The following is a 1,136,676-nucleotide window of genomic DNA, read 5'->3' as shown; positions in this document are numbered from 1 at the left end:
ACCTGTACAGGTCTTGCTATTTTTTTAAAAAAATATTTATGTCTTTATTATTATTTATTTATTTGACAGAGAAAGAGGGAGAGAGAGAGACAGAATGGGCACGCCAGGCCTTCAGCCACTGCGAACGAACTCCAGACGCATGCGTCACCTTGTGCATCTGGCTTACATGGTCCTGGGGAATAGAATCTGGGTCCTTTGGCTTTGCAGGCAAACTCCTTAATCGTTAAGCCATCCCTCCAGCCCACATGTCTTGCTTTTTAGTCTCGGACCACCAGGCTCAGCCTGCCCTTTTGTGAGCTGACTCATTTGCTGAAGGTCAGAGGTCGGGCTCAAATCCCATTTCCCACCCTCATGCAGAGTAGTGCAAATTCCCCAGCTCTCCTTCTTGCCGTTGGCTTAGTTTCAGCAATCTCTGACTTGTAATTTCCCAAGCAGCTCATGTGGTCTCCAGAGCCACCTGGTGGAGCTGGTCACTTCCATTGTACACGACCTGAGATCCAAAGTGACATGCAGGGTAGACACACTCAGCAAGTGCTATGGCTAGAATTTGAATACAAGTCTCCCACATCCTTAAACAAAAGGGCTCTTACAATGTACCTCTCCGAGCACATGCTCAGAATAGTAACTGTACTCTGTGAGAATGAAATAGATCAGCATTCTGATACCAGCTCCGTTAACTTCCAAGTCAGACAGTAGCGGGACAAAGGTACTTAGCCACTCAGGGGCCCAGAAGATGACTTAAGGAGAGAGGGAAAGGGAGGGGAAAGCAAGGATCCCCAGAGCTCAGTGCTGGGAAGGCAGAGGCTCGCAGATCCCTGGGGCTCATTGGCCAGCTAGCCTAGCCTAGCTGGGGAACCTTAGGTTCACTGAGAGACCTTGTCTCAAAAAGCAAGGTGGAAGGCAACCAAGGAAGATACCTGGTGTTTACCTCAGGACCCCACACACAGATGCATGAGCACCTGCATGCACACGCACATATGCACGCACACGCTTGTGCGTGAGCAGAGAAAAGAAGGGAGATTATCCACTTTGGAGTGGAAACAGGTGTGCATGGGAGCTGGGCAGAAAGCACTGAGGGAGGTGAAGTTTGTGTTATTGGAAGGGAGTAGACATTCAGTGAGGTCCAGTGGAGCCGCAACCAGGCACTGCCAGCCTGGTCTCTCATCCATTCTTTGGCTGGTGATGCCAACAGTTCTGCAGGGAAGATGGAGCCAGTGGCATTGCTTTGGTACCCTAAATCCAACTCACAATCTTGCAAGGACTCAAGGAAGCATCGTCCTTCAAGCCGGACACTGGGCAGGTGCTTCCCGAGTCCTCTCCCCTGTCCCCACACTTTCCCTTTCCTACTTTCACCTCCCTTCACGTGACCGCAAGCCTGCATTCTTTAGATAGTCGTGTCTTTTCACTCGCTGGCATGCCCTTGTTGCTGTGCTTCAGGTGGCTGGGACATCATCAGTTGTGATCTACTTGTCTCTCCCACCAACTGAATGAAGCAATTTGTTCCAAAACACAGGATGTCAGCTTTAACTATGATGAAATTCCAAACTGGAACAGAATGAATCTTTGTCATGGTGGAAGTGGCAGTCCTGGGAATTTTAAAGGGTATTGGTCAGAAGTTAAGGGTATGTTCCTAGTCCCCCTTGCTTACCCAAGTCCTGGCAGGATGTCTAAGACAATACACAGACAGACACTGGGGGTCATCCCAGTCTGAGGAGATGTGATCTCTTTCCTCAAAAATGTTAAAGGTCACTGGGGCTGGGCATGGCGGTTCTTACTGTGATCCCAGCACTAGAAAGGTAAGAGGCAGGAGGGTCAGAAGTTCAAGATCAGCCTGGGCTCACAGTGAGTTCCAGAGTAGTCTGGACTACATGAGACTGTCTCAAGACAGGGCGAAACACTAAGCTTGCAGATGACACTGATCCTTTACTAAGGCTGGTGTGCACCAAGTTGTGTGTTCATTATTGATCTGGATTAAGTCATTTAATCATCAGCCTTATTTTACATATAGAAGAGCTCATCTATTGAACAATTTGCCCCAGATCACAAAATTATTAGTTTGGACAGAGGTGGAAGATGAAGATGAGCCTAGGAAGTTTGGTTTGGGTGCTCTTAGCTACTACACTACCTGCCCCTCAAAGAAATGGTCAGTGTGAAGTCAAAACAGAAGACATAGTTTATCAGCTGGTTTTTTTTTTTTTTTTTTTTTTTTTTTTTTTTGCTTTTCGAGGGTACGGTCTCACTGTACCAAGGCTGATGTGGAATTCACTATGTATTCTCTGGGTGACCTTGAACTCATGGCACTCCTCCTACCTCTGCCTCACTAGTGCTGGAATTAAAGGTGTGCGCCACCACACCAGGCAGTTTTAGTATTTTGAAAACCTTATAATTATAGAAAACAGAATCCAGTGTTCACCAAACTAAAGTCACCTACAAAGCAGAACTGGACCATACAAAACATTCTCTCACAGAAGGAAAGAGGGAAGCATTTTGTCTCTTCTGGACACCATAAGGTTGTCACTGACAGACACTGGCTTTCAGCTGTTTAGGTTCCTGTGGTGACTGGAGATTGGCTAACATTGTGAAGGTGGGCTGGTGGAGGAGGAGTTTGCCACCAGCTGGAAGAGCAGGCATGGTCAATGGAACAGGACAAAGGGGCCGACTTGGCATCACCTAGAGATAGATGAGACCAGACAAGGAGCAACCATCCTCTTAGGGCCTGAAATTGTACCTTTCACCTCCATTACGAGTTACAGTGGAAAGTTAGAAAGCACATGGAAAGTGTGACACAGCAGCAAACCCCTCCTCAGGAGGGAGCAGACAGCGCAGCGCTGCGCAGGAAGGCTGGCTTGCTCATCAAGTAGTGCTGCACGGAAGCAGTGATGAACGCAGCCACAGGCACTTCCTTTGGGTCCATCAAGTAAACCTGACCTCAACTCTGCCTGTCAATGGGCTGACCACAAGAAGAGAGCTGGGGGTGGATCTTGCCTTAAAACTGATGTAATTTTAAGACACACTTTCTGTCAGGGAGGGTGGCTCACATCTAGGAGGCTGAGGTTTTGGATCATCTTTCAGGAGATGCAACATTACACACCCAGAACCTACAGAGTACCCAGGTACCTTCTGTCCTGCCCTGTCACTTGATTGTTATCAGCACTAAATTTTCCTTTTTCTTCTGATGCTCAGACTTGGACCCAGGGCTTTGAATATGCTAAGCAAGCACTCCACCAACAGAGCTACATCACCAGCCCACCACCAAGTTTTAAGAATCTCATTTTACTGTACCTGTTGCTATATTTTATATATTTGTTTCAGGGCATCCGCAAATCTACACATAAACCCTCTTCTTATGTCTTTGCATAGCTGGATTGACGATTAGTCAGCTTTTTGGTCAGAAAAAAATTATGGTTCTAAATTTAGACCTATTGTCTTCATTATACACCTAGCTAAATGGTGATTCTGGCTGCTTTGGCAATGAATTCTTTTAGTAATATTCATACATGCAATTCTTGCCACTTTTTGAAAAAAATGTATTTGTGTGTGTGTGGAGTTCAGAGACAATTTCAAAGTGTGCTCCACATTCAAAACAGTAGATCTGGATGTGACGGTGATCTGGCTGTGACATCAGTCATCCCATTGATTGCCAGGGTTGATTCGGCTGATCTTTCTCCTTTACCACTCCATGTGCGTCCCTCCAAAAGATGTGCACTTGGTCAAAGAGGACCTTTCCCCAGTTGAGGCATAGGAGTAGCTGTGTTCCCCTGCTAGAACCTCCAAACAAGCTCTTAAGACAGTAGGTCCACAAAACTACTGTCAATAGGGGGAACGGCCCACAGACATCCACTGTCACCAGGGAGAACGGTCCACACACACATCCACTGTCACTAGGGGAAACTGTCCACACGCACTCGCATGTCACTAGGGGGAAATTGTCCACACGCACATCCACTGTCACAGGGGGAAATGGTCCACACACACTTCCACTGTCACAGGGGGAAATTGTCCACACGCACTTCCACTGTCACTAGGGGGAAATGGTCCACACGCACATTCACTGTTAAAGGGGAAATGGTCCACACGCAATTCCACTGTCACAGGGGGAAATTGTGCACACGCACTTCCACTGTCACAGGGGGAAACTGTCCACACGCATTTCCACTGTCACTAGGGGAAACTGTCCACACGCACTTCCACTGTCACTAGGGGGAAACTGTCCACACACACATCCACTGTCACTAGGGGAAACTGTCCACACGCACTTCCACTATCACTAGGGGGAAACTATCCACACGCACTTCCACTGTCACTAGGGGGAAACTGTCCACACGCACTTCCACTGTCACTAGGGGGAAATTGTCCACACGCACTTCCACTGTCACTAGGGGGAAATTGTCCACACGCACTTCCACTGTCACTAGGGGAAATTGTCCACACGCACCTCCACTGTCACAGGGGGATATGGTCCACACACACTGCCACTGTCACAGGAGGAAACTGTCCACACGCATTTCCACTGTCACTAGGGGGAAACTGTCCACACACACATCCACTGTCACAAGGGGAAACTGTCCACACGCACTTCCACTGTCACTAGGGGGAAACTATCCACAAGCACTTCCACTGTCACTAGGGGAAATGGTCCACACGCACTTCCACTGTCACTAGGGGGAAATTGTCCACACGCACTTATACTGTCACTAGGGGGAAATTGTCCACACGCACATCCACTGTCACTAGGGGGAAATGGTCCACAGGCACTTCCACTGTCACTAGGGGGAAATGGTCCACACGCACTTCCACTGTCACAGGGGGAAATTGTGCACACGCACGTCCACCGTCACAAGGGGAAATTGTGCACACGCACTTCCACTGTCACTAGGGGGAATTGGTCCACACACACATCCACTGTCACTAGGGGAAACTGTCCACACGCACTTCCACTATCACTAGGGGAAATTGTCCACACGCACTTCCACTGTCACTAGGGGGAAATGGTCCACACGCACTTCCACTGTCCAGGGGGAAATGGTCCACACGCACTTCCACTGTCACTAGGGGAAATTGTCCACATGCACATCCACTGTCACAGGGGGAAATGGTCCCCACGCACATCCACTGTCACTAGGGGGAAATGGTCCACACGCACTTCCACTGTCACAGGGGGAAACTGTCCACACGCACTTCCACTGTCACTAGGGGGAAACTGTCCACACGCACATCCACTGTCACTAGGGGAAACTGTCCACACGCACTTCCACTGTCACTAGGGGGAAACTGTCCACACACACATCCACTGTCACTAGGGGAAACTGTCCACACGCACTTCCACTATCACTAGGGGGAAACTATCCACACGCACTTCCACTGTCACTAGGGGGAAACTGTCCACACGCACTTCCACTGTCACTAGGGGGAAATTGTCCACACGCACTTCCACTGTCACTAGGGGGAAATTGTCCACACGCACTTCCACTGTCACTAGGGGAAATTGTCCACACGAACCTCCACTGTCACAGGGGGATATGGTCCACACACACTTCCACTGTCACAGGAGGAAACTATCCACAAGAATTTCCACTGTCAGTAGGGGGAAACTGTCCACACACACATCCACTGTCACAAGGGGAAACTGTCCACACGCACTTCCACTGTCACTAGGGGAAATGGTCCACACGCACTTCCACTGTCACTAGGGGGAAATTGTCCACACGCACTTATACGGTCACTAGGGGGAAGTTGTCCACACGCACTTCCACTGTCACTAGGGGGAAATTGTCCACACGCACTTCCACTATCACTAGGGGAAATTGTCCACACGCACTTCCACTGTCACTAGGGGGAAATTGTCCACACGCATTTCCACTGTCACTAGGGGGAAACTGTCCACACGCACTTCCACTGTCACAGGGGGAAACTGTGCACACGCACTTCCACTGTCACTAGGGGAAATGGTCCACACGCACTTCCACTGTCACTAGGGGGAAACTGTCCACACGCACTTCCACTGTCACTAGGGGGAAATTGTCCACACGCACATCCACTGTCACTAGGGGGAATTGGTCCACACACACATCCACTGTCACTAGGGGGAAATGGTCCACACGCACGTCCACCGTCACAGGGGGAAATTGTGCACACGCACTTCCACTGTCACTAGGGGGAATTGGTCCACACACACATCCACTGTCACTAGGGGAAACTGTCCACACGCACTTCCACTATCACTAGGGGAAATTGTCCACACGCACTTCCACTGTCACTAGGGGGAAATGGTCCACACGCACTTCCACTGTCACAGGGGGAAATGGTCCACACGCACTTCCACTGTCACTAGGGGAAATTGTCCACATGCACTTCCACTGTCACAGGGGGAAATGGTCCACACGCACATCCACTGTCACTAGGGGGAAATGGTCCACACGCACTTCCACTGTCACTAGGGGGAAATGGTCCACACGCACTTCCACTGTCACAGGGGGAAACTGTCCACACGCACTTCCACTGTCACTAGGGGGAAACTGTCCACACGCACATCCACTGTCACTAGGGGAAACTGTCCACACGCACTTCCACTGTCACTAGGGGGAAACTGTCCACACACACATCCACTGTCACTAGGGGAAATTGTCCACACGCACTTCCACTGTCACTAGGGGGAAATGGTCCACACGCACGTCCACTGTCACAAGGGGGAAACTGTCCACAAGCACTTCCAGTGTCACTAGGGGGAAATTGTCCACACACACATCCACTGTCACTAGGGGAAATGGTCCACACGCACGTCCACTGTCACTAGGGGGAAATTGTCCACACGCATTTGCACTGTCACTAGGGGGAAACTGTCCACACGCACTTCCACTGTCACAGGGGAAAACTGTCCACACACACTTCCACTGTCACTAGGGGGAAATGGTCCACACGCACTTCCACTGTCACAGGGGGAAATGGTCCACACACACACCCACTGTCACTAGGGGAAATTGTCCACAGGCACTTCCACTGTCAAAGGGGGAAACTGTCCACACGCACTTCCACTGCCACTAGGGGAAATTGTCCACACGCACTTCCACTGTCACTAGGGGGAAACTGTCCACACACACATCCACTGTCACTAGGGGAAACTGTCCACACGCACTTCCACTGTCACTAGGGGGAAATGGTCCACACGCACTTCCACTGTCACTAGTGGGAAATTGTCCAAACGCACTTCCACTGTCACTAGGGGGAAATTGTCCACACGCACTTCCACTGTCACTAGGGGAAATTGTCCACACGCACTTCCACTGTCACTAGGGGGAAATTGTCCACAAGCACTTCCACTGTCACTAGGGGGAAATTGTCCACAGGCACTTCCACTGTCACTAGGGGGAAATGGTCCACACGCACTTCCACTGTCACTACGGGATATGATCCACACGCACTTCAACTGTCACAGGGGGAAATTGTGCACACGCACTTCCACTGTCACTAGGGGGAAATGGTCCACACACACATCCAGTGTCACTAGGGGAAACTGTCCACACGCACGTCCACTTTCACTAGGGGAAATTGTCCACACGCACTTCCACTGTCACTAGGGGAAATTGTCCACATACTCTTCCACTGTCACTAGGGGGAAATGGTCCACACACACTTCCACTGTCACAGGGGGATACTGTCCACACGCACTTCCACTGTCACTAGGGGGAAACGGTCCACGCGCACTTCCACTGTCACAGGGGGAAACTGTCCACACGCACTTCCACTGTCACTAGGGGGAAACTGTCCACACACACATCCACTGTCACTAGGGGAAACTGTCCACACGCATTTCCACTGTCACTAGGGGGAAACTGTCCACACACACATCCACTGTCACTAGGGGAAATTGTCCACACGCACTTCCACTGACACTAGGGGGAAATGGTCCACACGCACTTCCACTGTCACAGGGGGAGACTGTCCACATGCACTTCCACTGTCACTAGGGGGAAATTGTCCACACACACATCCACTGTCACTAGGGGAAATGGTCCACACGCACGTCCACTGTCACTAGGGAGAAATGGTCCACACGCACTTCCACTGTCACTAGGGGGAAATTGTCCACACGCACTTCCACTGTCACTGGGGGGAAATGGTCCACACGCACATCCACTGTCACAGGGGGAAATGGTCCACACACACCTCCACTGTCACAGGGGGAAATGGTCCACACACACTTACACTGTCACAGCGGGAAATTGTCCACACGCACTTCCACTGTCACTAGGGGGAAATGGTCCACACGCACTTCCACTGTCACAGGGGGACATTGTGCACACGCACTTCCACTGTCACTTGGGGGAAACTGTCCACACGCACTTCCACTGTCACCAGGGGAAATTGTCCACACGCACATCCACTGTCACAGGGGGAAATAGTCCACACGCACTTCCACTGTCACTAGGGGAAATGGTCCACACGCACATTCACTGTCACAGGGGGAAATTGTGCACACGCACTTCCACTGTCACTAGGGGGAAACTGTCCACTCACACATGCACTGTCACTAGGGGAAACTGTCCACACGCACATGCACTGTCACAGGGGAAATGGTCCACACGCACTTCCACTGTCACTAGGGGAAATGGTCCACACGCACTTCCACTGTCACAGGGGGAAATGGTCCACACACACCTCCACTGTCACAGGGGGAAATGGTCCACACACACTTACACTGTCACAGCGGGAAATTGTCCACACGCACTTCCACTGTCACTAGGGGAAATGGTCCACACGCACTACCACTGTCACTAGGGGGAAACTGTCCACACGCACTTCCACTGTCACTAGGGGGAAACTGTGCACACGCACTTCCACTGTCACAGGGGGAAATGGACCACACGCACTTCCACTGTCACTAGGGGGAAACTGTCCACACACACATCCACTGTCACTAGGGGAAACTGTCCACACGCACTTCCATGTCACTAGGGGGAAATTGTCCACACGCACATCCACTGTGACAGGGGAAAATGGTCCACACGCACTTCCACTGTCACTAGGGGAATTGGTCCACAAGCACTTCCACTGTCACTAGGGGGAAATGGTCCACACGCACTTCCACTGTCACTAGGGGGAAATGGTCCACACGCACTTCCACTGTCACTAGGGGAAACTGTCCACACGCACTTCCACTGTCACTAGGGGAAATGGTCCACACGCACTTCCACTGTCACAGGGGGAAATGGTCCACAGGCACTTCCACTGCCACAGGGGGAAATGGTCCACACGCACTTCCACTGTCACTGGGGAAATGGTCCACACGCCCTTCCACTGTCACTAGGGGAAATTGTCCACACGCACTTCCACTGTCACTAGGGGAAATTGTCCACACGCACATCCACTGTTACAGGGGGAAGTGGTCCACACACACCTCCACTGTCACAGGGGGAAATGGTCCACTCACACTTCCACTGTCACAGGGGGAAATTGTCCACACGCACTTCCACTGTCACTAGGGGGAAATGGTCCACACGCACATCCACTGTTACAGGGGGAAGTGGTCCACACACACCTCCACTGTCACAGGGGGAAATGGTCCACACACACTTCCACTGTCACAGGGGGAAATTGTGCACACGCACTTCCACTGTCACAGGGGGAACGTGGGCACAGGCACTTCCACTGTCACTAGGGGGAAACTGTCCACACGCACTTCCACTGTCACTAGGGGGAAACTGTCCACACGCACTTCCACTGTCACAGGGGGAAACTGTGAACACGCACTTCCACTGTCACAGGGGGAAATGGTCCACACGCACTTCAACTGTCACAGGGGGAAATTGTGCACACGCACTTCCACTGTCACTAGGGGGAAATGGTCCACACACACATCCAGTGTCACTAGGGGAAACTGTCCACACGCACGTCCACTGTCACTAGGGGAAATTGTCCACACGCACGGCCACTGTCACTAGGGGAAATTGTCCACATACTCTTCCACTGTCACTAGGGGGAAATGGTCCACACACACTTCCACTGTCACAGGGGGATACTGTCCACACGCACTTCCACTGTCACTAGGGGGAAACTGTCCACACACACATCCACTGTCACTAGGGGAAACTGTCCACACGCATTTCCACTGTCACTAGGGGGAAACTGTCCACACACACATCCACTGTCACTAGGGGAAATTGTCCACACGCACTTCCACTGACACTAGGGGGAAATGGTCCACACGCACTTCCACTGTCACAGGGGGAGACTGTCCACATGCACTTCCACTGTCACTAGGGGGAAATTGTCCACACACACATCCACTGTCACTAGGGGAAATGGTCCACACGCATGTCCACTGTCACTAGGGGGAAATGGTCCACACGCACTTCCACTGTCACTGGGGGGAAATGGTCCACACGCACATCCACTGTCACAGGGGGAAATGGTCCACACACACCTCCACTGTCACAGGGGGAAATGGTCCACACACACTTACACTGTCACAGCGGGAAATTGTCCACACGCACTTCCACTGTCACTAGGGGGAAATGGTCCACACGCACTTCCACTGTCACAGGGGGAAATTGTGCACACGCACTTCCACTGTCACAGGGGGAAAGTGTGCACACGCACTTCCACTGTCACTAGGGGGACACTGTCCACACGCACTTCCACTGTCACTAGGGGAAAACTGTCCACACGCATTTCCACTGTCACTAGGGGAAATGGTCCACACGCACTTCCACTGTCACTAGGGGAAATGGTCCACACGCACTTCCACTGTCACAGGGGGAAATGGTCCACACACACCTCCACTGTCACAGGGGGAAATGGTCCACACACACTTACACTGTCACAGCGGGAAATTGTCCACACGCACTTCCACTGTCACTAGGGGAAATGGTCCACACGCACTACCACTGTCACTAGGGGGAAACTGTCCACACGCACTTCCACTGTCACTAGGGGGAAACTGTGCACACGCACTTCCACTGTCACAGGGGGAAATGGACCACACGCACTTCCACTGTCACTAGGGGGAAACTGTCCACACACACATCCACTGTCACAAGGGGAAACTGTCCACACGCACTTCCATGTCACTAGGGGGAAATTGTCCACACGCACATCCACTGTGACAGGGGAAAATGGTCCACACGCACTTCCACTGTCACTAGGGGAATTGGTCCACAAGCACTTCCACTGTCACTAGGGGGAAATGGTCCACACGCACTTCCACTGTCACTAGGGGGAAATGGTCCACACGCACTTCCACTGTCACAGGGGGAAATGGTCCACAGGCACTTCCACTGCCACAGGGGGAAATGGTCCACACGCACTTCCACTGTCACTGGGGAAATGGTCCACACGCCCTTCCACTGTCACTAGGGGAAATTGTCCACACGCACATCCACTGTTACAGGGGGAAGTGGTCCACACACACCTCCACTGTCACAGGGGGAAATGGTCCACACACACTTCCACTGTCACAGGGGGAAATTGTCCACACGCACTTCCACTGTCACTAGGGGGAAATGGTCCACACGCACATCCACTGTTACAGGGGGAAGTGGTCCACACACACCTCCACTGTCACAGGGGGAAATGGTCCTCACACACTTCCACTGTCACAGGGGGAAATTGTGCACACGCACTTCCACTGTCACTGGGGGATCGTGGGCACAGGCACTTCCACTGTCACTAGGGGGAAACTGTCCACACGCACTTCCACTGTCACTAGGGGGAAACTGTCCACACGCACTTCCACTGTCACAGGGGGAAACTGTGAACACGCACTTCCACTGTCACAGGGGGAAATGGTCCACACGCACTTCTACTCTCACTACGGGGAAACTGTCCACACGCACTTCCACTGTCACTAGGGGGAAACTGTCCACACACACCTCCACTGTCAGAGGGGGAAATGATCCACACACACTTCCACTGTCACAGGGGGAAATTGTCCACACGCACTTCCACTGTCACTAGGAGGAAATGGTCCTTCGCACATTCACTGTTAAAGGGGAAATGGTCCACACGCACTTCCACTGTCACAGGGGGAAATTGTGCACACGCATTTCCACTGTCACAGGGGGAATGTGTGCACACGCACTTCCACTGTCACTAGGGGGAAACTGTCCACACACACATCCACTGTCACTAGGGGGAAACTGTCCACACGCACTTCCACTGTCACAGGGGGAAACTGTGCACACGCACTTCCACTGTCACAGGGGGAAATGGTCCATACGCACTTCCACACTCACTAGGGGGAAACTGTCCACACGCACTTCCACTGTCACTAGGGGGAAACTGCCCACACGCACTTCCACTGTCACTGGGGGGAAACTGTCCACACACATTTCCACTGTCACAGGGGGAAACTGTCCACACACACTTCCACTGTCACAGGGGGAAACTGTCCACACGCACTTCCACTGTCACTAGGGGGAAACTGCCCACACGCACTTCCATGTCACTAGGGGGAAATTGTCCACAGGCACATCCACTGTCACTCGGGATAAATTGTCCACACGCACTTCCACTGTCACTAGGGGGAAATGGCCAAACGCACTTTCACTGTCACTAGGGCTAAATGGTCCACACGCACTTCCTCTATCACAGGGGGAAATTGTGCACACGCACTTCCACTGTCACAGGGGGAATGTGGGCACAGGCACTTCCACTGTCACTAGGGGGAAACTTTCCACACGCACTTCCACTGTCACAGGGGGAAATGGTCCATACGCACTTCCACACTCGCTAGGGGGAAACTGTCCACACGCACTTCCACTGTCACTAGGGGGAAACTGCCCACACGCACTTCCACTGTCACTGGGGGGAAACTGTCCACACACACTTCCACTGTCACAGGGGGAAACTGTGCACACGCACTTCCACTGTCACAGGGGGAAATGGTCCATACGCACTTCCACACTCACTAGGGGGAAACTGTCCACACGCACTTCCACTGTCACTAGGGGGAAACTGCCCACACGCACTTCCACTGTCACTGGGGGGAAACTGTCCACACACACTTCCACTGTCACAGGGGGAAACTGTCCACACACACTTCCACTGTCACAGGGGGAAACTGTCCACAGGCACTTCCACTGTCACTAGGGGGAAACTGCCCACACGCACTTCCATGTCACTAGGGGGAAATTGTCCACAGGCACATCCACTGTCACTCGGGGGAAATTGTCCACACGCACTTCCACTGTCACTAGGGGGAAATGGCCAAACGCACTTTCACTGTCACTAGGGCTAAATGGTCCACACGCACTTCCTCTATCACAGGGGGAAATTGTGCACACTCACTTCCACTGTCACTAGGGGGAAATGGTCCACACACACATCCACAGTCACTAGGGGGAAATTGTCCACACGCACATCCACTGTTACTAGGGGGAAATTGTGCACACGCTCTTCCACTGTCACAGGAGGAAATGGTCTACACGCACTTCCACTGTCACTAGGGGAAATGGTCCACACCCACATCCACTGTCACAGGGGGAAATTGTGCACACGCACTTCCACTGTCACAGGAGGAAATGGTCTTCACGCACTTCCACTGTCACTGTGGGGAAACTGTCCACACACACATCCACTGTCACAGGGGGAAATCGTGCACACGCACTTCCACTGTCACTAGGGGAAACTGTCCACACGCACTTCCACTGTCACTAGGGGAAATGGTCCACACGCACTTCCACTGTCACTAGGGGGAAACTGTCCACACGCACTTCCACTGTCACTTGGGGAAATGGTCCACACGCACTTCCACTGTCACTAGGGGAAATTGTGCACACGCACTTCCACTGTCACTAGGGGAAATTGTCCACACACACTTCCACTGTCACTAGGGGAAATGGTCCACACGCACTTCCACTGTCAGTAGGGGAAATTGTCCACACGCACTTCCACTGTCACAGGGGGAAATGGTCCACACACACTTCCACTGTCACAAGGGGATACTGTCCACACGCACTTCCACTGTCACTAGGGGAAACTGTCCACACGCACTTCCACTGTTACAGGGGGAAGTGGTCCACACACACCTCCACTGCCACAGGGGGAAATGGTCCACACGCACTTCCACTGTCACTGGGGAAATGGTCCACACGCCCTTCCACTGTCACTAGGGGAAATTGTCCACACGCACTTCCACTGTCACTAGGGGAAATTGTCCACACGCACATCCACTGTTACAGGGGGAAGTGGTCCTCACACACCTCCACTGTCACAGGGGGAAATGGTCCACACACACTTCCACTGTCACAGGGGGAAATTGTCCACACGCACTTCCACTGTCACTAGGGGGAAATGGTCCACACGCACATCCACTGTTACAGGGGGAAGTGGTCCACACACACCTCCACTGTCACAGGGGGAAATGGTCCACACACACTTCCACTGTCACAGGGGGAAATTGTGCACACGCACTTCCACTGTCACAGGGGGAACGTGGGCACAGGCACTTCCACTGTCACTAGGGGGAAACTGTCCACACGCACTTCCACTGTCACTAGGGGGAAACTGCCCACACGCATTTCCACTGTCACTGGGGGGAAACTGTCCACACACACTTCCACTGTCACAGGGGGAAACTGTGCACACGCACTTCCACTGTCACAGGGGGAAATGGTCCATACGCACTTCCACACTCACTAGGGGGAAACTGTCCACACGCACTTCCACTGTCACTAGGGGGAAACTGCCCACACGCACTTCCACTGTCACTGGGGGGAAACTGTCCACACACACTTCCACTGTCACAGGGGGAAACTGTCCACACACACTTCCACTGTCACAGGGGGAAACTGTCCACACGCACTTCCACTGTCACTAGGGGGAAACTGCCCACACGCACTTCCATGTCACTAGGGGGAAATTGTCCACAGGCACATCCACTGTCACTCGGGGGAAATTGTCCACACGCACTTCCACTGTCACTAGGGGGAAATGGCCAAACGCACTTTCACTGTCACTAGGGCTAAATGGTCCACACGCACTTCCTCTATCACAGGGGGAAATTGTGCACACGCACTTCCACTGTCACTAGGGGGAAATGGTCCACACACACATCCACAGTCACTAGGGGGAAATTGTCCACACGCACATCCACTGTTACTAGGGGGAAATTGTGCACACGCTCTTCCACTGTCACAGGAGGAAATGGTCTACACGCACTTCCACTGTCACTAGGGGAAATGGTCCACACCCACATCCACTGTCACAGGGGGAAATTGTGCACACGCACTTCCACTGTCACAGGGGGAAACTGTCCACACGCATTTCCACTGTCACTAGGGGAAACTGTCCACACGCACTTCCACTGTCACTAGGGGGAAACTGTCCACACACACATCCACTGTCACTAGGGGAAACTGTCCACACGCACTTCTACTGTCACAGGGGGATATGGTCCACACACACTGCCACTGTCACAGGAGGAAACTGTCCACACGCATTTCCACTGTCACTAGGGGGAAACTGTCCACACACACATCCACTGTCACTAGGGGAAACTGTCCACACGCACTTCCACTGTCACTAGGGGGAAACTATCCACAAGCACTTCCACTGTCACTAGGGGGAAATGGTCCACACACACTGCCACTGTGACAGGAGGAAACTGTCCACACGAATTTCCACTGTCACTAGGGGGAAACTGTCCACACACACATCCACTGTCACTAGGGGAAACTGTCCACACGCACTTCCACTGTCTCTAGGGGGAAACTATCCACAAGCACTTCCACTGTCACTAGGGGGAAATGGTCCACACGCACATCCACTGTCACTAGGGGGAAATGGTCCACACGCACTTCCACTGTCACAGGGGAAAACTGTCCACACGCACTTCCACTGTCACAGGGGAAAACTGTCCTCACGCACTTCCACTGTCACAGGGGGAAACTGTCCACACACACTTCCACTGTCACTAGGGGGAAATGGTCCACACGCACTTCCACTGTCACAGGGGGAAATGGTCCACACACACACCCACTGTCACTAGGGGAAATTGTCCACAGGCACTTCCACTGTCAAAGGGGGAAACTGTCCACACGCACTTCCACTGCCACTAGGGGAAATTGTCCACACGCACTTCCACTGTCACTAGGGGGAAACTGTCCACACACACATCCACTGTCACTAGGGGGAAATGGTCCACACGCACTTCCACTGTCACAGGGGGAAATTGTGCACACGCACTTATACTGTCACTAGGGAGAAATGGTCCACACGCACTTCCACTGTCACTAGGGGGAAATGGTCCACACGCATTTCCACTGTCACTAGGGGGAAATGGTCCACACACACATCCACAGTCACTAGGGGAAATTGTCCACACGCACTTCCACTGTCACAGGGGGAAACTGTCCACACGCACATCCACTGTCACAGGGGGAAATTGTGCACACGCACTTCCACTGTCACAGGGGGAAACTGTCCACACGCACTTCCACTGTCACTAGAGGAAATTGTCCACACGCACATCCACTGTCACAGGGGGAAATGGTCCACATGTACTTCCACTGCTTCTAGGGGAAATTGTCCACACGCACTTCCACTGTCACAGGGGGAAATTGTGCACACGCACTTCCACTGTCACTAGGGGAAATTGTCCACACGCACTTCCACTGTCACAGGGGGAAACTGTCCACACGCACTTCCACTGTCACTAGAGGAAATTGTCCACACGCACATCCACTGTCACAGGGGGAAATGGTCCACACGTACTTCCACTGTCACAGGGGGAAACTGTCCACACCACTTCCACTGTCACTAGGGGGAAACTGTCCACACGCACTTCCACTGTCACTAGGGGGAAACTGTCCACACGCACTTCCACTGTCACGGGGGGAAACTGTGCACACGCACTTCCACTGTCACAGGGGGAAATGGTCCACACGCAGTCACACTGTCACTAGGGGGAAACTGTCCACACGCACATCCACTGTCACTTGGGGGAAACTGTCCACACGCACTTCCACTGTCACAGGGGGAAATTGTGCACACGAACTTCCACTGTCACTAGGGGGAAACTGTCCACACACACATCCACTGTCACTAGGGGAAACTGTCCACACGCACTTCCACTGTCACTAGGGGAAATGGTCCACACGCACATCCACTGTCACTAGGGGAAATTGTGCACACGCACTTCCACTGTCACTAGGGGGAAACTGTCCACACACACTTCCACTGTCACTAGGGGGAAATGGTCCACACACACATCCACTGTCACTAGGGGGAAATTGTCCACACGCACATCCACTGTCACAGGAGGAAATGGTCTACACGCACTTCCACTGTCACTAGGGGGAAATTGTGCACACGCACTTCCACTGTCACTAGGGGGAAACTGTCCACACACACTTCCACTGTCACTAGGGGGAAATGGTCCACACACACATCCACTGTCACTAGGGGGAAATTGTCCACACGCACATCCACTGTCACAGGAGGAAATGGTCTACACGCACTTCCACTGTCACTAGGGGAAATTATGCACACGCACTTCCACTGTCACTATGGGGAAACTGTCCACACACACATCCACTGTCACTAGGGGAAACTGTCCACACGCACTTCCACTGTACTAGGGGAAATGGTCCACACGCACATCCACTGTCACTAGGGGAAATGGTCCACACGCACTTCCACTGTCACTAGGGGGAAACTGTCCACACACACTTCCACTGTCACAGGGGGAAATTGTGCACACGCACTTCCGCTGTCACTAGGGGGAAACTGTCCACACGCACTTCCACTGTCACAGGGGGAAATGGTCCACACGCACTTCCACTGTCACAGGGGGAAATTGTGCACACGCACTTCCACTGTCACTTAGGGAAACTGTCCACATGCCCTTCCACTGTCACAGGGGGACATTGTGCACACGCACTTCCACTGTCACTTGGGGGAAACTGTCCACACGCACTTCCACTGTCACCAGGGGAAATTGTCCACACGCACATCCACTGTCACAGGGGGAAATGGTCCACACGCACTTCCACTGTCACTAGGGGAAATGGTCCACACGCACATTCACTGTCACAGGGGGAAATTGTGCACACGCACTTCCACTGTCACTAGGGGGAAACTGTCCACACACACATGCACTGTCACTAGGGGAAACTGTCCACACGCACATGCACTGTCACAGGGGAAATGGTCCACACGCACTTCCACTGTCACTAGGGGAAATGGTCCACACGCACTTCCACTCTCACAGGGGGAAATGGTCCACACGCACATTCACTGTCACAGGGGGAAATTGTGCACACGCACTTCCACTGTCACTTGGGGGAAATGGTCCACACGTACTTCCACTGTCACAGGGGGAAATTGTCCACACGCACTTCCACTGTCACTAGGGGAAACTGTCCACACGCACTTCCACTGTCACTAGGGGAAATGGTCCACACGCACGTCCACTGTCACAGGGGAAATGGTCCACACGCACGTCCACTGTCACTAGGGGAAATTGTCCACACGCACTTCCACTGTCACTAGGGGGAAATGGTCCACACGCACATTCACTGTTAAAGGGGAAATGGTCCACACGCACTTCCACTGTCACGAGGGGGAAAGGGTCCACACGCACTTCCACTGTCACAGGGGGAAATTGTGCACACGCACTTCCACTGTCACAGGGGGAAAGTGTGCACACGCACTTCCACTTTCACTAGGGGGACACTGTCCACACGCACTTCCACTGTCACTAGGGGAAAACTGTCCACACGCATTTCCACTGTCACTAGGGGGAAACTGTCCACACGCACTTCCAATGTCACAGGGGGAAATGGTCCACACACACCTCCACTGTCACAGGGGGAAATGGTCCACACACACTTACACTGTCACAGCGGGAAATTGTCCACACGCACTTCCACTGTCACTAGGGGAAATGGTCCACACGCACTACCACTGTCACTAGGGGGAAACTGTCCACACGCACTTCCACTGTCACTAGGGGGAAACTGTGCACACGCACTTCCACTGTCACAGGGGGAAATGGACCACACGCACTTCCACTGTCACTAGGGGGAAACTGTCCACACACACATCCACTGTCACTAGGGGAAACTGTCCACACGCACTTCCATGTCACTAGGGGGAAATTGTCCACACGCACATCCACTGTGACAGGGGAAAATGGTCCACACGCACTTCCACTGTCACTAGGGGAATTGGTCCACACGCACTTCCACTGTCGCTAGGGGGAAATGGTCCACACGCACTTCCACTGTCACTAGGGGGAAATGGTCCACACGCACTTCCACTGTCACTAGGGGAAACTGTCCACACGCACTTCCACTGTCACTAGGGGAAATGGTCCACACGCACTTCCACTGTCACAGGGGGAAATGGTCCACAGGCACTTCCACTGCCACAGGGGGAAATGGTCCACACGCACTTCCACTGTCACTGGGGAAATGGTCCACACGCCCTTCCACTGTCACTAGGGGAAATTGTCCACACGCACTTCCACTGTCACTAGGGGAAATTGTCCACACGCACATCCACTGTTACAGGGGGAAGTGGTCCACACACACCTCCACTGTCACAGGGGGAAATGGTCCACACACACTTCCACTGTCACAGGGGGAAATTGTCCACACGCACTTCCACTGTCACAGGGGGAAACTGTGCACACGCACTTCCACTGTCACAGGGGGAAATGGTCCATACGCACTTCCACACTCACTAGGGGGAAACTGTCCACACGCACTTCCACTGTCACTAGGGGGAAACTGCCCACACGCACTTCCACTGTCACTGGGGGGAAACTGTCCACACACACTTCCACTGTCACAGGGGGAAACTGTCCACACACACTTCCACTGTCACAGGGGGAAACTGTCCACACGCACTTCCACTGTCACTAGGGGGAAACTGCCCACACGCACTTCCATGTCACTAGGGGGAAATTGTCCACAGGCACATCCACTGTCACTCGGGGGAAATTGTCCACACGCACTTCCACTGTCACTAGGGGGAAATGGCCAAACGCACTTTCACTGTCACTAGGGCTAAATGGTCCACACGCACTTCCTCTATCACAGGGGGAAATTGTGCACACGCACTTCCACTGTCACAGGGGGAACGTGGGCACAGGCACTTCCACTGTCACTAGGGGGAAACTTTCCACACGCACTTCCACTGTCACAGGGGGAAATGGTCCATACGCACTTCCACACTCACTAGGGGGAAACTGTCCACACGCACTTCCACTGTCACTAGGGGGAAACTGCCCACACGCACTTCCACTGTCACTGGGGGGAAACTGTCCACACACACTTCCACTGTCACAGGGGGAAACTGTGCACACGCACTTCCACTGTCACAGGGGGAAATGGTCCTTACGCACTTCCACACTCACTAGGGGGAAACTGTCCACACGCACTTCCACTGTCACTAGGGGGAAACTGCCCACACGCACTTCCACTGTCACTGGGGGGAAACTGTCCACACACACTTCCACTGTCACAGGGGGAAACTGTCCACACACACTTCCACTGTCACAGGGGGAAACTGTCCACACGCACTTCCACTGTCACTAGGGGGAAACTGCCCACACCCACTTCCATGTCACTAGGGGGAAATTGTCCACAGGCACATCCACTGTCACTCGGGGGAAATTGTCCACACGCACTTCCACTGTCACTAGGGGGAAATGGCCAAACGCACTTTCACTGTTACTAGGGCTAAATGGTCCACACGCACTTCCTCTATCACAGGGGGAAATTGTGCACACGCACTTCCACTGTCACTAGGGGGAAATGGTCCACACACACATCCACAGTCACTAGGGGGAAATTGTCCACACGCACATCCACTGTTACTAGGGGGAAATTGTGCACACGCTCTTCCACTGTCACAGGAGGAAATGGTCTACACGCACTTCCACTGTCACTAGGGGAAATGGTCCACACCCACATCCACTGTCACAGGGGGAAATTGTGCACACGCACTTCCACTGTCACAGGAGGAAATGGTCTACACGCACTTCCACTGTCACTGTGGGGAAACTGTCCACACACACTTCCACTGTCACAGGGGGAAATCGTGCACACGCACTTCCACTGTCACTAGGGGAAACTGTCCACACGCACTTCCACTGTCACTAGGGGAAATGGTCCACACGCACTTCCACTGTCACTAGGGGGAAACTGTCCACACGCACTTCCACTGTCACTTGGGGAAATGGTCCACACGCACTTCCACTGTCACTAGGGGAAATTGTACACACGCACTTCCACTGTCAGTAGGGGAAATTGTCCACACGCACTTCCACTGTCACAGGGGGAAATGGTCCACACACACTTCCACTGTCACAAGGGGATACTGTCCACACGCACTTCCAGTGTCACTAGGGGAAACTGTCCACACGCACTTCCACTGTCACTAGGGGGAAATTGTCCACACACACTTCCACTGTCACTAGGGGAAACTGTCCACACACACATCCACTGTCACTAGGGGAAACTGGCCACACGCACTCCCATGTCACTAGGGGGAAATTGTCCACACGCACATCCACTGTCACAGGGGGAAATGGTCCAAACACACTTCCACTGTCACAGGGGGATATTGTCCACACGCACATCCACTATCACAGGGGGAAATGGTGCACACACACTTCCACTGTCACAGGGGGAAATTGTGCACACGCACTTCCACTGTCACAGGGGGAAACTGTCCACACGCATTTCCACTGTCACTAGGGGAAACTGTCCACACGCACTTCCACTGTCACTAGGGGGAAACTGTCCACACACACATCCACTGTCACTAGGGGAAACTGTCCACACGCACTTCTACTGTCACAGGGGGATATGATCCACACACACTGCCACTGTCACAGGAGGAAACTGTCCACACGCATTTCCACTGTCACTAGGGGGAAACTGTCCACACACACATCCACTGTCACTAGGGGAAACTGTCCACACGCACTTCCACTGTCACTAGGGGGAAACTATCCACAAGCACTTCCACTGTCACTAGGGGGAAATGGTCCACACACACTGCCACTGTCACAGGAGGAAACTGTCCACACGAATTTCCACTGTCACTAGGGGGAAACTGTCCACACACACATCCACTGTCACTAGGGGAAACTGTCCACACGCACTTCCACTGTCTCTAGGGGGAAACTATCCACAAGCACTTCCACTGTCACTAGGGGGAAATGGTCCACACGCACATCCACTGTCACTAGGGGGAAATGGTCCACACGCACTTCCACTGTCACAGGGGAAAACTGTCCACACGCACTTCCACTGTCACAGGGGAAAACTGTCCTCACGCACTTCCACTGTCACAGGGGGAAACTGTCCACACACACTTCCACTGTCACTAGGGGGAAATGGTCCACACGCACTTCCACTGTCACAGGGGGAAATGGTCCACACACACACCCACTGTCACTAGGGGAAATTGTCCACAGGCACTTCCACTGTCAAAGGGGGAAACTGTCCACACGCACTTCCACTGCCACTAGGGAAAATTGTCCACACGCACTTCCACTGTCACTAGGGGTAACTGTCCACACACACATCCACTGTCACTAGGGGAAACTGTCCACACGCACTTCCACTGTCACTAGGGGGAAATGGTCCACACGCACTTCCACTGTCACTAGTGGGAAATTGTCCAAACGCACTTCCACTGTCACTAGGGGGAAATTGTCCACACGCACTTCCACTGTCACTAGGGGGAAATTGTCCACACGCACTTCCACTGTCACTAGGGGGAAATTGTCCACATGCACTTCCACTGTCACTAGGGGGAAATTGTCCACACGCACTTCCACTGTCACTAGGGGGAAATGGTCCACAAGCACTTCCACTGTCACTAGGGGGAAATGGTCCACACGCACTTCCACTGTCACAGGGGGAAATTGTGCACACGCACTTATACTGTCACTAGGGAGAAATGGTCCACACACACATCCACTGTCACTAGGGGAAACTGTCCACACGCACTTCCACTATCACTAGGGGAAATTGTCCACACGCACGTCCACTGTCACTAGGGGGAAATGGTCCACACGCATTTCCACTGTCACTAGGGGGAAATGGTCCACACACACATCCACAGTTACTAGGGGAAATTGTCCACACGCACTTCCACTGTCACAGGGGGAAACTGTCCACACGCACATCCACTGTCACAGGGGGAAATTGTGCACACGCACTTCCACTGTCACAGGGGGAAACTGTCCACACGCACTTCCACTGTCACTAGAGGAAATTGTCCACACGCACATCCACTGTCACAGGGGGAAATGGTCCACACGTACTTCCACTGCTTCTAGGGGAAATTGTCCACACGCACTTCCACTGTCACAGGGGGAAATTGTGCACACGCACTTCCACTGTCACTAGGGGAAATTGTCCACACGCACTTCCACTGTCACAGGGGGAAACTGTCCACACGCACTTCCACTGTCACTAGAGGAAATTGTCCACACGCACATCCACTGTCACAGGGGGAAATGGTCCACACGTACTTCCACTGTCACAGGGGGAAACTGTCCACACCACTTCCACTGTCACTAGGGGGAAACTGTCCACACGCACTTCCACCGTCACTAGGGGGAAACTGTCCACACGCACTTCCACTGTCACGGGGGGAAACTGTGCACACGCACTTCCACTGTCACAGGGGGAAATGGTCCACACGCAGTCACACTGTCACTAGGGGGAAACTGTCCACACGCACATCCACTGTCACTTGGGGGAAACTGTCCACACGCACTTCCACTGTCACAGGGGGAAATTGTGCACACGAACTTCCACTGTCACTAGGGGGAAACTGTCCACACACACATCCACTGTCACTAGGGGAAACTGTCCACACGCACTTCCACTGTCACTAGGGGAAATGGTCCACACGCACATCCACTGTCACTAGGGGAAATTGTGCACACGCACTTCCACTGTCACTAGGGGGAAACTGTCCACACACACTTCCACTGTCACTAGGGGGAAATGGTCCACACACACATCCACTGTCACTAGGGGGAAATTGTCCACACGCACATCCACTGTCACAGGAGGAAATGGTCTACACGCACTTCCACTGTCACTAGGGGAAATTGTGCACATGCACTTCCACTGTCACTATGGGGAAACTGTCCACACACACATCCACTGTCACTAGGGGAAACTGTCCACACGCACTTCCACTGTACTAGGGGAAATGGTCCACACGCACATCCACTGTCACTAGGGGAAATGGTCCACACGCACTTCCACTGTCACTAGGGGGAAACTGTCCACACACACTTCCACTGTCACAGGGGGAAATTGTGCACACGCACTTCCGCTGTCACTAGGGGGAAACTGTCCACACGCACTTCCACTGTCACAGGGGTAAATGGTCCACACGCACTTCCACTGTCACAGGGGGAAATTGTGCACACGCACTTCCACTGTCACTTAGGGAAACTGTCCACATGCCCTTCCACTGTCACAGGGGGACATTGTGCACACGCACTTCCACTGTCACTTGGGGGACACTGTCCACACGCATTTCCACTGTCACCAGGGGAAATTGTCCACACGCACATCCACTGTCACAGGGGGAAATGGTCCACACGCACTTCCACTGTCACTAGGGGAAATGGTCCACACGCACATTCACTGTCACAGGGGGAAATTGTGCACACGCACTTCGACTGTCACTAGGGGGAAACTGTCCACACACACATGCACTGTCACTAGGGGAAACTGTCCACACGCACATGCACTGTCACAGGGGAAATGGTCCACACGCACTTCCACTGTCACTAGGGGAAATGGTCCACACGCACTTCCACTCTCACAGGGGGAAATGGTCCACACGCACATTCACTGTCACAGGGGGAAATTGTGCACACGCACTTCCACTGTCACTAGGGGGAAATGGTCCACACGTACTTCCACTGTCACAGGGGGAAATTGTCCACACGCACTTCCACTGTCACTAGGGGAAACTGTCCACACGCACTTCCACTGTCACTAGGGGAAATGGTCCACACGCACGTCCACTGTCACAGGGGAAATGGTCCACACGCACGTCCACTGTCACTAGGGGAAATTGTCCACACGCACTTCCACTGTCACTAGGGGGAAATGGTCCACACGCACATTCACTGTTAAAGGGGAAATGGTCCACACGCACGTCCACTGTCACAGGGGAAATGGTCCACACGTACTTCCACTGTCACAGGGGAAAGTGTCCACACCACTTCCACTGTCACTAGGGGGAAACTGTCCACACACACTTCCACTGTCACTAGGGGGAAATTGTCCACACGCACATCCACTGTCACTAGGGGGAAATTGTGCACACGCACATCCACTGTCACTAGGGGAAACTGTCCACACGCACTTCCACTGTCACTAGGGGGAAACTGTCTACACGCACTTCCACTGTCACTAGGGGGAAATTGTGCACACGCACATCCACTGTCACTAGGGGAAAATTGTCCACACGCACATCCACTGTCACTAGGGGGAAATTGTGCACAAGCACTTCCACTATCACAGGAGGAAATGGTCTACACGCACTTCCACTGTCACTAGGGGAAATGGTCCACACGCACTTCCACTGTCACAGGGGGAAATTGTGCACACGCACTTCTACTGTCACTAGGGGGAAACAGTCCACAAGCACTTCCACTGTCACTAGGGGGAAACTGTCCACACGCACTTCCACTGTCACTAGGGGGAAACTGTCCACACGCACTTCCACTGTGACAGGGGGAAACTGTCCACACGCATTTCCACTGTCACTAGAGGAAATTGTCCACACGTACATCCACTGTCACAGGGGGAAATGGTCCACACGTACTTCCACTGTCACAGGGAGAAACTGTCCACACCACTTGCACTGTCACTAGGGGGAAACTGTCCACACGCACTTCCACAGTCACTAGGGTGAAACTGTCCACACGCACTTCCACTGTCACGGGGGGAAACTGTGCACACGCACTTCCACTGTCACAGGGGGAAATGGTCCACACGCACTCACACTGTTACTAGGGGGAAACTGTCCACACGCACATCCACTGTCACCTGGGGGACACTGTCCACACGCACTTCCACTGTCACAGGGGGAAATTGTGCACACGAACTTCCACTGTCACTAGGGGGAAACTGTCCACACACACATCCACTGTCACTAGGGGAAACTGTCCACACGCACTTCCACTGTCACTAGGGGAAATGGTCCACACGCACATCCACTGTCACTAGGGGAAATTGTGCACACGCACTTCCACTGTCACTAGGGGGAAACTGTCCATACACACTTCCACTGTCACTAGGGGGAAATGGTCCACACACACATCCACTGTCACTAGGGGGAAATTGTCCACACGCACATCCACTGTCACAGGAGGAAATGGTCTACACGCACTTCCACTGTCACTAGGGGAAACTGTCCACACGCACTTCCACTGTCACAGGGGGAAATTGTGCACACGCACTTCCACTGTCACTATGGGGAAACTGTCCACACACACATCCACTGTCACTATGGGAAACTGTCCACACGCACTTCCACTGTACTAGGGGAAATGGTCCACACGCACATCCACTGTCACTAGGGGAAATGGTCCACACGCACTTCCACTGTCACTAGGGGGAAACTGTCCACACACACTTCCACTGTCACAGGGGGAAATTGTGCACACGCACTTCCACTGTCACTAGGGGGAAACAGTCCACACGCACTTCCACTGTCACAGGGGGAAATGGTCCACACGCACTTCCACTGTCACAGGGGGAAATTGTGCACACGCACTTCCACTGTCACTAAGGGAAACTGTCCACATGCCCTTCCACTGTCACAGGGGGACATTGTGCACACGCACTTCCACTGTCACTTGGGGGAAACTGTCCACACGCACTTCCACTGTCACAGGGGGAAATTGTGCACACGCACTTCCACTGTCACTAGGGGGAACGGTCCACATACACATCCACTGTCACTAGAGGAAATTGTCCACACACACTTCCACTGTTACTAGGGGAAATTGTCCACCCGCACTTCCACTGTCACTAGGGGAAATGGTCCACACCCACTTCCACTGTCACTAGGGGGAACGGTCCACACACACATCCACTGTCACTAGGGGAAATTGTCCACACGCACTTCCACTGTCACTTGGGGGAAACTGTCCACACGCACTTCCACTGTCACTAGGGGGAAACTGTCCACACGCACTTCCGCTGTCACTAGGGGGAAACTGTCCACACGCACTTCCACTGTCACAGGGTGAAATTGAGCACACGCACTTCCACTGTTACTAGGGGGAAACTGTCCACACGCACTTCCACTGTCACTAGGGGGAAACTGTCCACACTCACATCCACTGTCACTAGGGGAAATTGTCCACACGCACTTCTACTGTCACTAGGGGAAATGGTCCACACGCACTTCCACTGTCACAGGGGGAAATTGTCCACACGCACTTCCACTGTCACTAGGGGAAATGGTCCACACGCACTTCCACTGTCACAGGGGGAAATAGTCCACACGCACATTCACTGTCACAGGGGGAAATTGTGCACACACACTTCCACTGTCACTAGGGGGAAATGGTCCACACGCACTTCCACTGTCACTAGGGGAAACTGTCCACACGCACTTCCACTGTCACTAGGGGAAATGGTCCACACGCACTTCCACTGTCACTAGGGGGAAACTGTCCACACGCACTTCCACTGTCACTTGGGGAAATGGTCCACACGCACTTCCACTGTCAGTAGGGGAAATTGTCCACAGGCACTTCCACTGTCAAAGGGGGAAACTGTCCACACGCACTTCCACTGCCACTAGGGGAAATTGTCCACACGCACTTCCACTGTCACTAGGGGGAAACTGTCCACACACACATCCACTGTCACTAGGGGAAACTGTCCACACGCACTTCCACTGTCACTAGGGGGAAATGGTCCACACGCACTTCCACTGTCACTAGTGGGAAATTGTCCACACGCACTTCCACTGTCACTAGGGGGAAATTGTCCACACGCACTTCCACTGTCACTAGGGGGAAATTGTCCACACGCACTTCCACTGTCACTAGGGGGAAATTGTCCACACGCACTTCCACTGTCACTAGGGGGAAATTGTCCACACGCACTTCCACTGTCACTAGGGGGAAATGGTCCACACGCACTTCCACTGTCACTAGGGGGAAATGGTCCACACGCACTTCCACTGTCACAGGGGGAAATTGTGCACACGCACTTATACTGTCACTAGGGAGAAATGGTCCACACACACATCCACTGTCACTAGGGGAAACTGTCCACACGCACTTCCACTATCACTAGGGGAAATTGTCCACACGCACTTCCACTGTCACTAGGGGGAAATGGTCCACACGCATTTCCACTGTCACTAGGGGGAAATGGTCCACACACACATCCACAGTCACTAGGGGAAATTGTCCACACGCACTTCCACTGTCACAGGGGGAAACTGTCCACAAGCACATCAACTGTCACAGGGGGAAATTGTGCACACGCACTTCCACTGTCACAGGGGGAAACTGTCCACACGCACTTCCACTGTCACTAGAGGAAATTGTCCACACGCACATCCACTGTCACAGGGGGAAATGGTCCACACGTACTTCCACTGCTTCTAGGGGAAATTGTCCACACGCACTTCCACTGTCACAGGGGGAAATTGTGCACACGCACTTCCACTGTCACTAGGGGAAATTGTCCACACGCACTTCCACTGTCACAGGGGGAAACTGTCCACACGCACTTCCACTGTCACTAGAGGAAATTGTCCACACGCACATCCACTGTCACAGGGGGAAATGGTCCACACGCACTTCCACTGTCACTAGGGGGAAATGGTCCACACGCACTTCCACTGTCACAGGGGGAAATTGTGCACACGCACTTATACTGTCACTAGGGAAAAATGGTCCACACACACATCCACTGTCACTAGGGGAAACTGTCCACACGCACTTCCACTATCACTAGGGGAAATTGTCCACACGCACTTCCACTGTCACTAGGGGGAAATGGTCCACACGCACTTCCACTGTCACTAGGGGGAAATGGTCCACACGCATTTCCACTGTCACTAGGGGGAAATGGTCCACACACACATCCACAGTCACTAGGGGAAATTGTCCACACGCACTTCCACTGTCACAGGGGGAAACTGTCCACAAGCACATCAACTGTCACAGGGGGAAATTGTGCACACGCACTTCCACTGTCACAGGGGGAAACTGTCCACACGCACTTCCACTGTCACTAGGGGGAAACTGTCCACACTCACATCCACTGTCACTAGGGGAAATTGTCCACACGCACTTCTACTGTCACTAGGGGAAATGGTCCACACGCACTTCCACTGTCACAGGGGGAAATTGTCCACACGCACTTCCACTGTCACTAGGGGAAATGGTCCACATGCACTTCCACTGTCACAGGGGGAAATAGTCCACACGCACATTCACTGTCACAGGGGGAAATTGTGCACACACACTTCCACTGTCACTAGGGGGAAATGGTCCACACGCACTTCCACTGTCACTAGGGGAAACTGTCCACACGCACTTCCACTGTCACTAGGGGAAATGGTCCACACGCACTTCCACTGTCACTAGGGGGAAACTGTCCACACGCACTTCCACTGTCACTTGGGGAAATGGTCCACACGCACTTCCACTGTCAGTAGGGGAAATTGTCCACAGGCACTTCCACTGTCAAAGGGGGAAACTGTCCACACGCACTTCCACTGCCACTAGGGGAAATTGTCCACACGCACTTCCACTGTCACTAGGGGGAAACTGTCCACACACACATCCACTGTCACTAGGGGAAACTGTCCACACGCACTTCCACTGTCACTAGGGGGAAATGGTCCACACGCACTTCCACTGTCACTAGTGGGAAATTGTCCAAACGCACTTCCACTGTCACTAGGGGGAAATTGTCCACACGCACTTCCACTGTCACTAGGGGGAAATTGTCCACACGCACTTCCACTGTCACTAGGGGGAAATTGTCCACACGCACTTCCACTGTCACTAGGGGGAAATTGTCCACACGCACTTCCACTGTCACTAGGGGGAAATGGTCCACACGCACTTCCACTGTCACTAGGGGGAAATGGTCCACACGCACTTCCACTGTCACAGGGGGAAATTGTGCACACGCACTTATACTGTCACTAGGGAGAAATGGTCCACACACACATCCACTGTCACTAGGGGAAACTGTCCACACGCACTTCCACTATCACTAGGGGAAATTGTCCACACGCACTTCCACTGTCACTAGGGGGAAATGGTCCACACGCACTTCCACTGTCACTAGGGGGAAATGGTCCACACACACATCCACAGTCACTAGGGGAAATTGTCCACACGCACTTCCACTGTCACAGGGGGAAACTGTCCACAAGCACATCAACTGTCACAGGGGGAAATTGTGCACACGCACTTCCACTGTCACAGGGGGAAACTGTCCACACGCACTTCCACTGTCACTAGAGGAAATTGTCCACACGCACATCCACTGTCACAGGGGGAAATGGTCCACACGTACTTCCACTGCTTCTAGGGGAAATGGTCCACACGCACTTCCACTGTCACAGGGGGAAATTGTGCACACGCACTTCCACTGTCACTAGGGGAAATTGTCCACACGCACTTCCACTGTCACAGGGGGAAACTGTCCACACGCACTTCCACTGTCACTAGAGGAAATTGTCCACACGCACATCCACTGTCACAGGGGGAAATGGTCCACACGTACTTCCACTGTCACAGGGGGAAACTGTCCACACCACTTCCACTGTCACTAGGGGGAAACTGTCCACACGCACTTCCACCGTCACTAGGGGGAAACTGTCCACACGCACTTCCACTGTCACAGGGGGAAACTGTGCACACGCACTTCCACTGTCACAGGGGGAAATGGTCCACACGCAGTCACACTGTCACTAGGGGGAAACTGTCCACACGCACATCCACTGTCACTTGGGGGAAACTGTCCACACGCACTTCCACTGTCACAGGGGGAAATTGTGCACACGAACTTCCACTGTCACTAGGGGGAAACTGTCCACACACACATCCACTGTCACTAGGGGAAACTGTCCACACGCACTTCCACTGTCACTAGGGGAAATGGTCCACACGCACATCCACTGTCACTAGGGGAAATTGTGCACACGCACTTCCACTGTCACTAGGGGGAAACTGTCCACACACACTTCCACTGTCACTAGGGGGAAATGGTCCACACACACATCCACTGTCACTAGGGGGAAATTGTCCACACGCACATCCACTGTCACAGGAGGAAATGGTCTACACGCACTTCCACTGTCACTAGGGGAAATTGTGCACACGCACTTCCACTGTCACTATGGGGAAACTGTCCACACACACATCCACTGTCACTAGGGGAAACTGTCCACACGCACTTCCACTGTCACTAGGGGGAAATGGTCCACACGCACTTCCACTGTCACAGGGGGAAATTGTGCACACGCACTTATACTGTCACTAGGGAGAAATGGTCCACACACACATCCACTGTCACTAGGGGAAACTGTCCACACGCACTTCCACTATCACTAGGGGAAATTGTCCACACGCACTTCCACTGTCACTAGGGGGAAATGGTCCACACGCATTTCCACTGTCACTAGGGGGAAATGGTCCACACACACATCCACAGTCACTAGGGGAAATTGTCCACACGCACTTCCACTGTCACAGGGGGAAACTGTCCACACGCACATCCACTGTCACAGGGGGAAATTGTGCACACGCACTTCCACTGTCACAGGGGGAAACTGTCCACACGCACTTCCACTGTCACTAGAGGAAATTGTCCACACGCACATCCACTGTCACAGGGGGAAATGGTCCACACGTACTTCCACTGCTTCTAGGGGAAATTGTCCACACGCACTTCCACTGTCACAGGGGGAAATTGTGCACACGCACTTCCACTGTCACTAGGGGAAATTGTCCACACGCACTTCCACTGTCACAGGGGGAAACTGTCCACACGCACTTCCACTGTCACTAGAGGAAATTGTCCACACGCACATCCACTGTCACAGGGGGAAATGGTCCACACGTACTTCCACTGTCACAGGGGGAAACTGTCCACACCACTTCCACTGTCACTAGGGGGAAACTGTCCACACGCACTTCCACCGTCACTAGGGGGAAACTGTCCACACGCACTTCCACTGTCACGGGGGGAAACTGTGCACACGCACTTCCACTGTCACAGGGGGAAATTGTGCACACGAACTTCCACTGTCACTAGGGGGAAACTGTCCACACACACATCCACTGTCACTAGGGGAAACTGTCCACACGCACTTCCACTGTCACTAGGGGAAATGGTCCACACGCACATCCACTGTCACTAGGGGAAATTGTGCACACGCACTTCCACTCTCACTAGGGGGAAACTGTCCACACACACTTCCACTGTCACTAGGGGGAAATGGTCCACACACACATCCACTGTCACTAGGGGGAAATTGTCCACACGCACATCCACTGTCACAGGAGGAAATGGTCTACACGCACTTCCACTGTCACTAGGGGAAATTGTGCACACGCACTTCCACTGTCACTATGGGGAAACTGTCCACACACACATCCACTGTCACTAGGGGAAACTGTCCACACGCACTTCCACTGTACTAGGGGAAATGGTCCACACGCACATCCACTGTCACTAGGGGAAATGGTCCACACGCACTTCCACTGTCACTAGGGGGAAACTGTCCACACACACTTCCACTGTCACAGGGGGAAATTGTGCACACGCACTTCCGCTGTCACTAGGGGGAAACTGTCCACACGCACTTCCACTGTCACAGGGGGAAATGGTCCACACGCACTTCCACTGTCACAGGGGGAAATTGTGCACACGCACTTCCACTGTCACTTAGGGAAACTGTCCACATGCCCTTCCACTGTCACAGGGGGACATTGTGCACACGCACTTCCACTGTCACTTGGGGGAAACTGTCCACACGCACTTCCACTGTCACCAGGGGAAATTGTCCACACGCACATCCACTGTCACAGGGGGAAATGGTCCACACGCACTTCCACTGTCACTAGGGGAAATGGTCCACACGCACATTCACTGTCACAGGGGGAAATTGTGCACACGCACTTCCACTGTCACTAGGGGGAAACTGTCCACACACACATGCACTGTCACTAGGGGAAACTGTCCACACGCACATGCACTGTCACAGGGGAAATGGACAACACGCACTTCCACAGTCACTAGGGGAAATGGTCCACACGCACTTCCACTCTCACAGGGGGAAATGGTCCACACGCACATTCACTGTCACAGGGGGAAATTGTGCACACGCACTTCCACTGTCACTAGGGGGAAATGGTCCACACGTACTTCCACTGTCACAGGGGGAAATTGTCCACACGCACTTCCACTGTCACTAGGGGAAACTGTCCACACGCACTTCCACTGTCACTAGGGGAAATGGTCCACACGCACGTCCACTGTCACAGGGGAAATGGTCCACACGCACGTCCACTGTCACTAGGGGAAATTGTCCACACGCACTTCCACTGTCACTGGGGAAATGGTCCACACGCCCTTCCACTGTCACTAGGGGAAATTGTCCACACGCACTTCCACTGTCACGAGGGGGAAATGGTCCACACGCACTTCCACTGTCACAGGGGGAAATTGTGCACACGCACTTCCACTGTCACTAGGGGGAAATGGTCCACACACACATCCACTGTCACTAGGGGGAAATTGTCCACACGCACATCCACTGTCACTAGGGGGAAATTGTGCACACGCACATCCACTGTCACTAGGGGAAACTGTCCACACGCACTTCCACTGTCACTAGGGGGAAACTGTCTACACGCACTTCCACTGTCACAGGGGGAAATTGTGCACACGCACATCCACTGTCACTAGGGGAAAATTGTCCACACGCACATCCACTGTCACTAGGGGGAAATTGTGCACAAGCACTTCCACTGTCACTATGGGGAAACTGTCCACACACACATCCACTGTCACTAGGGGAAACTGTCCACACGCACTTCCACTGTCACTAGGGGGAAATGGTCCACACGCACTTCCACTGTCACAGGGGGAAATTGTGCACACGCACTTATACTGTCACTAGGGAGAAATGGTCCACACACACATCCACTGTCACTAGGGGAAACTGTCCACACGCACTTCCACTATCACTAGGGGAAATTGTCCACACGCACTTCCACTGTCACTAGGGGGAAATGGTCCACACGCATTTCCACTGTCACTAGGGGGAAATGGTCCACACACACATCCACAGTCACTAGGGGAAATTGTCCACACGCACTTCCACTGTCACAGGGGGAAACTGTCCACACGCACATCCACTGTCACAGGGGGAAATTGTGCACACGCACTTCCACTGTCACAGGGGGAAACTGTCCACACGCACTTCCACTGTCACTAGAGGAAATTGTCCACACGCACATCCACTGTCACAGGGGGAAATGGTCCACACGTACTTCCACTGCTTCTAGGGGAAATTGTCCACACGCACTTCCACTGTCACAGGGGGAAATTGTGCACACGCACTTCCACTGTCACTAGGGGAAATTGTCCACACGCACTTCCACTGTCACAGGGGGAAACTGTCCACACGCACTTCCACTGTCACTAGAGGAAATTGTCCACACGCACATCCACTGTCACAGGGGGAAATGGTCCACACGTACTTCCACTGTCACTAGGGGGAAACTGTCCACACACACATCCACTGTCACTAGGGGAAACTGTCCACACGCACTTCCACTGTCACTAGGGGAAATGGTCCACACGCACATCCACTGTCACTAGGGGAAATTGTGCACACGCACTTCCACTGTCACTAGGGGGAAACTGTCCACACACACTTCCACTGTCACTAGGGGGAAATGGTCCACACACACATCCACTGTCACTAGGGGGAAATTGTCCACACGCACATCCACTGTCACAGGAGGAAATGGTCTACACGCACTTCCACTGTCACTAGGGGAAACTGTCCACACGCACTTCCACTGTCACAGGGGGAAATTGTGCACACGCACTTCCACTGTCACTATGGGGAAACTGTCCACACACACATCCACTGTCACTATGGGAAACTGTCCACACGCACTTCCACTGTACTAGGGGAAATGGTCCACACGCACATCCACTGTCACTAGGGGAAATGGTCCACACGCACTTCCACTGTCACTAGGGGGAAACTGTCCACACACACTTCCACTGTCACAGGGGGAAATTGTGCACACGCACTTCCACTGTCACTAGGGGGAAACAGTCCACACGCACTTCCACTGTCACAGGGGGAAATGGTCCACACGCACTTCCACTGTCACAGGGGGAAATTGTGCACACGCACTTCCACTGTCACTAAGGGAAACTGTCCACATGCCCTTCCACTGTCACAGGGGGACATTGTGCACACGCACTTCCACTGTCACTTGGGGGAAACTGTCCACACGCACTTCCACTGTCACAGGGGGAAATTGTGCACACGCACTTCCACTGTCACTAGGGGGAACGGTCCACATACACATCCACTGTCACTAGAGGAAATTGTCCACACACACTTCCACTGTTACTAGGGGAAATTGTCCACCCGCACTTCCACTGTCACTAGGGGAAATGGTCCACACCCACTTCCACTGTCACTAGGGGGAACGGTCCACACACACATCCACTGTCACTAGGGGAAATTGTCCACACGCACTTCCACTGTCACTTGGGGGAAACTGTCCACACGCACTTCCACTGTCACTAGGGGGAAACTGTCCACACGCACTTCCGCTGTCACTAGGGGGAAACTGTCCACACGCACTTCCACTGTCACAGGGTGAAATTGAGCACACGCACTTCCACTGTTACTAGGGGGAAACTGTCCACACGCACTTCCACTGTCACTAGGGGGAAACTGTCCACACTCACATCCACTGTCACTAGGGGAAATTGTCCACACGCACTTCTACTGTCACTAGGGGAAATGGTCCACACGCACTTCCACTGTCACAGGGGGAAATTGTCCACACGCACTTCCACTGTCACTAGGGGAAATGGTCCACATGCACTTCCACTGTCACAGGGGGAAATAGTCCACACGCACATTCACTGTCACAGGGGGAAATTGTGCACACACACTTCCACTGTCACTAGGGGGAAATGGTCCACACGCACTTCCACTGTCACTAGGGGAAACTGTCCACACGCACTTCCACTGTCACTAGGGGAAATGGTCCACACGCACTTCCACTGTCACTAGGGGGAAACTGTCCACACGCACTTCCACTGTCACTTGGGGAAATGGTCCACACGCACTTCCACTGTCAGTAGGGGAAATTGTCCACAGGCACTTCCACTGTCAAAGGGGGAAACTGTCCACACGCACTTCCACTGCCACTAGGGGAAATTGTCCACACGCACTTCCACTGTCACTAGGGGGAAACTGTCCACACACACATCCACTGTCACTAGGGGAAACTGTCCACACGCACTTCCACTGTCACTAGGGGGAAATGGTCCACACGCACTTCCACTGTCACTAGTGGGAAATTGTCCAAACGCACTTCCACTGTCACTAGGGGGAAATTGTCCACACGCACTTCCACTGTCACTAGGGGGAAATTGTCCACACGCACTTCCACTGTCACTAGGGGGAAATTGTCCACACGCACTTCCACTGTCACTAGGGGGAAATTGTCCACACGCACTTCCACTGTCACTAGGGGGAAATGGTCCACACGCACTTCCACTGTCACTAGGGGGAAATGGTCCACACGCACTTCCACTGTCACAGGGGGAAATTGTGCACACGCACTTATACTGTCACTAGGGAGAAATGGTCCACACACACATCCACTGTCACTAGGGGAAACTGTCCACACGCACTTCCACTATCACTAGGGGAAATTGTCCACACGCACTTCCACTGTCACTAGGGGGAAATGGTCCACACGCATTTCCACTGTCACTAGGGGGAAATGGTCCACACACACATCCACAGTCACTAGGGGAAATTGTCCACACGCACTTCCACTGTCACAGGGGGAAACTGTCCACAAGCACATCAACTGTCACAGGGGGAAATTGTGCACACGCACTTCCACTGTCACAGGGGGAAACTGTCCACACGCACTTCCACTGTCACTAGAGGAAATTGTCCACACGCACATCCACTGTCACAGGGGGAAATGGTCCACACGTACTTCCACTGCTTCTAGGGGAAATTGTCCACACGCACTTCCACTGTCACAGGGGGAAATTGTGCACACGCACTTCCACTGTCACTAGGGGAAATTGTCCACACGCACTTCCACTGTCACAGGGGGAAACTGTCCACACGCACTTCCACTGTCACTAGAGGAAATTGTCCACACGCACATCCACTGTCACAGGGGGAAATGGTCCACACGCACTTCCACTGTCACTAGGGGGAAATGGTCCACACGCACTTCCACTGTCACAGGGGGAAATTGTGCACACGCACTTATACTGTCACTAGGGAAAAATGGTCCACACACACATCCACTGTCACTAGGGGAAACTGTCCACACGCACTTCCACTATCACTAGGGGAAATTGTCCACACGCACTTCCACTGTCACTAGGGGGAAATGGTCCACACGCACTTCCACTGTCACTAGGGGGAAATGGTCCACACGCATTTCCACTGTCACTAGGGGGAAATGGTCCACACACACATCCACAGTCACTAGGGGAAATTGTCCACATGCACTTCCACTGTCACAGGGGGAAACTGTCCACAAGCACATCAACTGTCACAGGGGGAAATTGTGCACACGCACTTCCACTGTCACAGGGGGAAACTGTCCACACGCACTTCCACTGTCACTAGGGGGAAACTGTCCACACTCACATCCACTGTCACTAGGGGAAATTGTCCACACGCACTTCTACTGTCACTAGGGGAAATGGTCCACACGCACTTCCACTGTCACAGGGGGAAATTGTCCACACGCACTTCCACTGTCACTAGGGGAAATGGTCCACATGCACTTCCACTGTCACAGGGGGAAATAGTCCACACGCACATTCACTGTCACAGGGGGAAATTGTGCACACACACTTCCACTGTCACTAGGGGGAAATGGTCCACACGCACTTCCACTGTCACTAGGGGAAACTGTCCACACGCACTTCCACTGTCACTAGGGGAAATGGTCCACACGCACTTCCACTGTCACTAGGGGGAAACTGTCCACACGCACTTCCACTGTCACTTGGGGAAATGGTCCACACGCACTTCCACTGTCAGTAGGGGAAATTGTCCACACGCACTTCCACTGTCAAAGGGGGAAACTGTCCACACGCACTTCCACTGTCACTAGGGGAAATTGTCCACACGCACTTCCACTGTCACTAGGGGGAAACTGTCCACACACACATCCACTGTCACTAGGGGAAACTGTCCACACGCACTTCCACTGTCACTAGGGGAAAACTGTCCACACGCACTTCCACTGTCACTAGTGGGAAATTGTCCAAACGCACTTCCACTGTCACTAGGGGGAAATTGTCCACACGCACTTCCACTGTCACTAGGGGGAAATTGTCCACACGCACTTCCACTGTCACTAGGGGGAAATTGTCCACACGCACTTCCACTGTCACTAGGGGGAAATTGTCCACACGCACTTCCACTGTCACTAGGGGGAAATGGTCCACACGCACTTCCACTGTCACTAGGGGGAAATGGTCCACACGCACTTCCACTGTCACAGGGGGAAATTGTGCACACGCACTTATACTGTCACTAGGGAGAAATGGTCCACACACACATCCACTGTCACTAGGGGAAACTGTCCACACGCACTTCCACTATCACTAGGGGAAATTGTCCACACGCACTTCCACTGTCACTAGGGGGAAATGGTCCACACGCATTTCCACTGTCACTAGGGGGAAATGGTCCACACACACATCCACAGTCACTAGGGGAAATTGTCCACACGCACTTCCACTGTCACAGGGGGAAACTGTCCACAAGCACATCAACTGTCACAGGGGGAAATTGTGCACACGCACTTCCACTGTCACAGGGGGAAACTGTCCACACGCACTTCCACTGTCACTAGAGGAAATTGTCCACACGCACATCCACTGTCACAGGGGGAAATGGTCCACACGTACTTCCACTGTCACTAGGGGAAATTGTCCACACGCACTTCCACTGTCACAGGGGGAAATTGTGCACACGCACTTCCACTGTCACTAGGGGAAATTGTCCACACGCACTTCCACTGTCACAGGGGGAAACTGTCCACACGCACTTCCACTGTCACTAGAGGAAATTGTCCACACGCACATCCACTGTCACAGGGGGAAATGGTCCACACGTACTTCCACTGTCACAGGGGGAAACTGTCCACACCACTTCCACTGTCACTAGGGGGAAACTGTCCACACGCACTTCCACCGTCACTAGGGGGAAACTGTCCACACGCACTTCCACTGTCACAGGGGGAAACTGTGCACACGCACTTCCACTGTCACAGGGGGAAATGGTCCACACGCAGTCACACTGTCACTAGGGGGAAACTGTCCACACGCACATCCACTGTCACTTGGGGGAAACTGTCCACACGCACTTCCACTGTCACAGGGGGAAATTGTGCACACGAACTTCCACTGTCACTAGGGGGAAACTGTCCACACACACATCCACTGTCACTAGGGGAAACTGTCCACACGCACTTCCACTGTCACTAGGGGAAATGGTCCACACGCACATCCACTGTCACTAGGGGAAATTGTGCACACGCACTTCCACTGTCACTAGGGGGAAACTGTCCACACACACTTCCACTGTCACTAGGGGGAAATGGTCCACACACACATCCACTGTCACTAGGGGGAAATTGTCCACACGCACATCCACTGTCACAGGAGGAAATGGTCTACACGCACTTCCACTGTCACTAGGGGAAATTGTGCACACGCACTTCCACTGTCACTATGGGGAAACTGTCCACACACACATCCACTGTCACTAGGGGAAACTGTCCACACGCACTTCCACTGTCACTAGGGGGAAATGGTCCACACGCACTTCCACTGTCACAGGGGGAAATTGTGCACACGCACTTATACTGTCACTAGGGAGAAATGGTCCACACACACATCCACTGTCACTAGGGGAAACTGTCCACACGCACTTCCACTATCACTAGGGGAAATTGTCCACACGCACTTCCACTGTCACTAGGGGGAAATGGTCCACACGCATTTCCACTGTCACTAGGGGGAAATGGTCCACACACACATCCACAGTCACTAGGGGAAATTGTCCACACGCACTTCCACTGTCACAGGGGGAAACTGTCCACACGCACATCCACTGTCACAGGGGGAAATTGTGCACACGCACTTCCACTGTCACAGGGGGAAACTGTCCACACGCACTTCCACTGTCACTAGAGGAAATTGTCCACACGCACATCCACTGTCACAGGGGGAAATGGTCCACACGTACTTCCACTGCTTCTAGGGGGAAATTGTCCACACGCACTTCCACTGTCACAGGGGGAAATTGTGCACACGCACTTCCACTGTCACTAGGGGGAACGGTCCACATACACATCCACTGTCACTAGAGGAAATTGTCCACACACACTTCCACTGTTACTAGGGGAAATTGTCCACCCGCACTTCCACTGTCACTAGGGGAAATGGTCCACACCCACTTCCACTGTCACTAGGGGGAACGGTCCACACACACATCCACTGTCACTAGGGGAAATTGTCCACACGCACTTCCACTGTCACTTGGGGGAAACTGTCCACACGCACTTCCACTGTCACTAGGGGGAAACTGTCCACACGCACTTCCGTTGTCACTAGGGGGAAACTGTCCACACGCACTTCCACTGTCACAGGGTGAAATTGAGCACACGCACTTCCACTGTTACTAGGGGGAAACTGTCCACACGCACTTCCACTGTCACTAGGGGGAAACTGTCCACACTCACATCCACTGTCACTAGGGGAAATTGTCCACACGCACTTCCACTGTCACTAGGGGGAAATTGTCCACACGCACTTCCACTGTCACAGGGGGAAACTGTCCACACGCACTTCTACTGTCACTAGGGGAAATGGTCCACACGCACTTCCACTGTCACAGGGGGAAATTGTCCACACGCACTTCCACTGTCACTAGGGGAAATGGTCCACATGCACTTCCACTGTCACAGGGGGAAATGGTCCACACGCACATTCACTGTCACAGGGGGAAATTGTGCACACACACTTCCACTGTCACTAGGGGGAAATGGTCCACACGCACTTCCACTGTCACTAGGGGAAACTGTCCACACGCACTTCCACTGTCACTAGGGGAAATGGTCCACACGCACTTCCACTGTCACTAGGGGGAAACTGTCCACACGCACTTCCACTGTCACTTGGGGAAATGGTCCACACGCACTTCCACTGTCAGTAGGGGAAATTGTCCACAGGCACTTCCACTGTCAAAGGGGGAAACTGTCCACACGCACTTCCACTGCCACTAGGGGAAATTGTCCACACGCACTTCCAGTGTCACTAGGGGGAAACTGTCCACACACACATCCACTGTCACTAGGGGAAACTGTCCACACGCACTTCCACTGTCACTAGGGGGAAATGGTCCACACGCACTTCCACTGTCACTAGTGGGAAATTGTCCAAACGCACTTCCACTGTCACTAGGGGGAAATTGTCCACACGCACTTCCACTGTCACTAGGGGGAAATTGTCCACACGCACTTCCACTGTCACTAGGGGGAAATTGTCCACATGCACTTCCACTGTCACTAGGGGGAAATTGTCCACACGCACTTCCACTGTCACTAGGGGGAAATGGTCCACACGCACTTCCACTGTCACTAGGGGGAAATGGTCCACACGCACTTCCACTGTCACAGGGGGAAATTGTGCACACGCACTTATACTGTCACTAGGGAGAAATGGTCCACACACACATCCACTGTCACTAGGGGAAACTGTCCACACGCACTTCCACTATCACTAGGGGAAATTGTCCACACGCACTTCCACTGTCACTAGGGGGAAATGGTCCACACGCATTTCCACTGTCACTAGGGGGAAATGGTCCACACACACATCCACAGTCACTAGGGGAAATTGTCCACACGCACTTCCACTGTCACAGGGGGAAACTGTCCACACGCACATCCACTGTCACAGGGGGAAATTGTGCACACGCACTTCCACTGTCACAGGGGGAAACTGTCCACACGCACTTCCACTGTCACTAGAGGAAATTGTCCACACGCACATCCACTGTCACAGGGGGAAATGGTCCACACGTACTTCCACTGCTTCTAGGGGAAATTGTCCACACGCACTTCCACTGTCAAAGGGGGAAATTGTGCACACGCACTTCCACTGTCACTAGGGGAAATTGTCCACACGCACTTCCACTGTCACAGGGGGAAACTGTCCACACGCACTTCCACTGTCACTAGAGGAAATTGTCCACACGCACATCCACTGTCACAGGGGGAAATGGTCCACACGTACTTCCACTGTCACAGGGGGAAACTGTCCACACCACTTCCACTGTCACTAGGGGGAAACTGTCCACACGCACTTCCACCGTCACTAGGGGGAAACTGTCCACACGCACTTCCACTGTCACGGGGGGAAACTGTGCACACGCACTTCCACTGTCACAGGGGGAAATGGTCCACACGCAGTCACACTGTCACTAGGGGGAAACTGTCCACACGCACATCCACTGTCACTTGGGGGAAACTGTCCACACGCACTTCCACTGTCACAGGGGGAAATTGTGCACACGAACTTCCATTGTCACTAGGGGGAAACTGTCCACACACACATCCACTGTCACTAGGGGAAACTGTCCACACGCACTTCCACTGTCACTAGGGGAAATGGTCCACACGCACATCCACTGTCACTAGGGGAAATTGTGCACACGCACTTCCACTGTCACTAGGGGGAAACTGTCCACACACACTTCCACTGTCACTAGGGGGAAATGGTCCACACACACATCCACTGTCACTAGGGGGAAATTGTCCACACGCACATCCACTGTCACAGGAGGAAATGGTCTACACGCACTTCCACTGTCACTAGGGGAAATTGTGCACACGCACTTCCACTGTCACTATGGGGAAACTGTCCACACACACATCCACTGTCACTAGGGGAAACTGTCCACACGCACTTCCACTGTCACTAGGGGGAAATGGTCCACACGCACTTCCACTGTCACAGGGGGAAATTGTGCACACGCACTTATACTGTCACTAGGGAGAAATGGTCCTCACACACATCCACTGTCACTAGGGGAAACTGTCCACACGCACTTCCACTATCACTAGGGGAAATTGTCCACACGCACTTCCACTGTCACTAGGGGGAAATGGTCCACACACACATCCACAGTCACTAGGGGAAATTGTCCACACGCACTTCCACTGTCACAGGGGGAAACTGTCCACACGCACATCCACTGTCACAGGGGGAAATTGTGCACACGCACTTCCACTGTCACAGGGGGAAACTGTCCACACGCACTTCCACTGTCACTAGAGGAAATTGTCCACACGCACATCCACTGTCACAGGGGGAAATGGTCCACACGTACTTCCACTGCTTCTAGGGGAAATTGTCCACACGCACTTCCACTGTCACAGGGGGAAATTGTGCACACGCACTTCCACTGTCACTAGGGGAAATTGTCCACACGCACTTCCACTGTCACAGGGGGAAACTGTCCACACGCACTTCCACTGTCACAGGGGGAAATTGTCCACACGCACATCCACTGTCACAGGGGGAAATGGTCCACACGTACTTCCACTGTCACAGGGGGAAACTGTCCACACCACTTCCACTGTCACTAGGGGGAAACTGTCCACACGCACTTCCACCGTCACTAGGGGGAAACTGTCCACACGCACTTCCACTGTCACGGGGGGAAACTGTGCACACGCACTTCCACTGTCACAGGGGGAAATTGTGCACACGAACTTCCACTGTCACTAGGGGGAAACTGTCCACACACACATCCACTGTCACTAGGGGAAACTGTCCACACGCACTTCCACTGTCACTAGGGGAAATGGTCCACACGCACATCCACTGTCACTAGGGGAAATTGTGCACACGCACTTCCACTGTCACTAGGGGGAAACTGTCCACACACACTTCCACTGTCACTAGGGGGAAATGGTCCACACACACATCCACTGTCACTAGGGGGAAATTGTCCACACGCACATCCACTGTCACAGGAGGAAATGGTCTACACGTACTTCCACTGTCACTAGGGGAAATTGTGCACACGCACTTCCACTGTCACTATGGGGAAACTGTCCACACACACATCCACTGTCACTAGGGGAAACTGTCCACACGCACTTCCACTGTACTAGGGGAAATGGTCCACACGCACATCCACTGTCACTAGGGGAAATGGTCCACACGCACTTCCACTGTCACTAGGGGGAAACTGTCCACACACACTTCCACTGTCACAGGGGGAAATTGTGCACACGCACTTCCGCTGTCACTAGGGGGAAACTGTCCACACGCACTTCCACTGTCACAGGGGGAAATGGTCCACACGCACTTCCACTGTCACAGGGGGAAATTGTGCACACGCACTTCCACTGTCACTTAGGGAAACTGTCCACATGCCCTTCCACTGTCACAGGGGGACATTGTGCACACGCACTTCCACTGTCACTTGGGGGAAACTGTCCACACGCACTTCCACTGTCACCAGGGGAAATTGTCCAAACGCACATCCACTGTCACAGGGGGAAATGGTCCACACGCACTTCCACTGTCACTAGGGGAAATGGTCCACACGCACATTCACTGTCACAGGGGGAAATTGTGCACACGCACTTCCACTGTCACTAGGGGGAAACTGTCCACACACACATGCACTGTCACTAGGGGAAACTGTCCACACGCACATGCACTGTCACAGGGGAAATGGTCCACACGCACTTCCACAGTCACTAGGGGAAATGGTCCACACGCACTTCCACTCTCACAGGGGGAAATGGTCCACACGCACATTCACTGTCACAGGGGGAAATTGTGCACACGCACTTCCACTGTCACTAGGGGGAAATGGTCCACACGTACTTCCACTGTCACAGGGGGAAATTGTCCACACGCACTTCCACTGTCACTAGGGGAAACTGTCAACACGCACTTCCACTGTCACTAGGGGAAATGGTCCACACGCACGTCCACTGTCACAGGGGAAATGGTCCACACGCACGTCCACTGTCACTAGGGGAAATTGTCCACACGCACTTCCACTGTCACTGGGGAAATGGTCCACACGCCCTTCCACTGTCACTAGGGGAAATTGTCCACACGCACTTCCACTGTCACAGGGGGAAATTGTGCACACGCACTTCCACTGTCACTAGGGGGAAATGGTCCACACACACATCCACTGTCACTAGGGGGAAATTGTCCACACGCACATCCACTGTCACTAGGGGGAAATTGTGCACACGCACATCCACTGTCACTAGGGGAAACTGTCCACACGCACTTCCACTGTCACTAGGGGGAAACTGTCTACACGCACTTCCACTGTCACAGGGGGAAATTGTGCACACGCACATCCACTGTCACTAGGGGAAAATTGTCCACACGCACATCCACTGTCACTAGGGGGAAATTGTGCACAAGCACTTCCACTATCACAGGAGGAAATGGTCTACACGCACTTCCACTGTCACTAGGGGAAATGGTCCACACGCACTTCCACTGTCACAGGGGGAAATTGTGCACACGCACTTCTACTGTCACTAGGGGGAAACAGTCCACACGCACTTCCACTGTCACTAGGGGGAAACTGTCCACACGCACTTCCACTGTCACTAGGGGGAAACTGTCCACACGCACTTCCACTGTCACTAGGGGGAAATTGTCCACACGCACTTCTACTGTCACTAGGGGAAATGGTCCACACGCACTTCCACTGTCACTAGGGGGAAACTGTCTACACGCACTTCCACTGTCACAGGGGGAAACTGTCCACACACACTTCCACTGTCACAGAGGGAAATCCTGCACACGCACTTCCACTGTCACTAGGGGGAAATTGTCCACACGCACTTCTACTGTCACTAGGGGAAATGGTCCACACGCACTTCCACTGTCACTAGGGGGAAACTGTCTACACGCACGTCCACTGTCACAGGGGGAAATTGTGCACACGCACTTCTACTGTCACTAGGGGGAAACAGTCCACACGCACTTCCACTGTCATTAGGGGGAAACTGTCCACACGCACTTCCACTGTCACAGGGGGAAATTGTGCACACGCAATTCCATTGTCACTAGGGGGAAATGGTCCACACACATTTCCACTGTCACTAGGGGAAAATGTCCACACGCACTTCCACTGTGACTTGGGGGAAACTGTCCACACGCACTTCCACTGTCACAGGGGGAAATTATCCACACGCACTTCCACACTCAGTAGGGGGAACGGTCCACATACACATCCACTGTCACTAGGGGAAATTGTCCACTCGCACTTCCACTGTCACTAGGGGGAAATTGTCCACACGCACTTCCACTGTCACTAGGGGAAATTGTCCACACGCACTTCCACTGTCACAGGGGGAAACTGTCCACACGCTTTTCCACTGTCACTAGAGGAAATTGTCCACACGTACATCCACTGTCACAGGGGGAAATGGTCCACACGTACTTCCACTGTCACAGGGAGAAACTGTCCACACCACTTGCACTGTCACTAGGGGGAAACTGTCCACACGCACTTCCACAGTCACTAGGGTGAAACTGTCCACACGCACTTCCACTGTCACGGGGAGAAACTGTGCACACGCACTTCCACTGTCACAGGGGGAAATGGTCCACACGCACTCACACTGTCACTAGGGGGAAACTGTCCACACGCACATCCACTGTCACTTGGGGGACACTGTCCACACGCACTTCCACTGTCACAGGGGGAAATTGTGCACACGAACTTCCACTGTCACTAGGGGGAAACTGTCCACACACACATCCACTGTCACTAGGGGAAACTGTCCACACGCACTTCCACTGTCACTAGGGGAAATGGTCCACACGCACATCCACTGTCACTAGGGGAAATTGTGCACACGCACTTCCACTGTCACTAGGGGGAAACTGTCCATACACACTTCCACTGTCACTAGGGGGAAATGGTCCACACACACATCCACTGTCACTAGGGGGAAATTGTCCACACGCACATCCACTGTCACAGGAGGAAATGGTCTACACGCACTTCCACTGTCACTAGGGGAAACTGTCCACACGCACTTCCACTGTCACAGGGGGAAATTGTGCACACGCACTTCCACTGTCACTATGGGGAAACTGTCCACACACACATCCACTGTCACTAGGGGAAACTGTCCACACGCACTTCCACTGTACTAGGGGAAATGGTCCACACGCACATCCACTGTCACTAGGGGAAATGGTCCACACGCACTTCCACTGTCACTAGGGGGAAACTGTCCACACACACTTCCACTGTCACAGGGGGAAATTGTGCACACGCACTTCCACTGTCACTAGGGGGAAACAGTCCACACGCACTTCCACTGTCACAGGGGGAAATGGTCCACACGCACTTCCACTGTCACAGGGGGAAATTGTGCACACGCACTTCCACTGTCACTAAGGGAAACTGTCCACATGCCCTTCCACTGTCACAGGGGGACATTGTGCACACGCACTTCCACTGTCACTTGGGGGAAACTGTCCACACGCACTTCCACTGTCACAGGGGGAAATTGTGCACACGCACTTCCACTGTCACTAGGGGGAACGGTCCACATACACATCCACTGTCACTAGAGGAAATTGTCCACACGCACTTCCACTGTCACTAGCGGGAAATTGTCCACACACACTTCCACTGTTACTAGGGGAAATTGTCCACCCGCACTTCCACTGTCACTAGGGGAAATGGTCCACACCCACTTCCACTGTCACTAGGGGGAACGGTCCACACACACATCCACTGTCACTAGGGGAAATTGTCCACACGCACTTCCACTGTCACTTGGGGGAAACTGTCCACACGCACTTCCACTGTCACTAGGGGGAAACTGTCCACACGCACTTCCGCTGTCACTAGGGGGAAACTGTCCACACGCACTTCCACTGTCACAGGGTGAAATTGACCACACGCACTTCCACTGTTACTAGGGGGAAACTGTCCACACTCACTTCCACTGTCACTAGGGGGAAACTGTCCACACTCACATCCACTGTCACTAGGGGAAATTGTCCACACGCACTTCCACTGTCACTAGGGGGAAATTGTCCACACGCACTTCCACTGTCACAGGGGGACACTGTGCACACGCACTTCTACTGTCACTAGGGGAAATTGTCCACACGCACATCCACTGTCACAGGGGGAAATGGTCCACACGCACTTCCGCTGTCACAGGGGGAAACTGTCCACACGCACTTCCACTGTCACTAGGGGAAATTGTCCACACGCACATCCACTGTCACAGGGGGAAATGGTCCACACGCACTTCCACTGTCACTAGGGGAAATGGTCCACACGCACATTCACTGTAACAGGGGGAAATTGTGCACACGCACTTCCACTGTCACTAGGGGGAAACTGTCCACACACACATGCACTGTCACTAGGGGAAACTGTCCACACGCAAATGCACTGTCACAGGGGGAAATGGTCCACACGCACTTCCACTGTCACTAGGGGAAATGGTCCACATGCACTTCCACTGTCACAGGGGGAAATGGTCCACACGCACATTCACTGTCACAGGGGGAAATTGTGCACACACACTTCCACTGTCACTAGGGGGAAATGGTCCACACGCACTTCCACTGTCACAGGGGGAAATGGTCCACACGCACTTCCACTGTCACTAGGGGAAACTGTCCACACGCACTTCCACTGTCACTAGGGGAAATGGTCCACACGCACATCCATTGTCACAGGGGGAAATGGTCCACACGCACTTCCACTGTCACTAGGGGGAAATGGTCCACACGCACTTCCACTGTCACAGGGGTAAATGGTCCACACGCACTTCCACTGTCACTAGGGGAAATTGTCCACACGCACTTCCACTGTCACTAGGGGGAAATGGTCCACACGCACATCCACTGTTACAGGTGGAAGTGGTCCACCCACACCTCCACTGTCACAGGGGGAAATGGTCCACACACACTTCCACTGTCACAGGGGGAAATTGTCCACACGCACTTCCACTGTCACTAGGGGGAAATGATCCACATGCACATTCACTGTTAAAGGGGAAATGGTCCACACGCACTTCCACTGTCACAGGGGGAAATTGTGCACACGCACTTCCACTGTCACAGGGGGAACGTGTGCACACGCACTTCCACTCTCACTAGGGGGAAACTGTCCACACGCACTTCCACTGTCACTAGGGGGAAACTGTCCACACGCACTTCCACTGTCACAGGGGGAAACTGTGCACACGCACTTCCACTGTCACAGGGGGAAATGGTCCACACGCACTCACACTGTCACTAGGGGGAAACTGTCCACACGCACTTCCACTGTCACAGGGGGAAATTGTGCACACGAACTTCCACTGTCACTAGGGGGAAACTGTCCACACACACATCCACTGTCACTAGGGGAAACTGTCCACATGCACTTCCATGTCACTAGGGGGAAATTGTCCACACGCACATCCACTGTCACTAGGGGGAAATTGTGCACACGCACTTCCACTGTCACAGGGGTAAATGGTCCACACGCACTTCCACTGTCACTAGCGGGAAATTGTCCACACGCACGTCCACTGTCACTAGGGGAAATTGTCCACACGCACTTCCACTGTCACAAGGGGGAAATGGTCCACACGCACTTCCACTGTCACTAGGGGGAAATGGGCCACACGCACTTCCACTGTCACAGGGGGATATTGTGCACACGCACTTCCACTGTCACTAGGGGGAAATGGTCCACACACACATCCACTGTCACTAGGGGGAAATTGTCCACACGCACATCCACTGTCACTAGGGGGAAATTGTGCACACGCACTTCCACTGTCACAGGAGGAAACGGTCCACACGCACTTCCACTGTCACAGGGGGAAATTGTGCACACGCACTTCCACTGTCACTATGGGGAAACTGTCCACACACACATCCACTGTAACTAGGGGAAACTGTCCACACACACTTCCACTGTCACTAGGGGAAATGGTCCACACGCACTTCCACTGTCAGTAGGGGAAATTGTGCACACGCACTTCCACTGTCCCTAGGGGTAAACTGTCCACACACACTTCCACTGTCACTAGGGGAAATGGTCCACACGCACTTCCACTGTCACTAGGGGGAAACTGTCCACACGCACTTCCACTGTCACAGGGGGAAATTGTGCACACGCACTTCCACACTCAGTAGGGGGAAACTGTCCACACGCACTTCCACTGTCACTAGGGGGAAATGGTCCACACGCACATCCACTGTCACTAGGGGGAAATTGTGCACACGCACTTCCACTGTCACAGGGGTAAATGGTCCACATGCACTTCCACTGTCACTAGAGGAAATTGTCCACACGCACTTCCACTGTCACTAGGGGGAAATGGTCCACACGCACTTCCACTGTCACGAGGGGGAAATGGTCCACACGCACTTCCACTGTCACAGGGGGAAATTGTGCACACACACTTCCACTGTCACTAGGGGGAAATGGTCCACACACACATCCACTGTCACTAGGGGGAAATTGTCCACACGCACATCCACTGTCACTAGGGGGAAATTGTGCACACGCACATCCACTGTCACTAGGGGAAACTGTCCACACGCACTTCCACTGTCACTAGGGGGAAACTGTCTACACGCACTTCCACTGTCACAGGGGGAAATTGTGCACACGCACATCCAGTGTAACTAGGGGGAAATTGTCCACACGCACATCCACTGTCACTAGGGGGAAATTGTGCACAAGCACTTCCACTATCACAGGAGGAAATGGTCTACACGCACTTCCACTGTCACTAGGGGAAATGGTCCAAACGCACTTCCACTGTCACAGGGGGAAATTGTGCACACGCACTTCCACTGTCACTAGGGGGAAATGGTCCACACACACATCCGCTGTCACTAGGGGGAAATTGTCCACACGCACATCCACTGTCACTAGGGGGAAATTGTGCACACGCACATCCACTGTCACTAGGGGAAACTGTCCACACGCACTTCCACTGTCACTAGGGGGAAACTGTCTACACGCACTTCCACTGTCACAGGGGGAAATTGTGCACACGCACTTCCACTGTCACTAGGGGGAAACAGTCCACACGCACTTCCACTGTCACAGGGGGAAATGGTCCACACGCACTTCCACTGTCACAGGGGGAAATTGTGCACACGCACTTCCACTGTCACTAAGGGAAACTGTCCACATGCCCTTCCACTGTCACAGGGGGACATTGTGCACACGCACATGGTCTACACGCACTTCCACTGTCACTAGGGGAAATGGTCCAAACGCACTTCCACTGTCACAGGGGGAAATTGTGCACACGCACTTCCACTGTCACTAGGGGGAAATGGTCCACACACACATCCGCTGTCACTAGGGGGAAATTGTCCACACGCACATCCACTGTCACTAGGGGGAAATTGTGCACACGCACATCCACTGTCACTAGGGGAAACTGTCCACACGCACTTCCACTGTCACTAGGGGGAAACTGTCTACACGCACTTCCACTGTCACAGGGGGAAATTGTGCACACGCACTTCCACTGTCACTAGGGGGAAACAGTCCACACGCACTTCCACTGTCACAGGGGGAAATGGTCCACACGCACTTCCACTGTCACAGGGGGAAATTGTGCACACGCACTTCCACTGTCACTAAGGGAAACTGTCCACATGCCCTTCCACTGTCACAGGGGGACATTGTGCACACGCACTTCCACTGTCACTTGGGGGAAACTGTCCACACGCACTTCCACTGTCACAGGGGGAAATGGTGCACACGCACTTCCACTGTCACTAGGGGGAACGGTCCACATACACATCCACTGTCACTAGAGGAAATTGTCCACACGCACTTCCACTGTCACTAGGGGGAAATTGTCCACACACACTTCCACTGTTACTAGGGGAAATTGTCCACCCGCACTTCCACTGTCACTAGGGGAAATGGTCCACACCCACTTCCACTGTCACTAGGGAGAACGGTCCACACACACATCCACTGTCACTAGGGGGAAATTGTCCACACGCACATCCACTGTCACTAGGGGGAAATTGTGCACACGCACATCCACTGTCACTAGGGGAAACTGTCCACACGCACTTCCACTGTCACTAGGGGGAAACTGTCTACACGCACTTCCACTGTCACAGGGGGAAATTGTGCACACGCACATCCAGTGTAACTAGGGGGAAATTGTCCACACGCACATCCACTGTCACTAGGGGGAAATTGTGCACAAGCACTTCCACTATCACAGGAGGAAATGGTCTACACGCACTTCCACTGTCAGTAGGGGAAATGGTCCAAACGCACTTCCACTGTCACAGGGGGAAATTGTGCACACGCACTTCCACTGTCACTAGGGGGAAATGGTCCACACACACATCCGCTGTCACTAGGGGGAAATTGTCCACACGCACATCCACTGTCACTAGGGGGAAATTGTGCACACGCACATCCACTGTCACTAGGGGAAACTGTCCACACGCACTTCCACTGTCACTAGGGGGAAACTGTCTACACGCACTTCCACTGTCACAGGGGGAAATTGTGCACACGCACTTCCACTGTCACTAGGGGGAAACAGTCCACACGCACTTCCACTGTCACAGGGGGAAATGGTCCACACGCACTTCCACTGTCACAGGGGGAAATTGTGCACACGCACTTCCACTGTCACTAAGGGAAACTGTCCACATGCCCTTCCACTGTCACAGGGGGACATTGTGCACACGCACTTCCACTGTCACTTGGGGGAAACTGTCCACACGCACTTCCACTGTCACAGGGGGAAATGGTGCACACGCACTTCCACTGTCACTAGGGGGAACGGTCCACATACACATCCACTGTCACTAGAGGAAATTGTCCACACGCACTTCCACTGTCACTAGGGGGAAATTGTCCACACACACTTCCACTGTTACTAGGGGAAATTGTCCACCCGCACTTCCACTGTCACTAGGGGAAATTGTCCACACGCACTTCCACTGTCACTTGGGGGAAACTGTGCACACGCACTTCCACTGTCACTAGGGGGAAACTGTCCACACGCACTCCCGCTGTCACTAGGGGGAAACTGTCCACACGCACTTCCACTGTCACAGGGTGAAATTGAGCACACGCACTTCCACTGTTACTAGGGGGAAACTGTCCACACGCACTTCCATTGTCACTAGGGGAAACTGTCCACACGCACTTCCACTGTCACTAGGGGAAATGGTCCACACGCACTTCCACTGTCACAGTGGGAAATGGTCCACACGCACTTCCACTGTCACTAGGGGGAAATGGTCCACACGCACTTCCACTGTCACAGGGGTAAATGGTCCACACGCACTTCCACTGTCACTAGGGGAAATTGTCCACACGCACTTCCACTGTCACTAGGGGGAAATGGTCCACACGCACATCCACTGTTACAGGGGGAAGTGGTCCACCCACACCTCCACTGTCACAGGGGTAATGGTCCACACACACTTCCACTGTCACAGGGGGAAATTGTCCACACGCACTTCCACTGTCACTAGGGGGAAATGGTCCACATGCACATTCACTGTTAAAGGGGAAATGGTCCACACGCACTTCCACTGTCACAGGGGGAAATTGTGCACACGCACTTCCACTGTCACAGGGGGAACGTGTGCACACGCACTTCCACTCTCACTAGGGGGAAACTGTCCACACGCACTTCCACTGTCACTAGGGGGAAACTGTCCACACGCACTTCCACTGTCACAGGGGGAAACTGTGCACACGCACTTCCACTGTCACAGGGGGAAATGGTCCACACGCACTCACACTGTCACTAGGGGGAAACTGTCCACACGCACATCCACTGTCACTAGGGGGAAACTGTCCACACGCACTTCCACTGTCACAGGGGGAAATTGTGCACACGAACTTCCACTGTCACTAGGGGGAAACTGTCCGCACACACATCCACTGTCACTAGGGGAAACTGTCCACATCCACTTCCATGTCACTAGGGGGAAATTGTCCCCACGCATATCCACTGTCACTAGGGGGAAATTGTGCACACGCACTTCCACTGTCACAGGGGTAAATGGTCCACACGCACTTCCACTGTCACTAGCGGGAAATTGTCCACACGCACGTCCACTGTCACTAGGGGGAAATGGTCCACACGCACTTCCACTGTCACTAGGGGGAAATGGGCCACACGCACTTCCACTGTCACAGGGGGATATTGTGCACACGCACTTCCACTGTCACTAGGGGGAAATGGTCCACACACACATCCACTGTCACTAGGGGGAAATTGTCCACACGCACATCCACTGTCACTAGGGGGAAAGTGTGCACACGCACTTCCACTGTCACAGGAGGAAACGGTCCACACGCACGTCCACTGTCACAGGGGGAAATTGTGCACACGCACTTCCACTGTCACTATGGGGAAACTGTCCACACACACATCCACTGTCACTAGGGGAAACTGTCCACACGCACTTCCACTGTCACTAGGGGAAATGGTCCACACGCACTTCCACTGTCAGTAGGGGAAATTGTGCACACGCACTTCCCCTGTCACTAGGGGGAAACTGTCCACACACACTTCCACTGTCACAGGGGGAAATTGTGCACACGCACTTCCACTGTCACTAGGGGGAAACTGTCCACACGCACTTCCACTGTCACTAGGGGAAATGGTCCACACGCACTTCCACTGTCACTAGGGGGAAACTGTCCACACGCACTTCCACTGTCACAGGGGGAAATTGTGCACACGCACTTCCACACTCAGTAGGGGGAAACTGTCCACACGCACTTCCACTGTCACTAGGGGAAATGGTCCACACGCACATCCACTGTCACTAGGGGAAATTGTCCACACGCACTTCCACTGTCACTAGGGGGAAATGGTCCACACGCACATCCACTGTTACAGGGGGAAGTGGTCCACCCACACCTCCACTGTCACAGGGGGAAATGGTCCACACACACTTCCACTGTCACAGGGGGAAATTGTCCACACGCACTTCCACTGTCACTAGGGGGAAATGGTCCACATGCACATTCACTGTTAAAGGGGAAATGGTCCACACGCACTTCCACTGTCACAGGGGGAAATTGTGCACACGCACTTCCACTGTCACAGGGGGAACGTGTGCACACGCACTTCCACTCTCACTAGGGGGAAACTGTCCACACGCACTACCACTGTCACTAGGGGGAAACTGTCCACACGCACTTCCACTGTCACAGGGGGAAACTGTGCACACGCACTTCCACTGTCACAGGGGGAAATGGTCCACACGCACTCACACTGTCACTAGGGGGAAATGGTCCACTCGCACATCCACTGTTACAGGGTGAAGTGGTCCACACACACCTCCACTGTCACAGGGGGAAATGGTCCACACACACTTCCACTGTCACAGGGGGAAATTGTCCACACGCACTTCCACTGTCACTAGGGGGAAATGGTCCACATGCACATTCACTGTTAAAGGGGAAATGGTCCACACGCAGTTCCACTGTCACTAGGGGGAAACTGTCCACACGCACTTCCACTGTCACAGAGGGAAACTGTGCACACGCACTTCCACTGTCACAGGGGGAAATGTTCCACACGCACTTCCACTGTCACTAGGTGGAAACTGTCCTCACGCTCTTCCACTGTCACCTGGGGGAAACTGTCCACACGAACTTCCCCTGTCAGTAGGGGGAAACTGTTCACACGCACTTCCACTGTCACAGGGGGAAATTGTGCACACGCACTTCCACTGTCACTAGGGGGAAAATGTCCACACGCACATCCACTGTCACCATGGGGAAATGGTCCACACGCACTTCCACTGTCAGTAGGGGAAATTGTGCACACGTACTTCCACTGTCCCTAGGGGTAAACTGTCCACACACACTTCCACTGACACAGGGGGAAATTGTGCACACGCACTTCCACTGTCACTAGGGGGAAACTGTCCACACGCACTTCCACTGTCACTAGGGGAAATGGTCCACACGCACTTCCACTGTCACTAGGGGGAAACTGTCCACACGCACTTCCACTGTCACAGGGGGAAATTGTGCACACGCACTTCCACACTCAGTAGGGGGAAACTGTCCACACGCACTTCCACTGTCACTAGGGGGAAATGGTCCACACGCACATCCACTGTCACTAGGGGGAAATTGTGCACACGCACTTCCACTGTCACAGGGGTAAATGGTCCACATGCACTTCCACTGTCACTAGAGGAAATTGTCCACACGCACTTCCACTGTCACTAGGGGGAAATGGTCCACACGCACTTCCACTGTCACGAGGGGGAAATGGTCCACACGCACTTCCACTGTCACAGGGGGAAATTGTGCACACACACTTCCACTGTCACTAGGGGGAAATGGTCCACACACACATCCACTGTCACTAGGGGGAAATTGTCCACACGCACATCCACTGTCACTAGGGGGAAATTGTGCACACGCACATCCACTGTCACTAGGGGAAACTGTCCACACGCACTTCCACTGTCACTAGGGGGAAACTGTCTACACGCACTTCCACTGTCACAGGGGGAAATTGTGCACACGCACATCCAGTGTAACTAGGGGGAAATTGTCCACACGCACATCCACTGTCACTAGGGGGAAATTGTGCACAAGCACTTCCACTATCACAGGAGGAAATGGTCTACACGCACTTCCACTGTCACTAGGGGAAATGGTCCAAACGCACTTCCACTGTCACAGGGGGAAATTGTGCACACGCACTTCCACTGTCACTAGGGGGAAATGGTCCACACACACATCCGCTGTCACTAGGGGGAAATTGTCCACACGCACATCCACTGTCACTAGGGGGAAATTGTGCACACGCACATCCACTGTCACTAGGGGAAACTGTCCACACGCACTTCCACTGTCACTAGGGGGAAACTGTCTACACGCACTTCCACTGTCACAGGGGGAAATTGTGCACACGCACTTCCACTGTCACTAGGGGGAAACAGTCCACACGCACTTCCACTGTCACAGGGGGAAATGGTCCACACGCACTTCCACTGTCACAGGGGGAAATTGTGCACACGCACTTCCACTGTCACTAAGGGAAACTGTCCACATGCCCTTCCACTGTCACAGGGGGACATTGTGCACACGCACTTCCACTGTCACTTGGGAGAAACTGTCCACACGCACTTCCACTGTCACAGGGGGAAATGGTGCACACGCACTTCCACTGTCACTAGGGGGAACGGTCCACATACACATCCACTGTCACTAGAGGAAATTGTCCACACGCACTTCCACTGTCACTAGGGGGAAATTGTCCACACACACTTCCACTGTTACTAGGGGAAATTGTCCACCCGCACTTCCACTGTCACTAGGAGAAATGGTCCACACCCACTTCCACTGTCACTAGGGAGAACGGTCCACACACACATCCACTGTCACGGGGGAAATTGTCCACACGCACTTCCACTGTCACTTGGGGGAAACTGTGCACACGCACTTCCACTGTCACTAGGGGGAAACTGTCCACACGCACTCCCGCTGTCACTAGGGGGAAACTGTCCACACGCACTTCCACTGTCACAGGGTGAAATTGAGCACACGCACTTCCACTGTTACTAGGGGGAAACTGTCCACACGCACTTCCATTGTCACTAGGGGAAACTGTCCACACGCACTTCCACTGTCACTAGGGGAAATGGTCCACACGCACTTCCACTGTCACAGTGGGAAATGGTCCACACGCACTTCCACTGTCACTAGGGGGAAATGGTCCACACGCACTTCCACTGTCACAGGGGTAAATGGTCCACACGCACTTCCACTGTCACTAGAGGAAATTGTCCACACGCACTTCCACTGTCACTAGGGGGAAATGGTCCACACGCACATCCACTGTTACAGGGGGAAGTGGTCCACCCACACCTCCACTGTCACAGGGGTAATGGTCCACACACACTTCCACTGTCACAGGGGGAAATTGTCCACACGCACTTCCACTGTCACTAGGGGGAAATGGTCCACATGCACATTCACTGTTAAAGGGGAAATGGTCCACACGCACTTCCACTGTCACAGGGGGAAATTGTGCACACGCACTTCCACTGTCACAGGGGGAACGTGTGCACACGCACTTCCACTCTCACTAGGGGGAAACTGTCCACACGCACTTCCACTGTCACTAGGGGGAAACTGTCCACACGCACTTCCACTGTCACAGGGGGAAACTGTGCACACGCACTTCCACTGTCACAGGGGGAAATGGTCCACACGCACTCACACTGTCACTAGGGGGAAACTGTCCACACGCACATCCACTGTCACTAGGGGGAAACTGTCCACACGCACTTCCACTGTCACAGGGGGAAATTGTGCACACGAACTTCCACTGTCACTAGGGGGAAACTGTCCGCACACACATCCACTGTCACTAGGGGAAACTGTCCACATCCACTTCCATGTCACTAGGGGGAAATTGTCCCCACGCATATCCACTGTCACTAGGGGGAAATTGTGCACACGCACTTCCACTGTCACAGGGGTAAATGGTCCACACGCACTTCCACTGTCACTAGCGGGAAATTGTCCACACGCACTTCCACTGTCACTAGGGGAAATTGTCCACACGCACTTCCACTGTCACTAGGGGGAAATGGTCCACACGCACTTCCACTGTCACTAGGGGGAAATGGGCCACACGCACTTCCACTGTCACAGGGGGATATTGTGCACACGCACTTCCACTGTCACTAGGGGGAAATGGTCCACACACACATCCACTGTCACTAGGGGGAAATTGTCCACACGCACATCCACTGTCACTAGGGGAAAGTGTGCACACGCACTTCCACTGTCACAGGAGGAAACGGTCCACACGCACGTCCACTGTCACAGGGGGAAATTGTGCACACGCACTTCCACTGTCAGTATGGGGAAACTGTCCACACACACATCCACCGTCACTAGGGGAAACTGTCCACACGCACTTCCACTGTCACTAGGGGAAATGGTCCACACGCACTTCCACTGTCAGTAGGGGAAATTGTGCACACGCACTTCCACTGTCACTAGGGGGAAACTGTCCACACACACTTCCACTGTCACAGGGGGAAATTGTGCACACGCACTTCCACTGTCACTAGGGGGAAACTGTCCACACGCACTTCCACTGTCACTAGGGGAAATGGTCCACACGCACTTCCACTGTCACTAGGGGGAAACTGTCCACACGCACTTCCACTGTCACAGGGGGAAATTGTGCACACGCACTTCCACACTCAGTAGGGGGAAACTGTCCACACGCACTTCCACTGTCACTAGGGGAAATGGTCCACACGCACATCCACTGTCACTAGGGGAAATTGTCCACACGCACTTCCACTGTCACTAGGGGGAAATGGTCCACACGCACATCCACTGTTACAGGGGGAAGTGGTCCACCCACACCTCCACTGTCACAGGGGGAAATGGTCCACACACACTTCCACTGTCACAGGGGGAAATTGTCCACACGCACTTCCACTGTCACTAGGGGGAAATGGTCCACATGCACATTCACTGTTAAAGGGGAAATGGTCCACACGCACTTCCACTGTCACAGGGGGAAATTGTGCACACGCACTTCCACTGTCACAGGGGGAACGTGTGCACACGCACTTCCACTCTCACTAGGGGGAAACTGTCCACACGCACTACCACTGTCACTAGGGGGAAACTGTCCACACGCACTTCCACTGTCACAGGGGGAAACTGTGCACACGCACTTCCACTGTCACAGGGGGAAATGGTCCACACGCACTCACACTGTCACTAGGGGGAAATGGTCCACTCGCACATCCACTGTTACAGGGTGAAGTGGTCCACACACACCTCCACTGTCACAGGGGGAAATGGTCCACACACACTTCCACTGTCACAGGGGGAAATTGTCCACACGCACTTCCACTGTCACTAGGGGGAAATGGTCCACATGCACATTCACTGTTAAAGGGGAAATGGTCCACACGCAGTTCCACTGTCACTAGGGGGAAACTGTCCACACGCACTTCCACTGTCACAGAGGGAAACTGTGCACACGCACTTCCACTGTCACAGGGGGAAATGTTCCACACGCACTTCCACTGTCACTAGGTGGAAACTGTCCTCACGCTCTTCCACTGTCACCTGGGGGAAACTGTCCACACGCACTTCCCCTGTCAGTAGGGGGAAACTGTCCACACGCACTTCCACTGTCACAGGGGGAAATTGTGCACACGCACTTCCACTGTCACTAGGGGGAAAATGTCCACACGCACATCCACTGTCACTAGGGGGAAATGGTCCACACGCACTTCAACTGTCACAGGGGGAAATGGTCCACACGCACTTCCACTGTCACTAGGGGGAAATGGTCCACACGCACTTCCACTGTCACAGGGGTAAATGGTCCACACGCACTTCCACTGTCACTAGGGGAAAATGTCCACACGCACTTCCACTGTCACTAGGGGGAAATGGTCCACACGCACTTCCACTGTCACTAGGGGGAAATGGTCCACACGCACTTCCACTGTCACAGGGGTAAATGGTCCACACGCACTTCCACTGTCACTAGGGGAAATTGTCCACACGCACTTCCACTGTCACTAGGGGGAAATGGTCCACACGCACATCCACTGTTACAGGGGGAAGTGGTCCACCCACACCTCCACTGTCACAGGGGGAAATGGTCCACACACACTTCCACTGTCACAGGGGGAAATTTTCCACACGCACTTCCACTGTCACAGGGGGAACGTGTGCACACGCACTTCCACTCTCACTAGGGGGAAACTGTCCACACGCACTTCCACTGTCACTAGGGGGAAACTGTCCACACGCACTTCCACTGTCACAGGGGGAAACTGTGCACACGCACTTCCACTGTCACAGGGGGAAATGGTCCACACGCACTCACACTGTCACTAGGGGGAAACTGTCCACACGCACTTTTCTGTCACAGGGGGAAATTGTGCACACGAACTTCCACTGTCACTAGGGGGAAACTGTCCACACACACATCCACTGTCACTAGGGGAAACTGTCCACATGCACTTCCATGTCACTAGGGGGAAATTGTCCACACGCACATCCACTGTCACTAGGGGGAAATTGTGCACACGCACTTCCACTGTCACAGGGGTAAATGGTCCACACGCACTTCCACTGTCACTAGCGGGAAATTGTCCACACGCACTTCCACTGTCACTAGGGGAAATTGTCCACACGCACTTCCACTGTCACTAGGGGGAAATGGTCCACACGCACTTCCACTGTCACTAGGGGGAAATGGGCCACACGCACTTCCACTGTCACTAGGGGAAATTGACCACACGCACTTCCACTGTCACTAGGGGGAAATGGTCCACACGCACTTCCACTGTCACTAGGGGAAATTGACCACACGCACTTCCACTGTCACTAGGGGGAAATGGTCCACACGCACTTCCACTGTCACTAGGGGGAAATGGTCCACACACACATCCACTGTCACTAGGGGGAAATTGTCCACACGCACATCCACTGTCACTAGGGGGAAATTGTGCACACGCACTTCCACTGTCACAGGAGGAAACGGTCTACACGTACTTCCACTGTCACAGGGGGAAATTGTGCACACGCACTTCCACTGTCACTATGGGGAAACTGTCCACACACACATCCACTGTCACTAGGGGAAACTGTCCACACGCACTTCCACTGTCACTAGGGGAAATGGTCCACACGCACTTCCACTGTCAGTAGGGGAAATTGTGCACACGCACTTCCACTGTCACTAGGGGGAAACTGTCCACACACACTTCCACTGTCACAGGGGGAAATTGTGCACACGCACTTCCACTGTCACTAGGGGGAAACTTTCCACACGCACTTCCACTGTCACTAGGGGAAATGGTCCACACGCACTTCCACTGTCACTAGGGGGAAACTGTCCACACGCACTTCCACTGTCACAGGGGGAAATTGTGCACACGCACTTCCACACTCAGTAGGGGGAAACTGTCCACACGCACTTCCACTGTCACTAGGGGGAAATGGTCCACACGCACATCCACTGTCACTTGGGGGAAATTGTGCACACGCACTTCCACTGTCACAGGGGTAAATGGTCCACATGCACTTCCACTGTCACTAGGGGAAATTGTCCACACGCACTTCCACTGTCACTAGGGGAAATTGTTCACACGCACTTCCACTGTCACTAGGGGGAAATGGTCCACACGCACATCCACTGTTACAGGGTGAAGTGGTCCACACACACCTCCACTGTCACAGGGGGAAATGGTGCACACACACTTCCACTGTCACAGGGGGAAATTGTCCACACGCACTTCCACTGTCACTAGGGGGAAATGGTCCACATGCACATTCACTGTTAAAGGGGAAATGGTCCACACGCAGTTCCACTGTCACTAGGGGAAATTGTCCACACGCACTTCCACTGTCACTAGGGGGAAATGGTCCACACGCACATCCACTGTTACAGGGTGAAGTGGTCCACACACACCTCCACTGTCACAGGGGGAAATGGTCCACACGCACTTCCACTGTCACTAGGGGGAAACTGTCCACACGCACTTCCACTGTCACAGAGGGAAACTGTGCACACGCACTTCCACTGTCACAGGGGGAAATGTTCCACACGCACTTCCACTGTCACTAGGTGGAAACTGTCCTCACGCTCTTCCACTGTCACCTGGGGGAAACTGTCCACACGCACTTCCCCTGTCAGTAGGGGGAAACTGTCCACACGCACTTCCACTGTCACAGGGGGAAATTGTGCACACGCACTTCCACTGTCACTAGGGGGAAAATGTCCACACGCACATCCACTGTCACCATGGGGAAATGGTCCACACGCACTTCAACTGTCACAGGGGGAAATGGTCCACACGCACTTCCACTGTCACTAGGGGGAAATGGTCCACACGCACTTCCACTGTCACAGGGGTAAATGGTCCACACGCACTTCCACTGTCACTAGGGGAAAATGTCCACACGCACTTCCACTGTCACTAGGGGGAAATGGTCCACACGCACTTCCACTGTCACTAGGGGGAAATGGTCCACACGCACTTCCACTGTCACAGGGGTAAATGGTCCACACGCACTTCCACTGTCACTAGGGGAAATAGTCCACACGCACTTCCACTGTCACTAGGGGGAAATGGTCCACACGCACATCCACTGTTACAGGGGGAAGTGGTCCACCCACACCTCCACTGTCACAGGGGGAAATGGTCCACACACACTTCCACTGTCACAGGGGGAAATTTTCCACACGCACTTCCACTGTCACAGGGGGAACGTGTGCACACGCACTTCCACTCTCACTAGGGGGAAACTGTCCACACGCACTTCCACTGTCACTAGGGGGAAACTGTCCACACGCACTTCCACTGTCACAGGGGGAAACTGTGCACACGCACTTCCACTGTCACAGGGGGAAATGGTCCACACGCACTCACACTGTCACTAGGGGGAAACTGTCCACACGCACTTTTCTGTCACAGGGGGAAATTGTGCACACGAACTTCCACTGTCACTAGGGGGAAACTGTCCACACACACATCCACTGTCACTAGGGGAAACTGTCCACATGCACTTCCATGTCACTAGGGGGAAATTGTCCACACGCACATCCACTGTCACTAGGGGGAAATTGTGCACACGCACTTCCACTGTCACAGGGGTAAATGGTCCACACGCACTTCCACTGTCACTAGCGGGAAATTGTCCACACGCACTTCCACTGTCACTAGGGGAAATTGTCCACACGCACTTCCACTGTCACTAGGGGGAAATGGTCCACACGCACTTCCACTGTCACTAGGGGGAAATGGGCCACACGCACTTCCACTGTCACTAGGGGAAATTGACCACACGCACTTCCACTGTCACTAGGGGGAAATGGTCCACACGCACTTCCACTGTCACTAGGGGAAATTGACCACACGCACTTCCACTGTCACTAGGGGGAAATGGTCCACACGCACTTCCACTGTCACTAGGGGGAAATGGTCCACACACACATCCACTGTCACTAGGGGGAAATTGTTCACACGCACATCCACTGTCACTAGGGGGAAATTGTGCACACGCACTTCCACTGTCACAGGAGGAAACGGTCTACACGTACTTCCACTGTCACAGGGGGAAATTGTGCACACGCACTTCCACTGTCACTATGGGGAAACTGTCCACACACACATCCACTGTCACTAGGGGAAACTGTCCACACGCACTTCCACTGTCACTAGTGGAAATGGTCCACACGCACTTCCACTGTCAGTAGGGGAAATTGTGCACACGCACTTCCACTGTCACTAGGGGGAAACTGTCCACACACACTTCCACTGTCACAGGGGGAAATTGTGCACACGCACTTCCACTGTCACTAGGGGGAAACTTTCCACACGCACTTCCACTGTCACTAGGGGGAAACTGTCCACACACACTTCCACTGTCACAGGGGGAAATTGTGCACACGCACTTCCACTGTCACTAGGGGGAAACTGTCCACACGCACTTCCACTGTCACAGGGGGAAATTGTGCACACGCACTTCCACACTCAGTAGGGGGAAACTGTCCACACGCACTTCCACTGTCACTAGGGGGAAATGGTCCACACGCACATCCACTGTCACTTGGGGGAAATTGTGCACACGCACTTCCACTGTCACAGGGGTAAATGGTCCACATGCACTTCCACTGTCACTAGGGGAAATTGTCCACACGCACTTCCACTGTCACTAGGGGAAATTGTTCACACGCACTTCCACTGTCACTAGGGGGAAATGGTCCACACGCACATCCACTGTTACAGGGTGAAGTGGTCCACACACACCTCCACTGTCACAGGGGGAAATGGTGCACACACACTTCCACTGTCACAGGGGGAAATTGTCCACACGCACTTCCACTGTCACTAGGGGGAAATGGTCCACATGCACATTCACTGTTAAAGGGGAAATGGTCCACACGCAGTTCCACTGTCACTAGGGGAAATTGTCCACACGCACTTCCACTGTCACTAGGGGGAAATGGTCCACACGCACATCCACTGTTACAGGGTGAAGTGGTCCACACACACCTCCACTGTCACAGGGGGAAATGGTGCACACACACTTCCACTGTCACAGGGGGAAATTGTCCACACGCACTTCCACTGTCACTAGGGGGAAATGGTCCACATGCACATTCACTGTTAAAGGGGAAATGGTCCACACGCAGTTCCACTGTCACTAGGGGGAAACTGTCCACACGCACTTCCACTGTCACAGAGGGAAACTGTGCACACGCACTTCCACTGTCACAGGGGGAAATGTTCCACACGCACTTCCACTGTCACTAGGTGGAAACTGTCCTCACGCTCTTCCACTGTCACCTGGGGGAAACTGTCCACACGCACTTCCCCTGTCAGTAGGGGGAAACTGTCCACACGCACTTCCACTGTCACTAGGGGGAAATGGTCCACACGCACTTCCACTGTCACAGGGTGAAATTGAGCACACGCACTTCCACTGTCACTAGGGGGAAACTGTACACACGCAATTCCACTGTCACTAGGGGGAAACTGTCCACACTCACATCCCCTGTCACTAGGGGAAACTGTCCACACGCACTTCAATGTCACTAGGGGGAAATTGTCCACACGCACATCCACTGTCACAGGGGGAAATGGTCCACACACACTTCCACTGTTACAGGGGGAAATTGTCCACACGCACTTCCACTGTCACTAGGTTGAAATGGTCCACACGCACATTCACTGTTAAAGGGGAAATGGTCCACACGCACTTCCACTGTCACGAGGGGGAAATGGTCCACACGCACTTCCACTGTCACAGGGGGAAATTGTGCACATGCACTTCCACTGTCACTAGGGGGAAATGGTCCACACACACATCCACTGTCACTAGGGGGAAATTGTCCACACGCACATCCACTGTCACTAGGGGGAAATTGTGCACACGCACATCCACTGTCACTAGGGGAAACTGTCCACACGCACTTCCACTGTCACTAGGGGGAAACTGTCTACACGCACTTCCACTGTCACAGGCGGAAATTGTGCACACGCACATCCACTGTAACTAGGGGGAAATTGTCCACACGCACATCCACTGTCACTAGGGGGAAGTTGTGCACAAGCACTTCCACTATCACAGGAGGAAATGGTCTACACGCACTTCCACTGTCACTAGGGGGAAACTGTCTACACGCACTTCCACTGTCTCAGGGGGAAATTGTGCACACGCACTTCCACTGTCACTAGGGGGAAATGGTCCACACACACATCCACTGTCACTAGGGTGAAATTGTCCACACGCACATCCACTGTCACTAGGGGGAAATTGTGCACAAGCACTTCCACTATCACAGGAGGAAATGGTCTACACGCACTTCCACTGTCACTAGGGGGAAACTGTCTACACGCACTTCCACTGTCTCAGGGGGAAATTGTGCACACGCACTTCCACTGTCACTAGGGGGAAATGGTCCACACACACATCCACTGTCACTAGGGTGAAATTGTCCACACGCACATCCACTGTCACTAGGGGGAAATTGTGCACACGCACATCCACTGTCACTAGGGGAAACTGTCCACACGCACTTCCACTGTCACTAGGGGAAATGGTCCACACGCACTTCCACTGTCACTAGGGGGAAACAGTCCACACGCACTTCCACTGTCACAGGGGGAAATGGTCCACACGCACTTCCACTGTCACAGGGGGAAATTGTGCACACGCACTTCCACTGTCACTAAGGGAAACTGTCCACATGCCCTTCCACTGTCACAGGGGGACATTGTGCACACTCACTTCCACTGTCACTTGGGGGAAACTGTCCACACGCACTTCCACTGTCACAGGGGGAAATTGTGCACACGCACTTCCACTGTCACTAGGGGGAACGGTCCACATACACATCCACTGTCACTAGAGGAAATTGTCCACACGCACTTCCACTGTCACTAGGGGGAAATTGTCCACACACACTTCCACTGTTACTAGGGGAAATTGTCCACCCGCACTTCCACTGTCACTAGGGGAAATGGTCCACACCCACTTCCACTGTCACTAGGGGGAACGGTCCACACACACATCCACTGTCACTAGGGGAAATTGTCCACACGCACTTCCACTGTCACTTGGGGGAAACTGTCCACACGCACTTCCACTGTCACTAGGGGGAAACTGTCCACACGCACTTCCGCTGTCACTAGGGGGAAACTGTCCACACGCACTTCCACTGTCACAGGGTGAAAGTGAGCACACGCACTTCCACTGTTACTAGGGGGAAACTGTCCACACGCACTTCCACTGTCACTAGGGGGAAACTGTCCACACTCACATCCACTGTCACTAGGGGAAATTGTCCACACACACTTCCACTGTCACTAGGGGGAAATTGTCCACACTCACTTCCACTGTCACAGGGGGAAACTGTCCACACGCACTTCCACTGTCACTAGGGGAAATTGTCCACACGCACATCCACTGTCACAGGGGGAAATGGTCCACACGCACTTCCACTGTCACAGGGGCAAACTGTCCACACGCACTTCCACTGTCACTAGGGGAAATTGTCCACACGCACATCCACTGTCACAGGGGGAAATGGTCCACACGCACTTCCACTGTCACTAGGGGAAATGGTCCACACGCACATTCACTGTAACAGGGGGAAATTGTGCACACGCACTTCCACTGTCACTAGGGGGAAACTGTCCACACACACATGCACTGTCACTAGGGGAAACTGTCCACACGCAAATGCACTGTCACAGGGGGAAATGGTCCACACGCACTTCCACTGTCACTAGGGGAAATGGTCCACACGCACTTCCACTGTCACAGGGGGAAATGGTCCACACGCACATTCACTGTCACAGGGGGAAATTGTGCACACGCACTTCCACTGTCACTAGGGGGAAATGGTCCACACGCACTTCCACTGTCACAGGGGGAAATGGTCCACACGCACTTCCACTGTCACTAGGGGAAACTGTCCACACGCACTTCCACTGTAACTAGGGGAAATGGTCCACACGCACTTCCACTGTCACAGGGGGAAATGGTCCACACGCACTTCCACTGTCACTAGGGGGAAATGGTCCACACGCACTTCCACTGTCACAGGGGTAAATGGTACACACGCACTTCCACTGTCACTAGGGGAAATTGTCCACACGCACTTCCACTGTCACTAGGGCGAAATGGTCCACACGCACATCCACTGTTACAGTGGGAAGTGGTCCACTCACACCTCCACTGTCACAGGGGGAAATGGTCCACACACACTTCCACTGTCACAGGGGGAAATTGTCCACACGCACTTCCACTGTCACTAGGGGGAAATGGTCCACATGCACATTCACTGTTAAAGGGGAAATGGTCCACACGCACTTCCACTGTCACAGGGGGAAATTGTGCACACGCACTTCCACTGTCACTAGGGGGAAATTGTCCCCACCCACTTCCACTGTCACTAGGGGAAATGGTCCACACGCACTTCCACTGTCACTAGGGGGAAATGGTCCACACGCACTTCCACTGTCACAGGGGTAAATGGTCCACACGCACTTCCACTGTCACTAGGGGGAAACTGTCCACATACACTTCCACTGTCACAGAGGGAAATCGTGCACACGCACTTCCACTGTCACTAGGGGGAAATTGTCCACACGCACTTCCACTGTCACTAGGGGAAATGGTCCACACGCACTTCCACTGTCACTAGGGGGAAATTGTCCACACACACTTCCACTGTTACTAGGGGAAATTGTCCACACGCACTTCCACTGTCACTTGGGGGAAACTGTCCACACGCACTTCCACTGTCACTAGGGGGAAACTGTCCACACGCACTTCCACTGTCACTTGGGGGAAACTGTCCACACGCACTTCCACTGTCACTAGGGGGAAACTGTCCACACGCACTTCCACTGTCACTAGGGGGAAACTGTCCACACGCACTTCGACTGTCACAGGGTGAAATTGAGCACACGCACTTCCACTGTTACTAGGGGAAACTGTCCACACGCACTTCCACTGTCACTAGGGGGAAACTGTCCACACTCACATCCACTGTCACTAGGGGAAACTGTCCACACGCATTTCCATGTCACTAGGGGGAAATTGTCCACACGCACATCCACTGTCACTAGGGGGAAATTGTCCACACGCACTTCCACTGTCACTAGGGGGAAATTGTGCACACGCACATCCACTGTCACTAGGGGAAACTGTCCACACGCACTTCCACTGTCACTTGGGGGAAACTGTCTACACGCACTTCCACTGTCACAGGGGGAAATTGTGCACACGCACATCCACTGTCACTAGGGGGAAATTGTCCACACGCACATCCACTGTCACTAGGGGGAAATTGTGCACAAGCACTTCCACTATCACAGGAGGAAATGGTCTACACGCACTTCCACTGTCACTAGGGGAAATGGTCCACACGCACTTCCACTGTCACAGGGGGAAATTGTGCACACGCACTTCCACTGTCACTAGGGGGAAACTGTCCACATACACTTCCACTGTCACAGAGGGAAATCGTGCACACGCACTTCCACTGTCACTAGGGGGAAATTGTCCACACGCACTTCCACTGTCACTAGGGGAAATGGTCCACACGCACTTCCACTGTCACTAGGGAGAAACTGTCTACACGCACTTCCACTGTCACAGGGGGAAATTGTGCACACGCACTTCCACTGTCACTAGGGGGAAACAGTCCACACGCACTTCCACTGTCACTAGGGGGAAACTGTCCACACGCACTTCCACTGTCACAGGGGGAAATTGTGCACACGCAATTCCATTGTCACAAGGGGGAAATGGTCCACACACATTTCCACTGTCACTAGGGGAAAATGTCCACACGCACTTCCACTGTCACTTGGGGGAAACTGTCCACACGCACTTCCACTGTCACAGGGGGAAATTGTGCACACACTTCCACTGTGACTAGGGGGAACGGTCCACATACACATCCACTGTCACAAGGGGAAATTGTCCACACGCACTTCCACTGTCACTAGGCTGAAATTGTCCACACGCACTTCCACTGTCACTAGGGGAAATTGTCCACACGCACTTCCACTGTCACAGGGGGAAACTGTCCACACGCACTTCCACTGTCACTAGAGGAAATTGTCCACACGCACATCCACTGTCACAGGGGGAAATGGTCCACACGTATTTCCACTGTCACAGGGGGAAACTGTCCACACCACTTCCACTGTCACTAGGGGGAAACTGTCCACACGCACTTCCACTGTCACTAGGGGGAAATGGTCCACATGCACATTCACTGTTAAAGGGGAAATGGTCCACACGCACTTCCACTGTCACAGGGGGAAATTGTGCACACGCACTTCCACTGTCACTAGGGGGAAATTGTCCATACGCACTTCCACTGTCACTAGGGGAAATGGTCCACACGCACTTCCACTGTCACTAGGGGGAAATGGTCCACACGCACTTCCACTGTCACAGGGGTAAATGGTCCACACGCACTTCCACTGTCACTAGGGGGAAACTGTCCACATACACTTCCACTGTCACAGAGGGAAATCGTGCACACGCACTTCCACTGTCACTAGGGGGAAATTGTCCACACGCAATTCCACTGTCACTAGGGGAAATGGTCCACACGCACTTCCACTGTCACTAGGTGGAAATTGTCCACACACACTTCCACTGTTACTAGGGGAAATTGTCCACACGCACTTCCACTGTCACTTGGGGGAAACTGTGCACACGCACTTCCAATGTCACTAGGGGGAAACTGTCCACACGCACTTCCACTGTCACTTGGGGGAAACTGTCCACACCCACTTCCACTGTCACTAGGGGGAAACTGTCCACACGCACTTCCACTGTCACTAGGGGGAAACTGTCCACACGCACTTCGACTGTCACAGGGTGAAATTGAGCACACGCACTTCCACTGTTACTAGGGGGAAACTGTCCACACGCACTTCCACTGTCACTAGGGGGAAACTGTCCACACTCACATCCACTGTCACTAGGGGAAACTGTCCACACGCATTTCCATGTCACTAGGGGGAAATTGTCCACACGCACATCCACTGTCACTAGGGGGAAATTGTCCACACGCACTTCCACTGTCACTAGGGGGAAATTGTGCACACGCACATCCACTGTCACTAGGGGAAACTGTCCACACGCACTTCCACTGTCACTAGGGGGAAACTGTCTACACGCACTTCCACTGTCACAGGTGGAAATTGTGCACACGCACATCCACTGTCACTAGGGGGAAATTGTCCACACGCACATCCACTGTCACTAGGGGGAAATTGTGTACAAGCACTTCCACTATCACAGGAGGAAATGGTCTACACGCACTTCCACTGTCACTAGGGGAAATGGTCCACACGCACTTCCACTGTCACAGGGGGAAATTGTGCACACGCACTTCCACTGTCACTAGGGGGAAACTGTCCACATACACTTCCACTGTCACAGAGGGAAATCGTCCACACGCACTTCCACTGTCACTAGGGGGAAATTGTCCACACGCACTTCCACTGTCACTAGGGGAAATGGTCCACACGCACTTCCACTGTCACTAGGGAGAAACTGTCTACACGCACTTCCACTGTCACAGGGGGAAATTGTGCACACGCACTTCCACTGTCACTAGGGGGAAACAGTCCACACGCACTTCCACTGTCACTAGGGGGAAACTGTCCACACGCACTTCCACTGTCACAGGGGGAAATTGTGCACACGCAATTCCATTGTCACAAGGGGGAAATGGTCCACACACATTTCCACTGTCACTAGGGGAAAATGTCCACACGCACTTCCACTGTCACTTGGGGGAAACTGTCCACACGCACTTCCACTGTCACAGGGGGAAATTGTGCACACGCACTTCCACTGTGACTAGGGGGAACGGTCCACATACACATCCACTGTCACAAGGGGAAATTGTCCACACGCACTTCCACTGTCACTAGGCTGAAATTGTCCACACGCACTTCCACTGTCACTAGGGGAAATTGTCCACACGCACTTCCACTGTCACAGGGGGAAACTGTCCACACGCACTTCCACTGTCACTAGAGGAAATTGTCCACACGCACATCCACTGTCACAGGGGGAAATGGTCCACACGTATTTCCACTGTCACAGGGGGAAACTGTCCACACCACTTCCACTGTCACTAGGGGGAAACTGTCCACACGCACTTCCACTGTCACTAGGGGGAAACTGTCCACACGCACTTCCACTGTCACGGGGGGAAACTGTGCACACGCACTTCCCCTGTCACAGGGGGAAATGGTCCACACGCACTCACACTGTCACTAGGGGGAAACTGTCCACACGCACATCCACTGTCACTAGGGCAAACTGTCCACACACACTTCCACTGTACTAGGGGAAATGGTCCACACGCACATCCACTGTCACTAGGGGAAATTGTGCACACGCACTTCCACTGTCACTAGGGGGAGACTGTCCACACACACTTCCACTGTCACAGGGGGAAATTGTGCACACGCACTTCCACTGTCACTAGGGGGAAACTGTCCACACGCACTTCCACTGTCACAGGGGGAAATGGTCCACACGCACTTCCACTGTCACAGGGGGAAATTGTGCACACGCACTTCCACTGTCACTAAGGGAAACTGTCCACATGCCCTTCCACTGTCACAGGGGGACATTGTGCACACGCACTTCCACTGTCACAGGGGGAAACTGTGCACACGCACTTCCACTGTAACTAGGGGGAAACTGTCCTCACGCTCTTCCACTGTCAGCTGGAGGAAACTGTCCACACGCACTTCCCCTGTCAGTAGGGGGAAACTGTCCACACGCACTTCCACTGTCACAGGGGGAAATTGTGCACACGCACTTCCACTGTCACTAGGGGGAAACTGTCCACACACACATCCACTGTCACTAGGGGAAACTGTCCACACGCACTTCCATGTCACTACGGGGAAATTGTCCACACGCACATCCACTGTCACTAGGGGGAAATTGTCCACACGCACTTCCACTGTCACTAGGGGGAAATGGTCCACACGCACTTCCACTGTCACTAGGGGGAAATGGTCCACACGCACTTCCACTGTCACAGGGGGAAATTGTGCACACGCACTTCCACTGTCACTAGGCGGAAATGGTCCACACAAACATCCACTGTCACTAGGGGGAAATTGTCCACACGCACATCCACTGTCACTAGGGGGAAATTGTGCACACGGACTTCCACTGTCACAGGAGGAAATGGTCTACACGCACTTCCAATGTCACTAGGGGAAATGGTCCACACGCACTTCCACTATCACAGGGGGAAATTGTGCACACGCACTTCCACTGTCACTAGGGGGAAACTGTCCACACACACTTCCACTGTCACAGAGGGAAATCGTGCACACGCACTTCCACTGTCACTAGGGGGAAACTGTCCACACGCACTTCCACTGTCACTAGGGGAAATGGTCCACACGCACTTCCACTGTCACTAAGGGGAAACTGTCTACACGCACTTCCACTGTCACAGGGGGAAATTGTGCACACGCACTTCCACTGTCACTAGGAGGAAACAGTCCACACGCACTTCCACTGTCACTAGGGGGAAACTGTCCACACGCACTTCCACTGTCACAGGGGGAAATTGTGCACACGCAATTCCACTGTCACTAGGGGGAAATGGTCCACACACACTTCCACTGTCACTAGGGGAAACTGTCCACACGCACTTCCACTGTCACTTGGGGGAAACTGTCCACACGCACTTCCACTGTCACAGGGGGAAATTGTGCACACGCACTTCCACTGTCACTTGGGGGAACGGTCCACATACACATCCACTGTCACTAGGGGAAATTGTCCACACGCACTTCCACTGTCACAGGGGGAAACTGTCCACACGCACTTCCACTGTCACTAGAGGAAATTGTCCACACGCACATCCACTGTCACAGGGGGAAATGGTCCACACGTACTTCCACTGTCACAGAGGGAAACTGTCCACACCACTTCCACTGTCACTAGGGGGAAACTGTCCACCCGCACTTCCACTGTCACTAGGGGGAAATGGTCCACACACACATCCACTGTCACTAGGGGGAAATTGTCCACACGCACATCCACTGTCACAGGAGGAAATGGTCTACACGCACTTCCACTGTCACTAGGGGAAACTGTCCACACGCACTTCCACTGTCACAGGGGGAAATTGTGCACACGCACTTCCACTGTCACTATGGGGAAACTGTCCACACACACATCCACTGTCACTGGGGGAAACTGTCCACACGCACTTCCACTGTACTAGGGGAAATGGTCCACACGCACATCCACTGTCACTAGGGGAAATTGTGCACACGCACTTCCACTGTCACTAGGGGGAAACTGTCCACACGTACTTCCACTGTCACAGGTGGAAATGGTCCACACGCACTTCCACTGTCACAGGGTGAAATTGTGCACACGCACTTCCACTGTCACTAAGGGAAACTGTCCACATGCCCTTCCACTGTCACAGGGGGACATTGTGCACACGCACTTCCACTGTCACTTGGGGGAAACTGTCCACACGCACTTCCACTGTCACAGGGGGAAATTGTGCACACGCACTTCCACTGTCACTAGGAGGAAACAGTCCACACGCACTTCCACTGTCACTAGGGGGAAACTGTCCACACGCACTTCCACTGTCACAGGGGGAAATTGTGCACACGCAATTCCACTGTCACTAGGGGGAAATGGTCCACACACACTTCCACTGTCACTAGGGGAAACTGTCCACACGCACTTCCACTGTCACTTGGGGGAAACTGTCCACACGCACTTCCACTGTCACAGGGGGAAATTGTGCACACGCACTTCCACTGTCACTTGGGGGAACGGTCCACATACACATCCACTGTCACTAGGGGAAATTGTCCACACGCACTTCCACTGTTACTAGGGGGAAATTGTCCACACGCACTTCCACTGTCACAGGGTGAAACTGTCCACACGCACTTCCACTGTCACTAGGGGAAAATGTCCACACGCACATCCACTGTCACAGGGGGAAATGGTCCACACGCACTTCCGCTGTCACAGGGGGAAACTGTCCACACGCACTTCCACTGTCACTAGGGGAAATTGTCCACACGCACATCCACTGTCACAGGGGGAAATGGTCCACACGCACTTCCACTGTCACTAGGGGAAATGGTCCACACGCACATTCACTGTCACAGGGGGAAATTGTGCACACGCACTTCCACTGTCACTAGGGGGAAACTGTCCACACACACATGCACTGTCACTAGGGGAAACAGTTCACACGCACATGCACTGTCACAGGGGGAAATGGTCGACACGCACTTCCACGGTCACTAGGGGAAATGGTCCACACGCACTACCACTGTCACAGGGGGAATTGTCCACACGCACATTCACTGTCACAGGGGGAAATTGTGCACAGCACTTCCACTGTCACAGGGGGAAATGGTCCACACGCACTTCCACTGTCACTAGGGGGAAATGGTCCACACGCACTTCCACTGTCACAGTGGTAAATGGTCCACACGCACTTCAACTGTCACTAGGGGAAATTGTCCACACGCACTTCCACTGTCACTAGGGGAAATTGTCCACACGCACTTCCACTGTCACTAGGGGGAAATGGTCCACACGCACATCCACTGTTACAGGGGGAAGTGGTCCACACACACCTCCACTGTCACAGGGGGAAATGGTCCACACACACTTCCACTGTCACAGGGGGAAATTGTGCACACGCACTTCCACTGTCACAGGGGGAACGTGTGCACACGCACTTCCACTCTCACTAGGGGGAAACTGTCCACACGCACTTCCACTGTAACTAGCGGGAAACTGTCCACACGCACTTCCACTGTCACAGGGGGAAACTGTGCACACGCACTTCCACTGTCACAGGGGGAAATGGTCCACACGCACTCACACTGTCACTAGGGGGAAATTGTCCACACGCACATCCACTGTCACTAGGGGGAAATTGTGCACACACACTTCCACTGTCACAGGGGTAAATGGTCCACACGCACTTCCACTGTCACTAGGGGGAAATTGTCCACACGCACTTCCACTGTCACTAGGGGAAATTGTCCACACGCACTTGCACTGTCACTAGGGGGAAATGGTCCACACGCACATCCACTGTTACAGGGGGAAGTGGTCCACACACACCTCCACTGTCACAGGGGGAAATGGTCCACACACACTTCCACTGTCACAGGGGGAAATTGTCCACACGCACTTCCACTGTCACTAGGGGGAAATGGTCCACATGCACATTCACTGTTAAAGGGGAAATGGTCCACATGCAGTTCCACTGTCACTAGGGGGAAACTGTCCACACGCACTTCCACTGTCACAGGGGGAAACTGTGCACACGCACTTCCACTGTCACAGGGGGAAATGTTCCACACGCACTTCCACTGTCACTATGTGGAAACTGTCCTCACGCTCTTCCACTGTCACCTGGGGGAAACTGTCCACACGCACTTCCACTGTCACTAGGGGGAAACTGTCCACACGCACTTCCACTGTCACAGGGGGAAATTGTGCACACGCACATCCACTGTCACTAGGGGGAAACTGTCCACACACACATCCACTGTCACTAGGGGAAACTGTCCACACGCACTTCCATGTCACTACGGGGAAATTGTCCACACGCACATCCACTGTCACTAGGGGGAAATTGTCCATACGCACTTCCACTGTCACTAGGCGGAAATGGTCCACACGCACTTCCACTGTCACTAGGGGGAAATGGTCCACACGCACTTCCACTGTCACAGGGGAAAATTGTGCACACGCACTTCCACTGTCACTAGGGGGAAATGGTCCACACACACATCCACTGTCACTAGGGGGAAATTGTCCACACGCACATCCACTGTCACTAGGGGGAAATTGTGCACACGCACTTCCACTGTCACAGGAGGAAATGGTCTACACGCACTTCCACTGTCACTAGGGGAAATGGTCCACACGCACTTCCACTGTCACAGGGGGAAATTGTGCACACGCACTTCCACTGTCACTAGGGGGAAACTATCCACACACACTTCCACTGTCACAGGGGGAAATTGTGCACACGCACTTCCACTGTCACTAGGGGGAAACTGTCCACACGCACTTCCACTGTCACTAGGGGAAATGGTCCACACCCACTTCCACTGTCACTATGGGGAAACTGTCCACACGCACTTCCACTGTCACAGGGGGAAATTGTTCACACGCACTTCCACACTCAGTAGGGGGAAACTGTCCACATGCACTTCCACTGTCACTAGGGGGAAATGGTCCACACGCACATCCACTGTCACTAGGGGGAAATTGTGCACACGCACTTCCACTGTCACAGGGGTAAATGGTCCACATGCACTTCCACTGTCACTAGGGGAAATTGTCCACACGCACTTCCACTGTCACTAGGGGAAATTGTCCACACGCACTTCCACTGTCACTAGGGGGAAATGGTCCACACGCACATCCACTGTTACAGGGGGAAGTGGTCCACACACACCTCCACTGTCACAGGGGGAAATGGTCCACACACACTTCCACTGTCACAGGGGGAAATTGTCCACACGCACTTCCACTGTCACTAGGGGGAAATGGTCCACATGCACATTCACTGTTAAAGGGGAAATGGTCCACATGCAGTTCCACTGTCACTAGGGGGAAACTGTCCACACGCACTTCCACTGTCACAGGGGGAAACTGTGCACACGCACTTCCACTGGCACAGGGGGAAATGTTCCACACGCACTTCCACTGTCACTAGGGGGAAACTGTCCTCACGCTCTTCCACTGTCAGCTGGGGGAAACTGTCCACACGCACTTCCCCTGTCAGTAGGGGGAAACTGTCCACACGCACTTCCACTGTCACAGGGGGAAATTGTGCACACGCACTTCCACTGTCACTAGGGGGAAACTGTCCACACACACATCCACTGTCACTAGGGGAAACTGTCCACACGCACTTCCATGTCACTACGGGGAAATTGTCCACACGCACATCCACTGTCACTAGGGGGAAATTGTCCACACGCACTTCCACTGTCACTAGGGGGAAATGGTCCACACGCACTTCCACTGTCACTAGGGGGAAATGGTCCACACGCACTTCCACTGTCACAGGGGGAAATTGTGCACACGCACTTCCACTGTCACTAGGCGGAAATGGTCCACACACACATCCACTGTCACTAGGGGGAAATTGTCCACACGCACATCCACTGTCACTAGGGGGAAATTGTGCACACGGACTTCCACTGTCACAGGAGGAAATGGTCTACACGCACTTCCAATGTCACTAGGGGAAATGGTCCACACGCACTTCCACTATCACAGGGGGAAATTGTGCACACGCACTTCCACTGTCACTAGGGGGAAACTGTCCACACACACTTCCACTGTCACAGAGGGAAATCGTGCACACGCACTTCCACTGTCACTAGGGGGAAACTGTCCACACGCACTTCCACTGTCACTAGGGGAAATGGTCCACACGCACTTCCACTGTCACTAAGGGGAAACTGTCTACACGCACTTCCACTGTCACAGGGGGAAATTGTGCACACGCACTTCCACTGTCACTAGGGGGAAACAGTCCACACGCACTTCCACTGTCACTAGGGGGAAACTGTCCACACACACTTGTCATTAGGGTAAACTGTCCACACGCACTTCCACTGTCACTTGGGGGAAACTGTCCACACGCACTTCCACTGTCACAGGGGGAAATTGTGCACACGCACTTCCACTGTCACTTGGGGGAACGGTCCACATACACATCCACTGTCACTAGGGGAAATTGTCCACACGCACTTCCACTGTCACAGGGGGAAACTGTCCACACGCACTTCCACTGTCACTAGAGGAAATTGTCCACACGCACATCCACTGTCACAGGGGGATATGGTCCACACGTACTTCCACTGTCACAGAGGGAAACTGTCCACACCACTTCCACTGTCACTAGTGGGAAACTGTCCACACGCACTTCCACTGTCACTAGGGGGAAACTGTCCACACGCACTTCCACTGTCACAGGGGGAAACTGTGCACACGCACTTCCACTGTCACAGGGGGAAATGGTCCACACGCACTCACACTGTCACTAGGGGGAAACTGTCCACACGCACATCCACTGTCACTACGGGGAAACTGTCCACACGCACTTCCACTGTCACAGGGGGAAATTGTGCACACGAACTTCCACTATCACTAGGGGGAAACTGTCCACACACACATCCACTGTCACTAGGGGAAACTGTCCACATGCACTTCCATGTCACTAGGGGGAAATTGTCCACACGCACATCCACTGTCACTAGGGGGAAATTGTGCACACGCACTTCCACTGTCACAGGGGTAAATGGCCCACACGCACTTCCACTGTCACTAGGGAAAATTGTCCACATGCACTTCCACTGTCACTAGGGGAAATTGTCCACACGCACTTCCACTGTCACTAGGGGGAAATGGTCCACACGCACATCCACTGTTACAGGGGGAAGTGGTCCACACACACCTCCACTGTCACAGGGGGAAATGGTCCACACACACTTCCACTGTCACTAGGGGGAAATGGTCCACACGCACATTCACTGTTAAAGGGGAAATGGTCCACATGCAGTTCCACTGTCACTAGGGGGAAACTGTCCACACGCACTTCCACTGTCACAGGGGGAAACTGTGCACACGCACTTCCACTGTCACAGGGGGAAATGGTCCACATGCACTTCCACTGTCACTAGGTGGAAACTGTCCTCACGCTCTTCCACTGTCACCTGGGGGAAACTGTCCATACGCACTTCCACTGTCACTAGGGGGAAACTGTCCACACGCACTTCCACTGTCACAGGGGGAAATTGTGCACACGCACTTCCACTGTCACTAGGGGGAAACTGTCCACACACACATCCACTGTCACTAGGGGAAACTGTCCACACGCACTTCCATGTCACTACGGGGAAATTGTCCACACGCACATCCACTGTCACTAGGGGGAAATTGTCCACACGCACTTCCACTGTCACTAGGGGGAAATGGTCCACACGCACTTCCACTGTCACTAGGGGGAAATGGTCCACACGCACTTCCACTGTCACAGGGGGAAATTGTGCACACGCACTTCCACTGTCACTAGGTGGAAACTGTCCTCACGCTCTTCCACTGTCACCTGGGGGAAACTGTCCATACGCACTTCCACTGTCACTAGGGGGAAACTGTCCACACGCACTTCCACAGTCACAGGGGGAAATTGTGCACACGCACTTCCACTGTCACTAGGGGGAAACTGTCCACACACACATCCACTGTCACTAGGGGAAACTGTCCACACGCACTTCCATGTCACTACGGGGAAATTGTGCACACGCACATCCACTGTCACTAGGGGGAAATTGTCCACACGCACATCCACTGTCACTAGGGGGAAATTGTGCACAAGCACTTCCACTATCACAGGAGGAAATGGTCTACACGCACTTCCACTGTCACTAGGGGAAATGGTCCACACGCACTTCCACTGTCACAGGGGGAAATTGTGCACACGCACTTCCACTGTCACTAGGGGGAAACTGTCCACATACACTTCCACTGTCACAGAGGGAAATCGTGCACACGCACTTCCACTGTCACTAGGGGGAAATTGTCCACACGCACTTCCACTGTTACTAGGGGAAATGGTCCACACGCACTTCCACTGTCACTAGGGAGAAACTGTCTACACGCACTTCCACTGTCACAGGGGGAAATTGTGCACACGCACTTCCACTGTCACTAGGGGGAAACAGTCCACACGCACTTCCACTGTCACTAGGGGGAAACTGTCCACACGCACTTCCACTGTCACAGGGGGAAATTGTGCACACGCAATTCCATTGTCACAAGGGGGAAATGGTCCACACACATTTCCACTGTCACTAGGGGAAAATGTCCACACGCACTTCCACTGTCACTTGGGGGAAACTGTCCACACGCACTTCCACTGTCACAGGGGGAAATTGTGCACACGCACTTCCACTGTGACTAGGGGGAACGGTCCACATACACATCCACTGTCACAAGGGGAAATTGTCCACACGCACTTCCACTGTCACTAGGCTGAAATTGTCCACACGCACTTCCACTGTCACTAGGGGAAATTGTCCACACGCACTTCCACTGTCACAGGGGGAAACTGTCCACACGCACTTCCACTGTCACTAGAGGAAATTGTCCACACGCACATCCACTGTCACAGGGGGAAATGGTCCACACGTATTTCCACTGTCACAGGGGGAAACTGTCCACACCACTTCCACTGTCACTAGGGGGAAACTGTCCACACGCACTTCCACTGTCACTAGGGGGAAACTGTCCACACGCACTTCCACTGTCACGGGGGGAAACTGTGCACACGCACTTCCCCTGTCACAGGGGGAAATGGTCCACACGCACTCACACTGTCACTAGGGGGAAACTGTCCACACGCACATCCACTGTCACTAGGGCAAACTGTCCACACACACTTCCACTGTACTAGGGGAAATGGTCCACACGCACATCCACTGTCGCTAGGGGAAATTGTGCACACGCACTTCCACTGTCACTAGGGGGAGACTGTCCACACACACTTCCCCTGTCACAGGGGGAAATTGTGCACACGCACTTCCACTGTCACTAGGGGGAAACTGTCCACACGCACTTCCACTGTCACAGGGGGAAATGGTCCACACGCACTTCCACTGTCACAGGGGGAAATTGTGCACACGCACTTCCACTGTCACTAAGGGAAACTGTCCACATGCCCTTCCACTGTCACAGGGGGACATTGTGCACACGCACTTCCACTGTCACAGGGGGAAACTGTGCACACGCACTTCCACTGTAACTAGGGGGAAACTGTCCTCACGCTCTTCCACTGTCAGCTGGAGGAAACTGTCCACACGCACTTCCCCTGTCAGTAGGGGGAAACTGTCCACACGCACTTCCACTGTCACAGGGGGAAATTGTGCACACGCACTTCCACTGTCACTAGGGGGAAACTGTCCACACACACATCCACTGTCACTAGGGGAAACTGTCCACACGCACTTCCATGTCACTACGGGGAAATTGTCCACACGCACATCCACTGTCACTAGGGGGAAATTGTCCACACGCACTTCCACTGTCACTAGGGGGAAATGGTCCACACGCACTTCCACTGTCACTAGGGGGAAATGGTCCACACGCACTTCCACTGTCACAGGGGGAAATTGTGCACACGCACTTCCACTGTCACTAGGCGGAAATGGTCCACACAAACATCCACTGTCACTAGGGGGAAATTGTCCACACGCACATCCACTGTCACTAGGGGGAAATTGTGCACACGGACTTCCACTGTCACAGGAGGAAATGGTCTACACGCACTTCCAATGTCACTAGGGGAAATGGTCCACACGCACTTCCACTATCACAGGGGGAAATTGTGCACACGCACTTCCACTGTCACTAGGGGGAAACTGTCCACACACACTTCCACTGTCACAGAGGGAAATCGTGCACACACACTTCCACTGTCACTAGGGGGAAACTGTCCACACGCACTTCCACTGTACTAGGGGAAATGGTCCACACGCACTTCCACTGTCACTAAGGGGAAACTGTCTACACGCACTTCCACTGTCACAGGGGGAAATTGTGCACACGCACTTCCACTGTCACTAGGAGGAAACAGTCCACACGCACTTCCACTGTCACTAGGGGGAAACTGTCCACACGCACTTCCACTGTCACAGGGGGAAATTGTGCACACGCAATTCCACTGTCACTAGGGGGAAATGGTCCACACACACTTCCACTGTCACTAGGGGAAACTGTCCCCACGCACTTCCACTGTCACTTGGGGGAAACTGTCCACACGCACTTCCACTGTCACAGGGGGAAATTGTGCACACGCACTTCCACTGTCACTTGGGGGAACGGTCCACATACACATCCACTGTCACTAGGGGAAATTGTCCACACGCACTTCCACTGTCACAGGGGGAAATTGTCCACACGCACTTCCACTGTCACTAGAGGAAATTGTCCACACGCACATCCACTGTCACAGGGGGAAATGGTCCACACGTACTTCCACTGTCACAGAGGGAAACTGTCCACACCACTTCCACTGTCACTAGGGGGAAACTGTCCACCCGCACTTCCACTGTCACTAGGGGGAAATGGTCCACACACACATCCACTGTCACTAGGGGGAAACTGTCCTCACGCTCTTCCACTGTCAGCTGGGGGAAACTGTCCACACGCACTTCCCCTGTCAGTAGGGGGAAACTGTCCACACGCACTTCCACTGTCACAGGGGGAAATTGTGCACACGCACTTCCACTGTCACTAGGGGGAAACTGTCCACACACACATCCACTGTCACTAGGGGAAACTGTCCACACGCACTTCCATGTCACTACGGGGAAATTGTCCACACGCACATCCACTGTCACTAGGGGGAAATTGTCCACACGCACTTCCACTGTCACTAGGGGGAAATGGTCCACACGCACTTCCACTGTCACTAGGGGGAAATGGTCCACACGCACTTCCACTGTCACAGGGGGAAATTGTGCACACGCACTTCCACTGTCACTAGGCGGAAATGGTCCACACACACATCCACTGTCACTAGGGGGAAATTGTCCACACGCACATCCACTGTCACTAGGGGGAAATTGTGCACACGGACTTCCACTGTCACAGGAGGAAATGGTCTACACGCACTTCCAATGTCACTAGGGGAAATGGTCCACACGCACTTCCACTATCACAGGGGGAAATTGTGCACACGCACTTCCACTGTCACTAGGGGGAAACTGTCCACACACACTTCCACTGTCACAGAGGGAAATCGTGCACACGCACTTCCACTGTCACTAGGGGGAAACTGTCCACACGCACTTCCACTGTCACTAGGGGAAATGGTCCACACGCACTTCCACTGTCACTAAGGGGAAACTGTCTACACGCACTTCCACTGTCACAGGGGGAAATTGTGCACACGCACTTCCACTGTCACTAGGGGGAAACAGTCCACACGCACTTCCACTGTCACTAGGGGGAAACTGTCCACACACACTTGTCATTAGGGTAAACTGTCCACACGCACTTCCACTGTCACTTGGGGGAAACTGTCCACACGCACTTCCACTGTCACAGGGGGAAATTGTGCACACGCACTTCCACTGTCACTTGGGGGAACGGTCCACATACACATCCACTGTCACTAGGGGAAATTGTCCACACGCACTTCCACTGTCACAGGGGGAAACTGTCCACACGCACTTCCACTGTCACTAGAGGAAATTGTCCACACGCACATCCACTGTCACAGGGGGATATGGTCCACACGTACTTCCACTGTCACAGAGGGAAACTGTCCACACCACTTCCACTGTCACTAGTGGGAAACTGTCCACACGCACTTCCACTGTCACTAGGGGGAAACTGTCCACACGCACTTCCACTGTCACAGGGGGAAACTGTGCACACGCACTTCCACTGTCACAGGGGGAAATGGTCCACACGCACTCACACTGTCACTAGGGGGAAACTGTCCACACGCACATCCACTGTCACTACGGGGAAACTGTCCACACGCACTTCCACTGTCACAGGGGGAAATTGTGAACACGAACTTCCACTATCACTAGGGGGAAACTGTCCACACACACATCCACTGTCACTAGGGGAAACTGTCCACATGCACTTCCATGTCACTAGGGGGAAATTGTCCACACGCACATCCACTGTCACTAGGGGGAAATTGTGCACACGCACTTCCACTGTCACAGGGGTAAATGGCCCACACGCACTTCCACTGTCACTAGGGAAAATTGTCCACATGCACTTCCACTGTCACTAGGGGAAATTGTCCACACGCACTTCCACTGTCACTAGGGGGAAATGGTCCACACGCACATCCACTGTTACAGGGGGAAGTGGTCCACACACACCTCCACTGTCACAGGGGGAAATGGTCCACACACACTTCCACTGTCACTAGGGGGAAATGGTCCACACGCACATTCACTGTTAAAGGGGAAATGGTCCACATGCAGTTCCACTGTCACTAGGGGGAAACTGTCCACACGCACTTCCACTGTCACAGGGGGAAACTGTGCACACGCACTTCCACTGTCACAGGGGGAAATGGTCCACATGCACTTCCACTGTCACTAGGTGGAAACTGTCCTCACGCTCTTCCACTGTCACCTGGGGGAAACTGTCCATACGCACTTCCACTGTCACTAGGGGGAAACTGTCCACACGCACTTCCACAGTCACAGGGGGAAATTGTGCACACGCACTTCCACTGTCACTAGGGGGAAACTGTCCACACACACATCCACTGTCACTAGGGGAAACTGTCCACACGCACTTCCATGTCACTAGGGGGAAATTGTCCACACGCACATCCACTGTCACTAGGGGGAAATTGTCCACACGCACTTCCACTGTCACTAGGGGGAAATGGTCCACACGCACTTCCACTGTCACTAGGGGGAAATGGTCCACACGCACTTCCACTGTCACAGGGGGAAATTGTGCACACGCACTTCCACTGTCACTAGGTGGAAACTGTCCTCACGCTCTTCCACTGTCACCTGGGGGAAACTGTCCATACGCACTTCCACTGTCACTAGGGGGAAACTGTCCACACGCACTTCCACAGTCACAGGGGGAAATTGTGCACACGCACTTCCACTGTCACTAGGGGGAAACTGTCCACACACACATCCACTGTCACTAGGGGAAACTGTCCACACGCACTTCCATGTCACTACGGGGAAATTGTGCACACGCACATCCACTGTCACTAGGGGGAAATTGTCCACACGCACATCCACTGTCACTAGGGGGAAATTGTGCACAAGCACTTCCACTATCACAGGAGGAAATGGTCTACACGCACTTCCACTGTCACTAGGGGAAATGGTCCACACGCACTTCCACTGTCACAGGGGGAAATTGTGCACACGCACTTCCACTGTCACTAGGGGGAAACTGTCCACATACACTTCCACTGTCACAGAGGGAAATCGTGCACACGCACTTCCACTGTCACTAGGGGGAAATTGTCCACACGCACTTCCACTGTCACTAGGGGAAATGGTCCACACGCACTTCCACTGTCACTAGGGAGAAACTGTCTACACGCACTTCCACTGTCACAGGGGGAAATTGTGCACACGCACTTCCACTGTCACTAGGGGGAAACAGTCCACACGCACTTCCACTGTCACTAGGGGGAAACTGTCCACACGCACTTCCACTGTCACAGGGGGAAATTGTGCACACGCAATTCCATTGTCACAAGGGGGAAATGGTCCACACACATTTCCACTGTCACTAGGGGAAAATGTCCACACGCACATCCACTGTCACTTGGGGGAAACTGTCCACACGCACTTCCACTGTCACAGGGGGAAATTGTGCACACGCACTTCCACTGTGACTAGGGGGAACGGTCCACATACACATCCACTGTCACAAGGGGAAATTGTCCACACGCACTTCCACTGTCACTAGGCTGAAATTGTCCACACGCACTTCCACTGTCACTAGGGGAAATTGTCCACACGCACTTCCACTGTCACAGGGGGAAACTGTCCACACGCACTTCCACTGTCACTAGAGGAAATTGTCCACACGCACATCCACTGTCACAGGGGGAAATGGTGCACACGTATTTCCACTGTCACAGGGGGAAACTGTCCACACCACTTCCACTGTCACTAGGGGGAAACTGTCCACACGCACTTCCACTGTCACTAGGGGGAAACTGTCCACACGCACTTCCACTGTCACGGGGGGAAACTGTGCACACGCACTTCCCCTGTCACAGGGGGAAATGGTCCACACGCACTCACACTGTCACTAGGGGGAAACTGTCCACACGCACATCCACTGTCACTAGGGCAAACTGTCCACACACACTTCCACTGTACTAGGGGAAATGGTCCACACGCACATCCACTGTCACTAGGGGAAATTGTGCACACGCACTTCCACTGTCACTAGGGGGAGACTGTCCACACACACTTCCCCTGTCACAGGGGGAAATTGTGCACACGCACTTCCACTGTCACTAGGGGGAAACTGTCCACACGCACTTCCACTGTCACAGGGGGAAATGGTCCACACGCACTTCCACTGTCACAGGGGGAAATTGTGCACACGCACTTCCACTGTCACTAAGGGAAACTGTCCACATGCCCTTCCACTGTCACAGGGGGACATTGTGCACACGCACTTCCACTGTCACAGGGGGAAACTGTGCACACGCACTTCCACTGTAACTAGGGGGAAACTGTCCTCACGCTCTTCCACTGTCAGCTGGAGGAAACTGTCCACACGCACTTCCCCTGTCAGTAGGGGGAAACTGTCCACACGCACTTCCACTGTCACAGGGGGAAATTGTGCACACGCACTTCCACTGTCACTAGGGGGAAACTGTCCACACACACATCCACTGTCACTAGGGGAAACTGTCCACACGCACTTCCATGTCACTACGGGGAAATTGTCCACACGCACATCCACTGTCACTAGGGGGAAATTGTCCACACGCACTTCCACTGTCACTAGGGGGAAATGGTCCACACGCACTTCCACTGTCACTAGGGGGAAATTGTCCACACGCACTTCCACTGTCACAGGGGGAAATTGTGCACACGCACTTCCACTGTCACTAGGCGGAAATGGTCCACACAAACATCCACTGTCACTAGGGGGAAATTGTCCACACGCACATCCACTGTCACTAGGGGGAAATTGTGCACACGGACTTCCACTGTCACAGGAGGAAATGGTCTACACGCACTTCCAATGTCACTAGGGGAAATGGTCCACACGCACTTCCACTATCACAGGGGGAAATTGTGCACACGCACTTCCACTGTCACTAGGGGGAAACTGTCCACACACACTTCCACTGTCACAGAGGGAAATCGTGCACACACACTTCCACTGTCACTAGGGGGAAACTGTCCACACGCACTTCCACTGTACTAGGGGAAATGGTCCACACGCACTTCCACTGTCACTAAGGGGAAACTGTCTACACGCACTTCCACTGTCACAGGGGGAAATTGTGCACACGCACTTCCACTGTCACTAGGGGGAAACAGTCCACACGCACTTCCACTGTCACTAGGGGGAAACTGTCCACACGCACTTCCACTGTCACAGGGGGAAATTGTGCACACGCAATTCCACTGTCACTAGGGGGAAATGGTCCACACACACTTCCACTGTCACTAGGGGAAACTGTCCCCACGCACTTCCACTGTCACTTGGGGGAAACTGTCCACACGCACTTCCACTGTCACAGGGGGAAATTGTGCACACGCACTTCCACTGTCACTTGGGGGAACGGTCCACATACACATCCACTGTCACTAGGGGAAATTGTCCACACGCACTTCCACTGTCACAGGGGGAAATTGTCCACACGCACTTCCACTGTCACTAGAGGAAATTGTCCACACGCACATCCACTGTCACAGGGGGAAATGGTCCACACGTACTTCCACTGTCACAGAGGGAAACTGTCCACACCACTTCCACTGTCACTAGGGGGAAACTGTCCACCCGCACTTCCACTGTCACTAGGGGGAAATGGTCCACACACACATCCACTGTCACTAGGGGGAAATTGTCCACACGCACATCCACTGTCACAGGAGGAAATGGTCTACACGCACTTCCACTGTCACTAGGGGAAACTGTCCACACGCACTTCCACTGTCACAGGGGGAAATTGTGCACACGCACTTCCACTGTCACTATGGGGAAACTGTCCACACACACATCCACTGTCACTGGGGGAAACTGTCCACACGCACTTCCACTGTACTAGGGGAAATGGTCCACACGCACATCCACTGTCACTAGGGGAAATTGTGCACACGCACTTCCACTGTCACTAGGGGGAAACTGTCCACACGTACTTCCACTGTCACAGGTGGAAATGGTCCACACGCACTTCCACTGTCACAGGGTGAAATTGTGCACACGCACTTCCACTGTCACTAAGGGAAACTGTCCACATGCCCTTCCACTGTCACAGGGGGACATTGTGCACACGCACTTCCACTGTCACTTGGGGGAAACTGTCCACACGCACTTCCACTGTCACAGGGGGAAATTGTGCACACGCACTTCCACTGTCACTAGGAGGAAACAGTCCACACGCACTTCCACTGTCACTAGGGGGAAACTGTCCACACGCACTTCCACTGTCACAGGGGGAAATTGTGCACACGCAATTCCACTGTCACTAGGGGGAAATGGTCCACACACACTTCCACTGTCACTAGGGGAAACTGTCCACACGCACTTCCACTGTCACTTGGGGGAAACTGTCCACACGCACTTCCACTGTCACAGGGGGAAATTGTGCACACGCACTTCCACTGTCACTATGGGGAAACTGTCCACACACACATCCACTGTCACTGGGGGAAACTGTCCACACGCACTTCCACTGTACTAGGGGAAATGGTCCACACGCACATCCACTGTCACTAGGGGAAATTGTGCACACGCACTTCCACTGTCACTAGGGGGAAACTGTCCACACGTACTTCCACTGTCACAGGTGGAAATGGTCCACACGCACTTCCACTGTCACAGGGTGAAATTGTGCACACGCACTTCCACTGTCACTAAGGGAAACTGTCCACATGCCCTTCCACTGTCACAGGGGGACATTGTCCACACGCACTTCCACTGTCACAGGGGGAAACTGTCCACACGCACTTCCACTGTCACTAGGGGAAAATGTCCACACGCACATCCACTGTCACAGGGGGAAATGGTCCACACGCACTTCCGCTGTCACAGGGGGAAACTGTCCACACGCACTTCCACTGTCACTAGGGGAAATTGTCCACACGCACATCCACTGTCACAGGGGGAAATGGTCCACACGCACTTCCACTGTCACTAGGGGAAATGGTCCACACGCACATTCACTGTCACAGGGGGAAATTGTGCACACGCACTTCCACTGTCACTAGGGGGAAACTGTCCACACACACATGCACTGTCACTAGGGGAAACAGTTCACACGCACATGCACTGTCACAGGGGGAAATGGTCCACACGCACTTCCACGGTCACTAGGGGAAATGGTCCACACGCACTACCACTGTCACAGGGGGAATTGTCCACACGCACATTCACTGTCACAGGGGGAAATTGTGCACAGCACTTCCACTGTCACAGGGGGAAATGGTCCACACGCACTTCCACTGTCACTAGGGGGAAATGGTCCACACGCACTTCCACTGTCACAGTGGTAAATGGTCCACACGCACTTCAACTGTCACTAGGGGAAATTGTCCACACGCACTTCCACTGTCACTAGGGGAAATTGTCCACACGCACTTCCACTGTCACTAGGGGGAAATGGTCCACACGCACATCCACTGTTACAGGGGGAAGTGGTCCACACACACCTCCACTGTCACAGGGGGAAATGGTCCACACACACTTCCACTGTCACAGGGGGAAATTGTGCACACGCACTTCCACTGTCACAGGGGGAACGTGTGCACACGCACTTCCACTCTCACTAGGGGGAAACTGTCCACACGCACTTCCACTGTAACTAGCGGGAAACTGTCCACACGCACTTCCACTGTCACAGGGGGAAACTGTGCACACGCACTTCCACTGTCACAGGGGGAAATGGTCCACACGCACTCACACTGTCACTAGGGGGAAATTGTCCACACGCACATCCCCTGTCACTAGGGGGAAATTGTGCACACACACTTCCACTGTCACAGGGGTAAATGGTCCACACGCACTTCCACTGTCACTAGGGGGAAATTGTCCACACGCACTTCCACTGTCACTAGGGGAAATTGTCCACACGCACTTCCACTGTCACTAGGGGGAAATGGTCCACACGCACATCCACTGTTACAGGGGGAAGTGGTCCACACACACCTCCACTGTCACAGGGGGAAATGGTCCACACACACTTCCACTGTCACAGGGGGAAATTGTCCACACGCACTTCCACTGTCACTAGGGGGAAATGGTCCACATGCACATTCACTGTTAAAGGGGAAATGGTCCACACGCAGTTCCACTGTCACTAGGGAGAAACTGTCCACACGCACTTCCACTGTCACAGGGGGAAACTGTGCACACGCACTTCCACTGTCACAGGGGGAAATGTTCCACACGCACTTCCACTGTCACTATGTGGAAACTGTCCTCACGCTCTTCCACTGTCACCTGGGGGAAACTGTCCACACGCACTTCCACTGTCACTAGGGGGAAACTGTCCACACGCACTTCCACTGTCACAGGGGGAAATTGTGCACACGCACATCCACTGTCACTAGGGGGAAACTGTCCACACACACATCCACTGTCACTAGGGGAAACTGTCCACACGCACTTCCATGTCACTACGGGGAAATTGTCCACACGCACATCCACTGTCACTAGGGGGAAATTGTCCATACGCACTTCCACTGTCACTAGGCGGAAATGGTCCACACGCACTTCCACTGTCACTAGGGGGAAATGGTCCACACGCACTTCCACTGTCACAGGGGGAAATTGTGCACACGCACTTCCACTGTCACTAGGGGGAAATGGTCCACACACACATCCACTGTCACTAGGGGGAAATTGTCCACACGCACATCCACTGTCACTAGGGGGAAATTGTGCACACGCACTTCCACTGTCACAGGAGGAAATGGTCTACACGCACTTCCACTGTCACTAGGGGAAATGGTCCACACGCACTTCCACTGTCACAGGGGGAAATTGTGCACACGCACTTCCACTGTCACTATGGGGAAACTATCCACACACACTTCCACTGTCACAGGGGGAAATTGTGCACACGCACTTCAACTGTCACTAGGGGGAAACTGTCCACACGCACTTCCACTGTCACTAGGGGAAATGGTCCACACCCACTTCCACTGTCACTATGGGGAAACTGTCCACACGCACTTCCACTGTCACAGGGGGAAATTGTTCACACGCACTTCCACACTCAGTAGGGGGAAACTGTCCACATGCACTTCCACTGTCACTAGGGGGAAATGGTCCACACGCACATCCACTGTCACTAGGGGGAAATTGTGCACACGCACTTCCACTGTCACAGGGGTAAATGGTCCACATGCACTTCCACTGTCACTAGGGGAAATTGTCCACACGCACTTCCACTGTCACTAGGGGAAATTGTCCACACGCACTTCCACTGTCACTAGGGGGAAATGGTCCACACGCACATCCACTGTTACAGGGGGAAGTGGTCCACACACACCTCCACTGTCACAGGGGGAAATGGTCCACACACACTTCCACTGTCACAGGGGGAAATTGTCCACACGCACTTCCACTGTCACTAGGGGGAAATGGTCCACATGCACATTCACTGTTAAAGGGGAAATGGTCCACATGCAGTTCCACTGTCACTAGGGGGAAACTGTCCACACGCACTTCCACTGTCACAGGGGGAAACTGTGCACACGCACTTCCACTGGCACAGGGGGAAATGTTCCACACGCACTTCCACTGTCACTAGGTGGAAACTGTCCTCACGCTCTTCCACTGTCAGCTGGGGGAAACTGTCCACACGCACTTCCCCTGTCAGTAGGGGGAAACTGTCCACACGCACTTCCACTGTCACAGGGGGAAATTGTGCACACGCACTTCCACTGTCACTAGGGGGAAACTGTCCACACACACATCCACTGTCACTAGGGGAAACTGTCCACACGCACTTCCATGTCACTACGGGGAAATTGTCCACACGCACATCCACTGTCACTAGGGGGAAATTGTCCACACGCACTTCCACTGTCACTAGGGGGAAATGGTCCACACGCACTTCCACTGTCACTAGGGGGAAATGGTCCACACGCACTTCCACTGTCACAGGGGGAAATTGTGCACACGCACTTCCACTGTCACTAGGCGGAAATGGTCCACACACACATCCACTGTCACTAGGGGGAAATTGTCCACACGCACATCCACTGTCACTAGGGGGAAATTGTGCACACGGACTTCCACTGTCACAGGAGGAAATGGTCTACACGCACTTCCAATGTCACTAGGGGAAATGGTCCACACGCACTTCCACTATCACAGGGGGAAATTGTGCACACGCACTTCCACTGTCACTAGGGGGAAACTGTCCACACACACTTCCACTGTCACAGAGGGAAATCGTGCACACGCACTTCCACTGTCACTAGGGGGAAACTGTCCACACGCACTTCCACTGTCCCTAGGGGAAATGGTCCACACGCACTTCCACTGTCACTAAGGGGAAACTGTCTACACGCACTTCCACTGTCACAGGGGGAAATTGTGCACACGCACTTCCACTGTCACTAGGGGGAAACAGTCCACACGCACTTCCACTGTCACTAGGGGGAAACTGTCCACACACACTTGTCATTAGGGTAAACTGTCCACACGCACTTCCACTGTCACTTGGGGGAAACTGTCCACATACACATCCACTGTCACTAGGGGAAATTGTCCACACGCACTTCCACTGTCACTTGGGGGAACGGTCCACATACACATCCACTGTCACTAGGGGAAATTGTCCACACGCACTTCCACTGTCACAGGGGGAAACTGTCCACACGCACTTCCACTGTCACTAGAGGAAATTGTCCACACGCACATCCACTGTCACAGGGGGATATGGTCCACACGTACTTCCACTGTCACAGAGGGAAACTGTCCACACCACTTCCACTGTCACTAGTGGGAAACTGTCCACACGCACTTCCACTGTCACTAGGGGGAAACTGTCCACACGCACTTCCACTGTCACAGGGGGAAACTGTGCACACGCACTTCCACTGTCACAGGGGGAAATGGTCCACACGCACTCACACTGTCACTAGGGGGAAACTGTCCACACGCACATCCACTGTCACTAGGGGGAAACTGTCCACACGCACTTCCACTGTCACAGGGGGAAATTGTGCACACGAACTTCCACTGTCACTAGGGGGAAACTGTCCACACACACATCCACTGTCACTAGGGGAAACTGTCCACATGCACTTCCATGTCACTAGGGGGAAATTGTCCACACGCACATCCACTGTCACTAGGGGGAAATTGTGCACACGCACTTCCACTGTCACAGGGGTAAATGGTCCACACGCACTTCCACTGTCACTAGGGAAAATTGTCCACATGCACTTCCACTGTCACTAGGGGAAATTGTCCACACGCACTTCCACTGTCACTAGGGGGAAATGGTCCACACGCACATCCACTGTTACAGGGGGAAGTGGTCCACACACACCTCCACTGTCACAGGGGGAAATGGTCCACACACACTTCCACTGTCACTAGGGGGAAATGGTCCACACGCACATTCACTGTTAAAGGGGAAATGGTCCACATGCAGTTCCACTGTCACTAGGGGGAAACTGTCCACACGCACTTCCACTGTCACAGGGGGAAACTGTGCACACGCACTTCCACTGTCACAGGGGGAAATGGTCCACACGCACTTCCACTGTCACTAGGTGGAAACTGTCCTCACGCTCTTCCACTGTCACCTGGGGGAAACTGTCCATACGCACTTCCACTGTCACTAGGGGGAAACTGTCCACACGCACTTCCACAGTCACAGGGGGAAATTGTGCACACGCACTTCCACTGTCACTAGGGGGAAACTGTCCACACACACATCCACTGTCACTAGGGGAAACTGTCCACACGCACTTCCATGTCACTACGGGGAAATTGTCCACACGCACATCCACTGTCACTAGGGGGAAATTGTCCACACGCACTTCCACTGTCACTAGGGGGAAATGGTCCACACGCACTTCCACTGTCACTAGGGGGAAATGGTCCACACGCACTTCCACTGTCACAGGGGGAAATTGTGCACACGCACTTCCACTGTCACTAGGTGGAAACTGTCCTCACGCTCTTCCACTGTCACCTGGGGGAAACTGTCCATACGCACTTCCACTGTCACTAGGGGGAAACTGTCCACACGCACTTCCACAGTCACAGGGGGAAATTGTGCACACGCACTTCCACTGTCACTAGGGGGAAACTGTCCACACACACATCCACTGTCACTAGGGGAAACTGTCCACACGCACTTCCATGTCACTACGGGGAAATTGTCCACACGCACATCCACTGTCACTAGGGGGAAATTGTCCACACGCACTTCCACTGTCACTAGGGGGAAATGGTCCACACGCACTTCCACTGTCACTAGGGGGAAATGGTCCACACACACATCCACTGTCACTAGGGGGAAATTGTCCACACGCACATCCACTGTCACTAGGGGGAAATTGTGCACACGCACTTCCACTGTCACAGGAGGAAATGGTCTACACGCACTTCCACTGTCACTAGGGGAAATGGTCCACACGCACTTCCACTGTCACAGGGGGAAATTGTGCACACGCCCTTCCACTGTCACTATGGGGAAACTGTCCACACACACATCCACTGTCACTAGGGGAAACTGTCCACACGCACTTCCACTGTCACTAGGGGAAATGGTCCACACGCACTTCCACTGTCAGTAGGGGAAATTGTGCACACGCACTTCCACTGTCACTAGGGGGAAACTGTCCACACACACTTCCACTGTCACTAGGGGAAATGGTCCACACGCACTTCCACTGTCACTAGGGGGAAACTGTCCACACGCACTTCCACTGTCACAGGGGGAAATTGTGCACACGCACTTCCACTGTCACTAGGGGGAAACTGTCCACACACACATCCACTGTCACTAGGGGAAACTGTCCACACGCACTTCCATGTCACTACGGGGCAATTGTCCACACGCACATCCACTGTCACTAGGGGGAAATTGTCCACACGCACTTCCACTGTCACTAGGGGGAAATGGTCCACACGCACTTCCACTGTCACTAGGGGGAAATGGTCCACACGCACTTCCACTGTCACAGGGGGAAATTGTGCACACGCACTTCCACTGTCACTAGGCGGAAATGGTCCACACACACATCCACTGTCACTAGGGGGAAATTGTCCACACGCACATCCACTGTCACTAGGGGGAAATTGTGCACACGGACTTCCACTGTCACAGGAGGAAATGGTCTACACGCACTTCCAATGTCACTAGGGGAAATGGTCCACACGCACTTCCACTATCACAGGGGGAAATTGTGCACACGCACTTCCACTGTCACTAGGGGGAAACTGTCCACACACACTTCCACTGTCACAGAGGGAAATCGTGCACACGCACTTCCACTGTCACTAGGGGGAAACTGTCCACACGCACTTCCACTGTCACTAGGGGAAATGGTCCACACGCACTTCCACTGTCACTAAGGGGAAACTGTCTACACGCACTTCCACTGTCACAGGGGGAAATTGTGCACACGCACTTCCACTGTCACTAGGGGGAAACAGTCCACACGCACTTCCACTGTCACTAGGGGGAAACTGTCCACACACACTTGTCATTAGGGTAAACTGTCCACACGCACTTCCACTGTCACTTGGGGGAAACTGTCCACACGCACTTCCACTGTCACAGGGGGAAATTGTGCACACGCACTTCCACTGTCACTTGGGGGAACGGTCCACATACACATCCACTGTCACTAGGGGAAATTGTCCACACGCACTTCCACTGTCACAGGGGGAAATTGTCCACACGCACTTCCACTGTCACTAGAGGAAATTGTCCACACGCACATCCACTGTCACAGGGGGATATGGTCCACACGTACTTCCACTGTCACAGAGGGAAACTGTCCACACCACTTCCACTGTCACTAGTGGGAAACTGTCCACACGCACTTCCACTGTCACTAGGGGGAAACTGTCCACACGCACTTCCACTGTCACAGGGGGAAACTGTGCACACGCACTTCCACTGTCACAGGGGGAAATGGTCCACACGCACTCACACTGTCACTAGGGGGAAACTGTCCACACGCACATCCACTGTCACTAGGGGGAAACTGTCCACACGCACTTCCACTGTCACAGGGGGAAATTGTGCACACGAACTTCCACTGTCACTAGGGGGAAACTGTCCACACACACATCCACTGTCACTAGGGGAAACTGTCCACATGCACTTCCATGTCACTAGGGGGAAATTGTCCACACGCACATCCACTGTCACTAGGGGGAAATTGTGCACACGCACTTCCACTGTCACAGGGGTAAATGGTCCACACGCACTTCCACTGTCACTAGGGAAAATTGTCCACATGCACTTCCACTGTCACTAGGGGAAATTGTCCACACGCACTTCCACTGTCACTAGGGGGAAATGGTCCACACGCACATCCACTGTTACAGGGGGAAGTGGTCCACACACACCTCCACTGTCACAGGGGGAAATGGTCCACACACACTTCCACTGTCACTAGGGGGAAATGGTCCACACGCACATTCACTGTTAAAGGGGAAATGGTCCACATGCAGTTCCACTGTCACTAGGGGGAAACTGTCCACACGCACTTCCACTGTCACAGGGGGAAACTGTGCACACGCACTTCCACTGTCACAGGGGGAAATGGTCCACACGCACTTCCACTGTCACTAGGTGGAAACTGTCCTCACGCTCTTCCACTGTCACCTGGGGGAAACTGTCCATACGCACTTCCACTGTCACTAGGGGGAAACTGTCCACACGCACTTCCACAGTCACAGGGGGAAATTGTGCACACGCACTTCCACTGTCACTAGGGGGAAACTGTCCACACACACATCCACTGTCACTAGGGGAAACTGTCCACACGCACTTCCATGTCACTACGGGGAAATTGTCCACACGCACATCCACTGTCACTAGGGGGAAATTGTCCACACGCACTTCCACTGTCACTAGGGGGAAATGGTCCACACGCACTTCCACTGTCACTAGGGGGAAATGGTCCACACGCACTTCCACTGTCACAGGGGGAAATTGTGCACACGCACTTCCACTGTCACTAGGTGGAAACTGTCCTCACGCTCTTCCACTGTCACCTGGGGGAAACTGTCCATACGCACTTCCACTGTCACTAGGGGGAAACTGTCCACACGCACTTCCACAGTCACAGGGGGAAATTGTGCACACGCACTTCCACTGTCACTAGGGGGAAACTGTCCACACACACATCCACTGTCACTAGGGGAAACTGTCCACACGCACTTCCATGTCACTACGGGGAAATTGTCCACACGCACATCCACTGTCACTAGGGGGAAATTGTCCACACGCACTTCCACTGTCACTAGGGGGAAATGGTCCACACGCACTTCCACTGTCACTAGGGGGAAATGGTCCACACACACATCCACTGTCACTAGGGGGAAATTGTCCACACGCACATCCACTGTCACTAGGGGGAAATTGTGCACACGCACTTCCACTGTCACAGGAGGAAATGGTCTACACGCACTTCCACTGTCACTAGGGGAAATGGTCCACACGCACTTCCACTGTCACAGGGGGAAATTGTGCACACGCCCTTCCACTGTCACTATGGGGAAACTGTCCACACACACATCCACTGTCACTAGGGGAAACTGTCCACACGCACTTCCACTGTCACTAGGGGAAATGGTCCACACGCACTTCCACTGTCAGTAGGGGAAATTGTGCACACGCACTTCCACTGTCACTAGGGGGAAACTGTCCACACACACTTCCACTGTCACTAGGGGAAATGGTCCACACGCACTTCCACTGTCACTAGGGGGAAACTGTCCACACGCACTTCCACTGTCACAGGGGGAAATTGTGCACACGCACTTCCACACTCAGTAGGGGGAAACTGTCCACACGCACTTCCACTGTCACTGGGGGAAATGGTCCACACGCACTTCCACTGTCACTAGGGGGAATCTGTCCACACGCACTTCCACTGTCACAGGGGGAAATTGTGCACACGCACTTCCACACTCAGTAGGGGGAAACTGTCCACACGCACTTCCACTGTCACTAGGGGGAACTGTCCACACGCACTTCCACTGTCACAGGGGGAAATTGTGCACACGCACTTCCACTGTCACTAGGTGGAAACTGTCCACACGCACTTCCACTGTCACTAGGTGGAAACTGTCCACAAGCACTTCCACTGTCACAGGGGGAAATTGTGCACACGCACTTCCACTGTCACTAGGGGGAAATGGTCCACACACACTTCCACTGTCACTAGGGGATACTGTCCACACGCACTTCCACTGTCACAGGGGGAAATTGTGCACACTCACTTCCACTGTCACTTGGGGGAACCTGTCCACACGCACTTCCACTGTCACAGGGGGAAATTGTGCACACGCACTTCCACTGTCACTAGGGGGAAACTGTCCACATGCACTTCCACTGTCACTAGGGGGAAACTGTCCACACGCACTTCCACTGTCACTAGCGGGAAATTGTGCACACGCACTTCCACTGTCACTAGGGGGAAACTGTCCACACACACATCCACTGTCACTAGGGGAAACTGTCCACACGCACTTCCACTGTCACTAGGGGAAATGGTCCACACGCACCTCCACTGTCACTAGGGGAAATGGTCCACACGCACTTCCACTGTCACTAGGGGAAATGGTCCACACGCACTTCCACTGTCACTAGGGGAATGGTCCACACACACATCCACTGTCACTAGGGGAAATTGTCCACACGCACTTCCACTGTCACTAGGGGAACGGTCCACTCACATACATCTGTCACTGAGGGAACAGCACACACACACACAGTCACTAGGGGGAATAGTGCACAGATTTCAGGCAGGTGATGGTGGTTGCTGAGGCTTTGCATGTGGGCATCCTGTCTCTGTTTCTAGGGAAGCATCTATTCCACTGTGGAGCACTCATAAGACCTTCTTGGGAGCAGATCTTTATTCTTGCTGAGTGACCGTGTTTATCTTCTGAGAATATTCTTTTAGATCTTTATGTCTTCAACTTCCTTTTGGCTACTGTTAACATGCATTCATTTATACACTACTTACACTGTCTATTGCCAATAATTAACTATGCTTGAACTTTAGCTCCAAACATACAAGGGCTCGGAGCTTACTGATGTCTGGCCATAGTTATGGTCTCTCCTAGGCTGCAGTCAAATACTGGCTGGGCTGTAGTCATGGCCCCGCTGAGGACTGGTCCATCTCCAAGTGCACATGGCCTGACAGCACTCAGTTCCTGGCAGTTTGCTTAACCAAGGCGGTGTGTTCTTTGCTAGCGGTTGGCACAGGCTGGCCTCAGCTCTTGCCATACAGGCCTCTCCCCTCTCACTAGCTTCAAGGCATGTGAGTAGAGAAGGCAGAAAGCAGTCAGCTAGCAAATAGGAAATCCTCTTCTTTATAATCTAACTACAGCAGTAACATCCCACCATTGTTCCTGCACTCTAGGTCTAGGGCACCAACCACCACTGGACGCTAGGCCTCTACCTTGCCCACTTGGGGCTCGGACGGCGCTCCTCTGAGGATGGTCTCGGTCTACCTTTTTGGAGCGGGAAGTTCCCCAACCCTGCTTTGCTGTGTTTGTCCCGCCTACTGGCTTTCTAGAACTACTAGGCTGTTTGGATTTTTACCTTTCTTGCAATTTCAGTAAGATTTAGGGAGGAATAAAACCTGAGTATTTTCAATATGTCACCCTGAACTAGACACTTTTTCTTCTTTACATTACACTTAAAAATGTCAAAATAAGGGCTGGAGAGATGGCTTAGTGGTTAAGCGCTTGCCTGTGAAGCCTAAGGACCCCGGTTCGAGGCTCGGTTCCCCAGGTCCCATGTTAGCCAGATGCACAAGGGGGCGCACGCGTCTGGAGTTCGTTTGCAGAGGCTGGAAGCCCTGGCACGCCCATTCTCTCTCTCTCTCTCTCTCCCTCTATCTGTCTTTCTGTGTCTGTCACTCTCAAATAAATAAATAAATAAAATTTAAAAAAATGTCAAAATAAGCCAGGCGTGGTTGTGCACGCCTTTAATCGCAGCACTCAGGAGGCCTAAGTTGGAGGATCGCTGTGCGTTTGAGGCCACCCTGAGACTTCATAGTGAGTTCCAGGTCAGCCTGGGCTAGAGTGAGACCCTACCTCAAAAAAAAATTGTCAAAATACACATTTTCTTATTAAGAAGGCTGTTGTGTTGTTGTGTAAGTTAGAAATGTATGAGCCTCTAACATCCATTAGGTAGTTAAAATACTTCCCAAATTTAGAGATAAGTAAACTGATGGCCAGGTAGGTTAAATAACTTGAAATTCGAAGGGTCATGATACTAAATGTGTGGGGGGACACATATAAGCTTCGTGATTCGGACTGTTTACACTCGTCACCACGTTAATAGGCTACATGTAACTGAGACACCTGTGTGGTGCACAAACATTCAGGATCTAATCTATACTAGTAACTGCCTTATGCACTTAAAAACAATGACACTGTGCAGATAACCTTTCTTAAAATAATCTAAAGACATTATGGAAAGTATTCTGCCATTTACTACGTGAGGATTACTTTTCAACTTCAGTTCATATTCCCATCTCATCCCTAAATCTTCAGAAGCTCAAGAATTGTGGGATTGCTTGGCAACCCAGCACTTGAGAGGCTGAGGTAGGAGAATCATTGAGTTTGAGGCCACCCTGAGACTACATAGAATTCTAGGTCTGCCTGGGCTAGAATGAGAACCTACCTCTTAAAAAACAAAAGAAGAAAGAATTTTAGAGCCCTGGATAGATGGCTCAGCAGTTAAAGGTCCTTGCTTGCATAGCCTGTGGGCCTGGGTTTGATTGCCCAGTACCTTCATAAAGTCAGATGCACAAAGTGCGTGTGTCTGGAGTTCATTTACAGGGGCCAGAAGCTCTGGAGCACCCATACTCTTCCTCTCTGCTCACAAATAAATAAAATTAAGACCCATCCCCTTATCAGCAGTCTGTTTCTAATCTGGTAAGGGCAAAAGGCAAATAAGTGTGGCGGTTTGATCCAGGTGTCCCCCATTAACTTAGGTGTTCTGAATGCTAGGTTCCCAGATTTGGGAGATTTGGGAATTAAAGCCTCCTGGAGGCAGTGTATTGTTGGGGGCAGGCTTATGGGTGTTATAACCAATTTTCCCATGCCAGTGTTTGGCACACTCTCCTATTGCTGTTGTCCACCTGATGTTGGCAAGGGGGTGATGTCCACCTTCTGCTCATGTCATCATTTTCCCTGCCACCATGGAGCTTCCTCTTGAGTCTGTAAGCCAAAATAAACCTTTTTTCCCAAAAGCTGCTCTTGGTCAGGTGATTTATGCCAGCAATGCAAACCTGACTGCAACACCAACCCAACAGTACTTTCTAGTCTTCACTGTTTCTTCACGGTATGTTCAGAGCTTAGGAAATAGCAAAGGGAAGAGAAGGCTTCATAACTTCATGAAGGGCCATCACTGGGTTTATATATGTAATGTTAGTTGCCCTCTATTAGCATCATAACTCTAACCCAGTCAGTTAGGCTGTCCTTACTTTTCCTGGTTAACTTCTAACACCATTACTTCCATACAACTGCAATATCAGACGTTCACTAAGCACCTGTCTACAAGTCTACTAGGGATGGAAATTAGCTTATGTGATCTGCTTTTCCTGAATATTAGACAGTTCATGTTCTTTCCGGTCGGCTGTCATGACACACACTTGTGTAGACACTGTCTGACAGAGCAAGGCTTCTCACACTTGACTCGGATCCTTTCTGTGCTCATTTATTATTACCTTCTTACACATGAGGTCATCTGTAACAAATGTCCAAGTTCAAAAGTTGAACACATTTCACTTTTTTTTCTTATGCCCCCTGAAATCAGAATGTATTCATCATTTATTTTGGGAAGCACACAGAGAAATACAAATTCCACTTTTAGCCCCAAGTCACATTTTTCTTCCTGATGGGATCCTGATACACCCAAGTTAACCAGGTAGCAGTAAGGAATATATAAAAGTAATAGTCTTTTGATAACAGGGAGGAACATTAAATTAATACCATACAACTAATAAGTAAACAGTACTTGTAACTAAAGTACTTCATCTTCTTGGAAATACTGACCATCACATTCTTGGCTTACTCCCTACATTTATTCCTAACATTCTTTCATTTTCATTATATATTCTATTTTACTTACTTAACTGTAAACTTATTAAGGATAAGTTTTTGTTATAACTTACCTTCACTTCCATCCATATTACATGGGAATGAAATCATAGAGAAAATATTTTTCATTAATTTTACCAGATGCATCAACAGTGGTTTATTTTTAGTAATGTCATAAAAACACTTTGGTGTTGATTTCTCAAAAAAGATAACCTCAAAATTAAAGAAATGGTCATTAAAAGATTTCTAGGATTTGATTTTTATAAAAATCAGTATTTTGAATTTCACAGTGAAGAGGTCCTAAGTTCCTCATATAACATGAGAGTATATAAAAATAGAAGACATAGACATCTTTAAATCTTTAATCCTTTGATTAAGCAGCAAGCATATTACTCTTCCAGGCCAAACACTGCTGAAACAAAAAGAAAAATAATGACGTGCAAATTATTTACAAAATCTGCAAAGCACAACAGACATCTCGCTATACACAGGTGTTATGCCACTGGCGACGCCAGGGTTTTGTACTGTGTGCTCTGGTGTACATCAGTTAGTCACAGCACGGCCCTCAGACACAGCACCTGGGCCCACCCAGGGACAACATGACTTTTAGATGAATCACAATATACTGAACACTGGACAGGTGCTGGTGCTGATCACGTACTGTGTACTGACAAGAGACAAGACAATGGCAGCTGTCAAGGTATACTATGCACATATGCAAGACAATTCAAGTGCTTTTAAAAAATGCTTTAGGTATTTTAAGGTATATAACTGTCCCTCAATGGCTTTTAAAGTGAAAATAAGTATAAATGCTTTAATATTACTTGAAATCAGTGAAGTTTTATCTGGTTATAGTCCAGAGGAAGAACTATTTATGGTGACCCAGTGAAAAGGAAAAGGCTCTACCCTGCAAACCATTCTCAGTTATGCCAGAATGTAGGGTCCTTGTGACAGAGATGGTAACGCTGAAAATTAAGACTAACCAATGAATTTAAATCTACAGCTCTTTAAAAGCCATAGAGCCAATGGAAGGGACTATTTTTTCAGTATTTTGGGAATACATGACCTCTGAAACATTAATGAGAACCTCTGATGCTGGTGGCTTGTGTACACTCTGTAAAGAGTCCATGAAGGTGTGAGCAGTCAGCCCCATGTAGCACAAGTGGATCCATCTGTCCCTATGCAGTCACGAGTCCAGTATGAAATCACTGTATCAGTAACACACTGCTGAGACACCCACCATCACTTATAAAATATTCTTTGTAGGTGCTTAATGATTATGTGATGAGTTTAATAGGTCTGTTTTGTTATAAAATGGGTCTCAGTATTTTTAGCTAACAGCACAATTATGGAAATATATGGATACATCTGTAGAGTAACACAGAACAAATTCTTAAGTTTACTTTATGAAATAATGTTGATGGTTTAACCTTAAGCCAAACTCACAAGTACAGGTTGGCTGTAAGGAAGACACAAATGTAATCCAAATAGCACAAGAGAGATTTATCAAGAAAACACCCTTCATATTATATGCAGACTATATTAGTAAGTATGAGGGTAATTTTAATTCAGAAGCAAAACACAAAAAGGGTATCGTAAATAAATGCTTCCATAGCCACCATTTCTACATAACTGACAAAATATAATCTCTTCTAAAGTTCCCCAAATATAGACAGCTACTAGTTAAAAGTAAATAGCATTTAGAAACATTTTTTTTTTTTCAAAATAAAGGAACTTAAAGGCATCCTATTTCACCAAATTAAGTCCTTACTTATATGGAAATTATTCCAAACTCCGATTACTAATAGACAGTGGGTCAATGACCTTAGACAAGGACTTTGCACTAGGACCCTAAACTGTATGCTAACGGGTTATCAGGCTCAATACATTCTCTGTGGTTTCATATAATTGCTTTGCAATTGACTAAATTGCTTTCTTTAAAAGGACTATACTAGAATTCCTTTAGAAAAAAAGCAACATGTTTTGGAAAAAGGGACGTGCAGCTATAATTTCTTAAATATGAATAAAATGAACATATAACAAAATCTGAAATGCAGGTTATTTATTCTTGCACTCCTAACATAGGAAAACTTATTTTAAAAAAATTAAAGAAAAAAAGCCAAAAATCCTTAAGAAACCTAAGGAGTTTTCACAATTCCTAAGTCAACATTCCTGTACTACCAGCCTTGACTATGAAGAGACAGAAAAATCAAGAACCTCAATAAAATAAATATAGTAAAATCAAAACAAAAAAAATCCCTTGGCATAGAGAACACTTAATATTTTTCCTTTCATGAGATCCCATTGGTGAATACGTTCTAGAAAGGAGCTAACCGGAGGCTTTCGTTGTGTGACTTTAGTGAACTGAAAATCTAGGTGTCCACTTCTGCTCGGGCACTGCCACGGACCGGCGTGCCGCCTCGGCACCCGCAAGTACTAGTCTCTCCCCTCTTGGTCAGTCAGATGAGCACTGATGTAATGACGGCGGAAAGTTTCTGCCATGTCCAGTTTAATCTTTAGTGCAGTGAGGACTGTGAATCTGTCTGAATTCCAATCAGTGATGGTGGCTGCTGACCACCGCCTGTGGACAACACTGGTCTTGGGTTTAGGCGGGGTGGCATAGAATTAGCAGGGCGAATGAGAGGTGGTGGAGGCTGATGGAGAGTTGCCCGGGGCTGGATGAACCGAGCCTGCTGCTGGAGCGGAGGGGGCTGCCGGTGAAGAGCCGGGGCGGCAGGCAGCGCTGGACGAAGAAGTGGAGGGGGCTGGTTCAGAGCGGCAGTGGGGGCTGTTGGTGTTGGAGTGGGTGAAGGGGCAGGAGGTGATGGACCCGGAGTCCGAGGAGCCTGTGGGGTCTGTGCCTAGAGGCGAGGAAACAAAAATACAGGTATGAGACTTAAATCCTAATAAGCTTGACACAACACAGTTTGGGCTGTCAGAGGAAAATAAAATCAAAACAAAACAAAAGCATAACACCAGTGTTTATTGGAAGCACAAGCTTCTTTTATTTTTAACCAAACAAAAAAATAAAACAAAACAAAACCAAACCAAAACAAAAAAAGTAACGAGCTAGGAACAGGTATCTTTATTAGTAAACAGAGTAACAATGGAAATAAAAATAAGACTATGGGAGAACAATACACTCTTGCTCTGCTAGGATCAGAAATTAGCATGTCATTGTGACTTAGGAGTCATGGGATGTATCACCGAGAAAGTGTATTGTCAGCCTTTCATGCTCTTTAACTGGCCCTTAAGAATACCATACAAAATGGAGACTCCTCAACTCATATTAGCTCAAATTCCAGACACAAACACACCTCCTCTTCTTCATCAGTGCTCTTCCCTGATGGCTCATTAGAAGCACTTTTTGTCTCCTCCCCTAAAGTAGGAGCGTCACCATTAGCAGCCTGGGTTCCTTGTTCTGCTTCCCACTCCTGCAATACCTCCTCTAAGTTAAACCGACGCCTGTAGTTTACAAAGAAGTTCTTCACTTGGCCAACAGTCTTGTTGCCAATTACATCTGCAATAGCTTGAAAATCTTTACCGTATTTGCGGACACCTGGAAGGCAAAGTAAATAACAGGCCTGTGAAGGGTCAGTCAGGAGAGCTGTGTGTACCACACATCATGCACACACACGATACCAGCAATGTGCGCCCTTTCTGATAAATTCTGCTCATTTCTCAATTCTGAGACAGAGGCTTAAGATATCAGGGTCACAGATGAAAACCGTCAATTATGTCATTTCACGGAGCCAGCCACTTGCCTTCAACTGAACAATCAGAAACTTACCATTTTTTACATACTCAGTTATTTTCTCCAATCCTCTCTTGAACTCTCAAATACAGTCCATTTATTGTAAAGCATTGAATTCTTTGTTCCATCCTCAATTCCACATTCATTTATTTCCCTAGTAGCCAGTCACCTAAATTTGAGCAACACCGTTTGTAAACAAAACTGGATGGGAATGAGCCATCTCTTATCCCCTCAATGGACTGGGTGAATATGCTGTTTGTTCCCCCACTAGGAAAACCATTTTAATTTTAGTCTTAATACTGACTTTATAGTGATACTTGCCCATCCCATCAGGATACCAACAAATAGAAATAATTTGAATACAAAAGCAGAATTAAACAATCTGATGAATGGGTTAAAGAAGGTATGTTTGAGCCAAATGGATTGTAACTCATCTAATAGTTGTAAAGACTTATGGGTAAGGATTTTAAGTTATGTTCTCTAGCCTAAGGAATAAGGTCATAGTAGGAAAAGAACTGTATGAGAATTTATTCACTAAGAAAGGTTCATATAATATACACACAATTGACTTATGAAGTTAGATTACCAATTGTGATACAGAACTTAAAATGGATAGTGATCTGTTCAATTTAAATCCCAAAAATGTTCAAGGGCTCATTTCTGGAAGCATATGTACTTAGCTCAAAATACAAAAGTAAAAAATTTTGATTTTACACTTTGATAACTGTTTTCATGAAAGTATCAGAAAATCATGAAAGAGCTAAGAAAGAAGATAAAAGAAGGCTTGAACACACATGTACACAATCACACATGAGACAGTAATGTAGAATATGGTAATACCCCAGCAGAAGCACTGTATGTTCACTGTACCAATTAATACAAAATATCCAGCTACCTAACAACAACATCACGGCATGAAATAGTTCTGCTTTCAAATCCTACTCTTAGTCTGAACTGAGGCTTTGGGAACAAGCACCTCCTGCTACTTTCCACCAGCGGGGCCTGACGGGGGGGGGGGGGGGGCTCTATGACCTTAGCACACTTGGGATGAGAAGTCTGACACTCTTTTAAATGCACACTCCCTCACTCCCTTTAAACAGAACTTTGGGTTTCGAAGATCATTCATTTGTTCTGTTCTCAAAAGTAAAAAGACATATGCATGACAGCAAACACTATTTAATTTTTATCAACATGAAATATTCTCTTTAAATCCAGGGGTTGATTTCAAGATTGAACTGCACAGTTCACCATGGATTCTATAGAGACTACATTACACTGAGGGTTGATTTAGCAATGAAAACCCCAGGTTATTCCATAATATCACTTATTCTGTAACAATGTAACAATATTCAATACTTCTCCACTACCTATACTTTAGAAAGCAGTCACTGTTTCCCTTTTAAGTATGTATGTAGAGGCCAGAGGACCACCTCTCTCGTGTCATCATCAGGAACACTATCCATGTTTGGAAAAATTATTATTTTTCATGGTGGAGGGCAGGGAATTCGTGTGCCAGGGCCTCTAGCCATTGCAATCAAACTCCAGATGCATGCGTCACCTTTTGTGCATGTGTTACCTTGCATGTCTGGTTTACGTGACTTCTGAGGAGACCAACCTGGGTCCTTAGGCTTCACAGGCAAGCACCTTAACTGCTAAGTCATCTCTCCAACACTATCTTTTATTGTATTTTATTTTTTGGTTTTTCAAGGTAGGGTCTTGCTCTAGCCCAGACCCACCTGGAATTCACTATGTAGTCTCAGGGTGGCCTCGAACTCACAGCGATCCTCTTACCTCTGCCTCCCAAGTGCTGGGATTAAAGGTGTGTGCAACCTCGACCGGCCCCATCTTTTATTTTTGCAGACTATTTCTCACTGGCCTGAAGCTTACTAGTAAGGTTAGACTAGTGAGTCCTGGGCATCCTCTTATCTCCCCCTTGCCGGAAGTGGAATGACAGGCACACAACACCATGCCCAGTATTTTTACAGTTTCTGGGGATGGAACTCAGGTCCTCATGTTTGTGAGGCAAGCATTTTACTGACTGAGCATCTAACCAGTTTGATAGCAGTAGTTAAGTGTTCTTAAACCATTTCTAAACACAACTGAGCTCTGCAGAGAAGAACAAGTCCTGACTGAAATCCAGGCATGGAGCTCTCTAGGAGCCTGAAATTTCAGAAGGGATCCTTGGTCCGCCTTCTCAAAATACCAAGCCTAAATATACAGGCTAAGAAACAACAATCTTAAGATTAGGGTGACAAGAAATAACATTAAAACTAACACTGACCCCCAAGTCTTAAGATACTATAACCCTATTAGTTTTGCAAAATATACTTCAAAAAATAGCAAAAAAAAAAAAAAAAATTCCAATGTTGCCCCACTCCTGATTCTTTTATGTAATCTACTTTCCATAAGAGCTTTGGTTTTTGTACAGACTTGGATGTTAGGAGATTTTCCTAAGTCAGTGGCATGTGCATGAACTTGTGTGAAGGCTCTGACACGCTGCAGACTCTGGTTCTGTGGAAGGTCACCATCAAGGGTCCTGAGAACACTGGTGTCCAGATGCTAATCTTTTGGTCCTTTAGGATGGTTGGGTAGGATCTGCAATAGCTAGAGCTCCCTGTAGCCTCCGGACTAGGGAAGCCTCAACTACCTGTTCCAGTGGGGTCTGACAAACTCCATGGTGTATATAGTGCTATGCTGGGCAAGCAGCAGGCATTACCAGGACACTGAGATTGCACAAAATGCTCAGGATTTCCTTATACGGTGAGTTTCTTTATCACTCTGTGTTGCCAGCTTCCCAGTGAGGCTTCAAGATGTGACCCACCCCCACTTTAAAACTTTTTAAAGTTACCATACCCAGTAATAAATAGGCTCATCATGGCATCTAGACGATGGAATTCTTAAGCTTTATGGCATGCTGGGCAGTTAGCCAAACTCCACTGTAATGCCAGCTGGCTTGCTGGACTGTTCCTTCAAAAGAATCCCAAATGGGGATTCAAGATGACCAAGCACAGCAGTAGCAAGGAACAATGATCTCAACGACTTCCTGATGGAGGGGAGACCAGCCTGTGTAATAGTTTATAGTAAACAGGCACTCTGATTGCTTGCTCAGCAAGTAAGTACAATGGCTAAATCCATCTCTTCCTAAGCACATGCAAGGGTTAGGCACAGTGAACCACGATTACCACACTCTCACTCTAGGGCAGGAAGCCAGTTATCAAGGGTGAGTGGAATCACCGTATAGAGAACCCTGGAAGAAGCAAAACTGTAAATTTCTCAGGGAGAGAAAAAAATTGTTCAGTTACATTTCTAAAGTTCATCTGAAAGTGACAATTAAACAGCTTGCCTTCCTATAATTACAGATAATACTTTTTAATACTTAATAAATATTTTTAAAAATTATGTTTGAGAATGAACAAAAATATAACTCATTAGAATGCTGTGCTATTAGATTTTATGAAAGTTCACATTTTCCAATCAGTAACTGTTACCCAACATAAATACAATACATACACATTTGAAAAAAATTACATGCTATTTTTGTTAAAGAAGATAGTCTGATTAATATAGTAAAGACTTAGTATAGCCACTATGTGCATCACCCCAAGTCCTGAGTTAGTGGTGTTTATTCATTTCCATTTTTTAAGCACTGGCTGGCAAGATAATTAGGAGCACTTAAAATGGTATTTCCCAATTATGTGCATAAAATCAAAATTTGCTTTTTAAAACTGGGAGGGATAGCTTGTAACAAATGTTTTGGTATGTTTAAAATTTCTGTACTACAAAACTACAAAAACATTAATAGTGATATAAAATGCTTCTAGGTAATAAAATTTGAAGGCATCGTATTTTTCCTGTGTTCTATGGAAAAACATCTTTTATCTTTTTCATGTGTATTTGTGTGTAAGTACACACAAACAAGCAAGTGCAGGTGGCATGTGAATGGCAAAGAACAGCCTCCAGGGCTGGAGAGATGGCTTAGCGGTTAAGCACTTGCCTGTGAAGCCTAAGGACCACGGTTTGAGGCTTGATTCCCCAAGACCCACATAAGCCAGCTGCACAAGGTGGGACATGCATCTGGAGTTCGTTTGTAGGGGCTGGAGGCCCTGGCGTGCCCATTCTCTACCTGCCTCTTTCTCTGTGTGTCTGTCTATTGCTCTCAAATGAATAAATTAAAAAATAATAAAAAGAACAGCTTCCAGTGCCATTTCCGAAATGTCATCCACTGTCTATCCCTCCCCCTACTATGCCCCCTTCTCTCATTCTTTTTGACACAGTGTCTCTCACTGAACTAGAACTTGCTAAGTAGGCTAGGACTGGCTTTCTAGCAAGCCCCAGGGATCCTCCCAAATTCCCCTTCTCAGGGCTGGGGTTACAAGTGCACACCATCATGCCTGGCTTGTTTTACATGGGGTCTACCCTCAGGCCCACTTCACCCACTGAGCATCTCCCTCAGTTCTACAGGCTTCCTTAGACACGAGCATGCCCTTGACTTAGTTAATATGTCTTTGAACTAATAGAGCACGTGGGTATCGAGAAGCTCTAAGGATGTGGTTCTTAATCAAATCAACAAAATACAACTTTTAAACTTGAACCACTAAGTGTATTATTTCTTTTTACCTCTGTAAATCTCAACAAATTCATTATTAAGGTAGGACAATGATTGGTATGTAAAGGGAGGGCTAGCAGTCTAAATCATATATTTTTCTTCGAAAGCCCATGGTTTGTCTTCTGAGTCCTACATCCCCATCTTCCATATTGAAAGTTAAATTCCATTACAAAAAATGATGAAAAGCTTAAATTATTAATTACTTAAAGAATACCAGAGGGCTGATAGTTACACTTTAACAGAAAGGATGTCTTTAAAATACAAAAGTGGGGCTGGAGAGATGGCTCAGTGGTTAAACATGCTTGCTTGCAAAGCCTGACGGCCCTGATTTGAGTACCCAGTATGCTTGTAAAGCCAGATCCATAAAGTGGCCCGTTCACACAAATAAATAAAAATGTAGCTTAAAGAACAAACTAGAGGCTGGAGAGATGGCTTAGCAGTTAAGGCATTTGACTGCAAAGCCAAGGAACCTAAGTTGGATTTCCTAGGACCCACGTTAGCCAGATGCACAAGGTGGCACATGTGTCTGGAGTTCGTTTGCAGTAGCTGGAGGCCCTAGCATGCCCTTCTCTCTCTCTCTTTCCCTCTCTCTCTCTCTGTCAAGTAAATAAATAAATTAAAATAAAATATGAAAAAAGAATACAGAGTTATGAGTTTCTCATTTCTACTCTCTCAATTATTTATGTACGATATTTACCATTTTTATTATTAATAGTAAAACCAACTTTTTTCTTCTACTTTATAAACTATTCTCATTTTTATGGCTACTACATAAACCTAAAAGGCAATTTCTAGATTTTCCATTTCACTGATCTTAGAAGGATGAAATTATGAACTCCAGGAAAGGAAGGGCATATCTATCTGAATATACTTCTATCATTTTCTGTTTTATATGAAATGGCACGTAAAGTGAAAAAGAACTAAATTTTGATAAAATTGGAAAGCTGTTTCCCCCTGAAATAGCATATTTTAATCAGAAAGCATTTTTGTAATTATTAGAAAATGAATATGTTCAGGAGGTAGACTATAAAATGGCAAACATAGCCAGGTGTGTTGGCACATGTCTTTAATCCTAGCACTAGGGAGTTGAAGGCCACTGGAGACTACATAGTGAACTCCAGGTCACCCTGGGCTAGAGTGAGACCCTATCTCAAAAACCAAAATAAACAAAAAGGAAAAAAGGCAAATATTTTGTCCCCAACACACACTAAGAGACATACACAGAACCTAATTTTTTCTTAATTCTTGATCAATAAAGAAATTTTATCATGAGTGTTAAGTGTAACTGCAATAAAAAAAAAAACAACTAAAAGCATTACAGGCTACAAAGACAGATGATACAAACTTCAAACAGGGGCAGTATTTTTCTATTAACACAAATATGGGAAGATGACGGTTGGTCTCAAAGTTAACTTTATATACTAGAAAGTTAAGATACTGGGCTAGAACTGGGCATGGTGGCACATGCCTTTAATCCCAGCACTTGGGAGGCAGAGGTAGGAGGTTCACTGTGAGTTCCAGGCCTCCCTGAGATTACATAGTGAACTCCAGGTCAGCCTGCGCTAGAGTGAGACTCTACCTTGAAAACAACAACAACAAAAAAGAAAAGAAACTGGGCCGGAGAGGAGAGATGGCTCAGTAGTTAAAAGCACTTGCTTGCAAAACCCCAGTACACATGAAAAGCCAGATGCACAAAGCGACACATGCGCCTGAAGTTTGTTTCCAGTGGCAAGAGGCCATGGTGAGCCCATACTCTCTCATAAATAAGAAAATAAAAAATATTAAAAGACTTTAAAAAAATTAAGATACTTAAGAATACATGGCAAAAATTGTGGAAGAAACATTCCTGCTAATTAATATACTAAGTGGAGTCAAGTAGCAGCGCCAGTAACTCCTCAAGCACTACTGCGATTACAAAGACGGGACTGGAAAGAACAGAACCAAGTCATGCCCAAGTGCCAAAGGCCACGCCTATCAGACGGAGCACGGCCCTCCACTCATCCTTCAATTAAGGGAGAAAGAAAGGAAAACATGTTTAAACTGTTAGCATTCAGTAGGTAGTAGCATGATGAGATGGAATAAGAGGGGTGGAAAATAGTATTTCAACCCTAGAAAAGAAAATGATCTTGATATGGTTGGCCTTAAGATAATTACAAGTTTGTATAATACACTTAAAAATCTTCAACAGTAGCATTAGATTATTTATTTTTCTATGTCACTTTGACACTCTATTACAAGTAAGACAAAGTAAAGTACATTTTAGGTGAGTGTTCAATCACAACATATGTATAAAATATTCTAAATATAAGGTGCTAAACAAATTAAAATATGTTGTTATTAAAACATAATTTATTAGTTAAATGTTGTAGCACATGCCTTTAACCCCAGCACTGGGGAGGCAGAGGTAGGAGGATCACTGTGAGTTTGAGGCTAGCCTGGAACTACAGAGTGAGTTCTAGGTCAGCCTGGGCTAGAGACCTCACCTCAGAAAAAGCAAAAACTAACAAAGGATAATTTATGACTGCTTTGTAAAAACGAAGTTACTATTAGAAGAATGCTACATAATAATTTATTATGAAGACTAGAGAAAAAAACAACTGCCTGCTAGTGACTGTAACAGCAAACTGTATGTTAAAACACACTACAATTATACACCTCAGCCACTGAGACTTGGGTGCAAGCGACATTAATCTGTGGTTACACTCTTGTAAGACATGCTGCTAAGAATGTGAGCAGGACTAGTTGAGGAGTTGTTTGGCAGGAAGGGGACAAGAGATGATAATATGAGGAATATGATCAAAATATATTTTATACATGTATAAAAATTACCAAAAAGAACATACTTCTAGATATTAATGTAAAGGTATGGGCACATTAAAACAGCATGGTTCTAGGTGTGGTGGTGAACACCTTTAATCCCAGTACTTGGGAGGCAGAGGTAGGAGGATCACCGTTGATTGTGGGGCCACCTTGAGACTACATAGTGAATTCCAGGTCAGCCTGAGCTAGAGTGAGATCCTACCTTGGGTAAAAAAGAAAAAAGAAAAAGAAGAACAACAACAAAAACAGCATTATTTAGTCTTCTCTAAAATAACTACTTTGGATGCAAACAGCCTTTAGATGACAACAGCAAAAAAAAAAAAAAAAAAAAAAGTCAAAATGGTTGGGTGTGGTGGCACATGTCTTTAATCTTAGTACTAGGGAGGCAAAGGTAGGAGGATTGCTATAAATTAGAGGCCAGTTTGGGCTTACAGAGTAAATTTCAGTTCAGTCTGGGTTAGAATGAGAACCTAACTTGAAAAAAAAAAGTCAAAATGAAAAATATATTCCAAAAAGCCCAAAGAAATAAAAATGAGACATTACATGAATACATTACTTGAAAATGCCTGTGAGATCACAAGAGCACCTGTTGCATTAGTCATTTAAATGTGCATAATACTACAAAGCATACCAACACCAGGGAAATGTTTATGCTAGTTATGGGTACTCTTCTTGCTTTAATATTTGTAAGCTACACACACACACACATTCTACCAGTGCCCCATCTGCAAATGCAGCTTTGCGCACTAGTCAATCTAGCCCTAGTGCTCGGGGGCTGGTAACCCCTCCAAGAGAGGCTGCGAATAGGTCAACTCTTGAACACTGTGTAGAGAAAGAGGAGCCCAGCTTCCCTAGACGTCCTCTTCAGAAAACATTTTCACGGGGATAATTTCTATTACAGCCCAAAATTAACACACTACCCTCTAAGCAAGCAAACATTGGAAATCAGGGTTCAATTCTTATCAGAGGGAAGCATTACACATGAATAAGGATTCCTGTTCGAAATCTATGGTAGAGCTCTGAGCCACAGTTGTAAGCACACAAGATCCAGCCACTGAACATGCTGACCACTGATGCACATCCGTGGTGTGCTTATGTTTCACTGGGCTCCACTCTCAGTCTTAGCCGAGATCAAAAGTCGTGAGGACTCATCACAGGGGGGCTCATCCATGCTTCAGTTATGGAACAGTGCTCACAACAGCCCAAACAGGAGAAATCCAAGTTTATGTTTCCCATTTTGCCCATGGGGATTCCTAGGGTAAAAAGGTTTTTTGCCATACAATTCAATACAGCATTATTATAAATGATGCATTAAAGTGTCATTTATATTATACTTCAGGTATATCTTTTAAGGCTCTTAAAATTGTATTTATATTTAAAGCCAGGTTTCGAAGCATTCAGTTGTATATCTCTTAAACGTATATTTTCATTACCTGACACTATCAGATAGAAAAACACTATTAAATTTACAGTTCATACTTTTAGTTAGGAGTGATCAATGTAAAATACAGTAAGAATGAACTCAGCTGCAGGAACACAAAACTGGACACAAGCTTGTGTGACCTGCTTGTGGCTGGTCATTGCTACAGGCTGTTCAGTGCTCAGAATAGGTGCCGTGCCTCAATTCACAGATTCACTACGACACACCCTAAGACACAGGACAGGATTTGTGGTCACCAGGACACTGTGATGAACACAAGAACCCTTTCTTGATCCGTTTCTAAAGGAAGGAAGAAGTATGGTAGCCCCCTTCATGACAAGTCACGTGCTCATTAACAACAACAGCCGCTTATCTTTAATATACCTTGCACTGCTAGAAGCTGCTCCTCTGCGGTCCAACGGGCATTAATTTTCTGATTTGACTACAAAATTAAAGAGAGGTTTCCTAATGAGGATATGAAAACAGACATTTTTCCAAAGTGCTTTACAAAAACTTTTAAGTAAATCATAAGACATGAAACCACTAAAACTATGACTTATGAAGATTTCATTTTAGATGGATTAAAATATATATTTTAGTTACCTTTTACCCAAACAGAAAAACAATGAAAGGGAAATGTACCAATTTGGTAGAAAAGACAACATTGATATTTAAGAGATATTAAAACCTAAGAAAGCCAAAGAGCGGCCACCCATTTTCAAATTACAATGTTCCCATATCACACACACACTGTGCATATTGTCAGACTAGCTTTTAACATTTAAGAGACTTTATTTTCTGTAGAGAGGATCTGTGAGTCTCACGTTCCTTTGCTTTATAGTATATTAAACCTAGCCTTTCTCATCCTAACAGAAGTGGAGTGTCGAAAAGGCATGTGTCTTAATTTTTTTTTTTTTTTTAGAATTTCTGAGCAGGAAGCAGCCCACTAATAAGACCCCAAACTTCTAAATGTTCATTTAGTGGGTTCAGTTAGGTTGATCAGTGGTTAAAGGCCCTTGCTCCAAATATCTAGTCAGGATTTTTACAGTGATACTATAGTATCAGATATGTAACCAGCTCATCCACTGACTGTGTAAGTCAAGAATGTTTAGTAGCAGAGAAGAGTGGAGCAAAGAGGTTTGCAGAAGGAACTGGTAAGACTTGGTTTGATACCTAGACATGCTCAGCAAAAGCAAGTGTTCTTTGAGAAGGGGTGTCTGGTCTTACCACTCAGTTTCTGGATGGTATCAATGAAAAAAGGTGCGTATTTCTTTATTAAAAAATGAAACAAAAATTAAATGTAAGAAACAAATTTTCTAATATAAAAAAAGGAAAAGAAAATACCTAGAACAAGAAAGGAAATTCACAACGGAAATGTTTGAGTTCCAGGCAATTCAAAAGGAGCAGATGGACAGCAAGAGAGCTGAAGAGGACACCTCAGTTAGAACACCTGACAGCAAGGAAAAGACCAGCAAGAGCCAAGAGCCAAGAGCCAGCGGGGACAGCGGGAGTTCTGAGGACGCGTGGGAGCCGCCGCAAAAGAGAAGGCAGCGGGCAGAAGACATTAAGCAGAAGAGAGACGAGTTGGAAAGAAGGGATTGAGGAGGACGAATGACAGCGGAAACGGGAGGGGACTATAATCAAAATACAGTAGATGCATGTATGAAAACTCTCAATAAAAAGAATTTTTTAAAAAGAGCCCGGCATGGAGGAACATGCCTTTAATCCCAACACTTGTAGGTAGAAGGATCACTGAGTCCGAGGCCACCCTGAGACTGCACAGCGAATTCCAAGTCAGCCTGGGCTAGAATGAAACCCTACCTTGAAAAACTAAACTAAACTAAACTAAACTAAACTAAACTAAACTAAACTAAACTAAACTAAACTAAAAAATCTTTTCCAAAGGGGGCTGCTGCTTTTCTAGGCTCCAACAACTGTTCTCAAGACCTGTGAGCTGTGCTGCTCACGCGCTCTTGTGTCGCAGCGCTTGGCTGTCCCTTCAGCTGTGACTGCTGCAGATATTCATGTCAACAACTTCCTGGCTTAGCAAAGCCATTCTCTGGTACTCTGACAGATTTAACAAGTTTTCATCCCTTCAGTTTGTGATTTCCTTTTGGTTTCTTCTGTATTTATACTGATTAACAAGAGCGACAGACAAGGCAGTGATGAGAAGCCTGGGACAGAGGAGTTGGAGTCACCAGGGAGAGTGACTGTGTTCTCTCTGTGCCCTCAGACCGGACAGAGTTCAGGCCAAGATCTCCTGTACAAGCTACATTATCATCTGAACTTCAAAACGTTTATAAGAAAATTTGGAGACTGGACAAACACAACTTGAACTAAAATTTAAAAAATACAGAGTATACTAGATTATTCAAAGGCAGGAGAAAAGTCACAATGATTGGAATGGGGGCAATGACGAGAGAAGGGAAAGTTGGAAGGGTTAGAAATTGAGATGGGTTTTACAAGTTTTTGAAATGGAAGGCATTTCAAGTACAGACAGTAACACCATCTGTGTCATGAAGAAGTGGCAAGTACATCTGGAAAGTATATGGCATCTAAATTACAATATGACACAGACCACTTTTCATAGGATGAATAATAAAAATTAAGGTTAGTAAGTTCAGACTACATTAAAATATGCTATTTTTATTTATTTGACAGAGAAAGAGGGAGAAAGGGAGGAAGGGAGGGAGAGAGAAAGAGAGAGAGAGAGAAAATGGGTGTACTAGGGACTCCACCCACTGCAGATAAACTCCAGATGCATGCGGCCCCCTTGTGCAGCTGGCTAACATGGGTCCTGGGGAATCAAACCTGGGGTCCTTTGTCTTTGCAGGCAAACGCTCTAACTGCTAAGCCATCCCTCCAGTCTCTCAGACTACATTTAATAAGCAGTAGGTTGTGTTTTCTGGGAGAAGAGGATGTGTGAGAGGGGTATGATAGTAGTAACTAGAAGCCTGCAAAACTAAAAGACTGATATGCTATTAAAATGTAGAGGGTGAGAAATGCTGATCTGGGAGATGTGAAAAAGTAAGGCTAAGATGTACTTAATTTGGGATACACTAAAAATGAGGCACTAGGTAGGGCATTAGGTATCGTTCAACTTCTGAAAGGTGAAGGGAAATTGTATAAGGGTAAATAACAGAGCCCTATCTTACTGAGGTATGCAGTTCCTATACTGGGCTACAAACTTTTTATAAAGGTCATGCCCTTCACAGTTACTCGTCAACATCACCACAAAGGCTTCCATGGGCAGGCACAGTCTCTCAGCATATCCACACAGCACTGGAAGGTTTAGCTGAACCCCAGATGATGTTATTGAATGGAATTCAGAACACATAAAAATATGGATTATATAGGGGCTGGGGAGATGGCTCAGCAGTTAAAGGCACTTGCTTGCAAAGCCTGATGGCCCAGGTTCAATTTCCCAGCACCCACATAAAGCCAGATGCACCAAGTGGTGCATGCATTTGGCAAGGTGAAAGGCCTTGGTGTGCCCATTTTCTCTCTTTCTTTCTCACTGCCTTAAAATAATACAATAAAAACAAATGGATTATATAAACTTCAGCACTAAGAATCTCTCTTAGCTCAGAGGTATACAGGAGTTATGTGGAAGCTAGAGGTGGCAGAGGATTTGCACCCATTGGACTCTCACCCGGCAGTCACAGCTGCAGCTTGGGCAGCGCTGCCAGCCCCGAGGACTGCTAGTCTAGGATGCATTCTCTCTCCCAGCCCCACTCCTAAGTGACTGAATGTGAATTCACTGGATTTGTGCCATTAAAATATACATATAAGCTGGGTGTGGCAGCGCATGCCTTTAATCCCAGCACTCGGGAGGCAGAGGTAAGAGGACAGCAGAGAGTTCGAGGCCACCCTAAGACTGCATAGTGAATTCCAGATCAAGCTAGAGTGAGACCCTATCTCAAAAAAGCCCATTTATATATATATATGCATACACACACACATATATGTACATATACATATAATGTGACTTTAACACAATATAATGGTGAGCTTGTATATCCAAAAGAAGGAGAAAAAGTGAATTCCTAGGGGGGACAAATGGACAAGACCTACCTTTATATGTGTGTGTGGGGGACTACAGCTGAGGAGGGAGCAGAGTAGTTTTAAGAGAGGAAAACCTCTTAAGGGGAAGAAAGGAAATGTCATCTAAAACAAGTGTTCAGAAAAAGGCACAGGGAATGAAGTTAAAATTGTATGACTTGGTCTTGGGCGGTCATGGATGCTGTGAAGGAAAAGCCTAAACTGCCCAGGTCTGAATGCAGCATTTGTGACAAAGGGGAAACAGGGCAACACAACGTAAATAAGAGGATTTCAATACATCAGTGATTTTATACTCTATCTCAAACCCTAGAAACAGAAGAAATTAACTTAAAAAAAGGATAACTAGAGTGTATCTTATAACCTAAAACTGGTGTAGTTGGAGTTAGCAAGGCAGCACCACTGTGGACCCTTCTCTTTTACAGCAAGCCGACTGTGAAGTGGTCCTGCTCCCCATATCCTACTAGGAACATGACAGGGCCCACAGAGCCGTCTACAGCAAACATTCACGCACCCTCAGGGCACGCGGCGCCCTCTTCTTTGCTAAACCATCCCATGCAACTCTTCACTGTTAGTAGTAGGTTCATACTCTGAATCAGAGGAATTGGAAAAGGTTACCCAGTTAAACCTTGTGCTCTAGGCTAAAAATTCTATCCAACATATGGGTGCTACATATCTTTGCAAGAAAACACCCATAGGGGAAAAGTTCCCAATTTTAAACCCCACTCCTGTTTTTGTTACGATTTTTCTCTCCAGATTCATTCTAACCCCATCTTAAACTAATGGAAACATGCACCTCTTCCCCTCACTGCACGTTTTCAGGGAGACACAGGACTTCCGACTTGAAGGTGCTTTTAGATTGACTCTTATTCCCATTGTTATCACTACCCAACTCTACTCATAGTCTCTGTCACTTTTCCATCACATGCTTAGTGTTTTAGCAGCAAGGAAGTTTGCCTGTTGGGTTGTTCTAAGTGACTTAATTCTAGAGGCTTTCGTAATAATAATTCCTAGCTTTCGTAAGACCTTTTACACTCTGGCCCCTGCTGAACGAACTTTCACAACCTCACTCACACAGTGCATTCATTCCTTCTCTACATCGTGATTTCCCTTCCTAAGGATACAGGCTGATTCATGAGAAAAGGCGTCTGGCGCTTCCACGGGACCGACCGCAGAGCCATTGGTGCTGCAGAGGCGCGGGCTCAGGAAACACTTGCGGGCTGTGCTCGCTCAGGGACAGGGCCCGAGAGCGGCCGCCTGCCCGACAGCGCAGCAACAGCCCGGCCTCTGCGGGCTCCCCTCCTCTTCCCGCCCAGCCGACGCCGCCTCAAGCCTCCCTGAAGCAGTCCTCTGACAAGCCAGTCCTCCCTGATTACCTGAGCTAGAATGAGGAATGTCCCCATGCTTTCCTGTCCTGCTTTGCCTATAAAACTACCACTTTCATCAGTTTTTCATGCAGCATCCACACGGCAAGCTTTCATTTTTACCAGGTGGAGAAACGCTCTTCTCTCATCATTACGTCTCTCCCGAGCGCCACAGTGCCCACCACCGACCTCACATGAAGTGGGCGATTAACAAATACTTGTGGCAGTGAGTGGACTTTCTTCACCACAGTTTTTCCTACATAAAAACAACTAGCCAGGTGTGGTGGTGCACACCTTTAGTCCCAGCACTTGAGAGGCAGAGGTAGGAGGATCACCATGAGTTGCAGGCCAGCCTGAGACTACAGAGTCAATCTCAAGTCAGCCTGGGCTGGAGTGAGGCCCTACCTCAACCCACCCCCAAATTAGCTGAGCTTGGTGGTGTACATCTTTGATCCCAGCACTTGGGAGGCAGAAATAGGAGGATCGCTATGAGTTTGAAGCCAGCCTGGGTCTACAGAGTGAATTCCAGGTCAGCCTAGGCTAGAATAAGACCCTACCTCAAAAAAAAAAAAAAAAAAAAAAATTAAAAAACTAGCAAGTAAAGTACCTGAACAGTTGTCAGATACTTGATTTAATGAAATATTATAATTATTTCAAAGATTATTAACATTTTTGATTAGGTAATGTCTAATCCAAAGGTGAAAGGATTACATACATTTTCAATGTCATTTGTGATAATCTAGTTCTTCAAAATATGTCCATTCAAGTGGCCCTTCTGAAAGTAATGAGAATAATATTTACAAACTTATCTTGGAGATTTCCTAGGTGACAAAATATATACGTGTGTGTGTGTAGAGTATATATTCAAGTCATGGGTTCAAAGAATGACCCAAAATAATACTCAAGCTTCACTGCATGCATATTAAAAGTATTAAGATTTTTACTTTGGTCATTTTTTTTAATGAACAAAAGATATAAATGTTTAACAGCTTCTAGCCTAGTAACTGAATAAAAGTATATCTGCCAAACAATTTTGATCTTCTTAAAAACATCCAGAGTGGGGCCAGCACTTGGAAGGCAGAGGTAGGAGGATCGCCGTGAGTTCGAGGCCACCCTGAGACTACATAGTCAATTCCAGGTCAGCCTGGGCTACAGCCAAACCCTACCTCGAAAAACCAAAAAGTAAAATAAAAATAATAAAAAAGTGAAAACATCCCTAGTATATAAATCTGAACTAGGACAAGGTTCTGTTATTTATCACTATGTGACCCTGACTAAGTCAGTCGCCTGAGTCTCACTTTCCTCATGTAAAAGGACAGCGCTGCCTTAGTTTCCTGTACAGACTCAAAGAGAGAGGAAGCACACATGCTACTGGACAGCACGTATTTCTTTAGCCACGATAATCAGTCAGACTATCTTGTAATTGTAATAAAAAATTTGGAAATTAGAATAAGCTTCTTGAAAATTTAATACTTTTCGGTAAAATTATCTGGGCTTGTTGTTTTCTTGTGAGAGAAACTGTTATTGATTCATTTTATGAATTCTAAATTATTCAGCCTTTTCTTCCAGGCAACTTTGATAAAACAACATTTTTTCTAAGAAATCACCTACTTTGTCCAAATTTTCAAACTTTGGGCATAAGGTTCTTCCTAGTAGTCCTGCAATAATTTAAGCACCTGCTGTTTTTACTTAATATTTAAATATAAAATTGTAGGCATTTAAAAATTCTGTTTTATGTACGTTGATATGTGATTAAAATTAAAATAACCAATTTAAATCATTTTTTCTTACAAGAAAATAGTAAATTGATTTTGTGTCATAGGTCCCTTAAACTAAATGTCACTAGAATGTGTCAGCTTACCTATGGATTTAGAATGAAATATTGCTCTATGTATTTTTCATTGTTTTCCAAAACCTAATCTTTTTGAAAGACGTTATTCAAAACAAACAAAGACAAATTTCTTCAGAAGTCCCATCTCCTGACAGACGGGTAGTACTAATCAAGGTGACTCACAGGACATCATTTCTGTGACCCTACTCTTTCACCTCTCCTGTATTTCATCTGCAGGAATTTCAGTCTAGCCCTTAAGATGTGGAAGGCGGAACAGGTCCTATGGGAACCAAATACAATTATTTGATTATTACATGTATATCAACATCAACTCAGGATATGAAGTATATCATCGGAGCCTTAAAAATAAAACCTGAAAATTTCATAGTAGAAACTTCTATAATAAGACATAAATGATTCTTACATCTTAAGAAAATGATTAGTATGTATCTTTATACATTAGATTTTATATTTTCAGAAATGGAGTATAATGAATACACACAAAGGAACACCCTCATGGGAAATTTGATCCAAAAGACAAAGATGTTAAAATAAAGATGTGTTAACATGTGATTTGATAAATAGGTATTCTAAAACAGAATTTAAAATTTTACAAATAAAGCCTGTTTTACCAATTTATACCAGCTGAGAAGGGATTTGAAAAGGCAGTGCTGTGAATGCAGACATGCAGAACCACACAGCACGGTCACGGACAACCTGGTAGCTTCACACACACTGCATGTGCCTACAGCTGGCTTCTCTAGGAGTGGAAATGCTAAGAGGAGGAAATAAATGATTTTATTTAAATACAAAAGGATTACCCAAGACTCAAAAGATAACTATCTAAATGAAAAAATGCATGATACAATATTCATGTTGTGAAACTTCCAAAGTATGAACCCACGTGGGGTCAAGGGAGCAGGTGAGTGCTGGGTGCCCTCAAAGAACAAGATGCTCCACCCACCGCAACCAGTCACATGCAAACGTCATCATCATACCTCAGGAGGTTTGAATTCTTCAATTCCACCTTCCATTTTCTGTTTAAGTGCACTGTTTACTTGCTTAGCATTCTGAACCTTTAACAAAATAATGCAAAATGTGAATGAGATCATATACTTAAGTAAATTTTTATGAGTACTCAATAAATTAAAAGGACATACCAAAACCATCTTAAATTTTAGTTCAGGAGACCAGACATAATTACGGCACTTAAGGTGTGCTATCCCATACCTTCGACTAACATGTACACTGAGTAGACTTTGAGTAAGACTATGAATATCTCAAATCTCTCTTACTTGGGGAGGCAGGTACTAAACCCAGGACTTGACTCATGTTAGGTAAGCTCTCTATCACTAAGCAACATCCCCAGTCCTCAATCAGACTTTAAATATCGTTTAAAAAAGGAAACTAGGGCTGGAGAGATGGTTTAGCAGTTAAGCGTTTGCCTGTGAAGCCTAAGGACCCCGGTTCGAGGCTCAGTTCCCCAGGTTCCACGTTAGCCAGATGCACAAGGGGGCACATGTGTCTGGAGTTCGTTTGCAGAGGCTGGAAGCCCTGGCGTGCCCATTCTCTTTCTCTCCCTCTATCTGTCTTTCTTTCTGTGTCTGTCGCTCTCAAATAAATAAATAAATAATTTTTTTAAAAAAAAAGGAAACTAGGTCAGGTATGATAGCACATACCTTTAATACTAGCACTTGGGAGGGAGAGGTAAAACGATTGCAGTGAGTTCAAGGTCACCCTAAGACTACATAGTGAATTCCAGGTCAGCCTAGGCTATAGCGAGACTTTATCTTAAAAAAAAAAAAAAAAAGATTAAAAGATTGCCATGAGTTTGAGGACAGCCTGAGACTAGAGTGAGTTCCAAGTCCTTCTGGGCTAGAGTGAGACCCTACCATCTCACCAAAACCAAAAACCAAAAAAAAAGAAAGAAAAAAGAAACAAATATAATAGGTACTAAATCCTAAGAATACTTCTCATTATCATAATGTTGTGCCAAAATAACAAGTTACAATAACATCTCCAGTGGCTAATTTTTACTAGTTAGCATTTTTGGTACTTTATATTTTAATAAAAAACTCTCCAGAAGATCAAAACCCACCTGTAAGGTTAAGTACAATCAGTTTTGCTGTACTATAACAAGCATGTTTTTTCTACTTTTTTAAAGACTTTTTTTTTTTTTTGTGCTAGGCACTCCTTTAATCCCAGCATTCTGGAGGGAGAGGTAATAGGATTGCCTTGAGATGGAAGCAGCCTGGAGCTACAGTTTTAGCCTTGACTACAGTGAAACATTTCCTTTTAAAAAAAAGGAGGGAGGGGCTGGAGAGATGGCTTAGTGGTTAAGGTGCAAGCCTGTGAAGCATAAGGACCCAGGTTCAATTCTCCAAGTCCCCCATAAGCCAGATAAACATGGTAGCACATGCATCTGGAGTTCATTTGCAGTGGCTAGAGGCCCTGGTGCACCCATTCTCTCTCTCTCTCTCTCTCTCTCTCTCCCCCTCTCTGTCTCTAATAAATAAAGAGAAATAAAAAACAAAAAAGGTCCAAGGATGGCTTAGCAGTTAAGGCCCTTGCCTGCGAAGCCTAAGGACCCAGGTTCAATTCCCTTATACCCATGTAAGCCAGATGCACAAGGCGGCACATGCATCTAGGGTTTGTTTGCAGTGGCTAGAGGCCCTGGCACACCCATTCTCTATCTTTATCTTTATCTTTATCTTTATCTTTATCTTTATCTTTATCTTTATCTTTATCTGCCCCACTCTCTCTCTCAAAGAAATAAATATCTTTATCTTTATCTGCCCCACTCTCTCTCTCAAAGAAATAAATAAAATAAATGAACAGAATAGCCTCTATTTATGCAGTATTGCAAAAAGAGTAGAATGGACTACGTTTTTCTCTGTTTCTTTCTTATTTGGGTGTTTTCAAGGTATCACAGGCAAAGTATTTTAAAGGATTTCTAAAGAGTGCTATGGTTTCAAGATGGAAGGTGATCTGGAGAAATGGCTCAGCAGTTTAAGGTACTTGTTCACAAAGCCTGAAAGCCCAGGGTTTGATTCCAATAACCATGTAAAGCCAGATGCACAAAGTGGTGCCTGTGTCTAGAGTTCCTTTACAGTGGCACGAGGCCCTGGTATGCCTATATTCACTCGTAAGTAAGTAAGTAAGTAAGTAAGTAAATATTAAAATAGCCAGACATGGTAGTGAATGCCTTTAATCCCAGCACTTGGAAGGCAGGGGTAGGAGGATTACCGTGAGATCAAGGCCACTCTGAGACTGCACAGTGAATTCAAGGTCATCTTGGCCTACAGCAAGACCCTACATTGAAACTACCCCTCCCAAAAAAGAAGTTTTTGGCAAAAATCATGGTTTTACTAAAGGCTAGTAAGTACTCAATCACGTACTTGCTATATATGCTTAAGAAAAGAAAATATAACAGAAGGGAAAGAAATTACAAAACAAAAGAAGTGGCTGACTGCCAAACACTATTACATAGCCAAGAGACAGAGAATTCTGAATATGTTTGAGAGAGTAAATTTTGATTTTACCTGTATAATTGTAAAGTTTTTATATTACATATGATGTGTTATAATATTAATTCTATTTGTCTTATCAAGATTATATTTTTACTTCTAACTTTCAATGTCTTACACAACTTGTTAGTTTGCATATGAAAATAAGCAAATATGCTTTCTAAAATTCAAGAGTGTTTTAACTTCAGTTATAAACAAAGTATGCACACAATCATCACTAAAGCCACTATAAAAATAAAGGGAGGGCCGGGCGTGGTGGCGTATGCTGTAATCCCAGCACTCCGGAGGCAGAGGTAGGAGGATCACCTTGAGTTCAAGGCCACCCTGAGACTATATAGTGAATTCCAGATCAGCCTGGGCTAGCAAGACCCTACCTCAACAACAACAACAACAAAAAAAAAAATTAATAAAATAAATAGACAAATAATTGGAGGGCTGGAGAGATGGTTTAGCCATTAAGGCGCTTGCCTATGAAGACTAAGGACCTAGGCTTGATGACCCCGTGCCCATGTAAACCAGATGCACAAGGTGGTGCATGCTTCTGGAGTTCATTTGCAGTGGCTAGTAAGCCCTAGAGTGCCCATTCTCTCTCTCTCCAATAAATAAATAAAATATTAAAATAAATAAATAAAGGGAAAAGAGAAGATGCCAGTGCAAACATAAATACAATCTTACTATGGCCTCTGGGTGAATTCTGAACCTCTTAACATGACCTTACAAGTTCACCTGCTTTTCCTGTAAACTAACAGGAAGCAGAGCTGTGAAGAGCTGTCAAGAGGGCATGGCAGCAGATGCCTATGATCAATCCCAACTCAGGATGTGAACGCAGGCAGGAGACAGAAGGATAGGCCAGCTTGGCCTGTGTAAGGAGACTGTCTCAAAAAGAGAAAAACATCAATCATTTCTCCCTGCCCCCAAGAGGTGATAAGGCCCTGTGATAATGGCAGTAGGGAAAGGATCAAATAACAGAACTGATTTGAAGGAAATTTCAGATAAAATTCATATAATTTGTTACCATTTGGATTAATATGGCAGGAACTAATTAAAGACTGATGTTTCAACAGACAGGAAACAGGAGGAAATCGCTGGGGGAGCATCTAGCAGACAGTTGGAGCTATTGCCATGGAGAAATGTCACAGCTTGAGGAAATACACCGTCAGGTTATCAGGAGACACTGTAGGATTGGCTGGGATAGACCAAGTACAGACTTTGAGAACTTGCTATGATAGGCACTGTTTTAAGCTTTCATCACATATTATCTTGTTTAATTCCTTCCAACCATCATAATCTAATTCTAATTTCTAGATGAGAAGACTGAGGTGGGAAGAAATGAAACAGTCCTGGGGTTGCACGGGGAGGGGGGGGACGGGATGCTGTAGTCCCTGGTGAGAACTGACAAGTTCACTGACATGGTGGTTGTAACCAGGTGATTACAACATTCTTCCTTCCGGCAACACTATCATTACTACAGCTGAAGACAACAACACCACTTACTCATTGAGCATTCAAAGTTTGCCGAACAACCTGCAGTTTTCATTGCAAATGGTTTTCAAGAGCAGTATGGTTAGTGTTCCTAATGTCACAGAAAACTGAAGCTCAGCACAGTTGCACCATTTGTCTGAAATCACAGGGCTAACAGGCAGTACTTCTAAGTTCCAAATCTAGACTAGGCAGAGTCATCATGCAAGCTGGAATGAAACTGAGCTGGAGAAATAGCTCAGTGGTAAATATAAAAAGAAAAGGAGGGGGGGGGAAGAGTACTGATTTACCATGCTAGAGAGCCTGGGTTCAAGCCCAGTATACACACCAAAAGGAGCTTCTAGAAAAGAAACTCTGGAAACAACAGAGTTCAACACAGAAGAGAGACAAGGGGACAGGTTCCTTAAAACGTTATCATTATAAAATACCTGACGTTTTAGAGAGATCAATTCCATATCCAGTTGCCTCAGGATGGTGTTGGCTGCATTGGGACTACAGGAAACAGCTACCACATCTTCCTGGGTTAGATACATGCCCTTGGGAGGACGGCACTTTGACCGCTGAGAATGATGGCGATGCTGCAGGCTCTGATACTCTCTCCTCCCAAGGCCAATCTTGCTAGTCTGGACGGGTTGTTCAGTACTACCCTAAAGAGAATGAAGGTAGAATAACAGCCCTTGAGTTTTACAATTGTACATAGAGAAAAACATCTATAACAAATGAAGAAAATCTGCACTACAAAATAGTTCCACCAAATTATATTTTGTATAAGCCCAAATCAGCTCACACAAGTATTCATCAGCTGAAAGGACATATAAAACAACGTGTGCTTCATTAATCCACTCAGTCAAAGGTTTGTTTTTATGCCCTAAGGACTAAGAATACATGAAAAAGTAAGTTATACTGTAAACAAGTCCTGTTTGCTTAAGTAAAAATGGGCAGAGAAACAAAACCCAAAACTACAAAATTATTATACAAAAGTTTGCAAAGCAGCACAATCACCTGTGATCCATCCAGGGTAAGCTAGACCCTGGTCATGGTTGGTAGCAAGAAAAAACCTTGTCCCTGGCTCAAAGAGGTTGCTTAGTGGTTAAGGCCAAGCCAAGGGACTCAGATTCAGGTTCAATTCCTCAGGATCCATGTAAAGCCAGATGCACAAGGTAGCGCATGTCTGGAGTTTGTTTGCAGTGGCTGGAGCAGTTATACCCATTTTCTGTTCCTTATCTGCCTCCTCCTTTCTCTTTCAAATAGATAAATAAAAACAGAACCTCTGTCTCAGAGGAGGAAGGAGGCAGACTGGAGAGATGGCCCAGCGTTAAAGATGCTTGCTTGTGAAGCCTGCCCGCCTGAGGGTGACTCCCCAGCACTCACGTACAGTCGGCTGGGAATTCCTCTGCAGCAGCAGGAGTTCCTGACACACCGAGTGCACACAGGAAAGTTGGAGGAGAGCACCGACGCCGAGGCCGCCCTCCAACCGCCACAGCACAAGTGGCGTAACTCAACGTACACATGCAAAAACAAATGAAGCTTAAAAAGAAGAGGCAAACTTGAAACCCCAACAATATCTCACATTAGGCAGCTCAGAAAAAAAAGAGAGAGAGAGAGAGAAGCATCGCTTCATTTTCACTTGGGCTTGTTGAGGGAGAGTCCTGTGAAGGTTAGAACATTGACAACTGTGGGCAATGTGGACATTGTCAGATGGGCTTAACTTAACTCCAAATCCACAAATCAAATAACTGATGCTCCAGAGCCGGGCGTGGTGGTGCACACCTTTAATCCCAGCACTCGGGAGGCAGAGGTAGAAGGATCACTGTGAGTTTGAGGCCACCCTGAGACTACATAGTGAGTTCCAGGTCAGCCCGAGCTAGAGCATGACCCTATCTCAAAAATGATTAAAAAAAAAAAAAAGCTTCAAAAGTGCAAGGAAAGGTGCTCTACAAGGAAGAGTGGTGACTTATCAAACAAGAAGCTCGCATGGCAAGCGACTCTGTGCTGCTCAGAGAAATCGCTATGCCACGACATTTACCTTACAGCATCTATTTAATACCTTCATTCTTTAGCATTCATTAGGAACTGGATAATTGTACAATGCAGCAGAATTCACTTTATTGCTCAAAACTGCAAGAATCTCTGGAGAGGTAAGCAGCTAGGAAGGGGTGGCAATTTGCCTAGAGCTCCAGGCTTCAATGGGTAATAGTGAGGGCATGAGATGAAGCCAGACTGCTTGAAGGGAGCTCATGTGGCAGAGAAAAAATGCCTCTTCTCTGCCCAAGAAGATGAAAAGTAGCCATCTGTATCATTGTGGCTGGGGGAAAAAAGTCTTTAAAAGTCTCCACTGAGAATACCTAATGGCATTCTTGCCTTCAGGCAGGCTTAGGACTTAAATTTATATAATCCTTGTAAGCCTGACAAGCCCCAAATAAACACCTTATAGTGTCTCAGGTTGTGATGCCCGAGCAGAGGTGAATAAAAAAGCCCTCTGGAAAACACACAGCAAACTTGGATGTCAAAAACGGGTTTATGACTAACAGTCATCAGTAACCTTTTAAAGGACATACTTCCAGAAAAAAAGGAAGTCTTTTCAAAGGAAAACTAAGGGTCTACAAAGCATAAGAGCAACATAAAAGTTAAACAGATAGGCAGAGCTGAGGACATGGCTCAACAGTGAGAGGTGCTTTCTTGCAAAGCCTGCAGGCCTGCGTTTGACTTCCCAGTACCCATGTGCAGCCAGACACAAAAATGGTGCGTGGGTCTGGTGTACATGTCATTTGCAGTGCAGGAGACCATGGCACACCCATACACATGCATACACACAAAAAAATAAAAGGACTTTTTTCTTTTTTTTATTTGAGGTAGGGTCATACTCTAGCCCAGGCTAGCCTGGAATTCACTATGTAGTCCCAGGCACACATATACACATACATTCAAATAAATCAATTTTGGGGGGATTTCAAAGTAAGCTCTCGCTATAGGCTAGGCTGACGTGGAATTCACTATGTAGTTGCATGGTGGCCTCAAACTCACAGTGATTCATCTACTTCTGCCTCCCACATGGTGTGATTACAGGCGTATGCCAAAACTCTCAGCAAATAATTTTTTTTTAAAAAAGAATAGATTTTGGAATGGCTTAGTGGTTAAGGCATTTGCCTACAAAGCCAAAGGACCCAGGTTCAATTCCCCAGGACCCCTGTTAGCCAGATGTACAAGGGGGTGCAGGCGTCTGGAGTTTGTTTGCATTGGCTAGAGGCCCTAGTGTGTTCATTCTCTCTCTCTCCCCCTCTTCTCTGTCAAATAAATAAATAAAAATAAAATATTTATTAAAAAAAGAATAGATTTCAACCACAAAATAAATAAATGTTTGATTTGAGAAATTCAAAAAGCCAAAATTTGGTGGTTTGAATGTAAATGTATATCCCTCATTGCTTTAGGTATTTTTGATTAACCTTCCTATTTAATCTTTAGCAGGTGGAGACCTGCTAAAGGAGGTATGTCACTGGGGGAGGATCTTGAGTACAGCCATCCTAGATGTGTTGAGAACCAACTCAGGCTCTGGCTGTTCATGCTTCCTGGTGCTGGGTGCTGGTTCTGCTCTCTGCTGTGGGTGGACGCTGGAGTGAGTCAGCTGCTTCCACCATGCTGCAGCTTCCCCTGGAATCTGCAGGCTGGAGTAAACCCTCTCCTCCCATAAGCTGCCTCTGGTCAGATGTTTGTCCCAGTAATGAGAAGGTAACTGCAACACAAGATGTAACTAAAACTGAAGTAAAAGCATTCTAAGGGTTTTTATAATAATCAGAAAGTCATGAGAGATACCCAAATCAGATTTTAAGCTAGAAGTGGAAGATAAAATCACTGAGTATTGCAATAAGAACAGAATGGAGGAACATCACAAGCTATAAGACAGTAAGATAATAGAACATTTCATCCCCCAAAACAAAGCACGCTAGAACTCCAGAAGGTCAAGCACACAGTGGAAATAAGACAGAATAAAAAATACAAGCATCAATGAAAAAGAACAATGCAAATGGGATAAACTCTTCAGATAAAATATAAGATCCATATATATGTTCCCTATATGACACACACTTAACAGAAATGTTGAAAGTAAAAATCATAAAGACACTCCAGGCAAATATTTAGCTAAAGAAAATGGTGGAGTTACAACTATCAGACAAAATAACCTTTAAGACAAGACAGACTAAAGGGTCACAACACATTGATAAAACAAGATAAAACATTTCAAAATTTGTATGCAACTAATAACAGCTTCAAATATAAAAAGTGTTATTTCTCAATAACTAAGAGATGAACAAATAAAACCCAAAGAGCCAGTAGCCAAGCACAGAGATTTCAGCTCCATGACTTCACAGCCTTAGATTAATGGACACATAGAATACCTTATACCCAATGCAATATATATTACTCTTAAGTACAAATTGACAAATCATGAAAATTCCATATTCTAAGTTTGGAGGCATAAAATATGTCAGCAAACTCAACATTGCTACCATTAAGTAGGAGTCAATATCCATGCCACTTGATTCTAGACAAACATTAGTGACTTACCTATAGCAACAAATAACTCCCAAGCCTGGACCAGAAATACCTAGGTAGCCATGTAGTCATCTGGGTATGGACTTTGGAGGAAAACAGCCACTTGTTTAAAGTCAGCTTCTCAGAGACCTCCATGCTGTGGCGGACACAGAGCTGCTCCAGTTGACAGCTGGCCTCAACTAACTAGCAATGTGAATGGGTCAAAACCTGCAATGATAGCCTACTTAATACTGAAATATGAAAGTCATTTTGGGGGGGCTGGAAAGATGGCTCAGCAGTTCAGGCACATTCCTGCAAAGCCTAAAGACCCAGGTTTGATTCCCAGTACCCACATAAAGCCAGATACACAAAATGGCACATGCATCTGGAGTTCATTTGCAGCAGCTAGAGTCTCTGGCATACCCATTCTCATTCTCTCTCTCCTTACAAATAAGTATTTTTTTTAAAGTCATTTTCTCAGAATTTGGACATGGCTCAGTGGTTGGGGCACTTGTTTGCAGATCCTGATGGCCTAGGTTCAATTATTCAGTGCCCAAATGGAGCCAGAAGCACACAGTGGTGCGTGTCTCTCTCTCTCAATTTAAAAAGAAAACAAAGCAACATTTTCTGTAAAATCAAAGATTAGCAGAAAATTGCTACCCTAGCTTCCAAACATATTAGCAGGAATTGCTAAAGAGTTCAGAAAGGGAAGAAGTAAGGGAAAGACTAGGATAGAAGAGAAAGAAAACTGCTATTATTTTTAGGTGATATAAATAGCAGCCATATTAAAGCAGCCTGGGGGGAGGGGAAATAAGCAGAAAGACAGTACAATATAGTCTTCTACCATAAAATGAAGGAGTATAGGGAATTATCAATCACAGCAGTGAAGCAGGAGAGACTCAGAGCTTCTAGGACCCCCCACGAACACCAGCCTCCTTGCAAAGTCAAAAACCTTAAGGAGAGGACAGCAGGAACCAGCTGAGCAGCTACTGAAGGAGAAGACAAACGGGACCAGTTACGCAGCTCCAGGACAACTTTGGGCACACTCCACAGCCTCCCCTCTCCTGGCTGCCAGCAGGTGAAAACCCTGGAGATCTAAGGAAGGGAGCTCAACTGCGCAGCATCCAGCAGAGCAGATCAGAACAGTGGCTCCACTGACCCAGCCAGCCGAGCCAAGCCAAGCCCACGGCACAACACAGAGGGACCCAAGAGGTCCCTCGGCATGGGTGAGACTGAGAGCCATTGCAAAAGGTAGCAGGGCCTACTTACACTGGGTCAATACTTGCATCCAAACCTGCTATTCAGGCCTGCACTGGCAGTGCTAATCGTACCTTCCACGTCAGGGCAGGTTACGTGCTAGATCTGGTGGATGGTTAGCTTTGCCATTCTGAAATAAACTGTAATTTGGAATTGTTCTTTGTTGCTTCCTGAGTTATAGTACCTTTGTCATCTTCTTCTGCCTTTTGTGGGGGCATGATCTCTCATGTCCCCAGGCTGACGTGGAACCCCATTGCAGACCAAAAATCTCAGCCTCCTACCTGACAGGAATAAGTGTGTGGGGGCAACACCCACCCATAGAGACTTTGACTTTGTTAGATTATCTATTTGTTTTAATCCCCACTCTTACATAAATGCCCCAGGGTGCTTTAGATTGACTGTATAAATTGCTTTGTATTTTCCTCCACCCAGCCTGCTAGAATACGTGCATAGCAGGCAAACCCATTACACTTAGGGTCACTTCTGCTGGTACTTGGGGTATAATGTCAGGGCCACATATGGCACCTTAAGCTCCTATCCTGAACATACATAAACGTCAGATTTACATGTCTAAGAACACTGCAAATAACTAGAAAATTAAGATATTAAAATATTAAGATAAAAATCATATTAAGATAAAAATTTCAGGCTGGAGAGATGGCTTAGCGGTTAAGTGCTTGCCTGTGAAGCCTAAGGACCCCAGTTCAAGGCTCGGTTCCCCAGGTCCCACGTTAGCCAGATGCACAAGGGGGCGCACGCGTCTGGAGTTCGTTTGCAGTGGCTGGAAGCCCTGGCGCACCCATTCTATCTCTCTCCCTCTATCTGTCTTTCTCCCTGTGTCTGTTGCTCTCAAATAAATAAATAAAAAATGAACAAAAAAAATCTAAAAATAAAAAATAAAAAAGATAAAAATCTCTACCTTATAATACAAGAAACACAAAAAGGTCAATACAATTCCAACAAAAATTATAAATACATCAGAAATGACCTCCAAGTTGAAACTGACTTAGATGAAATGTCTACAAAGATTTCAAAAGAATGACTGTAACTATGAACAAGGCTGGTTCAACATACACAAATCAATAAAGGTAATTCACTATATAAAGGAACTGAAGAACAAAAATCACATACATGATCATCTCAATAGATGAGAAAAGGCACTTGATAAAATCCGACATCCCTTCATGGCAAAAGTTCTAAAGAAACTGGAAATAGAAGGAACACATCTCAACATACAAAAGGCTATTTATAACAAACCTATGTAAATATCATACTTAATGGAGAAAAACTTGAAGCCTTTCTAATAAAATCAGGAACAAGACAAAGGTGTCCACTGTCCCCACTTTTATTCAATATAGTACTGGAAGTCTTAGCTATAACAGTAAGGCAAGAGATACACATAAAAGGGATACAAATTAGAAAGCAAAAGATCAAGTTATCTTTATTTTCAGATGATATGATTCTATATATAAACGACCCTTAAGACTGTAGCAGCAAACTATTAGAGCTGATAAACACTTTTAGCAATGTAGCAGGATACAAAATAAACATTCGGAAATCAGTAGCATTCCTATATACAAACATGTTGAGGGAAAAATTAGGGAATCACTCCCATTCACAATTGCCTCAAAAAAATAAATAAAAGTACCTTGGAATAACTAACCAACGAAGTGAAGGCTCTCTACGAAATGAAAACTTTAAGACACTCTAGACAGAAATTGAAGAACACTAGGAAATGGAAAGACAGGCATGGTGGCACGCACCTTTATTCCCAGCACTTGGGAGGCAGAAATAGAGGGATCACCATGAGTTTGAGGCCACCTTGAGACTACATAGTGAATTCCAGGTCAGCCTGAGCTAGAGGGAGACCCTACCTCAAAAAAAAAAAAAAAAAAAAAAAAAGACATCCCATGTTCTTGGATTAGAATAACTAATATTTGTGAAATTGTCAATCTTAACAAAAGCAATGCACACATTTAATGCAATCCTCATCAAAATTCTAATGGAATTCTTCATGGAAATAGAAAAAAAAATCCCAAAATTCATTCATAAACACATAAAACCTCAAATACCCAAAACAAATTTGAGCAACAAAAATAAGTCTGGTGGTATCACCATACCTGACTTTAACTTCTATTATCTCTATTACAGAGTCGTAATAACAAAAGACCAACACGGCACTGGCACAAAAGCAGACATTTGGGGCACAGAACAGAATAGAGGACCCAGATGTAAATTCAGGCAGCTACAGACATCTGATTTTTTGACAAAAATATTCACTGGGAAAAAGATAGCCTCTTAAACAAATGGTGCTTGGAAAACTGGATATCTACCCTAGAAGGATGAAAACAGATCCTTATCTCTCTCCATGCACAAGAATCAAGTTCAAATGGATCAAAGACCTTTATATCAGATATGAAATTCTAAAACTGCTACAGGAAAAAGTAGGGGAAAGCTTTTAATATACTGACATAGGCAAAGACTTTCAGAATATAATGCTAGTTGCTCAGGAAATAAAACCACTAATTAACACTGGGACCTCATGAAATTAACATCTAGTTTCAAGTATGTTGTCATAGAAACATAAAAATCAGACAATCCCATTAAAAAATGGGCTATGGTCTGGAGATGGCTTAACAGTTAAGGCACCTGCCTGAGAAGCCTAAGGACCCAAGGTTCAATTCACTAGGACCCACTTAAGCCAGATGCACAAAGTGGTGCATGTGTCTGGAGTTTGGCTAAAAGCCTTGGTGTGCCCATTCTCACTCTGTATATCTGCCTGCTTCTCTCTCAAATAAATGAATAGAGAAACAAACAAACAGAAGACTTCTTGATGAGGGTTTTTTTTTTTTTTTTAAGCAAGCCCAACAGACTGGTCTTTTATTTATGAGAGAGCGCAAGAGTGAGACTTATAGCAAGCAAGAGAGAGAGAGAGAATTGGTACGCCAGAGTCTCCAGACACTGTAACCCAACTCCAGATGTGTGTGGCACCTTGTACACATGTATGATCTTGTGTGTCTGGCTTAGGTAGGATCTGGGGAGTCAAACACTGGTCCTTACTCTTCAAAGGCAAGCACCTTAACTTATATATCAATGCTATAGCCCTGTTGAGTTTTGTGGGGTTTTTTGTTTGCTTGTTATTTAAAGGAGGGCTGGGTATGGTGGTGCATGCCTTTAATCTCAGCACTCAGTAGGCAGAGGCAGGAGGATCACCATGATTTCAAGGCCATCCTGAGACTACAGAGTGAATTCCAGATCAGCCTGAGCTAGGAGACCCAACCTTGAAAAAAAAGCAGGGCGGGGGGATATATATGGAACTAAATACAGAGTTCTCAAAAGAAACATCAGCCTGGCGTGGCGGTACATGGTAATTCCGTCATAGTACTTGGAAGCCAGAGGTAGACTCGCGGGAGTCCAAGGCCACACTGACACTACACAGTGAATTCCAGGTAAGCATGGCTAGAGTGAGGCCCTACCTTGAAAAAGAACCAAAAGAAGAAGAAATACAGATGGCATAATGGCATTTAAACATGTAAAAAATGTTCTAGTATGGATGCGAGCCCTCACACGTCACGGCACATGTAAGGAGGACACCGGACAACTTTGGACATTTGACTTCCAGCATGTTTGAAGCATGGTCTTTAGTCATTGTTTACCACTGTTTTCACCGGACTACGAGTTTCCAAGAGATTCTCTCCTCTCTCCCTTACTCTTCTTCTTTTGGGTGATTTTTTAAGGCAGCGTCTTGATTTAGCTCAGGCTGACCTGGAATTCACTATGTAGTCTCAGACTGGCCTCAAATTCACAACAATCCTCCTACCTCTGACTTCTGAGTGCTTGGATTAAAGATATGTGCCACCAAAAAAAAAAAAAAAGTTCTATATCGTTAGCCATTACCACTAGGGAAATGCAAATTAAAACTATTTTGAGATTCCACCTCTCTCCTGTCAGAATGGCTATAATCAAGAAAACAAATAACAGGGCTGGAGAGATGTCTTAGTGGTTAAAGTGGCGCAAGTGGCTAGAATTCATTCGCTGAGGCTGGAGGTTCTGACACACCCATTGTCTCTCTTTCCCTATCTCTTTCTCCCCCTCTCAAGTAAATAAAAAAATAAAAATGAAAGAGAAAACAAATGACAATAAATGCTGTAAGGATGTACAAAAAGAGGAACCCTTCTGCACTGTTGGTGAGAATGTAGTCTGGTCCAGCTATTGTGGAAATCAGTGTGGAGGTTCCTGAGACAGCTAAAAATAGATCTACCATATGACCCAGATATAGCACTCCTAGGCATATATCCTAAGGACTCATCTCATTACCTTAGAGATACTTGCTCAACCATGTTTATTGTTGCTCTATTCACAATAGCTGGGAAATGGAACCAGCTTAGATGTCCCTCAACAGATGGGTAGATAATGAAGTTATGATATACTTATACAATGGAGTTCTATTCAGCAGTAAAGAAAAATAAAATTATGAAATTTGCAGGGAAATGGATGAATCTGGAAAGGATTCTATTTAATGAGGTAATCCAGGCCCAGAAAGCCAAGTGACACATGTTCTCTCTTATATGTGGATCCAAGCTACAAATGTTTGGAGTTCTATGTGAGTTGGAATAAAACTCAGTAGCAGAGGCCAGTAAGCTAGAAAGAGGATATAAGGGAGGGAGCAGAGGGGGAACTTACAGGGATGGTATTGTATATGTGCAAGCAGAAGAACAGATTAGCGGGGGTGGAAAGGCCTAAGTGAGGTGACAGGAAGAGATTGAGTAAAGGAAATGTTGGAGCAGAGTTAATCAAAATTTAAGATGTTATGGGCTAGAGAGATGGCTTAGCAGTTAAGATGCTTGCCTACAAAGCCAAAGGACCCAGGTTCGATTTCCCAGGACCCACATAAGCCAGATGCACAATGTGGCACATGCCTCTGGAATTTCTTTGCAGTGGCTAGAGGCCCTGGTGTACCCATTCTCTCTCTCAAATAAATAATAATAATAAATCTTTAAAAGAATTAAGATGTTATGAATAAGCCATATGGAAAACTACCTTTTTGGATAATGGTGTACCCAGAAGGCACAGATTGTTACTAGAAAAATTTTGGTTGGGCTGGAGAGATGGCTTAGCGGTTAAGCGCTTGCCTGTGAAGCCTAAAGACCCCGGTTCGAGGCTCGGTTCCCCAGGTCCCACGTTAGCCAGATGCACAAGGGGGCGCATGCGTCTGGAGTTCGTTTGCAGAGGCTGGAAGCCCTGGCGCGCCCATTCTCTCTCTGTCCCTCTATTTGTCTTTCTCTCTTTGTCTGTCGCTCTCAAATAAATAAATAAATTAATTAAAAAAAAAATTTTGGTGCCAGAGATGGGATGCCTTCCAGTGAGTTGTTGGCCAGGGAGGTCCCTGATGGCCCCAAAACATTATAGGACACGGCCAAGGCTCTTGGTTTCCCACCAGAAATAGATGGTAAGACTCTATTGCTAAAGACTCCACAAGCTTGGGCTGCAAGGTGACTGAGAAATCAAGCTGAAACTGAGCTGAAAATCTCTTCCTTATAGACCAGCTGACAGTAAGCTGGAAAAAGCTATGCTGCATGTAGCCCAATGGGAGAGAGAAGTCATCAGCGGACACTGAAAGCCTTAAGTTGGGCCAACCAGGCCAAATGAGGCAATGGGTGCAATAGTGGCATGTCTGTTATGGGGGAACCAACCGTTCACTAGCTGGACTGGAGGACGGCTCCATGGAAGGGAATACAACCCTGATGCTGAAAAGCTACGGCAGGGTAGGTCACGAGCCCCAGGGGTGTCCCGCCTGCTGCTGTCTGGCTAAACGCATATACTATGCTCACCAAACTGCCCAGTAAGCACTTCTCTTAACATCCATCCCCATATATTAATGCTAAGAGAAGTTTCTCTTTTCAGATGGGAGTGACCTATGGGATGACTCAAAAGGCACCATAGTGCTGACAAGAAGTGAGAGAGGAGTGCTCAGCACTGAAACATCTCTATAATACCCTCCAAAGCTCAAAGTCCATTGCAAAAGAGGGGGCAGAAAGAATATAAGAGCCAAAGGAAGAATAGGACAACTTACAATGCTGTCTTCCAGACACAAAATGGTCTGGATATCTATGACCTTGCAATGCCTGGTGCTACCTACACAGGCCCCTCAATAGTAGGAGGAAAAGATGATGACTTCAAAATAAAAGAGAGACTAATTGGAAAGGGGAGGAGATATGATGGAGAGTGGATTTGTGAAGGGGAAAGTGGGGGAGAGGAGAGAATTAGGGCTTATTGTCTTTAATTATGGAAGTTTTCAATTAAAAAAGTTTTTTTTTTTTTTTTTTTTTTTTAAAGACGTGGACTAGAGAGATTGCTTAGCAGTTAAGGCACTTGCTTGAGAAGCCTAAGAACCCATGTTTGAATCTCCAGGTCCCACATAAACCAGATGCACAGTGACACAAGTGCATAATGGCATACATGTGCACAAGGAGGGCACATGCATGTGGAGTTCATTTACAGTGGCTAAAGGCCCTGGCACGCCCACTTACTCTCTCTGCTTCTTTGTCTCTCTCTCAAAATAATTTTGTTTTAAAAAGACTAATTAGAAAGCTACAATACCTGTGATAACAAGGGGTTGACCAGAGGTACTTACTGTTAAGAGAAGCAGAGCAGACGGCCGTGCCCTTATAAAATACCTGCAAGGGAAAAGGGGCGAGCCACAAACTGCTTCCGGTCCTGCAGCGCACTTAACCAAGGACTGGCGTCCACAACAGATAAGGGGGAAATATCTGAACACTTTCTGTCTCTTAAGAGAAAGAACAGATGTAGGTATAGTGGTACACACCTATAATCCTTGCACTCAGGAGGTGAAGGCAAAAGGATGAGGAGTCCAGGGTCATCCTTGGATACAACAATGCCAGCCCAGGCTACCAGGAATATTGTTTCAAAATAAAAACAAAAAAGAAAAACACAGGCTGGGCGTGGTTGATACACACCATTAGTACCAGCACTTGGGAGGCTGAGATAGGATTGCTGAGTTTGAGGCCAGCCTGAAACTACATAATGAATTCCAGGTCAGCCTGGACTAAAGGGAGACCCTGTCTGGAAAAACCTAAGACAGAGAAAGAAAAGCATCCAATATAAAAGGCTAAAAACAGACTTTATCTTAGGATGAAAGAATGGAAGATGGCATTTCAAGCAAATGGGCCTAGAAAACAAGCAGTGTTGCTATTCTAAAAATCTGACAGGACAGACTTTAAGCCAACATTAGTTAAAAAAGATTTAAAAGGTTATTTTTTATTGACTAAGAAACAATACAAGAGAATACTACAATTTTAAGCACATGCGACCTCACATATGGGTGCTCCCAATTTCATTAAACAAGCACTACTAGACTTGGTCACAGATAACACCAAGCCGTGACCACTGGGTGATTCAAAAGTCACCAAGGTGCTGAGAAGAAGTGACAGAGGAGTGTTCAGCACTGCAATATCTCTGTCACACCTTCCAAGGCTCAGAGTACAATGCAGAAGAGATGGTGAAAAGAATGTAAGAGCCAAAGGAAAGGAAGGGTAGGACTGCTTACAATGCAGTCTTCAGACAAAAAATGGCCTGGATATCCATGACCGCACAGTGCCTGACACTACCTACACAAGACCTTCATAATAGGAGGAAAAGATCATGACATCAGCATAAAAGAGAGACTGACTGGAAAGAAGGGATTCAGTGGAGGGTGGAACTGAGAGGGGAGAATAGGGATGGGAAGGGGAATTATCATGGTTTATTGTCTGAACTTTTGGAAGCTGTCAATAAAATGTTTAAAGAAAAGGAGTGAATAATTAATTTTGGACTATTGATACCCTTCAAAGAGAAGATATCGGTATACAACTGAGGAAGCATATACATGTTTGTTTAAGCTCAGTGTTGAATATACTGGCGTGGTAGTTTGAATGTGATAGTGTAAATATAAGGCCTCATAGACTCAGGTATTTTATTAAGATGAAGTTTGCAACTTCAGCTCCTAGCAGGCAGATTCCTATTTCAGGGGACATATTACTGGGGGTGGGGCCTGGGATCAAGCCCTAAGGTGTTTTGGGGGGCATGTCTTTAGTCTAGCCATACTAAGTATGTTCAGGGCAGTGAGAGCTCTGGCAGCTCATGCTTGCTGGGGTTGGTGTCTGCTTTCTTCAGCTTTTCCTCTCTCTTGGATATATGGAAGCATGTAGTTTCCTTCACCATGCATCAAGATCTTGAAGGCCTGAAATGAACCCCACCCTCCCATCAACGTGTCTGGTTGGCTGTTTGTCCCAGCAATGAGCAACTGATTGCCACACTAGTATGACATTTTATTACTCCTTAAGTTCCACACTACAGAGATTGGAGTGATGGCTTAGCGATTAAGGCACTTGCCTATAAAGCCTAAGGACCCAGGTTTGATTCCCCAGTACCGATATAAACCAGATGCACAATGTGGTGTGTGTGTCTGGAGTTCGTCTGCAGTGGCTAAAAGCCCTGATGAACACATTCTCTGCCTGTCTTCTCTGTCTCTAATAAATAAATAAAATATTTAAAACAAACTGTATACTACAATATGTATAGTTCACAATTTTAAAGAATTTAAAACTTTCTATGCAATGCTAACAATAAGAAAAAGCAGATATAAAGATTTGTATTAGACTCTTTCCCTGTGTGGTGTCCCTGCTCCTTATGAAGGGGCAAAGAAATGAACGAATGAAGTTGCTGAAGGAAAGTGCTGGTGGTAGACCATAACTGAATGAAAGTCTTTTTTTCCCCCTGAGACAGGCTCTCATGTACTCCAAGCTGCCTTCAAACTCATTATGTAGCCACAGATGACCTTGAACTTTGGATCCTATGCTTCCGCTTTCAGAGTGATGAGATTACAGGCATGCCACAGCATGTTGGTTATGTGATGCTGGGGCCTGAACGCAAGACTTCGTGTGTGCGGGGCAAACACTATGATCTGAGCTACATCCCCAGCTCTCCTTTGAGTGCTTATTAACCTACTCTCATTTCGCATTGGTTGCTAAGAGAGTGAGGTCACAGGTATGTAAAGTATCAGATGAGGATATATCATCTTATGCAGTTGGGCAAAATAGTACTATATATATTCATATACTTCCAGAAAACTAAATCAAATCCTTCAGTCTCATATTTGTACCATAACAAGAGCATAGGAAATATAATCTCATTCGTTATGGTAATGCCACTGAGCACTTACTGTGTTATTATATCCTGAAGTAAAGCACAGAAGGAAAAGACAGCTCTTACTATCCAGGAACAGGCTGGGGTTTAGGTGGAAGCAGAGCACACATACACTGCTCACAGCAATTGAGTGCTCTGGTGTGTTTATGGAAAATAGGATGTCAGTTCAAACCAAGGTACAAGATTTCACAATGAAGCCATCTCTTAGAAATTTGAGGAAAAAAAAAAAGATGCATGTGGGGACAGGGGACACGAAACATAACCATAGAACAAAAGCCAGGGAATTAAAAGCCATCTGTAAGATGGAATGTGTGGAGTGGAGACACCTGACAGGACAGCATGACTCTACTATCGACAACCAGGGCAGGGTTACAAGTAGATTTGCTTTGGCCACACGGTAGTCTGTTGGCTGCAGTAGTCCAGGCATGGAGATGAAACTGAAAAGAGTTGTGAAGCCTTAGGATAAAGTCCTAAAAATAGAAGGAGGCCAAGTAAACACACAAAGATTTCTAGCACTAATTTCACAAGCATTTCAAAGTGAGAATTCAAAGCCGTAATGACAAAATGGATTTAGTCTGGAAAAAAAATAAAGATGTCACAAACACTGAGACATAACCTACATCCTCAAGGCAGGATAGAGGGAACAGTCTCATAAAATGGAGACGCAATGGTTAAAAAGGCAGAGAGGAATCAGGAAAATGTCACAAAAGAAAAGACATTTTTTGTTTATATATATTTTAAGACAGAGTTTAACCATGTAGCCCAAACTGGTTTTGAACTCACTACTGGTCTAGCCCAAAACTCAAGATCTTCTTGAATTGGCAAACTCAAGCGCAAAGTAGTACTTTACAAAGCACGGTTGCAGACTAGAGAGATGGCTTAGTGGTTACAACATTTGTCTGCAAAGCCAAAGGATCTTGGTTCAATTCTCCAGGACCCACATAAGCCACATGCACAAGGGGTCGCATGCATCTGGAGTTCATTTGCAGTGGCTGGAAGCCCTGGCGTGCCCATTCTCTCTCTCTCTCTCAAATAAATAAGTAAATAAATAAAAAAATTTTTTTTAGAAAGCCTGGTTGTGCTGGGTGTGGTAGTACACACTTTTAATTCTAGCATGCAAGAGGAGGATTGCTGAGTTCCAGATCAGCCTGGGCTAGAGTGAGACACTACCTCAAAAACAAAACAACAACAAAAAACCCAGCAGCTGCGCATGGTTGCACACACCTTTAATCCCAGCACTTGGGAGGCAGAGGTAGGAGGATTGCAGTGAGTTCAAGGCCACCTTGAGACTCCATAGTGAATTCCAGGTCAGCCTGGGCTAGAGTGAGACCATACCTCAAACAAACAAACAAACAAACAAACAAACAAACAAAAAACCCAGGGCTGGAAAGATGGATAAGCGATTAAGGTGTTTGCCTGCAAAACCAGAGGATACTAGTGCAATTCTCCAGGACCCATGTAAGCCAGATGCACAAGGGTACGCAGGCATATGGAGTATGTTTGCAGTGGTTGGAGGCTCTGGCACGCCCATTCTCTCTCTCTCTCTTTCCCTCTTTCTCTCTCTCAAATAAATAAATAATAGTTGAAAAACAACTAAAACAAGCCAGGTGTAGTGGTGCATGCCTTTAATCCCAGCACTCCAGAGGATGAGGTAGGAGGATCACTCTGAGTTTTAGGCCAGCCTGAGACTACATAGTAAATTCCAGGTCAGCCTGGGATAGAGTGACGCTCTGCCTCAAACAACAACAACAACAACAAAAAAAACCCCGAACAACAACAAACACCTAAAATAAACAATGTGGTAGGGGCTGGAGAAGTGGTTCAGTTGTTAAAGGCACTTACTTGTAAAGCCTGATGGTCTGGGTTTGATTGTGCAGTACCCAAGTACAGTCAGACACACAACCCATGTTTATGTGGCATTAGTTTGGATTGGCAAGAGACCCCGGTGCACCAATTCACACATGATAAATAGAATTTAGAAAACATGACAAGCATTAAAAGTGACCCTGAGATGAGAAGCTGGGTCATTCTCCTGTGCTGTGTGTCTAAGCCCGAGAGTGACCCTGATCAGCACCTAAGGGATGGCGGGCAATGGAGTTCAGAGTAAGGGAGGAGTTAAAGAGGCAGGAAAGAAAGCAACTCAAAAAGTAGATCATGGGCTGGAGAGATGGCCTGAAGGTTAAAGGTGCTTGCTTGTAAAGACTAACGGCCTGGAGCCCAGTGTGGGGGCACATGTCTTTATTCACAGCACTTGAGAGGCAGAGGTAAGAGAACTGTGGTGGCACACGCCTTTAATCCCAGCACAGGTAGGATTGCTGTGAGTTCAAAGCTACCCTGAGAATACATAGTGAATTCCAGGTCAGCCTGGGCTAGAGCAAGACCCTACCTTCAAAAAAAAAAAAAAAAAAAAAAAAAGCAACAACAACAAAGCAAACAAACACTGATGACCTGGGTTCAGTTCCTCAGTACCCATGTAAACCCAGACGCACAACGTATCTGGAGTTCATTTGCAATGTCAAGAGGCCCTGGTGTGCCCATTTTCTCTCTCATCAATAAGATACTTAAACATACCAAAGCTGATCACACTATGTGTGGGTCAAGGAAACAAAGGTTCAGCAGGTGGAGGGGATGTGTGTGTGACATGAGGAAGAAAACTAGCAACATATCAAGTTAAAACAAGTCAGGCTGAGGTAGCATACGATTTGAAAACTCTCATTAAAGGAAAAATTTGAAGTTACGGCAAGGGCTATGCCCTGGAGCGCTTAGGAGGAATGCAAGTCATTATGTGGATGAGGTTACACACTCACTGAGTCTAAGTTTACACAGACACAGACCTGCTGCCTTCACTTCCATAGCAACTGCTACCTGTACTCCAAGGGTGCCTCACCTCATCAACCTTTATCCATCAGCAATTTGACCACTATTTATGCTTTTGTAACTCCTTACCTTCGTAAACAGAATGCATTTCAATTTAGCCTTTTCTTATTGATTTTCATCATCATAGTGAGACAAGTGAACATTTTTCCATCTCTTACTGATTTTGTTGTTACTACTTTTCATATACCTACCAACACTTCGTAACTGCTACAACACAGACTAAAGCAAGCCCAAGAAAGATTGGGCAACAAACCCAGAGAGCCTGATTTTTACCTAACTCTTACCTCCTGAGGAAGGTTTAAGGTTCCTGTGCTTTATCTTGTCATGCGTTAAGGAGTAGGGATTATAGCAGAGTTTTCATATCTCTGACTAGAAGAGATAACCCCCATTACCTGATGGCAGCTAACTGAGGCTCTAGATATCCCAAAGCCCTCACAGCCACTGAAACTCACTGTCTCCTACACAAAAGAGGTTTTCCTTTTTTGGAGTACCAAGTACTAATCCATTTTTTTTCAAGTAGATTTCTCTAAGAATGTGAAATTCTCTAATAATCATTACCTCTTTTTTGGCTTCTTTTTTAGGATCATAATCACTATCATTCCCATCCATTGGGTGTGTTTCTTCCACATCATCATCACTGAAAGAAACAAAGTTTGCAGCTATAATTTTCTGCTTCTGTTTTATTCTAGTGCTCTTATCACAATGTAATACAGCTTCTATTTTTTTGTTTTGTTTTTTGAGGTAGAATTTCGCTCTAGTGCAGGCTGACCTGGAACTCACTATGTAGTCTCAGGGTGGCCTCGAACTCATGTTGATCCTCCTACTTCTGCCTCCCAAGTGCTAGGATTAAAGGCATGCGCCACCATGCCTGGCCAGTTTCTAAATTTGTTTTGTTTTCTTTTGTTTTTTGAGGTAAGGTCTCATTTTAGGCCAGGCTGACTTGGAATGCACTCAGTAGTCTAAGGGTGGCCTCAAACTCATTGTGATTCTCCTACCTCTGCCTAAGTGCTGGGATTAAAGGTGTGGTGCGCCACCCACACCCAGCCCAAGCTTCTAAATTTTCAACAACTATTCCCTGACAGAACAACAAATGTCATTAGGAAGATGGACCTGTAGTATAGATTTCTGAAACGTTAAGAACTATGTTTTGGGGCTGAAAAACTGGCTTAGCAATTAGAGGCACTTGCTTGCATAAGCCTGGGCTAGGTTCAATCCCTAGTACCCACATAAAGCCAGATACACAAAGTAACATGTGCATCTGGAGTTTGTTTGCAGTGGCCCTGGCATGCCCATTCATGTTCTCTCTGCTTGCAAAAAAATAAAAAATTTAAATTAAAAAATTTTAAAAATTAAAAGTTAAAAAGAAGTATTTATGCTTACAGACTGATTTTAACAAACATTTGGAGATTGGCTAGGAAGACAGCATGTGCACTTTGATGAGTGCTTCTTTCAGGTTTCTAGTTTGAGAGTACAGACAAAAACAAAGAAACATGACAAATTTATACTGCCAAAAACATTCTGTCACAGTACTGGGGACACCAGTTACCCAGCCAAGAGTGAAAAGGACATTTTGCACAAAATCTATTGTGTGTGTGTGTGTGTGTGTGTGTGTGTGTGTGTGGTGTGTGTGTGTGTGGTGTGTGTGTGTGTGTGTGTGTGTGTGTGTGTGTGTGGTGTGTGTGTGTGTGTGGTGTGTGTGTGTGTGTGTGTGTCTGGTAGTGAGGGTTAAACTCAGCCCTTACACATGGTAGGCCAGTGTGCCATGACCACGCTATACTCCCGTTCCTTCTTCAATCCATTCTAAATACAGGTAGAAGCATGGGTTGAAGAAGTTCTTATGACCACTGGTCTCTTCCTCTCACAGTACAAACAGCATTAGAATAACTTCTGCTATACAGATATAAGCAACCCAATGAAATGGCCCTAGCAATATAATTGTAGAAAAGCATCCCACCTACCTGTCACCCTGATTATGTCTATTGGCAAGTTTACGAGCCTGGCGATCCATCAAACTTGTCCTTGAGCGAGTTTTTTTCCAAGAATAGTAATATTTTACAAGACTTGCAATTGTCTTATCTGGAAGCTTAAAAAAAATCATCAGTATTGGAAAGTTTAATTCATAAATGGATTGACAAAATGAATAGCTGGATATTATTCTTGAAGAATCAAGATATAATTGAAAAATATTTCACGAGTTCCTGTGTGAATGAGAGCTAACAAGTAAACTGACGGTAGTTACATACCACACTCACCAGCATCACTGTCATTTCTGAATGACATGACTGCTTGTTCTGGGAGGAGGGGTCTGTGACACACGGACACAGTGAGGCTGTCCACAGACATCTCCAGGACCGCCTTGTTGGTGTTCAATATTTGCTTCTGTTAAGAGTTACTAAAAAGGGCTGGAGAGATGGCTTAGCCATTAAGGCACTTGCCTGTGAAGCCCTAGGACCCGTGTCCTATCTCTCTCCAGATCCCACGTAATCCAGGATGTGGTGGCACACTTTAAAAAAAAAAATTACTCAATTATTTTTCTCTTCTCCAAAATTTGGAGCTTTTTGAGACATAACTGAAATTGCAACAAAGCTTATCTACAGATAGACTTCTGTTTTGAGTATATTCATTAATTTTCACTAATACCTCTATCTAGTGCTATTACACTTTCATAACTTCATGTTAAAAAATCCTTCATTCACTAGTAATCTCTCCCTACTCTCTCCTTCCCCAGAGTCCCTGGAAATCACTAATTTACTCTCTGTGTGGGACTTGATTATTAAGGACATATATATATGGAGACACCAGAATGTGTTCTTTTGAGTTTATCTTCTATGTTTTCAAGAACAGCTTGTCATTTCTTTTTTTTTGGGGGGGGTGGGGTTTCAAGGTAGGGTCTCACTCTAGTCCAGGCTGACCTGGAATTCACTCTGTAGTCTCAGAGTGGCTTCGAACTCTCGGCGATCCTACCTCTGCCTCACAAGTGCTGGGATTAAAGGCGTGCACCACCATGCCGGTTTAGCTTGTCAATTCTTAATAATGAATAACTTCACTTTAAATTTGGGTCTTAAGATAGTAAACATCTGGGCGTGGTGGCGCACACCTTTAATCCCAGCACTTGGGAGGCAGAGGTGGGAGGATCGCAGTGAGTTCAAGGCCACCCTGAGACTACATAGTGAATTCCAGGTCAGCCTGAGCTAGAGTGAGACCCTACCTCGAAAAGGAAAAACAAACAAACAAAAGATAATAAGCAAGGCACACAGCTGTTAGCCACTAACTGAAATTTTTGAATACTGAAACAATGAATGATCGAACACTGATTTGTCACACCAGCAAACAAAGGCTCAAACTGTCTTCCAAAGTGCTCCTTTCAATTATGAAGATGTCTAGATATAGTGGAAAACATTATTTAATTTCCATTTGCTCTGACTAAAGTTGAGTAATGTACTAATTTCTCAGATTTGCATTATTTTGATACAGTACTAAGTAAAAATTTAAGAAATATAGGCATAATACTAAAGTTTAGAAATGGAACAACTGCCAGGCATGGTGTTGAACGCCTTTAATCCCAGCACTCGGGAGGCAGAGGTAAGAGGATTGCTGTGAGTTCAAGGCCACCCTGAAACTACAGAGTGAATTCCAGCTCAGCCAGGAACAACCATCACAGTTAATAACTGCTACACTCATGTGTAACTCACTAAAATGAAACAGCACACAGTTTTCATGTACAAATGAGTATACAAAACAGAGTATACTAAATATACTTAAATAATTTTAAATTAAAGTGGAAAACTTTATGTTTAATATTTATGAAGTATTCAACAGTAGCACACAATGTTGTCTGGGATGAACTGTAGTAAGCCAAACTGTCATACCATTTGCTGAATTCTGTGAAAGCTCTTCCCATGAAAACTAAAGGCTTGTTCAAATAGGACCTTATCTTCCACCGTCCACTCGTCCGGAAAGGGAGTGAAGTTAGGGAGATCAGCGAGGGACTTCTCAATGTTGTGTTTATGCCAGAACAGCATGCCAAGCGCCTGTGAAGAGAAACCGCCCCCTTTGATTAACTCTTCACACACTTACGGAAGATAAGTGCAAACTAGATTTAAATTTTTTTAAATATATTTTTTAATTAATTAATTAATTTATTTATTTGAGAGAGACGGACACACAGAGAGAAAGACAGATAGAGGGAGAGAGAGAGAATGGGCGCGCCAGGGCTTCCAGCCTCTGCAAACGAACTCCAGACGCGTGCGCCCCCTTGGGCATCTGGCTAACGTGGGACCTGGGGAACCGAGCCTCGAACCAGGGTCCTTAGGCTTCACGGGCAAGCACTTAACCGCTAAGCCATCTCTCCAGCCCTAGATTTAAATTTTTTAAGCCTATGACACCAACTAAAGATATAGTCAAGTTGGGGCTTTTTTTAAATTTAACCTTAAATTTTTTTTTAAATTTATTTAAGAAAGAGGTAAAGAGAAACAGAAAGAGAGAGCGAGAAAGGGCACACCAGGGCCTCCAGCCACTGCAAATGAATTCCAGACACATGTGCCATCTTGTGTATCCAGCTTACGTGGGTCCTGAGGAATTGAACTTGGGTCCTTTGGCTTTGCAGGCAAGAGCCTTAACCACTAAACCATTTCTCCAGCCCAAGTTGGGGCTTCTAACCAGGGTGTCCATATAGCAAACCTCACTTACTCATTTCTTTTAAATCAGGGCTTTAAAATAGTGTTTACATATACATATTAGTTGCAAAATGTAGGAAAAACAATGAACTGATTTTTAATTTCTAAGACAGGTGTGTAGGCTCATAGCAAGACTTCTAACTCATGTATTAATTTGTCAATATGCAGGAGGAAATATGCTAGAAGAGAAATATCCAATAATAAAGAAATTCAGTAGTTACATTAAGCTATTAATTATAACACAAACAGAAATGCTCAGTTGTGACTTAGCAGAGAAATATTAAGTATTAACTTTTTTTTTTTTTTTCTTTTTGAGGTAGAGTCTCACTCTAGTACAGGCTGACCTGAAATTTACTATGTAGTCTCAGGCTGGCCTTGAACTCACAGTGATCCTCCTATCTCTGCCTCCTGAGTGCCGGGATGAAAAGTGTGCACAACCATGGCTGGCAACATTAACCTTTTAAGAATATTTTTACTTATTTGCAAGTACAGAGAGAGAGACAGAGAATAAGCACTCCAAGGCTTCTTGCCACAGCAAACAAACTCCAGATGCACTGCCACTTGGTGCACCTGGCTTTATGTGTAGGTACTGGGGAACTGAACGAGGCCATTAGGCTTTGCAAGCACATGCCTTTAACACTGAGTAATCTCTAACACAAGCTTTAATTTTTTCAGATTTTTTTTTTGGGGGGGGTTCGAGGTAGGGTCTCACTCTCTAGCCCAGGCAGACCTGGAATTCACTATGTAGTCTCAGGGTGGCCTCAAACTCACAGCAATCAACTTAGCTCTGCCTCCAGAGTGCTGGGATTAAAGGCGTGTGCCACCATGCCCGGCTTATAGAAATTTTGTAGGGGCTAAACAATTTCAAGACACAAGGATACTTTCACAGCCAGGTGAGGTGGCACCTGCCTTTAACCCAAGCATTTGAGAAGCATTAGGAAGGCTGTCATGAGTTCGAGGCCACTCTGAGACTACATAGTGAATTCCAGGTCAGCCTGGGCTACAGTGAGACCCTACCTCAAAAAAAAAAAACAAAAAAAAAACCAGGCTGGAAAGATGGCTTAGCAGTTAAGGCATTTTCCTACAAAGCCAAAGGACCCAGGTTCGATTTCTCAGGACCCACGTATGCCAGCTGCACAAGGGGCACATGCATGTGGAGTTTGTTGGCAGTAGCTACAGGCCCTGGTGCGCCCATTCTCTCTCTGTCTCTCTCTGTTTGCAAATAAATAAATACCATTTAAAAAAAAAAAAACAGTACTTTCACTACAATTGTGTCAATGTAATATTTTACCACACATATTTTAAGGGCTCATTATTATCAAAATATATATATACACTGAATTATTAGATTTAAAAAACTTTAATGACAGTAATTTCTAGAAATTACATAACTTTTCCCTCTATTGTAAGTAGTAGGCTTCTATTTCTATGACAAAGTATTATCATTTAGGGGATCAGCTTTTACTCTTTAAAAAGAGAGGTATCATTTAAGTAGTGACTTTAAAAGCAAATTTCTATATTTTGATAATAAATTTTAAAGTAAACATGAAATGAACACATGCATACTCAAATTTTAAAAGAGAAAACTTTCTCAAATAAAGAGTAAACAGAAAACAAGTCTTAAGAACAAAGCAGGTACTCCACACAGTGGTGCATACCTGTAACCCCAATACTCAGGAACCAGAGGAAGGAGGATCACTACAAGCTCAAGGCCAGCTGGACTGCCTAGGGAGTTTCAAGATATCCAGGGCCACATAGCTAGACCCTGACTCAAAAATTGGGCTGGAGAGCCAAAGGACCCAAGTTCGATTCCCAAGGACCCATGTAAGCCAGATGCACAAGGTGATGCATGTGTCTGCAGTTCATTTGCAGCAGCTAAAGGGCCCCGGTGTGTCTATTCTCTCTCTCTTGCTGTCTGTCAAGTAAGTAAAACCAATAAAAAAAAAATTTTTTTTAAATGACTACCCTCAAAACAATAAGGAGGGAAATCAAATGCTTCAAAATCCTCCCAAACAGTCAGGGTTAGCTATATAAGTAAAATAAACATTTGCTTCAAAAAGTGACTTCAGCTCACTGTGTTACACACTATAAAGTTAGCTTTTGGCAATTCCATCTATAGGTGCATTACCTTTCTTCTTTAACAACAAATCTATCTACTTTAATGCTGATTTTGATAAAGGTTGTGATGATACTCTGTTGAAATGAGATTTAAGAATATCTAATTCAGGGCTGGAAAATTGCCTAGTGGGTAAGGCACTTGCCTGCAATGCCTAATGACCCAGGATCAGTACCCACATGAAGCCAGACACACAAAGAAGCATATGTGTCTGAAGTTCATCTGCAGCAGGCAGAGGCCCTGGCACACCCGTCCTCTCTGTCTCTCTTCTCTCTGTTTGCAATAAATAATTTAAAAAGTGTCTATCTACTTCAAAGGAGGGAACAGTGGTACATATCTCTAAGTCCCAGCAGACTGAGGCAGGAGGACTGACCTACAGTTGGAGACCAATCTGGGATACACAGTTAAGACATGGTTTCTTTTTTGGGGTTTGTGTGTACAGAATGTGTGTGGTGTGGTATGGTGTGGTGTGGTGTGTGCTGTGATATGTGTGACACATTGTGTGTGTGAGTGTGTACCCCTGTTGCTCAACTTTGTTTTCCCTTGAGATGTAGTCTCTCATTCATGCCATTTTTGGTCACCAAGCCCCGGCAACCCCTTGGTCTCCACACCCCCACCCACCCCACCCCAGAGGACGGAGTTATAGACATGTATGGCCACAAGCAACTTTGGGGAATCAACTTGTCTCAGGCCCTCATGCTTGCAGCAAGAGCTCTTATCCACCAGGCCACTTCCCAGCCCAAGACCTGGAATATGAAGTAAAAAGGGTTCTCTGCGTACAGCATACCTGCTCCACGTTGTAGCCATGCTTCTCCTTTGCGATTGCGATATATTCATCCACTGAAATGAAACAGTGTCTACAATTACTCAGCTTTCTCAGATCCATGAATTTTTTTAATGAAATAAAATAATTTGTTATTCCAGATTAAAGAAAATAGCCAAAGTCACTTCCATGACACATTACTAAAACAGACTAATACAAACATAATCCAAAGCTCATGAGGTTTACAATTTTACTTAATATAATAACAATCCTAAAACCATGTGATATACTTATTAAATTTGATGACTTCAATATCCTTATTGTTACATGCTTAAAACCATCAGAGTAGAATAGAATCTAATTATATTGTAACTTTTGTTTCGTAGTACAGTTTACTTGAAGACACTTAACAGTTTACAACCCTTTATTTATCATACTTGGCATTGGCCCAGTCTTTCCCAGCCCATTTCTGATTCCTGTATTAAGGACTAGTTATAATTGTGCAAGCAATACAGAATAAGTATGGCTCTGTAGCCCTATCTTTCAACTCTTCCTGTTTATTATACATGTGTTTGAGTATTCTAGTTTCATTTATCTTCCAACAAAATTATTCAGATAAATAATTTTCATAATGATATTTCAAGACCTCATTGCTAAGTAGTCTGCTATATTCAGGATACAATTTTATGCAAAGTCCATAAACCTCTCCTTTATCCTTTACAATTAATTTGTAGAGCTGGGCATGGAGGCACACACCTTTAGTCCCAGCACTTGGGAGCCAGACGTAGAAGGATTGCCATAAATTTGAAGCCACCCTGAGGCAACACAGTGAGTTGGAGGTCAGCCTGGGCTAGAGTGAGACCCTACCTCAAAAAAAATTTTTTTTTCTATGTAAGTAATTCTTTAAACATATTTTTAAGAAGCAGATTTCTGACCTTTCTGCCTGATCTTAATTTTAGTTTTGCCAGTGTTTTTTACCTTTGGTGACATAACTGGAATAACTTGAACTTGCTGGATCTTAGTTTCCTCCTTGAAACCCATGATAAAAACAGACATTTCTCTTGTGATTCAATGAGTTAATATACAAAAAAAAGTTCAGAAGAGCAGTAGGCATGTTTTAAGTACTATAATTATTATTAATATCAGTGGTTTAGTATATGAATCTATTACAATATCATTGTGAATATTTCTTTATCACCAAGGTATAATTTGGTATGGGAAATCCAAGTATTGTATTTTGACTATATTCATTTAAATACATGAGGACTATATGCCAATTAAATTCAACGAAACTATATTATATTCCTTTAGATACAAAACTACACAGTATCAACAGACCAGAGTGGCTCTCAACCCTGGCTGTGGATTAGCATCAGCTTGGGATCTTTAGGCTTTACCTCCAAGGATGTGGATTTGACTGGCTTGACACTGGACATCAGCACTTTCCAAAGAAAGTCCCCCAAGATGTTCCAGTACAAAACACAAGCAGAGGGTGAGATCACTGCCACAGAGCCCACTGGACAGTCCACATGGACACCAGGACAGGCTTGCTTTCAGCATTTTGTTGCTAAGACACAGACCATCATATTCAGTATGACTAAAGAAGCAAAATTCAAGGGTTCCCTGATGTTCACTGTGTGAACAAAACCTTTCCATAAAATGAGGACTGAACCTGGGAATGCCAAGTCTCTTCCAGATTCGGAGCATGCAGTTCCAGGACAAACCAACAACTTCATGTTTTCTAGTAAAAATGTTTCAAAGACACATCATTGCTGGCATACCAGCAGGGAGAACTTTGGCTGGCATTTCAGAACTCTTTAACTAGAAGGATTATCAGGTATATTCTTATTGCATCAATACACATGATCACACTTACTACGCACATGGTACACAGAATGTCATTAACTTTCTTAACTAAATAAACCATAATGAGACATCTTGAAGATGTTAGAAAATTCTTCTGGGGGGAGGATTATGTTAGGGTCTCCCTCTAGCCCAGGATGACATGGAGTCCCCGGCTGGCCTCCTACCTCTGCCTCTCAAGTGCTGGGATTAAAGGCATGCATGCCCCTATGCCTGGCTGTGACTCTCTGAGAGACAAGTTTACAGATAGCTGCCAGAATGGCTGTTCTGTGCGGTGGCTGTAGCCATGTCATGAATTCAATGGAAATGAATGGAGGGTGGGGATCTTAGTGCTGTGACCTGTACATTTCCTGTATCTGATGTGTGGCAAGGGATCAAGGCTGCTGCACCACGCTGAAGTCTAATGCCACATCGTGATTCAAGAAGTGCGTGGTCAATGATCCAGAGGGTCTCCATCCAGAAACAGAGGGCAAAGTTGACCTGATGGCCACTTAAGTCACTTCTTTACCCCTTCCTCTCTCAAATGGTAACAAGAGTGGGCTGGCTCTCTGAGGTTTGGAGGCATTTTTTTTTAAATAGCTCCATAGACTGAGGGGAGCCTGTGCAGGTGTCTGCACAGTAACTACCTCCTGCGCCTTAAGACTTAAGCAGCAATGCCATCGGATCCTAGGCTTTGCATTCTTCATAGGCCTGACACAAACTGTTATGGTGAAACCATAAAATATTCTAATATAACAACCTCCATTAAAAAAGAAAACAAAGGTAAAATCCCTTTTAAGGTTTTGACCATCAAGTACATCTCAGAGCAACTTACGCCTGGCATCCGGGACGGTGTGGCAGGGAGACCACACAAGCATCCCTCCATTGTCTTTGTCCGGGTACTTGGTGGCACCTAGGGAAAAATTAATGACTTTCACTATGATGGATTTTACTTATATTCATAGAAAATACAAGTAAAATGTTAGTTATTTTAGTACCAACAACTGCAAAAGCAGATAAAGATAGAGAAGGTATAGAAAAACAAAGAGAAGAGACTTACATTAAAGAGTAAATAACCAATCTACAAAAATTAAGAATATGGGCTGGAGAGAAGGCTTAGCAGTTAAGTTGCCTGAAAAGCCAAAGGATCCAGGTTTGATTCCCCAGGACCCATGTAAGCCAGATGTACATCTGGAGTTTATTTACAGCAACTGAAGGTCCTGGCGTGCCCATTCTCTCCCCCTCTCTTCCTCTCCCTCTCAAATAAATAAATTTAAAAATTAAGAATATTTTGTAAATGTTGCCACTTACCTACCTTAAGTCACAGAGATTTTCTGAAATGCATTACACATCTCTACCTCTTTTTGTTGGGTTGGTTTTTTAAGTTTATTTATTTATTTGGGAGGCAGAGGGAAGTAGGCAGGGAGAGAAAGAATGGGCACACTAGGGCCTTCAGCCACTGCAAACAAACTCCAGATGCACATCTGGTTTACGTGGGTCCTGGGGAATCAAACCTGGATCCTTTGGCTTTGTAGGCAAGCACCTTAACTGCTAAGCCATCTTTCCAGCCCTGTTTCTTTTTTTGTTGTTGTTGTTGTTTTTTCTTTTGAGGTAGTTGTCTCACTCTAGCCCAGACTGACCTGGAATTCACTCCGTGGTCTCAGGATGGCCTCAAACTCAGTGATCCTCCTACCTCTGCCTCCCAAGTGCTGGGATTAAAGGTGTGCACCACCACACCTGGCTCTGGCTATCCCTACTTTTTTTTTTCTTTTCAATTTTTTCTTTATTAACAACTTCCATGATTGTAAACAATATCCCATGGTAATTCACACCCTCCCCCTACCTTCCCCTTTGAAACTCCACTCTCCATGGTATCCTCTTCCCCCTCAATCAGTCTTTTATCTTGATGTCATCATCGTTTCCTCCTCTTATGAAGGTCTTGTGTAGGTAGCGTCAGGCACTGCGAGGTCATGGATATCCAGGCCATTTTGTGTCTGGGGGAGCACGTGGTAAGGAGTCCCACCCTGCCTTTGGCTCTTACAGTCTTTCCTACTTCTTGACAGAGGTGCTGTGGACTACTAACAGGTCATCGTTCAAAGCTCCAGCTTTGCCAGCTAGGGAATGCCTGCAGAACTGTTTTGTCCCCCTATTTAAAAGGGCCAAGGATGCTGATACTTTAAGATACTAGTGCCTACTTTCATGGCAATCTTATTCCTAAGTCTGCCAGATTTCCTCTTTAAGCTTCAATTTTTTACTTACAAAAACATGTGATGAGGAAAAGTCCAAGAAAAAGTTAAATTATTAATCTGTGAAAGTCTAAAAGCATGCTGTCTCTTCATAATTTATTTCTCATCTTAAACAATCTATAAATCAAAAGAAACCAAGCCCTATCAATATAAATGGACAACAAACAGGATGAATGAAAGCCTGACACAGCTACCTCAGAACCAACACATGCCCACAAATTCTTTTACTTTAAAACTTTTAAATATTTTATTATTATTTATTGATTTGAGAAAGAGGCAGGCAAACAGAGAAAGGGGGAGAGACAGAGGGAGCGCCAGGGTCTTCGGCTACTGCAAACGAACTCCAGACACATGTGCCATCTTGTGCATGAGGCTCATGTGGGTACTGAGGACTCAAGCCTGGGTCCTTAGGTTTCACAGACAAGTGCCTTAACTACTAAACCATCTCTCCAGCCCAATTCTTACTCTTTTCATTACTTCTGGGGTTTTCCAGGTGGAGTCTTACTTTAGCCCAGGGTGACCTACAATGTAACCTTAGGCTGGCCTCAAACTCTCAGCAATCCTCCTAAGTGTTGGGATTAAAGTACACCACCACACCAGGCCAAATTCTTTTAATTATACAGGGTCTTTTTCTGGGTTCTACCCTATTCTTGGATGCAAGTTAAATAAAACTACTAACTTATTAGGCACTTCTACATTTTAAGACAATTTATTTATGAATACATTATAACTGACTGTTATGAGATAGACAGCAATTACCACAACTGGCCAACTCCAAAAGTATTCATACAAAATGGCAGCAGAATTTTGAGGGTAAACTGTAATTTTTTTTAAATAACATATTCAGGCTGGAGAACATTCATTACTAAAATCTCCATACAGAGTGGCAATCTACCAGAAATAGTTTCATATCATTGAGGATTTATGAAGAATCATCACATATTGCTACTACATAGTCAAGGAAAAGGTTTTACTTGAGGGGTGGAGAAATGGCTAGTGTGGTCCAGAGTGTTCACCCTTATGCATGAGGGCCCGAGATTGACTGCAGTCAACTCCCAAAAACCATGTACAAAGCTGGCCATGGCCATGAACCTCTGTTAGCCCAGTCTGCAATAGTGGAAAGACTGGAGAATCTCTGGGCCATGCTGACCAAAAATGGCAGCTCTAGGCTTCTCTGAGAAAGACTCATCTGAGGAAGTATGTGGATGGGCAACAGAGAGGGGCATGAAATTCTCCTCTGGCCTCTGTGAGTGTGTATCTGCACATGCACAAACATGTACCTGGTACACAAGATACCACATCACACATACTCCACACACACACAGTTCAATCATCCAGTGTTAGTGAAATATAAAACTAAAATTACTTTTTGGCAGGGCTGGATTGAGGCAGGGTCTCACTCTAGCCCAGGCTGACCTGGACTCACTCTGTAACCCAAGCTAGCCTCAAACTCTGATTCTCCTACCTCAGCCTCCCAATTGCTGGGATTAAAGGTGTGTACCATGATGCCCAGCCTGGGGTGGATTTTTGTTGTAGTTGTCCATTTGTTTTGTGAAATCGTTCTAAACCTGTGTTTTATGGAAAAACAAGTTAAGGATGAACAAAATGAATTTTAAAGCAAAATCTTTCTTAGTATTGTCGAATCTTTCAGAAGATAAAAATTGGAGTTTTAAATATTTATTTATTTTATTTATTTATTAGAAAGAAAGAGAGAGAGGAAGGAGAGAGAGAATGGGCGCTCCAGCCACTGCAAACAAACTCCAGATGCATGAGCCATCTTGTGCATCTGGCTCATGTGGGTCCTGGGGAATTGAACCTGGGTCCTTAGGCTTATCAAGCAAGTGCCTTAAGTGCTAAGTCATCTCTTCAACTCAGGAGCTTTTAATCTTTTTTTTCAATCATTTATTTATTTTTTTATTTGAGAGCGACAGACACAGAGAGAAAGACAGATAGAGGGAGAGAGAGAGAATGGGCGTGCCAGGGCTTCCAGCCTCTGCAAATGACCTCCAGATGCGTGTGCCCCCTTGTGCATCTGGCTAACGTGGGACCTGGGGAACTGAGCCTCGAACCAGGGTCCTTAGGCTTCACAGGCAAGCACTTAACTGCTGAGCCATCTCTCCAGCCCGAGTTTTTAATCTTAATGAATTATTTAAATGTGTACTCAATAAAGAAAGTTTTTTTTCTTTAATATTTTTTATTTTTATTACAGAAACCAAGCAAGAGAGACAGACAGACAGACACAATGAATACGGGTGAACCATGGCCTCTAGCCTCTGCAAACAAACTCCAGACATATGTGAGACCATGAGCATCTGGCTTACTTGGGTTCTGGGGAGTTGACCCTAGGTTCTTAGCCTTTTCAGGTACGTGCCTTAAATGCTAATCCATCTCTCCAGCCCTGTTTTGTTTTTTGAAGTAGGGTCTTGCTCTCCCAGGCTGACCTGGAGTTCACTATGTAGTCTCAGGCTGGCCTTGAACTCTCCAAAGTGCTGGGATAAAAGGCATGAGTCACCAAACCTGGCTTGAAAATAGGCTTTGAAATCCTTTAAAAACTGGTGCACATTTGCAGTCACATCAGGTGGAAGGCAGAGGCAGAATTTGGATTTAAGGCCAGTTTGGATTACTCAGTGAAACCCTGTCTCAAAAACAAAGCTGGGTGGAACAGAGAGTAGGTGGTGGTATTGGGTTGGGGGAGTGAATCACTTATAAATGGTGCTCCAAAAAATCAAATCAAATCAAATAAAGGTGCCCAAAGCCTAATTTCCAGGAAGGTGAGTCCTTGCCTTTGCAAAAAAGGCATCTAAAATAAAACAACAACAACAACAGAAAAACTGACTTCAAAAATGAGCAGAATGTGCAGTGCATATCTGAAAGCTCTCAGGAGGCTGAGGCAGGAGGACCTGGTATTTGAAGCCAGTCTGGGCTCATAGAACAACCTTATCTCAGCGAAAACCAATAAACATATCCAACAGCAAAGGGGAAAAAATCTTCAATATTGAAGTACATCCTAAAGTTTTAACCATGGGCCTGACTTATTAAAAACAAAACTGGAGAATGGAATTTCAAAGGGGAAAGTGTGTGTGGGGGGGAGGGAATTAACATGGGATTTTTTTTATAATCATGGAAAATGCTAATAAAACTTAAAAAAAAACTATAAATGCAAAATAACCCACTCAACGATAGATATCCTAACTGAACCAATCATAAGTCTTGACAAAATCTACTGTTATTGCCAGTAGACCTTCTATTCTTTTTTTTTAATTTATTTATTTTAATTTTTATTAACATTTTCCATGATTATAAAAAAATATCCCATGGTAATTCCCTCCCTCCCCCCCCATACTTTCCCCTTTGAAATTCCATTTTCCATCATATTACCTCCCCATCTCAATCATTGTACTTACATATATACAATATCAACCTATTAAGTACCCTCCTCCCTTCCTTTTTCTTCCCTTTGTATCTCCTTTTTAACTTACTGGCCTCTGCTACTAAGTATTTTCCTTCTCACTCAGAAGCCCAGTCATCTGTAGCTAGGATCCACATATGAGAGAGAACATGTGGCGCTTGGCTTTCTGGGCCTGGGTCTTTCTATTCTTAACAAGGAAGCTATGACAATAAGATCACTTAACTTGTCTTAGAACATGAAATGCAATAGTTTTCCATTAAGTCTCAAATCTTAATACATAACCTGGGTATGGTGGCATACACCTTTAATCCTAGCACTCACAAGGCTGAGGCAGGAGGACCACCATGAGTTCAAGACCAGCCCAGAGCTACAAAAGAATTCCAGGTCATGGTAGGCTAGAGTGAGATCCCACCTCAAATTAAAAAAAAAAAAAAATCAAATTTAGTAACATGCTTAATAAACTTACTTCCTGGCACCTCATTCTTGTACTAAAAAGTTTTTGTGTCTCAGTTCTATTACTACCATACCTATTGTTTCTACAGTATGCTAAATAAACTTTTTGTGTGTGGTTTTTAAAAAAGATTTTATTGTTATTTATTTATGAGAGAGAGAGAGAGAGAGAGAGAGAGAGATAGATAGTGTGTGTGTGTGTGTGTGTGTGTGTGTGTGCTGGGGCCTCCAGACACATGTGCCATCATGTGCATCTGGCTTATGTGGGACCTGGAGAATTGACCCAGGGTCCTTAGGCTTCACAGGCATGCACCTTAACCACTAAGCCATCTCTCCAGCCCTAAATAAATTTTCTGAATATTCTTTGTTGCCATGGTGGTGCACATTAATCCCAGCACTCAGGAGGCAGAGGTAGGAAGACTGGTGTGAGCTTGAGGACAGCCTAAGACTACATTGTGAATTACCTAGCCTCCTGGGCTACAGTAAGAGCTTACATGAAAACAAGCAAAGAAACGAAAATATTCTCATTAAATACATCTTCTTATAAACAGGTGTTATATTTTCCCTTTATGTAAAATATCAACCTGGGCGGGAGAGATGTCTTAGTGGTTAAGGAGCTTACCTGTGAAGCCTAAGGACCCAGGTTCAATTCCCCAGATCCCACATAAGCCAAATGCACATGGTGGTGCATGCATGCGTCTGAAGTTTCAAGTGGCTAGAGGCCCTGGCACACCTGTTCTCTCCCTCTCTTAAATAAATAAAAATAAAAATATCAACCATGCATAGTGGCACATACCTTTAATCCCAGCATTCAGGTGGCTGAGGTAGGAGGATTGCCCTGAGTTCAGGCTGCCTTGAGACTACATAGTGAATTTCAGGTCAGCCTGGGCTAGAGTGAGACCCTACTTTGAAAAATAAAACAACAACAAAAAAATTATGCTTGCTGGGTATGGTGTTACATGCCTTTATTGGGAGGCAGAGGTAGGAGGATTGCTGTGAGTTTAAGGCCAGCCTGAAACTACATAGTGAATTCCAGGAGTCAGCCTGGGCTAGAGCAAAATCCTAGGTCTAAAACCAAAATAATAAAAAATAAATTAATAAGGCAAAATTCAAATTAGGTGCAAAACAATACTCTACACCTTTTAGCAGGGAAGAGCACTTGCAGTGAGGAGTAGCCAGGAGGCGCACTGGGGTTCCTGGTGAGCCAGCCTCGGCAGGGTAGTAAGGGATCCAGGTTCAACGAGGCTGTCTCAGGGAAGTAAAGCAGAAGAGAGACTGGACAAACCCAGCATCTTTCTCTGGCCTCTGCACACATTTCACAAGTCATGTGCATCTACCTACATACACACACAAAGACTGTCTTTGAAGGCAGTAAAAGTAGGTGATTAACATACCAAATTAAGAACTATTATATTCAGATTAAGAAGCTCTATATTTAAACTTCTATTTTTATTTATAAACTAAGCTTAGCGTTATATACCAAACTTCAAACTGGGGGTAAACACAGACTTTCCTACAGAAGCATGAATAAAATTTAAGGTTATTCTTTTTCACACTTTCCAACTTCCCATTTTCTTTCCCAACATTTAACTGAAAATTCAAGTGTAGGTCTAAGTCACAATGTGGTCTTCTCCTTGTCTGAGGCTTCAGTGAACCATGGCCAACTGTGGCTGAAATATATTAAATGGAAAAGCCCAGAAATAAAGAAGTCATGAATTTTGAAGGCTGGGAAGATGGCTCAGCCAATAAATTGCTTGCTTTGCGTTCAAGCCTGAGGACTGGGTTTAGACGCCCAGCACTCATGTAAAAGCTGAGTACAGGACACACGTGGTGGCGCACGCCTTTAAGCCCAGCACTTGGAAGGCACAGGCAGGAGAATCATTGTGAGTTCAGAGCTACCTTGAGTCTACATAGTGAATTCCAGGTCAGCCTGGGCTAAAGTGGGACCCTACCTCAAAAAAATCAGAAAAAAAAAAAAAGTTGAGCATAATGATGCATGCACCTGTCACACCAGCACAGGGGATGGGGACAGGAAGGTCCCCAGGGCTCGCTAGCTAAATAGGTGAGCTCTAGGTTCAAAGACCCTGTCTCAAAGAACGAGATGGATTAAGGAGGGGACCAAAAAGAAGATATTGGGATGGGAATACAATCAAATTACAAAATATGCATGCACTAAAATTCTCAATAAAAATGGGGCTGGAGAGATGGCTTAGCAGTTAAACGTTTGCCTGTGAAGCCTAAGGATGCCAGTCCGAGGCTCGATTCCCCGGGTCCCACCTAAGCCATATGCACAAGGTGGAGCATGCATCTGGAGTTCATTTGCAGTGGCTGGAAGTCCTGGCATGCCCATTCTCTATCTATCTGCCTCCCCCCCCCCCCCTTCTATTGCTCTCAAATAAATAAATAATAAACAAAAAATGTTTTAAAGTTAAAAATGGGGCTGAGGAGAAGGCTTGCAGGGTAAAGGTGCTTGTTTGCTTGTCTGGTCAAGAAAGCTACACAAAGTCACAGGAATGACTTTAAAGGCTAAAAGAAGGCTTTAGGAACCTAGCCAAGTACAGGTACTATCACACTAACATATCACTACAGCACTTACATATATTTGGATGTCTGTAAAAGAAGGATGTAACTACTGGACGTGGTGGCTCATGTCTTTAATCTCTGCATTCAGGAGGCAAAGGGAGGAGGATCACCTGAGATCAAGGCCACCTTGAGATGACAGTAAATTCCAGGTTAGGAAAAAAGATAGAAAAAAAGAAGGATGTAACTGGGTGTAGTGGCTCACACCTTTAATGCCAGCACTCCTGAGGCTGAGGTAGGAGAATCACCATGAGGACAGCCTGGGAAGAGTGAGACCCTGCCTCAAAAAAGCAAAAAATATTTTATGGATATACAAATCACTGATTTATATACATTTCACTTAATCTTGTGATATACTTAATGGGATTGCCCTTTTCTGAAAAAAAAAGTAAGCATGGAGAAGTCAGATAGTTCATCTAATGCCTTACCTCCTTGATGGCCTATGATTACAAATGAACAGCAATAAGCAGAACCCCAGCGAGTAAGTTATGAGGCATTAGCACTGACCACTTCAGGTGCCTTGTCTGTAATCACCTAGCTTTAGTAATTCTAACATAAATAGCAATTCTATCGGGTTAATGATTTTTTTTTGTTTTTTAATATTTTGTTTATTGGAAAAACAGAGAGAAGGAGAAAGGGAAAGGCTGGGCATGCCAGGGCCTCCAGCCATTGCAAACAACTTCCAAATGTGTACATCACCCTGTGCATCTGGGTTATGTGTATTCTGGGGAATCAAACCTGGGTCCTTTGGCTTCGCAAACAAGCACTGTAACTGCTAAGCCATCTTTTTTTTTTTTTTTTTAAGGTGGGGTCTTGCTCTAGTTCAAGCTGACCTAGAATTCACTATGTAGTCTCTGATTGGCCTCGAACTCACAGCAATCCTATTTTTTGATCATTGTTATCAAATCTTAATTATTCTATATTCTCATCTTAATATTCTCAGCAACTAAAGAATTTTTCTTCCAAATGGCTTATAAGGATGGTTATGTTTAATAAAGAACAAGTTCCATAAAAACAGATTGAATAGTTCCAAACAGCTTACTATTTCTCAAATTCTATTACTGACTAACAAATTTCTTTTCAACTACTATATTTCCAAGGTAATGTTTAAATTCTCACCTAATTACATTAAACTGACATGAACTTCAACCTCTAAAGAATAGCAGACCCCTCAGAATGGACAGCAGCAGAAGCACCAGTACATTGTTCCCTTATGGAGACACCTAAAGATTGACATCAATGGCAAATGTTTTTAACCAGTCTTTGGACTGGTGACTATTCAACAGAAAGTAAATGAATTTAAAGAATGTGACATTTATCATTCTAATATCAATTACAGTCTGAGTCAATAAGCTTGAAAATCCTAATTTAGGGCTGGGGAAATGGCTCAGTGGAAAGGTACTTGCTTGCAAACCCTGCTAGTCCTGGTTCCTTTCCTCAGTACTCATGAAAAACCAGATGCGCAAAGTGACACGTATGTCTAGAGTTACTTTGCAGCAGCAAGAAGCCCTGTATGCCCTCTTTTTTTCATTCTTTATGTCTTTCTTTTTCTCAAATAAAAATAGAGGGCTGAGAGACAGCTTAGCGGCTAAGACCCTTGCCTGCAAAGCCAAATGACCCAGGTTTCAATTCCCCAGTACCCACATAAAGCCAGATGTACAAGGTGGCACATGCATCTGGAGTTTGTTTGCAGTGGTAGGAGGCCCTCTGGTGCAAATTCTCTCTCCCTCTCCCTACATATTTATTGATATATATACATACATACACACACACACACACACACACACACACACACACACACCTGCCTCTTTCTCAAGTAAATGAATAAATTAAAAAATATTGTGCTTGGGCTGGAGAGATGGCTTAGCGGTTAAGTGCTTGCCTGTGAAGCCTAAGGACCCTGGTTCGAGGCTCGGTTCCCCAGGTCCCACGTTAGCCAGATGCACAAGGGGGTGCACATGTCTGGAGTTCGTTTGCAGAGGCTGGAAGCCCTGGCGCGCCCATACTCTCTCTCTCTCTCTCTCTCTCTGTCCTTCTCTCTGTGTCTGTCGCTCTCAAATAAATAAATAAATAAAAAATATTAAAAAAAAAAGAGATGGCTTAGCAGTAGGATTCATGTTCGACTATCCAGGTCCCATGTAAGTCAGACACACAAGGTGATGCAAACGTGCAAGGTCACATGTGCACACAAGGTTGCACATGTGTCTGGAGTTCGACTTCAGTGGCTGGAGGCCCTAGAGTGCCAATTCTTAATCTCTCTCATTAAAGAAAAAAGAAAGCCCGGCATGGTGGCACACTCCAGAGGCAGAGGTAGGAAGAGCACGGTGGGTTCAAGGCCACCCTGAGACTACAGAGCAAACTCCAGGTCAGCCTAGGCTAGAGTGAGATCATACCTCGGAAAGAAAGAAAAAGAAAAAAAAAAGCCAGTTTGTTGGCTTGCCTCAAGAAAAAGTAAATAATTTTTTCTTTTAAATAAAAGAGGGTTGGAGAGCTGGCATAGTGATTAAGGCGCTTGCCTGAGAAATCTAAGGACCCAGGTTCAATTCCATAGAACCTTTGTAAGCCAACTGCATTCACATGTGTCTGGAGTTTGTTTACAGTGGTTAGAGGTCCTGGCATACCCATTCTCTGTCACATAAACAAATAAAAATAAATAAAAAAGAGGATGAGCATAGTGGACCTTCATTTTATTCCCCCCCTGAGGTAGGGCCTCCCAAGTGCAAGGGTTGAGGCCTGGACCTCCGCGCTCTGCTATGGGGACACCTTCACCCCGCACTCCACAGGGAGGCAGGGGCAGTGCTGCTGGGAGCTGGAGGGCACCTGGGCAACATGGAGAGTTCCAGGTCAGCCAGGGCTGCAGTGAGACCCTCCCTCAAAAACAAACAGAAAAATCCTAATTTAATAAAGTAACAGTTCAGTGTTTCCCCCTCCACAAATGCCCTATATAGGTAAAATAAGCAAAAAGTTACCACTAAATTGGTTACTCCAAATAATGGCCATGAAAAATCACCTACTCAGTATTTTGTTTTAATGAATTAGTCTTCAAATTTTGAAATTTATTTCATGACTTCTCATTAAAAAACAGTAAGTGCCTTGTGGTACTAAAGCACATGCCATGTTTGTCCCAGCATGAAATCTACTTTTTACAAAAACCCATTATCAACTGCATATAGCTATCTAGGAAACATATTGACTCAATCGAATGGGGCAAAAAGATAGGTATGTTTATTGACTCATGATATAATAGAACTGCTTAAATAAAAAAAAAAGGAGCCAGGCATGGAGGTGCATATCTTTAATCCCAGGACTTAGGAGGCAGAGGTAGGAAGATAGTTATGAGTTTGAGGCCAGTCTGGTACTACAGAATGAGATCTAGGTCACCCTCAGCTACAGCGAGACCCTGCCTCGAGAAAAGTTAAAAAGGAAGGCAGGGAGGGAGGGAGGGAAGAACGTATGCATGCAGAAAGTCCTGGGCTCAATCCCCAGAACCACATAAACCAGGTGTGGTGGCACATGACTGTAATACTAGCATTTTGGGGGGGTAAAGGCAGCGGTATCAGAAGTTCAAAGCCATCCTTGGCTACACAGTTAGAGGACATCCTGGAAGACAAGAGGCCCTGCCTCAAAAAAAAAAAAAAAAAAAAAAAAAAAAAAAAAAAAAACCAGTACCAATGAACACTGCAAATCATTCTTCATAAGCATGAGATCTAATCTTTACTGAATGACTACCACATGCCCAGTCATCCATCACTGGCTTTCACAGGTCAGGGAAAGCCAGTGAGTTGCTCAGGTCACAAAAACAAGAGCTGAGAGGGGTTGAAATTAGGGCTGTGTAGGGAATGCCCTTTCCAATATGAAGCTAAACCCTGAGACTATTTGAGAGTACCTACGTGCCATTTACCTTCACCACCCGGCAAGCTATGCCAACATGGAAAACTGGCTTCACAAATCATTAAATGTCTTCAAAAGTGGAAACCCACAGCACTATAGACAGACAGCCTTTGAATGAATGCACTTACAGCCATGATGTCACTTTGAAAGTAGCCCAAACCTAGTGAACATCCTGGTATCACCCACTGACCAAAGAGGCTGCCCAGCCGTCTGTCCCTTCAATGCTCATTTTACCCTCCTCCTTCGGAGAGGATCAGCTACCCAGCTGGTAAACGTAAACACAGTCACCACTGCCCTACAAGGGAGGCTAAGGAAAATCCCTACGTGCATGCATAAAGAAGCACGCTGGTTTCCTGCCGAAACTGCAAGGAAGCCCTATTCATATCTAACCTGACAACTCAAGCGTCCGACACAATGTTACTGGGAGTGGGCACTGGACAAAATTGACCAGCTGCAGGAAGGGGGTAAGGGCGGGGCCAAGGCCCAGACCAAGCTGCTCAGGGGAGCGGGCGAGTAGGACAGCGCTCCAGGCCCAGGCTTCAGCGGCGGCCGGCGGGCGGGCGGGCGGCGAGGGCGCTTCCATATGCGGAACTCTCGCCCAATCCCCGCGCAGGCTCGCATCCCGTGACCGCCAGAGAGCCTGTTTGGAGAAAAGTAGACAGGGAGCCCGCAAGCTGGACGCTGGAACCTGGCGGCTCGGGAGAAAATGTCTACTTGGCAGCCTCGGCCGATGTCCAGATCTGACGTCCAGGGCTGGCTCGGCACAAGGGGGCCTCGGTGTCTCCCCAACCCGTCCCCAGCCCCCGCCCTCTCCTCGTGGAGACACCCAGGCCAAAGCCACAGCGCCTCCCCAAACAGGACTGCAAGCCTCGACCCGGTGTGCACGGGAATCGCAGGGCTCGGGAGGGTGACCAGCAGCCCTGCGGTGCCCCCCCCCCCGCTCCAGAGCTAGTGAGTGGCATCTGACACGGTGAGTGGCATCTGGCACGGGTAGCCCACATGCCCTCTTCTGCAGGCCCCGCGCTGCATCGCCGACCTGAGACCCTGCCAAGGCTCCGGGCACAGACTGGAGAGGCCACCGGCGTGCAAGGGGGAAGGGAACCATGTTAACCTTGCCATGCACACATCTGCCCACACGCCCTGTGTCACTGCCCCGCCAAGCCTGACAGCCTTCCCCGCCAGAGATGCCAGCCTGCCTCCCCCTACGCACACCCCAATACACCCGGGCTATGCGTCCCCTCCCCCCCAAAAAAGCATGCCCAGCCCGGGAGAGACGGAGGTTTTCGTTCAGCAAATATAGCTACCTGGATCAAATTCAGGGATCCGAGCTTGGTATTCAGCTCCGACTCTCATGCCAACATCTGCAAAGCAATGCCAAAAATAAAAAATAAAAAAGAGAAGGAAAGGGAAAGAAAGCGAAAAGGGGAGGGGGGGGAAAGGCAGAGACACTTAATAAAAAAAATGGCCCTAGCAGGCGGAGGACGCGGCGGCGGCGGCGGCGGCGGCGGCGGCGGCGGCGGCGGGCCGGGCGGGTGGGGGCGGGGCGCGGCGGGTGGGGGCGGGGAGGGCGCGGCGGCGGCGGCGGGCGGGGGTCGCGGGGCGCTGCGGCACTGCACCGGGAGTTCGCGGCGACCGCAGCGCCGGGCTCGAGGGGAAGGGAGGGGAGGGGAGGGCAGGGGAGGAGAGGGCGGGCGGGCGCGGCGCGGGGAGGGAGGGGGCTGGGGGAGGGGAGCGGGGCGCGGGCGGGGAGGAGTTCGGGTACCACCGTGCTCGTCGTCGCTGCTGCAGCCGCTCTCGGGCTCCGAGGAGTGCAGCCCGCCGTTGGTGGACGAGGCGCCGCCGCCGCCCGCCGGGCTCTTGGCGCCGCCGTTGGCCGACCGGCTCTTCCCCAGGAGCTCGGGCCCTTTCTCCATCATGCCGGGCATGGCCGACGCGGGAGGGGCCAGGTGAGGGCGCGGGGCGCGCGGAGGCGGAGGCGGGTGTCACTGCGGAGCCGCCATCGCCGCCCGCGCCGGCCTCGGCGCAGTCTCCCGCCGCGGCCCGCCCCGGCCCCGCCTCCGCCTCCCCTCCGCCCGCCGCCCGGGCGCCGCTCCCGGGGCCGCCGCCCTCCGTATCCCTCCGCCCCGCAGGGAGGCCCCGGCGCCGGCGGGCGGGGACGGGGACGGGGACGCCGCGCGGGACGGACGGTCGGGGGCGGCGGGGCGGCGGGGCCGCGGGCGGGCTCCGAGCCAGGGGGCGCTGCGGAGCGCCGCGCGGGGACTCTTTGCCCGGTCGGGCGGAGGGAGCGCGGCCGGCGCGGGCTCGGCCGTCCCGCCGTGCTGGGCCCCGCGGAGGAGGACGGGCGCGGCGCCGTCCCGGAGGAGGCCGCCCCGCCCGCAGAGCCGGCCCCGCGCCTCGCCGCGCTCCCTCCCCGCCGTCGCCTCGCCGCGTGCCCGCCGGTGGACACGGGGCGACGCCGGCGCGAGCAGGGCCCCGCCCGCAGAGGTGCGCGGGCCGCCCCGCCGCGAGCCTCCGCGCCCTCCCGCGGGGGCCGGCGGCGGCTGCGGCTGCCGGGGATGCCCTTCCGATTCGGGCCCGGGGAGGAAGTGCCGGGCCGCGCTGGGGTGGAGCCGGGGCCGCGCCGGAGGCTCGGGAAGGTGCGGCGTCTCGTCCCGTCCCGTCCCGTGCAGTGTGTTCCTGACGAGCGGCGAGTCCCGAACGGCCGTGGTGCCTTCCCGGGCGGTACTTGAAAGTTTCGGTTCACGTTCAAAGCTTGATGTGATTCTGTTAAGTGTTTGAACTGTGCAACTCAAGCCTTCTCTGTTCCTTTTCTCTGTTAATTCTAACGTGTTTTCTACAAAGGATGGTCCTTTCTGGACACTGCAGTGAGGACCCACCACCCCTGACAGTTGTATTTCCCATTGTGGATTAAGACTGGGGTTCTGGGTTTATACACGAGCTTCCAAGGAACGTGACTCGGCCTTTGCCCCTTCACACAAAAACCAGACCCCTGAGCCCGGGAGGGTCGCGGGGGCGGGCGCTGCACCGGCCAGCTCTCCAGCACCCAGCTCTGCAGCACGTTCCCTTCCCTTTTCTGTAGAAAGGACTGTGCCTGTGAATCAGAAACCAAAACTTGGTAAACACGCAAGGACCTCGGTGACTTAATTTCATTCTGATTAGTAACACCTTGACAGCAGAGGGTTCTTTGTACCGTGCGGTCAGCCCCGCTGTCGGGGGAGGGGCGATGACGGCGCCGGGACGCCTCCTGTTCTAAGAGACCGACCCTGATGCCCCGGAGCGGAGGAAAGCGCCTGAAGGGTACCTGGCCTTGGAAATGGTTTCCCAGCAGGGAACCAGGACATGAGGGGACCAAGCAGTCTTGAAGAGAAAATCGTGAAACTTCCTAAGTGAGTAGAAGGCAAGAGGAGCAGCTGTGCAGAGGGACGCGCGCCGGATAAAACGCTCTCCCCTAGAGGCGAGGGCGGGAGTTCATCCGCACGCGGAGTGCCGGCGCTGGGAAGCCAGGACGCGCGGCTAGCCAGTCTAGCCAAGTAGCTTCAGTGCTCTCAAAAAAATATGGTAGAGCGAGCGAGGGAAGTACCATGGGCTATTGTCTACAATTATGGAAGTTGTCAATAAAAATAGTAAGAGCAACTGAGGAAAACACCCAGCTTCCACCGGTGGCCTCGGTCCCAAGCCTGTGAACGCTACAGATGCAACACCTGCGCAACAAGGGGAGGGGCCGCTACACAGCCAGGAATGCTGTTATGAGACAGTTGGGCGGTGTTGGTTTGTTGAGGCTTTTATTATATTTTTACATATTATATCTCAACATTGTGCAGATATAGGAAGGGTAACTCAGTGGTAGTTAACCTAGTAAGGGCTTGGACTTGATCCCTGGCACTAAAAAAAAAAAAAAGATGTGTAACAATTGGAAAGATACATTTGACAAAAGCATGATAGTTTATCACATAACCTGCCACAGTATTAAGTGAATTAAGCAAGAGGCTGGATGGATAGTCTATAGAAACCAATTGCCTGAAGCAATTAGAAAATGATTTTTTAAAGCTATATACAAGCAAGTGTTATTAACCACTGAGCCATCTCTCCAGCCCTAAAGCAATGCCATATACAAATGCATTTTAAAAAGTATATGATTTTTCCTTTGGCTGCTGTCACAAATCACTGCAAATTTGGTGGTTTAAAGCATATTGATCCTGTCTCAGAGCTGGAGGCTGGAAGTACGAAATCAAGATGTCAAAAGGCTCTGCTCCTTCCAGAGGCTCTGGAGTGGATCTCTTCCTTTGCGGGACCTTGTGTCTGCTGCCATTCTTGACTAGAAGCTATGTCGCTCCAACCTCTGTGTCTTCATGCCTTCTTCTCCCCTGGGTTTGTCTTAGAACATGGAATTTATAGCCCACCGGGGTAATCTGGGATCATCTGTCTTCTTGTCTGAAGATCCTGAATCACATCTGCAAAGACTTTCTCCAAGTAAGATTCAGGGATCAAGACCTGCTAACTTGAAGCTAAGTCAGCCTTAGGAAAGAGATGTCAGAACTCTACTGAAATTATGCTGCTGAGGAAAAGGAGGGAAGACTAACTGAATGCTGTACAATGTTCATGACTTGAGGACAGTACTATAAAGATGTCATTTCTGCCCACACAGATCAGTAGGTTTAGTGGAGTCCAGGAAGTTGTGTTCTCTGTGTGTGTGTGTGTTTAAATTGCCAAGCTGATTCTAAAATTTAAATGGAAATTAAGATTAAGAACAGCATGGTGGGCAGGGTGGGGTGGGGTTCCTGAAGAGATGGCTCAGAAGTTAAAGGCACTTGCTTGCAAAGCCTGATGGCCAGAGTTTGATTCCCTCATGCCCACTTAAAGCCAGATACCTCAGGAGTTTGCAGTGGCAGGAGGCCCTGGGCATGCCCTTGCTCCAGCCTCCCCCTCTCTCTCTCAAATAAATAAAAGTTATAAAAACAGCTTGGTGTGGTAACCCACACCTTTAATCCTAGCACTCAGAGGCTGAGGCAGGGGGGTTGCTATGAGTTTGAGTGCAGCCTTGGGTTGTAGAGTGAGTTCCAAGTCAGCCTGGATTAGAGTGAAACTCTACTTTGAAAAAATAAAAAAGAATTCCGGGCGTGGTGGCGCACGCCTTTAATCCCAGCACTTGGGAGGCAGAGGTAGGAGGAGTGCCATATTGCCATGAGTTCAAGGCCACCCTGAGATGACAGAGTTAATGCCAGGTCAGCCTGGACCAGCATGAGACCTCGAAAAACCAAAAAATAAAAAAAGGCTGGAGAGATAGCTTTGTGGTTAAGGTTTTTGCCTGCAATGCCTAATAGCCCAGGTTTGATTCCCCTGTACCCACATAAAGCCAGATGCACACAGTGGCACATGTACCTGGAGTTGGTTTGCAGTGTCTGGAGACCCTACAGCAACTTTCTGTCTCTGCAAGTAAATAAAATATTTTTTTAAAAAAGAAAAGAACAAAGCCGGGCGTGTTAGTGCACACCTTTAATCCTAGCACTTGGGAGGCAGAGGTAGGAGGATCGCTGTGAGTTCAAAACCACCCTGAGACAACATAGTGAATTCCAGGTCAGCCTGAGCTAGAGTGGGACCTACTTAAAAAAAAAAAAGTTAAGAACAATCAAGAGAATCTGGAATCATCTAACTATGAGTAGGAAGATATGTCATATATACAATAATTTAAAAATACTGTACTGGCATAAGGACAAAAGGTAGACCCATGGCACTGATTCCAGTTCCTAATGTGCGTAGAAAGAAAGGAGTAGTTTAGTAAGTGGAGCTGGGGCAATTGAATGGCCATGTATGTGGGGGGAGAGAGAGTGTGTGTGGTGTGTGTGTGCAGAGGGAGAATGGCACACACAGAACATTTCAGGTACAAAAATACTATAGAAGTGAGAGGACAGTGGGTTAGGATGTTATGCCAGGGAACTAAATATAGTTGGGAATTCCTGGAATGTGACATGAACTCAGACAGACAACCACATAAATCCCCTTAGAATACTTAAAGGGTTGGGCAAGTTTTTCTATAGATAATGAAGAAAGAGCAGAGAGACCCAGGCAGAAAAATGACAGGATCCAGTTGGTATTGTAGATGGGAATGTTTGACTGTTGAAGTAGCCAAGAAACCATTAGACTAAAGTTGTAGCAATGCTAGAGGCAGGATCAGACAAATACTTAGTAGGTAAAATTAGAGAAATCTGGGAATTTGGTTAAATAAAAAGTAAAATGGGATAGAGGAATCCAAGCTGGTGCCAGGATTTTGGCATGGGTGTCACTGAGCTGGTGAACACTAAAGACATCACAAAGTGCGGTGTTAAGTCGTGGGAATTTCTTCGGCCTGTGCTGGGGCCCTTGGGAAGTAGCCAGCATGTGGCTAGATCAAGAGAGCAACAGCTCGGAGCCGCTATAGCAAAACACTTGACTTGAGGAACTTCTAAACAGTAGTAATTTACTTGCTTCAGTCATAGATTCTGAGAAGTCCAAGGTCGAGATGGCAGGAAGTCTGGTGAGGGCTCTCTGCTTCATAAAAGGCCCCTCATGGTCAATGAAGAACTCGGAACCAGAGGGATGCCACGACAGGCTTCTCACATCCTCTCAGGCCAGAAAGAGCAAGACAGCCTCCTCTAGCCTCTTTAAAAAATATGTGTTATTTATGAGACAGAGAAAATGGGCATGCCAGAGTCTCTGGCCACTACAAATAAACTCCAGACACATGTGCCACCTGTGCACCTGGCTTACATGGGTACTGGGAAATTGAATTTGAGTCTTTAATCCCAGCATTTGGGAGGCAGAGTAGGAGGACTGCCTTGAGTTTGAGGCCACCTTGACACTACATAGTGAATTCCAGGTCAGCCCGGACTAGAGCAAGACCCTACTTCGAAAACCCCCTGTATTAGTCAGGGTTCTCTAGAGGAACAGAATGCTCGAATGAATTCTATCAAAAAGGGAATTTATTGGATTAGTTTACGGTAGTCTAAGAGCAGTTACAGGACTGAGAATCATGGAACCCGGCAGCTGCTCAGTCCATGTGGCGTGGCCAGAAGTCTCTGCAGTCCCAATCCGGCACTGGAGGCCTGGAAACTTCCTTAGGAGCCGCTGGGTTTCAATCCTCAGGGTCTTCAGTTGGCGCTGGTCTTCAATCCAAGCTGGAAGGCAGCAAGCAGCTCTGGCAGCCAAGTGGAAGGAAGGAATTGGCTCTTTTCACCCACAGCTTCCTTATATAAAGCCCCCTCTGAGAGGCGCTGCCTGCTCTGGGGAAAGGACTTCCTTCTTCAGTTAATCCTTCCTGGAAGCAACCTCGGAGACCCACTGGAAAGGGATTTCTGTGGATTACTAAACATTACACAAGACCATCATAATAGGAGGAAAAGATCATGACATCAAAATAAAAGAGACTGATTGAGGGGGTTATAATGGAGAGTGGAGTTTCAAAGGGGAAAGTGGGGGGAGGGAAGGAATTACCATGAGATATTGTTTATAATTATGAAAGTTGTCAATTAAAAAAAACAGATCAAGTTGACAACATCTTAACCATCACACTCCACCAAAAGGAAATACAGAAGATTTGGTGGCACACTTTAAACTTTTTTAAAAATTTCTTTGGTTTATTTTCATTTATTTCTTTGAGAGCAACAGGCAAGAGAGAAAGAGGCAGAGAGAGAGAGAGAGTGGAAGCACCAGGGCCTCCAGCCACTGCAAACGAACTCCAGATGTGTGCGCCCCCTTGTGGTGGCACGTAATTTAATCCCAACACTCAAGAGGCAGATGTAGGAGAATCACAGTGAGTTCAAGGCCATCCTCAGACTATAGAGTGAGTTCCAAGTCAGCCTGGGTGAGAGTGAGACCCTACCTTGAAAACTCAAAACAAAACACTAGTGATACATCACAAAGTTAAAGAAGAAAGCAGGGGAGCACTGCCACTGAAAGCCAAGAAAGGAATAAAATCCATAAAAGCACAGAAAATACAGAAACAGAAAGACACAAAGACATGTAGGAGAACATCATTTCCTGAAACCAAACGTCCAAAAAAAGGGGAGCACCTGGGTGAGAACGCCCCACTGAAATAAGATAAACACACAGGTATGAGACCTTGAATGAGTTTTTTGTTTTTGTTTTTATTTTATTTTATTTATTTTTTTTTTTTTTGCGGCCAGGCCTTTAGCCCAGGATGACCTGGCATTCACTCTGTGTCCTAGGTTGGCCTTGAAGGCACAGTTACCTTCCTACCTCAACCTTTCAAGTGATGGAATAAAGGCAGTGAAAACAAGTCCTCATGGATAAAGAGGAAACAACCAAAGTAGCTATAGCTATAGAGTTAGTGCCTGCATGCGTATGTATCCCCTCATTTCCGCATAAATACAGCTGTACCCTTATGCCAAAAAAGAGAAGAAAATAGTTACCTGGTTCCATATACATAGTAGGTGCTTATTAAATATTAGCTGAGTTAAAAAATTGAACTCCTGGGCTGGAGAGATGGCTTAGTGGTTAAGGCACTTGCCTGTAAAGCCTGAGGATCCAGGTTTGATTTTCTGGTACCCACATAAGCCAGATGCACAAGGTGGCACGTGGGTCTGAGTTTGTTTGAAGTGGCTAGAGGCCCCGACATGCACCATTCTCTGTCTCTCAATTTTTTTGGTCAAGTGTATGCCACCACACCATGCAGGAACCCAATCTTTTCTTTAAAAAAGATTTTACAAGCCAAGCTTGGTGGCACACACCTTTAATCCCAGCACTTGGGAGGCAGAGGTAGGAGAATCGCTGTGAGTTTGAGGGCACCCTGAGACTACAGAGTAAATTCCAGGTTAGACTGGGCTAGAGTGAGACCCTACCTTGAAAAACAAAAAACAAAGATAACAATAAAAAATTAAAAGAAGTCAAAAGAAAAAAAATAAGAGAAGTTATTGAAGATGAAATAAAGGGTCTGGGAGTGGTGGTACACTCCTGTAATCCCAGTGTTTGGGAGGCTGAGGCAAGATTATTTCAAGTTCAAGTCCTGGGCTGGAGACATGATTTAGTGGTTAAGGCACTTGCCTGCAAAGCCTAAGGACCCATGTTTGACTCTCCAGATTGCACGTAAGACAGACTAGCAAAGGTGATACAAGTGCAAGGTCGCACGTGTTTATTACATGGCACAAGCATCTAGAGTTCAATTGCAGTGGCTGAGGCCCTGGCATTGCCAATTCTGTCTGTCTTTCTCTCTAAAATTTAAAAAAAAAAATGTCAAGATCAAGTCCTATGTGGACTATAGAGCAAGTTAAAGGCCAGCCTTAGTGATATAATGAAACATAGCTCACAAAATCATTAGTATTTCTGAACTTCAAATAAAGGGAAGGCATGCCATGCTCATAGCAAGAGACTTGCTATTGTTATAAATATAACAATTTTCCTAATAAATCCACCAAGCCAGAGCATCCACACCCCTACCTCGAAAAACCAAAAAAAAGGAAAAAGAAAAATTGAGCTCTAAATCACTTTTATGAATTTTGTCTGGGCTAGGGAAATGGCTCAGTAGTTAAAGGTGCTTGCTTGCAAAACCTTGTGACCAGGGTTTGACTCCCCAGTACCCATGTGTAGCAGACAGATTCAGGTTCACTGAGATGAACTTTCAGACCAGACACAGTTACAGAGGAAGGGATATTTATTGAAGCTTACAGATCCAGGGGAAATTCCATAAATGGCAGAAGAAGCTGGCCTGCCTTCACAGGATTATGCAGAGAGAGGGAAGTACAAGCCAAAAGCCACACAGCACAGCACACTTCAGGAACTCCTGCTAGGCATACTTTGCATATCTTTAGATTGAAATCTGAAACCCACCACCACACCTAAAGATCCACCCAGTGACATTACCTGTAGCCAGGTGGCTGCAGAATGCAAACTACAAACAAATAAACAACTGAATATATTGGGGGCCATCTATTGAAACCACCACACCATGTAAAAAAGCAAGATATCAAGTGGTGTATGCATCTGGAGTTCTTTTGCCACAGGAGAGGCCCTGATGCACCAATATACAACTAACACTTTCCTCCCCACCTCTCTCTCTCTCTCTCTCTCTGTTTGCAAATAAAATACTTTTGAGAAAGAGGCAGAGAGAGAGAGGGAGAGAGAATGGGCATGCCAGGACCTTCAGCTATGGGGAATGAGCTCCATATACATGTGCCCTCTTACGCTTTGTGGCATTATGTGATTGCATCACCATGCATCTGGCTACATGGGACCTGGGGATTTGAACATAAGTTCTTAGACTTTGCAGGCAATTGCCTTAACTCCTAAGCCATCTATCCAGCCCTAATTTTTTTCAATTTTTTTTTATTAACAACTTCCATGATTATAAAAAATATCCCATGGTAATGCCCTCCCTCCACCAACTTTCCCCTTTAAAACTCCATTCTCCATAGTATCCCCTCCCTCTCTCAATCAGTCTCTCTTTTGTTTTGATGTCATGATCTTTTCCTCCTATTCTGGTGGTCTTGTGTAAGTAGTGCCAGGCCCTGTGAGGTCATGGATATCCAGGCCATTTTGTGTCTGGGGAGAGCATGTTGTAAGGAGTCCTACCCTTCCTTTGGTTTTTATATTCTTTCTGTCACCTCTTCCGCAATGGACCCTGAGCCTTGAAAGGTGTGTTAGAGATATTGCAGTTCTGAGCACTCCTGTCACCTCTTTCCAGCACCATGATGCCTTTTGAGTCATCCAAGGTCACTGCCATCTGAAAAGAGAATATTCTCTACCAAAAGTGAGAGTAGCATTAATATAAGGGTATGAACATTAAGAGAAGTGCTTACTGGGCAGTTTGATAAGCATAGTATATACATTTAGCCAGACAGCAGCAGATGTTACACCCCTAGGGCTCATGACTACCCCTGTCTTAAGTTTTCAGTATCAGAGATGTATTCCCTCCCATGGAATGGGCCTCCAGTCCAATTAGAGGGAAGTTGGTTTCTATAATGACAGATGTGCCACTGTTTCACCTGTTGGCTCATTTGGCCTAGTTGGCCAATTATAAGGCTTGCAGTGTCCAATATTGAGTATCTTCAGTGATGATTTCTCTCTCTCCCATTGAACTGCATGTAGAATGGCTTCTTCCAGTGTTCTTTCAGCTGGTCCTCGTGAAGGAGGTTATCAGCTCAATTCCAGCAAGATTTTCTCAGTGGCCTTACAGCCCAAGTATGTGGAGTCTTCAGCAATAGGGTCTTGCCATCTATTCCTGGTGGGAAAAAAAAGGGCCTCAGCAGTGGCCTATAATGTTTTGGGGGCATCAGGAACTTCCCTGTCCAACAACTCACTGGAAGGTATCCCATCCCTGGCACTGAAAATTTTCTAATAACAATCTATGGCTCCATTATCCAAAAAAGTAGGTTTCCTTATGATTTATTTCTATCCTCTTAGATTTTGATTAGCCCTCCCTCCACCTTTCCTTTACCAATCTTTTCCCCTGACCTCATTGGGGCCTTTTCACCCCTGTAAATCTATTCTTTTACTTAAATATATACAATACCATCCTATTAAGTACTCCCCTCCCTTCCTTTCTCTCCCCTTTATATTTCTTTTCCTGCTTACTGGCCTTTGCTACTGAGTTTTCCTCCTATTCACACAGAAGCCCAATCAATCATCTGTAGCTAGAATCCACATATGGGAGATTTGTTTGGCTTTCTGGGCCTGGGTTACCTCACTTAGTTTAATCCTTTCCAGATCCATCCATTTTCCCGCAAATGTTATAACTTCTTCTTCTTTTTTTTTTTTTTTAACTGCTGAGTAGAACTCCATTTTATAAATGTGCCATATCTTCATTATCCACTCATCAGTTGAGGGACATCTAGGCTGCTTCCATTTCCCAGCTATTGTTAATTGAGTGGCAATAAACATGGCTGAGCAAGATTCTCTAAGGTAATGAATGAGATGAGTCCTTTGGATATATGCCTAGGAGTGCTATATCTGGATCATATGGTAGATCTATTTTTAGCTGTCTCAGGAACCTCCACACTGATTTACACAATGGCTGAACCAGATTGCATTCCCACCAACAGTGTAGAAAGGTCCCTCTTTTTCCACATCCTTGCCAAGATTTATAGTCATTTATTTTCATGATGGTAGCCAATCTGACCAGAGTGAGATGGAATCTCAATGTACTTTTAATCTGCATTTCCTTTATGATGGGATGTAGAACATTTTTTAGATGCCTATATACCATCCATATTTCTTCTTTTGAGAACACTCTATTTAGTTCCATAGCCCATTTTTTAATTGACTTGTTTTATTTCTTATTGCTTAATTTTTTGAGTTCCTTGTATATAATAGATATTAATCCTTTATCAGATGTATAGCTGGCAAAGATTTTTTCCCATTCTGTAGGTTGCTTCTTTGCTTTATTCACAGTGTCCTTTGCCATACAAAATCTTTGTAATTTCATGAGGTCCCATCAGTGAATCTGAGGTGTTATTTCCTGAGCAATTGGGGTTATATTCAGAAAGTCTTTGCCAAGATCAATATGTTGAAGGGTTTCCCCTACTTTTTCCTCTAGCAGTTTCAAAGTTTCAGGTCTGATGTTAAGGTGTTTAATCCATTTGGACTTAATTCTTGTGCATGGAGAGAGAGAAGAATCTATTTTCATCCTTTTACAGATACATATCCAGTTTTCACAGCACCATTTGCTGAAGAGACTATCTTTTCTCCAATGAATATTTTTCAGCCCTAAATTTTTAAAAAATATTTTATTTATTTGAGAGAATGGGTGCACCAGGGCCTCTAGCAAATGAAATTGAACTCCAGATACATGTACCACTTTGTGTATTTGGCTTACATGGGTACTGGGAAATCAGACCCAAGTCCTTGGGCTTTGCAGGCAAGTGCTTTAACTGCTAAACCATCTCTCTAGCCGAAAATATTTTTAAAAAGAATTTATAATTAAAATTTTCAAATAGTAATAATGACAATTCTTTTGAAAGGAGAAATCCTGAAGGAAGGTGACAGACTCCATCCCAAGCTTGCAGAAGAACTTGGCAGTATCATCCATGTGATTATGGTTTTACAGACATGAAAGATGCAGGGGGGGGGTCATAGCATCCTGCTCCACAGTTCATAGAGCCACTGAAGCTAGGCAATGTGAGGCAAGGTCCTTTCCTGCAAGGAGGCACTGAAAGGCAGTTACACAGAGCAGTAAAGATGAAGCTTAAGTTGCAGTGGAAACCCAAGGTTATTTGAGATGCCAGGTCTATGAGAAACCCACCAAAGAAAGCTGTAGGCTTAGGAAGGAGCTAATCCACAAGCGAAGCTGTGTGTGTACTGCAGAGAGCAGAGCTAGAGAGGCAGAAATATCCCATTTTGGAACTCAGAGGATGTCATAAGTCCCAGATATTGGACTACAGGATTTGGTGTTTGTCCTGCTGTGTTTTGGTCTTGATTTGCTTTGACCCATTCCTCCCAATGTCTAATCTATGCAATTATATGTTGGAAGTATGTAGTATTCTCATTGCTGTGACAAATATCTGACAAAAGTGACTAAAGGAAGGGTTTATTTTGGCTCCCAGTTTGAGAGTACAGTCCATCATGGCTGAGAAGTCATGGCAACAGGACCATCTCTGGTGGTGGAGAGGAGCATGCGGCCACTGGTTGCGTGCCTGCTGCAGTCAGAAAGCAGGGAAGCGCATGCAGGTGCTCAGCCCATTTTCCTCCTTTTATTAATTCTGGGATGGTGCCACCCACATTTAGGGTGATTCTTTCCTTAAGTTAAACTCTCTGGAAATGCCCTCACAGACAAGCCCAGGGCTATGTTTTCTAGGTGATATCAATATCTAGTCAGGTTTGCAATGGATACTAACCACAAGTCTACCCTCGTCATCTTGATACCCAAACATACAACTTTAAAAAAAGGTTTTTATTCATTTGTCTGTGAGTGAGTGTGTGTGTGTGTGTGTGTGTGTGTGTGTGTGTGTGTGTACATGCACCATAGTCTCTTGCTCCTACAAATGGATGCAACATGTTTGCAGCACTTTTTGTACCTGGCTTTACATGAGTTCTGAGGAATTCAACCTGGATGGGCAGGCTTCGCAAACAAATCTGTATAACTGCTGAGCTATCTTCCCAGCCCCACAAATACATCACTTTTATTTACTCATTTGTTTGTTTGTTTATTAATGTGGTGGTTTGAATCAGGCGTCCTTCATAAACTCATGTGCTTCTAATGCTTGGTCCTAAGCTGGTGACAATTTGGGAGATGGAGCCTTGCTGGAGTTGTGTTGTTGGGGGTGGACTTAGGAGTGTTATAGCCAGCTCCAGAGTTAGGTTCACTGTTTCCCTGCTGTTTTCTATTTGTTGTGGCAAGGAGGTGATGTCCAGTGTCTGCTCATGCCATGATTTCCCCTGCTGTCATGAATTTTTCCCTTGAGACAAAAGCCAAATAAGTCTTTTTCTCCAATCAGCTGCTTTTGGTCAGGTGTTTTGTTCCAGCAAGGAGAAGAAAACTACAAGAATTTGAGGAAGAGAGAGAGAGAAAAAAAAAAAAAGAGAGAGAGAGAGAAAGAGGAAGAATGGATGCTCCAGAGTCTCTTGATGCTGCAAAGGGACTTGAGACACATGTACCATGTTTATATCTAGATTTATACAGATACTGAGGAACCTGGGCTGGCAGGCTTTGCAAATAAGTGCCTTACCCTGCTGAGCCATTGTCTCAGCCCCACAAACACATCACTTTTTGCCATTTTATAATGTAAAATGCACTTAGCACAACTTCAAAAGTCCCCATAGTCTTCATAGTTTCAACACTGTTCAAAGCTGCTAAGACTTAATGTAATTTAAGTGTAAGCACCTATAAAATAAAAGAGCTATATGCTGGGCTGGAGAGAGGCTTAGTGGTTAAGGTGCTTGCCTGAGAAGCTTAAGGATCCATGTTTGGTTCCCCAATACCCATGTAAGCCAGATGCACAAGGTGGCTCGTGTGTCTGTAGTTTATTTGCAGTGGTTAGAGACCCTGGCATGCTCCTTCTCTCTCTCTCTCTCTCTCTCTCTCTCTCTCTCTCTTTCAAATAAATAAAGAAGAAAATTTTTTTTTGTTTTTTTTAAGTTATGTGTATCCAATACACAATGCAGAAAGTATATATTCCCATTCAAAAAGGGAGGGATGGGAAGCCTGTTTATCCCGGCACCTGGGAAGCAGAGGTTAAGAGGATCACCCTGAGTTCGAGGCTACTCTGAGACTACATAGTGAATTCCAGGTCAGCCGGAGTTAGAGATCCTACCTCAAAAAGCAAACAAATAAAATTCTAGAGAGATGGGAAGGCATTAAGAAAGAATAAGGGCTCATGTAAGACCAAACCCTGCAGCACCATGGCCTTCCTCTGGAGCTTGAGGTGGCATCCTCCCACACCCTCATTCTCCCCTCTCAAATCCACCCTCCAATGAATCCCTTCTTTCCAGTTAATCTCTTCTATATTGATGTCACCGTCTTTTCCCCCTGTTTTGAAGGTCTTGTCAGGCAATGTGAGGTCATGAATATCAAGGCTTTTTTGTGTCTGGACAAGTGCATTGTAAACAGGATCTACATTCTTTCTTCCTCATGTTCTGCAATGGACCCAGAGACTTGGAGGGCATGATAAAGATGTCTCAGTGCTGAACATTCCACTCTCTTCTTCTCAGCACTGTGGTGACTTTTAAGTCACCCCAGTGGTCATTGCCATCTAAAAAGTGAAGCTTCTCTAACCAAAAGTGAAAGACTAACATTAATATATGGGTATAAACATCAAAAAAGTGCTTACAGGGCAGTTTGGTAGGCATAATATTTGCATTTAGCTTGACAACAGTGGGTGTTACTTCCCTAGGGCTCATGACCTTCCTAGCCATACGCTTTTGTCTAGGTTTTTAGTACCAGGCTTGTATTTACTCTCATAGAGCAGGCCTCCATTCCAATTAGAGAGTAGTTGGTTTCCCTGATAACAGGTGTGCCAGTATTGCATCTGTTGGCACGTTTAGCCTGGTTAGCCAATCATAAGGCTTGCAGGGCCTACTGCTGCTTAACATCATTGAAGACTTCTCTCTCCAATTGAACTGCATGCAGCATAGTTTTTTCCAGCTTTTTACTAGCTAGTCAACAGGGAGGAGGTTTTCAGCTCAGCTCCAGCTTGATTTCTCAGTGACCTTGCTGCCCAGGCATGTGGAGTCTTCAGCAGTAGGATGTTACCATCTAGTTCTGGTGCGCAACCAAGAGCCTTGGCAATGGCCTGTAATGTTCTGGGGGCATCAGGGATCTCACTGGCCAACCACTCACTGGAAAATATCCCACCCCTGGCATGGAAGCAACCTATGGCTTCTGGATGCAGCATCATCCATGTCCATAGGATACTTCTGCCCATGCTTTATCTCTTTACAAAATTATTTATTTATTGTTTTTCCCCAAGCCTGGGTTTTTGGGATTTGCAGGCAAGTGCCTTAACCACTGAGCTATCTCTCCAGCCCACACCTTAATTTTTTTTAATTTATTTTTTAATTTATTTGAGAGCGACAGACACAGAGAGAAAGACAGATAGAGGGAGAGAGAGAGAATGGGCGCGCCAGGGCTTCCAGCCTCTGCAAACGAACTCCAGACGCGTGCGCCCCCTTGTGCATCTGGCTAACGTGGGACCTGGGGAACCGAGCCTCGAACCGGGGTCCTTAGGCTTCACAGGCAAGCGCTTAACCACTAAGCCATCTCTCCAGCCCCCACACCTTAATTTTTGATTCCCTCCCCACACTTTCTTTACTCTATCCCTTCTCCTGATCCCACTTAGACGAATAGCCCCCCCCCCCAATGTAATCTGCCCTTTTACTTACATATCTGCAATATCCTCCCTTCTCCTTTTTTCCTTATTGTCCCTTTCTAGCTTCCTGACCTCTGCTACTGACTTTTACTCCAACTCACATACAAATCTAAAGATTCGTAGCTAGGAGAGACAACATATGGTACTTGATTTTCTGGGCCTGGGTTACTTCATGTAGTATAATTCTTTCCAGATTCATCCATTTCCCTGAAAATTTCATAATCTCATTTTTCCTTATCACTGAATAGAATTTCAATGTATAAATGTACCACTTCTTCATTATACATTCATCAGTTGAATGGTATCTACACTGTTATGCCCTGTAAACTAAACTTTATGTTTATGAGACAGAGTTTCATATAACCTAGTCTGTCTTCAAACTGAAGGAGGATAGAAGAAAGATAGCTTCTTTTAGGCAGTTTCAGTTAGAGATTGAGGATCAAGGAGAACCAGGAGATGCCTCCTTGCCCTGACACAAGGACAGAAATGAAACTCGTGCCTGATAGAGACTGATCTACAGTGCCCCCTGATGCCCATGGTCTAGTATACTACCTAAATAATCTGCCCACATGGGGTCCACCCTCCAAATCTACAAACCAGTCTTGCATACCTGATGCTATAAAGGCTGTGGACTTCCTGCCCTCCCTCACACTTAGTGTGACCCTTCTGTGTATGTGTCTCTCCAGCTTTTGCTCTGTGCTACTTGGACATGTGACTCTGGCCTCTATCAGAGCATGGCACTGCTTCTTGATCTGAGTTTTTCTGCTTGCCTCTCTTATAGTTTGGAATAATTTTTTACCTTGATTACTTGTATGGTTTTCCTGTGGTCTCCCAATCTACCAGATGTGTACTTCTCTTACACTCCAGAACCAACATGTGGGTGCTCTCACCAACTCTAGGCTTGCTTGCTACCACTGTAATTTCTTTAAACTCAGGGTGACCATGAGAGTAATTTTCTTCATTACTCACTTCTCTGAATCTCTTAGTCTACACTCTCCCATTTCTCCTTGACCCTCACTGTTTGCTATCTTCACTTCCCTCCTCAGGAAATCACATGGAAGATGTCATCCCAGTTCCTTCTAAGCCTCACCACACAAGCTCCTAGATTCTACTTTCCATGGATTTGTGGCTCGACTCTAATCCGTCTTTAAAAACCTCAGTTTCTCTTAAATAAGCTTTATGAACCCCCCTCCATGTGCTTGTGGCTGTACTCCAGTCTTTCTCAACATTTTCAGTCTTATAAACTATGCAATGTTTTCCACATGAGAGCATGTTTCCTATCTCCCACGTGTTTATGATTCAGCTCTGGCCTCCCTTCCTAGATCCCAATCTTCCTTAAATCAACCATACAATTTGTGATTTTCCCCTAAATAAACTTAATTGAAAGGACTAAGTGAACCATAGAAACTGCATTTTGTAAGTTGACCATAGGAACTCCATTTTGTTAAACATTCTCCATATTGTTCATGTACTTTTGTTAAAGGTATTTTCCTGTAGCTGAGCCAACCAATAAAAAGTCAGATCCCCTCTCTGAATACCCTCTACACTTGCCAACATCCTGAAACCAAAAACAACTAGTTCCTTAACTACAGTTACATGGTTACAATTCATTTCTCCACCTGAGACCCACCAATCCTGTTAAAGGTCACCCCACTACTCTCCTGGCTGTGCATTGTTTGCCCGTTTTTCCTGGTTGTGATTTTTCTTTAAAAAGCCCGTGAATCACTCCTTCAGGGTTGCGGTTCCAGCTCCTGAGTCTGGCTGCATCCCTGATCGATCAGCTTTGTCATGCCTTGGCTGTTATAAACGTTTTTCTGGTTTTTACTGAGCTCGAGCCGTCTCTGCCTCATTATTTGTGCAACCCCCTGACCCAACATTAATAATTCATAATTTATCCTTCTTGATTCATTCTTATTAATTCTTTGTTTGTTTTTTGTTTTTCGAGGTAGGGTCTCACTCTAGCTCAGTCTGATCTGGAATTCACTCTGTAGTCTCAGGGTGGCCTTGAACTCATGGTGATCCTCCCACCTCTGCCTCCTGAGTACTGGGATTAAAGGCATGTACCACTATACCTTAATTAATTCTTTATTAAAGGTAGGACAAAACCCAATACTTTGGGTTTATATCCTCTGAGGACCCCCTCCTAAACCCCAAAATCCTGCATCAAAACTTTAAAAGAAATTTTTGTTAAAATTTTTGTAGTCAGTGAATACATTCAAGTTGGTACCATTGTTAGGATCAAAACTTTTTAAAAAATATTTTGGGCTGGAGAGATGGATTAGCAGTTAAGGTGCTTTCCTGTAAAGCCTAAGAACCCAGGTTTGATTCCCCATTACCCACATAATTAGATGCACAAGGTGGCACATGCATCTGGAGTTCATCTGCAGGGGTTAGATGTTCATGACCATTCTCTCTGCATATATCTGCCTGTGTCTTTCTCTCAAATAAGTAAATACTAAAACATTAAAAACAGATTTTTATTAAACCTAGACCTGGCACTGTGGCTGTTTAGTTCAGCCCCTAAAATTTGCCATTAGGGCTTGTTAGCTCAGCTCCCATTCAGAGCCTCTAAATTCACCCAGTTTGGGTCTCTAGGCAGACTTTACCCCTCCTGCCTTCTCATAGGCAGGGGCTCTTTATACTTTCCTCTTTCCTTCTCTTAATCTAATAGAGCCTCTCTAATTTTTACCCTCTGGTCTGTAGAATTCATAAAACAAAAGCCTGGGTATACCCCAAAATTATTATATTATATTGGTATAATTGGCATATATTGGTTCATTATCAGAGAAACCCTAATTTCTGTATCATATTGTTGTGAGGTTTGGGGAATTTAAGGAAGTCCTTGAACTCCAAATCCTGAGTTTGTGTCTGTTTTTACCCAAAGAATTGAGATAACTTAGACTGAGAAGTATAATTATTAAATTATTACAATTGTATTGAGGAATACATGATGGAGAGGGAGGGTCTATGAACTGAAGAAGGGAATATGGACATACCCGCATGGCCTGAGAACCCACGTGGGAAGTGAGAATGGGCCTGAAATATAAAAAGGGATTTAGAGAGGAAAGTGCACAGAGCTCCTGCCATATGGAGGGCAGGAGGGGCGGAGAGCTTTGTGTGAGCAGGGGTCTCCCTCGTCTCAGTGTGGCTGAGCTGAGCTGAGTGAGAGGAAGCTTACCAGGACAGGATCCTGGACGTTCAGGGGCTATGAACAGCCAGAAAGAGAGGCCTGCCCACCTGGCAAGCATCTACTTATAGCCTTATTGTGGTTGGTGGGCCTTACCTTCAGGCTTAGGTGAGCCAGAGTGAGTGATGATTGATCTGGGCTAGGGACTGGTTCAAGAAGAGGCCAGCCATGAAGCCAAGTTTTGGGCTGAGCTTAACCACAATGCCGGGATCAGATTTAAATTCTCGGAAAGGGAAGCCCCCTACCAAGAGGGGCTCAGGTTGTTTATGGAAAAACAGATCTAGCTAACTCCTTTAGTCAAGGGATAAGGAGAGAAGAGAGTCTTCTCTGATTTCTAGTAAAGTGGAGACTGCAAGAGCAGGTTTAAGAACATTTCTGCTTTTTACTGTCAGGGCACAGTCACACTAAACTGCCTAACAAAGCTACCTGACTCCTCAATAAATATTGGTGTGTTTTTATATATTGGTGCCTTGGCAAGGAACTCCCAAATACCTGTTTCAATACCCCATGTGGCTTATTACTGTTCCATCTCTTTCACTGCAGCTGGCATGTCCAACCTGTGACTACAGGCTGCATACATCCCAGGACAGCTGCGTATGTGGCCCAACACATTTGCAGAGAACAGCATCATGTTGCAATGGTAAAAGGCTGTACACCTGTAGCGCTTACCTTCTCATTGCCAAGATGAAACATGGATCCAGAATCACAGCAAGAGCAGGAAGCTGGCTCATGTTGTCACATATCAGCCGGGAAGAAGCAGTTAGGGTGAACTCATCACCAGCAATGGGACTGGCCTATATGAGCCCCCTCCAGTGGCACACCTCCTCCAGCAAAGCTCGGGACCGGCCTATATGACCCCGAGGACCGCCTGGGCCCCCTCCAGTGGCATTCCTCATCCAGCAAAGCTCCACCTCCCTAAGGCTCCACCAGCTTGGCACTGATATGAGGCTTAATCACTAACACATGAGGCTATGGGCAATATTTTCCCTTCAAACTACCACAACACGTATGCTCTACTGTAATTCCACCAAAGGGATCTTTGATTCACAGTAAGACAACTACCACCCAATAGATTAATTGAGGAAGAGAGAATGTTGCCCAATCCTTGCCTTTTTCCCCACAGGGAGTCAGGACAACAGACTTTATCTGGGTGTTTGCTCTCTCTGGCCCTACCATCTATAGCATAACCCTATGAGTGCTATACAATGGACTTTTCAAAGCACAATTGATAGAGCTGAAGAGATAGCTCAATAATGACATTAGCTTGCAAAGCTAGATGATGGTACATGTTCAGTTATCCAGTACTGTTGCAGTCAGGTTTGCATTGCCGGTACAAATCACCAGGCCAAGAGCAGCTTGTGGGAAAAAAAGAGGTTTATTTTGGCTTATAGGCTAGAGGGGAAGCTCCATGATGGCAGGGGAAAACGATGGCATGACCAGAGGGTGGATATCACCCGCTGGCCCACATAAGGTAGATAATAGCAACAGGAGAGTGTGCCAAACACTGGCAAGGGGAAACTGGCTATAACACCCATAAGCCCACCCCCAACAATAAACCACCTCCAGGAGGCGTTAGTTCCCAAATCTCCCTCAGCTGGGAACCTAGCATTCAGAACACCTAAGTTTATGGGGGACACCTGAATCAAACCACCACAAGTACCCATGTAAAGCCAACCTAGCATTCAGAACACCTAAGTTTATGGGGGACACCTGAATCAAACCACCACAAGTACCCATGTAAAGCCAGATGCACACAGTAGTGCATGCATCTGGAGTTTGCAGCAACAGGAGACCTTGGTGTGGGCTCTCTCTCTGTCTCCCTTCTTCTCTCTCTCCAATAAATAAATAAATTAATTAATTAATTAAAAAATTTCTTAAAATTGCAATTGGTCAATCTCTGCCCTTTCCACTAGAATTTGTCAGTCAGAGTATGAAACACTGTTTGTGACTTGGCATCTGTGTGATTATCCATGATTCATTGCTGAGTGCCTGTCAGTTACAGGTACTGAGCGTGTGGTGCTGAACACATGGACACACCCGTGGTTGCTGTGATAAAATTAGTTGCCCCAGAGCAATGGGGGGCACGCGGCCCTTCTGCCTCCTGCACGCTGCCGGGCGGCTGTGCCGTGGTCACTCACGGTTGTACCCTCCTCACCAGAGCCGCTGGAGCATGGCTTTGTGCGACTGCCTGCCTCCACACTGCATGCTGTCACTGTTTGGGGTGGTGACATTGCCTTCTTTTTTATTGGCACCTTGTCTCTGTGTGGCAACTTATGCTGCAGGCATGATGTCACTCCTCTTCCCTTCCTCTCTGTCAAGCTGCTTCTGCTTGGTTGCTAAGGAAACCAGATAAGTGTTAACTGTAATATTAACTTAATATCCTTTTCTAGATAAAAAGCACATGACTTTTATGACATCTATTTTACAGTCATTTCAGGCTCTTCCTGCATTTGGGCTTTCAATCAGGCCCACCGATGTTCCAAAGTTGAGGTTCCGCAGGTCTAAGCTTCACTTCAGAGGAGAGGCTCCAACAAGGTTGTTGGGGAGTTTGGCTGAGAAAAGAACAAAATAGTAAGGCATGTTTAAGATGGTTCTAAGTTTAAAGCCGGGCGTGGTGGCGCACTCGGGAGGCAGAGGTAGGAGGATCTCCATAAGTTTGAGGCCACCCTGCAACTACGTAGTGAATTCCAGGTCAGCCTGAGCTAGAGTGAGACCCTACCTCGAAAAAAAAAAAAAAAAAAAAAAAGACGGTGCTAAGTTTATATATTTATTAATATATTTGCACGTGTGTGTGTAGAATATGTGCGATGTGCTGTGTGTAGTACATGCAGGCATGTGCAGGTGGGCATGCCCTGCGTGTACATGTGTGGAGGCCAGCGGAGAAACATCAGGTGTCTTCTTCCTTTTTTTCTTCTTTTCTATTTCAGAATGTAGCAGAATAGATTGATACTCGTGGCTTTGTTTAGAAATGGAACTACAAAATATAATTAAATGTCCAATGCCACCTGAAATAACAGGCTCAAAAGGTTATAAAAGTTGGCTGGGCATGGTGCCAGGGAGGCAGAGGTAGGAGGATCACTGTGAGCACGAGGCCAGCCTGGGACTACAGAGTGAGTTCAAGGTTAGTCTGGGCTGGAGTGAGCCCCCTTAAAAAAAAAAAAAAAAAGCAAGCAATGAACAAAAAAGCTATGAAAGTCAACCTATATGTGAGGTACTGATTATCATTACTACACAGAAAATTTGCTTTTAACAGAAATGTATCATCCACCTATTTCTTTTATTAAAAATTATTTATTTCTTTGCAAGCAGAGAGAGATGAGAGAAGAGAGATAGGCAGAGGGAATGGGCACACCAAGGCCTCTAACAGCTACAAATAAACCAGGTTCATGTGTCACTTTGTGCATCTGGTTTTAGGTGGGTACTGGGGAATTGAACTAGGTTGTTAGGCTTTGCAGGCAAACACCTTAACCATGGAACAATCACTCTAGCTCAAAATATCTATGCTTTTTGTTTGTTTTTAATTTTTTTTTTCAGTTTTTTAGGTATCCCAAGCTGACCTAGAATTCACTATGTAGTCTCAGGGTTAGGGTCTGCCTCCCAAGGGCTGGGATTAAAAAGCCTGCACCACCACGTCCAGCATGTTTGTTTGTTTTTTGAGATAGGGTCTCTCTCTATCCCAGGCTGACCTGGAATTCACTAGGTAGTCTCACACTGGCCTTGAACTCATGGTGATCCTCCTACCTCTGCCTCCCTAGTGCTGGGACTGAAGGTGTGCGCCACCGTGTCTGGCTCATCCATCTGTTTCTTGTCAGAGTCTCTCATCAAACCACAGCTGTCTTCTCTCCCCCCCTTGGCCCCCTGTTGGTTACCAAAGTCTAGCAATTCTCAGGCCTGTCCCTTATAGGAACTGGGGCTGTAAGGTGTGTGGCCACACCCAGCTGTTTACATGGGTGTTGGCAAAAGGAAGTCAGCTGCCTGAGGCCCTCTCAGATCCTCATGCTGGTGCAGCAAGCGCTGCTAACAGCCAATCCTTCTCCCCAACACTGTCCTAATTCTAGAAAAGATTATAGCATGAATAAGGATAGACCCAGAGGAATTTGTCATTCTGAGCAGCTTCTATTTATTTCCAAGTAGTTCGAAAAAACAAAAGCAAAAACAAACAAACAAAAGAAGTCCTGTGATGTCATTCTACCTATCCTCCTCCTTCAGTGGGCTCCTCAGTGAACTTGTGGACTGTCACATTCTTTTTTTTGTTTGTTTTTTTGAGATAGGGTCTTACTCTAGGCCAGGCTGACCTGGAATTCACTCTGTAGTCTCAGGGTGGCCTCGAACTCACAGCAATCGTTCTAGCTCTGCCTCCCGAGTGCTGGGACTAAAGGTGTGCACCACCACGCCTGGCTCCTCTCACGTTCTTGGTCCCATTTGTCCTGCGATTTTTGTTTTGCTTTTCCATGTTGTGACTGTTATTAACTGGATTTTTCTCCACCCCATCTGTCATGGTTTGATTCAGTTGTGCCCCATAAACTTATGTGTTCTGAATGGTACATCTGCTGGTGGCAATTTGGGAAATGAAGCCTTCTGGAGGCAGCGTATTGTTGGGGTGGGGTTATGGATGTTATAGCCAGCCTCCCCTTGCTTATGTTTGGCACACTCTCCTGCTGCTGTGGTCCACCTGATATTGTCCAGGAGGTGATGTTCAGCCTCTGCTCATGCCATCATGGAGCTTCCCCTAAAATCTATAAACCAAAATAAACCCTTACCTCCTATAGGCTACTTGCTGTTTTCTGCCAGCAATGAAAAGCTGGCTACAACAGTAAAAGTGGCACCAGAGAAGTGGACCATTGCTGGCTGAAACCTGCTTCTGTGGCTTTGGTCTTTTGGAACTGATTTGCAGGAGGAAAGTAGAAGGATTTGAAACCTTGGTCTAAGAAATGTCTTACAGTCTGTACGTACAGCTTGATGAACCATTCTGGTCAGAGCTGAAAGACCTGAACACAGAAAGAATTGTGGACTGTGAGGTTTGGCTTATAAGGGGAGAAAGCAGTTTTTCTTGGACTGGGCTAGAAGCAGATTCTGTGAGAGGCGTGCTGTTACGCCTTTGTCCTGAGAACTCGTACAGGGGTGCACTCCGCAGAAAAGGACTGCTGTGAGCAGAAGGATGTGGCACAAAGAAAAAGAAAATATTTAGCCCAAACTGCTGCCCATTTAGCTGCAATTGTTTAAGAGATTAAAACCATTGAGGTTGGGCCAGCTGACCTGCACTGGGACAGCAGGAAGAAAGCAGACTATTGAAGGAGCCTGAATGCCAAAGGAGTGTCCTGTACTTCAAAGTCTGCTTTATTCCCTCCTGGATTAACAAGTTGGTTGCCCACCTGGTACTATGGAGTATAACAGATGTAGAAAAGAGAGGGTCATTGAATTTGTAACACAGTTTTGTATTTTGGAAATGGCCATGGGAAATGTGAAGCAGGCTTGCTGGATTACCTGGGTGGAGACTGGATGGAGCCATGAGGATGAACCGTGGCTGCAGTGGAGACCCAATGGAGATGCCAGAACTGTGCGATGGCTGCCAAGGAGAGATGCTGGCATCAGGTGAAGTTTTCTGGGACTGTGAATAGCCTAGCTGGAGGGGAGAAATTAGAACTCCAGAAACTGGTCACTGGTTAGAGTTATCAGACTTTGTGGTGGCTTGATTCAGGTGTCTCCCATAAACTTAAGTATTCTGAATGCTAGTCTCCCCAGCTGATGGTAATTGGAAATTAAAGCCTCCTGGAGGCAGTGTATTGTTGGGGGCGGGTTTATGGGTGTTTAGCCAGTTTCTCCATGCCAGTGTTTGGCACAGTTTCCTGCTCCTGTTGTCCTCCTGATGTTGGCCAGGAAGTGGTGTCCACTCTGCTCATGCCATCATTTTCCCTGCCATCATGGAGTGTCTCCTCCAGTCTGTAAGCCAAAATAAGCCCTTTTTTCCTAAAAACTACTCTTTTTCGGGTGATTTCTGGCAGCAATGGGAACCTGACTAAAACAGACTTGGAGCTAGAGTTTGATATTTGCACTGTTTAAATCTTGTATTGATTGAATATTTCTTTGCTGTGTCCAATGCCATCTTTTGCAATGTGAATGTTTATTCTGTGCCATTATGGTTGTTTTTTTGGGGGGAGGCCATTATAGCTCAGTTAAAAGGCAATGAACTATGGGAATGTTTGAACATCATTAAGATTGATAAAAACTATGGGGACTTTTAAAGTTAGGCTGAACAGAGTGCAATTTACATCATAGATGGTTATCAATTTATGGGGGCCAGGGGCAGAATGTGGTGGTTTGATTCAGGTGTCCCACCATAAACTTGTGTTCTAAATGCTAGGTCCTCAGATGGTGGCAATTTGGGAATTGGAGCCTCCTGGAGGCAGTGTATTGTTGGGGGTGGGCTTATGGGTGTTTCAGCCAGTGTCCCTTTGCTAGTGTTTGGCACACTCTCCTGTTGCTGTCGTCCACCTGATGTTGGCCAGGGGGTGATGTCCACCCTCTGCTCATGCCATCATTTTCCCTGTCATCGTGGAGCTTCCCCCTTGAGTCTGTAAGCCAAAACAAACCTGCTCTTGGGTTGGTGTTTTCTGCCAACAACACAAAACTCACTGCAGCACCATCATTCTGACCTCTGCCTGGTTCGCTGGACTCTGCAAACTGAGGCTCTGGTAATAGGGATACAAGAGGCAAACATGGCTGGAGGAAGACACATCCTCCTTCCTCCTTCCTGCCATTATTATCACAGCAATGACTCTTCATCCCGACAGTGGTAGTTGGTTGCTGTACCATCATTTGGTTTCTTTTTTGCAATTTGCCTGCATTATCTTACAGGGCCAATACAAATATTAACATGGACTGACCATGTCCTTCCTCCAAAGACTTCACTCCAAGGCCTCTACTCCAACCTGTGCACTGTGCTAAAAATGTACTCTCAGCATCTCCCTTGTGTTCCCCCAGCCCAAGGACAACTGTCCTGCAGTGACAATCCTCTGTCCCCTCAGCTTCTAGGACAGCTTGCTTTTTCAGTTCAATCTATTGTGTCAGATTCTCTTTGTAGTGTCTCACAAAGTTCATCCTTGGAGCTGGACCCTGACTGTTGAACACTTGCCACCTTATTGCTCCTGTTCAGCAGGTCCCTCAGGTATGTGGCACATGGAACGCACACAGAGGATGGCCAACATTCACACACTGGGCCCAGCACCTCTGTGCTCCAGGGAGGAGGATGCTGTCCCAATGGGGACTCAGGGAAACATATTAGTTACACACAGTCTGAATGAGTAAATCCTCCCAATGTAAAAGGCACATTGATAGTTTGGCCGTGGGGGTGTGTGTGGCCGTGGGGATGGGGTGTGCGGGCATGGGGATGGGGCGTGTGGCTGTGGGGAGGGGGTGTGTCGCCATAGGTTGGGGGTGTAGACATAGGGGTGGAGGGGTGTAGACATGGGGATGGGGTGGGGGTGGTCATGGGCGTGGGGCTGTGGCCATGAGGATGGGGTATGGGGCCATGTGCATGGGGTATGGCCATCCACTGAGCTGCTTGTGGTTATCCTTATATGCATCTGGAGAACAACTTAATACATCTCATATGTGTAAAACATAATCACAAGCAGGAACAAAATACAGGTGTTTCAGCCCATGACAAACTGTATGGAGGCTGGTGGTTCTGTAAATTATAATGGAGCTGAAGAATTCCTCTTGTTTAGCAATATTACAACCATTTTATTTTATTTTATTCAGTTTTTGGTTTTTCGAGGTAGAGTCTTACTCTAGCTCAGGCTGGACTGGAGTTCAAGCTCTAGTCTTAGCGTGGCCTTGAACTCAGAGCGATTCTCCTATCTCTGCCTCCCAAGTGCTGGGATTAAAGGTGTGTGCCTCATGGGCTGGAGAGATGGCTTAGCGGTTAAGTGCTTGCCTGTGAAGCCTAAGGACCCCAGTTCGAGGCTCGGTTCCCCAGGTCCCACGTTAGCCAGATGCACAAGGGGGCGCACGCGTCTGGAGTTCGTTTGCAGAGGCTGGAAGCCCTGGCGCGCCCATTCTCTCTCTCCCTCTATCAGTCTTTCTCTCTGTGTCTGTTGCTCTCAAATAAATAAATAAAAAATATTTAAAAAAAAAAGGTGTGCGCCTCCATGCCAGGCTCCTCACAACCATTTTAGTATATACATAGTGCCTTTATTGTGTTCATTCTGATGGTGTTATAAGCAAATCAGGTGTTTCTGGTCATATAAAAGGATAGTAATGAAGGTGGGCTGGTGGACCAGGACCATGCCTTTAAACCCAGGACTTGGAATACTTTTTTAAAAGATATTTTATTTATTTATTTGCTAGCAGAGAGAGAGAGAGAGAGATCAAAGAGAGACAGAAAGAAAGAATGGGAGCACCAGGGCCTCTAACCATTGCAAACAAACTCCAGATGCATATACCACTTTGTGCACCTGGCTTTACATGGGCACTGGGGAATTGAATCCTGGTCATTAGGGTTTGCAGGCAAGTGCCTTAACTGCCGAGCCACCTCCAGCCCTGAAATACAGCACTTGGGAATCTAAGATAGAAGGATCATCATGAGTTCAAGGTCAGTCTGTGCTATAGGATGAGTTCCAGGTCAGTCTGGGCTAGAGTGAGACCCTGCCTCCAAAAATCCTGAAAAACGCGCACACACACACACACACACACACACACACACACACACACACACGGTGGTAGTGGGGGGGGAAGTAAACCAAGTCTAGCAATGAAATTATGCACAGAACACAATGATGACAACAAATTTCTATGCTACTAGTTTATGTGTTCTGTACTGTACTTTAAAAATATATGTATTTGAGAGAAAGAGAGAATTGGTGCACCAGGTCCTCTTACCACTGCAAATGAACTCCAGACACATGCACCACTTTGTGCATTTGGCTTTATGTGGGTACTGAAGAATTGAACCCATGCCATTAGCCTTTGCAAGCAAATGCCTTTAACTACTGAGCCATCTCCCTGTCCTTGTACTGTATTTTTATTATTTTAGAGTACAGATGCAAATGATATGTTGAAAAAGTGTCCCATGTGATGCCAATGCAGCTACCACATTTTGTGTTTACCTCATTTTTAAAAAAAGGTTTTTAAAATATTTTTGTTTATTCTTATTTATTTGAGAGCAACAGAGAAAGAAAGAGGCAGAGAGAGAGAGAGACAGAGAGAAAGAGAGAGAGAGAGAGAGAGAGAGAGAGAGAGAGAGAGAGAGAGAGAGAATGGACATGCCAGGGCTTCCAGCCACTGCAAATGAACTCCAGATGAGTGCACCCCCTTGTGCATCTGGCTAATATGGGTCCTGAGGAATCGAGCCTTGAACCAGGGTCCTTAGGCTTCACAGGCAAGCACTTAGCCTCAAGCCATCTCTCCAGCCCCCCAAAAAAGGTATTTTATTTTATAGACAGGTGTGGTGATGCACACCTTTAATCCCAGCACTCAGGAGGCAGAGGCAGGAGGATCGCTGTGAGTTCAAGGCCACCCTGAGACTATGTAGTGAATTCTAGGTCAGCTTGAGCTAGAATGAGACCCTACCTCAAAAAAGTTTTTTTTTTTATTTATTTGAGAGAAAAAGAGAAAGAGGAGAGAGTGTGTGAAAGAGAATGGTGAGTATGAGCATACCACCTGGGCCTCCTCCTACTGCAAACACAAATTCCAGACACATGCTCCCCTTTGTGCATCTGGCTTTACGTGGGTGCTGGGGAATCGAACCCAGGTTGTCATGCTTTTCAAGCAAGTGCCTTTAACCCCTGTTCCATCTCTCCAGCCGCCATTCTGGTGTTCTACTGTTTGTTCTGTTTGCTCTTCTATTTTCTTGTTATTATTTTGTTTTGCTATTTCCTCATAGTCTGCCCTCTTTGCATTACTTCTGTATTTTGAAACATTCTATTCATTTTTATTTGTTGGCACATTAGCAGTGCTTTTAAAAAACCTTTTTATTGCTAGCTTCCATAATCATAGACAAAGGCTGGAGAGATAGTTTAGCAGTTAAGACACTTGCCAGCAATGCCAAAGAACCCAGTGCTCACATTTAGCCAGATGCACAAGGAAGGGTATGCATCTAGAATTCGTTTGCAGTAGCTAGAGGCCCTGTTGTGCCCTCTCTCTCTTTCTTTCAAACAAATAAATAAAATATTATAAAAGCAATATATAATCATAGGCAATAAGCCAGGAAAACTACCCCCTCACTCCCTTTTTCTCCCTCTCAAATTCACCCTCCATCATATCCCGTCCCTCTCACAATTAGTTTTTCTTTCATTTATTTATTTTAAAACATAAAAAGTTATTTTATTTATTAGAGACAGAGAGAGAAAGAGAGAGAAAGAGAGTAAGAGTGGGCATGGTAGGGCCTCTAGCCACTGCAAATGAACTCCAGATGCATGTGTCACCATATGCATCTGGCTTATGTGGGGCTTGGAGAATCAAACTTGTGTCCTTAGGCTTTGCAGGTATGTGCCTTAACAACTAAGCCATATCTCCAGCCCTAATTTCTCTTTTATTTTGGTGTCATCATGTTTTCCTCCTATTATGAAGGTCTTGTGTAGGTAGTGTCAGGTATGTAAGGTCATGAATATCAAAGCCATTCTGTGTCTGGAAGAGTGCATTGTAAGCAGTCTTACCCTTCCTTTGACTCTTCCATCTGAAAAGAGAAGCTTCTTCAACAGAAAGTGAGAGTAGCATTAATATATGGGCAAAAACATTAAATAAGTGCTTACAGGCAAGTTTGGTGGGCACGATATATGCATTTAGCCCGACAGCAGCAGGTGTTACTTCCCTACGGCTCATGACCTCCCCACTATAGACTTTTGACCAGGTTCTCAGTACCATGCTTATATTCCCTCCCATGGAGCAGGCCTCCAATCCAATTAGAGGGTGGACTGGTTTCTCCCATAACAGACATGCTACTATTGCAGCCATTGGCACATCTGGCCTGACTAATCTTAAGGCTTGGAGGGTTCACTGCTGTTTACCACCATTGATGACTTCTGTTTCCTATAGAGTTTCATGCAGCATAGCTTTTTCCAGCTTTCTGTCAGCTGGTCCACAGGGAAGAGGTTTTCAGCTCAGCTCCAGCAAGATTTCTCAGTGACCTGCAGCCCAGGCATGTGGAGTCCTCAGCAAAAAGGCCATATCCTCTATTACCGTTGGGTGACCAAGAGCCTTGGAAATGGCTTGTAATATTCTGGGGGCATCAGGGGCCTCCCTGGCCAACAACTCACTGGAAGGTATCCCATCCATGGCACTTAGTTTTTTCTAGCAACAATCTATGGCTTCTGGGTGTGCCATTACCTAAAGAAGTAGGGTTCCATATGGCTTATTCATGACATCTTAATTTTTTTTTTTTGAGGTAGAGTTTTACTTTAGCCCAGGTTATCTTCAACTTTGATTAATCATCCTCTCCCACCTTTCATTTTCTAAATCCTTCCCCAACCCCGCTTAGGCCACCGCACCTCCAGTAATCTACACGCACGCGTGCGCATGCGCACACACACACTGTCCTTTCTGTCCTCTCCTGTCCTCCCTCCCTCATGGCCCCTTCATAGCTTGCTGACACCTACTATTGACTTTTACTCCAGCTCACATACAAATATAAATATTTGTAGCTAGGATCCACACATGAAAGAGAACATGAGGTGCTGGGCTTTCTGAGCCTGGGTTACCTAACTCCGTATAATCGCTTCCAAATCCATCCCTGAAAACCTCATAATTTCATTTTTCTTTTTTATAAACTTTTTTATTGACAACTTCCATAATTATAGAAAATAACCCATGGTAATTCCCCACCTCCCCCCTTCCCTCTTTACAATTCTATTCTCCATCATACTCCTTACCCCTCTCAATCACTCTCTCTTTTATTTTCATCTTTTCCTAATATTATGATGGTCTTGTGTAGGTAATGTCAGGCACTGTGAAGTCATGGATATTGAAGCCATTTTGTGTCTGGAGGAGTGCATTGTACGGAGTCCTACCCTTCCTTTGGCTCTTACATTCTTTCTGCCACCTCTTCCGCAATGGACCCTGAGCCTTGGAAGGTGTGATAGAGATGTTTCAGTGCTGAGCACTCCTCTGTCATTTCTTCTCAGCACTATGGTGTCTTTTGAGTCATCCCAGAGGTCACCACCATATGAAAAGAGAAGCTTCTCTAAACAAAAGTGAGAGTTGCATTAATATATGTGTATAAACATTAAGAGAAGTGCTTACCAGGTAGTTTGGTATATACATTTATACTATATACATTTAGCCAGACACCAGTAGACTTAACACCCCTAGGGCTCATGACTACCCCTGTCATAGTTTTTTGGTATTAGGCATGTATTCCCTCCCATGGACTGGGCCTCCAGTACAATTAGACAGTGGTTGATTTCCCCCATAACAGACATGCCACGGTTGGCCATGGAATAGAACTCCATCGTGTAAGTGTGCCACATCTTCATTATCTATTCATCAATTGAGGGACATCTTACTAGTTCCGTTCTTTAAGCTATTGTGAATAGAACCACAATAAACATGGATGAGTAAATATCTCTAAGATAGTAAGTAGCATCCTTAGGATATATGCCTAGGAGTGGTATAGCTGGGTCATACAGTAAATCTATGTTTAGCTGTCTCAGGAACCTCCACAATGATTTCCACAATTGTCTGTACCAGTTTACAATCCCACCAACAGAGTAGAACAGTTCGTTTTTTTAAAAAAAAATTAATTTGTTTTATGAGAGAGAGAAAGTGAGAGTGAGAGAGAGATGGAGAATTGGCATGCCAGGGCCTCTAGACACTACAATCAAACTCCAGACATGTGGGCCACCTTGTGCATCTGGCTTATGTGGGTTCTGGGGAATTGAACCTAGGTCTTTAGGCTTCTCAGGCAAACACCTTAACTGCTAAACCATCTCTCCAGCCCATGTTCCTTTTTTTCCACATCCTCACCAGCATTTACTGTCATTTGTTTTCTTTATTTTAAATGTTTTATTTACTTATTTATTTATCTACAAGGAGAGAGAGTGTTCAGTGCAAATAAATAAATAAAAATAAAACAAAAACATAAAAACAAAAATAGTGATAAAAGCAAATATCCCTTCTCACATTGGCAGCCAAGTGGAAGAGACATTCTATTACCAGTGCAGAGACCCATACATGGAGTTGTGGACAGCCCAAAAGCCAGAGGGTGAAGTTTTCTCCATGGGCTCAAGTTTCCCTTAAATAGCCTCATGACTGATGACTTCTCCCAAAGTAACCTCAACGATTTACAATTTACCCTTCTGGAGTCCATTTTTATCAACTTTTTTGTTAAAAGTAGGATAGAGACTCAAAAATTGGGGTTTACAATCCCCAAATCCTGCATCACTAGTACAAAAAGCCTTGGTTACGTAAAATTTTTAATAGAGTTTATTATTTATTTGTTTTTTCATGGTAGGATCTCAGTCTAACCCAAGCTGACCTGAATTTCACTATGGAGTATCAAGCTGGCTTCAAACTCATAGCAATCCTCCTACCTCTGCCTCCCAAGTGCTGGGATTGAAGATGTACACCACAAAGTCTGGTTAATAAAGTTATTTAATTAAAAAATTTTCAAGTGCATTGTGGCGCATGCCTTTAATTCTAGTATTGGGAGACAGAGGTAGGAGGATTGCTGTGAGGATGAGGCCACCCTGAGACTCCATAGTGAATGCCAGGTCAGCCTGGGCTAGAGTGAGACCCTACCTTGAAAAACAAAAAACAAAACAAAACAAAATTAAAAGTGATCTCCTGCCAATGGGTTCTTCAATGAATTTATATTTTTGTGTTTGTGATCAACAGACTCTGATAAGGCACAAGACTAAGCAAAGTCCTTCTGTGAGCCTTAATGATGGTAATGTGATGTGTGATGTTTACTATGCCAAGGGAAATAAAGGGTGACATTTCTTTAAGAAATTTGAAGACTGGAAAGGTGGCTTACCAGTTTAGGCACTTGCCTGAAAAGCCAAGGTTTTTCCTCAGTATCACGTAGGCCAGATGCGCAGGTGGTGCCTGCGCCTGGAGTTCATTTATGACAGCTGGAGGCCCTGGCGCTCCCGTTCTGTCCTGTCTCTTTCTCCCTCTAGTAAACAATAACACATTCTTCTTTCTTTCAATGTTCTCATTCACGTGCGTGTGCGTGTGCGCGTGTGGGTTGTCACTCTGGGGTCTCTTCCTCCCGGATGCTTGTGCTACTTTTCTTATGTGGCATTTACATAGGTTCCGGGGAATTTAGCCAGCACCTGTGCAAACCAATAGGAACTTTAACCACTGAGCTATTTCCCCATTTCCCTATACTGCATTTTTCTTGTCCCTCCACCTAAAATTTTAGAATGGATCTAAGATTAAATTAGTCTTTCAAGAAAATGGGGAAAAAAATCAAAAGACCAATGGTGACAAAATAGATTCAACCCCTGTTCTGTTCCATCGCTGTCCTTCCACACCAAAGAACAGCTGGAAGACACCCCACACTCTTGACGCGTCAGAACTGGTGGAGGACTGCATGGAGGGCTTAGTGGTCGAGGCTCGATTCCCCAGGACCCACGTAAGCCAGAGGCACAAGAGGGCGTATGCATCTGGAGTTCGTTTACAGTGGCTGGGGGCCATGGCGCGCCCATTCTCTCTTTATCTATCTGCCTCTTTCTCTCTGTGTCTGTCACTCTCAAATAAATTTTAAAAAAATTTAAAAACTCACCAGGCATGGTGGCACATGCCTTTAATCCCAGCACTCAGGAGGCACAGAGAAGAGAATCACAGAGTGTTCAAGGCCACCCTGAAACCCTGTCTTGGGGGAGGGCGGACAACTGGTGGAGCTGACCAAGTCCATGTGGCTTCCTTGGGCCCCATTTGCACTGAACACTTTTTCTTCAGAATTGGGACACTTTCTTTGGCTTTCCATTTCTTCCATGGTACCATCAAAGGGAATATCTTCTCAATGGCAAATTAAAATTCTCTTCCAGTTTAATTTTCTGAGCCTTGACCAGAATTCTTCACAATCACTTTGTAGGCCTTCCACACAAGCACCAGGTTTCCCAGGCATGTTAAACCCAGATAGAGAAAGCGCCTTGACCCACTCTAGAATATTCTCTCTTTTGTTTGTCTTGTGGATGTGATGGCTGTCAATCCAGAGTCTGGACTGTAATGGAGAGGCTCGCCAGGGGAAGATGAGAGTTCTCTGCTGACCTAGCCTGAGGCATGTTCTGTAACCCACTGGGTGGCATTTGTCTCCAAGGCAGTGCTTCTCTGGGAATGTGTTCAGCTCTGTGTTCCGCTGAGCTGCTGGGACCTGCTTAGTAACACTGCCCTGCCAGTGATTTCAGGCAGGACTGTAAGGAATTTAAAGGGAAGAAGGTAGGACAGAGAACACATCACCATTGCTTTCTCATGTAACAGGGTGCTCAGGATCCAGAAAAGTCCTTGAACCCCAAACCCTAGGTTAGTTTCTAATTTCAATCAAAGAATTGGATTTTAAAAACTGAGAAGGATAATTATTATATTTATCCAGGCATAGTGGCACATGCTTTTAATCCCAGCACTCAGGAGGCAGAGGTAGGAGGATTGCCGTGAGTTCAAGGCCAGACTGAGACTACATAGTGAATTCTATGTCAGCCTAGAATGAGACCTCACCTTGAGAAAACAAAAAAAAATTATATATGTACACACACACACACACATATATATATAATATTTATTGAGGGAAGTACAGAGCCAAGGAAGGGCACCCATGTGGCTACGGATCCCATGTGGAGGGCCTGGGAAAAACCATGGAAAGGAAAGAGAGAAAAGAAAGTTCAAGGAGCTCCTGCCATGTGGGGAACTGAAAGGGATAAAGAACCCATGTGGAGAGTAGAGCCAGAGGGCCCTCCCTTGACTCAATCTCAACTCAAATTTGCACACACAGCTTGAAGTTTTCAAGTGGTCACAGTGCCTGCACTCCTCTTGAAAAGGTATTTATAACTTCATAGTGGTAGGCTGTCTTCCAGCTCAGGTGAACCAGAGGAACAGCTGGTTGGTTAGAGCTAGAGGCTGTCTCAGAAGAGGTTGGCCCTGGAACTAAGTTCTGGGGGATGAACTTGGTCAACCACATGTTTATTTATTTATTTATGAGAGGAAAAAAGAGAAACAGGCAGATACAGTCAGAGAATGGGCATTCCAGGACCTTCACCCACTGAAAACAAACTAGATGCATGTGCCACCTTCTGCATCTACCTTACATGGGTACTGGGGAATCAAACCTGGGTCCTTAGGCTTTGTAAGTGAGTGCCTTACCACTAAGCCATTTCTCCCACCGCAATGTTTAAGTCCTATGAAAGATCTTCCTCCCAGGAGGAGCCCAGGTTGTTTGTGGAAAAACAGGTCTAGGGAACTAGGTAAGAGGTAATAAGTCAGATTGTCTTTGATGTCTAGCAAGTGCAAACTTCCCTTTTTCATCTCCAGGGGTCCGGTCGCCCTAACTGTACTCCGTGTCACTCAGATATGTCCAGGTACAAATTGACAGTAAAGTGCACCTATGAAGACAGCTCCTCTTCTGTCCTCACCTCAATACAGTCTTTTCATTCTGCAAAGCCAGTTGGTCATTCACTGGGAGCTCATTCTCACCAGGGAACATGCTGGCCAGCAGGTCTGACTCAGAGCCGGACCTCTACATGCTCTACCTCATCTTCTGGGACATCTGCTTGTGTCTTGTTATTGATGTTCACGATATTCACAATATTCAATTACCTCAGTAGTTACATCCCAGCCAAAATTTCCTGGACAGATTGCTGTGTCGTCATGACAGCTCGAACCCACCAGCACCAGAAGCATTTCCCACAACCAAAAATAACCTTTATTGCCATCAGGGAAATGCAAATTAAAACTACTTTGATGGGAGGCAGAGGTAGGAGGATCATCATGAGTTTGAGGCCACCCTGAGGCTGCATGACTACGTAGTGAATTCCAGGTCAACCTGGGCCAGAGCAAGACCCTACCTCAAAAAACAAAAAGACAAAAAAATGGGGGTTGGGGAGATGGCTTAGTGATTAAGGCACTTGCCTGCAAAGCCAAAGGACCTTGGTTTGACTCCCCAGGACAAACTACAAATACAAAGTAAGCCAGATGCACAACATGGCACATACATCTGGAGTTCATTTGCAGTGGCTGGAAGCCCTGGCATGCATTCTCTGTCTTTCTCTCTCTCTCTTCCTCTTTCCCTCTTTCAAATAAATAAATAAAAATAAAATACTTTTTAAAAACATGACTTTGAGATTCCATCCATTGCACTCCTGTCAGAATGGCCACCATCATGAAAACAAATGACAATAAATTCTGGTGAGGATGCAGAAAAAGAGGAACCCTTGTACGCTGTTAGTAGGAATGAAATCTCATCCAGCCATTATGAAAATCAGTGTGGAGGTTCCTGAGACAGTTAAAAATAGATCTACCATATGACCCAGCTACAGCACTTCTAGGCATATATCCTAAGGACTCATCTCATTACCTTAGAGATTCTTGCTGAACCATATTTATTGCCACTCTATTCACAATAGCTAGGAAATGGAACCAGCCTAGATGTCCTCAACTGATGAGTAGATAATGAAGATATGGCACATACACACAATGGAGTTCTACTTAGCAGTAAAGAAAAATGAAATTATGAAATTTGCAGGGAAATAGATGGATCTGGAAAGGATCATATTAAGTGAGGTAATCCAGGCCCAGAAAGCCAAGTGTCACATGTTCTCTTTCATATGTGGATCCTAGCTACAATGATTGGACTTCTATGTGAGTTGGAATAAAACTCAGTAGCAGAGGCCAGTAAGCTAGAAAGAGGATATAAAGGGAATAGAAAGGGAAGGAGGGGGAACTTAATAGGATGGTATTGCATATATGTAAGTAGAAGAACAGTTTAATGGGGGCTGGGAAAGGCCTAAGTGGGGTCAAAAACGAGATTGAGTAAAGGAAAGGTGAGGGAAGGGCTAATCAAAATCTAAGAAGGTATGAATAAGTCATATGGAAACCTACATTTTTAGACAATGGCATGCCCAGAAGCCATAGATTGTCACTAGAAAAATTTCAGTACCAATGATAGGTTACCTTCCACTGAGTTGTTGGCCAGGTAGGTCCCTGATGCCCCCAAAACATTGTAGACTATTGCTGAGGCTCTTAGCTTCCCACCAGGAATAGATGGTAAGACCCTATTGCTGAAGACTCCACATACTTGGGCTGTAAGATCACTGAAAAATCATGCTGGACCTGAGCTGAAAACCTCCTTCATGTAGACCAACTGACAGAAAGCTGGGAAAAGCTACACTGTATGCAATTCAATAGGAGAGAGAGAGATCACCAGTGGAGATATTCAACAGTGGACACTGCAAGATTTATATTTGGCCAACCAGGCTAAATGAGCCAACAGGTGCAATAGTGGAGGTCTGTTTTGGGGGAAACCAACCACTCTCTAATTGGATTGGAGGCCGGCTCCATGGCAGGGAATACATTCCTGATACTGAAAACCTACAACAGGAGTAGTCATGAGCCCTATCAGTGTAATGTCTGCTGGTATCTGGCTAAATGTATATACTATGCTCACCAAACTGCCCAGTAAGCACTTCTCTTAACGTTCATACCCATATATTAATGCTACTCCCACTTTTGGTTAGAGAAGCTTCTCGTTTCAGATGGCAGTGACCTTGGGATGACTCAGAAGACATCATGGTGCTGAGAAGAAGTGACAGAGTAGTGCTCAGCACTGAATCATCTCTAACACAGCTTCCAAGTCTCAGGGTCCATTGTGGAAGAGATAGCAGAAAGAATGTAAGAGCCAAAGGAAGGGTAGGATTCCTTACAATATGCTCCTCCAGACACAAAATGGCCTGGATATCCATGACTTTGCAGTTCCTGATACTACCTACACAAGACCATCATAACAGGAGGAAAAGATGATGACATCGAAATAAAAGAGAGACTGATTGAGAGGGGGAGGGGATATGATGGAGAGTGGAGTTGCAAAGGGGAAAGTGGGGGGAGGAAGGGAATTACCATGGGTTATTGTCTACAATTATGAAAGCTAGCAATAAAAATACACATATATATATATTTTCAATATGCAATGGCACACAGTAAACATTCCCATTAATGAGAAGAACGAGGGCCTCAAAAGAAAAGATCAAACCAAAGTAAGTTTGAAACCCAATGGAACAAACATTCCATCCTACATCTCCATTCCCAGCATCGGAGACACATGGTGGTGTGACATGAGCTCCTCAGGACCTGAACAGTCCTGCCCCGCAGGCTTCTCCTGGCCTAGCCCTATCATTGCCTGTAGATATCCTCAACGGATGACCCCCACTTCCAACATCCACATTTCCAACATCTAGGGTCTCCATTGCTTCTGGGACCTCATCCTCATCAGACTACCATCATCTGTGGGAAATTCCTGCTTAGTCTCCCAGACCTTCCTTTGAGATCTGAGTGGAAGCCTTCATGATTCCACAACACTTGCATTTTACATGCCTAAAACCCACCACCACTTTGATGATGCCAAAGTGTGCAGTCAACTCACAAGATAGCTAGGCTCCCTTGGGCCACAGCTACATTGGCCCCTTGATCAATGAAACAGAACAGAGGACCCAAATGTAAAACCAGGCACCTACAACCATCTGAGTTTTGACAAAAATGCCAAAAATATTCATTGCAGAAAAGACAGCCTCGTTATCATATAGTGCTGGAAAACTGGATATCTATATGTTGAAAGATGAAAATGGATCTTTATCTTTCTCCATGCACAAGAATAAAGCCCAAATGGATCAAGGATCTTAATATCAGGCTTGAGACTCTGAAACTGCTACAGGAAAAACAAGGGGAAACACTTGAACATATTGGTATAGGCAATGACTTTCTGAATATAACCATTAATCAATCACTGGGATCTCATGAAATTAAAAAGCTTTTGTACCATAAAGGACACTGTGAATAGAGCAAAGAGGTAGCCTACAGAATGGGAGAAAATCTTTGCCAGCTATACATCTGACAGAGGACAAATATCCATGATATACAAAGAACTCAAAAATCTAAATAATAAACAACTGAGGGCTGGAGAGATGGCTTAGCAGTAAAGGCCCTTGCCTGTGAAGCCTAAGAACTCAGGTTCAACTCCCCAGAATCCATGTAAGCCAGATGCACATGATGGTACATTCATTTGAAGTTCATTCCCAGTGGCTAGAGACCCTAGCTGATCTTTCTCTATCTTCCCCCACTCTCTCTTAAATAAATAAATGAATAAGTAATTGTGTGTGTGTGTGTGTGTGTGTATTTGGTTTTTTGAGATAGAGTCACACTCTAGGTCATGCTGAGTCTCACTCTAGCTCAGGCTGACCTGGAATTCACTATGCAGTCTCAGGGTGGCCCTGAACTCATGGAGATTGTCCTACCTCTGCCTCCTGAGTGCTGGGATTAAAGGTGTGTGCCACACCTAGCTACATTTTTTAATTTTTGATTTATTTTTGACTTTTCGAGGTAGGGTCTCACTCTGGTCCAGGCTGACCTGGAATTAACTCTGTCATCTCAGGGTGGCCTTGAACTCATGGCAATCCTCCTACCTCTGCCTCCCAAGTGCTGGAATTAAAGGCGTGTGCCACCACACCCGGCTCCCAATTTTTTATAAATTAAAAATTATATGATATATGACTGCTAAGCCATCTCTACAGCCCCCCATATATATATATATATATATATATATATATATATATATATATATATGTTTTTTTTTTTTTTTTTTGGTTGTTCAAGGTAGGGTCTCACTCTAGCTCAGGCTGACCTGGAATTCACTATGTAGTCTCAGGGTGGCCTTGAACTCACAGTGGTCTGCCTACCTCCCGCTCCTGAGTGCTGGAATTAAAAGCGTACACCACCATGCCTGGTTCCAAAAATATTTTTGAAAAGACCCTGTCAAGAAATTGGCTATGGGAGCAATAAGGCAAGAGATACACCTAAAAGGGATACAAATTGGAAAGGAAGAGATCAAGTTATAATTATTTGCAGATGACATGATTCTATCCATAAAAGACCCTAAAAACTATGAGCAAACTGTTAGAGCTGATAAACACCTGTAGCCACATAGCAGGATACAAAATAAGCAAAGAGAAATCAGGAGCTAACAACAAACACACAGAATGAAATCAGAGAATCACTCCCATTCACAATTGCATTAAAAAAAAAGTACTTTTGGAATAAACCTAACCAAGGAAGTAAAGGATCTCTACAATGAAACCTTTAAAACACTCAAGCAACAGAATACAGAAGACATTAGAAAATGGAAAGATATCCCTTGTTCTTGGATTGGAAGAATCAATGTTGTGAAAATGGCAATCTTACCAAAAGCAATCTACACATTTAATGCAATTCCCATCAAAATTCCAATGGCATTCTTCATAAAAATAGAAAAAAAAATCCAAAAATACATTTGGAAGCACAAAAAACCTAAAATACTTAAAACAATTTTGTGCAACAAAAAAGAAGGCTGGTGGTATCATCATACCTGATTATAACCTATATTACAGAGCTGTAGTAACAAAAACAGCATGGTACTGGCACAAAAGCAGAAATGTAGATCAATGGAACAGAATAGATGACTCAGATGTAAGTCCGGGTAGCTATAGCCACCTGATCTTTGACAAAAATGCCCAAAATACTCATTGGAGAAAAGACAGCCTTTTCAGCAAATGGTGCTGGGAAAACTAGATATCTATATGTAGAAGGATGAAAATAGATCCTTCTCTCTCTCCATGCACAAGAATCAAGTCCAAATGGATCAAAGACCTTAACATCAGACCTGAAACTCTGAAACTGCTAGAGGAAAAATAAGGGAAACCCTTCAACACACTGGTTGTTGCAGTCAGGTCCCCATTGCTAGTAGAAATCACCCAACCAAGAGCAGCCTGTGGGAAATAAAAAAGGTTTATTTTGGCTTACAGACTCCAGAAGAAGCTCCATGATGGAAGGGGAAAACAATGGCATGAGCAGAAGGTGGTCATCAGCCCCTGGCCAACATACGGTGGACATTAGCAACAGGAGAGTGTGCCAAACATTGGCCTGGGGAAACTGACTATAACACCTGTAAGCCTGCCTCTAATAATACACTGCCTCCAGGAGGCTTTAATTTCCAATTGCTATCAGCTAGGGAATCTAACATCCAGAACACCTAAGTTTATGGGGGACACCTGAATCAAATCACCACATCAACCAACCACACAAACAAAGAGATTGTGAAAATTATATTCTAATGGTTTATAGGATGAAATTAAAATCTTCTCCAATATTTTGTCAATTATAATAATCTGCCATATGGTTATTACAATGTTTAAACATAGTATATGTAATTCTTGATTTATTCCTGAATCTAGCTATTGCCTTAGGGATTTAACTTAGATTTTTGTTGTCTTTGTAAAATTTTTCCAACTGGAAATTAGTAATTTTTTATTTAATAGTTTTATGTATTTATTTGAAAGGATGGAGGGAGGGAGGAAGAGAGAGGGGAAGAGAGGGAAAGGAGAGAGAATAGGCATGCCAGAGCCTCCAGCTGCTGCAAATGATCTCCAGATGCATGTGCCACCTTGTGAATCTGGCTTTATGTGGGTCCTGGGGAACTGAACCTAGGTCGTTAGACTTTGTAGGAAACCATTGAGCCATCTCTTCTGCCCCTAGTAAAAAAAAAAAAAAAAAAATTAAAAAACTTGCATCAGAAATTCTGTAGCTGAAAATAGACCACTGAATTTTGAAGTATAGTAGAAACAAATTATCTGAAAATCTTGATGATAACCATGTAATTTGTGATTTTGCTAAATGAAAGAAAGAGATGTAAATTTTATGACATACATGTAATTAAGGAATTATCTTTCCCTCTGTCTCGTGACTCGTTCAGTTACCACTGACTCATCCACAGAATGCTAGGATAAGCAAGCTTGTAATTAAATTCAATTTTCTTTTGTACTTCACTAACTTGTGATTATATTAAAAAGTTTTATGCAGTTACAATTTTTGTTGTTGGGCTGGGGAGATGGCTCAGCAGTCGAAAGTGTTGTTTGCAAAATCCACTGGTGGCTGCATGCACGTGTATACATGCCCACACACATGCAAATAAACAAATTAAAAAGCAGTTTTAAATTTACTTTTCTGTGAGGAGAGAGAGGAGATGGACATTCTAGGGCCTCTTGCCACTGCAGATGAACTCCAGATGAGTGGCTTCATGGAGGTGCTGGGGAACTGAATCTTGGTTGGCAGGCTGTGCATGCAAGTGCCTTTAGCCATGAAGCCATCTCGCCAGCCCCATTTTTTTTCTCAAAACAAAATTTTTGCTGTTATAAAAGGCATTATTTGAAGAAGAGTGGATGACATGTTGAAGGCTGGTTTAAGACGTTTATAAAGTTTGAATCACTTCCTGCAGTTCTGGTCACTGCTTGGCTGCTTTCATGTATGAAAATTTATTCTAAAGAACCATTTAAGGTGATATATAACTCGGAGAGAGAGAATGGGCACGCCAAGCACTCTTACTACTGCAAAGGAACTCCAGACACATGCACCACTTTGTGCATCTGGTGTTTTGTGGGTTCTGGGAGATTGAACCTGGCCAACAGGTTTTTCAAGCAAGCGCTTTTGACTGCTGAGCCAACTTCCCAGCCCCTGCTGCATTCATTTTTTTAAATGTTTATAAAAATGCATTATTTTATTTTTTTATCTTTTCACAATTTTTATTAACATTTTCCATGATTATAAAAAAATCCCATGGTAATACCCTCCCCCACCCCGCATTTTCCCCTTTGAAATTCCATTCTCCATCATATTACTTCCCCATCTCAATCATTCTACTTACATATATACAATTGCATTCATTTTTAAAAGCAAAGAGTGCTTTGTGAGGGAGAAATAGGAGCAAAGTAGTTTTTTTTTTTAATTTTTTTTTTATTGGTAGTCAACTAGGGGAGGGCCCAAAGGAGGAACCTGGACATGTCTCTGCATGCTGGGGCGGACCTGGAAGTCCACATCTGACCCAGCCTCATCCCTCTGTGACAGCGCCCTACTGCTTTCCCAACCTAGTGCACCGCCCAGGGGGCCTGTCCTCTGGGTCAGCCCCTTGGGTCCGACTCTTCTGAGCCAGGTGGTAAAGTCCATCCCCATAAACTTTAGAGAGGCTTACCAGGTGGGCAAGGCCTTCTTCTTGGCTGCTTATCTCTCCTAATGCCTGAAGCTCTGTTCTGGTATGGTGGGGGGGTTTCTTTTCATTGTATTATTCTATGCTAAACTAGCTTCACTAACTGACCACTTAGCTTTTGCTATTTTCTAATGTGAAGGCCAATATTCTGCTCCACTTCCCGTGTGTGTGTGTGTGTGTGTGTGTGTGTGTGTGTGTGTGTGTGTGTGTGTGTCTTTAAGTTCTGGTCCTTTTCCCCTTCTCCCGGTAAGCCGCCCTCCCTCCTCTCCCATGCCCAGCTTCCCAGGTGGGCCGCAGGCCCTGCCTCCGCACGGGCGCCTGCTCCAGCTCCCTCTCTGGAGTCGTAACTCTCTTGCATAAATCTAATGATTTATAATTTACCCTACTCAGTCTGTTTATTTTAATTCTTTGTTAAAAATAGGGGCATCTGGGCATGGTGGCACATGCTTTTTTGGGGGTGGTATAAAAATTTATTATACATAAAGAATAATTACCACTAATGAGTGTAGATAAGTTAAGACACAATGGTACTGGATGGCTAGCTCTTTGGAAAGTGAATGGGTTTAGGTGGCTTGGTGCTTTCATGCCATGCTGATTGGTCAGTCAGACATAAAGGCACATGCCAACCATTACAGAGCTTCAGGGCATCAAGTGATTGCCTTGAGTGCCCACAGTTTCCTCCCTGTCTGACCTGGAGCTTCAAAGGAATGGCATACCCAGAAGCAAGCGAAAGGGCTTCCTAAGGTGGCCCAGGCTTTTCTCCGAAGCCACGGCCACACCACTGTAAGCACAACATTTAACTGGATGATTCCCGCAAGCTATACATGGACGTTTCTAGCCATCACAGTTCCATGGAGTACAATACACCAAGTTACAGGCTGGGGGAAAGAAAGGTAGCGCCCATGGTGGCCCCCTCCAATCCCGTTGTTCTATTGGTAAGGACTGGGGAAGGTTAACCAAGCCCCTTCTTTCAATGTAGAAAAGAATTACTCTGATTGATATTAAATTGTATTGAAAACAAAATGCACTAAAAAGCAAATACTACTCTACGTTGGGGTGCAAGTGGGAGGAAAGAATGAGTCCTTCAAAGCAGGAAGGAGACAGCTGGGGAGATTTCCGTGGCTGTGATCCAGTTGGTCACTCACGCTGCTCCATTTCTACTTTCGGTGGTCTCAGGAAGGTACAATTCTTCTTCTCTTTCTTCCCCCTTGTATTTGCTTGGAAATTTTGCCAGCTACCCACCCGACTGTCTTGACTTTCCTCAAAGTTTTTCCCCCATTCCCTTTCTCGTTTGCTTTTTCTTGAGCTTCAATCTCCTCTTCTTTTTGTTATTTCCTTTCATGCATTTCTTTGGCTTCTCTCTCTTTTCTTTTGATTTCCAGCTCAGCAAACAGTTTCATGGTCTGTTTACATACTGCTTGTTTGAACAGCTCTGGATCCTCCTCCTTCACATTTGTAGGGTTTCCTTCCTTCTTTAATTGCTTTTTTTGCTCTTTAACAGTGTGTTGCACATATCCTTTTCCTGCCTGCATTACATCCAGGGCCTCTTCTTTTGATCCTGGTAGCAACTTGTAAGCATTCTGTGCTCTGTCAGCATCATCTTGACTTTTGTCAGGATGCACCAATATAGACAACTGTCGAGACCTATTTTATTTCTTCATCTGTCACCTCAGGATCTATCTGGAGAACCTCAAATGGGTTCAAATTAAAGTAAGAGGAACCAGGACGGGTCAATCTTTCAATCTGATTTTTGGATGTTAGAACTGAATCTCTTTTCTCTGTTTCACCTCATTGTAGCAGGTCACAAATGCCTCCCCTGAGCTGCCTCGGCCGCCCGCAGCCCCGCTCTCTCCTGAAGCCGCCATTTCCCCGGTGCATTGATCCCAGCATGCTAGAGGCAGAGGCAGGAGGATCAACATGAGTTTGAGGTCAGCCTAGGACCACAAAGTGAGCACCGGGTCAGCCTGTGCCAGAGTAAGACCCTATCTCAAAACAAACAAACAAACAAAAAAGTAGACAAGAGTTCAAAAGTTGGGGTTCATAACTTCCCCAGAACTCCAAAACCCTGTGTTATGTAGTTTACTGGAAGCAGGAGAGACACAATAGCAACAGTGGAAGATTGCTTGCTGATGAGGAGTGATAAAAAACTAAAGACATCCATATGAAGGAGTTTACAATTTTCTTTTTCTTTTCTTTATTATTATTTTTGATTATTTTATTTTTGAGAGAGAGAGGCAGACAGAGAGAGAAAGAGGCAGAGAGAAAGAATGAGCTCGCCAGAGCCTTTTCAGCTGCTGTGAATGAACTCCAGATGTGTGCGCCCCCTTGTGTGTATGTAGAAAACTGCATGCTTGCATCACTGCATCTGGCTACCTGGGACCTGGAGATTCGAACATGCATTCTTAGGCTTCACAGGCAAATGCCTTAACCACTAAGCCATCTCTCCAGCACTTTTCTTTCTTTTCTCTTTTTTGAGGTAGGGTCTCACTCTAGCTCAGGCTGACCTGGAATTCACTATGTAGTCTCAGGCTGGTCTTAAACTCACAGCGATCCTTCCATGTCTGCCTCCCAAATGCTGGGATTAAAGGCATGTGCCAGCACACCCAGCTTTTTCTATTTCATTTTTTTTTAAGAGTTAGGATTTTCATTGCCCAATGGAAAGGGAGAAGATTAGAGTGAACACTGAGGTATTGAAGCAGTTTAGGGTAACAGGTCCCCACAAGTAAAAAACCATGAATGTTCTTGGATCTGCCCTTGCAGTCTCCAGTTCTCCAGAGATCAGAGAAAGATCTGCATTCTCCTGATCTCTTATAGCTAAAGGAGTCCCCTAGACCTGTTTTTCCATAAACAACCTGAGCCCCTCCCTGGGAACAAGCATTCCTGGATGGTTTAAATATGATCCTGACATTGTGGCTGGTTAAGCTCAGCCCCAAACTTGGCATCATGGTGGATTAGCTCAGCCCCACTCAGAATCTATCAATGACCCCAATTTGGGTCACAGGTTGGGCTTCACACTGTCACCTTGCTCATGGTGGGAGCTCGCTGTACTTCCTCCTCTTTCCTTCTCTTAATCTAATAAAGTCTCTCTAAACCTTACCTTCTGGTCTATGGATTTTAATTCTCTAAATTAGTAAGACAAGAATCTGGGGTCCCCTAAATTTATTGGTGCATTGGTATATTGGTGAGGACCTCCCCAAACTCCAACTCCAGTCTCAGACTGAAACTGGTTGAATCTGTTGTGGACTCTTGGATTTCAGTAAGATCAATAAGACAATTATATGGAGCTAAATATAGATGCATATGAGAGACAGCCTTGTGGTAGCTGTGACTTGCTTTCTGTTGTCATCTCGATCAGATCAGAAATCAAGTAAGAAACACATCTCTTCAGCAGAACTGTGAAGTATTACCAGGAAGGATTAACTGAGCTGGCAAGACCTTCTCCCAGAGTGGGCAGTCTTTCCAGTGCTGGACTATATATAAAGAGGTTCCAGGAAGTCACAGTGTCTTTTGCTGTTGAGCGCATCTACCCTGTTGCCACAGCATTAGCACCCAACTGCTTCAGCCTTCCAAGGTGGAGTGAAGACCATTGGCTATCCGAATTCTCCAGGTCTTCAGTGCCAGGTTGTGACTGCTGAGGAAACCGCTTCATGGACTTAGCAGCTACTGGGCTCTCAGACTCTCCAGTGTGCAGTCAAGACCGCCACCATTGGCCTACCCAGTTGTGTCATGCTTGTGATCAAATAAACCCCTCCCCTCCTTTTTTTTTTTTTTTTTTTTGATTTTTTTAAGACAGGGCCTCCCTCAAGCCCGGGCGGACCTGGAATTCACTATGTAGTCTCAGGCCAGCCTCAAACTCAGCTATCCTACTTCTCCCTCCCAAGTGATGAGATTAAAGGCATGTGCCACCATACCCAGCCAGTCTGTTACCTTTTTATTTTAAAATTTTTTATTTGTTTATTTATTTAAGAGAACAGAGAAAGAGGGAGGAAGGCAGAGAGAGAGAGAGAGAGAGAGAGAGAGAGAGAATGGGCACAACAGGGCCTCTAGCCACTGCAAATGAGCTCCAGACTCATGTGCCACCATGTGCATCTGGCTTACATGGTTCAGGGGAATTGAGCCTGGATCCTTAGACTTTGAAAGCAAGCACTCAATTGCTAAGTCATTTCTCCAGCCACCAGTCTATGACTTTTAAATTCAACATTGATTAAACTCTGTGGGCACGGGCAGCAGAATACAGCCAGCCTTTATGTCACAGTATAGTTCCAACAAAGTTCTCTGCTGTCTTTCCTTCCCCTTTGCATGTTCATAAATCCACGCAATTCTCTCTGCATTTAGCATTTTCAAAATCTTACCAGAATAGCCCATAAGATTTGGCTTACTGCTCTGTAAATGTTCTGCAGTCCCAAGTGCCAACATCTTCAACATTCCTCTAGCACACAAGTTCCAGAAGACCTAAATTCACAAGATCCGATTTATCTCAACAGTACCCTGTTTCTCTCATTCCAAATTCTGTTAGTCAGCTCCACATTCCTTGGATGAATGTCCAACTAGACATAGTTTATGGGAGGAAGGGACTTATCTCAGGCTTACAGATCCAGGGGTGGTTTCATCAATGGAAGAGGAAACTGGCTTCCTTTCATAGATTCAAGCAGAGAGAAACCACCAAACACCCAGCACCGCAAGCACACATGAACTGCCAGAGTTCAAACTGCTCTGCACACACCTTAGGACTGGACCCCAGTATCCACTCACAGGGACACCTCCTCCCGCAGGCTACTGAAGATGTAAGCAGGAAACTTAATCAAAAATACCTGGGGGAGGGGGAGCTGGAGATGACTTAGCAGTTAAGGCATTTGCCTGCAAAGCCAAAGGATCACAGTTCAATTCTCTAGGACCCACATAAGCCAGATGCACAATGAGGTACACCTGTCTAGAGTTTGTTTGCAGTGTCTGGAAGCCCTGGCCTGTCCATTCTCTCTCTCCCACTCCCTCCCTATTTCTCTCTCTGAAATAAATATATAAAATATATTTTAAAAAATACCTGAGAGATTGCTTAGTGGTTAAGGCACTTACCTGTGAAGCCTAAGGGTCCAGGTTTGATGCCCCATAACCCACATAAGCCAGATGCACATGGTGGCACATGCACCTGTAGTTCCTTTGCCGTGACCAGAGACTCTGGCCCACCTATTCTCTCTCTCCCAAATAAATAAATACAGCTATGGGGCCATACATTCAAACCACCACAAATATACATTCATTCTGTGGTTCTGTTCCTTAGAGAACTCTGAGCTATACAGTAACACCTGCCCCCACACCCCTGCCCCAGTAACAATGAACATACTTTTCACTCAGTTTTGCTGTTGGTTTTTCAGGCAGGGCCTTGCTATATGGTCCAGACTAACCTAGAACTTTCTATCCTCCTGCCCCTGCCTCCATATTTCTGTTGCATGCCACCAGGCCCAGCCAAACAGGTTTTTTAAAATTGGTTTGTTTGTGTGTTTATTGTGTGAGAGAGGAGAAAGAAGTAGAATATGGGTACCCCCGGGGCGTCCTGCTGCTGCAAATGAGCTCTGCATGTGAGCACCGCTTTATGCCTCAGGCTTATGGGGTGCTGGTGTCAGTCAGTCCCTGTGCTCGTGCTTGCTGTCCCCCCAAACGGGGATTTGGAAATTAAGGTTTCAAAGAGTTGTTCCTACACCTCAATGGAAGTAAAGCCCGAGTCCAGTTTGGGGCCCAAAATAGAAATCAACACTTTCTATTCTGGTAATTCATAAGACCTTCCTTTCCTGCCTGTGAGAAAATAGTCCCTTCCCTGGAGCTACCACTTGAGAAACCAGACAGAGACCAGACCATCCTGGAAAGATTTTGTAGGCTCTGGCATAAGTTCCCATGTCCATGTGAAAGGGCGAGCCCATACAGCATCTAGACAACCAGTGTAGCTTGGATGGGCCATGGAGCAGATATGTCACAGCTCAGAGTACCAACCTTTCCTACTTCCCAAGAAGTTGCAAGACCAGAGCAAATTACCAGGGGCTAAGAATGTCATCAGATAGCATCTGAGGCCTATGGTGGAGATTCCCCAGCTTCTCTACTGTTGTGCCAATACCCCTGACCAGGAGCCAAGTCCCCTAGTCACCCAGGAGTCACCCAGAGAACCGCCACAGAAGACACTGGAATGTAAAAGCAGCAGGTTTCTTTATTGCAAGCCTAGCCTGGGCTCTGTCTTCACAGTCATAGTCACAGCGGTAGTGAGGGAGAGAGCCCCCTTTCTTTTGGGGAAGGGGTTCATATAGGAATTTGAACAAAGAAGTAGGGGATAGATACATGATTGGTTGATTTAAACAGTTCTGAATGGCTTGGGGTTTCAATGGGCAAAGTTGGGGGCAGGAGCTAGGGGCACTCCAGACAGATGAAGTCATCTCCATTGTCCTTAAAGTGGAGATTCCTCAGTTTCTTATCTAAGCAGGTGGTCGGAGGCTGGAGGCCCCCCATAGTGGAGTGTTTCTGCAATGTCCTTAAAGTGGAGATTCCTCAGAAACTTTAGGGGGAAAGGCAGCAATTAGGCAAGCAAAGTTTACAGAAGCAAAAGGTTAGCACATTGGCTGGCTAGTTCTCTATCTAAGTCAGGTCTGGGCCTTTTTTGTACTTAAAATGGTTATATTTGGTCTCTCACTCCAACCCACATACCTGAAAGTCAGTCAGGGTATTTGAAAAGTGCCTTGACTTATGACTTTCTTTTGTTCTGTTCCTATAAATTAGGAAGTGGAACCTCCTGTCATGAAATTGTTAACATTGTTGGAACATGGAATTGGGGTAACCTAACTCTGTCCCTGGGCCATGGTCACTCATATACTCATATTTGGCTCCAGAATAAACTATCTCTCATCATCTTTGAGGTGAGAGTTATGTCTTTTACATCAAAAAAAAAAAAAAAAAAAAAAAAAAAACCAAAGCAAGCATCTGTAACCTTTGAGCCATCTCTGCAGCCCTCATCCACTCATCCAATTCCTTTCTTTCTTTCTTTCTTTCTTTCTTTCTTTCTTTCTTTCTTTCTTTCTTTCTTTCTTTCTTTCTCTCTCTCTCTCTCTCTCTCTCTCTCTCTCTCTCTCTCTCTCTCTTTCTTTCTCTCTCTCTCTCTCTTTCTTTCTCTCCCCGCCCCTCTGCCCAGGTAAGGGGTCTTACTCTAGCCCTGGCTGTCCTGGATTCACTATGTAGTGTGAACAAAAGTTCCTGGGAAACAGCTCTGTCTGCTGCACCTACTTCCAGCAAAGCTGAATGGACTGATAGATCTCCTGTGATCACAGAGATGGAATGTTACAGGATCAGAGCCAAATCACCCTGGGGTACCTTTACCCCTTACTAGTCATTTACTTCCCAGCTCTGTGTCTGAACTAACATCATTGTGACTATCAGTTGATCAGGTGTGATCCTTTTGAAATGCAAGTCAGACCCCATCTTGGATGTCATCAGATAGCATCTGAGGCCTACAGTAGAGATTTCCCCATTTTGCTGTAAGCCACATACCTGATGGTCAGCCAATGTATCAGAAAAGGGCTTTGATTTATGTTCTGCAACTATAAAAACTTCATGAAACTATTAACACATTGGAAGACAGAGTAGGGGTGATCTAGATCTGTGTTCCCGAGCCCTGGTCACTCATTTGGCTCCAAATAAACTACCTTATATTCCTCTTTGAAGTGAGTTTGCATGGACAGTAGTCTCAGGGTGTCCTCGAACTCACAGAGATCCTCCTATCTCTCGAGTGCTGGGATTATAGGTGTGTACCACCATGCCTGGCCTCACCCAGTTTTTAAAATGGCATTTTCTACTAAAAAGAATCAGGGCTTTCTAAAGATAAGATTTCTGGAACATCTTACTGAGTCAGAAAGCAAGAGAGTAGCGTGGGGTGGTGGACCCATGTCACAGGGCACAGGTGCCAGCTCAGTGGGGACTCCATTGGTGCATCTGCACTTTAGAGAAATAATGATTTGCCACCTGAGGGGCTGTAACTCACTGGATCCTGCAGGAAATTCTGAGCCCATGTTAAAGAAAGTCACATGGGGAATGTAACATGAAGAGTGGGTTGGTTCCTTGTTTCAAAAATGTCAGCACAAGCTGGGTGTGGGGGCACACACATTAGGTCCAAGCACTTGGGAGGCAAAGCATTGTAGTCAGCTTCATGTTGCTGGCAGAAAGCAGCCAACCAAGAGCAGCCTGTGGGAGGAAAGGGTTTATTTTGGCTTATTTTTGCAGATTCATGGTGATGCTCCATGATGGCAGGGGAAAATGGTAGCATGAGCAGAGGATGGCCACTATTAAGTGGACAACAGCAACAGGAGAGTGTGTCAAACACTAGTAAGGGAAGCTGACTATAAGACCCCTAGGCCTGTGCCCCCCCCCCAGAATACACTGCTTCCATGAGGCTCCAATTCCCAAACTGCCACCAGATGAGGTCACATAAATTTATTGGGGAAATACCTGAATCAAACCAGCACATACAGGTTAGAGGATCGCTGTTAGTTTGAGGACAGCCTGGGACTACAGAATGAATTCCAGGTCAAGCTGGGCTACAGTGGGACCATATCTGGAGCCCCCACCTCCTGCAAAAAAAAAGTGCCAGCACAGAAAAAAAGAATATGATGAGAGTTTCCAGTGGGGCAGCCTGGCAGATTTTACCTTCATCATGTTGTTTGAACTGCTTTAATAATAAAGTTGAAGAACAAAGCAAAATGTTCCATCCAACAGTAAGAGGAACACAGCACTATTTCTGTAATAGTCTGACTGCTGATACATGGCCTGAACCCATCTTTTTAACTTTTTTATTTATTTATTTTTTATTTTAGAGAGAATGAGCGAGCAAGAGAGAGGCAGAGAGAAAGGGCCTCAGCTACTACAATCAAACTACAGATGCTTGTGCCATCTAGTGGGTATGTACAACCTTGCACTTGCCTTACCTTTGTGTGTCTGGCTAGCATGGGATCTGGAGAGCGGAACATGGGTCCTTCGGCTTTGTCAGAAAGCGCCTTCACCATCTCTCCAGCCCTATGACCAGTTCTGAGCAGGCAGGAGCTCCTGACTGAGAGACTTTGTAGAGTACCTGGTCAGCCAAGGCTGTGAAAGTCACAGAAAGCCTGCAGAACTGTTCCAACTACAGGCGGCCACATTCAAGACACCTTAAGTGTAGTGCCTGGCTCTGTGCTGGGTCTCTAAAGGACATAGAGGGACAACTGGGCTCTGAGGACAAGCCCGTGGTGCTGTACCAGTGTCCCCTTCTTCTTCTTTTCTTGTTCTTTTTTTGTGTTTTCGAGGTAGGGTCTTGCTCTAGCCCAGGCTGATCTGAAATTCACTCTGTAGTCTCAGGGTGGCCTCTAACTCATAGCCATCCTCCTACCTCGGTCTCCCGAGTGCTGGAATTAAAAGCATTGACACCACATCTGGTTTCCTTCTGCTTCTGATGAAGAGTGTTCTTGTTTGCAGGAAACACTCAAGTATTTGGGGAGTCACAGATATCAGGCTGGAAAATTATTCTCAAATGGTCCAGTAATAAAAGTCCTTTAACTTCTCTACTTACAACTTTTCTATGAATTCAAGATTGTTCTAAAATAAAATAATTTATACTAAATGTAACATAAAAACAATCCTAGGAGCTGGGGAGATGGTCTAGCTGTTAAAACTTATTTGTAAAGCCTGCTGGTTCAGGCTCAATTTCCTGGCCCCCATGTAAAGCCAGATGCAAAAGTGGTATATGCAGCTGGAGCTTATTTGCAATGGCAAGAGACCCTGGCATGCACACAAGTTATGTAAAAATAATTAAATTAAAGTTTTAGATCAATAGTCCTTTAGTGCTGGGGAGTGGCTCAGTGTTTGAAATGCTTGCTGTGCAAGTGTGAATATGGTAGTTTGAATGTATATCCCCCATAGTCACAGGTGCTTTGTTAAGCTTGTAGCTTGAGTTTCCAGCTGCCTGACTGGAGGAGGTGTTACTGGGGGCAGATCCTGGAGTCCACCTGAAGCTGTGTATGGGGGCACATCAGATTCTCGCCCAAAGGTGTGGAGAGCAGTGTGAGCTCTGGTGCACTTGTTTATGTGTGTTGACAGTAGTGTTTTGCTTTCTGCAGCTTTTCTCTCTGCTTAGATCTATGGAAGTTTCTTTCACTAGTAATGGAACTTCTCCTGGATTTGCAGGCAAGTGCCTTAATCACTGAGCAATCTCTCTAGTCCTCCCTTTTAAAATTAATTACACATGTGCCACTGTGTGTATCTGGGTTTATGTGGGTACTGGGGAGTTGAACCCAGGCCACCAGGCTTTCAAGCCAGCACATTTAACCACTGAGTAATCTCCCCAGCCCTTGTATTTTTAACTTAATATTTGATTTTTTGGGACTTTTTATCCATTTATTTAATTATTTATTGGCAGAGAGATAGGGGAGGGAAGTGTTAGGTCAGGATGGGCTCCCCAAAATGTAGTCACCAAAGACAGCAGGAGGGCAACAGACACAGGGAAGTGGGTCATCCACATTCTTCAAGAAACTGCCCAGCCATTATCCCTTCCTTGCCTAACAATATGCCTCCCCCCAGGTCATGATTTCCTCTAAGTCACCTGGTCACTGTTCTGGTGTCAAACACTAGTTGTCTTAGATCTCCTCTAAAGAAAACTTTTCTTAAAGCTTTTCCCTTCCTCACCTTCCCCCAACTGAAGAGCCCTATATAGCACACTATATGGAATCTCAAGTTGACTGCTCCGCTTTTGAGAGTCAGTCTTGGCAGCTTGTGCTTTTCCTGAATAAACGCTTCCATCTTTGTCTCAGAGTGGTTTCCGTGGTCTTGTTCACTCCCGAACCTTACAGCTGGTGCTCGTGACTCAGAGGAGGTTACCAGTTGCCTTCTTGGGTAGCCAGATCTCCTTTCCCTGTCCAAACCACTGAGCTTCCATTTGACCCTCTGAAGGCTTCGGACCATCTCTGCCTGGAACTGACTTTCACATGCAGCATGATTTGGCCTCGTTCTTCTTCCCTTCTCTGTCTCCTTCCTGCTCAGTAAGTATCCCTCTTGGGTTGGCCTGCTCTCGGGTCTCACCCCTCCTTGTGGAAGCCATGCTAGCATGCCAGGCTACACCCCTTGGCTGCTTTTAGGCCCCAACCCCAGGTCTTGAGAAAGATGCACCCTCAACACCTTGGGTCTTGCTTTCTGGTCTACCATACACTAAGGGCACCTTTTGGTTTGGTTACCATCTCAGGACACTCCCTCTCTTCCCTCCTCTCCCTCTCCCTCCTGAGTTCTCATCTTCTATTGCCAGCGCTTTTGCCATTGGGAGCACAGTCACCCTCCTTGACCACTTATAAGCTAAAAAGCCAATAGTTGGGACCTGTACAGCCTCTGCCTACATGGGAAGTGCAGGCCCTATTCACCTTAATGGGCCATGGGGCCATATTGTTGTAATGTGTAAACCCAGCTGAAGCCCTGGGTTCTTTCTCCAACCTTTGTCTTTCTTTCTATTTCCTCTCACTAGCCCATTTACTATACTCTCACACTTCCATGGGGAATAAAACCTCCAAACCTGTTGGGAGATATGAACCAAACCTTGGCCAAGTTAAAAAACAAACAAACTGCCATATAGCAAGTTAAGTTTCTACTTCCTCATCTAATATTCAACTACCAGAAACAAAGAAATCTTACACTTGGGTGAATATTCCCCCATGCTGCCGGTAACTGATGAAGAAACAAAGGCATTGCGGCTTAACCAGTAACTCTGTGAACTTTGGCCTGATTATGTCCCCTTCCCCCTACAACCTTATATAAACCTACATGTAAAAATAAAATCTCGAGACCTTGACAAACACCTAGCTTGATCTCCTTCTTGTGTCTGTTTGCCTTCTTCCATTCAGGTTAACTTCCCCTCGAGTCCTTGTTTAACTCCCCACTGGCCAGGGCACAAACCAAATTTTGCTAGCCCTCTGACCTGTCTCCTCAAGAACTTAAAACCTCTATGACTTTTGGATGACATCAAACATCATCTAATCTTTCTCTGCAACTCTGCCTGGCCACAATATAAGCTGGACAATGGGTGCAAATGGCCTGAACATGGCATGTTCAATTTCCAAATTTTCACTGATTTAAAAATTTAAAATTTCTAGGGGACTTCTGGTTAAGATGGTGGCTTAGGTACCATGCCAAAGCAGCCGGGGGGAAAAAGACCAAAATAACTCAGCAAAATACACACTTTTACTAAAAAGGGAGGTGTATAGGAAATTGAAATGGCAGTGGAGAAGTAGAAGAGATCCAGAGCTTCCAGAGCCAGCACAGTTTGGCAACAGCAGCCCCGGCAGGTCCGCCGACTGCGGCGGCGGCAGTGCACCAGAAAGCTACCAGGCTAGGCTCGAGCAACAGGGAAAGCCAGGTGAGGGGAGCTTCCACTCACACTGGAGTTCTACACAAAGTCTAGAAACATGAAGGGAGAGCAGCATTGAACAACGGAGGAGCAGATCACAAGGTAGAAGAATGCATGGATCAGCAAGAGAACCAGAGCAGCTGCATCTCCCTCCCCTCCCCCACCACCTGTGCCCAGCTCCAGCTAACAGAGCAGAAGTCCTGGGAACCAGCCAAGCCAACTTGAGCCAACAGCGGGACCCAAGAAGGAGCAGAGTCAGGCAGCAATATCAGCGGCTCTGGCACCGGCAACAGCAGCCCCAGCAGCGGCAGATCCAACAGCAGCAGCTTCAGAGGCAGCAGCAGCAGATCCAGCAGCAGCTGCTTCAGCAGCAACAGTGGAGACTCCAGCAGTGGCAGCTACAACAGCAGCAGCAACAGCGGTGGTGACAGACCCAGCAGCGGCAGCTTTAGCAGCAGTAGAGACAGATCCAGCAGCAGCTTCAGCAGCAGCAGTAGTGGCTCCAGGACAGAAGTGCCGTTCTGCAGGGCCACAGTTGCCAGGCTCATCGTGCCCCACAGGAAAAGCCAGGGCCCAGCTCCAGAAATCACAACAGCAGCCCAACGACCCAGCTAGCAACTTGACTGAGACCAAAATCAGCCAAAGAGGTAACTGAGATTGCACCAGGGAAGGGTCTCACTTGGTCACAAGCTGACTTGGATCGCTCAACAGACCAGAAATCTTAACCTCTTTGTTGATAGAGAATCTGGTTGTTATAATAACTACTCTTGCATAAATACCTGGTGCTGTTTTTGATTGAATGTGTACAGTATTTAGTTACATTTTAGAATCTACCTGTATTTTCTTCCACTCAGTCTACTTGAATACTCCCATAACAGGGAAACTCAGCCCCTATGGACATCTTTATAAATACTCTGAGAGTCTTAAGAGCCACACCTAAAACCTTAAGCTCCTACCCTGAAGATATCAAATCAATTGATACAGCTAAGAATACTCAGCTAGCTAGAAAATCCAAGCATTAACTTAATCCAAGAAGCAAAAATATATACATTATAACACAAGAAACACTAAAAAGCAAGACAATATAATCCACCTAAAAGTATTAATACAACAGAAATGACCTCTAGTGAGAACGAGTTAGAAGAATTCCTAAGAAAGATTTCAAAAGAATGTTTGTAAATAAGTTCAAAGAAGTCAAAGAACAAATCAAAGGAACCAAAGAAGAAATCAAAGAGAAATCAAAGGCATCAAAGAGGAAATCAAAAAAAGATGCAGGAGACCAATTTAATGAAATAAAGGCAGCAATACAAAACATACATAAGGAAATAGAAATAATAAAGAAAAACCAGTCAGAATTACTAGCAACAAAGAACACAGTTAATGAAATAAAAACTCTGTAGAAAATCTCACCAGTAGAATGGATGAAGGAGAGGACAGAATATCCAAGCTAGAAGACCAGGTGGCAGATCTAATAGAGGCCAACAAAGAGAAAGACAAACTTATAGAAAAGTATGAGTGGGAATTTCAAGATATTCGGGACACTATGAAAAGATCAAATATAAGAATTCAGGGCATAGTAGAAGGAGAAGAATTCCACTCCAAAGGCATAGTAGGCATCTTCAACAAAATCATAGAAGAAAATTTCCCCCAAATTGGGAAAGAGGTGCCAATGCAGATACAGGAAGCCTTTAGAACCCCAGCCAGACAAAACCTGGAAAGAACCTCTCCTCGCCATATTATAATCAAACTTCCAAACACACACACCATAGAAAAAATATTGAAAGCAGTTAGAGAGAAAAATCAAGTTACCTACAAAGGCAAGCCCATTGGGATCACAGCAGATTATTCAACACAAACTTTAAAAGCCAGAAGGGCTTGGAGTGATATATTCCAAGTTCTGAAAGACAATAACTGTCAACCAAGGTTACTTTATCCTGCAAAGCTATCCATTCAAACAGACGGAGAAATAAGGACATTCCATGACAAAAGCAGGTTAAAGGAGTATTTCAAGACAAAACCAGCTCTACAGAAAATACTTAATAGAATCCCCCATGCTGAAGAAAAGAAAAAGCATACATATAAGGAACCTGGAAAACACAAGCAATACTCAAATACTAGTTAACACAAGAGAGCAAAGGTAGAACTGGAACCACAAAAAAAAGTGGCAAACATAAATACACACCTTTCAATAATATCTCTTAATATCAACGGCCTCAATGCCCCAACCAAAAGACATAGGTTTGCAGTTTGGGTTAAAAAGCAGGATCCTACAATTTGTTGTCTCCAAGAAACTCACCTTTCTACAAAGGATAGACATTATCTTAGGGTGAAAGGTGGGAAAATGGTGTTTTAAGCAAATGGGCTTAGAAAACAAGCAGGGTTGCTATCCTAATATCTGACAAGGTAGACTTTAGTCCAATGTTAGTCAAGAAAGATAAGGAAGGTCACTTTATATTGATTAAGGGCACACTCCAACAGGCGGATATTACAATCCTAAACATATATGAACCTAACATGGGTGCTCCCAAATTCATCAAACAAACACTCTTAGAACTAAGGTCACAGATAACACCAAACACAGTGGTGGTGGGTGACTTTAACCCCCCACTCTCAACAATTGACAGGTCATCCCGGGAAAAAATAAACAGAGAGGCATCTGGACTAAATGAGGTCATAGAAGGAATGGACCGGACCTAACAGATATATACAGGACATTTCATCGAAAAGCTTCAGAATATACATTCTTTCCAGCAGCACATGGGACATTCTCTAAAAATAGACAATATATTAGGACACAAAGCAAATCTTAACAAATCCAGGAAAATTGAAATAATTCCTTGCATTCTATCTGACCATAATGGAATTAAACTCCAAATCAGTAGCAAGAAAGGCTATAGAGCATACACAAAATGGAAACTAAACAACACACTACTAAATGATGAATGGGTAAATGAAGAAATCAAGAAGGAAATCAAAAAATTTAGAGAGTCAAACAATATTAGCCAGGCTTAATGGCACATGCCTTTAATCCCAGCACTCAGGAGGCAGAGGTAGGAAGATCACTGTGAGTTCAAGTCTACCCTGAGACTCCATAGTGAATTCCAGGTCAGCCTGGGCTAGAGTAAGACCCTCAAAAAACCAAAAACAAACAAACAACAACAACAACAAAAACCAAAACCCGATAATGAGAACACAACATTCCAAAATCTCTGGGACACATTGAAGGCAGTTCTAAGAGGTAAATTTATAGCCTTAAGTGCCTATAGTAAGAAATTAGAAAGCATGGCAGTGGCACAAAAACAGACATGTAGATCAGCGGAACAGGATAGAGGATCCAGATGTAAGCCCAGTGTTGCAGTCCGGTTCGCATTGCTGGTAGAAATCACCCAACCAAGAGTAGCTTCTGGGAAAAAGAGGTTTATTTTAGCTTACAGGCTCTAGGGGAAGCTCCACGATGGCAGGGGAAAATGATGGCATGAGCAGAGGGTGGACATCACCCCCTGGCCAACATAAGATGGACCACAGCAACAGGAGGGTGTGCCAAACACTGGCATGGGGAAACTGGCTATAAAGCCCATAAGCCCGCCCCCAACAATACACTCCCACCAGGAGGCATTAATTCCCAAATATCCATCAGCTGGGAACTTAGCATTCAGAACACCTAAGTTTATGGGGGACACCTGAATCAAACCACCACACCCAGGTAGCTATAGCCACCTGATATTTGATAAAAATGCCCAAAATACTCATTGGAGAAAAGACAGCCTCTTCAGCAAATGGTGTTGGGAAAACTGGATATATATCTGTTGAAGGATGAACATAGATTCTTCTCTCTCTCCATGCACAAGAATTAAGTCCAAATGGATTAAAGACCTTAACATCAGACCTGAATCTCTGAAACTGCTAGAGAAAATAGTAGGGGAAACCCTTCAACATATTGGTCTTGGCAAAGACTTTCTGAATATAACCCCAATTGCTCAGGCAATAAAACCCCAGATTAATTGCTGGGACCTCATGAAATTACAAAGATTTTGCACTACAAAGGACACAGTGAAAAAAGCAAAGAGGTAACCTACAGAATGGGAAAAAATCTTTGCCAGCTATATATCTGATAGAGGATTAATATCTAGGATATACAAAGAACTCAAAAAAATTAAATAATAAGGAATCAAACAAGCTAATCAAAAATGGGCTGTGGAGCTAAATAGAGCATTCTCAAAGGAAGAAATATGAATGGCATATAAGCATCTAAAAAAATGTTCTACATCACTAGTCATCAGGGATTTGCAGATTAAAACTACATTGAGATTCCATCTCACTCCTGTTAGATTGGCTACCATCATAAAACAAATGATCATAAATGTTGGCAGGGATGTGGGAAAAGAGGAACCCCTCTATATTGCTGGTGGGAATGCAATCTGGTCCAGCCATTGTGGAAATCAGTGTGGAGGTTCCTAAAACAGCTAAAGATTGATCTACCATATGACCCAGCTATAGCACTCCTAGGCATATATCCTAAGGACTCATCTCATTTCCTTAGAAGTACATGCTCAACCATGTTTATTGCTGCTCAATTTATAATAGCTGGGAAATGGAACCAGCCTAGATGTCCCTCAGCTGATGAGTGGATAATGAAGATGCGGCACATTTATACAATGGAGTTATACCCAGCGGTAAAGAAAAATGAAGTTATGAAATTTGCAGAAAAATGGATGGACCTGGAAAGGATTATACTAAGTGAGGTAACCCAGGCCCAGAAAACCAAGCACCACATGTTCTCCCTTGTATGTGGATCGTAGCTTCAGATGATTGGGCTTCTGTGTGAGAAGGAAAATACTTAGTGGCAGAGGCCAGTAAGTTAAAAAGGAGATATAAAGGGATGAGAAAGGAAGGGAGGAGAGTACTTAATAGGTTGGTATTGTGTATATGTAACTATAATGGTTGAGATGGGGAGGTAATATGATGGAGAATGGAATTTCAAAGGGGAAAGTGGAGGGGGGGAGGGAGGATATTACCATGGGATTTTTTTATAATTGTTGAAAATGTTAATAAAAATTGTGAAAAGAATGAAAGTTTAATTTCTATATTTAAATTTAAATAAAAATTTAAAAATTCTGCCAATGTACAAGCAAGTGGTCTGAAATACCCTATATCCAAGCATTTTTAACTCTGTGGACATGGCCTTCTGTCTGCTCTACCTGCTCTTCTCACCAGGTCCTTCCAGCCAAAGTCTCAGAAATGTGCTTTAATTCAACCCCTCCCCCATACTCATCCTCACCCTCTGCTTTCAACCTGGGCGACATAGATGATCTGACCCCCAACAGTTCCTCTGGCTCCTCCAGCTCCTTCAGCTTCTCCTGACCCCCTACCTGATGCCAACTCCCCTTCTCCCTCCCTTCCTCTGCCTCCTGCTCTATCTCTGTGTCCCCCACCATCTCCCATCTCCTCTCCTCTATCCCCTCCTGACCAGTGTACTGGTTCTCGCAGGGATGGAATGTACCCTTTACATGAGGTTGCAGGTGCTGAAGGAGTCATTCATTTCACATTCCTTTTTCCATATCTGATTTATTCCAGATTAAAAAATGTTTAGGGTCTGTCTCCACTGATCCAACTCACTATACCAAAGAATTTTGCTACCTCACCCAGGCCTGTGACCTAACCTGACATGATCTCTTTGTAGTTCTTTCCTCCACTCTCACTCCTGATGAACCGGAATGTGTCTGGGTGTCCTCTCAGGTCATGCTGAAGAGGCTTACTTAACTGATAACATCATCATTCTGCTTTCTGGAAGGAGAGAGGCTTCCTCTCCACTAAAGGAACCCCCATTACTAATAGACCCCTTATCCTTAAACTGCTGCATGCCTCCTGTCTTCCTACAAAGGCGGATGTCATTCACTGTAGGGGACACCAGGCTCCAACTTCATCTGTGGCCAAGGGAAACTCTTTTGTGAACAGAATTTCCAGGAAATCCAGCCTCCACAGCATGCAGTCAGCTTCAGCCCTCTTCCTTGCCCCTACCTCCATAACTCCTTTGTACACCCCAGAACAGTACCAATTCTAACGAAACTCGGTGCCATCACAGGACCACACGGCTGGCTGCTCCTGGGGGATCTCTACTGCTTGCCTAATCTTCTAGCAACTACCATTCTAACCTACCTACATAATCTGTTTCATGTGGGAGCCCACCCTCTACAAAGACTCCTGACCCACTCCTTTTCCATCCTTGCCTTTCCTCTCCAATCTCCTCTGTGACTCAGGCTTGCTAACTCTGCGCCAAGGCTTCCCCACAAGGAAAAGTTCATCCTCCTCCCTCTTTCAAACCCCACCAATAGAGGGGCTTGCTTCTGGGCTGGACTGGCAGATAGATTCTACTCACATGTCTCCTCACAAAAAGACTAAATACCTTCTCACTATGGTGGATTCTTTTCTCTGGGTGGGTTGAAGCTTTTCTTACAACAGGAGAAACTGCAAACATAGTTGCCTCTTACATTATTGAGTCTATTCGGCCCTGCTTTGGCCTTCCCCTTACCATTCAATCAGACAGTAGATCTGCCTTCATTTCCCCGGTAACCTAGGAAGTATCCAGAACCCTGGGGACAGACTGGAAACTTCATATTCCATATAGGCCTCAGTCCTCAGGCAAAGTAGAAAGAACAAATGCCATTCTCAAAACTCACCTGTTTAAACTGACTTCTGAACTTCACCTGGCCATGGCTCCTCTCACTTGCCAAAGCCCAAATCAGAGCTACTCCTCGGGCCCCCTCCTTCCTTAGCCCTTTTGAAGTCATGTATGGATGCCCCTTCCTGTTAAACAACCTCCCCCAGTACCAGAAACTCCTCTTCAAGGGTACTTACCAACTTTCACCTTAATTCAGACCTTCTCTGGGAACATGCTAACCGCCTTCTTCCCCAAGCACCAGAGGGAGCTACAACTTTCTCACTTAACCCTGGAGATCAAGTCGACCTGAAGCAATCTTACCCACAGAGCCTCAAGCGACTCTGGACTGGACCTCACCTGGTGATCCTAACCACCCCGCAGCCGCAAAGTTCCACGGCATCCCCAACTGGATCCATCTATCACAGCTAAAGAGAGTCAAGCCACCTCCATCCAACCCTACCTCGTCCTGGGCTAAGTACACCTCCACCCCAATGGGCCCTCTTAAACTCTCTCATGTTCCCCAAATCCCAGAATGTTCCTCTTTTTTTTTGCCGGGGGGGGAGGGGGGGTGGTGGTGTTTCCAGGTAGGGTTTTGCTCTAGTTCAGACTGACCTGGAATTATTCACTATGTAATCTCAGGATGGCCTCAAACTCACAGCAATCCTCCTACCACTGCCTCCCAAGTGCTGGGATTAAAGGTGTGCACCACCACGCCCGCCCAGAATGTTCTTCTTGACATTAATGTCCCTCTGCATCCTCTCTCTTGCCCCAAGCCCTGTATCCCTCACCTCTGAGTGCGCACCCCCCCCCACCCCCGTGCCTGGTGTTTTGATGCTGTAGCTGTTGACAGGGATAACAGGCTCCTTATTTCCTCCTGTCCCCTCACAGGGTGCGTGGAGCCCATCCCCCTCGCCTTCTCTGTAATAGATGCTGCCAGCGACTGCCCTGAAGCCAGCTCAATACAGGGATGATATGAAAGAAGTCTCTGCTTCACTCAGGACCAAGTCGTAACAGCATGCTACACTGGCTGTTGGGGGGTACTCACTACCAATCTCCCCATCCTGTCGGTACCATTACATTCACCCAACCAAATCCTATGGCATCCAACCACCCCAGTTCAAATCTCAGGGGGTACTCACAATTTTTTCCTTCACAGACTCATGGGACCAAAAGTGGGTAGATGGGATGGTCGGGGTGGCGACCCACTCCACTATGGACTCTGGCTATGGGGGCCTAACAGAAATATTTAGATCCACTCAAAATGCCCCTAAGACCACCCCAAACACCACATCAAACACGCTCATGGCAAGCTCCTGGAAGACCTGTGTGGTCTAACCTTTTCCATCACCCCCAGATGTCCATCCTTAATTCTTCTCTCTCCTTCCTCAATCAACTCAGTCTTACCATTCACACTGCCTGCTTCCTGTGCGCTTCCCTTGAGCACCCCCTCATTACTGCAGTCCCCTGTTCAATGTCACCTCTGCTTCAGACACTGTCTGCGTCTGGTGTCCTCTCCAAGCTCCCTATCCCACTGTCTCTTCTGAGCTGCCTTGATGGCCTGCATAAGGACATCTCTCAGTGCTGGTTGGGAGCTTTCAGGAATAACTCTACTGTGACAAACCACACCTTACCTAAGGGAACTTATTTCTGGTGTGGCTCCATGCTGTATACCTGCATCTTTCTGAGACTGCACACCGGCCCTTGCACCCCAGTCACTCTGGTACCCAGCCTCACCACGTACACGGAGGGAGAGCTGGAAGTCTTCTTCCTAGGCGGGCTCAGCATTACAAAAGAGCTGTCCACTTGCCTGTGATACAGGAATAAGTCTGGAAGCCTCCACAGCTGCCACAGGACTGGCTGCAGGAGGCCTGTGCTATAGCCTCATCTCCTACGAAAGGCTTTCTACAGAACTGAGCGTTGCAGTCCGGGGATCCACCGAGGCCCTGAGACTGCTGCAGGAGCAACTTACTTCTGCGGCCTCAGCTGTGCTACAGAACTGCTGAGCCCTACGTTTCTTGACAGCGGACAAAGGAGGGACCTGCCTTTTCTGAATGAAGAATGCTGTTAATATGTTAACCAATCAGGCAAGGTAGAGGTAGAAATTAAAAAACTGAAAAATCTGGCTGGCCAGTTTCAGGTATAAACGCCAATTCCCTGTGAGTCATGGAACATCTTTGGGGTGGTCTGGCCCTGGCTTTTTGCCAATCTTGGGGCCTATATCTGGACTATTCTTGCTACTTGCCCTGGCCCCCTTACCTTCTGAGATGCATCCAAAATCAGGTGGACCAGTTCACCCACCTAAGATTCAACCAACTTTTATTGACCTGTCCATTCTTTATCTCCTACAGGCCTTTAGACCCTGAGGAACTGTGTACTCATCACCTGCCTTGGAGGGACACCCATTGACCGCATTATCCAGCCTCTCCTATAAGAGCTCATCGCCCCCTACAGTCAGCATGAAGATACTACAGAAGAAAAAACCATGGTCCTTTGTCATTAACAAAAGGCTGGAATGTTAGGTCAGGATGGGCTCGCCAAATGGAGTCACCAAAGACAGCAGGATGGTGACAGACACAAGGAAGTGGGTCGTCCACATTCCCCAAGAAACCGCCCAGTCGTGTTCCTTTCCTTGTCTAACAATGTCCCTTCCCCAGGTCATGATTTCCTGTAAGTCACCTGGTCACTGTTCTGGTGTCACACCTTAGATCTCCTCTAAAAAAGCCTTTTTTTTTATTCAAGTTTTCAGTTCCTTGCCTTCCCCCCACTGAAGAGCCCCATAAAGCGCCTTATCTGGAGTCTCAGGTTGGCTGTGCTCCGCTCTTGAGACTCAGCCCTGGCAGCGCATGCTTTTCCCAAATAAAAGCTTCTGTCTTTGCCTCACAGTGGTCTCCGTGGTCTTGGTCACTCCCAAACCTTGAAAGGAGGAAGGGAAGGAGAGAGAGGGCGAGAGAGGCATAATCAAATGTTGGGGTTGCTGCTCACAGTCACAGCCCTGTTTGCCCGCGGGGTCCATGGGCCTGGTCTCATCAACAAAGCTTCAAACTGGAATCAGATATTTGTGCTGTTTATTTTTTGTTGTTGTTTTTGTTTTTGTTTTTTCGAGGTAGGATCTCACTCTAGCCCAGGCTGACCTTGAATTCACTATGTAGTCTCAGGGTGGCCTTGAACTCATGGTGATCCTTCTACCTCTGCCTCCTGAATGCTGGGATTAAAGGCCACTATGCCCGGCTTATTTTTGCATTTTTACTTGATGTTTTGTGTTTTCAGACAACCATTTGCATGTTCCAAAAACCTGTGGTCTAACTCACATTGCACACTGACCTCGGAGGACACATGTGATTTAAGATTATCTGGAAAATTCTGAGCATTTCTTTGAGTTATTAATCAACACTTAGATTTCAGTTGTTATTTTTTGCTTTGTATCTGTTCATAGGCCTCATTTGGGTAACTCCTTTATGGTCTGTGATTTATTGATTTATGCATTTTATTGCTGTGTCACTGTGAAGAACAGATGGTATTAAATTTTGTCTTGATTTAAGGACTTGAATTCCCATTACTTTTATAATAGATCGTCACTTTTAATGCTTCCATGTCTTTCAAAGTTGTTTACTTGCGAACTTCTGAGAATATAAAGCTGTGTTGCGTTGCCTTTATCTAATCCTAGGCCTAAATGTAGATGCCAGTAAACAGAATGGAGGCTTCATAGTTAGTTACAGCTGCCTTAACAGTTGGTTCTTACAGAAAATATTTTATCATAGTTGGATGAATTGAGAAAATTTATCTATAAAAATATTGAGTGCTAGTCTCTCCCCAGAATAAGAAAGCAAAACAAAATAGAGTATTGATGAGATAAACTTAAGCATATTGACAATATTGGAGCAAAGGTGAATACAACCTTGAGAGAGGGTCAGTGGTGTCTCAGAAGGGGGATGCATGGGAGGAGAGTTAGAGTTTAAGGCTAGAGCAGGGTAAAATTAAGGCACATAGCTTCTTGGGATTGGTCAGAAATTGTTTGTGATAGTTTTGTATTGGTGGACTCATGTAAGGCTAGCATGTAATCTTGCAATTGCCTATTTTTTAATTTTCATTTTTTATTTTAGAGAGAGAGAGAGAGAGAAAATTGGCATGCCAGGGCCTTAGCCACTGTAATCAAACTACAGGTGTTTGTGATTGTTTTCAGATATTGGAGAGAGAAAGAGAAAGAGAGAGAGAGGAGAGAGAGAAAGAGAGATCGAGAGAGAGAGGGAGAAGAGGCAGGCAGATAAGAAGAATGGGTGGTCTAGGACCTCCAGCCACTGCAAACAAACTCCAGATGTATGAGTCATCTTGGGTACCTGGCTTATATGGGTACTAAGAAATTGAACCTGCATCCTTTGGCTTTACAGTCAGGTGCCTTAATGGCTAAGCCATCTCTTTTTTGCCTGCAGGTTCCTTTTTTTTTTTTCACAGTAGGGTCTCACTGTAGCTCAGGCTGACCTGGAATTCACTCTGTAGTCTCAGGGTGGCCTCGAACTCTCAGTGATCCTCTTACCTCTGCCTCCCAAGTGCTGGGATTAAAGGCATGCGCCACCATGCCTGGCTTGCAGTTTCTTTTTATTTGGCTCATGATCTGAATCTTCCAGGAACAAGTAGCTAGGTTATATTTGCTTGCTGACAGTGTTTTTATTTTTATTTTTTTTTTCCGTATAGTACGTTCAATTCTGAGATCTTTAACATAGGGATGGGAAAGTTTCAGTCCTCAGGGATCATAGTGCATTATGGAATTATTGTGAGCATGAGACAGGGCAGTATGTGTGACAATGGTATGAGTGAGCATCCAATGTGATGTTGGTTTGCTTTCTTTATTTTTCTCTTCTCTTTCTTCTTTTTCTCCTTTTTTTTGCTTTGCTTTTTGAGATTGTGTTTCCCATGATAGCCCAGGCTGACCTTGAACTCATGGTAATCATCTTCTCTTAGCCTGTTTGACCACTGTGATGACAGGCGTGTGCCATCATTCACAGCACAGCTGCTCAGCAACCTTCCCACCCATTTTTTCCTTAAGTATGGGGACCTCATTTACTATAGAATCTAGATCAATGCTATGCTACAGCACGTATGCAAAGAAGGTTCATTGATCTCATGAAAATCAAGACACAAATTGTAAATGTCAGAATCAAGGTGCTTCCAGTGATTGTTTCTTCTAAACAGAATTAAGTAAAAGGTTTTTTTTTTTTTTTTTTTTTTTTTTTTTTTTTTTTTTTTCCTGAAGTAGGGTTTCACTCTAGCCCAGGCTGACCTGGAACTCACTCTGTAGTCTCAGGGTGGTCTTGAACTCATGATTCTCCTTCCTCTGTTTCTTAAGTGCTGGGATTAAAGGCATGCACCACCATACCCACCTAAGTAATTTACTGTTATATTAAATGCAACTTTCTCATTAACTAATGCTAGAAGAAGATTGGTAAGTCCTAGGAACTCAGATAATTGAGGGAAAGGACTTAGATTTTCATCCTGAATGTTTAGGTAAATTATTCAACTTCATTAACTTTCATAGAAATAGTGTCCCACATTAGTTAAGTTGATGGCTTAAAGAAAGTGAGCTGTTCTGAGGAAGCCACAGCCTGAGAACAAAGCGGGAGGTCTAAAGAGCATGAATTTCTGTGGATTGCTTTGCTCTTCCTCTTATGCTGCTAGTCTTCTGTCTACTCTCCTTCACCCCAGTTTTAAAATTACTTTTGTTAGAAAAACATTTCAGAAGCAGCTGCTCATTTCATTTGTCTCTGAACAGAGCCAATTATAATTAGCCAGTTTTCTACTTTTATTGGTAAATATTCTTTTGTTTTTGTTTTTTCAAGGTAAGGTTTCACTCTAGCCCAGGCTGACCTGGAATTCACTATGGAGTCTCAGGGTGGCCTCGAACTCATGGCAATCCTCCTACCTCTGCCTCCCAAGTGCTGGGATTAAAGGTGTGTGCCACCACATCCGGCTTTTATTGGTAAATATTCTTATATCCATGATGCTCTATTTCCTTCCCTCTTACACACACACACACACACACACACACACACACACACACACACACACCACATGAAGAATATGCCCTTAAGGACACTTTTCAATCCTGGCATTTATCTGCCAGTGCTGTGTGCTGAAACAAATTCAGCACTTACCCTGCTTGGTTTCATTTAATATTCATGACAATGCTGAGGGGTACTTTTGCTGAGTAGAGTAGTTTGGGTTGGAAGCCATTGGTTCTTAGACATTGCAGTGTTCCATTTCAGGCCCTTCTGGCTTTTAGGGTTTCCATTGAGAAGTCTGAGTAATTCTGACGGGGTTACTTTTACATGTAATGTGTTGTTTCTCTCTTGCTGCTTTTAGGACTTTCTCTTTGTTTTCATTGTTTAGAGTCTTAATGATAATATGTTTTGGAGAGTTTCTGCTTTGGTCCAGTTTGTTTGGAGTTCTGTTAGCTTCTTGTATCTTGATGGGACTCTCTTTTGAGAGGGTGGGAAAGTTTTCTTTGATTAATTTTGTCAAATAAGTTCTCTATGTCTTGGGTCTGAATTTTTTTTTTTTTTTTTTTTTTTTGAGGTAGGGTCTCATTCTATTCCAGACTGACCTGGTAATTCACCATCTAGTCTCAGGTTGGCCTCAAACTCACAGTGATTCTCCTACCTCTGCCTCCCAAGTGCTGGAATTAAAAGCCTGCACCACCACACCTGGCTTTTTTTGTCTTTGATTTTTTGAGGTAAGATTCTCACTTTAGCACAGGCTGACCTAGAATTCACTATGTAATATTAGACTGGCCTTGAAGTCATTTTTCTAAGAATTTTAAAGAAATTTTAAAATTTGAAAGAGAGAGGGAGAGAGAATGGGTGTGCCAGGGCCTTCAGGTGCTGCAGATGAACTTCAGATGCCTGCGCCCCCTTGTGTGCATGTGCGACATTGAATGCTTGTGTCACATGCATCTGGCTTATGTGGGACCTGGAGATTCAAGCATGTGTTTTTAGGCTTTGCAGGCAAGCTCCTTAACTGTTAAGCCTCCTTTTCAGCCCCTACCTTATATTTTCTTTATACTTTTATTTTATTTTTATGTGAGAGAGGGAGAGAGAGAGAGAGAGAGAGGAAGATAATGGGTGTGCCAGGGCATCTAGCTACTGCAAACAAACTCCAGACACATGTGACAACTTGTATATCTGGCTAACATGGGTCCTGGGGACTTGAACCTGGGTCCTTTAGCTTTGCAGGCGAACACGTTAAGCATTCAGCCATCCCTCCAGTCCCCATCTTATACTTTTAAAAAAATGTTATTTTTATTTATTTATTTGACAGAGAGAAAGAGGGAGAGAGAGAAAGAACTGGAGCACTAGGTCCACAGCCACTGAAAACAAACTCCAGATGCATGTGCCACCTTGTGCTTTGACTAACATGTGTTCTGGGAAATTAAACCTGAATCCTATGGCTTTGCAGGCAAATGCCTTAACTGCTAAGCCATACCTCCAGCCCCACCTTATAATTTTTAATGGGATAAAATTGAAAGTATTTTACCAAAGTTTGTAGAATGATCTATCATCTCTCTATGTCTGTCTGTCTGTCTGTCTATCTATCTGTCATTTAAAACAATTAATTTATTTTTATTTTAAATATTTTTTTTAAAGATTTATTTTTATTTGAGAGTGACAGAGAGAGAAAGAGGCAGATAGAGGGAGAGAGAGAGAATGGGCGCGCCAGGGCTTCCAGCCTCTGCAAACGAACTCCAGACACGTGCGCCCCCTTGTGCATCTGGCTAACATGGGACCTGGGGAACCGAGCCTTGAACCGGGGTCCTTAGGCATCACAGGCAAGCGCTTAACCGCTAAGCCATCTCTCCAGCCCTTATTTTTATTTTAAATAGAGAAAGAGGGAGAGAGAGAGAATGGGCATGCCAGAGCCTCTAGACACTGCAAACAAACTCCAGACACATGTGCTACCTTGTGCATCTGGCTTACGTGGGTCCTGGGGAATCAAACCTGGGTTCTTAGGCTTTGCAGGAAAGTGCCTTAACCACCAAGTCATCTCTTCAGTCCATCTGTTATTTTTTTTTTTTAAACTGGAATGGTGGCACACACCTTTTAAAAATTATTTGTTTATTTATTTGCAAGGAGAAAGAGAGAGAGAGAGAGAAAGGAACCATACACAGAGAGAATAGGCACACCAAGTCCTCTAGCCATTGCAAATGAACTACAGATGCATGTGCCCCTTGTGTATCTGGCTTACATGGGTCCTGGGCAACCAAACCTGAGTCCTTTGGCTTTGCAGGCAAATGCCTTAACCACTAAGTCATCTCTCCAGTGCCCATCTGTATTTTATTTATTTATTTATTTATTTATTTATTTATTTATTTGGTTTTTCAAGGTAGGGTCTCACTCTAGCTCAGGCTGACCTGGAATTCACTATGTAGTCCAGGGTGGCCTTAAACTCATGGCGACCCTCCTACCTCTGCCTCCCGAGTGCTTGGATTAAAGGCGTGTGCCACCATGCCCGGCTCATCTGTAATTTTTATATAAGAGTACATATAAGTTAGTTGAGCTTTCTTATGAATTCTATAAGTATTCATTTAAAATATATAGACACCAATGTTCTCAAAACACAGTGAACTTTTATTTTTTAAAAATATTTTTATTCATTTATTTATTTGCAAGCAGAGAGAGAGAGAGACAGAGAGAATGGGCATGCCAGGGCCCCCAGCCACTACAAACAGACTCCAACTATGTGCCATTTTGTGCATTATGGTTGCATAAATGTTGAGATGCTAGGGCTGGAGAGATGGCTTAGTGGTTACGGCACTTGCCTAAAAAGCCTAAGGACCTGGATTCAATTCCCCAATACCCATATAAACCAGATGCACAAGGTGATGCATGTGTCTGGAGTCTATTTGTAGTTGCACATCCATCTTTTCCCTCTCTCTAATAAATAAATATTTTTTATTTATTAAGGTATGTTGGTGCACAACTTTACTCCCAGCACTTGGAAGGCAGAGGTAGGAGTATTTCTATGAGTTAAAGGCCACCCTGAAAGAACATTACTGAATTCCAGACCAGCCTGGAATAGAATGATACCCTACCTTGACAAAACAAAAACAACAGCAAAAAGAATGTTTTTTTTTTTTTTAAATAAAATTGTTCACATGCTGAACTCTTCCTGGGAAGGCAGAACCAACAGAGAAACAATTAGAACAGTGTGAAAGATGCTGTTGCCTTGTATTTTAATGTCCTTCATTATTAATTATGATGAATATAATAAATTGATTATGCTTAATTAATTATAATTAGTATATTAAAACTGTGATCAAGTTATTCTAAACTAAAGTTCTTAAGAAAAATGTTTGCAGCAGATATGCTATTACCATAAGTGATTACCCTTAGACTAGAAATGTGTCCTTGTCACAAATAATCTCTGAATCATAGATGCTCACTGGCTGCTTGGTTCACAGAGATCCTTAAAATTCTCAGGCAAGAACTATGACTTTCCAGGGTAATGTGGAGGCTGTGCACAGATTATCAATATAGATGGTGGGGAAAATCAGCAAAGGAGGAGTGACGGCTCCTATGGGGAGTTTATAATGAGTCTGCAATGCTCTGCCTATATTGATTTGTAAGGGTCCGAGATTCACTGAAGAAAGATTCTGGACTCAAATAGTATGTAAAAACAAAGAGCGTTTCTTTTGCAGACTCAGCCAGCATGCAGTGGTCAACAATTTATACAAAATGGTGACCCAGACAGGAGCACAGCTAGGGGAATTTTAGGAGGCTTAGGTCATCTTCTAATGTGATTGGCTAAGCAAGCAGCAGTTACATTTGTACACCTTTGATTGGCTGTGGCCCAGATTTTACCATCCTTGGGCATGTTTACACATGTTTTAGAGACTTTGCAGGAACTGACTCAGGCCCCTGGATGGCTATCTTCCCTGGCCCCACATGTCAAGGTTGCTATTGATTTACAGCCTTTTGTTTGTGGTTTTTCCCAGAAGTCTTGCTTGCCTCTCCAGGAAACTGAAACTTAGGCCTATCTGTAAACTGGAGCAAATTTGATCCTCTCATTCCCCCCTTGAGATAGGTTCTATCTCAAATCTTTGAGAGGGGACTAGGGCTTGATATTGAGACTTTAATTCCATAAGCAGAACAGGAGATACGTGTTCTTTGACAAACCTTAGGAGCGTGTTAAGGATCTAGGGCCCACAGATGAGGGTGAGTAGCAACAGCAGCAGGGGCCCTGTCGCCGCTGAGAGGAGGGCAGCGAGCCAAGGGGACCAATTAAAAAAAGGGTTCATACCAGTTTTAGGATTTTTTGCTTCTTTTTCTCTATCTTGTAATCTTTTCCATATTAGAGACATTGATTCTTTGATGACTCCAGAATGGTTATCATGAACACACAGCATTGTTCTCCTAGGGCTAGACACAGTCCGCCTTGCTGGAGGAGTAGGAGGTCTAGTCCACGCCTGTTCTGGAGGGTGACTTCGGCTAGTGAAGATTAGGAAGTTTCAAGATGTGAGAGAGACTTTTCTAGTTCAGATAGATCAGCATCTATCGCTAGGCTTAGGGCCTTGTAATTTTTCTCTTGGAGAAATAGGGCCGAGGTGCCCACTCTGGTGGCCCAAGCAACACTGAGTCCTAGCATGGTGGAATCTGCAGCAACTGCCACCCATTTTGATCTTCCAGTTGAGAGAGGGGAGAGTCGAGTCTCCATGTCTTCACCTGAATAACAAAGGGTCTTGGGAGTTAGCTGGACCAGCACACAGAATCCATCGGTGTGGTTGAGAGTTAGAGTATGAACACAAGGAGTCAACCCGTAGAGCAGGCCCACCAGGCATCGCCTGGAGGGATGAGGTACAGCTCCTGACTTGGGGCTTTTTGGGTGGTGTGGCATAGGTGTCTATGAGTATGGGGGGCAGGTGTATGTTCCCCTGCAATACAGAGTCCATTCCCTTCAACCAGTTCCAAAGTTAACCTCCCAATGCCCAGGTGATGCCAGCGGCAGGCCCCATTATCCTCAGAGGTGGTGTAGTTCCCAAGGATGGCTATTCCCTTATAATAGGGAGGCCTTGCATCTAAGCAGAGCCATCAGTCATCAGTGAGTTCAGGCCTAGAGTTACTTATCACTTGATAGGTGGCCCAGAGTAAGTCCCAAGGTCCAGATCCGGGGTGGGGCTTCTGACTTGGAGCAGGGCTCCTAGATAGGATATAAGTCACCCTAGCCTTATTTGTTAGGTTGGGCTTTTCAGTAGGCATGGCCTCCTGCCCCTGTGGCGACACTTAAACAGGTGGCAGGACCAGGTTGGGACCTTGTGGTGCTTTAGGCCTGAATTTTATCTTTTGAGTTTGGAGCTGAATAGTGAATAATATTCCCAAGTCACTATTTGTTTTATAGAGCCATAGTCCCCATGTGTTTCCTGCTCCCCAGTTGGTGGCTTTTTTACCTCTTGGGGTAAACTTAATAGTGATTGGATTACAGGTACTAAACGCACATGGTCCACCATGACTGTTTGAGTAGGGTTTGGGCTGCAGTCCATATCCCCATCCTGGTGAGTCTGATCCTAGGCTCCGTTTAACTAAAATGATGCCATCATTAACTGGGGGAAGGGTCCCAAGAGATTGTTCCTGTTGACTCGCAGGCCCAGTTTGCACAAAGGGATGATTTCGCCCCCCCCCCCCATTTGGTTTTCTGAGACTTGAATCTCCTGCCCCGTGCCCCCCCCCCCCCCCCCCCCCGCATAGAAGGGGCTGTGTTGCACCATGTTGTGCCTGCCTGTTTGGTAGCTGTGTTAGTAGCCACCCATGTGAGGTTATTTGGCTCATGAGGGTTAGGTCCAGTGAGGGCCAAACCCATAGCAGAGATCAAGATCAGGATCCGAAAAGTCTTAGCTTTAGTGGGTTCAGTGGGTGGGGCGGAATTGTCCATCCTCTGGAGTCGTCAGGAGGCCTCTCCCGTCAGTGTTGCAACTGTTGAGTGGTCCCTCGTCCCGCAGGTTTGACGTGGGAGTGATGTATCCAGGTTCTGACTCCATCAACCTTCACGGCTGTGGGCATGGTCAAGATGACCATGTGAGGGCCTTTACAGTGTAGCTTGAGTTTTGTAATTGTGTCTCTTAATCCAGACTTCATCACCTGGTTCAAGGCAATGGGGGTTCGGAGGGGGAGCTGACTTAACAGATTTGGCGAATATCTGGCCAAATCTGTTTTTGGACTTTATGGAGAGCTTGTAGGGATTCCAGGAACTTCTGATGGTCAAATTCTGCAAGGATCTCAGGTTGAAGGTTAGGCAAAAGGGGAGGGGACCTCCCATATAGTATGTCAAAGGGAGTTAGGCCTAGGGTATAGGGGGTGTTTCTAGCCTTATACAGGGCATAAGGAAGGAGGGATACCCAGTCCCAGCTGGTTTCTAGGATTAATTTAGTTAAGGTCTCCTTTAAGGTTTGATTCAGTCTCTCTCTATGTGGCCTGAACTCTGGGGACAGTAGGCACGATGAAGTTTCCAATCTGTCTCCACAGTCTTAACAAGCGACTGTGTTACCTGAGCTATGAATGCAGGTCCGTTATCAGATTCCAACGATGAAGGCAGTCCATACCTGGGGATAATTTCTTCTAGAAGCTTCTTAGCCACTATGGTGGTGTTCTCTTTCTTGGTGGGGAATGCCTCCATCCAGCCTGAAAAGGTGTCTACAAGAACCAAAAGGTACTTGTATCCATATACACCCGGTTTGACTTCAGTGTAATCTATTTCCCAGTTTGCGCCTGGTCTCTGTCCATGTAGCCAGTTTCCTAGGGTCTTTTGTTCTACCATCAAACGATTTACTGCCTTGCAGGTAGGGCAGTGGGGAATGATCCATTCACTAAGAGCCCTAGGTGAAAATTTTCATAGTTAACATTTCTCAGCAGCTCCTTATGTTTTCTAAGACCCAGATGGGTATTTTGATGAATCTGATGAATGAACTGTTTAGCAAACTATGATGGGATAATTATTTGACCCTCAGTTGTATGGAATGATTCTTCTTTTCGAAAGAGTCCTTGGGATTTGGTTAGGTCCTCCTTATCTTTCAAGCTGTAATGGAGGGTCAGAGGGAGCCCTGGTGGAACCATAGCCACCAAGGCCGTGGCTGTGGAGTCTAGTGTAGCCTCTTTTGTGGCCTTATTGGCCAGTATGTTTCCTTTTGCTCTTTTATCTTCCCTTTTGATGGCCTGGGCAATGGATGATGGCTATCTTGAGGGGCAGCCATATTGCCTCTCATAGGGCTAGGATCTCATCTTTATTTTTGATGGTCTTTCCTTCCTCCATGAGCAGCCCCTTTTCCTTATAGATGAGCCCATGGACATGAGCTGTGGCAAAGGCATATCAGTGTTAGCCCCATCTGATTTCTTTCTTCCCACACTCCTGGAATTTTCTCCCATAATTTTTCCAAGTATTGTTCCTTGTTGGCAGTTGGAGGGTGTGGGGCATAGAATTTGTATTCTTCCTCTAGAGACAGTCAGAACATGTATGGGGACACTTTTATTAAAGACCTCTACTCCCTCAGGGTTATAATGGATTTGTGCCCCAATCTTGGTTAGGAGGTCTTGTTCCAGGAGTGGGTATGGGCACCCAGGGATGACTATAAATGAATGGGTTACCTGTCTCATTCCCAAGTCCACCTTTCTTTGGGTAGTCCATGGATATTGGTTAGTTCCAGTGGTCCCCTGGACCCATGTTTTCTTGTTAGACAGGGGTCTCATAGGTTGTTTTAGGGTGGAGTGTTGTGCTCCTGCTGTGTTGACTAGGAACACTCCCAGTTTTCCCTCCACCTCAGGACTCACCTCATGGAGGTGATGTGAGCCCTGGTGCCCTCAGTCACTCAGTTTTATCTCTAAAACTTTTGGTTCTTTCTTCCTCTGCCTTTTGGGGTAGTCATTCTTCCAGTGTCCTATTTCTTTGCAGTAACCACACTAGTCTTTTTGAAGAGGGGCTGTCCTTCCTTTTTTGGAGAGCTTTGTTTGTCTCTCCCCCTTCTATAGGCTATATCTCTTAATTCTCTCCTTGTAGCCACCAGCAGTAATCTGGCAAGTCCTTTTGTTTACCTCTTTTCTGGAGTCTTCCTATTGTTGTAGACCTTTTCTGCTATGGCTATGAGCTCTGCCTTTTGCTTACCTGTGAATCCATCCAGTCATTGGAGCTTTCTGTGGATGTCTGGCGCCACCTGGTTGACAAAAGCCATGTTCACAGCAAACTGACTTTCCTTCGCTTCAGGGTCTTCCTCTGGGCCTGGATCAGCAGAGACCACCTTTGGTACAGATTCTGGCACAGGAATAGGTATATAAGGAGGTGGGTAGAGGTCCTCCTTGGGAACAGAGCAGGGTAGGATTGTCAGCTTGCAGTCCTTTGGTGGTCCTGTATCCTTAAAGGACAGGATCATTGGAGTTGGTGGCAAAAATGGTCTTAGTCAAGAAGGTGGGCTCTCCTCCAGATATTGCCAAACAATGATGTATGGGACCTGGTCAGGATGCCCAGGATTCCCATACACAATACCTTCAACTTGGTAAATGGTGGGAAGGTGGAAGGTGCCTACCTCCTGCCATCCCACATTGAAAGTTAGTCATTCATTTGTGCAAAAGATGGTTAGTTTTTCCAGCTGTACTGTTAAACCCAGATTGTCTGCCAGGCGTCAGAAATCCTTGAAGTGTGACTGGATTAGGTCCAGTGGGGTGGAACTCACCACTTGTCCCATGGTGTCTCACAAGAAAGTAGAAAAGAACAAACAAGATACAACACACAGACACAGAAACAAACTTCCTGGGGAGTGAAAAAAAAACCAAAACAATGCTGATGGTGGCCTACTCTGTAAATGGGCTCTGCCAGACAGGTACAACCCATCATTATCTTTCAAAACCAGAGTCAGACTGGAGCTCTCTGGCTCCAACAGATGGGGGTCCAGAGTGTCCTCGGAACTCCCTGGCTTGGAGGTAATAATTGTTGCATCCATCTGAATTTTGTGGGCCTCCAGATTGTGTCTGGACACCAGATCTACTGGAAAAACAAGTAACAGAGCAGAACAAAGACACACAGTACAGAGGGGCACCCCAACTCACCGATTGGCAGAGAACCAATTGCTCTCCTAGAAACATTCCACTATTTTGTCCGGGGGGGGGGGGGGAGTGCTCCAGTGATCCCAGACGAGCCCCCAAATGTAAGGGTCTGAGAACTGCTGAAGAAAGACCCCAGACTCAAATAATATGTAAAAACAAAAAGCAATTATTCTACGGAATCAGCCAGCATGTGGGGATCAATTATTCATACAAAATGGCGACCCTTGAAGGAGCACACACGCCCCTTTTCAGCACAGCAATGGGAATCTTAGGAAGGTTAGGTCATCTTCTAATGTGATTGGTTAAGCAGGCAGCAGTTACATTTGTACACCTTTGATTGGCTATGGCCCAGATTTTACCATCCACGGGCATGTTTATACATGTTTTAGAGACTTTGCAGGAACTGACTCAGGCCCCTGGGTGGCTATCTTCCCTGGCCACCTGTCAAGGTAGCTGTTAATTAACAGCCCTTTGTTCATGGTTTTCCCCAGAAATATTGCCTGTCTCTCCAGGAAACTGAAACTTAGGCCTATCTGTAAACTGGTGCAAATTTGGTACTCTCAGATTCAGTTGATTTCTGATTATTATCCCAGCCTCCCAGGGCACCAGCAGGCTCATTAAACAATGTTGTAAAACAGTGTCTATTCCTTAGAAGATATGTGTTCTCAAGAAATGAAATGAGTGTATATTCAGTACTTTAGATTTCTCTCAGAGCACTAGAGGTTCTCTCTCTCCAGAGTACCTTGTACATAACAGGTCCTATAGTATTATGACAAGAGAGGGAGAGCTCTGGAGGGCCAGGTCTGATATCCATATCCAACATGCAAAGAGGAGGCTTCAAGCATGCTACACATTGGCCCCTCCATGAGTTATCACTCCCAATCCTCAAATAGGTTTTGAAAGCCCACATGAAACTTGTGTTCCTGCATGATTCACTTGCCACTACTCTACCTCCCAAAAGGAAAATTCACCTAATTTTTCAATGCTATCAGGTGATTGTCAGCTGGTATCACTGTCTCCAGGCATATCCTCTTCTAACATGTTATTTCGTTTGTAGTGGTAATGATCTTTCTAAAAATGTAGATTTTGTGCTCACTTTGGCAGCACATACACTAAAAATTGGAATGATACAGAGAAGATTAGTATGGCCCCTGAACAAGGATGGTGTGGTAGTTTGAATAGATGGCCCCCAATATATTCACTGTTTTATTAGTTTGTAGTTTGCATGTGCAGCCACCTGGATGGAGGCAGTGTCACTGGGAAGATCTTAAAGTGTGGTGGTGGGTTTCAGATTTCAATCTAAAGACATACAAAGTGTGCCTAGCTTGAGTTCCTGAAGTGTGCTGTGTGGCTTTTGGCTTTTAGGCTTGTGCTTCTCTCTCTTTCTGCTTGCACCTGTAAAGGCAGGCCAGCTTCCTTGGCCATTATGGAACTTCCCCTGGATCTATAAGCTTCAATAAATATCCCTTCCTCCATAACTGTGCCTGGTCTGGAAGTCCATCTCAGCAAACCTGCAGCTGTCTGATACAGAATGCACATAAATTTGGGAAGCATCCAAGAGTTTTCAATGCCAATGTCATTTAAATAAAATGTTAATACATCTCAAAAAATGTAGATTTAGCCCTGTGACTTCTCTCTCTCTTTCTCTTTGTTTTTTGTTGTTTTGAGGTCGGGTCTCACTCTAGCTCAGGATGACCAGGAATTCACTATGTAGTCTCAGGGTGGCCTCAAAATCATGGCAATCCTCATACCTTTGCCTCCCAAGTGCTGGAATTAAAGGTGTGTACCATCACACCAGGCTCTCTTTGAATTTTTTAGTGGCCTTTTGTTGCCACTTGGGTAGAGTATATCTTAAACTGTGTTAACAAGGCCTAACGTGGTCATTCTGTTAACTTCTTCAAACACATCTCCATGAATAACTCCTTGCCTCTCACAGTTAGATTAAGCCACACCACCTCATTTTTCAAAAATTATATATTTGGAGAGAGAGAGAGAGAGAGAGAGAGAGAGAGAGAGAGAGAGAGAGAAAACACCAGGGTCCTCTGCCACTGCAAATGAACTCCCAACATATGTGTTACTTTGTGCATCTGGCTTTATGCGGGCACTGGGGAATTTAACCTTTGCTGAGCCATGTCTCCAGCCCCACACCATCTCAGGACCTCGTATTTACTGAGTTTGTGACACCCCAACCCCAACAATTGACACAAAGAAGGGTAATTTCTGTCAGGTTTCAATGGAGATCTCATTCCCACTTTGTATAGTTTCCACTTCTAAACTATTTTGTCCATTCTTTCAACTTTCACCATAAAGGATGGTTCAGCCAAAACCCTCTTGGATGGTTCTTCTGGGCATGTGTGGAAGTGGACCCACAGCAAGGGTTTTGAAGAAACTGTCTTCATTAATCACTTCCATTTCCAGCACATCAATGACTTGGGTCTCTGATGTAGTTAGACACAGAAGTGCTCTTTTGTCTTCCTCTAGACCTGGCGCAGGCCAACAGCTCCTGCGGGGAAGAAGCTGGATCTTCTGGTGTGTCAGGTTCCCTGGGACTATGAATCTAGCCTTTCCTGAGGACGCTACTTTCCATTTCTAGACATGGTTTCTATGTTCATCTCATGCTTCGAGCTTCCTGATCCTGGGAAACTAGTTGATGAGAAACATAATTGAAGAGGCAGGTGAATTGCCTCTGTGGATGCATCATTACTGAGGCGCTCCCATCACATTGGTCCTAGTGACTGTGTAACTAGCCTGTGGGGGAAGAAGGGAGCCTTTCTTTCTTGTTATGGTGTGTAAATATCCTCATCACAGCCAATTTCAAGGCACCAACATGCATCAACTCACTAGTGTATAACAATTCCACTGGGCATAGATCTTGGCCCAGTATCTGTTACTGCAGTAAAATGCCCGTGAACAGGTCACTTCTAGCTTTTTGACAACATTCCAGAGCATGGTGCCATCATCTGCACCTGGTGAGGCTTCCTGCTGCACCAGTATGTAGCAGAGGGCATCACATGCTGTCTTAGTTACTTTCTCATTGTTGTGACCAAAGACTTGAACACAAAGAAGGGTTCACTTCAATTTACAGATTTCAGGTTCCAGACCGTCATGGTGGAGAAGTCATGGCAGCAGGCAGCTGGTCACATTCCTCTAGTGAGGAAGCAGAGAGGGTGACTGCTGCTCAGACAGCTCTCTCCTTTATTATCCAGACCATGGAGTAGTGCTACTCACAGTTAAAGTAGGTCTTCCCACCACAACTCACCTAATTGGGGTGATCCCTTGCAGGCGCATGTGGAGGCTCATTCCAGGGGAGTCCAGGTCCCGCCTGTCAAGCTGACGATCGGTATAAAGCATCACACAAGTCAAGATAGCACAGTGTGCGAGGCAGGCCTCTCTTCCATTCCTGCGAAAGCGTGAAGGCCGTCCCAGGGCTGCATGCTCATGACTTCCAATACCATCAATATATGAATTTTGGATCACGTTTCCAACACACGAACTTTGGGTGGATACATTCAATGCACAGCCATAGATGAGATGCTAATTACTTCAAGAAGGTATCTGGAGTAGTCTGTGCCTAGTCAAGCAATAAAATAATTAGAAGTGTGTGTGCTATGTGTGTGTGTGTTCATATGTGTGGGCATGAATGTGCCATGAACTTGTAGCACTCAGTCTTCACGTTTCCACCTCCTTTGAGAGAGGGCCTCATGTTGCTGACCGCTGCTTCACGAGGCTGGCTGCCCCTGAGCTTCCTGCAAATCGTTCTGTCTCCGCCTCCCTTCTCACCCTTCGATGTGGCTGGAATTACCAACACCTGCCACGGTGTCTGGCCTTTTATGTGAGGTTTGGGTTTTCAAACTTGGGTATTCAATGCTTGTATGGTAAAGGCTTTGTCTATGGAGCTGTCTCCTCTGTCCCTCTTTAAAAAATATAACTTAGGGGCTGGAGAGATGGCTTAGCGGTTAAGCGCTTGCCTGTGAAGCCTAAGGACCCCGGTTTGAGGCTCGGTTCCCCAGGTCCCACGTTAGCCAGATGCACAAGGGGCGCACGCGTCTGGAGTTCGTTTGCAGAGGCTGGAAGCCCTGGCGCGCCCATTCTCTCTCTCTCCCTCTATCTGTCTTTCTCTCTGTGTCTGTTGCTCTCAAATAAATAAATAAAAAAAAATTAAAAAATTATATAACTTAGTTATAATTTAACCTAGAAGGATTGCAGTATTTCCAAAAGTTTAGAACACTTAACAATCAACTCTCATAAGTTGGTACATGTGTAGCCCTCAAAGAAGAATGTTGTTTTACTTAGATAAGACTGGGCTAATACAAAATAGCCTTGATAAAGTTAAAAGAAATCTAGAGGATAGAAAAAGGACGCGAGAACAACAAGAATCTTGGTATAAAAATTGGTTTTCCACATCTCCCTGGCTAACTACTTTGCTTCCCAGTCTTTTAGGCCCTTTTGTTGGATTCCTTTTGCTTATCTCCTTTGGCCCCTGGGCCTTCAGACGACTAACCAGTTTCATTAAGAGTCAGGTAGATTCTGCAATCAAGCCGGTGGAAGTCCACTACCTCGCCTCGCCACAGAAGAAACATCTGCCGCTGACCCGCCAAAAGAACAAGACAACCCCCCATCTCGACCCTTAGACTTTACCTCCCTGCAAAAACCCACCCTGGGGTGGAAATTTTGGTCCCGCCCCTCCGAATAATAACTCAGGTCTCCGCGACCCCTCATACTAGTTGGCTACCAAACATATTTCCTCCAGGATCCTTATGTGGCATTGACGGTCTTGTTGAGAGCAAAATGCGTTACATTTCCACAAAGTGAGTGGTCTGGTAAGTCAGCGACGGAACGGGTGGCTAAGTCTCGACCCGCCTAAGACAGGACGACCTCCCCGAGAGGAGGCCGATCCAATGACGGGTAAGGGTCCAGCACTGCTCTTCTAACAGGCTCAGACCATTTGTGCCCCTTGTTCTAAGGTCAATCCAAATGACTTTATCAAAATCAATGACCTATGAGTAACAGCGCTCAACCTACTCTGGGGAACGCTTGCCTCTCTGATGTCAGGTTGCTGTCAGGTTGCTCCTCTGGATCCATTTCTACTCTTAAACAAAAATAATCGGCCACCAAAACAAGCCCTTCTTTGGGACATCATTAAGGGGTCGCGGCAACCTCCCTATCCTGGTCCTTGTATACAGAAAAGGGGGAGATGTTGGAGACGAGGAGATGAGCCCTGAACAGATCTTTGCCCTGAAATAACCTCTGCCCTGAGATAACTTCTGCCCTGAGCAACTTCCGACCTTTCCTCATCCCCCCACCCTGCCATACCTAACTGATTCCATCCCCTCACCCCGCCACACCTAACTAATTAACATCCTGCCTGGCGACTGCAGAGACGTGAGAACTATACCGTGAATTCTTGGAATAACTGAAAACTGTCCTAGGCCAAAGGCCAAGAAGATTCTGTAACTTTCCACCACCTGCCTCCTCCAGCCCCCCCCCACCCAAGACCCTAACCCTAACCCTTAAAAAGGCCGCTGTGGCTCAATAAAATTGGACTCTTGACAAGTGTACATTTGCTTGAGTCTCTTCCTCTCTCTCGCCCATCTTATTTCAGGTTAGGGTCCCCCTCGCCCCCACGAATAATGAGGTCCTGCGGGTCGGGACAGGTACAAATGGGATACAATGTATCACTGAATGTCACTTCTCCACACATTGCAACACAGTAACATGATGTTCACCCTCCCAAATGTACCTTCAGGAAATGAACTTGTGTGGAAGGGCAGAGTTGTTTATTAGGTACTGAAATGATTGCACAAAAGTAAAAAAGAAAAACGTTGAGATGTTAATTAGGTTTTTATTCATTGTCACACTACTTCTTATTTCAGCATGTAAAAGATTATTTTTATCTATTTACTTGAGAGAGAGAGAGAGGTATACTAGGACCTCCAGCCACTGCAAACTCCAAACACACGTGCCACCTTGTGCATGTGGCTTATGTGGGTACTGGGGAATTGAACCTGTGTCCTTCGGCTTTGTAGGCAAGGGCCTTAACTGCTAAAACATCTCTCCAGCCCTCAGCATTCTGTTCACATGGAAGGAACATGCACCACCTTAATGTGTGTTTGCATGCACCAGTTGGTTTACATGCTCTTTGTTTTGTTTTTCTGAGGCAGGGTCTCACTGTAGGTCAGGGTGACTTGGAACTCACTCTGTAGTCCCAGACTGGCCTCAAACTCACAGCGATCCTCCTGCCTCCTACATGCTCTTGAAATGTCATCTGCTGACCTACAGCATTGTCGCTGGGATGTAGTGAGAAGTGAAATTAGGCGCCAAGCAGATGTTCTGATTCAGAGTCCGCATTTCAACCAACTCCCAACTGATTTAAATGTGCAATACATTTAAGAAACTTTGATGCGGGCTAGGCATGATGGTGCATGCCTTTAATCCCAGCACTCGGGAGGCAGAGGTAGGAGGATCACCCTGAGTTCAAGGCCACCCTGAGACTACATAATGAATTCCAGTTCAGCCTGAGTTAGAGTGAGACCCTACCTCCAAAAACAAAAAGAAAGAAAAGAAAAAGAAAAAAGAAAAAAACCATGAAGCTTTGATGGGTCAAGTGAGATTTGGGGTCAGGTAAGTCTGACTCCAGAACAATTTGAGTACTTATGATAGAACTATTCTGATATCTACACTGCCCAACACTGACCATTAGTCACGCCTGGCTTTTAAGAACATGAAATGTGGCTACTGCCTCAGAAATGTATGACAGTACCAATTATCTGGTAGTTAACCCCTCCCCCATGTTCCTGTAGGAGCCTAATAGCCCAGGTTCGAATCCCCAATACCCATGTAAAACCAGATGCACAAAATGGCACATGCATTTGCAGTGGCTGAAGACGCTGGAATGCCCATTTGTCTCTCTCTCCTCTCTTTTCTGCTAACAAATAAATAACTAAAAATTAAACAACACAATCCCCCATCAAGTCCTGCAGCTCTTTGTCCAGTACTGGGACTCATGATGACATCCTCTGGGCTCCACAAGGCTTGGATCGCCTCAGCACTCCAGCTGTGCTGCCTGTAGCCTGCCTCATGGGCAGGAGCCACCCTGGCATCTCCAGCACACTGGGGTCTCCATTGCTGCTTACTGCTCTCTTCTCACTTCATGCTGTGGCCTCTCACAACCTCCATGCAAGGACTGACCTGCCTCACTGCTTGCTTCAGTGGCTCTCTGAAACCGTGGTGGAATGTTCCATGACCTTACAATTTCACATCTGCCATTCTTCTAAGTCCACTGCCACATGGGTAATGCCACCAGGTTCTGCTGTGAGATCAGAATAAAGCCTGGTACTCAAGGGTCACAGCACGATGTTTGTGCTGACCTTGAGGAGCAGAGACCTCCTTCTGCAGTCTTTTGTTGGCCTTTAAAAAAAACCTCCCATTCTTTTTACCTGGAACCTTCAGTGGGACCTGTCTTGCCCTCAGCACATCTTTCCTATTGCTCTAGTGTAGAGAAATAGGAAACTTCCCTTTAATGAAGGCAATATCTCTAAGAATTCCAGTCAAAGTGGCTGTAGTCTCCAGGCCTAGGACTTCAAACTTGCCTATGTAATATTTTTCATTTCTTTCTCTTCTGCATTTTCCTGTCTTCCATTGTAGACCTGAATCAGAGCAGCAAAGAGATACCATATGTGATGGTTTCATTCAGGTATTCTCTATAAACTTAGGTGTTCTGAATGCTAGGTTCTCAGCTGAAGGATATTCAGGAATTAACACCTCCTGGAGGCAGTGTAATTGTGGGGGTGGGCTTATGGGTGTTATAGCCAGTTTCCCCATGCCAATGTTTGGCACACTTTCCTGTTGCTGTTGTTCACCTGAGGTTGGCCAAGAGGTGATGTCCACCCTCTGCTCATGCCAATGTGTTCCTCTGTCAGCATGGAGCTTCTCCTCATGTCTGTAAGCCAAAATAACTCCCCCTTTTCCCCCAAAGCTCCTCTTGGTTGGGTGATTTCTGCCAGCAATGCGAACCTGACTGCAACACCATATCACAGACTCAGTGCTTTGCTGTCTTGAAATTTCCTCTGCCAAGAGGAAGATAAGACCATTACTTAAAGAAGATATGTATTTATTTGAGAAAGAGAAAGTGAGAGAGGTAGATAGAGACAGAGAGAGAATAGGCATGCCAGGGCCTCTAGCCACTGCAAATGAATTCCAGACACATGCACCACCTTGTGCATCTGGCTTGCATGGGTCCTGGGGAATCGAACCTGGGTCCTTTGGCTTTTCAGGCAAACACCTTATCCACTAAGCCATCTCACCTGTCCAAGACCATTATGTTTACATCCTACTTCACTCAATTTCTCAGGACACAGGCAGCCTCTGCCAGAGTAGCTTGTGGACTGCATCTAGCCAAGTTTCCAATCATATCTGTCTCCCCTCTGACATCTTGTGAGCAGAGCTTCTAATGTCTTTGCTTCTCTTGGCCCCTAACCTTCCAAATTTCCACCCAAATGACCCATTAAACTCTGCTTACAGCAATGCAGGGATTTTTTAGCCTAAAGTTTAAAACTCTTGCACATACCAAAGTCTTACAAATCTTGGTTCGGTTTGTTGCAGTAATGGTCCCACTTCTTGGTACCAGTTTTCTGGGCCAGTTACCTTCCTGTGGCTGGGATGAGACACCCCCGACACTCAGTTGAGGGAGGAAGCGTTTATTTCAGCTCACAGTTCTAGGTTATCGTCTGTCATGGTGGGAAAGACACGGCAGTAGGAGCTCCACAGTGAGAAAGCAGAGAACGCTGAACGCTGGTGCTCAGCCGGCTCGCTCGTTACCCTGGCCCAGGACCCATCCCCGTTAGCCCAGTCAAGACAAGTCCTCACAGGCGATTCCAGGCCCTGTCAAGCCACCACAAGGCATATGCTGCTGCTGTACCTGCCTCTCATAGCCATCTTTCCAGCCCTAATTTATTTATTTTTGTTGCTCATTTGTTTTTCTGAGGTAAGGTCTTAACCCCAGGCTGACCTGGAATTCACTATGTAGTCTCAAGGTGGTCTCAAACTCATGACAGTCCTCCTACCTCTGTCTTCTAAGGGTTTGGATTTGGGGTCTGAATTCAGGTTCTCATGCTTGTGTGGCCAGCACTTTACTGACTGGGCCATCTCCTCAACCTCTCAAACAATTTCTTTTAAATTCAGGTGTTGTGGTGCACGCCTTTAATCCTAGCACTTGGGAGGCAGTGGTAGGAGGATTGCTATGAGTTTGAGGCCACCCTAAGAATACATAGTGAATTCCAGGTCAGCCTGAGCTAGAATGAGACCCTACCTTGAAAAGCAAACAAAGATTTCTTTTAAAGTTCGTTTGCTTAGTAGCTTGATTTTTTTTTTTTTTAAATTTTAGAGTAAGCCAGCAAGTGAGAGAGAGAGAGAGAGAGGGAGAGAGAGAGAGAGAGAGAGAGAGAGAGAGGGAGAGAGGGTGGGCCCTCTAGGGACTCAGCCACTGTAATCAACTCCAGACGCTTGCGCCACCTAGTGGGCATGTACAACCTTGCACTTGCCTCACCATTGCGTCTGGCGTTAAGTGGGATTTGAGTACTTGAACACTCGTCCTTAGGCTTTGCAGGTAAGCGCCTTAACTGCTAAGCCATCTCCCCAGCCCAGCTTGGTTTTTTCTTTTTTTATTATTTACTTATTTGAAAGGAGAGAGAGGAGATAGAGAGAAAGAGAGAGAGAGAGAAAAAAGAGAGACAGAGAGAATGGGTGTACCAGCACCCTCAGTCTCTGTAAATGATACATGCACCACTCTATGCATCTGGCTTTACATGGGTACTGGGAACTGAATCCAGGTCCCTGGGCCTTGCAGGCAAGTGCATTAACCACCAAGCAATCTCTCCAGCGCTAGTTTATTTATTTATTTTTGCTTTGTTTTTGAGATTGGGTCTTGCTATACATCCCAGGCTGGCCTGGAATTTATGATCTTGCTTCTTTCTCTCCAGTACTGGTATTACAGACATGTGCCACTATATTCATTATAGGGATTAAAACACACACACACACACACACACACACGATTTCACATAGTGTGGAAAATATTCAGTGTTATAAAGGACCTCTACTGGGGCTGGAGGGGTGGCTTAGTGGGTAAGGCACTTGCCTGCAAAGCCAAAGAAGCCAGGTTCGATTCCTTAGGACCCATGTAAGCACAAGGTGGCACATGTGTCTGGAGTTCATTTGCAGTAGCTGGAGAGCCTGGTGCACCCATTCTCAATGTCTCTCTCTCAGATAAATAAATAAAAATACAAATATTTTAAGAAAAAAAGACCACTACTGTTCACAAGTGTTCAGGCATTCCTGTTACTATTTAGTCCTTATTGCTCTTTTAAGGAAGTTATTATTACCACTCATTTGTATAGGAAAAAAAACAGGAACAGAGAGGTTCAGTACCTTGCCCAGGCTCACCGGTCAGCAGAGCACCGAGCTGGAGTCTGTCTGACTCCCAGTCTCTTGCGCTGATCCATGATGCCGTCCTCACGCCTGCAGCAGTTTTCTTTGCGTTCCTCCACTTGTCAGCAGTGGCAGAGCTCCGTGTCAGCTGGCTCTGTCACGGTGGCCTGAGGTAGGTGATCCTCACAGTGTCTGTAGTGGGTAGAAAAGTGGCTGCTCCACAAGCTATTTCCAAAGAAATGTCAAGTTCATGCCTCGTCTCCCCCTGTCCCTGGCACTAATGCTAACGTGACTTCTTCGATGCTGAGAGAGTCTGTGGAGCCATGCTTAGACTTTCCCTCTGCTGCAGAAGCATGGAGGCCGGCTCAGGTGACCCAAACCACCGTCTGGCTTCTCATCACTTTGTCAATCGCAGATTAGCTTTCTGTCCTGAGTTTTACGAGAGCTGTGTGTGTGTTCACCTGTGAGGACAGAAGTCAGAGGACAGCTTTGCATGTTGGTCCTCACCTTTCACCTTTTTTTTTATTTAAAATTTTTTTTGTTCATTTTTATTTAGTTATTTGGGAGTGACAGACACAGAGAGAAAGAGGCAGAGAGAGAGAGAGAGAGAATGGGTGCGACAGGGCCTCCAGCCCCTGCAAACGAACTCCAGAGGCATGCGTCCCCTTGTGCATCTGGCTAACGTGGGTCCTGGGGAATTGAGCCTTGAACCGGGGTCCTTAGGCTTCACAGGCACGCGCTTAACCACTAAGCCATCTCTCCAGCCCCCACTTCCTCTTGAAGCAGGATCTCTCGTTGTTCTCTGCTGCATGGCCCAGGCACTACCTGACCATTTTGTCTGTGCCTCCCTTCTCACCTTCCCTGTGCTGGTTGCAGAAGCCCGCACGGCTTCCCGCCTGGACGCACTTTCTGGGGACCTGAACTGAGGTAGGTGCTCACGCTTGGGCAGCAGTTGATTGATCCACTGAGCCCTCTTTCTGACTCTTATGAGTTTGCTTATATTTATTTATTTATTTTTCAAGGTATGGTCTCAATCTAGTCCAGGCTGACCTGGAACTCACTCTGTAGTTCTGAACTGGTCTTGAACTCACCATGATCCTCTTACTTCTGCCTCCCAAGTGCTGGAATTAAAGGCTTCTGCCACAATGCCTGGCTTATGAGTTAATTTAATTTATTTTTAAAAGTTTTTAACTAATTAATTTATTAGAGAGAGGGAAAAAGAGAGAATGGACACACCAGGGCCTCTAGCCACTGTGAACTCCAGACCCATGCACCACCATGTGCATCTGGCTTATATGGGTTCTGCGGAATTGAACCTGGGTGCTTAGGCTTCACAGGCAAGCTCCTCAACTGCAAAGCCATCTTTCCAGTCCTAATTTATTTATTTTTGTTGCTCATTTGTTTTTCTGAGGTAGGGTCTTGCTTAACCCCAGGCTGACCTGGAATTCACAATGTAGTCTCAAGGTGGTCTCGAACTCATGGCAGTCCTCCTACCTCTGTCTTCTAAGGGTTTGGATTAAAGGCGTGGGTCACCACACAAGTTTGTTTGTTTGTTTATTTATTTATTTATTTATTTTTTTGAGGTAGAGTCTAATTCTGCCCTGGCTGACCTGAAATTCACTATGTAGTCTCAGGGTGGCCTCAAACCCATGGTGATCGTTGTACCTCTGCCTCCCTAGTGCTGGCAGTAAAGGCACGCGCCACCACGCTCAGCAAGTTTATGTTTAATGACCCATGTAGAACAGTTTTTCCCCATGTGTGATTTGCAGCTCTTCCCCCATTGTTCTTCCCAGAAGCCCTCGTTTCTCATGTCACGCCTCTCAACTGCCGGGCCCGACAGTCCTGGCCCCCAGCCATCTCTTGTTCTCTGCCATTCCCAAACCTCCTCAGAACTCTTTCTGTTTTGTCTACATCACTCACATGTTGTTACACTTTGAGAGGTAAATAAAGCCCTAGGCAGCACAAGCTCCCCTCGATAGCCTCTGTGGGAGTGTCTTTTGCATTAGGACCCCCACTTTTGGGCACTGGTTTTAGTGGGTGTGCCTCAGCAGTAGCTCTGATCTTTTGTAAGTTGGACCACAAACAGACGAGGAGCCCCTGTGGACTTCCCATGAGCTGAGCTGACACAGAGCTGTGCATCGCTGCTGAGGGTGTCGTGAGGGCACCTTGCCTGGTAGCCTTACGGGGCCTCTAACCACCCATTCCTCATGTTCCGCTTCCTTTCCTGGTTGGGTTTGTTCAGAACTAGACAACATTTCTTTTCATATCTTAGGAAGGTCACCTCCTAACTTGTTTATCTGAGTCCCTCTTGACACGAGGGACTGGTCATGTGTCCGCAAGCAGCACGCCAAGTATCGCTGAAGAAATTATAGTGACTTCCCTGAAAGAAACCAGCACCAGCGGCTAAGGCAGTGCGTTTCACTCCCGTTACCTTCCAGCTCATTACAACCTAGTGCTCTGCGCCACGCGAGTTTCTCCTGTGGCTGCTATCTGGATCTGAAATTTCCCCAAAGCCCTGTGTGCTCAAGGCTCCGTCCGGAGGTGGTACAACCTCTAAGAGACAGGGACTGGTAGAAGGAAGTTAGGCATGCTGGGGTCCTAGCAAGCTCTTGAACAGGGTGTCAGGGCTCTGGCCCCTTTCTCCCCTTTTGCCGCTTGGCTGCTGTATCTGTTACTTTTGCATTGCTGGGACAAAATACCCAACCCAAAGCAGCTTAAGGTAGGAAAATGCTTATCTTTTGCTTACAGTTTCAAGGGGTAGTCCATGCTGGCTTTGAACTCACGTCACTTCTCCTACTTAGCCCCGCAAGTGCTGATGTGATAGATGTGAGCCACCATGACAGGCTTCAGCCCATCTTTTTGTTTTACAAGGAGAGGTCTTTTTGTGGACCAGGCTGACCTGGAATTCACTATGTAGTCTCAGGGTGGTGTTGAACTCACGACAATCCTCCTACCTCTGCCTCCCAAGTGCTGGGATTAAAGGAATGCACCATAGCCTGCTCTGTTCAATTCTTTTTTTTCTTCCCCTAAGAAGTTCGGATGCCTGCAGCATTTTCTCAGCATATTAAGGGAGCTAGTCTCAGCTGCCTGTTTTCAGATCAATGCTCCCCTTTGCCATTTGTCTTTCGTAAGTTCTGAGCTTGTCCATTCGCAGAGCCATCCATGCTCTGCTATCCTTACGTCCCTCTTCATGGTCTTCCTTTTCCAGAGGATTCCTAAGGGCACTTTTGGAACTGTATTGAAAGAGTTGATCCTTTCTTTGCATAGGTATATTGAATTAAGGTTCTTGATAAATGACTCCTGGTAGTTCTTATTAAAAGATAAATTTACTGAGTGATTTGATAGGTCAATGCAGAAGGACCTGTGAATGTGGAGGCAGTGTTTGCAGGAAAGGTTGGCCTTAGTGAGTAAATGAAGTGGGATTTGAAGAGCAGAGGTAAGCAGACCCTTGGCTTGTTAGGAGAAATCTTGTGAGCTGGAGAGATTGCTTATTGATTAAGGCACTTGCCTACAAAGCCAAAGGACCCAGGTTCAATTCCCCAGGACCCACGTAAGCCAGATACACAAGGTGGCACATGCATCTAGAGTTTGTAGCTGTTGGAGGCCCTGGCATACCCATTATCTCTGTCTTTGACTCTGTCTCTGTGTCATAAATAAAAAATAACAAGGGAAGTCTTGTGATAACAAGATCAAGTGTTGTGTAACAAACAGGTTCATGGTGATTCTCCAGCAACTCGAAAATGCAGAGCAGATCATTCACCTCTGTGAGAGATTAGCATGATGACCAGTGCACCGTGGGAACCATGGATTGTTCAGTTCTGAGTCTTGCTGGCTTGCCAGTGTTTGGCATGCAGAGGGAGGCCCCCTGTCCCTGGACTCTCTGGGTTAGCTGGACAATCCTGCATGTGGTTCAGGCTATAAAAACTGCTGTTCACTGGGTGTGGTGTGCATACCTTTAATCCAGCACTCAGGAGGCGGAGGTAGGAGGAATGCTGTTAGTTCAAAGCCAGCCTGGGACTACAGAGTGAGTTCCAGGTCAGCCTGAGCAAGAGTGAGACCCTTCCCTGAAAAAGCCAAAAAAAACCAAGAACCACAAATCCCAAGAAAACAAACAAACAAACAAACAACTCCTCCGCTGCTCACAGGCCACATTTTAGGGGTCCTCCATAAACTTAGGTGTTCTGAATGCTAGTCTCCCCAGCTGATGACACTTGGAAATTAAAGCCTCCTGGAGACGGTGTGTTGTTGGGGGCAGGCTTATGGGTGTTTTAGCCAGTTTCCCCTTGCCAGTGTTTGGCACATTCTCCTGTTCCTGTTGTCTACCTGATGTTGGCAAGAGGGTGATGTTCACCCTCTGCTCATGCCATTGTTTTCCCTGACATCATGGAGCTTCCTCTCGAGTCACTAAATCAAGATAAACCCTCTTCTCCCACAAGCTCCTCTTGGTTAGATGATTTCTGCCAGCAATGCAAACCTGACTGCATCAGTAAAATTGGTGTGGAGGAGTGGGCTGAGATGAACCTGACCATGTGGATGTTGATCTTTTGGAACCTTTGTTTTGGAGGAACGGGCATGGACTTGGTGCTTGCAGCTGAAGATGGGTTCTGGAGTGGTGAGCCAAGTTTTATGGACTATTCTAATGAGAGTCTGAGAACGCTACATGCAGACAGCATTAAACTTCGAGGCTTGGTTTATGAGCTTTCCAAAGGGAAGGAAAGACTACAGAGAACTTTGTTGGAACTGGGCTACCAGCATAAGGGCTGGCTGCATCCTGCTGCCCAGGCCCCAAGAATTTGATCAAGGTTAAATTTGTAATGGACTGATATGCTTGGCTAAAGATATAGGACTAGAGATTTAAGACTTTAAGTTGGAAAACCTCAAGCAAGTTAAAATTACTGGCATTGAGACTGGTTTTAGGTTACTGAAACTGCTATTGTCGACATATTAGCAATTTTAAGGAAGATGGCCCAACCGCTTTATATTAAAACAATAGAAAGGATGCCTGAGGAGACTATCAGAGAAATGCAAATTCTTTTGGTAAGAGTTGACTGGAAAAGGAACCTGTTTTTCAATGTTATGATTTATTTCATTCCTGAATCAAGACTATGGCTGTGAGCCAGGCCTGGTGGTACATGCCTTTAATCCCAGCATTTGGGAGGCAGAGGTAGAGGATTGCTATGAGTTCAAGGCCATCCTGGAATTCCAGGTCAGCCTGAGCTAGAGTGAGACCCTACCTCAGAACCCCTCCCCCACAAAAAAAGAGAATATGGCTGTGTCCTGCACACCTGGTATTTGTTTTGGAAGCATGAAAAAATGTGTAGGGTGGTCATGAATTGCACATGGTTCCAATAACTGCTGCTGGGATGTGGCATGAGGCAGGGCCTGATAGGCTGGAAGAGTCTTTGGAAGATGGACTGTGATTTGCATGGAGACCTGAAGACATTTTGGATATACCAGGACTGTGCAAGGGCTACCATGGAGTGCACTGTTGGCCTGGGATGGAAGTTTTCCCAGGCTACTCTGCCCAGCTGGAGGGGCAGAACTGGAGAATCTGGAAACTGTCAGTCTCTGCTTATATTGAACTTGAACTGTAGAAGTTTGCTGTTTGCCTGATGGTGGTTGAGTTTGCATTGTTCTAGTCTCTTCTTGCTATGCCTATGCCAGTTGAAAATGTTTGCTCTGTGCCTTTATATGTTGAAAATATTTAACTTGTTTGATTTTATAGGATTTATAACTAAGAGGCAGTCTTAAATTCCAGAGGGGACTTGGGACTTTGGAACTATCTTAAGTTGGCCAAGACTGTGGGAACCTTTGAAATTGGACTGAATACAATTTACAATGTGTGATGGTTTTGTATCTATTGGGGGCGAGGGTGGAATGTGTTAGCTTGATTAGATGGCTTATTAAATGTGTTAGCTTGATTAGATTAGCTTGATTAGATATATTCAGCATTTTATTAATTTCTATCTTCAGCCATTTGGCTGGAGGTGGTGTCACTGGGGGATCTTAGGGTCCAGCCCTAAGGTGTGGTGATGGGTCTAAAATTCCAATCTTAAGATATTCAAAGTGCCTAGTTCCATCTGGAGTTCCTGAAGTGTGCTGTGTGGCTTTTGGCTTGGGGCTTCTTTCTCTGTTTTTGGTCCTGACAAATAGGCCAGCTTCTCTTGCCATTATGGAATTCCCCTGGATCTGTAAGTTTCAATAAATATCCCTTTCTCCATAACTGTGCCTGGTCTGGAAGTTCATCTCAGCGAACCTAAAGCTGTCTGCTACTCACAGTGAAGGACAAGCATGCCTGGTGTGGGCAAGGCTGGTTGTGAAAGTCTGGCTTAAAGAGTGTTACTCTGCATATCAATTAACCTTCTCTTTGTTGGGACAAACTTCCAACCAGGCAGTTTATGAAAGGAAAGGATTTATTGCAGCTCACAAGTTTATTTCATTAAAATTTTTTTTATTAACAACTTGATACATATAGATAACATACCATGATCATAATACCCTCTTCCCACCTGCCTTTTGATCCCTCCTGAATCCTCCCTACACTAAATTTCTTCTTTCCAACTCTCCTATTTTGTTGTCATCATTTTTTCTCTCTCCTAGTTTGCAGGTCTTTCGTAGGCAAAATCAACCATTGTGAAGTCATGAGTGCCAATGCCACTTTGGGTCTGGAAGACAGTATTACAAAACACTCCTCCCCTCATTTATTTTTATATTTTATTTTTATATTCTATTTGCCACCTCATCTACAATGGCCCCTGTTGACTTATGGTTTCGAGGAGAAGTTTTATCACGGTGGGGAAAGCATGGCAGAGTAGGCATCTGAGTGTCATGTAGTGTTTTGTCACATGACTAGAATGAGACCCTTCCTTGAAAAACAAAACAACAACCACATAAAGAGGCACAAGTTGTGAGAGATCATGAATGGAGCAAAAAGGACTGGAAAGTTCTCTGGATGAGTTGGTGATGGCTCAGTGAGTACAAAGTGCACTGCTGCAGACTACTAAATGCACACATAGGCTATACTCTTCCTTTTGTGTGTTTTTGTGGTATTGGAGGCAAAATCCAGGGTCTCATGACAAGCAAGGGCACTGCTAAGAGGAAACTTAGTAGCTGTAAGTGCTTACATTTAAAAACCAGAGAGATTTGCAAATAAACTAATGATGCATAATAAGTTCTCAGGAAAACAGGAATAAGCCCAACCCTGAGTTAGCGGAAATAAATTAATAATAAAGGTCAGGGCAGGCATTAATGAAATGGATATTAAAAGAACAACATGGATGATCAACAAATAGTTTGTTCTTTGAAGAGATAAGAAAGATAAACAGAACCAATTAAATTAACCAAAAAAGAGATGTCCCAAATTAATAAAATCAGAATGGAGAGTATTACAGAAGATAATACTGAAAAATAAAAAAAATCATTTGAGAATATTTTGAAGGATTCTACTAAACTGGAAATTAGGCAAGCAAGTTCCTTTAACTGCTGAGCCACATCTTTGTCCTGAAATTAGAAAGTATAGAAAAAAAGCTAGTGTGTAGGCACTTTAATGTAAATGTATGTCCCCTATTGACTCAGATATTTTAAAAATATATTTTTACTTATTTATTTGAGAGAGAGAAAAAGGGAGGGAGGGAGAGAGAGAGAGAGAGAGAGAGAGAGAGAGAGAATTGGGCACTCCAGGGCCTCCAGCCCACTGAAAATGAACTCTAGATGCATGTGCCCCCTTGTGCACCTGGCTTATGTGGGTTCTGGATAATCAAACTGAGATCCTTTGGCTTTGCAGGCAGATGCCTTAACTGCCAAGCCATCTCTCCAGCCCTCAGATATTTTTGATTAAGCTTCCTACTTAATCTTTAGCAGGCAGAGCCCTGCTGGATCAGGCATTATGGACGCATAATAAAGTGAGCCAGCTTCTTCTTCCTTGAAGAAAGTTCCCCTGGAATCTCAAGTCTAAAATAATATACTCTCCTTCCATAAATTGTTTCTTGTCTGGTGTTTCTCCCAGCAATGAGAAGGTAACTGCAATAGCATATATGACCTTACAAAATTGAATCAAGAAAAAAAAAATTCCAGATCTGTACTAACCAATTAGATTGAAGCAGAAATAAGGAGTCTTTCAGCAAAGAAAATTCTAGGACCAGTTTGGTTCACTCTTGATTTACGCCTGAGTAAAAATAAGTCCAATACCAACACTGCTCAAACTATCCTACTGTAAAACAGGAAGGGAAGGAAGAGAAGAAATACTTCCTAACTTATGGATGGAGCTAGTATTAACCTGACACAAAATTGGATATGGACACAGTCAAAAAAGGAAGCTAAAGACTGTTACTGATGAAATATAATTACAAAATTATTTTATAAAATACTTGTGAACCAATTTTAACATCACATTGAAAAGATTATATCCAATGATCAAGTTGGTTTCATTCCAAGGATTCAAGCATGTTTCAACATATACAAGTCAACAGACACATATAAATATAATTAAGGACAAAAATCATATCACCTCAATAGATACAAAAACACCTTATAGAATTTAACACCCATTCATGATTAAAACTCCAAAGAAAGCAGGAATTAGAAAGAACATACCTCAAATGTGAGACACCTGTAGCCAACATTTCCTCTAAAATCAGGAATTAGGCAAGGGTGGCTATTCTTACCATTCTTAATATAGTGCTTAAACACAACAACAAGGCAAGAAAAAATAATAAAATGAATATAAGAAAGGAAGATATAATTTTAGAATTATAGGGGTACCATTTTAGACATCCCAATTCAATCAATGAACTGAGGCAGTCAAGTGGAAAAAGACAACATCAAAAGATCTTGTGAGAAGCTTGAAAAACAACTGAGACAGCCCTGTCATATGCTAATACCCATCCTCGAAATCCCGTGCAGGAAAGTAATTCTGGTTGCTATATTTTCTCCCATGCAAGTACTAATGAGGCCAGATCCTGCTTAGCTTCTGAGACCAGATGAGATTGGTGTGTGCAGTGTGGTGTGGCCCTAGACTGGTTGCTGTATTTTCTACAATGATCACACCTGCTCTCTACCATCTTCCTATAGCTCCAAATGAAGATGCACGAAAAATGGTCATGTTCTAACAATATTTGTTTTGCAGTCTTCACTTTATTAAAGGTTTAAAGGATTTTTGACAGTCTTTACTTTAAAAAAATATGTTATTTATAAGCAGAGAGAGATAGGAATGAAGGATAGGAGAAAGCTAGCTTCTTTTAGGCAGTTTCTGTTCAAGATTAAGGCCCAAGGAGATCCAGGAGATGCCTCCCTGTCTTGGCACAAGAACGGAAATGAAGCTCATGTCTGATCACGTCTGAGACTGATCTATGGTGCCCCTGCTGCCCACGGTCTAGCACACTAACTAAATCATTGGCCCATGTGTCCTGGTCCTGGGGTCCACCGTCCAAATCTACAAACCAGTCTGGTCTTCCTCTTGCATACCTGAATCTGGTGCTACAAAGGTTGCAGCTTTCCTGTCCCTCCCTTGCTCTTGGCACAACCCTCATGTGTATGCATCTCCCTGGCTTTTACCCTGTGCCGTCTGGACCCGTGACTCCGGCCTCCAGCCCCACCAGAGGGTGGAGGTGGGAGAGCATAGCACTGTTTCTTGATCTAAACTTTTCTGCTTGCCTCTGTTTTACAGGTTGGAGTACTTTCTCACTTTGATAACTTGTATGATTGTCATCTGGCCTCTGAATCTCCCACGTGCGCACTTCTCTTACACTCCAGATCCACCACGTGGGTGCTCTCACCAGCTCTAGACTTGCTACCTCTGTATATCTCTAAACTTGGGGTAACCACGAGCATTACTCTCTTCATTGCTCACTTCTCCTCTGAGTCTCCTGGTCTCTGCTTTGATTTCTGCCTGCTCCCTTTTCCATTAATCGCCCTGTTTGTCCTCTCTGCGTCCCTCCATGGGAAAGCACGTGGTGGGTGCCATGCAGGCTCCTCCTAAGTCTCCCACACCAGGTCCCCAGTCCCACCGTCCACATGCTGTGACTTTACTCCAGTCTTTCTCTAAAAACCTCAAGTTTTCCTAAAATAAATCTTATAAACTATGTAGTGTTTTCCACATGAGCGCACACTTTCTGCTTCCCACTTGTTTATGACTCTGCTGTAGCCTCCCGCCCTAGATCTCACTCTCCTTTAAAGTAAACCCTGTGGTTTGTGGTTTCCTCTTAGATAAACTTAATAATTCATAATTTATCCTTCTTGAGTCCATCTTTACTAAATGTTTGTTAAAGCTAAGATAGAACCCCAAACTTGGGGTCCATAAATTCTGGGGGACCCTTCATGAACCACAAAGTCCTGCACCAGAAAGGAGAGAGGCAGAATGGGCACACCAGGGCCTCCAGCAACTGCAAACAAACTTCAGACGCATGTGCCACCTTGTGCATCTGGTTTTATCTGGGTACTAGAAAATCAAACCTAAGTCATTAGGCTTTGCAAGCAAGCACTTTAACTGCTGAGCCATCTCTCCAGCCCTGATAATATACTGTCTTAAAGGCAGATATACTTTACTGTTGTTTTAAAGAATGTATCCTAGGTTCTTGTATCCAAGGATGTGCCAAGTTTTGCTCATTCTACTTCAGATGGTTTTTATATCTGTGAATTCTTCACTGTTTTCTGTGTCAGCCAGCCTAACAAAATGACTGACAAAATAACTTTAAGAAGGAAAAATTTGGGGCTGGGAAGAGGGCTTATCAATTAATGGTGCTTACTTGCAAAGCCTGCCAACCTGAGTTCAATTCCAAAGCCACCAATGTAAAGCCAGATGCAAAAAGTGGTGCAAGCATCTGGTGTTCATTTGCAGTGGCAAGATGCCCTGGTGCCCTCTCCTTCTGCCACTGTACAAATACATTTTAAAGTTTTAAAAAAGTTATAATTTTCCAGGTGTGGTGGTGTACACCTTTAATCCCAGCACTCAGGAGGCAGAGGTAGGAGAATCACCATGAGTCTGAGGCCACCTTGAGACTACATAGTGAATTCCAGGTTAACCTGGGCTAGATTGAGACCCTACCTCAAAAAAAAAAAAAAAAAAAGCAATTATTTAAATACTTGGGACAAAAGAATTTAAAACAAATAAGCAGGAAGGGAAGCTGTAATTTGGTTCATAGTTTCAGTCCCTGGTGGCTAGGTCACATCACCTGAGGCAGCCTGTTTTGGTCAGGAGGGCCTGGCAGAGAAAGTTGCTCACCTCATGGCAGCCAGGAGCTGAGTCTGAGCCCGGAGGGTCAGTGACAAGATATACTTTCAAACACTGTTCCGGCCTTTGTCTCCCCAGAGCCTTCACTAGACGCTCGTCAGGGCAGCAGAGCTTCCCGAGGCCACTTGGCCTGCATGTGGCTTCACGTCCTCTCTTCCCACTCTGCTTGTCAGGGCTCTGCGTTAGTGCTGGGATTTTTCAGTTTTGTCCTTGTTTTGTTTTCTTTCTTTCTTTTGTTTTTTGGTCCCCATCCATCCACCCTAGGAATTTTTTTGATTTCACTTGAACTCAGCCACTCATTGAAAGCCTGTATGTGCAGTTTGATATTTGCGGGTAGTAGGGCTTTAGAGTTATAGCTTGAAACAGTCTGTGGATCTAAACTCCTTCTATGTCCTTTTCTACTTCTTTCTTTTTACTGAGAACTTTAATATATGGGAATAGAGTAATTTGATCATGCTCCTGTCCCTTTGTCCTTTTATTTTTGTCCCTCTTCCTTCCTCTTTCAAGCTTCTTCCTCAGTTCTCTTGTCTCCTTCCTTTTACTTACCCTCCTCCATTTTCTCCCTGTCAAAAAGTCAATGGGCTTAGAGCCATGCTGGTCTTGTGGGGTCATGAAAGCGTCAGTCTGTGGACGTTGGGAGGACAGCATCTATTTCCATTTTAAATGCTTCTGTGTCACTGTACTCCAAGTGTGATTCCTTTACATCTTCAAAGATGGAATTGATCTAGAAGATTCTTTTTTTTCTTTTAAAAATTATTTTAATTTTATTAGCATACAAAGAATTAGGTTTCATTATATTTCAAACACATTTTGTTTTTCATTTGTTTCCTTCTCCTTCCCCCTTGTTTCCTTAGTGCCCTCCGCATAGCCTCCTTCCCACTTTCATACCATATGCTTCCTTCTTTTTGTGTTTTCGAGGGAGGGTCTTGCTTTACCCGAGGCTGTCCTGGAATTCACTATGTAATCTCAGAGTGCCTTGAACTCACAGCGATGTTCCTAGCTCAGCCTCCCAAGTGTTGGGATTAAAGGCGTGTGCCTCCACTCCTGGCCAAATGTTATTTTTATTTAAGTTGAATAAACTATTTCATTAGCCCATTTATTGATTGAGAGTTGTCTTTTGGTGTTTAGTATTTTTAATTTAATTAATTTATTTACTTGAGAGAAAGAGGCAGAGAATGGGTACACCAGGACCTTCAGCTTCTGCAAAGAAACTCCAGACACATGTGCCAGCCACCTTGTGCATCTGGCTTATGTGGTGTTGTGGTTTGCTCCAGGTGTCCCCAGTAAACTTAGGTGTTCTGAATGCTTGATCCCCAGATGATGGTAATTTGGGAATTAAAGCCTCCTGGAGGCAGTGTATTGTTGAGGCAGCCTCATGGGTGTTTGTTACAGCCAGCTTCCTCCTGGAGGCAGTGTATTGTTGAGGCAGCCTCATGGGTGTTTGTTACAGCCAGCTTCCTCCTGAAAGCAGTGTATTGTTGAGGCAGCCTCATGGGTGTCACAGTCAGCTTCCTCTTGCCAATGTTTGGCACATTCTCGGTTGTTGTCGTCCATCAGATGTTGGCCAGGAGGTGATATCCACCCTCTGCTCATGCCATCATGGAGCTTCCCCTCAAATCTGTAAGCCAAAATAAGCCCTTTTTCCCACAAGCTACTCTTGGTTGGGTGTTTTCTGCCAGCAATGTGAACCTGACTGCAACAGTGGGTCCTGGGGAATTGAACCTGGGTCCTTTGGCTTTGCAGACAAGCACCTTATTCTCTAAGCCATCTTTTCAGCCCTGGTGTTTAGTTTTTGGAGGGCTTTGTATGTTCTCGATTTTAAGCCCCTGTTAGTGAATATATGCAAAGATTGGCTTCCTTTCTGTGGGCTGCCGCTTTGCTCTGCTGGTAGCAACATCCTACAAAGTGGAGAATTCATGCAATCCCATTTGTTTCTTCTTGGGTCTGTTTCCTACGCCACTGGAGTTCTGTCAGAGGTATTAACCTATACCTGCAATTTACAGTGTATTACCTGTGTTTTCTTCTAATATTCTCAGTGTTTCTGGTTTTACAGAAAGGCCTCTGATCCATTTTGAACTGCATACTCTACACTGCCACGAAAACACTGTCAGCACTCCCAAAGTTCTGTCATGCCCCATCAGCTTTGTTCTCTTTCCCTGAAGATTTCCTTCAGTACCTGGTAAATCCAGTATCCTGTTTGAAAACCCAACACTGTAACAGTCTGATTGTTCTAGAACCATGGACCATGTCCTCTTTCATTTATAGATTTTCACTCATCATGACTTTTACATTCTTCTATAGTGTTGACATCTTTTTTTTCTTTCTGTTTGTATGACCTGGAATTCACTCTGTAGTCTCAGGGTGGCCTTAAACTTACTGTGATCCTCCTGCCTCTACCTCCCAAGTGCTGGGATTAAAGGAGTGCATCACCATGCCTGGCTGGCTAATTTTATTTATTTGAGAGAGAGTTAGAAAGACACACACACACACACACACACACACACACACACGCACACGCACACACACAGAGAGAGAATGACCATTCCAGCCACTGTAAACAAACTCCAGATGCATGTGCCATCTTGTGCATCTATCTGGCTTATGTGGGTCCTTGGGGAATTGAACCTGGGTCTTTTGGTTTTGTGGGCAAATGCCTTAACTGCTAAGCCATCTCTCCAGCCCTGTTCTGTATAAGTTCTACAATTAATTAGGTCTAGATTACTATTAACACACTTACAGGGTTAGGGATATAGCTCTGTGGTTATGCACTTGCCTAGGTTTGATTGCTTTCTCAACAAAAGAAAATAACTGGGCCCTTTTATTTTCATAAATATTAAAAAATTCCTTAATTGCTACTTTTCAAAAGTTATTCTTTTTTGATATAATGTTCTCAATTTAAGGATTCTATTTCTTTCTTATTCTCTAAATATTTAAAAGTATATATTTGTGTAATGTACCATGATCTTGCCTCAGTTCTGCCTCTGTGACCTATGTAACCTTGTGACTTCTTGTAATAGCCCCCCCACCTTGTTTAAGAGTGTGAAACTTTGTGGGTTCACTCCCATCCTGTTTTTACTATGAACATCATGTGGTTATTTCCAATGAAAGCTGATAGAGGCTGCATCCTGAGATCCTGACCTCTGGGATGCAGACCTGATGGACCAGTTTTCTTCTTTTTCTTTATTTTTTACCCAGTAAAACTTTGCCTCACCATGTATGTGTGTGTGTGTGTGTGTGTGTATGTATGTATATATATAAATAAAGTCTTTTTCACATTGCTCTAGTATACATTATCCTTCAGTTGTCTCTTTTTCTTTGTTTAGTTATTTGAGGTAGGGTCTCACTATAGCTCAGGCTGACCTGGAATTCACTATGTAGTCTCAGGGTGGTCTTGAACTCATGGCAATCCTCCTACCTCTTGCCTCCCGAGTGCTCTAGAATTGAACTTTTCTGTGTGACTTATAATAACATGCATGTTCAGTGTGGGGGTAACCGTTGTGACCTGCACAGGACTCCCCATCAGCATAGCATCATGGACGGCAGAGGAGAACACAAAGCCTGCCCCTCCCTGAGGAGGTGGAGGCAGCTCATGGCAGCCGGTGAGTGAGAGACATTTTCCTCGGGGTGCAGCCCCTGGCGGCACTCACATGCTCTGTCCAGCGCAGGCAGCCCAGCGAGCTCAGCGGGCCACACTCACACAGAGAAAAGCACCAGGAGACCTGAAAGCACAGGGGCGCTAGTTGGGAAGAAGGGGTTCTACAGAGGGGTGAAGATGGGGGTCCAGAGAAGGTCAGGAATGGGAGGAGATTACAATCAAAATGAATTAGATACATGCATAAAATTATCAATACATAAGAAATTAAAAAGTTGGCCTAGAATTTCTACGTGTTTGGGGTAGAAAGTCCTTACCTGCACTTAGCTCAATCTGCCACGTATTTGTATGCTTCTACTTAACCTTTGAACTTGTAGTCATTGGCATCCTCTCCTCGTATTCCATAGTAAATATTTCCGCTGTAATCTCAAAGTGGTTGCCAAGTGGCCCCCTGGATCCACGGCCTCTATAGCATGTACCCTTACTATGCGGAGCCCCCAGTTCTGGCCCTCACTTTTCCTCCAGAGCCTTTTTATTTACTGTTTGCATGCTGTGGGCATGTGTGTATAGACACGTACCTGTAGAGGTCAGAGGATAGCCTTGGGATGGAGGACCTGTCTCACCTTGTTTGAGACAGGGCCTGTCTTGCTGTTTGCCACTGGGAAAGCCAAACTAGCTGGTCCAGAGCTTCAGAATCCTTCTGACTCTGCCTCCCACTGCTGTAGATGCGCTGGGATTATAGATGTATCAGCCACTGTGCATCCAGCTTTGCATGGGTCCTGGGGACCCAGACTCTAGTTGGCAGGCTTGTGGAACAAGGGCCTTTGACCATTGAACCATCTCCTCCGCTCCTCCCCTTAGTTCCCACAAGGCCACATTTCCCAGTTCTCCTCACATCTGAATGCTCCTGCTCAGTGCCTTTGATGGCTGTGAGGTGGCACTGTGTAATCTCTGGCCTACACAAGTGTCTCTTAGCTCTAGTCTGGTCTACCCAGCTGCTTACTTGATGTGTCTACATAACACCCTTCTGGCTCTTCAGCTTTTCGAAAAAAAACATGATTTCCCCAGATATGTCTGAGATGTGGAGATGAGTCAAGTGGCATCGTTCATCAGGAATTTCAAAGTGCGAGACGTCTTACACTGGTGTGTGTGGGGGGGAGAGGTTGTGGCTCCTCTGACAATGAGGCACCCAGTGGATTCTGGTTTATTGGGTCCTGGGCCATGGCAGAGTAAAGATCTTCCACAGAAGAGAGGCCTGCAGGACTCCAGGCCATGGCAGAGACCCAGGACCAGTTAAGTGGGGGCAGAGAAGTCTTCAGAGAAGAGATCTACTTGAACTACAGTTGATTTTTTTTTTTGAGGCAAGCCCAATAGACTGCCACCCCCGCCATTTTTATGAGAGAGAGAGAGAGAGAGAGAGAGAGAGGGGGGGGGGGGGGGGAGAATTGGTATACCAGGGCCTACAGCCACTGCAAGCAAATTCCAGATGTGTGTGCCATCTTCTGCTCATGTGTGACCTTGTACATGCATCACCTTCTGCATCTGGCTTACATGCATCTGGGGACTTTAACATGATTCCTTAGGCTTCACAGGCAAGCACCTTAACCACTAAGCTATGTCTCCAGCTCTCAGTTTATTTTTGCTCTAAGAGCAAGTTTTAGTGAGCACAACAAAGAGAGGCACTGGCTGAAAGAAAAATCACAAAACAAGCATTCGTTAGAGTGTGGGGGTCTTCTGGGAGCTAGTGCCCACCCTAACCGTCTTTTCTTCCATGGAACCCAGAGTGCCTGGGGCATACTGAACTCCAGACACAATTTGAAAAATATATAATGAGACTCCTGTAAATAACTTTCAATTATTTTCTATTGGACAAGTAGAGTCGTAAAAGAGCCTTTTATCTTTTGATAAGAGGAAATGAGAAGGATGGATAATTGCTTTAGGTGTTTGGAAGGCTATAACCCAATTCTACAAAAACTGAAAAATACCTACTGGTTTAACCACAGCTGGGTGTAATGACCACACTAGCATATCCTTTCCCTGTCATTAAAGTCACAGGCTAGGATCCCCATGAAGGCAGCTTTTCCCTTTCTGGGCATCTGTAATGCAAACAGGGTTTCAATGGCTATTGCCTGCTGCATGCTTTTCCTATGAGCCTATTAGAAGAAGTTTTGTGTTATTTTGAGACGAAGTCTCATTTAGTCCAGGTTGGCCTTTAACTTACTGTGTAGTTGAGGCTGCCCTTGACCTTGAATTCCTGATTTTCCTGCCTCCACCTTTCAAATTACAGGTCTGCTCACTATGTCCATCACCTATTAGAAGTTTTGTTAATGCTGGGCTTGGTGGCGCATGCCTTTAATCCCAGCACTCAAGAGGCAGAGGTAGGAGGATTGCTGTGAGTTTGAGGCCATCCTGAGACTCCATAATGAATTCCAGGTCAGCCTGGGCTAGAATGAGACCCTACCTCAAAACACCAAAAAAAAAAAAGAAGTTTTGTTAATAATATAAATTACATGAGGGGTTGTGGGAAACTCAGTGCTTAAAAGTGCTTGCTTCTAAAACCTCCCAGCCTGGGTTCAATTTCCTACCCACCCACATAAAGTTGGACAGGCATTCACTTGCAGCAGTGAGGGACCCTGGCATGCCTATACACACATGCATGTGCAAATAAATAAATAAATAAATAGAAATTTAAAAATTATATATGATACATAATAACTCAGTCTCTGGGCTGTAGAAGCTAAAACTTCCCATGCTGTGTCATCTCCCACTTTGGACATCTCACACGATGAGTGTTGAGTTCCACTGTCCTCAGTTTTTCTGCTGCTCTGTGGCTCTTGACGACCCAGCCCAGGGCTGTCTTGTGCCTGAGCAGTTCTTGGCTTTCTGAAATTTGTCACCATCAGTTCATGGTGTTTTGACATTTACTTATTTGTGTGTGCATGTGTACATGCATGCATACATATGTATGTATGTATGTATGTATGTTCATCTGTGCAAACACGTGTATGCACATGCATGTGGTTGCATGTGGAGGCCATGGCTTGACATTGAGTGTCTTTCTCCATTACTCTCCATATTATTGTTTTTAATACTTTTTATTTATTTATTTGATAGAGAAAGACGGAGAGAGAGAGAGAGAGAGAGAGAGAGAGAGAGAGAGAGAGAGAGAGAGAGAGGGCATGCCAGGGCCTCCAGCCACTGCAAGTGAACTCCAGACATGTGCACCCCCTTGTGCATCTAGCTAATGTGGGTCCTGGGGAGTCGAACTTGGGTTCTTTGGCTTTGCAGGCAAACAACCACTAAGCCATCCCTCCAGCCTTTATTTTTAAATATATGTTTATTTATTTATTTACATTTGTATTGAGAACTTCCATACACATATCCAATGTACCTAGATCATAATCCTCTGCCACCACTTTCTTTTGTCTCCCTTCCCATATCCTTTCTCCACTGAACCCTTTCATATTTCCAGCTAGTCTCTCTTCTATGTTGATGCCATTTTTTGGCCCTCATATTATGCAGTTCTTGTGTAGGTAGTGGAAGCCACTGTGAATTCTTGGATGCAATGACTACCTTGTGTCTGGAAGACAGTATTCCAAAGAACTTCTCATCTTTTGCCTCTTATATTCTTTCCACCACCTCCTCTGCAGTGGTCCCTGAGCCTTGAAGGATGTTGTAGAATTATCTCAGCTTTTTGTCAAGTTTTGAGTCTCCCTAGGGGTCACCACCATCTGAAAAGAGAAGCTTCTCTGACCCAAAGTGACAGTAGCATTAATATATGAGCATAAATGAACATAAATGCTGAAGACATCTTGCTGGGTATAATATATTCATTTAGCCAAACAGCAGTAGCAGCATCCCCCCCTTAAGTCTTATGACCTCCCAGTCATAGGCTTTTGACTAGGTTTTCAGTATCAGGAATGAATTTCCCATAGAGTAATCAGAGAGAAGTTGGTTTCTACCATGACAGGCAGGCTACCATTTCACCAATGAACACTCAAACTTATTGAAACAGGGTCTCACACTTAATTTATTTGGGTAGACTAGCCAGCCAGCAAGTCTTAGGCATCTTTCTGTGTATGCATTCTCAGGGCTAGAATTATAAGCATGTGCCACTTCATCTGGCTGTTTTTTTTTTTTTTTTTTTGAGGTAGAGCCTCACTCTAGGCCAGGCTAATGACCTGGAACTTCCTCAGTAGTTCCAGGCTGACCTTGAACTCACAGCAATCCTCTTCCCTCTGCCTCCTGAGTGCTGGGATTAAAGGCATGTATCACCATTCATCTGGTTATTTATGTGTGTTCTGGTGATACAAACTGAGGTTCTCATGCTTGCATACCAAGCCCTTTACCCCCTGAGCCCAGTGTCCCATGGTCTTAGTAAAAGGAAAAAATACAGTTATTATCTGCATGATATCACCTGCCCCCAGTGAGTGCCACCTTTCTTTCTCTCTCTCTTTCTTGATAGGTTTTATTGCCAAGCAGAGAGTTTTCTCTCTTACCTCCTGGTTGGTCTACAGCCATGTCTCTAGCTCTACTCTCCCGCATTCTGCGTCCACCACTATCTCTTTCATGGTCTTGCTGGTTGCGGCCCACCTTCCTGATGTTCATGAGAACCACGATTGTTAAAACTAGCTTTAAGGAGCTTGGTCTAGTTGGTTGCTGCATGGATTTTCCCGAGGAGACATGAGCAGAAATCTACTCATCACAGTCAGGGCACCCACAGACTGTAAACACAGTTACATTTGAGCCTAGCATGGTGAACCAATGAGTCTATCTGGGTAACTTTCAGGGGCATGAGTGACTTAAATACAGCTGTGCCATCAAAAATCTCACCCCCAAATGAGTGAGAATTCATGAAAACTTGCAGGCAGCTCCCCTGGAGTCTCCTCTTACTAGCAAGGATTTATTGTTTATAGACGTTGGGGGCCTGGTGAATCTTGTAACTTCATGAGTTTCCTGATCCTTGTAAGTTTCCTTAGATTCATGAGCCTTATAGCTCTCTCTCTTCTCTGCAGGAGGAAATGTTTCAGTTCTGAATGTATGATACAGATATTAATATGAGTTCCATGAGGGATAAACAAAATGAAGAGGAAGAGTAGCCTAGAAACTGATGAAGTTTCTAGAATCCTTCTCTTCTCTGTAGAAGTTCGAGGCAGCAGTGTTCCGTTTTCTACCCAGAAAGAGAGAAGCAATTCAACTGGAACTCTGACTAGTTTGGGTGCCCCTTTAAATGAAAAGGGGCTTTGTGTGTTGGGTCCAAGCGTAGAGGCTCTCTCAAGTGGTTGATGACATGTTGGGGAACTGTGGCCCCTCCACAGAGGATTTACCCAGCTCTGACAAATCTGAAATTCAAGTTGCTCTGACCGTCATGCTTCACAGTGATGATCACAAACTGTAGGTTGACCAGATGCCAAACCTGAATGTAGAGTTCAGAGCAGTGACTAACCAGCAATCCTACTTAAACTCAGTGATCACACCCCACACAAGAAAATCAAAGACATCTACATGCAAGAGAAACTGGTTGGGAAGAGGAAGGGTCTCGGTGGGAGATGGGGTAGGGGGAGGCAAGATTAGGTGATGGGAGGAGATTTTGATGAAAGTACACATGTATAAGATATAATTTTTTAAAAAGGGGCACGGCAGTGCTGCATTTAAAAATGGGTGACATCTCCTTATTCTACTGAATAAATAGCCTGCCAGGGCTCTTACCTCAAGCACACATCATCTGCTCCCCCCCCCCCATTTGTTTCCCAGGTAGAGTCTCACTATAGCTCGGGCTGATCTGTAACTCACTCGGTAGCTCCAGGTTGGCCTCAAACTTACAATGATTCTGTGATACCTCTGCCTCCTCAGTGCTGGGATTAAAGGAGTGTACCACTATGCCCAGCTGTCCCCCACTTAAAAAAAACTTTAAAAATATTTTTATGAGAGAGAGAGAGAGAGAGAGAATGGGCATGCCAGGGCCTCCAGATGCATGCACCACCTTCTGCATCTGGCTACGTGGGTCCTGGGGAATAGAACCTGGGTCCGTTGGTTTTGCAGGCAAGTGCCGTACTGCTAAGCCATCCCTCCAGCCCCAAAAAACTTTTTATTGACAACTTCCATACCTACAGACAATATATAATTATCCTTTTAGAAGAATGTGTTCATTTATTTGAAGAGAGTGAGAAAGAGCATGGGCTCACCAGGGCCTCACGCTGGTGTAAATGAACTCTAAACATATGCACCACTTTGTGCATCAGGCTTTACATTGGTACTGGGGAATTGAATCCTGGCTAGCAAGCAAGCGCATCAGCCATCTCCCAGTCCCGTTTCCCTTGGAACATGGACTAAAATTTATGAACTCTTTTATTTGAGGTAGGGTCTCACTCCAGCCCAGGCCGACCTGAAACCCATTCTGTTATATATTCCTCATTCTTTTCCTTATGCAAGCAGGATTAGAGGGAGGCTTGGTGGGTTTTTAAGCAGTCATATAAAATCTCTCTCTGTGTGTGTTCCAATGCAAATAACACAACCTAATGAGCCTTATTAGAATGAACTTGACCAAATGAAGTGGGTGGACATCAAGCCGGCGCAGGTGGAGTGGAGCTCCTTTCAGCTCCTCCAGTGATCATTTGTAGTGAAACAACGCACCACTCCTCCAGCGATCATTTGTAGTGAAACAACGCACCACTAGATGGCGCCGGGGTTAAAGAAATCAGCCCTGACCGGCGTCCGGGAGATGCGAGGCTTGCACCTCGGTCACGTCAGTCTGTGCCAGCCAGCGCAAACCTGCTCCAGCAGTCATCCGCTCACCTGGTGTCCACACGAGCACACGCAGGTGGGTGGCGTTTGACATGGTCCAAGTTAGTCCCTCCAGGATGACATCTGCCTTGCTATGGCGCTTGAAAATTCTCAGTGCCGTTCCCTGCACACCCTCCTTTGCTGTCCCCAACCCCGAGAGATTGCTGGGCAGGAAGCAGCTCTGGTTTGGGAAGCCAATATCCCGAGATAGGGTGTCTGCACTCTAGCAGGCTGTTTCAGGATGGCAAACCCAGGCGATGGTTCTAGAGTCGGGCTGTGTCCTTACATTTTGATGTTGACTCAATCTGAAATGAACTAGTGAGTTACCCACTCATCGCTCCGGCGGCGGCATGCCCGCGCCTGCCTGGCTGCCCAGCATAGACCGCGAAGGCGGGAGCAGAGCACGTGCAGCCAGAAGCCCTCCAGGTCACTGCAGAGGGGCCCTTCTGATTCGGCTCTCTATGATTTCTATGGGGGGGGGGGGCTGTGTGAACCCCAACACCCTGAGCCCACGGAGGTGGTCCTCCAAGCCCAGGCTTCAGCTGATTAATTAGTGCCCAACGCACTTTGGGAAGCTCTCCCCAAGTCTCTGCCCGCAGGAGAAGTCCACTGCGTTGATGCCGGCCAGCCAGTTTGTTTGGATGGTTAAGAGGTGGAGCTATAGCTGAAAAGTGTACTGCGCCTTCTCAGGTATCTTCTTGGTCTTTACTAAGCTGTTTGCTAGGGAAGAGTTGGGACAGTTGAGGTGGGACATTTATCGGAGAGGTTGCATGCGTCAAGAAAGACCAGGACACCTCCTTGCGCTGAGTCTGAGTCACCCTACCAGTCTGCTCTCACACTTTACAGACGACTGGCGAATGGCATCGAAGTGGGGGAAGCGCTAGCCAGGCTAAGAAACCCTGTGCGTTATCGGAACGGTGTCTCCGGAGCCCAGAGGTGCCAAGCTCCAGTCCCAAACGCAGCAAAGAAAGAATTTCACCTCGTGACCTTGCTGGGGTGACTCCACCCAGAAAGCTACTGGGTGTCCTCTCTCCACCGGGCTCCCGGCGCACCCGGGACACACTTCCCGGCCGTGCCCGGAGGGTGCCGCTGCCGTCCCAGCCTTGCCCCGGGCTGCCAGCGACTCGCGGCCCCCGCAGGGTGTCGGCAGTCGCGGCGGCCGGCGGGAGTCTCGCGGTAGGGGGCGCCGCGGGCCCGGCCAGGCCCGCTCCCTCCCTCCGCCCGCCCACGGGACGCGGCGCTCCGGGCCCCACGGCTAGGCGGCCGCGGCGGGGAGCTGCGGAGCGCGGCGAGGCCGGGGAGCCAGCCGCCGCCCCTGCGCTCCCGGGCCGCGGGGCGCATGGGGCGCGAGCAGCCGGGGACGCACGCGGGCCGCACGGCCGGCTGCCTGCCGCGGTGAGGAGCGGCGCCGGACGCCCCGGGATCCCGGGAGGACTGCCGGAGGATGACCATGGCCGGGGGCCGGCGGGGACTGGTGGCCCCGCAAAACACCTTTCTGGAGAACATCGTCCGGCGGTCCAATGGTAAGAGGTGCCTAGGGATTTAGGGTACCCTGGCTATTTGGGAGGGGTGTCATCCTTGCCTCGGTTGCAAGCCTCCCGCCTCTGGGTACCGCAGATGCTGCAGCATCCCGGAGCCGGCGCGGGGCCCCGGCGCCCAGGAAGCCTCCTTCGCGTCGTGGTGGGCAGGGCCGGTCTCCGTAGGACAGGGCTCCAGGGGCGGCTTCGCCCCCCGACCCCCCGCCGCGCCCTCTCCAGAGGTCTCCGGTCCCGGAGAGCTCAACCGCCGATGAGCAAAGTCCTGGGAAAGTGGTTGCGAGCTGCCCTCCTCCGCGCCGAGGCTCCGGGAGAGAGGGGACCCCGCAGCCCAGCCGGGCCACTCGGGTCCAGGCGGTCCCGACGCGGGGATGCGCATCCTCCACCTTGCATCGCCCCAGCTGAAAAGTCCGAGGCTCAGGGACGCGGGGGGCTTGCACAGCTCTGCTGTGGCTGGGCCGATCGCACCCCTTCCTTCGCCCGTGCACCCCCTTGGAGGCGATGGCTGGAGGGCGTCGTGATTTCCCAGACTCAGGTGGGAAGTGGAGGGCACAGGCATGGAGCGAACTAAGCGGTCCCAGGTACAAATCTGACGCACGTCTTCTCTCCTCAGGCCATTGTGCCAGGTCTTGTTCTCCTACAATTACCAAACCCACCAAGCCTCTCAATCGATCCCTTACCCAACGAATCTGTGCTCAGCACCATTGTCCTGTTTGAAGAAGGGGCCAGAGTCCCAGGGGTAAGGGTGGTCAGGGAACAATTCCAGATTCCTTTTTATCCAGCACTTGTTTGTTTCTCTGTGGTCGCGCTGGTTGGCAGCGCGGAGCCCCGAAAAGAGAAGAGAGCCCTAAGAGAAGAAGCAATGTCAGACAAACGCCTTTCAGCCTGGGCCAGCGCCGTGCCCAGCCCAGGCTTCGGGAAGGTGCGGCGGCGTGGCGGGTACACCTGTTCGCCGCCGGGTCCGGGAGGGGGAGCCAGGCCCGGGACGCTCTTTCTTGGCAGGCTCCCGCCTCGCCTTCAGTGGCAGATGACAGGCTTCTGCAGAGAGGCTGTGAGAGAGAGCTCAGGAGCTGGGTTACCATCATGTGTAAATACCTTGGCTTTGAGCATGAGGAGCTCCACGTGGTTAGTTAGGGATTTAGGGGAAGGGCATGGGAGGGACTCCTGCCACTAATAAGTTCTCTTCAGTTAAAAAGCAGGAAGCTGTCAAGTAGGATAGCAAAGCAGCCAGGAGCTCTTAGAAATGATCACGTCTGTATTGCGTGCCCCTGAGGAGTAAAACGCCGGCGTGGGTGCCTGCTCCTCGTTTCCCTTCAAAGGCTGCCCTGTTGTAGGCGTTTGGCAAGGCCACAGTCAGCATCCGCGGCTGCATGGGCGTGCGTGAAAATTGTTAAGTGAACAGAAAGGTACAAGTGTTCATGGATTTTTAAATGAAATCATTATTTAAGAGTGACTGTACTAGGCTGGAGAGATGGCTTAGCGGTTAAGCGCTTGCCTGTGAAGCCTAAGGACCCCGGTTCTAGGCTCGGTTCCCCAGGTCCCACGTTAGCCAGATGCACAAGGGGGCGCACGCGTCTGGAGTTCGTTTGCAGAGGCTGGAAGCCCTGGCGCGCCCATTCTCTCTCTTTCCCTCTATCTGTCTTTCTCTCTGTGTCTGTCGCTCTCAAATAAATAAAATTAAAAAAAAAAAGAGTGACTGTACTACCATTATTAGTGGACCATTTGGGAGCATGGAGACAATCTTGCAGATTTGGGATAATATTGTTAGTGATACCTTTTTTTTTTCTTTTTGAGGTAAGGTCTCACTCTAGATCAGGCTGACCTGGCACTCATGGCACTCCTCCTAGTTCTGCCTCCCGAGTCAATGGTATGGGTTGCTGTGCCCTGTTGATAGCAACTTTTGCATAGATATCATGGGTATGAATAATTCCATGTGTTGGAGGGGTGGCAGGATCTTGTGGCTTACAGGGAAACTGGATCTAAGGCCCTCGCATGTCTGTGAGGAGAAGCAGAAGGAGAACCCCACCGCAACAGTCTGGGCTGCTTGGGTTTGTGGGTGGAGCTAAGAACCTCCTACAGCCTTGGAGTTCAGTTGCTCTCAGAGCCTTTCCCTGTGTGAGTGCACATAGAATGTCGATAGAATAAGGGCCGGGAGTATTTTTAGCCCTGGCATTTTCATCTCAGCACCAATAGCTTGATTCTCATCAACCAAATGAACAACAGCTACAAGAAAACCCCATCTTGGGCAAGTTTGGATGAACTTGGTATTCTCTATACTTCAGAAGAAAAAGTGCAGGTCTTGAAATGTGGGGTGATCCTTCTCATAATAGTCCCTGAATATGAATGGATAAAAAAAGTGAGCTATCAGAAATTTCACAATATCTGCATGTATTATGTTTTACTGTGACAGAAAAGTCTATTTAAACACTTTATTTATTTATTTGAGACAGAGAGAGGAAGAGGGAGAGGGAGAGAGAGAATGAATGGGTGTGCCAGGGCCTCCAGCCACTGCAAGCTCACTCCAGATGCATGTGCCACCAGGTGCATCTGGCTGACATGGGACCTGGAGAATCAAACTTGGTTCCTTAGGCTCCACAGGCAAGTGTCTTAACCGCTGAACCATCTCTCCAGCCCAGAAAAGTCTATTTAAAAGTATTGATTGTTTCCTTTCAAATCCTTGATAGCCTATTTTTAGACAGTACAACATTTAGATAGCATTTTACCCTTAAATAGCAATCCTTCATGATCATTTCTTTGACTGTTATCACAGTGGCTCTGTGTGGTATTGTTGGTCCTCTTTTACAAGGTGGAAAATCGAAGCCTGAGAGTGTTAAGATTTCAGTGGCAGAGCAGGCAGGATTGGAAGCTAGTGTTCTTTGGAGAGTGTCGTGGGAATTATCATGCTTTTTTACAGGGTTGGGGATCAACCCAGGATCTCACGCATGCTAGGCAACCACTCGTCCACTGAGCCACACCGCAGCCTTCATGCACCTTCTTGTAGCACACTGTTTCTCCACTCGCTAGACCTCGGTCCATGGAAATGTGTGTGGCAGATGCGTATGTGTGCTCCATGTATGGAGGCCAGAGGAGAACCTTGTTTCCCATGATAGTCTCCCACTGAATCTGGAGCCCCCTATGTTTTGGTTAGACTGGCCGATTATGGAGTCCTAACAATCCTCCTGTCTCTGCCCCCCTCAGCACACTGGGGTCACAGGCATGTGCAGCCGTGCCTGGTTCTGCACATGGGTCCTGGGGAGCCAGCTCTGGTCTTCATTCTCACACCCCACATGCTCTGACCTGCTGGTCACCTCCCCATCCCCAGAACTGTTTTTATTGTCTCTAAAAACATGATTAATATTGTGCACTGGTGGGCTAGAACTGGCCTTGTGTGGTGGTTTTAAAGCAAACTGTCCTGCCCTGGCCCGGCCCCTGTCCCCAACGTGGCCTCAAGTGTTTGTGATGAAGCTTCCTTCTTAGTCCTGAGCTGGTGGCGGAGCCTTGCTCAGGAGGTGTGTTGCCAAGGGTGGGCCTTGGGGAGCATCAGTCCAGCCCGACTGTGTGCTCAGAGCTGCTACTCCTGCCTCTCTCTCTGCTGCTGATTGTGAAGATGTGAGCCAGTTGCCGTACTTCCCATGACGGAGCTGCCCCTCTAAGCTGTCTCCCTGAAATAAACCCTTTCCTCCCATGAAATGCCTCTAGCTGGGTGTTTTGTCCTGACCATGAGAAGGTAACTGCTACTCCTTGACTATGAGGTGTCTGGATGAGATGCACTGTCGAAACCACCTGGCTGATCCCTTTGCCTGTTTGTTGTCTTGCTGAAGAAGTGGATGTGAACGGCCTTTCCTGATGATGGAAGGGCAGCGCTGGTGGGATCCCAAGTGCCATGGCCTCAGAGTCAGGCTCTTTATGCCACACCATGCAGCAACATTCCTCCTATCACCATTATTTTCGCTCAAGCATAATTTCCCAGTGGACATTAAATAAAATGTTATAACAACAAGAACAACATCCATTTTGGCCAGCGGCCATGTTGCTATATGCCAGCAGAGGAAAAGAGTAACAGAGAGCCCAGCTGTACTCCTCAGAAGTGCAGGCCTTTCACCTTTGCCAGTGGGTTAGCAGAAGACAGGAGTGAGGTACTAGGCACCCCACATCTGTATGCTCCCTTCTGTAGCCCCAGGTGAGTTTTCATAGACGATCACCTTTACTCTCCACCAGCCTGCACAGGAGGATGCGGCTTCTAGTTTAAGCTTAAGCTCCCGACAGTCCTAACTGCGAGGTTTCCCTAGTTAGTGAGAAGCTCACGTTAAAGAAATGGTGAGTGCGTCCAGGACTAGGCAGTAGTTGGAACTGGCTTATTCACTCAATGAGGATTTCCTCCTACATACATGGAGCCCCCTATGGTTTGGTTAGACTGGCCAATTATGGAGTCCTAACAATCCTCCTGTCTCTGCCTCCCTCAGCACACTGGGGTCACAGGCATGTGCAGCTGTGCCTGGTTCTTCTCATGGGTCCTGGGGAGCCAGCTCCGGTCTCCATTCTCGCACCGCACATGCTCTGACCTGCTGGTCACCTCCCCATCCCCAGAACTGTTTTTATCGTCTCTGAAAACAGGAACATAGTTGTTAAACACTGGGGACAGGGCAAACCAAGAAACTGTGCCACTCTCAGGGAGTTTGTTGTGTGACTTTTCCCTGGGAGACATGAACAAATGTCTCTTCATCCCAGCGAGGGCACCAGCGACAGACCAAGAAGTGGTCACAGATTCTCCTTGGTGAGCCAGTGAGTTCCAATGTCTCCTCACCCAAGAGAGGGCACCAATGACAGACCAAGGAGATTATTATACAAGTTCAGCTTGGCGAACCAGCGAGTTTATTAGGATTATTTACAAGTGCATAATTGAGGGGTTGGTTTCCTAACAGGAACAACCCACAAACAGGGTGACCCTAAAACGCCTATTCAGCATGGGTGATAACTCAGGATAGCTGTGTGCCTGGAGTCCCTACTCAGTCAACCTTCAGCACCTGGGACCGCACACAGCAGGGGCAGGATTACATGCAGCTGGGGTAGGGGAAGCAGGGTGGAGCTGGGGATTGGAGTCCCAGTGAGGGTCTGACCCTCCCACACTCTTCTGTGCTGGATATCGATAGGCTTCATCTTTTGAGGACCTTATGCAGATAATCATTGCTGATTTCAAGACAGCAATGGCCACGTTTTCCCCGCGGACAGTGTTCCACAGAAAAATTACTTTCTGGTGAATGTTAGTCCAAAGTTCTTGCTCTTATTCCGTAATGTTGATTGGCCACAAGTGCTTATTTGGCCTGTCAGTGTATTTGAAAGACATTTTATGGACTAGAGAACTAGAGAGATGGCTCAGCGGTTAAAGGCAGTTGCTTGCTAAGCCTGTGTGCCTGGGTTCAATTCCCCAGCCACCCATGTAAAGTCAGATGCACAAGGTGCAACGTGTGTCTACAGTTCATTTTCAGTGGCAAAGAGACCCTGGTGAGCCAATACCTGAACACATGCATGCATGCGTGTGCACACATGTAAATATTAAAAAAGAACATTTTAAAGATGTTTGCCAATCTTTCTGGCACTACCATCTAGTTTAACGTTTTTTGGGACTGTTGGAGTACTACTTGAAGGAAAGATTTAGTGAAATATCTGTTCTCTGAATTGTCAGTGGTCCATAGCAGGGTTTAGTTCTCCACATGTGATGTGGCTTTGCTCATGACCCTGTTAGTGGTCATTGAAAACCCTACTGGCTTGGTCTCTCCATAGGCAAAGCCTGTGTATTTCTCTCTGTATCCAATGGGAAGAATATGCTCTTCCACAGTAGTTTTTGATAGTTGCTTAAATCTGTGAACATCCGTTGTCAGCGTGTTCATTGAAGCAAAGAAGAGATCTGTCTTAGGAAGGCTGGCAGACCCTGGTGCCAAAATCTACAAAAATATTACTCTAAATGGTCCCATTCTAGGAGGAACATATGTTTTAGTATGGGGGAACCTATATCAAACAATCATAGGTGCCAGGAAGAATCTATGTGTATCATAGGAAACACAGCCCATTTTGGTAAAGATTTATGTACATGTATAATTTACAGCTTGCTAAGTCAGCTGTGTTTTTGTGTAGTGCTAAGATGGCTCAGGTTGTTGATATAATTAGTTAGAAAACACGATGGGTGCTGTGGGTAATGTTGTGTTTCTTCATAGAAGCTTTCAGCCATGGCAATATTTATTAAACAGAAGACTGGATGGCAGGCATGGGCCCTGGAAGGGGAGTGGATCTGCTCTGCGTTACTTGCCAGCTCAGCAGTGGTTGCTTCTTATAGTCAGTGCTCAAGTAACCTTCGGCTGTCTTTCCTGGAGAGTGTTGAAAGCCTGATTCTAGCGTCTGATGTTAGCTGGGGAACCAAAGGTATGAAGTCTTGTGATCCAGAGAAACAATAACGCTTCTGAACGCCATGGCTTTTAATGAGGTCCCTGCATTCTATTAATCGTTTGAGAAGCATTGGGGGAAATCAAGTCATTCGCATTCTCCTTTCTGATCTTCACTTTCTAACTGGACCTCACATTACACACAGTTCTTTAAGCTCCATCTTGTGCTACCTGGTTGTTTTCTCCCTTTTCAGTCAATGACTTGAAAAGAAACATTTGGCCTGAAGAGATGGTTCAGTGGTTAAGGTGCTTGCGCACAAAGCTTGATGGCCTTGAGTTCAAATCCCCAATATCCACATAAAGCCAGATGTACAAAGTGACACATGTGTTTGGACTTTGTTTGTAGTAGCCAGAGTCCCTGGTGTGCCCATTCTCTCTCTGTCTCTCCCCTTTAGTTCCCTCTAATAAGTAAATAAATAAATAATAAATATATGAATAAATAAATATTATTTAAGGAAATAAACAATTTAAATCTGATTTAAAGCTGGGCATAGTGGCTCATGCTTTTAATTATAACATTCAGATGGTAGAGGGAGGAGGATCACCATGAGTTCAAGGCCAGCTGAAACTACATGATGAATTCCAGGTCAGCCTGGGCTAGGGTGAGACCCTACCTTGAAAAAGGAACCTTTTCATAAGGTGAGTATTTGCTCTGTCTATTTAGGACAGTTGGGCCATCACTGGTTGTTTTCTTCTTTCACAGTGGTCACGTGTATAGCAGGGAGAAGGAGAAGGAGAAACACAGAATCTTGGTCTGAAGAGACATTCTGCAAAGCTTTTCTCCCAGTGCTTAACCCTCACCACAGCATTGCTCCCACTGGCTGTCCAGCCATCCCAGGCACTTGCTTCCTCACTAGGAATATTGTAATTGTTAAGCAAATATCATTATCAACTAGTTCCTTTCTTTACTGCTATCATTTGATCTCACTCAACAAGGTCTCACCATGTGGCCTAGGCTGACCTTGAACTCATGGCCATCTGTTCTCAGCCCCCCAGTGCTGGGGCTACAGGTGTGTACCACCATGCCCAGCTTAATACCTGTCCTTTTAGAGCTTCCTCTCATTCAAGGCTTGTTTTGTGGAATAAAACTGACCCGGCCACTACTTAAGTTTCCAGATATAAGCCATATAATGCAGCAACTTGATAGGTTGTCTTGTTTTGATTCTTATCTTTATTTTTAAACCTTTGCAATGGCCTGATGCCGTGAATAGAAAAGCATGCGCAACTTTGTGTGCAGCCTCCTCCATCTCTGCAGCGTGAATACAGCGCCCATCACCTGGAGACAGACAGACTCAGACCGGCACTGGTCCCAAAGCCCTTCAGTCCTTCCTGACCCAGCTTCCTCCACTCCACAGAAACTCTCCTGACGTGAGGCCATCACATCCCTGCTTTTCTTCACGTTTCTCCTTTTGCTTTGCATGCCTGAGCAGGATGGTGGCATACTTCCTCTGCTCTCAAGTGCTGTGTGCGTGGGCTTCCGGTCCATACCCTCTCACTGCTGCCTAACACTTCATGCTGTGACCACATCACATGTCTTATCTGTCCATTCTGATGCTCGTGGACACATGGGTTGTGTCCAGTTTGGGACTACCATTGTTGCCACAAGCATTCTTGCACACATGGTAGAGACACATGGACACACATTTCTCTTGCACATGGTTCACTGTGGCAGAAGCCGCCCCACACAGTTTTCCAAAGGGTTTGCCCCATTTACACCCCTCCCCTGATCCCAAGCAGTGTCTGAGGGTTCCCACCACTCCCCATCTTTGGCAGCATTTGGTATTTGCTCCTCTTTTCTTCAGTGGTGACATTGCCCAAACAGCCCAGTAGCTAATGAAACAGGGTCATCTGGGGTTGTTGTCCTAGTGAACACATGACCAAAGTGAAATGAAAACAGAGCTGTTCTTGTCCTCCGGGAAGCCCCAGCTTCTATTGCCTTTTAAACATCCTCACACGTGGCTGCAAGTGACGTGAAAGGCTTATACCCTCTGGACTCCATGGAAAGGGCACATGCAGGGGTCGTGGCTCTTTTTGGTCTGGTGTGTTTTGGAGGTTAGTTTTCTTATACTGAGAAGCAGTGACCTCTAGAGACAGAGATGATGTAATTAGGACTGGGAGGGGAGAATTAGGAAGTACACGGCTTATATTTCTTTTAGTGAAAGAAATAAAGCAATGGCTGAAGTGTTCAAATTTAGTGGAGGAACAACAAAAAAAATCAAAAGAGGGCTGGAGAGATGGCTTAGTGGTTAAGATTCTTGCCTACAAAGCCACAGAACCCAGGTTCTATTCCCCAGGACCCACATAAACCAGATGCACAAGGTGGTCATGCATCTGGAGTTCTTTTGCAACAGCTGGAAGCCCTGGTGCGTACATTCACTCTCTCCCTGCCTCTTTCTCTCTCAAATAAATTAATAAATAAAAATTAAAAATTAAAAGCCGGGCATGACAGTTCACGCTTTAAATCCCAGCACTCGGGAGGCAGAGGTAGGAGGATCACCATAAGTTCCAGGCCACTCTGAGAGTACATAGTGAATTTCAGATCAGCCTGGGATAGAGCACACCTTACCTTGAAAACAAAACAAACAAACAAACCAAAAACAAACAAACAAAAAAAACACCAACAAAAAAAATCCCCCAAATATTAAAAAGTCAAAGGAAAACTCAAAGGCAGCTTATGTCCTATGTGTGGTGGATTTCCTGTGTGTGGGAACTGTGCCTGTGAGTCCGAACTGAGGGAAACATCTGTGATGTTAGTGGATTCCTGTGAACAGGTCCTGTGTCCAAGATTCTGAATTGAGGGATACGTCTACAATGCTGGATTTCACTGAAGAACCTGTGATAAAGAGAACACAAATCACAAACCACTACAAAGAAAGACTGACGTGACGTGATACTGACTCAACACTTATTATACCTTCACATTTGAATGGATAGTTTTGCAGGATAAAATAACCTTGGTTGACAGTTGTTATCTTTCAGGACTTGGAATATATCACTCCAAGCCCTTCTGGCTTTTAAAGTTTGTGTTGAGTAATCTGCTGTAATCCTGATAGATTTGCCTTTGATGGACCTTGATTATTGTCTCTGATTGCTTTCAATATATTTTCTTTGGTTTGTGTGTTTGGGAGTTTGGTTATAATATGGTGAGGAGAGGTTCTTTCCAGGTTTTGTCTGGCTAGTGTTTTAAAGGATTCCTGTATCTGCATTGGCACCTCTTTCCCAATTTGGGGGAAGTTTTCTTCTATGGTTTTGTTGAAGACGCCTACTATGCCTTTGGAATGAAATTCTTCTCCTTCTACTATGCCCTGAATTCTTATGTTTGATCTTTTCATAGTGTCCCAAATATCTTGAAATTCCCACTCATACTTTTCTATTAGTTTGTCTTTCTCTTTGTTGGACTGTATTAGATCTGCCATCTGGTCTTCTAGTTTAGATATTCTGTCCTCTCCTTCATCCATTCTACTGGTGAGATTTTCTACAGTTTTTAAATTTCATTAACTGTGTTCTTCATTGCTAGTAATGCTGACTGATTTTTCTTTATTATTTCTATTTCCTTATTTATGTCTAGTATTGACCTCTTTATTTCATTAAATTTGTGTCCTATGTTTTCTTTGATTCCTTTGATTTCCTCTTTGACTTCTTTGAACATATTTATAATCATTCTTTTGAAATCTTTCTCAGGCATTTCCTCTAACTTGTTCTCACTGGAGGTCATTTCTGATGTATTAATACTTTTTGGTGGATTTATATTGTCTTGATTTTTGGTGTTTCTTATGTTATAATGTATATATTTTTGCATCCTAGATTATTTAATGATTGGGTTTTCTTGTTAGCTGGGTATTATTAGATGTATCAGATAATCTGATGTTATATAACTTCAGGGTAGGAGCTTAAGGCGTTAGGTGTGGCTCTCAAGACTCTCAGAGTATTTATGCAAGAGTAGGTATTATGACAACCAGATCCTCTATCTGTCCCTTAGGGTGTGTGGTGCCCCACCCACACCCTTAATCCTGACAACAAGGAGGTTAAGATTTCTGATCTGTTGAGGGTTCCAAGTCAGTTTGTGACCAGGTGAGACCTTTCCCTGGTGTAATCCTAGTTACCTCTGCTCCTGCTTGGGTCCCACTGTTGGTTCAGGTTGGCGTGGCCGGGTCCCTGGACTGCTGCTCCGTTAGCTGGAGCTGGGTTCAGGCGGTGAGGGAGGGGAGGGGAGGGACCTGCAGCTGCTCTGGTTCTCTCGCTGTTCCACGTGTTCTTCTACCTTGTGATCTGCTCCTCCGTTGTTCACTGCCGCTCTCCCTTCATGTGTCTTGAGTTTGCGGAGAGCTCCGCTGTGAGTGGAAATTCCCCTCGCCTGGCTTTTCCTGCGGTTCAAGCTGAGCTTGGTGGCTTTCTTGTGCACCGCGACAGCTGCTGCGATCGCCGACCTGCCGGAGCCGCTTTTGCTGGCCTGTGCGGGCTCTGGATGCTCTGGATCTCTCCTACCTCTCCGCTGCCATTTCAATTTCCTATGCACCTCACTTTTTAGTAAAAGTGTGTATTTTGCTGAGGTTTTTTTTGGCTTTTCCCCCCAGGCTGCTTTGGCGTGGTACCTACGCCGCCATCTTAACCTTCACGTTTTATAGCTGTGTCCACTTTTTGTGAGGTTACATGTGGTGTGGCCAGATTGTGTTAAGTCACTAAAATGAAGATGTCCAAATGTGGGAAACTCTGTTTTCATGGACTTGAAACTTTCTTTCCAAATGCCATGTGGCAGGAGAGGTGCTGGGTAGACGACTCAGTGGATGAAGTGCCTGCCATGCAAACAGGATGACCTGAGCTCAGAGCCCAGAACCCTGTAAAAGCCAGATGCTGTGGTGGGTGTCTGAAATCCCAGTGACCCCATGGGGGAAAGGAAGGTGGAGATAGGAGAATTTCCTGGAAGCTCCTACACAGCTAGCCTGGCAAATACAAAATGGTGCCCGATGAGAGGTCCTACTTCAAACAAGGTGGAAGGGGAGGGCTAACACTTCTTGTCCTCTGTCCTACCCTACACCCCCTGCACCCATCTACCCACCCCAAACCTCATGCCTCTGGCCTGGCCTGGCACTGCACAGTGTCCTCTGTGATCTGCTTCTGCTGCTCACACATTGACGTGAATTGTCAGTGCATCTCAGACGCTGGGAAGTGACCTGACCTTTGTCTACACAAGTGTGGTCTTGCTCAGTGGCACAGGCTGCCAGCTCCAGAGTCTCCCTCGGTTCCCATGGCCTTGGCTATAACAACCACGCACTTACATTAATGATGGACCACTGGAACTTCTGACTGGATACTATAGTTATGCCAGTCACCAGCTTGCTCACTTACACTAAAATCATTCATTATGTAAATCTAAATGGCAACTCTTTTGATTAATCCTGTGTTAACTAAACCTGATGTTCTGAAATTAACTCAGCCAGCTGATCATTATTAAAGTAATTAGCAGGGGAGAGTACCTAAAACTGTCACTCCCCATGCCTATATAAAGGCTCTGCAGTGACACGAGGCACTGCTTGTTTTGGTTTGTTCTTGGAAGGGTCTCTGCTAATTAGATGTTGTTGGAGTTGTCCAGGTTCTTGGCATCTCATACCCAGGAGCTGAAAAATGCATACAAACAGAAAAACAGCAAGAAGTTTTATTTATTTTAATATTTTATTTATTTATTTTTGAGGGGGGAGAGAGAGAAAGAAAGAAAAAGAGAGAGAGAGAGAGTGTATGTGTGCTCCAGGGTTACTTGCAGCTGCAAATAAACTCTAGATAGATGTGCCATTTTGTGCATCTTGCATTATGTGGGTATTGAAGAATTGTACCTGAGTTGTCAGGCAAGCACCTCTAGCCACTGAGCCCTCTACACAGCCTAGCCCAAGAGGTTTCATTTGAAGAGAAAGTGTAAGACACAGTACAAGGGAGAAACAGGCTCCTTGAGCTGGAGGGTCAGAGGCATTGGTAATTGTTTGGGGCTTCCCTTTATGGGGCTCAGGAGGAGGACTTGTTGGTTGCTAGGGTAGGATATGGGGAGTCTTCTGCTTGGGCTCTGTAAGCCTGTGCTTGTGCTGCATGGCCTTTCCCATGATGCATCTGAGTTTAGTGATGTACACCAGTTACGTATAGCACAGGATGGCGAATAGGGTGTAGCAGACACCTTCTCATTGTTGGGACAAAACACCTTATGGAAGGAAAGGTTTGTTTTGGCTTACAGTTTTAAAAAATATTTTACTATTTATTTATTTGGGAGATAAAGAGAAAGAGAGAGAGAGAAATAGAAAGAATGGGTACACCATGGTCTCCAGCCACTGCAGACGAACTCCAGATGCGTGCACCACCTTGTGCATCTGGCTTATGAGTCCTGGGGAATGGAACCTGGGTCCTTTGGCTTTTCGGGCAAGTGCCTTAACCACTAAGCAATATCTCCAGCCAGGCTTTCAGGACTTTTTTTTTTTTTTTTTTGTTTTCTGTGGTAGGGTCTAACTCTAGCCCAGGCTGACCTAGAATTCATTATGTAGTCTCAGCCTTGAATTCACAGTGATCCTCCTACCTCTGCCTCCTGAGTACTGGGATTAAAGGCATGTGCCACCACACCCACTTCTGGTTTACAGTTTTGATGGGTGGTTTCATCATGTGAGGACAGCATGGCATGAGCAGGAAGCTGGCTCACATTGGCACATATCGGCTGGGAGGAAGCAGCAAGTGTGGTCTAGTGGGTTGGACTAATAAATCCCAAAGTCACTGCCTGTGACACGCCTCCTCCAGCAATGTTCCTCCTTCCACTTTCCTAAATTGGTACCAGCTGGGGACCACACATTCAAAGCACAGGAGTTTGTGGCAGACATCTCTTTCAAACTGCCATGTGGAGGATCTGCCCCTAAAGTTTATTTAGAGGATACACTTTCCTTTACTGGCTAAGGCAGTGTGGGTGTCCTGCCTCCTGTTCCCAGATATGTTCTGGTACATGTTTGAATGGAAACCTACCACAGAAGGGTAGTTACCAAAGGGCAGTTAAGGGAGAAGAGACTGACTTGTTTGAAGTGGGGTACAGCTCAATGCAGCTGGGGTTCCAGGGTTCTAGGTGCATTGTTAAGAAAGGCATGTGGCCATAGAGATTGCTTAGTGGTTAAGGGTTTACCTGCAAAGCCTAAGGACCCGTGCTCAACTCTCCAGGTCTCGTGAAAGCCAGACGCACAAAAGGTGACATAAGCGAGCATGGTCGCATATGTGCACAAGGTGGCACACATTCTGGAGTTCGATCACAGTGGCTGGAGATCCTGGTGTTCCAATTCTCTCTCTCTCTCTCTCTCTTGCATAAAAACCCCAAAAAACTGCCGGGTATGGTGGTGCATGCCTTTAATCCTAGCACTCGGGAGGCAGAGGTAGGAGGATTGCCATGAGTTCGAGGCCACCCTGAGACTACATAGTAAATTACAGGTCAGCCTGGGCTAGAGTGAGACCCTACCTTGAAAAATAAAACAAAAACAAAACAAAAAAAAGCCCAAAACAACAACAACAACAACAACAAAAAACCAGGTCAGTCTGTTGGGCTTGCCATAAAAAAAAAAAAGAAGAAGAAAAAAAGAGAGAATGGGGTGTGCATTTTGCTTAAGCGAAGCAGAGTTCTGGCTTGCTAAGCTCTCCCTGTGCTTGCTTGTTTCATAGGTCAAGATGTTCTTGAACTCAGAGTCTTCCTGCCTCAGCCTCCCAAGCACTGGGACTACAGGTTTCTCCACTGTGTCTGGCTCAGGTGCTTCTGTGAGATGAGGAATGGCCTCTGTTTCTTCTCATAAAGCAGTGACATAGACATTCTCCACTGGATCTCAGAGTGCTGCAGTCAGGGCTGGAAGGGTGGTCTGACATTGGCAAACTTCACTGATGTTTATGATGGGCTTATATTGATTGAATTTGGAAAATGTGTTTTAGGCTAGAACCTCACACATGGCAAGGAAAATGGAGGTAATCTGAGTGATAAGACTGCATTTTGTTCAATTGCGTTTTTAAGTTTTTTATTTTTAAAAAATAATTTATTTATTTATTTATTTGACAGAGAAAGAAGGAGAGAGGGGGAGAGAGAAAGAGAGAGAATGGGCATGCTAGGGCCTCCAGCCACTGCGCTGTGTGCACCCCCTTGTGCATCTGGCTTACGGTGTGTGTGCCCCCTTGTATCTGGCTTATGTGTGTCCTGGGGAATCAAACCTGGGTCCTTTGGCTTTGCAGGCAAATGCCTTAACTGCTAAGCCATCCCTCCAGCCCTTAAGTTTTTATTTTTATGATGGAATTGACTAGAGGTGTAGGTGGTCATCCTGAAGTTCTTGGAGTCCCTAGTGGGCCTTTGGTTTGCCTAATGTTCCCTTTGAATTGCTAAGGCCAGAGGCTTTTGATCTGCTCTGGGTCCTGGGAGGCAGGCCTGTGTAGATCTCAGGTGTTGGCTGGCTGGCTTTCTGATTGGGAGCATGCTGTGGGAGATGGGAGGGCAGAGACAGCTCTTTCCCGTGATTGATGGTCACTTCTCCAGCCCACTTTCCTTGGGTCTGCATTGGGTTAGGAGGTGGGTGCTCCATGCTTCCCCTCAGAGGATTCTGAAGCAGGCTGTCCTAGCTGGGGCTGCCTCCCAGCACGGAGCTGCACACAGCTCTTTCCTACTCCAGCTTCTGCTGCCTTGACATTTCCAGGTTCTGGCGTCTTATTCCAGGAGCCAAGGAATACACACAGACCTCCAAACAGCAAGAATTTTTCTTTAAAGAGACAGTGCAGCGGTGGGCTACTTGAGCAAGGCTACCCAGGCGCACGGGGTGGCTTCGTGGGGTTTCTTTTTAAGGTGCTAGGAAAAAGGAGAGCTGGTGACCGGGGGTCCTGGTTTGGGTGGTTTTGGTTTGATCACTTGGGTTATATAAGCCTTTGTTCACTATGCATGTCTTTTCCCATGATGCATTTGATTTAATAATATGTACACCCAATCATACATAGTCATAAGATGGTAAATAGGGAATTCTCCCTAAAAAGTTCACTCAGAGGACTGAGTTTGCCTAACTGCATATGCACCTAGTTCAGGTTAGTCTGGCCCCCTGTCTCCCATCTCCATTTCTGGGTGTGGTCTGGGGCATGTGGGATATGGAAGCCAACTCCAAAGGATTACAAGGGAGGGACTATCACACTGTTTGAAGTAGACATGCATGCAGCTCCATGTAGGTGGGGGTCCTTGGTGCCAAGTGCAAGTTAGGAAAGGTGTGTGCAGTCCCACATTACTAAGCCACCCCTATGCATACCTGCCTTTCTTCAGGAACTTCACATTGGTATGTAGAAAGCTGGCATGGTGGGAAAGCTTACATCATAGAAATTGGCAGATGCTGCAAATTAGGTCTCTTCCTCACTGAGGGTAGGTTAACCAGAATGCTACTTCCTCTGCCACACCTGTCCCTCCTGTAGTTAACAGTCTTCAAGGAACCGGTCTGAATAGGCCAGTGTTCTTGACGGGACTAGACCAGGTAGCTACTTATTCTTTCTCTGGACAAAATAGTTTCTCAGCCTTTTGGCCAGGCTGCTGGGGGCCAAGAGGGTGAATGTGTCAAGGTGTGTATTTAAGTACTGCGTGTGCTCTGCCCGTGAAGGCTGTGTGCATCACCCTGAGGGTGAACTGTGTGGAGATGTGTACTCAGGTGGTGTGTGTGCTCTGCCCGATGAAGACCATGTGTGCTGTCCTGGCACTGGTTTGATGACATACTTTCATGTTCTCTCTATCTTTTCTTAGTTTGCAATCTAGAAGCAAAGAAACAGCACAAGTGTGCAGTTTATCCAAGACGTTGGAAGCTAGTCAACAGGAGTTATGATCATGAGCTGCAGCTCCAAGTGTGCAGAATAGCTTTTCTCACCTGTGGCCAATGGTTTGATATGCCTCCTCTACCTTTTTGTTGTAGCTCTGTTCTGTGGGAGCTCTCACGGTTCCCATTTTACAAGGGTAGAATCTGAAGTTTATTTAAAAAAATATTTTATTGATTTATTTACAAGCAAGGGAAAGAATGAGAATGGGTGCACCAGCGCCTCCTGGCACTTCAAGTGAATTCCAGATGTGTGCATCACTTTGCATATCTGGCTCTACGTGGGTACTGGGGAATTGAACCCAGGCCACCAGGCTTTGCAAGAAAGCACCTTTAACTACTGAGCAATCTCTCTAGGCCCAGGCTGAAGTTTAAAGGGATGAACTCAGGCACCTTAGGTTGATTTCTGATGGTAGAATCTTAAGAAACTTGTGGCAAATACAAATTCTCTCCTCACGGCATCTGGTGAGTCAGGGGCCCTGAGGCCGGGTCCAGTGATCTGAGCTCTGGGCAGCCTTCTGCGCAGTTCCGATGGACATGGCGGTGGAGAGCCATCACTTCAACGACAGCCGCACCCAGTTCTTCATTTGTGAGATAAGTGCTTGGCTGCCAGGCACATGTGCTTGGGGATGAATGTGTGAGGGTCAGTGGACTTTTTCTCTGTTGACTTCCAGATAATTTCCCATCTTGCCCAAGTCCCGTTCCTGCCTCTGGAAATGTGACCAAAATCTCACTTCTATCCTGGGATCTTCTGGGCCCGTCAACCCTGGCTAGAGGTTCCTGGAATTTTAAAACTGTGGCTTCCTTGGCGCTCATCTTCCCCAGTCCTCCTTTCATTTATAGAGAGGCTGACGGAGCCCTGTCTGCTACTGGCTGCCTTCTCTTTGTTGTTGGGGCTATGTTCTTTCTAACTTTGCACCTGTTATGTGAGGCTGGGAAGCTGATGTTTCTGCTCAGTCTGACAGTTTGAAATGCTGACTGATATGTTTTTTTTGTTTGTTTGTTTTATTGACAGCTTCCATACTTACAGACAATAAACCATGATAATTCCCTTCCCTTCCCCACTTTCCCCTTCACACTCCACTTTCCAATATATCCCTCTACCCATTTGTCTCTCTTTTATTTTGATGTCATCTTTTCCTCCTCTTATGAGGGTCTTGTGTAGGTAGTGTCAGGCACTGTGAGGTCATGGGTATATAGGCCATTTTGGGTCTGAACCATTGCATTGTAAGCAGTCCTACCCTTTTTTGGCTCTTACATTCTTTCCACCACCTCTTCCACAATGGACCCTGAGCCTTTGAAGGTGTGATAGAGATGTTTCAGTGCTGAGCACTCCTCTGTCACATCTTATCAGCAATGTGGTACCTTTTGTGTCATCCCAGTGGTTACCACCATCTGAAAAGAGAAGCTTCTCTAACCAAAAGTGAGAGTAGCATTAATATATGGGTATGAATGTGAAGTATAATACTTACAGGGCAGTTTAGTGAGCATAATATATGCATTTAGCCAGACAAGAGTAGGTGTTACACTCTTAAGGCTCATGACCTCTCCTATCATAGACTTTTGATTAGGTTTTCAGTACCAGGCATGTATTCCCTCCCATAGAGCAGACCTCCAGTCCAATTACAGAGCGGTTCATTTCCCCCATAACAGACATGCCACTATTGCACCTGTTGGCTCACTTGGCCTGGATGGTCAAACTTGAGGCTTTCAGTGTCCACTGTTTTTTTGATGGCTTCTGTCTTCCATAGGGCTGCATGCAGTGCGCTTTTTCCAGTTTTCTGTTAGCTGGTCTATAGGGAAGAAGTTTTCAGCTCAGCCTCAGTTTGATTTCTTGGTGACCTTGCAGCCTAGGCATGTGGAGTCTTTAGCACTAGGGTCTTATTATCTATTCCTGGTAGGAAACCAAGAACCTTGTTAATAGCCTATAATATTTTGGGGCATCAGGGACCTCCTTGGTCAACAAGTCACTGGAAGGTATCCCATCCCTGGCACTGAAATTTTTCTATTAAGAGTCTATGGCTTCTGGGTGTGCCGTTATCCAGAAAAAGTAGGTCATCATGTGGCTTATTCACAATATCCTGAATTTTTTTTTTTTATTTTTTATTTTTTATTTGAGAGCGACAGACACAGAGAGAAAGACAGAGAGAGGGAGGGAGAGAGAATGGGCGCGCCAGGGCTTCCAGCCTCTGCAAACGAACTCCAGACGCGTGCGCCCCCTTGTGCATCTGGCTAACGTGGGACCTGGGGAACCGAGCCTCGAACCGAGGTCCTTAGGCTTCACAGGCAAGCGCTTAACCGCTAAGCCATCTCTCCAGCCCAATATCCTGAATTTTGATTAACCCTTCCCCCATCCTTCTTCTACTCAATCTCTTCCCTGGGCCTCTCTTAGGCCATTCTACCCACAGTAATCTGTTTATCTACTTACATATATACAATATCATCCTCTTAAGTCCACCCCTCTCCTTCCTTCCTCATAGCCCTTTTCTAGCTTACTGGCCTCTGCTACAGGTTTTTACTCCAGCTCACACACAAGTCTGAACATTTGTAAGTAGGATATACATATGAGAGACAACATGCATCATTTGTCTTTCTGGGCATGGGTTACCTCACTTTGTAGAATCCTTTCCAGATACATCCATCATTTCCCTGAAATTTTCATAATTTCATTTTATTTACTGCTGAATAGAATTCCATTGTATAAATTTGCCACATCTTCATAATCCATTCATCAGTTGAGGGACATCTAGGCTGGTCCCATTTCCTAGCTGCTGTGAGTAGAGCAGCAATAAACATGGTTGTGCGAGCATCTCTAAGGTAGTAAGAAGGGTCCTTGGGATATATGCCTAGGAGTGCTATAGCTGAGCATATGGCAAATCAGTTTTTAGCTGTATCAGGAACCTCCACACCAATTTCCACAATGGCTGTACCAGATTACATTCCTACCAACAGTGTAGAAGGGTTCTTCTTTTTCCACATCCTCACCAACATTTCTTGTCATTTGTTTCCTTGATGATAGCCATTCTGACAGGCATGAGATGGAATCTGAAAGTAGTTTTAATTTGCATTTCCCTGATAGCTAAGGATGTAGAATATTAGAATATTTTTAAAAATATGTTTATATGCCATCTGTATTTCTTCTTTAGAGGACTCTGTATTTAGTTCCTTAGTCCATTTAAAATACATATATTTTTTGTTTATTTTATTTATTTGAGAGAGAGAGAAAGAGAGAGAGAGAGAGAGAGAGAGAGAATAGGTGCTCCAGAACCTTCAGCCACTGCAAACAAACTCCAGATGTGTGCTCCTCCTTGTGCATCTGGATAATGTGGGTCTTGGGGAATTGAGCCTTGAACTAGGGTCCTTAGGCTTTACAGGGAAGTGCTTAACCCCTAAGCCATCTCTCCAGCCCCCCTTAGCCCATTTTAATTGGATTATTTTATTTCTTATTATCTAGTTTTCTGTGTTCTTTGTATATCCTAGATATTAATCTTCTGTCAGATGTATAGCTGGCAAAGATTTTCTCCCATTCTATAGGTTGCCTCTTTGCTCTATTCACAGTGTCCTTTGCTGTACAAAAGCTTTGTGATTTCATGAGGTCTCAGTGGTTGATTACTGGTTTTATTTCCTGAGCAATTGGGGTTATATTCAGAAAGTCATTGCCTGTGCCAATATGTTGAAGGGTTTACTCTACCTTTTCCTCTAGCACTCTCAGAGTTTCGTGTCTGATATTAAGGTCTTTGATCCATTTGGACTTGATTCTTGTGCATGGAGAGAGAGAAGGATCTATTTTCATCCTTCTACATATAGATATCCAGTTTTCCCAGCACCATTTGTTAGTGAGGCTATTTTTTCTCCAATGTATGTTTTCAGCATTTTTGTAGAAAATCAAATGGCACCTGGATTTACATCTGGGTCCTCTATTCTGTTCCATTGATTTACATATCTGTCTTCATGCCAGTACTATGCTGTTTTTGTTATGTTGGCTTTGTAATGTAGCTTAAAATCAGGTATGGTGATACCATCAGCCTTATTTTTGTTGCTTAAAATTGTTTTGGGTATTTGAGGTTTTTTGTACTTCCAAATGAATTTTAGGATTGTTTTTTCTATTTCCGTGAAGAATGCCATTGGAATTTTAATGGTTATTGCATTAAATGCACAGATTGCTTTTGGCAAAATTGACATTTTTATAATATTGATTCTTCCAATACAAGAACATTGGATGTCTTTCCATTTCCTAGTATCTTCTGCAATTTCTTGCTTGAGTGTTTTAAAGTTTTCATTGTAGAGATCTTTCACTTCCTTGGTTAGATTTGTTCCAAGGTACTTTATTTATTTATTTATTTATTTATTTTTGAGGGAATTGTGAATGGGAATGATTCCCTTCTCTGTATGTTTGTTGTTAGTGTATAGAAAAGCTACTGATTTAGCTACAGATTTCTGTGTATTTATTTTGTATCCTGCTACATTGCTGAAAGTGTTTATCAGCTCTAACAGTTTTCTAGTAGAGTCTTTAGGGTCCTGTATGGATAGAATCATATCATCTGTAAATAATGATAATTTGATCTCTTCCTTTCCAATTTGTATCCTTTTTGTAAGTGTCTCTTGTCTTATTGCTGTAGCTAAGACTTCCAGTACTATATTAAATAATTATTAAATATTAATAATTAAATAATTAAAAAATGAGACAGTAGACACCCTTGTTCCTGATTTTAGTGGGAAAGTTGCAAGTTTTTTCCCCATTTAGCATTATTTTGGCTATAGGTTTTCATAAATAGCCTTTATTCTGTTGAGACATGCTCCTTCTATTGAGTGATACTTTTTAAAAAAACATTTTGTTTATTTTTATTTATTTATGTTTGTTTCTGTTTTTAGTTTTTTTCAAGGTAGGGTCTCACTATAGCCCAGACTAACCTGGAATTCACTATGTAGTCTCAGGGTGGCCTTGAACTCATGGCAATCCTCCTACCTCTGCCTCTCAAGTGCTGGGATTAAAGGCGTGCGCCAACACACCCCACTATTTTTAAAATATATATTTTTTTAAATTTATTTATTTGAGAGCGACAGACACAGAGAGAAAGACAGATAGAGGGAGAGAGATAGAATGGGCGCGCCAGGGCCTCCAGCCTCTGCAAACGAACTCCAGACGCGTGCGCCCCCTTGTGCATCTGGCTAACGTGGGACCTGGGGAACCGAGCCTCGAACCGGGGTCCTTAGGCTTCACAGGCAAGCACTTAACCGCTAAGCCATCTCTCCAGCCCCACCCCACTATTTTTATTTACTTATTTGAGAGCAACAGACAGAGAGAAAGTGGGAGAGAGATCGAGAGAGAGGAAGAAAATGGGCACATCAGGGCCTCCAGCCACTGCAAATGAGCTCCAGGTGCTTGCACCACCTTTTACATCTGGCTTGCATGAGTGCTGGGGAATCGAGCCTCAAACTGGTGTACTGGGGTCCTTAGGCTTCACAGGCAAGAGCTTAACCACTAAGCCATCTCTCCAGCCCCTTGAGTGATGATTTTTAAGGCCTTAAGTTCTTGCAGTCAGATGAAGTCCTGCTTTATTGTTTCCCATCTAGCTAGAGCACCAGGACTTACACTCCACCCAGGCTGAACTCAGTGACTTTTCTCCATATTCTCTTCATTTAAAATGCCTCTTTCCAGCTGGGCTTGCTGGCGCATGCCTTTAATCCCAGCACTTGGGAGGCAGAGGTAGGAGGATCGCCATGAGTTCAAGGCCACCCTGAGACTACATAGTGAGTTCCAGGTCAGCCTGATCTAGAGAGAGACCCTACCTCAAAAAACCAAAACCAAAATAAAATAAAATGCCTCTCTCCATCATCCTTCCCACCCCTCACTCTCACTTGTCATAGCAATGCCTGAGTTCCCCGAGTCTTCCCGTCAGTGTGGAAACGAGGGTGATCATGTATTGTCCATCACAAAGGGTCATGGCCGACACTCTACCACATGAGCAAAGGTTACAATCAAAAAGTGTGACAGTTATCAATGTGGACATGTACATGGGAGCCATTGAATACGTGAAACTCGGGCTGGAGAGATGGCTTAGCGTTTAAGGTGCTTGCCTGAAAAGCCAAAGGACCCAGGTTCAACTCCCAAGGACCCACATATGCTAGATGCAAAAGGTGGCACATGTGTCTGGAGTTTGTTTGCAGTGGCTGGAGGCCCTGGCATGCCCATTCTCTCTACCTGCTATTTCCGTATCTCTCTGTCTCTCTCAAATTAATAAATAAAAATAAAAATATAGGAAAAAAGATGTGAAACTCAGAGAAAGGGCAGGCGAAGGTTCTCCTCATGTGAGAGATGGTAGTGTAAGTGGGCTTGCAGGCCATCTTAGAAAGGTAGTAGATAATTCAGAGCATTCTGTAGGTGGGGGAGGGCTGTAGGCGTTTATAGAGGAGCAATAAGTGATTTTTAGAGACACCGTCCAGAGAGCAAACAGTGGCCCGAGGCAGTTCTCTGGGATGCAGGTATAGTTTGGTTTTTCTGTGGAGCTGGTTTAGTTTTCCTCAGCCAGTGAAATTTCAGTCAGGAGACAGAAATCATGCTCTTCTTTGCCAAACCTGGACTCTGGTGGAGCTGCTCGCTCTCCAGAGGAAACCCGAGAAGGAGGCTCAGGGAAGCCGGGGAGGCTGGCGAGGGGAGACCTTGGCTCTGGGACGCTGCCCGGCCCGCTCCCGAGTGCCCCCCTCTGGGATCTGGGCAAGTGCTCCCCGTCCGTGTCCCTGTGGCCCCTCAGCCTCCCAGGACTCTGCACTGGTCTCACGCTCGCGGCTAGGCCTTGCTTTTGGTCTCCCACCCATGGGAGCCCGCCCGGCAGTTCTGGCTCACGTTCCCACACGCACCACGGGCCTGTCCCCTCTCCCGGCCCAGGCGCCTGTCTTCCCCATCTCTCCTTCCCCATCGTGTCTGATTCCTGCCTGTCTGCTGTTTGACGCCACCCACATTTGGTCTGTCCGTAGCTCCATCTTTCTGCCGCTGTCTACTGACTGGTCTTTACCATTGTCTGTCTGTGGTTGTCTGTACCGTCCATCTGTCCATGCTTGTTGTCTCTGCCTCTGTCTTTCCACCTGTACCTCTGTTTGTCTGGCCTGAGACCCTGCCCTTTTGGGGTTCTGAATCCCCATTTCCCCGTTTGCCACCAGCATGAGTGTGTTCACCCATGTCTGTTCATCTCCACAGACCTGTCAGCCTAATGCCCAACTCTTTTCTTTTCCTCTTTTCTCTTCTTTGCTTCTTTTAAAAAATTATTTATTTTTGCTGGGCATGGTGGCACATGCCTTAAATCCCAGTACTTGGGAGGCAGAGGTAGGAGGATTGCCATGAGTTCAAGGCCACCCTGAAACTACACAGTGAATTCCAGGTTAGCTTGAACTAGAATGTGACACTACCTTGAAACACCAAAAAAAAATATTATTTTAAAAAATATTTTATTTATTTATGAGAGAGAAAGAGAGAGAGAGGGAGAATGGGTGCACCAGGGCCTGTAGCCACTGCAAACAAACTCCAGATGCATGCACCACCTCTGCATCTGGCTTATGTGGGTCTTTGGGAGTCAAACTTGGGTCCTTAGGCTTCACAGGGAAACACCTTAATTGCTAGGACATTTCTCTAGCCCTCTTTCTTTCTCCTCCTTCCTTCCTTCTTTCCTTCCTTCCTTCCTTCCTTCCTTCCTTCCTTCCTTCCTTCCTTCCTTCTTTCTTTTTTCCTTCTTTCCTCCCTCCCTCCTTCCCTTCCTTCTTTCCTTCTTGGCTTTTTGAGGTGAGGTTTCTTTCTTGGTCAGACTGTCCTGGAATTCACTATGTAGTCTCAGGCTGGCCTCAAACTCACTGTGATCCTCTTCTCTCCGAGTGCTGGGATCGAAGATAGGCACCACCACACCTGGCTTCCAACTCTTTCTTCTAGAGAAGAAATCAAGCTGGCCTAGCACTGCTGGCAGCTCGTTTGGTCAACTGAGATTCTGTGAGAGTCTTCTATCCATTCAAGGAAATACTGTTGTCACTAAAAAGATCTTTGAGTAACACAGGAAATAATGCAGATTTAGCCTTAGAAAAAACTTTTTCTAGTAATAGTTAATACTTTGAACGATGTTCTTTGTTGTTGTTGTTTTGTGTTTTTGAGGTAAGGTCTCACTCTATCCCAGGCTGAACTGGAATTCACTATGTAGTCTCAGGGCGCCCCCCTCTTTATTTTTTTTTTACTTTGGAATGAATTTTTTTGTGTTATACTTTTTTTGTGTGTGGTATATATGTGTATACATCTTTGTGTGCATGTGCATGTGTGTGCGCATGTGAGAGTGTGTGTGTGTACCGGATGTTGATGTTGATGTTGTGTGTTTTCCTCAATTGATCTCCCCCTAGTTTTCTGGGATATTTTGGGAGAAACGATGGTCTCTCTCTGAGCTGGGCACTCAGTGCCTCACCAAGGTTAGCTAGTCAGCAAGCCCTGCGGACCTTGTTTGGTTCTCCAGCACGAGTGGGTGGTGCCGTGCCCAGCTTCTTCTGTGGGTGCTAGGGATTGCAGGCAGGCCTTCAGGCTTGTGCGGCAAGCTGGAGAGATAGCTTAATGGTTAAGGCACTTGCCTGTGAAGCCCAAGTCCCAGGTTCAATTCCCCAGTACCCATATAATCCAGATGTATAAGGTGGCACATTGTTTGCAGTGGCTAGAGGTTCTGGCACACCCATTCTCTCTCCCTCTCTCTCTCTCTCTCTCTCTCTCTCTCTCTTTCTGCCTCTTTCTCTCAAATAAATCAGTGAATAAATAAAACTATAAAAAACTTGACTAAGCTATTGAGCCCCTTCTAAACAATGATCACATAAACAAATGCTTCTTAGCAGTAATTCACCACACCACTATCCTCTTACTAAGTAAATATCTTCCCATAATAAAAGATAATGTGCATTTCTGACATCTTTCCATTCCTTTCCACACTGCTTGTGAAGCTGACTCACCTATTTTTATTGCTTTAAAACCCTTAATTTGATGCTGAATAAAGATGGCCATGTTTTTGAGACCATGTACTTAGGGGTAACTACCCAGAAAACAAAGTGCTTGAGTTTGCTTTTGAAATTGAAATTTCTCTTCCCACTGTAATTTACTGACTTAATAAAAAATGTATTTTTGTAGGATATTAAAATCTCAGATGATGCAAATAACTATTGAATCTCTTGGGAATTCAGTTTGTTTGGTGCAAATATTGGGCCCTTGACAGTCTAGAAGAGTCACATTTGGGGGATTTTGTTGTGGCTGAACCCAAGAGCCACAGGATGGCTTTGGCTGATATTAAGATGTGAGGTGTTTGACTCTGGCGCAACATACTGATTTAGCTTCTAACTCCTCTTCCCACCTTCTTCTTTCCCCCCAGATATTAGCAAGTCTCGATCTCATTTACTTAGAAAGTAAAGTTGGGCATGGTGGTTCACATCTGTAATCCCAGCACTGAGTAGGCTGAAACAGGAATATGGCTTTGAGTTTGAGGCCAGTCTCTGGGATACATAGTGAATTTGAGGTTAGTCTGGGGTACAGAGTGAACTCTGTTCCAAAAAACCAAACAAGGGCTGGAGGGATTGCTTAGTGCTTAAGGCATTTGCCTGTAAAGCTAAAGGACCCAGGTTCTGTTCCCCAGGACCCACATTAGCCAGATGCACAAGTGGTGCACAAGTCTGGAGTTTGTTTGCAGTGGCTGGAGACCCTGGTGTGCCCATTCTCTCTCTCTCTCTCTCCCCCTCTTTCTCTCTGTCAAATAAATAAATAAAAATAAAAAACATTGAAAAAAAGCTAAACCAAACCAAACCAAACCAAACCAAAATAAAACAAAACAAAACACAAGGAAGTTCCTTGGATGGAGTTTTCTTAGGTTCTGGGCTTGGTCTGGGCTTCCTGTGTGTTGGCTCTTGTCACTCCTCTGAGTTGTCATCTTTCTGTTGCTTTGTTGCCCCGGGGGATGGACCATGCATTTCCACTCTGTCTTGCTATTTAAAGAGTATGTGTCCTGGGGTCTTGGGAAATGGCTTAGCTGCTAAGGCATTTGGCTACAAAGTTTAAGGAAGGACCCTGTTTCGATTCCCCAGGACCCACGTAAGCCAGATGCACAAGGGAGCACATGTGCCTGAAGTTTGTATGAAGTAGCTAGAGGCCCTGGTGTGCCCATTCTCTCTCTCTATTTCTCATAAATAAATAAAAGATTTAAAAAAACGAGTATGTGTCCTGCATAATCTGTAACATTACAAGGCTTCAGGAAGACTGCTGTTTTCTGAGTAAGACATCTTGAGTTACTAGAACCATACTGGGAAGTATTTACTATAGTCCTCCAAATCACCAGTGTTGGGAGGGAACGATAAATTCGTGTGAGCGGCTCGCTGAATATGTCTTTTGTCTGGATAATTGCCTAAACTGAGTCACTTTTCTAAGTCATTGCTTTGGTAGGGTTAGCCTTTGTTATTTGAGGTAATTATGATGAAAAGCGATTTTCTGATAATTTTCTTTTAGAATATCTCTGTGTTAAGCTTTATGGGCAAATGGTAGGTTTGGGATGAGTGTGACGCATGTAACATGTGGGGCAGCTTGGCTTGCTCCTCTCAGTTGAATAAACGTACTGATAGGAGAGGGAAGTCTTTCGGAATCTTAGATGATGCCTTGTTTTTATTTATTTATTTCATTCTGTGAACTGGAGTAAGACTATGGTCTGAGGGAAGTAGGATTTAGGAAACCTTTCATATAGTCTTGGGCTGCGGTCCTCAGGGAGAGGATGGTAGTGCAACCAGGCTGATGTGCCTGAAAGACTTGGGGACACTGGGAGTGTTGGTGAGAGCCAGTGACTGAGTCACGCCTGGGGCGGCCAGCGTGAGCCTGCGCAGTGCAGGACAGCAGACAGCGGCGGAGTCCGGCTTGTACTTCAGCACAGACGCTCTTCTTGCAGAGGGCAGTTACCTTGTCGTCGTTCTGTGCCCATGGGTCCCGCACAGTGGAGCAACGATGCACACAGCCTTTACTTTGTGTTAGGCGCTACCAGTGATCTAAGATGACACTTAGAGGCTGTCTATGCAAATGCCATGTCCTTTAAGGAGCCTGAGCACCTGTCTGCTTTAATGTCCTGGGCAAGAGGCCATGGAACCTAAGACATGGAGGGATGACTGTCATGACATTCTCTCTTTCTCTCTCTTACTCTCTTTATGGTTGTTTTGCTTTTAGGACATTTTTTTACTTATTTATGCATGTGCCACTAGATTCTTCAGGTACTGCAAAATTGAACCCGGGCCACAAGATTTTGCATGCAAATGCCTTTAACCACTGAATTATCTCCCAAGCCCATTTTTTGCTTCCCCCTCCCCCCAAACATTTATTTTAGAAAGAGAGAGAGAGAGAATAAGAATGAGCATGCCAGGGCCTCTTGCCACTGTGAACTAACTCCAGGTGCATGCACCACCTTACATCTAGCTTCACATGGGTACTGGGGAATTGAACCTGGGATGCCAGGCTTTGTAAACAAGCATATTTAACTGCAGAGCCATATCTCCAGCCTTGTTTTTGCTTTAGAGGCAGGGTCTCACTATGTGGTCTAGGCTGGTCTTGAACTGGCAATCCTACCTCATTCAGTCTTCCAAATGTTGGAATTGCAGGTATAAGCAAGAGCATATCTTTTTAAACATTTTGCATTTGTTATTTGACAATTTAATCCTTGCATTTTGATCTTATACACCCCCGTCACCTTCCTCCAACACCCTGTCACCCTTTCATTCTTGCTGAACCCCCTCTTCTTATCACCAGTTACCAATGGCTACAGCATGGAAGAGAATAACTTTCCTTCCCTTAGCAAGCAGGAATTTCTATTAGCTCCTCAGGGAGAGGTGGGGCCTCCTGTGTCCCTGTCCTGTCCATGATGGAATGTTGCTGGGCCCCATCTCGTTCAGGTAACCACAGCTTTTGTGAGCTCATGAATGCAGTAGTCATGTCCTGTCCAGACGACAGTGCTCCACAGCACTCTTCTCCATCCTCCAGCTCTTACTGTTTGTCCATCCTCCTGGGATATTCTCAGCCCCAGAAGGTGTGATGTAGATGTACCACAGAGGGCCACGTGCTCAGCGGTCACCCATTTTCACCGCTCTGAGCAGGAGTCAGCAGGAGCGCATCTACTGACTGGGCCTTACTGATCCCCACTGCATACAGGCATTTTCAGTGTGTGCAGGTATGTGATCAATACATGACTGACTGCTGTTAAGCCCTTGACAGTATTGCACTTTCATTAAGATCACACTTCATACTCCACGCCCCGTCTCAACCACTCAGCAGAGCAGAAGCCCTGCACAACACAGCTCTCGTGAAGTGTATTGTATTTAAATGTGGTCCGGGTGGATGGTCAGTGTGGGAAGAACCTGGAGGGCTTCACCTGGCCTTTCCTCTGGGTTATTCATGAAGAGTGTCCCAGGGCGATTTGGCAGTGCTAGGACTCAGGTAAGTAGTCTCCCTCTGAGCATAGAGCTCACGGATTCTGCTAGACGAGACAGCCAGCGAGCTCAAAGGATTCCTTGACTCTGGTTCCCCAGTAGGGGTGATATACATACACCACCATACCTGGACTTTATGTGGGTTCTGGGGTTCCAAACTCAGGTCCTCATGCTTGTGAGGCAAGCCTGTTACCTTCTGAGCATCTCCTTAGCCCTGGAAATGACACACTTTCCTCCCTTCTCTTTGAGCCCTGGGGCAGAGAGGGAATTCTTAGAGTGGTGGCTTGAATGAAATGTCCCCCATAGGCTCATGGTTCCCCAGCTGGTGGCAGCTGTAAGGCTTTGGGAGCCTTGCTAGCGGAGATGGGCAGCTGGGGGCAAGCCCTGAGGTTTGTCAAGCCCTACTGGATGGTGAGAGCTAGCTCACTCTGACTGCTTCCTTCCTGTGGAAATGTGATGCCTAGCTCTCAGCCACTGCTGTATTCCCACCGTGATAAAGCTTGCCCTGAAGACCATAAGTTGAAATTAACCTTTCTCTGCCTATGAGCTGCTTCTGGTTGTGTGTTTTGTCCCAGCAACTAGAATATAACAGTGCACCTAGACCTTCTTTTGTCTATAACTTCTTTTTTTTTTTATTGAGAATGTTCATACATGAACATAATGAAATGTGATTATTATCCCCTCCCCTGACCTTCTTTTGTCCCCTCTCCCATACCCCATTCCATTGAACCCTTTCTTCTTTTTGACTAGTTCTTTTTATTATTTTGATGTCTTTTTATCTGTATCCTCCATCATCCGTGTCTAAATGTTGACAGGCCAATACTGAATAGGTCTTGGGGAGGTAATGACAGATGCTGTAAGGCCATGGATGCAACAGTCACTTCATGTTGTTACAACAGCACCCCAAGGTACTTCTCCTTATCCTCGGGCTCTGGCATCATCAGTATTATTATTATTATTGTTGTTGTTGTTGTTTTTCAAGGTAGGGTCTTACTCTAGCCCAGACTGACCTGGAATTCACTATGTAGTCTCAGTGTGCCTCAAACTCATGGTGATCCTCCCACCTCTGCTGTCTGAGTGCTGGGATTAAAGGCTGCGCCACCACGCTCGGCTTCCGAACATTCTTTATGTCCTGTACTATAATGTTTCCTGAGCCTTGGAAGGTGTAGTAGAGATATCTCATCTAGCTCTGTTCACTCAAAAGCCTCTTATTTCCAGCTCCTTGATGAGTTTTGAGTCTTCCTAGTAGTCACTGCCACCTGCACAAAGCAGCTTCTGTGATCAAAGGGGAGAGCAGCATTAATCTATGGGCATAAACATGATACAGATATTTAGAGATCAATTTGATAAGTACAGCAGATTCATTTAGTGGAATAACAGTAATAGATTTCCCCTCCAGGATCTACATTTTTCCAGACATAGGTTTTTGACTATATTTTCAGTACTGGGTGTGAGTTCCCTCCTGTGGAGTGGACTTCAGATACAATCGTGAGAGAAACCGGTAACCCATGCAACAGTCTTGTCAGTATTGCGCCAGTAGGTACACCTTGCCTGGCTGGTCACTTGTATAGCACACAGGGTAGACCCACCATTGGGTAAGACTGTTGGTAACTTTTCTCCCCCAGCAGCCTGCATGGGACTTTCCAGCACTGTGACAGCTAGCCACAACGGTGCCTTTAAGCTCAGTTCCAATGGTTTTTCATTGTCCTGTACCTGACACATAAGAGGTCTCCCCAGTAGGGTTTTACTATCTAGTTCTAAGAGGCTGTGTTGTTGTAGGGGCTCATGGGTCCCCCTGACCAATCACTCCTTGGGAGGTGTTCTACCCCTGATTCTGAGGTTTCCTTGCAACAGCCTGTGACTTCTGAGAGCAGAATTGCCCATTTCCACAGGGAGTTTTTGCCTAAACACACACAATCTCTCTCTCTCTCTCCCTCTCTCTCTCTCTCTTTGAAGTAGAGTCTTGCTCTTTGACAGGCTGACCTGAAGTTCACTATGTAGTCTCAGACTGGCTCAATCTCACAGCAAGCCTACTACCACTGCCTCCTAGGTACTGGCATTAAAGACCTGCATTACCATGCTTGGCCAAACTCCCCCTCTCTCTTTTTGTTTAAGGAAATACACACACACACACACACATATATATAGTTTTTTATTTTTGGCTTTTTTGAAGTAGGGTCTCACTCTAGCCCAGGCTGACCTAGAATTCACTATGTAGCCTCAGGGTGGCTTCAGACTCACAGTGATCCTCCTACCTCTGCCTCCCATGTGCTGGGATTAAAGGTGTGCGCCACCATGCCTGGCTTAATTATATTTTTAACTAGCTAATGAAGAAGTGGGTTACCCTATGGCTTTTTCATAATGTCTTTGGTTCTGGTTGAGCTTCCCGTCCTGTCCTCCCTTCTGTTCTCTTCCCTGGCCCCACTCACACCTTTCCTTCTCCAGCACTCCACCTCCTACTTACATGGCCGCTGTCCTGTCCCCTGAAGCCCTCCCCGCTTCCCCAGTCATGATTCCTTTCCAGATTCTTGGCCTCTACTGTCCCTTGTTCCAACTTACATAGTCAAAAATTTAAAGTTAGTATCTGCATGTTCATCTATCTTTCTAACATGTAGCATCTATCTTTCTGAACTTGGGTTACCTTACTTTTTTTCTTCCAGTTTTATCCATTTTTAAATGAAACTTATAATTTATTCTATTTATTTATTTATTTGAGAGAGTGAGAGAGAAAGGGAGGGAGGGAGGGAGAGAGAGAGATAGATATATATAGAGAGACAGAATGGGCACACCAGGGCCTCCAGCCACTATAAACGAACTCCAGACACATGGGCCCCCTTGTGCATATGGCTTACCTGGGTCCTGGTCCTTTGGCTTTGCAGGGAAGCACCTTAACCACTAAGCCAGCTCTCCAGCCCTCATAATTTATTTTTCTTTACAGCTGAGCAAAACTTCATTGTGTGTATATATGCATCACATCTTCATTATCACTTATCAGTTGATGGATGGTCTGGGCTGGTTCCATTTCCTAGCTATTGTGAAAAGAGCAGTAATAAACGTGGATGCACAAGAATCTCTATAGTAAACTGCAGAGTCCATAGGGTAAATGCCCAGCAGTGGTACAGCAGGGTCACATGGTAGTTTTTTTTTAAAAAATTTTGTTTATTATTTTTATTTATTTATTTGAGAGTGACAGAGAAAGAAAGAAGCAGATAGAGAGGGAGAGAGAGAATGGGCGCGCCAGGGCCTCCAGCCACTGAAGATGAATTCCAGATGTGTGCGCCCCCTTGTGCATCCAGCTAACTTGGGTCCTGGGGAATCGAGCCTCAAACCGGGGCCCTTAGGCTTCACAGGCAAGTGCTTAACCGCTAAGCCATCTCTCCAGCCCACATGGTAGTTTTTTATTAGCTCCATATCAATTTCTGTAATGGCTGTACCACTTCACACTCCAATCAACAGTAAGTAAGGGTCCCTCTTTGAATTTGTAGACTTTCTGTCACATCATGGAAGGGAATCTTCCTCCCTAGGAGCTGTCTTCTCTTGTGTGGGCTAGTAGTGAGAGGAATCTGTTTGGGATTTTATCCTACAGGGAGAATCCTTTGACTGGACCATCAGTAGATTGATACACCTCTTATTTTTTCTGCTTTCTTATTAAAGGAAGTTGCCAGGGGCTCGTCTTTTTTCCAGATGGGCTGTAATGGGGACCCCAGGAGCCGTGATTATGATGAGCACCTTTAAAAGATGAGCAGAATGCTTTTAGAATAAACTGAATTAATAATGAGAACTTGAAGTTTATCCCACTTGTACACCTTATTAGTTTCAATTAATGAAGTTGTCCTTTCTGATTAACTTAGTTATAAATTACATATTTACTCACTTTTATCAACATAATATATTTTCACGATTTAAAAAAACCCACAACAACAAACCCAAACTGGGTCAGGCATGGTGGTGCCTGCTTTTAGTCCCAGAACTGGGGAGGCTGAGGTAGGTGGATCACAGTGAGTTAAGAGGCCAGCCTGGGTCTACAGAGGGAGTTCCAGATTAGTCTGAACTAGAGTGAAACCCTGCTTTGAAAACAAAACAAAACAAACAACAGCAACAGCAAAGCTGCTGCCAGGCGGGGTGGTTTATATTTGTAAGCCAGCACCTGAGAGTCTGAGGCAGGAGGATTATGGGTTTGAGGCCAGCCTGGGCTGCAAAGGCTGCAAAGCAAAACTGTCTCAAAACATCAATATAAAACTGAAGAACTTCTTAACAAAAGTAACTACCTCATTCCTGCCTTCTCTTGCATCTTGCTCATCAGAGGCCCTGCATCTTTAACTCCATAGGTTCTTCCATGTCTCTAGATCATATTTATTATTTATTGCCTGTTCCTAGACAATCAGTTTTAGATATTTGTAGACTTTTGTTAATTTAGATGAGGTTTTAATTGAATATTATTCCCTTCTTTCCAGCTAATATGATTATATCATTCCCTTACTGTTTATATATTTTTATTTGTATTTGTGTATTATACATAATTATATGTTTTTATTATATCAGCTTTAGACACCATCTTATGGTTATTCTCATTTATCTCTAAGTTTTAATAATCTGTATTTTCAGTGCTAGAATTGGAGAGAGTACATCCATATGCTTAGATAACTAAAGATCTCCTGCTTGGAGCATGGGTTGGTTTTAGAAATTGGAAATCAATGAGGCATTTACTTATTACAAGAATTATGTGGGAAAGTGATTTGGTTTCTCTTCCTTTTTTATTTTAAAAATATTTTACTTATTTATTTATTTATTTGTATGGAGAGAGAGGGAGAGAGGGAGAGAGAGAATGGGCATGCCAGGGACTCCAGCCACTGCAAATGAACTTCAGACTCATGTGCCACTTGTGCATCTGGCTTATGTGGGCACTGAGGAATCGAACCTTGGTCCTTAGGCTTTGCAGACAAGCACTTTAAGTGCTGAGCCATCTCTCTAGCCTTCTTCTTGTATTTTTTGATGTTTCAAATTCTCTTTTCTGCTTCCCAATATTTAAATTCATTATTTTTTTAACTTTATTAACTTTTAAGTCTTTCAAATTAACAAGAAAATCATCAGTCACTGTTCCCCTTTCCCTGACCTTGCTTTCTTCCGACGGCTCTGTTCTCTGAGCCAGCCTGCCCTGGTGCTCCTGTGGGTCTCCTGTGCAGTTCTGGCATTTGGAGAGCTTTCTTGGCTGCTTCCCATGTGCACGTCTATACTATCCTTATTCTACTTTCACAGTAGGCTTGAGCTTGTAGGCTTATGCCTTCATTTCTTGAAAGTTGTAATTTGTTCCTTTGAAATAGACCAAGCTGTCCCCAAGGAAGGGGCGCTCCCTCATCCTTCTCTGCATGGTCTTGGCTTCCCACAGCCTTGGCTCCTCTCAGTCCTTGCTTCCTTCACAAGTAGTAAAGCAGTCTCACCTTCAGTGGTTTGTGTGAATTGTAACCATTTTTACTAACCTGTAAGTTAAGAGAGCAACTCACCTATGGAGAGTGTGACCCCATGCACACAGGAGAAGATGGTGACTTCTAGTGTAAATAAATTATAAATGCTGGTGTAGAACAAAATTAAACTGCTAGTTAGATAAGAACCATGAGCAACAAACACTCTCCAGCTTATGAAAAGGAAAGGCTTGCATGCATTTCTTTATTTTATTTTTTAAATTTTTTAATTTTTTTAATTTTAGAGAGTGATAGAGGGAGAGAGAAAGAAAGAGAGAATTGGTCCGCCAGGGCCTCAGCCACTGAAATATAATTGCAGATGCTTGTGCCACCTAGTGGGCATGTGCAACCTTATACTTGCCTCACCTTTGTGAGTCTGGCTTATATGGGATCTGGAGAATTGAACATGGGTTCTTAGGCTTTGCAGGCAAGTGCCTTAATGGCTAAACCATCTCTCTAGCTCCATCCCTCTCTCCCTTCCTCTCTCCCTCCCTCCCTCCTTTCCTCCCTCCCTCTCTCTCTTTCTCTTTCTTTCTTGTTTTTTTGAGGTAGGGTCTCACTCTATCTCAGGATGACCTGGAATTCACTAAGTAGTCTCAGGTTGGCCTTGAACTTATAGCGATCCTTCTACCCATTTCTTTTTTTTTGAGGAGGTTAGATGGAGGTGAATATTTTGTGGAGTGGAAGGAGCCAGGCTATGATGATGATTGCATTTAAGTCCAGATGTTTTTTTGGTTTATTCCATGAGGGTGGATGGTGGCTTTTCTACTATGTGCCCTGTGAGGCAGGGCCCACTGCCTCCCTCTTCCTGTGGACTGGTCAGAAAGTAGTCAGGATCAATAAAGCCATTTGATGTCTCTTGGCCAAAACACTGACAAGGCTAACATGTAAGCCCAGGAGAAATGACTTCTGGCATTTCTCTTGCTCTGTATTATTGGGAATACTTTGAGTGGAAATTAAAATTAGTACTTGACTATGTCTCATAGGAACTCACTGAATTTCTGTGGGATTCCTGGTTGGTGGCTAATCATGCTTCTTTTCTATCAAACAGCAGTGACCTTGGTTAGCATTTGAACTCAGAAGTTTGGAACATTCAATCCCGAAGTGTGGTTCTTTTGGTCTGGGGCCTAATTCTTGAACAAGAGACAATGTTTTGGAGATAAGTACAAATGTTTGGATTGGTTGATTATATCCTTACTGAATCTCAAATGATGTCTTATCCCATGTGTCTTTTTTTTTTTTTCTCTTCTTTTTCAGATACAAATTTTGTGTTGGGGAATGCCCAGATAGTGGACTGGCCCATTGTGTACAGCAATGATGGGTTCTGCAAGCTGTCTGGCTACCACAGGGCGGAAGTTATGCAGAAGAGCAGTGCCTGCAGGTACTTACTTTGCAGGTTCGGCCAGCAAGCGGCCGACAGGGCATTCTTAAGAAACAGAAAGTGGACTTTCAAAGGGGGGTGGGGGGAGGGAGGGAATATTGTTACAATCATGGAAGTTGTCAATAAAAAAAAAAGAAAGAAACAGAAAGTGGCTTGCTTACTCACTTTGGGATTGCCTTGGGTCTCCTTCCGGGGTCTTTGGGGATTTTGTCTTCTCCAGCTTGTGCATGTGCAGGGATCTGGGGGTCAATGTTGTGAAGCATGCTCCTTGTAGCTGGCACATCTACAGTTCGTGGGATGGGCACAGCTAAGGAAACTCAGAAAATCTGAACTCAAGTGTTGATAAGGGTTTAGATTGAATTTAATGTGAAAAGCTTAAACAAAACTGTATGAAGAAAAAATAATAACTTTTGATGATGAAGCTTTAAAAAATTTTGAACAGTTTACAAAAGAGTAGCTGTAAGGCTGGAGAAAAGGACATGGAGTGTTTCTTTGGCTCAAATACTTTACTTCAGAACAAGTGAGCTCGTGTTTTGCTGCCTCCTCCTTGGTGCAGCTATATCTTTCTGTGATCTCCTTGCAAATTGTGCAGGCAGCACGGTGTGCGTTTGCGTGGTTACTGCCGCACCCTGGGGCCTGGCATGAGAGGAACTCGTTCTAAGCATCCTCGAGGTTGAGCTGGGCACGTAGCCTGGATCCTGCCCGACGTGCCTTCTCAGCCCTTCTTCTGTGGCATCTGCATGAGGTGGAATCACTTTTCCTAATCTGTCAAATCAAGGAATAAACTCATCTGTGAGGCGTGGGAAGCCTGTCTGACTGAGCCTGGCCTTCCATTTCCAGAGCAACTTTTTCATATATTAAATCAGACAAGTTGCTTTATTTTGACAAAAGTATTAACTGTTCAGAAAGTATTTTAATTTTCTTAAATTTTGGGTTGTTGAGATTGACAAATACTCAGAGCTTTAGAGCTCATGACTCTTTTTTCTCTTTGAAAAAACACATCTCATATTTATTCATCATTCTGTTTTAATTTTTTTTATTATTGACAACTTCCATAATTATAGACAATAAACCAGGATCATACCCTCCCCCCACTTTCCCTTTTGAGACTCCACTCTCCATCATACCACCTCCCTCTCTCAATCAGTCTCTCTTTCATTTTGATGTCATCATCTTTTCCTCCTATTATGATGGTCTTGTAAAGGTAGTGTCAGGCACTGTGAGGTCATGGATATCCAGGCCATTTTATGTCTGGAAGAGTGCATTGTAAGGAGTCCTACCCTTCCTTTGGCTCTTACATTCTTCCTGTCACCTCTTCCAAAGTGGACCCTGAGCCTTGGAAGGTGTGATAGAGATGCCTTAGTGCCAGAGCTCACAACTCTTAATACAATAGGATTCTCTCATGCTGTGTGTTCCTCTCTGCTTAAGCATCAGTCTGTCTGTCCCTCTCCATCTTCTTCTGTTCTACATACTCACAACTGACAGATCACAAACATTAGTGTCATTTTTATTTTATTTTATTTTATTTTATTTAGTTATATATGAGAGAGAGAGAAAGAGAGAGAGAGTCAGATAGAGAAAGAATGGGCCTTTAGTCACTGCAAACAAACTCCAGATGCATGTGACACCTTGTGCATTTGGCTTAGGTGGGTCCTGGGAAATGGAACCTGGATCCTTTGGCTCTGCTGGCAAGTGCCTTAACCACTAAGCCATCTCTCCAGCCTTAGTATCACTTTATAGTGTGGTAAGAACAATGTTTCATTACTTTTATTCTCCCAGACTGCTGTAATCACTGTTAGCAAATCAGATAAAATATTTTACCAACTTTTCCCTTTCTTTCTTTCTTTCTTTCTTTCTTTCTTTCTTTCTTTCTTTCTTTCTTTCTTTCTTTCTTTCTTTCTTTCTCTCTCTCCTTCTCTCTCTCTCTCTCTCTCTCTCTCTCTCTCTCTCTCTCTTTCTCTCTTTCTTTCTTTCTCTCTCTCTCTCTCTCTCTCTCTCTCTCTCTTTCTTTCTTTCTTTCTTTCTTTCTTTCTTCTTTTGTTATTTGAGGTAGGGTCTCATCCAGCTCAGGCTGACCTGGAATTCACTATGAGTTTCAGGCTGACCTTCAACTCATGATGATCCTCCTACCTCTGCCTCTGAAGTGCTGAGATTAAAGGCATGCGCTAGCATGCCTGGCTTTGTATGTGTGTGAACATGTATGTGTTTATAGGTGCATGTGTGTGCATGGGGAGGTCAGAGGTTAAGTTCAAGTGTTTTCCTCAATCTACCTACTTTATTTTTTTTATTTTTTTTAAATTATTTTTATTTATTTATTTATTTGAGAGTGACAGACACAGAGAGAAGGACAGATAGAGGGAGAGAGAGAGAATGGGCGCGCCAGGGCTTCCAGCCTCTGCAAACGAACTCCAGACGCGTGCGCCCCCTTGTGCATCTGGCTAACGTGGGACCTGGGGAACCGAGCCTCAAACCGGGGTCCTTAGGCTTCACAGGCAAGCGCTTAACCGCTAAGCCATCTCTCCAGCCCTATTTTTTGAGACAGGGTTTCTCACTACTCCTGAAGCTTGCAGATTTGGCTAGATAAGCAAGACAGCAGGTCCCAGGAACCCTCCTACCTCTGTGCCCCCCAGTACTGGGTGTATAAGTGTGTACCTCCATGCCTGACATTTTACATGGGTGCTGGGGCTCACATGCTCATGTGGCAAGCAATTTACTGATTGAGTCATCTCCCCTGCTCTGCTAACTTTTCTGTTACACCTTTTTGTATTTTGATTGTTTTTGAGGTAGGGTCTCACTCTAGCTCAGGCTGACCTGCAATTCACTATATATTCTCAGGGTGGCCTCGAACTCATGGCAGTCCTCCTCCCTCTGCCTCGTGAGTGCTGGGATTAAAGGTGTGTGCCACCATGCCTGGCTGTTAAACCAATTTTAAACAACTGATTCAATTATCTGAATGTGTCCCTCCCCTCTGTGCCCATCATATTCCTGATAGTCCAGGAGCCCCTTTAATTTGCTGTCTACTGTCCAGGCACAGGTGTGCTCACCTGCCTGTAAACTGGGGTTTGAAGGGGCGCATGAGCCCAGTGAGAGCAGCGTATCACTTGGCATTCGTGTCTGTGAAGACTCAGCGACGCAGGGCTCCCAGCGTGACCTCAGCGTTATTACCTCGTGACGGAGCTGAGGCCACATCTAACACGGCGTTGCCCAAGTGGAGGCTGCTCATGTGGAGAAGCAGCTCCTGAAGGGAGTGTGCAGAAACCGTCTTGTTCCCAGGCAGGGCTAATTTGGTTTCAATCTGTTCTTCTTTGTAGAGATATTACTGAGCTCAGTTTTGTGTTCCTGGCATATAGATAGTGCAGTCCCAATGTGGCACTCTACAGAAGGACAGACACAGACTGTCACATCTCCCAGTGGTCTGAAAGGGCCATAAAGTAGCAAAAGCTACGTGAAATTCGTAAAATCAACAGCAAGAGTTCTCATCTTAGAGAGTGCCAGAGTTTAGAAGCCTGTAGAAAACCCAAGGCTGGTTTGGTATCAAGCCAAGCACAGTGCTTGCTTTGGAGGTTTGGTTTTTAGATCAGGAATTGTGCTCAGCCCCTGAGGTTCTTTGTAACTCTAAAATTCTATGATCCTGTGAGTCAAGAAAAAGCTAGACTATTTAGCGAGAACACTTTTGGAAGCTGGCAAGGGTAGACTTAGGAGCCCACAGCACTGAGTCTGCACTGCCAGGGCTGGAGGAGTGATCACAGCTCATTCCTAGTTGTTGCCTAATGGCCTGAGGACCACAAGTGGCCTCTGTGAGAGAAGCTGACTTTCCAGGCCGTCCAGAGATGGCCTTTCTCCTCAAGCATCTTGCTGGTGTCCCAGGCCCCGGTTCATCCTACTTCACTGGGGTGTAATGTGCTCCTAGGAGATAAGGCTTTGTCTTTAGGCCAGAGTGTGGACACGGGAGAGTCCGGCAGTGTCCTGTCCTCTGCTCAGCGCCAGCCTTTCTGTGCAGAGCTCTGACTGCCCGAGGTTTTCTCTAGCTTTGTTACATGTTGCATTTTTGCTCCCTGAGGCTACTTTTCTCCAAATTTGGGAAGCAGGGAGATGTATTACTAAAGACATATTCACAAAAGAGTCATACAGGATTTTATTCTCTCAACCTTTTAAAACCAAGGCTGTTTTTCTTCGTTGGAGGGGTGGGCCAGGAGAAAGTGGCACAAGGGGCAGGACTGCCTCTTTCCTCAGTTCTGCCTAATGTTTACAGCAACGCATTGCATCCTTTTCTTACTGGGCTGGTGGATTTTTGTGGTCTTCTCTTTCTCTCATTTTGGTTTACTTTGTTAGGAGTTAAAAGAAGAAAAAATAATCTGTGGTTCAAATTCACATAGCCATCTTTGTTGGAAGTCTCCCAGAGTTGTGTGTGTTTTAATTAAGTGAAATCCGATTTTGTTTCTCCTTTGCCTTAAACCCATCCAAGTCTACTTGCCTACAGAATAAGAGCTTGACGTGCCTCCTGTGGCTTGGACATCCTGTCATCTGGCTTCTCACTTCTTCGTGACTCTGATTACATGTCCCTGGGGTCTGCAGTACAGTCACACAGACCTGTTCACTTCCAGGTTCTGCCCTCACCCTCCTCTGCATCACCACTGTGCTCACATGTGCTTGGAATGGTTTCCTTCATGATTCTCACAGCTCATGATGGACTGGCGTGGTCCCTGCTCAGTCCGCTGTAGCATCATGATATCATTACAGCGTTGGGTCTGAATCTCTTTGCATGTCTCTCATAGACTCTTAGTTTTTAGTGAGCAGGGATGGATTCTTTTTGTGTGATCATTATTTGCATGTGTGTTGGGTATATATGCATGTTCATATGTGTGTGCATGCATATACATGTCTGTGTGTGGAGGTCAGAGGTCAACGCTGGGCACCTTTCTCAAGTGCTTCCCAACTTATTCTTTGAGTCAGAGTCTCTCACTGAACCCAGAGCTCACCAGTTTGACAGGATTTCCATAGCACGTGCTGAGTGTAGAACAGAACAGATGTTTAACATGTGCTTGTTGATTTGCTAACTTGAGCTTTTTGGTTGATTTTCAGTTTTATGTATGGGGAGCTGACTGATAAAGACACCATTGAAAAGGTGCGCCAAACCTTTGAGAACTATGAGATGAACTCCTTTGAAATTCTGATGTACAAGAAGAACAGTGAGTATCCAGACCATTCTGAATGGCACCATCATGTGTGTGCACCACATCTCATGTGTGAACACTTCTCTCTCACATGTCTGAACTGCACCCTGTGTCTGCACCACATCTCATTTGTGCACTGTCCACTCTCACATGTCTGAACTACACACTTGTGTGTCTGCACCACATCTCATGTGTGAACAATCCACTCTCACATGTCTGAACTGCACCCTCGTGTCTGCACCACGTCTCATGTGTGAACACTCCACTCTCACATGTCTGAACTGCACCCTCGTGTCTGCACCACGTCTTATGTGTGAACAATCCACTCTCACATGTATGGACTGCACCCTCATGTCTGCACCACGTCTCATGTGTGAACAATCCACTCTCACATGTCTGAACTGCACCCTCGTGTCTGCACCACGTCTCATGTGTGAACAATCCACTCTCACATGTCTGAACTGCACCCTCGTGTCTGCACCACGTCTCATGTGTGTACACTCCACTCTCACATGTCTGAACTGCACCCTCGTGTCTGCACCACGTCTCATGTGTGAACAATCCACTCTCACATGTCTGAACTACACACTTGTGTGTCTGCACCACGTCTCATGTGTGAACAATCCACTCTCACATGTCTGAACTGCACCCTCGTGTCTGCACCACGTCTCATGTGTGTACACTCCACTCTCACATGTCTGAACTGCACCCTCGTGTCTGCACCACGTCTCATGTGTGAACAATCCACTCTCACATGTCTGAACTGCACCCTCGTGTCTGCACCACGTCTCATGTGTGTACAATCCACTCTCACTATCTGAACTGCACCCTCATGTCTGCACCATGTCTCATGTGTGAACACTCACTCCACTCTCACATGTCCTAACTGCAACCTCATGTGTGTGCACCACATCTCATGTGTGAACACTATACTCTCACATGTCTGAACTGCACTCTCATGTGTGAACTGCACCCTCACATGTCTGGAATAGTAAATTCAGACCACTCTGAACACCACTTTCAGTGTTTGGAATAGGAAGATATTGCCTCCTCCTCTGTGACAGTCTTGCTTTTTCTCTCTCCCATCAGGTAATGTAGTTACCTGAAGCCATTGTGTATATTGGGAAAAATGCATGCTTGGCTAGTTATGCTGTTTTCATGTTCTTTGATGATGTTCTTGTCACTAGTCATTTAAAATATTTTCTGTTTTGCTGTCAAGGTTTCTGATTTTCCTATTGGGTGCTGGCTTAAGGAGCCTATAGACTTTGAGCTTGTTGAAAAAAAAACAACATAATTGTATGTGTGTTTGTGTTATGAGTGCATGGGCATGTGGAGGCCAAAGGACAAGCTAGGGTGCTATGCTCAGGAAGGTCATTCACCTTGGGACCAGGTCTCTCATTGGCCTGACACTCTCCAGTTAGGCTGGACTAGCTGACCAGTGATCCCCCAGGGGCCCTCCTGTCTCCGTGTTCCTGGTGTTGATGACAGGTGTGTACCACTGTGCACAGCCTTTCACATGGTTACTGCACATTGAGCACTCCCCAGACCAGCTTCGAGGGTCTGAAAGGCTCTGGCCTGCCTTGCCTGTCTTTGCATCTATCCACCTCAGCACCTCGTGCAGGAAGTCGTAACTCCCATGGGTGCCCGCGGAGTTTCTGAGTAGAATTTGGTTATGCGGGTCCTAAGAGGCAGTATAAACAACAATGCTTTGGGATTGTTTTGGCAGTGGTTCCTCCCACACAGTATGTTTGGGAGGGCTGCAGCCACTGGCGCGTGCTTCCCTTGTAGGAGGTCTTCTGTGAGTGGAGATGAGCTGCCTGATACGTGTGGAAGGGGAGCACAGCCGCAGCAGGGACACCTTGGTTCTTCTTTGTTGTTTTGTTCTTTGTTTTTGTTTTTTCAAGATAGGGTCTCACTCTAGCCTAGGCTGACTTGGAATTTACTCTGTATTCTCAGGGTGGCCTTGAACTCACCGTGATTCCCCTAGCTCTGCCTTCCGAGTGCGGGGATTAAAGGTGTGTGCCACCACGCCCGGCTCCTTGGTTCTGCTTCTGTTGGGAGTTGCTGGGGATTGAACCCAGGGATTTGTGCATGCTAGGCAAGCACTGCCAGCTGAGCTACATCCCCAGTGTCCAGTTATGTCTTAAAACCAGTCTTGTTTAGAAAGGCTCCTCTCGTTAAGTGTAGGGTTGACCGACAGACTTTTGGCCCAACAGGACACTTCTAGAGTGTCCGATGGTGTGGGAAGGTGCATGCTTATTTGTGGCGTTCAGCTGTCTATAGTGGGTTTTACTCTGTAAGGCAACGGGCACACTTGGCTTTTATCTGGAACAAGCTGGGCTCTTTCTATCTTTCTGGAAGGTTGGCGCAGGCAACTGAGAGGACTGTTTGCCTGGTGGCCGGTGGCGATGCCAACCTGAGAGGTGAGCTGAGGCCCTCGGCAATCCTAGAGGACTCCTCCCACAGCACTTCTACCAGAATTGCAGCGGGCCAGCAGGGGCTGTGTACAAAGCTAGCCCTGCACACAAAATGCGGAGCGCGAAATTGAGGAACTGACCCACAGCAAGCTGATTTCTCCTTAGAGACCTGCTCACTACACCTAACTCCACCAAATCTCACCCTCTCCTGAGGACTTTAGACACTTCCAATTACTTTTTAAAGATAATTATGGTTAATTTCATTTGATTTTCAAAACTTAACAATTAATAGTTTCTTAGACTTTGCTGGTTTGTCCAGTTCTTTAAATTAACCTTTCATGCATAGTTTCATGGCATTCATTGGCCATATGGAAATATTAGTTTAGTGATACAGGTCTTTTTGAATGTGTATATTAATTTTTTAAAATATTTACTTATTTGAGAGAGAAAGGGGAGAGAAAGAGGGGAGGGGAATGGGCATAACAAGGCCTCCTGCTGCTACAAATTAATTCTAGACAATGTGCTACTTTGTGTGTTTGTCTTTACGTGGGTACTGGGGAACAAAACCCAGGCTATCAGGCTTTGTAAGCAAGTACCTTTAACTGCTTAGCCATCTCTCCAACCCCAAGATACAGGTCTTCTAAAATTACAAAGTTATACTTAAAATATTTGCCATGTTTAACCATTTCAACTATGTAATTCAGTAGCATTAATTATACTCATATTACTGGAATTATTTGTTAAGTCTGAGAATTACGAAATTGCACTGTGTGGTGGTTTGAAGGTAACATGTGTTAGAATACTCAATCCCTAGCTGGTGACACTGTTTGGGAAGGTTGGGTAACCTTCAGGAGGCGGAGCCTTGCTGGGAGAAGTGTGTAACTGGGGGCAGGCCTTGAGGAGTCACAACGCAGCCCCAGTTGCTGTTCTTTCTCTCTACTCTGCCTCTTCCCTGCTGATGCATGACGCCAGCTGTCTGCTTCTGCCATGTTTCCTTGACATTATAGACTTCTTGAAACTGTAAGTGGAAAATAATCCCTTTCCTTCCTTGGGCTGCTTCTGGTTTGGCATTTTTGTTCTAATAATAACACATAAACCTGTGGGGGATATTTCACATTCAAACCAAGGAATTTATTATGTGGGTCCTGGGGAACTGAACCTAGGCTAGCAAGCTTTGCAAGCAAACCCCTTCAGCCACTGAGTCATCTCCCCAGCCCTAAGACTACCTAGACTTTTGCAGCTGGAAGGAATGCATTTTTGATTATGAGATGGCCATGAATCTATGGTACCAGGAATGGGATATCTCTCCTTGCAAATAAGTAAGTAAAAATAGTATTAATTAATTTATAAGCAGAGAGAAAGAGAAAGAGGGAGAAAGAGAGAGAGAAAATATGGACATACCAGGGCCTTTAGCTGCTGCAAATAAACTCCAGATGCGTGCACCACATGTGCACCTGGCTTTAGGTGAGGACTGGGGAATCAGACTCAGGTTGCTAGGCTTTTCAGTCAAGTGCCTTAACCACTGAGACATGTCTCCAGCCTCAGTAAAAGTACTTTTTTAAAAGTCTCGGGGGTAGAGCTGGAGAGATTAAGATGCTTGCCTGCAAAGCCAAAGGATCCATGACAACCAGATGTACAAGGTGGAACATGTATCTGGAGTTCATTTGCAGTGGCTAGAGACCCTGGCAGCACACCTCTTCTCTCTATCTGCGCCTTTCTATCTCAAATACCTAATTAAAAAATCTTTAAAAACAAAAAGTAACAAAACAACAACAACAAAAACCCTCTGGGGACTGAAGAGTTGGGTTAGCAGTTAAGTTACTTCCTTCCAAAGCCTGATGTCCCTGGGTTCAATTTTCCAGTATCCATTTAAAGCCAGATGTGCATGCATCTGGAGTTTGTTTGCAGCAGCAAAAGGCCCTTGTATGCCCATTCTCTCTCTTACTCTGTCTCTTTCTGTTTGAAAATAAATAAAAATATTTAAAAATTAAAGTCTTTACAGTTGGGGCTGTAGAAATAGCTAAGTGGTTAAAGGCACTTGCTTACAAAACCTGCCAGCCCAGGTTCAATTCCCTAGTACTCATGGAAAGCCAGATACACAAAGTGGTGCATACATCTGGAGTCTGTTTGCAGTGGCAAGAGGTCCTGGGGTGTTCATTCTATGTGTGTCCTTTTCTCTGCTTGAAAATAAGTAAATACTCTTTCACAGTCCCAAACACTGTTCAAAAACTCAGTCTCTTCTGAGACTCAAGGCAGTGTCTTAACTGTGAATCTTGAAAGTCAGAAACAAGTTATATCCGATATACAATTTTTTAGAATAAAATATGCAAGGCAAAGGAATGTAGCAAGAAAATATTGGAGCAAAGAAAAACCTAAGTCCAGCAGGCAAACTCCAGATCCTGTCGCTCCACAGTACAGCCTCTGGTGCTCATGGTGGGTTTGGCCGAGCTCCGAAGGGCTTGGGTAGCCCTGCCTTCCGGCTCTGCTGCCAGCAGCACAGAGCGCCTCTGCCTCAGGCTGGCTCCACTCTATGCACTCAGTGTTTCTTGGCAGATATCCTTCAGCCCTGGCATCTCCACCATTTTGGGGTATCAACTGTAACTTGGGCTTAACTTCCTCAGCTTTATGCGATTGCATGTCAGGACCTCCTTGCTGGGAGCTGAACTGACCCTGCCGCACACTGCGTGACCTCGGCGGCTTTCTGCAATCCCCATGCAAGCTCCCTGTAACTCTTACTCTCTGCATGCCTGCTAAGCCAGCACCGTGTGCACCGTGCTGCCAAGGCTACTGTCACTTTGGTGTAGTCCGTCCCCTTCCGTCACAGCTGTGACACCTGGGGGCCAAATCTGAGGAGGCACTTTCCTACTTTCCTAGGTGTGTGTTCTTAAGCAGGGAACCCTTCTCAGCTGAGGCTCTTTTTTTTCAAATGAATTTGTGTTCTCAGCTTGTTGGTTTACAGTTATAAACTCCCTTCTTTCCCTACCAAGTGGCACATTTTTCACCTTCCTATCCCATTTGTTGTTTTCTGCCTCTCTCTTTCTCTTTCTGTCTCTTGCTGTGGACCTGAATAAGAGCAGGAAGCAGCAGCCATGATACAGCCAGAATGCTATCCCACCTGTAGATTTCCTCCAAACAAGTTAGTCTATTTCTTTGGAATTCAGCTCACTCAAGGACATCTGCAGGGTGCAGCTACATTCTTTGTGCGAATATAGCACGAAGGGCCTCTCACCCTGTTCCTGATAGAGCTCTTGTTTCTCTCTGAAATATCACGAGCCAAGTTCACTGTGTGCATTTCTGGAGTGTCCACCAGAATGGTCCATTAAGCTCTGCTTATGCATTCTCGAGTCCATTGTTCCAAACGCTTCCACATTCCCTTTGCAAACCGGTTCCAAAGGCCTGTTAAATCACATGGTCATGTTTATCACAACAACAACTCCAATCCTTGATATGAGTGATACTTACTATGATAAAATACTTTACCAAAAAAACTCCTCAGAAACAATTTAGGGGAAGAAGGGTCATTTATTTTGGCTCACTGTTTGAGGGACACAGTCCATTGTGACTGGGAGGGCCTGGCAGGAGGAGCCTGGAGGCTGGTCATACTGTGTCCACAGCCAGAAAGCAAAGCTGGGCGCTGATGAGACTTTCTTAGTTATTGATCTATTTCGGATTTTTGAGTTAGGGTCTCTAGCCCAGGCTGATCTGGAACTCACTGTGTAATCTCAGGGTGGCCTTGAACTCACAGTGATCCTCCTACCTCTGACTCCCAAGTGCTGGGATTAAAAGCATATGCCACCATGCCAGGCTCTCTTTTTTATTCAAAATAATGCTGAGCTAAGTGTGGTGACCGTCACCTTACCCCAGTATTTGGGAGGCCGAGATAGGAGAGATCATGTGCTCTGCTGGGCCAGTACTCATGGGAGCAGTGGCTGGCCGGGGACACAGCGATTACCCTTTGTGTGATCAGCACTGACCATGTCCTCTGAGCCTTGGAGACAGACATGTAAGAGGTTGTCTGCCTGTTAGGAAAGCCCATTCATGGAGATAAACCCAATAGGTCAAATTATCACATTTTGCCTACTTTCTGAATGGTTTACCTTTAAAGAATCTGCTTATACATAATGGATTTTATCTTAAATATATATTGAAGCATACTTTTTCTCATTAAAACTTCTTGCTTTTTAAATATTTGAGAGACTTAAAAATCATACAGAAGTGACTAACACAATTACAGAAAAAAAGGGCTAGAGAGATGACATAGAGGTTAAGATGCTTGCCTGCAAAGCCTAAGGACCCATTTTTGACCCTCCAGATCCCACATAAGCCAGACACACAAGGTGATGTGAGCGCAAGGTCACACATAGATACAAGGTGGAACAAACATCTGGAGTTTGATTGTAGTGGCTGGAGGCCCTGATGTGCCAATTCTCTCTCATAAAAAAAAATACAGTAAAAAAAATCACACAGAAATGAGTTTTTGCCAGTATTCGTTATGTTTCAGAGTTACTTAGGAAGCTCTTCTCATTCCCCTGTAATAAAAGAACTCTTTCATTGTTTTCCTTTTATTTTTTATGAGACAGAGAGAGGGTGGGGGGAGGGAGGAATATAAAGAAAGAGAATGGGCATACCAGGGCCTTCAGCCACTGTAAATGCATTCCAGGTGCATGCACCACCTTGTGCATCTGGCTTACATGGGTTCAATTTATCAAGATCTAAGAAAAGCACACAAAACATAATGGAAATCCTTATTGCAATAGCATTATACTCATATATTAAATGAAAAGGTTTGACCTCACCACATTCAGTCTCTTTCTCTACAAATATGAGTATCTCTGTTTATGTAAGGTCTGTTTTATGCTCAATGGTTGTGTGGAGGTCTGTGCATTGGTTTTCCCAGCTTTCCCCTTGCTGTGTTAAGCCTGGTTCTCTCTTCTCAGAATAGGAAGAGCTTCTTGAAATAGTATGTTATATTTTCTTTCTTTCTTTCTTTCTTTTTTTTTTTTTTTTTTGAGGTAGGTTCTCACTCTAGCCCAGGCTAACTTGGAATTTACTCTATATTCTCAGGGTGGACTTGAACTCACAGCAATCCTCTTACCTCTGTTTCCCAAGTGCTGGGATTAAAGGCGTGTGCTGCCACACCCAGCTCTTTTCTTTCTTAAATATTTTATTTTTATTTACTTGAGAGGGAGATAGGCTCAGGGGAGGAGGAATGGATTCTCCAGGGCCTGCAACTTCTGTAAACAAACTCCAGACACATACGCCCCCTTGTGCATCTGGCTTATGTGAGTACTGGGAATGGGACCTGGGTCCTTTGGCTTTGCAGGCAAACACCTTAACTGCTAGGCAATCTCTCCAGTCTGAGATATATTTTCTTTTGAAGTCATTCAAACAGCCCTGGGCATGTCATTCTTACAGAGGAAGAGTTGAAAAGGAAAGAGGAACAGAACATGATAGTTTCAAACACTCCCGTGTCTATTGTGTGTATCTTTACTTTAAGAGATCTATTTTCTCAGCTTTACAAATGAGAGGAAACGAAGTGGAGAGAAACTAAACTAACCTGGAGAGGGCTCACAGCAAATGAGGGAAAGGGCTTAACCCCGTGTGCCCTTTGGTATACCACACTGTGCCCCCAGCCATACTGGCTCAGCCTCTGCACTTGTCACTTAAAAATGCTGACTCCACACCAGATGGTCTGTTCCTTGGATAGGTTGCCTCTCCCAAGTCCAGTTTCTGGACCTTTCAGTGTGGTCCAGCCCCACGCAGCCCTTCTCAAGAACTGCTCCTGTGGCTTGGTCTCTGGCCCACATTGGATTCCCAGAGACCTGGCTATACTGATACCTGAGGTATGGGTGGGAAGCCCAAGAAAGATGGACAGAGGCTTAGCATTCTCATACCATGAGTCTCGTATCTTATTAGCCAGAACCGAGGAATGCCAAGGCCAGGTTAGGTCACAGGATCATTGCTGATCTCCTGACTCGCTCTCCTGGGTGTGAGAGAGAATGGAGGCGGTGTCTAGCTGCAGCTTGTCTCCCTCCGAGCACCCTTGGCTGGAGTGGACCCTCTTCTGGTAGTCGCAGCTCTGCCCGGGGCAGTGATCAGATGCCTTCCTGGGTGCAGATATTAATCTTCCTTAGACACGGGGTTATTCACTGACTGTCCTTGTTGTTGAAACAGGTCACCTGTACTTGCTTTCCTCTGCTTCTCCACAGTGGAACTGGGGGAGGAAGCAGAGTTTGATCTCAGCATCCTGACGTTCTCAAATGTGAATATATGTGCTGGTTTCCTGCCTCCTGTTGTGAAGGAGTGGTCTGCTGCAGCTCTGGACTCCGTATCTTTAGGGCTTCCAGGGAGGTAGAAGTGGACTGGGTGGGTGGATGGATGGATGGATGGATGGATGGGTGGATGGATAGATGGATGGATGGATAGATGGATGGGTGGATGGATAGATGGATGGATAGATAGATGGGCTCCAGGCTCTACATGGTTCATGGTCACTTGAAGCAACTTTTCACTTATTGAAACTTTATTTTTTTTTTCGTTCGTTTGTTTTTGGAGATAGGGTCTCATTCTAGCCTAGGCTGGCCTGGAATTCACTATGTAGTCCCAAGGTGGCCTCAAACTCATGGCGATCCTCCTACCCCTGCCTCCCAAGTGCTGGGATTAAAGGCGTGCGCCACTATGTCCAGCTCGAGACTTTACTTTTATTAATTTATTTGTGTGCATGTATGTGTGTGCACGTGCACATGAGTGTGTGTAAGTGTGCATTCCTGAGTATCTTGTCCCTGTAAATAAATGTCACATGCAAGCACTTCTTTTTGCATCTGGCTTTATGTGCGTGGTAGGGAATTGAACATGGGCCAGCAGGCTTTATAAGCAACTGTCTTTAACCATTGAGCAATCTCCAACCTTCAAGACATTTTTTTTACATGTGTATGTATGTGTGGTGTGAATGTAATTTGGCATGATTGGCTTATCAGTGAACCGTGGGACTCCCTGCCTCTGCCACCCCAGCACTGGAATTACAGGCATGCATCACCATCGTGCCCGGCATCTTAATTTAAAAAAATTATTTATTTATTTGAAAAATGGAGAGAGAGAGAGAGGATGGGCACACCGGGGCCTCCAGCTGCTGAAAATGAATTCCAGATGCATGTGCCACCTTGTGCATCTGGCATAAGTGGGTTCAGTGGAATTGAACCTTGGTCCCTGGCTTTGCAGGCAAGAGCCTTAACCGCTAAGTCTGACATTTTATATGCATGCTACATATCTGAGCTTAGGGCCTCATGCTAATGTGGTAACCACTGAGCCATCTCCTCAGCCTCCATCTATTGAGGCTTCCAGCACGATTTCATCAGGTAAAGTACCTTGCTGTTAAGAGGAAAGAGATGGATCCACTGGTCCATACCATGCCCAAGGGTCTCTTGTTCTCCTCTGAACAGTCTCAGAAATGAAAAGTTGAGCATTTCCCACTTTCCTGGGTTATTTGGGTGCCATAGTTTATGACTTTAAAACTCTGAAAGCATTCCTAGACACCCACCATCAGGTTGCTGCCCAGCTCGGTGATGGCACTCCCTAGAGGGGAGTGACATGATGGCCTCACGTGACCCTGGGCACAGCACTGCGTCACACACTATCAGGATCAGGCTGCAGGTGGTAGGACAGAGAAAGCAGGTGAGGACTCTTGTCCTTGGAGTGTACAGTGATCTAATCATGGTGATTGTTTTCAGTTGTTAGGGTTTTGGGGACTATAAGAGGGCAGGCCTTTCCTTCCCTGTCCATAATCAACCAATTGAGTTACAAAAATCAAGCAATAGATTAAAATATCACTTGTATGTCTCATAAAACTGGACCCTGAATATGTAGCTTTCATTATTTTTTTTAAAAAAACATTTATTTATTTGAGAGAGAAACAGAAAAGGAGAAGGGAGGGAAAGAGACAGATAGTATACAGGCATGCCAAGGTTTTTTGCCATTGCAAATGACTCTACATGCATGTGCTACTTTGTGCATCTGGTTTTACATGGGTACTGGGGAATCAAGCCTGGGCTATCAGGCTTTGCAAGCCAGCGCCTAACCACTGACTAATTTCTCCAGCCCCTGAATACGTGGGAAAAGTGGTTCTGAAAGTCAACTTGCAGTCACAGTCTCACCCACTTGTCACAGGTAGCATGGGGGAGTCATAGGCCTCTCCTCCCACTAATCAACAACGTTGCCCTTTGAGTTCCCCACTAACAGCTATGGAATGGGAGCAGAGCAGAGCAGAGAAGAAACTGCACTTCACATGTCCAGTTCTTCCTGATAAGTTGCCAGCCCATGGATAAGGCCCTGAGTGTTCTCTTGAAAGATGTCCCTGCAAAGGAAACACCAGGTCAGAGAAAATGAGGTTCCTGCCTTCCACCAGTCCTGGTGAGAAGCTCAAAGTGCGCTGCTCAGCAGCACCTACATGAGTGCTTTTTTGGTCCAGGATATTTATTTATGTGTTTATTTACTTATTTGTATTTTGAACAGGAGGGAAATGAGCTGTGTGCTCAGTGAGGTGCATCTCCAGAGAGCATGATGGGCGATTGGTGGTGAGAAGCACGGAGCATAACCAGAAAGCTCTGTTGAAATGGGGTGTTCCAGATGGGCTTGAACTGTGGGGGAAAGGAAAACAATGCCTCTTAGTATGACTGTTTCAGTAGCTTTCAAGGCCTAAGATTTGGGGCTGGGAGATGGCTCAGTGGTTAAAGGCACTTGCTTGCAAAGCCTGAGGGCTTGGGTTTGACTCCCTGTACCCAGGAAAAGCCAGAGGCAAGCGTAGTACATGCATGACACCTGCAGTTTGCATGCAGTGGCAACGGGCCCTGGTGAACTCATTCCTACCTCTCTCTCAATCTCTCTCTCTCTCCTCTCTTCTTGCAAATAAGTAAGTAAATTAATAAATAAGCATCTTAAAGCACATCTGAGACGTGGGCTCCTGTCATCCAATCCAGGGGCTGGAATACACAAAGGAGACGGTGGCATCCAGCACAGGTCCCCGGGCCCCAGGCCCAGCTGCGGTTCTGCAGGCGGCCTGTAGGACTCCAGCCGTGCAGGAGTGAAGGGGGAACATCAGTGAACGTCGTGAGTGAGGCTGCTGCACGTAGGCCTCGTGAGTGAGGCTGCTCTTACCCGGCTTAACAACAGCTTGACACATTGGGAGTGTTTCTGGCTGTCATTTGAAGAAGAGCTGTGTCACATTTCTTGTGGAGGAGAGGAGGAGCTGTGCTACCAGCTGGAATGACTGACAGCTTGGCGGGTGTGGGTTCCCGCCGCAAAGCTTTCTTTCGGGGGTTTGAAGGCCTGGATTCTGGGGAGCACAGTGACAGAGACCTTCTACAAACAACAGATAGGGCAGTGGTCTTATATTTATGTATTTTGTTTTTGTTTTTGAAATGCTGTGTGTGATTCCTTTTGTCCAATGGATTTTTTTCTTTGAAAGCATGTTTTTTTTCTTTTTTTTTTCCTTAGCGTCAGGTTATCATCTGTTAGTTTTTCTCAGAAGCTAGCAGCTGAAAAAATACGCAAAATGGAATAGAAAGATTAAAATTAACTTGGATATATATTTAGATACTCAAGATTTAGGTAGGATGTATTCCCATTTGATCTGAGTTTTGCTTGTTTGTAAATGTTAGGGTCATTTTTATATACACATATGCGTAAATGGTATATCCAGATCAGTAAGCTAGTTAGTGCATTGTCAGCATAGATTGGCTGATTCTAACGTGATCTGGAGATGTCTGTCTGTCAGAGTTTGATGTGATTATGGCATCTGGAGTATGGTTTTTTTTTTTTTTTTTTTTTGGTTTTTCGAGTTAGGGTCTCACTCTGGCTCAGGCTGACCTGGAATTCACTATGTAGTCTCAGGGTGGCCTCGAACTCTCAGCGATCCTCCTACCTCTGCCTCCCGAGTGCTGGGATTAAAGGCGTGCTCCACCACGCCCGGCTTTGGAGTATGTTTTCTTTAATGCATGTGCACATGTATGCACGTGCACGTGGAAGCCAGAGGCTACCCTCCGGTGTCGCTCCTTAGGAACTCTGCTCACCTCATCTTGAGACAGGCTCTCTCAGTGGCTGGAGCTCGCTGATCAGGCTCCACTAGACGGCGGGTGAGCCCCAGGGACCCTCCCCGGCTCTGCTGTTCTGGCTCGCATCACCCACCCAGCATTGTTGCCTGTGTTGTGGAGGTTGAACTCAGGTTCCCCGTACAGCAAGCACTTTGCTGTGGGCTATCTGCCCTCCAGCCCTAGGGGCATCTTCTTCATCTCCCTCATAACAGAAATTCATTTATGTGAAAAGCTGAGCTCATTTCCCAGAACACAGGAAACTCTCTAATACATGGCGAAATAGTCTCTGGATATTAATTTGGCGGTGGTTATGAACTACTATGTAAGATATTATCTCGAGTATGAAAAATTCAGCAAGTGGATGTGAGGTTCCTACGATGCCAGATGCTGTTTGAGGAAACAGGTAGAAAGAATACCATGGCTTTGTGTCTCATGTAATTTTGCTTTGAGAGAGACTGGTGTTTCTTGCTGTGATGTCCTCTATGGACATATTTCCTAATTATTTTTGGAAGCCAGAGAAAGACTGTGCAAATGTTTGCAGAGTGGAGCCTTCTCTAAGAAGTCAGGCGGAGGAGCGTGACTCACCACTCTCTGGGGTGTGGGGTGGCTGAGGAAGAGCCTGGGAGGCAGGACTGTCAGAGAGACATTCACTGAGCTTCCAGGGGCACTAATGTCACCGCAGTTCAGCGTGGAGCCGTCCGTCTCTGGGAGCTTTGGGTGGGGGGAATCATGTGGTGGGCCTTTCCTGTTCAAGCGCATTATTGTTTGCTATTGTGTGGGACATCTTGGAGAGAGACTTAGGGTTTGGCCCACAGATGAGCAAGCTTCTGAACTAAGTTGATGACTTCACATGCTGGACTTGACACTGGGGACAGAGTTTAGAGTTTGTTGGTCTGTTGGTGACTGTTGGCAATGTCTACCTTGACCTACACTCTTTACTGTCGACTCTGTCTCTAAGGTAAATCTTTAGGTGCCTAAGCTCTTCCATGAGATCCGGTAAGTTTTGCAGCCTTTCTCCTGTTTTACAAAGGTTCAGAGAGCTCTGTTATAAAATTCTTTGAACAGAAGAAAAATCCCAATGCAGTAGTCACTGAAAGTTTTCATTTCAGCAAGAAAAGAGAATAATGGTGTGATATGTAAGTGCTTGAAGGACTAAGACCACTTAAAAATGAATCAGCCGGGCATGGTGGCACATGCCTTTAATCCCAGCACTCGGGAGGCAGAGGTAGGAGTTCAAAGTTACCCTGAGACTATGTGGCACATTTCCAGCTTGGGCTGGAGTGAGACCCTACCTCACAAAACAACAGCAAAATTAGTATTTGTACCTATTCATTCCCAAGCCTTTGCTTCCACAGCCCCTTCCATGAAAATGCAAATGACTGACCAACCTTCTGATCTTCCTTCCAGGGACACCTGTGTGGTTCTTTGTGAAGATCGCCCCTATTCGGAACGAGCAGGATAAAGTGGTTTTATTTCTCTGCACTTTCAGTGACATAACTGCGTTCAAGCAGCCAATTGAGGATGACTCGTGCAAAGGTCTGTACTCTGATGTGTTCAGCCTCTTCAAAACAACCCGCATTTCCTTACTTCTCTGTGGTTGGTTGAATTTAGCCTGTGAGTGGTTACTTCATGTCAAACATGGCATTAGGTCTGGAGAGATGGCTTAGCGGTTAAGCGCTTGCCTGTGAAGCCTAAGGACTTTGGTTTGAGGCTCAATTACCCAGGACCCACGTTAGCCAGATGCACGAGGGGGTGCACGCGTCTGGAGTTCATTTGCAGTGGCTGGAAGCCCCAGTGTGCCCATTCTCATTCTCTCTCTCTGCCTCTTTCTCTTTTTTTTTTTTTTAATTTTTATTAACATTTTCCATGATTATAAAATATATCCCATGGTAATTCCCTCCATCCCCACCCCCACACTTTCCTGTTTGAAATTCCATTCTCCATCATATTACCTCCCCATTACAATCATTGTAATTACATATATACAATATCAACCTATTAAGTATCCTCCTCCCTTCCTTTCTCTACCCTTTATGTCTCCTTTTTACCTTACTGGCCTCTGCTACTAAGTATTTTCATTCTCATGCAGAAGCCCAATCATCTGTACTTAGGATCCACATATGAGAGAGAACATGTGGCACTTGGCTTTCTGGGCCTGGGTTACCTCACTTAGTATAATACTTACCAGGTCCATCAACTTTTCTGCAAATTTTATAACTTCATTTTTCTTTACCGCTGAGTAGAACTCCATTGTATAAATGTGCCACATCTTCATTATCCACTCATCTGTTGAGGGACACCTAGGCTGGTTCCATTTCCCAGCTATTATAAATTGAGCAGCAATAAACATGGTTAAGCACGTACTTCTAAGGAAATGAGATGAGTCCTTTGGATATATGCCTAGGAGTGCTATAGCTGGGTCATATGGTAGATCAATCTTTAGCTGTTTTAGGAACCTCCACACTGTTTTCCACAATGGCTGGACCAGATTGCATTCCCACCAGCAGTGTAGAAGGGTTCCTTTTTTTTCCACATCCCGCCAACATTTATGATCATTTGTTTTCATGATGGTGGCCAATCTGACAGGAGTGAGATGGAATCTCAATGTAGTTTTAATCTGCATTTCCCTGATGGCTAGTGACGTACAACATTTTTTTAGATGCTTATATGCCATTCGTATTTCTTCCTTTGAGAACTCTCTATTTAGCTCCATAGCCCATTTTTTGATTGGCTTGTTTGATTCCTTATTATTTAACTTTTTGAGTTCTTTGTATATCCTAGATATTAATCCTCTATCAGATATATAGCTGGCAAAGATTTTTTCACATTCTGTAGGTTGCCTCTTTGCTTTTTTCACTGTGTCCTTTGCAGTGCAAAATCTTTGTAATTTCATGAGATCCCAGTGATTAATCTGTGGTTTTATTGCCTGAGCAATTGGGGTTGTATTCAGAAAGTCTTTGCCAAGACCAATATGTTGAAGGGTTTCCCCTACTTTTTCCTCTAGCACTTTCAGTTTCAGGTCTGATGTTAAGGTCTTTAATCAATTTGGACTTAATTCTTGTGCATGACGAGAGAGAAGAATCTATTTTCATCTTTCTGCAGATATATATCCAGTTTTCCCAACACCATTTGCTGAAGAGGCCGTCTCTTCTCCAATGAGTATTTTTGGCATTTTTTATCAAATATCAGGTGGCTATAGCTACTTGGGCTTACATCTGGGTCCTCTATTCTGTACCACTGATCTACATGTCTGTTTTTGTGCCAGTACCATGCTGTTTTTGTTACTATGGCTCTGAAGTATAGGTTAAAATCAGGTATGGTGATACCACCAGCCTCATTTTTGTTGCTCAGTATTATTTTAGATATTCGAGGTTTTTTGTGATTCCAAATGAATTTTTGGATTGTTTTTTCTATTTCCATATGTTGAACTATTCCTCAATATGTAGAAAGAATCCTGCTTGGTCAAGGTGGATAATGCTTTTGATGTGTTGTTGAATTTTGTTTGCAAGGATGTTGTTCAGAATCTTTGCATCTAAGTTCATCAGGGATATAGGCCTATAGTTTTCTTTTCTTGTTGTATCTCTGTCTGGTTTTGGCCTTAGGGTGATGCTAGCTTCATAAAAAGAGTTGGGGAGCATTACTTGATTTCTGATTATGTGAAACAGTTTGAGAAAAATTGGTTTAAGTTCTTCAGTGTAGGTTTGATAGAATTTGACTGAAAATCCATCCTGTCCTGGACTTTTCTTTTTGGGGAGGTTTTTGATTACCTTGTTTAGGAGATTAATCTGCTCTGAGTTTAGTTTTGGTAGGTGATATGTGTCTAGGAATTCATCAGTTTCTTCCAGGTTATCCAATTTTGTGGAGGAGAGGTTTTGGAAGTATGTCTGGATGATTCTTCCAATTTCATTGATATCTGTTGTGACCTTTCCCTTTTCATTTCTGATTTTGTTAATTTGAGGCTTCTCTCTCTCTCTCTCTTTTTTTTTTTTACATTTGATAAAATTGGCTAAGGGTTTATCAATCTTGTTTATTTATTCAAAGAGCCAGCTTTTCATTTCATTGATTTTCTTGTTTTCTTAGCTTCCAATTCATTAATTTCTGCTCTGATCTGGATTATTTCTTTCTGTCTGGAGCTCATAGGGTTGTATTCTTCTTGTTTTTCCAATGCCTCTAGGTGTATGGTTAGGTTATTAATTTGGGATCTCTCTGTCTTTGTTTTGAAGGCAATTAACACTGTGAATTTTACCCCTAGGACTGCCTTCATTGTGTCCCATAAGTTTTGATAAGTTGTGTTTTAATTATCATTCAATTCTGGAATTTTACAATTTCTTTTTTTATTTCTTCCATAGCCCATTCATTGTTTAAAACTGTGTTGTTCAGTCTCTAGGAGCTGGTGGAATTCTTGATGATCTTTCCATTGGTGACAGTGGAGTATTAAAGTCTCCAACTATGATGGTGTTGGTGTTTATTTCTTTTTGTTGTCAAGTAGATTTTGTTTTATAAACTGTGATATACCTGTGTTTGGTACATAGACTTATGATTGTGATGGCCTCTTGTTGGATCACTCCCTTGATGAATAAAAAGTGGTCTTCTTTGTCAATTTTGATTACTTTTGGTTTGAAGTCTATTGTATCAGATATTAATATAGCAAAATTTGATATTTTCTCATTTCTATTTGCTTGGAATATCATTTTCCACCCTTTTCCCTGAGGAGGTGTTTGTCTTTAGTAGTGAGGTGGGTTTCTTGAAGACAGCAGATAGAAAGTTCCATATTTATGATCCACCCTATTTACTTGTGTCTCTTGATGTTGATGGGTGAATAAGATTGTTAATCTTTGAGGTTATAATGTGAGGTTCGATTTAATCCCTGCCATGATGGGGTGTTTTATGGCGTTTGGTGCTTTCCTGGGTTTTGTGCTGTTCTGAGCCTGCTCTAGCTTTGGTTATTGTGCTGTTCTTCTCTTTGGCTCTTGGGATTGGTTGATTGACTCTTCTGTGTGGATTATTCCCTGAAGTACTCCTTGTATGTTTGTGATTTATCTATGTCCAAATGTCTTTTATTTAATTTTATTTATTTATTTATTTTGGTTTGCAAGCTAGGGTTTCACTCTAGCTCTAGCTGACCTGGCTCTCAGGCCAAGTGTCTTTTCTTTTTTTTGTGGGGGTAGGGCTTTTCAAGGAAGTGTCTCACTTTAGCCCAGACTGACCTGGGATTCACTCTGTAGTCTCAGGGTGGTCTTGAACTCAAAGTAATCCTTCCACCTCTGCCTCCGCATGCTGGGATTAAAGGTGTGCATCACCATGCCCGGCCCAAGTGTCTTTTTTTTTTTTTTTTTTTTTTGATTTTCGAGGTAGGGTCTCACTCTGGCCCAGGCTGACCTGGAATTAACTATGTAGTCTCAGGGTGGCCTTGAACTCAACTGCGATCCTCCTACCTCTGCCTCCCGAGTGTTGAGATTAAAGGCGTGTGCCACCACGCCCGGCTCCAAGTGTCTTTTTTTTAACTGGCCTTTTATAAAATGTTTGTGTTATGTCCCCTCTCCCATGCCCCCATTCTACTGAGGGTCTTCCTTTGTGGGATTATTGATATTCATTGTGGGCTCCTCTGCCTCCCGAGTGTTGAGATTAAAGGCGTGTGCCACCACACCCGGCTCCAAGTGTCTTTTTTTTAACTGGCCTTTTATAAAATGTTTGTGTTCTTATGTCCCCTCTCCCATGCCCCCATTCTACTGAGGGTCTTCCTTTGTGGGATTATTGATATTCATTGTGGGCTCCTAAAGGCTTCAGTCAGTCTCTGTGACTCAGGCTAATTCCACCCAGCCTGAGGCTCTTAAAGTCTTTCCTCCCCTTCTTCCACAATGTTCCTTGAGCCTTGGTGGCATGTTGGAGATGTGATTTAGTGTTGAGTTCTCTGCAGCCTCTGGGTCTTGGCTTTGATGAGGTTTGAGTGGCCACTGTCTGTCCTCATGTGCCTGGAACTGGTTTTCAGGCTAGCTGGGCGGGTGGTGCTCATGTCATGGCATCCTCCGCAGTGTCTCCTGGGTCCTGGGAGAACCCTGGGGAGATCCAGGATCTATCAGTACAACAAGAAGAGGATCTTCTTTTAATCACAGCTGGGAATTTTTATTTTATTTTTATTTTTTTTAAATTTTTTTGTTTATTTATTTATTTAAGAGCAACAGACAGAGAAAGAGGCAGATAGAGACAGACAGAGAATGGGCGCGCCAGGGCTTCCAGCCTCTGCAAACGAACTCCAGACGCGTGCACCCCCTTGTGCATCTGGCTAACGTGGGACCTGGGGAATCGAGCCTTGAACCAGGGTCCTTAGGCTTCATAGACCAGTGCTTAACCACTAAGCCATCTCTCCAGCCCACAGCTGAGAATTTTTTATACATGTATGTGTGTTTGTATGTGTGGGCATTCGTGCATGTGTATATAGATGTGTGGAGGTCAGAGGTCACATTGGGTGTCTTCCTCAATTACTTTCTGCCTTCTGTTTTGAGGCAGGACCTCTGAACCTAGGCCTCACTAATTTGGCCCATGTAGCTCAGTAGCAAACCTCAGGCACCCTTCTGCTCTCATCACCCCCCACGCAGTGCTGGGCTTACATACACCCAATTATTATGTAGGGTGCTGGGGACCCGGCTCAGGCCCTCTTGCTTGTGTAGGGTGGAGCTATCTCCTCCGTCCCTGCTGCTGGGACTTAAGGCTGTTCAGATATGATTTAGTAGGCAAGGCATATCCTGTACTGCAATTGCTCCATACGTGTCTCTGAAGTGTCTGCATGGATCGCTAAGGCTGAGGGAGGTGCTGAGTGAGAGTGATGCAGGGGAGTACCATGCTTCCCTTCATCCAACCTGCCTCTATCACGCCTTCCACTGCTGGCAAGAACTTTCCTGTACATAGTCATGGTAGTTTGAATGGATGTTCCCCAGTAGATTCAGGAGGTTTTTTTTAAAGCTCTAGATCTCCAGCAGCCTGGCTGGAGGAGGTGGCCCTGGGGTGCATCTGTACAGCCCAAGGAATGCAGAGCGCGTGAGCTTTGCCTGGGGTTCCTGGAGTGCACCTGCTTGTGGCGCTGGTCGTGATTTTTCTCTCTGCGTGGACCTGCGAGAGGGGTCAGCCTCTCCCGCCATGTGGAACTGCCCCTGGATTTGTAAGCTTCAAATAAATCCTGTGCCTTCCATAAACCGTGCCTGGTCTGGAGGTTCATCCCAGCAATGTGAAGCTGACTGTGACAGTAGTCAGGCCTGCACACAGTTGCACACATGCTCCCACTTATCCCATTCGTTATTTGGCCAGATGCCTTCTTTCCACTCTTTCTGTCAATGAAATCACATGAGTACAATCTGGCTCACTTGTAAAAGATTTATAGCACACATTTGTCATATACACACTCTTACACACACACATTAGCCCTCAATATGAGAATCTTGATGGTGGCTTAAGATCACGTCAAACCAAAGACACAGCTTGATAAGCCTGTCCATGTCAGATGCCGTGGGGACACATTCAGAGCCTTCCAGTTGCCATGTTCCAGAGACCTTGGTCCACTGTGGTTTGGTGGTTTGCTCGAGGCTAAGTTGGATTTTATATTAGCCTACTAATGATGGAGATGCTCAATAATTCCCCAGGCCTTGTTAGTTGTAAGTCTACAAACTTCTGGCTGCAAGGATCGAACCCAGAAGGGAAAGTGCTGCCATATGTCTAAGAATTCTGGTTTGACATTGCCCATGGACATGGTTCATTTCTAGCCAGCACAGCTGGGTTTGCAGTTTAGCACCTCCGTCAGCAGTCTTCAGTCTAGCTGACCCAGGCATGTTTAGAATTCACTTTGGAGCTGGATGAAAGGGTGGACAGTCTAAAGCCCTAGAAAACTCAGGTAGCCTCGTGGAATGCTTTCCCAACACTCTGTTATTCTTTTAAGTGAGTTATGTTTAAATCATGTTTAAGTTATTTTGGACGCTCTGGTCATGTGGTTAGTTTTGGGTGTTGGGGGTGCACATCCTTATGGGGACTCAAGAAGCCAGTCTGTTAAAACTGTTTAACATTTTCCCACAAACAACCCAAAAGGGGTAGGTGCACAGGATAACCGAGGGCTGACTGTTGTAGCATGTGACGGGGAGTCACTCCTCTTTCTGCTGGAGTCTCAGGAGCTGGCCCTGGGATGCTTCCTGGGCTCCTCTTTATTTACAGCTCTGTCAGTTCTCGCCATCCTTTCCTGAGCTGCTAAGTACCTGACTTCCTCACTGTCAGTCCGTTTTCCCCTTCTGACTGATCCCCGTGACGAATAGTGCTCCCCCATGTCATGGCTCTGGGACTGAAGGACAAGTGGGGTTGTTTGCTAACAGGTGGGGATTCTGGGCTATCCTTTAGAGCTTTCCCTGGACCCTTATCTATGGTGTCTGTTTATCAGGAGCAGGTGGTAATAGGGGCGCCTCTGTCTCCTCTCTTCTGAGTCCAGATGCTGGGACAGGGCACAGAGAAGTAGCGTGTGGGCTCCTCTGCATTGCTCACTAAAGGATGAGGCATGGCCTTGTTTGCTCTTCTACTCTACCAAGGACTCTGTTGGTAAAGGAGCAAATTTATTATTGTGCTTAAATCTACATTTAGAGTTAAATCTGAGCCCAGTGTGGATAACAAAAGGAATGCAAAAAATGGAGAATGCTTTTAAGATCTAAACGTTTCGATGATTTGAGGATGTCATGAACATGAGCCTCTCCTTGGAAAGACGGAGTAATAGACATAAGTCACAGCCTCTCCCCTACAATGCTGTCACCTTTCACCGCTCTGCTCAGGGGATGATGGAGAAGTGATGCGTTAGCGGAGGCCACTTAGAGCAGCCATGGTAGATTTTTGCAAGTTTAAGCAGTGACAGGGAAAAGGCTGGCAGGGAGAGGAGGACCGCGCTGTAACCCATGGGTGCCTGCTGCTACTCTGGGCCTGGGTGAGGAAGCAGAAAGAGAGAGTGGTGTCGGTCTCCCCCTGCCGTCCCTAGACCTCTCAGAGTAGCTGTGGTTCTAGCTCACCTCTAATTTAGGAATTTAGGGGTATTGTGCCCAGTGGCTGGTTCCTCTAGGCTAAAACCCAGCAGCCACTGTGGAGCCAGCCGGGGACAACAGCCTTGCTTCCAGAAGGGGAAAGGCCGGCCTTGGAAACCCCGCGGGATCACCAGCGCTCGGTGTGCTCTGGGCTGCGCTGCCCCCTCCCTCCTCCTCCTCCCTTCCTGCCTGCTCTCCTTCTCTGGACACGTGATGCTTCAGTGCTGTCCCCTGCACCGTCCCGCAGCCCCGTGCCTCGCCTGCTGATGGCTTTTTAAAAAATATTTTTTATTGACAACTTCCATAATTGTAAACAATATCCCATGGTAATTTGCTCCCTCCCCCGACTTTCCCCTTTGAAACTCCACTATCCATCATATCCTCTTCCCTTTCAATCAGTCTCCTTTTTATTTTGATGTCAGGATCTTTTTCCTCCTTTTATTATGGTCTTGTGTAGGTAGTGTCAGGCACTGTGAGGTCATGGATATCCAGTCCATTTTATGTCTGGAGGAGCACGTTGTAAGGAGTCCTACCCTTTCTTTGACTCTTACATTTTTTCTGCCACCTCTTCTGCAATGGACCCTGAGCCTTGGAAGGTGTAATAGAGATATTCCAGTGCTGAGCACTCCTGTCACTTCTTTCCAGCACCATGATGCCTTCTGAGTCATCCCAAGATCACTGCCATCTGAAAAGAGAAGATTCTCCACCAAAAGTGAGAATAGGGGCTGGAGAGATGGCTTAGCGGTTAAGCACTTGCCTGTGAAGCCTAAGGACTGTGGTTCGAGGCTCGGTTCTCCAGGACCCACGTTAGCCAGAGGCACAAGGGGGCGCATGCATCTGGAGTTCCTTTGCAGTGGCTGGAGGCCCTGGCGCGCCCATTCTCTCTCTGTCTCTCTATCTGCCTCTTCCTCTCTCTGTCTGTCACTGTCAAATAAATAAAAATAAACAAAAAAATTTAAAAAGTGGGCTGGAAAGATGGCTTAGCAGTTAAGTGCTTGCCTGTGAAGCCTAAGGACCCCGGTTCGAGGCTTGGTTCCCCAGGTCCCACGTTAGCCAGATGCACAAGGGGGCGCACGCACCTGGAGTTCGTTTGCAGAGGCTGGAAGCCCTGGCGTGCCCATTCTCTCTCCCTCTCCCTCCATCTGTCTTTCTCTCTGTGTCTGTTGCTCTCAAATAAATAAATAAAAATTTTAAAAAAAATTTAAAAAGTGAGAATAACATTAATATATGGGTATGAACATTAAGAGAAGTGCTTACTGGGAAGTTTGGGGAGCATAATATACACATTTAGCCAGACAGCAGCAGACATTAAACCCCTAGGGCTCATGACTACCCTTGTTGTAGATTTTCAGTATCAGAGATATATTCCCTCCCATGGAGCAGGTCTGTGGTCAAATTAGAGGGTGGTTGGTTTCCTACATAACAGATGTGCCACTATTTCACCCATTGGTTCATTTGGCTTGGCTGGCCAAATATAAAATTTGCAGTGTCCACTGTTGGGTATCTTCACTGGTGATTTCTCTCTCTCCCATTGAATTGCATATAGCATGGCTTTTTCCAGCTTTCTGTCAGTTGGTCTACATAGAGAAAGTTTTCAGCTCAATTCCAGCAGGATTTCTCAGTGATCTTGCAGCCCAAGTATGTGGAGTCTTCAGCAATAGGGTCTTACCATCTATTCCTGGTGGGAAACCAAGGACCTTGATAATGGCCTGTAATGTTTGGAGAGCATCAGGGACCTCCCTGGCCAAAAACTCACTGGAAAATATCTCATCCCTGGCACTGAAAATTTTCTAGTAATAATCTATGGCTCCTGGGTGTTCCATTGTCCAAAAAAGTAGGTTTCCATATGGTTTATTTATATAATCTTAGATTTTGATTAGCCCTCCTGCCCCCTTTCCTTATTTTATCTTTTTCCCTGAACTCACTTAGGCCTTCTCACCCCCCCCATTAATCTATTCTTCTACTTACATATATACAATAACGTCCTATTAAGTACCCCCCCCTCCCTTTCTATTTCCTTTATATCTCTTTTCTATCTTACTGGCCTATGCTACTGAGTTTTATTCCTACTCACACAGAAGTCCAGTTATTTGTAGCTAGGATCCACATGCAAGAGAGAACATGTGATGTTTGGTTTTCTGGGCCTGGGTTACCTCACTTAGTATAATCCTTTCCAGATCTATCCATTTTTCTGTAAATTTCATAACTTCATTTTTCTTTACTGCTGAGTAGAAGTCCATTGTATAAATGTACCACATCTTCATTTCCACTCAACAGTTGAGGGACATCTAGGCTGCTTCCATTGCCTAGATATTGTGAATTGAATGGCAATAGACATGGTTGAGCAAGTATCTCTAAGGTAATGAGATGAGTCCTTAGGATATATGCCTAGGAGTGCTATAGTTGGGTCATATGGTAGATCTATTTTCAGCTGTCTCAGGAATGTCTATACTGATTTCCACAATGGCTGGACCAGATTGCATTCCCACCAACAGTGTAGAAAGGTTCATCTTTTTCTGCATTCTCGCCAGCAGTTATGATCATTTATTTTCATGATGGTAGCCAATCTGACAGGAGTGAGGTGGAATCTTACCATAGTTTTAATCTACATTTCTCTGATGACTAGGGATGTCAAACATGTTTTTAGATGTTTATATGCCACCTGTATTTCTTCTTTTGAGAACTCTCTCTGTAGTTCCATAGCACCCCTCCTTTTTTTTTTTTTTTTGGTTTTTCAAGGTAGGGTCTCACTGTAGCCCAGGCTGACCTGGAATTCTCTGTATTCTCAGGGTGGCCTCTAACTCATGGCAATCCTCCTACCTCTGCTTCCCGAGTGCTGGGATTAAAGGCATGTACCACCACGCCCAACCATAGCCCATTTTTTAATTGGGTTGTTTGATTTCTTATTATTTAATTTTTTGAGTTCTTTGTATATCCTATATATTAATCCTCTATCAGATGTATAGCTGGCAAAGATTTTTTCCTGTTCTGAAGGTTGCCTCTTTGCTCTATTCACAGTGTGTTTTGTCATACAAAAGGCATGCAATTTCATGAGGTCCCAGAAATTAACCTGTGGTTTTATTGCCTGAGCAATTGGGGTTATATTCAGAAAGTCCTTGCCAAGGCCAATATGTTGAAGGGTTTCCCCCATTTTTTCCTTTAAGCAGTTTCAGGGTTTCAGGTCTAATGTCAAAGTCTTTGTTCCATTTGGACTTAATTCTTGTGCATGGAGAGATAAAGATCTATTTTCATCCTTTTACAGATACATTTCTAATTTTGCCAGCACCATTTGCTGAGGAGGCTGTCTTTTATTCAATGAATATTTTTGGCATTTTTGTCAAAGATCAGGTGGCTATAGATACCCGGACTTACTTCTTTGTCCTCTATTCTGTTCCATTGATCTACATATCTGTTTTTGTGCCAGTACTATGCTGTTTTTGGTCTATGGCTCTGTAATATAGGTTATAATCAGGTATGATGATACTGCAGCCTTATTTTTGTTGCTCAAAATTGTTTTAACTATTCTGGGTTTTTTTTTTTTTTTTGTGTGTGTGTGTGTGTGTGCTTCCAAATGTATTTTTGGATTGTTTTTTCTATTTCTGTGAAGGATGCCATTGGAATTTTGGTGGGGATGCATTAAATGTGCAGATTGCTTTTAGTAAGTTTGCCATTTTCACAATATTGATTCTTCAGATCTAAGAACAAGGGATGTTTTTCCATTTCCTAATATCTTCTGGAATTTTGTGCTTGAGTGTTTTAAACTTTTGATTGTAGAGATCCTTCACTTCCTTGGTTAGGTTTATTCCAAGGTGCTTCATTTATTTTAATTTTAATTTTAGTTTTAATTTTTATTTTTTTTTGAGGTGGGGCCTCGCTCTAGCCCAGGCTGACCTGGGATTCACTCTATAGCCTCAGGGTGGCCTGAAACTCACCATGATTCTCTTACCTCTGCTTCCAAAGTGCTGAGATTAAAGGTGTGTGCCACCGTGCCTGGCTACTTTATATTTTTTTGATGCAATTGTGAATGGGAGTGATTCTCTGATTTCATCCTCTTTGTGTTTGTTGTTGGCATATAGGAAGGCTACTGATTTCTGTGTGTTTATTTTGTATCCTGTTACATGGCTATAGGTGTTTATCAGCTCTAACAGTTTGCTGGTAGAGTCTTTAGGGTCCTTTATGTATAGAATCATCTCATCTGCAAATAATGATAACTTCATCTTTTCCTTTCCAATTTGTATCCCTTTTATGTGTGTCTCTTCTCTTGTTGCTATGTCTAGGACTTCCAGTACTATCTTAAATAAAAGTGGGGACAGTGGACATCCTTGTCTTGTTCCTTATTTTAGTGAAAAAGCTTCAAGTTTTTCTCCATTTAGTGTTATGTTGGCTGTAGGCTTGTCATAAAAAGCCTTTATTATGTTGAGATATGTTCCTTTGTGAGACCAAACATAACCATTTAAAAAAAAAAGGCCCAGGCCTGACTTAGATAGAGAATTAGCTGGCCAATGTGCTGACCTTTTTTCTTCTGTAAACTTTGCTTGCTTAATTGCTGCCTTTCCCCCTAAAGTTTCTGAGGAATCTCCACTTCAAGGACATTGCAGAAACACTCCACTGTGGGGGGCCCTCCGACAACCTGGTTAGATAAGAATCTGAGGAATCTCCACTTCAAAGACAATGGAGATGACTTCATTTGCCTAGAGTACCCCTACCTCCTGCGCCCAACTTTGCCCACTGAAATCCCAAGCCCATCAGAACTGTTTAAATCAACCAATCATGTATCTATCCCCTACTTCTTTGTTCGAATTCCTATATGAACCCCTTCCCCCAAAAGAAAGGGGCTCTCTCCCTCACTACCGCTGTGCCAGACTGTGGGGACGGAGCCCAGGCTAGGATTGCAATAAAGAAACCTGTTGCTTTGCATTTGAGTGTCTCAGCTTCTGTGGTGGTTCTCTGGGTGACTCCTGGGTGACTGAGGGACTTGGCACCTGGTCAGGGGTCTTGGCACAACACCTTCTATCCTCAGTCTCTGTAGGACTTTTATCATGAAGGGATGTTGGATTTTGTTGGATGCTTTTTCTGCACCTAATGAGATGATCATGTGATTTTTGTCCTTCAGTCCCTTTATTTATCAATTTGCATATGTCGAACCATCCCTGCATCTCTGGGATAAAGCCTGCTTGTTGGAATGAATGATTTTTCGGATATATTCTTGTATTCTGTTTGCTAATATTTGGTTGAGAATTTTTGCATCTATGTTCATGAGGGAGATTGGTCTGTAATTTTCTCTTTTTGTTCTATCTTTGCCTGGTTTTGGTATCAGAATGATGCTGGCTTCATAGAAGAAGTTTGGTAGGACTCCTTCTTTTTTCTAATTTATGAAAAGTTTAAGAAGCATTGGTGTTAGTTCTTCCACAAAAGTCTGGTATAATTCATTGGTGAATCTATCTTGGACTGGACTTATTTCAGTTGGGAGATTTTTGATAACTATTTGGATCTCTATACTTGTTATAGGTCTATTTAAGTGGTTAATCTCTTCTTGATTTACTTTAGGTAGGTTATATAAATCAAGGAAATCATCCATTTCTTTCAGATTTTCAAACTTAGTGGAGTATATGTTATTATTGTAAGTCCCTGTGACTTTTTGAATTTCCCTGGTATCTGTTGTGATAGTGTCTTTTTCATCTCAAATTTTATTAATTTGTGTCTCTTCTCTCTTTTAGTCAGATTTGCTGAAGGTTTATCAATCTTTTTTATCATTTAAAAGAACCAACTTTTTGTTTCACTGATTATTTGGATCATTTTTCTTTTATTTTTGTTTCTATTTCATTAATTTCTGCCCTTTATTGTTTCTTCCCATGTACTAATTTTCAATTTGTCTTGTTCTTCTTTTTCCAAGGCTTTAAGTGAAGTGTTAAGTTGTTTACTTGTGACCTTTCTAATTACTTAATATAGGCACTTAAAGCTATAAATTTCCATCTTAGGACTGCCTTCATTCTGTCCCAAAGGTTTTGGTGTGTTGTGTTCTCATTATCATTTGACTCTATGAATTTTTTGATTTCTTTTTTTTTTTTTTTTTTTGGTTTTTTGAGGTAGGAACTCACTCTGGTCCAGGCTGACCTGGAATTAACTCTGTCATCTCAGGGTGGCCTTGAACTCATGGCAATCCTCCTACCTCTGCCTCCAGAGTGCTGGGATTAAAGGCGTGCACCACCATGCCCGGCTCTTTCTTGATTTCTTCATTGACCCATTCATCATTTAGTAGTGTATTGTTTAGTTTTCATGATTTTGTGTATGCTCTATACCTTTTCTTGTTATTGATTTGTAGTTTGATCCCATTGCAATCAGATAGAGTGCAGAGAATTGTGTCAATTTTCCTGTATTTGTTAAGATTTGTTTTGTGTCCTAATACATGGTCTACTTTAGAGAATGTTCCATGTGCTGCTGAAAAGAATGTGTCTTCTGAAACATTTAGATGAAATGTCCTGTAGATATCTGTTAGGTCCATTTGTTCTATAATCTCATTTAATCCACATGCATTTCTGTTTATTTTTTGCTGGGATGACATGTCAATTAATGAGAGTGGAGGGTTGAAGTCACCCACTACAAGTGTGTTTGGTTTTATCTGTGACCTTAGTTCTAATAGCATTTGTTTGATGAAGTTGGGAGCCCCTGTGTTCATTGAATGTATGTTTAGGATCGTAATGTCCCTCTGTTATCTTTCCTAACTAATGTTGGACTGAAGTCACCCTGTCAGATATTAGGACAGCAATCCCTGCTTGTTTTCTAGGCCCATTTGCTTGAAACACTGTTTTCCAACCTTTCATCCTTAGATAGTGTCCATCCTTTGTAGAAAGGTGAGTTTATTGGAGGCAACAAATTGAAAGATCCTGCTGTTTAACCCAATCTGCAAACCTATGTCTTGGTTGGGGTACTGAGGCCATTGATATTAAGAGATATTATTGAAAGGTATCTATTTAGTTTAGCCATTTTTCTTGTTTTGTAGTTCTTCCTGTTTTACCTTTGCTTTCTTGTATTAACTAGTATTTGAGTTTTTTTTTTTTTCCAGGTTCCTTATATGTATGTTTTTCTTTCTCTTCAGTATGGAGGATCCTTTCAAGTATTTTCTATCGAGCTGGTTGTGCCTTCAAATATTCCTTTAGCCTGTTTTGTTGTGGAATGTCCTTATTTCTCCATCTATCTGAATAGATAGCTTTACAGAAGAAAGTAACCTTGGTTGACAGTAATCTTTCAGAACTTGGAATACATCTTTCCAAGCCCTTCTGGTTTTGAAATTTTGTGTTGAGTAATCTGTTGTGATCCTGATGGGCTTGCCTTTGTATGTGACTTGATTTTTCTGTCTAACTGCTTTCAACATATATATATATATATATATATATATATATATATATATATATATATATTGGTTTGTATGTTTGGTAGTTTAATTATAATATGTTGAGAAGAGTTTCTTTCCAGGTTTTGTCTGTTTGGTGTCTTAAATGCTTCTTGTATCTGCATTGGCATCTCTTACCCAATTTGGGGGAAGTTTTCTTCTACAATTTTGTTGAAAACGCCTGCTATGCCTTTGGAGTGAAATTCTCCTTCTACTATACCCTGAATTCTTATGTTTGATCTTTTCATAGTATCCCAAATATCTTAATTCCCATTCATACTTTCCTATTAGTTTGTCTTTCTCTTTGTTGGACTGTGTTAGATCTGCTACCTGGTCTTCTAGTTTAGATGTTCTGTCCTCTCCTTCATTCATCCTACTGGTGAGATTTTCTACAGAGTTTTTTTTTTTTTTTTTTAATTTCATTAACTGATCTTCACTGCTAGTAATTCTGACTGGTTTTCCTTATTATTTCCATTTCCTTATTTATGTCTTGTATTGACTTCCTCATTTCATTAAATTGGTGTTCTGTGTCTTCTTTCATTCCGTTGAATTCCTCCCTGATTTCCTTGAACATATTTATAATCATTCTTTTGAAATCTTTCTCAGGTATTTCCTCTAAATCATTCTCATTGGAGGTCATTTCTGATGCATTAATACTTTTCAGTGGATTTATGTTGTCTTGATTTTTTTGTGTATATTGCGTTATAATATACATATTTTTGCATCTTGGATTAATTTAATGATTGGATTTTCTAATTAGCTGCAGTATTATTAGCTGTATCAATCAATCTGATGTTATATATATTCAGGGTAGGAGCTTAGGATGCTAGGCGTGGCTTTCAATACTCTCAGAGTAACTATAAACGTGACTCTGGATGTTGGGTTTGCCTGCTGTGAGTGTATTTAAGTAGGCTGAGGGGAACAAAATACAGGCAGATTCTAAAATTTAAATAAACAATGTACACATTCAATGAAAAACAGCACAGCATATTTATGCAAAAGAAGGTATTCTGACTACCAGATCCTCAAAGAAAGTCACTGTCCCTTAGGGTGTGTGTTGCCCCACACCCTTAATCCTGTCAACTAGGAGGCTAAGATTTCTGGTCTGTTGAGGGTTCTAAGTCGGCTTTTGACCATGTGAAACCCTTCCCTAGTGTAAAACCAGTTACCTTTTGGGATGATTTTAGTCTCAATTATGCTGAGATCCTGCTTGGTTCCCTCTTCGGTGTGCTGTGGGTTCAGGTAGCTTGGCTGGGTTCCTGAATCACTACTCTGCTCTCCTGTTCAGTGCTCCCTTCCCCAGGTCTCTGGTGCTTGCTGGCTCTTATGCTGGCAGTGGGGGACGGGAGGCTGTGAATGGTGGCTGATGTTTGCCAGCTGGTCATTGCAATTGTCTTCCTCATGAGCTGCTCCTCTGTTCTTCCCTGCCATCTTCCCTTCACGTCTCTTGAGTTTGATTCTTGAGGGGCTCTGGTGTGAGTGGAGAGTCTCCTCACCTGGGTTTTCCTGTGGCTCAAGAGGAAGCTAATGGCTGGAGGCAAACAGACCTGGTGCCACAGCTGTTGGAGCTGCTTCTGCGTGCCTGTGTGGGCTCTGGATGCTCTGGATCTCTCCTACTTCTCTGTTGCAGTTTCTTTTTTCTTTCTTTTTTTTTTTTTTTCAAGGTAGGGTCTCACTCTAGCTCAGGAATTCACTATGGAGTCTCAGGGTAGCCTCAAACTCACAGCCATCCTCCTACCTCTGCCTCCGAGTGCTGGGATTAAAGGCATGTACCACCACGCCCGGCTGCTGCATTTTCTTATACACCTCACTTTTTAGTAGAAAACTATATTTTGCCGGGGTTTTTAATATTTTTTGGCTTTTTCTCCCCTAGGCTGCTTTGACATGGTCCCTATGCTGCCATCTTAACTGGAAGCCCTGATGGCATTTTATGAAGACCTAGAGGAACCCTAGCTGGGAGTTCTTAATTGGAGAACAGTTCAGTGTTACATTTCCAGGGCACAAATTTTTGAGTTGTAGATGCAGATACCCCTGAAATGGAAGGAGGGAGGCTCAGAGGCACCTCCCAGGGCTTCACAGAGGCTGCTTGTGCTCAGGACGTCTGTCTGTTGGAAGTCTGGGCACAAGGAGGACAACACAGGGAAAGAAGTGTTCGTTTTTCACCTATGTTTATTCAGTTTCTGAGTCTGGCCTGAGGCTAGGTTGTGAGGAAATGTTAGGGAGAGGACTTCTCATTATCCGAGATTGTTCACAGGGTGGACAGACACTATCCAGCAGATCACGGATGTCTACAGCACGTGGGGGTCGGTGGAGGGAGGGACTAAGCCTGCTGGGGCAGGGTGGGGTGTGGAGAGGGGGTGTCAGAGACTGTCTGAGCTACGGCCTTGTTGAGCTCTCACTTCCAAGTTGACCCCTTGGCCAGTATAGGAAATACGCATTCTCCAGGGGCGATGCCCGATGGCTGCACCGTGCAAGCCATCTTCCACTTGCGCCGCTTCTCATCTCTGCCTACCACCGAATGGCTGTCACCCTATCACCCAGCCCAGAAATTCCAAGATTGTCTTGATTCTGCCATTGTTCTCAAGTCTCCTTTCTCTCCTTGCCACCTGGCCAAGGACACAGGATGCATGACCTTTGCCTGGATCCTGATGTTTGTCAACCTTTTTTTTCAAGTCAGGATCTCACTCTAGCCCAGGATGACCTGGAATTCACTCTGTAATCTCAGAGTGGCCTTGAACTCCTACCTCTGCCTCTCTAGTGCTGGAATTAAAGGTGTGCGCCACCAGGCCTGGCTCAACCATTATTTTAAATTGTTGTTGTTCTTCACTATTCACATTCAGTATATTCTTTTTTTAAAATTTTTTTTATTTTTCAAGGTAGGGTCTCACCCTAGCCCAGACTGATCTGGAATTCACTATGTAGTCTCAGGGTGGCCTTGAATTTATGGTGATCCTCCTATGTCTGCTTTCCAACTGCTGGGATTAAAAGCATGTACCACCATGCCCAGCTCTGTTCTTCTTTTAAAATGAAACCCAGGCAGTGTATCACCTTCTGCTCACACAACATTACATCATCACCATTAATTTTTTTATGGATTTCAGGATGATGCTCAAACCTTTCGCTTCACGTGTAGATTCTGTCTGTGTTCTTCCTTGCCTGGACCCTGACAACCTCTCCGCATCCGTCTCTTCTGAACATGCCTGTAGCCCCTCTCCTACCAACTTCCTCCCACCCAGCCACTTAGTGTCTTGCTCTTCCCTGGCATGCCTCCCTGTGATGATTTTCTGCCTTTTAGGTTCTGTTCCTTCTGGAGTCCACTCAGCTCCTGCTCTCCCTTCAGTTGCCACATTTCCCCAGAGCTTTCCTCTACTCCTGCCAGGGTTGGATGGGCGGCCACATCCTGCACTTGTCCCTTTCACTGAACTTTACTCATTTGCTAGATTATTCCCTAGCACGTATGCTGTCTGGTTACAGAGCCTGTGTCTGGTTTATTTCAGTGTCTCCAGGTACCTAGAACTGAGCTTGGTACATAGCAGTTGGGCTTACAGAGTTGACATTGATTGCTAAATGGCTTTAGCCTTTCATGTGGTCAGCGTGGGCTGGGATTTGGGAGAGGACTGCCTTCCTTCCTTTGAAACAGGCAGAGCCCACTTGTCTGGAGTAGAAGCACTGCACAGAGTTTCTGCCTGTTCATCTCCTAACCTGCCCATGCTCAACTTTCCACACTACCTGTTCAGCCAGAAGACAACCAGCTCCTTACGAGCCATGTTCTTGAAAGGACAGCCAGGGTTAGTCTAGGGAGTAGGGGCTAGGCTTGAGCTCAGGGAGACACTCAGAGATACAGAGATCTTTCTTTCTTTCTCTTTTTCCTTTTTCTTTCTTTTTTTGGTACCTCAACTGATAGACCAAGGTCCTGAGCTCCCATTGGAGCAGCAGTGGTCATGGGGTCATGGTGGTGGTGCCAGCTTGGAGGTAGAGCCCTTCTTGGTCCCTCCCTCTCTCTCTCATAAAAAATTGCAAAAGAGTAAATAAAAGGGGCTGGAGAGATGGCTTAGTGGTTAAAGGCGCTTGCCTGCAAAGCCTAAGGAGTCATGTTTGACTCTCTAGGTCCCATGTCAGCCAGACACACAAGGTGACGCAAATGCACAAGGTCACACATGTGCACACGATGGTGCACGCATCCTGGAGTTCATTGCAGTGGCTGGAGGCCCTGGCATGCTAATTCTCTCTCTCATAAAAAATTTGCAAAAAATATACTTCTTGGGCTGGAGTGATTGCTCAATGGTCAAAGATGCTTGTTTGCAAGCCAGATGGCCTGGGTTCAATTTCCCAGTACCCCTGTAAAGCCAGATTCACTAAGTGACACATGTGTCTGGAGTTCGTTTGCAGTAAGAAGAGGCCCTGGTCCAGCCATTCTCTCTCCCTCTCCACCTCTCTCTCTTACTCTTAAAAATATAAACATTACAGGGTTGGAGAGATAGCTTAGCATTTGCCTGCAAAGCCAAAGGATCCCATTCGATTCTCCAAGAGCCACGTAAGCCAGATGCACAAGGGGCGCATATATATGCAGTTCATTTGCAGTGGCTGGAGGCCCTGGTGCACTCATTGTCTGTCTCTCTGCCTCTTTCTCTCTCTCTTAAATAAATAAATAAAAAATATATTTAAAATGTAAACATTAAAAAATACATGCGTCCTTCTCTCTTGAAGTTCTGTGCAGAATTCAGTTCTGGCTTTGGAGCTAAAGGAGAGTCTAGCTCCGGGAGATGCTGGGCAATCATAGTCCCCAGCTCCCTACACACACCATGGGCACGTCTGTGGGTGGTGCCCCTGGACAGGCCCCCGGAGTTGGGCTGTCCCCTCCTGCACACATGCCTGAGACACCCACAGCCAACCACTGTCCACCTCCTTTTAAAGTGACACTGGAGCTCGTACTTCTCTTCCTAATGTCCAGTTAGATGGACGTGTCATGCATTGTCACATTCCTGCACTTCTGCAGGGAGATGAAAGAGAGCTGGGTCAGTGCTCTCACTGGGTCAACCCAAAGTTATGCAGATTGTGATTCTTACAGGTTGTGCAAAACCAAGCCATTTTGCCCTTAATCCCACTGTCCTCTGGATTCCAAGCCTGTCTTGGAGAGATGCTCCAATGTTAACTTGAGAAGGTCTTTCCACTGGGAGGCTCCGAATATTTCTAAAGCTGAAGGATGAGAATAGCCTTCAAGCCCTGCCCTTAGATGTCAGGTCACCAACACTTGCACCCCCTGCTTAGTTGCTGTGGCTCCTAGGTCCAGGTTCTTGGGGTGCTCATCTGGAGAACCTGAACAGGCTTTCTCAGGTCCCAAACCTTGATTCAGACAGGTTGCTTGCTGGATATTGGAATGCATGGTTACCTTTGGGGGCCTTTACGAATAGTAAGAATGGCCAGAGCTCAGGTGATAAAGAGCCTGCCTTGCAAGCCCGAGGATCTGAGTTTGGTCCCTAGAGCCCTTGAAAATAAATAGCTGAGTGTGTTAGCATGTGCTTGTCATCCAGCTCTGGGGAGGCAAAAACAGGCAAAGGGGATGTCTATTCTTCCTGTGTGCAGTTGACCCTAACGTTTTGCTCTTCTCCCTGATCCAGGCTGGGGGAAGTTTGCTCGGCTGACCAGAGCTCTGACGAGCAGCAGGGGCGTCCTGCAGCAGCTGGCTCCCAGCGTGCAGAAGGGTGAGAACGTCCACAAGCACTCACGCCTGGCAGAGGTAAGGAGGGCGCTGCCCAGCTCAGCCACCTTGGGGTCCAGAGGATGAGAAAATGGCTTGGAGGGGAGCCTTTAGGACCTCCAGCCTTTAGCCTGGGACTTTGGTTCTTGTTTGGGTTACATAAGCTATGATAGATTGATTTTGGGTCAATGACTTGCCTACGTAGAGTTTTCTGCTGTTGTGTATGTAAAAGCAGGCTGGAGAAAGCTTTGTTCGAACTTACACAAGGTTACAGAAGACTTCTTTTCTTCTTATAAACCATAGACAACAGTTTTTGTTTTTTAAATTTGCTCATATGATTGTGGCAGGCGGCCATGTGAGTGCAGAATTCATAGGGCAGGTTGCAGATGGGAAACTCTGTAGGAATTCAAACTGAAGTTCATGGGTAAGTTTCTTCTTTCCTGGGTGTGTTAATTCATTTATCTATCCAACAGAATAACTTAAGGGAGAAAGGATTTTTTTTTCTCATTATTTGAGGGAATACAGCCCATCATGGTGGGGAAGGTATGGCGGCAGGATCACAAGACAAGCAACATTGCGTCCGTAGTCAGGAAGCAGAGAGATGAATGCTGGTGCTCAGCTCTCTTTCTCCTTTCTGTTTAGCCCAGGACCCCAGCCCATGGGATGGTGGTACTCAACATCAGGGTGGTCTTGCCTCTGCAGTTAAACTCCTCTGAAAACTTCCTCTCAGGCACTCCTAGAGGCGTGTCTACTCTGTGATTCCAAATCCCATCAATCAAGGTTAACTATCAAACCCAGAAGACCTTATTTGCCTTTTTAAAAATCTTATTTTATTTTTTCTCAAATTTTTAAAACATTTTCCATGATTATAAAAAATATCCCATGGTAACACCCACCCTCTCCCACTTTTCCCCTTTGAAATTCCATTCTCCATCATATCCCCTCCCCATCTCAACAAGTCTCTCTTTTATTTTGATGTCATGATCTTTCCCTCCTCTTATGATAGTCTTGTGTAGGTAGTGTCAGGCACTATGATGTCATGGATATTGAGGCCATTTTATGTCTGGAGGGAGCACGTTGTAAGGAGTCCTACCCTTCCTTTGGCTCTTACATTCTTTCTGCCACCTCTTCTGCATTAGACTCTGAGCCTTGGAAGGTGTGATTGAGATGTTACTTGGCACTCTAGTCACTTCTTCCCAGCACCATGATACCTTCTGAGTCATCCCAAGGTCACTGCCATCTTAAGAGAGAAGATTCTCTACCCAAAGTGAGAGTAGTATTAATATAAGGGTATGAATATTAAGAGAAGTGCTTACTGGGCAATTTGATAAGCATAGTATATACACTTATCCAGACATCAGCAGATGTTACAACCCTAGGGCTCATGACAACCCCTGTTTTAAGTTTTCAGTATCATGGATGTATTCCCTCCCTTGGAGTGGGCCTCCAGTCCAATTGGAGGGCAGTTGGTTTCCACCATGACAGACATGCCACTATTGCACCTGTTGGCTCATTTGGCCTAGCTGGCCAAATATAAGGCTTGCAGTGTCCACTATTGAGTATCTTCACTGGTGGTATTTCTTTTTCCCATTTAACTGCATGTAGAATGGCTTCTTCCAGCTTTCTGTCAGCTGGTCTACATCGTGGAGGTTATCAGCTCAGTTTCAGCAGGATTTCTCAGTGGCCTTGCAGCCCAAGTATGTGAAGTCTTCAGCAATAGGGTCTTACCATCTATTCCTGGTGGGAAACCAAGGGCCTTGGCAATGGCCTATAATGTTTTGGGGGCATCAGGGACTTTCCTGGCCAACAACTCACTGGAAGATATCCCATCACTGGCAATGATCTACAGCTGCTGAGTATTCCATTGTCCAAAATCAGAGGATTCCATATGATTTATTTGCATCCTCTTAGATTTTGATTAGCCCTCCATCCATCTTTCTTTTACTCAGTCTCCTCCCGTGGCCTTACTTTGGGCCTTTTCATCCCCGTTAATCTATTCTTCTACTTACATATATACAATGCCAACCTATATTTGCTTTTGAAGCCTCTTATCTGGATGAGGACAACTCACATTATGGAGGACATTCATTTTCTTTCCTAAAAGTTAACTGATTGTAGATATTAGTCACTGTTATAAAATGCCTTCCGAGATCCGAACAGTTATCAATAATCTCCCAACTAAAAAAAGCCCAGGCCCAGATGGATTCACTGCTGAATTTTACCAGACCTTTAAGGAAAAGCTAACACCATTGCTTCCTAAGCTTTTCCAGGAAATAGAAAAAGAAGGAGTTCTACCAAACTCCTATGAGGCCAGCATCACCCTGATACCAAAACCAGGCAAAGATAGAACAAAAAAAGAAAATTACAGACAAATCTCCCTCATGAACATAGATGCAAAATTCTCAACAAAATATTGGCAAACAGAATACAAGAATATATCAAAAAGATCATTCACCCTGACCAAGTAGGCTTTATCCCAGAGATGCAGGGATGGTTCAATATACGCAAATCTATAAATGTAATACATTATATAAACGAGTTGAGGGACAAAAATCACATGATCATCTCATTGGACGCAGAGAAAGCATTTGACAAAATCCAACATCCCTTCATGATAAAAGTCCTACAGAGACCGGGAATAGAAGGAACATATCTCAATATAATAAAAGCTATTTATGACAAGCCTACAGCCAACATATTACTAAATGGGGAAAAACTGGAAGCTGTTCCACTAAAATCAGGAACAAGACAAGGGTGTCCACTCTCCCCACTTTTATTTAATACAGTTTTGGAAGTCTTAGCCATAGCAATAAGGCAATAGACACACATAAAAGGGATAAAAATTGGAAAGGAAGAGATCAAGTTATCATTATTTGCAGACGACATGATTCTATACATAAAGGACCCTAAAGACTCTACTAGCAAACTGTTAGAGCTGATCAAAACCTACAGCCATGTAGCAGAATACAAAACAAATACACAGAACTCAGTAGCCTTCATATATGGATTAAAGACCTTAGCATCAGACCTGAAACTCTGAAACTGCTAGAGGAAAAAGTAGGGGAAACCCTTCAACATATTGGTCTTGGCAAAGACTTTCTGAATACAACCCCAATTGCTCAGGCAATAAAACCACAGATTAATCACTGGGACCTCATGAAATTACAAAGATTTTGCACTGCAAAGGACACAGTGTAAAAAGCAAAGAGGCAACCAAAATGGGAAAAAAATCTTCGCCAGCTATATATCTGATAGAGGATTAATATCTAGGATATACAAAGAACTCAAAAAGTTAAATAATAAGGAATCAAACAAGCCAATCAAAAAATGGGCTATGGAGCTAAATAGAGCATTCTCAAAGGAAGAAATACGAATGGCATACAAGCATCTAAAAAAATGTTCTACGTCACTAGCCATCAGGGAAATGCAGATTAAAACTACATTGAGATTCCATCTCACTCCTGTCAGATTGGCCACCATCATGAAAACAAATGACCATAAATGTTGGCGGGGATGTGGAAAAAGAGGAGCTACACTGCTGGTGGGAATGCAATCTGGTCCAGCCGTTGTGGAAAACAGTGTGGAGGTTCCTAAAACAGCTAAAGATTGATCCACCATATGACCCAGCTATAGCGCTCCTAGGCATATATCCGAAGGAATCATCTCATTTCCTTAGAAGTACGTGTTCAACCATGTTTATTGATGCTCAATTTATAATAGCTGGGAAATGGAACCAGCCTAGATGTCCCTCAACTGAGGAGTGGATAATGAAGATGTGGCACATTTATATAATGGAGTTCTACTCAGCAATAAAGAAAAATGAAGTTATGAAATTTGCAGAAAAATGGATGGACCTGGAAAGGATTATACTAAGTGAGGTAACCCAGGCCCAGAAAGCCAAGCGCCACATGTTCTCTCTCCTATGTGGTTCCTAGCTACAGATGACTGGGCTTCTGTGTGAGAATGAAAATAGTTAGTAGCAGAGGCCAGTAAGTTAAAAAGGAGACATACAGGGAAGAGAAAGGAAGGGAGAAGGGTACTTAATAGGTTGATATTGTATATATGTAAGTACAATGATTGTGATGGGTAAGTAATATGATGGAGAATGGAATTTCAAAGGGGAAAGTGGGGGGGGGGGGAGGGAGGGAATTAACATGGGATTTTTTTATAATCATGGAAAATGCTAATAAAAATTTTTAAAAATAAAATAAAATAAAATACCTTCTGAGAAATAAATAGATTCATGTTTGCTTTGCTTTGTTTATTTATTTTTTTGTTTATTTTTATTTATTTATTTGACAGCAACAGAGAGAGAAAGAGGCAGAGAGAGAGAAGCCACTGCAAACGAACTCCAAATGCATGCGTCCCCTTGTACATCTGGCTAACATGGGTCCTGGGGAATCGAGCCTTGAACCAGGATCCTTAGGTTTCACAGGCAAACGCTTAACCGCTAAGCCATCTCTCCAACCCTCATGTTTGCTTTGTAATGACAGCCATAGCCTAGCCACACTGACAGAGAAAGCTATCCAGTTCTCCCCTCACCAGCAGGGTAGTTACCTACATTTCCCAAGCCCGGAAGACAGTAACAACCAACATCCCACCTATGATGGAAAATGCCCATCCTTTTCAGATGCAAAGTCCTCTTCTTCTTCATTCCTGAACTTGAACTCCAAAATACAAAGCTGACTAGCATGGACACATCTTAGATAACATCAGAAGTGGACAAGGCATCAGAGTAACAATGTAAGGGAGAGAGACAACCTCTAGAGCACCTCTTAGCCTGCTGCACATATTCTAAGTAGTGTCTTCTAACACTCTGTTGTCTCCTTTTAGAAATACTTATTTATGTTTATTTAAAATAGACAGACAGTATGAGAATGGGCATGCCAGGGCCTCTAGCCACTGCAAACAAACTTCAGACACATGTTCCACTATGTGCATCTGGCTTATGTGGGTACTGGGGAATTGAACCTGAGTGCTTAAGCTTTGCAGGCAGTGCCTTAACCGTGAAGCCATCTCTTCAGTCCAAGTCTACTTTAAAATTTATTTTTATTTATTTATTTGAGAGAGAGAGAGGAAGAGAGAAAGAGGGAGGGAGAAAAAGAGGTGTGTGGGGGGAAGAGAGAGAGAGAGAAAGTGAGCATACCATCCTCCAACTGCGCACATGTGCCACTTCTTTCTGCATCTGGCGTATATGGGTTGAACCTGGGTCTTTGGCTTTGTGGGCAGATGCCTTAACTCCTAAGCCATCTCTCTAGCCCTAGTCTACTTTTTTCTCTCTCTCTTTTTGAGGCAAGCCCAACAGACTGGTCTTTTTATGTGAGCAAGTAAGAGTGAGAGCAAGAGCGAAAGAGAAGGAGAGATACTTGGTGCGCCAGGGCTTCCAGCCACTGTAATTGAACTCCAGATACATGCCTCCCCTTGTGCGCATGTGCGACCTTGAGCATTTGCATCACTGTGAGACCTGGAGAGTCAAACATAAGTCCTTAGGCTTTGCGGGCAAGTGCCTTAAACACTAAGCCATCCAGTCTGCGTTTTTTTGAGGTAGAGTTTCACTCCAGTCCAGGCTGACCTGGAATTCACTATGTACTGTCAGGGTGGCCTCAAACTCGTGGTGATCCTCGTACCTGTGCCTCCCGAGTGCTGGGGTTAAAGGCGTGCGCCACCACACCTGGCTCCAGTCTGCTTTTTTACATGAACGTTGTTCACTAATAAATCCCAAGCACTTGGACCCACATCTAGCAAATAGTAGATGCTCAGTAGTGTTTGTTAAATTTTTTAAAAAATTGATTTAATGCATGAATAAAAAGGAAATAGTGCTGCTGTTCTGCCTGCCATCCTAGCATCGGTTATCGCTCACTGACTCCAGCGTGAGGCTTGAGTCTGGCGCTCATGCTAGGGAAACACTTCTGTTAGCCTGGCAAAGGTGTGTGGATTTGATTGGTCTTGTCAGGGAACCAGCCTTTGCTTGCGTTGGTTTTTAAGACTGACTGTTTTCCATTTCAGTGCTTTGTAATCAGATTTAGTTCTTTATTGCCGTCGGCTGACTTTGTGTGTTTCCTATAGCAGAAGCTTAGAGTATTGATTTTTTTGCATGTGTACATGTGTGTGGTATGCATTCATATGTATATTTGTATGGGTGCATGTGTGTGCATGCACATGTGTATGGAGGCCACAGGTAGCTCTCAGGTGTTTTCCTCAGTCACTCGCCACCTGTTTTTTTTTTTTTTTTTGAGATAGTCTCACTCATGAACCCAGAACTTACCAATTTGGCAAGACCAGTTAGCCTGTGAGTCTGAGGGACCCTTTTCTCTTCATTTCCCAGTCTGGGATCGCAGGTGAGAATTGCACTTCCAGGCTTACATGGGAGTTGGGTATCTGAACTCAGGACCTCACGCTTCTGTGCAAAGCAATTAACAGAGGCAAGTCATCTCCCAAGCCCTCTCCTTTACTTTTTTTTTTTTTTTTGTATTTTCAAGGTAGGGTCTCACTCTAGTCCAGGCTGAACTGCGTTCAGTCTTTAGTCACAAGCTGGCCTCAAACTCACAATGATCCTCCTACCTCCGCCTCCCAAGTGCTGGCATTTAAAGGCGTGCGCCACCATGCCCAGCTTCTCTCCTTTACTTTTGATGAATAATTTTGTACCCGTTTATAGGTTCGTAAAATTTTTTCTCTCTCGACTGCTGGAGACGGCAAGCATGCCATTTCAGGATCACGAGGAATTGAGCACTGAAGAGCTGCTTGACACAGTTCCAGCTCAGCTGTCTCTTCCTTGAAGTCCAATGTGGCCCCTCTATAGAAACATCTTTGACTCTCTACACTGAAGATATCTATTGTTTTCTGTATAATGCTTGTCTTTCTCTGTCTTTCACTTGGTGTCCCAATCTCTAAGTTTACTTTTCCAGCAAAAATTGGTGCTAGTGAAGTGTTGGTCAATGTATCTGAAAGAGGCTCTGGCATAGAATTGGAAAAACAAGAAAATGGGTCGGAGATAATTGTTTTCCTTAAAGGCCTTAAAAAAAAGTCAGGCATGGGGTACAGTACACTTTGGAGGAAACAATGAACCTCCTGGAACAATGTAAAAATTGTTCTATGACTAATTTTTCTAAATGGTGGCAATTGCAGCAAACTATGACTCTTTACCAAGAATCCTTACCGAAAAACAACTGAAGTCAGAAAGAGTTTAATCGGGGGAACCAAAGTCTAAGTATTGGAGGGATGTGGAAAGGAAAATTCAAAATAAACAATTAAAGGATAAATGGATCTACTGGATCAGTGATTAATGATGGGAACCCCCATTTGTGGTTGTTTTGCCTCTCTCCTTTAATATAGTAATTGAAAGTAGAAGTTCAGGAATTCACAAGTGCTTGATCATACATACATGGGGAAAGTGTGAAAATAGTTAATTATTATAGGGGCCTAATGACTTTACTTGAGGTGAATAATTCTGCGATTGTTTGATGAAAAGGAATAACAAAATTTTCTATGAATTCTGTGAAATTGTACCTTTCTTGAAGTTTGTTCTTGTATGACGTGATCAGAAAATAAAAGACTGAGGCTAAGAGCTGTGGCAGTAGGGAAGCAGAGAAGCAGGGAAAACCAAAAGAAAAAGAAAAAAATAGAAACAGAGAAGCAGAGAGAGAAAGATGGAAAAACTCAGTTGCCTTCAGCATTAGCCTGTCAGCTTGCACCAGAACTTGATTTCAAGTCGTTATTGCACCTCTCCCTTTCACACCTCTCTTTGGGGACCCTCCTTCAGCCAGGCTGGACCCAACCACTTGATACTTTAAACTTCACTTTCATATGCTCCCATGTTTCTGGGACATTGGAGGTGATTCTTATTCTCTGCAGGTTGGGTGATATTGCTCCCCCGGCTCGTCTTGGATCTCTCTTTATTTTTCGCACAGTTTTAACATGACATGCTGGTTTTGTTTTGGTGGCACCATCCTGGCTGGTGTTTCCTGTGCTCTGGGACCCGAGGTTTGTGCTGACATCAGTGTGGTAAATTCTCAGTGACTGTTGGTTCTGTTCGTTCTTCTGTGCTCTGTTAGGTGTATCTAGACTTGTGGGTTTGTTCCAGTTTTGGGACATTCCATTCTGATTATCTTTAAAGTCTTTTATGCATGTGTATGTGTGTTCATAGGTGTGTAGGCACGTGTGTATGCACATGTGTGTGGGGGGCATGGAAGCCAGAGACTGACAGCGGGTTCTTCCTTGATCACTTTCCACCTTATTTACTGAGCCAGGGTCTCTCACTGAATCCAGGGATCTCTGACTCATCCCTGCCTCTTGAGCAGTGGGATTACATGTGGGCTGCTGCACCTGCTGAGCATTTCTCTGGATGCTGGGGAAATTGACTCAGGTCCTCGGGCTTGCATGGCAATTGCTCTGTTCACTGAGCAACCCCTTTTACTTTTCAAGTCTTGGACGTTTCTGTTGATATGTCCTGAAGCTCAGATAGTTTTTCCTCTTCTGAGTCTCACTCAGTAATCCTTTTAGGGCTGGAGAGATGGCGTAGTTGTTAAGGCACTTTCCTGCCCTTCGAAATCCCTCCTCCACTGGATCCCTTCTTCTTTCTAGCTAGTGACTCTTCTACTTTGATGTCACTTTTCTCCTTCTATTACGTAGCTCCTGGTAGGTAGCATCAGCCACGGTGAGGTTACGAATATCTGGACCACTTTGTGCTTGGAAGACTGCATTGTAAGCACTCTTCCCCTTCCTTAGCTCTAACATTCTTTTTCCCCCCACTCTTCTGCAGTGCTCTCTGAGCCTTGCACTTAGTGCTGAACATACTTCTCAGCATTATGTGAGTTTTGAGTCACCCAAGTGGTCACTGCCACTGGAAAAGATAATCTTCTCTAACCAAAAGTGAGAGTAGCATTAATAATGGCCATAAGCATAAGTATTTAGAAGGAAGTTTGGTGGACATAATACATCCATTTATCCAGACAAAAGCAGTATTTTCCATCCTGGGCTTTATGACCTCTGCAGCAATAGGGTTTTGATAAGGTTTTCAGTACCAGCAAGAATTCCCCCCACATGGAGCGAGAGACTCGATTCCAATTGGGAAGTAGTTGCTTATCCCCTATGACAGACTCACTACCTTTGCACCAGTTGGCACATTTGGCCTGGCTGGGCAGCTGTTAAGCTTTCAGGTTCACTATTGGTTAACACCATTGATGACTTCTCCCCCAACAGGCTTCATAGCTCTTTCCAGCATCCTGACCATTAGTCAACAGGGAGGAGGCTTACAGCTCAGCTCCAGCTTGATTTCTCCATGACCTTGCAGCCCAAGCATGTGGAGTCTTCAGCAATAGGGTCTTACCCTCTAGTTATGGTGGGCAACTAAGAGCTTTGGCAATAGTTTGTAATGTTTTGGAGGCATCAGGGATCTCCCTGGTCAATAAATTGTTGGAAGATATCCCACCCCTGGCACTGACATTTTTGTAATAACAATTTATGGCTTCTGGGCACATTATCCACTCCCACAGGATACTTCTGCCCAAACTCTCCCTTGTAAAAAAGCATTTTATTTATTTATAAGCACACACACACACACACACACACACACACACACACACACTGTGTATGGGTATACCAGGGCCTCCTGCCACTTCAAACCAACTCCAGATGCATGTGCCACTTGTGTATCTGGCTTAGGTGGGTACTGGGAAATCAAACCCAGGTCATTAGGCTTTGGGAGCAAGTGCTTTAACAGCTTAGCCATCTCTCCAGCCCTCTCCCTTTTTATTTTATTTTTATTATTTATAACTTCTGTGGTTACAGATAATAAACCATAATTCTCTCCCTCCTCACTTTCCCCTTTACAACTCCACTCTCCATCATATCCTGATCTCTCAATCAGCCTCTCTTTTGTTTTCATGTCATCATCTTTTCCTGCTATTGTACTGGTTTTGTGTAGATAGTGTCAGGCACTGTGAGGTCATGGATATCCAGGCCATTTTGTGTCTGGAGGAGCACGTTATAAGGAGTCCTACCCTTTCTTTGGCTCTTATATTCTTTCTGGTATCCTCCTACCTCTGCCTCCTGAGTCTTGGGGTGAAAGGCATGTGCCATCATGCCTGGTGAGTTCAGAACTTTTATTGAATCAACATTTAAGTAAGATTCAGGGGTATTTGTCTTTCTGTGTGTTGCAGTCAGGTTTACATTGCTGGTAGAAATCATCCAACCAAGAGCACTAGTGGGAAAAAAGAGGTTTATTTTGGCTTACAGACTTGAGAGATGCTCCATGATGGCAGGGAAAATGATGGCATGAGCAAAGGGTGGACATCACACCCTGGCCAACATAAGGTGGACAATAGGAACAGGAGAGTGTGCCAAACACTGGCAAGGAGACACTGGATATAATACCCATAAGCCTGTCCCCAACAATACACTGCCTCCAGGAGGTATTAATTCCCAAATTTCTATCAGCTGGGTCTCTAGCATTTAGAACATGTGAATTTATTGGGGACGCCTGAATCAAACCACCACACTGTGCTTGGCTTATATTATTTACCTAATATCCCCCAGATTCATTCATCATGTTGCAAGTGACAGAACTCTTAAATTTCCTTCTTTCAAAGGCTGAGTGGTTTTTCATTGTGTGTGTGGTAGTTTCAGTATAAGTGATTCCCGCAGCCTATGTGTCTGAATACTTAATCTCTAGCTGGTGGTGCTATTTGGGGAGGTTGTTCAGCTTTTGGGGGTGTGATAATACGCCTCTGCTTGCTACACTTGGCTTGTTCTTGCTTCTCTTTCCCTGCTGACGTGAAGATGAGATGCCCAGCTGTCTGCTCCTGCCATGCTTCCCCTACAATGATGAAGCTTCCTCTTAAAACTGTGAGCTGGGAATAAACCTTTCCTTCCATAGGCTGTGCCCAGCTGTTTATGTGGAGTCTGGGGATGGAACTCCAGTGGTCTCTCAGGCTTCCTCAGGCCCTTGGCTTGCACAGGAAGTGCTCTTACCCACCGAGTCATCTTTCCATCCCATTATTTCCTTTTCATGGTTAACATATGATTAACCAGCATATCTTTTACCAATTAATCTGCTCATCATAGATCTTTGTAGCCCACAACTTACTTCTAGGTTCATTTTCTTTCTCAAGGAAATATATCCATGGGTAGAGTCTGGGGATAATTTTTTTTGTCTTTCCATGTATAAATATGTCTTCATGCTTTCTTCTTGCTTGAATCATATAACTGAGCAACTTTATGTTGAAAACCATTCTTCTTTTTAATGTTGTTTTTGAACATGTATTGTTTTAAATGTTTGTCTTTCTAGGAATTTTATTTTTTTATTTTTCAAGTCTTCCCATTCTTCATTTGTTACATCTTGGCTCTTTTCACTCCGGGCATGCTTACATGCTATCTTTTTTTTTTTTTTATTTAATTCCTCTCCTGTTGAGCTTGTCCACCCTGGGGATTTGGCTCTAGGTCCATTGGATGTCCAGGTTCCAGGGTACTCAGAGTCAGTGGCTAATTTTATTTCAGGAAAATACATTGCCTTGTTCCAGCTAACTCTTCTGTGAAGATTTTGGCCTTGGGAACAGAATGAATTCTGGCTCTGCCCTTGTAGATGACACACGTTGTGGGTTCTAGCTTCTCACAGTGAACCTTTCACTACCCCAAGGTCTAGACAAGTAACTAGTTTCCTCTTGAAGTGTCTGAGGCACGGGGTAGAGGATTTCTGTGCTGTTCCTCTGTCAGGGCAGTTCTTGGGCAGCACAGCAGGAGCAGGTGGATTCCCTTGTCGTTGCCTCCAGTGCAGGCCTAGTTCCTGAGAGCCAGGTTCTGAGCGAGCCCCGGATGCTTCTGCTTCTGTCCCTGCAGGTTGCCTGGGGTTTGTGATTCTGTCATGCTTCTGCTACCGCAGGTTGTTCAATATGCGATCAGTGTTTTAAGTTTTAGTCAGCATTTCAACGCACTCGAACAAACAGAATTTGCTCATGTTTGCTCTAGTGACTGTTTGTTCTTGAACACTGATTTTCTTGTGACTGAGAAATTTCAAGCAGTGGAATTAGGAGACAGAGGGCATGGGCTTTTAAAACTGAGTGGGAACTGCTGAAGTTCAAAACCAATGCTGCTTATTCTAATAGTCTAGTGATGTAAACTGGCTGGTGTTTCCTCCTTCATTACCACCAATGTCCAATGCTATCAATTGTTTACTCAGTTTTTTTGCATGTGTAGTGTGTGTGTGTGTGTGTGTTGTGTGGTATGCACATTCATGCAGATACACCTGTGCACATGTGAAGGCCAGAAGAGAATGTCGGGTGTCCTTCCTCTGTCACTTGAATGTGTATTTCCTCTGGGTGTCCTTCCTCTGTCACTTACCTGTGCGTTTCGCGGAGGCTGTCTGAATGCAGAGCTCTGGTGTTCATGAACTCCAGCAACTCTCCAGTTCCTGTTCCCCAGAGGACTGGGGTTGCAAGCATGAGTGACCACTCCCTGCTGTTTACATTCGTCCCGGCGAATCAAACTCAGGCAATCTCAGCCCTGCTCAGGCCCTTGTGTTTGTAGCATGCACTCTTACTCACGGAACCACCTCCACAGCTCCAGTGCTATGGATAAATGTCTGTTCACGTGTTTATGAGTGTGACTGCACGTGAGTGGGCCAGAGGACAGCTCCATATATAACAATAATGCTGTCCGCTTTCTTTGAGATAGGGCATCTGATTGGCCTGGATCTCGACAATTAGGCTCTCTTCCCCAACCCTGCTTTCAGCAAATCCCTTCTTTTTTTCCCAACTAGTCTGTCTGCTGTTTTGATGTTATCAATTTTTTTCCTCCTATTAAGTAGGTTTTGTATAGGTAGCATTAGCCTCTGTGAGGTCATGAATAAACTGGAAGACAGTATTGTAAGCATTCCTTCCCTTCCTTTGGCTTTTACATTTTTTCTGCCACCTCTTCCAGAATGGTCTCTGAGCCTTGGAGAGTGTGATAGAGATGTCTCACTTAGTGCTGAGCACTCCACTGTCACTTCTCAGTACTTGGGTGAGTTTTGAGTCAATCCAGTGGTCACCTCCATCTGAAAAGAGAATCTTCTTTATCAAAAGTGAGAGTGGCATTAGTGTCTGAGCATAAATATAAGCATGCAGAGAAAAAATCGGTGGCATAGTGTGTCCATGTAGTCAGCTAACAGTGGTAGTTCCCTGTGGTGCTCATGACCTCTGCAGCCATAAGCTTTTGACTAGACTTTCAGTACCAGGCAGGAACTTCTTCCCATGGAGAGGGTCTGCAGTCCAATCAGAGAGCAGTTGGTGTCCCCCATAACAGACATGTCACCATTGCACCAGCTGGTGCATTTGGCCTGGCTGTCCAGCCATAGAGCTTATAGGGTGCACTGCTGGTTAACACCATCCATGGTGTTTCTCCCCCAACAAGCTACACAGGTCTTTGTAGCATCCCGACAGCTAGCCGACAGGGAGGAGGCAGGCAGCTCAGCTGCAGCTTGATTTCTCAGTGTCCTGCAGCCCAAGCATGTGGAGGGTCCTGCCGTCTGCTTCTGATGGGCAACCAAGAGCCTTGGCAATAGCTCATAATGTTTCTGGGACACCAAGGGCCTCCCTGATCAAGAGCTCGCTGGAATGAACTCATCACTGGCGTGTTTCTAATAATGATCTATGGCTTCTGGGCACAACATAATCCATGTCCACAGCGTGCTTCTGCTCTCAAACTTTCTATTTAAAAAATATACATTCTTAGCTAGAAAAGAAGTTAGTTTCTATATGTTTTATTCATAAATCTTAGGTTCGGATTAATCCTTCTCCCGTCTCTTCTTTCCCCCATCACCTCTCTGAGACTACCCCTCTAGTATTTTGCTTTCTACTTACATATTTCCTCTCCTTCCTCTTAAGCCCCCCTTCTTTTCCCTCTATTGCTCATTTTGCATGTTGTATTTTGATAAAGTTTACCCAATCAGGAAGGGGAAAATGCAAATGTTCAATGATGCCAGGGGTCAGCTCTGCACTTGAAGTCATAAATATTCTGCTGACATCAAGTTTAGAGATTTTCTGCTACTTTCCCCTCTCCTTTCTTTTTTCTACTTTTGTTCTTAGAGGCAGGATGATGTAGTGGAAAGAGAAAGAAATTCAGAGTCAGACTGACCCAAATCCTCCTCCAAAACTCCACTGCATTCTAGCCATGTGACTTTGAAGCCTGACTTAAGCCTCACTGATCCTTCCTCATCCTCATGAAATCAGGGTATTGCTGACCCTAAAAGATTGTTGTAAGCATTTGTGGAGCTTTACAAGCAAGACTGATCTAATCACTCCACACTTACAGACCCTTAATGTCTTCTTGCTGTGTCTTTGGATAAGCTTAAACTTTACATGGTGAGTCTAAGACTGAACTCGCCCTCCCAGCTCATCTGGGTGGCCAGCTGCCACTCTCCGGTTGTAGGGGGCTTACCCTGGCCAGGCTTTTTTCCTTTGGGTCTTGGAACATGACCAACTAAGCTGGACAGCTTTGGCCATTTCTCTCTCTTTCTCCGTTTTAAACCTTTTTAAAAATAGAATCTTTGTATGGATACAACATGTGTTGGTGCCATGGTTTCCCTTCTCCCTGCCCCCACTCCCCTGAGGGCCCTCCTCAGTGGATTTCTGGTATTCACTATGGGGTTGTGGGTTATGAGTTTCCAGAGCATCAGTCAGTCATTGTGTGTGTGTGTGTGGGGGGGTGTTTCTGGACATTCCCTCTCACCCTGTGGCTCTTACATTCTCTCCATCCCTTCTTCTACAAAATTCTCTGAGCTGGGGTGGGTATGTTTTAAGTCTACTTAATGTTGAGTTCTCAGCAACTTCTTGATTTCTGCTTTGGGATGTTTTGAGTATCCTCAGTGTCTGTCTCCATCACCCTGGAACAGGTTGTCAGGCCAGCTGTGGGAGCAGCACACTTGCTCATCTCCAGTTCCTCTATGTTTTCACCTGGGTCCTGGCTGATGTGTGAGAGGTGGGTCATCTCCTGCCAGGGAATCAGCTATCTTTTCTTGTCTTGTTGGTAGAATTTGGTTGTCTTCACTTCTTGCTGCCTTCTGAAAAAGAAAAACAGATTCTCCAACAGAGAGTGAGATCAGCATAGGTTAAAGGGGATACGCATCATTAATTTGAGAAATTTTGATGGGTAGCCTCTCTTTTGACCAAAGACTAGTGGGAGTTTCTCACTGGAGACCATAATCTTGGTCTCCATAGCACTCTGACTTGGTTCTCAGTTCCAGCTTTGGGTTTCTTCCCACTGAGCAGATCTCTTAGCCAATCAGAAACCTAGGCTGGGCGCCACCATTACACGTGTTTATATCTTGTCAGGCTGGTTATTTTTGACAATTTCACACATGTGTATAGTATATTTCAATCATAATCCTTTCCCTGGCTCCTGTCCCTCTTTCACTGAGTCCCTTTTCTTTCCAACTAGTCTTTCTTTCCTAGTTTGATGACTTTATTTTTTACCTTCTCCACTATTGCGGATGGGGTGTTGACAGACCAATATCATGCAGGTCTTGTGCAGATAATGACACTTACTGCAAGGTCATGAATGCAATGGCCATTTTATGACCAGAAGATAGTGTTCCACAGCACTTCTCCCCATCCTCTGGCTTTTATGTTCTTCCCATGTCCCTTTTCCACAATGTCCCTGAGCCTTGGAGGGGGTGATGTAGATGTGTTGTTTAGCACTAAGCACTCAATCCCAGCACTCTGACCATTTTGAGCCTCCCCTGTGTTCACCACCACCTGCAGAGAGAAGCTTCTCTGAGCACATGTGGGAGCAGCACTTGTCCATGAGAGCCGTTTGATGGGCCTGCCTCTGGCAGGGTTTCCTGTTTGTGGCCCTCAGTCCCAATGCAGACCTCACACGCTCTCTGCAAGGTCTCTGCAGAACCCCTCTCTTGAGTGTGGGTGAGGCCTGGAATGCATGGCTAGCACGAGGTTTCTTCAGTGGATTAAAGGCTCAAGCAGGCAGAGCAAGTGCCTCTCTGGTGCCCATTTCCCTTTACCATCTGACACACAGTGAGTGCTTGGTAAATGTTCATGAAAGGAAGAATGGGAGTGAGCACATGGTTTGAGCCTGGCACTGAGGAAGTCCTCTGTCAATGCCAGTTTCCTTTCACACAAACCCCTTTTTCCTCATGGCGCAGGGTTGTCTTGACCGTGGATGACGGAGAACTCCTGTGGCTGACTTGATTATGATAACAACGTGCTGTGACTCAAGTGCACCCCCACTTCTAAACCACCTGGAACTTTAATCACAGATTCCAAAACAGGGTACAAGAAGGCAGCTGGAGAACATCTAGAAGTCAAGGCTGTTGCCCAATTATACTTTAATGTGAGATTTATTTGAGAAGGTGCCACGTGGGCTGTGCTGAGTGACGGCGGAGTCTACGGGTTAAGACTTCTAATTGCTTCCCACCACATTTGTTTCTTCCATTAAAGAACCAGTGCATCACGGAAAAAGCCTAAAAATAGTATCTCCCCAGTTTATGGAGAAATGGTGTCCATGACAGGAATTAAGCAATTGTTTAGCTTGGGCTGTCTGAAGCCCCAAATCAGGCTTTGTACTGTGACTGGAGCTCCACCCCAGCCTCATTACTGTCCAGCAATCCACTTCTCTGATGTGTGGACTGAGTTTCTCATGACTTTGTAGCCTTAGAAACTCAAGTCATTTTTTAAGCTTGGAGTCCTCTCTCTTTAAAAATGTTATTTACTCATTTATTTATCTATTAGAGAAGAAGGGAGAATGTTACAGGCATCAGGACCTCTTGCTGCTGTAAACAAACTCCAGACTCATGTGCCATGTTTGCAGCTGGGTTTATGTGGGTACTGGGGAACTGACCTGAGGCTAGCAGACACCTTTAACCACTGAGCTGTCTCCAAGCCCTTTTATTGTCAATTTCCTTGTGCATACATAAAGTAATTTGATTATAATCCTTTCTCATTATTTTTTTGTCCCCACCCCCACATCCCTTCCACATGACCCCTTTTTTCAGCCAGTTCTTCTTCTACTTTGATGCCTATTTTTCTGCTTTCCCATTATCCTGAAGACACGTTGACAGACCCAATATTGTGCAGATACCAACCACCAATTTGAGGCTATCAATTCAATAGCAGCGGAGTCTAGAAGAAACGATCCCAAAGCAAGCCTCCCCATCCTCTTACATTTCTCTTACCTCTTCTGCAAAATTCCTGAGCCTTGGTGGGTGTGATGAATGTGTCTCATTCGCTGTTGAGCATTTAGCCGTCACTTCTCAGCATGATGATTAGTCTTGAGTCTCCTCAGTAGTTACTGCCATCTACAAAAAGAAGCTTCTCTGAATGAAAGTGTGAGCAGCTCTAATCTATAACTTAAACATAAATATTTAGAGGGCAATTTGATGAACACTACACGTCCATCTAGACAAACAACAGGTTTTCCTCTTAGGACCTACGACCTTCCACCAGGGGCTTTTTACTAGGTTTTCAGTGCCAGGTATGAATTCTCTCCTGTGAAATGGCCTTCAGACCCAATCGATAGCAGTTGGTTATCCCTATAACAGCTATACCATGGTTGCACTGCTGAGTAGTTCTTGCCTAGCTGGCCTGTTATGCAGTTCAAAGGGTCCGCTGCTGGTTACGACTGTGGTTAGCTGTCTTCTGCTGCCTACACACAGGACATGGTCAGTGTTACTCTGCTGAGATGTGATCTTCAGGCTGCTGAGTCCGCTCACAATTTTAGGGCCCATCCTGGCCATGAGGGCTGGGCCAAGTCTTCAGGCTCCAAGAAGACTTCCGAGTTTCCTACAGCATTGTCTGGATTCTGCTTGCCTTTCACATCTAGGCCTTTTGTCCATGGTTTGTGTGCCACAAATGCTCCATGTGTTTTGTATGCCTGTGGTCCATCCTTCAAGGGAGAGCTTGACCCCTACTAGCCAAGCCCTTCTGATCACCAATTTAGTTCACTGTCTCTTTCCTATGAGTATTTCTTACACTTGTTGATTGTACTTTAGTACTTGGTTTGTACATCTGTCTTTTGTCTTAAACCATCAGTTCCTGTGGTCAACTTTCCATGCCGTTTGCTCATCAGACATTTAACCAGTGGTGGTTTTCATTAGAATATAAAGGCCCATAGATTCTGTGAGGCTATTTTTATATTTTTTCCCCAAATAAATCTACTTTATCAGTCCCATTTTATTTCTGCTGCTCTTGGCCCCTGATCCTTGAGAAAGCTAAGGGCTTTCTGGATTATTGCAGTTTTAGTTAAAGGCTATATTTCTGGAAAATTCCATGCTCCATGAACTGACTGCTAGAATGTCCCTGATTCTTGTCCAGGGTCTCCTGGACAACATTTTCCTTGGTTTCCTGAAATGGTGGTCTCGAGCCGCGCTCTAGCACTCATGAAGCTCCAGGCAAACGAGCACTCCGGTCTGCACTCGCCTTTTCCGCTGTGCCATCTCTGCACAGCTGTCATGTCTCAAGTGGGGTCTGACGCCTGGAGACCTCGCCTGGCTCAGGTTTGACTTGCAGTGGGAACTCAGCTCAGGCTTCTAGCTGAGGCTCAGCTGAGCCTGTTGAACCTACCTAGCATGTTTGCAGCTCCCTACCAATGTCCTCCGCCATTCCACTGTCCTTCCCACTCCTGGTGTCTCACACACTGCCTTACAGGATACACCTGCCCGCAGTTTACATGGTCAGATCCATGTGGGTGGAGTTTATCCATGACAAACCCACTTTTTGGCAAAATGCCTACATTTTTCAAGCTCATTTATTGAGTTGAGGATGTTCATATGGTCAGTCCCTTCCATGATTTAGACCTGTGGAGCCCAGGATGCTGATCACTGACCACGGGTGGTGATTGAGCAATGGCTATGTAGAGATGTGGCCTTCCTGACCCGAGGGATGATGTAGGTATGAAATACACCTCAGGGGCGGGGGAGATGCTCAGTGGATAGAGTGCTTGCTGTGCAAGCATGAGGATCCGAATTTGGATCCCCAGAACCCATACAAATCCCAGATGTTGTGGCCCACCTGTAATTCCAGTCCTCAGGAGGCAGACATAGGGGATCCCCAGGGCAAGCTGGCTAGCTAGACTAACCAAGCTGGCATGCTCTGGGCTCAGTGAGAGACCCTGCCTCAGTGAATGATTGGAGGGTGACCAAGGAAGAGCCTCACTGTCAACCTCTGGCCTCCACAGGCACTCAGTGTATGCACACACATGCAAACATGCATGCACATGCCACATACATATATCAAACTTAGTATTAAAGAATTAAATATAGCTGACTAGTCCTATGTTGATTATATGGTGAAGTATTTTGGATATACTAATCCATAGGTTGAATATTATTGTAATCAATTTTACCTGTTTTCTTTTGCTTCTTTTTATGTGGCTGCTAGAAAATTAAAATTGCATGAGACTCTTACATGTGGCTTGCATCATATTTCCTTTGGCTCATGCTGGTTTAGACAATGGCCTTTTGAATCTTGTCTTTAGACTTGTTATCAGTCTTGGCTTTTCTACTTAATTAGCTTCGTGGGTTTTTTTTGGGGGGGCAACTTAACATCCCTAGATAGTTTTTATTTATCTAGAAAATGAAGACCAATATCTACCTCACATGACTGTGTAGCAGCTAAATTGCAGTGTTTATGTAAAGACATAGCCCGGCGCCTGGCTTGGCAGAAGCAGGGTAAAAGTGTGGCCCTGCAGTGCAGGTTGCTGAGGGTTTTCATACTGGCTGCGTCATCTGACATCTTTGTGGCCTTTGATGTGTTCATTTTCTTTTCCAAGCCTTAGGTACCTCATGGAGTTGTGAGAATTGAAGGAACTGAGATATATAAAGGGCTTGTTACCTCACACTGGGCACACAGTGGGTGCTCTGTGAATGATAACTGAAAGCATAATACCCAGTTCTGAGAGGGTGTACCCATTGAGCACTTTCCCAAGGTTAAGTGGTATGTGTGGATCCTGATTTTTATTTCTCCATAGAGTACATATAATTAGAATTTGGGCCGAAGATATGTAATATATCCTTTTAGGTCAACATTATGCTTATTTAATTATCCTCAGTGCATTCTTCATATAGTTTTGTCAAGTATTGTGCCATGGAATTGAAATCAAAGTCTCTGTACTTCCAAGTTCACCACAGAGTTAGTAATAATAGCTAGGACATGGAAGTAAGCTTTGTGTCCCTTGCCTGATGAATGGATACAGAGAACACTTCACTATGTGCTTATACCTACAGTAGGATATTACTCAAGTGCAGTGAACAACACAGATGAACTCTAAAAACATTGTGCTAAGTGAAAAGGGCCAGGCCAAGAAGGATAAGCACTATATGGTAGCACATATGTGCAGAATCTAAAACAGCCAGACCCACAGAAGCAGAGAGTGGAGGGGGGTTCCAGGGCTGCAGGGAGGTGTTGGCCAAAGGGTACATGATTTTAGTTACAGCAAATCTCAGAGAGTTTACAATATTAAATTGTAGACTTAATTTTTTTCTTTTTTTCTTTTTGTTTTTCTGAAGAAGGTCTAGCCCAGGCTGATCTGGAACTCTCTCTGTAGTCCTAGGCTAACCTTGAACTCACAGTAATCCTCTTACCTCTGCCTCCTGAGTGCTGGGATTAAAAGCATGGACCATCATGCCTGGATGTAGACTTACTTTTTTGTGTGTGTGTGTGTGCTTTTTCAAGGCAGGGTTTCACTCTAGTTCAGGCTGACCTGGAATTCACTATGTAGTCTCAGGGTGGCCTCAAACTCATATCTCAAGTGCTGGGATTAAAGGCATGTGCCATCATGCCCAGCTATGTAGACTTAAATTTTAAAGCAAGAATAGTGCTTGAGATCTGTGGTAAGAGCGAGTTGGAGATTGGTGAGTGGAGCCGGAGCTATGTTTATTACTGAGAGGCAACCACACTTCCCAAGGGGCAGGTGTTCTAGAAGGGAGATCTGAGTTGGAACCAGAGCCAGACAGCATGTCAGGTAGGAAACCAAGCAAGAAGAGTGCTTCAGGAAGGAAGAAGGTGAACATCTCTGAGATGCTGCTGAGAGACAAAGCTAGATGAGGGTGGCAGAAGAGCTCAGAGCAGTAGTGGTTAGACTGAGGTACGAAGAGGGTAATTTGAGTGGAAAAAGTAGAATCCTCATGTTCAGATTTCTCTTTTTAGAAGACTTTTTTTGTTTATTTTTATTTATTTATTTGACAGCGACAGATGGATAGAGGAAGAGACAGAGGGGGGGGGGGAGAGGGAGGTCACGCCAGGGCTTCTAACCACTGCAAACGAACTCCAGATTCGGGCGCTCTCTTGTGCATCTGGCTAACATGGGTCTTGGAGAATTGAGCCTCAAACTGGGGTCCTTAGGCTTCACAGGCAAGCACTCAACCGCTAAGCCATCTCTCCAGCCCAGATTTCTCTTTTTAAAAGTCTGGCTGCAAAGGGCAACATCAAGAGGCTGTAGCAAAAGGGAGTTGACGTATGTCTGAAGATGCTGACGGAAGGCATATGTGTTCAAAGAGAGGTTAAAGGGAAGAAAGTGGGAGGGTAGGGGAGGGTGCAAAGCCCTTGGACAGGCAAGAGAGGAGAGGGGCTCAGAGCACACGGAGAGGCTGGCCTCTGACCAAAGGGCACATTCTCTTCCGAAGCAGGGTGAGCTGCGAGGGTGAGGCTGGAGCCCAGTGTGTTATAGATATGTGGCCAGTGGAAGATGTAGAGTCTCATTCAGTTCCACGATTTAGTGACTCATTGCTCAAAAGCACAAGCGAACAGTGAGGGGTAGCTGAAAACAGGGTGTCAGAGCTCAGCCTCAGAGGCGCTGTCCACCCACCGCGGCAGCAGGCACGGCCACCTTCCATGATTCAGCCGCTTCCGGGTAACAGTTCAGACGCATTTCTTTGTCAATTTAGCTAGATGCGTTCGCACATTCTTGAGGGAGACAGGCTCAGGCTGATGTGGCTGCTGCAGGACCTTTCCGGGGAGTCTGGAGACTGCACAGTGGGTGATGGCGCCTTCAGCCAGGAGCTGGTTTCATAAGGCAGCAGGACGGCATGTGGCACATCCTGGGGTTTTGTAGATAAGAGTCGTCTGTGAAGCTCAGCGCAGAGCCGAGCAGAAGCCCTGCATTAGGGAGGTGGCTCTGGGCTGAGAGGTCTGCTTGCAGTGGGACTGTGAGCAAATCCTTTCCCTTCAGGATTGGAGAAGAAGCAAAGAGCCTTCCCACCTCATGGGGTGTTGGCGTGTGTCACTGGGCTGTGAGGGTGCCTACCAGCTGGATTAATGGTGACTCTGGACACCTGGAGCTGGCAGCCTGGCCTCCACTCCCAGCTCCCAGCTTACTCACCCCTAGCACGACTCAGGGAGAGTCACCTCCATTTTTCTACTTATGGAATCCCCTCGCGGAGTGACAATAAAGATTGCAAAATCCCATAGAAAACTCTATAAGGAAAAGTGCTAAAGAAATGTGATAGATGAGTCAGACCGATTTTCCTGTTCTTCACTGAGTTAGGCCCCTGGCTCTGTGTTCATGATGAGCTTTCTTGGTCCACAAAGGCACATCCTGCAGGTGAAGCCAGGCAATGGATGTCCCATGGGAAAGTTGAAGGAGCGTGTGCATTAGTGACATCACATTAGGAGAAACAGAATATGCCTTTGGGGACTCAAAGTCTGGGATTGGGGGTAACATAGACACAAGCCTACTCTTAGGAAGTGTGTCCAGCAGAGCCACTAGCTCTGTGCCTCTGGAAGCTTCCAGTGCACAAGAACCAAAGGAAGAATCTAGAAGCCCTGATCACAGAGTGCTGTGCTGTGGTATGTCAGTTTATTCTTCCAGAGCACCCTGTCTGCGTCACAGGATAAGCTGGTGAGGCATCACCATGATCCTGCGCAGTGCTATATCTACCCGCTCGGTCTCTGCACCCACAGCCCATCCTCTTGGAGTACGCTGCCCTTCAGGATGAGGGTACACCGAAGCATGATGACATCTCTGTCCTCCAGGTGGCCATCATGGAGCCCATCAAGCAAGGTGTTACCTGACTTCCTGCTCTGACTCTGTTGCCAGCCTACCTCCTGAGGAAAGGGATCAGTCTCATGGGAGTGCTCCTGATCAATGCACATAATCTGTCATCTGTCACCACACCACAAACAGCTATTGTTCACTGGTCATGGAATGTCCTTTGGGTCAGGGAACTTTTCTTCAGGATATTGATTTTCTGTAATAAAGCAATTGCTCTGCAGAATTTCCATTTTATTTTCGTTTTTCATAATGTCGTGATAACTGCCAAGAGTTTGTAGCAGAATGACATAAATATAAGATCTTAAGTCAGATTCTAAAACCTTGATTTTATAAGAATCATTCATAGCTTTTTAGAGGCTTGTCATGACAGTATATCACTTTTGCCAATTAAATGTCCTTGCATCAATACTTCCCTCTGGAATGTCGGCATCCTGTGTCTTCCCTGAGATGGGAAGAGAGACACTGAGTGCAATTCCCCACAACCCTTCCTTTTAGCTTGGCACCTCTATCACTTCTTGGCGTGCTCATGGAAGGGAGTCTGTGGTCCACTTGGCATTATGGGGTGATTGGAAGACATTACTGACCCATGTCTCTCATTCAGGAGGGGCACAATAGTGTCCTGGAAGGACTCAGGATAGAAATTCCATTTAGAAGTAATTATGAATTGTACTTAACTCTAACAGATGCAGCTCTTTCTCTCTGAAAAGCCACCTCCTCCTGAGGATTTGTTACCCAGAACCAGGAGCCTGGGATCACTTTGGTTTGCAGTCAGCAGGTGGCTGTTTGGGTTTGTCAGAGTTCTCATTGAGTAGTGTTACCTCCGAGACTGCATCTGGCAAAAATGCAGTACTTCCCCCCAGCAAAAAAACAAAACAAAACAAAAAAAAAAACCAATCTCCCTTCCCACTGCTTCCTCTTAGCTGGATACACAGGGCCCCTTCTCCACAGTATTCATAATTCAGCTGCATTTGAATGATATTTGAAGAGAAAATCTCTTTAGTGACATTTGTGTGTCGTATGTAGTTATGACGTGTGTGTTCATGTGTGAGACGCAGCACGTGAGTGCCGTGGCTGACATATGAATGGTAGAGGACAGTCTAGCGCCGGTCCTCACTGTCCACCTTGTTTGAGGCAGGGTCTTGTGCTGTTTGCTGCTGTGCATGCCAAGCCAGCTGGCCAGCGAGCTCTTGAAGATCTTTCTCCTGCATGTCCCGTCCTGCTGCAGGAGCCCTGGAATCACAGATGTGCACTACTCTCTGCCTTACATAGACGGGGAGCAGAACGCAGGGCCTCATACTTGCATGACAAATGCTTTATTCACTGAGCCATCTCTCCAGCCCCCAATTTTAAAATAAATTTCTTATTTAGAATAACTGAATGTCCATAGACATTTTTTAAAAAATTATTTATTTATTTATTTATTTGAGAGCGACAGACACAGAGAGAAAGACAGATAGAGGGAGAGAGAGAGAATGGGTGCACCAGGGCTTCCAGCCTCTGCAAACAAACTCCAGATGCGTGAGCCCCCTTGTGCATCTGGCTAACGTGGGACCTGGGGAACCGAGCCTTGAACCAGGGTCCTTAGGCTTCACAGGCAAGCGCTTAACCGCTAAGCCATCTCTCCAGCCCTCCATAGGCATTTTTAAGACAGAGTATAAAGTGACCCTAGGCACCCACTTTTCTTCTCCCCTCACACCTCTTTAAGTCCTGGCAGCCATTATTTGTGTTTAAGAAGGTAATTGTAAAACAAACAAACAAGCAAAAGTAATTGTGTCATCTCAGCAATGTACATGCAGAATCATGAAGGTGTCATTGTGTCTCAGTGTGCAGATTATCTGTAGCATGTCTCTTGGGGTTGTATGTTGTGCTTTCTGGTGTGGATATATCAGTTTGTTTAGCCCATGCACATGTCCAAGAATATTTGGCTTGTTTCTAGTCTTTTGGCAATTATGAATGAAGTTGCTATGGTAGATTCTCATATAAGTTTTCATGTGACTACACATTTCTTTCCTTTCCTTCTCTATAATTCCTTCCCTCCCTCCCTCTTCCCCCTTTTCTCTCTTTCTTTCCTCTTCTCATTCTTCTCCTTCTCCTCTTCCTCCTCCTTCTTGGTGCTCAGGAGAGTGACTGCTGGCTTGGTCATCTGGTAGTCACACAACATGATAAACTACCACTCTTGGGATGGCCACATCCTTTTATATCCCTACTAACTATGCAATCCAGCTGATACCCTTGCTCACTGTATTTGGGATGGTCACTACTGGTCTTGGTTTTAGCATTGTTATTGCTATTTTTATCACTATTTCCTTTTAGATATTTTGATGTGTGTAACAATACCATATGTGGCTGTAATTTGTGCTTCCCTCGTGGCTAATGTGCTCATTTACCCTCTGTATGCATTAGGGTGAAATTTCATTCATGCCCCCCCCTTTTGGAAAATAGAAAATGGCCTTTAAAATATTTTACTTTATTTATTTGAGAGAGACACAGAGAGAATGGGCATGCCAAAGCTTCCCGCCACCACAAATGAACTCCTGTTGCATGTGCCACCTTATGCATCTGGCTTATGTGGGTCCTGGGGAATCAAACCCACATCCTTTGGCTTTGAAGGCAAGTGACTTAACCACTAAACAATCTCTCCAGCCCTGGAAAGGGCTTTTAAAATGTATTTTTTATTTGTTGATTTTTAAAAAATATATTTTATTTATTTATTTGAGAGAGAGAAAGGGGGGAACAGAGAGAGAGAAAGAAAGAATGAGGTGTGCCAGGGACTCCAGCCACTGGAAGCTAACTCTAGATGCATGCATCCCCTTTATGTGGGTCCTGCTTTGCAGGCAAATGCCTTGACCTGCTGAGCCATCTCTCCACACTTATTTATTTATTTTTAAATAAAAAGGTTGCACGCATGGCCCTGTTCTCCCCTCCCCAGTTCTGCTGAGGGTCTTTGCTGGGGTTGTTGGCGTTCATTGTGGGGACAAGAGCCTTAGTCAGTCTGCAGGGGTGGGGAGACGTGGTGTCGTTGGGTATTTCCACCACTCTGAGGCTCTGGCAGTCTTTCCGCCCTGCTTCTTTGATTCCCCTTGAGCCTTGGTGGGCAAGGTAGAGATCTGAGTTAGTGCTGCTTTCTATGTCGACTCCGGATCTCCGTTTCTTTAAGGTTAGTGGCCAGCATGTCTGTCACCATTTCCTTGGAACTGGCTTTGAGGCTGGCTGTAAGAACAGTGTTTGTGTCACTGCTCCCACTGTAGCCTGGACTTCTGTGTCCAGGAAGAAGAGGTGGAGGTACCTTTTATTCATTTCGTAATTGGAGTTTTCTTTTCGGGTATTGAGTTTTGAGATTACATGGCAGATCAGGTATTCTAAGCAGGATTTCAGCATAGCTGATGTTCAGGATTTTCTGTAGGATATCCTCTCCCAGCATATCTGGTGTTGAGGAGGATATCTTCTAGACTTTGCAGGCAAGCACCTTAACCACTAAGCACTCTCTCCACCCCCCTCCCCCACTTTTTTTCTTTCCTTTATTTGAGGTAGGGTTTCATTCTAGCCCAGGCTGACCTGGAACTCACTATGTAGTCTCAGGGTGGCTTTGAACTCATGAAAGTCCTCCTAACTCTGCCTCCCAAGTGTTGGGATATAAGGCATGTACCACCATGCTTGGCCTGCCCCCTGTTTTTTGGGGCAGAGTCTCACTTTAGCCTGGGCTGACCTGGATCTCACTCTGTAGCCTAGCCTGGCCTTTAGCTCATAGTGATCTTCCTATCTCAGCCTCCTGAGTGCTGGAGTTAAAGTTGTGCACCACCATGCCCAAACTTTATTTCTTCTGATTACTTGTGGTTTAAAGTCATTTTATTTTGCTACATATTAATATAGCCATGCCTGCTTGTTTCTTATTTCCATCTTTTTTGGAACATCTTTTTCCATCCTTTCAGTCTAAGGTGGTATCTGTCTTTAATGTTAAGGGGTGTTTCTTGTACATAGCAAAAGGATGGATCCAGTTTTCTGATCGAGCCTTTTAACCTGTCTTTTGATTGGGGAATTGAATCCATTGGTGTTTAGAGTTATAATTGCAGGGTGTGAGTTAATCCCTGTCAAGTTAAAGATTTGGTGAAGTGTGGTGTCTTCTTGATCTTGCTTTGCTTCTGTTCTAGTTTCTATTGTTGTTTCGTCCTTCCTGCAATCTCTTGAGTATGCTTGTTCCTCTCCTACCATCAAGCGCTGCCTCAGGATTCTCTCTAGGGCTGGCTTAGTGCTCATAGATTCATAAAGCTGATTTTTTTACCATGGAAAGTTTTTCTTTCAGCTCCTATTATGAGGAATTATTTTTCTGGGTATGTAGCTGTGGTCTTTTAAAATTTGAAATAGTCTGTTCTCATTTTTAGAGTTTCCATTGACCAATCAGAGGTAATTCTGCTGGGCTTACCTAGGTAAATGGTGAGCTGTTTTTCTCTTTTAGTACCCTCTGCCTGTTTTCGGTGGTCAGGGTTTTACCTGCAATGTGATTGGGGAATTTCTTCTTTGGTCCTATCTACTGGGTGCCCTGTGTGCCTCCTCTACCTGGATGGGTCTCTTTTTTTGTAGGGTTTGAAAATTTTTTCTTCTGTAATTTTCTTGAAGATGTCCTTTATGCCCTTGGCCTGTAGTTCTTCCCTTTTTTGTATGCCCATGGTTCAAATGTTTAGTCTTTAGAAGGTGTTCCACATTTCCTTCATGTTCTGTTCCTACACTTTTTTGACCTGGTTGATCCTGCCCTCTGGAAGCTGTTTCTTCTTGCCTGTCCTCAGGCTCTGACAGTCTGTCCTTTTGATCCATTCTGTTGGTGAGACTTTCTTGGGAGCTTTTTAAAGGAGTTATTCACTTTTGTTTTGCATTAGGCTTTTCTTCAGCATATCCGTATATTTTTAATGCTGGATTTTACTTTCTTACTGTCCCTTGGAATTCATTCCTGAATTTGATCATGTCCTCATTGAGTTCATTCTGCTGTTCATTGAGTGCTTTCTTGGTTAATTGTCTTCTGTTTCACTGAGCTACCTGTTGAGTTCTTTTTGTTTTTGTCTTCCATTTCATCCAGCCCTTTTTTTCATGATCTCATTAAGTGTGTTGAATGTGCTTATCATAACTGCATTTTGGAACTCTTTGTCTGGGGTTTGCTCTAAGTTTTCTTTGGAGGCTTCCACTATGTGACTAGTTATTCTTGGTGGGGATATCTTGCCTTGGTTTCTTGTGTTTGTTTTGCATTGGGGTTTGCTCATCTGAAGATAGTCCTTTAAAACCTTTTTTTTTTTTTTTTGAGATCAAGAATGGGGGCACCAGGGCCTCAGTCATTACAAACGAACTCCAGATCTGTGTGCCGCCTCGTGCACATGTGTGACATTGAGCGCTTGCATCACTGTGTATCTGGCTTATGTGGGATCTGGAGATGTGAACATGAGTTCTTAGGCTTTGCAGGCAAGTGCCTTAACTGCTTAGCCATCTCTGCAGTCCTGGCGATGATCCTTTTGTCTTGCTGAGAATGCTGCAGCAACAGCTCTTGTAGAGCTTGTGTTCAGTGGTCTGGTCCTCCTGGATCAAGGTGGATGTGGGGTGGCAGTCTGCTTTGCTGTTTAAGGCTGGAAACACTGGACCCTGAGCAGGCTCCTTATGTGTGCAGTCATTAGGTGGGTCTGGGCTGGATTCTGGGAGGCCTGGCCTGCTCACTTTGTGCATCTCTTCTCAGGGCAGCTCAGGCATGCAGGCTGGCTGGGGGCAGTGAGGTCAACACCAAGTGGAGCTGATCTCCAATCCCAACAAGTGGAAGGCTAGGGTTCTACCCATGATGGGGTGCTCACCTGGGCCCTGAGTTTTGCCTGCCCTCCTCAGTGTTGGGGGCTGTGGAATGCAATCAGCTTGGGAGTCCCTACTCTGGCAACTTGTTTCCAGCATTTGAGTCCAGATACCTAAGCACTTTTTAGCGAGTACAGATGGTAGGGTAACACTTACGTGCTCATTTCTTTCTATTTGTTTTGTTTTTTTTGAGGTAGGGTTTCACTCTAGCCCAGGCAGACCCGGAATTCACTATGTAGTCTCAGGGTGGCCTTGAACTCACAGAGATCCTCTTACCTCTGCCTCCTGCACACTGGGATTAAAGGTGTGCGCCACCACGCTTGTCTAGGTTCTACTTTCTATCATATAGAAATAGAGTGATCTTTGTATATTTATTTTGTCTCGACCTGGTGAATTTGCTTGTCAGTTCCAGTAGTTTTTATATGGGTTCTGAGGGATGTTCTCTGTAGATAATTACATCATTTACAAGTAGGGAGTTTTCTTTCTTCTGTTCTGGTCTGGATTCCTTTTATTTCCCTTTGTACTTTATTGACATGGCAGTGCAGCATTGGATGAGAGCATCGACATCCAATATCTTGCCTTGTTTCTCATCTTAAGAGGGAAACATCGGATCTTTCATTGTTAGATGTAATGTTAGCTGGAGTCTCCCCCTACCTCCTTGATGCTCTGTTCCATTAAGAAAATTCCTATTTTTTTCTGAGAGTTTTTTTTTTTTCTTTTAAAATCATGAATAGGGCTGGAGAGATGGCTTAGCATTTAAGCACTTGCCTGTGAAGCCTAAGGACCCCGGTTCGAGGCTTGATTCTCCAGGACCCACATTAGCCAGATGCACAAGGGGGCGCACGCATCTGGAGTTCGTTTGCAGTGGCTGGAGGCCCTGGTGTGCCCATTCTCTCTCTCTCTCTCTCTCTCTCTCTCTCTCTCTCTCTGTCTGTCACTCTCAAGTAAATAAATAAAATAAAATAAATCATGAATAGGTGCTGGATTTTATCAGTGGCTCATTTTCAAATATTGAATTAGCTTTACACTGGCCCCTTGATTATGCATTTTATTTATTTATTTCCAGAAACATTTTATTGACAACCCCTATTCATGTGCACAATGCACCTTGATCATAATCCCCTCCTGCTGTCCTTGCCTCCCTCTTGAGTCCCTCCTCCACTGAAACCCTTCTTCTTTCCAAGCAGTCCCTCTGCTATTTTGATGCCATCATTTTTTAGCCTCATATCATGCAGGTCTTATGCAGGTAGTGTCAGCCACTGTGAGGTCATAAATGCAATAGCCACTTCTGTCTGGAAGACAGTATTCCAACGCACTCCCGCCCTTTCTTTGCTCTGGAATTCTTTCTACCACCTCCTCTTCAGTGGTCCCTGAGCCTTGGAGGGTGTGAAGGAGATGTCTCGGTGTGGACACCTCACTGCCCCTTCTCAGCATGCATCTTCCGCGTTGCTGAGCAATGCTTGCTGCTAGTTATTAAGGATCTTTGCACTATTTTTACGAGGGAGATTTGCAGTTTTCTTTGTCTTTGGTTTTGGAATCAAGGTAACACTAGTTCCGCAACATGAACTGAAAAATATCACCTTGCTCCTGTTTTCTGGTAGACATTGTGTAGAATTGCTGTTAATTATTCTTTCAATTTTGGAGCTACTATCCATTAAAACCAGCTGGATCTGCAGATTTCTGTGTTGGGAGTTTTAAGCATGAATGTGATTCCCTAAGTCGTCCCAGGGCTGAGTTGTTGCAGCATGTGATATTTGAATCCTGCATGGGGTAGTCCTCAGTTTATGTGTAGTTACTTGTCACAGTCCTGAAAATCTCCCTCCTTCCCTCTCTCCCTCTCTCCCTTCCTTTCACAGGATGTCATGTATCCGAGGCTGGCCTTCAACTCATTATGTAGCATGACTGACTTTGAACTTCTGATCCTTCTGTCTCTTCCTCTTGAGTGCTGGGAATACACGTACACACCACCACTCCCAGTTCATGCAGTGCTGAGGATTGAACCCAGGGCTTTGTGTACGCTAGGCTAGCATTCTACCCACTGAGCTCCACTCCCTGCTCTGCATTCGACCCGCTGGGCTCTGTCTCCAATATGACACATATCTCAATAATTTGTGGGTCAAAGAGAAAGTATCAAGATAATTTTTAAAATATGCTGCATGCAATGAAAATGAAAATTCAGCATTTCAAAACCTGTGGGATAGTGCCAAAGCAATGCTGAAGGAAAATGTATGGAACTGAACATTTTCCTAAGAAAAGAAAGGAAAAAGAAGACTCTAAATCACAAATCTAACTTCTCACCTCTAGGACCTTTAAGAAGAGCAAGAAAAAAAAAAAAACTAAAGCAAACAGAAGGAAAGAAATAATAAAAAACAGAAGTTGAAGTTAATAAAATTGCAAGCAGAAAAACAAGAGAAAAACATCCATGTGTTTTTTTTTCAAAGATTATTAAAATAACACGGGGCTGGGAGGGTAGCTTGAGGGCTGCACAGGTGACCTGGGCTCAGTCTGCGAACCAAAAGTAAATAAAATCAGGCGACATAGACAAACTTGTAGCAAGACAAAGAAACCCAAGTGATCACTGTGAAGAACCGATCAAGTGCTCTCACTGTGGGCCTGGAGACAGCAGAAAGAGCAGTGTAACGTGGCCAGCTCGCCTCTCTGGGACGATGCACCCTGGGCACAGGGAGGCTGGCTGGTCCTTGCCGCTTTGAGAAGGCGAGGCTGGCTTCCTGTGGGCCTATGCTGGCCTGTCCGCAGCATGTGGCTCCACAGTGCGGTCATGATCTGAGAGCTGTCTGTCTTTTGTGGCCACTGATGCCCAGTTCTTTGGCTAGGCAGAGTGGGCTTTTGCAGGAATTGTTTGTCTGGCCACCTTGGCATTCTCAGGATGCTCCCTGCCTGGGAGCGCCTGGGACAGAGAGGAGCTCCCTGCTGCAGACTTCACCCCAATTCCATTCTCCACACTTACGTCAGAGGTGATGTTTAGGGGCTTTTCTTGTTCTCGTGGACTCTCTTTTTTATTTAGTCTTATTTAGTTGTTTTTATGTGCTTTATTTTTAGAGGCCAATCTTTACTGCTTGAGGTCTTGGGCTTAAGGTCCCCTAAACTTGTATGAGTTCCTTTTCACAGGGGAGAGACATTTAGTCTTAAACTTAGAAGTGCTCTGAGCGTGGTGTGGGAGCCTCACTCACCCCTCCTCAGGCACGCTGACCATAGTAGCTGTTAGGTCTCTGTAATGGCTGCTGCTCAGTCTACCAGTCCAAGCTCCTCTTCCTTCATTGCTGTACATCCAGGGCTGAGACGACCCAGCTCCTGGCACTGAACAATGGACATATGGTGAATAAAGTTGCTTGATTCTCTTGCACAGTTCCTCACCTGTCAAGTAGAAAATTTCCTGGCGGAAGAAACAAGCTTGCGTTTAGAATTAAGCAAGAAAATAAACCCATGTGCAGCATTTCACCCCTGCTCAGCTCACATAGCAGTGTCTCACTGGTTCCCTGTGATTTTTCCTGTTTCTGTGTTCACTCATGTTCTCCTGTTCCCCCCTCTCCCCCCCAGGGTCTGTTACCACAGTTAATGACCCGTTCATGTGATGAGCATTTGTCAGAGACAGATGCTGACTGGTTAGATGCCCGCAGTCAGTCTAACTTCTTTCTCCTTTGCTGATGTTTTTCTGAACAGGTCCTGCAGCTGGGCTCAGACATCCTTCCCCAGTACAAGCAAGAGGCACCAAAGACTCCCCCTCACATTATCTTACACTACTGTGTTTTCAAGACCACGTGGGATTGGATCATCTTGATCTTGACCTTCTACACAGCCATCCTGGTCCCTTACAATGTGTCCTTTAAAACCAGGCAGAACAACGTGGCCTGGCTGGTTGTGGACAGCATCGTGGATGTCATCTTTCTGGTGGACATTGTGCTGAATTTTCATACCACCTTTGTTGGACCAGCAGGGGAGGTGATTTCTGACCCCAAACTTATTCGCATGAACTACCTGAAGACATGGTTTGTGATTGACCTTCTGTCCTGTTTGCCATATGACGTCATCAACGCTTTTGAGAACGTGGATGAGGTTAGTGCCTTTGTGGGTGATCCAGGGAAGACTGGTTTTGCTGATCAGATTCCGCCACCCCTGGAGGGGAGAGAGAGTCAGGTACAGCCCGCGAATCTCAGACCTTGTTGTCATGTCTGTAAAGCTGAATTACACTGTGGGTGGTCAACAGGAGAGTCACTGAATGGGTGGGGACCAGCATGCTCAATATCCCCAACCAAGGGAGCCCGCTTGACAGAAATCCTGCCTGCCCATCCTGCCCTTTGGTGGCCTGGAGGTCCTGCATGTCCCTATGTGGGGATGGAAGAGACCACAGCTCATTCCTCCTCCACCCGGAATGTAAGCCACTGACTCGGGGGAGGGGGGGCTGCATGGCCGCTGCACTGGGGACTCCTCCATGTGGAACGTAGTTGCCGAATGCTTATTCGCCAGTTATTCTGATGCTGGGACCTTTTCTTTCTCTGCCGCTCACCTCTGGCTGTGTCATAGGCAGTTAACTCATTGTAACAGAGACAACACATCTCTCACATCTTCTTTCATTGAGGGGGAAATATTGGAAGGAGTTGTTGGTTTTAGAGGTGGTTGGTGGCTGAGGTAAGCAGGTCCCTGCTGTGGTGCGTGTTGTTTGGTTTGGGGTCACATTGCTTTGGATTCATCGTCTTGCAGGCCATGGGAGGAATGGACAGAGGCTGTTCTGTGAGTGCCCTGGAGTAGAGCTTGCTCCAGCAGCCATCGTCTGGGTGCCCAGAGTAGCTGCAGAAGGAGGGGCCGCTGGGCTGGTTAGGAGCGAAGGTCCCCTTTCACAAAGCAACAAAACAATGTCAGATCTTATCATGCATTCTGTGGGAATTATTTGTCCTTTCCTTGCTCTTGGATTAAGATAAGGCAGCTTGTTTGATAAACTTCACTCCTGGCTCAGTGGGATCCTCATTGCCTTAAATCACAGAGGGTTATGAGGATGACCTGGATGGCACTGGAGGCCACACTGAGTCATGGCACACCTTAGGGGTGAAGGGCATCTGGGCTCCGCGTGAGGCGTTTGGAAGGAGACTCTGCTCCCTGCCACATATGAAGCCCTTCTGGCAGCTCTGTATTATTGGTGACATCACTGTGCTCATGTGCTGGGTTCTAATATGACCTGCTCTGTTTTATTCGGTTTTTGAGACAAGGTCTTGTTGTGTAGCTCAGGCCTACCTGGCACTTGAAGTCTTCCTGCCTCAGCCTCCCCAGTGCTGGGACTATAATCATGGACCACAATGCTTGGCTCTGATATGCTTTGAAATCTCCAGGACTAATTCCCTGGGTGGCTTGTATGGATTTTGAGGGGACAAATCGAGGGAAGGCAGATCATTTACAAGTGTAGACTCATCTTCAAAGTGAATGTTGGCATTCTTGAATATGAGTCTCCATGCATGTTGGGCATGATGTTTTCCTCTGTGAACAAATTTTTATAAATTTGGTGTTAGAAAACATAATCATTTGGCTAAGGTAATTCAGATTAATTATCTCAATCTGAAGGAACTTTTAAATATACATATGGGGGATTAAATTTAACTTAAAAAAATTACTTGAGCCAGGCATGATGGTGCACACCTTTAATCCTAGCACTCCGAAGGCAGAGGGAGGAGGATTGCAGTGAGTTCAAGGCCACCCTGAGACTACATAGTGAGTTTCAGGTCAGTCTGCGCTAGAGTGAGACCCTACCTTGAAAAACCAAAAAGAAAAAAAAATCACTTGAGTTTGTAAATGCACCAGTTGCTATCTATAGTGACAGCACCGAAATTTTGCAAGCAAATAGAATGTTCCTTGAGTTTCCAGTGAAACTTGGCAGAGCTATGGACACACATGCAAGTGCGTCTCAACAGCTGGCGGGACTGGTGGGGCGCAGGGTCTGTCCTCAGGGACAGTAGGCGCTGGCTGGACCCCCTTCCGTTGTGAGCACCTCTGACCGTGGCCGCTGGATTCATGAACTGGACTGGCAGTGGGGAAAATGTCCATGATCCACAACTTTCCTGTTGGTGAAGGGTTTATAGAAGTTATTTTAAAAGTATTCTTTTTTTGGTGTGTGTGTGTTTGTGTGTGTACAAGTGCATGTGAGTCCAAGGGCCTCTTGCTGCTGCAAATGAATACCAGACATCTGTTCAGCTTACATGATCGGCCTGGGATTCAAACCCCAGCCCACAGGCTTTGCAAGCAAGGGCTTTTGACCACTTAGCAATCTCCCCAGCCCCTGTTTCAGAGATTCTGCTACCATCTCCTGGTCATAAGGAGTAAGCCTTGAGAGTTCTAGCTATGAGTAGCTTTTGTCAAGCCTTTTTGATTTTCTATCTCTGACAACTTTGTGTATGTGTGTTCTTGTGCGTGTGTGTGTGTGTGTGTATGTGCATGTGGAAGCCAGAGGACAACTTCACGTGTTCCTCAGGAATGCCTTCTGTCTTCCTGGAGACAGGGCCTCTTATTGTTCTGCTCACCAATTGGCCTAGACTGGCTGGCCAGCGAGTCTTTACTTCCCCAGCTCTGGGATTATATATCACCATGTCTGGCTTTTTATTTTAATTAATTAATTAATTAATTAGTCTTTTGAACTAGAGACTCACTGTAGCCCAGGCTTACCTGGAAGTAGTCCCAGGCTGGCCTGGTACTCCCAGCAATCCTCCCGCCTCGGCCCCCAAACATGGGTTCTAACTTAGGCTCTTATGCTTGCATGGAAAGCACTTTGCTTCCGAGCCACCTCCCTAGCCCTAACAACTTCTTTCCAAGCTTTGGCTGACGTCCAACAGCATGCCCTTGTGGCGTGAGGGGACAGCGTGAGGAGGTGGTGGTCCTGGCGGCAGCCCTGCTGTGGGCTGGGGAGCTCTTCTCGCTCCCGTCCTGGATGGCGCTGGCATTGGGGTGGTGGAGCTGTTGAGTTCCCTGCCAGACCCAGGGCTCAAATATGGCAGTCCACGTCTCTGCGTGCGTCTCCTCAGAAGCTAACTGTAAAAGCGAGAGCCCCTGCCAGCCCTCTGACCCACAGAGCAGTGGGAGGAAGAGGCGGGTGTGGCACGGAGCAGGTAATAAGTAGAAACTCTGGAAGTCAGATAGGACCTGAAGGTCTCCTGGCTTCACCCTCTTACCATGCAGCCAAGAAAGCAGCGCAGGGGGGACCTGACCGGCCAAGACCTCATACCAAACCTTACATTTACTGAACTACAAGATTCCACTCTTCCTGATGACAGCCTTGATAAAGTCAGGCGTGACATTTGCCAAGCTGATTCACCTGACCAGAAGCTTCTATGTGTGCCATTGCCCTCTGGCTTGCTGAGGTGGAGAAGCTGGGCACCGGACATGGCCTTGGGCAGGAGGCAGCTGTTTTGTGAGAAGGCATCATGATTGTGAGTGAAGAGTCAGGGGCCAGAGGCAGAACCCCTCTTCCCACCTGCTAAAAACTGTTGTCTTGGGAAAGCAGCCTTTGGGTTCATAGCTTTGTGGCTCCTAGTCCCCACTCTCGCGCTTCACCCTTGACTGAGGTTATGTTGCTGCTAATCCTGATTGCGGCTCCCGCTGGTCCAGATCCTTCTGGGAGAGTGGAGAAGAAATAAGAAAACACGTGGAGCTTACTTGTCTCTGCTGAGCTCCAGTTGCGCCAGTGCGCTGAGAGGCAGTGGAGACCACCAAAGGAGAGGCGACAGGGCAGAGGTGGCTTCACCATCTGTGTGTGTGGAGCTGGCAGGACTCGTGAAGGGGAAAGATTAAAGCTGCTTGGGCCTGGGTCAGGAAGGAGCTGGGCGCAGTTGCTAATGCGGCCGTGACTCCAGCCCCGTGCATTTTGCCCATCTCCATGGAGCGAGCTGCGTGAATGACTCCTGGGCTCAACTTGTTTCACTTATGTAGATGGCCTCCATTTGCGTCATTTTCCAGTCTGTTGGTAATCATCTGCTTTGGAGGCTGTTTGGGGAAATGTGCACACATTAGTTAAACTGGTCACTGGACAACAGGTCTGGAAACAGTGTCTCAAGCTTGGAACCAGCATGGCAAAGCAGAAACTCATAGTGGATGATTGCCTGGCATGCCTCGTGGGTTAAAGATGGGACCAAGATGCACAAAGTGTTCCTTCTCCCAAGGAAAGTGACTGTTGCAGAGGTGAGAAGCACAAGATCTTCTGGGTCATAGTCTGGTGCCCAGGAGCAGGGGGCATGCTCTGTCCCTGTGCGACGTCACGCAGCACTGCAGGGCAGAGAGGCATGCTGACAGCAGCAGCTACCCCTCGTCCTGATGAGTTGTGTGTGGGCATGCGGGCGTGCGCGCACACTCATATGTACACATGTATGCAAAGACCAGAGGACATCCTTTGGTGCTGTTCCTCAGGCACGACCCACTTCTTTTGAAACAGGGTCTCTCATTGGTCTGGAGCTTGCCAATTACACTAGACGGGGTGGCCAGTGAGCCCAGGCTTAGGCCTGTCTCTGCTTCCTCAGCGCGGGGGTTACAAGTGCGTGTCACCATGCCTCAGATGCTTTTTACCTGGGTCTTGGGGACTGAACTCAGGCCCTCATGCAAGTGAGGCAAGCACATTTCAACTGAGTTATCTCCTGAGGCCACAGCAGGATTTTAACTTCCCCCAAATGTTTGTGCTGTCTGAAGAAAACACCTGGCACTTGGAGAAGGTGATTTGTTACCTGGGTATGACCGGGTCACCACATGTTGCCACCTTGTACCAGTCATGCCACCTCCCTGGACTTGCTTTGCACTGCCCCCTGCAGAGCAGGCACTGTCCTAGGAAGAGGCAGGCTCTCTTTTGGCCTGGTGCCTCCTCGCCTGGGGTGGTGAGGCTGCCGGTGAGCTCCTGGCGTCTCAGCCTTTGCTGTCTCATGCAGCTTTATGTTGCCTCCCCAGGGGATCTGTGACGGGGGAACCAAGCAGTGTGCTTCAGTGACTGGGCCACTTATCACCTCCTCTCATAGTAGGTCACTGCTTCTTGGAAACCTGCCTGAGGCAGCATGATCATGAGTCTGAGGCCAGTCTGGGCAATAGAGTTAATTCCAGGTCAGCCTGGTATATACAGCAAGACCTTGTCTAAAAAGAAAAAAAAAGTAGCCTGACATGGTAGCACAGGCCTATAATTCCAGCTGCTCAGGAGGCTAAGGCAAAAGGATCATAAGTTCGAGACCAGTCCGGGTTACATAGTGACATCCTGTCTCAATCCTCCCTTCCAAGAGGCTCCCTGATCCCCAACCATTACTTTGCCACTCTCCTGCCCATCCCAAGTCTCACCCTTCCCCTGGACCTCAGCATTTCGTCTCTTGTGTCTGAAGTGCTGCTTAAGTAAGACGTGTCTCCTCCACAGTCCCACTGTGAACACAGGTCACGAAGAAGACCAATAGGTGCACGGATAAATCAAAGGAAGCGTCTAGACAGCATGACCAGCAGGGGAAGGCAGTGGCCTTGTCACTATTTCTGAAATCTGACCTAAGCCAATGGCTATTGCCCAAAGTGGCAATTATCTAGAGGAAAACACGCCCATCCGTTGCTCTTCCTGAAGATGAAAGATGAAGGTGGCTGTATGTGTGTCTGGTTTGGTTTTCTTTTTTGTCATGATAATTGGGTGGCAGGAACACTCCACATGAGCCTGAAGGTAGAACCACCAAGGGGAAGAGGATGGATGTGATGACGCTGCTTCACAAGTTAGATTCTGTCCCTGCTGTCACAGCATTGTGTGAATGCCATTGGTATTTATTGTAGAGTTACTGCAGACTGCTAAGATAGTGGGTTTCCATCCAGGGGTCTCATCTGCTCCCCACTGTCCATGTCCAAGAGGCCTGCGGGAGAAGGAATTCCCAGGCCAGGGCCAACACTGATCATGGCTGAAATAACCAGTTTTCCTCAGGAATGGTGTCTAAAAACTGCTATTACTGAATAAGTTATGGTATGAATATAATGGAATATTATTCAGGAAGTAAAGAAACAGGCCACCATGTCTTGGAAAGACATGGAGAAAACTGAGATGTGTGCTTACTGCTAAAAGAAAATCAGAATGTAACATTCTGGAAAAAGCAAAGCCATGGTGAGAAGAGAGAGAGAGAGAGAGAGAGAGAGAGAGAGAGAGAGAGAGAGAGAGAGGGAGAGAGAGAGAGAGAGAAGTGCTTGCCAGGGATTTGGAAGAGAGGGCAGAGAAGCAAGTGGCTGCACAGTGCAGAGAGACTGCTCTGTGACGTTGAGATGGTCACGTGCCAACACTTGCTTAGTCCATAGGCTATGCAAAGTGAGGAGCAAACCCTAGTGCCCCGGCTGTGAGTTTTCACCAGTAGAAGTATGGGTGTTGGTTTGTTAGTTCTGATGTGCAGGGCCAATGCAAGACACAACGACAGGGAGCGCTGCTCGTGGGAAGGGCTCCACAGGTCTTGTACCAGTTACTCTTTCACTGCTGGGACAAAGTACCTGGCTAGAAGCAATTTAGAGAAGCAAAGGGTTTGTTTCAGCTTGGAGTTTCAAGAGGAATTTTCATCACGGCAGGGAAAGCATGGCAGGAACAGGGAACTGACTCACATTGTCACAGTAGTATAGAGGAAGTAGAAACAGAGATCACCAAATGAGGTTGGACTGCAAAAGCTCAAGGCTCACCCTGAGTGACACACTTCCTCCACCAGGCTCTACCTCCTGAAAGCAGCACCACCAACTGGGGACCAAGTGTTCAAACACATGAGTCTATCTGTGGGAGATATTTTTTCATTCAAACCACAAGTCTGGTTTTTTTGTTTTATTTTTGAGAGAGAGAGAAAGAGAGAGGGAAAAGAAAGAGAGAGAGAGAGAACGGGCATGCCAGGGCCTGTAGCCACTGCACATAAACTCCAGGTGCATGCACCACCATCCTTAGGCATTGCAGGCAAGTGCCTTCACCACTAAGCCATCCCTGCAGCCCCAAACCACCACAATTCTATAGACTAAGATGCTCTAAAAATAATGTCTATTAATTTTTTTAAAGACTCATGTTGTTATGAGACAGGGTTTGCCTATCTTTCCGGAAATCAGAGAGAAACATCCCTAGCCTTCTCATCACTTTCAGCTGCATTTCCTGGACAGCAGTGGCGTCACAGTTGTCTGTTTGACAAGAAGCTATAGGTGAAGGCTGGATGCCAGCCACTAACTGAATGAGCAGAATGCATGTGCTCCGTGTGTGTGTGTGTGTGTGTGTGTGTGTGTGTGTGTGTGTGCGTGCGTGCGTGTGTGTGTTCGGTGTCCCACATGAGAAGCAAAGACTGGGGAGCTGGGAAGGGAGCCCAGAGGAGAAATGGTGAGGCTGTTCCCCGAGGGGAGGCAAGCAGGGTGGCAACCAGACCTGGGAGTTGCTGCTGGCCTCCGCTCTCCCCAGCCTGCCGTGCGTGCACATGCTGGGGACCTCATGGAGCCACCCAGGCTGCTGACCCAAAGCTCTTGCCTCTCAGCTGTGAGTGTCCCACTAACTCCATGGGGTCAGCCAGATATTAGTGATACCCCTATGACATCCTCACTGTCAGTACCATCTAGAACTTTCCGTTGGTCCATGTAGTCAACAGTCTTGTTCCTGACTTGCCCTCAAGGTGGGGGGACTGTGGAGGGGCATGTTCCTTGTTGACCCTCTCATTCAAGCTGAGGCTCCAAGGGAAATTTGAGTGTGGGTGCTGTGCCTGGCACAGGGTCCGAGGCATGATCAGACCAGGGAGTGTGTGGGAATGGAGCAGCTGCTGGGAGCATTTTATGATGATTATAATTTACTGCTGCTATACTGGGTGACATACGGCCATTTCTATGCAAGTATGTAAATGAACTTCAGGCACATTTCCTCCTAGACCCCAACACCCTACTTTTCTTGCCCTTCCCCCCATCATGTTGACCTCTGTTGCCCCTAGACTGTTATGTCATCTGTACATAATGTGATTTTGAGTAGCTATGGAAAGTTTAGGACCCACAAAGGAGAGGGAAAATGTTATGTCTTCCTGAAATTAACTTAGTTTACTTAATATGATTCTGTCTGGTTGCTTCCATTTTCCTATAAACAACATAACTTCATGCTTTACAGCTAGCAAGTTCTGCTGTGTATATAAGCCACGTTCCCCTCATCCATTCCTTCGCTACTGGACTCCTGGGCTGGCTCTGTAGCCTGCCAGCTGTGGATAGCACGTGGTCAACACCCAGGGGCAGGGGTCTCTGTGGTATGCCAACGTGGAGTCCTTTGGGTAGTAAATACCCAGGGGTGGAATGGCTGGGCATATGTTTTTGGTTTTTTTTTTTTAAGAACCTCCATACTGACTTGCACAGTGGCTGGACTAGCTCACACTTCCACGAGCGGTGTGTAAGGCTCCCTTTTCCCGCACCCTCACCAGCATCCATTGTTGTTTTCCGGATGACCACCGTTCTGACTGGGGTGAGAGAGACTCTGTTTCTATGGAGTTCTTAGTTGCACTTCTTGGTGGCTGGTGCAGTTGAAGACTCTTTCATATGCTTGCTGCACAGTTGGACTTTACCTTTTGAAAACTGCTCATTTATAGGTCGAGGTAATTTTTTTTTTTTTGAGGAAGGGTTTCCCTCTAACCCAGGCTGACCTGAAACTCACCCTGTAGCCCAGGCTAAGCTTGAACTCATAGAAATCCTCTTTACCTCAGTCTCCTCAGTGCTAAGTGCTGGGATTAAAGATGTGAGCTACCATGCCAAGCAGGGCGCACGTTTCTAACAGCAGGAACTTGATCCTACCTCTGCATGGACCCCTTGTTCTCTGCTCCCCGCCCTGTTTGGGGTCAGCGTCTATGCTGACCTCTTGTCTATCTGCGGCCTGTCTCCTTATGTCATTTCCTGTCTTTCTGCATCACCGAGGGATGCACCCCACAGTGTCAGGAGTCTCCCCACACCTGCTATGGCCCCAGGAGAAAATTCCTAGGAAGAGCTTTCAGCCTGGGTTGTCCCTGCCTCCTCCTTGCTCAGTTCCAGCCATATTGTCATCCTTTTCACTGCGTTGGAACTGTGACTGCTGCCGCAAGACCATCATTGCCAAACCCACTGGGCAATTCTCAGTTCTCATCTGACTCTGCTGGCCAAGCAGGGTTAGACATAGGAACCTCTTGGCTCCAATGGCCCTGAGTGTGTCATGGTCTTGGCTGCTTCGCCTGTGTCAGGTGCGCTGGCCTCCACCTGGCCTCAGGATGCTTTCTTTCCTTTTTGTCTGCATCCCCTGCACGGCCAGCTGCCCTGCTCCTCGCTTTGCTGAGGTGTCTGCTCAGTGGCATCTGATTAGTGCATCTGTCCTTGGCCACCAGAGTCTCTGTCCCTATCTTCTCTTTAAGTCTTCACCTCATAGTTACTCATAGTCTGCTGCCGTCTTTATTACTGGTGTCATTGCTAATCTCCACTTGTTACAACTTAAAAGACTAAATTATGAAGTGCATATAGTTAAGATTGTTGGTGGAATACATTAATCTTAGGTACAAAGTTTAATTAATTTTTATAAATGGGTATTAACATACAACGCAATGAAAATACACATTATTCTGACTTCTGTTGCCATAGATTAGCTCAAATTAAAAAAAACTTTTTTTTGTTTTGTTTTTTTGAGGTAGGGTCTTGCCCTAGCCAAGCTAACCTGGAATTCACTGTGTAGTCTCAGGGTGGCTTTGAACTCATAGTAATCCTTCTACCTCTGCCTTCCAAGTGCTGGGATTAAAGGTGTGCACCACCACACCTAGCTTAAAAAAAACCTTCTTGACCACCACCATACGCATAGACCATATGCCATGATCATAATCCCCTCCCACAACTCTCCCTTTCCCCTTCCTAAGTCCCCATCCACTGAACCCCTTCTTCCTGACTAGCTTCTCTTCTAATTATATGTCACTTTTTCCTTGTATTATGCAGGTCTTGTGTAGGTGGCATCAGTGACTGTGAGGTCGTGAGTGTCATGGCCACTCTGTGTCTAGAAGACAGTGATGTTGTAAGCACTCCTCCCATCCCTTTGGTGTTTACATTCTTTTGGCCACCTCTTTTATTCACAATTAAAAAAATATTTTTATTTATTTATTTTTATTATTAGATATGGACATATTTGGCCACCTCTTCTGCAAAGGTCCCTGAGCCTGGGAAGGGGTGATGGAGATGGCTCAGTCCTGAGCACACTGCTGCCACTTTTCAGCACTTGGTGGGTTTTAGGTTTCCCCTGCGGTCATCTTTGAAAAGAGAAGTTTCTTTATCAAAAGGAAGAGTAGGGGCTGGAAGATGGCTCAACAGTTTAGGTTCTTGCTTGCAAAGCCTGATGGCCTGGGTTTGATTCCCCAGAACCCGCATAAAGCCAGATGTACAAAGTGGTGCATGTTTCTTGAGTTTGTTTGTAGTGGCAAGAGGTCCTGGCATGCCCATTTTCTCTCCCTCTCTCTTTTTGCAAATAAATAGAAAAATATTTTTTTTTAAGTGAGAGTAGCATTAATATATGGGCATAAACACAGGTATTTAGAGGCCAGTTTGGTGGGCATAATGTATCCATTTAGCCAGATAACAGTAGAAGTCTCCTAGCTTCCTCCCTAGGGCTTATGACTTCCCTAGCCATAGTTTTTTTTTTTTTTTGAGGTAGGGTCTCACTCTAGCCCAGGCTGACCTGGAATTCACAATGTAGTTTTAGGTTAGCCTTGAACTCACAACAATCCTACTCCTAGCCATAGGCTTTAAAAATATTTTTATTTATTCATTTATGAAAGGGTGAGAAAAAAAAGAAAGAATGGACATGCCAGGACCCCTAACCACTGCAAATGAATTCCAGATGTATGCACCACCATGTTTAGCTGGCTTGTGTGGGTTCTGGGGAATTGAAGTTGGGTCCTTAGACTTCACAGGCAAGTGTTTTAACCACAAAGCCATCGCTCCAGGCCCATCCATAGGCTTTTGATTAGGTTTCCAGTCAAGCCTGGTATTAGCGTAACTTGCTCTGGTTTTTCGTGGGTCTCGTGAATTCCCACCAAGCTCCGCCCCCCCATGTCCTGCTCCGTTCGTCCTTCCTTCACCCCACACAACCACTCTTCTAATTTCAAACAATAGTTTGCTTGTGTTGACTCTGAAACTTAGAGAATTGAAATGAAACGTAAGATTTTGTTTTGTTCACTTCTGCTTTTGAGAGAGGGAAGGAGGCCTGTTTTGAGGGAGGTAGGCCTGTTTTGGATTGTATGTGGAAGGATTCTTGTTTCATGTAACCTGTGGCATGAATACGCATTAATCTTGTTGTTGTTCACTTGGATTATATTTTACATGAATATTCTCACTTATTCTCCTAGCACCCTCCTTGCTATGGGGCACTTCAGGGCCACAGGTGCTGAGGATATTATTAAGGAACATGGATTCACAGTCGTCCCAAGACATTGCTTAAAGTGGCTGCAATACCTGAGAATTTCCAGGGCTGTATTATTCATCCACACTGGTATTTTCTGTCTGTGGAATTCAATTCTACCTAATTTAGCCACCTCATAGCAATTTCTTATTGTAGTTTTATTTGTGATGACTAAAGAGGTTTAGCGCCTTTTCACATCTTCTTGTGAATGATGTATATTTGTGTATGTGTTCATGTACGTGAGTGTGGGTGCGTGCCATGACACACATGTGGAGGTCAGAGTGCAACTTTCAAAGTAGATCTTCTCCTTCCATCCTCTTTGAGGCAAGGTGGCTCTTGTTCAAATCTCTGTTTGTTAGGCTAGGCGGGCTACAAGCTTCTAGGACACTCTCCGTTCTCTGCCTCCCGTTGACCATAGGCATGCTGGGAGTGCACTGGCCTGCCAGCTTCTGAACTCAGACGCTGAGGCCGGTGTGGCCAGTGCTTTGTCTACTGAGCCATCTTCCTGGCTCTTCACAGCTTTTGATGTAGGCTGCTTCTGATTCTCCTGTCTGATCTCCTCTCCTATACAAGAGAATATCTTCCTGCGGAGCCGACAATGTAGAGCTCTGGGTTTGGACATAGGCCCATTATGCCCTGTGAGCATTTTCCCCGCAGCGTGCCTTTTCATTTCCTCTCTCAGGGGTGCCTTTTGATGAATACCCTTTTGGTTTTCATGAGAGCACAATTTCAACCTTTCAATTTATATGCATTAGTGCCTTAAATTTTGCATTCCCAAGTACAAGATGTGTCCTTCTATGATCTTCCAAAAAATTGCATTGTTTCCTTTTTCTTTTTTATTATTTAAAATTGTTGTATGTATGCATTTGTGTATGTGTGTGCCCATTCGTGTGTGTGTGTGTGTGTGTGTACGCATGTGGAGGTCAGAGGTTGATATCAGGTATTCTCATTGGCTCTCAGTCTTAATCATTGAGACACAGCCTCTTGCTGAATTTAGAGCTCAGTGAACCAGTGAGTCCCAGGATCCTCCTCTCTCTGCCTCTCCAGGGCTGGGATTACAGACAGCCCCACCATGCCTGGCATTTTATATGGGTGCTGGGGATCCAAACTCATGTCTCATGCGGTATGCAAGCACTCTATAGAACCATTTCCCCAGCCCAAGTTTGATCATTTTCTGCTCACAGATCTCAATTCCATTTAGAGCTAATGTTTCTTTTTTTGCCCGGGGTGGACATGGATGTCCAGTTGGCATGGTCAGTCTCTGAAAGCATCATCCTTTCTTCATTCATCTTCAGTCCAACCTTTCACATGTCACGTGTCTGTGCAAGCAAATACAGTTCCTGCTCCTGAGTGAATGTCATGTGCTGTGCAATGTAATAAATTCTACTGCTGGTTTTGTCTATTACATGAATTTCCCAGTAAGGCAGTTTAGGCCTGGAATTTTCTATTGTGAGGAAAATTTGACCTATAAATTTAATGTATTTAATAATCAAAGATCTATTAAAATTTTTTATCTGGAGTCAGTATTTTAATTAATTTATTTATTTAGAGAATGGGTGTGCCAGGACCTCTAGCCATTGCAAACAAAGTCTAGATGCATGTACCATTTTGTGCATGTGGCTTTATGTGGGTACTGGGGAATTGAACCCAGGTTGTTAGGTTCTTCAAGCAAGTCCCTTAACCACGAGCCATCTCTCCAGCCCCAGAGTCAGCTTTTATAAGCTATATTAGTCTTGAAAATTTTCTATTTCATTTTAAATGTTCAGAATTATTTCGATTATTATTTCTAGACAGTATCTTTTGATCATTTAATGTCTGCAGGCTGTGCAGTGGGTTGTACTATTTTCTTCCTGGTATTGGTTACATTCCTTCTTCTTTTCTTTTGCATTCTCTTTTCCTCTTCCCTCTGTACTAAGAATGGCTAGGGACTTCCTAACTTGGTTACTAAATATTTTTGAAGAAAGATTTGCTTCATAGTTTTGAAATTTTTGTGTCATCCTAGCGATTTTAGCATTTTGAAATTATGAAATGTATCTGTGCCATAATTATAACTTAAAGTTGCACCAGTATTTTCAGTGACATGCTGCATTTTCTACTTTTTAACATTAGCCCTGCTACATTCTTCTACTTTAGACATTTCCAATCAGCCTATTTTTAAAACAGTTTGAAGCATTTGTCTTTGAATCAGAGGATTTAACTCAGGGTGGCATGTACAATGAATTTTGCTCAGGGTGACGTGTACAATGGATTTTGCTCAGGGTGGCGTGTACAATGGATTTAGCTCAGGATGGCGTGTACAATGGATTTTGCTCAGGGTGGCGTGCACAATGGACATGTTTAGTGTAGCATTTAGCTTCATTCCTCTTTTCTTTCTTTTTCTTTTTATTCCTTTCAAGATAGAGTCTTGCTGTAGCCCAGGCTGACCCAAATTCATTATGTAGTCTCAGGGTGGCCTTGAACTCATGAATGTCTTCCTGTTTTTTTAATACTAATTTATTTTATTTATTTGAGAGAAAAAGAGGCAAGAGGCAGATAGATAGATAGATAGATAGATAGATAGATAGATAGATGGCACACCTTCAGCCACTGCAAGTGAATTCCAGACATATATGCCCCTTTGTGCATCTGGCTGACGTGGGTCTTGGGGAATCAAACCTGGGTCCTTTGATTTCGCAGGCAAAGGCAGATGCCTTAACCACTAAGCCATCTCTCCACCTGGAATTCTTCTTCTTTTTTTTCTTTCTGGTTTTCCAAAGCAGGTTTTCACTCTGGTCCAGGCTGTCCTGGAATTCGCTATGTAGTCTGCCTCCTGAGTGCTGGGATTAGAGGCATGTGCCACCATGCCCAGCAGTTCTGCCCTTTTTTTTAAAAAAATTTTTTTTTGTTGTTATTTTATTTATTTTAGAGTGACAGACAGAGAGAAAGAGGCAGAGATAGAGAGAATGGGTGCGCCAGGGCTTTCCAGCCACTGCAAACGAATTCTAGATGCGTGCGCCCCCTTGTGCATCTGTCTAACATGGGTCCTGGGGAATCGAGCCTCGAACTGGAGTCCTTAGGCTTCACAGGCAAGCACTTAACCACTAAGCCATCTCTCCAGCCCCAGTTTTGCCTTTTTTATTCCATTTGTTTCCTTTTACTATTTCAGAGTTACTTTGCATCTTTCTATTTCTCAGTAGCTTTTTATTTTTCCATATCCCTATTTCAGTGGACACACTAGACATGTCCTTTTCAGATTCTCTTATCAATTAGTACTGATGCTTCTTCCAAATGTTGCCAGGATTTTAGAGGACTCCCACTTTATGTAGCCCACATTTGCTATGGCTCTTCCCTCTGTCTTTGGCTTCTGTCTGGTTAACATTGCTTTCCTGCTTGATAATGTCCTTAGTATTTATTAGGTCTACTGGTGACTTTTTTCATGTTTTGTTTGTCTGAAAATATGTTTGTTTTACTTTTTTTTAGAGAGAGAAAGAGAGACAGAGATAGAGAGAAAGAGGGAGAATTGGTAGGTCAGGGCCTCAGCCACTGCAATCAGACTCCACACGCTTGCGCCACCTTGTGCATCTGGCTTATGTGGGATCTGGAGAGTTGAACACGGGTCCTTAGGCTTCACAGACAAGCACCTTAACCACTAAGCCATTTATTTTATTTTTTAAAAATATCTTCTTTTATTTATTCATATATTTGAGAGAGAGAGAGGGAGAGGCAGAGGGAGAGAAAGAGTGAATACGCCAGGGCCTCCAGCCACTGCAAACGAACTCCATATTCATTCACCACCTTGTGCTTACGTGGGTACTAGAGAATTGAGCCTGCGTCCTTAGGCTTCACAGGCAAGTGCCTTAACTGCTGAGCCATCCCTCCAGCCCTAATTCTTTTTATATCTTTGTGTGTGTGTATATTATGTGCATATGTGTTTGGGGGCACATGTCTACCGTAGCATGCATGTGGAGGTCAGAGAACAATTTCCATGTCAGTCCTCACACTCCACCCTCTTGAGGCAGGGTCTTCTCATTGCTCACGGCTGCACTCACAAGGCTAGCTGGCCCATGAGCTTCTAGGGGTTTCTTGTCCCTGCTTTTGCTCAGATCACAGACATTTCTGCTGCCATATCTGGCTTTTTGGTGGTTTTTGAGGATCTGAACTCAGGTCCTTTGTGCTTGCATAGCAAGGGCTTTTACCCACTGAGTTGTGTTCCCAGCTCTATTTTACTTTAATTCTGTTTTAAAAAATATTGTATTTATGTATTTCTAAGGAAGGGGGTGATGGGCACGATAGGGCCTCTAGTTGCTACAAATGAACTCCAGATTGTGCACCTGGTTTTACATGGGTACTAGGGAATCAAACCCAGGTCATTAGGCTTTGAAGTCATGTCTTAAAACTGCTGAGCCACCACCTCTCCAGCCCCTTCTTTAATTCTGAAATGATGTTTGCTTTGTTTATTGTATTCTGGATTGAAAAATACTCTTTTTTTTGGATATTTGGATGTATTTACTCCAAATTTCTGGCTTCTCTGATTTCTTTTGATAATTTAGCTCTTGGAACAGTATTTGTTCTGTTGCAGGATTTTTATTCTTAAGATTCTGCCTCTCTCTCCCATCCTAAGTCCTTAGCAGATTTTTGATGGTATGTTTAGTCTGACCATATCTGCTGGGGGGCTTGAGGGTGCAAGGTGATTGGTAAAAGCGCAGAGATGACACTGACCCGGGGCAAGCAACAGCGAGAGTCTGGCTCGGAATGGAATTCGGGCTGTGTTGTTCTTCCCACAAGGGTGAGGGAGCTTTTGCTTCGAGCTAGAAGCAGAGGAGGCATAGGAGAGCCCTGGAGCAGAGTCGACTTTGTGAGAGACACAGATGGCCTGTGGTGCCTGCAGGAGGTGGCTGAGAAGATTCTCACCCCAGCCCCTCTCCTTTCTTCTCCCTCCAGCTCCCTAGTCCTCAGTGGTGACCAGGGACTTGGGGAGAGACATAGGGCTGGTGGATTCCTGAACCTATGGCTCAGGTGTCAATAAGCTTTTTTTTTTTTTTTTTTTCTGAAAAGGGGAGATAGTCACTCTTTTAGGCTATGTGGTATGTGGGCCACATCCCATCTCCCTTCCACCTTCTACTCTTACTTTATGGCCCTTTAAAACACAGCTCTGAGCTCATGGGTCATATGAAATTAGGCTACTGGCCAAATATGGGCAGTGGTCAGCTACTGTCTCTTTTAAACTTCATCTTTTTCTTCTGCTTCTCCAACCCCTGGGCTGAGCCTTCACCTCTGCCCTCTGGGACTCCTGTGCCCGACGCTGCATTTCTTTACCTGCAGTCTCGCTGTGCTGGAGTCTGGATTTTCCTGACTCATCTATCTCCAGCTTTCCCAGTCTGCTCCTTAACTTTGCTTAATTACTTTTAAAACTTTCCAGTACATTCTGGTTTTGATTATTGCATCAGCGAGCTGGTCCTCACGAGAGTGAGCCGCTAAGCAGACTACCTAGGTAAAGGGAGGTGGGCCAGGCTTACAGTCCTCACTGCCCCAGGGTCTCCCTTTCAAGATCCTGTGGTCCATTGCTTTGAGCTTCTGATGAGGGCAGTGGTCCAACTCCTGGTCACACCTCAGCACAAGAAACAGAGATGGATAGTGAGGGAGAGACCCTTCAATCAAGACTACTTCCTCAAGGTGACCTGTGGGTCTCCCACTGTGGCCTACCTCCTTAGAGCCCCTTCCCAGAAGAGCCAGGATAGACACCCAGAGCTTTGGGGGTGATGTTCAGCAATTGATCCATAGCAACTCTTACTTTTTCAGCTAGAGTTGTCATTTGGCCTATTTTATACGTTTCAGTTTTCTCTCACAATTCTTGATCTCACCTTTTATCTTGTCAGGTACAATGAGGATAATTGTTTTATTGTCAGCTTTAAATAACTCCACATCTGGTCTCTCTGTGGGCCTCTTCCTTCTGTATTCCTTTGTATTCCTAGTTTTCTGTCGGTTGTTTCTTCCTTGTGTGATGATAGCTTTTGACTATGGACTAGACATTCTATGGGAGAAATTGTGGAAATATTTTAGAACACTGGCACCATTTTTCTTCAGAGAGAATGTTTAAATTTGCTCTTTTGAATACCAGCAAGCAGATTCACCCAGTGCAGCATCAAGCTCGAGGTGATTTGAAGCCACTTCAAGGTTGTTTCCTCATTCACTTTGCTCTAGAAATAAATAAAATAAGTGTCAGGCTAGAGAGATGGCTCAGCAGCTAAAGGGGCTTGCTTGCAAAGCCTGCTGGCTCTGGTTTGATCCCCCAGGACCCATGCAAAGCCAGATGTGTGTGAGTAGTTTATTTGCAACACCAAGAGGCCTGGTGTGTATGCTTTTTTTTCTCTTTCTCTTTTGCTACTTACAAATAAATTAATAAAAATATTAAAAAGCAAAATGGCCATTATAGTTCCAACCTAAAGCAGGATTACCAGAGCCTTGTCCTTTAATTGTGTCACTAGCCTTTTACCTCTGTCCCCCAAATCCAGAGGCAACTCTCAGGCCTCCAGTCCCAGCAAAGCTGCCCTGAATTCTGGATGGACCTCTTGGGTTTTGGCTCCTGTTTGCCCCACCCTCCCTGATGCATCAAGCTGGGTTTCTAAACAACCATTGTGGCTTCCTCATGGTCCTCAGGGGATATTCATCTGCATTATCAGTGCACTTTAACCAGAAGACACCCATCATTTCTTTGGAACAAACCATTGACTGCATTTCCACTATCCTATTAATGCTATCCTTTAAGGGATTTGATACACATAGTCTGCTTGCCTTCAGTAAGACTGCAAAAGTTTATAAAACTTTATGCTACTTTTTCTTACATCTCACCAATACCAGTTATTAATTTTTAAAAATTGTTCATTAAGTAGGTCAAGATTACAACCAGATCAGTTTTCTACTAGGGTTATCACTGACTGTCTGGGCTTGCAGCCATATGGCCTTAAGCAATTATTTTTAACTTCTCAGTACTCAGGGCTTACCTGGAATGCTGGGGCGCAGTGTACTCACCCCGGGGCTGGGGGCAGCACAAATGCAGGGCCCGTGGGTGCAGCGGGCTCTGAGTCATGAGCTCCTTCAGTCAGTGCTGGACGTACTTCACATTATTAGCTTTTACCTGTCCTTGACTAGTGACTGGTGTCACTGAGTTCGGGACTCATGCATTTCTTTTATCATCTCTCTCAAAATCATAATCATACTTTTGGCTTACCTCAGATGTTCCTTTTTTCAATGTTTTTATTTATTTGCAAGGACAGAGAAATAGGGAAGGAGAGACGGTGAAGGAGAGAGAGGATGGGCATGACAGGGACTCTCGCTGTTGTAAACAAAATCCAGATGCTTGTGCCACTCTTGTTTTAAAGCCACTTGGCTTAGGCAGGTACTGGGGCATTGATCCTGGGCTGGCAGGCTTTGTAAGGAAGCCTCCTTAGCAATGAGACGTCTCTCCAGACCAGGTGCTCCTGATTCCTCTGAGCCAGGTGTCAGGCACCTTTCCACTGAACCTCTGTAAGATGTTATGCCCCTGGGTAATGGATGTGTTTTGTCTTATACTGTAGACATGCTGTCCACTCTCCACTATTCCACAACCAGATCCCAAGGAACAAGATTTTAAAACCCATTTGATGGCACAGTATCCTCCAGCCTGAATGTCCTTGGAGACCCATGACCTGAACTTTTGTGTGTTACTTACCATCTTTGTGTCTGTCACCTGGACTGCATATTCAAATGGGTAGAAGTGGACCACACTGATGTGCTTGACAATGAGCTGTCCCATGCTGTGAAGCATTGTTTCTCGTGAATGGCTCATGTGCCTTGCTGCTTCCCTGATGTATGAAATCCATTGGGCTGGAAGGGTTTGGGCTTGGCGTTTTCACCCAGGTTAGATACTTGCACATGCTACAAAATCAGACAACTTAACCTGCTTCCATACTTGTGTGTGTGTGTTTTCAAGGAATAAATTTAGAAGAGGAAGTAAGGAGGAGGAATAAGAACATTTATCACTTAGAAATTTTTATTAGACAAATAGTAATAGAAATCTCAAACAATAGTGGCATGGAAATACTTTAATTTTGTTCTGTTTTGTTTTTACAACTATCATAAGGTCACTGGTAGGCAGGCGTAATGTTGATTGAGTAGCTGCGGTTTGCAGAACTGAAGTTTCAGGGGCTTTCTTCTCCTTGCTGGGCACGGAATGACCAGCGCCTGTAGCATCAGCATTGAGGAGGTGGAGACGGGAGGTCTCACTACCAGCCAGTGTGGTCTCCGTGGTGCGCTCTAGGCCAGCAGGGTGACGGCGCACTTGAGAAGTGACACCTGAGGTTGTCCTCCAGCTCTTTCACGACTGCTCCCGCACACGTATGAACGTGCATGCAGAAACCCGAGAGTTCTTTAGAACCATTTCCTCTCCCAACAGGCTGCTTCAAACTTCCTGACTTTTCCTTTGCTTTTTGTCACCTTTCATGTGTGGATATTAACTAGAATAATATTTGTAAGCAGTGTGCACATTTCTGTTTTATTTGAGAGTGCAGTGTGTGCGTGTGGGGGGGGTTCTGATGTGAGCAGGAAGCACAGGGCAAGCAGCGGAGAGGGCAGGAGAGCATGCAGCGTCAGGCCATGGCCCATGGGTGGGGCCCCAGGGTACTTGTGAACGCACAGCTGCTGCCGAGGCGTGGCTGGAGGTGGTGACATGCGCGACCTTCTCCCCTGTGGTCTAGAAGAACACACTGGGTAGTGCAGAGCATGAGTGAGAGCGAGTGTGCTACGGACCATGGGCAGATCCATTTGCGGCTATTTAGACAGGTCAGGGGATTCTCCTAAGAGCATGTAAAGAGAAAGCAGATGAAGGGTGTTAAGTAAACAAGGAGGCTTCTTTAAGTTATTTGTTATCCAGCCAGATTACTTTCGACTGGATACATAAACATGAACGTCATCTTCCCCTAGAGGAGCAACACACAGCTCCGACCCCAGAGGAAAGAGCAGAGCCTGCGAATGCCTTCAGCTTCCTGCTCCCAGGCCTCTAGTCATGCTGCGGCCCAGTGAAAGCATTGGTGAAAACCGCTCCTGGAGCAGATGAGGTCACAAATATGTGTTTGTGACTTCTGGAAAAGATGTGGCAGAAATATACCCCTCTCCGGAGACCACCCAGTGCTCACTGTTGGACAGCACTGGGGCTACAGCCCTGTGTCCAGGGAGGAGGACACACTTTCTCAGGTGATGGTATGAGCCAGACCTATAAGGTACAGTTGGGCTGCTCCCACCCCGTTTTCTGAGGATCTGGACTTGGACTTCCTGATGGCCAGGAACACTCCTCCCCTGCTGTAGCATGGCTAAAAGTGAGAGGTCCTCAACTTGGAGTGATTTTGCATTACAGTCAGTGATTTTCTTATCAAGGCCAAACTAGAACAATGGTTCCAAAGTCTTGCTCCTCTTTATGGCCTTTAAAACTACTTTTTTAAAAAAAGTATTATTAGAAAGAGAGAGAGAGAAAGTGAGAGAGAGAGAATGGCACGCCAGGGCCTCTAGCCACTGCAAATGAACTCCAGATACATACGCCATCTTGTGCTTCTGGCTTTACATGGGACCTGGAGAATTGAACCTGGATCCTTAGGCTTTGCAGGCAAACACCTTAACCCCTAAGCCATCTCTCTAGCCCTAAAAATACTTTATATCTCATGCTAATTTTCATTGACAAATAAGTGTATATATTATGGTGTAAAGTGTGATGCTTTGATGTATACATATTGTAGCATGATTAAATCAAGTTAGATAAAATCTCCATCACCTCATCTGTTCAGTCATTTCTATGCTGGGAACATAAGCTTTACCATTTTATCAAGCTTTAAATATATAATGCATTATTATTGGCTATGTTTGCCATGCCGCCCAGTAGATCATTAAAATGTATTTCACCCATTAAACTGAAACCTTATACCCACTGACCAGTGCCTCCCCAATATCCTCCTAGGCCTAGTTCTTGTGAGTTTTAGACTCCCGGCAAAGTGAGATCATGAGCTCCTTCTGTATAATGTCCTTCACGCTCCTCTGTGTTGTTGCAAATGAAGGAAGTTGTCATTTGTGTGCTCATGCGTGTTCCTCTGTGTGTGTGTGTGTGTGTGTGTGTGTGTGCGCGCGCGCACAGGCGCGTGTCCAGTACGCACCTCTGGAGTGTTGCTATAGTCTTTTTCGTTGTCTCCACGGCTCCTAGTCCTGTCTCTCTCCGTTGTTAGGACTCATAGCCTCTAGTGGTGTGGCTTGCTTGTTATCTGCCCTTCTCATGTTTACCTTCCCTGAGTCAGTCTATAGAAGCAGGCTCTTTAAACGGCACTTTGACAAGGCTGTCACTCCTGTCATAAAGCATTGACTACTTTTCACATGTTTTTACTATCTGTTATCTAATTTTGTTCCTGACATCTCAGTGTGGATATTGGCATTTCCTGACTACAGGAAGGCAGGCACAGTGTCTTACTGCTGCAGGGACTGAAGATGAGATCTTGTGACTGGTAGACACATCTTCAAGACGTGTCCAACTGAGTCCTCAGCTTGATGTTTTGGATTAAGATGAAGTTTGCTTTTGGCCTGCACCTGTCCACCATAATGCCCCACCTGTAACCTGTACTCCAGACGTCTGCGCACAGGTGTCTGTGTGTGTCCACACGGGCGTTCTGGCGCTCCCCACTCCTCCACAGAGCCTTATATTTAGCCCTTGATTCTGGCTCCTCTGGAGCTACATGGAGGCTGAAGGTGGATGGAGGGAAGGGAACAATTCTGCTGTGGGAAACCATCATGGAACATTTCCAGGAAGCCTGAGTCACCGGGAATCTGGCCTCATTTCTGCTCCACTTTGATAGAACAGATGGACTTTGGGCAACTGGAGTAGAATTCCTGAGCAGAACCTGGAGGATTATGTTATTCCTAGTGCAGATAGTATTTATAGCTGGCCAACCAAGTATTTGTAATATTCACAAAATTCTCTCCACCATTAATGACCTGGTTCACTTGGGACAGCCACCAGCCACTCCTAAAGGCAGCCAACGGTGCTTGTTTCTCTTCATATATCCAAAGTATGATGATGGATGACTCACTCTTTTCTGTTGTTTCTTTTGTATAACTCAGTCATGGACTGAGGAACTGCTTGGACTAGATGCGGTTCCTTTACAGCTCTAAGACTGTGTCCTTGTTGACAGACTGTGGTTCCGCCCACCATGGTGCATGTCCAAGTCAGACACTGGAGGCTGCTGGCCTGAGTGTGCTGTGTGTCTGTCTGGCACTGTCTGTCTGGACCACAGAAGATCTTGAAGGATGTATTTTGGCATCAGTGCATTGCACCCATTCATGAACTGGATTGTTGCAGAAGGTTACAGAAGGGTTACTTGGCGGGAGGAACACACGAGCTCCTCCTGTGGGACAGTCACAAAACTACCAACTTCTTCTCCACTTTCTTCTCACAGCCTTGTCCTCCATTCTCCTTTCTTTTCTTTTAATATTGTTTGATGTATGTATGGGTATATAGTGTTGTGGGGTGTGTGTGTGCGCACGCATGTGCACAGATGAGCACACCCTATGTGCACACGCGCAGAGGCAGAGAAAGATGCTGGGTGTTCTCCTCTGTCATTCATCTGCCTCATCTCCTTGGGACAGCTCTCTCGTGGAGCCTGGGCCTCCCCCTCTCAGCTTGGCTGACTAGGGAGCCCCAGGGACCTTCCCATCTGCCCGGTTCAGCACCAGGGCTGCAGGGTTTGCAGCCATGCCTGGTTTTTATGTGGGTGTTAGGGATTGAAGTCATTTTGTGCAGGGAGAGCCCACTATGCCATCTCCCCAGCCCCTCCCTGTTCTTCTTTGACATAGGATCTCACTTCTGTAGCCTAGGCTGGCTTTGCAGTCATGCCATTCTTCTTGCTTCAGCCCCTCCCCCTCTCCTCCACCATAGCTTGTTCCACTTTTAACAAACCCAATGCATACTTTTTTTTTTTCTCCTAAAGAATACTTTTAATTTGTCATTGTGGCAACCATAGGCTCTGGAGCAGGGCACTGAGATACCCTTGTAGCTAAGCCTTGCATTTTATCTCATAGTGTGTACACATAGATACAAAAGCTCACTCACATCTCACACACTGGGACGCTCTTCTCACCATTTCTTGCTTTGTTGCTTCTCAGTGTGTGTTGGGCACCACTGCTGTGGAGTGCCTAGGAGTGGAGCACAGGGCGGGGTGACCTCTTCCTCTGAGTCACCGATCAGACCTTCTCAGGACGATTAGGCGTGTTGCACAGTCTGATCAGCCAGAGACTGTCACAAAGCTGTGCAAATTTCTGCATCATCCTTCATCACTGGACTTGGTTAATGTTACAGTTTGCAAGACTGTCACCCCAGTAGCCTCCTAGGCTGATGGCTTTGCAGGAGCCGTCCTTGGGGTGGGGGGACATGGGATTCTAGCACCAGCTGCCCCTCAGTCTCATGCTGCTGTGAGTTCGTTCTGAGAAGATTGCTTGAGGAATGTAGGTGCTTGCAAGTGCCCATCACAGAAGGTGATCTTTCTGACTGCTCCAAGCACCTGCTCATCTCCACTGTGGTATCCGCATGTGCTGACCTGCATCTGACCAGGCTTACTCCCAGTTCATACACTTGTCTTGCTTCCAGCTTCATGCTGCATTTGCTTGGAATGGTTTCAAAGCCTGGTCTAGCTGCTTACCAGTCATGAAGGAAGCCATTCTGAGGGTAAATGAGAGAAAAGCACAGAATACATTCAATCTAAATCCCTGAAGTATCTCAGCATTTAGTTGTTTTGGGACAGGGTCTTGCCATGCAGCCCAGGCTGGCCTCCCAACTCTCTTTTGGATTTTGCTAATTAATATTACTCCCTGTTAATTATTATAATCATTAGTTTCCTTTTTGTGTGTATGTGAGTGCAGCTTCATGTATGCCACAGTGCGCACAGGAAGATCAGAGGACAACCTGGGTCAGTCCTTACCTTTCCAGCTGTTTGAGGCAGGGTCTCCTATTGTTCACTATGGTGTGTGCCAGGCCGGCTGCCCTTCAAGGTTTTGTTATTCTCCTGTCTCCACCCTTTCTCACAAGGGGAGCACTGGGATTACAGATGCTTCTTCTAGCTTGATATGGTATTATAGTCACTTTCATGTTGCTGGTACAAAACCTGACCAGAAGCAGCTGGTGGGAGGAAAGGGTCTATTTTGACCCACAGTCTCTAGGACAAGGTTCAGTATAGTGGGGAAAGGATGGTAGAGTGGAGGCTGGACATCACATTTTGCCCCAGTGGCTCATAGGAAGCAGCAAAAGTGAGCTTAGCTGAGTGTCAGGAAGCTGGGCTAATAAACCTCAAAGGCCCCCTACCCCACCCAGCGACACACCTCCTCCAGCAAGGCTGCACCCTCAAACTGTCGCCAGCTGGGGAATAACCATTCCAAACATGTGGGTCTATGGAGAGCATCTTATTCAAATCACCACACTTGGGTTCTGGGAGCCAAACCCAGGTCCGTGCCCTTGTGTATAAGCTCTCTACCCACCAAGCCATCTCCCCAGCACCTCCTGTTCTCTTCCTGTGAAAACAACCTAACTTGTTGAGCACCAAACAAATGTCCTGTTTCTATAAGAGAAACTGTATGGTGTGGGCTGGAGATGGCAAACTGCAGGATTAGCAGTCACTAATTGGTTTTAGTAGAGAAGTTCTGGGAATTTTCTCAGACTTCAAACACTGGAAAATATCTAATATCTGTAATATTTAGAATTTTTAAAAAGAAGGTCCTGAGGAAAAATATGAAAACAGAAAAATTACTTAGTTTAATATAATAAGTAGGCTGGACTTCTATAATATACTCACAGCAGCAAAATCCATCAAGAAGAATCAACTCACACGAGGAGAATAGAAAATTTACTCAAGAGGATGAGTGCATTGACAAAATATCCAATCTTTGTAATAATTAAAAATGCTAACATAAACAATGAGAAATAGATCTAGGGAGATGTCTGAGCGATTAAAGGCTCTTGCTTGCAAAGCCTGAGAGCCTGGTCCATTTCCTAAGTACCCACATAAAGCCAGATGCTTAAAGTGGTGCATAAGTCTGGAGTTTGTTTTCAGTGGCAAGAAGCCCTGGCATGCCCATTCTCCTCTCTCTTTCTCTCCCTCTTCCTCTTTCTCCAGGTCTATTTGCAACAAATAACTAAAAATATTTATTTTATTTTATTTTTTAATTTTTTTATTAATTAGTTTTGTATTCATCAAATACAAAAATGGTTCAGTTTGGAACCATTATTAGGCTCATCCGTGACCTACCCCCTCCCCATTGCCCCCTCCTTGATAAGGTATATGGGTTGTGCATTGTGGAGTTAGTCCACAGTTATGGGTAAGATATATGTCTCTGTATATCATGACCCAACATGTGACTCTGACATTCTTTCCGCCCCCTCTTCTGCAAAATTTCCCTCAGCCATGTTGGTTTCATTTTTGGTCTGCTTCAGTGATGAGGTGTTGGGGGCCTCTGAGGCTCTGGCTCTCTGATTTGGTAGGAGTTGATTTTTCTCTGTGTTGATCTCCTTCCCCCTTGTGCTGGTATCCGGTTCATCAAACAGTACCCTTGCTTGTTTCGTCAATTTTTCTTAGTTTCAGCCGGGGCCCTTCTGAGATATGATGGGGTGACTCCTTAGGATCTACATCTATCTGAAAAAGAGAAGCAGATTCTCCAATGGAGAGTAAGTTAGCACCAGGACAAATGAGATAACCCTTACTTTTTTTTTATGGGGAATTTAATAGTTGTAGGCCCTCTTGTAGCCCATGATTGATGGTAGCTTGATATTGGAGAGTGGGCTAATGTTTGGATATGGTTTTGACTTGTTTCCGAGCTCCAGCTATGGGTCCCATACACTGAGGGGATCAGTTAGCCAAATCAAGAGCAGTTGGTTCCCCACCATGGCTGTGTGCCACTATTGCACTTGTGTGGGCATAGCAACAGGTTATTTGCTGCTAAGTAGGTGAGACCATGAGTTGCTTGGACAGATATTAGTCATTTTCCCCCAGTTTCCCATGTAGCACCTTCTGGCACTAGATGTACTGTCTGGGGACTGACTGTCTTCTAGCTTCCAGCCATGCCATTCCATTTTATGTGTCAACTGCATATGGTGTCTTCAGCATTAGGGTCTTACCACTAACCTTTGGTGGTTCATCAAGTACTCTGACAAAAATCTGTCTTTCTTTTAAGATACCTTGTAGGTCTCTCTGATCAAAAGCTCATTGTGGATGATAGCCACATGCTGGTACTGGGAGTTACAGGTCAGTGCCTACTAAGAAAATGAGGAAAAAGCTGGGCGTGGTGGCGCACGCCTTTAATCCCAGCACTTGGGAGGCAGAGGTAGGAGGATTGCCATGAGTTCGAGGCCACCCTGAGACTCCATAGTGAACTCCAGGTCAGCCTGGGCTAGAGTGAGACCCTACCTCGAAAAACAAAAAAAAAAAGAAAAGAAAAGAAAATGAGGAAAAAGATAACTAATATACAAGAGTTAGAGAGAAGAGAGAGAGAGGAAGGGAGAGGGAGAGGGAGGGAGGGAAGATGTAGAAGATTAAGGTTAGCCTTGATCCTACCCTCTCCAGTGTCTTGTGGCTCAGGTGTTCCCTCTAAGGGTCTGGTGAAGGTTCAGCCATTTGGTCTGCCTTTTAGGAAGTAGAATTTTTTTTAATTTTTTATTTATTTATTTGAGAGCAACAGACACAGAGAGAAAGACAGATAGAGGGAGAGAGAGAGAATGGGCGCGCCAGGGCTTCCAGCCTCTGCAAACGAACTCCAGACGCGTGCGCCCCCTTGTGCATCTGGCTAACGTGGGACCTGGGGAACCGAGCCTCGAACCGGGGTCCTTAGGCTTCACAGGCAAGCGCTTAACCGCTAAGCCATCTCTCCAGCCCAAGGAAGTAGAATTTTTTTGGTACCATTGCCATTTGTGTTTCCCACCCCACTGCTGCCCTCCCCTCCCTCCCCACTCATCTTAGTGTCTAGTCTACAAGATGCTTGCTGGGTATGTAAGGTATCGTGGGTAGATTCAGGTTAGGTGTTGTAGAAGAGTGAGACTATGTGGCAATTTTTTTTTTTCTGTGATTGTATAAGTTCACTGAGAATGATCTGTTCCAGGTTCAATCATTTTTCCTCAAATTTCATTGCGTCATTTTTTTCTTACTGCTATATAGAATTCCATTGTATAGATATACCACATCTTAATTATCCATTCTTCTATTGATGGACATCTGGGTTGATTCCAGCTCTTAGCTATTACGAATTGAGCCGCTACAAACATGGTTGAGCAAATCTCTCTGGCCTGTGGTTTGAAGGTTTTAGGGTAGATGCCCAGTAAGGGAATAACTGGGTCTGTTGGTATCTCTATAGTTAGCTTTTTCAGGAGTCTCCATATTGCTTTCCAAAGTGGTTGTACCATTCTACATTCCCATCAACAGTGGATGAATGTTCCTACTTCTCCACATCCTCACCAGCATTTATTTTCATTTGATTTTTTGATGTTTGCTATCCTTATTAGGGTAAGGTGGAATCTCACAATATAGGCTGGAAAAAAGACAGCATCTTCAACAAATGGTGCTGGACAAACTGGATAACCATATGCAGGAAACTGAAACTTGATCCACACCATTTCACAATGCACTACACTCAAATCCAGATGGATCAAAGACCTCAACATAAGACCAGAAACTCAAATACTACTGGAAGAAAATTTAGGAAGTACTTTCCATGATATAGGAATGGAAAAGATTTCCTGAACAAAACCCCAGTGGCTCACGATCTTAAACAGTCACTCAATCAATGGGATCACATGAAGCTGAAGAGTTATGTTGTGTGCGCAGGAGAGTGTATCTGCAGCGCTATAAGAGTGGTGTTTTTAGGAAGATTTGCCAACTTCAGTGAGCTACATCATCCCATATTTTAAAATTTTCATTAACTCATTATTTCTCATTGGTTTCTTAAAAAAATACTTTTAGGGTAAGGTGGAATCTCATAGTTGTTTTAATTTGCATTTCTCTGATGATTAGGGATGATGAACATTTTCTTAAGTGTGTGTTTGGCATTTGTGTTTCTTCCTCCGTGAACTGCCTGTTCAGATGTGGTATATCTATACAATGGAATTCTATACAGCAGTAAGAAAAAAATGACACAATGAAATTTGAGGAAAAATGATTGAACCTGGAACAGATCATTCTCAATGAACTTACACAATCACATGACATAAGAAGGTAAGCCTTTCATTATAGGCACCATCCAGCCAGTGGCTCATGTAGACTTAAGTGTCTAGATTTTAAACACCCGAAGAAGGAAGAACCATTTTCAAACAGCCATGGCCTTTATGTACTAGAAGGGGCAAGGTAAGTTCCATAGTGTCAGCTGTGGTGAGTTACTAAATAATGGCGACAGTCTTCAAGGGGCAGAAGCCGCCCTGTATCTTCTACAGTGTGCTGGGCTTTCCAGACGTGCCACAGCATCCAAAGCAGGAAAGCAGACCCAGCGGACACCACGTCTTGTCATCCCTGGATGTCCCTTAGCAGAGACAGCTGAGCACGAGATGCCTGGAGTCACTATGTGTGAGAAGAAGAAAAAGTTCTGGAGTGGAAAAGTCCAGTGACTGACTGAAGTGAAAAAAAAAATCCACTATGGGGTCCAGACAGCTGATTGAAGGAAATAGTATTTGAATTTGCAGAAAGGTGACTCAAAATGACAGAATCTGAAGAACATGAGAAAAGCTTGAAGAAAAATCCAAAGTGTAAAAGGTAAAGTGAGAAATTTGGAAGCTGCAAGGGCACGTGGCATCAAGCTGATGTTGGTGTCTGAAGTCCTGGAGGCCCAGGCACCCTGGAGCCTGTGGAGAGTGCTAAGGGGAAAAGTGACAAATGCTGGGAGGACTGGCCGGGGCCCCTTGGGGACAAGCCTTGCAGGAAATACTTGAGAAGAAGTTCCTCAGCATGAATGGAGTGCTGTAGCTGGGTCATAAGGCAGATCTACTTTTAGCTCTCTCAGGAACCGCCACACTGATTTCCACAAAGTCTGTACCAGACTACGTTCCCACCAGTGTAGAAGGGTTCCTTTTTTTCCATACTCTCACCAACATTTATTGTCATTTCTTTTCTTGATGAAAGCCATTCTGACTGGAGTGAGATGGAATCTCAGAGTAGTTTAAAAATATTTTTATTTATTTATTTGACAGAGAAAGAGAGCACGCCAGGGCCTCTAGCAAATGAACTCCAGATGCATACACCCCCTTGTGCATCTGGCTAATGTGGGTCCTGGGGAATCAAACCTGGGTCCTTTGGCTTTACAGGCAAACGTTTTAACTGCTAAACCATCCCTCCAGCCCTCCAAAGTAGTTTTAATTTGCATTTCCCTGATTGCTAAGGATATAGAGCAGTTTTTTTTAGATCTTTATATGATGTCTGTATTTTTTCTTTTGAGGACTCTCTATTTGACTCCTGTTGCAGTCAGGTTCACATTGCTGACAGAAATCATCCAACCAAGAGCAACTTGTAGGGAAAAATGATTTATTTTGGCTTACAGACTTGAGGGGAAGGTCCATGGTGTCATGGGAAAATAATGGCATAAGTAGAGGGTGGACATCACCTCCTCACCAACTTCGGGTGGACAATAACAGGAGAGTGTGCCAAACACTGGCAAGGGGACACTGGCTATAATACCCATAAGCCTGCCCCCAACTGCCTCCAGTAGATGTTAATTCCCAAATCTCCTTCACCTGGGAACCTAGAATTCAGAACACCTAAGTTTATGTATGGCACCTGAATCAAATCACCATAGTTCCATAGCTCATTTTTAATTGGGTTGTTTGATTTCTTTATTGTTTAATTTTTTAGTTCTTTGTATATCATGGATATTAATCCTCTGTCAGATGTATAGCTGGCAAAGATTTTCTCCCATTCTGTAGGTTGTCTCTTTGCTCTATTCACACAGTATCTTTTGCTGTACAAAAGCTTTGTAACTTTATGAGATCCCAGTGGTTGATTAGCAGTTTTATTTCCCAAGCAACTGGGTTTATATTCAGAATGTCATTGCCTATGCCAATATGTTGAAGGGTTTCCCCTATCTTTTCCTCTAGCAGTTTCAGTTTCAGGTCTGATATTAAGGAATTTAATCCATTTGGATTTGATTTTTGTGCATGGAGAGAGACAAGGATCTATTTTCAGCTTTTTTACATATAGATATCCAGCTTTCCCAGAACTATTTGTTGAAGTGACTGTCTTTTCTCCAGTGAATATTTTTGGCATTTTTGTAAAAAATCAGATGGCTGTAATTGCCTAGATTAACATCTGGGTCTTCTATTCTGTTCCATTGATCTACATGTCTATCTTTGTGCCAATATCATGCTGCTTTTGTTACTGTGGCTTTGTAATATAGCTTAAAATCAAGTATGGTGATAATGCCAGCCTTATTTTTGTTGCTCAAAATTGTTTTGGCTACTTAAGTTTTTGTTTGTTTTATTTTGTTTTGTTTTGTGTGTATGTGTGTGCGTGTGCTTCCAAATGACTTTTAGGGTAGTTATTTTTATTTTCTGTGAAGAATGCCATTGGGATTTTGATGGGGATAGCATTATATGTGTATATTGCTTTTAGTAAGATTGACATGTTGACAGTATTGATTCTTCCCATCCAAGAACATGGGATGTTTTTCCATATCCTTGTGATTTCTGCAATTTCTCGCTTGAATGTTTTAAAGTTGTCATTGTAGATATCCTTCACTTCCTTGGTTAGGTTTATTCCAAGGTACTTCATTTATTTATTTTGAGGCAGCTGTGAATGGGAGACATTCCCTGATTTCATCTTCTGCATGTTTGTTGTTAGTATGTAGGAAAGCTATGGATTTCTGTTTGTTTATTTTGTATCCTGCTTCATTGCTAAAAGTGTTTATCAGCTCTAACAGTTTGCTACAGAGTCTTTAGGGTCCTTTGTACATAGAATTATATCTTCTCCAAATAAGGATATTTTGATCTCTTCCTTTCCAATTTGTATCCCCTTTATGAGTGTCTCTTGCCTTATTGCTATAGCTAAGACATCCAGTACTATATTAAATAAAAATGGAGACAGTGGACACCCTTGTCTTGTTCCTGAATTTAGTGGGAAAGCTTCAAGTTTTTTCCCATGTAGTATTATGTTGGCTGTAGGTTTGTCATAAATAGGTTTTATTATGTCTGTATCTATTGAGATGGTTACATGATTTTTGTCCTTCAGTCCATTTATATAGTGTATTACATTTATTGATTTGTGTATATTGAACCATTCTTGAATCTCAGGGATAAAGCCTACTTCGTCAGGGTGAATGATCATTCTGATATATTGTTGTACTCTGTTTGCCAATAATTTGTTCAGATTTTTTTTTTCAGGGTGGGGTCTCACTCTAGCTCAGGCTGACCTGGAATTTACTATGTAGTCTCAGGGTGACCTCAAATTCATGGCAATCCTCCTACCTCTGCCTCCCAAGTGCTGGAATGGTGTGTGCCACCATTCCCATCACTTGTTCAGAATTTTTGCATCTATGTTCATGAGGGAGATTTGTGGTCTTTCATTTTCTATTTTTGCTCTGTCTTTGTCTGGGTTTGGTATCAGGGTAATGCTGGCTTCATAAGAGGATTTTGGTAGTATCCTCTAATTTTCTATTTTATAGAAAAGTATGAGAAATGCTGGTATTAGTACTTCAATGAAAGTCTGGTAAAATTTGCCAGTGAATCCATCTAGGCCTGGACTTTTTTTAGTTGGGAGACTTTGTATAACTATTTGGATCTCTGTGCTTGTTATAGGTCTATTTCAGTTGTTTGTCTCATCTTGATTTAATTTTGGTAGATAATATAAATATAGAAAATCATCCATTTCTTTCAGATTTTCTAACGTGATAGAGTATATATTCTTAATGACAAGACTCTTGTGCCCTTCAGTAGGTGTGCAAAGGCATCCAGTAAAGCCAAACACTCATGTGATAAGGAATCTCTCACTGGCCAGGAACAGAGAGGAACTTCTTCAACCTGGTGGAGTGTCTGCTTGAGGCACGACCAGTGACTGGAGGTGAAAGATGGGCAGAGTTTGTCCTACAGAGCAGAGAGGGAAAGGCTGCCCCATGTGGTGCTCCTTTCCTGGGTGGTTGTGGAGAAACTGATACATGCATGCTTTGAACGTAGACCCACTCCCGTGGGAAGATAAACATGTTACTAGAAGTACAGGATGAATATATTACTACACACCTTTGGACCTATTCCACTCTTTAAAATATTCATTTGGAAGGAACTCAAAGGAAGAAGAAAATGTTTGTGCACGTGGAACACTCACAGATGATCTTTACAACCTACTGGTGATAGTAATGTATCAGTTGGGTGAAATACAATATTTCTATTAGAAATATCTTGAGAGACTAATGTCATTTTTGTATTACTCTCATATACAAAGAAAATAGGCTTTACATATTTGCTATAATTAAAGCGTAGCAGTATGAACAGTGGGCCTACTCTGGAAGGGAACATTAATCTCCAAGGTTAATGAAATCATGGTGGACTGTCCCCTCATGTTTAAATTCCATTCTTCTTGCTAAGAAATTGTTAACATGAAACTGGAATGGCAGGCCCATGCCCAAGGTCCAGATAGAAATTTATTTGGTGTGTTTGGTTTACGTGATTTGGTGATCAGGTTGAGGGTAAGTCCCTGTGAACTCTGATAGGAAGAGAGCATATGTGAAGAGTGGTCCAGGTCCAGGGGTCTAGAACATGATTTAGCTTTTTGTCATGTTGCTGAGCTTGGACTCTGTGCCTCTCTGCTCAGGAAGAGTCAGAAGAGCTTGTGTGACTTTAGAGCTGAAATGACAAATCAGAATGAAAGGAATATGCAGAAGTCTGGAGAGCAAGTGTGTTCGGGGGTTAGACATGGGAGTAAAGCATGGAGCTGACTGGGAGCCTTTGGGGTTCTGGGCATAGATGAAGTGAAAGCTTGGTGCCCGAGGTTAAAGGGCAGAGGAGTAGGTCGATGGAAAGCAGTCAGCTAGCTGTTTTGTTCTTTGTAACAATTGGCCATGAGTGCAAGGAGATATGAATTGGGTCTCAAGTCAGCATCTTTCTTGCAGGGATGTGGAGAGACCTGTCACAGGGCTTTTCAAGCAAGATTTCCCTATTGCTCTGAGAACCTTCTGGGCTCACAGCTCCTATGCATGTGATTCTGCCACTTCTGACTGGACCTGACACGTGTCCTGGGGACAGACCTTGCTCAGTGAAGCCAGCTCTATTTCTTTGTGTTCTGTAACTGAAATGATTGTTGTCCTAATGATAATTTTCTCCTGTAGTGAGAAATGAATTTTAAAACCAATCTCTCATTTTTCTGCCTCTTACAATCATGGTCTTCTTCAGAAAACAAATTGCCAATTTTGACAGCTGCTTTGTTGAATGCAGGATTTCATGTTCTTTTCTCCCAGTGTGAAAAAAGCTATCTGAAGGGTCACATGAGGGCAACTGACATCATTAAAGGTGGTGAGCTTTCCACATAGGACTGACCAGAAGGTTTGGACTTCTTCCTCTGGAATTGCAGGGGTGGAACAGGACAGAGGGTGTGAAAGAGGGTGTGAAGGTGTGCCTCCAGATAAGCCCTCAGATACCAGCAGAGGCAGCCTTTCAGTGTCCACTTGACTCCTAGGGTCTTTGAAAGGATTAAGGGCACCTGTGTATATAAAAATGCTTCCTAATCCAGAAGCACTATGGAAATGCTGTTATTATTAGAACTAGATGGATGGTGTTTTGGGGAAAATAATATGACAAGGGGAAAGAGCTGCTTCAATGGTGGGATGGAGACTGGAGCCCACAAAGCATAACAAGACCTGAGAGCACCCCACAAGGTCATGGAAGTACTCCTACAAGGCCATGTCCTGGCTCTATGCTTGGAGTTTTTAATTAATTAACTTATGGGAGAGAGAGAGGAGAAGAGGCAGATAGAGAGAGAGAGAGAATGGGGTACCAGGGTGTCAATCCACTGAAAACAAACTCCAAATGCATGTGCCACCTTGTGTATTTGGCTTATGTGGCTACTGAGGAGTTGAACCTGGGTCCTTAAGCTTCACAGGCAAGTGCCGTGACAGCTAAGCCATCTCTCCAGCCCTGGATCTGTCTTTTCAATCTTTGTGTATAAGTGTGTGTTCATGTGTGTTTGTGTGGGTGCATATGCCATGGCATGTGTGGAGGTCAGAGGACAACCTGGTTCTTGGTCCTTACCCTGCGCCTTGTTTGAGATGGGTCCCTTTGTCATTCTTCTAGGGGATTCTCCTATATCTGCCTCTCATTTCACTGTAGGTGCATGCTGGGATTACAGACACTCACACCTCAATGTCCAGCTAATTTGTCTGGGTTCTGCTGTTCAAATTATCAAACTTGGGTCATCATACTTAAAAAGTCAGGTCACATACATAAAAGTGTTGCACTTTTACCCACAAAGCCATCTTTAGCCCCTCCGGTGGAGTGTTCTTATTATTTTTTCATTTTGATACTTTTCATAGACCCCCCCAAAGTGAACAGCCACATGTTCTTCATCACATGTTAGTTAACGACACAGTAATGGATTGGATGGACACAAATTTGCCATTTCTCTTATGTTCAACATTTTAGAAGCCCTTTCAAATCATAATATATAGAAAACAAATGAACTCAGTGGAAGAAAACACATCATAACTGGTAGAATTTGTTAAGCCACAACTATTTCTTCCACAGTTGACTTCATTTATGACCACCCACACAAGTGCCCTGAAGAATAAGTGGGAAGAGATGCATACCAGCAGAGGGTCATGTGCTCCAACACAAATCCAATCCAGTACAAAGGTGGAAACAACCCAGATGCCCTGGGTGGCTGGGGATGGAGGAAACAAGGCAGTGTGTTTGAGTCTTTATTACATTTGACTTTGATATAATCCATTTTAAGTTTATGTACTTACATCTTTAATAATGACTTTAAAATATTATTATTATTATTAATTTATTTCAGACAGAGAGAGGGAGGGAGGGAGGGAGGGAAAGAGAGAGAGAGAGAGAGAGAGAGAGAGAGAGAGAGAGAGAGAGAGAGAGAGAATGGGCAGTCCAGGGCCTCTAGCCACTGCAGACGAACTCCAGATGCATGTACCACCTTGTGCATCTGGCTTACATGGGATCTGGAGAACTGAACCCGGGTCCTTAGGCTTTGCAGGCAAGTGCCTGAACTGTTAAGCCATATCTCCAGTCCAATAATAACTTTTTAATCCACAGGTCTGACAAATTGTGAGAACAGAATAATTGTCCCTGTGAACTGGTGGGAGCTGGCCCAAGCACACAGTGTTGTAAGTAAGATAGGTCACAGAACTGGTAACAGCAGCTAGAGAATACTTACCTATGGGACAATGAAAATTCTACAAATAAAAACTTGTGGATCAAGTTTACTATTTAGATGATAATTTAAAATATTCATGCTTCTATTAGAAAAGAAGAAAGAATTTAATGAAATAAGCATTCGATTTAAGATTAAAAGAGTTAAGGCTACACACAAGTACAAGGCAGAAAGTAAAGATACAAGTAGAAATGAAAGAAATGCTAAAAATTCATAAAAACAAGATTATCAGTGTTGAAAGCTGGTCCACAAGTGAGTACAACTTTGGTAAGATTAACCCATAAAAAGAGAAAGCACAAATAAAAACCAAGTACAAAACCAAGGCATTTCTACAAAGTAAGGATTTAGAAGAAAATAAGAGAAAATTAGCCAGGTATGGCAGCTCACAGCTATAATCTCAGCAGTTAGGAGGCTGAGGTTGGAGGACTGCTGTGACGTCAAGGCCAGCCAGCATGGGCTGCAGAGTGTACTCTAGGTCAACTTGGACTAGAGTGAGACCCTGCCTCAGATGAACAAAAACAAAACTGAGAAAGAAAGAGAGAAAATCCTGAGAACTTAGGGCAATATATTTGAAAGCTCAGATGAAATAATAAAATTTCTAGAAAGGCAAAATTTACATTGACTCAATAAAAAGAAGAAAAAAGAAAAATTAATAATTGCAGAAATATTTAATATGTTTCTAATTAAGGAAATTTAGCACCAAATACTGATAATTACAGTCCATGTACAGTTTTGTTTTGTTTTTGTTTTTCGAGGTAGCCCAGGCTGACCTGGAATTCACTATGGAGTCTCAGGGCGTCCTCGAACTCATGGAGATCCTCCTACCTCTGCCTCCCGAGTGCTGGGATTAAAGGTGTGTGCCACCATGCCCGGCTCCATGTACAGTTTTTCAGAGATTAGAGAAGGGGGACATATTCCCAGTTCATCCTACAAAACCAGTTAAATCACAGAATCAAAGTGTGTAATGATGGCAGGAGAAAGAAAACTGAGTGCAAAATTCACACCCAAAGTAGGAAACATAAGAATGCCTCCATACACAGAAGAGGTAATGTGTCATAATTAAGTTGGGTTACTCCAAGAAGGCATAGGTGTTTGCTTTAAATATATTTTATTTATTTATTTGTTTGAGAGAGAAAGAGGAGAGAGAGAGAAAGAATGGGTGTGCCAGGGCCTCCAGCCACTGCAAATGAACTCCAGATGCATGCACCCCTTTGTGCATCTGGCTTATGTGGGTCCTGAAGAATCAAACTGGGGTCCTTAGGTTTCATAGGCAAATACATTAACCACTAAGCCATCTCCCCAGCCCAGGCATGGGTATTTTTGTATTAGAAAAATGTATAAATCGATTGCACCAAGAGACAAAAATAGATAATCCATGTGAGCATCTTAAAATGCAGATAGGTATTTTATTAAAATTCAACACCCTTTTCTTAATAAAAGAACATCTGGGCCAGGCATGGTGGTGCATGCCCTTAATCCCAGCACTTGGGAGGTAGAGGTAGGAAGATTGCTGGAAATTTGAGGCTACCCTGAGAGTACATACTGAATTTCAGGTCAGCCGGGGCTATAGCAAGACCTTACTTTGAAACCTACTCCCCACCAAAAGTATCTTTTACTAAATTAGGAGTAGAAGGGATTGTTTTTGACAGTGAAGAATAATATCTGGGGTTGGGGATATGGCTCAGAGGTTAAAGGCCCTTGCTTCCAAAATCTATTAGCTTGGGTTCAGTGCCCCAGTACCCATACAAAGCCAGATGCAGAAAGTGCTACATGCATCTGGCATTTGTTTGCAGTGGCATGCACCTACATACATGCAGATAAATAAAGTTATATGCCATAAAGAATAATATTTGCTGAAACATTTGATGACATTACTCTAATGAGGAATGTTTTAAATTTTTTTTATTTTTACTTATGTATTTAACAGCGAATAGGTATGCCAGGGCCTCCAGCCACTGCAAATGAACTCCAGACATGTGTGCTCCTTCTGCATCTGGCTAACGTGGGTCCTGGGGAATTGAACTTGGGTCCTTTGGCTTTGCAGGGAAAAACCTTAACTGCGAAGCCATCCCTCCATCCCTAAAATATATATATTTAAAAGTAATGTTCACTGTCATGTCTTAAAATCAGGATTTTACTGGAAGTCCTTGCCAGCACATCAAGAGAAAAAAGAACTAAATAGTGTAGTGGACAAGAAAGGGATAAAAGAAGAAAAATTAAGTGGGAAGAAATTTTGCAGCAGTCATTGAAAGTTTTCCTGATGGCCCTGTTTGGGTAAGGTGCTGTTGGCCTGGGATGGGAATGCATTAACTGACAGAAGCAGCCCCGTACTCAGGAATCTAAGGACAGAGGTATCCTGCAGACCTTGGAGGATAGGAGAGGCTCCTCTGTGAATGGTTCTGTGCATTCATTATTTATACAGCTGCAATGATATCCTTCTGTGGCACACATAAAAAATGCCAGATAATTACTAGTGTGAAAAGCAAAACTTTAACATTTTAGGAGAATATGTAGAAACACACTTATGTCTTATTTTATTTATTTATTTTTAATATTTTTATTTACTTGAGACAGAAAGAGGCAGACAGAAGAACAAGAGAGAGTGTATATGTGCCGGGGCCTTTTGCCATGGCAAACAAGCACCAGATGCACGTGCCACTTTGTACATCTGGCTTTACAGAAGCACTGGAGAGTCAAACCCAGGCCATCAGGCTTTGTAATCTAGTGCCTTTAACTGCTGAACCATTTCTCCAGCGCCCTATGTCTTTTAGATAGTAAAGGATTTTCTAGGGCAGTTACCAAAAGAGAAAACCGTAAGAAATTGATCACATTAAAATCAAGGTTAAAATAAGAATTTCTATTCTGAAAAACAGCATGAGGAAAAAAATGAAAAGACAAGTTACCAATCGGGAAAAATACTTGCAAAATTTATAAACATTAAGGTAGATATATCCTGAATACATTTTTTAGATGAGTGTTCATTTTCATTAAATTTTTTTTTAACTTATTTATTAGAGAGAAAGAAGCAGAGAGGCAGATGGAGAGAGAATGGGCATGCCAGGTCTCCAGCCACTGCAAATGAACTCCAGAGGCATGACCTCATTCATCTGGCTTAGGTGGATTCTGGGGAATAAAACCTATGACCTTTGGCTTTGCAGGCAATCACTTTAACCACTAAACCACCTCTCTAGCCCATGAATATATTTCTTTTCTTTTCTTGTGTCTTTTCAAGGTAGGGTTTCACTCTAGCCCTGGCTGAGCTGGAATTCATTATTTATTCTCAGGCTGGCCTCAAACTCAGGGTGATCCTCCCACCTCAGCCTCCAAGGGCTGGGATTAAAGGCATGTGCCACCATGCCCAGCTCCATGAATGCATTTTTTAAAAGTCATACAAAATAATAAGAAGGCAAATGACTCAGCAAATTGCTAGCTAAACACATGAATAGACCTCCCACCCAGTCTCAGTTGGTGGGAAAGTAATGGTACCTGGTGCACACACATAATGGAATGCTACTTCACTGCGAAACCAAATAAGGTAAACATAGCTAATTGTTCCCAGCCTGATGCGGGGTGAGACGGGTATAAACCCAGAATGCAGAAGGTATGTGTATTGTGGATATAACGCTTAAGAGGAAGCAAAACCAGCTACTGTGTTATGCAGGAAGAAAGGCGGGAGGGAGGGAGAGCATGAGAGAGGAGAGGGAAGGAAGCAGATTTACCCATTTTCCTGAAACAACAACAAAGAATGAGAACCATACGAAATGATGAAATGATAGTTCTCAACCTCTGGCTGTGATCTCTGTGAGGTGGAAACTGAGTGCCCTGGCTTGCTGCCTGGAGACGTTCAGGCTGTGCTGCGGAAGAGCCAGCAGTGTCTTGGTGTGGAGAGGTGCAGTGAGGTGTCCAAGACCAGCAGGACTCAGAGAAAGCCAGAGCTGGCTCCCGAGATCCCTTGAGGAAACTGCTCAAGGTCAGGAAGGGACAGAGGGTCAGTGCTTAGAACACCAAGGGCCAGAGGCAGTTCCCACTGGCTAGGGCAGAAAAGCGCCATTATTTGGTGGAGTTTCCAGAAGGATTCTGTCCTAGAAGGACATGGTGGAACATATCTATAACCATCAGGAAGCTGAGGCAGGAGTGTCATGAGTTCAAGAACAACCAGAGCAGATAGTAAGATTCTGCCTCAAAACCAAACCAACAACAAAATTATACTCTACCTCAGTACCAGGGAAAAAGTTAGCCTGGGTTAAACTACTCTGGTCTTGCCTAACAAAAAAGGATGTCTGACCTCCAGTAAAAGAATGCCCAAGAGAGGAGCCAGGTGGCACACACCTTTAATTCCAGCACTCAGGAGGCAGAGGTGATGGGAGGAGTGCCATGAGTTCAAGGCCACCCTGAGGGACTACATAGCAGATTCCAGGTTAGCCTGGGCTAGAGCGCGACCCTACCTTGACAAAACAAAAACACATAAAACAGGAGAGAGAGAGAGAGAGAATGCATAATGAGAAAAAGTCCAATTAAAGAGAAGCAACCCAGAAAAGACACAAGGCAAAATGAGCAGGCGAGACGTGCGAGCAGTCATGGGCGCAGCGCTCTGTGTGTTCCGACATGAGATCGAGGCCAAGCCCGCTAAAGCGCACGTCACAGCAAACCTCCGGCGTGGGACTCACTGCAGTCTGCACAGCGAGGAGCTGGCCGGCTGGATTTAAAGGAAGGCTAGGATTTACAGGAGGAAGGTTAGAACCCCGAGGACATTGCACTGGGACACTCTTGAAAAATAGTTCTGTTTTTCAGAAGGTATTGTTGAGAGAATGAAAAGATAATCCTGGAAACGTAATTAATTTGAGAAAGAGATAGAGATAGGGAGAAAGAGAGAGAGGGAATATGGGTGCTCCAGGGCTTCCAGCCACTGTAAGCAAACTCCAGACACATGGGCCACCTTGTGTATCTGGCTTACATGGATCCTGAAGAACTGAATTTGGGTCCTTTGGCTTTGCAGGCAAATACCTTAACTACTAAGCCATCTCTCCAGCCCCTTTGGTGAGTTTTGAACCTCCCCAGTGGTCACTTCCATCTGAAAAGAGAATCTTTTTATCAAAAGTGAGAGTAGCATTACTATATGAGCATAAATGTAAGTATGTACAGGGTAATTTGGTGGGCATAATATTTCTATCAAGCAGACAATGGTAGCAGTTCCCCTCTTAAGACTTATGACCTCCCCAGCCATAGGCTTTTGATTAGATTCCAGCATGAGGTAGATATTCCTTTCTGTGGAGTAGGCTTCAAGTCCAATCAGAGAGCATTTGGTTTGCCCCATAACTGACATGCCACCAGTTTGTACATTTGGTATATTTGGCCTGTCTGGCCAGGCATAAAACTTTCAGGGTCCACTGTTGGTTAAGACCATTGATGACTCTTCTTTCCCCAACAAGCTACAAAGCTTTTTCCAGCAACCCAACACCTAGTCAAGAGGGAGGAGGCCGCTAGCTCAGCTCGAGCTTGATTTCTCTGTGACCTGCAGCCCAAGCATGTGGAGTCTTCAGCAGTAGGGCCTCGCCATCTAGTTCTGGTGGGCAATCAAAAGCCTTGGCAATGTTTGGGAGGCATCAGGGTCAGCAACTCTTTGGAAGGTATGCTACCCTTGGCACTGACATTTTTGTAGTAACAATCTATGGCTTCAGAGCACATTATCCACCTCACTAGGGTACTTCTGCCCAAAATCTCTTTCTCTTTTAAACATATATATTACTATCTTGTGAAGAAGTTGGTGTCCATCTGGCTTATTAATAACATCTTACATTTTTTAAATTTTTTTTTGTTTGTTTATTTATTTGAGAGCGACAGACAGAGAGAAAGACAGATAGAGGGAGAGAGAGAAAATGGGCGTGCCAGGGCTTCCAGCCTCTGCAAACGAACTCCAGATGCGTGTGCCCCCTTGTGCATCTGGCTAACGTGGGACCTGGGGAACCTAGCTTCGAACCGGGGTCATTAGGCTTCATAGGCAAGCGCTTAACTGCTAAGCCACCTCTCCAGCCCCTTACATTTTGATTAACCATCTTCCCACACCCTTCTCTTTTGTATCTCTTTCCCTTAGACTATTCCCCACCCCAAGCCCAGGTATTTTGCCTCTGTACTTACATACCTTCAATACCCTCCCCTTAACCCCTCCCTTCTCCTTTCTCTCTCATTACTTCTTTCGAGCTTCCTGGCCTCCACTACTGACTTTTATTACAACTCACATATGAATCTAAACATTTGAAGATTGGATGCACATATGAGAGAGAAACATGTGATATTTGACTTTCTGAGCCTTGATTATTTTAGTACAATATTTTCCAGATCCATCCATTTCCCTATAAATTTCATAAGTTCATTTTTCTTTATAGCTGAATAAGACTCCATTGTATAAATATACCACATCTTCCTTATCCATTCATCAGTTGAGGGACATCTAGGCTGGTTCCATTTCCTAACTATTGTGAATAAAGCAATAATAAGCAAGTATTTCTGTAGCAATGAGTAGAGCCCTCAGGGTATATGTTAAAGAGTGGTATATCTGTGTCATATATTAAATATATTTTAAAGAAATTTTATGCATGCATGTGTGTGTTCATGGGCATCTGTGTTTGTGGAGACTAGAGGAAAATCTTCATAATGTAATCCATCATTGTTTTTGAGACAGGGTCTCCCATTGGCTTTGAATTCACCAATTCAGCTAGACTGGCTGGCCAAGGAGTCCCAGGAATCCTTCTCTCTCTGCCTCCCCAGTTTTGGGATTACCAACATGTGCCACTATGTCTGGCATTTTTCTATGGGTACTGGTAATTGAACTCAGGTGAGCACATTATGCACTGAGCCAGCTCCCCAGCCCAGGATATTCACTGTATCGGGGTAAATTTGGCAAATAAGCACATGGAATGACATTCAGCACACTGGCTTTTAAGAGCCAATATTAAAGTTAAGAGATTCCTCTACACACCAATGAGCTGAAGGTGAAACTGGCATTCCCGGCGCTGGTGAAGCTGTGGAAGGAGTGACTCCAGCATGCTACTGGGGGTGTTAAGTATGGCTTTCATTGGCAATATAGTTTGGTAGAAATATAAAATAGAGCAGTCTTATTGGAAATGGTTTGCAAGTTTCTGAAATAGTAAAACATACCTGTTACTCAGTTACTGGACTTTCCCTTGCTGAAGAGAACTGTGGATGTGTGTGGTGTATGTACAAGCCTCGCAGTCTTTGTCTGTGTTTTGCTTCGTTGGATGTTTCTGAGGTTCGTCCCCAGGTAACAGGTCAGTGAGTGAGGTATATCCACACAGCAGACCACGTAGCATACAGAGGGTGAAGTACACTCTTAACATGATGAATTCAGAAACCCTTTTCTCAAGGAGAAGTCAGTGTAGACATGACATGTTCCCATTTATATAAAAATTCTAGAAAATGTGAACTCTTGGTATCCACAGTAGCAGATCATGGTTGCCCCGGGAAAGAGATGCAGAGAGTGGGCTGTGTGGGTTGGGAGGTTACAAAAGGGTGATAGGAAACTTTGGGGGTGATGAAAATGTCATGATTTTGTTGTGGTTTGATGGGTATGTAAGAATCTTTATAACTCAGTACTTTTTATGGAAAGCAGAAGCATTTATGGCTGAGTTGTTGGGCAGGAGCTCACAGATAGACGCAATTAGCATTGGAACATTCTGGTTCGGGTTGGAGAGTTGCTTTGTTGCTTTAATGGAAGGTGCTTTTTAAAATCATTTACTTATGTGAAGGTGAAATGGTATATTTAACAAAATTCTCCTGGCAGTAAGGAATGCTCCTTATGAAGCGAGTGTCTTACATGAAGTCTTCATAGTGAGAGAAGGCATGATGGGGGGCACAGTAGTTCAGTATCTGCAGGTATGAGGGGAGAGGGGTCTGAATATTCTTTATTTATTTGAGAGAGAATGAGAATGGTTGATTCACCAGAGCCTTAAACTTGCATGTGCCACTTTCATAAGTTCCTTTTTCTTTATAGCTGGGTAAGACTCCATCTGTCTTTATGAGAGTACCCAGGCCTACAGGCTTTGCAGGCAAGTGCCTTTAACTGCTGAGCCATCTCCATGGCCCAAGAGAGATGGCTTTGAAGCCATACCAAGGGGCTCAGACAATTGCAGCCCCTAGGAGCTTATATGCAGGAAAAGAGACAGGATTAGATGTGGAGTTTAGAAAGAATCTGGAATTAATGGGGATCAAAGTGGAGGGGATTGCACCTGAGTTGGTGAACCCACAAAAAATGCTTATTGGAGCAATCCATGCAATCAGAGACGGGGCTATGGCAGTGAAAAAGATGGATCCAAGAAATTGCTAGAAAATAGGAGAAAAAAGATCAAGAGGGCTATCATAGAAGTCAGGAAGGGGAACATTTTAAGGGAGAGAGACATAATTGTGACAATAGCGTGTTTTGTAGAGACAGCAAATGCTTAGGGACTAGAGCTCCTAGCAGCAGAACTGGCAGCAGTCTATGGTGGGAACAGTCCTGGCTGGGGGCTGAGGGTGCTCACTGGTTGGCTCTGGGGGCTGTGTGAGAAGTTCTGTTTCAAGAAGGCAGTCCATGGCTGGATGGAGGGACAGACTTGTTCCACATGGAAGGAAAAAGACGTTTCAGGCGCTGTGCACAGAGGGAGAGCAGTGTAGTGACCAGGGCTGGGGAATCAGCAGAGGCAGAAGGTTCAGCTTTGAAGAGAAGAGAGCTCACTTTTTCCTCTAAGCCTCTAGCTAGCCAAAGGACCCTGCATTGGGGTAATGCAAGGTGTGGGGAAAGGAATTTGGGGATATTTGAGAGCTTTGGTTAGTAGGGTGAGAGAAGAACTAGGCTAACTCTTGCAATTACATGAAAACTTGAAACAGCTGTGACTATATGCTAGCGGAGTTAGCAACCAAACCAACCAAGCAAACAGAAGCTATTGTGAACACAGTGCCAGGTTAAGGCCACTGTCCCTGGCAGGTAGGTTAAGCTAATGTACAGGTAAAGACATTGTGGCCCAGGAGCCACCCACTTTTTTTTTTTTTTTTTTTTTTTTTTTGAGACAGGCTCTCTCACTGGCCTGAAACTTGCCAAGTCATCTAGATTGGCTAGCCAGGGAACCCGGTGGACCCTTGTGCCTTCACGTCCCTGCTGCTGGGATTACGTGTGACCATGCCGGGCTTGTCTTACTTGGGTTCTGGGGATCAAACTCAGGCCCTCGTCTTGCAAGGCAAGCACTTGGCCACTGAGCCACAACATGTACTGTTAGGCGGTGGTTGCCCTCTGGGGGACTGTGACACATGGAAGCCTCAGGCTCGACTGAGATTGAAACCATGACCGGTTGTAAACAACCAGTGTATCTGTGAAATCTTCCTCCCAAAGTGAATCTTTGGCTTGACCTCAGACATCCAACACTAGTGGACATTTGGAGTCATGACATTTCTAGAAAGGCAGATTGCTGAGGGGTGAAGGTTGTTGTCAGACGACAATAGAATGCCCAACCTCCATCTCTAATCTAGCTTGGACCTCTGATGTTCTCATCCCTCCACAGAGCTGCATGAAGAAGTGGCTGGTCTCTGAGTTCCAGGTCAGCCTGGAGAACCCCTGCATCTCAAAACAAGTGTCACTTTGGTCAGTGCAAGAGATGGCAGGGTGTGGAGCCACTTCAGACTCCACACATCTGCATTTGGCTAAGGTGGCAGGGCGCGTGCTCCTGTTGTCTGTCTGTCTGACTGATGCCAAGTGTCCTGTGACTGGTGTCGCTGTAGGGCTTTGTCTCAGATCTCAGTTTGATGTAGAAGGGAAGGAGGACTTTAGGCTTGCTCATTCAGAGGTGAGTCTGCTGTGCACAGTGGTGTGTGGGTTTGCTCTTTATGTTGACTCCATAAATATTTGTTGGATGGGTTGACAGGAAGTGAGGCTTTATGGGGAAGGAGTTGACACCGTTCAAGTCATGGGCCAGTGAAAAAGGAAAGATGTGGTGCATATTTGATGAGTTTCGTGGACTGTGACGTTGGCATAAAGCATTGATAGGTAGGTGGCCATACATGGGTACATGAGTATTCGGGATTTGAGAATTCATACAGCCTTGTGAAGCAACTAGACCTTCAAAGGGACATGGATAGTGGGTGCTGAGGGATAGAAGGGTACAGAATAGGAAGACCAGCAGGGTCAGAGGCTCACTGGCAAGCCTGAAGCGATCACCCGTAGGAATGTGACGCTTGGGGCTGAGACGGCAACAGTGTGCTGGGGGTGAACTGAGTGCCCCTCAAGGTAGAGAGGCAGCAACAGCAGAAAGTGCCAGAGGGGGCTGGAACAGATGGTTTGGCCCTCAGGACAGAAAGGCTGTGCTCCAGGCAAGGCAGGTGGCTGCGGTTGAGGAGGACCAGGAGGTGTGGCTTTGCTCGGAGTGGTTCTGTTTGTGCCAAGCCGGCTGCCTGGCGCCTGGCCTTGCCTGGATAGCTCCTCTCTTTATGCATGGCATGGACTTGATGGTTACAATCAGGCTGCGATATTGTAATAAAATTACACCATTATGGAAAAAGCCTAATCTCTTGGATTTTATCCTGTGACATTTTTTCATGCCCAAGGAAGGCTTATCTTGTTAACTCCTAGAACCATGATCAGGGAATTATCTAGAAATCCATACTTAAGCCAAACAGCTTCCAAAACTGCAACCCACAGGCTGTAGGCAGATTGCTGGCTCCTGTGAGCTCAGCTTCAGATGTACTTATCATGGCAGCTCCGCCCTGACCCCAATGCTCTCAAGTTCAGAACGGTCTCGGCCTCACCTCAGCACAGGTGTCTTCTGGGAGCCAATGCCTTGCCGGCTGTCTGAATTTCCTCAGGTTTTCTCAGTTTTCCAGTGGCACCCTGGTTTTTGTTGCTTGAACCCTGAGTAAGGAGGTCTGCCCCGAGAAGTTCCTGAGAGCTCTGAGAGCAGAGCTTGTCTATCTTGGTCTGAATGCTGTTTGAGCATCCTCAGTGCACATGTGAGCTGGGGCTTTCTGGAAACCCATCCTTTCCTCTGCCTTGTGAAGGTGACTGCTTAACCCTTGCGTGCTATTTATAGCACGTTATTCACTCAGGTGTTATTTGTTAGACTCTCCCTCTCCCTCTCTGTACTTAATGTTTTGTTTCTCTGCTAGAAGGTAAGTGCTGTGGAAGTAAGGATCTGTTTATTTGCTATCACTGCATCCCTGGGGCCCAGCCTGGGGCTTGGCACCTGGGCTGCTCTTCAGCCAGTGTTGGTCAGCTGTCTCCATGTCTTTATAAATAGGTCAAAGTGCCCACTCTACAGAGGTGTTGGGGGAAAATGAGGTGTGCAGAACACTCAGCAGTGTCTGCTGCCAAAGTCATTAGTCTCAGTAAGTGGCACATTGCTGTGGATGTTTGGCCTGGTCCAGACCCTGTTCTGGAGCCATCTGTAGTGCTTAGAAGTGAGCTGTCCCCTTGTCTGGGCATCAAGTGGCATGCTGGAGGGGCCACGGCGGCTGTGGTGCAGTGTTAAAACGGGGGGTTGGGGAAGCCCTGGCTTTTCTGTCAGTTACTTTCTTTTTTTTTTTTTTTTTTTTTGGTTTATTTATTGGAGAGCAACAGACAGAGAAAGAGACAGAGACAGAGACAGAGACAGAGAGAGAGAGAGAGAGAGAGAGAGGGAGAGAATGGGCATGCCAGGGCTTCTAGCCACCACAGATGAATTCCAGATGTGTGCGCCCCCTTGTGCATCTGGCTAACGTGGGTCCTGGGGAATTGAGCCTCGAACCAGGGTCCATAGGCCTCACAGGCGAGCGCTTAACCGCTAAGCCATCTCTCCAGCCCTGTCAGTTACTTTCTTGTCGCCAGGACAAAGTATAGTGGCAGCTCAAGGAAGGAAAGGGTTAGCTTTGCCTCGCAGATTCAAGAAGCCTGTCCTGGCTGGAGCGGTCCTCCCAGCCCGGGGAGGGCGGTGTTCTACCTTCACAGCACCACAGCTCCCGTCTGTGCGGCTGCTGTGTTCTTGTGACATGTGGCCGAGCAGTGTTGTCACTAACTTCTGGTGTTGAGAAGATGCTGTGTTGCACCCAAGCCAGCTCCACATGGTTGGGTCATAGGTCTTCCATCCTTCCATGGTTACAGTCCTGTCCGTGTCAGCCCTTTGCTTGTAGCATCTTTGTCCAGTGTTACTAGGGTGAGTAGCCCTGTGCACAGAACAGGACTACTTTTGCAGCAGCTTGGAATGTGCCAGGATAATCACCAGATGAACCCTGCGGCAGGAAGTGGTGCGGAGTGCAATTGATGTGCAGAGAGCGCTGTCGCCTCTGAACCCGGCTGGCAGCTCAGCGCCTGGGCCCTCTCACCAGGCTCACCTAGGGCTCGAGCTGCAGTGCCGCACCAGGCCTCTAGTGGGAGCCACCATGGGAGGCGCTTGTCCCTTCTTTCACTGTTGTCTCCTGGGAGAGAAGCTACGCTGGGATCTGACAGCTGAGGTCTGTCTTAACCAAATGATCACTCCTGGATTCCAGCTTAATAACCAAGCAAACAGTGACCTGTTGCTTGTGGTCTGTGAAGAAAGACTGTAGGAGGAGGTCAGCTCCTCCTTGAGGAATGCAGGGGGTATGGGCTGAGAGGGTTCAGATGTCTGGAGGGAGCTTTGAGGGCTGCAGCTGAAGGCACCAGCCACTCTCCAAGGAGGGAGTCCAGAAGACCACAGGGGCGGAGAGCTTGGACAAGACCAAGGGCAAGCTGGGTGAGGGGTTTGAACAGCTCTTGAAGCCCCTGGAGAATTCACAGTATCTCCCTTGCTGTTCAAACCCCAGACATTACATTACACTGTTAAAGAAAATCATAATAAAGGAAAAGAAAATTGTTTGTTACCCATCAGTTTGGTTCGGGGGTTAGCCTGATGGCCCAAATTGGTCCACATTTGTTTCTGCATAACCCATGAGCTAAGAATAGTTTTCTGTATTTATTTTTTATTTTCTTCTTTTAAAAGTGTGTGCATGTGTGTGTGCATGCAGGTGCATGTATGTGTATGTGTGTGTGTGTGGAGCAGAAGACCCTCCCAGGTGTCCTCCTCAGGAAAGCTATATGTTGTCCATCCCCCTCCTTTGACACAGCTTCTCTCAGTGGCCTGGATCTCACTAATTAGGCTAGACTGGTGGGCCAGTGATCCCCAGAGGTCATCCTGTCTCTTCTTCCCAGCCCTGGGGTCACAAGCATGCGCTGCCATGCGCGCCACTTTTACGTGCCTCTGGAGATCAAACTCAGGTTCTCGTGCTTGCAAGGCAAACACTTTACTGGTTGAATTACTACCCCAGCTCCGACATTTGTATGCAGCTGACTTAAGTCAAACAAGAAGAATATTATTTGTGACATTTGAAAATGGTATGAAGTTCACATTTTATCTTTATTAGAATACAGGCATATTCCTTCATTTATATGTGGTGTGTGGCTTTGGGGACAGAGCTAAGATGCTTAACAGACTAGATGGCCACCATGGCTTTAAACACATACTGTCTAGCCCTCTACAGAAAATATTTGTTGACCCTGCCCTAACACAGTGATTTTTTTTTATTTCTTCCTGTTTTCTCCAAGTTCTACTACAGTGAACATATAACTTACAAAATCTATAGTCTTGTGTACAGCTTTTCTCACTGAGCCATAAACCTTGTCTCTAGGAGTCATTATATTTATAATTTTAACAGGCTTATATTGTATAGTGCTTTGAAATGTAAAAATGCTTTATAACTGTCGTCTTGCTTATTATCACCGCCTCCCGTAGGAAAGATGAAAGCATTCCAACCCATGGACTGGGTCAGAGATTAAGTGATAGGCGCAGGGCCCCATGGAGAGCCAGCGTAGAGCAGGATTTCCGACCTGGCCCCGTGCTTCACGTTACTTCATCCATGACTGTATAGTCTTTCCTGCATGTGGCTTTTCTTTGAGAGTGTGTGAGTGAGTGTGTGTGTGAGTGTGAGTGTGTGAGTGAGTGTGTGTGTGGCAGGCATGCATGTGTATATATATGTTCATATTATGTGGCTACACCTGTGTGCAGGTGTGTGTGCACATTCGTGTGCATGCGTGTGGGGGCCAGAGTTTGACCAGTATCTTCCTCAAGCCATGCTCTGTCTTACTTACTGAGGCAAGGCTGCTCTTAGTTCAGAGCATGCCAATTCAGCTCCCCTAGTTAGCTGGCTTGCCCTCGGATCCACCTGTCTGTCTCCCAAGCACTGAGGTATGGGTGTGAGCTACTGCACTGGGCATGTATGTGTATTCTGAGGATTCGATCCCAAGTCCTTATGACTGTGGCAAGCACTTTACTGATGGGTGGGGTGTCTTGCCTCGGTGCCCCAGGATTTTATTTTTTAAAATATTTTATTTTTATTTATTTGACAGGAGAAACGGGAGAAAGGGAATGGGTACACAAGGGCCTCCACCCACTGCAAATGAACTCCAGACACATGCGCCTCCTCGTGCATCTGGCTAACCTGGGTCCTGGGGAATTGAACCTGGGTCCTTCAGCTTTGCAGACAAATGCCTTAACCACTAAGCCATCCCTCCAACCCGCCCCAGGCTTTAATAACACCAGCCGTGCATCCTTAGTCCCCCAGAAAGCACAAGCCATGCCTCAAGCCACCAGGGTGGTTCTGACCAGCAGGGGATGTGAAGGCTGGCCTTCCAGTGCACTTCCTCCAAGACATCCGAGTCAGTTAATGAAGACCAGATGGGGTGATGTTCTTGGAGGAGCTTTGCATTCTGAGAAGTGGAAGGTAGGTTAAGTACCCATGCACGGAGGCCTGTCCTAGGTGCTGAGGACAGGACATGCCCTTCAGCAGTGTCACAGTTCAGTGTAGGAGGTGGCCCTGGTGTTCATGATGGCAGATGCTTGGAGAAACATGAAACAGGAGAGGGGGTGGGGTCTGTCGTCTGGGGGTTGTGATTTTCAGTGGGATGTCAGGGAAGGCCTGTTAGGAGAGGGTTAACATTTACAAACCAGCCCCAAAGTGAGTGAGGAGTACTGAGGGGCAGGTGTTTCAGGCAGACGCCCCGAGGAAGGAGGTCCTGACTCATCTGAGGAGCAGCGCACGTTCTGACTGCCAGGGTGCGACTAGCGACGTCCTGAATCAGGGCGGGAGGAGGGCCAGTGCTGAGAGCGTGCGCCTCGGGCCTCTGGGAGGACGTGGGTCTTCATGCCGAGAAGGTGGTGAGGAGCTCCGACGGGACCCTCTTCCTCCTCTCCCCTGCTCTGGCCTGGGCTAGGTGCTGGGGAGACGCCTCAGTGAGTAGCATGCCTGCTGTGCAAGCATGAGGGCCTGTGTGAGGACCCCGAGCACGAGGGACTGACCCCAGCCCCCGGATACCGAGAAAAGGGCTCTGGCCAAATTGTGAGCTCTGGTCCATCCAAAGGCTTTGCCTCAAAAAAACAAAATAATAATAATAATGTGGAGAGCCACTGGGGAAGATACCTGACATTGACCTTTGACCTCCACATCTAGGTCCCTCTTCAGAAGTGCATGTACACACACACATACACACACACACACACACACACACACACACACACACAAGGCCATGAAGAGATATTGGAGGAAACCTTAAAATGTGTTTCTAATGAATGAAGCCAAGCAGAGAATGCCACCAGCGTGTGGTTCCAGTGATGAGAAAGCGTAGCTTTGGAGGTGGTTAAGGAGCCAGTGGTTTGCCAAGGATTATAGGAACTGCGGGTAAGTGGGTTGAGAAGGGAAGAGTTTGAGAAAACCACTGACTTTTGGCCAGTCTCTTCCTTTCCGTGGATATCAGTGACCTTGTCTGGGATCAGAATGAGAGTTTTGGGAGCCTTTGAATGTCCCTTTAATAAGACACACTCAAGGCTGAACCCTGGCATACTGACAGAACTGTCCCCTGATGTCCCAATAATGTAGATGAGGTACTCTGGCCTGGGTCATCCCTGGAAGCCAGTCTCCCTGTCTGCTGGTCCCCTTCTGAGGGTGTCCCATGTCTGCTCAGACGCAGAAACTAACCCTAAGCTTCTGTGTGACCTGCGTCTTTGGAGGTTGGAGGAGTAACTTTTCTATCCACCACTGCTTTGGGTTTTAAGTTTTTACTCTGTGTGAGCACCCAGCCTGCTATCTGCCCACAAAGAAGGTGTGACTCACCCGTTATCTCAGAGGACCATCAGCAGGCCATCAGGGGACAGTTTTGATAGGAATGGAGGAGAGCGGACGACAGGGTGGCTTCAGTCTTGAGAGTGAGTGACTCATTGCTCGTTTTTTAGAAGTCTGTGTATAATCAACACACAGCTCCTCCTTACAGCTGTGTGACCAACACTTAATTCCTGATAAGCTACTGCACTCTTGGGCTGGAGAGATAGATCAGTAGTTAAGACACTTGCCTGCAAAACTAAAGGACCCAGGTTCAGTTCCCCAAGACCCCCATAAGCCAGATACACAAGGTGGTGCATGTGTCTGGAGTTCCTTTGCAATGGCTGAAGACCCTGGTATGCCCATTATTTCTCTCTCTATCTGCCTCTTTCAACTCTCAACCAAATAAATAAATAAATAAGTAAATAAATAAATTAAAAAAAAACTACTGCACTCTTGTGAGATGGGGAGAACTGTCATATTTATGTGAGGGGATCATTTGGCATGTGAGGGAACCATAAATTATTGGTGGTACCATTTACTGTTTGTTACTTAGCAGGGTTGGGTTGACAGATTAAAGTCTAAATATAGCTTTTCCATTAAAATGTTGTTTACTTTAATAATCTTAAACTATTACAGTCAAAGAAGTGCCAGGCCTTTTAAAGCAAATTTAGAAGTACAGATACCTGGAGATAAATCACACAGTTTTCCTTATTCATATATCCTGGCTTATTGACACCCTTCTCAGGTGAAGCTGAGCTGTACCTACATGCAGATTGGCCTTTGGTGTCCAGGGGCACAAGTCCAAGCCCCTGTCCACTTCCTGCAGCCAGTGTCTGCTTCTGCTTCCATCATCAGATTTTGCTTGATTTGGAGTTTCCACAGGCATTGCTCTCCCTTGTTAACCCTCACCTTGAGGTGGCTTCCTTCTGACAGAGAGAGAGAAAGCAAGAGAGAGAGAGAGAATGGGCACACTGGGACCTCTAGCCACTGAAAATGAACTCCAGGTGCGTGCTCCACCTTGTGCATTGACTTACATGAGTACTGGAAAATCAAACTTAGGTCCTTAGGCTTTGTAGGCAAGTGCCTTAACCACTAAGCCATCTCTCCAGTCCTGATGTTTCCTTGACCTGGGAGGAGGTCGCTTATTCCTTCTGTGACTCTTGTGTGTAGATTGGCCATCACCAGCTAGTACTTCAGTGATCTTTAACCCTGTGTATACACAGACTCCCACCATGCAGTAGAAAGACAGAAATGCTGAGAGTTGTCAGAGAACAAAGTCAGGTGGGGCAGGGCAGGCTGCAAGCCTCAGCCCTGAACTCAGAATAGATCCACGTATAACTGGGGTGTGCCCATGGGATTCCTTGTGGACTTCCATCTTCTGGTGAAAAGACATTGCCTTACTGTAACTAATGATTGTTTTAATCTACAAAGAACTGTGACTATCTGAACACTACTTCCAGAAACTCCAGAACCATAGTTTTTAATATTTATTTATTTTGAAAGAAAATGGGGGCACATGTACATGCCAGGGTCTCCTGCCACTGCCAATAAACTCCAGATGCATGTGTCACTTGTGCATCTGGCTTCATGGGGGTACTAGGGAATGAAGCCTGGGCCATTAGGCTTTGCAAGCAAGTAACTTTAACCATCGAACAATCTCTCCAGCCCTAGAACTATATTTTTTGTGAACTCTTTTTTACAATTTTATTTTCTTATCATTTTTTAACTTTTTTGTTGACAACTTCCATAATTATAGACAATAAACCATGATAATTTCCTCCCCTTCCCCACTTTACCCTTAACAGATCCATTCTCCATCACACCACCCCCCTTTCAATCAGTCTCTCTTTTATTTTGATGCCATCATCGTTTCCTCCTATTATGAGCTATTATGAGGGTCCTGTGTAAGTAGTGCCAGGAATTGTGAAGTCCTAGATATCCAAGCCATTCTAAGTCTGGAAGAATGCATTGCAAGCAGTCCTACCCTTCCTTTGGCCCTTAAGTTCTTCCCACCGTCTTCCGCAATGGACCACGAGCCTTGGGAGGTGTGATAGAGATGTTTCAGCGCTGAGCACTCCTCTGTCACTTCTTAGCACTATGGTGTAGAACTGTATTTTTACTAGAAGCCTCTGAAAGGAGCCATCATTTTTCTTTAGAACATTCCTAGTCTTTTTGAAAGAATACTTTTATTAAGAACTTTAATACATTAAAATGCTGTAATTTGATCATATTCCCATCTTATACTTTTTGACTTCTTCTCCACTCCTGTTCCACTGGGCACACTCATCTTTCCAAGCGGTCCCTCTGTTTTGGTGTCTTATTCCTTTTGTCCTCCTCTATCCTGTCAAAATGTTGATGGGCTGAGAATTGTGCAGGTCATGTGGAGTTAATGACCTCTGTGAGGTCATGAATGTACTGGTCAATTCATGTCCAGGGGACAGTGCCCCAGAGGGCTCCTTCCTACCTCTGGCTTTTACATTCTTTCTTCTCCCTCATTTGCAATGTTCATTGAGCCTGGAGGGCGTGATGGAGAGAGATGTCTCATCTTGTGTTGAGCTCTCAACAGCATCTTATTTTTAGCTTTGATGAGTTTTCTGTGACTCCTCAGTGGCTGTCATCATCTCCATAAAGAAGATTCTGTGGGCAGAAGCAGGAGCAGCACCCAGAGTCTTTACCTCCTCCATCCCGTTCCCTGAGCCCCAGCAGGTGTGGCAGAGGTGACACTTTCAGTCATGAGCCCTGGGCTTTCTCTTCCATTACCCTGATGAGCCTTGAGTCTCTCCAGTATTCACCACCATCTATATAAAAAAAGAAACTTCTCTATCCAAAATGAGAAAAGCATTAATCACTGACCATAAGCATATACGTTTAGAAAGCAATGTGATGGGCTCAACATGTATAGTCAGCTAAACAACAGTGGTAACTTCCTCTGGACCCAATGTCCTTCCAAGCCATAGGCTTTTCATTTGGTTTTCAGTCGCAGCATGAATTTCCTGCCACTGAGTGGCCTCAATTCCAAGCAGAGAGCAGTTGGCTACCCTCATTACTTCTGTGCCACTTTTGCACCCATGGGCATATCCTGCCTGGCTAGTTGATTGTGGCTTGCAGAACCCGCTGCTGGTCCAGACTGCTGATAACTTTTCTCCCCCAGCAGCCCACATAACACTTTCTGGCACTATGGCATCTAGCCAGCAGGGAGGTGGCTTCCATCCCAGTTCCAGCTTGGCTTCTCAGTGTTCTGTGACCACAGCATGTGGCATCTTCAGCAGCAGGGTTCTTGCCGTCTAGTTGGGGTGGGTAGCCAAGAGCAGTAGCCTGTATTGTTTTGGGGGCTTCATGGGACTTGTGACTGGCAGCACACTGGGATGGTAACCCATCCCTAGCGTTGAGGGTTACTCTCAACAGCCTATGGCTTTGGGATAAAGCTTTCTCCATGCCAGCAGGGTACTAGAGCCCTCCTACAGTCTTACCCTTCCAGGCTGGAGGGCTGCAGAGTGGAGCTGTGTGTGCACCAGTTGCTTCAGGGAATGAAGAGTCCAGAGTGACTGGTGGTCTCACCATCTTTCACTCTGGGCTGTGAAAGCAGTGGCTGCTGAAATTGAGACCCTTGTTTGTGAAGTCCTCCTGACTGAAGGAGGACCCTTCTTCCTAAACCTGAGGGTGTCTGGTCTCTTCCTACTCTGCCTCCTCTTTGGTACCTGTCTTGGTTTCCCTGTGGTCCCCAGAAGCGTCCCTGTGGTTTGCTAAGCTCTTGTCACGCAGGTGCGTTGGGCTTTGATCTGCCTCCCATAGGTGAGCTTTGGTGATATTTAGCACCCAGCTCAGTTCTTATAGTCACAACCCAGGGCTTCAGGCCTGCACTTTGCCATGCCGGGACCCTCACGTGCCGGGGGACCTTTCACCCCACAACTCCCCTCTCTCAACCCTTATTCCAGGTCAGAAAGTCTTGGTGCTCACCAGGAGGCAGCACCTAGGTCTTCTTACCTTGCAGCTTGGTCTTGGGTCATGATGAGACTGGAGTGGATTATGTTGGGAGGGATCACCTGAAGCTTTTTTGCATGTGTGAATGCCAACGTGTGCATATGTGTGTGTGTGTGTATGCGTGTGTGTGCGTGCACGTGCATGCGTGTGCACACATAGGCCAATGGACAACCTCCAGTGACATTCTCAGGAGCATCGTCTACTTCCTTTGAGACAAGATCATGCAGTGGCCTGGAGTTCACCCATTAGGCTAGACTAGCAGCCCCAGGGCTCCTCCTGTCTCCACTGCCCTGGAGTGAGGGTTACAGGCACGTACCACCTTGCCTGGCATTTTCACATAGGCACTGGCGATTGAACCCAGGTCCTCATGCTGTTCTTAGCTATCTTGAGATTGTTTTGCTCTACTCTCAAAGAATGGTGAGTATAGACTTGGCAGAAGGGCAAGTGAAGCCAAGTTTTTTTTTTTATTTTTAATTTTTTAGAAAATAAAGCAGAAAGCTCCCAAAGTGGGAAGAGTCCCAAACAGTTAACTGACATGGTAACTTGTATCAGGGGACCTTACAGATATAAACTGGGCATCAAGTTGGATTGAGATAGTTACTTTGAATGTGCATGGGGGTTGGTAGGTTGATGAGTTAGGCAAAGGACTATGGGTTCCCACCAGAAAGTTCCAAGCAGGAACCCAAGTTCCAAGAAGGAGGAAGAATGAAGGACAGAGAAAAAAGGAGCAGAGGCTGGTGATATCTTGGTGAGTCAGAGATTTTTGGGTTTTATTTCCCAGACTGTTTTCTTTGGACTCGTCATTACTAATACACAATTCGTTGTAAAACCTGGGTGTTCAGTGGCTTTGTCAGGACATGTAGACATCTGTTTATTCCCTTTTGGCCTGTAACCCTGACTAGCTACCTACAAATGGGGGCTATCTCATGCCTAATTCCTATTAATGCTTGCAAAGCAAGCACTTTGTTGGCTGAGCTATCTCTCCAGCCATGTAATGAGGCTTTTTAAAAAGCCAAAGTAGATAGTGTAGGAAATTGTTTTTGCTTCTCCTCTGCTTCAAATAGTTATCACATATGACCAGGAGGCCCTCTCTGCATCCTTGAGTCTTTCCCAGCATGCTGCTGTGCTAACTGCACTGCTGATCTGACCAGGGCACTGATCTGTGGGCCAGTGCTTTACTCGGGTCCCTGTGCGTACACCTATGCAGTCACGGTGACATGGCCCTCTGAACCACTGGACTTTTTAGTTACACTGGTCTCTGACCTGTTGTGGTCTGTGAGAATTTAGATCAAACTAGCCTAATATGAATCAAAATCATAACTAACTGTCCTTTCTATAAGAAGGGCAGGACACAGCATGAATTTGTTAACCCTTTGGCAACGAGACAGGATGCATTGCAGGCTACTTGGATTCCTTTCACTCCCCAAAAGAGAGCCTAGAATTAGTTTCCTGAGTGATGGAGACATCACTGGTGAAATCAGAGTCCTCTATTCCTTATCCTTTGGATTTTGGAGTCAAAGACAATTTTTTTAATTTTTCATGTTTTGTTTTTTCAATGTAGGGTCTCACTGTGGCCCAAGCTGACCTGGATTTGACTATGTAGTCTCAGGATGGCCTTGAACTCACGGTTATCCTCCTACTTCGGCCTCCCAGGTGCTGGGATTAAAGGTGTGTGCCACCATGCCTGGCCAAAACAAAGATTTTAGTTTTCAGTTCTTCCCAAAAACAAACGTGACGAGATACTACAGCTGAGTGCACGTCGTGCTTCGGAGTATCCGCAAAGGAAGTTATTTCTAAACTTCTCCCCATGACTGTTTTCTACAGAGACTGCAGATGTGCCTTTTGGATAACATTATTGGATTAAACAAATGCAAGAGTGCAAGCAATCCCATTTTTGGTTAAAAGCTCCCTTTATATTCAGTAACCCCATCCTCCCCTTGAATACGGTCAACAGACCTCACTGAAGCAGCGGCAGCCTGCGTGCCTGCCTGCAGCACCCACGCTGACCCATCTTGCGGCCGGAGCTGACACCGTTTGCCCTTGTTGCCGTGAGCAGCCTGGGTCTCCGGCCTGACGGGAGGCAGCTGTGGGCAGGGGATCTCTTCTTTGCTCTCGTCACTGCTGGGTCGTGGCTGCACATTCCTACCCTAAGTTTCAGAAAATGATTGCTGGATTGAATTAAACAAGCCTAAAGTAAAATGTTGAAACAAGGAAAGAAACACAAATTATATTTAAGCTTCAGTGAGCAACTTCCAATAAAATCTGGTAAGCCAATTTATTCCATTGTGTAATAGAAATGGCTAGGTGCTTCTGAGAGCAGTGGAGTCTTCACGGAACATTTATTCTTGAAGTTGTCTTTGTTTTAAGGACAACAAACAAGGCGGCTCTGTTCATAAGTAGCACATCCCCGTATCAGTCAGGATTCGTCAGCAAGAGCCCCGGGGGGGGGGAGGGGGACTGGGCTGGTCTCGGTTGGTAGAGTACCTGTGCCTCGTGAGCACAAGGTCCTGTGTTCAGGCCCCAGCGCGACAGGATCCTGGGTTGGGTGGCTCACACCTGTCATTTTAATCTTATCATTTGGGAGGTGTAGGCTGGAGGACAAGAAAGTTCAATGTCATTGGGAAGACATTCCTGGAGGTCCACAGGAGAGATTAAAGGTGGCCTCTGTGGTCCTGTACGTTGACTATGTAAACCGAATCTATGACATACTTAACTTCAAAAGGTTGGGGATCAGGTGAAACAAATCAGGGTACATCCGGGCTCTGCTTGGAGGTCGGAGGCATGAGGTGGATATTGGCCATTTTTCTTGCTGATAGGGTGCCTCCTAACCCTACGGACCTGCAGTAAAGACAGTGGCAATGGCCTTCCCAACCTAGGATGCTTCTGACTCACTGTTCTTCTGTCTGGAACAGGATCCCCTCACATGGTCTTGGGGCTCACACTCTCAGCCCTGCCAAGCCCTTGTCTCAACACCAACATCACTGTGAATACCCTGATCAACACTGGCCATCCTCCTGTCCTTATTTTCCTTCTTTGCTTAATTTACCATGGCTTGTTTCACAGATTACCATATGCATTATGTGTCTTTCCTAATAGAATGAAGGTTCTAGAAGGGAAAAAATGTTGGTCTGGTTTGTCACTAGTCTGTTATCAATACTTGAAATTGCATGTGCCTCATAGTAGAGACTTAGGATGCAGCTCTTCAGCTGGCCCTGGTGCCGTCTTGTTATCCTAGTTACTTGGGAGGTGGAGGCAGGAGGATGGCATGTTCAAGGCTTGTGTGGCTTACAGGATGAGTTTAAGACCAGCCTGAACAAGTTGTGAGACCCCACCTCAAAGTAACATTAAAATGAGGGCTAAGAACGTATCTCAGTGGCAGAGTGCTAACCTAGCCTATCTGAGAATCTAAGTTCAATCCCTAATGCCACCCAAAACAAATAGGGTCTGTTCAAAGCTTGATTGAAGGGCCATTCATGGAGCCTAGAGGAGGGCATGTCAGTCCGAAGGGGTACTTTTATTTTGAGGACCAAATATCATTTGTTTGGAAGATGTATGTGTGGAGTTTGGAACTCCCTTGTTTAATGTCAGGATGTGAGAGAGACTAAGGGGAGAGCAGGTGCCAGCAGAAAGCTGGGGTTCAGTTAAGCAAGACACCAGGTAGGAACAATCAAGATGCCAAGGCTTGGAAGCTCTCACCCCATGAAGGTTGTACCAGAGGACTCAATAGCACCAAGAGGAGGTCTCAGCTGGAGAAGGGTGTAGGAAAAGAGGACCCCATGAGCGGTGTGGGGTGGAGGACAAGAAAATGAATTGAGAATTGTCTTCCAGTTTTCATTGTCAGCCATGATTTCCCCATTCAGATCTGAGTGTGGTGCAGCTGGCTAACAACCTGGTGTACTAAGAGGTCTTTTCCAATGATGCCTTTCCATCTGCCTATGACTGTTGTGTCTGGGTCTGGCAGAAAAAGTAGCTGGAATTGAGTAGAGAGCTGGTAAGTGTGGAAAGATGAGAAGGCAAGGTAAAGCCAGACTCCAGTGAACAGTTTGTCCAGGGAGCCTGGTTAGGAAAAGCCCACTGACTTGCTCACGAGAGAGTCAGAATTGCATCATTACTATCGCAAAGGCAGTTGACTGGGATTTCCAGGGTCCCTCCAGAGGGACTCATTGGCCTCTGGGGAAGGAGTACCACAGTGCTGAATCTTGCTGTCCTTCATTCATATTGTCCCAACTTGAAATTTGCCTCTTGCTTAGTTCAAGGTTATAAGGAGCTTTAAGAAATTTCATGCAGTGTGAGGTGGGTTTTCTGATGCAAGGAGTCTAGGGAAATGTGATTCTCTACCATATGGTGCTGCCGTGTGTTTAGCATACTGAAATAAAAAAAGTTTGGAGTATTCTGTTTTATTTATCTCATCTATGAACTTCAGGAAAGCAAGGGAGCAGGAAACCAAATTAATAGTTTGAAATGTGTTTAAACAGCTGGAATTCCAGCTGCTAATGCCATAAAGGAGAAGTTACACAACCACAGTGTAATAGGGCATAAGTGAGCAGAGGTAAATAACCCAGTGAAGAGGCGCTTGTCTTACCTTGCTCCACGCCTTCTGAAAAGGAGGAAGAGAAGGAATGCTCCAATGATTAGGACTCTTCAGTCCAGCTTAGAAGATGCTCAGGACCCAGTCCAGCTGTGCTGGGGAGGCTAAAATAAGAAGCCCTAAGCCAGGGATTCATGCAGCAGCACTACGTTTTCCCATAGCTCAGGAGCTAAAAGTCTGAGATCAAGATGTTGGAAGAGCCATGGGGAGAGTCTGTCACATGTCTTTTCTTAGCTCTGGGCATTGCTGGAACTCCTTGGCATCCCTTGGCTAGGCTTGAAGACATACCACTTCAAGTCTGTGCCTGTGTCTGTGACTTGCTTTTCTGCACACAGCCTGCCCATCTTTGCTCATAAGAACACCAGTCAGGCCAGATTCAAAGCCCATCCTACTCCAGTATAACGTAACTAACTAGACCCACAGTGACCCTCTTTTATTTCCTGGTAAATTTCTATTCTGAGCTTCTAAGAAGGACATGGATATTGAGAGTACAACATGATTCAACTCACTGGCTTCTAAGCTAGTGACTTCTGCCATTGGGAAGATGTGTTCCTTGGGGATATGGGTGCAGAGTGGGCACTATCACACCAGCCACATGCTCAAGAAGTAAATGAATAGAGTGCTGTGGATACAGGGAGGAATTAGGATGGGTTGTGACCACAGAGCAGTCACAGAAGGCTGAAGGTAGAGTTGGTGATAAGCCTGAAGGATGACCCAAACACCAGCTAGAAGGAACAGGACAGAGCCCTCTGGGCTGGGGTCCCACCTAAGCAGGTACCCTGGGCCTTGGGATAACCACTATGTGGCTGCTGGAGAAGTCTGGAGTGTGGCTAGAGGGCAGTATGGCCTCTGAGCAGTGGGTTTATATTGTGATGGTGATTGGGAAAGGAGGGAGGAGGCAAGAAGTGAGAAAGGCAACCGTAACCCATTGTTTACTCATAGAATGCCTGTTTCAGAATGTGGTCTCTGAGGGAAGGAATGGTCATGAATGTCTGTTGTTACAGAGTGGGGTCTCTGAGAGGAGGGGTGGTCGTGAATGACTGCTACGGAATGGGGTCCCTGAGGGGAAGAATGATCGGGGAAAGGCCAAAGCGAGACCAACCTTCAGGGGTCTCACAGACAGGAATGTTGCTTTGAGCTGAACACGAAGGAGGAGAAATTACAAGGCAGGTTTGCCTGAGAAATATGGCCGGCTTTGCTGGTTTCAGGACTTCCTTCCACGGAGTTGGAGTGGAGGTGGCTGCTTACTGGTGTTTGATGTCTGAGTCACCCTGAGGCTCCTTTGCCTCCTAGAATATCTCCATCAAGGCTGCGGTTGCCTTGCACCGTACTATTGGGTGCCGCTTTTCTTGGCTGGAATGCAAACACCCTGGGGAACAAGGACGTCCGTTTTCCCCATCGGTTGACTGCACCTTGATGGTGGGGGGGGGTGCTGCATGGTGAGCATGAGAAAAGGACATGCAAGGGAGAAGGAGGCCTGAGGAGGAAGGGTGGATCCACCAGTGGTAAAATTTGTTAATAGGCAAGAAACGATCACTTTTGTTATCAGTTTTTTCTTTCTTTCTTTTCATTCTTTTTCTTTCTTTCTTTCTTTCTTTCTTTCTTTCTTTCTTTCTTTCTTTCTTTCTTTCTTTCTTTTCTTTCTTTCCTTCCTTCCTTCCTTCCTTCCTTCCTTCCTTCCTTCCTTCCTTCCTTCCTTCCTTCCTTCCTTCTTTCTTTCTTTCTTTCTTTCTTTCTTTCTTTCTTTCTTTTTGAGGTAGGGTCTCATACTTTTAGTTCAGGCTGACCTGGAATTCACTATGTAATCTCAGGGTGGCCTTGAACTCATGGTGATCCTCCTACCTGTGCCCCCCAAGTGCTGGGGTTAAAGGCGTGCGCCACCATGTCTGGCTTCTGTTGTAAGTTTTATGGCTATAAAATTTGTTTAGGTTCCCTTTGTGGTACTGGGAATCAAACTCAGGGACCCCCACCTGCTAGGCAAGTAATCTTCCAAGCTATATTGCTAAACTTGATTCTTTTTCTTTCTTTGTCTTTAAATATTTTATTTTTATTTATTATGAGAGAGAGAGAGGCCGGGGGGGGGGGGGAATGTGTGCACCAGGATCTTTAGCCACTGCAAATGAACTCCAGATGCATGGACCACCATGTGTATCTGGCTCACATGGGATCTGGAGAATTGAACCTGTGTCCTTAGGCTTCACAGGCAAGTGCCTTAACCACTAAGACATCTCTCTAGCCCCTTTGTTTGTTTTTATTAAGTAGAAAATTTGTATGGACATATCATATATTGGTGCCATCATTTCTCTCCTTCCTGTCCCTGCTCCACTGAGGGCCCTCAGTGGGGTTGCTGGTACTCACTGTGGAGTTGTGGGTTATGAGTTGTGAAAGCTGCAATCAGTCATTGTGGGGAGGGTGTAACTCTGGATATTCCTTCTTACCCTGTGGCTCATACATTCTTTCCACCTTCTCTGCAAACTTCCCTGAGCCCTGGTGGGTGAGTTTTAAGACTACTTTAGTGTTGAGCTCTCAGCAGCTTCTGGATTTCGGCTTTGGTGCATTCTGAGTACCCTCAGTGTCTGTCTCCATCACTCTGGTGCTGGTTGTCAGGCTAGCAGTGGAAGCAGCGCTCTTGTTCATCTTGCTAATTCCTCTGTGGTTTTACTTGGGCCCTGGCCTGTTTGTTTTTCTAAAAAGACAATAAATCAGTGCCATGGTGGTTTATACTTACAATCCTGGCACTCAGGAGGCTGAAATAGGAGGATTACTATAAGTTTGAGGCATTCTGGGCTACAGAGTGAGTTCTAGGTTAGCCTAAGCTAGCTAACTCTGCTAAAAAAACCAAACAAACAAACAAACAAAAAACTCACCACCACAAGAGGGCAATGAATCTCAAGGTTACTGCCTTTGTGGAATACAACCCCAGTTGTGGTCTATACTGACAGACTTGTGCTCTGTGGGGACTGATGGGGTTGCAGTCAGGTTCACATTGCTGGCAGAAATCACCCAACCAAGAGCAGCTTTTGGGGAAAAAAAGGGCTTATTTTGGCTTACAGACTAGAGGGGATGCTCCAGGATAGCAGGGAAAAACAATGGCATGAGCAAAGGATGGACACCACCTCCTGACCAACATCAGGTGGACAACAGGAACAGGAGAGTGTACCAAACACTGGCATGAGGAAATTGGCTATAACACACATAAGTCCATGCCCAATAATACACTGCCTCCAAGAGGCATTAATTCCCAAATGTCCATCAGCTGGGAAATCTAGCATTCAGAACACCTAACTTTATGGGGGACACCTGAATCAAACTACCACATTCTGCCTCTGTCCCCCATAAACTGATACCCATATATGATATAAAATACAATGCATTCAGTCCAACTTTAAATTTTTTGGGTTTATTTTTATTTATTTACTTGAGAGCGACAGACAGAGAAAGAGGCAGAGAGAGAAAGAGAATGGGCATGCCAGGGCCTCCAGCCACTGCAGACGAATTCCAGATGCATGCTCCCCCTTGTGCATCTGGCTAATGTGGGTCCTGGGGAATCGAGCCTTAAACCGGGATCCTTAGGCTTCACAGGCAAGCACTTAACCGCTAAGCCATCTCTCCAGCCCTCAGTCCAACTTTAAAAGCCCCCATAGTTTCTATCAATTCTAATGAAGTTCAAACATTCTCATAGTCCAAGATCTTTTAACTGAGCCATAATACCAAAAAATGCCCCCCAAAAAAACCCTTAATGGCACAGAATAAACATTCACACTGCAAAAGACGGCATTTGGTATAGCAAAGAAATTTTCAACCAGTACAAGAGTTAAACAGGGCAAGCATCAAACTCCGTAGCTCCAGGTCCACCAACTCTAGCCAATGACAAGCCTCTAAGTCTGATTGTCCTAACCAGCAACAAGACTTTGGAGTTCTAATTCCACCCCTCCAGCTAGGCCACTCACAGTCCTGGAAAACTTCATCTGGGGCTGGCAGCTTTCCTTAGCAGCCATCTTGTGGTACTGGCATCTCCACTGGGTCTCCATTGCAATCCATGGTTCATCCTCATGGCTCCACCAGGGCTCCATGCAGACAATCCAACAAACCTGCTTCACATTGTCCATGGCCAATTCCAAAACATAAGACCGTGTTGCAAACTCAACGACTCTGTTTCCCGCATTTATTGCACTCCATAATATCAGGGGTGGTGCCAATTTGTTAATCCGGGGGAGGGGAGGATAAAGCAGATTTTGAAGAACAGGACACTCGTTGAGCACTCAGGCCCCTTAAAAAGAGTCTGTATTCTTCCTGTTGCCCCAGTGCAGGTCAGCTGGCCCAGTCTCAGAGGTTGTAACCTCTCATATAGTTGAAGCTTAAGGTGCAGAAGTTTCAGCCCAAAGATTTCACTTCTGTGCTCATACCAGCCCATTTCTACGCAATGCCACCCTGCACAAGTTCTCAAGACACTATCATAACAGCAAGCCTCTCACACAAACTGCTGCTAGTCTAGACCAGACAAAGCTCCTTTTTACCCTCATAAGCCAAACCTCACAATCCATAGTTCTTATTGCATCCAGGTCTTGCAACTCTGACCAGAAGAATCCATCAAGCTGTACTTACAGCACTACAAGGCGTCTCTTAGGCCAAGGTTTCAAATCCTTCCACATTCCTCTTGAAAATCAGCTCTAAAATGCCAAAGCCACACAGTCAAGTTTCAAGCAGCAATCCCACTCCTCGGTACCACTTTACTGTGGCAGTCAGGTTCGCATTGCTGGTAGAAATCACCCAACCAAGAGGAGCTTTTGGAAAATAGAAGGTGTTTATTTTGGCTTACAGACTCGAAGGAAAGCTCCAGGATTGCAGGGAGCATCGATGGCATGAACATAGAGTAGACATCACTCCTGGACAACCTCAGGTGGACAATAGGAAACAGGAGAGTGTGCCAAACACTGGCAAGGCAACACTGGCTATAACACCCATAAGCCCGCCCCCAACAATACACTGCCTTCAGAAGGTGTTAATTCCCAAATCTCCATCAGCTGGGAATCTAGTATTCACAGCACCTAAGTTTGTGGGGGACACCTGAATCAGACCACCACAGACGGGGTGACGAGACAGAGGCTCTGGACTTGACTGGGAAGTGAATGAAATGTTGTGTCAGTGACTTAATTCAGGCATCTCTTTTTCACATCCCATGATAATTTAAGTTGACATAGGAGAGGCTTCCATACGGTCCTCCAGGGATCCAGGCTCCCCATGCTGTATGCCCAGGAAGCACAGGCTCACCTGTAGGCATGCCAGGAAAGAGACAGAGCCTGCCTACCTGACAGTGATGTACATTGCATCCCCCATTATCCTGCTAGGAACCAGTGTCAGCGGCCCAGCCAGATGGAAGGAGCTTGGAAACATAGTAGCGCTGTGGGCTGGGAAGAAGTGTGCCCAGGCAAGTCTCCTACACACGCAGCCAGACCCTTTCCTTCTGCCTAACATCACTTGACCCTGGGGGCTTAAGAGGACAGAGGACGAGAGAGTGCCCATTGCATAGAAACTATTAGAATAGTGAGAAGCCATGCATCCACTCCAAGGGTGAAGGTAGCGTTGTCCTTGGCTTGAGGCTATGTAAAGGGGGATAAGGGTACCTCCAAGGAACACCTCTGTCTTGTTTTCTTTCTTGTTTATTTGCCTTTTGTTTTTGTTTTTAGAGATGAAGTTTTGCTCTGGCCCAGGCTGACCTGGAATTCACTATGTAGTCTCAGGCTGGCCTCAAACTCAGCTTTTAAATGGAGCAGGGAAAAGTAACTGGGAATCCCTATCACATGCATCTTAGAGTCGCCTCTGATCAGGAGCCAGGATGTTGAGATGCTTTGGCATCTGTTTATCTCACCTCCCCTTGGAGATGACAGCGGGCAGTTAGTGTTTGGAGAACGCTGAGCAGTCCTCTGGGCCACCTCCTGCATGTGGAGTCAAAGGAGCCCAGAGTCACTGATCACGTCAAGACAGCAAGTTAGTGGATCTACCCTGGCATCCTTCCTGCTTCTCAGGGAGCTGCTAAGTGGACGGTGACTGGCCTGCGGTCACTGGGAAACACCAGCTGGCAGGGGAAGAAGCAAGACCTCGTGAAGCCAGAAGGTTCTGCTAGCCGCCAGTTTCCTAGGTTGACCACTGGGCAGCTGGTGTTTGATTGTGTGACCTTGGCCTGACAGAGATGTGACCTTCCAAGAAGGTGTTCTCTCCTGAGAGCAGAATCTCAGCTCTTCATTCTTCCCAGACATTTCTTTAATTCACTTTAATTTTCAGTTTTGTTTTGAAATAAGTTTTCTAATAATAAAAGTAATGTTAATAATATAAATTATACACACACACACACACAGAGAGGTTTAAATAAAACAAAAAAAACTTTCCTGTGGTTCTGTAACTTTACACAGTGCAGCTGTACCCACTGTTTGTTTTCTGACCATTTTCTAACACATACGTATGCATATGCTTATGCACAATGGAATGTGATTATGCAATACTCTGGAGTATGAAATTGATATGGTGCAACTGAAAAATATTTCATATTATACAATATGAACTATTATGCAACCCTTAAAAGTTGTTCAAAAATATCTATTGATATGGCAAGGGGCTCATAGCTAAATGCACAATTTGATTATGCTTATTTTGTTATTTTTTAAAGATTTATTTATTTATTTGAGATGGGGTAGAGACACACACAGAGAGAGAGAGGGAGGGAGGGAGAGAGAGAGAGAATGGGCGCACTAGGACCTCCGGCCACTGCAAACGAACTCCAGCCACATGTGCCACCATGTGCATCTGGTTTACGTGAGACCTGGAGAATTAAACCTGGGTCCTTAGGCTTTGCAGGCATGTACCTTAACTGCTAAGCCATTTCTCCATCCCCCTATTTTGTTATTTTTTTTTTTTAATGGAAGTAGGAAAAGCTAGTAGAAATCTCTATTCCATACACCTTGGAATAGAATTCTAATTTTAATTTCTTTAAGGGTTGCATAATACTGCATGCCATGGAAATACACTGTGCTTAAAATGGCAGCAACCGTAGGGCTGAGGGAAGGTGTGGTCTCTTGGCTCTTTGACCCTGACTCTTCCTCTTCTTCCAGGGCATCAGCAGCCTGTTCAGCTCTTTGAAAGTTGTCCGGCTGCTCCGTCTTGGGCGAGTGGCCCGTAAGCTTGACCATTACATCGAGTACGGAGCTGCTGTGCTGGTCCTGCTGGTGTGTGTGTTTGGGCTGGCTGCTCACTGGATGGCCTGCATCTGGTACAGTATTGGGGACTACGAGATCTTTGATGAGGACACCAAGACGATTCGCAACAACAGCTGGCTGTACCAGCTGGCAATGGACATTGGCACTCCTTACCAGTTCAATGGGTCTGGCTCAGGGAAGTGGGAAGGTGGGCCCAGCAAGAACTCCGTGTACATCTCTTCGCTGTACTTCACCATGACCAGCCTCACCAGCGTGGGCTTTGGAAACATCGCTCCATCCACGGACATTGAGAAGATCTTCGCGGTGGCCATCATGATGATAGGCTGTGAGTACCACAGTGCTGGGGGGGGGGGGCTGATGGACACGACTTCTGTTGATTGGAAGTAGGGCAGGGGCTACCTGGTGTCAGAAGGATCAAAGGTATGACAACTTACAACAAGGGACAGATTTGTTCCCCTGAAGACTAGCTTTGTGGCTTTCCCAGTCAATAATCAGGTCTTTCTCACTGCAGAGCAAACTTGGGAAGCACAGGAATACAAAATGGAGCAAGCGAAGCTCCCCCACCTCAGAGGTGTCCTCTGTTGCTCTTCAGTGCCTCCCATCATTTTCTGCATCTGTCTGGACACCTAAACATTGATTTTCGTAAAGTTAACACAAGGTCGTGTTTCAGATACACTTTAGTGACGTGTTCTAAGGACAGTGATTGTGCAAGTCTTTCTGTGTCCATTCTATTCTTTTTACTGAAAGGTACACCATCATGTCTTCATGTACAGAGAGGAATGATGATGTCAGTGAATCAAATTAGCATGCATCTCCTCACCCGGTTACCATTGCTGTCCCTTTCCTTTTTCTTTGGTGAGAACACCTGAAGTCCTCTCTCTGCAAATTCATAATACACATTGCAGTTTTTATGCCCTGTGTTCGTTTATGCATAGCTCTAGGTCGGCATAGTCCAGTGTGCTGTGAGGAAAAGAATGCATAGAGGCAGAGCTCAAGGCACCTGTTTGGTTACCTTTTACATGGGTTGTATGGTGGGGTGATAACATTGTTGACACAGTGTTAAATGGAGTATTCTACCACAACGGGTTTTTCTTTTTCATTGCGGTCCTAGAAAATTTTATTCCTCTTAGACAGCACTAGTCTAAATCTCTGTTTTGATTTCCTTTTTTGAGACAGGGTCTAACTTTGTAGTCAAGGCTGGCCTTAAACTCACAAAAATCCTTCTGTCTCTGCTCTCTGAGTACTGGGATTACAAGCCTGAGCCACTCTATCTGGCTTAGGTTAGTGTGTGTGTGTGCATGCGCATGCACACTCATGCACATATGTGAAGATGTGCATGTCCACAGAGGCAAGAGGAAAACATGAAGTGTCCTTTCTTACCATTCTCCTGCTCGTTTCCTTAAGATAGAGTTTCTCACTGAACCCAGAGCCACCATTTTCAGTCAGATTGGCTGACCTGTAAACTTTAACGATTCTCTGGTCTCCAGTCCCCACAGGACCGGATTGCATGTATGAGTGGCCATGCCAAGTTACTACTTAGGTGCCGGAGAATCAAACTCAAAGTGAACCAGGCCCTCCCAGGCCATCATGCTTGTATGTCAAGTGCTGTTGCCCACTGAGCCATTGCTGCAGCTCCTAGATCAACATTTTGATATCTACTTGATAATTAATAAATGTCCCAAATCAACACACACACACGACCTTTGCTTACCTGGGAAGGAATAAAAGGATGGAGCCCCTTGCCTGGACTATATCTGGGTCATGTCCGCACTGACCAAGGTGCAGCGGTTACTCCATGGAGTCTGGAAATGTCTTTACAGTGAGCTCCCTTGTTGGGGGAGCCTTAGGTACCAGGGGGCCTGACTGTGCTGCAGAAAGCCAATGAGCTTGAATGCGCAGCACAGGTTGTGACATGAAAGGAAAAAAGACATGTTGGTGTCTCGGTGACAGATTGGGACCTGGGAGAGGACAAGGTGGTCAAGGCTCACATTGTGCAGTGGTCTGGTTACACAGAGTGGCAGCCTCTGGGTCCCTTCACTCCTGTGTTCCCTCAAGGTGACATTGGCAACTTGTTAACCAGCCTATGGAACCCAAGGCTTCAGCTGGATTCCCTTTGCTCTGGGGACCAGAGATCCAGCTCCAAGGCTGGATTTTGTCATCCACATTGTCACATCTGCTTTCCTTGCCCTGTCTTGCCACCACCTCATTGTCTGATGCAGGCTTTCCATAAAAGCCCTGTCCGTAGGCAGCCTTTTGAGAGTACTTTACAGGATGTGTCTACAGGGTAGTTGATTTGGGGGAGCAATGTGCTGGTGGAGCTTGGGGCTCACTTCACACTTTAAAATGGTCTTTTGTAGAGATGATTGCCTGGCCATGGGAAGTGGTGTTAAGGATCTGTGGGTGGCTAATTGCTTCAGTTTAATTAGAATTTGACGTGCTATCTCATGTCACAGGCAAGGATTTAAGACCTATCTCTTCTAGGATTTCAGCCTTCACTACTGGTTTCTACTCGGGACTCTAAGCTTTTTTGTTTTTAGTGCTGGGATCAAACGTATTTTGCACATACTAAGCATGCACTCCACCACTGAGCTGCACTTGCGCCTGCTTGTGGCATCGTTATGAGCCTTGGGGTACGGCGCAATCAACTCAGCGCCCTGTGCTCAGGCCCAGACTTCCTTCAATAGAGCACCCCATTGCAGCCATCACAGAGGGCTTGCTAAGAGTGGTCAGTTAGGGAATGTGTGCCATTCATGGCCTCCTCGAGGGCATTTGAGCACCAGCTCTCCTTGCACTTTCTTATCCAGAGAAAGCAGACCCCTCTGGTGACACGCACTAAAGATAAACACTTTCTCTTTTCTTTTCCCAAACACTTCTTCGAGAGTGTAATTCCCGGGCATCTGGGGAAGCCGCAGTTATTAGCACTTTGGTTCCACCTGCTCAGAGGCGAGCGGCGCTTCCCTCTTTCCCCATCAGTAATGGCACACGGGCTGCCCCTGCTGATGTGTAGCATGTGGGGTGTTGGGGTGAATGAGTGTGCTGAGCTCTCGTGCTTTCCATGGCCTGTGCTAAGCTCACAGCACGTGGTTGCCACAGCTTACGACTGCATGGTAAGAGTATCATCAATATTTGATAAGGAAATGGAGGGTCAAAGAAGTGAACTCACCTTCCCAAGAATGTGGGGTTGGCAGATGGCAGGGAGTGGGCTCAGATGGGGGCTCCTTGCCTGTGATGGTGAGGGTCTCAGGCAGGTGTTGTTGTGGGCCAGCACGCAGATCCCGTCCATCCCTCCACGCTCACACGTCAGCAAACTGAAACCTCTTGCTGAGCCTGTGTGAGTCTGCAGGTTCTGCACTAGAAACTCCTCTGATTGTTGTTTGTTGCTGTCACTTTAAGAACAAGATTCTGTTACAGAGTCTGGAGACCAGGTGCTTCGGGAACCAGCCATCTTTCAGCAACCTGTCACTGACAGTTACAGCTGTTCCACTTCCCACGTGACACGCGACTGGCAAATTCTTGTGCTGACCTGAAAGTTATTGCGCCATGTGTAATGGGTGGTAATTATCTTTGTAAGCTCACATTCGGAGCAACCTTTGCTCAGGACAACTGCTGACATCTCATTAGACTTACAGGGCGCTCCTTTCCTTCCTCCTTGCCTGGGTGTACACGTGTGTTGGGGTCAGACTGACGCTGGGAGGGGGCTCTGTAGCAGTGACAGCCTGCGTAGATGTATTCCAAGGATCTGTGCGGCCTCCATCCTGGGCCACCCTCGTAATCCTTAAGGGGAGAAAGAGACCCTGAGCCCATAGGCTTCTGAGGTACTACTTGGCATGATGATTTTCTCTTTGCACAGACGGTCACATGCCCCAGTGGTAGTGTTTCTTGGCCGTTCTGTTAAGTGTGATGAGACGATGCAAGCTTTCTGCTGCCTCTCCTTTCTGCTCCAAGCATCTCCAGGGAATGCCAGGAAGCAGGCAAAGTAAACACTTGCAACCTAGCCAGGTTCTCAGCTCCAATAAGGACCTCGCATTCGGGAGAGGTGAAGGTGCTGGGAGAAATGGTGTTTTGCAGTTAGCTGCAGGCAGAGCGCTCTGTAGTGTCTCCGAGACGCTGGTTCAGACCTGGCTGGCAGCCCTGAGTTTTGCTGTCCTTGGACATGGGTGCAGTGGTCCCCAGCCAGTGCCTCCTTGGGTGATGAGTGGACTCATGCTTCTGCACCTCTCTGCCTTACGTGCCGGTGAAAGTGCAGGGCCACATTCAGTCCTCCTGTGACATCTGATAGGGGGTGTCTGCAGCCCAACAGGACAGGGAGGAAGCAGGAAGACTTGTGGGGACAGTGAGTTTATCTCAGTCTCAGCTTGGAACATGGCTCTGCCTTGTGCAGTTTCCAGGAGGATTCACCAGCAAAGAGACAGTTGCCATTTTCTAAATATTGGCTTGTACTTTTCTGCCTGTCTCTTCATAATGTCACCGCTGTCATCCTGTCACTTGAAATAAGCCACACTTGCTCCTCCCTTTCCCGTGGTGGCAGGAGGTCTAGACATTGCACTTTTCCTCCAGGCTTGGCACCCCTACGCGTGTGCGTCTCCTGCACCGGTTCTACCCCTGCCTCTTGGAGCCACTCTTCCTCCTCAGTCTGTCCGTGTTGTAGCTCCTAGAAACATTCGAGAGAGGACTCATGGGCATGGCTCAGGCCCCAGAACCTGCTCTGGACGGTGCCCCCGGCAAGTGGGTCCACTCCCTGTGCTTTCCTGATTCCACTTTCTCTCCTGTGGGGCAGAGACACTAGTAACCTGTGTCCCCGGACACTTGGCCCCGCTGCCTCACCCTCTTGCCAACCAGCAGAAGCTTTGTGGGTTCCTTTCAGCCTACACTGTTATTTGCATTCCAGTGTGGGCTATCCCTCACCCCTTTCATAACCTTTTAAAAGCATTTCATATTTCTTTCTTTTTTTTTTCTTGGTTTTTTGAGGTAGGGTCTCACTGTAGCCCAGGCTGACCTTGTATTTGCTATGGAGTCTCAGGGTGGCCTCGAACTCACAGCAATCCTCCCACCTCTGCCTCCCGAGTGCTGGGATTAAAGGCGTGAGCCACCACGCCTGGCAGCATTTCATATTTCTTTTCACTTCCGTGTGCTGTCTATCCTTTGCAGCATTCTGTCCTGGCATTACTGATTTTTCTGCAGTGGTGTGGGTCACAGCTCTCAATACGGAGTTGGGAGTGGGATGAAGATACTCCTAGAGAACCAAATACGTGGTAGACTCTCAATGAGAATTAGTTGGCTTGACGATTCTGGGTAGTTGAGCAAACCCTGAACTTCTGGAATGGGTCTTTATAGCCACTGAGAAAGCTTCTTTGTTATAGGGTGTGAGCTCATCCGGCCACCTTGCAGATAATAGAGCCCCTGCCTTTCTGTGGTGTTCATGACTGTGTTCATGTTGGGATCCCATGTGGGCTGTTTTAGCATCCACCATATTCTTTTCCCTGAAAATAAAAATTAGGTGCAGGGGAAGGAAGGTTGGCCTTTGAGAATAAGACTGGGAGGTTTTCTGTGTTTGGTTTTTTATTTATATCCCGTTGGCTCTGATTTGGTAACCCGGCCACATGTGGCTGCAAGGGTGTATGGGAAATGTAGTCCTGTGTGGGTGGTCACGTGCCCAAGTGGACACAGTGATCTTGACAGGAGCACAGTCAGCTTCCATCCTCACCTTTCCTCAGCTGACAGGAGTACACAGTCCCCTCTCTTCCCCTTCCCCCAATGGTCAGATTCTGTTGAAACTGTGCTAGTTTGAATGTATGTCCCCCAATAGACTCAGGTGTTTTCATTAAAATAGCTTGTCTCCAGCCACCGAGCTGGGGGAGGTGTCATTGGGGGAGGACCCTGGATTTAGTCCTGAGGTGTCATGAGGGTAGGTCTGATTTATAGTCTAAGGTATGCAGAGTGCCTCAGCAGCTCTTCCTGGATTACCTGCGGTTTGGCTGCCAGTTTATTTATTTATTTATTGTAGTGCTGATGGTGGATCTGTGAAAGGGGGCCAACTTCTTCCACCATTATGGAATGTCCTCTGGATCTGTATGCTTGAAAATCAATGCATTTCCTTCCATAAAATGTGTCTGGTTTGGAGGCATATCCAAGCAACATAAAGCTGGTATGATGAAACTCCATCCCTAACTTGCTGGTTGAAAAACTTTTGGTTTTGCTTGTGCCAGGGGTGAGGGGCAATTCAAGTCCTAGGTCTGCTCTGTGCCTGGGCTTTCTGTAGGGCAGAGATAAGGATTGTCCAACCATTCTGCCTCTCTCGGTGGAGATATGAGGCATGACAGCTCTTTGACATGGTGGAGAATTTGCATCCAGAGGTCAGCATTCTCAGGTTGTCAATAACAGTGGTTGTTTCTTGCTCTTCCAAGTTAATTTTTTCTTTCTTGTTCTTAGAATAAAAAAGTAATAATTGCTGCTCCTTTCTTAGGAGCACAAGAATGTTATTTAATTTCATTTTTGGTTTGTGTTTATTTTGGGAAATGGGACAGTATTCAGATTCTCTTGGAGAAGTAACGGCTCATTTCTCATTTATTCTTAGACTTCTCTAGCCAGAGAATGAGCTTCATATTCTCTGCGACCTGCTTTATTCCCCCTGAAGTTCTGTCCATCTCTGTGCATTTCATTTTGGTGGATGTTCCCACCTGTGACACAACCTCAGACTTCTGTCTTGCACCCCATGCTTCCCTCCTCCAAATCATGAATTCTTCCTTCTCCACTCTGCTCCAGTTGTGCTCCTTGGCATGATGGGCTCCAGCTTGGGGTCATCTCTTGCCCTTCAGGCCTCTCCCTGCACATTCTCTTGAGTTCCTAGGTATGGCTCTCACTTGTGTGTCTTTTGTCCAGCTCTAGGGAGACACTAAGCTTCTGCTGAGCAGAGCCATGGGTCTTCCTCTCATCTTTCTCTTTGAGCCTGGCACATGCTGCTGGAGTGTGGCCAGGGCACTGCTGTGGGGACCAGCCCTGTCTGGCTGCCCAGCCCCTCTGTCCTTGACCAGTACTTGGGGCCTTTGGCATATTCCTCAATGGAAAGCAGGAAAAAACCCCAAAAGGATAGGAAGGGCTTACACGGAGCTCGCTACAGGGTGGTCAGCATCAGTAGCATACCCCTGCTCCTTGTGTCTACTCTTGGAGCGTAGTTATAGGACTCAACAAACGGTGAGAAGTCTCTGCTATGTCTCCTTTGGGCATGGCCTGCTCTAGGAGAACTAGAACTAGCTGCACTACCAAGTGCCTTGCCATGTTCAATGTGAAGGCCATCAAATATAACTGATATGAGTTTCCTGGATACAAAGCTTCTTCAAAAGCAACTAAATTGGCCTGACTGCGGAATAGGCCAGGGGAAGGAAGCTCTTTGTGTGGCTGGGGAGGCCTCCTCAGAGGCCTCGTCCAGGGCTGACCGGCAGCATGGCATGGGACCAGGAGCACCAAAAGAGCTTCTCCTGGAGAGACAGCGCCAAAAATAGTGCACCCTGCCCTGCTAGCCCTCATGCAGGAAATGCCTTCTACCCCAAATCCTGAAGACAGGCCTTTTAGACTTTGTTTTACAGATAAGAAAACTGAAGTTTGGAGATACAAAACAGCTTATCCCAGGTCCCACTTTATGAAGTGGCCAAGTTTAATTTTGACCCCAGTTTCATCTAACAACAAAGTCTTTCTCTCCGTGTGGCCATTTTCCTTGCTGACTATTGTGGGATACAGCAAGGAGAACATCCCTCATGATGTGTGTGTTAGGGGCATAGAGGATGAAGAGTTAGGGAGAGACATGACCATTTAGGGCTGGCTGAGTGAGTGCGCTTTCCCAGAAGATGTTTCTATTATTTGGGTTTATAATTGTAGTGAAAAATACCTGATTATATGTGTTGTGGGAGGACATTTTCCTTGTCTGTAGCTGGATTTTCGCATTGGACAGAGGAATTTACAACAAACATTAGATGTTAGGAAGCTTTGATGAGGGCTAATGGGGTATTATCTCTGGCCTTATAGATACGCTCATGATTTGCAAATTTCCCTTCCTTCTTTTTTGAAAGTTTTGAAAGTACAGTTGCCACTGAAATGGAGATATTGGTATTTTTTCAGTTATTTTCTTGTTGCTGGACAAATACCTGACCAGAAGCAGCTTATGGGAGGAAAGAGTTTATTTTGGCTTACGGTTTCCAGGGGAAGCTTTATTATGGTGGAAGATGCTGGTTCATATCATCACATATCCACAGTAGAGACACAAAGAGAATAGCCAGAGGTCAAAATTGTGCAGAATGCACTTCAAGGCTGGACTCAAAATACACTCCTAGTGACACACCTCCTTCACCAGGGCTCCAAGTAGGAAGCTTAATCAAAAATACCTGAGGGGCTGGAGAGATGGCTTAGTGGTTAAAGCACATGCCTGAAAAGCCTAAGGGTCCAGGTTCGATTCTCTATGTTCCATGTAAGCCAGATGCACATGGTGGTGCATGTGTCTGGAGTTCATTTGCAGTGGCTAGAGGCCCTGGCACGCCCATTCTCATTCTCACTCTCTTTCTCTCTCCCCCTCTCTCTGTCTCAAACAAATAAATAATAAATCAGAAAAAAATACCTGAGGCTTTGGGGGCATTTACATTCAAGCTGCCACAGCCATAATCCAGACTTGTTTGTTCTACTTTGCTACTGTGCCTGCTGTCTCCTCCGAGAGTCACAGTACTCCACGGGGCAGGTGGTGTTTCCTTATTTATGCCTGAGGTGCCAGTGTGTCTTTTACCAAAGCCACACCGTTGCCACGAGGGGAGCTGAGCTACCGCTCCTGCACAGTGCTGTTCTTACTCCCTTAGGTCCTGCTAATGCCTGTCAGCCCTGGCAGTCACGGAACATAGGCGATGTCAGTGGGTAACAGCTGGTCCCTTTGCGGGCTACCCTCAACACATGAGGTGAATGATGATGGTGGACCAAGGCTGGTGACAGCAGCCCTGGTCTCCATTCATAGAAGGAGCTCACTAGCCCTCATTCTCTCCTTTAGCTGCCTTTTGTTGTAAGGGGTAGACTGACAGACACAAGCTACAGAGAAATCACACGAGAAGAAACGAATTTTCCTTTCCTTCTTTAAAATTGGAATGAGGTAAGAACCCACCAGGGAAAGTATCCAAAAATACACCAGAGAGTTTATTTGGCACCTGGGAAGATAGGCAGCTGTTAGATCTGCCACATTTCCCTAGAACCTCCACCACCAGCTGTCGTACCTCTGTGTCTGCTCTGTGCCAGGGCTGTGAGAGCTGAGGGTGAGCAGGGAGTAAGGGGGCATGAGCTCTGAACCCTTTGGCATGTTGCTGGTGGGGGAGCCAGATTAGCAGAGAAGTGAGATTCATTGTGACCAAGTAGAGGACAGGTTGCTATGGGAACAGGTACAGGGGCCTTACTCAGGATGGATGGGCTCAGAGCTATCATACTCCATGTGGTTTGGGAAGAGCCTGGGGACAAGACCTGAGGATCTTCCTGAGCTGTCCCTCCAACCGGGCTTCAAACTACCTTAGGTCAGGGGCTGTGGGCCTGTATTGTACATGTCCCACAGTGGGCTTGATAAATACTCAAGAATGAAGAAGGAGAATAAAATAAGATGGCATGCTTTTCTCAATCTGCTTCCAACAAGTCTGAGAAATACAAGTGCAAACAGGGAAATCCTATGAATATGGAAAGGACACTATGTCTGTGGGATGAGCTTTCTGACTTCTGGGAAGACAGGGTTCATTGCTGGCACATGGGGGTGTGGGTGGAGGGGAGATAACACCGGCTGGAGAGTGGTGGGTGGGGCACTACACGTAGAGATGAGGTGGTGAGAACAGGAGGAATGATGAGGGGCCGAGCACACGCACGCGGGTGCAGACCGTGTGCTTCTTCCACCTTTCCTCGGAGCTCTGCATCCAGCTGTTCCCATCCAGCCAGCAGGTGAAGAAACTGCAGTTCTGAGAGCTCAGTCATCGCCCCGAGTCAACCTTCTGTGAGGGGTGAGGGGTGAGGTCAGTGCACAGACCCAGATGTCTCGCTCCAACGTCACCTTCTCCTGCCTCTCCAGTTACCCACAGGAGTGAGGTGGCCCTGAGGCAGAAGGCTGCAGGAGAATCAGCCACTGCCCCCCTTCCTGTCAGTGGGCAGGAGGAAGGCTGGCCTCAGAGCGAGCTGAGCACCACCTGTGCCTTCTGTTACAGCAGCTCCCAGACATCTTCTTGCAATAGGCTCTTGCTCATGACCAGCTGAGTCAGCCATGTGCTGGGGATGTTGCAGTGAAGCCAGTGTGCTGGGTGACTGGCAGCTAGGCCTCTGCCTATAGCCTTCCACGTGGAAGAGGCTGTGGGACACACACTGGATCTGTGACCTGCCCAACTCACCCAGTGATGTTTCCATCATGCCACCCGGTTCCCTAGACCAATGGTGCCACAGCCCAGTCCATCAGCCAGCTATCCCTTTCAAAGACTGTGCCCTTCTCCAGCAAAACCTCCTTGAGGAGACTGCTGAGCAGTGAGAACCACCTGCAGGTCCATCAGAGCCAGCAATGCTGGCCGAGGCAGGCCAGGAGCAACCAGTCCACTTCTGAAATTGTAAGGCGAAGGAAGTCTACAGAATCACAACAGACCAGGGCAGCTAGAGAGATGGCTCATTCAGCCATTGTGAGGATCTGAGTTTGACCTCCAGGATCCATGTAAAATGCATGTGGCATCTGTAATCCCAGCACTGAGGACATGGAGACAGGAGGGACCCCAGGGCTCACTGGCCAGCTAGTCTAGCCTAATCAACAAGCTCCAGGCCAACAAGAGACTCTGTCTCACAAAGAGGTGGGCAGCATTCTTGAGGAATGAAACGAGGCTAAACTCTGATCTTCACATGCATACGCACCTGTACATGTGTATACGCCACACACATGTAACTCACACACACACGGGTCCCTTACACATACACACACAGGTCAGGTACCTCACATACACACACACGTACCTCACACACACAGGTACCTCACACACACAGGTACCTCGCACACACACATACCTCACACACAGAAAGGTACCTCTCACACACACACAGGTACCCCCCCACAAGTACCTCACACACACAAAGGTACCTCACACACAAAGGTACCTCACACACACATGTACCTCACACACACACATACCTCATACACACAAAGGTACCTCACACACACACACACAGGTACCTCACACACACACATACCTCACACACAGAAAGGTACCTCTCACACACACACAGGTACCCCCCACACACAAGTACCTCACACACACAAAGGTACCTCACACACACACACGTACCTCACGCACACACATAGGTACCTCTCTCTCTCTCTCTCTCTCACACACACACACATACTTCACACACACACAGGTACACCCCCCCACAGGTACCTCACACACACATGAACCCCCCCACACACGTGTATCTCACGTACACACCTCTCACATAGAAACATGTTCCTCACAGTACACACATGAACCTCACACACGCACGCCCTCCACAAAGACAACAGAACAGCATGTTAATGGATCCCGGTTGCGCTGCCCCATCGGGTCAAACGACAGAATGCCCGAGCATGTTTCTTCATCTGAAGCTGGGAATGAAGCAAGGGAGCTGATGTTGACAAAGGGTGTCTTCCCTTCCAGATCCTCAACCTCTGCCCGTGTTCAGGGCAGAGGCAAAGACGACTGCTTGATGGTGATGCCATTCTTTAGCCACCTCTGTCTGCACTGGGTAGTCATTAAATGTGACTAAGTCATTTGATGGTTCTCCCAGGAACTTCCGGAGATGTTGGGTGAGGATTTAAAGGAGGAGGTGTAGAGGCAGAGGTGGTAACAAGAGCCCGCCTGCCCCATGCTTTGTGTAAGATTCTTCAGGTGAGGATCCTGCCAAGCAGGCTCTGGGGACCATGACATTGCAGACTCACAAAATGTTTCCATTTTCGCTTTTCCCCATTGTGGTTCTCCATGCGTGCATGAGAGAGAATAATTTTAGCTCTCATCAGCTAGAGGCCTGGCTCTGAATCATAGCTGTGTGCTGATAAGAAACCCACAGCTACCTTGAGATGCTTGGCAAGGGCAGGGCCTGGGCAGAACAGCGAAGCAGTGGCAGGCTTTGACAGGAAATGAACTAGGAGAAGACCCTGGAGTTCTTCGGGGCTGACCTTGGCCACACATTGACACTTTATTTCTGCGGTGGGAAGCTGTGGGGAGAAGAGTTGGGCTGGCTTGAATGGGGTGGCAGATGCAGAGCTGAGGGAACACCTGTTGATCTAGAAGGGTCTTGCCCTCTCTTAGAAATCCCCCAGGTTTGGGATAAGGGGAGAAGAATTCACCCATTGGAGAAACTACAGTAAACTCTGGCTTAAGGAGTCCCTGCAGACCAGACCAAATGTGCAAATTAGCCAGGGACACAGGCTGAGCACAGCCCAGCAGAGAAAATAGAGTGATGGGGCTGTGGAGACTCAGGACCACCTGCCAAGCCAGCCTGGCAAGCAGGAAGGTGGAGAACAGGCTGAAGCCAGAGGTTCTCTCCTGGCTGGCTTTTGGATTCCACCCCCTCTTCCAAAGCTCAGGTGTCTAATTACAGAAGCTGGGATCACATGGAGGCTCAAGAGGCCTTGGCTGGAGCCCAGCAGCCTAACAAGTAGAAGGGAGGCAGGATTTTGGAGCAGAGTTTTCTGAACACACGAATGAATGTGTGATTAAAGACTTCCATCTCCCTTTCATCCCCCTCCCTCCCTCCCTTAAATATCGATCAAGCCCTTACTATGTGCCAGCCACTCGGGCATGGTGTAAAGGCATGTGGGAAACCAGCTGTTCTGCCCCTGTGATAATGAACCAGATCTCCCATGGGCATGCACAGAGCCTCATTTTGCAGGTTGTCCTGAGAGCCATGCTTCTATGATTCCCTTCTTCTGTGTGTGGCTTTTGCATCCAACTTCATGACCTGACATTTATCCGAGTGAAGTTCCATTTTCCTTGACTGATCTGGAGTGTAGACATGGGACAGAGGCTCAGTGGCTGACATAAAGCAACAGTTCTTTTTATACTGTTATGTGTCAGCAAGGTCATTAGAACCCAGCATTTTCAGGGTATTTTTTGTGCGTATGTGTGCATGTGCACGGGTGGTGTGTATACATGCTTATGTTGGTCTGTTTCGCCATGCTGTTGTGCTGGCCATGTTAGGCCAGTGCACACTCAGACACTGGTCTTCCTCTCCCACTCACTTCAGAAGCCTGTGGGGAGCTGGCTTTTTAAACCTATCAGTGAGAGAACCAGAGTGGATGTGAGAGAAAGCACTGGATTATTAGTGAGACATAAATCCTCAGTTTGTTGTGCATAAAATACCTGGACATACTCTGCTGGGTATAGCTTTGGCCTGTTAGGCAACTGGAGGATTCAAAAGAAAGAAAGACAGGCACAGAGAAGAGAGTGGAATTTGGATCAGGTGGCCTGCAGGCTCTGATGGCGACACTGCAGCACTACCTAACCAGCGTTGGTTTATTTTATACATGCTCAGAACAACTTTGACAACAACTGTCTTTTATCAAATATAGAAAATGCATGGGTATGATGGGGACAAGGTCAGACAATGTAGGAATGAGACAGCTGCAGACTGTCTTCTGCACAAGGTCAGGCTCATAAAAACAGTCCAAGAGGAGAAATTAAGGAGGAACTGCGCCCCACTCTGATCTCTGAGGCTCAGCGGGAGGTAGACAGGGCTCTGTCTGTGTCAGTGGCTCCTACTGGTTGTGGCTGTCTACAATACTCTTTCAAAAGATTTCCTGCTGGATGTCTGATTTACATGTAGTGAAGAAGGCATAAGAAATAGTTACGAGGTCTTGGCTTTACTTGGATGCTTCTGAAAGCCAGAACCAAGACTGCCAAGGTTCTAGAATGACATCACACCCCTCCCTCCAGTGCGTGCTCCTGGGAGTTAGAAGGCGCTGGCCAAGTCTGGGGAGTACACTGTGTTGAATGTTAGATCCGACCCTACAGAATCCCTCCACACCCTTCCCTGGCACTGTGTCTGTTTGCCATGATGCTCTGCCAGCCAGGCGTGGCTGCTCACCATGTGGAATCATGGAGCTGCTGCAAGGTTGGTCAGGGTGATTTTATTTCCAGGCTCAGCGTCTGAGCACAGGGTCCAGGCAGGGAGAAGACTCAGGTGAGGTCATGTTTTCACTTCTCCACAGTAAGCTGGCTATAACCAGAACCAGGACACCTGCCCTGCGAGCTTTGACCTGGCTTTGCATCTTGTTCAGACCCTCCAGGTCTGTCTACTGGCTCATGCTCTGAGCACACACTGTATCTTTTACATGTTGTGCCCCTTAATGCTCATAGTAAGGTTGGCTGATTTTCCTTCCATGATGCAGCTACTGAGTTGAAGGGCCAAGCGTACTCTGGAGTCTTCAGAAATATTCCCTTGGCCCCTTTGACAACACCACTGGGAGCAAGAGTAGGGCCAGCCACTTCCATCTTACCCTTTCTTCTCTGAGATGAAAGGCACAATCACACTGAACGCCCCCTACTCTACACAGAATGGACAGCTACTGCTGACCATGGCATCTGTTCACTAGGCCTGTGTATGGAAACACTCAGATCATGGTAGTGTTGCCTGTGATGCTAAGAGCGCATGCCTACTGGGCACATAGTAACAGATCCCCTAGCTCATTCTGTCTCAGTCTTACCAGCACTGTGAGGTGGGGCTGGATTGCATAGCCACACAGCCATTTTACAGATGAGAAAACAAAGGCATAGAAAGCTGATGAGGATCCTGCATCAACTGCACCCAGAAGCAGAGGATTTGTAGCTCTTGGCTGCAAGTACTTGCTGACTCCATGTATCTGAGGCCTGCCCGAAGTCTACATCCCTCAGTGGCTTTCAGACATGCCTCATTCTTGCTTCTGGGCAGTATCGTTGCCCACCCCTTCCTCACCAAGGAGACAAGGTGGGCAGGGCTAGAAGCTCCGATGAGACGGGCCATGGAAGTGGTTCTCCATGTGCCTTTGCCATGGAGGTGGTTCTCTGGGTGCCTTTGCGACTCATTCCCCATGTGGATTTGGGAGCGTTCCATCTTCTGAATTATATTTCTTGTCCGTAAAATGGTGAGGATGGTACACGGCTTGGTGGTAGGTTGGTTTTGAGGCAAGGCACAGTGTTTGTGAGGTCTTTGGCAGGGGCTGGCACATGGGGAGTGCTGAGTAAGTGATATAGCAGCAGGAACACTGGCCTCCTCCTCCTCCTTGTCCCCTAACCTCAAACACAGGGGTGTGTGCCTCCAGGTAAGCACTGTCTACTGGTTATTTGGCCCCAGTCATGCTTTCAAACTTGGCACAGACATGCACAAGGTCCAAGATGGTGGCCATCCCCTATGCATCCCAGGCTCCAGAACCTTCTCCCTGTGTTGTGAAATTTAGTGTTATTTACTTATTCATACCCTCATCCTTTGAAGTAATTAATGTTGCTCCAGAGAGGATTTCTCCCCATTGTATTGGGCATGGAGTCTTCTCCCACTCTGGTGCTTGAGAGGTGGAGGCCCTGAGGTGGTGTTGACAGGAGCTCTGGAAGGCCACTCATCTCGCCCAGTGAGGCCACCACACTGATGGGTGCACTCAGCTCCTGCCTCTCCCTTTCACCAGGCTTCCTGCAAAGCAGCTAACTCACTGCCAAGTGCCCTCCAGGTGCACGTTCTCACATCACTACTCAGTGACCTTGGTCACAGGGATGTGAAAAATGTGCCTGACATCACAGTTCCTTAGAGACTGTGGGCTGGGCTGGGCCAGCTACATAAAGAGATAGCAGAGCCAGAGAGCCACTGAGGTCCATCAGCCCCTGCTACCTGCTGTCCCTCGGTGAGCGGGTGGGACTTGGCTGCTTCTCTCTGAGCCCCCCAAACGCATACATGCACACCCTGGGGAGGGTCTGGGTCTGCTTCCGGGGAGCAGGGTTTACTCTTCTGAACCATGTTTCACTGGCTTGGTCACCTTCCTTTCCCTTTTCCCAAGAGACAGACACATGGGATAGATTTGAGATCTGCTCTGAAACCTTGGGCTACAAGTGTCCAGGGAGGGCTCTGTGGGAACAGCCTTAGAATTGACTCAAGACATGTTGATTCAATGGGACAATGAATAGACATTAATCTTTTAATTATATGATTTCATTTTTCTGTAATTTTATTGAATACTAACTATGTACAAGGCAAGGCACGTGGTAAGCATGCCTTAGCAGTGGGCACATTCTTTTTAATTCCAAGCCTACAAATCAGTGAGTGTTTTCTCTTTCTTCACTATTTGTTGATGCGATGAACTACTATATGTGGGACAGGTGGTGAGGACATGGCTGAGTCTTGCGGGTAGAGCCAGTCCTCTTCCTGATTGTGCATGTGGAGGTAAGTAGGGGGCTTGGAACAATCCCCTGGTGCCATGTCCTCCCAAAGACACATCACTTTAGTGCCTGTGCCTTCATTCACATGACAGAAGGCTTAGCTATTAGATCCTTTGAATTAATGAAACAATGATCTTACAGAGAGGCCACAGTCTGGATAGGACCAGAAAAGTACCTATTTTGCATATGTGTGTGGTCATGTGTGCTGATCACTCTTGCATGTGGAGGCCAGAGGACAGCCTTGGCGTCACTCCTCAGCGCTGTCCACATTTTTTGAGATAGAGCTCCTTGTTGGGTCTTGGACTCACAAGGTAGACTAGACTGGCTGGCCAGCAAGATCCAGGGACCCTCCTGCCTTGGCTTCCTCCAGTGCTGGGATCACAAGCATGCAACCCCCATCCCCAGCTTTGCCAGGGTTCTGAGTTCTGAGCGCAGGGCCTCACGCTTACGAGGAAGATACTTGCTTGACTGATTGAACTGTCTGCCCAGTAGCTACACACTGGGTGATACGGACTCTGAGGGGAAGATGCGACAGAGCTTACCTACTCAGTCTTAGAGATGAAGGAGCACTGGACAGTTAACTGCGACTTGGAGTCAAGGAGAGCTTAGATGAGAGAGAAGGGAGGAGGAGAGGAGGGCTCGAGGGAGGAAGGGAGGCAGATCAAAGGCACGGGGAGGCCTTGTGCTGAGATGAGGCAGCTGGCGTGTGGTGACGAAGGCAGGTGGCAGGGTGGGGTTCAAGCAGAGAGCAGCGGAGGCACAGAAGGTCACGTGTGTAGCAGGGGTGGCGCGCCCTCTGCGCTTAGCAGAAGCAGGGAGCTTGGGTCTGCTTCAGTGGAGAAAGGCAGTGGTGGTGAGGATGGAAAGAGCTGGAAGGATTCCAGAAATACTGAAAATGTCAAAGGACAGCTCTTGGCAATGTCCCTGCCTGGGGTTGGGGACACACTGTACCACTGCACTGTGTGGCTTGCTTCCCAGCTGTGCAGTAGAGGCAGCATCTAATAAAGCCCGAGGGGCCTGCTGTGGGCATGTGGCGGGCTGTGGGTGGCTGGGCAGCAGCAAGGGGAACAGACATGCTGGCCAGCAGTGGCATGCGATGAATGAGCGCAGTCTCCATAGCCAAGACCCCCTGTGCGCCTGCTCATGGGACTGCTGCCCTCCCCCCACCGCCGAGCACAGAGGCGTGTGGTCCTGTGTCACCTCATGGTATTTTTGGCCATGTTCACTCATGTGAAAAATGGTCATAAGTCAGAGGCAAAGTGACATCTTACTGCCTTGTCCCTGCTGGGCCTTTGGCTTTGCTTCCCTGGGACGTTGTTTCACTAGAGGGACAGTACACAGATTCTGGCTGTCCACTCCCAGCCTTCGCCACATGACGGTTCTGTCTGCTCTGCAGAGTTGGGAGCAACTTGCCCCTGGCGAGGGGTTGTATGGGGAAGGGGCCTTCGACCTGCCCACCCCCCACGTTGGTTCTTTTGCCTGTGTTCTGTGTCTTCTCATGGTCATCATACATGTGTGGAGTTGTGCCAGGCTAATGAGGGAGAGAGAGATGGAGCAAAGGGAGAGCATTCTCAGAGCCTGCCCTTCACGGATTATAATCTGTGGTCAAGCAAATGACATTAAAGCCAAGTGCATGCGACACAAGCTGCAAAACAGTTTGGAAAAGAGCTGTGGGAGCATCGAGTGTGAAAGGAGGCTCAGGAAGGAAGAAGCCCCTCTTGTGGCTGCCGAAAACTCCACATTACTGGCAGTGGGCTCGGCCCCCGAGTGCCGCTGCCTTTGCTGGTTAGACAGGGATGAATTCACGGGCCACATGTTATTTGAAGTACATCTTAAATGGGGTTCTGGGTAGTTTGGATACAGGGAATGGACACTTGTCTTTCTGTCCATCTGGGAGATGAGTGAGTCTAGGAATGATACAGTGAGTAGAAGAGGCATTTTGAGAGATGCATGGTGCTCAGGGAACAAGGGCCCCAGAACCCACATGCATAAATTGTATCCCTTCATGTAAAAGAAATCGGTGGATATAAGGTGTTGTGTGAAAAGACCATTCTCTAGCTCAGAATCAATAAGTTGATCTGATCTCAAAATGTCCTTTCTCCTGACTTCCTTAACCTTCATAGTAGCATTGCCACACACGACCCTGCTGAGCCCCAACCTCCACCCTAGGACTTCCTTTCCTGCACCATCTCTTCACCGCAGCTGCTCCTGGGGAGGAGCCCTGCATGAGCTCTTTGGCTGCTCCATTCCTGAGGTCCTCTCTACCATACCCCTGATCCTGGTCCCCTGATTGTGGTTCCTTGTGTCTTGCTTTCTCCTCATTGCATCGTCCCTCTCACCTTGACCCAGCCTGATCCCTGCCACCTTGTAGAGAGTGACTGGGGGGGGGCAATGAGAATGTGTGGAGGATACCAGGCTTGCTCTGGTGAGAGCTCTGGTGATTGAGGCCACAGTGGACATGGAAGGAGGCAAGGAGGTCCAAGATGGATTTGGCAGGGGGTGGAACAAACAGGTCCAAGTGACAGGCTGGCTGTGGAAGAGTTGGGGCAGATGGTTTGTGATGCCAGTGCCCTAGATGGAGCTGGAAGAACAGACATGGGCCAAGTATAGATGTGAGGTGGGGGTGCCACCATGGGTTTGAATCATTCCATTGATGTAAGTGGAAAACTGGTCTTCTGGGATGGGGCTGGAGGGAGAACTTGGGCTCAGAGGTACAAATCTAGACTCCAGAGACTTACATCACCTCAACTGGACTGAGAGGTTAATTGAGCGTGCACTGTGTTATGCACTTTCCCCCCAGAGATGCCAGAGGGATGCATGCATAGTGTTTTTCATGAGAATTGTGAGCTGTGTATTGATACAGACAGAATATTGGAGTCAGACTTCTTCCAGTCTGACTTGGTTTGGGTGGAGGAAGATGTGAACAGTCAACAAGGAACACAGGGATTAAAGACAAGGCTTCAGAGAGCGAACCCTTGTCCCCTTACCATTCTCTAAAAATGTGTCAGTGGCCGTTCAGAGTCCAGAGGAGAGCCAGATTCAAGCTCCCAGTGCGATGGTGACCTTGGCCTAGTGTTTGACCTCCAGCAGCCTTGTTAGCATTCTTGCCTTAGGTACTCCAGTCCTGTTCTAGAAAGTCCTAGACAGCCAAGACACTCTAGTGCCTCCCATCTTCCCTGGCCTTCCCTGGCCCACCAGCCTCACAAAGTGTGTTTGTCCTTTCAAGGGAAGCAGTCATCTTGGCTTGTCTAGACTCAGGTGGCCAAAGATACCTGCAACTAAAATGCAGAGAAATGGCAGAACCTCTAAACGTCTACAAGCCCTTCTGCTTGGACTGATTTCTAAACAGTCCCAGCTCAGCTCCTGACAGGAGCTCTGGGGAGGTCTGTCACCACCAGGCTGTGTTGGAACATGAATGGGACTGATCTGAGCAAGCCCAGTGCCATGCAGACTCTGATGTGGTCTTTGAACACAGCGGAACTATTTGTTCAAAGCCTATCCTGGTCTCCCCTCTTCTCTGCAAGTCCACAGGAAAGGACCCAATCCCCTCTTTCCTGTGTATTCTTAGCATACGCCATGCTGCCTGGCAGGTGACAGGCTTTCAGGGTTAAACATTCCACGCATGACCCATTCATACAGCCACACCTCTTCCTTCCCAGCAGGTCTTCTCTCCTCTTCTCTCCTTTTGTCGTCACAGGTGTGGGTTTTGAAAGATCTGACTTTAACATGAGCCTTTGTGGCTCGGGGCTTTGTGTGATCAAGCTATAGACTTGAGTCCCCTTCTCTTGGTGGCAGATGGCACTGTGGCCTCAGGCACCTGTTGGGCCTGGGGGAGGGGTGGGGGCTGAGCTTCATTCTCTTTATCTGCAAAATGGAGATTTGTTTCTTATCTGTAAGTGTTGTGAAGATCAAGTGAGTCGCAGCCAGGCACTGGCCCCCGTAGGAAAACACAGACCCATTCCAAAGCTCACCTCTGTTGTGCTCTTTTAGGTGAGCAGTTCTCAGAGCATTTGGTCTTAAGGCTCTTATAGTCTTTAAGCCTTATCAAAAATCCAAAAGTCCTTTTTGTCTGTATGATTCACTAACACACACAAGCCTTAGACATTAAAACTGAACAAAAAATTTAAAATGTGCATTAATCCATGTCTAAACAAGAGCTGCAGAAGTTGGCATGGTGGTGCATGGTGGGACAGGTCTGTAGTCCCAGTTCTTAGAGGTTGGCGTATGAGAAGAGCAGGTTCGAGGCCCACCTGGGCTACCCAGCAAGCTCTGTCTTAAGAGTAAAACAAATAATCAAATAAAAAGTTACTCACGGGCTGGAGAGAAGGCTTAACATTTAAGGTGCATGCCTGCAAAGCCAAAGGACCCAGGTTTGATCCTCCAGATCCCATAAGGCAGATGCACATGGTGGTGCATGTGTCTGGAGTTTGTTTACAGTGACTGGAAGCCCTGGCACGCCCACTCTCTCTCTCTGTGTCTCTCTCTCCTTCCCTCTTTGACTGTAATAAATAAATAAAAGTCAAATCTTTTTTTAAAAAAGTAACTTACTGCAATGTTGACTATTAACATATGAGTAGCATCATTTTACACAGATCTCTGCAGTCCTACCCTGACAGGCCTCACCAGGATAGTTGGATGGTCTCAAGGGCTCTCTAGGGCCAGGACCACACTAGAAACTGTGGTTGTAAATAGTACCGGTTTCTTAAGTGGCCACAGTAGATATTCAGGTCTCATTTGAACAAAGCAGTTGAGTAGAGCCTTGGAAGGCACCAGTGTTTCCAGTTCACTTGTCCTTCTTCTTCAACATTCAGAAGACAGTCTACCACCTCTTGGAAGTCCCTTTGTTCACCTCATCTCTAGTGTCTTCATCTTCTCCTGAGACCACCCCCTCTTCAGCTCTTCACATGCATGTCGGTCCCAGGACCATGCTATTGAGCATGGCTAGCTGACACAGGACATAAGCATTCCAGAGTCACTCATATGCGGCCACAGGTTCTGGATTTGCTTGCTCTGAGGTGTGTCTGTAAAAGACATGTGGCCAGATCCCTGCCATGGAAGTCTGTGGCTCAGAATAAGACATGATGCTGCACACCTGGACAGGCGGCTCCAGCTGGCACTCAAGAGTGGGTTTTAATCTGGTCCTGTAATCTCAGCTTGTGCACCCCTCTAACCACAATGAAATCCCTCCGTCTGAACCCTTATGGGGCCTAAAGTCAATACTGTGCACACCTACCTCTCGCCAGTAAGGTATGTGTCTTTTATGTCCTGAGGTTTGATTTTTTTCCCCAAGTTTTGATTTTTAAGTACAAGTCTGTAATTCTACTTTTTCTGTACCTTTCAAGGGTCAGAGGTGTATCAGCATTTACTGTTTTGTATAGATGAGCTAGAGGATTGCGTACCCTGCCCTTGCCAGATGGGCAGTTGCACAGGGAGGTGCCATTACTCTTGTGGCCACCCACGGGCCAGTGCTGACAATGGGCCCCTGAGACCGGCACGCCTGCTGAACAAAGGAGGTCTGCCTTTGCCAATGGCAGACATGTTTCCAATAGTTTTCAATGTAATGCAGTTTTCGGAAAGTAAAAGAAAAACACGGTGCTTTGGGGTTGTTTACAAGGCCCTAGACTAAGCCAGCTACACTGAAAAGGACAGCTGAAAGGTGGTCTGGGCACCTACTTCCGACCACACCAGCCACCCACCCCTGCGGGGCCTGGCTATCAGCACGGGCTCCTTGAGGAAGGCTGTTCTTCTTCAAGCTGCACACCTTGTCCCTTCCCGTCCTGGAGTGTGGGCTTGCCTCTCTCTCTACTTTTGCCTCAGTGTCCTCTGCTTGGCGTACCAGGAACAAATGTCCAGGAAAAGAAGCTGTCTTGAAGGCATTTGGGTGTCCTCCTCTGTCACTCTGCTGCCTTATTTCCTGAGACAGAGTCTCTCTGTGAACCTGGAGCTCACGGGTTGCTTTTTTGTTAGGTCAGCTGACCAGGGTGCCCCAGAGATCCAGTGTCCAACACCCCTCAGCGCTGGGATTACAGGCCATGTGTGGCCGTGCCTGCCTGCCTGGCTGGCCTCTCCTTTGATGTGGGTGCTAGGGATCCACCCAGGACCTCATGCTCGCTCAGCAAGCATGACCCATCTTCCCAGACCCCAGGCTCTACTTCCTGAAGGTTCTACCCCCTCCACACTGCTATATGGGGACCAAGATTTCAGCCCAGGCTCTTTGTGGGACACCTAACCATATCCAAACCCCACGACCCCTTCTAGTCTCCTGCCTTCCAGCGAGTCTTCAGCCACCCCAGTTCAAATGGGTGCTGATTGGTCTTGGTTCTACAGATTTTAAGGCAGACTTCACACTCTTTCACTGGCCTAGATTTGTGTTCAGTCCATTCTGCGCCATCTGCTCCCAGAAAGAGGGCTTCTGCACTTCTCTGTTTTGCTAAAGGAGGAACACTGGGTTGGCTCCTTCCTTGTCCTTCCCCAACTTGTAAGACTTGAAGGCTGTCATCATAGAGCCTCGGGTCTCCATGGCAACACGATCCTTCAGTTCACCAAGGCGATAGTTCCTGGAGTGCAAGCATACTTCTTGTGAATAGGAGTCCATTAAAGATGTGAAGCCCACCATAGGCAAAGGTGTGTTGACTGTGAGCAGATAAACTTGCTTAGAAATGCTGCTGGACTGTTCTTGGGAGAACTGCTTCAGCTTGCTTGAAGAAGCCAGAAAAGGCAGCATTTGTCATGGCTCCACCACCCACAGTGCACTTCAGAGGGAAGAAAAGCCTGTTTACCTTATTTTCCTTCCGTTCCTTGTCCTTCCCTCCCTTTCTCCCACTTCCCCTTCATTATTAACTTTGTCCTTTGTGCCATTAGATTGGCAAGCATTCTCCTAAGGAAAGCTGGGCCTTTTCTGGGATGTTGGACACCATGATCTTGGGATGTTTCCATAGAACTCCAGATGCTATCAAAGGCAGGAGGTGGGTCCTCACATATCTGCAGTCCTCTGAGTCCCATTCTTGTGTGGTGTTCTGTTCCTGGGGAGCCCCGTTTCAGCCTGGACTCTCAACTCCCTCTCTCAGGCTCTGCCAGAATTACACTCCTTACAGCCACAATCAGAGAATTACCACAGAACTGTAACTGAGGCAAAAACAGTAGGGTGTTACTGTCCTCTGTAGCTTGGTCTCCAGCATCATGGTGGCACTGCTTCCTACATTCTTCTGGGCCTGCTAAGTATGGGTTCCATCTAGTCTTCTGGAACAAACTTCCATTTTGAGCCCGGTTCTTGTGCAAAGTCAAGTCAGTCATTCAGAGATGTTGCTATGGTTCTGGAGTCCAGGATCAATCTCTCTCTCTTTCTTTACCCACTCTTTCTTTCTCTTTTCCCTTTCTACACCAGATGGTAGAGATGGAAGAAAACAAAAAGTGAGAAACCAGGGCTGGAGAGATGGCTTAGTGATTAACAACTTGCCTATGAACCCTAAGCACCCTGGTTTGAGGCTGATTCCCCATTACCCACGTAAGCCAGATACATAAGGTGGTGATGCATCTGGAGTTCGTTTGCAGTAGCTGGAGGCCCTGGTGTGCTCATTCTCTCTCTCTCTCTCTCTCTCTCTCTCTCTCAAATAAATTAAGTAATTAATTAAAATATTTTTTAAATGTGAGAAACCTCCAGTCTATTTTTCATGTTTTTAAAAACATTTTATTTTTATTTACTTACTTATTAGAGAAAGGGAGAGAAAGAGAATGGGTATGCCAGGGCCTCTAACACTGCAGAGGAACTCCAGATGCATGTGTTACTATGTGCATCTGGCTTACATGGGTTCTGGGGAATTGAACCTGGGTCCTTAGGCTTCACAGGCAAGTGCCTTAACTGCTAAACCATCTCTCCAGCTCTGTTTTTATTTTTTTAATAGGCAGGTTTGTTGGGTAACATTTTTTTTTTTTTTTTTTTTTGGTTTTTCGAGGTAGGGTCTCACTCTTGTCCAGGCTAACCTGGAATTAACTCTGTAGTCTCAGGGTGGCCTTGAACTCATGGCGATCCTCCTACCTCTGCCTCCCGAGTGCTGGGATTAAAGGCATGCACCACCACACCCGGCGGGTAACATATTTTTAATATCTCATACATGGATGACACTAACTTCATCATTTCCCTGTATTTCAGATCAGGGTGTTAGAATCAAGGTTTGGAAAGCCCACACTGGATTTGTTATTTAATTCCCCCTCATTTTAGTTCTTGTGTATAAGATGGGAACTCATGTGTTTATCTCCACTGAACCAATGTTATAAAAGCTCCCTGTCTTTGTAGCTGCTCATAGTAAGCAATCACAGTGACGGTTGCTGACATCCTCAAGTACCCAGAATCTCTGGTGACCATTTAAAGGATTGCCTGTCCAGTGACATGGTGTGATTCGCTATGTATATATACCTGCATGTGACTGTGGGTCCATTAGGAAAGTGAAGGCAGGGCGAGGTGGTCCTCCTACATCGGAACAGTATGAAAACTGAGGAGCCGTGTGAAATTGGGGCAAAGAGGAGCCCTACCCTGCTCACTCTCCCAACAGCCATCACCCAAGATCTTCTTCCTGTTTCTTGGGGAAGATCTCTTCTCCACCATGTCTTCTCTGCCCTTCCCTGTGTCTGGTGGTCCTGGTGTCTTTGTCTTAAGACTCCCTTGGGTGCTAATTAAAGGCCAGAGAAGCCCTTGGCTACAAAGTATCCAATCTACAGATGAGACACTTGCCTCATCTCTCGTTGTCCTGCTCTATGCAGACCCCATGCCAGCTTCTTCTAGTCTGGGCAGGGTACACTCAGACATGATGGGTGGATCACCCAGAATGCCCTGTGGTTGCTGCCAATCCTGAGGTGCATTAAATGACCAGCAGAGCACTCTTGTCTCCTCACTGTGTGCCACACAGTGACAAGCTGTGGGAAATCTATGTTGGTGAGTAACCTTTCCCAACTGTCATTATGACTACACTGTATGAAATTTTGTGAGGATAAGAGGATGAATACAACACTGACCTTGATGAAGCTCAGAGTCAGCAGGGTGGATAAGCCCAGTCCTAACACACATTGTGATGGATTACACCAACACTGAGTAACAGAGACTGGGGTTACAGTTCTGCTTGAAACACAACAAAATATAAGCAAAAGGCCCAGAAGAAGGTAGGAAGCAGTGCTACCATGATGCTGGAGACCAAGCTACAGAGGACAGTAACACTCTACTGTTTTTGCCTCAGTTACAGTTCTGTGGTAATTCTCTGATTGTGGCTCTAAAGAGTGTAACTCTGGCAGAGCCTAAGAGAGGGAGTTGAGAGTCCAGGCTGAAACGGGGCTCCCCAGGAACAGAACACCACACAAGAATGGGACTCAGAGGACTGTAGATATGTGAGGACCCACCTCCTGCCTTTGATAGACACCTAGATGTGCAGATCAGCTCCTGGGACAAAAATACCTAAGGCCAGGAGGGAAAATCCCTAGAATTAGAGAAAACAGTGCCCAATGCTCATAAAGGGCTGAGAAGAGAGCCAGCTCCTCCCAGACCAACTGAATTTGTGGGCTCCAGGCTAAGTCCTCAGAGGAGTAGGAGTGATCCATTCCAAACCTACTATCACTCTGGTCCCACTTAACAGATCTTACCAGCAAGGTGTGATGAGGAGACCAGTAAATGCATGTAGAATGGACACAAATGTTAAAAGCAGCAAAGACATCCAGTTAATTCATAAAACTATAGACCATATCTTCTGATAGTAGATGTAAGAAGATTTTGTTTATTTTTTAAATTAAAATCAAACTTCCAGAGATGAAAAGAACCATGTCAATTCCCTAGTAACCACATAAAGCCAGATGTACAAGGTGGCACATACATCTGGAGTTATGTTCACATTTGCCGGAGATCCTTTTGCCCTTTGTTTCTCTCTCTTTCCTTGCAAATAAAAATTTTTTTAAAAAATATTAAAAATGAAGTAGTGTCAAAATTAACAGTAGACACTGCAAGAGAAAAGACTAATAAATTTGAAGACATGGCAATGAACTATTCAAGAAACACAGGAGAAGCAGGATGTGGTGCATGCCATTAATCCTACCACTCTGGAGGCAGAGGTAGGAGGACCGCTAAGTTCGAACCCACCTTGAGACTACATAGTGAATTCCAGGTCAGCCTGGGCTAGAGAGAGACCCTACCTTGAAAACCCAAGAATAAATAAAGTACTGAGAGGGAAAACAAAAATAATTCCATTAACTTAGAATTCTATAGCTTGCAAATCTTTTAAAGCTATAAATGATGACATTTTACATTTATAAAAACTGAAAACATGCTAGAAATAGACATCACTATAAAAAATAGAAACAGGGGGATGGGGAGATGGCTTAGCAGTTAAGGCACTTGCCTGCAAAGCCAAAGGACCTAGGTTCAATTCCCCAGTACCCATGTAAGCCAGATGCACAGGGTGGCACATGCGTCTGGTGTTCGTTTGTAGTGGCTAGAGGCCCTGGGGTGCCCATTCTCTATCTTTCTCTCTCTCAAGTAAATATATAATTTTAAAAAGTGGAAACAGGGCAGGAGAGATTAACTAGTGGGTAAGGAGCTTGCCTGTGAAGCCTAGGGACCCATGTTTGACTCTTCAGGTCCCATGTAAGCCAGACACAAAAAGTAACACAAATGCACAAGATCACACATGCACACAAGGTGGCACATATGTCTGGAGTTAGATTGCAGTGGCTGGAGGCCCTGGCATGCCAATTCTCTCGCTCTCTGTCTCTCTTTCATCTCTCACTCTCTTGCTTTTGTCCTTTCGTGGGCTGGAGAGATGGCTTAGCGGTTAAGCGCTTGCCTATGAAGCCTAAGGACCCTGGATCAAGGCTCGATTCCCCAGGACCCATGTTAGCCAGATGCACAAGGAGGTGCTCACGTCTGGAGTTTGTTTGCAGTGGCTGGAGAACCTGGCGTGCCCATTCTCTCTCTTTCTTTCTATGTGCCTCTTTCTCTGTCTGTCCCTCTCAAATGAATAAATTAAAATGATTTTTTTTTAAAAAGGCCAGTCTGTTGGGTTTGCCTCAAAAAAAAAAAAAAAGGAAATAGAAGTCCTTCAAAGAAATGGAACATGGCACTGGATGAAAATATGGACCTGCACAAAGGAATGGCACACTCTAGACTAGAAATATCTGCACATCATATCTGTCTGATGCTCCATCCTTCCCTTGTTTCCTTCATTAAAGATGGGAGCAGGTGATACTTTGTGTCCAGGCTGCCTTTGAACTCCCAAACTTGAGAAAGCTTCCCTCCTACTCAGCCTTCTAAGAAGCTAGGACTATAGGTACCACCGCCACACCCAGCCATCAGCCTACACTTTCTCCTCATCTCCTGCGACCAGCTCCTGCCACTTCATCCTGACCCTGCTCCAGTCAGCTGACTGCCATCTTCCCCCAGCCCCTGGGACTTTACTCCTTGCATTCATCCAGCATTGCAACTGCTCACTCATCTAACTCCTGAGGGACTTACAACGTGCTGGTGACTGACACGGCACCAACGAGCGACACTCACTGAGGGGTCAGTGTCTGAATCCAGGCATGACAGTGATCAGTCAGGAGACACTTCTGAGGCAAGACTAATTAAGGCCTATCATGGTAGCATGTGAACTCTGACCCTGAGATGAGCCTGAACTGCAGTTTACTCTCTTGGGCCCGCGACTGACCTCTTTCTTGCTGCCCAGTGCCTTGTCCAACAGACACCGAAGTTACCATCAAACCACACTCTGAGAAAGTGAGGATGGGTACGCCAGGGCCTCCGGTCACTGTAAATGAATGCCAGACACATGTGACACTTTATGCCTCTGGCTTTTCATGAGAATCAAATTCTGGGCCAGCAGTATTTTCCATCAAGTGCCTTTAACTGCAGAGCCATCTCTCTAGCCCTTGAACACAACTCTGAAATGTCAGCCCAAGAATGGTGGAACAGACATGAATGCCTGGCAGAGAGCAGAGCAGCTTGAGAGCAGGCATGTAGCAGATCCCCCACAGCACATTCATGTGGGGTGGTGAGGCAAGCATGGCTCTAGCCTAGGCTTGGCAGGGAGGGAGCAAGGGCTGGGGAGAGGCAAGGAGCAAGGAGGCTGGAAGACCTCTGCAGCTGTTGTCCTCTTGCAAAAATGTGACCTTGAGGTTAGGAAAGACTCTGCAGTCAGACCTAGGTTTGAGGACCTCCCTTGAGCAATAGCAGTCAACCTCTGTGCAGTTCCATCTATAAAACAGGGCTAGAGACTACCAAGAAAGGGCCTCACTGTAGTCTGAGCACTCAAGAGGACCACGGGTTGCAAATTGAGAGAAAGGAGAGAAGAGGGCAAGAGAAGGTATATGGATATGTTCTCTGGGTGGCCACCGTGGAGCCTCTAGTGACTTCCTCTGAGGCACTGGCAGGACCTCTAGGATAACTTAGGGAGGAGAAAAGTGGGCAAGAAGCAAGCACAGCCAGTCAGGCAGCCTTGTCACGGCCTGGCTGGTCGTCGACTCATGTCTGGCCCTATGGGTCTGGCCTGCACCGAGGAGATGGTTGCCTTCAAGCTCTGATGCTTCTGGAACTCTAGGTGTTCTGGGAAGGACAATGGAGTTAGTTAGGGTGATAACTGGGCTCTCTTACAGGTTGGGGAGGCTTCTATCTGTTGCTCTAGGGTCAGGAACCAGACATTGTAAAGCCTCCCTGTAACTCTTGAAATATCTTAGTTACTTTTGCCTTGGTATCTTTAGTGATGCAGAGGGAAGAGAGAGATTAAGTGACTTTAAGGCTAACCATGCTTGTATTAGTGTCTGTAGGCAGATACTCAGATAATTAACATGTCCACACATCCTTGAACAGAAATGTGTACCAAGGGGACAGGTGCAGCATGAAACAGGGCTGTTTTCAGTTACACATCAGACACCTACAGGTCAAAAGGTAGTGCTTGTAGCAACAGCAGCCTATAAGGCCCTGTTATTGAAGCATAGACTGGGAGGAGGCTAACTGTGGCTCTGGTTCAGTCACCAGGGTTTAATCCTTTGACCGATCTTGTTCTGTTGTTCATCAGAGCAACATTTCCTTTTTTTTTTTTTTGTTGTTGTTGTTGTTTGTTTGTTTTTGAGGTAGGGTCTTGTTCTTGCCCAGGCTGATTTGGAATTCACTATGTAGTCTTAGGGTGGCCTCAAGCTCATGGCAATCCTCCAGACTCTGCCTCCCGAGCGCTGGGATTAAAGGCGTGTGCCACCATGCCTGACCAGAACAGCATTTCTTTGGAGCATATTACCTTGTGCCCCAGCCTTGTGCTAGTTCCTCTTGCCTTGTCTGGCATAGTGCAGCCTGTGTAAAACTTGCTTCAGGGCTGGAGAGATGGCTTAGCAATTAAGGTGCTTGCCTATGAAGCCTAAGGACCCATGTTTGACTCTCCAGATCCTATGTAAGCCAGATGCACGAAAGCTCCGGCCTTGCCAAGGAAAGAAGAGCTCCTCCCCGTGGCAGGCAAATCCCTGCCCTTGCGGTGCCCTCCGTCCCCCAGCCCAGGCACCCCTGTGACTGGGTTCATTCCCATTCATCTCTGAGCGTGCCTGGACCTCCAATAGGAAGTTTCTATGTGTCATCTCCCAGCGTCATACCCTGTGCTTGTTTCTGCTCGACTGGACTTTATACTTTAGAACGAACGAGGCAATGTGGGCTTTCCAGGCAGAGTTTATTCCTGTAGCCCTGCCACTGCGCGTGGGGTTTATTACTCACCCTCCCCAGCGTGCTTCTGCTAAGCGTGTGTTCACAGTCCTTGAAGCTTCTCCTGGGGATTAATGGCTCCGCTCTGCATAGTGATAATGCGATGTCTTTTCCTTTCAGGGCTGAAGAGGTTTAGAGATTTTGCCTGATGTGGCTTCTAATTAGGATGCAGTTTGGATATAAGCGTTGATTTCTTCTTCCAAACAAAGAGTGGTCCTCCAGCAAGCATTCAGCAAGGGAATGAGTCCCCCCCCCCCACCACCCTGCTTGGACTGATGCTCCCCCTTCCCCCGTCTCCAAAAGCTTCTCTGACTCATAGCGAAGGAGACAGGAAGTTCCCCTTCCAATCCTGAAAATGCTGTGCTTAAAAGTAACAGAGTGGCCCGTGGGACTGTCAGCTGAGCAGTGTGGCATCTGCAAGTGCCTTGTCTGAGTGCTCAGGATGCTAGTGGGCTGCGCTCATCCTGAGGTCTGGGGAATGAGGCTCGATGCCGCTCACGGCAGCGCAGCAAGATGAGGTCTTCCCGGGCTGCATTCTCTGCAGCTTGCTCGTGATCCTGTCTCTTTCAGTAGGATTTCAGGTCTACCTCCCACCCCCAGAGAAGGCTAGGCCTTGGGCAGTCACTGCTTTGTGAGATCACTGAATACCTGCTCATGTGTGTACTTATCACTGCTGTCTCTTTAGGATACTTTTTAAAATTCAAAGAGGGGTCCTGGGGAAAAAGTGCTTGCTTTGCAATCATGAGGATCTAACTTTGATCTCTGGTACCCACATAAATGCTAGGTATGGTGGTGTACGCTGGTGCTTGGGAGACTGTTGCAGTCAGGTTCACATTGCTAGTAGAAATCACCCAACCAAGAACAGCTTGTGGGAAAAAAAGAAGTTTATTTTGGCTTACAGGCTCGAAGGGGAAGCTCCATGATGGCAGGGGAAAATGACGGCATGAGCAGAGGGTGGACAATAGCAACAGGAGAGTGTGCCAAACACTGGCATGGGGAAATTGGCTATAACACCCATAAGCCTGCCCCCAACCATACACTCCCTCCAGAAGGCGTTAATTCCCAAATCTCCATCAGCTGGGGTCCTAGCATTCAGAACACCTAAGATTATGGCGGACACCTGAATCAGACCCCCACAGACACAAAAACAGGAGCGTTCCTGGGGCTTGCTGTCCAGCCATCTAGCCTCAATGGTGAGCTCAAAGACTCCATCTTAAAAAAAAAAAGTGGCTGGCTTTCCTGAGGATATCTGTGGTTGTGCTCTCCCCTGCACATACATTCTACATACATGTGTGTCCATAGTCATAGAAGCATTCATACACGCATACAGAAACTTAAAAAATAAAAAAGGGTTTAACTAGTTTGTAGGCTAAGCAAAACTGAATGGAAGGGAACAGAGATTCTCTGCACACTTGGTACCCTCGTAGGCATACAACTTGCCCATTACCCACATCTCCGAGAAGTATATCTGTTGATGAACCTACATCGGCCCGTCATTCTCACCCAGTCTGTAGCTCGTTAGGGCTCACCTGCTGCTGTGATTCTGAGTGTTTGGCAAATGTAAAATGACATGGCTCCATCTTTACATTTTCATACGATATTCTGACTGTCCAGACCTCTGCTCTTAGTTGCCAAACCCCAGAGGCGACTGCTGGCTTCCCATTGTCTCCATTGACTTTCTCCAAAAGGTCTTGTCATTGGAATCACAGGCACATGCTCTTTTCACTTCACTCCTTTCTCTTAATACTCTGCATTTCCTTCTTTCGTGGCTTGCTAGCTCATTTCCTTTGAATGTTGCATAGCATTCTGTCACCTGATGTACCATAGTTTGTCCATCAGTGTTTGAAGGACACGTCACTTTCTTCAGGCTGGGGGTCTGGGAGCCTGCTGTTCCTCCAAGGCAGCATTTGAGTGAGCTCTCACTTTCGGTTCCTCTGGGTAACATGAAAGAGGACAACTGATGGGTTGAGAGGTAGGAGCATGTGTCGTTGTGTGAGAAGCCACTGCCTTGTCTCGCCCGAGGAGGCGCGCAGACTGTGCACTCCCTGGCAGTGGACGGGCTTCCCACTGTCGGTGGAACCGTCTGCTCCTTGGCATTCGCTTTTCATTCTGGGTTTTAACCATTCTACCAGGCGGGCAGAGGTGCCTCATTGTTTCTCTGGGTCCCATTTCTCCTAGTGTTCTGCAGGTGGAGAATCTTTATTTCCATCTGCTCATGTTTGTTCCTAAGGGGTCTGTCACAGACCTTGGGCGGTCTTGATAGTGGGTCTGTTTGTGTTCTTACTGTGCAGTGTTGAGTCATATTCACGTAGCTTGGCTAGTTGTCTTTTACTCGCTATGTCTGTTGACAACATTTTCTCCCAGCCCCTGGCTTTCATTCTTTTTAAAAAATTATTGTTTTTTGATCATTTTTATTTATTTATTTGAGAGTGACAGAGAGAGAGCGAGAAAGAGGCAGAGAGACAGAGAGAGAGAATGGGTGCTCCAGGGCCTCCAGCCCTGCAATCAAAGTCCAGACACTTGGCCCCTTGTGCATCTGGCTAACATGGGTTCTAGGGAATCAAGCCTTGAACTGGAGTCTATAGGCTTCAAAGGTAAGGGCTTAACCATTAAGCCATCTCTCCAGCCCCTGGCTTTCATTCTTAAATCGTGACGGCATGTTTCTGAAGACTGGAAAGTTGTAATTCTCATGAAATCCACTTTGCCTTTCTTTCATTCATGGGTGTTACAACTGAAGATTTATTGCCTAAACCAAGATCATATGATCGACTTTTCTCCTGAGTGTTTCTCTAGGTCTGGAATCTATTTCCAGTTAATTCCTGTGAAGAGTGTCAGATCTGGGTGTTGATCCACAGTGCATGTGGGCACCCGGTTGTTGCGGCACTGCTGTCTAGAAGGCTTCTTTCTCCGTGGTGCCACCTTTGTTCTTTTGTCAAAGATCAGTGACCTCTACGGGCATGGGTCTCCTCATGGGCTCTGCTGTGTGTCCACTGTTTATTAGAACTGTACAATCCTGGTTTCTATAGCTTTCGCAGTGGTAATATCAGTTCTATAATTCTTTTTTTTTAAGCAGTGTCTCATTCTAACCCAGGCTGGCCCAGAATTCACTCTATATCTCCAAGCTAGCCTGGAACTCGTGGAAATCCTCCTGCCTCAGAATCCCAGTGCTGGAATTACAAGCATTTGCCACCATACCTTGCTTTCATCCTTGTAGTTGGCTTCATGTTGCTCAGACAAACACCTGACCAGAAACAGTTTATGGGAAGAAAGGTATTTATTTAAGGCTTTAAAAAGTCCAAAGGAACACCATCAACAGAGAAGAAGCTGGCTCACTTTTATAGATCCAAGCAGAGAGACACCACCAAACAGCCAGCCAACACCAAGAAGCATGAACTGCCGGAGCTCCAACTGCTGTCCACACATATAAGGGCTGGACTCTAAGACCCATCCCCAGTGACACCCCTCTCCCCAGTAGGGCTTCTCCTGCTGGAGACTCAAGTTCAAGCCTGGGTCTGTGGGGTCACACATTTAAATGACTACAGCACTGTGACTCTTCTCCTTTGATATTACATTGGCCAGTCTACATCTTTTTCCTTTCCTTCTAAAGTTTAGGGTCAGCTTGTCAATATCTACTGGAAAAGTTTTGGGGTTTCATTGGGATTATGTTGACTCCATAGACTGAGATCTTGAATTGACAGATTGTATTAGTTTCTTTTTGCATTGCTGTGACAAAGTTCATGATAAGAAGCAATTTAAGGAAGGAAAGTTTTATTTGACTCAGTGTGAGGGAAAGTCCCTCTTGGTGGAGAAGCCTGGAGCAGCTGGTCACATCCATACCCCGTCAGGAAGCAGAGGGAGACAAATGCTGTACTCGGCTCACTTTCTCCTTCTTATAACTCTGGGGCCTTAGCTTGTAGATGACAGCACTCACATTCAGGGCGGATCTTCCTTCTGCAGAGAAACCTTCCTGGAAACACCCTCATAGGCATACCCAAAAGTGATTTTCTTGATCTCCTAAATCTGGTCAAGGTGACAATGAAGATGAACCATTACACAGATGGTTCTAAGGTTATACTTAGGTTGTGTACTGAAAAATCCTTTCCAAGTTGAAAACATCATGTCAAAAACACATTTAATATATCTACTCTACCAAACATCATAGCTTAGCATCACAGCCCATCTTAAACACATTCAGAACACATAACTTCACACTATGGTTAGGCAAAATCTTCTGACGAAAAGCCCATTGAATCATAAACTACTGAATATATTCACAGTATATTGAATATCTTGTACAACTTATTCAGTACCATATTGACAGAGAAAAACAGAACACTTGTCTGAGCATGATTTTGCACTGTGGGAATATGAAAACATCCTCAGTGGAACCACTATAAGTTGGGAACCACTTATACTGAGACTCCTACACATGAACATGAGCCATTCCTCCACTTATTTAGCTATTTTTGTACTTTCATAGAGATTTGTAATAGTTTTACCCATATATAGCTTGTACCTATTTTGTCATATTTACATCTTAGTATTTGGGGGATTCTTTTTACTAAAGTAAATGACATCGTATTTTAAATTTGAGTTTAGACTTGTTCATTGCTGACAGAGGAAAGTAATGAACTATGCTCCACAGGCTGCCAGGATCCCATGCTAGTACCAGGAGTTTGGTGTATTTGTATTCTTTTGTGTGTGTGTGTGTGTGTGTGTGTGTGTGTGTGTGTGTGTGCGCGCGCGCGCACATGTGCATTGTGGTTCATGTATTGTGCCCATTCCAGGAGTTTTAACAACGTTTTTTAACTGGGGACTTTAACATATGCACATACTCTAATTTGGATGTATTGCCATCATGTTATCCTCTTTCATCCCTCCTCCTCCCCCCCAGGGCCCTCCTCTTCAAGGTGGTCCTCCCTCTGTTTACTTGTCTTGTTCCTTGCTGTTCTTGAGTCCCTCATATTTCCTACATAGACAATTGTGCTGTCTGCAAGAGGGACACTTTGATTTCTTCCACTGGAATCACTGCTCCTTTCACTTTCTTTCTTACCTTCTTGCATTAGTGTTGTGTTTACCTGGGGAGACATATACAAACATATCTTCACCCACATAGAGCACCAGCCCTAAACAAAAGAAGCAATTCCACACAAGTTTAGCTTAGTGAACCAGTGAGCTTATTTGAGTTACTTATAGGGGTATGGGTGACTCAAAGGCACCTGTGTCACCCCAGGTCCCACTCCATCATGGGTGATGACTCAGGAGCGCTGTATGACTGCAGCATCCTGCATGACTCCCAGTCTGCGCTCCTGCAGCTGCTCCTGCATACATAACCCTGGGCAGGAGCCCCGGGAACCTCTTAGTTTCAGGACCTTCCTGAGACTTGTAAGCTTCAGTTACTGCCTGGGCCTAACAACTGACCTTCTCCCTCTAGGGGGAATGTTTCAGGTGAATGAATAGCTACAGAGCAAAGACGCAGGACCTCAGTACAGGGTGAGAAGGAACGCCCTTGCCTTGTTACCAAGCTTGGTGTGAAACCTCTCCGTTTCTCTCCATTAAGTATGTTGTTAGCTGTAGGGGTTTTTAACTTGTAAATATTCTTTATCAAGTTGGGGAAATCCCACCCTATTCATAGTTTAATATTAATTTGTTTTGTCTGAGTAGATGCTGGACTTTGTTCTGTGGAAATAAGTATGTGATGTTCTTCCTTAGCCTGGTACTGTGATAGACCACACTCTTTTATTTTTCTTTTACAATTCTGAGGATTAAACCTAGGGTCTGCCAGGCAAGTGCTGTACAACTGAGCTTAATTCCCAGATGCATGCACCACCTTGTGCATCTAGTTAACATGGGACATGGAGAATTGAACCTGGGTCCTTAGGCCTCACAGGCATATGCCTTAACCACTAAGCCACCTCTCCAGCCCCCCCCCCCTTTTTTTTTGAGATAGGATCATATTCTAGCACAAGCTGATCTGGAAGTCACTCTGTAGCCCCAGGCTGGCCTCTGACTCAGGTGATCCTCTTATTTCACCCTCCTGAGTGCTGGGACTGGAGGTGTGGGCCACCATGATGGCCTTTGTTTGCGTTTTTGAAGAGCTTTTCATCTGTGTTAATGAGAGCTACCAGGGTGCAGATATCTGGCAGGTTTTGAGTGTTTACAGCTCACAGTGAGTAGTGTGATAATTTGATAATATGTGTCAGACATAAGGATGTAATAAAGGTAATCAGTGTTTGAATCACCTTCACAGTCATCATTTCTTTGTGTTGGGAAGTTCTGAACTCCTCCCTCCATTTTTCATAAAAATTATAATCAATTGTTGACATCTATGGTTGTCCTACTATGCTATGGAATTCTAGAACTTACTCCTCTCCCTGAACTCTATTTTGGTACCCATTGTCCAGATTCCTCCATCCTTTCCTCCTACAACCCATCCAAGCTGCCACTGAGCCTGTTTTGCTCGATGCTGTGAAGGCACCTTTTAGCGCCCCACACAGGCAGGATTGTGCAGTGCTTGTCCTTCCGTACCTGGCTTCCCTCACGTAACGTAGCATGCTCAGTTTCACCCATGTTACCTCACATGAGGATTCAACCTTTACACAGATGATATTCCAGGTGCATGTGCTTAAATCTTCCACTACATTTCATTTCTGATGCATGATTCTACATTCCATGAGATTTTACTCTCATTTTCTTTTAGTTCATAATGTCTTGAATTTCTCCATATTTATCCTTCGTATGGTTTAGAACTGTGAGTTAGTGTTTTGTGATTTTCCAGTTATCCTTGTATAAATGATTTCTATCTTAATCCCATTGTTGCTGGAAAGCTGTCAGTCATCGTCTGATTTCTATTCTAGATTTGCAAACGTGTCTTTTGTGGTCATGGATGTGGTGAATGTTCCATGTGTGCCTGGGAAACATTAGTACTCTCCTGCTTGGGATGAAGTAATCCAAGCATGTCTGCGTACAGATGCTGCATGGCGGCCTTGAGCTCAGCTGTGTCCTCACTGATTTCCTGTCTGCTGGGCCTGCTGACCTCTGAAAGAGCACTTTGTAAGGTCTCACAGCTAATCCAGCTGTTCTTCCTTGTAATTCTATTGACTTTTTCCTCATGCTCTTTGGCATTCTGCCGTTAGGTGCATATGCAATAAGGAATGTATGTCATCTCAGAGAATGGGCTCATTTACAGCATGTAGTTTGGTGCCTCTTAACATAATATCTAAAAGACCTCTTTTGACTATAAACTTCATAAGATCCAAAGATGCTCAACAGAAAAATTGAGTAAAATATTAAAAATTTGATGGTAATTCAGGATAAACAATTAAGTGGCTTCATTTTAATGCATTTAATGTAATTTATGTATGTATTTATTTATTTTTGAGGTAGGGTCTTGCTCTAGCCCAGGCTGATCTGGAATTCACTATGTAATCTCCTGTTGGCTTCTAACTCACAGTGATCCTCCTACCTCTGCCTCCCGAGTGCTGGGATTGAAGGCATGTGCCACCATGCCCAGCAAAGAGAAAGAACAGGAGTGCCAGGGCCTCTAGCCACTACCAATGAACACCTGACCCATGTGTCACTCTGTTAATCTGGCTTTACATGGGTACAGAGGAATTGAACTCATGTCGTTAGGCTTTGTAGGCAAGTGCCTTAACCACTGATCTATTTCTCTAGCCCTGTAATTAATTTCTTGCATTTGCATATGTGGCTCATACTGGTAATGACAGGAGAAGGGAGAGATCATTTCTTCATTATCATCTGTGCAGGAGGCAGTCTTTACTGGAAATAGAGGTGATAGCAGAGAGTCAAGCTTCTGTTTTCTAGAACTTACAGTCTGGTGAAGAAAACTGAATATCAGATAATTAAGTCATGATTCCCAGTGTTGGGGGGCTTTGAGGACTCAGGCATGAGATCCCTTTGCATCTTCTTTAGTGGGCCTTAAGTGATAATGCTATACCATTGTACAATGTACATTGTTTGTAGAATCAATGAACTGAATGAATTCTGTGGAGTAGTTCATTCATCAAATGTTAGCAGACCTGGGAAGGATTTTCGGATGGTGACAAGGCCCCACCATTTCTAGTAATGCTGCTGAGGGCAAGGGTCTTGATGCTGGTATGAGCAATGGTGTGTCCTGAAATGTTAGGTGTAAAGAAGAACATCTCTAGCCTTGCCACCTAACAACTTTCATGAGCTGCCAGGTGTCTGAGGGCACAGCTATAGTCCTCTCCTCCCCAGGAGCCAGGGCTGAGTGGCTTTTCTGGGTGGTGTATTTGCCTATGAAAGAAAGTCCTGTGATGCTCATCAAGGGGACTGCTTCAGATTCCTGCTGCCAGACCTTCTGCCTCCTCCTCCCTCGCTGCCCCATCCCTCTCTCCTTCCTACCAGCATATGTTTAATTAGGAAAAGTGTAGATATCTTTCTAGAAGGCAGCATTCTTCCTCTAAAGGAAACAGTAATGTTTAAAAACAAGTCATTTATCCTCATTAGTGAGCTGTAGAAATCAGGCTTTGTGATGGTATCTTCCCTTTTTTTGTCTTCTTTTCAATTCAGGGGAACGCTAGTCTCTACATTGATTTAGATTTAATTACCGGTGCACTCATTATCTATAGGCTGAGAGCAAGGCTGAATGCTGAGGAAGTCAGGTGAAGATGGCAAGCTGATGTGCTTAATCTGCTTTGGGTTGACTTTTGCTGGCACCCACTAGAGGTGAGATAGGTCACGTTGGCACTCGGCCACACACACAGTATAAAGGCATGAGTGATGCTCAGGCTGCTGAGGACTCCACCATCCCCTACCGAGCTGGGTGCTGGGTGCTGTGGCTGCTGTCGTGCGCCTTGAAGACCGGGTTGCACTGTTCCCTCCTTTGGTGAGTTGGTACTTGGAGCTGCTCCATTTTCAACTCTCAAGAGAAGCACATACAAGCCCACTGACACAGCAGAACCTGGGGAGCCTCTGTGGGTTCAGGGGAAGCACAGTGATGAGATGTCAGCTGTTCTCACACTCCCAGTTGTGGCAGGATACTAAGTGCCCCCCCCCCCACAACAGTTCACATGTTGGAGGCTTTGCCTCTAGTGCAACAAGTGTTCAGAGGTGGAGGCCTATGTGAGGGGATTATATCATTTCTCTGAATGCCTCAAAGCGCTAGTGCATTTATAACTTAATGGGCTTGAGGGGAAGGACTTTGTCATGCAAAGGCTCCCTCCTCTACCCTCCCCTTTCCAGCCCCTGAGCCCTGGCCAGGATGATGTATTAGTTACCATTCTCATTGCTGGGGACAAAATACCCAGCAGCAGTCAATTACAAAGGAACTCCAGATGCATGGGCCACCTTGTGTATCTGGCTTACATGGGTCCTGGGGAATCAAACCTGGGGCCTTTGGCTTTGCAGGCAAAAGCCTTAACCACTAAGCCATCTCTCCAGCCCCATTTCCCTCCATTTTAAATAGCTATCTCAAGAGACAGAGTGCAGAGTCATTTCCGAATGGAATTGGGAGACAGGGAGGGGATTAGTTTTGAATGTCAAGGTTGAGATGCCGAAGTGTTTCCATGGCTCTTGAATCTGATTTCTTACGTGCACCTGTGTGCCCTGCCCCATGCCCACTTCAAGTTCCTGTGGATGTTTGACATCCTCTAATAACCTGCATGCCAGTTCTCTGCTGGTCTTTAAAAATTGCAGTAATGATTCATATTCTCTTATCCATGTATTGAATTGAAAATTAGTCTTAAGTGCCTAAGAAGCTCATGGGAGTTTTCTTGGAATAGTTTTAATACGATAGTAATTCAGGAGGAATTGACCTTTTAATAATGGTATTACCACTAATGATTTATTTCTCCATTTATTCTGAAATTTACAAAAATTCGTAAGATAACAGTTTGATAATTTTCTACATAAATGTTATGCACATATTTTGTCACTTAAACTTTTTAAAATTTTATTTAAAATTTTATTCTGACAGCATTGTATTTGACCTGCATATTACAAATAACATTGGTACACAGTTACTGGGTCTGTGGTGTGGTCTGCTTTCTTAATGTTTTAAAAATTTATTTGCAAGCAGAGAGAGATAGAGATAAGAGAGACAAACAGAAGGGGCATGCCAGGGCCTCCAGCCACTGCAAACAAACTCCAGTGCATACCCCACTTCATGCCCCTGGCTTTATGTGGGTACTGGGGAATCAAAGTCAGGTCATCAAGCTTTATAGGTAAGTGCCTTAACCTCTAACTCATCTCTCCAGCCCTTTGATATTTTTTTTTTTGAAGCAAGCTCAACAGATTGGCCTCTTTTTTTATATATATACAAGAAAGCGAGAGCTCATGCACACACATGAGAGAGAGAGAGAGAGAGAGAGAACTGGCATGCCAGGGCCTCCAGCCACTGTAATCTAACTCCAGACACATGCACCACCTTGTGCACATGTATGACCTTGGACACTTAGGTCACCATGTGCATCTGGCTTATGTGGGATCTGGGTCCTTAGGTTTTGCAGGCAAGAACCTTAACTGCTAAATCATCTCTCCAGCCCTGCTTTTTTTTTTAAAGACAGGACCTCATATCGTAGGTATGAGCATACATTATTAAAGAATATAATATGCTGTCATTAACTGTAGTCACTTTTGCATAAGAGTACCTTAGATTTACCCCTCCTGCCCGTCCACCACTCTCTCCTCTGCTGCCCCTGCCCCGCCCCCTGGTGGACATTTGTATGGATGTGAGCAGTGCTGCTGGGAACAAGGAGTGCAGATGTCTTCTCAGCATGCTGATCCATCTCTTCCCACAGACTCAGCAGGAGGACAGCTGGAGTGGTGGTAGTCTTATGTTTGATTTGTAAAGGAAACCCTGTTATGTTTTCCATAATGGCTGCACTAATTTATGTCCTACCAATAATGTGTAAGGATTCCCTGCACGCCAGCACTTGCCTTTCCTATTTTTGGTATGTGTGTGGTGGAGGGTAAGACAGAGACTTGCTAGGTAGCTCAGACTGGTCTTGAACTTTAATCTCCCTGCCTTAGCCTTAGCCTCCTAAGTGCTAGGATTATAGGCATGTATTACCATGCCTGGTTATTGTCTTTTCTGCTGATAGTTATTCTAACTGGAGGGAGGTGACATCTCACTGTAGCTTTGATTTGCATTTCTCTGATGACCCATGATGCTGAATGCTGGGCATTTTTCCATATACTTACTGGCCACTTGTCTGCCTCTGAACATTTTCTCAGGTTTATTGCTAGATATTTTCCACTATTGCTTTTGTGACTGATATTTTTTCTTATTAAACATTTGAGTAGACTATTTTCAAAATAACATTGTTCATATTTATATATAGATTTTATAGCCAGCAAACTTCCTAAATCCTCCTATTGGTTCTAATATTTTTTAAGTTTATTTTCTTTCTTTCTTTCTTTCTTTATTTGAGAGTGAAAGAGGGAAAGACAGAGAGAGGGAGAGAGGGGGAGAGATAATGAGCACATCAGAGCCTTCAGACTCTCCAAATGAACTCCAAATGCATGCACTCCCTTGTGCATCTGGCTTCTGTGGGTCCTGGGGAATTGGACCTGGGTCATTTGGCTTTGCAGGCAAGCACCTTAAATGCTAAGCCATCTCTCCAGCCCACTAATAATTTTTATTCTGAAGATTTCCTTGTATTGTGTACGTAGGTAAGTGTATAATTTACACTTGGAATTTTAACTTGCTTTGTTCCTTGTACTTACTGAAATTTTAGAACTATGGATGTGGTAGTCGTTTGTAGTGGTCATTTTGTTTTTAATTTCTAACTTTAAAATTTTTTAACCACTGAAAATAATTTGGGTTTCCTAGTTATTGATTTATGTGCATCTTTACATGTGCACATGAGGGCGAGTGCATGTGTGTCTCTGTGCATATGTGTGCTTGCAGTCAGTGGGCACCATTCTGGCTGATTGTCTCCTAGCCACTTAACCTAAGGCAGAATTTCTTATTCTGGACTCTCGTTCTGCTGTTCCTGCTAATTTGCCAAGAGCTCGCAGCAATTCTCCCTTCTACTTCCCATTCGCTGTCTGGCATGTCGGTGTGTGTTTTCACATTTCCTGCATGGCCTGGGGCCAGCCTGGTGCTCCAGCTGGGGTGGCAAGTGCTTCATCCTGTGAGCCACCGCCCCACCCAGTCTTGGCTTCTTAAAGGCAATCCAGGTTAGACTGTACCGGACAATTCTGCATCCCTTGAGGTTATAGGTTTGACTCAATTTTTAAAATTGGGTCTTGGTATAGGTGTGTATTCATGCCACGGCACATGTGTGGAGTTCACCTTTCACTTTATCTGTGGCAAGGTCACTTTTCATTCACCCTTGCCCTTGCTCCACTAGCTGGCCAGCTCACAAGCTTTGGGGATTCTCCTGTCCCCAAGCCCATCCCCGTAGGAGGGCTGGGAGTATATTATGCCTCTGCATCCGGCTCCACAGGGCTCTGGAACCCGCTCAGGTCCTCACACTTGGGCAGCAGATGCTTTTACCCACTGAGTCATCTCCAGCCCTATTTCAATTTTAGTGCGTCAGTTACCTTAACGGACACCTCTTCCCCATATTTAATTCTTTCTCCCTCTCTCTTTCCCTTTAACTCAAGGACAGAGGTCTAGATTACCCATGTCCCCAAGTGTACAGAACACTCTGGTCCTTGTCACATCCTTCCACTTGTGCCCACCATTGAACTTTCCATGTGTATACGTACAGACTTGTGTATCCTTGAGGACTGTGCAGTGGGTTGTGAGTATGCAGGAGAGTCTAGTTTATGTAAAGTTACTGTGTCATCAATTGCATTGTTTATTTCCATTTTATTCAACACTATAATCTTCCATACTGTGTCTGGGCTGCTCACTGTAACTGTACAGATGGTCACATCATGTCTGACAAGATTTCCCTATATTGAAAGATAGTGGGGGGAGCAAGTGGGGACTTTGTGTCCCCCCCCCCCCCGAGTAGGGCACTGAGGTTTCAGGAACTAGAAGCCCTGGTGCTTGGGATGAGCATCCCTGGTCATGTGTGCGGGAACTTGGGGACAGCAGCCGTCCTAATACTGGCCAGCTAACATTCCTAGAACAAGTCCTGCTCGGCCATAGTATAACTTAGGTAGAAATAATGGAAACATCTAACTTTAGTCACCTTCAACAATAGGTGAACATACAATCCTCCATCATGCTTTATTCAGGACTCAAAGGCAACACCACGTCCTTCTGTCCTTCCACATTGGTGTTATCCTCTGCTAGATGTATAGGGATCCATGCCGCAACTGTAGGGCCCATGTTTATGATGACCTGGGAAGAGGTGTGGTACTGAGGAGTGGGATTGCTGCCAGACACCTGACTATGTGGCTTTGGCCTTTTTGAGCTGATTTTCAAGAAGAATGCGGATGAACTTGAAACCATGGCCTCAGAGATGCCTTGCAGTGCTGTAAGTACAGCTTGATGGACTCTTAAGGTCAGAGTTGAAAGACCTGAATGCAGTAAGAACTGTGGATTGTGAGGCATGGCTTATGAGGGTGAGAAAAAGCTTTGCTTAGACTGGGCTAGCAGTTTGTGTGAGAAGCTTGTTGTTATGCCCATGTCCTGAGAAGTTGTATAGGGTTGCTTTGCATAGAAATGAACTGGTGTGAGCAGAGGGATATGGCGCAGAAAGAAAAATCTTTGGGTGAACTGATGCCTTTTCAGCTGCAATTGAAAGATTACAACCTTTGAGATTGGGCCAGCTGACCTGCACTGGGGCAACAGGAAGAATGTAGACTCTTTTGAAGGGGCCTGAGTGCTCAAGAAGTGTCCTGTTCTTCAAAGTCTGCTTTATTTCCCCCCCCCCCGTATTAACAAATTGGCACTCTATCTGGTATTGTGGAGTATAAGAAATATAGGAAAGAGAGGGTCATTGAGTTTGCAACATGGTCTTGTGTTTTGGAAATGGCCATAGACAGTGTGAATCAGGTTTGCTGGATGCCTGCATGGAGACCCCATGGGGCCATGAGGATGAACCATGGATTGCAGTGGAGACTCAGTGGAGATGCCAGGACCACCAGATGGTTGTTAAGGAAAGCTGCTGGCCACAATGAAGTTTTCCGGGATTGTGAGTAGCCTAGCTGGAGGGGCAGAATTGGAACTCCAGAGACTTATTGCTGGCTAGAGTTATTGGACTTGGAGAATTTTCATGGCTAGAATTGTTGGTCTTGGAGCTAGAGAGTTTGGTGTTTGCCCTGTTTAAATCATGTATTTCTTGAGTATTTTTTTTGCTATGCCCAATTCCATCGTTTGTAGTATGAATGTTTATTCTGTGCCAATGTGGTTTTTTGAGGTTAATTTTTGGTGTTATGGCTCAGTTAAAGGATCTTGGACTATGGGGATATATGAATATCATTTGGAATTGATAAAAACTGTGGGGACTTTTAAAGTTGGATGAATGCATTGCATGTTACATCATGTATGGATATCAGTTTATGGGGCCCAGGGCCAGAATGTGGTGGTTTGATTCATGTGTCCCCTATAAGCATAGGTGTTCTAAATGCTAGGTTCCCAGCTGATGGAGATTTGGGAATTAACACCTCCTGGAGGGAGTGTATTGTTGGGGGTGGGCCTCTGTTGTTCCTCCTGAGAAGGGTGCCTGTGTTTACTAATCCCATGCTTCTGTGATTTTTCCATGGCAAGAGGGAGGCCAGGCTATGGGAAGAGTTCAGAGCACTACCAGGAGCACGTGGTGCTCCGGAACAGAAGGTGCTCACCTTCGAAGGTAAAGGGGAGAACAGGGTCTCCTGGCTATAGCCCTTCCTGTGGATATGCGTGTGAGGCTCCCTGTGGGGCTCAGCATGGGGCCAGCCTTGCCCAGCTGATAATGAGTGCTGTGGAGACAGGGCCTGAGAAAGAGAAAGGGAAGGCTGGGCTGGGGGCCCATCAGACCTTGTGTAATTGAGGACATTCCTTAAACTCTGCTATGTGTCATACAGCTGGAAGATCTACTGATGTCAAGGGCCAAGTGGTTTTGACAAGGTCAGTCCTCAGCCTAGGAACCATCCTATTGCTAAGCCCTGAGCTGCTGAGCAAGCGCCAGTGGTAACCTGAAGGCTGCCTCACACTGAGCTTGGCTTGTGGCTGTTCCTGACTTTTCTAGGGCTGGATCAATAGCTTGTAAAATGAAGGGCTTAACCTAGGCGTCCTGATTCTTAGATTCTGTTTCGCTCCTTTCTGACCCCACCCCCAAGGTGCCAACACTGGAAAGTGCTGTGTTCAGCAGGTGGAAAGACAGGCACATGTCTGTGCCAGAGCCCAGCTCTCCACGTCTAGACAGGCCTGAACCGAAGTGTTCTTTTCTTGGAAGCTCTCCAGGGATTCGTGGACGTGCTCTTGGTCATTCATTCTTTCTTGGGAAATAAGCAATACTTCTATTTTTTGGAACCTTCATCAAAACCTCATTCAGCATACTAGTGGCTATTTGCTGTTATTGCCTGGAAGGACTCTGTGAGAAGGACAGGGACTCATGTCCTGGATGATAGGATCTTAAGGTTCATCCATGTTGTCATTGAGCAGAGGCCTCCCACTGGAATGGAGACTTCTCTCTGTGCCTGAGCTTTCCTCCAATGTTGCCTTTCCAGAGGGACAAGAGTATGTCCTATTTCCAATCCTCATCTAGCACAGTTCAGGCTGCTTTAAGTGGATGTTCACTGATTATTTTGAGCAAAGCAAGCAGGGATATTTTCAGCCCTGCCCATAGCTATTGAATATATCCACATGAAGTTTCTAGCTGGTGCTTAGGCTTATCTTGGGTACAATTTGATTTCATGCAGAGGTCTGGTCTTACCAACAAAGTAGGCACCTCCCTATGTCATGATTCTCGAGTATCCCTGTGGCCTCCAGTCCCATGTTTGTTCATCCTTTCTGCTCCTAGATTTAGGTATTTCTTTTTTGAGGGGGAGGGTAAAGCTTTTTGTTATAAAAAGAGTCAAGCATTGTAGTTGCTGGTGTGATCAGTAACCCACTGAGCAGGTGAGCTCTGACCCAGTGCCTCCTAGACTTTAATAGACATTGGGGCATCTGGACACCTTGTTAACTTGCAGATTCTCATACAGTGGGAAGGGCATATAACACTACACTCTTTAGAAGATCCCATGATTACTGCTGCTCCTGGCCTGAGAACTATATTTTGAATGGAAGGCTTAAGCCAATACTTCTCAACTAAGGTGATATTTAAATTACCTGTGATGGCATTAAGACTTTTAGACCCTCGCTGGGTGTGGTAGTGTTCTCCTTTAATCCCAGCACTTAGGATGTTGCTGTAGGAGGATTACCATGAGTTCAAGGCTACCCTGGGACTACATAGTGAATTCAATGTCAGCCTGGGCTACAGCAATACCCTTCCTCAAAAAACCAAAAGAAAAAGGAAAAAAAATCCGGGCATGGTGGCACACTCCTTTAATCCCAGCACTTGGGAGGCAGAGGTAGGAGGATCACCATGAGTTCAAGGCCACCCTGAGACTACAGAGTGAATTCCAGGTCAGCCTGGGCTACAGCAAGACCCTGCTTTGAAAAACCAAAAACAAAAACAAAACAAACCAACAACAACAAAAAACCTTCCAGACCCAAGACTGCCTTTTGGACCCACCGGAGTGATGACCTCCAGAGTTAATATCACACTTTTTTTTTCCTAAAAGCTTTCTGTATAACATGTCTCACTGTTACAAAATACCTGACAAAAGGCACTTAATGAAGGAAGGTTTACCCCACTTCACAGTTCGAGGGAACAGCCCATCAAGGCAGGAGAGGTGCGATGGTATGGGAGGCACCTGCTGTGGTAGCAACAGCATCACGAAGTGGCTGGTCACGTGGCCATGCTTGTGAAGCAGAGAGAGAGGAACACTCATGCTGCACTCACTTTCTTCTTCGGACTTAGACCATGACCCCAGCCTGTGGAACACTGCCACCCACAGTCCCCTTCTCAGCCACACCTTCATGGAAAGCCCACACAGACACATCCAGATGTATGTCTCCCAGGGGATTCCAAATCCAACACTGGAGTACTGTGCTTCCCTAAGATTTGTTTCTTTTGATGAGAAGTTCTACCAGGGAAGTAAAGGGGAATGAAGACTTCTTTGTGGTCAACACAAAGATTTGAATAGAGGGCTGGAGAGATGGCTTAGCAGTTAAGCGCTTGCCTGTGAAGCCTAAGGACCCCGGTTCGAGGCTCGGTTCCCCAGGTCCCACGTTAGCCAGATGCACAAGGGGGCGCACGTGTCTGGAGTTCGTTTGCAGAGGCTGGAAGCCCTGGCGCGCCCATTCTCTCTCTCTCCCTCTATCTGTCTTTCTCTCTGTGTCTGTCGCTCTCAAATAAATAAATTAATTAATTAAAAAAAAAAGATTTGAATAGAGAGAAGTTAGAATTCTGGATGGGAGTGGAAGTCAGCATGTTAAGGGAAATCAGCCAGACTCAGAAAGACATACACCACACACGTTCTCTCACTTGTGACCTGTATATGTATGTGTGCGTGATGTATTTGTATGTGCAGGTGTAGAAAATGAAACTGGAGGAGACCATGAGAAGGAAAATCAAGATCTTAAAGGAAGGGAAAGGGAGATGAGAGAGTCATCAAATGCTGTGACGTGAGGGCAGAAGGGGCAGTTCGTGGAGGGGAGGGGGGCCAGCCGAAAGAGGGCAGGGCTGGAGAGGTGGATTCGTGGCTAAGGCCTTTGCCTTCAAAGTCGAAGGACTCATGTTGGACTCTCCAGGTCCCACATAAGCCAGATGCACAATGTGATGAAAGTGCGCAAAGTTGCAGATGTGCACAAGGTGGCGCATGTGCCTGGAGTTCAGCGACAGTGGCCATGTCAAGTCCCTCCCTCTCCCTCCCTCACTCTTTATCTGATAAAAAAAAAAAGAGGGCAGGGGAGGGGAAAGATATGAATAAGAACAAAGTATGATGAAAATGTCATGATGAAACTTGCTACTTTGTAAGATAGCTTAAAAATTGGTTTGGTAGTGGGCAGGAGAGATGGTTTAGTGGTTAAGGCACTTGCTTGTGAAGCCTAAGGACCCAGGTTTGATTCCCCAGTAGCCACATAAAGCCAGATGCACAAGGTGACGCATGTGTCTAGAGTTCATTTGTAGTGGCACACCCATTCTCTCTTTCTCTCAAATAAATAAATATTAAGAATAGTTTTAAAATTGATTTAGTAAATAAGTAAATGAATAATACATGTTTCCAGTTGAAGATGCGCCTAGGAGTGTGATCTGTCCACCTTGCTGGACAGCTGGGGAGGCAGAGATGGGGCAGATGTCCTCATCTCCACTGCACTTGGTGGCTTTACTGTTCATGGTGCTCCTTGACTGCTAAACTCAGAGAGGAATATGGGTCTTGATTGGGAATTGGGCACTGAAATATTCCCAAAATGCTCATACAAAGAGTAAAAGATGGAAAGGGTGGAGGCCAGACTGGCATTTGTGGCTCCCTTGCAGCAGTGGGGTGGGGGAGGGCAGGTTTGTGAGCGCTATTGTAAACACCCCCCATAGCAAGTCCCTCTGGAGGGGTTGATTCTCCTGCTGACAATGAGTTCAGTGAAAAACTGTGAGTCTACCTGGCAATGGAAAACAGGGTTTACAGGTGGTAGTCACACAAAGGATGAAGGACTTGTGTTGTGTAATGAGGATCAGCTGCAAAGTTCAGATTCAGTCAGGAGGAACAGGTGAAGGTTTTGGAGACAGAGAAGCGACGTGTTGAGCAAGAGGCAAGCATGACTTCATGTGTCACCGCCGGTGCCTTGAGCAGGAGGCCCCAGGGGGCAGATTGGCTCAAGAGTGACAAAGTGCCTGACTTCTTTAAAGTTTGTGAGATTATACTTTGAGAATAAAGGATTTATCCAGTGAGTCTACAAGTCCTTGCGGGTGGACTGAATCACTGCACAAAGAAAGCACGAGGGGGAAAGTAGACTGTAGCAGTGTGAGACTTCCAGGCATCCTCGGGAGAGTTTCAAGACTGCAGTGGAAAGACGCAGGTGTGGATGGGAGCAGAAGAGCTGAGTGGTGGCCTCACTCCCTAAGGAGCCACTTTGACCGCTCCCTAGTTTCCTGACACCCTTCCTTGTTCTGCTTTTCATGTTTAATCCCCAACCTAAAGGAGGGTAACATAGTCAAGATTGTGTCCTTAAAAAAAACAGGCAGACGGAGCCTGGACTTCCTTTTTCTCCCCCCTCCCCAGCGCTCCTGTAGCCCTCAGTGGCTGGTGTCACGCCATTGGTGGAGTCATGGGCACCAACCTCGCTTAGGAGCTCATTGTAAATAGCGTTCTGAGAAGGCCTAGGTCCATGCCTACCCTTCTGCAATCTCTATTTCCCCTGGTTATACGTGGCTATTTTTTTCCTGCGTCTGGTGAGGTATCTGGCCTGGGTTATGGTCTGCTTTGGCAGTGGGTAAAGCTGTAAGGGAAGAGGCTTCCTGGGGTTCTGAATACCAGTACCCTTACCTTTTTCCCAACCTAACATTTGTATACCAGTAGCATTGGAGCAAATAAATAAGGAGAGAAGGAAACTGAAAAGCATGGGTGAGCACCAGAGATTTTTAGCTGATGCTAAAACTTTGGTTGTCCAGCTGGTCATCACTTGACAGCCTGGCCTTCAGACGGCCCCAGCATAGTTCTGCAGTGTTCCCTCTCTGTGCTGGGAGGTTCAGACAGCATGACCTGGGAGGTGGTCAGTACTTCAAGTCCAGGTTGGGGAGGCTGTGCTCTGGGGTGATCCTTTTCTTTCTATCACTTCATTTTCAGTTAGGCTAGAACTGGGTACTCATCCATTCTCCTCCAGAGCCAACTGAACCATGTGAAGCAGTTCATTCTCTCAGCCCTTGCCTCCTCATTTCTCACCAGAGGCATCATGCCTGCTATTTTTGTTACTCTGTAGAATGAAGTATTTACTTACTTTCTCCTTGCTTCTTGAGGGCATATTGAGATTAGAAAGAAGAGCCCATTATTGCATAAAATTAGGTTTGTGGTTCATACACTAATGAATGGATTCCAAATATCTCTGATAATCAATCGGCTATTTAATGAATATTTCCCACTTAAGTAGAGTCATATTTAGAAGAGACAGCATGTTTCTGGAATATCATGACTCTATTTTATCGATGTAACAAAGTGAAAGAGATGACCATGTACATTATACCGAGCTAAGACCGCCTTCATTTCCCCATGGGTAAATCAGCGCAGCGGGTCAGACTCGAGGTTCCTTCAAGAACTGAAGTGTTCAATAATTGGTAGGGTGGATGAGGACTGGGTTTACTGTGACAGGGTGGGTTGGGGCTGTCATTGGTGTTTCGTCAAGGATAGTAATCAGGAAGACAGGACCAACTATCGGTCCCTCTGGCAAGAGAAATGCAAGCCAGGGTCGTGGCCACACTCCAGAACTGCCCGATGTCATGTTTCTCTGAGGCAGGGCTGGGGGCTGTCACGGCTCTTAAACTCGATGTTCAGCACTGCTCTAGTTACTTCTACAGCTAGGCTGGCCCTAGGATCTGTGGGGGCTCTAGCCCCAGGAAAGGGGTACAGGGCCCTGGTCTGCCTGCAGAAAAGTTCCGGGGAGGGAGCTTGAGGCTTCTGGAGGTCTCCAGCACTGACCAGCTTCGTGGGGGGTGGGGGGGGCGGGGGTCTGGCTCAGCCTTCCTCATCTGTCTCAGCAGCCCAGCCTCTGGGAGCTGTCCTGAGGGTCTGAATTTAATACATTTCAAGCTTGGGCCACCTCCAAACCCAGCCCTTTTGTTTTTTTATGCTTCATACACTGGACTAGTGGCTTAGGCATCATCTCTTTTAAGCCACAAAGGCCCAGACAGGTTGTTGTTATCTCTGTTTGACAGAAAAGGAAACTGAAGCCCAGAAAAGAACAAAAGTTTCTGTGGTCACGAGTGGTAGAGCCGGGCCTCGCTCTAAATCCTTGCTCTTTCTGTCACAGCTCCCAAACTCTGTCTTGGGAAAATGACACTTTAGTCATTTTCAACCTGGCATCCTTCAGTGTCTTTATGGTCATGCACCTGCAAAAGCCACTATATGCAGGAGTGTTGAACCCAGGGAACAAAGACCAGGGAACATGTCAGCCAGATAAAATGTGGATATGGAACCCTTTCTCTTTAGCATAAGCCTGGGGCATAGTAGTGCCTTCAATGTCTTTATCTGTGATGTCTTTGTCTGTCGTCTTTTCTCGACAAGTCAGATGAGGCTGTTCCCCTCCATCACTTACCCACCTGCTTTTCCTTGAGATGGAGTCTCTTACCGACTCCAGGGTTTGCTGTTTTTGTGAGCCCCAGTTATTTATTCCCCAATCTCTGTTCCCCACAAGGCTGGGGCTCTAGAGGTCCATGGCCACACCCGGCTCCATGAAGTGGTTTAGTATCTGCTGCCTTCAGAATGTCCGTGGCTTCAGAGCCTCTCATTGCTTCTCACTGCCGGTGGGTGAGGGGAGTGTGAGCACAAGACCCCTTCTGCAGGGCTGCTGTGGACTGTGTTGTTCACGAAGGACGGGGCTCTTTAATGATGTGTTCTCAGAAGTCACTGCAGTAGAAGTGCCTAGAGATGCTTAGATTGCAAGTTGAAATTTACTGGCTAAAATCCTTCCTCTAAGCAGGGCATAGTGGCTCACGCCTTTAATGCCAGCACTTGGGAGGCAGAGGTAGGATTGCTGTGAGTTCGAGACCACCCTGAGACTACATAGTGAATTCCAGATCAGGCTGAGCTAGGGTGAGACCCTACCTTGAAAAAACAGAAAAAAAAAATCCTTCCTATACATCCTGTACCAAGTGAGGACCTACTATGTGCGAGGCACTACCTGGGGCTCCTCAGTTAAAGCACCACCTCTGCAGCCTTCCCTCCCGCTGTCCCTCCTTGCTACTCAAGCTCCGAAGCTCCAAGCACCCGAACTTCTTCCAGTGCTGCAGACTGCTGAGCCTTCCTCTCTCTGCCCTTCCGGATGCCAGCCTTTCACCCAACCCTTCCTCCTGGGCAGACTCCTTGGCCAGCTCCTCCTCCTCCCTGGCAAACCTCCTCTTAGCGATGCGTTCCTCCTCTGTCCTAAGGCACTGTTCTCTCTCCTTCAGGACGCTTCCGCTGTAACTATGTCTCCAACTGTTCAAGGGCTTCTTCCCCACTGGGACTTGAGCTGTGTGAGGGAAGAAGCTATGTCTGACTTGCTCCGCAGCACGAATCCGGCACAGGCAGGCATTCAACAAGCATTTCTAGATTCTGAGTGCATACTGCCGTCCCCAGCCGATGCAAGTACATCGGAGGGTCTGGTGATGTGCCACAGTCCCCTGGTAAAGGGTAGAGCTCAGACTCCAGTCTGGTCACAGACTATGAATGGGGCTTGGCTCTCGGGTCCAGTGGTCCCATCAAAGAACAAAGTTCTGGGAGACATTAGACCAAGCACACCCTGAGGCAAGTTGTTCCCTGCTAGCTGGGAGCTAATCTGACCTGTCCCAAGGCTGGCTGTGCTGTGCAGTGAGAGGACTGGATTGACTCCTTTCTCGAGTCCCCAAGCAGCCAGCATGTACCTTTGATTCTGGGAACACACAGGCCAGGAAGATCAATCGAGCAGTGCTTCAGGGGAGTGAGGTTAATGTGGCAGGTGCTAGGAGGCACAGCCTCCTGCCATGCTGCTGAGTCTGAAATAGCTTTAAAAGAAGAGACTGTGCAGGTTGCCGGGGCCCAACAGGCTCTGAGGAGATGGCCAATACTTCTGGAAACTAACTCTAAACCCAGGCTTTTTGTCTCCACTGGTGCTGAACAGAAAAACTAATTCCCCTGTCTGCTGATGAGAGGTGATCCTATATCTTCACTGAAAATCATGATGCCCCCATGACAATGTCTCAGTTGTCAGGGCTGCTGGGGTAGGGCCTGAGCTGGTGCCTCAAAGTCCCGGAGGAATCCCTGCTGTGCCAATGCCCAGGGAGCAGAGCCGTGGAGGCGTGAAGCTGGCAGGCAGCCTCCCTGGGCTCCGGCTCTGACATGATCCAAGGGCTTTTGGATAGTCGCACTGCTCTTCCCTTCCTACTGATCACTAGGTTCCCAGCCCGCTCAGTGCTTTCTCCTCTCTGACGTCTTGCCCTGTCCTGGAGACACTTCTTCCCAGGACATGCCCTTGTTTTATTTGCTTTTTTCTCACATGTTCTCAGGCCCTTCTCCACCTCCCAGAACACTCCTAGGAGAGGCTTTGGCTCTCCCAAGGCAGACGCCCCTGCTGTGCTTATTCAGGTGCTCTGTGGAGACACGGCCATGAGTCACAGCCAGTGACAGCAGGAAGGCTTAGTGATCAGCCCGTCAAGAGGTCTCCTCCCTGGGCTCTAGGCAAGTGTTGGGAAGGGGAGTGCAGATGCAACTTCCTTCCTTTACCCACCCATCTACTTGTCCTTTCATATATTGAAGTTTGAAACTATTTTATTTATTTGTTTATGAGAGAGAGAGAGAGAGAGAGAGAGAGAGGGGGGCCCTAAGGCCTCCAGCTACTGCAAATGAACTCCAGACACATGTGCCACCTGCTGCTTCTGGCTTACATGGGCACTGGGAAATCAAACCAAGGTTCTTTGGCTTTGCAGGCAAGCACCTTAACTGCTAAGCCATCTCTCCAGCCCTATCTATTGAAATTTTCTCTAGGATGTTCCTAGAGCAAAAGGCCTATGGCCTAAAACCATGGTTTTATGAACATTATTCTATCTCAAATCCTCCAGAACTATGGGTTCTGAATGAGATGTTACGGAAATTGTCATCATCAACATCATTGATTTTGGGTGATGTGTATGTGTAGACGTGTGTGGGCAGCTGCCACAGTGCACACATGGAGGTCTGAGGGCAATTTGGTGTGTTTGTCCTCTCCTGTCACTTTGCCCGAGGCTGGGTCTCACTCCCCCACCTTCCCCTGCCTTGTGCACCCATCTCGCTGGCCTGAAAGCTCCTGGGCCCCCGCCTCTGGTGCATGCACCACTTGGTATTATGCTTCACATGGGTGCTGGGGAATTGAACTCCCACTGGCAGGCTTGCAGACCTTTACCGGCTGAGCCACCTCTCCAAGTAGTATTATTGTTAATTATTCCTATTATTGAGAGAAGGTCTCACTCTCCAGCCCAGGCTGGCCTCAAACCTGTGGCAATCCTCCTACGTCAGTCTCTCAAGTACTGGGATAATAGTCAAGAGCTACCATGCCCAGATTCACAGAAATTCTTCTAAATGGAGGTGTTGAGCTTTTTCTGGGTATCTATTGCTTTTAATTCTATTTGGATTAGGTCCATATAACAGACCGCTTCTAGGAGCCTGTGGTGTGTGTGTGTGTGTGAATCTGTACACATAAGACACACAGTGCCTGCACATGAACACGTATGCACTAAGCCAGCTGTAGTGTAGCGCCCGTATCTTTAAGGAAGCCCTTGGTATCTGCCACGTGGAAGTACTCTTCCACTGCCTTATAGATGCTACTCTACTTAATTGCTGTTTCTTTTTAGCATAACTTCACTCTGTCTTGGATTGTGGTTAGTTGTGCACCACTCTCTCCCCTGCTGTGTGCTAAGTCGTTCAAGGTTCAAGACACTTAATTTTTCTTCCTTGTAACCTTGGTAACACCTGAATGTGCTCTGCCCATGCAATTAAGGAGTCAGGGTTTTATCTGAGAAGCTTAGAGTCAAAATTGACTAGAGAGTTCTGTTGGTGAGAATGCAGTATGTTATTATAAAGTCAGAATTTCTTGCTTGGACATCATAAGGACTAGTCAGCTTTTCATACAGAAAGGACTGTACAGCATCCGGATGTCAGCTGCTCTTCACAAGGGGGTGCTGCTGGCTTAGTGCACCTTAGCCCCCATCTCTGGGAGGACACCTTTGGCTGTAGTGATTCTTACAGTAGGCCCAGGATGACAGTGCTCTAGGGAACAGTGTGGGGGTGGGATGCCAGAAACTCTGTCACAAGGATGATCCGGGATGTGGATGGTTAACAAGGACTTGAGTTTTGCCAGAAATAACTCAAATACATAGTAAGTTAACCTGATTAAGATAAGGGTCAGGGGGCTGGAGAGATGGCTTAGCAGTTAAGGCACCTGCCTGCAAAGCCAAAACACCTAGGTTCAATTGCCCAAGGACCCACATATGCCAGATGCACAAGGTGGTACATGCATCTGGAGTTTGTTTGCAGTAGCTGGAGGCCCTTGTACATCTATGCTCTCTGTTTTTCTCTTTCTCTCTCTCCTTCCCTCTTTCACATAAAGAAATTAAGTTAAATATTAAAAAGGACAAAAGTCAGAGAAAGCAGCCCTTTGACTGACTAGCTCGCTGCTTATAGAACATGACATGGGCAGCTTTGTGTGCTCATACCTCAGCTCTGTGTGTGTCAAGTCAGGTTGTAAAGCAACAGAGATGGTGTCCGGTAGCTCAGGAGACATTTATTGAATGCCCACTTTCTGGGTATCCTGCTATGCTTGAGCAGAAGTTACCAAGGGTCATGAGACCTGACCTCCGCCTTCCAAGAACGTGTAACTAGCAGTTCTCCCTTGCGAACCTTTACCACAGAGGAGGGCATGGTTAATGCCTAACAGACTTGGGCTCAGATTTCCCAGCCACGATTCTTTGTCTTACAGGACAACTGTCTTCCAGGATCTGGTTCAGTTGTCTTTCCATCTTTGACTTGTCTTCTCTGGGCTGTGCGCCTAGGAAATGGGAAATGATCACTCCCACTAGTTGTGTTTATGGCCATTTTGGTCACAAAGGAGATGTGACAAATCTTGAGTTAAGAAGGACTAGTTGGAAAGAAGAGGTTCAGTGAAGGGGACAGGTGAAGTGGAGGAGGACAAGAGAAGGAAACAGGAGGGGATTATGACCAAAGACATTAGATAAACATATGAAATTTTTCAATAAATAGTTAAAAAATCATCACAAAAATACTTCTAGAAAAAGTAGGAAAAGTGAGAAACTCATGTGTTTTTAAGAATTATGACAGGAAGATGATGACATAACTCGGGTCCTGTAGGGAGTGTTGGAAGAGGAACTTTGTGATTTCCTGACAGGCACTAGGGACTGGGGAAGCCTCGCTCCTAACCATTCTTCTGTGGCTTGCAGCAGCCATAGTGTGGCACCTTCTACTGCTTTGTTTGCAGCTGCTATAGTTAGCCATGATGTGAGCAATGGGTCAGTTTAGCTTTTGAACTGGGTGTCCTTGTGTGTGGACATAAGATTTTTTTTCAACTTTTTCACTTTGCTTAAAAATCTCATAATAGAGTCGTGAAGGGCAGGACTGTCTTCTGACTTCCCATAAACAATATGGAAAGAACTTGCCTTTCTTGCTGACACCACTTTCCCTTTAATAACTGAAAAGGCTGTAATCTTTAAGTTTGTGGGGAAATTGGGCATTTGTTAGTTAATTGGCAATGTTTACATCTTCCAATTAGTCTCATTATGCTTTGATTATATTAATTAAGCTCTCGTCCTGGGGAGCGGGCAAGCATCATTCTCCTTCTGAGCATGCCTCCCTCGCAGTGAGCACCTGGAAGCTGCTCTCCTGTCCTTTGGGGAGCACATGGGGCCAGGGCCAGGCCGTTGAGCCCTTACGTAACCAGCTGGGCTCTGGAACACAGGTGCTGCTTACATGTATGTTGAGTTGAGTCCAACTGGTAAGAACACACGTCGGAAAACCCGTGACTCTTCTCTGCTGGCTTCCACACTTGTTCTCCAAACACAGCAAGTGTTTCACTTGTCGGTCCGCACAAGCGCTTTGCAACTCCCCCATCTCCAGCCCTGTCGCTGCATCTGTAAAGAAAATAAACAATGCGCATGCGAGGTGCACAATGTGAGAAATGATGGTTCCTTCCTACTGCCAGTTTTATGGCAGGCGAGTGTTAGGAATAAAATGGTCTTTCCTTGCCCAGCAGGCTGTTTTCAACAAAAAGCTAGGTACAGCAAAAAGGAAGCTGCAAGTTGGCTTGCTGGAAATCCCTAAGGGCACCAGATGCTGCTGAACGGGGTTGATAAAGGTTGGCCACTGCAGAAGTCCTTTGCGAGCTGATCGCTGAATTGGCATTTGTCAGAAAAGGGTTCTAGTCGGTAGACTGATGACAACCCAGACTGAATCACCAAAGGCTGCAGTTTCTTGTTCGAGTCAGTCACCATTTGAGTTCTGAAGCAGCGCTGTGTGAGGTAGAGGTGAGCGCGTGGCCTTTTGTGTGTGAGCTTTCAGCGGTCACTCTGAGCTGTCTGTGGTTTCCGGTAGAGGAGATCTGCCTTTGATCTCTAAGAGGACATGTCAGCCAATGATGTGCTCCTTCATAAACAAACATGCCCAGAACTAGCATGGTAGTACGTTTTGTCTTTGACAACTATCAATTAGCCATGGCTTTCCCAGACACTGCCCCTGTCCACTTACGGGCACCCCATCCCCAATGCCACCTACAGGAGCAGCTCCCAGGCTGAGTGAGCCATTTCCACCATCCCCTGGGCTTGGCTGTCTTGCAGTAGGTATCGCCCCCCGCATACGTGTCGTGGTATAAAACTGCACGACTCAGGTTTGTGTATTCCCCAGGGCAGGTGTCTCTGTGTCGCCTGAGACTGGCGCAGGACCTTGCATACGGCAGGCGCTCTGTAGCAGCTTTGAGTTCAGTAAAATATTGACTCACTGTCATCCATGAAAGAGGAGGGAAAAAAGTAAAAACAAAGGGATAAAATGTTTTAAATCGAATTGCACCACTTCTTCCTGGAGAGCTTGGTGACTCTAAAGCTCAGGGATCCCTGGACAATGAGGGTCAAAAGGCCACGCTGTGGATACACCATAGCTAACATCTGACTTTGCACTCTCTTGCTTTGTGACTTGGGGGACATTGATGCCTCATTTTCCACGTGTGGGATAGGGTAATTCTCATGCCTGTCTGATGAGCCACCGAGGGACTAAGGGAGTAGTGCCTGGTTATGTGAAGAGTCAGTAGATGCCAGACCATTATTGTTGCTATTACTCTGTGTAGCTGGCTTTTAAAATTGTAGTACAAATGTCTAAAATAGCCTTTATGAGGTTACTGTAAGCAACATCCCCTGAGGTGTATAGAACAGAATAATTTATATCAAATTTGACTCCAGTTTTAATGTGATTTTTCTGTTCGATTTTATTTAGAAACTTTGTTTTTTCTTCGAGGTAGTGTCTTGCTGTAGTCCAGGCTGACCTGACCTGGAATTCACTATGTAGTCTCAGGGTGGCATCGAACTCACAGCGATCCTCCTACCTCTGCCTCCTGAGTGTTGGGATTAAAGGTGTGTGCCACCATGCCCAGCTAGAAACACTTTTTAAACTCAGACTTTTAAAGAAAATAACTCTATTCATAGTGTAAGGAATACCCTAGTACTAGCAGCTGAGTTCTGATACAAATGCAGAATTGCATACCTGCTTATCTAAGGGAGATCTTTCTGGAATATGGGAATGGCCCCGGGGTCTGAGAACAGGCTAACCAGGGCTGGGAGTGTAGGGAGGTTTTCTGAAAGATTTTGCCAGAAAACAACCAATCACATATTTATTTACCCATGGCAACATGGATCAAAGACTAGACCTCTCTCAGCCATGGCGTAGGAGAACTGGCAGTTTCTCTTTCAGTAGAGGTGACACGCACCTTCAGATAATGGCTCTCATGCTCAGTTCATTGCAAAAAGGGCCCTATATCAGAAAACTAAACAAAACTCCCAAACCAGCCATCCTTCTGCATCCTGTTTCAAGCCTTTGAGAGGGTTAAATGAATGACCAGAAAAAGGAAAATGTATCACGAAGGAAGAGGCAAAAAAAAAAAACCAAAAAACAAAACAAAAAAACCAGGACCTTGCACCTCTGGGGGCTGCTCACTGGCTCCTGCGGCAGGAGGGCATTTCTAGCGTGCAGGGCCCTTCGTGACAGGGGGCGGGTCTGTTCTGGGCCCCACCTGGAAAGGTCAGCGTGCATGGCCGCACGGCACCGGCAGCCTGGGCAGGATACCGAAGAGCTTGCGGCTAGCCTCCCACAGGAGCGGCTGCAGCGGCAAGAGTGGGGTCTGTCCGCCGCGGCCCGGGACCAGGCAAGCCGCCTCTGTGGTGGAGGGCAGCGCCCATCAGCTGCGGCCCTGTGGAGGAGTCCTTCCAGACGTGGCAGGCCCTCAGCCCCCCGGAGCCAGCTGAGCCCACTTCTCAGGGGCGCTCATGGCTCCGTGCTGTGTGCAGACCCGGGGTGCTTCTCTCCTCACCTACACCAGGCAGCTGTCCCAGGAGAAAAGAGGGAACACCCGCTGAAAAGAAGGCTTTCTCACCGCACTCTGTCCCTCCTTCAACAACAACTCCCAGCTGGGCTTGGAAATGGACGGCAGAAACTAACCACACATGGAGCTGTGTCCTGATCCATGCCAAGGAAGAACGTAAGAGAGCCACTGGCTTAGGCATCACCTACTTCGTCACCTATTTCCTGCCTGGCTCTCTCAGCTAGCTGCAGGCTTGTCATGTACTCCTGTCACCCTCTGAAGGAGTGCCGTGGGAGTTCAGGGTCATCTTAACACTCAGAGAGAGCCGTCTTCAAGGTCCTAGAAGAGCCAGGGGACCAGCACCTCCAGGTTAGTTCCCTCCCAGCCCTGGGTGTCTGGGATCCTTTACACAGTAAGGGAGTGACCAGGGAGAAGAAAGCAAATTTACCTGCTTCTCTGTAAACCTGAACTTTGGACTGTGAGTCCAAGTGGGCAAAATAATCATTAGTTGTGACATGATTAGTTTTACCCCTGCAGTGCTCCATGAATACTTAAGACCTTGTCGCGTTCTCTTGGGCACTCAGCTTATAGGAGGTGGGACATAAGAGCCACAAGGATTCAGACTCGTGACTCTGCTATGATGTTGTGCCTCGACACTTCTGCAATCTCATGTTTTTACATGGGGGGGGAAAATTGTTCATGCCAATAGGTGGCCCAACGAGGGTAGTGAACCTCCAACTTCAAGCAGCCTGCATGGATTAGAAATACTGCCAAACACAAGAACCTTGAAGCCATGCCGGTTCTTCAAATCCCACACACTAGAAGGAGTTAAAATACATGCTGGGTGGCTAGAGAGATGATGCAGTGGTTAAACACCTACTTACAAAGCCCAATAGCCTGGGTCCAATTCCCTAGTACCCACATAGAGCCAGATGTACAAAGTGGCACATGTGCCTGGAGTTTGCAGCAGCAAGAGGTCCTCATGCCCCCATTCTCTCTTTCTCCCTGTGCAAATAAATATTATTTGCAATTAAATAATAATTAAATTTAATTAAACAATATCTAAATAAATCTATGCTGGAGTACAGGGTGTGGAAGAAATCCAAGAACTTCTGAGAGGCTGGTTCAGAGAAGACTTAATATGCGCTTCTACTTTAACTAGTTTTCTCCAATCAACAGCCATGGACGGAGCACTCGAACCACAGTGTGCTATGGCTGTGGGCACTGAGCCAGCATGCACCATGCTGTGCATCGAACACACCAGCCAATGGCTTCATCCCACCCACTCTGCACTTCCCACTGCCTCCCATGGCCAAAAATGACAGCAGGACATATGAACACATGCTTCCTTCTCCTCCGTGACCGCAGAAGCTTACCCAGAGATCACATAAGGTCAAAATGATCTTGAGAAGGCTCTAAATTATGCCCTGGAAATAACAGTACTGTATGGTATTTCACATAAAGCAAAACATAAAATGTGTTATAAAAGCACTCCTCAAGGGCTGGAGAGATGGCTTAGCAGTTAAGCGCTTGCCTGTGAAGCCTAAGGACCCCGGTTCGAGGCTCGGTTCCCCAGGTCCCACGTTAGCCAGATGCACAAGGGGGCTCACGCGTCTGGAGTTCGTTTGCAGAGGCTGGAAGCCCTGGCGCGCCCATTCTCTCTCGCTCCCTCTATCTGTCTTTCTCTCTGTGTCTGTCGCTCTCAAATAAATTTAAAAAAAAAAAAAAAAAGCACTCCTCAAACTCTTCATTTAGAGCCATGCAAAGGGTTTATCTAGGTTGGCAGGTAGACAGGGCATGCAGATGGTAAGGGATTGAGCCAACAAATGGACATGAGAGAAAAATGCCCCTGAAATCCCAGCCAAAGGCACACGGACTTAATAAGGTAACAAGCCAGGGAGGTTTGGGGAAATCAAACTCAACCCACACTGGCTGAGGGTTGGGAAGAGAACAGAACCCTTTCATCATTGCCCCTCAGTGGTGATGAGGTGACGACCCCAGAGACTACCTCAACACTGAGAGGCCATGGGTTCCCAGCTGGGGACAGGTAGCCCACTGCCCTCATTCATAACATGTGTGAACCAGACAAAAGCCAGAGCTAAGTGCCATAGGTGTGACAGATAAGGAATGCCCAAGCAAAGCCCAGAGAGTCACTTGACATGGGCCCAGCACCAGCCCTGCAGAAGGCAGCGGCAGCTCTTTTAGAAGCAGCACCAATATGGGGAGTTGACTGCATCACATGGCTTCTGAGGCTGAGCCCCAGTGCTTCCAGCAGAGCCTGGATGGCTGTTCGAGACCTCTGGGCTTTGGGGATGAACCTTTCATGGTGCTGACAGCGCTCAGTCTTCTAGGTGTTGAGCAATCACAGTCAGGAAACAGGCGCCCTGGAGCATCTCTGTATAATGAATTAAGGAAGCAGCCACCCATACGCTTGCCTCATCAAAGGCAGGAGGACCAAGCTCTTTGGCAAATGTTTTTCTCCTGTCTTCTGGCCAAATGCTGATTACTCTACTTGACTCTTACCTGCTGTCTTTTGTTTTTTGAGTTGAAATCCTTTCCCCTTTCAATTTCAATCTCCAACATCTCAGTCTCCAAAGAAAGGCTGGCCAAGTGGTGATTAGGGAGCTGGTTTAGACAGAAGTACTTCATGCAGACTCCCTAGTATGTTGCCAGCACAGATCTTTGCAGCTCTCAAGAACATTAGAAAAGAAGTGAAGCCAGAGGGATAGGCAGGATTGGGACTTCTAAGTCCCGACCCTCATCATGATAGCAGCTCTGGCTTCTGCTTTTAAGAAATTTTTTCATTTGTGTATTTGCAAGGAGAGAGAGAAAGAATAAATGAGCATGTCAGGGCCTCCTGCCACTGTAAACACACTCCAGATGTATATGCCACGTTGTGCACCTGACTTTATCTGGGTACTGGGGATTTGAACCTGGGCCATCAGACTTTGCAAGCAAGCAACTTAACCACAGAGCAATTTCTCCAGCCCCACCGAAGAACTTTTAAACAGGTATAGAGAATGTGCTAGAATAGAGGAAGTATGCTTGGAGGCAGAGAGAGCCATCTAGAGGCAAGTAGACATCCAGGTGAGGAAAGATGAGCAGAGGCAGAGTGAGTGAGCTCCAGCTGCCTCCTCAGGACACGCCCCGCAGCCGCGGCTGCCTCGCCGTCTGCGCCAGCCACGTACTCCCGCCCCTGCCTCGACAGCATTTGCTCGTGGCGCTCAGGCTAATTCACGTACCTGCTTCTCCTGCACGACTCCAGTGCCCCAGGGGCAGCCACTTGATCTCCTTCATCTCTGCAGAAGTACTGTGCCTGCTCCCTGTGCCCAATTCAAGTTCATGGTGGGGATGGTATCAGGTGATCACGGCTATGGTCTAGAGGCCTTGTTTCAAGCAGGTGCCTTTAACCACTGAGCTATTGCTCCAGAAATGACCTTGTTTCATTCTTTTTTTTTTTTTTAAAATTTAATTTATTAGTTTTCATTTCAGTAAATACAGGCAGTTTGGTACCATTATTTAGGCTCATCTGTGATCTACCCCCTCCCATTAGACCCTCCTTATTATTGAAAATGGGTCGTGCATTGTGGAGTTAGCCCCCAGTTATTAGTATGATAAATGTCTCTGCAAATCATGACCCAACATGTAACCTTGTTTCATTCTTAAGAAGTCATTCTTTTTTTTTTTTTCTTTCTTTCAGGGTAGGGTCTTGCTCTAGTTCAGGCTGACCTGGAATTCACTATGTCATCTCAGGGTGGCCTTGAACTCATGACAATCCTCCTACCTCTGCCTCCCAAGTGCTGGGATTAAAGGTGTGTGCCACCACACCCAGCAAGAAGACATTCTTAGAGGAAGAAGAGGTATTTGGAAAGGAAGGACTAGAGAAGAGAAGTTTTGCTCTGCAGTCCACTAGACACACCCAGAGTCATGGGGCTCCGCTCAGGCTTTGCCGAAGTGTGCCAGCCCACGGTGGGGTTCCCGGTCACTTCAGCAGGCTGGGGCTCGCTCTCATCCTGCGGTCCTGCTTCCCTGCTGCGGCTCACAGATTCCAGTGCAAATGATTAGGGCAGCTACAGCACTTGCTTGTTCCACTACTTACACCTCCAAGGGCAAGTGTACCCTCTTGTCTGTACGTGAAACCTGCTGTCTGCCCGAGAAATGTAATGGGGTGCTAATTAGCTCGGGAGATTTCAAATTTTCTTTATCTTATTTTAAAAAAAGCTTTTTTAAATAATTGAGGCCAGAATCCAGCTGGAGGCCCAGACCTGCCCGTTGTCACCTTCTCTGCGTTCTTACTCCAGACACAGGCTACGAAAAGCACGAATTCAGGTCCTCTCCATCACCACTCTTTGTGCCAGGAAGAGGTTTTGTTCCTTTTCTACCTGCCTCTCTCCACCCAGGGTCTCCTCTGCCCTGAAGCCTTTTACTGGGCCTAATGTTGCCACACCAGGTTTAGAAGTTACTTTCTTATCACGGGGACCAAACACCCAGCCAGAAGCAGCTTGTGGAAGGAAAGGGTTTATTTTGGCTGACAGTTTTGAGGGGACGTTTCCTCATGCCAGGGGAGGCACAGCAAGAGCAGATGGCCAGGTGACACATCTCCACACAGCAGGGGGGAGAGAAAGACAGCTGGCACTTTGGCAAGCGTCCCAGGGCTACAAGACTCCAAGGTCTGCCCACAGTGACACACATCTCCCAGCAAGGCTCCACCTCCCAAAGGCCTCACCAGCTGGGGATTGTTTGAGGCTTAATCACAAGCACACAAGGCTGTGGGGAACATTCTGTGTTCAAACCGCCACACTAGGGGAGGTGTACAGAAGGGCACCTCTGAGTTACCTCACCGAGGGAATAGGACAGAATGCTTGTCTAGCCAGAGGAGGGGCCTTGCACCAATCACAACAAACCTGGGATGCAAATTAGGAGCCATTTCTCTTTTGCCAATCACAGCACCGTTGATTCCTTTAGGCAACCAGGGAAAGTGCTTGCCCTCCCACCCAGCTTCTTGCCTGCCATTCCCCAGGGTAGCTTTTGTGTACCCAGCAGTAAATGCCTACACCACAGGTAATCACCCTGTAGCTAAAAGATTTCATTGAAAGGACCAGTGTTAAAATTGAATTTATGCACTTTAGTGTTCTGGTTAAAATTTAATTTTACCACATGGAGTTCTGGCACCTTGGAATATGTTTAGCAGCCTTTGTGCTTTCAGTGAATTTGTTAAAATTAATACTTGGTCATCTATAGTAAGAGACTGAACTCAATACCTAGCTTATCAAGAGCACTAAGAGCCTTTGAGGCGTCAAAAAGATCTCAGCTTGTGTGTGCTTATGTGAACCTGTAGTCACTCTTTAAAAAGATTTACGCAAGGAAATCTGGTAAAGGATTAGTCATTAGCAGAAATGAAGCCGCTCCATGGGGTGAGTTTGGGGGCTGCCTGTTGAGGATTGTTAGTGCAGCCCCTCTCTCCCTTCTCTGTTTTCTGCAAGCTTTATGATTGAGGCTTTGAAGGTTACCTGTGTAGGGGAGGGTTCACAAGGTGGCTGCCTTAGACAGCTTGGGCTGTTATAACTAGATACCACAAATTGGGAAACTTTTAAGCCACAGAAATGTATTGCTCACCATTGTATAGACTGGGAGGTCCAAGGTCAAGGTGCCACAGATTCATGGCTTAAGAAGGAGCCATTCCCTGGCTCATAGGCAGCCATCTTTTCTCTGTGTCCTCTATGGTGGGAGGCTAAAGAATCTCTTCAGGGTTTCTTTCATAAGGACCTTACTTTCATGGCCTTATCACCTGCCAAAGCCCACCTCCTGAAGTCACCATTTTTTGAAGCAGGATTTCGGGACTCTGTGGACTTGGGAGGGACACATGCTTACTCAGTGGCAGGGCTTTGCACGGAATTCTTGGTCCAATCTCAGATCATGCTCTACTTATGCAGCTTGATTGTAAGCACCACACTGGATCATTCTGATCATTCATGCTAATTATTCACTTTACCGGTAATGTGTTTACTAAACTTTATTAAAATATCCTGTAGTACTTCCCAGGAACTATTTACAGCTCATTGACAGGAGGAGAAACTGGGAACTGTTTAGGAATCTGCAGGCTGTTAGGGTAATGCAGTATCAAGACATTCACCTTCAAGTTCAGTGCACACACACCTATCTTCTGGAATACACAAAACCTCTTTAACAATTTGTTTTAGAAGAGTGTAGCCATTGCTGCTTGCTGATATTTGATTTGCCATATAAACTATAGACATTTCAGTGGATATGTCATTGTACTCTCTTCTTGGGTGGCTCTTAGAGCTGAGTAAAAGAAACAGGTTGTGTCCTGCCATGTATAAAGACTCTAACTTGGGGCTGGAGAGATAGGTGGCTTAGCAGTTAAGGCATTTGTCTGCAAAGTCAAAGGACCTAGGCTCAATTCTCCAGGACCCACGTTAGCCAGATGCACAAGGTGTTGCACGAGTCTGGAATTTGTTTGCAGTGGCTCGAGGCCCTGGTGTACCCATTCTCTCTCTCTCCCCCCCCCCACCTTCTCTCTGTCAAATAAATAAATAAAAAGAAAAATATTTTTTAAAAAACTTAGAAGAATCTAACTTGCCAGGCATGGTGGCACATGCCTTTAATCCCAGCATTCGGGAGGCAGAGGTAGGGAAATCACCACAAGTTCGAGGCCACACTGAGACTACCTAGTGAGTTCCAGGTCAGCCTGAGCTAGGGTGGGCTCATCAATTTGCACCAAGGTATCTAGAGTATCTATGTTTTAATTATTTCTCAGGTGGTGCACATCTAGCAAGCACTTCCTGGCTGGGTGCAAGGAGAGGGTTACCAAATATCAGACAGGCTCAGGCCAGAGGTGATGGCTGTTTGGTTCTGGATTTTTGTCGTTGATTGGTTTTGGTGCTGATGATTAAACTCCAGGCTTCATGCACGCTGAGGGCGCATGTGCTCTACTGCTAAGGTATCCCCCGGGTCCCATGACTCTCCATGTAGTGTGGGAATTTGGCAAACTGGAATAAAGCTGTAGAGGACTGACTGACTACACAGAGCAGGGTCTAGAAGCCATTTGAGAAACTGCCGAAGAAACAAGGATTGCTTTCCTGGAAAAATGAAGATTTTTTTTTTTTTTTTTTTTTTTTTTTTTTTGGTCACAGGGCTTATGATAAATGTCTGCAAATTTAAACCTTAAAGTAAACCACAAACCACACCTGGCTATTTAAATTGATTGAAATTAAATTAAAAAGTTTTTAAAAAGTTCTTCGTGACATCAGCAGGTTTGAAGGACTCTGTAGCCACATGTGGCTGTAGTTACTTTACTGGGCAGGGCACAGGCATGGCACATGGCCCCTCAGAACATTCTATTCTTCAGAACAGCTTTGAGTACCCGAAGGACTTCACACAAGAGAAAAGACAGACTCATCCAGACTGCACTGCGTACCTGATGGAGAAGGACTGGAGGAGACACACGTGTTCCCAGAGTGAGCTAATCTGTAACAGGAGCAGTCTGCCAAGACCTCCAGGAGGGAGTCTTGGTGAACCTGGTCACGTTATAGGCAGGAGGGTGAGGAGATGACTTCAGAGCCCTGTGGCTCGACCACATTCACAGTACTTCATAGGCCCCCTCTGTTGGGTGATAGGAAGTCCCTGATAGGAGGCCTGGCAGAGGCTAATCTCAGCTCCCTCTCTCTTTCAGAGTTAAGCCTTGCCCGGGGGAGGGGGTGTGATATTACAAAGCTCATAAAAACTTCCAGTGAGGGGCTAGGGAGATGGCTCAGAGGTTAAAGGCACTTGTTGTATAAGCCTTCTGGGTTCAATCTTCAGTACCTACAAAACGCGGGACACAAAGTGGCACATGTGTCAGCAATACCAACACACCTATGGCAATAAGAGGTGGGTCAGGAGAATTGTAGAGCTCATGGGCCAGCTAGAGTAGCCCTCCCAGTGGCAAAAACCAAGACACGCTGTCTCAAAGGTGAGAGGACCAGCACCCTGAGGTAGTCCTCTGGCCAACACGCATGCACTGTGGCATGCATGCACTAAACACACCACACACACACACACACACTTAAGTGAAATTATGCCCAGGAACAATTTATTTTGGGGATCCAAATATGAGGATACAGTTTCTGAAATTAAACTTCAGTGGATGATTGGTGAGATAATTAAAAAGGCCTAGTTTTCTTTTTAAAATATTTTATTTATTTATTTGAGAGAAAGAAATAAGGAAAGAGAGAGAGAGAAAGGAGGGATGTAGGTAGGTAGGAAGAATAGGCATGCCAGGGTCTCTAGCCACTGCAATGGAACTCCAGACACATGTACCACCTTGTGCGTCTGGCTAGGATACTGGGGAATTGAACCTGGATCCTTAGGCTTTGCAGGCAGGTGCCTTAACTGCTAAGCCATCTCTCCAACCCTTCAAAGGTCTCATTTTCTTACCCTTACCTAGGCTTGAGTTGCTAAGATCCTATGTGCACAAACACTTGAACTTAAGCAGAATAAAACATCAGTTAGAAGTTGGAAACAGTATTCCTGGGATATGCCAGAGGCAAGTCACTGGCCTCTATGTTGGCAGAACATCTTTGTGGCAAAGTTATGTTTACTTAAGTACTTGGTCATTCTTATGTAGAACTGAGGGTCACATTTAGTCTTTAGAAAGCTTAGCTTTTAAAGAGACTGCCTGAGAACTCAAGGGATTTTTTCTGGAAATAAAGTCAAGGTTAGTTAGCTGGGTATACTCCTTAAATTTTTATGGGGTGGCCCTTCATAAGACCCACAGCTCTGGTCAAGCATAGGCAGCCTTATTTTTGTCGTTGTTGTTGTTGTTGGTTTTTCAAGGCGGGGTTTCACTCTAGTCCAGGCTGACCTGGAATTCACTATGTAGTCTTAGGGTGTCATTGAACTCATGGTGATCCTCCTACCTCTGCCTCCCAAGTACTGGGGTTAAAGGCATGCACCACCATGTCCAGGTCTTATTGGCTTTGAGAATTCTGAAATGACACTTTCCAACCAACTGAGGTATAAGCAAAGGAAAATAAATGACCTGAATTAAATACATGATGACTGTCTTCCCTAAATAAAATTGTCACTGGACAGTCAGTGGAGACAGACGGGGTGGGGTGGGGGGTTGAATACTTTGATCATCATGGACTGATCTTGTCACTCTCCAAGCCTTCCCTGGGAGGTCGCTGCCCTTTCTGTGGCTTTCACTGTTTATTTTGAAATGATTACTTTGCTTCTTGGGCTGGTGTAACTGACTGCTCTTCCTCTCCCCTCTCCTGCTCAATAGAGAATCTATGTGCTGTGGGCCAGTCTGTGCTCTTAGGACGGAAGTGTCCATCCCACCCTGTGTTTGCTGGTCAGACCCCGACCTGGGAAATAATGTCTTCCTCAGGCAAACACGGACACCCTTATTTACCCCTGCTATGTGTCCTCAGGAAGGCACCCTTGTGTGCTGGCTCTCCTGAGGAAGGAGCGCAGACCAGCCTGGCTCTTGGGAGAGGGGAGGCTGCAATGAAGTTGCGGAGGAGCTGCAGTCTGTGGGCAGAAGCGAGGCAGCACTGCAAGGGAGGGCATGGCCCATACTAAGGGACAGAGGACACCAGAGTTTGGGCCGTTGATGGGAAGGTGAGGCTGGTGCCATGAGGAGAGATATAGGAAAATAATTAATTTTCTAACAAGCATTTATAAAACCCCTGCTGGGATGGGGAGATTGCTCAGTGGTTACAATGTGTGCCAGGTGAGTGAGTTTCCATGTAAAAGCTGGGTGGGCACCACTCATGCCTGTAATCCCAGCACAGAGGAGGTGGAGACATCCCGTGGGCTTGGTGAATAGCTAATCTAGCCAAGTTGATGAATTCCAGATTCAGTGAGAGATCCTGTCTCAAACAATAAGATGGAGATTAATTGAGGAAGACACCCAGTATTGACTTTTGGCCTTCATATGCATATGCACACACATGCACCTTCACATACATGTACGCGCACATATACATATACCACACATGTGCATGCACACCCCCTTGTGTGTCCATATACACATGGACGTATACCACATAGACATACTCAAAAAATGCCCCAGACCCTGCTCTCTGGGCACTGGTTCAGATATCAGGGTCCATAACAAAGACACATGCCTAAGGGAAGTGATATTCTAGGGTAAAAGGAATCAAAACACAGCACAGGTAATAAAATTGTTAAATTTGTCACTTCTAAAGAGAATAGAACTATCTTTGTGGCATTCTAAGGCTGTGTGTGATAATAAATGGAATTTTTGTGTTTATTAGATCAAAAGAAATGCTGGGGGTAGGAGAGTCACAGTGTTTGGTAAGGAATCTAGAAGTGTGTTGGGGGGAGTATGTTGGCTTGGAGGAAGTGCTGCAATCCCCCTGAAGAGCCATCCCTGAAATCACCGAACCAATACTTAGCAGAGGCCTGGCTAGCGGTCTTCCCAGGCAGGTGGCAGCCACTGTGCAGGCCCTGGAGTAGAAGCGTTGTCAAGGAGCAGTGAGTGTCTGGGGAGGGTGAGGTCAGAGGACAGGACAGGAAGGGACAGATTAGAGACTAGATCATGGAAAGGACTTTTGGGGTGTCATGGTGATGTGGTTGGTCTGCAAGGTCTGTCTGATGAGGGCAATGTCAGCAGTGGAGCAGCCGTACAGGGCATCGTGTGTAAGCTGCCTGAAATGACCTGGGAACTAGGGAGTTCCCGGCCGAGGTTCGCCCAAGGGGAAGTGCTGCCTTAGAGAAGCACCAACCAGGGGCCTGTGCAACTGGGCAGCATGGAGCTGTTAGGCCTGCTCAGGGGAAACGATGGCGGCCAAGTGCCTTCAACCAGGGATCTATCTGAGTTTGACCCCCTCTGCCCGTGCCAATCCCGCTGCCCTGCAGAAGACCACAGGCTAGGTCCAGAGAGACTTCCAGTGTCCTCTGTGACGAACCTCGTGTCATAAGCCCCATGCTCCTCTCTGGTGGCGCCTTTCCCACCCCCACCCCACCCCCTGCCTCTGTAGGGGAAGGATCTAGCCTTAATCCTGACAGTAGTCTTGCTCCACTCATTGGTCACATACTGCTGAGTGCAGTTCATTCCTAAAGGGCTGGCCTTTCATTAGCTTGCTGAAGCTGTGTCAGAGGGTCAGCTGTCACCATCCTCAGAGACAGATGGAGAGTCCTCAGCATCTTTAACATGGAGAAACAGTTCCAAAGGCGTGTTTCAGAAAGCACAGTCTGGTCCTCAGAATTTAAGTTTTTCCCCAAGTTTCTTTTTTTTTTATTGACAACTTCCATAATTGTAGACAATAACCCATGGTAATTCCCTCCCTCCCCCCAGTTCCCCCTTAGAAAGTCCATTCTCCGGCCGGGCGTGGTGGCGCACGCCTTTAATCCCAGCCCTCGGGAGGCAGAGGTAGGAGGATCGCCATGAGTTCGAGGCCACCCTGAGACTACATAGTGAATTCTAGGTCAGCCTGAGCTAGAGTGAGACTCTACCTCGAAAACCAAAAAAAAAAAAAAAAAACAGAAAGTCCACTCTCCATCATATTCCCTCCCCCTCTCAACCAGACTTTTATTTTCATGTCATGATCTTTTCCTCCTCTTATGGTGGTCTTGTGTAGGTAGTGTCAGGCACTGTGAGGTCATGGATATCCAGGCCATTTTGTATCTGGAGGAGCACGTTGTAAGGAGTCCCACCCTTCCTTTGGCTCTTATCTCGGAATTTAATTTAGTAAAGCACTATGACACCACACTGCACACTGGATGATTTATACACATTGTGACTTCAGTCCTCTCATTTCCAGAGGCCAGGAAGCCTTGTCATTCTGTCCTTATGTGACAAAAAGGCGAAAGGCACAGCCTCCCTCAAGCCCTTCAGAAGGGCATGAACCTCATCCATGAAGACAGTCCTTGGACCCAACCGTCTCCCCTGCACCCTCACCAGGGCCTCATCGCCTCATCTTTTGATACTGTTGCACTGGGGATTAAGCTGAAACATGGATTTTGGAGAGGCACCAACAGTCAAGCTGAAGCAGGCATGCCTTTGCCGGGCGCCTACTATTGAGAGGTCTAAGCAGAGAGCGGCGGCCCCGCTCCATGCACGCTCTGCCCATGCCTGTACCTAAGGAGGAGCTTAACCAGGAGCTCAGAGTCTGTGTGGGGGAGGGGCAGCATGTGCTGGAAGTGCTTAAGATCTTGTTACTATGGCAACATGGAGGCGCAGGCTTCACAAATGCCCAGCTTGTTGCCTTTGTTTTATTATATTATAGCCTTTACTTATTTGCCCTTATATCAAGTCATGAGTCTGGCTTACAGATATCGTTTTCTGGGGATTGCTGTGTATGTAAGTGGCACTTGATTCTTACTGAGTTCCTCTTCACAGTGAATCCTCCAACACTGTGTGGAGGCAGGTGTTATGTATCTCAAATTTATAGATAAGAAGCCAAAAGATCTATCTTGGCCATAATGCCATGCTGAGGTGGAGACTGGGAGGACTATTGGTTTGTGAACCCAGATTCATTTGACATAAAGCCGTCTGCGTTGTTAAGCCCGGTGGCGCTCTGAGGTGTGAGGCAAGGAGGACTCAGTGCCTCCCAGTTTGTCTCCAGGTCCCCTTCTGGAAAGTGGAAATGAACCTTTCCCTCAATTGCAAACTATAATGTGCAAATATAAGGAATTGAAGTATGTCTTGGGGTTTGGGGGAATAGTACAATGCCTGCCTTACAAGCGTGAGGACCTGAGTGCAGCCCAGAACCCACATAGAATGCCAGGTGTGGCAGCATAGGCTTCTACTCCCACTGCAGGGGGTGGAGACAGGTGGATCCCTGGGGCTGCTGGTCAGCCAGTCTACCCTGCTCTCTAAGTTCTAGGCCAATAGGAGACCCTGCATCAAAAGACAGAAACATAAAAGGTGTGTGGTGCAGCCGAACAACAGCTGAGGCTGCCTCTGGCCTCCACGCTCACCTACGTGCACAATGACTTCACTATACAGTAAAAGCTTCTGTGGTGCAGAGATTGTCTTGTCTTTAGTATTACCTTCTCTCAGACCAATTCTTGAAAGGTGGCACAACTTTCTAATGTTTGATCCAAGAAAATATTAGACTGGCATTGTAGTTATAACATTCTTAAAGATAAATTTACTCAGTTCAAGTTTAAGACGCTGGCAAATGAGGGAAGGCATGTCCCGAGCCTGCAAGGGTCCATGTGCTCACTCTGCAGGCCCTGGGCTCCCAGGCTCTGCCACACAGCTTGGGCACAGAGGACAAACTTGCTCACCGGTCTCCACACACAAGCCGTCTGCGCAGAGCTGTCTCTCGCCCGCTCCCACTTGGCAGCCTGACTTCCAGTGTGCTCATTTCTATGCATTCACGGTGGCGACAGAGTGGCTTTGGCAGGCAATCGCATGGCAAAAAGGAAATGCTTCTTCTAAGTCTCTGCTGGAATCTGGAAGCTGAACTGGAGGCTGTGGACTGCTTGCCTTTCAATGGCTGTGCTGTCTTTACTATGTACGTATTTATTTGTGGAGAGAAAGAGAGTGGAGGAATGAGTAGGGACACCAGGGCTTCTTGTCACTGCAAACGAACTCCGGATGCATATGCCACTTTGTGCATCTAACATTACATGAGTGCTAGGGAATTAAACCCTGGCCAGTAGGCTTTGCAAGCAAGTGCCTTTAATCACTGAATAATTCCAGCCCTGCAATTCAATAAACATGTCTGAACAAAGAAAGCATAGAATGCAGGGCACTTTTGTGTTGTGTGTGTAGCATGCACATTGGTGGTGATGGCGGTGTGTATGCCTGTGTGGTTGTGCTGTGGAGGTGATGGCGGTGAGTATGCCTGTGTGGTTGTGCTGTGGAGGTGATGGCGGTGAGTATGCCTGTGTGGTTGTGCTATGGAGGTGATGGCGGTGTGTATGCCTGTGTGGTTGTGCTGTGGAGGTGATGGCGGTGTGTATGCCTGTGTGGTTGTGCTGTGGAGGTGATGGCGGTGTGTATGCCTGTGTGGTTGTGCTGTGGAGGTGATGGCGGTGAGTATGCCTGTGTGGTTGTGCTGTGGAGGTGATGGCGGTGAGTATGCCTGTGTGGTTGTGCTATGGAGGTGATGGCGGTGTGTATGCCTGTGTGGTTGTGCTGTGGAGGTGATGGCGGTGTGTATGCCTGTGTGGTTGTGCTGTGGAGGTGATGGCGGTGTGTATGCCTGTGTGGTTGTGCTGTGGAGGTGATGGCGGTGAGTATGCCTGTGTGGTTGTGCTGTGGAGGTGATGGCGGTGAGTATGCCTGTGTGGTTGTGCTGTGGAGGTGATGGCGGTGAGTATGCCTGTGTGGTTGTGCTGTGGAGGTGATGGCGGTGTGTATGCCTGTGTGGTTGTGCTGTGGAGGTGATGGCGGTGTGTATGCCTGTGTGGTTGTGCTGTGGAGGTGATGGCGGTGTGTATGCCTGTGTGGTTGTGCTGTGGAGGTGATGGCGGTGAGTATGCCTGTGTGGTTGTGCTGTGGAGGTGATGGCGGTGTGTATGCCTGTGTGGTTGTGCTGTGGAGGTGATGGCGGTGTGTATGCCTGTGTGGTTGTGCTGTGGAGGTGATGGCGGTGTGTATGCCTGTGTGGTTGTGCTGTGGAGGTGATGGCGGTGAGTATGCCTGTGTGGTTGTGCTGTGGAGGTGATGGCGGTGTGTATGCCTGTGTGGTTGTGCTGTGGAGGTGATGGCGGTGTGTATGCCTGTGTGGTTGTGCTGTGGAGGTGATGGCGGTGTGTATGCCTGTGTGGTTGTGCTGTGGAGGTGATGGCGGTGTGTATGCCTGTGTGGTATACGTTCATGTTTGTGCAGATGTACTTGAAGCTGTGCAGAGGCCAGAGGAGATTGTCAGGTGTCCTTCCTCTATCACTCATCTGAATATGTCTTTCATTTAAATTTTTTTGTTTATGTAAGAGACATAGGGTGACAGAGAGTGAGTGAGGATGGACACTCTGGGTGCTCTTGCCACTGTGAATGAACTCCAGATATACACACCATTTTGTGTGTCTGGCTTTATATGGGTACTGGAGAATCAAACCCAGGCTGACAGGGTTTGCAAACAAGCACCTTTAATTGCTGAGCCATCTCTTCAACCCTCATCTGAGTATTTCTTGATTTGGAGTCTCTTTCTGAACACAGAGCTATGGCTTTTCATGAGCCCCAGTGATTCTCTGGTCCCCACCCTCCATAGGACTGGCATTGCAGGCACACGTGGCCATGCCTCGATGTTTACATGGGTCCTGTGGAGTAGAACTCAGGTGGTCTCAGGCTCTCACACTTGCAACAAGCACTCTTATCTAGTGAACAATCTCTCTACTTTTTTTGCACTCAGGTAATTAACATACAGCCGCTTAGACACTTGAACTTTTCTCTTCCATAGCCAGGATTGGAGTGACAGGTGAGGTCACAGTCCTTGACATTAGATGCTTGGCTGCATGTGTGGCATGGATACTGTGTGTGGGGCTTGCCTCTTGCTTACTCGTCTCTTCTAGATGGATTGACAAAGGTCTTAGTGTCGAGGCAGAGCACGGAGCCTGAAATGAGTGTACCAAGGACACACAGCCATGATCTGTGTGCCAAGTTGGTCCAGGCTAGAAGCTCAGCTGGGATATGGTCCAAGGATCTAGATTTCTCTCTGTGTATGTCTGTGTGTGTCTGTCCACATCTGTCTGGGCTCCAAGTGTGGGTGCCCCAAGAACAAAAGAGAAATGTGAGACACTTAGCCTCAAACGTGACACAGCACCCTTTCGGCCATCTCTGTTCATTGGTGAGGTCTCAAAAGGTTCCGTCACATTAAAGGAGAGTGTACAGGCCAATGCAGGGAGGGGCATCTGGACTGCGAGGGGCAGCAGGTGAGAGAGGGGCCTGTCACAGGGGCATACTGAGAAAGCAATCTGCTGCATGGCTTTTGCCTCATGTCATTAGCGAGTGCTTACTATCAAGCCTGGGGACTCAGGAATAAATAGGATGTGGTTTCTGCTTTGATAGCTGTAGGAGGAAAAGATGATACAATTAGTTATCCTTAATGAATATTGTAAGTACTATGCCAACAGTTTATACATGGCACCATAGCAGTACAAACGTCAATGTGACAAACTTCTCAGCGAGGTGACATGTGAGTTGGCCCAAGGTGTGTGAGAAACAGTCTGAAAGGTCTGTGGGGACCTACACCTGGAACTCATGATGTCAGAATGAATTGCATAATTCTTCTGAGGTATGATTTGCCAGCTTTGCCATTGATGTTTGTATAAAAGTCTACCATGTACTCATTTTACTTTTAAAAGGACACTGTTACATTCACATTCACATTGCTGTAAAAATCACCTTACCAAGAGCAGCTTGTGGGAAAAAAGAAGTTTATTTTGGTTTATAGGCACTAGGGGAAGCTCTACAATGGCAGGGAAAACGATGGCATGAGCAGAGGGTGGACATCACCCCCTGGCCCATATAAGGTGGACAACAGGAACAGGAGAGTGTGCCAAACACTGGCAAAGGGCCACTGGCTATAATATACATAAGCCCGCCCCCAACAATACACTGCCTCCAGGAGGCTTTAATTCCCAAATCTCCATCAGCTGGGAACCTAGCATTCATAACACCTAAGTTTATGGGGGACACCTGAATCAAACCACCACAGCCACTTTCATTTAAATTACTAAGTCTCTGCCCTTGAGCTTATCTTGCCATTGTATGTGACAGAATAAGGAAGATGTATCTAGTCTGTGTGCACACTGAGATTCTGTGGCCTTTTCAGGAAGCATTTGCACAGTTGGACCTAAGATGAATTCATGCTGATTCATACAAAACCATTTTTACTTAAAAGAATGATTGGCAGATAAACTGCAGTCATCCAGACTCAGGTATTTGCAAATCATTGAGTAGAAAATGAGGCAAGCTCATCACTTCAAAAAAAGTAATTGCAGTTTTGCTGCCAATGACAAAAGTCAGACTATCAAGCAAATATAATTCTTAGGAATTGCAATCTGCACTGTGACTTAGTTTCTAAACACCATCTTGATTATGTTGGTGGAGATTAACGAATGTGATTTTTTGAGCTGGTCTCACGATAAAGCCCAAGCTGGATTCAAACTCATGATCCTCCTGTTTCCATGTCCCGAGTGCTAGGATTGCAGGTGTGTGCTGCCACAGCAGACTTCGTTGTGATTTAAAAGTACATATTGTTTAATGTGATGTGTTGGCTTTTGTAAGAGGTATGAAAGCCAAGAGCCTGTATTTCCCCAGTGTCCATGTATGACGTCACAAAGTCATGGGGGGTTGAAGAGCCCTTGGAAGCGAGAATTGGACCTGCAGATTAGTGCAACAGTGCTTGGAAATGGGGCCAGATCCCACTGCAACCGAGCTAAGGCAAAGATTGCCATGAGGTAATTTCAGGACAGTATCAAACCAGAGTGTCCCCCCCTGCCTAAGGCTGGCCTTTGCTATATGTTCCCATCAAGGCCGGCCGCCTGAGAAACAGGTGGAAGTACCTAGCTACCATCCACTAGAAAGACAGTAGGAAGATTCTGCTAAATGCTAAACTGCATTCTTCTTACTAGTTATTTTCTATTTGAAACAATATTTTTTATAAAATACAGCACATACATTCACATGCAATGAGTGCATTGTTTTTTTGTTTGTTTGTTTGTTTGTTTTTCGAGGTAGGGTCTCACTCTGGTCCAGGCTGACCTGGAATTAACTATGTAGTGTCAGGGTGGCTTCAAACTCACAGCAATCCTCCTACCTCTGCCTCCCCAGTGCTGGGGTTAAAGGCATATGCCATCATGCCCAGCTGTGTTGTTATTTTTAGCCAAATAAATATTCCAAGTTTTGGTAAGTTAATTTTCTAGTGTTATAAATTTTAATTGACATAGCCCATATAAACAGAAGGTTTTTGTGGTTCCCTCTCTCTTTCTTTTTTAAGTGGAAACAAAGACAGGCATGGTGGTATACCACTATAATCCCAGAACTAGGTAAATAGATGCAGGAGGATCTGGAGTTCAAGACCAGCTTCAGCTACATAGCAAGTTCAAGGCCACCCAGACTATATGAGACCCTGTCTCAAAAAACAAACAAAATTAAACAAAGCAAAAACTAGAAACAATTCCTGAAGTCAGTTTGAGACCCTGATTGAAGGGGTCACATGTCCTAGGATAAAGGCTATTTGAGAACCAAGGTCAGGAGAGAGAGAGACAGAGCGCAAGCTGGACACATTTGGAGGTGAGCAGTTCATCTGAGGGGAGGAGATGAAGCAGGTGTTAATGAGGCACTGGTGGGGTCATAAGGATCAGCGTGGTGATAAAGTGTTCAGGCCCTGTGCTGCGGCAGTTCAAACCTTTACTCTGCCACTTGTTTGCAGCTTGATTTGAGGCAAGTTATTAACCTTTTTGTGTCTTAGTTTCCAATATTTAAAGTGGAGATCCTAGTAGCATGTGCTACAGAGAGCTGCTGTGGGGCATCATTGAGATACTCTGTGTACTAGACCCAGAGAACACTCAGTGATGCCCGCTGGTCCATGCCCACGTGCTGGAGCCCTGCTCCCTCAAAAGAGAACTGTGTGTAACAAAGCTGGGAATGGAAAAGCGTGTTGCAGAACATACAACCAGGGAGGTGACACTGGGCTAGGACTTCTCTTCCTGCCACATGGGCTCAGTCTTGCTGGTTCCTTTTGGGAATGGGTGAGCTCGAGACTTTTGGGCTTTCAGTGCACCATTTCTTACCATTTATTCCTCCACACTCTTTTTTATCAGGAGAAGTCAAAACTGAGTTCCAGCTTCTTGGAAGTCATCTAGTAGGCCATGAATGATTGAGTCCACCAAATGAGATGGATAGACCCTTCTTCCTGTTACTTCATTCTATCTCTGGGAAATCACTTGTGACACAGTTCATCCACTCACCTGCCTTCTGCCACCAGATTCTGTACCCCTAAGGAACAGTAGCATGGTCTAACCAAGATGTCTGACCGTCTGTTTCTCTTCCCTTTCCTCTGTACTCAGTGTGAGGTACTACTCCAACCCTCTGTCATTGTCCTCCTTGGAGGACCATCCCTCCCCTTTACTGTACTAATCTGAGGTACTTCCCTCCCCTTTCCCTGTACTTTTCCGAGGTACTTCCCTCCCTTTTCCCTGTGCTCATCTGAGGTACTTCCCTCCCCTTTCCCTGTACTTGTCCGAGGTACTTCCCTCCCTTTTCCCTGTGCTCATCTGAGGTACTTCCCTCCCCTTTCCCTGTACTCGTCTGAGGTACTTCCCTCCCCTTTCCCTGTACTCGTCTGAGGAACTTCTCTCCCCTTTCCCTGTACTCGTCTGAGGTACTTCTCTCCCCTTTCCCTGTACTCGTGTGAGGTACTTCTCTCCCTTTTCCCTGTGCTCATCTGAGGTACTTCCCTCCCTTTTCCCTGTACTCGTCTGAGGTACTTCCCTCCCCTTTCCCTGTGCTCATCTGAGGTACTTCCCTCCCCTTTCCCTGTACTCATCTGAGGTACTTCCCTCCCCTTTCCCTGTGCTCATCTGAGGTACTTCCCTCCCCTTTCCCTGTACTCGTCTGAGGTACTTCCCTCCCCTTTCCCTGTGCTCATCTGAGGTACTTCCCTCCCCTTTCCCTGTACTCGTCTGAGGTACTTCCCTCCCCTTTCCCTGTACTCGTCTGAGGTACTTCCCTCCCCTTTCCCTGTGCTCATCTGAGGTACTTCCCTCCCCTTTCCCTGTACTCGTCTGAGGTACTTCCCTCCCCTTTCCCTGTACTCATCTGAGGTACGTCCCTCCCCTTTCCCTGTACTCGTCTGAAGTACTTCCCTCCCCTTTCCCTGTACTCGTCTGAGGAACTTCCCTCCCCTTTCCCTGTACTCGTCTGAGGTACTTCCCTCCCCTTTCCCTGTACTCGTCTGAGGTACTTCCCTCCCCTTTCCCTGTACTCATCTGAGGAACTTCCCTCCCCTTTCCCTGTACTCGTCTGAGGTACTTCCCTCCCCTTTCCCTGTGCTCGTCTGAGGTACTTCCCTCCCCTTTCCCTGTACTCGTCTGAGGTACTTCCCTCCCCTTTCCCTGTACTCATCTGAGGTACTTCCCTCCCCTTTCCCTGTACTCATCTGAGGTACTTCCCTCCCCTTTCCCTGTACTCGTCTGAGGAACTTCCCTCCCCTTTCCCTGTACTCATCTGAGGTACTTCCCTCCCCTTTCCCTGTACTCATCTGAGGTACTTCCTCCCCTTTCCCTGTGCTCATCTGAGGTACTTCCCTCCCCTTTCCCTGTGCTCAACTGAGGTACTTCCCTCCCCTTTCCCTGTGCTCAACTGAGGTACTTCCCTCCCCTGTCCCTGTGCTCATCTGAGGTACTTCCCTCCCCTTTCCCTGTACTCATCTGAGGAACTTCCCTCCCCTTTCCCTGTACTCGTCTGAGGTACTTCCCTCCCCTTTCCCAGTACTCGTCTGAGGTACTTCCCTCCCCTTTCCCTGTGCTCATCTGAGGTACTTCCCTCCCCTTTCCCTGTACTCATCTGAGGTACTTCCCTCCCCTTTCCCTGTGCTCATCTAAGGTACTTCCCTCCCCTTTCCCTGTGCTCATCTGAGGTACTTCCCTCCCCTTTCCCTGTGCTCATCTGAGGTACTTCCCTCCCTTTTCCCTGTGCTCATCTGAGGTACTTCCCTCCCCTTTCCCTGTACTCATCTGAGGTACTTCCCTCCCCTTTCCCTGTGCTCATCTGAGGTACTTCCCTCCCCTTTCCCTGTGCTCATCTGAGGTACTTCCCTCCCCTTTCCCTGTACTCGTCTGAGGTACTTCCCTCCCCTTTCCCTGTGCTCATCTGAGGTACTTCCCTCCCCTTTCCCTGTGCTCAACTGAGGTACTTCCCTCCCCTTTCCCTGTGCTCAACTGAGGTACTTCCCTCCCCTGTCCCTGTGCTCATCTGAGGTACTTCCCTCCCCTTTCCCTGTACTCATCTGAGGTACTTCCCTCCCCTTTCCCTGTACTCATCTAAGGTACTTCCCTCCCCTTCCCTGTACTCGTCTGAGGTACTTCCCTCCCCTTTCCCTGTACTCATCTAAGGTACTTCTCTCCCCTTTCCCTGTACTCATCCTTTGTACTTCTCTCCCCTTTTCCTGTACTAATCCTTGGTACTTCTCCCCATATCTCTGTACTCATTGAGTATCTGTCCTTTAGTCTCTGGGATGTCTACCCCTTGCATGGCACTTATGGGAAGGATTCTCACAAAGTGCATGTGGTATTCCAAGCAGAGTGTTCCTGTCACATCTTGGAGGTCCAAGGATCCTTTCAGAAAGGAAGACTAGGTAAGCCAACCCTCAGGTCCAGGGATTTTGTGTTTGCTTTGCATCAATGTCCTTATTCTGTTGCTGCAGCATCACAAATTAGTTTTAACTCCATTTGTCCCTGTTGGAGGATTAGGGAAGGACCTGTTCCCTGGTCCTGTCCATCACCCAGCATCCACTGCAGTCCTTGGCTCAGGGTCCTATGCAATTAGAAAGGTCTTAACAAGAAAACCAAAGCAGAAGTCATAATGATGATGGCTGAAACAAGAGGCTGGAGTGATGTACAGTCATTGCACCCTTTACTTGTAAGATTTTTACAATAACTGCCCATAGGCAGACTTTTCAAACATGGGCATGCACTGGTCACTTACAGACTAGACGAAGAGAGGCTGATGGGTGAGTGTGGGTGTAGGAGGTTGGGAGTCTGAGGAAGCCTACCTACCCCTCTCTTCTCATCCCTCCCCTGATGCAGGTAAGTTTAGGAAAATGTCATTTTCCAAAAAGTGCTAACATGTCCCTGTGGTCACACCAGGCCTAATGGGACCTATTGAGTATTGTTCATCCCATGGGGCCATACAGGACAGTGAAGTGCCTTGTGTCTGGGCATTCTAGGAGGCATTGAGAACAGGTTTGTTTTGACTGTATCTTGTACTTCAAGATCCATAACAACCAACAGGTACATGTGGGAAATACACTCTTGAGGGCCTTTCATGAGCCAGAACATTCAGTCCTTAGTAGACTTCTATAGTAAGTCAGGTTAAGTTAGCCTCTTTACAGCTGAGAAAATGGAGCTTAGTTAGGGTGAGTGCTGGCCCAAAGTTTCTCTGTCTCTTTCTCTCTCTACCCCTCTCTCTCTCTCTTGCAGACATGCATGCAAGTCACAGGGCTAGCATACTCATTATGATATGTCAGAGATGGTAGAAGGAAAGGGACAGAAACTCCTGGTGTGAAGAGAATCATTTTCTATCTGTCCATGTCTTTGGGCTTGGAAGCAGTCCTCAAAATGAGAGTGTATGTCATGATGGCCGGAGATTCTCTCAGGAGTTGAGAAAGTTGGAGAGAACTCTCGTGAATAGGCCTGGCACATTCCCCTTGTCCACTGCTCTTTGGAGGTTCCCAAGAGACCTGCTTGGGTACACCTCCCTCATCTGACAGGGTTATTTACTCAGGGACAGCCAGAAGAGTACAGATTGGTAGTGCTCAGTTGGGAGCAAATTTGCCCTGTTAGAGACATGTGGCAATGTCTGCAGCCATTTTTTTATCTCACAACTGAGACATGCACTGTCACATGGTGGGTGGGGCCAGAGGTGCTGTTAACCCTCCAAGAGTACACGAAGGGTGCCGTAGTGGAGATTCACTGGAACTGGCATGTCAGGCACAGAGGTGGGGAAGCTCTGGTGTGAGGGCCGGGGCATAGGTTCTGGATCTAAAGTGCTGAGTTTGAATCTAGCTCTGTGCACACTAACTGTGCAGCCTTAGCCAAGTTACTTCTCTGAAGGTGAAACTGATGATAGATCCTGTCTCATGGGGTGGCTGAGAGCATTATGCTGAGAGCCAGTGTATATAAAGTATGGGAACAGAGTCTGGTCCCTGGTGGCATATATGGCTGGTGTCTTGAGGGGCATTTGGTGCTGTGGGTGAGTAGCTTCCAAGTTAGCTTACCCAGGTGTGATCCTTCATTCACTGCTTACTGCCTGTGTGACTTTGGAGATGTCAACCATTCTCCATTTAGATTCTTTCTCAGCAACATAAACACAACTCCCATGAAGATACGTTGTGAATTCGAGGTGGTCAGAACAATGGCTTGTACGCGATAGGAGCTACATATGCACCGATTGTCATTGCTGTCATGACTTACTCTTCTACCACTGGGCTGGTATGGAAGCCTGCTATTCCCAGATCATGTGGCCCTTTGCCTCACAGGTTTCATCAGCCATCAGAACATTGGCTTACGCAAGGAGCATCTCCATAGAGGATGACAGGTTTTCAGATGTCTACTACCTGGCATCCTGTATGACTGAGAGCCAAGGGCTCCATTTTTCTGAGTAGTTATTAATTTTGGCATCAATGTGGAAAGAGGCAGTGTGACCTCTAGTGACACTTAGCAATTAAATGACACTTTGACAACCCAAGAGATGATTGTTTTCCAGAGAGGAAAGTCAACATTCTCCCGAGGTGCTGAGAGCACAGTTGTCAGTGGCAAGAGTTTAATCTCTCCCTCTGGTGACCAATGGAGAGACACATGTCTTTAAAAGCCATTCTGTGCAGCCATGCTGATGTCCTGATTTAGTTGGTCAGGGTGACAGTTGTGTCTTATGATTATACATAAAAGTTCTCCACTTTTGGTTTTGCTTCGAGATGCAGAAGGAAAAGCCTGGGTTTTGTAAGTGAGTACACATAACTACCACTGGAAAATTAGCCCGAAGTCACTGTACATGTTTGAACAGCTTTAAAAATTATGTGCTATTTTAAATGTCTTCGTTAATTAGATTCCCTTTGATGACTCACTGGAGAAGCAGAAACCTCAGGCTCTCATGGAGTGAGGCAGGGCCTGGCTGTGCAAACATTCCAGTTAACCTTCCCTTGCTACCCTGTGTGCCCTGGCTAGTGGTCTGCCTGTGACCCAGGACTCAGCCAGCACTAGCTACGCCAGGGAGCAAGTTATTGTAAGATCCTTGCAACCTGGCCTGACTGTCTTGATTCATTTGCAGGAGTAATTGCCTGTGGAAATTGATGCACCTTTATCTGTGGTTCTATTAAAATGCTGCTTGAAACGAGGTGGCATGAACTGCATTGTTAGTGGGCTGCAGTGCTGTGGGAGCTCTTACTTCATTCTGCAGATGAGCAGTGGCTGGAAGTGAGCTCTGTACCCCTAGCAAGAGCTGTGCTTGTTAACTGACATTCCCCAACATGGCAGAGTGGGGTTGTGGCACATAAACCAGCACTGTAGTCAGCAGGATTTTAAATGGAATTTTCCAGGCTTTTCTTGCTATAAATGGGCAAATGCAGGTGTGTTACAGTCTCTGCCGTACAAGAGCCGAGTGCAGTGGGATCTATCCAAGGGTCCTGCACATGGAAACTTTTATCCCCAAAGCAGAGCCTGCGTCCTCCTGGAGCCTTCTCTCTGTGGGACCAGCAGCGAGTGCTCACTTACTTTTGTTCACATTGTTACTTTCCACTTCTGCCCAGATAGTGAGATCCACAGCTATGGACTCCAACTGATGGAAAGGAAGAGCCTCAAGCTGGTTGTCGGTTACTATGCCGACAGATGCATTGTCCTCATACCTCCTCCATCACTACACCATGGAGCAAGCAGATGCAATACCAACAGCAAAGACCGAAGTACAAAAATCCCACACACAAAATAATTAGATGTGGACCAAACAACATAGAACAATGACCAGGTCTGCTTCCTAGGCCCCCTCCTTCAAGGTCACACTTAAACTTCAGCTCTTCTAGATCTGGAAGGAGCTTCCTTCAGAATCCCTAGCAAGTCTTCCAGCTGATGCTTAAAAGCTCTTAGCATTTCTGGACCTTAGAGATTCCTGTGAAAGCTTCTGAGCATGATGAACTTGGCTTACATCTTCCTTTTGAACTCTGACACATTCTGTATGATAAAGTTCAAGTCATCTATTCATTAAAAGATAACTACTTCCATTCGGGCTGCTTTGCTCCTGGCTGTGGGCTGATGAATGGCTGTGTAATGTGTCAGCTGCCTTGATAGTTGGCTGCAGGATAAAAAGCGAGGGGAAACAGTTTTGGAAGCACCTGCATTGACTTAGTTCTACAGAGGACCCCATGGTGGATGGACAGTAACAGAACTCATGTGTGGATAAGAAGCCACAAACAGAGGGATTGGCCCCAAGAGTTTCTTTTGAAATCACCAAGAACTACCAAGAAGTCCCATGCAAAATACCTTCATTTCATTTAGGGCATGCTGTGACCACCTAACTATCTCCCGCAGGCCTCACCTCTTAAAGATTCCACCATTTCCAAGAGGCCAAGCCTTTAATACATGGACCCTGGGGTTGAGGGGCAACCAATCCATTACACATAGTATTTCTTTTAATATGGCCAGTAACTTAGAAAGGTAAGCAGGCCTTTTCTTAGATGTCAGACTGGCCAACTCAGAGGTAGAGAATCAATTTGCTTCTGAACACATGGCTCTAGGCTGCTGAGCTGGGATAGGAACCTAGAGAGCATACCCCTATGATGGCATCTTCTCTTCCTACCAGGCCTTATTCTGTGTGTATGTGTCACTGGCTTTCCTTGTGTGGTAGATGGCTCCCCTTAACGTAGCAAAAGGTTTAGCTTTGAATTCCCACTTTGCACTTTTTCAACTTTGTTTTCTGAGCCTCACTAATGTCTAGGAAGTAAAGAAGTATTATCTTTTAACAGCTTTGAGCACTCAGGGTCAATGCCTGTGTTAATGACCTCTACTATCTATATAGCCCACAAAGCTGCCTGACTTAATGAACATTCCTAATAAGAAGATGTGGGTTTTATAACAGGAATAGATGTTAAGACCCTATTGCTGAACACTCCACATACTTGGGCTGCAAGGTCACTGAGAAACCCTGTTGGAGCTGAACTGAAAACCTCCTCCATGTAGACCAGCTGACAGAAAGATGGAAAAAGCCATGCTGCATGCAGTTCAATGGGAGCAAGAGAAGCCACCAGTGAAGATACCCAATATTGGACACTGCAAACCTTATAATTGGCCAGCCAGACTGAATGAGCCAACAGGTGCAATAGTGGCACATCTGTTATGGGGGAACCAACTGCCCTCTAATTTGACTGGAGACCATGGGAGGGAATACATGCCTGATACTGGAAACCTACAACAGGGTAGTCATGAGCCCTAGGGGTGTAACATCTGCTGCTATCTGGCCAAATGTATATATTATGTCTACCAAACTGTCCAGTAAGTACTTCTCTTAACATTTGTACCCATATATTAATGATACTCTCACTTTTGGCTAGAGAACCTTCTCTTTTAAGATGGCAGTGACCTTGGGATGACTCAGAAGGCACCATGGTGCTGAGAAAAAATGACAGAGGAGTGCTCAGCACTGAAATATCTCTATCACACCTTCCATGGCTCAAGGTCCATTGCAGAAGAGGTGGCTGAAAGAATGTAAGAGCCAAAGAAGGGTAGGACTCCTTACAATGTGCTCCTCCAGACACAAAATGGACAAGATATCCATGACCTCACAGTGCCTGACACTACCTACACAAGACCATCATAATAGGAAGAAAAGATCATGGCATCAAAATAAAAGAGAGACTGGTTGAGATGGGGAGGGGATATGATGGAGAGTGGAATGTGGAGTTTCAAAGGGTAAAGTGGAGGGAGGGAGAGAATTACCATGGGATATTGTTTATAATTATGGAAGTTGTCAATAAAAATATTTTTAAAAGGTTAGAAGGCCATGATGAATAGAGACATCCAGTCTTGAAAGGCCAAACGACTTCCCTAATCTTTTCTTAGCTCAGAAACCACCTGGTGAGATATCCTCCCTAGACGATTCTGCTAAAAAAGCTAATTCTGAGCAAGGACACAAATAACTTCAATTCCTTGTCTACTTCCCTTGGACCTACAGCTGATTCAATCTGTTTGCCTTAGGAACTTCCTTATAAGTTTGAACCCCAGCCTCACTCAGTGCTTCAGTCTTCATCCTATGAGAAGGCGAGGTGCCCTCACTGTACCTCTCAATAAACTGTTTGTAGAGATTAAAAAACTAAAAGAAGATATGGGTTTTATTTTGAGGGGAATTAATGTAACATGAATTTTATGGAAAAAGTAAAAAAATTAAGTCTCCTTAAAATATTACTCAGGAGGGCTGGAGAGATGGCTTAATGGTTCAAGGCACTTGCTTGAAAAGTGTAATGGCCCTGGTTCAATTCCACAGTACCCACATAAAACCAGGTGCATAAAGTGCTGCATGTGTCTGGAGCTTATTTTCAGTGGCAGGAGGCCTTGGCACACCTATATTCATTCTGTCTGTCTCTGTCTACCTCATTCTCTTTCAAATAAATAAATTAAGTATTTGAAAAATATTATTCAGGGTCTAGAGAGATCTTTAGCAGTTAAGGCGCTTGCTTGTGAAGCTTAAGGACCCACATTTGACTCTCCAGATCCCATGTAAGCCAGGCACACAAAGGTGAGGCAAGTGCAAGGTCGCACATGCCCACTGGGTGGCACAAGCATCTGGAGTTTGATTTCAGTGGCTAGGGCCCTGGCATGCCAATTCTCTCTCTCTCTTTATCTATAAAGATATTATTCAGGCATAATTTTAATGGATGTTGAATTTCAGACACAATCTAGTTAAAAAGTAGGGGTAAGAAATGGCTTATCTGCCTTGTGAGTTTTTACCAAGAGTTAGTTACCAAGAGTCCTTGGAATGGCAGAGTAGCCAAGGCAAGAGGAGAAGGATGAGGGAATACATTGGAATATGTTGTGGCCTGAATTTTTTTCCCCTCTGAGCTGTCTAGCCTTACTTCAGAAAGGCCACAGGTGAAAAGTCAAGCTATACTTGAAGGTCAACACCAACATTTGCATGTATACATTTTGACAGTACATTCTGAAACAGAACAAGAAACTAGCATTAGACAGAAAGTCACAGTGCAGATAAGATCCCTAATCCCAAACTCAAACCTTTTCAAAATCTGAAAACTTTGGTGTGTCCAGTGATGCCAGGGGTGAAGGAATCTATACCATAGAACTGTTTGGTGCACAATATTATTAAAGACATTTATAAAATTACCTTCAGCTCTGTGTGTGGGATGGGACATAAAATATAAATGAATTTCATAGTCAGACTTAGTTCTTATCCTCAAGCTATCCCATGTACATGTAAATACTCTAAAACCACCACCCCCCCAATCCCACGGGGTCAAGGATGCTCAGCCTGTACTGCGCTTCTGGAGACTATATCAGCAGTGACTGTTACTGGGAACTCGTTAGCAATGTAGACTGCTGGGGACCCACTCAGGACCTCCTGAACCAGAAACTGGAGGCAGTGTCCCCACCACTTTATTAAAGGCCCCCTGCAAGTGACTCTACTGAGGTCTGGGGATGGAAGCCTTGAAGGCGACCACATGGTGCTTGTGGGATCCTACATCCAGCCCTCCCTCCCACTGTTTCTCTGATCTTAGACTTCAGTGTCCTTATCAGTTAGATAATGACAGTCCTATCTCAAGGTAGGAGTGTTATTTCTTCGTACCATTTTACTTTGAATTATTTATCTTAGAGATACGGAGACAGTTTCTCTTTCTGGCAGGTGTATATATGTGTGTAGCATGTGTGTGGGAGTGTTTGCATGTGTGTGGGAACACGTGTGTGAGGGTATGCGTATGTGTATGCATATGTATATAGAGGCCAAGGCAGTCTTCCTTGCTTGCTCTCCACCTTTTTTATTGATACAAGGTCTCTCACCTGAACCAAAACTTTGCTGATTTGGCTAGTCTAGTTACCCAGCTTGCTCAGAGGATCCTATCTCCTCCTCCCCAAAGCCGGGGTCACAGGCAGGTGCCATCATACCCACTGGAATTGATGTGGGTGTTGGCGCTGGAGCTTACCCCATAGTTATGTGACAAGTGCTTTTTTCCACTGAGCCATTTTCCAGTCACTTTGGGTCACAACAGCAGCTCCCAGAGCCCTCACAAACCATTAATGTTGTCCTTACGGTGATACCATACCTTCACATCTGTCAGTCCTGAAAACCTTCTAGGCAGCAGCAGAGAGAAGCCTTCCTCAGGGTGCTCAGATAGTGGCTAATCTCCATTGCCAACCAGATTAGGTCGGGGATCCAGTAGGAGAAAGGCCTCCAGGCAGGTCTGCAAGTCTAATAAATTCTATGGGCTCTGGTCCAGAAAACCACGGCCAGTACATGTCCCCAGAGACAAAAGGAATGAGAAAGGCCACACAGCAAGCATTCAAAAGAGAGGGATTGATAACTGGCTTAGTATCAATAAAGTACCCCAAGATGGCAGGGGAAACCTGAGGTAATTAACTTTGCTAAGCCCCAAGTGTCAAACATTAAGTGGCACTAAGTGCCTTTAGAAGAGAGTGTGAAAGCAGGGCAGGGAAGTTTTTTGGAGAAGCATTAAGTGCTTGGGATGTTCTCTCTCTCAGCAGCCTAGACACACTCCTCCCCCACACTGGGTGGGCTCTGCGTGGGGGAAGTGGAGTGGAAGAGCCAAATGAAAGCAGGGATCAGAGGAAGTTTGCACAGGGAATGCTGAGAACCCCAACCTTCCCTTTCTCTGTTGCTGAATGTTACCAGAATTCTATAGACAGGAAGTTGAATCTTCCCCAGGGATGGTGGGACCCAGACCCATCCAAGAGGCCAACCTGAAGCTGCTGGTATTGTGGGTTCTTCAATAGGAACTGCAGGCAGCTGACCCTGCAGTGGACTCTCACTGTTGGCAATTCCCCTCAGTCACATAAAGCTGTGTGTGAGGTGTGCATGCATGTGCGTATGCAGGTCCACATGTGTGTGGGCACACATATGTGTGCAGTACACATGCAAGTGTGTGTGTGTGTGTGTGTGTGTGTGTGTAAGCCAGCCAGACACTGGTATTCTATATTGCTTCTCCACCTTATCTAAGACGAGGTCTCTCACTGAACTTAGAACTCATAACTTAGCTAGACAAGCTAGCCAGCAAGTCCCAGAATCCTCCTGCCTCCATGTCCCCAGTACTTTGATTACAGACAGCTGTAACCACTGTGCCCGACATTTTCTGTGCATGCGTGGAGTCTGACAGGCTTGTGTGGCGGGCACTTTACCCACTGAGCCATCTCCCCAGTCCCCAACAGAATTTTCATGAGTTTTCTAAGGTCCCACTCAGTATGAGCAGAAACCTAAGGATTTCTTTGTGTTTCTGAACACACACACACATACACACACACACACACACACACACACACAAATGTCAACAGGGAGAAGGAAACTTAAAAACTATACATGTATCACCAATTTACTCTAAAACATTTAAAAGAAGATGACATATTAGCTGTACAAAACTGCAAAAGACTGCAATTAAACTGGAATATCCAGAGAATAAAACTTCATGAAAATTGTAAGTATGATAGAAAAAGAAATAAAAGGGATAAATTGTGAAGTTGAAGAAACCTCTTATAAAGAACTAGAATAAAGGAGAGAAAGAAAAACTAGATTAATCCTAGACTCCAACCTCTGTAATGGAAGGTCTAGTAAAAGAGAACAAAGAAATAAAAGGGAAGAATTCACAAAGTAATTTTTTTTAAGTCCTTGAATTGAAAGGCATGGATCTCCAGGTTGAAGGATTTGTTGAAAGGTTAGCACACTGGGTGAAGATGGGACAATAATAAAACATGCATTATTATGAGTTGTCAGAGCATTGTGGAAGAAGAGCTTCTAGAGGGGAAAAAAAGCAGTTTTGTTAGGAGGGGAGTAGATGTGGATGGTTTTAACTTAGCAACGAGAGAAGACTAGAGAAATCTGAGACAAATAGTTTCAAGGTAGAATTCTATGTCTTGCCACACTTCTAGATGCTGTCTGAGAGAAACAAAGAAAGTAACCAGAGGCTGTCTCTCAGAGAATCCCACCCCAGAGCTCAGAGGAACGCCTGACCTTCCTTTTAGCACCTCTCTTTTTCCTGCTTAAAAATTCTGGATAAAATATGTTTACTTAAAATATAACCCAAGAGAGAGGAAAAGAGGAAGGCATGCATGGGAGGAGGGAAGTTGGGCTCTAGTGTAAGAGAAGAGTCCTGGTGGAAGAGAAGGAAAGAGCAACCTCTCTTCTAGATGAACATTGTGCCTTCGGTTTGGGTAGTCTCCTTCCTTTTCCCAAAGGTTAGAGCTGTCCAAGTGCCCTCTCTCCTGGGAGTGTGACCTTTTAACAAAGCTCAGGGCTTCTTGATGCTACACCCCGCCCTTCTCCCCACACCACTCTCCTCTATCCATCAGGAAATAGCCAGACTTTCATTTCTTCTCTCTGGAGAAGGTTTATTTTTTAATGCTTATTTATTTGCAAGGAGAGACAGACAGACAGACAGACTGACAGACAGAATGGATGCGCCAGAGCCTCCAGCCACTGCAAATGAATTCCAGATGCATGTGCCACTTTGTGCATCTGGCTTTACGTGGATACTAAGGAATCGAACCCAGATTGTTAGGCTTTGCAGTCAAGTGCCTTAACTGCTAAGCAATCTCTCCAGCCCCCAGAAAGGTTTTGAGTACTTCAGGGTATAATATCATTTGAATATTAAGACATCTGTAAAAAAAAAAAAGTGGATGCTTGAAAACCATGTAATCCAACTTCACACAAAACTGGGGTTTGGTATTATAGCAGTATTACTGTTGATATATTTCTTCATGATTACTGATGTGGTCCTCTGGAGGACCCTCAGCCTTGCAGACTGCCTGGGACACAGACTGGGACATGGGTGGTAGTACCACCGCACCTGCGGCCCTGCTCTCTGCCCACAGGCAGCAGCTGTTTTTCTGTATCACTCACTGGTATAACTACTTATTTAAGCTCCTAGAAAAGAAAGCCACTCTTTGGCCATGACCTTGGGATCACTGTGGATCAGCAATCAGCTGAAGAGAGACTAGTTGGAAAGAAGGGATTCAGGGAAGGAGAGAATTGAAAAGGGAAGAAGGTAGAGTAGGGCCAGAGCAATGGCTCAGAGGTTAAAGGTGCTTCCTTGCATAGCCTGATGACCTGGGTTCAACTCCCCAGTACCCACGTAAATCCAGTTGCACAGTGGTTCATGAACCTGGAGTTTGTTTGCAGTGGCTAGAGGCCCTGGCATGCCCATTCTTTCTCCTCCTCTCTCTTCCTCTCTCTTTCTCTCTCTCCTTTCTCTCTCTGTTTGTAAATAAGTAAGAAAGTATTTGTTGTTGTTTTTTAAAAGGTAGGGTTTCTGGCAAATGCCTTTAATGCCAGCCCGTGGGAGGCCACTGTAAGATTGAGGCCACCCTGAGACTACTTAGTAAATTTTAAGTCAGCCTGGGCTAGAGTGAGACACTACTTCAAAAAACCCCAAAAATGAAATAAAATAAAAGTAGGGTAGTGGGAGGGGATAATAATCATGGTATATAGTTTATATTTATGGAAGTCGTCAATAAAAAAGTTTTTTTTTAAAAAAAGCTGAGGCTTTTTGAGATAGGGACAGACTCATTGGGATAAAGGTGATCAGCCTGTGCCCTGGGATCATGGTACTGAGCATGCTTGGCATGCTTGGTGACATCTGGGCATGAAGGGGGCAGGAGCATTGGCCTCTCGCTGTTGTGAGGCTGCTCATGAGTCTAACAGAGCAGGTGTGGGCAGGATGCAGAATGACCCCTGTTTTCCAGTGTGTCCCTCTCTGTTCAGACTCACCCACTCCTTTGGCCCTCCCAGAGCTTGCAGTGCTCTTGCCTTGCTTACTTACAATTCTCTGCAGGGCAGTTGAGTCTCAAGGCCTTCCCTAACCTCAAGACCCATGGGTTCCCCTCTGTTTTCCTGTCTATAGCCTGTCTACTATGCCTGGATAAGATGAAGGGAATGGCTGTCTATACTGAGGGAGAGAACGTCATGCAAAGGGGGAGCTAGTCGAGCAACTCTTTGGTTATTTGACTGAATGAAAAAGCCAGCCTCGAAAGGTCACCTATCCTATGATTCTATTTGTGTAGCACTCTTAAAATGACACCAAGAGAAAGGCCTGTGGTTGCCAGAGAAGAGTGTGGATGTCCAGGGGTTGCATGAGGGAGGTCTCAGGTATTGAAAAGGTCTGTGTTTTGAATATAGCACTAGCTATATGAGTCTATTGTGTACAGTGACACAGAAAAATGCATATACTTCGTAGCAATGCCAGTCTTCTAGTTCCAATGATAGGCTCACTATGGAAGGTGTAACCAGTGTGGGAAACTGATTGAAGGCTGTCTAGAATCCTGCATGATCTTTGTAACTTCTTATGAATCTCTAGTTACTTCTAAATAAATATTTGTCTTTATAAAAGAATATACACAATATTTAAACACATACTAACATATGAGCAAAATAATTATGCTTAATGAAAGAAGCAAGCTAAGAAAGAATACAAGAAAAAACATGGATGAAGTACTGTGTTTGTGTGCACATACATGTTCATGAGGTATGTGGCTAGATTTTTGTGTCAAGAAGTATAAAGCAGAGCCTGGAGAGATGGCTCAGGGGATGATTATGTGTTAAGCCTGAGGGCATGAGTTCAGGTCCCCAGAACCCACATAAAGATGAAGGTATGGGCTGTGAACCTTTAATCCCAGAGCTGGAGAGGGGGACATGGTATCCCTGGGACTTATTAGTCTAAGAATCTAGCAGCACTGGTGAGCTTCCAGTTCAGTGAGACCCTGTCTCATAAAAATAAGGTGAAGAGCAACTGAAAGGATACCTGACGTTGATGTCTGGCCTACACACACATTCACACACACATGCACCCACACACATGAACCCAACATGTGCAGATATCACACACCAGGAAAAATGCATAAAGTGAAACCACCGCTCCCCTGATCCTTCCTCCCCACTCTGCTTGTACCCCCAGACCTGCCTGTCTCCATGTCCCCTGCCCCGGATTTCAGGTGCACATCCCCCAGGCTTTTTTATATGGGTTCTAGAAAATAAACTCAGGTCCTCATGCTTGCAAGGCTAGCACTTTGTAAACCATCTCCCCAGCCAAAAGCTAAGGTTTGTGTTACAAGTGACACCATGGAAGAGGTAAAGGCAGCTGACAGTAGTCCCCCCTCCTCCAGGCCCCGCCTCCCTCTCATTATTTGGAGACTCCTTGGGTCGCTGTGAGGTTCTCCTGGGGAGGTCAGGATACCACGGGGAGGGGTGGCTCTGGCCATTGGTCTGCTCTGAGGAAACTGTATATTTTGTCACTCTAGCTGAGGGACCACTGACATGTCCTTTCTGCTCCTCGCCTCCAGCTCTGCTATATGCCACCATCTTTGGGAATGTGACGACCATTTTCCAGCAGATGTATGCCAACACCAACAGGTATCATGAGATGCTCAACAGCGTGCGTGACTTCCTGAAGCTCTACCAGGTGCCCAAGGGGCTGAGTGAGCGCGTCATGGACTACATCGTGTCCACCTGGTCCATGTCCAGAGGGATCGACACGGAGAAGGTGAGGAGTGCAGAAGCTCAGGCGCCCTGCCTGCCTCCCAGCCTGCTCTAGGGGAGTGAGGTTTCAACCCTGGTGGGCTAGGCTCAGGACTCACCAGTTCCCTCCACCAAAGGTTTTATTTCCCTTTCTTCCTTGCTGAAGGACCAGCAATTAAGAACCATTACTGGGCAGGAGAGATGGCTCAGCAGTTAAGGTGCTTGCCTGCAAAGCCTAATGACCCATGTTCAGTTCCCCAGTACCCACATAAATCCAGATGAACAAGGTGATGTGTGCATCTGGAGTTCATTTGTAGTGGCTAATGTCCTTGCTGTATGAATTCATATTCTCTCTCTCTCCTTGCAAATAAATAAATAATTTTTTTCTCAAATTTTTATTAACATTTTCCATGATTATAAAAAATATCCCATGGTAATACCCTCCCTCGCCCCTACTTTCCCCTTTGAAATTCCATTCTCCATCATATCCCTTCCCCATCTCAATCATTCTACTTACATATATACAATACCAACCTATTAAGTACCCTCCTCCCTTCCTTTCTCTTCCCTTTATTTCTCCTTTTTAACTTACTGGCCTCTGCTACTGAGTTTTTTCCTTCTCACACAGAAGCCCAATCATCTGCAGCTAGGATCCACATATGAGGGAGAACATGTGGCGCTTGGATTTCTGGGCCTGGGTTACCTCACTTAGTATAATCCTTTCCAGATCCATCCATTTTTCTGCAAATTTCATAACTTCATTTTTCTTTACCGCTGAGTAGAACTCCATTGTATAAATGTGCCACATCTTCATTATCCACTCATCAGTTGAGGGACATCTAGGCTGGTTCCATTTCCCAGCTATTATAAATTGAGCAGCAATAAACATGGTTGAGCACGTACTTCTAAGGAAATGAGATGGGTCCTTAGGATATATGCCTAGGAGTGCTATAGCTGGGTCATATGGTAGATCAATCTTTAGCTGTCTTAGGAACCTCCACACTGATTTCCACAATGGCTGGAGATTGCATTCCCACCAGCAGTGTAGAAGGGTTCCTCTTTTTCCACATCCCTGCCAACATTTATGATCATTTGTTTTCATGATGAGGGTAGCCAATCTGACAGGAGTGAGATGGGATCTCAATATAGTTTTAATCTGCATTTCCCTGATGACTAGTGACGTAGAACAGTTTTTAGATGCTTATATGCCTTTAATATTTCTTCCTTTGAGAACTCTCTATTTAGCTCCATAGTCCATTTTTTGATTGGCTTGTTTGATTCCTTATTAGTTAACTTTTCATTTGTAGTGGCTAATGTCCCTGCTACATGAATTCATATTCTCTCTCTCTACTTGCAAATAAATAAATAATTTTTTAAAAGAGCCATTACTTAAAAAAAAAAAAGGCGGGCTGGAGAGATGGCTTAGCGGTTAAGTGCTTGCCTGTGAAGCCTAAGGACCCCGGTTCGAGGCTCGGTTCCCCAGGTCCCACGTTAGCCAGATGCACAAGGGGGCACATGCATCTGGAGTTCGTTTGCAGGGGCTGGAAGCCCTGGCGTGCCCATTCTCTCTCTCTCCCTCTATCTGTCTTTCTCTCTGTATTTGTCGCTCTCAAATGAATAAATAATTAATTAAAAAAAAAAAAGGCAAGTGTCTGTCCCAGAGAGAGGGGACGGAAGCCTTCCTGCCCAGGACAGTTTGTCAAATAAGAATCCAGCCAAGACAAGAGGGCATGACTAATGCCATCGATGCTTCCTTCTGCCCCAGATTCCCGGATGAACCAACATTATTACTGATGTTGTCTTTATTCCAAAGGTTGATGCTTTGCTCATCATGACTTTTTAAATTTTTATTTTGTTATTTATTTACTTATTTGAGAGAAAGAGAGAGGCGGAGAGAGAAAGAGAGAGAAAGAATGGGTATTCCAGGGCCTCCAGCCACTGCAAACAAACAAACTCCGGATGCATGCACCACATTGTACATCCGGTTGACATAGGTACTGTGGACTCGAACCTGGGTCCTTAGGCTTTGCAGGCAAGTGCCTTAACTGCTAAGCTATCTCTCTAGCCCATCAGGATGTTAAAAACAATATAAGATTTTTTAAAGAAACACTGTATTAAATACAATTTGTCTGAGGCCTTTGTCTTCCCCTTAAGTGATAAGCCAGATGTGGGGGAGCACAGCTGGAGTCCCTGCACTTTGGAGGCTCAGCTAGGAGGATTGCATGTCTAAGGCTAGCCTGGGCTACATGGCAAAAGCTTATCTGCAGAAAAACAAAGGAAACCAATATTGTTGTGCTTGTCTTCGGCTTGACTGTCCCTTGCCATGTGTTCTGAGTGCCTCCCACCAACCTGGGGAGGGTGTGGCTGCGGGCTGCGCTGAACAGAAGCCAATGCCCCGTGCTAACTCCTGCCCATAGAGTACCCAGGACAAAGCTGGATCAGAGCCAGGCTTCCTCTGGCTTCAAAGCCCTCCTCTGCCTGCTAGCCCTGTGCCCGCCCCACTTACATGCAAAACATGAGCTGGAAGGAAGAGGGCTGAGGCCAAATGAAAATGTTCCTGTTTCCCGGATGGCCAGGGTGTGGGCAGGGCTGTGCCAGCGCCTGCCCCAGCCGTGCCCGCTGTTTCTGTTCCCCTCTGGCAACAGTGGCTGTTGGTTCTGTGGGTGCCCGGCAGCTGATGGAGCAGAAAGGAGCTTTGATCTCTGCCCTAGAGCTGCCTTTCCCAGGCACCAGGATACCTTTGCAAATCCCACTGTCTGGGAAAAGTCCTTCGTGGCCCCTGCAGCTGGGCTGGGCACCAGTGAAAGACTACTGTCAGCATTTGAACTCTTGCCTCTTTCCTGCCATCTCGAATTCCTCAAGGGCTTTTGGAACCTTCCCCGGCTCCTGGTCCAGACACTCAACTGTGGCCCCTCACGGCAGACTATAGCCTGGCCAGGGCAGCAGCTGCTGGGGAGCAAACCAGAACCATGTTCCGGGCTCCCTCTCCCCTCCATTCTAGGTCAGAGTGGTCGGTGACTACTGGGGCCAGTTTTCTAGTAACGAGCTGTTTGTGACCTTGAGCACATGTGTGTACCTCCAAGCACCAATTTCCCTGTCTATACTACATGGAAACTAGAAAATTTGGGTTTGAGGAATAGAATACGTTCCTGAGGGAGTTTCTGCAGGTATTCCAGAGAACCCTAATAAACCTCGACCCTGAGCTGCCCACCCTGGGAGGCTCAAGCCTGAGCAGTGAAGACCACCACAGGAGGCCCACAGGAAGGGAAGACTGGCATCTCAGGCCAGGGGTTGGGAGGCTGGCCAGGAAGGCCATCACTCGGAGCTGAGCTCTCCTTTGGAGACTTGTGAGGCCCTTTCACCCACCGTGGTGTGGAGCCTAAGGACACACACGGAAGAGCTGAGGGAGGTGCTTAGTGGCCCACAGTCCAACTCATCAGATCCACTCCCTCCCTGTGCCGTCCTGTCTCCTCCCCGTGGGCTCCGGGGTCTGAGCCCTGCATACAGCTTTACCTCCATGCCAAGTCCTTATTCACTGGTGGCCTCTGCCAGCCAAGGCCAAGTCCAGTGAGCCATGTTTAAATGTGATTTCTCTTGGAGAATTCATCTCAGTTCTGAACCACATGGCACTGTGTGCGTGCCCCTCATTCCCCGGAATCTGCACTTCTGCAGGAGTCTTGCTGGTCATGAGCTTTGTGAGGCTGGTGAGGTCCAGGCTTCGTGCCTCTCTGTCTCTGTGCTCTTGGAGAGGCACTCACTTCTGGGGCATCCTGCATGCATGGTAAGAATGCAGGGACACCCAGAAGGAGAGGTGCTCCTGGGGCTGAGTACTGTCCCCACTGTGTACTGACTGAGAGATGTGACCTCCTTCAGCCTTGGAGTCAGTGCTGGCAGTCAGCTTTTCCAGGAGAAACCCACAGAGCAGTGAAGTCACGTGGGGGGGAAGGATCTGGGCTTTCATGCATCTAACCACTGTCCCACAACATGCCGAGCATTGGGGGTGGGTAGGAGTGAACCCACCAAGGGCCTGGTGGGATCTTGAGGCTTGGGAGTCTCAGGTGAAGAAGCACCTGGCTGGTGGCAAGCTAGAGGGATGGGGGCTGGAAAGTTCCAGCACCACAGGGAGAAGCATCCCCCAAGCGGGTCTGACTTCATGAAGCCACAGACAGGGTGGGAGACATTATTATTCTAGAAGCTCTCCTGATCCCTCTGAGAAAGTCCAGTGGAAGAGTTCTAGGGTGTTACTTGATGCTTTCCGCACGAGGAGCCATACAATTATTTCTTGCAGAAATTCAGTCCAGAGAGATATTTCTCCCCGGAAAAGCTCAAGATTTTGTCCCTTTGTTCAGAAAATGAGATTGTCAGGGCCTGCACATCCCATTTTGCTTTGACTATAGTGCAAGGCAGAGCTGGGGACATAGCTCCGTTGTTAGACCCTTGCCTGGTATATTCAAGGCCCTGAGTTTAGCCCATAGTACCACAGGGAGAAAAACGCTGAGCATTACATATCAGCCCTCTTCTTTCGCAGGACCACCTGGGATAGGCGTTGGTCATGACATAACTTACCATGTCAAGTTACATAGAATGAAATGCCAGCTCTGCCCGTTCCTGTCTGTGCGACTTTGGGCAGATCATACCGCTGCTCTGTGCCTCGGTTTCTGCGTCTGCAAGCTGACATGATAGCACGTCGTGGGGTTCTGAGGGGGACCGTGTTAGCTAACACGCGTGACACAAACGTGGAAACGCAGTCCTGCTGGCTTCCCGCCGTTGCTCTCCCAGCTAAGCTGAACCTACTGCTCACTATTGGTCTCCTCCTACCAGATGGGGGAACGCACGAGAGCAGAGATTCTTGTCCATTTTGTTTTCACTGTTACATTACTAGGGCCTGCTGACCCCAGCTGCTTGACAAATGCATATTAAACAAGCGTGTGGTGTGCCCGGTGCTCAGAAGTGCGCAGGCTCTTTAAATTCCCATCGTCACTGCAGCAGCAGATCATGTCAGTTCTATAATCAAAGTCTATTCTTTAGCCTACAGTGAACCCGCTGAGCTATAGACGGCAGAATATATTCTTCCCATCTGACTGTGGATTTACACCTATTCAACACCAATTTATTATGTGTTTCAAAATAGCTAAAAGAATATTTTGAATGTTCTCAACACAAGGAAATAACAAATATTTGAAGGGGTGAATATGCCGATTTCATCATGACACCAATATCCCACACCCCTTAAGAATTTATGGTGCTTTTTTAAACTTTTCCTTCTTGTTTTTTTCCTTTTGAGACAAAATTGCAGTCATGTAGCCTAGTAAGTCCCAAGTGGAAACCTAGGAACTGAGGATGAGTTAATGCAAAGGGATGCAGGAGGGGATCCCAAGAGCAGGCGATAGCCTGTGGGGCAGAGAGACAGACAGGACTCATGTGGTGGATTGCAGGTCACTTGGTTTGACAGGAATTTGTGGATCAAGATGGGCCACAGTGAGAGAGGAGTCTGGGAGTGAACTGGGTAGATCAGGGAGGCTGCAGGCCTTCCTTTGGGGACAGAACCCAGGGCTATGGGAGTGTTAGGCAAGCATTCTGCCAATGGAGCTATGTACAAATCCCCCACGCATCTGGAGATTTTGCATATTATAGCTGTAATCTGGACTTGGCTGCTTTTCACTGACTCCACTGTCAGTTCACCAATGAACGCTCCCCCACCCACCTGTCCCCTGGCCACTGGGAGAGGAGCTAGTCTTTCCTAGACACCACTCTTGCCACCTTGTAGCCAGAGTTCTCTAACCACACTCTCAGGCTCCACTCGTGTCAGTCCCCACCCCGAAATCCTTCAACATTGCCCACACGGTCAGCATCCCCCAGGCCTCTCTCTGCACAGGATCTCCTAGCTCTTCCCACTCATTCACATGGACTGTTGTCCAGGCCCTCAGAGCGCCTGGGTTTGTTATCCTGCTGGAATGTTCTACCTCCACACAGCTCACTCTCACACATTCTGCAAGTGTAAGCTTAGATACCACATCCTCTGAGAGGCGTTCCTGGAACCTGATTTCTGACCCTGACTCTCAACCCTGTGTGATTGTTCCAGACTGCCTGTTTCTTCCTGGAGGGAAAGGGAGTACCATGAGGGAAGGAACTTGAGCTATAAGAATGTAGTCTGGTCTCATGGGGTGTTGTTGCTCTTGGGGTGCCAAGGGATGGAGGCCATATACAGATCCTCACACTGTCTCCTTCTTGTCTGTCCAGGTCTTGCAGATATGCCCCAAGGACATGAGAGCTGACATCTGCGTGCACCTGAACCGCAAGGTGTTCAAGGAACACCCAGCCTTCCGCCTGGCCAGTGACGGCTGCTTGCGGGCTCTGGCCATGGAGTTCCAGACGGTGCACTGTGCCCCAGGGGACCTCATCTACCATGCAGGAGAGAGCGTGGACAGCCTCTGCTTTGTGGTCTCAGGCTCCCTGGAGGTGATCCAGGATGACGAGGTGGTGGCCATCCTAGGTGCGTGTTGCTCATTCCTGGATGCACTCCTTGCACACAGGGCTGTCTTGGTCACTAGGCAGCTCTGGGGATCCCTCCACAGGGCAGATCCACTGCCAACACCCTCATATCACCAAATACGCAAGAGCTGTTTTGTGTCCCATGTTGTTTGAGGTACTTAGGGCATTTCAGTGACATTTTTCCTCAAGAAGCTCCAGTCCAGTGAAAAAGATGAATCAAAGAAATTTGGACATTTGGAGTATAGCAGGAGGGGCGCCTAAGCCAATACACAAAAGGGCAGCTTTCCTAGACGGAATGATTCCCAGGTGGAAACCTAGTAACTGATAATGAGTTAATGCAAAGGGATCCAAAGAGGAGGCAATAGTCTGTGTGACAGACAGACAGGCAGGATTCATGTGACAGAGAGACAGACAGGACTCATGTGACAGCAAGAGAGACAGGATTTGTGTGGTGGACTGCAAGTCACTTGGTTTAACAGAAGCACATGAATTGAGATGGGAGATGATTCTGGGAGAGAGCTGGGCAGACTGGTGGGCTGCAGAGCCCCATCAGGGGACCTGGAGTTCCTTTGGGAGAGTCTGTGATAAATTGAAGGAAGCACAAGGAGATTTTACTTTAGGAAGATTACAGGGGCCAGAGGTTAGCTCAGTCAGTAAAGCACTTGTCTTGCAAGCATGAGGACCTGAGTTAGACCCCTGCATCCACAGAGCAACGCCAGACAAGGCAGACAAAGTGGTATGCAACTGTAACCCCAGTGCTGGGGGGGCAGAGACTGGTGGATCCCTGGGCTCACTGGCCAGCCAGTCTGTACTGATTGGCGAGTTCCAGGCTAATGAGAGACCCTGTCTCAAAAAGCGGTGGGTTGTGTTCCTGAGGAACAACACCTGAGGCTGTCCTCGGGCCCCTCACACATGCACACATGCCAACACATGGTTGTATTAGGAAAAAGACAGCAGGAGATTGGACTGAAGGGGAAGGTATACCAGGTTGCAGATACGTCTTCTAGGGACCAAACTGAACGAGGATGGTGGGCAGATGGATTGAAGCAGATAGCATCGAGATGTAGAGGTAGAAACAAAGGAACCCGATGACACATTGGCTGTGGGGAGAGGAGTCAGTGAGGACTGTGGAGTTTCTCACTGGACAATGGGGATGCTTTTACACCATACATAGCAATGGGGGCTCTGGGGGAAGGAGCAGGGGCACAGGAGAGGGACATGGTAATATTTGGCACATTGAATATCAGAGTTTCATCTAACTTCCTTTGACCACAGCAGCCCTTTCTTGGGGCATGTCTCTCTGAGGGGTCAGGCCATCACCATTGTAATGGGCATCATTCATGGGCATGCTCACCACCTTATGCAGTGACCCTCACTCCCCCACAGTACGTCAGTGGTTTTATGACTCTGTCTTAGATGAGACAGCCAGAGCTGAGAGAACTGGTGCGGTATACTTGTGCTAACGAGAGTCGCAGAGCCAGCAGCGCAGAGTCCCTGTGACGTGCGTACTGATGGACCACACCGGTGCTGGTTGCTCCCAGTACTGCTGAACATGGGGGGATGCATGTCTTATGTTTGTGCTCTCTTAGGAAACTGAGGCAGGGAAAGACTTAGTCATGTTGAAGTTTGACTTAACATTTTCATACTACACAGAGGTACGATATTTAAGATTTTTAAAAACTTATTTGTATATGTGTGTGTAAGGGCATTACAGGGTCTCTTGCTGCTGCAAATGAGTATCAGTCCAGCTTTATATGAGTGGCTTGAACCCTGGCCTGCAGGCTTTGCAAGCAAGTGTCATTAACCACTGAGTCATCTCCTCAGTAAAGACAAGGTTTTCGAAGCTATAACTGTTCCCATTTGGTTTTGCAGTACATGAAGCCTAAGTTCCTTCTCACTCCTGTAGCCTCTTGCCAACCTGGCCTCATGGTTACAGGGCACTGGGAGTGCAAGGGTGATTTGCAGATGGTCAGAGGGAGACTGGGTGGGAGCCGCTTGGGAGATGGATTCCACCCTGTTTGCTGGGCACTGGGGTGTCCCTTGAACGCTGAAGACCGGTTCCTCTGCTCTTTGCCTCGTCATCACAGAGCAGTGAGAATGGATGGTCTGTAAGCCACTGCCACAGGAAGGTTGATGCCATTGCTGAAGTTCATCTGAAGGAAAGGGCTCATATCTATCTTTAATACTCATCAAAGCCTTGATCAAATGAGCTCTGCACTGGTGACAGCCAGGATGCCTGCCTGGCTGTGAGAGTAACTAAAAGCTGCTGAGCAGCCTAGGAATCAGAGTTAAACCTTTGCAGTTAGGCAACTGTCACCCATTCATACACAGATAACTCACCACCTACCTTTCCAAGCGGAGCCCAGGGCCCAGCAACATCCCCTCACATATTCACACTCAAACATCCTCAGTGATCCACCGCAGACATTAGACTTCATTTGCACATTTGGACTCAGGCCTGATATGATGAGCTAAAGAGTTTAGAAAGACAAGTGACCACTGCCCTCCCTCCCCCCCCCCAACCACCCCCGCTCCCGCCACCCCCCTCACCTTCCTCCCACTGGCTTGTTGTGGAGAAGCAGCCAGAGCCTGGTGGCTTTGTCTGGCTCCCCGCCTCTGCATATCCAGCCCTCTGCCTCCAGCCCTCCTGGGCACCCCGCCTGCTCCGGGTAGCAGTGTGGCTGGCTCTGAAACCACTCAGAAGCTTTGGGTTCAGTGTTTGTTCTCAAGCTGTCTGGACTAGAATAAAAAACCTCTCCTGTATCCCCAGAGCCACATTGGGTCCAAAAAAGTATGTCTAAGCTTGATATCCCAAACAACGTGCCAAGAGGCTCTTATTCTATAAAAAGAAGTGATGAGCCCTTCAAGTCAACCTGGCCTTTAGTCCAAGAGGCAGAAGAGATTCCAAGCTGTTTGCTCCCTGAAGACTGAGAGTTTTGTTAATTTTTTCCCTCTCTCCTCAGAATAACTTGCTCAATGGACTGAAATCAGTTTCCTTGCAAAGGGTTCAAGCAGCCAGCAGGTTTGCGGATTAGGTTCTCATTGTCTTTGATGCCCTTCAACTCAGTCTCTCCTGAGTTTGTTGAGCAGGTGGTGGGAATAATACAGTGGACCAAACATTATCCCAGCCTTCAAGAGCTGCTGCCGGTGGAGACACTGATGTTAGAGAGCCCCCGCTGGGAGTGTGCAGCGGTGTGGCGAGAAGGAAGAGGGCTCCGTGGGGAAGAGCGCAGGCCGCATAAGCACGGAGGTGATTTCTACTGTCAGCATCCAAGGAGGAAGCTGGGCCGGGCCTTGCGTGCCTGTAACCCCAGTGTGGGGCGGCTGGGCGTGGACATGGGAGAATGGCTGGGGCTCATTGATCAGCCAGCCTCACCCTAAAAACAGCAATTTCAGTTTCAGCGAGAGACCCTGGAACAAGAAAATGAAGAGTGACAGAGAAAGATACCTGGCACTTCCCTCTGGTATCCACATGTGCATGCAAAGTGTGTACACCTGCACACATGTGCACACACACACCCTCACGAGAAAGAGAGAGAGAGAACAAGAAGCATCAGGCTCCCTGGATGAGCCGTGGTTGAGCAGCGCCTTGTCGCCAGCACTGCAGGAGTCTGACCCTCGGGCCCGGAGAGAAGCAGCTAGTCATCAGCTCTCTGCTCTTGGTCTCGGGTCTCTTGTTAGCACCTCACTTGTTGACATCCTGCTAATTTGTTTCCTCTTTCCAGTTCTAGTATCCCAGCCTTCTCTGTTTCATCATAGCACAGATCCTAAGGATGAGAAGGGTCAGCCTTCATAACCCCGCAGGTTAGCATGTGTCAGGAGAGAAATAGAACTCTTCTTCATGAAAGGCTTCTAGATTTTTCACAACAGCAACCTATTGTACAAAATGTGATTAGGTTGCCAACACATAAACACATACACAATGACATGTACAATTCAGCACTTGTCTTGCTGTAGAAATGCAACCCAATATTTTATATTAGATTCTATTCTCTTTCATTTAAAAAAATTGACCTCTGAGCCCCAGTAAATTGGCTTCTTAGCATGATCAAAGCCTGCAATTTAGAAGCATGCCCCACAAACCTAGACAATATCTCTCTTGGGTTGAAAGCCATGCTGTCCCCTGAAGACAAAGAGCAGACTGGAGGACCTGGGGAGACGGCTCGGTGGCTAAGAACACTTGCTGTGCAAGCATGAGGACCAGAGTTCAATCCCCAGCACCCATGTTGTAAAAACTCGGGGCATGCACACCTGTAACCCCAGTTCTGAGGGGGCTAGAGACAGGAGGATGACTGGGGCACCTGAGCAATCCGCCTAACCAAAAGACAAGACACCCAGCTTCAGTGTCAGCGAGAGGTGCTGTCTCAAGGAAATAAGATGGGAGAGCAATAGAGGAGGAACATGATGCCCTCCTTTGGCCACCACGTGTGTGCACATAGGGCATACCCATCTGAACACACATGTCCATAACACACACGCACGCACGCACGCACGCACACATATCAAAAAGAAAGTACTGAAACCTTTCATGATCTCGTCTCTCTTGCCTTAACTCTGTCACGACACTGTCCCAGCTTCCAGTCAGTCAGTGGCTTCTCAAATTTTGCTTCTTGGTTTTCAGCATGTGCGTGTTGTTCATCAGTATTTTAAATGTCATTTTCTTCTACTTTCTCTAGAAGGGAAAGGCATAGGTAGTGCCCCCCTCCAAGTGACTATTAACATGTGTATGTAAGTTACCTTGGGGTTCTGTTGTTGACCAGCATTGCTGAGACACAGGCTAGCATGATGGCCACGCTCAGGAATGCTAGTCACCCCCTGGGTTTGTCGCCTGTGTTTATGTGCTCTCATCTCACTCGGATTTAGTGTCATTTTATTAACTTTTATGGGCTTTGCCTTTTACTATTAATTTCACTGGGGGCACATGTGTGCTGTGGAGCGCATGTAGAGGTCAGAGGACAGCCGCGAGTAGTCACACCAGGCTCGCTGGCTGTGAGCTTCTGGAGATTCTCCTGTTGCCACCCCCTGTCTTGCCCTAGGCTTACTGGAATTCCCGATGCTTGTGCTTCTAGTGCATTCTGGATTTACACGGGTTCTTGGGTGGGACTCTGGTCGTCAAACTTGCACAACAAGCACTTTTCCCACTTAGCTATCTCTCCAGCCCCTGGATTTACATTTTTATCATGGATTGTTCTGGGTCACTTCATTCTGCCTTGTTTACATTCCATTGCTGTACCATGCGGGAGGGAGAGGCCTGGACATGCAGCTGGAGGGTTAGCTGCAGATTCATCGAGAGTTCTACTGACTGGCCAGGGGCCTCCACAGGCCTCCTAGTGCCTGCCAAGCCCACCACGCAGTGTCAGTTCGTTTCACCTCTCTCCTGAGCCCCAGCCTCTGATTTCATGTCTCTGGCTCTGAGCATGTGGCCCAGGGTGAAACACCAGCAGCTGTTTCCTAGAAGAGTGGAAGTAAACGCAGGAAAGGGGTAGGAGCTACAGCTCAGTGGTAGAGCGTGCTGAAGGCTCTGGGTTTGCTCTCCCTACTGTGAATAAAATAGAAGAAAATAATACATAAAAGGAGGCAGAGGCTGGGCTGTGAAGGGCCCTGTGGGCCAGAGTAAGCATCTGGAATTTATGTCATGAGAATGAGAGACTCAGAGAAAGTTCTAGACAGGGGAGTGGTATGCAGAGGCAGAGAAAGCAGCCATCAGGCTCAGAAGAAAAGCCCCCATGAGGCGGTGGGAAGGAGCTGGGAAGGGAGTCTGAGCCCAGAGAGAGCAGGGGCCAGAGCAGTGGGTGTGCTGTGATGGGTGGGGAGTAGAGGATGGACTCTTGTGGCCACCGAGGGTCAGCAGCACGGAGGGGAGAGGAAAGGAGGAGAAGAGAAAACAGAAGAGTTCATTGTGAGGCCTGCAGTGCCATCTTGGAACAGATCCAGGTACAGCTCTCAGCTGGCAGAATCTCTTCTCAATTCGTGGACGGCTCAGGGCCCCAGTGGAGTTAGGGGAAGGCTGGTGGCAGGCCTGGCACACTCATTTATCGCGGGTCCTACTTTGGAGTCCCATCGCCGTGGCATTGTAATTGAACATTGCTCAGTGCATAGGTCAGTGTGTGTTCACAGAAGAAACATTTTTTTTTAAAGGAACACCTCCTTCTGTAGGTACTGAGTTGGAAGGTACTCTTGTCTTTGCATAGATAGCTTCTTTGAGTCTCTTGACCTCAGTCAGGTACTAAGGATGCATCTCTACAGTTAGAAGTGACCATAGCAGGGCCAGAGAGATAGCTTAACTGTTAAGTGCTTGCTTGTGAAGCCTAAGGACCCCGGTTTGAGGCTCGATTCCCCAGGACCCACGTTAGCCAGATGCACAAGGTGGCACATGCATCTGGAGTTTGTTTGCAGTGGCTGGAGGCCCTGGTGTACCCATTCGCTCTTTCTCTCTCTCCCTTTCTCTGTGCCTCTTTCTCTCTCTGTCTGTCACTCTCAAATAAGTAAGTACAATAAACAAAAATATTTTTTTCAAAAAAGGAAATGACCATAGCAGATTTTGGGGGTCTCTTCAGGGAAACAGAGAAAATTTGTCTTGGAGTTCTTTGAAATTCAAGGGTGAGACAAATGCACAGTTAGTGACGATGAATAGTGAGGTTTCCTCTTTGCACACTCCTGGAGTGAGTGAGGGATGAATGCTTGTGTGTCAGAGATAGACTCTGAACTGGGCTTGGGAGCCCCCAGGGCCGCATGGTGATCTGCATGCTGAAGTGGCCTGAGCAGAGCCTCTGGGCGCTGGGTGGTGTGCAGAGCTGGCTGCAAGTCCCCATGAGTGGAACCTGCTGAGCTGACCTGCCTTTCCACAAGGCAGGGGTTCGCGGCTCCAGTGAGTGCAGGGCTCATCAGAGCCTAGCTGCATCCTGTAGACTTGCAGCCTGCAGCTCCAGAACCTTTCCATCTGTAAGACCACCAAGTCCCGACTGTGACTGTGTGGAAAGACGCCAGTGATGTTAGGTGTGAGGCGGAGTGAGATGTTAACGTGGAGAAGGAAGCCGACGGGAAGCTGTAGTCAGGGAGCCTTTCACTCCCTTAACTTTGGCCATGGAGAGCTGGTCTTAACTCTTTTGGACCGACCAAACAGCAGGAAAACTCCCCAAGAATCTACATATGAGGCCGTGAGTGCTTTGCCTTGGTGCTGGCTGGGAAGATGGAGTCAGGGTCAGGTGTGGGCAGTGGGGCAGGGCACTGTATGTGGAAATGATAGCATAGGCCAGGCCTGGGGAAGAGGTGTGTGACGTGGGGTATGGAACCTCAAGGCCAGCACCTGAGCTGGAGCCAAGAGCCATGTTACAGAATGCTGACCTCTGGGAATGGCATGGCCACTGCCCTCTACAGGTGCCAACATCTATTGTTACCCAAAGTGAACCTGTAAAAATTGGGCATGGAGGAGGGGAGGCACTCACAAAGTCATGACCCTCCCTAAGGATTTATAGACAATTAAAGGCATGGGGGGAGAAACTTACAGTCCTTACTTAGCATAGTTAATGGCTGCTAGGGAGAGCAGCTCACAGAACCAACCCCCCCTCCAAGGTATATGTGTGAACAGTCAATAGTTGCTGGGAGGGGAGACATTTCCTTCAGAGGTGTAGCTGCCCATCAGTTGCCCATGTTCCTATAAGTAACCCTAATGAAACTTATTGGCTCAGCAAGCTAGATTTGCATGGAGTTGGTGTTTGGTTCATTATTGGCAACCTATCCGGGGTGAGTACACATGTGTTCACATCTCTCAGAAGAAGTGTACACTTCACCTCTACAGGGCAAAGATAGGGGGCCAGTGAGGCACACTGAAGCTGGCCGGGATGGCTAAGTTCCAACTGGGTGATGGTGAGTACAGAGCTGTGATCTGCAAAGATTAATGAGTTGGACAGAGAGACAGGGAGGCTGGTAGGTCACTCTGGCTTATGACAGAAATGAGATGTAGTATGATGCTTGCAGGGAGCACAGAGAAGACCTAACCATTATGTTTGAATTTCATATAAACAACAAATAATTCTTAGCATAAGTTTTCCCTAGAGGTGGAACAAGGCATAATTTGAGGGAAATTACTTATTAGAATTCAGTTTTAATTGGACATATTTTGTTTGTTGAGTCTGGCAAACTTAGTTGGGAGGGGCAGGTAGGTATCGTGAAGAATCTCTGAGTTTGTAAATACTAGTATGTGGGGTGCAAATAGGGGGAGGCAAGAGGGATGATTCTGAGGTCTGAATGAGGAGAAGTGGAGAATGGGAAATGAAGGTGATAAGGCCCATTGACATTTCATCTAAAGGGCAAAGGATTTCCAAAAGAGGAATGATAGAGAGGTGAGTTTACAGCCAGGACAAGATGAGTTGGAACCAGGAGAAGCAGCCAGGGCTTAAGGGCAAAGCTATAGGCTTCAGAGGAAGGAATGTAAAATAGGAAAGAAAAAACAAGACATGGAAAGAGCTTAGGAATCTTTACCTAAATGACCAATAATTTCAGAACATTTTCAGAGAAATGTAAGCACAGTCATTCAAAATGTTCACAAGGAATTTTAAATGATATTAGAAATTCTCATGAATTTTAACACAGTACGCTCCAGTATGTGGGGAAGAACATTCATAGATGAATAGCTGTGTGCATTTTCACCCACGTGCTATGCTGAAGGTCTTGTTAGTGAGATAGTTAAAAAAAAAAAAAGAAGCCTATTTTCTTTTCACATTTGTTTGGCTTTCAAACTGTCTTTAAGAGCTGGGTTTGGGTGATGGATCAGTGAAAAATGAGTTCAAATCACCAGCACCCACATAAAATACTGGGATGACCATGAGTGTCCATAATCCCAGCCCTGGGGCAGACAGAGACAGGAGGGTCCCTGGGGCTTGCTAGCTATCTCGTCTAGCCTAACTGGTGAGCTCCAGGCCAAAGGATTCCTAAGCACTCCTAAGAGTAACACTGACATTGTCCTCTGGCCTCTACACACACACACACATCTACACACACATGTGCCCACACACATTGACACATGCATGCACACCACACACGTGCAGGCAAGAAGAGCATAGGCTGCTTTTAGCATAAGAGTTGGGGGTGCTGGAGAGATAGCTTAGCCTGTGAAGCCTAAGGACTCCAGTTTGAGGCTCGATTCTCCAGGTCCCACATAAGCCAAATGCCCAGGTTGGCACATGCATCTAGAGTTCATTTGCAGTGGCTGGAGGCCCTGATGTGCCCATTCTCTGTCTCTCTCTTTGCCTCTTTCTCTCTCTGTCTGTCACTCTCAAATAAAGAAATAAAAATAAACAGAAATTTTTAGTTTCAGGTCCGTCTTGACAAAGTCGTCATCATCTGACATCTCACAGGTACTTCGGGTCATCAGGATGTCACAAGGGAATGCTGTTCGGTTTTTCCAAAGGACATCCTAAGCATTTCCTTCCCTATTTTCTAGTCCTGTGACAAAATGGCACCTGTGTCTCTATGTGCCATCACTCTTCCCTCTAACAGTCTTGGCTGGACAGAAAGAACAGAATGGCTTTTCTTGCAAAGGTTTAGAATCACCTCAACAGTTTGCATAAACCCTCACAGTTTTAGAGATGGAGCCAAATCCTTCTTTGAGGGCCCTCCCAAGATTCCTACGAGCCGGGGTGGGGAGAGGTAGGGTCCCCACGGCACCACTTCACTGTAGCGCACTGCCACATGTTGCCGAGGGGTGCAGGGGGAATGCTCCCATCTCACAGTAGTACTGTTCACTTGTGCTTGGCATGGGGGTGCGACACTTACATGCCTCTCTGCACACTCACACCAAACATCAGCATGCACTCAGCAGCTCCACCAGTGAAGCAATAACTCTGAATCTGTATCCTCAGCGTGGGGCCATCATACGGATCAGCTGGAATGTGGGGTCCTCTTTGTTCTGTTTTTGCTTAAGTAGTTTTAAAAATTAGTTTGCAATTCTTGAAGACATGGGATATTGTGTCTATCATAATAGATCTTTCCTTTTCTATTTATTTATTTATTTTTGCTTTTATTTTAAAGAGAGCAAGAGACAGGTGGGGGGAGAGAACTGGCACACCAGGGCATCAGCCACTGCTATCAAACTTCAGATGCTTGTGACATCTAGTGGGCATGTGGGACCTTGTACTTGCCTTACATTTCTGTGTCTGGCTTATGTGGGATCTGGAGAATTGAGCATGGGTCCTTAGGCTTCATGGGCAAGTGCCTTAACTGCTAAACCATCTCTCTAGCCCTTTTTTTTTTTTGTGAGAGTGTGAGAGAGAGAGAGCATAATAGATCTTTCTTAACAAAATTCTTAGAACTGTGGTGACCTGGCAAAGGGATTGGTTATATCATAAATTATGGTCAGTCAGGGAAGATGTTATGATGGCTGTTTAAAATATTTTAAGTGGGAAAAGAGCAATATACATATATATATGTATTTGTGTGTATATATATGCATATATATAGACAGATATATATATATATATATATATATATATATATATATATATATACACATATATATATATATATATATATATATGTATATATATATATATATATATATATATATTTCAATCTTAGCTACATGAAAACATATGCATACATAGAAGAAAGATGAAAAATGTACCAAGATGTTAACTCAAGGCTGGTGACCTTGAGAATAATTTTTATTTTTAACTTTCTTCAATATGCTTAAATTATTTTCTATAATACATCTATGTTCTTTTTAAATATTTATTTGTTTGCAAGCAGAGAGATAGAGAGAAGAAAGACAGAGAGAGAACGGGCATGCTGGGGCCTCCAGCTGCTGCAAACAAATTCCAGATGCATATACCAATTTGTTCATGGAGCTTATATTCTTTATTTTTAAACACTTTTAAAATTATTTACTTATTTATTTGAGAGAGAGCATGAGAGAAAGGGGCAGAGAGAGAGAGAGAATGGTTATGCCAGGGCATCTAGCCACTACAAACAAATTCCACATACATATCCCACCTTGTGCATTTGGCTTTACATGGGCACTGGGGAATTGAACCCAGTTCCATAGGCTTTGTAGGCAAGTACATTGACTACTAAACCATCTCTCTAGCCTAATATTTATTAAAATAACTAGAAAGGGGGAAGTGGGTCCGTTTTCATTTCTCATCAGTAGGGATCCCAAAAGTCTTCACCTACTTTCATTGGGAACTGTGGGGTCTGTCTGCCAGGTAGAGAATAATTTGGCTTACTTGGGCTTGTTTACTTGTTATTGTAAAGAACAGAAGGAGAATTTTTGTGATGTTTTCAAGCTGCTGCTCTAACCTGACCATTAGGATGGGACTCCTCATTCAGCCAGAGCCGCTGGCCTTTGGTAGGCCCAGCACAATCCCCACGTGGAAGACCAGGTAGCCATACTGGATGACTTCTTAATACTTAAAAACTATTTTATTTATTTATTTATTTAGGAGATAGGGGAAAGGGGGCAGACAGAGAGAAAGAATGGGCATGCCAGGGCCTCCAGCCCCTTCAAACAAACCCCAGACTCACACGCCACCTTGTGCATCTGGCTTACGTGGGTCCTGGGGAATCAAAATTGGGTCCTTTGGCTTTGCAGGCAAGTACCTTATCCACTAAGCAATCTCTCCAGCCCGACTTCTTAGTGCTTTCAAAGAGAGAGCTTATTTCACGGTATGATTTTTTCTTTCTCATGCCCCATCACCTCTTCCTACCCACCTCTTACCTCCCATTCAGTGGATAATTTCTAAGATACATCATTTTTATTTCTTCTCTGTAAATTTCCCTGTAAACATTCAGGGTAGCAGGAAGCTGAATCACTGTGAACTATGGGGTAACTTCTGAGCAGGTCAGCAAGCACAGTGACAAGAGCACTTCATGCCTGCGAGTTCTGACACTGGAATGGGGTCCATTAGTCTTCCAAAGCTGCAGCCTGAGGCTTGCAGTCTGTATTTTCCATGTCCTGACCCTGCGCCACCCAGACCATCTCAGCATCAGTGTGTTCATCTGTAAGCAGGCTGGCTGTGGGGTTAGAGCTGGAGGTACAACAATGAACCAAACCAGCCCATCACTCTTGGAGCTGACCTTCTCATTGGGAAGACAAGTCAATGTGCATTTCATAAGCCAGGGCTAAGAGCTGTAGTAGAGGCAGGCATACAATCAGCCTGGCCTGGAAGAGTCAGGGAAGACTTCCTGATGATGGTGACAGCTGAACTGAATGTCACCATGTGACAGTGTTCCCAAGGTGGGATGGTGAGGAGAGCAAGGCTTTGTCCCTTGTTATGTTGGAATTTGGACCATGGTCAGCGGGGAGGCAGTGACAGGCAGGTAAACCAGAGCAGTGGGATTGTTCCTGTGTTTAGAAGAGCCGTGCTGGCAGCTATCTGAGCCAAGCTCAGTGTCAGGGACCAACAAAGATGCTGAGTGGGGGACAGAGGCCTGGCCTGACTTCACAGCTGTGAAATTGGGGAGAAATGAACAGATTCAAAAGATACTTGATAGATAAAATGACCAGAGATTGGCCAGTCGTCGTATGTGGAGAGGCAGGTTTATCTGGGAGGGGGCATTCAGTTCTTCTTCTGTGTGCGTCTGAATGGAGAGTCCGGTAGAAGATTCTGGAATCAAAGAGAGACCAGAACTTGTGGTTGAACCTGGGATCAGTGTGGTCCAGGCATTTGAAATGAGGGCAGAGACTGAGAGCCCTGGGGAAAGAGACAGTGTAGGAAGTCATAGGTTACAGAGAAGGACCCTGGGGAGCACCCATTTCCATGTGACATGTTTAGGACCACTGGAGGAGGGAGAAACCAGGACAGTGGGATGTCATGGAAACCAGAGCGACAGGGCTGGCACTGGGCTTCATGAATGTTCTAGAACTACATTCACGGAACAGAAGAGACCATGGATTATACAAGGCACCAGTACTTTGTAGCCTACTAAGAAATAACACTTCCATTGAACTGTGACACTCCAGTGATGGTAAGCCACATTCTGATTCAGAGATGATAAAGATAATGCCAGACCACACAGAAATGTTCTAGAACCCAAGCATCATAATGTGTTAGACTGGTCAGGAAAGGAGCTCTGGTTGGCTATGGTTGGAGCAGTGTGTGAAGTATGGGAGACAAGAGCATGCCTGAGAAGCTTGAGCATAGAAGGGGTGCTTAATGGACTGCACAGACCTCCCTGTAGTTCTCAACCAACAGTGGACGACAGAGGGAGACACGTGCAGGTCCAAACACCCCCTTTCCAGATGGAGCTCGTATTAACAGGTGTGCTTTGTATCTGCATTCAAGAAGCATTTCATGGTGCACCCCAGAAACAGACTTCCTCGTGGTGCTAACCAGCTGTCCTGGTGGGGTCTTCACCCATAAACCTTGTCACCCACAGGGACATGGAGCATGCTTCCTGCAGGCAGCAAGTTCCTGAGGAGAGAGTTGGGGCTGGCCCACACTGGGCATGTTAGCCTTTCACACGTATCACTCTGAGAAGCATGGTGTGGTGTAGAGCTGCCTTTTCGGAGAAGGACACAGCCTGAGGGGGGCAGATTACTGAACCTGCAGTTCTAAACAGGGAACGAGATCTGGGCTGAATATAACAGGTGAAAGGTGTAGCTGGGAACATGAACAGAGCCAAAATCCTTGTCTGGATTCGCAACGGTGCTGCTCAGAGAAGACTCTGTGTCCTTCATGTCTGTCTAACTTGTGTCACCTTGCTGAAGAGGCAGCTCCGTTCTTCTCCATGACACTTCCTCCTCCACCCACCTAGCCCAGCACCCCCATCTCTTCCTGTCTTACGCTGATGTGGAGGTTGTTCTGCATGGTGACATGCTTGTGTGGTCTCTTCCTGCATTGTAAGCTCCTTGTCCCCAGATATATCCTCCACCATTCATCCAGCCCTGGCTGACCCACAGCAGCAAAGGCCAGGTTGTAGACATGGAAGAAGCTGTGTGTGGGCATGGTGCGTGGTGAGCCCTGGCCATGTCCTTACCTTGTGAGTATCACTGACCAGGTTTGAGGTGGACACACTGCTCAGCAGAGCGTCACTAGAGCTCCCTTTGTAGTGCTGCCACAGAGAATGGGGTGTGGGGCATCTCTGAGCTCTCTCCAGATGACGTGTTCCTAGCAGTAGACCCCTCTGGAGGCAGGAGAAGGTGCAGGCCTGTCCTTAGACCCAGGGTCTCCTAGGCCCGTCCAGGCCTCACTTTTTTCATCAGCACCAAAATACAGTGACACACTCAGCACTCCCCAATAGTCTGTCTGCAAAGCCCTGGCCCAGAGCTGCTGCTTCATTCCTCAGAACCCATTTCACAGACCAAGAGGCCAGCACTGTGCTCTGCATCATGTCTGTCTGTCTTCGAAGTACATTCTCACTCTGCAGTACTGTGCTTTGCACAGTGTCTGTCTGTCGTTGATGTACATTCCTACTCTGCAAACTGTGGCAGGTGAAGCAGAGGTTACAGGCTATTGCCAGCACTGAAAGTAAGAAGAGTTTTGCAGCTTTCCTACAGATAAGAGAAGCCCCATTTCAAATGCCACACTGCTCACTGAGTCTACCCCCGGCCTCAGCTCAGCCCACAGAGGCCGACCATCCTGCGCATGGGTGGGAGGAAACTTTAGTGAAGCAGAATTAGCTCCAGAGGCTGGGCCTCGGTACTCCAGGGGAGGAGTGTTGTGGGTACTGAGTCTGGCATGCCCTAAATCCTGAGCATCCTTCTCTCTCTGTGCCCAGCTAGGCAGGACAGGGCAAGGCAGGGCAGGGCAGCACATCCACGTTGTCAAGGGTCTCGCTCACACAGCTGGAGCGCCTGCTCCAATGTGCTGAGTCTCCGTTGTCTGTGGCTGAGTCCTTGGATGTGGAGGCTGTGCTTTCCCCAGGCCAGCCGAGGAGTCACCTAGCAGATGTGGTCAGCCTGCCAAGCCCACCACTCTGGCCTCCCCTGCTGGCCTGTGGGTTCCTCAGTGGGCTCGTAATGGGGTCAGCTACCTCAGCACAAACCCCAAAGAGCGGAAGCACAGTCCAGCCAGAGCTCTTCTCTTCAGTGCAGGCCAGGCACAGGAGGGCAGGGAGCAACTCCACGGCAGTGGGCTCCCAGCCTCCTGCTAGCCTGTTGCTTCCCCTAAGTAGGGTGTCACCTGGGCCTTCAGATCCAAGAGAGTTTGCATTCTCCTCCCTCCCAGTAGGAATGCAGGAAGAACAGGGTCACCCATCCTTTCTGCACACACCCCCTTCACCACAGCTGTCCCCACCCAGCTGGGATGTAGTCTCTATTCTGGTCATCTTTGTGCCCTGCTAAGGTCACATTACTGTGACCATGGAGAGGAGATAAGTGATCTGGGGAAACAGCTGGAGCCTGGCCTCAGCTCCTTAAGGTCGAATCTCCACCTCTGGGTCACCATTGTTTCCACCACCTTCTATGGCGCCTGTCTGGCACCTGCCCCATTGAATACACTTGAAGGGAGGGGCTGCAGGTCACAGACCATGGGATGTACTGTGTGACCCCTCTTAGTATGGAGCCCACAGGTGCTTGTACAGAAAGCTCAGATCACAGTCCTGGCCATCCCTGAGCCTGTCCTGAGATCACTGAAGGCCTTTTAAGATATGCCAGTGGTCACTGGGCACTCTCTCCTTGCACCAGGAGCACAGTCATCTTTCTGCTGTTTACTGAGTGACTGACTGCCAGGTTCCCGATGTCCACAGCCTTATGGACATGTTTTTCAAACAGCTGTGCCATGAGTATTGTCACCCATAGTGCACAACATAAACTGAGGGTATGGGATGTTTCTCGAGGGAACACAATTAGAGAGCACCAGCGTGGGAGCTGTTCGGGCCCAGGGAGAGGTGGGTTGAGTGTGTCATCTCAACACATGCCCGGGCTGAGGAGCAGTGTGGACAGAGCAAGATGGTGCTGGGATGATCCAGGCGAAGAGCGCCAGCTTCGAAGGACTCTAAGAACCCGGTGTGACTAGAAAACAGGGAGGGAGAGGACTAGCAGGGGCCACACAGGGAGGGTGGGCCTGGCTTCAGCTCACGCGGTCCTGTGTTGAGGGAATGGCTGAGGGAGTTCTTGGAACATCCGCTGGGGTGATAGTGTGGGGAGGAGTCACTGTGTATCTTAGACCCTCTGAGGACTGAGCACCTCCTCTGTCCCCTCCCACCTGCTCCCTCTGCCTCTGACCTTCACTGAGCCAAACTGTGTGAGGGAACTCCTTTCCTTCCTGCTGTGTCCCAGGGTGCCTCCACCTTAGGACCTATTTCCCACCACTGTGTCCAGAGTGTTCTTCAGCCAGCGCCTCCATGGTACCCCTTCACACTGTTTATGCCTGTTGCCAAAGGAAGGTTCGGGAACAACTGACTCATGTAACTTGGGTAGCTGAGGGAAGGCTTTGGCCCAGAGTTGTTTAGACTCCCTCCTGCCCTCACTCCTGCCCCTTCTGTCCCCAGCTCAGAGCACAGGGCGGTGCTGAGAGGCCTGCAAGGGAGCCTTTCAGCATTCCACAGGCAACGCTGTCACAGGTGATCAGCAGCGGCTGCTCTGAGTGGCTGAGAGCTGGGTATTCTGGGACACCTTTTCCTGAATAAGTGACCATGTCACACACGCCCTAAGAAGAATGTGCTATCCTCTCATCCTGGCTTCTGAAGTCACTTTTCCCTGAGAGGCATGTCACATGCCTGCAAATACCCTACGTCCTCCTTCTGAATGGTAACGTGTGTCATAGCATCCATTCTCGCCTGCCAGCATGGACTGAGTTCGGTCAGGGCCCTTAGCATCACAGGCTTGAGTCTCACTGGCAGGTCCTGTGCACGGGAGCTGCTGCCTCCACAGGAAGTAAGACTGCACAGTGTTCCATTAGGGTTGAAAATCACATCCAAGTCAAACCCGGAGACTCCTAAACCTTACAGATTGTGATGATCTTACCATGAAATTCTTTTTGTAGCAGGAATTGCCTTCCATTTGTTGTTTCTGCCACAAACCTTTGATTGGAAAACTTTTTACCATGTGGATGTTGTCATTGCTAAGCGCTTGTTTATCTCATGGTGCATTCCAGCCTCAGCCCGTGTGTCCTGTGCAGTAGACGTGCCGAGACGGCCTAGAAACGGGATCTGCACAGCTATACTCACACACTAGGTGCACATGAGGAGCTGCTGCTTTGCTGTGGCTCTTCTATAATCAGAAAAACTACTCCTAATTTCACTTAAGAAGTTTGATGCTTACATATTGGGTCTTGTTTAAATGAGGTAATTTAGTAAGAATTGGACAAAATTACCAATAAACTTCTACTCTTAGTAGTTCTTGCTTAATTATACCACGTTTAATCCCAGGAGGAGATGACTTCCCTGTCAAAGAAATGTGCACCCAGGAAAGGCTTTCCTCATTAGAGGTGATCCTTGGCCTTTCAAGTTTTCTTCTGTCAGGGAAAGATGACCAGTGCCAGCTCAGCGCTGGGGTAGTGGTGATGGTCTGACTGGAGCGCCAGGTCCCTCAGAGTCTCTGGAGCATCTCTTTCTCGTGCTGCGTATCTTGGCTCACTCTGGTTGTCTGCAGCTGTGTAGTAGTCCCCTTCCTGCTGTGGTTCCAGACGCTCATTCTTGTCTCTAACCCCTCTGCCAGGTAGAGCTCAGCTGGCTAGTTCTCATGTGGGTGCTGATGTAGCAAGGTTGCAGGCTGGGAGAGGCTGGGCTACACCCACCTGCTGGGGGCCGACTCCATGACTGGCAGTTAAGGCCGACTGCTGACTGAGAGCTGGGCTGGGGACAAGAGAGCTTGCAATGACCCCTCTGTGGCTGGGCCTCCTCCACTAGTTATCAGATTTCAAGGTGGAAAATCCCAAGAGCAAGTGGTTCAAGAGCCCCAGGCTACCAAGCAGGCTGCCTTGCCTCAAAACCCCAGAATGTCATTTCTGACAGATGGTCTTGATCACATGACTTAAGGCCAGCCTTGATTCCAGGGCATTGGCCTTCCTGTCTTTACATGGTCTGCTGCATGTGACTGCAATGCTGAACAGAGCTGTGGCGCCCACTGTGCGCTGTTTCAGAGGCAGAGTCTTCTCTAGAGGAACAAGATGATATAAACATGAAGGCACATGAGTCATGGTGGGAAGTGTCAGAAGGTTCTAGAATGCTTACCATGTATGAGTGAGCTGGCCAGATAAATGGGAAATCTCTAGCACGAGGGTATGGACTCTTCTAGAAGGTCCTAGAAAGCTTAACATGTACAAGTGAACTGGCCAGGTGGATGGGTGTTCTATAGCGGGGAGGGTGTGGACTCTGTCCAGCAGGAGAGGCCTCTCCTAGCTGGGATGATTCATGCAGAAGTCGGGTGTGTGTGGGGTTCAGCCCGTCCCATGCTTGCTGCTGCACTAAAATTCATATTTGCATCATTTGTGCACCCTTCCTCTCCCCCACACCTTCTTTCAAAGTGCACTTCCCCTTTTCAAACAGCCTCTGAGTAACACACCAGGGAATGAAATATTACCATGGTAGCCAGGTAGCCTCTCACAGAAAAGCTGCCATCCACTGCCCCTGCCCCAACTTAGCCACCCATAGCACAGCTGGTTGCAAAAGAAAACTTGGTCAAGGATTCCAAACTGCATCATGTTAGAGACGTGTTTAACTAGAAGCTTCCACATGCAAGTACCCTGTTCCCACTGTCTGTGAGGCTTGCATAATATTAGACCCACAGAGATAGCTCCGCTAATAAACACCTGGCTTTTTTTCTTTTTAAAAGAATTTTTATTGAGAATTTAAAAATTTATTGACAACTTCTATACTTAGAGAAAATAAACCATGATAATTCCCTCCCCTCCCTTATTTTCCCCTCCACAACCCCATTCTCTGTCATATCCTCTCCCACTCTCCATTAATCTCTCTTTTATTCTGATGTCATCATCTTTTCCTCCTATTATGAGGGTCTTATGAAGGTATTGCTAGGCACTGAAAGGTCATGAATATCGAGGCCAAATTATGTCTGAACAGTTGCATTGTAAGCAGTCCTACCCTTCTTTTGGCTCTTATGTTCTTTCCAGCACCTCTTCCACAATGGACCCTGAGCCTGGGAGGGTTTTATTGGGAATTTTAATATATGAACATTCTATAAGTTGGTCATAGTCCATCATTCCTCTCTTATCTCCTCTTCCCTGCCCCCACCCCACTGAGGACCCCTCAGTAGGGATCTTGCTAATCACTATGGTGTCGTACAAGTTCCAGTCAATTCAAATGGGAGGACAGTGCCACACAGTATACCTTCCTACCCTGTGGCTCTTACATTTTTTTCTACTATCTTTTCTGTACTTTCTCCTGAGCCTTGGAGGCTGCATTACATGCCTCCTTTAATGTTGAATCTGTGCATCCTCTATTTTCTGTTTGGATGAGATTTGAGTCTCCTCAGTGTCCACCTGGGGCCAGGTTTGATAGAGATGACTGACACATCCTGTGTTACTTTGAATGCAATTTGAATTTGATTTTGAATTAAATTCTAAGAATCTATATTAAAAAAAAATGGGCCCAGGGAGCATGTCTATAATCCCAGGACTGGAGAGGTGGAAACAGGCAGATTCTTGGGGCTCACTGACCAGCCACTTTAGCATTCTTGTGGAACTTCAGTCTAACCTTATCTCAAAATCTGCAGATAGCACCTAAGGAATGACCACGAGGTTGTCCTCTGGCTCCCATGCACACATGGACATGAAAGAATCACAGACAAACAGGGAGCTATGCAAAGTGCATAAGAGATTTTGTTCTTTTGGTTTTGGGTGCTGGTGTTGTTTGATCATATTTTGGAGGTACTTAGAGAAAGAAGTATGCATGGAGTTTCATAGATAGTAGAAAAGACAGTAAACATGGAGTGTCACAAGTACTTAGAGGAGTCAGTATCCATGAGTGTCACAGGTACTTAGAGAAGTCAGTATCCATGAGTGTCACAGGTACTTAGAAGAGACAGTATCCATGAGTGTCACAGGTACTTAGAGGAAACCATATCCATGGAGTGTCACAGGTACTTAGAAGAGACAGTATCCATGGAACATCACAGGTACTTAGAGGAGAGAGTATCCATGAGTGTCACAGGTACTTAGAGGAGACAGTATCCATGAGTGTCACAGGTACTTAGAGAAGACAGTATCCATGAGTGTCACAGGTACTTAGAGGAGACAGTATCCATGAGTGTCACAGGTACTTAGAGGAGACAGTATCCATGAGTGTCACAGGTACTTAGAGGAGACAGTATCCATGAGTGTCACAGGTACTTAGAGGAGACAGTATCTATGAGTGTCACAGGTACTTAGAGGAGACAGTATCCATGAGTGTCACAGGTACTTAGAGGACACAGTATCCATGAGTGTCACAGGTACTTAGAGGAGACAGTATCCATGAGTGTCACAGGTACTTAGAGGAGACAGTATCCATGAGTGTCACAGGTACTTAGAGGAGACAGTATCCATGAATGTCACAGGTACTTAGAGGAGACAGTATCCATGAGTGTCACAGGTACTTAGAGGAGACAGTATCCATGAGTGTCACAGGTACTTAGAGGAGACAGTATCCATGAGTGTCACAGGTACTCAGAGAAGACAGTATCCATGGAACATCATAGGTACTTAGAGGACACAGTATCCATGGAGTGTCACAGGTACTTAGAGAAGACAGTGTCCATGAGTGTCACAGGTACTTAGAGGAGACAGTGTCCATAGAGTGTCACAGGTACTTAGAGGAGACAGTGTCCATAGAGTGTCACAGGTACTTAGAGAAGACAGTATCCATGAGTGTCACAGGTACTTAGAGGAGACAGTATCTAGAGTATCACAGGTACTTAGAGAAGACAGTATCCATGAATATCACAGGTACTTAGAGGAGACAGTATCTATGAGTATCACAGGTACTTAGAGAAGAGAGTATCCATGGAGTGTCTAGGTACTTAGAGGAAACAGTATCCATGGAGTGTCTAGGTACTTAGAGAAGACAGTGTCCATGAGTGTCACAGGTACTTAGAGAAGAGAGTATCCATGGAGTGTCATAGGTAGTAGAGAAGACAGTATTCATGAATGTCACAGATACTTAGAGGAGAGAGTATCCATGAGTGTCACAGAGTATCCATGGAGTGTCTAGGTACTTAGAGGAGACAGTATCCATCGAGTGTCACAAGTACTTACAATAGGCACTCTCCTGTGTCTGAGATGTCCATTTGTCTGTGTGCTTGAACATAATCACCTCTTCCTTTGCCTCCATCAGAGAAGCCCACCATGCCACAGGCACCTGGACCCGGGAAGCCTGGGTGGTCTCTCCTTGAATGCTGCATTTATAACCTCTGTCCTCTCTCTGTGATCCTCTCCTGATCCCTGGGGACTCAAATTTGTGTGTATCTATCCTGAAATCTTAGAAGTAAGCTAAACATATTAAGCTTCTTATAACTAGAGACTGTGCCATGAGTGCATTCTATTTTGCATCAGACAGACAGATGTCACAATGCTTGTGTCTTAGAAAGGCAGGAAGAACACCCCTGGTGTGAAAGGCTGGTGTTTAGAGGGGATGGGTAGGACATGGTGTTGCAGGGTTAGTCCGTGGCTTGCTTGGGGCAACTATGACAAAACACCATAGATTGAGGTTGGCCTAGAAACCACAGGATGTTTTTCTTTCAGTTCTGGAGGCTGAAAGGTCAAGACTAGAGGATCAGCATGGCTAGGCTCTAATGAGGCCTGCCCACTGCTTAGTGCATCTTCACATGGAAGGAAAAGCAGCTAGGATCCTTTGTAAAAGCACTAACCACAAGGTTCAAGAGAGCTAAACCTCATGGTTATCCCTTTATTGTGCCGCAGGTCCTGTGACACTGAGTCTTAGCATAGCCACACATGAACTGGCAGAGCATGCACATTCGTTCTCGCTAGGTTGTACAGAACTGTCAACTGTGAAAGGGAGGCCCATATTGTATGCTCCACTGAGGATGTTTGGAGGGTGAAGAGAATCCCTAGAAAATGGTTGGTAAAAGGAAAGGATGCGTGGTGCAAATATAAACTTTAGGGCAGAGGACTGGGTAGTAAACTCAGTAAGTAAAGTGTTTGCCTTATAAGCATGAGGAAATGAATTCATTTTCCAGAACCCACATTTCAAAAAAAGAAAACCAAGTGCTGGAGAGCTAACCCAGTGGTTAAGACGCTTGCCTGCAAAGAGAAAGGACCCAGGTTCAAATTCCCAGGACCCACATAAGCCAGATGCACAAGGTGGTGCATGTATTTGAAGCTTGTCTGCAGTGCCTGAGGCCTTGGAGCACCTATTGTCTCTCTCTGCCCTCCTCTTCCCCATGCCCCGTCTTAAATAAATAAGTAAAATTAAAATTAAAAAAGAAACCCAAGCCTAGTGGTGTATGCTTGTAATACCAGGGCTGGGGAGGTGGAGAGTGGTTGATTCCTGGGGCTCAGTGGCCAGTCAGCTTAGTTTATTTGGGGATTTATAGTCCATGTAAAACTGGCAGGTAACATTTCTGAGGGATGACATCCAAAGTTGTTCTCTGGCCTGCACAAACACACAGTCACCCCCACCCACCCACCATCACATGTGCACGTGCACACCTATGAACATGCACATACACAGAAGCACAGAAAAAAGCATCTTAGACAGAGGACATGTATCAGAGGGACTCCACACTTGCCTGGCCTCTATATAGATAACCCCACTAGAGGAGATCTCTCCTGTTCTTTAGCTCCTGGGGAAGGGTCACAGTCCCCTTGCCAGAAAATATCCACCACCTGCCAGGTGAACACGCTGATGTAGGCCCGTGGTCCACTCTGCCCTCATTTCGGTTCTGTCTGTCCACATCTACTGAACTCATACTGTGCTACAAGGGGGAAAGTGACACATGAGCTCTCACATTATTGGGAGGCACACAGCAAACCAACAAGAAGACACACACTAGAATTAAAGGTCATGATAAGTACTACATGAGGGAAGAGATATGGTAAGGAATACCGGGAGAGGGGAATGTGGCTGAAAATATGGAGAGGGGAACATGGCTGAATATGGGGAGAGGGGAGTATGGTCGGTTCAAAATCCTCTGGTTGGGCTGGAGAGATGGCATAGCGGTTAAGCACTTGCCCGTGAAGCCTAAGGACCCTGGTTCAAGGCTCGATTCCCCAGGACCCACATTAGCCAGATGCACAAGGGGGCGCACGCATCTGGAGTTCGTTTGCAGTGGCTGGAAGCCCTGGCGCGCCCATTCTCTCTCTCACTCTCTATCTGCCTCTTTCTCTCTCTGTCACTCTCAAATAAATTTAATAAATAAATAACAAAATCCTCTGGTTAAACTGTGGCATGCGTTGTGTGATATTTTAGAGGTTATTACATTGCATGTTAGTAAGGTTCACATTACAATTTCTTCTGCCTTTTCTGAGCCCAAGCTGCAGGCTGCCAGTGGACAGCAATTGTGGGGAGTGGAGGGAAACCAGCCAATAGCCAGACCCTTCTTGTCTGACACTTTCTTCATGAAAAATTTCTCTCCTTAGGGAAAGGAGATGTGTTTGGAGATGTGTTCTGGAAGGAAGCCACCCTTGCCCAGTCCTGTGCTAACGTTAGGGCCTTGACCTACTGTGACCTACATGTGATCAAGCGGGACGCCCTGCAGAAAGTGCTGGAATTCTACACGGCCTTCTCCCACTCCTTCTCCCGCAACCTGATTCTCACTTACAACCTGAGGAAGAGGGTGAGCTGCTGGCTTTGGTTCTTTTCTACACTGTTCCCTGTGCACTTTAGATAATTACTGTGGTCAAGAAAGCCTTTTACGCTTTTAGGAGATGGCTCTGTTTGTGGCCTGCTCTGTTGAGCTTGTGTTATCAAGTGGGAGAGACGGAATGTGCTAGAGCAGAAGATGGGTCACGTCTTGGTGCAGCAGGGATGTGTCACTATATCTGTGGGCTTTGTGTGCAAGTGTGTGTGCATGTGCAGCTGCACATGTGTGGGCTCGTGTGGAGGCCAGCGCACCACCCCAGGTGTCATTTCTGAGGCACTGTCTGTCATGTGTATGTCTGTCTGCACATGCAACCTCAGATGTCCTCCTCCTTGGCTCTTCCCCCTATTTTTTGAGACAGTGTCTCTCACTGGACTTGGAGCTCACTAATTTGGCCAGGCAAGCTGACCAGCGAGCTCCAGGGCTCCTCCTGTCTTCATCCCTGGTGCTGGGATGACAGGCACTTGTCAACCACATCTGGCATGGTATGGGAGTGCTTGGGATTGAGCTCAGGTCCTCATGCTTGCATGGTAAGGATTTTACTGACTGAGCCATTTCTCCAGCCTCTCAACCTTTCTCTGAGACAGAGTCTCACTAGCCTGAAACCTGCCAAGCAGGCTAGACTGGCTCAGCAGCACACCCTAAGGATTCTCCTGCCCCCACCTCCCTGGCACTGAGATGCAAGCGTGTGCCACTGCACCTGGCTTTTTCTCTTCCACTGTGAGTTCTCCAAACCAAACTTGAGTTATCATGCTTGCAAGGCAAGTGGGTTCCTGATGGAGTAATCTCCTCATGCCCAGTCTATGGGCTTTTGTTCCCAGCAACATCTCGATCTTCTGGCATTGGGAAGACATGAGGGAAACATGAAGCATGGAGGCACCTAGCTGACGTCATATGGATGAGCACCCCCTAGAGACTGGAACTGACAAGTGACATAGGGCCATCCACAGCCAGCTTGTAATGATACTTTAAAAAAAATAAGAAAATACATTATTTGAGCCCAGGAAAGAAAGACATGGAATTTAGCTGTCTGTATTTTGTGTACCAGCTTGAGAAATGAGCAGTAATTTAAAGACCAGGAAACACCTTCTCTGAAGTTGAAAATCATCTGAATTTCTCTGTCTCTGCATTTGCCTTCTCCTCTTCAGGTTCCCATAACTGATTTTATTTCTTATATTTTTGAGACAAGGTTTTACTATACAGCCCCTTCTCCCCAAACTCTCAACTCCTTGGCTCTGCATCCTGAGGGGCACCATGATTGATTTTTCTTGTACTTCCTCTATTACTTTTGGCTAAATACTAACAAAGTAGCACCATGGAATCACTTGGGAAGACCATCATAAGAATCTTTCTAGAAATGACCTCATGACTTCCTCCCATGTCCCTGCTTCTGTTTAGGTGTCTGATGCATCCAGCATTTCTCTGGTGTCGGTGTGGATATTACTCCCCCGTCTCCCACATCTTGGGTTGCTCATTGATCCTGGTAGTCCTACTTAAGCTCTCAAGTCTGAATGAATTCAACCTTTGTGTTCTTCATTGCCACCTGCAGAAACCTCTAGACTAACAGAACTCTCCCAGAACTCTCAGGGCCCACATAGACCTCTCAGGATCCCCATGGCTCACATAGAGCCCTCATCCCCATCACAGATGCACAGCACCATTTTATAACCTGCAGGTTCCCCAGAGATCCACCATGGGAACCCCAGGGCCTCACAGAATTCTCAGGACCCTTTCAGAAAGCTCACAGTCTTCATGAGAATACCCAGGGCCATCTGGAATACTCAGAACCACTGTAGAATGGTTTTGAACCATTGTAGAACCCTCAGGATTCTCATAGAGTCATATCTCTCACAGAACCTTCACAAACCCTCCGGGTCCTTGCAGAACTCTTGGGGTCCACGCAGATCCCTCAGAGCCTTCTCAGAATCCTCAGCATCCTTATAGAACTCTTGATAAACTTGCAGAACCCTGGGCATTACAGGACAGGAAGCCTCTCATCACAGGTCCGCTCAGGCCCAGCAGGATCACTCCGGGGCTCCAGTGTCTCCTTCCTGCCCTGTGCTTGCCTCTGGTCACTCAACCAATCTTCTTGAAAATTAGTCTAGTCCTGTACAGGACTGTTTCATATATTTAAACTGGTTTATACCTAGCTGTCCACAGAGGCCCCAAAGTAACCCCAGGGCACTGCCTTCAACCGTTCCTCTCCATGCTCAGCTCTGCTATCTGAACTGTCCCTCCGGAGTGCCATATGGCTATTCAAGCACAGTGTGAGGTGTCTGCATGGCATCTCCTCACTTCTTCCATCTGTTTGACAAACTCCTTAGACTGCTAAAATATCACCTCCTTCATCAAACCTAGTCCTGTGTCAGATGAACTAGACTAAAATAAAACTGAAGGCAACTTGGTCTCTTTCCAGGGGCCCAAAGTCTAAGGGAGGTCCCTAGTGGGTGTAGAATTGAAGTCCATGATGCTATCACAATGATTATGACATACCCAAGGCATTGTGGGAGAATAAAGAAGGGGACAGCTAAAGAGGGAGTAAGGGAGGTCACGTCTTGGGGATGGGCTGAGTGTAACGGATATGCTTGTCAAAGGGAAGGGGTAGGTGATGCATTTGGAGGGACAGTTTGAGAAAAGTCCAGAGAAAGGAAACCAAAGTGGGCCTTTGAAGTCCTCATAGGTGGTCTGGAAGACCTGCCCTTGCTTACACACACAGTAGGTTTCACCTGTCTCCAATTCCTTGGATGGTAGGTATTGCCTTGAAGATGCTGCCAGAGACCAGAGGGCAGAGGCCAGGGATCAGAGGGCAGCAGAGCATCCCAGGATTCTATGAGCATAACCAGGCTCAGAATGCCTAGAATTAGTAAAAACATTTGAGGACAAGGAGGTGGGACCTCCCACTTCAGTTTCACCATCACAAAATGCAAGAGTGTGGAGAGACGACCTCTTTGGCTCTGTGGTATGATTTCCAGGAGGCCAGGTGCTGGCAGAGAAGTGTGCAGTCAGAGCATTTCCTGGTTTGTCTGTTACTGGGAACAAGGGATTCTGGCTGGTGATACTTTTAGCCAAATGGATTCTCTTAAAATCTATTTTTTGATTTATTCCTTCATTCTGTGAAAGCCAGTTGATTATAATCAGCTTTCAGTATTACTGATAATGTGGGTTGAAAAATATGCAGTGTGGGTTAGTTGGAAGAGTAATCATCTTAGAATAATTATGGATCAAGTAAGTATATCTTAAAAAATAAGAAGGTAACAAAACAGGGATATCCTAGCATCACATTGTTTCTGTGTGCACCAAGAAATGGAAGCTGTGGTGAAGAGAAATAGCCAAGGCTGTGGACAGAATTGTCCTAGCCACCAAGAACAGAAGAGTTATTTTTTGTAGAGCTATGATCCCCTTGGTCCCCATGCTCAGGAACTTTGTGGAAGGAACTTAGGCATCCGATGAAGAGTCAGGCGAGTGGCCTTCAAGTCCCTTCCATCCTTTGTGCCTGTCAGTCTGGTAAGGGTTCAGTGGGGTCTTAGAGAGATTTAGGTAAAGAGATCCCACTATCTTCTCAGACAAAGAGACTTGTCACTCTGGTGCTACCGATGTCGTCTCCATTGAGTCCTCCTGAGAGTATGTCATAGTTACCCAGGGCGCTGCCAACAATGAGAACATTGCATGCTGGAATTATTTTGCAGCTCTTTTTTGTTTTCCTGGCAAAGTGAAGTATATTTCTTTGGCTGCTTCAACAGCAAAATCAAGGGAATTGTTTGCTATGAGTTCTGAGGACAGTGCCTTTGACATCAGTCTGGACAATTGTTTGACCTTGTAGACCTCTTCCAACACATGGCAAAAGCTCTGAGCTAGAAGCTTCCTACTTTGTCCTTCTGGTCTTTCTTCCAGGTGTCTTTCACCCTCATGTCATAAATATGTCATTAATAGGAAGGCCAGAGAACTAAGCTACAAATGAAAGAGTTGAAGCCAAAAGTGACTCCTGCATCAACAATGTTTGCTTCAGGCTGGAGAGATGGCTTAGTGGTTAAGGTGCTTGCCTGCAAAGCCTAAGGACCCATGTCTAATTCTCCATATTCCACATAAGCCAGATTCACAGAGATGAGGCAAGGGCAAGGTTGCACATGCTCACTAGGTAGCACAAGCGTCTGGAGTTTGATTTCAGTGGTTGAAGCCCTGGCACGCCAATTCTCTCTCTCTCTCTGTGTCTTTCACTCTCATTATCTCTCTATCTCTAAAAAAAGTTCATTTCTCCCATTCTCCTCTTAGCCTCCACCCTCTCTCCCTGAGCCCAGGTGATGAGCCCAACTCTCACTACCCCACCTCAGAAAGGAACTTGAAGGTCAGCTCCTCCTTCCTTCCTCCACAGCCATGTGATGTCATGGGCAAGGGTGAGCAGGCAGGGCCTAGAGGTCAGTTCAGGATTTGACCTTTAGTTCTTCTTGCCTGTGAGTTCTGAGACAAGTAAGTAAGCCTCCTCATCTTTAACATGAGCGTGATGACTATGTCTGCCCGTGGATAGAACTGAGCAAGTAAGATGGTGCTTGCCAGGCTCTTGCACAGAGCTAAGTCCATGGCAAGTGCTCCTTTGAGCTGCGGGTGCTCACTACTCTCTTGTGGGTGCTTGTTACTTTGTTGTCCTCTTGTGTAGCCCCTTACCACTGTCTTGTACCTTCTGAGAAGCAAGAGGCAGTCCTTTGCCTGTGCTCACAGAGTTCCTACTCCACAGCACATCCTCAGGACCAGGTGTTCTCCAGCACTCTCTGCACCTCTTATAGCAAACAAAGGACGAGTGACTCTGGAAAGTGGGGTCCTGTGCTGGCCCTGTTGCCCCTCAGCTCCTGCCCACTAAGAGCACTGCTCACTGCTTGCTCAGTTCCATTCTAGCACAGTGCAATGAAGCTGCTTTGAGGCCTTAGGTCCAGCATGTCTTGGGGATTCAGGAGGGAATGGAGAGGCTTGTGGGTATTCATGAGAAAAGGGGAGCAACACCTCCACACCCCAAAGTCCTGCCTGTCTAGAGCCCTGGGCTCAGCAGGCATTTCCCTCCAGCTCTGAACCTACCTCTGAAATCAGAGTTTTGCACACCAGTAAAACATCACCACCTGGAAGCTGAAAGTGCCAGCCTGATGCTAATGTGTGGCTTCTACCAGGTCATTAAATCCTCAGTACAGCCTATTGCATTACTGTGCTACTCCCATTTTCCAGGAAGGAAACCCAAATGCCATAGAGGAGAGAATCCCTTTGGGTCACCCAGCTACTGAGTGGCAGATGTGGAACCTGGGAGTGTGCCGGCAGCTCCATATGCTCACCCCCTGTGGCCCATGGCCTCTGGGAAGTATGGCACTCCATTCTTCCCATGGCTTCCTTCGGGTTTCTTCCAGGTTGTTGACTTTGGGGAGTGATTGCCCAAGTGTCTCCCGTGGCCTTTGTTTTCACCAGAATAGGCAGAAACAGTACAGCCAGTTAGATCCTGGCTGGAGGGGGACAAGAAGTGTCCCCTCATGGTGACAGGCACACTGAGTGTTGCTGGATGCTGTCATTTGTCAGGTAGCAGATAGACCTGATAATCAGTGTGACTTAGTGGAAAGGCTCTGCTTTTGTCCAAGGCCCTAATCAAATGTTGGGTTAACTAATGACTAGTTATGTGTCCTTGGGCAAACCACCAAACTGTTCTACACATCTGTTCTTCTGTTTGTAAAAAGGAGCATGGTATGGTGCCTCACATCTGTAATTGCAGCATGAGGCTGAGGCAGAGGATTAAGGCTAATTCAAGGCCTACCTGGGCTACACGGCAAGTTCCAGACCAGCCTAGGCTATAGTGTGAGACCCTATCTCAAAACAGAATAAAACCACCACCACCAACAACAAAAATGAGCTAATCCAAAGCCTGCCTATTTAGTGTTATTGAGGATCGCCTGCACATTAAAGAAAAGAAAAGGTGTGGCTGTGCACCAGGCATGGAGGTGCACACCTGTGACCCCAGCATTAAGGAGACAAGAAGACCGTAGGTTGGAGACCAGTCTGAGCTGTGGATAAGTGTGAAGCCAGTCGGGGCAATTTCGTGAGGCCCTGTTCCAAAGCAAACACAAGACAACATAAAAGTGACCTAGCCCTGTGGGATACTGTGTCCTGGGAGTCCTCTTCTCCAACCCACTCCCACCTCTAGTCATGACGTATCAGGCGGTGCTTGGCCCCTTGCACTAGGAGCAGACCCTTTATCAGTGATTCACATGGGCTCCACTCTCCTGGCAATCTGAGATAAAGTGTCACCTACCAGGTGCCTGGGGACTGGTGTCCCTACTATTCACTGGGATAGTGGAGTGACCCTGCCACAATCCAGCAGTGCATGGCACATGTCATTAGGTTGTTCCCAGCAGTCAGCAGGGGGATCATTGCCTTGCAGGTGATTGAAGGACACCGCTCGTTCTCCAGCAGGGCTGTCCTTTCAACATCAATATCGTGAATTGGAGTGTGTTTTGCAGTGTTTGCCTATGCTAATTTATTCCAGGATGGAATTTTTAAAATCATAATTAAGTCTTGAACCTGGTGAATTTGGAAGAGAGCTGGTTATTGGTGCTTTCAATGAGGTTGCCATGGTAAGCAGTCTTGAATGCCATTGCCTGTTTCTAGCCCACTTCAAACATAGGCATTTCTTCAGGAGAAGAGTCCAGAACCCTGCGATTTGGCGAGGGCTCTGCTCATAAGCAGCATTGGGGTGTCTTCAGGTTACTCCCTCAAATTCTTGTGGAATGTTGGTAGGCTGAGAAAATAAGCATAAGATCAGGTGCTTAGAAATGTCACCAACCTTCCTGTTAAGACATTATAGTGTGAGTTTTCAAATGATCCCTGCATAGCCCATATTTTCCTTGTCACCCCTCCATAGAAAGGGCGTCTGTGAAATTCAAATCATCTATTAGACTGTCGGGCCACAAAGATAATAAAATCACAGTGTCAGAATTAGAGGAGGTAGAAAGGGACAGACGATGTGAGTGGCACGCCATAATTTTTGCAGAACAACAAAATATGAATCAAAGAGAATCAAAAAGTGATGTTGGGGACTTATGCAATCTCTCATGCAAGCCTCGTACTCTTCACAGGTCTCCACAAACATATGGCGGAGCTCCCCCGTGGTCCCAGGGGGACGATGAGTGGCCCATGGCTTACCCTGCAGCTGGTTAGGCTGTTATCATCTGGCTGTTTCTGAGAAAGCAGTGGGGTTCAAGAGTGAACATGTCAGGGCTGGGATGTGGCTCAGTGGGAAGAACGCTTGCTTAGATGCATGAAGCCATGGGTTCAATCCCCAGCACTGCATAAAGTTGGACATAGTGGCCCAGGCCTATACTCCCAGCACTCTGGAGGTAGAGTCAGGAGGATCAGAAGTTCAAGGACATCCTCAGCTATATAGTGATGTTGAGCCCAGCTTTGGCTACATGAGATCCTGTCTACATACACATGTACATACACATATACACAATACATACATACACAAATATTACTCATCGTACAGACAGGCGAAAATATATCCTTCCAAATACTCTCTGTCACTGTCTAGCCAGGAGGGGGCAAAGCAAACACTGAACAAGCATGACTGCTCCACTGTGGACTCAGCTGGCGGCACGTGCATGACACGTGGTGCGGGATGTTTCCTAAGTGGCCTCAAAGCCTGGCTCCCCAGCTGCTTGTTTGCTGCGCGTTGGCCCATCACACTTCTGGTTTCTCATGCTCTGTTATGTTTGTGCAACTGTCTTCCTGTGCCACTGCCTCTTCCTTGCTCATACTTGCTCTCTCACTGTGAGCGTGAGCGTATCCTCACACACGCTTCACTCTAGTCACAGACTTTATTCTAGCACCTTCTGTAAAGTGGAAAATTCAGGATCTGAACCCAGGCTGCCCTCTAACTTTTGTAATGATACTGGCTTTGAGAAAGATCAGACTGCTGGAGTAAGTCAGTTCATCCCCTCCAAGGGGACTTTGAATGCCTGCATCAGGAGGTCACATACCGAGCCTGTCTTAGGTGTCCATGCACACCATAACTGGCACATGGTGTCACCAACTCACCCTAGTTTGCAGCTTCTCACTGTAACCTTGCTGGCTGTTTATTTCTTACTTGTGTCTGATCAGTCTTGTCCTGTCTGGGTTTGACTTGGGCTCTCAGTGGGACCCTCACTGCGTGCAGCTCCCCCTTACCCACTCGGGCCTGAGGGAGCCTGTGTGTTTTAATCCACTGAGCACCAGTCACTTCTTTGTGGTACTCATAAAACTTCCAGGTAGCTGCCTACTGTGTGTCTCTCCTGCCGGCTCGAAGCCCCATTAGGGCTGAGCCGTGTCTACCTGACACACCACTTCTGTCTGATCAGCTCTCTTGAGGCTTGGCACAGAGTTAGCATTCATTCAATAACTGAGTGAGCACATGATTGAACCAACTCACCATCCAAACAGCAAATACACAGCTCCATTAATACGCCCTGCACCTCTCTTTTGTTACTATAGGTTTTTTAAGCTTTGAACACAGGATGGCATGTGTAAAAGGATGCATTCCCTCTTCCTACCCCTGGAGCTGCCTATGCATCCCATAATATCCCTTGGCCCTTTCCTGTCCCTACACCCTCCTCCTCACAGGTGCCACAAATGGCAGCATCAAATACTAATAGTCACCTTCATTTATTAAGTGCCTGCTGGATACAGCCGACATGCTCACACCAGTAATTTCATGGAGATGCTAAGAGTCCCAAGGCCCATAAGCCAAGTGGAGTCAGGGTTTAAGCCTCTCTCGCAGTGATGAATTCTCACCTGACAAAGGTGTGTAATGAGGCCAAATGATCCTCCCAAGGTTCTCTTTGGTTTGTGGCTTAGTTCTGTCTGGGGGGGGGGCATAGAAGCCTTGTGATGGTCTGGGGCCATTTGCTCCTGTCCATCATGAAAGGCCAGAGGAATGACCAGCTCACAGGTGGATGGCCAGCTCAACTGAAGAGTCACAGATGGGTAGGGCCCTGAAAACTCAGGTTGAGGCCTAGAGTCCAGTCAGGGCTGGATGGAAGCACGTGAGTCAGGAAGATGTGATAACTGTGAGCCCAAGGTCTTACATGGCCCCAGGAGTGGTGAGGTGAAGCTTGAACAAAGTGCCAGCTGAAGGAGGTGTTAATGGACGAGTAGGAATTCTTCTGCCTAGAGAGAAGCCCATGTCCTACTAGGTGTGCCTGTGCTCATGGAGGGCACCTCACAGGGGTGGTTAAGTGGCCGAGGTTAACAGGAAGATGTGTTTGTCTGCATGGGCTGAGTTGAGAACAACGAACTTGAATTCAAATCAAGAGCCGAATAAAAGAGTCTGCTGAGGGAAACCTCTGGCCTGCTTATTCCCACCCCCCAACCCCACAAAAGTACATTCCTAGCTCCTTCCCTACCTAATTTTGCCCAAGATGACTATGTGTAAAGAGTCCAGTGGGAATTGCCTCAGGCTGCCAGAGAAGTAGAGCCTTTGTGACAAAGCATTTCCGGAAGTGCTTGGACCCCTGCAGTGCAGGAGGATCTGCCAGACAGGAAAGACATGGACAAGGGGCCCAGTGAGCTGGCCATGCCTTCCGCGGCACACAGCAAAAATACAGGGATGAGGGACGCAGCAGTGCCACAAACCTCCCGCTTCCCAGGCTTGTGCATCTACCTAACCATCCCTGAGCTGCTGCGTAATCGTGGGCGTGGCGTATTTTCCATGATATATGATGAATTTTGATAAAGGCCCTGGCTTCAGGCTGAAGATGGTGCGTTATCCCTTAGAGACTTATTTATGGACAGCTTCTGAGTTCTGCTGCATTTCTCAACACACTCCTCTCAAATGCTTAAACCAGACACAAGGACAGCTCTGGGTCGCAGAGTAGGAATTGCTAAATTGACCATCTGTGTTCAAGCATTTAAAACCCTGCACTGCAGCATGTCACACCCCTGATGCCTACTACGGGAGAGGCATGGTATTGCACCTAGCTCTATTCCCTCTGGGTCAAGTGCATCAGCAAACTAGATCTCCATCATGCTAAAGAGGAAGAGGGCTTCTCTAGTCATGGAAGGAATGCATGCCCAAAGACTGGAACACCTGCAGAGCTAGGGATTAGAATTAGAGTGCTGAAGTTCCTGACAAAGAAAAGTAGACCAGCACCACAACCTGCAGCCCAGCCAGCATCCCGCCATGGGGACACTGCAGCCCAGTCAGCATCCCGCCATGGGGACACTGCAGCCCAGCCAGCATCCCGCCATGGGGAAAGTGCAGCCCAGCCAGCATCCCACCATGGGGACACTGCAGCCGAGCCAGCATCCCGCCATGGGGACACTGCAGCCCAGCCAGCATCCCGCCATAGGACACTGCAGCCCAGCCAGCAACCCGCCATAGGACACTGCAGCCCAGCCAGCATCCCGCCATGGGGACAGTGCAGCCCAGCCAGCAACCCGCCATGGGGACAGTGCAGCCCAGCCAGCAACCCGCCATGGGGACACTGCAGCCCAGCCAGCAACCCGCCATGGGGACCCTGCAGCCCAGCCAGCATCCCGCCATGGGGACACTGCAGCCCAGCCAGCATCCCGCCATGGGGACACTGCAGCCCAGCCAGCATCCCGCCATGGGGACACTGCAGCCCAGCCGGCATCCCACCATAGGACACTGCAGCCCAGCCAGCAACCCACCATGGGGACACTGCAGCTCAGCCAGCATCCCGCCATGGGGACACTGCAGCCCAGCCAGCAACCCGCCATGGGGACACTGCAGCCCAGCCAGCAACCCGCCATAGGACACTGCAGCCCAGCCAGCAACCCGCCATGGGGACAGTGCAGCCCAGCCAGCAACCCGCCATGGGGACACTGCAGCCCAGCCAGCATTCCGCCATAGGACACTGCAGCCCAGCCAGCATCTCGCCATGGGGACACTGCAGCCCAGCCAGCATCCTGCCATAGGACACTGCAGCCCAGCCAGCATCTCGCCATGGGGACACTGCAGCCCAGCCAGCAACCTGCCATGGGGACACTGCAGCCCAGCCAGCATCTCGCCATGGGGACAGTGCAGCCCAGCCAGCATCTCGCCATGGGGACACTGCAGCCCAGCCAGCAACCCGCCATGGGGACACTGCAGCCCAGCCAGCAACCCGCCATGGGGACACTGCAGCCCAGCCAGCATCCCGCCATGGGGACACTGCAGCCCAGCCAGCATCCCGCCATGGGGACACTGCAGCCCAGCCAGCATCTCGCCATGGGGACACTGCAGCCCAGCCAGCATCCCGCCATAGGACACTGCAGCCCAGCCAGCATCTCGCCATGGGGACACTGCAGCCCAGCCAGCATCCTGCCATGGGGACACTGCAGCCGAGCCAGCATCCCGCCATGGGGACACTGCAGCCCAGCCAGCATCCCGCCATAGGACACTGCAGCCCAGCCAGCAACCCGCCATGGGGACACTGCAGCCCAGCCAGCATCCCACCATGGGGACAGTGCAGCCCAGCCAGCATCCCGCCATAGGACACTGCAGCCCAGCCAGCAACCCGCCATGGGGACACTGCAGCCCAGCCAGCATCCCGCTATGGGGACAGTGCAGCCCAGCCAGCATCCCCCCATGTGGACACTGCAGCCCAGCCAGCATCCCGCCATGGGGACACTGCAGCCTTCCTTTCCTTGGGGTTCAACCCAAGCGGCCATATGATTTTGCTTGAATTTAATTCCATAGAAGAGATTATGAAGTGATCGTGTGCAGCTCACACATTGCCAGCAGAATTGCTCTTCTCAATCTAATTTTCACTGTGGGGTGGACTCAGAACATTTTCTGTGCATGGAAGGCACTTTCTTGTGCCCTGAGAATGTGAGTAATCTGGGGAAAGGATTGGGTTGAGGAACAAAAGGAGTCATGGTTAAAGGATGCCCGTAACCGGGACATCCCAGGAGCATGGGTTTTGACAAGAATATCATGTTGTGCACAGCCAGACTTCTTGCCCAGAGCAGCAGACAAACTAACTCCAACCTGATAGCTGAGCTAGGGAAGGACTTGCAAGCCAAAGCCAACCCTGACTAAGAGGGTAGCCATGGCTCAGTTTGGCTGCTGCACTGCAGGCTGAGGCGGCTGGAGAGCTTCCAGATCTACATCCTGGGATTAGTGTTAAGCACTTCCCAATTCCTTTCTGACGTTTCTCTCAGGTTGGAACCTGAACAGGAATGTGTTTTCTCTAAGCCTGCTGATGAGTGAGGAGACAGAACTAATTATCTGAGGTCATGAGCAGCAGAACTCCTTGGAATTCATCAGCAATTGTTTCCAGCAGCCTCGCCTTCTCCACCAGCCCAGCTAACCTATTGGTAAAGCTGCTGTCTGTACCTGGGAACCAGGGTAGCTCTCCTGGGCTCCAGGCTTCCTCTCACACTCTATGCCGCTGTGGATGGCTGCTCTGGGGGCACATGGGGCACAGTATGGACTTCCACATAAGCAGCTGTCCCGCTGTCACTGTACAGGCTTAGGCCAGGGCTGTCTCTCCCTGCAGAGCCAGACAAAGTCTGCACCTATGTGCGCATGACCACCTGGCCTGCAGATTTCAAAAGTGCTTGCTCCCTCACTGCAGTGGTCTGGCTACAGCAGCCCTGCTCCCACCGTGTGAGTGTCTCCTGTGTGGGCATGAGCGCATGGCTCTTTCAATTCTCCTAGCAATGCTCAGTTCTCCAAGTCTTACTGAGAAGAGAGCTGGAGAGTGGCTCCAGTCTCTCCTTTCATCCAGTCCTCCAAAATGTCCTGCCCTTGGGCCCAGGCATCAGTGCTGCAGGCTCAGCTCTCTGATGGAAGGTTTTGTCTTCTTTTGGATAGAGATAAATTTTGGCTTGAAATCTGTAACCTCGAAAATCCTACAAGTGTGGTGAGTGGTTAGCGATTTGTGCATGTGACATTTTATCCAGGGCTTCTACCTTTACCACAAAAAAATATTATAATGGGTGGGGCATGAGAGAGAGGGTCCTAAGAATGGACACTGGGGATGGAATGCCCAAGGGCAGGGTCTCTTAAACCACCTTTCATGGAGATTAAAAATAATTCATGTTGGGCTAGAGGGATGGTTCAGTTGGTAGAGTCTTTGCCTTGCAAGCATGGGAACTTGAGTTCAATTCCCAGTATCTACATAACAAAATGAGTGTGGTGTCATATACCTGAAACCGCAGCACTAGAGAGGCAGGGAAAGGCAAATAGCCAGCCAGTCTAGCAGTATTGGTGAGCTCCAGGCAGTGAGTGGCCCTGTCTTAAAGGAGGCAAATGGTGTTCCTGAGTCTGACACCTGAGGTTGCTGTCTGGCCTCCATACACACATGTGTACGCATGCATGTGCTCCCACCCACAAGCAAACATGCACATGTCTACAACCTCCCAGTGTTCACTTTGGGACATGTATGATCCCAGATCTTTGAGGTGACAAAAGCTTCTTCACGGAACGAGTGAAGCCATACCCCAGGACAACTGGGCTCTGAGCTCAGAAGTGTTCAGGAGACCCTGTTCCCCTCCACCAATGCCGAAGCAGCCCAGTGAAGGAGCTGGACCTCCTCTCATTCTTAGTTTTCACTGGCCTGGCCTGGCCCTTCTATGATGTGCGTGTATCCTGGATTCATGCTTCCCCAGGGGAAGGAGAATCATCACAGTGGAAGCTTGTGGGGAGTGACACTGTGACATGACTGTAATCAGGGGATCCCCCCATGTAGCAGTGTCCTGGGATTGCTATGTGGGGAGCGGCCCTCTGACATGAGTATAATCAGGGGATTCCCCCCATGTAGCAGTATCCTATGATTGCTATGTAGGGAGCAGTACTCTGACAGGACTGTAATCAGGACCCCCCCCCAAACTCCAGTATAGCAGTGTTCTGTGATTGCTACGACAGATCACCATGCACTTGATGAACATTCTTCTCTTAACCTCTGTGCATGGAAATCCAGATGTCAGCAGGGCCACACTTCTTCTGAGAGCTCAATGGCAGGATCCTGCCAATTCCTGGGGGCTCCTGACAGTCCTTGGCCTAAACAGAGCTCCAGACTCTGCTAGTATGTTCAGATGTCCTTGACCCCTGGATCTTTGGGACAAGGCTTATTCTCTTTTTTCCTATCAGGACATTGACCCTGGACCCAGTGGCCATCCTAAATCAAGATAACTTTGCTTTGAGATCCTCAATAGAATTATATCTGCAAAGACTTCATTTCTAAATGAGGCCATGTCCCCAGCACACACATCTAGGACTTAAACATATCACTGGGGTCCACAGTGTAACCGTTGCCCCCTTCCTTCCTCCTCTTTTGATTCCTCTCCCTTCTTTTCATTTTCCATATCCTCTCTTGTTCCCTTCCTCTCCTCTCCCTCACAGTCCTCCTGAAAGTTTGTCTTGAGCCCAGCACAGGAGTCTTCTGTTTGTGCAAAGGATATTTTGTGTAAGCTGCAGTTCTGAAAGAAGTTCTGAGTATTGGATGAGTCATTAGTTTCTTGACTCTTAGTGTATCATTCTCCTTTGGTTGCTCATGAGTGGATGTATCAAGAGGAACCATCTGTTTGAGAAAGGGGTTCATAGAGTGCAGGGTGCCTCAGAATCTCTGGAACCACACTTCAATTAGACAGTGGCCTCAGCTTCCTGCTGGGGGAAGGGGTACTGAGATGGTGGTGAAATCACAAGAGGCCATAGACAGACCTTCATTTCAGATGCTTAAGAACAATCAATTGTTGACTTTCTAGCTCTGTCATTTTCTTGTTAAAAATCTTTTGATAATTCCTGACACCCTCAGCATAAAGGCCAGGCCCAGGAATCTCATGGAACTTCTATTTCCAGCTGTACTCCTGACTGCACTGCTCGCCTCAGCCCAGTGAGCTGTGACCATCACAGAACAGGCAATGGGCTTCCTCCTGCAAGTATGGGCTTCCTCCTGCAAGTGCCCTCTCTCCCAGGACATTCCTGCTCGTCACCACTCTTGCTGTTGTTCAGAGACCCTTCCCAGCTGAAGTGAGCAGGGCCTCTAATGCTAAACGCCTGCTGCTCTGGACTTGGTGCTAAAGTTGGGGTATACCAAGTTTGCCACCAGGGCAAGCTCTGAATCTGAGCTTGGTTCATCATGGAATGGGAAGATTAAGTAAGCTCTTTGAACTCTAAGGCGTCTCCCAATCCTGTGTGCTCTGGAGAGGAAAAAATACAAGTGCCTTAGTGAGGTGGCACTGGAAGAAGGTTCTGGAGCCTCATCTTGTGTTGGCTCATCCCTCGCCACCTGTCCCTGCTTGACTTGCGATTCCTATCTTTATCCTTTGATTCCCCTGTAATCCCATCCTTGCCCAGCCAGAATAAGATTCCGCCTCCAGCCAAACAGATTTTAAAGTAGAGTCGGAGGCCATGATTCCTTCCCTGTGCCTTGGCTTACAAAACTAAAGATTTTGGAGGAAAGATGAATTCCTAAGCCTTGTCTGAGCTCAGTTTCCACCAGACCCAAAGCTGTATGTTTTGTACTCTGTGCCCTAGATAAACTGGCCAAGACTCCTTGCTGCCCAGTGTTTAGCTGTACCTAAGCATGTTGCAGCTGCAGCCTGGGCGGCCTTTCTGACTAGAGCATATGCTGCTGCGTGTACATACATGCACACACTGGCATTTAATGTCCATGCCCCACTTAACACATTTCATTTCACCTGTATCGCTTTCAGTACCCCTGTATTTGTCTGTGGGGAACCTGGGGCTTGAAGAAGGTGGTATGTGACCACCAGAGTTTGCACACATTCCCCCCCTTCCCCAGGTTCAAATCCCATGTCTTTTCCAGTGGCCTGCCCTGTCACCTGAGTTTCTGCAGCAAGATGTGTGGCCTGGGTGTCTTTCTGTTGGGCCTTGACAACATTCCCATCCACACAACCAAGGAAAGTGTCTACCTTCCCACTGGTTCTGTTGGCAACTGTCTTTTAATCTTTAGTGGGTACACAGATCAGCTAGGATCCCGTCAGACTGCCAATTCTAATTCAGCAGATCAGGGGAAGAATCAACACTTTGCATTTCTACCAAACACCCACGGGGATGCCTTGCTGCTGGCTGGAAAAGCCTTGCAGAGTTCACTGGGTGATGGGGTTGTGCACAGGACAGGGAGTCTGTACCTCTCTGTACTTGGACCCAAAAGTCCAGTGCTCTTCTCCATGAGGTGGAGGCAGCAGAGGGACCTGGGTGCTGCCGTCCAGAGAGTAGACAGTGCCTCCTTGAGTGGAACAAGTTTGCGCGACTGCAGGTAGCTGGGAAGCTCTTTCCCATGCTGCCCTGCTGTCTCGGGAGCCCTGTTCAGTTCCCTGGCACAGGGTACTCTCTGCCAAACCTGCCTCATCTTGGCCACTGCGTTCCCCATACAGGGTGCTCTACCTCCCTCTGGTGAGATGGTTGTCCTTTGTCACCTCATTTTACATAACACCCAGTGAAAACTGTCTTCATACCCTGCGTCTGTCTACTTGTCTGTGTTTAGGGGCAACTTCCCAGGGCCGTAAGGTGGCTTGGGAGCATCTTTCCCATCCGTCCATGGAAATGGAGGACTTTTTCTGTTTGGGTTCTCATGAGGGGCCGGGTGGACAGTGGCATTTCAGGGCTATCAAGAGCTGAGTTTCCATGGCCAAGCCAGACCTGGCTGCCACACATGGGAGAGGAAAGGAAGATCAAAGGATCCCAGGGCCAGATCGCTTCTCTGTGCATGGTGACACCTAGGGGCAGTTGGAGGACTGTGCAGCATTCTTATGATGACAGGTGTGTCTAATTTCCCAAGTATAAGCCAAATGCAGAGCAGCCCAGTTAGAATTAGTAAAATTCTAAACTGCAAAATAGTATTAAAGAAGCAGATAGACTACAGTTACATTCGAGCATGCTCACCCATGAAGTAAGGACAGTGAATTTCTAAATGGTGAAATAGGCTGCGGCTTAGTAGAGTGTGAAAGACGGGCAAACTGTGTGTGTCCTGCAGGACCACATCGTCTCTTCAAGTCTTTGCTGTTTATTAGTCTGCTCATTTAATCCCCTGCGAGCATAGTGTTCATGTCAGCCCTGTCCGTGGTAACCTGTGGACTGGTCCATGGGACCTGGGTTTAAGATGCTGTGCTATGAAAGGCACCTTCTTTGCCTGTCCTGATGCCACACTCCCAAACAGTGGTATGAGAAGACAGCATGCGGAGGACATCTCGGACATGTGCCCCTCACTGAGTCCTCTCCCCCGAGGTCCCAAGCCCCAAGCCAGCTGCAGAGCTGCTGCACGGAGCGGGCAGAGGGTGCCCAGACCTGCACTGTGGTCATCACTCTGTAGCTCTCTAGAGGGCTCTAAGCCCAGTAACATCAGAGGGGGAGGCGACCTAGAATTCCACTTAGAGTGTGTAGATCTGTCTTGGTAAAATCGGCTTGGCAATTCTCAGCTTTATCAGTCTGTCATTTCATACTTAAAATCCAGCCCCCTGCCCTCACTGCCCACTAGACGGGGTTGCTTCTCCAGCACCCCTTCCCTTGGTGCCTCTGTGTACAGGGAAGTATTTCTGCAGATCTCGAGCCTCTCTAATGTGGCGTGTTTGTATTACTGTACTAGGAGACTCCCAAAGCTAGGCAGAGTAAACATTGCCCCCTTGCTCTGTGCCTTTCAGTAGAAAACCCATTTGTGCCTCTGCCCAGGGTCTGAAAAGATTGTATGGCATTGTGATCTTCACATTGTAGCCCTCTGCTATCACGACAGAGAACAAGAGTCTGGGGTGGCACATGACATCATTGATGGGCATATGGGTGGTTCAAAAGAGGGCTGGACTTCAAGTCAAGGTTCATGTTGTTGTGGGATCACTCGGCAATTTTGAAAAAACTCCTTCCAAACTCCGTGTTTCCTCATCTGAAACATGAGGGACCACATCTCTGCCTCACTCATACAGTTGTTAGGAGGTAGATTTACCCTGATCCACTGCATTTAATTCCCACACCCGTGTAAACAGCTGGGCGCGGCCATGTCTGCTTCTAAGCCCAGTCCTGTGGGAAGTGGACACCAAAGGATCACTGGGGTGGGTGGTACACCTTGGCAGCCCGAAAAGCCATAGTTCTGGCTCTACATTCATAGATACTATGCCAGCAGACCCCAGGATGCAGGTCTTTGGGGAAATTAGCAGACCCTACATTCCCTCTCTGTGTGGCCACCCCTCAAAACAAGCCTCTTCAGAGTTCTTGTCTGCCACTCTGCCATAGGTATCCCAGAAGAGGATTGCTGCCACATGCATGCCATCCTGATTCTTATCTCTGTCCCAAGGTCTCCTCTGAAAATCCCTCTAGACCTGACAGCTGAAAAGGAAGTGGCTGGGTACTGAGGCTAGGTACTTCTCTTTGGAGAGAAAGTTCTAGTGGAGTTGAAGTGCTTGTACTAGCCGTGGTTTCCAGAACTGAGGGAGATGTCAGGGACCTTTGCTAGCTTGTGTGACCTCCACACTACCTCACATTACTCCAGATCAACAGCTTTCAAGTCTGGCCTGGTGACCAGAGTTTCTTTTTTGTCATATGTGGCCAAAGGTTTTTGTTAGCAACATTCAGAAGCAAGAGGCCATCTGGAAATATAATTTAGGATGCTAAAATAGTAAGACTTTTTTTAGACTAGGCTAAAAAATGAAATAGAATATTTAAATCCTGGCTACCCTAGAAAAACCCAAGGGCTGGGATATATCCTTAACCGTTTTCTTAGAGGCTTTCCTTGGCACTGGTGTTCTAGTTGGCATTAGTTCCCCACCACTCTTTCATTGCACCTCTTCCCCCAATAATTTTGTATGTACAATCCTTGCTAATAGTTGCTTCTCGGAGCAGTTCATACTTTATCCTCTGCCATGGCCCCAGAAGTCGGTAGTTCTCCCTGAGTCAGAGTGGGCATGTCGGATCTTTACTTCTCAGCCATATGACCTGAGGTAATGAGGCACACCCCAGCCCCATTCCAGGCCTCAAACTAGTGTCTCCCTAAGGGTGAGACCCAGCAACCTGAGCTTTCATAGGACCTAAGGATGGTTATGGTGACCCTAAGCCTCAAGAACCATGGCCTTAGGTCTGGGATAAAATTCTGCAACTGCCACACAAGCTTCAGGCTACAGATCAGTCAGAAGCGAGGACATGGGTGTCCTGCCGTCACTGCCCAGAGAGATGCTGCTGTTGGACACACTCTGGGTGCGTCCTCCAGCGCAGCACTGGCTCCCTTCCCCTCACTATCCAGCTTATACAACAGATGAGAGAGCAAGCTGGTAGTGGAGGGAGGCAGAAAGACTAACAGGTCTGGCTGGATCTGGGATGCTGGCTGGCTGCCTGGGAAAGCCAGCCATCTAGCCCTGAGCTGAGAACCACTGACCCCAAGGTGAGTGGCAGCTCCCACTGGTAGGAAGTGAAGTTGGGTATACCTCCTGCTGTGATACGAAGGGTAGTTCTTGAACACACACCACCAATGCACTGGCCTCTAAGGGCCATTTGGGGAGGGTTCTGGTTGCAATTCTAATTCAGGATGGCTTGGAGATGAAGGAGTAAGGTCGCTTTTGTCTCCAAGGCCGGTTCCACTTTATAGTTTGCATTCATCAACATACACCTGTAGCTACTCAAATGTTTAAATGGTGGAGGTGCTAGCCAGCTTTCTGTGCTGTGACAGACTACAGGAGAGAAATCAACCTGCAAGGAGCAGATTGGCTTTTACTCATGGTTCCAGTTGGAGGTCACCTGCCCCCTTGCTTTAGGCACACGGAAAGACAGCCTCGTGCAGCAGGCGGCAGAGCTGCTTATCTCACAGTGGCTTGGATGCAAAGGGACAGAAAGGAGGACACCTGGGCCAATGTCTCCTTCAAGGGCATGTACCTGACGACCTTGTTCTTTCCACTTAATCTCCACCTTATCAAGAGTCCACCACCTTCCAGGAATGGCATCAGCTGGAGCTAGGTCTTCAACACAAGAGAAGTAGGGGCATTTAAGACCCAGAGCATCACAGTAAAGCTCTCCCTTGATGGGCAGCCAGAGGCTGCATTCACCCCTGTCCTCTCCACAGATGTAGAGCCAGTGCCTTGGGCAGGAACTTCCAGACTCCATGGTCTAGTGCAGAGAGCCTGGCTTCCTGGAGGGCTGTCTTTGTAAGCCCTTGAGACCCCAGGGTGCCACACCCACACAGGCCAGCAGAGTCTGTCTCTCTGACCTCTGGAGTTCCTGTTTGCATGAATAAGGTCCTATTCTGAAGGCTCCAGAGAGGCCACCTGGCTTCTTGGGAAAGCTGCTCTGGCTTTGATCCTCAATTGGCTTTACAGCCTGTCCCTGGCCACTCTGACCAACCTTGAGTATTTGCTTAGCAGCCCCGGAATAAATAGAGGCAGACCAGGCACCCAGACTCACCTGACACCTACCAGTGTTCTCCTCTGTTTCTCTTCCCTCCTCTCCTTCTCCCTGGGGTGCTGTTTGGCCCAAAGTTCACTCCCCCCACACATTTGTGAAGCAGTTTGATTACTAAATGAAACATTTATGAATGGCACCCCACTTCCTCCTGACTTCTACTGAGGACTTTGATCTTCATCCTTTTTCTCTTTCCTTTCTTGGAGGGATGCTTGATCTGGATCTGTAAATAATATAACTAACAATGTTTGAACTTTTTGCAGTATCCTCCACACCAGAAATGCATAAGCACGTACACAAGATGCACATGCCCCCACATATATGCACATACACATCACAATTGCACACACACATTACAGACTGAGCCTGCCGGATGTTTTTAGACAGTTTCAAATCTCTTGTTCTCCTTGCTCTTCTGTGTTAAGCTCCCAGTAACCCACTGAGCCAACTCCCGGGCATGATTATCTTCCCCACAACTTCTGCTTGAGCTCCTGCCCAGAAACAGTCCTGGGAGGACCAGGCCTTTGGGAACTTATTTTCCACTAGTGGAATTTTACTGGTGAAGTGCCCAAGATAGCCAGCCACACACACTGTCACTAAAGTTCAGTACTATCCAGCCATCACCCCTGTATGCCCGGCCCTGAGTCAGGATGAACACCAGAGATGTCCGTCCATGTGCTCCTCCTGTAGCCCATGGGAAAGTGAAGCCTATGAGCCACCAAATCAGACCCCACTTCCAAGAAGGAGTACCCTGCATGTCTTCTCTGGGGACCTACAGAGAAGACCCCTGGGAATCAGTACACCAGGAGTCCTGATGGAATGGCAGGAACTATTTCAAGACAAATCATTGTCTTTGGCGAAAGGTCTCCTGAGAAAATGCCTTCCTTTGCTGAGGTTGAGTCCACCCAGACTCCTAGGAAAATAATGAAATTTGTTCTAGCCAAATTCCCAGAAACAACCTCATCCCCCAGAATTCATGGTGGCCAAGCTGCATTTTTTGTCCTTTGCTCATTGGTTTCTGTTTCCTTGGCCTTTCTGTGACCTCACTTGGTGCTTCTGGGAAGTGTGGTGCCATCTCCTGTCATACTCAGCTCTAACAGGTGACTTCCTGATGCAGCCCTGGCTGTCTCCCTTCCAGGAGTTCTGAGAACATGATCTCTAATCAATGTGTTTTGGGAAAATCAGGCAATATTTTTCTGCCAGGAATCCTGTCTGATGTCTTTAATCTAGCTGCTCCTTCTGCCCAACCCCCAGGAGATCTCTTTACATCATATTTTAGCCTCCTTATCACCCCTTCCCCCACCCCCCATTAGTCCTCCTCTTTCGCCCTACACTGATGTGAATTTGAGCAATGCAATACAGAGCTTCATTCACTGAAGGGCCAGAAGTGGCCTGGGCACTGGCTAGCTAAGGTCAGGCTGGTCCCTCACAGGGTGCATGCAGAGACGTGCTTTCTCCAGGCCTCTGTCACCTGCATGCACGTCCTCCTCCTTGTGGCTGCATAAGCAGCATCACTCATAGGACAGCTACTTGGGTGCAGTTGGGAAGGAGATTCTGGGAAAGCAGGGCACCCTGGCATGTACCTATTGTCCCAGCTACTTGAAGGGCTGAGGCAGGACAGCTTGAGATGAGGAGTTTGAGGCCATCCTGAGTGACATAAGACTCTATTTCCAGAAGGATCCCAGAAGAAAGATGGCCTGGGTACAGCGTCAGGTTTGATTTCCATTTTGACAATCTGTCACAACTTTCATGTTTCTCTGCCTAAGGCCTTCCTCATTTTGCCTCCTCTACCCATGCACGTAGAAAGTTGAGGAACTAGACTTCTGAAAAGAAATTGCACCCTTCCTGCCTTTGGGGATTTGAGGTAGCATTTATGTGGCATATGTTACATTTCCAGTGTGTTTCAATTCAGTGCAATGAATTCCTGTACCCATTGTTGATAAACTCCATGTTAACATAAGCCAAATTGAAAAGAAGGCCCTTTGCAGGATAGTCCAAATTTGTTGTTGTTGTTGTTTGTTTTCATTGTCTGGATCCCATGGGACAGGATTCAGAAAGCCCCTGAACAGTCAACGTCACACACCTGAGTTGCTTAAGAATCCCAGTGACTGTGACCGCTTATCCTAGTTAGCAATGGGCTAATTGAAATGAACATCTCCCTCAGCAGATGGAAACTGGCGTTCTTCCAGTGTTGGTTTTGTATGAGAACCAAGCAGGCACCTTGGGCCCTCTCATCAGAAGTACATTCAAGCCATAGTTTCACCGTTGCTTCCCCCACGGCTTGTTTCCTTTGTCTCAGCCTCTGGAACTGATCTTGCCTGATGAGCTGCGACACTCCTTCATGCAAAGATGCCCCTGCTTCTCTCTCCTTGTTGTCACCATGTAAAAGAGACTCTGGGAGTGCCTCTCGGCTCTCCTAAGCCTGAGATGTTCCACCAGAGGCTTTTTTAATAAAGAAGAAAATTTTTTAATCATCAAGTTTAATCAGAGACTTTATCTCAAACAGGAGTAAAGGAGAAGAGAAAGTGTTACTGTAAGGATATGGCTAGTTCAAATCTCCAGATTCAATCCCAACAGGTAAATGACAGAAAGAAGGTGAAGGAAAGGTGATAGGTAAGTTACAGAGGGCAAGGTGAGGGTGAAGGCAGCTCTCCAGAGGAGACTGAGGCAAATGGAATCAAGAAGCCTCAGATCCTGGTTAACGTTTCTTTAGTCTAAATATAGTTGCCATTGTTAGAAGGTAAAAGTCCATTAAAAAAAATAGTAGGGGATGAAAAGAGCTTTATCTGAAAGTGGATTGTGCGTTCTTTTCAGAGATGCTGTCAGCTGTGGTGGTGAGTGCTCCAGAATGTATGGACGGAAATGGGCGCACAGAATGGGATTGCCCTCCCCATTTGTCTCTGCCCTTCCGCCGAAGTGCCTGTGTATCTAGGTCTCCAGTTCCTTCCCTCCAATCCCTGGGCAGGTCTCACTTATTTCAGGAAGCTTTCTTTTTCCACCTCATATCTGGAACTGACCTTTAGGAGCGAGTCTAAGATGGGAGCGCATGGCGTCTCCCCCCTGTGGCCTCTGACCTGGCCTTCTGGAGCTGGGCCCTTGGTGCTGGAGGAGTTTGGCCTCCCTGCTCAGAGGACGCTGTCCAGGGTGCTGACCTGCTGTCTCTTCTGCTGTGGAGGTGACTTCTAAACTTGCAGATAATTTTAGCCTGGCAACTCTTTTTGGCTAAAGCTCTCTGGCCAATTTCCAAACAAAACTACAAGAATTATTAGTTAGAACTGGGTACTTACGCCAGATGACTGACACGTTGTACCAGCTGTTCTTTCCCTCAGCCCAGCTTGTCTCCATCCAGTGAGAATGAACCATGTCATGTTGCTGGAACAGCACAGGGCCAGCCCAGCAGAGCATGCTCAGGACAGGCTTGGGACCTGCCAGGTTGACATCATCTCTGAGGACAGTGTGCAGTCAGTTGTGGCCTGTCAAATGCAAGAAAACAAACCATGCCATCTACAGAGCCTACTAACTCTTGCTTGAGGGAGGGGTTGCCCATTTATAGCAGCCTAGAAATGGCATGTGTGATAGACCAATGTGTGGACATTGCCTCTTCGCCTGAGGTGGAATGCTCTGGAATGTTTGGGGTGAGGAGTGATGAGCTCCATCTTGAAATGGCCCACTGCAGCTGTAAGAGGATGGGGTGGTCCAAGCTAGAAGCAGTTAAGCTAGGGCAGAGCAGCGGTGACATACTCAGGTCAGCATGGGAGGTATGGGCAGAGGTGGTCAGATTCTGAGGGTGTCTGAAGTGGACAAGTGAAAGGTCTGTGTCTGATTATCTGGGACAAGGAAATTGCTAATGAGGTGATCAGGACTTTGGAAGATCAAGTGTGTGACAGATAATGGGTTGGTGGAGGTACAGGTGGGAACTGAGCATTCAGGTCTGGAGAACAAAGAGGAGTTCAATCAGGCTGTAGAATTGTGGGGGCCATCAGTATGTTGGGGGTATTTTAGGCATCTCACTGAGTGAGGTGATCTGAGGAGAAAATATGGGTAGGAAAGAGGTCAAAGTCTGAATTCTAAGAGGATACACTACATGCTCGCTGGCTTAATCAATCAAATGATATGAATACCAGGTGTCAAAAGGTGAGACAGTACATAAAAACTCTTCCTGTGACTCCTGCTACCCATCTACCTCTCCTACTTCCCTGCCCAGTGTCCATCTTCCTTTCTCTACTTCCCTGCCCAGTGTCCATCTTCCTCTCCCTACTTCCTTGCCCAGTGTCTAGCCTTCCTGTTCCCTTACTTCCCATTGGAAATACTTCAGTGGGAACCTGGTGTTTAGACACGAGGCTTAGAACAAAAGCTCTGATCCTTTCCTGGCTTTGACCACTCCTGGGCTGCCTCTCCTCTGCACCTCTGCTGTACCAGCAAAAAGCTGCACCGTACTTCAGAAGTGCAGGGTCTTATAGCTCAGCTTCACTGCTTGCAGGGAAGAGCAAGGGAGGGGGTCAGAGCTCAGACACTCAGCCTGAGTGACTATACAAAACAGTTGTCTACTCTGCAGAGTTTAGGAACGAGGAGCAAGAATCGTGAGGACTAGAGCCACAGTGCTCTGGGCGGTAGCTGATATGGCTTTTCCTGCCTCCACCTTCACGCTTCTTCTGTGGTCATTTATAACACACTCACATACATATTTTAAGAGTGTATGTCTTAGCTAGGGAGATGGCTCCATGAGGAAATGTTCTTGCTGGGCAAGCCTGACAATCAGGGTTCTAACCCTACAGTCCATGTGAAAGCTGGCCACCACGGTAGTGAAGTGTCTATAATGCTAGCACTCCTACAGTGGCGACTTGGGAGGTGGAGGCAAGGAAACGGCAGAAACCTGCGGAGCAATCAGCTTGACACGCACAGGACTAACAAAAGACCCTTTCTCACGCAAGGTGCGCGGTGAGAGTCGAGCCTGGGGTTGTTCTCTGAGGTCTGCATATGCATATGACATGTCCCCGCCACACACACACACAGTAATCTTTTTTAAAGTGTGTGTCTTTGGAGGGGGCTCTTCCTGCTTCTACTGTTATCTGGAAGTTCCCACAGACAAGGACTGGGTGCCACTTAGCGTCTGGCTCTTGAGTAGTCCTCCTGTCTGCCCAGCCTTTCTGGGGGACATCACAAGCTCAACAGAAGCAGTGCGCTGCAGCTGAAGTGTAGCCAAAGAGAGACATGGCAAAAGTTACTGCAGGAGCCAAAAAGAGCGGCCACACAGGGCAAAGAGACAGCTTAGCAAGGGGCAGGGAATGACTGACGTGCTGGCATGGGGGAGGGGCAGGACCCCAGACCCGTGCTGAGGGGACAAGGTGGTACAATGACTCCCGGGCAAGGGCAGTCCGAAGCCCGTGGCGGTCACCGCGCAGACCCTTTGGAGCAGCACGGGGGCGACTTCCACAGGTGCAGCCTCTCCCTCTGGTCCCGGCCCTTGTGCTCCTGGGGTGCTCCACACGAGTGCCGGTGGGCCTGACTTGTCTGGCAGGTGAGTAAGGGGTGCTCCGTGGTGGAGTCCAAGGCCTGTGAGGTGTGCATGTGGAGTTCTCAGCACACGCAGAGGTCCTGAGGTTGGGAGAAGTGTGGCAAGTGTGAAAAACTCTCAATTACTTGAGGAAAAATAGTGGGGCCTGATGCACTAGTGACCAGGTCAAAAGAAAAGTCAAAGTGAGGTCAAAGCCAGGCAGAGGCCAGTTACAGAAAGCCTTGTAGCTTTGAGGAGTCACAAAAGGACCTGAAAGTCACAAAAGGACCTTAAATGGGGTAAAATACAAGTCTTCCTCTCTCCCTCCTGTTCTTTATTTCCTTCCTCTCTCCCTCCCTCTCTCTCTCTCTCTCTCTCTCTCTTTCTCTCCCTCCTTCCCACCCTCACTATTTGTCCAGCCTCATCTTGGACTCCAGATCCCCAGAACCTACATAAGAGGTGGGCATGGTGATGTTTCTATAATCCCATCACTGGGGAGGTGGAGACAGGGGATCGCTGGGGTTCACTGGGCAGCAAGTCGGGCCTAATGGATAAGCTCCAGAGCAATGAGAGCCCTTTTTTTTAAAGGTTAGGACCCCTGAGCTTGTCCTCTGGCCTCCCCACGCACTCCATGAACATAAGTACTCATGAACACTCATACGCTCTCTCTCACACACACATATATAAGATAGACCTAAGGAAACAATAAGGTGGGAACCCTCTGAGTCCCCGCTCTCTGGTCATTTGAAGCATCTCTGACAGAGATGCTGCTGTCTCATGAACAACAGTCTTCATCTTGCATGAGGAAAGGGAGAGTTTAAGAGCCTGGACACATGGGGTAAACGTTCAGATGCTGCCTAGCCAGTATGTGCAGGGCAAGATTGCAATGACTATATGATCTGCCACAGTTCCTGGTGAAAGCAGAAAAGCCCAAGGGCTCGTTGATAGCAGGGACAAGTGGGCAGCATAAGCATCCCCAAATGTCTGGGGTGTCACTTTAAAGGTGGAAGCAAGAGCCCAGGGTGAGGTCCCCAGCTCTGGTGGGGAGAGTTCTCGTGTAACTCCAGGTAGCCTGAGGCCAGGTTTGGAAACCCCATCACAATCAAGGTGTCTGCCAGCTGCTATGGCTCACCACCCACTGTCTCAGAAAGTCGCCCAAATCCTGTCACTCCCTTGACATTTCTCCATATATTCTCCATATACTTGTGCACAGGCAGGCTGCACGGGGACACGTGAGAGAAGCAGGGGAGTGGCAAGTTCATGGTGGATTGCTGTAGAGGGTCAGAGGTCAGGAGTGAGACTTGGTTACCATCTAACTGCCTCTCCCTCTGAAGCCAATTTGTAACCCTAGAAAGGTGACTTCTGAAGAGAGCATAGTGGAACTCAAGGTCACCTGGCAAATGGATTGAGCCATATTCTAAATTTTTATTTATTTGTTTGAAAGAGGAGGGTGAGAAAGAGAGAATATATGTGCCAGGACTCAAGCCACTGCAATCTCCTGTGAGTGTGCCACTCTGTGCATCTGCTTTTATGTGGACATTGAGGAGCTGAATCTGGGTCACTGGGCTTTGCAGACAAGGGCCTTAACCCCACAGCCATCTCCCTATCCTGGCTTGAGCCATTTTTTATACCCAGAGGCTGAGCCTTAAATGTGCCCCTTTGGAAACCAGTAGTACCTACTATTTAGAAAGAAACCCATTCGGACATCAAGCCCAGTTTTCCTGCCTAACCTGAAGCACTGGTGGGTCTCCACACCCTTAAAATGTCACCACCATGATGGCGCCCACTCCCACCTGCACTGAGGGCAGGCACCATCCTCAGCACCTCACAGGAAGAACTGTTGTAAGCTTTCCACGGATCCCAGTTCCTCTGGAAAGCAGGACCTCTGACTGTGATTTTAGAGTAGCGTTTGGCTTCAGGAGAACTGCCCATAGGAATGAATGGGGACAGAAGCTAGACATCTCTCTAAATTCCACTCCTCAACTGGCCTTCCCAGCCTGGCAATTATATCCATTCAAGAGGCTAGAGTGGGCAAAACCCACTGGTTGTTCTTTTTAAGCAATTGATTAGTTAATTTGTTGAGAAGTTTATACACATGTGTACTGTATTTTGATCACATTCACCTCCTTACTACCTTCTCTTCTCTCTCCCTGGTCCCCTCCCACTGACCCTTTCCTTTTCCCAGCCACATTCATGTCTGTTGTGTCTGTGTGTGGGAGAGAGAGAGCAAGCACCAATGAGTTTAGTTAGGGTTGCTTGCATGAGCATGGGGGTGGTTTTGCAGGAGCATGGAAAACTTACCAGTGGCTACACCATAGAAGAAAATGAGCATCAGTGGCTCCTTGGCAGTATTCTTTAGATCTTATAACTCTCCAAGTAAGCTGTGTGGCAAAGCTACAGTGTGATTTGGCTCCTGTGTAATTAAACCTTGACTTTACAAGACTAGAAAGCTGCTTGTAAAGGAAGGCACAGCAGTGTGCCCATCACCCCATCGCTGGGTAAGTGGGACCACTGCAGCTCGCTGGCCGGCCAGCCCGGCATACTTTTTAGAGGGGCCACTGTCATCTTTGAGGAGGAAGGATCCTATTAGTTTTCTTCTGCTTTTCTCTGACAGCCCAAGGAACAAGCACTCCATCCATCATCAAATAAGGTAGATTAAGTTCTTTTATACAAGCAGTTGTGAAGTATTTAGTGAGGAAGGAACAATAGTCATTTATTGGTGTTTTCACTTGATGTACTCTACAAGACCTTCTGCATTTCAGGTTCCAACTGTAGCAACACTGTGTGCCCTTTCTTGGGGTTCAGTGATCTTTCTTGGGAGGGGAGAAATATAGAGTTGGAGTTCACAAACTTGGCAGCTCACATGATGGACAGTTCACTTGACCATCCTCTACCATATGTTCCAGGGTGGGCGCTACTCCCTCCATAGTGCATGCTAGACGTGGAGTAGTTCTGACAAGGAGCTGCTTTTGATTTTGAAGCATGGGAAACTACAGCTGGACTTCTTTCTTGATGTCCTATTAGTCAAAGTTCAGACCAACAGTAAGAGAATTAAGAAAATAAAATTGAAGATGCCTATAATAGGTCACTTCTTATCAGTGATTTGGCTTCCTGGTTCATAAATATATTCTACACTAAAGTTCCTTCCATTCTCCACCTGTATAGTCAAGAAGTTAAAATTGCAGAATGGTTTGTTGGGAGTCATTCCTTCTTATAGTTACCTTCATGGTGCTGAGACATAGCACCTGACCAAAATCATCTTATGAGAAGAAGAGTTTTATTTTGGCTTACAGTTTTGAGGAGAAACTTCATGATGGCCAGGGGGAGCATGGCATGAGCAGAGGCTGGACATCACCTCTGCCACAGCAGGGAAACAGCAGCAGGAGAGTGAGCTGAGCTCTAGAAAGGGGAAGCTGGCTATAGCACCCAAAGCCTGTCCCTGACAACACACCTCCTCCAGCAAGCCTTCACCTTCCAAATTTCCACTAGCTAGGGACCAAGCATTCAAAGCCCACAAGTTTATGGGGGACTCCTGATTAAAGCCACCACACTTCTCCTAAGCCCTTCTCCATATGTAGAAACCCAGCCCAGCATCACAGGCTTATCCACAACCCGCCAAGGTGACATCACGCTCTGCTCTGTGCCTTGGCTTCTGAATCTTCAGACGGAAGATTCTGTGGGGACTGCAGTGCCTTGAACCAGCAAGTGCCTCATGAAGGCCTTCTGGACAGTTGGGATGCAGATGAGGGATGAAGGATAGAGACAGCAGCAGTTCTGGCTCAGTGCATCTCCCAGAAGACATTTGCCAATGCTGCACTGTAGGTGGATTAGAAAAGCCATCAACATACAGAGCTGAGGGCTGGAGGGATAACTTAGCAGTTAAGGCATTTGCCTGTAAAGCCAAAGAACCCAAGTTTGATTCCCCAGGACTCACATTATCCAGATGCACAAGGGGCACACATGTCTGGAGCTCGTTTGCAGTGGCTGGAGGTCCTGGCTCACCCATTCTTTCTCTCTGTCTCCCTCCCTCTTTCTCTGTCAAATAAATAAAATAAAATATTATTTTAAAATACAGAGCTGAGAATTCTACTTCTGGGACTCTTTTGAGGCTTGCTTTTCATTGTGAATACATTTTATCTTGCTCCTCAGGTTGAGCTGCTCAGTGTCAAGGGCAGCTGGGATCCTGGTGGCTCTCTCTCTCTCCTTCTCTCTCTCTCCTTCTCTCTCTCTCTCTCTCTCTCTCTCTCTCTCTCTCTCTCTCTCTCTCTGTGTGTGTGTGTGTGTGTCTGTGTGTGTATTTGCACATACGTGCACATACATGGCAACTGTCTATACATGCCTCAAGCCAATAGTCTCCATTCCTTTCCTACTTCAGTTACATGGCATAGAATGACAGAGAGATGGTTATGATTTCCATGTCAGCAAAGCAGAAAGTTCACTCCAAGTTCATGTCTGGTAATTGGTATGTGGATGTCTTTCGTTTCTCCATTATCCTCCATTTGCTTGTTGCTTCATCTGTCTAGTCACTTGTCCTTTCCTTTCTGGACCATTCACTCATCCCACCATCTACCATCTGTAGATATTCCTCATGTGCCAGACCCTTGAAGTAAAAGAGTTCCTCTCACATGGACCACATAGCCTTGGGTTTAGAGATTATCATAAAGAGCCACAAAGATGGAATCTGGGGACAGAGCTCATCAGACCTTGGGCAAAAGGGATCAAGACTCAAAAGACTCCCAGGGCTTGTCTCACCATCATTTAATGCAGCCCTCTGCCAGCTTTCCTCCCTGAAGGACTTATTTTAAAGCATAGGTCTGGTTTCAGCCCCTGGTGGATGTTTGGTTCCCTTGGAGTCTGCAATTCTCAAGGCCTGCATGATTGCAGCACAGGTTGTCCATTGGCCACAGAGAACACAGGGTTATAATCTTCTGTCTCCTTTGTATGCATGTTTATTTCTGCAGTGCTAAGGATGAAGCCCAGGGCGTTGTGTGTGTCAAGCAAGTGCTTGACCACTTAGCCATATTCCCAGCCTTCTTTTTACCTTTTATTTATTTATTTATTTATTTTTTGAGACAAGGTCTCCCTACATTGCCCAGGCAGGCTTTGAACTTTCATTCTTATTGCCTCAACCTCTCAAGTAGCTGAGATTATAGGCTGCACACACTGGCCACACTCATTTGCTTTTCGTTATTGGCACATTCATTCTTGCTTGAATTCACTTGAATATTCAGGTTAATCTCTTTTGTTTGGATGGCCATTGAGATTCTCTGCTTTAAAGGATTCTCTTTTCTACTTCACACAGGCCTGTTCTAAATGTTGGAGGAATTACTGAAAACTGTACTTGGCACTTATGTGTTAGTTATACTGGACTGCAGAAAAAGCTTGCCAAATGGACCCCAAAGGGCCAGACTCTTTCACGTCTTGATGGGAGGGATCTCCTGGGCTCCAGGATTGGGGCAGGTTGTTGTACATCTGATCACAGAACCTCCAGACTCACTCTCGAAGCTGATCCATCTCTCACTCCTTCTACTGTCTCATCCCCAACAGTGAGAGTAAGTCAGGGCTTTATCTTTGGCTCCTTGGGAAGTAGAGCTGCCACTTACACTTTGGACTGTCGGGTTCTCGCCGTGGTGAAGGATGGTCAGTGGGAGCATGCCTTTGCTCACTGATCAGAAACAAGGCTTCAGGATTGAAGTACTTGCTTCTCTTTCTCTCTCTTTGCAACATATATCTCTCTGCCCTGGTGACCAAAATAGTTTTTCCTACAGTATGAGGAACTCGTGATAGAGCAAGAAAAGACATCTGTGCTGTTTGTGTTTTTGCTAATCCCACACAGCACTGAGATATAGATACCAGTCCAACATCACTGGATTAGTTACCGTCTCATTGCTGGGACAAAATCCCTCACCAGAGCAGCTTGTGGGAGGAAAGCTTTATGTCAGCAGACAGTTTTGAAGGTGAATGTCTCTCATGGAAGAGAAAGCAGTGCAGGAGCAGGCAGCAGGCAATGCAGAGCCTCAAAGCAGGCCTGGACCGTAACATCCAAGGCCCATCTCTAGCAACACACCTCCTCCAGCAAGGCTCTACCTCCTAATGGCTTCGCAAACTCCCAATCAGTACCATCAAGTGGGGAGTAAGTGTTCAAACACACGAGTACTTTACATTCAGACCACCACAGTGGTTGTTGACCATTTGATTTACACCAAGCAGTGGCTGTACCAGAATTAGTAAAGGGACAGAGGCGTGCCCTCTCTCCCCTGAGCTCACTGGGGCATCTTACTGTGTTCACTGTGAAGGATGTAAGGAGTACCTCCATGCCCAGAATCATTTTAAGAGGGTTGAGGTAGAGGTTTTGGACTGTACTTATTTTTTAATTATTTGCTTTTTGAGACTTACACACACACACACACACACACACACACACACACACACATACACATTGCATTTTGATCACATACATCCCACATTATTCCTTTATCTCCTCTAGTCCCATTGAGTCCCTTTCTTTTGCACTACACCTGCTAGTGACTACACCACAGAAGAGATGACTCCCCCTCTCTCAGTAACAATTGACTATCATTAGCTATTCACAGAGGCAGTGTCCTCATGAATCCCTCCTCTGTCCATGTCAGTGTTGTGAGTTGCACTTTTATTTTATTTTTCAAATACTTTTATTCATTTGCAAGGAGAGACAGGTAGCATATGGGTGTGCCAGGACCTCTTGCCACTGGCTTGACCTAGGTACTTAGGAATTGAATGTGGGCTTTGCAGGCAAGCAATTTTAATCACCGAGTCATCTCCCCAGCCCTGGGTAACACTGTTAACCAGTAGTGTAGGGCTGGAATGATGGCTTAGCAGTGAAGGGGCTTGCCTGTGAAGCCCAAGGACCCAGGTCTGATTCCTCAGTGCCCACATAAACCAGTTGCACATGGTGATACACGTGTCTGGAATTTGTTTGCAGTGGCTAAAGGCCTTGGCATACCCATTCTCCCTCCCCCCCCATACACACACACACACACACACACACACACATACACACACACACAAGCACAAGTGTCTGGTTTGCATAAGGGAATTAAGACTTTAGCTGAAGAAAAGTATGCCAGACCCAGAGGACTTCAGTCTGAGCTTGGCCTGTCAGCACTGGGTCTAAGGAGTGGAGCTGGCCTGCCTGGCACGATTCTCCATGCTCCTGCCTGAAGTCCCCGGCCCCCAGTATCCAGATAAGCAGGTTCCCTCTGTCCTGTGCATGAACGCTTGCGGGCATCTGAGCTGTCAGTTTAACTGGATTGCCCCTCCCCAAGTCTCCCGCTTGTTTCTACTTGTAACTGTGCCTTTTCAGCAGATGGACATATGTGACTGTTGGCTTTCTTGATCTGGTACAGAGTCCTGTTTCTTTGTCTTCCCCACAACTTGGTTCAAGAAGAAAGCCTTCTCCCCTGGGTGGATGGTGACTGTGCGTGTGATGTTCAATGTGCTGCTTTGGTCTGGCATCCCTTTGCCAAAGGGAAGGCATGCAGCATGTCTCATATCTGCCAAACTCTGGAAACGCGGAATGAGTAAGACACCATCTGTCCTGTGGAAGCCCAGACAAGATGACAGATAACTGTTGTGTAATGTTACAGAGGTAGAAAAGTCCTCACAGAAAAAGTGGTATGTGTGCTAGACCTTGGAAATTTAAGAGAAGCTCAACAGACAGAAGGGATGGCAGGCATCTCTGACCAAACGCAGCAGCACACGGGCATGCCAGGCCTGAGCAGGGAGCTGTGAGCGGCACAGGAAGCTCATGCTGGGGAGGAGAAGGTGCTAGAATGCCATTTGTGAAAGGTCTTGGGAGTCACTTGAAACTTCTGAACAAGGCCAGTGTGGCTATGGCTGCCACGCAGAGTCCTGAAGCTTCCTTAGGCTTGCTTTCTTGTCGCTTCCTCTTGCCCCCCACCCCCTCTGGTGACTTAGGTGACCCACAGGAAGACCCGTCACTTAGCCACCACACTTAGTCATAATTCTCTCCCATGGATCTCACTTCCAAGCAAGGCTGGATGCTTTCTTTGATTTGGGATTTCTTCCCACTGTCCAGGGCAGCATAGAGCAGCTGCTCAGTGGAGATTTCATGGATGAATGCATAAATTAGAGCATTCTCTGAAGAAGGAGCTAAGGATGTCACATGGAGGGGTTCAGAGATACTTCCCAAGAGATACAGAGGCTGATGTGTCTGTGTCATGCTGCTGTGGGAAGCCTGTGAGGCAGAGGTGCCAAGAGTGGGCCTATTAGGCAGGGAGGCTTGAGTGCAGTTGGAAGCCATGACCGAGCTTGGAGGAGTTCACTGGATGACAATGGCAGGCTGATGGTTCTGATTGGGTTTTATGTCTTAACCAAGACATCTCAGTTAACATGTCTGGGCTCACTTTAATGGAGAAAATTGTTTTCCATCATTCCCTCATGATGTCAGGAGAAGTCAGGAGATGGGATGTTCGTTCCACATAGCAGCCACAGAAAGGTGTTTCAATTCTGATGATTTTGCTTTAGAAAATGGGTGCTATTAACCGAAGCATTCTGTGGAATTGACAGCAGGTAAGGCCTGTCTCTCTGAACAGATGAGGAAAGGAGGGTGGTCACACAGGGTATCTGGTGGCCACAGATACACTGAGAGTGGGTAGTCTTGTTGTGGACCCGGAAGGTAGAATGAGATGGTATGAGGAACAAAACCAACAGATTTCTATGTGTGCTAAAGGGGATGTTCTAGAATGCCTCACATGATAGAGGCTGGGCAGCCCAGCGATGGCTATCTGCAGGCCTGGAATTCTGAGAACCTTGTCGTTGCTTAGTCCACAAGGCTGGAGCCTCAGCAGTTCTAATCTGGTGCTGAAGACCTAGAACATTCCTGGAGAGCCATTGGTTTTTCATCCATGGTGGAAGGCAGAGGAACATGAGTCCTGGTGTCCGACGAGGATGATTGCGACAACCACATAGCAACAAGAGAGACACTCACGAGCAAGACGTGAAGCAGGCAGACAAGCGAGACAACTCTTCTCAGACCTCATTGCATCCGGGACGCCACCAAAGATGTCGCTTACTGTGGGGGAGGGCCTTCCCCCCTCATTTAGCTAGATCTAGAAATGTCCGGAGACCTGCCCAGAAGTTTGTCTCTTATTTGGTTTCAGGTTCCTTCTAATGACCCATGACAGAAACCTCGGGGTTGAGCTGTGAACCCTCCAACATACATGATCTGAAAAGATGTGAGATATTGAGAATTCTGTTAACCAAGTCCACCCACTCTGCCATTCATTCAGGCAGTTTCTTATTCCGCTTATAAGGAAGCAAACGTGCTGGGAGGAGCCCCACCTCTCCCACATGCAGCAGAAAAGCTGCTTGATGAACATGGCCGTAAATCTCTGCATGGCCCCTTGGTGACTGATTATAGCCCAGAGGAAAACAGGCAGAGGCCTGGGGTCACCGTCTGCCTTCACTCTGCTGCTGACTGCATCAGAGTTCTTTAGCCATGGCTGCACACTGGAATCCGTCTAGGAGATTTTGCCTCATTTGGTCCAAGATGGCTTGGACATTGTGCTTTGAGGTTCTAACCTACATCTAAAGAGAGAACTGCTGTATTACATGAGTTACCATTAAAAGTTACCCAACCTTTCCCAGTCTTATTTCTTCTTGCTTAAAAATTTGGAATTATATGGGCTGGAGAGATGGCTTAGCGGTTAAACGCTTGCTTGTGAAGCCTAAGGATCATGGGCTCGATTCCCCAGGACCCTTGTTAGCCAGATACACAAGGGGGCGCACACGTCTGGAGTTCGTTTGCAGTGGCTGGAGGCCCTTGCGCACCCATTCTCTCTCTCTGTCTCTTTCTCACTGTGTCTGTTGCTCTCAAATAAATAAATAAAAATAAACAAAATTTTAAAAAATTGGAATTATAATATGAACCTTACACCCTTGTGGCATGAAATCAGATAAGATCTGTCCAATATGTGACATTTACTATTATCACATTTCCAAAGGTGGGATCAAAAATGACTCTTGTAAGCTGGTGACCTTAGGTCTTCCTGTGAATGATACAGGCTAGCTCTTTCCATGACTATGGCAGAGAATTGGAGGCCATGACACCTGACCCATGGGGAGGAGTGCTCACCTCATACTGTGGTGAGTTGATGAAATGTCCCCTGTAGGCTCATGTGTTTTGAATACTTGACCCCCAGCTGTCAGTAACATGAGAAAGTTGTAGGGCCTTTGGGAGGTGGAGCCTTGCTGGGGGAGGAGTGCCACTGGGGGTGAGCCTTGAGGTTTATTAACCCAGCCCACTGGTGCTCCGTGCTAGCTCTCTCTTGCTGCTTCCTCCCAGCTGATGTGACAAGATGTGATACTCAGTTGTCTGTTCTGTTATGCTTTCTCCACCATGACAAAACTTCCCCTTGAAAGTACAAGCTGAATAAACCCTTTCCTTCCTTCCATCACTATTCCTGGTCAGGTATTTTGTCCCAGCAACAAGAAGTAACTGCAATCCATACTGAGGACAGGTCATGGGTTGGCAGCATGTTGGCCATCAATGTCGCTGCCAGAGCCAAAACACAGCCGTACTTCAGCTCACGTCTGTTCATTGGTTAGTGCTTCAACTGCTGGATGTAGTTTTATGCCCAAGGTAAACCTCCTTGTCTCTTTTGTTGGAGAATTATTGATCTTTTGACTTTCTAAGGAGACCAGGATACTAAAGCCAATATGAAAAACTTGCTTTGAAGTTTTCCTTTGGCTTAGCACACTGATCATTCCCAGACTGTCATTAGATGGCTTTCTCTGTTTTGGTGATGTCATCACGGTGACTTCTCTCTTTCCTGCTCTGAAATACTTGGGCCATGTGATGGGGTTCCTCTCAGGGAGGCCGTGACAGTAGCTACCACAGCAGACATTTTTCACAATGATCCCCACAATGCCTGCCATGGTTTTTCCAACAAATGAACATTTTTCTGATGGTTAAAGGATAAAAGGGCAATTTTACTCTATATGGCATTCTTTTTTAATCTTGAGTTTTTAAAATACCTCATTTTTTTAAAGGAAAAGAGATTCTGAGACACTGGCTGTGGGTGAGGCAGGCTGGTTTCCTCTGAGGGTTTCCTGTCTGGTCTCTGCTTTCATCAAATATCTTTACTGATTAATTTTCCCCTAGCAGTTGTGTGCCCTTCAGAAGTCTGTTTACATTTCTATAAACGGGTGTTGATTTTTATCAAGTTAAGTTGTCTTCCCTGAAGCCCGTAAGGAAAGGGAGGCATGTTAACTCCAGCATGACAAGCATGGAGCCAGAAAGCCTCCCCGCTTCCACACAGACGAGGTTAGAGCAGAAAGCCGCCCTCTACCACTATGTAAATTGAATTTCTTTCCTCCCAGCTCTGAGATCGTAGGCTACTGGGTATTCTGGACCAATGCTAAGTTATTTTGAAGTTCATAGAGGGCTATTCCATTCTGTTTATTCAGTCTACCCATTGCACCAAGCAGGAAGTAGAAAAATCAGAGAACAGGTACCAAAAGAGAAAATTGCCTATTACATTCTGAGGGATAAGGACAGCAGATGTCGTACATGGGGAGCGGAGCATAGAGGCAGAGGCAGGAGTGACAGAGGACAGAGTCCATCCATACCACCAGTGGGACACCAGGCACGCCTCTGCCCCTGGTCCCAGGGGCACAGAACTGCTCCCGTCCCAAAGAGCTCGGGCTGTTGTTTCCTGAGTGTTTGGAGAACAGCCAGCGTTGTGATGATGAAGGTAATGGGGGATGTGCTACTGTCTGTGAGATGTGAGAGTAAAGTGCAAATACACGTCAGCGTGCATCATAACACACCAACACACACTGCAGCCAAAGCAGCCCTCACGGCCCCAGCAGACACCTGGGGAAGAACTGGCCGTCTTTTCCCCACAGAGCTTCGCCTTTGAGAAGGAGCTTTGCTGCTGTCTTTGAGCTCCCCACCAGCTCCGTGAGCCTCAGCCCTGCTCACTAGGACAGGATGGCTGCCGAGCCTGAAGAGAATCGCTCGGGCCCTGGGGCACTTTTCTTTCTTCTCTCAGTGAAGCTCTGGTCCCTTGGGCGGCTCCAGCCCTGCCCCAGGCCTGCTTACAGAGTAAGGCTGGACCGCTGGGGGCTCAGTGACGCACCGGTTGGCAGTGGAGGGAAGTAACTGAAGTCACCTTCAGTGAACCCTGAGTTGATTTAGGATCAAAAAAGCTGAGCCTGTCTTGTGCAGTTTTGCTGGAACCCGAGGGAAAAGGATGGCTCAGGCCTCGCTACAGCTTCTGACAGCTCCTCTTTGCAGCTGATGCCTTGCTGAACTCATGAAGGACTGAGCCCTTGCACTCTGTGCCACGTGGCTGTGAGCAGTTAAGTGCCTCCACTAAGCGATGCAAATTTTACTGCAGCCCTCCACTTCGGCGCAGTCTTCTGTTAAGTCGGTCCCAGCTGGGATGTTTTATTCCAAAACCAACTTGGAAATGCCTCAAGAGAAAATGCATTGCATAAGACTTTATGACCACAAACCACCAATGGCTTAGACGGCTGGGGTTCCCTTTGTGAGCCAGTGCTCTTGCCATCAAACATTTTCATCAGGACTCACAACCTCTCTCTGATTACGAGGCAAGCTTGCCATTGGGGTAAAAACCCCGGGGGGCAGGAGGACCCAGGCTGCTGGAGTAAGTTTACAAGCTTTTCATCACCAGGGGCATCAGCCACCTGCTGTGTATGCAAACCTGCGCCAGGTGGAGGAGCCCTGAGGGAGAGTCCAGAGAGCCCCCCACGGAAGCAAGAGGCCTGGCCTGGGTTCTCTGCCTTGGCTCCCACATGCTAAAGGCTCCTGGGCATAGTTCTGTCCTCCACTCTCTGGGGTGCTGAGTCCTAGCCATGGGAGGCAGGGATTCCTTGGGGTTTCGGGGCTTCAGAACTGCAGAAGTAATGCACGTCAAGGGAGGTCATGCAAGAGGGAGAGGCCCCATTAACCATGGTCACCCCCCACCATGGCATGGGCCATTCTCTTGACACTGTTCCATTCTCATTGCTGTGGGGAGCCCCACCTCTTCCAGACAGCAGCGAGGAGCGGGGAACAATCACCCAAGCTGCTGTGACTGCTCCTCTCCCTGTGACACACACACACACACACACACACACACACACACACACGTCTGCCACCTTTCCCCAGGCCATGGTCTCCTGATGTAGGAATCCTCGTGGGTAACCCAAGAGACAGGCGGAGAGGCCCCTGGATAATTTTCCAGCTTGTAGAAAGAAAAACAATAGATCAATCTCATTTGCAGATTATTTGAGCAAGCAAATTCCAGTTAATGTGCTCAGATATAACTACAATTCTGTCCCGATGACTTTTCACTCTCTATTGGATACAGAGCCTTCTCTGTCCCCTCAGCCTGTCCTCAGATGAATCTGGTCTGAGTGATGACATGGTTACTATCTTCTGTAGTTGTGCGCGGGAATTCTTACTTGAGAGCCCTGCCCTAAGGCGAAGCGTCTGCTCAGGAGCGGAGCCAGTGGTCACTGACGCTGCAGCTTGGTTTCCTTATACTCTCCTGCCTTCTTGGATCATGCCTCCCTCCCTCCCTTCCTCCTTCCTTCTCCTCCTCTTCATCTTCTCTTCCTCCTTCTCTTCTTCTCACTCTTCTTCTTCCCCCTTCTCTTCTGCCTCCTCCTCTCTTCCTCCTCCCCTTCTTCCTCCTCCTCTTCCTTCTTCTCTATCTCTCTCTCCCTTTCCTGGTCAAAAGAATATAAAGAATTCCTCAAAGGACTCTCCTCTGCAACCCTCTACTTGCCACACATCTATGTGTTCATGTTTTTCTTTTCAACTTCTGGATAATGAAAGTAATTGTATTTTTCCTAAAACTCTTGATCCACCGGCCTTTACGAAGCTGTGTTCGCCTGGCCATTCTGCCCTCTCCCACGCCCTGCCTGGCCACGGAGGTCCCACCTGCTGTGGAGGGGCTCCCAGGGTGTGGTATGGCTCTTGTGCTCAAGAAGGTGAAAATCACCCCGACTCTTACTTAAGACGACTGGGAAAGAAAGGAAAGGGCATGCAGACACACATACCTGCAGCCCCAGAAGAAGGAGGATGGACAGAAGCGCTGCAGGGGAGGGGGCTTGCCTGGGCCTCACTGGATCCTCCCACCACCCAGTGAGGTTACACAAGCTGTTTGCCAGAATTACAAAGAAGCAGTGTTTGAAGGGTAAAAAGAAAATATGCATCTCATTCCATATTTTCAGTCATGCAAAAAGTGGCACAATTTCCCTGTAATTTAATTCTGGTTTCTTGCTAAACCTGCCTGCCACAAACAGAAGCCTTAATCCCAGGAAATTAAGGGCCAGGCCACACTTCATGTGGTGGATCCACGCTCTAGCAAGTCCCGTGGAACTTTGTGTGAGGAGACTGATGGGCCCTTTGAAGACGACTAGTACAACTGAGCTAATGCCTTTAATTTGCATGTAAGTCACTGGATGTGGCTATCAAGCTGGACAGGGCGCTGTGGGTAGTTTCTCACGGCACGGAGTTGTTTGGCAGGTCTTGGCTGGGCTTAATATGGGGATTGTCATCTACCACATTAGGAAGCCAAATGGGATTTTGTTCCTGTTGAGATGGACAAGTCATGGATCCCACAGGTCCTGAGTCATCTTCAGTCCTGACCCCATGGCTGTCAAGGGCTGGCATCCTTTTAGCCACCTCCTCACCCACCATGGCCCTGAGGCCAGATATACTGTCTAATGGATTGGGTGCCAGCCAGAGTGTCAGGGAACACTCGACTGAGACCTACTGTAAGGGTAAAATATATATTGATAGAGTATCTAAGCCATGTAGTCATGTAAGACATCTCAGCAGTAGTTCTTGTGAGAGAAATTGGTAATGGAAGTTGAGCCAAGCTGCATGGGTCCCATTAGGATTAATATTCATTGCTGTGATCACAATACCCCAGAGGAACAACTTAAGGGAGGAAAGGTTTACTCTGCACATAGTTTCAAAGGGTTTCCGGCCATCATAATGGAGGAGGGGATGTGGTGAAGATGCAGAGAAGAGCGGGTATGGAGGAGGGGCATGGTTAGGGAAATACGGTGGAGAGGCATGGAAAAGAGCATGGTGGAGGAGACATGGCTACAAGGATATGTGGGGAGACTCCACACCATGACAGACCAGGAGGCAGAAAGCAAGGCTGTAACCAGGGATGTTTACCACTTCCAAAGGCCCACCTAAGTGGCCTGCATCTTTTAACCAAGACCCTACTTCCTGAGGGCTGTTGTGGTAGTTTGAGTGGATGTCCTCCGGTAGATTCAGGAGTTTTATTCAAACTTGTAACCTGGTGTCACTGTGGGTGGATCCTAGGGTCCAGCCCTAAGGTGTGGGGGCAGATCTGAAAATCCAGTTTAAAGGAATGCAGAGGGCTGGAGCTCTGCTTGGGGTTCTTGGAGTGTGCTTGCTTGTGGCGCTGGTGGTGGTTTTTCTCTCTGCGTGAACCTGCGAAAGGGATCAGCTTTTCCTGCCATATGGAACTCCTCCTGAATTTGCAAGCTTCAAATAAAGCCTTCCTCCTATAAACTGTGCCTGGTCCGGAAGTTCATCCCAGCACCACACAGCTGACGGCAACAGTTCTACAGCCTCCCACACAGTGCTGCCTGTGGGAGACAGTCCAGATTCAAACCAGAACAAGCATGTGTTGTTTAAATCCGACAGTGAGGGCTGAGGCTCAAGACACAAGAGAATCAGGCCCCTCATCCCTCCTCTTCCTCCTGCAGGGAAGGGGCAGGAGGCTGTGTGAGTCATCCAATGTAGATAATGTTGATTTTTTCCAGAAATGTCACATGGCCTGTCAGAGTGGGTGGAAGCCTGCCCTTGCCTCTAACGCAGGGTGGAGAGACTGAGGGTTTTTATTTCCAGAACTTTCACTGAGTCACCTGAGTCTGTGGACTTGAATCTTTCTCTGAAGGCCCTGTTGTGTGCCCCTCCCACCACAACCAACACAGGTCCCTCACAGAGTCTGAAATGGTGATATCATCATGGAACAGACCTGCTGGGAAGCAAACCTGTGTCTGAGGAGAGAGTACACAGTGCAGAACATTCCACATGACCATCAGGCACCCAGGGGAAAATGTGGGGGTTTTTTGTTTTGTTTTGTTTTGTTTTTTTCATTAGCCTGGCAGACCAAGAAGTAGACAACAGGCTGGAAGCTACTGCTAACCAGGGCCCACCTCTTAAAGGTGCCACAACATGAATAGGTAACCAAAGTACAAGTCTTGCCTTCTTGGTTGAACCCTTGAGCTGACACTCCTGTCAGAGGCACAGTGTGTGCAGACAAGCGTGGGGTGCATGTAAGCTAAAGACAAAAAGGGCATATTTGTGTCCCTTTGAGAGCAGGAGGGTGTGTGGATCCTCTGTGGGTCTCTGGACAGCCTAATGTTCACCACGTGAGCCAGTGCTACCTTCTGAGGAGGGGCTGAGCTGGGACCATAGGTTGTGAAGAGCTGCACTTTTTTGGTGGCCGTACACCGAATGCATGTATCAACACATTTAATCCTCAGCATCCCATTGACTCACAAGGACACTGAGTGTGGGGTAGGCAGCCTGTCTAGAGTCACAGGATGAGAGCCTGCAATGGTAGCAAAAGCCAAAACATAAACAAACTCAGGAAAAACAGCAGGCTTCTCCTGTGCCAGAGCTCAACAGAAAACCTTCTGTAGTAGTTAGCTCACAGTTTCATCATGTGGGGGCAGCATCATAAGAGCAAACAGCCAGGCAGGCCTCACATCTCCATAGCACCAGGGAAGGAAGTAGTTTGAGTACTGGGCTTGGTTGGAGCTGGGCTACATGGCACCTTCACAGCCTCTTCCACACCCCAGACAAGAGTGGACCCCTTCTCACAGGCTGCTCGCAGAGCAAGCAGGACAGCCAGTCGGTAATTGGAAGAAGACTTTGTTGGGCATGGCCTTCTGTTTGGGGCAGCTATGAGAGGCCTCCTGAGTGGGAAAAGAATGTGTGTCCTTCTAGCATCCCAGGACATGAGTCTGCTGGGTTGGTGCCATAGATTCTTTCTAGCTCCACCCAGAGCTGCGGAGTCTGGAATGAAGTGAACATCTGTGCATTTGGCTTCTGAATTTCCCACTCTACGAAAATAGGTTATCTTTATTTTTTTATTTTTATTTTTTTCTGTTTTTCGAGATAGGGTCTTACTCTAGGCCAGGCTGACCTGGAATTCACTATAGAGTCTCAGGGTGGCCTTGAACTCACAGCAATCCTCCTACCTCTGCCTCCCAAGTGCTGGGATTAAAGGCATGCGCCACCATGCCCAGCTAAAATAGGTTATCTTTAACACAGTAAGGCAAACATATTTTAATTACTGCTTATGTGGCTGGCCTGGGGCTATGTCCTATAAGCGCTAAGGAGCATCACTTGTCCTAGGATCTGGAGACATTAGGTTGCCTTGTGTGGTGGCTTGATTCAGGTGTCCCCCAAAAACTTAGGTGTTCTGTATGCTATGTCCCCAACTGGTGGAGATCTTGGAACTACGCCTGCTGGAGGCAGTGTATTGTTGGGGGAGGGCTTATGGGTAATAAAGCCAGCTTTCCCTTGCCAGTGTGTGGCACACTCTCCTGTTGCTATTGTCCACTTTATGTTAGCCAGAGAGTGGTATTCACCCTCTGCTCATGCCATCATTTCCCCCTGCTACCATGGAGCTTCCCCTCAAGTCTGTAACCCAAAATAAACCCTTTTCCCCCCAAAAGCTGCTCTTGATTGGATTTCTGCCAGCAACACTAACCTGACTGCAACAGTAAAGTTGGTACTGAGAGTGGCATTGCTGCTAGACACCTGACTGTGGCTTTAGCCTTTTGGAGCTGATTTTCAAGAGGAATGTGGAAGGATTTGAAACTTTGACCTAAGAGACACCCTGCAGTGCTATAAGTACAGCTTAATGCACTATTCTGGTAAGAGTTGAAAGATTTGAATAAAGTAAGAACTATGGACTGTGAGGTTTGGCTTATGAGGGTAAGAAAGAGCTTTGCCTGGACTGGGCTAGAAGCAGTTTGTGTATGAGACTTACTGTTATGCCCATGTCCTGAAAACTTGTGCAGGGTTGCAGTTTATAGAAATGGACTGGTGTGTGCAGAGGGATATGGCACAGAAAGAAATCTTTGGGCTGAAACTGCTGCCTGTTCAGCTGCAATTATAAGAGAGATTATAACCATTGAGATTGGGCCAACTGACCTGCACTGGGGCAATAGGAAGAATGTAGACTCTTTTTAAGGGGGCTAAATGCTGAGAAGTCTGCTTTATTCCCCCCCTGAACTAACAAATTGGCACCCTACCTGGTATCAAGTATAAGAAATGGAAAGAGGGTCATTGAATTTGCAGCACAGTCTTGTGTTTTGGAAATGGCCATGGGCAGTGTGTAGCAGGTTTGCTGGATGCCTGCATGGAGACCCAATGGAGCTGTGAGGATGAATTGTGGGTTGCAGTGGAGACCCAGTAGGGATGCTAGGACCATGAGATGGCTGCTAAGGAAAGCTGCCAGCCTTGGATGAAGCTTTCCAGGACTGTGAGTAGCCTAGCTGGAGGGGAGGAATTGGAACTCCAGAGACTTGTTGCTGATTAGAATTATTGGACTTGGAGATTTGTCACTGACTACAGTTGTTGGACTTGGAGCTACAGAGTTTGATGTTGGCCCTGTTTAAATCTTGTATTGGTTGAATATTTGTTTGCTATGCCTAATGCCATGTTTTGTAGTATGAATGCTTATTCTGTGCCATTATTTTTGTTTGTTTGTTTTTGGTATTATGGCTCGTTAAAAGGCCTTGGACTATGGGAATGTTTGAACATCATTAGGATTGATAAAAATATGGAGACTTTTAAAGTTGGATGATTGCATTCCATTTATATCATGTATGGCTCTCAGCTTATGGGGGCCAGGGGCAGAATGTGGTGAGTTGATTCAGGTGTCCCCCATAAACTTAGGTTGTTCTGAATGCTAACTTCAAAGCTGATGGGAATTAACACTTCCTGGAGGCAGTGTATTGTTGGGGGCAGACTTATGGTATTATAGCCAGTTTCCCTTTGCCAGTGTTTGGCACACTCTCCTGTTGCTATTTTCCACCTTGTGTTGGTCAGGGGGTGATGTCCACCCTCTGCTCATGCCATCATTTTCCTCTGCCATCATGGAGCTACCCCTCAAGTCTATAAGCCAAAATAAACCCTTTTTTGTCCCCAAAATGCTCTTGTTCAGGTGATTTCTTCCAGCAATGAGACCCTGACTGGAACACATGGAAAAACTCCTGGGGAGAAATGACATTTGAGTAAGATGAGGAGGCAGTTGCCTTGCTGAATGGAGAATGAAGGGCTGGGCACGGGAGAGGGAGAAAGTTGCAGACAAGGGAACTAGACTTCCCCACAATGCCTTCCTCTGGACCAAACCTCATAGCCCCCAGAGCCAAGAACTTAGAAGGAAAACCCATTTCTTTATGGACAGAAGGGGAAGCGACTGTATCTTGAGAGATGTTTTGTCCCAAGAGCCCACCAAAGACGGGACAATAAGAAAATGGCCATTTAGTACTAAAGAATGAATGGAGAGAACAGAGCACATTTCCTTTATTAGGAGATATAATAAAATGACACAAATCACTAATATTGGGGATGTAATATACACTTCCATAATCATAAGAGTAATGAGTTTACTAAGGGTATATTAGCCATTTCTCTTTTTTTAATTTTTTATTTATTTATTTATTTGAGAGCGACAGACATAGAGAGAAAGACAGATAGAGGGAGAGAGAGAATGGGCGCCAGGGCTTCCAGCCTCTGCAAACGAACTCCAGACGCGTGTGCCCCCTTGTGCATCTGGCTAACGTGGGACCTGGAGAACCGAGCCTCGAACCGGGGTCCTTAGGCTTCACAGGCAAATGCTTAACCGCTAAGCCATCTCTTCAGCCCTATTAGCCATTTCTTGCAACTTTAATATTTATGCACATCTCAGCAGAGGGCCAGGCAGCAATCCCATGTGAGTGTCTTGCAGAAAAGATTTTGACGTGTTGGCTATGGAATGTCACTGATGGCCTCTGGCCTTCTCTCCATGATCTGTGGAAGGGCCGGGGAGGGCCAGTGAGAGGCAGGCTTGACTAGGTGGGGAGGAAGGGTAACCTCCATTGTCCAGCGGCTGCAACAGACCAAACAAAAGAGGTTCTGGAGCTCGAGTGGCAGTGACCTGGAATCTGCGGGAGAGGAGGATATGGCGAGGATGGGTGAGTGCAGAGTCATGCCAGCCATGAGTGGCACTTTGAAGGGAGTAAGCATGGGGTCATGGAACACAGGGAAGAGGCCTGGAGAGGGCCTAGATCTGCCTTAGGTCACTACAAGGTGCAGATGTCTGCTCTGTCAGAGGAAGTAAAGACACAATACCTTCCAAAGTTGGTGCAAATTTTGAGTTGGGACTGTTGAACTAACTGACTCAAGCTTGGAGTATGTGAATGCAGAACAAAGATGTGACCAAAGGAGTCCGTGTTTGACTCCAGCTGACATAAAGCCTGCCAATAACTAGCTATGCAGTCTTCAACCAATAACATTCACTCGGAGATTTGTTTCCTGTTCTGTAAAATGAGGGTAAGAACATATGTGTCATGTGATGCTCACGGGGACTGTGTGATGAAGATCCCCTGTCTGTTGTGGGATGTTTCCCCAAGATTCACCCAGACACACCAGGGTTATCTCCCCAGCACCACAAAAGAGGTGACTGGGCTGAGGAGAATCCAGGCACGGGGTGCTATTCTTTGTCTCTCCATCCATCCATCCATCCATCCATCCATCCATCCATCCATCCATCCATGCATGCATGCATCCATCTATCCTTCCCCCCGCCCATCCACCCACCCATGCATCCTCCTCTGTCTCTCGGTTAACATGTGTACGTGTGTTAACCACACAGAAGCATGGTCTGTGCACGGTGCCCTTAGTGTCATCATGGCAGTGTCAAGTCTGAGCTCATTTGCTAGGGTCGGTATAAACATTGGAGTGGCTCAAAGAAAAGTGTGCTGTCTCAGGGTCCTGGAGGCTGCAAGTCCAAGGCAGAGGTTGGTTTCTTCTGAAGGCTGAAGGAGAGTAGCTTCTGCCTCCCTCCTGGCTTCTGCTGCATCACCCTGAGCTCTGGCCTCAACACTGCAGCCTTGGGGAAAAACTGACATGAATCAGACATGAATCCTTCCTGGAGAGCTGACAGATGGGCAGAGGCGAGGGGAGCTCCGATTTCATATCAGAGGTCTCCTTCCTGGAGAGCTGACAGATGGGCAGAGGCGAGGGGAGCTCCGATTTCATATCAGAGGTCTTCTTGGAGGAAGCCTCATCATGGCATGGTGCTTTTCTTGTGTGTATCTCTCGACCACGGTGTCCCTGTGACACCTGTCACATGGACCACTCTACTCTAACGCAACCTCATCTTAACCATTAGCCTCAGCACCCACCCTACTTCAGACTGCTGCTCCCAAGCGCTTGGAGTCAGGATTCAACGAGGGCACGTTTGAGCCGTCCCTCTGGAAGGGCCGTGGCCTCTCCCCATCTGCCTGTGCCATGCGCTGGCCACTGAGTCTCCTGCCACATAGCAAGGTGGATTCCAGGATCGCAGCCCAGTGAACACCTAGAACGGGAACGGAAGGCTATGGCTTCATAGGATTTTAAAAGCAGATAATCAGTGTTATCTTGGGGACCTTGTCCTCTTTGGGCGTGTCTGCCTCGCTCTACTGCACATACAAGAGAAGGCAAGGCCGGAGGCTGTCCTCCTCACCCATGCGCACCTCCTTCAGGAGGACCCCAGGCCCAATCTTGGGCCTCTAGGACAAATGTCCTCACCTTGTCCTCCCTGCCACAGAGCCCCGCTCAGGGAGGTGACCCGCGCTGGTGGGAAGATGACTGGCAGTTGGGATGTTAGTTACCCAGCACACTTTGCATTTGGACTTGGGGATGTAGGTGTTGCAACAAGATGGCTTAGGTGAACAGACTCGATCCAGGCCAAGGGGAGCCTTCAGCCTGCTGCTCAGGTCTTGTGCCTAGTGAAGGAAGGGATGGGGGAGGGATTCAGCTAATCCACCCCCTTGGAGGTTCCATTTAGACCCTGTAAGAGGAAAGGGACTGAATGGAAGCAGAGATTCAGCAATAAGTTTAAAGGGTCAGTTTATGAGAACTGTAAATAAGAAAGTGGTTCATGATGGTAACTCTGTAAATATAAGATCTAATGAAGTTTACTTTTCATTAAACATCCAGACACAGGAAGGAAATGTTCTGTGGAACTCGAGATTTTTGGGCAGCCACAGTTTCCGTGAACAGACAGGAGAGTCTCAGAGATCTGTGTGTGTGTATGTGAGAGAGAGAGAGATGGGGGGGTAGAGAAAGAGAGAGAGGAGGGGATTTTGAGAGACCTGAACTCTGGGTACAGAGAAGCCTCAGTTACACCATGGGAAGGAGCCCAGGAGAGCCAAATACCTTCTCACTCCTGTACACACAGGGGTGCTCAGGAAGGACCCATGGGAGTCTTTTCTCAGGCCTGGCTCCCAGGGCTACAGAAGCGTTCTTACCATTCAGAAGGTGCAGGTTCCTGGGTTTTCAGCTCTTGAGAAGGGAGTTTATCTTCCTGGCTCTCAGATCACCTCTGTCTGCTAACACTGCCCTTATCCCCACACAGATTTGATAGACAGCTTAGGGACTCATTGCAAAACAAACCAACCATGGCGACCCACCAGGGGTGTGCAGCAGGGGCGGGGCACAAAGGAGGTGAGTGAGCAAAGCCTCCCTGGCTCCCCTGGCTCGTGTCCATGTAAGAAGATTGACTTTACCCACCTGACAGACATTGACTGAGCACCTGCTAGGTGCCAAGCACCCTGCTCACCCTTTGGGGGAAGCTGACATGAATCCTGTCCCAGAGAGCTGACAGATCAGTAAGGATGAGGAAAGCTCAAATATTTATATACTAGAGACGAATCCAAGGCAGAAATTGTGTTCCTGTGGCTGGGAGGATCAGGGAGGACTTCATGGAAGAAGTGGTGTGTTTCAGCCTATGGAAGGGTGAAGGGCCAAGCATGCATGGGCTCAAGATGGGGGTGAAGGCACATGGAGTCTGCATGGTACATAGACATGGTGCTCTGTGCCTGTGTGTCTGGACACATGTCTGTGTCCATGCTTGAGTTCTTGTGTCCATTCTAATCATAACTCATCACATGCCAGCATCGTAGCTTGACGCACTTGGGAATAGGTGGCTTGGGAGGAGAGGTTACTCATTGGCAGTCGGTGACAATACTGTCGGCCTGAATAGGTTCAGTTGACATTTGGAGGGACAGCAGCGGAGGGGCTTCTGTTCTGTCCCCAGGACCCGACACACTGAGGGCTCTTTATAGGCTCCTACAGGGAAGGCATGGCCCAGCTGTGGGAATTCAACTCTGTTAGTGCCGAAGGGCTTTGAGCAAATGTCCCAGATGGGGCATGGAGGAGGCAGCCAGGTGAAAACAGTCCCCACTGACCCCATGAAGCCAGCAGCTTCCTAAGGAGCTCTGCCTCTAAGAGCAGCCGTCAGGCCTCTTTATTGACCGTAGCAAGAACACTAAGGAGCTGGGCAGAGCCGGCCAGGGATTTGACTGCCAGTAATTGCCTGTGCTTGAACAGCTCTTGATGTAAATAGCTGTCTCTGGGAGGAGACTGTGGGTCGTGTCAGGCTGGCCCATCCCAGGCAGCCTCATGTGCCCAGCAGTGCCTCTCAAGACTGTGGGGCCAGAAGTGGCCCTGGGGTGGGGTGGGGTAGGAGACCCTGTCCATCCACAGACTGCCTGCCTTCTCTTCCCAGCCATCCTGGGCATGGGTACACTTAGTCACCTCTCCTAGACCTCTTGGATGCTGGTCCAGTATGGTATATTTGGGAAGTTGACATCAGTGCCTATACCAGTCACTACCTGCACCTGCATACACACCCGCAATGCACATTTGTACACACACTCCAACATACACATGCACACCCTATCCATACGTACCCATAATACATATACATACTCTCCCCACCCATACACATGTACACACCTAGACACACACTCACACACATCCATATACACAACTGTAAACACGTATGCCCCTTATTCACACACCATATTCATACATGCATATTTCCATATACATATAGACACTTCTCATGCATACATCCATATACACTCTCATACACACATACAGACCTATATGTATATACGTGCTACCCATATGCACACATACACTTGTACAAATCTATACAGAACACTCCTTTGCATACTGTTATACACATACACATATGTACACTACTCACACACATATATATGCACATCAACCCCCCTTATACACACATGCACACAAAAACCCATGTGGACACTTTTCCATACTTGCACATACCACCACACCCAGACACACATACATATGCATCCTCGCTCTTTTCCTGCACCAGGCTTTCCCAAAGAGTTGGATCTAGACTTCCTTTTCTGAACCAGACTTTGGTGCCATGTCTGGCATCCATCCCTTCCTTGGCACATGTTTGTCAGGGTGAGCACTGGAAGTTCTGAGCCTTCCCCAGCTCCAGGAAGGAAATAGCCAGTGGAATTGGATTGAATGAAAGCAGACAAAATTATGTATGTGTATATAAACTTGACCATTGGGTGATTAAATCTAGAATTGACTACTGAAGATGTATATGGACCATAGCTCTGTAGGCAAGAGAGAGAAGTGGGGGAAGAACAGAGGGAGGGAGGATAGCATTTAGGGTTGGAGGGCCAGAGATCTTGTCCACTTGGCCTCTGTGACCCCACCACACAGAGGAGAAACACCTCCCCTCGTGCATCGTCCCAAGGAAACCTTGTGTGTGCCAGGCTCTTGTCAATCACAGGCCGCCACAAACCCCAGCTGGACTGTGTTTAACAAAGGCAGGAGTCATAGTTGTCTCTGCAGGATGCTTTGGAGGTCAGTGGCCTGCTGACAGAGTCCTGAAACAAGCGACATCTCCAGCCCCCCCCCCACCAGAAATGGGAGTGGCTGGCGGAAAGGCAGATTACAGTAGGGGCTGTAATCTCCCCAATTGTTATTGGGAATGGAGAGGATAAGCTAAACACTTCAATGGGCAGGAAGCGTGGGCCTCTCCTATTGACTGCAGCGGGCTGCTCCTCCCTTCCTTTAGACTTCCCAATGGTGGCAGGAAGGGCCCCTGCCTTGAGACATGGTCTCACGTGGCCCCAGAACCTTTCCCACCCTTGACCCATTGAGACTGCACTATCCTGTCTGCTCACCTCAGGGTGCCTATCCCCTCGGGGTGTTGCTTCCTTAAACCACCTGTGAGTGTGTGATAATTCTCCCATGATGGGTGTCTCTCACAGGGCTGTCAGATGACAAGGGTGTTCCTCCCACTTCACTTGGAGCACCACTATTGAACACCATCCTCCGCCTGCCCAGTGTTCTTCCTAGCTGCTGGTCTGAGCCCTCCTGCTTTGGGGCCTGGACCAGTTGACAACATGAAGACAGTAACAGCTCAAAGGCAACATGACATGTACTTCACGCTAGGGTTTAGTGAGCACATACTATGTACCCTGCCCCCGCCAGGCCCTGCGAGAGACAGCAAGCTCCACCCGGAGAGCTCGCGGAGTTAGGAAGGCAGCACTCAACCTTGCCTTTTGTAGTGGCACCAAGTAGGAAACCTGCCAACATGACCTCGTGTGTTATAATGTCAAGGCAGCCTTAGGATGTACATGCTGTGTGTGAGAGGCACTTTACATGCAATCAAAGGGCTTTCATCCTCACCGCTGTCCTACGCCAAAGGTAGGTACACACACTGCAGCAATGAGGAAGCTGGCAATATTTGTGCCCATTTTAAGAATTGGAATATTAGAGCTTCTTTCTTAATAATTTATTTTTACTTATTTAAATTTCTGATTATTCATAATACATATATTGTATGTTGATTATATTACTACAGTACCCTCTCTTCTTCCCCTAATCTCACTGTACCACATCTTCCCACCACTTAACAGTGGCTACATGGAAGAGAATGACTTCCCTCCCTTAGCAGCCATTAACTGTCATTAGCTCCTCATGGAGGGGAGTGGCCTTATAAAACCCCTCTCCTATCTGTAATAGAATGTTTACGGGCCCCACCTATGCAGATACTATGAGTCCCTGAGTGTAGTGGTCTTGTCATATCTGGATAATTAAGTTCCACAGTGTTCCTCTCATCCTCCAACTCTTTCTTTCCATTTCTTCTCTTTTATTTTTACTTTTACTTCAATATGCAATCATGCTAATAAACAAAATAGCAAAAAAGTAGTGTGTTAAGCATTTCCGTTTACATAGGAATTTTTGCTGTTGATTTTTTTTTGAGGCAGAAACGTCTCAAATATAGCCCAGGCTGGCCTTGAACTGTGATCCTCCTGAGTGCTAGGAATTCAGATGTCTATCCCTGTGCCCAGCTATAAATTTGTTTTTGAGACAGAGGCCCAGGCTGGCCTCTACCTCCTGCCCCTCCTGCCTCTGCTTCCCAAGGTGCTGAGATTACAGATGTGGACAGCTGGTTTATTCATTGTTGGGTATGGGACCTTGTGCACGTTAGGAAAGCACTCTACCACCTAAGCTATATTCACTGGCCTATAATTTTTTTAAATTTTTTATTGGGAACTTTAATATTTGAGCACACTGTAATTTTGTCAGTTACCATCATGTTATCCTCTTTTGACCCCACTCCCCCAGCCCTATTTCACTAAGAACCCTCTTTTGCAAGACAGCTCTTCTACTGTTTTGTGGTCTCATTCCTTTTGTCCTCCTCCATCTTCCATGTCCAAATGCTTGTGGGCCCAGAAGAGTGCAGGTCTTGGTGGGGGTGTTGCCAGTCACTACGGGGTCAGGAATGCACCAACGGGCCCGTGTTGGGAGGACAGTGTCACACAGTCCACCCTCCCACTGTAGCTACCTTCTTTCTGCCCCCTCTTCTGCAGTGTTCCATGAGATCTGGAGGGCATGGTAGAAATCTTTCTTCAGTGTTGAGCTCTATAGCCTTTTACTTTCTATGTTGATGAGTTTTGAGTCTCTTCAGTGTCTCCCGCCATCTCCGCAGAGAAGCTCTTCGGCTATCAGTGAGAGCAGCCCCGTATTCAATCTGCTGCTTCCTCTGCAACGGTTCCTGGGTCCTGGGGGGTGTGATGAGATGACTGACCCGTCCAGTGCTAGGCAGTTGGCTTTCTCTTTTTATTTTGGTGAGTCTTGGGGCACCCTGGTAGTCACAGATATTTATAAAAACATGGTTCTCTAAACCAAGAGTGAGAGCAGCATTAATCAAAGGGAAAAAATACACACATGTAGAAGGTTCTTTGATGGGAAAAATCTTTCCATTTAGCCAGAGAACACTGGAAGCTTCCCTGATGGGGTCTATGACCCTCAGTCATTGGGGTTTGACTCAGTTCAGATCCAGGCATGAGTTCCCTCCCACTGAGCAGAACTCATGTCCAATCAGAGAATACTTGATTGTCCCCATAATTCATGCGCCATTATTGCACTGTGGGCACATCTCGCCTAGCTGGGCTCTTGTGCAGGACGCACTGCTTATTTAAACTTTATTTTTTAGGTGCCTATTGGCCAGTTGTATTTCTTCTGGTGGAAACTCTGTTCGGCTCCCTGCCCCATTTCTTATCTGGGTTGATTGACATTTTTAATTGCTTACTTTTTGAGTTTTGTGTGTTCTAAATATTAAAGCTCTGTCAGATGCACAGTTGGCACAGACCGTCTCCCATTCTGCAGGCTGTTGGCTCCGTCGGTGGCTTAGCTATCCAGGAGCTTCTCGGTCCCATGAGACTCTGTTGGTTGTTTGCCTAATGTCCTGGGCCACCAGGGTCTCGTTCAGTCTTTCCCTGTGCCCGTACCCTGGAGTGCTCTTTCTACTTTTTCCTCTGGTCCTTTCACAGTTTCAGGTCTTATATTGAGGTCTTTGATTCATTTGGAGTTGCATTCAGTGCAGGGTGAGAGAAGAAGAAGGTCTAGGCTTGTTCTTCCTCGCGTAGCCATCCAGTTTCTCCACCACCATTATGACTAGATAGAGTGAGGGATCAAAAGGAAATGCCTAGGATGAGAACATAAAATAGATGCATCCACGGAGCAAAAGCAGTCTGCTAGAAAAGAAATCATCAAAAATCACAAAGAACTTTATGTTTTGAAAAATAAAGTAGCAGACAGTTTAAAACCGCACAAAGCCCAGGGGAGTCAGAGAAGTGAGAAAGTAATAAAAAGACAAAGAAGAACAACAACAAAAAGGAAGCTAGGAAACAATGTAACAAAATTAGAATGCTAGTGCACATTTCAACTCACACAAGTTCAAAGGTTTGTTTTTTTGTTTTGTTTTGTTTTTGCCAGGAAGAGGACTTTCGAAAGTTAAAAGCTGGGACACTCACTCTGCAGGATCGTCAGATGTCCCTGCCTGCCCTTTTCAGTAAAAACTGCTCTGTGTCACAGCATATAGCTGTGCCTATCTTGAACTTCTGGGGCAAATCAACAAATACACTCTAAAACTTCCAGAGAGATGCAAGCTATGCCTGGTGTGGATAGCCCAGTCACAACACAGATCCATTAAGCTAGGAGACCAGCATCTTCACAATCGCATATATACCATCACAGTTACTGTTCTTGTTCCTGTGACAAAATATCTGACAGAAGCAACTTAGGGGTGGAGGGGTCAGTTTGGGCTCACGGTTTTAGAGGGTTCCATCCATCATGGCAGGGAGGGCGTGCAGAGTTCGTGGCTACTCAGAACTCAGCAGCAAGAGCACAATGCTGTTTGCTCACAAGTCGGTTGATCAGAACAGAACCATCTGGAACCAGGCCCTGTCTACCCATCCATATGCCTGCCCCACAGCAACCTACTTCCCTGCCCTAAAGATCCCACAACCTCCCCAGACAGCACCACCAGCCAGGAACCAAGTGTTCAAACACATGAATTGGGGACAATTCATATGCAACCCACAGTGTATGCTGCACTTTTGAGGGAAAAGACACACACATCTTTGAGAATGCAGGGACTCATGACTGCTGACATTTTGGGGGAATTTCTAGAGGATACATGTCAACCAGATGAGAAAACCAAGGAGAGGGCAAGAGCCCCAGGAAAGCAGAGGAGAGCCGCCGGGTCTGGTGCAAGGAGACAGAAGAGTCAGAAAACATATCCCCAGGGAGGAAAGGCAAGTAATATATTTCAATGCAGAGGAAATATTATTAATAGGCACATAATAGATTTTTTAAAAGATAAAAGAGTGGGTATGGTGGTGCACATCTTTAATCCCAGCATTTGGGAGGCAGAGAGAGGTAGGAGGATCACAGAGCTTGAGGCCACCCTAAGACTACATAGTGAATTATAGCCTAGGCTAGAGTGAGACCCTACCTCAAAAATATATATAGGGCTGGAGAGATGGCTTAGCGGTTAAGCGCTTGCCTGTGAAGCCTAAGGATCCTGGTTCGCGAGGCTCGATTCCTCAGGTCCCACGTTAACCAGATGCACATGAGGGTGCAAGCGTCTGGAGTTCATTTGCAGTGGTTGGAAGCTCTGGCACGCCGATTCTCTCTCTCTCCTCTCCCTACCTGCCTCTTTCTCTCTCTGTCACTATCAAATAATATATATATATATATATATATATATATATATATATATATATATATATATGCTAAAAATAAATAAATAAAAAGTTTTCCCAAATATAGACAATAGGTATATTTCAAGGTCTCAATTTGTTTGTGCTTATATGTTGAGAAAATCTTTTTCCAGCCCAACAGTTGATAAACCCTTTCTCTACAAGTCCTGAGAGGAAATATCTTTGGCTTTGCTAGCCATACCGAGCACACCTACGCAACACTACCTACCATATACAAGCAAATGCACTGGGGTTCCCTGCTGAGAACCAGGCAGTGGCTGATTGGACTGAGGTGAGCTGTTAACGGGAATCCTCCTCTACGGCTTGTGTTTCCAATATTTTTAAACCATTTATTGTTTATTGGAAAGGTGAGAGAGGAGAGGGCCAAGGGCCTATTGCCAATGTACACAAACTCAGATTTGTGTGTCACTTTGTGCACCTGGCTTTCCGTAGGTATTGGAGAATTGAATTGCTGAGCCATTCCCCAGCCATCTTCATCATTTCTTATGGTCCCTTTTTTGTACTAAAATTTTTCATCTAATTAAATTTCCTTATCTTCTTATGTATCGTTTGTACTTTCCATGTAGCCCATTCTCTTGACATAAGGACATTGGGGCCCAGAGGGGGAAAGCAGTATACGGAGACATGAACCTGGGGTCTGACAGGCCTGTCACCTATTGTCTGTGTGGGCTGGCACCTATGCCTTCTGCAGGACATGTGAGAGATGACACCTGTGAGTCCTGCCGGTGGCACTGACGCTCCTGATCCACACACACAGCAGTCACGTGCCAGCCCTGCCAGAGTTCAGCCTCTGGTGTGTCTGTGGCTCCAGGTGGCTTTGGATGAGAACCTAATTATAGCAGCCATTGCTTATAGAAAGATGTCTGGATTGTCACTTCTGAATGTGCCTTAATTGGCTCACTTCTTGGCTGGTTTTCATTAGGAAGGGGACCTCTTCCTGGGGTGGGAGGGACAGCTGGGACCATCTGCTTTCTGCTCTGGCTGTCCCAGCTAATTTAACCTGATCACTGGGAACCTGCTCTAAAGAGTGGCCAAGTCTTTGGCAAGTAGGCAGAAGGAAAATGAGATAAGCCCGGGTTTAGGGGCTTCCCTCAGGGCCACACTACAGCTCTCCCACTTAGTTGCTGTATTAGTTACTTTTGCATTGCTATGACAAAGTGTTTGGAAAAAGTAACCTAAGGGAGAAAGGGTTTATTTTGGCTCAAAGTGTGTGCAAGCAATGAAGTGGCTTGAATCATGTGTTCCCCATAAACTCATACGTTCTGGATGCTTGGTCCCCAGCTGACAGCAGTTTGGGAGGTGGAGCCCTGCTGTAGGAGGTCTGCTGTTGGAGGTGGTCTTAGAGGCGTGATAGTGACCCCCCCTCCTACCTTCCCAGAGACTGGCTCACTCTCCTACTGCTGTTTCTATCTGTTGTTGCTAAGGAAGTGATATGCAGCCTCTCTATCATATTTCCCCTGCCATCATGGAGCTTCCCTCAAGACTATAAGCCAAATAAATAAAAAAATAAATAAAACCTTTGCTCCCTTCAGCTGCTTTTGGTTGGGTGTTTTGTCTCAGCAATGCAAAGGTAACTGCAGCCCAGTCCATCATGGAGTGGAGGCCTGGTGGTGAGAGCCTGGTATGGCTGGCCATGTACATCCACAATCAGGAAGCAGGGAGAGATAAGTGCTCATGCCCCTTTCCCATTCTTCTTTTTATTCAGTCTGGGACCCCAGCCCATTGAGTAGAGCTGTCCACATCCAGGCTTGTCTTCCCACCTTAGTTAAACCTCTGGACATAAATCAGAGACATACCCAGAGGCACGTGTTGCAGTCATCTTCTCATTGCTGGGCAAACACAGGACCAGAAGCAGCTGATGGGAGGATAGGCTTTATTTCAGGCTTACAGATTTTAGGGGACACTTCACAGCAGAAAAACCTAGCATACTTCAGCTTACTTCCATAGAAGACAGACCACTGTTAGCACCAGCCACCATGAGCAAGCTGGCTCTCTACACACCTCGTAGGGTTGGACTCAAGCTCTAGCCCCAGTGACACACCTCCTCCAGCAGGGCTCTGCCTGATGGAGACTAAGTAGGAAGCTTAATCCGAAACACCTAAGGCTAAGAGAGACAACATGTACATTCAAACCACCACAGTGTGTTTCTATGGTGATTCTAAAGTCCTTCAAACTGATAATATTAACCATCACCCTGCCCTCCCAGGAGTGCTGGACTCCCTGGGCCAAAACCATACCCTTTAGAATGACTTCTCTTGATGAAAGTTCTAGCATGGAGATGAGGGCCAGTGAGAACTGTCTGGCAATTATCACAAAGATATGAACAGAGAAATCAGAATGCTAAGAGAAATTTGGATCCAACTGGAAACCAGCATGTTAGGTGAAATAAGCCCAACTCAGACAGACAGACAGACAGACAGACAGACACCACATTCACAAAATCAATAATAATTGTGCCCCAACTGCTGGCCTTACTTATCTGATGTTTTATGCTGATTTTAATCACTCTATGAAAAATGCATGTGTAGAATGGAGTCTTCGGGGAACTGTTTTGGAAATATCACTGAAAGCTGGGGGACAGGAGCTGGGGAAGTGGGGCATGGTACTCAGGAGCATGTGGGTCCAGCCTGCTGTGAACTGTGAAGCTCTTCTCTCCAGGCCTCCTGGGTTCCCACTCATCTCCTTCTGTGATGTGGAGGGGCTTTGTCTGCTGCCTGGGTCCACCCAGCCCCGAAGTCCTACCTTACTCTTGCTCCACAGCCAGGGCTCTCTCTTGGCCATTCCTGTACCCTCATGGCCAGTCTCATTCCACACCAGGCTCTGGTCTGGCCACACAACTCCTTTGACCGGGTGTGGGTGGGGAGGACTGTCTCTCCCACTGGATCAGTGACACATGAAGGCCACATGCTCAGCATGAGGAAGGCAAGGCCCTTAACACAGCAGGGCAGAAATGACATCACTGTGCGTGGGGAATGCAGGTGCATTCTGCTCCACATCCCATCCAGATGCCCAGCCCATGGAGGACAGTGTTCTCTTTACATTGGGTTCAAGAATAGCAGAGAACAGAACCTCCTTTGGAAAGGAAAAGTCCCAAGTTCAGAGACATACAGAAGGTGTGGGTGGAGACCTACCTGCAGAATTAATCTTTATATGGGTCTGTAACACAGGAGGCTAGGACAATGGCAAAGAGGAAAGCGAGTTTCATTTTCTACCCATGGTGGGAATAACGAGAAAGCAGCACTGATGTGTGGTCTCCATGGGATAGTGTAGGCCGGACGCAGGTAGGGCTGTCACCATGGGCCCTCACCATCACCCTCTCAGCCTGGCTCTTCCTCTGAATAATGGATGACCATTGCTGCTGTCCCATGGTGTGTTGAAATGCTTAGGATGACACCTGCAGCCCAGGAGAGCCCAACACTGTCATTGTCACGTAACCTGGGTTCCTTCTGTGAGTGCAGCCCCTGACTAGCCCCTGTAATTGAGGGACACTGAGCTCATTGCTTTACCTGTTAATGTCACCATGCCCTCTTCTCTGACCTTTCTCTTGATATTTTTCATTGAATTTTGCCTTCTGATTGAGTCTCTTCAAGGAAATCATGGGTACAGCCCCTGAGCAGCAGAAGCGTGTGCAGCCCTGCATCTCATGTCATGACCTGTAGCAGTTACTTTTCCACTACTGGGACAAAGTACATGACCAAAAGCAGCTTAGGGAAGGAAGGCATGTGTTTTGACTTAGTGGTGAGGAGGGCAGAGTCAAACATGGCAGGGAAAGCACAACAGGAGCAGGAAGTTAATGACACACTGTCCAGTCACAGGGAGGAAGGAGAATGACCAGGACAAGGAGAGTGCTGTCTCACCTCAGCCACCCCTCTCCAAGCCATGGAGCCCAGCAGCCTCTGTGAGAGAGGCAGCACTAGGTCTGGGTACCAACATGGGACCTGCCATCATCAACTCATTGGCCCTGAAGAATCTGAGAACCCAGGAGCTCATCAGCCTATGACCTGAGGCTGGAGGCCTCAACAGTCCCAGTCTGGCACTGAAGGCCTGGAGGATTTCTGGAGAACTTCTGGTCTTCAGTCCACACCAGAAGTCTGATGTCTATGCAGGGTAGACGCAACAGAGTTGATGGCTCACCAATAAGTAGCAACAGCAGCCAGGCACAAGCCACTTCCATTTCCTGGATCCTCTCCTTATGCAAGACTATTCTCGCTGGGAAACAGTCCGCCTCCTTGTTCTTAGTACCCACAATCCAGGGGACCTTACATGAGATGAAGTCATTCTTTACAGTATGTCACCCAAGGTCTGACAAAGCATGATTTTTATTTTTATTTTTTTATGAATTGTTAGCCAGCATGGAAAGTAACGGTTTTTATTGTGACATTTCATACATATATCATTTTACTTATTATATTTTGTTCTTATTTCTCTAATATGTAATGCTCTCCAGGTCCATCCATTTTCCTGAAAATATCATAACTTCATTTTCTTTATAGCTGAATAAAATTCCATTGTGCCTACATACCACATTTCCTTTATCCATTCATCTCTAGGCTGGGCTCATGTCTTGGCTATTGTGGATAGTGCAACCATACGTCATTTCTGATGGGTTCTGAGCTAAAACACTTAGGCTCTGTTGGGGGAGGGAGCAACTCCTGAGCCACCCACCTAAAGCCAGTGATCTCTAGGATTTCCTAGATCGTCGCTAGGACCCCTGTGCATCCCTGCTCCTCCTACCCCATGTTGTGCCTTGGGGTCACCAGTGGCCGGCAGGGTCACTGGGTGACTTCAGCATCCTGCACAGAGGATATCAGATATGGCAATAACCAAAATCCCATTGTCAGGTCACACAGCTCCTCTTGTCTGGTCAAGCATCTTCCTGCCTATCATTCTTCTCCATCCTGTTGAGGGGTGACTAGCCAGATGGTCGTTCCCTTTTTTTTTTTTTTTTTTTTTTTTTTTGGTTTTTCGAGGCAGGGTCTCACTCTGGCTCAGGCTGACCTGGAATTCACTATGTAGTCTCAGGGTGGCCTCGAACTCACGGCGATCCTCCTACCTCTGCCTCCCTAGTGCTGGGATTAAAGGCATGCGCCACCACACCCGGCCAAGGTCGTTCCCTTTTAATGCAGTTTCGTGACTTCCTGCCTCTCTGTGGCAGTGTGACTCTGGTGTCCCCATGAACTTAGGTGTTCCGAATGCCAGGTTCCAAGTTGGTGGAGATTTGGGAATTAATGCCTCCTGGAGGTAGTGTATTGTTGGAGACAGGCCTTTGAGTGTTATAGCCAGTTTCCCCATGTCAGTGTTTGGCACACTCTCCTGTTCCTGTTGTCCAGCTGATGTTGGCCAGAGGGTGATAGCCACCTTCTGCTCATGCTGTTGTTTCCCCTGCCATCATGGAGCTTCCCCTCAAAGCTGTAAGCCAAAACAAACCCTTTTTCCCCAAAGCTGCTCTTGGTAGGGTGATTTCTGCCACCAATGCGAACCTGACTACAACATTAATGCTGGTATCAGGAATGGGGTTATTTGCTGCTAGATACTTGACTATGTGGCTTTGGTCTTTTGGGGCTGGTTTTCAAAAGGAATGTGGATGAATTTGAAACCTTGGCCTAAGAGACACCTTTTAGTGCTGTAAGTACAGCTTGATGGACTACTCTGGTCAGCATTGAAAGACCTGAATGCAGTAAGAACTATGGACTATAAGGTTTGGATTATGAGGGTGAGAAATAGCTTTGCCTGGACTGGGCTAGCAGTTTGTGTGAGAAGCTTGTTGTTATGCCCATGTCCTGAGAAGTTGTGCAGGGTTGCATTGCTTAGAAATGAGCAGGTGTGAGGAGAAGGATATGGCACAGAAAGAAAAATGTTTGGGTGTACTGCTGCCCGTTCAGCTGCAATTGAGAGATTACAACCTTTGAGAGACCTACAACTGGAGCAACAGGAAGAACGTAAACTCTTTCGAAGGATCCTAAGTGCTCAAGGAGTGTCCTGTTCTTCAAAGTCTGCTTTATTCCCCTCAGGATTAACAAATTGGCACCCTGCCTGGTATTGTGGAGTATAATAAATGCAGGAAAGAGAGGGTCATTGAGTTGCAATGTGGCCTTGTGTTTTGGAAATGGCCATGGACAGTGTGAAGCAGGTTTGCTGGATGCTTGCATGGAGACCCTGTGGAGTCTTGAGGAAGGTCCATAGGTTGCACTGGAGACCCAGTGGAGATGTTGGGACCACAAGATGGCTGATAAGGAAAGCTGCCAACCCCATGTGAAGTTTTTCAGGACTGTGAGTAGCCTAACTGGAGGGGTGGAATTGAAACTCCAGAGACTTGTTGCTGGTTAGGATTATCTGACTTGGAGAGTTGTCACTGGCTAGAGTTATTGGCCTTGGAACTACAGAGTTTGGTGTTTGCCCTGTTTAAATCTTGTATTGCTTGAGTATTTCTTTGCTTTGCTATGCCCAGTGCCATCTTTCACTGTGTGAATGTTTATTCTGTACCATTATGGATTTGGAGGGATTTTTTTTTTTGGGGGGGTGCTATGACTCGGTTAAAAGACCTTGGATTATGAGGATGTTTGAACATCATTAGGATTCATTAAAAAATATGGGGACTTTAAAAGTTGGACTGAATGCATTGCATTTTACATCATGGATGGTTATCAGTTTATGGGGGCCAGGGGCAGAATGCGGTAGTTTGATTCACGTGTTCCACATAAACTTAGGTGTTCTGAATGTTAGGTTCCTGGCTGATGGAGATTTGGGAATTAAGACCTCCTAAAGGTGGTGTATTGTTGGGGGTGGGCTTTTGGGTGTATTGTCAGTTTCCCCTGCAAGTGTTTGGCACACTCTCCTGTTCCTGTTGTCCACCTGATGTTGGCCCAGGGGTGATTTCTACCCTGTGTGCATGCTGTTGTTTTCCCCTGCCATTGTGGAGCTTCCCTTTGAGTCTATAAGCCGAAATAAGCCCTTTTTCCCAAAAGCTACTCTTGGTAGGGTGATTTCTGCCAGCAATGCGAACCTGACTGCACCACTCTCCTAGGCCAGAGTGTCTCTACTTTCGGGTGCTGCCCCTGAGTTGTGTGGAGACACTACTGATTATGTTAGAAGCCTTCTTGTCACCAGGACAGAATACTTGACAGAGGGTTTGTTTGGCTTGTGACCTCAGGGCGCAGCCTGTCCAGGCCGGGAAGACACAGCATGATGGAGGGGCGGCTGCAGGAGCACAAGGTGGACCAGGCAGCAGAGAAAGGGAGGCTGGCAGTCGTTTGGCATCTCGCCTGTTCTTTTCCAGTCCCGGATCTTAGCCTGTGGCATGTTGATGGCCACATTTAGGATCTATCTTGCCCCTCCCCCCACCATTAATCGTCTGGTAGTGTTCTCACAGACACTCTCAAAGGCAGGCTTAACTGATGGCCTCAGTTGACAATCAAAGTTAGCGATCACAGTGATGGACTTAGAGACTTAGGTAAGCTATGTGACTGGCATATCCTGAGATAAGCTTTACTTCTCTCTAAAAACCCAAGACATTAATTCTCTAAGCAAAATGGCCTAGAATATGGGCAGGGCAGAGAATGGCTACTTGGATTTAGGTCGTCATGGCACACATGCGTCTTTGGAACAATGAGAACAGTGACCATGCCCACCTCTTAGGGCTGCCATTAGGGTGGCATGAGATGGCAACTGTCCATGATCATTCCCCACAAGCAGCCCCTCCCACCAGGACTGCCTTCCCAGAAACACTGTTCTGCCTTGGAAGGCATATGGGGTCTGGGCATGTGCCAGGCCCTGTGTGGAACACCCTCGCCTAAATCCTTCACCTTTTATCCTAATTGTAGCTCATCCTAGAATCACTGCAAGCGTCATCCCCACAAATAACAAAATTTACCTTTACTGAGAAACTATGGACCATCAGTCCCTATTCTTAAGAGTTTATATAATACCGCTGTCATTTTCAAAGGCTCTAGGGACTGAGTGTATTATCCATTCTGACAGATGCAGAAACTGACGCCTGCAGACTGCCCTGCTCCAAGTGGCTCCTGGGACTTGTGCTCACACTCATCTGGCTGCTTGAGCTGTGAGTTGGTCCATCTGTCTCCAGAGCCCAGCACCTCTGCAGGCCTGGGCTGAGCTCATCCTGCCCAGCTTTAGATGTGGGGGCCTCATCTGGGCTCGGCTCACCATGGCTGTCCTGCAACCCTCGGGGGCCCCTCTAGCAGTCACATGTCCAAGATGCTGCTTAAGGACAAATGGAGTATTTTATTCCTCCAAACGCTGAGTGGGTTAAGAGGTGGCCTTTCCAAAAGCTAAATCTACCTACTTTTTTTTCCTATCAGCCCATCTAGTTTATTTTTCCATATTTTCAGTTTAACTGGTCCAGTACATTAATCTTCATGTTTTATGCTCTGCCATAAAACCAGGCAGGGTTATGATGGAGAGTTTTATAAGTTTTATAAGAAGAGCCTCTGAAGGCTGCTTCTGAAGTATACATCACTAGGGCCTGTAAGGATCTCAGGGTGAGACTGCGTCCTCCTGGTGATGTTCTGTTACTCAATATGGCCTGAGCCAATGCCAGCATGGACTCCAGCCCTAGGAGGACAGGAGGACAGGCTCCCCATTGTCACAGAGTTCTACCCTGCATGGGATGCCACAGGCAGCAAGTGCTCATTATATTTTTACTTGGCTGTGTGCCACAATCCAGTTGGTGAACCAACATTTTGTGCAAGACAAGGAAAAAGGACCCACAAGTGATTGTAGGGCTTGTCACCATTCTTAGTAACCCTTCAGAGACCAAGGGCTGAAAGACTCATTGGATATCCCTTCCAAAGTCCCAGGTAGCAATGCAGAGGGGTTGGGAGTGTGGGCGCAGATAAGAGCTGCCATGTGGGGCTGGCAAGGACTGTGGCTCCTCTCCCTCATGAGGAAAAACTCACACACAGGACAACAGAGGGCAGTGATCTCACAGTCATCAATGTTGGGGTTCTCAGATGCTGGTTCTGAGAGCTTACTGTACAGGCTGGTTTTGTGCCTGTCACTGGTGGAGTTCCTTTGGAGGTACCACTCTCCAGGTGCATCTGAGGCACAGCCAGATTTGAGAAGCATCCATCCCATCCAACCAAGGATATGGCCAGCTGGAAGTCACAAAATGGCCTTCAGTGGACACGTAGGGACCACCCCGAGTGTCTGCTCTTCTGTTGCTCTCTGAGTGCTTCAAGCTGGGGACATGTGTCTGAATTTGATAGAAGACAGGATAACTTCTTTATGTTTCTTCATAGTTTTCTGTGACTCACACTTTAGTCATCCTCATTTGTGCTGAAAGCTGACATAGGTTGGTACTGTCATTCGCAGTGGAAGCTCCTTTAGGTAGCTTGTCCTTGTCCGTGTTCCAGCCCCCACCTCACAGCATCAGAGGGCCCGGTGGTCTGTTCTCCTCCCAGGCCTGCCTTTCCTCTACTTGTACTCCTGGGGCCCTCATCCTCAGTGACCTTGAGGCTCTTCCTGGACCACACTTAGCTGTCCCTCTACAAGGACTTAGGATTGAGGGATGCTGGGCTACAGAAAACTGATTGTCCTGCCTCACCTCAGACCCCAGAGGGACTGGTTTTCAAAACAAAGTTTAAAATAGTTACTCAGAAAGAAATTGTAGCTTAAGAATTGTAGTGTTGATTCTGTTTAGCTCAATGGCCATTTATGAAATGGTTCTTGGCTCAAGGCTACTGCTGGTTCAACCCCAGAGGAATGCTGAGATGGGTGAATAAGGAACAATGCCCATCCCTGGAGACACCCTCTGTCCATCCCTCACATTGCAATAAATCTTCGGTCTCCACTCACCACGGGCCTCCCATGCCCATCACATCAGACAGAAGAGAACAGGCCCTTACGGGCAGGATGGACCCAGAAGGGATTTGGACATATCTTCTCACTTTGCCTGGGCGCGTGATGGGAACAGAGAGGTAGTCTGTCTCCAGGGTTGAGCCTTCCCAGTGGAGAATTCAAGGGTCTGGGACAACCTCTATCCAGACCACAGCAGCCCCCAGTTGGTATGGCCCTTCAAGGTCCCTGATGAGAAGGAGAAAGCTGGCCCACATCCTGAAGTCACACTTCTGACTGTGACCCTTAGAGGGTCATTCTTTAAGTCTCTCAGTTATAAAATTGGCCTGGAAATCCCTGCATGCTTCACAGAAATGTGGGTCCAATGAGATAATGCACGTGAGTATGTGGAACAAGCTACAAAGCGCCATACGAACACAGACCTACATCATGAAAACCATTGACCTTATTCTGGACAACCTGTGGGTGTAGTCTCACAGTGAGTTCCAGAATGAGTTCTGGGGCCATAGAAATTGTTACAACAAAGCCCAACAGATGATATAGAAATAATTCTGGTACTGAGCTGATGGGTCACATAGGATGAGGCTGTCCTACAAGGAGAGCAGGCTCAAGCTGGCTTGCTTGGGGCCTGGCCAGGCATGGGCTGAAACAGGCCCTCCAGTCTTCAGAGTCCCCATCCAGGCTCTTCTTCTGTCTTCTCCAGGAAGATCCAAGTTCATACAGGGGAATAGCTATCTTCATTATAAAAATTAAAGTCAGTCTCAGAGCTGTTCCTAAATGCCAGCTGTCAGAGTTTATGTAAGAGTTTGAAAATCAGTCAGATGGAGATGATGAAATCACTGTGAGGTCAGTATGAAGTTCTTTAGGATTTTATTTTATACACTACCTTTCAGGAGTCTGTTGTGCATAGAATAAATCTACCTGCATACCTCTCTTCTCCCCAGCAGACCACAAACATCTGAACAGATTTTAGGAGGACATCTAGATCACTTCCTTTCCATGGCCCTCACATGGCAAAGCGAGTTGGGCTTTTTTACTTCATTGTCTTATTTTATTTTATTTTATTTTATTTTATTTTATTTTATTTTATTGCCCTTTTCCATCATCCACCACAAAAAGTTGAGCTGGTCTTTTTGCTAAGACCTGAACTTGTCCAGCATGACAAGTTGAGCAGACACCACATCATGCAGACCCTATTAGCCAAGCCTTAGAGTTTTGACCAATGAAGGCTCATTCACTGGAGATCCAATTCATCTACAGAGGCCCCATATCCCAAGCTGTTCAGCAATAAAGTTAGAAGGTACCATGTAATATGGAACAGGAAACCATGCCCCAACACAGAGGGAGCCTCATCCCACATATGCACATACTTCTACCGCATGCAGAAGGAGTTCTGGAGGAACACTACTCATTTTAAAGATTCAGCCATGCTGAATCTTGTGTCTTCTCTTAGACATTCATGAGGCACCTTTGCATGCTAAGGCTCTGAGAACTCCTACTGTAACGCATGGGTGGAAACCAGTTTCCCCTAAGAGCACCTATCAAAGCCTTGTGCAGCCTGAGGGCACTAAGCAGTCATGCTTCCAACCAGCACTTATTTTGTACAGAAGGCTTCCTGGATAATGGCACTAGGGGTCTTGCCCACCATTGCGAAGGCACATTCCTGCCCTAGGGGACTGTGACCCCAGAGCAGCAGAGCTTCTAGGCCACATTGACTCTGCCAGACCTCCTTTGGCCTGGTCCCTTAGGGGAAGGGATGCTGGATTTTTAAGGGGGAGTACAGACATGCTTCAGGGTAGGAAGTTTGGCTCCCTTACCCGTTGGTTAAGACAGTGATGTCTATGTGGACAGCCTCTGGTCACCTCATGAATGAGGACACTGAAGATGTTGAGAAGCATCAAAAGAGGCATTGTAGCCCTGGAGACCTCCACTCCTCCTAGGCCTCAGGAGTGCTGGGCTGCCCACTAACATCCAAATATGATGCCTGGGTTAGTCCTGAGACTGACCTGAGATCATCCAGCATGGCTGGAGGCAGGAGAGCACAGTGGATGGTATAGCCACCCTCCCCGTGAACCCATCACAGATGCACATTACGCCCATGTAAACCTACATGAACAATTGTTGCAGAGCTTTTCAGATAGGTTTTGTGATGCCGTGTTTCCCCACTCCCTGGACAGCTCATTTCAAGCCTCAAAATTTTTGCTGATGTGGAGATTTAACAAAGGCACATACATGTGGGCTCTAGGCCAAGACCCTCCTGTCATAACATGGTGGCTTCTGTGATTTCATGATCCCAAGCCAGAGGCACTCTCCCACTGACTTGGTTTCTAATACTTACCTGTTTCCATTCATTTGTACCATAAATACATATTGAGGGGGCCCTAGATACCCCACTGGGAATAGTGGACAAAACAGACAATATATACCAGCTGTCTTAGAGCAGACGAAAGTAAACATTTAAAATATAAAATTTAAAATGATGCACACAGAAACTGTTCTGAGTTCTCAGAGAGCTTTCAGAGGGGATAGATATGGATGGAAACCCCTGGTTCAGGAACTGTTGCTCACAAGGAATAGAAGCTCACTAACCCATAGAAACCCACTCACCTTAGAGAAACCCACTTGCCCTAGCTCAATGGCACAAGTGGCTGGGGGAGGTGAATATTTTAAGAAAGGAATCAAATACGTTGCAGAAATACAAGGCAGCAGCCAGAGTGGTGTGTTCTAAAAGCCATCATCAATTTTAGGCACATTCGCATTCTCATGTGCTTTCTCTGCATCCTACCATCCTTCTGTTCCCTTGCCAGAAGGGGTGTAAGCAGGGAGGACACAGTCGCCATCTCCACAAACAGGGACACAAGCTAGAGGATGAGGAGACAGCGGAGCACGGTGAGCGCAGGGGGCTGTCTCCTGGGAGAAGGGAGGGAGTTCAGTGCGACCAGGGAAGGCTTCACTGAGGAGGTGCTGTTTGAGCTGGTTCTGGGCTCCGGGACTTGGAGAGTACAGAGCCGCGTGCACAGGGGCAAAGCAGTGCCAGTCACCTGTCCCAGAGCTCTTGGAAGAGGGAGCTTTGCTATCACCAACCCACCACCCTTCTGGAGTTGGGGTTTCCCTGGACCTCTAAGAGAGGACAAGATCCTCCCAGGTCCCCTGGCCTGGATCTAAGGTCTAGACTGCTCATGAAGCAGGGCTGAGGCCGGCAAAAGGCGAACCAGGGGACTTACATCCAAAGGCAAGGACAGATTAGGGAAGAAGTGGGAGAAGTGCTGCCCGGTGGTGACCCATGCAAGTAGCTTGACGATCTGGCACCCACCTACCTGTCAGCGACCTTGAGGAAAAGCCATCCAGTGACAGGGGCTTCGACCTTTGACTGGCACCGGACGTGTCAGCCTCCGGTCTGCTATGACATGGGATGCTAGTTCACCACTAGCATCGAGTGATGTGAGTGTCTCAGAGTCCTCCATGCTGGCCTGCGTAGTGACCCGTTAGTTGGTGCTATCTGAAATATGCTGAGTGCTGCCATCTGAGAGTGCTGGCTAGGGTCCTGTGGGGAGAGGGAGTCATGTCTAGTAGGGTTCCGCATTTCTGGGCAGGGCTGCTCATGTCAGTTCTCTACTGGTATGGAAAGCAGACTTCCCCTACTTGAGGGAGGAAGCCAAGATCAGAAGCTATGGTGTCTGACAGCACGAGGGGAGGGTCAGAGCTGGGACCTGTCTGTCTGTCTGACCACAAAGCCACGCTCCTGATACACTACCACGTGTGACATCAGGAGGTGAGGGTCAGAGCCGGGACCTGTCTGTCTGTCTGATCGCAAAACCACGCTCCTGATGCACTGCCACGTGTGCTTCTCCGGGACCCAAAGCCTGTGCCAAGTCCTAGGGCAAGTTCAGGGTCTGCTTGGCACAGAGTACAAGGTGTTCCAGATGGGGCCGATGGATAAGCTTCTCTCCTGTACCCTTGGTCCTCAAAGCAGCACTCATGTCAAAGAAACCTATCCTGGGTTGCTTCACACAGGGTTGACGGCTTATGTGTTGCCAGAGCCAGACCGAGTCTTGTTTTTGGACTTGCCAATGCAGGAAAGAAATATTGTTGTAGATGGATCTGTCGTCGGTCTATCTAATGGATCTGGGATTCAATGGGTTGAGCCCAAGTCCTTTATAGACAACTTGCTCTATTATGAGATGTTCAGCCACTCTTACCCTGGTGTCTTCATCTCTAAACTGGAGATAATGTGTGACCTAATGACCTTGCAATAAGGAATACATGAAGCAATATTAAAGTGCCCATGAACTGCAAAGCTCTGCCCAAACATCGTGTATTACCATTACGAGAATGGATTCGAGGTCATGTTTACTGTTTGCCACTGTCACATGAAACTATTTCTGGGGAGACACAGCACAGGTCTGTTTATCATAGAAAGGGCACAGGTGACAGACTAAAGCACGACTGCACCAAAACCAGTTCTGCTGAACCAATGAGTTTATTGGGTTACACGCAGAGCTGGGCGAGGGGTGCTTGCAAGCATGGGCAACTCAAAGGCAGCTGCATGGCTGAAGAGCCCACCCCAGCATGGGCGACGACTCACAGAAGTTGCATTTCTGGAGCTCCATGCACCACTTAGAGGCTGCGCATGAAGACAGGGCGGAGAGTCTTGTGCACACTGCGGGACTTGGCTGCGGGTCCCCCCAGAGGGTCCCCCCAGATAGTTGTTTACCGTTGGCATAACGTTATAGAGGGATCTTTTAAGTTTTAGCTCTGCCAGACCTGGCCTTCTATTCTCTTGAGTCTCCCGCCCTAGGAGGGGATGTTTCAATTCCGAGAACATTGCTGTCTTCACTGGTCAGTCTACTCCCCACGGCAGCTGTTTATTGCCCTGCAACCTTGGGGAGAGGTCCTGTGACCTTTAAAGTTTCTGCTCTTCCAGACTGGATCTCCTGAGCCTCCCTCCTTCCTTCAGGAGGGAATGTTTCAATAAAGGAGAACTTCTGTTTGACACTAGCTTTTACTTGTCACGCCACTTAGGAAGCTGATCAGTGGAGGGCAGTGGCAGCCCCGGGAGTTAGCCCCACCCAGGAACTCCGTTAACTCACTTGCCCTGTCATGTGGTTTAGACCCGAGATGCTCAAGCTTCTGGACATCGGGATCCCAGTTTAACCTTGTGTTTTACAGGTTCAAGGGCCTTTTTTTAATTCACTGGCTGCTTCTGCATTGAAGGCAAAGAGGATCCCAGCTCCTCGGAGGGCAGTGTGCTGGGGTGGGTGGTGGTGCCTGAGCCCCAGCCTCGCAGCAGGGGCGGTGAGGCCGGCTGCTCCTGAAGAGCGGGGGAGGAGAGCTGGGGCGCTAGGAACCAGGGCCGAAAGCAAGGAGGCGAGGGCCCCTGGGACCCGCACAGAGTCCCGTTAACGCCAGTGTCCTTCGGTCCCCCTGCAGATCGTGTTCCGGAAGATCAGCGACGTGAAGCGCGAGGAGGAGGAGCGGATGAAGCGCAAGAACGAGGCGCCGCTCATCCTGCCGCCCGACCACCCGGTGCGCAGGCTCTTCCAGCGGTTCCGCCAGCAGAAGGAGGCCCGGCTGGCGGCGGAGCGGGGCGGCCGCGAGCCCGACGAGCTGGACGTGGAGAAGGGCGGCCTGGCCGAGCGGGCCCCGGCCCACCTCGGCCTCGTGCGGGCCAGCGTGGTCACGGTGCGGGAGAGCCCGGCCACGCCCGTGTCCCTGCCGGCGCCCGGCCCCGGGGTGCAGGACCCCGGCCGGCTGCTCGCGCCCGCGCCCGCCTCCGAGGGCCCCCGGGGCGGCGGGGACGGCGGCAAGCGCCGAGGCTGGGCGCGCTGCCGCGACGCCGCGGGCGGGAAGGGCGAGGACTGGAGCCAGGTGGCCAAGGCCGAGTCCATGGAGACGCTGCCCGACCGGAGCCAGGCCTCGGCGGGCGCCGCCACGCTCAAGAAGACCGACTCGTGTGACAGCGGCATCACCAAGAGTGACCTGCGCCTGGACAACGTGGGTGAGACCAGGAGTCCCCAGGACCGGAGCCCCGTCTTGGCCGAGGCCAAACATTCTTTCTACCCCATCCCCGAGCAGACGCTGCAGGCCACGGTCCTGGAGGTGAAGCACGAGCTGAAGGAGGACATCAAGGCCCTGAACGCCAAAATGACCAGCATCGAGAAGCAGCTGTCTGAGATCCTCAGGCTGCTGACCGCCAGGAGACCCGTGCCGTCTCCGCAGGAGCTCTTGGACATATCGAGGCCCCAGTCCCCAGCATCAGAGAGAGACATCTTCGGAGCCAGCTGAGAGGTGGTCTGAAAACAAAACCCAACTGATTAAAGACAAAGTCCTGCAACCCTGCCCTCGACTCCACCCCACCACACGCCCATGTGACCAGCCGTTTTCAAAAGGCTTTTCCCCGACAGAAGAAGGGGACCAGTGGCTTTGAGGTGTGGATGTTCACTCTTTCTCTGGAAAACGTTGGGGGCATGGTCGGGAGCCCACCTGCAAGATGGCAGCTGTGTCCTAAGTCTGCACAATTCCGGAAGAAAGGGCATGTTGTCTTAAGGGTGTTTTTCTTCGTTTTAAATATTTGTACCACTATGATATTTGCAAAATATTTAAACCAAAAAAGAGTAGCAGCCCTGCGGGGGCTGGTGGGAGAGTGCGGAGAACCCTTGTGGATAGACCCTGCTGGGTTTCCTCACTGAGAACCCCTGAAGACCATGTCAGGCATGGGGACTTCCCCACATTCTGCAGCTGCGACTGACAGTCACCTGTTGTCCTACAGCCGCCATGTGGAACAAGGTCATAAGGAGAGCTTAAAGGACTGGGAGAATGGAGGCTTTCAACTTCTGTCTCTGACGGTGGAGGGGGAATGCAGGCAAGGCCTGTGCGCCCACCCGACGCGCAAAACAGGATCTTCGGGTTCCCATTCCCTTTCCTAGAAGAGGATAGGGCTACAGAGAGCCCTGGGCTCTGAGGAGTCGGCTGCGTGGGCCACAGCCTGCCCCTGTGCATGCAGCAGGGAAAGTTGGAGGTGCCAGGGGATCCCTGCCCGGCTGTGTGCCCTGCAGGCCTCCCAGCACAGACTTCTTGGCTTCTTCCCACCACCCCCCACCTCTTTCTGAGTTTCCCTGGCTTTCCTCAGGGCGTGGCTCCGGGAAGAAGGGGCACGAGCCCAAAGTTACTTAACTAGCAAAGCAGACACACACACAACCTCAGAAAAATGATTGTAGCAAGTACTATGTTTATTATTTGATTATCATGGGGATTTCTGTCCACTGTACGGGATCATTAGAGGACATATGAGAGCCACACTTGGCCTTATTTGAAAGCCAACCTGTTTCCTACTGAACAACAACAAAAATGATGGCAGGACCATGATCATACTCTTTTCAGGAACTGGCAAAAAAGAATGAAGCCCTGGTTTTCAAGACATCTCAGTAAGAAGATAGGAAAGGTGTTCCAGGAGGGAGGCTGAGCTCTGAGCCATGATTACAGAGCACTCTGGGCCATCCAAGTCTCCATAGCATGATGCTCAGGGACCCTTACTGCCTCAGTTACCTGGGATCAGGTTGCTGGAGAGCTTGGATTTCACAGGGTGACATCGGAGATAGGAAAGAGGAGTGGTTCCAGTGTAGCCCAAGGACACACTGGAAGCTCAGCTCCCACAGTCAGCTTTGAGGGGAAGGGTGGTTAAGAGTGCAGGTGACAGAATGCACTTGTCCAATCCTCTGATCTGTGGTGACCCTGTCACTGGCACCTCCGGCTGGCATTGGTTTCTGTCAAGATTCGGAACCCCAGCATCCCTAAGGAACTGTCAGGTCAAGACCTGCCCGACCAAAGATTCTGTGTTCTGAGCCTCTTGTCTAGGGCCTTCCACCTTGGCCCCCTTTTGTTCTGCTCAGTGACTACAGTGTGTCCTGAAACTTGGCCCATGGTTGTCTGTACCAGTTGCATGGCCCTGGGAGGTTGAAGGTATGCACATTCATAGGTTTTTGTAGATGACCCCTGGCATCCTCGGACTTAGACACTTTGATTTTATTTTGAATGGTAGCACACAGGATCCTGTTCACGACCCTTGGTAAAGTCAGGGCCTTCAGCCTCTTTACATAAACTGCTGCCATCTGGCTCTTGAGGAAGAGGTAGTAAAATATCTATTAACCTGTCTGCCAGCTCTTCCCCACACATTCCAGGCAGCCCTTCCTCTAACATACTTGTTGCCTGCTTGTAAAGTTTAGGAGCCACTATTCTTAAGGTATGGCAGGGCATCCACTCCTAGAGAATTTTCTAGAACTTGATGGGCCCACTTAGCCCCTCACCAGCCAGTAGATAGAGGCCCTGCTGCTCCCTGCCAGCTCTTACCTGTGCCTGAGAGATGCTCAAGAGGCTGGGAAGCCCCTTGCCTGGGGAGACATGAAGCTCAGGTAAAACTGAGGTCAATGCAAATAGGGCTAATGACAGGAAGTTCAGACCCTTCAGGGGTCTCTGCTCATCTCTGGGTTGCAGGGCCCACAAGAGTTCCCTGATAGTGAAAAACACTATAAAAGTGGCTTTTATTCTTCTCCCTTTAAGTATTTTTAGGAAGTTGTTGTTATAGTTGTTTTCTCTGAAAAAAAAATTACATGAACCAACTCATCTCTCCTTTCCTTCTATGATATGCACTGGGCCAAAGACTGCTTTGTGCCAACTACCTAGGCTTGCAAGGACTTGTCAAAGGTCCCAAGCAAGGACCACAAACTTCAGATATTGCTGGCCTGTCACTTCCTGTATTAATCATTCACTATCCAGTGGCTGAGGAGTTGGGAGATACTAGTTGCTAGACATTTAAAACAGAGTTGCAAAAAATTATGCCAGAATATAGAGATGTTTTCCTTTTGGACATGCATGTGACGTGTTGCATCGTTGTCAGTTCATGCTGGTCATGTGGTCTCTTTCTCAACTCCTCACAAGAACCATCCATAGGGAAGTCCCTTTTTGCAGTGGCTATCCTAACAGGCTGCTTTGAAGACAGGCGGCCCACTATCACTTGATTGTTGTTGGGCCCACTACTCCCCACCGAGGGAGTAGGGAGTGCAGAATAGGTATAAGAAACAAGATGGCCAATGAGACACTGTGCTGTTTTGGGTAGGTAAACTGACTCCGTCAGTGCATGCTGCTGTTCCATACCCTGAGAGGGTTCCTCTGCTGGGCACAGCCAGACAGCTGCAGGAGAGAAAGAAGGTGGTTTTTGAGAAGCTCAGGTCTGGTGCCCAATTAGTGAAACATCTTCACCACATTACTGCTGCAGCAGAGTGGGTTTGGAAGCCGCGCCTGTTTCTGCAGCCTCTCTTTTGCATGCAGTGCCTCTGTCAAGCTCAGAGCCTTGCACATGCTAGGCAAGCCCCCCCTCGCTGAGCTCGGCCTCCAGCCCCCCAGCAAACTTTTGCAAACACACTTCACACTTTGATTTCTTGATGTCTGGTTCCTGGGGCCTGTTTTACCCAGTCTTCACCTTTGCACTGCATCCTCTGTGTTGCTTTTGGCCTCACCTCAGCCCTTTTCTTAGAATCTTGCTTTTTCAAAAGTGAAGAAAATGTTCAAGGAATAAAAATACCCTCCACCCCTACCTTGTGCCCACAGCAAGCTTTGGCTTCTGAGCCCTTATGTGGGAGATGAGAGTATTAAGTCAAGTGTCATATGTGGCCAGATTAGGGTGGGGACAAAGCAAACTTTTTAGGAATCCCAGCTGGAGGCAGACTCTCCTCCTGTTACCTAATGTCTCACAGGCATATTCTGAGACACCACAGGAGCCCTGGTATAGATGCAAGATTCTGATGTGAATTTGGAAATCAGGTTATGCTATGTTTTGCAATTAAGAGTTTAGCCTTAAGACCCTTGAATGGAACTGCAGTTGCGATGGAAATGCCATCGCCCATTCCTCCCTCCTCCCCTAATGTTGCTTGGGATGGAGGGCCCTCCTGCCCCTGGATGGCCTCTCCTACCTAATGTCACAAAGTAATTTTTATTGCTTCACATATTGCCTTCTTACTTGCTCGTGTCAGTAAAAAGTCCCTTCACCAGCCCCATGTGCTCCACCTGGAAAATCCTTCTCTGTCCCTGGGCACTTAACGTAGATGTACAGAAAGTATTGTTTCCTCACCGAAGCTGATGGTGTGGAGAGGCTGTAGTTGTCACTCCCCCACACAAGAGCCAATGTGAATTTATCTACAGCTTGAATCTGTTCTGTATGAAATTTCACTCTCATGGTAGTGATTACCCACTCTGGAAACTAAAACAGGACTTGAATCCCCTGCAGGTTGGGGACCTGTTGAGGGGCCTTCTCCATCTGCCACTCAGCTTTTCTTAGAACCATTGTCTCTTCTTTCTGAGTCATCTGACAGACACATGAGTTATTCGAGAAGTCCACAGATCCTGTATCAGGAGATGAAACACCCTTCCCGTGAATGTATTCTCTTAATATTCAGACACTGTATTCATGCATCAGTTGGAGACTGTCCACATCCAAACTCCATTGCAAGGACACTTCATCACTCTGGGGCTTCTCCTGTGAACACTTGCCATTGAATCCTGCCAAATCCTTGATTGGGTTTTTCTTTTTCCTTTGCATCTGTCACTTTGTCCAAATGAGCATGAATAAACAGAAGTGGAAATGAGCCGAGGCTATTTTTGTGGTCAGCTGAGGATGCTATTGGGAGCTCCACTGTTTGTCCACTATGGCTTGGGGACATGAAGTGGAGCATATGGGCCTCTGCGGATGAGACTCCATTATCAACATTTTTAAACAAGCACAAATGATCTTTGTAAAAAAAGTTTATTTATTATGGTAATAAACTATTTTATATGTGATCTTGTGTAGCCTTTCCTTACACACTCATCATTGGCTGGGTTCTGACAGGATGAGAGACCATGGGTGGTGTTTTCTATTCAAGATTTTGGAAGCTCTGATATTGATAACACCTATAATTGGCTTCAGGGGAAATTTAGTGGTCTAGAGACAAGAAGATTTGTGTCTTAAGTTTTGCTTCTCAAGAGGATGGCCATGAAGCATCTGTCCATGTGCCCATAGATAGCTCCACATCTGTCCATGTGCACAGGGGCTGCCTTTGAAATCAGAGACCTAATCCACTATGACAGAATACTTGGTGATTTATAAGGGAATGAAGTGGACTTATGTTCACGGTATGGAGGCTGGGAAGCCCGTGAAATGGCATTGACATCTGGAGGGACCCCTGCTTCTTCATAACCCTGGAAGTTGGAAGGACAAGTGGGACGTCTCACATCCATAGCATGGCAAGGCGCCAAGTCCCACCACAACTGAGCCATCAAATATCTATGTGAGCTTTGGGATAGGAGGCGAGATTGCCTTCAAACCATAGCAACCTTTTGAACAGTCTGGCTTCGAATTTGCATAAGATATATTAATGCTTCTAAGTCTTTTAAGACATAGCATACAGAGCATAAGAGAATCTTTTCTGAATGACTTTGTGGCAATAACAGTGTGTTGTGACCTTGCTTTACTTCACTGATTGACCCACACATGATTATAGTAGAGGACTGCTTGCTCCAAACAGCCCTTCACATGGGCATGGCCACAGTTCTGCTATATTAATTGGCACTGTTCTTGCTCATGGCAAAGACTGCACAGACAGAGCCTAATACCCAGTGGGCCACTGTGTTAAGGAATGGGCTTTCTCCTTTGACACTGTCACTTAATCCTGGGATGAGGGGAATTTATGATATGCAAGACAAACTGGGGTCTCTGTGTGGCCTCACAGACACAGCATGGAAGTGACATTTCAGGGAGCACAGTAAACATTATCTAATGACACTGATGCTTAAAATTCCAAATAACCAGTGCTCACTTCAAGAGCTCCCCCTCCCCAGTAAAGCACTGAATGGCATGTTTTATCATCAATGGTAAAAAACATCTCTGTGACTATGATTTTTATAAGTAGTCAAACAGACCAGTACTATAGTCATACAGAACTCACCCACAGATGCTACTATTTTGGCTTCCAAATGGGGCTCAACTATTTAAAAAAAAAAATAAGGTGTTTGTTGTTTTAAAATAAGAAGAAGCAAGGCCTCAGAGTCAGAGCCAGTATTACCAGGACATGTGGCTTCTTGCGTTGGTCACACTGAAGCAGACCATAACACACAGAACATCCTGATTTGGTCTGCTAAAAGCAAATCATGATATCAATTTCAAACATTTAGCCAAGAGTCCTAGTATTATTTCAAGTAAGCAAAGTCTCATTTTCTTTAAGGAGACACACCTCTCTCATAAATTACTAACTCATAAGTCATATGGGTAAAATTTTATTTCATACCAGTCCCGTCAACTTTGATAGACAAAGACTGTCATCTCACATCAAAATAAAAGAGAGACTGATTGAGAGGGAGAGGAGATATGATGGAGAGTAGATTTGTGAGGGGGAAGGGAGGAGAAGGAATTATTATTTTTTGTCTACAAGTATGGAAGCTGTCAATAAAAAAGTTAAAGATTAAAAAAAAGTTATATTAAACAAACCAATTCCCTCCCAAAAAGAAAAGACTGACATCTCAAATAACTTCATCTGAGAACAGTATTTCTAAGTGATCTTATTTGGTTGTAAGAATTAATCACAATGGCTTCAGATGCCTTGCTTCCCTCTTTGGACTTTGTCGTGGCAGTTGTCCTTGGAATTCAGGATTTACCCAAGGAGCTAGTCAGGGTCAGTAGATCCTGGGGCTGAAAGCGACCTTGCTCCTCACCCAGTCTTTTCCCAGCTCTGTGCCTGAAGTGGCCCCTGGCTGGTGAGCTGGTGTTCATCAACTTGAATGGTCCTGCATATTCCAGAACCCACTGCAGGTCTTTTGTTCCCTTCCCATGTGTCCTCCTGCTATGGCCCTCACATTGCAGCAGAGAAGTGAGAGGAGAGGACAGGAATGGTCTCGGATAATCCACATGTTGAATATTTCAGCCTCAGACAGAGTTAGCTCGGGTCATCCTTTCCTACCTCCCAAAGCCTGCTCTGAAACAAGGTCAAAGAACCGCAAGACTATTACTTTAAATTAACAACTGAATATTCCAGTAACAAATAGACCTGCTTTTACACGAATGATCACTTTAGAAAATCTCAAACTTTTGTATTATTTATATATGTGTATTGTTATTTATATATGAATTATAAATGAACTATTTATATATCTATATATGCCCACACATTGGACAATTCCCTATAACCACTTTTACACTTGTGTTTTCTTAGCCAGTCCTATCCTTCCAAGAACATGTCAGCAAAATTCTGGCTGGCCACAGGTCCCTTAGATCCTTCCACATTCACATCAATGTTCACTCCTCAAAGCCTGTTACACTAGAAGATCCTCCCCATGTGTCATCCTGCCCATGTGTCCTCCCTTCCATGTGTCCTTCTCCCCATGTGTCCTCCTTCCCATGTGACCTCCTCCCCATGTGTCCTCCTCCCCATGTGTCCTCTCCCCATGTGTCCTCCTCCCCATGTGTCCTCTTCCCCATATGTCCTCCTCCCCATGTGTCCTCTCCCCATGTGTCCTCCTCCCCATGTGTCCTCCTCCCCATATGTCCTCCTCCCCGTGTGTCCTCCTCCCCGTGTGTCCTCCTCCCCGTGAGTCCTCCTCCCCGTGTGTCCTCCTCCCCGTGTGTCCTCCTCCCCGTGTGTCCTCCTCCCCGTGTGTCCTCCTCCCCGTGTGACCTCCTCCCCGTGTGTCCTGCTCCCCGTGTGTCCTCCTCCCCGTGTGACCTGCTCCCCATGTGTCCTCCTCCCCATGTGTCCTCCTCCCCATGTGTCCTCCTCCCCATGTGTCCTCCTCCCCATGTGTCCTCCTCCCCATGTGTCCTCCTCCCCATGAGTCCTCTCCCCATGAGTCCTCTCCCCATGTGTCCTCCTCCCCATGTGTCCTCCTCCCCATGTGTCCTCCTCCCCATGTGTCCTCCTCCCCATGTGTCCTCCTCCCCATGTGTCCTCCTCCCCATGTGTCCTCTTCCCCATATGTCCTCCTCCCCATGTGTCCTCTCCCCATGTGTCCTCCTCCCCATGTGTCCTCCTCCCCGTATGTCCTCCTCCCCGTGTGTCCTCCTCCCCGTGTGTCCTCCTCCCCGTGTGACCTGCTCCCCATGTGTCCTCCTCCCCATGTGTCCTCCTCCCCGTGTGTCCTCCTCCCCGTGTGTCCTCCTCCCCGTGTGTCCTCCTCCCCGTGAGTCCTCCTCCCCATGTGTCCTCCTCCCCGTGTGTCCTCCTCCCCGTGAGTCCTCCTCCCCGTGAGTCCTCCTCCCCATGTGTCCTCCTCCCCGTGTGTCCTCCTCCCCGTGAGTCCTCCTCCCCATGTGTCCTCTTCCCCATATGTCCTCCTCCCCATGTGTCCTCTCCCCATGTGTCCTCCTCCCCATGTGTCCTCCTCCCCGTATGTCCTCCTCCCCATGTGTCCTCCTCCCCGTGTGTCCTCCTCCCCGTGAGTCCTCCTCCCCGTGTGTCCTCCTCCCCGTGTGTCCTCCTCCCCGTGTGTCCTCCTCCCCGTGTGACCTCCTCCCCGTGTGTCCTCCTCCCCGTGTGTCCTCCTCCCCGTGTGACCTCCTCCCCATGTGTCCTCCTCCCCATGTGACCTGCTCCCCATGTGTCCTCCTCCCCATGTGTCCTCCTCCCCATGTGTCCTCCTCCCCATGTGTCCTCCTCCCCATGTGTCCTCCTCCCCATGAGTCCTCTCCCCATGAGTCCTCTCCCCATGTGTCCTCCTCCCCATGAGTCCTCTCCCCATGAGTCCTCTCCCCATGTGTCCTCCTCCCCATGTGTCCTCCTCCCCATGTGTCCTCCTCCCCATGTGTCCTCCTCCCCATATGTCCTCCACCCATGTGTTGTCCTCCCTGTGCGTCCTCCTCCCCGTGTGTCCTCCTCCAAATGTGTCCTCCCCATGTGCCCTCCGCCCCATGTTTCCTCCTCCCCATGTGTCCTCCTCCCCGTGTGTCCTCCTCCCCATGTGTCCTCCTCCCCATATGTCCTCCACCCATGTGTTGTTCTCCCTGTGTGTCTTCCTCCCCGTGTGTCCTCCTCCAAATGTTTCCTCCCCATGTGTCCTCCTCCCCATGTTTCCTCCTCCCCATGTGTCCTCCTCCCCGTGTGTCCTCCTCCCCATGTTTCCTCCTCCCCATGTGTCCTCCTCCCCATGTGTCCTCCTCCCCGTGTGTCCTCCTCCCCATGTTTCCTCCTCCCCATGTGTCCTCCTCCCCGTGTGTCCTCCTCCCCATGTGTCCTCCTCGCCATGTGTCCTCGCTTCCTGTGTGTCCTCCCGAGGTGTCCTCCCCATGTGTATTCCCTTCCCATGTATCCTCCTCCCCATGTGTCCTCCTCCCCGTTTGTCCTCCCTTCCCAGCCAGCTGCTGTCCAGGCTGTTGGCCCTCTCGCGTAGCTAACTTACTCACCATCAACAGCTGCCCTTGGAAGGTCTTCCAAGCACAGCTGCTAGGAAGAAAGGGAATCCACGCAAGAGTTGGTCCAGCATTCTAGGAGTATGCATTCCTTTGAGTTGATCTCCACAGCCAAGATTCAAGGACAAAATCATGTAGACAATGAGTCCACTTGATCTTTTCACTTAACTGTCACCCAATAAAAATTCATGTACTTAGGTTATTGAATATTCTTCCCAAATTAGATAAACACTGAGGATTGAGATTTTAAAGCCCCCCCCCCCCCCGCCACCCTGCTGTCCCTCAAAAAAGAAAAAAGGAAAAAACAACCCAGACAGAAATAGTCCACATTAACCTGGTGCTTGTCTTACATGTGTCTAGACAGGTGAGTCAGAAATTTATGTAAACATGTTTAGATTTTAAACACTTTCTTCAAAAAAAATATTTAAAATAAGTCTAGGAAAATGTTACTTATCTAATTAAAAGGCATCATTTTATTTCAATGAAAGTGAGACAGCATAACCTATTAGGGTCTTAAGTGGAGAAAGCAAACAAGACCACAGGAAGCCATTCTTCCCTTGGGTCTTCCTGGTAGCACCATTCATAGACACACACATTCTCTGGCTTTTAAATTCTGCTTCTCTAATGGCTGTGAGGACAACTACCATGTTTATAGATCTCAGCAAATCTCAGGACCAAAGAGCCATGTGTAGATCCCCCCCAGGGAAAGTTCAAGTCACAGGACTTCTTGGAATGCCTCAGAAGTGTACCTGTCTTCTTTACTTAGGACATTAGAAATACTATGTGGCTTTGCTACCTCCATGCTGAGGACTTGACCTATGAAAGGTAGTCCCAGAGCCGCAGTGCAAGACATGGGGAAGGGAGAAAGCAAACCATCAGAGAGACCGGCTGGTAAAGGACAAGGCTGCCTCCAGCAGGAATGCCCATTACGAGGAGTTACTGGTAAAAGAGAAGAACTCAGAGGGCTCATGGGACCAGGTTCTTTGGCAAATATCACTGTAGTCCTGGACCACAGGTTATGCAGCGAGAGGCCCATGGGACTGGGTAGAAACTTTCTTTTCTAAGGTTCTGATGTCAGAGACGTTCTGGTTAAGCATTTTCTATGAGTTCCCAAGCCAGCAGTCCTACAGCGAGCGTCTTCAACAGAAGGTGAGCAGTAGGTGATCCTCTGGAGAATGTCTTGGGAATGGGAGGTCAGGGAGAAGTGCCATTTCTCTCGAAGGCCAGCTGCATTAGCTCATGGTATATGTCTGGGCCCAGGCGATGCCCACATGGGAATAGCAATATAGGAATCCCAGGACAGAAAGGGTCACCCATGGCCAACCTGTGGGGAGAGACAGAAGAGTGGTTAGAAGTGCCTGGGAGACCCCCTTACTGTCCACAGAGGAGAAGAAAAGAAGCAATTATGGCCTTGGTTTACACAAGACATGGGCCTCCAAAACAATCTGCTTAACCGGACTCAGCTAGTGTGGTCCTCATCCGCACTGAGTGGTAATGAGAGTTGGGGATTATGGCAAAGGCACACTCATTTAGAAACAGGATAAGCTTTGGAAGAATATGTGCTGTGGGGACCAAAGCAGATCCCTGGAGAAGAAGAAATGCCCAAGAGTGTGCAGACTGGCATGATGGAGTGTCGTTTATCAGTAAGCAGAAAGAAGGACCCTAGATTTTTTTTTTAATTCAAAGATACTAGTGGGTCCTTCTACAAAAACATGTCTTAGGCTCTCCATGTTCCTCTCATTTCTTTCTAAACGATGCCCTGCTCTAGGTCTCTGTGGCTGCAGGGCCTTGCATCTACTAGTGTTTGAATCATTCATACTTCTCTCAGGACTCTGGAGAACCAGAGGTGCTGTGGAAGCCAAAAAGGAAAGGTTCAATACCATGTCAGGTGTCCCCACTGCATGTTGGGAAAGATAGACACACAGTAGGGTTTACAATTTCACACAGTAAGTACTAGATGATGGATTGGGGAGAGGAGGACAGCTGCGGAGAGGAGGACAGCTGCGGAGAGGAGGACAGCTGGGGAGAGGAGGACAGCTGAGGAGAGGAGTACAGCTGAGGAGAGGAGGACAGCTGAGGAGAGGAGGACAGCTGGAGAGAGGAGGACAGCTGAGGAGAGGAGGACAGCTGGGGAGAGGAGGACAGCTGGGGAGAGGAGTATAGCTGGGGAGAGGAGGACAGCTGGGGAGAGGAGGACAGCTGGGGAGAGGAGTATAGCTGGGGAGAGGAGGACAGCTGGGGAGAGGAGGACAGCTGGGGAGAGGAGGACAGCTGAGGAGAGGAGTATAGCTGGGGAGAGGAGGACAGCAGAGGAGAGGAGGACAGCTGGAGAGAGGAGGACAGCTGAGGAGAGGAGGACAGCTGGGGAGAGGAGGACAGCTGGGGAGAGGAGGACAGCTGAGGAGAGGAGGACAGCTGAGGAGAGGAGGACAGCTGAGGAGAGGAGGACAGCTGAGGAGAGGAGGACATCTGAGGAGAGGAGGACAGCTGAGGAGAGGAGGACAGCTGAGGAGAGGAGGACAGCTGGAGAGAGGAGGACAGCTGAGGAGAGGAGGACAGCTGGGGAGAGGAGGACAGCTGCGGAGAGGAGGACAGCTGAGGAGAGGAGGACAGCTGAGGAGAGGAGGACAGCTGAGGAGAGGAGGACATCTGAGGAGAGGAGGACAGCTGAGGAGAGGAGGACAGCTGAGGAGAGGAGGACAGCTGGAGAGAGGAGGACAGCTGAGGAGAGGAGGACAGCTGGGGAGAGGAGGACAGCTGGGGAGAGGAGTATAGCTGGGGAGAGGAGGACAGCTGGGGAGAGGAGGACAGCTGAGGAGAGGAGGACAGCTGAGGAGAGGAGGACAGCTGGGGAGAGGAGGACAGCTGGGGAGAGGAGTATAGCTGGGGAGAGGAGGACAGCTGGGGAGAGGAGGACAGCTGGGGAGAGGAGGACAGCTGAGGAGAGGAGGACAGCTGGGGAGAGGAGGACAGCTGAGGAGAGGAGGACAGCTGAGGAGAGGAGGACAGCTGAGGAGAGGAGGACAGCTGGGGAGAGGAGGACAGCTGGGGAGAGGAGGACAGCTGGGGAGAGGAGGACAGCTGGGGAGAGGAGTATAGCTGGGGAGAGGAGGACAGCTGGGGAGAGGAGGACTGCTGAGGAGAGGAGGACAGCTGAGGAGAGGAGGACAGCTGGGGAGAGGAGGACAGCTGGGGAGAGGAGGACAGCTGGGGAGAGGAGGACAGCTGGGGAGAGGAGGACTGCTGAGGAGAGGAGGACAGCTGAGGAGAGGAGGACAGCTGGGGAGAGGAGGACAGCTGGGGAGAGGAGTATAGCTGGGGAGAGGAGGACAGCTGCGGAGAGGAGGACAGCTGAGGAGAGGAGGACAGCTGGAGAGAGGAGGACAGCTGGGGAGAGGAGGACAGCTGAGGAGAGGAGGACAGCTTGGGGAGAGGAGGACAGCTTGGGGAGAGGAGGACAGCTTGGGGAGAGGAGGACAGCTGAGGAGAGGAGGACAGCTGGGGAGAGGAGGACAGCTGGGGAGAGGAGGACAGCTGGGGAGAGGAGGACAGCTGAGGAGAGGAGGACAGCTGAGGAGAGGAGGACAGCTGGGGAGAGGAGGACAGCTGAGGAGAGGAGGACAGCTGAGGAGAGGAGGACAGCTGGGGAGAGGAGGACAGCTCGGGAGAGGAGGACAGCTGGGGAGAGGAGGACAGCTGGGGAGAGGAGGACAGCTGAGGAGAGGAGGACAGCTGAGGAGAGGAGGACAGCTGAGGAGAGGAGGACAGCTGAGGAGAGGAGGACAGCTGGGGAGAGGAGGACAGCTCGGGAGAGGAGGACAGCTGGGGAGAGGAGGACAGCTGGGGAGAGGAGGACAGCTGAGGAGAAGAGGACAGCTGAGGAGAGGACAGCTGGGGAGAGGAGGACAGCTGAGGAGAGGAGGACAGCTGAGGAGAGGAGGACATCTGAGGAGAGGAGGACAGCTGGGGAGAGGACAGCTGGGGAGAGGTGGACAGCTGAGGAGAGGAGGACAGCTGGGGAGAGGAGGACAGCTGGGGAGAGGACAGCTGGGGAGAGGTGGACAGCTGGGGAGAGGTGGACAGCTGAGGAGAGGAGGACAGCTGGGGAGAGGAGGACAGCTGGGGAGAGGAGGACAGCTGAGGAGAGGAGGACAGCTGAGGAGAGGAGGACAGCTGAGGAGAGGTGGACAGCTGAGGAGAGGAGGACAGCCGAGGAGAAGAGGACAGCCGAGGAGAGGAGGACAGCTGGGGAGAGGAGGACAGCTGAGGAGAGGAGGACAGCTGAGGAGAGGAGGACATCTGAGGAGAGGAGGACAGCTGGGGAGAGGACAGCTGGGGAGAGGTGGACAGCTGGGGAGAGGTGGACAGCTGAGGAGAGGTGGACAGCTGAGGAGAGGTGGACAGCTGGGGAGAGGAGGACAGCTGGGGAGAGGACAGCTGGGGAGAGGTGGACAGCTGGGGAGAGGTGGACAGCTGAGGAGAGGAGGACAGCTGGGGAGAGGAGGACAGCTGGGGAGAGGAGGACAGCTGAGGAGAGGAGGACAGCTGGGGAGAGGAGGACAGCTGAGGAGAGGTGGACAGCTGAGGAGAGGAGGACAGCTGAGGAGAGGACAGCTGGGGAGAGGTGGACAGCTGGGGAGAGGTGGACAGCTGAGGAGAGGAGGACAGCTGGGGAGAGGAGGACAGCTGGGGAGAGGAGGACAGCTGAGGAGAGGAGGACAGCTGGGGAGAGGAGGACAGCTGGGGAGAGGAGGACAGCTGGGGAGAGGAGGACAGCTGGGGAGAGGAGGACAGCTGGGGAGAGGAGGACAGCTGTGGAGAGGAGGACAGCTGAGGAGAGGAGGACAGCTGGGGAGAGGAGGACAGCTGGGGAGAGGAGGACAGCTGAGGAGAGGAGGACAGCTGAGGAGAGGAGGACATCTGGGGAGAGGAGGACAGCTGGGGAGAGGAGGACAGCTGGGGAGAGGAGGACATCTGAGGAGAGGAGGACATCTGGGGAGAGGAGGACAGCTGGGGAGAGGAGGACAGCTGGGGAGAGGAGGACAGCTGAGGAGAGTAGGACAGCTTGGGGAGAGGTGGACAGCTGAGGAGAGGAGGACAGCTGGGGAGAGGAGGACAGCTGAGGGAGAGGAGGACCAGCTGGGGAGAGGAGGACAGCTGGGGAGAGGAGGACAGCTGGGGAGAGGAGGACAGCTGGGGAGAGGTGGACAGTCTGAGGAGAGGAGGACAGCTGGGGAGAGGAGGACAGCTGGGGATGAGGAGGACAGCTGAGGAGAGGAGGACAGCTGGGGAGAGGTGGACAGCTGAGGAGAGGAGGGACAGCTGGGGAGAGGAGGACAGCTGAGGAGAGGAGGACAGCTGGGGAGAGGAGGACAGCTGAGGAGAGGAGGACAGCTGGGGAGAGGAGGACAGCTGGGTGAGAGGAGGACAGCTGAGGAGAGGAGGACAGCTGGGGAGAGGAGGACAGCTTGGGGAGAGGTGGACAGCTGGGGAGAGGAGGACAGCTGGGGAGAGGAGGACAGCTGGGGAGAGGAGGACAGCTGGGGAAAGGAGGACTGCTGGGGAGAGGAGGGCAGCTGGGGAGAGGAGGACAGCTGAGGAGAGGAGGACAGCTGGGGAAAGGAGGACAGCTGGGGAGAGGAGGACAGCAGGGGAGAGGAGGACAGCTGAGGAGAGGAGGACAGCTGAGGAGAGGAAGACAGCTGGGGAGAGGAGGACAGCTGGGGAGAGGTGGACAGCTGGAGAGAGGTGGACAGCTGGGGAGAGGAGGACAGCTGAGGAGAGGAAGACAGCTGGGGAGAGGAGGACAGCTGGGGAGAGGAGGACAGCTGAGGAGAGGAGGACAGCTGGGGAGAGGAGGACAGCTGAGGAGAGGAGTACAGCTGAGGAGAGGAGGACATCTGAGGAGAGGAGGACATCTGAGGAGAGGAGGACAGCTGGGGAGAGGAGGACAGCTGGGGAGAGGTGGACAGCTGGAGAGAGGTGGACAGCTGGGGAGAGGAGGACAGCTGGGGAGAGGTGGACAGCTGGGGAGAGGAGGACAGCTGGGGAGAGGAGGACAGCTGGGGAGAGGAGGACATCTGAGGAGAGGAGGACAGCTGAGGAGAGGAGTTCAGCTGGGGAGAGGAGGACAGCTGGGGAGAGGAGGACAGCTGAGGAGAGGAGGACATCTGGGGAGAGGAGGACAGCTGAGGAGAGGAGGACAGCTGAGGAGAGGAGGACAGCTGGGGAGAGGAGGACAGCTGGGGAGAGGAGGACAGCTGAGGAGAGGAGGACAGCTGAGGAGAGGAGGACAGCTGGGGAGAGGAGGGCAGCTGGGGAGAGGAGGACATCTGAGGAGAGGAGGACATCTGAGGAGAGGAGGACAGCTGGGGAGAGGAGGACAGCTGAGGAGAGGAGGACAGCTGGGGAGAGGAGGACATCTGGGGAGAGGAGGACAGCTGAGGGAGAGGAGGACAGCTGGGGAGAGGAGGACAGCTGGGGAGAGGAGGACAGCTGGGGAGAGGAGGACAGCTGGGGAGAAGAGGACAGCTGGGGAGAGGAGGACAGCTGGGGAGAGGAGGACAGCTGAGGAGAGGAGGACAGCTGAGGAGAGGAGGACAGCTGGGGAGAGGAGGACGGCTGGGGAGAGGAGGACGGCTGGGGAGAGGAGGACAGCTGGGGAGAGGAGGACAGCTTGGGGAGGAGGAGGACAGCTTGGGGAGAGGAGGACAGCTGGGGAGAGGAGGACAGCTGGGAGAGGAGGACAGCTGAGGAGAGGAGGACAGCTGGGGAGAGGAGGACAGCTGGGGAGAGGAGGACAGCTGGGGAGAGGAGGACAGCTTGGGGAGAGGAGGACAGCTTGGGGAGAGGAGGACAGCTGGGGAGAGGAGGACAGCTGAGGACAGCTGAGGAGAGGAGGACAGCTGGGGAGAGGAGGACAGCTGGGGAGAGAGGAGGACAGCTGAGGAGAGGAGGACATCTGAGGAGAGGAGGACATCTGAGGAGAGGAGGACAGCTGGGGAGAGGAGGACAGCTGGGGAGAGGTGGACAGCTGGGGAGAGGTGGACAGCTGGGGAGAGGAGGACAGCTGGGGAGAGGTGGACAGCTGGGGAGAGGAGGACAGCTGGGGAGAGGAGGACAGCTGGGGAGAGGAGGACATCTGAGGAGAGGAGGACAGCTGAGGAGAGGAGTTCAGCTGGGGAGAGGAGGACAGCTGGGGAGAGGAGGACAGCTGAGGAGAGGAGGACAGCTGGGGAGAGGAGGACAGCTGAGGAGAGGAGGACAGCTGAGGAGAGGAGGACAGCTGGGGAGAGGAGGACAGCTGGGGAGAGGAGGACAGCTGGGGAGAGGAGGACAGCTGAGGAGAGGAGGACAGCTGGGGAGAGGAGGACAGCTGGGGAGAGGAGGACAGCTGGGGAGAGGAGGACAGCTGAGGAGAGGAGGACAGCTGGGGAGAGGAGGACAGCTGGGGAGAGGAGGACAGCTGGGGAGAGGAGGACAGCTGGGGAGAGGAGGACTGCTGGGGAGAGGAGGACTGCTGAGGAGAGGAGGACATCTGAGGAGAGGAGGACAGCTGAGGAGAGGAGGACAGCTGAGGAGAGGAGGACAGCTGGGGAGAGGAGGACAGCTGAGGAGAGGAGGACAGCTGAGGAGAGGAGGACAGCTGGGGAGAGGAGGACAGCTGGGGAGAGGAGGACAGCTGAGGAGAGGAGGACAGCTGGGGAGAGGAGGACAGCTGGGGAGAGGAGGACAGCTGGGGAGAGGAGGACAGCTGGGGAGAGGAGGACAGCTGAGGAGAGGAGGACAGCTGGGGAGAGGAGGACAGCTGGGGAGAGGAGGACAGCTGAGGAGAGGAGGACAGCTGAGGAGAGGAGGACAGCTGAGGAGAGGAGGACAGCTGGGGAGAGGAGGACAGCTGGGGAGAGGAGGACAGCTGGGGAGAGGAGGACAGCTGGGGGAGAGGAGGACAGCTGAGGAGAGGAGGACAGCTGGGGAGAGAGGAGGACAGCTGGGGAGAGGAGGACATCTGAGGAGAGGAGGACAGCTGAGGAGAGGAGGACAGCTGAGGAGAGGAGGACAGCTGGGGAGAGGAGGACAGCTGGGGAGAGGAGGACAGCTGGGGAGAGGAGGACTGCTGGGGAGAGGAGGACTGCTGAGGAGAGGAGGACATCTGAGGAGAGGAGGACATCTGAGGAGAGGAGGACAGCTGGGGAGAGGAGGACAGCTGGGGAGAGGAGGACAGCTGGGGAGAGGAGGACAGCTGAGGAGAGGAGGACAGCTGGGGAGAGGAGGACAGCTGAGGAGAGGAGGACATCTGAGGAGAGGAGGACATCTGAGGAGAGGAGGACAGCTGGGGAGAGGAGGACTGCTGAGGAGAGGAGGACATCTGAGGAGAGGAGGACAGCTGGGGAGAGGAGGACAGCTGGGGAGAGTAGGACAGCTGGGGAGAGGAGAACAGCTGAGGAGAGGAGGACAGCTGAGGAGAGGAGGACAGCTGGGGAGAGGAGGACAGCTGAGGAGAGGAGTTCAGCTGGGGAGAGGAGGAAAGCTGGGGAGAGGAGTTCAGCTGGGGAGAGGAGGACAGCTGGGGAGAGGAGGACAGCTGGGGAGAGGAGGACAGCTGAGGAGAGGAGGACAGCTGGGGAGAGGAGGACATCTGGGGAGAGGAGGACAGCTGGGGAGAGGAGGACAGCTGAGGAGAGGAGGACAGCTGAGAAGAGGAGGACAGTTGGGGAGAGGAGGACAGCTGGGGAGAGGTGGACAGCTGGGGAGAGGAGGACAGCTGGGGAGAGGAGGACAGCTGGGGAGAGGTGGACAGCTGAGGAGAGGAGGACAGCTGGGGAGAGGAGGACAGCTGGGGAGAGGAGGACAGCTGAGGAGAGGAGTTCAGCTGGGGAGAGGAGGACAGCTGGGGAGAGGAGTTCAGCTGGGGAGAGGAGGACAGCTGGGGAGAGGAGGACAGCTGGGGAGAGGAGGACAGCTGAGGAGAGGAGGACAGCTGGGGAGAGGAGGACATCTGGGGAGAGGAGGACAGCTGGGGAGAGGAGGACAGCTGAGGAGAGGAGGACAGCTGAGGAGAGGAGGACAGCTGGGGAGAGGAGGACAGCTGGGGAGAGGAGGACAGCTGGGGAGAGGAGGACAGCTTGGGGAGAGGAGGACATCTGGGGAGAGGAGGACAGCTGAGGAGAGGAGGACAGCTGAGGAGAGGAGGACAGCTGAGGAGAGGAGGACAGCTGGGGAGAGGAGGTCAGCTGAGGAGAGGAGGACAGCTGGGGAGAGGAGGACAGCTGGGGAGAGGAGGACAGCTGAGGGAGAGGAGGACAGCTTGGGGAGAGGTGGACAGCTGGGGAGAGGAGGACAGCTGGGGAGAGGAGGACAGCTGAGGAGAGGAGGACAGCTGGGGAGAGGAGGACAGCTGAGGAGAGGAGGACAGCTGGGGAGAGGAGGACAGCTGGGGAGAGGAGGACAGCTGGGGAGAGGAGGACAGCTGGGGAGAGGAGGACAGCTGGGGAGAGGAGGACAGCTGGGGAGAGGAGGACAGCTGGGGAGAGGAGGACAGCTGGGGAGAGGAGGACAGCTGAGGAGAGGAGGACAGCTGGGGAGAGGAGGACATCTGGGGAGAGGAGGACAGCTGAGGAGAGGAGGACAGCTGGGGAGAGGAGGACAGCTGGGGAGAGGAGGACAGCTGGGGAGAGGAGGACAGCTGAGGAGAGGAGGACAGCTGGAGGAGAGGAGGACAGCTGGGGAGAGGAGGACAGCTGGGGAGAGGAGGACAGCTGAGGAGAGGAGGACAGCTGGGGAGAGGAGGACAGCTGGGGAGAGGAGGACAGCTGGGGAGAGGAGGACAGCTGAGGAGAGGAGTACAGCTGGGGAGAGGAGGACAGCTGAGGAGAGGAGGACAGCTGAGGAGAGGAGGACAGCTGGGGAGAGGAGGACAGCTGGGGAGAGGAGGACAGCTGAGGAGAGGAGGACAGCTGGGGAGAGGAGGACAGCTGAGGAGAGGAGGACAGCTGAGGAGAGGAGGACAGCTGGAGGAGAGGAGGACAGCTGGGGAGAGGAGGACAGCTGGGGAGAGGAGGACAGCTGAGGAGAGGAGGACAGCTGGGGAGAGGAGGACAGCTGGGGAGAGGAGGACAGCTGGGGAGAGGAGGACAGCTGGGGAGAGGAGGACAGCTGGGGAGAGGAGGACAGCTGGGGAGAGGAGGACAGCTGGGGAGAGGAGGACAGCTGTGGAGAGGAGGACAGCTGAGGAGAGGAGGACAGCTGGGGAGAGGAGGACAGCTGGGGAGAGGAGGACAGCTGAGGAGAGGAGGACAGCTGAGGAGAGGAGGACAGCTGGGGAGAGGAGGACAGCTGGGGAGAGGAGGACAGCTGGGGAGAGGAGGACAGCTGGGGAGAGGAGGACATCTGAGGAGAGGAGGACATCTGGGGAGAGGAGGACAGCTGGGGAGAGGAGGACAGCTGGGGAGAGGAGGACAGCTGAGGAGAGGAGGACAGCTTGGGGAGAGGTGGACAGCTGAGGAGAGGAGGACAGCTGGGGAGAGGAGGACAGCTGAGGAGAGGAGGACAGCTGGGGAGAGGAGGACAGCTGGGGAGAGGAGGACAGCTGGGGAGAGGAGGACAGCTGGGGAGAGGTGGACAGCTGAGGAGAGGAGGACAGCTGGGGAGAGGAGGACAGCTGGGGAGAGGAGGACAGCTGAGGAGAGGAGGACAGCTTGGGGAGAGGTGGACAGCTGAGGAGAGGAGGACAGCTGGGGAGAGGAGGACAGCTGAGGAGAGGAGGACAGCTGGGGAGAGGAGGACAGCTGAGGAGAGGAGGACAGCTGGGGAGAGGAGGACAGCTGGGGAGAGGACGACAGCTGAGGAGAGGAGGACAGCTGGGGAGAGGAGGACAGCTTGGGGAGAGGTGGACAGCTGGGGAGAGGAGGACAGCTGGGGAGAGGAGGACAGCTGGGGAGAGGAGGACAGCTGGGGAAAGGAGGACTGCTGGGGAGAGGAGGCAGCTGGGAGAGGAGGACAGCTGAGGAGAGGAGGACAGCTGGGGAAAGGAGGACAGCTGGGGAGAGGAGGACCGCCGGGGAGAGGAGGACAGCTGAGGAGAGGAGGACAGCTGAGGAGAGGAAGACAGCTGGGGAGAGGAGGACAGCTGGGGAGAGGTGGACAGCTGGAGAGAGGTGGACAGCTGGGGAGAGGAGGACAGCTGAGGAGAGGAAGACAGCTGGGGAGAGGAGGACAGCTGGGGAGAGGAGGACAGCTGAGGAGAGGAGGACAGCTGGGGAGAGGAGGACAGCTGAGGAGAGGAGTACAGCTGAGGAGAGGAGGACATCTGAGGAGAGGAGGACATCTGAGGAGAGGAGGACAGCTGGGGAGAGGAGGACAGCTGGGGAGAGGTGGACAGCTGGAGAGAGGTGGACAGCTGGGGAGAGGAGGACAGCTGGGGAGAGGTGGACAGCTGGGGAGAGGAGGACAGCTGGGGAGAGGAGGACAGCTGGGGAGAGGAGGACATCTGAGGAGAGGAGGACAGCTGAGGAGAGGAGTTCAGCTGGGGAGAGGAGGACAGCTGGGGAGAGGAGGACAGCTGAGGAGAGGAGGACATCTGGGGAGAGGAGGACAGCTGAGGAGAGGAGGACAGCTGAGGAGAGGAGGACAGCTGGGGAGAGGAGGACAGCTGAGGAGAGGAGGACAGCTGAGGAGAGGAGGACAGCTGGGGAGAGGAGGGCAGCTGGGGAGAGGAGGACATCTGAGGAGAGGAGGACATCTGAGGAGAGGAGGACAGCTGGGGAGAGGAGGACAGCTGAGGAGAGGAGGACAGCTGGGGAGAGGAGGACATCTGGGGAGAGGAGGACAGCTGAGGAGAGGAGGACAGCTGGGGAGAGGAGGACAGCTGGGGAGAGGAGGACAGCTGGGGAGAGGAGGACAGCTGGGGAGAAGAGGACAGCTGGGGAGAGGAGGACAGCTGGGGAGAGGAGGACAGCTGAGGAGAGGAGGACAGCTGAGGAGAGGAGGACAGCTGGGGAGAGGAGGACGGCTGGGGAGAGGAGGACGGCTGGGGAGAGGAGGACAGCTGGGGAGAGGAGGACAGCTTGGGGAGAGGAGGACAGCTTGGGGAGAGGAGGACAGCTGGGGAGAGGAGGACAGCTGGGGAGAGGAGGACAGCTGAGGAGAGGAGGACAGCTGGGGAGAGGAGGACAGCTGGGGAGAGGAGGACAGCTGGGGAGAGGAGGACAGCTTGGGGAGAGGAGGACAGCTTGGGGAGAGGAGGACAGCTGAGGACAGGAGGACAGCTGAGGACAGGAGGACAGCTGGGGAGAGGAGGACAGCTGGGGAGAGGAGTACAGCTGAGGAGAGGAGGACATCTGAGGAGAGGAGGACATCTGAGGAGAGGAGGACAGCTGGGGAGAGGAGGACAGCTGGGGAGAGGTGGACAGCTGGAGAGAGGTGGACAGCTGGGGAGAGGAGGACAGCTGGGGAGAGGTGGACAGCTGGGGAGAGGAGGACAGCTGGGGAGAGGAGGACAGCTGGGGAGAGGAGGACATCTGAGGAGAGGAGGACAGCTGAGGAGAGGAGTTCAGCTGGGGAGAGGAGGACAGCTGGGGAGAGGAGGACAGCTGAGGAGAGGAGGACAGCTGGGGAGAGGAGGACAGCTGAGGAGAGGAGGACAGCTGAGGAGAGGAGGACAGCTGGGGAGAGGAGGACAGCTGGGGAGAGGAGGACAGCTGGGGAGAGGAGGACAGCTGAGGAGAGGAGGACAGCTGGGGAGAGGAGGACAGCTGGGGAGAGGAGGACAGCTGGGGAGAGGAGGACAGCTGAGGAGAGGAGGACAGCTGGGGAGAGGAGGACAGCTGGGGAGAGGAGGACAGCTGGGGAGAGGAGGACAGCTGGGGAGAGGAGGACTGCTGGGGAGAGGAGGACTGCTGAGGAGAGGAGGACATCTGAGGAGAGGAGGACATCTGAGGAGAGGAGGACAGCTGGGGAGAGGAGGACAGCTGAGGAGAGGAGGACAGCTGAGGAGAGGAGGACAGCTGGGGAGAGGAGGACAGCTGGGGAGAGGAGGACAGCTGAGGAGAGGAGGACAGCTGGGGAGAGGAGGACAGCTGGGGAGAGGAGGACAGCTGGGGAGAGGAGGACAGCTGGGGAGAGGAGGACAGCTGAGGAGAGGAGGACAGCTGGGGAGAGGAGGACAGCTGGGGAGAGGAGGACAGCTGAGGAGAGGAGGACAGCTGAGGAGAGGAGGACAGCTGAGGAGAGGAGGACAGCTGGGGAGAGGAGGACAGCTGGGGAGAGGAGGACAGCTGGGGAGAGGAGGACAGCTGGGGAGAGGAGGACAGCTGAGGAGAGGAGGACAGCTGGGGAGAGGAGGACAGCTGGGGAGAGGAGGACAGCTGAGGAGAGGAGGACAGCTGAGGAGAGGAGGACAGCTGAGGAGAGGAGGACAGCTGGGGAGAGGAGGACAGCTGGGGAGAGGAGGACAGCTGGGGAGAGGAGGACTGCTGGGGAGAGGAGGACTGCTGAGGAGAGGAGGACATCTGAGGAGAGGAGGACATCTGAGGAGAGGAGGACAGCTGGGGAGAGGAGGACAGCTGGGGAGAGGAGGACAGCTGGGGAGAGGAGGACAGCTGAGGAGAGGAGGACAGCTGGGGAGAGGAGGACAGCTGAGGAGAGGAGGACATCTGAGGAGAGGAGGACATCTGAGGAGAGGAGGACAGCTGGGGAGAGGAGGACTGCTGAGGAGAGGAGGACATCTGAGGAGAGGAGGACATCTGAGGAGAGGAGGACAGCTGGGGAGAGGAGGACAGCTGGGGAGAGTAGGACAGCTGGGGAGAGGAGAACAGCTGAGGAGAGGAGGACAGCTGGGGAGAGGAGGACAGCTGGGGAGAGGAGGACAGCTGAGGAGAGGAGGACAGCTGGGGAGAGGAGGACAGCTGGGGAGAGGAGGACATCTGAGGAGAGGAGGACATCTGAGGAGAGGAGGACAGTTGGGGAGAGGAGGACAGCTGGGGAGAGGTGGACAGCTGGGGAGAGGAGGACAGCTGGGGAGAGGAGGACAGCTGGGGAGAGGTGGACAGCTGGGGAGAGGTGGACAGCTGGGGAGAGGAGGACAGCTGGGGAGAGGAGGACAGCTGAGGAGAGGAGTTCAGCTGGGGAGAGGAGTTCAGCTGGGGAGAGGAGTTCAGCTGGGGAGAGGAGGACAGCTGGGGAGAGGAGGACAGCTGGGGAGAGGAGGACAGCTGAGGAGAGGAGGACAGCTGGGGAGAGGAGGACATCTGGGGAGAGGAGGACAGCTGGGGAGAGGAGGACAGCTGAGGAGAGGAGGACAGCTGAGGAGAGGAGGACAGCTGGGGAGAGGAGGACAGCTGGGGAGAGGAGGACAGCTGGGGAGAGGAGGACATCTGGGGAGAGGAGGACAGCTGAGGAGAGGAGGACAGCTGAGGAGAGGAGGACAGCTGAGGAGAGGAGGACAGCTGGGGAGAGGAGTTCAGCTGAGGAGAGGAGTTCAGCTGGGGAGAGGAGGACAGCTGAGGAGAGGAGGACAGCTGAGGAGAGGAGGACAGCTTGGGGAGAGGTGGACAGCTGGGGAGAGGAGGACAGCTGGGGAGAGGAGGACAGCTGAGGAGAGGAGGACAGCTGGGGAGAGGAGGACAGCTGAGGAGAGGAGGACAGCTGGGGAGAGGAGGACAGCTGGGGAGAGGAGGACAGCTGGGGAGAGGAGGACAGCTGGGGAGAGGAGGACAGCTGGGGAGAGTAGGACAGCTGGGGAGAGTAGGACAGCTGGGGAGAGGAGGACAGCTGGGGAGAGGAGGACAGCTGAGGAGAGGAGGACATCTGGGGAGAGGAGGACATCTGGGGAGAGGAGGACAGCTGAGGAGAGGAGGACAGCTGAGGAGAGGAGGACAGCTGGGGAGAGGAGGACAGCTGGGGAGAGGAGGACAGCTGGGGAGAGGAGGACAGCTGAGGAGAGGAGGACAGCTGGGGAGAGGAGGACAGCTTGGGGAGAGGTGGACAGCTGGGGAGAGGAGGACAGCTGGGGAGAGGAGGACAGCTGAGGAGAGGAGGACAGCTGAGGAGAGGAGGACAGCTGGGGAGAGGAGGACAGCTTGGGGAGAGGTGGACAGCTGGGGAGAGGAGGACAGCTGGGGAGAGGAGGACAGCTGAGGAGAGGAGGACAGCTGGGGAAAGGAGGACAGCTGGGGAGAGGAGGACAGCTGGGGAGAGGAGGACAGCTGGGGAAAGGAGGACAGCTGGGGAGAGGAGGACAGCAGGGGAGAGGAAGACAGCTGGGGAGAGGAGGGCAGCTGGGGAGAGGAGGGCAGCTTGGGGAGAGGAGGACAGCTGAGGAGAGGAGGACAGCTGGGGAGAGGAGGACAGCTTGGGGAGAGGTGGACAGCTGAGGAGAGGAGGACAGCTGGGGAGAGGAGGACAGCTGGGGAGAGGAGGACAGCTGGGGAGAGGAGGACAGCTGAGGAGAGGAGGACAGCTTGGGGAGAGGTGGCCAGCTGAGGAGAGGAGGACAGCTGGGGAGAGGAGGACAGCTGGGGAGAGGAGGACAGCTGAGGAGAGGAGGACAGCTGAGGAGAGGAGGACAGCTTGGGGAGAGGAGGACAGCTGGGGAGAGGAGGACAGCTGAGGAGAGGAGGACAGCTGGGGAGAGGAGGACAGCTGGGGAGAGGAGGACAGCTGAGGAGAGGAGGACAGCTGGGGAGAGGAGGACAGCTGGGGAGAGGAGGACAGCTGAGGAGAGGAGGACAGCTGGGGAGAGGAGGACAGCTGGGGAGAGGAGGACAGCTGGGGAGAGGAGGACAGCTGGGGAGAGGAGGACAGCTGGGGAGAGGAGGACAGCTGAGGAGAGGAGGACAGCTGGGGAGAGGAGGACAGCTGGGGAGAGGAGGACAGCTGGGGAGAGGAGGGCAGCTGAGGAGAGGAGGACAGCTTGTGGAGAGGAGGACAGCTGGTGAGAGGAGGGCAGCTGAGGAGAGGAGGACAGCTGGGGAGAGGAGGGCAGCTGGGGAGAGAAGGATAGCTGGGTAGAGGAAGGGCAGGAAGGAAGTTGTCGAAGCTCTGAACAGTCTTGCATTCCTGCAAGCTGTTCTTGCTGGGTCAATCATTAGCTTCCATTATTGTTAACATGACTTCCCCAGTTACTTAGCACAGTGATGAATTATGCAAGCCCTTTGCGGGGGGTGAGATTAAGTCCAAAACACTCTGCCATTCCCAACATGTAACATGAGAATGGCCAGAAGTCCAGGTCTTGGAGTGAGCTACAGTACCTTACCAGTCAGCGTGTTCTAGTAGTGACAGCAATGCCCTGAAGACCTGCATGGTGCTGGACATTGGTTCAGGTCACTGGGGAAAAGCAAGCAGTGAGGGACACAAAATCTTTTCTCCTGCAAGGTCAGAGTGACCATAGGGATATCAGTCCTCATTTCCCTCCACTGCTGGTTCACTTTGTTCCTCATGCTGGCTCACCAGAATTCTTCCAAGCTGCAGCCTGGTGACCTCATGTCTGCCAGTGCACATGTCTCCTGTGGCTTCCAGAACAAATTCCCACAGATTTAATGGCTTAAAACAAGAGAAATATATTCTCTCATAGTTCTGCAGTCCAGCAGTCTGAAGGCAAGGTGTTAGCATGGCCACACACCCTCTGAAGGGTCGAGGGTAGCAACCTTCCTTCCTTTTCCAGCCTCTGGTGGCTCCTGTCCTCCAGTGGTTTGTGGCCACAACTTCAATGACTGTCTCATCTGCTTGAGGCTACCTGCTCTTGTTTTGGGTCCTTTCCTCTTTCTATGTGGATTCCAGTTACCAACCTTCACCAGTTAGATCTGAAATGACCTGATGTCATATCCTGAGGTTCCAGATACACATGAATGTACTCCAGCCTAGTATAGATAGATACTGTCCCCCAGCTCAAGAAGGTCCTCTCTGGAGTGGAGACCAGCTGGAGATCTCTCGTCACTGTCACACAGTCAGAAGACAGTGGGCAAGGGCTGTAAGAACGGGGACTCAGACACTGGAAGCCCTCTGAGCTTAGCTGTGTCTGGAGTGAGGCGCCAGTGGATATTTGGTCAACAGAGCCTAGAGGTCAGCTGTGGAGGTGGGCACATAGGGGTGTTTCATTAACATGACCCTGGGCCTGGGGCACTGCACAGCTGTGGCTGGTGACCCTGGATGTCATATCCATTCCTGAAAAATTGTCTGTCCAGCACAAAGAACTGAAAAGGGGGTAGATCCACAACCTGCCCAGAAGTGTGCCCCCAGAATCCTTCTCACTGTTACGGCGTGTGCCACTGAGGGAGGCAGCTAGGCAGTAACTGTCATCTTGCTGTGGATGAGACCCTAGTAGGCCTCTGTGTCCCCATCTGCACTATGGGAGGTCCAAACATACTTCGTAGAGTTGTGCAATGGTGCATGCCTGTAATCCCAGCTGCTTAGAGACCAGAGTGAGAGGATCACTTAAGCCCAAGGGTTTGAGAACAGTCTGGGCAATGTAGTGAGATCCTATGGGAAGAAGGAAAGAAAGAGGAAAGACAAGAGGAAGGAAGGATGGATAGAAGAAAGGAAGGAAGATGATGAGCAGAGTAAGGCACAGTCTACAAGCTGTGTGTTCCATGCCATTCCACCAACACTGCACATGCCTTTGAACTGAGCAGGAACCCAAAGTGTACACACGTACATGACGCACACACAATATCGCTTGTACAGCCTTTGTCTAGTGTACAATGAATCAAAGAAAAAGTCCTTCTTATGAGACACCTTAGGGCTTAAGACACCTCAGGCTAAGATCCCAGAGTCAAGGGATACAGCAGCCCCTGGGCTTTGACACCTTAAGTTAATACCACTGAAACAAGAGATGGGCTTTAACAGACAAGCACTGGGCAGCATCAAAGACACTGTGAACAGGTCGCCACCCAATCATACCAGTTTCAAAAATCTGGGCGACATAGTTAATAGGACCCACCTGGCAGACAGATACAGTGGACTCATAAAAGTAGGACGTAAGCACAATAGATCCATTAGGACAACCAATGTAGGTGGCCCAACAGATGGAGTTAATAGAGTGGAGTTAGTGTCGTCGTGATACGGTTAATGGGCTAGTGGTGTGTTCAATGATTACTGCAGCTGTGAAGAAAAGACAGGACCCAGGGGGAGGCAGTGAGCTAAGGAAACCCAAGCAGAGTAATTTCACTTGAGGTGATCATGGGCAAGCAGTTCTCTGAGAAATTGCACCAGCCTGAAAGGACGGCAGGCAGAGGCTGGCGGCGCTCGTCAGAAAAAAGAGCGGGTGTGCTGAAAAGCTTTGCCTAAGAGGTAATATGGATGGTGCAGCTTCGGTGGAGAGCATTGTGGAGGTCCCAGAAATCAAACCTAGATCACAACAGACATGCCCAAAAGAATCCAGATGAGACCTGTCTTCCAAGAAGTATTTGTACCCCCATAAGTAGCAGAATTATTCACAGTGGCCAACGGTGCAGACAACCCAGGTGTCTGTTGGGAGGTGGATGGAGATGTGGTGTGGCATGAGCGCACAGGGAGATATGATTTAGCTGTTGAAAAGGGAGAAACTCGGACAAATGTTACAATATAGATGAGCCCTAAAGACATCATGTTAAATGTGTAAGCCAGACACAGAGAACAAGCGTATGATTCCTTTTGTGTGAGGTACCCAGAGCAGTCAGGCTCATGGAGTCAGAAAGTAGAACCATGGTTGCTAGAGCCTGGAAGGAAAAGAATGGGGAGAATTTAATGGTATAAAACTTGAGTTTGGGAAAGTGAGGACAGTCCAAGAATGACTGGTGGAGACAGCTGCGTAGAAATGAGAATGTATGTGATGTCTCTGGACTGTATTTAAACATAGCTATACTGTCTTTTAAGTTGGACATAATTTACCACAACACAAAGGGTGCTGAGTGAAAGAAATCTTTGGCAAAATAATTAACATTATTCCATTTATATAAAATGTGAGCTAATTTATGACAAAAGGTCTAAATCAGTGGTGACCAGGAGCGGGGGCAGAGGGAAGGTGGACTGCTGATGGGCACAGAATCTTCTGAGGTGATGAAGATGTTTCTCTTCCTCTTCTTCCTCCTTCTTTCCTTCCCTTCCACTTCCTCTCCTTCCTTCTCCTTCCTTTCTTGAGCCAGGGTCTGTCTATGTAGCCAGACTGGCCTTGAACTTGTAACCCTCCTGAGTGCTAGGGTCACAGGTGTGCACCCAGATGTTTTGTATTTTGATAACAGGGAGGGGTTCAAGCGTACACACAACTGGCAAAAGTTGTGCAGCTGTATAATGAACACATTTGACTACATAAATTAGTTTTCAATACAGTTAGAAAAAAAACTTTGAAGCACTGATGGAACATTTGCAAATCTCACTTGCAGCATTATTCCACAATGTCTCCTACTATATATGGGTCAAGGTTTCAAAGGAAAGACATGGGAAAACACAATTCAGCTTTTAAATGAAGATGAGTCCTTGGCCTTGCATCTCTCTGGAGGGGAGAGGGCCTTGCTGAGCACCCAGAGTCCAACCTGGGCTTCCTGAGCCATGCCTGCCTCCACCCCATCACCCCTCAGGCGCCCTCCTCTGCACATGGACTTGGCAGAGGAAAGACAGCTGCAGCTGAGCCAACAAAACTACCTTCCCTTGGGAAACCATTCCTTCTAATGGAGAGGAGTTGACTGAGCTGTCAACTGCCCATCAAAGCTCGCTGGGTCATTTCTCTCTCTCTCTCTCTCTCTCCCTCTCTCTCTCTCTCTCTCTCTCTCTCTCTCTCTCTCTCACACACACACACACACACACACACACACACACACACACACACACACCTCCTAAGGCCCCAGGCCGCCATCTTGGCTCTAACAGGGATCTTTCAAAAACCACATCCTGCTGCTATTTCTAGGAGAAAAGGAGCCAGTGGCCTTTCAACGAGAATGCAGGGCTATAGTACTCTTGCCTCACCTCTCAGCCACCCAGTTTCACAGTCTCTGTCTACAGTAGAGTTTACAAAGTCCTCCTGCCTCGCCACTCAGCACCACAGTCTCTGTTCATGAGTGGAGTTTACAAAGAATATTCAGTCTAATAATGGTTTATAAAGATTATACAGCATGGGCTGGAGAGATGGCTTAGTGGTTAAGGCACTTGCCTGCAAAGCCTAAGGACTCAGGTTCAATCCCGCAGAACCCATGTAAGCCAGATGCACAAGGTAATGCATGAGTCTGGAGTTCATTTGCAGTGACTAGAGGCCTTGATGTGCCCATTCTCTCCCTCCCCCTCTCTTGCCTACATATATATATCTCCTACATATATATACTTTTTTTAAAAAAGATGACACAACTTTAGCTAACTCTCACAGCACTGTGGGATAAAAATGACCATCCTCATTTCTAAAAAGAGAAACTGAGGTGCTTGAATCTAAGTAACTTCTCATAGGTCACATGAACTAGCAGATAAAACCAAAGGTGAGTGCTGTTCTTGCTTAAAGCTGCATTGCTTCAGGCGGGCCCAGAGTCCGCTTCCCAAGCATAGGGTCCAGGTGAGCCCCAGCTAGAGAACAGACTGACGTGTGCCGCTCTGTTCCTCAGCATACTGCCTGAGCTTCAGTTCCTCACATGCCAAGCTCTGCAGCCAGTGTCCCCACTACTTGCTGCTGGCTGTCCCTTTGCTCCTCCAGGGCTCAGCGACCACCTCCTGCGGGACCATTCTCCTGAGGGTTGAAGAACGCCATGACTCTTAAATGGGGTCCTGGGTTCTTAAAACTGGGCTGATAGGTTCATGCTCTGTTCCCATGGGGTGATGCCCTCTGAGACTCACAGTGACTCTAAGAAAGCGAAAGGACGATGCTCCTCAAAGGGAGCGAAGCATGTCTCCCGGGACACGCTCCCTGGCTGGAGCCCCGTCTGGTGTGAAGGACGGGCTGCGACTATGAAGACGTGTGAGCAGCGTGTTCGCCCACGTCCCCGGGGGCACAGGAGCGAATGTTCCAGCTCAGATTGCCACCCTGGCTAAGAGCAAGGTGAGCTAGGTGCATTTCAACCTCCACAGGAGTCTTTTCCTATGGCCAGCTCTGGGATGCTTGAACACAAGCAAACAGAATGAAGGAGGACTCTAGGAGACGCTACAGATGATGAATCACAGGTCTTGGGGGCTGATGGGTTTGGGGGCAAAAGAACAGATTCCTTCTCAGTGACCCGAGGCAGCCCTGGATATCGCCCTCAGGCAGACATTCAGCAAGTGCAAAGAGGTTGCTATACCAAGGCTAAAAGAGTGACATGTCGGCCAACCGCTTAGCAGAAGCTGAGGTCTCCACCTCTCCCTCATCGAACAGGGGAGTGACTGGTTCTGTGGGGCCTCAAAGACCTGCTGCTGCCCTTGTCCACTTTCTCCTCCAATAGACAGGTCGGTGCTGTGACTTCCCATGTAAGCTAACTGCAGCATCAGCCCCACCTTACACACACTCTGATGGCCCTCTGTTCAGAGGAGAAAATCAGGGGTCATTTTATGACTCTATGATGGTATGGCCATGAACCCATAAATCAATCATATTACTTCTTATTTTCACTGCAATTAAATAAGTTATATGAGCTATTGGACCCTTTCTTACAAAACAGGCTTGTGTTTCATGGTTTTGCTTAGCTGTGGGCTGATGTTAGTGTTCTGAATGCACGTGAGATGGGTGAAGCTGTGCTATGCTGTTTAGAAGACTAGGTGTAGTAAATGCATTTTTAATTTAAAATATTCCCAACTTAGAACAGGTTTATGAGGACATGGCCCCATCTAGGAACGAACGTCAGCATTCCCCTGTGTTGGAGGCAGTTTCTACTTTGGGGTCATGGGAGGGTGGTTCCTTCCTTAGAGAGCCAGCTCTTGCCTCAGCCCCAGTGGGGAGGTGCTGGCTAAGAATCCAGGAGACAGCCCTGGCTCTCCAAGCTCCTTCCTCCCAGGACCAGCGCCGTCACTGGGTTAATTATTCAGAAGCCTCTTTGCACTCCTGCCTTCATTAAAGCATGGAGCCTGACAGCACCTAATGCTTAACAATGTTCAGACCCACTGGGGGAATGGTGCGGTGTTTTATTCAAACCTGATTTACTCCAGTAGCTGCAGCCAGACCTTCTGAGCCATTCATCAAATGGTCCTGATCCCACAGCCCTTCCTCCTGGGCTAAATTTAGATCTTTAATAAGCTGTGGGGCAGGAACCTTTTCCCGGCAGAGGCCTGGCTACCTGACGAAAGGACGAACACACAATAGCACACACTGTCAGGCTGCTAAGCCCATAGGATTCTGGGTCCATTTCCAAACACACAGAGACATGGACCCAAGCTCTGCAGAATAGATTCTTGCTGCCTCAGGGTTCTAAGAATAACTCCTTATCCTTGCACAGGCTACAGACCTTGGACTCCACCATGAAGCTCTCCAAAACACACTCAGCTGTCTCCTCACATCCTCTCATCAAAAGACAGAAGCAGATGGTGCTTGTCTGTTTGCAATGGAAGCAGGGAGTTCTAGAATAGTGAGCCTGCATCTGATGCCCCTGTAGAAGGCTCATTTAAACCCAGAGTGCACCGGGCAGGTTCTGAAGCAACAAGGCTGAGTGTGCCTGAGAATGCACATTTCTAACAGGTTCCCCGACACAGATGCTGTGCATGTAGGGGCCACACTCAGGAGTCCTTTGTGCCCGGAGTGCTGCCGACAGCTGCGGTGCCCTGGCTCCTGCTGCCAGAGCTGTCCACAGCACACTGCAGCGGCAGACATTTCCTAAGCACCCGTGTGGCTGGGCTCCGCCTGGCCTCACAGACACCACTTCAGGCAGGAATTGTGGGCTCCACTTCCTACTTCCCATAGACATGGAGACTAAGGCTCACAGGAGAAAAGTCACTTTCGCTAAGATAATGGCTAATTGGTCATTAAGCCACCCTTAGAACACAGAGCTAATTCCAAAGTGCACGTGGCCACAAAACATAGAGAGCAGTAACTTGCTTCAGGCCACCTGGCAGGAAGCCCCACACTTGCCTCCTAGCCTGTCTGAGGCAAGGTCTTGGGTTCACTGCTGCATCCACCAGGCTAGCTGGCCCACAAAATCATAGAGGATTCCCCGGTCTCCGTCTCTCTTCTTGCTGGGATTACAGATGCTAATGCTGCTATGTCCAGCTGGATGGGGGCTCTGGGGATTCAAACTAGGGTACTCACACTTGCTCAGCAAGCATTTTATTTGCTGAGCCATCTCCCCAGCCCTTCTCTTCCTTTAAGTCTCCAGCATCTGAATCTCATGGTATCTCTCTTCTCCAGCTGACTAAGCACAGGCAGGAGGTTACAAATCCTCTGTTTTCAGGCACTATCGTTCACTAATTAGGTTGGGGCTCATAGACCCAAGGGCCTCAATAAAGGGGACAAAGAAAGCGCATTGCTCCCTTCATCTGTTAGTGCCTGATTCTATGCATGGGTATGGGAGTGCAACCCCCTCCCAGAGCCTGAGTGACCTTTAATAAGCTGTCAGGGTCACAAGCAGGGGGTCTCTGCTATGAACCGAACCTCTGCAGGCAGACAGAGAAGGGGTGGCTCCTGGCATCCTGAGCTAGGGTGCTGTGCGCCCATTCAACCACTATGACAGACAGCGGTCTTTAACAGATCGCGAGGTTCACAGTCAGTTTCACATCCCGATGAAGCCAACCTCGGCCACATCGGTCATAACTTCCCGGGCTCCCAGCAGGAGCCTGCAGGCCGTGCTTACAGAAGCACTCTCCATCACAAAGTAGAACCTCTCCATAGGACATTCAGGAAGTGAGAAAAACATGCCACTGCCACCTTGTCTTATTCTAGCAAAGCAAGCAGAAGGTGGTGGTGGCAAACACATGCTTTCTCTCTCCAGGGCCTGCAGGGCAGAGAACCAGCCTGCCACCAACTCAGCGCTCACTTGCTGCCTCTGCGGCCCAGGCCACAGTCTCACGCTCCCCAGCTGCTTCTTGTCTCCAGCCTGAGCTGCTAACAGAGCCTCGCTCGTTGTTAATTCATGACCATGCCATGGATGCGGCAGACGCTGCCCAGCCAATGAACTAAGGAAGCTGCTTTCCTGAACAGAAGGCCATGTGCACACTGTGTGTCAGACTCACCAGATGAACCTGGCATAGCTCACCCCCATCGGCACAGGCACGGGGCCCTCGTCTACAAGGGCATGCATTCGGGGCCTCAGCGGATGACCAAAGCAGTGGGCAGTATGAGCCCGTGCATGCTTTTTCTCGACATAGGTAACCCTCATGCCTGTGATACAGTTCAGCTATAAATCAGGTACAGGGAGGGGTGAACATCCAATAAAATTCCAGGCAAGGCAGTGCTACAGGGGCAAGCTCTGTGAGCATGGGTCCCAAGCTGGCAGCTCACTGTCCTCCCCGTGGTGGGGTGCACATGGACAAGCGACGCGAACAAGGTGAGCTTTGGGCCCACCACGAATCAGGTACGGTGTGTCAGGAGGGCCATCTGCTCTTTCCTCACAGTGACGAAAGACCCAACCAGAGCAACTTAAGGAAGGAAGGGTTTGGTTTGAGTCACAGTTTGAGCCTCATGGTGGGGCCACCCGGCAGCAGGAATGAGTGGCATCTGGTCACATTGCATCAGTCAGGAAGCAGAGAGATGGATGCTGGTGCTCAGCTCATTTTCCCCTTTCCCTTTAATCTGGCAGCCCAGCCTACAGGGTGACACTGCCCACATTTAGGGTGGGTCTTCCCACTTCAGTCAACTCAATCTAGAAATCTCCTCCCAGACATGCCCAGAGATTTAGTTCCTATGTGAATCTCCATCCTGACATGGTGAGCATTGAGAATGACCACCACTGGCTCTGGCTCACCGAGCCATGACCATGGGCAGGCTCGTGTGGTGTGGACATGCTCAGCAGAAGAATGGCTGCCGGGTCCCCCGGCATGTAGGCTGTAGGAGAGCCAGGCCCTCCGGTCTCTTCCCGGGGCTGAGCGGGAGGGTGAGTGTCGATGACCCGGTCCCTCTCCTAGGCACCGGAGAAAAACCGCACCGAGTCGGGAGACTTGTCGAAGCAGGATCTCACTTTATTGTGACAGGCAGGTGCTTACATAGCGTGAGAACGAAGGCGGGATCTCAGGAAAGGGTGAGGTGTAAGGGCCAATAGCATATCGCGACTTTTGAAATGATTGGTTCTAAGCGCGCGCAGGAATTCTAACTTTTTTGCAGAAGTAGCAGGTCAGAGGCAATTTGGCGTCCTGCTGAGTCATAGCTGGCCAGAGACAGGTCGCCAAACTTTAGCTAGGCTCAGGAAGTTCCACTAGGCATTGCGTCCGGGCCTCTCAAGGCCCAACAGATGGCATACATGTACCCAGGTGGGATGGGGGGGGACGACGTCCCAAGAGGTGGGATGGGATGGGACTGCTCCGTGGTGCTCAGAATAGTGCACAGAGTAAAACTACGAATTACTTCTGAAATTTTCCATTTAATGTTTTTAGTCTGAGGTTTGTCACAGGTCACTGAAATCTTGGAAGGGGGGAGCAATGGAGAAGGGGAGACTGCTGTGTTTATGAAGCACCTACTGTGTGTCTAGCAGTCACGCTCAGCCTGCACCTTCACGTGAGGCCCATGAGAATGTGAGGCTGGAGGTTGAGAGGCCACGCCCCCCACCAGAGCCCCTCACCTGCCCCTTGAGCTCGGCCACAGCTTAGAGATCCCAGCAAGCATCTCCAAGACAGCTCAGGGGACAGAGGCAGGCTCAGGATCTGGGGAGGGAAGACAGGCTGGCGTGAACAAGTTGAAATTAAACAAAGAAAATCAGCCAAATGCAGCAGTGTTTGTTTCTGAATCCAAGTATCCCAGTGTGGACGTTAGAGGTGGAGAAGCGTGACTAGAGTGGCCAACAGACTGGGACACAAAGACAGGATGAAAAAGTGGCTGCCACGGGCGTCCAGGAACGTCCCATGGAAGAGAGCGGAGAGGCCTGGCGCCTGGAGGGCAGGGTGAGGCGGGGCAAAGGGCCTGTGGCAGCTGAGCACTTGAGCACTGAAGCAGGCGCCTGTGACTGGAGGACGGGCAGGGATAGCGCGGGCGCCAGAACGCAGTGGAGGACATTCCTCCTCTGGATGAGACCTGGAGCCGGCTCTGCGAGGCGAGGAGTGGCTTGCTTCCTTCCAGGTCACTGGGAGCAGGGCATGCATGGTAAAGTGGTCCAAGAATGAGTGAAGCCAATGGACCTGAGAGTGCCAAGTGGTGGGAACGGGGGTGTTGGCTCGGGCGCAAGTGCTTGCCATACAGGGGTCTGGTCTCTAGCACTCACATGTCAGGCGGGACGGTGGCTGCCTATAACCCCAGCCTGTACGAAGTAGACACAGAGGATCTCTGGGCAAGTGAGCTAGTTAGACTGGCTGGATCAGTGAGCTCTGGTCTCAAGTGAGGAACCAGACCTCAGTAGGTAACGAGGAGAGCTATCAAGGAAGACACCCCCCCCACCCCCAGCTCGAGCTCTGGCTGACAGCCCAGGGGTGGGTCTGCCAGGGACAGCAGGCACCTGCACTGGAGGCTATACTCCAGCTGGGGGTGTGGCCTCATCCTCTTCCTCCTCCTCACACCAAGTATATTTCTGGCAGCCCCACACACTTGGGCATCCTGGATTTCCAGAGCAACAGGGAGCCCTGCAAGCGCTGGTGGGCCGGACAGTACCACATTGAAGCTTTGCTTCTCATCAGCTGCTCTGCTGGGCATCAAAGTCTGGAGGCCCTGGTCTGCGGGTGGAGGAGACATGAATAGAGACACGCTGGATCTTATGGGGAAGTAAGAGGGCCTTGGTGTTCCCAGCACTTACTGACAAGGGAGCAGGGTTCACAGGGGCCAGCTGGAAGGCAACTGAGGTCCCTGGAGGCCGTCTCTCCCTGGCTGATATTAGCTTCCAGGGAACGGGTCCCCAGTGCTACAGCTTCGGACTGGCCACGTTCACGACCTCACAGAGCTTGCACAGAAGTTTCCTGCAGGCTTTCCATATGCTCTGTGGTTGTGGGTCACCTTGGGATGTGGAACCAACTCTCATGTGCTCTCTGATTCCTTGCAAATGGCAGGCAGGATCTGCAAGAGCGAGCCATGCAGCCTGTGTTTGGATTTATACCCCTAACCAGTTGCATCTGTCCAGTTCCCACTGTGTGGGCCTGAGATGCTAGCCCAAAAGGATTGGGAACAGTCCCCTCTCCTGCCCTTGTTGCATCCCCGACAACACCCTGAGGGGTGGGATCATGAGCTGGGCTTTGGGCACCTCTACTTGGCAGAGTCTGCCACTTCCCTGCCTGGAGGTACTCATCCGACCGGCCCCGTTCTCGTGGCTTGGTTGGGCAGGACCTGGTCCGAGATTAATCACTGTTTATTCTTATTCAGCACTTAAAAAGTTCCTCTTGCATGCAGAGCACTGGCCAGGAAGACCAAAAGTCTGATGTACAATTAAGGAGAAGGAACTAAATTTTAAAATAAATAAATAAATCATGACTTCAAGGTACTCCCCAGTGTCTGTGAATGCATGGATGGGTTGACACTCCACATTCACCAGCCACTCCCACATTCTGAGCACTGCGCCAAAGTCTGCGGCACAGTGGCAGTGAGGAGCTGGCCTCTGCCCTCAGAGACCTGGAGGGGAGAGGGGCAGCAGCCCCCCGGGCCCAGGCACTGACAGCCTGGCAACAAGGAAGCAGGACTAAGGAAATGCAGAAACGAGCTTTGGTGACAAGCAGGAAGGTCTTATTCTTCCAGTCATGCACCTCCCACCCCGTGGACAAATGTCCCCTCCAAGCAGAAGACATGCCATCCAATGAAACCTTGAAAGGCATTTTGCCTTCCCAAGCTGAGCCTACGTTGGTTGTGACCAGGTGGCATACAATATAACTCCAAAAACAGCCAAGGAGAAGTGAGGAAAAGTAACCCCTGTGTATCACATGCCACAATCCTCCAGGCTCTGGGAGCCCCTGGCTTAGCCTCCCACTGAGGCTCCATGCACCCAGAAAAATGACTTTTCATTCTGAAATCTGTTGGCAAATGCCACAGCACTGTTCTTTACTCTTCTCAGGTTCTCCATCTTGGTTCCTATTCTATAAATAGACTTATACTGCTGTTGCAAGCTGGGAAAACTTCTGATGAACGCATGTTAGATGGGTTAGGAAGAGGCCTTATGTCCATGCCAACCCTGTGCTATGACAAACAAGGCTGCCCATGGTGACTCCCCTTGCCTATCCTGTCCCCCTCTTTCCACCTATTTTCTTACAGTTGTATGGCTATGGAGTTAACTGCCGCGCTTGGCCTGGAGGGTGTTCTGTAATCATCCGCCCATAAGAGTGAAGCTAACACTGGGGGGGGGGGGGGGGGGTGCACAGACAGACAGACCGGCCTGGGCAGACAGGCTTGCCAGCAGCCGTGACTGTGAGCACCCCGGGGGTCCCAGGTGCGCAGCTGGGGCGCATGCCCTGCGTGCGGCAGGCACGGCCTCCTGAGCTGCATAGGTCTCCGCTGTTTGCGTTTCTTTATTAAGCAAGGAAATCAAGACATCACGATCTGTGCAAGGGGCTCACATGGGCGGGCAGGAGAAGCTTCACACTGCTCTTGCTCTTCACACTCCATAGGACCCTTGTGCTGGAGAGCGAGGGACAAGCGTGTTTGTGCCTACCTGATCTTCCTCCCTCCTTCCGCCCTCCTCCCCGCCCCCCGCCTTTCATTCCTCACCTCTTCCCTCCCATCTCTCCACCCCATCAGCCCTCCTTCCTCCCTGCCTCCCTCATGCCCCTCACCCCGCCTTTCATTCCTCACCTCTTCCCTCCCATCTCTCCATCCCATCAACCCACCCTTCATAGGACAGGTGGGAGGGGAGGGTCCTCTCTTTTGGAAACCTCACAGCTGAACGACTGAAGAGAACCTTCCAGTCCCTTCCCCAGCACTCCCCAGCTGAGCCTTCCTTCCGTGCAGAGCCACTCAGATTGTGACCCTGACAGCTGGGTGTGTTAAATAGCCTCTGCCATGCATTGACATTGATGAGTCTCTGGGGTCAGAACTCAGGATTTTGGGGGGTCTCCCATCTATACCTGACTAGCCCCCTTTCTGGGTTTCTCCTACTACCAGTCAAGCCGTGGCCTACAGGCCACTCAGGGCAAGTCAAGAGGCCTGTTGCATTGACTTGAGCCTGGCTGCACATGCCTCTGCAGGATGATCCTGGCCTCACCAAGACATTCTGCTTCACCATGCAGAGCAATGCCTACTGGGATGAAGGAAGAGGAAGGACAGAACAGATTCCCTGTGGCACCTACAGTCAGTCTCCCGGCACTGGGGAGCAGCGGGAGCTCAAGCTTCCAGCAACTCCTGACCCACCCGGGCAACCTCACACTTCACACCTCCTTTCTGGAGCCTGGGAAGAAGCCAAGCATCACACCCAGGTGTCTACTGAAGCAGAGGTGTGGGACTACCCCTCAGAAGTGTGGGTACCAGCATCCAGGGCCCCCTTCTTTGAGCTCTCAGACTCTAAATGCCCCACCTGTCTCATGTGTCCCTAAGACCTCTAAGCCATCCTTGTCTTCTATGTTCCTAATGCCAGAGTTGTCTCAATGTGCCCTTTTTGCTTTGTCATTTTCTAACATGTGTATTGCCTTGTGTTTGTTTTCTCTTAAAATACCTAGCCTGGTCTCTGTGTTTACAGTTTAGACCTCCACAGATTCATCATCTAGTGTTCTAAGAGGTAGGTCAGCACTGCCGTGGTAGTGGGAGAACCAGGAAGGAGAGGTGATCACATGTAGACTCTGGAGAGACAAGCGCAGGCTTGCTCTGCACAGAGGAGGGAACACCTAAAACTGGGAGCTCGGCCTCTTGGCAGAACCCCGGGAAGGTGTCATCATGAAAGTGTCCTTTCTCTCATGTCCAGAACCATGATCTGTTTCAGAAGATCATTGCAGGATCCTGCTCTGCTGTTCCCTCTCTCTCCAGGGATGGGACTGCCTAACTGATGACTGCCCAAGGCTTTCCAATCCGGAATTATATCAGTAAAATTTCATGTGTTCGTTGATTTTCTCTTTCTCTTTTTTATTTTTTATTTTTTTTTACAATTTTTTGTTTATTTTTATTTAGTTATTTGAGAGCGACAGACAGAGAGAGGAAGAGGGGGAGAGAGAGAGAGAGAACGGGCACACCAGGGCCTCTAGCCGCTGCAAATTCGAGCTCCAGACCTCTAGCCGCTGCAAATTCGAGCTCCAGACACTTGCACTGCCTGATTTTCTCTTTCTGAACTCATAAGAAGGATATATAAAAATGACACTTTGTCCACTTGGACACATGAGGGAAGCAATGAAAATTCATCAATTACAGTCTTTAGCTCTTCTAAATGGCTTGCACCACAAGAAGCATCTGAAGGTTTACACCATCCTTGTCACCCTGTGATGAGGGACCTGCTGACCTAGAGAGAGACTGGACATGCCTTCCACCCTGTGACAAGGTGAGGTACCCTGCTGACCTACAGAGAGACTGGCATGCCTTCCACCCTGTGACGAGGTACCTTGTTGATCTTGAGAGACTGGGTATGCCTTCCACCCCAGCTTCCCAATGTTCTGATTAAGATCTTGAGTTGTATCAGAATCTACTTTAATGTGTTGATAGTTGCCAAGTTCCAAAGCTGCAAATAAATGATTCAGTTCTGCCTTTCATTTGTACTTTTAATGAAGGAAAAAAAGCCATCAGACCACATTTCTTGCCATTAAAGAACAAGAACGCACTGCAGGACATCCCTTTCCTGGAAGCCTTTGAACAGGTGTTTTTTTTTTAATTTTTATTTATTTATTTGAGAGTGACAGACACAGAGAGAAAGACAGATAGAGGGAGAGAGAGAATGGGCGCACCAGGGCTTCCAGCCTCTGCAAACGAACTCCAGACGCATGCGCCCCCTTGTGCATCTGGCTAACGTGGGACCTGGGGAACCGAGCCTCGAACCGGGGTCCTTAGGCTTCACAGGCAAGCGCTTAACCGCTAAGCCATCTCTCCAGCCCTGAACAGGTATTTTAAAATCCAGTGTAATGTCTAGGATGAGGAAGACCATCCAGCAACAAACTTCCCTCCCTCCACAGCTCTAAAACCAAGCTCCCAGCCCCTGACACTGAGAAGAGCCCAGGAGTCCTGAGCGCCTTGTGGTGGTGGTTGTTTCCGGCATTTTGGGTGTGTGCGCACAGTGTTAGCATGTGTGGTGTGCTGTGTATGTGACATGGTGTGTGTATGTACAGTGCATGCACATGTGCATGTGTACACTCTAGAAGCCAGAAGAGCATGTCATGTGTCTTCCTCTGCTGCTCTTCTGCAATTTTCCCTTGAGACAGAGTCTCTCACTGCACCTGGAGCTGCGATTTTCAGTCAGCCTAGCTGACCAGGAGCTCCAGCAATTCTCCTGTCTCTGCTCCCACAGGTCCAGGGTCACAGGCATGCATGTGAGTGTTGGGGATCGAACTCAGGTCTTCATAGGTAATCATGCTCATATGGTAAGTTCTCTTGCCCACTAGGCCATCTCTCCAGTCTCGGCTCTAGCATTCACAGTCTCTGATGTGTTGATTTTGACCCGCAGCCCTGTATCGACTGTATCAGACACTGGTCTGACCCCCTCAGGCCTCCAGGACTGTCCCACTTATTCTGTTCCCCGCCCCTCTCCTCTTCTCCTCTCCCCTCTCTTTTCTAGTGCCGAGGACTGTACTAGACAAGGGCTGTACTACTGAGCTATACCCACAGCCCTAGGGTTTTTGAGAGAATGTTACTACATTCTATACATAGCTCAGGCTGACCTTAAATTCACAATCCTCCTGCCTCAGCCTCCCAAGTGCTAGGGTTACAAGCATGTGCCACCTGCCAACTCCAGCTCACTGTAGGAGCAGGCAGACAGCCACAGCTCACTTTGTGGGTCCATCAGAGTGAGGCTATGCTCGGACTCACAAGCTCACATAGACACGGGGAGAAAAAGTGGCCAGAAAGAGTTTCCCACTGTCTGAAGACAGCCATCAATCTGAAGATATCCTCCCACAACTTAAGCCAGAGTTAAACACATAGAATATACGCTATGTCATATTTATTCCTTCTACCCTCCTCAAGTATTTACTGAGGCCAACATTATACAGTTGGGCTGATTCCAAAGGTTTGAATTCAGGAAGCTGTTTTCATATAAACCAATTGGGTTACTTAAAAAATTCAACAGTACTGGATGTCTGAGTCTGAATAAATTATAGAATCATTATGCTGGGAATAGTCTGCTTTTAAAGTCTCCTTCCTGATGTCAATTGAACTGAACCACAAATTTCCTGAACATTCCTGCATGTGCACACATTAACTCTAACACACTTATTATAGCCCATGTTTTCATTTTGCATAATGCATGCTCAGACCTCCATGCAATTTTCAAATTAATCTTGCATCCTATGTTAACACGGGGCAGCACTCATAGCCCCTGATTTCACTATGGGACAAATAAGCCTGTACCTGGAGAGAGAAAGGAGTCCTGGAGTGCACTCACAGTGTGCATGCCCAGCCCACCTTCACTCTGAGAGAGATGAATCCAGGGTGCTGAGACAACCAAATAGCCCCAAGGAAGCAGGCCGGATATGGAGGCTACATGCTAAGACCTGGATAACAGGATGCTGAACCGCTGAACCCAGAGTAGCATGGCAGAGAGGCAAGGGCTGCTGAGATGGAGAGAACCTCCCCCCCAACCCCACCATGATGGCAAGTGTTGGCTGCTGTGAGCAGCGTGCATCAGCCTGTGCTCGGCCTGGGCCTGGGGATCAGCGGGGCAGCACTGGGCGCCTCAACGCACTTATTTACGGTTGCTGAAGCAATTTCAACATTGATACTGATGTCATCACCTATGCCACAGAGTCTGTGAAATGGAGTCCCTCCTACAGTGAGCCTTTCTGGAGACCAAGGCATCTGGGCTGTCCCAAAGCGGCTTGAGCAAAGTGGAGGAGCTTGACAGGCACTGGCTGTGATGGGGAGAGTGAGCAGCAGCTGAGTCTGTGTGGCCTTAACACCCCGAGGTCCCTGGGAAGGAGCGAGGACCTTTGATTTACTTGCCTAGAGGAGAGGGCACAAGGAAGAGCTCTGAGACTTAGCGATCAGCAGTCAAGAGTCAAAGACAAGCCAGACTTGAGGAGGCACCTTTCTTCTGTCAGCTGCTGTGAGAGATTTAAAGTCCCTACTTTGAAATCTACCTACTGTAAGTCCCAACTTACCGGCAATGACATCTTCATCAGAAGACCAAAAGCCGCCACATTGATAGGACGTGGGTCCAGTGTCAGAACACAACATGTGTTCAAGAATTGTTCAAAAATTTGCATTGTTTGTGAATTTATTTTTTTCTCAATTGTTATTAACATTTTCCATGGTTATAAAAAAATCCCATGGTAATACTCCTCTGCCCCAATTTTTGCCTTTGAAATTCCATTCTCCATCATATACCCTCCCCATCTCAATCAGTCTCTCTTTTATTTTGATGTCATGATCTTTTCCTCCTCTTATGATGGTCTTGTGTAGGTAGTGTCAGGCACTATGAGGTCATGGATATCCAGGCTATTTTAGGTCTGGAGGAAGCAAGTTGTAAGGAGTCCTACCCTTCCTTTGGCTCTTACATTCTTTCCGCCACCTCTTCCGCATTAGACCCTGAGCCTTGGAAGGTGTGATCAAGATGTTACTCAGTACTCCAGTCACTTCTTTCTAGCACTATGATACCTTCTGAGTTGTTCCAAGGTCACTGCCATCTGAAAAGAGAAGATTCTCTACCGAAAGTGAGAGTAGCATTAATATAAGGCTATAAATATTAAGAGAAGTGCTTACTGGGCAGTTTGATAAGCATACTATATGCATTTATCCAGATATCATCACATGTTACAACCCTAGGGCTCATGACTACCCCTATTTTAAGTTTTCAGTATCAGAGATGTATTCCCTCCCATGGAGCAGGCCTCCAGTCCAATTGGAGTGAAGTTGGTTTCCACCATGATAGACGTGCCACTATTGCACCCGTTGGCTAATTTGGCCTGACTGCCCAATTATAAGGCTTGCAGTGTGCACTGTCGAGTATTTTCACTGGTGATTTCTCTTTCTCCCATTGAACTACATGTAGAATGGCTTCTTCCAGCTTTCTGTCAGCTGGTCTACATGGAGGAGGTTATCAGCTCAGTTTCAGCAGGATTTCTCAGTGGCCTTGCAGCCCAAGTATGTGGAGTCTTCAGCAATAGGGTCTTACCATTAATTCCTGGTGGGAAACCAAGGGCCTCAGTAATGGCCTATAATGTTTTGGGGGCATCTGGGACCTCCCTGGCCAACAACTCACTGGAGGTATCCCAGCCCTGGCACTGAAAATTTTCTAACAACGATCTATGGCTCCTGAGTGTTCCATTGTCCAAAACCTGGGGATTCCATATGATGTATTTCTATCCTCTTAGATTTTGATTAGCCGTCGCTCCACCTTTGCTTTACTCAATCTCTTCCCCTGACCTCACTTTGGGCCTTTGCACTACCGTTAATCTATTCTTCTACTTACATATATCCAATGGCAAACTATTAAGTACCCTCCTCCCTTCCTTTCTCTTCCCTTTATAACTCCTTTTTAACTTATTGGTCTCTGCTACTGAGTTTTTTCCTTCTCACACAGAAGCCCAATCATCTGTAGCTAGGATCCACATATGAGGGAGAACATGTGGCACTTGGCTTTCGGTGTCTGGGTTACCTCATGTGGTGGTTTGAACAGAATAGATGGCCCCCAATATATTTCAGTTGTTTGTTTGTAATTTGCATCTGCAGACACCTGGCTGGAGGCAATATCACTGGGTGGATCTTAAAGTGCGGTGGTGGGTTTCAGATTTCAATCTAAAGATATGCAAAGTGTGCCTGGCTAGAGTTCCTGAAGCATGCTGTGTGGCTTTGGACCTTTAGGCGTCTACCACTCTTCTCTCTCCCCTTGGTCCTGTGAAGGCAGGCCAGCTTCTTCTGTCATTTAGGGAACTTCCCCTGGATCTGTAGGCTTCAATAAATATCCCTTCCTCCATAACTGTGTCTGGTCTGAAACTTCATCTCAGTGAACCTGAAGCTGTCTGTTACACCTCACTTAGTATAATCCTTTCCAGATCCATCCATTTTCCTGAAAATTTCTTAACTTCATTTTTCTTTACTGCTGACTAGAACTCCATTGTATAAATGTGCCACATCTTTATTATCCACTCATCAGTTGAGGTACATATAGGCTGGTTCCATTTTCCAGCTATTGTGAATTGAGCAGCAATAAACATGGTTGAGCACATACTTCAAAGGAAATGAGATGAGTCCTTAGGATATATGCCTAGGAGTGCTATAGCTGGGTCATATGGTAGATCAATCTTCAGCTGTTTTAGGAACCTCCACACTGATTTCCACAATGGCTGACCAGATTGCATTCCCACCAGCAGTGTAGAAGACTTCTTGTTTTTCCATATCCCCACCAACATTTATGATCATTTGTTTTCATGATGGTAGCCAATCTGACAGGAGTGAGATGGAATCTCAATGTAATTTTAATCTTCATTTCCCTGATGATTGGGGATGTCGAACATTTTTTTAGATACATAAACGCCATCTGTATTTCTTCTTTTGAGAACTCTCTATTTAGCTCCATAGCCCATTTTTTAATTGGCTTGTTTGATTTCTTATTATTTAAATTTTTGAGTTCTTTGTATATCCTAGATATTAAACCTCTATCAGATATATAGCTGGCAAAGATTTTTTCCCATTCTGTAGATTGCCTCTTTACTTTTTTCCCAGTGTCCTTTGCCATACAAAATCTTTGTCATTTCATGAGGTCCCAGTTGTGAATCTGTGGTTTTATTGCCTGATCAATTGGGGTTATATTCAGAAAGTCTTTACCAAGACCAATATGTTGAAGGGTTTCCCCTACCTTTTCCTCTAGAAATTTCAGAGTTTCAGGTCTAATGTTAAGGTCTATAGTCCATTTGGACTTAATTCTTGTGCATGAAAAGAGAGAAGAATCTATTTCCATCCTTCTACAGGTACATATCCAGTTTTCAAAGCACCATTTGCTGAAGAGGCAGTTTTTCTCCAGTGAGTATTTTTGGCATTTTTATCAAATATCAGATAGCTATAGCTACCTGGACTTATATCTGGGACCTCTATTCTGTTCCATTGATCTATATATCTGCTTTTGTGCCAGTACCATGCTGTTTTTGTTACTATAGCTCTGTAGTATAGGTTAAAATCAGGTATGGTGATACCTCCCACATTATTTTTGTTGCTCAGTATTATTTTAGATATTCAAGGTTTGTGATGCCAAATGAATTTTTGGATTGTTTTTTCTATTTCTGTGAAGAATGCCATTGGAATTTTGATGGGGATTGCATTAAATGTGTAGATTGCTTTTGGTAAGATTCCCATTTTCACAATATTGATTCTTCCCATCGAGGAACAAGGGATGTTTTTCCTTTCCTAGTGTCTTCTACAATTTCTCGCTTGAGTGTTTTATAATTTTCATTGTACAGATTCTTTACGTCCTTGGTTAGGTTTATTCTAAGTTACCTTATTTTCTTTGGTGCAATTATGAATGGGATTGATTCTCTGATATCATCCTCTGTGTGTTTGCTGTTAGCATATAGGAATGCTAATGATTTTTGTGTATTTATTTTGTATCCTGCTACATGGCTATAGGTGTTTATCAGCTCTAACAGTTTTCTGGTAGAGTCTTTAGGGTCCTTTATATATCAAATCATGTCATCTGCAAATAATGATAACTTGATTTCTTCCTTTCCAATTTTGTATCCCTTTTATGTGCGTCTCTTGCCTTATTGCTACGGCTAAGACTTCCAGTACTATATTAAATAAAAGTGGGGACAGTGGGAACCTTTGTCTTGTTCCTGATGTTAGTGGAAAAGCTTCCAGATTTTCCCCATTTAGTAATATATTGGCTGTAGGCCTGTCATAAATATCCTTTATTATATTTAGATATGTTCCTTCGATTCCCAGTCTCTGTAGGACTTATATCATGAAGGGATGTTGGATTTTGTCAAACGCTTTCTCTGCATCTAATGAGATGATCATGAGGTTTTTGTCCTTCAGTCCATTTATAAAATGTATTACATTTATCGATTTGTGTATGTTGAGCCATCCCTGCAAATCTGGGATAAAGCCTAGTTGGTCAGGGTGATTGATTTTTCTGATATATTCTTGTATTCTGTTTGCCAATATTATGTTGAAAATTTTTGCATCTATGTTCATTAGGGAGATTGGTCTGTAATTTTCTTTTTTTATTCTATCTTTTCCTGGCTTTGGTGTCAGGGTGATGCTGGCCTCATAGAAGGAGTTTGGTGGGATTCCTTCTTTTTATATTTCCTGGAAAAGCTTAAAAAGCAATGGTGCTAGTTCTTCCCTGAAGGTCTGGTAAAATTCAGCAGTGAATCCATCCAGGCCTGGACTTTTTTTATTTGGGAGATTTTTGATAACTGCTTGGATCTCCATGCTTGTTATAGGTCTATTTAAGTGATTAATCTCATTTTGATTTAATTAGGTATGTCATATAAATCAAGTAAATCATCCATTTCTTTCAGATTTTCATTCTTTCTGGAGTATATGCTTTTATAGTATGCCCCTATGATTTTTTGAATTTCTCTGGCATCTGTTGTGATGTTACCTTTTTCATCTCTAATTTTATTAATTTGTGTCTCTTCTCTCTTTCTTTTCATTAGATTTGCTAAAGGTTTATTAATCTTGTTTATCCTTTCAAAGAACCAACTCTTTGTTTTATTGATTCTTTGGATTTTTTTTTTTGTTTCTATTTCATTAATTTCTGCCCTAATCTTTATTATTTCTCCCATCTACTGATTTTTGGTTTGACTTGTTCTTCTTTTTCCAAGGCTTTAAGGTGAAGCATCAGGTCGTTTACTTGGGACCTTTCTATTTTCTTAATATAGGCACTTAAAGCTATAAATTTACCTCTTAGAACTGCCTTCATTGTGTTACAGAGATTTTGGTATTTGTGTTCTCATTATTGTTTGACTCTATAAATTTTTTTATTTCTTTCATGATTTCTTCACTGACCCATTCATCATTTAGTAGTGTGTTGTTTAATTTCCATGAGTTTGTATATGCTCTATAGCCTTTCTTGCTATTGATTTGTAGTTTGATTCCATTGTGGTCAGATAGAATGCAAGGAATTATTTCAACTTTCCTGTATTTGTTAAGATTTGCTTTGTGTCCTAAAATATGGTCTATTTTAGAGAATGTTCCATGTGCTGCTGAAAAGAATGTATATTCTGTAGCATTTGGATGAAATGTCCTGTAGATATCTGTTAGGTCCATTCCTTCTATGAACTCATTTAGTCCAGATGTCTCTCTGTTCATTTTTTCCTGGGATGACCTGTTAATTGATGAGAGTGGGGTGTTGAAGTCACCCACTACCACTGTGTTTGGTGTCATCTGTGACCTTAGTTCTAATAGTGTTTGTTTGATGAGTTTGGGGGCCCCCTTGTTAGGTGAATATATGTTTAGGATTATAATGTCCTCCTGTTGAAGGGTGCCTTTAATCAATATAAAGTGGTGTTCCTTATCTTTCTTAACTAATGTTGGACTGAAGTCTACCTTGTCAGATATTAAGATAGCAACCTCTGCTTGTTTTTCTAGTCTGTTTGCTTGAAATACCTTTTTCCAACCTTTCACCCTAAGATAGTGTCCATCCTTTGTAGAAAGGTGGGTTTCTTGGAGGCAACAAATTGAAGGAACCTGCTTTTTAACCTAGTCTGCAAACCTATTCCTTTTGGTTGGGGCATTGAGGCCATTGATATTAAGATATATTATTGAAAGGTGTGTATTCATTTTTGCCATTTTTTTGTAGTTCTTCTGGTTTTACCTTTGCTCACTTGTGTTAACCAGTATTTGAGTATTGTTTGTTTTTTTCCTGGTTTTTTATATGTGTGCTTTTCTTTTTCTTCAGCATGGAGTATTCTTTCAAGTATTTTCTGTAGAGCTGGTTTTGTCTTCAAATACTCCTTTAGCCTGCTTTTGTCATGGAATGTCCTTATTTCTTTGTCTATTTGAATGGATAGCTTTGCAGAAAACCCTGGTTGACAGTTGTTATCTTTCAAAACTTGGAATACATCACTCCAAGCCATTCTAGCTTTTAAACTTTGTGTTGAGTAATCTGCTGTAATCCTGATAGGCTTGCCTTTGTAGGTAATTTGATTTTTCTCTCTGACTGCTTTCAATATTTTTTCTTTGGTTTGTGTATTTGGTAATTTGATTATAATATGGCAAGGCAAGGTTCTTTCCAGTTTGTGTCTGGCTGGTATTCTAAAGGCTTCCTGTATCTGCACTGGCACCTCTTTCCCAATATGGGGGAAGTTTTCATCTATGATTTTGTTGAAGACACCTTCTATGCCTTTGGAGTGAAATTCTTCTCCTTCTACTATGCCCTAAATTCTTATGTTTGATCTTTTCATAGTGTCCCGAATATCTTGAAATTCCCACTCGTTCTTTTCTATTAGTTTGTCTTTCTCTTTGTTGGACTGTATTAGATCTGCCACCTGGTCTTCTCACTTAGATATTCTGTCCCCTCCTTCATCCATTCTACTGGTGACATTTTCTACAGTCTTTTATTTCATTAACTGTGTTCTTCATTGCTAGTAATACTGACTGGTTTTTCTTTATTATTTCTATTTCCTTATTTATATCTAGTATTGACCTCTTTATTTCATTAAATTAGTGTCCTGTGTTTTCTTTGATTCCTTTGATTTCCTCTTTGATTTCTTTGACTTCTTCTTTGACTTCTTTGACCATATTTGTAATCATTCTTTTGCAATCTTTCTCAGGCATTTCCTCTAACTCGTTCTCACTGGAGGTCATTTCTGATGCATTAATACTTTTTCAGTGGATTTATATTGTCTTGATTTTTGGTGTTTCTTGTGTTATAATGTATATATTTTTGTATCCTGGATTATTTACTGATTGAATTTTCTAGGTATCCTGGTATTATTAGATGTATTAATCTATCTGATGCTATATAACTTCAGGGTAGGAGATTAAGGCACTAGTTGTGGCTCTCAAGACTGTCAGAGTATCTACAAAAGTGACCCTAGGTGTTGGGTTTGCCTGCTATGAGAGTATTCTAGTAGGCTTAGTGGAACCAAATACAGATAGTTTCTAAAATTTAACTAAACAATGTACACTTTCAATGAAAAACAGCTCAGAATATTTATCCAAGAGTAGATATTATCTCAATCAGATCCTCTGTCTGTCTCTTAGGCTATGTGGAGCCTCACCCACTCCCTTAATCCTGACACAAAGGAGGTTAAGATTTCTGGTCTTTTGAGGGTTCCAAGTCAGCTTGTGACCAGGTGAGACCCTTCCCTTGTGTAATCCCAGTTACCTCTGTTCCTGCTTGGGTCCTGCTGTTGGCTCAAGTAGGCATGGCTGGGGCCCTGGACCGCTGCTCTGTTCACTGGAGCTGGGAAGTAGAGGTGGGGGTGGGGCTGCTGATGCTGCTCTAGTTCTCTCGCCAGTCCACGTGTTCTTCTACCTTGTGATCTGCTCCTCCGTTGTTCACTGCTGCTCTCCCTTTATGGTTCTTGAGTTTTCAGAGAGCTCCCATGTGAGTGGAAGCTCCCCTTACTTGGCTTTTCCTGTGGCTCAAGCCAAGCCTAGCAGCTTTCTGGCACGCCACCACCACCACCACATTCCACGGACCTGCTGGAGCTGCTTCTGCCAGCCTGTGTTGGCTCTGGATGCTCTGGATCTCTCCTACTTCTCTGCTGCCTTTTCAATTTCCTATACACCTCACTTTTTAGAAAAAGTGTGTATTTTGCTATTTTTCCCCCCTAGACTGCTTTGGTGTGGTACCTATACCGCCATCTTAACCAGAAGTCTTTGGTGAATTTAAACTTAAGCTGTGTCCTCTCCACAGTTCCACATTTATCCTCCAGCCTTGTGTTCTTGTAAACATCAGAGAGAAACCATTGGCTATAGTCAGGCTCTAAATCTTAATTATGAGAGATGGGGCAGAGCACTAAGGAAATGGGAATGAAGGTGTGATAAGGCCGGGGAAGGAGGGCTGCGCAGAGAGCCAGAGCACCCCAAGATGTGCTACTCATCTCTGTCTGGGTCATCTTGACTGGCCACAGTAATAACTACCCTGGTTGGAGGAAAAGTGGCCCCAGCAGGGTAGGGGCAAGGACAGGAGATGGCACATATTATGGTCTCAGGACCTCAGAATGTGGTTCCCTTACAAGTTGTGTCTCTGACGAGGGAATCAGGCTAACATGATGTCATATGCCATTGGGACAGACCTTCAACCCAGTGAGACTTGTGTCCTTTCAAAGAAGGGGACACAGGCACAGAGACAGACAGAGGGAGGCAGTATGTCATGCTATGACAGAGACTAGAAGAGATGTATCCACAACTCAAAGGTGCCATGGGCCAGCAGCCACCACCAATGCTGACACCAGGGACAAGCAGCTACTTCCAGCACTGATCCCAGAGTCTCAAAGGCATCAGACCCAGCACATGCTCTTCAGGTGGCCTTACAGCCTCCAGAACCACTGTAAGCCCCATGCCACACAGATAGGATGTTTTCTATGGTAGTCCTTGGGAACAAGAAACAAAGTTTCCATTTCTTTCATCCATTTTTCTTGGTTTTTCAAGGTAGGGTCTCACTCTAGCCCAGGCTGGCCTGCAACTCACTCTGTAGACCCATGCTTGCCTCAAACTCATGGCGATCCTCCTACCTCTGCCTCTTGAGTGCTTGGATTAAAGGCGTGGGTCACCATGCCTTTTTTTTTTAAGGTTTCAGTATTTTACCCCAAATTGGAATGGGTAAGATGTTAAGTTTTGTTTGTTGTTTTGGAGATAATGAGCAAACTGCAAGAACCAATCTGGCAAGCTCATTATTAAATTACTTAAATAAGATATGTCACATAAGGTCTTTAGAGTTTGGGCTCATAATCATTTTCCTGCCCACGGTTAATATTACAGTAAATTTGCAAACAGAGGAGGACTCTTCTTGCAAGCTGGGCAGGCTAAGAGAAATGGGAGGTGATTATCTCTGGAATGAGATTACAGGTCATTTTTCTTTCTTTTTAGTGACTTTCAAATTTTCATAATTGTAGTGAGACATTTTCAAGAGAAGCACACTTCTACTGCCCAAGAGATATTATTTTCATAAAAGCAAGCAATGGGACTCAACGTCTTCCTGTCTTACAGACTTTTGTCTTGGCACTCAAGAGCGGGTGGGGGACCCAGAGTGCCGTCACGGATTCGCACTGAGCACAGAGCAGCAGGAGCATCGGGGCCAGCGCGGGGCAGCAGCAGCAGGAGCCTGCATCAGAGATGGGCACGTAATGGACACTGGGTCTGCTGACCTAGGAAGTTCCGACCAAGGAGCCTATGAAAGCTTTTTTCTGTCTAGCCTAATAACGTGGATACCTCTTCTTTTTTTGGGGGGGGTATTTTTTCTGTTTTTTTTTAATTATACTTTTTTATTAGCATTTTCCATGATTATAAAAAAAATCCCATGTTAATTCCCTCCCTCCCCCCACCACACTTTCTCCTTTGAAATTCCATTCTCCATCAGATTACCTCCCCTTAACAATCATTGTACTTACATATATACAATATCAACCTATTAAGTACCCTCCTCCCTTCCTTTCTCTTCCCTTTATGTCTCCTTTTTAACTTACTGGCCTCTGCTACTAAGTATTTTCATTCTCACGCATAAGCCCAGTCATCTGTAGCTAGGATCCACATATGAGAGAGAACATGTGGTGTTTGGCTTTCTGGGCCTGGGTTACCTCACTTAGGGATACCTCTTCTTATTCTCAGGTGGTTTGACAAAAGGCCTTAATATCCATCTGCTCAGTCTATGAGCAGAAAAACCAAGCACAGTCAAAGCAGAAAGCTCTGCTTCCACTGTAATAGAGTTTACCACATGCTAGGTATGAAGTTCTCAAAATGACCACCTTGTATTGTATTTATCCAGGCAAGGCACTCTCTTAACCTCCCTGCAAGTAAAATGGACTAGCTACACAAAGCACGGGACACAACAACCAATGCGAACAAAGACAGCAGAGTCGGCAGGTGTGGAGGATGCTGAGGCCGGCAGGGATTCGCCCACCATGCCCCTCTCATCTCTCAGCTTCGCTCAGAGGGCAGGGGCAGGGCAGCAGCAGGATGGGACACCTCTGACAGGAACGTTCTCCTGCCCCAGAGCAGAGAAAGGTGCCCTGTGAGCTCAAGAGGATGAGGGAACTCCAGGGGTGCAAGCTGGGGAATGAACTCTCAGTGTGTGAACCCCACATGTTCAGAGTCACACCTGCACCACTCAGGGCGAGCCCAGAGCAGCATCAGAAAGGCTGGGCAACTAACTTTTCTGTGCCGGGCAAGTCCTGGACTATCCAAGGAGCAAAGCAGCACAGCAAAGGTTTTAAGGAGTGAACTGAGAACTTAGCATTGGAGCCTAACAGGAACTGTTCTGCCTCCTGCCAGTGTCCACATTCTCTTCAGTACTCAAAAAAACCCGCACTGTACTGCACTTGTTGTAAGTAAAGTTGACCTGAAGAAGAATACTAGCAAACACTTGTGTCTACCTACTAACAAAGGTGGATTCTGGAAAGGAGAAAGCCCAACTTGTCTGCCGAGCTGGGTGGGGCATTGGACATAGTGGGCAACCTTCTTACCAGTACAACAGAAGTGATCGAAAGTATGGCTCTAGAGAACTCTGTCAGGACAAGGCAGACTGACACAGGCCCAGGGAAATGCAAGTGGTAAATACTAGAGGATCTTTCCTTCCCAGTGACCACAGGAGGCCATGGCCATAAGTAACAGTGGATGTTCAAGAGAGGCTTTGCCACTCGTAATGATGACCCATCACCTACTGACAGCTTCCTGCAGCTGCCCCAGGCCACACACCAACTTCTTCTAAGCTGAGTCCTTTGGATGATAAGTTAAAAGTCAATTGGGCTGCAGAGATGGCTTAGCAGTTAAGGTGCTTGCCTGTGAAGCATAAGGATCCAGGTTCGACACTCCAGGTCCCATGTAAGCCAGATGCACACGGTGACACATGTGTCTGGAGTTTGTTTGCAGTGGCTGGAAGCCCTGGTCCATAAAATGTTAAGGGCCGGAGAGATTACTTAGTGGTTAAGGCACTTGCCTGTGAAGCGTAAGGATCCAGGTTCAATTCTCCAGTACCCACATAAACCAGATGCACAAAGTGAGGAAAGTTTGCCAGGTTGCACATGTGCACAAGGGGCACATGCATCTGGAGTTTGATTGCAGTGCTTGGAGGCTCTGGCATGCTAATTCTTCCTCTCTCTCTCTCTCTCTCTTTCTCTCTCTCTGTCTGTCTTTCTCTCACTCTCACCCTCTCACATAAAACAAAGGCAGTCTGTTGGGCTTGCCTAAAAAAAAAAAAAAAAAGTTAAATATCATTATTTGGCTAAAGTGACCATGTATATCAGAAATTTCCAAAGGAGGACATCCTAAGTAGAAGTCCCGACTGAGTTTACCAACTATTCCCTTTCAGAGTCCTACTTCGTAGACTATACTCTGAGCATCGGGACATGCTGGCCCCTTGGAATGAGCCCTGGCCTCCAGCTCTGGGCCTTAGCGATCCCTTCTCCACACTGGTGAGGTTAAGCTAGAGTTTTCTTCCAAGGTCATTGAGGCAACTCTCCTTTCCAGTTGGCTTCTGCAAGGTGTAATGGTATCACACACTGGGAAGGAAATGAACCAGAAAGCATTCTCATTTCCCAGTGATTCTACAAAGATATCAACATTTTGGCTCCGAATCTCAAAAAGTACATAATTTCTTTTTTTAAAAAAAATTATTTATTTATTTATTTGAGAGCGACAGACACAGAGAGAAAGACAGATAGAGGGAGAGAGAGAGAATGGGTGTGCCAGGGCTTCCAGCCTCTGCAAAAGAACTCCAGACACGTGTGCCCCCTTGTGCATTTGGCTAACGTGGGACCTGGGGAACCAAGCCTTGAATCGGGGTCCTTAGGCTTCACAGGCAAGCGCTTAACCGCTAAGCCATCTTCTCCAATCCAGTACATAATTTCTACATGGCATAAAAATTGCCTGAAGTAACATGGCTCCATTCTTGCCATATCATTTCCCTGCTCCAAAAACCACTGGCTCATCTGCTCAATGTCCCAGGTGCTTTTGCAGTTAGCTCTGCCATGTTTAAATTGTGTCAATTAAAAGGAATTAGGTGATCTCTCTCTCTCTCATTCACTTAGAAATGCTGTCTGGAGAAAAAGACAGTGGTACTAAGGGGGAGCTGTGCAAAAGCCACTGGATGCCGGCAGGCACTTCACAAGAAACCCACACATGACTGGATTCCTGAGGCTAAGGTGTGACTCCCACTGGGTCCTGCATCTCCCGTTAGCTGGCACAACCACAATGAAGCCATACCAAGACGAAGAAGCGAGTCAGCCTCCATATGCACTGCACCTTCCAGAACACATTTGAGTACATCAGTATGTACTTCTCCATGTATGTAAATGATGGTTCCATTTATGACTTGTCAAAGAAAACCACCGACTACTAATTTATATTACACCATTTTCTAAATAAATCAAGGGATATAATAATACTGCGGAGATGTCAACTTCTAGCAAACACACACACACGCACGCTGTCAAGGCTCAAGTGTAACCATGACAACCGTGAAGATTGGAGGTTGTTCTATCAGCTATAATGAGTGATAAAACTTCATGGAGTATTGGCCTAAACACAGGCCCTGTGTATCTGTGTGGAAAGGATGCCCTTTCCAATGAATGTTTTTGGGTTAATTTGACATCTAAAATGACCACGAAATCTTGGACTAAACCTCTCATAATACACAAATCAAATTCCAAATGGATTACAGATCAAACTGGGAAAAGTAACGAAGTGAAGCTTCTAGAAGATGGCAGAGTGATAGCTTTATGATCATGGCAAACACCTCCTGTACAGGACAGAGTGAGCCCTAGTGACGAAGGAAATGATTCATAAATGGACGTGATGAAAGCAAAAATTCCATTGCACTGCAAATATCTTTCAATAGCCGAAGTGGAAGCTACAGAGGGGAAGAACATACAGTTCATAAAACCAACACAAGATAGTTACAGGCTCTGTGTTAAGAATGCCTAGAAATCAAGCAGAAAAATGCAATTGACTCAACGTTTTTAAAAGGCCAGAAGAGTTCTAAGCACATTTCATGAAAGAGAGAGAAAGCAGATGAACGTCCCACAAACTTGAGACTTGAAGCTTTAGTCACTGTTGAAATGGAAATTAAAAGCCAGATGCTATATCAAACATACAAGAGCTTGGAGTGAAAATTAAGTGACAGGAATTTCAAGGTTAGGAAAGGATACACAGCCACTGGGACCCTTGTGTGCCCAGGGAGAGGACAAACCAGTGTGTCCACATGGAAAGCTGGTGTCTTACGGAAGCTGAGCACACAAATATCTTGAGAACCAGCATGCCTGCCCCAGGGCTCATACTGGAAGAAAGAAGTGCATATGTGCTCCCTAACAAAACAAACCTGAATATTTTGAAAAGCCCTAATTTAAAAGCAACCTATAAGCCCATCAACAACAGAGTAGTCACATAAATTATGGTATGTCCACACAACTAAGTGCTATATAGCAGGGAAAATACTATTATCATGCATTATCATACAGACGAGTCTCTCAAAAATAAAGTTGAAAAGAGCTAGACATGAAAGAGAGAGAGTCCCTCTGCTAGAGGGGAGATATGCACTTCTAAAAATCACAATGGTGAACTCATGTCACCCAAACCACTAAGCTTGTGAGAAAAATGCACCAGGGACACCTGCAAAAGCTTTGCCAGTGAAGCATCAGAAATCCCCTAAGAGGGCTGCAGAGATGGCTTGGCGATTAAAGGCACTTGCTTGCAAAGCCTGATGACTAAGGTTCAATTCCCCAGTATCCATGTAAAAGCCAGATACACAAGGTGGTAAATATGTCTGGAGCTCATTTGCAGTGGAAGGAGGCTCTGGCATTTCTCTCTCCCTCTCTGTCTAATAAATAAATATTTTTTTAAAATTCTCATAAAGCTGGTCTAGGGAGATGGCTGATGAGATCAAGGGCTGGCCATGCAAGCCTGAGGACCTGAGTTCAGAAGCCTGGAACCCATGTAAAAAGCCCAATGTCAGGACAGGCATCTGTTACCCCAGCATATTTAGCACTAAGGGTGGGAGACGGAATCTTCCAGGAGCTTATGGGTCAGCCGGCCTGGTGAACACAGAATGAACAATGAGAAGAGACCCTGCCTCAAAGGAGGTAGGAGGTGAATGGACATCCAAAATCTGTCCTCTTACCTCCACATGAGAGCTGTGGCATACTCATGCCCCCCACCGCACACATAAACATGCCCCCCACAACAACATAAAAGGAAGAAATCTCATAAAAATCTACACATGTATGCATAAACACTGGGCTGGAGGTATGGCTTAGCAGTTAAGGCATTTGCCTCAAAGCCAAAAGGGTTTGATTCCTCAGGACCCATGTTAGCCAGATGCACAAGGGTGTGCACATGTCTGGAGTTCCTTTCCAGTGGCTGGAGGTTCTGGAGCACCCATTCTCTCTCTCTCTTTCCCTGTTTCCCGGTCAAATAAATAAATAAAAATAAAATATTTTTAATACATAAATGCTATGATTTGTACATTCACTTAGAATTTCCTCATCTCCATCATGTTAATGCAGTCAGTGTTCCAGTCATGGTGAGAGTTTTCACTGTGTGTTGTGGAAATGGGTGTGGAATGGAGTGAAGCTTACAATCTGTGCAGCAGCAAGCACATTACCTAAGATTGGATGGATCCTGTCACACGAGGTGTGTGTGGGGTGGCCAGCCATAGACTCAGGTGGATGTGATAGCTGTGTGCACTGTCCTGCATTCACTGAGTTTCCTTCTCAGGACAAAACCGCACTGAGTAAACACTCAGTTGCACTGGGTTCAGATGGTTCTCTAAGGCGTCAATCTGATGAAAACTCGCATTGTCCAAGCAGGCACTACAGCGCAGCTGGCAGTCCCTATGCCCACTCAAGCAGGCTCAGACACATGCAAATGGTACTTGGGTACCGCGAGGCTGGAGGCCCTAGAGAACAGACGATGGTAAGCAAAACACGTGGGGAACATTCCAGAGTGCGGGCACTGCCTAAGCAGGCACGTTCAGCTTGAAAAAGTACATCGTGCTGCTCACTTCAACTTCAGACTTGTGCATTTGTGTAGTTTCTTAAAGCTCAAAAAACATAACGCTACTTTTCTAAAATTAAAGACAAAAAACTCTCTCTCGCTGTGGAAGGCTTCCTGGTGCTTGCTAAATGAAAGTAAAGTAAAGCAAAGCGGGATGCACAAAGTGGTGCATGCACCTGGAGCTCATCTGCAGGGGCATGAGACCCAGGTGCACCCATTCTCATTCTCTCTCTTACTTAAAAATGAATAAATATTTTTTATTTTAAAAAGAAAGTTTGGGCCAGGCATGGTGGTGTACGTCTTTAATCTCAGCACTTGGGAGGCAGAGGCAGGAGGATCATTATGAGTTCAAGGCTACCCTGAGACTACATAGTGAATTCCAGGTCAGCCTGAGTTCGAGTGAATCCCTACCTTGAAAAATGAAAAAAAAAAAAAAAAAAGAAAAGAAAGTTTGGGGGCTGGAGAGATGACTTAGTGGTTAAGGCACTTGCTGGCAAAGCCAAAGGACCCATGTTTGATTCCCCAGCACCCACATAAAGCTAGATGCATGAGTTAGTACATGAATCTGGAGTTCATTTGCAGTGGCTGGAGGCCCTGGTGTGCCCAATCTCTCCTCTCTCTCTCTCTCTCTCTCTCTCTCTCTCTCTCTCTCTCTCTCTCTCTCTCTCCTTCCTCTCCCTCTCCCCCACCCTCTCTCTCTCTCTCTGTGTGTGTGTGTGTGTGTGTGTGTGTGTGTGTGTGTGTGTGTGTGTGTGTGAGACAGTTAAGGTGTTGTCAACTTGATCTGCTTAGTAATCAACAGAAATCCCTTTTGGGTGGATCTCCAAGGTTGCTGCTTCCAGGAAGGATTAACTAAAGGAGGAAGTCCTTCCCCCAGAGTGAGCCCTTCCCCCAGAGCAGGTGGCCCCTCTCAGAGGGGGACTTCATATATAAGGAAGCTCTGAGTGAAGAGAGTTCCTTCCTTCTTCCCACTTGGCTGCCAGTGCTGCTTGCTGCCTTCCAGCATGGATTGAAGACCAGCATCAACTGAAGACCCACGTGGATGGAAACCCAGCGGCTCCGCAGGGGGCCTCTAGGCCTTCCAGCGCCATCTGCAGTGCCGGATCGGGACTGTTGAGCACTGCTGAGGCTTCTGGCCACGTGGACTGAGCAGCTACCAGGTTCCTTAATTCTCAGGCCTGCAACTGCTATTAGACTACTGTAAATTAATCCAATAAATTCCCTTTTTAAAATAATTCATTCTAGCAGTTATGTTCCTCTAGAGAACCCTGACTAATATACCCTCTCTCTTTCAAATAAAAAAAAATTAAATAAAGGAAGGCTTCCTGGACTTTTAAGACAAGGGATAAGGTTTTAATATTCCCCTGAATGGATGCTTCAGCCCTTCTCAGAGCACAGGTGCTCCTCACTGGCACCCACAGCACAATTGCTCGGGAAGGTCTTTTCAAGTAGCTCCTCATTAATACCCAGAAGAATAGCAAAGCAAATGACCAAATTCAGACAGAAAACTAGGAAAGCCCTGAGCAGTGGGATGCAATGGAAGTGGCACCCAAGAAGAAGGCAGGTGACACAGGTTCTCATCTCAGTTCTGCCACTTACGACAGAGACGGCTTGACAGGTCGACAATCTCATTCCAGTTCAATCTGTTGCAGGACCAGGGTGCAAGTCGGTGTGTTTGCAAACTGCAAAGAGAGCTGAGTGCTGTAAGGCACTACTACAATACTCTCCCTCGGGTCAGCGATGGCTGCTAGTCTCTCCTCTGTGCATGTCAATGGTTTGGACGTCAAACTTCCAAATTAACAAGGGTGGCTGGTGGCAGCCTAGTTTTTAAAATGACACAATATAATATACGCTTCTGGAGTACTGTTAAATTGTAATGTGTGTACCTAATATGTAATGAACAAGGGAGGGTAATTGGTCTATTACCACCTCAAGCATCAGGGGCTAGGAAGTGCAGAGGCAGGGATGGGGGAGGCTGGCCGGGGCACAGACAGGAGAAACAGGCTGGCAGCAGAGCACGGTGACTGGAGTTCACGGAGTGCACTTCAGAGCAGCGAGAAGGAAGGACCGGAAATGCGCTTGCTAGAGTGCTTTCTGAAATCCAGCCCCATATGTGGGCAGGGCTCCCATGCCAGCACTTTGACCGAGAGGAATCTGTCCCTAAGACGGATTCATTTCTTCATCAGGAAAAAGGGTGTGTGTACACAGCGTCACGAGCGCTGGGAAAGTTGAGGGGCATTTTAGCCCCTCCTGTTCATCTGGCTGGAGTCATGAACTCACTCACAGGACTTCAGCGCAGTAACAGCCCCAACCCCATCCCATCCCAGGCCTAGGTCCTTTACTTGACTTCCTGAAGCCCTGCTGTGGTTAGAATGAGCAATGCCCCCACAGGCTCAGGCTCATGGGTGTAAACACTTGCTTCCCACCTGTTGGTGCCCTTTGGGAAGGTCGTGGAACCTTTAAAGGGGAGGGGCCCTAGCTGAAGGAAATGTGCCACTGAGAGCAAGCTTTGGGTTTTATAGCCTGACCCACCTCCTGCTCCTTCTCTCTGCTTCCTGACTGCAAATGGAATGTGACCAGCCACCTCCTGCTCCTGCCACCATGCCTTCCCCAAAACAACCTTCCTTCCTTAAGTGGCTGCTGCTAAGGGTCGAGAGCAGCCATGAGGAAGCACTGCACTAACCTATGCTGCCATGAGCAGACCAGCCATGACAGTGTTTGCTACATGACGCCGGCAGTAACGGAGGTGCTCTTGAAAGTATGGATTCCTGGGGCTACCCTCGACCCGTTCAATCACAGCATCTCAAGAGATCAGGCTCAGGAATGCTCAGGTTAAATAAGCTGCTCAGGTGATACTGATGGGCAATAAAGACAGGAAACAACTGTACTGGGGGCTGAGCAGAAGGCTGGCTGGCGTCACGCCGATGAATGGTGGCCCACTGCGGAAGGGGCTCATTAAGGAAGCTGCTGGAGAGCAGGCCAGCCTTGAAACAGTGATGAGCGCAGCTACCCTGCGCCAAACCCGCCTCGAACCACAGGCACAGAGAAGGCAGGAGCAACGCCACACATACTTGACACTGAGCTGTCACAGCCAGTGCCCAACAGAGGAAATTCCCTACACATCACCCCGATGAGCCAGATGTTCCTTCTACCTCAGCAAGCCCTTGCTCTGTATCTGACTCCCACAGAACCCACTGCAGATGTCCGACTGGAATGAGACTCTCCTTTTAACCACCAGGGAAAGTCACCTTATGGGAGGTTCCAAGACGTAAGGACACCAAAACTGCATGATAAAAAGAACCAACACGGCAGGGGGTAGAACAGTTTCTGGTCTTTCGCGAATGAGAAATTATGGCAACTGTTAGTACTTTGAACACCATTGTGGACTGGCAGGCTGAGGATGGAATGGCATTAGGTCAAAGGAAGGCTACATGGGCAAATGAGTCAGCGGAAAACAGAGCAGATAGGCAGATGGATGAGTGAACGGAAGGATGGGTTCACAACTGGAGGGAGGGACACAGATGAAGGACCGAGTGACTGTTGCGTATCGCTTCCCTCCAAAGTGAAACCACCAAGGCTGGAGGGAGGAAGGAGAAGAGAAGCTCATGAGACTCAAGGAGCTGAGGACACTCACCTGCTCAGGACGCGCAGAAGCTTAGGAGTCCCGCAAAGCCACACGCAAAGGCTATATGCAGCGTAAACAATTGCGCGGAGGGGAGGGGAGTGCAGCAAGTGCAGTGTGGGGGTTGGAGTGTGGGGTGTCCCGTAGCCTTCTGTGTCTATTATTTCTTTTATTTATTTATTTTTTATTTATTTGAAAGCGATGGACAGAGAGAGAGAAAGAGGCAGATAGAGACAGAATGGGCACGCCAGGGCCTCTGGCCACTGCAAACAAACTCCGGAAGTGTGCGCCCCCTTGTGCATCTGGCTAACGCGGGTCCTGGAGAATCAAGCCTTGAACCGGGGTCCTTAGGCTTCACAGGCAAGTGCTTAACCACTAAGCCATCTCTCCAGCCCATGCATTTATTATTTCTTAAAAAATATTTTATACTTTTATTTATTTATTTGAGAGAGAGAAAGACATAGGGGGAAAGGAGAATGGGTGCACCAGGCCTTCCAGCCGCTGCAAATGAACTCCAGATGCATGCGCCACCTGGTGCACTGGTTTACGTGGGTCCTGGGGAATCGAGCTGAGGTTCTGTGGTTTTGCAGACAAACACCTTAACTGCTAAGCCACATCTCCAGGCCCTCTGGTTTGTTATTAAGCTGCATACTCAATCCCCAGATGGTGGACCCTTACTAGAGGAGGTGTGTCACTGGGGAAAGACCTCGAGGTTGATTAGTGCAGCCCTACTATGTGTTAGCTAGCTTGCTCACTTGATTGCTTTCATCCAGGTAAGTGAGGTGAGCCAGCGTCCTGCCCATGCCATGTACTCTGCCATGGTGAAACCTCCCCTCAGGACTGTGAGCTGAAACAACCCTTTGCTTCCCGCCGATGCTCTGGCTGGGCGCTTTGTCCCAGCAATGGGATGGTGGTTGTGCAGTGGAGGGCGCCTGGGCTGCAGCTTCTGTGAGTCACCCACGCACCCAGGCTGGGCTGCAGCTTCTGTGAGTCACCCACGTACCCAGGCTGGGCTGCAGCTCCTTGAGTCGTCACCCACGCTGGGCTGGACTTTTCAATGATGTGGTTCTATTTTTTGGCTAGAACATGTAATTATATGTGAACATTCATGTATGAATTTTTATATGTGCATACACTCATTTTTCTGGAATACCTGACTAGGAGTAGAACTGCGGGGTCCTATGGGGATTCTGGATTTTAATTCTTAACGAACTGCCAGACGGTGGGCCAGGGTGTCTGCCTCCCATCTTCCATGCCCAGAAGTGGTGTAGGAGAGCTCTACTTTCTGCACATCCTCAGCAAAACTTACTCTCCTTTTTCTTTAAACTTAAACATAGTCTGTTACTTTTGTTCCATTTTACCAAAACACTCTGACAAATAATTAAAGTTGCAGAAGCCACGTTGTTTTAAAATACAATAGTCAACTTTCTACACCATGATGTTAGTAATCAAAGCAGGCACACGATTCCTTTGATTGTAGGCATCCTAGTGATTGTGAACTAGACTCCTGCTGAGGTCCTGATTTGCAGTTTCCTAATAGCTGATAACACTGAGTATTATTACTTCATGTGCATTTTCCCAGGTAAATGTCTATTCAAGGGTTTTGCCTATTTTCATTTTTATTTATTTATTTATTTTGTTTTTTCAAGGTAGGGTCTCACTCTTGCTCAAGCTGACCTGGAATTCACTCTGTAGTCCCAGGGTGGCCTTGAATTCATTGCTATCCTCTTACCTCTGCCTCCCAAGTGCTGGGATTAAAGGTATGTGCCACAACATGCCTGGCTTGGTTTTGTCTACTTTTAATTGGCCTGTCTTTTCATCACTGTGCTACAGATTCTAGGGACAAGTTCTTTATCAGATAGGTGACTTACAAAAACTTCCGTACATTCTGGTCATATTTCACCTCCTTGATGTTGTCTTTTAAAGCAAAAAAAAAAAAAATGTTTTGCTTTAACTAGTTTTTGTTTGTTTTTTTGGAGACCAGTTCTCACTCTGTAGCACAGGCTGGCCTGGAACTCACAGCAATTTCTCTGTCTCAGCCTCTGGAGTGCTGGAATTACATGAGTAAGACACTACACTTTGTGAGCTTTTAACTTAAAAAAATATATATTTATTGTTTGATAATGTTTTTATCAAATTGGCCTGTATTGTCTTTTCTTGTCCCCTCTAATTCCTGCTGAATCCCTTCTTCTTCTACATTTATTTCCTTGTTACTTTCATTGAACATCCTCTCTCCACATTTCTTTCCTCCAGTGCCCCACTTGACTTATTTTTTGCTCTTCCTACTTGTGTTTTTAGTGTCACATCTAAGAAACCATTATCCAACCTATAGTTGTGAAGATCTACATTTTTCTCAAGAGTTTTATAGTTTTAGAGCTTACATTTAGGACATTGATGCATTTTGAGTTAACTCTTGTACATGCTGAGAGAACTACCTTCATTCTTTTGCATGTAGATAACTACAATGTAATTCTGATAGAGGAAAAATGGGTTCAGAGGCAGCATGATGTTAATATCCTAATATTGTCGATCATATTTGTACTTGCTATTTTTCTCATTGCTGTGGCCAAATCCATGAGACAAGCAACATGAGGGAGGAAGGGCTCCTGCTGCAGGGTGCAGCCCATCAAGCTGCGGAACGCCGTGGCGTGGGCCTGAGGTCACAGCTGCAGTGCCTCTGTGTCAGGAAGCGGGGTAGAGGCTGGCGTCCATGCTGCTCTCTCCCCTTTCCTTGTCTAGGCTCCCAGCCCACGTTCAGGGTCTCTGTTCTCAAACCTTCCACCTGCCTGGGTGCTTCTAAATTCTGCCAAGTTGAAAATGAAGATTGACCATTACAATAACTTACAACTAGTAGAGGCTCACCTGGTGCCAGGGACTCAGAGACTGGGCCAGGCCACATCTATTATCATATTTAATATGCCCAAGCCATCTGGAAGTTAGGTATTTTGCTTAATTTACAGGTGAGACACTAAATATACTGGAGGTTAAAGACATTTTCCAAGGTCCCATTCTCAATTTGTTTGCCTCCTAAGACCTTTTCCACTCTCTCACACTGTCAGCATAGCCAAGCCTCCTGAAGCTGGGAGTGCCGCAAAGACGGCAACCATCGGAATTCTCTAATGAAGTTCTCCCTGGCACTGGATATTTACATCTGACGTATGTTGGCATTTCTTGGATGTCCCAACTGTAATGTTTGACTCAAGCAAATATTAGGATTTCTACAGAAAGATCCTGTTTCTAAGAACAATTTCTGGTTTTTGCAATATCTGGTACATTATTTTAAACAATTCTTCAAGTAGAAGAGAAAGAAACCCTAAAATCTCCAGATAAATATCTTTTAATTCTCTAAAAGCTGGCAATGTAAGGAGCCTTTGCTAAGACAGTAAGGAAGTGCTAGGTCAAAATGTAGGAGAAAATAAGGGCTAAAAGAGGCGAGGGAAGTTTTAAAGCTGCTTTGTCTTGAAGACCTCTGCCTGTTCACACTGCTGCAGACTCTGCCCCAGGGTAGCAGACATGACGTCTCCGAGTGAGTGCGGAGAAGAGCAACAAGGTGACTCACAGAAGCACTTACACAACGGCCCAGACAGGCACTGTCCACTCTCGGTAACAGACGAACAAGAGGTCAGCCAGGCCCCTCTCATCATAAGGGAAGGGAAGGGGAAGCGGAAGGGAGGGGGAAGGGAAGGGGGAGGGAAGGGAAGGAAAAGGGAAGGGAAGGGAAGGGGAACAGAAAGGGAAAGGGAATGGAAGGGAAGGGGAAGGGAGGGGGAGGGAAGGGAAGGGGAAGGAAGGGAAGGGGAAGGGAAGGGGAAGGGAAGGGGGAAGGAAGGGAAGGGAAGGAAGGGAAGGGGAAGGGAAGGGGGAAGGAAGGGAAGGGAAGGGAAGGGGAAGGAAGGGAAGGGGATGGGAAGGGGGAGAGAGGGGAAGGGAAGGGAAGGGGAAGGAAAGGAAGGGGATGGGAAGGGGGAGAGAGGGGGAGGGAAGGGAAGGGGGAAGGAGGGGGAGGGAAGGGAAGGGGGAGAGAGGGGGAGGGAAGGGAAGGGAAAGGAAGGGAAGGGGAAGGGAAGGGGGAGGGAAGGGAAGGGGAAGGGGAAGGGAAGGGGAAGGGAAGGGGGAAGGAAGGGAAGGGAAGGGGATGGGAAGGGGGAGAGAGGGGAAGGGAAGGGGAAGGAAGGGAAGGGGATGGGAATGGGGAGAGAGGGGGAGGGAAGGGAAGGGGGAAGGAGGGGGAGGGAAGGGAAGGGAAAGGAAGGGGGAAGGAGGGGGAGGGAAGGGAAGGGAAAGGAAGGGAAAGGGAAAGGGAAAGGAAGGGAAGGGGAAGGGAAGGGGGAAGGGAAGGGAAAGGGAAGGGGAAAGAGAAGGGAAAGGAAGGGGAAGAGGAAGGAGAAGGGAAGGGAAGGGGAAGGGAAGAGAAAGGAAGGGGAAAGGGAAGAGAAAGAAAGGGGAAGGGGAAGGAGAAGGGAAGGGGAAAGAGAAGGTGAAGGGAAGAGAAGGGATCTCTCTCAAGAAGGAGCTAACCATGGACCAGCCCTACCTGTCTGGCATACAGACTATGTAGTAGAGGATAGCAGACCTCAGAAATACCTCATCTAGTTACCTGGATACTGAGCAAGACACAGTCAAATGTAACACAGCCTATAAGGAAAGAGACACTGAGGAAGACCCCGCCCTGAGGGATCTGGCGGGTATGGGTGGATACACACAGACTGAAGTCACTGACAGCAAACAGCAGTTAATGCCAACTGTGCTTTGGTTAAAGAGACAAAAGGCAAACAAGTCTGACAATAACCATACAACTTCAGCAGACAAGAAACTGTAGAATGTGGCCTTCCAGATAAACCTGGATTCAAGCAGTTGACTGAGCTGCTCATCTCCACAAGGATCTTCCTTGGAATTGTGGGTCCTCTGAACTCCATAGAAAAAGGCAAGAGGGAAAATTCCATAGTGGCTATTCCTCTTCCAAAATGGAGAACTTAATCTAAGGCAGCTACCGAGACCAATGAACAAGCATGGAGTGCTTTTGCCCATCTCGTACCACCACCATTCAACTGCACATACACTGGCACCAAGCTGGTCACCCCAAGTCTTCTATGGAAGGGTTCTACAGGTGCCCTGTGCCATCTTTCTATTCCTTTGGCACTTGGCAGCCACTGTTCCTGCCCTCATCCCCCATCACACTGCCTCCTGCCTGGTCTTCCTGATCCTAGAACCCAGCCCCTCCAAATCACTCCACGTTACCTCAAAATAGATCCTTCAAAAATGAAAACTGTGTCACTGTCTTGCAAAACTCCTCTTGACCCAGCCCAGATCCCAGCGGGCTAAGGGTGGAGTCCACAGGCTCCCCTTGTGTCCGCAGTGCCCTTTGGGAACCTTGCTGTACCTGCCCGTCACTCGTCTCCCACCCTGCACCTCTCTTGCCTGACCCTCCGCAGCTGCCAGCTCCTGAGCCAGTGGTTATGCCTCACGTCGCCATGCCGCTGGTCCTCAGTCGTCCTGTCACCCCCTTGTGATGTCACCTCTTCTGTGATGATGCTCTTCCCCGGAAGATAGGAGACGGGCATTAAAGCCAGAGGGGTGGGGCGTGCAGCTCTGTGTTAAAATCAGCTTTATGGATGCACCCCCGAGCCACTCTCTTTCTGTCCCCAGAGCACTGTGTCCCCAAACATGGCAGCACGTCTGGTGTGAGCATCTTCGCTGTGTGCCATGCCCTGTTCTGTGACCAGCAGGAGCTCTGGGAGGCTCTCTGCTTCCAGCTCTTTCCTCTATAAGGATCTTAGCCTATCACCATGACCACCAGGAGCACTGTCCCCTCGTCCCTAGCTCATCTAAGCTGAGATACACTTCCCAAGTTTCTTATTTCCTCCCAGATGCCTTTGCTTCTTTTAGCCAACCAACTGTGTGCAGTGATGCAGAAGGTGTGACCCCGCCCCCCAGCAATATTGTTGGGGCAGCCAAAGAGATGCGAAAAGTAATCAAGACACCAGCTTCAAATATGAGCAAACTAAGCAATAGGTAACTGTGGGTTTTCAAACAGGGCAAGGAACAATTCTATTAAGTTAAATTTTCTGGTTTCTTCTAGCTGAGGCAAAAGCAATGGCTTTTTGAGAAAAGGAAATAAAGCACCACTCCAAAAACAGATCTGTGTGACTAGGAACAGTCTGTGTAGCACCCATTCTGTTGTCTGACGTCTTCCCGATCAGTGGTGATTGACAGCTCTCAGAATGCAAATGGCTCCTCCCATGCATAATACAACAGATGTGTCCTGAGACCTCACCAAGGAGACAGCTTGGAAAGCGGACCTGTCCACCCAACATGCAAACAAAGACGAGGACAGAAGTCACATTTACCAAGGAAGGACCTACATCCTCAAAAACAGGCCTGAGACTCCTAAAGCTCCCAGGCACAGCCTCAGTGTTGTAAATAGCCACAGGTTACAGGAGAGCTTCTTGGGTACATGCCCTGGCCCCTGGGAGGTTTCCAACAGCAAAAGAACATAGCACCAAAAACTAAAAGATTAGATTTTAGAACAAAATATTAGGTTTTTTCCTATGATTTTACTGACAGCAGATAAGGCTCCTTTCTTCTTGTTCTTTTTTTGTCATCTCCTTTTTTTCAGGGTCACATGAAAATATAAGCAGCAAAAAAATTCAAGTTGTAAGTTGTACTGCCTGGAGACATACAGAGGGCTAAAATTAGCAGCTGCTCGTCTCGGGCTGAAGAGGCAGAAGCCATACCACAGGTTAAGGAGGGCAAGGGTAGGCTGACCCCAAGGGACAAGGCTTTGAGGCTCCCTGGGTCACAAGCAGGACAGCTCCGGCATGCAGCACCAGTTCTGCCTCCACTTGCACATGCCAGCCCGACGTGGGGTGACATGTTCCTGCAGGCTGTCTGTGTGTGTTTCGAGCATTCTGAGTTTAAAAAGGAGGTAACAATGCCATAACCATGAAGCAGGTTTGGCGCGGGGGTGGGGGGGTTGTCTCTGGTGGTTGGGATTAAGCCCAGGATCTCTCCAACATGCTCACACACACCACACCCCTGAGTGATGCCCGAAACCCTGGCTCGCTGGATGGTCAGCTCATTGGTGTGTTCCTGGGTAGTCGCTGCAGCTATTGCTTCTTCCCACCTTCACCTCTCACATCACTAATCTTTGTGAAATTTTTTCTTGTTGTTGTTTTTTAACTCAGGATGGCCTAAGCTCTCCACGTAGCCCTTACTAGCGTCAAACTCAGCAATCCTCCTGTCTTCTCATCCAGGTGTGCTGGGATGAGCAGCATGGGCCACCACGCCTGGCTTAATAGTCTTTGTTTGATTGTTGTGTTTGGTGCTGGGTATCAAACCTGCACCTTGCCTAAGCAAGCCTCCATCGCTGCTCCACGCCGCTGCTCTTGAAACTGTGCTGCTCTTGAAACTGGCCGGGATCACCACGACAGACAGAACGTCCCCAAGAACTCCGTGGCTCTCCTTACTCCTCACTCCCAGGCTGTCACTGCACCTGTGACCATGGAGCCCTGGCCCTGGCTTGCCATGTCACAGCACGGTGACTGGGCATGTGGCTGTTTCCACCATCATTGCACCTGGTGGGACGTGTGTCCTACAGCTCATGCTTGTGTTATGATGTCTGACTGCACTGTGTGCACCTTTCTGGTTCCTAGACTCATGAGTAGAACTTCTCAGAGTAGGGGAGAAATCACTACCACTGCGTGGTGCCCAGGGCTACCCGCCTTCCCTACATAGTGGGCTGGCTTCTCAGGCTATGACAAACTAGCACCACCAGAAAGGCTCAACACAGCAGGTGTCTGTTGTCCCACAGCTCTAAGGAGGCTAGAAGTCCTAAGTGGAGGTGGAGGTGGGCTCATACCTCAGGCTCTCTAGGAGAGGTTCCTTCCTGGCCTCTCCCAGCTTCTGGAGGCCTCAAGGACTCCTTGACATCTGGTAGAATCATGGAGGAACAGATCTCAGTCATCCCAGGTACAGGAATGTGAAAGCTCAGCTGACACTGATTCAAGAGGCTGTACTAGATCAGCCAGGCTTCAGATGGTACACAGAGCAGTGAACTAAGTAAATGCTTGTTTCTTAAACCACTGAATTTTGGGATGCTTTGTTACACAGCAGTAGCTGACACATCTATGCTAACCCCAACTACTGTCCTTCCGAGGTCAACAAAGATGATACACTGGGACACAAATGGCTTCATGGCCTTCTCTCCCCTACAAAGCTGTCACTTTCTACTGAGCTATCTACCACAGGGAGCTAGCAGGATTCCCCATAAAGTAAAAAGTATAGCTGGATGACATTAGAAAACTTGATTTCCAGAGCCTCAACTTAAACAAACACACATGTATTTCCCTAAAAATTAATCTACTAATAATGTTTTTATTCCTTTTTGCTTATGAGTTTTTGTCTCATTTTATAAAGGAAAAGGAAGCCCCCCTGCCCTTATCTACCTCAGGATAATGGGCCCTCAGGGGAATTGGAATTGCACCCTAGGAAACCAACCAGCACCCTGCATGTGTGTGGTTGGTACAGGAAGATCAGAAGCCAAAGAGAGACCAGTGGTAAGGAAAAGAGAGTTTCCAAACACTCCACGTTCACTTATCAGTAGAAGGACAAGGTCATTTCATCTGTTCTCAAGCAAGCCTGTGAGTGAAGCTGGTCTTTCCTGGGCATTTTATTTAAAGATACTTTAGTTTTCTTTTTTGCATGCATGTGTGTATAGTGCACACAGGCATGTATATGTGTCTTGATATGTATGTGTCTCCATATGTGTTTGCGTGTGTGTGTGTGTGTGTGTGTGTGTGTGTAGACCAGAGGTCCATGTTGGACAGCTCCCTCAGTCATTCTCCACCTTATTTTTTGACACAGTGTCTCTCACTGAACTTAGAGCTCACTGATCGGGCCAGACAAGCAAGCCAGCGAGCTGTAGGAAATGCCGCCTCCCCAGCAGTGGGATCACAGGTATTTACTACCATGCTTGGTTTTTACGGGGCTCCTGGGGATCTGAACTCAGTTCCTCACACTTATGTGCCAAGTACTTTACCCACTAAGCCACCATGCCAGCCCTAAATATGCTTTTTAAATGTCCAATCATCCATGAAACTCTCTCCAAAATGAATTCAGGGGAACTCTTAGCTAGCAGAGTGAGGCAGCATCAACAAGAGGCATGAAAACGCCATGTGGAGGGGAGGGCTGGTGGCGATGGCAAAATGAAGTCATCACAGGGCCACCGAGGAGTCGCTGGCACTGGCCCTCTGTCTTCTCTCATCAACAATGAAATTTTGCTCCCAAGAATGTAAGAAGATGTGAAAGGAATGACTTTTATTTAACCATAATTCTCCCGAATTTCCAGTGCAGTCCTCCAGCTCGGCTTTAAATCCAATGCCTGTCCAAAAGCATTTGAGTCAGGAGACAAATAAACTGTCTGGACAAGCTAATAATCAGAGGCAAAAATATATTTTCTCCTGTCTTGGCTAGAAATAGCAAATGCCGGGAGTGTAAGGGTTCTGACCTGAGGAGGAAGCTTGCTATCTCCTCCCTCCTGCAAGCTGGAGGAAAAGAGCGAACTTCTCTTTGGCAGAGGGCCTCCCGGAGATAAGTGTTGAGGCAGGTGTGACAAACGACACCTGGAGATAAGGAAGGGGAATGTGTGCATGTGTGCGTGCGTGTGTGTGTGTCCACGTGCCGGCACATTCTATGCGTGTAACAACGCAGGCCGGAGAACGCTTGACGGCCTCATCGCTACGAAGCCCGTCACTGCAGAGCCCACGTGCAGGAGCTAGGACCCCACCTCAAGGGACCCATGTGGGACCCTTTTCACAAAGTCTATGCCCAGCCTCGACACCAAGAAGACGCCCTCCCCATGCAGCAAGCACTGGTGCCAAGGACAGATATGCTCCCCATGTGCATCCATCCCTTGGTATATCTTTGCTCCCCACCGCCCCACACCTGCAGAGAGCACGCAACAAGAGCCTGGGCCACAGCTGCCTTATAGGCTGGTCTCATACATGTGAGAGTCGGGTGGCTGCTGCTCACTCCTAAGGGAGGAGGGAGGGGGAGGCTCACAGGAACACACAGGAAAGACAGAGGACTAGAGAGGTTACCAAGCTAAGGCAGATGTATGTGCGTGTGCAGACAACACTATCCTGGTACACCTGCCTGCAAGTTGCCTGGGGATGCCAGTGATGCAACTCCTGAATCACCCATGCTCCTGCAAACCACTCAGTAAACCTTCTGATTTGCCAAGCTGGACTGTGATGACAGCATTACTTTCAATGGTTAATGCCCTATCTAGAATGAACAGGCACTTGTTCACACCTCTGAAGGAAAAAGTCACAAACGTGGGGCCGATCCCAGGGATAGCTCTAAGTTAGAGAGCAGTGCTGAGCTACTTGTTGAAGAACTTCACTACCTCTTCAATGGGAGGGTGAAGGTAAGCAGGAGAAGGCTTCCTCTGTCAACAAAGGCTTCTGGTAGACGGGGGCCTACACACAAAACGCCTCCCACTAGTTTGCAGAGCGTGACACAGCCCAGTTCCTCCTGGAGTGGGAGGCTGGACCAAATCCTCTTAGATCTGTACAAATTCTTCAAGCAGCTCCAGGCATATTTCAACAGTAAAAGTTCTGAGCTGTTCAATGGTGAAATATAGATTCCTTGCTCTGTGCAGGACTAATATAGCAGCAGAGGTAATATATGTGAATAAAAACACACATGACACAGCCCACAGCTCTGGATGTACTCAGAACTGTGCCTTCCACTCTGGAAGACCACAGCAGATGAATGGTGGGAAGAGAAGAGTCCGGTTTAACAGCATTCTATCCATCACTCACAGACCAGGCGCAGACTTTCTCCCATGGAGGCACTCTGGTGTAAACAAGCCCATGGACGAATCTCCTGAACAGGAGGCAGGGAGAGTTGGCCTTAAGATAACTCCAGCCAATCCAACATGAGCTGCTTCTGGGAATATCGTGGTATGGGAAAGGGCTCCCTGGGAATTCACAAGTGTGCATCTATGGGTGTATCCACAGTTCACTAAACTGTGAGTGCACTCTATGGGGGTTGCAATATCCCATTAGAATTAATGAGCATGCACATACTGGTATATCTATATGTCATTAGAATCAGAGCACATGCGTGAATAGATGCCCTCATACCCCACAAGAATTAGTGAGTTGCATCTATAGGTGTGTCAATATCTCATTAGCTGTGAGGCACTGTTCAGTAGCTAATTCCTACAAATTAAAACACTCCCTTGTGGAGGGAGGACAGACACTTTTCAGAGTCAAGCAGCTAACCAAACTTACATAGAAGCTCAGAACATTACAAGACTCCCAAGGCCCTCCTTCCACGTGAGTAAGGAGTCAACAAGGGCTGGAGAGAGGAGATTCTTCTGTGGGGTTATTGACGACATTCTTGTAAATAATCTAGCAACTATACTGTAACTAACCCCAATCAACACGATGGTTAACTAAGATAGATGCAGCCTGTCTTGGGTGCCATCTCTGGGGTGAACCGGGAAGCCTACAGTGGGCATTTGCAAGCTCCTCTCTTAGTGACCTCTGTCTCTCAGATGCTTCCCATCCCTCTCTTAGTGACCTCTGTCTCCCGGGTGCTTCCCGTCCCTCTCTTAGTGACCTCTGTCTCCCGGGTGCTTCCCGTCCCTCTCTTGCTCTGCATGGCTCCTTGGAGGGGACAGTGCTAGTGGCTCCTCCATGCTTCTGTGGGAAGTCCTAAGCCCTTAAGCAAGAGAAGGAAGCAACTTCTGCTACTAAACTCTGAAACCCACACATGGCGCTTAGACACTCTTGCCTGGAGACACGTTTCCTGCCTGGCTTCACTGTGCCATGCTGGGGGTGCCAAGAGTGGTCTTTGAGCAATGGGAACTGCTCAGGAGCAGGTCAGGTCTTGGCTCACTCACCAGCAATTCAACATAGAGGCCAACTGCCCCTCTCTGGAATCCTCTGGAGAGGGATGATCTCAGAGCTCAGACTTTCTTTTCCAGTTTCAGAAACTAACATATTAATGCCTCCAGCAAGGCCTGAGGAAGCATCCCGCAGACTCATTAATTATCTTTTGTATCAAAGCATGAATATTCATAACAATCATCTCCATCAGGTCAGTCAAACTCGTTTAAGAGATAAAATCCAGAATTATCCAGGATGGGAGATCTGGTACCATCTGGCTCACTTTCCTCTTCCAAGAAACATCTAAACTCAGTAACTCAGTGAAAAGGACCTTTAATAAAAACAGATACAACCCCAGGGGATGTGCTTATGAGACAAACCAGCCGTGATCCAGATATGTTCATCTGCAGGATACCGAGTGTCCCCAGCCTCAGAAATCCAAAGAGAAATCAGTCCATAGATCCTTCCATAACTAGAGACTCGGAGTTCCTGAGTCCAAAGAACACAGAAACAGTACACCACACAGAGACCCCATGGAGTGCTGATCTCATGAGACAGATAGGTCCACGGGGGACCAGGCAAGTCAGGCTGTGACCTTCCTGCCTTTGAGAAGCAGGAAGAGAACCCAGTAGCTACCGTCTGTCTCTCTGCCCACTGGGCACGAGCGTGCCTTCCCCCCCCACCCCCCCCACCCCCGGCCTCTTCTCACCCCACACAGCTCCCTCTCACCATCAGCTTCAGGCGCTTGACTCGCAGGTTCCAATCACTAGTCCCACCTCTTTCCCAACCTTGACGACTCATGTTTCCCATGGCCTCTGCGATGCCTCCAGCGGAGCGAGCACATGCCACAGATCATGGACACACACCAATTCTGGCTTGCTTCCCCACATCTTCAGCCTGAGGAAGGTCACCTTCTGGCTCCAATCAATGAAGCATGAGCGGAAAAGCCACAAGTCATTTCTACCTCAGGTATTGAGGATCTTGTGCATGCTCTACACTCTTTCCTTCCCTGATGCTACAACAAGATAGTGAAGAGTCCGTCAAACATTCCAGGGCTGGGGAGAGGCTCAGTGGGGAAAAGTGCTCACCACTCAGCATGAAGATCTGAGATCGGACCCTCAAAACCTCTGTTACATGCCAGGAATTGTGGTGGGCACTAGAGATCCCAGCACTGGGGAGGTAGAGACAGGGAGTTTGGGGCTCACTGGCTAACCAGTCCAACGAGATCAGTGAGCTCCAGGCTCTGCTAGAGACCCTGGCTTCAAGACACAAAGAGTGATTGAGGAAGACACTTGATGTTTAATTCTAACTTCCATGTGCACCTGCACACACACACACACACACACACACACACACACACACACACAACCACATATGTACAAACATACACCCACACTGCTGCTTACAAAATGCTATTGTATTTGTATTGAACCACAAGAGAAATAAACCTCCCCCCACAGTGAGTGAAGATTCACCAAGGTTTGGAAGTTTCTGATACAGACGCCAGTGTTCATTCATCCAACACAATGGCCTTCCAGGATGCTGGCAAAATGCTTCCTCAATACTCAGCTTCAGTCTCCCCTCTTTTGTGAGGGCCACCTCCTTTGTAAAGGTCACCTCTTCTGCAATGGCCTCCTCAACCTCTGTGGCAACCTCCTCCCCTGTGACAGCAGTGTCCTACGGAAGGCCAGTCCCTCTGCTCTGTGACCTTCACAGTTCATCCAGATGTCTGGCACAGCAACATTCCGAATCAACTGTGACCTGGAAAATGTCCGTGCTTGCCTCCCATACTCGCCAGTCCTTCTTTCCTGCCTTTGTTCCTTTCTGGAGACAGGGTCTCTCTATGTCGCCAGGGTAGTCTCAAATTCTTGAGCCTCTGTGCTCAGCCTCCTGAGTTCTGGGATTCCAGGTGTGTGTCATCACACCCAGCTTGTTCTTACCTTTTCTTTCTATTCTTGGCAGTACCAATGGCAAGTGTTCAAAATATCTGGTTCAGTGCCATGAAAACCAGAACCTTCTCCCCAGACAACATGCAGAACCTGGAACCCCACATTGTGCCGGGCTCTGTGTAGAGGCCAGAAGACTCAAAAGCACCACATGCCCTTTTATCTTCCATCCCTTGCATCCATGTTTCCATCTTTGTTAAAGGACAGCTTCTACTTGCAAAGCACATGGCCTCCTCAGGAGCTATCCGCTAAACATCTCCAAGAGAGCAGATCTAAGAGTGGCTTTTCAGTGACAGTGTTAAATGAGAATACTGCGAGAGCCCCACTGAGCCTGCTGCCCCAGGCCATGCAGCTCAGATCTGAGGCGTGACTTTTGGAACCAGCAGTTCTGCTGGGGTTGCTTCTGGTATGGAAAGAAATGGGGCTGAAGTAACACTGGCTCCTTAGAGACCAGGTGTGGAAATGACAGGCCAGCTGTGTTTTGGCTCACTTCCTCCCTGCTCAACAAGGCTTCCCCAAACCCCCGTAGCACAGTACCATGTCACCCACTGGTCAGGGACCTGGAACAGAGCACTCTTCTTCTGAAGCACAGTGAGCACACTGCAGTAACAAGTCCTGTGAGTCCTTCCAAGTCTCCCTTGGAATTCCCCAATGTGCACCTCTGTCCCAGCCCAAGGAAAGTGGTGACCATGAATAATGACCAATTTGGAAGTTTCTGCAGCAGATGCAGATGTGGCTTTGCTGTGGATGCTGGGGCGATCCACTCTGTTATTAAACCTAAGACTGGCTGATAGTGTTCAGAGACAACTGTCCACCGCTAGAACTGGGCAAGTGCAGGGCCATTGCCCACAGCTTCCAGAGGTCACAAAAGGACTCAAGAACATGTTTCCAGTGAGATGTTCAGAGCAATAAATGGAATGAGATTATGGGGTGTGATCAGGAGAAATCACAAGCAACTCTGTCAGCTACTTGCTCATTTCTGGGACAAAACACCCAACCAGGAGTAGCTCAAAGAAGGACGGTAGTGTTCTTTAGTTTATGGTTTCCATGAGAAGCTTCATCCTGGCAATGAGAACATGGGCACACCATCAGGGAGGGAGGAGAAGGAGAGCAAACAGGGCTGGGCTGTAATGCCTCAGGGTCCACCCTCGGGGACACACTTCCCCAGCAAGGCTCCAGCACTGAATGGTTCCACTCGTTCCAGAGCAGTGACACCAACTGGGGATTGAGCATCCAAATACATAAGTCTCTAGGGGACATCTCAAGTTCATCGCAGAACTTAGAAGAATGAAGGTTTCAGTAAGTTGGGTATGCATTTTTTGACATCAAAATAAGCATCAAAGGTGGTAGACACAAGACATGTGAAAACAGGAAACCCCTGAGTCAGAGATGAACACAGAAAGCGGATGCTAGCTAGCACTTCCAGGTCACACGTGGGCATGACCACGAATGACTCCTTCAAGTCCCGTCCACGACACCACCGGCAGATGCAGGAAGCTAACAGTGGTGGAAGCAGTGCTTCCTGGCAGCCTACCTTGTACGAAGAGCCTGTTCCAGTAGGTTTTCCCAACCTGGATGCCCCCCAGGAACACCAGGTTGAACAGGATCAACATGGAGGTGGAGCACGAGGCAAGGGCAGCGTGCAGCCGGCGGCGAGCTTGTGGGGACAGGTGTTGGGCCTGAGAGGAAACACAAGAAGGTGTTTTCTTGAAGGTGCAAGAGCTGTGCTAAGTTTACATCGACTTGTCACTACCTCCCGGACCTCTGGGCCAGATGCTTACTGAGGCGGATGTCAGAACATTTAGTCCTGCAATGTGTTCACTCCAGCCTGAGAAGTGAGGTGTCACAGGGACATTACACACGGGGCCTCCCGCTGGTCTGGGTAACACAACTAGTTAAGATTCAGCAGCCCTCCCTCCCAACTCTCTGTGCAGACATATCCACAGGTTTTATGTACATGAATCCACAACTGTAGGGCTGGGGAGATGGCTTGGCATTTAAGAGCACTTGTTGCTTAAGCATGGAGGGCCTGAGACTGCTTGAGTTCAAATTCCCCAGAACCTATGTAAAAAGCTGGGTGTGGTCACAAACGTCTGTGGCACCAGAGAATCTCTGGGGCTCACTGACTGACAGCAGCTCTGGGTTAAGGGAGAAACCCTGGCTCAAGGAAGCATGTGGTTGGATGGTAGAGGATGGTGCCCAAAGCTCTCCTCTGATCTCTGTGCCCACGCACACAGCACATGCACCTGTACAGAGAGCCGCACACCCCCACACACATGCAAAGGTGTGGTATAGATAGACACACGGACAGACAGATGATATAGATAGATAGATAGATAGATAGGTGTGATAACTTTAAACTGCTCCCTATGATAGTTTCCTGTCAAGATCATAGCAGTCACCTTCTAGACTGGCATACCTGACTCTGGGGTGCCAACTGACCTTACTGTAGCATGATATACTCTGGGGCACTCCACGATGGGGTGTGAGGGAATACATGTCTAGTAGCACATAGTAACCCAGATGACCACAGTTCTGAAGGACTTCAGCCTAGAGGAATGCTTTCTAGCAAGCCTGACAAAGCTCTTCATTTCCTAAGGGACTTCATGAACCAACACCATCATTCCTCAATCCTGACACTGTGGTTGTAAAGATTAGTAAGTCTTGGGTCCCAACAGTCATTAGAGTCATAGAAATTACTGGAACATGCTGGCCCTGGAACAGGCTTTAACACAGAGGAAATTCTTCTGGGCTGTAAATAACGTCCCAAACCACAGTCTGGTAAGGTCATCTGTGGCACAGGAATTGTGCAAATTGTTCAAAGAACTAGTCAAAACCTAAGATCCCCACCTGGGAAAACCAGTCAACAAAGGAAATAGCTCTGTTACACTCTTTTCCCTCTCCTGTCCCCCATTCTCTGTCCTGCGTGTCCCTTCCCTTTAAACATCCAGCACAGCTATGTCTGAGCACACCCCCTCAAACCCACAGAAGGGGCTAGCTGGCCTTGTCTGTTCACCCGGTGGCTCTCCAATAAAGAACAGCCTGCAGTTGAGGTCATATATTCTCTCTCCTTATTTCCACATCATTCTGGTTGGTTCAGGCCAACTCTGTTCCAAAGTGATGACCCTTCCCAATAGGGCCACCATGCTGAGTCTGGAGGTGTGAGCCTTGCAAGCCCGTCTGTGGACTATACTCTGAGCAGATCCAGGGCCAGAGCCACAGCCAGCCAGCCAGGCCCAGGACTTCTGACAAGTACCTCAGCTCAATCCAAAGGCTCAGGAAGAAAAGACGACAGAAGGTCTGTGTAGATTTTCTAAATGTCCTCTGGAAGTCTACGTGTTTCTGAGGACAAAGATACCTTGTGATCTAGTGACAAAGACCCCATGATAGCAGCCTATTAAAGTCACAGGCAGAGACTGACCTTCAGAGTGAACTTCCAGCAGGAAGCTCGCTTATTTCTGGGTACCTGCCATGGATCATGTGTGACTGCAGTGTATCCGTTGTCCAGTGTCCCCTCAATGGAGGGAAATGAGTTCCTGGACCCTCCCTCTTCTCTTCTGTCAGCCCCAGAGCTGTTCTAGAAACCCACATGTCACACTGGAAAGACATCCCTCATCACGGCTCACTCCTCTGTGTGAATGTGCCCTCCACATTAATAAGCTGTGTGGGGACAATGCTGGGCTATCTAGCTAGACATGATCCAGAAAGCTCTCCAAGGCAGCCACCATGTCCACCCCACAGGCCCTAGACAAGATGACCTCTAGTATCCCTTGTTACTCCCAGAGGCCCCCAGCAGAGACCAGAGGACAAGGAGGTAGTATCAGATAGGACCAGATAATAGGTGACTCCACCGTATGAGACTAGAGATGAGAAAGGAGCAGAGGTTGGCGAATCACTCAGCACTCCTTACTTCTGAGAACGCGGGCATTCGCCAGCTACTTTCTGCATTTCAGAGAGCAGGAATGTATTCTCTGGGTGTTGCTCAGCTAGCAGTAATGGTGGGGGGATAGAGACAGAAGAAGCCAGGGCATAGGGAAAAAAGAATCCAGAATCATAAATCAAGAAAGTATGAGTTGTCCTAATTGACATGGATGTGTGCACATAATTCCCCATAGTTGTGGGGTGCAGTGGGTCAGATACTACACCTCTATTGCAACCCCCGGCAGTCCTCCCCCAACCAGACACCCTGAGAGGGGAACGCAAAGGGCCTGTTGTCTCTGCTCTATCAGCGTCACCCAGACGGCGCGTGGAGCCTGGTGAAACACAAGGAGGCCCTCCTCTTATGGAGTGTGACTATAACTATTAAAAACTCAACAGAGAGATGCAGAATGCAGCACACTGGTCTCCTGGGGACTGCTGAGCAGGGCATGATGCTATGACCTGGCACAGGGAAGCCAGACTCCCGGGAGGCTAAGCTGGGAGGGCGGGTGTGACAGGTCAGGGGTGGGGGGGGAGATGGGGAAAGGGACAGAAAGAGGGTCAAAGGAGGATAAGGAGAAGGTAGAAGAGTGACAGCTGGCTCACCCCTGAGTCGACAAGTATGCCAGCTACATGCCTCAAAAAACCAAAAATCCCTATCTCTGCTCAGGCAAAAAAATAAATAAATAAATAAATAAAAATAAAAAGCTCAGCTGCGACTGTGAAGGAGCCCCGACCTGGGAGACGGAGTAGCAGCGCCTAAAGTCGGAAGCACTGGCTACAATTAACGCTTTAGAACCTTGTTTTAAAAACAAAACAAGCAGCAATGTTAAAGGCACAGGTTAGACTCAGTAAACTGAAAATACTTAAAGAAGAAATTCAGATGCTCATAGGAAATTCTAGATTATCCCTCAAGGAGAGCAGAGGAGAGGCAAAATAGATGATGATCAAGAGAATCGCAAAGCCTAATTTTAACAAGCAACAATGTCCTCTGTCAACACTAGCTATGCCAGCAGGCAGAGATGTGGAGTGAGTGTCCCTTCTCACGGAGAGTCAGTGGGAAAGGGCATGATGGGCCCAGGAAGGAGAACAAGCAGGACTCATTATCTGGACAGTCCAGAGAGGGGAACATAGCTGGCCCCTTTATCCACTCTCTCTGCATGCCGCCGGTAGAGTACCCCACCGTGCGTGTGTGCGTGCGTGTGTGCGTGCACGTTTTCCCTGGGCATGTACATGAATGACAGTTTAGTGTTTAAATCAGGCACAGTAAGAGATTAACAACAATAATGAAAGAGAACAATTCTACATCAAGAAAAATGATATGGATGTCTCTTTCACGGCACTCTCTAGAATGCTGAAGATGAGAAAATGTGACACCTGCTGGTGAGTGGAAGCACACTGAACAAGCCACCATCTAACATGAACACCAACAGTCTGACAACAAAGAAGGCTGCCAAGTGACAGATGGCGGACACTATGCAGGTGGACAGAGAGAAGGTCACATTCCAGATGAGACAGAGTCAGCTCAAGAGCTCGTCCAGCTACGCAGAGCTTTAAGAAGAATTTATTATTTCTTGAATATTCCGCACAACAATTTCAGACCACAGTCCACCACTGCAGGCAGCTGAAACTGCGGAGACTGAACGTGCTCGGAGAGCGGGTGTTGCCGGTACCTTCTTGTTGCCGAGACAACACCCGAAAAGAAGCAGCTTCCTGGAGGAAAGGGTTTATTTCTGCAGTTTCATCATGGTGGGGAAGGCACAGCCTGAGCAGCCAGCCAGCCAGGAATCATACCTCCACAGCACCAGGAAGGAAGCTCCCTGAGCTAGTTCTGAGCACCCCCTGGGCTGCACTGATAAACCTCAAGGCCCGCCCCCAGTGACACGCCTCCTCCAGCAAGGCTCCGCCTCCCAAGAGCTCCACCACTCTCCCAAACTGCCATCATCTGGAGGCAAAGAGTGAAAAATACATGAAGCATGGGAGATAGTCTATTCAAACCACAACACAGCAACTGTCACTAACAGTGAAAGGATAAAAATCTCTCCCCCTTGGGAAAGGCAATGGATGGTGACTTTCAGAGTCTCTGTGAAGTCACCGTGTTTCCCTGACATTCTCCTCTGAAGTCCCCCAGCCCTCCTATGAACCTTCATGTGTAGGATGCAGGGTCCTGCTGTGAGGGGAGTCACACCTCACAGCTCAGTCACCCATCCTCCTGGTTCAGGTGCTCAAAAACACCCTTGAAGAGATAATCCACGTCAAGGAATTACAAACCAAACGGGGGCATCTGAGTACAGCAGCAGCCATGAGACATGAAAATAAGAATTGCTTACTTGATCAGATAACAACTTGGTTGACAAAAAGAACTTAAACTTCATGAACATGAATTTACCAGAAAAAAGGAGGCCCAGTCTGGCTGTGGCCTCTTACTAGAAGACAGAACAGTCTGTGGCATCCCAAGATTCTGGCAACAAAACCCTGGGAGTAGCCCTGTCCCCGGAGAAAGGAGGGGCAGAGGGGTGTTTTGGGAAGTTTCTGGGAATTCTGGGTAATCTCAATGACTAAGAGGTGAGGAGCCTCCGCTGGACAGACCCAACACTGCAGTGGACAAGGCAGAAGGCCTGCCTGAACCTCAGGAGTGAGCTGCTTTCGTGAAGATTGTCGCTTTCATTTTCTTCTTTTTTCTCTTCTCTCTCTTTCTCTCTTTCTCTCTCTCTCTCTCTCTCTCTCTCTCTCTCTCTCTCTCTTTTGTGGACCATAAGTCCTGCCAGGGCAATGGTGGCATTAGAAGTGATGCCAAAAGCCTGCCCCCTTTTGCCATGGGGCCCAGAGAAATGCAATCCTGCAAACCATAGCAGAGAAACTATTCCCCCAGCACCCCAGTACTAGGACCCTCTTATTCATGCCCACCAAGTTGGAAAGTGAGGCAGGAGCTCCAGGGTTTCCAACCACTCATAGTTCCCTACAGCCACCAGACTGGGGAGAGAGAGAGAGGGAGAGAGAGAGTTGGAGGGGATCTGAACATCTGAGGACAGAAAGAATGTGAGGCAGGGCAAGTTAGCAAGAACCACTCTGTCCCCATGTAGGCATGGCTAGTTCTCCCCAGGGCTTCTGGCAGAGGCAGAGGGATGGAATGGGGGAGTTTCTCTAGCGAATGTCAATATAATCCAGTCTCTGGGTTCAAGTGAAGATGCGGTGACACTTGGCCTGGTTAGGCCAGCATCTCAGAACATCAGGAAGCTGAGGTGCAGGACAGGCCTCAAGCTCAACTGTCTCAGGCCAGAGGAACCAACGGAGGTGGAAAGGCAACAAGAGTTAATAGTGGCTTTAAATTTCCCTCTAACACCAAACTTCCAAGGGAGCAAGATCACCCAAACCAACTAAACCCAGAGCTGAATGAAACTGCCCTCAAACCAGTTGGTACTTGCTGCTGTGAGAGGTTTATTTCCATCTCCAAAGAAATCCCTCTGTCTTTTGCAGGCAACATCTTGTCCCTAGAAATCTTAAGTTAGTTGGGCCATCAGGTGGGTGCCTGGGGGTATGGAATGTGGGTCAGAGTGAGGCTGGGCACAAACATGGGGCTCAGGCAGATGGTGCTACAGAGCTGGCGGCTGCCTCTTGCTGGACCCCTTATTTCTTCCACAGAGGTGCTGAGATGGGAGGAGGGGACAGGCTAAGCATCTGGGGAAGCAGATGGCTGGAAGAATGGCTGCTGGAGACTGTGACAAAGGCTTGGCAAGTGTGACCTGGTGCTGTTTATTTTTAAGTGGGGGAGAATCTAAAAATGGAAACTTGGTGGGCTTGAGCAGCTGGTCATGGTTCTTGCATGTAATCACCAAAGTTTTTCATTTTCTAATGAAAATGTGAACCCGGGAGTAAAGGAGATGAGCAGGACAGCAGTGAGGGAGGTGTCTGGTGGGGACCAGGAAGAGCAGATGAATGAGGACACCAAAGAAGAGCAGCTTGATGAAGCACTGAGGACCAGAAAACTCAGACTCCAAAGTCACCCTGGTCAGTCCCTGTCCCAACTCTGCACTGTGCTGGGCCCCTTGGCAACTTAAAGGTCCAAGTTCTAGGGGCTGCCAGAGGGCTAGTGGTTAAAGGCACCTACTTGCTTAGAAGTCCAAGTTCTAGCACTTGTTTCTTCTCATGTTCCCACCACCACGGTAGGAGCCAGGAGGGGGGCTAGGCCAACTCTTCATTATTCACTGCCCCTAAACACATGCACATGCTGAGCATGGTCAACAGCTGTGACACCTCTCTCCCTCTTTGCTGTAAATACATCACAGAATCTCATGACTCCTCAATGCCCTGACCCTTCCTGTACCCACCAAATCAAATGAATGCATGAAGGTATTCAGAAAGCAATACCTTTATATTTGGGGGTTTTAAAAATGTATTTATTTATTTGCAAGCAGAGAGAAAGAAACAGAGGAAGGAAGAAAGGAAGGAAGGAAGAAAGGAAGGAAGGAAGAAAGGAAGGAAGGAAGGAAGGAAGGAAGGAAGGAAGGAAGGAAGGAAGGAAGGACGAAGGAAGGCAGGAAGGAAATGGACACACTAGGGCCTCCAGCTGCTGCAAATGAATTCCAGATGCATGCGCCACTTGTGCACCTAGCTTTACATGGGTCCTGGGGAATCAAACATGGGTCATTTGGCTTTGTAGGCAAGTACCCTAACCGCTCAGTCATCTCTCCAGCCCTGTCTTTTTAAGTGTATAGAACTCCAAACACGAGGGAGTGGAGAAGCTCAGACAGTGAGGTGCTCACTGTGCAAGCATGAGGACGTGAGCGCAGATCTCCAGCACTCACACGAATGCTGGGAGGTGTGCAGGCACCTGGGTTATCCCAGGGACCAAGAGGCAGAAAGGGGATACCTGGGACAAGCTGGCTAGCTAGACTAGCCAAACTGCAAATGCTGGGTTCAAGTGAGAGATGGTGTCTCAATACATAATGAAGTGGATAGCGACTGAGCAAGAAACCTGAGGCCAACCTCAGTCTCTACATTCATGTACATGTGTACCCCCACATGTGAGCAAACATACACATGGGCACAACACACACACACACAAATTAAAAGGGACCTGGACATTGCCTCTACATTTTCTAGTTGGTTTGCTGCTGAGCTGAAAACAATGTGTGTTCCCAGAAGAGAATAAAAGACGTGCACTGATGTCACACTCTATTCTGTCTCCAATGCAGCATAAATGTCCACACCAGTGTGCATACACTCACAGGATCCCTGAAGAGCTGTGTTCACCTATGCAGTGTGCATGTCCACACCAGTGTGCACTCACTCACAGGCTCCCTGCACAGCTGTGTTCTCCTATGCAGTGTGCATGTCCACACCCGTGTGCACTCACTCACAGGCTCCCTGCACAGCTGTGTTCTCCTATGCAGGGTGCATGTCCACACCCGTGTGCACTCACTCACAGGCTCCCTGCACAGCTGTGTTCACCTATGCAGTGTGCATTTCCACACCCGTGTGCACTCACTCACAGGCCCCCTGCATAGCTGTGTTCTCCTATACAGTGTGCATGTCCACACCCGCGAGCACTCACTCACAGGCTCCCTGCACAGGTGTGTTCTCCTATGCAGTGTGCATGTCCACAACCGTGTGCACTCACTCACAGGCTCCCTGCACCGCTGTGTTCTCCTATGCAGTGTGCATGTCCACACCCGTGTGCACTCACTCACAGGCCCCCTGCATAGCTGTGTTCTCCTATGCAGTGTGCATGTCCACACCCGTGGGCACTCACTCACATGCCCCCTGGACAGCTGTGTTCTCCTATGTAGTGTGCATGTCCACACCCATGTGCACTCACTCACAGGCTCCCTGCACAGCTGTGTTCTCCTATGCAGTGTGCATGTCCACACCCGTGTGCACTCACTCACAGGCTCCCTGCACAGCTGTGTTCTCCTATGCAGTGTGCATGTCCACACCCATGTGCACTCACTCACAGGCTCCCTGCACAGCTGTGTTCTCCTATGCAGTGTGCATGTCCACACCCGTGGGCACTCACTCACATGCCCCCTGGACAGCTGTGTTCTCCTATGTAGTGTGCATGTCCACACCCGTGTGCACTCACTCACATGTTCCCTGCACAGCTGTGTTCTCCTATGCAGTGTGCATGTCCACACCCATGTGCACTCACTCACAGGCTCCCTGCACAGCTGTGTTCTCCTATGCAGTGTGCATGTCCACACCCGTGGGCACTCACTCACATGCCCCCTGGACAGCTGTGTTCTCCTATGTAGTGTGCATGTCCACACCCGTGTGCACTCACTCACATGTTCCCTGCACAGCTGTGTTCTCCTATGCAGTGTGCATGTCCACAACCGTGTGCACTCACTCACAGGCTCCCTGCACCGCTGTGTTCACCTATGCAGTGTGCATTTCCACACCCGTGTGCACTCACTCACAGGCCCCCTGCATAGCTGTGTTCTCCTATGCAGTGTGCATGTCCACACCCGTGGGCACTCACTCACATGCCCCCTGGACAGCTGTGTTCTCCTATGTAGTGTGCATGTCCACACCCGTGTGCACTCACTCACATGTTCCCTGCACAGCTGTGTTCTCCTATGCAGTGTGCATGTCCACACCCGTGTGCACTCACTCACAGGCTCCCTGCACAGCTGTGTTCTCCTATGTAGTGTGCATGTCCACACCCATGTGCACTCACTCACATGCTCCCTGCACAGCTGTGTTCACCTATGCAGTGTGCATGTCCACACCCGTGTGCACTCACTCACATGTTCCCTGCACAGCTGTGTTCTCCTATGCAGTGTGCATGTCCACACCCGTGTGCACTCACTCACAGGCTCCCTGCACAGCTGTGTTCTCCTATGCAGTGTGCATGTCCACACCCGTGTGCACTCACTCACAGGCTCCCTGCACAGCTGTGTTCTCCTATGCAGGGTGCATGTCCACACCCGCGTGCACTCACTCACAGGCTCCCTGCACAGCTGTGTTCTCCTATGCAGTGTGCATATCCACACCCATGTGCACTCACTCACAGGCTCCCTGCACAGCTGTGTTCACCTATGCAGTGTGCATTTCCACACCTGTGTGCACTCACTCACAGGCTCCCTGCACAGCTGTGTTCTCCTATGCAGTGTGCATGTCCACACCCGTGTGCACTCACTCACATGCTCCCTGCACAGCTGTGTTCTCCTATGCAGTGTGCATGTCCACACCCGTGTGCACTCACTCACAGGCTCCCTGCACAGCTGTGTTCTCCTATGCAGTGTGCATTTCCACACCTGTGTGCACTCACTCACAGGCTCCCTGCACAGCTGTGTTCTCCTATGCAGTGTGCATGTCCACATCCGCGTGCACTCACTCACAGGCTCCCTGCACAGCTGTGTTCTCCTATGCAGTGTGCATGTCCACACCCGTGTGCACTCACTCACAGGCTCCCTGCACAGCTGTGTTCTCCTATGCAGTGTGCATGTCCACACCCGTGGGCACTCACTCACATGTTCCCTGCACAGCTGTGTTCTCCTATGCAGTGTGCATGTCCACACCCGTGGGCACTCACTCACATGTTCCCTGCACAGCTGTGTTCTCCTATGCAGTGTGCATGTCCACACCTGTGTGCACTCACTCACATGCTCCCTCCACAGCGGTGTTCTCCTATGCAGTGTGCATGTCCACACCCGTGTGCACTCACTCACATTCTCACTCTGCAGCTGTGTTCTCCATGATTTTTTTTCAACCCTCATTCCATTGTGACCTCAGGAGAACCAGGGGTCTGACAGATGTCCCACCTTCTAATTGTGCTTCTCAGAATAAGCTCAGGCTCTGCACTTAAGCCATTCACAGTTGGCCTTTGATAAACATTAGCCTGGCAAAATCAATTTTTCTCTCAGCAAGGGACAGACATCATCTCTCTGTGTGCTTCAGGTAAGTTCAACTTGTGATGTGAAAAGCTCACAGTTGTGTGGCACTTCTGTAAGTTATAAAGTAGGTAAAATTTTTCACATATTAGATATAAAGAATTAGAAAAACAGAGTATCACACATCCACAGTCATGTACTGATCAACACGATACAGGACTCCCATTGCTCTGGCTCAGCATCTTCCTGCTCCTCGCTACCCTGGCTTAATGACTACTAGACTGGATACTAGACTTCATGTCCAACTAATTCACTCTGTGAATTGTCTCCTCTACACTGGAGCTCTCAAGACCTATTTCTTTTTAGTGTCAGCTACATAACAGAATTCCAAGACATGTTTGATCATCAAACACTTCACACATGCATTCTTCTAACAAGGGTGGTAGATGCTCACCATGTTACTCAGCTTTCCTTCACTGTGACAAAATGTCTGAGATAAATATCTTAAATAGAGGAAAGGTTCACTATGGTTCACAAATTAACTCACTGCTGTGGGCTAGAGTAAGGCAGAATATGACAGTTGTGGAAAGGGTGGGGGAGCTGGCTGCTTGCCTTGTGGTATCCAGGAAGTGGAGGGTCAGCATAAGAGAGACACAGTTCCCAAAGACTGACTCCCCCAAGAACCGACTGCCTTCAATGAGGTCCTCATTCCTGAGTCTGTGTCACCTCCCCCACCAGCAGCCCTTCAAAGCATAAGCCCACCAAGGTGTCAATCTATTGACAGGTCAGAATCCTTGTAATCTAAACACTTCCCGAAGCCCTCCTCTGAACACTGCTGCATGAGGAGCCAAGCTTTCAACACTTGAGCCTCTGGGAGACATTTCACCCAAGCCATGGTTCATGCCAAGTCAGCCTCAGAATCAAAAACGCATGGCTTACAGGCACACTGAAATTGTAAGAGGTAACTGAGAGTCACAGTTACAGTAGGAGATTCGATACAACTCACCAGGAAATGATAAGTCAAAAGATTATAGAATATCTTAATAAGTAATAAAAACCAATAGGCCTTGGGGTGGAGGACATGAGGACATACATGCTGGGCAAAGGATGAAAGACTTCAATAAGTTTGCAGAACTAAATTAAAAAACCCTATTGTACAGCACAGTGGCATAGTTAATCATAATATACCATATTCTTTCCAAGATCCTAAGAAAATAATTTTAATTGTTCTTACTACACAGGATAAGTACAGGGGATAAAATATGTGTTAATTGGCTCAATTTAACTATTCCACAACCTATAAGCATTTCAAAATATAGTTCATATGACAAATGCATAAAATTTTAACATCAATTTAAAATATAAATTGAAAACTAATAGACCTAATACCTAAATTGGAAAGAGAAAATGCAAAATTATCTTTATTCACAGACAACATGGAAATGTAGTCATGTAGAAAAACCTAAAGATCCTACAAAAAATAACTTGATAAAAGTAATGAAAAATTCAGCAAAATTGCAGGATACAAAATCAATGAACTAACTTGGTTAAGAACATAATTTAACTCTTACATCAGCATAAAAAGAATTAAATGCTTAGGAGTAAACTTAACCAAGGAAACAAAATTCTTACATATTAAAACTATAAGACTGGGGCTGGAGAAATGGCTTACAGCACTTGCCTACAAAGTCTGAGGACCCAGGTTCGACTCTCTAGTACCCATGTAAGCCAGATGCACAAGATTCACAAGAAAACACAACTAATGAATGAGTTCCACAGATAGTGTCCATTTCATAGAAACTGTTCTAGATGATGGAAAAGCATAGGACTGTCATTTAATCATGTTAGCATAAGTCTAAGCTCCAAATCACGACAGATAATAAGAGGTTCAGAAGCTAAATTTTCTTCTAAAAATAGGTTAAATAGCTGTAAATCAAGTGGCACATGCATCTGGAGTTTGTTTGCAATGGCTAGAGGCCCTGACATGCCCCTTCTCTATCCCTCTCTCACACACTCTCTCTCTATTTTTCTCTCTCATAAATAAATAAACAAATAACTTAAATCAACTACAAGACATTGCATGTTCATGGATTAAAAGACTTAATACTGTTAAAATGACAATACTATCAATTCACCAAGTATCAATTCCAGAAGCAAAAAAATTGTGGCTTATTTTCACACTGAATTAATGAGGGTGTGGTGATTTCTAAACCTTGTGTATTGCTGGTAAGAATGTAGAACAGTGGAACAACTATGGGAAATAAAACTATGGGTCTTTAAAAACTTAAAGGGACTAGCACCAACTCTGCTCCTGTGTGTACATGCAAAGGAAGTGAGAAGAGCGACTCGGTACGCACACAACCATGCTCACAGCACCAGGGTTCAAATAAGCAAAAGGTGGAAGCAGTCCAAATGTTACTCAGTGAATTGATGGGTAAATATAGCATAGAAATACAATGCAATGCTTCAAAAAAATTTCAAAAAAATTCTTCAAAAATCCCGATACATGTATATTAATAACTTTGTCATTGCTGGGACAAAACACCTGACCAGAAGGAACTTAAGGAAGGAAAGGGGTTATTTTCAGCTTCCAGTTTTGAGGGGGAGTGTGTTGTGATGGGAAAGCATAGCAGGAGCTTGGACTGGTGTCACTTCTGCACATCAGCAGGGAGGAAGCAAAAGAACAGGTAAAGCTGGGCTGTAAAGCTCAAGGCCAACCCCCCCCATACACACTTCCCAGCGGGGCTCCACCTCTTAAAGGAGAAGAACAGGCAGGGCTGGGCTGTAAAGTTCAAGTCCCACCCCCAACACACTTCCCCAGAGAGGCTCCACCTCTTAAAGGTTCCATAGCTTTTCAAACACACAAATGTTTGGAGATCATTTGACTTTTAAAACACAACAACAAGGACAAACCTTAGGAACAGTAATTAGGTGACATATTCTAGACACCAAAGGAAACATACTGCATGACTTTTGCCAAATTGGACCCCTATAACAGTCAAATTCACAGAGACAGGAAAGAGAAAAAGTAGGAACATTGGAGAAACATCATCATAGAACTGAAGTAGTGGTCAGAGCTCTGGAAGAAAACTCATCCACGTGACTAATGAATGAGTTCCACAGATAGTGTCCATTTCATAGAAACTGTTCTAGATGATGGAAAAGCATAGGACTGTCATTTAATCATGTTAGCATAAGTCTAAGCTCCAAATCACGACAGATAATAAGAGGTTCAGAAGCTAAATTTTCTTCTAAAAATAGGTTAAATAGCTGTAAATCAAGTATGAGTGATTTAAAAATACTCTGAATTGAAAAGACTTATCACAGAAATGGAAGGATGACTTAATCAGAAGCATAGAATGTCTACATGATGTTTGGTGTTAGATCATTAAAGAATGGTCTTGTGATCGCTCAGGAAATACCAGTGACGCACGAGGGGAAATTATACACTTGTGGGATAAAAACTCCCAGAAGCCTAGAAAATACAAACTGTCAAGCTGCGAAAGAAGATCTGCCAAAACCCAGACGAAGCAGTCCCACTGTTTCAAGAAAAAGACACCTTTCTCCTATGCCAGCCCAATTGTACAAATGACCTCATCGATACAATCAGACAATAAATGCATTAAGAGTGGAAATTGCTGGCATAAATATCACTGTCACTATGTATGGATGAGATGATCACCTGTCGAGAGAATTTTAAAAAACCTGAGAAATTACCAGAGCTAATAAAGGACTTCAACAAGGTAGATGCAAAAGCATCATAACAGAAATCAACACCTTCCCAGAAAGCATCAGAACCCGAAAGGCCATGTGCAAGGCTGTTGAGAAGAAACGCTCTACTCAAGAGCACGCAGGAAGACGTGAGTTCATAATGAGCTGCGTTTGGAATGACATTCCGCTTCATACTGCTGTGCTGCTATGAAGATGGAAGGCCTCTGGGAGGTGACCAAGTCATGAGGGCTTGACCTTCAAAAGTGGGTCAGGGTCTTATGAGAAGGACTTTGTTTCCTCTGCTGCCACATGAGGACAGAGTTCACCCCTTCTGAAGGCAAAGCAGTTGCCATGTTGGAAGGTGAGAACAGACTCTCTCCAGACACTGGAAACAAGTCCTTGATCTTGGACTCCCAGCCTCTAGGAATGTGAGAAATACATTTCTCTTCTTTACAAATTACAAATGCCAGCTCAGAAATTGTGTTATAGCAGCACCAACAAAGACAATGTTGACTGCCAAAATGTACTTAACAACTCAAAGCATAGCTCCTGTATTGTAGTAAAAATACTAATGGAAGTTTTGGGGAAACTTCACAGTACCAATATTCATATGAAAGAGTCAGTGTGTAAATGTAACCCGTGAAATTCTGGACAAGAACCAAAAGGGACAGGATGTTTGCCTACCAGGAATCAAGACATTACGAAACTAAAGTGTTTAAATAGGCCCAACAGAGCTCAGAAATAACCCTGTATATGCCTGGATATTCATATTACAGGGAAGGATGGGACATTCATCTAGACAATTTTAGCTACAGGCCTCCAACCACCCAGAGGACCAGATTTAGTGCAGAGACTTTGTGTGGGCATTCCTGCTCTGATCCATTCGTGGTATTTATGAGCAAGGGAGCTTGAACCGGAAACAACACTGAAGCTTCATTTGCAAAAGAAAAACTAGAGAAGGCACCTAAATTTTCAGCAAGAAGAGAGGGGCTAAATGATAATGCCCTACGCCCTGTCTGGTCATGTACCTCTGCCCTGCGGTAGAAATGTTCTCACACGTATCATGATGAGTGACAGAAGGTTTTGCTTATCTCTTAAACCATGAACACTTGCAGCGGCATGGCACACTCAGAGAGACCTAGCAAGCATGGGCTGACTGAGAGCACAGAGCAGGACTCCACCCCAACGTCTGCCCTGGGGACACATGTCCTCCAACAGAGCTCTACCTCCCACTCTACCAGATGCGGACTAAATAGGAAATGTAATCACAACCACCTGAGGCTATGGAGTCATTGCATTCAAAACCACTCCCAACACACACACACACACACACACACACACACACACACACACACACACACACAAAGTCTACCATCTGAGTCCTGACACGAGGCTTAAAATAGAGGGAAAGAGGTTGTGATGGTTAAGGTGTTGTCAGTGTGATCTGTTCAATAATCCACAGAAATCCCTTTCAGGTGGGCCCCTCAGGTTTCTTCCAGGAAGGATTTACTGAAGGAAGAAGTCATTTCCCCAGAGTGAGCTCTTCCCCAGAGCAGTCAGCCCCTTTCAGAGGGGGATTTATATAGGGAAGCTCTAGGGTAAAAGAGCCCCTTCCTTTCTTCCACTTGGCTGCCGGAGCTGCTTGCTGCCTTCCAGCGTGGACTGAAGACCAGCATCAACTGAAGACCTGCGTGGAAACCCAGCGGCTCCTCAGCAAGCCTCCAGGCCTTCAGTGATGGATGGGGACTGCTGAGGTATCTGGCCACGTGGACCGAGCAGCTACTAGGTTCCTTGATTGTCGGGCCTGCAACTGCTATTGGACTACCGTAAACTAATCCGGCAAATTCCCTTTTTGATATAATTCATATAATTCTACTCATCTAGAGAACCCTGATTAATAGAGAGGTGCACATACCTAAGCAAACCCTGACAATGTGTGGCCCTACCATGATCACTGTCTGAGCTCCAGTCTCTCTTGCAAGGTGGTCTAACAACATTTCTTCTTGAGAGACAAGCTCCTTCTCTGGCTGGCAGCAGGGCCTCAGATTTTGATGTTTTCCCAGTCTTGGGGAAATTCAAATTTCGTGGGGTCCATTGTTTCAATAGTTCTATAGTGTTTACCTGCAAAGCCAGAGGATGCCAGTTCAATTCTTCAAGACCCATGTAAGCCAGATGCACAAGGGGCTGCATGCATCTGGAGTTCATTTGCAGTGGCTGGAGGACCTGGTGTGCCCATTCTCTCTCCCTCCCTCTCTCTCTCCCCCCCTCTAAAATAAATAAATTAAATATATATTTTTAAAAACCTTATTTCCAAATCCATCATGCGTATTAGTCATATGTGAAGAATGAAGAAGTTTAGACTTTAGGAAGATGGAGATAAACAAGGAGGAAAAGACAACACTAAGAGAAATGACAGCTTCTGCAGCAAGGGAGAGGGAATGGAAATGGGAGGAAGGAATGCGGCCTGGATGATACACCAGCCTCTTCTGACACCATTTCAATCAAGGAGACTGTACATGCCATGCTTGCCCCTAAGATTCTGTTGTTCCCAGTTTTGAGGGCAAGAGGACCTCTAAAGCCAATGGCTCTGAGTTCTTGTTTTGCCACTTGCAAATAATGGACAAATGCAGACTCAGAAGGGTGGTGAACAAATATTTATTAGAAAAGAAGGTAAAGGTAAGGCAGAAAGTGGAAGGAAAGCCAGATGGAGTATGAACAGGTACCATGGGATGACTTGGATTCAGTTTTCTTATACCCTAGAGGTTTAAATTAGGCACCAGGCTAAGAGGAGCTTTGCTGGTTACGTTTAATTGTGTATGGAGGACCTTAATTGGTTGGTGGGTGAGGGAGAAGAGCAAGGCCTCAGAATGGAGGGTGGAAAACATGTGGAAAAATTCCTAGAAGGAATGAAGATTCCAGAAGTCAAATGGAGGGCTGCCCCTGAGGGTCAGCTTCAAGAGGGAGCTTTGGTCTCACCAGGGCAGGCTGAGAGCACGTCTCTTGGGCCCATGTCCCTAACTAGCCTACTACAAAGGAAAACTACCAGGTTAAGATGGCAGCGTAGGTACCATGCCAAAGCAGCCTGGTGGGAAAAAGACCGAAAATATTCAGCAAAATACACACTTTTACTAAAAAGCGAAAACTAAGGTCACAGATAACACCAAACACAGTGGTGGTGGGTGACTTTAACACCCCACTCTCATCAATTGACAGGTCATCCTGGGAAAAAAAAACACAGAGGCATCTAGATTAAATGAGGTCATAGAAGGAATGGACCTAACAGGTATATACAGGACATTTCATCCAAATGCTGCAAAATATACATTCTTTTCAGCAGCACATGGAACATTCTCTAAAATAGACTATATATTAGGACACAAAGCAAATCTTAACAAATTCAAGGAAAATTGAAATAATTCCTTGCATTCTATCTGACCACAATGGAATTAAACTACAAATCAGTAGCAAGAAAGGCTATAGAGCATACACAAAATCATGGAAACTAAACAACATACTACTAAATGATGAATGGGTAAATGAAGAAATCAAGAAGGAAATCAAGAAATTTATAGAGTCAAACGATAATGAGATAACAACATACCAAAATCTCTGGGACACAATGAAGGCCGTTCTAAGAGGTAAATTTATAGCCTTAAGTGCCTATATTAAGAAATTAGAAAGGTTGCAAGTAAATGGCCTAATGCTTCACCTTAAAGTCTTGGAAAAAGAAGAACAAGGCAAACCAAAAATCAGTAGACAGGAAGAAATAATAAAGATTAGGGCAGAAATTAATGAAATAGAAACAACAACAACAAAAAAAATCCAAAGAATTAATGAAACAAAGAGTTGGTTCTTTGAAAGGACAAACAAGATTGATAAACCCTTAGCAAATCTGACCAAAAGAAAGAGAGAAGAGGAGACACAAATTAATGAAATCAGAGATGAAAAAGGTAACATCACAACAGATGCCAGAGAAATTTAAAAAATCATAGGGACATACTATAAAAGCATATACTCCACAAAGTATGAAATTCTGAAAGAAATGGATGATTTCCTTGATTTGTACAACCTACCTAAATTAAATCAAGATGAGATTAATAACTTAAATAGACCTATAACAAGCATGGAGATCCGAACAGTTATCAATAATCTCCCAACTAAAAAAAGCCCAGGCCCAGATGGATTCACTGCTGAATTTTATCAGACCTTCAAGGAAGAGCTAACACCATTGCTTCTTAAGCTTTTCCAGGAAATAGAAAAAGAAGGAATTCTACCAAACTCTTTCTATGAAGCCAGTATCACCCTGATACCAAAACCAGGCAAAGATAGAACAAAAAAAGAAAATTACAGACAAATCTCCCTCATGAACATAGATGCAAAAATTCTCAACAAAATATTGGCAAACAGAATACAAGAATATATCAAAAAGTTCATTCACCCTGACCAAGTAGGCTTTATCCCAGAGATGCAAGGATTGTTCAATATATGCAAATCTATAAATGTAATACATTTTATAAATGGGTTGAAGGACAAAAATCACATGATCATCTCATTAGACGCAGAGAAAGCGTTTGACAAAATCCAACATCCCTTCATGATAAAAGTCTTACAGAGACTGGGAATAGAAGGAACATATCTCAATATAATAAAAGCTATTTATGACAAGCCTACAGCCAACATATTACTAAATGGGGAAAAACTGGAAGTTTTTCCACTAAAATCAGGAACAAGACAAGAGTGTCCACTGTCCCCACTTTTATTTAATACAGTTTTGGAAGTCCTAGCCATAGCAATTAGGCAAGAGACACACATAAAAGGGACACACATAAAAGGGATACAATTTGGAAAGGAAGAGATCAAGTTATCATTATTTGCAGATGACATGATTCTATACATAAAGGACCCTAAAGTCTCTACGAGCAAACTGTTAGAGCTGATCAAAACCTACAGCCATGTAGCAGGATACGAAATAAATATACAGAAATCAGTGTCATATATGCTAACAACAAACACACAGAGGATGAAATCAGAGAATCACTCCCATTCACAATTGCATCCAAAAATAAATAAATAAATATTTCTCTCTGTGTCTGTCGCTCTCAAATAAATAAAGAAATAAAAAATTTTTAAAAAATTTAAAGTAAATAAATAAATAAATAAAGTACCTTGGAATAAACCTAACCAAGGAAGTAAAGAAGCTCTACAATGAGAACTTTAAAACACTCAAGCAAGAAATTGCAGAATACACTAGAAAGTGGAGAAACATCCCTTGTTCCTCGATGGGAAGAATCAATATTGTGAAAATGGCAATATTACCAAAAGCAATCTACACATTTAATGCAATCTCTATCAAAATTACAAAGGCATTCTTCATGGAAATAGAAAAAAAATCCACAAATTCATTTGGAATCACAAAAAACCTCAAATATCTAAAATAATACTGAGCAACAAAAATAAGGCTGGTGGTATCACCATACCTAATTTTATCCTATACTAACAGAGCCATAGTAACAAAAACAGCGTGGTACTGGCACAAAAATAGACATGTAGATCAGTGGAACAAAATAGAGGACCCAGATGTAAGTCCAGGTAGCTATAGCCACCTGATATTCAATAAAAAATGCCAAAAATACTCATTGGAGAAAAGACAGCCTCTTCAGCAAATGGTGTTGGGAAAACTGGATATATATCTGCAGAAGGATGAAAATAGATTCTTCTCTCTCTCCATGCACAAGAATTAAGTCCAAATGGATTAAAGATCTTAGCTTCAGACCTGAAACTCTGAAACTGCTAGAGGAAAAAGTAGGGGAAACCCTTCAACATATTGGTCTTGGCAAAGACTTTCTGAATACAATCCCTATTGCTCTGGCAATAAAACTACAGATTAATCACTGGGACCTCATGAAATTACAAAGATTTTGCACTGCAAAGGACACAGTGAAAAAAGCAAAGAGCCAAGCAACAGAATGGGAAAAAATCTTCGCCAGCTATATAGCTGATAGAAGATTAATATCTAGAATATACAAAGAACTCAAAAAGTTTAATAATAAGGAATCAAACAAGCCAATCAAAAAAATGGGCTATGGAGCTAAATAGAGCATTCTCAAAGGCAGAAATACAAATGGCATATAGGCATCTAAAAAAGTGTTCTATATCACTAGTCATCAGGGAAATGCAGATTAAAACTACATTGAGATTCCATCTCACTCCTGTCAGATTGGCTACCATCATGAAAACAAATGATCATAAATGTTGGCGGGGATGTGGAAAAAAAGGAACCCTTCTACACTGCTGGTGGGAATGTAATCTGGTCCAGCCATTGTGGAAATCAGTGTGGAGGTTCCTAAAACAGCTAAAGATTGATCTACCATATGACCCAGCTATAGCACTCCTAGGCATATATCCAAAGGACTCATCTCATTTCCTTAGAAGCACATGCTCAACCATGTTTATTGCTGCTCAATTTATAATAGCTGGGAAATGGAACCAGTCTAGATGTCCTTCAACCAATGAGTGGATAATGAAGATGTGGCACATTTATACAATGGAGTTCTACTCAGCAGTAAAAAAAAAATGAAGTTACGAAATTTGTAGAAAAATGGATGGATCTGGAAAGGATTATACTAAGTGAGGTAACCCAGGCCCAGAAAGCCAAGTGCCACATGTTCTCCCTCATATGTGGATCCTAGCTACAGATGATTGGGCTTCTGCGTGAGAAGGAAAATACTTAGTAGCAGAGGCCAGTAAGTTAAAAAGGAGATATAAAGGGAAGAGAAAGGAAGGGAGGAAGGTACTTAATAGGTTGGTATTGTATATATGTAAGTACAATGGCTGAGATGGGGAGGGGATATGATGGAGAATGGAATTTCAAAGGGGAAAGTGTGGGGGGAGGGAGGGTATTACCATGGGATATTTTTTATAATCATAGAAAATGTTAACAAAAATTGTGAAAAGAAAAAAAATTTAAATAAATTACAAAAAAAGAAACCTACCTTGTTCCTAATCTCGCTCTCTATGGTCTTGGTGACATGAGAGCCACTGGCTTTTGTGAGCTCCCACCAGAAGTCTGTGTCCATTCGCAATCATCTGAAGACACATTCTCAGTGCAGAGCTTTCTCATTAGTTCACACATGACTGCTAAAGGACTCTTGAACTGTTGCATATATAATAGTGGCTGCAATTCAGGGTTAAACAGGGGCAATGACAGTGTACTAACTGTTAAGAGTCCCAGAGCTCTCTACCCATCACCCCTTCCCATCCCACTTGGCCATTCTAGGCCTGGGACTGTGGGACCATCTCTTGCCATGGTAACTGAGGATGCTCTGGTCTAACAGAGGGAAGGCCATCTCCACCCACCCCAGCCCCCACCTCTGCACTCCACCCAAGTCCCCGCCCTCAAAGGGCAACTTCTGTCCTCTGTCCATAAATCCTCCTGCAGGCCTTTACTCACTCTTTTTGACTTTCCTGCTTCAGGTAATTGTACACACCTCCTTTCTCTCCTCCTTTTCCTTTTTCTCTCTCTCCCTTTCTTTCTCTCTCTCTTTCCTTCTCCCCTCTCTCCCTCTCCCCCCTTTTTCCTCCTCACCCTGTACAACAAAACCTTGGATCCAGGAAATCATCCATGAGTCCTCCCTCCTGAAGCCCCTCTCCCTTTTTCAGATCATTCCAATCTATCCCAACAGTAAATGAGACCCCACACACAAGAAAACTATCCACCTCCATCTTCTGTTTTGAACCTAATCTATACCCACAGAGGCTACTTTGATCATGGGGTCACGATGGCATATGAGAAAATAGTAGAACGGCCTTGTAAACATCCCTTGGACCAATTCTTCACATCAGCTATTCCATCCATGGGTTGTGTGAAACCACAATTGAAACCCAAGTTGTCCAAGAACACAGCATTGTTAATCTTGGGCCCGTTGTGCACAAGCATCTGAGACACTTGGAGCAGGCAGCTTTCCGCGTGTGCTTTATCAAGGAGGAAGGAGCTTATGCACTGAAATCCAGAGTGCTAGATCTCATGGCTACATCTGACTTCTGCAGAGCTAAGACAGATGGCTTATCTTCCTTGTCTTGTTTCCTCATCTATAAAACTGGAAATAGTAACCCTACCCTGAAGGTCAATAATAACCTATGAAAGATCCTGAGGCAGAACCTGCCCAGGTTGTAGCTATAACAACCCCCACCTCAGTAGCTTGTTCTTGAGAAAAGCAACTCTAATTGCAACTTCCAACACATATCAAGCATGAGGGACAGCTAAGCAAGCTCCCAGGGGCAAATCTGAACTCTCTACACCCTCTAAGTAGACCACAGTCCAGTCCCTATGGAGGAGGTGGGCAACATGAGTAAGCAAAGTCAGGCTCATACATAGCGCAAATTCCGTCTCTGTGCATAACTGTTGCCTCACTACTATTTGTGTGTAATTACAGAGAAGTTCACACAACATCTGTCATTCTGCATGGTCACCTGGTATATCAAGAGCACATTTCCTTATGGTAGAATTTTGTCACCTTCACTATTCTGGCCAGCTTGATAAAGGCCCCATACTTTGCATATTATGGGCTTGCCTGTCACCCTAGAGGACAGTCAAGAGTCATTGCAGCACTTCCTGGGAGATCCTGCATAGCTGGGTCAACACCAGAGGAAATGAGAGGAATCAACTTGAAGCGAGACCTTCCCTGGGCACTGCTAATCACAGGCATGCTGAGCCAACCCACTTGTCTCAAACAAGGCCAGCAGCTGCTCTGCAGCTTTTTAAAGCAGAGTTTATTTCTAGGCTTGGGGAGGAATGTGAGATGCTTTAGAAGAATTTTATTTTAGAAGTCCTGCAGATCTCTGCTTTCTCAGAGCTTTAAAAAAATGAGTATACGCAAACATGCTGCACACATATAAATACACTTGCTGCACAAAGACACACACATACACATAAGATACACTGTGAAAGTGCTATTTTAAAGAGAAGCAGCGGGCTGTATCCTCATCTCAGCAACAGGGATGCTGGCAGCTTGGCTCTGCCATTCACAGTGGATAGTTTGGGTTTTCTGGAGGGTGAGAAACCTAGGCTTGGAAAGACAGAACAGTGTGCATCCTGAGAGTTTTTCTTTGTCCCGAACTCATTTGTGGAAAGCTACTTGGCACGTGACTAGGGCAACTACCATTCATCTGGGCCATCAAAGCAACAAGCCACGGCCTCTGAGGTAAAGAACCTGTTCTAGGAGCCACCAAGGAGAGCTGGTGTCAGCCACGTCCATGCAGGCCATGGGTCTCACCTCGGGCTCTGAGTTCTTTCCCAAGATTACAACTTCCCAGCCGGGACCGTGACAAGTGACCAGAACAGGACACCCGCCCTGCTGCAGCCTGAGCTGAACAGGACGGAGATGCTACAGAAACACAGCTCTCTCACGGTTCCAACAATGACTGAGAGCCTCCATCCCAAAACCCTCCCTCCATCAGACGCCAGAGTCAGCCATGGTAGGTCAAAAGAACCTCTGACAAATCTGACCTAGAAGTGCATTGGTTTTCACAGCTCTACCCCTAGCAGCAGAGTGCTTATGAAGACTAGGGCTTTCAGTTCCCACTGAGAAGAAAATGTATAGCCAGCGAGCTGCACGCTTCCAGCATCGTGAATGATCCCTGGGAGTGGGAGACAATGGAGGGGCGCCAATCAGTCATAATCCACCAAGGAACACACTGTTCAGAACAATGTGCCCTGTTTTCTCCAGACCAACAGGTTCAGGTGAGCCTACCCAGCTGGCACAACAGGCTGGTTTAATGAGCGAGATTAACATGCTAACTCAATTTTCTCCTGTTGGCTTAAGTGTTTTGCATTTCCAGATTTCCATGTGTGGCATTCAAGGACCTTTATGAGGTAATCATCTAGTCTCTCTGACCACTGCGCTCCCATTCATCATGGGCCTCTGGACACCAATAAAGGACCCACCTTCCTGTTGTGTGTGCCCCTTCTCTGACCTGGGGCACCAGGCTTCTCCTCCACTGACTCAGCAATGCAACTTAGCATTCCCCAGAGTCCAGCTTAAGTCTTACGTCTTTGGGGACCATTCCCAAAAGCTTGGCACATAAAAGCCCTGCCTTCACGAACTCAAAACTAGATGCCTCATCACGGTGCACACAACATCTTCCTCTGGTCCTCAACCACCTTCATCTTGCCTCTCCTACAAGGCCACAAGCTCCTGGGGACAAGGATGCCCCACCACTCCCTCCCTTTCTGTTGGCCCCTGTCAAGGAGACACCACCATTGGTGTGTGCATATGTGTGTGCGGTGTGTACGAAACAGGGTACTAGGGGTGCAGGATGGTACTTGAATTCCAAACCGTACGGTCATCTTTGCATTTAACCAAAGAATTGGGAAAATCAAACTGAGAAGGATAATTATTAAATTATTATATTTGTTAAGGGAAGTACACAACCAAGGGAAGGAAAACGAATACACCCACGTGGTCTGAGAGCCAGTGTGGTGAGCCTGGAAGAAATATAAAAAGAGAGGTTGACCAAGCACAATGCCAGGATTCTAGAAAAAGACCTCCCTCCCAGAAAGGGGCTCAGGTATGTAAAAACAGATCTAGGGAACTAGGCAAGAGGTAAGAAGTCAGATCATCCTTTGATCTCCAGCCAGTGTAGACTGAGAGGGCAGACCTTCCTGCCTTTTTACTTTCAGGGGCCCAGTCACTAACTGCCTCACGAAGCCACCTGACTCCCTCTCATGTGCATGGGTGGATCCATGTTTGTATGTGTGCATGCACATGTGTGCTTCTACACATAAAACCCAAGGTCTATGTCAGGTGTCCTCCTCAGCTGGACCACCACACTAGCTAGCCAGTGCCTCTTCAGCACTGAGATCACAGGCACACACCAGCACAGTGGGATTTGCGTGGGTGATAGGGGATCTGAACTCAGGTCCTCATGCTCACATGGCAAGCACTGTACCAACTAGGCCATCTCCCCAACCCTTACATCACTATTCTTTAGCCTCATTTACTGAACGGGATCACTACCATTGAACTCTCCCCTCCTTGAAATAGCCTCTTGATTCCCATGAGCAGGTTCTCTAAATTCCCACCCCTCTTCTTGGACCCTCCTCCTCCACCCAACTTGTTTGGTCAGTCCCGGGTTGAGTTCCAGCAGCTGCCTAATCTTGGCTCGTCTTGGGATTGTCTCTTCCAGTTTTCTCACCTCCTCTTCTATTGTCTTTCAAAGTTCTCAAACATTACCATGCTTCTAAAACATCATCTACATGTTGCCAAATTTCTACCTCTAGCCTGGACCTTTCTTCCCTGGACCATGCCTAGGAGGGCTTGGTCAGCCAATATTTTATGACATTTCATTGTGCATTGTTCACGGTTCACTCGGGCAACTTGGCTGTTAAGAAACTCCACTCTGGGGCTTTATTGCCTCTTTACTGCACAGCACCACAGAGATAACTGCCCTGACAGGAAGCTAGGCAAGAGATCTCCACTCATGGAGAGAGGTGACTAGTAGCAGACCCTTAATTGCACACTGGCAGACCAGTAAGGAAGGCAGAGGAATCCTGCCGTCTTTGGCTTAGGGTTCTCCAGAATGCCACAGAGCAGCTCACACTGGACATGAAAGTTTCTTTTCCTAAGGGCAAGGCTGCTGATTATGCCTAACTGAGCTCGGTCCACAAAAGGTTCTGATCTGGAGTGACCTACGTCCACTAAGTGTAGGACGTCTGTTTGCTGGAATGGGGGAAGGGGAAGAATAGCCATCTGCCTGTCAACAGCACAACTCTTCTCAGAGAAGCTGGTTTCATAAACCCTCAGCGAGAGAGCTGGGGGTATGGCCCAGGACCCCTGGTGAAAAGGTTTGCTAATCATGTCAGCTGATGCATGCATTTTGTCCATAGGTAAGTTAGGATTCCGCAGAATTAACTGCTCATGGTTAGGATCACACTGATCATTTTGTAATCAACCTTCCACTGGCTGTCCCCAGCTCCTGAAAGGTCTCTACCTACGTGCTCAAGATCACGCCGGTCACCAGGGCCAGGACACCAGTGGGGAGTGCCAGGGCCTGCGCTCTTGATGTTTTTTCTGACACACCAAGTATCAAGTCCCTTCTAGGGCCATTAGGCCGACCCTTGGTGGTTTCCACGAGGACATGCTTCCTGATTAAGTCTATAAAAGGAAACTTTACTACTCCAGAGAGATACAGACATGCACTCTTTCAGACGCTCTTGGGGAGAAGAAAGGAGACAAGGAAAGGAGAAAGAAAGGAGAACATATTTAAGTTGAGCAATGGGGAACCCAGTTGGGGGTGGGGTGGATCTCTGAGATGTCCGTTCTCCTTCACATAGGATGAACTGTTACAAGCAGCCTGCAGGAGTCTTCCTTCAAAGGAGAGACCAACTGAGAATGGCAGGAAGCAGTGTCATTCTACGGATGCCTCAAATGTTCAAATGCCACCACTTATTAAAGAGTTTTAATGCCAAAAACAGATGCCAGCTCCTGGAGGCTGTTCATGCACAGAAAAAGTGAGTCCCTGCTCCCAGCCAAGGCGCTTTGTGGAAGTGCTGGCTTCCCAGGGCTCTGTACTCCAGTGAGTCACAGCCAATAATTCCTCCTCTCCTGAAGCAGCAGGGTGCCACCAAAGCTGATTTTTTTCCTACTCTGTACTCATATGTATGGAGGTATGTATCTCTGAGCCTTAAGGCAGCATTTTGCTATCACTAGATGTATTGGGTCTACGTTGTGAGGACACGTAACGTCCCCACACAGCATAGCCATCCTCAGCTCGTCCTTAGCTTTTCCAGTACTCGACCCACATTACCCATGCACTGAATAAGACCCTTTCTCTTGTACTCCCTCCTTAAGGCAGAAAACATTACTATTTTTTATTTTTTGGTATTTTGAGAAAGGGTCTCACTCAAGCCCAGGCTGACTTGGAATCCACTATGTAGTCTCACAGTGGCCACAAACTCATGATGATCCTCCTACCTCTGCCTCCCAAGTGCTGGGATTAAAGGTGTTCAAGGAGAGAGAGATAATGGGTATGCCAGGGCCTCTTACCACTGCCAACAAAATCGGATGCATGTACCACTGTGAAACCAGCTTTATGTGGGTACTGGGAAACTGACCCTGTATTGGCAGGTTTTGCAAGCAAATGCCTTAACAGATAATCTCCCCAGCCTGAAAACATCCTTCTTTCACTCAGTGAGGCATTGGGCAGCACACGGTGATAACTGTCAAAGACAGTATGTCTGACCTCATGAGATACACAGTTCAGTAACAAAGATCAGGCTTGCACAAGTTATCCAGAAATACCTCCTTGCAGCTGGGCTAGCTACAATGGAAGAGAACATGTGTGTGACGCCGAATGAATTTCCCAGTCCTGCCTGACTCGGGAGGGCCAGCAAAAGTTCCACAACAGGATGTCACCCAAGCTGAAGTCCACAGGGCAAGCAGGGTGTGAGGCAGCCAGGAGGGACACCAAGGAGGGCCTTCAAGGTCATCTTAAACACTGAGGATTTCGTCTTAAGAAGACAGGAAGCCAAAAACTGGATTTTAACAAGAACAATATGGTTACGTTTTTACTGAAGAACACCGGGCACTGGTAGACTTGAAGGGGACAAAAGTACAGTAGGAGATACTAATTACAAGCAGTTCGGAAACCAGGCCAGAAATGAAAGTGTCGTGGGTGAGGACTGAAAAAACAAGATCGTGCTGGGCGTGGTGGCGCACGCCTTTAACCCCAGCGCTCAGGAGGCAGAGGGAGGAGGATCGCTGTGAGGTTGAGGCCACCCTGAGACTACAGAGTGAGTTCCAGGTCAGCCTGGGCTGGAGCGAGACCCTACCTTGAACCCCCCACCCCAATAAAAACAAACAAGACTGATATAGGAGGTGGAGGGTTCAGTGTGTGCAGTGGAGCTGGCTGAGGGGCTTTGAAGGAAAACGTAAAGGCTTTGGTCTTGAGCCACTCAGCAGATGCTGGAGTCTGTGGGAACATCTGAGGGCTGGAGAAGAGGTGATGAGCTGAACACAGGGAACAGGAGTGTGGTTTCCCACACATGAGGTCACAGTGAGGCACCCTGGGGAAGAGGTCCAGCCACCAGTTGGATCCACAAGGTATAACATGATAGATAAACAGTGTCTATAATAAACATGAACTCAGTCAAACCCACAACACTAGGTTGATGTCTTGTAGAAAGGGGTATGTTCTAGAACATCACTGTTCAAGAGGGAAGCCAGCATCCACACGGGCGTGACTTGGATTTAAATGAAATAACTCAAAATTCAGGGTCTTGCTGGCAGTAGCCACCACTGAAGCGCCCATCGTGGCTGGTTTATTAGACACTCCTGTCATTTCTAGTGTTGGGTAAAGACCATTGAAGGAAGGGCCCTCCTCCTGTTTTCCCGTGACATTAGAAAGGGGCGAGCCCCCCGCTCTCAGCAGAGAAGCAGAGTCCTCGGCCTGCCGATCACTCACCGGGTCGAGAGACTACCCCCCGCCGGCAGACGCCATGCTGCGGGGGAGGCGCGGCTTGGCCTCGGGGGAGCGCGGGCCTCGACGCCCAGAAGCCCCGCGCGGCAGGCAGTGCCTCACGGGGCTCACTGCTAAGTCTGCCCACTATTCTGACATCTAACTCAAAAAGCATGACTTTTCCTTCTTGCCCCTTCTTTCTCTTCTTTGGATGTCAGCAAAAGCATGACTGCCCTGACATTTTACAGCTTTTCCATCATTAGATTCCCAGCTCCAGGCCCCTGATCTGGAAAGCCTCTCTTTTTTGGGACCCTCTCGACTCTCTTAGGAACCTTTTTCTAAATTTTCCTTTACAGAGTCTACTTTTACCTGTCTTCACTGCCTTGTGAACACCCCTTAATTCTTCTCTGTGCCTTAGCCCCTTTCCAGCCCTTCTGGCCAAGGGAGGCGGGTTCTCTCTCAAAATCCCACAACAGTCTCATCTCAGGAAATTCTATTGGACAGCCTCTTCTAGGAGCTCAGAGGGATTCCCGTCTGTAGCACGCTGCTCTGATTAATCTTCTGGGGAAGGCTCAGCTGTCCGTCAACCAAGACAGACTCATGTAAGGCCTTGAGGTGGAAGATGGTGATGACGCAGAAACAGGACTGACAAGCCTTGTAATTCAGATGTCCATCGATCACCCTAAAACCGGGTAGGGAAGCCCAGCACGGTGAAAGGGTCCGACAGGGGCTGGGAGTCGGCTCAGGGCGGAGTGGTCACCGTGCAAGCATGAGGGCCTAAGCCTGCATCAGCAGACCTCGTCAAAGCGGCCTGGGCCTGGGGTGAAGGCCAGGGCTGTGTGCTTGTAATCCCAGCCCTGGAGAGGTGGGGCAGCAGGATCCCTGGGCCTTGCTGGCCAGCTTGTCTAGCTAAATCAGTAAACTCTAGGTTCTGTGAGAGAACCTGTCCCATAAAAATAAGGAGGAAAAGGGATAGAGAAGCCACCCAATGTTGGCCTTTGGCCTCTGCATACACACACACACACACACACACACACACACACACACACACACACACAAACTCATGTGCACCTACATGCATATCAATATCATATCCACATGCAAGAAAAGAAAAGGCAAAGGATAGCTGCCATGGGAACATGGTAGAAAGATGGTTAACTTTGTCAACTGGACTGGACCTTAGGGTGCCCATACATTTGCTTACAGGTGTGTCTATGAGGATGTTTGATGTTTGGGTGATGCTGACATTGGACTCTGCAGACTGAGGCAAGGACACTGCCCTCCCCATATGGTGGGGCTCACCCAATCCCCAGAAGGTCTAAACAGATAAAGGGGCTAAGGAAACACTCTTTCCCTCTGCTTGCCCGTACTCTGGTAGCACACACATTTCTTCTGACTTCAAGTACAGAATGGAAGTTGCATGGACTCATCAGCCTCCATGGCCAAATGAGTTCAATTTCTCAACACACACAGAGGAAGGAGGAGAGGGAGAGGGAGACAGGGAGAGAGAGTGGGGGGGAGTGTGTGTGTGTTTCTCTGGATGGAAAAACCCTAAATAACACTAGGAACACTATGAGATGGGTACAGGGAGTGAGCTCACACCGTGAGTTGGAGAGTTCAGGTCAGGTGAAATTAAGTACCAAGGAGATGTTAGGTATTTATTTGGATTTTGACAAGGAGTGGTGGAGTGGAAGGAGAGATTCCTGGAAAGGGAAGAGGAAGAGAAAGCAAAGTGGGGAAGCAATTATTAAGAAGCATGTGAATTTTGCATGTCAGCCAGCCATTCATTTGCAAAGGAAAACAGGCTGTTTTTTGAACTGTAAGAAACGGAGCTAATGAGGAAGACTAACAGGAGTCAGGGAGAGAAGAGTGAAAAAATGCATCCAAGCCGACCCGAGGCTGAGACCACGGGATGGACAGGGAATGGGATCGGACCTGCATTCAAGCAGGACGTCACCGGCAGCCACGCACACTGTGAAGACTAACTCTGGTTGTAAGCTGTGCAGGGTCTACAAACACCTGGGAGAAAAGACTGGCCAGTCGGCAAGGGAGTTCCTAGATTAGACATTGGAGGAGGGATTATTTGGGTTCCATCCCATGGGCTGGGCTGCTGTTGGATTGCATAAAAAGGAGAAAGTAAGCTGAATGCCAGGACTATGCCGAGTTTCCTGACTGTGCACACAATGGCACCAGCGACCTCACACTCCTTTCTGGCCATGATGGACTTCACCCTTAAACTGTGAGCCAAAGAAACCTGCCTTGAGTTGTTTGTCAGCTATGTGTCACAGCAGTGAGAAAACCAAGACAGCTGATTTTAAAAATGTTTCATGAGGGCTGGAGAGATGGCTTAGTGATTAAGCGCTTGCCTGTGAAGCCTAAGGATCCCAGTTTGAGGCTCGATTCCCCAAGATCCACATTAGCCAGATGCACAAAGGGGTGCATACATCTAGAGCTCATTTGCAATGGCTGGAGGCCCTAACGCGCCCATTGTTCCTCTCTCTCTCTCTCTCTCTCTCTCTCTCCCCTCCCTCTTTCTCTGTCTGTTGCTCTCAAATAAAAAAATAAAAATGAATAAAATACTTTTTAAAAATGTTTCATGAAGTATGATCTCAATAAATATGTAAATTTAACATCATATTTGAACTATTTCACCAAAATGTATATAAAAAGTTCTTTGTACGTGGGTACTTGAATTGTGGCCAGAAGGTCAGACATGGTAAACACATGAGTGTCCTGGGGCAGGTGCCTGGCAATAGCAAAGACCAAGCTAAGGTGCTTCACCTGGAGCCTGGAAAGATGGCTTAGTGGCTAAAGCACTTGCCTGCAAAGGCCAGGGACCCAGGTTTGATTCCCCAATATCCACATGAGCCAGATGTACAAGGTGACACAAGCGTCTGGAGTTCATTTACAGTGGCTGGAGGCTGTGGCACACCCACCCCTTCTCTCCCTCTCTCAAGTAAATAAAATATTAAATTAAGTGCTTCACCCAGTGAGCATATTTCCAGGTTTGGCTTGTTTTTAATCTATCTATCTTTCTTTCTTTCTTTCTTTATTTATTTATTTATTTATCTTGGTTTTTCGAGGTAGGGTTTCATTCTAGCCCAGGCTGATCTGGAATTCACTATGTAATCTCAGGCTGGCCTCAAACTCACGGCAATCCTTCTACCTCTGCCTCCCAAGTGCTGGAATTAAAGGTGTGCGCCACCACGCCTGGCTTGTTTTTATTCTTTATTCGTGTGGGAGGATGCTGTGGGTGTGTGGGTGTGTGCGCTGTGTGTGTGCTGTGGGGGGGGTGTGGGTGTGGATGTGTGCTGTGTGTGTGTGTGTGAGCTATGGGGGGTGTGGGTGTGTGTGCTGTGTGTGTATGTGTGTGTGTGTGTGTGCATGCTGTGGGGGGTGTGGGTGTGGGTGTGCTGTGGGGGTGTGTGTGTGTGTGTGCTGTGTGTGTGTGTGTATGTGTGCTGTGTGTGGGGGGTGTGGGTGTGTATATGTGTGTGTGTGCTATGGGGTGTGGGTGTGGGTGAGCACATGTCTGGGTATGGGGATGGAGGATGTCAGTCCTCTTTCTTTGAGACGGGGACTCCCTTGTTGTTTAGCCCCTGGATATGCCAATCTAGCTGACCCATGGGCTTCTAGAGTCTCCTGGCTCCATCTCCCATTGACATAGGGGTCTCGGGATCATAACATGTACAATACTTTGTGTATTGTACATGTGCAATACTGGCTTCACATGAGTGCTGGGGAATTGAACTTGGGTCAGCAGACTTATAAGCAAGTGCTTTTAACTGCTGAGCCATATCCCCAGCCCCTTGGTTTGTTTTTAACCAGATTTAGCCAGCTAAACAGCTGGGTTTCTCACAACCATTGTGAGTTACTAAAACATATTAATAGGACTGTGGAAGCGGCTCAGTAGTTAAAGGCGCTGGCTTTCAAAGCCCGACGGCCCAGGTTTGCCTCCCAGGACCCACATAAAGCCACATGCACAAAGCAGCGCATGCATCTGGAATTCATTTATGGTAACAAGAGGCCCTGGCGCACCCATTCTCTCTCTTTCTCTCTCTACTTACAAATAAATAAATAAAAATGTTTTTCAAAAAGAAATAAATGTATGAATAGCATCATCTTATTGCTCAGATGATATAATGCTTATATCATGTCCAATGCTAATTCTAGACCTTTCTAGAAAACTCACAGAAAGAGTGCTCTTGATTTCGTGGGTGGTCACTAGGCTTCCAGGCTTTGGGGAAAATAGTCAAGACTGAAGACAAGATTCAGATCTGTGAGAGGCCACTATGTCACTGTCCTGTGTCACAATGTCCCAGCTTTCATGGAAATAGTATTTTCTACTAGACTTCACAGACATTTCATGTCTACTGGTTGTTGGGAACTATGACTGAATAAAATATTTATCTTGAGCCATGCATGAGCAGATCAAATATCTTCAAATGTGCTGTTTTTATTGAGACACTGTCCATTTGTCTTGTGACTATCTTTACAGAAACTCCAACACACTCTGCTTCATATGCATTGCCTGTCACTTCAGGAATGGGGCAGAACTTTCACCAGGAGTCATTTTCTTCAGGTAATTTATTTTGTGTTTTATTGCCTGCCGTGGAAACTGATGTGAGCATATTTCTCTTTAGGTTTCATTTCCAGGGTTAGTAAAATCCCAATGCATATTCAGAAACAACAATTTCCTGTAGGATTCTAATATATTTTACAAGCACAGTTACAAGATACCACTTAATATATGTGCAGAAGGGGAAGTTCTTAATCGGGCTTCCCAGTCCTTTCCGGAGGGGCTGGAATGTGACTTAATCCTTAACTGCTTTTGTTTTTGAATCAGCAATATGTATCCAAGCCTGAAATTTTAGAACAACTCAGGATTGGCAAGGGCACTCCTGCAGTGTTGAGAAAATGTTGAACTGATGGACTTGGTGTACATGGCAGTTAGGAAGCACAGTGCAGGGAGAGCCTCCACCATAAGGAAATCCATTAATTGGGTTGATTTTACTTATGAGGCTTTGTCTGGTTATGATATCCACATCAATATAACTGATAGTTTAAACTTTTGCCACGATATAATCAATAACAGAGAGTTTTAATAATAATTTGGCCCTCTATTTATTTTAATTTTTTTTTGTTTTTTTTTTTTGTTGTTTTTTGAGGTAGGGTCTCACTCTAGCCCAGGCTGACCTGGAATTCATTATGGAGTCTCAGGGTGGCCTCGAACTCACAGCGATCCTCCTACCTCTGCCTCCCGAGTGCTGGGATTAAAGGCGTGCGCCACCATGCCCAGCTTAATTTTTATTTATTTGAGAGCGACAGACACAGAGAGAAAGACAGATAGAAGGAGAGAGAGAGAATGGGTGCACCAGGGCTTCCAGCCTCTGCAAACGAACTCCAGACGCGTGCACCCCCTTGTGCATCTGGCTAATGTGGGACCTGGGGAACCGAGCCTCGAACCGGGGACCTTAGGCTTCACAGGCAAGCGCTTAACCGCTAAGCCATCTCTCCAGCCCTGGCCCTCTATTTTTGCATATACCCCTGGTCAGCACCTCTAGATTGATTGGTTTTTTTCCTGCCTCTTGTCAGTGCTACTGTGCTCCAGTATTGGACCTGAGCTTCGTGGCTACCTAATCAAATGTCCCCAAGCTTCAATGTGGAAGGAAGCCTGATTAGAAATGTCAGTGAACTCTCTCTCACTTTCTCTCTCTCTCTGTCTTTCTGTCAAACAAATAAAAATAATTTTTTTAAAGTTGACATATATATACTTCAAACAAATGAAGAAAATAGAAAAAAGAAATGTTAGTGAGCACAGGATTCATGCCTGTGAGTAAAGTCGGCAGGGGCTTTCCTTCCCACATTTTCTATGTAATTGGAATTCTATGCAGCAACTAAAGAGACAGATAGAAATAGATCCAGTGGTTTGGAAAGGTGGCTGCAATACCATCATATGTTAGGAATAATAGCATTTTCTCTAAGTAACATGGATGTGTGTACACACAGAAAATATTTAGAAAAACAAATGTTAACATGATTTCTTTTACAAAGGTATTTTCTTGTCTGAATTTTGTAATTTTATATAATCAACATAAATGGCTTTTGTAGTCATAATTCCACCCATCCACCCATCTGTGCAAACAATGGTTCCCAGTCCTTCTAACCAAGCTTCCTCTAGGCAGAGACTTTGAGCCTGTGGCGGGAACCACACACGCTGGGGTGAGTCCCGTGACCAGCTCCCCTCCCAAGCCCAGAACCTCCAACTCAGCTGTCCCCTACCACACAGTGGCCATCCTCCTCACCAAGGGGTCGCGGATGCAGGGGGTCTCCAGCAGCCTCCGAGCTGCACTCTCAACGGTGACTCCCAGCCAGTTGAGTCCTGCCCAGCACCAGAGGTCTTCATAGCTGCCGTGCCAGTAGCTCACAAACGCGAATGTCATTGCAGTGGAAAGCAGGGTCCCCAGCAGGCCATGCTTGGACCCGCCCAGTGGGATGTACACGTATCTGAAAAGAGAAGAGACGGTGAGGAGAGTGCTGAAGGACGGAGGGACATACCTGCCACCCCCTCTATTCACAGCCCTGACTCCCTCTCACACCAACATTGCAGCTTGCAGTTCCCAGAAGCCCCAGGAGGCTGCAGGCCACTCCTCGAACTCACCACCACACCAGACGTTGACAAAACCCAGACCTCCTCACTGTGGGCTTTAGATGAAATGAAAACAAGGGGCAGAGCTCTCCCTGCTGCGGTAAAAGAACACTGACCGTGCGGCGGGAAGAGAGGCCGGGAATTAATAGTTTGGAACTGCAGACGCTGTCACAGCATGGCAATGACGCCTCTTGCCACATGAGGACACCAACTTTCTTTTTTTTTTTTAACTTTTATTAACATTTTCCATGATTATAAAATATATCCCATGGTAATTCCCTCCCTCCCCACCCCCACACTTTCCCATTTGAAATTCCATTCTCCATCATATTACCTCCCTATTACAATCATTGTAATTACATATATACAATATCAACCTATTAAGTATCCTCCTCCCTTCCTTTCTCCACCCTTTATGTCTCTTTTTTAACTGACTGGCCTCTGCTCCAACTTTCAAACCAGGTACGGATTCCACAGCTCCAACCACTGTGAACGTCAACCCATCATTTAAACATGACTACTAAAATCAGGACCTTAAACTTGGGGGCAGGGTAGGGAAACAATTAAGACGGTGTCCAGGCTGGCTCCCGGGGTGAATCAGAAAGCAGGGAGAGGTGCACTGGGTCCACAGAAGAACGCAGCCCCCCTGCCCTCAGCCCTCCTCCAGTATACTGTCCAGGGCTGGACGACTGACCGGCACCCCCCAGTAAGCTCTCCGGGGTTGGCGGACTGACTGGTACACCCCAATATGTCACAGAGAGATGGCTTAGTGGCTAAGGCACTTGCCTGAGAAGCGTAAGGACTCATATCTGACTTTCCAGGTTCCACATAAGGCAGATGCACAGTGACGCAAGTGTGCAAGGTCACACATGCACACTAGGGGGCGCACACATCTGGAGAGCAATTACAGTGGCTGGAGTACCTAGTGTACCAATTCTTTGTATCTCTCTCACTCTCACTCTCTCACACTCGCATAAAAAACAAAGGCAGTCTTTTGGGCTTGCCTCAAATAACTTTTTTTTTAAAGGTGCAAAAAGCTGTGAAGTGATTATTTTCTTTAAAACAATTTGACACAAGAAGGCCATATGTATTAGTGGGACCCTGCATGAGATTTTGACAGCGTGTGCCTTGGGTGCAGCTGTGCAGCCCTTCAAACGTATTGTCCTGGTGCCTGAGACACAACGTGGGATCTGTCCATGCTCGGCAAACACCCCGCCCCCAGCCTCATCCTCAGCCCTGCCGCTAACTTTTATTTGTCCTGATAGTGCAAGCTTCCAGAATCCCTCCTTCTAGCTGTTTAAAGTGTACACCCGTTGTTGGCTGGAGTCGCTCTACTGTGTAAGGCACACAGCACTCCCTGCTTCTGTCTCACAATGGGGGTAATTGTTTTTAAAACCCTCTTCTCCTTGAGTGTGCTTTAGTCAGGATCCTCTCAGCACTCTGACCCTTGACCTTGGTGCCCAGGCTTGGCAGCCTGCCTACCCAGGTGTAGCAAGAATCAGGTTAGAGACAGGCCTTAATATAAACACAAAATTCCTTGTTCCTTTCTGTTCTTGTTACTGGTCAGTTCAGCCTCCATCAAGCAAGAACCCCAATACATCTGTTTTACCAGAGTCTCCCCCAAACCACAATGTTTCTACAGTGGTTTTTCATTCAGTGACCACCCACCCTGATCCCGGGCCATACCTGTGCCAGGAAGACAGCAGAGCCAGTTTCCAGGAGACCCGTCTTTCCCTCACTGTGGCAGGCTGCACGACCTAACTACCCGTCTGTGCTTTTCTTTAATATCTTTTGCCCTCAAACATATTCTAGGTTAGGTGATAAATAATATAATCATCTTAGCCAGCGCATCCCATTTTATGGGTGGGAAACTGAGGCTGAGAAGTTAATTTGCTCGTGATACACAGCTAGCCAGGAAAAGCACAAGGACACAAATCTACCCAGATGTCACCAAACCTAAGGCTGACATCCTCCCTCTGGCTCCTTCTGGAAGTATCCTCTTTCCTCCTCATCAGAAATCACCATCCCTGAAGGCATGTGAGAACGCAGGAGCTCAGAAACAAGCGGGGCACACAGCTCTTGAACAAAACCAGAGCGCCTTACTCTCAAATGAGCTACGTGGTGTTTAAGAGCCATTCTATATGAAGGGACACGGCCTGTGCCTCCAGCATTTGTGCAGACCTCCAGGGCATTTGGGGCTTTGTAAGAAACAAGGGCAGAGCACCTCATGGTGAAATCACAGCCCTGATGGGAAGCTTCATGACCTGGTGCTTAGACTAGGAAGGGTTAGAGTGTGGGGCGGGAACAGGAAAGACAAGCAGGTACAGGAGAGAGGCTTAGCTGCAAAGGCCCCAGGTTAGTGAGTGTGGGGCGGGTCCCAAGCCAGAACAGCCCTGCAGGGGGCACAAGTTTTACTTAGAGCTCTGCTGCCCCCTAGAGGCTACTTTGTTACTGCATGGTAATACTGGGACAAGATATGGGACCAAACTGCTGTAGCCTCCTGAATGGAGGGAGGTAAATGCCTTAGCGCCGGCCCATCAAGAAGATATCCTTGGCTTTATACAGAGTAATAACAAACTCATACTGTGGAGATTCTTCTTGTATGCACCGCATACATGAGCTGCACGTAAACCTCAGGAAGCCCAGGGCAGAAGCAAAACCTGCCATGGGCCCCACCCATCAGGCATGGTACTGGGCCCCACAGCAAAGGCACAGGTCTGTAAGCCTGTGAAGAGGCAGCAGCCACCCCGTGTCATGTGCTCTGTTGCAGGGCCCTCCTGGAACCATAGATCTTATGCTACCTTCCGAATGACAGCACCAAAGTCCAGGGACCCCTTCTGTTCTGTCCCAGAGACACATACCTGGAGCTCTCCAGGGACACGAGTCTGCCTGTTTCAAACCCAGAGGGCTCCATTTCCAGACTTGAGAATAGAGCTCCTCTTCACTCCTCACTTCCTCAAGGGAGGGACTATTTGGCAAGAAGGGAGGAAATGGGGAACTTTTCTTTTACAAGGTCTAAATGTATTCTTATTCTGTGATTAATAAAAACTTCAATTCAAAAGCAATCATCTATGGGTAAACAATATGTGGTATATCTACACAATGGAATTCTTCTCAGCAGTAAGAAAAAATGACACAATGAAATTTGTAGAAAAATGATCAAACTTGGAACAGATCATTCTAAGTGAACTCTCACAATCACAGAAAGACAATCATCGCATGGTCTCACTCCTCTGCGGCCCCTAACCCGGATCAGCCCGAGTCACTGACAGACCTGAATGGCATCTTGAGGCTTGGACAATAGGGAGGGTAGGGCTTGGAGGAAGGGGAAGGGTGGGGGGACATAAAACTAAACTGGTACCATAGAAACCTATATCCTGGAAATTAAGACTAAAAGGAGGAACCCTCAAGAGGATCTTAATGGGAGCACCTGCATTGAAGGACCCTCAAGAAGGTGAGATGAAGCCTGACCTTAAATTACTCCTGTTTCTCTTTCTTCCCTGTCCTTTTCTGTTTTTCTTTCCCCTTGGTGCTGGCCTGAAATTCCCTGTACCAGGATGTGTTTTACATCTAAAATGAGCTGTTGATCAGAGAAACCTACTAGATCTCCCAAAACAAACAAGACAGACTCTGTCAGAGCACTTGATTACCCACCAAAGGTTAATGGTAAGGCCCAACTGCTGAAGCTACCAAACATTGTTGGCACAGACCATGGTGAGACCAGGTTGGAATCTGGAGGAGAGCCAGTCCCCAGACAGTTAGCCCATCTAGTGCTGGAAGGTGCTACATGAGCTGCCAGGAGAAAGTGGCCAACATCTGTCCGAGCAACTCAAAGTCTAAGCAAATGCTCACACAAGTGCAATTGTGGCACACAGCCATTATGGATAACCAACTACTCTTGGATTGGCTAACAGATCTGCTTGGTAGAAAGGAAACCATATCTGGAACTGGGAAACAAGTCAGAATCATATCCAGATAATGATTCTGCTTTCCATTGTCAAGCTGTCACTAATCTTGGGCTATAAGAGGGTCTACACCCTTTAAATTCTCTCTAAATTACTAATGGTTATCCCATTTAGCCGGTGATGACTTCATTCTCTGTTGGAGAATCTGCTTCTCTTTTTCATATGGGAGCCAGACCTGAGAAGATAAATGATCCAGCACACTCCACCCCAGCCCCAGCTGTAACCTCAGAGGAGCTGGGGAAATGAGCAAGAGTGCTGCTTTCTTACTGAACCTGATATCAGCACAAGGGTGAAGGAGATAGATACTGAGGACACTCAACACCTACCAAAGCAGAGATCTAAAGGCTCCTAAGAATCCACCACTGAAGTAGACTTAAAATGCACCCAACATGGCTCAGGGAATTTTGTGGAAGAGGGGGCAAAAAGATTGCTGGAGCCACAAGTTGGGACATTTTGCACAGACATTGCCTCTCTCCCATAACTGACTGTTGCCCCCATAATGCATGAGCCATAAACTCCATGGGGTTGACCTGCATCCCCAATGAGCAGGGTCTCTTCAGAAAAAAGGCAGGGAGGAGGGAAAGGTTGGTAACATCATGTGTCATTTACATATTAAATATGTCCATATCTAATAAAAATAAATTTTAAAAAGCAATCATCTGACCCACTTCCTGAGACAAACTGGACAGACACTGACTTCCCGGTGGAAGAGAGTAGTCCCTGTCTGTCAGCAGAGCTGAATGATATCAAGTCTGCATCTGTCCAGAGTGTGTCTGGGCCTGGCCAGCTCTGCGGCCACTGTTCAGAGAGAGCACTGCGGGGGGAGGGGTCTCCATCTGCAGCTACCACCTTCATTCAGAAAGCTCACAGGGTCAAGCCAACACTGCAGGTGCCCCAACACAGAGGAAGGCAAGGGCTGGGGGCCGGGGGGCTGACAGCGACCTGGTCCTCAGCCTGTCCCGCCTGCAGACAGCCACTGCTGGACTGCCCAGCCCCCATCATGTAAGCCAATCTCACAAATTCTTTTATAATAATCTCCATTCTGTCAGTCCTGTTCCTCTGAGAACCCTGATTAAGACAACGATGTCACTCTTTTATGATGGTGTTTGGCCCGTGAGCTCTGTTAGCTATTGCTCAGTACCAGATGTCAGAGGTCAGAGCTATAACATCCATTCCTGAGTAGACCAAACAGTCACCCTCAGTCTCAGAAGCAGAAATGGTGCCTGCTGTGGCACTCAGACTGGCACTGTGCAGATGTCTACTACAGCACAGATCACAGGAAGTTGGTGGGTGGTATGGCTGAGAGCAGATACCCAAGAAGGGAGATGGTAATCTCCACCGCCACCACCCCACCATGAAGAAGACCTCATAAATGTGCCCATCAGTGGGGATGGTGAGGCCAGAATCCACTTGATCAGCATGTTGATGTTAGGGTCACAACACCCCCTTCCTCCAAAGGCTCATCCCTGAGCTCTCCGACTGTCACATCTTTCCACAGCCTCACCTCAAGATCATCAAGGTATAAAGATGAAGCCCTTGAGACCAGGGGACTTGGTCCTCGCTGCCCCCTCTCTCCTGGAGACTGAACCCAAGAGCTTGCAGGTTCCCATCTCTAAGTCCTCCTGCCAGGCAGAGCTGGGCCAGGGCTACCGACAGCCTGCCTCAGCAATGCCCACTCTTCCACTGTGACCTCTTACTGTGCCCTTAGCTCTTGGGACAAATTCTAAATCCTGAACCTTGAGGGCTTCCAACACCCCATGTCTTTGGTCTTCCCACTTTCACTTCTACTAGGGAATCCTTCATCCTTTCTGACGTTCCACTCTTACTCATTCTACAACACCTAATTGATTTCCTACCTTCTCCAGAAGGTTCCCTTTCAATTTTACAACTTGAGACTTGACTTAAAGAGTTAAATTATAAGTGTATCACTTACTGTCCACTCACTCACAAAGGATGGTTTTTCTATTTTGGTGGTCATTTCAATGCAATGCTAGGATTCTTTCAGACAGGGCTATGTATGTGATGCATGTGTACTAGTCAAAATCATACCTAACAACATAGTTTCACTTACTATTCATAGCTTCCACTAGCTTTTATCAGTGATAAACTGTCAACCTTGTCATAAGATCATTGTGACCATTAGTAACCAAGGAATTATTATACCAGGTAATACAAGAGACTGTGTAAGACACCTGTCCCCAAAGAATTACCCAGAACACCATGAGGTCTCTCCATGTTTTGTCAAAAGCATGTTCTCAAACATCTACAATCATACTATCCCCCAACAGATTTACTAATATATATACATATATATATGTATATATATATACACATACATATATACGTATATATGTATATATATATGTATGTATATATATATATATGTGTGTGTGTGTGTGTGTGTGTGTGTGTGTGTGTGTGTGTGTATATATATGTTAGCTCTTAAAAGACTAGACATTGGCCAGGAATGGTGATGCAGACCTTTACTCCCAGCACTTGGGAGGCAGAGGTAGGTGGATCACTGTGAGTTGGAGGCCACACTGAGGCTACATAGTGAATTCCAGGTCATCCTGGACTAGAGTGAAACTAAAAAACAAAAAACAAAAAAAAAAAAAAAAAACAGACTAAACACTGGTAATTTGGAAGGGCAAGGCAGTACAGGGCTGTTTTATGCTGGTGGATGGGAGAAACCTGTTGCTTCTTCCCCTGAGCACTGAAGGAGCCCCAGTTCCCTAACAGAGCTGGCCGTGTGGCCCTGGCCCAACGTTCAGTGTTCTGCATGGCCATTGATGATGCCCCAGTAACTCTATCCTGTGCCAGTAAAGGCCTGGTATTTATTTCTCATAATTAAGCTAAAAATTACTTTAAAAATTTGTTTATCCGGGCATGGTGGCACACACCTTTAATCCCAGCACTCGGGAGGCATAGGTAGGAGATCGCCGTGAGTTCAAGGCCACCCTGAGATGACATAGTGAATTCCAGCCTGGGCTAGAGTAAGACCCTACCTCAAAAAAAATTGTTTAAAGAAAGATATATACAAAATAGGATGTAATTTTCTTTTAATATATTTCTATCCATTACAGATATTAATGGAATTTTAATAGCTAAAAGCAGCATTTGGTTAATGGGCAGCCATGGCTCTGCCATAGAACTGTCCTGGGAGCCCTGAGCTTATCAGACCCTGGTCCATTTCCCTGTATCCCTGAGTGGGGACAAGGATTCCCAACACCTTCATAGGAGCTGCTATGAGAGTCAGATGAGCAACGGGTGCGGGAGGACTGGGATCTTGTTTTGCTTATTTAACTGTGGTGAGAGCACCTTAAAGATCTCTAAGCTCTCCGCAGAGTCCTGCGTGGCACTGCTGTGAATGACGGACGGGACGGCAAGGCGCAGCTGAGCTCCACAAGGTCTCCATCTCACATAACCAAGATCTGTGGTCAGGAACACCCTCCCTCCCCTCCCCCACACCACACCCCCACTCTGTACTCTGCTTCTACATGTTGAACGATGTGGGACCATCACATCAACAGAATCCACCCAGGCTGAGGCGACCAGGCGGAAGATGGCACCTGGCTAAGAGCAGCCCACACGCTCTTGCTCTGGAAAGGTCTTGCTCACTATTATTATGGATTAATCTGAAACGTCCCCATAATGCCCTGTGTCTGATACTTGGTCCCCAGCAGGTGATGCTGCTTGGCAAACTGTGGGATGGTGGTGAGGAGAAGGGGCACAGCAGACAGAAGTGGGCCGGTATGGTGGGCCTTCGAAGGCTGCCCCTACTTCTGGTTCTGGTCCATGTTCTCAGCCCTCTGCTCACACCATGTAACAAAGCCACCATATGTTCCTGTCACTGACAGTCTCTTTAGCTACCATGTCTTCTTCACCATGACAGATTGCAACTCCCCAGACTGAGACAAAATCAACCTCACCTCCCTTCAGTTGCTCCCATTAGGTATTTTGTCAGAATGATGAGAAAATTAATGCACTGTTCTTTCTTATATTAAATTTTATTTTATAGTAATTATAACAGGTTATGCCCTTTTATAGCCTTGCCTCAGCCTCTATTACCCTGAAGGTTCTTCTCAGTAGGATTACGGTTTTCACCATGGGGCTAGGAAGGCCTCAGCCAGACCCTGTGGGGCAGTGGGGACTGTGCTTCGGGATCCAGTGCATGATTCTTATCACAAAAAAGCACAGGCACACAGCAGTGCTCCATAGGTGATGGGTGCGCTGACGACTTTGATGATCGTGATGGCTTCGTGAGAGCATGTGCAGTCCAAACTCATCACGCTGTACACGTTAACAGGGATGCAAACTACCAATTACGTTTCATAAAGCTGTCTTTTTGTTTTCTCTGAGCTGGCACTGAATCCAGGGTCTTGTCCTAGCTAGGCAAGCACTCTACCACTGAGCTATCTTTTAAATGTCAATATAATGAATGAACCACATACCCTAGTATCTTTTATACACATTGGAAGGCAGAAAGGATTCCGCTTGCTTGTTCAAAGATGTTTCCTGACTAACACCATTAGCCCGAAATATGCCACAATCAGATGCAGGCCACTTGGTGATCAGGGGTGAGACCTGAGGATTCAGCCCTGACACAGGCCTGCTGGTGGTACCCATCCAGACCACAGACAGCTTCTCCCCACATCTACAACTGAGGGTGTGTTGGTGAGGAGAAAGCTGCCCTCCCACAACCTGGACCACCTCCAACATTCTTTGACCAAACCTCTACTGCCCTTTCACTTAGGTCCCCTTACTTATAAGTCACCTGACCATGTCATCCCTTCCTTGGAATGAGTAGCTGTGTGCAGGGTTTAAAAACAAAAACATATATAGGCTGACTCATTCTAGCAGTTGACTTGTGTTTTGAGATGTGGTCATGCTAGTCTTGACTGGCCTGAGAAGCCTATGATAACCTCAAACTCATGGCAATCCTCCTGTCTCAGCCTCTCAAGTGCTGGGATTACAAGCATGCACCCCCAAGCCTGACTATCATTCTACCAGCTTTAAAGAACTTAGCAGTGTTCTGGAAGGACTGTATCTTAGTGACTCAAGCACCTTGGAGATACACACCTCACCCTTAGACTGCAAAACATGTCCTCGAATGCCATCTTCAAAGCTAGTCACCCATCACAGACAGGAGTAGACAGCCCTGGGCAAGGGGACCAGAATGACAGGCATGCAGTGCTGCTCTGGGGGTGTCCAGCCCTCTTGTTTATGAGCACAAGGGGTCTCAGCCATCCCCAGGGCTCCCTGGTCCTCGTCTACTTGGAGCTAGAAATAAACAACCATCAAAACCATGATCTGGAGGTCTGAGCAAAGGAGACAGAGGGGTTGATACTGGTTACTACCAGGGAGCTGAGTCTAATCACTAATAAAATGGTCCTCGACGATTCAGTTTAATAACCGCCAAGATTTCCTGGCTGCCTGCCTGTCTTCCCACCTTCCTCCCAAGAGGATGCTAAAAGCACTTTCAAGCTCCTCTGGGCCATATGAAGGAAAGGGGCGATCCGGATGTGTGTTTGCCAAGGGTCATATGATTCTCTCAGCCTCTAGTCAGTGGGGGAAGTTGAAGGAAAAGGTCCCAGCCATCTCTTTCCCAACCTCTGTTCCATTAGCACCTCTTAAATTGAGGAATCAACATTACAACCACAGAGCATGCAGCTTCTCTCTTTAGCTTCTGTATTAATGTTTCTCCTGGCTGTTCCCTTTGGAGTCCGCCTTTCACCCACATCCTACCCTCTGCTGCCTCCGCTGGGCCTAATATTCAGGGCCATCTACCCCAGCTGCTGGGGACATGTGGACTATAAAGTGTGTGTGAGGTGCAAAGGTTACTGTGCTAATGGGATGCCGCAGGGGCTGCAGAGAAGCTTTCTGAAGACCAGCACAGTAAAGCCATGGCAAGGTGACTAAGGGGGGCATTTTCCTCTCCATCTGCATCTATGGTGTGATGACCCACACAGCCATGCCAGAGGAACCTCCCAGAACAGAGCCTGTGGCCTTGAACATGGGCCGACTCTGGGTTCCTGTGGTAACACAGCACCAGACACAGAAAGTCCAGCCAGGAGCCACTCAGAAAAATAAAGAATAATAGATGAGGTCTGCAACCAGGAGAGAAAAGAACAAACAAGATTAAAGTTCTTTCTCCACAGAAAGCATGTAGTCCAATAGAAGTTACCACCTCAGAGGTTTCCGGCCAACAGTAGACTTTACCACTTTACAGCCTCCATGGAAACAGTCCATCTCCAGCTGGCTCCTCCTATGCCACCAGCTCCGCCTTAGGACTCTCCAGTGCAGCCAGTGAGCTTCCCCGTGGCACAGCTGTGGACCCTGCCATCATGCCCCCGCCTTCCCACAACTGACCCAGCCACCTTTTCCACCACTTGAACTTCCAAAGTGATTCGATACTCACTTCAAGAACTACTTCCCCTCTGATCTCGTACTTCAATCAATTCTCTCTTTAGGAGTCACAGGCTCATTCAGCCTAAATGACTCCTTTGGACATGATGCACCACATTCCCTGTGCTCCTAGGCTTCAGCTTTGGTTCTGGGAGCAAGCAGATTTCCTCGCCTCGTATCCGGACACAGAGCACAGAGCAGGGGATCAGATTCGTCCTGTATCTCCCGAGTCTGGTTTTTGGGGTCCTCAGTGAATCCTGACCACCTTCCTCCTTTTCCCTTTATTTTCCTCATCTTCCTCATTTCCTTTCCTGATTTCATTGACTGTCATACTTTGTGAACAAAGGTGACTCAAGCTAGAAACTGTGGCCTTATAAGTAAATGTCACTGTTCCCTTCCACGGCTGCTGGCTACTGGGGGGTGCCATTTAGAAAGTCAGATTGAAATCATGGATACCAACAGGAGGTGCCCTAAGCAAACAGGACAGCTGGCAAGGACTAGCAGGTGGGAAGCTTGCCAATTCTATATCTCCAGGGAAGCTGCCAAAAGTAACAAAGGAAAAGAGAGATTTTTTAAAAACCTATAAGATAAAATCTTTTTTAAATTAAAGCACTGAAATTGAGGGTGTTATTTGTGGCCTTGACCTTAAAAGTCTACATGAGGATTGCCCTTTCAGCATGACAAAACACCTGACCAACCCAAGAAAGGATGGGATTCGGTCAGCTTACAGTTCAAGGAGACGCAGGGCGTCCTGGTCGGGACAGACGGCCTCAGCGGCGCGGGCAGAGGCTGGCCACGCCGCAGCCACAGTGGGGAAGCAGAGTGTGCTGAACGCTAGCGCTCAGTTCGCTTTCTCCTTTAGCTCAGGTTAGGACCCCAGCCCATGGAAGGCTGCCACCCACGTTCAGGGTTCTCTTCCCTTCTCTATTAAACTAATCCAGAAAATCACTCACAGATATGCCCAAAATTTTGTTTCCATGGTGATTCAAAATCTCCCAACTTGTCAACTGAGATGAACTGTGACACTGTCTCATGTAAGCCACCAGCATGGGGTTGTGTAAGCGGAGCGCTCACCAGGCCAGCAGGAGTGCAGCTTCTTTACTCCTGAGTTCACTCTTCTAACAAAACTGCCTCTGCCTTCACCACTCCCAACCCCACCAATCAGCTGGTCACCAGAGCAGCACAGATGGGGGCCATGGCTGGAAAGAAACACACAGTCACAAAGTGTGCATTTGAGCACAGAGCAGGTGGAACCAGGGTGGGGACAGGCCAGGACCGCAGACTTCAGAGCAGTCACTTTCCTGGACTTTGATTTGCAACTGAGAACAACTGAAGGGCTGGGCGGGGGGGGGGGGGGGGGGGGGGCAACTGGGCTGTGAATCTCTATGAAGTTTTCGACTGAACCCTCTAAGTACAAACCCTCCTGCAGGCTTACCACTCATCACTATGGCTGCTGTGTTGCCGCTGGTTTCTATGGAAATAGAGAAGCTCTGTCCTCCCTGACTGGTTCTTGGGACACAGAGCTCCAGAAACACCACCGGTTCATGCTTTTGATTCCTGTTTGCTCACCCTTCCGCTGCCATGAAGCTAGCTCTGGACTCATGGAAGCTAACACACACAGGGAAGCATGGGGTGCATGGCATGGTGTCCTCTGACGAAAACCGGTGTGAATGTTGCCTCGACGTGACAAGTTCTATCCTCACACCAAAGCGCCACCCCTACTTGTGAGCTTCATGCACCCCACATCTGTATTCAGGACTCTGACTGCCCTGGTGGGGCTGGAGAGATGGGTCAGAGGACAAAGCACTTGACCACAACTCCGACTACCTGAGCTCAGGTTTCCAGACTCCAGATGCTGTAGCAGACTTCTATAATCCCAACATGCCTGTGGCAAAGGGGAGGCAGAGACAGGAGAATTTCCCAGAAGCTCAATGATGGAGTAGTGGATATCTCAATGAAGACCAGGCCATTCAAATAAAACTAGAAGGTGAGGACTGAGCCAAAAGTTGTACACATATGCCTACTCTCTCTCTCTCTCAATCTCACTCACACACACACATACACACACACACACATGGATATGCATATACATACCCTCAAATAAGAATACAAACAATATTTTTAAAAAGAGCATGCTGGTAACAGAAATTGTTCCTCTGTGGGGGCTATGAATGGGATTTGATGCCCAGGCATTGTGTAGGCACTGATCTCAAAGCCCTGCCATTCAAGAGGGTCTCAAGAGTGAGGAAAACAGAGGGTCAGAAGACAGAGTGATTTTCAGAGTGAGAGCTGCTAGTGGTAATGACGAGGCTGCTACATTCCTGGACTTCACAGCGCTGACAAATCCATGTGGCTGGAGCGGCTCCAGGTTTCCCATGACCATCATAACAACACACAGTCCCTGCCGGACATTGGGCAGGGCAGGCAAAGTCGCTGATGCTTGAGCTTGGGCATAAATGACAGGTCTACAGCTCTGTCCAGCACCCCCGTGACAGTGAAACATTTACAGAAACAAAGCAAAAAATGATCACTCTCTGCTAGGGACAACATCCTTGTAGGCATTGTCCCTCAATGCAGGGAGAGCTGTCCAGGCAATGCGGCTCCTTCAAAGCTATCCTGTGGTAATTAAATGAACCCCTAAGTGCAGATTAAAGATTAATATTTTAAAAGCTGACATTTTACAGACAGTTTGAGGATGACATTGTGTACGTTACACAATGCAGTGTCTTCTGAAAATTAAAATACACCATAATTTGTGTCATAAATTGTGTCATGTGTCATGAAGTCATAAGAACTCCAAGGTGTCAGCCATTAGACTGGATATTGACGTTAGAATCCACATTGGAAGTAGCTACTTCCCAAGGGCTGGAGAAAGAAGTGACCACACTGATGGCACCTCAGCCTGGTGAGTACTAGCTCATGTAATTGTTACCATAGCCCCAAGGAAGTCAGCAGAGAAGATGGGAAGTGACTCCTCAGTTCCCGGCTAGGGTGGCTGATAGGCTATACCGAGAAGCCAGACCTTCAGTCAGGGGAAGCAGACAGTGTTGCGGTTTGAATGCGAAATGTCCCTGATAGGCTCATGTATTTCAACACTTGTTCCCCTTTGGTAGTGCTATTTGTGAAGGTTGGGAACCCTTCAGGAGGTACAGCCTTGCTGGAGAAAATGGGTCTCTGGAGGCGGTCCTTGAGGTTTCATAGCTGGCCCCACTTGCTGTCCACTCTCTGCTTCCTGACTGTGGGTGCAAGATGACCCGCTGCCTCCAGCTCCAACCACCACCCCTGCTATGATGGACCGGATCTCCTGGAACTGTGAGCCACCTCCCTCGATGCAGCCCTATTCACCTAGACAAGAGGGGGGGGGGTGGCTATCCACACTACAAAGCATGGGGCAGTTGTGGGATTTAAATCTACTCATCTTGGCCCGGAGCTAAGAACCATTCACAGGGACACAGACCTTGAGAAGTGACCAATCTACTCTTCTGAGCTCCACTGTGAGGCCAGCATCTCTAGCCATCTGGTTATCATCCTCTCTGAATAACTTCCTGCAGTGTTATGATCACACCAAGACCCCTGAGGCCTCAGCCTAGACTCAAGAGCACTGCTCAGGCCACCTCTTCTAGGCAGGTCACTTCCGTTCACAGTGTTTCAATTTCTCCACTGGGAGAGTGGAAATCTCTGTTGGGCTGAGGTCAGGGAAACAACTAACTCACACGGGCACAGAGCTCAGTGCCCTTTCCACTGCTGCCTCTACAAATGCCAACAGGCAGTGGCTCTGTCTCTCATCCCTTCTGCCCAGGATAGACGTGGCTGCCCCTGGCACAGCAACAGAGGGCTTAGGGTTCTCTCCAGCATCTCTTTTCCCTCTGGGAACCCTGGTCTCAGGCTGTGTTGTGCAAGGTCATGTCCATACCACTCTTGAGGAAAGCTCTGATCAAGCTCTTTGGCGAAGTCTAGTCCAAAGTCCCCAGGGAATGCCACACTACTCACAGTCTGAAAAGAGCAGGGCCAGTCACAAAGCCAGATCCTTCCATGGTGCTGGATGAGCTCCGACCCTTCCTCTAGCTGCTCTCCCGGGAAGCACATAGGCTAGAGGCCACGCTCTCTGGCAGCACTCTACGTACAGTGTCCACCTTTCAGATTCCTAGAGCTAAAATGTAAAATCCAATGACGACCTGGATAATCTGGAGGACTGCCCACTGGAGTCAGACAGAGGGGCCCTGTTCCCAGATCACATGTGTTTGTGCTTAGGAAAGGTATGTGTCTACAAAGAGTGTGACAAATGGGACTGGAGTGAAGGCACTTGCCTGCAAAGCCAAAGGACTCAAGTTCGATTCCCCAGGACCCACGTAAGCTGGATGCATGGGCACTTGTGTCTGGAGTTCCTTTGCAGCAGCTGGAGGCCCTGGCATGTCCTTTCTCTCTCAAATAAATAAATTAAATATTAAAAAATATGACAAGCACCAAGTCAGAGACAGATTCTGTGAGTGGCCCAGGAGTCATAAAGGATGAGCACAGACATCCTGTGCTTGCCTATAATGGACAGTCTACTATCTCAAGGTACCTTAATCATCTTAACCTACTATTAATAAAAGAACAAACAGAAGGAGATATGTCTAGCATCATAGACAATGGACATGTGGCGTGGGGTGCACAGAGAAGGCCTCAGCTAAGGAAGGGGAGGGGGAGTTCAGGAAGGGCTTCTAGTTTGTCTTTCTTGGCTACTTGACACCAGCCCTAGCATAACAATATTAACATGAGAGAAACGTCCTGAGCTAGAGGGAAAAGATGACTCTGCTGCCTCCAGTCTTTCAAGCAAAAGATGAGAGTGGACAGGTTTTCAAGATGAGTGGGTCTGTTTTAAACAGGTGTAAGTGTACATTTCACTTTGGAAAATCTAAATGGTAGATTTCAAGGAGATGTTGGAGCTCGTGATACAAAAATGAAATGAGGCTTTCTCAGTGAGCTGCCTGAGAACCGAGGACCACAGATGTCACATTTGGATGCTGAAGCTGCCCAGAAGGACTCAGCAGGCAGATCCTGGGCACAAGTCAGGCACCCTGCCCACCTGTGCACTCCTGAATAACTGTATAACTTTTGGGCCCCAGAGTCTGTGACTCAGACATACGTTTATCATCCATGCCCAGTTCACCCCATTTACAAGCTCACAGGATGGTTTATGGTGATCAAATAAGGCTGGAGGGATGGACGGGAACTGAAAGATCATGTAAGACAAGCGGATAGTATCATGATGTATTTGGGCAGCAGTAAACCAGGCAGGCTTTATTGAATAGTGACTAATTTTATTTTAATTTTATTGGTGTGAAAGTGACTTATATGAATTTATTATTACTATATACTAGTTATACAAAATTATGGGTTTCATTGTGACATTTCCATACACACGTCCTGTGCCATGATTGTGCCTCTTATGCGCCCTCCCAGACACAACGCTTCCCTTCCTCCTCTTCCCAAGAGTCCCCTTCTCCTTCAATGCTTTCAGGTGACATATATTTTTCATATACATATATTTAAATCTAGATTCTACATATGAGCTAAAATATGTGACATATGGCTGAGTCTGGCTTACTTCACTTAACATGATAATCTCCAGTTTCATCCATGTTCCTGCAAACAAGTTTTACACTTGATGGCAGAATAAACATCCTTTGTGTATAAACACCACATTCTCTTTATTCATTCCTCTATGGACAGGCATCTAGGCTGACTCCGTAACTAGGCCATGGGAATAGTGCCACAGTGAACACAGATGGGCAGGGGTCTCTGTGGTGCCCTGCCAAGACTCCTTCAGGTAAACACCCAGGAGTAGCAAAACTGATCACACGGTACATGTACTCTCCGTTTGTTGAGAAATCTGCATGCTGATGTCCACAGTGGCTGCACTAATCTGTTGGGCCTTGAGAGGCCCAGGCATGAGGCCTAGTGGAACTTCCTGAGCCTAGCTAAAGTTTATGATCTGCCTCGGACTCAGCAAGATTCCTAATGGCTTCTGGCCTACTACTTCTGCGCAGGAGTTGGAATTAACATTTCAATAGTCACAGTTTACTATTGGCCCTTACCTTTCCCCCCATCCTAGAATCCCCACCTTCGTTCCCAACATTATATAGGCAATAGCTTGTTCCTGCTTCGACAAGACTCCCGACTCAGTGTGGGTTTTCTCCGGTGACTAGGAGAGGTTCTGAGTCGTCCACACTCATCCTTCTCCTCGACCCCTTGGTAGGATCCAGCGGGCCTGGTCCCTCCGCAGCACTCCCTGCCCGCCGCGGAGGAGCCTGGCAACCATCTACTCGGGACAGACACTGTGCTCTACAGTAATCAGCAAAGGAACTTCCATCCAGTTAAATATTTTACCTGCTAACAAGAAGAAATCTGTTGAACTGGATTGTGTTAACCATTTTACAGGATTTATTCAATTTGCAAAGCTACTCTGAGAATTTTCCCTCAGTTTGCAGATGAGGAAAAGATAGATAGCTGGGAGAAGTCATTTATCTCCTCCCTAGGTAAGGAGATGGGGGCCGGTTCCGTGTCACATCAGATGGCAGAACTTGGATTGAAAATCTGAAAATCATGGTGAAGTGTGTTCTCTTTGGTCCAAAATGCCTCAGAGTAGAGAAAACTACAGAGCCGATGAGGGGACTGAAATCAGGTGGCTTGGTTCTGCTCACGCTCTTTCCATGAGCCCCTCCCCTGCTGCTGCCCTGACACCAGTGAACAACAGGACTAGTCTGTAGGGGACCTGAGAGGACAGCCGTGTTCCATTCTTTCAGCTTCTAAACGTCTGCTGAGCCCCTAGTAAATGGCCACGCTCGGGGTTGACACGGCATTTTCTTTGACCACAGGTTCTCTGTCATCTTAGCATGTTCAGGGCCCTCAATTAGAGCAGTCACACAGTGTGGCTAGTGTAGGCAACAGTGCCACCTCATGGTGAGATGGCAAAACTGAAGTGAGCTTCCAACACCAATAAAGCTGTTCAAACTGTACCACCACCAAACTGAGAGGAAGAAGGATCCCCTACTGTTGGCACAGAGGACAGTAGAAATGGAAGGTCCCACCAGGCCACCCAGGTCTGCAGACCCTCACCCATGCCCACACCAGGAGCCGTGTTGCTTACACCCAGACTTCTCAGCGTCAGGAACTCTTCTGTGAGCCAGCCTTTTCCACATTTAGACACCTGCTTCTGCGTACTTGTCACCACTTGTCCTGGCCCTCCTCATGAAAGCAACATGGAATTGGCACTAGCTCGGCGTTGGTGGCCTGCCAACCACCCAGTGAAGGCTCTCCCCCAAGGCCCACTCTGGAGCACCTTCTGATGCAGTGCCCACTAGTTTGTAGGTAGTACTAGAGCTCTCATGACCACAGTCTCTCTTCTAGATAGTGCCTTCTTTAGATCTGCATGGGGCTGTGGTACCCGAACTAGACGGGACATTTATGGAATGCCTGCATACTGCAGAAGAAACTAGGAAGACGAACTCTTTCTTCTAACCATGTGTTTATGTCATCAATAAATATAAGTATCACTATGCTGAGAGATTCACTATGCTGATAAGATGCCCTCATAGGACCGGTATCCCTGATATTGATAAAGCCTGTGGACACATTCATTTCAGAACAGACTTGTCTCATACCAAACTTGTACCCATGGCTTTTGCTGGGAAAAGTCCAAAGTCATCTGCTTCCTAACCACATGAGCACCAAACTGTCCATCTGTCTCTTCCATGGGAGAGACAGCTACTCTGTGACAAAGGTCAACACTGCTCTTCTGTCCTACCCCTCTGCCTCGTGAGGGACCACGCTCCATCAAGCAAGTCCTCTCCTGTCACCCACGCCCACCTCTACCTCTTCTGACTGGTTCTCTTCCTGGCACACAGATAACCCATTCTTTTGTTTCCTAAACATCTTCCTCCCATCCCACAACTTTGTCCAACCTCAAGTCTAAGTTCTTTGTTTATAGATAAAGTATTTAAGATCCCTGAAAAAGGAGTCTACATCCAGTCCGTATGTTTTCCCCTCCCGTTCTCTCCTCAACCTGCTGCCTCTGAATTCTCCTCTGTGGTGGTTTGATTCAGGTGCCCCCCATAAAGTGTGGTGTTCTGAATGCCACATCCCCAGATGATGGCAATTCGGGAATAAAGCCTCCTGGAGGCAGTGTATTGGTGGTGGTGGTGGGCTTACGGGTGTTATAGCCAGTTTCCTTTGGTCAGTGTTTGGCGCACTCTCTTGTTGCTGTTGTCCACTTGATGATGTCCACCCTCTGCTCATGCGATCATCCCCACCATTGTAAAGCTTCCCCTTGAGTCTGCAAGCAAAATAAACCTTTTTCCCACAAGTTGCTCCTAGTCAGGTGTTTTCTGTCAGTAATGTGAACCTGACTGCAACAGCCTCCTTCCCATTTCACTTCAAAACTTTGGTGAATGTCATCAACGACCTGTACACTTCCAAAGACAACGGACCCTTCTCTGTCCTCCTCTCCGTTTGTTACGTTATCGCTTTGGCCAAGCACTGTGGCTTCCTCCTTGGATTCTCTTTCTGTGTTCTGCCACGATCATACTGCTCACATGCACAAGTAGAAATTTTTAAAAATCCAGAAATAACTATTCCTTTGTGTATGTCCTCTGTGGGTTTTTTCTATAAATACACAGATGTGGATTCTCACAGGAACAAGATCACAGACAAACCATTTTGGAGGCATTTCTGTTGCACTCATCTCTCATGGGAACCCTTCCTCCTGGGTTCTACCTTCCTTGTTCAACATTCTATTCCCACAGCTCTTTGATTTCCTTTTATTTTCTCACTACTTTCTAGTCCCCAGTACGGGCTCATTCTCGGCCTCACTCTAACAGTGTGGCAGAAGCTCAAGCACAGTGTCCTCCATGCACAATGAAGACCCTGTCCACACTCCAAGATGCATAAGAGGCTTGTGAGGCCCCAGCCTTACTGCGTCCACAATGTAGAGCCTGTCCACGCTCCACGATGCAGAAGAGGCTCATGAAGCCGCACCCCTACTACATGCACAATGTAGAGCCTGTCCACGCTCCACGATGCAGAAGAGGCTAACGAAGCCGCACCCCTACTGCGTGCACAATACAGAGCCTGTCCACACTCCACGATGCAGAAGAGGCTCGCGAGGCCGCACCCCTACTGCGTGCACAATAGAGAGCCTGTCCACGTTTCACGATGCAGAAGAGGCTCGCGAGACCTCACCCCTACTGCATGCACAATAGAGAGCCTGTCCACACTCCACGATGCAGAAGAGGCTCGCGACGCCTCACCCCTACTGCGTGCACAATACAGAGCCTGTCCATGCTCCACGATGCAGAAGAGGCTCGCGAGGCCGCACCCCTACTGCGTGCACAATACAGAGCCTGTCCATGCTCCACGATGCAGAAGAGGCTCGCGAGGCCTCACCCCTACTGCATGCACAATAGAGAGCCTGTCCACGCTCCATGATGCAGAAGAGGCTCGCGAGACCTCACCCCTACTGTGTGCACAATAGAGAGCCTGTCCACACTCCACGATGCAGAAGAGGCTCGCGAGACCTCACCCCTACTGTGTGCACAATAGAGAGCCTGTCCACGCTCCACGATGCAGAAGAGGCTCGCGAGACCTCACCCCTACTGTGTGCACAATACAGAGCCTGTCCACGCTCCACGATGCAGAAGAGGCTCGCGAGACCTCACCCCTACTGCGAGCACAATAGAGAGCCTGTCCACGCTCCACGATGCAGAAGAGGCTCGCGAGACCTCACCCCTACTGTGTGCACAATAGAGAGCCTGTCCACACTCCACGATGCAGAAGAGGCTCACGAGACCTCACCCCTACTGCGAGCACAATAGAGAGCCTGTCCACGCTCCACGATGCAGAAGAGGCTCGCGAGGCCGCACCCCTACTGCATGCACAATAGAGAGCCTGTCCACACTCCACGATGCGGAGAGGCTCACGAGGCCACAACCCTACTGCATGCACAATAGAGAGCCTGTCCACACTCCATGATGCAGAAGAGGCTCGCGAGACCTCACCCCTACTGTGTGCACAATAGAGAGCCTGTCCACACTCCACGATGCAGAAGAGGCTCGCGAGACCTCACCCCTACTGCGTGCACAATAGAGAGCCTGTCCACACTCCACGATGCAGAAGAGGCTCGCGAGACCTCACCCCTACTGCGTGCACAATAGAGAGCCTGTCCACACTCCATGATGCAGAAGAGGCTCGCGAGACCTCACCCCTACTGTGTGCACAATAGAGAGCCTGTCCACGCTCCATGATGCAGAAGAGGCTCGAGAGGCCGCAACCCTACCGCGTGCACACTCCGACACTAGTGTTGTTAACTCTCAGGTTATTTCAGACTTATAAGGCTCACTCCCTCTTACCAGAAATTCTCCTGAACCTGGGAAGCAAAGATAGGAGGATAGCCATGAGTTCAAGGCTACCCTTAGAATAGAGTAAATTCCAGGTCAGCCTGAACTAGAGTAAAACCCTACCATGAAAAACCAGAAAAAAAATGAAAAGAAAAAAAAGATTATGACAAAAAAAGTGGGTAGTATTCTAAGCTTTATGGGCTATCTGGTGTCTGCCACAACTACTCAATTCTACTGTTATAGTGAGAAAGTCACACCAGACATTCCTATATGGATTGGCACAGCTATATTCCAATAAACTTTATCAAAACAGAGACTTCTGGTTAAGGTGGCGGCTCAGGTACCACGCCAAAGCAGCCTAGGGGGAAAAAGACCAATAAAACTCAGCAAAATATACACATTTACTAAAAAGCGAGGTGTATAGAAAATCGAAATGACAGTGGAGAAGTAGAAGAGATCCAGAGCCTGCACAGGTGGGCAAAAATGGCCCCGGAAAGTCCGCCAATCGTGGCAGCACACCAGAAAGCCACCAGGCTCGGCTCCACCCGCAGGAAAAGCCAGGTGCAGGGAGCTTCCACTCACACTGGAGTTCTCCGCAACTCAAGAAATGTGAAGGGAGAGCGGCAGTGAACAACAGAGGAGCAGATCACGAGGTAGAGAAACACATGGAACAGCGAGAGAACCAGAGCAGCTGCAGCCCCCTCCCCTCCCCCACTGCCTATGCCCAGCTCCAGTGAACAGAGCAGTGGTCCCAAGACCCAGCCACGCCAACTTGAGCTGACAGTGGGACCCAAGCCGGAGCAGAGTCCGGCAGCAACATCAGTGGCTCCAGCACCAGCAGCAGCTGCCGCAGCAGTGCCGGATCCAGTAGCAGCAGCAATACCAGATCCAGCAGCAGCACCTTCAGATGCAGCTGTTGCAGATCCAGCAGCATCAGTGGTGGACCTAGCAGAGGTGACAGACACAGCAGCAGGAAGCTTTAGCAGCAGTGGCGATAGATCCAGCATCGGCAGCTTCAGGAGCAGTACTGGCGGTTCCAGCAGCGGGGGTGCCAATCTGCAGGGCCACAGTTGCCAGGCTCGGTTTGCCCCGCAGGAAAAGCCAGTGCCCAGCTCCAGAAATCAGAATAGCAGCCCAACGACCAAGCCAGCAACTTGACTGAGACCAAAATCATCCAAAAAGGTAACTGGAATTGGACCAGGGAAGGTTTTTACTTGGTCACAAGTTGATGTGGATCCCTTAACAGACCAGAAATCTTAACCTCCTTGTTGATAGAGGATCTGGTTGTTATAATAACTACTCTTGCATAAATAGTCGGTGCTGTTTTTGATTGAATGTGTACAGTGTTTAGTTAAATTTTAGAATCTACCTGTATTTTATTCCACTCAGCCTACTTGAATACTCCCATATCAGGGAAACTCAACCCCTAGGAGCACCTTTGTAGATACTCTGAGAGTCTTAAGAGACACACATAAAACCTTAAGCTCCTACCCTGAAGATATATAACATCAAATCAATTGATATAGCTAAGAATATCCAGCTATAAAGAAAAATGAAGTTATGAAATTTGCAGAAAAATGGATGGACCTGGAAAGTATTATACTAAGTCAGGTAACCCAGGCCCAGAAAGCCAAGCGCCACATGTTCTCTCTCATATGGGGATCCTAGCTGCAGATGACTGGGCTTCTGCGTGAGAATGAAAATACTTAGTAGCAGAGGCCAGTAAGTTGAAAAGGAGACATAAAGGGTGGAGAAAGGAAGGGAGGAGGATACTTAATAGGTTGATATTGTATATATGTAATTACAATGTTTGTAATGGGGAGGTAATATGATTGAGAATGGAATTTCAAACGGGAAAGTGTGGGGGTGGGGAGGGAGGGAATTACCATGGGATATATTTTATAATCATGGAAAATGTTAATAAAAATTAAAAAAAAAGAATATCCAGCTAGCTAGAAAATCCAAGCATTAACTTAATCCAAGATGCCAAAATATATAATATAAAACACTAAAAAGCAAGACAATATAAATCCACCTTAAAGTATTAATGCATCAGAAATGACCTCCAGTGAGAACGAGTTAGAGAAAATGCTTGAGAAAGATTTCAAAAGAATAATTGTAAACATGTTCAAAGAAGTCAAATAACAAATCAAAGGAATCAAAGAGGAAATCAAAAAAGATGCAGGACACCAATTTAATGAAATAAAGAAGGCAATACAAGACATAAATAAGGAAATAGAAATAATAAAGAAACACCAGTCAGAATTACTAGCAATGAAGAACACAGTTAATGAAATTAAAAACTCTGTAGAAAATCTCACCAGTAGAATGGATGAAGGAGAGGACAGAATATCTAAGCTAGAAGACCAGGTGGCAGATCTAATACAGTCCAACAAAGAGAAAGACAAACAGAAAAGTATGAGTGGGAATTCCAAGATATTCGGGACACTATGAAAAGATCAAACATAAGAATTCAGGGCATAGTAGAAGGAGAGGAATTCCACTCCAAAAGCATAGTAGGCGTCTTCAACTAAATCATAGAAGAAAACTTCCCCCAAATTGGAAAAGAGATGCCAAGGCAGATACAGGAAGCCTTTAAAACCCCAGCCAGACAAAACCTGGAAAGAATCTCTCCTTGTCATATTATAATCAAATTACCAAATACACAAACAAAGGAAAAAATATTGAAAGCAGTTAGAGAGAAAAATCAAGTTACCTACAAAGGCAAGCCCATCAGGATTATAGCAGATTATTCAACACACACTTTAAAAGCCAGAAGGGCTTGGAGTGATGTATTCCAAGTTCTGAAAGATAACAACTGTCAACCAAGGTTACTTTATCCTGCAAAGCTATCCATTCAAATAGATGGATAAATAAGGACATTCCATGACAAAAGTAGGTTAAAGGTGTATTTGAAGACAAAACCAGCTCTACAGAAAATACTTGATAGGATCCTCCATGCTAAAGAAAAGGAAAAGCACACATATAAGGAACCTAGAAAAAACAAGCAATACTCAAATACTAGTTAACAGAAGAAAGCAAAGGTAGAAACAGAACCACACACAATAAAAGGCAAACATAAATACACACCTTTCAATAATATCTCTTAATATCAACGACCTCAATGCCCCAACCAAAAGACATAGGTTTGCAGACTGAGTTAAAAAGCAGGATCCTACAATTTGTTGTCTCCAATAAACTCACCTTTCTACAAAGGATAGACATTATCTTAGGGTGAAAGGTTGGAAGATGGTGTTTCAAGCAAATGGGCCTAGAAAACAAGCAGGGGTTGCTATCCTAATATCTGACAAGGTAGACTTCAGTCCAACATTAGTCAAGAAAGATAAAGAAGGTTACTTTATATTGTAAGGGCACACTCCAACAGGAGGACATTACAATCCTAAACATATATGCACCTAACATGGGGGCTCCCAAATTCATCAAACAAACACTATTAGAACTAAGGTCACAGATAACATCAAACACACTGGTGGTGGGTGACTTTAACACCCCACTCTCATCAACTGACAGGTCATCCTGGGAAAAAATAAACAGAGAAGCATCTGGACTAAATGAGGTAATAGAAGGAATGGACCTAACAGATATATACAGGACATTTCATCCAAAGGCTGCAGAATATACATTCTTTTCAGCAGCACATGGAACATTCTCTAAAATAGACCATATATTAGGACACAAAGCAAATCTTAACAAATTCAGGAAAATTGAAATAATTCCTTGCATTCTATCTGACCACAATGGAATTAAACTACAAATCAGTAGCAAGAAAGGCTATAGAGCTGTGGTGGTTTGATTCAGGTGTCCCCCATAAACTTAGGTGTTCTGAATGCTAGCTCCCCAGCTGATGGATATTTGGGAATTAATGCCTCCTGGAGGGAGTGTTTGTGGGGGTGGGCTTATGGGCTTTATAGCCAGTTTTCCCCTGCCAGTGTTTGGCACACCCTCCTGTTGCTGTAGTCCACCTTATGTTGGCCAGGGGGTGATGTCCACCCTCTGCTCATGCCATCGTTTTCCCCTGCCATCGTGGAACTTCCCCTTGAGCCTGTAAGCCAAAATAAATCTCTTTTTCCCACAAGCTGCTCTTGGTTGGGTGATTTCTACCAGCAATGCGAACCAGACTGCAACAAGAGCATACACAAAATCATGGAAACTAAATAATACACTACTAAGTGATGAATGGGTCAATGAAGAAATCAAGAAGGAAATCAAAAAATTTATAGAGTCAAATGATAATGAGATTGCAACATACAAAAATCTCTGGGACACAATGAAGGCAGTTCTAAGAGGTAAATTTATAGCCTTAAGTGCATATATTAAGAAATTAGAAAGGTCACAAGTAAACGACCTAATGCTTCACCTTAACCTTGGAAAAAGAAGAACAAGGCAAACCAAAAATCAGTACATGGGAAGAAATAACAAAGATTAGGGCAGAAATTAATGAAATAGAAACAAACAAAAAACAAAAACAATCCAAAGAATTAATGAAACAAAGAGTTGGTTCTTTGAAAGGATAAACAAGATTGATAAACCCTTAGCAAATCTGACCAAAAGAAAGAATGAGACACAAATTAATGAAATGAGAGATGAAAAAGGTAACATCACAACAGATTCCAGTGAAATTCAAAACATCATAGGGACATACTGTAAAAGCATATACTCCACAAAGTATGAAAATCCGAAAGTGGATGATTTTCTTGATTTGTATGACCTACCTAATTAAATCAAGAAGAGATTAATCACTTAAATAGACCTATAACAAATATGGAAATCTGAACAGTTATCAACAATCTCCCAACTAAAAAAAACCCAGACCCAGATGGATTCACTGCTGAATTTTATCAGATCTTCAAGGAAGAGCTAACACCATTGCTCCTTAAATTTTTCGAGAAAATAGATAAAGAAAGAATTCTACCAAACTCCTTCTATGAGGCCAGCAAAACCCTGATACCAAAACCAGGCAAAGACAGAAGAAAAAAGGAAAATTACAGACCAATCTCTCTCATGAACATAGATGCAAAAATTCTCAACAAAATATTGGCAAACAGAGTACAAGAATATTTCCAAAAGAGCATTCACCCTGAACAAGTAGGCTTTATCCCAGAGATGCAGGGATGGTTCAATATATGCAAATCTATAAATATAATACATTATATAAATGGGTTGAAGGACAAAAATCACATGATCATCTCATTAGACGCAGAGAAAGCATTTGACAAAATCCAATGTCCCTTCATGATAAAAGTCCTACAGAGACTGGGAATACAAGGAACATATCTCAATAAAATAAAAGCTATTTATGACAAGTCGACAGCCAACATATTACTAAATGGGGAAAAACTGGAAACTTGTCCACTAAAATCAGGGACAAGACAAGGGTGTCCACTGTCCCCACTTTTATTTAACATGGTTTTGGAAGTCTTAGCCATAGCAATAAGGCAATGACACACATAAAAGGGATACAAATTGGAAAGGAAGAGATCAAGTTATCATTATTTGCAGATGACATGATTCTATACATAAAGGACCCTAAAGACTCTACTAGCAAACACTTAGAGCTGATAAAAACCTACAGCCATGTATCAGAATACAAAATAAATACACAGAAATAAGTAGCCTTCATATATGCTAACACCAAACACACAGAGGATGAAATCAGAGAATCACTCCCATTCACAATTGCATCAAAAAAAAAAATAAATAAAGTACCTTCAAATAAACCTAACCAAGAAAGTAAAGAATCTCTACAATGAGAACTTTAAAACACTCAAGTGAGATACTGCAGAAAACACTAGAAAGTGGAGAAACATCCCTTGTTCCTGGATTGAAAGAATCAATATTGTGAAAATGACAATCTTACCAAAAGCAATCTTCACATTTAATGCAATCCCTATCAGAATTCCAAAAGCATTCTTCATGGAAATAGAAAAAAACAATCCAAAAAATCATTTGGAATCACAAAAAACCTCGAATATCTAAAATAATACTGAGCAACAAAAATAAGGCTGGTGGTATCTCCATACCTGATTTTACCCTATACTACAGAGCAATAGTAACAAAAACAGTGTGGTACTGGCACAAAAACAGACATGTACATCAGTGGAACAGAATAGAGGACCCAGATGTAAGCCCAGGTAGCTATAGCCACCTGATATTCGATAAAAATGCCAAAAATACTCACTGGAGAAAAGACAGCCTCTTCAGCAAATGGTGTTGGGAAAACTGGATATATATCTGCAAAAGGATGAAAATAGATTCTTCTCTCTCTCTCCATGCACAAGAATTAAGTCCAAATGGATTAAAGACCTTAGCATCAGACCTGAAACTCTGAAACTGCTAGAGGAAAAAGTAGGGGAAACCCTTCAACATATTGGTCTTGGCAAAGACTTTCTGAATACAATCCCTATTGCTCTGGCAATAAAACTACAGATTAATCACTGGGACCTCATGAAATTACAAAGATTTTGCACTGCAAAGGACACAGTGAAAAAAGCAAAGAGGCAACCTACAGAATGGGAAAAAATCTTTGCCAGCTATGTATCTAATAGAGGATTAATATCTAGGATATACAAAGAACTCAAAAAGTTAAATAATAAGGAATCAAACAAGCCAATCAAAAATGGGCTATGGAGCTAAATAGAGAGTTCTCAAAGGAAGAAATACAAATGGCATATAAGCATCTAAAAAAATGTTCTACATCACTAGTCATCAGGGAAATGCGGATTAAAACTACATTGAGATACCATCTCACTCCTGTCAGATTGGCTACCATCATGAAAACAAATTGTCATAAATGTTGGTGGGGATGTGGAAAAAGAGGAACCCTTCTACACTGCTGGTGGGAATGCAATCTGGTCCAGCCATTGTGGAAATCAGTGTGGAGGTTCCTAAAACAGCTAAAGATTGATCTACCATATGACCCAGCTATAGCACTCCTAGGCATATATCCGAAGGAATCATCACATTTCCTTAGAAGTACGTGCTCAACCATGTTTATTGCTGCTCAATTTATAATAGCTGGGAAATGGAACCAGCCTAGATGTCCCTCAACGGATGAGTGGATAATGAAGATGTGGCACATTTATACAATGGAGTTCTACTCAGCGGCAAAGAAAAATGAAGTTACAAAATTTGCAGAAAAATGGGTGGATCTGGAAAGGATTATACTAAGTGAGGTAACCCAGGCCCAGAAATCCAAGCACCACATGTTCTCCCTCATATGTGGATCCTAGCTACAGATGATTGGGCTTCTGCGTGAGAAGGAAAATACTTAGTAGCAGAGGCCCAGTAAGTTAAAAAGGAGACATAAAGGGAAGAGAAAGGAAGGGATGAGGGTACTTAATAGGTTGGTATTGTATATATATAAGTAGAATGATTGAGATGGGGAGGTAATATGATGGAGAATGGAATTTCAAAGGGGAAAGTGAGGTGGGGGTATCAACATGGGATTTTTTTTTTATAATCATGGAAAATGTTAATACACATTTTTAAAAAGGCATGTTAGTTATAGCAAGCTTGTTTCTAAAAGTAAAAAAAAAAAACCTTATTAAAACAAAAAAAAGAAGATTGACTTGCCAATATATTTTATCGCTAATCTTTATAAATTCTAATGTTGAATTTTAATGATTATTTTAAATATTTTATGCAGTTTGTTTAGTGAAAACCTGTATCTCATCTTTTCTGTATTATAAAAATTTATCAGATTGGCTAATATATGAAACTGAAATTTTATATGGAAATTATCTAAAGTTCAAAATGTCAGTTACATACGTGTTTAACTTTGTATTCTAATTTGTATACACCTTGAAACTGTACTGTAAAACTGTTGTGCATATTTCATATTGTCATCTGAGAAATTAAAGAACATTTGATTAAAAAGAAAAGAAAAAGGAAGAAATGCTCCTGAGAAGGAACTGCCCTCATTTCTTATGCAATAAGTATAGATTCGGATATGTTTTCACTGCTCCCGGATGTGACAGTGTCATCAGTCACCACCTCTGCCAACGTCTCCACGAGGGCTATAAGAAGAGCATTCTGGTCCTAGGGTGAGCACACAGGTCAGCCCTGGACCTCTGTCTCTGACCAGCCAGCCCTGGACACTGGGCAGGAAGACCTACCACTTAGGTGCCACAGAGAGCTGGGAGGTCAAGGGTCAGGCAGGCCCAGGCCTGAGCCCCAGCTCACTCTAGCTGTGGGGTCAGGAATCGGGCAGCGTTGGTTCAGACTCTACCATGAGCACGGCTGCTCAGGGAGTTATGAGCCATATCTAGGAGGTGCTGAGTAATACTTCCCCTGTGGAGTTAACAGACCTGTTATTAAACCTGGATTCACAGCAACCTTTACCAACAAACCTTTTCTTCTGGAACAGATATTTATTAAGTACCAGGCAGAGGGAGATAAAACTGTTTATTTTACATTATTAATAGAATAAACACGGTCCGTGTGTTCATGAAGGTGGGGGAGACTTGGACAAGTGAACAAAGAAACAGATGATACACACTCATGTGACCATCCTATGTCAAGACAGGGGCTAATGTCTGACCACACACTTCAGGATCTCGCCCAGACGGCATCATGCTTTTCCGCACTCCCCTTCCGTTAATCTATGTGCTGAACTAGGTTGTAAAGTCTGCAGGCGCAGGCCGTGCCTGGCCCGTCTGTATTCCCTGTGGCATGTGTCAGTGCTCCAAGCTTGTGGAAATGCTCGGTGGACTCCTAGCAACTGGTGATGGATGAACTGAACGAGAGGACTCCACCAAGCCTGCACCTAACTGCACGAGTCCCTGCCTGACGTCACTACGAAATACAAGCAACTCACTAGGTCCAGGCCAGGACCCTTGCCCTTGGATGACCTTGACCCCACTCAGCACTGCTCCTGCTATCCTATTTTTCTGAGCGCCTCTCCCAAGGAAACCCTGTCAAAGCCCATGCCGTCCAAGCAGGCCTGGCCCGGAGAGTCACTGGGAAGCTTCTGAATGGGCCAACACCCTCTGTCCCATAGGTTGTCTTGGAGGTATGAAGAAAAGGACGGGTGTTGCTCACACATTCGGAAGTGAAAGTATATTCCTTTCTCAGTTTGCCAACAACTGTAAAGTACTCCAAATAAGAATTGAAACTGGGCAGAGCAGCAGGAGGTTACCAAGCCCACGTCCTTACACTGGGCAGCATGCTGCGCCTTCTTTCTTTTTCCTCCCAGGAACCTCAGCACCATCCCTGGCACCTAAAACCTTGGGAGCCAGGAAAATGGGTCAAAGGCAACACTTGCTCCTTGGGACCTTTTCATCCTTTATTTCCAAGTGAGGACAAGAGACTAGGTGAGCGGTGAAATCTGAGGTCCATGAATTGTTATTCTTGGGAAAATATTATGGAGTGGTCAGCACAAAAATGGCAACACAGAAGGGTCATCAAGCACTCAGCAGGGCAGTGGTCAGCAAGCCAAGGTGACAAAGCATAGCGCCCTGCTGACCTCCCTCTTGGACACATGGGACGCTCTGGACCAGGTGGTCACATGGGCCATTGTGGACCTGGTGGAGTCCACGTGCATCACAGGAGGGACAGGACACTCAGGACCTGAATGCAATGTGGTGATCACTGCAGAACTGACATTTTCAAAAGAACGTATTCAGCTTACTGAAGATTTCATGATTCTTTGTTTATGAAAACAGGTGAAAGACATCACAGAGAGCAGTCTCAGAAGAGCTGATCCAATCATAAATGTTGGCAGGGATGTGGAAAAAGAGGAACCCTTCTGCACTGCTGGTGGGAATGCAATCTGATCCAGCCATTGTGGAAGTCAGTGTAGAAGTTTCTAAAACAGCTAAAGATTGATCTACCATATGACCCAGCTATAGCACTCCTAGGCATATATCCGAAGGAATCATCACATTTCCTTAGAAGTACATGCTCAACCATGTTTATTGTTGCTCAATTTATAATAGCTGGGAAATGGAACCAGTCTAGATGTCCTTCAACTGATGAGTGGATAATGAAGATGTGGCACATTTATACAATGGAGTTCTACTCAGCGGTAAAGAAAAATGAAGTTATGAAATTTGCAGAAAAATGGATGGATCTGGAAAGGATTATACTAAGTGAGGTAACCCAGGCCCAGAAAGCCAAGCGTCACATGTTCTCCCTCATATGTGGATCCTAGCTACAGATGATTGGGCTTCTGAGTGAGAAGGAAAATACTTAGTAGCAGAGGCCCAGTAAGTTAAAAAGGAGACATAAAGGGAAGAGAAAGGAAGGGAGGAGGGTACTTAATAGGTTGATATTGTATATATGTAAGTAGAATGATTGAGATGGGGAGGGGATATGATGGAGAATAGAATTTCTAAGGGGAAAGTGGGGGGTGGAGGGAGGGAATTTCCGTGGGTTTTTTTTTATAATCATGGAAAATGCTAATAAAAATTTAAAAAATAAAAAGAGCTGATCCAAGAGCCTCAGCAAGCCTATCTCAGCTTCTGTCCGACCAGGTGACAGGGGACAGCACTGTCAGAGGCTGGTTGAAGCATGCTTCCTCCTGCCCTCCAGTGCTGGCATGCTTGAGAAAAAGGAGAGATGGGCCGGGGGGAGAGAAGGACAAGTGGGAGGATAGGCCAAACTCTGCAGATAACAGCCCCAATTCTTCACAAAATACTTTTTCAAGTGAAAACTGATGGGAAGGAGAGGAGAACATTGGAAGAACAGGAATGGCTGCTCCCACACAAACAAGGGCTCCAAACATCCACATTAATAAGCACGTTTATTGTTAGGAAGAAATTCCAATCAATACTTAATGGGGCTCAGCTGGGTCTGTTTGCCTTGCAGGGTTTAATAACACTTCCCAGCCCCTCTTTGATTGGAGTCTATACACAGGCATACTAATGAGCTTGCCTGCTCAGAAATCACCTTCAGGCTTCAAAGGGGCCTGATGAGCACGATTTCTACCCTTGTGTATCTGTGAGCCGAGAATATATTATGTTTGGGCCATTTGCTGAGTTGGTTAATTGGTTAATCCCTAAAGGTTTCAGCTCACATGGCTAATGGCTCCACAGGACAGAATCTGACATTAAAGGGAATGAGGCACAGCATGTAAAAGACTGAAGTGTTGGGACAACACAGATATCCCTCTGAACATCACTCTTCCAACACTGATTGTATTAGCTACTTCCCCAGTCACTGTGACCACACACCTGACAAGAAGCAACCTGAGGGCTGTGTAGACAGCTCAGCCGTGGTGCTTGCTTGCAAAGCCTGCTCCCCGCCCCCCCCCCCGGCTCAATCCCCAGTATCCACATAAAACCTGACGTTAAATGCTACACACTTCTGGAGTTCACTCGCAGCAGCAAAAGACCCTGTGGAGCACACACACACACATGTATACACACACACTTTTTTTTTGTTTAGAGAAGCAACTTGAGGGAGGAAGGATGTATTTGGCTTCTGCTTTAAGGGGACACAGTTCCTCACAGCCAGGAAGACATGGTGGCTAGAATGGCTTGTGGCTGTTGCAATGAAAGGTTGTTCATACCCAGGTGGATCAGGAAGCAGAGCCAGGCTTAAAATCCCAAGGTCCCTACCCCAGAAACCCAACTTCCTCCAGCTAGGCTCTATTTACCAAAAGTTCTATAACTTCCCAAAACAGCACCATCAGCCAGGAACAAAGTGTTCAAACACATGATTGTGTGGAGAACATTTCACATTCAAACCATAATAGTGACTACATGACAGCCTCTCCTCACATGACTCTGTCTTCAGCTCTTCTGTAATCACCCTCTCCAGGGACTACCACTGGTTTGTGGCCACTCCTTCCACACAACAGGAGCCCAACTCTGGATTTCTTGGTTTCTGTCACAATCCTAGTCTCAATGGTCCACCACAACTGTCCCCCTCCCTGCCCCAGCACTGGGAGAAGCTGCCATGAATTCTACTGGGACGCAGGGGCGGGGGGAGAATGGGGAGAAGAGAGAGCGGTCTGCGGGTATGTTTCTCTTCCTGCTGGCTTGGGAGGAGGGCACAAGTCCATAGGTGGATTTCTTCTTTCTGCCTGTCTAGCTTTCACTCTGGGGGCAGAGTGGCAGAGCAGGGGCAGCAGAGGGGTCCTCAGGTAAGTACTGAGGTGAGGAGTTGGCCTCTGCAGTGGTTTGATTCAGGGGTCCCCCATACACTTAGGTGTTCTGAATGCTAGGTTCCCAGCTGATGGAGATTTGGAATTAACGCCTCCCAGAGGCAGTGTATTGTTGGGTGCGGGCTTATGGTGTTGTCCCCTTGCCAGCGTTCGGCACACTCTCCTGTTCCTGTTGTCCACCTTATGTGGGCCAGGAGGTGATGTCCACCCTCTGCTCAAGCCATCATTTTCCTTGTCATCATGGAGCTTCCCCCTCAAGGCTGTAAGCCAAAATAAGCCCTTTTTCCCCACAAGCTGCTCTTGGTCAGGCGATTTCTGCCAGCAATGAGAACCTGACTGCAACAGCCTCTCTCAACCAGCCAGAGGTAAGGCAACCAAGAGTCCAGATTTAACTTCAGGGACGAGTGTGTGTACCCCATGCTTTATGAGTTCTTCTCTTGGGCTCTCTGTCCCTCACCATCAGAGAGAGCCATGGTCTTTCCCCCAACCCCAGGGGACAGGGAATGAACGATATGAACAGCCTGTCTTCATAGGCGAGCTGCTCCTCCTCGTCCTTCCTCTTGGTAATCTCTGTGTGGGGAGGTGGGTGATGGAGGGCTGGTAAGGCTGGTTCTGACCGATGACTCTCTAGAACACTGACAGCTCCTCTCAGAACTCAGGCTCCACACAAGCCCAGCCCTAAAGAGGGAAGTTGAGGGGAACCCACTATCCTGGGTTACAGATGGCATTGCAACAAGCCCATGCATGTCCATGCTCTCACACACTCTCACAATAGCTCCCGACACACAACCCTGCGGCCTCTGTCTAACACAGCACAACTCAGGCACCGGGAGGGTCTACACTGTGGCAGAGACTGGTACATCAGCCCCTGCTCAAATTTCATCTTTTATTGGCACAGGCTACCCTGATCTCTAAGTGGCACCTTGGTACACAATGCATTTCCCACTTGCTCCAGGATTACGGCTTCACCACAGAGCAGTAACAGGCAAAACTCCAGCAAGCAATAACTTGAGCCTGGGGCCCTCCATGAGTTAAGAGGGTCCTGGAAGTATGGCGGAGTCTGTGCTGAACTCTTATGTGCTGCAGACACGGCAGAGGGCACTGGGGCGACAGCAGAGAAGAAAACAACACTAATTCCTAACCTGCCCACTTCATCACTGCCATCATTGTCACTAGCATTATTACTTTTTTTAAAAAAATTATGGTTTATTTTTATTTATTTATTTGAGAGTGACGGACAGAGAAAGAGGCAGAAAGAGAGAGAATGGGCGTGCCAGGGCTTCCAGCCACTGCAGACGAATTCCAGATGTGTGCGCCCCCTTGTGCATCTGGCTAACATGGGTCCTGGGGAACCGAGCCTTGAACCGGGGCAAGCACTTAACCGCTAAGCCCTCTCTCCAGCCCAGCATTATTACTTTTGCGAATGTTGCTGGCTGGCATCTGCTGCCCCTTCCCTGGCTCTCCTCACACCGTGCTCACAGCCCTGGCAGCCCTGGGTTCTGATCACTCAGGGAGGGCTCTGTGCATCCAAGATGTATGACAACATGAATAGATCCTGCTCTATTTGAAGCTTTCAATAAAAATAGAGACCTAAGTGATGATGAATATTTTATCCAGGAAGAGAATAATTTCAGGGCCATTTCTCAGAACGCGCCAATCCTGGGCAGGAGTGGGAGGTTGGTGGGTAGTAACAAGGCAGATAAGCGTAAGGAGGAGCCATGGCTCAGCAGGAGAGGCTGAGGAAGAGAAAGAGTGGAAGCCAGCTCATCCTGCATGGAACACCCCTGAATTCATCCCCAATTTTAGAGAATGCACCTGAGACCCACAGAGAGGTGACAAGAAGCTCACGCTGTGTGGAGGCCACTAGCTGGCCTCAGAGGACAGTGTTGCCCTCACAGCACTCCGCAGGGGTGGGGAAGGAACCTGATGGAAGACTGTGAACCCCACAACCTGAGTGACCTGATGCTAATGTAGAGAGTAGCGGAGCTGGGGTGGGGTGTGGTGGGACGGGGAGATGACACAACGCTTAAATCGTGCTCTGTCTTCACGGTGTGCCTGTCTTCCCAAGACCCTAAAAGCACCTCATTAGAAAAGACAATGTCCTCTCCTGCACCGGGCAGGTGCTTGAGGCCAAAGGAGCTGGGGAGCCTCTCGTGACCCAAGCCTCCCAAGATGACCCAAGCAGGGACCCAAGATGACAGCTGGGAAAGACCAGGTGGAAAAGGACGCTGCCACCTCAAAACACTGCCTGCTCCTGCCGTGGGCCAACAAGCTCCCTGTCCTCCACCTTCTGGGCAGTAATGGAGGCCAGCTGGGACCTGGTAAACCAATTCGTTTTCCCCTCAATAAATCCTTCATTAACGTTGCTATGACATTTAAAGTTTAAGATTGTTTTATGACTTAAGATTAAATAAGAATCATTCCAATAAATTTCTTATATCCAGTAAGATCCCTGGCATTTTGATGAAGTGGTTCTTAGGGATAATAAAGTTTTATCCTGAATAATGAAAAGAAGGCATTAGTCATGTTGCCTGGCCTCAGGAGCCACAGCCCAGCTGTCTCTCCCAAGGGAGTACTCAGAAACACAATTTACAAAACACAAATAGGGATGAAGAGATGGTTCCAATGGTAAATATGAAGACCTGAGTTCCCCAGAACCCAGAAAAATATGTCTGGCAGTGGTGTGTGCCTGTAATCTCGGTACTGAGAAGAGAGAGACAGGTGGCTCCTTAGCGCTTGCCGGCTAGCTCATCTAGTCTTATCAGTGAGCTCTAGGGTGAGTGACCCTGTTTCAAACAAAACGTAAGGTGGAGTCATCTTCATCACACCCCCCACGGCTCAGGGAACCCTGAGAAGGGGGCAGAATGAATGAGGGCTGCTCTCACTGCTGGGGAGAACCTTCTCCGCGGAGACTGGCAGGAGACTCTGAAGACACTCAGAGCGTATGAAATAAAGCACGGGACTGCTGAGAGCTCAATACTGAAGGAGATTTCTACCGCCCCCTGCAAGGCTCTGGGACACTGCTGAAGGGGAGGCAAAAATAACGTGCGTGTCCCGGGTGGGCAGGGGGGCTGTGGGGCACGGTCATCCTGACATGAACCCATCCTGACATGAACCCACCGGCACATTCGTGACCCCACAGCGATTACCCACACCCCCACAGACCAGCCAGGTCTGAGCCCATCGACACTTTGCCACAGGAAGGCAATAGTGATGAGACAACAAAACAGAGAAGGGACTCCTTGAAAAAGGAGGGTCCTCGGGGCGGGGATGGGGAGAGCAGAATGGGACAGGCACATGATCAAATTACTGTTCTGTATATATTGAAGTTCTCAATAAAGATATTTAAAAAAAAATAAGTTAGCAGGACGACTGAGGAAGACGCCCGATGTCACCCTCTGGCCTCTGTATACACATGCACACATGTCCACACTGAGTGCAGACGCTCACAAACACATATATACACGCATTCACAGCACACACATACATGCAAGGGTTTTGTTTTGTGTGTGTGTGTGTGTGTGTGTGTGTGTGTGTGTGTGTGTGTGTTTACAAAATACAAACAACAAAAAGCCCCTAGGAATCTTCTAAGAGAGGCTGAGTTTCCTAAGTAGCTGGTGAGCATGAGCCACCTCCACACAGTGCAGAAAGAACAGAGTCACACCAGGCGTGGCGGGGCTCCCAGCTGCTCGCGGGTGCGGCAGGCGGCATGCCAAGGACACTGACCTCCCTCACCACCACAGGGTGCTGCAGCAGGGCAGCAGTCAGCACCTGTCTGGTGGTGGACAACACAGCACATCCTAGCAGGAACCAGGGACCCCTGCCAAGAGCAGGGACGGGACTGCCGATGAGAGGGAGTGGCCAGTTAGGGTGTCTGGGCCCTGAAAGTAAAAGAGGCGGGATGGTCGCACTTGCTAAAATCCTTAACTGTTACCTAGACCTGTTTGTTTCTCCACAAACAACCTGGGCCCCACCTAGGAGGATGGTCTTTGATTTAAACACTGTGGTTAGTCAAGTTCAGCTCCCAGAACTTGGCTAGCCTCTTCCTGAGACAGCCCCTAGCCCTACCCCATCAGCTGTCCCTCTGGTTCACCTGAGCTCTAAAACAAGGGGGGCACTCTCTGAGCTGCCTGACCACTTGGGAACTTCCAACTGCTGGTGAGTTTTCCCTTGGCCGACCCAGCCTAGGGGAAAGCCCTTACTCTCCACATGGGCTCTTTATCCCCTCTAGCTCCCCACAAGGCAGGAGCTTTTTAACTTTATTTCCCATGGTTTCCCAGGCCCTCCACTGGAATCTCTAGCCACATGAGTGCCTTTCCTTGGCTTTGTACTTCCCTCAATAAAAATAATAATTTAATAACTATCCCTCTCAGTCTTTCTATGCAGTTCTTTGATTAAAATTAAGAATGAACCTAGGGTTTGAGGTTCAAGAATTTTCCTGGACCCCGAGTACCATGTTACGCTGAAAACAAACTGTAGCCACATCAGTTCTTTGCTCACCTGTGCACTCAGCTCTGTTTCTGTCTTGGTGAATTCTTACCCCTGCTTGAAGATTAGACACACCAATCAGGATCTCTTCCCACCCCACCCCCAGTCTCCTGCAAGTGAAAGAAGTGGGAACAGCACTTTTTACTTGTTTGTTTGTTTTTGGTGTGTGTAGTATGTGTTCTCTCTCTCATGTGTCCATGAATGTGGAGGCCAGAGGCGGATGTCAGATGTCCTCTTCGATTGTTCTTCCACCGTATTTCCCTGAGAAATCTCTCCCTGAACCTAAAGTTTGCTGCTTCTCGGTAAGACTGGCTGACTGGGGAGCCCCATCAATCCTCCTGTCGCCACCCCACTCAGTACCAAGGTTACCGGTATGCACGGCCACTCCCATGATTTTTTAAATTTATTTATTTATTTGAAAGAGGGAAAGAGGCAGAGAGAGAGAATGGACGTGCCAGGGTCTCCAGCCACTGGAAACAGACTTCAGACGCATGCATCACCTGTGTATCTGGTTTACATGGGTCCTGCGGAATCGAAACCAAGGTCCTTTGGCTTTGCAGGCAAATGCCTAAACCACTAAGCCATCTCTTCAGCCCCCATGCCCATATTTTTATGTGGGGTATGGGGACTGAACTCAAGTCCTCATGCTTGGACGAGTACTCTTATCAACTGAGCATCTTCCAGCCTCTTGACACAGCATTTGTTGGACATTGACTGTGTTCTGGTCAATGCACTCTCGAGTCACGCCCTTCCAGCTCACCGGGTCTGAAGCAGGGAATCTGTGACATGACACCACGTGACAGTCAAGAACACAGGTCCAGAGGATTTGGGCAACTTGGCCAAGGACACACAGGGAGTGAAAGGAAGAAATGAGAGTCTAATCTCAACTCCAAAGTGCCTTATGACTGTACTCTCTTCTCTCCTGGGCTGTTTGCTGCTCTGTACTAAACACCCATGCCGCTGGCGCTCACATTGTTTACAGTGCAGCTCTGAACCCAAGCCAGCTGAGGAATAATCCAGGGTGAATCCGAGGGATTTCACAGAAACAGAGATGTGTGAGCCTAAAATAATCAAACAGCTCCAGGGAAGGAGAGGAGATGCAAGCTTGGCTGGAAGGGATGAATGGGATTTAGACAGAAAGCAGAACAAACATGTCCCCGACTACACAGAAGCCTGTAGAAGGGTCAGCTTGCTGCAGTCCCCTCATCTCCCATGAGTTCTTGGTGAGAACAAAGAACCATTCACGGAATTTTTTAAAGAGGCAGAAAGCAGGTGAGGAGTGCTATCTGATTTGACAATGTTAATTTGCTGCCTAGGTGGATGGATATAAATCTTTTCAACCTATTTTCTTGTCTCTCTGCTGTGATGGGGCCACAAGCTGACTTTACAGACAGGAGAAATGAGGCCTAATGTGGCCAAACTCTCACAAGTACCAGCAGAACCTAGAACTCGGGTCTCCATGTCGAGAGGCCCTTTGGGGCGATGGAAGTCTCTCCGCTCTCTCCCTCCCATCACGCACTCTCTTCTCAGGCAGCTTCAGGGGCAGGGAACCCTGCCAGCCTGCGCTGACTGCCTGGGGTCTGTGGCTGAACAAAATCCCTCACTGCTGGACTTGAACGTGACATGTTCCCCCAGGCTCATGTGTCTGAACACTGGGTCCCCAGCTGGTGCTGTTTAGGAAGGTTGCAGACTCCTCAGAGGTGGAGTCTCGCTGGAGGAAGGGAGTCTTTGGGGGCAGGCCCTGAGGTTTATAGCCTCCTGTTTTCTGCCCCAATTCCTGATTGCAGATACCATCTCCTGCCACCACACCTTATCCACCATGACAGACGTTATTCTCTCCAACTAGACGCCGAAACACACCCTTTCTTCTTTAAATGGCTTCTTGTCAGGTATCGGGTAACAACAACGAGAAAAGTAACGAGTACACCCACCCAAGACCCTGTTCTGCCAGTCTGGCCTTCACATGCCAGTGACAATAGGCAGCCTGAAAAGGCCTCAAAGCCAATGGCTCAATATGGGCTGCCACGCACTCTGAAAACAGACAATATCTGATCATGCCTGACTCGTCCACTTCCAGTAATGAAAACAACAGTGACGCTGGTGTGTACAATGCCAAGTGACCCTGAGAGCAATGCCACTGCTACCCTACTGTACAGATGAACAACCTGAGGTTCAAAGGCATAGGTGACCTGAGCAAGCTGGGAGCTGGGCTCCAGCACCCATGTTCTTAGCCACCGTCCCACACTGCCACCTACCATCCAGGGAGCCCAACAGCAAAGCTCAACACACCTTCCTGCAGGGGCGGGGGATCTACAACCAGATGTTGCCTGACCCCCAAGCATCAGGAAGAAACAGGACCTGCAATGCCACGAGCATCAGGCCACAGCCGGGCGTCTGTCCCCACCTTCTGTGTCCACATGCCTCACTCGACCCACGAAGTCTCCCGCCCTTCGCTCCTACTCCGGGTCACTGGGTTGGGGTTTGGTTCAGTGTTCACTCAGTGGCTAATATTACTGTTATTATTATTATTATTAGTTCAAGGTAGGGTCTTTCTCTGGCCCAGGCTGGCCTGGAACTCACTCTAGTCCCAGGCTGGCCTCAAACGCACATCAGTCTTCCTACCTCCTACATGGCATATGCCACCAAGCCTGGCTAACTTATAATTGTTAATCAACAATTATCAAGGCCTATTAAATGGTTCTCTCCTTTCATCACCACAAGACCAGCTCTCCTGAAGCACCACATCTCCTGCTATCTGCCATAGCATCCAGCTCTAGGCCGCCCACAGACACGGTCAGACCACATACATGGTTTCTTCTTTGGCCTGGTCTTTTCCTGGATCTTCCTGACAGTTTTTCCAGAATCTCCTTGCCTTTTTGAGCATGGGGAGTACTTTGGGTGCCAATAGGGGGCACTGTAGGTGCCCATAAGATGCACTAGAGGCTGAGTGGAACCATTCTGAAGACAATGGCACCTGTGAGGCCATCACTTCTGAGACAGGTGTGAGATGAGAAGTACAACACGCAGCTGCCACACGGACGACTCCAGAACCTTCCTGGCCTGGGGCTTATGTAAACCCCGCCCCCACTGCACAGCCACTGATACCCAGCTTCGGGAATGTCTTCCTGTCTGGCAGTTGAATGCTGCCTGGCACTGGAAAGCCAGCTGCTGAGCTCCCCACACGCACTTCAGAACCACCACCTGCAGAGTGGCACCTGCACAGAGGGAACCGGGCACCTCAGGGACGTGCTCCAGCTGCTGTGGAATTGCATCGAATTTGTGCATGGATGCTGTTTAGATGAAAAGGAGACTGTCAGTCACCACGGCTCTAGAGGAAACTAGATTTTCATGACTCGCTTAATTGAATTCCTCTCAGTGTTTCGTCCACAGTCAGTGCTGCGGATGTCTCAGAGATCAAAAGAGAGAGCTCTCCTGTTGGGAGTTGGCACACAGAGCCCCTCCGTGAGCAGCTCCCCTCACCTCCGTGTGCGTGTGCGCAGCCTGAGGCTGGACCTGCTTCCTAACTGGATGAGGCAGGGCCTGACATTTCAGGGCAACTTCCTTTTCAGTGCAGAACCAAATAAAATTTCTGCTCAGGATGCACTCAAATTATGAATCAGGAACTTTTTTCTTGAAACCTGTTACGTTTGAGTGTAAAATGCCCCACAAGTTTGTATGTTTGAACACTTGGTCCCAGCTGGTGACGCTGCTCTGGGAGGTTGTGGGACCGTCAGGAAGTGGGCCTCGCTGGAAGAGGTGCATCTCTAGAGGGCAGGTCTTAGGACATATGACCAACCCCACTGCTACTCAGAGCCCTCTGCTTCCTGGCTGTGCAGGGTGCAACCAGCTGCCTCTCGGCCACGGCCACCCTCCCCTGCGGGATGGATGCATCTCCTCGACTCGGGAACCCAAATCAGCCCTTCCTCCCTGTGAGGCGCTCCTGCCAGATACCTTGTCACACAGAGCCTATGACATCAAATCCCCTCCACTATGACTCTGCCACACTGCCAGCTCCTGCGTACCAAAGCCCCTGACACCGTGTGGAAGGGTCCCTGGTGTTTCTGGCAATGGCCTTGGGGGCAAGCAACACTATCTGTCCCTCCATGGTACCGGAGAAGCCATCTGGGCTGTCTTCTCTCCTCCCTCTGACCCACCAAGCCTCCCTGTGTCGCGAGCACTCTCAAAGATGATTGGTTGAGAGGATTCCACCCATGAAGGTCAATGATACTCAGACACTGGTATACTTGCAAAGGAGTTTACTGGGATGAAAGTCACACACAAGCAAGTCCAAATTATCACAACTAATATTATAGCTAATATAATATATAACCAAATTATATTCATCACTACTAACACAAGAATATTTCTAACGAGTCTAACATGCATATAATCTGATAACGCGAGACTTGGGTTGCAGTAACGCGAGACTTGGGTTGCGACGTCTCAGACGCTTTACGCTTAACGCGAGGTCCGTGGTGCGACTTTTTTTCTCTCAGTTCGCGGTGTTTTCTCAGGTCGCGGTGTTTCAAGCCGAGTCTTGATCATTCGGACAGCATGTCGGGCAGATGAATTCGGATCGGTGATGCGTCTCGCAGAGGTCTCGGTCCGGACTGCTGAGCAACCTTTCAGTCAGTCATAGTGTCGGGAAGACTGAGACAACGGTTGCTGAGCAGCTGGGGTTTTTATACCTTCCACTACTTATCTAGAGTTCCACACACACACCTGCTAATCTCTACTATGTCACCACACACAGCTTAGTCTTAGTTTTTGCTTACAAGGTTTGACTTTGCATTTTTACTCTCACAAAAAAAAAAAAAAACTTATTTATCTAAACTGGCCCTGGACCATATGCTGGTCCTTACATGCTCATAACACCCTGTCAAGTCTGTCAGTGGCTCAGGAGGGCTGTCAGGTCACTCCACCCTCCATTCCGCCTTCACAGGGAAGACCCAGCACTTCTCACTCACTGCCCAGCAGCCACCCCAACACCCCCACTGGACATGTCTGCACTTGGATCTGTGCCATCGCCACTTGCTACACTCCTCTCACCCATGTTTTCAACAGAAAAAGAGGTCCCATTCACCCATGTGCAGAGCGCTGCAGAAGCCCCACACCGGTGGATTAAGCCCCGATCCCCGGCCAGTCCCTCAAGCCTCCTCTCATCACACCTTTGCGCCGGGCTGCGTTTCCCATGCCCACACTCACTGCCCACCGCTGGTCTCACTGCATCCTTTCAGCAGCGCCCTCTCCCCACATGCAGGTCGGGGAGGTCAGAGGCAAATAGCCCACCCCCCGGAATGTTCCTAGGCTTCGCCAGGCAATGTTGACAGTCCCACTGCTGCGTTTCAGTCACTTTCGCCGTACTCCCGATACAGCACCCAGCCCGGCTGCATTCTGATAAGCCCTGGCACTTGGTGTCAGGAATACATCTTGTCCATTTTTATGCCCTCAAGGCCCCGCGAGTTGTCCGATTTACCGCACACACTGCAAGAACGTCAGCTGCAGTGGCCGGCCCATTGACAGGGTGACGGAGGCTGGCGGGACAGACAGCGCAGTGCAAGGGACGCACGGACAAAGTCTGAGTCGGGAGGCGGAGGAGCTCTGGTGAGGAACAAACATGACTGCGTGATAGCAGAGGCCAGTCCGCCCGGCAACAAGCGACAATTCAAGGGACCTGTGAAGTGCCAGGGCTTGCTTTAGCGCTGGTGACATGACAACACACAAACCAGACATCGCCTGTGGCTTCGTGGGAATAAACGCAGCTAGACCATTTCACGACAGCGTGACAATACGGCGAGGCCCTGAAGAGGCCGAGCACACTGTCCCGAGAGCAGCGAGCAGGGATTTGACTCCGAGCTCAGAAGAGGTTCTGTTGAAGAAGGTTTCTAAAGAGAGAGGGCACTAAACACGTGGCAGAGGGACAGTGGTCGAAGCACATGGAGCTGCTATCAAATTGCTTGTGCCAGGAGGAGGAAATGGGAATTTCAGGAACCAAACTCATGAGGCTTGTGATGGATTCAATGTAAAACATCCCCCATAGCCTCAAGTGCCAGGGGTAAAGCTTCCTACTTAGTCCCCAGCTACGGTGGCACCTCTGGGCAGGGAAGCCTTGCTGGAGGAGGCGTGTCACTGACTAGGGTGAGCCTGGGACTTGATTAGTTCAGCCTACTGCTGTTCAGACCTATGTAGTCTCTCTCTCTCTCTCTCTCTCTCTCTCTCTCTCTCTCTCTCTCTCTCTCTCCTGATGTGAGAGAGTTGTCATGCTTTCTCCACCATGATGAAGCTTCCCCTTGAAACTATAAGCCTGACATAAATCCTTCCTGCCATAGGCTGCCTGTGGCCAGGTGTTTTGTCCTGGCAATGAGGTGGTAACACGACAAGGCTCAACTGAAGCGTGCAGAATGCAAACTGCCTAGTGAGACTGGAGAGGTGAGAAAAGAGGAGAGAGAGGAGGTGAGGCAGGTGAAAGAGGCAGGGCAAAGAGACACTCGCAGGTCAGCTCAAGCATTCCATCTTCATCCTCAAAATAACGGAAACTTACTAGTGCCTGCTTGAAGCAACAGCACAGGATCGGCATGTGGAGGATGAAGAGAATGAGTGGGGGCTGACCAGACGGGAAACGATGACCTCCATGGCTGAGCCAATTGACATGACAAAGTTTGACCCTGACAGCTACTCTGCAATGTATTTTATCAGTCAAAAGGAGCTAAAAATACCTGAAAATAGTCCACAGAAGCTTTAGGTCTAGCTCTGTGGTAGACTGTGTTTGACTAGCAAGAACAAGTCCCTGGGTTGGATTCCCAGCACTTAACAAATACTATTCTGACAAGAACAGCAGGTGTTGGTGTAGATATAGTTCAGCTTGTTTTATGCCTGAGAAAACTGAGGCCAACTACGCAGATGTGCACAGAAAGCTGTCTCTGAGTTCTGAGGCCTCTGCTCTTTATAACGTGCATGTGGGCTCTGATAAGTTCTGGTCACAGAAACAGGATTAAGCATCCACTGTGGCCAGGTCAAGAGACTCACCATAACTGAGTGAAGCTGTCTATAACTGGTGTCTAGGGGACATTCTGGAGTACACATGATGATTTCTGGTTGGAGGGAACAAATAAAATCTTCAATGAAAACATACAACTTAGATGAAAAGTTAACTCCGTTTCCTAATCACTGTGCAACTACACTGTGTATTGCATGATCATCATGGCTTCCTGGGCTTCCAGCCAGGGCTCCATGCCTGGGCTATATGGCACTTCATAGCTATGCCACTGCTTCTTCATTCTCTGTGGAAACACCGCACACACACACACACACACACACACACATACACACACGTACACGTCCTCTTGGATTTTTGCTTAGGTGAATCCAAGGACATAAGACTGCCAAGAATCCAGGACCAGATGGCCACTGTGCTTATTTTCATCAAAGACAAGCAAACTGAAGCTTCAAGTAGACACAGATGATCCTCTCTCTCTCTCCTGAGAAAGGTCTAAGCACAGGTGGTACTTAACCTTACTGGGTATTTGGTGTCTAAGCTTGCTAGTTATTAGTACCTAAGCTTGCCAGGTTCTTAACACCTAAGTTTCCTAGGTCCTTAAGTTCACAGTCAATACTATATCTTCTGTAATGGCTCGGTATTGGCTTCATTTTAAATAAAGTTTACATTTTCATTTAAAAGTGATGTTCATTGAGATAAACACAAAAAAACACATCTACACAGTACAAAGTATGTAAGTACACACCTGTACATAAATTCAAAAATACCTGTTTGTCCCACTGCTGAAGAAACCCACATTAACAGTCTTGCGAATCTCTTCCTGGTTGTCTCCCTGAGCAACGCTGCAGACTGGCTGCTCAGGCTTTGCTGCGCTGTGGGTGTGCTAAGTTACCATCACAGTTCTGACGCTGCCTGGGAGAGAGGCTTCCCTGGAACGTCTTTTATGATTGCAGGATTATTGCCTAAATTAGGAATAATGATCCCTAACAACACTCTGTGCTTTTAAGCCTTATCCTAATGCCAGCGCAGAACTGTGTCATTAAAAGGGATAACTTAGGGCAGGCTCTCAGTGACCAGTCTCCTCGGGACATCTGTGATAAATGAGAGCCCCACAGAGCAACCTAATGCCTCCAGACATCTTCAATATTGGATTTATAATTATTTCACTTCAGCAGATTTTTCAATTAAAGGTTGAATGCTGCCATGCTTCATATGTCTTCCTAGGCAGTCTGAGAACTTTCTCTTCCTGGAAGGGCCACAGGCATCCTATTAGAAAAAATTTACTGTAAGGACCCCTAACAAAATTTGAAGAATGCAAAGGCTTTGGGGAAACCAGGAAGGACCTGAGATGCCACTCCGTGTCCATGCACAGCCTCTCTGCTGTTCAGACCTTCTCAAAGCTCTTGGCATTCAGCCGCCTCTGCCCTGCAGAGCTGTTCACTCCCAGGGCGTTGCCTTGCCACATCACCCAGCACACCAGGTGTACGATGGCTCCATTCCTAAGACTTTCTGTCTCTCATCTTCTATACCATGATGTTTTCTCTCTTCTAAAACCCTTGAAGAAGTAGAAAGTGGGCCTGGCCTATCTCTGTGGCCGATCTTCAATCAGTTGCCTGAGGGTCGTCCACTCCTGGCCCAACTAGTTAAGCTGCCGATGGCAACATCAGGTGGCCAGGAGGTGCCTTACCCCACTGATCCTTTCAGCTGAAGACAATTTTGTGGGAAGAGGGCTTGGTCAGAGCAGGCAGCTGAAAGCACATCTGGAGCAGTCTTTCTGCTGACTCACACTTAAAACCATTAAACTGGACATACCATCCTTTAATCACAACCTTTCTTCTCAGTACTCAGTAGCGTTCATTTCCCTGTCTTCTGGCACAGTGTGACCTGGCAATGCTAATCTCTCTGCAGTCCTTATAAGTCACCCAGTTTCCCATCCACCCTTACACAGCATCGTCCTTTTTCAATGATACAAAGTCACACAGAATGTGCACAGGTATCACACCCTTTCTATGCATGTTGTCTTTCATGGTAGTCCAAGGAAGCTTTCTTTAAAAAATATTTTATTTATTTATGAGACAGAGAGAAAATGGGCCCACCAGGGCCTCTAACCACTGCAAATAAACTCCAAATGCATGTGCTCTCTCGTGCATCTGGTTTGAAGTGGGTACTGGGGAATCAAACCTGGGTCCTTAGGCTTTGCAGGCAGGGGCCTTCACCATGGAGCCATCTCTCAGCCCTGGCAGCTGTCTCTCTGTCTCCCTTTGCTGCTTCCGTGCATGCCCTGCTTGCTCAGCCTCAGGAGCACCAGTGATTCTCTGGTGGCTCCTAGATTTCTTGCTTCCTCCAGCACTTCATCTTCCAGGTTTTGCACAAGGCGAAAAGCGTCTCAGGACTCTCGGTCTTCACGCACCTGCATAACTACTTTCCCTGAAACTTTTATTTTGCCCAACTCCATTTCTTCCTCATTACCTTTTGCTTATGGCATGCTGCTTCCATTTCGCATACACCACAGATCAGTATGCCACATGATATATTAAAAAAATTAAAAATTGGGGGCCTAGGGAGATTGCTTACTGATTAAGGCACTTGCCTGTGAAGCCTAAGGACCCAGGTCCGATTCCCCAGTACCTACATAAGCCAGATGTACAAGGTGGTACATATATCTGGAGTTTGCAGTGGCTGGAGGCCCTGGTGCACCCGTTTTCCCTCTCTCCCTGTCCCTCTCTCTGTCTCTCATAAATAAATAAGTAAAGATTTTTTTTAATTGGGGTTGGGGAGATAGTCCAGTGGGGAAGAACAGTTGCTGTGCAAGCCTGAGAGTGGGTCAGAGTTGAGCTATTAGCACACAGAAAGCCAGGTGTGTCTGTACACCTGCAACGCCAGCGCAGAGGAGATGAGAGGATGGCTGGGGCTCAGTCCTCACCCGGTCTAGCCAGAAAATGAGCCCCAGGTTCAGTGAGGTGATGCCCCGTCTCGAGTAAACAGGCTGGCATAAACAGTGGGTGCCTGCCTCTATTGGACATGGAATGTGAACATCTGCATGCATATATGCATGTATTTCCTGTGCACATATACCACACATACCCCCCACAGACCTAAAAAATAATAAAATATTATCAGACGTGGTAGCATTGCACTGCATATAGAGGCAGGAGGATCTGAAGTTCAAGGTCATCATTAGCTACATAGTGAGTTTGATGCCAAACTGGGCTACATGAGACTCTGTCTCAAAACAAACAATAACAATTAAAACATTTTAAATGATCCTGCTCTTTTGCACAGCACCTCACAGCTCTGCTCTTCCTCTGGGACTTTAGGGTAATAAGTCCTTTACAGAGGAATTTTTTTCAATAGCTACACATTGATTTACTCTACAAAAATCCAGGAAGTAAAATACATCCCCATTCAGCACTTACCAATGACTACTATCTGCCAATAGGAAATAATTTGCATTTTAATGTTTTGTATTAAACTTGATAGTATATTCCAATGATGTAAATAATTCATTTTCATTACATACTACATAATAACTTATGGTATACAATGAATTCATTCTCCTAAAAGCCTAGATGGAAAAATCAACAATTATAAAATGTATACAATCATTTAAGGGGAAAATAGTATTGAATACTCTAATCACTATTTCTACTCATGAGGAAGAGAAATCACTAAAAAAAAAAAAAAAAAAAAAAAAAGTTTTATTACATCGAATTACCAAAACAACAAACTGGAACCACAAAATAATTCCAAAAAATAATAATGAAAGGAGACTTCAATGACCAGTCCCATCAGAGGACGGCCCATGCCTTTCACGCTGTCCTGGGGCCTCTTGGCAGTCCTCGGTTGGACAAACCCAGGCACCCATCCTCACGCTGCTCAAGTCTCCAGCTCGTACTCTGGTGTGTCCCTTCTCCCCTGCGGAGGCCTTCTCTTCTTTGCTTGCCCAACCACTGACACATATGGGAGTAAAATGGCACTTGGTGTCGGCAGGGACCTTCCTGCCTCACCTTTCACCTGTGCGCAAACCCTGGTGGTCCACCGCCAACGGTCCACACTTCCTGTCTCCTCTTCTAGTGTAACGAGTCTCTGCACTGGTGCAGAAACAGAAGTGCTTGCCATGCGGAGGAGGATGTGACACCTGAATTGAGACACGAGACAACCGCTGTACCAGGGCAGAGCAGCTGCCTCTTCAGGCTGGTCCAGACCACGTGTGACTGAGCTGGCGAGATGGGCAACAGCAGAACGAGAGGAAGGGTGTGGCTGGCCTTCTGCACAACACTGGGGTAAAGGAAATTTCCCGTGGTGTCTAACAGGCTGAAGCCTACTCCTACTTCTTCTTACTGTTTGGATCATCTTTTTCAGGGCTGTCCAAATGTTGCAGTAAGTGCTCAGGTGAGGCTTGGTGGGAGGCCATGAACAGACACGACTCTAACCTGCAAGCCCCACACTGCCTTCCTCCATCCTCTATTCTGCGCAGCTCGAAACCTGACAGGACGTTTTATTTTGTAGTGGAAGTTCTCACACAGAACAATCTTCCACCCTTCCAGGGGCAACTGGCACAGTCTGGGGACATCTTCAGTTGTCACAACTAGAGCTGTGACTTGCATTTACCAGGTAGATGCCAAGGATGCTGCAAGCCATGTGAAGCCCATGGGACAAGCTTCCCACAGGAAGCATGGACGGCCCACGCTGTCTGCAGTGCCGAGGTTGAGAATTCCTACTTCATGGCAAAGGTCCAACTTAAATGCCCCCAATACACAAATGCGTGACAGGCAGCTCTGCTCTTCTCTGATCCTCTATATTGGAGCACGGACTTTGTCTGAACACGCAATCACGTAATCTGGCTGCTGGCTCTGGTACACACGTCCTCCAGCTTCCATGGGAAAGGTAGCTTCCCTTTTTGGTCCTCCAGCCCCACAGCCGACAGCAAAGTAGAATGGAATCAGTGACAGCGAGATGCTGGACCCTCCTGGCTGACGGGGAGGTAGTGCAGAGCCAGCATGCCTCAGCTGCCCGTCATGAAAGCAGCAAGCAGCTGGAGAGAAGTAGCCAGACTCTATCTGACCAAATGAAGCACGCACGACCCGCAGTTCATCCTCCGTCCACCAGGGGCAATGAGAGCCATCAAGAAGAAACAAGACCAGGAGTCTGGATTGAGTGGAACTCCAGGAGAGTAGGAAATGGTGAGGTCTGGGGGCTAGAACAGGTGGAATTTATACAAATACCCCCAGAACACTCATTTAGAATATATCACTGGAATATTTTATAGTAGTGGCTTCAGTGATAAGACACTAATGCTCTAAATTAGTATTCCGATTAAATTAAGGAAATCCACCACATTAGGACAGTTAAATTGGGTTATCACTGACAATGTGGAGGAACCCGCCTGTGCTCGTCCCCATGGTAGCAGCTCTCCGCAGGGGAGGGGCTGCTAGATGAATAATTGCTGGAATTAACTTGAGCACCTCAGGCAGCATTCAGGTTCTGTAATTCAGAGCTCAGGGTCACTGCCGTGGGTTACAGCCTCCTGGGGATGTTCTCAGGGTTCCTGCCCTGCGCTTGGTGTGCTGTCCATATCTGTCTGTTGCTATGCTACCTTCAAGGATTCTCCCCACTCCCAAATTTTCAACTGAAAACTGCTAAAATTGCTCATGCAGGCACAGCACAAGGCTCCTCCCTTAGCCCCCACCATACCTCCCACACACCCACACACATGCACACACCTGCCAGCACACACACACTCATATGAGCACACATTCATATACCTACCTGCACACACACACACATTTATCTTTAAGAAAGCACTGCTATCCTAGATACCAAAGGCTTTCAAATAGAAGAAGAATGACTCCAAGGGAGGAAGGACAACCCAACCAGCTAGTTTAAAAAAAACCAAACCAAAATCAAGGGCTTCAGAGATGGCTCAGCAGTTAAGGTACTTGCCTGAGAAGCTTAAAGACCCAGGTTCAATCCCCCAGTACACAGGTAAGCCAGACACATAAGGTAATGCATGTGTCTGAAGTTTGTTTGCAGTGGCTAGAGGCCCTGACACACCCATTCTCTCCCTATCTCTCTCTACATACATATATATGCCTCTTTCTCTCAAATAAATACAACATTTAAAAAAACAGAATGACAAGAAAATAAACAGCCCAGATAGTTTAGCTCAGCAAACAGAATCTGGACCAAAGTCTCATCAGGCATTAAAAATGCTGCCCTCACAAAGCTTTCCCTTCTCCACATTGCCCTCACGAAGCTGTCCCTTCTTCATGTCCCCCTCAGGAAACTGCCTGTTCCCTGTGTCACCCCCAGGATGCCCTCTTTCCTGTGTATGCTGTTTTCCACAACTACTATGAAGGCTTGAGATGACATTTCTAACGGGCTTAATCTTTCTGATTAGGCCACCAATGTTTGCTCCCCTGTCGAACTAGAATGCTGAACCCTTCTGTGTCATTATTGGCTGGACACTCAGTACCGAAGGAAGCTCTGGCACAGGCCCTGGAGAATACCGTGGTTCTTGGATGGCGCAAGTGCTGACAGGAATTGTCCACTTTATTCAAGTCACAGAATTCTACAGTACATAGGGTCACAGCTAGAACATGCCTTTTAATTGTACAGCATTTAACCAGTGAGCAAGGAACATCTACAGGAAGTAACTTACCAGAGACCAAGAATAAATGGAAAAGCAGGGACTAGACTCTTCGGTCTCTGAAGCATCAGGTGGAAACGTCACAGAACCAAGAGTGAGGCACTCGCTGCCCAGGGAGCTGTGGGGACAGCACACATTGGCGTCCAGCTCCAAGGAAGCTGATGCCAGTGTAATCAGATGTAGCCTCAGCCACACGTTGCCCAGCACATTGTTTTGATTAAAAGATGATTAAAAGGTTCAGAAGTAATTATTATAATTTCCAGAAAGGATCCCACTATGTTAGACTCAGTATATTAATAAACACATCCAAATGTAACTATGAAAAACAGATTGTCTGCAAGTAATCTTTCGATTAGTAACAGATGCTATGGGCTTTCAGATTCTGAAGTGTATTCATTTTAAATGGCCTGGGCACAGCTGAAACCATCCTGGTGCTAATTGCTCTTTCTTTTTCTTCCAGATTCCTTTTGAAGGTCTGACCTTCCCTTGGGGTCCTACCTCTGTCCTCTCAGCATAGACCACCACCTTTGCCACTAACCAGTATCTACGCTGACCGAGTGGGAATAAGTTTCTCAATAACTACGGGCTGAGAGGCCCCAAAGGGTGAGGCCGTGTGAGCAGACTTCCATCTCTCCCCTTGCAGCAGGTGGTATTGGTAGCCTGATGGATGGAACACCGACTCTGAAAGCCGTCACTTAGAGAGCCGTCCTGGGCAGGCCTTGCAGGTGCTTTACCAAACCCAGCTACTCTCTCTGTTTCACAAATGGTGAGCCTGCCATGCTAGCCCCCATATATAATGCCAGCACCTGGGAGATGAAGGAGAAGGACCGAGTGTTCAAGGCTTGCTGGTGTGCACCATCCTCCCTGACCCTACGTAGCACCATCGTTCCACTGTGGGAGCACCGTCCTACCTCCTGTGTGAGCACCATCCTCCCTGACCCTTCATGGGCATCATCTATTCTGTGGTATAGGAGAGACACCTGATTGCCAGCACAACCCAGTTGCCTTACAGTTTTCATGTGGACCCTCTTCAACGCCAGTCACTGGGAGAAGAGTGAACTTTTGCTTCAGCCATATATATTGACAATCTGAGATACACCTCAGGAAGCTTTAGTTGCAAACAAAGCCAATATAAAAGGAAAAAGAAATGTTTTACAGGGTTACCTCACAGAACATCTGGGGGAGTCAGTGCCAGGCTGAGAAATGACGAAGGTGCCTGATGGCTCTAGCAGACCTAACTCGGGCTGTCACCCCCAGGGGCCCTGGGCTGTGCTGCAGAGCTCCTGCACTGCGTCAAAGGGGCATTACTCCATTTCCGGACCAGAGACGCTGTGTGTGACATCTCCTGGTCCCAGATTGTTCCTCTGTCAGCTGACTGTGAGGGCTTGGGACATAGTCCAGCAAGGCGTCAAGGGAAGTGATATTTTTGTGTGTGTGGTGTGCGTGTGCGCACGCAGGCACATGGAGGTCGGAGGACAACCTTGAGGTACTGGTCCTCTCTTTCTACCTCGTTTGAGGGTTAGGGTTCTTTGCCACTGGGAAGTCCAGCCTAGCTGATCTGTGAGCTCTGGATGCTCTTGGTTTTACCTCCCATTACCACTGACACATTGGGATCACATACATGTGCCACTGTACATCTGGCTTTACCTGAATGCTAGGGATTAAACTTGTGTGATCAGACTTCCAAGCAAGTGCCTTTAACCGCTGAGCCATCTCCCAGCCCCAGAAAGTCAGGTTTTGATGTGTACCTTCTAAGCTTGGCTTGGAGCTTTGAATGACACTCAAAGCCTTGTGCTGCCGCTCCAGCCCTCCATGCCTGCTGCTCTGACCACAAGGGGTTTCTTTCTGGTATTTTCCCCACAATGGCCCTGCTCCTCCCAAGCCAGGTCTGGAATATGTCTGCCCTTCTGCCTGCCATCCCAACTGCCACAACGTTGCAAGCCCTACCAATTTGAGAGTCAGGTGTCCTGTGACACACACTTGTGGGACCCCCAGGGATGACCTGATGAATGCCTGCCTGCTAACAGTGAGCTCCCCAGGAGGAAGAGCCACAGATCATTCTGCTCACACTGTGTTGCAAGTACTGGGCTTGCAGACCGCGGCAAGCTTCCAAAGCTGAGCACTAATTTAAGCACTTTACATTTACTGTATCACTTAATCTGTAACACACAAAAAAAATCGGGACTTGGAGCTGGGAAGATGGCTCAGTGGGTGTAACATTTGCCACACAAATATGAGGACCTGAGTTCAGATCCCTAGAACCCACATAAGGTGTTGGGTGTGGTGCTGTGTGCCCATAATCCCAACACGGGAGAAGTGGAGACAAGAGAATCCCCAGGGTTCACTGGCTGGACTAACCCAACTGGTGAGCTCCGGGTTCAGTGAGAAACCCTATTTTAAAGAAGAAGGTAGCACACAGTTGCCAGTTAACATCTGTAAAAGGGAGCTGAGCATATGACTGCAAGAGGGGCAGTAATGGAACCCACACTGTTTGCTTTTAAGTTGTGCTTTGATTCAGTACTCCTAGGAGTGGTTGAAGGGCTACCCTAGAATGAGACAGAAAGTACAGCGAGATGCTCAAGAGAAGGGAAGTGGAAAATTAGGGGGCGTGGGTTGCAGAACTACTCACAGGAATGAGGGAAACAGGGCCGGTGTAGTTAATGTTCAAGGGTAAATGACACAACCAGAGACAAAATGGATGCAGGGGTGGGAAGAAGGAAAGTTCTAGAATAATCCTGATGTTTCTGTCTTGGTGTGGGGTGGAGGCTACCAATTTCTGAGATAGGGAAGAGCAAGGTTAGAGTGCAGGGACAAGAGAGGAGTCAGCGTGTTTGTGTGGAGCAAGGTGAGTGACTCAGGCAGTTGCTAACGGCTGGAGTGACAACTGGATGTGAACCAGAACCTCAGCATCTCTCTAAAGGAGGACGAACTTGCCGTCATCACCTGAACCAGCCACGCAGTGATGGACAAGTGTTGCATTTCTTCTGTCCACAGGAGAGCCAGTACCTGCTATGGCCACTGAACACTTAAAATTGGGCTCTTGCAACTGAGGGGCTAAACTTCCATACCAAGAGAGAATTGTCAACTCAGAACCCAGGTGCCACCAGAGCACCTACTCTCCAGAGGACCCCAGCCTGATTCAGTTCTGACACTACTACCTGGAGGTGGTATGAGCCATCGACTAGGGGCCCAGCCCATAAGATAGCCTCCAGCTCAGAAGCCAGTGGCAAGCCACGCTTCCGAATGGCCAGCTGGGTGCTGGAGCTGCCGGAACGCTGACAGGGCTCCGAGGATCTGTTGCAGTGGCTCGCGGAGCACCGAGCTTCGCATCTTCTCTGGGTGTGCCTCCCTCCCAGCACCTCCGAGTTTGCTTCCCCAGAAGCCCCTGAGCCTTCCTCCCTTGGGATTTCTTGGAGGCTCTGCAGTCTGGGGTTAACGGACTGTGGCACTGATCCCTGAGCAGCAGAACCTTCAGCCTCCTCCCCTACCCAGCTGCAGGGTGATAGGGTGAGACTGAATGTTGCCACCTTCTACTCACATGACTCGTTCCCCTGGCAACCAGCCCCGTCCTGAAGCAGTCCACAAGATTATTATGGTTTGCTTCATTAGAATGAAAGATGCTCCTGTCACCCAGAAAAAAATCCAAGGGATTTAGGAGCTGGGACTGGAACCCAGGTCTTGATAACTCCATGTCAGGAACTGGGCTCAAAGACCAAACATCAGAACAAAAGATTCCCAGTGTCCCCATTTACAAGGGTTTTAGGAATCCTGTGCTAAGATCTAGGGGAGCAGATGCCAAATATCTGTTTCATATTGATTACATTATCTTGGTAACTTTACTGAATTTTAACTAACTTAGATTTAAATAGCCACATGGGATGAACAGCCAGTGTACCGGCTAGCGCTGATCTAGACACCAGAAGCTGATCGCTAATATTAGAAATGACAGCTCCGCTCAGCAGAAGCTGCTGAGATCAGCAGGGACCTTAGAGTTTATCTGGTCCAATTCTCTCATTTCACAAATAAGAAAATTCAGGCCCAAGCAGGAGAAGCGATTTGCACAAAATCACTGTGGCAAGAGAGAAGTCAGGGGGACCAGGGCCCCATTCTCCTGTGTCTGATCCTGTGCCCTTTATCTCCCAGCAAGCCTCGGTACCAATGCAAAAATAGCTGCAATTTTGTTTAATTCTGCTCTGTGGAATCGATGCAGCTGATGGGCAAAGCCAAGTGCAGATCATGCACTCCCCCTGCTGAGCATCTCCATGTCCATCGGCTAAGTGACTCTCTGAGTTATCTTCTTTATAAATAATAGAATGCACTCGAGTTAGTTCAACCCCGAAAAGATCTCATTAAGGAAACCCAGTAGCTTGTACAACCTCCAACGGTTGTACGGACATAGCCTGGCAGGCAGTACAATCAGGAGCAATTGACGTAGTGTTCCACCTCGGCTCAGTGGGGCCCATCTCTACCTGCTACGGGGCTCAGGGCCAGCGCACACCCATCAGAGGGGCTGAGAGTGGGGCTCAGCCCTAGCACCTCTGCTTCTCAAAGCCGGTGTCACTACTGCCACTCACCAGTCCTGGGGGTACCACTTCCGTCCACACATGACTGTTCAGAATCTAACTCTCAAGCATGGAGCCTCTAAACCCTTGAAAGGGCGTTTCTGGCTTCTGCCCAGATCCACAAGTCAAAAGGAAGAAAGAGCCTCAGGCATAGGAAGGGTGTTTAACAGAAGATGGCAAGGACCACACACAACAAATGACCTGCCAAGCAAGTAAGCCATCTGCACAGGTTAGGGACTGTGGATCTTAAAGCACATGTTACTAAAAGCATCCCTGATTCAGGCCCTTCACACTTAAGATACACATCTCCACATTATAGTGATTTCAGCTAAGCCACCAGGCACTGTGCAATTTTATCACAATACACATTTCTCACAGCAACAATGGCACTGGTAGGAGCCATGTAGGGAATGGAGTCGTGCATTTCGATGCATGTGGAGGGTTCTTTTGGTTCGGTCGTTGTGTCTGGGTTTTCTAAACACATGCAAGGACAGCACAGCTGTGGGAGAAATAATGCCTGCGAAGACTTTCCTCCACAGCAGTGGCAGCAGCACAGAGGAAGCGTGGGTCTGACAAGCATCTAAGAACTGAAAACTGAGGAACTATGGGACAATGCCACCAAGGCCCTTCCATCCAACAGTGCTATAAAGGTTAGGAAAGGACTTCAAGACACTCGGCAGGGCTGGGCCTGGGAAACCAACCGGGAGTGTGGCCTCCAGCAATGGTATGAACTGATGGAGTAGCTAGGAAGGGACTCTGCAGTGTGTTCACATGTGCACACCTACACATGTAGAGGCCAGTGGACAACGTCAGGACAACTTGTTCCTTGAGTGTCATTCACCCTTTCAGGGACAGAGTTTCTCATTGGTCCTAGAGCTCACTGATAGGTTCAACCGCCTGGCCCCTGGGATCTGCCTAGTGCCAAAATTACAGGGACTTGCCACCTCGCCTGGCTTTCCCTCATGGTTGTAGGAATCCAACTCAGGTTCTCTTGCTTTTAAGGCAAGTATCAACCCCACAATGGCTCTGCTGGCATATACATTTTTGTTCATTTAGTAAGGGTTCCCTATGTAGCCCAGGCTAACCTCAAACTCAGAATCCCCTAGACAGCCTCCCAAATACGGTATTCCAGGTGTGTGCCACCACATCCCACTGCTGGCATCTAAAGTGGTGGGCAGTCCTCATCACCTGGCCGTTCCCTCCTCTTGCAGCTCTCCAGAGCCAGGACCAGGGCTCTTTCTGCTCCTCACGCACACTCCTCTACCCGCCAGGACCCTGCAGCTTGCCCTTGGGTCTGCCTAGAGAGGTCTGGCCCAGATCCCCCTGTGACTGTGTGTCCCCTGCCTTTACCGGGCAGCCCGAGTGCTACCCCCTGCCACAGGGAGGCCTCAGTGCTCAGGCTGCCTGAGGTGGCACTCACACCTATGTTGACTTGGTCCGGTTTCATATTGTGAAAATGTTCTCATTTTAAGAATGATTCAAATGTCATCTACTCTCTTAACAGACTTTTAAGTGTACAACACTGTGCGGTCAATTATAGATATGCCATTATAAAGTACATCTAGAATTCATTCATCTTGAAAGCGGACTTTGCCACCTGCTGAGTAGCTTAGCCTCTCAGTTCCGCCGACTGCTTTCCATCACCTGCTTCCAGAGCCCCGTGAGTTCTCGGCCCTCCTGTGAGGAGGCTCATGACACCTGTGCCTGAGTCCTTTCACTTTCACAGTCCCTGACCTGTCCCTACTGTCGCAGAGTGCTGAGTGCTTGCTGCATGGATGGGAACCAAGTGAGAAAGGGATACTGTGTGACTTGTCCCAGCACGTGCTTATGAATACATAAAGAGTTGAATTAAAGGACTGTCCACACAGGGAGAACAGGGACCTGGTTTTATCCTGGCACCAGCATAGTTACACAAATAATTGGATTAAATGAAAAGGAAATAATAATTGTCTTTTCATAGTTTCAAAAGCTAAAATGGGGCTGGAAAGATGGCTTAGGAGTTAAGGTGCTTGCCTGTGAAGTCTAAGTACCCAGGTTCCATTACCCAGGATCCCTGTAAGCCAGATACACAAGGCAGCACATGCGTCTGGAGTTCGTTTGCAATAGCTGGAGGCCCTGGTCAGCCATATTCATTCTCTCTCTCTCCCTCTCCTTCCTCCCTCTCTCTCAAATAAATAAATAATTATTTTTCAAAAAAGCTGAAATGCACTCATACATTTCTGAGGGCCCTAGAGATACTAGAAACTGCGGGGCCTGGGGTCATGCTGGTGAGTCAGGCCCTGCTCAGTCCCGAGGAGATATGCAGATATATATGCAAACCCTCATGTGCACTGGCACACAGGTCATCACACCTGCATACAGTATGTATTTAAGGACAGGGTTCCAAACATCCCCAAGCATGAAGTCATACTGACCCCCTCACCTCCACCCACACCCTCCATAGCACAGGCACCACTGAGCTCAGAGGTCCCGGATCCCAGGGTGGGAAAAATCCACCAGCATTGTTCACAGGGGACTGGAGGGTGAAAGCGGGGGGAAGGGGAGAGCTTTGAAATGACCACGAGGACAGGATGTGGACACTCAAATCAGTGACCCTCACGGGGCAGGTGAAAACCAAACAGCACAGTGCCGAGGAATTTGCACCTAGTCAGCCAGACAGGCAGAGTATGCTCAGGCACTGGATGCAGGAGACCCCACCGCCACCCCTTTCAGAATTCCAGAATGAAGAGATGCTCACACCCCTGGCATAAAATACCACCACAGCCGGGCGTGGCGGCACACACCTTGAATCCCTGCACTTGGGACACAGAGGCAGGAGATTATCTGTGACTCTGAGGCTAGCCTGGCCTAGAATAAGACCCCACCTCACAAAAAAGCAAGACGAAAAGGCGCAGTGTTTGCACATGACCTCCACGCAGCCACACCTTGGCCCTGCACTTGAAATCTCCTCTAGACTGCGGAGTGGCTGGTGCATTGTCAATGTCACAGAGCAAGCTGCTCTGTGGGGCTGTGTGGGGATGGTGACAAGGAAAGGGCTGAACATGCTCAGCGCAGAGGCAAACTCCCATTTAGAATTTTACTTGTTTATTTGAGAGAAAGAGTGAGCAAGCGAGAGAGAGACTCTGGTCAATGCAAACAAACTCCAGATGCATGAACCAAGTTGTGCATCTATCTGGCTTATGTGGGTCCTGGGGAATTGAACCCGGGTCATTTGGCTTTGCAGGCAAGCACCTTAACTATTAAGCCATCTTTCCAGCCTCTCACTGAGTATTTTAAACCTGTGGTCAGTTGAGTCTTCCTCATGGAGCCTGTGGGTGTGGAGGGCGATGTATGTCAAAGCTCAGCATAGCTCTGAGAGGGAAGAAGCCCAGTCCACACAAAGGGGCTCACTCTTCCATCAGAACTGGAGAAGGACTGCACACAAGGTGTTAAGGAGACAGAGCCAAAGGGATTAAGAACAGTGGAAGCAGGGACCCAGCTCAAATTAATTTTGCCTACACTTCCACTGTCTGTCTCTGGGGCCTGAATCTGACTTCCTTCCTCCTTTTCCTATCCTCTTTTTCCTTAGTTAAAACATCTTTTCACAGAGGCACCACATGGCTGGTTTACTTCTGCTGTTCACAGACCACAAGGGGAGTTTAGAGTTTAAAATCGGGGCTGGGAAGATGGCTTAGCAGTTAAGGCATCTGCCTGCAAATCCTAAGAATCCTGGTTTGATTCCCTAGTACCCATGTAAGCCAGATGCACGTGGTGGTGCATGCTTCTGGAGCTCATTTGCAATGGCTAGAGGCTCTGGTAATCCAATCTCTCCCTCTCCCCCACCTCTCATATCAAATAAATAAATAAAAATAAAGATAAATATTTCTTAAAAGTTTAAAACTGGGGCTGGAGAGATGGCTTAGTGTTTAAGCACTTGCCTGTGAAGCCTAACAACCCCGGTTCAAGACTCAACTCCCCAGGACCCACGTTAGCCAGATGCACAAGGGGGCGCACGTGTCTGGAATTTGTTCGCAGTGGCTGGAGGCCCTGACATGCCCATTCTCATTCTCTCTCTCTCTCTCTCTCTGCCTTTTTCTCTCTCTGTCTGTCAATCTCAAATAAATAAATTAATTAATTTTAAAAATAAAAAAGTTTAAAACTGTTGCCACAGTCCTTTCTAAGAAGAAGGGTTTGCAGTGGGTAGGAGAAGAGGCCAGGAGACCCAGGCACCACCTCTCCCTTCTGCTTGCCACCAGCACTGGCCTGTTAGGGCTGCCAAGACTCAGGACACTAGACTCAGCTAACCTGAGGGCAGCATTTTAATAAGCTTGTTCACTTTTTTTTAACCACTGCTAAAGAACACTTACTCATAGTCAGAAATGGACTCCCATGTTATATTTACAAGATAAAAGCAAAAAGAAACTTAAATCGTCTGAAAATGAAGCAAGCATTTTGCCTCTAAGCTATCACCTCTGCACGTATTTGAAAATATCTACGGAATGGCTTTACTTTTCTCTCTCATGTGTGCTTAGCTGTTTCTGCATGGTGGGACTTCAGGCAGATCATCATTACCTTCCCATGGTCACCTCACTCTTACATCAGGATCAATGCTCACACTTCTAACTTCCCTCTGCTTCCAGGGCAGCTAAGAACCCACAGGGATCTCAAGGCACTTCAGGAGATCCAGGAAGAGAATAGCTCATCCACAGCGCTCATCCTTCTTCTTAAGGGGACCCTTTAGCCAGAAACAATCCTTCACTTGACTACTCAGTTCTTAAACATGTAAAGAAAGCTCTTCTGGGTACTTTGTACATCACACAATTGGAGACATACTTGCAATGACAGTGGGCAGACACCTTTATCAACCCTGTGGACATGACAAGTAACTTTTGTAGCTGGCACTGTCTACCTCAAGAGGGGTGAGCCAGACCTGGGCACAGTGGAGCTGACCTGTACTTCCAGCTACTCAGAAGGCTGAGGCAGGAGGATCACTTGAGCCCAAGGGCTTGGAGGCCAGCCTGAGCAAAGTAGTGAGACCCATCTTTAAGGTGTCACTTTGTGGTGTCCTTGACGAAGAAAGCCACAAGCCACACTGACTCATAGTTGAAGTCCCCAGTTTGTATTTTGCCCACACTTGTCTGGTGCGGGACTAGGTCCATGAATGTATGCCTGCAGAACCAGCCCCATGTGGACACAGAGCCCAGCTCTGCTACAGGGTGAAAGGTCCTCTGATTCCTTCTGCCACACATGAATCATTTTCTGAGCATTTTAGTGGCCAAACATGAAAAAAAAAATTTTTTTTAAAAAAAACCTCCCTAGGTGGTTTTCTTCCAGCAGAGACCCCTCTGGAGGCATTCTCAATTCAAGATCTCTCCTTTCAAATAAATTTGCATTTTTACAAGTTTGGATCTTGCCATCAAAGCACCTTTCTTTCATAATGTCTCAGTACAAAATGTGAGGTTTCTTCTTAATTGTGCTCATCTCTTTAATGATTATAGATGTTTTGTCTACACCTACCTGTCTATAACTTTAAATTCACTTGTGCTCCTTTCCTTACTAAACTGCACATTCTTCCTTGTCTTTCTGCTTGAATCCTCATTATAAACTTCAATAAATGCTGTGAGCAATAACTGCTACAGCCTAAATGTTATACTGCATTAAAATTTCCTTTATCACCAAAGAAATTAGCCCATTACATTTAAATTCCATCTCACTCAAGTCCTCAGGACACAGAAAGAAGGCTTCCAGGTGCTTTGTCAGCAGAATCCCATGAGCTGCCTGAACCCCGTCCCCAGTGTGGTTCTTAGTCCCCTCCGGGACTCATGAGCCAGGCTTCCACCACCTGCGGTTCTCCCAGCTCTCCAAACATCCACCAGAATGGTCTGTGAGGCTCTGCTTACAGCATTCTAAAATGTCCCAGACTTGCCCACATGCTTCCAGCAAAGCAGTTCCAAAGGCCCAAGAATCACATGGCCAGGTTTACGGAGGCAATGACCCCACTCCTTGGAACCAATTTTCTGTATTACTTGTTTTTCTTATAACTGTGACAAAATACCTGACAAAAGACAATGGAAAGTATAGATTAACTTATCTGAGAGTACAGTCCGTCATGGTAGGGAAGACATGATCGTGGGAGCATGCGGCAGCTGGACACTCTGCATCCACAGTCAGGTAGCAGAGGCTGCTGGATGCTGCAGCTCCACATGATCCCTCCATTTCTCCATTTTTAGTATTCAGTCCGGGACCCCAGCCCATATGGTGGTACCACCCTCATTCAGAGCAGATCGTCACTCCTCAGTGAAATCTCTCTGGAAAAGCCTTCACAGACATGTCCAGAGGCGTGTCTCCTGGGGCATAGAAAAGCCCATCAGTTGGCAATGAAGTGAACCATCACAACTACTGTGCAGCATCGGCCTTAAAAGGGATGGGATGCCATGCAGAATAGCACTGTACCCCCGCAGTTCCCTACTTGGGAGTTGAGGCAGAAGAATCACTGGAGAATAAGGGTTCATGGCCAGCCTGGGCACTATAGCAAGAACCCATATCAAAAGAAAACAGGGGGCTGGAACGATGGCTTAGTGGTTAAGGCACAAGCCTGCAAAGCCTAAGGACCCAGGTTCGATTCTCCATGTCCGACATAAGCCAGAGGCACATGTTAGCACATGTGTAGGGAGTTCGCTTGTAGTGGCTGGAGGCCCTGGCATGCCCATTCTCTCTGTTTCTCTCTCCCTCCTCTCTCTGTCTCTAATAAATAAGTAAATAAAATAATTTTTTTAAATGGCTAGAGGGATGGCTCAGCACTTAAGGCGTTATCCTGCAAAGCCAAAGGACCCAGGTTCAGTTCCCTAAGATCCACATAAGCCAGATATACAAGGTGACACATGCATCTGGAGCTCATTTGCAGTGGCTGGAGGCCCTGGTGTGCCCATTCTCTCTCTCTCTCTCTCTCTCATTTTTTTTTCTCTCTCTGTCTCTAATAAATGAATATAATAAATAAAATTTTAAAAATATATGTTTTTCCAAATGATCATAAATGTTGGTGGGGATGTGGAAAAGAGGAACCCTTCTATACTGCTGGCAGGAATGCAATCTGGTCCAGCCATTGTGGAAAACAGTGTGGAGGTTCCTAAAACAGCTAAAGATTGATCTACCATATGACCCAGCTATAGCACTCCTAGGCATATATCCAAAGGACTCATCTCATTTCCTTAGAAGTACATGCTCAACCATGTTTATTGCTGCTCAATTTATAATAGCTGGGAAATGGAACCAGCCTAGATGTCCCTCAACTGATGTGTGGATAATGAAGATGTGGCACATTTATACAATGGAGTTCTACTCAGCGGTAAAGAAAAATGAAGTTATGAAATTTCCAGAAAAATGGATGGACCTGGAAAGGATTATACTAAGTGAGGTAACCCAGGCCCAGAAAGCCAAGCACCAAATGTTCTCTTTCATATGTGGATCCTAGCTACAGATGATTGGGCTTCTGCGTGAGAAGGAAAATACTTGGTAGCAGAGGCCAGCAAGTTAAAAAGGAGACATAAAGGGAAGAGAAAGGAAGGGAGGAGGATACTTAATAGGTTGATATTGTATATATGTAAGTACAATGATTGTAATGGGGAGGTAATATGATGGAGAATGGAATTTCAAAGGGAAAAGTATGGGGGTGGGGAGGGAAGGAACTACCATGGGATTTTTTTTATAATCATGGAAAATGTTAATAAAAATTTAAAAATTAACATACATACATATATATATATATATATATATATATATATATATATATATATATATATATGTTTTTCAAAAAAGGAAACAGGGCTGGAGAGATGGCTTAATGGTTAAGGTGCTTGCCTGCAAAGTCAAAGGACCCAGGTTCAATTCTCTAGGACCCACATAAGTCAGATGTACAAGGTGGTACATGCATCTGGAGTTCATTTGAAGTAGCCAAAGGCCCTGGCATGCCCATTCTCTCTCTCTCTTTCTCTCTCTCTCTCTCTCTCTCTCTCTCTCTCATATATAAATAAATTTTTACAAAAAGAAAACAAATGCAGGGGAGTGGTCTGGCTATAATCCTGGACAAGGGAAAAATGCAAGAATCAATTTTTAAAACAACGCATTTTCTTGTCAAAACTAAACTAAATTTAAAACTTGCCTATTAAGTATAACGAAGCAGAGGTGTCTAATTCTATACTCTCTCCTCTAAAATTGAACATTTTCCTTTCTTTTGTGGTGACATGGGAAGAAGTCCAACTAACTACCTTCTCTTGAGGTTATTCTCATCATTCCTATTTCCTGAAAGTCTTTTCTCTGACTTCTGTAAGACACAGGATGGCCACTGCTCATCTCCACTCATCGCACAACACCAGAAGCGAAGCTGCTCGCAGCCATGGTGACTGACAGCTCTTTCCTGCCCGGAGTCCAGGGCTGACTGGCCACTGACAAGGAAGCGCAACTCTCCACCCTGAGATCACAGAGCTCTGGGGAAATCTGTGTTCCATGGAGAGGACCACATTACTTCTACCCACATCAAAGACGCAGCTGATTAATTTCAAGCCTGTTGCACTTTCTTTGATGCAATCCCTAGGCATTTGACACAGTCTGACAACGCAAAGAACACACTAGGAGTGTTGGAGCCAATAAACACAGTCAACTGAGAAACAAAAAACAACACCATGCCGGTGCCTTTCATGTTTCCCTTTCTACAAAGGGAAACACATTCTCTTTCCTCTGAAAGAGTCAAGTGCTGTTCCCTCTCCGTCTTTCTCTCTCTCTCCCTCTCCTCCCCACCCCCCGCCCTCTCTCTCCCAGCCCCTGCGTCTTCTCTAGGCCTGTGTCCCTGGTCCTGTGTCTGTAGGAACATGCTCTTTGTCTCTGGGCTGCTGCAGGCCCACTGACTGTCTGGCAACCATTCTCTGCATGTCCCCACCCACTGAAAACAACTTCTCTAGGCCAAACGTGCTGAATCCCTATGCTCGCTGAACAGGGTTTTCTCAATGAAAAGAAAAAAGTAAAATCCCCTCAACCTGCCCTCTCCACCAGCCGCTCTGATTTCCTTTCCCCCTCTTTGGAGCTTAACTTAAGAGGTGTCACTGAAAATTTCCTTGTCCCCTCCTTCTTCAACATGGCTTTGGAGTCATCGATCCAAGCAAATCTCATCAGTACACTCAATGATGAATGGTACTCAGCCCATCTCCACAGCTGGAAGAAGAGAGGGCTTCCGGAGACAGAGGAGGCTGCTCCCAGGGACCAGCTCCCAAGCTGTGAGGGGAGGCACTGAGGAAGCCTTTGGAGTCTTAACTTGTTTGCCTGGGGATGCTGTCAGGAAACAGGGATCAAGAGACCAGCTCACAGAGGCAGTGTGCCCGCCAGAAGAGACTGCCTCCACAAACAATCGTGAGCAGTGCAGAGGAACCACTCTTTCCTCTAGATGTGAGGGAACTAGAAGCCTCCCTTACCAGACCTGCTTGCTTCATGTGACAAGCTAGGTGCCCCAACACCCCCAGCCAGGCCAGAGGTCCTAGTACCAGCTATGCTGAGGCACTGGACTACTCCCTTTGTCTCCAGAGTCCACTTAGGAGAAATGACTGGAATCTGACATCCAAACAAGGAAACAGAGGTGGGAGCCCAGACACAAGTGACCCTCGCGCAAGCCACAAGCCTTACAAAGGTAAGATCAGGAAAAGCTTTCCGCCAAACAAGACTTGTTTTTGCAGTGGCTACATCCCAGACACGCCCCTACAGGCAGCACATGGCAGCCTTCATAATCATCTGCTAAGAACGTGACTCCAGGGTCTTCCCAGGTGACGCAGCCACCTTCTTTGTGGCACTGTGTGCATTCTTCCTACCACAACTGCCTGTGAAGGCCCATGGTGTACAGGTTTCTGAATGGAATCACTAAGCGGTGAAAATGACATGATTCACGCCCTGAAGCAAGTTACCAGAGTCAGAAAGATCAAACTTCTGTCCATCACAAGGCATTAAGCGAAGAGTTCTGTCAGAGGGGTACAAAGTACCACGTCCCTAAATTAGATGGAAGGAGCGGCTCAGCTCTAAAGCGCTGGCCAGCGTGGCACTGGGCTGCATCCTCAGCTCTGCAAACATAACAATGATTCGGCAGTCTCCAGCAGAGCTTTTCCTGAACCCCTTACATAAAGCTGCTCCTGGTTGCCTCTTCCATGTCTGCTGGTCCTGCATCCCTCCTGTGCCAAGGAGAATAGTTTACATATGACCATTTGCAGTTGAGCTCCTAGAGAAACCCAAAGCGCACATGGAAACTGGAAGAAGAGGAAGACACAGGCAACACCTCTGCCAAACAATCATCATGTACAACCCAAAACACAGGAGCCACCATCACCTCCATGTACAACCCAAAACACAGGAGCCACCATCACCTCCATGTACAACCCAAAACACAGGAGCCACCATCACCTCCATGTACAACCCAAAACACAGGAGCCACCATCACCTCCATGTACAACCCAAAACACAGGAGCCACCATCACCTCCATGTACAACCCAAAACACAGGAGGCACCATCACCTCCATGTACAACCCAAAACACAGGAGGCACCATCACCTCCATGTACAACCCAAAACACAGGAGGCACCATCACCTCCATGTACAACCCAAAACACAGGAGGCACCATCACCTCCATGTACAACCCAAAACACAGGAGCCACCATCACCTCCATGTACAACCCAAAACACAGGAGGCACCATCACCTCCATGTACAACCCAAAACACAGGAGGCACCATCACCTCCATGTACAACCCAAAACACAGGAGGCACCATTACCTCCATGTACAACCCAAAACACAGGAGCCACCATTACCTCCATGTACAACCCAAAACACAGGAGCCACCATTACCTCCATGTACAACCCAAAACACAGGAGGCACCATCACCTCCATGCACATCCCAAAACACAGGAGGCACCATCACCTCCATGCACATCCCAAAACAGAGGAGCCACCATCACTTCTATGTATAACCCAGCACAGAGCATCCACCATCACCTCCATGTACAACCCAGCACAGAGCATCCACCATCACCTCCATGTACAACCCAGCACAGAACATCCACCATCACCACCATGTACAACCCAGCACAGAGCATCCACCATCACCTCCATGTACAACCCAGCACAGAGCATCCACCATCACCTCCATGTACAACCCAGCACAGAGCATTCACCATCACCTCCATGTACAACCCTGCACAGAGCACCTGCCATCACCTCCATGTACAACCTATCACACAGCATCCACCATCACTTCCGTGTACAACCCTGCACAGAGCACCCACCATCACTTCTGTGTACAACCAAGCACACAGCACCCACATCATCTCCGTGTACAACCAAGCACAGAGCATCCACTATCACTTCCATGTACAACCAAGCACAGAGCACCCATCATCACCTCCATGTACAACCCAGCACAGAGAACCAACATCACCTCCATGTACAACTCAGCCAGAGCATCCACCACCACATCCACATATAACTCAGCACACAGCATCCACCATCACCTCCATGTACAACCTATCACAAAGGATCTACCATCACCTCCATGTACAACCCAGCAGAGGATCCATCATGGTGACATTTCCCCACAGAGAAGAGAATGCTGGGAGACATCATGCAATGTGACAAGCTGAGCCTCTACAACACCTACATAAAAGTTGTAATTGACCTACCCACAAACTCTTAGAATTAACTGGCATGTCAAGTCACATTCTTTCTTTTTTTAAATATTTTATTTATTTATTTATTTGAGAGCGACAGACAGAGAGAAAGACAGATAGAGGGAGAGAGAGAGAGAATGGGCGTGCCAGGGCTTCCAGCCTCTGCAAACGAACTCCAGACGCGTGCACCCCCTTGTGCATCTGGCTAACATGGGACCTGGGGAACCGAGCCTTGAACCGGGGTCCTTAGGCTTCACAGGCAAGCGCTTAACTGCTAAGCCATCTCTCCAGCCCTCAAGTCACATTCTTTTTTTTTTTTTTTTGGTTTTACGAGGTAGGGTCCCACTCTGGTCCAGGCTGACCTGGAATTAACTCTGTCATCTCAGGGTGGCCTCGAACTCATGGTGATCCTCCTACCTCTGCTTCCCGAGTGCTGGGATTAAAGGCGTGCGCCACCACGCCCGGCTCAAGTCACATTCTTGAACAAGGCAAATCTCTCTGCTGACTGCAGGTGTCCCTTACAATCTTCATTTACTGTGAATTCCTCAGTCACCATTTATTGCTTCCCTTATATAATTTGACAGATATTTTAATGATTTTTTTAACATTATTAGATTGACATATGGCCAAAATGAAAAATTTAGAAAATACAACATCATTGATTTTAATAATTACATGCATTCTCACATACAATTTTAACATTCTGGCACATTTCCATCTAATTTATGTTTGAGTTAATAGCTATTTGAAATTAATATGCCCTAAAGCCAACTCTTGTGAAAAAGCACCAATAAACTAGGTTATAAACTATTGCATGTAATCTCAGTTTTGAAGAATGTTGCATATTTATGACTATAAGACAAACAATAGATTCATTTTCAAAGGTTATACTCAATAGGGGGAAAGTGGGTTAAATGACTTGAGTCCAGATACACCCAGCACTGTTCAGTCTCTTACTTATCAGCAAGAACAGGGACTCTCACTTCAGACACAAGCCCCTTCAAACAGTTTTTCTTTATTATTTTTTCATGTGTGATTGTAGTACACACATATAGATGTGGGCACTCACACACAGTATTAGCAATGGTTTCCTGACATGTATTCAATTGCCATCATTTAATCACATTTTTCCATGGCATTCTTCCATAATAAACATACTATAACAAAAAGAACTGACATACCTGATTAAGAAATTATGGAGTCCGACATCAAAATACCTGTTATGGGAGACAAAGACAAGCATATAAACAAAACACATTTATAGCAATGACAAAGTTGACGAATAACTGCCCTAATTTACATGTTGAGCATAGTGAAGAAGAAAATGACACTGCCCGCTGTTCCCACAGTGGCCCCTGGAGCACTGAAGCAGAGGGACTATTGAAAACGAAAATGCTCAGGCCCCACACCCTGCTCAGAAGTGTCAGGATGGGGCTGGAGAGATGGCTTAGTGGTTAAGCGCTTGCCTGTGAAGCCTAAGGACCCCGGTTCGAGGCTCGGTTCCCCAGGACCCATGTTAGCCAGATGCACAAGGGGGCGCAGGCATCTGGACTTCGTTTGCAGTGGCTGGAAGCCCTGGCGCGCCCATTCTCTCTCTCTCTCTCTCTCTCTCTCTCTCTCTCTCTGCCTCTTTCTCTCTCTCTGTCACTCTCAAATAAATAAATAAAAATGAACAAAAAAAAAATTTTTTAAAAAAAGAAGTGTCAGGATGGAGTCCATCCAGTCAACGTGACAAGCCCTCCAGGTGACTCCAACACAGAGCCACTGCCTCAGAGAGCCAAGGCATCTTGCAAATTTGAGCTCTCTTTACCAGTGAAGGCTATACAGGGGGATTCCAGGTACGCTCCTCTTTTGCAATGAGTGAGTCATTTTTAGAACACTTGTCTCAGGTGTTCATTTGCTCAAAAATAAATGAAATGCATTCTGTGCAATTATTTAATTGTGTGTGAATATGTGAAAGTAGTGTTTGTGCCTGTGATCATGCATGTTTGTGTGTATGGATATACATGTGAGTGAATATTTGCGCATGTGGAGGTCACAGGTCAATATCAGGTGCCTTTCTCAGTCACTCTCCAGCGAGACAGCATTTCTCACTGAACCCAGAGCTCATAGATGCAACTATAGAAGCTATCCAGGAAGGCCCAGGGGTACTCCTGTCTCTGCCTCCCCAGCACTGGGACTATACGCATGCACCACCATGTCTGGTTTCTTGATATGACTTCTTGGGAATCAAACCCAGGTCCTCATGCTCGTACGGCAAGCACTTTGAGCACTGAGCCTGTTCTCCAGCCCACAGTATAAGTAGTGCATTGGTCTTCTGATCCCCACCGAGGACTCTCCACCCGGAAGCATGCTGTCCCACGGCTGCTCTTCCCTGAGAGGGAAGCGAAACTGAGCCACGCCTGCTGCTCCCCCCACCACCGCCCTCAGCCCTGGGGCACTGCTAAGACACAGACGTCTCACACCACAGATCGCTTAGTCAGAATGAACGGCCCTGGTTTCTCTTTCCTCGAAGTCATGCGCTCATTGCCCCTGAACCACTGGGACTCAGCCAGTGCCCTGCTTGAGGGAAGACACCAGGGTGCCCCTGCTATCCGTCATGCAGACTGACAGATCCCAATGCCAGAGGATGGCTGGTGCTACATCCACCTAGAGTGGGGCTGCCTGGGTTGGCACCCTGCCTGAGTGAGGCCCAGAAGTCCCTCTGGTCAATAGACAAAAGACTTCCCCCAAGTGGGGTCTGACTGTCCGGGTCCTCACGGTGGGTGCCTGGCTCCACTCGTGCCCCATTCCTGCAGTAGCGAAGCAGGCCTGCACTTCTCCTCAGCCCACTTGACTAGTGGCTGGTGACCGATGATGTTATAAGAGGATTCGTTACTGGACCTCTCATTGACAAGATTCTTAGACTGGACTCAGGGTAGGTAATAATGAAGATAGTCAAAACCGAAACATAGGGTGCATCATTCACTACTCCACTCTTCTGAAATAATTACCACAGTGTTTTGAATGTAATTAGCCCAGAGGCTCACGTTGGAACTATGTAGCTTATTCTTTGATTTCACAGGGCCCACAGTTAAGAGATTGCCTTATGTCTCATATGAGACCTTGGACTTTGGACTTTCAATCAATGTTGGACTAATAAAAACTACAGGGGCTTTTAAAGGTAAACTGAATACATTTTACATCATGAGATGTCCATGGAGCCCACAGGGACCAGGGCCAGAGCGTGGTGGTTTGAATGGAATAGGCTCATGTACTTGAATACTTGCTCTCCAGAAAAGTGGCAGCATTTTTTAAAGCAGTCGAACCTTTAGGAGGTGGAGCCTTGCTGAAAGAAATGTGTCACTGTGGCCAAGCCTTGAGGTATTATAGCCTAGCCCCTCTTATTATTCATTCCCTCTCTCCCTCTCTCTCTCTCTTTCTGTCTCTCCTTCATGCGGAGGTGACAGTGTGACACTGACTTCCTGCTCCTGTCATGGGTTTCTCACCGTGAAAGTCCCTCTGAACTATAGGTCATAATAAACTCTAAACTCTTACCTTCCCTAAGTTGCTTTTGGTCAGAGTTTGCTGCAGCATTAGAAAGTAACTGATACAATTTCAGAGTTCGGGGAAAATGAGCTTTAAGATACATAAACTCCACCTACTCATGAGTTTAAATTGTCTGAAGGGAGATATGCTTGCAGGGCAGCTAACATATTCTGTTTGAACTGACATTGACCTGAACAAGATGCAAAGCTCTTCCTGCAATTGTAATTGATACAGATTTAAAACACGGAGATTATTCCTCTTCTATACCAAACCCTGACATACGTAATATCCACACCACAGGTACTGAGTGGAAACCTGCAGTATGGGATGTAAAACGTGAGCAGATCCAAAGACCTCAGCCACCATAATTCCTACCATGTGAGATATGCCATTTCAGTCACGTCTATGACAGAAAGCAGTAGACTCGCTCTAGGAGTCATAGGACAGACATGCAGGCGTCAGCAAAGCCTAAGAACAATGACGGGTCAAGGGGAGAAGATGTGACACACTGCTGTTGTTCCCTGCGTTCTTGGAACCTGGTAACGACGACCACTCTGCCTGCTCACATACACAAGGGATTGCTGCTGAGGTGGGCACTGCTGCCCTCATTTCCAGGTGAGGGAACTGAAGTTCGGAGAGGCTAAGTCACTTTCACAGAGCCCACAGCCAGAAGAAGCCAAAGCTGAGGGTCAAAATGAGCCCTGAGGCAAGAGCCTTCTGCTCATCCCATCCTCAATGATCAGAATCAGAAAGGCCTGGGCCCTCATGGCTTCTCCTTGTGACTAACTGAAGTACTATCTGTTTCATAAATTGATCCATGCCTCCCCATCACTACCTGCTTCATTCACCCTATCTGTCCTGCTCTAGGCGACGTCTCTGAGCATCCTCTGCAGGGGCCTGCTGCCCTTGGGGCTTGGTCTCACAGGCTCTGGAAAGTGACATGATTTCTCTATGCTGCTGCCTTCTCCCTAGGGAAATGCAGAGATCTTATGAGCAGAAATGGGAGGAGTTATGAGAAGAAATCCATGAGATTCCTCACTAGGGAATATGGAGCCTTTATCTACAGAGGAGTTTGAGAGGAAATCCATGTGATTCCTCACTGGGGAATCGGGGGGCAAAATTATGAGAGGAAAGACATAGGATTCCTCACTGGGGAATGGGGAGACTTCATCTATAGAAGAGTTATTAGAGTAAATCCAGATGATTCCTCAATGGGGAATTAGAAGACTTTGTCTATAGAGGAGTTTGAGAGGAAATCCATATGATTCCTCACTGGAGAACGGGGAGACTTTATCTCAGAGGAGTTATGAGAGGAAATCCATATGATTCCTCACTGGGGAAAGGGGAGACTTTATCTCAGAGGAATTATGAGAAGAAATCCTTGTGATTCCTCACTGAGGAATGGGAAGACTTTATCTACAGAGGAGTTATGAGAGAAAATGCATATGATTCCTCACTGAGGAAAGGGGAGACTTTATCTCAGAGGAGTTATGAGAGGAAATCCATATGATTCCTCACTGGGGAAAGGGAAGACTTTATCTCAGAAGAGTTATGAGAGGAAATCCATATGATTCCTCACTGGAGGAAGGGGAGGTTTTATCTCAGAGGAGTTATGAGAGGAAACCCATATGATTCCTCACTGGAGAATGGGGAGACTATCCATAGAGGAGTTATGAAAATAAATCCATGTGATTCCTCACTGGGGAATGGGGAGACTTTATCTACAGAGGAGTTATGAGTGGAAGTTCATATGATTCCTTACTGGGGAATGGGGAGACTTTAGAGTTATGAGAGGTCAACCATATGATTTACAGAAATGTTTAAGCTCAATACCACATTCACAGGAAGTCTTCCATAAATGGGTGCATCATTCCCTTCTACTTTATAGGTCATTTTTAAGGGAGTCCCATTTCCGACTACTCAGTGGGGGAGAGACACAAACTCCACAGAAAGGACCTGAGGTGTCAACCATGCACCCCAGAAAAAGCACACTGTCTCCAGGGCCCAAGCACGACGCATGGAAAGCTAGAGGGCTGGGGAACTGAAGGAGTGAGGGGCTGCTGAGTGACAAGGGCAGAACAGCTGTGAGCATGAGCTGAAGTGAGAGCACAGGAGGGCTCTCCCTCACTGCCCCTTCTCGTGGGCTTCTCAGAACCATTCCAAGCACACCACTGCATGCTGGGTTATTCTCCTGAAACTAAGGGTCTGCTCCCCAGAAGAAACCCTAACATGTACTGTGCACCAGGCTGGTTTTGTCCTGCATGTGTGACTAGCCATGGAGGGAATCTGGGGCAGAGCAAGCAGTGAGCTTCAAGCCTGCTTGTGACAGGGAGCTCCTTAGGACAGAGAAGAGAACTGACAGGCGTGGAAACAAGTGGAATGAGAAGATCAAGGATTGAAATTTGTCATCAGAAAAGGAGACTGGAGCAGCTGGGGGAGGGGAAATCTTCCTTTCTATTCATCCACATAATCAATTGGTCACTATGTATCAGGGCTTTCTATACGCTAGGCACTGATGGGGGCTCTGGGGGCACAGAGGTGAGTGGCATAACAAGAAGCCTAACTCTCTTGGCACTCATTTGCCTTTCTGAGGAAGGGACATTTTTTCTGCATGGTTACAAGGAGAAGGGCAGAGGGAGAATGTTCTGAACAGCAGTACATCTAGGGATAGGACCCAGCTTGGAGAATGGGACCGGAGTTGGGAAGGCATGCAGCAGGCTGAGGCTGCCCGGAAAGCTGAACATGGCTGGAGCCTGGAGGTTCGGGGACTTGGGGCAGGGAGAGGTCTGCTGAGGCAGCAGATCTTAAGACACTGCATTTGCCAAGGACCTATCTGGTTTTTGCTGGAATATCACTAAGAAGCACTGGAGGCTTTTAGCAGGAAATGAGAGGGTGCCAGCTAGCTTGTCAGGTAGTTTAGGGAGGTAGCTTGTCACGTAGTTTAGGGTAACTGAGCAGGAATGTCTATCCTGGCAATCTCCACTTTGGTAGAGACCAAAGGATGATCTGACTTCTTATCTCTTGCGTAAAAGAATTCCGTAGACCTGTTTTTCCACAAACAACCTGAGCCCCTCCTGTGAGGGAGGTCTCCTTTCCTAGAGTTTAAATCTGATCCTGACATTGTGGTTGGTCAAGCTCAGTCCCCAAAACTCCGCATCCTGGCTGACCTCTTCCTGAGCCAGCCCCTACCCTAGACCAATCAGCCCTCACTCTGGTTCCCCTGAACTGAAAGGTGAGACCTACCACAGTAAGATTATAAACAGATGCATGCCAGGGACCAGGCTCTCTCTGCGATCCTGCATGTTGGGGTTCTAGTACCCTCCCTGGCCCAGTGGGATGGAGACAAGAGCAGACCGCCCTCACTCCCACATGGACCGCACGCCTCCTCCTGCCCTCCACATGACAGAGCTCTCTGCACTTTTAAAAAATATTTTCTTTCTATTTATTTATTTGAGAGAGACAGAGTCAGGCAGAGGGAGAGAGAAGGAGAGAGAGAGAGAGAGAGAGAGAGAGAAAGAGAGAATGGGCATGCCAGGGCATCCAACCACTGAAAACAAACTCCAGATGCATGTGCCATCTTGTGCATCTGGCTTATGTGGGTCCTGGGGAATCAAACATAGGTTCTTTTGCTTCGCAGGCAAGTGCCTTAACCACTAAGCCATCTCTCCAGCCCCTATCTCTGCACTTTCTTCTCTTTCCTTCTCTTTATCTAAACCTTACCCTCGGGTCTATGGATTTTAATTCTTTAAATTCATAAAGCAAGAATCCAGATACTCAAATTTGTTAATGTATTGGTGTATTGGCAAAGAACTCCCAAATTTTCATTACAGAAAGAGAAGTCTGGTATGTATGCTTTGCTTCATGGATTAAAAAGATCACTCTAAGATATAATACATACATCATTCCCTCCAGGGTTCAGGGAATGTGGCAGAAACAAGGTAAGCTGGAAAACAGGGGGGATCACTGTGGAACTCTGGCATTCAGGCATGAAAAGGTCATTGTAATCAAGAACTCACACTAGCCGCGTGTGGTGGCGCACGCCTTTAATCTTAGCACTTGGGAGGCAGAGATAGGAGGATCGCCATGAGTTCAAGGCCACCCTGAGAATACATAGTGAGTTCCAGGTCAGCCTGGCCTACAGTGAGACCCTACCTCGAAAAATAAAAAATAAAAATAAAAAAAAGAACTCACATTGTCTGCGGTCACCTGTGCAAGACCTGCATGTGATGGAGGTAGTCAAAGGTCTGTCATATACAGGGGAAGGGCTTGCAGGGCTCCCTCTCTCATGAACTAATAAGTTAAGGTTGCCAAGGGGCAGGAGTCATTCTCCTCCAGGGCATAGGCACTGGTAAGTGAGGAAAAGGAGCATAGTAGGACTGTAGATAAAACACGGCAACGTGGGGTCATCTGATCAAGGTGTTATATATACATACAAATGTTATGTATACTAAAAGTCCCAAAAAATTAAAACTTTATTTAAAATTTTATTTAAATTTATCTTCTATGACGATGGGTGATGGCCCACATCCAGCCAAGGGGAAGAAAGTGGTACTGGCTAAACATGGAAACGGCCTGCCTGCTAGGATAGCTGTAAATTGTGGAGGAAATTTTCTTTCTGTACCTAACATAGTGGTTAAATAACAACTACAGAATCCAACATCCGCATCGTTTTTTTTTAAATGTACATGTCAAGCAATCTGGTATAGTCCCGTTGAGCAAGAGGTTTATCTTAGTGGCAGAGGATTGCTTGGCATGTGAAGGTTCAGACTTCAACTCCCAACACAAAACCCACCCACCTCCACAAAACACACTGATATTTCTGTGCAGCTATTAGAACCCCATCTTCAAAACTCTTCCATCCTCCCCAAATGAAATTCTGTTCCCACTAAACAGCAAGTCTCCATTGCCTTCCCACCAGGCTGAGGCAACCACTATTCAACTTCCTGTAAATGATGTCACTTCCTGTGACAAATGTGGTGATTTTTGGTACCTTGGTATGTAAGTGGACTCCTGGCCTCTACCCTTTTGTGCCTGAATGGTTTCTAAGTTTTAAAATGAGACTCTCCTAACTCACCCCAACACCACTGGGTTTCAGCCTAACAGTGGACTCTAAGGCATTCTGTGGCTCCAGATGTAACTCTGCCCATCTCAGGAAGCCCTGCCCCATGGAGGGGTGGTCCACCAACTAAAGTCCTCTCCCTTCTCTTCTTCCATCTATAAGCGGTTGTCTAATTACCAGACAATAATCTTTAGGCAATTCATATGCTAAGCATTTGAAATTAAACACTCAAAAATCACATTTACATTACAAAAGCAAATGTCCAGTTCCTTGTCTTGGAGCTAGGGCACAGCACACCGGGAGTGGAGGAGGGACGTTAACAACCATGGTACACACACACACACACACACACACACACACACACACACACACACACAATGCTTACTATTTACATTTGACAGGCACTCTCCAAAGCTTCACACACATAGCATCTCTGCAACAATGCTGTGAGGCAAGTGCTATTATTAGTCCCACTTTGTAAAGGAAGAAACAGAAGCATGGATATAAGTGATTGTCCATGGACACGTGGTTAGAAACAGAGGTAATGCCAGCATCTCAGCCCAGGCAGACTCCACTTGGTAGAATTTTCTAAGGAAATACGCTCTTCTTTCGCTCAGTAAGGAAAAGTAAACCTCCGAAGATGCTTAGACTGCTGTTTCAAGAGGCTTCAAAGAAATGATTTAGAGGCCACCTCATACATGGGGTTGCCTGAATATAATCCTGATTTTTATTGGCAGCCATCAAGCTGCCCATCCTTTTCTAAATATACAGGTAAATATAGTTTAGATGTTTCTGCCCAGGAATGCAAGAATGGCTTGATGTTAGGAAATCCATTAACCTTAATAAAAAAATAAAGGGAAAAATCATTTGATTTTCAAAAATTTATTAAAGGCATTTCATAAAAAACAATGCCCATTTATGTTAAAACAACACTTGAAATTTTAATTAATGAGTGATTTCACCCACATAGCATAGTATTTAGGATTCCCAGCTAGCATATTACATAAAGGAAAGTCATTAGAGGATTTTCTACGGAACTTAGGATTCTCTGTTAAAGCTATTAGCAAATTCAAATTAAAGGACAGTCATTATAAACAACATAATGAGAAAAGAAGAGGGTAAAACTATACTACTTATAGATGATATGACTACACATGTGGAAATCTCAAAGGAATTAAAGAAAATTGACCCAACATAAGAAAGTTAGTAACAGAGATTAAAGAATATCAACATAAAAATTAAATCAATACTGAACTTAGCCCCACTCAGAAGTCCCCATTTATGACAAAAAATTGAAATAGTTAGACATAGACATAACAAAAAATGTCCAAACCTGTATGACAAAATTATGAAATGCACCAAAAAGAAACAAATATATATACTTGACCAAAAGATATTAACTACTTTGGATAGAGTTATTAGTTTAAAAATACAAGCCAGTCCTTCAAATTGATTTATGTAATGTAATCCCAACAGATATATAACCAAGAAAAATCTTAGTAGACCTGTACAAGTTTACTATAATATTGATTTGATAGAGGAAACAAGCAAAAATAGGTAGCAAGACTCTGAAACAAAAAACAAAAACGAGGAAACAGGGTCATCAGACGTTAGAGCAACTGTGGATGATCTGTAATTAAAGCAGGGCTGATACTGCTCCATGAATGAGCAGATCAAAGGGAACAGAATGGGAGAGGCAACAGATAGACCCCATTTTAGTTGGAGATACAAAAGCAACAGCTCAGATAACCTTAAGTGAACTATAAAGCTAGGTTCAGTTCTCATATTCCACAGAAGATAAATTTTAAGTGGGTAAAAGACTGAAGCATAATAACTGCATAGTGTTGGAAAGTGTTATATAGACTACTAGGGAGAGAAGTCATCACCAATCTCATCTCGCAGGAGACTCTAGCCACACAACCGATCATCCAGGCAAGATATGACCACTGGTGCAATAATAGCATGGCTGCTATGGAGGCAAGCGGATGCCCTCTGAATGGATTTGAGGCCCACTCCATGGAAGGCATTCATGCCTGGTACTAAAAACCTAGTCCAAAGCTTATGCTGGAAAGGTCATAGGCTCTACAGAATGGGGGGGGGGGGAGGTATCTGATGATATTTGACTAAATGGATATGCTCTGACAATCGAACTGCCCTCTAAATACTTATGCCCACAGATTAGGGCTGCTCTTAATCTTTGGTCAGGAAACTTCTTTTTACAGTTGACAGGGACTACTGGGAGATCCAGAACTTGTGAGAATAAGTGACTGCTGAGTTCTAAGCACTAAGCGGCACATCTATATCAGTTCTCCAAGGTTCCAGGAACTTTGCAGAGAAGAGGAGGAAAGAACATGAGAGCCAGAGGATAAGGAGGAGTACTGTGAAAACAGTCTTCTGGACATAAACCGGCCACTGGATTCATGACCTCTCAGTGGTTGCAGCTGTCACCTGCACAGCACTGGCCCATCACCATTCCACAAGAGATGGTGGGAGAGGGAGGAATGGCATCAAAGTAGAAGAGTGACCAGTTTGAAAGAAGAAAGAGGTCAGTGGAAAGTGGAAGAGGTTGGGGGGAAAGACAGGGGGCAAAAAAGGTAATTATTATAATTAAAATACATTATGTACATGTATGAAAATGGTCAAAAAGTTTCTTTTAAAAAAATGGGTTGGGGGCTGGAGAGATGGCTTAGTGGTTAAGCGCTTGCCTGTGAAGCCTAAGGACCCTGGTTCGAGGCTTGGTTCCCCAGGTCCCACGTTAGCCAGATGCACAAGGGGGCGCACGCGTCTGGAGTTCGTTTGCAGTGGCTGGAAGCCCTGGCGCGCCCATTCTCTCTCTCTCCCTCTATCTGTCTTTCTGTGTCTGTCGCTCTCAAATAAATAAATAAAAAATTTTTAAAAAATGGGTTGGGATGGATGGATTGCTCAATGGTTAAAGGTCATTGCTTGCAAAACCTGACAATCTGAATTCAATTCTCCAGTAACAATGTTGGCAGTTTGAATTTAAATATATGACCCCATAGACTTGGGTATTTTCTTAAAGTTACGTTTTCAGTTTCAGCCTCTAGCAGACATACTCCTGCTACAGGAGGGAATGTCACTGGGAGCAGACCAGAATTCCAGCCCAAAGGTGTGCACAGGGCAGTGTGAACTCCAGTGGTGCATGCCTGCTGCTCTTGGTGTTTGCTGCGGTTTGCTTTTTCCCCCTCTCTGCTTGGATGGAAGCAGCTTCTTCTGCCATTGATGGAACTTCCCCTGGATCTGTAACCTGACATAAATCCTTCCTCCCATAATCTGTGTTTGGTTACCTGTTCGTTCCAGCATTGTGGAGCTGACTGCAACAGAATTTGGTAACAGAAGTGTGGTCTTGCCATGATAAATAGGCCTACATGGATTTTGGTCTTTTGGAACTTGAGTGCTATAGGAATATGGATGGACTTAGTCCTGTGACTTCAGAAGCCAAATTTCATGGGTTATTCTGGTGAAAGAGTTTGAAAATGCTAAACACAGAGAGAATTGTATTGGCTTATGAACTTTTAAAGGGAAAGAAAGACAGCAAAGAACTTTGTTGGGCAGAGGCATAAAGGCTGGCTGCATTCTTCTGCCCAAGCCCTAAGAATTTGAGCAAAGTTGAAGTCAAAAGTAGTAGACTGATATTCTCAGAGGAAGGTATGGAACTGAAAGATGTACCATATAAAGTTGGAAAAATTCAAGCAAGTTTAAAGTTACTGGCACGGAGAATGATTTCAGATTGCTAAACCAGCTATTTATAAATAGATTACCACCACTGAGGGTAAGCCTTACATTGAAATAATTGAAAAGATGTCTGAGACAAACTTCACCCAGTAAAGGTGGAATGAATAGGAATACAAACTCTTTTGAAAGGAGATGACTGAAAGGAAGGATTCTGAAAAGAAACCTGTTCTTCAAGGTCACAGTTTATTTCCTTCACAGATTAACCAAATGGCCATGTCTGCACACCTGGCATTCGTTTTAGAAAAATGAGATATGTATGGACTAGGGCCATAAGGGGCACACCATTCCAGGAGCTGCTTCAGAGATGCAGTCTGGGAAACAGGGAACTCTCCCCTTGCAGAGAGGGCAGTGAAGCCATTATGAGATGGACCATGATTTTCAGTGGAGACCCAAAGATGTGTTGAATATACGGTGTAAAGACTACCATAGAAGCTGGGATGGAAGTTTTCCCCTGGCTACTAAGCCTAGCTAGAAGGCTGTAACTGTATGCCCAGAGACTGTCATCACTGGTTATAGACATTGGACTTGAACTACAGATGTTGATATTTGCCTAATGGTTATTTATTTTGTACTACTCCGATCTCTCCTTGTTGCACCCTTTTACAATGGAAATGTTTACTCTGTGCCATTTTGTGTTGGAAGTATGTAACTTGGCTTGATTTTACAGGATTTACAGTTAAGAGACTGTTTTGAATCTCAGATGAGACTTGGCACTTGGGAATGGTTTTAAAGTTGGTAAAGCTTGTGGGATGTTTAAAGTTGGACCGAATGCAGTTTTCATTATGAAATGGCTATAAGTCTATTAGGGCCAGGGGCAGAATGTGGTAGTTTGAATTTGGCGTACGGCCCGTAGACTGGGGCTTTTTATTAAAATGGAGTCTGTGGTGTCAGCCTCTGGCAGACATATTTCTGCTATAGGAGGTCATGTCCCTGGAGCAGGTCTTGACTCCAAACCAGAGGCGTGTGCAGGCGCTTTGAGCTTCAGCACTGTGTTCTTGCTGCTCTTTGGTGTTTGTTGGCTATTTGCTTGTTTTTTCTCTCTCCTGGACATATGGGAGTAAGCGGCTCGTTCCACCATTGGTAAAGCTCCTCTGGACCCATAAGCTTGAAACAAATCTCATCCTCCCATTAGCTGTGCTTGGCTGGGTATTCATCTCAGCAACATGGAACTGACTACAACACCATGCACAAAATGGTGCACATGGTTGGAATTCATTCTAGTGTACCCAGCTTTTCCCCATCTCTTTCTCCACAAATAAGTAAATAAAAATTTTAAAATGATTTGTACTTTGCCCAGAAGAAATATTTAAGTATAAAATATGTAATCATTTAAATACTAGAAATTCTTTTAATGGGGTGGGAGGACATCTTTATAACCTGGAAGCAGCTAAACTTTATTCAAAACCTTAAGTTTTTAGAGAAAAAAAAGAACAATAAATTTCTGTACATAAAAAAATTATATTGAGGAAGAAAGCTGCCGGCACGCGTCGTCCTCGGGTCTCGCTCTCCCCGGGCCGCCGTGTAATTTTTGAGCTACCAACCCGTGCATTTTTTTCAGATAAATCTCATGTGTCCTGATCGCCATGGCTCAGCTCCAGGCATGCTTTTACACTGAAAACAAGAAATACACAGTCGATGTTCCCTTCTCAATTCCTGCCACTTCGGAAATTGCTGACCTCAGTAGCATCATTAATAAACTACTGCAGGCCAAAAATGAGTTGCACAAGCATGTGGAGTTTGATTTCCTTATCAAGGGCCAGTTTCTGCGAATGCCCTTGGCCAAGCACATGGAACTAGAGAACATTTCATCGGAAGAGGTTGTGGAGTTAGAATATGTGGAGAAATACACCACACCCCAGCCAGAGCAGTGCATGTTCCATGAGGACTGGATCAGTTCAATTGAAGGGGCAGAGGAATGGATCTCAACTGGTTCTTACGATAAGACTTCTCGAATCTGGTCCCTGGAAGGAAAGTCAATAATGACAATTGCGGGACATACAGATGTTGTGAAAGATGTGGCTTGGGTAAAAAAAGATAGTTCGTCTTGCTGGCTCCTGAGTGCCTCATGGATCAGACGATCCTCCTGTGGGAGTGGAACGTGGAGAGGAACCAGGTGAAAGCCCTGCACTGCCGCAGGGGTCATGCCGGCAGTGTGGACTCCATAGCTGTCGATAGCTCCGGGACTAAACTTTGCAGTGGTTCCTGGGATAAGATGCTAAAGATCCGGTCTACAGTCCCGACAGATGAAGAAGATGAAATGGAGGAGTCTACAGATCGTCCAAGAAAGAAACAAAAAACAGAGCAGTTGGGGCTGACAAGGACTCCCATAGTGACCCTCTCTGGCCACACAGAAGCAATTTCCTCAGTACTGTGGTCAGATGCTGACGAAATCTGCAGTGCATCTTGGGACCACACAATTAGAGTGTAGGATGTTGAGTCTGGTGGTCTTAAGTCAACTTTGTCAGGAAACAAAGTGTTTAATTTTATTTCCTATTCTCCACTTTGTAAACGTCTGGCATCTGGAAGCACAGATAGACATATCAGACTATGGGACCCTCGAACTAAAGATGGTTCTTTGGTGTCACTGTCCCTGACCTCACATACAGGCTGGGTCACATCGGTGAAGTGGTCTCCTACCCATGAACAGCAGCTGATCTCAGGCTCTTTAGATAATATTGTCAAGCTGTGGGACACAAGAAGAAAGAAAGAGCTTCTCATGGAGCCCAGGAGGGCCTCAAATTCCCTTTGTACCGAGGACAACCAAGAACTTGGGATCCTCCTGCCTCCACCTCCACAGCACCCAGCTTATGCGGTGCTGGGGATCAAACCCAGGGCTTCATGCATGCTAGTTGCAAGGCTCCTCTCTATGATTTGGCTGGTCATGAAGATAAAGTCCTAAGTGTGGATGGGACAGACACGGGGCTACTTCTGAGTGGAGGAGCGGACAACAGGCTGTCCTCCTACAGACGCTCTCCTACTACTTCCCATGTGGGCACGTGACGACGATGGATAATTTCATCACGGACGCTTTTTCTTGTTGGGGATTTTGTTTTGTTTTTTTTTTTTTTTTTGAGATTGGTAGAGTCTCACTGTAATGCCATAGACACTTTATAAATTAAACTGGTAGAGAATCATCAGATTACATCATTAACACAGAGACGGAAAACATCCTTTTAAAGTTTGCATAATGGTTCACCCTTCATAATGGGGAACATTTTACTATCATTGTGTCTTTTGTGTATATGAAATTATAGTATGTGGCCTATATTCTCTACCTTATGTAGACTCTTAAAATTAAACTGGTTTAAAATTTTTTAAAAAAATGAAAATCAGTGTAAAATCAGTTACCTGATATGTGTAACTGTGGGTTTGATCCTCAGCAAGAGGAAAAAAAAAAGCACAAAAAGGTGTTTTGTTTTTACTTTTTTTATGACAGAGATCAAGAGAGAGAATTGGTGCACCAGGGCCTCCAGTCACTGAAATCAAACTCCAAACACGTGCACCACCCACACACTTGTGTGCGCGTGTGTATGTATGACCTTGTGCACTTGCATCAGAAAAGGTGTTTTGTTTTTTAACTTACCCCCTTCAAGATCAAAAAGCAAGCATCACAGAAAATGCCCCTTAAACATGAACATGGCCAACTTTGAGCACAGTAAGAAAAATGCAGGATAATTTGGGGGAATTCCAGAAAAGATGGCAGCAGAGGGTCATGCCAAACCACCCTAGGGGTGATGTAAGCAAAGCCACAGCAAAACACACTCCTCTTCCAACAAGTGAAGGTGTATAGGTTATTATCTGCCATAGAAGAGAAGCAGGAGAGACCAAGATCCACCAAAAAGGAGAAAGCCCCAACCTGCGCAGATTTGCACACCCACCCAGCCTGGTGCCAAGCTGCAGGAGGAGCACAGCTCAAACAAGGGGATTTTTCATCCTCCTTGCAAACTCAAGAAACCTGAAGGTATAGATCAAATTATCACTATTTGCAGATTATATGATTCTATACATAAAGGATCCTAAAGACTCTACCAGCAAACTGTTAAAACTGATAAACACTTTTAGCAATGTATCAGGATATAAAATAAACACACAGAAATCAGTAGCTTTTCTAGACACTAACAACAAACATGCACTGGATGAAATCCAGGAATCACTCCCATTCACAATTGCCTCAAAAAAAAATAATAATAATAATACAGTACCTTGGAATAAACCTAACCATGGAAGTGAGGGATCTCTACAATGAAAACCTTAAAACATGAAGGACAGAAATTACAGAAGACACTAGGAAATAGAAAGACATCCCATGTTCTTGGATTGAAGAATCAATATTGTGAAAATGTCAATTTTACCAAAATCAATCTAAATATTTAATGCAATCCCCATTAAACTTCCAATGGCATTCTTCACAGAAATAGAAAAACAACTACTCTTCAATTAATTTGAAGCACAAAAGACTCGAATAGCCAAAATAACTTTGAGCAACAAAAATAAGGCTAGTGGTATCACCATACCCAATTTTAAGCTGCATTATAAAGCCATAGTAACCAAAATAGCATGGTATTGGCACAAAGACAGACATGTAGAGCAATGGAACAGAATCGAGGACCCAGATGTTAATCCAGGCAGCTACAGCCATCTGACTTTTGACAAAAAGGCCAAAAAAATCATTGCAGAAAAGACAGCCTCTTCAACAAGTGGCGCTGGGAAAACTGGGTATCTATATATAGAAAGATGAAAATAGATCCTTGTCTCTCTCCATGTACAAGAATCAAGTCTAAAAAGATCAGGGACCTTAATATCAGACCTGAATCTCTGAAACTGCTACAGGAAAAGGTAGGGGAAACCCTTCAACACATTGGCATAGACAATGATTTTCTGAATATAACCCCAGTTGTTCAGGAAATAAAACCATTAATCAACCACTGAGATCTCATGAAATTACAAAGCTTTTGTACAAGAAAGGACACTGTCAATAGAGCATTGAGACAACCTACAGAATAGGAGAAAATCATTGCCAGCTATACATCTGACAGGGGATTAACATCTAGCATATACAAAGAACTCAAAACACTAAACAGTAAGAAATCAAACAACCTAATAAAAAATGTGCTATGGAACTAAATAGAGAGTTCTTAAAAGAAGAAATACAGATGGACTATACACATCTAAAAAAGTGTTCTACATCTTTAGCCATAGGAGAAATGTAAATTAAAACTACTTTGAGATTCCATCTCACTCCCGTCATAGTGGCTATCATCATAAAAAAAAAATCACAATAAATGTTGGCGAGGATGAGGAAAAAGGGGAACCCTTCTACACTGTTGTGGGAATGTAGTCTGGTACAGCCATTGTGGAAATCAGTATGGAGGCTCCCGACACAGCTAAAAATAGATTTACCATGTGACCCAACTTAGTACTCCTTGGCATATATCCTAAGGACTCTTCTCACTACCTTGGAGATACTTGCACAACCATGTTTATTGCTGCTCTATTCACAATAGCTAGGAAACAGAACCAGCCTAGATGTCCCACAACAGATAAATGGATAATAAAGATGTGGTACATTTACACAATGGAGTTTTATTCAGTGATAAAGAAAAATGAAATTTACAGGGAAATAGACAGATCTGGAAAGGATTATACTAAGTGAGGTAACCCAGACCCAGAAAGCCAAACACTGCATGTTTTCTCTCATATTTGGATCTTAGTTAAAAATGTTTTAGTTGTAGTAAAAATCAGTGGTAGAGGTCAATAGGCCAGAATAAGCTATAAGAGAGGGAGAAGAGGAGTGGATTTGAGGGAATGGTAGTGTATATATGTAAGTAGATAGACAGATTACTGCAGGTAGAATGGCCTAGTGAGGTCAGGGGAAGAGATTGAGTAAAAGAGTGTGGGGGGACGGAAAATCAAAATTCAGGATATTAGCCAGGAGTGGTGGTACACGCCTTTAATCCCACTCAGAAGGCAGAGGTAGGTGGATCACTGTGAGTTCAAGGCCACCCTGAGGATACAGAGTGAATTCCAGGTCAGCCTGGGCTACAGTGAGACCCTACCTCAAAAAAAAAAAAAAATTCAGGATATTGTGAATAAGCCACATGATAACCTACTTTTTTAGATAATGGAAGACCCAGAAGCCATGGACTATTACTAGAAAAATCTCAGTGCCAGGGATGGGATACCTTCCAGTGATTTGTTGGCCAGGGAGGTCTCTGATACCCCCAAAACATTATAGGCTATTGCCAAGGCTCTTAGTTTCTCACCATGATTAGATAATAAGACCCTATTGCTGAAGACTCCACATGCCTGGGCTGCAAGGTTACCAAGAAATCAAACTGGGGCTGAGCCAAAAACCTCCTCCTGGTATACCAGCGGACAGAAAGCTGGAAAAAACTGTACTGCATGCAGTCCTATGGGAGACAGAAGCCATCAGTGGTGAAAGCAGTGTCCACTGCAAGTCTAAAGTTTGGCTAGCCAGGCAAAATGAGGCCATGGGTGCAATAGTGGCATGTTTGTTATGGGGGAAACCAACTGCTTTCTAATTGGACTAGAGACCTGCTCTATGTAAGGGAATACATGCTTTACACTAAAAACCTAACCAAAAGCCTATGGTGAGGGAGGTCATGAGCATTAGGAATGTAATGCTTACTCCTATCTGGCTAAATGCATATGTTATGCTCACCAAACTGCCCTGTATGCAGTTTACTTAATGTTAATACCCATATGTTAATGCTACTCTCACTTTGGTTAGAGAAGCTTCTCTTTACAGATGGTGACGACCACCAGGATGACCCAAAAGGCACCATAGTGCTCAAAAGATGTGACAAAGGAGTGCTTAGCACTAAAACCTCTCTATCACACCTTCCAAGGCTCAGGGTCCATTGTGGAAGAGGTGGTGGAAAGAATGCAAGGGCCAAAGGAAGGATAAGGCTGCTTACAATGCAATCGAACAGATAGAAATTGGCCTTAATATCCATGACCTCGCAGTGCCTAGCACTATCTTCACAAGACCCTCAGAATAGGTGGAAAAGATGATGACATCAAAATAAAAGAGAGACTAATAGAGAGAGGGAGGGGACATTATAGAGTGTAAATTTGTGAAAGGGAAACTGGGGGAGGGGAATGAATTATCATGGTTCATTGTCTGAAAGTGTGAAAGCTGTCAATAAAAAGGAAATAAAAGAGAAATACAAACTGGGCTGGAGAGATTGCTTAGTAGTTAAGGCACTTGCCTTCAAAGCCTAAGGACCCAGGTTCAATTTCCCAGGACCAACAAGCCAGATGCACAAGATGGTGCATGAATCTGGAGTTAGTTTGCAGCTGCTAGAGGCCCTAGAGCACCCATTCTCTCTCTATCTGCACTTTCTCTCTATTTCTATCAAAAACCTAAATAAAAATTAAACATTTTTTAAAAGAAGAGAAATATGAATTAAAATTCACTCGATGCTCCTCACCATTCAGACTCTCATTAATCTGGCCTGGAAAACGTTCTATGTGACGCAGGATGTGTGGAGCACATGCCCACTCTCTTGTGTTGCCAGAATCAGTTTAAATGGTGGGACCGCCACAGGAGGAAAGCTGCAATTAAGCCTATTACATACTTATTCACCTTCAATCAATCAATCACACTTAGAGGAATACTACCACCCACAGTGTAGAAAACTGTCTGTCCAAGCTTAGTAACGTAAAAGTAGAAAATAAACACACTCAGAGAGCTGAGATTGTATGGCAACCCAACAGCCTGGCAGCCAAGCAAAGGTGGCTCCTTCTGGGGTGGAAGGGGCAGTGGCTGAGCAGAACACAAAAATAAAAGCACACCAGGTATCACATGGGCTAGGAAGAAAAATGCAAATAGAAATTATTGTTCTCCTTTGTGTGGTGCAAGAGGTGGGACCCCAGAGACGCACGTGCTATGAGAGCACTCGCCACTGAGAAACACCGCCTGCCCAAGAAAGCCTTCTACCAAGACAAGTGCATCACCACTGGTTTAAGCACTCGCCACTGAGAAACACCGCCTGCCCAAGAAAAATTCTATCAAGACAAGTGCATCACCACTGGTTTAAGCACTCGCCACTGAGAAACACCGCCTGCCCAAGAAAACCTTCTATCAAGACAAGTGCATCACCACTGGTTTAAGAAACTGACTCATACAAAATGCCTATAGATTTTGCTGAGACTGAGTAAAGGAGAGGTGGAGGGAGGGCTAATCAAAATCTAAGAGGATGCAAATAAATCATATGGAATCCTCCGGTTTCAGACAATGGAACACTCAGGAGCCATAGATCATTGTTAGAAAATTTTCAGTGCCAGGGATGGGATACCTCCAGTGAGTTGTTGGCCAGGGAGGTCCCTGATGCCCCCAAAACATTATAGGCCATTGCCAAGGCCCTTGGTTACCCACCAGGAATAGATGGTAAGACCCTATTGCTGAAGACTTCACATACTTGGGCTGCAAGGCCACTGAGAAATCCTGCTGGAGCTGAGCTGATAACCTCCACCATGTAGACCAGCTGACAGAAAGCTGGAAGAAGCCATTCTACATGCAGTTCAATGGGAGAAAGAGAAATCACCAGTGAAGATACTCAACAGTGGACACTGCAAGCCTTAGAATTGGCCAGCCAGCCCAAATGAGCCAATGGGTGCAATAGTGGCATGTCTGTCATGGTGGAAACCAACTGCTCTCCAAGTGGACTGGAGGCCTGCTCCATGGGGGGAAACACATCCCTGATACTGAAAACTTAAAAACAGTGGTAGTCATGAGACCTAGGGGTGTAACATCTGTTGATGTCTGGAAAAATGTACATAGTATGCTTATCAAACTGCCCAGTAAGCACTTCTCTTAATATTTATACCCTTATATTAATGCTACTCTCACTTTGGGTAGACAATATTCTCTTTTCAGATAGCAGTGACATTGGGATGACTCAGAAGGTATCATAGTGCTGGAAAGAAGTGAGTAACATCTCGATCACACCTTCCAAAACTCAGGGTCTAATGCGGAAGAGGTGGTAGAAAGAATATAAGAGCCAAAGGAAGGGTAGGACTCCTTACAACATGCTCCTCCAGACACAAAATGGCCTGGATATCCATGACCTCACAATGCCTGACACTACCTACACAAGACCGTCATAAGAGGAGGAAAAGATGATGACATCAAAATAAAAGAGAGACTGTTTGAGATGGGGAGGGGATATGATGGAGAATGGAATTTCAAAGGGGAAAGTGAAGGGGAGGGTATTACCATGGGATACTTTTTATAATCATGGAAAATGTTAATAAAAATTGAGAAAAATAAAATTAAATTTAAAAAAATGAAAACTAGAGCTGGACAAATGGGTAATTGGTTAAGGCGCTTGCCTGTGAAGCCTAAGAACTGATGTGACACAAGTGCACAGTGTTGCACGCGCACACAATGGGCCATGGGTCTGGGGCTCATTTGCAGTGGCTAAAGACCCTGGTGCACCCATTCTCTCACCTCCCTCTCTTTCCCTCCCTCTCTCTCTCCCTCTCTCTCTCTCTCTCTCTCTGTCATAAATAAAAAAATAAAAAGAATGAAAAATTAAATGTGTATGTTATTCCTCATATGGAAAGGAAAACTATGATTTGACTGCAAAATGCTCATGTTTTTAAACACTTAGACCTCAAGCCAGTGACACTATTTGTGGAGGCTGTAGAACTATAGGAGGTTGAGCCTCACAGGAGAAGTGGCCGCTGGGCACAGGTCTTCAGGTTTTCACTCCTGTCTACTCCGAGTCCTAACTGTGGCCTTCTACTCCTGCCGCCCTGGAACTGCAGACCAAAATACACCCGTGTCCTCCCAGACTGGAAAAGCCCTCTCCCTTGAGCTGCTTGTCAGGTCCAGTAACACAAAGGGTAACCACAGGAGAGAGCCCAGAATAAAACCACTGAAACAGGGCTGGAGAGATGGCTTAGTGTTTAAGGCAAAGCCTAAGGACCTGGGTTCAATTTCCTAGTACTGACGTAAGCCAGACATACATGGTGGCACATGCATCTGGAGTTTGCTTGTAGTAGCTAGAGGCCCTGGCATGCCCATTCTCTCTCTCTCTCTCTCTCTTTCTTTCTCTCTCAAATAAATAAATAAAATATTTTTTAAATCTCTGAAATAGGTTTATGAATTTATTTTGTGGATGTTATTTTCGAGCCATGAAATAGTTCATATAACTATGACAGCCTAAGTCAAAGTTTAAAAAAAACCTCCCAATTTAAGAGCATAATTAAACAAAGTCTAAGTAAGCATCAACTTTGATCCACTGCCAACAAAAAAAATTAAAGAAATTATTTCAAGTGACTTTGAAATCCACCTAAGAATTGTCTTTAGAATCACAGAAAAAAATTTTCTACTGTTTTTGGTAATTGTGATATTGATAATAATGTTAGCTTTTTTTCTTTAAAAATAAAATCTTTGGGGCTAGAGTAATGGCTTAGCGGTTAAGGTGCTTGCCTGCAAAGCCTAAGAACCCGTATTCAACTCCCCAGGCCCCATGTGAACCGGATGCACAGGGTTGTCTGTGCATGTAAGGAGGCACCTGTGTCTGGAGGTGAATGACGGTGGCTGGAGGCCTTGTCCAATTCTCCCTCTCTCTCATAAAAAAAATAATAATAATAAATCTTTGTGTGTGTGTGCATATATATATATATACATATATGTATATGTATATATATATATATATTGCATTTGTTATAATGTCAGAAATCCAGATATTTTTAGGAAGAAAAGAAAAACATGAAACTAAGCAAGTAATGATTAAGCAGTGCTACATTTGAGTTGCAAATAACAGGATAAATTCCAGACTATTTGTCTTTGAAAACAAGTACATACTTCCCTAATACTAGGTCTGCAGAAAAGGCCTGTGGGGTGAGTGAGCAAGCTATAGCAATGAGTGCCCTCAAGCTCAGAGTAGGGCTTCTGAAAGCCACCTATGCTGAAAGACAGCAGAGAGCCATGGAGAAATGGCCCACTGAGAACCTTGGAAAGTAAGCACATGATTTCTTCTTTACCATACAAAAGCCCCTTCTAGAGAGCTCTTTAATTTCAGAATGCCAGCAAACAATGAGTTCCGGAAATATATCCTCACTGGTTTTCTTCTATAAATGCAAGACGTATCACTGGGGGCTCCAGCAGAAAGGCAACCAGCATTTGTTTTCAGCATCACCTGACAAGCACTACAGGACACTCCGTATGTCCTCTTTCAACCCATGGGACAACTTGTAAAGTAGCTGTCTGTTTCCTGCAGCCCTAAGTCCTTGTCCCAACATATAACCAGTAAGCTGCTGGCTCACGACCTAACCCAGCTTAGAAGAGAGGTGCTTTCCCTTCTGGCACTCAAGCACTTCCACAGTGCATAAATGTTTACTTGATGGTTCTCGCACATGCCAGACACCAAGATCCCGCCACACAGAGCACAGCACCTTGGCTGAGGATAGAGCCTTGCGAAGAGGTGGCAAATTCCAGACAGTTTCAGTATCCTGGGAATTATGACGTTCTTTTCCTTGCTGGATGGTAAGCTTCATTAGAGCAAGAAACAAAGCTGGCCACAGGCAGACTCCCATAGCTTTCTGTTGAGTGAGCCGGCGTGAGGATGGCTGACAGACTGTACTGAGATGCATGGTTCAGTAAGTGCTGGCACATTGTACAATTCCGTGCATGTAAAAGACACTCAAGATAGCTGCTCACACCTTGTTCTATGTAAATGCATAAAAGCAAACAGCTAGACATGGGTTTTCTCATTGGAAATAAGAAACTTAGCAAAGTGTTTCACACATTTTCCTTTGAAGAAAATAAGCATTCACAGCTACCGGCATGCAGACAGCAGTATTTCCTCATGACAAGACAAGAAACAGCAGTCCTGTCAGAATTATTCTTACTTCCTCCCAAAGATTAAAATAGGCAAACGTGCATGCATGTGTGTGCGCATGCGTGGATGTTTGCACGTATAATACAAAAGTTACAGTTGCCTAAGTATCTGTTGGCATACAGAGGGAGGATTTTAGCTTGATATAAACAAGAGCTTTTCTGTAGGCTGCAGCAGCCCACTAAGGCAGTAAATGTCCCATTGCAAGATGAGTTTAAGCATGGTAACAAAGATGCTAAAAGGAGATGTAGGGTCAGGTAGAAAAGTAAACTATGACCTTAAGAGTTCTTCTAAGCTGAGTATGGTGGTGCAGGAATCTCATTCTAGCATTGAGAAAGTCCAGGCAGGAGGATCATAAGTTGAAGTCCATCTTGGACTAAACAGTAAGTAAAAGATCTGTGTATACTACTGAGATGCTGTTACCAAAATTTGCGACCAAGGCCTGTGGACAGGGACGTAATAGTAGAGCACTTGCCTAGCATGTGTACATGTGAAAGGCTATGGGTTCAATGCTCAGTACTTTAAAAAAAAAACAAATCTATCCTCAGCTGCTGAGTACAGGTTTCAAAACACTCAGAATGAAGCTCCAAGCATCTTCATACATGAACGCTCAGTCCCACAGTGAGGGTTTCAACACATTCAGAAGGAAGCTCTAAGGATTTATATGCATGAATGCTCACTCCCACAGTGAGGGTTTCACACATTCAGAAGGAAGCTCCAAGCATCTACATGCATGAACACTCATTTCCACAGTGAGGGTTTCAACACACTCAGAAGGCAGCTCCAAGCATCTACGTGCATGAACACTCACTCCCACGGTGAGGGTTTCAACACATTCCGAAGGAAGCTCCAAGCATCTACGTGCATGAACACTCACTCCCACAGTGAAGATTTCAACACACTCAGAAGGCAGCTCCAAGCATCTACGTGCATGAACACTCACTCCCACAGTGAAGGTTTCAACACACTCCGAAGGCAGCTCCAAGCATCTCCATGCATGAACGCTCACTCCCACAGAGAGGGTTTCAACACACTCAGAAGGCAGCTCCAAGCATCTACGTGCATGCTCACTCCCACAGTGAAGGTTTCAACACACTCCGAAGGCAGCTCCAAGCATCTCCATGCATGAACGCTCACTCCCACAGAGAGGGTTTCAACACACTCCGAAGGCAGCTCCAAGCATCTCCATGCATGAACGCTCACTCCCACAGTGAGGGTTTCAACACACTCAGAAGGCAGCTCCAAGCATCTACATGCATGAATGCTCACTCCCACAGTGAGGGTTTCAACACACTCCAAAGGCAGCTCCAAGCATCTACGTGCATGAACACTCACTCCCACAGTGAGGGTTTCAACACACTCAGAAGGCAGCTCCAAGCATCTACGTGCATGAACACTCACTCCCACAGTGAAGGTTTCAACACACTCCGAAGGCAGCTCCAAGCATCTACGTGCATGAACGCTCACTCCCACAGTGAGGGTTTCAACACACTCAGAAGGCAGCTCCAAGCATCTACGTGCATGAATGCTCACTCCCACAGTGAGGGTTTCAACACACTCCAAAGGCAGCTCCAAGCATCTACGTGCATGAACACTCACTCCCACAGTGAGGGTTTCAACACACTCAGAAGGCAGCTCCAAGCATCTACGTGCATGAACACTCACTCCCACAGTGAAGGTTTCAACACACTCCGAAGGCAGCTCCAAGCATCTACGTGCATGAACGCTCACTCCCACAGTGAGGGTTTCAACACACTCAGAAGGCAGCTCCAAGCATCTACATGCATGAACACTCACTCCCACAGTGAAGGTTTCAACACACTCCGAAGGCAGCTCCAAGCATCTACGTGCATGAACGCTCACTCCCACAGTAGTAGGTCTTGTCCAGTTGCCAACCACCATCAGCAACGGTTAGGCAATGCCTGAGCTGATGGCTTCCTGCCGCTGGGATATTTATTATCACAACTGTGACTAATGAGCCCTGTGTTACCTGACAACTGGAGCTGGGCACATGCTCACCTGCAGTGTGCACAGGTGCATGCAGCTTCTGGTACAGACACCCCGACCTCACCCCTGGCTCCCAACACAAGAAGGGCCAGGCCAACAGCTTGACCATGGCAGGTCTTGTAGCTAGCCTTCCACTCTGGTCTTGGCTGTTAAGGAACTGGGGATAAGGACAACACTGAACTGTGGCCAACAGCTGACAACTGCCCTACAGCCAGTGTGGTATGTGTTGGTACCACTGCTGCTACGGCCAACATGGGGCCTGGATCTTGGAATACCACATTAGAGCTCAGCCCTTGCTGTGCTCTTCAATCTACCATCTTTTGGTCTTCTCATTTCCACATTCATTCATTTCAGCAGTGGACAAAGTTTGGCATCCTGCCAAGAAAATGTGAGGTCAAACTAAACCAAACCACCAAACCGGAGTTTTTTGGCAGACCCCTAGTGAGCTCTGGCAGTAGTTATTTCTTTTCGTGGAGAAGAAAAGTTCTGTTGCAGTCTCCTCACTTAGCTATGAAGACACGGTGAGGAACGTGAGAGGATTTGAGGCTCACTGGGTGACAGCTAAGAACAAGGACCAGGAGCCCTGGACTCTAATTCTTTATTCAAAGTTCCCCCAGCTCTGGCCTTTCCCAGTCTCAATCTGTACCATCTCCTAAGGTTGTCCTGGGAAGGTTCCTCATGTGCCATCTTGTAAGGGTGCCCAGGGCAGGTTTCTCATATGCTAACTGCCATCAGTCACACCTGTGTTTGTATAAAGTTATGAGGTGGACATTTGCTTTTGTCTGTCTCTCTGTCTGTTGTTTTAAGAGAAGCCCTGACTTCCTTTGAGGATGTTCATCTATCTCATTCCATAAGTCCAGTTCTAGAGAAGCAGTCCATTCTCTTCCCTGCCTTCCACAGCAGGAGGACCAAGCAGGTGGGCTCAGCCAATACACTCTTTTTCCCAGCATTACATCCAAGTAGAGAGATAGAAGGGAAGGAGAAAAGAAAACATTGAAATTGATTGACCTTAGCTGTCACAACTTGATATGACCAGGATACCACTTTGCTGACATAGCAGAAAATTCTTTGTAATAAGCAACTCTAAATATGGATCACAAGCCTATATACACTAAATCATAATTAATATTTCAGCAGGCTTTTACATTTACAAGTCACTGCCACAGTGTTTCTCAACAGATTCTAAGGAACAGCAGTCTGGTGTCAGACCAGTTTCTCAACCAAGAATGCCGACACGAAAGCCTACGAGAAGCCGGCCCAGGACGTCAGCAGAGCCCTGGAGCATGAGGCAAGGCACATGATGTGTCTGCAGGTCCATAGCTAGCAAGTGGCCCAGCTGAACACTGGGCTCTTCACTGCAAATTCAGAGAATGTTAAGTGACTTATGTGTTAGAAAATAAAAGAATTATGCTTTCAAAAGGGTTATGTTTATAATTACAGAACTAAGCCAGATTTTTCTTGTTATTCTTAAAAATAAAGTAGAAAGGCAGTGGCTTTGGAAATGTAAAATACAGCCTTAGAGAATGTTAACTGAATAGGACTCTGGAGAAGGGTACCGTCACATTGACGTAACTAACGTGCTATATTGATGAAGTAAACAGAGTCTTGTTTGGAAAAAAAAAAAAAATTGTATTAGCCAGTCATGATGGCCCAAAGATACAATCCCCAAACTTGGGCTGAAGCAGGAGGATCATGAGTTCAAGGCCAGCCTGGGATACATAGTGAGTCCCTGTCTCAAAAAATCAAATTAATTCACTAATCAACTTTTAAAATGTGGTTAGCAGTTCAAGGAGAAGGGCCCAGATTGATGGAAAGCACACTGGACAAGCCAGGTGTTCTGAGCACCAAGCCTGTGACCCAACACTTCCCAGAGACCCTTGCAGTGGAGTTCAGGTGAAACTCTGCCAGTGTGATGAAGCTCACAGAAACTGAAAGCCATTCTTCCATGAATGCAGTGAGAGAAAGGCCTGGGGCATCTGCAGATGACACAGATTTGAGCAGCGGAGTGCAGGCTCCTGAGAGCCCCGCCCCTCCCTCAGTACTGAGAACTGCTGATATGCCTGGAGTTAACCTTCACTACTTAAAATACTAGAGCCACTTCTGACTTCCTGACCCAACTCCAAAGTAGCCCATGGAGAGAGGCTGAAAGGACAGGGGTGAAGATGCAGGAGCAGGAGGATTAAAGCACCTGGGAGGGGAAGAGGTTGGAGAGACCGAGTTATGGGTCAGAATGAAAATGGGGCAAAATTCATGTATGTGATCTTTAAGTCAGCAATTACATGCCAGGTATTGTACTAAATACTGAGGAAATGAAAGCAGACAAAGAGGACACAGCACTCCAGAACTCAGGCCGGGGAAGAAATATAAATGATGTGACGTGTGCACACCAAAGCTGCAGATGGAGGTGCTGCAGCTACTGTCACACTGCTGGACAGACATCCAGCAGAAGCAGCTTAGGGGAGGAAAGGGCTTATTTCAAGTTTACAGACTCCAGGGACGCCTCATCAGGTAGAAGAAACTGGCTCACTCCACCAGACATCCACAGCAGAGAGAGAAAATACAGCACTAACCAGCACGAACAGCCAGAGCTCAAGCTGACTCTCAACACTCCTCACAGGGCTGGACTCAAGGTCTACCCCCAGTGACACACCTCCTGCAGCAGGGCTCTGCTGCTGGAGACCAAGTGGGAACCTTTGCCAAAAATACCTAACTCGGGCTGGAGAGATGGCTTAGCGGTTGAGCGCTTGCCTGTGAAGCCTAAGGACCCCGGTTCGAGGCTCGGTTCCCCAGGTCCCACGTTAGCCAGATGCACAAGGGGGCACACGCATCTGGAGTTCATTTGCAGAGTCTGGAAGCCCTGGCGCGCCCATCTCTCTCTCTCCCTCTGTCTTTCTCTCTGTGTCTGTCACTCTCAAATAAATAAATTTTTTTTTTAAAAATACCTAACTCTATAAGGGACATTCACATTCAAACCACCACAGGCAGCAAGCACAAGATGCTGTGGATGCCAGGAGAGGGCCACATGCACCACTCCAACACAGAGTGGGCTCAGAAGAGGGCACCGAGCATCACTCCAATACAGAGTGGGGTCGGGAGGGGTCCGCATGCATCACTCCAATGCAGAGTGGCATCAGGAGAGGGCCACGTGCTTCACTCCAACATGGAGTGGGATCAGAAGAGAGCAGCAAGCATCACTCCAACGCAGAGTAAGGACTGGAGAGGGAAGCGAGCATCACTCCAAAGCAGAGTGGGGTCAGGAGAGGGCAGCGAGCATCACTCCAATGCAGAGTGAGGTCACAAGAGGGAAGCAAGCATCACTCCAATGCAGAGTGGGGCCGGGATAGGGAAGCAAGCATCACTCCAATGCAGAGTGGGGTCAGAAGAGGGAAGCAAGCATCACTCCAAAGCAAAGTGGGGCCGGGAGAGGGCAGCGAGCATCACTCCAAAGCAGAGTGAGGTTGGGAGAGGGAAACAAGCATCACTCCAATGCAGTGTGGGGTCAGGAGAGGGAAACGAGCATCACTCCAAAGCAGAGTGGGGTTGGGAGAGGGAAACGAGCATCACTTCAATGCAGTGTGGGGTCGGGAGAGAGCTGCGAGGATCATTCCAATGCAGAGTGGGGTCGGGAGAGGGAAACGAGCATCACTCCAAAGCAGAGTGGGGTCAGAAGAGGGTAGTGAGCATCACTACAACGTGGACTGTGGTTGGGGGAGGGCAGCAAGCATCACTACAATGTAGAATGGGGTCAGGAGAGGGCTGCGTGTATCACTCCAACATAAAGTGGAGTTGAGAGAGGGCCATGAGCGCCAATGCAACACGGATTGGGGTCGGGAGAAGGTTGTGCATCACTCCAACGTGGAGTGGGGTGTGGAGAGGGTTGTGCATCAGTGCAATGTGGAGTGGGGTGGGGAGAGGATTGTGTGACCCTCCAACGTGAAGTGGGGTGGGGAGAGGGTCAAGTGTGTCACTCCAATGTGGAGTGGGTCGGGGAGAGGATTGTGCATCACTCCAACATGGAGTGTGGTCAAGAGAGGGTTATGCATCACCCCAAAATCGAGTGTGGTCATTGAAACATGGAGAGAGGTCAGGAGAGGGTTGTGTGTCACTCCAACGTGAAGTCGGGAGAGGGTCGCATGTGTCACTCCAACATGAGGCAGGGTTGGGAGAGGGTCGAGTGTATCACTCCAACATGGACTGGGGTCAGGAGAGAGTCACATGTGTCACTCCAACGTGGAGTGGGGCTGGTGGTCCTCTAGATTTAGAAGGATGATAGAAATTGAAGGCACCTAGTTTCAACCACCATTATAAATTGGGCCAAGGTTCCAATAGTTGTTTTCTAAGAACTGGATAACTGAACAGTGTTCTGTGTGTATGCAGTATGTGTGGTGTTTGTGTTGTATGCACGTGTGTGTTGTCCTTTTCTATTGCTGTTCCTATTTCCTGGAGACAGAGTCTCTCACTGAACCTGGAGCTGGCTCTCCCTCTGCTGAGACATGCTGGCTGGCAGAGAGCCCCAGAGATTCTTTCCTCCACCCCGGCAGGACTGGGATTACAGGCACGTATGGCCACATCCAGGGATTTATGAGGGTGCAGGGGCGGAACTTGGCCAGTCTCCAGCACGCAAAGGCCTCATGCTCACATGGCTTACACTTTCAACCTGCTGAGCCATTTCTCCAGTGCCATAAATCTATTGTTAATAGGATTACTGCTGGGTCATGGCATCTTATCAAGAGGCAATGTTGAAGCTGGGACTAGCGTGATCCTAGCATGTACATATGTAGCCAGTCACCTTAACAAAACTTCCAATCCGCTGTTTCCCTTGCGAACACACTGTTGCAATGTGAGACTGTCCATGGAGATTTATGAAGAATGTGTTCAATGGCCATCACGTGATCACTGTAACAACTGAGTTTCATCTCTTGGGAGCCCTGGACCTCAGCTCTGATGCTCTCAGACACCCAAGGACAGGTGTTAGGCAGAAGGGAGAAGAAGGCTCAAGCACGTGGAACTCAGGTACAGTGGACAGGCTTCCTCTGTTTTTTATACTATAAATCTTTACCATAACCAAAAAGCCCAATATCATCAACCAAGCACGTGGGTGCACATCTGTGCACCTCAGAAGTTCAAGGTCATGCTTGGCTGCATTATGAGTTTGAATTTACACATGAGACTCTGCCTCAAAAACAAACATAAAAACAACAAAATACTGTCATTATATCTGAAACAATACCTAACAGATTTTTAAACAAATCCAATATTAGTGTCATTCTCACTAGTCTAAATCCTTTCTCAGTCTTATTTTCATAATTATATATGGGAGATCAAGATAAGAATGTCAGTTTGGTATTCTTTCCTGACATGACTGCCTGAGGTTTAAGAAAGGTTCCAGGGTTTTCACACAACCAAATTTTCAAGTCTCTGCAGCCTCTCTTGACTCTGATTCACAGCAGAACTTCTGATCTGTGGGCATCTCTTTCGCTAAGACAGCCGAGCTAACGTAACTGACAGTGGACACTGTTCTCTCCATGTTTCTGTCACGTTCTCTCTAGTGAAGCCCAGACTAGAGAAGGCAGCCACCTGGAGATGGGACACAGCATCCAGGACACACAGGCAGAGAGGGAAGAGCCAGACAGGAGGCACTTGGTGAAGACAGAGCTCCCCGCTCAGGACTCTGGAGCTGACACAAGGTCTCACCAGGACTGGGCCTGAGGCTTCTGAGCACAGCAGGGCAGAAAGACTATCAACAGCATCTACAAGGGAGCAGCCAACATAGATATGCCTGGCTGGAGACTGGCTTTGGGGTCTCATGGTTAGACTACTACAACCAACGCCCGAAAACAGGTCAGTGGGCCTGGCCTGCAGCAAGCGAGTCAGCAACCCTTCCCAGCCTGCCACTGAGCCACGGAGGCCACCAGCTTCTGCTGCCTTGCAGGGATGTATGTAGCTTGGACAGAAAGGGACCTTCTAAACGCTCAGTTCAGTTCAGGGGTTCTCAACCGCATCGCTCCCACTGTCAGCGGCTGACATCTGTGTTGCAAAAGTTAAACCCACTGACAGTTACCAAAAATGATAGAGGCTTGAAAGGGGGTGGGGTGGAGAGAGAGTTCCATGAGTAAGAGTGCTGGGCACATAATCGAGAGAGCCTGGAAGGGCCTGATTCATCCTAAATTCGATTTCCCGCCATCCACATAAACAGCTGGTCATGGCCACACACCTCTGTAGCCCCTGTCCTGTGACGAGCAGAGTGGAGTGTCACTGGGCTCACTAGTCAACCAGTCTGACCAAAAATGGCAGCTCCGGGTTCAGTGAGAGGCTGTGTCAGGAGCACAAGTGGACGAGTGACAGGGGAAGACACCTTACGTTCTCCTCTGCTCTCCGCACACATACTCATGGAACGCACGTGCACACACACACGCTACACCACACGTAGTATGCACACACCACACATGCATACTACATACACACCACACATACTACACACGCATACCACACATACACAGACTATTCACTCCCCACACAAACCACACACACTGGCAACACACAGACCTGAACTCAAGAAAGAGGAAGGGCAGCGTGAGCACCCTAGCCCGAAACCTGAGATCTGAGAGGCTCTGGACTGGAATCCTGTCAGGGCTCAAAGCATTCCAGGTTTGCTGCTCAGTCAGCACCATCTACTCCAATGTCCAAAAGTCCAAGAGAGCTCTGAAGCCTGAGGTCTGAAACCCTTCTGGTCCAAGTATTTCAGGCAAGAGAAATGCAACCTGCATGTGCTACAAATCGTCTCCAGCATTCCAATCCGCGTGTTTCAAGATAAACTAGGTTTTATGACATTTAACAGCGAACATTGAGGAAGCACTGTCACGAGCTTATGGCACCACAGACCTTGCTCTGTAGTCACAAATCCACTCCTGAGAATGAAGAACTGAGTTCTCCCTGTCTTCAGCTCACACTCGCTGACCACATGCTGTGGAAGGACACGCTCAGGGCCAGGGCAGACAGGCCGCTTCTCAGCACAGCACCTCACGCAGCTGATACATCAGGAGCGCAGTCAGCCCAGCACGGGAGCTCCTCGTGGAGGAGAAAGGGCTCTGCGGCCAGCAGCCTGCTGAGCACAGCAAGTCCTCCAAGCTTCAGGGACTGGCAGATGGAGAAAGCCTTTGGTTAGCTCCAAGACCCGAACAAGCCAAAAAAGACCTGTGGTTGCAGAGCTGGCATGCAGCGTAATCACATCATGCAGAAAAACAAGAACACTTCGGGGTAAAAATAATTTCTTCCCAGCATTCACTGAATACCACAGCACTACATTTTAAACCCCTCCATTTTAACAGCCAGTGGCTATGTGGCTTTCCTTCACAGTGTATTTTCTCCTGCTCCTAAGTGTACAACCAGCTTCTAGCCTGTTTAGGATCCATTAGCACTTCAAAGATAATGTGTTCTTCAGTCACTAGGAAAAAAAACAAAACTTAGCAGCTGGGAGAGGGAAAGCAGATTTGTTTTCACAGCAGGGCATATTAAATTATATTAACAATCATGTCTGTAATTATTCTACAAGATTCCTTGAAGGACACACTTTTATGGATATAATAATTCCTATACATGAAATATCAAGGTTTAATGACACCATTTATCTACAGGTAGAATTTTCTCACAAGCTCATTGCCCAGGCAACACGCCCACGCCATTACCACACAGCAATAGTAGCCCAAACCCATGTATGGGCCAAACCACACAGTTATTCATAAAATATGGCCACAGATTTGAAATGAGATTGTATCAAGAGTGAATATATTCTGTAGATGGTCAGATAATAAAAGATCAGAACAACAGAAATTAGACAGGGCACTGATACATGCCTGAAGTTTTCGGGGACAAAGAGCCCCACACATGCCATTCAGCTTCCACAGTGCTGGGCCTGCAGATGGCTGTCAGCCAAGGGCTTGCTGCATAAGAGGAGGACCTGAGTTCAGGACCCCAGCACCCATGCACAAGCTAGGCACAGCAGTTTCATCTAGAATTCAAGCACTGGGGGCAGGAAGACACCTGGGCTTGCTGGCTAGATAGTCTAGCTGAATCAGAAAGCTCCGGGTTGGTGAGATACCGTGTCTCAAAGAATGAGCTGAAGGGCTGGAGAGATGGCTTAATAGTTAAGGCGCTTTCCAGCAAAGCCAAAGGGCCCAGGTTCAATTCTCCAGGACCCACGTAAGCCAGATGCACATGGTGGCAATGTGTCTGGAGTTCATTTGTGCGCCCATTCTCTCTCTCCCTCTTCCTTTCTCTCTAGTAAATAAATAAAAATAAAATATTTTTTAAAAATGAGCTGAAGAGTGAGGAAGACATTCAACCTTGACTTCTTGCCTCCACACAACGCACACATTACACACATACATTTGTGCCTTCACACACAAGCACACGTATACCACACACAGAGACATGCATAAAAAGGCCTCTGCAGCCGTGTTTCATCACAATGATCAGTGCTCCCAGTGACCTTAAGGTCACTGACGTGAACCACGGTGGACCGAGAAGCAGTGGCTGAGCTTCTGCTGGAGAATGTACATCTCTGCCCACCAGCTCACGGCATGGACACGGTCTCACATGACTGACATTCTAACAGTGTATTCAGTATCTCAACTCAACATTCACGCACATATAGAAGTGCAGCAGCCAGTCTCCAAGATGGCTCCTGAGCCACTCTTTCCTGTGTACCCCTTTTACAGTCCCAGCTCACGTCAGTGAATGAACCACTCTCCCCAGATTTCCCTTTACGCAGTCCCCGCTCACATCAGCCAGCGCGCTGTGACCAGCCGAGTGGCGCAGAGAAGCACAGCAGGAGTGACCACATCTCACGCTGAGATGAGTTTATGAAAGACACGGTGGCTTCTGCCTCAGGGTTGTCCCGTGGTCTTTCTCATGTGTCTGCCTGAAGCCAACAATGACATCACACATGGCCCTAAAGAAAGCCCAGGTGGTGAGGGGCGAGGGGTCTCCCTGCCAACAATCACAGGGTCATCATGGAAGCTGGCCCCAAGCTTACAACCAGCAGCCAATGGCATCCCTTCCTGGTGGCCAGCCTCCCTCTGAGTCTCAGCTAGGCAGCTCACACATGCTCAGCCCCAGAATCAACAAGTGCTGTTTATTTTAAACTGCTAAATTTGGGTGTCATTTGTCAAATAGGAAAAGATGACAAGGTATTCAACTGAAATGAAAGCATTCAAGGAACCTTCCTTCCTTCTCTTTGAGCAGCGCATGCTGGTATTTCCTATTCCAGTTCTTAAGTGCTGCCTAAAGACCATGGAAATGATGACAACAGCCAACACCTTGTAGCCTGAGTGGCCAGGAGATAGTAATACACCAGATGTCCAGGGTCTCATTGGTACATACCTGCAGAGAGTGGAAGGAGGAGGACTGAGGACACTCAGAGAGAGAGAGAGACTGAGAGAGCACCAGCAATGATGAGCTGAGACAGTGAGAGGTGGGAAGTGGGACAAAGCACCTCACTGCTAACAGGCCGGGTCTACATCTACAACTTCAGGCGACTCACTAGCTCCGAGAACAAAGCTAGAAGTAAAATGTCCAGTTTCCAGATGAATTAAAAAGTATGCTAGAAAAAGGCCATTTAATGTGTCTAAAATAAAGAACAGCACAAATGAAGGCAGCACTGGGGCCTTCTTCTAATCCCTGGTCCCCTTTCCCCGCACCATTTCTGCTGTATTTCCCTGATGGAACCCATCATAGAAATGTTGTGATGCGCTGTGTGCGTGTGTAAAGGCATTTCCAGTGGAAGAATACAACTGTAGTGGTTTGATTGTAAATGTCCCCCATAGCCTCAGCTTTTTTTTTTTTTGGTTTTTCAAAGTAGGGTCTCACTCTAGCTCAGGCTGACCTGGAATTCACTATGTAGTCTCAGGGTGGCCTTGAACTTACAGCAGTCCTCCTACCTCTGCCTCCTGAGTGCTGGGATTAAAGGTGTGCGCCACCATGCCTGGCTGTCTCAGCTATTTTTGATTAAAGCTTCCTTCTTAGTCTCCAACAGGCAGAGCCCTGGTGGAGAAGGTGTGTCACTGGGGGAGGACCTAAGGTATGTTCTGAGCCAGCTTGAGCTCTGCGTATTCTCTTTTCTCTCTGCTGTGGATGTATGATGAGATGAGCCAGCTTCTTCTGCCATGAAGCTATAGCCTGAAACACACCCTTTCATCCCATAAGCTGCTTCTGGCTGGGTGTTTGTCTTAGCAATGAGAAGGAAATGACAACTAAAACAAAAACAAAAAATCAAGCAATGTTAATTAATAATACTAAATATTATATATCTTTACATTCAAGTTCTATATTTTCATATTGTGAGGAAGATATTTATAACCATTAATTAAACAAACATCTTCCTTGATTTCTGCTTAACACCAAGACACTGCATCTTCCTGGCTCCCTTCTCACTCCCTGGCTTGCTTCTCAGCACCTTACTGATCACCGTCTCTCACCATCAGAAAGCAGAGCCTCCAGTCCTTGGTTACATGCCATGGTACTTACACCACCCAGGGGCCTCAGGGTTTTAAATGCCATCTAGGTGTCATAAGCTCAGACCTTCCTGCCCTGAGTCACAGCCCTCGCTGCTTCCTGCCCATCTCTCAGGAGGCTACGCACCTAGCATATGTACAGCAGCTACTCTTCGTGACAAATACCTGGAAAAGGCCACTTAAGGTAGGAGGGGCTCATTTCATGTCATGGTTTTAGAGGACAGTCCATCACAGAAAGACGACATGTTGGCAGCGAGCGCACCACGTCCACAGTCAGGAAAGCAGAGTGCAAAGCATGTTTGTGACTCATTCCAGAGCTCTAGCCCACAGAATGCAGCCGCCTATACCTACTCCCCAACACGGTTAACCCAATCTAGAAACTTCCTCTCAAATACACCCAGAAGTCTGTCTCATAGATGACGCTAGATTCTGTCAAGCTGACAATATTAACTGTCACAATATCCCTAAGAAACCCTTAACCTCCGCCTTCAATTTGCTCCCCTGGTGGCCTTCCCCATCTCAAGTAGCAGCGGCAACACCACCGCAGCCACTCTTGTCAGAACCCTGTAGCCATCCTTGACTCTCCAACCCCCACACCCAGAACAGAAAGCTGTCAGCTCTGCTTAAAAGACCAAACCTGACTCTGAGGATGGGGCAGAAGCATGATAAGACTTGGGGCCTTAGCCAAGGATGAGCTTGGAAGTGAGTTAATGTTGCGAGCTGTCCTCCTCCAAAGAAAGCTACCATTTCTCTTTCTTTTGGTGTGTGTGTACTGTGTTTGGGGGGGGGTGTGCACATGTGTGCAGTTGCACATGCTCTGTGTGCACGTTTGCAGAGGCCAGAGAAAGAAGTTAGGTGTCCTCTATCGCTCTTCTGCCGATTTCTTCCCCTGAAGCCCAGGCTGTCACTAAACCTGGAACTCCCCATTTTTCAGTTAGTTTGGCTGACCAGGGAGTCCCAACAATCTTCTTTTTTCTGTCTCCTTCAGCACTAGGGTTGCAGGTACACACAGGCATGTCTGGTTTTTGTTTTTGTTTTTATTGTGGATGCTGAGATTAAACTTCGGTCAGTGAGGGCTCTGACAGCCCCATTTGTCTGTTTCGGTAGAAGAATGAAAGAACTGAGTGTGCCAGACCTGATATGCCCAATTCAAATCTAAATGTCCATTTTAAAGATCAAGAAGAGGAATACGATGGTACCAACCCAGACAGAGGGGGGGCTTGAAAGTAAATCATCTGAAACAGTGACACAGGGAACAGATGCATTAAATATAGAGAGTGGGTCAGAAAATATCCCCATCGGGTGAATTTCCGTTCAACTTTGACTATAATAATGGACTGCCTCAGGAAGTCTCCAGCCAGGAGATGACATTCCCCTGGTAACTCAGCAGTCTTGAGGTTTTGTTTTCTATGTGCTATTGACTCCCAAATCACGATTCCCACTTAGACTTCCCTTCCCATATTCTAGATCTGATTCAATGCCGCCCCAGAGCTAGACTATGGTACCAGTTATTTGGTCAATATGAATCTAGAGATTATAGAAAAGGTATTCTAAAACTGTCATTGGCATTCAAATCAGTGGACTTTGTATCACACATCACTGGGTAGTAGAACTCCAATCAGTTAAAGACCTTAAGAGCAAAATGGCAGACCGTGCAGCAGGAAGGAATGCAGACCCTGCAGCAGGAAGGAATGCAGACTCAGAATCACAACACCAACTCCTCTAGCTCGTCAACCAGGCCTGCAGACTTCACTTACCAGTCCTTCAAACGAATACAGATTCGCACATATACACAAGAATAGCGTAACTGTGTAAGTCATATGAACTGTAAATCCTGGGGCATTACCCCAAGAGTCGGCCTAGCCTATGGGAAACACTACCCCTCCCCAGCATAAAGGTCCCATTGGACTGAATTTACTGTGGTGCCAGAGGACCTAACAGCTCATACAGGAGCTGCTGCCCCTCCCATTCTCCCTCTATTCAGTCAAGAAATATACATATAGATCTAAACAAACATGGTGCCTTCTGTCCTGCGACACGAGAGGGCTGCCCGATGAAGATTTAAATATACCTTGCATGTTTGCACTTTTTTCCTGCATTCCTTACAATGTGCTATTTTTGTCTTCTGGTATGAAAAAAATAAATTTCATATTTTAAGTGTTTTTCTAAATTGAAACTAAAAACCTCTGTACTGGAATGCTTTTCTTAGTAGGCAAAATTCTTCACCATCACCTTTTTCTCTACTGAGTTGACACTTGACAAAAATCAAGACATGATCGTCAGTTTAGATGCCACTGGCCTCGATCAGAAGTGCTCCCAGCAGGCCATGAGTCCCTGACCCATGCCCATGACACCCCTTATGAGTAGCGGCCTCAGCTCCCGGCCGCCAGAGGGTTGTAGTCATGGAGGGGGCTGCACTTTGTCAAAGGGCTTTCCTCCATTTGCTAAAATAATCATGTGACTCGTGTTCAATTTTATATATGTGGTAAATTGTATTTATTGATTTCCATATGTTGAACCATCCCTGTAACCCTGGGATGAAACCTGCTTGATCAAGGTGGATAATGTTTTTGATGTGTTCTTGAATTTGGTTTGTGAGGATTTTATTGAGAATTTTTGTGTCTAAGTTCATGAGGGATAAGACACACTGAAGAAAAACATAACAGAAAACAGAAATGCAATAACCTTCTTAAAAGGCTCCTAAGAAAGCCTCACTAACAGAATAGATAACATGAAGGACAGAATTTCGGAATTCAAGGACAAGATAGAAAAATCAGATTGTGACTCCAAAAAACACTGTCAAAAACCTGGGTTCAAAAAAAAAAGAGAGAACAGAAAATGAAGGAACTTGGGGCACCTTCAAAAGACCAAATATTTAAATCATGGGCACATAGGAAGAGGAAGAAGCAAAGGCCAAGGGCATGGAGAATATTTTCAACAAAACTATGGAAGACAATGTTCCAACCTCACAAAAGAGAGACTGATCCACATATACTTGGTGCACATGACACCAAAAAGATGGAGCCAGAGAAGAGACTCCCCATGTGACATAATAATCACAACACCTAACACAGAAAAACAGCTCATTGCATACAGAGGTAAGCCCATCAGAATTGCCTCCAATTATTTTTGTTGTTGTTGTTTGGCTTGTTTTTTTGAGGTAGGGTCTCACTGTAGCTCAGGCTGATCTGGAATTCACTATGAAGTCTCAGGGTGGCCTTGAACTCACAGCAATCTTCCTAACTCTGCCTCCCAAGTATGGGGATTAAAGGCATGTGCCACCACGCCCAGATTTACCTCCAATTTTTTAATAGAAAATATTAAAGCCATAAGAGCTTGAAATGCAGTATTTCAAAAACTAAATGTTCATAGCTGCCAATCCAAACTACTATACCCATCAAAATAGCCCTCCTAATAGAAGGTGAAATAAAACTTTTCACAATATCAACCAGCTTCATGATTACAAGAGCACCAGGCCACCCATACACAGAAGTCTGCATGGAACACTCCACACTCATGAGATGAACCAACATGCACATGAGGAGAGGAAAAGAAACAATCAGAACTAGAATGGACATAAAGCTTGTGAAGACCAAGACAACACCAAATTCCACAAAACTCACACCTCACAATTATAATTCTGAACAATAATGGGCTCTTCAAGCAAAAGACACAGCTTTGCAGGCTGGATTCATCCATTTGCTGAAGAAACCCACATTACAATTAAAGATAAATACCAATTAGGGGGAAAGGATGGAAAAAGCATATAGAAATAAGAAACAAGCAGGAGTAGCTGTATTGATTTCTGACAAAACTGAATTTAATCAAAGTGACCAAAAGAAATAAAGAAGGCCTCTTCATACTCCTTAAAGGGACAATTCAACAAGAAGATGTTACAATCATAAAATTAATGCACCAAACACATGGGCACCTGATTTTATAAAGCAAAATTTACTAGACAATAAAACAGGTATGCAACTCAATAAAATAATACTAGGAGACTTTAATAACCCACTATCATCAATACACAGATCCTCCAAGCAAGAAATAAACAGAAACAATGGAGCTGAACAACACCACAGATCAAATGGACTTAACAGACATCTACAGTACATTCCACCCTAATTCTACTGAATACACATTCTTCCCAGCAAGTCATGGAACCTTCTCCAAGACAGATCATATATTAGGGCATAAAGCATGTCTCCACAAACTCAGAAAAATTGACACAATTCCCTATATTATATCAGACTGCAATGAATTAAAACTATAAATCAACAATAGTAATGACAGAAAACATACCAACGCCTGGAGACTGAACGACCCACTATTAAACAATAACTAGGTAGCTGAAGAAATCAGAAAGGAAATCAATACACTTATACAACATACGAAAACTTATGGAACACACTGGAAAAAAAAAACATCTTCAATATATGATGCTGGAGAAATTGGACAGCCACCTGTAGAAGAATGAAATTGGACCCACTCCCCTCACCTTGTACAAAAGGCAACTCTAAAACGATTAAGGATCTCAATATAAGACCTATAACTCTAAAACAACTAGAAGAAAAAGCAGGGAGAACACTACATGATATAGGCATAGGGAAAGACTGCCTGAATTAGGTACCACTAGCATTGGAAATTAGATCAACACTCAACCAATGGGCCCTCATGAAACTAAAAAGGTACTGTACAGACAAGCAGATGATCAACAGAGTCAATAGACATCCCACAAAACAGAAGAAAATCTTTACTAGCTGTATCTCCAACAAAGGTCTAATATCCAGAATCTACAAAGAACTCAAAAAACTAAATAATAAAAAAAAAAATCAAACAACCCAATCAAATAATGGGGTAGAGAATTGTCAAAGGAAGAAATACTAATGCCCATTACACAGTAAAGGAGATGTTGAACATCTTTAGTCATCAGAGAAATGCAAATAAAAACGACTCTGAGGCTTGCTCTCACTTCAATCAGTACAGCATTCATCAAAAAATTTAATAACAGAGCCAGGCATGGTGGCACACACCTTTAATCCCAGCACCCGGGAGGCAGAGGTAGGATTGCCATGAGTTCAAGGCCACCCTAAGACTACATAGTGAATTTCAGGTCAGCCTGGGCTAGAGTGAGACCCTGCCTCAAAATAACAACAACAAAAAAAAATTGAATGACAATAAGGGCTGGCCAGGCTGTGGGAAAGAGGAACCTTACCTACTGCTAGTAGGAATGCAAACTTGTACAGCCACTTGGGAAATCAGTATGGAGACTCTTGAAAAAGATAAAAATAAAACTGCATTTGATCCAGCAGCACCACTCCTGGGCACATACCCTAAAGACTGCTCTTTACTACAGAGCCTTGCTCAGGTATCTGTGTGGCTGCTCTAGTCACAATAGCTGGGAAAGGGAACCAGCCCAGACGCCCATCAACTGACAAATGGACAATGAAGATGTGGTACATACACACAACAGAGTTCTACTCAGTGGTAAGGGAAAACGAAATAATAAAATTTACAAATGGATGGGCTTGGGGGGAAAAAATCATTCTATTTTATAAAGGAAGAGAGGAATAATCTGGACAGAAAGTGGAAAAAGCTTAACCTTAAAACCATGGACTCTGGCCATTAAATTCCAGGCCCAGAATTGGGTTGCCCGCCACATTGATTCATAAGGTCCCCAGAACAATGTCAGCTATTGCCAAAGGACTTGATTACCTGCCAGAGCCAAAAGGTAAGACATTATTGATGAAGACACCACAAATTTTAGTCATAGGCCACTGAAATATCATTTTGAAACTGAAAGGGACGCTAGCTCCCTCCTGGCTAGCTCTCAGTTCAGAAAGCTCAATGGGAGCCACAGGAGGCCAATGGTCACCAACGGCATGAAGAAGCAGGGGACCCTGCAGACTGCAAACTTCACCAGCCAGTCTAGAAGTGCGCACTTGTGCAGTAGTGGCACTCAGCCTCTGCACGGAACCAGCTTCTCTGGTTGGACATGAGATGAGGCCTGCTCAGTGAAAAAGAACTCATATCTGGTACTGGCAACCAAGTCAGAATCCCATGGTCTAAAAACTCGGACTTCAGAAAGAAGCCCCACTGCTCTCTGGAGAAGAGTGGGCTTGCACATCAAAATTTTTCTTATATAAATCTGCACGCCCACTTTAACCCAAGCTGCTCTCACTCTTGTTTGGAGAATCTGCTTTACTTTACGGATGGCAGAAAATGGAGGAGAACCAAGTTCCATCGATAAGACAAGTAGATAGCTAACTGCCCACGTGAGACATGCCATCTCTTCCACGTCTGCCAGGATCCAGGAGAAACAGCATAGGAAGTGGTGACGTGAACACTGCTCTTACTGCTAGCCTGACAACCAGTTCTAAGGAGATGGTGACAGATGTTGTAATCAATCAAAACCTATCAAAGAAGAAACTGAGGCTGCAGAGAACTCAACACTAAATTACACTGACAATAGAAGAAGGGGCAGAAAGATTGTAAGATCCACAGAGTGGATAGGAATATCTTGAGGCACAGTCCCCTGCTACCCCACAAGGACTGAGGCCTTCCCTTCATGACCCCACAGTAAGGTATAACCCCACTGAGGAGGGCCCCAGGATAATGGGAGATGGGATGAAGGGATAAAAGAATATAACCTATTATATGTATATAATAAAATAAAAAATTAAATTTAAAAATAAAATAAAGTCTATATCTCAAAAAAAAAAAAAACAGGAATGGACTGTTACAGGACGACCCTCAATGCCCACGGCGCAGAGCAGGAGGAGGGTACTGCAGAAGGAGGCCAAGGTGGCACACAAGCCGGGGAGGCTGAAACCAGCAGCGTCACGAGGCCATCACCAATACAAGCCATGAAGAACAAAAGAACGTGTGTGAGGGCTGTCATCGGATTGACTCGACATTTACATGTTTAGTTCTGTGGGGCAAGGGTGCAGTTCGACTGCCAGCCACAGCGAAGCCTTTCCTCCTCCTCTCCCCCTTCCCTCCTCTTCCTCTTCAGGAAGCCCCGCTTTACCCCGGCCTCTGCCACGCCTTCTTCCCTCCACTCTCGGGACCTTAGCTCTCCAGTGTCAGTGAATATCTACCTACGACAGTGCCATCTTTGGCAAAACCATCACATTTTAAAGAAATAACTCAGATGGCATTTAAATAAAGTAGTACCAAAATGAGTAATATCAAAATAATGACCTGTAATCAGATTGAATCATAAATGGATAAGTACCAAGTGACAAGCCCATTAGTCAGGAATTTTTACCTAACTGAATTTCCTATAAACCACTGGCAGAGCTCTCCTTTACTAGGGAGACTTCCTTTTTCTCTCAAGCCAAATTTGAGAAGGGGGCTCCTTTGGACCCTATACTGGCTTCTTTGCTAAGTCTGTGAATAGCTTACTTCTTATTCATTTCGTTCATTTATTCATTCATCCACCCATTATTCATTCATTCAGTGAATAAAGAAATGACTGAATACTTTCTGGTGTGAGGCATTGTTTTGGCTCTTGTCAGTGAAGCCAGATAAACAAGCATGCTCTCCTGGAGCTGTGTCCCATCACAGGAAGGCAGGCAATGAATAGTGTGTGAGGGAAGGAATTAGAGCACATGCTACAGCAACAACAACACTGATGAGGCGAGGGGAGGGGAGACAAGTTACTATTTCAAGCACGTGATCTACAGCCACAAGGATAGCTGACTGAATAGATACCAGTGACTGTGGAGAGGTTAGAACAATGAAATCCACAGCCAAATTATCCTGAGCTATAATAGCCTCTTTTAATAGGCATTTATTGGCCACCTGTGTGTGTGTTCTAACATCCTGGGATATTGGGAAAATCCTCTGGAATAGAGGAACAGACCTCACACTTCTTCCAACCCCAAACCAAAACTGTCATAATATCTGAGGCCTACAGCAGAGATTTCCCCACATTCTATCTTATGTTCCACAACGATTTGAAGAGTGTCCTTCTGACTGTTACTACAAGAGTTTCATGAAGCTGTCACCAGGTTGGGACATGGTATTTGAAGAGTGTCCTTCTGACTGTTAGTACAAGAGTATGAAATGCCCTCTAGCCTTAAGACCTTTCTATGCTTCTGCCTGCAATGCTTTTCCAAAGTGGCATGTTCTAAGCACCTTCTAGACCCAGTGTTTGTAGCTCACCCTCCTTCTCCACCCACCTCAGCATCATCACATCATGAGCACAGCCTGAAGCACACGTTCCTCATGGCTGTCAAATCAGGTAGGGACCAGGACGGTGGCAACCACCTTCAGAGTGCTGACCTTTGTCTCTCAGCTGAGTCACCCTAAAGACCCTTTTCAATAATCCAGAAAGACACTCAAATAGGTGGTCCATGGCTCTACAGGTTACCATGTTTACCCTACTCTCCTGGGGAAAAATGCCCTCTTGGTTGGTTTTGTTAGTTTTCAGTATCAACAAAATGTGAGCATGGGGCTGGAAAGATAGCTCAGTAGTTAAGGTGCTTGCCTGCAAAGCCTAACATAAATCCAGATGCATAGTGGCGCCTGCATGTGGAGTTTGTCTGCAGTGGCTGGAGTCCCTGGTGCATCCATTCTCTCCCTCCCCTCCCTCTCTCTCCTTGCAAGTAAATAAATACAAATTAAAAAAAAACACCCTGAGCAAGGCAAGGCCTTCGTGTACCAGACCATCTCTTGTGAAACGCCTTGGTTAGTCCTCAATATGGTCCTGCTCTGCTGGCCCGAGCTCTGGGTACCACCTCGAACTCAGCAGGCAGGCCTGTTCCTCTCCGCCATCTGCTCCTCTGTCCCACACTCTGGGCTTCCTGGCAGTGACATCTAAATAACATCACAGGCAAGAAGGCCAGTCAGTGAAGACAGCCTCAAATAAGTCTATGACTTCAAGTGGACCGAGACTTCATTGTCCCCGCCTCCCACAGTCTCCAGAGGCGGCCTCAGGATCACAGGACCATCAGCAAACCCAGATCTCCTTCTGCAAGCAGCATGCACAGGGTTTGGCATGTGGGGGAGGGAATGCCAGCCTGTCTGCTGCCATGCCAAGCAGAAAAGAAACAAGAGCTCAGTCCTAACTATATGGATGCCTGAGACGTGTGCTAGACCCTTAAAAAGCCCCCAGCTTGCTAAGTGTGCAAACTACTGAGAAGACAAGAAAGAGTTTTAAATACTGAGGGCATCACCCCAGTACTTTCATGATGTATAGGGAACACTGCCCTCTCTCTATGAAGTTCCGTGCATGGACTCTGTCTGGCCACTCAGATGGACACATACTTGGTCAATCGTGTAGATAAGGGCCCAGAATGGCAGATGGTCAGGTACTTGAGAGGAGCACCCAACCTCTGGACAGAGGCTCTAATATTAACAGTGTGAATAGCACTTTCAGCATCTCCTGAACAACCCTTCAGAATGAGGGAGGGATGGGCGGTGATGGGAGTGTCTTCATTAGGAGTACGCAGTTGTCTGATGTACTCAGGAAGAACTCAGAAACATGCCATTAAAAGCCTGACGGAGAAACTCATTTCCTGTACCATGAGAGTGCCCAGTGTTGTGTCCCTCCACTCTAGCTGGTGAATGCGTAATTACAGCCCAGATGGCTCATCTCTCATTAGGGATAATTTAGAGGGCTAAGAAAGTATTGATGAAGTCATGAATTCTACCCATCCTGTTTGATATGAGAACAGACCCCTTAGGTTGATGGGAAAGGACAGGTATGGGAAAGTTCTAAATCACCCACTTAAAATGCCTCCCTCAGTTTTCAGCATCACAGGATGTTAAAGCTAAAAAAAATTCTTACAGATTCTAATTCTAGTCCCTCCTTAAGCACTGGAGGAAACTGAGGCCCAACAGGCTCACTCACCAAATGCCCACAGGGGGGCATCGGAACCTGGGCTGCTGGTGGAAAAGGTCCACAGGCCGGCTCTCCTGAAGCACCAAGCAGCAGGCAGTTAGTAAGCAACTGTGAGGACCTGCCCGGGGAGCCTGAGCACAGAGGGAACGTTCACCTCCCGGGGAGGTGGGGCCGTAGGACTAAGGTTAGTGCACACTGGGGGGAGCTCCAGTGTCAACAGCCAGGTGTACAAGGATGTCTCAGCCTCACTCCCACTTCCGCAAGGAAGAAGCTCTGCTGTCCTCCTGCCTGCTCTGCGGCAGCCATGCTGTCCAGTCTCTTCTGAGCCACTCACCCTGGGTCATGATCCTCAGGTTCACATTCGGGTTGACTGAAGTGCAGAGGGTCCTGACACTGCTGAGCACACCTCATCTTACTGGTACTCTGCATGTAGCCTGGACCCCAGGCATATTCATAGAAACTTCTGGAACCAGAAAGGTGAGAAAGGTGACTAGCTGCTCGAGGTTTGTAACCATGAGGGGGCCTGCTCAGGTGGCACGTGAGTGCATCCAGGGATACAGAGGCCAGGTGGCTGTGCTCCCTGGCCCAGAGGGGACAACTGAAGCACCAGAAACTTAGGAGCAGTAGTGAATGGTAAACTGATGGGAAATGGGACGTGGTGCGGCACACACACAACGGGGCACAGGAAGCTCCTGTCCACAACGGAGCACCGAGTGCCGAAAGCAGGTGCTGAGGTCGGAAAGTCACTTACACCATCAGAGTAATGACTGACTCAGCCAAGATATTATCTATAGTACCAAATATGGGGGGTCAGTTAACACAAACTGAGATATCTGCATGTCTCCTGTGAAATGCTCCTTAGTTGCAAGGCAGAAAGCACAACTCCTTTAAAAACTAAAAACACATCAGACAATTCCCTTCTGCTTCATCTTAGACACATTACTTATCTAGACCATAATTATTAAACACAATTAGAATGCCATCTGTTTCCCACCCCTCCTGCCTTACCCCACAGATCCACACACACAGCCGAAGCAGGGAGGAAACACTGGGCACAGGGCAGAGCTCCCACTGCCTGGTCCAGAGTGCCACTTCACAGAGGAGACTGTCACAGCCTGGCCGCTGCCTCTCACAGACGGGCAATGACAGTGCTGGGACGCATTCCCTCCCCTCTCCTGGACAAATGCAGACTGTCGCCACACTGCTGAAGCTGGCAGCCTAGTCCTACAGCTCCTCTTGCCAGCCACTAGCAGGGCTGGGTACATTCGTGTAATTAATTCCCCTCTACTGAGAACTCCCAAAGCTTTCCTCATCACAGTACATATAGGTCTGTGGATACTGCACTCCAACCGTACACAGATCATTAACAACAAGGGCCTATGGAACCAAAGAGCGACATCAGCATGCGTGGGTTGTGGACTGCTGGTAAATCTAGCGGAGGTGAGCTGGGACGGTGGAGGTGATAAAAGCAACCCCCGACATGGCCTCAGGATCCCCATGCACACAAGAGGCTGCGTTCACACCACCCGGAATCTTAGGAACATCACCTCTGGCTTTGAATGCCACAGAAGCCCGGGTCTGCTTGAGTACGTGCGGAAATGAGAAGGGAGTGATGGAAAGCTTCCTTCGAGAGCATATTACACCTTATAAGCAGTGAAAACTTCATTTAATAAATTGACTGAAGCCTGAAATCTAATTAAATCTAAAAGAGGTATCAACCTGAAATGCTAATAAGTTCGTGCTCGAACTGCGTACGTGGAGCTGGGCGCGCTCCCCTTCAGTAATGCGTCGCCCACAGGATTTACTGTATTCATCAGAGCGGCATGGAACGTGACAGGAATGTGCTCTGCACTCTCCTGCAGATACGAGCAGCTCTGTGTGGGCAGTCTGTCTGAAGACCTTCGCGTCCCAGGAAAGGGGGCTAGGAGGACAGCAGTCTCCAGGACTGAGACCTTGGTTGTAAAAGGAAAGGGGAAACTGGGTATGGGACTGCATGTTCTTTCGATTCAGAGAAACAACATAATCAGTGCCCTTCTGCTTAATCACAGCTCATGTTTTGAGATAATTTGAATGTGCATGACTAATGCAGAATGCAAGTGGCTTTTTGAAACCAAAGATTTCAGGTAGCTTAAGTTAAGCTGGTTAGCCATGGGGGACACTGGCTGCTGCAATCCCCAAGTGTAACCTCACCCCACAGTCAATCCCCATCATTCCAGGACACTGCACTCACTGGTGCTGCACCCCATAGTGTAACCTCACCCCACAGTCAATCCCCATTATTCCAGGACACTGCACTCACTGGGGCTGCACCCCATAGTGTAACCTCACCCCACAGTCAATCCCCATTATTCCAGGACACTGCACTCACTGGGGCTGCACCCCATAGTGTAACCTCACCCCACAGTCAATCCCCATTATTCCAAGACACTGCACTCACTGGGGCTGCACCCCATAGTGTAACCTCACCCCACAGTCAACCCCCATTATTCCAGGACACTGCACTCACTGGGGCTGCACCCCATAGTGTAACCTCACCCCCACAGTCAATCCCCATTATTCCAGGACACTGCACTCACTGGTGCTGCACCCCATAGTGTAACCTCACCCCACAGTCAACCCCCATTATTCCAGGACACTGCACTCACTGGGGCTGCACCCCATAGTGTAACCTCACCCCCACAGTCAATCCCCATTATTCCAGGACACTGCACTCACTGGGGCTGCAGCCCATAGTGTAACCTCACCCCACAGTCAATCCCCATTATTCCAGGACACTGCACTCACTGGTGCTGCACCCCATAGTGTAACCTCACCCCACAGTCAATCCCCATTATTCCAGGACACTGCACTCACTGGGGCTGCACCCCATAGTGTAACCTCACTCTACAGTCAATCCCCATTATTCCAGGACACTGCACTCACTGGTGCTGCACCCCATAGTGTAACCTCACCCCACAGTCAATCCCCATTATTCCAGGACACTGCACTCACTGGTGCTGCAGCCTCATAGTGTAACCTCACCCCACAGTCAATCCCCATTATTCCAGGACACTGCACTCACTGGTGCTGCACCCCATAGTGTAACCTCACCCCACAGTCAATCTCCATTATTCCAGGACACTGCACTCACTGGTGCTGCACCCCATAGTGTAACCTCACCCCACAGTCAATCCCCATTATTCCAGGACACTGCACTCACTGGTGCTGCAGCCTCATAGTGTAACCCTCACTGCATTCGCTCGTTGCTGCACCCCATAGTGTAACCTCACTCCCATAGTCAATCCCCATTATTAAAGGACACTGCACTTGTGAATTTTCCTACTCACTAAATTCTATGTATAACCCCCAATCAATGATTTTGTAGTTATTCACACACAAACTCACAGCAGCAAACCGAGTCGACTGACCATTGGCTGCATTAAGGCACTCTGCCTTCTGGCTTCAGCTCTCATATTGTATCCCTCTTTCCTTCTACACATGTCACATTTTGGTGAGTTGTTGAGGGTGATCTCTGTCTCCACTGAGCACAATTCTGAAGTGTGTAGTGTTCCTATGTGTGGACAGCTGTGGTATGTCTCACAGAGGGAAAATAAAAAAGGGTTGGTTATATATGCTTCATTCAGGCCTGAGTTATAGCATTTTGGGTACAGGTACACTGTTAATGCACTGACCTTACATGTAGGTAAAGTGTCTTTAAGCAGAAAGACACCAGAGTAATGTAACAGGTGAGTACCCCAGATCTGAAAATCCAGACTCTGAAGCCTTCTGAGAGTTCACCTAAAAAATTGTAGGATATGTAAGATTGAGTCCATCTTTTCAGATGAGGACTGGTCAGCTGGTAAAGTCCTTACAAATAGGCCAAACTCCAAGGTCTGACACATTTGTGGTCCCCAGCATCTGAGACACAGGACAGCCAACCTATAACTTTTAACATGTTGCAGAAATGACTGTGGCCACTGCAGGAAGCCAGTCCTGTGTGTCCTACAGGAGCAGAGGTTCAAGACTCACTGATCCGGTGGTTGTGGCACAGCCGAGAGAATGTTCCAGCCCTGTCCTGTGTGCCTTCCCCACCATCCCTTGGCTTGCTGTTTCCTCCACGCCATTGTAGGTACATACTATGTTCACAGCTACTGCTGCCCCAGCAGCCCGAGAGTGAACAAAGAGTGCCTGTCCATGTTGTTCCCACCAATGTCTCCTTAGTGCCTGGCACAATTGCTGGCACACCAGGCACTTAGCAAATGTCTGCTGAGCCACTAAGTGAACAGACTGATGGATGGAGTCCCAGCTTCCCCTGTGGCAGCTGTCTGGACAAGGGCATTTCTAGATGATATCACCCATTAGTGTGTCCAAGAAATCTACAGAATAAGGAACAGATGCCTGCCTGATGAGAAGCCATCGCAGGGAGGTGGCATAAACATTCCAGAGTCAGACAGATACAGAGGACGGAGTGGACAGCGTTTGCCTGCAGGCTCTGAAACCAAACCCGGGATGCTGTTGCCGAGTCACTAGAAGCGGGCGGAACCCTAGGAAGGTACGAAACATGAAGAGGCACCAAGTGAAATGGGCACTAAACAGAGAGAAGTCAGGGTGGCAAGAGCCATGATGCTCCCCTGGCCCTTGAAGATACAGTCCTTGACGTTGTGACCGGGTGAGAGCAGCCAGTGGCTGCACGCTGGAGTGGGCCCGAGTGACGTCAGACTAGCGGCTCAGCTCGGACTCCTTAGCTTGCATTCTGTTCACGGTCAGCAAGACACAGGCGAGGTTTCTCCAATTCTCATCCACTCCAGCCACAGGTTGGACACAACCTGGGGCTCCATACCCCTGGAAAGTGACAGTCCTTCCTTCTTCCCCAAATGAATTTCTACCAGGCTACATGGCTTACATTTTAAATGTCAGCTCACTCACCTGCATGATTCAGCAGCAAACAGAATGGGAGCCTCATTTAATTAGTACAGAAAAGCTTCTCACCATGATGAGAATCTACAGCTCACAGAAGCTGCGGGGTGGCACAAGTAAGGTCATGGATCTAGTCAGAGGACAGTGTGGACATGGCACTGTGGGACGGCACAGTGCACCTGTCCTCAGTACTACGTGATTCTCTAACTTTCCTCAGTGCTTTCAACTAAATTGACATGATATGGCTCTGCTTTTCCAACAACTTTATATCAACGGCAATAGGCTGTTATCCAAACATGTATCGCATATAGTTTTAAGGGATTAGTGTTTTTTATTTCCTCACAGTGGCTATGGCCTCAACAATGTTCACACAGTAAAGACATGATGGTTTAAGGCTCTTGTCAACATGCTGAAGAGGTAGCCTTAAGCAAAAAAGAAAAAGATATGCTGTTAAGAAATGGCAAGGTGTTGACTCTGCTCTGCTACTGACTTCTTTGGGACTCTCTGGCTTTTATTTTCCTCATTAATAAAATGAGGATAATTAGAAAGGAGACACGTGACCAGCCACAGAACTGGTCAATGAGACTGGCTGGTTAGATGAAAAACAAAATTCAGCTGCTGCCTACAAGAAGTTCACCTCACAGTCAAACGCACACACGGACTAACAGCTCAGGGAAACTCCCCCCCAAGCAGACCATATTACAGGCTTTAAAACCTTAGCAAATACAAAAAAAAAAAACTAAAATTTTTCCTATATCTCAACAAAGTATATCATAATGAAATTAGAAATTAACAGCAAAAGAAATTATACAAACCATTAGAAATTAAATGATATAAGAGGAGGAAAAGATCATGACATCAAAATAACAGAGAGACTGATTGAGAGGGGGAGGGGATATGATGGAGAATGGAGTTTCAAAGGGGAAAGTGGAGGGAGGGAGGGCATTATCATGAGATATTGTTTACAATCATGGAACTTGTTAATAAAAATAATCCTAAATTAAAAAAAAAGAAATTAAATGATAGACTCTGAATGACTAGTGATTCATTGAATGAATCAGGGAGGAAATGAAAACATTCCTGTGAGGAACATGGTATATCAGAATCTGAGGCAGGCAGCAAAAGAAGTTCTGAGAAAGGCATTCATAGCTATTAGTGCCTCATTTTAGAAGCAGAGAAATCTCAAAAAACAGTCTCATTGTGCACTTCCATGTTTCAGACACACAAAAACAAGCCCCTCCAAAATCCGCAGAAGAAAAGAAAACCTAGAGCTTAAATTAGTGAAATAAAGTCAAAGTAAACATGCAAAGTTCAATGAAGCAAACAACAGGTCTTTAAAAAGACTAATATGGGGGCTTGAGGGATTGCTTAGCGATTAGGGCACTTGCATGCAAAGCCAAAGGACCCAGGTTTGATTCCCCAGGACCCACATTAACCAGATGTACAAGGTGGTGCACGTGTCTGGAGTTCATTTGCAGTGACTGGAGGCCCTGGTGCACCCATTCGTGCCCTCTCTCTTTCTCCCTCTCTCTTTCTCCCTCTCTCTTTCTCCCTCTCTCACTCGCTCCCTCTCTCCCTCTCTCTCTCTCTCTCTTCCTCTCTGTCAAATAAATAAATATAAAATATTTTTTAAAAAGACTAACATTGGGCAGAAAGGTGGCTAACAGGCATGCCCATTTGCTCACAGGTACAAGGACCTGAGTCTGATCCCCAGCACCCACGTAAAAAGCCGGCACGCCTGGGACTCTAGCACCAAGAAGGGCAGAAACAAGAGGATTGCTGGGCTCACTGGTCAGGCAGGCCAACCAAAGAATGACACACGTTCCAGATTCAGCAAGAGATTCTGCTGCAGTGAATTAAGGTGGAAGAGTGAGAAAGGAAGACACTTGATGACCTCCTCTGGCCTCTGCGTGCACATTCACAGGGTGTACACATCTGCGCACACTAAATGAGTGGGCTAGAGAGATGGCTAAGCAGTTAAGACACTTGCTTGCAAAGCCAAAGACCCAGGTTTGATTTCTCAGGACCCAGTAAGCTAGACACACAGGTGATACATGCGTCTGGAGTTCATTTACAGTGGCTGGAGACTTTGGCATGCCCATTTTCTCTCTCTCTCTCCCTCTCTCCCTCTCTCCCTCTCTCCCTCTCTCCCTCTTTCTCTCTCTTGCTCTTTCATATACTTGACAGAGAAAGAGAGAGAATGGGTGTGCCAGGGCTTCCAGCCACTGCAAATGAACTCCAGATGTGCGTGCCCCCTTATGCATCTGGCTAACATGGGTCATGGAGAATTCACCTGGGTCCTTTGGCTTTGCAGGCCAACACCTCAACCCATTCAAATAAAATATTTTTTTAAAAGATTAGGTCATCAAGATTTTTTTAAGTTAAGTATTTAATATATATTACAAAAAAAAAAGGGACCTCAACTTATCTCCAAAAACAAACTGTACAGGAAAAGAATGAGATGCAACTATATATGAATGCAAAGCTAATGTAACAAAGACTTCTCTAACATTTAAAACATGCGGGCTGCATTAGGAGTTTGATCCTCGCAGGCAAAATGGGACAAAAAGCATCACCACTGTGTGAAGGAAGGGGCTAGATTCGCAGTGAGATAGTGCTGGGAACTTGAAGGAGTTCAGGGGTCAGGAGCTGCAGGGCAAAGAGCCCTGACCCACCCTGCAGTGCGGTGGGAGAGGGGAGCAGATGAGGGTGGTCGGCCAGGAAGGAGCAGGTGGGGCACACGGGTGAAGCCTCCGTCCCACCCACACACAGCAATGTCGAGATCCCTGGGGACCAAGCACCATAAGGACAGAAGCCCCCACAGACCTCACTCTGCACACCAGCTGCTGACTCAGCCTGACATGGCAGCCCCTTTGCCCTGATCTCGATGCCTACAGAGTAACTCACTGCGGAATTGGCCCTTTTCTGAAGCTGTCACATAGCTCCTAGAAAGTCAGTGCCTAAGCCTACATCATTTCAGGTACTCTGAACTCCAGATCCGGTCACACAAGGCCCACACTCCAGGCTGCAGGAATGAGGTTCACTAGGGACAAGGGGAGCAACGAAGAGAGCAGGGTACATGCCACAGGCTTGGGTTCAAATCCCAGCTCCACCACTTACTACTTGTCAGATTGTAAGAAGTTACTCAACCTCTCTAAGCCCCAGTTCCATTATTTGTACTGTGGGCTAATGACAGGAGCTGCTTTGGTGTGGGACTGTGAGGCTCAATAAACGGAGCACGTGGAAGCACATGCAATGGTCTTGGTAGCATGACAGCACTGCATACCTGCTGCTGCTGTTTATATTATTATTTATTACGGCTGCTGGGGCTGTTCCCAGGGTAAGTTCTGACAGGGCTGAATCAAGCCTATTCTCCCTCATTTGTAAGAGAATAAGCTAATTTTTCTTAGCACTTCCCTCAGAAAACACCATCCCAAAGGCAAACAGCTGCTAACCTCCATTCTCAGATGAAGTCTAATGGATTCCTCCCCTTACTTCAAGTTTGTGACTTCCTCTCTCATCTGAAACCTGGGACATAGCATAGAGTCTGATCAGATAATGACAGTCATTAAGTTAGACTTGTGTACACACTCCTCATTCTAGATTCCTTACGAGCCACATTCATTCTCAAGAAAACAGAAGGTAGACATGGTCTCTTGGCACTCTTTGGTAATATCTAACAAGGGTGGGTAACCGCAGACTCGAAGCCCACCTCCAGTGACCCACTTCCCCCAGCTAGGCCCCACCTCCCAAAGATTACAGAACCTCCCAAAACAGCGCCACCAGCTGGAAACCAAGTGTTCAAACATGTGTGTCCATAGGGGGCAGTCTACATTCAAACCCTAACATGCATCCAGCCAGCCAGCTAGCATGAATGTCCCAAGGGTCACCGGGCGCCGAGTGAGCAGCAGTGCACACAGGATCCAAAGCCAGGTGGCCAGGCTCCACAGCTGCACTCCTGAGCACTCGCTCTGGGACTGGCAGCCAACCCCTTGCAGATGAAGAGACCCTGTGGTTCTTGGTCTATAGAAGCCTTCCATTCAAGAGCTTCTCCAGATCAGGTGCAGACAAAAACCTTCCACACAGACAGAAAGTGGGTAGCACAGCCAGACCAGGAGCATGATGACGACTCATAAAAGCACCTCAGGTTGGCATTTCCTTCCCACTGGGATCTATGGAGGCGTATGTTTGGAGGAAAATGGAAAGGGACTTTTAATTATCAAAATTAGAAGGAAAATATGCTTACTGAGTCTGGTGAAAGGAACCCAAGAAAACAGAGTTGACTCAAGGAAGTAAAAAATATATATGAGGGCTGGAGAGGTGGCTTAGCAATTGAGGTAACTTCCTGCAAAGCCTAAGGGCCCATGTTTGACTCTCCAGATCCCACATAAGCCAGACACACAAAGGTGAGGCAAGCGCAACATCACACATGCCCACTAGGTGGCACAGGCACCTGGAGTTTGATTTCGGTGTCCAAGGCCCTGGCATGCCAATTCTCTTTCCCTATCTCTCTCTAAAAAAAAAAAAAATTAATGAGTTAATGTACAAGCCTCATAGCTGGAAGCTGTTTGCAAACCCGTACAATTAATCAGAGTCTGCTTGGGCTAAGGGCGAGATCATACTGGGGCAGATTCTGAGGAACCCATGTTTCAGTTATGAAACCCATGTCTTCCACATATCCACTCATCCATGATGGTTAGCCTCTTCTGTCAACTTGATGAGGAAGTTTCTAGATCAGATTAACAGAGATGGGAAGACACACCCTAACTGTGGGTGACACCATTCCCTGGGCTGAAGTAAGTGAGCTGGTACAAACGTCCACCTCTCTCTGCTTGACTGCCACATGCAGTGTGACCAGCTGCCTCATGCCTTCCCTGGCATGAAGGACTGTATCCCCTAAGCCAAAACGCCCGCTCCCTCATGTGCCCTAAGTTGCTTTGGTCAGGTATTTGGTCACAGCAGTGAGAAAATTAACTAATACAGCTACCCTACCAGCTTCTCTTCCTCAACCACCCAATCAGCCCTTCTTTTCTGGAAACTTAAAAAAAAAGGAATATGGTACCATTGCCGTTTGGGTCCGGATTACTATTTTCCACCCTTTGAATCCCTCCCCGCCCACCCATCCATCTTATTGTCTAGTCCATGAGGTACTTGCTGGGTATGTAAGGCATCTTGGGCAAATTCAGGTTAGGTGTTGCAGATGAGTGAGACTATGTGTCGATTTTTTTCCTGTGATTGGGTAAGTTCGCTGAGAATGATCTGTTCCAGGTTCAACCATTTTTCCTCAAATTTCTTTATGTCGTTTTTTCTTACTGCTGTATAGAATTCCATTGTGTAGATATACCACATCTTTGTTATCCATTCTTCTAATGATGGACATCTGGGTTGATTCTGGCTTTTAGCTATTACGAATTGAGCTGCTACAAACATGGTTGAGCAAATCTCTCTGGCTTTTGGTTTGAAGGTATAAATTAAATTTAAAAAAAAAAAAAAAAAAAAAAAGAAGTGCTTCCTCCTTGCAAAGTCATTTGATGCATGCAGAGCAGAAAAGAAACTTAATAGTAGAAGAGATTCATTGGCAAACTGAGTCCAGTTGCTAAGCAAAAGCCTTGGATTTTAATTTTCCGAGAACAAAAAATATAAAATGACAGCCACAAGCAAGCCTTAAGGTCAACTTCTACCAGCAAGCTAATGAACCCACTGGCTCATTGTGTTGCTTGGTCACTATGAAGATGAACTCGGCCACGACATACTTGACATCCTTGAGTCTTGCGTTTCAATGGTCCATTATCAATCTAACTTTAATTTTACTCCTGCAGTTTGATTCCTGACACTGTGATTTAAAATATACAAATGATACTGAAAAAAAAAAAAAAGGAATAGTGAAAATTTTACCTCTACTATCTGCAACACAATGATTAGCTAGTACTGTGGTGTCTACACTGTACTCAGAGTGTGCTCACAGCTTTAGTGTACAGTCGTACTGAATCCTCACAGGAACCCAGAGCAACAAGTACTATGATCAACCACCTTGACACCACAGACATCTGACATGGGAGGGGCTACCAAGTGCCCCGCTCTCGAAGGCGGTTGAGGTAGAGGGACGACAGCTACCGATGATGGATGTCATCCCCATCCAGGGCGGCTGGGCTTGTGGACAGGAACATAGGCATCATCTGGTGATGAGAGTCTGCTTCTCATCTTTATACAATAGAGGAGAAAAATGTATCTCCAAAAGCGACTTGACCAAGGCCCTCCACTGGAGATAGAGCTCATGACGCTCCACCATGGTCCAACCCAGGATGGTGACACCTATGGCTGGCAGCTGCATGAAGCCTTTCCTCAGCCAGGCCCAGCAGCTCTCATTGCTCTCGGAACCAGCCTGGACACGGGCAGATCTCTTGGTTATCCCTGGCTATGTTATACCTCACCCTCACTCAAAGTAAGAAGATGCCACTTCTTGGGTTTATACTATATGGACGGTTCAGCCAATCCCCAAATCATCCTATGGGACAAGTCCTCGTTTTAGAGATGGAAAGATTGGCCCAAAGAATCTAAATGACTGGCAAGTCACACGCTGGTGGGCAGAAGACAAGATGAGAACTCATTAGCAGCACCTCTTCCACCTTTTCTCCTATGTTTGCCCTGTCATTTTGCACCCACCTGTTCTGAAGACTAGAGTCTTGTGTCTCATGCCTGCCATCCTGCCCTATGCCTGCAGGCTAAGCACTAAAAGACATGGGCAGTGCAGAGCCAACACTTTGTAGAGCTGGTCTTATCACCTATGGCATGCTAGACCAACTCTCCACCTACAGACCTAAATCCCTCTACTGACCCATCAGCCTATGCAATCGAAGAGTGGGGGCCCAGGCTTCTCCCCCTCCCCAGACTAGAGATGACTCCACACTAAGGCCCAGCAGCAGCAAACAGAACTCAGATTCTTTTGGGATAAGCAGGAATATATGGGTGCATCTGTGAAGATCTGAGAGCGTCGTAACTCAAGAAAGGCAGAAGGCAAGTTGCCCAACATCCCAGAGATAATTGAAATTGACCCATAACTCACCCATAGCCACAGGAAATTCTATCCCTTCACACAGCTCATTTCCATAGCCAAAAACCAAATCAGGGAGACATGATCAGATTGCTGATTTAGGACCTTAGATATGCAATGTCATCTTTAATAAACTTGGTAAAACACAGTCATTAGAGATTCCAGTTCATCTAAATTAAAACATGAAATCCAAAAGTTAAGCAGAAAATTCTCAATTTCTCAGGTCTTTACGACCATGGAATTAATCGTGCAAAGGGGAATACACATTCTCCTTAGGGTTTTATTATGCTTGTAAGTATTTCAACAAGGATCCTGTAACAGAGGAAAGCAAGGGAAGAAATGTAATGGACCCACCAGGTCCTAACATCTGGATGGGACCATCTGAGCAAATGGTGATGTTTCACGGTCATTTTGAGCCATCCCATCAAGGAAGATTATCTCTGTGATAGTGGCCAGTGTCATACATTCTGTGAGCTCAGGTCCTGCTTACACAGCAGGCTGCTGGTTTCAAGGCTCCTGTCAACGTGAAGTGGCAGTGCCACGTGAGGAGTGTAAGGTGCCTCATATGACAGGCGAACACCTCTTCAGCTGGGCTGTAGAAATGGCTCAGGAAATAAAAATAATTGCTTTGCAAGCATGAGAACCTGAGTGTGACGCTCAAAACCCATGTTTGTTTGTTTGTTTAAGTCATGCCAGATGTGGCGGCATATGCCTTTTATCCCAACATTTGCTATGCTGAGGTAGAAGGATTACTTTGAGTTCGAGGACATCCTGAGACTACATAGTGAATTCCAGGCCAGCCTGGGATAGAGCACCACCTTACCTAAAAAAAAAAAAAAGAAAGAAAGAAAGAATAGAAAGAAAATAAGAAAGAAGGAGAGAGAGAAGGAGGAGGGAGGGAGGGAAGAAGGAAGGAAGGAAGGAAGGAAGGAAGGAAGGAAGGAAGGAAGGAAGGAAGGAAGGAAGGAAGGAAGGAAGGAAGGAAGCTAGCTCATGATGCACATGCCTGTAATTCCAGCACTGAGGGTGCAGAGACAGGTGGACCCTGGGGCTCACTGGACAGCCAGTCTAGCCTAATGCTAACTCTGTCTCAAAAAGAAGTGCACAGCATTTGAGAAACAGCAGCCAAGATTGTCCCCTGGCCTCCATATCATGAGCACACACATGCATACTCATGTGCACCTACACACACGCTGACACAGATGCACATGCACACACACACATGCACACACACATGCACACACACAAGGCCTCATCTCCGCTCATCAGCTCCAAGCCTCCTCACTTTGTGTCTGCTTTCCACAGGGCAGTAACTACTAAGCAGCCTCGGGAGGTTGTGAAGCCTCTCCCTCCGTGGTGTGTCACTGCATGCGTAGCTGCCGTGGCCCCACAGAGCACTCTGCCTCACCCCCTTTTCCACTGCTCATGACCAAACTCCCCTCAGGCCCAGACGCAGGAAGAGGAAACCACTCTACCAGCTCAATGGTTAGAGATAACGAATCCAAAGCTTTCCTTAGCATACATGTTTTAAAAGTTAAAGGACAGAGATCCGGCTGAGACCTACTGCCAGAAGTGGACCAGAAAACCCTGCTGCACCTGCTTCTGAGGGTGAAGGGCAACTCAGATCGCATGGAGAGAAACCATCACTGTTTCCAGTCAGTTTTCAGCTACAGGGAAACTGCTCATGAGCCTTCCATTGTACCACAGATCAGAGACATTGAACACCCAATCGGAAATCCAGCTGCTTCACATGGAAAGGCCACTGTGTGTGAGGAAACAAGTATTTCTAAGTGTAACTAGCAAGTTGGGAAAACCTTCCAAGAAACTTCAAACACGGAGGCTGGTGTGGTGCACACACGCGTAATGCCAGCACTTGCAGGCTGAGGTGATGGGGACAGGCAACTAGGTCAGTCCCAGGAGAGACCTCATTTGTAATTTTGTCACATGCCTCTGTAACCCTCCAGACCCACACCACACCCAGGGGTCACCCTTCAGAGCTTCCTCCACAGAGCAACATTAGCTGTTACTCTTAACCACATTCATTTAGACAGAGGAGAGTGTTTCCACAGCTGGAGTGAAAGCTCTGTGAGCCCTTCTTTCTGAACAGCAGTCACACCTGGAGGTGTCCGCGGACTCTCCCACTCCCTCTCCCCTGGGGCTTCTGTGCTAGGAGGTGAACGAGGCGGGAGGGCAATGCCGAGCAGGACAAAACCTGGGAGAGGCAAGCAAAGGTCCAACAGCAACAGGCCAAACCAGGCTGACCCTCCTGACTACCCGCTCACTTTTCTCCATCAGGCGTGCATTGCAAGGACAGCGTTGACACTCGTCACACACTGGAAATGCTCAGAAAAGCACAACATTCAACACGTCCATCTGAAAGGCCGTCATCAGAAATGGCAGGAGGGCCTGGAGAGGTGGCCCAGTGGTTACGTGAGCGTCCTGTGCCAGCATGAGGGCCGAGGTGGCTCGAGACTGCCTGAGTCCAAATGTCCAGATCCCACATAAAACAGCAGGTGCGGCCACACGTGCCTGTCACCCCAGTCCTGCAAAAAACACCAGAGAGCCTCTGGAGCCCCACAAGCTCCAGAATTAGTAAAAAAAAAAAAAAAAGAAAAAAAGACTCCAGAAGAGAGTGAAGAAGCAGGACGCTGACGCTGCACTCTGGCCTCTGCAGGTGAGCTTATGCGGCACACAGACACACCTACACACTCATGCATGCGTGTGCGCGCAAGCATAAAGAGTACTATAAACAAGAATAAATAAGGGAAAGAAATGGCACGGTGGCAGGGGCTGAGGGAACACAAGCTCCAGGCTAACCACAAGTGTACGAGACAAAATTAGGAATAGTAAAAAACTCAGAGAAAACACCTGCTTATCATGTACAGCGTGTGCAGGAAGAATATAAGAGTAAAAGCTAACATCTCAAAACAACTGCTGTGAACCAGCCACTCAAACTCGTTGTCTTGTATAATCTTCCAGTTTCTGATGGAGATAGGTGCTAGCGTCACCATGATTATTTCTAATGAATGATAATAGGGCTGGGCGTGAGGTGGTTCCATCAGTAAGGAGTAACCTCACAAGCCTGAGGACCGGAGTTCTATCCCCAGGACCCACGTAAGCACTGGGTGTGGTGGCACATGCCTTTATGCCAGCATTGGGGAGATGGAGACAGGAGGATGTGTGGAGCTCACTGGCCAGCAGTCTAGCCTTCTTGGTGAGTTCCAGACCCACGAGAGATCCTGCCTCAAAAAAGAAGTGGACAGGTGCACATGAGGATAATAGCCAAAGTTGTTCCCTGGTCTGCACTGACTCACACACACAACACACATACCCACACACATGCATGCGCACCATACACAGACACAGGCAAAATAACCAAAAGGAAGACCGAAACTGAGAGATTTAGCAAAATTCACAGTGAATAAATGGCAACAGTGGTCCCTGTGATGACATTGGGTCTGTTTGTTGATCAGTCATCTACACAGTCAATTTCAAGGGAAACAGAAAGCAGTGCGGATGTTGTAGCGAGTCCCTAGTAAGAACCCCCTTCAGGCAGAGCCCCTGGTGTTCAGTGCGGAAAGCTCCTGTGCCACTGTCGCCGCTGACGCCGAGGTTCCCGAAGTCCCTGGCTGAGTGGGGCGTGGGGTGGAGAGCCCGGGTTCTGAGTGCAGGTGGAGTGAAGGAAGAGAAGAGGTGGTGGCAAGCTACGCACAGCCATGCAAGCCCCTGGGACTTGGCAAATCGTGAGACTGACCTCCACATCCCAGCGAAGCTGAACATGGTGCTCACGCAGCGGGGCAGGGGCGGCGGGGAGAGCCCGTCCAGGCGCATGAGCAGAGCCGGGACCCCGAAGAGCACCAAGTACTTCACGTAGAAGAAGAGCACGTGGGCCAGCGCCAGGCCTCCTGAAAGACAAAGGAGCCGTCAGACACACCAACACCCAGCGAGCCGTCTCCTGCGGCTACAGGCCACACATACCGGGTGGCATCTACACTCATACTCCATGGAAGTTTGGGATTAATAATCAATGCGTTCCTCTGTCACTGTCACAGGCAGCAGGAGCTCCTTGCATGCTCCTGTGGATGACAGTCTATAGGAAAGGGAGCTCCTTCAAACACAGGCTACATCCAGGGAGTTAGTGGCAGTTACGGGTGGCTGGGGAGTGGGGGGCAGGAGAGACTTTCTTCAGTGGTGCCCCAGTGGTGAGTTGCTTGTGCCTGAGTAATGAACCCTCACTCATGCTCATGCAAGCGCCGGAATGAAACTCAGTGGTCGAACACGCGCGCACGCACACGCACACACACACACTCACACACCCCAAAGTAGAAAAGGGACTAGTTGGAAAGAAGGGATTCAGTGGGAGGAGGAAGAGGAGGTAATGTCACTGAATAAAAAATGTTAACAACTATTAGAAAGTGAAATCCCTTCCCATATCCTTTCAAATATACATCAGTTCACAGGACAACTAGAATCAATAGATGAACTCAGAGTGCATTGGGGACAATGAGGGAACTGGCGCAGTCACACACGGTCAGCTCAGCATGCAGGGAGGTAAAGTACCTGGGCGCAAGGGGTGGTAAGAGCCCAGCCCATGGGGAGGTAAGAGCTCTACATGTGGGGAGGTGAGGCAGCTCGGCGCCTGAGGAGGTAAGAGCTTGGGGCATAGGGAAGTAAGAGCTCGGTGAGAGGGGAGGTGAGGCAGCTCAGGGCATAGGGAGGTAAGAGCTCGGCAGGTGGGGAGGTAAGAGCTCAGCATGTGGGGAGGTGAGGCAGCTCAGTGCCTGAGGAGGTAAGAGCTCTGTGCAATGGGAGGTGAGGCAGCTCGGTGCATGGGGAAGTGGGGCCACTTGGCTGCTGGAAAGTAGTCTGGTATTCCTCAAACAACACAGAGTTGCCCTGTGACCCAGGATTTTGACCCTTTGATATTTGCCCAAGAGAAATGCAAGCAGATCTATACAAAAGCTAAACCAACCCAGTCACAGTAGCACTATATTACCCTCAACAGCCAAAGAAGGAAAGAACCGAGATGTCCATTATCAAGCAGATAAATGATGGTATATCCATACCAGGGCATTATTGCACCCATAAAAAGGAGTGATGCACTGACTGTGAACTGATGTGCTCAGATAAAAGGCCCTGCATACAAAAGATTCCACAAGGCGGATGGACTGCCTGGAACTACGAAGTTGGAATGCTGCAGGCCCAGAGTCAAATTATCTTGTGCCATCTGACTCCCCTTGAAGGCTGTTCTTCCTCACTTCCATTCTGATCTACCATCGTTTTAACTAGCCAGAAGGTAAACCTTTTGGAATGCACTGACCTAGCAGGCCACTAGCTTCTACAGCTAAAAATGTCATCACAATGTCTGTGGCCTGGAGCAGAGATTCCCACTCTGCTGTCACCCACCCATGCGATGTCCCCACCATTGTGCTTAAAACAATGCCTTGGTTTATCACTGTCTTTTGTGACTATAAAAGTTCATGCACTTCCACATGGGGACTAGCTGAACCTATGTTCCTGGGCCATGCTCACTCATGCTCAGGAAAAGCTGTCCCTTGTCCCCTTGAGCTGTGTTTTTTGTCAACATGGATGAAGCATGGAAGCCAGTCACAGATCACGTGCTGTATGCTCCCACCTGCATGGCTGTCCACCGGGGGGAGCTTATAGACAGAAGGAGGGTGAGTGATGGCTTAGCACTTGGAGCAGGAAGACTGGGCAGGCAGGAGGAGATGGGGAAAGGAGGGTGGCAGCTGGAGGGGAGAACTTGCTTTTGAGGTAATAAGAAGCTCAGTAACTGGAAGTGATAATGGTCTTGCTAGCTGTAAAGACACTAACTGCCACTGAATTGAACATTGAGTGGATAAGTTATTTTTATTTGGGGGTTGTGTGGGTATGTGTGCATGCAGATGTACGAGACTTGTCCACACACCTGTGTGTGTGTGTGTGTGTGTGTGTGTGTGTGTGTGTGTGTGTGTGTGGCTTGTGCACACGTGTGCAGAGGTCAGTCCTCCTGTATCGGTCTTGCACTGTTTCTGTGACACAGTATTTCCCTGAACCCGAAGCTGTGGTTTCCGGTCACGCTGGCTGACCAGCAAGCCCCAGCAGGTCTTCACCCCCTGAGGACCAGGACCACAGGCACGCGTGGCCATGCCCAGATTTTCATACGGGTGCTGGGGACTGAACTCGGGCCCTCATGCTTGCATGGCAAACAGTCGCACCCACTGAGCCATCTTCTCAGCCCTCGATGGATGAATCACGTGGTCTGCACACTATGTCCTAATAAAGGTGACAGAAAACAATTGACAAAGTACCCTATGTGGAGTCCTATACTGGCCTCTGGCCTTTCCCTATTGCAAGGAAAGCTGGGTATGACTCTGGGTGTGACATGAGACTTAACCCTGTGGTTCCAGCCTGGGAACAACAGCAGATCCAGGAGAGTAGGGACGCTCTATGCTTCCCACCTTCCTTGGCTTCCTGGCAGATGACTTTACTCTCCCCCACAGGAGGCTGGTGAAGAGCTTGGCTCAAGGCTGACTTTACCTCATAGGTGTTGGCCCTGGCAGCCAGGTGGGTAGGGAAGGCAGTGCGGCAAAGAGAAGGCAGACAGTAAAGTATGGCCAAAAGTGCCAGCAGTGTGTCCTGTCCAGCCTCCAGGTCACCTTCCCCACAGGGTCAGAAATGCTGCACGATGGTTGATGCAGCTACCCAAGAGGTCTTCCAGAATATTTTCAAGTAAATAATTACCTAGGCCTCACGGAGGTACAATTGAGAAATTACTATCTGACCTTCTCATAATTAAGTGTCACCATGACACAGTGGGTGACTGTGCCAGGGAAAGTGCAGAAGCCACTTTCTGAATACACCCTGGCTGGTGACAGGTACTGGCCCAAACATGGAAGTCTGTGTCCTCCAATGAGAAAACCTCAGCACCATGCTCTTGTCACCCACACGAGCTCTTCTGACCTGGACACATGACTATATGCGCATGCACGCGTGCGCGCGCGCACACACACACACACACATACACATCACATCACCAGACCACTTTGGAAGGACTCGGGGGCCGGGGGGACACACTGCCTTTCCAAGTGTGAAGAAGTTCATTCCATTGGCTGAGACAGCAGCTGGGGGCAGGGGGCCCTAAAAGTCCAGCGTGATCCCCAAGGCCCTGCTCAGACCCTGCAGGGCTGGAGACAGCTGGAGGGAGGACGGCCAGTTAAATGACACATGATGGCCAATCTATACAAGTGTGTGTGTGCAAAGACCTAGGGAAAAGCATGGATGCTTGGCCACCTGATCGCCTGGGGACAGGAAGCAGCAAGAGCGTTTTGGCCCAGGTAGCAGGATGCCAGCTCAGGAGGAGTGGGACACTTGTGTCTCAAATGCTCCTTCTTTTTTTTAATATTTATTATGAGAGAGAGAGAGAGAATGGGCATGCCAGGGCCTCCAGCTACTGCAAACAAACTCCAGACACATGTGCCACCTTGTGTATCTGGCTTACATGGGTCCTGGAGAGTCAAACAGAGGTCCTTTGGCTTTTCAGGCAAAGCGCCTTAACTGCTAAGCCACCTCTCCTCTGACCTAATGTTTCTACAATGTTACATCTGAGGCTTGTGAATTCAAGTCCACGGCTAACTATACACATTAATCAGTCACTGAACGAAATCATCATTCACTTTCACACACAATGAGGCTGAAAAATAGGTTGTGTCAGTGTTTAATATAACTTTGGCTAGACCTAACTGAAGATAATTGAGTTTGCGCTTACCCCAACATAGGTGGAAGGGATAAGAAGCCACACATACTTATAAAGATGCAACAAGGGCTCTATTTACCTGTTACTGAATATTTCTTATGGATTAAGATACAAATAGCTTAAATAGACTTTCCCTGAAAATTTTTTAAATTGTATTGTTACTTTTTATTTATTTGAGAGTGAAAGAGGCAGATAGAGAGAGAGAGAGAGAATGGGCGCGCCAGGGCTTCCAGCCATTGCAAATGAACTCCAGATGCGTGCACCCTCTTGTGCATCTGGCTAACGTGGGTCCTGGGGAATCGAGCCTCAAACTGGGGTCCTTAGGCTTCGCAGTCAAGTGCTTAACCACTAAGCCATCTCTCCAGCCCTCCTTGAAATTTTTTAAAATATTTTTTATTTATTTGAGAGAGGCTGAGAGTGACAAAGAGAAGGGAGACAGAGAAAGGGAAGGAAAGAGAGGAAGCATTGGTGCACCAGCGGGTCCTGATACTGCAAATAAACCCCAGATCCACTTGTGTGTCTGGCATTATGAGGGTACTGGGGAATTAAACTTTAGACCATCAGGCTTTACAATCAAGTTCCTTTAACCACTGAGCAATATTGCCAGCCATTTCCTTGAATTTTCAATAAATGATTCACAAACTTGTAGGTATAAAGATAGTGGTTTTAAAGCAAAGTAATTGAAATTTTTACATTAACTTCTTTTTCTTTGCAGTGCTGGGTATTAACCCAGGACCTCAGGCATGCTAAGCAAGCGCTAGAGCGCTGAGCTCCTCCCCAGCCCTCGGTCAGCTCCCCGCTGTGCTGTGCGATAGGATCCACGATCCACAGCCTTGCGCGGCACATCACTCTGAAAGGTGGGGGTGCTGCTGTTTCTCCTTGACCTAAAAGCTAGTCGTTCCCCTGTAAGAGTTCCCCGAAGATTTCAGAGTTGCCCCTAAGGCTTTTGCTACATTCTCCCAGGCATACTACTAGCAAGAAGGCAACCCGAGAATATAAATTACTCACTCTGCCCTGACCGGAAGTGATGAGGCAAACATAAGTTGAACAAGCCCTCCTCAAGTTCAAACATACAGAATCTGGGGCTGGAGAGAGGGCCCAGCAGTTAAAGGTAATTACTGACAAAGCCTGATGGCCTGGGTTCGATTCCCCAGTACCTATATAAAGCCAGATGCACAAAGCAGCAACGTGGCTAGAGATTGTTTACCGTGGCAGGAGGCCCTAGAGCGCCCATACTCACTGTGTGCCTCTTCCTCTCTGTCGTCTGTCTCTCCCTCTCTGTCTCCCAAACAAATAAACAATATTTTTACATAAAGAAGTTGACAAGATTTTATACTTACACAATTCTGAGCTTGTGTTTAAAAGATTATCCACATTAACTGGAGTTATAATTGATTTTACGTAACCTTGAGTTTTCCCTTCCAACATCCATATGTAAGTACATGTACTTGGCATTCTCTCACACACCAAGCATGCACTGAGTGTGCCACTCCTGGGCTCACGGTGACAGGCTACAGGAAACACATTCACTCACGCAACAAGCACAGACTGAGTGTGAGATTCCTGGGCTCATGGTGACAGGCTACAGGAAACAGAGTAGAGGTGCAATCATGAAACAGAACTCACACCTGGAGATCTGTGGGCAGTAACACTTTCCTCTCCTTTGTCCTTTCCTTTCTCCACAGCACTTTCTTTGGCCTCTGTGCCCCCACTCTCTCCTTCTCACAATAGCATTTCACCTCAGATCCCAGCTCCAAGTGGCCTTGTCTTTTTCCCTTAATATGGCTGTTATAGCACTGGCTTCTTGCTAGACACTGGGTGAAACAGCAGTGGGTGAGGAGGCATCTAACCGCCTTGATGGAGCCTCAGATACAAGGCAAGGGACATAATCCAGAAATGGGATTAGAACTCACACCACCAGGTCAGGCAACAATCCAAGCACAGCGGCTCAGACACCACCCCTTCATATCTAACAAACACCCATGTGTACTTGTTTGCAGGTACAGTTCTGGATGCTTGGCAGAACAGGAGGTCATGCCTGCATGGACTTACCATAGCAAGGATAAACAAAAAGGAGACACAAAGTGAATTCTGCACCACTGCTGAGGAGCATAGCCGACCACAGTTGGCAGCAGGGCCACAGCAACACCACTGCACATGCTCCTGCCCCTCCTAAGAACATCTGAGCAAGTCTCAGTCCACACAAAAGGGCAATGCTGCTTGCTGGGGTTTGGATAAGTGTCCCCCAAAGCCTGTGTTTAAAGGCCTGGACACCAGCCCATGGTTCTATTGGTAAATAAGTTAGATCATGGCCGGTGCACCCTTGAAGGTAACACTGAGACCCTCACCTTTCTCTTTCCTTCTCACTCCCACAGCTCATACACCATTCCAATTCCAATTCCAGCCTGACCCATCCTGGCACCCTCCAATTCCCGTCTCTGATATCTCATCTGGGACTTCCTTCTGAAAGCCAGCGGCCTCACTGTGAGCACAGACTTGCAGAGAACACGTGCCAGAAGATGTTCTGATGGACACACCAGCGGAGCTCCCAGCCAACCTCCAGCCTAACTGCCCACTGAGAGACAGCCACCTGGCACCTCATGCCTATGTGGTCCTACAAAAGACAGAAGGCTGGGCTGATGTCTAACTGAGCCATGGTGAGACCCAAGGAAGAACCACCTGGCTCAGTCCACTGAACCAACAAGACAGCAGACAGAACCATTGCTGCGAGCTAGGACGTTTCAGAATGGATGTTTAGTGAAGGCCACCTGCAATGGCAGACAATAAATGCAAACGGAAGAGAGTAAGCATTGTCAGGAGTGCCCAGGTGACGGTGACAGGTACTGTGACTTCAGGGCAATCTTCATGGAAATGAAGTTCTCAGTCCAAACTCACAGGGCAAGAGGTCAGCTACACAGCCCTTGGCTCCCTCCTGGGCTCTCCCTGCTCATCCCGGTGAGACTTCAGACCACAGTTACCCAGCCTCAAGTCACCCTGCTGCATCACAAGCTCCTTAAGGTCAGAGACGGTGTCTCACACGTTTGCATTCCCAGCAGCTAACATCTGACGTCTACCTGGTGCCTGATAACCGAATTAGTCACATACAGCAGGAAGATTACCCACACTGTGGCATTTCTGGAAACCATATTGATGGCCTGTCATCAGCTCAGAGTGACTACTGAAGCTCAGACCTGCCATCAAACGAGAGTCTCCTGTGGAGTTGGGACCTTACATTCTCAGTCCCAAGAACATGGGTAGGAAAAACAAGAAGCAAGAGAAGTGCTGGCTACTTACTACTGCCCTGAGGTTACTAAATGTGTGCGTGTTCTGTCTGCACGCAGGCCACTTCCAACTGTCAATGCTTCTAATTCAACTTGTCCAGAACAGAATGGAGCTTTCTGTTCCTCAAAACCAAGCGGGTTTCACGGCAGCAGGAAATAGATGTAAGATACAGAGTCCAAAGATGTGGGCTGAAAAGAGGCCCCAACACAGCTCTTTGGACCCAAGCCAACACACCAGTACTCAGCCTCCCTTTCTTTCTCTTTAACCATTTCTGCCCCCCCTCCTCCACATTTAATTGGCCTGAAACAGCCAACAACTAATTTCCATCTGCTTTTTCATCCTCTCAGCTCAGTCCTTAAGTGAGCGGCTAAAGATTCCCATCGTGGGGTGGGGTGGGAAGGTGGAAGCAAGGCCAAGGCCAAGCACAGGTTGTTTCTTCCAGAGCAGACTTTCCCATACCACGGGACCTCTCACACTTCCCACTTACCCCTTCACTGTCTCTTTGCCCACACTCATTTCTCTGCCCACAGATTCCACATTGTTAATTTCTACCAAAATTCTACCTTTCTTCAAGGCACAGCTTAATGCTATTATTTCCTAAAATTCTTCCAAATGTTTAAGCCAAAATAACCACATTCACTTGCAGACACACAGCATATTACAGCTTCTGTGAGGACTGTGGTGCAGAGGCCATGCAGGTATTATGGGCTGAGTATAAAATGTCCCCACAGGCTCACGTATGAATTCCTGGCGTCCAGCTGGAGGTGGAGGTACTACTTGAGGGGGTGTGGAGTTTTAGGAGGTGTGGCCTCACTGAGGATGTAGATCTCTGAAGAGTCACACTCTGTGGGTTCCAGCCCAGCCCCAGCTACCCAACTGTGGTCCAAGCTCACTCGCTTGCTCTCTCTCCCTCCCTCCCTCCTCCCTCCCTCTCTCTCTCTCTCTCTATCTTTCATTCAGTCTGGCACTTTTTCTCTCTACTTCCTGACTGCTAAAACTCAGTGGAACCAGCCACATGTCATGTTGCTGCCACAGCCATGAGCCCCTGCAGCCACTGTTCCTTCCCACCATGATGAGCATTATCCCCTAAACCCAGAGCCAGAATTCATCCTTTCTCCCTCAAATTGTTTCTTTCAAGTCTTCCATCATAGCAGCGAAAAAAAAAGTTTCTAACACAGCTAGCTTCTTTACCTCCACCTCCCCTGCAGCACCTAGAACACACTGGAGATGCCACGGGTATCTGTTTAAGGAATGAAAACTTGGAAAGATCAGTGGACTTTCATACAGACCATCTCCCCAAAAAGAAGCAAAGACTTACAAGGCCCTCAAGCCCCCTCGAATCTCAAGATAACCACCAGCAGGAACTTTGGCCCAGGTCTCTGGTTCTAAAATCAGTGGAAACTTTCCCACAAATACCATCAAAGGCCACTTTCCCAAAGTGATAGCTCTGTATGTGTGCCTATGATGTTTATCTTTTTCTTTCGTGACATGTTTTATAATATATATAATATTATATTTATTACATTACACAGGCCACTTTACCAAAGTGATATCTCTGTATATGTGCCTATCAGTGTTTACCTTTTTCTTTTGTGACATTTTATAACATATAGTATTATATTTATCACATTGATTCCCCAGTACCCATAAAACGCCAGATGCTCATGTATCTGGAGTTCGTTTGCAGTGGCTGGAGGTCCTGATACACCCATTCTCTCTCTGTCTCTCTTCTCTCTAACTCTCTCTGCTGGCAAATAAATAAGTAAAATTTTCTAAAAAGAGTTCTAGTCTGCAACACCCTTCCCCATCTTCGCTGTGACACCACTTACTGACACCAGCCTGTGGCTGATGCAGAATGTCAGGTTACAAGATCCCACGGAGCAGACGCACAACAGGACACACCCCACAGTACAAGACTCAATGGGGTGATGTGGGGTGAGGGGGGCTTTCCTAGGCCAAATGGTGTGAAAACTTTGAAAAGTATATTCTGTATACACACCTGGCTGTACTTGGCCTAGGAGCAGTGATCTGCAAAGTTCATGTGAAAAGAACTGGAAACTACAAACTTGAAGAGGGTTGTTGCAAAACCTTTTTAGAAGCGAAAACTCCTTCACAGTATGAGTAATTGCCTCCCCAAAGTATCCAGTGAATTCAAATTTCCATACCAACTTGGCTTAAAAGGAAGATTTGCTGATTTCATGTATCTAGGAAGTTTCGGTATACCAAGTTTCTTGGGCACAATGGACAAAGATCAAGGCGACTGGGAGAAGGGGTGACGGTGGCAGGAATAGCTGGTGTTTTTAATCACAGCGGTGCAATCTGAAAGCCCTCATAATGCCACATCAAGCAGGCATCTCTCCCATCCTGCAAGCATGCACCATGAAATTACCCTCATGCCACATGGCATATCTGTAATTGAACAGCCAAGCTCCTCACTGTAAATCCCAGGGTAGCCTTAGGTTCACACTGCATTAATTTTAAATAACCTCAGGAATCTAATGCAAGGACAGAATTTATAAAAATTAATTTTTCCAGCATATCTTAACAAGGCTTAGAATGTTTAACACCTCAAAGGGATAAAGAAAGGAAATGAATCTTTGGTATCTGACATGTATTGTATCCCCAGTTTTCAAAATAAATAGCAGATGCCAAATGTCATCTCCCTTTGTCTATAGAATGCTGTAATCTGAGGAAAAGCAAGGGGGTGCGTTTGCTAGCATTTCATTACCATTTAGATAGGTGCACACATATCAACAGCAGCTGTGCTGAAACCCTGAGCTAGAAACCCTTTCACATAGGAGGCAGGCCTCTTGAGAGACTCAAAGTGCCTTGCACAAGGCTCTACTTTGTCTCTACCATGGGAGAACTAACTTTCCATCAGCGTTACCATCATACCTCCTTACTCACTTACTGCCAAAGCTCTCTTCTCATCCGTATCTTCTCATATACCTGGATTTATCGTGGATTTACCATGAAAAAACACCATTTAATAATGAACTCAAAAAATGTGGTCTGTTTGAGCTGTTTTTTAAAACGTCATAAGTCACTTTTTGTGCCCCTTAATTCTAAACTCTCTCACATCCCACATGATTTCAGTACACTGTGCTTGGTCTTATAAGATTCTGTCACTCAAAAGAAAATGGGAGTTCTTATCTTCTAGAAATACTACTGAGATATTTATGGATAATGAGAAGATATCTGGGAGAGAATACAGACAAAAGTGACCTGCTGCAGCCGATCACTGCTGCGCCACAAATGAAGACACGGGTGAATTGCACAAGGACGCTTTTGATTTTCAAAAATGCTATTCTAAACCAGACATGGTGGTGCATGTGTTTAATCCCAGCACTTGGGAGGAAGAGATAGGAGGAACCTTGTGAGTTCTAGGCCACTCTGAGACTACATAGTAAATTTCAGGTTGGCTTGAGCTAGAGTGAGATTCTACCTCAAAACAACAACAAAAGGGTATGCTATGGATGGTGAAATTAGCTACATTAAAAATAATAACTTGGGCTGAGAAAATGGCTTAGTGGTTAAGGCATTTTCCTGTGAAGCTTACGGACCCTGGTTGGATTCCTCAGGACCCATGTAAGCCAGATGCCCAAAAGGGTGCCTGTGTCTGCAGTTTGTTTGTAGTGGCTGGAGGCCCTGGCATGCCCATTCTCTCTTTCTATCTGCCTCTTCCTTTCTCTCTCTCAAATAAATAAATAATAATAATTTTTTTAAAATAATAACGTAAGTATTGCCTCAAAATACCAAACAAGAAATAAAACTAATAATAACTTGAGATGGCTCCATGGGAAAAGCACTTGCAGCCCAAGTGTGAGGAGCAGGGTTAGGACCCCCAGCAGCCTCATACGTGCAGGAAGGGCTGGGAGCCACCTGCCATCAGGGGTGTGGAAGGCAGGGATCCCCAGGGAGAGCTGGCTGGTTCAGAAGTGCTCGGGCTCTAGTGGGAGCCCCTCCTAGATAGATGAGGTAGAGGGCGATCGAGGAAATCACCCCTGCACCTGCCGTACACATGCAAAGGGGAGGAGCAGCTCAGCCTCACCGTGTGAAATCTGTATCTGTGTTTCAAGAAGAGAGTCTACAAGAAAGTGGGAGGATGGAGGGGAGGTAAGAAAAGCAGAAAAAGCAGATGCCTGAGGAGGACCCACAGCCCAGGCCAAGGGACCAGGAAAGTCCAAACTCCACTTCTGGTTGTGTGTATGGTGGCCCCAAGCCTTCATCAAGTCCCCTGACACACGAATGCCTTGTATCAGAGGACTTCGGTTTGGGGCATGTGGTTGTACTGTGCTGAGTATGGTACAAATGTACAAATGAGGACAAACAGCTGGAAACCACATGGCAATCGGGAAGATATGCAGTGAGGGCAGCAAAGCGACCCCCACACACAGCTACTCCACAGCCGCCTAAGAGGAGAGGCAGGCACGCGCTGGACTCCACTGAGGTCAGGGAACAGGCAGGCTCGTCCCATCGAGTGAGGAAGGGGCTGAGCACCCTCGACACGGGAACCTAGTGGCCACATCCTCGACAAGCAATATATGAAAACAAAACTAGAGGAAATTGGAGATTTTTCAAATTTCATAAAAAAATTTTAAAGCCATAGGAGAATTTCATGAAAAAAAAAATTGAAGTGATAACATGGGGACATTCAGGGATATCTCAAAAGCTAAGCTAAGGCTGGATATCTTCGCAGATCACCACTCTCTGATCAAGAAGCAACACATACCCTATGTCCAGCAATACTGTGTCAATTTGGACACAGCATTGTCCAAATATCAGGCTACTGAGATTTTATCTAAGTTTTGGATAATTTTGGAACAAGCTAGCTTTTACTGCCACCTCCTGGCCCTTTCTAGTATGTCTACCCTGAACTCCTGCTCTTTCTCTCGCTTTCAGTGACTCTCTGTGTCTGTCTGTCTGTCTCTCTCTCTCTCACTCTCACTCTCCCCACCCAGCTATTTCTCTCTTCACTTACGACTCTCCAACCAGGAAAGTTCTGGTCTAAACTATTCTCACAATGAACTACGGCACTTGAGTGGGAGCTGGCTGCCCAAATGTCCTCCCGTCAGGACCTGTTCACAGCACACTGAGAGCAGATCCGTATCTGGGGAAGATATGCATTAGCCTTGCCCATGGAGAGAGATTCATAACACCCCAATTCCAATTCCCCACCTTATTTCCCTAAGATAACTAGTGTCTTACCTAGCTTGTGAGGACCACATCTCTCTAAGAGAAAAACAACTCACATGAACCAGCATGTGGGAGAAGAGCAGGGATCTGTCACAAGCTAACAATAATCAGAGTCATGACAAAGCCACTGGAAATATTTTTACCACCCAGCAGGCACTAATCTGGTCAGAACAGACAAGGATCCCACAGTGTGGCCACCCAGTTCCTATGTAAGCATTGGCCAGGGAGGGACACCTGCAACCAAAATAAACCCGTTCCTCCCAGCAGCTGTCTATGGTCTAGTGTTCGGCCCCAGCCATGTGAGGCTAACTGCAACAGAATCAACTCTCACAGAGCAAGTGTTAAACAGTGACAAGTGACAGAGAGGCAGCTCGTTACAATGGTGAAGCCACATCAGGTCCACCAAAGCCATGCTTTAAAAGAACACTCAGGTTGGAGAGATGGCTTAGTGGTTAAGGCACTTGCCTGTAAAGCCCAAGGAGCCATGTTGAAGTCTCCAGATCCCACATAAACCAGACACACAACGTGACACAAGCCCAAGGTTGCACATGCACACTCGGTAGCACACGTGTCCAGAGTTCCATTGCAGTAGTTGTAGACCCTGGCAAGCCAGTTCTCTCCCTCTCCCTCTCTCTCTCTCCCTCTCTGTCTCTCTTTCTCTCTCTCTCATAAAAGAATTAGTTAATTAACGAACAGACTCAGGACAAGTGACATAGTTCAGTGGCAAAGCCCTTGCCTAGCATGTGTAAGGCCCAGGTTCAATCCTCAGTACTTGAAAAAAAAAAAACATCAAGGAGAACACAAAATATTCAGTTCAAAAAGTAGGCGAGACAGGAGGGCTAGGATGATGCCCCAGCAAGTAAAAATGCTTTTCAGGGCTGGAGGGATGGCTTAGCAGTTAAGGTGTTTGCCTGCAAAGCCAAAGGACCCAGGTTCCATTCCCTAGGACCCACACTAGCCAGATGCACAAGGGGGCACATGCCTCTGGAGTTCGTTTTCAGTGGCTAGAGGCCCTGGTGTGCCCATTCTCTCTCCCTCTACCTCTTTCTCTGTCAAATAAATTAATTAATTTAATTAAACATTTTTAAAAAATGCTTTCTACACAAACATGAGGGCCTGAGCTTGGTGCCCAGCTCACACACAAGAAGCCAGACATGACCACGCAGGCCAGAACCCACAGTCCTGTGTGGTCAGAAAAGAGAGACACTGGGGTGTGCAGATCAGCCAAGCTGACTGAAAATAGCACTTTAGATTTAATGAGAGGCTGTCCAAGGGAACAGTAGAATAGTGATGGAAGAAGGCCATCAACATTCTCCTCTGACCTCCATGCATGTGCACATGGGTGCACACATCTGGTCACATATATGTACACCACACACACACACACACACACACACACACACACACACACACACAAAGGTAGGCTGTAAGGGATGCAGGACAGTAAGCAAGCCCCTACAGATTCCTTGGACAAGATATTGGCAGGTGACAGGACAGCAGAGGGGCGACAGAGAGAGATGCTCACACTTCAGTTACATCCTCTATTCTGTTGGTATGCTAGTTACTATGTGACCGCGACCATGTTAAAAGTACACACGTTTCTCAATATCAATCCATTTTGTGTTATGGCCATGGAAATCACCACACCTGACTCCCACCTCAATTGAGTCCTATTGTGAAGTGTCCCCTCAGGCTTATGTGTTTGGACACTGGGTCCCTAGCTGGTAGTGCTGCCTGTGTGTGAAGGTGGGGGAGCCTTGCCGGAGGAAGTGGACAACCAGGGGGGGGCTTTGAGATTTTATAGCCTGGGCCACTTCCTATTATTCCTGTGCTTCCTGCCAGGGGACACCAAATGGTCAGCTGTCTCGTGTTTCTGCCACCACGCCTCTCTGCCATGGCAGACTGGATGCCCTCAAACTGTAAACCAAGATTAACTATGACTCCTTTAAGTTGCTTCTCATTAAGTATTTGGTCACATAATGAGAAAAGTAATTAATACAACCATGAGCCAGTTATGAGCCTAGGAAAACTACTAAGACTGCCCCTCCATGTCCTAACTAGTAAGATGAGAATGCCAGAGATCTATTGATTCATTTGGTTCTCAATTTCTGGTGTTCAAACTTTCCCAAATGTCCCAGTTCCAAAGACATGCCTGTACCCTGAGGAAATCTCTGAGATCTCCAAGAAGACCCACTTGAGACTCCAAGAAGTCCCACCAGATTTGAACACAGTTGGATCCTACACAGAGCTCCTCCACTTCTCAGCTGCAGGGGCCACTCACCCCCCTGTGCAGGACAAGATGTGCCTTTCCATGCTAACTCACATTGTAGCCTAGGCTGGCCTGGTTAGAAGTCAATAAATAGCTAGTCCTGCCTCAGACTATCAGCAATCCTCCTGCCTCAGCCTCCTGAGGAGTGCTAGGATTATAGGTGTTAGCCGCCACGCCAGGCTTAAAGATCCCTACTTTCTGACCTACACACACATTGCTGCTCAAATTAAGTGCATTGTTAGATCATGAGTAATGAATTATCTCTTGGATTTTCTCAAGGTGCTCTATCTTCAGATAAGAGTATCTTCATCCATTAGGGGCTCTTACAATGCCAAAGTTTTTCTACTCAATACAAGAAAAGAAAACACAAAGGAATTTCTGAAGCATTCAAAAATGCATGGTGTATATGAAATCCGAGGTCTGCTCCAAGGGAGGGGATTCATGCCTAGTACTAAAAATCTTGTCAAAAGCCTGTGGCTGAGGAGGTCATCGGCCCTAAGGAGGAAGCTGCTGCTGTTGTTTGCTACATGGATATGTGGGCCCATGAGACTGTCCTCACAATATTTTTGGTTATGTCCACAGTTTAGTGCAGCTCTCACTTGTGTCAAAGAAGATTCTTTTTGCAGATGGTACTGACTTTGGGGAGACTCAAAACTTGTTAAAGTGCTAAGAAGTGACAGTCAAGTGTTCAGTGCTTAATAATACACCTTTATTACACTCTCCAAGACTCAGGAAAATTTGTTGAAGAATTGGCAGAAGCAGTGTAAGAGCCAAAGGACAGGGAGGGATGCTCCGGAACACAGCCTTCTGGACCTCACAGCAGATGTTGTTGCCTGCACAATGCTGAGCCCACCAACATGTTGGCATGGATGATAGAGGAGGAAAAAATGGCATAAAATAGAAAATGGACTAGTTGGAAAGATGAAGAGGCTCAATGGAAGGAATGGAGTGGGACAAAAGAAAATAGTGGGAGAAAATTATGGACAGAATCATCAAAAAATTCATATGAAACTGGGTGTGGTGGTACACACCTTTAATCCCAGCACTCGGTAGACAGAGGCTGGAGGGATCACCATGAGTTTGAGGCCACCCTGAGACTACATAGTGAATTCCAGGTCAGCCTGTGCTAGAGTGAGAACCTACCTCGAAAAACAAACAAACAAAAAACATATGAATAAGAAAAATCCTTAGCATTGAACCTTGCATTCATCATTACATCACTTCATTGTGCCATTAGAGCACTGAAGAACGTAACAACTTGGCTGGGGAGATGGTTCAGTGGGTAAAGTGCTTAGCGAGGACCTGAGTTCAGATTCCCAGAACCCACATAGAGCCAGACCCCAGGGCAGGCATCTGTGATCCCAGCACGCCTCAGTGAGATGAGAGGTGAGACAGGAGATGCTCCTGGAAGCTGGACAAGAGACGGATGGTGCCTCAAACAAAGTGGAAGACAAACATTAACATCTGAGGTTGTCCTCTTACACATGTACATTGTGGCAAGTGCGCGCACACAAAAAGGATGGGTGAGGAGGGTAGAAGAAGGTGAAGGAGGAGGGTGGAGAAAGGTAGAGGTGGGAGGAGGAGAGTGGAGAAGAAAGGAGAAGGAGTGTAGAGAAAGAGGGAGAAAGAGAGTGGAGGAGGAAGGAGAGTGGAGGAGGTGTAGAAGGAGAGTAGAGGAGGAAGTAGAGCAGAGGAGGTGGGAGGAAAAGGTGCAGAAGGAGGGAGGAGTACAGTGGAAGAGGAAGGAGCAGGAGAGTAGAGGAGTGGGAGGAGGAGAGTAGAGGAGTGGGAGGAGGAGAGTGGAGGAGGAAGGAGAAGGAGAGTGAAGGAGGAAGGAAGAGGAGAGTGGAGGAGGAAGGAGAAGGAGAGTGGAGGAGGAAGGAAGAGGAGAGTGGAGGAGGAAGGAGAAGGAGAGTGGAGGAGGAAGGAGAAGGAGAGTGGAGGAGGAAGGAGAGTAGAAGAGGTGAAAGGAGGAAAGTGGAGGAGGAAGGAAGAGGAGAGTGGAGGAGGAAGGAGAAGGAGAGTGGAGGAGGAAGGAGAGTAGAAGAGGTGAAAGGAGGAAAGTGGAGGAGGAAGGAGAAGGAGAGTGGAGGAGGAAGGAGAAGGAGAGTGGAGGAGTGGGAGGAGGAGAGTGGAGGAGGAAGGAGAAGGAGAGTAGAGGAGGTGGGAGGAGGAGAGTGGAGAAGGAAGGAGAAGGAGAGTAGAGGAGGTGGGAGGAGGAGAGTGGAGGAGGAAGGAGAAGGAGAGTGGAGGAGTGGGAGGAGGAGAGTGGAGGAGGAAGGAGAAGGAGAGTGGAGAAGGAAGGAGAAGTAGAGTAGAGGAGGTGGGAGGAGGAGAGTGGAGAAGGAAGGAGAAGGAGAGTAGAGGAGGTGGGAGGAGGAGAGTGGAGGAGGAAGGAGAAGGAGAGTAGAGGAGGTGGGAGAAGGAGAGTAGAGGAGGTGGGAGAAGGAGAGTGGAGGAGGAAGGAGAAGGAGAGTAGAGGAGGTGGGAGGAGGAGAGTGGAGGAGTGGGAGGAGGAGAGTGGAGGAGTGAGAGGAGGAGAGTGGAGGAGGAAGGAGAAGGAGAGTGGAGAAGGAAGGAGAAGGAGAGTAGAGGAGGTGGGAGGAGGAGAGTGGAGGAGGAAGGAGAAGGAGAGTGGAGAAGGAAGGAGAAGGAGAGTGGAGGAGTGGGAGGAGGAGAGTGGAGGAGTAGGAGGAGTGGGAGGAGGAGAGTGGAGGAGGAAGGAGAAGGAGAGTGGAGAAGGAAGGAGAAGGAGAGTAGAGGAGGTGGGAGGAGGAGAGTGGAGGAGGAAGGAGAAGGAGAGTAGAGGAGGTGGGAGGAGGAGAGTGGAGGAGGAAGGAGAAGGAGAGTAGAGGAGGTGGGAGGAGGAGAGTGGAGGAGGAAGGAGAAGGAGAGTAGAGGAGGTGGGAGGAGGAGAGTGGAGGAGGAAGGAGGAGATTAGAGGAGGAAGGAGGAGAGTGGAGGAGGAGGGAGAAGGAGTGTAGAGGAAGTGGGAGGGGGAGAGTAGAAGAGGTGGGAGGAGGAGAATGTAGGAGGTGGAAGGAGGAGAGTGGAGGAGGAAGGAGGAGAGGAGTGGAGGAGGAGGGAGAAGGAGAGTAGAGGAGGTGGGAGGAGGAGAGTGGAGGAGGAAGGAGAGTGGAGGGGGAAGGAGGAGGAGAGTGGAGGAGGAAGGAGAAGGAGAGTACAGGAGGTGGGAGGAGGAGAGTGGAGGAGGAAGGAGAGTGGAAGAGGAGGGAGAAGGAGAGTAGAGGAATAAGGAGGAGGAGAGTAGAGGAGGTTGTAGGAGGAGAGTGGAGGAGGAAGGGGGAGGAGAGTGGAGGAGGTGGGAGGAGCAGAGTGGACGAGGAAGGAGAAGGAGAGTAGAGGAGGTTGTAGGAGGAGAGTGGAGGAAGGCAGCAAGCCAATGATAACAGCAGCAACTCAAACACAAAGACAGCACGAGTTGATCTTAGAACCAACCAAAGCCCCATTTGTCTTCTCGGTGCTCTTTTCTTTACTGACAACCTCCATAATTATAGACAATAAACCAGGATAATCCCCCCACACACATACACACTTTCCCATTCACAATTCCACTCTCCATCATATTCCCTCACCCTCTCAACCAGTCTCTTTTATTCTGATGCCTTCATCTTCTCCTCCTCTTATGTTTGTAAGACAAGCAGAGGACTCACCCTGTGTGGGGCCAACCATGGGAAAGTGGCAGCTCACTTGGAGCTCACCCCAGGACACCTGAGGACTATGAAAGGAGCAGCCAACACACTTTCCCGACAGCTCCAGTTGGTTCCCAACTCTGACTGCTTCACCTTTATGATCATGGAAAAACCAGTGTCTACAGAACCACCTGCTGTTTCTCTGTCAAGTGTGGGGTCTCCATGGGGGACAGACATTGTGTTTTCTTTTTTAACCCTTCAGAGCACCTAACACCATTTTGTGAAATGGCGCTGGAAATATTTAAAAGAGAAGTCATAGGGAGAAAAAAAGGTGAGTATTTATAAGCAAGGAGCAAGGAGTAAAGTTTTCCACGATTGTGGTTAGCCTTCAGCACCAGGGCACCCTTCAAAGTCAACAGGCTGGAATCCAGAAGCACTCACAGGTCACCCCACTCAACAGCAGAGGAATTTCAGAACAGAGAAGGCAGTAAGTATCAAGTGCTGACTTCTGTAACTTCTCCACATACTCCAAAGACAACTAGAGACAGGGTTCTGGAAGACAGTACATAGGCAGCTTAACTTCGGGCTTAAGTCCTCAGAAACCAACACACCCATTCATCATACGGGCAGCATGAGAGCAGCTAGCAGAGGTGGCCTTTAGTCACCACTGCTCCCTGGAAAGGAGTAAGTCATACCTCTTAGGAAAATGCTCAGAGAGATGACAGCAGCTCAGAAAACCAACATCGCCCCATGCACTGACTGTACCGGTGGGACGATCCCTACAGCGACGGAGCAGCGTCAGAACTCTGAAAGGTGGCCTCCAATGCAGAGTTCTACACTAGCCCAATCACAGAGCATGAGAACGGCAGGTTACACCACAGGAGACATCGACGCCAGCCCCGTGGCCCCGCTCCCAGGAGGCTCCTGGAGGAGACGCTTCACCAAAGTAGGTGAGTCAATAACAAGCTACCTGGGCTCGAGGAGGCCACACTCCAACACAGCCTGTGACCCTGCATTCAGAAAGCTAAGGCAGAGGGACTGTGAGCTCAAGGCCAGTCTGGACCCCAGGTTTGAGAAAGGAACATTCCTAGACATCCGTCATACTGCAGGCCTGAGGTCAACACATCCAATGGAGATCGGAATAAAGGTTCCAAAAGAGCCAAAGATGAATCTGATAAAACACTCAATCTCTGTGAGCAGTCAGTGGAGTCCACCCAGCTGAGAGCTTGTGGGGTACATTAATGGATCAATATGTACAAACTATACAAACAATAAAACTATTATTTTTTAAAATACTTTTATTTATTTGAGAAAGATAGAGGTAGACAGAAAGAGAGTGAATATAGGCATGCTAGGGCCTCCTGTCACTGCAAATGAATTCTAGACCAATGTGTCACTTTGTACATCTAGCTTTACATGGGTATGAGGGAATCAAACCTGGGCTGTCAGGCGTTCAGGCTTTGCAAGCAAGCACCTTTAATGGCTGAGCCATTTCTCTAGCCCCAAGAAAACTATTAATTTGAAAGGAAAAAATAACTGTTCATTAAATGAAAAACAGTCATGCAAAAAGCATATGCAGACCATCAGATATTTTAAAGATTACATACTGGTGCAAACCCAATGGAAAAATCACTCTATTGGAAGGCTGGGAGTACATGTAAGAAGTGCACAGATGTGTACTAAGAGCTAGGTGTAGGGAAAAAAGTCAAATTAACATGTCTTAGACTGAAAACAAAAGCAAAGCTTAAAAGTGTGCTGGAGGAAAAGCAATAGGATAAGAGGTTTGTTTGTTAAAAATACAATGGGGCTGGGGAGATTGGTCAATGGTTAAAGACACTTGCAATACTAATGGCTTGGGTTCAGCTCCCCAGTACTCACATAAAGCCAGATGCACAAAGTGGTGCATGTGCCTGGTGTTCATTTGCAGAAGCAAAAGGCCCTGATATGCTGATGTACTCATATGCCCTCACCCCACTCTCTCAAATAAATAAACAAATATATATTTTTTTAATTTTTAAAATTTTTATTAGCATTTGCCATGATTATTAAAAAAAATCCCATGGTAATTCCCTCCCTCCCCAGCCCCCACACTTTCCCCTTTGAAATTCCATTCTACATCATATTACCTCCCCATCACAATCATTGTACTTATATATATACACAATATCAAGCTATTAAGTACCCTCCTCCCTTCCTTTCTCTTCCCTTTATGTCTCCTTTTCAACTTACTGGCCTCTGCTACTAAGTATATTCATTCTCACGCAGAAGCCCAGTCATCTGTAGCTAGGATCCACATATGAGGGAGAACATGTGGCGCTTGGCTTTCTGGGCCTGGGTTACCTCACTTAGTATAATCCTTTCCAGGTCCATCCATTTTTCTGTAAATTTCATAAATTCATTTTTCTTTACCGCTGAGTAGAACTCCATTGTATAAATGTGCCACATCTTCATTATCCACTCATCTGTTGAGGGACATCTAGGCTGGATCCATTTCCCAGCTATTATAAATTGAGCAGCAATAAACATGGTTGAGCACATATTTCTAAGGAAATGAGATGATTCCTTTGGATATATGCCTAGGAGTGCTGTAGCTGGGTCATATGGTAGATCAATCTTTAGCTGTTTTAGGAACCTTCACACTGATTTCCACAATGGCTGGACCACATTGCATTCCCACCAGCAGTGTAGAAGGGTTCCTCTTTTTCCACATCCCCGCCAACATTTATGATCATTTGTTTTCATGATGGTAGCCAATCTGACAGGAATGAGATGGAATCTCATTGTAGTTTTAATCTGCATTTCCCTGATGACTAGTGACGTAGAACATTTTTTTAGATGCTTATATGCCATTCGTATTTTTCCTTTGAGAATGCTCTATTTAGCTCCATAGCCCATTTTTTAATTGGCTTGTTTGATTCCTTATTATTTAACTTTTTGAGTTCTTTGTATATCCTAGATATTAATCCTCTATCAGATATATAGCTGGCAAAGATTTTTTCCCATTCTGTAGGATGCCTCTTTGCTTTTTTCACTGTGTCCTTTGCAGTGCAAAATCTTTGTAATTTCATGAGGTCCCAGTGATTAATCTGTGGTTTTATTGCCTGAGCAATTGGGGTTGTATTCAGAAAGTCTTTGCCAAGACCAATATGTTGAAGGGTTTCCCCTACTTTTTCCTCTAGCAGTTTCAGAGTTTCAGGTCTGATGTTAAGGTCTTTAATCCATTTGGACTTAATTCTTGTGCATGGCAAGAGAGAAGAATCTATTTTCATCTTTCTGCAGATATATATCCAGTTTTCAAAACACCATTGCTGAAGAGGCTGTCTCTTCTCCAATGAGTATTTTTGGCATTTTTATTGAATATCAGGTGGCTATAGCTACTTGGGCTTACATCTGGGTCCTCTATTCTGTTCCACTGATTTACATGTCTGTTTTTGTGCCAATACCATGCTGTTTTTGTTACTATGGCTCTGTAGTATAGGTTAAAATCAGGTATGGGGATACCACCAGCCTCATTTTTGTTGCTCAGTATTATTTTAGATATTCGAGGTTTTTTGTGATTCCAAATGAATTTTTGGATTGTTTTTTCTATTTCCATGAAGAAAGCCTTTGGAATTTTGATAGAGATTGCATTAAATGTGTAGATTGCTTTAGGTAAGATTGCCATTTTCACAATATTGATTCTTCCAATCTAGGAAAAGGGATGTTTCTCCACTTTCTAGTGTCTTCTGCAATTTCTCGCATGAGTGTTTTAAAGTTCTCATTGTAGAGATTCTTTACTTCCTTGGTTAGTTTTATTCCAAGGTACTTTATTTTTTTTTGATGCAATTGTGAATGGGAGTGATTCTCTGATTTCATCCTCTGTGTGTTTGGTGTTAGCATATATGAAGGCTACTGATTTCTGTGTATTTATTTTGTATCCTGCTACATGGCTGTAGGTTTTGATCAGCTCTAAGAGTTTGCTAGTAGAGTCTTTAGGGTCCTTTATGTATAGAATCATGTCATCTGCAAATAATGATAACTTGATCTCTTCCTTTCCAATTTGTATCCCTTATTGCCTTATTGCTATGGCTAAGACTTCCAAAACTATATTAAATAAAAGTGGGGACAGTGGACACTCTTGTCTTGTTCCTGATTTTAGTGGAAAAGCTTCCAGTGTTTCCCCATTTAGTAATATGTTGGCTGTCGACTTGTCATAAATAGCTTTTATTTTATTGAGATATGTTCCTTGTATTCCCAGTCTCTGTAGGACTTTTATCATGAAGGGACATTGGATTTTGTCAAATGCTTTCTCTGCATCTAATGAGATGATCATGTGATTTTTGTCCTTCAACCCATTTATGTAATGTATTACATTTATAGATTTGCATATGTTGAACCATTCCTGCATCTCTGGGATAAAGCCTACTTGGTCAGGGTGAATGATCTTTTTGATATACTCTTGTATTCTGTTTGCCAATATTTTGTTGAGAATTTTTGCATCTATGTTCATGAGGGAGATTGGTCTGTAATTTTCTTTTTTTGTTCTATCTTTGCCTGGTTTTGGTATCAGGGTGATGCTGGCCTCATAGAAGGAGTTTGGTAGAATTCCTTCTTTTTCTATTTCCTGGAAAAGCTCAAGAAGCAATGGTGTTAGCTCTTCCTTAAAAGTCTGGTAAAATTCAGCAGTGAATCCATCTGGGTCTGGGCTGTTTTTATTTGGGAGATTAATGATAACTGTTTGGATCTCCATGCTTGTTATAGGTCTATTTAAGTGATTAATCTCATTTTGATTTAATTTAGGTAGGTCATATAAATCAAGGAAATCATCCATTTCTTTCAGATTTTCATACTTTGTGGAGTATATGCTTTTATAGTATGTCCCTATGATTTTTTGAATTTCTCTGGAATCTGTTGTGATGTTACCTTGTTCATCTCTGATTATATTAATTTGTGTCTCTTCTCTCTTTCTTTTGGTCAGATTTTCTAAGGGTTTATCAATCTTGTTTATCCTTTCAAAGAACCAACTCTTTGTTTCATTAATTCTTTGGATTGTTCTTTTTGTTTCTATTTCATTAATTTCTGTCCTAATCTTTACTATTTCTTCCCGTCTACTGATTTTTGGTTTGCCTTGTTCTTCTTTTTCCAAGGCTTTAAGGTGAAGCTTAGGTCGTTTACTTGCGACTTTTCTAATTTCTTAGTGTAGGCACTTAAGGCTATAAATTTACCTCTTAGAACTGCCTTCATTGTGTCCCAGAGATTTTTTTTTTATTTGAGAGCAACAGACACAGAGAGAAAGACAGATAGAGGGAGAGGAGAGAATGGGCGCGCCAGGGCTTCCAGCCTCTGCAAACGAACTCCAGACGCGTGTGCCTCCTTGTGCATCTGGCTAACGTGGGACCTGGGGAACCGAGCCTTGAACCAGGGTCCTTAGGCTTCACAGGCAAGCGCTTAACCGCTAAGCCATCTCTCCAGCCCTGTCCCAGAGATTTTGGTATGTGGTGTTCTCATTATCGTTTGACTCTATAAATTTTTTGATTTCCTTCTTGATTTCTTCATTGACCCATTCATCATTTAGTAGTGTATTGTTTAGTTTCCATGATTTTGTGTATGCTCTATAGCCTTTCTTGCTACTGATTTGTAGTTTAATTCCATTGTGGTCAGATAGCATGCAAGGAATTATTTCAATTTTCCTGAATTTGTTAAGATTTGCTTTGTGTCCTAATATATGGTCTATTTTAGAGAATGTTCCATGTGCTGCTGAAAAGAATGTATATTCTGCAGCATTTGGATGAAATGTCCTGTGTATATCTGTTAGGTCCATTCCTTCTATGACCTCATTTAGTCTAGTTGCCTCTCTGTTTATTTTTTCCCAGGATGACCTGTCAATTGATGAGAGTGCGGTGTTAAAGTCACCCACCACCACTGTGTTTGGTGTTATCTGTGACCTTAGTTCTAATAGTGTTTGTTTGATGAATTTGGGGGCCCCTATGTTAGGTGCATATATGTTTAGGATTGTAATGTCCTCCTGTTGGAGTGTGCCCTTAATCAATATAGAGTGACCTTCCTTATCTTTCTTGACTAACGTTGGACTAAAGTCTACCTTGTCCGATATTAGGATAGCAACCCCTGCTTGTTTTCTAGGCCCATTTGCTTGAAACACCGTCTTCCACCCTTTTACCCTAAGATAATGTCTATCCTTTGTAGAAAGGTGAGTTTCTTGGAGACAACAAATTGTAGGATCCTGCTTTTTAACCCAGTCTGCAAACCTATGTCTTTTCATTGGGGCATTGAGGCCATTGATATTAAGAGATATTATTGAAAGGTGTGTATTCATGTTTGCCTTTTTTTTGTGTGTGTGTGGTTCCCGTTTTACCTGTGCTCTCTTCTGTTAACTAGTATTTAAGTATTGCTTGTTTTTTCTAGGTTCCTTATATGTGTGCTTTTGCTTTTCTTCAGCATGGAGGATCTATCAAGTATTTTCTGTAGAGCTGGTTTTGTCTTCAAATACTCCTTTAACCTGCTTTTGTCATGGAATGTCCTTATTTCTCCATCTATTTGAATGGATAACTTTGCAGGATAAAGTAACCTTGGTTGACAGTTGTTATCTTTCAGAATTTTGAATATATCATTCCAAGCACTTCTGGCTTTCAAAATTTGTGTTAAATAATCTGCTGTAATCCTGATGGACTTGCTTTTGTAGGTAACTTGATTTTTCTCTCTAACTGCTTTCAATATTTTTTCTTTGGTGTGTGTGTCTGGAAGTTTGATTATAATATAGTAAGGAGGGGTTCTTTCCGGGTTTTGTCTGGCTGGGGTTCTAATGGCTTCCTGTATCTGCATTGGAACAAATATATTTTTAAAAATACAATGAAGCCAGTCGTGGTGGTGCACACCTTTAATCCCAGCATGGGAGGCAGAGGTAGGAGGATCACCATGAGTTCGAGGCCACCCTGAGACTACATAGTGAATTCCAGGTCAGCCTAGGCTAGAGCAAGACCCTACCTCAAAAAAACAATAAATACAATGGATATCTGTTACTTCATTTGGCTTCCCCATTTATGAGTCTTAGTGTCTGTTATGGCCTTGTTCCTGCTCTAGAAGAAACAAAACCAAGACACTCACTTACCTGGGCTTTATGCAATTTACCTGGGCTCTGCAGATTAGAAGGAAACTTTGGTGACCCTCAGTGCCAGCACAGGCTAGTGCCCAGCAGGCCACAGTGACAGCACAGGCTAGTGCCCAGCAGGGCAGGGGTGGGAAGCATGTCCTCACAGACTCAGCTGGCAACACTGCCGTGGCTTGACTCCTGCTGCATAGGCATGAGACCAGTTCTCATAGTTCTCAGACCTCTGATGGCATGGGTCACTCATATTCCTAATCACGTAGCATTGGTTTCTGATTCTTCCAGAAGAGAAGTTCAGAAGGTGACAGCTGTGAATGTGTATTGCATGCCCAGGAAAACCTCAAGGATCTAGATCTGGCTACCCTGGATTGTGCTACCAGTAAAAAGTGAGGTTTGGCTCACTGGCTACTAAGGGCACAGGTGAGCACACGGGTCAAGGGGCTGCCTGAGGTCACCTAGGAAGAAGCTTTATTACAAAGAAGACCTGAGGGAGCCGGTGGACAGCAACACGACTAGGAGCACGGTGGCGCACAGCCAGCTCTCTCCTGCAGAAGAGAAAGGCATTGTCCTTGCCGATGGAAGCGAGGCTCGCAGAAGCCCCTCCCTGCACCCTGCCTTAGCTGCTCCTCTTCTCTGGGAACCATCTCTGCTCAAAACGTCCTCAAAACTGCCCAAGCAGCTCACATGCAATTACTGACTGACACGGGAAATAAAGGCATGACTGTCTCCCTTTGGAAACCCGAAGAATAAACTCACCTTCAAAATTTCCTAGGACCCTCAGGGAGGAAGGCACCATTCTGTGTCCTCTGTCCACGCCTGTGTCCGCCCCCCCTTCCATACATGTTAATCTCAAGGTAACTCCCTAGCAAACCTGAGTGCTATACACTGGGCTGTTCATCTTTAATTCCCACCCTACCAAAAAAAAAAAAAAAAAAAAAAAACGGTGTAGATTAGTGGCTTTCCACTGCCACAGAGAGATCAGAAACAAGATACAAAGAGAGTGACAGACTCAAGATCCTAAATTCTCAGTCCAGGACATGACCAAGAAACCAAGGACCTTCCATGTCTCTTAAGAGCATTCTTATCTCTTGTAGTCACAGGGTTGAGTAAGCCAAAAAATAAAAGAGTGATGAGGTTTTGTCCTTAGGTTTGTAAAACGACCAGTTCAGGTGAAGTGTCATCTTGAATAAGATACAAGGACTTGCTCCCAGTGAGCCTCTTCCTCCAGCCCGGCCCCACTTTCCGGTTTTTAGAACTCCGAAAGCTGGCTGCAGACCAAGTGCTCCAGCACGTGAGCCTGTGGTGCATGTCAGATTCAAACCACAAGAGCCATGTCTAATGAGACCACCTTAAGTCGTACTTGTGCTGGTGTGAGTGTGCAAGGTCCCAGGACCTTGTGTGTTTGTGATAAAGCCTCACACTCACCGCAGCTGGGAGAGCCTCTGGGCAGTGGAGCCCTGCTGCAGGAGGAGCGTCCCGGGGGGCCTTGAGGCTTCCTGGCCCAGCTCTGCTGGGTGACTGCTCGCACATCCTTCCTGCTTGGTCACTGCTGCTGAGCGCCTGTCACGCCAGCCCCGCCATGAGGTAACGTGGCTCTGAAGCGCACGGTGAAATAAACCCGTCCTCTCATAGCCTGACTTTGACAGAGCTTCATGCCAGCGAGGAGAAGGTAAGCGAAGCACAGTACTGGTGTTTGTCAACAGGCATGGAGAGGAGCTGCTCGGTGCTGTCCCCGACTATTCCCGCACACCATGTCAACTCAGCCCCCACCGGCCTTCAGAGCACAGCCACTCTCCCACTAGCTTCTGGTTGATTTAGTTGCTAAAAGCAGTTGCCTCACCACACACCACCCCTGCCTTTCCAGCCCTGATCATCCTTCAGCCCTGTTTACGCTCCTCTGAAATGAACACTGTCAGCCAAGGTGTCCATTTGCCAGAGAGAAACAAGCCCTGCTTGGTCCACTCTCTCCTGGCCTCTCTTCAGCTCCTAAAAAACGGAGTCCTTCCTTCCTGAGAACTGCACAAGGCCGACAGCTCCCTCCTCCTCCACGAGCTCACTCACGGCTTGCCCCTTCTTTTTCTACAGATCAAAAGCGCACCCTTATGCTCAGACATGTCTAATGCAGGTGCTATGACAACCCCGGAGGAGGCCTGAGGCAACCCCACGAGCACTGGTATAAGGTACTGTAGGCAACACCCACAGCCCCCCACCACCCGGGCCATTTACCCTGGGGAAGCACATCTTCAGTCATGGGTAATGACAGCAGCTCTGAGCTCCCTGGGAACTTAAGGAGTAATAATAATCAATATTACCCTGAAAGGAGAGAAAATTAGTTGAGAAGAAAATTTTATTTTGATATCTGTAGGAGAAGATTAAAGGAACTGAAAGAAAAAAACAACATCCCCTGGTTGCCATGGCGCTCCAAGCATCCTCTCGATTGCGGGTAGCACTTGCAATCTGACAGACGCCAGCCACTGTGGCTTTCCCACCAATCAAGAGAGGTCTCAGCACCTCCAGGAGTCGAGGCACACCCTCACTGTGTTATTCACCGTGCCGAATGCAGCCCTCAGTAAACACCCATTCCTGCACTACAGGCCATCACGCTGTCCTTCATCTGAGCTTGCACCCAAGCGCTCATTAGCCACTTCGGCAATAAGTGTAAGCAAGAAGCCCAAAGCAGATTTCTCTCTCTCTGGCATACATGAGGCATGTGTGCATGATGTCTGTGTATGTGTGTGTGTGTGTGTGTGTGTGTGTGTACGTGTTTGTATGTGTGTACATGTATGTGCACATGTGTGTAGAAGCCACTGGGGACCACTGAAACCTTGGCCACAGTGGCTTACTAGTGCCTGGATGGCATGGCTGAACCCAGGGTAATTAATCTTGGGAGGCAATCTCCTAGCTGTCTGTATTAACAGAACACCCCAGGGCTCACCACCACAACAAGACTCTGAAATCAGTTTATACTTTTATACTCTTTTTTTCCTTTGGTTTTTCAAGGTAGGGTCTCACCCTAACCCAGGCTGACCTGGAATTTACTATGGAGTCTCAGTGTGGTCTTGAACTCACGGCGATCCTCCTACCTCTACCTCCCAAGTGCTGGGATTAAAAGCATGCGCCACCATGCCTGGCTCCTTTTAATAATGTGATGGGTGGGGCTTTGCTGGTTCCTGAGTTGCTCTCAAGGCATCTTTTGTATTTTTCCTAGTGCAAAGCACTAGTGCCTCTCTCCCTCTCTCTCTCTCTCTCTCTCTCTCTCTCTCTCTCTTTCTCTCTCTCTCTCTCTTCTTCCCTTCTCTCTCTCCCTCCCTCCGTCTCTCTCCCTCTCTCTCTTCCTCCCTCCCTCCCTCCCCCCCTCACTGGGGACTGAGCCCAAGGCCCTGTACATGCTACACAAGTGCTCTACTGCTGAACCATACCCCAGCCCTGGTCTCTTTCTAATGGTGCTGGTCTCTTCAGCAGCCACACATCCCCCTAGGCCAAAACTTTACACATACTTCTTTTCTGAGGAAAGTTTGTCAAGTCTCTTTTCTCCGTGTCTGTCTCTCATTTCTCATTGTAAAGCAGGCTAATAGCAGTGAGTAATGCCCATTCCTCATTCAAAGTGCTGTGTGGCCTTGAAATTTCCTCTACGAGATTAACTAGTCCATCACCTTCAAACTGAGCTTCACAAAACATCTCAGGGCATGGACAAAAACCAATTCTCGACCAGAATGCAACTCAATTGTCCTCTGGCCCAGCCCCCAATAGAATCCTCATTCCCGCTGGAGACCTCAGAAGCCTTGCCTTTACTCTAACAGCTTTCTTGTTTTCTGAGCTCCCACCAGAGTTGCTCATCAACCTATGCTTGCAGCACTCTTGTCTTTTGATAGCCCACATTTTCTCAAAGTCCCTTACAACAAATTCTGCAGGCTTCAGAACCACATTATCAGGTATTGTGACACTGACAACCCAACTCCTGGTACCAATTCTCAGTGTTAGCCAGCTTTCCATCACTGTGACAAGATACTTGAGAAAATCAACCTGAAAGTAAGATTTGTTTTATCTCACAGATTAGAAAGTTTCAGGCCACTTTCTCTTGGATCTGTTATTTGGGGCCTGTGAGAGATAGTACAACATAGTGTATGGAAAATAAAGTTTCTTATTTATAAAATAGCCAATATCCACTCCTAATGACCTACTTCCGACAACTAGGCCCACCTTCTAAAGTTTCCACCACTTCCCAACAGTGTCACCAGAAGGGGACCAAGTTTTTAAGACCTAAGCCTTTTGAGGGGTCATAACAAAAACTATTACAGCCCCACCCTGCCATGGGCTCTGCATCCAACTCTGTCAGTTTACAGCTCACCACTCCTAGACACAGGAAACCAGCTCACCACTCCTTGGACTCACCACAGTAGCCAATCCTAGAAAAGACCCTTTGTTAATGCTAAAACTACAACCCATCAAGCAGTACTCTACATCTAGTATTTTTAAGCCAAGTGAATATGCCAGCTTCCCTTTATAATCTCCATGATATGCCCTTCTTCAATTTATCAAAAAGATAAGAAGATAACAGTAATGTCTTTCTTTTCTGTGCCAACTGTCCACTGAACCAGTCCATATATCTGAGTCACATATAAGTGAAAAGAAAGCCAATTTTCTTCATGTATGATTTCTCTAGAATGAGCTTTTGAGAGCAAGAACTGTATCCCAACCACCTTCATATCCCTGTGGTCAAGCAAAATACTTGGTGCTTGAGATACCCTTAATGAACCTCAAAATGAATGTCACAGCTCTCAGCTAATATGCTAAATAAGTAACAGCAAAGGCAATTCAGTAATACTTGAAGTATTTTCAAGTTTGGAAGTGATTAACAAGAAAGCCTTGCTGCTTTGTGTCAGCATGTGAGTAATAATAGATTAAGGATATAGGTTGGCAAAGGAAAGATTATTAAAAAGGCAACTGTATTTCCCAAGTTATAACACTTCTGAGAAGGAAAGGAACTGCTATTAATAATCACACCAAGGCAACAGGTTTAAAATAGCTCTGTAAAATAAGATATGTGACTACCCCATAAATCATGAACCTAGAATTAATTGTTTTAAGGATGACATGAAACAATTACAAAAATTAAATCTTCTCTTTTCCTGGCTGCTTCTCATGCTAATTTAATTTTTTCCAAGGTACTGTAGTACCATTTTGTAATTAGAAGTAGATGTCACCAGTTATCTACCCAACAAGTTTCTCTAATCCTTGTCATTTTTCCAGGTGTTTGACCTCTTCCTCACAGTAACCTGGAAAAAATTCCTGGTTATCAGGTAATCATGGATTCTCATTCCCTTTGTAGACACTGACAAGGTGTTTGACCTCTTCCCAATGGTGACCTAGAAAAAATTCTCAGATATCAGCTAATCATGGGATGTTATTACTCTTGAAGAGACAGATGTCTATGCATATACATGACCAGCTATGAACATGAACTACATGAAGAGACTTTTCTTCCTACCTTCCTCTTATTTTATAAAAGCATACAAGGGCTAGAGAGATTGCTGAGCAGTTAAGGCACTTGCTTGCAAAGCCTAATGACATGGGTTCAATTCCCCAGTACCCATAAAGCCAGATGCACTAAGTGGCACATACATCTGGGGTTCATTTGCAGTGGATAAAGGCCATGGCACACCCGTACTCTGTGTGTGTGGTGGGGGGTGTATCTGTGTGTGTGTCTCTCTCTGTCTCTGTATCTCTGATTGCAAATAAATAAATAATTCTTTAAAGGCACACTAGAACTTCTACTACTGGCAGAAAATACTGACCATCCTGGGAATTAACATCAATGAAGAACACCTAAGAAATAAAAGATTAAACATTATCAAACTTTTACGTACATGTGCGAGCTAACTGGAAAAAGGAATAAAATCTTAGAGACCACAAACAAATATGAAATACAGCAGAAAGATAGGCAAGTAGGGTACTTGTCTTAGCCATGTAGAAGTCCAGAGTATGGCTTTCAGAGAGATCACTGTGAGGATATTTTATAAAGCATGAGATCCATACTAAACAGGAGTCAGAGTGGGTGTTCACACCATACTGACCACACAGGACTCAGCATGAAATCTCACACCACAACACAGAACTCAGAGTGGGAGGTCACACCACCCACACAGCACTCAGAGTGGGGGGAGCTCACATCACCCCACACAGCACTCAGAGAGGGAGCTCACACCATACCACACAGCACCCAGAGTGGGAGCTCACACCACACCACACAGCACTCTGAGTAGGAAATCACACCACAACACACAGTACTCATAGTGGGAGCTCACAACACACCTCATGTGAAGCAGAATGGGAGCTTCAGCACACCTCATGGGAGGCAGAATGGGAACTCACACCACAGAGGAGTAAGTGAAATCTCACATAAATTCAGATATCCAAATGCCAAACATCCTATGACCTGTGTATCCCCCCAAAACCCAAAGCAGAAGTATAAACTTTTACCAAATTGATATCACCTCCAGGCATCTGACAGAAAGCCTACTCTCATTCTTCTTATTCAATGCAGTATTTCAATGAAATTTCGATCACCACAGTAAAGGAAGTAAGAAATAAAAAAGTTAGAGAGATAAGAAGTCAAATGATCTATCTCTACTTATAGATAACATGATCCTATACTAAGAAGACACTCCCAGAGACTCCACCAAAAGTCTTCTAGATCTGAAACAAATTCAGCAAAGTAACAGGATATAAAATCAACATACAGAAATAAGTAGCTCTGTTATAAACCAATTACAAATCCACTGAGAAAAACACCTGGAAAATAATCCCACTCACAACAGACTCAAAGAACTCTATAATGAAAGTTAGAAAACATTTAAAGAAAATTGATGTCAACAGTAGAAGATAGAAGGACCTCCTAAATTCATAGATTAGCAAAATTAATAGGGTGAAAATGCCCATATTATTGAAGGTAAACTACAGAGTCAATGCTACCTCAATGAAAATTTCAATGATAGTTTTCACATAAATAGAAGAATCCAAAAATTCATATGGAAGTACTAAAGACCCTTAAAAATCCTAGCAAAAACACAATGCTAGAGGTATCACAATATCAACTGCAAATTGCACTAGACATTAAAGCATCGTGGTGCTGGCATAAAGGTAGACACAGACCCATGGAACTAAGCAGAGGCTGCAGAAACAAACTGCAGCATGCACAGCCTTTGGAGAAAGCACAGCCTCTTTAACCAGTGGTGCTGGGGAAACTAGATATCCACACATTAAAGACTGAAGTCAGACCCTTCACTCTCATTCTGTACAACAATCAACTCAATCAGTTAAACACCTTTATGGGAAACCCAAAACTGCCAGAGGAAAATGGGGTAGGAACTTTAAGATATAAACATAAGCAATGACACTTTGAAGAGGTTTCTAATAGATCAGGTAATTGAGCAAGAACTGACTAACGGGAGTGCATGAAACTGGAAGAAAACAACCAGCTGCTGACAACACGTATGGATGGGAAAAAGTCCTTGCCAGCTACTCATCCACCAGAGGACTGACAAGCTTCCACAGTATATTAAAGCATGCAAAAAACTGAACACCGGGTGCTAACTTACTCTCCGTTGGAGAATCTGCTTCTCTTTTCCAGATAGATGCAGATCCTAAGAAGAGAGCTGCCCCAACATACCTCAAAAAGGGCCCAACTGAAACTAAGGACAACTGGTGAAATAAGCAAGGGTGATGTTTTCCTGTGAACTGGATACCAGCACAAAGGGGAAGGAGATCAACGCAGAGAAAAATCAACTCCTACCAAATCAGAGAGCCAAAGCCTCAGAGGTCCCCAACACCTCAGCACTGAAGCAGACCAAAAATGAACCCAACATGGCTCAGGGAAATCTTGCGGAAGAGGGGGCGGAAAGAATGTCAGAGTTACATGTTGGGTCATGATTTGCAGAGACATTTATCATACTAATAACTGGGGGCTATCTCCACAATGCATGACCCATTTTCATTAACAAGGAGGGTCTAATGGGAGGGGGTAGATCACAGATGAGCCTAAATAATGGTACCAAACTGCCTGTATTCACTGAAATGAAAACTAATAAATTAAATTAAAAAAAAAACTGAACACCAACAGAATAAGTAATTCAATAACAAAGGGATGAATGAAATAAACAGACACTTCTTGAAGGATGATGTACAAAGGGCCAATAAATATATGAAAAAATGTTTAAACTCTAGGCATCAGAGAAACACAAATCAAAACTACACTGAGATTCTACCTCACACCAATCACAATGGCTGTCATCAGGATGACAAAGTGAATATGCAGAAGGCAACACCTATTAACTCTGGTAAGAATGTAAATGGATTTAGCCACCATGGAAATCAGCATGGAAGCCCCTTAACAGCTAAAACTAGGGCTGGAGAGATGGCTCACTGGTTAAGGCACTTGCCTGCAAAGCCCCAGGAGCCATGTTCGACTCTCCAGATCCCACAAGATGGTGCAAGCACCCAAGTTCACATGTGCACACAAGATGGTGTACACATCTCGAGTTCCATTACAATGGCTGGAGGCCCTGGCACGTCAATTTTCTGTCATTAAAAAAAAAAAAGGCTAGTCTGTTGGGCTTGCCTCAACAAAAAGCCAAAACTAAAACTCAAACCCCCACATGATCCAGTGTCACCATTTCGGGTTATACAGCAAAAGGAATCAGAGTCATTACACAGAAGACATGCCTCAACCCATGCTTACCACAACACCATTCATAAACACCACAGTATACAATCAGCCAAGTTGCCCTCAATCAATGGATGGATAAAAGTAAAAACATAATGTAGGGACTGGAGAATGGTTCTACAGTTAAAAGCACTTGCTTGCAAAGCCTGTAGGTCTGGGTTTGATTCCCCAGTACCCACGTAAAGTCAGATACACAAAATGGCACATTGCCTGCAGTTTATTCACAGCAGCTGGAGACCCTGCCATACTCATGCTCTCTCCCTCTCTCTAAAGTTAATAAACAAAAATATTCTAAATTTGATATGTATGGATTTATACATGTACATAATAGAACATTATTTAGCCATAAAGAATAAAGCATGTTATTTGCAGGAAAACAGGTCTAAGTAGAGATTATCATATCAAATTAAAGAAGTCCAACTCAGACAAGCATACAAGTCTAGCTTTTTTTTCTCATATGCTGAATGTATATTTATAAAAATAGATGATGTAAAAGTAGAGGGGGACTATTTATGGCTAAAGGAAAGATATTGGGTTAAGAAGGGATAGTTAGGAATAAATATTATCAATGCACATTATACACCTGTATGATGAAAATAGAACAGTGGGACCCAGGACTTTGTACAATTAGTATATATCAATAAAAAAATGAACAAATGAGATTGTCAACATTTCCCTCACTGAGGTGCTACAAAAACATGATGCAAGAATATGAAAAGATTCTCAGACTTATTAGTAATCAGAGAAATACTGATTCAAACCAACCAGATAGTCAAAACTGAAAGCCATTACCAGGTGCAATGAGAAACTGAAACCTTGTTCTGAGGAGGATAAATAATTTTAGTTGACTTAAGAACTGACATGGTGTCACCATCGAAATCTGAACATGTATACTACACTCAACACAGTCTAAACAGATATAATACACAAAAACCAGTCTAAACATGTACACTGGACACACCACCCAGTCAAAACACACATAATACACACAACACCATCTGAACAGGCACACGACTCACCACCCAGTCTAAGCACGGACAGTACACGCAAGCCAGTCTGAACAGGCACACGACTCACCACCCAGTCTAAACACGGACAGCACACGCAACCCAGTCTGAACAGGTACACGACTCACCACCCTATTCTTAGGTGCATTATAACAACAAAATTTTACAACGTCTGGCTGGCTTCTTAACACATTTTCACAGAAATGAAACAGAATATGAAATATCAGCACACATTGCTAATGGATGACAGTATTTTTTGTGAAAGCACACATACACACACATAAACACTGCATTCCTTACTGTGGGCCATGCCACTGCCCTAATGGAAACTCTTGCCCACAGCTCCAGGAGACTTATAGAGATGCAACTGTGGACTAGCAAATTGCTGGACAAACACAAACATCCTCCAATATGTGGGAGAGTCATGCACTGATGTTTCTCACAAACAGTGACAAGCCAAAGGATCCCAGGACACAGATTTGACATGAAGACATCTTAAAATGTGCAATGTCAGGGACTTATCTATGGTCAAAGTACAATGAAAGAGAAAGGAATGATGAAAAACCAGGTTATCTTTACAAAAATGGGGAGGAGGTTGAGGGGACGTGGGTAGAATGAAGGTCCTCCAGGATTCCAGGTAGTACTTAAGCTACATGCTAAGGAATGGCTGGCAAATTCACTGTATTTGCCTTTTTTAGGGTTAACAGCCATAGGAAAATAGGGCTGCTTATGCCCCATTTTGAGTTGTGTTCTCAGAGTCAAAAACACTCAATTGAAATAGCACCTAAAATTTTTATACGACAGGGATCTTAGTGTGAAGCATCGTTCTAGTGCATCCTGTTTGTCTCATCATCTCATTAAAAATTATAATATCTTGGCCGGGCGTGGTGGCACATGCCTTTAATCCCAGCACTTGGGAGGCAGAGGTAGGAGGATCACCGTGAGTTCAAGGCCACCCTGAGACTACATAGTGAATTCCAGGTCAGCCTGAGCTTGAGTGAGACCCTACCTCAAAAAAAAAAAAAGAAAAAGAAACTACAATATCAGGGCTGAGAGATGGCTCAGCAGTTAAGACGCTTGCCTGCAAAGCCTAACAACTCTATGCCCATGTAAAGTCAGATGTATATAGTGGAGCATGCATCTGGAGTTCATTTGTAAGGACTCTAGAGGTCCTGGCATGCCCATGTTCATTCTCATCCCCCCCCCCCCCCCCCCGTCTCCCAATCTCTCTCTCTCACACTTTCCTTGCAAACAAATAAATTAAATTAACTTTTTTCAAAACTGTAGTATCAGTTACCCCCAACTACAGACAGATCTAGACAAGAAGAACTTGAAGTGATAAGTGAAGTGACAAGGAGACAGAAACACCACACACCCTGATGTGATGAGTACACTGTGTACATATATAGTGTACCTATGTTGAAATACACTGTACATCCAAAACATGTACAGTTATATTTATATGTTGATAATTTTTATTAAAAAAAGAAGCTTTTTCTGTAGGTCAAAAAAAAAAATACTGACAACCTACACAAAGGTGATTTTGTTTCTTTTTTTCCATCTATTTTGAGAAAAAAAAAAAACTTCACCAAATCAACTCAGCATTTTTTCAGTCTAAGAAGCATTCTGATTAAGCATGTGTGATAACCAAGGACAATCGAGATGCTATCAATCTATAAATCAGCAGATAAGGGGACGGTATTATACTCTTGCACTCAGCTGCTTAATCTACCTGAAAGATCTCACATGTGAGCAAGCATACATACACAGACAGAGCGAGAAAGAGAGAGAGAGAGAGAGAGAGAGAGCTGCTGCTGCTCCGGGCTGGAGGTCAAACCACAGGCAGAGCCGAGCCAGGGCGGGAGCACCGCAGGGAAGGAGCTGCAGTCAGAACCAGACGCTGCCAAAATCTATGACTAGACGCTGCCCTGCTGAAGAAATGCAATTGCCGTCCATTGTGCTGGCAGTGCAGAGGCAAAGGTAGATAGAGAAAGGGGCCAAAGGGAAATGCATGCACACATGGCACATACATGCCATCGATGTTATCTAGCAGACAGCACCAAGACCCCTTAATGGGTGCCATGTCACTGAACCCTCACAGCAACTCTGCAAAGGCAAGTCTTATGTCAGAAACACAGACAGTGAGACAGATTTAATAGGACAGCAAAGGTTGCCAGCCTGTGTCTGGTACAGCTGGAATCCCAAACCTATGCCTGTCTGACTCAGGCAAGCGAAGATTGCTGGCAGCTCAGTCCCAAGGTGCCACCTCCTGGAATACAATGCAGCAACCCCTCATAGATGCAAGCCAGGTCATGCACGGGGGGGAGGGGGGATTCCAGCCCAAGGAAAGTTACATGTCCTTGATGCCTAAGTCACCCTTCACAGCTCTGCCTCCATCAACCACACCAAGCACCCCACACATGCAGAATGGTCACAAGCAGAATAAAGTTTAAAAGTGAAAGTTTGCTCTGGGCCCTGCACCCCAAACCCCAGGCCAGCCTGGCTATGGACCGGCTCATAATAGTACCCACAGTTACCTAAGGTCCAGCAAGAGACAACCTCCAGGAGAGGGGTGCTGCTGTGGAGGGCGTGCGTGTACATGAGGTGAACCATCAGCTCGGCCAGCCCCCACCAGCACAGCAGGCGGCCCAGGCCTTGGGCCAGGATGCAGAGCCTGTGCCGTGGGGAGCAGAGCTCCGGCTGCTGCATCTAGAGAGGAGAAGCAGAGAAGAGGGCATTAGATCTCCATCCCACTCACATCCTGAGCCCAGCACATCCCTTTCTTAATGCTTCTGATAAATGTTGCCAATTCTAACTGAGTTTGGCTGGTTTGCCTTGGAAACATTCAATGCTATAGGGTTAAAAAAATATATATATCCCAATGGAAAACTGCCCCCAAAGCAAGAATAGAGGGACCCCCACAAGGTACCCAAGTGCTACGAATAATGACAATCCCCACACCCCACTCCCAACCCAGCCACAGCCTGGAAAGCTCAGGCTGGGGCCAGGTGTGGTGGTTTGAACATGAATGTATGTCTCCCACAGTCTCAGGTATTTAAGCTTCCAGCTTAAGTCTCCAACAGTATGCTGGAGGGGGCATGTCACTGGGGTCAGGTCTACTTCCAGACCAAAGGTATGGAAAGCAGTTTGCACTCGGGCAGGGTTCCTGCTGGCTGTTGGTGGTGCCACCGATGGAGCCTCCCCTGGACCTGTCAGCGGGGACAAACCCCCTCCTCCCATAAACTGTCTGTCTGGGAGTTTACCCCAGCAACATGGAGCTGACACAACACCAGGGCTGTACGACTCCTCCCACTTTGGACCCTGGTGTCTCTTTGGGCTCTGGAAATCAACCTGCCTGTCTCCAACCATCACCCACCCCAGTCTAAAGCACCTGCCATAGGCCTAAGGCAACAAAACACAAGATTAGTAAGAAAAAGAGAGGTTCTGGTTCATAAAGAAAGATGACAACACACATGTGTGGATCCTATCACTCAGTTTTTAGGTTTCTATGTAAGTTAGAGTAACAGTTAGTACTAATGGCCAAGAAGCTAGAAAGGCGCCATGAAGGGAGGGTGGGAGGACTTAAGGGGAAGGAATAGTAGATGCGGAAGTAAAGGGACAGACCACTGGAAATGGAAAGGTCTAAGGAAGCAGGAAAGGGAGATGAAGGAGAGGATGGGGTAAGGGTAGGGTTAAACAAAACCAAAGGCAATATAAATAACCCATATGGAAACCCACTTCTCCATTGGCCAATTTAAAATATACTTTTTTAAAAATGAAGAGAAAGGGCTGGAGAGATGGCTTAGCGATTAAGTGCATGCCTGTGAAGCCTGAGGACCCCGGTTCGAGGCTCAATTCTCCAGGACCCACATTAGCCAGATGCACAAGGGGGTGCACGCATCTGGAGTTCGTTTGCAGTGGCTGGAGGCCCTGGTGCTCCCATTTGCCCTCTCTCTCTATCTGTCTCTTTCCCTCCCTCCCTCCCTCCCTCCCTCTCTCTCTCTCTCCACTGCTTTCAAATAAGTAAATAAAAATAAACAAAAAAATTTTTTAAATAAAAATAAAGAGAAAAATTAGGCAGAAGTATCCTGTGTGGTGGAGGATGCTGTGGCCAGGAGCCACAACTTGTTACAGGAAAGCCCAGTGACAGGAAGATGGCTCCAAGGGAGATGTAGGCCAGGGAAGACCCTGATGCCCCAAAACAACACCGGCTATTGCCAAGGTTCTTTAGTTGCCCACCAAAACTAAACAGTAATACCCTACTGATGAAGACACCATATGCCTTGATTGTAGGACACTGAGAAATTAAGCTGGAACAGAGCTGGAAGCCTCTTCCCTGCTGGCTAGCTGATGTAGTGCTAAAAAGTACTATGCAGCCAACTGGGGAAGAAAAGTTATCAAAGCCTTACCTAGCAGTGGACCCTAAAGACTACACAATAGGCCACCCAGGCAGGATGTATTCACTGTTGCAATTGTGGCATGACTTTATGGGGATAACCAAATGTTATCTGATTAGATTTAATGTCTGATTTCCGAAAGAAACTTTATGACTGGTATGAAAACCTAGTCAAAAAATGATGGTTGGTCGCCGGGCGTGGTGGCGCACGCCTTTAATCCCAGCACTCGGGAGGCAGAAGTAGGAGGATCGCCGTGAGTTCGAGGCCACCCTGAGACTACATAGTGAATTCCAGGTCAGCCTGAGCCAGAGTGAGACCCTGCCTCGAAAAAACCAAAAAAAAAAAAAAAAAATGATGGTTGGGAAGGTCATAGTCTGGGGGAGCCCTAGCCAAGCTGATTCTTGGCTGTTAAATGGATATGGTGCTCTCTAAATATTCATGTTTATGTCTACAGATAAGTACTATTCTCACTCTCAGTCAGAGAAGCTTCTTTTAGTAGATGGCGATAACTATTGAGGAGACTGAAGACTCACCAACGTGCTGAAAGTAGAGATGTCACAAAATGAGACATGTTTATCACACCCACCAAGACATGGCAACTACTGCAGTAGAGGTGGTGGAAAGAATATAAGATCCACAGGAAGGAAAGAAGTGCTTTAGAATGTCGTATTTTGAACAAAGAGTGGCCATTGCATTCCTGACCTCATATTAGCTACTGTTGCATGCACAATATTGGGTCTATCAACATGATTAAGAAAGGCAAAACAAGGACGTCAAAGTAGAAGAACTAGTTGGAAAAGAACAAGAGGTTATGTGGAAGGGGTATGGTGATGTAGAACACAGGAAAATCATGGGAGAGAATTACAATCAAAATGTGTTATGTATGTGCATGGAAATTATCAATAAAAAGATGAAAAAATAAAAGTACATAGGGAAATACAAACAAAAGAGAGTAGGCTGGAAGCTGGAAATGATAGGAAAAATTACGTATGTCTGTCGCTCTAACTTGCATAGCTTCTGAAATAAAGCAGAGTACTTGCAAATGGGAACAAGCATCCTCCGCACTACCAGACGAGAACATGAACTTTACACAGACCAAACCAAGATCGCACCTGTCATAAACCATGCAGATGTGTGAACCCAAGCAAGTTTCTTAACCTGTGTTTTGGTTTCCTCTTAAATAAAGTGAAAAATACTGGTGGTGATTAAATGGCTTAAAGTGTGTGGAGTACTGGGTGCAGCTCCTGGCGCATGAGCAGCCAGCATGAGCAGTCACAGACATTCTGAGGCAGCTTCTGCTACTTCCCGTGTAGCTCCTGACACATGAGCAGCCAGCACGAGCAGTGACATACATTCTGGGGCAGTTTCTGGTACTTCACCTGCAGCACCTGGCACATGAGCAGCCAGCAGTAGCAGTCACATACATTCTGAGGAAGCTTCTGGTACTTCCCGTGTAGCTCCTGGCACATGAGCAGCCAGCACAAACAGTCACATACATTCTGAGGCAGCTTCTGGTACTTCCCGTGTAGCCCCTGACGCATGAGCAGCCAGCACTAGCAGTCACATACATTCTGAGGCAGCTTCTGGTACTTCCCGTGTAGCTCCGGGCACATGAGCAGCCAGCACGAACAGTCACATACATTCTGAGGCACCTTCTGGTACTTCCCGTGTAGCCCCTGACGCATGAGCAGCCAGCACTAGCAGTCACATACATTCTGAGGCAGCCTCTGGTACTTCCCGTGTATCTCCGGGCGCATGAGCAGCCAGCAGTAGCAGTCACATACATTCTGAGGCAGCTTCTGGTACTTCCCATGTAGCTCCAGGCAAATGAGCAGCCAGCACGAACAGTCACATACATTCTGAGGCAGCTACTGGTACTTCCCATGTAGCTCCTGGCACATGAGCAGCCAGCACGAGCAGTCACATACATTCTGACGCAGCTTCTGGTACTTCCCGTGTAGCTCCTGGCACATGAGCAGCCAGCAGTAGCAGTCACATACATTCTGAGGCACCTTCTGGTACTTCCCGTGTAGCTCCTGACACATGAGCAGCCAGCACGAGCAGTGACATACATTCTGAGGCAGTTTCTGGTACTTCACCTGCAGCACCTGGCACATGAGCAGCCAGCACGAGCAGTCACACACATTCTGAGGCAGCTTCTGGTACTTCCCATGTAGCTCCTGGCACATGAGCACCCAGCACCAGCAGTCACATACATTCTGAGGCAGCTTCTGGTACTCCCACTGTAGCTCCTGGCACATGAGCAGACAGCATGAGCAGTCACAGACATTCTGAGGCAGATTCTGGTACTTCCCGTGTAGCCCCTGACACATGAGCAGCCAGCACTAGCAGTCACATACATTCTGAGGCAGCCTCTGGTACTTCCCGTGTATCTCCGGGCGCATGAGCAGCCAGCAGTAGCAGTCACATACATTCTGAGGCAGCTTCTGGTACTTCCCATGTAGCTCCGGGCACATGAGCAGCCAGCACGAGCAGTCACATACATTCTGAGGCAGCTACTGGTACTTCTCGTGTAGCTCCTGGCACATGAGCAGCCAGCAGTAGCAGTCACATACATTCTGAGGCAGCTTCTGGTACTTCCCGTGTAGCTCCTGGCTCATGAGCAGCCAGTACAAGCAGTCACATACATTCTGAGGCAGCTTCTGGTACTTCCCGTGTAGATTCTGGCACATGAGCAGCCAGCACCAGCAGTCACATACATTCTGAGGCACCTTCTGGTACTTCCCGTCTAGCTCCTGGCGCATGAGCAGCCAGCAGTAGCAGTCACATACATTCTGAGGCAGCTTCTGGTACTTCCCGTGTAGCTCCTGACACATGAGCAGCCAGCACGAGCAGTCACATACATTCTGAGGCAGCTTCTGGTACTTCCTGTCTAGCTCCTGGCACAAGAGCAGCCAGCAGTAGCAGTCACATACATTCTGAGGCAGCTTCTGGTACTTCCCGTGTAGCTCCTGGCACATGAGCAGCCAGCAGTAGCAGTCACATACATTCTGAGGCAGCTACTGGTACTTCCCGTGCAGAACCTGGCACATAAGCAGCCAGCACGAGCAGTCACATACATTCTGAGGCAGCCTCTGGTACTTCCCGTGTATCTCCTGGCACCTGAGCAGCCAGCACCAGCAGTCACATACATTCTGAGGCAGCTTCTGGTACTTCCCGTCTAGCTCCTGGCACATGAGCAGCCAGCACCAGCAGTCACATACATTCTGAGGCAGCTACTGGTACTTCCCGTGTAGCTCCTGTCGCATGTGCAGCCAGCACGAGCAGTCACATACATTTTGAGGCAGCTTCTGGTACTTCCCGTGTAGCTCCTGGCACATGAGCAGCCAGCACGAGCAGTCACATACATTCTGAGGCAGCTTCTGGTACTTCCCGTGCAGCACCTGGCACATGAGCAGCCAGCACCAGCAGCCACATACATTCTGAGGGAGCTTCTGGTACTTCCCATGTAGCACCTGGCACATGAGCAGCCAGCACCAGCCGTCACATACATTCTGAGGCAGCTTCTGGTACTTCCCGTGTAGCTCCTGGCGCATGAGCAGCCAGCACGAGCAGTCACATACATTCTGAGGCAGCTTCTGGTACTTCCCGTGTAGCTCCTGGCGCATGAGCAGCCAGCACCAGCAGTCACATACATTCTGAGGCAGCTTCTGGTACTCCCACTGTAGCTCCTGGCGCATGAGCAGCCAGCACGAGCAGTCACATACATTCTGAGGCAGCTTCTGGTACTTCCCGTGTAGCCCCTGACGCATGAGCAGCCAGCACTAGCAGTCACATACATTCTGAGGCAGCTTCTGGTACTTCCCGTGTAGCTCCGGGCACATGAGCAGCCAGCACGAACAGTCACATACATTCTGAGGCACCTTCTGGTACTTCCCGTGTAGCCCCTGACGCATGAGCAGCCAGCACTAGCAGTCACATACATTCTGAGGCAGTTTCTGGTACTTCACCTGCAGCACCTGGCACATGAGCAGCCAGCACGAGCAGTCACATACATTCTGAGGCAGCCTCTGGTACTTCCCATGTATCTCCTCGCACATGAGCAGCCAGCAGTAGCAATCACATACATTCTGAGGCAGCTTCTGGTACTTCCCGTGTAGCTCCTGGCACATGAGCAGCCAGCAGTAGCAATCACATACATTCTGAGGCAGCTTCTGGTACTTCCCGTGTAGCTCCTGGCACATGAGCAGCCAGCACCAGCAGTCACATACATTCTGAGGCAGCTTCTGGTACTTCCCGTGTAGCTCCTGGCACCTGAGCAGCCAGCACCAGCAGTCACATACATTCTGAGGCAGCTTCTGGTACTTCCCGTCTAGCTCCTGGCACATGAGCAGCCAGCACGAGCAGTCACATACATTCTGAGGCAGCTTTTGGTACTTCCAGTGTAGCTCCTGTCGCATGTGCAGCCAGCACGAGCAGTCACATACATTTTGAGGCAGCTTCTGGTACTTCCCGTGTAGCTCCTGGCACATGAGCAGCCAGCAGTAGCAGTCACATACATTCTGAGGCAGCGTCAGGTACTTCCCGTGCAGCACCTGGCACATGAGCAGCCAGCACCAGCAGCCACATACATTCTGAGGGAGCTACTGGTACTTCCCGTGCAGCACCTGGCACATGAGCAGCCAGCACCAGCCGTCACATACATTCTGAGGCAGCTTCTGGTACTTCCCATGCAGAGCTCCAGGATGCCAGCTACAGGATAATGTTAGAGTCCATGCCAACTTCCAGTTTGGACAGGTTATGCCTGACAGCAACAAGCCTGCTCATCACTAGACCACTGCATCTACATGTGCACCACTGGACCACTGCATACATAGGCACATCACTGGAACACTGCATCTGTACTGCATCCACATGCATATCACTGGAAAACTGCATGTATGTGGTGCATCACTGGACCACTGCACCCACATGAATTGTTGGAAAACTACATCTGCATGTTCATCACTGGACCACTACACCCAATGCACATCACTGGAAAACTGCATCTACTTGTGCACCACTGGACCACTACATCTGCATGCTCACTGTTGGAACACTGCATCCACCTCACTGGAACACTGCATCTGCATGTTCATCACAATCACTGCATCCACATGCACATCACTGGACCACTGCATCCACTGTGTGGGCACCTATGCCTGCCAGTTACTATCAGTTTTTTAACAGAAGAGAAAGATAATGGAAAGAACCCTATGATGGTTAGTATTGACAACTTGACCATTTCTAGAATCACCCAAGAGAAAAACTTCTGGCATGCCTGTGAGGGGATTTCTAGATAGGGTTAAATGAGGTTGGAAGACCCACCCTAGCTGTCTGAAGCACCAGTCCATGGGCTGATGGACTAGAAAGGAGAAAGCAAGGCGAGTGGCAGCACTCATCTCCACTTCCTGACTGCAGATGCCATGTGCCCACCCCATTCCTGCTGCCTGTACTTCCCACCATGATGGTCCGTGCCGCCCCCTCCCCCCACTCCTGCTGCCTGGACTTCCCACCATGATGGGCTGTGCCGCCCCCTCCCCCCACTCCTGCTGCCTTGACTTCCCACCATGATGGTTCTGTGCTGCCCCTCCCCCACCTGCTGCCTGGACTTCCCACCATGATGGTCCTGTGCCACCCCCTCCCCTCCCTGCTGCCTGGACTTCCCACCATGATGGGCTGTGCTTTCAAGCTGTGAGCTGAAACCAACCCGTCCTTCCTTAAGCTGATTTTGCCTCATATTCTGTCTATCTTAGTAACCATCTATTTTGGTCACGATCCACGTGGTCCTGGTCCAGGTCTTTGTTCTAGAAGACAAGCACCTGGTTCCCTCTGGACTCTGACTCTCGCCTATAATGTCACCACATGAGGACACTGAGAGAAGACATTCTGTAAGCCAGACACTAAATATGCTGGTGCCTTCACTGCAAATTTCACCTGGAACTTGCCAAGCTGGAGAAGTATGAGAATCAATCAACTGCTATCATTTACACACCACTGATGGCATTCTGCTCTAGCACATGGCATCATAAGTCGGTGAAGGCTATAAAAGTTCACGCCAAGGCAACCAACAGACCATGGGGAAAGTGGCTGTAAACAGTGGACACACCTTTCCTGCTGCCCCACTCACATGCAGAAGCAAGCTGTCTGGACAACTGTGATAATAGCCTCAAAAGTAGCATTGGCAGAAAACAATCAATACAACTAGACTGTCCAGTTTTGAGCATCTGCCCCCATCCCTGGAGACCAGCCTGCAGCTGGGATCTCAGAGCCCTGCCAGGTACAGCCCTGTCCTCAGTCTGGGAAATACAGACAACAGCCGGGTTCCTACCCTGCTGGGCTGTCACCATTACCTTCATGTTGCTGGGACAAAAAGGCCTAACAGGGTTTGTTTCCAAATACAGTTTTAAGGTTTCAAAGTTTCATCATGGCAGAAATAGACAGCAGGCCATCACATCTTGTCACATAGGCAGGAAGAAAGTAGAGTGACCTGAGTGTAACAAGCAGGGCTGGGCTAAAAAGCCCCAAGGCCCACCCCCAGTAACACATTTCCTCCAGCAAGGCTCCACTTCCCAGAAATTCCACAACTTTCCCAAGCAGCACCACCAGGTGGGGATTAGGTCTTCACAACATGAAGCTATGGGGGACTTTTTTTTTTTTTCTTTTTTTTTTTAACGTAGGGTCTGACTCTAGCTCACGCTGACCTGGAATTTACTCTGGAGTCCCTTGAGTGGCCTTGAACTCTTGGTGATCCTCCTCCTACTTCTGCCTCCCTAGAGGTGTGCACTACCATGCCCAGTGACATTTTAAAATTCTACCCACCACTTGAGCAATCCAGAAAATGTATCTCTCCAACTGCCTCTCAGCAAACGGCCATCACACCTCCAGGACAAGTGAGAGTCCTCCTGGCCCTATCCATGCCACACAGAATTCAAAATGACACAAACAAACATCCGTGATGAACAGCTCAACCGTGAGGTCCACAGTGTGGCAGGTTGGCTTCTTTTTTTTCCAATCTATTTTATTTATTTATTCATTTGAGAGTGAAAGGCCCAAGAATTCAGAAGCCCAGAAATACTATCATGCTCCAAAGGGAGCTTAAATGGGCCCCTGCATACCTCAAACTCCAGGCTTTACTCTCTGTTGGAAGCAAATAAAGAATCCCTCTTCTCATTATATCAGAGCCCACTCCTAATATAAAACTAGGTAAAAAAGGCATGAGATAGCCCTCAAGGATGGGAAATCAGTAATGAAGTGAACCACTTATTTGGTTTCTGTAAATAGCCTGCACCATAAGCCTTAATAGCCCACACCGTAAGCCTTAGTAGCCCGCACCATAAGCCGTAGCAGCCTGCCTCAGACCACCAAGGTCATAGGAGACTGATACCACACTCTGCTACTCCCACCCAAGGACCTGCGCAAATGCTGACCACCAAGGTCATAGGAGACTGATTGGTCCACAAGGGACTTGAACAAATTAAACTAATTGGCTTAGAAACTATGGAATGGCACAAACTGACTGGCTCGCACCCCGCGGGCTCCTGATGTTAAAAAAAAAATGATTGGTCTAATGCACAGGCTTTGTTAGAAACCCTATAAAAACTGTCCCGTTCCTGCATTCGGGGCTCTGCAGTCCTCTACCCCTGTGAGGTGTACGACTGTGGGCCCCAGCGCGCTTGGAATAAAATCCTCTTGCAGTTTGCATCAAGACCGCTTCTCGTGAGTGATTTGGGGTGTCGCCATATCCGGGCAGAGCGTGGGGTCCCCATCTTGGGGTTCCTTCAAGAGAAAGAGGCAGAGAGAGAGAGAAAGAGGGAAAATAGGTGTGCCAGGGCCTACAGCCACTGAAAATGAACTCCAGACACATGTTCCCCCTTGTGCATCTGGTTTACGTGAGCTCTGGAGAATCAAATTGGGATCCTTTGGCTTTGCAGGCAAATGCCTTAACCACTAAGCCATCTCTCCAGCCCCAGACTGGTTTCTTCATGACAGCATGCCTGCTTCCCAAGGCATTCTTCTTTCCCTACCATTTTTTTTTTAATTTTTATTTATTTATTTATTTGAGAGTGACAGACACAGAGAGAAAGACAGATAGAGGGAGAGAGAGAGAATGGGCGCGCCAGGGCTTCCAGCCTCTGCAAACGAACTCCAGACGCATGCGCCCCCTTGTGCATCTGGCTAATGTGGGACCTGGGGAACCGAGCCTCGAACCGGGGTCCTTAGGCTTCACAGGCAAGCGCTTAACCGCTAAGCCATCTCTCCAGCCCTTTCCCTACCATTTTAACTCTGTGTCACCATAGGACAGAACTAAGAGGCTGGGCTTCCCCTACAACACTCCCTTTTGATGTGGATGTAATAGAAATGCAGATTCCTGGGCTGGAAGATAGCTCAGTCAGAAAGGACCGGTCTTGCAAGCACAGGGAGCTGAGTTCAATCCAGCCCTCACGTAAAATAAGACAGTGTAACAGAATTGGAGAAGTAAAGACAGGGAGATACCTGGGAGTCACTGGCCAGCCACTTTTTCAGAAGTAAAAGACCCTGTCGAGGGCTGGAGAGATGGCTTAGCGGTTAAGCGCTTGCCTATGAAGCCTAAGGACCCCGGTTCGAGGCTCGGTTCCCCAGGTCCCACGTAGCCAGATGCACAAGGGGGCGCACGTGTCTGGAGTTCGGTTGCAGTGGCTGGAAGCCCTGGCGTGCCCATTCTCTCTCTCCCTCTACCTGTCTTTCTCTCTCTGTCTGTCGCTCTCAAATAAATAAATAAATAAAAATATTAAAAAAAAAAAAGACCCTGTCGAAGGAAGGAAGGAAGGGAGGAAGGGAGGGAGGGAGGGAGGGAGGGAGGGAGGAAGGAAGGAAGGAAGGGGCGAGCCAGCCAGGTATAGTGGCTCATGCTTGTAATCCCAGCATTTAGGAGAATCACTGTGAGTTCAAGGCCAGCCTGGGCTACAAAAATGAGTTCCAAGTCAGCCTGAGTTAGAGTGAGAACCTGCCTAAAAAAAAAAAAAAAAGTGGATAGTGCGTGAGGAACGATACCTGAGATTGTACTCTGACCTGTACATACACACCCACATGCACATGCACACCTGCACACATACGTGAACACAGGCATGTACACACACACACACATACACACACAATTCAGATTCCTTAATTGCACAAGCACACCCAAGGAAAAGGAAGCTATCCAACTGCTCATTCTATTTGCTCTTACGTAAAAAGAGATGACTTCTCTTAGAAAGAGAAGGTGTGTGTGACAGTCCACTTAAACCTTCCATCTACTGGCAATGCTTTTATTCTAAAAAGGTCAGCACCTGCCCCCTTCCATGCAGCAGGAGGAACATTGTCCATGCCACCTGGAGCTTGGCCTCCTGCAGGCTGCTCTTTCTCAGCATGAAAATCATCCATTTGAGGCATTTCCACCAGGGGACTGTCAACCTAAGACCACAGGAAATTGCCATCGTGGGAATTTCAAGTTCAGGCTACACTGAAAAATACACATTAACTCATCTGCCAAGTGCATTTTGAAATGCATTATATTTTAAAAATCTCATTTCATGCAAATTACATAAAAGGGAATATCGAAGCTTTTCTCTCTCCTTCAAAGATACTCGGAAGATTGACGATGACAATTCTCAGAGATGAAAGGTTCATTCCCTCACACACGAGTCATGTCTGTCTGAAAGCAGCAGACAAAAGCCTTCCCTGGAGCCAGTTACTCCACCAGCCCTCTGTGGGGCTTCTGTCTGCAAGGTCCAAGGGCATGCCTGCCTCGTGTGTATTCCATCAGAGTGGGGAGGGGTCTTATTCTGGGTCTCATATATTCCAGACTAGCCATGAACACACTATATAGCCGAGGATGACCTTGAACTTCTGATCCTCCTGCCTGCATCAGAGAGCTGGGGTTGCAGGCATGTGCCACCACACATGGTTTAAGTGGTGCTGGGGACTGAACTCAAGGCCTCATGCAGGCTAGGCAAGCACTTTACCGCCTGAGCCACACTCCCGGCCCAGGGCTCATGTCTGTTTTCTGTCCGCCCAACTTGTACTCCATGAGCCTCTCTGCGTCCATCTCCTCATGTGCACAGTGGTAATAAGCCTTTCTGCCATAGGGTCTGAGTGGGAAATGAGTTGGAACTTGCAAAGCTGGCTCAAGTAAGCAATCATTTTTGATCCTTACTACACTGTGTATTACTGCAGATCCGAGATCTCTGGAATAAGGCACTGTCACCTTCAACAGCACCTCTGCGACACTGAGCTGCCCAGCCCCCACCAGCTACTCCTGGCTGGGCTCATCTGCCTGCCTGACCTCATCCCTTTTTAAGCAAAGGGAACCAGCACACTGACCTCTTCAGAGCCAAAGGGTGGCCACTACCCAGGAAGAGCACCCAACTACCTCCCCCCAGAATGGACACCAAGGGCCTTGGGTCTGACCCTGGAATCCCCAGTACTTCTGTCTAACTATATGGGCAGTAATAACCACGATGAATACTGTATGGGATCTGTGTCAGGTCTCACTACCCTCTTAGAACTGATTCATCCCCGCAACAATCAGGTGAGGGAAATGCTGCCAATCCTCCCATTTCACAGGTAAGGAAACCAAAGCTCCAGTGTGGTAGTTCTCCAAAGCAGAGTGGGAATTCAAACCCAGGGAGTTGGGATCCAGGCCTTGCTGTCAACCTCCCTGTGGAGCTCCCTTCTTGCACACTCACTCTCCACAGAGGGGGAGCACAGGTGCTGGAGCCCGCCACTCAGGTTACCGTCCATGCTCAGCCCAGCCCGTGCGGGGAGTTAACTTGCTCAGAGAGAGAGCAGAGATGCGAGGCTCCGAGCTAAGCAGGCTGTCCCGCGTGCCTAGAATCCTGCTTGACTCCAGACTGGCTCAGGGCTGGCGTGGAAGATGAGCAGGGGAGGCCCGTGCGCCTGTCACTCTAAGTGTCGTCAATGGCATCAAAGGCAAGACACTGACACCCTGCAGCAGGTGAAGCTTATCTGTTAATGGCCGAGAGTGCAAACTTCAACACTTTCTTCTTTTTGTTTTTATTTTTATTTTGGTTTTTTTCTTTTGAGGCGGGGTCTCACTCTAGCCAGGCTGACTGTAATTCATTATAGAGTCTCAGGGTGGCCTCGAACTCATGGTGATCTCCTACCTCTGCCTCCTGAGTGCTGGGATTAAAGGCGTGCGCCACCATGCCAGCCTTCAACACTTGCTTACAGGGACACCTCTTCTGTACGCCCTCCTTTGTGAATGCAGGTGTATGGGCTAAAAATTGGGGAGAAAGATGCCTTCTCCAGGGGTGTGCCTCTCTCCACCACTTAGCCTGTCAGAATCCCACCTGGAGAGGCTTGTCCCTCAGGGTTGGTTTCCACGTGGGCCACTGCTGCCCTCTGCTGGTGAGGCCTCTGCTCCTCATTGGCATTCCCAACAACCCTTGCAGGGTTCACCCCCGCCCCCTCCAAGCCCTTCCTCCTAGTTGAGTGTCTCAATTGAACAGCACCTCTCTTCCCACCAGAGGTGAATACTCCACGGGCACCCTTAGCAACTATAAAAAAACACCTGGCTTTTTATGTATCATTTATTTTCTCCTGCGGCTTGCTGATTTTTTTTCCCCTTTTCTACAGATTTTTTCATGAATACTCTCAGACCACAGAGAAAGGTTTGAATATGTCTTCCCCAGGTCCCCACTGTCAGCACTGGCTCACCAGGTGGAAATGGGTAAAAAAGCAGGAAGACATCAGGGGAACCCGAGCTTCCTCAGTTTGACCCCTCCCCCCTACGCATACATCCCTACCCATCACCATTCTCTTCCCCAGAAAACAATGACAGCTGCAGAGTGGGGACAGTTGTAGTTTTACGCCCCGTGTAGAGAGCTGACCATAGGCCTCCATGATTCCTGTTGGGCCCTAAAGGGTGCTATTTGAAGGAAGAGACGTAAAATAAAAAGAGTGATGACTTTGCATCCTAACAAAGTGCAGATCCCCCAGGGCAGAGCTCCTTACGGATATGACGCAGTTAGGAAAATAATTTGTTTCCTCCTAATAGCCTTAGTCTGCTTCTTTGAGAATTACTGTTGTCCCTGGGGGAGAAAGGGATTGATGTTTAGTCCAGAAGTTATTGGCTGGAAAGTTGGGAAGGATCCAAAGTTCACAACGTCAAGGAAGCTGTACAAGAAACAAAATGTGGCGGTCTGAACCCGCCACGTCCTGCACTGACCCCTCGCTCCTCTGAGGAACTCGGGCTGCTGGTCGTCAGCCTGCAGCGAGCCCAGGACCCTCCGCAGGGCCTGGCAAGCCGGGGCGTCTGCACTGTAGCAAGTCTCTGGTGGTGCTGCTACGGCCCAAGCAGGGTCCACAGCGGAAGAACCGCTGGGTCAGGCCAGCTGCCCTCTGTCCTCACTAGTGCACATGCGCAGCAGTCCATATACAATAATCCAAAATTATTTCACTCTACAGCCCTGGATGGTCTTGAACTCCAGGCATTCCACCTACCTCAGCCTCCAGAGTGTTGGGATCAAAGGTGTGAGCCACCATGCCCAACTTCCAAAACTATTGCAAATGCAAATCCCAAATTGCTTCATGACAAAAGAGCGATTCCAAATAACCACACCAAGTACAAGAAAACAGTGGCAAGCCCACCTCTGCCCAGTCTTGGTGTCACTCGATATCTAGATGGGGGTTGTGACACGCCCTCATTGCTGCAATGTAAATATCCTTTTGAACGAGTGTGTAACAGTGGCATCCTTAAGACCATGTCAGTGATTCCCAAGAGCCCTCCTCCTTCCTCAGAGAGCCACAGAAGTTCACGGTACTGCTGTGGCCTCGTGCTTTGAACTGTGGTCCCAGGCCTGTGCATACACTGTATGTGCGTGTGTGTGTGTGTGTGCAGCAGGTGTGCATGTGTGTGCTGTGCATGTGTCTGCACATGCTATTCTCTCCTCCATCAAGACCCTTTTGCTTTGGGGATGTCTCTTGGGAAGCCGTGATTACTAACACCTGAAGTATGTCTCAGGAGACCAACTGTGGCTGGGGGAGGGTGAGAAAGGAGCACTGGGAAGGCCCTGGCTGTCCGGAAAAGCAGGCACCCATGCCCCAACACTCTGGTCGCCCATGCACATCCTTCCACTCCACGCTGTCTGCTCACCTCAACCCCCAGCAGTCCTCAGGCTGCCCGTGGCTGCTTTGCAAGCAGTGTGTGCCTGAGAAGAGAAACCTGCCATTTGCCCAGCAACAAACGCAGTTTCTCTCCCCAGTTTTACATCATCACAAGCAAGCTTCCTCTCTCCCTGGGCCTTCCCCACGGTGGATACCAACTTGCAAACCTTCATGGAGCCAGTTAAGAACTAGGTAGCCACAGGCCATCAAGAATCAGGGCCCCTCCAGTGAGCACAAAGGAGACAGCCCACCCCTTTCTGGGAATGTGTTTGTCCTAAACCTCACCTATCATTGAAAACTCCAGACAGAAGCCGGGCATGGTGGCACATGCTTTTAATCAGGAGGCAGAGGTAGGAGAATCACCGTGAGTTCAAGGCCACCCTGAGGCTCCATAGTGAATTCCAGACCAGCCTGGGCTAGGGTGAGACCCTACCTAGAAAAAAAAAAAAAAAACAACTGCAGACAGCTCACAGTGTGTGCTGTAAGCGGGGCGCTCACATCGCGAGGCAGAGGCAGAGCCGCAGCAGCACCTCCCAAACCTTTCCTACCACCTCTTCGCAGCAGAGATGTTTACTTGCCTCCAGGCACATGGGTATACAGGAATACAAAGCCAACATTTACTGATAATAAATCATAAGTATATCTCTTTTAAAATAAATACTTGAATACATAAAGTTTTACCATTTATTAACAACCAAAGCAAATTTGTATACTAATAAGATGATGTGCTTATTTTTTACATAAAGAATGAAATCTTAACTGAGTATTTCATATTATAGGGCACATGACATCTTCAGTGTTGTTCAGAGACTCCCACTTCTCATGAATACATAGAACAAATGGTAGAAGTAAGTTTACGGTCACTTCAGAAACTGTTGAAAATTCTAATCTAATCCCAGCCAAAATTAATGTAATGATTTTTTTCTTAGGAAACTCAAATCAGAAATTTGAACGGCAGTTTCTAAAATTAAACATTCTAACAGCATATAATTTAAAGGTATATTAATTTAATACTTGCATGCTAAGGAATGATGGTAAGAAAATAGTTTAAAAAAAAAGTCTTTGTTTTCTGCAAGTAAACCATGATGTTTCTGTAAGGGCAAAAAGCTTTGTGTGTACTGTAAAAACACTGTGGTGCACAAGGGCCAACGGGCTCGAATCCGAGCCTGGGTATGAGGAGCACCATTCATTGCACTGCATGGCAAGATGGCATGCTCCATGCCCACTGCACACGTTCACAACCAAGCGGCATTGAAGGTACGACAACGCAGGCAAGCCCTGTCAGAAACAACTCCATTCACTACAAGTTTGATTTTAAATTAATCTCGGCTCGCGGTACGTTCAGAAGTCTTTTACTGTTGTCAATTTTTCCATCTCCCCTACTCAGTTACATGACCTCATATGGGGTCATGACCCACAATCTAAGAAACAATGACCTGCTCAACCCTAACCCAGGCCCCAGAGGCCTTACCTGGGTGAAGAACTCTGGGAAGTTGAGGATGGGCCCGTTGTGGAAGACGGGGTAATAGAAGACGTAGGCCAGCATCCAGGGCAAGGAGCAGGCGGCCCGCTTGGCCGGCAGCTGCTGCTGGCAGAGCTCGAGGCTGAAGCTGGTATAGTACAGGCAGCGAACTGTCAGCGTGAACTGCAAGAGGAAGTACTCATTCTCCGTCGTGTACCACGTCCTCTGCAAAGCAATGCAGGAAACAGTGTGAATGAGGAGAAGGCATCTGCTCCGGGCACAGGAGCAGACCGGCACGGTCACTCTGAGAAGCTCAGGGGAGACTGCTTCCTCCAAAGAGAAGCTGCTTGGGAAGGGCGGGAGAACCAAGAGTGCGGAGACAGCGAGGGCTGGGGTGCAGCCTGCACTCAGCGTGCTGAGGCTCTGGCCCCAGCTCCTAGCACTAAGAAAAGCTTCACAGATGCATCTATGATAAGTGGGGAAGAAGAGAATGGGCCAGGGTTTTCCTGGGTGTGCAGCTATGAGACCCACCCAGGCATAACATAGAGACTGGGTAATCCACTGTGCCCCTTCTGTAATTCTGATGACAGGAGGGGCTGCTGAACATCCCGGGAGGTTTCTGACTTCCATGTAACTCTCCTCTTGCTCTTCTGTTATTACTTCATATTCACTTTAGTTGAGACCTATGTTAAGTCAAACTTCTGAGAGTAAGAGGTCTCTGTAAGCAAGTGCCTTTAACTACCCAGCCATTCCCCCAGCCCACAGTGTCTGAAACAGAGGCTTTTATTGGGCAGCTGCAGATGTTAGCCTAAAGTTAAAGAAGCAGAAGGCTCGCTTGTAATATCAGCACTTGGGAGGCTGACGTGGGAGGATCTCAAATTCAAGATCAGTCTGAGATACACAGTGACACTCTACCTCAAATATAAACTAACAGGACTAGGGATATAGCTCAGTTTTGTAAAGTGCTTGCCCCCAAGCATGGGGACCTAAGTTTGATCCCCAGTACCCATGTGAAGTGCCAAGTATGGTGGCATGTGCCTGTAAGCACAAGTTTGGGGAGGTAGAGAGAGAAGGATCCCTGGGGCTTATTGGCCAGCCGGCCTCACTGCTGAGTTCCAGGCCAAAGAAACTTTGTCTGATGGATGGAATTCCTGGAGACGACACAGGCAGCTGTCTTCTGGCCTACACACACACACGCAGGCATGCACACACACATACACACACACGCATGCAAAGAAATTAAAGAGAGAAAGGAAAGAAGGAAGCGAGCAAAGGAAGGGAAGAAAGGAGGGAAGGAGAGAGGGAAGGAAGGAGAAGGGGAAAAAAAGAGAAGGAAAAGAAAGAGGGAGGGAAGATGGGAAGGCTGGGAACAAAGCTTATTTGATAGCTGGCCTGCATGGAACTCTGGGTTCAATCCCTAGCACTATATAAAATGGATGCGGTGCCATCCATCTGCAATCCCAGCATTTGGTAGGTAAAGTCAGGAGGGTTAGCGAATCAAGGTCATACTCAGCTACATAGCAAGTTCAAGGCTAGCCTGGGATACAAGAGACAAACAAACCAGCCCAGGACAAGTTCCCTAGGATACCAGAAGCATGGCCAGACATCGATTAGGAAAATATCCACCAACCCTAAAGAGCCGGGATGTTTTGTACAGAAACTTCAGAGGAGACAATGTAAATAACTGACGCTGAGTCCACACTGGCCACAGACAGGAGGCGGGCAGCGCAGAGCAGGCCAAGCCCTGGGAGAGGTCAGCAGAGAACAGGCTGTGCTGCTTCCTGGTTGCTACTTCTGAAACCAAGTATGGTGTGCGCCGCTGGCGGACCTTCAGCTCCCCGGGGGGCAGGACAGAGACGGGGAAAATCAAGGAGACGTGGAAAGGAAAAGATGCCCCCTCACCTTGGGGCCTAGTTTACATTTCTTGCTGGTAGAGTCAAGAAACCTCAAAGCAACTGATGAAACCAAAACTTCCTACAGTTGTAGTGTGCGTCCTCCCCAACAAGAAAGGCTGTTCAAAGAACGGACTGCTCAAGTAGCGCCCGCATGGTGTGGCCCTCAATTGAACTGCTAGCTCTCCTCCGCCACCTCTACAGTAAACAGTACACACCGTAAAACCATCTTACCACTTAACTGAGAGGAGGAATTTTGAGTATATATCTGATTTACATGTGTGGATACATGTGGGCACAGTGTGTGGGTGCATGCACATCTGCATGTAGGCACAGTATGTGGGCACAGTGCATGTGCATCTACATGTGGGCATAGTGTGTGGCATCTGCCTGTGTGTTTGCATGTGGGCACAGTATGTGGGTATGTGTGCATGTGCATCTGCCTGTGGGCACAGTGCATAGGTTCACGTGCATGTGTGTATACGTGTGGGCACAGTGTGTGTGCATGTGTTCATGTGTGTCTGCATATGGGCACAGTGTGTGGGCACGTGTGCATGTGTGTCTGCATGTGGACACCCTGAGCAGAGTGACCAGACAGACAACATGGTAGGAGAGAATCTTTGCCAGCGGTACTTCAGCTGCAGGGACAGAGGGTTGATATCTAGAATCTATAAAGAACTACAAAACTTCAACACCAAAGAAACAAAACTGCTAGTCAGGAAATGAGGTAATAAATTCAACAGACAGTTCTTCAAAGGAGACACGTTAACAGCTAACAAATATTTCAAAGTGATAGCCTCTTTAGACATCAGGATAGTGTGAACTAAAGGTATCTGGAGATTCTATGTCACCCCAGTCAGAATGGGAGTCATGAAGAGAACAGATGCTGGAGACATCGGCAGACAAGTCCCGACTCAGCACTGCCGGGAGTGAGACTGAGAAACCACCATGGGCGTCGTGTGGCTGGTTCTCGATGGAACTATGATATGGCTCAGCTACACCACCCCGGGAACATAGTCAAAGAGTTCTAAACCCTACAGTAGACATGCTTGCAATCCATGCTCATCACCACTCTGCTCACAACAGCACAGAAATAGAATCAGCCTAGATGCTCATCAACTGATGAATAAAGAAAATGGGCAGGACGTGGTGGCACACGCTTTTAGTCCCAGCACTCGGGAGGCAGAGGTAGGAGGATCACCATTGAGTTCAAGGCCACCCTGAAACTACAGAGTGAATTCCAGGTCAGCCTGACCTAGAGCGAGACCTACCACAAAAACCCATAAAGAAAAAATGAAAAAGAAATGGGCACATAAATACACAATGGAATTTTACTCAGCTGTACTGAAAGTGAACTTTTCAGGAAAATGAATGAGTCTGGAAAATACATTAGTGTGATTGACATCCCAGACTCAGACAGACACCATATGTTCTCCTTCACATGTGGGTCCCAACTTCTATTTGTGTGTGTGTAAGTCATAATAGAAGTTTTGAGGAAAGGGAGGGAGGGAAGGTAACTGAACACACGTGACAAGAAAGCAAAAAGGAGAATAGTGGAGATAGAAGGATACATGGGGACCAGAAGGATGGAGGAAAAGATGATTAACAACACAAGTTATGTATGAAAATACCTTTTTATTACAAATGAAAATGAAACCTATTCCTTCAGATGACATTTTTTTAAAAAGACAAGAAGGGAGTACAGGAATATATGGAGAGTAAAATCATGGACCAGAGCCAGTCTTTAGGGCTAGCTGTCAGCTGACTGGCCCTGAAACCCAGGGCTGTGATGGCTGGACCCTGAACTACATCCTGGACCTGGTCCCTGGACTCTGGCCTCTGCCCATGCATTCATTTTTCCCCCAAGGAGATCTCCCACCGCCACTGCTGAGAGCACCACAAAGGTGACACTCCCCTTTGCAGTCACACATCTGGTGGCTTCCTGGCTGCAGTCCAGAGTGACAAGCGTGGTTCTTTGACTTGAAGGCATGAAGGGGTCAGTTGACAGACAGTGAGACAGGGAAGCTACACAGATGGCGAGGTCCCACTCAGGCTGGGCTGCACGAGAGAGCAGGGAGTTACAGGTAACCATGGCAGCATGACCTGGACGTTGGGGTTGGGGTGGGGTACAGGGTGAGGGAGGCTCCTGCTGCCTGGAAGAGTCGCTGCTGGGTGTGGTCAACTGTGCCCTCCACACCAAGCTCCCACTCCCTGTCAGCCAAACCGGGAATCCATGCACAGAAGACAAGTGCACTGGCATGGAGTCCCCCCACAGAAAACACAGCTATGCAGGCAAATTTCTACTTTTAAAATGTACTAATACAAGGAACGGACCTATAAAATATTCTTTGGCCCAATGACCCCTCCATCAGCACATTCACTGATAGGCAACAGACTCTGTCAAGACCCCATAGCACTGTGGATATAGAAAGTGGGCCTGTGTCCTTTGGGAAGACACATCTTCACTTTCCACATACAAAGAGATTCCATTATTAGCTTTATGAGTAGATAATTAATAGATCTGTCTTATCAACTAAGAACAAAAGCTGTTCTCATACCCGCCTCGAGCCATCATGGGCATTCAGTGACTTCAGGACAAGGACAATGAGTGATTTTAAGCTCTCAGCAGATAGCTTCAATCAGGTACTAGGGGACTAGTCATTCCTTTGAGCACAGTCACTAACCCTTGCTCCTGTGATATCTGGTATCCTCCACATACCCAAACCAGGATCAAAAGGCCGGGGCTCAGACCAAGAACAAAGGGTTCTGGCACACAGTTCCCATGCATCAGCCCTGTCCAGCCACTAGGAGGAGCCCCATCTGGGTTCTGCAACTGTTCTGTGTATGAAAAGGAAGGTATCCACTGGGATGCAGAAAGCCTTGGATGTGTAAGAGGAAACCACTTACCTGAATTTCCTCCACGCTACGCAGCCTCAGGGTGGAGAGCAGGAGGAGCGAGCAGAGCCAGGACAGGGGCAGCGAGTGGAGCTGGGCCACGCAGAAGGCAATGATGGTGTGGAGAGCAGCCATGGCCACGCCCGGGGCCCCCAGCACACACCAGCAGGCGCACACTCCATAGGCCATGAGGATCCAGGCTCTGTGCTGCAGAAGGGAAGGGCAGAGGGAGGGACACAGAGGTGGGAGGGGTAAGTTGATGGATGCTGCTATTAAAGCTTCTATAGGAAGAAAAAGTCTTGCATCACCCAGTAATCAAAGCCTGTTCCTTCTGCCCTGAGGACTCAAAAGGGTTTTCCTTCCATCAGCAGCCCCAGTACCACCAGATCCACCCAGAGGTTCCCCCCAAACCACCAGAGCTCAGTAGTTCTTATCAACCATGGAAGCAAGCAACCACTTCCCGCATTTGGTCAGATACCCGGACCGCTGGATCCCTCAGCAAGATGAATTCAACCGACTTTTCAGACAGAACCAAGCCAAGCACAGGTAAGAAACTACCTGTCAAGGAGATCAGGACCCCCAACCCACACAGACACCTTCTTTCAGAGGCAAGAGTGAGAGAAAGGGTCGTACCTACTTCCACGGAGCCGCAGAGCAAACTGGGCCATCCACACAAAGCCTTCCGAAGTCACAACTTAAATAACTAATCACATCTTTAGCAAATTTTGTTGTTTGCTTCAAGGTAGGGACTCAGTCTAGCACAGGCTGACCTGAAATTTGCTATGTAGTCCCAGGCTGGCCTTAAACTCACAGCAATCCTCCTACCTCTGCCTCCCAAGTGCTGGGATTAAAAGTTGTGCACCACCACATCTGCCTTCCTTTAGCATATTTTTAGTCAAAAGCTTACAGAAAAAGTTTATCTATATGTGATGGTGAGGTCTTTATACACACAGTCTGACTAACACATTCACTTCCATTTTAACAGAGTCTGGCCAGGCATGGTGGCACAAGCCTGTGATCCTAGCACTTGGGTAGGAGGATCACCGTGATTTCAAGGCCACCCTTAGACTACATAGTGAATTCCAGATCAGCCTGGGCTACAGCAAGACCTTGCCTCAAAAAACCAAAGGAGGGGCTGGAGAGCTGGCTTAGCAGTTAAGGCATTTGCCTAAAAAGCCAAAGGATCCCAGTTCAACTTTCCGGGACCCATGTAAGCTAGATGTCTGAAGTTCATTTTCAGTAGCTGGAGGCCCTGGTGTACTTATTCTCTCCACCCTCTCCACCTCTCTTTCTCTTTCTCAAATAAATAAATTAAATGTATATTTTTTAATAAAACAAAGGAAAAAGAAAAAAAGTGAGTTTGAACACTGCCATTTAATTATCAAGTATTTTAAAGTTAGTCTATTGAATATCTAAATAGATGAATTAGCCTGTCTTTGCTATTAAGATACACACTTCCTCATATCTAGTTGATAAATCATAGTTTTAAAAATAGCAATAAAGAGTTGAGGATGTAGCTCAGTGGTAGAGAGCTTGCCTAAAACATGCAAGGTCAAGTTTGATCCCTAGAACTGCCAAGCACTAACACACACACACACACACACACACAGCAATACAGTTTTAATATTAGAAGGCAACATAGTTTAATGAATAAAGCTTTTAAACCTTCTTTAGGCAGCTGTGTGATCTTCAACAAGTTACAAAAGCTTCCAATTCTTAAATGAAATTGTGGTAATAACGGTATCTATTTTGTGAGGTTGTTGTGAGGAGTAAATTCCATACATAAAACACTTAGAAGAGCGCACACTTGCACAGTAAGGACCCAGGTACTCGCTGTCCGTAGGCTGGGTTTGTAGCTCGCCTGATAGAACACTTGCCTAGCATGCACAGGACCTGGGTTTGATTCCCAGTACCACATAAACCAGGCACGGGGCACACGACAGTAACCCTAACACTCAGGAGGTAGAGGCAAGGTGATCAGAAATTCAAGGTCATCCTCAGCGAGTTCAAGTGCTACTTGAGCCATATGAAATCCTGTCTCAAAAACAAAGAAAAAAGATAATAGTTACCATGAAGCAAACATGTCATCTCATGGCTGAGCATTTTGAACCATGGTTTCTATGAACATACAGCTGAAAATCAGGGACCAGCTGAGTTCAATCTTCTTGTGAAACAAAAAGACCACTGGAACCTGATGATTCAGGCCTGTCATTCTAGCTACTCAAGACAGAAGGATACCAAGTGTGGTAGTTTGCATCTCTGTCCCCTAATAAGTCAAGTGTTAGTAAAATTGAGCTTGAGCCAGGCTTGGTGGCATAGACTTTAAACCCAGCACTTGGGAAGCATCGGTAGGAGGATCGCCATGAGTTCGAGGCCAGCCTGAGACTACATAGTGAATTCCAGATCAGCTGGTCTAGAACGAGGAAAAAAAATTGAGTTTGGGGATGCAGATATGGCTAAATGGTTAAGGCACTTATCTGCAAAGCCCGATGACCCAGGTTTGATTCCCCAGTACTCATGTGAAGCCAGATGCACAAAGTGGTACATGCATCTAGAAGTTCATTTGCAATGGCTACTGGCCCTGATGCATTCATTCATATTCCTTCTCTCTCTTTCTCGCCCCATCCCCTTTGTCTCCCTCTCTCTCTCCTGTCTGTCCCTCTCTGCTTGAAAATAAAGAAACAAACAAAATTTATAATATTGAGTTTGCAGGCAGACTCCTGCTCGGGGGGGGGGGGGGGGATGTCACTGTGGTGGATCCTAGGGTCCAGCCCTAAGGTGTTACTGGGTACAGATCTATCTCCAGCCTCGGGTCTGCAGAGCGTACCCAGCCTGGGCTTCCCAGAGTATGCCTGCTTGTGGTATGGCCAGAGGTTTCTGTGCGTGGATTTAGTAAAGGGGCCAGCTTCCTCAGCCATTATGGAGCTTTCCCTGGATCTACAAGCCTGAAATTAATCCCTTCTTCCTGCAAACTGTGTCTGGTTTGGAGGTTCATCCCATCAATGTGAAGCTGACTACAAAACCAAGTTCAAGGTCAGCCTGGACAAGTAAGTGAGACTATTTTGTTTTGTTTTTTTGTTTTTTGTTTAAAAAAAAAAAAAGGAAAACTAAGACTGAGAATATAGCCTTATGCACAGCACTTGCCTACTTGCCTAATGTGCAGGAGGTCTACAGCACTGAAAAGAAAAAGTTAATGAGTGGAAAGACAGCCCTGGAGTGTAGACCACACAGCCATCCTCAGACGTGACTTCTAAACTCTTGTCTAAGTAGTACTCCTTCCTGACGTGCACCCACCCAAGAGAAGCCTGTATATGCGAGACTAGACCAGCCTCTTTGTTTGTTTGTTTGTTTGTTTTGTTTTTTGAGGTGGGGTCTCACTGTAGCTCAGGCTGACCTGGAATCCACTATGTAGTCTCAGGCTGGCCTCAAACTCATGATGATCTTCCTACCTCTGCCTCCCAAGTGCTAGGATTAAAGGCATGTGCCACCATGCCTGGCTGGATCAGCCTCTTTTAAGTTCCAAGAAAACCAGAGAACTCTGAGGTTCATTTTCACAGTTTTCCATCCTACTACCCACAGAAAACCACATAAATTTGCTTCAAACTTTCCCTACTCTCTCACCTCCAGATTGGATCCAATTTTCAGGAATAAGATCACCAAAGTGTTTTCAGACACCATTTAAAAATATATATTTTTAGTACTTTATTTATTTATTTGAGAGAAAGAGGCACATAAAGAAAGATAGAGAATGGATACATCACAGCCTCTAGCCACTGCAAACAAACACCAGATGCATGAGCCACCTGGTGCATCTTATGCGGATACTGGGGAACGGAACCTGGGTCCTCAGGCTTCACAGGCAAGTGCCTTAGCCACTAAGCCATCTCTCCAGCCCTTCAGACACAGTTTTAACACATGAAGAAAGGAAGCTCCTCCCCAACACGACCTTCAGTGTTTACTGCTGAGGCTCTTCCCCATGCGTGTGTCTGTCCACAATCACACATGTACACACTGTGACACTTTAAGAGTGCTATTCGATCTGCTTGGAAAACCTTGTTTGCTGAAATTCCTTTGAAAAGTAAGTGCCCTAGAAGGAAGCTGTTTCAACTTGAAAAAAGCTAAAAGAGCTTCAGGAAACACTTAACCATGCTGTATGAGCCCCAGATGTTCCGGGATTTATGATGGATTTACCTGTGGCCCCAAAAGCCTCTGTAAGCAGACACATGCACCTCACGTCCTCACTCCCCATGGTCTCCTTGACAATTCTGGACACTATCTTGAGACAGCACCAAGACCACTGTGCCATGAGCCTCAAGGCCTGTACCAACCTGCACACCACCCATCATCTTCCTCTGAGCAGAGGCAATGCTGCTATATTCATCTGTGAGGTCAGAAAATGGAAGAATGTGAAAAACTCAAATTACCACTCTATGACTCTGTTGTAGGAAACAGAGACCCACTGCTGTAGTTACCTTTGGGTGACTTGGATAAAACACCTGGCCAAAAGCCACTGATGGGAAAAACAGTTTATTTCTTCTTCCAATGTCAAGAGGAAGTAGAACAAGGAGGGAAGCAATGTAGAGCAACGCCTGGACACTACACCTTCCATGACAGCTGAGAGAAAGCAGAAAGTAAGGTGGCCTCTGGCAAGAGTGAGCTGGCTATAACATGCCAGAGCCCGCCCCAGGAACACACTTCCTCCAGAAAAGGTCCACCTTCCAAACTGCCACAGCTAAGGACCAAGTATTCAAAACACATGAGTTTATGAGGGGTATCTGATTCAAACCACCACATTCCACCCACGACTCACGCCATCTCATTATGTAAAATGCATTCAGTCCAGCACTAAAAATTCCCCACAGTTGTTTTTTTTTTTAAGCAATCCCAACACTGTTTAATAGTCCTAAATCTCTTAACTATGAGCCTGTAAAATCAAAACACAAGTTACATACACATAATGGCACAGAATAAACATTCCCACTGCCAAAAGAAGGCATTGCAAGGAAAAATTAGACCAATCAAGAGCTTCAAACAGGCACAGCAAATTAACAAATCCTGTAAATCTAAGTCTGGCATCAAGGACCAATGAGGAAATTTCTGGAGTCCAAATTCTACCTCTCCAGCTGCACTGCTTTAGAGTCCAGGAAAAATCCATTCAGAGCCATTCCATGGTTCTAACATCTCCAGAATCCTGGGGTCTCCACTGGAAATCACAGTTCCATGCTGAGGCTACACATGGCCTCAACTCAGAGACCATGACCCGATAAAGCTAACTTTAAAGCCCTTGGGCCTCTCCTTTCAAAAGAGGATCAGCATGCAGTGCAGAGAAGCTGGCCCAATCCTCAATGGTAACAATCTCTCAAACAACTGCAGCTGAACCAGCCTGTGGTCTCTGGTCAAGGTGTTCATTTCTTCCTATGCCCATTCATGTCATTCATATCCTTCTGCTCTATTTCTGCCAAGCACATTAGTCCATTATTTTTTTTCATTTTGTTTGTTGATTTTTTGTTTTCCAAGGTAGGTCTTGTTCTAGCCCAGGTTGACCTGGCATTCACTATGTAGTGTCAGGCTGGCCTTAAACTCACAGTGATCCTCCTATCTCAGCCTCCCAAGGGCTGAGATTAAAGTTTTGTGACACCACACCTTTACTATTGAAGTCCCTTACTCTTAAATTTAGCTTTGTTTAAGTTATCAGAACATAGAAGGCACACAGCCAGCTGCCTCCAGCCCAGTTCTGGCAGAGTTCTCTTTCCTCTCATCAATGAAGCCTTCACAGTCCACTTTTCTCTCTGCACATAGGTCATTCAACACTCACAGAATGCTCCATCAAGCTCTGCTTCCAGCACTGCAAGGTGTCTCATTTCAAAGTTCAAATCCTTCCATAGTCCTCCCACAAATCAGTTTCAAAAGATCAAAAGCCATATGGTCAGGTTTCTAGCATCAACAAACCCACTCCTCTGGTACTAATTTTCTGTTGTATCTACCTTCATGCTTCTGGGGGAAAAAGTCTCAAGGTGACTTCATGATGGCTGGGAAAGGCTGGTAGAGTAGAGGCTGGATGTCACTTCTTGCCACAGCAGGTGGAAAGAGCAGCAAGAGAGTTAGCTCAGCACAGAGAAGGGAGTAACTTGGCTATAACATCCTCAAGTCTTTGTATTTAAAAAATGCTTTTCTGTTTCTCTGGGATCAGCACCTAAGAGCACTGCCGAGGTGGCATGGCAGTCAAAGGTCTGACCTGTAACAGTTTCATAGTCTGCCGTTGGCAGCACGCCCAGTGGAGCAAGTGTGAGCCATCGTGTTCTTACCAGCGTCCGGTGGGGTTTGATGTTTGATCTAAGACATTCTTGCCAGTGTGTCACCTATGTCCTCATGACTTCAACTTGAGTTTAAAATGCTCTGACAATGCACATAGAAGACTGAGTGACATGAAGTTTAAGATTAGGATGTGCTGAGAGAACCTTGTGAGAGTACAGGGTATCCCACCCTACTAAACTCTGGATTCCAGGCTTTCCACTTTAAATAGAAGGTAAGAAGAAAAGCAGGGAAGAGGTAAATGCTCAAGTCTAAAGCACAGGAAGGAGTATGACTTTCATAACAATGGCACTAAAGCCACCATGAGATCACTGTGGCCTTTCTGAAGAGACACAGTGCTCTCTGGTGCAAACAGAGGCAGGTTGGTGCCCCATCCCATGCTCCCACTGCTACTTCGTTAACACTGACAAACTTCTTAGAATGAGCATAAATAATTCTCTGCATAATTGTCTCCTTGAACAGCAATGTTCACATTGCATAAATGTAAGCCCAAAATTGAGTATGGTACCTAGATTAAATAAAGGATGGATGGATGGATGGATGGATGGATGGATGGATGGATGGATGGACAGATAGGCATATGAGTAGATGGTAAATATTGGGAGGCAAATGGATACGTATAAGGGTGCATGGGTGAATGGGGTTGGTGCATGGGTGGGTTAATATGAGGGGAGGTTTGTGAGGCCTGAGTAGAGATGGGTGGGTAAATGGATCAAGAGAGTAGATAATTAGAGAAGGTGGAGGTAAATGGGTAGGCAGATGGATAGAGATGATAGAGAGTACGGGTGGATGAGCTGATGGACAGATGATGAATGAATGAATGGTGGGTAGAAGGGTGGATGAATAGTGAGCCAGCAAATGAAGATAGATAGATAATGGATGGATGGATGGGTGAATGGTAGATGAGTAGATGGATAAGCTTCCCCAAATCTTCAAATTTAGCTTGATAGTTATAACAATGAAGTAAGATGACATTAACATCACAATTTCTGGATTTTGTGTCCACTAATGTGAAATCCTACCATCTGGAGCTAGAGAGTTGGCTTAGCCAGCAAAACTCAAGGACATGAGTGTGATTCCCCAGTACCCATAAGATGCCAGATGTACAAGGGGGTACATGCATCTGGAGTTCGTTTGCAGTGGCTGGAGGCCTTGGTAAACCCATTTTCTATATATATATACATGTATTTGCCTCTTTCTCTAATAAATATATAAAATATTTTGTTGAGGTAGGGTTTCACTCTAGTCCAGACTGACGTGGAATTCACTATGGAGTCTCAGGGTGGCCTTGAACTCACAGCGATCCTCCTACCTCTGCCTCCCGGGTGCTGGGATTAAAGGCATCCGCCACGATGCCTGGCTTAAAATATTTTTTAAAAAGGCTGGAGAGATGGCTTAGCGGTTAAGCGCTTGCCTGTGAAGCCTAAGGACCTCGGTTCGAGGCTCGGTTCCCCAGGTCCCACGTTAGCCAGATGCACAAGGGGGCGCATGCGTCTGGAGTTCGTTTGCAGAGGCTGGAAGCCCTGGCGCGCCCATTCTCTCTCTCTCCCTCTATCTGTCTTTCTGTCTGTGTCTGTCGCTCTCAAATAAATAAATAAATTAAAAATTAAAAAAAATATTTTTTAAAAAGAAAATAAAATCTACCATCTTCAAATCTCAACATATTTCACCTTGTCCCTTATAGAAAAGGTTTCCATGACAACATAGATAAAACAGAAGGGCATCACTTCACATCTCATTGCCTACTCATTGTTTCCACTCACATTCCATTCAAGTTCACAACAGACAGACACAGGCATACCTGAGGCAGAACTTGTTGTCTGTCACCCAGTCACATATCCTGGAACACTAACCATCTGAGCTTGACTACTACCCAGGCTCAATCTGTGTCCCTAAGACAAGGCTACAGACATGCCTTCCCTTCTTTTGAAATCTATATTCTTCAGCCATCCTTCACAACACTTCCAAACCCAGCCTCAGGAAACACCAGGTGGTGGTGGCCCTTCTCACACCATCTCCACACCTGCCCCAGCTCAGCCTGTGCTGTGGGCACCAAGGGGTGGCAGCATGCACCTTGGATGCCCTGGTGAGCCACCTCTGCAGGGAAGAGCTGCAGTGCAAACCTTTGGTGAGAACACCATTGGCGACAGTGTCAGACTGCTGTGCGTTAATTCCTTCTGCACATCTGACAAGAAACCACTCCATGGAAGCAATGTTTGAGAAATAAAGAAAGGGAGTCAGCTGGTGTTCTTTTATTTTTATTATTATCAGTATATTTTGTATGGAAGCATCATGTGTTGGTACTCTCTTTTCCCTCGTCTCTGCCTCCATTCCACTGGGGACCCTCCTCAGTGGGGTTGCAGGTATTCCCCATAAGGTTGTGGTTTATGCTTTGTGGGAGCAGCAGTCAGTTATTTGGGGGGTAGGGAGTGCCTCTGGGCATGATGTCCCAACCTATGGGTCTTACAATCTTTCTGCCCCTCTTCTGCAAAATTCCCTGAGCCATGGTGGGTGAGTTTTAAGTCTACTTCAGTGATGAGCTCTTAGGAGGCTCTGGATCTTTACTTTGGTGGGTGTTGAGTATCCTCTGGGTCTGTCTCCTTCACCCTGGCACTGACTATCAGGCTCAGCATGGAAGCAGCACTCTTGCTTGTCTCCCAGTTCCTCTGTGGTTTCAGCGGTGGCTCGGCTGCAGCACAAGGGGTAGTTGATCTCCTCGAGTCTCATTACCTTTCCATGCATGCTCCCTCTGGAGCAGGGATCCATGAGTTGAGGACACAGGGACCCTTCAATCAGGAAGGCAGAGCAAGGTGCCTTCTTCCACAGAAAGCTCGCAGGGTCCAGGCAGCCCCAAGCCAGCAGCTGGGGACCTGGGACCAGGGAACTGGGAGAAGAAGGAATGGGGAGTTCTGGCCAACTCACTCCACCCACTTGACGTTCTTATGGGAATGTGGATTGTTACATGCTATGAATCAAGTGCAGCAGCTGCTGAAATATGCATTGTATAGAGAGACATATGCAAAATCTTCCCAGGCAAAGATTAAACAGCCACCATCCAGAGTCCAGCAGCTGGGATTTCACCTCCTCAGACAGGGACAGGAGCTGGGTTCAGTGCCTGAGATTCTTTCTTCTCACCAGGTGTTCCAGAGCCAACCCCAGGGGACCAAGCTTCTCAGCCTGTGATATCCCACTAAAGGGAGCTGAGCCTTTGGGCTGGGGCTCATGAGCCAGGGCTACAGCAAGAACAGCAGCTCTTGGCCAAGGCCCTCACACCAGGCCAGCTTTTCCCAAAAGCTCATGCAGGAATATTTTTAGTTCTGAGTGCAAAGAACATGATGTCTCAGGTGGTGGCAAAGCCAGAGGCATTCAAAACTAAGAGGCATCTGTGGCCGGCCCACACGCAGTCCAATCCTAACAAACCCGCCACAGAAGCCCAGCTGTTACTCAGCTTCGTCCAGGGACTGGCTTATTCCTCACAGAGCCTGGCCACAGCCCAGAAGGTCCAACCCAGAGTAAAGGCATTTCACCTCAGCCAAGGAGCTCAGAGAAGCTTTATTACTTGTCATGGAAAAATACAAAAGGAGTATTATGCTTTTGAAAGTAACTTGGCTCTCAGTTAGAAGAGGTGGCCAGGAGAAAAAGGAGCCAAGCAGGTGGGGAGCAGCCTTCAGGAATCAGGGATGTAGCAATAGTGCTAATGCTGTTTCTCCACAGCACTGCCCGGGGTTTATGCACAGTAGGAGATAACTGTGGTCCAAATCCTCCACCCGGAATAAGCACCAAAAACAACTCCCAGACTAAGGCCATGTGGTGAGAGGCTAAAGCTGATGAGGCCAAGGCTGTGTCCAGCCATACAGAGCGGCCAAGCAGACACAGACTAAGTGGCACTGTGGCCCAGCCAGAGTAGATCCTGCCCGCTGGCCATCTCACATGCCAGCTGTGGTCACACAGGGCAGACACACAGAGGGAGATGACTCAGGGCTTGCTCTGCCACGGTCCAAGAAACACTCAAAACCCACCCTGGCCGGCATTAGGTAAGATGTGCTCTGCAGAAGAAAAGCCAAACTACCATCTACCCTGCCCTGGTAACGACGCAGGAAGCCAAATAAGTCAGCTCATGTCCAGGATCCACAACTCCAGAGCCTTCTCCCTGAGGCTTTCTCTGACACCAGAATGGCCAACACAGCCCACTCTTCGTGCCAGCAGGAGCAGTCCAACACGATGCCAGGTACCACGCAGTGACCACTTTGTCTCCAAGTTCCCATCTGCTGTGACTCCCCACTGCTGTCCCACAATAGCCTGGACCAGTGCAGAAATAGACCTTCACAAGACCAGACAGGGACTCTACCCTTAAGGACTGTGGAACCCCAAGAAAGTCACCTCCTTTCTTTTCTCCAGGGCTAGGGATTGAACCCAAGGCTTATAGGCAAGCACTCCTCAGCCCTCCTCTCCTCCTTTGGGTGACCTCTCCCTGAAGCAAAGGTCAAAAGACAGGAGCAACAGCCCAGCTCTCCCCACTTGCAAACATAAATGAAAGACGCTGCTTAGGAGACCCCACAAACCACCAAGGCAGCATCGTCATCCCCATGGCTCCACCGAGGACACAGGCTCAAAGACCTGAAGGCACATACTTTATTTACAGACACTGAAAGGGGCAAAGCTACAGTTTACGCCAAGTCTTTAACCACTCCAAGTGTCACTCACTGGCCCTCCATGTCCAAAGGTGCCACATTTAGGGGTTCAGCCACCCTTGGATATAAAATAGGAAGAAGGGGCCAGGAAAATGGCTCAGTAAAGTGCTTACTGTGAACGTATGAGGACCTAAGTTCAGATCCCCAATGCCCGTGTGAAAGCTGGGCTTGGTAGCATGTGTTTGTTATTACAGCATAGGGAGCAGGAGGAAGATCGAAGGATGGATCCCTGGGCTTGCTGGCTAACCTAGCCAAACTGGTGAGCTCCAGGTCCAGTGAGAGACCTTGCTTCAAAACATAAAGAGGAGGGACCTCGGGACGTGCAGGCTCCAGGGCTTGAAAGCAAGCGTGCTCACTCACTGCTTCCACAGGCCTGGGGATCCCTCCCCAGGTCTTCCACCCCAGAGGCCCATGCACAAACAAAGAAACAAAAACCAAGAGATGCGTCATTCTACAAACAAAGCACTGATGCTTGGCAGTATGGTGGGAACTCCTGGGATCAGCTTGCTGGTTTTATGGAATAGGGCCCAAAAACCAAGGCAGCTTGCAGCTTACCAAAATTTCTTTCTCTCCATAAGTAAGACATTTGACTCAATAGCTTTGCAAGATGAAATACATAATGATATTTCAAAAAGGGCAACTTCAGATACTGGAAAAGTTAAATGAATTGCTGACAAACGTGGGAGAAGTCAAGGAGGAAATCAGATTTGTTAAAGAAATGATTCCAAAACTTGAGGAATATATACAAGATGAACTTGGAGGGAAAGTGACAGTTCATAAAAGTCCTCAGCACAGAGCTAGAAAGAGAAAGCTGACGACAGTTCAAAGTTCAGCAACAAGTAACAGCTCAGAGGAAGCAGGAAATGCAGGTGGGTTCATCACACCTAACACTGACACAAAAGAGTTTTCCAGCCCCCTACAGAAGAATTCAAGTTAGATGTCCCCCTGCAGAAGGCAGATCATGTATGTGTAAATCAATCTGGAAAAATGGAAGTTTTGAACTACTTTGTGAACACAAAGAAAGGTTTAAAGGGGGACAGAGTTTATATGGCAGCTTGTTCAGGCTTATGGACACATGTGTGAGGCATCTACACACACAAGAAAAGAAGCTTTATGGTAACATTGGGGAATCTTGGTGTAAGGTTCAGGAGTGACCAAGATCACGGAAACTACTCTGAGGTAAACATGTAAGCTTTTATTCAGGAAAAGCACAAGGTGCCAAGACTGACTCTCAAGAGTGGAGCAGTCAACTTGAAATTCCAGACAGTGTGCTATATAGAGCTCTTCAGTTGGGGGAAGGTGAGGAAGGGAAAAGTTTTTTTAAAAAAAAAGTTTCTTTAGGGGAGGTCTAAGAGAGGGTGTGATGCCAGAACAGTGAACACAAGATAAGGGGGCAGGAAACCTAGACCTGGGGGCATTGTTAGGCAAAGAAGAGATAATAGCTGGGTGGTTTCTTGAGGAATGTGGATGACCCACTTCCCTGAGTCTGTCTCTATCCTGCTGTCCTTGGTGACTCCATTTTGTTCTGACCTAACCTTCCAGCCTGTGTTAATAACAGATGAGGGTTACACAGCACAGTGAGTTCTTATGGGAGAGGCTGGGTAATGCGGTTGTTGGGCCTCCCTTCAGGGCAGTGATGAGGAGGCAGTTTCATGGTGTTTAGACGTGGCGGAGTAGTGAGATCAATAGCACCAGTGTAGAATGCTGTTACAACGTGGTCCTGAATGAAACAGAGACTTCTCTCACATCATCTGAGTCATGGCACCAGATGTAAGGTTCAGGAGTGAGCAAGACCACAGACACCTCTCTGAGGCAAAGATGGAAGGTTTTATTTGGGAAAAACATGAGCTGCCAGGACTGATTCTCCAGAGCTGAGTATAGTCAATTTGAAATTCCAGATAGTGCACTTATATAGCGTTATTCGGTTGGGGGAAGGTAAAAAGGGAAAAGGTTTTTTAAAAAAAGGGTTTCTTCAGGGGAGATCTAAAATAGCCAGGGTGTGACACCAGAACAGTGACCACAAGATAAGGGGGCAAGAAAGCTAGACCTGGGGCATTGTTAGGCAAGGAAGGATAATGGCTCCACAATTTCTTGAGGAATGTGGATGACCCATTTCCTTGTGTCTATTGCCCTCCTGCTGTCTTTGGTGACTCGGACATTTTGTCCTGACCTAACATTCCAGCCTTTTGTTAATGATAAGAGATGAAGGTTAATTTTTTTTTTCTGATTACATCACTTTAATTTTTTTATTAATTGTTAATTTGACTGTACATCTTTGAATAATTGCAACATTTTAGAAGAGAGTAAGCACTTAACCTGATACAGCATTTTTTAGTAGTCTACATACAACTATACCTAAAACTGTGTTTCTTAAATAATGAAACTGATTCTGACTCTCAAAATACTGCCATCAAGTATTCATTAAAGCAAAACACTTATAAATCTTCAAAAAGTAGGTTTGTTGCTGGGTGTGATGGTGCATGTCTCTCTTTAATCCTAGCACTCAGGAGACAGAGGTAGTAGGATCACTGTGGGTTTGAGGACAGCCTGACTCTACAAAGTAAATTCCAGGTCATCTTGGGCTAGAGCAGGACTCTACCTTGAAACCCCCCCCCAAAAAAAAAGGGAAAGACAGTAGGTTTGAATTTGGGCTAATATCCCCATTCCTTGAGCTCTGTACCTATTTACTGACATTCTGACGCATTTTCACAAATGATATCTACCTTGAAGTTAAAATAAAGCTATATTAATCATTCAAATCTCTGCCTAGGCTTCACAAGTCTACAGCAGGGGGAAGAACCCTCTGCTGTGAGGGAAGGAATGGTATGAATAGAAAGCAAACACTGCTAACTAGTACTACTGTGATAGACTTATTGCTAGCATATACATAGGATTGCATGAATGTTTTCTTGGGTTTTTTTGTTCTTTTTTTTAAAATTTTTTAAACATTTTCCATGATTGTAAAATATATCCCATGGTAATTCCCTCCCTCCCCACCCCCACACTTTCCCATTTGAAATTCCATTCTCCATTATATTACCTCCCCATTACAATCATTGTAATTACATATATACAATATCAACCTATTAAGTATCCTCCTCCCTTCCTTTCTCTACCCTTTATGTCTCCTTTTTACCTTACTGGCCTCCGCTACTAAGTATTTTCATTCTCACGCAGAAGCCCAATCATCTGTAGCCAGGATCCACATATGAGAGAGAACATGTGGCATTTGGCTTTCTGGGCGTGGGTTACCTCACTTAGTATAATACTTTCCAGGTCCATCCATTTTTCTGCAAATTTCATAACTTCATTTTTCTTTACCGCTGAGTAGAACTCCATTGTATAAATATGCCACATCTTCATTATCCACTCATCTGTTGAGGGACATCTAGGCTGGTTCCATTTCCCAGCTATTATAAATTGAGCAGCAATAAACATGGTTGAGCATGTACTTCTAAGGAAATGTGATGAGTCCTTTGGATATATGCCTAGGAGTGCTATAGCTGGGTCATATGGTAGATCAATGTTTAGCTGTTTTAGGAACCTCCACACTGTTTTCCACAATGGCTGGACCAGATTGCATTCCCACCAGCAGTGTAGAAGGGTTCCTTTTTTTCCACATCCCCGCCAACATTTATGATCATTTGTTTTCATGATGGTGGCCAATCTGACAGGAGTGAGATGGAATCTCAATGTAGTTTTAATCAGCATTTCCCTGATGACTAGTGACGTAGAACATTTTTTTAGATGCTTATATGCCATTCGTATTTCTTCCTTTGAGAATTCTCTATTTAGCTCAATAGCCCATTTTTTGATTGGCTTGTTGGATTCCTTATTATTTAACTTTTTGAGTTCTTTGTATATCCTAGATATTAATCCTCTATCAGATATATAGCTGGCGAAGATTTTTTCACATTCTGTAGGTTGCCTCTTTGCTTTTTTCACTGTGTCCTTTGCAGTGCAAAATCTTTGTAATTTCATGAGGTCCCAGTGATTAATCTGTGGTTTTATTGCCTGAGCAATTGGGGTTGTATTCAGAAAGTCTTTGCCAAGACCAATATGTTGAAGGGTTTCCCCTACTTTTTCCTCTAGCAGTTTCAGAGTTTCAGGTCTGATGTTAAGGTCTTTAATCCATTTGGACTTAATTCTTGTGCATGACGAGAGAGAAGAATCTATTTTCATCCTTCTGCAGATATATATCCAGTTTTCCCAACACCATTTGCTGAAGAGGCTGTCTCTTCTCCAATGAGTATTTTCGGCATTTTTATCGAATATCAGGTGGCTATAGCTACTTGGGCTTACATCTGGGTCCTCTATTCTGTTCCACTGATCTACATGTCTGTTTTTGTGCCAGTACCATGCTGTTTTTGTTACTATGGCTCTGTAGTATAGGTTAAAATCAGGTATGGTGATACCACCAGCCTCATTTTTGTTGCTCAGTATTATTTTAGATATTCGAGGTTTTTTGTGATTCCAAATGAATTTTTGGATTGTTTTTTCTACTTCCTTGAAGAAAGCCTTTGGAATTTTGATAGGGATTGCATTAAATGTGTAGATTGCTTTAGGTAAGATTGCCATTTTCACAATATTGATTCTTCCAATCCAGGAACAAGGGATGTTTCTCCACTTTCTAGTGTCTTCTGCAATTTCTCGCTTGAGTGTTTTAAAGTTCTCATTGTACAGATTCTTTACTTCCTTGGTTAGGTTTATTCCAAGGTACTTTATTTTTTTTGATGCAATTGTGAATGGGAGTGATTCTCTGATTTCATCCTCTGTGTGTTTGGTGTTAGCATATATGAAGGCTACTGATTTCTGTGTATTTATTTTGTATCCTGCTACATTGCTGTAGGTTTTGATCAGCTCTAACAGTTTGCTAGTAGAGTCTTTAGGGTCCTTTATGTATAGAATCATGTCATCTGCAAATAATGATAACTTGATCTCTTCCTTTCCAATTTGTATCCCTTTTATGTGTGTCTCTTGCCTTATTGCTATGGCTAAGACTTCCAAAACTATATTAAATAAAAGTGGGGACAGTGGACACCCTTGTCTTGTTCCTGATTTTAGTGGAAAAGCTTCTAGTTTTTCCCCATTTAGTAATATGTTGGCTGTAGGCTTGTCATAAATAGCCTTTATTATATTGAGATATGTTCCTTCTATTCCCAGTCTCTGTAGGACTTTTATCATGAAGGGATGTTGGATTTTGTCAAATGCTTTCTCTGCGTCTAATGAGATGATCATGTGATTTTTGTCCTTCAACCCGTTTATGTAATTTATTACATTTATAGATTTGCGTATGTTGAACCATCCCTGCATCTCTGGGATAAAGCCTACTTGGTCAGGGTGAATGATCTTTTTGATATATTCTTGTATTCTGTTTGCCAATATTTTGTTGAGAATATTTGCATCTATGTTCATGAGGGAGATTGGTCTGTAATTTTCTTTTTTTGTTCTATCTTTGCGTGGTTTTGGTATCAGGGTGATGCTGGCCTCATAGAAGGAGTTTAGTAGAATTCCTTCTTTTTCTATTTCCTGGAAAAGCTTAAGAAGCAATGGTGTTAGCTCTTCCATAAAAGTCTGGTAAAATTCAGCAGTGAATCCATCTGCGCCTGGGCTTTTTTTAGTTGGGAGATTATTGATAACTGTTCGGATCTCCATGTTTGTTATAGGTCTATTTAAGTGATTAATCTCATTTTGATTTAATTTAGGTAGGTCATATAGATCAAGGAAATCATCCATTTCTTTCAGATTTTCATACTTTGTGGAGTATATGCTTTTATAGTATGTCCCTACGATTTTTTGAATTTCTCTGGAATCTGTTGTGATGTTACCTTGTTCATCCCTGATTTTATTAATATGTGTCTCTTCTCACTTTTTTTTTTAATTTTATTTATTTATTTATTTGAGAGTGACAGACACAGAGAGAAAGACAGATAGAGGGAAAGAGAGAGAATGGGCGCACCAGGGCTTCCAGCCTCTGCAAATGAACTCCAGACACGTGTGCCCCCTTGTGCATCTGGCTAACGTGGGACCTGGAGAACCGAGCCTCGAACCGGGGTCCTTAGGCTTCACAGGCAAGCGCTTAACCGCTAAGCCATCTCTCCAGCCCTCTTCTCACTTTCTTTTGGTCAGATTTGCTAAGGGTTTATCAATCTTGTTTATCCTTTCAAAGAACCAACTCTTTGTTTCAATAATTCTTTGGATTGTTCTTTTTGTTTCTATTTCATTAATTTCTGCCCTAATCTTTATTATTTCTTCCCATCTACTGATTTTTGGTTTGCCTTGTTCTTCTTTTTCCAAGGCTTTAAGGCGAAGCATTAGGTCGTTTACTTGCGACCTTTCTAATTTCTTAATATAGGCAATTAAGGCTATAAATTTACCTCTTAGAACTGCCTTCATTGTGTCCCAGAGATTTTGGTATGTTGTGTTCTCATTATCATTTGACTCTATAAATTTTTTGATTTCCTTTTTGATTTCTTCATTGACCCACTCATCATTTAGTAGTGTATTGTTTAGTTTCCATGATTTTGTGTATGCTCTATAGCCTTTCTTGCTACTGATTTGTAGTTTAATTCCATTGTGATCTGATAGAATGCAAGGAATTATTTCAATTTTCCTGAATTTGTTAAGATTTGCTTTGTGTCCTAATATATGGTCTATTTTAGAGAATGTTCCATGTGCTGCTGAAAACAATGTATATTCTGCAGCCTTTGGATGAAATGTCCTGTATATATCTGTCAGGTCCATTCCTTCTATGACCTCATTTAGTCCAGATGCCTCTCTGTTTATTCTTTCCCTGGATGACCTGTCAATTGATGACAGTGGGGTGTTAAAGTCACCCGCCACCACTGTGTTTGGTTTTATCTGTGACCTTAGTTCTAATAGTGTTTGTTTGACAAATTTGGGAGCCCCCATGTTAGGTGCATATATGTTTAGGATTATAATGTCCTCCTGTTGGAGTGTGCCCTTAATCAGTATAAAGTGACCTTCCTTATCTTTCTTGACTAACGTCGGACTAAAGTCTACCCTGTCTGATATTAGGATAGCAACCCCTGCTTGTTTTCTAGGCCCATTTGCTTGAAACACCATCTTCCAACCTTTCACCCTAAGATAATGTCTATCCTTTGTAGAAAGGTGAGTTTCTTGGAGACAACAAATTGTAGGATCCTGCTTTTTAACCCAGTCTGCAAATCTATGTCTTTTGGTTGGGGCATTGAGGCCGTTGATATTAAGAGATATTATTGAAAGGTGTGTATTCATGTTTGCCTTTTTTTGTGTGTGTGTGTTTCTGGTTCTACCTGTGCTCTCTTCTTTTAACTGGTATTTGAGTATAGCTTGTTTTATCTAGGTTCCTTATATGTGTGCTTTTCCTTTTGTTCAGCATGGAGGATTCTATCAAGTATTTTCTGTAGAGCTGGTTTTGTCTTCAAATACTCCTTTAACCTGCTTTTGTCATGGAATGTCTTTATTTCTCCATCTATTTGAATGGATAACTTTGCAGGATAAAGTAACCTTGGTTGATAGTTGTTATCTTTCAGAACTTGGAATATATCACTCCATGCCCTTCTGGCTTTAAAAGTTTGTGTTGAATAATCTGCTGTAATCCTGATGGGCTTGCTTTTGTAGGTAACTTGATTTTTCTCTCTAACTGCTTTCAATATTTTTTCTTTGGTGTGTGTGTTTGGAAGTTTGATTATAATATGGCGAGGAGAGGTTCTTTCTGGGTTTTGTCTGGCTGGGGTTCTAAAGGCTTCCTGTATCTGTATGGGCACCTCTTTCCCAATTTGGGGGAAATTTTCCTCTATGATTTTGTTGAAGATGCCTACTATACCTCTGGAGTGGAGTTCTTCTCCTTCTACTATGCCCTGAATTCTTGTATTGGATCTTTTCATAGTATCCCGAATATCTTGAAATTCCCACTCATACTTTTCTATAAGTTTGTCTTTCTCTTTGTTGGACTGCATTAGGTCTGCCACCTGGTCTTCTAGCTTAGATATTCTGTCCTCTCCCTCATCCATCCTACTGGTGAGATTTTCTACAGAGTTTTTTATTTCATTAACTGTGTTCTTCATTGCTAGTAATTCTGACTGGTTTTTCTTTATTATTTCTATTTCCCTATTTATGTCTTGTATTGCCTTCTTTATTTCATTAAATTGGTGTCCTGCCTCTTCTTTGATTCCTTTGATTTCCTCTTTGATTTCCTCTTTGATTTCCTCTTTGATTTCTTCTTTGATTGTTTTCATGTGTTCTTTGACCTCTTTGAACATATTTATAATTATTCTTTTGAACTCTTTCTCAGGCATTTCCTCTAACTCTTTCTCACTGGAGGACATTTCTGATGCATTAATACTTTTAGGTGGATTTATATCATCTTGCTTTTTAGTGTTTCTTGTGTTATAATGTATATATTTTGCATCTTGGATTAAGTTAATGCTTGGATTTTCCAGCTAGCTGTGTATTCTTAGCTGTATCAATTGATTTGATGTAATATATTTTCAGGTAGGACCTTAAGGTGTTAGGTGTGGCTCTTAAGACTCTCAGAGTATCTACAAAGATGTTCTTAGGGGTTGAGTTTCCCTGCTATAGAAGTATTCAAAGAGTCTGAGTGGAATAAAATACAGGTAGATTCTAAAATTTAACTAAGCACTGTACACATTCAATCAAAAACAGCCCCGAGTATGTATGCAAGAATAGTTATTATAATGACCAGATCCTCTATCAACAAAGAGGTTTAGATTTCTGGTCTGTTGAGGGATCCAAGTCAGCTTGTGACCAAGTGAGACCCTTCCCTGGTGCAATCCTAGTTACCTTGGGTGATTTTGGTCTCAGTCAAGTTGCTGCCTGGGTCGTCGGGCTGCTTTTCTGATTTCTGGAGCTGGGCACTTGCTTTTCCTATGGGCCAACTGAGCCGCTGCTGCTGCCTCTGCTGCTTCTGTAGCTGCCACTGCTGGAGCCACCACTGCTGCTGAAGCTGCTGCTGCTGTGTCCACTGCCACTGCTCCCCCTGATGCTGCTGCTGCCGAGTCTGCCGCTGCTGCCACTCCTGGGTCTGCTGCTGCTGGGGCCGCTGTTACCGGTGCTGAAGCCGCTGATATTGCTGCCGAACTCTGCTCCTGTTTGGGTCCAGCTGTCAGCCCAAGTTGGCGTGGCCGGGTCCCAGGCCGCTGCTCTGTTCGCTGGAGCTGGGTTCAGGCGGTGGGGAAGGGGAGGGAGCCGTGGCTGCTCTGGTTGTCTCGCTGTTCCACGTGTTCTTCTACCTCGCGGTCTGCTCCTCCATTGCTCGCTGCCGCTCTCCCCTCACGTTTCCCGAGTTGCAGAGAGCGCAGTATGAGTGGAAAATCCCGCACCTGGCTTTTCCTGTGGCTCGAGCCGAGTCTGGTGGCTTTCTGCTGTGCCATAGCCACGGCGGTTGGCCGAGCTGCCGGAGCTGCTTTTCCCACCTGTGCAGGCTCTGGATACTCTATAACTCTTCTACTTCTCCACTGCCACTTCAATTTCCTATACACCTCACTTTTTAGTAAAAGTGTGTATTTTGCTGAGTTTTTTTGGTCTTTTTCCTCCCTTGGCTGCTTTGGCATGGTACCTACGCCGCCATCTTAACCAGAAGTCCTTGATTTCCTTTGTGATTTCTTCATTGACCCATTCATCATTTAGTAGTGTATTGTTTAGTTTCCATGATTTTGTGTATGCTCTATAGCCTTTCTTGCTACTGATTTGTACTTTAATTCCATTGTGGTCTGTTAGAATGCAAGGAATTATTTCAATTTTCCTGAATTTGTTAAGATTTGCTTTGTGTCCTAATATATGATCTATATTAGAGAATGTTCCATGTGCTGCTGAAAACAATGTATATTCTGCAGCCTTTGGATGAAATGTCCTGTATATATCTGTTAAGTCCATTCCTTCTATGACCTCATTTAGTCCAGATGCCTCTCTGTTTATTTTTTCCTGGGATGACCTGTCAATTGATGAGAGTGGGGTGTTAAAGTCACCCGCCACCACTGTGTTTGGTGTTATCTGTGACCTTAGTTCTAATAGTGTTTGTTTGACGAATTTGGGAGCCCCCATGTTAGGTGCATATATGTTTAGGATTGTAATGTCCTCCTGTTGGAGTGTGCCCTTAATCAATATAAAGTGACCTTCCTTATCTTTCTTGACTAACGTTGGAGTAAAGTCTACCCTGCCCAATATTAGGATAGCAACCCCTGCTTGTTTTCTAGGCCCATTTGCTTGAAACACCATCTTCCAACCTTTCACCCTAAGGTAATGTCTATCCTTTGTGGAAAGGTGAGTTTCTTGGAGACAACAAATTGTAGGATCATTCTTTTTAACCCAGTCTGCAAATCTATGTCTTTTTGTTGGGGCATTGAGGCCGTTGATATTAAGAGATATTATTGAAAGGTGTGTATTTATGTTTGCCTTTTTTTTTTTTTTTTTTTGTGGTTCTGGTTCTACCTGTGCTCTCTTCTGTTAACTAGTATTTGAGTATTGCTTGTTTTTTCTAGGTTCGTTATATGAGTGCTTTTCCTTTTCTTCAGCATGGAGGATTCTATCAAGTATTTTCTGTAGAGCTGGTTTTGTCTTCAAATACTCCTTTAACTTGCTTTTGTCATGGAATATCCTTATTTCTCCGTCTATTTGAATGGATAGCTTTGCAGGATAAAGTAACCTTGGTTGACAGTTGTTATCTTTCAGAACTTGGAATATATCACCCCAAGCCCTTCTGGCTTTAAAAGTTTGTGTTGAATAATCTGCTGTAATCCTGACGGGCTTACTTTTGTAGGTAACTTGATTTTTCTCTCTAACTGCTTTCAATATTTTTTCTTTGGTGTGTGTGTTTGGAAGTTTGATTATAATATGGCGAGGAGAGGTTCTTTCCAGGTTTTGTCTGGCTGGGATTCTAAAGGCTTCCTGTATCTCTATTGGCACCTCTTTCCCAATTTGGGAGAAATTTTCTTCTATGATTTTGTTGAAGACACCTACTATGCCTTTGGATTGGAATTCTTCTCCTTCTACTATGCCCTGAATTCTTATATTGGATCTTTTCATAGTGTCCTGAATACCTTGAAATTCCCACTCATACTTTTCTATAAGTTTGTCTTTCTCTTTGTTGGCCTGTAGTAGATCTGCCACCTGGTCTTCTAGCTTAGATATTCTGTCCTCTCCTTCATCCATTCTACTGGTGAGATTTTCTACAGAGTTTTTTATTTCATTAACTGTGTTCTTCATTGCTAGTAATTCTGACTGGTTTTTCTTTATTATTTCTATTTCCTTATTTATGTCTTGTATTGCCTTCTTTATTTCGTTAAATTGGTGTCCTGCATCTTCTTTGATTCCTTTGATTTCCTCTTTAAGTTCCTCTTTTACTCCTTTGATTTGTTCTCTGACTTCTTTGAATATATTTACTATCATTCTTTTGAAATCTTTTTCAGGCATTTCCTCTAACTCGTTCTCACTGGAGGTCATTTCTGATGCATTAATATTTTTAGGTGGATTTATATCGTCTTGCTTTTTAGTGTTTCTTGTGTTATAATGTATATATTTTTGCATCTTGGATTAAGTTACTGCTTGGATTTTCTAGCTAGCTGGGTATTCTTAGCTATATCAATTGATTTGATGTAATATATTTTCAGGGTAGGAGCTTAAGGTGTTAGATGTGGCTCTTAAGACTCTGAGAGTATCTACAAAGGTGCTCCTAGGGGTTGAGTTTCCCTGCTATGGGAGTATTCAAGTAGGCTGAGTGGAATAAAATACCGGTAGATTCTAAAAGTTAACTAAACACTGTACCCATTCAGTCAAAAACAGCCCCAAGTATGTATGCCAGAGTAGTTATTATAACAACCAGATCCTCTATCAACACAGAGGTTAAGATTTCTGGTCTGTTGAGGGATCCCAGTCAGCTTGTGACCAAGTGAGACCCTTCCCTGGTGCAAACCCAGTTACTTTGGATGATTTTGGTCTCAGTCAAGTTGCTGCCTAGGTCATCGGGCTGCTGTTCTGATTTCTGGAGCTGGGCACTGGCTTTTCCTGCAGGGCAATCCGAGACTGGCAAGTGTGGCCCTGCAGATCAGCACCCCCGCTGCTGGAACTGCTGCTTCTTCTTGGTCTGTTGTTGTTGCTGCTCCTGGGTCTGCCGCTGCTGACGCTCCTGGGTCTGCTGCTGCTGGGGCTGCTGGTACCGGTTCTGGGGCTGCCGATGTTGCTGCCGAACTCTGCTCCTGCTTGGGTCCTGCTGTCGGCTCAGGTTGGCGTGGCTGGGTCCCGGGCGGCTGCTCTGTTCGCTGGAGCTGGGCTCAGGCGGTGGGGGAGGGGAGGGAGCCACAGCTGCTCCGGTTCTTTCGCTGCTCCACGTGTTCTTCTACCTCGCAGTCTGCTCCTCCGCTGCTCACTGCCGCTCTCCCTTCATGTTTCCTGAGTTGCGGAGAGCGCGGTGTGAGGGGAAGCTCCTGCACCTGGCTTTTCCTGCTGCTGGAGCCAAGTCTGGCGGCTTTCTCTTGCGCCCCACTGCCGCAGCGGTTGGTGGAGCTGCCGGGGCCGCTTTTGCCAGCCTGTGCGGGCTGTGGATGCTCTGGATCTCTCCTGCTTCTCCACTGCCGCTTCAGTTTCCTATACACCTCACTTTTTAGTAAAAGTGTGCATTTTGCTGAGGTTTTTTGGTCTTTTTTCCCCCCAGGCTGCTTTGGCATGGTACCTACGCCGCCATCTTAACCGGAAGTCCTCAAGGTTAATTTTTTTATGCTGACCACAGGATGATGAATTCTTATGGGAGAGGCTGGATAATGCAGTTCATGGGTCTCTCTTAAGGGAAGGTGACGAGGAGGCAGTGTCACGGTTTCATGGTGGCTGGAGGCGGCAGAGTGGTGAGACCGACAGCGCCAGGGTAGCGTGTTGTTACGGCTTGGTCCTGAGTGAAGCGGAGACTTCTCTCGTACCATCCCTGAACTGAGCTGGCTTCGGGGCAGTTGCTGGCAGACACCTGTTATAGAGAAGGTTGGGGAAATGGGCTGTGTGCACCCCATGAAAAGACAGAAAGGAGCTTGTTATTCTTGTCAACAGCGATGACATCAAAATGCCAGGTGTAAAGGGAGGATGAGCATTCAGAGGGGAGGAATAGAGAGCTCGGGTCAAGAGAGGAGGCAGAGGGGCCTTTTTGGATCAGGGAAAGAATAGGAACACAATAGAGTTTAAGTTTGAGACTGTCCTTCGGGGTGGCAGTGTACTTATCCCCGGATAAGATAGGGTAAGGGCTAAGGAAGGAGGGGGCCCAAGGAATATCTCTGATTCTAGCTAAGGCAAGTAGGAGGAGCTGGGGTCAGGGTAAGTGAAGTTAATCAGGGACAGGCAGAGGTAGACAGCATGAGTTAATGTCAGAGTATAGTATTGTAAATCGGCATCAGACAGGGGAGCCTATTAGTCTGACTCATTGTTTATACTGTAGTTGTATTTTATAGTTACATTTTTCTTACTGGGTGATTAAGACCATGTAGGCTACTAGAATATTTTAGAGGTCAATAATGGCGCTGTAGGAGGGACTTTTAGGGACTTGTGAGCAGTTCTATGACTCTCAGAATTGTCATCTGCTAGGATAAGTCAAGGCTGTGCTGACCAAGTGGCCCTCCCTCTTTTGGGAAGCCTGAAGGACTGATTTTCCTCCAATATGACTCTCTTGTTGCAGATACACATCTCTGGGTCTCCATAGTCTCTCTAATCAACAAGTCAGGTGACTTACCAGAAGCTAGAAGTTAGTACTGTCCCATCACCTCCTGTAGCCTTCTGATCCAGAGCAGGAACCAAAATATTTGTTATCCTTTTAGCTCCAATGTTTCCAATTGATTTTGGCTTCTACATATGGCTATTAATCACTAGAGAGACTTTATATGTCTGATTAGAAAAACAGATTAGTTAAAAAAGGGTACAGAACATGTCTGGTTAGAAAGGCAGATCTGGTTAGAGAAAAACACATAGTTTAAATTCATTTTGATTAATATTTAAGTTTAGTTGTCAGGTAACAGTGTAAACTATATTTGGAACATAGAGAGCACACACATTCTATCTTTTGTTTTTGTTTTTGTTTTTGTTTTTGTTTTTGTTTTTGTTTTCGAGGTAGGGTCTCACTCTATCCCAGGCTGACCTGGAATTCACTATGGAGTCTCAGGGTGGCATCAAACTCATGGCAATCCTCCTACCTCTGCCTCCCAAGTGCTGGGATTAAAGACGTGCATTACCACACCTGGCTCCACATTCTATCTTTTAAGCATCTGACAGTTATATAAGTATAGGTAAAACATTTTAATAGCCTGAAAACAATATTTTATCAGTAACTTTAAGGCAATTGATTTTAATCTAGAAATTGTATGCCAGAATAAGACAAAACAGTATAGAAACTTAGCATCTGTATTTGAAAACAACTTTGGCTAATCTGTATACCAATGCTATTACCAATTATCCCCCAAACAGGAAGTAGAACAGAAATTCAAGATTTATTTTTAGTGCAGGAAACATATCTTAAGTATCGATTTTTTTTTATATTTTTATTTATTTGACAGAGAGAAGGGAGAGAGAGAGAGAAAGAGAGAGAATGGGTACACCAAGGCCTCTAGCCACTGCAAATGAACTCCAGATGCATGCACCCCCTTGCACATCTGGCTAACATGGGTGCTGGGGAACTGAACCTGGGTCCTTTGGATTTGCAGGCAAATGCCTTAACCACTAAGCAATCCCTTCAGCCCAAGTATCAATATTTTTATAAGCAATGAACTTAAGATACCAGAAATGAGACAATTAATTAGGTGAAACCTTGACTGAGACAGATTGTACATAGCTCAAGAATAAAATAAAACTTGGTCATTGTTGAGTTCAGCAATCCCGATTTTAACATACATTAGAGACAATATGACAGACACAAAGTAATTTCTTAAATAAGTACCTTTTACCACTGAAAATTTTTAGGGCTTAACTAAAGAAATATTTATGACTGTTACATGAAGCTTAGACAAACTATATTAACACTATTGTATACAGTGGATTTTTCTAAGATATGGGAGCTTTTTCAGTTTTTCTAAGAACAAAATCACAATAAGTCACTTTATAAGACTTAGATTATAATCTCAGTGATAATCATCTAGCAAAACCAGTATGAACAAGACAAGAACCATCGTAAAGTTACAGAGGTTAAGCCAGGCATGGTGATACATGTTTATTGATAGCCAAACATCATGGACTTTGAATAAATCAAATTATAATATTCTGACATCTGGAAAAGTCAGATATTAACAAAAAGTAGAGTTTACATATTTAAGGCATATGAGGTTACAGAGAGTAAACTATGAACAAAATATCTGCTGACAGAATTTAAAAATAAACAAGAAAGCCGGGTGTGATGTCAAACACTTTTAATCCTAGCACTTGGGAGGCAGAGGTAAGAGGATCCCAGTGAGTTTGAGCCCACCCTGAGAATACAGAGTGAATTCCAGGTCAGCCTGGGCTACAGTAAGACCCTACCTCAAAAAACCTAAAAAAGAAAGAAAGAAAGAAAAGAAAAGAAATCTATATTATGTAGTAACATTTTTGGCTTACATATGAAGACATGAAAAATTTTATAATTTTTAAAGTTTATCAGAGGTGGGATATCTTTATATAACATATACATTTTTTTTAAATGAGGAGATTTAGCACTTTTAACAGCTAAATAAGATGTCCATTAATCTATGTCAGTTTCTGAAATTACCTTAGCTATACTTAACATACCCAAATAATAGAGGAACTGGACTAAACTGACATGATCTAATGAAAAAAGGAGACAAGTCTCATGGAAAAGAGAAGGAATGGGCATGTCAGGGCCATTTGCCACTGCAAACCATTTCCAAATGTATGCTCCACTAGGTGCATCAGGCTTTGCAAAAATGTACTTTAACTGCTGAGCCAAAAAGAAATATTTTTAATCTCTTAACATACACAAAATTTTATGGCACAATCTTCAACTATTCAAACCTTAACCAACTCTATATTTCTGTCGTGATACTTTGGTAAACTTGTTCAGTAATGACTTAAGTTAAATCTAAAGTGTTAAAACTGATTGTTGGAGGAATTGAGGAATTACATCTTAAATCACGACATAACTTTGTTCAGAATTTTCTTTTACTGTTTACCATGAAGTAAATAGTTTTCAAATGTGTGACAGATAAATACTGTTTAATGTTTTAAATGTGGTCTATTTGCCTTACAAAATAGGGGGAAAAAGAGTAAATAGTTCCTGTGTGAGATTTTTTTTTTGAAGTGGGGTTTTAGATATAATAACCTTAGGAGAGAATTAAATGTTAATGAGTCCATTTTAACCTTAAGATGTAGTTAAAAGGTTGACAAATAGGGGTTTTAGATATAACCTTAGGAGAGAATTAAATGTTAATGAGTCCATTTTAACCTTAAGATGTAGTTAAAAGGTTGACAAATAGAGGAACCTAGTTAACTTGGTGGAGTACTACAAATTTAGTCTTTCATAACCATTATTACGACCAGATTAACATCAATGAGTTAAAGTTAAGTTTACAACCTGAATACCATAGCAACTTGCTCCAGCCAGGACCATACTTTGTTAGTGTGATGTAAGCCCTGGGCTAACAGTCACTTTATATCTCAAGACGTCTGTGTCAGGTCAAGCACATTGTCTTTAGCCTTCTGCTTAAGCTTACTCCACTCCACCTACATAATTTATTCTTACCTCCATCTACAGACTTTTACCTGACAACCCATGTAACCACTCTGTAACAGCCTTTTGCATCAAACATTTAACATCCAACATATAAAGTTTCCTCTCCAGTTTTTCTTCTTCAGTCAGTTCATCCCAAAACTACCAACAGAAACTTTTATTGTCCTTACCATAAGACTTTTAACACGACCATTTAAGGTTTATTTTTCTCACAGAAGGCCTTTTGAAATAAATTTTTTGAAACAGTAGACCAGATTTGACTTATATTACTTACCCAGAATAAACATATGGATTTTACTATTTATTGATTTGGGGACTTTGTTTATTATAACTTTCCTGAAACACATTTAAAAAATACATATATAAAAGCAGGGCTGGAAGGATTCCTTAGTGGTTAGGGTGCTTGCCTGAAAAGCCAAAGGACACAGGTTCTATTCCCCAGGACCCATGTTAGCCAGATGCACAAGGGTGCGCACTTGTGTGGAGTTTGTTTGCAGTGGCTAGAGGCCCTGACGCCACCCATTCTCTCCCTCTTCCTCTTTCTCTTTCTCTTTTTCTCTCTCCCTCTTTCTCTGTCAAATAAATAAATTTTAAAAAATATTTTAAAAAGATGAAAGCAGATTTGAACATTATTAGAAAACTTCTTACAAACTCAATATTGACTACTTCTAAATGTAAACATAAATTTTGAAGCTGTCTGTTAGCAGTTCCATACAAGCACAGAAAGATAAAGTAAACGTAAAACAGTCACAGGTTTCCTATAAGAAGTCCCCAAAGTGACTTGGCATTCATTCATCAGCATGCTGGGGCCGGGATCCAGAGACTCCCTGTGCCTGCAGTCCCCTGGCTCTGCAAGGCAGGGAAGCTAAGAAAGAGCCATTTCCCTCCTAAATTCCAGAGAGAGTTTTGGACTTTCCTCAGAGCTATAAGGCAGCTTTTGCTCCTGCAATTTTACAACTCTTTAAGAGTAGGAGAATCTTGGGCTGGAGAGATGGCTTAGCGGTTAAGCGCTTGCCTGTGAAGCCTAAGGACCCTGGTTCGAGGCTCGCTTCCCCAGGTCCCACGTTAGCCAGATGCACAAGGGGGCGCACGCGTCTGGAGTTTGTTTGCAGAGGCTGGAAGCCCTGGCGCGCCCATTCTCTCTCTCTCTCTCCCTCTATCTGTCTTTCTCTCTGTGTCTGTCGCTTTCAAATAAATAAATAAATAATTTAAAAAAAAAAAAGAGTAGGAGAATCTTGTATTTTTCCCTATAATCTTAATTAGTTTTGGTGTTCCTTCTGGGGGACACTCAACAGTAAAAATTAGCTATGCTGTCCAGTACAGTGGGCTTGGTGGAGAACATCCCTCACAATGGAATGGCACTGCTCAGAACAGAAATCATTCTGCAGCCTTAGGGCTGTGAGCCCCATACATATTCACACACACATTCGTTTTAAGTGCGCTTTTCATATAGACTCTAGACAGTCATTTCCCCTTCACACATTCATTCATTCAGAAGTTAATGCATTCCCAATTTAAATTTCTATCCTATTTACAACTCCAGAGACTAAAATCAAACATTGTTACCAGGCAGGGTGTCAGGAGAGGCTGAGGGAGCTGGAGGAGCCGGAGGAGCTATTGGGACCAGGTGGCTAAAAGGACCTGGTGAGAAGTGCAGGTAGAGCAGAGAGAAAGCCATGCATGCAGAGTAAAAAACAGGGTATGTCGGACCATTTGCCTGTACATTGGCAGAAGTTTTTTTTAAATCAGTGAGAATTTGGAAATCAAAAGTACAATTCTCAGCTGGGCATGGTGGCACATGCCTTTAATCCCAGCCCTCAGAAGGCAGAGATAGGAAAATTGCCGTGAGTTTGAGGCCACCCTGGGATTCCATAGTGAATTCCAGGTCAGCCTGGGCTAGAGTGAGACCCTACCTCAAAAAAAAAAAAAAAAAATTTTTTTTGAAGTACAATTCTCAGGCCATTTGGACCCATTGTCCAGTTTATGTTGTGGCCAGGCAGAGTTGCAGAGAGAGATAAGATGTCGTCCAAGAGTCATAGAGGCTTTACGTTCTTAAAGAGACAGGGAAAGAGCAAAACAAGGGTGAGAAAAAGGAACCAGGGCTTAAGCTGGGTTTATACAGAACACCAATATGACCACCTGGCCTGTTAGGGTGAACGGGGCCCGCACCAACCATGTGGGCTGAGGCCGTACAGTTTGTAACTGTCAGCTTTTTGGCCTGTTAGGGGGTAAGTACGGCAACTGTGCTCCCAATGGTGAAAGCAGCTGGCAATGGGAGATGAGAGCTCAGGAGGGAGAGGAGGGAGGGTCTCAAGATGGTAACCAAACCAAAAGGCACCCCTTAGGGTACAGTTGAACAGAAAGAGACCCAAGGTGTCAAGAGTGTGTCTTTCTCGAGACCTGGGTTTGGGGCCCAAAAGTGGCTGAGGGGTGTAGCCTGGTGTGCCTGCACGGCTTCCACGAGGAGGGGTGAAACCGGAGAGCAGGCCAACCCGAGAGGGACACTCACCGAGAAGGAGGGAGGAGATGGAGAAGGGAAGAGCAAGGCCAAATTGTGGTGGGTGCGAAAGCCAGTACCGGGCAGATGTGGTCTGAGGCCTTCAGAGGGTCACATGGCAGCTCAGCGCTCTGGTCAGGGGAAAGGTCTAGCTGCCCAAGAGGACAAGTGGAAGTCTTCCTATTCAAGTCACAAGCACCACATGGAAAGTTCAGGAGTGACCAAGACCACAAAGACCACTCTCAGGCAAAGATGGAAGTTGTTATTCAGGAAAAGCACAAGCTGCCAGGACTGACTCTCAAGAGCAGAGCACAGCCAACTTGAAATTCCAGATAGTGCGCTATGTAAGGCTCTTCAGTTGGGGGAAGGTGAGGAAGGGAAAAGTTAAAAAAAAAAAAAAAAAAAAGGTTTCTTCAGGGGAGATCTAAGATAGCCAGGGTGTCACACCAGACCAGTGACCATAAAATAAGGGGACAGGAAGGAAACCTAGGTCTGTGGCACTGTAGGCAAGGAACGGATAATGGCTAGATGGTTTCTTGAGGAATGCGGATGATCCACTTTCTTATGTTTCTGTCACCCTCCTGCTGTCCTCGGTGACTCCATTTTGTCCTGACCTAGCATGTAGAAGGAGCTGTTAGTAGAGCACTCCAGAATGGACATTGCCATGCAGTTCTCGGTAGCCATGTCTCTCAGTCTGAGGGCTTACAAAACACAATCAGCTGTGGACACTGCTTCAAGGATCATCTAGATAAAACCATCCAGCTCTTACCTGAAGAACCCATTCGGTATTACCTCAAGGGAAGATGCCTTTATCATGTCTCAAAAAAAATGGCCAATACTCTGCTTGGAAAAATACCACCTGCAACCAGAAGTGAAGCTTTACACCATCTCCTTAAGGCTGAAGAGCTCCAGCCTGGTTATTTGGTGTCCAACAACAAGTATTCGGCCAACCGTTAGGTTGATCTTGAGGAAACTCAGGATGCATGGAGTTCTATAACTCAGCATTATTACCTCCTATTATCACCAAAGAGAACAAAGATGCACATGGAGAGGTGAAAAACTGATCACTTCCTTGATGAGGTTATACAAGAACATGCTGTTAAATAAACCCACTGGGGTCTACTAAAATTTAATTTATCAAAACTGTATTTTATACCCTTTTTAATGCAAAGGTAATGTATTCAGATTTGAATTGAATAACAATTTCTAGAGAATGTAGAGCACTGTAGCCCTGCAAAACAAATCATGGTGTTTGTAGAACCAACTTACTATATGTTAGCATATAATGACCTATGAACATGTACACTTTATATCTTTCCTGTCAGTAAGTTGTACCCTCAAGAGTATTTCTGTTAAAAAAAAAATCCTGAAATCAATCTAATAAAATGAATTCTACTGAAAAAAATTATTAAGTGGAGAGTAGTCAAGGGAGACACCTGACATAACCCTCTGGCCTCCATGTGTACCTGCACATGTGCATACACAGATCTGAACACACACACACACACATCTTAAACCTGAAATCATCCATTTCCTTCTTGAACTTAAAGGTGAGGTGACAGAAGCAACCCTTTTTAAAAATTTTTTGAAATTTATTTTATTTTATTTTATTTTTGAGAGAGAGAGGCACATAGAGAGAGAGGATGGGCACACCAGGGCCTTCAGCCACTGCAAACAAACTCCAGACACATAAGCCACCTTGTGCATCTGGCTGGGGTCCTCTGGATTTGCAGGCAAGTGCCCTAACTGCTAAGCCATCCCTGCAGCCCCAGAAGCAACTCTTTACTGAACCATCAAAGCAGGAATAATCTTAGCAAACACCACCTGACATTACTATAAAACCTTCATGAAAAATAACCAAAGGACTCAGTGCAGACTAACAATGTAAGATGTCTTCATCTTCAAGTCACATTAACTAGCACTCCAACACTCCCGAGTTCCCAGCTCAGGCTTCTTCCTTCATAAAAACCAAAGGAGAAAGAGGCTGAAAAGCAAGTGACACACAGAATCATACCTTCTTGGCAAGCAGTATGGCCAACTGAGACACTACCACATGGCCCAGGAGGAGCCAGGCCAGCTTCCGCTTTCCCCATTCCATCCAGAAGCTCCACTCAAAGTCGGTCGGGTCCTAATGGGACAGAATAGAAGGTGATGCATTAGAGGATTTAGTATGCATAAGAGCAGAATCCAGCCAGCAACACTACTGAAAGATGGCAATGCTAGTCCACATTCTAGAAACTGGCATCCACCCACACCTAGCCTCCTGCTGCCAACACCCCTGTCCACCCAAAACTGTCCCTGCAGCTTGGCTGGTCTTGCTGCTACTCTCCAATTGCGCCTTTCAATACAACCTACTGTCTTTGCTAAAGCTGAGCCCCAGGATGGGACCAGGCATTGCTACCTCATTTTGGAAAAGACGAAACAGAGGCTGAAGGTCACACAGAAAGTACCAGTCATGAACTGGGGCAATCCAGTTCAGACAACAAGACACTGCCACCAGCAAGAGACACGTAAGATGGGCAGTAAGAAAGTCACTGAGGCCAGCTTGTGAAATCATACTGTCACTTACAAGCTGTGGGATAGGTGGATAAGGAAATTAATGAAGCTCATATACACCTGCAACGGAAGAATGAGGCACAAGCCCCTTTCCCTGGAGAAGCTCTGTGTCTACATTCATACCAGGTTCCCTGTCCGGGAGGAGTCCTGTCTAGGAGCTGAAAACTTCTGAAGAAGTGACCATGAGGAGACCTCCAGGCCACTACCTGGAGGACCCAGAAGTGATGGGGCAGCCACGGTGCATGTGGAGAGCACATGGGCACTGCAGCCTGGCCAGTGAGCTCAGCGCCACTGCCACAGCATCAGATTCCTATCCACCTGCGCAGGCTGAATGCTGGATATCCCACGGACTGGGAATGCACTCAACTATGTGAGGCAAGCAGCGGTCAGGTCAAGAACACCTTGCAGATTTCCAATGTTACCCTAATGGAAGGTCGTTTGCGTGTTTTAAACCAAGATGCGGAGTAAGACATTCATCCTCTTCATGAAGACCTGGGCACTGGCGATGGCAGGGTGAGTGGAGGTGGACTCCTGATGAGACAGGAGATAGTCCAGGTGACAGACATGGAAGTCACTTGAACTTGGTGACACAGAAACATGTCAATTGAAGGATGTCCTGAGGTAAGATGGGACAGACTGATGCTTAGGTGGTAGGAGTAAGGCCCTAATTCTGGGCATAAGAAACTTCCTGTGGTCAGCCCAAACCTGAAAATGATTGTGGAAACAGAATAATTATATCAATTTATTATGTCCCATTCACACAAATCTGTCAGACTAATAAGAGATTTTATAAGCCAGGTGTGGTGGCACAAGCCTTTAATCTCAGCACTCGGGAGGCAGAGGTAGGAGGATCGCCATGAATTCAAGGCCACCCCAAGATTCCACAGTGAATTCTAGGTCAGCCTGGGCTAAAGTGAGACACTACCTCGAAAAAAAAAAAAAAAAACAAACAGAGATGTAATGATCATTGTAGTAATATATATAGAAAGGTAGCTGGGATCATGGAGACAGTATCATAATGGCATTTGAGATAAGGGGCAGTGGGAAAAACAGGTTTTTAATAAATTTAAATTGGCAGGCCTTTATTCCACATTGCACTGGGTTTCATGAGTATGTTTTCACACAAGTGTGTGATGCACTAGAGCACAGTTCCCCAAACCCACCCTTGGATGGCCTCTATTCCCCCAAACCCACCCTTGGATGGCCTCTATTCCCACAAACCCACCCTTGGATGGCCTCTATATCCCCAAATCCACCCCTTGAATGGCCTCTATTCCCCCAAACCCACCCTTGGATGGCCTCTATTCCCCCAAACCCACCCTTGGATGGCTTCTATTCCTCCATATCCACCCCTTGGATGGCCTCTATTCCCCCAAACCCACCCTTGGATGGCCTCTATTCCTCCATATCCACCCCTTGGATGGCCTCTATTCCCCCAAACCCACCCTTGGATGGCCTCTATTCCTCCATATCCACCCCTTGGATGGCCTCTATTCCTCCATATCCACCCCTTGGATGGCCTCTATTCCCACAAACCCACCCTTGGATGGCCTCTATTCCTCCATATCCACCCCTTGGATGGCCTCTATTCCCCCAAACCCACCCTTGGATGGCCTCTATTCCTCCATATCCACCCCTTGGATGGCCTCTATTCCCCCAAACCCACCCTTGGATGGCCTCTATTCCTCCATATCCACCCCTTGGATGGCCTCTATTCCCACAAACCCACCCTTGGATGGCCTCTATTCCTCCATATCCACCCCTTGGATGGCCTCTATTCCCCCAAACCCACCCTTGGATGGCCTCTATTCCTCCATATCCACCCCTTGGATGGCCCTTATTACTCCCATCAGTCTTTGTTCCCCTAGACAGCTTCACCTCTACTTTCATGTCATACCAACCACATACACGGTCTCATGTACCTGCATAATATCTAGGATCATGAATGAGGAAAATGTGATATTTGACGTTCTAGGCAAGACTTAATTTGCTTAATATAATAATCTCCAGTGCATCCATTTTCCTGAAATGACATTATTTTATCCTCTTTATGGCTGCATAAAATTCTATGATAGATGACATTTTCTTTATCCATTTCTCTGTTGTAGGGACACCTAGTCTGGTTCCATGACTTTGTTATTGTGCAGATATCTTTGTAACATGTTGACTTGGAGCCCTCTGTGCAAGGTGGCATAGTTGGATCATACTGTAGATCTAGCTTTAGTTTTTTGAGGAACTGTCATAATGATTTCCATAAAGACTAGACTAGTTTGTATTTCTGCCAGCAGTATACGACCGTTCCCTTTTGTCTGCATCCTCGCCAGCATTTTTGTTTTTGTTTTTGTCTTTTTAAATATCTTATTTAGTTATATAGTTATAAGAGGGGGGAGGGAAGGAAGGAGAAAGCAGCAGACAGAATCTGTACACCAGGGCCTCTAGTCAGTGTAAACAAACTCCAGACACATGTGCGACCTTGTGCATCTGCCTTTGGGGGGTACTGGGAAACAGAACCTGGGTCATTTGGCTTTGCTAGCAAGCACCTTACCCACAAAGCCATCTCTCCAGTCCATGGTTTTTGTTTTCTTAATGATTGCCACTCTGACTTGGATGAGATGGACTCTCAATGGAGTTTTAATTTGCATTTCTCTGTTACCTAGTAATAGTTAACATTGTTCATATGCTACTGGCCATTTGTATAATTCATCTTTTGAGAACATCCTATTCATTTATAGCATTATTTGATTTCTTTTCACTAAGTTTTCTGATTATTCTACATATTAATCCTGTGTCAGATACACAGCAAGCAAAGATATTCTGTAGATTGTCTCTTGACTTGATTGTTTCTTTTTATATTTTTATTTTTTATTTGTTAAAAGAGAGAATGGACAAGCCAGGCCTTCTTGTTGCTGCAAGTGAATTCCAGATGCATATACAAGTTTGCACATCTGGCTTTGGGACCCAAACCTGGGATGGCAGGCTTTGCAAACAAGCACCTTCAACCACTGAGCCATCTCCCTAGCCCAAGATTGTTTCCTTTAATAAAGCAGAAGGCTTTTAATTTTATGGTATCTCATCTGTCCATTCCTGAGCAGCTGGAGTCTCCTGTGGAAAGTACTTGTTTGGACCTTGTCATTTAGAGCAGTTCTGGGTTCACTGGAGAACTGTGTTCCACAGATGAGCTACACAGTTCACCCTCAGCCTCTCCACTACCAACCACATCCCACCAGACTGCTGTAAACATTGCAACTGGAGACCTGCATGGATACACCCTTATTGCCAAACCCCATAGGAGGTATTCCACTGGGGTTCACACTTGGTGTGCCTTCTATGGGTCTGGACTAGTGCACACTGCTGCCGTCATACAGAAACTGATCTGACCATTCTTTGTCCTCCACCTGGCATCGCGCTCTGCCTCCCACTGATCTTTGGCTGTCTTCTGTTTTGCCTCCCTAAGAATGTCATGTACTTTGAGTAAAGTAGTTCTATTTTCCAACTCCGTGTTACTACTGATGGATTAACGGGAGGTCAAAGTAAACAAACTCTTTACCCTAAGTTAGCAGGAGGCAGAGTTGCTTCTCAAACCAAAAGACACCAGGTACCAAAGAGGAAGCCCTGATGTCGAAGGGAAGTTCTTGTAAGAACTTTCTGGTTATGCTGTCCTGCTGCCCCCTCAGTCCCCAACACCACCATCTGACCAAATTACCTTCTACCTGGAAGATGCAACACTCATACCCCCTACACACACAGCTGGCCTGGTGACATGTGCAAAGCCAGTCCTTGGAGAATGCACAGCTGCACCAACACCTGGAGTACGCACCCTTCCTGCCCACGCTCCCAGGTGGACCTCAGCGCTCCCATTCTAATCATCCCCACCTCAGTTCTAGAACCACGCTCCCAGGTGCACCTCGGTGCTCGCATTCTCCTCATCCTCAGCTCAGTTCTAGAACCCCGCTCCCAGGTGGACCTCGGTGCTCGCATTCTCCTCAACCTCACCTCAGTTCTACAACCCCGCTACCAGGTGGACCTCGGTGCTCGCATTCTCCTCATCCTCACCTCAGTTCCAGAACCCCGCTCCCATGTGGACCTCGGCACTCACATTCTCCTTGTCCTCACCTCAGTTCCAGAACGCCGCTCCCAGGTGGACCTCGGTGCTCGCATTCTCCTCATCCTCACCTCAGTTCTAGAACCACGCTCCCAGGTGCACCTCGGTGCTCGCATTCTCCTCATCCTCAGCTCAGTTCTAGAACCAGGCTCCCAGGTGGACCTCGGTGCTCGCATTCTCCTCATCCTCACCTCAGTTCCAGAACCCCGCTACCAGGTGGACCTCGGTGCTCGCATTCTCCTCATCCTCACCTCAGTTCCAGAACCCCGCTACCAGGTGGACCTCGGTGCTCGCATTCTCCTCATCCTCACCTCAGTTCCAGAACCCCGCTACCAGGTGCACCTCGGTGCTCGCATTCTCCTCATCCTCACCTCAGTTCCAGAACCCCGCTCCCAGGTGGACCTCGGTGTTCGCATTCTCCTCATCCTCACCTCAGTTCCAGAACCCCGCTACCAGGTGGACCTCGGTGCTCGCATTCTCCTCATCCTCACCTCAGTTCTAGAACCCCGCTCCCAGATGGACCTCGGCACTCGCATTCTCCTCATCTTCAACTCAGTTCTAGAACCCCGCTCCCAGGTGTGCCTCGGCGCTTGCATTCTCCTCATCCTCACCTCAGTTCTAGAACCCCGCTCCCAAGTGTACCTTGGCACTCGCATTCTCCTCATCCTCACCTCAGTTCCAGAATCCCGCTCCCAGATGGACCTTGGTACTCACATTCTCCTCATCCTCACCTCAGTTCCAGAACCCTGCTCCCAGGTGGACCTCGGCACTCGCATTCTCCTCATCCTCACCTCAGTTCCAGAACCCAGCTCCCAGGTGGACCTTGGCACTCGCATTCTCCTCATCCTCACCTCAGTTCCAGAACTCCGCTCCCAGGTGGACCTTGGCACTCGCATTCTCCTCATCCTCACCTCAGTTCCAGAACTCCGCTCCCAGGTGGACCTTGGCACTCGCATTCTCCTCATCCTCACCTCAGTTCTAGAACCCCGTTCCCAGGTGGACCTTGGCACTCGCATTCTCCTCATCCTCACCTCAGTTCTAGAACCCCGCTCCCAGGTGGACCTTGGCACTCTCATTCTCAACATCCTCACCTCAGTTCCAGAACCCCGCTCCCAGGTGGACCTCAGCGCTCGCATTCTCCTCATCCTCACCTCAGTTCCAGAATCCCGCTCCCAGGTGGACCTCGACGCTTGCATTCTCCTCATCCTCACCTCAGTTCCAGAACTCCGCTCTCAGGTGGACCTTGGCATTCGCATTCTCCTCATCCTCACCTAAGTTCTAGAACCCCGTTCCCAGGTGGACCTTGGCACTCGCATTCTCCTCATCCTCACCTCAGTCCCAGAACCCCGCTCCCAGGTGGACCTCGGTGTTCGCATTCTCCTCAACCTCACCTCAGTTCCAGAACCCCGCTCCCAGGTGGACCTCGGTGCTCGCATTCTCCTCATCCTCACCTCAGTTCTACAACCCCACTCCCAGGTGGACCTCGGTATTCGCATTCTCCTTGTCCTCACCTCAGTTCCAGAACCCCACTCCCAGGTGGACCTCGGTGTTCGCATTCTCCTCATCCTCACCTAGTCCTAGAACCCCGCTCCCAGGTGCACCTCGGTGCTCACATTCTCCTCGTCCTCACCTCAGTTCCAGAACCCCGCTCCCAGGTGGACCTCGGTGTTCCCATTCTCCTTGTCCTCACCTCAGTTCCAGAACCCAGCTCCCAGGTGGACCTCGGTGCTTGCATTCTCCTCATCCTCACCTCAGTTCTAGAACACCGTTCCCAGGTGGACCTCGGTGCTCGCATTCTCCTCATCCTCAGCTCAGTTCTAGAATCCCGCTCCCAGGTGCACCTTGCTGCTCGCATTCTCCTCATCCTCACCTCAGTTCTAGAACCCCGCTCCCAGGTGCACCTTGGTGCTCGCATTCTCCTCATCCTCAACTCAGTTCTAGAACCCCGCTCCCAGGTGCACCTTGCTGCTCGCATTCTCCTCATCCTCACCTCAGTTCTAGAACCCCGCTCCCAGGTGCACCTTGGTGCTCGCATTCTCCTCATCCTCACCTCAGTTCTAGAACCCCGTTCCCATGTGGACCTTGGCACTCGCATTCTCCTCATCCTCACCTCAGTTCTAGAACCCCGTTCCCATGTGGACCTTGGCACTCGCATTCTCCTCATCCTCACCTCAGTTCCAGAACTCCGCTCCCAGGTGTACCTTGGCATTCGCATTCTCCTCATCCTCACCTCAGTTCTAGAACCCCGCTCCCAGGTGGACCTTGGCACTCTCATTCTCAACATCCTCACCTCAGTTCCAGAACCACGCTCCCAGGTGGACCTCGGCGCTCGCATTCTCCTCATCCTCACCTCAGTTCTAGAACCCCGCTCCCAGGTGGACCTCGGCGCTCGCATTCTCCTCATCCTCACCTTAGTTCTAGAACCCCGCTCCCAGGTGGACCTCGGTGCTTGCATTCTCCTCATCCTCACCTCAGTTCCAGAATCCCGCTCCCAGGTGGACCTTGGTACTCACATTCTCCTCATCCTCACCTCAGTTCCAGAATCCCGCTCCCAGGTGGACCTTGGCACTCACATTCTCCTCATCCTCACCTCAGTTCCAGAACACCGCTCCCAGGTGGACCTTGGTACTCACATTCTCCTCATCCTCACCTCAGTTCCAGAACACCGCTCCCAGGTGGACCTCGGCGCTCGCATACTCCTCATCCTCACCTCAGTTCTAGAACCCCGCTCCCAGGTGGACCTCGGCGCTCGCATTCTCCTCATCCTCACCTTAGTTCTAGAACCCCGCTCCCAGGTGGACCTCGGCGCTCGCATTCTCCTCATCCTCACCTCAGTTCCAGAACCCCACTCCCAGGTGGACCTCGGCGCTCGCATACTCCTCATCCTCACCTCAGTTCTAGAACCCCGCTCCCAGGTGGACCTTGGCACTCTCATTCTCAACATCCTCACCTCAGTTCCAGAACCCAGCTCCCAGGTGCACCTTGGTGCTCGCATTCTCCTCATCCTCACCTCAGTTCCAGAACTCCGCTCCCAGGTGGACCTTGGCACTCGCATTCTCCTCATCCTCACCTCAGTTCCAGAACTCCGCTCCCAGGTGGACCTTGGCACTCGCATTCTCCTCATCCTCACCTCAGTTCTAGAACCCCGTTCCCAGGTGGACCTTGGCACTCGCATTCTCCTCATCCTCACCTCAGTTCTAGAACCCCGCTCCCAGGTGGACCTTGGCACTCTCATTCTCAACATCCTCACCTCAGTTCCAGAACCCCGCTCCCAGGTGGACCTCAGCGCTCGCATTCTCCTCATCCTCACCTCAGTTCCAGAATCCCGCTCCCAGGTGGACCTCGACGCTTGCATTCTCCTCATCCTCACCTCAGTTCCAGAACTCCGCTCTCAGGTGGACCTTGGCATTCGCATTCTCCTCATCCTCACCTAAGTTCTAGAACCCCGTTCCCAGGTGGACCTTGGCACTCGCATTCTCCTCATCCTCACCTCAGTCCTAGAACCCCGCTCCCAGGTGGACCTCGGTGTTCGCATTCTCCTCAACCTCACCTCAGTTCCAGAACCCCGCTCCCAGGTGGACCTCGGTGCTCGCATTCTCCTCATCCTCACCTCAGTTCTACAACCCCACTCCCAGGTGGACCTCGGTATTCGCATTCTCCTTGTCCTCACCTCAGTTCCAGAACCCCACTCCCAGGTGGACCTCGGTGTTCGCATTCTCCTCATCCTCACCTAGTCCTAGAACCCCGCTCCCAGGTGCACCTCGGTGCTCACATTCTCCTCGTCCTCACCTCAGTTCCAGAACCCCGCTCCCAGGTGGACCTCGGTGTTCCCATTCTCCTTGTCCTCACCTCAGTTCCAGAACCCAGCTCCCAGGTGGACCTCGGTGCTCGCATTCTCCTCATCCTCAGCTCAGTTCTAGAATCCCGCTCCCAGGTGCACCTTGCTGCTCGCATTCTCCTCATCCTCACCTCAGTTCTAGAACCCCGCTCCCAGGTGCACCTTGGTGCTCGCATTCTCCTCATCCTCAACTCAGTTCTAGAACCCCGCTCCCAGGTGCACCTTGCTGCTCGCATTCTCCTCATCCTCACCTCAGTTCTAGAACCCCGCTCCCAGGTGCACCTTGGTGCTCGCATTCTCCTCATCCTCACCTCAGTTCTAGAACCCCGTTCCCATGTGGACCTTGGCACTCGCATTCTCCTCATCCTCACCTCAGTTCTAGAACCCCGTTCCCATGTGGACCTTGGCACTCGCATTCTCCTCATCCTCACCTCAGTTCCAGAACTCCGCTCCCAGGTGTACCTTGGCATTCGCATTCTCCTCATCCTCACCTCAGTTCTAGAACCCCGCTCCCAGGTGGACCTTGGCACTCTCATTCTCAACATCCTCACCTCAGTTCCAGAACCACGCTCCCAGGTGGACCTCGGCGCTCGCATTCTCCTCATCCTCACCTCAGTTCTAGAACCCCGCTCCCAGGTGGACCTCGGCGCTCGCATTCTCCTCATCCTCACCTTAGTTCTAGAACCCCGCTCCCAGGTGGACCTCGGTGCTTGCATTCTCCTCATCCTCACCTCAGTTCCAGAATCCCGCTCCCAGGTGGACCTTGGTACTCACATTCTCCTCATCCTCACCTCAGTTCCAGAATCCCGCTCCCAGGTGGACCTTGGCACTCACATTCTCCTCATCCTCACCTCAGTTCCAGAACACCGCTCCCAGGTGGACCTTGGTACTCACATTCTCCTCATCCTCACCTCAGTTCCAGAACACCGCTCCCAGGTGGACCTCGGCGCTCGCATTCTCCTCATCCTCACCTTAGTTCTAGAACCCCGCTCCCAGGTGGACCTCGGCGCTCGCATTCTCCTCATCCTCACCTCAGTTCCAGAACCCCACTCCCAGGTGGACCTCGGCGCTCGCATACTCCTCATCCTCACCTCAGTTCTAGAACCCCGCTCCCAGGTGGACCTTGGCACTTGCATTCTCCTCATCCTCACCTCAGTTCTAGAACCCCGCTCCCAGGTGGACCTTGGCACTCGCATTTTCCTCATCCTCACCTCAGTTCTAGAACCCCGCTCCCAGGTGGACCTTGGCCCTCGCATTCTCCTCATCCCCACCTTAGTTCTAGAACCCCGCTCCCAGGTGGACCTCGGTGCTCGCATGCTCCTCATCCTCACCTCAGTTCCAGAACACTGCTCCCAGGTGGACCTTGGCACTCGCATTCTCCTCATCCTCACCTCAGTTCTAGAACCCTGTTCCCAGGTGGACCTTGGCATTCGCATTCTCCTCATCCTCACCTCAGTTCTAGAATCCCGCTCCCAGGTGGACCTCGGTGCTCGCATGCTCCTCATCCTCACCTCAGTTCTAGAACCCCGCTCCCAGGTGGACCTCGGTGCTCGCATGCTCCTCATCCTCACCTCAGTTCTAGAATTCCACTCCCAGGTGGACCTTGGCACTCGCATTCTCATCCTCACCTCAGTTCCAGAACCCCGCTCCCAGGTGGACCTCAGCGCTCGCTTTCTCCTCATCCTCCCCTCAGTTCCAGAACCACTATTATAATCTATTTGCTACAGCACTTTTAGTAACGTTAATTCACAGTAACTTCCCTGAAAGCAAGATCTCAGACATAAAGCCTTTTCTTGGATGAGATTATATCTCGGGAGTGGGGGGGTGGTTCGAGGAGGAAAGGAGCAGAGGAGACTACAGGACAAGTTTTCATTGCATTTCTCCCTTGCTTGAACTTGCGCAAGTCACTGAGTCATCTAGACCCAGTCTCCTTTTTGTGAAAGGAAGGGCTGAGCTGGCACAGTGCCTGAGATGCCCTTCCAAGTAGGGAAACAGACTAAAGGAAAGACATACTAAGTGAACCAGTCTTCCACCCTTGGAACAAGTCATGGTTAAGCACCCACCTTGCAGGAGACAGGGTAGTCTCTCCTCTTGTATCCCATGTGACCAGAGCAGGAAGATAAAAGCAAAACTTCCTGGCAATTGAACTTTAGTTCTGAACTCATAGCTATGTGAAACTGTCATCCTTCTAGCTTTGAGTCCTCACCACCTGGAACCTAGTCTCACCCCTGTCCTGCAGACCTCACTCTCACCTGGCCCCTTGGAGATAGCACTATTATGACAGGGGGTGGCAGGCCCTGGTTTTAAGTTTGCTCTTGTGTGCCCCAGACAATGCTGAAGTAAGAACAGGCTGGCAACAAACACATGGCTAACAGCTCAGACCCAGAAACTGAAATAGTCTTAAATTACCAAGTGCCTAGGAAACTAAAGTAATCACTGTGATACCCCAAGTAAGAGGAACCCACCCTCAGCCACAGCAGGCTTGCTGTGCCCGCCTCTGAGCTCCTTGCCCCAATGCCTCCTAATACCCTGCACGTTTCCTAAAGAGGTCAGAGGTGGTGTCCTCCTATCCCTACAGGCTGTTTGCTAGGCACTGCTGAGAAGTCCACATCTATAAACAAGGTTGATTCTAACACTGGCCATGTAAGAAACACACCAGCACCACATCATCATCCAGAGAAACACGAGGTTAGTGCTGGCTTGCTCTTCTGTGCACTCTGGGCTGAATTTGTTATGATCCTAGAGTCTGTTCTCTACACAGTGACACTTAGTCCATCCACTCCTACCCCTCCACTGGCACTATATAGCAGTAATACTGTGGAGACCTTATGAAGACCCCCCATGGTCACACCAGGTCACACACACCTACACTGTCTGCTCCCAACCGGGATTCAGTATCCCTCGCCTCTGCTCCACAACACACTACAGGTACCTTTATTCAGGCCACCTCCCTCACTGACTTCAGCAACAGAGCTGGGCTGCCTGTCTGCTAGCCCAAGAGCCACATTTCCATGAGATCTTCATATATACTTATCATCATATCCCCTCAACAGCATGTACTAGGTGTTCAGTACAAGCTTGCCAGAAACACTGAAAGATTACACAATGTTTCAGCTTTAAGAACCTGGTATAAAAAGTCTGTTGGAAAGAAGGGAAAAGAGATACAAAAGGCATCTTCCATGCACCCTAGAATGTCTTTACACACACACACACACACACACACACACACACACACACACAACATAAACCCAGAATATTCACAGTGGGCATCTAGCTTGTACGATCTTCTCCAACTCAAGGCCTACATTCAACATATCAACTACTAGCTCTAGAAATGTGGACAAAATAAAGTATTATTACACTGGAGGACCTATTTCATGATTTAATCAAGAGAACAAATTAAAACACAGAGAATACTTGGAACAGTGCACGCATGCATTAAGTAGTGTGTGATGGTTAAGCAAACACATAAGTGAACAATTCTGTTTTGCTCTGATCACACCAGAAGCACGAATGCAGCAGTTACCAAGCTGTACATTCTGAATGGTGGGAGACCTCCAGATGGAACACGAGAGAGTTCAGCGGTTGAAGCTCCAAGCTGCCGGAAGAAAGGAAAGGAGAGGACTGGAAAGATGGCTCCGTGGATAAAATGCTTGTGGCACAATTCTGAGTACCTGGGTTTGAGTCCCCAAGCCCCATAGAAGTGGAGTCTATGGGGAGCTTCTGTAACACCAGTGCACCTGCCGGGAGGAGAGAGCTGGAGACAGGAACCCCCCGAGTTCCTGAACAGAGTGGTGAACGTGACAGACCGCGAGCTCTCTAAGAGACGCTACCTCGAGGAAACACGCAGATGAGCGACGGAGGGGTCACCTAACGTTCTCCTATGGCCTCCACATGCACACACAGTATGTCCATGCATATGCACACATGCATGTGTGCACCACACACCACAAATACTACACATGAACATGCAGAAGAGAAGGAAAAGGAGAAGGATGAGAAAGTTCCAGATGCTGGACTGAAAAGAAGTGAGCCCATGCTTTAAAAGAAGCCTCACATTTAGAAAGCTCGTCACCCTCTAAAATGTTACCTGAGAGCAACCATTGTAGTCTCAGAACAAAGCACCTGCTCTCTAATCGCTACCCCAACCCCGCCTAGCTTTACCTTAGAAGGTGGAGGACTACATATCCCAGAATTCCTTGCAGCTCACCTGGCTGCCTAAGGCTTCACCTCTGATGAAGAACCCATCATGACTTTGAAGGTAAAAGAACATAATGAAAGCTGTGAGGCTCTTCTGGAAGCAAGGTGGCAGACGCCCTGGGTGGTAGGGCAACGGCCACTCTGGAGGCTCCAGGGACGGTCAGTCCAAGGTGCTACAGCTTCTGGGCAGGGCTGCTTCTCCTTCTGGTCCACAGCACCAGGCTCCCAGGAGTTGGGCAGCAGCAGCTGGAAACTCAGAGTCACCCTGTAGGCCCTCCATCATCCTAACAGCCTGCCATGCTTCTCTTTCTCCTCTGAAATGACTGGAGAGGGCTCTTTTGTCTGCCACAGACCTTGATGAACACACAGTGAGAATGGTTTCTGACTGGAAGCCAGCATCTGCTTTCATAATAGGAGCCCAACGAACATAAGTCACATTAAAGAATATCACCGTGGAAAAAGCCTGTTCTTGGAGGAAAAGGAAAGGAAAGGAAACAGCAGCGACATCAATGCAGAGTGTTCAAACCCTCAATAGCGAAGGCAGTGGCGTTACACTAGAACACACGCACATTTATTTTTGTATTCCAAGACAACTGAAAAGGGCCTGCCTTACTACCAGTCTGCATCATCTATTCCTGTATCTCTTCCCTCACACAAAAAGGGTGGAGAGGGCTGGAGGATGGCATTTGCCTGCAAAGCCAAAGGACCCAGGTTCGATTCCCCAGGACCCATGTTAGCCAGATGCACAAGGGGCACACGCATCTGGAGTTCATTTGCAGTGGCTGGAGGCCCTGGCATGTGCCCATTTTGCCTCCCCCTCTCCCCTTCTCTCTCTCCCTCTTTCTCTGTCAAATAAATAAAAAATTTTAAAAGATTAGTTACCATTTTCTTTACCTTCACATCCAACATATTATTTAAAAAATAGCAAATACTCATTGTGTTTCAAATTCCTACATATCATCAGTGTGCATGTGTCTCGCTTAGAGACCATTTCTAATCCCTAACGACTCTGAGTTAAGCTTCGTTGTGCCTGGGTTCCTGAGATCGTAGCGCTTCTCTTCACATTCCGAGGTGGCACACTTGCCTTGATGGCCTATCCATCTCCAGACAAGTGCAGAAGACAACTTCTAAGGCCTTCTAGACTGAAAGGCGCTGCTCTCTGAATGAACTTGGCCCAATGCTTCATCAAACAACTGCTGGAAGTTTTCTCCTGTGTTGGTCTCCCTACAATAATCAGAACTGAATCAGCTTGGTGCTCACGAGTTTCCATTCTCCTTTCAAAATAAAACATTCTCCCTAATAAAATAATAAAATATATCTTTTCCTATAAATAGCTAAGTATTTCCTGACACCTTCGTGCTGTCCTGCACAGGTGAATAAGAAGCAAGCATGATGGCAACAGTGCCCTAAAGAGGGAGACAACATGGTGGGGACAGTGACCTAAAAAGGGAGACAAGCACCCTCACTCTCAGCATGTGAGCGTATGGTGAGCACGTGTATGTGGATACCAGAACCCACCATCGCATATCCTCCACTATTGCTCTTCCACCTAAGTTTTTGAGAAAACATTTGAGAAAGGGTCTCTCAATGAAAACTAGAACTCACTGATTCAGCTAGACTAGCTAGCTAACAATTCCCAGGGACCCTCCTGTCTCTACCTCCCAGCCTTGGGATAGAAGATGCACAATACCATGCCCACATCTTTATGCAGGTGATAAACATCAGATTTGGGCCTCAGACTTGTGAGGCCAACCTACCCACTGAGCCACCTCCCCTGCCTGGAGAAGGAACTGTTAAATCTCAAGAACCTAAGCAACATGAACGCCTTCCTTGAATATCAGCGACCTAGCGATCAACCTGAACTCCACAACATCCTGTGATCACAACACTCTTCCCACCTGGTTCCGACAGAGCACACTGGAAAATGCACACCCACATATGCACTTGGTGTGGTATGGATGGATTCTTCACCCCACGTAATAACTATATACACTTGGTATGATGTGGATGGATTCGTCTCCCCACTTTATATATCCATAGTTGTCCTGTTGTCCTGTTGTCCTAAAGCTGCAGTTTGATAAAGAAGGATGTTTATCTAGCTCCCAGTTTAGACCAGCTCTGGTGAGCACCTCAAGGTGGATAGTGTCATGACAGAAGCAAGATGAAGCTGGAAACCACAGAAACTAGGATCCTAGAGAGCCAAGTCAATCCCTGAAGACATCCCCCAGTGACCTACTAAACTTCCAGAAGGACCCACTTGAAGAGCTACGCCACCCTTGACATCAGTACACTGAGGACCACGCTTCTAACACAGGAGCCACCAAGAACACAATCACACTATCCAATCCAAATACTAAATGCCACACACACATACACACACAATTATTCTTACACTCTTCAAACTAGGAAAACACTAACTGTATTTTATAGAAAGTGTTTGGAGAAAAAAAGCTGTCATTTATGAACAAAGCTGATTCTCATGTCAGGAATCATGAAAAAAAAAAAAAAACAAATGAAATTCAGGGTTGGAGAGATAGCCTAGCAGTTAAGTTATCTGCCTGCAAAGCCAAAGGACCCAGTAGGACCCACATAAGCCAGATGCACAAGGTGACCATGCATCTGGAGTTTGTTTGCAGCTACTGAAGGCCATAGTATGCCCATTTCCCCACCCCCCATAAATAAAACGTTTAAAAAATGAAATTCAACATGAGCATGATGTGCTCACTCACAACCCCAGCACCTGGGAGGCAGAGGCAGAAGCAAGAGGGTGAGCTGTTCAAGATCACCCTCAGCTACATCGTGAGTTAAAAGACAGCCTAGGCTATAGGAGACCCTGTCTCAAAAGCAAAAACAAAAAAACCTGGGGATGTAACTCAGTTGGTAGAGAACGTGCCTAGCCCACATCTTTAATCCAAGATTAGGGAAGTAGAGACAGTAAGATCATGAGTTCAAGGCCAGCTGGGTACATAGGAAGACCCTGTCTCAGGGAAGGCAGGTGAGCCCCTATGCCTACTATAGTAACAGTAACATGATCTACACACGACACAACCGCACACAACTATACTCATTCACAAATGAGAAACTGAAAAGCCATGCGGCCTGCATGATAGGCGGATAGAAGCCACACCGAGCTCCTGAGTCAGAAGGTCCCCCTGGCTATCCATGTGACACCACACTGAGAGCAGGCTGGAGGGTCACAGGGCTTCTCAGTACTGTTGCTGTGACTTCAGTAAGTGTACACTGATTTTAAAAGAAAGAGAGTTTGAAGAAAATAAGAGGAAAAAATACAAAAGAAATGAAATGGAAATCACGCTCAGAGTCCCAATGCAAAAATGAATAAAGCCAAGTTCCTATGGCTGAACTAAGCTTAGAATCCAACCCCCAGACCTCTGCTTTGCCCCCTACTGGTGGCTCAAAGTACTTGCTGTGACTGCTAAGGTATGTGGGAGTCACACCTCTCATTTGCATACCCATAGTGCCTTGCACATAGCACAATCCTTCAACTTTAAACCAACATTTCTTTCTTCTACTGCACATTTCAAAGAATGACATGTTTATGCAGTCTCCCACACAGACAACCTGGAGCAGCAGTAGCTCTTGCTGCTGTGGGGCCACCATCAGTGCGTTAGGTGTCACAGTGACTGGTGAACAGAACTCCTAGATATGGTGGCATACTCTGGTTTCTCTTCAAATCGTATAAATCTTTCGCCTTTTACTAAAGATTTCCGTGGAGAGGAACAAATTTGAGTCCTTAGTCAATTTTTTGAGGCCTTGTTTTGGCAGGGCTTACAATAGTGTTGCAAAGTAAGACAATAGCCTTCTGAAAGAGGTCTTTAGATTTCCTTTCTATAGTGTAGGTTTTAAGATACTGCAGGTTGGAATCTTTCATTGCACTATAAGACCTAGGTTGAAATAGGTTGAAAATATTAAGGAGCCCTGTAAAACCTTCATGAAATGGGAGTAAGGTTTTGATGCAATATCCTTCATCTGCCTCACTCCGAGTAGCTACTGTCATTCCCTGGTGGCCTCCACCCCTTCCTTCCCCACGTGCTCCCAAAGCTGACACTTAACTTCATGGTCTCATTTCCTTCCAGCAGGGACTAACAGCTGTCACTTCATTATTTTAAGAGGTAATAACCTCTAAAAATGCTGACAGGCACCACTTTGAGGGAAGGAACTGAGAAAAGGAGCCATGATGTCTCCCAAAATGTCAGCCCCAAGTGGGTGAATTCAGCCTTCACTAGCGTAAGTAAGCCCTGTCCCATCACTCTGAGCTGTCTGCTAACGCCCCTCTGTTGAACTGTGTGTGCGTTCACTTTAACACATCTTCTAAAGTGGAACCCTACCTCCAAAAGGCATGAATTACCCGTTGGAAGACCTGTCCCAAAAGCTACTTCCCAGACATGGCCAATCAAATGACACCAAAGTTAAAAATCAGTATTTCCAAAGCCTGGGCCTCACACTCCCTTTCTGCTGTGAAAGCAAGATCAAGGCTGGCCTGGGCTACATGAAGCTCTGACCCCCAAATACAGAGAACAGGAGGAGGACTCCTGAGACCCTGTCCACTGCTCCCTGACACAGCCCACATTCCACACGTGCCCCAAAGCCCTTCACAGCCTACCCTTGCCTTGGTTCACTCACTCCTCATGCTCAGCCTTCCAGCCAGGTAAACCACCCCTCTCAAACCCTGCCACAGGCCCACCTTCCCTTCCTCCCTCTCCTTCCCAGCCTCCAAGCCCCCACACTGGAGGCAATCCAGCTGAAGTTACTCATAGCCAGTTCCATCAGAGGATGGCTGGCTGTGTCATTTCCACACTGTCTCACCTGTGCCCCATGTTCACAGCCCAGAGAGCAGAGACTGAGCCTGGCATTTGACAGTAAGCCCAGCCCCAGCCCAGCCCTCCCAAGACCTCTTACCCAGTGTGCACTCTTCTTGACAGCATACGTATTTGGTGGTTTTATTCAAAGTATTAAAATAAATAAGCATGTATAAATTAGCTAGATCTTCAGAGGTAAAACTTAAGCTGAGCCGGGCATGGTGGCGCACGCCTTTGATCCCAGCACCCGGGAGGCAGAGATAGGAGGATCGCCGTGAGTTTAAGGCCACCCTGAGACTACATAGCAAATTCCAGGTCAGCCTGGGCTAGGGTGAGACCCTACCTCAGAAAAACAAAAAGTAAAAAAATAAAAAAACTTAAGCTGTTTCAGACCCGACAGCTGACTAAGCATCAGCCAGGGAACGTGGTCGTGAGGCGGCTCCCACGTCATTTTCCTACGTCACTGGAGGAAAGCCCAGCAGGAAGAGAGCAGCAGCCAGGTGAGGAGGTGCACACCGGCCACCCCAGCGCTTGAAAGTCAAGGCAGGGGGATCGGAAGTTCAGGCCTAGCCTAGAGAGTTCAAGTTCAGGGCTAGCCTAGACTACCTAGAGAGTTCAGAACCCGCCTGGGCTACAAAGACCCTGCCTCGAAAGAAGGGAGAAGGGGAAAGGGAACTGACTGCCCTGGCAGACCCGCATGTGCTGATGAGGCAAGGGGCTGCACTCAACCCCCGGCTACACAAAGACCACCAGCCCCAACTGCCACAGGAGGCCTCTGGAGCCTGCAGGAGGGTGGGCAGACAGCATTCACTCTCAGGCCAGGAGAGTAGCCTGGGCACAGGCTCTGTGGCATATGAACTTTCCACAAGGGATTGTGCACACACGCCCACCAGCTCCCCACCAGAACTGGAGTCCTCACATAAGAGAGAAGACCTAAGTGTGTTCTTGACTCCGGCTTTGTCATCCAATCCCTCACATCCCCAAAACGGAGGATCTGCTCCTTGGCATGCCAAATGAAGCTTCCCTTGGAGTCACCTCACCATCAACCCACCAAGTCCCGTGACTCTTCGATCTCATGAAACCCACTTCTGCAGGCTCAGTGCAGCCAGCTCCTCCCCCAGGAGCAGCATGCGATATCTGGCGTCCATGGTGTCTCCCCTGCTGTGGCTGTGGACACGGTCCCCATGGCATTGACCTGCAGGCCCTTGGGCTTATCTTTCAATGCAGTCACTCTTCCCCACAGTTAAACTCAATAAAATACACAAAAGATATAACTGTAATTAAATTCTAAACCTGCTGAGGAGACACCATGGGGAAAAGGTTGAAAAGCAAAATAAAAATGTACAAATAACTTTGTTGTAATAGGGCATATGACCCAATCCATGACAACTTCCATCACATGATCATTTATTTCTTTTGCTGATTTGGACCTGGTTGGATTCCCTGAGGCTTCACCTATGGTGTCTGTGGGGGGAGAGGGGTCAGAAAGCAATTAAGATGAGATTACGTCATTAGGGTGGAGCCTCTGACAGAATTCTGATGTGGCTCTGTGTGTGTGTGTGTGTTGTTTTTCACATTATAATCCAAGCTGGCCTCAAACTTCAATGATCTTCCTACCTCAGTATCCCAATTTCTGAGATTACAGGCATGCAAGACCACATCCATCTCCTGGTTGTCTTGCAAGAGAGACTGAATGCAGACAGTTCCCTGGCAGCTGATGCCCTGTGCCACCCTGGGACTCTGCCAATAAGGCCATCACCACATGAGGCCCCCTCAAACTTGCACCTCCAGCACTGTGAACCAAAGTAAACCCTTTCTCTAAATAAAGTAGCATGTTGTGGGGGTGTTTTGTTATAACAATGAAAAACTGATTAATACCCCTTCACACCACACAACTCAATCCATGACTGTTGTCTTTGTTCACTTATGTATTGTTGGTCTGTCCTTACGAGGGGATACTAGGTGGAACCCACTTTGTATGGTCTGACACAGTTCCCAGCACTCAATATGGACTTGAGCACAGAGGTAAAGAGAAATGAGGAAGCATCAGGAAGCACGAGCACAAAGTCCATCCTCAGTTTCAACCAGTGCTTCCATAACATGGCGACAGGCCGGCTGAGGTCTGCAGTGTAAGAGCCGGCTGAGAGGCAGCTGGTCACACTGCATTCACATTACTCTTGTTGTATGTCAGACGGGATTTAGAATCACCATGGAAACAAACCTCTGGGCATTTCTGTAAGGGGTTTTCTAAATTAGCTTAATTAAGGTGGGAAGAGCCCACTCTAATTCCATGGGTGGACAGTATCAAAAGGAGAGGGAATCTGAGCATGAGCGTTCATGAATCTCTCTCTGCCCTTCCTCCCTCACTCGCACTTCTCGTTCTTCCTTCTGCTGATGTGATGATGTGATACAAGTTTGCTTCTCCTGCCATGCTTTCCCACCGTGGCAGACACTACCTTTGGAACTGCAGGTGAACTGTACTCTTTCCTTGCCTAAGCTGCTTCTGCAAAGAGAGATGAAGGCTGGTGCTCAGCTCACTTTCTCCTTTTTATATTCAGTCCAGGACCCCAGCCTCTGACATGGGGCTGCCCTCATTCACAGTGGGTCTTTCCATCTCAACCAACCTAATCGAGAAACTCCCTCACAGACACACCCAGAGCCTTGTCTCCTAGGTTGTGGTGGTGGTTTATATTAATGGGAGTCATTTTATATCTAAACCATCTCACATTAATGCCAATCTGGTGGCACTGAGCAGGTAGGTTGTAGAGGTTTGGGAGGCGGAGTTTTGCTGTAGGAAGTCTGTAACTGTGGGTGGGCCTGGACATGTCACCTGCCACACTCAGCTCACTTTCCCCTTCCTCTCTGCTGGAGATGTGACCTCACGGTCCTCGTTCTTCAGCCTCCTGAAGGCGGGAACTAGAGACAAGTACAACCACACCGACTACTATCTTACTGTGACTGTGACTAGAATGAGGACCACAGCAGCACTAGCTTGCCCACCACTTGCTATGGTCTCCAAGAAGGGGACACTGATCAAGGAGTGTCCAGATCCCCAGGGCAGAACAGCTTCAGCTCCCCCATCTGAGACACTCACCAACGATTGCCATTTTCTCTCTAAGTGGAGAACTCCAGGGCACCTAGCCCCTTCCCATGGTAACGGGAGCAAGTTCAAGCCCTCTGACCCTATTCACCCTGATGAACCTGAAAAGGACTAACAAAAATAAGAAACATGCAAGCAGATTCAATTTACATCAAGTTTCTCATGGAAACATCCAGGTGGGTGGAGCAGCTCAAACCAAAAGAAACACCATGCACAGCAAGGCACTCCGGCTAGTCCCAGACAACATGAGCTTTTATCTGGCATAATGTCTGCAGACAGCCAGGGCTGAAAGAAGTGAGAAGCTACCCTAGCAGGTCACAGTTAAAGTCACTCTGTCACAAGTCTAAGGCCTGCAGCTGTCCAGCCAGGACAGAGAGCGCCCACTGCGGAAATGACTGTCTTCGAAACATCCATCATGAAGTAAGATATTTAGAATGTGAAGGGCTATTTTATGCCCCAAACCAGCCCATACCAACTGCCTGGACCTCTATCTGGTACCCTATACAGAGCAGAAATAAACAGCGACTTAAAACATTTTTAAAACATCTGGAACAGAAAAACAAACCTGAGTAAGGCCCTGGGTCTCTACAGCCCAAGTCAACAGTGAAGTGAGGTCCTGGGTAACTGCGGGGTATAAATGAGAAGCAGCTCAGGAAGGAGATTCTGGTGGGGGAAGGGGCTGGTACCACCACAGCATCTCCAGAACACAGTGGTATAGTCGCATCAAGGCTGGGATGAAGCAGACAGTGCCTTGCCTGCTTCCAAAGAGGAAGAGGTGACAAAGGAGCTGGCGCCACCATGGCAGTGCCCTGCGGAAGGGAGGAATCCCCACATGCTCAGCGGCAGCATGGTTGGAAGGGATGCACAGGCTGAAGGAGGGCAGCCACCCAGTTGCAGCATTTGGTACAGGAGCCACGTTGGCTTCCAACAGATAATTACAGATATAACAACAGACATTAATGCTTCAAAAAGGGCTTCCAAAAGCTAGACATGATGGTACACACCTGTAACCCCAGCACTTTAGAGGCTGAGACAGGAGGACTGCCACAAGTTCAAGGCCAGCCTTGGGTACATAGCAAGATACCACCTTAAAACTAAATTTAAAAGTTAAATTAAAAAGGTTGGGAATAAGCCAGGCGTGGTGGCACACACCCTTAATCCAAGCACTCAGGAGGCAGAGGTAGGGGAATCACCATTAGTTCGAGGCCACCCTGGGACTATATAGTGAATTCTACATCAGCCTCTGCTAGACTGAGACTCTACCTCAAAGAACTTTAAAAAGGGGGGGGTGGGATGTTGTTAAAGTACTTGCTTAGCATACACAAAGCCCTGGGTTTGATCTCCCAACACTGCATGAACCAAGCATGGTGTTATCATGTAATCCCAGTACTTGGGATATAGAGACAGGAAGAGCAGATGTTTAAGGTCATCTTTAGCTACATAACCTGTTTGAGAGCTGCCTGGGCTACATGAGACCCTGTCAAAACAGTGGGGAAGGGACTTCAAGAGCTGTACCATAGCTAAAACTACAGGGTTCTGGTATCTGAAGAGGAGACAGGGGACAAGAAGACACAGCCTGAGGGGAGCACCCAGTCCAGCACCACACACTCCTACCTTTGCAATAGAAAGGCACAGACTCCAAACTGTCCCTGAACACTATTCTATTCCTGGGTCAGTACCAAACACAAAACTAAGGCCACACATTGAGCACTCAGACAGTTCTCCTCTTATTTACTATACCTTCTTAAGTCCTCCGAAAAACGTGTCCGTCTCCAGCTCAAATTCCCGGTCCAGCTCCTCTTCATGTTCTGACAAGTAAAACAATCTCTTTCAGTCACAAGTCTAAATAGAAATGGTTTGGGGTTGGGCTAGAGAGATGGTTTAGTGGTTAAGCACTTGCCTGTGAAGCCTAAGGATCCCGGTTCAAGGCTCGATTCCCCAGGACCCACATTAGCCAGATGCATAAGGTGGTGCATGCGTCTAGAGTTCATTTGCAGTGGCTGGAGGCCCTGGCGTACCCATTCTCTCTCTGTCTCTCTCTTCTCTCTGTCTCTTTCTCTCTCTGTCTGTCACTCTCAAATAAATAAATAAAAATGAATAACATATTTTAAAAAAAGAAAAAGAAATGGGTTGGGGCTGAAAAGCAGAAGCACTAAGAGAAACTGAATGGGTCCTGTGGACTCCATGGTAAACAAAAGACCTGCATGTTCCCTAACCTTCTTCCCAGAATTCTGTGACCTATGTCCTAGAAACTCATGGTGGCACTAATGGAAATGTCTCTCTACTTGTAATAAAGGTCACAAAGGGATAAAAGTGCCCAACACAGGGAAACAGAAGGAGTGGATATGACACTCACTGTAGTGGCTAAGATACTTTTACATGGACCATAAACACTGTGGTGACTGTGACTGCATTACATGACACAGCAGTGTGGTGGCCATGACTGTGTCATATGATACAACAGTGTGGTAACTATGATTGCATTATATGATATAATAGTGTGGTGACAGAATGGTAACATAGTATTGTTAAGTGGAATCAACTCTGCTCGTAAGCATGTTCATAAGCAAACAATGCAACTGATTTTTAATAAGTAACAAATTCATCATGCAAACAGTTTTTGAGGGTGTAGGATAAGTGGGCCCTGCCACATGAGAGACAAGGAATGAAAGTGGTGTGATGCTGAGGAGATGCTCAAGGCAAGAAGAAACCACCAGAGTGCCAATGAGCACCCGGCTACCATGTTCTTCATTCTGAAGTCAAGGCAGCACCCAGGGGACAGCTGGAAGGTTGTGGTAGTTTGAATGTGAAAAGTTGCCAAAGACACATGTGTTTGAACACTTAACACTTGGCACAGTTAGGACAGGTAATGGAACCTTTAAGAGGAAGAAGAGTCTCCAGGGCGGGCCTTGAGGCACTGCAGCCCAGCCCTGCTTGTTCTCGCTACCTCCTCCCTACTGATGTGAAGACGTGACACAAGCCTCCCACTCCTGCCACACTTTCCCCACCAGGATCCAACTTCCCTGGAAATTGTAAACAGAAACCCTTTCCTTTCTTAGTCTGCTCTGACTGGGTATTTTGTCCCAGCACTTAGAAATAAACTGACATAGTAGTTATGGGTGAGCACAAAAGAACATTCTAAACTGGAGATAAGGACATGGTGTCCAAAGTATAAGGGCAGAGACCAAAACACCAAGACAGCTGAGAATCCACCAAAAAGGAATGAAGAGCACATAGACAAGATAAGGAAATCAATGCCTAGCAAACCAGCAGAAGTACAGAAAATGCTAGATACTGAGAAAGAGACAGACGAAAGGGAAACCAGGAGAGAGCAGTGTCTCTAAATAAAACACAACCATGAAAGGGGGCTTGTGGCCAGGCATGGTGGCACACGCCTTTAATCCCAGCACTTGGGAGACAGAGGTAGGAGAATTGCTATGAGTTCAAGGCCACCCTGAGACTCCATAGTGAACTCCAGGTCAACCTGGGATAGAGCAAAACCCTACTTCGAAAACAAAAAACAACAAAACAAAGGTGGCTTGTGTCACAACAGAAAGGAAGGATGGACAGACAGACACACAGGGTGCAAGCAACAGTGTCAGCCCCACCCACAGGCAACACTGCCCTAAGGAACAGAAAAGGGGCCACCTTGGCCATGGGATCCACGTGACACAACTCAGACCAGCCCAAGTCGTGTCACTTGTGCCCCAGCAGTGCCAGGAATTGTGTGGCTGTGGTAGTGGCAGGTCCTCTATGACAGCTGCCCACAGCACCATCCGCGTTGTGTGGTGCCGACTCAAGTCCAAGAAGGCAAGGTAGGACAGAAAGACAGAAAATTAAAGAACATGGAAGAGAAGGGATCCCCTCATGCCACTGGCTGGGCATCAAGAGTTTCCAAAATAGGATCAGGATCTGAGCTTATAATCCAAACACACATCTCGGGGCTGGGAGATGGCTCGTTAAAGGCACTGTTGACGACAGCTCCATGTTGCTGGGATGGACATCTAAACCAGATACTCTTTATGGGAGGAGGGAGTTTATTTCAAACTTACAGATCCAGGAGAAGTTCCATCAGTGGCAGAAGACGCTGGCTCCCTTTCATAGATTCAAGCAGAGAGAAACCACCACACAGCCAGAAAAAACCAAAAGCAGCAACAGGGACCCAGTCAGCGCTCAGGCCTCTCTGCCCACCTTTGGGCTAGAAAGCAGATCCACCCCCAGGGAGACCTTAGGGCTGGACCCCAGGATCCATACCCAGTGACACCTTCTCCAGCTGCCAAGTTATACGCTCAAGAAAGCACCTGAGTCTATGGGGGACGCACATTCAAACTACCACAGGCATGTATGTCTTAAGGCCGGGGAGATGGTTCAGTGGTTAAAGACGCTTGCAAAAGCTGATGGCACAGATTTGATTCCTCAGCACCAACTGCCACAAACATCTGGAGTTCATTTGCAGTGGCTAAAGGCCCTGGCATGCGCGCACTCTCTCTCTCATGAATTTTAAAAAACTTTAAAAAGAAAGCAAGTCTTATCTTCCTTGTAACAGAGTAAGAATTCCTTTAGCCATTTGACATGTTTTGCTCTGGTCAGCCTGTGACCTTGTCCAGGGGAGTGGGTATGTAGCTCAGTGCACACACCCTATCATCTTGTTTACTAAAGAATAAATCCAAGCACTTTTATTCAGTCTTTTAAACCCTTTGAACAATGCAACTTCAGAAGCCTCCAAAACTGTACATGTGGCAATTAATAAAATGCTGATGTGCAACTCTCTCCTGAGCAGCCCACTCTTGGTTGTGTCCTGCTCTTTTTCCAGTGAGACTCTGCCTCCTTTAATACCTGTGCTCAAGTATATACTGAACCCTTTCTTTTTCTGGTGGGGGGACAGATGCAAGGTAGGGTCTTGCTGTGGCCTCAAACTCATGATGATCTCCCTACCTCTGCCTCCGTAGTGCTGGGATTAAAGGCGTGCGCCATCACACCTTGCTGAAACCTTTCATTAAAAAATCAACTCTGGGGCTGGAGAGATGGCATAGCGGTTAAGCGCTTGCCTGTGAAGCCTAAGGATCCCGGTTCGAGGCTCGGTTCCCCAGGTCCCACGTTAGCCAGATGCACAAGGGGGCGCACGCGTCTGGAGTTTGTTTGCAGAGGCTGGAAGCCCTGGCGCGCCCATTCTCTCTCTCCCTCTATCTGTCTTTCTCTCTGTGTCTGTCACTCTCAAATAAATAAATAAAAAATTTAAAAAAAAAATCAACTCTGGCCGGGCGTGGTGGCACACACCTTTAATCCCAGCACTCGGGAGGCAGAGGTAGGAGAATCACCGTGAGTTCAAGGCCATCCTGAGGCTCCATAGTGAATTCCAGGTCAGCCTGGGCTAGAGTGAGACCCTACCTCGAAAAACAAAAACAGAAAAAAAAAAAAATCAACTCTACTTTACACAGATTAGTTCCAAAATTGTTTTCTAAAGCTAAGAATCCAAAACAAGGCATAGTGGCACAAACCTATAATCCTAGTACCAGGGAGACCGAGGCAGGTGGATCACACTGAGGCTACCAGAGGCTCTATAGTGAACTCCAGGCCAGTTTGAACTACAAAATAAGACCCTGAAGAACACAACTAATAAAAATACAATAAAATCCTGCTTTTACCTGCTTAGAGATCTTTTCTGAAAAGAACTTGGGTGCTCTATAGGCTATAGCAAAAACTTCTGAAATGTTATTAAAAGGGTGGAAAACCAGGTGCAGCTGTTCACACTTACAATTCCAGCACTTAAGAGACAGATGTGGAAGGATCACCAAGGGTTCAAGGCCAGCCTGGGCTACATAGTAAATTCCATCCAAGTCAACTTAAGCTACAAAGTAAGATCTATCTCAAAACAAAACAAACACCAAACGACAAAAACAAAGCGGAAAGTGGGCCTCCCTGCCTCATCCTGCTCCTGCTGTGGCCTCAGTCACACAGCACGAGACCTCCAGAACCGTCAGAAGGGAACACAAGTGAAGCAGGGCAAAGACTGGAGCCTTGTCTCTTCTTTGTTGAGAGCACATCCATAAACAGTGAATGGACAGGCTAACCAGGCTGGACCATAGCTCCCTCTAGTGGGAAAACTCTCCTGATAGCTTCCTACAGCCTAGGCGAAAGACCATATTCATCCAGGAGAGTCCAGGGCCCAAGAACAAGGGCTCCGCTTCCTTCACTAGTTGGAAGAATTCTGTTCTGTGCAAACAGGAACGCCAGGATGATAGCCTACTCCACACTGCCCAGTGGAAGGCCCACTGACACTCAACTGTAATTTGAAACTTTCTAACAGCAGCAGACTAAACTATTTTATTTATCTAAAATGTTGTTTCATGGGCTGGAGAGATGGTTCAGCGATTCAAGTGCTTGCCTGCAAAACCAAAGGACCCAGTTTCGATTCTCCAGGACCCACGTAAGCCAGATGCACAAGGTAACACATGAGTCTGGAGTTGATTTGCAGCGGCTGGAGGCCGTGCCGCACCCATTTTTCTCTGTCTCTCTCTCTACCAAATAAATAACATTAACTTTAAAATTTTATTTAAAAAATTTAAACTCTGGTTCAATGTGAATCTTAAATAATTATTAGTAAGTTATTTTACATCCTCTTGTGTGTGTGTGCATGCATGCACACGCAGGTGTGTAAAACACATGTGCTACCGTGTGCCTGAGGCAGTCAGGGAACGACCTAGAGGTGGCGTTCCCCAGTGTCTTATCTTGAAACAGGGTCTCTCTGGTAGTTTGCTTCTGTGAATGCACGGTTAGCTGGCCCCTGAGCCTTCCACAGCTGTGAGTGCAGGGATTACAGATTTGCACGCTATTTGCATCTGGCTGTCTGTGGATTCAGGGATCTGCACTCTGGTCGTCAGGCTTGCTCAGCAAGTGCTTTTAACAACTCAGCAATCTCCACAGCCCACTTCCCATTTTTGTGAGGCAGTGTCACTACAGAGCCCAGGAGGACCTTGAGTTCCAGATCCTCCTACCCCAGCCAACTAAGTGCTGGGAAGGCAGGCATGTTCCACCACACCTACATGTGTGTGTCCCTACATTCCCTTTTTCTTACTAGCCTTTTTTTCTGTCTTCCTCTCAGCACATCTCAGGTGAGACTAGCATTATTCAAGTGCTAATTGGCCCGAAGGGGAGGGTGGCTGCACCACTGCACAGCATAAAATCCCCCTTTCACAACTGGACACCTCTTACAAGTCAACCAGGCTTGATTTTGTGAGACAGATAAGTGCATTAGATATGATATCAAATTTAAATCACAATATTCATAACCCTGAAACCACCTTGACAGGACACGGGATATACTAAATATAGTCCCTTCTGCTCTGGGTCTACTAAAACAACGAACTCTAAAGAATTAATTTCGCCGGGCGTGGTGATGCACACCTTTAATCCCAGCACTTAGGAGGCAGAGGTAGGAGGATTGCCATGAGTTCAAGGCCACCCTAGGACTACAGAGTGAATTCCAGGTCAGCCTGAGCTAGAGTGAGACCCTACCTCAAAAAAAAGAAAAAAGAATTACAATTTCCCCAGGAAGAGATTTCATGCAGTTCTGATGACTTACTAATATATGCATGCAGTCTGGCCTGTTTCCTATTTTCCATAAAATTGTAACAAGTAATAATAATAATAAACTGTAACAATACTGCAGAAAAAACAATAATGTTGAAACTATGAGACTCTCATTTGGCCAAACTATAAAGAAATTCATTTTCTTTCAAGCAACAATGAATTTATGAATCTAAGTTCCTGTTTAAGAAACCCTTTTAGAACAATGAAGGCCATTGCCAAAGCATTTGGTTAACCACCAGAGCTAAAAGGTAAGACACTGTGGTGTGGAGACGCCACAGGCTACAGTCAGAGGACATTGAGAGACCACTCTGGAACTGAGAAGGAAACCAGTTCCTCTTGGCTATCCCTCATAACACTGAAGAGTGCTATGAAAATTGCTGGGGGACAATGTCACCAACAGCCTGAACAAGCAAAGTATCCTGCAAGCTATGAAATCAAACAGCTGGACAGGATGTACACACCTATGCAAAAGTGGCACACAGCCTATGCAGGTCACCAACTGTTCTCCAGTTGGATATGAGGTCAACTCAGTGGAAGAGAATTCATACCCGGCACTGGGAACCAAGTGAGGATCCTAAGATAGGAAACTCCAGAGGGAACCCACCACTGCTTTTTTGCTAAGAAGGGTTTATAGACCTTAAAAGTCTCCCATATAACTATGCTTGTCCCCTTTCATCCAAGGTGCTCCCACCTTTGGTTGAAGATTCTGTTTTAGTTTACAGATGGCAGAGAATACTGGAGAAATCCACAATCCACCAATATAAGAAAAGATAGCTGACTGCCTACCACAAGACATGTCACCTCTTCCACACCTTCCGGGGCCCAGGACGCCGTGCAGAAGCATCAATCTTAACCTGAGTCCTTCTGGCACTGCTAACCTAACCACAGGTGCCAGGGAGATGGCGCAGACACAGTGGTCACTCAGACCTCATCAGAGCAGAACCCAGAGACGACCGAAAGCTCAACACCAAATCAGGCTTCTATTATGCCCATCAAGGCTCAGGAAACATTGTGGAAGACGGGGGTAGCAACACTGTAAGAACTACTGGCTGCAGAGGAATATCCCGTGGCATGGTCCCCCCATACAGAGAGATGGACTGAGGCCTTCATGACCCCACAGTGAACACCAGTAACCCCACTGAGGGGGGCTCTCAATGGAATGGGGGCAGGGGAGAGGGATATAAGAATATAACCTGTTAAAAAACTGAAAATAAAAGAAACCAGTTTAGAAAGCACGCTCTCAAACTCACTATGTAGCTGAGTATGACCTTGAACTCCTGACCCTCCTGTCTCTACCCCCAAGGTGTTGGGAGTACAGGCATCAGCACCACCCAGTCTTAAATTAGCTAAAAGTTCACAGTATCAAGACAGATTTGACTAATGCAGAAGAAGCTGAGACAAGCAACCGCCCTCAGAACCTCTCAGGACACCTTGCCAGGCAAGGTGTCCACACTCTACCTACTGTTAACTCAAACTCAGTGGAGCAATGGACAACTGCAAAGGGACAGAAGCCCTCTGGGCCTGGGAGTTCCCCCCTCACATACTGGCTGATAAGGTACAACCAGAAGGGGTGTGTGTGTGTGTGTGTGTGTGTGTGTGTGTGTGTGTGCGTGTGTGTCCATCCATCCAGACTTTTTCCTATGTGAGGGAGATTTTCTTTGTCTCCCCACTCCCTTTTGGCTTGGACGTCCTGCTAGCCTTCCTTTGGGACCTTAATGGTCCCTAAAATAAACCTCATAATTCATAATTTATCCTTCTCAGAGTCTGTGTTTTCAATTCTTTGCTAACTCGGATAAGGACCGAAAGAGTTGGGGTTCACAGTCCTGACATCTCCTACATCTTGATGGAATGTAGCCCCTCCCCTGACCCAGAATCCTGCATCATTCCCGCTGAACATCTTCAGCTCCTAGCCCTGTGTTTAAGCCTACATTAAGACATCTTTAGGGCTGGAGAAATGGCTTAGCGGTTAAGGCATTTGCCTGTGAAGCCAAAGGACCTAGGTTCGATTCCCCAGGACCCACGTAAGCCAGATGCTCAAGGGGCACATACATCTGGAGTTTGTTTGCAGTGGCTAGAGGCCCTGGTATGCCCATTGTCTCTCTCCCTCTCTCTCTCTCTCTTTCTCTGTCTCTCTCTGATTGCAAATAAATAAATAAAATTTAAAAAAATCTTTAATAAGGCCATGCCTTTAATCCCAGCACCCAGGAGGCTGAGGTAGGAGGATCACTGTGAGTTCCAGGTCAGCCTGAGCTAGAGCAAAACCTGACCTCACAAAATATATATCTTAGCTGGGCATGGTGGCACATGTCTTTAATCCCAGCACTCAGGAGGCAGAGGTAGGAGGATTGCCATGACTTCGAGGCCACCTTGAGACTACATAGTGAATTCCAGGTTAGCCTGGGCTACAGTAAGACCTTACCTCAAAAAAATCATATATACATACATACATACATACATATATATATATATGATTTTTTATTTTATATATGATTTTTATAAATGTATGTGTATATATATATATATATATATACATATAAATACACAGACATACACACACACACACGCGCGCGCGCGCACACACACACACATATATATATACATACATACATATCTTTGGGGCTGGAGAGATGGCTCAGTGGTTAAGGCGCTTGCCTGCAGAGCCTACCAACCCGAGTTGGATTTCCCAGTATTCACAGAAAGCCAGATGCACAAAGTGGCACATGTGTCTAGTGTCTGTTTGCAGTGGCTGGAGGCCTTGGCACGCCCATTCTCTCTGTCGGTCTCTCTTCTATCTCTCTCTGCTTGTAAATTAATTAATTAATTAAATATATATACATATTTAATAAAATTCCCAACTCTGCTTTATATCAGCTCTTCCTAAAATTCTTTTCTGTGTTGAAGCCACAAATCCTAGGTTTGACTGAGGTGAGATCCCTAAAAGTCTAGGGGACCTTCTCAGTTTGCTGAGGGTGACAGTGTGTAGCTATGGCTTGGGCCCTCACCACTGACTGAGCCTGGAGCCCCCACACCATCTGCGACATACTGTGTGCCAGCCTGCTCTCCTCTGCTGCTTACTTCTACTTCCAGAACCCCAGCCCTCTGCCAGGCCGCCTGGAGAGCAAGAACTGGAGGGATCTGCACTGGTAAGCCCTGATTCCTCATCAGTTGTTCATAATCCACTCCCCAGCACAACAAGAGGCTACCCCTCAAATCCCCATCCACCTCCTAAAGGAGAAATCTGCACTTCAATCTCTGCCAAAGAGCAGTGGGGTGAGTCACTTACATAAAACCTCTAACCTTCCACTCTAACCCTGAGCACGCTGATGGAAACTTCTGGAGTGGAGTCATTTGAGACCATTAATCAGGAAAGACACACACACACACACACACACCAGTCAGGCAGGAGCACACCCAGCCCGGGCACACATGTCCTGCCGCTGTCTCTACGCATCTGAACAGCTTCCATCTGCTTCTGCTAATTCTTAATTTCCCTACGCTCAAGACACAGCACACTGGCAGAAAATGCGAGTGGAGTGTGGAAGGAGAACAGAGAAGAGGACAGAATGGAATGAGTCAGCTCAAGCATCCATAGGCTGATTCTACAAGGAGGTCTGACCAGTACTGGTTTTCCATCCCACTTAAGGCGTGGGGCTTCCCCCCACTTCCAGTTCTGTCTCAGAGAAAGAGAATGTGATTTGCAAGGAACCCAACCAAAGCAAGTCAGATATGTACACAGGACACAAAACAACACACCACTGAATAGCCTGGGACCTCCAAATAGAGCCTCTCTCCCACAGCTCACCTGTGCAATGTCGCACTACTTAGGGCCAGTGACTGCAGGAGCCCTGTCTGCGTGAAGTCCTGCATGGGGCACTGACGGGAGCACAGTGGGGGAACTGCGGTGTCTGATACTCGGGGTGTCCTGCACTGTCTGTCCTGTCTTAAGACACTTACACGAGGAAAAGAAAGAAAAAGGCTTTCTCTACTTTGCTCTGCAGATCACAGTTCAGACCCTATAATAAAACGCCCAGAAGAGGAACGCACGGGAATTCACTTAATGAGTTTTACATGTGATAGAAGAAAATTTCTGAAATGTCCTAATTATAATGTACAAATAGACACAAGATGGATGGGAGAAAAAAATGGGAAGAGGGCATCAGAGACTAGCTGCAGGCCCAAAATTTTTTTTTTTTTACAAGATTTAATTTTTATTCATTTATTTATTTATTTATTTGAGAGCGACAGACACAGAGAGAAAGACAGATAGAGGGAGAGAGAGAGAATGGGCGCACCAGGGCTTCCAGCCTCTGCAAACGAACTCCAGACGCGTGCGCCCCCTTGTGCATCTGGCTAACGTGGGACCTGGGGAACAGAGCCTCGAACCGGGGTCCTTAGGCTTCACAGGCAAGCACTTAACCGCTAAGCCATCTCTCCAGCCCCCAAAATTTTTTTAAATATTTTTTTTTAATTTTTATTTATTTGAGAGTGACAGATAAAGAGACAGAGAGAGAGAGAGAGAATGGGCACGCCAGGGCCTCCAGCCACTGCAAACGAACTCGAACTCCAGACGCGTGCACCCCCTTGTGCATCTGGCTAACATGGGTTCTGGGGAATTGAGCCTCAAACCACAGTCCTTAGGCTTCACAGGCAAGCGCTTAACCGCTAAGCCATCTCTCCAGCCAGGCCCAAAATTTTTAAAAAGCCATTCTTGTTTGAAATGGGATTCATGTACTCTCTGCTGCCTTGAACTCAGCATGTAACCACCTCCTGTTGGGGCTCCAGGGGCCACTAAGCCTGGTTCCCACAGTGCTGAGGATGGAACCAAGCTCATGCACGTCAAGCAAGCACTCTACCAACTAGGTGACACCACAGCCCTAAACGCTATTCTTGACTGTGAAAACCTAAATCCACCACAGCTGCCCACCAGGACCTGTTTACATACAAACTTCCCTGCTTGTCAACCACAGGCCACCCAGAAACTGAAGGACTCAGAAACCAGCTAGACACCATGACAGGCTTCAGAGTCCTCAGTAGGCCTAAGTTTCGGTTTCCCAGCAAGGTCTAAGTTTTTATTTTCTGGTTGGGGTGGGTTTAACATTTACTGGAAACTGATTACACCATACATTCCCGTAGTCATAGATAAGTTCATTCCCCTAGCCCCAGCCCACCAACTTTGCCCCTCAAAATCCTAAGCCAATCAGAAGAGTACAAGTGCAGTAACTGTTTAAATCAACCAGTCATGTACCCATCCCCTTCTTCTATGTTCAGATCCCTATAAAAACCTGCCCTCCCGCTACTCGGGGCTCTTGTACAGATCCACTGCATTGGTGAAGTCAAGAGACCGAGCTTAAGCCCAAATTAAAGCTCCTTGTCCTTGCATACAGGTTTGGTTCTCGTTGGTGGTCACTGGGGATGCCGAGAACTGGGCCTAACAGAAACAAGACACACTTCTTGGGGAACACAATCCCATCCCAAACACAACCCACCTCACATACTTCCACAGCCATCTATGCCCAGCACAGGCCCAGTGAAACAACCCCTGCCCTCCTTCTCCACAGCCTGTGAGAACTCCCTTAGCTCTGGTCCTGCCCATATTTGTCCATCTTCTCCCAGCTCTGTTGCTGCGAGTGGTGCCCACCTTACCAAGACCTTTCTCTCTCTCTAACACATGCTTCCTCCTCCTTCTCTTCCTCCTCCTCTTTTGTTCCTCTTCCTCCTTCTTCTTCTTCCCTCCTTCCTTCTCTCCTGTCTTTTTCCCTTCCTCTGTTTCTCCTCTTGTTTGCATATTTGTTTTTGAGACAAGGATGACACTGAACTCCTGATCTTCCTGCCTTAGCCTCCTGAGTTGCTGGAATAACAGGCCTGTAGCACCATGGCCATTGGTGCTGTGTGGGAACCAGACCTTGGACCTTCTTCATGCCAGGATGTATAAGACGACTGAGCTACCTCCCCAGATCTTAGGCCTGTGCTTTTGTGACTTTTCCTTTCCCTGAGTTTTTCTCATATTCAAGGTCTGATAAGCATCCTACAACAGAAATCAAAGGCACTCTCCCCCAAGACAATGGCCTTGGTGACAAAATGAGGCATTTTAGTAGAACAAGCCCTCCTCCCCCAAATAAAAGCAAATAAAGGAGAAACAAGAGCAAAACAGTGTCTTATAGGCAGTCAGACAAGGACAGAGGCACAAAGAGAATAAGGAGACGCCCTGCCCTGCCCTGGCAGGACTAGGACTCACTGCTTCTGACCCAGTCTCATCCAGTCAGAAGGCTGCAAGCATCACATCCCAACAAGAACTTCCTGCCTCTTCCTCAGCTCGGCACCTGGGTAGGCGGCCCCTCCTGAGTCAGCCCATATGTCCATGAACCAATCAGGTCTCTCCTTACCAGACAGTGTCATAACAAGGCTTACCTAGCTGGATGCTGATCCATATAAAGGAGTCTAACCATGTGGTAAGCCCTCTCTTCATCGTGGGCCTTCGCCTGCACATGGGTGTGTAAGTCTCTCTTCCCTGCCAGCCTGGCTGGGAGGGGGCACTTCTTTCTGCCTGGGTATTTTTATGTTTGCCTTCTAAATGTGCGTTGCTTGGTGCTGCTTTCTCACTTCTTGGTCTCTGAGGCCTTCACAGTTTCTTCATCCTCTCTGATCTGTTAGGAGAAGGGGATCTTCTGGTTCACCGTGTGGGGGGGGTGAGCCTCATCCTCAGCCCATTGATCCCCACACTTCTCTGTGAGGGCGTGCTCCTTGGCTTCCCTCCCATTCCAGCGGAGCAAGGAGAACAACTCTCCCTGGCTTGAGTCGTTCAGCTAGCCCAATTCCTGAGGCACCTCTACAATATAACCACACTAACGCACAGACCCTGTTCATGATGTCAGCGCTACGATATAAACACACTCACTCACTGACCCTGTTCAAGACGTCAGCTCTACAATATAACTACACTCACAGACCCTATTCCTGACGTCAGCTCTACAATATAAACACACTCACTCACAGACCCTGTTCCTGACGTCAGCTCTACAATATAAACACACTAACTCACAGACCCTGTTCATGAGGTCAGCGCTACGATATTAACACACTCACTCACTGACCCTGTTCAAGACGTCAGCTCTACAATATAACTACACTCACAGACCCTATTCCTGACGTCAGCTCTACAATATAAACACATTCACTCACAGACCCTGTTCCTGACGTCAGCTCTACAATATAAACACACTCACTCACAGACCCAGTTACAGACATCAGCTCTACAATATAACACACTGACTCACAACCCTGTTCCTGATGTCAGGTCTACAATACAACCACACTCACTCACAGACCCTATTCCTGACGTCAGCTCTACAATATAAACACACTCACTCACAGACCCTGTTCCTGACGTCAGCTCTACAATATAAACACACTCACTCACAGACCCTGTTCATGAGGTCAGCTCTACAATATAAACACACTCACTCACAGACCCTATTCCTGACGTCAGCTCTACAATATAAACACACTCACTCACAGACCCAGTTACAGACATCAGCTCTACAATATAACACACTGACTCACAACCCTGTTCCTGATGTCAGCTCTACAATACAACCACACTCACTCACAGACCCTGCTCCTAACGTCAGCTCTACAATATAACCACAACCACACTCACTCACAGAATCTGCTCTTGACATCAGCTCTACAATATAAACATATTCACTCACAGACCCTACTTCTGACTTAAGCTCTACAAGACAACCACACTCATTCCATGACCCTGTTCCTGACGTCAGCTCTACAATACAACCACACTCACTCGCACACCCTTTTCCTGACGTCAGCTCTACAATATAACCACACTCACTCGCACACCCTATTCCTGGCATCTGCTCTACAATATAACCACACACACTCACACACCCTTTTCCTGACGTCAGCTCTACAATATAACCACACTCACTCGCACACCCTATTCCTGGCATCTGCTCTACAATATAACCACACTCACTCACACACCCTGTTCCTGACATTAGCTCTACAATATAAACACACTCACTCACAGACCCTGTTCCTGATGTCAGCCCTACGATATAACCACACTGACTCATGGACTCTGTTCGTGACGTCAGCTCTACAATATAAACACACTCACTCACAGACCCTGTTTCTGCTTCAGTTTCATTTTTTCAGTTGGGACATGTGGCTGGGTTTGATGTGTTGGCACTATCATTGATAGGCTTCTATGTATGATCCTGGTAATATTTTTGCTGGACATTACCTCAGTACACCCTTGTATTTCTTTTGTAAAATATCTTATTATTTATTTATTTGAGAGAGAAAGGAAGAAAGGGAGAGAAAGAAAATGAATAGATGCACCAGGGCCTCCATCCACTACAAAGGAACTCCAGATGCATGCACCACCTCATGCATTTGGCTTTACATGGGTACTGGGAAACTGAACCTGGGTCCTTCAGCTTTGCTGGCAAGTGCCTTAACCACTGAGTCATCTCTCCAGCCCACCCTTATACTAGTGAGGTCCCAGTCTTCAAACTCTGGCTTAATTCCCGACATGAGGGTGTTTATAAGGAAGTGACAACCCAGAGGAATGATGATACTTAGGGACATAAGACCAGGTGTGACAAATGGTGGAAAGCAAAGAACATGCTTGCAGTCCGCTGCAGAAACATGGCCAGGCTGCTTCTTTGGATCTCTCCCCATGTCAGGATGTCTTCAGAGAGAAAGGTACTCCTTTCTTCCAGGTACAGGCAGTGGGCCACTCACCTGGGTATGTCCTGATCTGCTTCAGGAGAAGATCAGAATATTCCTGCTAAAGAGTGGCTGTGTTTTGAAGTGCTTGACATTGACCCAGAATTTCATTCATACCAGCCAAGTGCTCTGGTACTGAGCTACATCCCCAGGCTTCCTACCTAGGTTTCCTGATGTGCCTCAGCAGAGTACAGAGAGCAGGTGAGGGTAATTGTGACAGTTAATCTTGATTGTGAATTTCATGGGATTTAGAATCACCGTGGAAATATATCCCTGGGAATATGGGTAAGGGAGTTCCTAGATTAGGTTAACTGAGGAAGGGAGATATATTGTAGGTGGCACCACCCCATGGGGTAGGGTCTTGGGTTGAATAAAAAGAAAGCACCTGCATTCTTCTCTCTCTGCTTCCTGACTACAGATGTGACATGACCAGCAGTCGCCATGCCTTCCCCACCATGACAGACTGTATTCTCAAGACTGTGAGCCAAAGAAACCCTTCCTCCCTTCAGCTGCTTTTGTCAAGCATTTGTCACAGCAAAGTCACAAATACACAGAAAAGTAACTAACACAGTGACCTTCCTTCCTATTACAGCTGTTTTCTCAAATACCACAGCGCTATATTTTGGAGTACTACTCCTGAGCCCCATCATCTATTTTAAAGACCAGAATCAACACATATAGAAAACTCCAGTGCAAGCCTGAGATGAGCTAAGAGGCTTGGAATCCCAGTAGGAAGACATGACTCTGTCCACAGGCAACAAGGGACGTTCATCAAGGACCTCATGAAGCATCACCAGCCAGAATAACTGAAGCCACAGCGATGGCACAGCACTCACTATGAATCCTCCTAACTACCTCAGTCCCTCTCTCACTGCTAGGACAAAACACCCAACCAGAAGTAACTTGTGGAAAGAAAGGGCTTATTCCAGATTACAGTTTCAAAAGGAAGTTCATCATGGAGGGAAAATGTGGTAAGAGAAGAAAGCTGGTTCACATCTCCACACCAGCAGGGAGGAAGAAGAGATGGCAAGAACACCAAGTAGGGCTGGTGTGTAACTCCTCGAGGCCCGCTCCCAGTGACACACTTCCTCCAGCAAGGCTCCACCTCCTAAAGGTTCCTAACCTCCACAGAAAGTAGAAAAGATGTGAGAGCCAGGCGTGGTGACACATGCCTTTAATCCCAGCACTCGGGAAGCAGAGGTAGGAGGATCACTGTGAGTTCAAGGCTACCCTGAGACTACATAGTAAATTCCAGGTCAGCCTGAGCTAGAGTGAGACCCTACCTCAAAAAGAAAAATAAACTTCCTGAACAGTGCCATCAACTGAGGATTAAGCATTCAAACACAAGTTTAGGAAGGACATTGTACATTCAAACTACCACACTAGCCAAGACCATGGCATTGCATGAACCTTGTAGAAGAAAGAATCTACTTATAAATGAGCTGCCATGTCCTATGATCACAAGATGGACATAACTACAAACCAAGTCCTCAGGTGAACATGGGACAAGGAAGGGCACAAGGTGAGCATGTTTGACCACAGCTTTCCACTTTGGGGGTACCTGCTATGTTAAACACTGTGGGTGGCAAGTCAAATTGATTCTTTATACCATAAAAATGAGGCTCTTTAGAGGCTGGAGAGATAGCTAGTGGTTAAGGTGCTTGTCAGCAAAACCAAAGGACCTAGGCTCCTTTCCTCAGTAGCCACATAAAGGCAGATGCACAAGGTAGTACTTGCATCTGGAGTTTTTATGTGCAGTGGCTGAAGGCTTTGGTATAGCCATTCATATTCTCTCACTTTTTTTCTCTCTCTCTCTCAAACAAATATATGTATTTTTTAAAATGAGGCTCTTTAGATTCTAAGACTCCCTGGTGTTAGAGTTTATTTAAAAATATTATCTACAGGTGACTGAAGATTAAAGGAATGAAAATAAGTATAAATGCAGTCAGCAGAAGCAGAACTCCATTTATGAAAATGTCCCTAGCATGTGACTTGTAGGGTAGTGTCACCCAGAAGAAGGTCTGTTTGGGTGCTGGGTGTCAGAAGGCCCGAGGGTATTAGAGAATAACCTCCACAGAAAGTAGAAAAGATGCGAGAGCCAGGCGTGGTGACACATGCCTTTAATCCCAGCACTCGGGAAGCAGAGGTAGGAGGATCACTGTGAATTCAAGGCTACCCTGAGACTACATAGTAAATTCCAGGTCAGCCTAAGCTAGAGTGAGACCCTACCTCAAAAAGAAAAATAAAGAAAAGAAAAGAAGCCATTGGAGAGTTTATAAATAGATGCAAAATTTGTTATTTGAGAAAGAGAATAAACCTACTCAACAAACAAATATTTGATAAACTCCTTGAGACAGGCAAAATGAGGCATACAATGTTCAGAACATGCTAAGAAAATGAAATATATCAGTTATTAACACATCTGAAAAGTTCTGTGACCTGGAAAAATGTCACTGCTCAAACTGGCATAAGGAAAAATAACTAAATATACAAAAAACCCAGAAAGATATTAGAATTCAATGAATCTACTTCCAGAGAGAACTCAGACCTAAAAAGGCTTACAGCTAAATGAGTTCAATGATGATACAGATATCTCAAATATCTCTTACATAATACTAAAAAAAAAAAAAAGAGGAGGACTCCTGTATTAGAAAGGTAGTAGCATGCCAAGGTTGAAATCCGAGGACAAAACTGCAGCTCACCTGCATCAGCTACTGCCTTTTTGCTGGGAACAAACACCTGACCAGTGGCAGGAGGAGGAAGCCAGCTCATCACACAGGCAGGCATGAAGCAGAAAGCAAAAGTAAGTGTGGGGCTGGAGAGATGGCTTAGCGGTTAAGCGCTTGCCTGTGAAGCCTAAGGACCCCGGTTCGAGGCTCGGCTCCCCAGGTCCCACGTTAGCCAGATGCACAAGGGGGCGCACGCATCTGGAGTTCGTTTGCAGTGGCTGGAAGCCCTGGCGCGCCCATTCTCTCTCTTTCCCTCTATGTGTCTTTCTCTCTATGTCTGTCGCTCTCAAATAAATAAATAAAAAATGAAAAAAAAAAAAAAAAAGTAAGTGTGACCAAGAGAGAAAATCTCAAGGCCCACCTTCCCAAATGGTATCACGAACTGGAGACCAAGTGTTCAAACTTGAGCCTATGGGGTACATCTTACATTTAACCCACAACATTTTGACCCCGGACCACACAGACTTAATGGCCATCTCATGATACAAAATGCTTTCAGTCCAACTTCCAAAGGCCTCCTAGTCTTCATCATTGCCAACACTGTTCAAAAGTCCAAAATACCATCTGAGATGCAAGGCAGTCTCCTAATTGTGAGTTCTAAATCAAAAGACAAATTACAAAATTCCAACATATAATGACACAGAGTACACACTGCTATTCTAAAAAGTAAAAAAGGGGACAATGCAAGGAAAATTGGGACAAAGAAATACCAAAACGCGATAGGAAAATACCAAATCCTGCAGCTCCTCAGGTATCTGGGGCTTATGATGCAATCAACTAGGCTCCCAGAGGCTGGGTAGCCCGACTCCTGCAACTAGCTGTGCTTCAACAATTATAACAGCCCTCACGAGCCAGCAGCCTGCAGTTTTCTTTGGTAGGTGTCCCATAGTCTTGGCATCACCAATCTCCTTGGGACTCCATTGCCATCTAGGTGTCACTGCTCTATGCAGTGACCTGCCAGGGCCTCCTTTCAGAAACGCCAGCCCTGCTTCACATTGCCTAGTTTCAGTGACCCTCTAGAACCATAGTGCAGTGCTCCACGGTGCCCTCAATCTTCCGTATTTCATGTCTAAAAACACAGTGCCAAGTGCAAGATGCTGCCAAGGCATTCTGCCAGCTCAGGATGGAGTCTGTTCCCTTCCATCAGGCTTTGTCCTTTCAGAAGAGTTCATTCGTATAAGCTAGAGCTTTACATGGGCTGGTTTTGCCCTCAGGGCAGTTCTGCTATTGTCCCAGGACAGGGCAGTAAGCTTGTCTGTAAAGGTGCTGATCTCCTTTGCAATTCCTTGGGCTGCAATGTCTGAACTTAAAATATGCTCACATTTCTTTTGTTGACAAACTTCACATTTTTCATACATTTGTACTCTGAATTTTTTAATCTTTCACTGTATACCTGAATAAACACAATCGACAAAAACCATGCCACAGTCGCAGTGTTATTCTCTCTTGAATTCCTTCCACCAAATACATTGGTACATTTCATTTAAATTTAACTTTGCTCATGTTATCAGACATGGGCAGAATACAGCCAGTTTATTTGCCAGAATATCACATGAACTGCCTCTATCCCAGTTCACCATATAGCCCTAGTTCCTCTCTGAACTTTCATGAGCCTGGCCTCCACTGACTATGATTCTTTCTGCCTTGTGGCCTTCCAAACTCCCACCAGAATGACACATCAGTGTTTGCTTATAGAATTGCATAGCTTCTCCAGACCAAAGTTCGAATTCATCCACATTACTCCCACAAAGTAGTTCCAAAGGCCTACAAGCCACATGTCCAGGTTTACTGCAATAATGATCCCACTTCTCAGTACCAAATTTCTGTTTCAGTTATTCTCTCATTGCTATGAACACACATGATCAGAAGCAACTTAAGGAAGGGAAGGTTTAATTTTGGCTTATGGTTTCCAGGGCAAGTTCCATGGTGGAGAAGACAGAGTAGCAGGAGTGGGAAGACAGTTCATCACAAAGGCAGGCAGGAAGCAGAGAACAGGAAAAGAGGGTGGAAAAAACCTTGGGGCCCACCCTAGGGACCCGCTTCATCCAACAAGGCTCCACCTCCAAAAGCTTCCATAACCTTCCCCAAAAGTGCAACCAGCTGGGAACCAAGTTCCCAAATACATAGGCCTATGGAGCACATCAAACATTAAAATCATACCACCAACTAATTTCAACTTGGAAACTAGTATTTTTCAAAACTGGGGGAAACAATACTGTATTTTAAAAAGTACCATGGACAGGCTAGAGGGATGGCATAGCTTGCCTTTGAAGCCTAAGGACCCAGGTTCAATTCCCCAGTACCCATACAAACCAGATACACAAAGTAGCACATGCATCTGGTGTATGTGTGCAGTGGCTGGAGGTTCTGATGTGCCAATTCTCTCTCTCTTTTTTTCTCTCTCTCCCCCAAATAAATGAATAAATAAATAAATAAAATATTTTTATAAAGTACCATGGCCATGGTCAATATGTAATAAGAGTGTATGGTCTGCTATTGGAAAAGTTATTATTTTAAATAATACATTAATGAGATAAAAAAGGAAAAGGGAGTAATTATCTTGAATAGATGCTTAAAATGGATGAAATTCAACAGCTTTTAAAAAGAGTTATAAGTATTTCTTAAAATGATTTTAAAAACCATTAAATAAAAAAAAAAAAAACTTTTGTAATCTTGCAACAATGGTCAAAGCAACACAGAGACTCAACTGACATCAGAATTATAACCAGACAAAGACAAAAGCCACTGCATTGTTTTAGAAGCCCTTGCAAAGGAAACACAGATGGAGCAAATCATTATCACTGTGTGTACACAGCATCATCTAAACAGGAAAACCAAATGCTAAGTCAATGGAACAGAAGACACCTCAGTAAATTATCAGAATATAAAGTAGATTAAAACATGTAAATACCCTTGCTATAGACCAGAAATAATTAGCTAGAAATTATAGACACTATAATTGGAAAACATTCCAATCATAAAGAGAAAAATAGATTCAGAAATAATGTTAATAAGAACTTTAGAAAGCTCTATTGCGAAGACAATCATAAATATTCATTAAGAAAAGTGATAGAAGATTGAATAAATAAGGAAAAGTCATATTTCTGTCTAGAAACACACAATACTATAAAAACACCAAAGATTTCCAAATTAATTTCCAAATTTATTGTAATTCTAACAAATGATTGGACTGAGTTAAAATTCTTGACGTTTCTTTTTATGGGACTTGACAATTTCAAAGAGGTATCTGGAAAATTAAATCAATAAAAATAGCTAAGAAAGATCTGGAAATCTAGAACAATGAGTAGAACCAACATCAGCAGAGACTGAAATAGCTAATGAGCAAAACCAATTAAACAGTGAAGCACTGGCATGTGGACCGACAGAGATCAAGGAGATTAAAAGCAAGCAGGGGAGTTGAGAATCTAATACACAGCCAGACCACACCACAACTCAGCAGGGGAATAGGAAGTAGGATTTAGGCGACTATTTGTGGGAAAGGGGAAATTTAACTTCACTGTCCATCATATACCAAACATATATGTGATAATCAGATACGATAAGAGAATCAGAAGCCACCGTCCTCCACAGTGCTCATGGCACAGCTGCTGTCAAGGACAACAGCCTGGGAATCAGGAAATAAAACAATAAGGGCTGGTGGGGTGGCTCAGTGGTTTAAAAAAACCTGATGACTCAGATTTGATTTCCCAGTACCCACACAAACCCAGACATACAAAGTGGCACATGCATTTGGAGTTCATTTGCAGTGGCAAGAGGCCCTGCCTAGTGTGCCTATAAATCTCTCTCTCATAAATAAACAACAAAAAAATATTTTAACAATAAAAGAAAACAAACCAATGAGACAAGTGTGGTGCTACACAAGTATAATCCCAGCATTTGGAAGGCTGAGACAGAAGGATTACCGGGGAGTTTATGGCCAGCCTGGGCTACACAGATTATGTTTCCAAAAAAACTTTTTAATGTTTAAAAACTGAAAATCTTTAGTGTAGTTTCATTCTACAATTTATGTTCTGGGATTAAAAACAGAAAAACTGTCAGATACAATATAAAAATGCAAGCATGTTCCTTACTAAACAAATGAGTTGAGCATTCAGCTCATGAAGAAGGAATAAAAAGGAACATAGCAGACCCAAGAAACAATGGGAGAGAACAATGGTTAGTGCAGCAGTCAACAGAGCGGAAAGCCCCAGGAAGCAACTGCACAGCCTAACACAGGCAGAGCTGCAAAGAGCACAAGCTTCCACTGGGATCAAAGAGAGACAAAGGCATAGGGAGTGTGGCAGTCCCCAACAGGTTCAGGAGTTCTAGTCAAGCGGTCACTTGATATCCAGTTGCCTGGCTGGAGGAGGTGTTCCTGGACAGAGAGCTGAATTCCAGCCTAAGGTATACAAAGTGCCTGAGTTCAGCCATGATGGAGTCCCGACAATGTGCCTGCTTGTGACTCTGGTGGTGGGGGTTGCTTTTTTCTCTCTGCATGGACCTGTGAAAGTAGACCGGCTTCATCTGCCATTATGGAACTGCCTCTGGATCTGTAAGATTCAATACATGCCTTCCTCCATAAGTGTGCCTGGTTTGGAAGTTCATCCCAGCAACTGAGGCTGACTGAAACAGGGAGGAAAAAGTGAAGGGATGAAACAGAGAGAGAAGATGGAAGTGAAACGCATAGGTAGGAGAGGGGCAGGAGCCAACCAAGAGGGGACATGAACAATGCTGGGGAAACTTTAAAACATGCCCAGAAAGATAATAAAAAGCCATAAAATTATAAATAAGATTGAAGGATTCATAGTCCTCCCTGAAAACTAGAGGGAACTGAAGAGTTAATAACTAACCTTAAGATTAGAAGGTCATAAAAAAGCAGTCTTGGGCTGGAGAAATGGCTTAGCAGTTAAGCACTTGCCTGTGAAGCTTAAGGACCCTGGTTCAAGGCTCGATTCCCCATGACCCACGTTAGCCGGATGCACAAGGGGGTGCACATGTCTGGAGTTCGTTTGCAGTGGTTAGAAGCCCTGGCATTCCCACTCTCCTCTCTCTCTCTGCTTCTTTCTCTCTCTGTCTGTCACTCTCAAATAAATAAAAATAAACAAAAAAAAAATTTTTTAAGCAGTCTTGACAGACCTGATAACTTCCCTTTTGATAATCTTCCCATAGTTCAGAAAAATCACTCCAGTTCCGAATCTACTTCCCTTGGACCTACAGCTGGTTCAGTTGTTTGTCTCAGGAGGCTCTTTATAAGTTTGAACCCCTTGAACCCCAACCTGGCCCAGGGCTTCAGCCTTCATCCCACAGGAAGGCTGCTGCCCCTTGCTGTTTCTCTTAATAAACAGTCTGTCTGTAGAAATCAAGTCCTGTGATCTCTTTCACTTTCCTTACATTTTGGTGCTGTGACTCAGATCAGAGTCCTCCTGGGCTTTTGGGCCACACCCTCCCTTTCTCCTTAGTTCTCCTCTCCACCTCCCTGTCAATGCTTCACTCCCTCAGAAGTACAGAAACTCTCTGTGCTCACTACTCTGAACTAAACAGTCTCGATCTGTGATGGAGGCACCCCATCTTGAAGGTCATTAGAATACAAACCCCCAATTTCCTTTGTCCCTGGTAACATAAAAAAAAAAAAATTCCTCTTGACCATAGGTCTGATCCTAAACAAAGATATAAAATATAGAATCCGTGCTGATAGATTAAAATGGTTGTAGAAGTATCTCTGATTAAAATAACTAAGGTATGTCCAAATGCTGAGCTTATGTTTTCTACATGATAAAGCTTCTATTTTGTCACACAAACACCTGTTGACAGCAATTAGGTTTCTCAAGTGTTCTACTCTTATATGTATTCCTGTTGGGTAAGACTTTTATGTATTTGCTATAAACTTATTCTAATAGATAAAACTTGGCCTGATTATATAAAATATATTTCATTGTATTACATAATTATATAAAACATAATTTCATTATGTTTATAAAGCAAACAACTGATAATAACAAATTATCAAGACTAAAATCAAATGTTTATCCTTTCAGCCTAACATACCTTCATTAGTTCTCCTAAACATAAGACTTTTTGATCTTTGGACTAAGTAAGTAAAAACTGTGAGCCTTCTATAAAGATTTACACAAAAAGAAACCTTTATACCTAAACTTCAAAATTAGTTAACCTCTTAATCTCTATCTTATATTTCAAATATTGCTTCAATACTAATCTCTTATACTTCCTACCTTACATAAACCAAATCTTTATATTGCCACAAATTCCAATTACCTTCCCACCCAAGTTAACAATTCCTTGTTCCTTACCTATCACCTATATTATTATTATTCAACCTTAAATATGATATTCATGTCACCTGTAAATGTCATATTACATACAAGAAAACTCACACATGGATAATAACCAGATCATCATGGCTAATCGATTTGATATGATCTAGGTGTTTCTTTCCTAATGGCTCTGACAATTATCACATTCCTGAAGAGCTGCCACCTTGCCTGTTCATAAAAGCTATGTGGAACCACAGCCTGCTACGTACACAAGGTACAAAATCAAATGGAGAATCAAAAGCTGAAACTCTCAGAAGCCACATCTTTTTCACTTTCCTTACAAAGATTACATACTGTTAGAATTCGGGATTGACCAGGGCGACGTGAGGAATGTGAGAAGAGCCGACCTCGACGGCACAGACGTTAATGGAGTACACCGAAGGGCACCCTTCTCCCGCGGGAAATGAGGGCAGCGGCCCCTTGAGTGGGCATTGGGGATTTTAAGGAGTTAGGTTTCCCGAGATGTGGGGGTGGGGGTAGAGTTAAAAAACTTTAGGTTGTCTCTTTCCATGGTTTACTTTCTTTTGGGAGTGAATAATGGGAAGACAGACCCTCTGCTTTTGCTTACTGATCACCCGCTGAGAGGGATCAGGGCTGTTTCCCAGGTGGCCTGATAACTCCCAGAGTCTGGCCACCTTCAATCCTGAAGTTTTATGATCCAAAAGAATTTTCCAGTGAGGTCAGTGATTCATACATGCTTCAATCCTTTGAAACACTAAGTTGAAAAACTACATAAAATGGAAAGATTTTCTTAAAAGTTACAACTGTCAAATTGGGTGACCACATCAATTTCCCACAAAGTCCCTCCCTTCCAAACGAAGTCTAAATCCTCAGTAGACAGCACAGCATTTTCTCGGTTTGCATGCCTGCTCTCCAACACACGTCCGGTCTTTGTCCTTCCCTTCCCTCCCTGCATCCTGGTCTGCCTGAGTGACTCGGGTCCTCAGAGCGTGCTGTGTTCTCCAGCTTCCCGAAGGCACAGCACAGTCCTGCCCACCGCCTGTGACCCCATCTCTGAAAGGCCCAAGAATTCAGAAGCTCAGAAATACTATCACGCTCCAAAGGGAGCTTAAGCGGGCCACCTGCATACCTCAAACTCCAGGTTTTACTCTCTGTCAGAAGCAAGTAAAGAATCCCTCTTCTCATTGTATCAGAGCCCACTCCTAATATAAAACTAGGTAAAAAGGGCATGAGATAGCCCTCAGGGATGGGAAATAAATAATAAAGTAAACCACTTATTTAGTTTCTGTAAATAGCCTGCACCATAAGCCTTAATAGCCCACACTGTAAGCCTTAGTAGCCTACACTGTAAGCCTTAGTAACTCGCACCATAGGCTGTAGCAGCCTGCCTCAGACCACCAAGGTCATAGGAGGCTGATACCATACTCTGTTACCCCCACCTAAGGAATTGCACAAGTGCTGACCTCCAAGGTCACAGGAGACTGATACCACACTCTGCTACTCCCACCCAAGGACCTGCGCAAACGCTGACCACCAAGGTCATAGTCATAAGAGAGTGATTGGTCCATGAGGGGCTTGAGCAAAGTAAACTAATTGGCTTAGAAACTGTGGGGTGGCACAAACTGACTGGCTAACACCCTGCAGGGGCTCCTGATATTAAATAATGATTGGTCTAATACACAGGCTTTGTTAGAAACCCTATAAAAACTACCCCATTCCTGCATTCGGGGCTCTGCAGTCCTCTACCCCTGTGTGGTGTACGACTGTGGGCCCCAGCGCGCTTGGAATAAAATCCTCTTGCAGTTTGCATCAAGACCGCTTCTCGTGAGTGAGTGATTTGGGGTGTCGCCTTATTCGGGCAGAGCGTGGGGACCCCCTGGGGGGGGGGTTTTCCCACATTGGGGGCTCGTCCGGGATAGAAGGCCCCCCCAACACACACCCGAGAACCGACTTGGAGGTAAGCGGGCCCCTTTGAAATGAGTGTTTGCCGGCCGGTGTTTATGTTCTGAGTATCTGGTTTCTGGGACGCGCGCTTTTGGCTCAGTCTGATTTGCAGCCGTCCTCTAGGGCCTTAAAGGGCCAGGGGACTGTGATCAGCAGACGTGCTAGGAGGATCACAGGCTGCCACCCTGGGGGACGCCCTGGGAGGTGAGGAGACCCAGGGACGCCTGGCAGTCTCTTATACCCAGTCAGAAGACCGGGTGCTGTTATTAGAGCGGAGGCTTCCTCCTCCGCGGCCGTCCGATTCTTTTGCCTGCTTGTGGAAGACGCGGACGGGTCGCTGGTATCTGGATTTGTTGGTCTCAGTTGTGTGTGTTGTTGTTGTTGTTCTTTGTGTCTTTGTCTATAGTTCTAAGATGGGACAGACGGTGACGACGCCCCTTAGCTTGACTCTTGACCACTGGACTGAAGTTAAAACTAGGGCCCATAATTTGTCAGTTGAGGTTAGAAGGAGACCCTGGCAAATGTTTTGTGCCTCTGAGTGGCCAACTTATGAGGTTGGATGGCCACCAGAAGGAACCTTTAATTCTGAGACTATTCTGGCCGTTAAAGATATTATTTTTCAGAGTGGACCAGGCTCCTGTCCCAACCAAGAGGCTTATATCCTCACCTGGAAGGATTTGGTGGACAACCCCCCGCCGTGGGTCAGGCCGTGGCTGAATAAACCCAGGAACTCAAGCTCCAGAGTCCTGACTCTTGAAAATGAAAAAAAAACCCTCTCCTCCCCCTCGCATCTACCCTGAGATCGAGGAACCTCCTCCGGCTTGGCCGGAGACTCAGCCTGCCCCACCCCCCCCTTATCTAGTCCCGGGAGCTGAGAGAGGGCCTCTCGCCCCTCCCGAAGCTCCACGCTCTGGCGTGACTGCTCTGCCCCTCGCCCCTCCCGAAGTTCCGCCCTCCACCCTTCCCACACCTCCGCCTCTTGCCCCTCCCATGCCTCCGCCTCTCGCCCCTCCCAAAGCTCCACGCTCCGGCGTGACTGCTCTGCCCCTCGCCCCTCCCGAAGTTCCGCCCTCCACCCTTCCCACACCTCCGCCTCTTGCCCCTCCCATGCCTCCGCCTCTCACCCCTCCCAAAGCTCCACGCTCCAGCGTGACTGCTCCGCCCCTCGCCCCTCCTGAAACTCCGCCCTCCACCCTTCCCAAGCCTCCGCCCCCCTTCCTCCCAGAGCCTCTGCCCCCAAGCTTGCCCGGGCTTCCTTCCTCTGCCCCTCCCGAGCTCCTAGAAATGGGAGGGCCAGCTGCAAGGACGCGGAGCCGGAGAGATGCTACCCCGGAGGGAACAAATGGAATTGTAACACTGCCGCTACGCGAGGCAGGTCCTCCCATGCTGGGGGGCCAACTACAACCCCTCCAATATTGGCCTTTTTCCTCTGCAGATCTTTATAACTGGAAAGCTAACCACCCCCCTTTTTCAGAGGAACCCCAACGCCTCACGAGGCTGATGGAATCTCTTATGTTTTCTCATCAGCCCACCTGGGATGATTGCCAACAGCTGTTGCAGACTCTCTTCACAACCGAGGTACGAGAGAGAATTTTAATAGAGGCCAGAAAAAATGTCCCTGGGGCCGATGGGCGGCCCACGCAGCTGCAGCATGAGATAGACATGGGGTTCCCTCTGACTCGCCCTGTTTGGGACCACAATACAGATGAAGGTAGGGAGAGCTTAAAAATCTATCACCAGGCTCTGGTGGCGGGTCTCCGAGGTGCCTCCAGAAGGCCCACCAATTTGGCCAAGGTAAGAGAGGTGATACAGGGGCCAACAGAGTCTCCCTCAGTGTTTCTTGAGAGGCTCATGGAAGCATTTAGGAGGTTCACACCCTTTGATCCCACCTCTGAGATTCAAAAAGGCTCAATAACATTAGCTTTTATAGGACAGTCAGCTCCTGATATCAGAAAGAAACTTCAGAGATTGGAGGGATTACAGGAAGCTGACTTGCGTGACTTAGTAAAAGAGGCAGAAAAGGTATATTACAAAAGGGAGACAGAAGAGGAAAAGGAACAAAGAAAAGAGAAAGAGAGAGAAGAACGTGAGGAGAGACGTGAAAAAGAGAGAGAAGAAAGGGAGGATAGGCGCAATAGAAGACAAGAGAAAAATCTGACCAGGATCCTGGCCACAGTGGTAGAAAAAAAGGGAGAAAGGGAGAAAAATTTTCAAAAGTTTAGGACAGGCCCTAGGCAGATAGGGAACCTGGGCAACAGGACCCAACTTGATAGAGATCGATGTGCCTATTGCAAGGAGAAAGGACACTGGGTAAGAGACTGCCCTAAGAAGAACAGCAAAAGACCTAGGGTCCTAACCCTTGGAGAAGATGAAGTCTAGGGAGGACGGGGCTCGGAGCCCCTCCCCGAGCCCAGGGTAACTCTGAAGGTGGAGGGGAAGCCAATCAGATTTCTCGTGGACACTGGCGCTGAACATTCAGTACTTTTGGAACCAATGGGAGGGCTAAAAGATAAAAAATCCTGGGTTCTGGGTGCTACTGGACAACGGCAATATTCATGGACTACCCGAAGAACCGTTGACCTGGGAGTGGGACGGGTAACCCACTCATTCTTAGTCATTCCTGAATGTCCAGCGCCCCTCCTTGGAAGGGACTTATTAACCAAGATGGGTGTTCAAATTTCCTTCAAATCAGAAAAACCAGAACTGTCTGCTGGAGGTCGACCCATCACCGTGTTGACCCTCCAGCTAGATGATGAGTATCGATTATACTCATCCCTGGTAGAGCCTAATCAAAACCTAAAGCCCTGGTTAGAACAATTTCCCCAAGCCTGGGCAGAAACTGCGGGCATGGGCTTGGTGAAACGAGTACCCCCACAGGTCATTCAACTAAAAGCCAGTGCTACACCGGTATCAGTCAAACAATATCCCATGAGCCGAGAGGCCCGAGAAGGAATTCGGCCCCATATCCTAAGACTGATTCAACAAGGCATTCTGGTATCGGTTCAGTCCCCCTGGAACACTCCCTTACTGCCAGTTAGAAAACCTGGAACCAATGATTACCGCCCAGTACAGGATTTGAGAGAAGTCAATAAGAGAGTACAGGACATACACCCAACTGTCCCAAACCCTTACAACCTCCTTAGTGCCCTCCCACCAGAGCGGATTTGGTATACAGTGTTGGATCTAAAAGATGCTTTCTTCTGCCTAAGATTACATTTGGACAGCCAACCTCTTTTTGCCTTTGAATGGAGAGACCCAGATACAGGAAAGACTGGGCAGCTCACCTGGACCCGGTTGCCCCAGGGATTCAAGAACTCCCCAACCATCTTTGATGAAGCCCTACACAGGGACCTAGCCAATTTTAGAGTTCAACACCCACAGGTAACCCTCCTTCAATATGTTGATGACTTACTTCTGGCAGGAGCTACCCAACAGGACTGTTTAAAAGGTACAAAAGCATTACTGCTGGAGCTGACTGACCTTGGTTACCGAGCCTCGGCTAAGAAGGCCCAAATATGTAAAAGAGAGGTAACATATTTGGGGTACTCCCTGCGGGATGGACAAAGATGGCTGACAGAGGCACGAAAGAGGACTGTAGTACAAATACCGGTCCCAACTACGGCCAGACAAGTTAGAGAGTTCCTGGGGACAGCTGGGTTCTGCAGGCTATGGATCCCAGGGTTTGCAACCCTAGCTGCCCCCCTCTATCCACTAACTAAAGAGAAAGGAAAATTCATTTGGCCCTCTGAACACCAGGGGGCATTTGATGCCATCAAAAAGGCACTATTAAGTGCACCTGCCCTAGCCCTCCCTGATGTGACCAAACCATTTACCCTTTACATAGATGAACGTAAGGGGATAGCCCGGGGAGTCCTAACCCAATCCTTAGGGCCATGGAGAAGACCCGTTGCCTACCTATCAAAGAAACTTGACCCTGTGGCTAGTGGATGGCCTATATGTCTAAAAGCCATAGCGGCGGTGTCCACGTTGATTAAAGATGCTGATAAAATAACCCTAGGGCAGAAGATAACTGTCATTGCCCCCCATGCCCTGGAGAGCATTATCCGGCAGCCCCCTGACCGATGGATGACTAATGCCCGTATGACTCACTACCAGAGCCTGCTCCTCACCGACAGGATAACGTTTGCCTCTCCTGCCATCCTCAACCCCGCTACTCTTCTGCCTGAAGAAACTGATGAGACAGTGACTCATGACTGTCACCAACTGCTGGTTGAGGAAACTGGGATCCGAAAGGATCTCACAGATGTCCCTCTGACTGGAGGAACATTAACCTGGTTCACGGATGGAAGCAGTTACATTGTAGAAGGTAAGAGGATGGCTGGGGCGGTGATAGTAGACGGGACACGAACAGTCTGGGCCAGCAGTCTGCCAGAAGGAACTTCAGCACAAAAAGCTGAGCTCATGGCCCTCACACAGGCCTTACGACTAGCTGAAGGAAAGTCTGTGAACATCTACACGGACAGCAGGTATGCTTTTGCTACTGCACACGTACACGGGGCCATCTACAAACAGAGAGGGCTACTTACTTCAGCAGGGAAAGAAATTAAAAACAAAGAAGAAATTCTAAGTTTGCTAGAAGCCCTACATCTACCCAAAAGACTGGCCATTATACATTGCCCTGGCCACCAAAAAGCCAAAGATTTTATCTCCAAAGGAAACCAAATGGCTGATCAAGTGGCCAAGCAGGCTGCCCAGGGGGTCAACCTTCTGCCCATAATTGAGAAACCAAAGAACCAAAAAAGTGAGCAACAATATACCCCAAGTGACTGGCAAGAAGTCAGAAAGTTGGGCCAGTTCTCTGAAACTCCAGAGGGGGCCTGTTTTACCCCAGAGGGAAAAGAGATTCTACCTCAAGCAAAGGGACTAGAGTACGTTCAACAAATACACCGCCTAACCCATCTGGGAGCCAAACATCTACAAAAACTGCTGCAGACGTCTCCTTACCATATTCTGAGGTTGCCAGAGATAGCTGGCTTAGTAGTCAAGCATTGTGTACCTTGCCAGATGGTCAATGCTAATCCCTCAAGAATGCCTCCTGGGAAGAGGCTAAGGGGAGACAGCCCAGGTGCTCACTGGGAAGTGGACTTCACCGAGGTAAAAAATATGGTAATAAGTATGTACTAGTTTTTGTAGACACTTTTTCAGGATGGGTAGAGGCTTATCCTACCAAGAAAGAAACCTCAACCGTGGTGGCTAAGAAAATACTGGAAGAAATTTTCCCAAGATTTGGGATACCCAAGGTAATAGGATCAGACAACGGTCCAGCCTTTGTTGCCCAGGTAAGTCAGGGACTGGCCAAAGTATTGGGGATTGATTGGAAATTACATTGTGCATACAGACCCCAACGCTCAGGACAGGTAGAAAGGATAAATAGAACCATTAAAGAGACCCTCACCAAATTGACCGCAGAGACTGGCGCTAATGATTGGATAGCTCTCCTACCCTTTGTGCTCTTTAGGGTTAGAAACACACCTGGACAATTTGGACTGACCCCCTATGAATTGCTATATGGGGGGCCTCCTCCACTGGTAGAAATAACCTCTATACATAGTATTGATGTGCCACTTTCCCTGCCTCTGTTCTCTAGGCTCAAGGCGCTCGAGTGGGTGAGACAACGAGCGTGGAAGCGACTCCGGGAGGCTTACTCAGGAGAAGGAGACTTACAGGTCCCACATCGCTTCCAGGTGGGAGATTCGGTCTTTGTCAGACGTCACCGCGCAGGAAACCTTGAGACTCGGTGGAAGGGCCCCTACCTCGTCCTACTGACTACTCCAACGGCCGTAAAAGTTGAAGGAATACCCGCCTGGATCCATGCATCTCACGTCAAGCCTGCTCCGCCACCAGGCCCCGAATGGCAAGCCGAGAGGACAGACAATCCCCTTAAACTCAGGCTTCGCCGTGTGGCTTCTCCTTCTCCAGCTAGGTGATGCCTCCAATCCCCATGCCCCCCAAAAATTGACTTGGCAAGTGCTTTCTCAAACGGGGGATATAATATGGACTGCAACTAAGGAAGCGCCTCCCTGGACTTGGTGGCCTGTCCTGACCCCAGACATCTGTGCCCTGGTAGCCGGGATAGAATTTTGGGATATCCCAGAGCTCACCCCAGAGGAGGTCTCTAGAGAAGTCCACTCTCATGTGGCAAAGCGGGCCCTCACACAAGGGGTCATCTCCCAAGGCCAATACATGGCAGACAACCGGGGTGCAGCTCTGGGCCAGCCCAACGTAAGATGCAGCATACCCCATTTTATGTCTGCCCCCGAACTTCTAAATGAAGTTGTGGAGGGACAAAAGAGTTCTACTGTAAACACTGGGGTTGTGAAACTACAGGCAATACCTACTGGCACCCAGCTTCCTCCTGGGACCTGATTACTGTACAGGAAGGATTAGATGGGAAACAAGCAGTTCCTCTCAGCATCTCTTTCACCCCCCAAGATCAAAAATCCCGAGATTGGATAAAAGGAAAAACTTGGGGACTCAGGTTTTATATGACAGGATGGGATAAGGGCCTAACCTTTACTATACGACTTAAGATAGAGCCTCCCACCCCAAGACCAGTAGGACCTAATAAAGTTTTGGTAGAACAGGGACCCCCTAAAATGGCATTACCCAAGCTCCCACCCACAATGGCAACTAAGACCCAGCACATAACGACTGCTAGGACACCCTTGACTAGCCCACTCTCGGAAGCCCCACACGCGACAGGACAGAGGCTCTTTAGCCTAATCCAAGGGGCCTTCCTCGCCATAAACGCCACCAACCCCAACATTACCTCTGCTTGCTGGCTTTGTTTATCCTCAGGACCACCCTACTATAAGGGGATGGCAACTATGGGAGAGTTTAATATAACTAAAGAACATGATAGCCGGTGTTCATGGGGGACCAAAAACAAGTTGACTATCCCTGAGGTCTCAGGAAGGGGGGCATGTATAGGAAAGGCCCCCCCATCCCACCAACACCTTTGTAATGTTACTCTGACCTATAGACAGACTTCAGACAACCAATATTTAGTGCCAGGATATAACAGGTGGTGGGCATGTGATACTGGGCTGACTCCCTGTGTTTCTACTTCAGTTTTTAACCCATCCAAAAATTTCTGTATTATGGTCCAGCTTGTCCCCCGGGTTTACTACCATCCTGAGGAAGTAGTCATCGATGAATATGACTACCATCCCACCCGATCCAAAAGGGAGCCTGTAACCCTTACCCTAGCAGTCATACTTGGCTTAGGGATAGCTGCCGGTGTGGGGACGGGGACCACAGCCCTGGTCACGGGACCACAACAATTAGAAAGAGGGCTTGGTGAACTACATGCTGTCATAAATGAGGATCTCCAAGCTTTAGAGAAATCTGTTAGTAATCTAGAGGACTCCCTGACCTCCTTATCTGAAGTGGTCTTACAAAACCGGAGGGGATTAAACTTACTGTTCCTAAAAGAAGGTGGATTATGTGCAGCCTTAAAAGAAGAATGTTGCTTTTATGTAGATCACTCAGGAGCTATCAGAGACTCCATGAGCAAGCAAGCTCAGGGAAAGACTAGAAAAGCATCAAAGGGAGAGGGAAACTGACCAAGGATGGTTTGAGGGATGGTTTAACAAGTCCTCCTGGATAACTACTCTGCTTTCCACCCTGATGGGACCCCTAATGGTTTTGCTCCTGATGCTTTCAGTTGGGCCTTGCATACTTAATAAGATTTTTACTTTTGTTAGAGAACGAGTGAGTGCGGTCCAGATCATGGTACTTAGACAACAATATAAGGGCCTTCAAGGCAGCAGAGAGAAAGATTATGTCTAGTCTTTCTAAGTTCTAGGATTAGAACTATTGACAAGAGAAAAAGTGGGAAATGAAAGGCCCAAGAATTCAGAAGCTCAGAAATACTATCACGCTCCAAAGGGAGCTTAAGCGGGCCACCTGCATACCTCAAACTCCAGGTTTTACTCTCTGTCAGAAGCAAGTAAAGAATCCCTCTTCTCATTGTATCAGAGCCCACTCCTAATATAAAACTAGGTAAAAAGGGCATGAGATAGCCCTCAGGGATGGGAAATAAATAATAAAGTAAACCACTTATTTAGTTTCTGTAAATAGCCTGCACCATAAGCCTTAATAGCCCACACTGTAAGCCTTAGTAGCCTACACTGTAAGCCTTAGTAACTCGCACCATAGGCTGTAGCAGCCTGCCTCAGACCACCAAGGTCATAGGAGGCTGATACCATACTCTGTTACCCCCACCTAAGGAATTGCACAAGTGCTGACCTCCAAGGTCACAGGAGACTGATACCACACTCTGCTACTCCCACCCAAGGACCTGCGCAAATGCTGACCACCAAGGTCATAGTCATAAGAGAGTGATTGGTCCATGAGGGGCTTGAGCAAAGTAAACTAATTGGCTTAGAAACTGTGGGGTGGCACAAACTGACTGGCTAACACCCTGCAGGGGCTCCTGATATTAAATAATGATTGGTCTAATACACAGGCTTTGTTAGAAACCCTATAAAAACTACCCCATTCCTGCATTCGGGGCTCTGCAGTCCTCTACCCCTGTGCGGTGTACGACTGTGGGCCCCAGCGCGCTTGGAATAAAATCCTCTTGCAGTTTGCATCAAGACCGCTTCTCGTGAGTGAGTGATTTGGGGTGTCGCCTTATTCGGGCAGAGCGTGGGGACCCCCTGGGGGGGTTTTTTCCCACATCTCCACCCGCAGCTCCTCAGCCCCTCACCAAGAATGGCTCCTGTTCCTCAGTAAGACCAGCTCAGCTACCCGGGGTGGTAGCAATGCCTACAATACCAGCACCTGGCAGGATGGCCAAGTGTTCAAGGCCACCCTGGGCTACAGAATGAGTTCCAGCCAGGGCGACTTAATGATGCCTTGTCTCAAAAGTAAAAGTAAAAAATGGTCTTGGAGGTGTCTCAGTGATAGAGCACTTGTCTAGTGTGTGCAAGGGCCTGGGTTCAGTTCCTGGCAGTGCAAAATGGAGAGAAAGAAAGAAGCAGGACGCAGTGGCATAGTTCTAGAGTCCCATCTACTCCAGACACGGGCTTGAATCCTGGGATTTGGGACTGCCTTGGCAATGGAGCATGACTTTTATTAGAATAATAACAGAAGATGAGAGGAGGGCTGGAGAGAGCTCCATAGATAGAAGTTACTGCTCACGCTGGAGTCCTGGAGTTCAATCATCCAACCACATGGCAAAAGCTGAAGCGACGGTGAGCTTTTGTAGACCCAAAGCCCTGACAGCTACATGGGAAATGGAGACAGAATTCCCCAGAAGTGCTTAGAAAAAAGGAACGGTAACCGAAGAGATTAAAAACAAAAACAAAAAAAACCCTGCCTCACTGAGATGGAAAGGCAAGGATGACCACAAAGTTATCCTCTGACCTACAGAGAGAGAGAGAGAGAGAGAGAGAGAGAGAGGCCACAGCATGCGCGCACCAGCGCTCACACACAACCACGTGCACACACAAGTAAATAAGATTTTAAAAAGAAGATAAAAGGACCGTGAGTCACTCACACCATCTGACTGTCTCCATTTCTGAGACAGGTCTGGAAAAGCGGGTGGTGGAAGGGAAGCAAGAGTTCACTTTGGATTCTGAGGACAAATGCCCCGTGGTCCTGAGGAGAAGCTGGATGGACTGCTAGTGCAGGTGAAGGCCCAGCTCAGCACTGTCTGCGCTCACAAGGCCCCTTCCCAGCCCAAGACGAGCCGCCGCGGCTGCAGGAGGGGGAAGACCAGCACTGGACAATTTCCTGAGTCAGGCTCTCACCCAAGGACCCACATCTGGGAGGGTGGGCAAGCAATACCACAGGCCAGCCACGCTAACATCATGGGAATGTCTTCCAGATTCTTCTACCTCAGGCATGCCCTGCCCACGTCCTATTTTTAAAATATTTTATTTTTATTTATTTGTTTGTTTGTTTGTTTGTTTGTTTGACAGAGAAAGAGGGAGAGGGAGAGAGAATGGGCACACCAGAGCCTCCAGCCACTGCAAGTGAACTCCAGACACGTGCGCCCCCTTGTGCATGTGGCTAGTGTGGGTTCTAGGGAATCGAACCTGGGCCCTTTGACCTTGCAGGCAAATGTCTTAACTGCTAAACCACCCCTCCAGCACCCACTCCTTTCGACAAGATATCAGAGAGTGCACAGCCTTACCTCGGGAGGCTTTGTGAACTTCGTAGAAGGAGTAGAAGTGGAAGCCTAGGGAGGTGAGCAGGTAAAGAGACAGTTCCCATCGGGGCAGCATGGCACCTGTCACGTGGGCTGCCAGAGCTCCTAGGAAGAGAACCACAGACATGTCAGATGTGACGTCAACCGACTTAGCAGGCTCTCCCCAGGGACCCTTCACTGTCCAAAGCGACATAGACGTAACCAACCAAACCCTTCACTCCAATGACCTCATCCCCCCCCCCTGTGCCCAGTACAAGCACTCATACACACGACTGCACACACTCATGCACACGCTCCGCAGCTCCCTGCCCAGGAAGTCAGGCCTGTTCCTAAGAGTGCCCACACTCTCAATCACAGATTGCACCTGGGAGTGTCTTCCCTGTGTGGGACGTCCCTCTCTCAATCACAGATTGCACCTGGGAGTGTCTTCCCTGTGTGGGACGTCTCTCTCTGGACGCAGCACCTGGCAGCAGGCTTGGAATACAGCAACCGGAGACAACAGGCTCTCCACAACCAGTACCGCCCTCCAAGCCTGAGAAGCAGCGCAGCACAGGCGACCTCTGTCTCTTCTAAGCCTACGGCCTCCCCTTCTCCCCATCTTCCTCTCCCTATTATCCCCCACCCTCTTCCTTCTTCTCCCTCTTCCTCCAAGGTCATCTGTACCATCAGATTCCCAAGTCTGAGTACTTCCTAAAGGAAGCAGAGATGACCAGGGCAGCCACTCCCGCCCACCCAACACAGCTGGTCACACACTACCACTCCCACCCATCCTTACACAGCTGGACACACACTACCACTCCCACCTATCCTTACACAGCTGGTCACACACTACCACTCCCACCTGTCCTTACACAGCTGGACACGCACCACCACTCCCACCCACCCAACACAGCTGGACACGCACCGCCACTCCCACCCACCCAACACAGCTGGACACGCACCGCCACTCCCACCCACCCAACACAGCTGGACACGCACCGCCACTCCCGCCCGTCCTTACACAGCTGGACACGCGCCGCCACTCCCACCCACCCAACACAGCTGGATACACGTCGCCACTCCCGCCCACCCAACACAGCTGGATACACGCCGCCACTCCCACCCACCCAACACAGCTGGACACGCGTCACCACTCCCGCCCGTCCTTACGCAGCTGGACACGCGCCACCACTCCCGCCCGTCCTTACTGCTAGTCCTGCCCATCCTGAGACAGCTGCAACAGACACTGCCTGCCCCACCACCTTCGGCAGCTGGGTGGACACCCCAGCCTTGTCCATCCTCACATCCCTAGCCTCTTTCCTTGCACGCCCAGAAACTGTGTTTTTCTCTGAACACATGGATATCAAGCTGCACACACTAGGTGTGAGTAGACATCTGTTATCTGGGTCTCAGAGTGTGAGTTGTGACATGTGAAGTTATTGTCACCCTCTCTCTATTCTTCAGTGTCATGTTGATCAGAGTTCAGACAGCACCTGGGACCAAGAGGTAAAAGCCACATGGGAAAAAATGTGCAAGCAGCCCAGGCACTGATTTCTCGTATCACCCGCCTCTGATGTTGCCCAGGGCCACTCAAGCCAAAGTGTCACACGAAAGAGAAATGCACTTATGAGCTGCTGAGCCTCTCTGGTCCAGCTCCCTCTTTTGTGACAAGCACATCTACATTCTAAGTAGCAGAGAAGGTCATGGGAAGTTAAATCCTAAAACTCTGCACATGAAATGATCCCAAATGTCCCCAAGTAACAAAGAGTTGACTAAGTGTAAGCACTGTTAGGTAAGCATCTTAAGTGCACGTCAAGGTAGACACTGACAAAATTAAGCAAAGTTATAAATCCTAAGCAAACCCTTCTAATAAAGAACAGTAATGTTTCCACAATGCCCCAGCAAAGCAGGGAGAGCCAAGGAGGTCAGAGGGCTGTGTATAACAACCGATGTGGTAAGGCCACACAACTGAAAGAGCTAAGCCACGGCCAAAACACAGATGTCGTCTCACTTATGAATGGAATCTAAGAAGGTCAAAGTCCCAGAGGCAGATAATAGAAGGATGGTGGCTAGGGGCTGGGGCAAAGTGTGGTTGGGGAGGCAAAAAGGTACCATGTCTCAGTGACGCTGTATGAGTAAGTTCTGGAAAGCCAAAGGGTGATGGGCCTTGAGAGGCCTGGACGTGAGGCCTAGTGGAACTTCCTGAGCCTGGCTAAAATTTGGCGAACTGCCTCCACCCAGCTATGACTCAGCAGGGGACCAGATGGCCTCTGGCCTGCTACTTCCGCACAGGAAATTATAGAGTTCCCACCCATGTGCGCTTAGAACTGAGCAGGGGCCAAATGGCCTCAGGCCTGCCACTTCCGCAGAGGAAGTTAGAGTCCCCACCCGTGCGTGCTTAGAACCAATCATCTCAGAGATCGCAGTATGCTATTGGCCCTTACATCTCACCCCACCCTAAAGTCTCTGCCTTCATTCTCAAAGTTATATAAACACCCGCCTGTAACAATAAAGTTAGTTCCTGCTTGGAAAAGACTCCTGGCTCAGTGTGGTTTTTCTCCAGTGGCCAGGAGAAGTTTCTGGGTCCTCTTGACGCTCATCATCCCCTCAACCCCTAGGGAGGAACCAGCAGGCCTAGTCCTTCCCTTACCACTACGTGGCCCCACCCTCGGAGCCCGGCATCTGGCGCCCAACATGGGGCCCTCAGAGTCCGGCAGACTAGTGCCCCCATAAAAGGCAGTCGTTGAGGAGGTAATTGGTGTACATGTGCGGGTGAGCGTACCCTCATGAGTTATGAGGCAGTCTTCATATTTAATGTGCTAAACTTTGCTTCTGTAACTTACTTGTCGATATCTCTTCATTCTCTTTCCTTTCACTTTCATTTCGGAGACAAGCTGCATCTGCAGCTTTTGTACAACATGTTTACCTATCTTTTGGATCCTTGTGGTTGTATTATACTCGTGTGTATGTGGGTTGCTATTGCCCTAGTTTTATGGACATCTCTCTTCATGGACATCTCTCTTTCAACTTTATAATAAGGGACAATCTGCCTCTGAATCCAATCCTGCCTTAGAATCTCTCAGGGCACTCCTAAAGAGTAGAGGGCTTAATTTGACTGATAATCAGGCTCGACAGACCTGGAATTGCCTTCTCAAGCTGGCGCCATGGCTGCCGGAAGGAAATCTCTTTGACTGGGACATGTGGGATAGGGTGGAGGCCCTTGTTTGTTGGGCACATGTGGAGAAGGGTCAAATACCCTCCTCAGGGGTCCTCCTTATGATCTTGGCCCTCAAGGACTGCTTCCCTCCAAGGTCAACCAAACAGACAAAAGCCAGAAGGAAAAGATAATATACAGCCTGATCTAGCTACTCCTCCTGGAGATACAGCTTTAAAATCTCCGAAAGAGGATACATCTTTATACTCCTCACTCGATCCCTTTGAGAATGCTCCCTGGCCTTCTGGGGGTCCTCCCCCAGTTCTTCCATCAACTAACCCTTTCTGGACCCCCTTGGCCCCTCCTTCATATTCGGCTGCCAAGCCACCAGAAAATAAAGCTACTTTTTTATTTCCCATCAATCTAAATCCTGGGGCAATCGCCCTGCTGCCTGGTATCCATGGGAAGCTCAGGACCTTAAGGAGCTTAAAAAGGTGGTCTCAGAGGACAGACCCAACTCTCCTTGGGCTGAGACCCTATTACAGGGACTTGCCCATCAACCTTATACAACCCAAGATTGGAAAAAATCTAGTCAGGGCTATCTTGTCGGGTCTCCTATGCCTTAAGTGGTGTGCCTATTTTAGAGATGAGTGCCATGCACAGGCAGAACAAAACCAAAATCAACAGCCCCCTGTGCCAATAACTTTTGGGATGCTCTCCGGTATCTCTGATCAATATGCTACAGGAATTCAACAGGCAGCTATACCTGATCCATATAGGGACCAGGTCAGGGCACTGGGCTTGGCGGCATGGAAAAAGCTTGATGAGGGACCCTCTGAAACCCCCTTATGAGTATTACTCAAAAACCATCTAAGGACTTAGCTACATTTATGGATAGGGTGGAAAAAAGTCTCCAAAGAAAATTTCCCCCAGGGGCATTATGGGATCAGTTTACTAAAATGTTGGTCTGGGAAGGGATGATGGCCTCGCCTGTGCAGGTCTCAAGGACAACTCCATGAGTAGATGGATTGTAGCCACCAAGGATTTTGGCACTATCTCCCATCAGACTAGGGCCATGGCTGCCGCCCTTCAGGAAAATAAACAGGGAGATTTAACTGATAAGACCTGCGCATTACAGTTAAATCCTAAAAAGTCAACATGTTTCGGGTGCAGGGACGTGGGCCACTTTAAAAAGGAGTGCCCCAACAAGACAAAGCCTCCCCTGCCCTCTGGGGGGGATGACCAACGCCCCTTGCACCACTGCCCTAAATACAATAAGGGGTTTCATTGGGCTAGGAACTGTCAGTTGAAGTTTAACATACAGGGAAAGCCTTTAAACTTCTTCTGGGGCTCCCCCCAGCCCCATTAAATAAGGGGAAAGAGACTATCAAAGCCCATTGGACCGTCCCCCTGGTCTCCAGCCTTAGACCCAAAAGTATTTTAAATATTGGCAATAAAAAATTCAAACTTCTCATCAACACTGAAGCAGAGCGAACGGTTCTGAGAAAGGAGGAAGTGCCCCCCTCCTGGCAGCTTGTGCCCAGCCCTCCCCTACTGGGAGTTGGCGGGCAGTCCACCTCCCGGGAGACTGCCACATGGCTTCCTTGGACTGACCCAGGTGGGGACAAGGGAAAAGTCTGCCCTCTCATGGTGATTGAGCTCACTGCCAACTTACTGGGGCAAGACATCCTTGGAGATACTGAGGCTTTCATCACTACTGACCATAAGGCCTTTTATAATTATTTGTTAAATTAAAAAAAAAATCAACAACAGTTTGAGGAAGGTAGGGAATGTCATCCCAATTACTCCAATGAACACCCCCAGTTCTAAGGGCCACTGCCCAGCCCCGCCCCCATTTAAAATCCAGTGGAGATCGGGGGACCCTATATGGGTTGAGCAGTGGCCTCTCCCTTCATCTAAGTTACACCAACTCCACATACTTAATAATCAACAGTTGGAGACCTGACATATCCATCCTTCCACTAGTCCCTGGAACTCTCCTGTCTTTGTCATAAAAAAAAAGCCCAATGGGTCCTGGAGATTTTTACATGATTTAAAAAAAAGATCAATAAACACATAATCCCCCTCGGAACTCCCCAGAGGGGACTCCCATGGATCCCAGCTATTCCCAATATATACCATATTACTATCATTGACATTAAAGACTGCTTCTTCTCTATCTCTCTCCATCTAGGAGACTTAGAAAATTTTGCATTCTCTGTACCCGCTGTTAATTTTTGTGGCCCAGATAGGAGATTTGAATGGACTGTCTTACCTCAGGGCATGGCTAATATCCCACCCATTTGGCAATATTACCTGTCATCCATTTTCTCTTCTCTTACCAATCTCCCCAATACCCTGTTTTATATTTACATGGATGATATTATTCTTGGGTGCCTAGATTCCTCCACACTCCAGGACCTTACCTGCCAATGTCTTAACTATCCTTCATACTCACAGCTTTAAAGTAGCTCCTTAAAAAGTTCAAACTGTGCCTCCCTTAAGATCTTGGGCTCAACCCTTACCCTAGACACAGTTTCACCTGCTAAACCACAACTTTATATTCAGGATTCTTACACTTTGCCTCAACTCCAAAAGATCTTGGGAGAAATTAATTGGACAAGGCCTTGGATACCCATAACTACTAAAGAGCTGTCCCCTTTGTTTAACCTCCTAAAGGATCTTAACTTCTCCTCTCAGGTAATTTTATCCCCTTGTAATCAACAAATTTTTCATAAGGTACAACAGGCTATAAATACTATGACCTTAAAGAGGTTCAATCCTGATTTGCCCATCTCCCTCTACATTTTCTCTGGGAAAACATTGTAAGGTGAGCCTATCCCATGGGTCCACCTCTCAATCGGTGGGATCCCCAGAGCTTATTCTATAACCAACCAGGTTACTGATTACATTATCAAGGGCAGAGACACCTCTGTCCGGTTGTTTGGCACAGAACCTCACCTTATTGTCACTCCCTTTAAGATAACTAATTTCACCTGACTTCAGAGAAATAATAACAGAGTTGCTACAGCTCTAGAGGGGTTTCAAGATAAAATTGTCATTATGGCCCCCACAAATGGATGAGTTCTTTCTCCAGGTTAGAATGGAAGCCCCCCAGGCTTTTCCTGTCTCATCCTAACCCTGACTTTCTTACCATGTTTACCGATGGAGGGTGCCTAGAGGCTTCCCTAGTCATTTGCCCTCCCTTAAAACAGGAAAAAGAGCCTATCCCCATAAAGTCAGTGTCCCATGAGTTTGAGGGGTCAGCACAATTCAAAGAACTATTTGCTGTCGTTCTAGCTTTAGACACTATTCAAGAGCCATTTAACTTATTTTTTGACAGCCTTTATGTTGTTAATTTATTACCCAACCTGGTTGAGGCCCATATTAGACTGGACTCCAACCCTATATCTCCTTTGATGATTCAAGATCATTCCCTACTCAAAGAATTAACCCCATTTTTCTTCAACATCTCAGGGGTCATCAAAACTTACCAGGATTTCTCTCTCGAGGAAACAATTTGGCTGATAAAATGGCTTCTATGCCTCAGTGTAATACTATTACAGAAGCTACACGCTTTCACTTATTGACCCATGTTAACTGGAGAGGTCTCAAGCACAGGTTTCCACAGGTACCAGTCAAGAACCTTAAAAAAATTGTCCGGACTTGTAAATCCTGTCAGCCTTTCTTCCAAGTAACCCCCCTTCAAACTACAAGAAGCAATCCTCAAGGGTACCGCCGTAATCATCTTTGGCAAATTGATGTCACACACTATTCTCCATTTAAAAAGCTTAAATATATTTTTCTTTCAGTCAATACCTTCTCCCGTGCCTACTGGACATTGGCACATGCCAGGAAAATATCTAAACATGCCATTAGTCATATACTTCAATGTTTTGCCACTCTTGAGCTGCCTGATCAAATTAAAACAAATAATGGCCCCTGCGTCATAAGCAAGGTCTTTATAGATTTTCTCCAGACCTGGAAAATCTCGCATTCCACAAACATCCCATACAACCCCCAGGGCCAAACTATCATTAAAAGATATAATCAGATTATCAAATCTCAATTACAAAAAAAGGGGGAATCCTTACTCCCACACAACCAACTAAAAAAGGCATTATTTACCTTAAACATTTTAAACCTCTCTAAAGAAAATAAACAATTATTCCCTTTTCAAAACATTGGTCCTCCTGCTTGGCTGGGCTGTCTGTAGACTGTTCTTGGCTCAAGTTGTAAGAAGCCAGCAGCAATTACACTCACACACGATGAAACTAGATTTCATTCATTTTTGCCTTCTAGGGGGGGAAAAGTGCCTTATTGACTAGCCATTACAGTAGCTGATCTATTTCAACAGGTGCCTGTCCTTGACCAAAAATAAAATAAGATAAATAAAAAATGAAGAAAGGAAAAAGAAAAAAAGGAAAAAAAAAAGTCTTTATTTCTCATCGATTGTAGTTCTTAATGCTGGCCAACTCTTATATATCCCCAGCAAGTCACCGGGCCACTGAATTTTTTTATTTTTTCATTATGCTATACCCTTCCCCCATGTACCTCACATCTCTTTCAGTTATACTTTCTTGTTGTGGATTATAATTTTTTTTTCTTTTTAAAAAAAAAAAAAAGATTTGCTTTACAAGTGTGATACCACATCGAGTCAATGTTATTCTCTCACGGTGTACTCTAGAAGAGGTGTGGGTGGGATGTTACAAAGTGCTAAAGTAGTGTGATCAGTGTGAGCAAAACAAACAAACAAAAAATGGTGTTTGGGAAGTGTGGGGGAAAATGTTGCCTTGGCTGCCATGGTGATGTGACGTAGTCAGCCATTCGCCTTTACCGCAATCTTTGAAACGTAACTTGTTCTTCTGACTAGTTTGGAGGTGGAATTGGAAGTGGTCTTGAAATACAATTTAGGTTATGCTATTTGAACAATAAACTCACCTTGACCTAAAAAAAAAAAAAAATCAAAACATTGGTCCTCATCTGTTACCTACAGTTCTATCTGGGTAAGATGGAGGGACCCACTGACTGGGGCCTGGAGAGGGCCTGATCCGCTCCTCACAGCAGGGAGAGGGTTTGGATGTGTCTTCCCTCAAGATGAAAAAAGACCCATTTGGGCACCAGCGAGAGACCTAAAATATTTGTCCCAACAAGGGGATACTGACAATCACTTCTCTAGGGAGTCTCCCACCCCTGAGGACTGTTCCTAAAATGGTCCTTCACCCAGCTAAATTAAATAACTCCCTCCCTTGCGGAGGATTGTGGGATTTGCCTCTGATCTGGGCCTCTCAGGCTGCTTGCAGTACAGTTGCCCATATGACCTTAAAAAACTGCTCAGCGAATGAAAATACTTAGTAGCAGAGGCCAGTAAGTTAAAAAGGAGACATAAAGGGAAGAGAAAGGAAGGGAGGAGGGTACTTAATAGGTTGATATTGTATATATGTAAGTACAATGATTGTGATGGGGTGGTAATATGATGGAGAATGGAACTTAAAAGGGGAAAGTTGGCGGGGGGAGGGAATTACCATGGGATATTTTTTTATAATCATGGAAAATGCTAATAAAAATTAAAAAAAAAATGCCCAGCCACCTTCCCCATCCCCATCCAGCTTTCCCAATGTTTCCTCTGGGCATTTGGGCCCCGCCTTCCCCTAATAATTCCGGTATAGATGTGGGATACATTCATCTTTCCTTCTGTACTTTTAACACAACTGAGCCCCAATGCTCAACACTGCCCGCCTTCTAAACTGGCTTATGTTTGTAGAGGTGGGATGGCCTATAACTTTCTGCCCACCAATTGGACAGGCCTTTGGGCCCCAAGCCACCTTAATCCCAGATGTAGATATCATTCCTGGAAGCTAGATTCCCTGGCTGAGGTAGTCCTACAAAACAGGAGAGGACTAGACCTACTAACGGCCAAAAAAGGGAAGCGTTTGTTTGTTTTTACAGGAAAAATGCTGCTTTTATGCCAATAAATCGGGAATAGTCCAGGACAAGATTAAGAGGCTCCAGGAGGACTTGGAGAGGAGGTGATGGGACCCCCAGGACAACCTGCTGCAGACGGGCTTACATGACTTCTAACCCTACCTCCTCCCTCTACCTGGACCCCTACCCTTCCTTCCCCTTCTCCTTATCCTCACTGTCGGGCCTTGTGTAATTAACAAAATTACACAATTTATTCACCAGCGGCTAGAGACAATAAAACTTCATCAGGTCCAAATACATTATCACGGGCTGGCACCTCAGGAATTAAGTTCCTCAGACGACCCACTGCCACCTCCTCTGCCCTCCATGTGACCAATGACGGGTAAGATCCCCAGAGGCGGACAACCTAAGACAGGGGCCACGGTGACTAATGCTCTTACAAAAACAAAAGGGGGAGATGTTGGGCCTTGAGAGGCCCTGACGTGAGGCCTAGTGGAACTTCCTGAGCCTGGCTAAAGTTTGGCGAACTGCCTCCACCCCGCTATGACTCAGCAGGGGGCCAAATGGCCTCCGGCCTGCTACTTCCACACAGGAAATTAGAGTCCCCGCCCATGCGTGCTTGGAACCAATCATCTCAGAGATCGCAGTGTGCTATTAGCCCTTACATCTCACTCCACCCTAAAGTCTCCACCTTCATTCTCAACATTATATAAACACCCATCTGTAACAATAAAGTGAGTTCCAGCTTGGAAAAGACTCCTGGCTCAGTGTGGTTTTTCTCCGGTGGCCAAGAGAGGTTTCTGGGTCGTCTTGATGCTCATCATCCACTCAACCTCTAGGGAGGAACCATCAGGCCTGGTCCTTCCCTTGGCACTACCTGGCCCCACCCTCGGAGCCCGGCAAAAGGGTAGCATGGCAATTGGAGTCGATGTGTTATTACACGACAGCCGCTGACAGTGGGGCTGCAGCATCCTCACCGTTACAGCATGACAGGACACAAGGCAGGGCATGTGGGCACCTAGACTTAACCATTTAATGAATGCTGACATCAAAACATCTCACTGTACGTCACAAATACATACAATTTTTGCCTCAATGAGCAACTGAGTCAGTGCTCCAATCCAGGTCCTTCAACCACTAGGCCTTGTTCTTTCCCTATGCTAGCTCCATGGATGACAGTCCATGAAGTCCCTTGTCCCCAGAGCCTGACTCAGAACACAGTATACACAAAATTCCCTTCAGCCTACCGTGATACAGGAAGAAGGAAGCTAAATGGGCCTCCATGAACTGTGGGGACAGAAATCAGTGGTCTTCCACCCAGCATGCCCTTGGTCATGACCTGGAGGCCTGGGAAGCTTGGTCTGGTCACTCTTGCAGTCAGACAGCCAATGTGAACACACATTTTTCCACAGCAGCACCTGCTTTCTCGGGCTCCCTGCTCGTGCAGAACCATGTTTAGTTCATTGATCTTTCCTCACCCTTTATCTTTGAATTCCTGGCATTTTCTAGGACAACTTAAGATTGTTTTCTGGAATGCTCTAAGGACATGAGTTTTCCCTTGAATGGGAAGAAACTTCACTGCTCCTCTCAAAACAAGCTGGGTCGTGCTGGATTGGATGACTAGTGCATCTTGTGAATAATCTGTCCTCAGTAAAGAACTGAGCTCCTAAAACTACTATTACAGGGCTGGGGAGCTGGCTCAGTGGGTAAATGTACTATGCAGGCATGACAAGTTGAGGTCAGAACCCACTTAAACCCAGACAGGGTGACAAGCGTCTATCATCCCAGTACTTTTACAGCAAGATGGGAGGTGGAGGCAAGAGAATTCTTGGGAGCTGGAGGGCCAGCCAGGCTGGGGTGTGCAGCAGCAAATAAAAGACCCCGCCCCAAACAGAAGATGGAAGATGAAGATGGAGACTAGAGGTTGTCCTCCACATTCACACACACCTGCATGCACACATACACACATGCATGCATACATACGTACACTACTAAGGGACTGTGGAGATGGCTCCACTGATAAAATGCTTCCCAAGAAATCACGAGCACTTGAGTTCAAATGTCCAGCACCCAAGTGAAAGCCAGGAACAGTGGCATACATCAGTGACCCCAGCACTGGAGATGTGAGGATGTGGAGACAGGAGAGTCCCTAAGGCTTGCTAGCTAGCTTGTCTAGCCAAATGGGTGAGCTCTAGCTTGATTGAAAGACTCTGCCTCAAAAAATAAGGTGGAGAGCAATTGAAGAAGATACCAAATATTGACCTTTGTCCCCCACAAGCATGCATACACATGTATGCACACTTATATACATGTGTGCACCCACAGAGACACAAATGTGCATACACACATGCACGCAGCATACATACACACAAAAAACTATTATTGATTAGATGGCTCAGCAGATAAGGCGCTTGCCTACAAAGTCTAATAACCAGGGTTCTATTCCCCAGGACCCACATAAAGCCAGATGCTGAAAGCTGCCCATGCATCTGGAGTTTGTTTGCAGTGGAGCATTTTGTTCCTCTATCAGCAGACCATCCTGGGTTGTTTCGTAGGTCTGTGGGCATATACATAAAATTTAGAACAGTAGTAGGGTCCCCCGAGGACCTATGAGCTCCTCCTCCATGTGCTGTTGACCAGGCTTACAGTACCAAGCATGGATTCATTCCTGTGCAGCAAACTCCAAATCCAATCAGAAAGTGGTTGTTTGTCCCTAACAGTTATGTCACGATTGCAGCAGGGCACAATTGCAACAGTAGTAGATTCCTCCCTAGCCATGGGTTTGCTTTTGTTTTTTATTTTTAATTTTTTGAGTAGGGTCTCACTCTAGCCCAAGCTAGCCTGAAATTCACAGTGATCCTCCTACCTCTGCCTCCTCCTAAGTACTGGGATTAAAGGAGTGCACCACCACCCCTAGCTGCCATGGGCTTTGGACCAGGTTTACAGTATCAGGCATGAATTCACTCCTGTGAGGCAAGCTTCAAATTCAATCAGAAAGTGGCTGTTTACCCCTGTCACAGTCATGCTATTCGCCAGTGCACAACTGAGTGGGAGGCTGTTATTGTCGCATGAGGGCCTATCGCTGGGAAGACTTGATGGCTCTCCTCCCCCATCAGCCTGCATAGCGCCTTCTGACACCATTAAAGCGAGCCAGGGAAGGAAGCTTCTCTCCTGCGACTGAAGCCGCGTTACACTGCCAGCAGTTGTCTTTCCTCTCGCACTCTTCTTCCTCTTCCCAAGCTCAGCTCAGGGAGACACACCCGGACAGCGTACAAACTGCCCTTGGGGTGGGGGCGGGGGCACCTGAGAGCTTTCTTCCCAGGTGTCTTCCACACCACCTCTTTTCTTAACCCACAGGAATAATGCGCAGTACTGTCACGCATGCGTACATGCCTCCTCAAAACACCACCACAGAGTCACAAATGCTTCTCAACAGATCCTCCCTGCACCTCTCTTTCTAGCTCTCACCCGCTTACCCCAGGAGAATCATTCCCCCTTCACACCTATTTTTTGTTGTTGTACATTTCATCCACACAGCCAGAAAGCAATGCAGAGTTCAGGATTTATTGACACCACAGTATCAATGGAAATGAAAGATAAACATTTACAAATGTAACTAGAACTTTTTAAATATCTGTGTCAGTTACTTTCTCATTATTAGGACAAAAATACCCAAACAGAAGCAGCTTAGGAAAGGAAAGAGTTTCTTTTGGCTTATAGTTCCCAAAGTTAGAGTACACCATGGTGGGTGTAAGGAAAGTGTAAGAGAAAAGAAAAAGAGAACACAAGACTTCATATCTATAAACAGACTGTTTATTGAGAGAAACAGCGAGGGCGGCAACCTTCCTGTGGGATGAAGGCTGAAGCACTGGGCCAGGCTGGAGTGCAAGATTACAAGGAGGATCCTAAGAAGAACAGACTATACCAGCTTCAGGTCCAAGGGAAGTAGATAAGGAACTGTGGTTATTTGTGTCCTTGCTCAGAATAAGCTTTTTAGCCAACTTTTCTAGGGAGGGTAACCCACCAGGCAGTTTCTGCTCCCTCAAGGTTCTCTGAGTTAAGGATCAGTCAGGAGTAGCCTGTCAAGGCCACATGCCTCTGTGACTTCTTTATTGCCTGCTAGTTTGGGGGGTAGTTATTAACTCTTTAGTTCCCTCTAGTTTTCAGGGAAGGCTACGAGCCCTTCAGAGGGGAGAGCATGGCGGGGGCAGGAAGCCAGTGCCGCAGCACCACATCCACAGGGAGGACGGAGAAGGAGCAGTGAGAGCTGTTGGCCAATTAGCTCTCTCATTGCTATAGAGTCCCGAACCCAAGCCCATGGAATGCTTAGGGTGGGTCCCAAGCTGGAAAGTCCTTCACAGACATGCCATGAGATTGGTTTCCATGGTTATTCTAAATCCTATCAGGTTAACAACTAGAGATTGACTATCACAATGTTGAACCCACAGGGGTTTCCCACCCCATTCCATCTTCCACTTGTCTATTTTTCATTTTTTAAACAAGCATGTTCCAACAGAAGCATGACTCATGATGAGGCCTGAGAGGTCCTTACTCACATGCACGCATGATAATTCTTGTTTTCCGTGCACAGACTGCCCTGCAGCAGCATGTCTGCCAAGTGGGCAGGTGTAAAACATCCTAGATGCCAGTCACCACTCACGCCACCCCCTCTGCAGGCAGCCAGTTATGCAACAGCTGCTCACCAAGCAAGGTGGTGCCACCAAGGTGAAAGCGCAGCAGGGCTGCTGAGATGGCTCCAGGTGAGGACGCGTGTGAGGACATCCCTAGGGGCGGGAATGCACTCAGCGCCGAGAAAAGGAGACAATTCGGCGGGTGAGGTGAAAGGAACCTCGGGGCAGTGTGGCAGAGGATCTTAAACATGACCAGGTTTAGAGTTGATTTCCTAAAGAAACTTCAGGCTCACAAGATAGCATAGCAGACGCCCCCTTGTGTTAGGTGCATACATCCTAAACCCCAGTACAAGCCTGAAATTGTAGACAGTACCTTCTGAATAAAGGCCTTCTCTGGCTTATGATGGTATTTCAGCCCAATAAACCCAGGAAAAGTCTAAAATAAGTCACACATGCATTAATACCTCCCCCCAAAAAAACATTGGAAAGTTTAAAAAAATTCTAAGTCAGCCCATTTCAAGTTGGGGACCACTTGCGCAGTTGCCTCCTGGATATCTTTCTCTTAAGAATTGAGCGCTCACCACACGCTGTGGCTATCACTTCTATACCTGAGCTAAACAGTGCAGACTTCTCCTTCTGCTCAACGTCATGAATAGGAGATTTGTTCTTACCACAGATCTCAGCAGCCTTGACATGGGAATCCTTTTCTTTCCTTATTAAGTGAAGAGCTTTCAGCTTTTCTCTAAAATGAAATAGTTCCAGGCTTCTCTTTGACATGTCTGAATTGTCAATATCTCTATTCTTGTACTTTGGGGCCTTTATTAAGTAAAATAAGGGTTATTTAGCATAAGCACTGTGATACTGTGACAGTCAGTCTGGTAACTGAGACAGATAAGTGACTGATCGGGGACAGGTAGAACATATAAGTTGGACACATTGGCAAAGAGATGGGTTTGTGTCCCCAGTGAGGGGCTGGCCAGCATCATGTAACTTACAATGGCACACCATTCAAAATTTATAAATTAGTCCTGCCTGGAATTTCCCACTTAAGATTTTTGGATTACAGTTAGGCATAGAGAAGCAAAACCATGGACAGCAAAGCCCTGGAGGAGAGAGGACCACCACCCATTTAACTACAAGGAGGCCCAGGCTCTGTGCAGGGGAGGGAGGTGCATTATCCAGACCACCAATGGGAAGCAGAGAAAACGGGCTAGAACCAAGCCACAGTGGTAAGAACTGAGTTCCACCAGGTATCAAGCTGCTCCAGGTGTCGGCCGGGGGGAGGAGTGTACACAGCAAACATAGAGCCCGAAGACCCAAGGTCCCAACAGTGAGGCCATCACTGGGACGAGAGGTTCTGGACTAGAGAAGGCAGAGACAGGAAATCTTTGATACTAAGTGTTGGAAAGATCCCAAGATCAGAGGGAAGGAAGTCAGACTGAAGAAATAGGAATATCAGGGATGAAAGCCCCAAGGTTGACAATTTATTTATTTGCAAGCAGAGAGAAAGATAGAGAGAAGAGAAACAGACAGAGAAAATGGGCATGCCAGGGTCTCCAGCTGCTGCAAACAAACTCCAGATGCAGATGCTACTCTGTGTATCTGGATTTCTGTGGGTACTCAAGAATCAAGTGCTGTTTATTAGGCTCTGGAGGCAACAGCCTTAACAACTGAGCCATGTCTCCAGCCCAAGGTTGACAATTTATTTATTATTTTGGGTTTTTTGTTTGTTTGGTTTTTTTTTTGAGGTAGGGTCTCGCTCTAGCCCAGGCTGACTGGAATTCGCTATGTAGTCTCAGTCTCAGGGTGGCCTTGAACTCACGGTGATCCTCCTACCTCTGCCTCCCGAGTGCTGGGATTAAAGGCGTGTGCCACCACACCCAGCTCTAGGTTAACAGTTTAAAAAGTATGTAGAAATCATAAGACGTGAGGCCCACACCCACAGAATAAAAAGGCAAGAATTCAGCCACCAGCATTTACCTGCCTTCATAGGTGCTAGCTCCGAGATGCTCCCTACGGATCGAATCCTTTGGCACCTTACCACTGGGAATCAGAATCTTGCTGAGGGAGAAGAAGGGGTCAGTCAGCCAGGGACAGAGAGACACCACCAAGACCAGAGATGAGAACGAGTGTTCAGAGGTCCAGCCGCTGCAGGCAGAAACCCTGTGCCTTATAGGGAAGCGCTCACCCACCAGCACAGGCTCAGTGGTGCTCATATGAATTCCCCAGAAATGGCCAGCATCATTTCAAAACTGCTTGCTTTCTAACACACTCAACAAATGGATTCCAACTTTTCCATTTTAAATTCTCTCTCAGCTCCTAATCTGTGATCCAAGCACTATACGGACTATAGCCAAACTTGTGTCACACCTTCAGAACAGTATCGCCAACTAAGTGTTCGGTGACATAAAGAGGACGCTCCTCTGCCAGGTTTTCCTAGAGGTTAGTAAAAGCTCTGAAATAATGAGTTCTCTTTAAGGATTACCTGTGCTGAAAAAATGCAAGTATCATCTCATTATGGTAACAATCTTGGGGGAATGAGAAAGGCTAAGAAACCTGCCGTAATCACGAGCTGGCCAGCAGCAGAGCCAAGACACACCCACCGCGTCCACCTCCCCAGCTTCTTCTGCCTCCTCGCTTTCTCACAGTGCACTGCAGCAATTTATTCAGAAAACCTAGAGTGAAATCAGTCTAACAAAATGCTCAAAGGCAGTCAATGCTATCTAAGTAGAACAAGCTTAAATTCAGGTGTGCGTACAGACACTCCCTAAGGAAACATGAAAGGGAGCTGCACGTGAGACCTCCAGCTCGTGTGCATTCCTTCCATAACTGACTGCAGACACACTAAACCAAACCAACTCCTAACAGCGGGAGCTGGTGGTCCACAAAGATGAGGGCTCAGTAGGAGGGAAATGCTTCTAAATTTAGAAACAAATAAGCACCCCAAAAGCCACAAAGTAATAAACATGAAAAGAGCAAAGACCACTGGTGTGACAGTGGTTCCGAAGAGAATGACACAGCAGAGCCACCATCTAGCATATTTGGGAAAAGTGGCTCTCTAGGGATCCAATGGGATGGGGCAGGAGCCCTTTTGGCAGAATACAAATCACATGATTTTCTCCCTGAGAAGCCAAATCCAGACCCTTGGTGTCCCCTTGCTATCACAGTTCCTTCCAAATCCCACCTCACTCTCTGGTCACATCCTAGGAAGGGGACCACTTGTCCACCCAACGCCACTATGTCATGCACAGGGCTGATGAGACAGAACCAAGGTGGCCCCAGGACTCAGCAGAAAGTCGAACGTGTTTTCAAATACAGCCAGACTCAGTAGAAAGTCGAACACAGGGTGTTTTCAAATACAGCCAGACTCAGTAGAAAGTCAAACACAGGGTGTTTTCAAATACAGCCAGACTACTTCTGAATCGACACCAAAATACTCTGAATTGGCTCTGCGTTGCTACTTCTCAATACCCCCGACATGTGGTAGCTTTCAACAAAGGAGCCTTGTTCTTCCTGGGGATTCTGTTGGAAGCCATCTGGGTGGTTCTGTTGACGTCACCCTAGGGTCACTCATGTGACCAGTGTCACTCCACAGATCAACAGGGGCAGGAAGGCATATGATGGCTCACACACATCTGGCTTTCTGTGCTTGCAAACACTAGGTGCCTCAATTCTTTCCCCCATTAAAGTGTTGACTGCCCAGCTGGGTGAACTGGATTTTGCCACAGGATGGGGATTTCAGGTTCGAAGACAAGTGTAAAAGGTGCAATCACTCTGGGGTCAGCTTGACTAACATTAGAGACATTATAATGGACATAGCAAGGTTCAAGTACAGCCCAGACTCAAGGGGGAAAACCTTTATGGAAAAGCAACCACAACACCTTGTGAGGGGACAGAGTACACAGTCCACTGCATTGCATACATAGAGTCACTACTAAAGAAAACTTAGGGAATATGTTAAAAAAAAAAAAAAAAACTATACTGCACAAGGGATCTTGTCTTCCCCTAGTGCTGAGACTGGACTCGGCTCCGCTTGCTAAGCAAGCTCTGCCACTGAGCTGCATCTCAGCCTTCATTTTTATTACATAAAATGTCACAAAGGTTCTCCTGTGTCCCTCCCTTGCTCTCTCTGAAAACATTCTGAAGAAACCATATGTGGTGGTTTGATTCAGATGTCCCACATAAACTTAGGTATTCTGAATGCTAGGTTCCTAGCTGATGAAGATTTGGGAATTAACGCTTCGTGGAGGCAGTGTATTGCTGGGGGCGGGCTTATGGGTGTTATAGCCAGTTTCCCCTTGCCAGTGTTTGGCACACCCTCCTGTTCCTGTTGTCCATCTGATGTTGAACAGGAGGTGATGTCCACCCTCTGCTCATGCCATCGTTTTCCCCTGCCATCATGGAGCTTCCCCTCGAGTTTGTAAGCCAAAATAAACACTTTTTTTTCCCACAAGCTGCTCTTGGTCAGGTGATTTCTACCAACAATGCGAACCCGAGTGCCACACCACATGTATGACAGTGACCCTAGTACCACCTGCAGCCATTGTAGCTTGCAGAAAGCCCCTCCATGAAGTTCATACCAGTATCACCAAAGAATGCATTTTTCAGAATATATTCCCATTATTAAGTGACACGACCAAAGTATGTATGTGTGTGTGTGTATTATACATGTGTATATAATAATTACATAAATATACATATATATGCACATATATATTATAAAATTATATAGTTATGAAGAGTGGGCTGGGAGGTGCTCAGTGGGTAAAGTACCTGCCACCTGTGCACAAGAGCCTGAGTTTGGACCCCCAGCTCCCATGTAAAAGCTGGATGTGGTGATGCCACTTGCAATCCCAGCATTGTGGGGTAGCCCCTTCATCTGAGGGAAGGTCACCCTGCACTAACCAGTGGTCCCCCTATACTCATAAGATTCCTTACAAGAAGGAAGAAGGAAGGGAGAATCCCTGGACTACCCAGGTGGTCCCCATGTACTCACATGGGTCCTTCCTTATGAAAAAGAGGCCCAGGCTGGAGAGATGCCGTAGCAGTTAAAGACACTTGCTTACAAAGCCTGATGGCCCAGGGTTCAGTTCTCTAGGGCCTATGTATAGCCAGGTACAAAAAGTGGTACATGAACCTGGAGTTTGTTTTCAGTGGCAAGAGGCCCTGGCAAGCTCACTCTTTTCTTCCTTCCTTCCTTCTTTCCTTCCTTTCTTTTCATTTCTTTCTCTATTGCTTTCTCTCCTCTCACCCTCTCTCCTTTTTCTCTCTCCCTCCCTTTCTCTCTCTCTCTGTTTGCAAATAAGTAAAAAAAAAATTTTCAAAAAGCGAAGTATGGGCTGGAGAGGTGGCTTAGCGGTTAAGCGCTTGCCTGTGAAACCTAAGGACCCCGGTTTAGCTCGGTTCTCCAGGACCCATGTTAGCCAGATGCACAAGGGGCACACACATCTGGAGTTTGTTTCTAGGGGCTGGAGGCCCTGGTGTGCCCCATTCTCATTCTCTCTCTCTCTCTCTCTGTCTGTCTGTCTCTCTCTATCTGTCGCTCTCAAATAAATAAATAAAAACAAACAAAAAATTAAAAAAGAAGTATGCAGGAGACAGGAGGTCAGAGACAGAGGAGATGTGCTTTTTTTGAGGCAAGGTTTATGTAGTCCAGACTGACCTCAAACTCTATGTAACCAAAGATGACCTTAAACTTCTGATCCTCCTGGCCCACTTCCAAATGCAGAAATTCTTCGAAGATGGGGGAAGGAGCAAAAACAGGGCTGGAGGAGGCATCTAGAAGCTAGAAAGGTCAACAAGATCCTCTCCCAGATCTTCTGGAACAAATGCAGATCCGCTTTGGACTTCTGACCTCTGGAACCACAGGACAACTGTCCCTCACTTTGCACACAGGCGTGGTTCTGCTCTCAGTGGAAACCGAAGCCCTGATCTAGCAGGGTTCACTATTTACAGAGGACACAGCCAGCCTCCCTGTGCTGACATCTTCTCTAGATCACATTGCACACCCTACGGGTACAAGTACTTTCAATGCCCATCCTACTACACTGCTGGGGTGGCCCTGATAAGAAAAACAGTCTATAGGGCTGGAGAGATGGCTTAGAAGTTAAGGCGTCTGCGTGCAAAGCTGAAGGACACAAGTTCGATTCTCCAGGACCCATGTAAGCCAGATGCACAAGGGGCAGGTGCATCTGGAGTTCGTTTACAGTGCCTGGAGGCTCTGGCATGCCCATGCTCTCTCTGTCTACTCTCTTCTTTCCCTCTCTCTCTCTCTCTCTCTGCTTACAAATAAATAAAAATTTGAAAAAAGTCTATAAATGCAAATTTTCTTCACACGTCCATGGTTGTTGAATCCACAGGTATGTCACCCATGGAGAGTCAGCTGTGTCATTTCAAGCCACCCAATCTACAGTGATTTTTTTTTTTTTTTTTGTAGACATAACAGAAAACTAATGTCATACCAGCCCTGAGTTCATGGCCTCCTGGAAGAAACATAGCCAACTAAGGGATCTATATAAATCGGATTTTTTTTTAATCCAGTTGGTATAAACTTTAAAATCAAACTGGAAGGAAATGAAATCTGAAAACAAAATGTAATGCTCAATCCTCACCTTCCACATCACACTGTTGCCAATCTTATTATCAAACATGACCCTAAGTCTTTTTATATGAGCCATTAAAGACCAGCTAAAAGAAGTCAATTTCATAAACCTCTAACTCAACAAAAATACTGATCTGATATTACATTTCTCCCCCATGACAATTCTGAACCTATGAGAAGCTTTTTTAATCACCAAGCATCAAGCCCCCACATCTAACACTTCCCAGATTAGGGCATCAAAGTGAACCAAATGCAAAGTGAACCAAATGTTTCTTGCAACCTAACATTTTACGTAAACTTTTCATCAAGGTCTAATTGTAAAAATGCTAGGCATCGAAAGGCAGGCTTACCAGAGCAGCCCCTGTGCAGCAGGGACACCTTAGCTCCTGCTCCTGGCCCCAGTCGCGACTCCACCAACAGTCTACCCCCGTAGTTTACTTCTGCCTGGGTTGTTTGTATTTTATTCATTTGGTTGTTGAAATGTTGTTTCATTTTGTCCCAGACAAGTTCTCCAGGGTGGCTCCGAGGTCCCTAAGTAGCCCAAGATGGCCCAAACTTCTGAGGCTCCTGCCTCCATCTCCTAAGAGCTGAGAGTACAGCCATGCAATGCACCACCACAACCAGTTCTGTGGCACTGGTTAGTCAACGCAGGGCTTCATGAACACCAGGCAAACACTCTGCCAACTGAGCTACAACGCAGCCCTTGTTCTGGCTGTGTTGCCCTGCATTTAAGTGGAATCACACAGCACTTGCATTATTTCTGTCTTCCTCCTGCCCTACTTCCTGTGTGAGACGCATCCAGGCTGCTGTGAGAGGCTGCAATTTGCTCATCCTTGTAACTACAGTATTCCACCTCGAAACACCTGTCCTACACTGGAAGAACACCAGAGCTGTTTGCAGTTAGGGACTATCAGAATATCCTTGTTCATTATTATTTTATTTATTTATTTACCTATATATTTATTTGTATGTATGCATGTGTACGTGGACACATGTGCGCCTGTGTATACCAGGATCTCTTGCCGCTGCAAACGAATGCCCATCTGGCTTTAGGTCGGCAGCTGGGGAATTGAACCCAGGCCAACAGACTTTCAAGTAAGTGCCTTTAACAGCTGAGCCATCTCCACATCCCCCAGAATATTCTTTTTAAATTTTTTTATTTATTTATTTCCACGAGTGTATGGGTGTGCCAGGGTCTCTTGCCACTGCAAATGAATGCTAGATGTTTGTGCCACTTTTTGCATTGGGCTTTATGTGGGTGCTGGGAAACTGAACCTGAGCTAACAGGTTTGTAAGCCAGCACCTTTAACTGCTGAACCCCTCCCTCTAGCCCCAGTTCACAATATAACTGAATGCTAATTGAAGGAAATCTGTTATTTTTAGACTAGAATTTCCAAATAACTTTTTGAATCAATTTATCAGCTTCTACTTAAAAATAATAATCTCCTGGAACTTTGACTGAATCTGTAGAATTGCAGAGGAATGGCATGTCCTCCATTATTTTAAATCTTCTTTAATTTCCCTCCATGTTTCAGTTTGCAAAGAATATTCATCATGCATGGGTGTCAAGGTTTAGCAAATATTTTCTGTGTATGTGGTCAGTTGCATTTGTTATTTTCTAATGTTGAGCAATGCTCCCATTTCTGGAATAAATCCAGGTTGACTGGAGTCTATCAACCTTTCCTAGATTGCCGAGTTGATTTACGTATGTGCTGTTTTATCTTTTCTACAGACACTGTCCCACCTACACGTGCCTCTGTGGAGATCAAGCTCATTGGAAAGAATAAGGCTAATCTTTGCTCAGGCTAAGCCTGGGGACAGGAAAACCATGCACGCTGGCTAAGCTTCCTGGAGACAGGGAACTCACAGCTTCTCCAAAGATTTCCAGCAGAATAAGCCTAAACAAACAACTCACGATCTGATTGGAGGCAAACTCAGGACTTATGCTCACATTCCCCATAGCTTTGACTGCGGGAATCTCAAATAGGAAGCTTGGGGAGCACTAGACTGCATCCTCCGACCCTCCATTAAATCATATTTTGGGCCCAGGTGTGGTGGCGCATGCCTTTAATCCCAGCACTCAGGAGGCAGAGGTAGGAGGCTCACTGTGAGTTCGAGGCCACCCTGAGACTACATAGTGAATTCCAAGTCAGCCTGGGCTAGAAAGCGAGACTCCACCTAGAAAAAAAAAATCATATTTTGCCTGGTGCGTGTTCATTTATTCAAACACTGCTGGACTGTGTACACATGTCTTATCATTTCCTTATCAAGTTTCAGCAACAAGGTTACAGTGCCTCCTCTTCTTTTCAAATGTTTGGCAGACTTTACCAATGAAACCATCTGGGCCTAAAATTCTTGTGATGGAAAGAATTTTAAGCTACAATGAGTCCCTTTTATCAAGCTATTCAGTTTTTCTGGACTGTTTCTTATGACTTTTTATTTGAAAAATTCATCCATTTCATCTGGATTTGCAAATATATAACAATGAAATTGCTCTTAGTGACATACTATAAGATCTTTTAAATGTGTAGGATAAGTGTTAATTAATCTCTTTGCCTTCCCTGACACCAGTCGCACTGTGGAGGTTTGAATAGAATAGATGGCCCCCAATATATTCAGTTGTTTGTTGGTAGTTTGCATCTGCAGCTACCTGAATGGAGGCAGTATCACTGTCCGGATCTTAAGGTGCAGTGGTGGGTTTCAGATTTCAATCTAAAGATATACAAAGTGTGCCTAGCTGGAGTTCCTGAAGTGTGCTGTGGCTTTTGACCTTTAGGCTTGTGCTTCTCTCTGTCTGCTTGGGCCTGTGAAGGCAGGCCAGCTTCTTCTGCCATTATGGAACTCCCCCTGGATCTGTAAGCTTCAATAAATATCCCTTCCTCCATAACTGTGCCTGGTCTGGAAGTTCATCTCTGTGAACCTGAAGCTGTCTGATACACGCACCATACACGTGTGTAGGTAATCTTCACTGCCCACCTGACTGCATTTAGAATCACCTAGAGACTGGTGAGGCACACCCAGGTATGTCTGTGAGGACATTTCCAGGGGGCTTAACTGAGGGGTAGCCTATTCTAAATGTGGGCGACTCCAGCCCATGGACTATGCCCCAGATGGGATAAAAGGAAAAAGCCATACGAAAGCCTGCATTCTCCATTCTCTGCTTCCTGTCCACCATGACAGGAACTGCTCTGCCCTACACACCCTCCCTGCCATGAGGAACCAAAACCCCGAAACTGTGAGCCAAAATAAATCTTTCCTCTAAGTCATTTCTGTAAAATATTTTCATGACAGTGACAAAAACTAATACAAACCAACAACATTTATGTCCACAAAAGAGAGAGAGAGAGAGAGGACCTGAGAGCTGGCTCAACCGATACAAGTGTCTCCCAATCAAGCATGAGAGCCTGAGGAGGCCTAAGGCTGCCTAAGTTGGATTCCCCACCACCTATGTAAACAACTGTGCATGGCCATATACATCTGTAACCCCAGTCCTGTGGGGAGCAGAGACCACTGAGGCTCACAAAAATGGCAGCGCCAGAATCAGTGGGAGACTCCATCTTAGGGAAACACATGGAGGAATGATGAAGGACAGATAGCCAACATCATCCTCTGGCCTCTGCACACTTGCACATAGACACACTTGTGTGTATGCACATGCACACACACACACACACACACACACACAGGGTTATATGGAGTGCACTACATAATACACATCACTGTCACCAGAATATTTTCCATGACCCAGAGAAGGGGCAGAACACATATGTCAGCAGACATCAGCAACTCCCCCTCAGAAGCTGTTACCACTCAGAACAAGTGTGAACAGGTACGTGTGCAGACACCAGCAATTCCCTCTCAGAAGCTGTTACCACTCAGAACAAGTGTGAACAGTGAACAGGTATGTGTGCAGACACCAGCAATTCCCTCTCAGAAGCTATTACCACTCAGAACAAGTGTGAACAGGTATGTGTGCAGACACCAGCAATTCTCTCTCAGAAGCTGTTACCACTCAGGACAAGTGTGAACAGGTACGTGTGCAGACACCAGCAACTCCCTCTCAGAAGCTGTTGCCACTCAGAACAAGTGTGAACAGGTATGTGTGCAGACACCAGCAATTCCCTCTCAGAAGCTGTTACCACTCAGAACAAGTGTGAACAGGTATGTGTGCAGACATCATCAATTCCCTCTCAGAAGATATAACCACTCAGAGAAAATGTAAACAGGTAGTGTGCACACATCAGCAATTCCCTCAGAACAAGTGTGAGCAAGAGCACAGGAGGAAGACACTGACTTCATTACTGATAGACATTATAATAATAGTATAATACACATAGTGGCCAACCACATCTTATAAGGGGCAGACAGACATGGCTGCCCACAGCTGTGACCCTGCATGTGGAAGCTGAGGCAGGAGGATTCCAAGTTCCAGTTATAGGCCAAATGGACTGTATAATAAGACCCTGTCTGTGAAACAATATTAAAAGAAAAAGAACAAAACAAACAGAAACAAAGCAGACCTTAGAAGACAAACTACCACTTCAAAGCAAGCTGTAACCTAGGATACCCAGCCCTCCATTCCCAAGATGCCCACTGGTACAATTCAAGGGGCTGGGAGCTCATGTCATTGTTTTCCTCAGACATTGTTCTGTGAATGTGTAGTTGAAAATAAATATTCCATTGCTGCTGTAATTTTGGTGAGCAGTTCTGGTGACTGCCATCAACAAGTCACATATCTTCATGCCACAGGGCAGCTGTTCAAATCTGCAAGTGTCACTCACTGGGCACCATCACTTTGAGATGACAGGAATTAATTGCTTCAGGACAGAATCTTATGACGCAATGCATCAATAAAGTAGCAGGTCAGGGCTAGAATGTTTGCTTAGTATGTATTAGGCCTTGAGTTCAATCCCAGTACCACAAAAACAAAGTAATCACATGATTTTGATAACTCTGTTTCAACATTATTTATAACTCTATGTGTTTTATGCCTTTTATTTAAAGTTTCTGGTTCTGTTGTTGCTTGTTTGTTACGTTGCAGTGGCTGGTCTTAAACGCTGATCCTTCTGCCTCCCAGGGCCACCACATACAGACTGAAGGCAGGGTGAGGAGGCTGCGGGGGCGGGGTTAAGACTCCCCACAGGAGGGCTGGAGCGATGACTTAACAGTTAAGGTGCTTGTCTGCAAAGTCAAAAGACCCAGGTTCGATTCCCCAGGACCCACATTAGCCAGATGCAAAGGGGGCGCACGTGTCTGGAGTTCGTTTACAGAGGCTGGAGGCCCCAGCGTGCCCGTTCTCCTCTCTCTCGCCCTTAAATAAATAAGTAAACAATATTTAAAGAAAGAAAGAAAGAAAAAGAATCCCTACACGAGCCAAGGATGTCACGCAGGGCAACATTTAAGGCCCACTGCACCTTGGAAGGAAGCAGGCTGCATGCACGCAGGTAGGAGGCCCATGCGGACTAGCTTCGTGTCACCCATGTCCACCCACGGCTTCTTCCGGCACTGGGCCTCACCCCAGGTCCATCTGGCCTACTTTCCAGGAGGGACAGACAGATAAGGGCGGCCTCGGAGCCGGGAGGACCCCGAGCTCCGGCGCGAGGGAGCTGGTCCCCGAGACGGGCGCTCCGCAGGATGCGCGGCCCGAACCCGCGGGCCGCCCGACCACGCCTCGCCGCCCCTCCGCGCCCGCCCGCTCCGCGGCGACACGACTCTGCAGTCGGGCCCGGAGGAAGCGGGAGGCAAAGCCGCGGCGGCGGCGGCGGCGGCGGGCGGGGGCGCGGGGACGCGCCGGGGCTCCGGGCCGCGCGCTTTGTCTCCTCGCCGGCCTCGGGCGCGCGCACGCTCGGGAGCCGGGAGGAAGCGGAGCGCGCCCTGTGCGTTTCCTGGATCCGTCACCGGGGAAACTGAGGCACGGCGACCCCTGGGAGGGGTCGCCACCGGTCCCCTCCCGCCGACGCCCAGCCCCAGCCCCACCACTTCCGCGTCCCAGGCTGTGCGGCACGGCCTCGGCGCCCCGCAGCGCGCCCGCCGCGTGCCCGCGCCCCCCACGCGGCCGTCACCTCCGCTCCGCAGCGCTCGGCTCGGCTCCGCTCGGCTCGTCTCCCCTCGGCTCGGCTCGGCTTTGCCCGGCTCCACTCGGCTCGTCTCCCCTCGGCTCGGCTCGGCTTCGCCCGGCTCCGCTCGGCTCGTCTCCCCTCGGCTCGGCTCGGCTCGGCTTCGCCCGGCTCCGCTCGGCTCGGCTCCCCTCGGCTCGGCTCGGCTCGGCTTTGCCCGGCTCCGCTCGGCTCGGCTCCCCTCGGCTCGGCTCGGCTTTGCCCGGCTCCGCTCGGCTCGTCTCCCCTCGGCTCGGCTCGGCTCGGCTTCGCCCGGCTCCGCTCGGCTCGGCTCCCTCGGCTCGGCTCGGCTTTGCCCGGCTCCCTCGGCTCGGCTCGGCCGGCTCCGCTCGGCTCGGCTCCCCTCGGCTCGGCTCGGCTTTGCCCGGCTCCGCTCGGCTCGGCTTCGCCCGGCTCCGCTCGACTCGGCTCGACTCGGCTCGGCTCCGCTCTGCTCGGCTCCCCTCGGCTCGGCTCCGCTCGGCTTGGCTTGCGGTGCCGCGTCCAGCCGCCGCCCGGGCGCCCCCGGGGATCGAGGCCTGGCGCGGAGCCCTGCGTCCGCGAAGCGCGATCGGCACCCGGCGGACCCCGTGCCACACCCCACGGGCGGTTACCTGGGCTCCGGTAGAGACCTCGACCTTCTGGATCCTTCTCTCACCTTAGGAATGCGTCTCCAGGGGAGGGTGAGCGGTGCATGCCCACCGTCTGGCCTCCGCCAAGTTCATCTAGCTGTCATTGTATTGGTCAGGGGACTTTTTTCCCTAGTTGCAAAGGAAGCCAGCATTTGAACTCTTGAGGACTGGGAACGGTCTTCCCTTTCCAGAACCCCATCACCGCCAGGTTAAGTCAAGAGACGTACCGCAGGCCCAGTGGGAACTGAGTTTGGTCCCTGGTATTTGGGGGCAGAGGGCGCATAATTATGCCTACCAAAAATAGACCCGGCTTGTCTGAAACTCAAACTTAATTGTGTACATTGGCATCTGGCAAAAAAATTTTAACTGGCTTCTTTATTTGGTAACTGTAGCTCCAAGGCTTTGGCAAAGGAAGTGGCAGAGTGAGAAGTGTGCACCCTGAGGCAGGGGGATGAGAAATCGGCTCCTGAGTCATTCCTTAACGACCGATAGGATATTGATGCAGGCTCATTGTCAATTCCACCAACCCGTCTGCACAGACATACACCATGTTCATTCAAGACACAAAAGGAGACAGGTTTGGCTTACGGAAGTCAGAAACAACATAAGGTTTAAAAGAAAATAGCCAAGGGTTAAGGGTAAGCAGGGCTGAAGATGCGGTTCAGTCGAAGGGCATGCACACAGAAGAGATCCAAGTCCGCAGTACCACCAAAAAAAAAAAAAAAAAAAAGAGTAAGTGATGAACTGGGAATGTATTTGTAGAAAACCATGATGTGATATTTTTATTACATGCAGATTTAATACACTTAATTAAAAAAAAACCTGAGCCATTTGCAGATAAGAGTTGTGAATAGATGATACACTAAGAAAAGGAAGGAATAAAATTTGGAAACAAGTGTGTAAAATGCTCAAAGACATGCAGAGTAAAACACCTTTGTGAGGCAGTTCCTTGAGAAGACGAATCCCAAACAGCTTGCTCCAAGAGCTCCGATTGTCAGGCCGATCACCTTCTCTCCAGGTAGCTGGGCATTCTGGGGTTCCTCCTGGGAAGGTGCCCTTCCCCCGCTCCTCCCAGCCCAAGCTTACTCCTACAAAGGCCTCTTGGGGATTGTGTGGCCCCTGTTACCTCAATGTCTGTAAGGTTTCCCCCAAATAAGATGTATTTTACATGTGAAAAGAAAGAAAAGGAAAAGAACGGAAGAAAGAAGAAGAAAAAAGAAAGATGGTCAGCTGGGCGGGTAGTGCAGGCCTGTGATCCCAGCTACTTGAGAGGCTGAGGCAGGATTGCATGTTCAAAGACTGCCTGGGCTACAGAGTGAGTTCAAACTCAGCGGAGAAAAGTCATTGAAACCCTGTGTCAAAACAAAAAGTAGGAGGCCAGGCGTGGTGGCACACGCCTTTAGTCCCAGCTCTCAGGAGGCAGAGGTAGGGGGATCGTAAATTCAGGGCCACCCTGAGAATGCATAGTGAATTCCAGCTCAGCCTATGCTAGAGTGAGATCCTGCCTCAAAAAAAAAAAGGAAAATAAAAAGTAGGGCTAGAAAGATGGCTCAGTGGTTAAAGCACTTGCCTGCAAAGCCTGACAACCCCAGTTTGATTCCACAGTATCCACATAAAGCCAGAATCACAGTAGCACATGCATCTGGAGTTCATTTGCAGTGGTTGGAGGCCCTATTGTACCTATTCTGTGTGTGTGTGTGTGTGTGTGTGTGTGTGTGTGTGTCTTAATCTCTGCTTGCAAATATTTTTAGAGCTAGAGAGATGGCTTAGCAGTTGAGGTCTGTGAAGCCCAAGAACTCATGTTTGAATCTCCAGGTCCCATGCAGCCAGATGCACAGCGACGCAAGCGCGCAATGTCACACATGCACACAAAAGGGCGCACACATCTGGAATTCACTTGCAGAGCCTGAAGGCCCTGGTGTGTCCATTCTCCCCACCCCCCTCTCCCTCCCTCCCTCCATCCCTCATTTTCTCTCAAAATAAATAATAATAAAAATTTTAAATAAATAAGCCAGGTATGGTGGCACATGCCCTTAATCCCAGCACTCGGGAGGCAGAGGTAGGAGGCTCACCATGAATACAAGGCTACCCTGAGAGTATATAGTGAATTCTAGGACAGCCTGGGCTACAGTGAAACCCTACCTCAAAAAAAAAAATAAGAAAGAAAGAAAGAAAGGGAGGGAGGGAGGATGGAAGGAAGGAAGGAGAGGGAAAGGAAAAGAAAAGAAAGAAGAAATTAAATAAATAAAAAGCAAAGTTTAAAAAGAAGGCCTGGGATCTGCTCAGCACTAAACCCTTGCTTAGCATATGTGAGGCAACTTTGTGCAAGAGCTTTTGCCTAGCATATGCAAGGCTCTGGCTTCAAGCCTTAAGGCCACAAGAAATGACACAAAATTAGTGAATGGGATTACAGACTGGCAAATGTGCTGCGTGATAGTATTCACATGCAACCTTTAGGTGGGTGTGTTACCTGAGAGGGAGAGACAATTTAAAGGAGGAAAAGACGTTTTCACTCGTGGCTTTGGAAGTGTCAGTCCAGTCACTCAGCCCTGTCACTTCTGGGCACATGTGTAGTGGAGCATGTAAGAGCAGAGTGGCTGCCTCGTGGTGGTGGGGAAGCAGGGCAGGAAGAGAACAGGTCACTGCCTTGTTGCCTCTGGGCACATGTGTGGTGGAGCATGTGAGAGCAGAGCGGCTCACCTGGTGGTGCATGGGGAGGACAGACGGGAAGAGAGCAGGCAGGATAGAGTGCCCAAGGGTGTCGCCCTTGTGACCCACGTCTTCCAACGAGGCCCTACCCTCTACAGTTTCCGACACTTAACACGTGATCCTGAGGGACACCTTTCCTGCTTGAACCATAAGTGTGGGTAAGTCATATGGCAACCCTAAATCCCCTAAAATCCATCAAAATCCTTTAAGACATTCAAACTTTTGACCTTTTAAAATAGCTTTTTATTTATTTGAGTGAAAGAGAATGGTCATTCTAGGGCCTCTTGCAACTGCAAACAAATTCCAGGTGCATGCATCATTTTGTGCATCTGACTACATGTGTTCTGGAGAATTGAACCCATATGGCTGTGCACACAAGTACCTTTAACTTCTGAATCATCTCCCCAGCCCTGAACCTTTGACTTTTAATTCTACTAATGAGGATAAAAATGATCCATAACATAGAAAGTATGTTTTCAGCTTTACTGAAGTACACTTGACAAATGAAATTATATACCTTCAAGGTTTGAACTTGATGTTACAAGCTGTGTATCCATTATGAAATGATTGCCACAATCAAGCCAATCACTTAATTCACTTCACAAAGTTAGCTACTGTGTGTTTGTGTTTGTAGAATACTTAAGACCTACTCTCAGGAAATTTCAAGTGTAAATATAAATGACTTTCCAAATTATGCAGGTTACCTGTTAACTTAGATATCATCTTTTATCAAATTCTTATCTCTACACTGACTTTGTCAAATTCATTCATGTTACTGTGTGCTAATTGAAGTTCCTTAAGTATTTTATTAAATTCAGCAAATTACATGAAGCCTAGGTTTTTCTACCTTTACATCAAGCTTAACAGGCACAAACTGAGTAGCATTAATATCTTTTTAAAAATATTTTAGTAATTTATTTGCTAGCAGAGAGATGCAGACAGAGAGGGAGAGAGACTGCGACAGAGAATATAGGGCCTCCAACCACTGCACATGAACTCCAGACGCATACACCACCTTATGCATCTGGCTCATGTGGTACTGGAGAATCAAACCCAGATCATTAAGCTTTGCAGGCAAGTGCCTTAACCACTGAGCCATTGAGCTCATTGTTTGAGGGTACAGTCCATCATGTCATGAAGTCATTGTGGCAGAAGTGTTAGCAGCTGGTCACATTGCATTCACAGTCAGGAAGCAGAGAGAGGTGAATGCTGGTGCTCAGCTCCAGGACACCAGCTTACGGGATGGGGCCACCCACATTCAGAGTGGGTGTTTTTACCTCCATTGGTCCTCTCTAGACATGACTCATAGACCCACCCAGAGGATGGTCTCTTAGGTAATTCTGAATCCTGTCAAAATGGCAAGATTAACCATCACGCCGCATTAAGCTCTTCCAGCTGCACAGCTCCGCAGTGTCCTTCCACACTGCTGTGCGGCTCGGGCCACTGAAACCGCGCCCGCAGGCCAGCAGCTCCTCACTGCCCTCTGCCCTCCAGCCCTCGGCAGCCACCATTTCACCCTGTGTCCCTAGGAATTACACTGCTCCAGTGACCACAATAAAGCACTTGTCCTTTTGTGACTAGATTATTTTACCTAACAGAATACCTTTACTATTTGTCCATGTTGTAGCATGTGCTTATCTGGGCTGTAGCATGTGGTAGAATTTCCAGCCTTTTTATGTCATTGGCATCCATGTCCCGTTTTCACCCACCCGCTCATTGGCAGATGGTTTCCATCTTTGGCTCTTGTAGGTTCGCATTTACATTTAGCCAAAGACTTGGGCAAACCAAACTGAGAGGGATAATTATTAAATTATTGTATGTATTAGGGAAGTACAGAACCTAGGGAAGGAAAAGGAATATTCCCACATGGTCTGAGAGCTCATGTGTTGGGTCTGAAAGAAATGTAAAAAGAGAGTTAGAGAGGAAAGAAAAGAAAGTACAAAGAGCTCCTGCCATATGGAAGGCAGGATGGGGTACAGAGCCCAGGTAGGAATAGGAGTCCAGGGTTCTCCCCTTGGCTCAGCCCAGCCAGGTCAGGACGAGGGGAAACTCACCATCACCTAGAGGTGGAGGTTCAGGGAGGTCAGGCAGCCCAGAGAGCTCGCCCTCCCCTGGTAAGTGTATTTATTATGACCCTATGGTGGTGGGCCCTACCTTCTGGCCCAGGAGAGCCACAGAGACAGCCAATTGGTCTGGGATAGGGGCTGTCTCAGGAAGAGGCCAGCCATGATGCCAACTTCTGGGGGCTGAACTTGACAAACCACAATGTCAGGATTCAATTTTAGGAATGAAGACCTCCCTCCCAGGAGGGGCCCAGGTTGTTTGTGGGAAAACAGATCAAGGGAAAAGCTAAGAAGTCAGATCATGTTTAGACCTCTAGCAAAGTAGAGACTGCCAGGGGTAATTTCAGGGGCCCAGTCACCCTAACTACTTAACAAAGGTACCTGACTCTGTCTCACTATGAACACATATGTCTTTGAGACCCTGCTTTCAATTATTTGGGGTATGTGCAAAGCTCTGAAATTGCTCCATAAAATGGTATTTCCAGTTTGACTTTATGCAGGAGCCATCATACCGTTTCCACGGAGGCCGGAATATAAAATGGTGAGGCCCGCACAACACCGCACGCACGGGGGTTCCAGCTTCTCCACATCCTCGCTAGCACTTGTTATTTTCTGATTGGTTGGTTTTACAGTAGTCAGGATATAAGGTGGTATTTCATTGGACTTCTGATATATCTTTCTCCGATGACTAGTGATACTAACCCTCATTTTATGTGCTTATTGATAATTTACGTCTTCCTTAGAGAAATGCCTAATCAAGCCCTTTACCCATTTTTAAAATTGTGTCCTTGTGGTGGAGTTGTGTGAGTGTGTTACACATTCTGCACATCAGCCTCCCATTAGGTCCACAACTTGCAGATATTTCCTCCCTCTCTGTGGGTTGCCCTTTTGCTCTGCTGTGTTCTTGGACACCTCTGGGAGCACTCCTGCAGACCATGAGCTGGTGCTGAGGAGGGATCAGCCCAGCCAAGTCTCCCTTTAAACTCCGCCGGGATCAGTCATAGGAACTGTATTTATTCAGCAGAGACAGGACCGGTCCTTGAGAGCTGAAGGCAGTAAGCAAGATTGTGAGATTCCACGCCCAGGGCTGCTCTGAAGGACCGTGGGATGGTCCCACCTCCTGCTCTTGTCTCTTGTCTTCTCTGGCTGCAAGAATGTCAGTCAGCCTGGAGTCACGGTGACCCTCCATAGTCAGCACTGAACTGGCATCGGCCTTACGCAGAGCACAAAAGCAAGGGCTGGAACGATCTTTGCTCGAACAGAGAAAACAGCTATCCTACAGGAAGCTGTAGTCTAGCTGGAAAGTCACAGAATATGCACCAAACAACTAGTAAGGTGATAAACACAATTATAGTAACATCTAATCCAGGCTACCCAGAAATGCTGCAAATGGACTCACGTCAGTAGGCCTAAACTGTGTACAATAATCAACGTCTCTTCCTCCAAGATGCCTTCCCTGACCACCCTTGCAAAATTAATTTGGCCCAGCCACTTCCTTTTATTTTTTAATTAATTTTTAATTTTTTCTTTATTTGAGAGAGACAGAACTAGGTGAGGAGGGGGAGAGAGAGAGACAGAATGGGCGTGCCAGGGCCTGCAGCTGCTGCAAACGAACTCCAAATGTGTGCGTCCCCTTGTGCATCTGGCTTACATGGGTCCTGGGGAATGGAACCTGGGTCCTTTGCCTTTGTAGGCAAGCACCTTAACCACTAAGCAATTTCTCCAGCCCTGGCCCAGCCACTTTCTCTTTTGTCATTTCTCATGTCCTGTGATATTCTGTTATGTATTCCCATTTACAGGAACCCTATCCTGAATGAGCCGATCTCATCTGCTGTGTGTGCCCACAGCATTAATCACCCTGTGAGCTTCCCTTTTTGTTCAGTTGTATGGGTTTTTTTGTTTTGTTTTGCTTTTTCCCGAGGTAAGTTCTCAGTCTAGCCCAGGCTGACCTAGAATTTATGATGTAGTCTCAGGCTTACAAAGTCTTACAGCCCAGGTTCAATTTCCCAGTACCCATGTAAAGCCAGATATATCAAGCAGCACATGCATCTGAAATTAGTTTTCAGTAGCAAGAGGCCCTGGTGTGCACCCATTCTCATTCTCTCTCTGTCCCTCTTTCCCTCACCGTGCAAATAAGTAATAAATAATATATTTTTAAAGCATTATGACTATTGTTGGAAATCATGCATCCAGTTGTAATAAACAAGCCAGAGACAATGGACTGTAAGAAACATCAGCTGACCAAGATGTCACTCTAGAGCAGAGACAGACATTTCACCTGACTCTTGGTATGTGTGCGTGTGAGTGTGTGTGCGGGAGTGTGTGTGTGTGTGTGTGTGTGTGTGTGTGTGTGTGTGTAACACCATAAGCTGGTGAACAGCTTCAGAGTCCATCATAAAGCATTTTCCTGTCAAGACATTATCCGTGAGTGGATTAAACAGCTCTACAATGCTAGGAGCATCCAAACACAGTTTGTGGCAGGAAGGGATTTATTTTGAGCTAACAGATCCAGGGATGTCCCCACGGTAGTAGAAGAAGCTGCTGGCATACATTCAGGCAGAGATGAAGACTCCACAAGCCAGCAAACACCAAAAAGTGCCAACCAGAGACCCCTCCAGAGCTCAAACTCTGCATACCTTTGGGCTGGCACTCAGATCCGCCCCAAAGGCACACAGCCCTCTAGCAGGGGTCTGCGGCAGAAGCGGCCGACTCCATGCTGACAAAGCACCTCAGTCTGTGCAGCCGTATATTTAAACTACCACAGTAAAATCGTTTTCAAGTTTGCATCTATGTACATCTGATTAAATTGGAATGAATTTGCCTTATTATTAGAAGGAAAAATTATTAAATCAAAAGGAGTGACATGCCAACAGATATCTAGACCTGTAAGCGTAGCAATGCTGGGAAACCATTGATTCAAATAAGTTTGCCTTCGTTTGAGGGTTTGTTGTTGTTGCCTTAGGTTTTTGGTTTTTGGTGTGTGTGTGGTATGGTGTGGTGTGTGTGCGTGTGTGTGGTGTGTGTGTGTGGTATGGGGTGGTGTGGTGTGTGTGTGTGGGTGGGTGTGGTGTGGTGTGGTGTGGGGGGTGGGGGGTGTGTGTGGTATGGTGTGTGGATGTGGTGTGTGTGTGTGTGTGGTGTGGTGTGGTGTGGTATGGTGTGTGTGGATGTGGTATGTGTGTGTGTATGTGTGGTATATGTGTGTGGTGTGTGCGTGGTGTGTGTGTGTGTATGTGTGGTGTATGTGGTGTGGTGTGTGTGTGGTATGGTGTGTGGATGTGGTGTGGTGTGTGTGTGTGGTGTGTATGTATGTGTTGTGTGTGTATGTGTGGTGTGTGCATGGTGTGTGTGTGTATTGTGGTGTATGTGGCGTGTGTGTGATGTGTGTATATGTGTATGTGGTGTGGTGTGTGTGTGTGGTGTGTGTGCACGCCCACAAGTTGTTACGTATGTAGCTATATGTGTGTTTGCTGGTCTGAATACATATGTATACACATGTATATGGAAGCCCAAGGTCAATGTCAGGTGTCTTTCTCAGTCTCTCTCCTTCCCTTTGAGACACACTCCTTCCTGTTCTTTCTGAAAGGTTCTCTCGCTCAACCTACAAGTCACCACTTTGGCAAGACTAGCTGGCCAGTGAGCACCAGGGACCTCGTCTCTGTCTCCTCAGTGCTGGGGTTGCAGATATGCACCCAAACCACACCCCTCATTTTTACACTGGTGCTGGGATCTGAACCCAGGCCCTCATGCTCATGGGTCAACCATTTTACCACAGAGCCATCTCTCCAACTCCTGGTTTTGTTTTCATGTGATAAGGGCTCACTCTGTAGCACAGGCTGGCCTGGAACTCACAGAACTCCTCCTGCATCAGCCTCCCAGCTCCTGGGACTACAGATGCGCACCACCATGCCAGGCTTATGGCATATCTTAAAAATAAACAGAGACTTTTAAATTCAAATTATTTAAAATATTTTAAATATTTTTATTTTATCTATTTATTTGGGAGAGAGAAAGAGCGAGCGAGAGAGAGAATGGGCATGCCAGGGCCTCCAGCCACTGCAAATGAACTCCAGACACATGTGCCACCTTGTGCATCTGGCTTACATGGATCCTGGGGAATCAAACCAAGGTCCTTTGACTTTGCAGGCAAGCACCTTAATTGCTAAGCCATCTCTCCAGCCCTAAATATTTTTTTAAAGTATAAAATTGAACAAAAGCAACAAACTTGAAGTTGGGAAGATACCTCAGCAATTAAAGTTGTTTGCTTATAAAGCCAGCTTGTGTTCAATTTCCAAGCCGCCTGTGTGAACTGGCGCAGTGACACAAGCATCGGGCACTCATGTGCAGAGGCAGTAGGCTCTGATGTGCCTGTACGCACACGTGTACACGCTAATTAACCGTTTTTTAAAATAAGGTAAATGCTGGGCGTGGCCGTGCACACCTTTAATCCCAGCACTAGGGAGACAAAGGTAGGAGGATTGCTGTGAGTTCAATACCTACCCGAGACGACATAGTGAATTCCAGGTTAGTCTGGGCTACAGTGAGACCTTACCTAAAATAAAATAAAATAAAATAAAATAAAATAAGATAAAATAAAATAAAATAAAATAAAATAAAATAAAATAAAATAAAATAAAAATAAGTGAAGATTTAAAAAGTGGCCAGCTCCAACACATGATTTGTGGCAATCAAACAAGCCCATCTCATGGAAACAACCTTCAGACATTTTTAAATAGTGAAAAATGAAATTCATCAGCAAAATTTCTAGCTGTTCTCTGAGCTATTAATGAGATGTAGTCGCATATGGTTAGAAAGGGAAAAGATGGCTTGCACAGTTGTTGAGAGATCTCTAACGTGGGTGGAAAGGGTGCATATGGTTTTAATGCTCACTCAGCTGATTACTTAAAATGTACAATTCCTCAGGATAATACTATTTCTAATCAATCTGCCCAGCTACAGACCCCTTTAGAGTAAAGGTTTTCACTTGAGTGAAATCCGGTGTAGACGGTGAGACCCATCCCCCAAAGAGTATAGATGCTGCAAGCTGCTCAACTCCCCTAGTGTTTGTAAAGTGTCGAGGTAGGTGTGTGCATGTTTGCTTTTTAAATATGACTTTGAATGCAGCAGGTTACATCTAGTTACAAAACTGGGAAATAATCATGTTGGTCACTCCCCATTAAGCTGAACAATGATGACAGAATTATGAAATGCAGGTTCAGCAGAGTTGGACAACAGAAGCTTTGAAGATGTTGCTGAAAGCTACTGATGTAGCTGTGCTTAGAGATCAGCACCGAGCAGTTCTGCATGTCATGGCGAGAAATGACCCCACTGCAGCTCTCGGAAGGCCGTGGGAGAGTCACTGGACATAGAGAGCAGAGAGAGCTCAGGGCTGAGGAGAGAGCTCAGCATGAGCACTTGCTGTGTGAGCGTGAGGCCTGGAGCTCAATCCTGAGCACCCACATAAAAGCGGGGGCGCGGCTGAGCCTGCCTGTAACCGCAGTGCTGGTGCAGGCCAGGAACAGGAGGGTGGCTGGGGTTCCCGTGGAGCTGTCTAACTGGAAAATGTCAAGCTCCAGGCTCACTGAGAGTCTTTCTTGGAGAAATAAGGCAGAGAGGGGCTGGAGGGATGGCTTAGTGGTTAAAGCATTTGCCTGTAAAGCCAAAGGATCCCGGTTCAATTACCCAGGACCCACAAAAGCCAGATGAGCAAAGGGGCACATGCATCTGGAGTTCATTTGCAGTTGTTAGAGGCCCTGACATGCCTGTTCTCTCTCTCTGTCTCAAATAAACAAACTATACATACATACATACATATATATATATATATATATATATACACACACACACACACACACACACACACATGGCAGAGCGTGATAGAGGAGGACACCTGACAGCTTCCCCTGACCTCTGCACACAAACGTCTGGAGCACACACATGTGCATACACTACACACACCCTAAATATAAATAAATAAGTACATATATACATATGTATGTGTTCATTAATGTTGGCTAAAATTACTATGTACCTGTTTTGTTCACAGCAGAGGTAACTGTGCTCTCATGCTGAAACATAATTTATTTCATTAATTTTCATAAGGAAAATATTAAGTAAAGTGAAAAAGTCAGAAACAAGTCACTTTTTTCTAGTTGAAAAGCAATCTTATTCCTGAATATGACACAGAGGTATTAAAATTAATGTGCTTAGCTATTATTATGAGGGTTTTTTTTCAAGGTAGGATTTCACTCTAGCCCAAGCTGACCTAGAATTCAATATGTAGTCTCAGGGTGGCCGCGATCCTCCTACCTCTGCCACCCACATACTGGGATTAAAGGAGGGCGCCACCACGCCCGGGTCATGGGGTTTTGTGTTTGTTTTTTTGAAGCTGGAGATTCAATGCAGGACTGTGTGCACACAAGGCAACTCTAGTCCTCTTCTACTGTATGTATGTATGTGTGGTGTGTGTGTGTGTGGTGTGTGGGGGTGTGTGTGTGTATATGGTGTGGTGTGTGTATGTGGTGTTGTGTTTGTTTTGAGACAGGGCTTCACTAAGCTGCTCCGAATGGCCTTGAGCTCACCCTGAAGTCTAAGCAGGGCTTGACCTTGGAATCCTGCTACCTCTATTTCCTGAGTAGCTGTGATTAAAGATTTATACTTTTTGATATTTTACGTGTACTGTGTGTGGTGTGTAGTATTTGCACATGTATGCAGATGCACTCACTTTGTGCCTGGAGTTCAAAGAACACTGAGCTCTTCCACATGTTTCCTTGAGACTCGGTCTCTTGCTGAACCTGGAGCTGCCATTTGTGGTCAAACTGACTGACCAGTGAACTCAGAAATTCTCTTGCTTTGCTCCCCACAGGACTGGGATACCAGGTATGCATAGCCATGCCCAGCTTTTTATGTGGGTGCTATGGATTGGATTTGGGATGTCCCAGATTTCTCAGGGCCTTGTGCTTGTACAACAGTGATTTTACTTGCTGAGCCATTTCTCTAGCCCCCCACTTGACATTTTTAAAGACTTTTTATTAATTTTAATACTTTAATAACTTCAGGGGGGGAAATCAACAACTAAAAAAGTCAAATATATCCAGTATTCAAAGACACTTGTATAGGACAAGCATTTTGATTTGATTCTGAAAGTTGCCCCCATCTCAAGATTTTTGTCACACTGACAAGGAACACTGGTATCAGGAGCGGGGCTGCAGCTGTGACTATACATGTGGCTCAGGAAGCCTTTGTGTGTAGCTTGCAAGAGGAATTTGGAAAAGTTCAGAGAAACAGGCTAGAAAAGGTTCAGGCTGCAGAGGTTAACAGGTGACTCTAGTGGAAGCTGAGGCCGTGGTGCTCATAAGAATGTGGACAGGACAGACTCTACTCCAGAGGGCCCGCTGGGAGTGGGAATCAGAGGAGAGGCCATTTGTGTTGCGTTGTCACAGAAGATTTATCTACATTTCACCCATGCCTTAAGATTTTGTGGGAAACTGAGTTGCAAGATGATGGGGCTGGAGTGATGGCTCAGCAATTAAAGGTACTTGCTTGCAAAGCCTGTCAGCACCGATTTTCTTCCCCAGTGCCCATGTAAAGCTAGATGTACAAAGTGGCACATGCATCTCAAGTATGTTTACAGCAGCAAAAGGCCCTGGCACACCCATATTCTCTTTCTCTCTTTCACTGTCTCTCCTCACAAATAAATGTATTTTCTTAAAGGTGATAGACTAGTTTATCCAACAGAGAGTGCTGGAAGGCAGCCCAGCATGCAGGTGGTGGCATGGTCATTGCTGGCTGCATTTAGCTATAGTTACCATGAGAATTGCTTTAAAAAAAAAAAAAAAGCAAGATGAAGCCAGATTTTGTGACTCAATTCCTATAATTCCAGCCCTTGGGAACCTGAGACTGTTGAATTGTCACGTGACCGAGGCCAACCTGAACTAAAAAATGAATTCTCGGCCACCTGAGCTACAGTGTAAAATCTTATTGCAAAAAAAAAAGAGAAAGAAACAAAGGACAGACTGGAAAAACCTGAAAATTATGGTTTGGCCAGAAAAGGAGTTTGTGTAGTTGAGGCCAAGAAAGGTATAGTTGCTAAAAAGATTAGCACCATAAAAATGAAGCCAACTGCTGGGGAGAGAGCTCAGCAGTCAAATGTCCTTCCTGCCCACACCTAATGACTGCAGGAGCCTGAAGCTACCCAAATTCAAACCTCCACAAGCCATTTAAGGAGCCGGGCATGGTCATGTGCTCCTGTAACCCCAGTTCCACAAAGTGTAGCAGGAACCAAGGAATCACGTGGGCTTGTGAAAAAGCAGCTCTGGTGTCATTAAGAGACTCTGGATCAAACAAGAGCAGGCGGAAGGGCAATGAAGAATGACACTCCACATTCTGCTCCAGCCACTACAGGTGGTCCCTTGACCACTGCAGTTGAGCACATAGGGTGTCAGAAGGGTACACACACATATATACAACACACACACACACACACACACACACACACACACGCACTTTGCATTATATTATTTTCATGCATACATATACACTGTGGTCGTTTGAATGCATGTCCCTCATAGACGCATGTATTTCATTAAAGCTTGTAACTTGGATCTCCAGCTGCCTGGCTGGAGGAGGTATCACTGGGCATGGATCCTGGGGCCCAGCCCAAAGATGTGTTTGGGGTGGATCTAATTTCCAGCCCAAAGGTGTGCAGAGAGCTTTGAGATCTGCCTGGGTCCCTGCTGTTTGCCCTCCGCTGGTGCTTGTTGCTTTTGGAGTTGCCTGGCCGGTGGAGGTCTCTCTGCTTGTGTGTATGGCTGGCCAGTGGTGGTCTCTCTGCTTGAGAGTAAGGAGCAGCTTCTCCCACTGCCAACAGAACTTGCCCAGATCCGTGAGCTTGAACTAAGCCCCTCCTCCCCTAAACTGTGCCTGGTTTGAATGTCTATCTCAACAACATGGAGCTGTCTTCAAAACACACACACACAAGCAAAAAAGTAACCAAGTATTTTTGTACCAGGAAAGATGCATGAGGGCATCATAAGAACTGGTAAGACCACATCATTGTAAACTCATGGGCATAAAATGGGAATGTGTTTGAAAGACTGAGAAAAGAGGCCCAGAGTGCCCAGTGTGCAAATGACTGTCTAGGGGATTGTGTCCACACTCTGAACAACCATGTCCAGCTGTCCCACTGGGCCCCAGTTGTGCACTTCATGCTGGCCACAGACTTTGGCACTGTCTACGTGGTGCTGGCTGGGCAGACCTAGAGAATGCAAGTCATGGAGGCTGCCACCGAGGTTCCAAAGGAAGGCCTGAGAGGCCAGGAAGTGTGTGGCAGGGCCAGAGCTCTGGCCAGAAGCCCTCGAGAGGGCAATTCATGCAGCTGTGAGAGTGAAGCCAGGTGTGAGATGTAGAGAGCAGGAATTAGAGATGCTAGAATGGGTAGGCCCTCCAAAGGAAGCTGCAAGCAAGGAAGGGAGCTGGCTCTAGAGACAGGCTGTGTGAGCTACAGCTGGGAAGGCTGTTGAGCTTTTTCTGAGCCTAAAGAGACCATCCCTTCCTTGTTTTATAGAGGTGGGATAAGATCAAAGGAAGAAATGGACATGTGACATGGCTGTTGGGCCTTGAGAGGCCCGGACGTGAGGCCTAGTGGAACTTCCTGAGCCTAGGTAAGGTTTGGCGACCTGTCTCTGGCCAGCTATGACTCAGCAGGACGCCAAATTGCCTCTGGCCTGCTACTTCTGCAAAAAAGTTAGAATTCCCGCGCGCGCTTAGAACCAATCATTTCAAAAGTCGCGATATGCTATTGGCCCTTACACCTCACCCTTTCCCGAGATCCCGCCTTCGTTCTCACGCTATGTAAGCACCTGCCTGTCACAATAAAGTGAGATCCTGCTTCGACAAGCCTCCCGACTCGGTGCGGTTTTTCTCTGGTGCCGGTGCCTAGGAGAGGGACCGGGTCGTCGACACTCACCCTCCCGCTCAGCCCCGGGAAGAGACCGGAGGGCCTGGCTCTCCTACAGCCTACATGCCGATGAGCACGGCACACGGCCACTACCTATGCAAGGAGGGGATGGAGCCAGATTTGGGTTAATCTTAGTTTCTTTTACCAAATGGAGGTAGCATTTATGCCATATCATAGGGATGTTATAAAGGTTAACTGAAATAATAATGTAAGATAATAATGAACAGAATTCCTCACCTATAATACACAATCATAATTACCAAGTGGATGTATAGTGTTTGGGACCATTGACTGAATGATTATTTCTGTTCTCCTTTAAGCTCATTACTCTCTTATCATTTGATCATACTCCATACACACTGCTCCCAGACAGGGAGCAGATAAGGCTAAAGAGAAAAAAAGGCTGTTGAGTGTCTGAATGGATTTATTTTAAGCCTGTAGGACCTACAGCAGCCTGGAGGACAAGGCTGCCGCTTATTCTAGAGCTGTGCGTGTCACCGAAGAGCAAAACAAGCGTGTAGCTGTTTCCAGTTTTTTGGTTCTGCGCCCACACTCCTCCTCCCGAACCAAGGAAACCTGCCTCAAAGGCAATGGTTTTCAAACTGTGGGCTGTGTCAGGATCCTAGCATCAACTTACTAGGATAAAAATCACATCAAAGGAAACAAAATTCAGTGGAATAAAGAATATCAGAGTCTGCCACAATTCCCGGGTCCCTGCATCTCTGGACAAGTACTTGCACCAGAGACACGTAATAAGACACAGAAATAGAAACAGCTTATTAAAGAGAGGCACTTTCAGAATGAGTGTGGGCTAGTGAGCTGGAAAAGGCCTTCCCCCATAAAACATTGGGCCATGGCCTTTTTAGGTCATTTACACAGCACCCACCTCTCTGGTATCTGCATATAGAGGCCTTTTCCTGAGCATGCTCTTTTGTTACAGCAGCCAGCACTTGGAAAGCTTCCAGTCTTCCAGTTGCCATGGCCTCCTTTCACATGTTATCTTGATAAAGCCCTCTCCAAGTCCCTCATTCCTGACACAGTGGTTCACATGCCATTTCCTGGAGCTGTTTGTGTTGAGCATGTACTCAGCAGTGATGAAAAATGTGTTTTTTACTGTGGTGATAGCTAACAAATTTGTACATAACCAAGGATTCAATAGCAGAGGACACATGTCTCCCTCCTCTCAGACTGCGTCAGGGAGATCCACAGCTGCTGGGGGCATTTCCATAGTGCTGGAAGAGTGGGTATCCACAGCATGTGCTGACCACACAGAGCTGGGCACACTGGTGGCACAGGGGAAAGGTCTGAGGAGTGTCCTTTGTAGTAGAAAAAAAGTTTAACAAAGAAACCAGGCCTGGATGATAGCGTAAAACAAAAGTTTCTATTGTACAAGCTTTACCATGGAGACAACAACCCTGTTGTTACTCCCCTTTTGTAGATACACTGACTTAGAGTCCATCTCCGGGTCTCTGTGTCCTTCCTTATCAAGAAGACAGGCAGCTTATCAGAGGCTAGAAGCTAGAAGTGTCCCATCATCTCCTATGGCCTTTTGACCTGGAAGTAGGAACCAAAATATTGGTTGTCCTTTTTAATTCTGATACTCCCAGTTCACTTTGGATTCTACATATGGTTATTAACCACTCAGGAGGACTGTACACATCTGATCAGCAAAGTGGAGTTAGTTAAAGTACAGAGAACGACACAAAATTTAAAACCATTCTGAGGGCTGGAGAGATGGCTTAGCGGTTAAGCGCTTACCTGTGAAGTCTAAGGACCCTGGTTCGAGGCTCGATTCCCCAGGACCCACATTAGCCAGATGCACAAGGGGGCACACACATCTGGAGTTCGTTTGCAGTGGCTGGAGGCCCTGGCGTGCCCATTCTCAATCTCTCTCTCTCTCTCTGTCACTCTCAAATAAATAAATAAAAATGAACAAAAAAATAAAAAATAAATAAAATAAAACCCATTCTGGTTAAGACTTTTTAAATTTATTTTTATTTTTATTTATTTATTTGAGAGCAACAGGCAGAGAGAGAGAGAGAGAGAGAGAGGGAGAGGGAGAGAATGGGCGAACCAGGGCCTCCAGCCACTGCAAACAAACTCCAGACGCGTGCGCCCCCTTGTGCATCTGGCTAACATGGGTCCTGGGGAATCAAGCCTTGAACCGGGGTCCTTAGGCTTCATAGGCAAGTGCTTAACCGCTAAGCCATCTCTCCAGCCCTCTGATTAAGATTTAAGTTTAGTTGTCAGGTGATGGTGTAAGCCATATCTGGAACATAGAAAGCAGACACATTTTATGATTTATGTATCTGTCAGTTATAAGGACAGGCAGAGCAAGGGAGACAAAATAAACTTTGAAATAGATGCGACATTTCTCTCAGAGAGAAAAGCAATGGAAAAACAAAGGCTGGAACTGCTGGCATTAGCATAGAGCCAGAAGTAAGTTCCGTAAGAAAACCCTCAGATCAGGCCCAAGCCTGTCATCCATATTAAGCTCAGGGGCCCTTGCATAAACTTGCAGCACGGCTTTCACCTTGCTTTGTCTCCTTCCATAGTTCAGCCCATTTGCCAGTGTCAGGCTGTGCAGTGATGGACTTCCCAGTAGCCCAAACAGCACTGTCCTCCCCCAGGGAGGACATTCCGAGGCCCAGCCAGCTGACCCTCCTCCTCCCTCTTTACTAAAGAGTGTATTTGGAGGCAGGTGTGTAGGTGGGGGCCTCTGGCCTTGAGCTTCTGGCCTGACTCCAGCTGGTCTGTGATTTTGTTTTGTTTTGTTTTGTTTCATATTCCAGGGTGAGTTTTGAATTTCAGTCCTCTGGAACATTTTACAACATTTTAAGAGTAGGAGAATTTTTAATTTTTTCTATCTATAATCTCAGTTACTTTCAGAGTTTCCTCTGGGGGCCATTCAACATTAAAAGCTGGCCATCTTAATTCACAGTGGATCTTTAACTTCCCTTGTATCATCTTAGTATCATCTCCTGAATATCCCTTTTTGAAGTATTTTTTGATCATACAGGCTAGGACAGTAAACTTAGTGGAGGACTCCCCCCGCAATGAACTTCCTACTGTGTTGGTATTACAGAACAGACACAAAGACAGAGACTTCCTGGGCAGGCACTGCTCAGGACAGAGATCACTCTGCAGCTGTGAGCCACATACATACACACACGTTCATGCCAAGTACGCTTTTCATACAGATTCCAGATGGCCACCTCCCCCTGAGGTGACCTAACTGAGCAGTCACAATGACTGCCACAGATTCCAGACAGTCATCTCCCACCAAAGTGACCTGAGCAGTCATAAGGATACAAGGTGATCAGGCTCTCTCAGCCACCAGCTTGGTGTATCTAACTGGGCACCCTCAGGTGCCTTACCACATTCCTGGAATCTCAGATGATTTCTCCACTCTCTCCATAAGGTCCATTGGGCAGAGCACAGTCTGAGATCACAGGCTGCAGTGGATCCTGAACAAAGGCCAGGTGGCACCCTCCATTTGTTCTTGGACCACCTTTGGACATCCCACAGCAATGATAGCTCAGAGGGCCAGCCTTGTCTGTGAGCAGAGGGCACAATGGGGTTTCCTGACAAATGCACCAAAAATATTGTTGGAAATTGAGTCACACAGAGATGGCACCAGAGATAGAGTGGAGAATAAGAAAATTTATTCATGTCAATATGAAGTCATGGGAATAACTTTCAAAGCCTGAGTTCTGAGTTCTGATGGCTCAAGGGTTTTTTGTTTTTTTTTTTTTTGTTTTGTTTTTGTTTTTTTGAGGTAGGGTCTCACTCTAGCCCAGGCTGATCTGGAATTCACTATGGAGTCTCAGGGTGGCCTCAAACTCATGGCAGCTCAAGGGTTTTATAGAGAATATGGCAGACAGCCTGACGTCACCTTGAATTCTTTACATTGTTGGTGGGTTACAAGTTTCTAAGGTTACATGATTTGGGAGGCACAAAAGAAAATTTCTTAGCAATAAATCAGTGATAAGAAAGTAAAAATATAGACCAGAAAACTGTTCGTTCAGGGGTGTTTGACAAGCAGGGTACAGCTGCACAGATGGGGAGGAGACTCAGGGTCATGCTGTCTCCCTTGTAAATGTTTGCACAATAGAAATGTGTGTTTCAGCCTGGCTTTGTTGTTGTTGTTGTTAATTTTCTTCTACAACACTATGAAGAACTCAAAAGACATAAAGAAGCTGGAACCCGGCGAGTGAGATATGGACAAGGAGAAATGACAGTATAGACGTGGAGAGCAGAAGCTATGTCAGCTCAGAATGATGCACTGTGTGATAAGAATCATGAGCAGAAGTCCCCTGCACAGGTGATAACGCTGCTCCCAGAGGCCACAGGTTACTAAACAAAAACCCTAGTGCCAAGGGTTAGTGTTGGTCAGGGAGGCCCCTGAGTGCCCCTAAATAATACAGAACTATTGCTAATGCTCTTGGTTGCCCACCAGAATCAGATGGTAAGACTCTGTGGTTTATATTGGTTGTCAGCTTGATAGGACCTTGAATCCCCTGTGAGGGATTATCTGGATTAGGCTAGCCTCTACTAGTCTGTAAGTGGTTATCTTAATTAGGTGAAGTAAAGTGAAAAGACCCACTTTAAACTATGGGTTCCACCATTCCAGGCTGGGATCCTGGACCATATAAAGGAGAGCTCTGGATGGACCGCCGCACTCACCGCTCTCTGCTTCCTCACCATGGACTGAACGTGAACAGCTGCCTCACGCTCCTGCCACCGGGCCGCCCCACCGCAACGGACTCTCACCCGGAACTGAAAGCTAAAGTAAAGCCTTCCTCCCCTAAACTGGCTTTTGTCTGTCATTTTATCCTGCCAACAAGAAGGCAACCACTACAGACTTTATTGCTAAAGACACACCACGTTTTGGCCACAACACTGAGAAATCAAGCAGGAACGGAGCTGGAAGCTTTGTCCCTGCTGGCTGGCTATCAGTGCTGGAAAGTGCTATGCAGTCTTCTGAGGGAGAAGCATCCTCAGCAGTCTTATCTAGCAGTGGACCCTGCAAGACACACCACCACCCAGCCAGGCAAGATGTGACCAGTGGTGCGATAGTGGCAGGACTCTTATGGGGGTAACTAACTGCTCTTTGATTGGATTTGAGGAAATTCATGCCTGGTACTGAAAACCTAGTCAAAGGCCCGTAGCTGGGGAGTCATAGCCACAAGAAGGGAAGCTACTACTATTGTTGGGATAAATGGGCATGCCGTGTTCATCTAATTTCCCTCTACATATTGATATTTAAGCCCATAGACTACTGCTGCTCTCACCTTCTGTCAGAAAAACTTCTTTTGGCAGTTGGTGGTGACTACTGGGCACTCAAAACTCATCAAAGCACTGAAAACAAGTGACTACTGAGTGCTCAGCAATAAATGAGACATCTGTGTCACTCTGTGCAAGGCTAGAAAACATTACAGATGAGAGGATGGAAAGAATGTAAGAAGTACAAGCTAGGGAGATGCTCAGCAGTTAAAGGCGCATGCTAGCAAAGCCTGCCATCCTGGGTCTGATTCCCCAGTTCCCACATAAAGCCAGACACACAAAATGGTGCACACATCTGGAGTTGTTTGCAGCAACAAGAGGCCCTGGTGTACCCATTTTTTCTCTCTCTGTCTCTCTCAAATAGATAAATATATATTTATTGTTTTTAAAATGTAAGAGCCAAAGCCAGGCATGGGGATGCACGCTTTTAATCTCAGCACTTGGGAGGCAGAGGTAGGAGGATCGCCGTGAGTTTGAGACCATCCTGAGACTCCGTAGTGAATTCCAGGTCAGCCTGGGCCAGAGTGAGACCCTACCTCGAGAAAGCAAAAAAAAAAAAAAAAAAAAAAAAAAAGAGCCAGAGAATGGGAAGCAGTGTTGTGGAGCACTGTCTTCCCGTCATGACATGGCTGCTGCATTCTTGAGTTCACAGTGACTCACTCCCTGCACCACATCTGTGCAACCTGAGCCCATCAGCGTTCCATTTTGAGTGGTAGAGGAGGGCATGACAGCCCCATCCCTGAGAAGCTACTGGAAGTCAAGTGTCAGTGGGGAGGGGGGGCGGTCTCTTCAGTGGTGCAGACGCTGGTAGGTTGTGTGTGCCCTGATAAACAGCCCCACCCAGGCTCGGGCAAGCAGCCCTACTTAAACTCAGCGGGACACACACATCACCATTGTCATCAAAGAAGAGGGTCTAGTTGGACAGAAGGTTGAATGGGAAGATTCTGGGGACATGTAAAAGGAAAGGCACTAGGAAGGGATTATGAGCAAAATACAGGCACAAAAATTGTCAATTCGTAAAATTTTAAAATAAAATTGAAAAAAATTAAAGCACCATGAGGACTGGGGAGATAGGTCAGTGTTAAAGAGCCTGACTTGCAAAGCCTGCCAGCCCAGGTTCTATTTCCCAGTCCTCACATAAAGCAGATGCACAAAGCGGTACATGTGTCTAGAGTTCATTTACAGCTACAGAAGAGGCCCTGGGGGACCCACATATTCATTCGCAGAGCTCTTTCTCTCCCTCTAGTAAATAAATAAAAGTTAATAAATAAATAAATGAAAGGTACCATAAGAGCTGGGAAGATGGCTTAGTGGTTAAGTTGCTTGCCTGCAAAGCTTAAGAATGCTTGTTCAAATCTTCAGGTCCCACATAGGTAGACACAAAAGTGACACAAGTGTGTAATGTCATGCATGCACACAAGGGGACACACGTGCCTGGAATTTGTTCATAGTGGCTGAAAGAGCCTGTCATGCCCATTCTCCCTCTCTCTCTCAAAAATAAAATAAAATGAGCACTTTTTAAAGGTACCATGAGCAGTTGGTGTAAATGGGACGCCATGGTGGCACGAGCAGCGTGGTGCATGCCCCCCAGACACTTGTCCTCTGCAGTGACAGAGACCAAAAGTACATCCAAGAGACAGAAGAAAGGAGCGCTTTAGAAGCTCCTGTTAAAAGAGAGTATGCCTTCGAAAGTGACCGGATTTATCTTGTGCTGGGAAGGCTACATTGTCTGTAGCTAAGCAGACTTTGGAGGTTGAGGTTGTGACCTAAGAAAACAAAGCGGCATCTTTGAACAGCAGGGGCGGGGGTTACATAAAACATCAAACCCAGTGTAATGATTAATGCGGCTTTGCTCTTAGCAACTGGGACATCCTGAGCAGTCTCAGAAGGGTGTTTTCTACCGAAGGGTTAGGACACAAGCCAGATGGGAAGGAAGCAGGACAGGGGTCAACTGCTCTGGGGAGACGCTGTCTGAGAGAGCCGCACAGAAGAGAACCGGCAGCCGCCATGAGGGAAGCTTGTGTTTATTTCAGATGGGAAGATCCAGGAGTTCAGGAGGAGAGTTTGAAGGCAGGTGAGGAGGGCTTGCAGAGCTAGCTGCTTTTGGTTTTGGAAAAGCAGGAGCCAGGGCACTTGGGGAAAACTGACTTCACACCACAGTGCTGCCTGTGGTGCCCTCAGATGCAGTGAAGAGGACCATTTTCCCAGTGGTCTGGCCGGGTCCGTTATCTCCCAGCTCCTAGCCCCTTCCATCCAGGGGCCCAGTGCCTCAGGACGTGTGCAAGCCGATAGCCTTGTGGAGAAGCTCCAGTCTCCCCTTCTCTGAGCCTCAGATGCTGTGGTGGCCCATTCAAACCCTGCTCCTTTCTCCTTCACCCTCTCCTGAGGCAATGACTTTAATTTTTTATCCCAACAATATAGGCAAATAGCAGGGCTTGGGCACATCCAGAGGGGATCAAGTCTCCATGGAACAAGAAATTGGACAGAGACATGCGGGTGGGAAGAGAAGCAGAGAGTTTTTATCTAAAGATGCAGCACTTCCAAGGAGGGAGAAGCAGGCCAGGGCAGAGCAAGACTTCAGTGGTTCAAGCAGCCATGCTGTACAAAGGGTTAGGTCTTTTATGTCACATAACAGGATCTCTGGGGTCCTTGCATGGCCTAGGTTTTCTCAGGCAGGCTCTGTGACATGTAGTTCCACACAGTGCTTCATGCATGGGATATCTCATTGTCACGCAGTGGACTTTTTGTTGTTGTTGCTTGTTTGTTTGTTTGTTTTGGTCTCCCTCTAGTCCAGGCTGGCCTGGATATGTAGTTTCAGGGCGGCCTTGAACTCATGGCAATCCTCCTACCTCTGCTTCCTGGGTACCCAGGGGACATTTTAACATAATAATGAGCCACAGTCACCCTCAGACATTTTGAAGTGCCTCTGAGCCTGGCCAGTAGCTTCAGCTATCATAGTCAGCCTATGGGAGGGCTGAGGTGCATGGAAGGGTAGTTCACCATTCCTCTTTCCCAACAGGTTTTTCTCAAATGCTAAAGTTGCAGTCTCTGTAAGTTCCCACTATCCTTTCTCACCAAGGTACAGTTCTCACCAAGGTCAGAATTCAGCCCAGGACCCAATCCTGGCTGACCCTGGAGACAAGTCTCTGCCCCTTCCTGGCACTAACTTCCAGCTTCCCAGCCTCCCTCTGTGCCAGGCGTCTCGGAGGAAGCCGTGGCATCACCTCCTTGGGGCATTTCTGGGCCATCCAGTTTCAGTCCTGGTACCTTTGGCCACTGAATCCTGAGGAAGCTACCCCCAGCAGAGCTAGGGTTACTCTCCCTGTCCCTGCCTTGAGAGCGTGAGAGTGGGCTGGCTTCTGAGTCCCTCTGCCAGGCCTTCTCCCAGACAGCTCCTTTACGAATGGAGGGGCCTGCAGGGATGAAGAGCTGCCACTAGGTGGCCCCCAGATCTTGTTCTTGTTTGTTTCTGTAGGTGCTGATCTGGTACCAGAGACCAGCCTCTGTGTGCGTGTGTGTGTCTGTGTGTGTGTGTCTGTGTGTGTGCGTGCACGCGTGCACACGCGTGAGCACATGCTCTGTCTGATGGGGAGAATGGGAATGTAGAGGCAGAAGCAGTCTGTAAAGACATGATCAAAGTATTCTATAAACATGTATGAAAATGTCACAGTTAAACCCATCATTTTGCATCATTTTGTACAAATAATATACACACTGACAGAAAGAAAGACCAGTGCTTAAACACCTAGTTTTACAAAGCAGGTGAATTCAGAGTGTCGCTCTTCTTTACCTTGGAGTGGGGGCACAGAGCCTCGAGGAGAGGACTCCCTTAGCGCCGTTCATTAAGACAGATACTTAGCAGACTGAGGGTTCGCCTGCTAGCAGTCCTGGCTACTGGAGATGAATCAGAAATGAGGATGTTGCCAGACATTTGAACTCCTAGAAGAAGCTGATTCATTTTCATTCATAATCAGAAATTTAATGACTGCCTCAATGTGCCGTACCTGGGAAGGCACTGAGGACGCAGCTGTGAGCCACACTGACAAGGCCCACACTCTCCCAGAACCGGCATTCTAGATACACGGATATACACAGAGAAAACTGTGTAAAACTTTCCCATGGGGAACAATTGTGTATTTCCATGGCAACGTTCTTCCTTTGCCTAAGCCTCACATGTAGATGTATGGGGTAATCAGATTCAGTTTTTTCACCACAATTAGATATTACTCAGGGTTTCTGGAGTCAGGATGGTATGGAATTCCAAACCTCTATTCTTTTTTTTTTTTTTTTTTTTTTTTTGGTGTTTTGAGGTAGGGTCTCACTCTGGTCCAGGCTGACCTGGAATTAACTCTGTAGCCTCAGGGTGGCCTTGAACTCACAGCGATCCTCCTATCTCTGCCTCCTGAGTGCTGGGATTAAAGGCGTGCGCCACCACGCCTGGCTCCAAACCTCTATTCTTTATCCATCATCTTTCTCTTGGTCATTCGAGAGCCAGGACACACCATTTGAAGCCTGGGTGGCTCCAGGGACAGTGAGTTCAGTGGACATGCTGGAGCTCAGAAGCTGAATTATGAAGAAGGGAACATGTTTCAACTTCAGAATACCAAGGAGAGGGCCGAAGAGATGGCTTAGCAGTTAAAGCACTTGCCTGCAAAGCCAAAGGACCTAGGTTTGTTTCCCCAGGACTCACATAAGCTAGATGCACAAGGTAGCACATACGTCTGGAATTTGTTTGCAGTGGCTGAAGGCCCTGGGATGCCCATTCTCTGCCTCTCTCCCTCTCTCTCTCTCTCTCTCTCTCTCTCTCTCCTTCTCTCTCTCAAATAAATAAATAAAAATTAAAAGTATTAAAAAAAAGAATACCAAGGAGATTGTGGAAAAACTCAGACTATAAAGGCGTGGTATTTCTGAGCACTGCCAAGCTTATTTCTGCAGCCAAATCAAACATGACCCACTAGAAGCTAGCTTCCAGACATCCCACACAAGGAAGTATAAATTTTAAAGTGTGGAAATCACAGTCAGGTCTGGGAGACATCTGGTTTATCTGCAAAAGAATGGAGACACTTTGCTCCTATGAACATGCAATCAGGAGAAAGGCCGATCGTGGTGGGTCACAGAACACTACAGCCAGGAGGGATCTTAACACCTTCGCGTTCTACAGCCCCAGAAATCAGGTCTGCAGGGAGAGGGTCTTGCCCAGGATCCAGGTCACTACAGATACAACCAGAACCAGCTCACAACTCTAACACATTCCATCTGCTCCCTGAGGCTTATAGAGATGCTCCTTGCCTTCCCTATTAGGGTTTTCTGGATTTTTTGACTCGCTGTGGTTGTTGGATGGTGCCACGCTGCACGCACATTTAAAAAATTGAACGTGAGCTGGGTGTGGTGACGCACACTTTTAATCCCAGCACTCGGGAGGCAGAGGTAGGAGGATTGTCTAGGCGAGAAAGCCTCCAACCCTCGCACCCAGTGGAAGCTCCCTGGCCACTCACCTGACTTTGGACGTCTGGCCTCCAGAACAGCAAGAGAGTAGATTTCTGTTGCTTTCAGTTACCAAGCCTGTGGTGACCTTCATGGCGCTGTGGGAAACTTAGCAACATGCATTCCTTAGTCTATTAGCTCCTTCATCCTTGCCCTCCCTCAGGGGGGAGAGCCTCTCACCTGTCCCTGTCACACATCACAGCTGAGAGAGGCCCTTACTGTTGGAGGAGTCTTGCTCAGGAATGGTGGTCCTCTCAGAAGAGCTGAAAATGGTGGACTCAGCCATGACCGAAGCCCCCCCCCCATCACCACAGGAAGGGCCCCGCAGCCCTTTCCAACAGCACTGAGAGGAGACCCACGGGAACAGAACCAAGGCCCCACCCCAGTGCCTTCCCAGCGGCCTGTCTCAGGGTGTGTTCTCTGGTCCAAGGAGAGGCTGTATCAAGATGGCCCTCTTCTTACTGCTCTGGTCTTCTAGTGACTTGGGATGGCACAGGGACTGGAGTGGGTCAAAGCTCTAGGGAACAGAATATTCTGACAGAGTATTACAAGGCACCCCTTGCTCAATGCAACAGCTGTGAGAACACTGGCTTTCGCGTGGTCCTGGCCCATACCTGCAATGGGAAGGAGACTCATCCCTTTGCCAGGCTTTCCTGTGGTGCTTCTTGACATCTCAGAAACACACAGCTTTAATTTGTTCCCAAAGGAAGGAATAATTAAAAAAAAAAAAAACAAAAAAAACACTCGAGATGAGTCAGAGTTGCTAGAAGGGCAAGGAAATAGCTTTTGTGGCTTGTTTATTTGTTTGCATGCTTGTTTTTCTTAGAAATGCCTAAGAAATCAGTCAAGGCAGTAGCTACCCTTAGGGTCACACACTCATCACAGCAGCCAACCAGACTGATATGCGGACCTGCGCGCTCAGAGTCCGAGCACATCTCTACTGGAGCCCGTGGCTCCCACTGGGCAGGGCGCAGAGCGTGGCTTAAAGAAGCCAGTGGTATCTTTCTTTTTTTAAGTATTTGTTTATTTTTTATCTGAGAGAGAGAGAGTATGGGTACTCCATGACCTCTTGCTACTGCAAACCACTGCCAGCTGCACGGGCCATTTTATTTATCGAGCTTTATGTGGGTAGTAGTGAATTGAACCTGTACTGGCAGGCTTTGCAAGCAAATACCTTTAAGCACTAAGCCATCTCCCCAGCCTACCAGTGATGTCTTAAGGGTTGCCATGGGCCTCACCTATTAGGCTGGGGTTTTGAATTGTGATCTGTAGTCTGCAGGTTGAGAGGCCCAGGAAAATCTTTGAGACTGGTGGAGCAGCTTACAGCAGCTTCTGGGCCTCCACCACCAACTGCACCAACAAGCTCTGCTCCATCTCTTTTTTACTTTTAGCGAGCGTGGGTTCAGAACTAACAAAAAGGTTCTCAGAGTTTAGTAGAAAGGTCTGGAACACCTCTGCTTTAGAGAGCTCCTTTAACTAAGCCTGGAGACTTACATAGAGTAGATTTTCACTGAATCACATATTTCTTTGTACATATAATCTTATCTAAGCAGATTTGAAGTGGGAATAACTTTCTGTTAATGGATAAGACAGAGTAAGTGCTTTATTTCTAGAATGCACTGAAAACAACAAAGCAATTAAGATGGTGCAGTGTTGGGCTGTGGATTAGCTCAATAGAAGAGCACTTATCCAATAAGCACAGCATCCTGGTTCTGTCCCGAGCAGGCAGGAAAAAAAAAAAAAAAAAAGATAGTACAGTGTCGGAAATACTTGTTGGATTTCTTTTGTACGCACCAGAAAAGAAGAAACACAAATCCTAATCTGGATCATTTATATTGATTCTATCAACTGGAAATAAGCTAAATAGTAAATTGTGTAGATCTGTTTACCAACTGCCAACTAGCTTTCTATAGCAAAAGAACAGAATGGCACCTCGTGAATTGTGTTTCTGTATGCATTTTGATGAGTGAAAATTAATAGTGATTCAAAGCAAATGAGTTTGAAAAGATGAAAGCCCTTCATAAGCCTCGCCATCTGAATGCTCTAACAGTTCAGCGTATCACTAGCCCAATACTTCATCACAGGCAGACCAGCAAGTCTTTTCCTCCAGGCAGGAGGCCACAATGAAAATAGAAGTCAAATCTGAGGCAAAAAGTAGACGTGGCTAATTGTCTCTGTGGCGAGTTGACAGCTCACACGCACAGAGACCCTGCCTGACCGGAGGGGTCTGCTCTAAGGCAGAACATTCTTCTGAGGGTGTCAAAACCAGCCAGATCAACACCTTTGCAAAAAGCCTTATCATAATTCTATCAAATCCCCTCTGACTTGAGCTAAGCTGCTGAGGGGGGGAAAAAAAAGATCACTGGGAACTTTTGACTTTGAAGACTGGAAGGTAAAATTCTGGGACAGTCTCCTCACTTGATAAAATACCTTCTGTTTAGTACAAGTCTAGGCCATTAGGAATTATTCCAAACTGGGCTTAGCATTACCCAGAATTCCAGATGGGAGCCAGTTGCACTACATTTTAGGGGAGGGGGTATCACTAATCAGAGCACAGGGACCAGTCACAGCCCTTCCCTGAGCAGCCACAGACAAGTAGAGGGGACGTGGCACAGCCCGCCGTCTGCTTCAACAGGCAGAGCGATCCAGGAGGGTCTGACCAGAAGGGGCCAAGAGGGAGTTGGGTTTCACGAGTTCTTGGCAGCACTGGTGCTCACTGCCAGGGGCAGACTGCAATGCTAACAGGAACCAGCCAGCTCCTTGTGAGGCGTGAGACTGGGATGAGGCCCAAGCCCTGGGAATCTGAACCAACAGCAAGCAGCCAGGCGGCTGGAACACAGGCGAGGCCCACATCCATGCCAGAGCAGGGGACAGAAGGGCTCAAGCAGGCAGCCTGGCTACCCACACCCCTGGGGCCCAGCTGTGAGGCGATCACAATGCCACAGGCAAAGCCAGCTGCCTGGGTCTTCATGTGCTGGTCCCGATGGCAGAGAAATGCAGCCTGAGGGCCAGACTTCTAAGACCATTCTGGGCTGAGTTCAGGACAGGACAGGACAGGACCTGGCATGGTGGCATGTCCGGGTTTTGGAGCTGGGAGTGGTGGCACACACCCACAATCCCAGTGCTCAGGAGACTGAAGGAGAATTGTGGGTTCCAGGCTAGCTTGTGCCACAAAGAGAGTTCCAGGCCTGCCAGGGCTACTGAGACTGCCTCAAAAATAAGCAAGGAGGGCTGGAGAGATGGCTTAGTGGTTAAGCACTTGCCTGTCAAGCCTAAGGACCCTGGTTCGAGGCTCGATTCCCAGGACCCATGTTAGCCAGATGCACAAAGGGGCGCAGGAATCTGGAGTTCGTTTGCAGTGGCTGGAAGCCCTGGCATGCCCATTCTCTCCCTCTCCCTCCCTCTCGCTCTCTCTCTCTCTGCCTTTCTCTCTCTTTCTGTAGCTCTCAAATAAATAAATAAAAATAAATAAAAAAAATTTTTTTAAAATAAGCAAGGAAAGAAAAATCCTGATTTCAGTATGGCTAGCTGGGCAGGGGTCATTCACAGATGAGGCATACTTCTTGGTAAAAAAGCCCTCGGTCCCACATCTATTTCTTGCAACATGCTCTCACTAAGCGAACTCATGCAAGCGAACTCGATATTCGGCCCAGCTAAACAACAAATGCTTTAGAGAATGCTTCAGCTCTCTGGAAAAGCTTGTGGAGGTCACGCTGGCTTTCCCACCCTTCTCCACAGGGACCCAGCTTTGCTTTGTGAGTGTTGCACAGAGCCTGGGAACCAAGCCCACTGGATGCTAAAAAGAAGGGGTTTTCTACTGGGAAACAAATTCGGGTTCACATTCAGACGGTGCTGACTGTGAATGTGCAGAATCACAACATCCCTCACTCTCGAGTTTCATCCTTGCACAGAGAAGCACCTCAAAACCGTTCCAAGTCCTGACACTGAAAACAAGTACCTTTGCTGTCTGGAGCAGTTTCCGCCTTGTCACGCAGCCCCCGGAATATGGAAGATGCGCAGAGCTTCTGCTCACAGCTGTTTGGCAGTGCACTGCTGCTCTGCTGAGGGGCACAGCCTCCCTGGGCACTCTGTACAGTAAACATGTGAACCTCTGCCAGCCCTGGCATCGAGCTGTGCCATGATTTGCAAACATGGTGAATTGCTATTTGATTCCATAAATGGAACTTACAATAGAAAGTAGAATTGGAAGTTACATCCAACTTGTTTATGCTACTCCCATGGGCTGGGTAAGTTTCTTCCATTCTCCTGGTCTGTGAGGAAGTGCTCAGTGTACTCCTCAACCACTGGGACACTTCCTCACAGAGCTTGGCACCCCACTTTCCTCAACTAGGCATGGTGGTGCTCACCTGCCATCCCAGCACTTGGGAGGGTCAAGAACTCAAGGCTAGCCTGGGTTCTATACTGAGAGCCTGACCCCACTTTTATTTTTTAATATTTTATTTTATTTATTAATGAGAGAGAGAATGAGCATGCCAGGGCCTCTAGCCACTGCAAACAAACTCCAGGCACATGTACTACCTTGTGCATCTGGCTTACATACTGACCCCAATAAATAAAAAAATGAGCTGGGCGTGGTGGCTCATGCCTTTAATCCCAGCACTCAGAAGGCTGAAGTAGGAGGGTCACTGTAAGTCAGGGCTACAGAATAAGTTCCAGGTTAGCCTGGGCTTAAGTGGACCCTGCCTCATAAAAAAAGATAAAGGTGTGTGTGTATGCGTGTGTGCGTGATGATGCATGCGCTCATGCAGACACACATACCCGCGTGTACAGTGCAGAGTCCTGAGCAGGGCACCACTGTCCTCCCCTAATGCTTGTCCACCTTATTTCCTTGAGACAGGATCTCTCACTGAACCTAGTCAAGCTCAGGACTTTCAGCTGGAATGATTGACAAGAGAGCCCTGTTGATCCTTCCGTCTCCATGTCTCCTCAGCGCTGGAGTAACAGACGTGTGCAGCCACGCCTAGATTTTTACATGGGTGCTGGGGATCAAATGCGGGTCCCTGTGCTTATGCAGCAAGTTCTCTGACCCACCGAGTGTCTCTCCAGGCCCCCGAAAGAGCTCTTTACTCAGCCCTGACTCCATAGTTTCTGTCACCTGATGTACTTAAGTCCTTGTCTCCTAGTCTCTGTTCTGTTATTCATCAAATGCCACTTTTCTGTGTTTAATACATACACATATACATATCAGTATACAGTGACACTATGGCATGTATATGCATGTGTGTATATGCATATGCCCGTGTGTGCGCATGTGTAAGTTTATTCACGCCAGGGCTTCACTTCCCCAACAGCTGGGAGCTCTGTGAGGCAGCTGGCTGGGCCGCCTCCCAGGGACCTCCTCAGCGCTTCCCAGGCTGTTGTTCTGCCTCCCCATCAGGGAAGAGCACCCCATCCTGGCCCTTGTGGCGCTCCTGGTGCACCTGGAATGGACAGCATTGTCCTCTGGTGCCTGGAGGGATGGTAGCAAGCACACAGCAGAGGGGCACCAGATTCTTGAAAGACTAGTTAGCTCTCTTTAATAATAGCTGCACTTAATTTTGCCAGCCTTTTCTGTCTGAGCAAATGGGTGTGGCCATTAAGGGAAGTCAACTACTGCCCGCCCCCACCAAGTGAATACGGCATGCTATTTAGTGGAAAGGGAAATTGTAAGAGCAAGTGTCTCATTTCTGCATCTTGAAAGCAGGTAATCTCTGTAGTCTGGGTATCTATTTACACTTCTTTTCAGCAGTAAAGGGTAACATTACCTTAATAACCTGCTGGGGGAGGCAGGGCCGGCACTTAAGGCATCAGAGAAAAAGACATTTACTCTGATGAGCCTCTCTCCCCAAACAGCACAAGATCGGCACCATTTGCCCGAGAGAGGAGTTTTTTTTCTTCTCTTCTCCCCCCCCCCACCTCTAAAAGTACTTTCTGGTTCTAACATATATCTAGGTGCTGGCACCCTTCCCTCTCTCTTTGCTGGCACCTCCTTCCCCACCCCACCCTGGTCGGAGGGGGCAAGGAGAAATCAGAGTCGCACCAGGCTTGCAAGAAGCAGGTTGCCCTATTAAAAACCCAGCTAAGTAACCGTGAGGCAGAAAATGGCTGAGTAACTTGATCTTGGTGCTTCCAGAAACACCTCTGGGAGCCAAGGCTGCCTCCCAGAGTGAGGAACGGGGAAGTCATAGAGACTTCTGGACACTTCTGGCCTGTGTACTGCTCCCTTTTAGGCAACAGGAACATTTATTTTAAAGTGGCCTTTTTTTGACATCCACACCCACTGCCACGGGGCACTGTTCCAACAGGATTGGAAACCTCTAGTCTCAACTTGCGTTTAAAAGGGATCTGAGGATAGACTTGGAGAATTTTTCATAGCTATAGCCTGAGGCATACAATGTTTTTTTTTTTTTTTTTTTTTGTCATCAGCAACTAATACCCACAATGCCAGCAGATGCCTGTCTGACTTTTAAGCTTAGCCAAGACTGAAGCATGGGTGCGGCCTGCAGTCTACACAAAAAGACATTGATTCAGAACCAGCTAAATGAAAATGGAGTCATTTTGACCTTTGAGAAAAGGGTAGAGTCCTTTGACTTTTTTTAAAAAATGCATTTGTGTATGTGTGTATTCATGTGTGAAGGGGCACGTGTGCACAGGATGCATGCGTGTGTGTGCATGCGTGTGTGCAGGAGAGAGGACAATCTTGGGTGCCGTCCTCAGGAATGCGGACACCTTCTGGGGACAGGGTCTCTCACTGGCCCGGAGCTCACCAGTTAGGCTACACTGGCTGGCCAGTGAGCCCAGGGTTCCTCCTGTCTCTGCCTCCTAGCACCGAGATTACAGCTGCACACCACCACACCTAGCGTTTCTCATGGCTACGAGGGATTGGACTCAGGGCCTCATGCTTAAGAAGTGAGCGTTTGATGGAATGAGCTATCATCCAAGCCCTTATTTTTTTGACGTGTTTTTATTAATGCCGAATTAAAAGGGAGGGAGGCACCCTACACAGTATGCTTCTAAAGACTGCGGGATACTGCTGCCATGAGAAGGAAAGCTACTCTTCATGAACATCCTTCTCAGAGCCACAGGTCACCTGGGAAACCCATGAGCAACTAGCACAGGGGTGACTATGCGGGCTGGCGGGCTGCTGGCTCGGCGCTTAGCACTGCTTAGCACCAAACTCACAGCGCCATCCTCAGATGGAGAAGGGTTGCAAAACTGAAAATACTTGAAATCGTGTTTGGGTTGTCCCTTTGGAACCCTGTGTGTTCCGAGGCTTCAGCCCACGGCCACTTGGCCCTGCTGCTTTGGGCTGTGGTGAGGTAGTTGGTTACCACTGGAGCTCATGGCAGAGGCCTCCTGGTCACCTTCCCATGGCTGGGAAGCAACAGCAAGAGAGGAAGGGGCGGGTCCCCAATAGTCCTTTTGGGTACACAAAGCTCTTGCCTCAAAGGGAATAAGAGATCATTTATCCCAGAGCCAAGTGTGAGTGACTGTACCAGAGAACACAGGCTAAGTTACCCCAAACTCCATGTTCCAACATATTAACAATTTCATGTTACAGAATAAAAGAAGGTTATCAATTAAGACTTTTCAAATATATTGATGGAAATATTAGGTCAGGCCCAGCAATCTCTGCTCTGGGCTTTAGATGTTATCTGATAACATCTTAGCCTTTGGGTTTGTGGAAGCTGGTGGTCTCTTAGTATATTCCAAAAAGGATTTCACTTAATCGTCTGAAGGTAACAAGAGGTGGACAATAAATAGCTGTGAAGGGGCTAAAGCTAGCCAAGATAATCTGGCTCTATTCGGCAACATTCTGCATCACACAGTCACTGATGTGCTGTCTGCCCACTTTGCAGGATGCTGATGAAGGCGCAGCTGCTTCTTGGGACCTGTAGCTCATACCTCAAGAGGATGCTCACACCTCAAGTGCATACTCACACCTCAGGTGCATGTTTACACCTCAAGACATGCACACACCTCAAGTGCATGTGCACACCACACATGTATGCTCACACCTCAGGTGGATGCTCACACCTCAAGTTCATGTACATACCTCAAGGACTCACACCTCAAGTGCATGCGCACACCTCAAGTGCATGCACACACCACACATGGATGCTTACACCTTAAGTGCATGCACACACCTAAAGTACTCACACCTCAAGTGCATGCTCACACCACACATGGATGCACACACCTCAAGTGCATGCATACACCACACATGGATGCTCACACCTCAAGTGCATGCTCACACCTCAAGTGGATGCTCACACCTCAAGTGCATGCTCACACCTCAGGTGCATGCTGGCTGAAGGGTTTCACCACCTCCTAATTGTGCCTCAGGCTGGTGACCAAGCCTTTAGCATTTGGGCCTGGGTAGGGGGGCACATAAAACCATAAGACCTCAGGTTCAAGTTCTGGTGCTCATTCACGAAGCATTAGCTAACTGCACAACAGCTCAGAGCCTGAGCTGCCTTGTTCTGAGCCGAGGGTGGGCTATCATTTGCCAAAGTGCATGGAAAAATGTGAAGCGATATGCAAATGTAGTTGTTAGAGTAGAAAACCCTTGAATCTGAATTTCCTCAAGTGCAAGTGGTGCTCAGGAATCCGTTTAACACATACTTCCTTAACTGCTAGACTTTACCCTGGAGAACCATGTTAGTGTGTTTATTAGACCAGGGAACTTAGTTGGAAGTACAAATTCTCAGCCACATCTGACTCCTGCATCAGATCCTCATGGATGAGGTCCTATGTGGAGGGTTTATTCTGTGGTGCTGTGGGAGGCAGCTATGACGGTTCATAGCGAATGTCAACTTGACAGGACCTAGAGTCCCCTGTGAGGGATCCCCTAGACCAGGCTGCTTGCAGTGGGAAGAGACAGCGTGGCGTGGGCGGCACTATTCTCGGGCTGGCCGACGCGGGGAGCCCTGGCTGAGCAGCAGCCTTCATCGCTGGGCTCGCCCACTCTGGACTGCATGCGACCGGCTCTGCGTCAAGTCCTGCCGCCATGTCTTCGCTACCACGATGGGCTGCAAGCTGAACCTGGTGCTTGTTTTCTTGGTCAGGCACTTGTCCCAGGGACAACAAGGTAACTGATACAGAACCAGGAGCTTACTAACATACTCAGGTTACTTGAGTGCTGGGGATCCGAACTCCGGTCCTCGTGCTTATGTCAGTGCTTTAACCACTGAGCCACCTCCCCACATCCTCAACATACATTTTTAAAATTTATTTAAGAGAGAGAATAGGCGCAACAGGACCTTCAGCCACTGCTAAGGAACTCCAAATGCATGTGCCCCCTTGTGCATCTATCTGGCTTATGTGGTCCTGGAGAGTTGAACCTGGGTCCTCTGGCTTTGCAAGCAAATGCTTTAACCGCTAAGCCATCTCTCCAGCCCAAGATACGTTTTAAATTGGGGGAGAGAAGAGTAGGAACTGGTCCAGAATTCACCCCAGATAATTTTTTTAGCCCCATAACCTAGCATCCTTTCTGGGTTTCTGTCTCTTACCAGAGAGCTGGCTTCTGGGAAGAATGTGGCCAGAAGACTTTGATTTCAGACCCTGGGTATAGTTCCAGTGATAGAAATCACAGATCCTATTTCCAAACAAGGACAAGCACTTGTCAAGCCTCCGACCCACACATCCAGTTCCCAGGCCCTGCGCCCGCCTCCCTGGCATGGCCCCCGCCAGAGAAGAGGGTGTTGAGAGGAGACTCTTCCTGAGGGGAGAAGCAGCTTTCTGGCTTTTAATGAGATCATTTATTGTCTCTTTGCTCTGACGAAGATGGTAAATGTGATGGGTGAAGTATAAAGAAATAATTAGTCCCAGAGGTAAATCCGTCCCCTACAATCCATCTTTTCTTCCCCTTCAGCCTGGTGAAAAGTTTACTGCTTCCAGATGCGCCTGGTTTCAACGGGGAGAGGAGCTGGCTCCTTTGGAGCTGCAAACTTGTCAAGGAAAAGCAGCCTTCAGAGAAAAAGCTTAGGCAGGACTGCTGGTTCCTGAAGAAAGAGCTCAGTGAGGAGGAACCAGGACTGCAGTAAAGCCCTGAGGGCCTCGCCTGGGCCTGGACCCCTGGAGGAGGTGGAGGAAGCCTAGGTCAGCCCTAATTAGCTGTTAAGGAATCTGGCTGCCTGTGAAGCAGACATTTGAGAAGAATGCTTTCCTCAGATTCTGCAGAGCCAGCAAGCCCCAGCCCAGTTGGGGACTTCCTGCTTCCCCAGAGCTCAGGACAGGCCCCTGCCACTGTCTGGAGAGGCTGCCAGAGCAGAGCCGCACTTTAGTCTTTGATAAACACCAGCCACTCCCACCTGACAAACATAAGCTTTACAATCCACGCCAGTTGCCTGGAAGCTGGGAGAGAATGTGAAGTCCTCAGGGGCTGTGGAATCCATCCTGTGACTTCAGAGCAGGAAAGCTAATGGCATTCCAGAATATTCCCAGTATGCCTTTGCCTCTGGTGTCCACTCCCGCTGAGGCTCTGTGAGCTGAAGAGTTCTCAGGGACCTGTTCTAAGGAGAGAGACGCAGGGAGAGCCTTGGAGGCTGAGAAGTGCCAGGGCCTTCTGTCCCCTCCCCCACTTCTCCCTGGCAGAAGTACCAGCACATAGGCAGGGCAGGGGAGAGGGAGCCTTGCCCTACTTGCCCAAGTATGAGGAGAGGGAATGGCAATGGCGGGCTGGCATAGATGACATTGCTAAGAAATAGAAAGCCTGGTCCTGGGCTGGAGAGATGGCTAAGCGGGTAAGGCACTTGCCTGTGAAGCCTAGGGACCCAGGTTCAATTCTCTAGATCCCATGTAAGCCAGGTGCACAAGGTGACACATGCATCTGGAGTTCATTTGCAGTGGCTACAGGCCCTGGTGTACCCATTCTCTCTCTCTCCCTCTTTCTGTCCCTCAATCTGTCTCTAATAAATAAATAATTTTTAAAAAAAAAAAAAAAAGCCTGGTCCTGACAATTCCTGCAGAGAAAGATGGGACTGCAGACTCCTAGGAAAAGATGAGCCCGGGGAGAAAGACAGAGCTCATCACCCTCTGCCAACAGTATCTCGTGGGGTTCCCTCCACCTAGAAGACCCACCTCTGTCTTGGTTTGAGCCTCTCCAAAACAGGCCCTGATACAAGCTGGACTGTCGATGGTAACTTGTTTAACCCCATGAGATGTTTAAATATTTTTTTTCAGAAACAGAAGAAATAATGTAATTTTAAATCCAAAATGTTTTTTTTTTTTTTTTTTTTTTTTTTTGAGGTAGGGTCTCACTGTAGCCTAGGCTGACCTGGAATTCACTATGGAGTCTCAGGGTGGCCTCGAACTCACGGAGATCCTCCTACCTCTGCCTCCCGAGTGCTGGGATTAAAGGCCTGAGCCACCACGCCCAGCCCAAAATGTTTTAATAATGAAAAGTACATTAGTCAATCCAATCATCGCCGCGCTGGGTTGGAGCTCACAGCGTAGCCTAGACTGGCCTCAAATGGCCTTCAGCAATCCTCCTGCCTCAGCCTCCCAAAGGCCAAGGTTTCTGGCACGAGGTGCCTCTCCCGGCTCGTGTTCTTGTTTTGAGTGAAAGGACTCACAGCCACGAGAGCAAAGGTGCCAGGCACCCACAGAAGTCACCAGGCGCCCTGGTGAGGGCAGGGGCTCAGCGTGCAGTCCTGAAAGGTTCTCCTGTCGTCCGCTCGTGAGGCTACGGGAAGGGAGGCCCCGGGGTCCAGCTGGAGCCCGAGATCCGGCTCCGTGGTGCTGTCTGACCCACAGCTTCAGGGGTTCTGCGCCCGGCGCACCCTCCAAGAGCCTGGGGTGGCGGGGCGGGGGCAGCCCACACCTGCAGGCTGCTCTCCCGGCTGAGACTTTTCCAGCAGGGCCGGGCGGACGCCCTGCGGCCAGTGGGGACTCCAAGAGGAAGCGAAGGCCAAGGAGGAGGGCCCGGCTGGTGCACACAACACTGACTCCTTTATGACTCACATGTGGCCTGACCGCCGGTGGACTGGCTCCAGGAACATCCGAAGCCCTGGCTGAGCTTCCCCCACTGTCCAGGCCAGCCATGGACGTCCCTCACCCCAGCCAAACTTATTTTTCCCATCCGCCGCACAAAGCCCTGAGCTGTGGCTGGCCCGATAGACTCTGCCCCTTCGGTCCCAGGCGCAGGGTGGAGTTGAGCTGTGACCCCAACCCTAACCTTCCCAGTTCCCTGGTCTGGGAAAGCTGCTGGGGATGTTCTTTCTTGGATCATCATGAAATAAAGGAAAAGGCTGTATTTCTAAGTCGGTGACTTGAAAAAGGTAGTCTCCTACCCTCAAGCCACAAAAGAGCCCATTTGACAAGTGCACTTTTGAAGGCAATCTGGGTGTAGCCCCCTTGGGTACAGGTCACCAGGAACTGGGATTTAGTGAACGCATCTCCCACAAGGCCTCAAGGACCTTTGAGGGTCCCTTGCAAGTATAGGAGAGCCGGGCGCCTGGCAGCAGCAGGGTTGGGACACCCTTCCTGGGACACCTGCACTGGTCCAGTCCTGCAGCCAGACCCCAGGCGGACCCAGGTGGAGACCCAGGGCCCGCTGAGATCTGAGGGTCTGAGTTGGGTCTCAGGTCCCAGAAGCTTGAGACCCCAGCACCAGGAGCGCTTCCTGCTGTAGAATCCAGGCTGAGCTCACTGCCGGGTGGGGGGGGGGGGGAGGCAGTGCCCTCTACAAGTAGGCCTCTTTGTCCCCTGGGGCAAAGGGCTTGCAAAGGAGAGGAAGAACTGACTGTGGTGGCAGCAGAGGGCCCAAGTACAAATGTGTGAATGACACCTGACAGCTTTTAGGGCTCCACCCCCACTCTGAGAGGTGGTCCGCTAATCCCCTTCTCTGAAGAAGCTCATTACTGCAGCAGGATAAAAGCAAGTGGGACCTACACCCACCAGGCCTAGAGTCATGCTATTTGCTGCTAATTTAATATAATTATATTACCTAATACAGAACCCACGTTCAGAGACCAGGCTGGCTCTCTGCTCCAACTAGGAGCTTCTGCTGGGTTAAAGGCAACATCTTGGTCTAATTCCCTCATTTTTCCCATCCTCCCCCCTTCCCAACTACAAATGTCAGAAATAAATTATAGAAACCAGATGTGAGGTTTTGGACGCGCATTTCTGCGCTAACAGATGCCTTGTGTTAATAATGTACAGTTGTGACAGGAAATACGGTTTAGAGTCCTGGAAAAACATGAAAGCTAATTCCATTACCCCTTTTCATGGTACCTACTTCTTCCCGAATGCTCAACTGGTTTGGATTAGAGTGAAACTCTAGAGGGAAAACGATGTGGTCTGCAATGGCAACTTGGCTCTGCCTTTCTGCCTGTCCCCTGGAGCAGCAGCCGCCTCCCTGGGCACCTGCGCACTCGCGTTCTCTGAGCAAAGAATGAGAACATCTGGGCCAGGGGCCTGCAAAGCCTCCTCCTTCCCCATTACGAGGACTTGAAGACATTCAGCCTGCCAGTGGTCCCAGCTTTACACTCTTCTGGGGCACAGTCCCTTTAAACCTGGCTCACCTCCTCACACTTAGCTTGAAGCAAAAGTAAAAACAATAAAACACTTTTATGCTCGAGGAACCACATAAGCCCTGGTAATTGATCTCGGGAGATGGGCTGCTAAGGGGTAAGTGCCATGCTTTCAGAACTGGGGGTGTAATAAGCATGAAGCCAAACAAATGCACAATTTGTTATCTGTATTTCACCACTCCATGCATGCACTGTGAGCGGCTGACTTGAAATGACTGTTCTCCACGAGTGGAGAAGGCACCGGAGTAGCTGTGGAACACCTATCCCAGCCACACTGCGGCTGAAAGAAGTCTGCATTCACCTAGGCTCAATCACGCTGCTCCTGCGCTGCCCCTCTGAGGGACACAGCAACTCCACTTTCAGCAGCATCCACAGTGCAAGAGAACTTTCTATAAAGCCTCCCTGCTTGTATTTTACACATACAAAGGAAAACACCAGGTGGGCTGGAGAGATACCAGTTGGTAAAGCGCTCACCCTGTAATCATGAGGTCTTGAGTTTGATCTCTAGAGCCTACATATAGCCCTACTGAGGAGTGCCCTAGGGAAACAGGAATAAGGGCCAGGGAACAGTGTGTGTGTGTGTGTGTGTGTAATAAAATTTTAAAAATCAGGCATGGGGTTGGGGGAATGGCTCAGCAGGTTCTTTTTGCAAGCCCTGTCAGTTTGAGTTCAGCCCTCCCTAGCATCCATGTAAAGTCTGATGCTACAGGGTACGTGTGGCTATGATTCTCAATGCGCTGGACGGTAGGAAGCAGAGCCAGAAGATCCACAACTTGAGGGCCAGCTAATCTGGCATTCGTTTGCAAGAAGCAAGAGACCGTGTCTCAAAGAAGTGGAAGAAGATGGGCTGGAGAGATGGCTCTGAGGTTAAAAGGCACTTCCCTGTGAAGACTGGCAGCCTGGGTCTGATTCCCTAGTGCCCAGCAAAGCCAGGTGCACGAAGTCGCACGTGTGTCTGGAGTTCATTTGCAGTGGCAAGAGGCCCTGGGTGCCCATGCTCACTCCCTCTCTGCCTCTTTCAGTATCTCAAATAAATGAATATTTTTTTTAAAAGAAGGTAGAAGAAGGGCACAGACAACTCAAGGTTGTTATCTGACTTCTATAGGCATGCTGTGCCACACACATACAAATAATAAATGAATAAATTAAAATAATAACAGGTATGGTGGTGCACATCTGTAATCCAACACTGGTGAGGTGGACCCAGGAGAATCTCTCAGCCTCACTGACCAGCTTGTCTAACCAACTTGGTGAACTTCCTGCCAATGAGAGAGTTTTTCAAGAAAGGCAGACAATGATTGAAGAATGACACCTGAGCTTGTCCTCTGGCCTCCACGTAAACACACACATGCACATGCACACACATGCACATGTGTATACACACAGACACAACCAGGTAACTATCAAGGACATCTAACTACCTGGGCAGGTCAGCCAAGCATGCAAGACACAAAGAACCGCAGCTCTGGGCTGGAGAGATGGCTAAGTGGTTAAGGTGTTTGCCTGCAAAGCCAAAGAACCCAGGTTCAATTCTCCAGAACTCACATAAGCCAGATGTACAAGGTGGCGCATGTGTCTTGAGTTTGTTTGCAGCAGCCGAAGGCCCTGGCACACCCACTCTCTCTCTCTCTCTTTCTCTCACTCTCAAATAAATAAGAAATAAATAAAATATATTTTAAAGAAAAGAACTACAGCTCCTAAACTAGGAGCTCACACTTACTGAGAACTTCCTCAGTGCAAGGCTGGGTTCTGCTGTTCTTCCAGCCTGAGTCAGGTCACTCTAACCACACCTAGCAGGTTGCTGTAATACATTGGATCCCTAGAATATAGATGAGGAGACTGGACTTTAGGTGCTCTGGATCGTCTGCAGACCACAGACAGTGGCAGAATCAGCACTCAACATTAAGTCTGTCTGGTTTCAAAGACTTCATTGTTGATTTTCAACATGACTCATCGTGATAAGATATAGAGTATGTGCTGCGAATCATGGGCAAGTCTGAGTTACATCATTCTTGTTTGTTTGTTTGCTTTTTGAGGTAGGGTCTCACTCTACCCCAGGATGACCTGGAATTCACCACTTAGTCTCAGGGTGGGTGGCTTTGAACTTACGGTGGTCCACTTACCTCTACCTCCCAAGTGCTAGGATTAAAGGCATGTGCCACCACGCCCGACTCTGAGTTACATCATTCTTTTTATAACCCTTTTTCTTTTTCAGTCAGGATGTATAGTTAATGTCTAGGATATACTAACAAGAAGTGGCCTGTAGAAGTCTTATGTTAATGATACAAACACCCTGAGGATAGGGAAAAACCTATTGGGGATCAAGAATCAAAACTGCTCTCCATGCACAAGAATTAAGTCCAAGTGGATCAAAGACCTTAATATCATACCTGAAACTATGAAACTGCTAGAGGAAAATGTAGGGGAAACTCTTTTACGTATTGGCATAGGCAATGACTTTCTGAGTATAACCCCAGTTGTTTAGGAAATAAAACCACTGATCAACCACTGGGATCTCATGAAACTACAAAGCCTTTGTACAGCAAAGGACACTGTGAATAGAACAAAGAGACAACCTACAGAATGGGAGAAAATCTTTGCCAGCTGTAAAGTTGACAGCGGATTAATATCCAGGGTATACAAAGAACTCAAAAAACTAAATAATAAGAAATCAAACAACCCAGTTTAAAAAAAAATGGGCTAAGGAACTAAATAGAGAGTTCTCAAAAGAAATACAGATGGACTATAAACATCTAAAAAATGTTCTACATCCTTAGCCATCAGGAAAATGCAAATTAAAACTACTTTGAAATTCCATCTCACTCCTGTCAGAATGGCTACCATCAAGAAAACAAATGACAATAAATGCTGGTGAGGATGTAGAAAAAGAAGAACCCTTCTACACTGTTGGTGGGAATGTAGTCTGGTACAGACATTATGGAAATCAGTGTGGAGGTTCCTGAGACAGCTAAAAATAGATCTACCATATGACCCAGCTATAGCACTCCTAGACATACATCCTAAGGACTTATCTCACTACCTTAGAGATACTTGCACATCCATGTTTACTCTCTCTATTCACAACAGCTGGGAAATGGAACCAGCCTAGATGTCCCTCAACAAGTGAATAGAGAATAAAGATGTGGTACATTTACATAATGGGATTCTATTCAGTGGTAAAGATAAACGAAATTATGAAAATTTCAGGGAATGGATGGACCTGGAAAAGATTATACTTAGTGAGGTAACCCAGGTCCAGAAAGCCAAACACTGCATGTTCTCTCTCATATGTGGATCCTAGCTACAAATGTTTGGACTTGTATATAAAATTCAGTAGTAGAGGCCAGTAAAGTAGAAAGGGAATATAAGGGAGGGAGGAGAGGGGAAGACTTAAGGGGATGGCATGGTATATATGTAAATAGAAGAACAGATTACTGGGGGTGGAAAGGACTAAGTGAGGTCAGGGGAACAGATTGGGTAATGGAAGGGTAGGGGAGGGTTAATCAAAATATCTTAGAGGGTATGAACAAAATATATGATAACCTACTTTTTTGGGCAATGGCACACCCAGAAGCTACAGATTGTTACTAGAAAATTTTCTGTGCCAGGGATGAGACACCTTCCAGTGAGTTGTTGGCCAGGGAGGTCTCTGATGCCCCCCCGCAAACATTACAGGCCATTGCTAAGACTCTTGGTTTCCCACCAGGAATAGATGGTAAGACAAAATTGCTAAAGAATTCACATGCTTGGGCTGCAGCTGGAGTTGAGCTGAAAACCTCTTCCCTGTAGACCAGCTGACAGAAAGCTGGAAAACTCTACACTGCATGCAGCCCTATGGGAGAGAGCAAAGTCATCAGTGGAATAAGCAACAGTGGACACTGCAAGCCTTAAGTTTGACCATCCAGGCCAAATGAGCCAATGGGTACAACAGTGGCATGTCTGCTATGGGAGAAACCAATTGCTCTCTAACTGGACTTGAGACCCACTCCATGACAGGAAAAACATGTCTGGTGCTAAAAACTTATGATGGAGGAGGTCATGAGCCCTAGAAGTTGGTGTTTAGTTAAATGCATATGTTATGCTCACCAAACTGCCCAGTAAATATTATCCTTAATGTTCATGTCCATATATTAATGCTACTTTCACGTTTGGTTAGAGAAGCTTCTCTTTTCAGATGGCAGTGACCTTGAGATAGCTCAAAAGCACCATCGTGCTGAGAAGTGATATCTCTATCACACCTTCCAAGGCTCGGGACCCATTGAGGAAGAGATGGCAGAAAGAATGTAAGAGCCAAAGGAAGGGTAGGACTCCTTACATTGCACTTTTCCAACCTTCAAATGGACTGGATATCCATGACCTCAAAGTGCCTGGCACTACCTACACAAGACCCTCATAAAAGGAGGAAAAGATGATGACATCAATGTACAAGAGAGACTAAGTAAGATGGGGAGGGGATATGATGGAGAGTGGAGTTGTGAGGGGGGAGGGAAATATCATGGTTTATTGTCTATAATTATGGAAGTTGTCAATAAAAAAAGTAAAAAAAAAAAAAAAAAAAGGAAATCAGAAATCCTGGCTTTATTTCCTAGCTTTAGCCCTCACTGGCTGTAAAATCAAAGTAATTAGTCTCTTTAAATTCAGTTTCTCCATCATTAAGGTTGACATGATAGTACTTGCCCGCCTGTGAAGGTCATAGGAGTTATGGCTATGCAAATCATTCTAAAATGTTACCTAAGTCGCTGTGTGATCTTGGGCACAGTCTTCTCCCTTTCTGATCCTCATTTGCCTGAACCATAAAACTGTGAGAATGAATAACAGATCATCTTAGCTTACTTTCTGATTTGCAATGCTACATTTCCAGGACTATGTATATGGCGTGGTTCAGAGGAGCAGAGCCTTGAAGACAGAGGCATGCCTCCCACGATGGTCACGATGGAGTGGTAAACAGCCAGTCACCACATAGACCAGAGCCAGAGCCGCAGTAGATGGCCTGAAGGAGTTTCTGTGACAAGTGACTGAGAAGAGCAAGATGTAAACAAAGTGCATAAATGATACCACACTTGCAAAATACTATGTAGCATTCCCCCAAAATGTATATAGGTACGTATGCTAAAGAATTTCAGGAACAGGGGGAAACATGGATAAATATAGTCTTTATTAGTGGCATTAGGGTGGATCATTGGGACTAATGCTGACCATAATAAAAGAAGATGGGGGAAGGGAAAGACTGCAAGTGACAATAATAAGACAGCATGCAAGCTCTCAGCGCATACTTGAGCAGCGTTCCCTGTGCAGCTGCTGTCCTTACTGTGCATTGGTCAGTGACGTAACAAGTTCAGCATCACTGAGTTACACCTCTGGGCATGTCTGTGAAGGCGTTTCCAGAAAGACTTTACTGAGAGGGAAGACCCATCCTGAATGGAGGTACAACCATTTCATGGTCCAGTGTCCCAGACTGAACGAATAAAGGGACAGAAGGCGAAAGCCAGCTGAGCACCGTCATTCCTCTTTCTTCTCCCTGACCCACAAAAGTGCAAGCAAGCTGTGAGCTACTCCTGACGCTGCGCCTTCCCTGCCTTGATCAACAGCAGCTCCTACTGTGAGCCAAGATGAACCCTTCCTTCTTGAGGTTGTTTCCTGTCAACTGTGTGGCTATAGTAATAAGAAAAGCAACTACTGTAGAAAATGAGTGCTGAGGGCTGGAAAGATGGCTTGGCATTTAAGGCACTTGCCCACAAAGCCTAAGGACCCATGTTTGACTCTCCAGATCACATGTAAGCCAGATGCACAAAATGATGCAAGTGCAAGGTCTCACATGCCCACTAGGTGGCGCAAGTGTTTGGAGTTTGCTAACATTGGCGGAGGCCCTTGCACACTAGTCATCTCTCTCTTTCTTACTGTCTCTAAAACAAGAAAGAAAGGACATGAGTGCTGAGGAGTGGCCGTTGCAGCGACTGCCTGACCACGCGGTGTAGGCCTTGGAAACTGCTGTAGGGGAGGAATGTGCAAGTGTTTGGAGCTGGGGACTACAGAAGACCCAGAATTCTATAAAGCAGAGCTCAGTGGCCATGCTGGGGGGAGTTTGGATGACCAGAACGCCGACAGAAGTGCAGAGAGTAGAGCCTGTGCTCGGGAGGTTCCAAAGGAAATACAGACTGTCGGGGACTGTGCAAGAAGCCTTCCATGTGCAATGCTGGAAAAGAACCAGCTGCATTCTCCCACTTCCTGAAAACCTGAGTGAGGCTGAACTCAAAAATAATGCACAAAGTTGTTTGGTGAAGATTTCTAGCCAGCATAATGTCCAAGCTGTGGCGTGATTACTACTTACTGCATTTACCCAAATACACCGTGTGTGTGTGTGTGTGTGTGTGTGTGTGTGTGTGTGCGCACGCGCGCACGCGCACGCATGAGTGGAGAGAGAGAGAGAAAGGGAGAGAGAGAGAGGGTGAGAGAGAGACAGCAAGCAGGAAGTGGAGCAGGAAGATGTGAAAATGTACAGTTTGGCAAGGAAAGGATCATGAACCTGTTTCAGATTGAGGGCAAAGTGGGTTCAGAGAAAGTGGTCATAAAGGTTAGAGATTAGAGCCATGGAGGAGGAATCTCACATCGTGCACCAGGATAATAAGGCAATACATCATCAACTGAAAGTGCCTGTGTGTAACAATGCAAACCCATTTTAAAAGTTTTTATTTGAAAAGGGAGTATCTCAACAAAGAGTCTCCAGGGCATCCTGGTCAAGCAGGGGTAGCTACGGAAGTGGCTTCCTAAATTCAGCCAGGTGCTCAGGGGCCACTGCAGTTATGGCCCAAGAGGGTGTTGCAGATACCTGCTCATTGCTGGCAAAAAGTCCCCAACCAAAAGCAGTTGGTGGGAGGAAAGTTGTTTATTTCAGCTTACAGTCCCAAGAGGAAGCTCTAGGATCATGGGGGAAAGAGCATGAGCAGAAGCTGGACGTCATGTCTGTCACAGCAGGTGGAAACACCAGCAAGGGAGAGAGAGCTGAGTAACAATGGCAAACTAGGGCTAATAAACCTCATGGTCCATCCCCAGCAGCACACCTCCTCCAGCAAGGCTCCACCTCCCAAATTGCCACTAGCTAGGAGCATGCATTCAAAACGCAAGTCTTTATGGGGGACACTTAATTTGAACCACCACAGAGGGTCAGAGTACATCTCAAGTTGGCAATAGAATTTGGCATCATGCACGTAGTGCTGATTTGGCCAGCATGCACGCTGCAAAACTGGGGTATCACAAAGGCTTGGCCCAGTGCTGAGGCCAGGTAACATGGAACAGGGTCAGAGTCTCTGTAGGGAACTTCTCACTGTGCTGTACAAGCAGCTGTGAGGGGGAAGCTTGTTTTGGTGGAGACATCAGAATTCTGGAAATGCCAAAAGTTGGGAATTACCATGGGGAAAGCTGTAGGCATGAGCTCAGCTGGCCCAAGAGAGATTCTTTGTGCCAAAGGCTACAGAGCGGGAAGGGTGGGCTACCATGCCCACGCCATCACCACAGGTCCTCCATGTCAGACAGGGGTCTGCAGGGTTTGGCATTTGCTGTGCTGTTTTGCTGTGGTCTCTCCTTGCTATGACCCTTTGGAACAGGGCTCTTCGCTCTGTGCTGCTGGGTATTGCAAGTATGTAACTTGTTCTTTTGATTTTATAGGGGCTCCCAGTTAAGACAGTGCCTTGAGTTTCAGAAGAAATTTGGACTTTTGATCACTGTTGGGACTGTCAAGACTTTGGGGACTCTTACAGATGAAGTAGATGTATTTTGCATTATGAGATGGCCAGGAGACTTGACTTTTATGAGTGTTGGGCTGTTATGGTTAAAAGTGGTGTGACTGGGTGTCAAGTTGGCAAAGGCTACACGTGTGGTAGTCTTCATTGTCAAGTGGTTGGATTAAGAAATACCAAGGTAGCTGGGCGTGGTGGTGCACGCCTTTAATCCCAGCACTCAGGAGGCAGAAGTAGGAGGATTGTCATGAGTTCATAGCCTCCCTGAGACTACAGAGTGATTTCCAGGTCAGCCTGAGCTACAGTGAGACCCTACCTCAAAAGAGAAAAAAAAAATAAGAAAAGAAAAGAAAAAAGAAAAAGAAATACCAAGGTCATCAGTGAGGCACCTCTTCAGGCATGTCTGTGAGGGTGTTTACAGAGAGAATTAGCTGAGGGGGAGACCTATCCTGAATGTGAATGGCACCATCTCATAAACTGAATGAACAGGGGAACTGGGGAAAGTCAATGGATGGCAGCGTGCATCTTTCTGCTTCCTGATCCTGTCAGCCCCTTGCTCCCGCCAGCCCAGCCGACGGCTGCCTCTGCCACCATGCCTTCACCGCACGGTGGGCGGCGGTTCCCAGAACAAATCTTCCTCCCTCGGCTGCTTCTTCACCTATCTGACTACAGCAGCAAGAACAGAAACTAACACAGCTGGTGTGTGCGCGCACGCGTGCTCTTGTGCCTATGTATGTGCGTGTTCTTGTGTGTGCGCTCCTGTATGTGCGTGTTCTTGTGTGTGTGTTCCTGTATGTGTGTGTTCTTGTATGTGCATGTTCTGGTATGTGTGTGTTCCTGTATGTGCATGTTCTTGTGTGTGTGTTCCTGTATGTGTGTGTTCTTGTATGTGCATGTTCTGGTATGTGTGTGCTCCTGTATGTGCATGTTCTTGTGTGTGTGTTCCTGTATGTGTGTGTTCCTGTATGTGCGTGTTCTGGTGTATGTGTGTGTTCTGGTGTGTGTGTTCTGATGCGCATATTCTTGTGTGTATGTTCTTGTGTGTACATGTGTGCACAGATGTCTTGCATGCAGAGGTATCATTCTACTGGGACTCTATTGTGAGGTGACTTTGAGTCACAACAGAAAGTTCTCTAACAGTTCAGTTATGTCCCCTCCTTTAATCATGCTTATGCTGTCTACTTGCATATGCAACCTCCTTTCATATCAAGACTCTCACCACCCACTCAGGAACTTGCTTGTGTCAACACCTTCCTGCCGAGGGCTGCGTGCAGTGCGGGCGTGTGCATCCGGCCGAGTGGGGCTTGTCCTGGAGGAGGGAGAGAGGGCTGCGGCGTCAACCAGTCACCAGAGCACAGTAGACAGCACAGAGTAGGAGTAAAAAGAAATCAAGACAGAGAGAGAAGGAACAGGGGAGGGAGGGAGGGAAGGAGGAAGAAGAGGCGGGCACACAGGGAGGACCAGCGCCCCAAGCGAGTGGGGTTCAGGAGGACCTCTGAGGCAGTCGGGCAGAGCCTGGTATTCTGGGACTGGAAGTGAAGCCCAGGGTCAGACTGAACAAAGTGGTGTGGGTGTGGGTGTGGGTGGGTGTGCACGTGTGCGTGCATGCGTGTGTGTGTGTGCGTGTCTGTGGTGAGTGGACTGGTCTCCTCCTTCTCCCAGACTCTCACCTGGCTGACCAGCCTCTCATTTCAGCAGCCCTACAGCTCGATCCTCATTCCCAGCTCTTAAGGATGATTTTCCACTCAGGCAGCCAGAAAGATCCTTTTCAAATGCAAATGAGATCATGTTAGAACAGGACAAAAGCCTCCCAGAGCTTGCTGTCACTCAGAACAACATGCAATGACTTCACCTTGCCATGGTCTGCTGCCAGCCACCCCTCTGACCTCACCTCAGCCCCAGCGCGCTCTCTGGCTGCTCCACTCTTCCTCGCACAGGCAGAGCACACACCTGCCAGGGCTGGTGCCTGGGCTGACCCCAGGCCCGCAGCTCCCGGAGGAGCCATGACTCAGCTTGATTCCCTTCCCATGTCATAGCCAATGCACTGGCAAGTCCTGCGTGGCATCCACTCTAAGGAGGCCCCAAGTCAGGCTGCTTCGTACCAGCTGTGCCAAAGACGCCACTGCTGCTCCTTGTCTAGATGGCTCAGGCCACTTAGCTTGACTTCTGAACCTCCCAGCCAGAAGACTGTGGTCTGAAGTGGAGTCCCCAGAATCCATGGAAAGCGGACGTGCAGCACGGTCTGTAATCCCAGCGCTCCGACAGTGAGATGGGAGATGGAGGCAGGAGACGCCTGGGAGCCCATGGAAGGCCAGCCTGCTGGACGCAGGGGGTGGGATTACAGGGGACCTAGCCATGAATAAGGCAGAAGGGAAAGACCCACACCTATTCTGTCCTCTGACCCCCATGCTGCGACATGTGCATGCCTGCACTCACACACATAGACGCACCCCACATACACAAAGATAATACTCTAAAAGAATGCGCCCTGGCCAGGCACAGTGGCACATATCTGCAATCCTGCTGCAAATCGGAGGCTACAGCAAGTTTCAGGTCAGCCAAGGCCACAGTGACACCCTGCAAACAATAAATAAATAAGTAAGCTTTAAAAATTGAAAATAAAACCAAGCAAGAAAAGTATTCTGCAAGGCCTGGCTGCACATGCTATCATCCCAGCTACTGGGAAGTCTGAGGCAGGAGGATTACAAGCTTAAGGCCAGCCTGGATAACTTAGTGCAATCCTGTTTTAAAATAAAAAGTAAAATGTGGACCGGGCGTGGTGGCTCATGCCTTTAATCGCAGTACTTGGGAGGCAGAGATAGCAGGATTGCCATGAGTTTGAGGCCACCCTGAAACTACACAGTGAATTCCAGGTCAGCCTGAGCTAGAGTGAGACCCTACCTCAAAAAATAAAAAAATAAAAAAATAAAATGTGGGCTGGGGATGTAGTTCAGTAGTAGCACATTCACCTAGATGTGTAAGGTCCTGAGTTTAATCCCCAGTACGGAAAAAAAATGTATTCAGTACTAAAACAATACACATTGAGCCCAGCTGCCTGCGAGGGTCTGTTTCCATTGCTAGAGACTCAACAGTGAGCAAGGTAGAAAAGGCCCCTCAGAAAAACAGAGGTTTGGAGAAGAAAATGCAGAAGTTCGGTTGTGTCCTTGGGAAAACAAAAAGTCTATTTAATTGGTCAGTGCTGTCAAAAGTGCTTGTTTGCATGTACTTTACTGCCATTTTCTTTAAAGTATAATAATCCTATCTGGGCCTGGTGGCCTGAGTCTTTAATCCCAACAATTGAGAAGCTGAGGCAGGAGGATCTGGGTTCAGTCCAGCCTGGAGCTGTGGGTGGGGCTTCGTCTCAAACAAACACAACAACAGAAACAAAATAACAGAAACAACAGAAAGCAAAAGATCTAGTGGCTCAAGTTCAGAATTCACGATGCTGCTTTGCCCAGAACTGAAGCGTTCTTTGCCCAGCTGGTGGTAGATACCATGATACCTCACTGCAAGCTCCAGTGTGGGTTGTGACCAAGGTCTAGTTTGGGATGACAGTTTGCAGACATTTTAGAAATGGAGAGTCTAATTCCTCGCTCACTTCTGTGGCAGGGTCAAGAAGCTAGTGAGGCAGGCAGAGGCCAGGGGTGTCCCTAGAATCATGCCCATTCCCAAAAAGATTTGTAAGAAAGAGCGACCCGAGTAATGCGAACTGTCCTCAGTCACAATGTAATCTAAACTTGGTCTTATTCCCAGACTTTGATTAAAACGGTTCTCCAAAGGGCACTTAATTCCACTTTGACTCTTTGCCCCAAGCACCTGGAAAGCAAGCATGCTGGCGTGCTCCTCATCCGATCCCAGCGCCTGACACGTAGTCCCTGGCACAGGTAAAGGTCTGTTGAATGGATGAGTGAAATCTCGGGGGAGGAGGGCAAGCTTTAAATCTAAGTCCTATGACCAACTGAAATAAGTATTGGCATAAAAACACCTTTCTACCTTTTTATGGGCACCTCAGCAAAAACAGTGTTATCATCATTCTCTAGTTGAATGCTAGAATCTTCTCCATGGACTCAGCTCTTGTTTTCTTCCAAAGCCTCGAATGCAAAGAGCTCAGTTGTAGGAGACGGAAACCATAACAGTCACTTTAAACAGAACTATCATTAAATATTGGGAATCAGATGCCTGCAAAAGTCATTGGCAGGACCAAAAAGCCTCAGAGCTAGCCTGTGCCTCCTGGAATGTCTCCCAGAACAACACCAGAGCTGGACAGATGGTAGGTGGTTTTGAAACATTACATGGCCAGGTCCATAGCTGGATTCAGACGTCAAGAATCTGTCACCACCACAGCCCCTGCCTTTGACACCTGCAAGGCTGTGACAGCATTGTAGAAAACTGCCACGTCTGCTCAGCTGGGTTTGCTGCTAGATCCAGGGATGGCTGCCATCGAGACCTTGCAACAGGAAATGCCGGCTGCTCTCTCCTCTGTGGGCACTCAGGAAATGGAGCAGCAACAGAGCCTCATTCCCCTCGGGAGCCTGAGAGCCCTTGCTGCAAGGCTAAGAAACAGAGTTGGGTTTACCAGTCCGTACGTGGGAGGTGGAAGAGGTGCTGAGTGCCCATTGGCCATGCCCACTGCAGCCGTGGGACCCACCAGGCAGAGTGATCCCAGCGCTGATCCTGGGAACTCAGGGCCAACTGCATGCCGGCTCACAGACAGAAGAGTGCTGGGTGGCACCCCTCGCATAGAGCATCAAATTCCTCTGTGAAACAAATCCATTCACTTTCAAGGGAAGAAGAATGACAGATGCCATCGTTCCCCACGCTTGAGGAAGCTGGGGTAAGGAAGCAAGGAGTAGAAAGATGAGCTAGGTGGAAAAAGAAAGGAGGCAAGAGGGGGAATTTCCCATTGTTTACTTCAGAGTGACTCTGTCATACTGAATGTCCTTCATCTGGTCAGTGTGTGGGGCTCAGAAGAAGGACCCAGTTGTCTCTGAGTTAAGGGAGGGAACCCCATACCTCCCCCCAGGGCTCTCTGGGGATCTCCCTTTCTAAGCAGTTTTCTGCTGCACTGTGCTACTAATTAAACCCAAAGCTTGACACAAGGGAAAAAATAGATAAAAACTGAGATGTCCCGAGGGTAGGATGGGAGGATTGTCAAGGAACTTCACTCCGGGATGACACCATGGCCTTATGTGCTTGAGGAGCAATGGGAGAGGGCAGCACAGTGTTTGAATGACAGAAGACACCCCGCTCGTCTATGGCCATTCCACCCTGAACATGCCCCGTTCCACTTGATCTTGGCAGCTAAGCAGGGTTGGGCCAGTTAGTACTTGGATGGGAGAAGACACCCCACAGTCTTTTAAGACCCCACAGCCTCTCAGTTGATGTCTCCCCTTTCCATTAGGGTCCCAGCTAGAACCACTGTTAACAGGGATGTCAATCAACAGCGGCCTGTTCCTAGTAGAGGTAAGGGCCACTGGGGAGTGCTGGCTGAACGGTGAGTGGACACTGGGAAGAGACTGTGGCTGGGTCATAATGAAATGAGACCTAGCCAGGCACAGCCACTGGGATGATGAGGAGGAAAGGTGAAATGCAGTGGGATCACACTCCAGGGGCACCTGGGTGGGGCAACCCTGCAGCCCGTGTAACAGCTCCATGGTCCTGGTAAGGAAAAGAGAAGACCCCCAGAGCTCTGCCCGCCTTCACCGGCTGCTCCCCTGTGGTGACATGGGCCAGAGAGGGCTGCTGTCCTCAGATGCCTTCTGGGGCTGTCTTGGAAAAACCCAATTATCCTTCTCTTCAGTAAGCTCAAGAGCTTCCTTACTGCTTTCCTCAGTGGCAGGTTTCTGGAGTCGGGGTCAGCATCAGACTAAGCGGGCCGAGCTTCCTGCAGTCTTTGAGTCCTTAGAGTAAGGCAGCACATTTCCTGGGTGGCTGAAGGGTTAAAATGTGATGCCATTCATTTATAAGCTAAAAATATAAATCAGTTTAGAGCAGAAGCGGGCACAGGATAGGTTCTAAGTAAATATTGCCAACTTCTGTTTTCTATGATGATTGGTTCTCTTCAGAAGGTGGGGATACCAGAAGTGGGAGGGAGAGTGGATGAGGAAATGGCAAGTGACCACAGAAGCTCTGCTGAAGGACATGACGGTGGGTGTCAGGGGTGGGCTGGCCAGATGAGATGGAGCCAGGAGAGGGCACTAGGAGCACAAAGAAGAGTAGCTGGGGCCAGCCACTGTGGGTTAGAATATGGAGTTAGCTAAGCCCAGAATGGTGTTTCTGACAAGGGGCATGGCTCTTACATTTAAGAGCTGAGTGGTTGGTTCAGGGTGTTGGAGATCTGGGCTTCTTCTGTCTTACAAAAACTATTACTACACAGTGGAAGCTACCCCTGCTGTTTGGCTAGATGGATGTATAGTCCTCACCAAATTGCCATCTGAATATTTATGTCTATGAGCATAGATTAGTGTTGCTCTCACCTTTGATCAAAGTTGGTGGTGACTTCTGGTGAGATTCAAAATGCATCAAAATACTGAGATTAAGTGACTGTGGAGTGCTCAGCACTAAGTGAGACATATCTACCACTCTCTCCAGGCATATCTATCACTCTCTCCAGCGAACTTTGCAGAAGGCGTACAAAGAATGTTGGGCCCATCAACATTTTATCATCAGTGGTGGAGGAGGGCAAAACAAACAACGTCAGAGTAGAAGAGGTGAAGAAGAGGCTCAGTGGAGTCGGGGACAGGAGAGGAGGACAGGAGAAGGTAACAGGAGAGGACTATAATCAAAATCTGTTTTAGACATGTATGAAAATGCCAATAAAAACTTACAAAAGAAAAAGATAGGTTTCTTCTGCCTGGTTGCCTGCCAGGCTCAGTGTGTCTCCACCTCGTAGTCTACTATGACTGCTCTGGAGCCTGCCAAGCTTTCTGTCTCCCGGCCTGTGAGAAGCTAGAAAGGTGGTGTCACGTGCTTTTCCTAGAAGAGTGTACCACGTGCATGGACCCATCCAGAGAGCTTCAACAGAGGCTGGGAATATGGTCTTCCACTGAGCAGTAGGGAAGGAAAAGCGGTTGATTATTCCTACTCTAGGATCAATGCATGCTATGAGATCCCAATAGAACCTTTTTTTATGAGAGAGGAAAAGAGAGCAAAAGAAGAAGAGAGAGAATTGGCACGCTAGGGCCTCCAGCCACGGCAATCGAACTTCAGACACATGCACCACCTTGTACGCATGTGTGACCATGAGCATGTATCACCTTGTGTATCTGGCTTACATGGGACCTGGAGACTTGAGCATGGGTCCTTAGGCTTCACAGCCAAGTGCCTTAAACAACAAGCCATCTCTCCATCCCCTTTGTGTTTTTAAATAGTATGTATGTATGCATGCATGTATGTATGTATGTATGTGTAACAGACAGATTCAGGTTTGCTGAGATGAATTTCCAGACCAGGCACAGTTATGGAGGAAGGGATTTATCGAAGCTTACAGATCCAGGGGAAGTTCCATAATGGCAGAAGAAGCTGGCCTGCCTTCACAGGCCCAAGCAGAGAGAGAGAAGCACAAGCCAAAAGCCAAAAGCCACACAGCACACTCAGGAACTCCAGCTAGGCACACTTTGCATATCTTTAGATTAAAATCTGAAACTAACCACCTCACCTTAAGATCCACCCAGTGACACTACCTCCAGCCAGGTGTCTGCAGATATAAACTACAAACAATAAAGAACTGAATATATTGGGGGCCATCTATTCAAACCACCACAGTATGTATGTTATCCACGTGTGCAGGCGGCAGTGAGAGTATGACCTAAAGGCGTCTGTGCTCCACCTTCTTTAAGGCAGGGTCTCTTGCTGCTGCACTTGAACCACCAGGCTTCAAAGAACTCCAAACTAGCTGGCCTGCAGCTGTGGGTTCTCCTGGCTCCATCTCGTGTTATAGGCACTTTCGGATCACAGATGTATCCTTTACCCTGCAGCCACTATTCTGCGTTTGGCTTTACATGGGTGCGTGGGAATTGAACTCAGGCTATCAACCTTTACAAGCAAGTGCTTTAACCACTGAGCCATCTCCCCAGCCCTGGAATCTTTATCTGTAATGAGTTTTGAAAGCACCTGTCAAAGCCACACCATCTGTGACCAATATTCAAAAGACCAAACTGTAAAGACCTGGGCTGAGGGAGCCCACTGCCACCAAAGCACCAAATCCTTATCAATGGCAGTAGAAAAATGACTTTCGGGCTGGGAAGATGGCTCAGAGCTTAAAGGCACTTGCTTACAAAGTCTGCTAGCTTGACTCTTGAGCCCTAGTACCCACATAAAGCTACTTGCAAAAAGTGGAGCAAGAGTCTGGAGCTTGTGTGCGGAAACAAGAGGCCCTAGCAAACCAATGTGCAATTTTCTCTCATAAAAAGAAAAACTGGCTTCGGTTGTCCAATTTCTCTCCAGGAAGACTTCTTGAAGTCTAGCAGCTACTACGCATGTGTTCTCTCCTTGATTGATTCTTTCCATCACCACCGAGCTGTATTAAGCAGCTAACCTTCTCTAGAGGGGCTACTAAAGGACAGAACACACCAGGATTTTAAGTTTGACAAAAATCCTTTGGGAGTACTGTTGGATTCGGAGACATGCTCTGAAGGTGATGCCTGGACACGAGCCAGATGCGAGTGCTGGTCTCCATGCTGAGCGAGGCCTGTGCCCACCCAGGCTCACCCCCGTTCCTCTCCTGCTGCTTAATCCCCAAGCATAGGTTTGCATGTTGAAACATTCCTTTTCTTGTGCCGAACCCTTTCTGAAGGAAACTGAGGTCTCAATAAGCCCCAGGACAGGGTTCCTCTCCAGAAGGTGACAGTGGGGCCATTTCCTTTTCCTTCCTCTCCTCTGCTCACAGGGAGCACACTTGCAAACAGACACCGCAGACGCATGCTTGGAGGCTGTGGTAGCGGGCTGCCTTTTCACAGTCGCCTGGGTATGAACAGTGACAAGAGAGCCGGGAGAGGCCTATACTCTTATCCTTCCCACCTTTGCTGGTGCCAGAGACCAGTTGAAGCCATGGACCCCACTCTGAATGGTGTTTGTAACCATAGTTCGCTTTGGAAGTAAAGTAGACAGAGAGAAGAGAAGACTTCTGGTTAAGATGGCGGCGTAGGTACCACGCCAAAGCAGCCAAGGGGGGAAAAAGCCAAAAAACAACCCAGCAAAATACACACTTTTACTAAAAAATGAGGTGTGTAGGAAATTGAAATGGCAGCGGAGAAGTAGAAGAGATCCAGAGCATCCAGAGCCCGCACAGGCCGGCAGAAGCAGCTCCAGCAGCTCTGGCAACCAACCGCGGTGGCAGCGGCGCACCAGAAAGCGGCCAGGCTCCGCTCGAGCCGCAGGAAAAGCCAGGTGCGGGCGCTTCCCCTCACACCGCGCTCTCCACAACTCAGGAAATGTGAGGGGAGAGCGGCAGCGAGCAGCGGAGGAGCAGACCGCGAGGTAGAAGAACACGTGGAGCAGCGAGACAACCAGAGCAGCCGCGGCTCCCTCCCCTCCCCCACCGCCTGAGCCCAGCTCCAGCGAACAGAGCAGCGGCCCGGACCCAGCCATGCCAACTTGGGCCGACAGCAGGACCCAAGCAGGAGCAGAGGTAAATGGGATTACACCAGGTAAGGGTCTCACCTGGTCACCAGCTGACTTGGAACCCTCAACAGATCAGAAATCTTAACCTCCTTGATGTCAGGATTAAGGGAGTGGGTGAGGCACCACATAGCCTAAAGGACAGTTACAGGATCTGGTTGTCATAATACCTACTCTTGGATAAATACTCTGAGCTGTTTTTCATTGAAAGTGTACATTGTTTAGTTAAATTTTAGAAACTATCTGTATTTGTTTCCACTCAGCCTACTAGAATACTCTCATAGCAGGCAAACCCAACATCTAGAGTCACTTTTGTAGATACGCTGAGAGTTTTGAGAGCCACACCTAGCGCCTTAAGCTCCTACCCTGAAGCTATATAACATCAGGTTGTCTGATACATTTAATAATACCCAGCTAACTAGAAAATCCAATCATTAAATAATCCAGGATGCAAAAATATGTACATTATAACACAAGAAACACCAAAAATCAAGACAATATAAATCCACCAAAAAGTATTAATGCATCAGAAATGAACTCCAGTGAGAATGAGTTAGAGGAAATGCCTGAGAAAGATTTCAAAAGAATGATTATAAATATGTTCAAAGAAATCAAAGAAGAAATCAAAGGAATGAAAGAGGAAATAAAAAGAAGCAAAGGAAACACAGGACACCAATTTAATGAAATAAAGAGGTCAATATTAGACATAAATAAGGAAATAGAAATAAAAAAGAAAAAACAGTCAGAATTACTAGCAATGAAGAACACAGTTAATGAAATAAAAAACTCTGTAAAGTAAACAGAGAGAGCTCTACCCATAGACTCCTTAGGAGGATCAGGAGTTCAAGGCCAGCCTGGCTCAGCCTCGGCAGTGGCTCTGGACTGAGGGATCTACCAGGACTAAACACCCTTTGATCTTTGGGTACCTCTCCACATAGCCAAGTCTTGAAGAGAATGGGGTAAGCTGCCTAGACTAGCCAGATGACCTCAGACAGGACCTCAGCATTCCAGTCATGGGCTGGGCACAATGCCGCTCAGCTGACAGAGTGCTGGCCTGGCATAGGTGAACCCCTGGGCTCTATCCCCAGCACCCCATGAACCAGTTGGTGTGGTGGTGCATGCCTGTAAGCCCAGACTCTGAAAGCAGAGGCAGGAAGATCAAGTTCAAGATCATTTTTGGCTACATAGCCAGTTCAAGGTCATATTGGGCTACATGAAACCACATTTAAAAACCAAAAGAGGGCTGGAGAGATGGCTTAGTGATTAAGTGCTTGCCTGTGAAGCCTAAGGACCCTGGTTCAAGGCTTGATTCCCCAGGACCCACGTAAGCCAGATGCACAAGGGGGTGCCTACATCTGGAGTTTGTTTTCAGTGGCTGGAGGCCCTGGCATGCCCATTCTCTCTCTATCTATATCTGCCTCTTTCTGTCTCTGTCTGTCACTCTCAAATTAAAAAAAAAAAAAAAACTAAACAAAAAATTTAAAATAAAAAACAAAAGAGAATAGCTGGGCGTGGGGGCACACTGAGATTACATAGTGAATTCCAGGTCAGCCTGGCTAGAGCGAGACCCTACCTGGAGTGGCAGGGGGAGAAGGAAAAGAAAAGATGAGCTAGCTAAGGGGAGATGAGTCAGTCAGTAAAGTGCAAACCCACAAGTGTGGGGACTGGAGTCTGAATTGCCAGCACTGAAGTAAGTGCTGGCTGGGTGTGGCAGCCGACCTTCGACCCCAGTGCTGGGAGACAGAGATGGCAGCTGGATTAAATCAGCGAGCAAGTAGGAGACCTTGCCTGAGTAAGTGAAGTGGAAGTGATCAGCAAAGACATCCAATCACTGGTCTCCACACATACACACGTGCACCTGCACACACATGTGTACTCAAGCACCTCTCTCTCTCTCTCTCTCTCTCTCTCTCTCTCTCTCTCTCTCTCTCTCTCCAATATCCCAGTATCTTGCCAACTCTCATAACTCCAACACCACACATACATAGGCACCATTTTACTGGTTCAAAGAGAGACTCATTCAAAGAGATGCTCTACCCATCAAAATGGACTGTGATGGAGGAGGAATCATCTATAAATTCCACCCAAAGACTTGTACAAGGAGCCTGGGCAGAGTGAAATCCTGCCTCAAGAAAACAAAAGAAAAATCTTGTAGGAAACCACTGGATGTTGGAACAGTGGTTACATTTTATTAATCGGGCGGCAGAGGTAAAGAAAGATGGGTGTGTTTGTTAAACAAGGGGGCTGCCTGTGTGGGGGTGCAATCCTTTCATCCCAGCCCTATGCACCTGAGGCAGGAGGATCAGGAAGGAGTTCAAGGCCACCCCAGGTGACTAAAGGATCTCTAAGAGGTAGGCATAAAAATTCAGGCTTTTTTTGTTTGATTTTGGTTTTTCTAGAGACTGTGCCTTCAACCAGGTGAAAGGCGAGGACTGGCTGTAAGGTTGTCCTCTGACACATGGCTCATGAACAGAGAGAACAATAATAACAAACCTGCTGGGCGTGGTGGCACATGCCTTTAATCCCAGCACTTGGGAGGCAGAGGTAGGAGGATCACCGTGAGTTCAAGGCCACCCTGAGACTACATAGTGAATTCCAGGTCAGCCTGGACCACAGTGAGACCCTACCTCAAAAAGCCAAAAATAATAATAATAATACCAATGACATTCCTGCTATATGTGTGGCACCCATTTACCTACGCTCACACATGTGCACACATAGATATTAGTTAAATAAATTAAAAACTTAGATAATAAAAGAGAGAGAAAATTTCCCAACTCATATTACAAGGTCCCTATACATCTAATACTGAATTAGACAAAGACATGGGTGTTACCGGCTGGATGTGGTAGTGCAGGCTTGCAATTCCAGCACCTGGTGGCTGAGGCATGAGGCTCACCATGAGTTCAAGGCCAGCCTGGGTCACACAGTGGTACTTTGTCTTAAAGATGAATGGAAAAAATTGAAAGTGGAAACTACAGCTGGTTGTCTTTTATAAACATTGGTACAAAAGTCCCCAGCGCAGCTCTACACTGGCAAATGGGATTCAGCACCATATGAGAAAGAAAAGAGGAGCTCCGTTACCCTCATCCTTGGGATTTTCACACAGCTTGTCTAGGTCATAAAATGAAGCTTAGTAGTCAAAGACATCAATTAAGAAAAGGAATGGAGGCCGGGCGTGGTGGCGCATGCCTTTAATCCCAGCACTCAGGAGGCAGAGGTAGGAGGATCACTGTGAGTTCAAGTCCACCCTGAGACTACAGAGTAAATTCTAGGTCAGCCTGGGCTAGAGTGAGAGCCTACCTTGAAAAACCAAAAAAAAAAAAGAAAGAAAGAAAGAAAGAAAGAAAGAAAGAAAAAATGAATGGGCAAGGAGTCACAGGTGAAGAGAAACACGCATCCATGCATGCACCCATGGGTCCTGGGCTTGAAGGTGCTGATCTCTTCATCTCTAGGGGATGCTACTTGATGTGACCAGAGGAAATAAGCAAGATATAAGCAAGTTCAGAATATTGAGACGGGGAGCTGACCTTGGATATTTGAGGTGGATCCAATGTCATGATCTGGTCGTCACAAGGAGGCCAGTCGGAGGAGGTCAAAGGTGCCCGCACAGGAGGGGAAGGCTTGACCGCCGAGAGGAGTCTGGGAATGTGGGAAAGCAGGGCAGCCTCTTCTGAGGCGGCTCTGATTCTGAGCCAGTGAGGCTCATGTTTGATTTCTCATCTGCAGCCAAAGCAGGCGCTGTTCTAAGCCACCTGCAAGGAATTGCTATTTTAACAGCTTTATTAAGAAACAATTCACATGCAGTTCAATTTAGCTGTGTAAAGAACCTGATTCAATGTTGTCGCAAAGTCAAAGCTATGTGGCAGAACCCGGCTGCATGAGGCCGTTACCACAATGTTTGCTCGGCAGGAATCTCGTTCTTCCTGTTATTTCTCCTCAATATTGGGATTCTTTAGGGTCCTTTGCAAGTCCATGGGAACCTTAGGACCAGTTTGTCAATTTCTACAAAGAAGTCCTGGCTCAAATACCAGAGACTGAATTTTCTATGGGGCATCTGTAGATTTTCTTGAATTGATGTTTATTTGCTGTGCGCTTTTAGCCCAGGAGTTGAATCCTTAAATGCTTTGACAAATCAAAACCCTCAACATTTGTGCAATTTAGGGAGCAGACTGCAGACTCTCTTCAGCCCAGAAGTCAATCTTCTCAACCAAGGAGGACACACAAAACCCTCCACCTTATGGACAGAAGCAAACAGCCCACATCAAAGAGGATTTGGACCAGCAGCTGTTCTCCCCAGCTACCAAATGGCAAAGGGTGCAAACATTCCAGAAACCCTGCCTATAGCAAACAACTTGTGTGTGTTTAACCAAGGGAACATTCACAGTGGCTTCATTCACAATACACACAAATGCCCATCAATGAAAAAAAAAAATTATATATATATATGGGGAGGTGGCTCTGCCAGTACAGTGCTTGCCATGCAAGTGTGAGAACCCAAGCATAGCTCGCCAGCACCCACATGAATGCCAGGTGTGGTAGTGTGCACCTGTAACCCCAGTGCTGAGGAGGTTGGGAAAGGTCACTCCCCAGGCAGACTGGCTAGCTAGGTTAGCAGAATCAGTGAGCACTGGGTTCAGTGAGAGACATTTAAAAACTAATAATAATAAGGGCTGGAGAGATGGCTTAGCAATTCCCCAGGACCCACATAAGCCAGTTGCACAAAGTGGTTCATGCATCTGGAGTTCATTTGCAGTGGCTGGAGGCCCTGATGCATCCACTCTCTCTCTCTCTCTCTGTCCTTCCTCTTTCCCTTTGTTTCAAATAAATAAATAAATATTTAAAAATTTTAAAAACAAGATGGAGAATAATTGAGGAGGACCCTCACTGTCAACTCTGGACTCCACACACATATGCACACACACAAACATGCATATACACATGTACACTACATCTACACGCAAAAACACCCCAGTGATGTATGCATTTGATGGAATACTGTGAACCCATAAAACAATGATCTAATACATGTGGCATCGTGGGCTTTGGGATACAGTGCTCAAGGTGTTGTGTGACTGGGCAGATTACCTCGCCTCTCAAAGTCTGCATTAGCTTTTCTGTAGCTGGGATTGTTGTGGATGCAGTTGTTTCCCTCTAGGGACCCATATGCTGATGTTCTGATCTTCAGTACCTTTGAATGCCACTATTAAGAATTAGGGTTCTTGGCTGGGTGTGGTGGTGCACGCCTTTAATCCCAGCATTCGGGAGGCAGAGGTAGGAGGATCGCCATGAGTTCAAGGCCACCCTGAGACTACATAGTTAATTCCAGGTCAGCCTGGACCAGAGTGAGACCCTACCTCGAAAAACCAAAAAACAAACAAAAAAAAGAATTAGGGTTCTTAAAGAGGTAGTTAAGTTGATGTGTGGTTATATGGTGGGTCCAATATGAAAGGGATCCTTACAAGAAAGGGAGACAGTACTTGCTATGCAAGCATGAGGACCTGAGTTCAATCCCAGCACCCACGTAAGAAGCTGGGTATGAGCACCATGCCTATAAGCCCAGCACTGAGAGGGGCTAAGACAGGGGGATCTCTGGGGCTGTCTGGTCAGCATGTCTAACCGAAAATCAGCCAGCTCCAGGCTCAGAGAGAGACTGCCTCGGGGAGATCAAGAGGGGAAGACACCTGACATCCTCCTCCGGGTGTGCACAAGGCAAGCACATCTGTGTACACACACATGCATGCACGACACACATATGCAATACACACACAGCATCCTTATTTGGCCTTCACATGTCTGTGCAAAGGGCACATGCATCTGTACACACACATGCATATGCTACACACATCATACATACTACACATACCAAAAAAGGAGGATTTAGAATGCAGATACCATCTTTGTCCATTTGAACTCTTAACACAAACAGCATAAATGGAGCTGTACAAACAGCAGGTTTTAAGTGCTCACTTAAGGCACCAGTAGGGCCAGGCTCAGGCATGGACCCTTCCTCACAGACAATGCCTCTGTCCAACACTGGGGAGGAGTGCCTGCGGCACTAAGGACCCATGGCCTAATCAACCCCAAAGCCACACTCCTCCTATGCCTCCTTCAGGGTTCAGATTTCAGCATCCAAATGGAGAGGGGGGACACCCAAATATTCAGATCGTGACCAATATCCACAGAGAAGACAGGAAGATGCAAGGAACAGATGCCACCTGCCTGGCACATGGCAGACCCGCGTTCATCTCCTTCACCTGGGGGTGGAGAGGACCAGTCCTGGCAACACTTGGCAAACTGAGATAGGGCTTACAAGTCCTCTGGATGAATTGTCAGGAAAAGCTCCACGCATAAGCCTGGATCACAGGAAAAGGCCAGCAAATGGCAGCTGGAGCCAATGCCCCCTGCAGATCAGAACTGCCCAGCGCTGTGTAAGAGACCTTTGCTTGGACAATGTGAGTCTATGGAGTTGTGGCTATCTTCAAGCCGCTGGGCCAAGACACCCGGCCAGAGAAGCTTATGGGAAGAAAGGCTTTATTTCAGCTCACACTTTCCAGAAGCTTCAATGTGGTAGAGAAAAGCACCTGGCTCACAACATCACACATCTGCAGCAGGGAGAGCAGAAAGTGTGAGTCTTGCTCTGGACACACAGCAGGACTGGACTCCTGACTCCAAGGTCTGTCCCCAGCAGTGCACCTCCTACAGCAAGACTCTACCTCCCAAAGACTCCCCTGGCTGGGGACTCAAATAGGAAGTCAATAAAATAGACCTGAGGTTATGGAGACATTAACATTCAAACCACCACAAGAGTTCTGTATTGTGTATGCATGCATACTTGCATCCTTGTGCAATATGTGTGTGTGCATGTATATGTGTGTGTGTCTATGTGCATGCATGCGTGTGCAAGTGGATCGTGCATAATAACAAGTGGATTACATTCCTCTTTCCCATGCAGAGCCTGGAGCGGAGTAGAAGCTTTCTGAGGGCAGGCTGTGTACCACAGCTCTACCTGCTTGTCAGGTGAGGTTCCACTGAGGCACAGCTCTGCCCAAAGGCTCGCAGATTGTCTCCCACTGCTTTCATACTAGAAAGCAGCCTCCATGATCTGAACATTTACCCGGTGGCCCTTCAAAATAAAAGCGTGTGGATGCAGTTACCCAGCCTGGTGAAATACCCTTGTTCCTTCCTTTCCTTCTTGTTACGGAAACAGACTGACAGGCAGAAGAATGGAGATAATAGAAGTCCATATTCATTTTGGTCAAACCCATTTTGTGAGGAATCTGTAAGACCAAGTTTTCCTCACCCATCAGCTAGAGCTACCCTGAGAGGATTGGCCAGCGAGGGCTAAGCCATCGCAGCAGTGAAGTGCAGTGGTTATTGTTATAATTATCATTAGTATTTTGGTTTTTGAGACAGGGTCTTACTATGTGGCCCAGGCTGGCCTGGAATTCATAGCAGCCCTCCTGCCTCAGCCTTCTAAGTGAGCAGCTACACCTGAAAACACTGTCTTACTATTAGAGGTTGAATATTCCTAATCTAAAAACCTAAAATGTTTCAACCCCAAAGCCTTCTGATTACTGGCACACTTCATAAGCAGGAAATTCCAGCCTTGACCCTGTGACCAGCCACAGTGAAAACACAGGTGCTGGAGAGGTAACTCAGCAGATAAGGCACTTCCTTGCAAAGCCAAATGACCTGGGTTCAATTCCCCAGTTCCTATGTAAAGCCAGATGCACAAAAGTCACACATGCATCTGGAATTCATTTGCAGCAGCTGGAGGTGTGCCCATGCTCTCTGTCTTCTCTCTCTTTGTCTCATTAAAAAAAATTTTTAAACACACAAGTGCCTAAAGTATGACATAAAATTACTTCCAGACTAGGCAAATAAGGCATATGCAAAACTCTATTAGTTACTCTTCTGACTGCTGTGACCCAGCGCAGGAAAGGAAGGAGCTCGGTGCAGGAAGGGCTCGTGTGCGCATCCTTGTCCTGGGGCAGGGCTTGAGCATGGAGTCACGCCTGCAGTCAGGAGCTGAGAGGCCGCAGGAAGGGTGACTAGTCTGTAAAACGTCACAAATAACCCCAGGACCCACTTCCCCAGCGAGGCCCCACCTCCTTAAAGGGTCCACAACCTTCCCAAGCAGTGCTACCAGCTGAGGACCAAGTGTTGAAACCCATAAGGCTATGGAGGACATTTCTTAAACAATAGAAACATAAATGGATCAGTTTAGATGTCCCATTCCCCAAGATATCCTAGTCCCAAATCTGAAAAATAATCTGAACTCCTAAGAACTTCTGCTCTCAAGAAGTTTGGATAAGGGATACTTTGCCTGTGTATTATTACCCTATTACTGTTAACTCCTGTCCAAAGGACATCTGAAAAAAAATCAGGCCTTTTAAAATCTATATATCCATAATCCACACTCTTCCCTGCTGAGACCATGAGAGACAGAGGACAGAGAGGGGTCTGGAATGAAGAAAAGTCAGGAGCAAGCTACTTAGCAGAAAGCTCTGCATGGCTCCTTGTACCCCTAGACACTCCCTACCCCCGCTCCAGCCCAGTGCTAATAGAATTCAGAAGGTAACACAATCCTGTGGCTCTGAATTCCTGGAGGATCCTGGCCAGGGGCTCTGGCAGCTGGCAGGAGGCCTGAGGTGGAGAGGGCTCTGATAAAGATCAAGTGTGTGGGCCTGGGGCTGCCTCCCCGAGTCTGGCCTCAGAGTCAGCTTGTAGCTCTTCTCCAGGGGGCAGTCTGGCTTCCTGGAGAGGGAGGGTTCAAGGCCAGAGAACCTCAGGAAAGGCATCTAATGAAACCCATGTGTAGAGAAAAGCCTCTGCCCTGTTTCAGTATGTGTTCATGTGGGGGCTGCACATGTGTGTGCATGCATGTGCTTGAACATGTGTACATGTACAGGAATAGACCAGAGGGCAACCTCAGGGGTCACGCTCAGGAATTCCATCCATCTCCTTCACGACAGGGTCTCTTTGGCCTAGAGCTTATCAAGTAGACTTGACTGGCTGGGATTATAGGCTTGTGCCACCACACCCATTATTTTTACTGGGTTCTGAGGATCAAAATTAGGCCCTTATGCTTGCAAAGTGCACACTTTACCAGCTGAACATCTCTCCTGCCTCTTGTTCCTGGAGGAGGCGGGAGTAGCTTACTGGAAGCCTTCCCCCGTTGGACAATCTGGAGACTAGCTCCCCTGGCCATTACCTACAGGAGAACCTACAGGATTTAGAAAGACCTTTTAGCTCCCTAGGATCAAAGTGGAGGCAAGCACTGGCAGGCAGCTAGCTGGGACAGACAGGAAAGGAGGGCAGAAAGCAGACAAGAGATATGCACCTGTGGACGCCAGGCTACTGCCTACAGCTCCCTTCCTATGGCAGAAACCAAGGCGCCTGTAAGAAGTCAGACAGAATAACAGGAACCTAAGCAGTAACAGCTGGCCAGAGGGACAAAGGTGGCTACAGTCCATTCCCTGACACTGCCTCTGGCAGGAGAGGGTAGTGTGGGGAAGCAGAACAGTTCTTGGCAGGGCATAAGTAGTAAGGGTAGTGAGTCACCCAGAGCACACAAGCAATGAACTGCCCAGAGGGTCTCAAGCCCTCTGCAACGAGTTGTCGAGACCAGCAAGCGTTGCCATGTGTTTGTGACACTGTGCTACATACATCATTGCTTGTGATGGTTTTACTCCACAGAGCTACTGTGATTCCTGAATTAGCCAATCCTGAACCCTTGATCATTGCAGAAATACCACAGGTCCTGAGACCCTCAAATCAAAATATTTTGTCAGCTGATCAGTATGTTACCTTGTTTTACCAATGTTTGGGCCTCATTGAATGGAGGCTCATTGACGAACTTGAAGCCAGTGTGAGAAGCCCAAGGAGAGAGAGGACCTGCTGTGACTGGTGAGGGCATCCCCACCCTCAGAGCCAGAGCTTCCTCTACTGCACACTACCCTCACCACCCAGGTCACTCCTCAGCCCAGCCCAGTCACTTGAAATTCACCACAGCCTTTTCCTGAAGACTGCACATCACTTCGACCATGAGCACATTCCTCCAGTTCGCGTATAATTGAATATTAAAAACCAAAGGAATTATAATGGAGTCAGAAGCTTTTGTGTTCATATGATATGCCCAGAACCTAGAACAGCCTGGTATGGCAATTTCTGGTTAAATGATGATGAATGATGGCTTCTGAGACACAGCAGCCTTCAGTTTTCCTTTTCTGTTCCTTCCCCACATCCTTCTATATCAGATGCGCCCCAGCGTATGGTGGGATTACATCCCAATCATTTCCTCTAGAGTTGAAAATCCCATACCTCAAACGTGCTTCCCCCGGCCCACCTCCAGGATACGCAAAGCAATTACACGAGCCTACAGCAGGGAACGCGGCCTACCCTCGCTGATTATAGAGGGAGATTGAATAGATTATGCAATCTTTGAAGGCATCAAAGATGAGAGAGGACTGGCTGTATGGTCTGCAAGCTAGGTACTGCTGGTGTCCTCTTTCCTCGGGGACTCTTACTCGGTACCCTAATTGGCATAGGAGGCAGATTGTACTGCCAGATGGTCACTATAGCTAATGCGTGTCCCGTCCACACACACTTCTTACATTATCACTGATAGTCTTCCACCAAGAAGTGGAGTCTAAGTTCCCCTACAATCTGGGCATCAGATCATGACTTCCTTGGGCAAGAAAATATGGCAGAAATGATCCTCCTTGAGTTTCAAGGGTCGGACATACACAGGACAGAGTTTCCACTCGGGACTCTCACCTTTAAAAATCAATCTATATTGCTAGGAAGAGAGCAGGCCATGTGGAGAGAACATATGTAGGTGCTGCAGCCCCAGCCAAGGTCTCAGCCAACGTCAACAGCACAGAATTCCAGCTCCCAGACAGTGAGCCTTCCAGCCGAGACCTCAGCCGCTGTAGAACTGAGTGAAGTCATCCCCTCTGAACCCTGTCCAAAAGCCCAACTCATCCAAGCCATACAAGATAACTGAGGTTGCTTGTTTTAAGTCACCAAGCCTTGAGGTAATTTGTCAGTCAGCAATAGACAACCACCGTGCTGGCCTATCTGTATCTTGGCTCCACCTCAGTTTACCTTTCTAACCCAACCTTCTTTGATCTACGGATGCATATAACCAATCACCTACTCATTATCTCCATTTGAATGTCTCAAAAAAAAAAAAGTGACATCACCATGTCCCAAGATAAACTCTGATTCCCCATATGCCTGGACCCTTTTCTTTCTCACTAAATGGTCCCAGCTTCCAATCCTTTTCTTGGTCAAGAAACTAAGGAGTCCTCCTTCATCCTTCCTTGTCTGTCTGCAACAAATTCAGTCGTCTCTCTTCAGTGTCTCACAAAGCTCACAGCCTCGTCATTCTTACCAGCCTGCCAGGGCAACCCATCACCAGCCTCTGCACCTGTACCAGTCCCCCCGCCGCCCCCAGGGGCAGCTCAATTGGAGCTTGTTCCTCGCACTGTAGAGTGGACCTTCTTAGGACACGTAAATGACTCCTTGCTTTCATGATCAAGACCCAAGTCCTTAATATGGGCAACATGTCCAAATTCCATGCTCTTCTCTAGATGGCTACCCTGCACCACACTCAGCCCTTGTCAGTCCCTGGATAGAGCTCTGTTCCTCCCAACAGAGAGATGTCCACATGTGGTCACCCTC

At 47.1% G+C, this 1,136,676-nt stretch overlaps 3 protein-coding genes, 1 long non-coding RNA gene, 2 other non-coding genes and 4 pseudogenes across 16 annotated transcripts; 6 read left to right on the top strand and 4 right to left on the bottom strand.

Moving 5' to 3' along the window:
• Positions 1 to 103,120: 103,120 nt before the first annotated feature.
• Rcor3 (REST corepressor 3) lies at positions 103,121 to 170,163 on the bottom strand. 6 transcript variants are annotated; one of them, XM_045142412.1, is made up of 12 exons: positions 169,988 to 170,163; positions 169,530 to 169,586; positions 156,485 to 156,562; positions 153,832 to 153,884; positions 150,122 to 150,283; positions 148,211 to 148,335; positions 146,811 to 146,889; positions 128,813 to 129,031; positions 124,377 to 124,454; positions 116,509 to 116,566; positions 106,842 to 107,083; positions 103,121 to 106,385 (listed from the first exon to the last, which is right to left on the bottom strand). In XM_045142412.1, exons 1-12 carry the CDS (start codon positions 170,148 to 170,150, stop codon positions 106,041 to 106,043), a joined length of 1,659 nt encoding a protein of 552 aa, XP_044998347.1. In that variant the 5' UTR covers positions 170,151 to 170,163; the 3' UTR covers positions 103,121 to 106,040. The 6 variants fall into 6 exon arrangements, 5 of the variants coding, with proteins under 5 accessions (XP_044998347.1, XP_044998348.1, XP_044998349.1 ...); XM_045142413.1 differs by having other exon boundaries at positions 169,991 to 170,163; XR_006635149.1 differs by lacking the exon at positions 103,121 to 106,385 and adding an exon at positions 107,315 to 107,447 and having other exon boundaries at positions 106,944 to 107,083.
• A 32,828-nt stretch (positions 170,164 to 202,991) lies between these two features.
• Positions 202,992 to 205,035, bottom strand: LOC123458795 (annotated as a pseudogene).
• Positions 205,036 to 213,465: 8,430 nt separating this feature from the next.
• LOC123457753 lies at positions 213,466 to 214,278 on the bottom strand (annotated as a pseudogene).
• Positions 214,279 to 221,290: 7,012 nt separating this feature from the next.
• On the top strand, positions 221,291 to 234,278 carry LOC123454749. 2 transcript variants are annotated; one of them, XR_006633466.1, is made up of 3 exons: positions 221,291 to 221,340; positions 231,677 to 231,934; positions 232,348 to 234,278. It is a non-coding gene; the product is annotated as an uncharacterized LOC123454749 (long non-coding RNA). The 2 variants fall into 2 exon arrangements; XR_006633465.1 differs by lacking the exon at positions 221,291 to 221,340 and having other exon boundaries at positions 231,684 to 231,934; positions 232,348 to 233,596; positions 233,808 to 234,278.
• Positions 234,279 to 247,615: 13,337 nt separating this feature from the next.
• LOC123458290 lies at positions 247,616 to 247,724 on the top strand. The gene has a single exon (XR_006635578.1). It is a non-coding gene; the product is annotated as a U6 spliceosomal RNA (small nuclear RNA).
• Positions 247,725 to 279,969: 32,245 nt separating this feature from the next.
• Positions 279,970 to 655,915, top strand: Kcnh1 (potassium voltage-gated channel subfamily H member 1). Of its 2 annotated transcripts, none has more exons than XM_045141565.1 (11): positions 279,970 to 280,077; positions 315,520 to 315,643; positions 320,726 to 320,832; positions 334,727 to 334,855; positions 355,369 to 355,487; positions 387,921 to 388,313; positions 455,781 to 456,210; positions 549,394 to 549,593; positions 555,809 to 556,061; positions 579,535 to 579,731; positions 650,516 to 655,915. In XM_045141565.1, exons 1-11 carry the CDS (start codon positions 279,999 to 280,001, stop codon positions 651,368 to 651,370), a joined length of 2,886 nt encoding a protein of 961 aa, XP_044997500.1. In that variant the 5' UTR covers positions 279,970 to 279,998; the 3' UTR covers positions 651,371 to 655,915. The 2 variants fall into 2 exon arrangements, with proteins under 2 accessions (XP_044997500.1, XP_044997499.1); XM_045141564.1 differs by having other exon boundaries at positions 387,921 to 388,394.
• A 5,049-nt stretch (positions 655,916 to 660,964) lies between these two features.
• Hhat (hedgehog acyltransferase) lies at positions 660,965 to 1,068,008 on the bottom strand. 4 transcript variants are annotated; one of them, XM_045141567.1, is made up of 12 exons: positions 1,067,935 to 1,068,008; positions 1,041,568 to 1,041,687; positions 1,005,836 to 1,005,903; positions 983,497 to 983,610; positions 951,293 to 951,487; positions 946,503 to 946,718; positions 930,023 to 930,194; positions 892,253 to 892,403; positions 831,152 to 831,187; positions 762,382 to 762,583; positions 727,696 to 727,840; positions 660,965 to 661,833 (listed from the first exon to the last, which is right to left on the bottom strand). In XM_045141567.1, the coding sequence occupies exons 2-12, from the start codon at positions 1,041,656 to 1,041,658 to the stop codon at positions 661,742 to 661,744; spliced, it is 1,482 nt and encodes a 493-aa protein (XP_044997502.1). In that variant the 5' UTR covers positions 1,041,659 to 1,041,687; positions 1,067,935 to 1,068,008; the 3' UTR covers positions 660,965 to 661,741. The 4 variants fall into 4 exon arrangements, with proteins under 4 accessions (XP_044997502.1, XP_044997501.1, XP_044997504.1 ...); XM_045141566.1 differs by lacking the exon at positions 1,067,935 to 1,068,008 and adding an exon at positions 1,062,223 to 1,062,485; XM_045141568.1 differs by lacking the exons at positions 660,965 to 661,833; positions 727,696 to 727,840; positions 762,382 to 762,583; positions 1,067,935 to 1,068,008 and adding exons at positions 810,893 to 812,280; positions 813,745 to 813,850; positions 1,062,223 to 1,062,488.
• LOC105943758 lies at positions 843,894 to 845,310 on the top strand (annotated as a pseudogene).
• Positions 962,725 to 963,437, top strand: LOC105943724 (annotated as a pseudogene).
• LOC123458079 lies at positions 999,850 to 999,965 on the top strand. The gene has a single exon (XR_006635379.1). It is a non-coding gene; the product is annotated as a U5 spliceosomal RNA (small nuclear RNA).
• Positions 1,068,009 to 1,136,676: the final 68,668 nt, after the last annotated feature.

The sequence above is a fragment of the Jaculus jaculus genome, chromosome 1 (assembly GCF_020740685.1).
Source record: "Jaculus jaculus isolate mJacJac1 chromosome 1, mJacJac1.mat.Y.cur, whole genome shotgun sequence".
Classification (NCBI taxonomy): domain Eukaryota; kingdom Metazoa; phylum Chordata; class Mammalia; order Rodentia; family Dipodidae; genus Jaculus; species Jaculus jaculus.
The sequence above is the reverse complement of the archived record's forward strand: the minus strand, read 5'-3'. Positions and strand labels throughout refer to the sequence as shown.

Coding starts and splice junctions, on each gene's coding strand:
- Hhat (XM_045141566.1), bottom strand. CDS start 1,062,364: ATGAAACAACATTTCAACAACCAAATGAATAAAATACAAACAACCCAG. Junction 983,611..1,005,835: donor TTTTCGGAGGACTTAAGAAG/GTATAGTAAATA, acceptor CTGTCCCATTAG/GACCCGACCGACTTTGAGTG. Junction 946,719..951,292: donor GTAGCGTGGAGGAAATTCAG/GTAAGTGGTTTC, acceptor ATTGCTTTGCAG/AGGACGTGGTACACGACGGA.
- Kcnh1 (XM_045141564.1), top strand. CDS start 279,999: ATGACCATGGCCGGGGGCCGGCGGGGACTGGTGGCCCCGCAAAACACC. Junction 334,856..355,368: donor TGAGGATGACTCGTGCAAAG/GTCTGTACTCTG, acceptor TCCCTGATCCAG/GCTGGGGGAAGTTTGCTCGG. Junction 355,488..387,920: donor AGCACTCACGCCTGGCAGAG/GTAAGGAGGGCG, acceptor TTTTCTGAACAG/GTCCTGCAGCTGGGCTCAGA.
- Rcor3 (XM_045142412.1), bottom strand. CDS start 170,150: ATGCCCGGCATGATGGAGAAAGGGCCCGAGCTCCTGGGGAAGAGCCGG. Junction 146,890..148,210: donor AGACATAATCAGGGTGACAG/GTAGGTGGGATG, acceptor TGTTTCTTTCAG/TGATGATGATGTGGAAGAAA. Junction 107,084..116,508: donor GCAGCTTCTAGCAGTGCAAG/GTATATTAAAGA, acceptor TTTGCCTTCCAG/GTGTCCGCAAATACGGTAAA.